The sequence below is a fragment of the Paroedura picta genome, chromosome 6 (assembly GCF_049243985.1).
Source record: "Paroedura picta isolate Pp20150507F chromosome 6, Ppicta_v3.0, whole genome shotgun sequence".
Classification (NCBI taxonomy): domain Eukaryota; kingdom Metazoa; phylum Chordata; class Lepidosauria; order Squamata; family Gekkonidae; genus Paroedura; species Paroedura picta.
The window spans coordinates 85,290,184-86,341,470 of NC_135374.1; the positions used below are offsets into that span (position 1 = coordinate 85,290,184).

General features: G+C 42.5%; 3 protein-coding genes and 1 pseudogene across 10 annotated transcripts; 2 read left to right on the top strand and 2 right to left on the bottom strand.

The window, feature by feature from the left end:
* Window positions 1-110,136: 110,136 nt before the first annotated feature.
* GABRG3 (gamma-aminobutyric acid type A receptor subunit gamma3) lies at window positions 110,137-512,168 on the bottom strand. 7 transcript variants are annotated; one of them, XM_077343425.1, is made up of 10 exons: window positions 511,352-512,164; window positions 502,211-502,359; window positions 475,887-475,954; window positions 296,552-296,775; window positions 295,442-295,524; window positions 180,054-180,191; window positions 131,739-131,891; window positions 125,842-126,038; window positions 122,538-122,567; window positions 110,137-120,523 (listed from the first exon to the last, which is right to left on the bottom strand). In XM_077343425.1, exons 1-10 carry the CDS (start codon window positions 511,405-511,407, stop codon window positions 120,245-120,247), a joined length of 1,377 nt encoding a protein of 458 aa, XP_077199540.1. In that variant the 5' UTR covers window positions 511,408-512,164; the 3' UTR covers window positions 110,137-120,244. The 7 variants fall into 7 exon arrangements, with proteins under 7 accessions (XP_077199540.1, XP_077199542.1, XP_077199541.1 ...); XM_077343429.1 differs by having other exon boundaries at window positions 120,414-120,523; window positions 125,779-126,038; window positions 511,352-512,167; XM_077343427.1 differs by lacking the exon at window positions 180,054-180,191 and having other exon boundaries at window positions 511,352-512,168.
* LOC143840829 (uncharacterized) lies at window positions 511,406-526,845 on the top strand (annotated as a pseudogene).
* Window positions 526,846-540,097: 13,252 nt separating this feature from the next.
* Window positions 540,098-622,190, bottom strand: GABRA5 (gamma-aminobutyric acid type A receptor subunit alpha5). 2 transcript variants are annotated; one of them, XM_077343435.1, is made up of 10 exons: window positions 621,939-622,190; window positions 619,843-619,991; window positions 602,545-602,657; window positions 599,010-599,077; window positions 597,902-598,122; window positions 579,573-579,655; window positions 554,052-554,195; window positions 547,464-547,616; window positions 546,281-546,492; window positions 540,098-543,754 (listed from the first exon to the last, which is right to left on the bottom strand). In XM_077343435.1, exons 2-10 carry the CDS (start codon window positions 619,926-619,928, stop codon window positions 543,455-543,457), a joined length of 1,380 nt encoding a protein of 459 aa, XP_077199550.1. In that variant the 5' UTR covers window positions 619,929-619,991; window positions 621,939-622,190; the 3' UTR covers window positions 540,098-543,454. The 2 variants fall into 2 exon arrangements, with proteins under 2 accessions (XP_077199550.1, XP_077199548.1); XM_077343433.1 differs by lacking the exon at window positions 621,939-622,190 and adding an exon at window positions 621,453-621,778.
* A 48,709-nt stretch (window positions 622,191-670,899) lies between these two features.
* On the top strand, window positions 670,900-791,934 carry GABRB3 (gamma-aminobutyric acid type A receptor subunit beta3). Its single transcript, XM_077343432.1, has 9 exons — window positions 670,900-671,164; window positions 671,460-671,551; window positions 671,743-671,810; window positions 761,281-761,501; window positions 764,867-764,949; window positions 767,553-767,690; window positions 768,572-768,724; window positions 770,175-770,419; window positions 785,574-791,934. Exons 1-9 carry the CDS (start codon window positions 671,085-671,087, stop codon window positions 785,922-785,924), a joined length of 1,431 nt encoding a protein of 476 aa, XP_077199547.1. The 5' UTR covers window positions 670,900-671,084; the 3' UTR covers window positions 785,925-791,934.
* Window positions 791,935-1,051,287: the final 259,353 nt, after the last annotated feature.

The window sequence follows — 1,051,287 nt, forward strand, 5'->3', positions numbered from 1 at the left end:
GAGTATTGGCCAGTCCTCCCAATTTGGTGTCATCTGCAAACTTGATGAGTAGTCCCTCCACCCCCTCATCTAGATCATTAATAAATATGTTAAAAAGTACCGGGCCAAAGCTCTCGGGACTTACGATTGCGGGAGAAGAATTTAAACTTAAAAGCTATGCTGATGGTGTTGTTTGTGTATTAACTAATCCAAGCACCACTTTAGAATTGTTGTTTGAAGAGATAAACACTTTTGGGAAACACTCTGGATATAAGATAAATCTCTCTAAAACCAAGGTTATGCTATTTGGCATGTCAGACTTGAATATAGAGATAACCAAAAGGGCACTAAGGTGTGAGATCAACCCTAAAAAGGTCAAATATCTAGGAGTCCAAATTGGAAATTGCTCTGATACCTTACTTGCTAACAACTACGGGGAGCTCTGGTCACAAATCCAACAGGACATTAAGAAGTGGAACAGCTTGAACCTTTCGTGGTCAGCAAGAATGGCCACAGTAAAAATGTCAATATTACCAAAACTTAACTTCCTCTTTCAAACTCTGCCAATAGATATTAATGACTCTGTGGTAAATAAATGGCAGTCTGAAATAAATAAGTTCATTTGGAACTATAAGAGGCCAAGAATTGCCTTTAGAATTCTACAAGATGACAAGAAGAGAGGGGGACAGGGCGTCCCAAATCTAAAATTATACCTACATGCGGCAACACTGACAGCAGTGGCAGACTGGATAATTGATCCAATGACAAGAGATTTGGTGTTGGAAAAGGTAGATAGTAAGCAAAGCTTCCATGAAATGCTCTGGCCCTCTTCGAAAACAAAAGGAAAGGAAAAACTTAAGGTCAACTTTTGGACAAGATCCCTTCTAAAGATCTGGAATAAATACAAAACAAGACTTTGCTCCTCATCATATTTACTGAAATCGCCAATAGAGGCGTATTTTTCCAGACAGCAGCAAAGAAGAATAACATGCCCAATGTACAAGGACTTGTTAACGAGAACAGGTGAGCTCAAGAGTCTGCAAGAATTAAACAAAGAAGGATATGAGCTACGATGGATGGAGTATAACCAACTGAAAGCCAGACTAAAAACAGACTTTGAGATTCGAGTGGACAAAAACTCACCTCTTAGTGATTTTGAAAACATGTTATTGCTCAAAAAACCACACCTACAGGGCCAGATCTATAAATTTCTTTTGAAATACGAGACTGAGTCAGAACAAGTAAAGAATTGTATGATTAAATGGATGCAAAACCTGGGCTCCATAATTGGTATGGAGGAATGGGAATGAGTTTGGATCAAAATTCCTAAACAAACCAACAGCCAAATTTTAAGGGAAAACTGGTATAAGATGTTTTATAGATGGTATATTACTCCAAAGGTCATTGCAAAAATCTCAGATAGGTTTGATAATAAATGTTGGAAATGTCATAAAGCAGTAGGTTCTTTTTATCACATGTGGTGGAATTGTGAGAAAGCAAAAAAAGTATTGGGTTAAAACACATATGGTGTTACAGGAAATATTTAAAATGCGATACCCAATGAAGCCTGAATCTATGCTACTAAGCTTCCACCCAAGTGCTTTACCTACTTCTTCTAGAATCCTCTTCTTCCATGCAACTACGGCGGCACGGTTGGTGTGGGCGAAGCACTGGAAGGCGACTGAGATTCCAACTATTTCTACATGGCTTGATAAATTAGCGGACTTAGCAAAAATGGCAAGACTCACCAACATGGTTAAGAAGAGATCTCCGGAAGAATATGATGAACAGTGGAGTGATTATTTGGACTTTCTTAAGAAAGACAGCAGTAACTGTTAGATTAGGACCAATATGTAATGGGAACTGACTATATATCTCTTGAGATAATATCAGACTACATCAAGTATGATATACGTGTATTGACGACACTTATCAGCTGGTCACTTCTTTGTTTTTTGTTTTTCTGTAAATGCTTTTTATAAGAACAAATAACAATAAAAACTGGAAAAAAAAAAGCAAGATTAAAAATGATTCAATCCCCCCCCCCCAAAAAAAGGACCGGGCCGAGCACCGAACCCTGAGGTACCCCGCTACTCACCTCTCTCCAGTCTGATGAAACACCATTGACAACAACTCTTTGAGTGCGGTTCTCTAACCAATTCCCTATCCACCTAACGATCTGAAAATCCAGATTGCAGTCCTTCAACTTATCCATCAGAACATCATGGGGAACCTTGTCAAAAGCTTTACTAAAATCCAAGTAAATGACATCAACCAAATTTCCCCGATCCAGCAAACCTGTTACTTGGTCAAAAAAGGAAACTAGGTTGGTCTGGCAGGACCTGTTGGAGACAAATCCATGCTGACTTCCTTGGATCACCAAATTGTCCTCCAGATGTTTGCAGATCGCTCCCTTTAATATCTGCTCCATTATCTTCCCCACAACAGAGGTCAGACTCACTGGTCTGTAGTTTCCCGGGTCATCCTTCCACCCTTTTTTGAAGATCGGAATAACGTTTGCTCTTTTCCAGTCCTCCGGGACATCTCCAGTCCTTAAAGAGGTTCCGAAGATGATGGACAAGGGCTGTGCAAGTTCTCTGGAAAGTTCTTTGAGTACTCTCGGGTGCATTTCATCTGGACCAGGGGATTTGAACTCATCCAGTGCAGCTAAATGCCTCTCGACAACCTCTCTATCCATGTTAACCTGCCACCCAGACACTATCCTTTGGCTACAGCCATCTCTAGATGTGCCTAAACACTTTGACCTGTGGGAAAAAACAGATGTAAAATAGGCACTAAGCCTTTCTGCTTTCTCTGCATCTTTCATTAGAGTTTGTCCATCCGCACCCAACAGCGGGCCTATTGCCTCCTTTACTTTACGTTTGCTCCTCACGTAACTGAAAAATCTTTTCTTGTTACAATGGGCTTCCCTGGCCAATCTTAGCTCACTCTCAGCTTTGGCCTTTCTGATGATTGATCTACAGTGCCTAGTAACCTGTAGGTACTCTTCTTTAGAGCTCTGTCCTTCCCTCCATTTCCTGAACATTTTCCTTTTCTTTCTTAGTTCCTCTTGAAGTTCTCTGTTCATCCAAATAGGCTTCTTAGAGCTCCTGCAGTGTTTTCGTATTTCTGGAATAGTCATTGAATAGTCATTGAATAGCATCCTAAAAACTAGTAAAAAAATGCAAGTCAGGACAAAAGCAACTCAAAGTGACCCTGCCTAGTTCACACAAATTAGCCAAAGGTCTTTGTACAAACCAGAATAATGTGGTTTGTGTCAGTTTGTGGTTCATGAATGGAGAGGTTTGTTTGTGAACTGAACCAGTTTGTGCCCCTTGCACTTCCATTGAAAGGAATTGCAGTCCTTTTAAATGGGGTTTGCAGACACCCCAGGGAGTAGAAGGGAGCAGCCTGCTGTTCATGGAAAGAGCAGGAAGCAGGAGTTTAAAGGGACTTTGAGTCCCTTTAAGTCTCTGTTTTCTGTTTCATGCACAAGCTGCTAAAATAGGTGAGCTGTAGCAACCTGCTCCCTGCCACTCAGTTGCTTCCACTTTTTTTGTGCAGTCCTTTTAAATTTTGCAATTTGTGTAAATGCATGCAAGCAATTTTTAAACATACAAATGTTAATGTGATTATAATACAATTGGATTTGTTCTTTGAAAAGTGCAATACTTACTACCACTGATTAGCCAGTGCTTCTATACATACCTCAATCTCCCATGAATGGACTTTCTCATTTAATTCAGTGCAGAAGGCAATTTCACATTATCACACAGATCCTGTATTCATAGGAAATCACTGGATAACTAAAAATGCCATATGTTCTTCTATTATATCTCTAAAATGACAGGAAGATCCAGGCCCTATTCAATGCTAAATTTCTCTTTACTATTTCTAGAGTTTCTGAGAATTGTGAAAGACAAGAGAGCTGTTCTTTGCAATAACTTCATTGTATAATTCTCATCATTAAAAGGGTACTTCTTTGTGCAGCATTCAGGGAAAATTACATTAGCCTGAAAATAACAAGCTAAAGGATTGGCTTGAAAGGTATTCTAGACGGAAGAAACAGATGAATAGATTGCCTGATCTTTGTTCGGGACAGGCTACAGAAATAATACATGCTTATCTCTTTGTGTGTGTGTAGAGAGGGGAAGAGAGAGAATAGCCTAGAATAGTGCTGAAGGTACTACAGAAAAAGAAAGCAGAAAGTGAAGGTGACTGTCCTTTAGAAATGGAACCCAAGAGATTGTCTCTGAACGGCTTTCATCTCAAAACACTTTCTTCAAGAAGCCACAGATGCTCAAACAAAAACACAAGACAGATTAGTTCAGTGACTGCCAGTCCCCATCCAAATGTACACCATCTTCAGGTGCTTGTTGGACAAGAGAAGCTTTACACTTCTGCTTACCTCCTAATCCTCTTTGGATAACATCAGAATTACCCAAATGCTGCCAGTGCCTGTAGCATCTAAACTTGCGAGCATCTGGCAAGGGAAAATTGCAATTAACGCTTCATAATTGCTGCTACAGAGATGGGAAACATACTAGAAATTGCTGTATCATAAATTTCCATGCTGTAGTTAGTTTGCTAATCAACCCTTATGTGTTTTAAGTACTAAAAATGTCTGTAAACCCTCCACTTCAATGGAAGGGAACACTTATCAGGTTAAATATCTATTATAAGGCTTTATTCAAGTGCCAAAATTAATATCCCAGTAACTAAAGTAATACAATTGAGAAATAAATGTTCTGCTATGTAGATTTAACACTGCCATCTTTCTTTTCATTACAGTGTATAACAAGCAGTCCTCAACTTATTAATGTGGAACATTTTTTTCCATCTGTTGATGGCAACAGACAGACATCCGTTGAGAATAGTCTCTGAAGCTTTGTACTCATACATTTTCCTAGCTAATCCTTTTGATGCTTCATTTGTCTGGATTTTCCTAAGTTTAAATTGAATACTTTAATCCGTAATTACCGTAAGAGAAGAAACAGGCTGTCATGGAGGAAAACTCCACAAACTTGGAATGTTGACTGTTTCAGTACTGAAGTACAAGATGTGCATTTGGGCATGAACAATCAAGCGATATGAAGGTTTTGATAGTGAAAGGTCAAGTAAAATGGGCAAACTCTTGATTTGGAATGTGAGGTCTTCTAATGGAAACATGGTCTTTTCTGTACATTCTACTGACTCCTGCTTTTCTTGGGAGTTTTACCACAACCATTGGAATTGGTTTGGGCACTGTAGTTCCACATACCTACCCACCCTGTACATTTTAACTGTTGTGGAGTCAGTTTGTTTTTGTTTGCAGGTGCATTAAATACTGAAGATTTCCAAAAAAACAGATGCTGTAGTAGTGTCATCAGTAGTGTCATCAGTGGTATCACAGCAGCCCCCTACCCTTTAAAAAAGGCACTAAAATATTTGAATTCCCAGCTTTCATTTTAAAAACAGTTTTTTAAACCTCTTCCCTTATGGAGATACGCCATTTTCCTCATGTGAAAATGAAAGCTGGGAATTCAGAAAACCTCCTGAGCCTATTGTTACAACACTTCAGCAATATAACAATTTCTTATGTTACCAGAAATGCACACACACATGTCCCAAGACACGTGTGTATTTAGCAGTGGGAATTGCTTGCGAAAAGTTTGGTAACGTAGTGTTAAGAATTGTTTGCCAATGTTTATGAGGTGATTACACCCTTTAGATTACACCCTTTAGAACTCAAGGCAGACACCAGATAATTATAGTAAAATAATAACCATCTTTTTTGGAAATAAAGTCATAAAAAGGTAAAAATATATCTGGCACACTAGCAGTCAAGTGGATAGGAAATATCAGGGTGAAAAGGATTGCAATAAGGATATTTACCAGTCCTGGATGGAGTCACTGAAGCAGTGGGTGCGAACTTAAATGGACTGGTAGAGGATAGGAAGGCCTGGAGGATCATTGTCCATGGGGACGCGATGGGTCGGACACGACTTCGCACCTAACAACAACAACCATTCCTGGAGATGATAGAAGCAGAGAGGATGACACAGCCAGCATGTAGGGTGATCTGAATGGATCTGAATCAGATGCACAGTTTGGCTTGGCAGAGCCACTGCTTATATATGTTTTGGGGAGAGGAGGTTGCACTGTGGACATGACTGAGACCATGTGAACACATGATAGGATTTTCCATGGGCAAGTGTCAGACGCACAGGAAACTCACAACAAAACTTATTCCAAAAGAAAATAGTTTTATTGATTAGCACTATACGCATTGGACTGAAAGTCAAATCTGACTCGAAGCCAGATTTGCCTCAGCTTATCAATACATTTCTCCCGCCCAAAACTTGACAGTTCCCAAGGAGGGGGGTTAGTGAAGAAAGACATATGTGAAACAAAAACAGGATTCCAAACTCCCATCCTTGAGAGAGGTGACAACAACCCTGTGAGCCCATAACAAGATAAGGTTAACATAACATCACTATTCTATTTTATTGCTTACAAACTACAAGGCCGGGGCTAGCAGGCGCCAGGCTCAATTAAGCAGTATAACTGACATGGAGGAACTCAGGCTAATTTATGACAGAGATTCTACAATCCTGACATCCCTCCGCATTAAAACTAACTTCACTCCCCCACCTAGCCGGCATCTACCGGACGAGGACAATCAGGGAATGCTCGGTGAAAAGCCCGGAGAAGGCGGGGCGCTTTCACATTCCCAGCCTCAACCCACTCTTTGTCCCCAGAGGGGAAATCTTTCCAATCGACCAGATATTGAAGGCGACCCTTATGCAAACGAGAGTCTAATATTTGGTTGACTTCATAGTGGGTGTCTTTGTCGATGTAAATCGGCACAGGCGTAGCTGGAGGAGGGTGCCACTCGTCCGGGGCCGGAGCTCTTCGCAGCAGGCTGGAATGAAAAACCGAATGTACATTCCTATAAGTCTTTGGTAAAGCTAGCTCAACAGTCACATTATTAATCAGTTTTACCACTTTAAATGGTCCCACATATTTTGGGCCAAGTTTTTTGGATTTCTGTTGGCACCTCAGGTTCTTAGTAGACAAATAGGCCAGGTCTCCCACTTTCCATTCAGGTGCAGGTACTCTCTTTTTATCAGCTTGAGCTTTATAGGCTTGTTTTGCCTCCTTGAGGCTAGCAACAATTTCTGGCCAACCTGTACTGATGGTTGCTGCCCATTTATTTATGTCCGGAGCCTCAGTGGAGCTGAGCTCCCAGGTGGGGGCTGCCACCAAATCAGTTCCATACACCACTTTGAAGGGTGATACCCCGGTTGAGGCGTGGACTCCATTGTTGTAGGCAAATTCAGCGAGTGGCAATAAGGAGACCCAGTTATCCTGCTGGTGATTAATAAAACAACGCAAATACTGTTCCAGGATTTGGTTTACCCTTTCGGTTTGGCCATTTGATTCAGGGTGATAGCCCGAAGTAAGGGCTTGCTCCACTCCTAATAGTCTTAAGAGTTCCCTCCAAAACTTGGAAACGAACTGGGGGCCCCGATCCGTCAAAACACGTGTCGGGATCCCGTGCAGACGTACCACGTGTTTAATAAAGAGAGAAGCCAATTTAGGTGCTGAAGGTACACCCGTGCAGGGAATAAAGTGAGCCTGTTTAGAAAAAGCATCCACTACTACCCATATTACGGTGTTCCCGTGGCTGGGAGGGAGGTCTGTGATAAAGTCCATAGTAACATCTGACCATGGGCGAGAGGGGGTGGGTTGTGGCTGTAATAGTCCCTTTTTCTTACCCCCAGCCGGTTTGGAGGCAATACAAATGGGGCACCCCTGTACATATTTTTCCACATCTTTGCGCAGAGATGGCCACCAATACTGTCTCCTGACTAGGTGCAGAGTTTTTACGAAACCAAAATGTCCAGCAGTTTTTGCATCGTGGCAAAGTTTCAAAACTTTTCCCCTGACCGAACCAGGAACAAAGAGTCTTTCCCCCTTAAAAAAGAGCCCCCCCTTCTCCGTCAGATCAGGGCGGAGGGAGCAAAATTCCGGATCTTGTGACATCTCCTTCTGGACCCAGCCCCCTGGGATGGGCGTAACAGTCTTTGTGTGGCTACGCGTCACGGCGGCCATCCCCAGTTGGGCGGGGGTGAAAACGGTGTCTACCAATGGGTCTCGTTTGCTGTTATACTGGGGCAGGCGTGACAATGCGTCTGCCAAAAAGTTCATTTTGCCCGGCAGGTGCTTTAGGGAGAAGTTGAAACGGGCAAAAAACTCCGCCCATCTCATCTGCTTGGCGGAAAGCGAGCGGGGCTGCTTGAGTGCTTGAAGGTTTTTATGATCTGTCCAGACTACAAACGGGATCGCGGAACCCTCCAGCCAATGTCTCCAGGTGGAAAGGGCCAGTTTTACAGCAGCCGCTTCTTTTTCCCAAATTGCCCAGTTTCGTTCTGCCCCCGAAAATTTCTTTGAAAGATAGGCCAGCGGGTGTAATTTCCCGTCCTCCCCCTCTTGGAGGATCACGGCCCCCATTGCTATGTCCGAGGAGTCTACTTGTACAGTAAATTGCTTAAAAGGGTCAGCATGGGCCAATACGGGTTCGGATGTAAACAGCGATTTTAGTTTGTCAAAAGCGTCTTGACAGGGGGGGGTCCAAAGCAGGGGCGCTCCCGGGCGGCTCGCCGTTTTACCCCCTTGTTTGGTCTTTAGCAAGTCAGTGAGGGGCAAAGCCACCTTGGCAAAGTTGGGGATAAAGGTCCTGTAAAAATTAGCGAACCCCAGGAAGCTTTGCAGCTGCTTCCTGGTGCGGGGAGGTTCCCAAGCCAGCAAGTCACGCACCTTGCCAGGGTCCATCTCAATCCCAGCCTGGGAGACTCGGAAACCCAAAAACTCCACCGCATCGCGGTGGAACTCACATTTAGACAGTTTAGCCAACAATTGGTGCTTCCGCAAGCGGCTGAGCACTTCGCGGACCAGGTTAGCATGACTCTCAACATCCTCTGAATACACAAGAATATCATCAATGTACACCAACACCCCCTGGTACAATAGATCATGCATAATTTCATTTATCATATTCATGAACACGCCCGGAGCGCCGGCGAGGCCGAACGGCATTACGGTGTACTCAAACTGCCCTAGGGGAGTATTAAAAGCCGTTAAATATTCGTGCCCCTTCTTGATCCGGACTCGGTAATAGGCTTCCCTCAAATCCAGTTTAGTGAAGATCCGCGCCTTCCCCAGGTGGCCCAATAAGTCTTTTATCAGGGGGAGCGGGTAGGCGTTGCTGGTGGAAACCGCGTTCAACCCACGGTAGTCAGTACACAAGCGCAGCGAACCGTCCTTCTTTTTTACGAAAAGGACCGGGGCCGCCAAGGAAGATGTGGCCGGTCTAATGAAACCCCTCGCCAGGTTTTTGTCCAAAAATTCCCTAAGCTCCGCCATCTCCCGCGGGCTCATGGAATAAAGTTTGGCTTTGGGGAGAGGTTCCCCTTTCTTTAATTCGATGGCACAGTCAGTTTTACGATGGGGGGGAAGTTGGTTGCAATCCACCTCCGCGAACACATCAGCAAAGTCCCGATACTCGGGAGGGAGCGCCGCCCCCCCTGATCCCAAGGCGGCCACAATCCCCGCACTTGGAGGATCCCGCGGTCGAGCGTGCTGCTCGCAGGCGGGAGAGGTAAATTCCACAGTTCCTTTTTTCCATTTCACTAGGGGGTCATGTTCTCTCAGCCAATCCAACCCTAACACGCAAGGGAAAGCCGAGTGAGGGGCTACCAAAGGTTGGATTTGCTCCCAATGTTTTTTTATGTCCAAGTCCATGGGGCGCGTCTTTGCCGTGGCTTCCCCTCCGGGAGCACATTTCCCGTCTAATTGGGTGATTGGCAAGGGTTCCTTCAGTGGCACCTTTCCCACCCCCAAAGTCTCGGCCAGCGCCGGGCTCACTAGGGATTGGGTACACCCCGAGTCCACGATACACCGGACCCCCACTGTTTTCCCGGACTTGGGGTTGGAGAGATTGGCAGGGAGGAGTAGCAAGGGGGAATCACTCACCACGCGTTTGCCCCTGTTGGCGGCCTGCTGGCGGGGCGCCTTTACAGCAGACCGTCCTCGTTTCCCGACTGCTCCTCAGTTTGATCCTCGTCCTCCAGCTCGCTTCCCTCCTCCGAGTCGTCCACTGCCGGCACGGCAGCTACAGGCACCAGAAGAGACTTGGCGCTTTTCTTCTGAGTGGATTTCTTGGCCGGCTGGGCTTTCGGCGGCGGGCTGCTCACGGCCCTAGGGGTCGACGCCGCTTTCTTCGGGCAGTGTGCGAGGAAGTGCCCCGCTTGGCCGCAGCCCAAGCACAGCCCCTTTTCCATGCGCCGGGTGCGCTCAGACGGCTCCAACTTGCTTCGGGGCTTGGCTTTCGCCGGGGTGGAAGTTTTCGCCACGGTTTTGCCTGCCAAAACCTGAACCATCGAGGCGCGCTCCAATCGATTTTCCATCTCTCCAGCCAGTTGGACCCATCCCTCGACGGTGAGCGGGTCTTCCAGGAGGAGGCATTTATCTGCCAGGGTAGGATTGAGGCCCCCCACAAACGCCAGCACGCGTTGGGGTTCTGTCCAGTCCGGTACAGAAGAAGCCAGCTCTTTAAACTCCCTGGCGTACTCGACCACTGACAACTTCCCTTGCCGGTGGGCCCTGAGTTTTTTCTCCGCAGTCTCCCGTTCGAATGGCTCCACGTACATCTGGCGCAGGGCCCGCATAAAGTGGTTGTAGTCGCGGATGGCCTGGGGGTGGTAGCGGTACAAGTCCACGAACCATTTGGCAGCTTTGCCTTCTAGGGCTTGACCCACGAAACGCACCCTCTCAGCGTCGTCCTGGAAAGTGAACCCCATGTCCATCATGTAGGCCTGGAGGTGCACCAGAAATGTGGGAAAATCGGAGGGGTCCCCAGCAAATTTAGCCTTGAATTTATAGGTGTTCCGCAACTCCACTCCACGGAGGTGGGCGGGTAGGCGCCCTGGGCCCCAATCCGCCGGTGCCGGGGCCTGGGCCAGAGGTCTTGCGCCACGGCCGATGCCTCGTCCTAGCCCCGCTGCCACTCTAGCTCGTTCCGCTACCCGCGCCGCCTCTGCTGCCCGCGCGGCCGCCACCGCTGCTTCGCGCGCCGCTGCTGCTGCCGCCGCCTCGGCTCCCGCAACGTCCGCCGCCGCCGCCGCTGCCGCTGCTGCTGCTCCCTCGCCGCCATCCGCGCCGTCCCCTCCGGCTCCATCGCCACCCGCGCCGCCGTCGTCCTCTCGCTCCTCGTCCTCGTCTTCTCCTTCCCTCTGCGCTCTCGCTCGAGCCGCCGCCTCCGCCTCGATCTCTAGCTGCGCTCTGGCCCTGGCCACCGCTTCAGCATCCACCGCTGCTTGCGTGTCCGCCATGCCGTGTTCCCGCAGTGCAAGCCCACCGCTCGCTCTTCGCAGACTGGTATCGTGCGCACCACCACCGAGCACTTCCTTTAGCAGGCGTTGTGTTCGGCGTTTCTCCTCCGGATCCAGCCGACCCGAAAGATTCTGCAGCCAGTTAGTCACCCTGTCCAGCTTGTACTGCAAGTCCTGTGTCTCACCCACAGGCTCCAGCGCGTAGCTAGGCAGTCCCAGGTGCTCCGGCCACCGTTCATCCCCAGTAGGGCGGTCGTATTTTGACAATCGCCTGCGCTGGGTGACGTGTCGTTCCAAAAATTCCTCGGGCCCCGGGGTTGTCCCCGAGAGTGCCCGCATCATGCCCGAGCTGTGCGGCCCAGCACCAGCGCCGTCGCCCTGGGAGAGGTCCCAATCCAGGCCCTCTCCCTGCTCGGAAAAAGTATGTCCCTCGCCCTGCATTTTGCAGGTGAAAGGAGTTGTGAGATTTGACTTGATGTCAGACGCACAGGAAACTCACAACAAAACTTATTCCAAAAGAAAATAGTTTTATTGATTAGCACTATACGCATTGGACTGAAAGTCAAATCTGACTCGAAGCCAGATTTGCCTCAGCTTATCAATACATTTCTCCCGCCCAAAACTTGACAGTTCCCAAGGAGGGGGGTTAGTGAAGAAAGACATATGTGAAACAAAAACAGGATTCCAAACTCCCATCCTTGAGAGAGGTGACAACAACCCTGTGAGCCCATAACAAGATAAGGTTAACATAACATCACTATTCTATTTTATTGCTTACAAACTACAAGGCCGGGGCTAGCAGGCGCCAGGCTCAATTAAGCAGTATAACTGACATGGAGGAACTCAGGCTAATTTATGACAGAGATTCTACAATCCTGACAGCAAGATGTTGGGAAATGATCAGGAGATGGGTGTTAATGGGTAAACCATCATATCTTGATGGGTCTAGCAGTTAGTTTTGGGGAATAATTTCCCCTCACAGATAGGGGTTACCTAAGAGCCTTTAGGTAACCAGAACTCTGTTTGGTCAGCCATATAATGTGGAGGGGGGAGTGAGAGGAGAAGGAGACGTGTTTCAGATTGAATCTGTCATGTTGACTCTGTGGCTAACAAGCTTTGTAAGGGGGTGGGGAAGAAGATGGAGTCTGGCCCAGCAAGGTCTTGGCAGACTTTAATAGTGTCTGGCTTTGGTATAAGCCTGGACTATTGGGGAGCGTCACTGGTTATCAGGGACAGAATGCAAGTCTATGTGGCAGGGTTCTGCCATATATAACACTTAGTTATATTAAAATAAAATAAAAAGAAATCACTCAACTTCAGAATGGGGGTAGGAGAGGCAGTGGTTTGACTACAACAGTTCCATCATTGGACAGTTGGCTGGAGATGGATATGGTGAATGCCACAAGGAAATGGCAGAAACATTGTGCACAAGGAAAATCTGATTCAAAATTGGCTTCCAGAAAAAAAATTTTTGTATAAAAAAGGTCTCCAAAGAACCAGAAAAAAATGGCGGGGGGGAGTTAACCAAAGTGAAAAGGCACAAAAATGTGCAGAGAACTCTACATATGTGCAATTGATGGTTCATGATGGGTACTATCTCCATTATTAGAAGCAGAGAAACTTTTTTGTTTCAAAAATCAGACAATAGATTTTCGGTAATTGTATGAATATGCTGCTGTTCTTCTGGAAACAACTCCTGTTGACAAGAAGGGACTCATTAAGATTGTCCACATCAGAGATTTGTAGAAGTTTTCTTTCTTTCAGAGAATCAGTAACATGGGCAGAAGGTTTTGATGACACATCCTCAACAGCAGCAGATGTCTATAATCTTGGTAAATATATTGAAGCTTGATTTATTTTCTTATTTGACGTGAGAGGGTCTATACTTTTTTTCCTTTGTGAAAGTACCGTATATAGTTTTTGGTCATCTTTCCCCTTATTAGTAAGTCCCTGACAGGACTCCTGATTTTAGCCTTTTAAAGGAAGTTCAGACATTACATATCAGTTCAAGTTAGTAACTGTGTTGATCTGAAGCAGAACAAAGTTGCAGTCCAGTGGGCATGGGCATCTTTAAGACCAGCAAAACTTTATTCAAAGCATAAGCTTTTGTGTGCAAGCACGCTTTTTAAATTTAAGGTATTTTATTCAAGATATACGCTTTCATGTGCAAGGACACTGGTTATGGTGTTTCTCCTTCTATTTACCCCCCCCCTTTTCCTTTTACATCCTCTCTATGTTGTCTTATTTACATTGTAAGAGAATGTGCAAGATCTATAGTGTGCACAATCCAAAAGCATATAAGGAATATCCTATGTGGGCATTGGCGGAGGTGTAAAATTAGCATAGCTAGACTAGGAACTTCCTGGTGTTTTTTCAAATAATCTCCTCTAGTGTCCTGATTGGCTTGTTTGGAGACTTCCTGTTCCTTTGACCATACTTCCTCTCAGCTTGCCTCAGGAACAGACTGAACAGAACAGATAGACAGGAGTCTCTCTCTCGTTTTTCTATACAATGTTGTTTCACTTCTCTTATTATGATGTAAACCGCCCTGAGCTTTTTGGAAGCATGGTGTAAAAATATCCCTCTTGTTTTAGTCACTAAACTGAAAGATAGCAAATCTTTCTGGTAATAATTATTAGCACACTGCTAAGATTCAAATTGAATGTTAAGAAAGTGCAGTGTACTCGGAGCGCCGAGGAGGAAGGAGAGCGAGCGTAGGCAGGCTGCCCATATAAGGCACCTGCCACGCCTCTAACAGCTCGCCGTGCCTCGCTCTGCGTCTTTGCCATGCGCCGACAAGGCCAAAAGCCGCGAAGAAGCTCCTGAGTCTTCCACGATGCTTCCCTCCAGGCTGCAGCAAAAAGCACCCTCGCTGATGGCTCAGGTACATTTTTATTCATACAACATTAATACCTTGGCAAGATAAGCTAGAAGTTTTACCATAGGTGAGAAGTTGCCTTGGCATATCAGAGATTGGGGCATGGGTTGTGTTTGGATGCAGAGCCCAGGAAGTACAGCTTCAAAGGTACAGATTTTATTACAGAAGGTCCAGTTGGAACTCTCATCTCCACAGTTTATTCCAGTTGCAGTTTTTTTTTTGTTTTTTTTAACTTTCTCCAGTGGCTTCACCAACAGAGTATATTTCAGTAGCCTGATCAGGATGTTACTATGTGGTTAAGTCAAATTTTTGCAGAAACCACAGTTGCCAGTGAACCAGCTTCCGTAGTTTAAAGCTCCTCTAGTGATTTTCATCACTGGTCTATTAAACACAACGAGGCACTGAGCAGCATCCCCAAACCACATACCGGTACAGTCCTGTCAGATTTGGAATGAACACCCTCTTCAACATTTGAAAGTGCTCTCAATCTGCAAATTAAGGGCAGTGATTCTTGCCATCTACTGATGATGAAGAAGAAAAACTTGTGTTCTTTGTAAAAGAAAGGATAGAGAAACAGCTCTCTTCCACTCTATATCCAATGATTCACCTTTTTTTAAATTAATAGGTGTATTTTGATAACTTTGCAGGAAGGTATTGCAGTGGCAACATAAAGTACTGTGGTGTTTTGAAAGACTGTGTATACTGTGAATTGTGTGATTTCTGAACAGGACTCTGCTGTTTACAGAAAGCTGTATTTCAAGAGCTGGCTAGATTTTGTTTGCCAGAAAGGATTATGTGGTATATGGGTTTTATTTAGGACTCAGGTTGGGTAATAATTTTATGCCTGAATCATACATAAACATAACAATGCTTTTCACCACTACAACATCTGTCTATAACAAATGTCCAGACAGAAATTCACTAGGTGCAATTTCACTTATCACTAACTAGAACTCCTTTTCTCATTTTGACCATAAAAAAACTGTTTCCATTTACTTTCTGATTTGTGCAAATTGTGAGTCTTTATTACTGTGAAATGTTCTGTTCCCCTATATTAAATTTTCCATTAAAAACCATTCTAAAATCAACTTTAGTTTTGGTAATTTGATGACATATAAATGAAATATATAACACTTTAGTGCTGAAAAAATGTCATTGAAATAAATAAATCAGGAACATCAGCAACAAATGTGGAGGAAAATGAAAAGATCCCATGCAACATATGATACCAGAAAGAAAAGAAAAATGATATTCACCAATCTGTAGCTTAAAATGTCCATTCCTTCTAGTGCCAGTGTCTTAATTTTTCATCAGATGATTTTTTAAATCATAGAATTTCTTTGTACTGAACAAGCATGCATTATTTGGTAAAAGCGAATTAAATCATACATGCATGTTTAAAGTTCTGTCAAATTATAGTGGACTTATGGCAAACCCATAGGGTTTCAAGGTAAGAGACATTCAGAAGTGGTTTGCCATTTATTGCCTCTGTGTATTGACCCTCTTTCATACCTGCTCTGTAAGTCTTGATGCTCTGCTATCACAGTGAGAATTTTGGGCAGGCAGGAGATGATAGTTCAGATTATCTGGTGTCACTTGCAGCACTATCTGAATCAGGGACTTGGAAATGTTTAACTGTGTTTAGACTAGAACCACAAAAGACTGGGCAAGCACAGGGCAGGCAGCTCTGGCAGGTAACTGTTTAGGCAGCTGCAGGAGAGCTTAAAATCTGAATTCCAAGGTCGAGCAGTTTTTGACAAATTATACCCTTTCATCCATGACAGTACATATTAAGCTATCAAATTATTTCTTGTTGCCTGATATAGATCAGGTCAGTGGTTTCAGAGCCTTGTGTGAGAAATGGACAGACAGTACTTGCTGTTTGTGAATATGGTGACGAATTCATTGAACAATACATAACTCCTATTCAGAGGAAACTACTGTCTTCATTTTTCCAGTTTTTTATAACAATCGCATGAATTCCTTTTCAGAGCTCATTTATGTAAGAGCCTAGAAGGTTTAGATGCAATTGCTAACATGTTATCAGAACCAAATGAGATGATTCTGCTCTTTGTTTTTGAAGCACAATGGTTTCCCTGTAGGAAATAAACATGATAGGAGTTTAAAGCAACATTAGATTTGAAAGGCATCAATATTTATTACAGAATTTATTATATTTTGATGGCATTTGGCACCATATGATTTTTCACTTCAGGGACTTAAATATCTTGGGCTGGTCCTACAAATGGTACCATCTCTTTTGTGCAGAGTTGTAGTTTCTGTGTACCCAGTAACTTCAAAAGGTAAGTCATATAATTTCTGCCCAAGGAATTTGCCCCTGCCCAACCTCTCATTGTTTGCAAGTTTCAGTGCTGCTTCCTCATGACATTGGAAGCAACCTGTAGCTCTCCAGTGGCTGGCATGGGTTCCCATGATGAGGAAATGCAGGAGAATCTTCAGTGTGTACAGTAATATTGGGGGTGGGCAATGACCCTATCTAAAACATGTTCATGTTTTGGTTTTCTGGCAGAAAGGCATGAACTGTCAAGGGGGGACCGTGTGATGAAGCAGACCTCTTCCTATTAGCATGGTGTTCATGTTCTGTATTTTTAATCTTTATCATTGGGTTTCAGTTACCATGGCCAGTCTATCAGAAATCTACCTGAACATAAATCGAGACCATTATACAAAGAATCCAAAAAATAAATCTTGAAAAATGTTTTATTGTTGTGGTGTGATCTCATAGTAATGGGGGGACTCAGTTGGGGAGGAAGTTTGAGTACCCAAAACCACCACTATGAGGGGATTGGTGATTTGTGTTGATTGAAAACTCGAGTAGTGGGGGCTCTGTGTTGTTCAACATATTTATAAATGATTTCGATGAAGGGATAGAGGGGGCACTTATTAAATTTGCAGATGACACTAAACTAGGAGGAATAGCAAACCCAGCAGAAGACAGAACCAGGATACAGGATGACCTTGAGAGGCTGGAAAATTGGGCTAAAATGAATAAAATGAATTTCAATAGTGATAAATGTAAAGTTCTGCATTTCGGTATAAAAAAATCAAATGCATTATTATTGGATGAGGAAGACTTGTCTTGGCAGTACGATGTACAATTAGGATCTAGGGAACTTAGTAGACCATACACTGAACATGAGTCAGCAGTGTAACTTGATGGTTAAAAAAGGGAAATAGGATTTGGGCCTGTATCAAAAGAAGCATAGTGTCCAGATTGCACAGTGTGATGGTACCACTTTACTCAGCCCTTAGGACATTGTATTCAGTTTTGGCTACCACAGTTGAAGATGGATGTAGACAAACTGGTGCGCTTCCAGAGGAGGGCAACAAAAATGGTAAGGGGTTTGGAGAGCAAGACGTATGAAGAAAGGTTGAGAGAGTTTGGTTTGTTTAGCCTGAAGAGAAGATGATTAAGAGGTGATATGATAACCATCTTCAAGTACTTGAAGTGCTGTCACATAGAGGATGGAGCAGAGTTGCCTTCTGTTGTCCCAGAGAGTAGGATCAGAACCAATGGGATGAAATTAATTCAAAAGAATTTTCAGCTAAACATCCAGAAGAAGTTCCTGTCAGTTAGAGCAGTTCCTCAGTGGAACAGGCTTCCTCAGGAGGTGGTAGGTTCTCCTTCTTTGGAAGTTTTTAAGCAGAGGCTTAAAAGCCTTCTGATAGAAATGCTGATTCTGTGAATTTAGGCAGATTTTAAGTTGGTGGGCAGAAGCAATTGTGTCAGTACTTGGTTCTTGTGGACCTTTCTTGCACGCCCTGGGAAATGCCAATTGCCACTTTGGAGTCAGGAGGTAAATTTCCTCCAGGCCAGACTGGCCAGGGATTCTGTTTTTTTTTTTGGGGGGGGGGAGTTTTATCAGGGCATGGAATAAGGTCACTGTGGATGGGCAGGTAGTTGTGAATTTCTTGCATTCTTCAGGGTTTGGATTAGATGACCCTGGAGGTCCATTCCAACTCTATGATTCTATGATTCTATGAGAGCCAGCTTGGTATAGTGGTTAAGAGTGGCAGCTTCTAATCTGCTTAGTCAGGTTTGATTCCCTACTCCTCCGCATGCATCCAGCTGGGTGACCTTGGGCTCATCACAGCCCCAGTAGTGCTATTTTGACTGAGCAGTCCTGTCAGACTTCTCTCTGCCTCACCCACCTCACATGATGTCTGTTGTGAGGAGAGGAAGGGAAGGCATTTGTAAGCTGCTTTGAAACTCCTTCAGTGAAAAGTGGGATATAAAAAACAACTTTTATTTTTGGTTTTGTTGCCCTTAAATTGTGGTATCATAGATTGTGACCTACTAACTGCCATGAGGCATGAGGAAAGGTATATATTTTAATCAGTACATGAACTTCACTTATATAAACACAATGATCTTAAGGAACAGATAAACACGAATTTCCACATGGTGTTTTTCATTACAAGGCTAATAGTAGCTCCATAAATAGCTACTCTCACAAGGAATTCTGGGCTCAGGAATAGTATCCAACAATGATATAAGGAGAGAGGAGGAAAGAAAACTAATTAGGAAAATGGTCTTGATAACAGCTTCTTGTCTCATTAGCTTTGCCTAAAGCAAGGAAAGAAAGAAGAGTAAGAGCTGTCCAGTTTAGTTTAGTACAGAAACCTTGTTGAAATACATGTAGAAATACATGTACAAGTCTCCAGTTCTCCCCAGACTTATAACTTATGGAAAGTGAAACTTATACAAAGTTGGGGCAAAACTACTCACTCAAAATGTGACAGTTTTCATTGCAATTTTTTTTGGCAGCAGTATGATTGAAAGCAAGTGAAAGACCAAAGCATTTGCACCCATAATACTTCTGGGGTTTTAATCCTGAAGCATCTGAAAAAATTCTTTTTATATTTGTGATCTCCCAAGGGCCGTACTCTGCTAGGGGGCAAAGGCATTTTTAACCCATACTACAGGATTATTTTGACCTGATACTTGATCATTTCTGAAGATGGCAAGGGGAATAAAAAAGGTATTACTGGATTGATAGATCTATTTGTCTCATGCCATTTTGGAAGCCTCAATTCATCATTTTGACACATTTCTTGATGTTATTACTTTACAGATGTGACAGATCTGTTCTGGAATGCATGTGGATTTTTCTAATGTCTTTAGAGGCAAGCACTAGACACCGCTGAGCCATGTTCCAGTGACTGCCTCAATAATACAGGACACTGCATGACATCTCCACATCCCTGTCTTAAGGATAAGCATGACAGGTAAGCATATGAAAAATATAGTTCAGTGGTCATGAAGGAACCCCCTCTTGTCTAAAAAAAAAAATGTTTTTGCTAATAAAGGCTCCTGACTGACTGTCTAAAAATGAGTTGTACCCGGTTATATCTTTGCCTATGATCATCACGGTACGGCACATGGCATTGTTTGCTGGTTAGACTTCAAAAACATTCACATGACTGGTCACTTGGGGGCGGGGGAACAGATGGCACATGCTTGGACTATCTGAATAAGAGCAAATGAAAGATAATTTTCTTGGGTTTTTAAAAATTAAACCTACCTAATCTTGAGGCAGAAATAATATGGGTGGCTACGGCTGAAAGCACATTTTAATTTTAGCCATTCATGTATGATGTGCTATAAAATTGCTCACTTGAGAAGAATCTTTTTCCTTTTAGATAAAGGTGGGAATCATTAATTTTGTCTCCAGTGAGAACAATGATTTCTTCTTTATTTGGCACTTTTTTCTAGCTGACTTGCTCAAAAGTACTGAGGGAGTGCTCGATTTGGGCTGAATTGTGTTAAAGAAAAATCTGTTTTGTAGAGTAATCAATTACCGGCTTAGTTAAGGACTCCATTATGGGCATTTTAATTGGTAGGGAAAAGTTTAAAGTGCACATTTGTTTATTTTTGACAGTAATTTGGTTCTGATGTGTTACTGAAGTCATACAAAAAAAGAAAATATTAAAGTTTGTCTTTGCTGCCAATAGTGAGTGGCCGTTTTTACTAAACTATAAAGTTACCTCATATATCTTTCAGTAGCTCAAAAATACATTCATACGGAATGTTTAAAATTAATAGAAAATTGATTAACCCAATAAATATCTTTAGTTAATTGACTCTTTTGTCCTTAGCTACTTTTGAATCTGCAAAGGAAACAATATGATTTATACTGGAGATCCCCAAATCCAAATAGAAGACATGTTCTAAATTCAGACACTACAAGGCAGAATAGTGTTCAAGGAGATATAATTTGTCTAGAATATAGGCAGTTAAATTGGATATATTCCTGAGGAGTTAAAAATATAAATAGGTGTCTATATACAGTCATTCAAATATGGAAATTAATCTTTATATTATACATGGGATTGTAGAAAGATCACTGTTGATATGGTTGTCATTCACTCTAGTAGTTCCTTCACTGGAAAAAATGAAGTTTTTTTTTTAAAGGAACTGTTTGGGGTTGCTTTGAAAGTGAACCATGAAACCTTGGTATAAAGTTGCAGAGTTTAGTTTTGGATGCAGCAGTATATTCCTAATTATAATATCCTGATACATTTCATTGCTGTTTTAATGATTTTAAAGATGCTGCATTGCTTTAAAAAACAGACTTCCATGTTCATAAATAAATACTGAGGACAGAAAACAGTGGGGAGCTGGAGCATTGGTGATGGTCTGTAATTGTTATGGCAACATGTTATGGGGGCAGGAATGGCCATCCATCTCTCCTGAAAACTATTTTCTAATATGGTTTGCACACATGTTCTTCCCTCTTGAGCCTGAGGAATACCCTGGAAGTGTTTGTACCTTCAGCAGCTGAATGGTATCAATTTCCATCGGTTGGAGAAGTGTTCAGGGCAATTGGTGAAGGCATTGAGATTTTTCTTTAGCACATCTCTTGAGGCATAAAAGAGAGGCAAGAAGGCCAACTAGGATCAGTGCTCTTCACTGCCAAAATAAGCACAAGGTAAAGGAAGGAAGAATTGATCTTGGATGAAGTGTAAATCCCCCCACCCCCCCAATATATACACCTTTCCCTTGGAAAAGCCAAGACTCTATGATTGTTCTGGTTTGTCCATACAGTTGTATGTTTGATTGTTTTAAAATATTTTAAATAATTGTAAAAATTATTATAATTTATTTATTCTACTATTTTATCTTATGTCGGATGCTACTCCGATCTAGCAATGTCAGGAGGGGTGAGATATAAATCCAAGAACTGAATTAATTAATTAATTAATTAATAGGTATGCCTACTTTTAGGCCTATTCATGTCCACAAATGCTGTGGTGGAAAATAGAGGTAAGCAAGATTAAATTCCATTAGGAAGACAATTGTGAATACTTTCCCTTTTTCCCACCAGTAACTTTATTATTGATTTCTCCTTATTTTCTAATAATGATAATTATTTTATAGCAGATCAAACAATAGGAAATATATAAAGAAGTTTCTTACTCAGTGGAATGCCTGTCACAAAATCTCTTTGTATGTGTCAGAAAGGTTCTGGAATAAAGCAACAAATTATAGGTAGGAACCACTTACTTTTGGCAGTGTAAATCACCAAACAAAGCTGCCGACAAATGATGTTTGTGACAGTGGAGATGAAGGAGGTTTTCATAGCTGTTGTTTGGTTGATAGAGTAGACATGGATAAGCAGTCAGGCACCACTCGGATCAAACTAGTGACAAGGTGGCACCAATTTACTTTCTGTGACAATGGAATGATCACTCAGTGAAGAACAATTCAGGCAACTCTAGCCTGATTCTAATGTTGTACCCTGGCAATCAAATGATTCCAGACAGCCAGTCCCATAATACAGTCTGCTATAAAGTTTGAAGATCCATTGTATTATCTTATCTTTTAACCTAAGCAGTATTCCTGTGGGAATTCACTAAGTAAGCACATGGGGAGTGTAACCAATGTTGCATCCAGGTGGCTGATACAAGTATGACTCCTTCAAGGCTTGGTTCCCTGACAGTGGATTTGATTGTCTGCTACTACTGAAAGAAACTATTCTAGGTGTGTCAGGTTATGAAGTGTCTGGAGCCAAAGACAATTGGTCCCCAATCACCAGGCCGCAGCCCGGTGCCGGGCCGCGAAGGCCTCAGCACCGGGCTGCGGCTCCCTCTCCCCGTTCCCCCCCCCTGCAGTGAGAAACTTCCCAGGCTACAAACAAATTGGCCGCCAAAGCGGCCGATAAGCTTGCGGCCCAGCAAGCTTCTTTCAGTGGGAGGGGGCGGGAAAGGGAAGTGCGGCCACCGGCACAAATGCACATGCGTGGCAGGTCTGTGCATGCACGTTTGCGCCATGCGCGGCAATTTAGCCATGTGCAGCAATTTCACACATGCACGAAAGTGCCACGCATGTGACATGCGCAGCAATTTAGCAACGTGCAGCAATTTCACACATGCGTGAAGGTGCCACGCATGCCTGTTTGCGGCCCCCACCAGGAGCGCAAACGTGCATGTGCGGCAGTTTAGTGCATGCACACATGCACAAAATTGCCATGCATTTTCATTTGCAGCTGCACATGGCGCAAACACACATGCACGGACCTGCCGTGCATGCGCGGTGCCTGGATCACCCTCCCCACACACCGGTCTGCAACCTGAAAAAGGTTGCGGACCACAGTGCTAGAGGACTTAGAGAATCATAATTTCATCCCAGTATTATGACTCTACAAAAAAATGTTAGTATTGCTGATCTCTGCGTCCTGATAATCATTGTAAAACTAGGGCTGGAGGAATAACATGACATTCATTTCCCAATAATATAAGGAAGTGTCTTCCAAGTTGTAAGAAAACTGAGTCATGGGTAGGAATAAAGAGTTCTCTCTTTCTTCTTGAAGTAAGTTATAGAAACAACCACAGGGATTAAAGTGCAGTACTAATAGAAGGCAAGTACATGTTCTTAATTAAAATTGTCTCAGGGGGCTGTGGTCTTTCTGTTAATGTGTTTGGAAAGTTACTAGTGCTTTATTTTTCTGCTTCTTTGGGCATTCTAGAATAAAGGTTCTGGAAGCTGTTACCACATTTAGGGATCGAAGTTTACCTAATCAATTCTTTATTTAAAAAAAACCTCATTCAAACAATGCAATGGCAGGGAAGAAAAACACACACACTGAGAAACCTACATAGTAATAAAGGGATATTTGTATACATGTGTCTCTGAAGAGACACACTTCAGTCTAAAGAGCTTGCAACTGAGGTGTTGCTAAGCAACACCACCTTACAGCTATAATGTGAAAATAAACCAGACCTTGAGGATACAGCGCTGCTAAAATTGAGGTAGGAAGTGTTGCATACCGTATGGAGCACTGAGCCACTGACCTAGGCTGCCGTTGACTACTTACTATCAGACCTTGACTGTTCTGGTGATACCATAATTCAGTTGTTCCTGTTTCCCATTTTTTGTTACCTATCCTTGTCAAATCATTCTCCCATTTTCCTTTGGCCTGGGGATTTCAGTGGGATTTTTGATAGGATTTTTGAAGAAGTCTCTTAAAAAAACAACTGTGCAACAACACATTTTACTGTTCACATTTATATGGTGTACTTCTCAGATTTCCTCAAGTAATTTGGGATTAGGCATGCTGGCCTCAAGGTCCGGCCTTGGGATCCCCTGGAATTACAATTAATCCCCAGACTATAGAGATCTATCCTGGAGAAAGTAGATGCTTTGGATGGTTGTCATTTTACACATGGAGGTCCCTTTCCTCCACAGGCTCCAATCCCAAATCTCCAGGAGTTTCCCAACCTGGATTTGTTACCAAAAACAGACTTTTCTCCTGAATATTGGTTGGGGAAATTAGCAAATCCTAGGAGACTTCTCAGTAAGAATGGTAATGAGCAAGATCTCCACCTATTAGAAAACTCAGACATAAAACAAAATGATTTTTATTGGAAAAAATAAAGGTGTGATAGTGGGCTTAATAGTTGTAGTCAAAACAAGATTATGTAATGTGAAGATGTCCAAAGGTGGGACAGCAAGATGACCTGCATGTGTGCTGGGTGCATGGTTTGGACCCAAGAATGACAAACACATGGCTATGGTCAAGAGTGCCTACTTAAACAGTCAATGGAAGCTAATGCTGGACCAGTTAGCCCCTTAAAACAAAGGATTTATTGGCTCTTTTGGGATGGGGAGGGAAAGAAATGTGGACCAGCTAACAGTCCTAGCATGGCTATGACTAGGATCCTTGACTTGAGTTACTGGTGGATCTCTGCGGTGATGTAGATCACTGAGGGGTTTTCTCAGGTAGTTGCAACATTTGCATTTTTCTTTTTTATATATAACTAGTAATCAAGCCCGCTGTATGAGTAATACAGCGGGCTCTAGGCACTTACCCAGTCGTGGGGCCTCCCCCGGGCGGCGGTCATTTTTCGGCGGCTCCTTCACGTGGTGGCCTGACGCGTCAGGCTGCCGGGCAGGGAGGAACTTCCCAGGCCACAAGCAAATTGGCCTCCAAAGCGGCCGATTAGTTTGCGGCCCAGCAAGCTTCTTTCAGTGGGAGGGGGGAAAAAGGGAAGCGCGGCACAAATGCACATGCGGCAGCCGCGCGGAGCTCCGAGGGAGCCCCCGGCAGTCGCACATTATCATTATCATTTGGTTCATCATTCCTGTTCTTGCCATTTCGGATCTCCTTAAAAATATCTTTCAACAAATTTTCTGTGAAGGCATTCAGATCTTCTCTTTGTTTTGCTAATAGACGGACCATCTGAGTCAAAATAGCCATATTAAAAATCAGACTTAGAAGCCAACACCAGCCAGTTTTGTGCAGTATTTCAAACAGCCAGGAGAGGTCCTCCCGCAGAAGTTCTGATTGCTTAGAAAGTCACACAGTGGGAGAGATATCGTGAGAGCCGTTATCAAGGGAAATCTCCGTATAATGTAAACAGTCCAAATTAGCTCATTTATCTTTAAAAATTGTTCATATGTTTCATCTTTCCCCCAGAGTTTGAAAAAAGACAAGAAAAACAAGCAGGAAAGTCTTTGTGAGAAGGATGAACTCACTGCTGCAGCTTGGTAGACGAGACAAGGGGAGGTGTACAAAAACAATTTAGTGTAATTAAAACGTTACTCACTGTTGATAGCAGGCATTTGAAGTTAGAGAACTCTGAAGTCTCTTCAAAGCAGTTCAGAAAATGAGAGAGGAATGAGAAAGGAAAGGTGATCCTTGTTAAAGAAGGCTCTGATGGCAGACTGCTTCTTGGCCTTAGTGGTCATGTGTAGCTTTGACGATCTGGAGAATCCCACTCCGCAGATCAGTAACAGGCCTTTTTAGAGCTCGGGAGCTTTCCAAATCTCTTATAAGGAGAATTTAGCAAGGTTTGTGCACCTTGCTTGCTTCTGCTGGACATAGATTCGTTCAGCCCCCTATATGCACCAAGAGCTCCCCCTTAGGAGAACTGCTCAAGCAGCCATCTTTCCCATCTAAACATTTGCATTTTTCTTGAATGGAAGACAGGGTGTGACTTAGCCATTGTGAAAAAATGGGCTTGAGGATCTGGTAATTATAGGTGGGAAAAGGCTGAGGTAGATAAATTAATCAGGGCAAGAATGACCACAGCTGTTTGGGAAGTGCTGAAGGAACTTCAGACATTAGCAAACTATCAGGGCCTAAGAATAGCTTTGTTAATACATTCTAGGATGAGTTAAATGTCTTGCATTCAGTAATGTCAATCTGCTAGCCCCAGGATCCTCCAGACAGGATGTGACATCCAGTCAGGGCACATATGTTTTGCTTGCCATTAGTACTCAAGCGTGGTTGGGCCAGCTTCCTTTCCAAATAATGCTTTGCTAAATGTGGTATAGTCAATAATATTCAGAAGGCGGATTGAGAGCTAACTCCTCCTTTGCACAGTGAGAAATCTGGACACTAACAGATCTAGCAACTCTACCTCCTCATCCCTTACTGGTGGCTAGGGAATAGCTGACAATCCTGCTTGGGATATCCTACTTGGGATATCCCTGAGGTAAGTAGGCTGTTAGAGGACAGATAGTTCACAGTAACCAACTGAGGTTTTCCCTCACCCTCATCTCTGAACTCTGAAGTTAAATAACTGACCACGAGGTACGGATCTTGATTCAAAGGCATATATAGAAAGGAGAGAAGAACATTTATTAATATTTTGAAAACCTCTAGAAATTGGCCTATATGTAAAAAGGTAAAGGTAAAGGTATCCCCTGTGCAAGCACCAGGTCATGTCTGACCCTTGGGGTGATGCCCTCTAGCGTTTTCATGGTAGACTCAATACGAGGTGGTTTGCCAGTGCCTTCCCCAGTCATTACCGTTTACCCCCCAGCAAGCTGGGTACTCATTTTGCCGACCTCGGAAGGATGGAAGGCTGAGTCAACCTTGAGCCGGCTGCTGGGATTGAACTCCCAGCCTCATGGTCAGAGCTTTCAGACAGCTGCCTTACCACTTACCACAAGAGGCTCTCGGCCTAAATGTATCAGTAGTTAATTATATGTAGTTAATTATATGTCTCCACTTTAAAAACCTATCTATTTCATTTTACCTATCTTCACTTAAGAATCTTTCCAACAACAGTCTGAATATATGGAATAAAAATTCACAGATCTACAATCTTAAGTAATGCAGGTAAATATTTTGTAAAGCATTTGGGTACAACACTACTCCTCCCCTCCATTATTTGTAGAATGCTGCTAGTTATAAAATAATGTTATACGTTTTTTATGGAAATATTGAAATTATTTTCTTCTCTTATTTTTACTCTGGTTCTGTGCTTAATTTTTATGTATAGTTGAGGGTGATATTTATTCAGTTTTGCCATTAGTAGTTAATTTTTTTTTTTTTTTTTATTATTATTGATTTTTTATTCAATCTTTGATTATTGACAATAGTTGTTCATGTTATAATTACATTTCTCATTTTCTCCCTCCCTCACTCCACCCCCACCCTCCACCCTACCTGCCGTTTCCTTATAACTCTTTCAACCATGTACACAGCTTCTTGATCCCGCTCAAGGCTTTATTCTTACTCTCCCTGTTCCCAGTCGACCTCAACCAATGGAAATACTTTGTCCAATTACTATTTATCCTTTCCTTTTTCTCTTCCCATAAGGCCTCCCCTCTTAAACAGATCACAATTTCAGAGCTAACATCCTCATAGAGATACTGAAACCAGCTTTCCCATGTCCACTTTGATTTATCTTTCCATCCCCTAGCAACAGCGGCTTGTATTGCAAGTACCATGGCTTTATATAATTTGAGATCCTTTTTTTCCTTTAAATCATATCCCAAAATACCTGCAAACAACATATTTGCTTCTTTCACTATTGTAATTCCTAGAATATTTTCCATTTCCTGAATTATATTTCTCCAATATCCAGAAACTTCGGTACACTCCCACCACATATGTATATAATATCCCTTATCCTTTCCACAGTGCCAACATTTTGGGGTCAGCCCTTTTATCATATACGCCAACTGGGCCGGCGTTCTATACCATTTCCAAATTAACTTTCTAGTCATTTCCTTATATTTGTCTAATTTTATCTGTTTGTTTCCCTTTATAATTTTATGTACTACTTGATCAGGCAATTGGATGTCCCTCTGCCATTTTATTTGAATCACACGTCCTATATAATCCTCATCGCTTACCATTAGCTTATATAACACCCCCACTACTCCTTTTTTTGCAGTTTCCATTCTTTGCATAATCCCCTTCATCCGACTATCCTTAGATAATATCCCTAAGCGTGAGAGTTTACTCATAGCCTCGTATAGTCCGTGGACCCTCAACCAATTCCTTTTCCCCAACAATTCCATACATTTTTCTTTTGATATCATTACTCCCGATTGGTCTAATAAATCCTTTACTCTATTCAACCCTTTCTTTTTTAAATTTTCCCACCATATAGGGTCATCTAGTTCTTGTAGTAATTCTACTGGTATCCATTTCACGAAGTCTGCTGACCATACTCCTTCCCATCTTTTCCAGGCTCTGAGGGCAATCGCCCTCGGCCCTGTTGTTTCTTTAGTTTCTAATGTTAAATTCTTTGTAAACACCCCCCATTTTCCTTTCCCCTTATTTACTTCGTTTTCTATCCTTACCCATTTTCTTTCTCTGTTTATCTCCGCATCCAATAAATGTTTAATTTGAAATGCCTCAAAGTATCTCTCTAAATTTATTAGGCCCCATCCCAACTCCTCTTGTGGAATATAAATTAATTTTTGTTTAAACCTAGCTATTTTGCTTCCAAAAGTCCAGTCCCTCAACTGTCTATTCCATTCCTTAGCTTGTATTCTTGGTATTTCTGAAGGGAGTACCTGGTATAAATAGCTAAGCTTTGGAATTAAAAACATTTTAATTGCTCTAATTTTAGTTAATATATTCATTGTTTTAGACTTCCAAGCCTTCATGTTTCTGCGTATCTTCTTCCATATTTCCTGGTAGTTATTTTTTCCTATTTTGTTTATTCTTTTAAAAATTTTTATGCCTAAGTATTTTAACATTTTACATCCCTTTGGTATATCTGTTTCTTTCTCCACTAATATCTGATCCCCCTTAGGTATGTTAAAATATATAATTTCGGATTTCCCCATATTGACTCCTAACCCTGAATATTGTTCAAAGTCCTTTAATATTATCTTAATTTCCTTGGCTGCTGTTAGTGGATCTTTAAGTACCAGAAGAATATCGTCTGCAAAAAGATTAAGTTTGACCTCTTCCTGACCCACCTTATATCCTTCTATTCTAGGGGAGTTCCTTATTCTATCTGCCAAGATTTCTATAGCCATTACAAATAATAGGGGTGACAATGGGCAACCCTGCTTTACCCCCCTTGAGATTGGGAATTCTTTTGATCTGCCTCCATTTATCCATAGTGTTGCGATTCCTTGTTTATAAAGCTCTTTTACAGCTTCCAAGAAGCTCCCTTCTATTCCACTATCCCTTAGTGTTTCCCAGAGAAAATTATGTTCGACGGTATCAAAGGCTTTGAATATATCTAGTTTCAATAGTGCCAATTTCTTTTCTTTATGTTGCTGTTTATGTGCTAGTACATTTAAAATATTCCTTATTGGGTGAAAAATTTGTCTGTTTTTAATAAATCCATACTGGTCCTCCCCTATTATTTTTGGTAATATTTTTTCTAATCTGTTAGCTAAGACCTTGGCGAATATTTTGTAATCTTGATTCATCAAACTAATAGGCCTATATGAGCCAACATCTTTGGGATCCTTAGACTGCTTTAGTATCACCACCATCTCTACCTGTTTCCATGTATTGGGGATGTTTCCGCCTGTCATTATATCGTTAAACAAATATGCCATTTCTGATATTAATATTCCACTCATTTCTTTATAATATTCGGCCGTATATCCATCTGTCCCCGGGGATTTTCCTATTTTTAATTGTCTAATTACCCCTTCTATTTCGGATGCACTTATATCCTTATTAAGGGATTCCTGATCTTCTTTAGTTATTTTTGTGTACCACTTCTCCTTGAGTTGCCCTTTTCCTGAGGACTCATATAAACTTTGGTAATATTTGACAAACACTTCTCTTATTAGGTGCGAATCCACCAGCTCCTTCTGGCCCTGTCTTATGCTTTTTATTCTCTGTTTGTCTTTTTTCCTCTTTAAATATTTGGCTAATTTCTTTTGTGAGTTTATATTTGTTCTATGCCATTCGCTTTTAATTAGGGTTTCCCTTTTCCACACTAATACTGAATCTTGGGAGTCTAGATCATTTTTTAAGATCTGGATTTGTCTTTGCCGTTGTGTGTCAAATTTATTTTGCTGGTGTGCTTGCAGAATTTTTATCTGCCCCAATTTACTTTCAATTTCTTCATCTCTCTGACATTTTAATAACTTTTCCGTCCAGATTAGGTGTCCCCTCATAACGGCCTTCGCTGCGTCCCACACAATATGGGGCTCCGCCGATCCTATATTTTCTTTAAAATAATATTTTAGCTGTTTCACTATATTTTCCCTGTTTTCTTTTTTACTTAGAACTATGTTTTTGTATCTCCACCTCCCTTCCGATTTTTCCTTTTGTATCGTCAAGTCCACAATAATTGGAGCATGATCCGAGATCAATATTGGCTGTACTCCTGCGTCATTAATCTTCAGTTCCTGTGAATCTGAGATCAAGACATAATCAATGCAAGTATATTTTTTATGTCTCGCGGAAAAAAAGGTTGGTCCCGATTTTTTGCCCATTGCTTCAAACACTTCGATTAGGCCCCATTTCCTGACCTTCAATGCCGAGAGATCCATATTAAAGTCCCCTGCCATGACTATTTCTCCTTCGCTATAAGCCTGTATTCTTTGCAGGATTCCCCGCATGAAACTCTTTGATCCCACATTTGGTGCATACACATTAACCAAAGTAAATATTTTTTTATCTATCTTGCACTTCAAGAAAATATATCTGCCTTCCTTATCCACTTTACGCTCCAGTACCTCCAGATTCATATCCCTTTTTGCCAAGATGGCTACCCCCCTTGCCTTTGCCGTTCCCCTTGCCTCTGCCACTACTTCCCAAAGTGGAGAGGACAGAATTGGTTTAGTATCTTTTCTGGCCTTATGAGTCTCTTGAAGGTATATTAATCCTACCTTTAGTTTCCTAGCCAGAGCTATGAGTCTATATCTTTTCACGTTTGAGGTCAGACCGTTCACATTCAGAGACAAAAGTTTGACCATGACCCGAACTGTGCCTTTTATAGTTGAACAAAGTAACAGCAGTAATCCCCACCCTGTGCAAAGAGTTCGTACACACAGAAAGAACCTTCCTGTTCCCTTTCCACTCTTCTAGGTTCCACTGGTCCTTTCCCTCTCCCCCATCCCTACTTATCTATTTTTATTTATTTTTACTATTGAAACCCAACACTTTCTCCCCCAAAATTAGTATTACAGCTTTGGACTAGTTTGCACTCGACGTTTTTTACCCCTCCCTCCTGAAATGGGAGAGCTGCTGCTCTCTTCTTCTATCATTCCCTCCTCTTCTTCCTCTTCTTCTTCGTCAGGGGGCTGAACCCCCAAATCAGCTAACATTTTTGACGCTTCCTTCTCGTTTCTTGCAATGTATCTTTGTCCGTCTCTGAACACTATCAGAGTAGCCGGATATCCCCAGGAAAAGAGAATGCCTTTTTCCAAAAGTTTTTGAGTCCATGGCTGTAGCCTCTTCCTTTCCTGGAGTGTCTCTGGAGAGAAATCTTGACGTACAATCACTTTCCGGTCTTTATACTGAGGCTCCTTTTTCTTTTTAAGTTCCTTGAAAATTGATGCTGCTTGCTTCTCCCGTGCAAACCTCACTATAATTTCCCTTGGAGTCCCAGAAGCTCTCCTTTCTCTCACCCGATAGGCTCTTTCTATATCGTTCTCCTGCAGTTCCAAACCTTGGTTTTGCAGCCATTTTAACAGCTCTTTCTCCACCTCTTGCCGTGGGATATCTTCTGAGAAGCCCGTAAATCTCAAGTTTGATCTTCTTGTTCTATCACTCAGTCGCCCCATCTGGGCAGTAAGTTGATTTATCCTTCGGTCATTGTTATCTGCTTTCCTCTTTGCTTCCGCCGCCACCTTTTTTGCCTCTGCCATCTCTGCACCGACAGAATTCACTTCAGCCTGCAGGTTACTAAGGTCCCCTCTTATATTCTGTTCCATTTTAAACAGCATTTCTCCCACTTCCTTTAGGTTTTTCGGTGGATTAAATTGTGCAGGTGTGGCCATTTCCACGCTTGTTACCAGCAGCCTTGAGAGCAAGAGAAGCTAATTAACAGGCTTTTTAGTCTTCACTTACAGATTCTGAAGTTTTCCTTGGCAGCCGTCCAGATGAGGCTTCCGAAGATAACAAATTTATTTCCCAAAAAGCTGTTTTGTTAATTTGTTGGGTTATTATCTCTTCTGTTGTCGGAGCGGGGAAAAAGGCGACCTCTTCCTTCTACCGCATGCGCAGAACCCCATTTATTAGTAGTTAATTTGACATATGCTGAGTGTGAGATATAAATGTTTAAAGGAAATCTGTACATCCACTGAAAGAAAGAGCAGAAATCCAGAAAGGAATTTAAATACCTATATTAATTTTATTTCCAAAGCTTTGCATTTAGGATCTTGTCTCTTACAGTTTAGAACTTCAATGAGGCATTATATCTGAAGAACTAATTAATTTTTTTCATCGCTTGTCCAAAATGCCTTCCCTTAATTAACAAAATCTTGCTCATGTTTGTACTGACCTCCACAGTTCTACCTTTAGACTGCAACTTGCTCAATGTTGGCCTGCCCTTGTCCTTGACCCGGAAACTCTAGCTTGTGTAGAATGCAGCTGCTAAGGTCCTCGCTAGTTCATCTTGGAGGGTGTCAGCCAGTGCCAAGGCAGTTGCATTGTTTACCAGTTCTGGCTCAGATCAAGTTTAAGGTTTTGATTTTGACCATTAAGGCCATCCACGTCTTGGGCCGCAGCCTGTCTGAGGGATTGTTTATGCCTCCTTCAGGGCACTTTGCTCTGTGGACACTAATCTGTTGGCGGTCCCTGGCCCTAGACAGATACACCTGGCCTCGACCTGGGCCTTTTCGGTCCTGGCCCCAACCTGGTGGAATGAGGGCCCTGAGGGCCCTGATGGAGCTGACAAAGTTCCGCAGGGCCTGTAAAACGGAGTTCTTCTGCCAGGTCTTTGGTTGAACCTGGGTTAGCAAGATCAATGGGCCCCCATCAAGCCCCGCTATAATATCTAGTGTACCTTTGTTAGTTGATTGCAGAAGGTAGGATGGATCTTGCTATCTCAGTATATTTTAGATGTGTGTTGATTTTAGGATGGGGCTTTATGAGGATTTCATATGTAACACGCCTTGAGTCCAAGGAGGAAAGTGGGCTAGAAATTTAATAAATAAACAAACTAACAAACAAATAATATGCAACATGCATTCTGTGCCCTCTCAGAACTGTCACATATTAGACATGGAAAAGGCCAGTTTAAGCACAGAGGTACCCCAAATCCTAAATTACAGGCCCTGAACACCACATATTATGAGCTACGATCTGAAAATATCTCACTTCATTGTGTGCTCCTTTTGTCTTTTAAATGGATAAGCCCTCTGTTTGGTAGCCCATATGGGAAACAAATGCTTGACATTTGCAAATGTCAATTTAATAAAAAAACTCAGGAGGCCCTTGTATTGAATTCTGTTTGGTGAAGCATTCAAAGAATGGAAAACAACTGTCTCTTTCCAGTGAATGAAGTTGTAACTTATGGATGTGGGTACATTATGTTATTGATTGTTTTCAAATGAATTGTCTCTGTGCAGACCAAGACATTCTGTTTCTTTTCTCCACACTTCTTCATGGTGATTAATCTCCCAACAGAATATCGTACATATTCCATTTGTCTTTTTCTTGCTGTGTTTTGTTCGTGTTCTGCTGGCTATTTGATTTCATTTTTGGTAATCTTCAGCACTAAATGAGTATAATTACTTAGATTTGCGGGACTTGGTAGATTTTTCTTTTGGGTTTTTTTTTTGGGTGCTGAATATTACCATAACAAATACAGCTTTGCTGGCACTATTATAGCTCATTATCCAGATTTACAGAAGGAAATCAGATGGAACAAACTACATTTTTCAAAGCTACATGATGCAGTGGCATTGCTGAAGCTGAATAGGGCTGGTGCTGGAAGCGGCATGGATGGAAAGGTTGCTGGGAAACTTGAAGAGAGAGCACCATTCAAGTCAAACATAAAAATAACAATGGAAGGTTGCAGATCAATGTCCGCCTTCTACTGCCATTAATAAAAGACCAGGGAAATTCCAATGTTCAAAATTAGATTAACTAATATTTTCTATCTGATAATACATTGCTGTTGGGGATGAGGCTGCTGATGACATAATTGCTGGGTTGACTACTCCTTTATTTGAAGCTCCATCTAGAAACCTGGCAGGTCAAGGGACTGTAGTTTGAACTAGTTCTTTTCAGCTGGCTTTTCATTTTATGCAGGAGAACCATGGCCTGAATGCTGATCCTTTTATTTGACATAAAATAAGCCTACCCGGGGGGGGGGGGGAGGAGGCTGTATTACATGGGTTCCTATATATTTTTTTTCTGTACTGTGGATAACAGAAATTCCATAGAATTTCCATAGAACTGGGAAAACACCACGAGGAACATGTTGGACTCCATCCCCTCGGGGATCAATTGTCCCCCATGATGGCCAGGAATGATTTGATTTCTACACATAAGGCATTCAAAAACTCAACCTACCTTGCTTGTAATGTCCATTTCTTTTAAAACTTGCAGTGAATGTAATTATAATGATTATTTTGAAGTCATGGTGGCACTTTGTGTAGCAGATGGTCACTGACGCATGTCCAAAATTTGTTGCTATGGCAAATCAGAATTATAGCAGTGCTCAGAATTTGGTTAATCACTATGAGGTGTACACTATGGTTGGAATGGGGGGGGGGACACCCAAACATGATCCACTTTAATTCTTCCCTTTAAAAAAAAATCTTGATTTAGATGACACATATTTACTAAATGTACCTTAAACCTGATAATTTTTAGTATCTGCCAGACTTTGCTTTAAAACTTGTTTTGCTGACTCATCTCTTTTGAACAATAAGATGAAGAGTTGGTTCTAAAAACCAGCTATTCACTATCCAGAGGAATCTCAAAGTGGCTTTCAATCACCTTCCCTTCCTCTCCCTACAACAGATACCCTATGAGGTAGGTGGGGCTGAATGCGTTCTGACAGGACTGCTCTATGAGAACAGCTCTATCAGGACTGTCTCCAACTGCAAATTTGCCTTTGAAACACTGCAGGGTGGTTGAATGGCTGCTCTCAGGAATTTCAATTTTTCCTACTCCTGAGGTATGAAACAAGAAGATTGTACCCCAGTTTTGTTCCCAAATAAAAGCTGAGCCAATGTTTTAGCCTGCAATTGTTTAAAATAAGATGGAATATATATTGACCACTCTTAGGCCATAATAATTTAATTATATTATGGTCAGATTTTTGTCCAGCATTGGCTACATAGTTACAATGAGCTTTCCTTGAGCTTTCCATGCAATATAACCCCCAAATACTTAAAGCTGCTCTCCTGCTTTATTTTAGAGCCATTTGTGCTCCTTGCTTGGGTTTTAGATCTCCTACCAGATGTCATTTTTGCTAAATGATACTTCCTACAATATTGAGCAAACACTGTTAGTGCTTTCTAAAGCCCTTGATAGCATTACAGCATCATCTGCATACAATAATATAGAGATCCTATGATCCATTAGCTTAGGACAGTGGACATCTAAGTCACTTAAACATCTGATCATGTTATTGATAGAGAAAATGAAAAGCTATGGAGTCAAAGGCTGCTTTCAAATTATGAAGGCAGCATAAAGTGAAACTGAGCCTTTAGATGAACATTTTTCAATTAGATTCTGAAAGATGGTCTATAGTGGCTCTCAGTCCCCTAAAGCCAGCTTGCTCTTTTTCAATTTGATCTTCTGGCTCAAACCAACTCTTAAATATATCCAGTAAATGTCTGGCATAAAGTTTGCTAATAATGCTGAGGAGGCTAACTGGTCTACAATTAGTGGGATCATCCCTTCTCCCAGGCTCAAGACCTTAGAGGTACAACCAGAAGTATCAATGTAAGTAAAAACTGATGCCAAAAGTAGAGCCTGTTTTTCAGGAGCTCTGAAGGAATGCAGTCTGCACCAGGAGCTTTTCATCTTCTGGGTTAGCCAATAAGTGATTTAACTTCTCATGTGGATAATGAGGGCCATTTAAGTAAGTCTTCTATTTTTTGTAGGCAAGGGTCATAAGAAGCGTTTTTGTACATCTTCTGGAAATATGTTTCCCAGGTGTCTGACAAGATGAGGAAGTCAAATAGGGATGAGTCCTTAAATGCATGGCTTAAAGTCATCCTCCACAAAAAAGACCTCAGGATTCTTTTCTTTAGCTGCATATATAAGTTGCTTCTATGTAGCTCTTATGTCACCTTTCTTTTTGTGAGCAACCAGTTGCCTGTAGGATTTCTTTTGAGCAAGAAGATATAGGTGACTGTCATTTCCAGATTTATCTATATGGAATGAAGTGATTAAAGCTTTTTTTTTGTTTCAGTACAGTCCTTATCAAACTACAGCTTTGAAAATCTTAGTGCTCTCTGAGCACATGATCCAGCATTACATGCTAAAAAAAGTTACCATCTCAGAACTAGGTTTTCATAAAGAATTAAGGAATATCAACCAGGTTGATTACCATAAGGGATGTCTGGATGGAGCCAGTCCTTCTAGTCCCTTCCAGGAATTCCAGGAAGGAATTGTTTTTGGACCAGAATAATTAGATTTGTGGATTTCAAATGTACCATTGCACATCTGAGGCATTTAAAGTTTGTGGTTAGGAACATCTAGTGAAGTTAAAAGGCATTGCATTCATGAAAGACAAATGGAAGAATTTCTGCAATTGAGGAGTTTGCTACCAGTGAATAGATCCTGGAAGATGGATCCTTGGCTACCACCCTTGGAAATTAATGGGAATCTCTACAACTCAAAGCAGTAAACCTTGGAATATCATGCTTAGGAGGAAAAATTAAGAGATTTTGTTGACTATTCAGGGCAATAGGCTGGCCACTGTGTGAAACAGGATGTTGGAACAGATAGACTACTGACTGATGCAGCTGGGCTCTTCTTGTGTTCATATGAATTTAGTTAAATGCTCTGGGTGTGATGTTTATTGAAGACATGGCAGCAGAAATTGGATTCATCAAAATTCAAAGGAACAATAGGATTTTTGTGTAAACTGGATGAAGGGAACTAGAAAACCTGTACTAAAGTATCCCATTCTAACTGTATCACATTTGCCTTATAATAGACCTCATTTAGATGACAAATCTTTGAGGTTTCCTCCTTCCTGGACCTGAGGTGATTCTAAAATGAAGTAATAGTGCACTGAATCAATAATTCAGGAATGTTCATGGAAAGACTACTGAAAAAATTGCCATAAGCAAAGGAATATACAGGAAGCCCAAAAGAGAATTCCAAACAGAAACAGGGAGTATTAAAGAGAAATTATATAGTACCAACAACAGAAATGTATTAACAGTTCAGAATGAAAGAGTGACTCCAAGTTTCAAGAGCATGAGGTCACTTACATGTGAAAAAGAAGGAAGTAATACATAGGAAAGAAGACAGGGAAGACAAATAAGATCACTGACATGTGATATAGTTGGGAATCCTTGCTGGTAAAAAGGGTTTAGGTGATTTGGCAAAGAGAAAATACAAAACGAAGAAAAAGCACTTCATAACATGCACCAAGTGTTTATTAGCTCTCAAGAAAGAGGTCTGAAAGAAGACAAAGCATATTCTTAGGGCAGAGTTGCCAAGAGGCAAAATGGAGAAAAATGTCAATACAAGCTTAATACATGAAAATAGGCACTTGAAGCTTTTCTTGGTATGGTGGTAAGCAACATCCCATCAAGCTTCTATTAGATGTACATAATATAAGTAGGTTCTTAAGTTTAGCAGGATTAATTCAAGATGAACAATATAATTAAATGGACACAACATAAGTAGGTTCTTGAGCTCAGGATTAATTCAATATGAACAATATAATTAAATGGACATAATATAAGTAGGTTCTTGAGCTCAATGATAATTAAAGACAAACAAAGGTAGGAGCTTCTAGGGATGGCTGTTCTAAAATATGGGTGTAGTTTCTGGGTGATATAATGGACATGCTAGTGACATGGAAAATCCAAGTTCTACTCAACTAGGTAGCTTGTTGGGTGTCTTGGGCCAATGACTTTCAGTCTACTGCATTCCAGAATTCTAACAGAAATTGAAAGAGGATGGGAGAAAGAACAGCATATACAACTGTGAGCTCCTTCATGGAAGGATACCAATAGTATCAGGAAGATAAGTTTCAGAAGGTAGTGCTGGGGGGCTGCTACTTGGACCCCTGGCTGTGGGATCCCACAAGACTCCATCTTATCCCCCATACTTTCCAGTGTTTACATAAAACTATTGTGTGATGTCATTCAGAGATTTGGGTTGGTCTACCATCAAATTCAATTCTATCTCATGCCCCTAATGAATCCCAGAAAGGTTACAGAAACCCTGGTATTTGGTAGAAGTTCTGGAGTGGATGCTGGACAAAATGGAAGTGCTATTGGTGAGCAGGATGCCTGATTCAGGATTTGAAGTGTCACCTGTTCTGGATGGGATTGCACTCCCCTTTAAAGACCATGCCTGGAGCTTGTGGATTTCTCCTGGCCCTGTGCGTATTTCTGGATAAGCTGCTGGCAGCTGAGAATTTGAGGCTTTTACCAGCTTTGTCTGGTTAGCTGGAGCCTTTTCTGAGCAGAAAAGGTCTGTATACCATGGTGTAGCCCCGATAACATCTAGATTACATTACTGCAGTGTGCTCTACATGGGGCTGCCCTTGAAAATGCTGCAATCAAAATGTTGACTAGAGTGGTCCATCTACACTGGATCCCCATTTTCCCCCAAGGCCAACTCAAGGCATTGGTGTTGACCTTTAAACCCCGAGTGACTTGGAAACAAAAAACCTGAAGACTTACTTATTCCCATATGAACTTACTCTAGTCAGCTTGTAAGGCCTTGTTCAAGTGCCACTACCATTTGAGATTTGGTCGTGATTAACCCAAGAGAAAGCATTCTTGTATGTGGCACCAAAACTATGGAACTTACATCCCCAAGGGATATTTACAGATTTCCCTCAGTATATGAAGTCTTTTGTTTGTTTTCTCTGGTGTTCCCTCCTTCCTACCCTGTGTTTTCATTATAGTATTATGTGGTTTTAGGACTTTTATTTATTTATTTCAAGATTTACACTCCACCTTTCCTTGGTGGATTGATGTTAATTTTTAAATATGTTTTTATAACCTCTTGTTTAACTATTAGTCACCTTGGTGCTTGGGCAGAAAGGCATCATATGAAATTTTAAAATAAATAACGAATAAACTAAATTCCCAGTGCCATTTGAGATTGTGTGCAACCCTCCTCTGTCTGAATCACAAATTAATAACAGAAACCCATGAACAAAAAGTTCACATTTTATCAACCGCTCAAAATTGTTCTAAATTATATTGAAAATATTTTGTGCTTGTCGACATCTGCTCAGCAGCCTTCTCCACATCCATTCAACATACCAAGGCATAGTTTCATCAATGTTTAGGATCCTGGCTAGTCAGGGGAAAAACTCTAGTTAACCTGCATGCCTGCATTCATGTCATGGGCAAATGGAGATAGTTAACAGCTGTGATTCTTCAGGTGTGCAAACTGGCTGTGAGCCAAGTTTATACAAGATTTTACTTAGCTTTTGTTAAAAAACCTGCAAGTTTACATGAGACTTTTACAATAAATTGGACCCATATTCCCTGAACCTCACTCACTTTTTTCACAGCCACATAGCAGCTGCAAGAAACATCCATTTAAAACTATGTGGGCCTGATTAAGCTCTCAAGGGTGAGGAGAGTAATTTCTCCCTATTTGCAGCTGCACATACATAGATCCTGTATATGAAGCTCCAAAGAAGGGATCCAACTAGTTTGGTCCCAATGTAGAGGAATGAAGCCAGAGATTGAGAGAGAGAGAGAGAGAGAGAGAGAGAGAGAGAGAGAGAGAGATTGACATAGTAACCAGATCCCTGAATGCATTGAGTTCCTTTCTTATGTAAAAAATCCTAGTTCCTTTTATCCTCTGAGATGACTGTTATATGATTAATTTTAACATCTCAGTCACCGCAGACCTAAATATATAGTCCTTAAATTTTGCAGAAGGGTAAAAATGCATAAATTAAGATTAGACTTTGAATTGGCAAAAGAAAATAAGGGAGTAGGAAGAGCAATTAAAAATCCATGTCCAATATGCATCACTTCAGAAGCAACACAAATGCTAATTTTAAAAAAGCCATGTTACTGGCATCTGACCACTTTGGATAATTCCTTTAATGTAGCGGATAGAAAGATTTGCAAGCTGCTGTTCGAAAGCTTGATCATTTGCCTGCTCTCCTTAAATAATGTGTACACTTTTATTATTTTTTTGATGATGTTGATGGAATATTTATCATGAATTATCATAAAAGTTCAGCTTAGTTTGCCAAAAGTCTTTTAGAAGCTGGGCATGTTGGCTATGAATTAGAGCTAATCTGTCATATTTACTCTTGTATTTTTAGAACAGTGTTTACTTCCAATTTAATGAAAATATGTTAGGGAGCACTTCTTATAGCTTCCAAGCCATTTCTAAAAAGTCTGACAGTGAAATCCTAAACATAGTTACTTCAGTATAAATCCACTGAAATCACTGGAATGAGACTGGAGTAACTTTTCTAAGGATTACACTGTACTATTTTATAGGAATTGCGCATTTTCCTTTTTGATGACTTATCACTGGCTGCTGCACAGGGGATGGGAACATAAATATCATTCAGAGGTATATCCTTGATCTTCTCATTAATTCATTATTGATTATTTATTCATTACATGTGTATACCGCAGCATGCTGGCTCTTGGCAGTTTACATCTTCTAGTTTATTCATTTAATTTTTTTTGGGGGGGGGGTCTTTGCTTGGCTACTCGCTTTCCCTGGGAGCACATGACCAAAGGGGTAACTGCTAGCTGGTACTGTTATCTGGGAAAGTGTGAGCCACTGTTAGGGACTGGGATTGAGAATATGATATCTAGCACTTTCAATGCATCATCAACTCCCCTCCCCCCCGCGCCATGGTGCTGGCTGCTTCTGACACGAATGGCCGCTTTGGATGCCAAAGCACCCAACCGTAGCACGAACTCATTGCTGGTCCTTTGGATCATAAAGAAGAGTGATTTCTAATTTTTTAAAACTTGAGCCAGCCCCTGGACAGCTTTGGGAGGCAGATGACATCATGTGGAGGGGGCTCTAAAACCTGCCAGCAACCAGAGGCTGTACAAAGACGGATTCCTCATGTGGAAACAGTCTACGTTTCGACAGCTGATACAACAGGTGGAAATTGAAGGCTTCCTAATGCTGGGAGCGATCGAGGGCAAAAGAAGAAGGGGACGACAGAGAATGAGGTGGCTGGATGGAGTCACTGAAGCAGTAGGTGCAAACTTAAATGGACTCCGGGGAATGGTAGAGGACAGGAAGGCCTGGAGGATCATTGTCCATGGGGTCGCGATGGGTCGGACACGACTTCGCACATAACAACAACAACAATACCATCTTTCAAGACACTTTAATATAAGTACCCAAGAAGGATGTTATTTACATAGGTAAAGGTAAAGGTATCCCCTGTGCAAGCACCGGGTCATATTTGACCCTTGGGGTGGCGCCCTCTAGCATTTTTTACATAATGGATGACTTTAATGCAAAAGTTGGCACACAAGCAGAGAGAGACATTGCTGGCAACTTTGGACTTGGAGGAAGGAATGGTGCAGGTGATTGTCTGGCACAGTTCTGTTATGAAAATTGGTTCCGACAGCATAAATGTCACCTATACACTTGGACATCATCAAATGGACTATATCTTATGCAGCCAACAATGGTCCAGTTGAATCCTTGCTCTCAAGGATGCTGATTGTGGTTCAGATGCTGATTGTGGTTCAGATCATGAACTGTTACTTGCTAAAATCTAAACAAAACTCCACATTATCAAGAGAACATCAGGGTTAAGGAATTCGATGTAAATACAATTCTGCTCACATATGCAGTGGGGGTGAAAAATCAATTTCAACTATTGGATGCAACAGAAAAGATTCCTCATGAACCGTGGCAGGAAATCTAATCAACTGTTGTTGAACAGTAGTTTAACACATACCGCACAAGAAGCCAGAAAAAAAAATCCAAATGTCTCTCAGATGAAACTATAAGAATAACTGAATATAGAAAAGCAGCAAAAGCTGCAGGCAAAATGGAGGAGGCAAGAAAATTAAATGTGGATATCCAAAGGGCAGCAAGAATGGACAGTGAAGCTTACTGGAATCAGAAATGCTAGCAATTAGAAGAAGATTACAAAAAGGGACACATGAGAAATGCTTTTGCCCAAGTTTCCAAATGTCATTTGCTGCTTGCAAAAGCATTATTATCAAAGATAAAATAGGGAAGGAACAGACTGACAGAGCAAGAACAGATGGCGGGAATACACAGAAGAACTGTATGCATGCAGTGCAGAAGTTTGCTCTCTTCAAAATGAAAAATAAATAGAAACAGCACTTGAACCGGCCATTCTTGAGGAGGAAGTTGAATGGCATTGGCATCATACCAGTGGAACTGCTGAGACGTGTACCAATCAAAACCGTTACAGCTTCGTACCACAAAATCTGTTAGTTCATGGTAGTTCATCCCACTACCAAAAAAGAGTGACTCAAAAAACTGTTCCAATTTCTATACTCCTGTTCATAGGCAACACGAATTCTCTGCCCATCTGCCACTGCCAAAGTTGTAATCTAGAGAGGAATAAGATCCATATTGGCACAAGTGCTTTGCTTACGTTTTCATTCATATTCCTAGAAGCATCAATTGTGCCAAAGATGTCAGCCCTGGTTGGTGCTTTTACAAGAGCTGTGTGAGTAATGCTGTGATGACTAATACAAAAGAAGGTTTTGATATACACAGTGCTGAAAATAACCCCTTAGAATGAGGCTAATGGTGTTTGATAAAAGGCCCTTGATGAGATAACCTCACTTTTCACTGTGTACTGCTGGTGTCAAATATATATTCAAAAAGTAACATTGTACATGTGGAATTTAATAGCAATTATTATTTTGCTAATCATTAAGCTATGGAAACTGTCACATTCAATATAAATCAAATGTGCATTTGGCCTTGCTCTTATTAAGAGATGCTTCTATAATTCTGCACTCTAATTCTGTATTAATAGTCTGGTTTAAAAGCCACTCCAGAATGTAATAAGAAAAAGGAAATGAAGCTATACCTATGCAGGTTCTGATAAATAATATATTTAAAATACCATTTAAAATACCACCTACATGTGTAGTAGGACAGTGTAGTGGTTAGAGCAGGCTTTCTCAACCAGGGTTTTGTGAAATCCTGGTGTTTCTTGATGGCCCTGGAAGGGTTTCCTGAATGGATGGAAGTTAATTTTTAAAAATTTGTTAAACATTTATCAGGTTATATGACCATATATGGTCATGTTGACCCCCCCCTCAAGTGGCCAATGATTGCCTTGGAGGGGATGGGAAGGGGAGGGACCCTGAATGGGTATGTACTCAGCTATGCTTCCCAACAATATTCTGCATGATTGTGCTACTTCTGTGGTTTCTCAAAGTCTGAAGTTGGTTTCAGAGGTTTTTCAATGGTAAAAAAGTTGAGAAAGGCCGAGCTAGAGTATCACATTAAGAAAGTTCATTATGCTATTTGGCCAAGAATCTAACTGGGTAACTTTGGGTCATTCACCCTCTCTCAGCCTAACCTATCTCACAGGGTTATGATCAGGATAAAATGGAAAAGGAAGATCCCTGCATGCCTTCCTGGAGAAAGGATGCTCAAACCTTTGTTAGTTTGGGTCAAATCCTGTTCATAAACAGTGAAATGATGTTTTGGTGATTAGTTCCACTGTTTGTTGATCTCTTTGGCTGTTTGACAGAGTGCTTCACTATATTCCTTCTGTTGTTCCTTCTATGGACATTCAGAAACCTTGAGCTTGGAGCAAAGACTGGAATCCTGGACTCTTGTTAGGGGTTCGCTGGCTTTTGGTATATGGACCCATCATGGGCTCCCATTAAGGGTCAATCATGTGTCTTGGCGGGAGTCTTAAATATGTATACAAGTTCGCCCATTTTGCTTGTCTGTGTCCACAGTTTTTTTGGTTCTCATAAAGTGTTGGTTGCCTGGAGCTGAAGTGTCCATGTCTTCACTGAACCCACAGATTTAATACCATCCTAACCATGCAATACAGTGCTTTTTTTTTTGTTTTGCACATGCACATTCTCACAGAGCCCCGTTGAGTTCTTCTACCCCTATCTTTGTTGCATAATGGCTGCACTAAGGCAATTGTTTAAATAGACAATTCTCTCCTATTTGGAAATAAAATACTATAGGAGAGCATTCACACTAGCTAGATGCTCTGCGTTACCTTCTGCCATGCTGGTGGGTTGCTTCAAGAAAACCCCATTAGCTGAAAGACTCTGCCCCTGTAATTCTGGGGAGATAGAGTCAATCGAACACGTCCTCTTAATCAGTCAAATGAATGTTGGGTTTTGATTAAACCCTACCCTTTAGTGTTTGTCACTGAGGACAGTAATGGCTGCAAATTGATTGGAATGTTCAAAGTCTTTGCATATGCATACAGTTGCAAAAATCCTAAACAAATGTGTTGTGCAGGCTGGGAGATTAGCTCTTTCCAGATTAGCATCTTTGAAAACAGTCAATATGATTGTTGAACATGTTTGTGGCAAAATCTGCAACATCCTTAACTTGGATGAAAGACAGAATAAAAATGTGCTGCAAAGAAATAAAGAATATTCTTATACTGGAGGGTGGGCTGTTTTGGAGCCTGACAAAGAAATATCATAATATAGTGATTAGAGTGCCATACTAGGTTCTCAGAGACTCAAATTCAAATCCCTGGTCTGCCAGGGAATCTTGGTGGGTGAGTACGAGCAGGTCAGACTATCCCTGCTAGGGATATCAGCCTCTAGGTGGGACCTGGCGATCCCTTGGAATTGCATCTTATCTCCGGTCTACAGAGATCAGTTCCCCTGGAGAAAACTGATGCTTTGGCAGGTGCACTCTATGGCAGTATGCTCTGCTGATCTCCCTGTCCTTCCCAGGCTCCATCCTTAAATCTTCATGTGTTTCCCAACCTGGATCTGGCAACCTTAACACCCCTTCATCCCCAGTTAGTGACTGGGGGGACGGAGCTGGCTTTTGGCAGGGTTAATATGCAGAGCACTCAAGCACTGGCTGCTTAAGGATTACTAAATAGCTTTGGGTCCACATAAGTGAAAAAAGTGGCGTATAAGTATCCATATAAATGATATAAGGAGATGATTGAGAGGGGATCTGATAACCATCTTCAAGTTTTTAAAAGGCTGCCATGTAGAGGATGGAGCAGAGTTCTCTCTTGCACCGGAGGGATGGACCAGAAGTTTGGGGTTCACTATCCTGTTCTATAATGAGCCTAATCCAACTGGCTTCTGGTTTTGTTGGGATGCTTCACCACAGACATCTGTAAAACAATGTCAGACATTATACTAGTAGTGAGCCTGTAGAACTGAATATAATTCATCTTCACAAGTGCAAAGTTCATCTGTCAGCATTGGTGATATGTAGCCTGGGGGTTTCACTGCAATAGGAATCACTGACCTCTGAGAACATGAACTTGTCATCTGCAATTGGTGCCAAGGGCGATGAGGCAAATGGGACAATTAAGAACATAGTGGGATTTACTGCAGTTCCAAGAGGAAAGACTGCAAATCAAAAGCAGTTAACTGAGCAAGTTCACCCAGGGTAATGGTAAGACTATTGTGCCAGTCTTAGTTAGTTGGAGGTTACTATGTAGAGTGGTAGGAGCTTATTTCTAGAAACAAAGAACCTAATGTAGCCTAATAATAATACTCCACCCTCAAACACCAGTTTCATGCAATGCTGAGAGACATTTTGTCCTCGAAGCTAAAATGTGAAATAATATTCAATCAACACTCGTCTTAACAACACACTCGTCTTAACTTCCTTTCCTCTACCATTCCCCGGAGTCCATTTAAGTTTGCACCTACTGCTTCAGTTACTCCATCCAGCCACCTCATTCTCTGTCGTCCCCTTCTTCTTTTGCCCTCGATCGCTCCCAGCATTAGGCTCTTCTCCAGGGAGTCCTTCCTTCTCATGAGGTGGCCAAAGTATTTCAGTTTCATCTTCAGGATCTGGCCTTCTAAGGAGCAGTCAGGGCTGATCTCCTCTAGGACCGACCGGTTTGTTCGCCTTGCAGTTCAAGGGATTTGCAAGAGTCTTCTCCAGCACCAGAGTTCAAAAGCCTCAGTTCTTTGACGTTCGGCCTTCCTTATGGTCCAACTTTCGCAGCCATACATTGCAACTGGGAGGACCATAGCCTTGACTAAACGCACTTTTGTTGGCAGGGTGATGTCTCTGCTTTTTAGGATGCTGTCTAGATTTGCCATAGCTTTCCTCCCCAGGAGCAAGCGTCTTTTAATTTCTTTCCTGCCATCCCCATCTGCAGTGATCTTGGAGCCCAGGAAAATAAAATCTGTCACTACCTCCATATCTTCCCCATCTATTTGCCAGGATCAACAAGTTTTAGGTTACATTAAAAAGAAATAATATGATAATAATTGAGCTTTAAAGGTTAAAATAACTAGAAGAGGGGAGGGAAAAGACAACAGAAGGGACAGACATATTAAAACAATGTAAAATACAGTTCATCTGTCTCTCCTTTATTATACCTAACAAGATACTTTAAGATACCTTATTATAGCTTAAAAATTGTTCAGCATTTCTGTGTAAACTGATCTATACAATATTCAATATCTTCTCATTTTTGTCATGTTGACACAAGAAGTCTATAAAAGGTTTCCATTGTACTTCAAAAGAAGACATTGAGTCTTCTCTAATCAATGCTGTGAGTTTTCCATTTCTGCAAGTCCTCTTCATTTTAATAACCAATCTTCAGTTGCAGGTATCTTCTCATTTTTCCAACATTTTTGCAGCTGTTATCATATATATAATAATAATACCCCTAATTGGCAGGCAAGGGGGCACCTTTGGTAAAGAAGATGAGACTCCACTTTTCATTGGCATTTAAAATGGCCACAGCTTTATTCAACACCCAAAACAGAGGGTTGGAGGCAACAAGGGAATGAAGCTGACCTACGCAGTCCGCTGACTGCGGTCCCCAGTGCCAAACCATAAGGAGCCCATCAAATTTCCCCGCTGAGAATACGGGTCTCCCCATGTGCATTGGCCTATTCCAGGGAGATGATCTGTGGTGGAGGGCCAAAGGGCGCAAACCTCTTTGGTTACCTCCCAGATTATCCGGTCATGAACGAGCTACCCAAGCCTACCCTGCAGGGTCTTCTTGCGGCTCGTTACCACCACCTCATTAATGAGGCCCCATTCCCCGCGGGGAGGCCGATCGCACATCGGCTCCCCTCCACCAGGTTCACTCTCTTGTGCCAATATATGCTGCGACAAAACATAACAAACATTTAAAACAAAACATATAATAAAAGGGAGGGAGGGAGGGCGGGTCGCTTGCCCCGGCGGCTGGCAAAGAGGCGGGAAGGAGACGGGCGTCGTACTAAACGGACGCTCCTGCCCCACCCCTTGCTGCGCGCGCCGCCAACGCAGCGCGCCTCCTGAGGCTCGCGCCATGGCCGCCGGAGCCATCGCTCCTTTCCCGGCCCCCCACCCGCCAAAGAGCCGCACGGGTGAGTCCGTGCTGCCCATTCTTTTTCCAAATTTCTGACCATTAATCCAAGCAAAAATATCTACAGCTTCATTTGACTTTCAAGATCTTTCATGAATAATATGATGATTTCTGCCAATTCCTCGCTTCTCCTACAATATCTCTATGATAGTGTTTTTGAATGCCTGCCGATCTGCAGGAACAGTCAGAGGGGCTCAGTTTGCTGCTGTGCAAAAGGAGATGTTGGCAGAAATCACTGCCCTGTTTAAGTGATTAAGTTTTCTGAACAGTCTAATTGGATACAGTTGTTGTTGTTATGTGCGAAGTCGTGTCCGACCCATCGCGACCCCATGGACAATGATCCTCCAGGCCTTCCTGTCCTCTACCATTCCCCGGAGTCCATTTAAGTTTGCACCTACTGCTTCAGTGACTCCATCCATCCACCTCATTCTCTGTCGTCCCCTTCTTCTTTTGCCCTCGATCTCTCCCAGCATTAGGCTCTTCTCCAGGGAGTCCTTCCTTCTCATGAGGTGGCCAAAATATTTGAGTTTCATCTTCAGGATCTGGCCTTCTAAAGAGCAGTCAGGGCTGATCTCCTCTAGGACTGACTGGTTTGTTCGCCTTGCAGTCCAAGGGACTCGCAAGAGTCTTCTCCAGCACCAGAGTTCAAAAGCCTCAATTCTTTGACGCTCGGCCTTCCTTATGGTCCAACTTTCGCAGCCATACATTGCAACTGGGAAGACCATAGCCTTGACTAAACGCACTTTTGTTGGCAGGGTGATGTCTCTGCTTTTTAGGATGCTGTCTAGATTTGCCATAGCTTTCCTCCCCAGGAGCAAGCGTCTTTTAATTTCTTTGCTGCAGTCCCCATCTGCAGTGATCTTGGAGCCCAGGAAAATAAAATCTGTCACTATCTCCATTTCTTCCCCTTCTATTTGCCAGGAATTGAGAGGGCCGGATGCCATGATCTTTGTTTTCTTGATGTTGAGTTTCAAGCCAACTTTGGCACTCTCCTCCTTCACCCGCATCAACAGGCTCTTTAGTTCCTCTTCACTTTCTGCCATTAGAGTGGTATCATCTGCATATCTGAGGTTGTTGATATTTCTCCCTGCAATCTTGATCCCAATTTGTGACTCCTCTAATCCCGCATTTCTCATGATGTGCTCTGCATACAAGTTAAATAGGCAAGGCGACAGTATACAGCCTTGCCGAACTCCTTTCTCAATTTTGAACCAGTCAGTGATTCCATGTTCAGTTCTCACTGTTGCTTCTTGACCTGCATATAAATTTCTCAAGAGACAAATAAGATGCTCTGGTATTCCCATCTCTTTAAGAACTTGCCACAATTTGTTGTGCTCCACACAATCAAAGGCTTTAGCATAGTCAATGAAGCAGAAGTAGACGTTCTTCTGGTACTCCCTAGCTTTCTCCATGATCCAGCGTATGTTGGCAATTTGATCTCTAGTTCCTCTGCCTCTTCGAAATCCTGCCTGTACTTCTGGAAGTTCTCGGTCCACATATTGCTGGATCCTAGCTTGTAGGATTTTGAGCATAACTTTGCTAGCATGAGAAATTAGTGCGATGGTGCGGTAGTTTGAACATTCTTTGGCATTGCCCTTCTTTGGGATTGGAATGTAAACTGACCTTTTCCAATCCTGTGGCCATCGTTGAGTTTTCCAAATTTGCTGGCATATTGAGTGTAGCACTTTTACTGCATCGTCCTTTAAGATTTTGAATAGTTCAACTGGAATGCTGTCACTACCACTATCTTTATTGTTGCTCAGACTTCCTAAGGCCCATTTGACTTCACATTCCAGGATGTCTGGCTCCAGGTCAGTAACTACCCCATTGTGGTCATCAGGGATGTTAAGCTCGCTCTTGTACAGTTCTTCTGTATAATTTTGCCACCTTTGTTTGATCTCTTCTGCTTCTGTGAGGTCCCTACCATTTTGGTCCCTTATCATACCCATCTTTGCATGAAACGTTCTCTTCATATCTCCAATTTTCTTGAAAAGATCTCTGGTCCTCCCCATTCTATTGTTTTCTTCTATTTGTTTGCACTGTTCATTTAAGAAGGCATTCTTATCTCTTCTAGCTTTTCTCTGGAATTCTGCATTCAATTGGGTGTATCTTTCTCTTTCTCCCTTGCCTTTCACTTCCCTTCTCTCCTTAGCTATTTGTAAAGCTTCCTCAGACAGCCATTTTGATTTCTTGCATTTCTTTTTCTTTGGGATGGTTTTAGTTGCTACCTCTTGTACAATGTTGCGAACCTCCGTCCATAGTTCTTCAGGCACTCTGTCTATCAGATCTAATTCCTTAAATCTATTTGTCACCTCCACTGTGTATTCGTCAGGGATATGATTTAGTTCGTACCTGAGTGGCCTAGTGCTTTTCCCTACTTTCTTCAATTTAAGCCTAAATTTTGCAACAAGAAGCTCATGATCTGAACCACAATCAGCTCCTGGTCTTGTTTTTATTGACTGGATAGAACTTTTCCATCTTTGGCTGCAGAGCACATAGTCAATCTGATTTCTGTGTTGACCGTCTGGTGATGTCCATGTGTAGAGTCGTCTCTTGGGTTGCTGGAAAAGAGTGTTTGCTATGACCATTGTATTCTCTTGACAAAATTCTACCAGCCTGTGCCCTGCTTCATTTTGTACTCCAAGGCCAAACTTACCTGTTATCCCGGTTATCTTTTGGCTTCCTACTTTAGCATTCCAATCCCCCATGATGATAAGCACATCATTTTTGGGCGTTGCTTCTAGAAGGTGTTGTAGGGCTTCATAGAACTGATCAACTTCATCCTCTTCAGCAGCAGTGGTTGGGGCGTAGACCTGGATCACTGTGATGTTGAATGGTTTGCCTTGGATTCGAACTGAGATCATTCTGTCATTTTGGAGATTGTATCCCAAGACTGCTTTTCCTACTCTCTTATTGATTATGAATGCTACTCCATTTCTTCTGCGAGATTCTTGTCCACAGTAGTATACCTGATGGTCATCTGAATTAAATTCACCCATTCCTGTCCATTTTAGTTCACTGATTCCTAAAATGTCGATGTTCAGTCTTCTCATTTCTTGTTTAACCACGTCCAGCTTGCCTTGATTCATGGATCTGACATTCCAGGTTCCTATGGAATAAAAATCTTTACAGCATCGGACTATCTTTTCGCCACCAGTTACTTCCACAACTGAGCGTCCTTTCGGCTTTGGCCCAGCCGCTTCATTCATTCTGGCGCTACTCGTACTAGCCGTCTGCTCATCCCCAGTAGCATATTGGACACCTTCCGACCTGAGGGGCTCATCTTCCAGCATCATATCGTTATGCCTATTGGAACTGTCCATAGAGTTTTCATGGCAAAGATACTGGAGTGGTTTGCCATTGCCTTCTCCAGTGGATCACCTTTTGTCAGAGCTCTCAGCTATGACCTGTCCGTCTTGGGTGGCCCTGCACGGCATAGCTCATAGCTTCACTGAACTACGCAAGCCCCCTTGCCACAACAAGGCAGCGATCCTTGAAGGGGGATTGGATACAGACCTATGTTCTAAAACATTTACGTAGTCACAGAATTTGGTCCTTTTTGCTTTCGGCTATCAAAAGTTCTGTTCTGTCAGATGAGCATTTACTTTATCATAAACTCTCATGTGTAGAACTGATCCTTTATGACGGGGGTAGTAAACCTGTGGCCCTCCAGATGTTCATGGACTACAATTCCCATGAGCACCTGCCAGCATTTGCTCATGGGAATTGTAGTCCATGAACATCTGGAGGACCACCCTGCTTTACAAAACACATTTACATGAGCTGAGCTGAACTGTGTGGCTGATATAGTTTTGATTTTTCAAAATAATGCCTACAGTGGTCCTCACTTACCATGAGGAAAGTGTCATATGGATCTAAAAGATGCAACTGTGAAAATGGATCTTTAGAAACAGTAAAGGGAATTAACTGTCAAGAGTGACTTGTAAACATTAGTTTCAGTGGATGAAAGAGAGAGAAATCTTTCCTTAATGTGGCATAATTTCATTTTCCAAGACTACTGGGCTATTTGAGTCACCAATATGCAGAGGCATGACAACTGAATATAATTAAGCATGTTAGCTTCTTATTACTTGGTATTGATTGCTGTAATATACAAGCATTAAAATCTTCTGGGAGGCATGCATTTGGTTTCTCCCCTGGAATCAGAGACATTTGAATTAGGAAAAGTATTAATTCACTGTACGAAACGCTTTCAGAAGAAGCATATGGTTTTAAATTTTTCTTTGCTTGTGTACAGTACATTTCCCCTGAAGGAAATATTAATATAAACATGCTGAAAACATGTAGAGGAAAAAAATTATTTGGTCATGCTTACTGAAATCTCATTCTCAAAACTCTTCATACTATTTTATATGGTTTTAAAACTATTTAGATGGATTGTTGATAGCTTTACCTGTATTTAATATCTGATATTTAATGGTCTCTGACAGCAATAAACTGAACTGTTAAACCCTTAGGAATAACTTAGTAACAAAGAGAGGGGCTGACCATCCTCAGTCACCATCCCCCAAATGAGCCTCGTTATAGTGGCCTGTGTCCTGTCCCTGGACTTCTTGCCTGGCGTGATCACAGTCCCCATAGAGAAAACCACCGTCATCATCACCTGCCTGGCAGTCCTACCCGTACATACTGTTGTGACCAGACTTTCCCATTGGGAGGAACCACCCACCATTTGGGCAGTCCCCCAAAATGGCCCAGCCATTGACACTCAACAACTCAACCGTGTGAGCTTCCTTGGGAGGAGGTGACAGCTCTGTGAGGAGAGGGGGTCAGTCTTTTGCTCCCAGAAGGGAGTGGTCTCTGCTGCACAGGGAGAACAGTAGGGAGGATATGTTGCAAATGCCCGTGGAGAGTGGAGGAGGAAAGAGGACTGGCAGGGGCGGTGAGGACTGGTGTGTGGGGGGTGAGATTTTAAGGAGTTTTACTGTTTTATTGGATATTGTTGTTGTAGGCCACCTCAAGCTGGCAGGGCCAGGAGCAATAGCCTAGAAATGGAATAATAAATATAAATATAAGTAAAATAAATAAATAAATAAAAATAAAAATAGTCTGAAGAACATTGTTTGTTTATTTATTTAGTGATGAGGTGATATAGGGGAGATTATTTTTGAAGCAGAGGTTTGGTGGAGAAAGTTTAATTTGAAAATTAGGATGCTGAAATCACATTCTGAAATCACTCCAGTCTTGTTGGATAAGTTCTGCTGTATCGTCATTAACTAGTGACAGGGACAAATACTTGAAACTTAAAACATTACATCTGGACATCACCAATGATAAGATAGAAACTATGAGCAGTTGTTTGTGAACTGAGTCAGTTAATATCAGAGTTCCCTTTGAGTGTGTGATGGCTCCCTGTTTATGATTATGAACACTAATTAAGAAGAAGAGGAATTCTGTTCTTTTTCGTTTCTGCTATTTATTTTTGGTGGTTGGTATAGTTTTTAATATTACTTTATGATGACTGACATAACAACCTGTGTTTTTGCTGAATCCTAGCATTAGATAGTATGCAGTGGCATGTGCCTGATGCCCATGATGAAGGATACAAAAAGAAACTTTGATATATGAGAACTTATCCGTTGTCATTGGGTACATTTGTTGAAACTAAAAACAGAAGTCCCAACCAATGTGTTTGAATTTCAAGTTAAACATTTCCTATTCAAAATGCAAATTGTCTAGTTTTTAAAAAGTGAATGACAAACAAAATTGAGGAAACTCTCCCCCCCCCTCCACGTACACACACAATCTAAATATTTGGGCTATGTTACAGTGCTTTGGGAAGCCCATATGTCATGGAGCAATTTGCCATTGTACCCTTTAATTTTGAAACCTCTATCATAATTGCACAGTGCAATAGGTTTTCACAAAAAGAGTAGGCTGCTCTAGCCTCACATTTTTAATTATCACTTTTCAAAACAGTGTCTTAAAGGTTCGTTATATATTTGCAAGAGAATTACTTTTCCACCAAACTGATTGTAGCTGTAAAGTAGACAGAGGAAGATGAGATTAAAAAGTACTCTTCCAACTGAGCTGCAACTTTTAAATCTCTAATTTAAAATAAAAGACCTAGTGCATGGAAAATTAATCATAGTATATCAGTCTGACAGCTCAAGTGATTAGCATGCAGAGACCTTTCAAATCTCAAACCAGCAGCACATAAATTTGATCAGCTTTAGGTAGCTGACACCTGTTACATGAAGTCATATTGAATCAGGAACCCAAGTTCCCCAGTAATAGTGCTGTGCTAATTTGCTGCCTGAGTAACAATGGTTGAGGGGAATAAAACTCATTCTCCATTTATTTATTTATTATTTTATACCCTCCCTTTTACTGTAGTTCAAGGTGGCCTACTGTAGTAGATGGGGACTGTAAAACATGTGAAATCCATCTCTAGACAGAACATCTTGGAATCTCAAGTCAAGCTACAATCAGATACCAAAAGCATTGATTGCATCATATGATGTTCTGGAGGTGTCTGAAAGCTACTGTGTAATAGATGATGAGTCAATACAATAAGAACACAATAGTGTGGATCCTTTTATAGTGACAGGGTACAATCTAGTGTTTAATGTCAAATGATGTTAATGGGAGAGATTTTAGATACTTTTATAATCAATGGACCTAAATATACCATAATATTTTACTTTCATTAGTGGATATCAGAAAACGTAAGATGCAAACTAGAATGTAGTAAAGGATGTTGTGAGGCATTTAGTTGTACTACTTCATGCCATTTTGGGCTGTATCAACAGGGGCATCACATCCAAATCACAAGATGTCATAGTCCCATTGTATACAGCACTGATCAGACCACACCTGGAGTACTGTGTGCAGTTCTGGAGGCCTCACTTCAAGAAGGATGTAGATAAAATTGAAAGGGTACAGAGGTGAGTGACGAGGATGATCTGGGGCCAAGGGACCAAGCCCTATGAAGATAGGTTGAGGGACTTGGGAATGTTCAGCCTGGAGAAAAGGAGGTTGAGAGGGGACATGATAGCCCTCTTTAAGTATTTGAAAGGTTGTCACTTGGAGGAGGGCAGGATGCTGTTTCCATTGGCTGCAGAGGAGAGGACACCCAGTAATGGGTTTAAACTTCAAGTACAACAATATAGGCTAGATATCAGGAAAAAGATTTTCACAGTCAGAGTAGTTCAGCAGTGGAATAGGCTGCCTAAGGAGGTGGTGAGCTCCCCCTCACTGGCAGTCTTCAAGCAAAGGTTGGATACACACTTTTCTTGGATGCTTTAGGATGCTTTGGGCTGATCCTGCATTGAGCAGGGGGTTGGACTAGATGGCCTGTATGGCCCCTTCCAACTCTATGATTCTATGATTCTTGTTTTTGTACCACAAGAAGCATATAGTGTGGTTCATAGCAATCGAGAACCGAGATTATAAATCTAGCTATAGCAAGCTGCTTTGCACCAGTCATTAGACAGTCTAGTCCAGCATTGTTTCCTCTGACCAGCACTCAAAGACTAAAACTGAGTTGTGTTTCTGGAACCTCTAGGGTAGACTATGGTGCTGCAGTTTACATGGGGTTGCCATTCAGATATCTCAGAAAATGCAACTAATAAATGTTGCTGCTGATGCATAAAAAGTAGTGAAGTAGTAGCTTGCAATAATTATCTAAATTATTTAAATTTCATATGGAAATAAGTATTTTATAAGACCAAATGGAATATGTTTATGTTGAATAAACAAAGAGATCCCCACAAACTTTTCTGCTGACAAAAGTTATTTATGTCAGTAGATCAGAACACTTGATCTTGCCCCACTTTCTGCTGCAGTTGTTTGATCTTCCCATAATGCCACTGGGGGGGAGACAGGGGACTTTCAGGAATAACAAGGGGGTCATTCTGATGGTCTAAAACAGGAAGAGGAAACTGGCAGAAATTACAATTGTTGTTCTGTTAGCAGGAAATTTAGTCCAGAACCAAACCTATGTATACACATACATTTTGCTATGAAATTTACCTGCAAAGGTAAATTTAGGCAAGTCACAACCTGATGACAGACTTGACTAATATGAAACTGACATCATATTTTCCACCTAATTTATACATGTCAACCATAGTTTCTCCAGCTGTGTCAGCTGCATCAAATAGTGAGCAATCACACTGCTGGAATGGAAACACATTAGTTCAAATGCAGCAGCTGCTGTATATTCCAACTAGTACCTGTACTGATAGGGTTTTTTTTTTAAGTTTGACCTTTTGGATTAATGTCCACAATACTGGAAGGGAATAAAGAAACATACATAGAGACTTAATTACTCTATGTGATTTAATTGTGAAATTAAAAGGGCCGATTGCTATTTCTGAAATAAAGCTCATCCTCCTACAATCTCCTTGGCAACTATGGAGGACAGAATTCAGCAGATTCTTTAGAAGAACATTGCAAAGCGTGCTTTAATCCCCACCCCTTTTATCATTTATTAGTGATTCTTTAGTCAATACTGCAAAAAGCAAGTTAGAGATTCTTAAAGTAAAATTGCTGAACTACTAATATCCGCTAAAGAAGTAAATTGCCATTGGGAAAAATAAGAATGAGGAGGCCTATTTAATGTAACTTTTGGGCTTTCTTGATGTTGTTTTATCATTTTTACTATGGTTTTATTAATGTTTTCAGGTTTTAAAGTCAGGATGTAAGATTGGCTATCAATATTTTACTATTGTTATGATTGTTTTATTATGCCCTTTTAATTTCAGTTCAATTAATTCCTTTCATTTCATTGATATTGTTTTATTCTTTTATAAGTTGCTCATGTAGAGTTGCTCATTAATTTTCCTAAATATTTTATTGAAATGTCATCGCTAATGATCTTCCTTCTTTAATTCCCAGAGCTCAGTTTTTAGAAAACGATCATGTTTATTGTAGTGTCATCTTTACTGCATAGTTTTTCTTGAGTGAACAAAAGCAGGTTTATTTTTAATCTTAGAAACAAGTAGAAAGGAATCCTAATGATTACTGTGATTGTTTCATCTATCCTATAAAAAGAAATAGAGATAGGAACAGGATGCTTAGCAAATAAACGAGCTCAGAAAGATACCTGGAAGTTGGCACGTACAGTTTCTTGAATTGCCAAAACCAATTTCCAGCTTTCATCTCTTCAGTGTCATAATACCATGAAAATAAAAACAATGAAACTATGAGGTACAGCAGGCACAAAAAAACATTCATTCTCACAAATATTACTCTGCTGCATTGAACTTTGGGTGTTGTCACAGCTAATGCTAAGTCTGGTGTTTGCCAAAAGAGGAAATGCCAGTAAATGTACACAGAACCCACATAGGTGATGGCGGTAGACCAAATGTCATGTACAAGTCAGGGCCTCACCCTTTCATTCTTCCTTGGAGCTTCTTGGAGGCACAGATGTAATTACCAAGGTATTAAAGAATAAATAAAGCAGACTTAGCAAAGAGGTATGGGGTCAGGTACTTTATTTGAAGTAGCAGGAAGAACTGGAATTCAAGGTCCACAGGCAAGGCAAGGCAAAGCCAGGCAGGATATCAGAAGATAAGGAACTTTCTCTGGAATACAAACACAAGGTTAGCATCAGAGGTACAGGTAATACTCAATTTATCAAAAGACTTGGAGGACAGAGCTGGTTGAGCAAAAGGTTGCTCTCACAAATTGGTTCTCCTCTACATCTCCCTTTCATCAGACTAATTAGTGAACACATGGCTGAAACCCTGGTGTTCTGACTCACCGAGTCCTTGATCCTGCATCAGCTCTGTATCAGATGCTAAGGCCTACTGGTATCATGCTAACAACCTGGCACTCTTTCTCCTGTCTTGAGCTACAAATCTCTGTTTTAGTCTTTGATGCTGTGCTGCCTCAGGAGACCCCAGTGTGTGACAAATTGATCCTGTCTTGGAAAAAATAAAATAGGTCTAAAAAAGATTATTGGGAAAAGTATGAGATGATGACTTAAGAGATGGAAAAGTCTAAGGAATGAGTGGAACCTCAATTGCTTTAGTCTATGAAAGCTTATGCCATAATAAATCTTAGTCTGTAAAGGGCCACCAGATTTATTGTTACTACAACAAACTAGGATTGCTCCTTTTAAAAAAGTATTATAATTTGGACAAATTGACAGGTTTCTCTTGCAGGTATACTGCTATGACAGGCAGGTTTGCATGAACTTGCATCTTCTGAAAGAGAGATGATAGCCGGTGTGGAGATTCAAGGCTTAGTCTTAAAATTGCCAGAGTCATTCCTCCAAGCTCAGGGATTGAGGGTGGCACTAGGGGAAAGAACATCCCAGCAGCAATCCCTAACATGTGGAGGCCCACAGGGAGCTACCATCTCCCTACTGTTATTTAACATCTACATGCACCCCCTTGCCCAACTGATCCATGATTTCAGGCTGGGGTGTCACCAGTACGTTGATGACACCCAGGTATTTCGCTTGATAGGCAGCCACCCACCCACCAAACCCCCCAGACTCACTGGCCAAATATCTGGAGGCCATGCAGGACTGGCTCAAAGGAAGTCAACTGGAAATATATCCAGCAAAGATGGAGGTTCTCAGGCTGGGCTGGCATGCTGAGGGAGATATGATCCAACTCCCAGAGCTAGATGGTATCTGTTTAATACCTACAACCACCATCAGAGGTCTGCACATGATTCCGGAGATCTCCATATCTATGGAGGGTTGCCCATAAGGCTTTCTACAACTGGCAAGGGTTGTCCATAAGGCTTTCTACAACTGGCCCCATACCTGTTGGCAGCAGACCTAGCCACTATGACCCACACACCAGTCACTTCCAGACTAGACTTCTATAACTTGCTGCACTCGAGCAAGCTCCAGCTGGTCCAGAATACAACTGCATGAGTTCTCACTGAGAGAGAGAGTCCATATCACATGGAGAGTCCATATCACATCAGCACTCTCCCAGCTGCAATGGCTCCAGACCAGAGACTGGATCAGGTTGAATGTTCTGGTAGTAACCTTTGAAGTTTTTAACAGTCTGAGATCCCTGTATTTATGGGACTACCTCTTCCCTGAGGCAGTGATCAGCACCTGCTCAAGATTCCTGGCCCCAAAGAAATAAAACTGGCCTTGACCAGTTTTCAGTCCTGACTCCAACATGATGGAATGCTTTCCCTGAGTTCAGGGCCCTCTGGGACTTTCAACAGTTCTTGAGGACCTGCAAGACAGAGCTGTTCTTCCTGTGGTTGAGGCCAGGAAATTAACACCAGTATAATGCTGGCCTCCCTGCTTGCAAAACAATACATTATCTCTGAAACACCATCTGCCCCAAAATGGAGTTTCCCTTGATAAGGTTGATTAAGGGTGGTTTAATAATTTAATTTAAAATATATAATAAATGTTTATTAATGTATCTTTATGACTTGTACATGTCTCATTTTTACCTACCCTGAGCCAATTTGGAAGGTTAGGCTATAAAAATAAGGTTATTATTAAATAATTATTAGTATAATAACCCCATGCAATTGGGATGCTGACATGGCTGACTCCCTGTTTGGGATACCTTAGAATGGCATGTAGATCAACCACCTCAGATCTTTTTTGACCACTACATAATAGCTCTGTCAACACAGGTAAACTTTTGTAACACACTATATGCAGGGCTACCCCTGAAGCTGCTCCAGAGACTCCAAATGGTCCAGCATGCAGTAGCTTACCAGGACCTCATGGAGGGCACATATTCCACCAGCGTTCTCTCAGCTGCAATTGCTCCAGATTAGAGACTGAATCAGTTTCAAGGTTTTGATCCTAACATTCAAAGCCCTAAGTGTTCTGGGATCCGTGCTTCAGCAATATCCACCAAAGAGCATTAGGATTGCAGGATCAGAACTTGCTCAGGATCCCCAGTCCCAAAGAAGTAAAGCTGGCCTTGGCCAGGGCAAGAGTTTTTCAACCTGGTCAAAGGCTCTGCCTAGTGAGATCATGGCCTTTGGGATATTAAACAATTTCAGAGGGTCTGCAAGACAACAGTGTTCTGCCAGGCCTATGGTTGAGACCAGGAAACAGATAGTATCAGAATGTTGGCCTTTCTACCTGGAAGCCATCTAAAAATACCCACACGAGTACTGACCAACCCCATTCCCTAGGTTTTTTTTAAACTATGAAGGGATGACTTATAATCATAATTATCTAATTTTAATTGTAATTGTTTATAATTTATTAATTAAATGCGAGTTTTGTTTGATTTTGTTGTTATCTACCTTGAGCCTGTAGATAAGGGTGGGCTACAAAAATAAAGTTATTATAATAATATTATTATTATTTCAGGCACATTAAGAACACAGGAAGAGCCCTGCTGGATCAGACCAGTGATCCATCAAATCCAGCAACTTGTTTTCATGCAGCAGCCATCCAGTCACTCTATTTGGGACATCGTCCTGTCCCAAATAATGCCACATAACCTTACATTGTTGCATGGGATCATTAATAGGTGGGGAGAGTAAAAATGAAATCCTTACTAATGATGTAACAATGAGGAAGGATAATAAAGCGACTACATCAGTCTGATCCAGGTCTTGTCTCACTCAGTAAAGGAGGTTATTTGACCAGCTGTGCAAAAATGTTTTTATTCTGAAACCAAGAATTTCTTTCACAATTTATGAGATCTGAGGCCCATTCCACACAAGGACCAATGTTGCCAATTGCTTTCACAAAGCAATAACGGTATTTTAAATAGTGGAATCTCGGTGTTCCGCATACCTTCATTTGTAGTGGAATCCAGTAGCATTTCATTAATTCCCCACAGGTTTCCGGTCTCGCAGGAATCGCTAGAAAGGAAGCGATTTTTTCTGTGCTTGTTCCTGCCCCTGGCCATCAATCAAACAAACAGCCAATGGGCGGTTGTTATCATGCTCCCGAAAAGCCCCTTTCACTTTAAGCACAGTTAAAAAAACACACACATACACATTTCAACGAATATACCTTGATTCTTCCTTACGTAGAGACCCATCTAGCCGGCATGTGACCTGGCGAGTCATCATTACCACACTCCCCCAAGTTCCCCTGAAATTAAAGGGAACTGGCAAACGGGGCTGTGTTGTGCTTGGGGACTTAGGGGAGCTTTAAAGCACTTCTGTGGAGGGACTGTAGCCGGAGAAGCCTCGCTGGGTGAATGAAGCCTCACTGGTTCGTTGCTCTCCCCGCTCGCTCTGAGGAGAAAAAAATGGCGATCGCTTTGCAGGAAGTTCGGAGGAGAGAGCCAGGGGGAGGGACTTCGTTGCAACCACTACATTGAGAATACACAGGTCTTTCCCGCAAGTGTTGCAGGTTGTTGGCAGGAGTGTAGCGATTTTCTGAGGGTGAATCCACTTTTCCCGATTCCCTGGAAATTGCTACAACGAAGCGATTTTCGTGCTAGTGTTGCAGGAGTGCTGCAGATTGCTCATGACGTCATGCGGAATGTAGTTTTAGTGGTGAAAACAAAATGCAAGACTAGTGCTATATTAAAGTGGTGCGGAATGGACCTGAATGTTGGTATTATGACATATTGATTTTTTTTCTCCTCACGAAGGCTCCTAGATTATGCCAATCTGTCAGTCAGCATGCCTGAAATTTTTCTTCATTGACCAGCTACTCAGGTATGATCCCCCCCCCCCCGAGCATGACAATAATAAAACCTACAGAGGAAAATGCTTCATTTGGCATCAAATTAATTTGGCTTACTAGAACAACAGTTTCCTGTTATCATTAATTTATTAGTGATATTTTCCCTGTAAAGTCTCAGCTGTGCTGAGCAATGGGGCTTCATAATTTACCCTGGAATATATTTATTTTATGGTCATTTATAATGATATCTCACTTGGAAATATAGGTTAATTTACACAATGCTGCTGTTTGTCATGAGGACTGCTAAAACATTTTGAACCTGATGGAGTGAGAAGGAAGTAAGTCTGATGTCATAAGAAAAAAGGAAGATACTTCGACTGTCCCCAGTATGTAGCCATTTCCTTTTCTTTTTCTCTGCTCATCTCCTGCCACTGCAACGATCAACTTGTATTTTTCTCTCTCATGATATGAGTGAACCTACTTTTCTTATTAGAGATGGCTCTAATTTTATAGCCTTGTAAATTTATCCTGGGATATTAAATCACTTCACTTGTACTTCATAAATTTACTATTTATTACTATGAAACCCTCTGCTGCTATGTTATCTTCACACCCTCTGCACATTTCTGTTACTTTAGATCTCTTTAGGCGCACAAAGGCGACTAATCCTGAGGTGGCCTATCTAACATTGCACAGATCTCCTATGCCTGTTGAAAGTCCGACAACAACAATTATTTGCAGTATTATTTTGATGATCCCAGTTAGTCCCTCATTGAGCAGGTTGCAGTGCCTTGTCCCTTGCACATTTTGATTTCCAAAATTACACATTAGGATAAAAGTCTGGCAAAAGCTTCATGTCAGCAAGGTAGACTGACCTCCCGGTGAGTGTAATCACTGTGTTTGTAGGCAGACATCAAGAGTGGCATCCCAGCAAATGACACTATAGATATAGCTCTGAGTCACCTTATCTTTAAGCTCTATTGAATTAAGATAGAACTGACACTATGATAAGGGCAGGTACAAAATTTTGTCACATAAAGATTTTGTTTAGTTTTGATGGGTACTGAGACTCCAATTAAAGTCACTCATTTAAAGATGAACTAGATAAGAATCTGTAATGAAACCTCCACTTTTTGTAATGCTAATGAACCCGATGACGTTGGTGTGTGTGTGTTATTTTGCAGGACGGTGAGATTGCATTCCACGCAATTCCACCTTCCTGCAAAATAAAAATAAATGCCCTGGCCTGCCCGGCAGTGTGGCAAAGTGCTAGAAAGCCGGCCGGGGCAGTTTCTGTAGGACACTGTAGGACAGGAGACACTGTAGGACAGGGAGGAGCTGGTCCTGGAAGGCTCTTCCCTGTCCGCACAGAAGCCCTGTTGATCCCTGCAGTGGGCTAAGGGACCTTGGAAAATTCTATGTTCCCTTAGCCTAGGGCTTCTGTGGCCTGATCTGCACCAGGCCAGGGAGGGCAGCAATCTGGTGGCAATGTACTATGGAAGCAAGAACATGTCCCACTTCCATATGTCTGCCCTCTCTGCCTTTTCTTCCCGCATGGAATCAGCCGCACTCAAGTAGCTTCTGTAGGTACAAATAATGTGGGCCTCTAAATTGGACTGTAGTCTTCAGATGAGAGAACCTGATGTTTGTGGGTGATGTGAGGATGACGGTTCCAATGTCATTTGCTTAGCAACAGTGAAAAAGATGCAAAAGGAGAATTACTAACGGAGTGGATCTGGATTAGTGTGAACAGAGTTTTGCCCTGGTAATGAGGATTTATATCTCCTTCTTCCTACTATTGCGCCTTCACTTTGAAAAATACTCCTCCCAGGGTTTGGATGACTCTCTAGGCCTGCAATGGGACATAGCAAGCTTGGAGGTTGGGGAGAATGTTCTTTTGTGCAAACAGATGCCATTTGGATCCCAACTCTGCTCCCCCCCCCCCCATGTCACATGGGAGTACAATTTTTTCTTTCACTGCCATGCTAATTTTTGTTTCTGCTTTCCCCCCAGAGCTCTGCCTGGATTAGAAAGGTAGACTGGTTTAATTCTAGGGAGCATTCCTGAACTGATTTACTCTGCTAGATTGTGTTTGCATTTACAGCAACACTAATTCTGGCACAATACCTCTTTGACATTAATTACTTTGTGAGGAAGACAAATGATTTTTGTAAACTGCTCAGCACTATGCATACATTAATGGTGGCTGCCCAGTGGTATGTGGATCACAAGGCACTGGAAATTCAACTAATTACTGTAATAGAGTGGAATGCCAATTCCTGCTATGTATGAGATAACTCTGCAAGGTGAATAAAGAAGTTTACTGAAGTTGTTTTTGGAAATCCACCATTCCCTGTGGAGCAAGTTTTCTCATTGTAAATATTGCTCTGTTCAACCACTTATTTCACAAAGCTATAAGAAATGTTGTCAGACACCCCACATTTCTATGTACATTGGCATTTGTCTTGTGCTACTGGGTTGTACAAAGAACAATTTCTTCATTGTTAGGACTGTAAATATCGATATATTAAATGCAAATGCCACTGCATTAAACCCATTGCCAGGATTTAGTACTTGTTAGCTTTAAAGATCTATGTTGAGCTATGTTGGTTTGAAGCACCTTCAAAAACGGGGTTTTGATAGCTCAAAAGCAGAAATACAGAGAACAAACATGGCAATGCACATATATATTCAGATACTATTCATCTTCAGTAGTCTGCAGTAGAAAAGCCAGGGCAGAGAGAAGGAACAAGCTGATCTCATGTCCCTGATCATTTCCCTGCCATGGTTTTTCTGCCAATGACCACTCATCAGTTTGGACAAATGCATCAAACAAAACTATTCTGCTAATGCTAACTGCAGGAAACACCTTGTTAAGAAATGGCAAAAATCCAAATTCCTGCCATGCCAACAGCAAATCTAGTGAAACCGATATGAAACTTCAGCCTCTAGAAATGAACAGTAAGGGGACATTTAAAGTGTAAGAAAAGCATGACTAAGGTGGAAGGGAGAGAAGTGTGGTATGCAACAGTCTACTATCTGGATCCAGCAAGTTTTTATTTTGTCATACTGACCTTGCTATCCCTATCTTTGATGGTGGGGAAACTCATCTGGCTCAGTCTGGCTTCTGTAATCTCCCTATTTTATATGATATATAATAAGTGTTTTTATCAAACTTATGACAGACAACACACAGTGTTTGATTCACCACAAAATTTTCTCTTATGCAAGAGCTCTTGTGCTATTGGAAATGCAAGACAAAGACCACAGAAGATGGTTGAACTAAGGGAAACTTGTTATATCCTCACTCATGTTTCCACTTGCACAAGATTTTGTTCACTTAATTTCTAGGTACTATGATACAGAGGGAGGGAAGTGCTTGGTGTTCACAAAATCTTGTGCGAGTAGTACTGCTCTAAGTCTGTTTATGTTTCTACTTTTGCATCAATACATCAACGTCACTATCTCCAAGGAACAAAATATAAAGAAAAGTGAATAACCTTAGAACAGCAGGATATCTCCAGAGGAACTTTGTTCCCAGGAACTATCATATTACAAGGACATTAATACATCTCTAGGATGACTATAAGAAACCATGGTAAGTGGTATGACATATAGGAATGTACAGGCTCATGAATAATTTTTATATGAAATAGGTGAATTGACCAATGTTATCCTGAGTTTCTGGTGACCACTGGTGCACTGTGTGCAGTGTATTTATACATTACTAGATCTTGTCTTCCATACAGCTATGGTATTTTTAAAATTTCTTTCCTGTTTTTTGTGGGCTTGGATATAATTTTTTGTGTTATGATCACAGATTATTTTGTTTGTGACTGAATATATTTGCAGTAGGGGGACTGTGACTGGGGATAGACATAAACCAGCTTACGAACTAAAATTTGCAATGAATTTTTGTCAGTTTACTGTTTGCATGGCAAGTCAACCCAATTTTCCACAAACTTTCAAGATGTTCATCGAGATTTGTGCTGGTTTGTGAGTAGAGACATTTTCCAGGCAATGTCTCCACTCAATCTAAATGTCTAAGGAATGTCAAAGCAACAATTTGGAGGGCGGTTAGAGGAGCACCTGGGGGAAGTTCCCTGAAAATGCGATGTCTCTAGTTTGCACAGGATCCATTCTATACACTCCTGAACGACTATCATTTTGATAGCACAGGTTCATGAGCATATAGAATAGATCGACCTGACAAACCGAAACAGTTTGTGAGGCAACTAAAAGTTTGTGATGGTTTTTGAACAGGGCTTGCCATGAACTATGAAATAAACCACTTTTTTCCAAGTTTGTATCCATCTCTAGCTGTGACATAATTGCCTAAATACTAAAATATGAATACACAAATTGTTCACATTTCAATCCTGCTAACAGGACTATGTGTGGTTAAAACTCAGGAAGTCTATGTATCTATCTAGCATTTCACCCTTTTTGCAAGGAATTCAAGAGGCTTAGGTTTATATGTTGACCTCACAACAATCTTTTGAGTTAGGTCATGCTGAGATATCGGAACTATATCTAATATGATTTCTGGCTATATGGTGTTTTGACCCTGGCTCTCCCAGATCAACACCCCTAGAACATATTGGCTCTTGGGAATGTTTGCAGGATTAGAATATTGATTGTTGTAGGCCTTTGCCCAGATTATCCAGTCATTTGTTGTATAAATGATGTGAAGGCAATGTAGTTCACTTTCATACATCTATCTCAATATCGCACAAACAGATTTGCAGGTAGAAATATAATTTTCTCAAATTAACTGCTGCCTAAAACCATTGATTTTAAAGATACCTTCTACATGTGTTCTGGAGGCAAGCAAGGAGGAAATGTGCTCAAAGGAGCCAGAAGTCTCCAGATAAGCCAATCAGGACATGGGAGGAGATAATTTGAAAACATCAAGAGGCTCCTATTCTAACTATGCTAAATACACATCTCCTCTGATGTCCCCTGTAGGATTTTCTTCATATGCTTTTGAGTCATGCACACTATGGATCTTACCTATTCCAACACTCATGCCCATTTTTTTGTTCTGACAAATTAACTCTTTGCAACAAGAAGTGAGAAAGACAGGCCTTCATCCCTGTTCGTTCCTTTCAAATTCAATTAGTGCAGCGAAACAGAACATGAAATAAATCCCTTTCATGCTGTGAAAAGATTACACTAGGAACCCTGCGGATGGCATCCAGGCTCTTCTCTCTTTTGTGGGGGAGGCACAGGCAGTGTTGTTAAGAGCATGAACAAGTACAATGCAGGCTCATGAAAAGCCATTGCATAAAGTTTCAAAAACAATTTAAAGATCTTTTTAAAAAGCAGCGACTATCTTTAACAGCAGCTGGAAGGAAGCAGACGTTCTCAGAATGACTGAATTATTCATGCACCCAAATTAATACGTTTCTCTACTTCTCTTCCATGCACCACAGTCTCTACTGCAGCAAGCATTATAGCTGTGTCCTACTTGAAAGCCAAGGCTGCCCCACTCACTCTCCCCAAGGCTCTCTGCAGTATTAGAAGAGAAGTACTCTCTCTCTCTCTCTCTCTCTCTCTCTCTCTCTCTCTCTCTCTCTCTCTCTCTCTGCTGATGCTTGGGGGTTTGCACCAAGAGCAAAATGCCAATATAATTTGTTTTGCCTCAGCGTGGACCTGTAGAGACTGCACCACACTTGCACAAAACCATAAACCATCTAATCCCCATGTATGCATCCTATGAAGAGCCTCTTGTGGCGCAGAGTGGTAAGCAGCAGAAATGCTGTCTGAAGCGATGTCCATGAGGTTGGAAGTTTGATCCCAGCAGCCGGCTCAAAGTTGACTCAGCCTTCCAGAACAAGCAATGCAACAAAATTATGTGAACATGTTCATAAGTGTTAAAACTGCAGCCCTTTTGTCCTATGAGGTCCTCTAAGTGTTAGGGCCTCCTTATTGTAGGGTAAGTTTGACGTCTGTCATCAAAAAACAAACAACGCCTCTGTGCCTTTATAACTGTTTAATATGTGAGAAATAACAGATGCTTTTGCCAGCACAGATTGGGTGACCGGATGCACCATAATACCTACATGACTGTGAAAGGCACAAGAATGTCATCCTTTGTATCTGATTTGCATCTGGGTTCAATGTTGGGAAATCTTTGCCTGTTGATGTCAGCCTGCTGTACAATTGTTAATTTGGGGACCCTAGTTGGGTGGATAGATGGTATATCACAAGGTTGCCAATGATGGGTCACTGGCAGGGGCTCATGGGTCTTGTAGTCCATGGACATCTGGAGGGCCGCAGTTTGACTACCCCTGGGATGGAGCCTGGAGAGGGCAGTGTTTAGGGAGAGGAGAAGCCTAATCAGGGTCTAATGTTATACCGTCCACCTTCCAAAGAACCCATTTTCCCATAGGGGGAACAGATCTTGGTCATCAGGTGATCAGCTGTACTAGCAAGAGAACTCCAGGTGCCATGTCGAAGTTGGCAACTCTAGTGTATAAATGTTTTAGTAACAGTAGCAGCAGCAGCAATAGTAGTAATCTCATCATCATAATAGTTAGCAATCTGCCCTTGGGCCACCATGCTCCCTCAATGGTTATGGCTGTTCTGATGCTTCATCTCAGTTCTTTCAAATTGCCAGTTAAGTGGTCCCATGCCTTTGGATTCTTTCTCCCTGTCTGCTCAGAGAGTTGTAGCCATTCCAGCACTGTCTCCGATGTGCTCCAACTGTGTCTGCTAACAAACTGTGCATGAGCCACAGCTGTGCATATTAATGCATCCTTTATTTAGTACCGCTACATAGGTTTCTCTGTAGGCATTTTAAAAACCATGGGAATACACAATGAATGCCTAGGCATATATTACATTAAATAAAAAGTTACCTTTTTATCTCCTGCAGCTGATTTAATTCTATAATTTAGACCTAGGAGAGCAAAACATTGACCTGCAGCATGAATTATTTTGCAGTGCTGACAAATAGTGCCAGACAGAAAGACAAAGGGATCATTCTGACAGACACAAATAAGATCAATGAAATTTTTAAAAACCCAGTATGGCCTCAATTATTTTACATCTATTTATTCTGTACTACTAGAAATTTTTGATAATTCCAAGAATAGAAATTGATTAGGTGTTGTCACGGAAAATCCCTTAGTAATAAACACGTATGATTGGGTTTCCTGTAGGATGCATCCACAAAGCCCTCAGACAGGACTGTCTCCTCTCATATTGTCCCGCCCACCAGTTAAGACCTGTCTCACAAGCCCTGCTCTTGGTGCTCCCACCTTCACAGGTGGGTGGAAATCAGAGGCAGGGCTTTTTCAGTTGTGGCACCTAGCTTGCAGAGTGCCCTTCCCTTTGAGGCTCAGCTGGTGCCCATGTTTCTTTCTTTCTTCTAGCCGGAGTTCATTTTTTAGAATATTTTTTTAACCTGGAAACTTGTTTTGTCTCTTGTTTGTTTTTATTATTTGCATTTTTATGCTGGGCTGGAGGTTTTTTGATGCTGGATTTTAACTAATGCCTTTTAAAGTTTAGCGTGTATTATTTTATTTTGTAAGCCACCTTGCACAGGTTCCTGTAGAGGTGGGGTAAAATATTCTAATTAAATAAGTTAAAAAAACATACCAGTGTGCCAAGCCAAACCTATAAAACTTAATTGTACAGCATTTATTAGAAATAGCCTTTCATTTTGCTTCTCAAAACTGAGAAGTGTCTTCATATGCATTTCTTTGACCTTCTCTGTATTGCATACGCTTTTGACAAATGAAGCCCAGAACAGGCATATCAAAATGATCTCCCAAAGTTTTATGTATACTGTGGTTTGATCTAAAAGCCTCTTGCTTGGTAAATTTAATGTCTTTATTCATTTTATTATATGAAATTCCAACTTATTACATGAATCATGAGAGAACATTTGGTATCAGTCCTAACACAAACCAGGGCTAGATTTAGTGGTTTGTATACTGCTGCTCTGGCACAGTCTTCCTCCAGCTGAAAGAGCCTTCCTCTAAAAGAAGGGGCTCATTTCTGTTGGAGGAAGACCTCCTTTGCATGCTTTGGTGAGTAGAATGATAGGATACAGGCTACCATTCACAAAGTAATTGTCAATTCTCTTGAAGCATGCAAAGACACTGGCATGAAATATATTCTTTTATGTGCATTTTTGCTACCCCCCTCTTGAGATTTCCTCCCAGAAGCCTCAATGATTAATATCAATCAGATATTTTTACTGTTGCCTATCTCCTTCTCAGGATAGCCCAATCAGACCAAAGAAGCCAGGCAAAAATTCTGCAGACATCTACAAGGCGGGGGAAGGAGGACTGGAGAGTTTCGCAAAGAAAGAGCTGTGTTCAGCATTACACAACATCTTAATTTATTGATAACCCATCAAGATGAAGACTAAAAATATAAAGACACAGTAAGTTCTTTTTTAAAAGCACATATTTTGGGGGAGAGAATGCCAGGTACTCATGGATGGGTTTTTGTTTTGTCTTTGCTAGAGGGAAGAGATTATGTATTCAACCCTTATACATAACCCACCCTGCCCAAGTATGGTATAGCTCAGTTGGGTTAGCTCTTGGAAGTTAATACTTGGAAAGGAGGCCACCAAGGAAGACTTTGAAGGCAAACCTCCTTTGCTTCTCACATGCCTTGAAAGTCCCTTGCGGGGGTCACCACAAGTCGGCTGCAGCTTGACGGTACTTCCTTTTAACTCCGCATGCACTCAATCAGGCTACCTTAGAGCACAGGCTTGTGTGGCTGGACAAGGAGTTTTCTGTACATTCTCAGAAGTATTTTTCTTTCCATAATGTAGCACTTGTTCCTTGTATTGAAAACAGACTCTTGACCAGTGAAGTCAAATTGTCAAAAGGGGGAGAGAGAATGGGCAGGAAGAGCTTGGATATGGCAATAAAAGGAGAGATGGGGAAAAGTTGGTAGAATGGAACCTCTATTTGTGAAGCATGGGAGAAATGAGGAACAAAGGAACATATTGTTAGTATTCCCTTTCTGGCATCTAGGTGAACTGGCAGCAAGTGAAATGTTGACTGAATGTCACATTTTGTTTTAGTTTCAGGTTTCACCTCTTTACTGGGAAAGGATATGGTGGCAGACAAGCCAACTGGAAGTCAGATGAAGTCATTGTCCAAGGAAAGAATGCTGAAGGGACAGACGGAATTCAAGGCCACACAGTCTGGTAAGTCAAGAATTCATTTAGGAAATCCAGGAGTGTCTGCAGAAAGAGATCACAGATTCACTACAAAGTTGCATCCACAAAAGAGACCTTCTAACCTCCTAGTTAATACTCTTCCTGTGATGACTCACAGACTTTTGCAGTCAGCAACCATCTTGCTAATTTGGTGTGGTGCCTTTTAGACTGAAGGTCTCTTCAGACACATAGCCTGGTTGGTTAATTGGCTGGGGTGAGCCAGGTGGCCTAACTGGCACCTAGAGATTGGGCAGAGGAATGAAGAGCTTCTGCAACAACTTTGGAGTCTAAGCCTTGGTTTGCCGGCAGCTCAGTTTCCCTCTGCTGCAAAGCTCTCTGCCTGTTAAACATCTGACTGAATTAAGCTCTCATCCTGCTGAGGCTCAAGTGAGGCTGGGAGCTCTTGATAAGACTCTTCCTCTGGGGAGTCCTCACTAACATGACCTGGGCTCACAACACTTTTTGCCATAAGTGTGCCTGTGCCACAGGACCTCACAATCTATATGGCTTAGTTGAAAGATTCAGACATCTCTGAGCTAGGTTCTAGGTAAAAATTCATTCACAGAAGACCCCTTAGGGTCTTTTACCTTAGGGTAAAAAAGCTGAATTAATCTATACTCAATTGGGGCTTTTTCAGGTACCAGGGAAAAATTCTGAGGTTAGAGAAAGGCAGAGAGCTGAAGGGGTCTGCTACCTGCCCAGCTGTGCATTCTTTTGCAACCTTTTGAGAAATAACTATGGTGAGGTCTCTGGCAGACTTAAGATTATGACAGTACAGTACAGTCTGTGGGAATCCCATAAAAGGGATTCAGAACCCCTCCCTGAAACTATTTTGCAGCAGATCCGTTGGTGTACCAGGTGAATAGGCCTCTATCAAAAGGTAAATCTGCTTAGCAAAGTGGGCTGATATAATGAACCCAATATGAGCCAGGCCTAGTTTTGGAGAGTACCTGGACCTGGAGTGTATTGAAGAACATATAGTTTCATTTTTTTCTTGAAGATTATGCTGCTTGGCTTCCGTGCTTTAGCTGAAGAACCAAATGTTTTCATACAGATCTTTGCACAGAATCAATGTTAAATATTTGCACTGAAATTTATGTGCAAAATTTCCAAAGGCACCAAATTATTAATAAATAGATCACAGGACTGCCAAGAAAATGTTGAGCCCTAGCCAAATTTGAATTGAAAAATAAAATGGGAAATAAAGCCAGAACTTCAGAGGAAAAGGAAAGAGCTTTCCACACAGCTGCTGAATGACTATAGCAAATGTTTCATACCAAATGACATATATATGAAAGAGTATTAAATAAATGAAATAACTGATTTCTTGCTGCCTTTTAAAGATGCCCAAGATCTGCTAGAGGAGGCAGTCTTTTCCTATGTTTATTTAATTTAAAACAAGACATGGAACCTGAATCAGGCCTGACCCAGGTTCAAAAATTATGCTGCCCCTATTAAATCTGCAATTTTACGGACACTTACTTGGGATCAAGAGTCATGGAACTCCCTGAATAAAAATGCATAAGAACAGGATGTAAAACATGATTTTAAAAATGAGTATAATTACATCATTTGAACAACTGCAACATTGACTGTAGATTTGTTCATGTTCCTTAGGGACCTTTTTTTTTATGTGGGTTAAAAAATATTTTGTGGTCTGTGTAAATTTCTATCAAGCCATCACATATTTGGGGGTGAGTGGTAACATGGCCAAAGATACTAATGAAGTCAAGCTAGTTCAGCATCACACACTATAATCTGGACAATCCAGGTGCAGATCCCCATTCAGCCATATATATTTTCATGAACAGGTTAGGGGCACTTATGTTCTCAGCCTAGCTTGCCTCATAGAGTTATGCTCTCAGCCTAGCTTGTTTCACAGGAGAACAATATTAGGGAGAGAAGGGGGAAACAGTGCTGCAAGCCACTTTGGATCTCTGGAGGGGGAGTGAAAAATAAAGATCTAAATTAGTTGAATATATAAGCTGAATACATATTTCTGTTGCTATGCATTCCTCATTGATTCAAATTGTCTAAGACCCCCTATGAACTCTTATTATAATATCTAAGAACAAGCCCCCCATAACATCTTTAAAATTTGCTGATAATCTTCTGTTTGTCAGAGATCATCTTCAACTAGTGATACCCCATTGTGATAGCAGCAGATCCTAGAACATGCTTAAAGAAACTCACGAATATTGATGAAAGATTTGGGATGAGCTCCCAGAGGAGATCTAGGCCCTGTCAGAGCTGTGAAAGTTCCAAAGGGCCTGCAAAATGATCCTCTTACACCAAGCATAGGGTTGAGACCAATATAAGCATATAAGAATATCGAAACTGGTCTCCCAGTTCTCCTTTTCACCTCCCAGCCACTGGATGTCAACTGCACTGTAAATAGTATCCAACTTAATAGGAAATTTAAGTTGATATTAACTATATATGTCTGTTTTTATATGTTGGAAACTACCTCGAGACTGTGACAAGAAAGGGATGGGCTATACATCCTTGCTTCCTCTATATATTTGTGCAACAGCCTGGAGGGTGGAACTTGTCTGGCTGTCCTGGTTGGAATAGGGCCAAACAGGGTGCAGCCAGCAATGCTGACTGCACCCTGATTGGCCCTGCCCCTACAGCTCCTGCCCTCCATCCCTGGATGCTAGCCACGTTCCTCACAGCCATGCCACAGACAGAGAAAGACACACAGAGCCCTGCCAGACCAAACACAAGCCCTCATTCCCTCCTATCACTCCTGTTGCGAGGGAGGCTGAGAGAGACACAGAGAGAGCTGCCCCAGGCTGCTGACCAGCCCTGCTTCCCTCCTACGAATGAGCCCTAATTACCTGCTATGGCTCCTGCTGCAACGAAGAGAGAGACACAGAGAGAGCCACCCCTGCTGTGACAGAGGGAGAGAGAGACAGACAGAGAGTGCTGCTCCAAACTGCACACCAGCCCTGCTTTCCCCTAAGAACAAGCCCTAATTACCTGATATGACTCCTGCTGCGAGGCACATTGAGAGACAGGCAGCAAGAGGGAGAGAGTGACACACACACACACACACAGATCTGCACCTCCCAGTGTCCCTTGGGTCCTAGCACCCATTGTATTCCTGGTTGCAATGGGCTTTCTTGCTAGTCAAATAATAAATGAATAAAAAAATAAAACGATAAAATATTGGTGTGGCAATAAAGAGAGTTTGCAAAGTATTTGAAATATTAACCAAGGAACTCAATCAGCAGCACTAACTACTAATTGCCTGGTTATTATACCCATAAACAGCATAATTAGTGGCAGTTGTGTTTCTTGCCATGCACAGTCATAATATTTATAAGGAATAAATGGAAATTAAATGTAGGTAGAATGTTATTAGTGAAAGGGGTCTGATGAGCTGTAGGAGGAAGGAATCATAATTATTATGACAACAGCAGTAACAAAGAGGACTTTACAACTATGTTTCCACCACAGGGACAAGTTATTATGGTAGAAATCTATTGGCAGGCAAAGCAAGCTATCAACCAGCTTGCCTTCAGAATGGTAGTGGTGTTCATTCTATTTCATACAGTGTGAATGATGCAGTGGGTAGAATGGACATAGAATATTCTTCAGTCTTTTGCATAGCTCAGCTATTTTTCTCAAAGTAAAACCTGCTTTGAGTGCTGACAGTGCTATCCTAAACCAAGTTATACTATTCTTAGCTGAATGGCTCCAATAGAGGGTGCCATTTTGCTTGGGGTTGCAATGCAAGTAGCCTAAAATGGATCCTGGGTCCCTCTGACAGAATTCATACATAGAACTCTTTGTCACACAATGTGGTGATTGCCTCTAGCCCATGTTTCTAAAATATGAAGTTGATTGGTTCCTGGGGTCCAGGTCTACCAATGGCCTTGATATGGGTTCTGAGTTAATATAGTAGGACCAAACATTGCAGTAATACTAGCTTTGTGCCTGACTAGCAAACCTCCAGAGGCAGCTGCCTTTTCATTGTTAAAACAAAATGTATTCTTGATCTAACCTCGTGTTTTAAACCATTATTGAACCAGTCTTTTCAATTTGCTTCTCTAGGACTAGTATTCCACATGACTTAATTGCTGGCTGACTTGGGAAAACATATTCAACTTGCCATGTTAATCTCAGTGCTTCAGATGAGCTCGCTATCCCATGTATCATTATGCATCACATTAGCCATATGGCTACTGGTGAATGACACAGAATCTGTATATGCATGGAGTCTCTACTTTATGTACTCATTGGTACTTGGGAAAGGAGGTGGGGAATTCTGCATCAAACTGTTTATCCCCATGACAATTATACTTTATAACTGACTAGTAGAAAGCCTGCTGCAGGCTGAAAGGCAGTGGGCACTGGTGGGACAGCAGTTGGGGGAGGCAGCGATGGCGAGGGGTGGAGGGGGCGGCTGCCCCCTTCCCCTCCCCCTCCCAAGGCGGGGGGAGCACAAGTTGGCCTTGGGGCTGGTGGGCCCTGGGACAGCTGGCACCGCCTGGTCGATTACCTTTAGGGAGGTGCCTCCTGCAATGCAACATCCCCTGCGCTGCAGCCCCCCCCCCAGCATTGCAAACAGCATAGTTCTTGTTACGCATTCCTACCTCTGTGCAGCCTTCCTGTTCTCTTTGGTCTGGAGACCCACATCCCATCCACTACTTTCTTTCCCTCCCACCCCACTGCTCCACCAGTCTCTGACAGTCCACGCCAGTCCAGTCACCCCGGACGCCTTCTCTCCCTCCCCAGCACATGTGACATATTACATTTCTTAGACAAAAAACTTTGGAATTATGTGATAAGCATGATCTGATTTAACAACAAACTAAGTGGAGTTATATTCTGTGGGTCATTAATTTGTGCTATAGCTAGTATGATTTTATATCTGATTATATCGACTAATACTACATTAAATGAAGAAAACAGATAGGGCCTATTAAAGCTAAAGTTTGAATAAATAGCCCAGAGCTTTGACCTCATGCGCAGTATTGTGTTAAAATTTAGAGTTAAAATGAACTCTAAATAACATGACTATGATCACATAATGCTTTTTTAATGGAAGGAAGTTCTCAGTTTACAGTTCAAAGTAGCATGGCAACAAGTTGCCTAGCTGTTGCTGTCAGACCTCATCCTGATGACTCCTTCCTCAAAGGCCAAAGCAGGTGTGGAAAGGTCCCTTCTTACTGTTGCTATTATTTAGTAATGGTATGATGACCTTGCCCTCCTCCCTCCCTCTGATGCAGGATTTTTCTCTGCCTCTTCCCATTTTCTACTTCCCTAAAGATCTACAGCTGTCCCACCCTGCCATGTTATTGTATTTTTATCCTGGCTCAGCCCAAGAACTTGACAGATGAGACAAGATCACCCATTTAACTTAAACTTCTGAAATGGCACACAAGAGGCTTTATGACATTAAAAAAATAAACTAAATATTTTATTCAGTATAGGGGTGGAAAGGCCAGGAGTAACAGATTTGGGGTCACTCAATAATATTTTCACATTCTGGTCATATGTTTCTAGCAATTGAGAGTTTTAATCTTTTCACACAATCTTAGAATTTTTGAGACAAGAGGTTTTTGTTTTAGTGTTTCCTAAACACCCCAGTATACTTTCTTGCGCGAGCTTATATGGACTCCGGGGAATGGTAGAGGACAGAACGGTCTGGAGGATCATTGTCCATGGGGTCACAATGGGTTGGACATGACTTTGCAACTAACAACAACAACACACTTTCTTGAGTTGAACTAATGCTTCAGGCAGGAATACACTACTTAATATCCATAATCCTTCTCTGACACAGCAGGAATCACTCTGTTCTCCCTTTCAACTGGGCAGGAAATCTCTTCTATCTACGAAAAGATCTATCCCTTTTTTTGGTCTAAAGGGGGGTCTTCATCAATCCTCTCACTCCTCCTTGCCAACCTTCCCAGTCCCCAGTTAGTGCTAGTCTTTTCACTGAGTTCTCGACAGCAATCAATTCCCAAGTATTTCTGTTCAACTGATGCTAACCAATTAAATCCCTTTGAGCAGTCTGTCATACAAGGCACTCTGGCTTGATGAGGTATTAACCCTTTACAGTCTGTCACACATTTATACAACACTTATGAGCTTTTACAGCACAGTCCGTCACAAATGGCCACTGAGGAAATCTATTTATTAAAACTACATATGGGTGTGTGTGCTGATTTTTAGATCTTTCTGCAAACCTGGGGCATGTCTAAATGGATTGCCCCAATACATGGGGCCATGTTGAGAATCTGTAAACCGCCCGTGGCGCCGCGGGCGCCACGGACTAAATAAGACAGTAAGAGGTTCTGGGGCGGGATGTGTCCGGGATGAGGAAGGGTCCAGATTGGACCCTTCCTCATGACAGACAATCAGAGGGACCAATCGGCAGGCACAAAGCGCCTGCCGATTGGTCCCTCTGATTCCTGCCGCCAGCAACTGCGAGCCGCGCGCAGCGTGGCTCGCAGTTGCTCCTTTGCCGCTGGCCTGAAGCCGCATCAGGCCTCCACTAGAAAAAGAGAGCCTCGGGTGGGGGGTGGGCCGGGCAGCCTTCTCCCGGCCAGCGGAGTGGCTTCGCAGCGTCGTAGACACTGCGAAGCCGCTTCGCCGGCTAGGGGAAGGCTCCAGAGAGCCTCAGGTGGGGGGGTGGGCTGGCCAGCCTTCTCCCGGCCGGCGAGGGATGGCTCCAGAGAGCCTCGGGTGGGGGGTGGCCTGGGCAGACACAAATCCTTCCCTCTGAGGAGACACCGACAGAAAATAGAAAAAAAAACCCACAGCCGACAAGCGCCCTTATCCCCGCAGAAAACCATACCTCCCAGGAGCCAGCGACAGACAAAAAAAAAAAAACGCCAAGCCCCCAAGGAGCACCCGTCAGGAGCCGCCGCCCCTCGCCTCCCCCGTCTGCTAGCGCCCATTGTCTTCTTTATACAATGGGCTTTTTTTACTAGTTAGATATAATGATGATTGGCGTCTTCAGCATTTGAAAAACAATCATAATTGGAAATCCCCTGACAACGTCTAGGTTCTTTAATGATACTTTAAAGCTGTAAAGCTGATGTATTCTATTAAATTAACAATCCCAAAATCTGTAGGCTCTTTTTGGAAGCAAACTTCATAGAAGAATATTGCCTCTTGTTTTGCCAGAATCTGTGGGGAACCTTCCACATTAACATGTGATATAACTTCAGAGGATGTGATTTTTCATACTCAAAACCAGGGCCAGAGGGACCATTAATCAATACAGGGAAGTGTTTAATCTGACCTCAGATATGAAAATGTAAAGTCTATTTCGGATTTACCAAGCCTACTGATGGCTCATGACTTATATTTAGGTTAAGGTATGTTGACTAGTTTGTCATTCCTGATAAGGTGTCTGATATGTATTTTTTAAAATGAATCTGCTCTTTTATTTTCTGTTTAACCAGTGCTGCTTGAATCTGATAAAACAGAAAGAATAGATTTTGTCACAGTAAATGTACATACGGATCTGCCTAATGATATTAGACAGCAGGTGATTTTTTTGCCAGCTGATCCTGCACCAATGTCTGAACATGGCAATTAAATTTGCCAGATAACAGAAACTAGCTTGCTAGCTAGAATGCTGGCAACTTCCTGGAAACCTGCCACAGAGGTAAGGTTGGGGGACTGTTATGGAACACTGGCAAAGTTTCTTTTTTATCAGTTGGGTCCAGTTTTTAATTGGAACAGGTTAGTGGAGCTTAGCCCACCAAGAAGGGCAAATTGTCTCTGGGAGTTAGAGTGGGACCAGTGGAACGGCGTAAAATGGTTTGCTAGGCTCAGAATTTGGAGAGAAACTGAGCTGTATTGAGGACCTGGCAGATTCAGTTTCAGTCCTCAATGAGAGCAGAGACTGCACCGTACAGACCAAAGGGAAAGACTGCTCCCTGGTCCCCCCACATTGGGTGAAAGAACTAGTGGAACAGCGAACACCTGGGAGAGAACTGCAGGCACACTATAGGAGGACGGTCATTTGAGCTGTTTCCCCTTGTTGAGAACTGCCAGCCCCCCCTTTTCCCTCCTACCTGGCATCCCAAGCAGTGGTTTAACATCAACACCAAGACAGGCTACTAGCGCCCTACCTGTCCCCAGATCACTTGGCCACAGTGATCCGTGCAATGGTCACTTCTGTAACTCGTTCTGTGTGGGCCTTCCCCTGTCGCTGACATGGAAATTGCAGTTGGCGCAAAATCACAAGATCTTCATGGAGGGCCCATGTCCAGCCTATGCTGAGGCAGCTTCATTGGTTACCAATAGGCTTCCTGATCAGGCTCAAAGTTTTGGTTCTTACCTTTAAGGCCATTTGCAGCCTGGGTCCCACTTATCTGAGAGACCACTTGTCTCATCCTGCCCCTCGCAGGGCTTTGTGCTCTGCAGGTATGAACCTGCTGGTTGTCCCTGGCCTCTGGGAGGTTTGCCTGGCCTTGACCAGGGCCAGGGCTTTTTCAGTCCTGGCCCCGACCTGGTTGTAGTGAAATAGTAGCTTAAAATCTTGTTCCTGAAACTTTGGTTCAGGCTTCAGCCCTGCAAAATCTTTAGTGGGCCTCCTGAGAAAGTCTTTGCTTTCATAGTGTAGGAGTGTAGTGTCAAATAGTTGCACCTGTGTCCTTGAGAAGCTTCACTCTATTCGCACTTACTGATAAGACAATTGGCGCCAGTTGTCTCCAATTAACTTGTTAGGAGAAATGGGCCTTGGGTGAGATGGGTCGACATTACATCACTTTGATTTAGGATTGGCTCCTCTAACTTGACATTTGTAACCACATTGGTCAAGTAGTAAATTGTTACTTTGGAGATGATTGGTTTTGGTGCCAAGACCCCCACGTGGGGATCAGCCATAAAGGTTGTGTATTGTAACATCCAAAAAGTAAGAAAGTTAGTTGGCAGCAGTTCTGATTTGGAAGGAAACTTTGTCTGTGCCTTTGTGAACCTGCAACTTTGAAATTCTGTCTTATCATCATGCCATTCTTGTGAGTATCATGTGTTAGCTAGATATACTTTATAACGTTTTTGTTTTCTCACTGCCCGTGTATAATTATATGTGGGCACCTTAATAAATATCAACTTATTTTTTAGAACTGTGTCATTTGATTCTGAGACAAGCTAAGACGCAACCTAGCCCGCCTAACTTGTGCCATACTACCAACTAAGCCTTTTGACTGTGGGACTTGTCCCTGGATAGGGTCAAGTTCCCAGGTAATTCCCTGACAGGCTCCAAGACTGCCTCTGGGTCTTGGATGCCTAGGGATCCATTCAGAGGTGGTGGCAGACTACCAGCCAAGGAGGATAGACTATCTGCCTTCTTGGGTTTTGTAACTGTTTTGTCTTCTCGTGTGCTACCCTGTTCTCTAAAGTCTGTGGACTTGGCTTTGGGGAACTGGGGTGTGACCACACTGGTGGAATGAGCTCCCGGAACAGCTGAAGGCCCTGTTGGAGCTGCCAGTGTTCCACAGGGCCTGCAAGATGGAGCTCTTCTGCCAGACATTTGGTTGAGGCCAGGCTTGAGAGATCTGGTCTCTCCCTATATAGGACCCTGTATAGGTCCAGTGAAGCACATGTCTGTCATCTGTGCATATCCATCTCTCAAGAGGATGATGGTGGTTTTTCTGTGGATTTCTGGGGCCTGTTGTCATTGTCCAGGGGTGGGAGGGTGGAAAGGAAATAGTTTAGGTCTTCCGCCTTTACTGTTGATGGCTATTGTTTGTGTTTTATGTGATTTTATGTATTTTATTGTAATGGCCCTTGTGGACCTCACTGTGAATTGCCATGAACTGACTGTTCGGAGTAGCAGTCAATAAATACAAGCATAAATAAATAAAACTGATTGATAGAAGGTCATGGTTGCTTTGAATTCATTTGAGCTTAGCTCAGTTTATTGAAGTAACATTAATAAAGTGGGACGGAGAGATCTTGCTAATCACTATTTTATTGATCTTTTGTACTTCTGCAATTTTGTTATACAGTATATTAGAAGCTAATTATTTTCTTCTGTTGCAGTGAAAATACTAATGAAACATGACCAATTGGGAAGTGACTTGGATTTATATATTGGGTGACAGCTACAAAACAAAGGATCATTCCGTTTATCCAATCTATGGCACAATGTTTCTGTTTAAATTCTGCAGAGAGTTCCTTTATTTTATCTTGACTCATAAATGGTTCACTTTAATAGAAGATTCTTTATTGTTTTATTTATTGAATGATTCAAAAAGCAGAACAAAATTAATGTAGTATCTTTTATTAGGGCAAACCAAATTGACCTAATCAAAGATATCAAATGAATGTTCTTGGATTTTGTATGGACCAATAAGGATCACCTACCCCCATATGAACCTACCCAGCCACTCTAGTCATTTTCAGAGGCCATGTTTCAGGTGCCCCCACAAACTGAGCCTAGACAGGTTGCAACCCTAGGAACAGCCTTCTCAGTTGTGGTGCTGAAATTTTGGAACTCTCTCTTCTTGTAGATATCTGTTTCTGTGATGGATGGTAAACATACCTGCATTTTCTGGTGTGTAAGTGGTAGTTTGTGTAGTGGAACAATGGCTAACGTGCTTAATTTTGCTGTTTTAAAAAACATTGGTTCAGGCCTATAACTTCAAGCAGGCCTCAAACTGATCTTTCTGTGAAACTATGTGCTTCCAATTAGCTGTAGATTAGAGTGTCCTTAAAACCTTTTGCACCTGCATCCTTGAAGCTCAGTAGCTGGGCCTAGTTAGGACATTTGAAGATAAGATGTTCTCTACTCCAGCTATTGCCAATTAGTGTTTTGAGAAATTGGCCATGTTGTTAGGATGGGTCACCATGAAATCATCTTTTTTGGCCATGCCCCTGATTGGTCATTATTTTCATTGCTAACCTGGTGCCCAGCATATTATTGCCTTAATATTAATTGGCATATGAATTTGATTGGTTTTACTTAATAAGGCCCATGTGGGACTTTTCGATAAAGAATCCCATTTTGTTTCATGCATTGTCTAACCCTTTCATCTTGACCTCTTGCTTTACTGAAACTCTGTTCTTTTGGATTCTGCAGATTCTGACCATTTGAAACTCAGCTTATATTTTGTGGATTTGGAGCTCAATAAATATTAAATATCTTTCTTGTTTTCATTAACTGCTAGTATGAAAATTGTTTTTGTGCACCTTTAATAAAAATCAAAATATGTTTAATATGGGTCTGTTTCTTGAATGGGCCATAACAGGAACACCCCGCCCCCAGTGTCTTCTTTGTTACTCTAGTCTTGTGTTTTGCTGAGTTATCTCTGCTCTGGATAGGGCTGAGACACCATGTTTAACTTCCTGACAGACCCCAAACCTGCCTCTGTGTTTTGGGTGGCTATGGAACAGTTCAGAGATAGTGGCAGGCTACCTTATAGAAAGGGCAGATTTTTAACTGAGACCCCTCAGTTGAGAATGATCGTCCCTCTGAGAGCTGTTTGAGATTTGGCCCTCCCCTGGGGTGATGTTCCAACAATTCCCCTTTAATTCTGTTTTGTTTGTAAGCAGAACAGCCAATCAGGATCCTGGAAGGTCTGGAGGAGCCAGTGGGAGTGGAAACGGGAAGGAAAGAGGAGTTTAAAAAAAATTGTTAGGACTTGTAACTCGGGAATGATAGATTGGAAAGGTACTATCTCAGCAAACATTCAGAAGACTCAGGATCTGCCTTTTGAGTGAGAACAGGCAAAAATAGTAAAAGGGTTGAAATTAGGATTTGGCTTCCAGAAGAATGAGCTAGCAGACTGTGTCATGTTTCTGGGAAAATATAACTGCTAACTTCAGTGCTCTCTGCGCCCTCATATTATCAGCTGTAACTTAGGAAGACTGTGTTACAACTGTAAATAGTTTCTATCCTCTTTTCTGAACCACCTTCTTCCCTGTCCCTGGGTGTAAATAAAAAAATGCTGTTCTTTCCCTGTTTTCCTCACTGGTGCTGAATTTATTACATTCAGGCTCACATCTGTCAGGGAAAGGGTTGGGATACAGAGCACACAAGTCAACCTTTAAATCATTCTACCACTGGTTCAACATCAATTGAGATGACCTTCCCAGTCTTCCTTTACTGTTATCTTCTGCCAGCAGGTGAAGACTTTGACGTTTTGTTGCTTTCACTCACTATTCTTAGTAGCCCTTCAATCTGCTGGTGTACTTTTGTGTGTTCTACTAATATGCTGGTTATGTGAATCAGGGATGCCCAGTGTGCTGCTCTGGGGTTCACTAGATGCCATTAGAAAGTGGACAGGACCAGGCAGGGCTTTTGCCCAGAAAAGCCTCTTATTGGTCACTGGTTGTGTGTATTTTTGCTTTTATGAGCTCTCTGCCTCAAAGAATGGATCAAAACTTTTTTGTACATGTGTCTTCCACGTGACAGATTAGACTGCTATCACTGCTTTCACATGGAATTGGGCCTGGTCCGGGATGGTCTCTGGCCTGACCCGATTTAGGAACTTAGTTGCCCTGCAGCAGGGAGCATGCCTTCGGTATTTAGGAAGGAAAGAGGGTGCAACTCAGAATGTGATTCACAAACTTGAACTCTGGGGAGGACTCAAAGAACAATTCTGTCTATGCAAAAAGGAATCCCTCCCCCTGAAACAGTCCTCTTTGCTAATCTTCCTTAGAATTTTCAGGGAAGTTTGAAAAGGAAGAAAAATTAAAAATAATTTCATAGCATTCATACAGGGATTGCTGCTGTTGCTTGGAAGGCAACACACAAAGGACATATCCTGCTGGCTTACCTCCATGTACCATCCCCTGGGTAGACAACTTGACCTATACTCCCTGCAAACTCCGAGAAGCCAGTGAGAATTGTCTTCACTTCCCAAAATTCTGGGGATCTTAGAGCAAACGCTACGCTTGCCTTTTGTAGTTTCAGTTCTGGAGGGAAAAAGATTAACAAGAGCAGAATAGCATGGTTTCCTGTCAGTAATTTGGTCCAAACAGCAAAACAAACAAGCCCCATGTGAAAAACAACACAACAAAACCAAAAATGTTCTTATTGCTTACAAATGTCATTGTCAGGAATATTTACAATCACTGAATTATTCTGCTGTTGTATCGTACTTACTTGGGGAATAAGTCTTGCCAAAAATTATTTCTGAGTAAACATGGACAGCCTCAGACTGTAAGATGTGGAAAAGGAGATCTCTATATCTGGATCTTGTTTGTGTGCTATTTGTGTTTTGGTTTTGTCTTGTTTCCTCCTATCTCCCTGCCATTTCCTCTGCTCCCCCCTTACTCTGCCATTCCCCCCACTGCTTACTGCAAACTGGCATCATTGCCTGCTCATTGACAGCTTTAAGGCAGTGTGGCACAGCTCTGTTTATAAGGTGCTGCCAAAATGACTGCTCTATATAAATCAGCACAATGGTGTTCTTTGGGGGCTCTGTACCTATTACACAGAAGGACGGTTGGGTCTGGCGGCCCTCACTCGGTGTCCCATATAGTTCCTGCATGTGCGGTACCTGATTCAGAGCACATCTGTGTTGTCTGGGGGTCAGCTTTGGAAAATGGCACTGGTGGGAAGAATGAAGCCCCATCTTCACATTTACCTCAGTCAAGGTTTGAATTGAGCACCATGTGCCTGGAAATTGAGAAGCCTGTGTAATCTATAATGTGTAAGGAGGCTATATAATTGGGCCGTATCTTGCCACTAATTTATCACCCAGAACAGTTTTCAATAGCTGTCTAGCTGGCACTCCCAAGAATGATAGTCATGGAAGCCTAAGCAGCCAACTTTCCAGTCCCAATTAGTAGGCAGTTCACATGAGCACGATAAGATTGAAAAGCATCCAGGGGTTGATTTGTAGATATGAATAGTCCACCATAGCCCAGATAAAACTCTCATTTCACCTCAGTCATTTTACCACACAACTCTTTTCAGTGGTGCCATTTCATTCCTCAAGCAGCAAATCTCCAACTTCTGAGAGATCAAATCTTGAGAAACTGAGTGATATAAATGTACCTGAGAGCTGATCTTAAAGAGGCAGAAGAATCAGGCAGCATGGGGTTAAGGAGGAGGGAAAAGGTTTCTGAACTGGTAGCTCTTCCATTGTAGATTATCATACCTGAGAAGGCACCAGTCCTTGGGATGAATGCTGCCTTAGCAGCATTTGTTAGGGAGTGATAATAGATGCCTGAGGGTGAGCTTGGGTGGAGGACAGACTTCAGTGAACTATAATGTCATAAAATCTATAATCAAAAGCATACATTTGGTCCAAGAGAACTAACTTCTGTAGTCTGGAGATGTTATTCTGTTAGATTTTCAGGCCCTGGAAACTGGCAGTCCTATTAGTAACCCTACACAAAAGTTGTAATCTGCCTTTGAGTTCTCAGTATCAGGTTAGGAGACAACAGTGAGTTCTAGTTTAAATTTTGTGCATTTGTGCATTTTTCCCTTGCAAAAGCACCTAAAGAACCTGCAGGTTTTGATTGCCATTAATATATTGTGGGAGGTGGGGTGAGAAGGGTGAAGGTTTAAAGATAACCCAATATGATATTGACAACAGCAGCTGAAATATTTTTATTAGCTTCAAGCGACATACTGTCAAAGCTGCAACAATTCATATTACTCTGATCCAGGAGATATTTGCCTGTCAGAGCCTACTGCCAGAACAAAACAAAAAAATGCCAAAAGGTAAAAGCCAAAAACAAACCTTTAAATCACGGACATAATGTTTTTCCTTCCCCCTCTGAGCACTTCATAAAAATGTTGTTTTTAATCCAAAGGAGTCCTAAGTTCTTTATATTGGTTTCTGTTTCAGCTCCATAATAACTAAATCACGTAAGATGTTTTTGTAATATAGCCCCAATGACATGAATGTATTTAGGGCCTCATTTTGATGGAGTAGCTGCTTAAGTTTGCTGGCTTTCATTTAATCAAAAGAACAAATAATGTCTTCCGAGTATTAAAGTCATATCACCTGGGGTCATTCTAGAATTTCAGCCACCTCCCACCCCCAATTGCACTCTAGCAATAATTTTCCCCATATTATTTATTTTTTGTATTTATATACCTCCCTTCCTTGCAGCTCAGGGCAATTTACATGAAACATGGATAATGAGGTGATAAGTACAGAATAATTCGATAACTGGGTTCAGTAACTGGGGATAACAATGCCAATAACAGTCCCAAAAACAATTCCAATAACTAGCAGTACAATACCAACTTGTCAACTATGTTCCTGTAAGTTGGTGGGTTCAGGAATCAGTTCATGAATTGGGGGTTCTGGGTGGCCCAGCAGGTGTTGTTGGTTGAGTCAACCTCAACCAAATGCCTGGCGGGAGAGCTCCATTTTGCAGGCCCTGAAGAATTATAGTAGCTCCGGCAGGGCCCTGATATTTTCAGAGAGCTCATTCCACCAAGTGGGGACCAGGACAGAGAAAGCTCTGGCCCTGGTTGAGGTCAGATGTACTTCTTTGGAGTCAGGGATCACCAGCCAGTTGGAAGTGCTGGAGCCTAGAGCTCTTGGGGGGGGGGGTATAGACAACAATGTGGTCACTCGTGTACACTGGGCCCAGACCGTGTATGGTATGGCCTTAAAGGTGATTACGAAGACTGTCTGATCCAGAATTCAACTGGTAGTGAGTATACTTGTTGGAGAACGCACTGGATGTGGGACCTCCATGGTATTCCTGTGAGGACCTTGGCCACTGCATTCTAATGAAGGTTAAGGGTAGGACTGAATAGAGCGAGTTTCATAAATCCAGTGTGGATCACTGTGGCTTGGTGTTCTGGGTCCAAGTAGCTTGGCTTAGCAGAGGTTGACCTTGTTGCCAATTCCTTATTTGAGTCATTCTATGGGTTGGATCATCTGCTGCTACTGCTGAAAGAGAGAGGAGGGTCATCTTTGGCCATACAAAAAGACTTTGCCTGGGATTCATGAGACTTGCATAGACAATAGTTATGAGGGATGCGAGCTGTGGTAAGGAGAAGAAGGAGAGAAGAAGAGTTGGTTCTTATATGCCACTTTTCTCTACCCAAAGGAGGCTCAAAGCAGCTTACAGTCGCTTCCCCTTCCCACAACAGACACCCTGTGAGGTGGGTGAGGCTGAGAGAGTCCTGATATCACTGTCCAGTCTGAAGCTGTCCCTCTTAACCACTACATCACGCTGTAAGTGTCAAAGGTGGTAAAACCTTTCAGGCCTTTGGTTTTACAATGAGGAATGAGGGATTTATTCAGTTTATCCAAATCTCAAACTGCTAGATCTCACTATGGAGTTTGCCTCCTCTTTTACGTCCTAACCATTTCCTTTCACAAGTAGGCTTTTAGTCTCCATTGTCACTAGAAGCATTGCAGTCTTTTGGCCTGCAGTCAGAGTTCAAACTCTCTTTTCCTCTTTCATATCCAAATTAAATCCGGGGAAACTGTAAAAAACCCTCAGTTGGGATATTATCAGGGCCATGCAGGCTCTGACTGCCTCTTTTCTGAACTTTGGTGTGAGTCAAGGTTGGATTTTCCTGTGGTTCCAAAGACCAAACAGCTCCAATTTCAGAAAAGATATCAGCAATTACTGGTCACTACCAATCAAAGCATGCAGCTGAATAGCAAAGGACTGAAGTATCTGTGCACAGAAAAAAAAAGTTCTAAACGCTTTCCCTAGGTCTAACTCCATGATGTTAAAAAGATAGGCAGAAATATCTTAATCTGATTTGTTCTTTGTGCTCTGTTTACTTCATTTTGACCTTCTTTCTCCATCTGGTTGGTCACCACTCTTCAAATCATGTGCTTTTTTGTGTCTCCTTTAGAATCCTCACAAAGTCTCTTCTCTGTCTAAAACTTCCTTTTATGATGGCTGCCATTTTGAATATGTTATCTACCAGTCTTATTCTAGCTCACTTCAAGGTGCTGGCATTGACCTTTACAATCCTAAAAGACTCTGTTCAAAGAACTAAAAGGACTACCTTTATCTATAAGCATCTCCCCATGAAATCATTCAGTAAGTTCCTGCTGCAGGAACATGCATTGTTAGAGGTGAAAACTGTTCAATATTAATTTTTAGAATTTCTGTTCTTTAGAAGTGTGTGACTCTCCCTTTCAGGAAGCCTCTGAGTTGGGTAGTATGTTGAGGCTGAATGATAGCTGCCATGGAGACCACTGTGATGTTTTATTATGCATTTACTTTGATGCTTCTTTTACTTTGTATTGCGTACTGCCATCTTTTCATGGTACTGCTTTCATACATATTTTATTAGCTCTGCTGCTGTTATATTTTATTTATATTTTATCTTGATATTGTGGCTTGATTACAGTACTATAGTGTTTAGTAATTTTTAGATGTTGTTTTGGTGGATTAAAATTTGTTTTTATTGTTGTTGTTTTTTAACCGAAATAACTTTCTCTGTGACCCACCTTACTCTGAGTATTTATTATGAAGAATGATTTAATAAATAGACAGTCATGGATAAGAACAGACAATTATAGGTAAGTGCTTGAAGGATCTTCAAGGCCTAAAGCATTGTTCCCATATAGCAATACACAATAGGAAGAAAACCCCAGAATAATCTAGATTAAAAATTTACTATCATCATAAAGAACAGAAGAGTTTGGTTTTTATATCCCACTTTTCACTACCTGAAGGATTCTCAAAGCGGCTTACAATCATTTTCCCTTAGTCTCTCCATGTCAGATACCCTGTGAGGTAGGTGGGGCTGAATGAACTCTGACATAACTGCTCTGTTATAATAGCTCTAACAGGACTGTGACTGACCCAAGGTCATCCAGCTGGTTGCATGTGGAGAAGTGGGGAATCAAACCTGACTCTCCAGATTAAAAGCTGCTGTTCTTAACCACTACACCAAGCTAGCTCAATAGTCCTGAATACCCAATGCCAAAGATATGTTTTCTACTTACTAAAAAATTGAACTTGGTAGACATTTCTTGAGATGTTCTTGAGATGCTCCATAGTTTCTCTGGTAAGATCCATTTTCAGGAGATGAATTGATATTATGTAGTTTCCATAAAAGAGAACGAGCAGGAAACATACAGCACAAGAGAAGCCTGCTGAGTTGCTGAATGATTTTGAGAGCAAGATTTGCAAAACATGCAGTGTCAGATTTAGCGGATGTATACCCTTCTCTCTCTAGCCTGCTGGAAACATCTTCCATCAGAAATATGGATTTTGATGTGACCCTTAAGCTTTAATCATCTTTGTTATACTGCAAATTGCGGTTGCAAAATGTTTTGTAAAAATTCAAGATATTTGTAAGTATGAAGAATAGTATTGTGTTAGAACTGTGTATCACAGAACTTAGTTATAAAGCCCCTTAAGACCGAAGCAATGAACGCTATATTTGTTTATTTCCAAATAAAGAATTTTTTGAAAAGGGCAGCCAAACAAATCCTAAGCAGTCTACTTGAAAGTAAGTTCCACATGGCTGATTGAGATTTACTCCCAGGAAAGTCTTTTGCTCCCAGAATTTCTATATACCAAACATCCAGCTGTTTCCTATTTTTGGTTTCTCCCTTCCTTTGGTCTTTAAAGATTTGTGTGAAGACTATAGTGCATATTGAGGTGCCTCTCCCACGTTTCAATCTAATTAATTCTGAGACACATTGAAGAATTCCTGGATTTGTAAGACATTTCAGATGTTTTAGACCACTGTAATTGATTATACCAGAATATGAGCAGATTGATTATTATACGTGTTCATTTCTTTTGCATTAGTTTAAAGCAGCCTTTCCAAAAGTTTGACTGCTTCCAAAACCTTTCCTTTTTCCCCCATTTAGGTCTTAACATGCCAAAAGAAACACATGGGCTAAGTGGTTTAAGTGGATGTGATTTCTTCACAAAAGATAAAGGACAAGCAGAAACACACTCCAACCCATGAGAGAAATGTCTCCAGTAAAGAGTCTTGCTCTGTACCGCCGTATAAATAGAAAGGTCAGTGAAGTCAAAGCTATAATCAAACATCAAGGTGTGAATCAGCACCATGATGGTAAAAGATGTTTTAGGAAGTCCCGTGGGTTCCTCCATTAAGAGTTCATAGTGTAGTGACACTATCCTGAAACAGGACTTGTAGAAGTGAAAGGTGAAGAAAACAGGAAGGAAATCAAAGTGGTATTTGCTGAGGCATGACGAGGGAATGCACTGTCCCCATTGGGCCTTCTTTGTTACAAAGAGTTTCTCTAGAAGAACTAAAGAGAGAAACTAGGAGGAGAAAGCCAGCATCAAGAATGTGGTGTGAGGAAAGGGTAGCTTAGTATTGATCAAAACATTTAGTGGTGGTGAAACGAGATATTCCACATGGAACTGCTGTCGAAAGTGAGTTTTGTCTTGAGGTCTCCCTTTCCTTCTGGGAACATTTTGGCATACTTGCAATGCCATCTGAAGAAACTGAAGAAAACAGGCTGCGGGAAGTGGATTGAGTATGGAACAATTACTGTGCTATAAGTGATGGCAGGAATGTTGGAAATTGGGAAAGTTCAAAATAAATTAGTGTGGAAATCCTTGAGTCTCTACAAGCTAAACCCAGCTTCTTACTTATTTGGCTTGGTTGACTTCATAATGTCTCAGCATCATCTTTCTAATCTACCAGTTTTCTCTTTGACTATTTTACCATCCTATCCCAGAGTTATCAAGTTGCAAGGGTGGAAACTGAAAGTGGAGATTGCAAAAACTAAGATCTGTCCATGAGTTCCAAATAAGGTTGCCGAACAGCAGTTGGCCACTGGCTGGAGGTGTGTGCATGTGCGTGTTATGCATGGCAGGCCCCTGCTCTATAGACTGTCCCCACCAACCAGTAGCACCGCTTAATTGTCTAGGCTTCTGCCAAAGCCAGACACAGTTAAAGTCTGCCAAGACCCAATTGGCCCAGACTATCTTCCATCATAGCATGTTCCAAGCCACAGATTCAACATGAGAGCTGCAGCCTGAGTCACGTCTTACCTTCCTCTTTCTCCCCCCATCATTGTATAGCTGATTGAGTGGCTGGCAGAGCCATGTTTGCCTAGAGGCTTCTAGGCAATTTCCTTTGTCTCTCTCACCTCTGACTCACACTAAGCCAATCTGCCAGGGGAAATCACTTAGACTCATTGACATGATGGTTTCCTTTTGTGTAGTCCCATTAATGCCCATCTCTGGACCTGTCTAGGCCATTTCCCAACTTCCTACCCATCACAGCCCCATTATGAGAACAGCACAGCCCCCTCTCCCCCCAAACCTATAAAAACTCTGGCTTTGCCAAGCCAAAGTGTGCTTCTGATCCAGGACCCATTTGGAACATCCTCCGTGCTGCTGGTTGGTCATATCACTGTTTGCCTCTCTGCTCTCCAGGACATTCCCCCCCTGTTACTTTCCTAGCCACTTGACTGTTAGTGTGCCAGATATGTTTGTCTATGACTTTTATTATTTTCTTTCCAATTAAGATTGTTGTTATTTTACTATAACTACCTGTTGTCTGTCTTGCATTCTAAAGAGTGTATTCACCTCGTAAACATTGGGAAGCAATCAATTAATTACATTACTAAACCTCTTGCAAAGCAATTTCACACTGCTCATAGACACGTGCACCGGACACATGTATGCGTTTCTGGTAACAGGGGTCAGGCATATGGGGACTCCATCAGGTGATAACATATTATTTCTAGAGAAAACCCAGTCTTGCCATACAGTTTACAACTATTCTTAGAGGGGTGACCTTTCCCTAGAAGTGATGGAACACTATTCCCTGACACTGATTTTTTAACTTTTTTCCTCTTGCCAGCCACTGCAGTGCCAGGACAGGGACTATCCTAGTGGGCAAATGGCAACCTAGTTCCAAATTATCTAATGAAGACATCTAGACATGCCCAGATTCCCCTGTGCTGATGAGAATTCAGAGACCTGTGGTTTTCTTTGTTCTGAGAAGGAGGAATAAAAAAAAAATTCTGCACAGATATCCTGAACATGTATTGTAGGGATGCCAGTCCTCAAGTGGCACCTGGAAATCCCCTGGGATTACAGGTCATCTCCAGTCAAAAGAGATCAGTTCCCCTGGAGAAAGTGGCTGCTTTGGAGGATGGACCCCATGACATTATACTCCACTGAGGTACTTCCTTGACCCAAATTCCACTAACTCCTAGCTCCACTCCAAAAGCCTTCAGGTATTTCCCAACCCAGTTACTGGCAACCCTAGTATCTGATCAATGAAATCAGTAATTAAGAGAAAGACTTGAATTTTGCAAGGCCACTCAGCTGCTATTTAGCATAGTTTTAACTTTGGAAGAGGGATAAAAACATTTCAGGATATGTGGGGGACTTTCAGAAAAAGTCAGGGGGTTTTTTTGAAAAAAAGATTCCTTGACTTATTAACTACACTGTTGTCCTGCCCTTCCTCCGAGGAGCTCAGGTTGGCCTAGATTGGTCTCTCTTGCCCTTAACTCTCACAGCAACTGTGTGAGGGATCTTAGGCTGAAATACTGCGAGCTTCATGGCCCAAAAGGGATTTGAATGTGAGTATCCCAAATCCTACGCCAACACTTTAATCACTACACCAACCTGGCTGTAAATGAACTCTGCAAGATGCAGCCCTTTCCCAACTGAGATAGGCTGCCAGTAATTTGGATGTCTCTGTGCTGTATGTGATGAACCTCACTTGCTGCTGCAGGAGGGGGTGGTGCATCACACAAGCTTAGCTCAAAACAGGGACCTATAATGTTTAGTGGGAGACTTTACTGAAGGGAATACCTTTCTCTTACAGAAAGGATTAAGCAAAATGAGAGAAATTATTTGTGAAAGAGAAAAATCAAAGGCCTGTTCTCCCACACTTATGCAATGAATATTCTCAAGCCTAATGTATAAATCTTGGAGCTACTATCAGATTTCGTTGAGGTCTCCCTGTTGCCAGTTTGAAGTCTAGTGGAAATTTAAACCTTCTATAAACCAGACAGAATCTTGGAGGAGTCAAAATTTGCACACCAGCCAAGGGAATAATTTAAGAAACTAGGGGACCAAAGTAGTTACCTTATGATATTGTAGTATTGTTGTTGCATTTTTATATCCTTTAACTTAGAAATTTTCCTCCTCTTGGACTTAAGTAGACTTCCCACTGCCTTTTCCTGATGGGCAGCTAGAGATAAATGAGGGGGAAGTGAAGCCACTGGTTTCATTGGGGCATTGATGACATCATTTATGGGGCACCAAGAAGTGGTGTTATTGCTATGCAAAGGACACTCTAGTATTCATTCAAAACACTACTGTTAAACCATAGGACATTTGGCTGAATGTTAGAGAATCCCGGGTGCTGCAATTACAATACTTCAGGTTGCCCTGGAAGTAATGTCATTGCAGAATCACTCATCTTCAGAAGTTCCTGCAAAAGTGGGTGAATCTCCTGCAGATTAAAAAAAGAGCTAGTTTTTATACCCTGCTTTTCTCTACTTGAAGGAATCTCAAATCAGCTTACAATAACTTTCCTTTTCTCTGCCTAAAGCAGACATACAGACCTATTCTTCACCGGTGCTACCATGCTGGACTGCTGCCAGGTGCTTCTGATTAGGCAGTTTTCCCACAGCTTCCTGTATCCTCATAGGGGACCATTTTCACCAGTGCACACTGACTGCCTAAGAATTTTACCTCCAAATGAGGCAGCTGGGGTGGAAGGGTTCTGCTGCCATGTTCCTAAACAAAAAAAAGTGCCCCAGGTGGCTTGGTGGTGCCAGGACACGCTAGTCAGCCCAGGGCAGGGGGAGTAGCTGGACCTGGATGGCCTAACTCTTCCCTGCCAGACAGTCCAGGACAGAGTCTGCACTTACTTTGTTTATCCCATTGTCAATCCTGTTGAATTAAGATCAATTTGAACTCAGGTCTTCCTCTTCACCCCCTCCCCATTGAAACAGGAAAGTGTTCTGCACGTGGTTAGGGTAGTTCAGAAGGGGGGGGGGCAAGCCTCTTTCTTTCTTTTCTTGAAGGAGGGGGAGAGGATCGAAGAAGGCAGAAGATGGAGAAAAAATTCAAGACTGACAGAATTTGAGAGAAATTAGGGGCTTCTCCTTTAAGGCAAACTTGTCACATGAGCAGCATTGGCCAATTAGGGGTTCTCTACCACAGAGCAAAGCCCAGATTCAAAACAGCCTGCTTTCTTAAAATATTGAGCATTAAAAGCACTCTAAGATATCACACAATAAATGTAGGGTCACTCTGGATCAATCCTTGCTGCAGAATGAAAATTTAAATTGCCCCAAAACAAAATGGAAATCGCATTCTGTTAGACGGCAGGGACTGAATTGACCTGGGCTTGGAATAAAAGCTATGTGTACTTTACACCCTGGTCTGACATAGGCCCTCATAGTGCCTGTGGCATGGAAGGGAACATGGGAAGAATCCGCGTTCCCTTGTTGTGAGGCAACTAAGGGCCTGAATCGGGCAAGCCCTGGGTTGGGTCCAGGCTGTTGCTCACATCATCTAGAAGAGGAGATCAGCCCTGCAACCAGACAAATGCCAGCCTGGGCCTAATTCCCTATGTGGAAAAGGTACCAGTGAGATAGTGGTGCTGATGGAGCTCTGAGAGAACCAATTGGCCTAAGGACACCCAGCAGGCTGCATGTGGAGGAATGAGGAATCAAATCTGATTCTTCAGATTAGAGGTTGCCACTTTTAACCACTACACTAGCGATCCCCAACCTGTGGGACGTGGACCACCAGTGGTCCTTCGACTAATTGGAGGTGGGCACCAAAGGACGCCTTCCCCCCCCCCCGGCCCTTTACTTCATACCCCCCTCGGCCCTTTACAACACACTTCGGGTGTCATTGTCTCCCATCACTCCCAGATGGGACTATCTCGTTGCAGAGAAACAAGCTCAGGGTTCCCATTGATTTGTCATTGTCATGAGTTAAAATTTCCATGAAAATAAAATGTTCCTTATGTTCATTGTTGTGGCGTGTTGTGGCCCTTATTTTGAAGGGATGTTTAAACATTATCATAGTGATCAGAGAGCATTAGGGCAGTGGTTGAGAGTAGAGGAGTAAACTACCCCCCCACTGGGCCTCAGTAAAAGGTGTTGAGTGGTCTCCAGTGATAAAAAGGTTGGGGACCACTGCACTACACCATGCTGGCATAGTGCTTGCAACCCTACCTTCACCCGCTTTTCCTTTATGAATTGTTCACTGTCACAAATAGTGCAGATCTGTTATATAGAAATGAAATATTAAAATAGATGAATGCTAAGATCACATATTATGCCTATTGAATTTAATTTTCCAAGGCTGTATAATCCAAACATAAGCATTTCCCCTTGCTTACCGATGGCAGAGTGATATTCTTAGCTCCTGACATTTCTTTAGAGATAAAATGATTGAAACACCAGTCCAGGTCATCCACTATAAATGCCTATTTGTGGGAAATGAACAGCACAAAACAGCTGGTGAAATTCATCTATAGAGAGTCCTGAAGTACAAATATGATTATGGTCTGCAGACCAAGGCAGTAAAGCTAGGTCATGAAACAACCTCAATCTGCAGTAAACATCCGACATTGGAAGTGTTCTGTAAACGGTTTATTATCATTGTGACAGTGCTTGCTAATTAGCAGTGAACTGGGATCCTGTACAAAGAAACCACATTGAAGATCTAGAAATCTAGGATCTAATGTGTTTCAAGCAAATAGGGAAAGGAACTACAGGGACTGAAAAAAGAGAACCAGCAATGGTTTTCTTAAAACGAATTTCTAAGATGATTTCCCGAAGAAATCTTTACCAACTTGGCTGTCTACATTTATTCACTGGGTAATAAAGGATTTACAGCTGAGTAAATTACCACAGAAATGCTCACAATCGTCAAACATTTACATTGTTCTGTGCTATTTGATGTTCCTTTCTTTCCCTGATTACTTTTAGGTGCCTATTTCCTCCTTTGTCATCTGCCTTATTGCACTGGTCTTTAACCCTACTGGCTGTAGTGACCCATAGGGTTTTATTTGAACATTCGTTATATTACTGCCAACAAAGGTTATCGATAAAAATCGTGAGGGTTGCCGAAGTAACCATAGTAACCATCATGAGAGCTGCCATTGTAAAAAGGCTTAAAAAGCAATGTTAGCTCGTGAGGCTCTGGACAGCTCTGGGGGCAAAGGAGAAGTAAAATGGCACTGAGAACATAGCATTGAAACAGAGTAAATTATGTGCAGTGCGCAGAAGATTGCTAGCAATAGGAGATGGTTTCCAACACTTAGTAAAATGGCTATGAAATGTGGTAAATGAGTTCTGAGGGAGTTCTAGAATGTGTATAGCTGCTTGTCTTAATCTTGTTCTGGAAACCACATGTGATCTTGTTTAGACCTGATATAGTTTAATAGGCGTTCTGCAGAAGAACTTCTTGGTGGGTTGTACCTCATAGAAACCCTTCTATTCATTATACCGTGTGATTGCCCCACAGGTTTAGGGAACCACTTTCTGTTTAACACTGTTTCAGGTCTCAGTGGAAACTGGAATATTTGTTCTCTCCCCTCCCTGCCAAGTCATGCTGCCAAAATGAAAGTAATTCCAGCAAATCCAAGAATATTCAAATACTCAGTGAGCACTACCCCGAGGGTTCAATAGAAACTATGGCAAAAAAGATCAGAGTGCATTGATGATGATATTGAAATAAAGCTGTACCTGCATACCGTACCTTTGTTCTTCATTTTTTTTAAAGTCAGTTCAAGAAGATTCTTCCACTTAACATAGAGGGGTTATATTCTTGCTGACAGCTTTAGAAAGATACAGGTAAAAAAAAAACCCAATAGCCTATTTATCCACCTGCTTTAGAGTTGCTAACTCCAGGTTTGGAAATACTTGTAGATTTGGGGGGGGGGGCTGAGCCTGAGAGAGTGGGTTTTTGGGAGGGGAGGAGCCTCCATAGAATTTAATGCCATGCAGTCCTTTCATCTAGGAGAAGTGGAATGTTTTAATAAGTAAGCAATTTATGTAGTCTAGAGATCAGCTCTAATCCCAGGAAATCTCCAGCTCTCAAGTGGAGACTGACAACCCTAAATTGCTTTTAATATTTGCAGACAGTCTTTTGCAATTAATATGCATAGTTTTATGGCAATGAGAAGAGCACCTGAGTCCTGGGCGAGGGGGCAGTTTGCCGCTGCGGGGGAAGACGCGGCGAAGAAAACGCTGCCGGGAAGCTGGGGGACTACGTTTCCCAGCTGCCCCAGCAGCGCGACGGCGACGGAGGCGAGGGGAGGGGCCAGGAGCGGCGCGGCAAAAGGAGCCGCGGGAAAAGCCCTGGCCTCTTTTCCCCTCAGCGCCTGAAGGGACAGGACGGTTTTAAGGAGCGGAGGCCTTTGTGACGCAGCAGGATTGCCGCGGAGCAGGCCTCGGGGAAAAGAGCGGACTCGGGCTTGTTAGGGAGGATTGTAAAGGGAAAAGAAAAGAAAAGAAGAAGAAGTGAAACGAGGCAGGAAGGGAGTAAAAAAGGAGCCCGGTTGGGAACAATGCCGCACAAACGCCAAATGGCGGGGGGGGGGCGAAAAAACGGCAGAAAAGGCCCGGGGAAGCCAGCGGCCCCTCGTCAAGGGGAGAGGCGGCGGGAAGGAGCTCAGTGGGGCCCGGGGAAAGGGAGTTAGCCCCAATGGAAGGCATGGCGTCCTTAGGTCCATATGGCACAAGGTCGGCCAGGAGAAGGGCGGCGGCCTCTGCAGCTAGGCCGAGCCAGACAGGGGAGGCTGAGCCGCAATTGCAGGCCCCTTATGTGGGGGGGCAAGATGTGGGCGCAGAGAATGGCAGGAGCGACCAGGCTGAGGTTGGGCAGGTTTCTCACATCCCTATGGCTGGGCAGTTGGATGCCAGTTCGGGGCAAGGTGGGAGCAATAGCGGGACAGAGTCTTGGAGGCCTATGATTCCTGCCATGGAACTGCCATCAGGGCAGGTTAATATAGGCGCTTATGGTCAAAGGAGCCAGTATGAGGGGCCATATAGGGGGGGCCATGGGAATTGGAATGAGCCTTCGGGGCAGGGGCCTCACCCAAATTGGCAGGCAAATAGGGAACAATGGTCTCAGAGCCAGTTTCAGCCCACTGGGAGTCAATGGGCGGAACAGAGGTATTGGGGCGGTTTTGGAGCAAATGGGAACTGGCAAGGGCCTACAATCAATCCAAGCTGGCAAGGGGGTGCAAATTGGCAGCGAGGCTTTGATTTTAATCAGGGTCAGGCTGCTCAAGTTTGTGCACAATCAGCGCCTAGAGTGGCATGGCAGCAGACCATGGGGCACGGTGCGGGGCAGATGGTTGGGGGCGTACCACCACTGCCACAACAGGCAGCTAGTCCAGCTTATTGGCAGCCGGCTGGAGTGCCTGTGCAAGGAGCTGGGGGTGCTGACATACGATGGCCGATGGCCGGTCAAGGATGGGGGACTAGTACCCCTGCACCTGCGGCTTTGGGGGGTACATTGGACGTAGGGCAAAGAACTTTTGTACGGGGAGACCAGCGGTCAGTTAACTTACCCCCTCTTATAGACAGCCGAGGTACGGTGGAATCTAGTTTATTGGGGGAAGATTCGGGTGCGCAGCAGGCCGGTACAAGGGGGTCTCAAGTCCAGGGTGAAGTTGGGGACTTACAGAGACCTGTGGTATCGGTGGGGGAAGGAGGAATAACAGCTGCGATGGCTTCTCAGGAAGGGACTGGGAATGAGCAAATAGAGACAAATAGGAAAAAGAGAACAAGGAGAGGAGGATCAAAGCGTAAGCAGGCGAGAAAGGAAACCACCACATCTGGTGAGTCTTCTTCATCAGAAGAAGAGATAGTGGATGCGAAGAGGGATAGCAACTATTGGTTGCATGGTGCCTTGGTACCACGCATACCCTCTTGGTGGGCGTCTCGGAGGGAGTCTACGGTGGAATTCTATAAGCAAAAAGGGGAGGGGTCGTCACGGACTCCACCCATTGGAATTGTGTCGGGGGAGCATCCCCCAGGGTCTCACCTGACGGAAAAAGTCAGGGAGCGGGTGTTGGATGGATGCTTTGTGGACGTGTTCCGCCTAGTACGTCCTGATGAGGAAACTCCATATACAGGTTCTAAGAGGGATAAGAAAGGAAAAGAGAGTGACAAAGGGGATCGCTCTTTCGCGAATTGGATGAGAGGTTATGGGGTCTATATGGGCCTCATAACTGGGGCATACCCGGAGAGGGGGTGGCATTTAGTGGGTCACCTAAATAATGTTTTGGAAGCAAGGGCACTGGCCGGGGATACAGCGGCCATGGCCTATGATAAACTGATGAGAGAACGGGCATCAAATAACAGTGATATCAGATGGGATATCAAGGACCACGATGCGTGGATAGTGAAAGTAGGCCCTTTCGTACGGAGATTTGATCAAGAACGAAGGAGGCCAGGGTGGAGGAGAGATGTCCGGGGGGCCTGCTGGGAATATAATAGGGGAAATTGCCAACGGCGTAGATGCCGTTATGAGCACTGCTGTGAGGCGTGTGGGGGCAGCCATTCAAAGCAGGACTGTGATCGTCCTGGGGGCAGTCAGACGCCCTTTCGTGGGGGCCGGCCCTCTTCCAAGAAGGGAGGTGGGTCGGGAAACGCAACTGGACAAAAAGCCAACTGAACCCCCTCATGAGTTGCGATGCTTGGCATACTCCCCAATTCGTCTACCGGTATTATTAGCATTGTTAAGTCGGTATCCTAAGAAAAGGGACGCGAAGTATTTGGCAGAGGGGTTTACAAAGGGTTTTAGAATCCCTTATACCGGAGTTCGAGTGGCAACCATGAGCACTAACCTGAAATCGGCAGCCCAGCTACCAGAGATCTTAGCGGCAAAAATCGGTAAGGAGTGTGCAGCTGGACGGATGGCAGGTCCTTATGCGGAACCTCCGATTACCAATTTGAGAGTATCCCCTTTGGGAGTAGTGCCTAAGAAGACCCCTGGTCAATATAGGATGATTCACCATTTATCATACCCTAAGGGGTCGTCGGTGAATGATGCTATAGCGCCAGAATTGTGCACGGTAAGATATGCCTCATTAGATCACGCAGTAGCCATCATCCGGGCATGTGGACGGGGGTCTCTTATGGCAAAATGCGATGTACAATCTGCATTTCGTCTGTTGCCGGTTCATCCGGAGGATTTTTGCCTTCTGGGTTGTTACTTTCAAGGGAGCTGGTATGTTGATAAGGCTCTGCCCATGGGATGTTCAATTTCATGTGCAGCCTTTGAGACATTCAGCACATTCCTGGAATGGGCAATTAAGGATAGGACAAAATGCCCTCATATCACTCACTACTTGGATGATTTTCTTTTGGTTGGTCCTCCAGATTCCACGGATTGTGCGGACCGATTAAGGGAATTTCAGAACATGGCGGGTGAGTTGGGGGTCCCTTTGGCGGAGGAAAAAACGGAAGGGCCTCTGCCACAGTTAATTTATTTGGGGATTTTATTGGACTCAGTGGCTGGTTTGTCTAAGCTACCTGAGGACAAACTAACGGCTTTAAGGGAGCTTATTGAGAGGATGTTGGGTAAGAAAAAATGTTCATTGAAAGAAATGCAGGTGCTATTGGGGCATCTCAATTTTGCCTGTAAAGTGGTATCCCCAGGCAGGGCCTTTTGCGCGAGACTGGCACGGTCTATGGCAGGCATAAGAGCCGCTCACCATCATATACGACTGACTAGTGGTTTGAAGGAGGATTTGAAAGTATGGCAGGATTTCCTGGTAAGTTTCAATGGAGTGACAATGTGGCAAAAGCCTATTACTCCGGAAAATGCGCTTCAGGTACATTCAGATGCCGCAGGAAGTCTGGGGTTTGGAGTCATCTATGGGGATCGATGGTGTTCCAAACACTGGCCGGAAACATGGGCTCATTCGGGCATTTTGAGGGACCTCACCTTTCTTGAGCTGTTTCCAGTGGTGGTGGCTGTTGTGATGTGGAAGGATTTGTTTAAGAACGCTAAGGTACTTTTCTGGTGTGATAATTTGGCAGTGGTCCGCATCATAAACCAACAGTCTAGCCGTTCGGAAAGGGTGATGAGATTGGTGAGGTACCTGGTGCGCAATTGCTTGGTGTATAACATCACCTTTTGCGCAAAACACATTCCTGGGGTTAATAATGATGTGGCGGATGCCCTGTCTCGATTCCAGGACCATCGGTTCCGGTCTCTTGCTCCGAATGCGAATTTGGCGCCGGATCCCTTCCCAGAGGAGATGTGGAACCTTGGCAGCGAGCCATCCAGCAAGCCGTGATGGGTTCATTAGCACCGGCCACTATACGCGCGTACACGAGCGCGGTCGCGGGATACCTGCAATTTTCAAGATCTTGGGGTTGTAATTCCCCTTTTCCAATAACGGAGGAAACGGTTTTAAAATATTTGGCGTCTTTGCATGCACGAGGTGCGGCGCCGCGGACTTTATCAGTGCATCTGGCTGGATTATCATTCTTTGCAAAAACTAAAAGTTGGTGGGATCCGGCGTCATCGTTTTTGGCACGCAAGGCGGTGATGGGATGGAGGAGAGCAGCTCCTCCAAAGCAGGATTTGAGGAGGCCAATATCAATGCGGGTGCTACAGGGCCTGTTGCAGGAGCTCCCAGCGATTTGTTGTTCTGAATTTGAGAGTACGCTCTTTGCTGCTGCTTTTACAGTTACCTTTTTCGGAGCGTTCAGGTGTAGTGAAGTGGTGGCAGCATCAAAAACAGGCTCTGGAGCACGGGCATTGGATAGGCGGGATGTGTGTATTATCAACCAAGAGCTTCACATTCGTTTGCGGCGTAGTAAGACGGATCAATTGGGAAGGGGAAAGCAGATAATACTTACAAGAAATGAAGGGAGCAGAACGTGTCCAGTACATTGCATGGAGGAATACCTCAAGATACGTCCGGGTAGGGACGGCCCACTGCTAATTCATGGGGATGGGCAATATTTGTCTAGATTTCAATTTATGGCTGTCCTCCGAACCGCCCTTAAAAAGTTGGGCCTGCCTGCAGGGCAATACGGAACCCATTCCTTCCGTATTGGGGCGGCCACTCAAGAGGCAGAAAAAGGGGCTGTTCCGGAACGTATAAAAGCAGTGGGTCGTTGGAGGTCTGAGGCGTATCGGCAGTATATTAGGCCGGACCTTCTTCTTTAATTCTTTTGATTTTGCAGAACTGGCGTTGGCTGTCCCAAAGATATGGATTGTGGGACACAGCATCGTTTTCTGGGCTGCCCAGTATGCTGCAGAATCCGGATGGGGAGATTGCCTTGGAATGTCAGGACGTGTCCAGCTGCTTTGGAGAGGAAGGCGAGGAATGAGATGGCCGTTCTTGTTGGAAATGCTATCCGGCCTTCTGTATCGTATTGGTCATCCTGACTTGGTGGTCATCCAACTGGGAGAAAACGATTTGCCAGAAATGTCAGGCCAACAGCTGTCCAGAGTGATGTTGAGGGATTTGTCGATTTTAGCAAGTTGGATCCCGGCGACCGCAATACTTTGGTCGGCATTGCTGGAGCGACGAGAATGGCGAGGAGCACTGGCTCCAGCTCGAGTGGATCTTGCTCGGCGACGTGTTGAGAAAACAGTTGAAAAGTTTTTATTTGCTAGGGGAGGGGTTGTGGTTCGGCACCCCGATATTAGTTACCGCCAATGGGCCCTGTATAGGGAGGATGGCGTGCATTTGTCCAATTGGGGGATGGACATTTGGTTATTTGATTTGAGGCATGCAATATTGGAATGGCTGCAGGGTGGAGAGGTGGCGGGAGCTCGGGGTTTCCCCTGAGCTCTGTGGCGGAAGGTACGCTGGAAGCGGAAATTTTAGGTAAGAGCCAAGCTTGCGCGCTGGCTTACCTGTGAGACGGGGGCTCTCATAAGGGGCCGTGTGGATGCGGAGCCAGTTTTGAAGGCTCGCATTTCCGGGTGGTAGGCAAACCCATCAGAGGCAGAAAACGCCCGGCGGGTTTTTGCAGGTTGGTGCCACCCCCCGCATGTCGCAGAAAATCCGGGTGTAGGCTTGCGGCCAAATCACCCGTTGAGGGTCCTGCTGACAATTGGGGCTGCCTTGTGGTCGGCTGACCACAAGAGGGCGATATCCGCTTCCAGGTTTTGGCCACCTTCTCTTGTTAATAAACGGCTGTGGCCATTTTTATGCCAAAGAAAGTAAAGTAGTAGCGTCTTTATTGAGGTGCGTCTATCAACCCTGCAAGGCAAGAGCACCTGAGTCCTGGGCGAGGGGGCAGTTTGCCGCTGCGGGGGAAGACGCGGCGAAGAAAACGCTGCCGGGAAGCTGGGGGACTACGTTTCCCAGCTGCCCCAGCAGCGCGACGGCGACGGAGGCGAGGGGAGGGGCCAGGAGCGGCGCGGCAAAAGGAGCCGCGGGAAAAGCCCTGGCCTCTTTTCCCCTCAGCGCCTGAAGGGACACCCACCCCCCCCCCACCCTGATTTGGTTAAAAAAAAAAAAAAAAGTGCGAGATTGTTGGAGGTTAATACTGTTTTAAAACTGTCACAGCTGGCGGAAGGTACGCTGGAAGCGGAAATTTTAGGTAAGAGCCAAGCTTGCGCGCTGGCTTACCTGTGAGACGGGGGCTCTCATAAGGGGCCGTGTGGATGCGGAGCCAGTTTTGAAGGCTCGCATTTCCGGGTGGTAGGCAAACCCATCAGAGGCAGAAAACGCCCGGCGGGTTTTTGCAGGTTGGTGCCACCCCCCGCATGTCGCAGAAAATCCGGGTGTAGGCTTGCGGCCAAATCACCCGTTGAGGGTCCTGCTGACAATTGGGGCTGCCTTGTGGTCGGCTGACCACAAGAGGGCGATATCCGCTTCCAGGTTTTGGCCACCTTCTCTTGTTAATAAACGGCTGTGGCCATTTTTATGCCAAAGAAAGTAAAGTAGTAGCGTCTTTATTGAGGTGCGTCTATCAACCCTGCAAGGCAAAACCAAAGCACCTCCATAGGAACTGCTCTGCTTGTGGGATTAGGAAACAGACCCCAACACAATGCAAACAAATATGATTTTGGTTTTGCATCATTCAAACATTGCATCTATATGCTTGTTTGTTGGTTGATTTGGAAGTATATATTAGCAAGGAATGGTTAACTGGGCTACTTAGTATGGACGCATGTGCTTACCTCTCCCGCTCAAATCAAGGATACTTAAAGAGCCAGTTTGGTGTAGTTAGGAGTGCGGACTTCTAATCTGGCATGCCAGGTTCGATTCTGCACTCCCCCCCCCCCCGTGCAACCAGCTGGGTGACCTTGGGCTCACCATGGCACTGATAAAACTGTTCTGACCGGGCAGTGATATCAGGGCTCTCTCAGCCTCACCTACCCCACAGGGTGTCTGTTGTGGGGAGAGGAATGGGAAGGCATCAAAATCACAAGATGTCATAGTCCCATAGTACACGGCACTGGTCAGGCCACACCTGGAGTACTGTGTGCAGTTCTGGAGGCCTCACTTCAAGAAGGACGTAGATAAAATTGAAAGGGTACAGAGGAGAGTGACGAAGATGATCTGGGGCCAAGGGACCAAGCCCTATGAAGATAGGTTGAGGGACTTGGGAATGTTCAGCCTGGAGAAAAGGTGGTTGAGAGGGGACATGATAGCCCTCTTTAAGTATTTGAAAGGTTGTCACTTGGAGGAGGGCAGGATGCTGTTTCTGTTGGCTGCAGAGGAGAGGACACGCAGTAATGGGTTTAAACTTCAAGTACAACGATATAGGCTAGATATCAGGAAAAAAATGTTCACAGTCAGAGTAGTTCAGCAGAGGAATAGGCTGCCTAAGGAGGTGGTGAGCTCCCCCTCACTGGCAGTCTTCAAGCAAAGGTTGGATATACACTTTTCTTGGATGCTTTAGGATGCTTAAGGCTGATCCTGCGTTGAGCAGGGGGTTGGACTAGATGGCCTCAATGGCCCCTTCCAACTCTATGATTCTATTCTATGAAGGCGACTGTAAGCCGCTTTGAGCCTCCTTCGGGTAGGGAAAAGCGGCATATAAGAGCCAACTCTTCTTCTCCTTCTTCTAAACGTGTTTTAACAGGGACTGGCTCTTGTGGTTTAAGCACCCTCCCGTATGGCAAGCAAGCAAGGCTAAGCTTGGACCATGAGCCTTGCTTGTTTCCATCTTCCATTGTGCATCACTTTTGCCTGGTGCTAGGTGCTGTTTGGGTCACGGCTGGTCTTGCCCATATGAAAGCCCCTAGCTAGCCCTAAAGGAATGTGTCCTGTGGAAGAAAACTGCTTCCTCCAAGGAAGAGGGCTCAGCGCCAGTGGGAACAGGGCTTAGGATGCAAGCTCAAGACTACTAGAAAACAAAGGCCAGTTTCTAATTTCCCCCTGAACTGAAAGGAACTAGAAAAAGGAACAGTTACTGTGTGTTACTGTTAAAATAACGAGAGGAGCTAACAGATTTACTGTGTGCATGCTTTCATGAGACAGAGCACATCTCATGCGTCTGACAAAGCAGTTTTGGTTCATGGAAGTTTATGCTGCAATAAATTCATTAGTCTAAGATGCCACAAGCATCTTTATTATATTGGCTGCAGCTGGCTAACTTGTCTATCAACCTCTCACCCCTGATAATGCACAGGGAGAATAATTCAGGGCTGCTAATAAATAGCACTGTATTTTGACAGAATTGAACAGGTGAAAAATTGCTACTAAAAGAGCCAGTGTAGAATACTGGCTAAGAGTGGTGACTTCTAATCTGGAGACTGGGTTTGATTTCCCACTCCTCCACCTGCAGCTGGCTGGGTTACCTTGGTCTCGTCACAGTTCTCTCAGAGCCCTCTCAGCTTCACCTACCTCACAAGATGTCTGTTGTGGGGAGAGGAAGATAAGTCAATTGTAAGCCATTTTGAGACTCCTTCAGCTAGTAAAAAATGGGGGACAAAAACCAACTCAACTCTTCTATTATACAAAAGTCTGGTTTTTAACATGCCTTAACATTTACCTAGGAAAGGAGACACAAGATACCACCTTAAGGACTCATACATTTACTCACTTACTGTGGCTTAAATTTTCATGCATCTCAGAAAGTGACTCACAAAAGTTTTATGTGATAATAAATGCTTTAAACTTGAAGCTGTCCAAGTCCCTTTGTTATTTTGAATACAGAAACTAAATTAACCATATTCTGTAACGAGGGATGTTCAAATAAGAGAGCTTATTTTTTCCACAACATTAAGCTGAGTACATGACTCTAAGAACAAACTTTAGTGTGAGCAGATTGCTTGCACCAGATTGTAACAGGGATAGCTGTATTAGTCTATTGCAGCAAAATCAAACAAAAGTCCAATGGCACCTTACGGACAAACAGCAGACAAGCTTTCCTGAGTCAGCCATTTTAGAAGAAGAGCTTTTTTTTTAGAAGAAGAACTGTTCTTTACTACCGGAAGGAGTCTCAAAGTGGTCTACAATCTCCTTCCCTTCCTCTCTCTGTCACGGACACACTGTGAGGCAGGTGGGTCTGAGAGACTTCTGAGAGAACTGTGACTGGCCAGAGGTCATCCATTTGGTTGCATGTGAAAGAGCTGCCCTTAACCCAGACCCTACACTGGCCTCCTAAGGTGTCCCTGGACTTATGTTTCACTAGAAATATAGCCCATTGCAGTCCGAAATGCAATGGGCGCTAGCAGCCCCCAGGAGTGAGAGTGGGTATGGGGGGGGGGACTACCTGCAGTCCTTGCTGGAGTCCTGGTCTTTCTGTGGAGTCAGGCCGCCAGGCAGGGAGCCCCCGGCAGCCGCGCTCCGCGCGATTGCTGGGGGTTCCCTCGGGCGGTGGCCTGATGCGGTGAGAGGTGCTTTGCACCTCTCGCCGCGTCAGGCCGGGAGCAACTGCGAGCCGTGCTGTGCGCGGCTCGCAGTTGCTGAGGCTGGGAATCAGAGGGACCAATCGGCAGGCGCTTTGCGCCTGCCGATTGGTCCCTCCGATTGTCTGTCATGAGGAAGGGTCCAATCTGGACCCTTCCTCATCCCGGACACATCCCGCCCCAGAACACCTTACTGTTTTATTTAGTCCGTGGCGCCCACGGCGCCATGGGCAGTGTACAGATTTTGTTCGCACCAGAACAGCTGGTTCTGTTATATTTTCAGCTGAGGTAGGATGTGTCTCTGTAAAAGGTGCTCATGTATGCTATGTTTTTCTAATTGGCTCTTTACCTGAATATTTGAGTGCTATAAGCAAGGCTTGTTAGTGAACTGACCCTCCGGTGTATGATTGATAGATTTGTCCTTCCGGTGTATGGGACTTAAGCTGGCTCCCAACATCCACATGCACCACAGCTGTCACAACCTCACTCTTCCTTCTTTCCTGGGCTGGGTCTCCTTGATACAGATGCCAGGGGATGGGCCCCCCACTGCATCAAAGCGCTGTAAGATGGTTGGAGGCTCCTCTGCCTTCCTACAGATCATCTGTTACATGCTGAACTGCTGCTGCCTGTTGAAGTGGAGGAATTGGCAATCAACTGAGAGGTGTGTCGGGGGGACTCTGACCACCCTACAGTATTGCTGCCATGATGATGCAAGAGAGGCTACTGGGCCTGCAGAGACAGGGATGTGAAGGAATGGCACACAAAATCACTCCCCCCCCCCTTTTTTTAAACCCTCCATCCACTTGCCCCCTGGAGCTCTCCAACTCTGTTTTGATGCTGCACGGCCATTGTCCTAATCAACCATAGGTCGTAGGATGGCCTGCATTTATACAGCCACATGACACTGTCTGCTGCTACACGATAATGCAAGTTTATTGTGGCACCAAGTATATGTCAGCCTTCTATACCAACATACATCAGTCTTTTACAAGATGTTACTTTTTCTGGCACTCAGTCCAGACCATTGGGGACCAAAACTTTCAAAATATTCAGGTAGGAAGTGACAGTACATTAATTCTATAGTTTCAAACGTCAATGGGCTTATTAGTTTCTGCCATACAATGATAGCCTTTTAGGTTATTTGAAAAGATATAAGTGACACAAAGGAAATTGCATTCAGGTATTTTATGCAAGTTCTCAGCGCTTATTTCCCCAAATCACAGTTTCACTATCAACCCGTACAAGTTGCTGACAGAATTTTAATTTCAACATTCCAGGTTGGCTAACATGTTCGGTTTGGGGTGTTAATTATATGACATCACACACACACAAAAGATGAGGCTCGGGATGGATGATGAAAGATGCGTCTTTCAGTACCTTCTTATTTTGATATATAAAAAAGATTTTATTATAATAATGTACTTTCAGTTCTCATCTGCATTTTATTGGTAGGGAGTAAGTTACATGGACACCTGAACTGAATATAAAAAAGAATATACTTTTGCAAATTATATAAGAAAAGAAAGGCTTGACTAAAATTCTTTTGAAGAGCTGGGTTTCTAGTTCTCATGGCATCCCCACACATAATTTCATACATATGTAAAATCACAACACAGACACTTTTGTTGCTATCCCTCTAAGATAACTAGAGGTGGCTTTATCAAGAGGTGAGGTAAGCAAGCAACCCCATGTAGCAGATTGGAGAGTAACTCAGAATATTTCAAAGTAGTTTACCTTCCATGTTGTATCATCAGTTCCCTGTGGATCTTTATGACATGGTCATTTCTGTAGATGGTTGTGCCCTCTCTTCTTCCCAATGGATTATGTTCTCTTCCCTCATCTCTTGTCCATCAATGTCTGGTCTTATTTCTCCTTTTAGATTTCTCTAAAGTTTTGAACTTTTTTTCAGTTAGCACGCTCTTTTTTCTTTCCCTTTTCCAAGTTAAGAAAATCTGTACAACTTTAAGTGGAGGGGAACAATCTTCCCAAACTACAAAACGTACAGATTAGGAAATTTACATGAGTCTACCTGTCCCAAGAAGGTACCATAAGGGTGAAGCAGTGATCTGAGGGTACTTTAAATCCCCTCCTAATCATATGTGGGAAACAGTTAGATAAACAAAATGAGCAAAGGTTGAGAAAATCATGAGGAGAGGAGGAAGGTAAGACTCGTAACATGCTATCATTCTAATATGGATTGGGCACCCATGGCTGTTGTTTAAGGGGAAAACTGCAATTCACAGAATTTTCGGTACCATTCCTGGTTTAGTATTTTGTTTTCTTTTTGTGTTGGATGAAGGCATAGCATGTGGGTAATAGATGGAGGTGATGGGAGTAGCTGATGCTTAAAATCCAAGGGTGAGCTATTTCAATCATGAAATTTTTTATTTGGCACACTAATCAATAACCACTCTACACAGTTCCAAGCTCTGGTAATATGCATTTTTATTTGTATTCAGAAATACAAATGTTAGAATCAATCAAAATACAAATATAAATATTGGTCTAGACGCACAGCCTTACCTCTTAACACAAAAGTGCATGTATGTGTCTTCTAGGGGAAGCCTCCTTTCAACAATGAATATATAACAAATAAAAGATGGCTGGCTTCATCGGGCTGCTTGGGTCTGTCTGTGGACATTGCTAAAATGGCTACCTAGACTAGAATGATCTACTGGCACTAGTGCTACCTGTATTAATCAAGGCACATTGGGCACAGAAATTGACTTTCATTTTACTAGAACACCACAAGCTGCACTGCTATTAAAGGGGGCGGGGGTGGGGTAGGGACGAAGCTTTTTAAAAAAATGAGCATTAAGTAATTTTATTGACTAAGAAAGTTTTGTGTGGTAGTTCACTGATATTCCAAATTAAAATGAAGGCAAGGAAAATGAAATAGAGCACTTATACGTGTTGGAGATACCTTTGCTTTTGACTAGTTTACTCTAGTATCATAGCTTTAATGAACAACAACACAAGTAAAGCAACTGAGGGGCTAGATCCTGCAAATCCTCCACTGAAGAGTATTATCAAGCCTGCTCTCTGTGCCATTTAACCTTTGTGTGTATGTGGGTTCAATACATTTCATCTGTTTGCATCTCAGGAAAACAAAATCATGTATTGGTTTTCTGAACAAATTTCATATCTATGTCAAATGTTCAGGCTGGTGTACTGCAATTTAAAAAATGTGTATGTAGCATTTCAAGAGTTTAAGAGTTTTATGTCCTCTGTAATCAGGTTTTGGTAGTGGTAACACTGGAACTTTGCCCAGTGTTGCATTTTAAGTAAACAGGATTTCCTTTCTACTATGATGTCAGAGAATTTACTTTGACCCACAATATTGCAATAGCACATTTGGGGTCAAAGATGAAGAGATAATTCCTACAGCTATTGAACCTGGAAAGGCGCCATCATATCACTAAATGAGCACAGTAACAATCTGCCAAGCACTTCAATACTTGCCCATTTTATTCAACAGCAGTGTAATTGAGAAACTTTCTAAACTTGGCAGAACTTCCCATGTCATGTCTTATGGAGCTTTATATCTGTCATGTATTAACACGTTTTGTAATTATCAACACCACTTATATAGAAACTAGGGGCAAAACCCGTTGCATTTAGGAATACAATGGGTGCTAGTTGGGATGGTGGTGGCTCTCCCTCCCCCCAGGGCCTGGAAAGGCTGCAGGCAACTCACATGGACAGCTCTCACGCAGCAGGGATCTGCAGCTTCCGAGCCTTAGAGAGAAGTGGAAGGAGGAGGAGGTGGTCAGGGTGTGGTATGGAAGGTGATTGGCTGGCCACTGAACAGACTGGCAAGCTGGTTGGTGGAAGATGCATTCAGGGGCGGGACAGTTAAGCACTGAGTGGCACTTAAGCCATGAGACCAGCTCCTTCTCCAAGCCCTTACCAGAAATATTAAGTAGAACAGATGAGATAATACTTATCCTGTTCTATAGGTACATCTCTTGATTTTTATAAGATGGGATTGACTGGTTGCACTTCATTCGGAGGAAGGTGAAGAATAAGGAATAATATTGGCAAAAAACAAAACAAAAAACTAGAGGAACAGAACTGGGGTGTGAAACTTAAAGGAAGCCTCTCCCAATGTTGATGATAAGCTTCCATTTTTGGAACTGGGCAGGGCCCCCTAGAACTTTGACCCACAATGCCAGCTGTTTTTATATATCTCATAGGGATACCAAGACTTTCCCTAAGTCATGAACCTTTCCTTTCAGAATGGAAAGAAATCACTGACTGGAGGACATGGCTTTCCAGGCACAGGACAGCCCCATTTCTCTACTTTTGCTCCCAGTTCTTGCAAAAATGCAAGCCATTTTATATTGAGCAGATAAATGTTTGATCATCTTCATTCCTCTTACATTCACCCGACTTGTCTCTTATTTTATCCATCATCTCTCTCTGGTCCTGTTTATTCTTTCTTCCACTCCCATTGCCTATGTTTGTGCTTGTTTCTAAATGTCTCAGCAAGCAAGATGCTAGGAGATCCACCTCTGGATCTTCTCTGTGGTTTTAAGATCAAATGGAGGCTTCATGAGGTTCTATTTGGAATGAAGACTGTACCATAGGGAAGAAAGAATTTAACATTTGTATTCCCTTATAGTATTAAAACTGACCTTTCCCCTAGTTGGTTGGGAAGAAGCCCTCCTGTGATTTCTTCCATTTGTCTTTCTGTTGCCCTCCACCTTCTGATTTCAGTCCTTCATCTCCTAATGCTGAGTGTAGCCTTTATGAAGCAGATTTTAAAAGACTGTACAATGGGGACCACTAGAGAAAGTAAAAATATGAAAACTTTAAATCTATCGAGGAGGAGGATTTTAAAACCTCCCAAAGTTTGGGGGGGGGGTGAGATCTTGCAAGAGTACATTATGAGATACCAGCTGCCATCTCAAGGTTTACTTAGCCACTACCAAGATGCATTGTCGAGACCAGAGAGAAGAAGGGATTGACAGCAGCTGTTCTCAAGAGGCAGAGCAGTCAACTGTCAGTGATTCTTGGGACCACTGGCAGTGACTTCTGCTGCTGAAAGGGAAAGAAAAAGCTGGCTGGGGGGAAAGCAGGTGGTAAGTGCCAGCAATGTTTGGGCTGGGAGGGTGGCTGGCCAGTCTTGCAAGGGGAAGAAGGTGGCTGTGGGGGAAGGGAAGAATTCATGGTGGTGAGAAGTCTGAGAAAAGTGGTTGTGCAGGAGGAAGGAAGGGTCTACGTGGAGGGAGGTAGCAGCAGGAGAGCACTGAAGGAAAGAGGTAGGAAGGGGGAGAAGAAAGGTTCAGCAAAGAAGAAATACAAGATGGTGGGGTGTGTGTGGAAAGGCAGTGGCAACAGCAGAAGGGAATAAGAAGCAGAAGCAAGCATGAACCTTTGTTGGAATTTCCCACAGTTCTCTGTTCTTCCTTTCTAATATTCCATTGATGCAGTATATTCCATATTACAATTCCTCTCTTTAGCAATGTCTAATGGGAAAAAAGGATACCTAATGCAACACTGGTATTTTCAGAGTTATCCCTTTTCTTGTCCTGCTTTATCATTTTTCACTTGTAAAGGATGGGGGGAAATTGGATGTAATGGCATGCCGTGTGCTTTGATCCCAGAAAGACTCTGGGAAGAGCTGTAGGGCTGTACTCGGCAATATATTCTTCAGAACATCCTATTTGATCCTGATGGTTTTTATTATAATACCATAAATGCATCCCAAGTAGCCAGTTTTCCAATGAACTGAGGACCAAAGTACACATAGCCCTGGAATGATGTGACTAGCCCTGACATACAGCCACATTCAGACCACTGGGGAACAGAGAACTGATTCATGTCTCCTTGCTACTATGGGTTGCTTTACATTCTGGTCAGGAAAAAAAAAAGATACATACCCATATTCTTTCTGTCTTTTCCCCTAGTGGGACTAAAAGCAGTCTGTGAACCATTTAAATCAGATGAATGATACCTTATATGTCCTTTGGTTGCTGCTTTTTAAGGCCAAATAATAAATCAAAAGTTTCAGTCATGGAATTCTAGAGTTACATGCATTTTGGCACAGAATGGCCACAAATCAAATTAAGTCTGAGATCCCTACAATGATTAGTGAAGGATCTCCCTACAATGATTCTTGGATTTACCTATATCTTCCTTTTGGCATAAGAAGAAAACATAAATATTATATGATTATATGATTAGATCGGGGATACGTGAACACCCATCAATTCAAGTCTCATCATGTTTATGAATTGTGAACATGGAGGTAAGTTTTCTGTGATCATTTCCAAGGTTCAACAATTCTGTTTGTGGCTGTTTGGCGGGTTGCTTCACTGGCCCTGTTCACATGCTACAGTGAACACATATTCAATCTGCAAATACACTTGTTTGTAGGAAAAAGCCAATGAGTGTTCAGTTTACAACTAAAACTGGAGATCAGTACTTTAATAAATGTTGGGTTTCAATCTCACATTCAGTTGTCTGTTGAATGTAATATGAGAATTATTGAACAAGAACAAACAAGTGTACACGTACATGGCTTGTATGTGCATTCACCGTAACTTATGAACGAAGGAATTGTATTCCGTCCTAATCATACACTACAGTGCCACTAGTATTTTGCACATGCATGTTCACATGCAGCTTGTTTGATATCTACTACCCCCTGCCCTTTCTGTATAGCTGCTCCACTCACCAGGCCATTGGTCAGCCAACTGAATCAGTCACAAATCATATCAATCAGTGATAAATAAATGCTATGCTTTAATAACGTCCTACTCTTTGGTGTACATCAAAATAGGCCCCCGTGACTGTAATGGCTGCTAATTTCCTACTTTTGCAAAATCCTGATGCAAATCTTAAAGCAGGCTTCACGAGTTTTCAACAAGAACCAAACAGGCTAGATGATCAGCTGATATCTGATATATACCTTTGGACACAGTAAATTCAACTGTTGAACATGCTTATGGAGAAATTTGCAGCATCCCTAGTTTAGATATACAGAGCTCAAAGCGAACTCCAGATTAAGCACCAAAGATTGAGCACCACAAGGAATGCTTGTAGTAATTATGCTGTTGACCACCTGTATGTTTCAGGCTTGAAGAGACAGAACACTAGAATCAGCACTAGCTTAAGATCTCTCTTCTGCTTATTAATGCATAACAGTCTAACTGACAAGACCATCTAGCATACTAGTAGTTTCTTGTTCTGATAAAACAAAGTATATCCTAACCTACCAGACAATGAAACATTTCTAAAAGATTTCTTTGTTTGATATTACACAGCAGTGTACCAAAATGTTCTGTTCCTGATCCACATAGAGGAGAAATCCTACCAATGAATAATAAACAGTGCAATCATGTGCAGGGCTACACCCTAAGGCTATTGAAGTCAGGGGGGTTATGATAGTCCTGGAAAAAAATATGAGTCGGAAAACCCCTGGTTTAAGTCTCACATCAGAGATGACTTTACTTGGTGCCTTTATGCAAACAATAATACTGGCCTACATTGCACAGTGTTAATGCTACTAACTCTTTCTCTCCTACTCAGTTTGTAGAGGTTGTCGAAAAGCATTATGATAACCAGAAATGAGCATTGAAACAAGCTTTAGAAAATCACCACCGTCTTACTTGCAAGATGAATTTAATGTATTCTTAAGTGATCCTGAGAGAAACATAACAATTCATGTGATGGATTCAAGCAAGAGCCATCAGGTCCAGTATGCTGTCTCAACAGATTCTGTTTCCAGTGTTACTATGGTACACATCTCTGGAAACTCCCCTGCACATCATGATAGAAATGGTCATCATCTATTCCCATCTCCCAGTTCTTGCTATTAAGAAGGATTCCTTTAGTTGTCATTGTTAGGCCAGTCTAACTAATGACCAACCACCCCTAGTAGCTTTGGGCAGATTATCAAAGTTTATTAAAGATGATGTAGTTCCACATTAACCATTTCTGTCTTGCTGTTTTGGTTTTAGTGAACCATGCTGAAATTTTTGGGAATGAAAAAAAAGAAGTGACGTCTGTGCTCCTTTGAAATAGGACTGAAAAGGTCAGATGTCCACCTTCTTTCTTTGCAAAGACTTTTCTACAAGTCTGTTTAGCTGAGACTTTAGCAATGATAAGGTTAATGATGAGGGCTGGAGGCACTGTGATTGTTTGTGGATATGCATCTCGTTTGTAGGAGAAGACAGGCTAACTAAGTCTGAAAAGAAAAAGGAAGAAGGCAGTTGGGTTGATTCTAATTATAGTGCTCTACAATGTGCTCTGTAAGAATATCTGAGTTTACAAAAGGAAAAGCTGTAAAGCTGGGTGAGTCAGATACTTGGAGTAAGTTGAACAGGCAGCATACATTGTAGAAAGTTTCTTACTCCAAGTGATACTGGTCCTATAAGATAGGGGTAGTCAACCTGTGGTCCTCCAGATGTCCATGTACTATAAGTCCCATGAGCCCATGCCAGCATTTGATGGCAGGGGCTCATGGGAATTGTAGTCCATGGACATCTGGAGGACCACAGATTGACTATCCCTGCTATAAGATACCTGTTCTACAGTAATAAGAGTAAGAATCAATACAGAAACTGCAAGCATGATGTGGATACATTATCATCCAAAAGATAAAGGAAAATGCTTCTTTGGATATAAAAAGGTATTTTAAGCAGCCCCCCCCCCCCAATTTCCAGCTCTGTTCATAACTGGGAATAGTAGCTACTGAAAATCTGAATAGGCTAAGATTTCCGAATTAGCCATTTAAGACTAGAAAAATTTAAAGATTTTTGATATAATTAGATTAAGATATTTCAAGGTCTACACATTTAAAGAATATAGTTTGATTGAAATTATTTTTGTGCAAAAACAATGAAAAGGATCTAGTATAGTTCTATTTTTTAATAGGCCTTCTTAATGAAATAAATGTGTGCTTTTTCCACAGCAGCTACAGGGCACCCAGAAAAATGGTATAACTGCTACTGATACAGGTTAGTGAATTAGACCTGCACATCCTCATACTTTGCCATGTAGCATATAGAGACACGAAAGCATGGCTGGATGGTTTTGGAGAATGTTCTGAAACTCTAGCATTACCAGGTATGGCCTAATTGGATCAGTTGTGACATGGAAGTTGTTTCCCATGAGGTTAGGCACTATGGTCACTATAGGCCCTGGTTTCTCCTGTTTATGTTGGTAATGAGCTTTAAGCTGGAGGTCATCATCTTCCTTTCTTGTGGTGAGATGTGTCATGAAAGTAAGAAATATTGCATTATCAAGTGCCCATATGCTTCATTACGTATTTCTTTTACATTATTGAGCCCTGTGCAAATATGAAGCGGACAGGTGTATTAGTGAGGATGCAGGTTTCTTAGTCAAATAAACACAGAGGAATTCTGAAAATAAAAGCAAAGCCATACCTCTGGTTTATTCAGATGTACTGAAGGCTAACAGCATTTTAACTCCGAGTATAATTCTCTGGGACACAAGACACTTAACTGTTATCCTACTGAAGACTTACAGAAGAAGTGCTTCTCTAGAATATGGTTTGTAAATTACTGCCAGAGTGTCAGATCCACAGAATACTGTAACCTGTAATAAACTCACATTAGTTTAAATGTGAGCAGTAATGGATTTTTATTTGCCTTAGAAACAGGAAAGAGGCCTGATGTTAGGAACCAAGGTTAAGATAAACAAGACCTGTGAGTTCTGTAATAAGGAGAGTGCTTCCATAAAGTTCAAAGTGCTTAACAATTGATCCCTTTTGCACTACTGGAAAAAAAGACTATTAGTTGGCAACTGATGTCAGACTCCGTAACAGAGAGAGCTTCGACATTCACCTCCATGGCAGACAGAGCAAAGAAGAAAATGTGGGAGGGCTCCTTGCCTGTTTTAGAGATATGTAGCTGAGCAGTTCAGAATTCCTATGAAGTTTTGCCTTTACGACTCAGTACAACAATTGGTAGTATAGTGGAGATTCTGAAAGTTCATCATTCATAGCCTTGTTAAATTAAGAATGAAACTACACCTGTCTATCCTTAGTAGAAGGAAAAAATGAATTTCCTACTAGTCTTCATTTGTACTGGTGGTTCTAGGTAGGGGGCAGGCAGATCTACCAAAATTCCACAATATATTTAGAAAGCTGATGCATCACATAATAAAACAACAGCTTTGGTCGACCTTGGGTGCAAGGAAGGGTCTAGCAAACCTCTGGGATTGTTAAATGCTATACTTACATTCAAAATGTTCTGCTCTTGATAAGATTGCAGGCTTTTTAACCTTCCCCTTGCTGGATCTGAAGGCTTGGACTCTCAGTGGTGCCTGTGCTTGACTTGTTGTGTACTCAAAGATCTCTGAGAATGGGAGAATGCACTAAATGCCTGGAGAAAGGTTAGGATCTGATGGAAAGCAATAACAGGTGAGTTCCTTCCACAAATGTTTCCCTACCAGATGCCAGGGATTCTATTTAAGACAGAACTGTATACCATATACAAACAAATCAAGGACTTATGCCTTCAAGGCTACCTTTAAGGTACAAGAGGAAGGCATCCTAAGAAAAAAGGACTAAAGAAAAAAGAATTAGAGATTATTTTCTTGGTCTCCAACACTGATAAATATCAAAATGGTTACAGGGAAACAGCTTCCTATGTTAATCTAATTGGCAGGAACCAATACAGGCATAGTAAGATCTAAAGTCTCAAAAATCTACCATGATACACCCTAACCTTTATCTCCTTTTGTAAGCTTCTTTGTGCAAAGAAGGTCTCCTTATGGCACTATGGTGAGAAAATAGGACCTGAGACACAAATCCCTAAGCCATACACTTCATAGACACTCCAACCAACTTAAGTGTTGTGCTTGTTTCATAAGATTGTACAAATAGATAATAATGCAATTTAAAATATTAGTTGTTTACACTTTGGTGGAACTATGGGATGGCACTCACAGAAATCCAACTAATTTGTTTAGATGTATTACTGCTACAAGTTAATAATTTAATCTAGTCTTATAGTTGACCCCCTCAAGTCTTATATTAGTTAAATTTTCATAAATAGGAGTTTTGAGCCAGTTGCCACAATAGAGACACAAAACAAAGAGACTAGTAACAAATTCTACATATTCTCAAAACAGAAAGAAACAATGTTAGACAAAAATAATAACATGTTTCCCACAGCTCTAAACAGCAAACTACTAATAGATTCCCATTTTCCATCTATGCTGACAGAAATGAAATTACTAACTCACTGAAAACATAATGGCACTTCTAGTTTCAAAACATTTTTGATACAGTAAGTATGATCAGGACATATTTTTAGGTCTCATAGATATCAGTATAAACCTATGGTTAACTGACATCAACAAGATCTAACTAAAGTTTGGCTGAGTGGTGCTCCCTCTTTGGAAGCTAATTTAAATTTGAAAAATCACAATACCACCTACATATCTATACTGAGTAAATTCACAATGTTTGATGATTCAAGGGATCCAAGTAGAGATAGGGAAGAAATCTGCAAGCCATGATTTCATAAGAAAGAAACTGAAATAAAAATAATTCAAATCCTGGACATATTGGCCTGTGCTTCCTTATATCCATACAGTTTCCAAAGCATCATTTCACATAATTTCACAAGACAGGAGAAATGGGTTGTGTGAATGTGTATCAAATTATACTACAGAGTAAAATCTTTGCCACTCAGGCATTCCAAGACTTCTTTTAGATAGGTTTTTTTGTGTTCTCTCCTCTAATACTACATGGTGTTTGGCAAAAGAGGATCTGCAGTTGAAATAATTTATTACATCCTTAATAACAGATGGATTTTTTACAGAATTAATCTTCCAAATAAGGCACAGAGTTGTCACCAGGTCACAATAAATAGCTAAGAGTACTATTATCACATAAAAAGAGACTGTATATTTTATTTAACCAGGAATAAAACGTATTGTTGATTTACAGTGCCATCCTAAATTACTCTTCTAATCTCACTGACTTAAATGGATTTAGGTATAATTTAGGACTGCATTGTAAATAAGCAATGTACTTTATTCTACTTTATTAAAATCCAATGCACTGGGAAGAATATTTGCAGGATCTGTTACCTTGTTCAGTTTGCAAACTTACTTGCAGTATTAGCTTACTTTCCTATTATTACCATTTGTAACAATAGCTTAGGTGATTTCTACCTTTTTTATTATTTCTGTAGACATTCTGTATTTCACAAAATTATAAGAATCCATACTTATACATGACAAAAGGCCAAAGTCTACAATGGAATTTGTTTTTGAATAATAATAATAATAATAATAATAATAATAATAATAATAATAATAATAATAATAATAATAATAATAATTTGGCCTGAGACTAATACTTCAGTATATTTCAAGGCAGGGTTTAATGAAGTGCACTACTATGATCTTGATCCAGCCAGTGAATTAAATTTCTTTGCATTATAATATAACCAAAAATAAAAATACAACAAACCATTCTTTGGGACCTTATGCTGGAATCCTCTATATGTTCTCTGTTTCTATTTCACAATTTCACATCCTATTTGTGAAAAGTTTTTAAAAATAAAAATTCTCTTTAGGACTAGAGAGTAATTTTACTTAAAAAAAACCCAGTATTATAGAGATCCACTACTTGTGGATCAGTTTTTATTTTGAAAAAGGAAATTAATTTCCCTCTAATTTCTATACTATTTGTATCATTATGCTCTTGGGACTCTCTCTGCTTTTGTTTCCTTTCAAATTAAAAGATACATAACAATATGAAAATGTACGGTATTCAAACATTTGAGAAAAAAAATCCATTTGGGAATAATCAATACTCCAGACTGACAGAAAAAGGCATATGATGGTATCGATAGTACACTTTTGAAAATGCCATTCTATCCAAAGTCTGTGAAACATCCGAACAAAGGAACAGTGAAACCTTATTTTTAAAAATGCAGACATTGTTGATACATTTATATCTGCAAATCTTTCTGGAAAAGTATATGGGTTTGCCAAAAATGAAGCGTTTACAACACAAAAAAATGACATTTTTCAGCAATCTTATATCTGCAACATGTTTTCCAAATACAAAACACATTTCTAATTTAAATCTATTTGTTTCAAAATAATACTTCCCAATACCTAAGTACTTCCCAAACTCTGTTGTTTAAAACTGAACCTCTATTGCAGCTTCTTTAAAAAACAAAACAAAACAACCAGACATGTATTCACACACATACGGCTGCAACTGATTTGCAGTTATGAAAAAGCTCTATTTCCTCCAGAAAGTACTTCTCAGTCAGGGATTCCAATTTGTATGGAATCTCCTACTTTTCAACTTCCACATTCATTTAAATGAAGGAATCTAATCTATAAACTGAAAAAGAATGCATATAGAGATGATTGATCTCTCCAGTGGAATGAATGAGGATCCCTTTGTGTCCAAAACATTGGAGTTCATCTTTTAGCTCAGGCAGGACTCTGAATATGATTTGGATCTGGATGGATCAAATAGAACAGAAAGTGCTGGATCTACAGTTTTTTCACTCTAAAGTGTATGGGAGTAATTAAATTGCAATTTGCAATTAATCATATCCTTCTAGTGCTATTCTATAATGACTTCTATGTCCTATCAACTACAATCTGCTATGCTATCATAAACAAGCTAAGCCTTGTCAAGTTTCAAGTTCCTAGAAATCAATTCATTTCCTGCAGTATTTGACAATTAGAAGTAGAATCATTTAAATGAATTTTAGGTAACATCTGTGTTTATTCTTGAGAGAAGCAAGTGCTGAAATTTGCAAATTCGCCTCCAAGTTGACTCTTATAAGTCAATTCTGTGGCTTTTCAGAGGGTGGTGAAAAGCTCTAGGAGAAGTTGATAGTCTCCTGGATACCTGCACCAATAAGGGTTGGTTCGAGCCCCCCTCAAATAGAAAAAACTGTATGAATGGGAAACCTATATGGTACTTGCCCATAGCTTCTTTGCCTGAGTGCTACATAACAATCTGAAACCCAGAGAAAACAGTAAATGCTCCATCATGTACAAACTATGGTGGTTAACACAACAGAGACTGGTTTATTTAGCAAAAATCGTATACTTGAAATCAATACTTTTTTTCAGGCAAAGGAATAAGTAACACCTTCTCCTTCTTGGATGAGAAAAGGCAAGGTGACCTTTAGACTTGAGATGAAACTGGCTGTGTCCTGTACTTCTTCATGTCTGCCATCCTCCTAAGAAGTGTGAAAACACAGTTTCCTTCACTGCTCCTAGAGATAGAGGTATCCAACCCAGTACACTAAGTTGAACAGCAGGAAAGATGTCGGGAAAAAGACCCTTGAATAAGAGTCTAGTTCTAAGATGTCTATGTGTATCCGTCCTTTCCTCCATGAGCCTGATTTACATTCTTCATAACAGCAGAAAAAGCTTTGACAGTCCTTCCCATCCAGACATTCATAGATACAATTGTCTTCAAATTCTTGCCAGTACATGGCATTATTCAGTGCGATGACTGTAGGAGGAGGTCTCATCTCAAGTACAGAATAATTCTGTGGAGAAAAGGAGAACAGAAAGGACTATACCTTGGCTACTATGGCATCACCTGAATTTTAGAATGCAAGCCATAAATGTGAACTAGACATGCTTGGTGCAGCTTTCCTGGAAGCGTACCACTTGGGACACTTATTACTGTGGGGCAGGGCTGTTTGAGTGCCTCCTCATTAAAATAAATCGCCCATAGGAAAGCAGTCTTAGTTGGTTCCTGTGTTGTTTCTACATTGTCTTTTTATTTGTATTACTAGTATCAAAGTCCATTTTAAAAATGGGCTTTGAAAGGGGCGGCAAGCAGAAGGGTGTGAGAGGGTAGGCGCAGCTCCCTTTGGCCCGCAAAGCAGGCTAAAGGGAGTGGAAAGCCCCCCCAGTGGTGGCAACAGGGCTTTGCGGTCCGCAGGGAGGCTGCAAACTCATCCCCCCCAGATCCCTCCCAGCAGGAGTGTACCTGTGGGCCGCAAAGCCCTGTTGCTGCCTCTCTCCTCGTGGGCAACAATGGAGGCTGCAGCTACAAGGCTTTTAGCAGGCAAGGAGGGAGGGTGGGAGCTGAAAGGGGGACAGCCAATCAGGGTGGACCTGGACAGGCAGGGCCCCTCGCAGACACAGTCTTCTCCCAGGAGGCTGTTTCCCAAATATAAAAGGGAGCAAAATAGTGTTAAGGATTATATTACGGGCTTCAAGCCAAAACAATGATACGATTTTCTGAATTGTTACTATTTTATGGTTAGCCAATCTTTTAAAATGGGAACAATGAACAACGAAGCTGCTTTAAACTGAGTCAAGGGACAGTCTTCCCTACTTTGTCTGGCTGTAGTTCTCTTGAGGCTCAGGATAGGTGTTTCATTATCACTTATTACCCGAACCTTTTAAAAGGAGGTGCTAGGGACTCAGGCTGGGGTCTTCTGCTTGGCTAGCAGATGTTTTGTCACTGAGCCACAACCCCTCTTCTAAATGTTAAAACCTCTGCTCTAGAGTCCTGTCAGCTCAGGGAATAATCTTTCTGTTTGTATTGTTTTTATATCTTATATTGTTACTAACTGTACATATTAGACTTTCTTAAAACAGTATTAACCAATACATGGCAAAAAAGAAAATGGTTACAAACGGTAAGGTCAAAAGGAACCTGGAAATGCAAACAGCCAGACCCTGTATGCTTCTGAAGGTTTCCAATGTCACTTTCCAACTACAGCTCATTGGACTGCACTGAATAATGGTCATGTGAATCACCCAGCCTTCAGGAAGCAGCATGGGGGGAGGTATGGAATGGACGTGGAATGGGGTGGAAAACACTTGGTGTGCCTACAGAACCAGAGACATCACCTTCCATGTCCTATTTAAATAAGGATCACAGCACAGCAGCAGTGTCCGTGGAGGACCACATTCATGATGTAATAGTTGGTGCCTTTTGAAATATTGGACCATCCGCCAAAAAAGAAGAGCCAAGATCACACAAATGATCCTGGGAGTCCCTGCATGAATAGTCAATTCATACTGAAGTTTTCTGTGCAGTTGGATGTGAGTATTTGAGAACAGATATATGTTTCTATTTTAAATAACCACACAGGACATAATCTAGCAGAAGTTGAATTGGAAATTGTTAAATATGTGCTTATCCCTCTCCAATAGACAAGGCGCTTAACTGGGTTATATTCAGTTTTAATTAATAAGCCCTGCATAGTTAAAAGTTGAACATCATGTTAATATTAGATACTAACTCAATAGGCACATTTATTATGAGCCATCAACGTAATCCTTCTTTGTACCTTTAACTCTCCAGACAGAACAAAGCATTCTAGTTTTGGGGAAAATACGGTCTCTGCTCCTTCATTTTATCCCCACAACAACAATCCTGTGAGGTAGGTTAGGCTGAGAGACAGAGTGACTGGATCAGTGTCACCCAGTGGGCCTCTTTGGCTAAGTGGGGGTTCAGACCTGGGTCTCCCAGGGCCTAGTCTGACTCTCTGATCCCTTCCCCAGAGTTGGCTCTGGTGTGACAATGTAATCCAAACTTACCATCATATGACCAAAACTAACATCCGGTAGCTCAAGAAAAGGAAAGGAGAGAAAACAAGAAGGTAAATTTGATACGAAAGCAGTCATTTTGTGTTGTATATACAAAGCAGAGTAAATAAAAATATGAAAGATGTATACATTTCCTTTTTAATAGACTTGTTCAGTTCATTTGTATCAGTAAGATTCAACAAAAGATGGCCCCTTGAATTTCATTGGATGCATTAAAATGTGCTAAGCTTAACTTAAATGGGATTTTAAAATATTATGTTTTCTGTTTGGGAAGCGTTTCCCATTACTTACTCCCCATCTTATATTGGCATGTGAGAAGATAAAGCACAGCCCATAATCCTGGGGTGTACTGCTGAGTCTTTAACTTGTCTGTGCCTTAATTACATGCACTAACACCTATTAGCCCAGGGGTAGTCAAACTGCGGCCCTCCAGATGTCTATGGACTACAGTTCCCAGAAGTCCCTGCCAGCAAATGCTGGCAGGGGCTTCTGGGAATTGTAGTCCATGGACATCTGGAGGGCCGCAGTTTGACTACCCCTGCCCCATCCCATATAACTTAAAAAAAAGTTTAGACATGTCGATAGAAAAGTGACTCGAAGCAGCCATTTTGTGCTATAAAATTGTACGTGGGGCAACAACTGTCCAAAGAGGGAAAAAGCCCTCTGCATTCTCATTTGTTGAAAACAATTATAACATTAAACAGTGGTTACAATTACATTAAGATCCTGATAGCTCCCCATAAGAGTGTCAACTGTTGGTACAATGCACTATATTCATAGCATTCGGGATTAAAGCAGGCAGTCTCATTGCAAAGCAAAACAAATGCTTCCCATCTAGCCAGAATACTACATGAATATCCACCGGAGGGTGGGAAACAGTGTCTGCAAATAAGTGTTTTGGACATGCTGTAGCAATTAGCATATTTTTTACTTTTTGTTCTGAAATTGGCTTATATTAAATTATATATATTAAATTGGTTGAAATGGCTGCAACCTTGGTAAGGGAACTATAGTTTATCTTTGCTATCCTCCCCAAGGGTGACAGTATCTCTTCCACCAGTGAGCCCTGACCTTGATTGGCTGGGCAAGGCTAATTCTGTCCGATTGTGGAAGATAAGCAGGGCTGACCTTGGCTAGTATTCAAATGGGGGACCTCCACGGAACGCTAGGGGTCATGATGCAGAGGAAGGAAATGGCAAACCACCTCCGAACATCCTTGGTCTTGGATCTCCTGGCTACACTCTATATGCCATACAAAAATCAGTTCCAACATTGAGGGGTTTGGATTTAGCCCTGCCTCATTCTCCATGGAGGAGAACAGAGCACAGTCTATTACAAAGGTGCTGCAACCTTTTGTGAGAGGAAACTTAGCCAGCAACCTTCACTGCAGATCCCAGTTTATTTTCTTATATACGGAGAATGCAGAGGGAGATGTGGTTGTAAAATATAATCTCTTTACTGAAGGAAACATATTTGCTCCTCTCTCCTCACAGCACATTCTCTCACACTCAGGGTCAAATACATTTTCCCATTCAAAAGGCATGCAGTCCAAGGTTACTAAATTCAGGCTGTTATCTCAGCATTGTATTCACTGATGCTTCTCAGTTTGATAATCTTGTTTTCCCCTTATATGCACTCAGTTTTAACATTAGGGAACAGGCCTCTGAACTCCTGTGGTATAGTTTATAATATAGTTTATAAGGTTAAAAGTTTTGAACAGAGCAGCACTTCCATGGATTCTTGCTGCCCATGTCTTTTCCTGAATGAACATCTATCTATTTTTGATTCCCTGCCACCAAACAGCACTCCAGCCTTATTCAAGCATTCTGAGTAAAAGTACAGAACATCTGTGGTGTGTGTATGTGTGTATGGGGATTGCAATTTTGCTAGGAATCATTTCTGAATTTCCGACAAGAAGTCTGCGTAAGTTTTAGTCTGAGGCTAAATCCTAGCACTTGGTTTTATAAGTATCTGGATTCCTTCTCCAACCTCCCAAAGTATACATATCTGGCCTCTGAGACTTGGTGTGTGCAATTAAAGAACCATGATTAGGGAACTGGATCAGATTTTGTTTTTATCACAGTTAAAACACAGATGCTGGAGGGGAAAAATAGTAAAAAAGAGACAGGGGATAAAACAACCCTACACTCTCTAGTCCTGGGACTTTGCTCTATCAGAATTTATGAACTAAAAAGGAAATCCTCAAATTGAATCCATGGGAGTTTGGAGGGATCCAATCACTGAAGTTTATGTAAACCACCATGAGCTGGCTGGGCTGAGAGTGGCAGTATAGAAATTTAATAATAAATAAATAGACAAACTAAACTTTGGGCATCTTCACATCCTTAGATCACATCAACTTTGCTTCCATCCTCCATGCACTGAGTTTACCACTTTTAAAGTCAGAGAATCCCTGCTCAGTTGACTTGCAGGAGGGCATTTTGGGCTCAAGGAAGACACACATTTCTGTTGGCTTAAACAAGGCCACAGATTTATTAACTCCAGCCAGAGTGTTGGCACATCTTGGGAGAGGGGGCCTGGCTTGTGGTCTGCCAACCACAAGAACCCAGACTGCAGCAGTGCCCTGGGGAGCCCACACTGGTTCCTTACTGGGAATGCAGGTCCCCTTGCCACTGGGATCCACCCAAGGGAAGTGTCCCACTTGGGGTACCAAAGAGGGCACAGACCTCCCTGGCCACCTGGCATGGTGATTCCTATGCCTCCCCTGTTTGGTTGGTGCCTGCTTGCATCCTGTCACCCCAAACCACCAGCTGTGACAAACTCACTACCCAAGGCCCATAACTCAAGCCAACATAAACATAGCATTCAAACCAACATAACAGGGTGGGAGGGCGGGAAACTCTTTTTGTAGTGGCTCCAGGGTGAAAGGAGGAAAGTTCCTCCCTCTCTCCTCCCAAGGGCAATGCATCATTGCACTGTGCCCACCTTGTGCACAAGTAGACACAATGTCCAATGTGTCTTCCTCTCCCTGCCTCTCGGCTGGGTCAACCAGCAGCAAATTGTGAGTTTGGGCCACATTTATTGCTGCTTTCGAACAGTGTTGTTTTCCTGCAACTTTTATTGTTGCTTAAGCTATTTTGTTCTAGGTTTCAGCATCTTATTTTAATGTAGTGAGCTGGTTTGGACATTTTTTAAAGAAGGGGAAGCCAATAAAGGTTTTTAATAAATAAAGAGATTCTGACCCTGTTTACAATATTTGAATAAGCCTTACTTTTACCAGCACTGTGTGTTAATGGAAAAGACTTTCCTCCTGTGTTAAATCTCCTCCTCTTACCGACTTTTTCTTCTTTGTACAGTGCAGTTTCTTGCAGCTGGAATAGTAGTTGAGGGTTGCATACTCCATCAGAGCAGCAAAGACAAATAAGAAGCACACGGTCACAAACAAATCCATGGCGGTGACATAGGAAACTCGTGGTAAAGAATTTCTTGCAATGGTGCTGAGAGTTGTCATGGTTAATACAGTGGTGATACCTGTAAGGAGAAATATGTATGTTATTAGCTTTAGGAGGGTGGCCATGTTGGTCTGAAGCAGGAGGACAAAGTTTGAGTCCAGTGGCACCTTTAAGACAAACGAAGTTTTATTCAAGGTATGAGCTTTCGTGCCTTCAGATGCAATGAAACAGAATATCCTCAACAAAAACAGCAGTGAAAACGTAACCATATCTGCACTATATATAACAACCTGGGAGAGAGGGCTGGTATGAGGAAAACAGCAAGCAGGAGAATTTCCCCCTTTGACTGTGCCATACTGCCAGAATGAATTGGGTCCTCATGGAGCTGCTATGGAGCTACACATAGGTAGAGAGGGGGTGTGTGGGGTTAATTGCCAGGAAGAGTTAGCTAAATTTAAGATAAGTAATTGCTGCTGTGGGATGATAGGTGTATCTCCCCCAGGCCAGGCTAGATTCTGGAGATTTTTGTTGGAGAGAATCACTTGGGCATGAAATTGGAGCCACTATGGGTGGGCAGACAGTTGTGAGTTCTTGTATTGTGCAGCAGTTGGACTAGATAACCCTGGCGATACCTTCCAACTCTATGATTCTATGATGAATGCAGTTGTCAGGACCTGCGAATGGCCGTAAACCAGCATACAAAGAGATAATGAACAGATGCAAGAACAAAGTTTAAGTTCAGTGGCAACCCCAAGACCAATAAAAGTTCAAGTCTGAGTACAGGCTGGAACTGAGAGGCTTCATTCATTCATTCATTCATTCATTCATTCATTCATTCATTCATTCATTCATTCATTCGGATTTTTATACCACCTATTCTTTATGGCTCTGGGGGTTTAGTGCGTGCTACTGGATTCAAATTTTATGTCTGTTACTGAAGACAAAAATGATGGATCCATCATACTATTCTATTTTTTCTGCCTAGTAGCCCATTTTGTGATTTTGCGTCCCCTATCAGGATCCCACTTTTTCAAATGGCAAATAGTACCATAACCCAATTCAATCTGGCATAGCCAAAGGGGGAAATTCTCCTTCTTGCTGTTTTCCTAATATCGGTCCTCTCTTTTAGGTTGTTATATACAGGTGCAGATATGGTTCCATTGTTTTTGTTGTATCAGGGCAATGTTTTGTGCTATATGCAGAAGCAAAAATGAATGAACTGGGAGGGGTTGGTCCCAGTGAAGAGACAAATATAGAATAGTACAGACGTACTGGGAAACCAATATGGCAATAAAAAATATCCAAATTGGACTTATATAGAGTTCTCTCTCTTAAGTTTCAGTTATTCTTTTAATTCTTATTTCACACAATCCTGACGCGTTTCGCCTACAGCTTTTTCAAGGGGCGTTTTTTATATTTAAGGAGCGACTTCAAGCTAAGTTTAGCTATTGTATGACCTTATACTCTGTCAAGAGATTTCTTAATAAGTTGAAGTTGGTCCTTAAATATAAAAACCGTCCCTTGAAAAAGATGTAGGCGAAACGCATCAGGACTTGTGTGAAATAAGAATTAAAAGGATAACTGAAACTGAAGATAGACGACTCTATATAAGTCCAATTTGGATATTTTTTTTATTGCCATATTGGTTTATCAATGCGTCTGTACTATCCTATATTTGTGCTATATGCAGGCAAAGGAAGGGCAGCTATCTTTGGAACACACATAATCCTTGGGCAAAAAAACTGGAGAAATAGAACTAGGTGTGGAGGAGAGCTTTTTTGATGGAAAAGATTGGTATACTAGATACTGTCTACATGTTTTATGTTGTTCTGCTCTAGCATAAACCAAAGATCTAAAAACCTTTGAAGGACATAGAAGTCCTGTTCCCAGCCTTGAATGGAGCAATTGTTGTGACTGGATAGAGAGAGGGGGAGGGAGGAGGACATTCTGGGCAATAATGCTCAGCATTGGCCCAGCCAGGGGTCTCACACTGCTTTCTGTGGCCTTCCCCATTTGAACTATTATTCGTTTGTCAGCTGTATGTTGAGGACCACTTGGCCTGATGGTCAGGTTCCAACTTGGTTCATATTGCATATGAATTATAGCTCATTTCCAGATGAAATACATCATTTCTCCTGGAGAAAATGGCTGCTTTGGAGCGTGGTAGCTGAGCTCCCTCTCTGCCCAAAATCCCACCTACTCCCAGCTGTACCCGCAAAGTCTCCAGGTATTTCCCAACCCAGAACTAGCACCCTATTGCATATTCTTCTCCCCTCCAGGCTCTTCCTCACTCTGGACCCAATTATACGGTGATAAACTGTTCTGAGACTTCTATGAATAAATTATTTCACCTTACTCTCTACTAGGTATCCTCTTTTGGATTGTGTTTGTTATTTAACTATAAATAGTACAGCCAAAGTCTGCTGAAGGGGATAAAGCCCTCATTTCATGCAACCAAGAGCACTAACATTTTACTAATTAATTTCAGTAAGCGAAATACTCCCCTGGAGTATTTCTATTGCTGTGAATGGAGTTTTACCAAGGGGGTGTTGGTCCATTGAGTATCTCTGTTCATTCTAACTAATTAACATTAATGATACAGAATATTCTCAGCAGGTAGCCTTTGGCTGCATTGCAAGGAACTATTAATTGCAATATTTTTGGCATTATTCAGTGTTCTTTTTCAAATTTAAATAAATGTCCCAGCATTAACCAAAAAAAATCACTGGCTCTACATTAAAAGGTTTAGCTCAACTAACTACTATGGACAGTGCATTAGTTGAACATTGTATCTGACATGTTTAATTTTGGATATTTCTGACCAGAAAATCTATATTTTCTGGCCTTGCAGAAATGTTATTTGTCCATCAAGGGCAAAGAGGGAAGAGGCTTAAAACTTTTGCAGATTCTCATGAACTTCTTGCCAGCCTCTTAGTTCCTTCCCCCCTCTACCATGGAAGGGAAGGCAATGGACAAAATAAGCTTGATATTTCCATTGTACTATTCAATTTCCCCTACTGTAAATGGAGTGGGAGAGTGGTGTCAAACACAAGGAGGAGTCCCTCTCTCACTAACACCATTGCTGAGAAAAATTAACCTACTAAACATAGCACAGGTACATGATGCTAATATTCTGGAATAAAGGATGCCAAGGAGAGTTTTCAAAGAATGAGCCGTATTCTAATGAATACCTGTTGTATAAGGATGTAACTTTGAAAAATGTAGCATTTCAACCAGTCTGTGGGATTTTAGTGGCCATCAGGCACTGATTTCTCTCATGCACATTGAAACTTTCTAAGGGTCTGATTTGTATCAACCACTTTCACAATTGAATGTTTTTAACCTTCTAATTTCCTGTTGGCCTGTGGGCCATTTGATGATTTAAAAGATAATACCATAGTGTGATTAAAGTCCTAACCTATGCCTTTATAAAATCAGATTGGTAGTAATGCAGGTGTGCAGTGGTAAGCAAGCTACATTTGGAAAGACAGAGCTGGAGGATTTTGCTGGCTGCTTACAGCTACTTGACATTTACACCTACTTTGTTCTTCGATAACAGTCAAGCATTGTGAAACTATAATTCAAGAGCATGCTCTGTCATTTTATCACTCTTTTGATGGAGAAAAGCCTATTCACAGCTCTGCCTAAACTTTCCTTGACTCTACCACCAGGCCTAATTTAAAAGGGTAAAATTTGTTAGGAGTGCATAGTGTTTCTCACTCACAACAACTCTCCCCTGTTTTAAAATACCAGAATATGAATAGCATAATACTATAGATTTAAAACTTTTTATTCAGCATTGTTAGCCTGCTCAGATCGGATCCTTGAGAAGATTCATAACTCTTTTTCTTCTTATATCTTTACAACCTGTATAGATAAATTACATTCTTTCCTGTATTTCCTGAGCATATGTATTGAGTCAAAACCTTTGGCCAAAATAGGTATCCTTGACACTCCAGTTCTTCTGCCTAGAATAAGTCCCAAGTCATACTATTATGTATTCCCCATTTTTTCTAGCAGCAAAATATTCCAAGGACAATGCTATTAGGTTTACCCTGAATCCTATGTTGCTCTTGTAAATGCCTCCCTCACCTTAGTCAGGGGGTGTTAGAGGTTCCCTTCATAGCAGGCCTGAAGGGAAGAAGGGGGTGCAGGATCCTGAGCAAGAGGAGCAATTGGCCCAGGGGGAGGGGAGATTCCACCAATAGGAGTCTTTGGAACCTTCAGCATGTTGTCTGAAGTATGAATCACTTTTTATGTATATAGATACAATCCATGAACCGTTTGAGTTACAAAATTAGAGGCATAAGGCTGTCAAAGTGGCCTTATGAAAAATAATGTTTTTCTTTTCTTTTGGGAAAGGACACAGATCACCCATCTGGAGAAAGGTTATCCATCATTCTGATGCTGAGACATATGACTGTGCTATATTTTAGGCCACTTATTAAGTTTTAGGGCTGACTCAGCAAACTACCAAGCAACGTTGAACCACAGTGTGTTTGGAAAGTTACAACTATGCTTATGTTTTCTTTCTTTTATGGAAGTATGAGTTTTGTGGGTGCCTTTTCCTCTCTAAGTTTTCCAATAAAAAGGTAAAAAGGTAAAGGTATCCCCTGTGCAAGCACCGAGTCATGTCTGACCCTTGGGGTGACGCCCTCTAGCGTTTTCATGGCAGACTCAATACGGGGTGGTTTGCCAGTGCCTTCCCCAGTCATGACCGTTTACCCCCCCAGCAGCAAGCTGGGTACTCATTTTACCGACCTCGGAAGGATGGAAGGCTGAGTCAACCTTGAGCCGGCTGCTGGGATCGAACTCCCAACCTCATGAGCAAAGCTTTCAGGTGGCTGCCTTACCACTCTGCGCCACAAGAGGCTCATTTTCCAATAGTTTTCCAATAGATTAGCCAAAATTAATGTTATGAAATGTATAGTGGGCCAGCTGCAATGAAACTTGTAATCTTACAGTACAATTCAAAACACAGTCACAGTTTTCTAAGTCCATTGACTGAAGGACCTAAAAATGTGTTGCTCTACTTAATTCTACTCCTGTGTTCTATTAGCTACTTTAACTTGGCAAAATAAGCTGCCTCCATTCCATGCCAGGACTATTGTAAATTGCACAGTGGTTCCATCATACTCAGCAACGTCCTTTTCTCTTTTCTTCACTTCCATCCTAGAATCATCCTTGCTTACAACTTCATGATTTTTGGTAGGTCCTATTGGAGATACTGTTTTCTATAAATGTATGGCTGTTTAAGAGGGGAAGTTCTCAGAAGATACAAAGGGCTGGAGTACCGGTACACAAAGCTAGCATAAGTGGATTTGTCCTGCTTCCAGTTTTCCCAGCCAGCCTAGCAAAGATCAAATAGTCAAGGGACCCATGACGACCTAGTGACTGGAAGTGAAACAGGAATCATAAATGAGAATACAGCTGGCACCAGAATAAAGTGTGAAGTGTGAAGCTGCTGAATTTTGGGACAACTAATTTAACACAAAAGTTCAAATGTCTTTTGAGTTCTCCACATTCATAGTCAGATTTAATAATATTTGGTAGAGACTGAGCTCAGTGCTTGATTTGGTTGAACATGAATGGGCTTTAAATGGCATCCAAAGGACCTGTACAAATGGAATTAAAGTGTAATAGGGAAAAGGGAAAATTACGAAATGTCTGCCTAGGTACAAATTTTCAGATGGTCATAGAACACCTGTTCATTTGAAATTAGAAGACATGTCTACAGACAGAATTCACAGAATTACACTCAGTTTTCCTGAGCACTTACCTAGGGCTGTTCTTGCTGGTGTGGCATCTTTTTTAATCCAAAAGGATACCCAGGATAGGACAACTGTTAATATACAGGGAATGTATGTTTGAATAGTAAAGTATCCCATTCTTCTACTTAGATCGAAGTATATAGTCATGACTACATAATCACCTGCAACAATAAAAATTCATATTGTTTAATAACAAGCTTATGCCTGCTTGTTCCCAAGACAGTAAGCATGTGATTTAATAAAAGTGGGAGTATTTGCAGTCATTTTCAATGTTAACAACAGTATCACATAAATATAGAATGCCTTTACAACAGGCCTCAAATGTGCTGGAGGGCTACTCCCCCCTCCTGACCTAGCTGAGGCATGGAGACCACACTCATAATTGTACATTATTAAAAAATCTATCTCGGTCATTTAGACCAAAATTTTAGAAGCACTACTATACAATAGCAGTTTGTAAAGGGAAGGTAATACATTAAAAGGTTAAAAATGCATCAACAATAAAACTTAAAACTTCTCCACCATAAAAGCCAAAATTTAGAAGCATTAACTGCCGTTGACTATTTTACACGGATAAAATGAGCCATAAAAGCAATAAAACTAATAAAGCTGTTAAAATATAAAACAAAAGACAAGATTAAGTGGCGTGCAATACATCTACTAACCAAAAAACATAAGAAGTTCCGTGGACCTGTTATGGCTATAAATGAGTGACCCATTCTTTCCTAATTCTTAAAGCTAGCCACGCAAATTTTGCTACTTTGCTAGTTAAAAAATTATCTGTATCTGATAGCAATATTTGCAGGCGATGCTTTCTCAAAGTGGAACTTTCTTCCAACCACCTCAATTAGAATCTAAATTTGGTAAAGTGAAATTTTTTTGAGCAACTCTTGTCAGATTCTTCAAAATCACGTTGAACATGAATCCATGGCAAATTTCAGCTAGCCCTTAGAGAGTGTTAAGAAACAAGAATACAGTAACAATGACAAAATAGATTGGGAAGTAGGGAGGGATGCATTCTCTGCCCCGATTTCAAATGTGGAAAAAAACCCTCCTCACTTCTGTTCTGTCTGGCTAGTTCTTTTGCTAGATAAGGAGAGAAAAAATACCTGTATGGACACAAATAAAACTATCTTTTATGGTCACAAATACAGATGAATGTGAGAAAATGAGAAAAGGAAAAGCCGTGTAAATTAAAATGAAATTTTATTGACAACAAATAGCAAATTTGAGTTTACAAGATGAACCTGAAGCGGTAATTGCATATGAGGATATTTTTCCTGATTCTCTCATTTCCTTTTACAAGCACATTCTCCATCTGTTCAATCTTTCTCTAATATAACTGCTTGTTTCATTATCTTTATACAACAGATTTCAATTCTACTGCTTGAAGCTTTCTGAGCTTGTAGCTGCTTAGATCAAATTCACACCCCATAGAAAAGGTATCTCATCTTTTAATGGCATTAGCAGAAGGATATAGAAGCACACTTTTTTTTTAAGCCTCTGATTGACCGATCTGGGCCAGATCTTGCACGGCAGTGGGGCTAATCCCCACTTATGCCGACATCGGCACTGGCATGGCCTCCTCCTGGCCCTGGCCTGCTTTAGCGCCTCTGATGGCCTGCCACAAGAGAGCGCTGATTTACCAGCATTCCCCTTTTTGCAGTGGCCACTATCAATGGCCAGATAGGGTCAGGCCTGTGCATAAAAAAAGAGCCAAGCTTGGAAGGCATGGCTCTTCCCCATGCTATGGTGGCCGGGAGGGGACTGAAAATGCCCCTACTTGGTTCCGTAGTGCCTGATAGTGTCGTGAAACTGAATTTTTTTTTTTTGGGGGGGGGTTATTTTTCAGGAAGGTGGTATTGCATGATTCCTAAAACAAACCAAAACAAAATATGCTGTCCCCCTTGCATGGCAGAATCTTTCCACCACTGCTACATTTGGGGGGGATACATTTTGGTGGTGGAGCTTCCCCATTGCCACAAGATGTCCTCCATGAGGATGCAGCAAGCAGCGGACCAACTCTGCCATTGAAATGCATCTCCTGTGGAGCCACAAGAAATGGCAAGGCGTGCTGCTCTGCCACAATGCATCGGCAACAGCCGGGTGCTGCTGCTGCCATGCATAAATGGTCATTGAACAACACTGGATTAGAAGGATGACTAGGTATTGATCTGAAATTCCATGGGATGAAATCTTAGAAACACCATATACTTGAACTCACAGATTGTTAGACGTAAGTAACTACTCCCATATAAGCATTACTGATTTCATTGATTTCTATGGGCTTAAACTAGACTTAATTCTGCATAGGATGGCACTCTCAGATTTGTGGCTATTACTTACCAGTGTTCCATAAAAAGGGGGGGGGGAGAAGGAAGTTACGTAGCATTTGAAGGAAAGGAAAGTTTTTTTAGTATATGAAAAATACTTTGACTAAATTGAGCTGCTTGTTCTGATGGACTTATTTCAATGGGAACATACTGGGTTAATGAAGCATTTCAGTTTGATTAGGTTGTTAATTTAGCTGCAGACCAGTAAACAAAGATCTGGCACTAAGCTATGGATAGAGACTCATAGCATTGCAGATACCAAGAGAATGTGATTTGCTAAGCACTTCCATCTTTCTCTGGAAAATGAGGGATTTAATTCTATTACATAGACACAAGTTTAGCTGACTTGTTTTAATTAATTTACCAATTCAATTTACATTAATATACTACTACTACTACTACTACTACTACTACTACTACTACTACTACTACTACTACTATTATTATTATTATTGGATTTCTAACCCGCCACTCCCCTGAGGCTCGCGGCGGGTGACAACATGTAAAAACCCCATAAAACCCCTAATTTACAATTCAAACCTTCCTTAGAAGCTAAAATGATTAAATTTATTGTGCTTTGGTTACATTATGAGAAGACAAAAGTCACTGGAAAAGATTATAACCCTAGGAAAAGTTGAAGGCAGCAGGAAAAGAGAAGGAACAATTTGTTATACTAAGCAAGTATAAGAAAGTTTAAAATGCAAATACTTATTATACTAAAGTGTACATATTAAAGATAAAAACATAAATCAGGATTATACACTGTATATTCAAGGGGGTTGCAGGCTATTGTGGACGAGCCATAGGTTTGTGAGTGGCCTGCATAGTGCAGGGGTTGGACTAGATGACCCAGGAGGTTCCTTCCAACTCTATGATTCTATGATTGTATTTCGCAATAATACATGGAACTGAGACCAACTGTGTTTTGACCCAAAGGGTTTTCCTCTGTGCTCAAGTTATTATTAAATGCACTAATAAAATAAAATTTAGGGCTTGCTGGGTATATAAAATACACTTTTGAACGAGAGCCAGACTAATGCAGAGAGTGGTGATCCTTGGAAATATATTTTAAAGTATGGGTTCCATACCTGACAATTTTATATAATTCATAGAATAGATTTGTTGGACCAGCACCATATTGACTTTTTAAACTACTTTATATTGAATTTATATAATTTTTGATGATTCTAAATAGTATATAATTTTGTTTTATATTTTAGGGAATAGCCACTGAAGAAAAGGTGCTTACCTTGAAAACGGGTAGTCTTAATCCAGAACCCGTTTTTGCTCCGTTATATTAATTTTGGAAAATACAAGATGTGCAGTTATACTTTTTGAATTTATACTTTTGAACTTACACATCTGGAATATGGCCCATTATGCACGGCCATCAAAACGGCGATTTCGGGTCACATTGAAAACGCGGAAGGGGAAGAAGCGAAGCAAACCGCTTATGCACGGGACGGGACGCAATGGCGGCAAAACCCAGAGTAACCGATTATGCATGCGGCGACCCTGGCACCGCTTCTTATTGCGCCCTGGTCACCCGGAAGCTGCGCTTTCTTCCGCGTTTCGCTAACGCGGCTTTTTCAGTGGCATGCACCGAATCTGTGATGCATTATCGGTGATTTTAGTCGCTCCCTGAATGTGCGCTATCCCCCCTGTGCATAATGGGCCACACTGAGAATGGAGAATCACCAGGAAATAAATTTATTTTTCAACTCCATCCCATTTTTGTTATTCTCTTCTTTGTTGGTCTTCGTGGAAAGGGGCTTGCCATTCATTTTTGCTTCATTGGAAATGAAATCAGGGCACATGCCATTTTGAGCTCAACTGTGATGTGTGTTTTGCCCCCACTCTAAGCCATCTTGCCCTCGAGGTGGGTATTCATAGCAACCCTTTTGGGATTCCTGACCCTGTGCTAATTGCAGCAGTAAAAAAGGAGGAGGGTTGGGGGTTCTGCTTCAGTCTGTGCTTCCACCAAACAATCATGAATGTCCCTCACTGTTGTATATGACTCTTGGAATGACTCCCTTTTTTATCTACCTGGATGAAGCAATGTGTACTTGTTGCTGCAGGCAGTTTGCTACAAAAACAAACAGCCCATTTCCAGGTAGAAGGGAGAGGGAGGCGGGCTCGAAGGCGGGCATTGGAAATGGAAATTGCGCTACTTTGCCGACTTTGGTTACGCACATTTCCTTGTCATGTGGCATGATTATTATTATTATTATTATTATTATTATTAGATTTATTTCCCGCCTCTCCCGATAGGCTCGAGGCGGGTCACAACAACTAATCCCATTAAAATTCCCATTAAAATATCAATCTACTAACTAACATGGCAGCTAAAAATCCCATCCCTCCCCCAATTATTAAGAGGTGAAGAGGAAAGGATAGGGGAGTAGCGTACACTCCAACTCCTAGGGGGGGGGAGCGATGTCCCTGATTTGCTGACCCCAGCCTCAACCATAGACCTGGTGGAGGGATGATGGTTACTCTCCTCCCACTCGCATTACATAGTTGGGGAAATCCAGTTTTGTGGTTTCCCCAACTATTGCTTTAAAATGAGGATGTAGCTGCCGGTTTGCTGCTGGGATGCTGGATGCTGGTGACTTCATGCAAAATGCCAAAAATATGGTGTATGCATAAGGTGAGTATTTCACTTTTTTAATCGGGTGCGGAATGGCCCCCAATCTCCAATCACTGAATCAGCCTACATAAAAACTTCCTAGAAGTCCATGATCTATTCCAGCTGTTAACCCCAACCTCATTATTCCCAGAACTCTTTAAAATGGTATCTCAAGCTGCTCCAAATTCTGAAGCTGCTTCTCCAACTTTGTAGGTAGCTTGCTTCCCAGACCTTTGCCCTTTTGCTGAATCACTGGATCCCTCACCTTTGATCATTATCTTCTTAACTGGTTTAAAATGTTTTTCCCCCCTTCTCTTCCACCATAGATCACAGCCCCACAGGTTGGATAACACAGCATATGTTTTCTTTTTTAGCTATTAATTTCCCTTAGATTCTCCTTTCATACCAATCAGGCAGCAACCAATGTATTGCTAGGATGACATTACTGTATAGCAACCTTTTTCATGTTTCTGTTTTCCCTTGTATTTTATATTTCTATCCTTGTATCTTGTTAGAGAAATAAAATGTGCTTTGTTTTCAGACTCTGTCTTTCTGTCTTCTTTTCCATTCCTAATTGGAATCTTGTGCCAAACTGGGACCTAGGTATACATCAGATTGTTTGTCCCCCAATCACCCCAGTGACATGGCTTGCTCCTACTTGGGTAGAGGATGATTTGCATATTATGGATCCAAAACATGGTAGGAAGGAAATGAAAGAGAAATGAAAATAGTCCCAGCATATTGCTTTAGGATGCTTTGGGCTGATCCTGCGTTGCTTTAGGATGCTTTGGGCTGATCCTGCATTGAGCAGAGTGTTGGACTAGATGGCCTGTATGGCCCCTTCCAATTCTATGATTCTATAATTCTATGATTCTATTCAAGCCTTTACACAAAGTACAATTTTACACAAGAGGCGAGTGTGGTTTCCCCAGTACCAAAGTAGTCCACTGAACATGGTTCTTAATGATCCAAGTTGCTGGCTTTCTGGTTGAATTTTTTCATCATATTTATTGTAATTTTATGCTGTGTTATGATCAATTTTTAGAACAAATAAAACCACACTAAAAGTCTATTTAATGGCAGAAAATGGGTGAAGCTATTTATAACAACTTCAAAGAGAACAGAATTGCCCTCAAAACTACAGGCCAATAAATAAATATTTCTGTATTTAAATATGTATGTCCTATTTTTAGAACAATTCCCTCCAGGTTATAATATTAGGGAAGGGGAAAATGACATTTAGAAATGTTATTTCACTTGGAGCTGTGTGATGATTATATGATATGAGTCAGTCCCAAGTCATTTACATTTGAAGCTATTTGTTCTTCCTCAGGCAGTAATCTTTCATTTCTCTTTGGAGAGTACTAGCATTTCCAATAGACTCAAGTAAAATGTCAATGTTTTCTTGAATGGCACATCTTAAGATTTGAAAAACTGCTGCTTGCTTTTCATTGTACCTTTTTAAGTGAAAGCAGAATCAAACTTAAACTGGACTCTATGAAATACCTTTAAAGGTTTCAGTTTCCTTCTTATATTTAGACTTAATGCACGGGCCTCTTATGCACGGGCCAGGAGGCCTGCGCTGGCGGCAGGAGTGCTTTGGTTAAAATCACCAATAACGCTCGCTGCTGCCACCAGTGCAGGAGCCTCCTGGCCCAGGGCTACGAAAGGCCCGCGGTAAGCGACCGTGGGATCTTTCACAGCTTCCTGGGTGAGCCGGGGCTGCGATGGGCTGGCGCTGTACATAATCACCAGCGCCAGGCTTGTTGGCCCGCCCAGCCCTGACCCTACCATGGAGCCACGGAGCTGTCAGGGGCAACCCCCTGGCCCCACCAGTGTGTGTGGAGGGGGCCTGGCCCCTCCCCACCTCCCCCACCCCCGCTGCTTCACTTACCTCCACCAGCCAGGCTCCAGCCCTCCTGGCCCTGGCGTAAAGTGCGCATATGCGCGCTACACCAGGGCAACCCAGCATGCCCCACTCCCATGCGTACATGAGAAACGGCGGGGCATTGTACCCCGCCGCAACAGCATGGCGCCAGCATGGGGAAGCTGACGCCGTGCATAAAGGGCCAATTAAATATTTTTACATAAATAGAGAAACTTAAGATTCTCCTAGAAAAGTTAAATGTTGTATGTTGTGGAGATAGATACACTTGCTTAGAGCTAGAAATTACTGTGAAGGCCTGTAGCAAGCCAGAAGCTTTGAGAGTATCAAACTGAATTACCTGCTGGATTGTAGTTTAAAATACAGAAAACCAAGTTTAGAGGCAGTAAACCAGTGCCATAAGGCAACAACAGGGGAAGGCCGTAATAAATTGTATTTCAGGCAATGTATTGAATTGACAACATGAAAATTTTAAAAAAACCCACCAACAAAGTAGCAACAAACCAATGACTATTCAATCAAAAAGTATATTCCTCCCGCCCCCCACCCCCAAAAATGTACCTCCCATCACTGTGGATCCAATGTCACATTTCTGCAAGGACGTCTGCCTGCAGATTATAACTGTGGCAACTCCCTTATCCTGTGACAGCCCCCAATGGCTCCTGTAGTCCTGCTCCTGGGGTCTCCCCAGTCCCAGAGCACACTTTATGGGGCATTTTGTTCTATAGGAAAAAGAAGCTGTGAAATGGGAAGAAGTCCTTGTACCCATGGAAATCTGTTATTAGATCCCAAAAAAGATTCCACTTGGCAGCTGAACTGAATAGAGGAGGTATCAGGTGAACAGAAACAGGCAGGAGGCCCCAGAAGAGAGTAAGGCAACAGAATGCTCCCATTTATCATAGGTTCAAAAAGACAGCACAGGGCAGATCCCAAACTGCTTAAGGCTGTAAAAGTGCGTAAAATGCATTACAGTCAGCTACTATGGATAACCAGGATGACCAGACCAACCTTATAGACGCATTGTAAAAAATGGTATGTACACCTTTTAATGTACATGTGGGCATAATGTATAATGGAACATGTTAAATAGCTTACTAAAGGAACAGTGAAATATGCAAAATATGCATCTAACTGTGGGAGGTTCTGAAATGTAAATTAGCTAAGAGGGTGTGCCTGTAATCCTTAACAAAAAGCTTGTCTTCAGAATCATGCTCTCTACTAATTTTTACATTTTTTCAGAGTTTTTAAACTGAACCTTAAAGAAATTTAAATATTTTTTCAGCAAACACATGCTGTACACAATTTATTTGCCAAAGAGGATCCATTAAATAGCAATGCATTAAATGAAATCTGCAGAAGTACAAAGTTTACTAGCTCCATCTTCCAGTAAAATTATTGCTTCTAAAGATCCTTAAGTTGCCAGGAAAGAATAATGAAATGCTATATTTAGCAAAAGGGCAGTAAGACACTTGTTTCATAATGAAGATTTCTTTCATTGGCCTGCTGTAGCACCATCATATCATATTCCCAGTTGGGGCTGTTAAAAGGAAACAAAATAACTTCTTCCAATCCTTTTTTTTCAAATAAAATTGTTCAAAATAATTACTGTTCAAAAAAATCAGCTAAATGTATTGGAATAATTTCTTAAGCAGAGTCTTGTTACCTAACATCCCCCCAAAAGATCAACACCTGTCTGCTATCATGGACAATTTTCCTTTTTGCAGTGTCAGGGAGACTGCACAAACAGGAGTCTTATTGAACTCTGGTGGGCATTCACAGGCAGAACTGTTCTGGTCAATGAGATTTTCACTAGTTATTCTAGATTATATTTTTGTATTTTATATTTTTATTCCATCACACAGTTTGATGTAACCCACCCTGAGTCTGTCTAGCAGGCTTTCTCAGCGAGGGTTCTGTGAAACCCTGGGGTTCCTTGAGAGCCTTGGAGGGGCTTCACAAATGGGTTGGAATGAACAAATTATACACACACACACACACACACACACACATGCATACACACACGTATATGTATATGTATATGTATATGTATATGTATATGTATATGTATATGTATATGTATATGTAACATTTATCAAGTAATATAACTATATTGTGTGGGTGTGCACACCCCATGCTTTCCAACCATATTCTGCACAATGGCACAACCTCTAGAAATCAGGAGGTTGGATCATGAACTGAAATGGTTCATATCGGTTCATGATCCTTGCTGGTTTTTGTGGGGAGCAAAAAACAGGAGTTAAAATAGCTAAATGGCTAAATAGCTAATAAACCAAACACCTGGGCCAGTCAGCACAGCTCAGCTGTTTATAGGGGCTTTCTTGGGCAGCATGTCCCAGCACCTGGCTGCCCACGATAGCCTCTTTATACAGCTAAGCTGCAAAAGCCTGAAACAGCTGAGCTGAGGGAGCAGTCTGCCCCTGTGACTCAAATGTTTCTAATATACAAAGGATGCTGCTCCTGTTTGCTTAGTGGTTTCGGTGACTTTCACGTGGAGAAGAAAGCAAGAGTTTAAACTCCTGTTTTTTTGCTCTCTACAAGCCTATGAACTGTCTTAAAAGTTCATGGAGGTTAATGGCTGGGCTGCTGTTTGTGAATTGCAGTTCACAAACCATGAATTGCCCCAAATTAGTCATGAACAAAGGTTCATGAGCTGGTTTGTACCCATCCCTATATTCTCGGTGCTTACCATCTATCCAGGCTCTTCTTGCCAGGAGCATATAGTACTATAATTTCTCCTCTACTACTGAGCTTGTATTTGTGCCTCCATCCAGCATATGTATATAATTTCTTATTGACATAAACATTATTGCATCTCCTCCTTATTCAGAAAATAATAATTTTCCCTCTTTTACAAAGGGATCTATTTGAAGCACAGCTCTTCTCTTCCTGAATTTACTTGGTCCCTATGAAGAGATGTATTGCAGAGTTGTTGTCCTGTCATAATCTGTACTACCTCCACCCAATACCTACAGTCAGTTTAATCATATCAGGGAGTTTCTAATGTCCTCCCTGTGTCTTGAGCACTCTTGCTTCCCATGTATCATGTATATCAGAAGGGGGAATTGACACATTGTGAGAAATTATGGATTGGGGTTGGTGGGTCATACGTTTGCCAGTTATTAAAACTGTCATCTCAGTGTGTATATATATTCACCACATTCTTGGAATACATTTGTCCTAGTAACCCACTGCAGTTTGTTTAGGCTTCCTCTGCCCTCAAATATGCAACTGTCTGCTCTCTGTTGAAATGGTTTTCTGAATTTGAGTACAGTTTGCCAATGGTATTATTCAATGAGTTTTATTGATTTCTCATAAGCAATTACTTTGTACCTCCACAGCAAAATGTTTAGTGTAATAAATGTCATGTTGATTGATTGCAAATGGCTATTCTTTATATAGATTTAAGGGGAGAAATAGTAGCAAAGCAGCAGACTACAATATATTTTTACTCTGTAAGGGGATACTAAGCATCTAACAAAGATTCTCTGTGTTAAACTGGTTTTCTAAAGCATTTTAATTTCTATTCTTATATTATTCACTAAATGAGTTAAAGCCAAAATTTGTTAAATTAAGATTTACACAATGGGGAGATTCTGTACTACTCCCTTTCAATACACACAGACACAAATACATCAATTGCATGTCTTGTATCAATTGGTACACAAAAGTCACAAGCAAAAAGAATCCATAGGGTTCTAGCTGATGGCTTGGTTACAGGGAAGTGAAGACTGTATGATTGTCAATCATTTCATTTATTTAATTGAAAATGGCAGTAGGGCACTTTGGCCGCCAATGCAGCCATTCGGCCCGAAGCAGCCAGCACTGTGGTGCAGGGGGGAGGGGCGACACCAATGCTCTGTACCTGTGTGTGTGACAACAGGCGCACTGGCACCGCCCCTTCCCCCACACCACGGCACTGGCTGCTTCAGGCGCGAATGGCCAGTGCGGCGGTCGAAGTGCCCAACCCTGTCCAGTTGATTGTAACATATGAAGCTACCTCATGCTGAATCAGACTTTTGGTTTATCTTGCCCAACCCGAGGTACTCTTGACTCTCCCTAGGCTCATGCCAAAGTCTTTCCCAGACTAACCTCCTTTTACTTGGAGGGGCTAGGTTAATCGTTCCACTTCTTGCTCCCCAATTAATATATGTCATTACGTTCCTCACTTTTTTGTAATTTAGTTTTGTTTTTATGTACCATTTAGAACACAGTTATTAACACCATGTCTATATCAATTTCCTATTTTATCTGCCTTTGTTGGTTCATTTGGGTCAACATAAGGTATAGAACAATGAAGGGTGAAGTGCCACCAAGAGAGCCGACTTGATGTAGTGGTTAGGAGCTGTGGCCTCTAATCTCAAGAGCTGCATTTGATTCCCTGCTCCCCCACATGCAGCCAGCTGGGTGACCTTGAGTTAGTCACTGTCCTGAGAGCTGTTTTCACAGAGCAGATCTGTCAGAGTTCTCTCAGCCCCACCTACCTCACAGGGTGTCTGTTGTGGGGAGAGGAAGAGAAGGCAATTGTAAGCCACTTTGACACTCCTTCAGGTAGTGAAAAGTGAGGTATAAAAACCAACTCATCTTTAAATTTTTAATCTGAAAGCAGGCTAGAGCTTTTTGGAGTTCAGACATATTTCTCTGCAACTAGATTTCAGCATCAACATTATTGAGTGAGGGCATCCTCAAAAAGCACATCATGTTCCTGAATGAATATGGCTTATTCCAGGTCAGCACCGAAAACCTGCAAGTAGCAGGAAGTGAATAAAAATTACAGGAGCTCAGTTTCTGAATTGCTTTGGCTTGCAGGTCTCTGAGACTGAAGAGACACGTGCAATATATGTAGGTTTGTTTTAACATAAATATTTAAGATTTTTTTAAAGGCAGGATTAACAATATTGGTGCATGTCAAATGAAAAGTGACAGTTTTCTTGAGCACTTCCTCAGGCTTTGTTTGTTTTGCAACCTAATGGGGCTTTGGTGCCTATTTTCAGATTACGTGTCAGCTTTTCCCTGTTCTTCCAAGCATGGACAGAATCAGCTGCATGAATTCCTTCCGAGCTGACAAACAGGGCATTATCTGTCTCCTGGGACTTCTGCTATAAACGCCCAGCCATTGTTGATCGAAAACAGTCAACAGTGACATCCTTTCACTAAGGGAAAAGCCATGCTTTGCTGGAGCAACTCCACTTCTGCCAAAGCAAGGCTTCTTCTTTGAGAGGAAGTATATCTCACCCTCGTCCCCACCTCCCTCACACACAGGATATTCCCTTTTGTCTTCTTTGTCTATGGCAGCTCCACCCAGTTGCTTTGAGAGAGAGAGAGAGAGAGAGAGAGAGAGAGAGACTGGCCCAGTCCCATGAACACAGGGAAAAGACAGAATCATCCTATATTCAGCTACTGAACTGGTACATTAGAGGCTTTTGAAAGTTCAAAGTCAGGGGTAGGAAATGAAACGATGATAAAATTGTGGTAACTTTGTAATTGCACTACAGATCATTTGTTGCCAACACATAACTTCCTGCTATTCAAAAAGGTCTTTAAAAACTTTAAGGAGAGAGATTTTCTCTTCAGTTTCTGCTTAATGAAGAAAAGAAAGATTCTGCTTAAATACTCAAGCACACGTTTCCAAGTTCCCAAAATTCTTCTCTATACACAGACCAGGGATCACTCCTCTTTTAAGAGCTCTTAAATCTCTATGCGCAACACAGAAAAGAGGAAAAGGTTTATAGGGAGTGTGTGTGTGTGTGTAGCATTTTCAGTCATTACAATCTGTGTGCTCCTACTTTGTATACTGACAATGAGAATTATACACAATCTATGCACATATCCACCAGTTTATGTGAACAGGGAAATATGTGTATTTTTCTGTTTTGGTATGTATTACTGGAAATCTGTTTTTTAAGGTATGTGTTCACACATTCTGATGCCAGAAAATGTGCATTGTCCTACTCATGCAGAATGGAGAACAGATTCACCAAAAGAACTGTGTGGCATGTTCTCCTGAAATACAAAGTAAGGGAATCATAGTGAATAAAAAGGGCCTGCATGCATTTGGGGAAAATGGCTTTGATTGTAAATATATATTTTTAATAGGGTACTGATGCGACTGACAAACTGGACAAGACCTAGTGGAAGGTTTCCACCAATAGAGATGGCAATATTTCTGATTTCCACTTTCCACTGAAGGCCACTCATTTACCCCTCATGCTGTTTCTTCTGTATTTCTCAGGACCACTATTTTAGGCAGCAGTAAGTGGGGAGATGAGCCTCTTGTGGCGCAGAGTGGTAAGCAGCAGAAATGCTGTCTGAAGCTGTCTGTCCATGAGGCTGAGAGTTCGATCCCAGCAGCCGGCTCAAGGTTGACTCAGCCTTCCATCCTTCCGTGGTCGGTAAAATGAGTACCCAGCTTGCTGGGGGGTAAACGGTAATGACTGGGGAAGGCACTGGCAAACCACCCTGTATTGAGTCTGCCAAGAAAACGCTGGAGGGCGTCACCCCAAGGGTCAGACATGACTCGGTGCTTGCACAGGGGATACCTTTACCTTTAAGTGGGGGGAGGTGTGAATGTCCCATGCCACAGATAGGAATCCCTTCTGTCAGCGGCAATTACCACTCAATCCAATCCAGTGAAATGAAAATGCCATGTGCCCTTTTCTCAGGGCTGATAACCCTGATCCAAGATGTGAAGAATGGCATGTTGTAAGTGACCCTGAGCCCTTGTGGAAGGGTATCATAAAACTCAAAATAAATAAATAGTTGTTAATAATTCTGATATTTAAAGGTGGAAAGGTCAGATCAGCATTCTCCACTTGCCTTCTCTCCCTGAACAGATGGTTATTAACTCTCTGACGGGATCTATAGCAAGTGGAGCTTTCAGCCAGGATATATATTAATTTATAGAGCAGCCAGTCCTGTACAGGAGATATGCAGCTAGGCATATTATGTGGGCTCTAGATGGATTGGGCAAAATACAGGGGGGGGATCACATTTTGGATGTGATCCCATCACATACAACATTTCCTTGACTCCTGCCAATTAAGTAGAACAAAGGCTGAATTAAATAATATTACACAACACATTAAAAATAGAGTGATGATCTTTGTGTGTGTGTTTGTGGGGGGACATTCCCACTTCCCTCATAATGACCTGGGACAACCAGAAATAACCGGGTGGTTCTTAAATTATATAAATGGAAAAACTAAAGCTATTATGGGGTTCAGGAAAGTCTTTGCAAAAAAAAAATTGGTTCTGAAGAAGGATTTGGAAGAAGTGATGGTATATTTAAACAGAGAGAATAAGATGTGAAAAGGAGCTCATTTTTGGTGAAGATTGCTACAGATAAGTATTTATCACCCTGAAAGGTGCCATTGGACTCAAACATTGTTCTGTTACTTCAGACCAACACGGCTACCCACCTGTATCTATCACTCTAATGTTGATGGGAAATTAATTGGGATCCAGTACAAAGAACTGAGGGATATTCTTGGTGACTGGAGAAACAGTTCATTTTTAAAAGGCAGTCACTGTTAATCTACTTGCAGCTCAATCAAACTTAAACAGTTTTATTCTCTACAATAGGGATTGACATATGACATGTGACAGAAAGATTAAGAGAAGATTAAATCTTTTCACTCTCTGATTCATAAATTGACTATAAATAAACTTGAGGAGCTACTACAATATATTGTCAGTTCTTTGAATCCAAGAATGATGTTGTCATGATGCCAAAGAAGAACTGATTGACAAATTAAAATTTGTCACTGGCTCTGGACTACACACACACACACACACACACACAGTATTCTAGAAAAAAGTATTCTAGAAGAACTCAAGAATGAAAATGCTGAATTTTTGCTTTTTTAACAACAGCAATGAGGAGAAGAAAGACCTGCCAGCTAACATCTAAAGGACTCCAGAGGAAAAATGTTGGCCAACTAGCAATCAATCATCTTGACAGTGTCATGAGGGAAGGGCTTTGGAGCTCCCCCACAATACTAACAAAATGACAATTTCCAGCTTGCTCCAAAAAGAAGACTCTTGTTGCTACCTGATTTGATAAGGAGCCCCTTCATAGCAGAGTCCAGGGCACCTTTAAGACCAACAAAGTTTTGTTCAAGGCATGAACTTTTGTGTACATGCACACTTTCGCATGCCTACCCACTTGAATCTACTTTCAGAGCATAGTGAGAGCAGGGCAGCCTGTGCTGAGCTTGAGAGGCATTGGCCAGGGCGCAGTGAATAAACAGAAGCCTCTCTTGAATGAGCAGAAGGGCCACTGAATGTCAAAGCAGGCACCATGCATTGATGTGCTTCCTTGAAAGCCTCAGGCCACTACAGTCTAGGGGGCTGCCATGGAGCCCCATGCCTGTAGATGTGGTAGCTCATGCTATTACAAAGGTTCTTGCCAGTGGACCAATAGCGCGAGCCTGGTAATTGTCCCACTCATGAAGAACCAGGGTGACCCAGGAGTTGTGAGGGAAGACAGCTCAGAGGAAGGTGACCAGATTTTAACATTGGTAAAGCAGGACACCATTGACAGGGGGGGGGGTTCTTGATTAAAAATTTGGTCTTTATGGAGCAACAAAATTTTCATAGAACACATAGAACGCAAAAATAGTATTGTAATATATATATATTTTTAATTTCAATGTAAGTACAATTTGCCAGGTGCCCACAGATGTCCCTCCATAAGTGGGACACTCTGGTCACCTTAGTCAGGTTCCAAAGGAAGTGGAGAGAGACAAAGAGGGAAAGAAATTGAAATACAAAGAACACCCAAGCTCCAGGACAAGGTCCTGGGGTAAGAGACTGGCCATGTGAAGATGACAATCACTTTGACAGAGCAGTCAGTCAGACCCTGTCCGTTAGAGTGCTATCACACAAGCCCCGGGATATGAGAGAGCGCGAGAGAGAGAGAGATGCATGATATGGGGCCAAACTGCTCCCCAGAGACCAGAGATTTCATTGAAGACCACATGAGTGCTGAATGTTATGTTCCAAGTCTACTACACACACATCTGGCCAAAACTTGTGAACTGGTTTGTGCTTAACGCTATTAGTGAGACAAGGTCTTTTGTAGAAGCCATGCTGATTCTTACTCTATAGCTTCTGTTCACCAATGTGACTATTAATTGTAACTTTAATAATGAATTCCACCAACTTACCCGGTATTGACATTAGACTGACTGGCCTGTAATTTCCCAGATTTCCTTTTTTAAAAGGTGGAAGTTATATTCACTACCTTCCAGTAATTGGGAATGGAGACAGATTTCAGTGATAGATTGCATCTTTTTGTTAGGACATCCACAAGTTCACATTCGAGTTCTTTCAGAACTCTTGGATGTAGCCATCTAGGCCTGATGATCTGTCAGTTTTTAATTTGTCAGTCAGTACTAGGACCTTCAATCCAGTTCCAGTCTTTTGACACCTCTCCTGAAATCGGCCATTCTGTAGTGGGCCGTTCCACAGTGAAGATAGAAGTTTAAAAAAAGTGCATTCAGCTTCTCTGCCATTTCCCTACCAACCTTTAGTAATCCTTTTACCCCTTGGTCATCCAAGGACTCCACTGCCTCCCTGGCTGATTTTCTACTTTTAAGGCATTTGAAGACATTTTTATTGTTAGTCTTTTTTTGCAATTTGTTCCTCCTTCTTGATGGAGTTTTTGGCAGTCCTGCTACATTACTAAAATAGAGTATTTTTTTTCTTTTCTCAATTTGGATATTATGTGCTATTCAGATCTACACTTGGCAAGGTGACCTATTTCTTCTTGCAGAAATAACCAACTGGTCTATTGGCAAATGGTACTTTGAAGGGCTAATGGGGTCGCAAGGCACATTTATCATTGTATTAATAGCAAGATCATTTGTTTCAGTCAAATTAATCACGATGAATAAACTTCAAAGAATACATAGATTGAATCAGGCTTTAGAGTTTCATGTACTTGTTATGCTATAACCAATAAAATGTTAACAAAAAGATGTTTTTCAGCACCAGGCTTTCAAGATGCCAAAAAATGGCAACGTATTTTAGTAAAAGAAAATCATTCTCTCTGTATTCAGTTTCCTTGCAATTAATGCACAGCAAGACAGTGGCAACAGCATGAGAGGCAGTTGCCAAAAATGGCCAGTGATTGAGGAAGGACTCAAAGATAGACATCGAGAGGGGCACGGAGAGGGCTCATAAGAGGGCATGCGTAGATCTGATTTAATATTGTGAAGCAAGTGCTTTGGATGCCATCTCCAGAACAGTATGTTATTGACTTTTGCTTCCTGTGTAAAGATTTCTAAGGCCACAAAAAGAATACAAAGGCATGGAGAGAGGGAGTGACATAAAGTGAGGCTGAGTGCCATGCTGGGTTATGCAAAAAGCAAACTGGTAAGGAAACAACAACAACCCTGGGCTAGCAATTTTTGCCTGATATTTCTCACAGGCTGTACAACCGGTCAACACTGAAGTGTTAATGGCACTTAAGGAGAAGCAATTTCCATTGATCTCCCTTTCCTGAGTCAGCTCATGATGCCCCCTGAAATATTGTTCCTGGTCAGCAGAACCACAGGAACAACAGTGAGTGGTGGCAGGGCAAATCAGCAAATCACTGTCTTAAGGAAACTGAAGTACTTGGAATGTGTGTTAACTGTATGGCCATGTACTGAAGAAACTGGTGGACAGAAATGCATAAATTTTGTTGCATTAAAAAGGGGGGACACAAGGTTTTGAGGAGATCATGAAGGTAATGTGCTATTTCATGCAAAGAGACACCTGAACAGTATCCATACTGAAACAGTTTGACTTCTTGGAGAGAGTTGATTAGAGTTTGAGAATATGGATCAAAATTTCTCTAGTCTACACAATAGAGAAATTGTGCTCCTGCTCTACGCAGGATCAGCCCTAAGCATCCTAAAGCATCCAAGAAAAGTGTGTATCCAACCTTTGCTTGAAGACTGCCAGTGAGGGGCAGCTCACCACCTCCTTAGGCAGCCTATTCCACTGCTGAACTACTCTGACTGTGAAAAATCTTTTCCTGATATCAAGCCTATATCATTGTACTTGTAGTTTAAACCCATTACTGCATGTCCTCTCCTCTGCAGCCAACGAAAACAGCATCCTGCCCTCCTCCACGTGACAACCTTTCAAATACTTAAAGAGGGCTATCATGTCCCCTCTCAACCTCCTTTTCTCCAGGCTGAACATTCCCAAGTCCCTCAACCTATCTTCATAGGGCTTGGTCCCTTGGCCCCAGATCATCTTCGTCGCTCTCCTCTGTACCCTTTCAATTTTATCTATGCCCTTCTTGAAGTGAGGCCTCCAGTACAATGTGTAATTAATATAAGACCATGAACTGTCCAATAGAGAGGAGAGCTGATTTTTCATATTCTTCTTTTCACTACTTGAAGGAGTCCCAAAGTAGCTTACAAACACCTTTCCCCTCATCTCCCCACAACAGATACCCTGTGAGGTAGGCGGGGCTAAGGGAACTCTAACAGAAGCGCTCTGTGAGAACAGCCCTGTGACTAGCCTAAGGTCACCCAGCTGGCTGCATGTGGAGTAGCGGGGAATCAAACCCAGTTCTCCAGATTAGAGGCCACTACTCTTAACCACTACACCATGCTGGCTAACTACTGAGGCTGGGGGAAAAATCAGCATGATGTAGTGGTTAGAAATACAGACTTCTAATCTGGCGAGCCAGGTTTGATTTCGTGTTCCCCCACATGCAACCAGCTGGGTGACCTTGGGCTTGCCATGATACTGATAAAGCTATTCTGACTTAGCAGTAATATCAGGGCTCTGTCAGCTTCACTCACCTCACAGGGTGTCTGTGGTGGAAGAGGAAAGGGAAGGCGACTATAAACCGCTTTGAGACTCCTTCGGGTAGAGAAAAGCAGCATATAAGAACCAACTCTTCTTCTATGTGTGATGCTCAACTATGTTAACCTATGGAATGGTAATGAATATGACATATTCAAGAGTCAAAGTAAAGACTCACAGTCCATTTTCAATGTCTACTGTAGCATTTAACTTTGCAACCTGGGCAATTTTTTTGTTTGCACAATTCTAAATCTAGCTAAAGATGAGTTGCCAGTTGGACTACATTCATGTACTAAATATCAGAGTTGTAAAATGTCAGAATAGAGCTCTGGGCTTCTTGTCAGTATGGATAGCATGAAACACAGCTACAAAGACAAATAAGGAGGAACAAAACATTCCAGTGCCAACCTTAGAGCACTTTCCTGGAAGTAAGCCCAAAAATGGGCTTCTGAGAAGATACGTTTAGGATTGCTCTCGTATAAAATTCTCCTTGACCATGGTTTTTTGAGTTTCAAATTACTTTTGGCTCTCCCTACCCCCAAAACTGGAATGGGATTCTCCCATTTTTAAAATTACATTTCATACAGCCATAGTATGATTGCAGTTTGCCAAACCTTTCTGTTCAGTTTGCCTTTAATACATTTGTATATCACATCCTGACGACATTATTATTCTGCATAAACTCATTAATAACAGGCAGGAGACAGTTTTACCTGTTCTGTCCCTATATACCTGATCAGTCTTTTCCAGGCTAATTTCAGCTTACCAAATTTATCCAGGATTTTATTTGGGAACCCCTCCAATTCCAGATATATTTGGGAATATGGCAAAAATGGGCTGCCCAGCAAAGCCCCAGCTGAGTCTGCAGGGATAATTTTCCCCCACTGGATTGGCTTCCTTGTGGGCTCTGTTGGGCAGTCCTGTTTAAACTGGGCTGCTCAGCAGAACCTGTGGGAGAGTTTTCCCTGCAGGATTGGCTCCGTGTCAGACTGTGCTGGACAGTCCAATATAAAACAGGCTGACCAAGAGAGCCACAGCCAACCCTGTGGGAAGAACTCTCCCCATAGGGGTGGCTGCATTGCAGGCTCTGTTGGACAGTCTGATTTAAAGAGACCATCTGAAAGAGCCCCAGCTGATCTGCCTTTCAGATGTCTGTAGTAGTCTGACCGCTGCTCTTTTTTCTCAGGTTTTTTTGGTTCAGGTCTACTAGAACCCCCTAAAATTCATGATTTCAAAAAAAAAAAAATCCTGGATCCAAACACCTTACTGGTATTGGGATCCAGTGTTGTTGGTTTTTTTTTTTTTGGAAATCCCTGTTTTTTGTTGATCCAATAGAATTCAGTTATTTTACCCCCTCTATAATTTCAGTGACTACATATGCATAGCAGAAAAAACAGTCTTGAGGTGACTGAATGTATTAATAACTGGATCAAGTTGCTTTGCATTGTTTTGTTTTAATGATGCATACATATGCTCCTCTGCATTAGTAGGGGTAGTAATTTCCCCCTCTAGTTCTTGGATTATGTGAATATTCACTCTTTTTCAAACCTGTTCACTAACATTTCCCCCATGTTCATCACTGCTGTTTCCTTCCCAGAATAATCCCATGAGCGATCTCACACAATCAAGGATCACACATTAAACTGGATAAGGTCACAACATTACACAGCCTTTCAGAAGAGCCAACATCATGATGTCATTTAGAACAATTGGAAATTAGGGCAATGCTAGTGAAGAAGCAGATGTTTGCACAAACAGGGTGACTAGTTCAGAATAAAAACTGTTTCAGAGAGTGGTCTGCAGTAGAATAGCTAGATACAAGTCCAGTAGCCCATTAAAGGCCAACATGATTGGGGGGAGGGGGATATAAGCTCCTTCCCAGTATACGCAGCTTATAAACTGGACAAGAGGCTATTGTTAGGACAGGATATGGAGAAACAGGATGGTTTCAGACAAGGATGCATTTTATCTCCCTATCTCTTCAATATGTATGCAAAACACATCTCAAAGAAAGCTGGATTAACTTTAGATGAAGGTGGAATGAAAATTGGTGGCATTTGAGATGTGCAGATGGCTCCACATTACAGGTAGAAAATAATTAATATTTGTAATGACTACTAATCACGATTGAAGCCGAAAATGTCAAATCAGGAATATAACTGAACATTGAGAAGACAAAATTAATGACTTTGAGGAATTATACAAGTTTTAAGGTTGATGATGAAATTAAAACACTAATTTCTAGTTACTAATTAAAATACTAATACTACTAAATAATAAGAAAGTATTATTTAGGATCAGCTGCCAAAGAAAGGGCCAGAAATGATCTAGGAATGTAAAGATGCATTGCTGATGACCGTGATCAAGATAACTCAAACTATAATTTCCCCTATTAGTATTTGTAGGTGTGGAAGTTGGACAATGAAGGTGAAAGGAAGAAAGTTGATTCATTTGAAATGTGGTGTTAGAGGAGAATATTACAGATACCGTGGGCTTAAAAAGACAGATAACTGGGTGCTAGATCAAATCAAGCCTGAAATCTCCCTAGAAGCTAAAATGACCAAATACAGGACATTGCATTTTGGTCACATTTAGAGAAGTCAAGACTTGCTTGAAAAGACTATAATGGTAGGAAAGCTGAAGGCAGCAGGAAAAGAGGAAGATCCAACATGAGATGGATTGATACAGTTAAGGAAGCCAGGGCCCCAAGAAAGCCAATTAATGAGATGATGTTTTGTTGGTTATTGATTCATAGGGTCACCATGTATATAACATACTCACACAATTCAAAATGTACCTTCAACATGTAGCTTAATATTATGTTAATGGTTCAGTATCCATTTGGAGAAGAGTGACAAGTAGAGTGCCCCAGGGATCTGTCCTGGGGCCTGTGTTGTTCAACATATTTATACATTATTTGGATGAGGGATTAGAGGGGGTACTTATTAAATTTGCAGATGATATTATTATTATTATTATTATTATTATTATTATTATTATTATTATTATTATTATTATTATTATTTCAATTTATTTGCTGCCACTCGCAAATGGCTCGTGGTGGGTTACAATGTCTTAAAACCCCATTAAAACTCCCATTAAAAGACTTAAAAGTACTAAACTGGGAGGGGTAGCAAATACAACAGAAGACAGAATCAGAATACCGGATGATCTTGATAGGTTCGAGAAGTGGGCTAAAAATGAATAAAATGAAATTCAATAGGGACAAATGTAAAGTTCTGAATTTAGGTAGGAAAAACCATATACACCAAATGGAGTATCATGTTCAGATCAGGGAGGTGATGGTACTGCTATACTCTGCTCTGGTTCGGCCTCACTTGGAGTAGTGTGTTCAGTTTTGGGCACCACAGTTGAAGAGGGATGTAGATACACTGGAGCATGTCCAGAGGACGGCAACAAAGATGGTGAGGTGTTTGGTCTACTAGACATATGTGTTTGGTCTACAAGACGTATGAAGAAAGGTTGGGGGTGCTTGGTCTGTTTAGCCTGGAGATGAGATGACTGAGAGGGGATTTGATAACCAAGTATTTAAAAGGCTGACATATAGAGGATGGAGCAGAGTTGTTCTCTCTTGCCCCGGAGGGATGGACTAGAACCAATGGGATTAAATTAAATATCAGGAAGGAGTTACCGACAGTTAGAGTGGTTTCGCAGTGAAACAGGCTTCCTCAGGAGGTGGTGGGTTCTCCATCTTTGGTAATTTTTAAATACAGGCTGGATAGCCATTTGACAGAGAGGGTGATTCTGTGAAGGCTTATGGGGGAGGCAGGTTACAGCGGATGAGCGATAGGGTTGTGAGTGTCCTGCATAGTGCAGGGGGTTGGACTAGATGACCCATGTCCCTTTCCAACTCTATGATTCTGTTCTATGAAGCAAATAAGAACTCTCCATTGGATAAAATGAAGATAGAAGCATTCTTAAAATGAATTCCAGAAGCCTAATTGTCATTCTGATGGAGCAGCACAATGAGGCAGCTTTTGAGATTGTTTTGATGTACCACCCTTTAATATGAGTCAGGGTCTAATAGGAAGCTCTAAATTTCATGAACCATTATTGTTTTCTACTAGAGTAACATTAAAATACTGAGTCAAACTACAGACCCAAATTGTGTTTTAATCTGTATTCCCCCCTTTAACTTTGTTGCCAGCTAAATACATTCACAGCTATTCGATAGTGCATTAAAAATGCTTCTTTTAATCCTCATTAAGAGTATAAGATTTAGAAGCATGGAATGACATATCCATTGTGTTGAACATAATGTATGTTAGCAGACGACAATGTCAGAGCTTTAGGAATAGTCCAAGCTATTAATTAATAGAACCAGAACCATTAGTGTATTGTTCTCATTTATATATTAATTTGTAAAATCTTAATTAAATGAGGTGTTTTTTAAAGAAAAAACTTATACAGCATTAAGCCTTGGATATAAGTTCTGTGTATCCTAGTTTCTATTATGGAGTGCATTTATTCTTCCCCTAAAACTTCCATTTGCACTAAGATCAATAAGAATCATTGCTTTAAAAACAAAGCAAAAACTGTAAATTGAATCAGCACGACCAATTCTGTGGCCTAAAAAAAAAAACACCTATAGGTAGTTTTGAACTCATAACCTGTTTTTAGCCTGGATATCTTACTAATTAAGCAATACAGACTAGGCTGGAGTCTAAAGCAAATACATATCATATAAGGGTTTCCCTGATTTTCTTTATTTTACTTTTACAATTCAGTAATGTGTTTTTTCTCATTAATATGCAGAATATAATTCCACAATTTGGGATAATTAGAATATAAGAATAGTCCTGCTGGACCATACTAGTAGTCCATCTAGTTCAGAATCCTGTTTCAAATAGTGAAACACCAACTAACAGGACACAGAGGCCCAAACATTTTCCAATATTGTCTCTTAGTACAGGAATCCATAGGTCTACTGCCTCTAGATGTGGGGGTTCATCATGGTGGATAGCCAATGATGATGATGATGATGAAGATGATGATGATGATGATGAGATTTATAGCCCGCCACTCCTTTGCGGCTCGTAGCGGGTAACAATATCACAAATCCCCATTAAAACCCCATAAAAACAATAATAACATTGCCAATCTTGCCGGCATGGCAAGAACGGCAGCTCAACTTCCCCCCTCCCTCCCACTACTAGCGGGTGGAGAGGAGGTCCTGATGATGTTTTGCTTCGGGTCCAGAACCCGAGTCCCCGGGGGAGGCATAGATCTATTATCAGCCCCGGCCTCAACCATAAACCTGATGGGAATGTTCTTATATTTAATTCCCCTTAACAGTAAACTGTGACATTATTTACACTATACCTACCATTTGAGTTCTCCCTGCTGCTATTTCAGTTCTGACTATAACACTTTCTTTACAACAGGTTCACACTCATACTTTTTCTTGAGTTTTTCCCATCAGGGTTCCGTTCATTCTCATTCACAGTAAGTCATTTTTTCCAGGTTTTTTTGGGAATGGGGTTGTGCATGCTTTGAGGTGCGGAAGCAATTCAGCAAGCTCAAAAGGGCTGTGTTAAAAACAAATCTCCTCTCCTCACACATCACCTGAGGCTTATCATAGGTGCACTGATTGGTGCTCTTTTCCTGTAGTAGAGCAGGATCTCTGATTAGCTTCCCCCTGGAGTTGAGTCACTGACTGTCCCATGCTGCAGCAAGGATAATGGCTGATCACACTTATTTTACTCTGTCAGCTGATACTGCTTGTTTTTGCAAGCAGCCTAAGATTGTGCGTTACTTATCAAAGAAGCACCAGCAGGAGGTTTTGCCTTTTGTGACAGAAACAGGCACACAGAGATTACTACAGAAATTCAAAAGGCAAAAACATTCACTGCAAAAAATGTTTTTGAAAATGTCATCCAGGGTCCAAAAAAATGCGCTCTTGAGTGAAGATGAAGAAACATCACAGAAGGCGATGATTGACTGCCGGTCTTGGGCCTGCCTAATGGGACAGAAGTTGTGCCAGTGCAGGTGCCCTCTGGTGTTGAAAAGATGAAATGCTAGCATGCACATTAAACATTTCAAAACCCACCAAACCCCTCCCCTTCGTGGTTTCAGTGGGTGGCTTACTTTGGAACACCAGTGTGAAAAAAATCCTTTGAATTTCCAACTGGGACTTTTTTGTGAGTACATTTCGATCCCCCCCCTCCAAAAAAAAAAAAAAAGGTATAGGACAAAATCAGTGTTTTTAGGGATGGGGAAAAACTTGGGAAGGAATGAAATGACATTGGGATGTTTTTGAAATTGTGTGAATATGAGGGGGAAAAACATATTTACACTGAGTAAAGTAAGCAACTGTTTAAGCCAGCATGAAAAAAACCCCATAGATTAGCACAGCTCTTCTCAACCTTTTTACCACTGAGAAACCCTTGAAATGTTCTTCAGGCTTAGAGAAACCCCAGATATGGCATGCTGAACCATATTCATGCAGAATATGGTTGGGAAACATAGCTGTGTACATGCCCACCTAGGGACCCTCCCTTTCCCACCTTCCAGGCCCATCACTTAGCTATTTTGGGGGGGTAGCCTGACCATATATGGACATATCACCTAATAAATGTTTAACAAATTTTAAAAATACATTAAAAATAATTAACTCCCACCCTCTTGTGGCGCAGAGTGGTAAGGCAGCCGCCTGAAAGCTTTGCTCATGAGGTTGGGAGTTCGATCCCAGCAGCCGGCTCAAGGTTGACTCAGCCTTCCATCCTTCCGAGGTCGGTAAAATGAGTACCCAGCTTGCTGCTGGGGGGTAAATGGTCATGACTGGGGAAGGCACTGGCAAACCACCCCGTATTGAGTCTGCCATGAAAACGCTAGAGGGCGTCACCCCAAGGGTCAGACATGACTCGGTGCTTGCACAGGGGATACCTTTACCTTTATTCAGGAAATTCTTCCAGGGTCATCAAGAAAAGCTGAGTTAGTAGAAAACTCTGCAACCACTGAAATAATGGTCATCATCATTCAGCCCCACCTTATTTTCACCTAAGCTGAATGCCAAGATGGGGGGACTGATTGCTCTAGAGATGGAGGGGGGCTCTGCTTTCATTTTTTAAAGAAAAGAATGAAAGAGGCAAAATATGAAGCACTTTGCCCTTCTGCATCCATGCTGAGCAAAACGCAAATGATCTGTTAGCAACTGCTGTTTCCTGGTAGGAAAACAGTCCCATCTTGTAATAACTCTGTGTGCTCTCTGTTAAAATTGATCTATCCCACTTCGAAACTTATTTATATGCACATGGTTGTCACTAAAGAAAAGTCTATTCAGGCTTAAGGAGTGTGTTCGTGTGTGTGTGAGAGAGAAATCTTACACGAGCTGCAAGGGAGTGGCGGGCTATAAATCTAATAATAATAATAATAATAATAATTTCAGTGGAGTTTAAAGAGCTACTCTAGGCAAGGTCAACCTTGGAATGTTTGACATTTTTCTTTAAACTACAGATCCCCGTGTCACACCAAAAACTTCTTTTAAAATGCCTGGATTTACAAATAGCTTGCTTTGTATGCTGCCAAAGGAAGGAGGGAACCACTGTTTGAAATGGGGATACTAAAAAAATCCTTCAATGTGTAAAACTATTTCCACAGTTCTTTGGATCCTGGCCTGCTCATTTAATTAGAGGCTCTTAGCTTTACAAGATTTGTCTGGTGGGTCAGGACTCACAAGAAGGCTGCACTCCAACCAATTATAAGTTTTAGAGCTAGAAGTATTGTTTGTTTCTTTATTTATGATTTTAAGCAGAGAGAGAAAATGGGAGATTGAGACAAAAATTGAAACAAGAACACATTGGCAAAATGGTGGTAAATAGTTATATAGGTATGCTAAAATGGGTCAGTCCTTTATGATAGATAGGTGCTCAGTTCTGGAATAATTGGAGACTACTACTTTATTCTATTTAATTTAGCTAGTCAATTCTGTTAAGGGTTTTTATATTATTACTAGGGGCCAAGCCCGTTGCGTTCAGGAATACAATGGGTGCTAGATTTGGGGGGTGGGGTGGAAGAACTCTGTGGATGACCACCCCCTCCCCCCAGGACCTGTAAAACTGCAGGTGGCTGTTAGGGAACTCACCAGCAGGAGCAACTCTTACGCAGCAAGGATCTGCAGCCTCTGAGCCTTGGAGGGAAGTAGAAGGAGTAGGGGGTTGTCAGGAGTGAGGAATGGAAGGTGATTGGCTGGCCGCTGGACAGACAGGCAAGCCAGTTGGAAGAAGAAGCGTGCAGAGGTGGGATAGTTGCCCTGAGTGGGTGTTAAGCACTGAGTGGCACTTAAGCCATGAGACACGCATCTCCTCCAAGGCCTTACCAGAAATATTAAGTGGAACAGATTAGCATATATCCACATAAGCATGTATATTACTGCAAAATACATCCGGCGGACAAAAAGTTTTTAAAGAGCAATAATAAATTGTGTTGTATGGCTTTGCTCAGCTAAGTTCACAGTATACTGTTGGCTAAAGACATATCTTGCTAACATAAGGGGCACTGATATCAGGCTGCACCATGTGCCGATGGAGTGTGCCTTGTGCTTATAGAACATGTTCCATTAGCTGAGCCGAGCTGCAGGATAAAGCTCAATCTTTTCCATAATACTATTCAGTTCCCCAGGCTCTGACAGCAACTTCCTAGAAGAAAGCCTTGAAATATCTCCTAGGAAATACAGATCTGTGGACCTAAAATTAATGCTGAGTTACCTTTTTGAACTCTTGCTTTAAATGTTTTTTGAATCCACTTTGAATGTTTTATCTTAAGCGTCAGGATTTTACATTGCATTGTTAATGTGACAGGAGGCATCAGCTTAAAGCAGATTTTGAAATTCTGAAATTCAGATATTGACGTGTTTCACATTGCCGATGTTCCTTCTTTATGAAGCATAAAGACATTTCTTGTCAGTGTTGCTGCCATGAATAATGATGCTCTGAATAATTCCGAGCAATTTTGTGTCTTTCAATATTTAAAACTATTTATCTTAGATGAACAAGTTTCACTCATTAATAATTCAGCACCAAAGCCCTTAATGAAGCTAATGGGTTGGATCCAATAGTGCCGTTGCATCAAATAAAGTCACTTTCACTTCCTCTGTTTCTGCAGATTTCCCACTGAAGCTGGAGGAGCACTTTGTATTACATTATAGTCTAGTCCTTGGAGTTCCCTGCCCTTTAGGATAAGATTTCTTGGTTCTACACAGAGTAGGCTGAAGAAGACGGCAGGAAACAGAGGCAGAGGTCTCTTTGCAATTCTTTGGATCTACCCCAGCTACCAGCAGGGTAAATTCTATAGCATTTCCACAGACTTAATCCTTGGTAACTTATCCCTGATCAGTTCTCTCAGTTAAAAATGGTTGTGGGAAATTGCTTAGAACCAGGGCTTTCTATTCATAATACAAGCAGTTTGAAGCCTTCCTCTTTTCTTGTAGACTAGGGGTGAAGCCCACTTTAAAAGTAGGCTGGGAACTGGTGGCAGGCACGCCCCTCCCCCAGCTCTTGCTGCAGGAGGCTGGGAGCCAGTAGCAGGCTCCCCATTAGTTGCCATGTGGGACACGAAGGCAGCAGCAGCCCCTCCCCAGCAGCTCCTGTGGCAGCCACCTGTGGTGTGGGCTGTTGGTAGTTCTTGTCCTGCAGGGAGGTGAGGAGGCCCGCTAGAATGATGGGGAGCTGCAATGGAGGCTGCTAGCACTGCTAGCCCGATGCAGGGGCAGAGAGGCCAACCAGAATCATGGGTGGCCGTGGTGGAGGCTGGTGGCACTCTTCACCCAGCGTGGAGGCAGGGAAGAGCGTATAATTGAACCTCAGTGGGGGAAGGTACTCCCAGGGAGGGCCAATCAGAGGCTCACTGGTTCTTCCCAGTGGTGTACCAGCTCCTCTGAGTGGCCCTGGAGGAGGAGGGAACTCCCAGGGAGAGCCAAACAGAGGGCTGACACATCATCAGTAGTACCTTGCACATTTCACATGTATGATGTGTCCCAAACATTATTTTGCCAACAATGCCCAAAAATTAATAGGCGTAATATCCTGATCTTGAAGCTGAACAATGTGGTGGTGGTGGGGGGGAGGGAATCACAGTGAAAAGAGAAAACAGAATATGGCATTCCAACCTATCCTGACTATTAACCATTTTGTAAGTACAGAATCTCACATCTGAAGTATGTGCATAATCAGCAGAATTTAACAGAATTCAGAATTCAGTTTTTCTTAATAGATTAAAATGTTTCCATAGATATATTTATTACACATTCTTATTTAAACACACTGAAAATGAGACAGATATCTTAAATTAAATTAAATTAAGATATAATAGTATGCATAATTAAAGTTTAAATAAGAACGCAGATTAAGATCAAAGATCAAAGGCAGAGAAGTTAAAATGTAGCACTGAAATGCTATAAGCAGCCAAATGACAACATTAACAGAATTAGTGGTTCTGACATTTATTATTTGATGTTTTTAAAAAAGGCAAACCTATCAATAGCACAGGTGATTACTACAGTAGCTATGATATGGGAGCTAGACTTATTGACATTAAATTATTTCCTACCTACCTTCCCATTTGCTACAAAAAAAAATCTGTTCATTCACTGGAATTCTAGCTGCTCTGTGCTTGAGTGTCTCGAGGAGTAAAAAGGTGCCCTGGATAAGCTGGACTGAGAGGCCTTCTTTTTAAAGAGGGAAGGACCACACAACAAGGAATGGCTGAATGTCTCCTAATCTGTGGAGACCCTTAAACCTCTTTAATGGATTCTACCAATGTGCTTTTTGCTGATACAATAAGCCTTCTTTACATAATTCACTTGATTCAAATACTTCCGGGAAGACAGCAACATTTCTGGATCAGGGCACAAGACGTACAGACATTGCTTTAGCAATGTATGTGCCTATGCAGAGGCTGCAAGAGGGTGAGACCTGCCTGAAACGTCTCACCAAGCAGAAGATCTATAGCGATCATGTGTGACTAGAGATGGGCATGAGCCAACCCACATGTCTCTGCAAATCTACAAAATGGAGTAGTTCGTGGGTCACGAACTGGGCTCACATGGCCACACTCCCAATGAACGCACACCACCATATACTGGTCTTACCCCTCTGTGTGTGTTCATGGGCTTTTTTGGGAGCAGAGTTTCTTACCTCAGCGCACCCGTGTGAGCATGTGACGCACATGAAAATCTCTCTTCTGGCATAGATGAGGCTTGAGAGGGTTGTCTTTTAGTTCCATGGCTATGCAATGATTATCCATTTAGCATGACTGGCATTCTTGTAAACCAAGATTAGTGTTCCCTTGGGTTTCAATGGAAATGCCTTAGCTAGCATATATACTCCCTGGGGTCACATGAAGGCTCATTGAGTTATTTTGCTCTCAGTGGGAGTGGGTGAAAGAGAGGGAGACATGCATAGCTACTTGGAGGGAGAGAATTTTGTGGGATAGGAGGAGAGTTTAGAGAGAAGGAGCACTTTCATCATTACTTGTGGGTCTTCAGGAGCTCATTTCTGGCTGGCATTCAACCCTCCCCCCAAGAGGCTGATTGCCTGACAAATGGAACCTCACTGAGTGCAGGCAGACATCTTTAAATAAAAAGTCTTTGAAGAGACACGTGTTGTTCTTTGTGGGAACTGGGGTGGGGGAGGATTTTCTGTAAACATTTTCTAGGTTCATTCTCCTAATTTTCTTTCTGGATGTTGTGTGAAGATCACAAATAAATCCTGATTTCTACTTTACTTTTCTTCAGAATGCTTTTGGAAGGGTATGGGTAAAAAAGCCAGATCTAGATTATTTCAAATGGATCCTCATGAATTCATAGGATTTTTTACATTGGAATGAAATAAAACCACCGTCAGTGTCAGGATGGAAGAGTGGACCTTTAGGATTCAATGGGAAGTTTGGCCACAAATGTCCATGAATGATGGTTTGTGACCTCTGTTACTGGGGATTAAACTTCTGGAGATGCTGAATAGAGGGGCAGTGGAAGTGGTGGGGTCATATTAGGGTTGATCCACGGCTGCCCCCTCCCACAGGAAGGAGAGACTGAAAACATACCCAGCCATGCCTCAGTACCCAGAGTCAGCCAGGCATCCCTGACTATGCTTGGCTACCAGGCTGCCAGTCGTGTCTTGGAGGAGAGGTGTCCTCTGCACGATGGATCCGGAGGCCATGCCTGTGGAATGGGTGTGACCAGGATGGTCCACAAACTTGGAGGGCCCAGGATGTGCTGTAGCTGTCACTGCACTCCCTAGGCCCTGGGTCTGGTGCTTGTAGGCAGTTATGCTCAGCAGGTGTTAGAAAGGTGGGGAGACGGTGGTGTGGGTGGGCAGGTAGATATATCGTTAGGTAGGCAAGTAGACAGTTGGTTAGGTATGTAGGTAGGTAGAAAGTTGGTTAGTTGTTAGGTAGATAGATGGGAAGTCAGAGTACCTTACCTAGGACCCAGATGGTGTGTTGGGAGGTACAGTCCATACAGGCCCCTCCAAGCTTGTGGACCCTCATGGTCATATTTGTGGGCACCACTTGGCTCCCATGAGTACTCCTGATGTCAATTTCAGTCATAATCAATTAAGTCCAAAGGAAACCATGGCCCTTTCTAAAACTATGACATGGGAAGGTAGCTGGGTGGATGACCACCACCCAGGACCACAAGTGAGAAGGGTGGACACTGGACAAGACGCAGAAACCATGTCCACAATGAGGTAATACAGTCAGGGGGCTCCACAGTGAATGTCACCCCAGGAAACAGCTAAACAGTTAACGAACTCAATCAAATCCAAAAGTTCGTGAACACAGGGGGACCTGTGTAAGTTCAGGGTTCGAGGTTTGTGACATCCCCCCAACCTGCGACCCTCCACAAATTCAATGAATTTCCATTATCAGGTTCACGCCCACCTCTATTTCTGACACACACATCAACAACAGCTTCACCAAGTGAGCCAGTCACTGTAAAAAGAAAACCACCTGAATTTAAGTAACAAAATTATATGACTTGAATACTCAGAATACTGATATGAAATCCAGTTCCACAATAGAAATATAAATTGCAGAAAATTCCACATCCCTATTCCATACCGTTTAAAGCAGTGGTCCCCAACCCGCGGGCCGCGGCCCGGTGTCAGGCCGCGAAGGCCTCGGCACCGGGGCCGCGGCTCCTTCTTCCCTCCCCCCCGAAGTGAGAAGCTCGCCAGGTCGCGAGCAAATCGGCCACCAAAGCGGCCGATTAGATCGTGGCCCGGCAAGCTTCTCACTTCAGGAGGGGAGGGAAGAGAAGCTTGCCGAGCCGCAAGCTAATCGGCCGCTTTAGTGGCCGATTTGCTTGCGGCCTGGAGAGGCCGGGAGGGAGAGCCGCTGCCGCCGGCATGGCGGCGGCGCAAACGCGCATGCGTGGACTGCTGCTCACGCACGTTTGCGCTAGGGCTGCCGCGCATGCGCAGGCCCCCGGGCCGCCCTCTCCCCCCACTACGCCGCAGCGGTCCGCAGCAAGCGAAAGCTTATGGACTGCTGGTTTAAAGTACTGCTACAGTAGCATTAATGTATGTCTCATATGAACTTGCAATTTTTAATGATTTTCTGAAGACACCTTGATTTGGGCTCCTTCTCAGGATGAAAAAATTTAACGAGCCTCAGAGTAAGATCTTCTCCATGATGGCATCATTCACAGACAGGAAATCAGTTTTTGCCCAAGAAAGGTGGCTTTTCTTCTACATGGTTTAGTTCTTTATTATCCTGTGCCTTACATGGTTTTAATGTCTATGCTGTTGCCTTTGTTTTCATTGATACATTTTAAACATGTTTAACTACTTATGAAATTAAAGTTCAATAATCAGTTAGAGAGTTTGTTTATAAAAGGGCTGTTGCTCATAATAATTTGTATGAGTAAAAAACTTTCTTCAAAATGACACCTATTTTGTTTGGATAAATGAGTATAACTTATTTAACCAATAACTATGAACATGTTTTTAAAAAAACAGGGGGGAAAGCTGGGAAAAAATGAGAATGTCTTGGAAAGACATGCTCAGTTCATATCTTTGGGCTATGAGGAGTGCTAACACCAAGTCAAGGAAAGGGTCTCCATATAGACCGATTATAAAGCGATTATACACGAGGTTTCATGCTGTGCTGTAGGTTGGAGTTTTAGTCATGGCAGGTTGCCCCACCTCTTCCTGCACCCACATGGGGGAGCAGTTGGCCCAGTGTGCCTCATCCGCCCCCGATTTATGCTCCTGCACAGGAGTTGGGGCAGTGAAGTTCCCAGTGCATAAACGGTCATACTGACACCTCAGTCAAATGTATATTTGTTGCACATTGGTTTCCCTGTATTAAATAATTGTGCCTAGTTGACTTCCTCATCAGTGTCATTTCAATCTACATTACACACCCCATGGTCTATGACTGTACAATAATTTGCTTGTTGGGTATCCAAATCTGAAACACTTTGGCAAATCCAGCAAGACTTAAGATCATACTACGGGCAATATAGACTTTTCCTTAATAACCCCGATGGTTATGGTTTCCAAGATTTAAGAAACTCTTTAGAACTAAAACTATAATCATAAGGAATACTATATCAATTCAAAAGTAAGCTATCAGAAGAGTCCAAATTAGGGTTGCCAGGCCTGTGTTTGACAATCCTGGCAACATTTGGGGGCAGGGCATGGGGAGGATGAATGTTACTTCATGTGGTGATGTCCCTTCTAGGTGGAAGTGATGTCACCACATTGCACAATGGTCTAGAAATTCCCCTAATTTCCACTTTAATAATAGAGATGGATGAAATCCTTAGTGTCTCATAAAGTTGGTACGTGGAATTGCTATTGTTATGTCTTCAACATCATCCCACTGACACCATTTTCTCCTGCTGTAAGAGCTTGTGGAAGCCGCAGATTTGCGAGGTTGCCCAGCCAGGTAAGCCTTAATCATGCAAAAGCACTGAAAATACAAACTTTACACATGTGAAGGCTTTCTGTATGGGTCTGAAGACCTGTTACTTCTGTAAATCTTTAAATTAGATTAATTAAATGCTGCCAAGAGGCAAATAGGAGTTGAATGTCAGCACTGCTACAATATTGTTTTCTATATGTAATGTTGTTAGTTTGCAATTTTGTTTGGATTTTATTGTGTTTCTCTGAATAGTGTTAAACTACCTTGGGGAACAATGAGGGTCAAAAAGGACACTATGAGTAAGCAAAATAGCTAAATAAATACATCTACTGGATAAGTCAACCTGAATAGCTGTTTAAACAAACTGCACTGAATTTACCTTGGGAACAATAAAAGTATGAGCAAGAGTTCAAATGATGTTTGAACTCAAATACACTTTATGTTTGGTGCACAGTTAATTTCCAGGTTATGTTTTATTTTTGCACATTGTGAATAATTCATTTCTTCAAAGTCACATTACCTCAAATATACATTCACAGGTACCACCTAGTGGTGTACAGAAAAATTATAGTTTAGTGTGACATCACCAGATTCCATCCATGACATCACCAGGCCTCAAACTGGACTGCCGCCGGTTCCTTGTGATGGGGCAATTAATCTCACCACTTCCTGGGTTGAGATGGGGGAAGATTTTCCCTGCTGGAGCCAGTCTGCCCTGGATTACTGTCTCCAAAAGAGGCAGCTGAGGCAGAGAGGTTCTTCCGCGCTTCATGGCAGTGTGTGTAGGGGTTATTTCCAGGAAGTTGGGCTTGCATTGTAATGCCCTTCATGAAAAACCTTCATGATTTAAAAAAAAAATGCTCAGGTTGGCTCTGCACCATCGCAAAGCACTATAGAGCCGACTGGGGCACTTTTTGTCCCTTCCAGGAAGTTATGGGAAGGGGATGAGGTAGGCCTGGAAGGCCCAACTCTTCTCCTTCCACATGGGCTTGGCCTGAGTTAGGTCCCGTTGGCACCCGTGGTGAAAAAGGGAAAAAAGAAATATCCACATTTCCTTGCTGTGGGGCAACTGCAGGCCTGATTCAGGGCAGGTCCAGGGCTGGGCCAGCATGTGGAAGGAGAGATTAGCCTTGCTGCCACAGCAGCACTGGCCCCCCTCCCCCCTCCGGAAAAGGTCTAACACAAGCTCTTTCCAATCCTTGCTATGGCCATCTTTTAGCTGGGACTTACCAGGAACTGAACCTATGCAAAACAGGATGTTCTGATATTCAGCTAAGGTTGCCAACTCTGGCTTCATAAATTTCTGAAGATTTGGAGGTGATGCCTGGGGGAACAGAGTATGGGAGGGGGAAAGGAGATCTTTGTGGATGTATTGCTGTCGAGTCCAACCACCAAAAATGCATTTCTTTCAGGGAACTGATCTCTGTCATCTGAAGAGCAATTGTTATCTAGTCCTACTTGGAAGCTGGCAACCCTAGTATGTTTTTAACAGTAAAACTAAAAAGAACATCTTTTAATCACCAGTCATCCTGTGGTTCAATTTATATACTTTAATCTCACCAACACTATTGAAGAAAATGAAAGGAAAACATATAGGTCTGTCACCAAAACGATTTTGGAAACTCATGAAAAGCATGCCATTTGAGGCACATGGTCAAGTACGGATGCCTTATTTCTGTGAAGAAAGGGTAACACGCAAGCTGTCATTTACAGTGCTCAAATGAAGACTAGACAGCAGGGAAAGTGTCATGCTAATATGTCTAAATTGTCAGATGAGAAGATAAATGTATCTGAGTGCCAATTTGGAGTCATCCACTGGACATGCTAAAAGACGTTAACTGCACAGATACTACCAAAGTACACTGTAGGAGATCTTTTCAGAGCAGGTGCTTGAGGGAGAAAAAACCCTAACAGAACCTCCAGAGTGTTTTGCTTGTTAAGAGCATCCATATGACAGGCACTGTCTAGTCTGCCATCAGAACTCTGTGGGAGCTATGGGACTTTGAAAATGTCAGTGGCATTTGATAAACTGCTAAGACCAATGAATATTCATGAATGCCTTTAGTATCGTTGTGTGGGTTTGTAATAGGTTTCCAGGAAATTTAGTTCAGGTGGACATGTAAACATTTTAGCAACACTCCTAATCGGATTTCCATTCCCTTTACCACATCCCTTCCTATACAATCTCGACTTATTAGAACTGGTGAAGTGAGATGACTGAGCTATGTCATTAATCACATTACAAACTACATGCTGTGGGGATCTGTGACATTCACTCAGCCAACCACATTCTTCATTGAAATGAAAAAGGGCAGTGAAAAGTGTATGGGGAAAGTGTCGCTATTAGTAGCACAAATTACAGCTTTCCTCCTTACTGCTCAGAATATGAGGCCCCTAAACCATAGTGCCACCTTGAGAAGAGACATATGGTTTATGCACAAAAATAAATTAATGTGAAAAATGGTTATATAAAAACGCCCTTTGGGAGCTTTACCGAGATTGAGAACCTGGGTGCCTCAAATGATATCATTGCAGTGCTTGCATTATTCAAACTATTCTATTACTTCTTCCTTCAGCTAACTAGACTTGCATTGATCTGGACATGCCTGTCATATATTACATATATAAATTCCAGCATTTTCATATAAAATCCTTCATAAAGCTGAAAAGAGTGGTCATTTCATATTCATGAAAAAAATATTCAGGGATTCATGAATGTCAATATCTTCCTTCAATTGCATTGCTCATGGATTGTAAGAATTTATTTTCTTAAGTTTTTAAAGGAGGGATGGGCACAAATCAGTTCATGGGCCAAAATGTGGCATGCACTTGGACAGTTTCTTAACCCCCAAGCCAATGTTTTCCTGAGCATTTACTGGACTGGTTCAGTTTGGCTGTTTGGGCCATATAAACCTAAATCAGAGCAGGCTGGATGCACCCATTAGGGCTCAGAAACACAACCCTGGGCAATTTTGCTCTGGTCCTACTGCCCAGGATTGTAATTCTGTGCTGCCTCCCAGTTGAGCTGGCATTTGCCACAATGGGGGCACTGTGGTCTACTAGCAGACTGACTCTGAGTTCTGCTGCTGGGCACTAGTATGATGGCACAGGGTTCTGGTGCTGGGCTCCAATACATTGCACAGATTTGGCTGTCCCAGCAGAAACGCATCCTCCCCCTCAGTTTCTACTTCATAAATCCTCTGAATGAATGTGATTCTGTTGGTCTGGTATTGCCAAAGTGACACTGGTTTTGCTGGGCAGTATTGCATTGGTCCGCCTAATGGGCTGGCCTTGCAAAAATGTTTCCCCCTTAAGTTTCACTGCAGAGATTCTCTGGGACATTCTTCTGGGCTTGTATTGCCTTGCCTCTTTTGCCCATCATAGGAAACAATGGAGAATCATGCACCTTCTTTGGATGTGCATAGAATTGGGCCTCTGGGTCCCATCTTTTGGAAACCCGAGGACAGGCTTCAGCAGCTATCCTGAAAATTTGGTGCCTCAACTTCAGAGCCCACCCCTACAAGAGCACTGGATACCTGGGTTAGATTTCCCATAGACTTTAAAGGCTCCATAGATTACAATGGAGCCAAATTGATTTAGGAATCCCACATCCCTATACCAAGAGTGAGGAGATTCAGAATATACCAAATCAATTTGGGCCAATTTGACCTGAACCAAAAACAAAAGAAAACATTTTTTTTCATACCCCTAGCTCCTATCACTTGTTAGCTTTAAATGGTGGTGAGCCATTTAACCCGTCTGTTTGACTCCCCATGCTTTCACGCAGAAGAAAGGAAAGCAGACAGGGGAAATGGCTTGCAGCTGATGGGTGCATTCGTTCTGCTGTTAGGCTGCAATGACTACAAACCTTTTTCCTGGTCAGTTTTGCTTCCCCCTGCCTGGAAGTGAGGGGAAGTAAAACTGATTGTTGAAATGGTTACCAGCCATTTAAGCCTAATGGTTGTTTGGTTGTTTGGTTGTTTGGTTGGCTGGCTGGCTGGCTGGCTGGCTGGCTCACTCACTCACTCACTCACTCACTCACTCACTCACTCACTCACTCTATAGACTGCCAGTTGGCCTGGCCAGCTTGTGGCGCTTTACATAAAAACATAACCTAAAAACATAGGTCCCCATCTACCCTACAGTACATCCAAAATGACAGAAGCATTCAACAATGCAAGTTCTCCCTATACCCACCCTCAACCCTTCCACTAGCATTCACCATTATCCTGTTTGCAGGTGATGGTTGGCTTAGGGGACCACAGCTATAAAAGCAGCCAAGGCTACAGAGGGAGAGACCCAATCTTACTTCCCCGGCCTCAGCCAAATTCCTGGTGGAAGATCTCTACCTTACAGATGCTGTGGAACCAGAAAGCTCTGTCAGGGCTCTCACCTCTTCCGGGAGCTCATTCCACCAGTTGGGACCAAAAAGGCCCTGGCTCTGGTCAAGACCAGGCAAACCTCCCAGGGGCCCAAGACCATCAGCAAATTCATACCCAGAGAGCAAAGAGCCTGCAGGGGGCATAAGGTCTCTAAGATAGGCAGGACCTAGGTCTCTTATAGCCTTAAGACCAGAACCTTGAACCTGATCCAGAAGCCAACTGGTAATCAATGTAGCTGTCTCAGCATAGGCTAGACTTGAGCCCTCCAAGATGAGGGAGAGTAATTAAACATGTCCTAATGGTGCTTCTGTGTCCTGTCTACACTTTGCCATCTTCAATGCCATTAGCCTCAAATTTGCTTTGATGTGATGGTCTTGGAAAGACTACAGCAATCCCAAGGTGGTATCTATATGGAAAGGGAAAGCCTATGTCTTCCCAGTCCCATCCATATCAGCATTATTTTCCTTGCTACAATTTCTTGTAATGGGTACTTCAACGTATTCCTTCCTTTTCAGATTGCAAATTGCACATTTCACATGACTTACTCATGAGTAAACATTCCCAGGGCCGATATTTTTCCTGGCTGTCCTGGTTCCCAGGGGGCTGGCAGGGGGACATTTCTGGGCCTCCCATAGCCCCTGCTCCAGATGGCACACAGAAGCTGCATCAGGAGGCAGCTCACTTCCTCCCCTCCCCATGTCCTCCAAGTTGAAAGAGGCCAGGGCAACTAACTGGCAGTATAGCAGCTCCTATACCACCCAGCAAACATCTGACACTGGCAGGAAGTTGGAGGCAGCGAGCAGTCTCCTTATTAGGTTTTCTTGGCCCATTACATACTCCATTAATAAAGACCCCGCTGATTTTTCTCACAAAATATAAACAGCAATTTCATCCTTATTCAAAAAAGAAATTTGATTGAAAGATCCGATTGTTCTCCTAAGGCATCTGTTCAGGCAAACTGTCATGAAGGTCAGGTCCGAATATAGTGATTCAAGACAGAATTTTTCTTTCCTTCTATTTCTGAAACTCCACTATAAAAATGACCAGAAGGGGTGGGGAACCTGCTTACTGATTTATATCTGTGGACCACCTGCTTGCATCCAGCTGTTAAAAATCAGAAATTGGGATAGTTTGCCCCATTTTTTTGCTGTGAATGCCTAAATTATGTTGTCTATTCATGGGCACTATGAAATGTGATGTTAGTCCACTGCCTGACTTGTTGAAGATAGCTTGGCACTGATCCCAAACCATAACCTAGTATCAGAATTTTTGAAATCAGAAATGTTGGCAGTCTTCCTTCCCTCAAATGAAGTTTCACAATTCTTGCCACGCATATGTCTAGGCTGGCAAAATATTTAATAGAAATGACATATTGCTTCAGAAGACTTGTGCAGTTTGACTTCAATCTCTACATGCACAGGTAGTAGGACTGAATTGTAACCATATGGCTTAGAGAGTGGCCTGGGATGCAGGGATGGGAACTGTGGAATATAATATGGTGTATTGTTTGTACTCTCTGTTGTAGGCTCCTACTATGTAATTGCTGATTTTCCTTATGGTGCTATGCTAATATTTATGCTGTGTTTACCACACTGCCTTTTGGATGTCTCACTTTGTTGATTATGCTGATTTATGCTTATGTAATCTGCCTTGAGTTCTATTGAGAAAGGTGGACTAAATAAACAAATGAGCATAAATGTAAGCCCAGTGTGAACCAAAATTCATCCCTGCTCTTTAGGGTTGCCAGGCAGTGCTTGACAACTGGCAGGAAGATTGTGGGGAGGGGCAGCACCCCAGGAGAAAAATTAAAAAGAAATATAAAGCCTTGTCTACTTACAGGAAGTTTTAACCAAAGGAGTTCCCTAAGCTACCCGGAATTGACAAGACTAGTTTTAGGAATCATTGGACACTCTATGGAAAGCACATCCTATAAGTAGATGAAGCCATGATTTCTTATTAATTTTTCTCCTTAGGAAGATGCCCCCCCCACACACACACCATTTGACCCCTGTTGCCACCCAATGATCAGGTGAGTATCAGCAGGCAAGGATCACAATTACCTGGAGGTCTCCAGTCATAAGTAGGTGACTTGTAAACCTACCCAACTCCTAGCCCATCTCAGTTTGGTTTGCAGGAAAAGAGTGAGTAAACATTCATCCCCTGCGATGATAGACATTTGATCACTTGCCATTGAGAGGCCAACCAAAGAACAAATCAGAAATATTTTTTCCTTTCCTTTTATTTAGTTCAAGTTTCTTTCGTTCCCTAATTTGAATTTGCCAACCAATGATAGAAAGCTGCTTTTACATTGGCTTCCTCTGCCAACAGTCATTTCAACTGAACCATATAATGAAAATATTTAAGTAATATGTGTTAATTGCATTTTGGTGAAGAAATGGTCTTTACCCATAAATGTGCGTTATTGATGGGAATAAATATACCATAGATCATTAGTATTATATCTGCAGATCAGGGTCTTGTTCCTTCTCTGCAGCATGTTCCAGCACATAAAACTGATCTGTTTAATTTAACTTTTTAAAAAATTCATCAGTATTAGAGGAGCAGACTGGTACTGATAATGCACAGCTGTAGGACGTCCCATAACATATTGATCCGTCTAGCTTACCTCAGAGTCATTTATAGCTCGTAGATGGCACTTAGCTCATACAAAACTGTAATATATCAAGGGCTGCAGATATGGATTATACCACATTAGTTGAGCTCCTTGAATGGGTTTGAAATGATAAGTTTTTCTGCCAGTTTTTCTCCATTCATTTATCCAACACACAGTAATGTGGAAAAATGTCAGGTGAATAGGACACATAAGGATACATTCTGGGAAGAAATCGTTTCTTGGTATTGCTGCCATCATGTAAATGGTTATCAAAATTGGTGAATGGGCAGGGGGAGGGTGTTGGAGGCAGTTGCCCTCCCCTGGACTCCTAAATGTACTGATTTAAAAAAAATGCATCCTGACACACACCTAGAACTTGTCAGCAACAGGTTCTGTGCTATCTCTAAGATCCTGATAGTGGGCAGACAATAGAGTGGGTGAAGGGACACAATGCTGGCTGGTGCCCCATTACCTCTGTTACACTGAGAAATTGCCTAGGGCAGGGGTAGTCCACCTGTGGTCCTCCAGATGTCCATGGACTACAATTCCCATGATCTGGACCACAGGACCACAGGTTGACTACTCCTGGCCTAGGGCTTGTAGTGGATTGTCTACCTCTGCTACCTTCCATCCTGTCTCTCTTTCTCTGTGGCTGAGCTTCTATTCTCTATGCTGAGAAATGTCCAAACAAAAGAGGGGAAAGGGTAGTGTTGTCATATGCCTGGAGACAGATTGTCCTGTCTACTTAAAAGAGGCTCAGTGGGATGTTCTTTACCAGATGATGTTGTTTACCTACATGCTATTAAATGCTTCAGCTAAGAATTTCCACAATTAAAGAGTTTCGGCATTTTCTTCAGGCTTGTAGGCAACTCTTGAAAAGGACATAAAATATGAAAGATGGATAAAGCTAAAGAAAGGTAAGGCTTTGTATTGAAAATTCAGACTCAGTGCTTGTAATGTAACAATGATCCAGGGCATATTTAAAGGAAGCCCCATGGAATCCAAAACAATATGGAAAGAACATGGAAAATGACTGGATAGCATTGAGGAATGAGGCTGACCAGCCTGCTGAGGTTTGTTCTTTTGGTCCAGGATATTTTTACTCCAAAAAGATTGGGGGGGAAAACCAATAAAGGAAAGATTCCAGAGGGACACGGAGAGAAAAGAAATGTAATGAAAGCAGTAATGGTACAGGAAAAAATGAAACACAGGAAGAAAAGAGAAAGGAAATGAGAAAAAGATAGAACATTTGGGTAGAGAACATGCAAAGGATAAACAGAAAAGAGGAAAAGGGTAGAAGGAAATATTAGCACTCAACACACATGATAACTTTTCTGATAAGACCATTAGGTGCTGCAACACTTTATTGCAGGCCACAATTTGTGTAATGCTAATACAAATGGATTGGGATATAAGTTTGTATAAGCAAGATCCAGCATGTTCAAGGTTCAAGTATGTCTTTCACAATAACAGGCTTTTCTTGCCTCCAGTCATGATAAAATGTACCAATTTTACATCCTGTCTTGGATTCTGACAAGGCTTTCTAAACTCTGACTGTAGGCCTACTTCCTTCTCCAAGCAGAAGCTGAGGGGAAGTTCCTCATGAGGAATAGCTGTTGTGGAAATTTAGTGATTAATTATGTGGTTGTTTTATTATATTGTGAGAGACAGAATTGAAAGTTATATCTCTCACAAGTCAGTGGGCAGGTGGAGCATTGTCCGTGCAGGGCTTCTGGGCTGATGTTGGGCAAGGGAGTAGGGCAGGCACAGGGCATGAGGGGGTTCGGGGGTGGATCTCTGTGTGGAGGGGGGACGGGCCCTCCATTATGCAAGGGGCATGGGATGGTGGCCTCAGTTGTGGGGCCAGTGGCGACCTGCGGCTGGTCATGGCATGTGGCAGTGGTGGACGAGGGAAGCGGTGCTCGGCAGCATGGTGTTCTGCAGCCACTGCAGTCCTGTTGCAGCGCTTTGTGAGGGGAGCAGTGGGCCGGTGGAGAAGCATCACTCTGTGCAGCCAGGCTCGTCCATGGGCTGGCTGTCGGGCAGGTGAGTGGTCAGCTAGGAAGGGTGTGAGTGTTAGGGGCCGGTGAGGGGAGTGGTGGGCCGGCAGAGAAGTGTCACCCTGGGTAGCCAGGGTCATCTGCGGGCTGGCTGTCAGAAGAAGGAGGGAGATCTTCCTTTCCTTCCTTTCTGCTCATTGTAGGGAGTCACCACCAGCAGAAAAGAAGAATGGAAGATCTTCCAGGAAAGGAGATTTCTGCTGGCCGCAGGGAGCCACCATCAGCAGAAAGGAAGGGAGGGAAGATCTCCTTGGAAGGGACTTCACCTTCTTCCATTTAAACCCTGCTTTCTGTTCCCCATGACTTTTCAGAGCCACTTAAACCAAACAACTCTCCAATATATTTTAAATTTATTGTATTGGGAGATTTTATAATGCAGCTTAAATTTTTAGTTTGTAAGCTTCTTTATTCCATGAGAAAAGGTGGGATACAAACATTTACATAACAAGTAGATTAAGGGATGTGGTAGATTGGCTGGGAAGCCAATTCTAAGACTTCAAGAAGTCAGGTGATCCTCAGTTACTATTTGCCCCTGCCCAAAATTATATCCATGGGCACCAAGTTTATTCCTGAACTTCTGACCGACTCAACAGTTTCATGATTGCATTTTTGGAGATGAGTCATGTGAGAAGGAATGAAGAATTTGAGCGCTATCATAAAATGCCATCATACTTAGACACTAAAGGCAAAAAGAATGTTCATTGGCAGGAGCATAGCAATTCAATACAAGCTCTCACAGGGCACTGTCATGTAGCCACTACTGACTGAAGCATCCATTATATGGGTTAGGCTTGGGAGTGAGCAACCCTTCCTCTTGCTGACCTCTATGTTGCTTTAAGAAATATTCTATGGCAGTAGATGGGAGAGAGGTCTCAAATCTCAAGAACTAAGTTCCCATAAGCTTTTCATAGGAGTTAATATTCTCCCCTACACCAAAACCCTGGAGTTCCATCCTGGTAGAATGCCTCAGCAGACTCCTATATTTATCATTAGTCATGACAATAGATTTCTTTGAAAAAAATGTGTTCCATTAAGTTTAAATTAAAACCAGTTGATAAGGGCATTAGAAAAACTATTCTTTAGCTGGAAGGCTTACAAAGCCTTTAAAACATCACCAAAAAAACAAAGGAAAACAACCAATTAACAAAATCAATCTGGTCTGAATGACCATAACAATAAATTTACTTACTTACTTACCAATTACCACAACCCCCCCGTTTCAATAAGACCATGGTTAAAAGATTTAAACAGTCATGGAAATGTCTAATTTTATCAGTTCTGGTCATTTGCTTTGGGCTGGTATGATAAACAATCAATGGTCTTGATGTTCACTTAAAAATACAAATATAGTCACTTAGAAGGATATTTTAGTATTACTTTGCAGCTACAAAAATGCATCAGCAATGAATGATAGAAATATAAAAACAAACTCATATTTCTGTTTTGGTGAAATTAAAGAGGTGAAGGATAAAAAAAAGTGAAATTCATAAAGCACTTTGCCATTGAACAGTTATCAAATGTTTGTTATGTATTGTTCCAACACCTGAATTGTTTGGTTGCTTGCTAAAGGCTGAGCAGCTTTAAAAAAAACAGAACTCTATTCTATCTGCATTTTCTACCACCTGTTCCCTTCTTTTCATTGTCTTTTCCGCCCCTACTCCACTCCTTCATTGTCTTTGTTCCTTTCTTTGGAACTAGAAATGGTTTACTGTTAGAGGTGGCCCCTTCTTCTTTATATCCTTCAGCTGGCAATTGGTGCAGCAGGTTGTCTTCTCAGCCAATATGCTGCTGTAGGTGCCGCTGGATTTGTTGGCTTGTTTATAATATGTTTCCACTCTTGATGATTGGCCATGTGGATAGTCAATTGCTGGTTTCTAAGGTCTTCCTCAATCTGTTTAAGCCATGTTTTCATTGTCAGTCATTGGACCTTCCATTCAGTTGGTCGTTCTTGCCAGAGGAGCTTATGAGGCAGTCTGCTGGTATTCATTCTGCAGACATGGCCAAACCATTGCAGCCTGTGCTTTTGGATTTGTTCTTTAATTTGTGCCTCATTGTCATATTTTGACAGAATTGTCTCATTTTGATTACAATTACATAGATACCCAGAATCTGCTGCAGGCATTGCATTTGGAAGGTCTCAAGTTTGTTTACGTCAGGTTTTAGTAAAGTACATGTAAAGTACATGTTTCTGATCCATATAGGAGGATTGCCCAGAAGAAATGAACTTTGGTCTAGAGAGAGATGTTTGTCTTCTTTCAGAGGCACCATTTGAGTGTGGCAAATGCTGATGTTGCTTGCCCAATCCTATTGTGGGTTACAGTGGTAGATGACAATTTGTTTACTTGCAACAATGAGCCTAAGTATTTAAATTCTTTTACTTACTTAATTTGGGCTTCACTGAAGTATACATTTATTGGTGACCCATCTGTGCTTATGACTTTGATTTTGTCCACATTTATTTTTAAGCCATAAGTTTGGGTGATGCAGGCGATGCCATAGAATTGTCATTGTCTTTACTGACTTCAAATCTGCTTTTGACTGTGTCCAGTGGCCTCCTTTATGAAAGGTACTAGAAACTGAAAATGTGCCCCAGAAAATAATCACACTCCTCCATACAGCATATGATGGTTCAACAAGCCAAGTACGAATTCAAAATGAATTATCAGAGGAGTTCACCATCAAGACTGGAGTGTGCCAAGAAGATGTGGCCTCTCCCCTAATTTTTAACATCATAGTTGATGCTATTATGAGAAAAGTATTCAAGAATAGGTGTGGAGTTCAATTTGGCCAAAACAACTTTGTGACAGATCTAATGTTTGCAGATGATAATGCCATATTTGCCAATATTTGCTCAGACCAACTGTTGTACTGTAATAGGATTGCAGCAAGCATAGGTGAACACATAAATACAAGTCTCAATGTGAATCCGATCTTTGATCTATCAAAGTCCACACTGTCTCTTCTTTCTAGCAGCACGGTCCCCAGGAAGAAGTCTTTCATATCACCTTTCATATCACCTGTAACCTTTTATCTGAAGATGCCAGGGATTTAACCTGGGACTTTTTGCAGGCAATGGTGATGCTCTTCCACTGAGCCACAGTCCCTTGCACCATGCATTAGGTTAATTGTTCAGAATGGTTTAAACAGATGCTAATTGTTCATGGGCATCCCTTTCAAGGTTCTGTTTATTATCCAAAAGAGTAGAGAGGTTATTGGAATTGAGACAACTCACAGAGTAGGCACAAGTGCTGCTAAAAGCAACAGCTGATGTCAAACATAAGAAAGAAGAATGGCATCCAAACATACATACTGGTTAGGGGGGAAAAGGCTCAGTATACGGTAATATAAAGAGCGGGTCAAGGGAGACATCAGCAATCTTTCTTATAGTATTCCATGGGGAGGAAAACCAAACTGAAAAAGCATAATGTCAGTCCATTCACCTCCAGAAGATAGAAAAGATTTTAATAAACATGTCCCTGTGAGTGGTGGGAGCATTCATCTTTCCTTATGCATGTGTCACAATTCAGAAATCCATGTGAACACCTAAAGTGCAAATAGGACTTACAAATGGCATAGTCAAGTGCATTACATGTAGGTATGAATGCTTAATGTTAAATACACATGCTGATATTTGGTGAAGGGGCAAATAGTAGCAGGTTGGAGTCATGGGCAGGGGTGTTGTTACTCTCTGCCCCAACCTCATGACTATCAGTCTAGTTTGTTATAGTGATAGTTAATTATTCTGTTGATATATATTTTCTGTTGTTTGTTCTGAATCTATTGCTAGTGAACTTCACTGTATTATAATGAAAGCAAAAAAATCTTTATCTAGTCTACTTGCACCATTCGCATTATAAAAAATTCTATGATATTCCCCTATTATATTCCTGTTTCTTTAATTTAAAAAAATATCATTAATGATTACAGTGGCCTGATCTATCGTCATCATAAAATTCTCAGGAAATATGACAAGAACAGAACATAACGTTCTATTTTTGGCAATACAACTTTATATCACCCTGATACACGCTGTTTTATTTTTCAGTCCCGTTTCTAATTAATTCACTTTTGCCACTGCCACACCACAAATTACCTGACCTTTCCATGCCATATTCTCATGATCTCACGTCCCCTCTCCCCAGTTAGCCACATTCACATCAGGCGGCATCAGTGTAGATATAAAATTCATGTTTTCTTTCACGTGCATTAATTTTCTGTTTACTGAGTTTATTTCCTCATCACTTATTTATGTAATCTGGCTGGTTGAGGATGGGAAATGTGTTTCTGAACTTGAAGTCCAGTCCTATACATATTTACTCAGGCTCCATCCACATGGTGGGGGGTCTCTGCTTCCCTACCAGGGCCACCACAAACGCTCAGGCATCACAACAGGCAACACAGGAGTCTTGTTGGTACATTCCTCCATCAGATGTCATTTCCCCCAATTTTTCCCCCTATTGTACCACAAAGGTGCAACAAAAAGGTCAATAGACTGTATAAAAATGAAAACCAGGAATCTAAAAACTAGCAGATCATTACCAGATACCATTAAAACCATATTGTACATTAGCACAGTGGACCCCAACCTTTTTCAGGCTAGGGACTGGGGGGACAGAGAAGGAGGCACAGGCGCACCTGTGCATTGTGCCCGTGCCTCCCCGCACAGCACAGCTAGGCTTGTGTGCCATGCCACGGGGCGAGGGAGGCACACCCGTGAGCATGCCGGTGCCGGCGCCTCCCTCCCCCCTGCTCCCCAAGGGCTCCACAGCCCAGTACCAGGCTGAAGGCCGGGGATTGAGGAACATGGCTTTAGAACAATAACAATTTAAAAAACCCTCTAAAAAGTGGGACCTCCAAAAATGTAGACCTCCCTTTTCAGTCTGTCTCTAATAGGCATTGGCACAAACATGAAATCATACCATTTTCAATTCAGCCCAAATCCTAATCACACAAATGATCCTTCACTTTTGGGGATTCCGTCAGATTGATTCCAAATCGATGCCTGCAAGCCTTGGGGTGGCAGTTAAAGCTTGATGCACCTGTCATTATCAGCTGTTTGGTGAGCTTTCTTTCCCCCCTCTCTTATCAGTCACCGCCTGAGAAAGCAGAGGGCATTTAATTAATTTAAAAGCACAGGCATTTAAATTGTGGCCCAATCACTGAATTATGATTTGGCTACCACTGATTTGGCCCATTTAAATTGCAAGGGTGGGTGTTTTGGCTTGGAGAGGTCAGAAAAGTACCCAGATAAGCATTGATTTGGGTACTTTTTATTTTATCCAAACTGAGTTGCCAGTTCCTAGTCTCTAAAACTATGTTCTTTCTCGAATGATCATACAAAATAGTTTCAGAAAGAATGTACAAAGATTCGGGATACCCTAAAAAGTGAATCACTGGAAGACAAAATTGTTTGAATGTTACCAGATCCTTATTGCTGTTTAGAAGATAAGGCAAAGAAACAATTCCAAGTCCCAAGGAGTTTCACTGAGGCATATTGTCTGAGATGTATGCTGCAGGATTGCATTCTTAGCCAGAATACCCCTTTCTCTTCATGTACAGTGGTAAATAATATAGATATTTGTGAAAACTCATGCTTTGATTTTTTGGTAATGATAATCTTGACCTCTATTTTTACTTTTCTAGAAATGGCAATACAGATTTCCTAACTCTTTAGAAGAAAGCATTCCTTTTTATTGTATACCTACCTGCTGAAGTTTCCACAATTTCAGAGGTATTTCTGAGACCCATGAAGTCAAACTGATAAAGTCTCCAAGATTTCTGATCTGCAGCCTCTACTGAGTTTTTTCTCCATCTGTACATCATTTCTTCTCTAGGGTAGCCATCTGTAGATTAAAAGTCATTATCAAACATACAGTCAACATTTTGTAGAATTTGAACAGTTATGTTATTTTAGAAATCACATTCTAATTCCCTCAGTGGAGGGAAAATTCAGAGAAACGAACAGAATGGCTTTTCATTATTGACTATGGTTTTAAAAACCTAGCTATTTAGCTACGGAAATCAATACGACATATAGAGATCAAAAGCTTTTGTTATGTTTGCATATAAAGAACACTTAGTGGGTAAGAACTTTTGAATCAAATGTCATGAGTTTACACTGAAGTTTGCTAATAGTCAAATATCATTCAAATTTGCTGCCTACTAGACACTAGCTGATATGACCGTTTTTGCTTCTTGTTGATGTTATACCTCATTTTCATTTTTTGTTTGCTTAAATTTCATCAACATTGCTGGCAATATTTTTTATTGTTTCTTTTACATGCTATTTTACACTATTTAGGTGGTATATGATATTTGTATGTATTTCAGGCAAAATACCATTTAAAATGTGTTAACTGTAATGGGAAAATTGACATGAGAAAAGCAATGGGTGCTAAAATACTTACAGGATTATTTCTCACTAGGGAGGAAATAAGTAAGATTTGGGAACAACGAGCAACAAAGTTTCTGAAATTTGTTCTTATTACGCCTGCCTACCTTAATTATTTATTTATATATCTTTCTGTGGCCTAAAGCAGTGGTCCCTAACCCCTGGTACAGAGACCAGGACCGGTCCGTGGATCAGTCGGTACCAGGCCGCGGTTCCTCCTTGTCCTCCTCCCCAGCTGCTGCCTCGGGGGCTGCCCTGCCACTCTGCCACTGGCTCACCTTTGGTGCTATCCAGCGGCCGCCATGGCTGGGGCTCCCCCTTGGCATGGAACTGTGCAGCTGCTGCTGGCAGTGCCCTCCAGTGGGCAGCAGGAAGTCAGGGATGCTGGCCGGAAAGCAAGTGGCTCTGGTAGCAATGATGTCCCTCAGCAAAAGACTACTTCCCCGGGCATCAGTAAAACTCAAGCATTGAGTGGTCACCGGTGATAAAAAGGTTGGGGACCCCTGGCCTAGAGGATAATTGGGATGTGCATATTGTTTTGGTTGTTCAATTCATTTTTTAAAAAGGAATTAAAACACACACACACACATAATACCTTTATTGGCATAAAGCAGATTAGCAAAATGAACAGAGATAGTCAGGATACATCAAGCAGTTTAAGTTTAAAAACTGAAGACAAAATTTCAGCCGTAATAAAGGTGACATTGGCATCCTTATTGCTCAACAAAAATTGGCAGATCAAGTCTTTTGAATGATTTCTTCATTTGGGTATAAGAAGTATAACGTGTCTTCGCTGGACAATAAACATGGGACAATCCAGTAAGATATGTTGCATGGTGTCAGGAGTGTTTAATTCACAGGGACATAGTCTATTTTCAAAAGGAATCTTGGCAAATCTCCCTTGTAATACTTTGGATGGAAAGGCGTTAAGCCACGCTAGCAAAAACGCTCTGTGATAAAGGGGATTTGCCAAGTTATAGAAATAAGCCAGCATTATCCCATGCTTCACTTGGAGGCCAAGAGCACAGGGAGAGCAAATTGCCGGGACAGTAGGATGGACTTTTCGGAATTCCTGATCGAGGAGCCTTTGTTTAATTTGGCACATAATGGAAGATTCATTCAGAGATAAGATGTAATTGTAGTCAATGCCAATTTGTTGGAGTGTAGTCAGGATGGTAAAGAACCATTTAAATTTGAAAGAGTCTCTCAATAAACAGGCCAACAGACTATCCGATCGAACCCTAAAATGCAGTTTTAGCCAATATTTGAAGGTAGAAATCCAGGCCTTAGTTTTGAGAAGATTATGGCCAATTTTGAGACATAAGGAGGAGTAAGGGACACAATTTGGAGTTCCCAAAATCTGCCGGAAAAAGGCATACTGTAACTTTTCCAAGTTTTTGTTAAAAGCTGAGATCCACAGAGGGATGCTGTATAAAATTTGGGGGAGAATTTTGGAGTCAAACACACGACAGACAGCTGGGACAAACCTTTGAGGAAGAAAAAACAGTTTAGATGGGTAGTAGAACATTTAGCCTGCAAAACAATCCTATTTCTATGTTTGGTCCAGTGCAAATTATGTTGGAAGGTGATTCCTAAGTATTTGAACCATTTGACCTGCTCAATTTGATGACCACCAATATGCCAGTTTAAGGGGGACAACTTCTGTGCAAAGACCATCACTTTAGCTTTTTCGAAGTTAATCAATAGGTCATTAAGTGGGCAATATTCATAGAAAGTGTCCAGATATCTTTTCAGACCAATTCTGGAATAGGAAAGCAAGACGGTATCATCAGCATATAGAAGAAGTGGAATTGGCAGTTTATCTAGTTTGGGAGGATGACCATTTATGAGTCTTAGGATTTTTGGAAGGTTGTGTAAAAAAAGGTTAAATAAATGAGGAGCAAGGACTCAGCCCTGTTTAACTCCTCTCAGGATGGGGATTTGGGTAGTTAGATGACCCTTTTAAGTAAATTTGACCTGACAGGTATTGTTGGAATGGAGGTTCATTAGGAGAAGTAATAGGTGTGAATCAATAATAAGGTCTTGCAATTTTCTCCATAGTAAGCACCTGGAGATAGAATCAAATGCACCTTTAAGGTCAACAAAAGCTGCATAGAGTTTCCTCCTACCTGTATGAAGATATTTGTCTGCAAGAGAATAGAGGTTTAAACAGTGGTCTAGAGTAGCGATCCCCAACCTTTGGGCCACGGACCACATGTGGTCCTTCGACTAATTGGAGGTGGGCCCCGAAGGACGCCTTCTCCCCCCCCGGCCCTTTACTTCATCCCCCCCAGCCCTTTACAACACACTTCATTGTTGTGGCGTGTCTGTATCTTATTTTGAGGGGATGTTTAAACATTACCATAGTGATCAGAGAGTGCTAGGGCAGTGGTTGAGAGTAGAGGTGTAAACTACCCCCCCCCCCACGGGGCCTCAGTAAAAGGCGTTGAGTGGTCCCCGGTGATAAAAAGGTTGGGGACCACTGGTCTAGAGTAGAACAATTTTTAGTAAAGCCTACACAGAATCAACTCAAAACACAGAAGCCTACAGGTGTTATCCTGTAGCAAAATGTTTCCTGTATGTAAGTCCATCAATTGGAAAGCATGCTAGTCAGTTTGTTTTGGTTTTAATTAGTATCTGAGTGAACATGTCTAAAAATGAACATTAACCATAGATCAGTCTTATTTCCAGAAATGCACAATGAAGAATTACATATATTAATGCCTATAAAAACTGAACTTGCTTTGGCAACAACAGGAATCCTTGGTGCCAAGGAAGGAGTTATTCCAGTCTTTCCCTTGCGCTATTTTTGTGAACCAAAATAACACTTTTTGCCCTAATCTGAACCCCAGTTTGACTGATGGCCTAAAATATAATATAATCTGGCCCTAATGATTGCATTGGTGTGGATCCTACTAGCTTTTCCATTGATACTGGAAGGCAGAGACGATTTTTCACCTGATTGTCCTTTTTGTAGCCACATGCCTTTTGTCCACATGGGTCCCCTGATCCTGCATTGGCTAGGATGGCAGTGGCAAAGGGAGTTCCTTCTAGGGTTCTCAACCTTCAAGTGGGCCAGAGGATCTTCCAGAACTGATCTCCAGACTACAGAGATCAGTACCCTCAGAGGGAGTAACTGCTAACCCAAATGTCAAATCAGAGAAATCAAGCCAAACAAATTGAACAAGGAATGCTGCTGCAAGCCCAACAAATGTTAAATCAGAGAATTCAAGCCCAAGCCAATGGTGCTAAGAACCACTTGCGCACCAGCAGAGCCAATTCCAAAACACAGAATCCAAGTCAAATCAACCAGGCAAGTTGGTAAAGTTAAAGAAAAAAAGGGGTTGATGAACCTTAAAATGCTGGCTCCTGATAGTCCGGTTACTCCTGAATATTTCAGGAATTTTTCAGGACCCATTTACTGATATCCCAGAAAATCCCAGAAACCCAACAGACATCCAGTTATATCTGTAAAATACTGCTCTCTCCCTCCCCCAATATATATTCAAAGCAGAAATATCTGAATGGAAATCCCTAGCACAGAACTATATAGTCTAACAGGTAAAGATCCCATACAGGGATCTTCTCTCACACTGTAACCTAGGATGGACATAACTTGGATTCTAAATGATCTGCACAGCTAGCTTTTCTGCTAGTGCAAGATGGAGGAGGAATTATGGCTGCCAATTCTGGGAAATCCCTGGAGAAATGGGGGATGGAGTTTGGAGAGGATGGGGGTTGGGTAGGACTGGAACCTTAATGTGTTATAGTAGCAAAGAAATCATGGGGGATTGGGAAATCCCCCCTTCCTGCACTTTCACCTCTCAGAACCACTATGAGATAGAGCCAGTGTGGTTTGTTGGTCAAGGATCTGAGATACCAAGTTCCTATCCTGAATCTACCATGGAAGTTTGTTGGATAACCTTGAGCCAGTTACCTACAGCACAGAGTTATTGTGAAGGGAAAAAAAGGAGATAGTAATGCTGTTAATTCTTTTGGCTCTGGTCCCTACCTGGTGGAATGAGCTCCAGGAAAAACTGAGGTCCCTGCTGGAGTTTCTTCAGTTCTGCAGGGCCTGTAAGACAGAGCTCCTCCACCAGGCATTCGGTTGAGGCCAGGTTAATGAATATCTGGCCCCTCCTCCAGTCCCTTCATGCTTCCACATCTGGGTTTACACCTTCTGGACACATATGGCAAAATTCTGGTGGCTTGGTAAGAGGGATAGGGGAGGAGATTTTTATTGTTGCTGATTTTACTGTTTTAATTCAATTTGTAAGTCGCCACAGGCTAGTGGTGCTAGGAGTGGTGGCATATAAGTCTAACAAACAAGTAAAATTGGAGACAAAGATGTATACATAAATTAAAGAATCTTTGCCACTTTTGATATTCCATTCCTCTATGAGAATCCTCAGTGTTCATCAGGTAATTTTTCTGTGGGTGGCCAAAGAGAGTTTTTAAATTGACAAATTAGTACTTTCCTGAAACTCTGGAGAAGCTCCCCTCCCCCAATAGAACTGCATAATACATTACCATGTTTGGCAGAAGGCCTTATTTGATTGCCTTATTACAGCAGAATAACCTCTGCATTATTTACCAGGTGACTTTAAGACATGCAGCCCACTCCATTCTTACTGCTGGAATCTGAACTGAATGCCTTTATAGCTGGACTACAGAAATATTTATAATTGCAGATTGCAGATGGTACAAGCTATGCCTCCTTGCTATAACAGCAATTACTACTATACTGTTCTTTTTAACATGATTATTCATTACGGTATTCATATGCACTTGCTTGACTTAATTAATCCATTTTCCTTTTACTTCACAGCACTGAATTTACCTACAAGACATTAATCTGTGATCTCTTAAAATTATTTAGAAGTGTCTTTGGAGTGCAATGTTAATTTATTTTCAATCAACGCTACAGAATCACAGTTATTATGGATTTCTTTCAAGTGAATTAAAACTATTTATAGTTCATGACCTACTGACTGGCATGAAGACAAAGAAGATAATCTACTCTACTGTTGGATGGATTTTATTAAAGGATTCAGAGCTAAGAGAAAAGATTTAATATCCACACATTCTCAAATTGTGAGATTTTAGAGCTGAAATTTGCTCCTCCCATTTCAATGTTAAATGACTCTTTCCCTATTTCCCTAACACTTTCAGTAGAACAAGGGAAGTTGAGGCACTTTGTTCTGGTTTATACTTTTCTGGCCCAAGTTGTAATTCATAGGACTTTGGAGAGTTGACGGTGTCGTTCAGGGTTCTTGCAGGTGGTGCCTGTGAGTGCCACACTGGTCACCAGTATTTTCTCTGGCACCCACTGAGCTTTATAGAGAGTGGGTGGGTCTAGTCCAGGGGTAGTCAAACTGCGGCCCTCCAGATGTCCATGGACTACAATTCCCATGAGCTGGCAGGGGCTCATGGGAATTGTAGCCCATGGACATCTGGAGGGCCGCAGTTTGACTCCTCCTGGTCTATTCTATGGCCTCCATTAAATGGAAGTGGGGGAGAATCAGAGTGGTGAATACCCAGGGGTTCCTTAGTCAGTGTAAAAAGTGTAGCAAAACTTTCCCTCTTTCACAGCTTAGTATGATGATTTCCGTCCTTGAGTTCCCCAGTGCCAGAACTTCTTCCTTATTTCAGAAGGTTCCCATGCCATATGCCACTGTGTAGTCTGTCCCTTATGGGGTTCTGGACACTGTCACACTTCCTTAGTGATCACCTCAATCTCCCTTACTGGACTTCACTTATATAATATCTGTCCTAAGGGTCCCATTACATCCCCTCCCCTCTTTAGGACATGACATAATCCGATGGAGTACTCAAGACTCTTTGGCTTCTGGTTCTTTAAATCTTGAACTGTTAAAAGAGGTGCCAGCTTCTATTTATTTTACTCAGTATACTTATTATTGAACCAAATTTTTTTTTACAGACACATAGAATGAGAAAAGTTAGGGGATAAAATTTAAGATAAGCATAAAATGTAGTAGTTAATTAATAAAATGACAGCTTGACATAGAAATGTTCAGACACTCTCAGAATCTGACAGGATTTCTCTGGACACACTGACACAGAACCTACTCTGACACTCACTGATGAAATTTCAAACTCATACTGGCATACTCCCTCCAACGCTCAGCCAGTCATACTCCACATGCAAAACACTCTTCCTCCCACACATACATTGTCTTCCTCCCTCTGCTACTAAAGACATCCCTTGTCCCAGGTATGAACACTTAAAGCACTCCTGAGGAATTACACAGCTTTTAAGAATGACAATGAAGAAATAGAAATTGTTCAATATTTTCTGTTCCTTGGCTCCAACATCAACCAAAAGGGAGACTGCAACCAAGTGGACTGCCTAAGGGATCCAACCTGGGCCCTGTGTTATTCAACATATTCATAAATTATTTGGATGAAGGAATAGAGGGGGTGCTTATTAAATTTGCAGATGATACTAAACGAGGGGTAGCAAACACAGCAAAAGACAAAATCAGGATATAGGGGGATCTTGACAGGCTGGAAAACTGAGCTAAAATGAATTTCAATAGTGATAAATGTAAAGTTCTGCATTTAGGTAGGAATAATCAAATACATCACAATAGGATGGGTGAGATCTGTCTTTGGGAGTAGTATGTGTGAAAAGGATCGAGGGGTCCTAGTAGACCGTACACTGAACATAAGCCAGCAGTGTGACTTGGTGGCTAAAAAGCCAAATGGGATTTTGGGCTGTATCAAAAGAAGTAAAGTGTCCAGGTTTCGCAAGGTGATTGTACCACTTTACTCTGCTTTGGTTAGACTTCACTTAGAATACTGTGTCCAGTTTTGGGCACCACAATTGAAGAAGGATGTAGATGAAAGCTGCCTGAAGAGAAGGAATTTGTGTACCAGCACTTTAACTGAAAGAAATTGTTTGGATGGAGAGAGAAGTCCTGATAAGGAATAAGACCAAATGAAGAAGAGGCTGAGACTTTCATGAGCAGGATATTGGTCTCTTTCAAGAGCAACTCTGGAAGAGCTAAGGGCCCTAATGGAACTGTCAGAGTTCTGCAAGCCCTGTAACATGGAGCTCTTCTGCCAGGGCTTTGGTTGAGGCCAGAGCTGGGAAGATCAAGGGCCCCTCCTCAGGCAGCACTAGAACACCAGTGAACTCCATATTTCAAGGGGGGCAGTTGCCTGAAAAGGCTGCTGGGGGGGGGGGGATTAGCCGCTCATTTTTTTGCTGGGTTTGTAGTTTTAATGGTGGTTTTGTGCACACTGTTGTACCCCGCCATGAGCCGCTGCCGAGAATGGTGGACTAAAAATCAAATAATAAATAATAAAAATTAGTTCTAAAACCTTCAGAGTATGGCCCCATCCAGAAAGAAATTACTGATTTCAGAGGTGGCAGCAGTTATTTCACAGCACCTGACTAGAGAACAAAAGTTCAGAGCAAATATAGCTGGAACTCGGTAAGTACTAACTTGGGGTGGAAGATAGATTGAAGGAAAATTGACTGTTTAAATTAAATTAGGGAACTGAATTAGAACTGGAATTGCCACCTCCCTTAATTACAGGATACCATAACTGAACTCCTAAGAACCATTAAAGCAATTGCCCAGTTAAGTATATGCATACTTCAAATATTCAGCTAAGTAAGTATATTATATATTTAAGAAATGTATCTTAAACACATTTTACAACAGCAGTCTCAATCTATCTTTATCCTATGCCTCCTTAATTCCATGATACTGTACTTCTCAGTAAAACATATTGTACCTCCAGTGGTGTGACAATGGAATATATAGAACAAGAAAGAAAGAAATCTAGTATATATAAAATGTGAAATAAATTAGTCATAGTAACAGTGACTTAGGGTGGCATGAGAAGAAGAAGAAGAAGAAGAAGAAGAAGAAGAAGAAGAAGAAGAAGAAGAAGAAGAAGAAGAGTTGGTTCTTATATGCCACTTTTCCCTACCCGAAGGAGGCTCAAAGCAGCTTACAGTCACCTTCCCATTCCTCTCCCCACAACAGACACCCTGTGGGGTGGGTGAGGCTGGAGAGCGCTGATATCACTGCCTGGTCAGAACAGTGCCATGGCGAGCCCAAGGTCACCCAGCTGGTTGCATGTGGGGGAGCGGAGAATCGAACCTGGCATGCCAGATTAGAAGTCCACACTCCTAACCACTACACCAAACTGGCTCTCATTGGAACTTATAACTTATTGGAAATGGTGGTAGAGGCATAACCCTGCCCCTAATCCTTCACGGTGCTTACACAAAACTAGAAAGATCATTACAAAGCACTGAACAAAGAATTGCCAGGCAAGATGATGCTAGACTAACAGAAGTTACATCATCTGGGTACCTAGAAATGTTATGATGAGGGAGCAGGGGTCTACAAGGTCCCCATCAACTCATGGCTTGAGACTCATTGGCTAGGTTCTGATGATCTTAGGGGGGTGAGCCAGTGGTATCATGGGGTAGGACCTGATTATGTCTCACTGAATATTAGTATCCCCAAGCAAATTCTCATCCAAGTTCTAGCCCTGTTTAGCTTCTGAGATCAGATAGGACTGAACTTGTTCAAAGTGGTATGGCATACATTCATTCATTTATTTATTTACAGTAATTGACCAGCAATGGTATGGCATTTATTGTTGTTGTTCTGCATAAAAACCTACCGTATTTGCCAGCGTATAAGACAACTTGGCGTATAAGACAACCCCCCAACATTTCCACTCAAAATATAGAGTTTGTTATATACTCAACGTATAAGACTACCCCCTCTTCCGCACACCTTCCACACACCAAATAAAATGCAAAAGAGCATCAGAAGGTGGGGGGGGGGGGGGGGAGGAGAGAGAGAGAAAGAGAGAGAGCCATAAAAAAGGAAAAGAAAGCAAGAAAGTATGCTCAGATTAGTGATTACCTCCCCTACCCCAAAAAACGTGAGAGGAGAGGGGTAACTCTCTCTCTCTCTCTTACAAGTTGAGGCTACTTTTGGCAGCGCCTCTGTGCACTGAACTGAAACAGCTTCCTCTGCTTATTTAACTGCAAACAAAGAGGGAGCGAGCAAGCGAATGGAGGGCAGAGCAAGGAGTAGCGTTCCCTGTGCGCCAAGCTTTCAGGCCCGAGCACCGGGCTGGCTGCGTTTGCTATCTTCCTGAATGGGGGCGGCTTCAAAACACCAGAAACAACGAAAGGGAAAGGGAGGGGGAGCAGAGGCTGGCACCTCCCCCCTCAGCATCCTCCACCTTCTCCACTCCTTCGCCACTCGCTCGTCCGCCGGGCACTTTGGGAGCTCTCTCTCTCTCTCCCCCTCCCGCTTCAGAGTCTTATGTGGGAGGGAGGGCCCATCGCTGCTGTGGTGAGGTCAGGCGTGCACGCAGGCACAAGATTAGTGGGCCCAGCGAGTTCCGAGTTGGCAGGAGTTCACAAGATAGCAGCAGAGTTGGTCAGCCCAGTCGGGGGGGGGGGGCACCGCCGCCACCGCTGCCTCAGCATCCCTTAATTTTGGTCACCCTACACTATGGGTACTGGACGAGTATCGGGAGGCCACTATGGGCAGCTATATCTATCCCAACTGAAGTGCACCTGGCATATAGGACAACCCCCCCACTTGGAGGCATGTTTTTCAGGGGAAAATACTCATCTTATACGCTGGCAAATATGGTATGTGCCAAATTGATTTCTATGAGAAAGAATATCAAAATGATAGAATTTCTATACAAGTACTATAAAGTTAACCGCATAGTATCTGTAAGGTTGCAGTACACTTGAAGAAATATATCCTCTCGCTTTAAATAGATACTTGATGTGTGGAAATGGGAAGATTAAGTTTTTTCATGTAATGGAAGTAAATAATTTCACTGGTAAATAATATCCCATTATAACTCTATTAAAAGAAAAGGTAACTGGCAACCTTCAAGATTTCTGAATGTGTCTAGTCACAAGTATGTAACTTTGAAAAGATGAGCTATTGAACATCTTAAAGGATTAAAATTATGTTTGGCTAAGATGTATTTAGATGCTCCTCAAACATTATTTATCTGTAGCAAGACAAGGTGGAGCTGAAGACTGCCTGGAGATTGTGCCCTTTAACTTCCTCACCATAATGCCAGATATATTTTGGCATTCCAGGAAAGGACAGGAGTTTGAAATGGATTATTCACTGGTGAAATAAAGGCATTTTCATGCAAATTCCTTTCTAAGAACCAAGGAGGGAACCTGAATAGTGCAAATCCGACTCCAGCTTTCTGCCTTGTGCTGTCACTTATCTCTGCAGATATTACAAAGGGAAGAAATAAACACAATATTTTCTCAGGGAGAAAAAGCTATGGAACTGAGAATACAGTAAATTTGGTCCATAAGGGGTTAAATGACCTCGCTCCAGCCATCGTTCAGCATCCCTTCTGGTATTTTCCCCAGGCAATCTGCACAAAAACTGTTGCATGTTTCCCTACAACAACAACAACAACAAATAGTACAAGCTTTTAAAATTGGAAAGTTAGATCTTCAGGAAGAGGCATGACTTATTTCTAAAGGGGCGTTTCCCCATATGCCTCTTATAGCTATGAAACAGTGGATCATGCACATATTTGCTGTGTCCATCTCACTGAGTTTTTCTTACTTCCTATTTCTGGAAAAAAATAAAACCATACAGCAAGATATCAGAATACCTGTCTGTTCTGATTTGTACTGTTTAGTGTACCCCTAAATGATGGTGTGGATTCAAATTGTGATGAATAAATATCCAAATGCACATGCCTAGAGTGAAGTTGCTGTGGCAAATTGAATACAGAGCCAGAATCAGTGTTTTGTTTCCTTTATCCCCAGTATACTTTTACTGATGTCTGCTTTCATGTTATTTGACAGTGACCATCTGTTGCAAGAAATAATGGAAAATCTTGTGATACTTTACACATTGTGTGATATATTTTCATCGGCCATGGCCCACATCATCAGATGCAGGGTGATTCCCTAAGTTGGCATGTATTTGTAGATGTGGATGTGTTATTGTAGCAGATGGATGAAAAGAGAGGAATCATTCCTCCAGAGCATTCTCAGGACAGTGTCAGCTTGAGCTGCCTTTGATTTCCTTGAACTTCTCTTTCCAGTCCCTCCCCTCCTGCCCTTGTTTGCCAGAAGCATCTGAAACCTGGTAGTTGCTTCATCTATACTATCCAATTGGGTTCACACAGAGGCAGCAAGCAGGCAGAGATGCTCTGACCCTCTCCTTTTTAATACTCTCAAGAATCTTCAGCTGCTGGACAGAGAAGCATAAATTATGCAAGCATATCAAGTGATAAACAGAATATAAACCCAAGTCATGACAAACCCTAAGCTCTGGGGGGAAAGAACATCTTTATGGTGGGGCAGGGGAGAAGCAAAATAGAAAAGGATAGCCTTTTCTGCATCAACAGCATACTGCAGATTTTCCAAGCAGCCATGCCTCAAAGCTTGACTTTGTGCACCATTCTTTTTTCTCTTGTTTATTTATTCTGCAGCTACAACCAGAAAACATAGTTTTCTTCATTTGTGTGGGAACACCACTTGTGACATGTGGGTGGGCGACATCCTATGTTTTTAAAAATGGACACAATTGCCCTATTGCAGTTGCACAGGAGTGTCAAGTAAGTGCCTTTCATTTAAATGCTCGTGGTTCAGTTACTTGAATGAAAGGGAAGATAAAGGAACTCTGGAAAAAGGAAAAAAATGAAATCATTCTGAAACTGACAAAACTTTTTTTTGAAACTGTCTGGAGCAGCTGTGAAACTCCCTTTTCCTTATTGCCAAGCTCTACTGGGTTCTCCATTCTGTTATTGGACACTGTGAAAAGTCACCCCCCCCCCACCATCCGAGAAGGCTTCTCAGAAAGCAGCCAGAAGAGCTTACTTGTTCTATCATTTAATTTTTTTTCAAAGTGATCCAAGTCTAGTGAGAGTCTCATTATATTATAGTTGCATAATTTCTAAAGAACCCCTCCCCCCTTCCAAAAAAAGAAGTGATGAAAAAAATAAGATCCTCTGGCAACTCCCTCCACCCTCAAGAGGAAAAGGGGCAACAGAAAGAGAGGGAAGGATGTGTTATCTTGGCCAGAGCTGGTGCGATGTGCAGGAAGGCACTCCAGAGAGGTAGTGAGTTGAAAAGGTCAACATTTGCCCTGGGAAGTGGTGGCACAGACTGGTGATGAGGAGCAAGCAGAGGCCCCTCTGGCAAAGGCAAGAATGGCTCGAGGTAGAGAAAAGAAAGTGACAGTAGCTGCTGGCTGGCTCAGCTTTGCTTTGTGTACACTTGGAACAAGTGCGGCAGCAACTCCTTAGCTAGGCATGCACAACATGAGCACTGCATTAATTCCCTGTACATCATTCTCTCTATCCAGCAAAAACCCAACGGCCCCCAGAACAGCAAGGATATCCTTTTCTCTCCCCCTACTTAGTTTTTGTGAATCACTGTTTCCAAAATGCCAATAATTCCTACTTTATTTCTAAAAACCCTATTTCACAGCTGTCTCTTTGTAAGCTACCTTCCAAATCATCTCTCCTTCACAGCAGGAAGAGAACAAGGAGAACAGGGGGAAATGACAAATCCAGAGAAAAAGAACCAGCTGCTTTCTAGCCAGTCACCTCCCTCTGCTAACCAATCTATAATGAAGGGGGTGAGGATAGCGGAAGGTGCAAAGTGGGAGAACTGACTTCAGTGGAGGGGCCTACTAGGGACAGAAAAAAGGTGTGTGTGTGGGGGGGGGGATCCACGGAAATCTGTATGCTTTTGAATTGCCTTTGATTTGAAAGTGGGAAGCAAAACATTTCTCGGTTGGGACTAGAACTAAGGATCTTCATTACAGAGGAAGAGCCTTTGGCCGAAGTGTACTATAAACTGAAAAATACATGTAACGTATAAAATACTTTTAATTACTAAGAAAAGGAAGTATAGACATGTTTACACATGCATCTTATGGTACAATGCTTATTCTTTATATATTATTTATACTGTATAAGACAAATAATTACGTTGAAAATCTGAAGATTGTATACTGAGGTGGGAGAATTAATTATTAATAAAGACTAATAATTATTTCATTCTATAACTTACTATACATGATGAGAGATTAATTTACACTGTTGTATGATTTGTATACAGAAGGACCATGAGCTTAGAAAATGGGGATTAATATCTGGATCCCATTCTAGCTTGACCATGATTCATCCTTATCCATTGTTGTTCCTCTATATATTTCTTAAACAGCCTAGGGGGTGGGACATGTCTGGCTGTCCAAGTTAGGGCTAATCAAGGTGCAGCCAGCTTTGCCCTGATTGGCCCTGCCCCTGCAACTCCCGCCCTCTGTCCTTGGACTCTAGCCTTTTTGCTCTCAGATGCCTCAGTGCATGGAGCCAGCAGCAGGTAAGGGGAAAGGGCCCTGGGCAAAGGGTCATGGTGGAGGGCTTCCTAACGAGGGCCTCTTGGCCTGTTAGGCTGGCCCTGCTGATGAGGGCCTGCTGACTGACTGCTAAGCAGCTCTGCTAATGAGCGGCCCAAAGCCATCTTAAGCTGCCTGGCCAGGGGCCAGAGGAGGGGACCCTTTTTGATATTTATTGTGACGTCATTTTTGACCAGTCTTCTCCACTTTTGGAAATGGGGAGTAGCCAGTGAGCTTGTTAGCCAATGTCTTCAGCTGCTGCTCATCAGCTATTGATATTGATTCCGTGTGCCGACTTCCTTTCAGTACGGCAGTTTAGACCATGGCTGGTGACCCAATGGTCTATTGGCCTGTAGGTGAAGAAGAATCGTTGTTTCTTATACCCTGCTTTTCACTACCTGAAGGAATCTCAAAGCGGCTTAAAATTGCCTTCCCCACAACTGATACCCTGTGAGGCTGAAAATGCTTCCGGCAAGACTGCTCAGTCCGAACAGCACTATCAGACCTATGATGAGCCCAAGGTTACCCAGCTGGCAGGGAATAACAGCCAGCTCAACAGATTAGAAGCCACCACTCTTAGCCACTATACCATACTGGTTCTCAGCATTTAGTTTCTTAGCCGGCCTGACTCTCTGAGCAGGTTTGATATTGCCGACCTCTGCATGGAGGCTCAGTAATCTCCCATCTGAATATTAGCCAAACCAAGACCTGCTTAGCTGCTGGGATATGACAAGACTCCCACATACAGCACAGAGCTGGACTAAATGAGTCTTGAGGTCCTTTCCAACTTTGTGATTCTAAGAATCTTCTGGCCTTGGCTATGGAGGTCTGGTCAACTTTTTGAAGGCTACCCATCATACTGCCAACAGTGCTGGTTGCGCCCCTCAGCCTGAGGAGTCCAAGCACAGTGCTGAATGGTGCTTCCTGGATGTGCTGCCTACCTTGCTGCCCCAGAGGCCTTGTTTGCCCTCACAGGCAATATGTTTTAGGCATACCTGCTAAAGACTGCTAAGGGCCAGACAGCCAGACTGCCTGGTACTCTGGGAGACCCAAATGGAATTGCCCACTAATTCCCAGCTGTAGAGGGCCCGCCATCCCACCTGGCTGAGGCAGCCTGCGAGCACTGCCTGATCTCCCTCAACATCCCCCACCCAAGAAGATGGAGGAGGCCCTCATGAGACCCCCCCACCCCTGTTGATACTTGCTGAGGTGCCCATACCAGGCACCCAATTACCAACCCACGGAGATCAGGGGGAAGTATGAAGGGCACCTGCCTCCTAACTCTATCCCTGATGAGGCCCCAGCATGCCTCAAGCACTCGTGTGGAATGCACAGGGAGGTGGGAGGGAGTGAGCCCAGGGGCACCACCATGCTGAATGCACTGGAGGGAAGGCTGGCTCGGAGACAGCCTGTCTCCCCTCCTCCACTGCCAGGCCCCTGCAAGCTCCAAGGCCTGGACATCACCCAAGCTGCTCATTGCACTGTGGGACTTCCCAGACCGTATTGGAATTCCTGCCGCCACGAACAGACAAGCTGTTCTAGTGGCGGGTCTGGTGCAGGAGGCTGGGCCCCTGGCACATGGTGCCTTTTAAGATGCCCTGGGCCCATGCCTCCTTGCCGCTGTTGTGAGCATGCTGCATCAATGCCGCGTCCGCCCTGCACATCACCAAGGCTCTTCCCACGGTACATCTTCCTGCCGCTTTGATCTACTGCAGCGTTAATGGCAGCTGCAGATAATTCTTTGCCACTTTTTGTCTTTCAACTATCCTGTTTTTCCTCCTCTTTGCATAATTTACCCAGATTATATTTTCACTCTCTTGCCTTGTAACTTTTACATCACTCTGACACTTCTATCAGCACTAGGTGCTTTATAGCTGTAGCACTTGGATATTTTGTAAAATTGTTTTCAAAGTCAGATAAAATCATTTCTCATCATATGCAGTGGCAAACCTACCCTTGTCACATGCAGGTTCATTTTCTTCCATTCAAAAGTTGTATAGTAATTGAGTTAATATCCCTTTTTGGTACATGCTTTATTTTTTTTTAGTTAAAAAAGTTGTGTATAGATGGCATTATTTGGCTGTGGAAAGCCTGGGCAAGCTAATGAAGCTCAGAGTCGTATTTTAAAATATAGTAATGTTACTGTATAATAACTGTGCAAACATTTAGAAAGGTCACAGTAGCCTTAAAATCTAATAGCACTGCAAGTGCTGGTAAATGCAAATGACAGCTTTTGTGCCCTTTCACAGTTTCCCTCCGAGATTAACCTGCTGCAAATAGCTGCAGACTTTCCAAGGAAAGATATATATTTATGTTTCCACTTTGCTTCCTTTTTGTTACTGTAAAAATTGAAGTTGTGAATTCAGCACACCCATCATTCCTTCAATATGTTTCAATCAATACATTTAAAGAATGTTTTCCATTCTTTGCAGTTGCACTGAAATACTTTTTATGGACCCTAGACCTTTAATAGTGAAACAGGTCTACCGCTGACAATAGTCATATGAAAGCATAACTCCTTGACAGTAGAATAGGCCTGCTCTAGATGTGCAGCAGAATGTCCTAGCAGAACCTTGAGAGGGTTGGAGCACTTCAAATCACAGGAGGAGAGTCCCTTGTAAGAACTCCATGGAAATAAAAAGTAGCACATCCGACAGAAAGGCCTTGGTTCTTCATGCTGCTATTTCCCCACTTAACTGAATTATTAATGTAGTAGAACACTGAGCAACACAATTTCTCACCTATATTCTGAAGTAGCATCGTCCGTTCTACCACTTCAATTGATTTTTTAAAATTGCCGAATATAGTTATATTCATGTACTTTTATAACAATATAAGTAGAGCAAGTTTCTTGAATTCTTAGCTTTCATTTTTTTAAAAGTAACTCTAGCCTCTTCACTTACAGAGATATGGCAGAAAAGGCTTATCTTTTAAATGGAAGGCACTACAGAATTACTTTAAAAAATAAAAGCTGGAAATGCACGGAGCCTTGTTACATTGTCATAACTGGGGATGGGCATGAACTAGACCACGATCCTAAATTTTCCATGGATTTGGCTGGTTCATGCTTCCCTCAAGCTGCTTGGAACTGGAAAGGGAGTGAGACAGATCACTGAAATGGCTTGCAACCATTTGATCCTTACAGCCGGTCACCTGTGTCTGCTGTAAGGCCCTTTTTGCTTCTTCCTTTTGTTTCTAAGTAGAGAGAGGCAAAACAGATGCACCCAAGCTCTGACTGATTTGCTTCAAGGCTTCTAGTTTGGTTGATATTCTAGTTTGGCTAGATATCAGGAATTTTTTTTCCACAAGGCTAGATATCAGGGAAAAAAATTTCACAGTCAGAGTAGTTCAGCAGTGGAATAGGCTGCCTAAGGAGGTGGTGAGCTCCCCCTCACTGGCAGTCTCCAAGCAAAGGTTGGATACACACTTTTCTTGGATGCTTTAGGCTGATCCTGCGTTGAGCAGGAGGTTGAACTAGATGGCCTGTATAGCCCTTTCCAACTCTGTTTCTGTGATTCTGTTGGATTGGGTTCGGTTTGTGAACATCCTGACCCCTGACTCCTGAAGCAAACTGGAATTTTCTGGTTTGTGCCCATGGCTAGTTACAATGGTATATTGATATTCTTGTGCAATTTTTAAATGAAAAAGCCCAGTTGGCCCATGGGAGGGGGTGGCCACTGTTGAGGGATCCGGGAAAAGAAACTGCATGGAACCTGCCATGTGGAAGCCCTGCAACTACACCATCAATGGAGTCACTACAAAAGCACCTCCCCGTGTGAAAAACCAACTACGGTTCTTAATCCCACAGACTTCCTCCTCCTTCACTAACCCAGCACCTGTTTTTAAATTGGCTGCTTTTCTTCTTAAAGTCACCCAAACAGCTTACCACAAGTAAAAATACAGTACAAAAAGATATAAGAACAAGTTGTATCTTAGGACTGGTCTGCAATCGAAGAAGAAGTTGGGCATCAAAAAGACACTGTTACATATCTACCTAAATGTAACAATGTAACAGTTACAATGTAACAATGTACCCTCAGAGTCCCCTCAAGTAGGCTATCCTGTGGAGGACAGGATCCACCACAGATAAAGCCTGTTAGCTAGTCATGACTGTATGGATAGTCCTAAAGCAGTGGTCCCCAACCTTTTTATCACCGGGGACCACTCAACACCAGGGACCACTCAAAGCCTTTTACTGAGGCCCGGTGTGTGTGTGTGTGGGGGGGGGGTAGTTTACTCCTCTACTCTCAACCACTGCTCTAACGCTCTCTGATCACTATGGTAATGTTTAAACATCCCTTCAAAATAAGATACGGACACGCCACAACAATGAACATAAGGAACATTTTATTTTCATGGAAATTTTAACTCATGACAATGACAAATCAATGGGAACCCTGAGGTTGTTTCTCTACAACGAGATAGTCCCATCTGGGAGTGATGTGAGACAATGACACACAAAGTATCTTGTAAAGGGCCGGGGGGGGGGGGGTGAAGTAAAGTGCTGGGGGGGAAGAAGGCATCCTTCGGGGCCCACCTCCAATTAGTCGAAGGACCACATGTGGTCTGCAGCCCACAGGTTGGGGATTGCTATCCTAAAGGACAGTCCTAGTTTTCCAGACTAGAAGGCAAAAAGCCAGTGATTATGCGAGGAGAAAAGACAACCAACCATAAAGGATTTCATTTTGGGGAGCAGAACCCAGTGAACATCAGTTGAAACAAAATTCTACTGCAATCAATGCTCCTGAGTTCCACTGATTTCAGTGGTATCACCATCAGTTTCAACAGAAGTTTATATTTTATTACATGTCAAGTTGGCAACATTCGTTTGGAGGACTTTGCACAGTCTACACTGCTAGGCTTCCCTCATGTTGCTAAACAGGCAAGGCTACTCCTATGGCATACTGCTTAAAACACTGATTAGAGCAGGGGTAGTCAAACTGCGGCCCTCCAGCATTCGCTGGCAGGGGCTCCTGGGAATTGTAGTCCATGGACATCTGGAGGGCTGCAGTTTGACTACCCCTGGATTAGAGTAATTCAAAAGATCTGGGTTACCTTAGGAAGCGAGAGGCCAAGCAGAACTTAAGATATGAGAAAGAACACCTTGGAGGCCACCAAGTTGCTGGCAATTATTAGCTAATGAATTATATTCATTAGTTTTAAACCTGTACCAGAACTGCCCTGTTTGAGTTTAGTTGTCCTTCAGATTTCACTGTCTTAAAGTGAAATATTCAGGCATGGAGGATGAATTCTAAAATTGGCAATTAGACAGGTATTCTAACAAAAGTTGTCACTGTCTTAAGAAAATTAGTTGGCTCATACTTTCTGGAAGCAGCTGATGTGCCAGGCAGAAAGAACATTTCCTTCAGCAGTTTGTTAAGGAACTCATGGAAAGGGGTTCTCAAACGCCTACATCTTCAACCTCCACCTTTTGTTAGAAAAGTTATCTGGCCTTATAACTATGCAAATAAAGGCAGATCTTGCAACTGCTGTGATTTAATTATGGTAGCTTAGCTACCAAGCTAGGTGCTACAGAAATACTATCCGTTCTGTGACAGATAAATTAGCTCCCCTCCCTTTCTTTCCTTTATAAATTGAACCCTTTTCCCACCAGGCTTAAATTTACAAGCAATTTATTTAAAAGCAAGAAGATGATGGAGAGTTGTTTACATTTCAACTGTCAAGTGGATCAAAGATAAGGGTACTGTGGGACAATGCAGTAGAGGCATGGCAACAGGGATTACTGGAGTACAGGTTAAATAAACAATATGGGATATTTGGTGTATTATACTTAGAGGATATACTTAGAGAAACAAAGCCTATTTATTAACTCTGTTTCTTTTCTCGCTGCTCCCAATCGCTGGGGATGTGTGACTTTTCACTTATTCACTAGCTAGCATGGGTTATGGAAGCATTTCTTAATCTTTTTACTGTTGAGAAACATTTTCAGGCTTCAAGAAATCAGACCATGCCTTCTTGCCACACCATACCCATAATGGTTTGCTACTTTTCTGACATCATAAGGCTTTTATATATAACTTGTATGGTATTTGTATGTATTATATATAGTTTTTGTACCTATTGCATGCATGCTGATGTAGTGAGGCAAATACAATGTGAAACTATGCACACTATACAAAAATTTGATGCAAAGAAACAGAAATGTACATGAAAAAAAACATCAGGGATTTCATTAGATATTATGGCTCTGAGTCATTTAAACCCTGCCTTCTGCTCTTCTTAATATGCTGCTGGAGAGCAGAAAGGAGGGGTTTAAACATTATGAATCCTTATGAAGAAGAAGAGTTGGTTCTTATATGCCGCTTTTCCCTACCCAAAGGAGGCTCAAAGCGGCTTACAGTCGCCTTCCCATTCCTCTCCCCACAACAGACACCCCGTGAGGTAGGTGAGGCTAAGAGAGCCCTGATATCACTGCTGGGTCAGAACAGTTTTATCAGTGCCGTGGCGAGCCCAAGGTCACCCAGCTGGTTGCATGCGGGGGAGCGCAGAATCGAACCCAGTTTGCCAGATTAGAAGTCCGCGCTCCTAACCACTACACTAAACTGGCTCTGTATTGAACTGTACTGTATTGATTTGCACAGTTTGTATGTGTTGGTGGTTCAGACACGAACCACGCACTGAACCACAGAAATTCAGTTTGTGCCTGTCTTTTCCTGCAATGCCACAAACTCTGAACCAAACCTCATTTTTCTGGGTTGTGCCCATCCCTAATCCTAATTCCTTGCACACAATTGCTTATTAAAGATATTCAACTGAGGTGCTCCAAGCTACCATTGAAAATCTATCTAGACAGGTTTAGAAGCTGAAATCGTTTGTCTCTCTCCACATTTCTGGAAAGCGAGAGCTCTTGTTTAATGTAGCTGTTCTGCTCCTCTTTGACTTTCTGTTCATTTCCACTACAAATTGCTAGCTAATTAATAGTAAATTGGCAACAGCAATCAGTGTATGAAAATTCTAACAGAAGGGAAAGCAAACATGGCCTTGGTGAAGTGGAAATGAAAAGCACTATTATTCAGTAAATGCTAAAAAAGACACAATACTTCAAATGCATAAAAAACATAGATTGTAACATATACATATAGAACAAACATAGGCTGCGATATTTGCCTACAGTCAGAAAACAGGACAAGGGGCTTTTCTGTATGTGTAACTAATTCCTGCTTTCTTAGCAGTCAATTGCTATGACTGGAATCACATAGAGTACAGGAGGTCTGCACATCTTCCCACCCACCACATTTTCCCAGTTGCTACTTGATTTATACGATACATGCTTTAAAAAGTTAGGATTTAGACTGCTGCCATCATTGGTGTCATCACAGCACTAACCCCCTTTCTTGGTTATGCATGTGCTAGGAAAAGGGCTTGGTGTGTGCACATGTGAGAATATTGTCCCAGAGTAAAAATGTGGGGAAATGCACTCTGCTCAAAGGTGCATCCCAATGTTTGGACACCTGGAGATGCAAACTGGTTTTTAAAAGTTTCCCTGTCAACACACAGCAGGCAAAAAGAGAAGAATCCTTTTCTCCCTCACTGTCAATTGCATTCTTGTGGCTTATCAGCTTAATCAGTCACATGCAAGGAAGCCAATGATAAGGCAAAATTGGAGGAGAGAGAGAGAATAAAAAATGTACCCATTCCTGCAAGCATGCAGGAAGAGCAATGATCACACCTTAGCCATCTTATAGTGATGCAGAGATATGTTGCTATCACTTGAGTGGAAGCCAATGCTTGGAAATATGCTGACAGAAATAGCAATTTCTCATTATCAGAGTGGAGGAAAGAGCATAGGGCAGGATCATCCTACAGTCACGGACCACTGAGTGGAAAGTAGGAGGGACCAACAAAAAGCAGAGGAGATTTTTTTACATATAAGGAAATGCAACTGAAATTCAGTTGCTAGAAAAAGATCACAGGTAAAAGTGGTCCTAAGAAAAACATGGGGGGAGGGAGTTAGGTGAAAACTAATGGCTCCAGACAATGAATATAAGATGGGGCAAACTGAAGCACTAAGGGGCTGTCACAGAGGCAATAATGAAATATGAAAGTGGTGGAAATGTACAGATTTTGGGTAAAGGTACATTTTGTTTTGGAAGAGATGTTTAATATTAAGTTTCCTATGAAAGTTGAACCTATGTTGCTAAATTTGTGTCCAGAACTACTCCCTTCACATGCTAGAATTTTCTTCCATTATGCCATGATGGAAGGCAAGACTAGTTCTGGCTAAGAACTGGAAATCACAGATTCCAAGAACTGGAAATCACAGATCCCAACTATTCACTTATGGTTGGATAAACCATACTTCTATAGTCAACAAAAGAACAAGAACTGATGGGGACTGAATTCTTATTCAAGGAGCAGTGGAGTTTCTACTTGGACTATCTTGCCAAATGAAGCTTGGAACAAGCAAACAAAAGGGACTATGGGAGGTTGAGGGATGGGGGTATACTGTAACCCAGTGGTCCCCAAGCTTTTAATCACGGTCAACGCTTGACAATTTTACTGAGGCCCGGGGGAGGCAGTCTTTTGCCGAGGGACGTCGCTGCCTGAGCCCCTGCTTTACTTGCTTTCCCGCTGACACCCATGACTTCCCACTGCCCGTTGGGGGGTGCTGCCAGCAGCAGCTGTGCAGTGCCACACCGAGGGGGAGCTCCAGCCATGGCGGCCACTGGAGAGCACCAAAGGTGAGCCAGCAGCAGAGTGGCAGGGCAGCCCCCAAGGCAGCAGCCGGGGAGGAGGATGAAGAGGAGCCACGGCCTGGTACCGACTGATATACGGCCCGGTAACCAAAATATCTTTCTTTTCTGTATATCTTTATAAATAAAAAATCCCGCACACCCCCTCCCCCCTAAAAATAAAAAAGTGGTAGAAGGAAAGAAAAAAAACTCCTGGCATATAGGAAAGGAAAGCTTCTCTTTTCATCAGCTATTCTTCCCCAGCTCAGAAATGCAAGTGGAAAGGGAATATACAGATTCATAAGAATATACAAATTCAAGAATGGATGTTCCATTTGGAGGAACACCTATAAAATGGAGTGAGGGAATGAGCAGCAATCAGAAAGAGGGTTCTTCCTTCTTTTGTGGACTTGTACACTCCCTTTCTCCAGTCACTGCACACTGAGCAAAAGGGGCAGTGGTAGTCTAGTTTGTTAACAGGTCATTAGATGGGGGAAGTGGTCCTTCTTTTGTTTTTCCTCAGAACTGGGTTGCTGGCCCTCCCCAGCCATTGGAAGGGGATGAGGGAATAGGATTCCATATCCAGATTGTGTAACTCCTGGAGATTTGGAAATGGAGCTTGGAGAGGATAGGAACCCCAATGGGGTACAATGCCATCAAGTCCACCCTCCTATGGATCCATTATCTCCACATGAACTGATCTATGCAGTCTGGAGATGAGCTGTAATTCCAGAGGATTCCCAGGTTCTACCTGGAGGCTGGCAACCCTCCATCTGAGTGCTACACTGATAATATTGTTGACCATAACTACAAGAGGCAGCTAAATTGCTCAAGATCTAAGTTTTGTAGTTCTGAAAGCCAGCATGGGATACTGGTTAAAATGTCACATTGGGGAAACCTAGATTTGAATCCTCACTCTGTCACAAGAGTGGATTTGGCCTTAGACTAATTTACCTCACAAGACTGTTGCTGTGAGCATAAAAATGTAGGAGGGAAGAATAATGTTTGTTAGCCACTTTAGATCCCCAGTGGGAAAAAGCAAGGAATAAATATATCAAATCCTAATAGTAAGGTAAGATTATTTCTGTCCCCACTTGACCTCCACTAATATGGTGATTTGCTATTGTGTCTCACAAGGAGAAATGAGAAAGAAGCCTTAGGACTAGGACAAGTATTGTTTTGGCAAACCACATTCACATGGATCAATCATCTTCCTTGTCTCATGAACTATCTCCTTACAGAATAATTCACACAATCTAATAATCTCAAAAGGATTTTTGAGCAGAGATCTTGGGGCAGAGATCTGCCCAGACACCAGTTTGGCTAACGGCCACATTTCACAACCACTGTATATTCCCACAACCATTATTTTAAAGCTCTGGCACATTGAAGCAAATTTTCTACACATAATTGTTTTCATTTTATATTCTGTCTTTTATAATGATCTTGATAAAGATTAAAGGTATGGATGATAATAGGCTTTAATAATCCTGTTGAGAATATCTAACAGCTTAATGGATCAAACAATTTATTCTTTTAAAAAGGCAGCTTTGGTATTTTTACGAGAAATCCACTCAGACAGTAGGAAATTCATTACCAAAAAGTCTGCAGCAACAAATCTGAGGGCACAATATTATATGCTCCAATACATTTTTCAAGATAAATGACTCCTTATAGAGAAAAATGTGACATTCACTGGTATAGAGGTCATCACCAATACTTTAATGCATGGGTGGACATGAAATGGAATCACAATGGCTCTTCCCATTCCTGACCTCCACATGTAAATTCAAAGAGAACATGTGCTGTCATGGCAGCCCCACCTTGGTCAGAGTGTATGATTCCCGTCTTGAAACCTGAAAACCTAGGACAAGACCTACGATTGATAATGCAACCAGGATTATCCAGGATTTGGACCAATTACAGCAACATATGGCTTTTCTGCATTTTCTTTCTTCTTGCTTGTGAGAACACTGGACAAGCCATGCGGGAGCAAGCTGGAGTCCATCCAACCCACCACTCTGTGTCACACACTGGCCAAAAACCAGGTGTCATCAGGAGGTCCATCAGCAGGCCTAGGGCCATTCCGCACAACTTAAATGTGTAGAAGTCTTACCTTTGGTAAACGCTGCTAATTCAAAGTTCCGTATGACATCGCACACAATCTGCAACACTCCTGCAACACTCCCGCAAAATGCGCTTCGTTGTAGCACTTTACAGGAAATCCAGAAAAGTGGATTCCCCCTGAGAAAACCACTACGCTTCTGCACACAAGCTGCAACACATCAGCGAAAGGCATGTGTGTTCTCAATGTAGCGGTAGAAAGAAAGTCCCTCCCCCGCTCTCGCCCCCGAACTTCCGGTGAAGCAATCACCATTTCCCCCCCCTTAGACAGGGAAAGCAATGAATGAGCGAGGCTTCTCAGAGGCTTCTCTGGCTAAAGTCCCTCCACAAAAGTTATTAAAAGTTAAACAAAGCTCCCTACTGCAAGTGTCCCAAGCACAATACAGCCCCTTGTTCGACACTGCCATAATTTCGGCCACAAAGCTCGCCCATGGGGGGGGGGGGATTTTTTTTTTTTAACTTGAGGAGCCTATAAACGATTAAGTGGCAGCTCCTACGCCTGTGGAAAAGGTCTTTCTGATACATTGAAGGAACGAATATGCATTGCTACAGGTGTTTTCGGGTTTTTAAAAAAGAGTTCTTAAAGGGAAAAACGAACACAACTGTTAATTGGCTGTTAAGGGGCAGGAGGAAGTGTGGAAAAATATTGCCTCATCTATTGCAATTTCGGTGAGAATGGAAACTTGTGCGTTATGAGAACAGTGCTAGTGGGAGAGCCTTTTTTCGCTAGAAACGGCTGTGTGCATTACCGCTATCTACCGCTTTTGCTCGTCTAGTGCGTTTAGTCAAGGCTATGGTATTCCCAGTTGCAATGTATGGCTGCGAAAGTTGGACCATAAGGAAGGCCGAGCATCAAAGAATTGAGGCTTTTGAACTCTGGTGCTGGAGAAGACTCTTGCGAGTCCCTTGGACTGCAAGGTGAACAAACCGGTCAGTCCTAGAGGAGATCAGCCCTGACTGCTCCTTAGAAGGCCATATCCTGAAGATGAAACTCAAATACTTTGGCCACCTCATGAGAAGGAAGGACTCCCTGGAGAAGAGCCTAATGCTGGGAGCGATCGAGGGCAAAAGAAGAAGGGGACGACAGAGAATGAGGTGGCTGGATGGAGTCACTGAAGCAGTAGGTGCAAACCTAAATGGACTCCGGGGAATGGTAGAGGACAGGAAGGCCTGGAGGATCATTGTCCATGGGGTCGCGATGGGTCGGACACGACTTTGCACATAACAACAACAACAACCACTTTTGCCTGCAGAGCTTTTCAATAGTGCACAGATTTAGCCACATTGCCCTTTGTGTGGAATGGCCCCCAGAATTCCAGAAGCCCTCCACTGTGGCCCTGCAAACACCCAGGGGCTTTCCGCACTCCTTCAAAATTGCACAATGGTTACTAATTGAAAACGCTACAGTTTTGCCGTTATGCACAACGTCGTTGACAATCTACAACACTCCTGAAACCGATCTGCAAAAAGTGCTTCGTTGTAGCGCTTTCAGGGAAATCCCAAAAAGTGGATTCACCCTCCGGAAAGCGCTACACTCCTGCAACCAATCTGCAACACTAGCGGGAAAGTTCTGTGCGTTACCATTGTTGTGGTTTCTACAAAGTTCCTCCCCCTGGCTCTCTCCTCTGATCTGCAGTACCTCTGTTTACAGTCACTAAGCACAAGCAACACAGAAGCCTGTTTGCTGGTTTATTTTCACTTTATTTTTCACACTGTTTTTGGCCGAAAATCGCGCCCGTGAGGGGGGGATTTTTTTTTTCACTCGGGGGGAGCGTGGCAACGATGAAACGGCAGCTCAAACACCACCTGCTAGCTGGATGGGTCTCTCCGTTGCAACGTATCAACGCAGATTCATTGCAACGGGTGTGTGTGTGTTTTTTTTAAACCTTTCTTAAAGGGAAAGGGGCTGTTTGGGAGCATGCTAACGGCCGCCCATTGGCTGCTTGACGGCCAGGGGCGGGACGAGCTTGGCAATAGCGCTTCCTGGCTAGCGATTTTTGCCGAGACCGGAAGCCTGTGGGAAACGATAGAAATGCAGCTGGATTCCACTACAAAGGCAGGTATGCATATCGACGAATTCCACTATTTTAAATGGCGATTTTTTGTTCAGCAAACAATTTGCTACATGGATCCCGGTGCGGAAAGCCCCCCAGAATCTAGAGGATCACTGCCCCAGCTATAGTGTCCCATTTATACATTGTGGTCAATAGCAACTGATGGACCTTTGATCCTTATGTTAATCTAATCCCCTTTTGAAGTTCTGTGCTTGTAACCACCACCACTTCCTGTCACAGTGAATTGTACCTGTTACTCTTTGGGTGAAGACTTATTGTCTTTGATCTGTTCTAGGCCTACTATTCATTAATTTCATTAACTGCCCAAGAGTTCTTATATTGTAAAAAAAGGAACAATTATGTATTTATCTTCTCCTTGCCATGCATAATTTTGTAATCCTCTATTATGTTACCTCTTAACTGCTGTTTCTCCAAGCTAAAAAGCCCTAACCATCCCTTTTAGTTACCCCTTTCTGCACCTTTTCCTGTGCTAGAATTACTTTTTTGAGGTACAGTGACTACCCTTGTACACGGTATTCTAAATCTGGTTGGACCACAGACTTATACAGATGCATTATGATACTAGCTGATTTGTTTTCAATCCCCTTCCTAGTCTCTTTTAATTATTTGTTTCACAACTGTGAATGTGTCTGCCATTAATGACATTTGACATTTTGACATTTTAATTTCTCCAATGTTTTTGTGAACTACAACTGAACTCAAAAAGACTGATTACCTGCTTTAGCAAAGAATTATCATATGGCTTAATTTGGATATTATGACACAGTTTATTAATTTGCCACAATTTGCTTTTGCCTATATCTCTACAGTTAATCTGAGGAAGAGTGCATGTACTTGAAAGCTCATGCCTTGAATAAATTTTGTTGGTCTTAAATGTTGGACTCCATTTTGTTGGACTCCATTTTTGTTGAACTCTGTAGTGAGACAATGCACAGCTGTAACCAGAAGACCAAAAACTAATAGGATATCCTTTGATTTATTCCCTAGTCATGTCTGCTCTGCACATATTTGTCATCCCTAACTGAAACACTTTGCTTGTTACTATAGTGCAATTGTTCCTACGGTGGTAGTCAGAACTGAGAATAGCTAAAGAATTCCAGTTGGATCAACTTCCAGGTCCTTCTGAACTGTATCTTCTGCATGGCTGCTAACCACACCAACAGATCTTACCAATCTTGCCTGGGGGAGAAAAGTTTTTATTGTTATGGGGAAATAGGTAGCAGCTACTGCTTTTGCACTTGTAAGGCATTAGCTAATAGATCTGCAGTCTCCCCCCGCCCCCTGCATTTGTCCCCATTTGTTATTTGTATTGTTCTTGTTTGATGCAAAGCATCATGGGCCTTCGGGGAGGGCGGTATATAAATAACTGAATGAATGAATGAATGAATGAATCATAGAATCATAGAGTTGGAAGGGGCCATACAGGCCATCTAGTCCAACCCCCTGCTCAACGCAGGATTAGCCCTAAGCATCCTAAAGCATCCAAGAAAAGTGTGTATCCAACCTTTGCTTGAAGACTTCCAGTGAGGGGGCGCTCACCACCTCCTTAGGCAGCCTATTCCACTGCTGAACTACTCTGACTGTGAAAAACTTTTTCCTGATATCTAGCCTATATCGTTGTACTTGAAGTTTAAACCCATTACTGTGTGTCCTTTCCTCTGCAGCCAGCAGAAACAGTATCCTGCCCTCCTCCAAGTGACAACCTTTCAAATACTTAAAGAGGGCTATCATGTCCCCTCTCAACCTCCTTTTCTCCAGGCTGAACATTCCCAAGTCCCTCAACCTATCTTCATAGGGCTTGGTCCCTTGGCCCCAGATCATCTTCGTCGCTCTCCTCTGTACCCTTTCAATTTTATCGATGTCCTTCTTGAAGTGAGGCCTCCAGAACTGCACACAGTACTCCAGGTGTGGTCTGACCAGTGCCGTATACAATGGGACTATGACATCTTGTGATTTTGATGTGATGCCTCTGTTGATACAGCCCAAAATGGCATTTGCCTTTTTTACCGCTGCATCACACTGCCTGCTCATGTTTAGTTTACAATCCACAAGTACCCCAAGGTCTCGTTCACACACAGTGCTACCTAGAAGCGTATCCCCCATCCAGTAGGCATGCTTTTCATTTTTCTGACCCAGATGCAGAACTTTACACTTATCTTTATTAAATTGCATCTTGTTCTCATTTGCCCATTTTTCCATTGTGTTCAGATCTCGTTGAACTCTGTCTGTCTGTCTGTCTGTCTGTCTGTCTGTCTGTCTGTCTGTCTGTCTGAATGAATGAATGAATGAATGAATGAATGCAGAGCCTGCCCCTGAGGGCTAGATGTTCCATCATGCTTCAGGACACAGGAGAAAAGAGATGAAGGAGAAAGGCAAAGATGGTAGAAATTGTATTGTGTTAAATCCTCATGAGTTTACCTTCATTGCCAGAAAGCAGTTAACAGCATGAACAGTTCATGATATAAACCACAGAAAGGAAGTACTTCAGCAGGCATGAACAGCTTTAGATGAATTTCTTGCTCCCAACTCTCCCTGAGGAACTTCAAGGTTCTTCATACCGCCAAGTTTTACTGCCAAGTATCCATGCTAGCCTTCTCCCCACCCCAGCTACAAGAAACAGGAATTGGTCCACCTTTTTGTTCTGATTCTGAGTGCCACCAGGGTTGCAATTGCCACTTTCCTCATAGCATGTTGTGTGGTAATTAACAAACTAGCAGCTTCATTATAGGAGGTCCATGTTGCTTGGAAAAGAAGACATTGCATTAAATATAATCTTTCCAAAGTTCATGAAATGTACATACAATACCTTCAGGCTAGACTCCCCAAGTTCAGTGAAAAGGGTAGTCCTCTTTTTTTTCCCCTTCAAAAGAAATCATTATGTTTAAGAATCTTAATTATGATTTGTTGGGGGGGCGGGTGGACGACATGTGGCTAGTCAGGATAATTAATATTGCAATGACTATGCTAATTTTAAGATGTAAACTCCAGTTGGAATGTAGAGATGCTGTCTGACAGTATGAATTGCTAGCTTCCAGGCAAATAATTGCATTTTCTTGTATGTAAACATGACTTTATGCAGATGCTTTCCTCAAGAAACATATTAATTGATTAACAGAGCAATACTATACATGTTTACCCAGAAGTATATCCCTTTGATTTCCATAGAAGAGTTGATTTTTATACTCTACTTTTCTCTCTCTTAAGGAGTCTCAAAGCAGCTTACAATCTCCTTCCCTTCCTCTTCCCACAACAGTCACGAGAGATAGGTGGGGTGGACAGAGTTCTGAAAGACTATGATTGCTCAAGGTCACACAGCAGGCTTCATGTGGAGGTGTTGGGAATCAAGTCTGGTTTTGCAGATTAGTGTCTGCAACTTTTAACTTCTACATTATGCTAGCTCTGTTTGGGATTATAGCTTTACTATGACACTATCTTTTCCCTATTTACACAGTCCCTCTATCTAATAGTTAACTGTAAGAATCCCCGTGTGGTCGGGAAAACCAAAACTCCAGGCTTCACAGTGATAAGCGAGTCATTATTTACATGCTTGGCTAATTTCCAAGGTATAAAGAAAAACAAGACCTTTTGAAACTAAACAAAAACAAAACAAAACAGAAGACAAAGGAAAACTGATGGGGACTGAAAATGCTCCAGAAAGGTCAGCATGTTTGGCAGTTAAAGGTGGGAAACTGTATAAACTGAGGGCATTTCTGCACATCACTAAAAATAGCATTACACCAGCTGAATGACTTAGCTGTAAATATTATCATGCCTCCCAGCCCCTCCTCATTTTGTTGCTGTCTCGGTCTTGTCTGCTGCCTTTTCACACTTTTCACCCTCCACAACTGCTGCTGGAAATGGCGGAAGAAAGTAATGCACTGTACACGTGACTCTCTTCCACCTGTCAATCAATCCAGGCAGCTAATCCACTTTCTCCATGTTTTAAAGGTCCCGCCATGCCTGCTAATTTTTTTAAAATCCATACTTCTCCGTTGAAACACCTATGCATTTAATCTTAGATGCATAGTGCTTTTTTAATGCCACCTCTTATGGAATCACAAGTCTTTATACTTTTAAAAATTAATATTGTTCTTGATTTTTTTTTGGGGGGGGGTTTAGAGAGGCATGCTTTGTGTTACAGCTTTGGGAAAAATATTTTATTCTGGCACTGCCTGCACACTTGTTGCTCCAGGAAGTTAGCCATTAAAAAAAAAGACATTCCCATTTCTGGGAACAAGGGAGAGGAAGGCGGGTACGAGGGCAGGACAAGGCAGGCACCTTTAGCACATTTGAGCCTCCATACCTTCCCTCTGCTTATTACCAACTGGCTGCCCTCCCTTAGTTAGTGCTAAATAGGTTGGAGAATCTACTTTATGTGATTCCCCAATTAGTGCTTTAAAATGGAGGATGTAGCAAGCAGTTTGCTGCCCGGACGCTGGATGTTGGTGACGTCATATGGAGGGGCTGGAATATAACAACTACATAAGGTAAGCATTTCATTATATTTAAAGGGTACAGAAATGCCCTCAATGCTTAGCAGAGATCCTCTAGGTGAAATTTCCAAATTGCTTCCTTTTCCTGTGCTTCCATATGAACTTCCAGCTTCTGCAAAATATTACCAGTATAAGAGGTGTGGATAGCCGTCACTGTATGGAGGCATATATTTAATTAGATGTCATTGTATGTATATGTACTTATGCTCGGCCACAGGGCTATTGATGTGTGTGTATTATATGGCTGCCTGCCCATCCATTGTCATTCTCTTTCTGTTTTGTGTTTTGACACATGCCTGTTGTGATGACAGAACTTTAGAATAAGGTTCCATGTGCTGAAGTGACAGAGAACCATTAAGTGAAGAGTTAATTCTTCACGGAGGCAAAGAGCTTGAGTGACAGGCTACTCCAAGCTCTCTAAGTGAGAGAAGTTATATTAGAGCTGTACTGCTGAGGTATTAGTTCAGATTCTGACAGAAGCCTGCATTGAAAGAAGATCCATCTGTGCCTTAGCTGAGAAATAACAAGAAAAGCTTCTTCAGATATGTGAGGAGCAAAAGTAAGGTAAATGAGGCAATAGGTTTGCTGTTGGGTGAAGATGGAGAGACTCTGAGAGAGGACAGAGGGAAAGCAAAAAGGCTAAGTACCTATCTGCCTCTGTGTTCTCCAAGAAGAATATGGATACATCTAAGGATGGTAGTAGGTAAGGTATAGCGCGGTGGTCCCCAACCACCGGGCCGCGGCCCGAAGGCCCTGGCACCGGGCCGCAGCTCAATCTCCCCGTCCCCCCAGCAAGAAACTTCCCTGACCGCAAGCAAATCGGCCTCAAAAGCGGCCGATTAGCTTGCGGCCCAGCAAGCTTCTTTTTGTGGGAGGGGGGAGAGGGAAGCCAGATCGCACATACGCATTGGAGCCATGCGCGGCCGCAGACGCGAATGTGCAGCACTCCCGCACATGCACGTTTGCGGCTGCGCATGGCGCATATGCACATGCACGAGCCGGCCGTGCATGCACGGCATGCACTGCCGGTCGATTGCCCTCCCAGCTGCCGCCAGTCCGCAGCCTCAAGAAGGTTTCGGACCACTGGTATAGTGTCTGAGTGGTAGGTTGACATGGACAGAGAGATTGTCAAGAGGCACCTAGCTGCAATGGATGAGTTCAGTTCCCTTGGGCTGGATGAGTGTGTACCTGAGAGTGCTCAAAAAACTTTTTGAAGAGATTGCAGGACCTCTTGGAAGACTGGAGAGATGCCAGATGGTTGGAGAATACTGAATGTTATCTCAATCTTTTTGTGCAAAACCCAAAGGAGCAAGGGAATTGCATTAATGGTGACAGCACCCTGAATCCAGACCAGGATCTTTTCTTGCCTTTAGGGATGGTTTGTGATTCATGAGAGTACTTTCTTTTGTGGGCCATAACTTGGATCTCATAAAACCAATCTTCATCAAACATAGATGGTGGTTTGTTGTTAACATGCTGGGCATGCCAAGAGTTATGAACCATGAACCAAAATGAATTGCATGTTCCTAGTTCCTGCTTACCTTCCTAAAGATGATTATTGAGAGCTGATGGAATAGTCAATGCTAGGTATGGTGAAGAGGAGAAAGAGACCTTTATATGTACCTGGAGGCAAGCAGCCTACTACTGCTTCAAAAGATCTCCAGATTGGGCACTGAAGAGTTTAGCCTAAGGTTTAAGACAGAAACAACATATATTTAAAACAGATATAGATGAAATAGATGTGGGAGACATAAACAATAGTGTTTGTTCTATACACATTTTCTAATTCTTTTTGTAGTTACAACCAGGCTTTGATGATACATTTGTTGATAAGTCCTATCAAAGAAGGAGCTAGGACCAGTTGGGGTAATGGATCTTTTCTATATGAACAGGTTTTTGAAAAGATACAACCCAGACCGAAACAGACCCATCGTCGTGCCTCTGCAATAGGCTAGCTCGCCCCACAGACCAAAACAGGTATTGTATATTTTTCTGTATGAATGTTGTTTCATGTGGAAAATTGCTGAGTGAATATTTATACCCAAGTGTCTCAGAGGCACAGATGGTGGTTCTGTAGAGCAACACCACAAATTCACATTCATAAACTAAACTATTTATAGCCTTACCCCAATAAAAATGTACAAAAAGATAAAAGTACACCTGAAAACTTTTCAAATTATTTTCCATTGCAAGATTGCAGCTGTAATGGACCTTTGCAACTTTACTTCGAATTAAAAATCTGGAAATGCCAAGGCATCTAATCCTCTAATAATAACGAGACCTTTCCCCATTGAAGTTAAGTTTTTTTCCTAGTCAAGAGGCAAAGCTCCTTGTTTATGCAGCGCACCCAAACTTTACTTTCTAAGCTTTGTTGCATGGATTAAAATACATTGTTACCGCAGTATGTGGGAAAGGTGTTCTGAATGACAGGGTTGAAGCAAGCAGGAAAGGCAAGCTCTTACCGTGGGGTCTGGCACTTAACATTACTTGTAGTTATATAGCAATTTTATAAATATTAGGGGTAGAATTTAAATAGAATAAGAAAGTTTTACGGTTAGCAACACAGTCCCACTTCAGAATTAATTTAGAAAGAACTTTCCCCTATGTGGGCAGATTACTTACAAATGTCACTTGCATGGCTTAACTAGAATTATATGCTTTTGAACAATGGTTGTAACAGGGCACTTAACTAGCCTGACCTGACCTGGCAATTGCTATATTGTTATATTGTATAGAACCTGTTTTGCTGAACTGAAAGACCTTCATTTTAGCCATTTCATAAAGAGGAAACAACAGCTACTTTTCTCATAGACATATTGTTCCAGTTAAAACTTTTAAATTGGAGCAGATAGAGCGTGAAAGAGGAAAAGACAGAGATAGAAAAGGGCATGTACCAGACCAATGAGGGAGAGCCCTGGGCTTGAGATAAGGAATGAGAGGACAGAAGTAAAAGGAGCAGAGAGGGTTTGGAGGTTTAACCAAATGAGGTGAGGAGAAAAGGGTTGAAGGCAGAAGTGTCACAATGTCAACAAATGAAAGGAGAAAAGGGGGGGGGGGGTTATTTTCTTGCGTATTGTCCTAGGGACATTGGTCATTCAGTTTGGTCTGTGTCAGGAGAGCTCCCATGGAGTGACAAGACCAGCCCACAATTAAGGTTTGTGACAGTCTCATAATGAGAAGGCATTTCTTGCACTTCATTCTTATTGTTATTCTCTGGATTAATTTGAGGTGGAGTCTCCCTGTACCTCTGGCTTCATAGAATACTTGGGATTCTGGGAAGCATAACAGTCCCCTCGGAAACATTAGAAGTGCCATCCTAAGCAAAGCTAACTCCTAATGCCATTGGCATGTTTAGAGTACAATGGCACCTTTAAGACTAACAACGTTTAATTCTGGGTATAAGCCTTCATGGAATAACAACTCCATAAATGTCATGATCATATATTTTTCATTCTGCCTTATGTCATACTCAAGATAGGGGAGTGAATCTATTCTATGAGTCTGAATAGAATCTATGAGTCTATAATAGAATATAATAGAATATATTATATGATTCTGTTCTAGGGGAGTGGGAGAACAGCAAGAGAAAGAGGGTTCTTTCACTGAGAAGATGCTTCACTCGAGGCCAAGTCCAAAATTTCTAAAGTTGGCTTTTTTCTTGCAAGGCTTTTAAATTGCATCTCTGATACAGCATTTAGAGACAAAACAAAAAGGAATCTAAATGTGTACTTCAAGGCCAGGAAACAGTTCTTGAAATATAGGGAAATATTATTGTATACTATAGTAAAAAAAATCCCTAGATCAAAAAGAAAGTAAACTATGGTTGAATTATTCAGAAATATATTTTGGAGAGGAATTTCAGGAATTATTACATTTTGTAGAACATGTACATCATACACCCAATGCTGGGATGTAAACATTGCTCACATTCATTGGTTTTACTCAAATTTTGATGGTACAAATAGGCTGTTGTCAAACAAGGAAAGACATTTTGACTGCCAAAAATGGTCAATTTTCTTTGACCTAAATTTTTTCTTTCACCTAACCTGTAGTAATACTGATCATTCTTTTGTTCTGATCTTTCTTTTCTTATGCCGAAGACTCACAACGACTGCCCCAATGTTTAAGCAATGGACTAGATCCAGATTAAATTTTCCACTGGCAGAAACATTCCTGCCTCCTCTTCTCCCACTGCAGCTCACTGATTTCTACCAGTACTGCTTCAGGGTGACCCTGGGAAAGACAGAGGGAAAGTGATATTGTTGGAAATTGCTAATTTAGTCTGGATCCAATACAACTAATTGTAAATAAAGGGATGGATAAGAAGTTTAAGCTACATTTCACAATTTGGAAACATTGGTTTTAAACAGAAGCACATTGCAAGCTTCTTTTGATTTTCTTACTTCCTGTCATTCCCTAAAGGATTGAATAATTAATTAGACAACAGTTGATATAATTTGCACACTAGAGGACAGTGCAATCAATTGGAAAGGCCATAAACACTAAAAACAAACACAGTGGGAAAGGCATAAAGAAATATAAACCTATTGTCTAAAATTCAGAGGACAGTTTAACACAATTTATGTAGTTACGTATGTAGAAACTATACATCTCCTCTCCATAGACCAGTTTTAAGTGGATTACAATTACAACAGTGTAACAACAGAATAACAAAGCATTAAAAACAAGCCAGATCCTTTTTTAAGGTAAAGAATTATCACTGCAATAAACAGAGTTTCTTCAATCGGCTTAGAAGAGTATAATTCTGCTAAAAATTGCACTGTCAGGGATGGACAAAGCAAGACTCCTTGAGTATTAATGAACCCCCAATGAAAAAAAAATGTGTGTATCCCTCCACTCACTAGCCAACACAACCAACTTTCTTCAGAGCCAGGAAATACCCCCACACTTTGGCCAGGTTTGGGACTGTAGAGATGATCTTCCAGCATTTTTTGTTTAATGGTTAAGAGCGGCGGCCTCTAATCTGGAGAGCTGGGTTTGATTTCCCACTCCTCCATATACAGCCAGCTGGGTGACCTTGGGCCAGTCACCGTTCCCTCGGAGCTCTCACAGGGTGTCTGTTGTGTGGAGAGGAAGGGTAGGTGAGGCACTTTGAGCAGGGTACAAAAGCCATCTCTCCTCCGCCTCCTCTAAATTCATTTTATTTTGAGGTTTAATAATAGTTATTGATTAGCAGAAGACATGTGAGGAGGGAGTATATTGCTCCCAATATGTCCATCCTGTCAATGACTCTGACAAATACCCACATGTCAGATTTTTCCAAATCCAAATGACCCTTCTGGACTGAGAAAATGAAATGGCCAGCTCACAGCTTGTCTGGAATCTCATACCCAGAAGATGAAAAAGGATTGGGTTGCAGCAGGCTCAGTTGGATCTTACTGGTGATCTCAAGAAGGAAGTGTTAGATCCATGGAGTGAGAAGTGGAAGAGAAGAGATAAAACTCATTGGCACTGAAACATAACCAGTTTCTAGGTATCAGGAGCTGTGGGTATGACCTTTAATCAACAATACAGGAGGGATATTGGGAGGATTGGTACTCTTCACGGATAATCCCAAAACTGACAGGCTGTTGGTAGAGAACCAAAGAAGAACTAGGAGACAATCCTTCTGAGACCTGGCTTAGTCAGTACTCAGAGAGTGACACATCACCAGGCAGACACTCAGGACAACCACTACTGCCTAATTGTCTCAAAGGGCCAATACAGAGTGGGGCTTATAGGTCTGCTGTACTTTTCTGCTACAACTTTCAACACAAATATTTGCTCTGGCTGCTTGGAAGGAATCAGAGCACCACCGTTCATTTCCACTAGAATTTGTAATTTATTATGAGCCATAAGGAATATTTCAGGTCATAGCAGTGACATTCTGGTATCCCCCCCTCTAACATTTTCTAAATATTCATGACATCTAGAGGCATCTTATGATGGTACCCTTTGTACAAAAATACACACATTACTTTTTTCAGTGTGCAACTCACAAATTCTAATGTTTATATGAAATTCTGCATCCATATGGTCTTTGTCATGCATTTTAGCTTGCTGTAATGATTAAGAGCAGTGGTCTGTAATTAAGAGAACCAGGTTTGATCCCCTACTCCTCCACATGCCTCCAGCTGGGTGACCTTGGGCTAGTCACAGCTTTGTTAGAGCTGTCCTTGCAGAACTTTTGTCAGAGCTTTCTCAGCCCCAGCTACCTCACAGGATGTCTGTTGTGTGAAAAGGAAGGGAGGATGATTGCAAGCTGCTTTGAGATTCCTTTGGGTAGTGAATAATATAAAAAAACATTATTCTTCTTCTAATAGGGAAATGGAACTCTGGATTGGGGCTATGGAGACTGGATAAAAAATGTGCAAAATGGGGAGGGCGGTATATAAATCTAAATAAATAAATAAATAAATAAATAATAAAATGCAACATATAAAGGGCCTCACAACTGTCTTTTCCCATGACAGAGCAAGATGGACCTCTTTTGCCAGGTCTTCAGTTGAGGCCAAGGCATGGGAGACCAGAGAGGGCCTCCCCAAGCCAAGTTAGCTTAGTCATCTATGTATCTGGATTGTTGGCACCCCCTTAGTTCTTCCCTGTGGCACAGGGGGGGGCTATTATATTTGGGGGTTGGGACTTTGCCACAGGGTTGTTATAATTTTTTATTGAGTAGTTTGAGTAGAATTTTAATTTTTAACCTTATATTTGTGGGGGTCATTTTATTTTATTTCTTTGATTTTATACCACCCTCCCATATGGCTCTGGATGGTTTACATGGAACATTATGAGGTACATTATACATCAAAGGTATAAACAGCACCTCTTACATAACACAACATGAATAGTTTCAACAAGGATATAAGTTAACAATTTCTGTAACTGCTTTGATTGAACAATACCTTTAGGAACAATATTAATGGAACTCCTAGGGAGGTCGGAATCATGAAGGGGGACTCACAAATGTTGATGGGTCAGGTTAACCTCAGTTGAATGCCTGGTGGAGGAGGTCCCTTTTGCAGGCCCTGCGGAATTGTGGGTTTTCAGGCAGGGCTCTGATCTCTTCAGAAAGAAGAAGAAGAAGAAGAAGAAGAAGAAGAAGAAGAAGAAGAAGAAGAAGAGTTGGTTCTTATATGCCGCTTTTCTCTACCTGAAGGAGGCTCAAAGCGGCTTACAGTCGCCTTCCCAATCTTCTCCCCACAACAGACACCCTGTGAGGTGGGTGAGGCTGAGAGAGCCCTGATATCACTGCTCGGTCAGAACAGTTTTATCAGTGCCATGGCGAGCCCAAGGTCACCCAGCTGGCTGCATGTGGGGGAGCGCAGAATCAAACCTGGATCGCCAGATTAGAAGTCCCCACTCCTATCCACTACACCAAACTGGCTCTCATTCCACCAGGTGTGGGCCAGTACAGAGAAGGCTCTGAACCTTGTTGAGATCCGCTGCACCTCTTTGGGGTCAGGGATCAGTAGCCAGTTGGCAATGACAGAACGTAGGGCTCTTTTGGGGGTATAGGCAGAGAGACTGTCTCCCAGGTACACTGGGCCCAGACCGTGTATGGTCTTATGTAACCTGTTGCAAGATGGCTTTGCTGATAGTGGTGGGCAATAAATCTGATGATGATGATGATATCTGCTTGTCATATTATTCCATAACCTATTCAAACTGTATCATCTGAATAAATATAAGGAAACAAAAATGTGGTCCCAAACAACAGGCACAAATGAAAATGAATTTTTCACAGTTAGTCATGGTCATACAAAATGCCATTCATATTTTTGTCTCAACTTTTGAGGAAATAAAGTTTCAATTTTGTATTTAGAATGTTAAGTGTCGAATTACATGTTTACTTTCAAGTATCTTTCAAAATTTAGCCTCCTATTCCTTAGGTGTTTCTGGCAGATCTTTGAAAACCGATGTGATCAGACAACATTAGGGTCTGCATCAGTATTTACTAGAGGTGTCCAACAAACAAACCATCAAATGATTTTTTTTTCAGGTCCTGGTATATTGAATCTGATTATTTCCTGATATTTTAAAATCCCAATGAGGTATTCAGATTCAGTAAATATTCAGGAATTCTCAGCTTTTTGGGCTTCATTGATCTGCAGGTAACTGGGCTAACTGGAACTCAGGGAGGCTGTTTTTATGAGCTAGAAGCAATAAATTTGCAGTATAGATGCTGGTGCATTTCCTCAAAAAACAAACAAACTCCAGTTTGAAAAAAATAGACCAGGGAATCCAGTTCTATGTGTTCCTAAAGAGGGTGCTCCCATCTTCCATTGTTTCCAATCAAGGGGGAAAAGGCATTTAAATTTTAAAAACATGATCCCTTTAAAATTTGAATGCTATTTGCAAACATGGAAATAGTGCACGTGAAATCTAAAGACATTTAAAGGCCTCATAGTCCCTTTAAATGCCTTCTCCAAGCTAAGAGTTCATTAGGATGGCATATAAAGGGAATGGGATCCATTTAAATTAACTTCAACTATGATTAGCCAGCAGTTTTTCAGGCTCAGCCATTTCAGTTAGCTGAAAAACAGCAAAATAAAAATAAAAATATCCAGCTGAATTAATATATTTTTAAAAAATCAGGTATGTTTCAGGGTTTTTCCTGGCTTGGATGAGCCAAGTGCACCCCCCACTATTTACGACTCACAAAAAGACAGTTTCCTTAATATAAAATCCATGTGGGTACTGTTTGCCTTAATGGAAAAAAGCTGTAATTTCATCCTTCTTTGAATTCTGTGATGCAATTTGCAATATTGCACAAATCTAGATGGCAGTCCTCAGGGAAGCAGTTACATTGACATGACAACAGGCACTCCTCAAACACCAAGAGAGAACAAAAGGTTTCACTAGCATTATCCTCTTACAGCTAGATTAATTCATTAATTTAAAAATAACTTTTACAACAGGGTTGTTGAAGCAACACATTTGATGCTTTGCTTGAAGTGACTGAACTATATTTTTTATTTTAATATAATAATACAAAGATTATGTTATTTGAGGAAAAGTCTTAGTTTGTGAACCATTAGAGTTAAAATCTATAATTGTTTACTGCTTTTGGTAGATGATTAATGAGTTTATCCAAGTGAATAAAGATCTATTAGAGCAGTGGTCTAGGCATTTAATAAACTTATTGAAATCACATGCTTAGACTGTCTTTAGAAAGAAATCACACCTTTAGACTATCTGGCAGTGCACATATTCCTATGCTGTACTTTCCCCCAGCTACATTAGATGCGATAAGGGAAGCTTTGTGTTCAGACTCAGCAATTAAATTTTTATAGCGTAATGGCATATTTTGCAGACAGATTAATGCATCTTTGTTTAGAAATTAATTACTGTATTTATTTATTTTTGTATTTGTATGCTGTCTTCCCCAAGGGGTCAAGGTGGCTCACAACAATTATGTCATATCATATAAACAATAAACAATTAAATTAAGTCCTAAAATGAAAATTAATTTAAGTTTAAAAATCAAGTGATTCCAGAAGGGCCACCTCCTCTCTAGTGAAAGAGGGGCACATAGAGCGCTCTTAATGATCAGTAGATGGATATTTCAGCTGATGTTTTCAGTGTTTTAGGCAGAGGTCATAATTTTTGACAGCATTTCTAGGTCTAAACCACAGGCCTGGTGGAATAGCTCCATTTTGCAGGTTCTGTGGAATTGACTGAGATCCCTAAAGGGCCCTGATCTCACTAAGAAGACGTTCCACCAGGCCCTGGCCTCCTTTGAGGGCAGTTTAACCACTTTTGGGACCAGTGATCCTGACATAATCTTTTTCATGAGTCAAATGTGAATTCCTCCTCCTCACCACTGGAAAAAAAACTGGCTGAATCCAGCCCAATCTAATATTCTATCATCATGCACTTTCACCTGCTATCTTGGTCTACATCTCTTGGAACTATGCAAAATTAAATAGCCAGACAGCTCATCTTTCTGCTTGATATATGGTAGATAGGTGTAGCAAGAATTTATGGAAATACACTGCAATATGCAATGCTGACTTTTTGACTGAGGTCCAACAACACTTAGAAAACTATTGAGTTGAAACATCCTCAGAAACAATACAAGAAGTTTCTCAAAACCTTTTAATCCAAGACAGTGTAAGACAAACAAACCAACAATTCCTAGGGCCCAGTCCTTTTGACTACTGCTATGTTAACCATAGGCCCACTTACAATCAACACCAACTGGTAGAATATAATAATAAACAAATGTCATGTGAAGCCAAGAAGCAAGATTCATCAGACCATACCATTCAAAACTACTTGGACTAGATTTTGTTTCTGCCTGGTATATCTCACATTGAAGCCAAAGTCACAAATGAGAGAAATGAGTGATATCCTTGTCGTATCTAGAGAGCAGTGGTGCTCATAAGAGCCATGAGTTTTTTGGTTCTGCTCTCCCGGCTCAAGAAGCTCATTAACCACATATGACAGATATCTAAACATATCTAAAGTCAGTTGCTCCATCAATATTACATAGCCATTCTTAACTTCACGAAACTTGTTTGCCATTGCAGATAGAAGGAGGGAATTATTTTACATTTTGTGAAGAAAGACAGCCAAGTGATGTGGAAATAACAAAAGTGGAGCCTCTTACAGATGGCTAAAATTTATGTACAGAAACTCTATGCAGGAGAACTGATTGCCACCTTTTGCATGATTGCACACAGATTTTAGTCATTTGTATAGGTCACTCTTTGCACAGATAGGTGTGGTTAATTCCATGTTCAAATATTTAGTATATTTACCTGTAATTTTCATATTCTTTAAAAGAAAGGAAACTAGGCACTGTTTATTTGCATATGTTTATTCATTTAAATGCATGCACAGTTTTAAAAAAATGCATATTATCTTGCTTGGAGACTGCGCAAGAGACATCCAACCAAGTAGCAACAGAATCAGGAAGCCAATTTAAAAATTGCTTTGAAGTTCCTTGGATTATTTATTCTGATGCTCACTTACTCCAACACTCAGGTATGTTCACAATATATTGTGCTGGTTGTCTGCAGTTGCTCCCCTACTCTAGTCACGTTGAGTTGGTTTCACAGCCAGTGACACTAGGAAGTTCCTGGAGCTGTAGTGTTCCAATACAGGTATATACTTGCAGAGCTCTGTTTGAAAGACTACAACTCCCAGAATATTCCAGTCTTTCATATACTTCTTGAAGAGAATTTCTAAAAAAAAAAGAGATGATACCTGTTGCAGGAAAAAAATGTGGGGGATTACAAAGTATTGTTTATTTATTTACATCATTTATACCTCACCATTAGCACCGTGGCTTTCCTTTCAAAATTGCATTCTATAATCTATACTAAATATGGGTTCTTAGGGTTGTTGATTTTTTTAAAAAACTGATTACCAGAGATACTATAGAAAACATATCTGGAACATATCTGTTCAACATAATATATTTCAGATAAGGCCATGTAAAAGGAGGATGTCTCATGTCTTAAGTGCCACTTAGTGCTTAACACCCACTAAGGGCAGCTGTCCCACCCCTGAGTGCCTCCTCCTCCAACCGGCTAGCCTGTCTGTCTCGTAGCCAGCCAACTGCCTTTTGTCCCCATCCCTGGCCACCCACTCCTCTTTCCACTTCCCTCCAAGGCTCAAAGGCTGCAGATCCCTGCCACGTGAGAGCTACCCCTGCTGGTGAGTTCCCTAACAGCTGCCTACAGCCTTTCTAGGTCCTGGGGGGAGGAAGAGGCCATCTGCAATTTAGCACCTATTATATTCCTGAATGCAAGTTAAATATATGAAGCATTATCAAGCATAAGATAAATGATATGTGATTGAAATTCTATGTGATTGAAATTTTATGTTTGGTTGATCTTAATGAAATTATTGCACAGCTGTTGTTTGTGAAATTTTGCTACAGACCAACATGGGTACAAGACCTGAGATGCAAGTTATATTTCAAATCTATGATTTCATGACAGTTATTTCTTTGGGAAGGTTTTTTGTGTGTGTATATATATGTATGTTTGTATGTAAATATACATCTGATTTTAGTTCATTTTTTTAGACATACAGGAAAATGTGATAGCTCTAACAAGGAGAATTTAAATGTATTTTTCATAAAATCTGGAAAATATTTCATATCAACCTAGAATAGTGCTGAAAACTAGGAGACACCATCAACAAATGGAATAAAATATTGGAAAAGTTAAGAAGAAATAGTTAATGTGATGTCATGATCCAATAGCCAGTGTTCGAACTAGATATACAAGACATAAATTCAGCCATGGATTCATCACATCATAAGGTGACAAGAAACTAGGTGGGTGAAAAATGAGACATGACAGCTTCTATGGGTGTAAAATGAATACAGAAAAAATACATATTTTGATGTGTAAAATAATGTGAAAAATATGTTTGCATACCATTGACTTTCATAACCATTATTCTAACTCTTCCCTACCCCTAACATACACTCTAACTGCTCCCCAACTCAAATAATCCTAAAGCTAACCATAACACAAGTTAGGTCAGTCATGAGTTAGACCATTTATGCACTGGAGGTTTCATGCCAGGCTGCAGGCTGGAGTTTTAGTCATGGCAGGTTGCCCCATCTCTTCCTGCACCCACATGGGGGAGCACTTGGCCTGGTGCACCTCATCTGCCCCCAATTTCTGCTCCTGCATGGGAGCTGGGGCACTGAAGTTCGCAGTGCATAAACGGTCTTACTGGCCCACAGGCTTGCCAGGGTTGGACTTCAGGGGACAGTTCTTCAATGATTGCGCTCCTTTCTCTAGAACGTGGCTGTGGAGGAAGAGTTATTATGTCCCTATCGTCTCCTTTGTGGGGTCCCACAGGCGGCAGTACACTATTTACATCTTTATGTGCCTCTGGCCCAGATGGTTTGGAGTTAAGGGCTGGGTTGTCACCAGTATGTGGATGACACCCAGCTCTAACTCCTCATGGATGGCCAACCAGAATCCCCCCTGGATACATTTGTCAGAAGTTTCAAAGCAGTCTCTTGATGGTTAGAGCAGAGTAACCTGAAACTCAACCCCTCCAAGACAGAGATCCTGTGGCTGGGCAGAAAGGCAAAATAAAGTGGGAAATGATTTTTACATGCCAAGGACTTTCCTAAATATTAACAGAATTGTTCACTAGCCCCAACACTCAGCCTAAATCTATATAATGTCCAACCCGAATGATACCTTTTCTAACACTAACATGAACCCTTAAGAATGTCTAATGAATGCAGTAAAAATACATAGTTTTACATGTACAAATTGTGAAAAAAATTGTACATCTCAACTGATTTCCCATAAAATCCCAAAACATGAATACAGAAAAAGATACATTATTTTACCTTTAAAATAACAGTATTTGTACATACAAAGGACTTTCCTAAACATTTCTGTAACTCTTCCCTGCCCTAACACTCTCTCAAAATTTATATACTCCCCAATCCCAACCATATCTATGCTAATCCTAACATCAAACCTTAAATATGTAAAATGAATACATAAAGAAATGCATGCTTTTTATGTACCAAGGACTTTCCTAGCTATTACTCTAACTCTTCCCTCACTCTAATACTCACTTGAAACAAAACCAGTCACCAGCCTGAACCATATCTATGCTAAACCCAATCCCAAAATTAACTCTTAAGTGTATAAAATAAATTGAGTAAGAATTGAGAATGAATTAAAAATAAAACACATTTTTAACTGTAAAATAATGTGAAAAAGTATTTGTTCATCTGGGACCCATTTTGCATGACAGCAGCCACACCACACTGCTGCTGGTTCTTTGCATTGGGGCAATTTGTCCCACCGCTTCCTTTGTCCCCATGGGGGACCATTTTCTCCAGCGCACCCTGTCTACCTTGGATTTCTGTCTCTAGACAAGGCAGCTGGGGTGGAAGGGTTCTGCTGTGTTGAGGTGTCAGGGGCCATTTTTTTTTTCTATTTCCGAATGGGGTAGCAATACTGCATTCTTTAACAGAAAAAAATGCCCCAGGTGGCTTGGCAATGCTGTGCAGTGCCATAGACCTGTTTAGGGCATTTTGTGTCCCTCTTGCGACACCATACTCAGCCATGGGTGGAGGGAGGAGTTGGGACTGGAAGGCCCGACTCTTCCCTGCCAGATAGGTCTGGACAAACACTGGCCACAATGGTACCCATGATAGGGAAGGGAACACTGGAAGAATCCATGTTTCCCTTGCCATAGGGTAAATGAGGGCCTGATTTGGGCCAGGCCTGGGTTAGGGCCGGGCTGGTGCTGACATCATCTGGAAGTGGGAATTAGCCCTGCTGCCAGATGGGCACTGGACCGGTCTTTTCCCCTCATGTGAAAAAGATCTCATAGCCTTTCCTAATCTTGACTCTAACTCTTCCCTAATCCTAACCCTCACTTTAAACGTATCCACTCCCCTGCCCAAACCAAACTCTAGCTAACCCTCCAAACAGGGCAATAGAGTGCAATAGTTCCCTGAATTCTGATCAAATACAAGCAAACCAAACTCTGGCCATGAATCTCAAGCACCATTGATGATAACCCATGTAGTAATGGGTCCAAAGAAAAACGATATTTCTCCTGACAGCCCTTCATTGAAGTGAATAGGGATGAACAGGAACAAGTTTTAGTGGAAGGTATAGGTACAGGCAACAATTACAAGCTCCAGCTCTTGAACTATGAATATGCTTTTCTTTTATCAATAAAAACCTGTTCCACATACCAATGAGAGGGATTTCAAATGAGAGCAAACAGCTATGAAACTAATTAATGGTGCGGAATGCTGACAACAGTTTATTTTCTCTTTCTCTGTGCCTATGTGATTCAGTCTGCAAGAGGGAATATTACTATGGAGGGACATTCAACATTTCATTCTCTGAAAACAACATATGGATCACTCATCTGGCTTGGTTCTTAGTACCAGCCGGTTCATGAACACATCAGGGTCATGACAGTTCTCAATATAAGCATTTTTCTGTATTACCCTCCTCGTGAAAGCCTGAAAAACGTCAATAATTCAACACTATATATACTTAAATATATTATTAAATATATATAAACTTATGCTTACATTACATGGCTATTTCTGGATCAATAGGCTTTTTTGGGGCAGAAACAATCTTTTTAAAGTACAAATTATGAATCTATGTTATTAGGAAATATTTTTCTGACTGAACAAAATGCATGAATTGTTCAATGGTGATCAATGAGCATCATAATCATTGTAAAAATAAACCACATATTCAAATGGAATTCTAAGCCTCAACATTGACACCAAATCAGCATTCAGAATAACCAACAAATGTGTGAATATTCTCCAAAGAATCTGAAGAACATGTAGAGCTTCTTCTTCCCTATCATCTGATTTCTTAGTTATTCTTGAAACGCCATCAAAAGTTTCAGATCACACTGGCAATTATTTCTCCTTTTAAATTTCAAAAAATAAAGTAAGGCAATAAAAAGCAAGAAAATGTATCATTAGAAAAGCATTAAATACAATGGAAACAATGAGAAATCAAGTCAACCCAACCTTAAAAAAGATAATCCATCCTCAGAAATCTCAACAGTTTGCTTCCTAAACTGAGCTCTTTTGTACTTTAATTTTTTCCCTTTAGGAAATTCCAAGTAGGCAAAATTACCTTTGAATAATCCCAAAATTGGGATTACTCAAAAGTTCACTCAAAATTTGTGTGGAGGATTTACTTGCCTACACAAAATTTCACTAACATCTTGCATGAGCACCAGGATAGATTCCCCAGACAACTCCTTGTCCCAGAATATGCTTTTTATTTGTTGGTTCAGTTGGCTCATTGCGGTTTACAATAGATTAGAATACAGTAACCCCTCAGTTCACATAAAACCACTAAATCCCTAACCTTACCCCTACCCTGACTGATCCAATGGATCTGTCTGGCCCGATGCATCAGGGGGGTGCTCAGAGGAGGGACCCAGTAGGTCTTTCTTGTCCCAGTCTCAACCTAATATGTGATGGAAGAGTTGTATCTTACAGGCCCTTTGAAATTATTATAGCTCCAGCATGGCCCTTAGCACTTTTGGGAGCTACATTCTAGACCAGGAGCTCATTCTAGACCAGGTGCACTTTCCATGGGCTGGGGATCACCACTTATTCAGATACACAGATGGTCCCTCAGATGCACTGGGCTCAGACAGCAAATGGGCTTAAAGGTCAAAACCAAAACTTTGAACTTGGTGTTTAGAAAAGAGGCTTGAAACTATTTACAAGTATAAAATACAGCATTTTCTGAGGCTCATTAAATTATAACATTTCAACTAGCAGTTACTTAGTGTAGAAGACAGTTATTGACCAGAAGTGAATCTTACCATTCCCCAACTCCCTCTAAGAACTTAGCCTCCTTTAGATATGAAGTGCAGCCAGAGAGGGATGTGAAGCCTGTACAGCCACTTACACTAACTACTGAGTTTTGGAACTGGGTCAAAGCCAAAACCTGAAACGGAGACTGTTTGAAGCGTCCAAGTTCATTGCTATAATAGAAATTATGCAAAGCACACTCACATGAATGAATTTCAGCAGTGAGTAGATCAGAGCCTTGGCAAGCACAAAGTGTGTCATCTCCCTTTACAGCAACACAGAAAGTACTTTAGGAAAAACAAGGAGACTGGTTTTAACAACACACGACAATGCTGGGAGGCACCTGGCGAAAATGAGAACTTTCATTCTGTATCAGTGCTTAGCCTGGTGGTTGCTTGATTTCTTTGTGCATATTTCCTTTCTCTAGGTCTCTCCAACATTAATAAGAAATATTAAACTTGCTATTTTACAGTGCGTATTGCTAACTAAAGAGGCATTGAAATGGCAAAGACAGTGCTTTTCCCCCAAAGGCATTTTTTGAGCATCCAGAAGCTTAATATTGCACTATGTCAGGATAGAGCTGCACCTGCAAGCCATGTTTAGCAGAATGTAATTTAAAGGATAGGAATTTTCTTACATGCTTTTACAGGGAGTGCCAAGAAACATATCCTGCCTCCTAATGGACGACACCCAAGAAGTTGTGGATACAGCTGATGCAGAATTCATGTAGGAAACAATTCCTGGATCATGTCAGTATGGTGTCACTGGGGAGAAATTATTTATTTTTTTAAATTATACCCCACCTACCCTGTCCCCAAGAGGGACTCAAGGTGGCTTACATATAAAGTGCCACCAAAGCATACGATAAAAAGCATTCATTGAAAAACAAATTAACCTGCCATACTATATCATAAAACCGACACCAGCTACAAACAAAGCATTACATGCTCAAATAAATTGACAAAGCCCTTTTTGAAAATAACTCTTCTAAAGGCCACTCAATCTAAAATTCTGATCTAATGTTCTCTAGTAAACTATCCTAGAAATCTGGGTCAATGACTGAGAATATCAAAGGGGGTTGTACAGTCCTAAAATGGAACAGAAGAAAGAGCAGTTGAGATAGGATTGCCAGGACTTTTCTGCCGGCCGAGGGTGGGGGGTAGGGAATAGAGTTTGGGAACTCCTGGAGATTTGAGGATGGAGGCTGAGGAGGACAAGGGCCATAGTTAAGAATAATGCCATACATTCTACCCTCCGAGGCATCCATTCTCTACAGGAGAACTAATCTCTGTAGTCTGAGGTTGAGCTGTAATTTCAGGGGATCCCCAGGTCTCACCTGGAGATGGCATCCCTATGTTGAGAGGAGGTCAACCAGCATGTGGATTCATACAATAAATGCAAAGGCCTGTCTACACTTTCATCACATGGACCGATTATGCACGGGGTGGAATGCCCGGGATAGCGGCGACAGGGCTATGGGGCTTATCCCTGATTATGCCCGACATTGCCACCATCCTGGGCACCACCGATACCTGGCCTGACTCAGGCCCTCGGATGTCCCGCAGTAGGGGAATGTGGAGTCTTCTGCGTTCCCTGAGTTGCCAGTGGGCAGGACGGCCCTGTGTGTAACCTACGGCAGGGACACCACATGCCCCTGCCAGCTTCGTGGAGCTGCAGAGCCATACAGGGCATTCCCCCACCCCCACCTTAGGGGGGGAGTGGCCCGCCACTCCTCTGCTATAACGGGGTGGGGCCCTCCCGCCTGCTGCTCCCCCCACCACTGCTGCAAAGTATACCCAGCGCTTCCAGCCCTGCATTGTGCCCGCATGGTCCTTATGGCAGGGAAGGCCACATATGCTGGAGGAGCCCCTCCCCTGTGCATACACAGGGAATGGCGGGGCATCCCACCCACTGCAATGGCATGGAGGCAGCCTGGCATGGTTGCTGCCATGTATAATCAGTCATGGAGACTGTCATGTAGAGGAATGGGAAGGCGCTTTGAGCCTTCTTCGGGTAGGGAAAAGTGGCATATAAGAACCAACTCTTCTTCTTTGTAGTAGTAGTAGTACTTTCTCCATGCTCACAGCACTAGTATCTGTGGTTCATGCACATCACATGGTAAGAGTTTGTACCATGGACCATGAATTCCTAGTGTTAGTTGCTGATGGGTGAATTTCTTTATGTTTGCATTGGAAGAGAGAAAACAATTACAAGAGAAATTTGATACATTTCAGAAAATAAAGCTTTCTCCCCAAGAGATCTTCAATTGCTTCTAATTCCTAGGGCTTTTCTCTGTATCTCAAATGTCCTTATCACAGTATAAATTCCTAATAATACTTGTTAGATTTATTTGCAAGTAGACTTTGAGTACAATTACAATAGCAATCTGAAATTTAGAACACAAGCAGAAATAAAAGGAGGAATGAATGGCTTTGGGAATGAATAGTAGAAAATAGGTGAAGTCTTTGTACTGAAAACACAAGTAGGCAATTCTTTGCGTAAATGATCAGAAGGCAGGTGAAACAGTGAACCAGCAAAGTTTGTATAAGACAACAAATGACTTAGAGGACAGAAAATCCCATGGTGACTGTAAAATGCTTTCCATAAAATCAAACATTTCCAGAGCTGAATCAGTTTCCTTCTGGAGCTGGGAACACTTATTTTTTAACAATTTGCAATCACTGGAGAAATATAATCAGCCAACCATTCTGAATTAGGTAGGCAAGCTTGCAAGGTAGGGCAAAATGCTACTTTTATTCCCCAACTCTGAAAAATTAATATCTATTGTTTTCTGACAAAATTTCCCCATAAATTGAACATATTGGTAGTTGCAATTTTGACCCACCAGTTAAAAGAAATGAAAAGAATCACAATATTTTATTATGGCCTTGAAACAATAAGGTCCTTCTGTACACCTCAGTTGAATCAAATCTTACACATTGTATTGCACATATTCTATAATGCTTCCATTTCTGTACCTGGCTGTGAAGTGAATTAATGCTGCTACAACAGATGCAAGCATCTTGGGGGCACCTTGAATTGGGGTATATCTTTCATCAGAGGAAGCAGATGTGTTCATTATTATATTCATGAAACTGCAGAAAAAGCAAAGTAACAGTCCGTCTTTCCAAGACAATTAATGAGTTTCTCTTGATAGAGGAAGAGTCAATAGGGAATAACTTTGACATCAATGAGAATGTTTTGTGTTTTATATTCTGATACGGCATCCATTCTGTGAATAACAAACTTATTAAGAAAGCACAAATTAAATTTCAGCTCACCTTAGTACCCTTTCATTTTCAACATAATACAATTTCGCAGTTACTGCAAAGCATTTCTAGGCTCCAAATTTGCACAAGTGTGCAGCTATGTACCCCATGATACTGCATTTTAATTCTTTGGAAGATAGCCTTTACATCCCTTCCTGTTCGTTTTGTCCACAGACAGTTGGACCAAAAAGAGTAAATGTCTAAATGTTACTGTATAAAAGTCAATCATTTCTAGATGTCTGGCCAATTTTTATTTCTGTACTATATTGATAGTCAGACGGTCTAGCCCATTTTTGTTAGATCTTGGAAGCTATACAGGATACTTGGATGGGAAGCCACCAAAGACGACTCTGCTGAGGAAGATAACAGCCAAACCTGCTTTTCATTTGCCTTGAGAGCCCATTGTTGGGTTTGCTAGACGTCAGCTGTAACTTGACAGCATTTTACACACACACGGATATTCAGTGGAATACTGTACCCATTGCTACCTTTAAAAGGTTAGTCCAAACATAAGACAATAAAAACGTTAATATTGGTGACAGCAACTAAGTGCCTAAAATGAAGATGAAGACTGCAAACATAGTAGCAAAGCATCTCATGCTTACTGGCTGCTTGGTATGGTGGTGCGGCCCAGTACAAGAAGGATCCTCTGGGTGGGAGCTGGAGACCTCCTTGAATTACAACTGACCTATAGAGATCAGTTCCCCTGGGGAAAAATGGCTGCTTTGAAGGGTGGGCACCACTGCATCATCATCATCATCATCATCATCATCACTATTATTACTAAATGTATAGCCCACCACTTCCAGACAATTATATACCAACTGATGTCCCTCCTCTCACCAAACACTGCACACTACAGACATAACACCGAACCAGAGTTGGCAATTCAAGTTAAACTAGAGTTCCCATAACCAGTTCTGAAATTTCCAGCATACTTCTTCCTAAGCCCTTGGTATCCTTCAAGTCACTCTTTTGATCTGCTCTGAGGCCTCCCATACATTAGGCTGGGCCTCCCCTAACTACTAGATCCCCAGCATCCTTTGGACCAGTGGTCCCCAACCTGCGGGCCGCGGCCCGGCGCCGGGCCGCCAAGGCCATGGCGCCGGGCCGCAGCTCCCTCTCCCCGCCCCCCCCCGCAGTAAAAAACTTCCCAGGCCGCAAGCTTGCGGCCCGGGAAGCTACTTACTGCGGGAGGGCGGGGAGACGGAATCAGGGCCGGGCTGCGCCCGTGCAGGCCGCGCCCGCGCGGCCCGCGGGTGCGGCCCGATCCGCGGGCGTGGCTCGCGGGCGTGGCTTCCGGGCGCGGCCCGATCCGTGGGCGCGGCTCGTGGGCGCGGCCGGGCGCGGCTCAATGCGCGGGCGCGGCCCGCGGGCGCGGCCAGAAGCGTGGGCGTGGCCCGCGTGGGCGCGGTCCCCGCGGGCGCGGCCCGATGCCCTGCCGGTCCCCAGCCTAATAAAGGTTGGGGACCACTGCTTTGGACCACTTTAGCCCTCCTCTCATAGATGGTTAACAAGCAGAATCCATTATGGAGTTAGGAAGGAATCTTTTCATTGTCCTCACCTCACCTCTTCTAGGGGGGGGACCCTCTGATTTCATTGAAAGAAAGTACTCTCATTCTTCCCTCTACTCCCAACAATCTAAGGAGATTATTGGGACATTTTGGGGGAACCTCTATTTAATTATTTTGACCTCTCTAAATAGTGTATGCCACTTGGCAGAGAATAGTGAACAGTATTTTCTTTACTGGTTGTTGTGGGTTTTCCTGGCCATGAGGTTTCACCAATAACTTTGGCTGACATCTCTAGAGGTAGGATATGGCAGGACAGGAATCTCTCTGTGCCAAAATCTCTCAGTGTGCAAAGAGATTCCCATTTTGCCATGCCCTACCTCTAAGCATGCCAACCACAGTTACTGGTGAAATGTCAAGGGCTAAAACTACCAGACCATAGCCACATAGCCTGGAAAACCCACAGCAAGCTGTTTATTCTAGCCGTGAGACTCTTCAACAATTCAGTATTTTCTTTAGTCCAAGCCAGGCTATTTAAGATGAGTTTCCAGATTAGTTTCCTTTTTTTATGACATGTTTGTAGTAAATTACTTTGAACTTAGAAATTTTTTAAAATAAGTGATTTGGCTGTGACATTTCTGGATTATAAAATATTATTATTATTTTACTGGAAAATATTAATTTGGATAGTTGCATGTTGTAGGCAAATGTGGGTGGAAGATAAGGGACCGCAGTCCCTTTCTGCTTTCTTTTCACTGATACCTTGAGGGAAAATGTTGACTTCAAGTTTGGCACTCCAGAATTCAGCGGCAAAACAGGATAATCTAAAAACAATCCAAATCCTTAGCAAATCAGCAAACTAGCTAGTTAGCATGATATAGAATCTGGCTGAAACTGTTTGGAAAAAACAAAACACAACCCAGCTGGTCATGTTTCTACAGTTTTATTATGCTGATTACTCCTCATATTCTCTGGGCTTTAAGAACCGTTTTGCTTAATGGAGTTCCTCATTACGTTGCCTCTGTGGTTCTTTTACTGGAACTGGGCTTGGGATCAGTGGAATGCCAAGCTTGGAAGCTGACTTCTTACTTTTGTTTGAGAGTCCCCGTCCCACCCAAAAATATGTTTGTTTTGGTCTTGGATCCAAATTTTCTTTTTCTTTTTCTAGGGCTGTCCTCTTTGTTCCTCTGCTAGACTATCCTTAGACAGAGTGCTGAAGGCATTCTCAACCAGGGTTTTATGAAACCCTGGGGTTTCTTCATGGCCCTGGAAGGGTTTCCTGATTAGGTGGGAGTTAATTACTTTTTATATTATTTTAAAATTTGTTAAAGATGTATTGGCTATGACCATATATGATCATATTGATCTGCTCCCCCCAGTGGCCAATGATGGGCCCGGAGGGGGTAAGAAGAGGAGGGTGAATGTGTACACAGCTATGCTTCCAAACCATGTTTTGAATTATTGCACCACTTCTCGGGTTTCTTGAAGCCTGAAGAATGTTTCATGAGATTTACCTGTAAATCTAAACAATTAGACCTAGAAAGGAGTTGTAATGGACCTGTCATTGAAATCTTAAGTACAGTTCTTCAGATGTTCTTCCTTGGGCACAACTCTAGGCAAGTATTCTTGATAGGACCTCTGAAAATTCTCAGAGGGATTTCATGTATTTCTGAAGCTCTGTGTTCATGATTCCTTGCTGTTCTATTGGAATTCATCAAAATGATTAATTTGGAATCTAGTTGCAATAGAAGAGTAGTAGGCATTACACCATATGTGACCAGGCAGATCCCTCAGGGCTAGAAACTAAGTATTGTTGTTCCCATCTATAAAAAAGGGGACAAAATGGATCCACGAAACTGTAGATCCATAAGCTTGTTAGGCATAGTAGCAAAGCTATACACAAATATTTATTGCTCAGACTTGAAGAATGGGTAATTGAGAATGGTATCACTCACCCACAGCAAGCGAGTTCAATTGGATCACGGTCAGACTCTACATCTGTTGGCTTACACTAGTATGAACGGTCCTACAAAGAAATTATGTGGCATTTGTTGATTTGGCCACTGCGTTTGATTCCATTGACAGGAGCCACCTCTAGCTAAAATTAGCCAAGAAAAATATTGATAAGCAGCTACTACTTTTAATATGTAGTTTGTACACACACACACATGTGCCCAAGTCAGGATATGCATATCAGGCTCACTAACTCAATAAATTCCAGCATGCATGGGGGTGAAACAGGGATGTGTGTTGGCACCTCTGTTATTTAATGCAGTGGTCCCCAACTCCCGGTCCAGGGACCGGGACTGGTCTGTGGATCAGTCGGTACCGGGCCATGGCTCCTTCTTGTCCTCCTCCCCAGCTGCTGCCTCAGGGGCTGCCCTACCACTTTGCTGCCAGCTCACCTTTGGTGCTCTCTGGTGGCCGCCATGGCTGGGGCTCCCCCTTGACATGGCCCTACGCAGCTGCTGCTGGCAGTACCCCCCAGCGGGCAGCGGGAAGAGACTACCTCGGCAAAAGACTACTCACATCCCGGGCCTCAGGTAAATTTTCAAGCGTTGACTGGTCCGCGGTGATAAAAAGGTTGGGGGACCACTGATTTAATGTATATATATCAACAACATAGTTGAAAGGTTCGCAGGCCCACAACATAAATCCTACTTTATGCTGACGATATGGCTCTAGTCTCCCTCACAAAAATAGGAACTAGTGGACTTTTATAGCAACGATATTGTGAGGAAAAAGCACTAACAATAAATTATGAAAAAACTAAAGTAGTGGTATTTAGTAAAAGGACCAAAATCCATGCTTGGAATATCCATAGGAACCCAATCACACAGTACAGATATTTCAAATATCTAGGCATCACCTAAAGTGCAATATCCATGTGGTAAATGTCAGGACATCAGCAAGAAGGTTAGTGGGGGCTATTCTTAGGGTTTGCTTTTTTTTTTTTTTTTACACTAAAGGAGGTTTCCTCATAGACCTGGTTATAAAGATCTTTAATGGTAAGGTTATTCCTCACCTCCTCTATGGAGCTTAAGTGTGGGGCTGGAAGGAAGATATTATAAAGAATATTGAAATTGTACAAAATCTATTTATTAGACGGATATTAACACTCCCTATGGGAACCCCATTGGCCTTGATGAGAGCAGAACTTGGTATTTCATCCTTGAGATCATGCATCCATCTTGGGAAAAGAAATAGCATAGCAAGTTCAAGTTCATCAAGTCATTTAACATGATGGCAGCAAAGGACTCCTTGCGACGCACCCACATTAACAACCTTGTATCATGTTATACCATTCCTGATGACCTGCTAGGCCCCCATGCTGACAATCCACAATTGAGAGACTGGATTTCTAATGGTGATGCACTTCATGATAGAACATTAATTTTACAATAACAATCTGCAACATGGCTTTAAATACTTTAAAAAGATCATTCAAATCATCCTACCTAGCTAGAATCTCAAATAACAATGTAAGAGCAGCCTTTACAGCACTGCATTTTGAAACAATGCCAACTACAGTTCAGTTAGGACGGTATAACCAGACACCAAAGGACCAACGATATTGTATTTGTGGTTAATTAGTTGTGGAAGAAGAGCCTCTTGTGGCGCAGAGTGGTAAGGCAGAGATATGCTGTCTGAAGCTTTCTGCCCATAAGGTTGGGAGTTCAATCCCAGCAGCCGGCTCAAGGTTGACTCAGGCTTCCATCCTTCCGAGGTCGGTAAAATGAGTACCCAGCTTGCTGGGGGGTAAACGGTAATGACTGGGGAAGGCACTGGCAAACCACCCCGTCATGAGTCTGCCATGAAAACGCTAGAGGGCGTCACCCCAAGGGTCAGACATGACTCGGTGCTTGCACAGGGGATACCTTTACCTTTACCTTTAGTTGTGGAAGATTTATCACATTATATTCTCAAATGTCCTCTGTACTCACACCCTAGAGCTAAGTTTATAGATAGGGCTATCTGTGGCCAATTAGCTTGTGACTCAGCAAGCTTCTTGCTTTGGGAGGGGGGGGGAGAGAAGCTTGCCGGGCCGCAAGCTGATCTGCCGCTTTGGCGGCCAATTTGCTTGTGGCCTGGAGGTGCGGGGAGGGGAAGCCGCGGCCGCCGGCATGCCGGCGGTGCAAACGCGCATGCGCGGACCGCTGCCATAGACTGTTCCTTCATTGCAAAATTTTTCAGTTCTGAATTACTACTGAATCCTGGTTTCTTTTGCAGGTTCATGGACAGTAAAAATATGAAATCAAAGCATTAAAAGGTTAGTTTCATTTTTAGTGAATTGAGCTCCAGTTCGGAAGCTTTAGTTTACAGGTGATACTACTGTTTGACTGAAAGATGATGTATTTTTAGTTGTTCTTCCTCCCTAAAAAAAAAAACCCTGTTTATTACAGTAAGATTATTTTTGTTGTTGAAAAAACAAATACTTTTGTTCTTCTCAGCTAGCCACAAACATTATCAGCAAATATGGAAAGAAGAGCACCTTAAGAAAATTCACAATCAGTTAATGTGACATTTTCTGTTTTTTACAATAAAGTGAAGCTTTCGTCTTGAAGTTTTCCGGTTCCTAAGATATGGTAAGCAAACCTCAAAGGGTCAGTGAAAAATGACGACAGTTTCCAGGATGCTCCAGCTTGTTTTATTCCATGAGTTCTCTCACATTTGCCAACCTGAATTGCAGCAACATTCACTAGCAAAGCACTTGCAGTTGGGTTTGGAGAGTTGCCATGGCAACATGAAGAAAGAAACACAAATTTCGGAAACATGAATAATATCTTTTTAAATTGATGGAGAAATATTTTACCTTGTTTGCCTTCTGGAGTACATATGTTTTGTGGCCTTCATTCTGGACACACTTTACAGTTCACAAATGGGTTAATAATAAATGGTCTTTTGTAACTCATGCTTCCATGTCTGATTGGCGACTTCATAGGTAGACAATGCTAATGTTTGATATTTCAGTAAGCTGTAAAGGCCATCCTTCAACTGGGAGCCTGTTCCCAAGTGTAAGCAATTAGAGAAAGTGATCTAGAAAGGTTAGGTGTTGTAGGCATTTCCCTAAGTGAAAGATTCTAGAAGAAATTAATAGGAGGAATTCAAGTTGTGTATGAGTAGAAATTGGGATAGGTACTCGTTCAGACACATGAGTACCATATTGTGAAGGGGTTTAAAGGTTAAGAAAAACCCTACACTTAAACCTGAAACTGAAAACAAGAAGTCAATGAGGAGCTTTCATTATAGGTAAAATCTCAGTAAAATGGTTTAAACTTGTTATTACAGAAGCTATTACAGTAGGTGACATGAGAGTTGTTTTTCAGGGAATCCTCACATAGAGCACATTATAAGTTAAAGTAGCAAGGATAGGTAAAGAGCAGATTGAAAATATATGGCAAAGGAGCATGTTTATGTTATTGTATGCACAGCTGTGTGAAGAAAATTCTGGTATGTAAGTATGTAGCAGTTCACATACTTTCTTTGATTTTCTCTGGCAATAAGGTACATGGCCGGGTAATGGGGGAAATCTCCACTCCTCCCTTGTCATGCACTTACTTTTGAGATTTAGACTCAGACGCATTAGGAACCTCAGCAAGGGTGGGTAGACAATTAAGACAATCCTCTCTAGATGGATGAGCCTCTTGTGGCGCAGAGTGGTAAGGCAGCCGTCGGAAAGCTTTGCCCATAAGGCTGGGAGTTCAATCCCAGCAGCCGGCTCAAGGTTGACTCAGCCTTCCATCCTTCCGAGGTCGGTAAAATGAGTACCCAGCTTGCTGGGGGGTAAACGGTCATGACTGGGGAAGGCACTGGCAAACCACCCCATATTGAGTCTGCCATGAAAACGCTGGAGGGCGTCACCCCAAGGGTCAGACATGACTTGGTGCTTGCACAGGGGATACCTTTACCTTTACCTCTAGATGGATACATAGAGTTTCCTGTTTTTTTGTTAGGAAGGCTGGTATTCCTGTTGCAATTCTGGTTAACCTGTGGAATACAGAGGTGACCCAGGCTTTGCACATGTTTGCCCATGAGTTCCCTACTGACTTTTTTGGAGCCTGGAATGCCCCATAGCTCTAAATGTCTACCCAACCACAACATTTGGGTAATGTTGTGGCTGAGCAGACATTGAGAGCACAAGTGGAGCAATACTCAAAGTGAATCCAACCAAACAGGTGAAAGCACGCTATTGTACTGATTTTGTGGCATAGATGGAGGGGAAAGAGCTCATTGTTTTCCCACCAATGTGTCACAGGTATGCTGTGATTTCTTTGCTATGCATTTTGGAGATAAAATTGTTTGCACTCATCACGATTTCATAAAATTTGCATCCAGTGGCACCTTTAAGAGCACCCAAGTTTTATTCAAGGTGTAAGCATTTGTGTTCATGCACATGTCTTCACTAGGTGCCAGGCCAAAACACTTCTTTTTACCCAAGCTTTTAATTAATTAGGGGTTTTATCCTTACCACCTTCTGTTTTATAGATTGGCTTCTGTTATTTAGGTCCAATGTCCTGTTTTTAATATTGCAACATTGTTTTAATTGTAAACTGTCTTGAACAACTGTGAAGAGATGGTATAAAAATGTCATAAATGAACAAATAAGGTTTTTACTGTGTACATATGCATATCAGGAAAATGTTATTAAAAATCTTTATGCGGTATTTATTTACAGCCTACTTCCTTTTTTAAAAGTAACTAACAAATATGCAATACAAATTAATATGTATATAGTGTCCATATAAAAGAGCCTCTTGTGGCTCCGAGTGGTAAGGCAGCAGACATGCAGTCTGAAAGCTCTGCCCATGAGGCTGGGAGTTCAGTCCCAGCAGCCGGCTCAAGGTTGACTCAGCCTTCCATCCTTCCGAGGTCGGTAAAATGAGTACCCAGCTTGCTGGGGGGTAAACGGTAATAACTGGGGAAGGCACTGGCAAACCACCCCGTACTGAGTCTGCCATGAAATCGCTAGAGGGCATCACCCCAAGGGTCAGACATGACTCGGTGCTTGCACAGGGGATACCTTTACCTTTACCTTTAGTGTCCGTATTGGCATCTATCACTGAGACCTAGCTAGAGGAGAGGGGAGGGATTAACTTCCAATTATATAACAGCATAGGTCTGGTGGGCAGAGAGGAGGTGGTGGTGTATTTTATGATAAAGTTTCTTATGAGAAGTTATCCTAGGACTAGGATAGGTAGCTTTTCACAGCGAAAGGAACAGAGAATGCATCTGCACCAGGGATCGTGGGCTGTGTTCAATTGCAGAAAGGCTTCTCCTTGTCCTCTAAAACTGGAAAACAGGTGTCACATAATCGGGAGACAATACTCAGATATCTATGTCAGGGTGGCCAGGTTGCAGCTCTCCAGATTGTCCATGAACTACATTCTGGCAGGGGCTCATAGGAATTATAATGCATGGGCATCTGGAGAGCCACAGTTTGTCCACCCCTGATCAGTGTCATCCTTATTCTGAAGGTGTGAAGGGGTCAACTTGTGCTGCCCTACTGAGCAGTAAATTGTCTTAAACAGCAGATCCTAGTATCAGTGGTACTGCCTAATATACATGTATACCATCACACTGGAGAGTCTGGAAATGCAGATGAGAAGATAATGAAGAGTCTTTTAGATAGAAGCCAATGTCCACCATGAATGCTCGAGCAGAGAAGATGGGGAGAAAAATAATACTGAGAACAAGGGTGGTTGGGAATGAGAGGCAGATGAATAGTTGTGGAGAAACTCCTGAAGCATAGTTATTAGGTTAAGAGGAACGAGGCCGTCTAATGCTGTGCATGCAGAAAATTAATTGAAGGCTGTGACTTACTGATTGATGTCCATCCGACTATTATAACAAAGCTGAAAGGCAATGTCCTTTGAAATTATTTTAATTCTGCAGCAGGTTTTGCTCCACAGAATAGTTATTGAAATCATTAAGAACAAGAATAATTGTTCAGAAAAGAACCTCGGGTTATTCTGTCTGCTTTCTAGAAACTAGCTTTGTTGTTATGAGCACAGCTGTTTGGTCTTAATGAAGGGCACAAGTAACTTTCCTATCAAGGTAGAAATCATTTCCTTGAAGAGACTTTACCTTTCCCCAGAAGTATGGAGCATATTTTTTGCTCACCTTCCTTCAACCAAGTATTTATTAGGCTGCTGTGCTAGTTATGTCTTCCATTATTTTCCTGAAGCCAAACAATATAGGTTATTGCTTCATAAAGAACTGAACAATAGAAAATCAGTCCATAATTAGACCAAGATTAGGTTGCCAAGGGATAATTTTGTGATGCAGAAAATCAGAAAACACCACAATAGATGGTGACACAATGAAAAGCAAAACATTAAGTTTTCTATCAAAATCAGCCAACCATTCATTGCCAGCCAGTCTAGTGTTGCTTGAAAACCACTCAGATATCAGGCCCAGGAGCTTGTAAAACCTCAGCTTGTGGGTTCTGGACAGAACATGGAATGAATCTTGCAATAACTTAAAGGGAATAAAACATTTTTTACTTTTCATTTTAATATCACATCATATTAATAAAACATGCATGCAGACAAAAATTGACTGAAGCAACTACAGATTTGAATTTCAGGCATTCCAGTAGGGATGCCTTGAGCCAGTACTCCAAGAAAAATTAGAGGTAACATGAAACCAGGTAACTGCATGACTGGTTTCCCTTTCCAGAGCTCCAAAAGGTCAAGATTTAGAATTTTTTAAAAAATCTCCAGATTTTGAAATGCACCTGCCTTAAAGACTGTGAACTGTCATGGGATTTGTAATGCTCATGAGATTTCCAATTAACTGAAAAATATCAGGAGTGGGAAGGCACCAGGCATTGATTGCATCCATAATGAGTTCCTGATCAACAGTGGTAAATTCAGAATGAATTGGCTTGCAAAGTTTTTCACTGACATCATGACAATAGGAAGATTCCCGGAGGGGGGGGGGGGGGTTGTTAAAGAAAACAAAGATAGTTGGTATTCTGAAACCTGGGAAATCAAAACATCTGGTGGAAATCTACAGATACATTTTCCTTCTGAGCTCCTGTGATAAACTCCTGAACAGAATCAGTAACAGAATTAATGAACATGTTCTTATAGAGCAAGCAGGATTTAGATCCCATCATAGATGTGAAGATCACATTCTCAACTTAACAACTTTCATTGAACCAGAATATCAGAAGTGCCTGAGATATCAGTAGTTTTATTTATTTAACTAGACTCAAAGCCCGTTCATAAGAATGGGCTTTGAAAGGCCCCCGTGGCGGCAAGCACACCCAGTGGCCCAAGGAGGGTATAGGTGTGCTCTGGGACCACAGGGAAGCCATTCCCAGCCCCCTCCCTCCCTGGACCCCCCCCCCCGCAGTGACCAAGCCTTTCCCCTGGGCCCAGAAGTACACCTGGGACCTCTGGGGCCGGGGGGGAAGGCCTCCTCCTTTACTCACGGTGTCCTGCCCTTCCCCGCTGCTTTTTGGCCTGTCCTGGTGAGGGCCCAATTTGAAGGCACGCAGTGTCTTCCAATTGGGCCCTCACCTGACTGGTTAAAACTCTTATCCATCCAGCTGAGGTGCCCCACCCACTCTCTGCCCACTTATCCCTTAACGAAATATGATAGTGGAAAGATTATTTTCACCTTTATAAGCAGCCCTTCCCTAGAGACTCAGGGTGGCAGTTTTCATTGATTTGGTACTTATGACAGTCTAGTGGGATGGTCCTACAGAACATTATTTTGACTCCTAAATAACATGCTGAGTGATAAGATTAACTTCCTATGTTAATGATATCTACGTTAATAGCATCTGTCCAGTGTCATGTAGAAGCCAACCTTCATCCAGTATATTTTGGATGAAGATAAACTCCTACATGACACTTATTGGACACTGAAAGTGCTTACCTTGAACAGGGCTTGCTTTTAAAACATTAGAGGCCTCAGTTTGTTTCATTGGGCTTTCTGGTCCACAGAATTGATAAAGGTTCATAGTGTCCAGAGTATATAATATCATTTTATGTATAGGAGCTAACACTGTCTACTTGTATTTTTTGTATGCTGTTTTTTTTCATACCTGACCATTGTTAAAGGCCAATAAGAACAAGTCTTGACAAATGTAGGGTTGACAGCTTGGGGTTGGAAAATACCTGGAGATTTTGAGGGTAGATCTGGGAGTGGGCAGGATTTGGGGCAGGGAGGGTTCTCAGTGGAGTATGAGGCTAAGGAGTCTAGCTTCCAAAGTAGCCATTTTCTCGGAACTGATCTGTCACGTGGGGATGAACTATAATTCCAGGGGATCTCCAGGTCCCATCTGGGTAATGGCACTCCTAATCAAATATCAGCTGCTGTTGGATAGAACCTTCATGGAAGGGTATAGAAGAGGCAGTGCAGAGAAGCAGAGGGTGAGAGAGGCAGTAGAGACCAGGCCGGTTGCTAGGCAGAGGGCCTTCTGGAAGAGTATTGCCAGCCAAGGACTTCTAAGAGCTGGGTGAGAGTGGATGAAGGCAAGATGGATTCACCTTTGAGAAGGAGAAAGAGTTCGGATAGCCTTTGAAGGGGGTAGAAGATCTGTGGCTGAATCTATCTTACAAGATTGGAAGAGTGCCTCAGCAGCATCAGAAGCAGCCTGAGGCAGTTCTATTCCAGCATCAATTCCTGCTGCCAGGTCTATCAGGACATTAGCCAGCAGTAAGCTTATGAAATACTGGCAGGGGTACCTTTTAATTTTAACAGGGAGAGTGACTGTTAGATCATCTTACTTGCAACACTGCTTTAGTGAGGGGATGAATGGAGTGCATGTTAGATTTGTAGTTTGAAAATAAGTCTGTACATTTTTTCCTTTTATTTTTCAGGGACCTGTGAATAAACTAGCAAACCTTTGGGGACTTATTAAGCCCTCACTGGCAGTACAGAGCCACACCGGTTTCTGGTATGTCCATGGCTGGAGAACAGCATTGAGCATCACTGCCATGGATATGGTACACTGGAATGTGCTAAAAGTAGTACTGAAAATGCTAAAAGTAGTATAGAATAAACACACAGCATTGGCCATGAATTCACATGCTCTGAATGACTTGGATGTATGTCAAAACACTCTGGCATGTACACCTGTCTTTGTATAGCCATATCTTGGAAATGTCAATTTAAATAGAAGGTGTCCTAATCCAACCTTCATTGTTTCCAATGGCAATGAGAAAAAAGACTAGAACAGAGAAATTTGGGTGTCCGGAGAATTGGACCCTCAGGTTCAATCTTTTTGAAGCTTGGGGATTCTTTTTAGGAGAGGCTCCTGCAGCTATGCTGCAAATTTTGTGCCTCTACCACCCATCCTAACTCCCAACCACCCATCCCATATACTAGACGAAAAGGCAAAATTTGCCATTGATTTTTAATGGTGTCATAGGTTTTAATGGTACCAAAGCAACTTGGCCAAATTCGGTTCATCTGAATTGCTATGCAGAACCACTGATTTGGGTGATTCAGATTTGACCGAATTGACTGAGGTTGAATGAAAAAAGTACCAAATTTTTATTTGGTGCACATCCCTATTCATAATCTTTCAAAAGAAATATAAAAAGGGTTGTAGGCATTTTTTATGGTTGCTAATTCTAACAGCATTTTTTTAGCTCCTAGGGTTCCCTCCCCCCAAAAAAGTCTAGAAAACACTCAAGAATTTTAGGCATTTGAAGTTTTATTTTGTTGAAGGGGGGGATTGATCATCTATAAAAATGGCACCATTTTATTAGCCACTTCTGGCCAAATTGTACTTATCTGTTTAATTCATATTCTGTGCATAAATCCAAATAAAGATGAATATTTCTTTTAAAAATCATACTTTCAGTACACATTTAAAGTAAATAACAAAGAGTTTAATACACAGAACTCTCTCTCTCTCTCTCTCTCTCTCTCTCTCTCTCTCTCTCTCTCTCTCTCTCTCTGTGTGTGTGTGTGTGTGTGTGCGTGCGTGCGTGCGTGCGTGCGTGCGTGTATACAAACAGTGCCTTAGACCTCACAAACCCAACAAGCCTTGACCAGTCACACCATTGTTCAGGCAGAAAATTGGGTACTCAAGTTTGATAAATGAAGGTTATCATAGATTCTCTTTTAAGGTGGAAAACAACATGTGATCATTAAAAAATCAAGATCCTCAGGGAGACTGAAAAGGCTACCAATATTATTTAGTGAAATTGCCCTAATGAAAATATTTGACAGTAATGGCAGAGTCAGGAACCACTATGCATAGAACATGAAATGAAAAAAAAAAACAACTCTTCAGTGTTAGCCTCTTACAGGGCTCCAATCAACATTTTATGATAATCTCAGTAAATTTATCAGTCTGCCATTACTCAGCCATAGATGGATACTGACAAAGCATATTATGAGAAGGAAGTAGAGAGCTCTTTTTGAGCAACCTATAAACCTTCCCCAGTATCGTTCTTTCTCTTAAAGCTGTAAACAGGTAACAGAAAACAATCATCAAACCAATTTCATACCCCCTTGCACATCTATTTACATGCTAGGTTGACTAACAACACTCACACATTATGCAACACTAGAGTGAACTATTCATGTTAACATGAAGTTGCCATGTTTAACAAGAGTGAAGGTAAAATGCATGCCAAATACAGGACTGAAAAGCCATCATATGAGCAGCTTGTGATTGCCTTACTATTAACTCAGAGGGAGGCATGACAAATAATGTCATCTTATTAAACAGTTTATGTATCCAGAAAGTTCAGGAGAGGATATGTGCGTGTGTGTTCACATGCATGAATGAATATCCTTGTGGGATCAGACCAATGGTCCACTAGTCCAGGATCATATTTCATACACTGATTAACCACATGATCCACAAAGTCTAAGGGCAAAGGGTCAAGGCCAAAAGGTGTTCTCCATATTCAAAACAACAAGCACTTAGGCCTTTTAACATGGAGTTTCCATTTAGCTATTATAGCTAATAGATCCACTGATGGATCTCTTCAGTAATACATCTGTGAGACATATATACAATGTATGAATAAACGCACCACAAAGAAATCTCAAATGCAAAAATTATTATACAATCCGGAATTTTGGGGCTAGAGACACAGAACGTTTTGTTGTCTTTTTATTGGCATCCTATGTAGGATTCCCTTTGTCCTTTAATTTAGGCTGGATATTAAAGCTTTCTAAATACTAGTTTATGTCACTGACAACCAGCGAAGTGTTTGCTTATTCTACATAATTGTAACCAACTTCACATTAAAAGAAAAGCCTTATTCAGCTGTTTGCTCCGCTGCAGAAGCTATTGCAAAACAGGCTGAGCTCCTGGGCCCTGTTGGGAGTTTCTTTGACCATTCACAGAGTGGGAGTTACTTTTGATCATTCATATTGTATATTGGTACTGGCGCAAAGTGGTAAGGCAGCTGTCTGAAAGCTTTGCCCATGAGGCTGGGAGTTCAATCCCAGCAGCCGGCTCAAGGTCGACTCAGCCTTCCATCCTTCCGAGGTCGGTAAAATGAGTACCCAGCTTGCTGGGGGGTAAACGGTCATGACTGGGGAAGGCACTGGCAAACCACCCCGTATTGAGTCTGCCATGAAAACGCTAGAGGGCGTCACCCCAAGGGTCAGACATGACTCGGTGCTTGCACAGGGGATACCTTTACCTTTACCTTTACTGTCCATAGAGTACCAATATACTCCATAGCAGTGGTCCCCAACGTTTCTGAGGCTGGGGACCAGCAGGGCAGTGGGTTGCGCCCGCGCCCGCGCCCGCGCATGCGCGGGTCATGCCCACGCATTGCACATGCGTGAATGCGTCATGCGTGGCCAAAATCGCACATGCGCAGCACTTTCGTGCATGCGCAAAAGTGCCACGCATGCGCGATTTCGGCCGCGCATGGTGCATTCGCGCATGCACGATCCGCGGATGCAGCCCTGATTCCCTCTCCCTGCCCTCCCGCAGTAAGAAGCTTCCCGGGCCGCAAGCTTGCGGCCTGGGAAGTTTTTTACTGCGGGGGGGCGGGGAGAGGGAGCCGCGGCCTGGCGCCATGGCTTTTGCGGCCTGGCACCAGGCCACGGCCCGCAGGTTGGGGACCAGTGCTCCATAGGACTGGAGGATCATTGTCCATAGGGTCGCGATGGGTCGGACATGACTTCGCAACTAACAACATAACTGAATATTGTTTTTGAGACTGTTATGTAAAGAATGTATATTGTTATTTAAAATGTTTTTATACTTTTTCCAATTGTATAATAATTTCTTGCATTTGATATTTCTTTGTAGTGTGTTTATTCATCTCTTACTGAATTTTCCACAAAATTCCCTGGTTTTCTTGTTGTTGTTATATATACAATATAAACATGAAGAGGATTATGTAATCAAACTCAAGAAGTAATAGAAATGCAGTTATTTATTCCAAAGGTACTGCTGCAAATGCTGGCAGGGGCTCATGGGAACTGTAGTCCATGAACATCTGGAAGACCACAGGTTGACTACTACTGAACTAGAGATTTGGGCATAATAGCTGTGAAAGAGAGAATTTAGTGAGGGGTTACACTCCTGACTCTGCTCCTGGCTCCAGACCCTTGGCTTTCGGTTCCTGCCCATGCTCCTGGCTCTAGACCTACAACTTGCCTCCTGACTAGGGTTGGGCGCTTTTGCACCTGAAGAGGCTGGGGAGGGGATGAATGAGCGTCAGCTGGTGGGTGCACACATGCAGGGGCAGAGCTCTGCTGATGCCTGTGCCTCCCCGCCCCCCCCCCCCACGGCGCAGCGCTGGCTGTGCCAGGAGAGACCGGCTGCTTCGGGCTCCGAAGCGCCCAACCCTACTCCTGACTATGTCCCCGGCTTCTGACCATGGTTTGTTTTGGACCATTTCTCTGGCTTTTGACCCCAGCTCAGCTTGACCTTGCTCCCCGCCATACCTATTGTGTGAATTGTCTCTCTGCCTCCTGACCACTCAGACTGGACTCTGGTTTCTGGCTTGCACACCCCTGCCTTTGCATATCAACCCGGCTGAGTAGGGGCGGCCCAGTAGGGCAGCACAAGTTGATCCCTTCACACCTTCAGAATAAGGATGACAGATAAGGGGTGGCCAAACCGTGGCTCTTCAGATGTCCATGGACTACAATTCCCATGAGCCCCTGCCAGAATGTAATTCATGGACAACCTTGATAGCTGCAGCTTGGCCACCCTGACATAGATATTTGAGTATTGTCTCCCCATTATGTGACAACTCTTTTCCAGTTTTAGAGGACAGAGAGAAGCCTTTCTGCATCTGAACACAGCCTGTGATCTCTGGCACTGATAGATTCTCTGTTCTTTTCACTGTGATCCTTAATGTCCTAGGATAACCTCTCATAAGAAACTTTATCTTGAGTCAGCAAAAGCCATCTTACACTAATAAATGATGAACAGAAGTGAGAGGCATCTCCAGCTGAAAAAGAAATACTAATGCAACACCCTTTGAAAAAGCAGCAGCAAACCAATGAGACAAGAACATTCCGGGGTAAAATAAATTAAACTATAATTCTTACATAGTACACAGTGACTGAAAGTGGGGGGAGGGGGGGAGGAGGCAATTTAAGAACTATCAGTCTGATAGAACAAGAAAATAGAATAAGAAAAATTTGCAGTTTCCAAAATTGCTGGGTTTTTTTATATTCAAATAATTGACCGACTGACTGTGATAATCTTTTTCCATATAAAGTCCCTTTTCCTAGTACCGTAGCCTATAATAATCTAAGAAGAAAATGTTCTTTGCTGTTCACATCACTGTCTTTACATTTATCCTCTTCATCAACATTTTTCAAACTAATTTCAGAGACCCCTTGGGACTTACACACACACATGCTCACTCATTGGTTCTGAGTACTGGCAACTTTTTTGGGTGTCTCTCATGAGTGTACTTAAGCTTACTTTTACATTATAGTTGATGTACTTCTCACTATATTGTTTTTAGGAATCTAAGGTCAGATGCCTCCCTGGGTCATGTATAATAAAAGCTTGAGGACATATGGAACATTTGCACTTCCTTCTCTCACTGTGGCCTGGTCTCTTAACTGGTATGTATGTATGTGTGTGTGTGTGTGCATGCACGCGCATGTGTCTATGTCTATGTCTATGTCTATGTCTATGTCTATGTCTATGTCTATGTCTATGTCTATATATCTTATTATTTCAGTTTATTACCCGTCACTCCCAAGTGGCTTGTGGTGGGTTACAATAGTCTGCATAAAATCCCAGTAAAACCCCCATTAAACCCTCCAGAAATAACAATATAACACAGATCCAACTAATCACAATAACAAAAAAGAAGAAAAAACTAACTCAAATCACTATCATTCCCCCAATAAAAAGAGGGGTGCAGATGGAATCCGCAAGCTGCCAATCACACCGCTCTATATATACATACACATACATATATAGAAACATACATAGGGAGTGAGACAGGGTTGTATACTGGCCCCACTGCTATTCATATTTTACATAAATAATATGGTTAACTTTTTTAGAGGGTCAGACCTTCATCCACCAAAACTAGCACAACGGCACATCCCCTTGTTACTCTATGCAGACGATGCCGTACTACTATCCAGAACTCCACTTGGGCTAAGGAGAGCCTTAGTTAAGCTTGCCGTATACTGTGAAGAAGAGAAACTGATAATTAATGATCAGAAAACTAAAATAATGGTTTTTGGCACTTTCCAAAAAACTAAAAAGTGGCATATAAACAACCACAGTATAGAACAGGTAAAACGTCTTAAATACCTAGGAATGGTTCTGCAGGCAAACAGCTCAAAATTTGCCCATCTTGCTGACATAGGAACCAGGTCCACACACAATATTCTTAAATTCCTATGAAATAAGGGTGGTCACTGTGTCCAGCTGCCCTTAAAGTCTTTCAGGCCAAGACTCTAGCCTAACTGCTTTACGGCACATTCCTAGGCCTTCCAGCCACCTGCTTTACCCCACTCGAATGGGTACAAACCAAATTCCTGAGAGCAGTTTTACAAGTTCCCAGGTGTGTGTCAAACTCCCTGGTCTGGTTGGAGACTGGAATGCTGAAAGTTGAGGCGAGGGTTGTAATTTCCTCTCTCCATCTCTGGCTAAAGCTGATTTTCTACCCCAATGGTCTACTACCCTTAATTAAAGAGGATAGTTTTCAATCTAGCTGGTTAGTGGCGGTTAGACATAAGATTGAATGTCTTGGCTTTTCCTCATGTGCTTTACTTTTGGCAGGTATGGACTCAGCTAAAAGAATGATAAAACAAAGAATTCAAGATACTGAGAGGCAAGCAGACCTTTCTAGTTCCCCCATCTTTAGGTCACTGCTCAGCAGCAGATATATTCTTTTTCCCGCCTCAGATCTTTTTACTCTGGAAAGTAATACTCACAGAAGAGCCTTTACCCTGGCTAGGTGCATGGCACTACCCTCAGCATTATTGGAAGGGAGGTATAAAAGGATCCCCTTTCCTGAGAAAACGTGCCCCTGTAATTCTGGTCAGGTAGAAGATCTTGAACACGTTTTTCTGTACTGTCCTTTCTTTGCCGAGGCCCGACCTGAGTTCATCCACCCCTTTGTAAAACAAAAGTCAGGACAAACTGTAATACATAATACAGACATTAACAATAAATTACTGTATGATGAATCCCCCCAAATCACTAAACCTGTTCCTAAATTTTGTTCAATAGTATGTAGAGTTTGTGGAGCTGTAGGGTCCGTCATGAAAAATGAAATATGAGGACCTTGTCTCAGGCTCAAAGCTATTTCTGCTCTAGTTTTAATAATCCACTATACATTTTATTACCAAGTTTTAAAGTTACTTTTAATTGTATGTATGTATGTATGTATGTATGTATGTATGTATGTATGTATGTATGTATGTATGTATTCGTATTCATATTCGTATTTTAACATCATGTTTTATCTGGGATGCGTTGTATAATTTCCTCTGTTTTATGTCTGGTGTAAACCGTAATAAAATTTCTACTACTACTATACACATACATACATACGTGCAGAACCATACTGCTAGAGCCCAAAGTGACTCTTAGACAAATGTAAATATATGTTTAGAAATCTCTAAGCAAATAACACGTGTGAGCCACACAAGCAACACTGAATTCAAGCAAACAATGTGTCAGCTGTCAACTACATTGCAAGATCTTGAACTCTGGGCCTGCCATATGCAAGCAGAGATTTTGAAACATTTCATCATGTCTAAATAAAGTCAATCAGATAGAAAAATTGCCCATTGGCTTTAAAAACATACAATGACATTGAAAGCTTCTAAATTACAATGCTATTACTGTTTTTCCAATCATTCTACATTGTCTTGATCATCTGTACTAGTCACTGCAATGCTTTCCATTTTACTGATTTTGCATTTAGCGCAGAGCTCTTTAGGCAAATCATATGTTTGCATTGACTGGGCAAATCATATGTTTGCATTTCTTTCTTATATAATCATAGACTGGTGCACACACTCACTACAATCCTATACATGCAGTGGGATATACAATTCCCATGTTTAAAAAATGTAATCTGTGGAAGAGATAGAGTGTGGACATATGCATGTATGCCGAATTCCTGAAATTGTCCCCAAGGTGAGATGCTTGGTGAGGGAAGTGCTGGAAGGAAATTTTCTTGCACACATACGAGAAGAACTACAAGACAATCTGGAATCCATTGCTTTATTATATATACATTTTAAAATGTCAACTCTTTAGATATTATCAGCAAAGCAATATGTTGATGGAATCAACCAGGGGCCACACTCACATCAGCCAGATATTGCGCCACGTTGCCTTCCCGAAGGACAGTGTCTTTCTCTATTGTTAAAGTTATTCCTTTGCTAACTCCTTGCTAGACAAAGGTGCTGGTTCTCTAGTCCAGGTAGGTAAGGCTGAGAGAGCCCTGATATTACTGCTCGGTCAGAACAGCTTTGTCAGTGTTGTGGCGAGCCCAAGGTCACCCAGCTGGCTGCATGTGGGGGAGCACAGAATCAAACCCAGCCCACCAGATTAGAAGTCCGCACTCCTAAGCACTACACCAAGACGACTATACAATGATAGTGTGGGGTTTCCTTCTAAACAGTACCTCCTATATGGTTTCCATAGGTGCTTCCACATGTATGTCTACATTCTGCCATGCAGTGAAAAATAATTTAATGACCAAATGCCAGCAGTACAGGTTAAGTAATGCACCTACAATTCCCTCAGAGCTTAAAACCATAACACAGCACTACAAAACTTATCAGTCCTTCTTGAAGGCACATGCTATTGTGTCCTGCTCTCCCAATAGCTTTGCCCATGTCATAAGCAGAGTCTATTGAACATGTTCTACTGCACTGTCCACTCTACAAAGACATTCTACATCATTATATTGCTTCAAATTTGTCAGCCATACTTGGAAGATTTGAACAACTTTGTCTCTCTCTTCCTTGCAGACTTCTCTCCACAAAGCTGCCAAATTTTGCCCCTTCGGGGCATGTGGAGTTGAATTACTGTCCCTTTGCCTGCCTGTTGGAGAGGTCTTTGCATTTCTTGTACCTCAGCCTTTTAATCTTGGTTTATTATTTAATGATTTCCACTTTGCTGTGTTTCATTATTTCCTGTTTTTTTAGAGCTGATCTTATATTGAAATAAAGTTTCATTGCCATCTTCATTCTGTGACAACCAGTTCTCAGGAAGTTTCCTCCTTGTGCTTTATTCCCATCTGGTGAAGCATAAAAATAGCACGGCACCTGCCAGCCACCAAGCCAATGGGAGTTAGGGAAGAATTGGAATTCCTCCCTGATATCAATTGAGTCCAAGCACAGAGCACAAAGCTACAGCAACAGCATATGAAGCTACATGAAAAAAAATGCCACTGCAAGTTTTTCTTTGCCTTCACCGACAGTAAATCCAATAGCAAAGGAAACAATACAATACAAGGTAGACTCTCTTTCTGGGAGGCTTGGAAATGTGTATACTACTTATTTTAGGAATATTCAAATTAAATCAGATTGAAGACTACTGTTATAATTTTTACTAATCCAAGAGAGCCATTTCACTAACATTTAACATTTTTGCATGTTAAAATGTAAACCCTTAAAAATAATGAAACTATCTATAAGCACATAATAAGAGCACTGCTAGATTAGACCAGTGGCCCATCTTGTCCTGACCATTTCGGCACAGAGGGGTAAAATGCGCATTGCCTCCTGCTTGCAAACGCAGGATGGTAAACCTTGCATTTGCAGCACTCCATACAGGAGATACCTCCTGTTTTTTCTCCTTGCCTTGTCATGGCTTTTTGACTCCTGACAAGGCTGCAAGGGAAAACAAAATGAACTTCTCTCCCTGCTCCTTGGCTTGTCAATCACAGCAAGCCACCAATCATGGCACAGCAGTTCTCTTGTGGACTGAACCTTGCCCCCCCCCCCAGCCCCCAAATTATTATTTTTCAAGGCACTTCCACGTTGCTATGCAGTAATGCCACAAAACAGATGCATTTTAATAAAAAATTAACACTTCTGCATTGCTATAGAGAAAAACCAGAATGATACAACATTCCTCCCCCCCCCCCTTTGGAATCTATTTATGTCTGGGTGGATTTGTGAGATGCTGGAAATGGTATCTGGACCTGAAGAGTGATTGTGTGTGAACACTGGGCTTAAAAACAAAGTGCACAGACACCTGGATGATCAAGAAAAGGCTGCTTGATCATGCCCCCCCTCTTTCCACATTCATTCCCCACCTCCAGAAAACACAAATGGGATTGTGTTTTGCCTCCCATTATTTGTGAGAGCCTGGACATGGTAACTGGAGCCCAAAGAGTAATTTTGTGTAAACGGTAGGCTTTAAAACAAGGAACATGCATGCCTGGATGATTGAGATAAGGCTGCTTGATCACACACACCCTCTTTCCCCATTCATTCCCCGCCTCCAGAAAACACAAGTGGGACTATGTTTTGCCAGCCTGATCCCAAAAAGACCAAGGACAGTTTAAAGAAGATTTTATTTTACCTCTGCCAATGTAGCTTTGCAGTCCTGCTGGCAGGCGGACCGCATCATGAAAAAAAAATATTCGGAGCAGGAAATGGGGAGGGGTGGGCCGGTCAACACTACAGAGACTATTATGCCTTTCCCCCACCATATGGGTTTGCCTCTGGTTGCCCACCGATGAGATGTGAGAGAAAAAGTGGCAAATCCACTTTTTGTGATTGTCCTAATTCTGAGGCAAATCTGGGCAAAACGCGAGCCCTGGACAGCCTTGGGATGCAGGCAACGTCATGTGGAGGGAACTATAAAACCCGCCAGCAACCGGAGGCTGTTCAGGAGTAGATTCTTCTGGTGGAAATGGTCTCTGTTTAACACAGTGGATGAACAGTTCTAGAATTTGAACAAAAAGGGGCCATCAGCCCCTCTGGTATCACCTCCTAGCATTGATATGGAGATTCCTTTTAGTCATCATGGCTAGTAGAAATAAGTTACCCTTTGTAAATGCCCTCTTTTGATCTCTGCATATCTCTGCTTATTTCTCCATACTGCCATAGTTCCTTGACTAGTTCCTTCTTTTCTCACTCTGCATTCCATAAAACATGTTAATCTGTTAATCTGTATGTACAATCACAGGTCAAGAGTCAGCGTAGTTAAGAGTGGCAGCTTCTAATTTGGTGACCCAGGTTTGATTCCCCACTCCTCCACATGCAGCCAGCTGGGTGACCCTGAGCTCGCCACAGCACTGATAAAGGTGTTCTAACCAAGCAGTAATATCAGGGCTCTCTCAGCCTCACATCCCTCACAGGGTGTCTGTTGTGGGGAGAGGAAGGCAAGGTGATTGGAAGCCACTTTGAAACTCCTTTGGGCAGTTAAAAGCAGGATATAAAAACCAACTCTTCTTTTTTAGTCACCTTTCTTCACTTTCTCTCACCCCTGCTATACAACCCCCTTCTTTTCTGGGCATCTGATAAGTCTCTTGCTTGCAGATCAGCCTGCACTCAAATATTTGGCCCTTATTTCTCCTGTTTTCATACCCAATGATCTTTCCGAACTTTTGAGTACACTCTTAGTCTTATAGATTGTCTGTCCTTTTGTCTTTACCTCCAAGAAATTGAAGGTGATGTACCCAATTCTCCCCTCTTTCATACAGTCTCCACAACAATCCTGTTCCCCCCAGGTGAGGTGCACATCTTTAGCCAGGTTGATGTAGTGGTTAGGAGCATGGACTTCTAATCTGGTGAGCTGGGTTTGATTCCACTCTCCCCCACATGCAGCCAGCTGGGTGACCTTGGGCTCGCCACAGCACTGATAAAGCTGTTCTGACTGAGCAGTGATATCAGGGCTCTCTCAGCCTCACCCACCTCACAGTGTGTCTGTTGTGGAGAGGGGAAAGGGAAGGTGATTATAAACCATTTTGAGACTCCTTTGGGTAGAGAAAAGTGGCATATAAGAACTCTTTTTCTTTATTCTACAAATTTCAGTTCTGGTAAAAAAGAAAGAAAGAAAGAAAGAAAGAAAGAAAGAAAGAAAGAAAGAAAGAAAGAAAGAAAGAAAGAAAGAAAGAAAGAAGAAGAAGAAGAAGAAGAAGAAGAAGAAGTGAAGGATACAGTCTCCTTATAGCCACCTGCCTCTCTTCACAACAATCATCTACAGCAATTCAACAAGTTAATAACATTATGGGCTCAAGAGATTTGCTTTAGATCTTAGCATCTATTCTATCATGTCTTTAGGTTCTTCTTTGCCATGGCTTTTCCCATTACATTGAATTACTTGTCTAGCAAGCATTGTTTACAAATCTGTCAGAGAAATGGAATTCAGTTTACTGAACATGCCCCTAAAGCAAGGACTTGTTTCACTGATCTGTCTCTTGAAGCCCATGTAATGCTACTGGCTGGTGTCCAAGACAGCCATATGTGTAGATGGGAGGAAAGCTCACAGGCAGCCAGAGGTGCTTTCAAAGTGTTCACTGCAGCTGACCACTTGGATGAGCAGGCAAGCCAGCCTTAAGTAGGAAGAGACTGGCCATTCTCCTGGGTGGTCATCTGCAGGGATGTTTCAGAACTCCCACAATGGCTGGCTCATCTCACACCTTATCTATAGTTCATTCACCATGATGCATGTTGGAGGTTGCTCTTTTTTTTTTTTTAACAGAACAATAGCCACAATCTCCGGTGAATCTGCTGCTACCTGTGATGTAGCAACTCAAGAAAACAGATCACTCCTGAGAGCAGCTTCCCAATGCAAGTCAGCTTCTGCAGTGTCATCGGGATAGTTGTAGCTTGTTAATTAATTCATATTGTTAATTTCAAACCCTCTTTAAAAATGCTAAATTATCAAGTTGTTGTCTAATGGTTCCACTTTTGATTGACAGTTGGTATTGTTGTAATGTATAATTTCCCGTGAAGTCGATGATGTAGAAACTTGACACTGCTTTCTAATGTGACTGTGGTATTTGTTTTTCAACATTTTAAATATGTCCTGCTTAATTCCAGGCATGCATGATCACTCTTCTGTTCAGACAACAGAAGGAATGTCTGTTTTTCAGATGTTCAAAAATGAATTAGAATGTTCTGTGCACATATGTTCACAAACTGATTTCTGCATCGCCATCCCTCACCTATCACTTCTATTATATTTCAAAAAATGACTGAAAACACAGAATTATAGAGTTGGAAGGGACCTCTGGGGTCATCTAGTCCAACCCTCTACACTATGTATGACACTCACAACCCTATCACTCATCCACTGTAACCTGCCACCCCCATGAACCTTCACAGAATCAGCCTCTCAAATGGCTATCCAGTGTTGTATGGGGGTGGGGCAGGAGAACCAGTGTCCCTTCAAATTAGCTGTTTTCTCCAGGAGAACTGATGCCTTCCTTCCATCCTCCCTTCTTCCACCCCCTTTCTCTCTTTCTTTCTATTTCATCCTGTCTTTCTCTCTTTCATCTTCCTGAAGGTTTCCAGGCCCCTACCTAGAAGTTGGCAACCCAGCTGGCTGCATATGAAAGAGGATTCAGGAATCAAACTCGGTTCTTGAGATTAAAGTCTGCTATTCTTTAACCACTTTACCACACTGGATCTCAAGATCGGGTAGGGAGTCGAGTCAGAACCCAGGAAGGTCACAGTGCAAATGTGTGTGCTAGCGCCCATTGTATTCCAGGGTCCAATGGGCTTTGCCTCTATAACAAAAATAAATTGCAGTCCTTCCTAAAGAGAGGTAACTGTGAAACTAGCATATACACCCTCAAGTAATAATCTCTTTTTCAAATTGCTTCCTACTATCTCATTAAAACCTTTTGCAGGCTTGCTGCATAAAACGTGTTCAATGTTGAACCTTACTGTGAATGAACTGCTCCGTACAATTTAGGCTTTTCACAGGATTACTTCAATATTTTGCTTACAGTTTGAATCAGACATCATGTTGAGCACCCTAACACTTCTGCAGACTTTCTTGTATATGTCGTTTCATAAACTACAAGTATGGGGCAGACTATTGCAACTTGCATCTTAACTCTTGCCCTTAAAATTTTTCATAGCCACCAGTAGAACCTTCAGTGGTCAAATCTCCCAGGGTTGTGATCAAGTGGACACTCTAGTGATTTGCTGTGTCTAGTGACACTCACCGTTTACTGCAGTAGTAAGGTACATAATTTAACTGTGCTACCCTAGGCTGATACACACTTTCCATTGAGGTGCCCAAGGACAGAAGACTGTGCTTAAAATGGCACTAAAACTGATTTTTTATTATTATTATTATTATTATTTAATTTTTAGACCGCCCTTCTCCCAATAGATCTCAGGGCGGTTTACAACATAAATAGTTAAAACACAATAAAATCCCCATAAAAACCCCAATTAAAAGTTACATATAACATATCACATAACATATAGCGGCAGAAGGACTTCAAAGAAAATATGCAAGTATGTTCTTGACCTGGACATTTTATCAGTTTTGTCACTAACAATCTGTCTTAGAAATGAATGTCTTTAAATTGTAATTTGTATGTGGTTAAAGAGTAAGATCCCTCCAAAAATTTCCACCAGTGGAAAGGTGTCCATTTTCATCAATTCCCCCCCCCCCAATTAACTTTCCCCATCTATGTCCAACTGCTTTTCGTTTTCTTTCTTTCTTTTTGCACATTCAAACATGCATGAACTATTTCAATGAAAACAATCTGATGAACATGCAATAGAGTACTACGTGGACAGACTGCAAACCAAACCAAAGGGTGATCAAGCATCTCTGAATAATAAACTACTGTCTGCCTTCAGCACCAAGAAATCAGAGTATTAAGATGTATCAGTAAATCAGGATATTGAATTTTATAATAGCATTCTGAAGCAGTGTGAAAGCTGTCAAACAGGGAATTTAAAGTACAGAAGCTGTAGAAGTGAGTTTGTGGGGGGAATCTTGTCACTTTCACCACCACCCTTCTGCACCAGAATCCGATCTAGATCAGTTAAAAGATATGAGAGCCTAGCTCTGTTCACTTCAGCATTTTCCTTCCTAAATATAATTGCAATATATAGAATGGCTGGCTTAATGGCACTCATAACTTCATAGAGCTCAATTTTACAATGTTTGCACCTAAGACCAGGCTGGAAGAAAAGTGTGTTTCTTAACAATAAATTGTAAGAGCACTGGTGAGGTGTAGTGGTTAGAGGATCTGAGTAGGATCTGGGAAACACAGGTTTGAATTCCTACTTTGTCTTGAAGCTTGATAGGTGATGCTGAGGCAGCTGCTCTTTCCAGAGGTGAGGGGCAATGCCAGAGTTGCCACTGGAGCTCCCATTGCTTCCCCCACACATATCCAGTGTTCAGTTTTCCGGAACTGAGAGAAGACCAACTGGGGCACTGTCAGGTCCAGTCCCCGTGGCATTTTTTAAATACGAAAATCCAGACCTTGAAATGGCTGCGGTCTGCCTGAGGGATGTCTACCTGTGCCCTCAGCCTAACCTATTTCATATGGTGGTTGTTGTGGAGATAACATGGAGAAAGGGAAGACAGTGTGGTAAGCTACTTTGGTTCCCATTGGAGAGGAAAGCAAGATGTAAATATCTACATAAATAAGAGCAAAGTGTTTCCTTGTGCCGCTGACTATGTTTCCACAATGGGATATAAGACAGAGTGCTCTCATACAGTTTTCAGTCAGGTCCACTGAGGTGCAAAGAGCAGCATTGTTGAAGGATGCCTCTGGAGGTTATTTTCCTTTGGAAACTCACCAAAGCCCAGGCTCTTTGGGAAGCTGTGAAAGGCATGTGAGCTCAAATCTAGTGGTGGTGCAGGAATGGGTTAAAGCAGCTGTCAAGAGGAAAGCCAGCATGATAAAGTGGAGCAGGGAGATCTAGGTTCAAATGTTGTCTCAGCCATAAAGCTCACTGAATGACTTAGGTATGTCACTTTGTCTCAATCTAATCTACCTCACAGGGTATCATGAGGACAAAATAAGTTGTTCTTGGAGGAAGAACACAAAAATGAAATAAATAGAAATGCAATAAACAGCAATGCAATAAATAAAACATCAACATTATGAGTCTGGAAATGATACAGTAAAGTATTAATAATGAAATGCATCATTTATATAGTGTTCAGAATGTTCTACGGATATTCTTTTAGAAATCCTTGCAACAACCTGAATATTATAACCTGGACTGTAGCTGTTGGGATGATGATAAAAATCTGTGGCTGTCTAAGTAGTTTTTGGCAAATGTGAAATTCAGATTGGGAATGTTCTTGTTTGAATCTCTTAGCCAATAGCCTACTTCTGAATAAATGGTACATAATGGCATGCACTGAGGCACTCGAATGGACCAGATATAACTCCAGCAGATGAAATGAAAGATTGTATTGTTGTGGCCCAGGTGTAATGCATGGTTCTAGTGGTGCTGGGAATACCATGCAATAGTGTTAAAAGAGTGAGACATATACTTCTGAGATACACTTTAGCCACAGCATTCAGTGATTACAATATTAACTGTAGAGTCAGCTTGGTTTAGTGGTTAAGAGCAACAGTCTCTAATCTGGAGAACCACATGCAGCCTTCTATGTGACTTTGGGCCAGACACAGTTCTCTTAAGGCTGTTCTTGCATTGCAGTTCTTTTGGGGATTTCTCAGCCCCACCTACCTCACAGGGTGTCTGTTGTGGGGAAAGATGTTTGTAATCCCCTTTAGGACTTCTTCAGGTACAGAAAAACAGGGTATAACTCCCCCCCCCCTACACACTCTCTCTTCTCCTCTTAATCAACTGTTATCCTCCAGTGTACTTGATTTATGAAGCCTACAACATGCACCACTATCATGGACAAGTCTTTCTATCATACTGCTATAGAAGAAGTAGAAACAAAATGACTCCTGATAAGGAAAAAAAAGTTATCTAAGATAGCTTCTTACATCAAGGAATAGCTGCTATTTGTCACATGGTGACAGAGGCATTTTTGCAAGTAGAAAATCACAAATACTGTCATATAAACTGATAAGACAACTCAACCTTGAGTGAGTTTCAAGTTGCAAGAGGGGTCTGTCTATCCATCATAGCCAGAAAATAACTTCCAGCATATATTGGCTTTTGGTGTCCCACATCACTACTTAAAACACAGTTTTCAAGTGAACAAAAGACTTAATACAAAAAAATGAGATAGAGAGGAAAAGATTGAAGAATGTGAATTGGAACTATGCTGTAATAGTCATATCTCCCCCAGTTAGACCCAGTCCTGTGCTTCGATGTTCTAACTCTTCCCTTTTCATTTGGCCTCAGCAGACTGCTCTCTCAACCTAATTCAAACTTTATTACCTTTGTGGAAGGCCCTCAGTTAATAAAACGGCAAGTGAAATTCAGTGATGATAAATATATAGCAAAAGCACTGCAAATTGCAAGTACATATTAATGGATCTAAATTACAGGCTACTACCAGGAAGAGACTTTGATATCAGTATACCAAGCAATTTTAAACATGAATAACAACACACAACAAACCTGTCTAATGCTTCAATATTGCATGGCTCTCGTGAGGGTCACTGCAGAACTTACATAGTAAAGTTGGCGGAGACAGAAGGAAGGTATATAAAAGACTCTGATTACTGGCCCGCATTGATACACCTTTCAACCCACACATTCTTATTTGGCCTGTTTGTTATTAGAATATGACACATAGCCCAATGAAATGTGGCACACCATGAAGAACATGGCAAACAGTTTCAGTTTTAAGTAGAGGTGTGCATTCAGTTTAGCTGAGCCAATTTTTAAAAATCCTGATAAGCAGAGCACAGATTCTCTAATCTGTTTTGGTTACTGAAATACGTGACCTAAAGACAAGCTGATTTTTCCAGCTATTATTCAGGCATAATCAGTTATGCTGAAACAGCTGTCCCTTTCACTCCCCCTCCCACTTCTAAGGGGGAGGGAGCAAAAGAGATCACTGAAATGGCTGCTGGCCATTTCGAACTAGCAGCTTGATGAGGTTGCTAGTAAGATGATAATTTTAAATGGCCAGCAGCCATTTAAACTCTCTCTTTCACTTCCTCCACTTCCAAATGGAGGGAAATAAAAGGGACCATTGGAATGGCTTGCAGGCATTCCTGCCTTATGACTGCAAGCCATTTTGCTTCTCTTTATTTGGAAGGGGGGAGGCCCAGAATCAGCTTGAGCCCCCAAGTTAATCCTGATGTGATCTCCCTCTGCATAGGATCAGCTGTTTGGTGGGACTGCTGTGCAGATGGGTTCAAAACATTATTGAGAGTCAAGAATAACTGGAAATACCACGATTTTCCTGGTCTAATATACCTGAGCCTTAAAAATATCATATTTTTATATACCTAATTTTAAGTGAATGTTTTAATTTGCTTGGTAGTGGTAAGGAGTAGGATACAAAAAAAAACCCTAAATCTGCATGAAAATAAAATACATCACACTGTTCACTTTTTATTTCCTAAAAAGAAGTTTAGACTCTTGCAGTATAATCCCAAGAACATTCTTCTGAGAGTGAGCCCCAATGAGAAGACTTAAATTGGATTCTGAATAGACCTCCTTAGGATTCTGCTTTTGATTTGCATTCTTCTTCACTGCAGCCTACTTGTAAATAAACTGTCAAATTAAAAAAAAAAAGAGGTGTGACAGGACACAGCTTTAAACATCCTAAGCTTCTGAAATATAATAGAAAAGCAAACTTCTGACCCCTTTTGGGTCACATGCCATTCTGGGAGTTATGAAATCTACTTCAATCCTGGAAACATTTTTTTGAGGATGTAAAGAAAAATGACCTCTTTACATCCAGCCAATCAAGTGTAACATTCGTTTGCAAAGAGTTATAATGAGGGTGGGAAAAAACATGCAGAGCTAGCATATATGCCTGACAGGGTTTCAAGCTCATTTCATCTTCATGCTGGTCTGTAAAATTGGCTTTTCATATTTATGCCCTGATATTTTGATGAATCTATGTAAACCTTAAATATGGCTATGAACTGACTAAGGGAGTAGCTTCCAGTGCAGGAAAAGAGTCTGTTGATAATTTGGCAATTAATCTACCAGAGGCTGTCCATATGGGTCCAACTGAAGGTGAGGACAAAAATATAACATCAATGATGTGCAAAATTGGTTGGTTGATTCCATACTTCCAGCCATTAATTCTATCCATCATTGCCTGCAGAGATGACAAAATGTCATTGTTCAAATGCTCTATCATCATCTGTGGCTGAACAAAATAGTCAGTTCAGTATTGACTTAAGGTAACATAAATATTAGATAGCTTTTGTAAAGAAAGGAAAAAGTCTTGGTGCTTGACCTTTACTTTTCAGGATTGTTTATTTAATCTCTGATCTTTCTTCTCTAAAAAATGGTTCCTCATCTTATTGGGTGGTTTCTTTAATATCTACTAGAAAGTTCATCGCTTCTTCTTGCAGGGTTATGATCAAGAGACTATCACCGGTTTTGAACACCTCCCTGTCCTGTCATCCAGATCAACAAAGAGGGCAGAGATAGGGGAGGACAATCTAGTAGCCATCATGGCATCTGAAGGGTTAAAAGTGAATGCAGCTTCCCCATTTTGATTTATCTTTAGAGAATGTGGAGTCACTTTTCCTGAGATTCCATCTTTTACTCTTCGACTGCTAGGTGGGCGTTTTGACAGATGCTAAATCCTGAAAACTGTGTAATCTCCAACATTTTTTTACAAGCTTGTGCTGGTTCCCAAGACCTGCCTATCAACTGTTACTACCTAGTGCTGGTAGATCTGCAATTAATCAGAATCTGACAAATAATCAGACTTTTACAGAAATGCCTCCTTTAATTATCAGCCATTTCTGTTGCCTATCATACTTACTTGCTGATTGGGCTATAATATAAGTAGCTTCTGTTATTACAAGAAGATGATAATGAATCTATCTCAAACATATTTAAATGGAACATTCTATATTTACCATCACCCTGTAAACCAAGAGGAGAAATGAATACAACATAATCCTTACTAGTGGTGGTGGAAAGTGCCATCAAGTTACAGCTGACCTATGGCGACTTGATAGGGTTTTAAAGCAAGATATGTTCAAAGGTAGTTTGCCATTGCCTTTCTCTGTGTTAGGACCCTGGTATTCTTTGAAGGTCTCTTATCCAAATACTAGTCAAGGTTGACCCTGCTTACCTTTCAAATTCTGATGTGATTGAACAAGCCTGGGCTATCCAGGTCAGATTTAATACTTCCTACTACTCAGTCCTTTATTCCATAGGAACCTGGAATCTGGAACGTCAGATCCATGAACATGGTTAAACAAGAGATGACAAGACTGAACATCGACATTTTAGGAATCAGTGAACTAAAATGGTCAGGAATGGGTGCATTTAATTCAGATGACCATCAGGTATACTACTGTGGACAAGAATCTCGCAGAAGAAATGGAGTAGCCTTCATGATCATTAAGAGAGAGGGAAAAGCAGTCTTGGGATACAATCCCCAAAATGAAAGAATGATCTCAGTTTGAATCCACGGCAAACCATTCAACATCACAGTAATCTAGGTCTATGCCCCAACCACTGCTGCTGAAGAGGATGAAGTTGACCAGTTCTATGAAGCCCTACAACACCTTCTAGAAGCAACACCAAAAAATGATGTGCTTATCATCATGGGGGATTGGAATGCTAAAGTAGGAAGCCAAAAGATAACTGGGATAACAGGCAAGTTTGGCCTTGGAGTACAAAATGAAGCAGGGCACAGGCTGGTAGCATTTTGTCAAGAGAATATAATGGTCATAGCAAACACTCTTTTCCAACAACCCAAGAGACGACTCTACACATGGACATCACCAGACGGTCAACACAGAAATCAGATTGACTATGTGCTCTGCAGCCAAAGATGGAGAAGTTCTATACAGTCAGTAAAAACAAGACCAGGAGCTGATTGTGGTTCAGATCATCAGCTTCTTGTTGCAAAATTTAGGCTTAAATTGAAAAAAGTAGGGAAAGGCACAAGGCCACTCAGGTATGAACTAAATCATATCCCCGACGAATATACAGTAGAGGTGACAAATAGATTTAAGGAATTAGATCTGATAGACAGAGTGCCTGAAGAACTATGGACGGAAACAACATTGCAACATTGCACCAGTAGAGATAAGACTCACTAATCTCTGCATCAGAACAAAATTTGAGTGCAGTGGTACCTTTAAAACCAAGAAGCACACGTCTACTGAAAGTAGCTAAAGAAGTGTGCATGCACATGAAAGCTTATACACTGAATAAAACTTTATTGGTCTTAAAGGTGTCACAGGACTCAAAATTTGTTTTGCTGCTTCAGATCAATATGGCTACCCACCTAAATCTCTGCATATATTTGCAACAACAAAACATATCCACAGCTTCTACTGGATAAAACTAAAGGCTGCAATTTTTCTACTGGCCTAGGATTTTTTTCGTTATGAGTAATGTTGCTCTGCAGCAATAAATAAATAAATAAAGCCAATCCTAGATGGTCTATTAAACAGGGAAAGGTAACAGCCACAACCAATAACTCAGAGCTGAAGCCAGAACAAATAAGCTTTGAGAACGTTTTGAAAAATGTTTCAGCGGGAAAGGTACCTGCCAGTGCCTGAAAAGGGTCCATTTTGCATGAGTGTCCATTTCCTATAAATGGATTAGTAACATGCACACCCACCCATGAAGTTATTTAGAAGCAATTCCCATTGATTTTAGCTGAATCTACTTCCAAGTCATTGTGCTCAGGGTCAAGAATTGTTATAAGGAGATTCCACTCATATATCTGGGCACAACTAAATAAATATTCTTTAAGACTGTAGGCCATCTGCAGATCAGATCAGATCAGAATACCTTTATTGGCATATAGGCCCTTTATTGTCATACAGGCATTTGCAGGAAAGAAAGAAACAAATACACATTTCCCTCTCATCACTAATTGCATATAAAACATGGCTAATTCAACTGTGATGAGGGAGAAGTTATTGGAGAAAAAGTTTTGTCAGACTCTTCAAAAGGCTCTGAATTGCAAATGCATATAGGATCCTCCCCCCAAGATGCTTTAACATTATGAAATGTCATATTCCTCTAAATCCCTTGGACATGATCAATTCTATTTGTGTGACTGCTTGAAAGAAACTCATTATAGCCATGTGGCATCCTCAAGATAGCCTGTAATATAGTCCATTGAGATTGTACAATGAAAGAATTGTAGCATATCCAAAATTCTCATGAAATTACACTGGAATCTGTTTCTAACAATGTAACGGAGTGCCATTAAAATACCAAAAGGAGTTACATAAATAGATTGTCAGACCATATGGTAAATATTCGAACAATTGGTGAAAAATTAATTCAGACTTCCCAGTCTGGAGCTAAAATAAAGACAAAAATGTGTGATGAACCTATATTTTAACTTTAGGTTTTTGTCCAACAAGCCAAATATATATAACCATCTGGACAGCCTCAGAATCTCGATAATTATATTATGCTTGTTCTCCCATCTGTCATTTGCTATGAGCCCAACACACCATAGCTAAGTCCCATGTCACAATAAATGCAATGGTTCCCTTTGGAACATTATAGTTCCTTTATATGGTTCCCATCCATTATTCTTCATGGAGAGCAGTGAAGCTATTAAATGTAAACTAAAAGGTGGCAACAGCTAAATGGCACTAGATAGTCATTAAAAGACTCTTTAATAAATAGCTAAACATATACAAGACCAGATGTTTCTAAATGTCATGAGCCATCAGTGACAGGCAGCTTAACTTACAGCAAGGATATCGCAAAGAATTTTCTCATATCAAGATATACAGCTGCAGAAGACAGAAATAATTTGACAGGAAAATAATTTTTTCCTTCTCCCAGAATTTGCAAAGGTATATGCACACAGTTTAACAATCTTTATTCTGAAAAGAGCATCATTTCTGCTGACATTCTGGGCCTGCTTTGGTATCCACTTAAGTATTAGTTTATGGCTTGCATGCTATTCATTGTCTCAAATGACAAGTAGTAATTCCAGTCCTCCTACCATAGACCACTCCCCTATGCTATTAGTGAGGGTCTGCTAACACAGTGAACAAAATGCAGGATGAGTTGCAGCAGGTGGCGGAAGTCGGAAAGTACAACCTTGCAAGTTCATCTCTGAAGTCAGATGACCTTAATGTTCTTTGGGGCCATAGTGGAAAAGATGGTCCCATAGATATGCTGGTCCCAGACCGTTTAGGGCTTTGTCCTAAACTTTGACTCTGATCTGTTCATCAATCTGGAGCCAATGAAGCTGGGAACATCAAGGCTTAGATCCAGTGTAGTGCAAGTAGAGTTAAGCTGCATAAATGCCAACATGCCTCCCCTCATGTGACAATCATCTTTGACCCCAGAAATTGTGTCCCCATGATTTACTGGACATCCTCCCCAGGTGGGCAACGGGAAATGTGGGTGGCTGGGATGGCAGATTGCTACCTGAAACTATTGCATGAGATTGCTGCATTATATACCCATCCTTAGTTCAGGAAATAAGATACATTTCACATTTCTAAGTAGAGATATTAACTAAGTTTAAACAAATTCTTACTCATTTCATTTTTACTTTGAAATCTAGTACAGCATCTTCTAAAGTAGCACATTCCTGTCAAAATTGTATTCATAATCCTCTCATTGTACAGATATAAATATTGCAGTCCCAAAGTACACATGCACACATACATTTCAGCCTCAAGGGGATTGCCTGGCTGCAAGTTGTTTATATTTTAATTGCATTGGTAGCTGTTCCTTTAATGATGCAGTGTGTTTTACTGCAAACAAATTTAAATGTGTTTATTGTCTGCTTTGAGCTTTGGAGAAAATGGATAAAATTATTCAAACAAGTAATATGTGTGTATTTGTGATATTTCAAAAGCTTCATTGAGAAAGTTCCGTTGAGAAGCCTTAAGACATGTACTTACTAAGGGTCAGAGGACATGCAGTACAATGAATTCCTCCTTAGAACTTTTCAATGTGATTGGATGCACCATTTAGCAACTTATGGCCTTATTTTAATGTCTCTAGTATGCATACTTCAAATCTAACATCCCCCTCTAAGGCAGGGGTAGTCAACCTGTGGTCCTCCAGATGTCCATGGACAACAATTCCCATGAGCCCCTGCCAGCATTTGCTGGCAGGGGCTCATGGGAATTGTAGTCTGTTGACATCTTGAGGACCACAGGTTGACTACCCCTGCTCTAAGGTAGTAGAGGGTTCTGTTTTACCACATCCCATTCCTTTGGTTCTCCCCTAACTTGTACTCATTAGCCTCACATCTTGGAGGGCAACAAGAAACATCACTGGGCTGTAGTTGGGGTTTCTTCTTACCTTAAAAATACAGATAATTGTGTTGGTTCCAGACTACATTGGCAATTTCCACTGATTCCCCCTTCCTGCTGTAAACCGTTTCCCCAGTCCACCATTTCCTAGAAACAGTGTTTAATGGAGGTCAGTGAATTGTAATGGGAGAAAAGACACAGGAAAGTTCCCTTCCATTGATGGTAAATATAGTCTGGATCTAGCCCATCATTTTGCTGCCCAACAGCTCAGTATATGAAGTCTGTAAGAGTGACAGAACATGGCTGAACTCCATAGATCAGACCTCAAAAGAAAACAACAGAGCAAAAGTTCACATAGTTTTAATGAATGAATCAATTAAATGAAAATATGATGGAGAATAATATTTCTCAGTTATATTTAATAGAGTTTCCTTCCTTCTCCTAGGAATCCAGGTGGCTTTTGTGTTTTAGTTCACTCCAAAATTAAATCCCAAAATCTCAGTCAAATTTAATCAAGCCTCTCAATCCAGCAGTTTGGATTCTTTTCAAGCGAGACTCCAGAAGATATGAGCATTATCCCCTTTTCAGAAACAGACGAACAACAACTGATAAAGTCTAATCTTCTGCCACCTGGGATTTTCTTCAGTCAACAAGTGAAGTCCATCCGTATCTCTCCTGCAAATCGTACAGACTACTAAGTACCTCAGGCAGATTCCATTTTCTAATTATTTTCCAAACAATGAAATGAAAGTTACTAAAAAGGCTGTTGTTTCCTGACTTGTTTAATCCTATATATAGTATGTTAAAGCATGTAATACCTATTTCTGTAAATGTCTCAAAATCAAAAACTGATACTATCTCCCAAATCAGAAATGTCTCCTAGAATCCTTAAGCTTTTCAACGTATGATGAAATCTTGAAATCACAAGAGTAGATAACTGGGAGGAGAGTTGTTCTTGCCAGCACAGTGGTGAAGACTGTTGGCTTGCAGGGAAAAGACACTGTTCTATTCAAAGCACACATCAAATGGAAGAACATGATGAAATGGAAAGTAGGGATGCATTTATTCTATCCTATTTCTCCCCCAACATGCAACCCACCCTTTATTTAGAAGCTGGGATTTTATGTATTCAGCACAACCAACCACTCGCCCTCTTCCTTCCAGCAAACCCTCAATATTCCGCCAATGCAGGTGTAAACAATGATTCTGAAAACCTGACTATGTCTTTGACTAGGGAAGAGCTAGCATCTGTAGTTCACTCAGTGAGGCCTAAGCACAACCTCCTTGGTGCCTGGCTCTGCTTTTGCTTTAGAGATGGAAAGGACAAAGACCTGTGACAGTCTCCACAAGCCATCTTAAGCCCGTTGGATTCCTCAGCTAGCCATCACTACTGAAGTAACTGGAGCTGCTATTGTTGCATGCCATATCTGCTCTGAAAGTATTTCTATTTGCTTCTTCGTATGCTCCTCGATGTCAGATTTGAAACATAAATTATGAAAAAAGGTGGTATCAAAAACCTCCAACAATGTAACAAGGGGCCTTGTGAGTCTAGCTGCAGTGCTGAATCTTCCAACTTGTCTTGAAACTCTTAGTACATTAAAATGCACATTTTTAAAGTCCTTTGTCCAGTCCTGGCCATCTGGCCATAGCAAAAGCCTAAGCCATGATCATCAAACCTTTAAAATGCTAAGAGATAAAATGGAAGAAATGAACTTTAAAACAACAGCTAACAAAGGCTGATACAGAGATGCAATTGGCCTTGAAGACAATACCAAAGAATCTTACCCTCACTGGTGAACGATATGTCAGACCCTGAGGAAGATTTCTACCTGAGGAACCAGAAGTACTAAAATGGATCCTTGCTGACTGCTTATACTAAGTGCTTATATTAATATCCTTACTATTTTTTCTCTTTATGCAGGACACAGGACAACAGAACTAAAATCATATAAACTGTTCATTGCAAATTCCATATACACATACACACAGAGACACAGCACAGAGGCACAGAATTCAGCACAGAGGCACAGAACTCGCACTGCCTCCTGCTTACAAATGCTCAGCCATGCATTTACAAGCTTCTTGATGGGAGACCCTTCCCCCATTTTCCCACCGCCTCATCACGGCTTTTTGCCTTCCAATGGGACAACAAGTTGAATTTCGCCCCTCTCCTCCTCGGCTTGTCAATCACAGCAAGCCACCAATTATTTCACAGCAGTTGTCTCAGAAACTCTGCCCCCCCCCCAAGTTTCAAAATTTTTTTTTTAAAGTGCACTTCCGTGTTGCTATGTGATCATGTGAACGTTAAAGCATTTCTAACAAAAAAATTAATGCTTCCACGTTGCTATGGAGAAATGCCACACTGATAGAGCATTCCCCCCCTTTTCTTGGGATTCATGTTGTTTTGGCCTTTATTTATGTTCTGGTCGATTTGTGAGAGGCTGGAAATGGTTACTGGATCCCGAAGAGTGATTCTGTGTGAACAGTAAGGCTTAAAAACAAAGAGCACAGATGGCTAGCTGATCAGGAAAGGGATGCTTTATCATAAGCCCCCCCCCTTTCCTTGTTCATTCCTCACAGCCAGAAAACACAAATGGGATTGTGTTTTGCCTGCCCAAATCAAAAAGGACCATGGACTCTTAAGGGAACATTTTATTTTATCTTAGGCAAAGTAGCTTTGCGGTCCCACAGCAACGCAGACCATGTCAGTTTTTTAAATTATTATTGAGCAGGAAATGGAGAGGGGAGGATGGGTGCAAGGGTGAGCAATACACTGCAGGAACCGTTGCATGTTTCTCCCTCCACACAGGTTGCGCCCCGTTGTGAAGCATGATACTAGGTGGCAAATCCAGTTTGGGTGATTTCCCTCATCTCGAGGCAAATCTGGCCAAAATTTGTGTCAGCTCCTGAACAGCCTTGGGTTGCTGACATCATCATGGGGAAGCAGCACTAAAATCTGCCAGCAACCAGAGGCTGTCCAGGAGCAGATTTGTTGTGTGGAATTGGTCACACTGTTGTCTCATTAAAAATTATATTAAAGCATGATGAATTTCTGCAGCTGTTGTGCTGCTGGTTGCCCAAGCAGAACTTTGCTAAATACTTTTTCATGTTTGCTCACAATGTAGTGACTATACTGGCTATACTTTGCTCTGCCAAAACAAACAAGCTAGTGATCCCTGGCATAAGAGATGACATTGAACTCGGTGCCATTGAGCTCAAATTTGGCCTCAATCAGGGTCGGAGCCTTCATGATCTTGGCCCCTATCCAGTGGAATGAGCTCCCAGAAGAACTGTGGGCCCTCCAAGAGCTCCAGTAGTTCTTTAGGATCTGCAAATGGAGCTCTTCTGCCAGGCATTTGGTTGGGGCCAAGGAGCAGAAGAACACCAAATGGGTGTCCCATCCTGGGACTGAGATTGGAACAGAGTTAATCTAACAGCACAGACTGGCAGCTATAGCATATAATTTTTAATTATTTAAAACATTATTATTTTTAAATGTCATTATTTGTGTCAATGATCATTGTTTTCTGAATTGCTGTAAAAAGACAGCTATGCCAAGAGGGTTGGTTAAAAACTGAACAAACAAACAAACAAATTGTGGGTCCAACCTAGTATTTCTGATAAAAGAAAATGACGGTGAAATCATGATCATTAAAGAAGCATTCATAGAATCATAGAATCATAGAGTTGGAAGGGATCTCCAGTATCATCTAGTCCAACCCCCTGCTCAGTGCAGGAATTCACAACTACCTGCCCTCTCTTAATAAATGTACATGCAAGAAAAAGATTCTTTCTTTACTCCTCAGGTACCTACATTGTACCAAATGGGAGAACACTGCAGAGATGTTTTACAAAAGTACACATTGGTTATTACGTGTCTGAGATGACTATCACCTGGCCTTAAGAAAAGATACAAAATTGTGGCCTAGTTCTGTCAAGAACCTGAAAGCACCTTTATTAGACATTCTCAATAAGGAATAGGTCTGCGATGGGACTAAAGGGCATTTTACAATGTTTCCTCACTCTCTGGCAATTTTCTGTTTCATACTTAAAAATTAATCTGCTCTTTGAACACTGTTGGACGACAAGATGTAGACAAGCCCTTTGCACACTGAAATTGTTAACGGAAAAGAAATTATAGTTTTCTGTACTGGAAAGATGTTTGACTTTTCATATTCTGTTTGAAGATCTATATGCAATCTGAGTATAATGATCTCCAGTCAGTTGAGATCAGGACGGAAGAAGGAAAGCAGAAAGAAGAAATAAGGGTCATGATGGACATGCTATTTAAGATGAAGAATACTCAGGGCAAAGTAGCTGAAGGATGCAGAATATATAATACAGTCAACTAATTGAGCACAGCTCAGGATGTCCTTTCTCTGAGCCACCTTGTAATGGTATGTTGTCTTGAAGCCGGTTTGCACATGCAAGCCATTACTGATCACCAAAGGTAATGCTTTCATAGCACCTCACAGTATTTCAAATATAATACCTCCAATGAAAAGTTCACACATTTAGCTGTGATGCTTCATTTCAGGTACATAGCTGAGCAATGTGGCTTGAAGGCACATGGGTTTCAATGACATGAGGTGGCTGATTTATGTAAAAACAATTATGGCTTTCCAATCATACTACATTAAAAAACCCGAAACCTCCTTTTGTAGGTGGAAGTATTTGAGGCTATGCAGAACAATATTCAAGCATTTCCTGTGATATTCTGAATAGTGATGGAAACAAACCTAAATATTTCAGTTTGGTTCAGGGAAGACCAAACCCCAAATTTAACAAAAATGCACCAAACTGAACCACCCAGTACAGATCCCCTTTTTCCCCAGACATGGCTGGGAGAAAGGAGGTGTGGGGGGTGACACCTGTGAAGGGTTAAATGGCTGGCAGTCATAAATTATCTATTTCACTTCCCCTCACTTCAAAGTAGGGGAGGGGTTTAATGGCTCACAACCTTTTAAACCTAACAGCTAACAAGCGGACTTACCTTGTGGTTAGGTTTAAATGCCTCTCAACCATTTCAGCCGAACAGCAGAGTGGGTGCAACCATCAGCCATAGGCTGAAATAGCTGGCAGCCATTTAAACCTAATATGTCAGCTGCAGATCTATATTGCTCAGCTAAATTAGAGAAAAGTCCAGTAAATGTTCAAAGAAGGCACCTTTCCCAAATATCAGATTGGTGCCAGATTTTGGATTGTGAACGAGTTTGTGCCCATCCCTAATTCTCAATGTTACTAGAGGCAAAGCCTGTTGTACCCAAGAATACAGCACAGATACCTGCACTGTGACCTTCCTGGGCTCTTCCCCCCCCCCCCCCATTCCCTGTTCGATCTTGAGATCCAATGTGGTTAAAGAGTAGCAGACTCTAATCTCAAGATTTGATTCCTGACTCCTCCTCCATATACAGCCAGCAGGGTTACCAACTTCCAGGTGTGGGCCAGGAAACCTTCAGGAAGATGAAGGAGAGAAAGACAGGATGAAAGAGAGAGAAAAAGAGGGGGGAAAGGAGAGTCATCAGACAGTGAGGACTGAGAGGCTGCTGACAGCCTATATTAAATTGAGGTTGGGAGGCCTGGGTTGTAGGACTACTCCTTTTGCTCATGCCCTTGGGCTGCCTGAATGAATCCCTGACTGAGGTAAATTCATGTGGATAGCCATGTTGGTCTGAAGTAGCACAACAAAACTGGAGTCCAATGGCACCTTTTAGACCAAGAAAGAATATAATCAAGGCATATACTTTCATGTGAGGAAGTGTGCATGCACCCAAAAGCTTACGCCTTGAATAAATCTTTGTTGATCTTAACGGTGCCACTGAACTCAAATTTTGTTGGACTGAGGCTCTGCACAGGCCTACCCTTGTCCTTGACCCTGAAACGCCAGCTGATACAAAATGCAGCTGTTAGGGTCCTCAAATAGTCACCATGGAGGACCCATATCCAACCTGTGCTGAGGCCGCTGCATTGGTTGCCAGTTTCAGCCCGGATGAGGTTTAAGGTTTTGGTATTTTTTGGCTCAACCTATCTGAGGGACCACTTGTCTCCTTATGCTCCCCTCAGAGCTCTTTGCTTGGTGGGTACTAATCTGTTGGTGGTTGCTAGCCCTAAGGAAGTGTGCCTGGCCTCTTCCCCCCCCCATGGACTAACATCATCCACAGGAGAGGGGGTGGGTTTAATTGACCATATATGACCATATATGGTCATATCACCTGATAATAGCCTTTATCTGTGGTGGAAATAATATTTCTTGGCTTAAGTGCCACTCAGCGCTTAGCACCCACTCAGGGAGGCTGTCCCACCCCTGAGTGCCTCTTCCTCCAACCAGCTTGCTTGTCTGTCCAGTGGCCAGCCAATTGTCTTCCATCCCCCAGCCCTGACCACCCCCTCCTCCTTCCACTTCCCTCTGAGGCTTGTAGGCTGCATGAGTGCTGCCCCTGCTGGTGAGTTCCATAACAGCTGCTGCAGCCTTACCAGGGCAGAGTCTGCACTTACTTTCTTTATTCCATTGTCAATCCTGTTGAATTCAGATCGCTTTGAACTTGGGTCTTCCTCTCCCCCCCTCCCCATTGAAACAGGAAAGTGTTCTGCACATGGTTAAGGTAGTTCAGAAAGTGTGTGGGGGGGGAGCCAAGCCTCTTTCTTTCTTTTCTTGAAGGGGTGGGGGGAGAAGATCGAAAAAGGCAGAGGAGGGAAGAAAAATCCAGGACCGACAGAAGTTGAGAGAAATTAGGGGCTTCTCCTTTAAGGCAAGCTTGTCACATGACCAGGTGTGGCCTATCAGTGGTTCTCTACTATGGAGCTTTCTTTCCCAATCCGGATTTAAAAGATATTGAGGGTTAAAAGCACTCTAAGATATCGCACAATAAAGGTAGGGTCACTCCGGATCAATCCTTCTTGCTGCAGAAGCCAAATTTAAATCGCCCCAAATCCAAATGGAAATTGCATTCTGTGTAGAGGGCGGGGACTGAATCAACCTGGGATTAGAATAAAAGCACCGTGCAGTTTACACCCATGTCCTGGGGGGGAGGGGGAGGCTTTCTGCAGAGTTCTTCCACCACCACCTCAATCTAGCACCCATTGTATTCCTGAATGCAACAGGCTTGGCCCCTAGTTTTTAAGCCATAAAACACCTACAGTGAAACTTGAGTCTTCTTCTAATGGAATTTTAAAAAGCAGAGGAAAATGAAAGTAGTAGTCAGGAGTTCCTGCAAAAGAAAAAGAGAGATGACCGTAGGTTTAAATTAACATTTTTTTTTCATCTGTGGAATGCTAACAGATTTGGATTGCTAATTGCTGGAGACTTGTTCTAGCTAATGGATATCATTGAGCAGTTTATGAAAAACTATTCCCCCTTTCTTTGCTTCTTTTTTGTAACTTAGAATGAAAATAATCTGCAGTAGAGCTTCTAAGAAAAGTTGCTGCAAATGCAAAAATCTTCAAATAGGGAGGACAATTTAGAATTAGCTAATTGCACTGTGGGTTGGGATTCCCTGATTAAGTCCTGTCATCTTTTTATCGGGTTCTTTTGGAGAAGAAAAATAACCCAATCATAATGCAGGGAAGGCGAAAGGCGTGAATTAAAAAGTATCTGATACCTTTCAACCTTATTCACAGCTGGCTCGATTGCATGACACAATAGCCCACAGGGTCCAAGTGTGAAAGTGCAGAAGTGTGAAAGAGAGTACAGCTTCAAATCCCTGCTCCTGTTCTTGTCACCTTCAGGCATCAACATGACTTTCAATCCAGAGCTAAGTATCAAGCACAGCCAAAGCCCGAAGCAAAATTCAGATATTTTTTTTTGCAGAGCCCTTTGGCATCATGCAAACCCTTGATCTGGAACACACAGCACTAGCGAGAGATAAGAAGACATAAGAACCAGGACAAACACAAGCTTTCAGATTCTGCATTTCCACCAGCCTACTGGAAGCATACCCCCCATAGTGCATTTGGGATGCCTTTTCTGTGTGTAGAAAAGCCCATCCCCAATCAATTACTACACACTGTACTGTCACCTTCATGTAATATATCCCAGCCATTCAGAAAAACATTTTGCAATCACATGGAAGAATTTGTGTAGGATAAAACTACAAAACATTGCAGCGCATGGTATGAGTACCATGGCTTGAAAAACCATGGCTCTATTTGTGAAAACTGCTGCATTGTTCATTTATTCTTTTATTCTTCACATCAGGGGTAGTCAAACTGCGGCCCTCCAGATGTCCATGGACTACAATTCCCAGGAGCCCTTGCCAGCATTCGCCAGCGAATGCTGGCAAGGGCTCCTGGGAATTGTAGTCCATGGACATCTGGAGGGCCGCAGTTTGACTACCCCTGCTTCACATCATGATAGGGATGCATGTGACTGAGGATGCCTTGTTCTGAAGAAATTATTCTGACTGTCCCAGTTATGTACTGTATTCCTTGACAGTTTGGAAATAATACAATTTCTCAGGCTTTTCTTCATTTTCTAAATTGATAAATTCATTGTTTGTGCAACTGAACTGAAGTTATTGTTGTTTCTTTAAAAGATAACCCTGTATATGTGAGGTTTTTAGATTACAACCCACTGAAATAAGGACAAGCAACTAAGGTTACTATTACTATTACTATTATTAATTTCATTTGTATGACCACTGCTCTCGGAGACCGGCCTGTGGTGGTTCACAATAATTCACTACAAATCAGATTCAAATGGGTAGCTGTGTTGGTCTGAAGTAGCACAATAAAACCAGAGTCCAGTAGCACCTTTAAGACCAACAAAGATTTATTCAAGGCGCGAGCTTGTACTTGAAAGCTCACGCCTTGAATAAATCTTCGTTGGTCTTAAAGGTGCTACTGGACTCTGATTTTATTTCACTACAAATCAATACATTAAAACCATTAAAATTCCCCATTAAAACCCCATAAACAATGACTCAGTTATAATGATGGCAATTAATAACTATTCCTACACAGGCCCACTGGATGAGCAGAAGAAATCAGACGGATAATTGGGCATGGGTGGAACAATCTGGGGAACCAGACCAGTCTAATACTGGCCTCCCCCCCCCCGGGCCACCCCCCGGCCTCTGACAAATGCCTGGCCAAAGAGCTCCTATTTGCAGGCCCTGCGAAACTCAGAGAGCTCTGACAGGGCCCGCAGCTCTTCACGGAGCTCATTCCACCCGGTAGGGGCCAGGACCAAAAAGGCCCTGGCCCTTGTCGAGGCCAGGCGTGCCTCTCGGGGTCCTGGGATCATCAGCAGATTCTTACCCACAGAGTGAAATGCCCTGCGGGGGGCATAAGGAAGTCCCTCAAGTATGCCTCAAGTATGATGGCCAATTAGAAGTAAGAATGGAATAACTGAAAGTAACATGATATCTTCAGGGACACCTTCCCAATAACCCAATGCTCTATGTGGAAGGCTGAGGTAGAAGTTCTTTTTCAACCACGCACAGCCTTCAAATATTCTTTAAATGTACGATTGAGAGTCCAGAGGGAATTTTTCCTTGAAGGCTCATGGTGGGTCTCAGGGGAAGCCCTGTTAAGATGTTGTTAACTGTTGTTATGGTTATAGCACTACCACAGCCACTCCTGCAAAAGCTAGAACAGCCTCATACTCAAGCTCATTCCGGAGTTATTTAAGAACTAAATTTAAATGTCTTACTGTCCACACTTGATAGTGTCAGGATATTTCCCATCATGACCATCTGGGGCTATTATTAAAATGTGGGTACAGCAACATTTGGCAAACCTACTTGCATGCTGTTTTATGAAGTAATTTGGCAGCTTCAGGTACCAATCCAATCCCACAGGTTGCTGTTATTCTCATTCTTCCACAAAGTACTGATGCTTTTCTCCTCCAGAGGGAAAGAAATTCAGTTTCCAAAAGCCTCACATCTGCTCTGTTCAAAATAAAATATTCCTAAAGGCTAAACTAATTCATGACATATGGCAGACACAAAGTGATCAGTATGCATAAGGACTCATCTGAGCATTCTTGCTCAGAGTATTTAATGTAAAATCAACTCTGATGATGAGAACCTCATCAGATTTATTTAGGTCCAAAATACATGTGTGCATTTGTATGTGTTTAAAAGGAGCTTTACAAAATTTGAAGATTTCTCTGAATGTTCATAAAAATGTACAGTTCTCTATCAGCTTGCATATGTAGGGCAGGATGTGCATGGAACTACTTTTTCGTGCATGAGACCAGAGTTGTCCATCTCCAGGTACAGCATGGAGATATTCCAAAATTACATCTGATCTCTAGAGATCAGTTCCCTTGGAGGAAAGAGCTGCTTAGGAGAATGGAATCTCTGGCATTATATCCCATAGAGGTTCTTCCCTTCCCAAACCCCAGCGTCCAAAGCTCCATTCCCAAATCTCCAGGAATTTCCCAACTTGGCATTGGGCACCCTAAACCCACAGGGTTCGCTCAGCTTCCTTGAGGAAAGCAGGGAAAGAAGGATAGTAAATAAATAACATGATTCTACTCAGTAAAATACAAGGATAGCTATGTTAAATATACAGTTGGATCCTTTACATAGAGTGATTGAATATGTTAAATATGGAGGACACCAAGGATCTTAATCGATTCTATGGTCCAGAAAGCCAGGTAAAATTCTTTGAGGCCTCTTATGTTTCTCAGGATACTTTGGAGAAAGGCTGGCTCCTATAGGACACTTACTGGTGCTCATTTGGACCAAGGCCTGCTTTAGCTGTTCTTATATTTTGTGTATGCTGATTTATTTATTCATTCCCGACCATTGATAAAGGCAGCAATGCCGAAATGCATCTGGTCGGTGGTGGCATTACCATGAATGTATATTTGTATTTTAATGAGGCTATATGTTAAGCCTTGGGTTTTCATTTTAATAAATATGAATATTTAATTTTACAACACCTTTTAGCCTACAGAGGCTTGAGCATACTTTCCCTATTTTGATCCTTCTTGGGGGGGGGGTCTTGGCCTGGGTCAGGATATTTTCTCCTTTTTGTTGTGGTCTTCCTATCTCCACATGACTACACCTCAATGGGGATGGAAATATGTATCATCTGCTCCCCTGAAAATCCTTTCCTTCCCTGCTGGTGGCAGTTTTGCACATTGTCTAGATCAGGGGTAGGCAACCTGTGGTCCTCCAGATGTCCATGGACTACAATTCCCATGAGCTCCTGCCAGCGTTTGCATCTAGAGGACCACAGGTTGACTACCCCTGGTCTAGATTTTTGTTAGGATTTCATTACAGCATTTGCAATTTGAAATTAAAAAGACACACCTATTTTAATCCAGTATTTTAACTAGTGGTTTTATCGTCCACATTGATATAAATGAAACAAGCAGCATGATCTATAATCTGTGAGATTTGCATTCTTTGAGTTTTACTAAACAGAGCCAAGAGAGCTTTTCTACTACCCCACCTGACTTTATTCCTTCCTGCAGCTGATTCCTAAGCGTGCCACAAAGTGCTTTGGAAATTTCCCTCCATTTTGCAACAGGCGAAAATGTAGTCCTGATTTCAGAAGCACATACAATGTTTCTTACTGGTATGGCGCAGATTTTCTCTTTTGTACCAATGCCTCCTTCCAGACATTAAAATGATTATGTTTTAAAATCCACTTGGTTTTACAGCCTGACAAGACAGACAATGAAAGCTTTCAACAACAAATGGAAGAGCTTGAAGGAAAAACCTTTTTACACTCAGGAAAAATTTAACTCATTTAAAGGGTGTTTAGAGAGTCTTTTTGCCCTTAGGGTATAAACTGGACCGAAGGAAACTCAAAATAACAGCATTTATTTCCACAGCATTATGTTTAGGGCTGGAGTGGTAAGGCACTTGGATTTATAACAACCTAAAAACCTCCACAAAAATGATAAGTCTAAAATTCACAGGGATAAGGATTGAAGGAGGTGGAAGTTGTCTACCAAGGATGGTGCTGCTTGCATCTCTGTCATTAGAAAGCCCAAACAAATTGGTGTATATGTTCTCCTTCAAAGGACCATCAGGTTTTTGACAAGGAACAGCAATGTTATAAGATGTAAAGGTATCCCCCTGTGCAAGCACCAGGTCATGTCTGACCCTTGGGGTGATGCCCTCTAGCGTTTCATGGCAGACTTAATATGGGGTGGTTTGCCAATGCCTTCCCCAGTCATTACCGTTTACCCCCCAGCGAGCTGGGTACTCATGTTACCCACCTCGGAAGGATGGAAGGCTGAGTCAACCTTGAGCTGGCTACTGGGATTGAACTCCCAACCTCATGGGCAAAGCTTTCAGACTGCATGTCTGCTGCCTTACCACTCTGCGCCACAAGAGGCTCTTCTTATGTATGGAGTACCAAATCCACATCACCTGACTGTTGAAAACCCTGTTCAACCCAATGTGTCTATTAGCCTGCACAAGCTATTTCACAGATATTTAGGAAAGTATGTGCTTTGTCTCCAGGTCCAGCCTGGCATTTCATTCAGTAGTCTATCTCCTGCATACCCAGAGCAGAGTACAGATATGCAAAGTAGTGTATCCTCATTGTCATTTATATATGTCAGAGAGACTAGATTGTACCCTCATACCTTGATAGCTAAAGAACAAATAAAGACACCTTTCCCAAAGTCAGATTTTCAGGATTCCTCAATATGTACTATGTGCCAGATTCTGCATTTATTTGGCAAGCCTATACTTTTGAAAAATACTGAAACATATCATATTAGCTAGAAAGTTAGAAGCACACAGAGTAAAAAGCTAGATAAATACTTCGGATAGTTCTTAGGAACAGTATGGAAGATTTATTTAGATAATTTCTAGCCTTTCTTTTTAAAACACTCAGGCTGGTTTACAAACTTAAAGTACAAACTGCAATGGCAAAACCACAAAAACAAAACATTTTATCTGCTTTTCTTTTGCACATAGTCATAGCTAACACATCACAAAATACAATCTAAAAGAATAATACGACAGAATCAGTCTTTTTGCTACTACATATATATCTTCCAGCCAGATATTTCAAGACAGAAAAATTTTCCTAGTCATGGATTGGCAAAATTCAGTCATACAATGCAGCCTTATAGAACTTTTTAGCTCTCTGAAGAACAGCCAGTGGCATTTTCTCCACAACGTGGAGGCCAGGAGGCCTTTCCATAAAACAAGAGCAGTTGCAGAGAATATAGCCTTACAAGATGGCAGACAGCAAAGCTGGAAAGATGTCTAGGAGTACTATGCAGGCTCTGAGAGACAGATATATATATTTTTTCATCCCACGAGACTGAAGATTTCTAGATAAACTGTTTCACAGAGCTAGCATGCTATAGTTACTAGAGTGTTGGACTAGGATCTGGGAATCTGATTCAAATCCTCACTCTACTATGGAAACTTGCTAGGGGACTTTGGGCCAGTCATATTTTTTCAGCCTAACCCATTTTCACTGGCAGAGTTCCATCTACTGGGGCCATTCCCCTCTGGCAGACGTAGCTATCCAAGAAAGTCAAGGACTGAATAAGAAAGGGATTAGTGTCATCCCTTCAATAGTTCTGTCTATAAGCTTTGGCTTCACATTGTTTTAATGTCTTGTTTTTATTTGATTGTAATTATTTTTCAAGGGTGTTTTTATCATGTAAATCTGTTAGCCACCTTTGTGGCCCTGATGAGGACAGAAAGGCGAGGCATGAGTTTTGTAAATGAATAAATCACTAGCATGCTCAGCACTAACACTACAGTGCACTCTATAGAAGCAAAGTTTGATGCATTGATGGGGTTTCTCTAGTTCTTTGCTATTCTTGCTGCCATTAGAGGCTGCCATGCTGATTATCTCACCAGCCATTATTTTATCCTGATAAGCTTGCTCTACTGTTCAGGAGGAATTTTTGAAAGCATGAAAGGATTTTGCTTCATTTGCATATCTAACTAAAGACCAGTTGCTCAAATGTGTTTGTATATTAGATAAAACCTACAACTCCATAACTGAATATTAGCAAAACCAGTACTGTATGATCTGCAAAACATCCCATTTCTATTGATGTGATAATGAACAGAGCTGGTCAAGAAACAGCTTGTAATTATCCTTATCTATAGTTCCTCTTAATATTTTGGGGGATGGAGTGTGTCCGGTCCCCAAACGGACCTACCTAGCTGCCTGCTCACCTCTCTAGCAGCTTGTCCGCAGACGAGCCTGGCTGCTGGAGTCAACGAGTCTCCAGCATCCTTCCACTCCACCTAGCTGGCGGCAGAGAGGAGGAGCCATTGGTGGTGGTGAGAACGAGGCGGTGGCAACATTGCCACTGAGGAGGCAGCAACAATGCTGCCAATAAGGCCCCCATGCTGGAGACTGCTGAGAGGCCACGGCCGAGCCGGTGAAGATGGGTTGGTGCTGGCGGCACAGAGCCCTGAAAGGAGGCTGTGCTGCCAGTGGAGGATAGGAGCTGGCAGCAGTGGGGGCCCCTATGAGGGGCCCCCATGCAGGGGGAGGTGGTGGGACCGGCACTGCCTGCCAGGTCATTGCCTGGCCACCCACAGCTGTCCCGGGGCCCGCCAGCACTATGCCTGAGATGCCCTCAACCCGCCGCCTTGGGAGGGGGGTGGGTAAGTGGCTGGGAGGCCTCTCCGTGCCTCCACAGCCCTGCCTACCCCCAACTTCCTCCCACTAGTGCTCACTGCATTTTTTGCATGCAGCAGGCTTTACGACTAGTGTTGTATAAACTGCTATGCACTGGCTAGGCTTTATCCTGCTCATCTTATGAAAACTGACCCCAATCATTAGATAAGGTCACCTAGCTTCAAATTCTATGAAAACCCAATGGAAATGACTGCTATGTTTTGTTTGTAAATCAATACAGTCTTTTAGTGCAAATCCCAAAGTTAAGCCTGAAGTTCTCGAACTGATAGAAATGAGCTAATAACTTTTAGTTCACTGTCTCTCACGAGGTTTGAGAAGTAAGCCTCAATTTGGAAAAACAAGAAAAATTCATTGGAGTATCCAAGTTAAAGAAAAGATTTTTAAAGAACATGTTGCATTGGTCTGTTGCGATCTATATAAATTTCTAATTGCTAAATGAGCATTGTGAGAAATATAATTTTCTGCAATTGACGTCAAAGTGGATCACCAAAGAAGGATGTCTAAATGGTTCTAACCTTAAATGGCCCTTAGGGCCAGGGGACGTGGATACTAGTATTAACCAGGCTACCGCTTCTGAGCACTAGCAAACAATAAGAAGGAATTTTATTCTTTGTCTACAACCACAAGATGGTACACGAATTAACAAAGAAGAGCTTTTTATCTATGGATATTTGTGTGTGCCTATAAAATCAGCCCAAGCAGGCTATGTAGATGTCAACTGTGGTGTGGAAGTCCTCCCCAAAACAAATTCCCTTGTACTGTTACATGCATCCTTTCTGTGGCTATAAGAGTGTCCACAATGTTTTCATCATATGAAAACAATGGACTTCATTAAGCATCTCAGTTCCATAAAGAAACCATGACAAGGACACTGCAACAGTGCCTAAAGGGGGAGGGGGAAGTCTTGTTCATTTAATGTCTTCTAAACAGAAAGTATTTTGGGATACTGAGGAAGCCCAGATCTTATTGACATTAATAGCAACAGATATGAATGACACTTTTCTAACGTTATGTGAGGTTCAGTGATGGTGCAGCTGATTTTGCTGGCTTTTGTGTTGTTTCTTGTCTTGTTTGTAATCCTTTAACACTTCTTACAGTTCTCTGAGGGAAATTCAGTTTTCATCTGCTTTATTTGTGTATCCCCCAGTACCTACTGCACAAATATCTTCTTTTCATCCATCTGCAGAATGTATCAAGAGCTGTTTTCCACACACAAAGTTTCTAAAGGTATCACATTGTTGAATTTTCTTTAAGTGGCAGACCCAGAAAAACCTAATTGCTTCACTTAGGCATCAATTTGAAAGGGTTATCATATACTAAGCAAAAGGTTCACTTGGAACTCATTACTTGGTACTCTTTCCTAAACATACCACTTGCATGATTGATGGTAATTTTATTTACTTACTTATTTTGCGAGCAATGGAGCAATAAATGTTCATTACCGCTTCACAAGATGTGGGACACATTGTAGAAGTATATTCACTACCTTTGACATGTATTCAGTGGTTTATCAAAAATTAGCATACTGGTCTGCCCTGGATTTCTGCATCCCCACAACACAACCAGGGTGGAAAGACCCTGCTGCACAGGGTGGTGGTGGGGGGTCATTTGCATGAAGGTAGGATTGCGTAGCAATGCAATCCCACTTTAGTGCAAAATTTTAAGTGCCACATTCTACCCCTGCGCTGCCACAAAGCACTGCAGAGACAACTGTGCCTAGATAGGCTCCGTTGGCCCCCACGGCAGGCAGAGGCAATGGAAGGCCTGAAGTCCACCAGGCCTGGGGCAGGGCTGGGATGGTGCTGACATCATAAAGAAGTGGGAATCAGCCCTGATACCGTGTAAGTGCCAGTCACAGAGTAGAAAATATTCATTTTTTGTAAGGAACAGTATTTTTTACAAGCCCAGGCAATGGAAGCACTGAGGTCACATGCATTGATGTGTTTTGTTTTACATCTTGGCTTTTTCCACCACGTAACTAAAAGCACTAATTACATCTGCAGCAAAGCTGCTACATCACATGTCTTCCAGGCACATTTCCAGACCCAACATAGTCTGCAAAATTTGGAATTGTATTTATGACATGGCACTGTTCCTGTGTAGCTCAGGCCTAGGTGGCATGTATTCCTAACTAGGCAGAGGCAAAATGGGAGAAGGAGGGATTTCTCAAACATTTTTGCTAGATATAAACATGGTCCATACTACAAAAGGGAGCAGTGCCAAATGCAGCCCTCTTGTTTTGTGGTCAATTTGAAAATGCTTCACCAAGAGTGAGGGAGGGAGCACATGCAGCTTGCCCCCTTTTAAATGTCAATTCTATTTGAAGGGTTGAAGATTGATCTCTAGTGTGATACAATGATTGAGCAAGCCCAACTCTTCTCTTGGTAGAGGGCTTACAAACTGACTAGAGAGGGATCCCACTGCACATCATGTTATGCACTTCTATATAGGCAGCTTAAAGGAGATGCAACATGACCTCATTAAACAAGGCTCTCCTTCTAACTTGACTATATTTGCTTTGTGACATCGACACACTCACTTTCATCGAGGCCCCTCCAGAGATCAAAAGAGGGAATTGGTGCTGAAATATTGGTCATCAAGACATTCTAACAGATTCTAAACATAGCTCTCTGTTCAGGTCCCGTTGAAAGCGCAATGTTCTCCTTGAACATGTTCACAATAAACAATCAGTGCAGTTTTAACCTTACCTGAGTTAACTTAGGCGATATCATTATTTAAGGTTTTCATCAGTTCTGAGGAAACAATACAACACAGCATGACCGTGAGAGAGCCTTGTTTCCAGGATACTGTGAACTTGCTAATGAATTCCACCTTTCCAGGAGCACTCAGATACAAACAAAACACTATGAGCTTACCAAGATGAATCATGGTAGGCATTATGTTTGGCAGGTGTGGTACTAATTGATACCTGTGACAAAGATTGACTCATCAACAACCAGTGCCATCCTTTTTTCTTCTTTTTTTGCGATAACATAATTTTGCTTGATTTTTTAACAAGACAATGGACTTCTGTCAATATATAAACATGCACCATTTTATCATCACCATTTTATTAAAGAGAATCTACTGGTGGGGACTATAAAAAGAGTTCCCCTTCCCCTCCCATCCTATCCTATTATCATTACCTGATAAGGAGAAGGGAATCTGTGAGCACAAGGGAGGGGCTTCTTCTCCCCCAACTCCTCCCTCAACACCTCCCAAGCTCTGCCCTTTATTGCTCTATCTGGAAAAGATCTTTATTTACAGAACTGCAGTTTCAAATTGTTAGAGCTCAAGGACAGGCATCACAGAACTAAGAAAATAAAACATATAGGACTAACTCAGTTGCCCAGACAATTGAGGTGCCTTGACATTCCTTTTCTCTGGAATGGATGCGAGCCCACTGGAACTTTGAAAAATAAAGGCTGGTAAAGACATATTTCACTCCATTTCCACCCTTCCTTGGATCTTGGCTTATGCACATCTCATAAGTGTCCAGTGCTGTTAACTCTTTCTGGACCATATGGGAGGTTTTTACTTTAACCTATCATGAAACTAGGAAAGGATCCCCATGTATACCCTTTCTTCAAATTAAGGTGCATGACCCCAAATCTTAATGGACTAACTCAAGATATCCAAGCAGACTCTTGTCTTTTCTCTTCCTGGCAGGTGGACACATGGTCATTGCTATTCTGCCTATTTGACTCATCCCAACCTGCAATCTGAGTTTTATTGCTTCGTTTCCCCAGAAAAGAATGTTTTCCTTGAGATCAGAGCCTCTTTCTCACAAGGGTATCCAGACAAATCCCACTTAGTTGTCCTAGTTCTCTCAGTTGCAGGCAGAAAACAGTCCCATCCACAAAATGCAGACTCATTCATTTCATTATGATACTTTGGTGACTTTCTTGTTGAGAATGTAAATGTAATAATTTTAAATATAAAATGATAGAGATTGAGCAATGTGTAAACCAGCTCATGTAGTCCCTGGAATGGGTGCATACATAGAATCATAGAATCATAGAGTTGGAAGGGGCCATACAGGCCATCTAGTCCAACCCCCTGCTCAATGCAGGATCAGCCCTAAGCATCCTAAAGCATCCAAGAAAAGTGTGTATCCAACCTTTGCTTGAAGATTGCCAGTGAGGGGGAGCTCACCACCTCCTTAGGCAGCCTATTCCACTGCTGAACTACTCTGACTGTGAACATTTTTTTCCTGATATCTAGCCTATATCGTTGTACTTGTAGTTTAAATCCCTTACATTGCACAGGAGCAACAAAGAAAGAACATATGTGACACATTCTTTGTTTCTTGCAGTTAAACCATCCGTAAAAATTCAAATTGATTAACAAATTCCTATTCTAGAACAAATTTCTATACAAATTCTAGAACAAATTCCTATACAAATTCCTACACATTCAAATTCATGTGAAGAATGGGCAGCGAAGAGGTATTAGCAGGAAAGAAAGCATTTCTCTTAATAGACTTCCAATGTGAAATACTAAAAACAACTTGTAAAGAACAGAGACACAGACACTACATGTGCAAAAGTTTGGCTATCTCCTTGTTATATCCTTATATTATCCCAGAAATGTCATTAAAGGACATCTGCACTTTCAACTCATCTGCACTTTCACTGTCTTCCCACTTCATTGTACTTTGTGATGCAGGCAGAATTTTAAAATTATGTGGTTCACAATATGAGCTTCCCAAGTTTATAGTGTCCATATATATTACAAACTGACCAACATCTCTCTGCAAAATTCTAAATCAGCTTGCATGATAAATGAGCAAAATTTTCTGTTAACCTAATTTTTAGTCTGAGCCATGGGCACTAGTTGCAATTTTGACAGAGCATAGAGGGTTTTTTTAAGGTTACAGTGAACAGTAGACAACTCCCAGCAATATTCCAGAGCCTCAGTATTTAAGCTGGTAGGCAGTCCTCTTACCAGAGTCTGAGAAGCTTTTTAACCTTCTAGCCAATAATTTATACAAAGATGTGATCATCTTGTTTTTGCTTTCTTGAGTGACCTTTACCTTTCTAGCTTATGAATAACTAGGAAAAATTCAAAAGAATTTGGGTTCACCATAAGTTATAAAATAGAAATAAAGGAAAAATAGGCAGAAAATCAGATAAAATGATACAAGTTTTTGTATGAATTAGAGGATATACTACTGAAGAACTTCTCACATCTTCATCAGACTTTTTTAGTGGTTTACACATTTTTATTCCTCCAAAACTCTACAGAAGGCTCTCTCAACTAGGATTTCGTGAAACCCTGGGGTTTCATGATGGCCCTAGAATAGTTTCCCAAATGGATGGGAATTCATTAATTTTTAGATTTTTTAAAAAATGTGTTAAACATTTATTGGATGATATGACCATATATGTTCATTTCAATTGCCCCCCTCCTCCCAAAATGGCCAATGATGAGCCTGGAGAGGGTGGGAATGGGAGGAGCCCCAGATGGACATGTACACAGCTATGTCCCAGGCCCCAAGGAAGTACATTCGGCCTCAACCAGGGCCAGGTCATTCTCTATCCTGGTCCCCACCTGTAGGAATGAGCTCCCAGGGGAGATCCGGGCCCTGTCTGAGCTATCCCAGTTCTAGCCTTGCTTCTCCAGTTGGAGGAGCTCTTCCACCAGACATTTGGTCGAGGCCAGTGACAACATCTATTGGTCTCCCTCTTCTTTCCAGAAAAGTGTACTCTATGGAATTGTGGACAAAATGTCACCTAAACATGTTATGTCATGCTATGACTGTTGGTGATGTTAAGACCGTTGATACAGTTGCTTGAACTTATTATGTTATATTATAATTGTTGATGTTAAGATTGTTGACACAGTTACCAAACTTATTCTGCACACTCATTTACTCATTTAACTTTTTCCGGAAACTGTCCTGAGCTGCAAGTGAGGGCGGTAAGCAAACAAACAAACAAACATTTTACAACTATATTCTGCATGATCTAACCACTTCTGGGGTTTCTTGAAGTCCGAAGAAAGTTTCAGGGGTCTCTCAACCATAAAAAGATTGAGAAAGGCTGCTTTACAGTGTTGTTGGGCTTGTCTGCTCATCCCATAGAGCTTTAAAACCCAAACTCAGTAAGTTTGTTGAGTGCTGCCATACCTACAATGAGTGTCTAGGGCACCAATAAGAATATATATTCAAAGTAAAGCAAATTATGTGCATGTTTAGGAACTAATCAGCAATACCCAACTCTGGATAATAGGGCTCATTGAGGTCAGTCAGTCAGTCAGTCAGTAAATTTTTATTGGCATAAATCACTGTTGGCAATTCATTTACAATCTGAGAAGTTCATATATCAGCAGTTGCAAAACGCAACGATGCCCTGAAAAAGAAAGAACGCCAATAGACAAAAGACTTAGGAAATAATAGGTCTATAGCAAGACTTTGGGGCCTCCTCATCCAAAATATGACTAAGGAAATACCAGATGAGTGAAATTTATCATATTAAAAACAGATAAAAAGGATTCTTTCCCTAGTGGGTAATTAATCTGCTGAACTTGATTAAAATATAATTGAAACTAACAGATGAATGCCAATATATTTTAGTATACATTAAAGTATTAAATCAAGGTTTTGGTACTAACTTTTAAGGCCATCTGCGGCCCTGCCTATCTGAGGGACCATTGTCTCCTTATGCCCCCCTGCAGGGTTCTTCACTCTGTGGATGCAAATCTGCTTGTAGTCCCTGGCCCCAGAGAAGTCTGCCTGGCCTTGACCCTGGCCAGGGCTTTTTTGGCCCTGGCCCCGACCTGGTGGAATGAGCTCCCGGAATGAGCTCCCTGTCTCAGTTCCACAGGGCCTACAAAACAGAGCTCTTCTGCTAGGTCTTTGGTTGAGGCTGGGTTCAGGAACAACTGGGGCCCCTCCTCCAGCCAACGCTATACCATTCTGCAAACCTACACCCTGTGATGATTGACTGTAGATGGGGGAGAAATTGTGATTATGCCACCCATTGTGTCTTGTGTTTTATGGTATTAAGGGATTTGTGATTGGTTTTATTGGGGGTTTTAATCTGTTTTTATGTAACCTGCCAGGAGTCCATGGAGAGTGGCAGGATATAAATATATATTTTTTTAAATTAACTTCAGCATAAATTAGGAGAAGATTCTCTGCAATTAGTCTTAAAAATTAAGCTCTCAATATTAAGAACATAGGTCAAATAGTAACAAATAGTATTTGTGAAAGAATGTTTGAAAAAAAATATTCTGATATTTTCGTTCTCTGCATATTTACTATGAAGTAAGCTTCCTGTATTCCATGTTATCAGGAGCTGTTTTCGAGAACAGCTTTTACTGTCTCAAAATACTTCATTATGGAAATAAATACCAAGTTTGCTGAAAACAGGGCTCATGTACAATCATGGCAGCCAATGTACAGCTGCTGAATAGAAGAAGCTATCATTATAATTTGCGTGTGTGTTAAATTGGCCTAGCTTTGACTCAATGCAAAATTCATATTAACATTGCCATAATTTCTTTTTTTTCTTAAGCATTTGCTGTTAAGCATACTGTTGGATTAAGTCTACTTTGGAAGAGCCAAGTTGAAAAAAAATAGAATTTTCATACATGAACAGTTTTCAATTAAAATATTCATATTCCGCCTTTCTGTCCAAGCTGATACGTAGTAAAATTGCCTTTGAATAACTTTAAATTAATCATCAGGAGTTAAGATTTGTATGTGTGTAATTTTCCCTTGCAATTGAACTTCCCTAATGACATCTGAAGATGTTTAATATTCAGGGGTACAAATTCCAAGTAAATTTGAATCCCAGCATAATTTAAAAGAAGCACTGCTTTAATCTCAAAGCTTTATTTTCAGGATTCTAAGATCTCAATTTTAAGCACTGTCAACATAGGATAGCCTGAAACACAGGGTAGCTGCAACCATTTTGATGGATATTTCCTATTTTGAATTTAGAAATATGTCCCTGAAATTCATTCCTATAGTTTTTAAAAAATACACACAACATAGGAAAGACTTCTGTCAAAGCACAGCCCTCAGCTGCTTTGGGTGACTTTTGTTTCTATCTTTGTACCAAGTTTTGCTGAGAACCAAGGGGAACTCAGGATTTCAAACTTTCACTTTTATCCCCCCCCCCCCCATTGGAGTGTTCTTTCTGTGGTAGGATCTGCCATTACAAACCTAGAGCCTACTGTAAGGCAGAAAGTGTGTGTGTGTGTATGTGTGTGTGTGGTATATGTGTTTCTTCCCTATTGTCTCGTCTTCTCTTTCTGTCTTTATCTGACAAGATGTCCTGGGCATCAGCACTGGCTTCCTCTAAAGATGCCTGTGGCAAAATGGGGGCAGTATTTCCGTAGGATCATGAATAAAATAAACATTTAATAACTAAACATAAAGTTTAGTTGCAGGAATGCAAGGAATGCAAAGATAACTGAGAACAAACAGTATATATAGATATCGTTAGGTAAAATTCTTAAAAGAAATACCCCAAATATCTTTCCAACTAACATTCCCTTTCTAGGAATGGTTCCAAGAGCACAGACTGACATGGTTTGTCCACACAATTTCAATCCAGCTAACAGGTTTATAGATTTCTCTGCAGCCTAGGATTTTCTTTATTAACGCAATCAGAATTTAGGGCTGTAGGCTCAACGTAGCCCTCCAAACCTACTCATGACCAACCACTTCCAAAGTCTGGATAATTAAGATTAAAATGCTAGCATATAATTGACGGGTTCTCCAAATGGTGCAAACTGAAACAGATATACAGTTTTCTTGGGTTAACTCATAGATCACCACATACCTCTCTCACCTTCCTGGGGTGTAATTTTAAGTCTATGGTATTAGAGTATACTATCCTTTCCTAAAAATTTCTACCAGGCACAAACCAATTGTGCTAGTATACTTAAAGACTTCTCAGAAACCAGAAATTTCACAAAATCTCTCAGGAGCTTTGAATAAATTACTGCAATGGTTCCACAACTCAACAGTGGCATAGATTCTAACCCCCCCCCCACACACACACACATATTGATTTCATGAAGGAAAGACATGTTCTACCCTCTGCCTTCTTCCCACTGTTGGTTTTGCTGCAAAGTCTGATTATATGGAGGAAGTGGCTGTGCACAGATCTTCTTCATGAGATAAGCAAATGTTCTGAAAAAGCATCACTGGTTATGGAGAGGGAGTGTACACATGGCCACTTCCTCTGAATGGTCACACTCGGCAGATGACCAGGCTATTATGTGAGGCAGGAGGTGGGTCTGGCATGTTCATGCCTGATCACCCTTCCTGGGCTGAGATTCAACAAATGGAGGAGTCATCTGTGCTGAACTAGTCATAAGAGAAGAAAACATTGTGTACTAATAGAACCAGAACAAAAACAGCTCACAGAATTATTTTAAACTCTTCTCTTCCAACGGCTGGTTTTTCTAGCTTTTGGGATACAAATATTCATATCACTGTTCCTGTGCAGACTTTCTTGAAAATGCCTTAAGAAACACTGCCTTGATGTCCAGTGGTTAAGTTATTTATTAAAAGCCAAACTGATCCATCGCAATTATATTTATTTAGAATATTTGTATCCCCTTATTTCTGCCCAATTCATGTATAAAATTAAGACACAATGACCACTAAGAAAAATGTAGCATGGTTACTGATACTAAAATGAAAGCATTTCTAGACAAAACCAAATGAGATACATCAGCTAGGTGGATGAACATAAAAAAAACCTTAGTTGCTGGCAGAAAGACAATAAAAAGGATTAGCCAGACTAATCTCTCATGGAAGAGAACTCTTCAAAGTGGGTGCTACCATCAAGAAAGTGCTTGTCTCAGAGAAACAGTGACTCTCCTACTCAGGAAATCAGGAAGTCAGAAATGGACTCAGACCAGAATCTTGCAACAACAACAATAAAGTCCTCCTTGACTCTGGAAACTTAAGTAACAATTCATAGCCCCTGCAAATCTCTCCCCCTGAATCCTGTTCCTGCAGAACTATTTTCTGCCTCCTTTCTGAATGGTGGTGGCCACTCCTTACTTCCCCTTTGTGGACCAAATCCGTTGCAACTTCTTGGCTTCTAGATTCACTGGGCTGCCATTGGGTAATGTAGGCATCGCCCTGTCAGCCACCTGGACTGTGTTGTAGAACTATAGCGGGGTGGGTGGAATGCTTGGCTCTGACACTACCATTTTTGAAAAATTCAAGAGAAAGATTCACTTAATTGTGGAAAAGTTTGTATGTTGCAACAGACTGGAAAAGTTTGCTTCAGAGATTAAACATTGGTTGATTTTCTTTCCTCTCTGAAATGTTGCTCAACTGTCTAGTGGAGCCCACATTCCAGCCACTGGTTGATGGATTTGGGAAGCTCTCATCAGGTGGATGATAGCTATTTGGAGAGCTCTGATATGCTTTATTTTATGCTTCCTTTATAATACACAGAGGTACCTTTCATTGCAATAGAATATTCTTTTATTAATAACATGCATCACTTTTGCGAGCAAATATTAAATTCCAGTGTTAACCCTGATTTTTTTGTTTGTTTTAATTTTAAAACTGTGGTTGAAGATCATTCTTATTAATTTAAATACTGATGTCAAAAATCACCAGCTTAACAGGATTTTGCTCACTAACATTTTGCTTACTAGCTGTGTGATCCCGAGAGGTCAATAAACAACAGTGTTCTCTGATAATTCAGCAGTCCTTTATACCAGCTGTCCCCAACCCCCGGGCCAGAGACCGGTACCCGTCCATGGATAAATCGGTACCAGGCTATGCTCCTGCTCCTCCTGCCTGGTTGTTGCCTCAGGGGCAGCCCTGCCACTCTGCCGCCAGCTCACCTTTGGTGCTCTCTGGTGGCTGACATGACTCGAGCTCTCCCTTGGGGCTGCACTGCACAGCTGCTGCAGGCAGTGCCCCCCAGTGGGCGGTGGGAAGTCAGGGGCGCCAGCGGGAAAGCAAGTGGAGCAGGGGCTCAGGTGGTAGCGATGTCCCTCAGCAAATACCCTCTCCCTGGGCCTCAGTAAAATTGTCAAGCGTTGACCTGTCCCCAGTGATAAAAAGGTTGGACCACTGCTTTATAGCATGATTGGACCACCTCCCTGTATAAATGCACTCACATATTTTTGTTTTCCATGCAATCCAAATATGTGACTTTTGTTACTGTTTCCTTGACTAGTAGATTCAAGCATTCATGGCAAGATCTAGAACATTTTCAGCCGTTGCCCACCAGGTCTTTTGAAATAGACCCTGGAGGAGGTTCACTAAGTTCTCGGATCCCTTCCTAAAGAAACTGAAAGGCCCTTGCTTTTTCAGAGGATGTGTTGGTCTTAAGGGTGTTCCTTTTATGAGTGATTTCTGATGTGGTTATTGGTATCAATCTTTTCATTGTAATAGGTACTGCTTCTTATTTTGCAGACATTTAAAAATGATCATCCTATCCTCTGGTAGTATCTTCATGTCTCAGGACATTCTTTTCCTCTTAAATTCCAAGGAGTGCTAAGATGGTAACCATTTCATAGGTATCTCTTTCCAGCATTTTAAATATTCTTATTATCCTTGCAACATTTTTGAACCCAGTAAAATCATCCATATTTCCTGAGGTCACAGTTCTGAATGCCCATCTAAAAACCATCTCTCTTATCTACACAAATCATGATTACCCCAAGAGGTTCTTCTAGATACATACCTTTATTGAAATGAACAAGAGCTGGATGAGAACTTCCAGTTAATTCTGCCCATTTTGGAACTATGGAAAACTTTTAGGAACATAAGAATTGTCCATGGGGATATCTCTGGAGAGGAAACTGAAAATATACACAGTAGACAACCCAGCCATGCTGGTCCCATGTACTGCATATTGGTCTTCACGTTAGTCCATATAAATCACAGCAGCCATATGGGCCAACAGAAATCTCCATGTGTCCTAAACCACCTGTACTGCAGAAGTCAGATACACTCCTTTGAGCTTGGCTTCTCCACAAGAGATATTGAACCAAACAGTGATCGTGAAGAAATTATTGTGAAGAAACCAACTGAAGCATTGCTAATCATGATGGATAATATTTGCAGTTGTATCCTAGAGCTGGAGTTACATGCAGTGGTGTATCCACAGTATGGCAGGTATGGCATGTGCCCTGGGCAACATTTGATGGGTGGCACTACTGACAAGTTTCTATTAAAGTCAAGCCATCCTGGGATAGTGACTCTCAGCATGTGTCAGGGACATATAAAAATAGGTGAGATGTGTGACTGTGATTACAATAGATCAGTGGTCCCCAACCTTTTTATCACCGGGGACCAGTCAATGCTTGAGAATTTTACTGAGGCCCGGACAGGGGGTAGTCTTTTGCTGAGGGACGTCACCGCCGCCTGAGTCCCTGCTCCACTTGCTTTCCCACTGTCCGCTGGAGGGCGCTGCCAGCAGCAGCTGCGCACTGCCACACCAAGGGGGAGCCCCAGCCATGGTGGCCGCCGGAGAGCACCAAAGGTGAGCCGGCGGCAGAGTGGCAGGACAGCCCCTGAGGCAGCAGCCAGGAAGGAGGACGAGGAGGAGTCTTGGACCGGTACCAAGTGATCCGCGGTCTGGCACCGGTCTCCGGACCAGGGGTTGGGGACCACTGCAATAGATCATTCTACTCCCATTGGAGAAGCAAGGCTAGCAGTCTGTGGGATCCAGTTCCCCCCTGAAGTCATTGCCCCAGCCTAGCCTGATGTCGTCAAATCTCAGAAGCTAAGCAGGGCTGGCATGGAAGCAGGCAATGGCAAACCAACTCCAAACACCTCTTGCCTGGAAAACCCTATAGGATTGCTATAAGTCAGCTATGACTTCATGGAAAAAAAAGAGGAGGGGGATATTAAAAAGTTATCTGTCCCAGGTGCTAAATAGACTAGGTATGCCACTGGCTACATGTCATTTAAAACGTAGCTCCCATTTCCCTACAGTATTCCTGTTGGCAGCAGGGTTACTGCAGGCTCCTCCAACAATGACAAGATATGCTGTTGCATATGCCCAAAAAAGACAGGTAATACTCTCCATTCATATGTGGCATGTTTATGAACAATATCATCCTTTGCCTACTGATGTCACATTTCTTTGACTTATAGCATGAAACTGCTGTGCTCTCTGTCACAAACCCTTAACACACCTGAAAATGAATGGGTCTTTATTCCTAGCACAGCCTAAAACTTCCTGCATTTAGCTGAAGATCTTTTTTGTGGTTGCTTCCTTGTATGTACATGACACCTTAAGCAAGCAGAACTTTGATTCGATTCCTGTGTCTGTAATGTGAGACTACAAATTATTGACAGTTCTTGTAGTATTTTATCATAATGCTGCAAGTGTGCACTTTCTCCCACAATGGCAATCAGGAAATACATTCAACAAACATAAACCTACCTTGAGCCAGTACCTCAGTAATGGATCTGAAACACTCATCAAAATTAGCAAATTCATGACTTCATGCAAAGCCCTGGAGATTGTTGTAGATACATATACTGTAGATGGTAAACATATTACTTACAGCTGGAGAACACCAGTGGGCATGAATGCTTATCCATTGGGAAATTATGTAATTGCAGCTGGCATTCAGCATTGATGGTAAGCCTATGGAGAAATCAGGTAGCTGATATTGTATCCATGTGATAAAAATACTTAACAATGAAAATGTTTGTACCTTGAAAGCATTTCAAAGGCTTGGTTGTTAAAAGTGCTCTTTAGAAGTTTGTTATGATATATAAATATGCATGCATGCATGCATGCATGCATGCATGTATATGTATCCTTGTGTATTACCCTCACAGTATGAAGGAGCAATAGTCTACCATTCCTTTCCACCAGACTTAAAAAAATATGTGACAGACTCAGCACTGAAACCTGCTGAAGGAGAAAAATCATGTAAGCAGCATCTCCAGATGAATGCTTCTATGGGCAGAAGGATTTTCACCTGCAGAGCTCCATTTTCTCTCTCTACCAGCAGCCTGAAATGTCCTCCCAAATCCTGGTTCTCAGGGTGCCCTCTCCCCTGTAAAAATGGGACAGTTCAAGTTGCCAGAGGAGAAGGGAGGAAAGAAAATCTATGCATGCAAAAGTATTTGCATGATGGAACCTTTAGTCTGGATCCAACTCCCTGTCACCATGGAGAGGATGGTTCATAAAGTTGCTAATCATCAGATTGGACATGAAGAGCTCCTGCTTTTACAACTGCTCTCCAGGCCTGTGGTCAAACTGTGGTCCTCCAGATGTTCATGGACTACAATTACCATGATCCCCTGCCAGTGTTTGCTGGCAGGGTCTCATGGGAATTGTAGTCCATGAACATCTGAGGACCACAGGTTGACTACCCCTGCTCCAGGCTACACAGATCTGTTCCCCTGGAGAAAATGCCCGATTTGGAGAGTGGATTCTATAGCTGCTGAGGTTCACCCCTTCCCCAGCTTCCACCCTCTCCAGACTCCACTCCTAAAATCTCCAAATGTTTCTCAGCCCAAAGATGGAACCCTAATAATTTCTCATCGCAAGCATAGCAAAGTAAATCTATAGGATCATTGTACTAATTCCAGAATTGGGCCAAGACCTCAGGGAGAGTGAACAAAAGTCTTTAAATGCAAAGGCACAAATGTTTACTTCCTACCTCAACGTGTACAAGATTTTCCCATCATTCCATATTCTTAGGAGCTGATTTGGTGTAGTAATCCAATGAGCTTCCGCAGTTTTAGAATTCCTGAAGATAGTATCCGGGATCCAAATTAACCCAACCATATTGCTGTTGAGGGTGAGACTTCTTTTCATGGTGCTGTTAAAACGAAGGCGGCTATCAGTCCATGTCTGAGCAAAAAAAATATCAATTTGATATTCCTGTAATCAAAGAACAATAAACAAATTGGTTACAACTTAGACAAACCTGATCCTATGTTTATGAACAGTTTCAAAATTCAATTGAAGTAATACTTTATATTTACCGCTTTTCCCTACATAAATTCATGTCAAGATCAAAACTGTTATTTGTGTCCTGCTTTTCTTCCATGGAGTTTCAAAGTAGAGATTCCAGATGACCTACCATTCAGGTATCATATAGAATCATAGAGTTGGAAGGGCCTCCAGGGTCATCTAGTTCAACCTCCTACAAAATGCAGGAAATTCACAAGTACCTGCCACTAGAGTGACCCCAATTCCATGCCCAAATGATGCCCTGCTCCCAAAGCCAGAATCCTTGGCCAGTCTGGGCTGGAAAATTCACCTTCTTATCCCAAAGTAGTGTTTGACATTTACCTGGGCAAGCAAGAGATATAAGAGCCAAGCACTGACACGATCCCTTCTTCCCACCCACTTACAAGCTGCCTAAATTCATAGAATCAGCATTTCTGTCAGATGGCTATCCAGCCCCTGCTTAAACAATTCCAAAGAAGGAGAAATCACCGCTTCCTGAGGAAACTGATAAACTTCTTCCAAATGTTTAGCAAAAAATTATTTTGAATTAATTTCAACCCATTGGTCCGACCTTCTAAGGTAGGGGTAGTCAAACTGCGGCCCTCCAGATGTCCATGGACTACAATTCCCAGGAGCCCCTGCAAGTGAATGCTGGCAGGGTCTTCTGGGAATTGTAGTCCATGAACATCTGGAGGGCCGCAGTTTGACTACCCCTGTTCTAAGGCAATGAAAACAATTCCGATCCATCCTCTTGTGACATCCTTTCAAGTACTTGAAGATGCTTATCATATCACCTCTTAGTTGTCTTCTCTCCAGTTGTCTTCTCTAAACAGAACTGCTAAGCTTCAACATCATTTGACCAGCTCTGGTCCTGACCTCATATTAACCTAACTTACAGAGTTGTTGTACTGAGGCAATGGCTTTAAAATACTTGAAATTAGCAATATAACATCAAAATATTATGAGCGCTAACAAATGCAGCCACACCATCATCGTTGGTTACCAAATTGCAGCAGAAGAGGAGTCCAGGCCACACAAGAGGGTGGAGAGCTTTGGGTAGTGGTGCACAGGGCATGCTGAGGCTTCTCAGGGGCACTGGGCACCCAGAATAGTCATGTGACCCTGGGAGGGGAGGGGCCAGTGATGTGCGCCCTTATTAGGATCATGCACACAACACCCAGCCTCTTTCCCCCTCCTGCATCAGTCTAGGAGGCTTCCCACCAACCCTCCTTAATTTAGCTATTTCTTTGTAATTAGCATAATGGATTGTTCCTGTAGTTCTTATAATGGTTTTGCTGTTTTTGCTTTGTCACAGCTGGCAGTTCCCGTAGTTGTTATACGTACTGGTTATGCTATTTTTTTGTTTTAATGTTAAGTGCTGGCTTGCACTCCAACAAGCAGGAAAAGGATTTCAGGAGACATGCCAGTAGACCTGCTAGCTGAATGCAGGGATATCTCCTTCACTACAGTCCCTGGAAATTCCGTCCCAATGGGGGATAGTGTGTGTAGCTTTGGAGTAGCTGAATGCTGGCAACCAGCAGGAAACTTTGGGGGTAAGGAATAATATTACACAATATTATGGTGTCACTCCTGCTTTTATTTAGAAATCATGACTCTACAAATTAGCTTATCTCTCTATATTTTTTTCCTTTTTAATTACTTTTTTCATAACTAGAGCAGCAAGCCACTACACATAATAAGGGAAATCCAAGGTTCATGATTTGAGTTACAATGTGATTTTACTACAGTCACCAAAATATAGGGTTTTTTAACCATAGAGATATGGAAATAACTAGAGTGCTATGACATCAGTTTTGGGTACAAACCGGAAGTGACATCATGATGCTGTACATCATTGCATGCATTGCTCTCTGCCCATCGTTCCCACTAGAGCAATGAAACACCGTAGAGCCTGGAGCCCACAGGTGGAGCTTGCCCTCTCAGAAGATGGCAACTTTATATTCTATGCTCCCATGGGAAGTGGGAAGTGGGAATATGGTACTCCATGAATAGAAGTCCTTGCAGCTATTAGTGGGAATTCAAGACTATGTGTTGTATTGAGCTATTACTGATAATATCAGATATTACAGATATTTGTACCCTACTTTTAGAAATCTAATGCTGAGGAATATTTATTTTTATAAATCAAATAAATAACATCTGAAAAATAAATGCCTCATGAAGACCGTTTATGCACTGGAGGTTTCATGCCAGGCTGGAGGTTTAGTTGTGGCAGGTTGCCCCACCTCTTCCTGTACCCGCATGGGGGAGCATTTGGCCAAGTGTACCTCATCCGCCCCTGATTTGTGCTCTTGCACAAATGCTAAGTTCTCAGTGCATAACCGGTCATATAGTGGACATAATAAAGACTATAAATCATTGGTTATTAAGGCTATGAATCATTGGTTAGGTTTAATGTCCCTTGTTTTGAATAATTGACACTCCTGAAATTAACTTGCATTTTGCCAGGGGAAACTAGGGTGAGGAGCACAGTCCCAGAAAATTTCATCCCAGTGGAAGACATTTAAGAAAATAAAAAATCTGGACCTATTAAAAATTTCTGCATGCTTTCATAACACAAATGTGGAAAATATGTCAGAAACATGTGAAATGTATTATTAGCACACAAGTTGTCTGGGTGGCTTTATTTTTAGAGAAAGAGTGCACTCAAGGCTTAATAAATTTAAAGGTTTTCCCTCCTGGTACATATATTCACCTCCCATAAAAGTGAATGTAAACATTAGTGGAGTCTAGTAATTATTTAAAACCAAATGTAAATATATTTATTTATATATTAACTTACTATACTGTGTAAATTTTAAGACATGGAAAATTGTTATGCTAATGCTGATTAAAATTTTAACGTATGAATTATTTAGAATTTGTGTTTATACAGAGATTTTGTTCCTTGTATGTATTTTAATGTGCATATATTTATTTTTAAAAATATGTATGCTTTAAATAATGCTCTATATTTAATTATTTAACAGCAAATAAAATTAAACATTTGGAACATGTATTCAGTTTAGGGAGAGTATGTTTGTGTGAATTAGCCTCCTGTATTATTACTTCTATTACTTTACCTCTTCATAAAATTCTAAAAAGATACAGAGAAAAACATCTTGTGCAAACTTGTATATGATAAACATATCTATACAACTGGGACTAGATAATACTGTGTCTAACCACATTTGGAACAGTTTTAATTACTTCTGTACTTCTGAAAAGGAAATAATTACAAAAACTGAGATTGGTTTAAAGAAGAACTTATTTGTAAAATGCTCTATTATATTTGAGGATATTGCTGAACATTTTTGTATTTGGGGCTGTTGTTACTAATTGTGTTTTGTATAATCTAGCTCTGTACCAGATAGCATTCTTATTTCATGATTATCACATGCCAAAATAAGAAAAGAATGTCACCTTACTGGAGCCCAGTTTGTGAATTACAACTGTTGAGCTGAGACAATCCAGTCAGTCAACAACATCCTGATATAATTTTGGGGCTTCATCACAGGGGACAGCCAGAAAATTTCATGAGAGTACACTTATTGTGGAGGATTTTAATATATTTTGAGATCTTTTAATGTTTAATAACCACAATTATGGCATATAACACATGCTGCATTATATTGGCCCATTATGCACGGCCGCCGAAACGGCGATTTCGGGTCACATGGAAAACGCGGAGGGGGAAGACGCGACGCACACCGGTTATGCACGGGGCGGGGCGCGACGGCGGCAAAACCCAGAGTAACCGATTATGCACGTGGCGATCCGGGCGCCGCTTCTGGTTGCGCCCCGGTCACCCGGAAGCTGCGCTTTCTTCTGCGTTTCGCTGACACGGCTTTTTCGGCGGCATGCACCGAAGCTGCGGCTGGTTGCAGCCGGCACCGTGCGTTATCGGTGATTTTAGTCGCCGCCATTCCACCCCGAATGTGTGCTAAAACCCCCGTGCATAATGGGTCATTGTGTCCTGTGACGTTGTCTGAGTCCATTTTCCTGAGGTATATCTGGTATTTGCTGCTGCAGGGATTCATCTTTTTTCCACACATAACACTGCCTCACACTGAATTAGATCACTGATTGATCAAGATCAGTATTGTCTACTCAGGCTTGTCATGGCTTTCCAGGATCTCCAGATAAGGGTCCTGCACAATACCTACCTTTTTACTGAGAGATGGAACCTGTGACCTTCTGCATGCCAAGCAGATGGTCTATAACTGAGCCACAGCCCCTGCTCCAATGATATCAGCAATCGCTAAGAGAATCACATATTTCAAACCCATGGAAAATGTATTAACATTGTCAGTGTTTACTGTAGGTTTTTTTGCAGTGGAAACTTCTCTTTCAGCTGAATTTCATGCTAGTATATGAAGAGTTTTATTCTCCAAAGACTTCCAAAAAGATTCCAACTTTATTTTTCTCTCCAGATGGTTGACATCTCCTACTTACCAAATAAGGATGACATCCTGTAATTATATTCTCAAAATTGCTACATCCTTTACTGAGCCCATAATGAACCACAACAGCTGGTTCATACCCATATTATACAAAGTAGGTCTTACATTTGTCAAGGCTGTGCATAACACCACATTACTACATTTTAAGATAGGACTGCAAGTCCACCCAGTACTTTGCTGTACAATTTACTTAAGCAAGCCAGATAAATTTTGGGATTATTTTACAGACTTCTAAAACTAGGTAGCCACCTACTTATACAAAGTGTAACCAATCGTCATTTCCTTTTGGTGCAATTGCTTCAAGAAATACTGTTATGTCGTCTAAAATATTTTGAAACTTTTCCATTTATTATCAGGATTTCTCTGTCACTCGGAAGTCTCTCTTTCTCTCTCCTTATATATATAGAATGTATGCACATATCAAACAATTATTCCTCTGATACTTGAACTATTTTGTGTTTTTTTGAATTTTTTAGGATGACCTTCATTGAGGTAACACATATTTGAAACTGATTCTTAAAATTGAGTGCATTAATATAGAATACAAACCCCTGTGGACACAACAAATATGGTTTGTGAGGGCAAAGATTATGCAAATTTCTCATGTTACTGGGGAAAAAAACAGCTGGTAAATCCTTGTGGTAACAGAGGCATTATAGAAATACCTTTCTATTTCACTAATTACCTGTCTGGCATTAGAGGTAATAGTAGTGTTCTCCTAAACTTATCCCAATTACAAAAGTTACCATTTGTTGCTATAGTAACTCTTCCCCCTCTCTTCTTTCACAGCAACAGTTCTCCTAGTTGCTATAGTAACATATTACAACAGGCTCCTCTTTATAACGCAACTACTATTTTGTCTCTTCATTGTAATTTGGCCCTTGGTGCTGATATTTTTCTGTAGAGGCATCATTGGAATCTCCTAGAATTACCTTGTGCAAACAGATCACTCAGCATGGAGGTGATGCTGCTGTCAACATTATGATCAGTTGTAACCTTGACAAACACAGTCACCTTGGACCCTCTATTTTTACCTGAACAGTAGTTTTTGCAAAATAACTGCTTGTCTCTAGTACATATTCTGTCTTCCTCTCAAACCTATTTGGAACAATGCCAAATAGGGAGAAATTGAAGAGGGAGCTTCACTAACCATGCCCCATTTGTAAAAGATGGATACACTCTGAATATGAATGAAGAGTATATGGTGATCAGGAATGGGTGGGATTATTTTGAATTGTGGGTTATTTCAGTGCATCAATAGTTGATTTTAATTTTCTGACCAGCAGACAAAACATGAAGAATGAGTCAGAGACAATGAGAAGTTGTGTGTGTAACAGGGCTGGAACAGAACTACCCCAATTACCTGTATTTTGGCTTCCAATATTCAGGTCCATTCTGCAAGAGTTAAAAGTAGCAGAAGTCTTACAAAAGGTAAACGCTACAAATTTGACATTCCGCATGACGTTGCACACAAGCTGCAACACTCCTGGAACACTAGCGCTAAAATCGCTTCGTTGTAGCGATTTCTGGGGAATCGTGAAAAGTGGATTCACCCTCAGAAAATCGCTGCACTCCTGCCAACAACCTGCAACACTTGCAAAAAAGACATGTGCATTCTCAATGTTGCAGTTGCAACAAAGTCCCTCCCCCTGGCTCTCTCCTCCGAACTTCCGGCGAAGCGATCACAATTTTTTTTTCTTCAGAGCGAGCAGGGAAAGCAATGAACCAGCAAGGATTCATTCACCCAGGAAGGCTTCTCCGGCTACAGTCCCTCCATAGAAGTGCTTTAAAGCTCCCCTAAGTCCGCAAGCACAACACAGACCCCTGTTTGCCAGTTCCCTTTCATTTTGGGCAAAAATCGCGCCCGTGGGGGGGATTTTTTTTTCACTTGGGGGAGCGTGGTAATGATGACTCGCCAGCTCACACGCCAGCTAGATGGGTCTCTATGTTAGGAAGAATCAAGACATATTCGTTGAAACGTCTGTGTGTGTGTTGTTGTTTTTTAAAACTGTGCTTAAAGGGAAAGGGGCTTTTCGGGAGCATGATAACAACTGCCCATTGGCTGTTCATTTGATTCACGGCCAGAAGCAGGAACAAGCACAGGAAAAAACACATCCTTTCTAGCAATTCCTGCGAGACCAGAAACCTGTGGGAAATGAATGAAACACTACTGGATTCCACTACAAATGAAGGTATGCGGAACGCCGAGATTCCACTATTTAAAATACCGTTATTGCTTTTGTGAAAGCAATTGGCAACATTGGTCCTTGTGCGTAATGGGCCTCAATTTCTAACTTCTATCAATCATTGCACTATCCCTTTCACTTTAGGAGGGATTTTTTATTCAACTTAACCATTGCACTTGGTTCCCTGACTATTCCAATTTATGTGTGTTTGGCTGTGTGGGGAAGGACTTTGCTCCTATTTACTGGGAAACAGGCACGGTAGACTGAGGAACAGAGGCACACAGGCATGAATCAGCCTCTAGGCTCTACAGGAAACAGAGACAATACTTCACTTGTATTCAGTGATAGGGATGAAGGGCTACAAAGACAGAAAAGAAAATATAAGTTGATGCCCAGGCATTCTCTCACCAAATTGTTTTGGGCTACTGCCTAATCGGTTCCATAAACTCATCCCCAGTGCCCCCTAGCCCTATAAGAGCATTACTCAGAATAGTGATGTGCCTGACCTGCTAAGGAAGATTATAAAAATAAAATTCAAAACTCAAAACAATTAATTGCACATTTATTCAAAATTCTAGTAATTGTTTAGTTAATTTTTTTAAATTGATGAACTTGATCCTGCAAGGTTTTCAAACAGCAAGACACATGGAGCAACTACTTCACTGTTCAGTAATGGGCTTGATGAAGTGATACCAGTTTCCCAATGTCAGGCTTAAAATCACTTAGCAGGAGTCTTAAATCACTGTTTAGCTATTAGGAGTCAATTTCTTTGCTTGGAAAGAAACTGAATAGCCACATTAAAGCCATGTTTGACTAGTTTTCGCCATCAAATCACTGTTGGCTTATAGGGTTTTCAGGGGTGGTTAGCCATTGCCTGGCTATGCATAGCAACCCTGATGTTTCCTACTGTTCTCCCAACCAAACACTAATCAGGGCGGATTCTGCTTAGCTTCTGAGATCTGACAGGATATGTTGGATACACAAAAGGGAGTGATTATGCATGGCAGTGGCTGCACTGGGTTGCTGCTGGTTTCTAGTGGTGGGGTAGTGTGCCCTGCCATTTCTGGGAATGCACAGGAGAAGGAATCCCCGGCACACATGGACTGCCCTGACATTGTGCGTGCACATGCACAATGCCAGGGCTGGGAGAGCCTGCCATGCTATCTGGCAGTGGAAGCAACAGGAGAGGAGCAGGGGGCAGGGGGGCCCACCGCACAATGGCAGGAGAGTGGTATGCTTCTATCCCCCCACTGTGGGGGAAGGGAAATGCCCCATTCAGCTCCACGCCTCTGCAGAGCTGACCCAGGCATTTGGTATCCCTGTAGGGACACCATAGGTTGGGAGAAGAGCTAGGCCCAAAGGCCCAAGTCTTTCTGAGTGCACAGGGCTTCTCCAGACTAGCCTCCGATGGCGACCACAGCACCACAGGGACTGCAGAAGAATCTGCATTCCTTACCGGGGGCCATCCAGAGTTGGGCTAGGGTTGGGAGGAGGCCAGGATGGTGTTAGTGTAATGCACCATTGGGGATTTGCCCTGCTACTGCCAGCCCAGACTTCCTGCTCTGTGCATAATTGGTCAAGGAGCTTCATAATCCCTGTTCATAGTGCAGGATAGCAATAAAAAAATTCCATTGGTAACCAGAACTCTTCGTATTATTTCTTAAATGTTGGCTTCAGCTCAGTGTCATTTTGTATCTCAAATAATACTTCCTGCTCTATCACAACTTCCTTAGTAACTGAAAATTGATTTATCAATCTGGAATTACAATGAAAAGAAGATCCCCAAGTTGCTTAGGTATATCTTCAAGCAGCATATCCAAATAGTCACACACACAAAAAAAAACTTGTACATCATCATCCCGTATTCCAGCTTTCTGTTCTAGCTCATACAGGCTTGGATATTGGAATAGCTTACAACAGCTTAGAGTGCATTTGAATTGAGTTAAGTTTGAAATAAATATAAAGATAACAGATTTGGCCTTAATAAGACTGACCTCATTTCCTTTCAAATGCAAATTCCTTTCATTGAACTATGCAAATAGTTCTGAAAAATAAGTAATGTCATGTCTAATCTCTTTGAGTTTATCACTGAGCAAAGTATTTGTGTCTTCAAAAAACTCCACAACATTGTCCAAAAAATTTAAAAAGCATCTCACAGGATCGCCTTTTAATAGCCAATAAACTCCAATTTGACAGACATTTTAGGCTAATACTAATAAAAATTCTGGTAATCAATTGACAAACTTCACTATGTACATACTAATATTTTGGGGAAATTTGGGTACATTTTTGGAAATTTTATATTTACCTTTGTTTTCTCAAACCATAAATAGACAGGCCATCCATATCTCAAATCATGTCCTTCTAAATCCAATGACAGTATGAGAGAGCCAGCTTGGTGTAGTGGTTAGGAGTGCAGACTTCTAATCTTGCGAGCCGGGCTTGATTCCGCGCTCCCCCACATGCAGCCAGCTGGGTGACCTTGAGCTCGCCTCAGCACTGATAAAGCCATTCTGGCCCAGTGCAGCTGCTGCCGTGCATAAAAGGTCCTACTGTAGCAAACTAATTAACTGGAACAGAATGAAAACAAGTGCCCAGTCTTGGTCACCACTAGGTCAATATCTATCAATGTAGTGGGACACCACTAGGTCAATATCTATCAACAAACAAGACAATCCATTGTCTTTCATTTTCTTGTAAGCAGCTTGATGCTTTGAACCTCTTTGCGTATTTAAACTCTGCCAACACTGCTCAAGTTTTGATTTGACCAATCTCTCCACTTTGCTTCATGCTGTTTCTTTTATTCTAAAAGAAGTATATGACTTAAATGTATACTGCCTCCTTCCACTTGTGGCAATACAGTACCAAGTCTGACCATGTCTACACAGGTTTAAATATCCCAAAAGCAACATAAGACCGCTTTAGAGGCACTTTAAAAAGATTGTACCCATGTACAAGGAGCAGTGTGTATAAGAAGGATGATAAATTACATCTGCCCAAATCCTACTCCTTTTTCTGTGCCACTCCAGGAGCCTCTTCTCTGTATCTGGTCACCTAAAATTTTACCAAATGTATATCATGTTTACACAAGAATAGTTCCTTGACTTAACTCTTCCTGAGGATTTATTTTCCTATGGTACTATAATGGAAATTGGGCCTGTAGGCTACTCCTGAGCCTAATTACTTGGGGAATATTTGTCTCCAATCATATTACAAGAAAAGTCTTCAGTCAATTGATATCTTAAATATGGAACTAAGCATGCAGTGACAATTTACCACTCAAACAGAACAAACAGCTCCAGAGACACTAGGAATAGGGACGAGAGGACGAAAAATATATTGGTGCAGTCTTTTACAAGATCAATGAACATTATCAAGGAAAACAACAACAAAATGAAAATCAGTGAATAAAGCATAGCACCTATTGGCACAAATGAATGCTATGCTGGAAACAAATTAAGATCTTGGATAAGCAGCTCTTCCTTTTCCAGGGACCTGAATATTTAAGGTATTTAATTACAGACCAGTAACACCTCTTGCCAATATTCTTTTGACAATATCCATGCGAGTGATTATAATGTGCCTAACAGCCAAGGAAGGAGTTTTCAGTAGAAATCTTTGGCCCCAAGAAAACACAAAGAGAAACGATCAAATCTGAAATTTGTATAAACATCAAATGAGTTCCTTGAAATTCTCTTAGTGGCAGGTTTATATTTTATTTGTTCCTTTGTTCAGCATTGGCTAAAGAAACTTTGCTTCTACAGTCTTTGTGTGACCATTACATTTGGCTGGGAACAAAGTAACTGTTTATTCAAAGCAAAATATTAACAGGGGAACACCATTAAATAAGATAGCTCTGAGTGAATACTGGCAGGTCAACTCTGAAGCAGCATGCATGTTTAAAAATTGGAAACAGTTTCTAGTTTCTTTTGGATAAGTTGTACCTTCTAGTTTCTTTGGGATAAGTTGTACCTGATAGACAGAAGTAGATAGAGGTCTTTCCCCAATTTTGTAATTAAAAGTTTGGAGACAGATCCATCAGGATACTTTATCATCTAAACCAGGGGTAGTCAACCTGTGGTCCTCCAGATGTTCATGGACTACAATTCCCATGAGCCCTTGCCAGCAAACATCTGGAGGACTACAAGTTGACTGCCCCTGATCTAAACCATAAATTATTCTTTAAAAAGCCATTTCAAAAGACAAAACATTATACAGACTTTCCAACAATATTTTAATCAGTCCTCTGAAGTAAAAATATCAGTATTAAGATTTGCTTGAGGAAGTTCCCAAGAATGTACCATGTACCATATGAACAGCTTCACATGAATATCAGTAATAACAATGAGAATGAATTCTCCTTAGAAAACAATGAACATAAGACTGAGTGGATTTGGTATAACCTTTCTCATCCCAAGATAGCTTAAGGGCTAAACTATATGTGACATGAAAGATTTGAGCTACTATTCAACCATTGCTTTCATCATTAAAAGCAGTAACAAGGATACTGATTCTTTCCCACCCCTCCCAGTGGGACAAATTCTGGATGATAGTGCTATTTGCAAAAAAGGTGTCTGGAAAGGATTTTCTTCCTCTACTACTTTGCTTCAACAATGGCCCAAATTAGCGTTCCTCATAAGAAAGCTTGATCAGGGATCTCCCTGATCACACTTATTGTGGCCTTTATCCTGCTAAATGACAAAAAGGTTTCCATAATACATCAAACACAGCTGGGTGGTGAAAGGTAGTAAAGTCACCATCTATAACCATGTGGCTCCTACAGCAAATGTGAGCTCAATACGTTTTTCAACTCCTGCTTTAAATGCAAGAGCACCTGAGAATAGCTGGCATAGTTTCGCATCACTTTTGCTAATAACTGGCTATACCATGCTTTCACCTAGCTAAATTACTTGTCTTTCCACACAGCCCTGTGTTTCTTTGTCATTTCTCATAGAAGATAATCACAAAGAGTAATTTATATTCATTCAGGTGAGGATTTTTTTGGCTCCTTTAACATTCTAAGTTGTACTCACTACAGCTTCACTGGTAATCCATTTCATGCAGTCTTCATTCGATACACAGCAAAGTCTGAAAGGATAGTCTGATTCACATTACATTTTCTTGTTTTCCAGTTCGCTACCAATTCTTACTGGAGCGTTCACCTTGCCTCTGCCCAATGAATACTTTATAGCTGTTTCAGATAACACTTTAAATTAGAGATTTCCTAAATTCCCAGAGCACAATCTTGAAAACCCATACTGTACAACATTTCACAGATTTTTAAAAAGCACAATACTTCACAGATAAAAAGGACAATTATAGAATTATAGAGCTGTAAGGGGCCTTACAGGCTATCTAATAAAACCGGCTGCTCAACGCAGGATCAGCCTAAAGCATCCAGGAAAAGTAACTGTTCAGCCACTGCTTGAAGACTACCAGTGAGAGGGAGCTCACCACCTCCTTTGGCAGCTGATTTCACTGGTGTTCTACTCTGACTGTGAAAAAAATATGCCTGATACCTAGCCAATATTGTTCTTCGTGTAGTTTAAACCTATTACTGTCCTATCCTCTGCTGCCATATCTATGGTTTAGATATGTATCTGTATTCATGAATGAAATTCAAATCAACATAGATATTGAGAAATATTAGAACATTAAAAAATAGCACACTGGCATTCCTTTATAGCCTTGACTTCTGTACTTATTTTTAAAAATGTTCTGCACACTTGTAACAGTGTTTATCTCAAGGATAACAAAGCACTAGGCACCCACTTTCAAAATACAATTTAATGTTTCTGTTCCATCATCCCCTTGATTGTTTCTCTACCTGGTATTTTATTGGACATATTTATAAGTAGTCTTTGTATGATAACAATTTCTAATCAGTTCACTTGCAAAATTTCCATTCCAGGAAAATTGTTTGATTTTATCACCTCTTGTTTAATTTGAATTGTGTTGGTTGTTCATGTTCTTTATCAAGTTGCTGCAGGTTTGGATTGTGAGTAGCAATATTTTTGTCTATCGTGGGTGTTCATGTCAGGGTTATCAGATTTACCAGCTAATTTGTACATAAGGCTGGCTCAGCCACTGCAAAAGAGTCCTTGGCAAGAAAGAAAAACTGCTATTATAGCACAATTTTAATAAACTCCTCTCTAGTACTGAGATTGTTAAAGCAATGAATGCTAGTGGAGATGGTGGAAATTATAACAAGTTGCTTTATGCATCTTGAGAATGTTTGTGAAATGCTGAACTGTTTGATAAATTACTTGAGAATTAACACACAAGATGTAATAATACTGCAGAGGACAGGCATAAGGGAGCAGAATTAATGGTGTGGGACCGGTCTTAAGTTTGTCATTTTCCTACTTGATTATGTATTCATGCACCCTTCACATGCCGTTTATGTAGCTATTTGTCTGGAATAAGAAGTAACAGAAGGGAGGAGATGGAGACACTATTTGTCAAAGCTTTTGACTTCTTTTCCTACTGAAGATTTCACCTAAATTACAACTGCAAAAGCCTACTTCAACTGAGTCTACTATTTTCTGTGTTTGAGGGAAAAGGTCCTTAGCACAGCTACTGAGATTTCAGAAGTATTTGGACCTCTTTGGAATACCAGCAAAATCATTTAGGCAAATGAAATGTGGTTCTTTCAGTTACATGGTGTTGAGGGATGAGAACCCTGAGTTATTAGCTGTTACAGCAAAGTTTTGTGCCTGTAAAATCAGTTGCCTCGTGGTAGGGTAACCTTTCTGTGAAATTTGTATATGGAGATTGTCCTATTTTATTCCGGTTTTATGGATAAGCGATTGTTTCCCCCCCCCTCTTGTTTTATTCTACTTGTTCCTATTTTCTGTTAAATTCAGTTACATGGTGAGTATTTAGTTGTATGGGTTCTAATGTAAATTTTAAAATTAATCTATGAAGAAGTCTGGAAAGAATTGTTCAGAATTCCAGCCACTGTTATTGAATCAAAATCACACAAAGCTGAAAGACACCGCAAAGGAGTCATCCAGTCCAGCCCCCACCTTCTCAGAGACTTAAAAAGCACATACTACTGCCAGGTACTAATCTAATCTCTTCCTAAAAACTTCCAACAAGTTTTGTCTTATCACCCCTTGTCCTCCTCTCCTCCAAGCTTACCATACCAAATCTCTCAACCTGTACTTTTAGGCATGTACTTCAACTTCTCAGCCATCCAAGTCACCCTTCTCTGAACACTTTCCAACTTGTCAACATCCTTCTTGAACTTCAGCACCTAGAAGTGGGCACAGCATTCCCATTGAGATCTAACCAAAGCAGAATAGAGTGGCATTGTAACTTCCCTTGCTCTAGAATAGATTATATGCTCATAGCAATGAAAATGTCATGGTAATTTTCAAACCACCAAGAAAGATTTTGAAATCAGGAAGGGTCTGCTAGTTCCATTAACACTTTGGCAACACTTTGCATAAGTCATAATAACAGTACGCACTTCGTCTTGATGAATTTGATTGGGGGAGCTTTTAATGCTGTAGGGTTGAAGAGTGAACCATTCAGGATCAAGGGTATCTCTGCACTCCTATAAATCCCCTTCCCCCTTCTTTATGTTTTTCTACCAAGATGTTGTTACTACCCCCCCCCTTCATTAACTGTGGGCTTAATCACATATACAAACACATGTAATGAATAATCAAGAAACAGAATTTCTAAACAAAAGTAGGATGAATTGCAGGCTACTATTTCTCCATTCCCAATTACTCTAAAGTTATTCTTGTTTGCAAAAGGTTACTTTTGCAAGTAGGGCATTAATTGGGATTCTGTGCAACTTGCATTTATATCTACGAGTTGGATCCTACGGTTAAATGAATAGAGATGCTTATGGATCCTCCCCCATCTCCTCTTCCCACATCTGGAAGTCTCAGGTCATCAGACACAAGAGGATGCATTGCACAGGATTAATCAGGTGAAATCATCCCTCCTCATATTTGCTTGGCCATGCCCAACAATGAATGGGGACAATCTTGTGAAGAAGAAGAAGAAGAAGAAGAAGAAGAAGAAGAAGAAGAAGAAGAAGAAAAATTGGTTCTTATATGCCGCTTTTCTCTACCTGAAGGAGTCTCAAAGTGGCTTACATTCACCTTCCCTTACCTCTCCCCACAACAGCCACCCTGTGAGGTGGGTGAGGCTGAGAGAGCCCTGATATCACTGCTCAGTCAGAACAGTTTTATCAGTGTCATGGTGAACCCAAGGTCATCCAGCTGGCTGCATGTGGGGGAGTTCAAACTCAAACCCAGCTTGCCAGATTAGAAGTCTGCACTCCTAACCACTACACCAAGGTGGCTCTCCTCCTTGTTCCTCCTCCTCCCTATGCCAAGTATTTTTGATGTCCTTGTATCCCACAGGCTCAGTCACTAACTTTTTTGAGAGAAGTGGTCACAGAAGGCTTCTGTGAGAAGGTGAAAGTACAAGACCATCTGTCACCACACTCTTGTCCTGCTCAAGCAACCATTGGAGCCAACTCTCAGTCCATATCCCCAAATTTGGAATGCAACAAGAAAGGAGCAAATATGTATTCCAGTTCTCTTCTATATCAGCTAAAAATAAATAAGTTATGTATTTTCTTCAGGTTTGATGAAGTGTTTTGATGAGCTTTATCTTTGTTTACATTATCTTCAACACATTAAATTAAATGAGCTGCTGGCTATGAAGCAAGGAGCACAATAAACCCACAAGATGCTAATACTGCAATGCTAAACATAGTTATACACTTCTATTCTCACTGAATTGAATAAGAAGTGTGTAACTCTGCTTCGAATTGCAGTGTACTGTCTTGGATCTCTGCACAGCACAGTTGATCTCTACATAGCTGCATTTGTCTTCTGGCATCTTCCCAACTCCCCTCCCCACTTCACAGTGAACTAAAGTAAGATGATGTCCTAGTACTTTGAATACACCCGTGTGATGTTATCATAAAATGCTGAGGCAAATCCTACGTGTTGCTAAAATGGAAAAATTAAAAAACGCTGTTCATCTAACAAGTTTTTTGTAATCAATAAACTGAATGGTAAATGTGACATCATGCAATGTCATTTTTTGTTTTAACAGGTTGATATTATAATGGGAAATCAAACAAATGGGTAAAATAAAATGCAAGCAAGGTTCATCATAAAGTGAACCTATTTAGAGGTGTAATGATAGTATATCACAAAACTATGTACTGCCCAGAATATAACTCCCTAGTGGTACATAAAATGATTGTATTGTGCCATGCTTCATCAGTATAGTATTAAGCTAGTGTGAAATTATATCAATCTTTTTATAGTCAAAATGACTTTCTAGCTGCATGGGCTTATCTTCCATTAACAAACAGAGCACCGGTATTCTCTAGATTCCTGAATTATATCAAAATAGATACCTAACATACTGAAGCACGTATTCCAGAGGGGAGGAGACAAGGAATTTCAGAAGAAGACATTCAGATATGCATTATTAAAATTGTTGTGTTATAGATACATGCTGGCACCCTCATTCACAGACCGGAACTTTCCATACATGATTAATGTGGGGACATGATTTGCAAGCAGGGATGGGCATGAACCAGAGGGAGAAAAACACTTGACTGGGCCACCCACAATTCTTCAAGGGCAGATTAGGAAGGCCAGAAAGATAGATGTGACAAGATTTCTGACACGTAACTCCTGCCAGAAAACAGTTGTTAGCACAGCGCAGAGGCAATGCTAGTTCAATAGTCTCCTCCCCCTCCATCCTTGGGATATATGAAAAAGGGAACATAAATGATAGACTTGACAAGATTTCTGACAAGTAACTCCTGTCAGAAAACAGTTGTTAGCATTGCGCAGAGGCACCAGGGGTCTTGGAACCTACTTTGCCTGATTTGTTCATGGGACTCTCAGTCATTTGCACTGTTGAGAGACACCAGCAGTTGCTAAACGTCCAGCTCCATACACACCATAGGCCCCTATATGCAGACAACAAACCCAATCTGCCAGGCCACAGGAGCATCATCAGGGATCTCAGAGCAGAATCTCCTTATCCTGATATGTTCCTGGAGCTCTTTGCAGAGACAAAAGAATTGTTAGTGCTGCGCAGAGACACCAGAAGTTGCTCACACTCTTTGGAGAGGAGGACTCTGACTGCAGTGATTTAGAGGGAGTGGGGAGCCTCCCACATCCCAATTCCCTATTGCTGCTCCCACCTTGAGCACATTTCTTCATGGCTCCTACCAGTCCAGCTCCAGAAAGCATCTTCTTCACCAGTCCTGGGGCCACAGTTTGGAAACATTTTTGCACCCTCCCCAGTGACCCTGTGTAGCAGAGTGAAGGATTGAGAAAGCAGTCATGTCATCAGTTGGCTGATTGCTGTGGATGGCCAACCCTTCTCCCAAGTAGGAAAAATAACCTGATACTGAGGCAGGTTAGGCTTTTCCTGCAACAGAGGAGCCCTTGGGTCTGTGTGTGGCATGGAGGTCTCTCCCTGACGCATCCAGAACTGGCTGGGATGTCTCCTCCTACAGCATAGTTTAAACCATGTTGCAGGAGAAGCTGAACCCAAGATCTGCATGCTGCAGGGAGGTCTCTCCCTGCTGTGGGCAGACCAAGCTGGGATTGCTTCACCTGCAGTACAATTTAAACAGTCCCATTCAACTCTTTTTTAGATCTACTGGTAATTCAAAAACCTATCTGGGATTTTCTCAGGATTTCCCCCCTCCCCAGTTTTCCTGAGAAAACATTTAGAAAAATACTGGTAAGGGCATTTTTGGCTCAGGTAGATCCAAATGTATATAACTAGTTCCTAGTAGAGTGGTTTGTATTTAGATTTTTCTTTCTACTGAACAATATCTTTTACCTTAAATTCAATGATGAGAATTTTCCCAGGTTAATAATGAATAAGAATACATTTGGTTACAATTAGTTATCAGTTATACATGTTTTACAGACTGTTTTATGTATTGTTCTCTGTTATGATGTAAACCACCCTGAGCCTCTGGGGAGGGCGGTATATGTATAATAAATAAATAAATAAATAAATAAATAAATAAATAAATAAATAAATAAATAAATAAATAAATAAATAAATAAATAAATAACTTAAAGTTAGGGTTAGGCATATTTTTCTAAGATGACTATCATTTTATGCCCATGTTGCATAAAATCTAAACGTTTAATAGTATCAAATTAAAATTCTGAAAACAACTTGTGTATTTTAAATAATCACAGTTGACTTATTTAATAGGCTGAATCCCACATGAAAAGCCAAATGCTAATGAAATAAATTAACCACTTCACTGACTATATCCAATGATTTAGGCTATGCATAATGATAAGGGTATACGTTTGCCTGAACTTACACCAGTAGCCAGTTACTATATAATCAAATTTTCAAATTATGCTTAGTAAAGCATAAAGCAAGTCAGTAAATATTGTATCAATGAATCACATTACATTCAGACTACCAATAATTAGCTTCATCCCATGTTGTCCCTGAGACTGGGGTGATCACGCAAAGAAGACGAGGCACTTATGTTAGCAGAGCCCATGGCCCAGTTCTTTGGATCCAGCCCTATATATGTACAACAGTTGATTGCTAATATTAATAAAATTAAAAGAATTCTTTCTGAAGTTGCAGCTGATTTATTGCAACCCCATTGGGTTTTCATGGCAAGAGTCATTCAGAGATTGTTTGCTATTGTCTGCATTGCAATCCTGAACTTCCTTAGTAGTCTCCCATCAATATATTAAACTGGGTCAACTCTGCTTCCCTACACCTGATGCTATTTTTGTCAATAAAGGTACTCTGACGACTCTACTTGATATTTAATTAAAAGGGACTTCGATCACAGTCTTAATAGTTGACCAAGTTTAGGGACTCCAGGGCTTTAACAAGTGGCTGTTCAAGATTTGAACCAGCAAGTAAATAAATCAGAACACTGACTCCATAATAAAGATCTATTAGATGCTATGAAGTGAGTAGTGTGAAGAGCCATTTGGCTGAAATTTTGTAAAAATAAAAATCTCAGCATGCTGGAACTTCTGGCAGTCAATCACTTTTAGGTTTGCTTTACTAACACTAAACTAGATTTATGGCATTTCTTAACTTTCCCCAGTGGCTAGAAGAGTTCATTATAGCTGCCTGATTTACATTTTTGTAAAGAAAATACATGAGGTCATTCATACAATGAAGTTAAAGATCAATGAATATCTATATGTATGTCAGACATACATATTATATTAGAATGAAATAGTGTAGCTTCACATGGTATTTAATAATTGTCCCTGAACATTTTATTTCACAAACTGATACAACGCATTGCCAGTTACAATATATGTATACAAAAGAAGAATGCATATATTGAAGGAAACAATTGTTATTTGTAATTATAAAGGCTATGTGATTTTGACAGCTGTCCTAATTAACAAATCACATATTTGTAGGACATTTTTCAGCCTAATGTCTTTTGTAGGAAGAAGCTTGTATATCCTCAATGATTACAAGAAAAATACATAGTGTGGCATACAGTTTGGTCCCTCATTTCTCAAAAGTACAATTTATTTTACACAGAGGTGGAAGTGATAGTTGTAGTTCACTTCTGCACTGCCCTGTCAAACTATTTATAGCTGCAACAAGGTAATTTGTGAGTACTCGGTTTCTACAGAAACTATTGATAACAGATTTCCCTTCAAGCAGCCAGCTCTGCTTTAATGCACTTGTTTTCATGATGTATAGCAGAGATGGATATATTTGGTAGCGAGCTTCTTAAAGATCTCTGTATAAGGACATGTTGTACAATTTAATTGATCAAATTTATTTAATACAGCACTACAGCCAGATAAAACAGATAGCAAAGAACACTGGGAATCTAATTTAATTGATCAATAAATACAATTTGAACATCATTACTTTATTTTTATGTATGTTCATGGTTCTTTCATCCTCCCCAAAACACAGACAATAATATGTTAAAAGATCTAATCCATTAATATACATACAGCATGATCTTTTGAACCCAATCTATGGAAGCAAATGTATCTATCTTTCTTTAATACCTGGATTATTTTATTTATTTTAGATTTTTATACCGCCCTTCCATACGGCTCTGGATTTCTGTAACTATGTCTATCCATTTGGGATGATATTTATATAGGGCTGCCCTTGAAGACAATCTGGATGTTTTAACTAATGCAGCCACCAGCCATGCCCTCCCACTGCCATATCTGGTCACTTTGTACACATTTCATCAATTCTGAAGGAACTGCTTTGGCTTCCTATTTGCTTCCAAGTTCAATTCAAGGCCTTGGTTCCTATCATTAAAAAACTTCATATCCGTGACCTAGAGTGGATTGAGACCAGCTAGACTGCTGACTACAGCCTGTCCAGGGTGGGAGGTACACTCTTCCCTGAAGGAGCAGGCTTATAGCTTAGTGGTGCTGCTGGATCTGGCCTACAGTTCGAGACTCAGTGATGTACAGTGCCTTTTATCCACTTTGGGTAAAATACCAGATACAATTAATCCCCTAAAAGCATGATGTGACAGTGGTGACCCATGTTCGGATTACATCCAGGTGATTACTGTAATACTGTACAAGGGACTGCCTCCCAGTAACTCTGGGTTGCAATAGCCAGTCGGCTGTTAGGGATTATATCACTTCACTTTTGGACCATCAGCGCTGGCTGCTCATGTGTTCAGGGGCACAATCCAAACTGCTGGCTCCTAACTCTAAAGCCCTAAATGACCTGGGTGCCTGAAGAACCACCTCTTCCCATACTGTTCTCACAAGTCTTGCTCTTTATGCTACTGCTTTTAAAAGTGAAATAGGTGGCAACCAGGGATGGAACTTTTCCAGCAGTGGCATCTCACTTATGGAATGACTTTCCCCTTGAGTCTCGCTTGATATCTACATTACTATCTTTTAGGTGCCAGGTTCAAAAGAAAAATAAATAAATCCAGGCTTTTAATTAAGGGGCTGCTCTTTTAGCAAACCCTTTATGGTGTGTTTTTAGCCTAAAAACTGTAAAATCCATTTTAAGATACTCAAGGTTTTATTATCTTTTGTTTTGACTGGGTTCCTAATCCTGGGTTGTATTTAACATTTTAATGTTTTCTGTTTTTTATTATATTTTAGGTTACTGGCCTCCTCAGACAGCTTCTCTGGATAGTTGGTACCAAACTTCTCTAAATAAATAGCAAAGAAAGGAATATGTATCTGAAGAATCACTTGAACTGCGTTTTATTACAGCAGTTTCTCTTCTCAGTCCCCTCTCTTTGTGTGTTATTAAGTGTTTTTTGACTGTTCCTGGCCTTTTTCAGTTGTGGACTTTCTATTATTGAACAAACTATCATAGTCACTCTAGAAATCACCAACACTAACAGCATTTCATAAAGCCTGTATGGGAAGAAGTAAGCTGGTTTCGATGTCTGATGATTCTTTTAGTAGCCTATTATCTAAAGTTGCTTTGTGTTGGGTAGCAGAGTATGTTTTGGGTGAATGTAGCAGAGTTAATCTAAAAATGATGAGACCAAACAAGGCAGTATTAAAGTATATGAAAAAGACTATTTTGATAGCTAATAGGGTAGGGGAAACTAGAAGATAAAACAAGAAAAATACATTGCTTCCTATGAGCTCAATCAGGAGCTCTACACCTAAGCGGTTTACATGGTGAAGATTCAAGATGGATCTCTCTCTGCCTAAAGCAGATGTCTTCTTAAACAAAGGGAGGAAGGAGAAACCTTCTCCTCTTGTTACAGTTGCAGACATGAGAACAGGCAAGTACACAATGAAGTCAACAATTTACATTTCGATAAACAAGTCATATTACCCGCATTGCCCATTCCCATTAGTAACAAGTGTAAACAAACAGTTTAACCCTTTAACTGACAGTCAGTGGTGGACTCTTGATAAAAGACAAAGTCTAACACTTTGTGTTCTCTTATTGATCTTTATGCTATTTAAATTGCGTTGTTTCACCCGTTAAATTGTGTTGTTTCACCAGTCATGTTTGTAACCTGTCTTAGGCTAAAGCAGAATGATAAATATTTTAAATATTGAAATATTTCTAGAATGTACATCCTAGTTTTAAAAAAGATCTTTCAAAGCCATTTACAAACATACATTTAAATGTGAAAGAAAAATAATATTAAAATGCAACAAGTAAACCAAACATCATAAGGTAAACAGCTAAGTTAAACAGGTGCTAAGTCTGATTAAGATGGCACTGTAGAACATTTATAATACCTTAAACAATTATCCCAAGGTAATTTGCTTAAAAATATTATTTGATTTTGTGCACATTATATTAACAGGCTCCCGCAAGTTCATGTTTCAGCAAAGTTTACGCTTCTTCTAAAAGTTTACCCTTCTTCTTTTATTCACCATATAAGTGAGATAAGAATTTTCATTAGGATGTAACAGTTAAAGTCAATTAGTCTGCAGAGACTTTAAAAAATAACTTTCTTCTTTTAGACTATATTGTGTTATTTAATACAGGAAACAATTGAAATGCGGAAGGGTTTTAAAAGAACTACATTTCCTAATATGCAGTGACATTTTTTATTGATTGCAGAAATAAACGACAGCATTAAGGGAACCAGATTAATTGATGAGCAATTATGCTTTGCATTAGTCAAGGTTGTGCAAGGTAGTTAAGAAACAGGAATAAATTTGGGGTTCATGAGTCATGTGAACATTTAAAATTCATTATCTGTCTCTCGTAGAAGAAAATATACATTATTAGCATAGAAACAAATGTCCGCTTTTAGAAGTTAAAAGAGCAGATGGTTCTTATACATGTCTCTGGAGGCTCATTCCATTAAACACCCAAGAAGCACCAAGCACTGTTGCTTTTCTCAAGTATTAAAATAACCCAGATGCTTGCATACATAGTAGAGGACAGGGAGTATTCAGAAGCAAAATAAAAGTTAAAATATTCACATTTTGTCATAGAACTAGTCAGGAAAATTCCATGGTTTAAAAACTAACACAGAACTTTCACCGACACGACCTAATGCAAAGTTATGGTCTGCTGTTACTTGTTAACCAAAATTTTGCTAAGTTCTGTTTGTGATCTCATTCTTTGAGGAAAATCTACACAGCAGAAAGCTTTGGTGATAAAGAGCACTAGTTCCCTTTCATTCAAGCAGCTCATTTGTTAGAATTTGCCTGACGTAGGGTTATCTTTCCCTTGTTAAAACCCTTTCCTAAGAATGTTTACTGCTTTTCATTCTAAGCTAGCCAGTGAAACCAATTAACTAGGTTCACATAATATCCCTCCCTGCTAAGTTTATGATTGTCATGAAGTGGCAGGCAAGCATTTAGAAGAGTTCAGCAAAAAGTCAGCTGCCCAGTCTTCTTTCCTGAATGTTGTAGGCCACAACTACCTGCAGACTTCCATCCTCTTGCCATTTAGATACTGAGGCTGAGCAGCTCACTGGGAAAGCTAGAAAAAGATGGTAATGGCCAAAGAGAATTAAGTACAACTGTCACCACCAGCTCATTGAAGAATGTACGTGTGGAAGCAATCAGAATCTGTTGCCCAGGGCACACAAAATGTGCATCTAAGCTAGCTGGACTGAAACAAATGAAAACAGGAAAGGTAGTACAAACAAATTAGCATTTCTAAACAAAGAGAACAAGGGACTATTATTCTTAAATGTTAAACAGATACAGGTTTGAAATGGAGATGGGTGATTGTTCAGGAAAATATAATAGCAGATACAGTTAAGAATGTGCTAGCCTGGCAGAATCATAGATCCATTTGACAGTCAGGACTAATATCTCCCTATAGGCTTCCTCAGGTTAAAGAAAAAAATAGGATGTAAAAGGAAAAGAGTGAATGGATGCTCATTTCTTCTGCACTTGATTTTACTTACATTGCTATAATGAGATACAATGGCCCGCTTCTTGCAATGCGACAGACTCTTCTTCTCATGTGAAATACAATTTTCAGTGCAATTACTTGCTTCCAGTTTGCAGCCTGCCCTCAAAAGGATGTTCCCACTTAAGGATAACCAACTTACACAGGTAATTGGCTGTGCACCTTATTTTAGATTCATTGCTGAGACCAAATTAAAGACAGTTGTCTTTTCTCCCCACAAATGGGTCACTGCTGATAGCTTCAGTACTTACAATTTGTTAAAAATGCACAGAAGAAAATCCGTTGCAATAAAATCCATATTGAAACAGTACCAGAAATAATCTGGATACAAAAGACAGACTTCATAGCTGAATGCCAGGCTGCATATAATTGAACAAGATAGCAGTATTTATCAACCAAAGGCTAACCGGGAAAAAGTTAAGAAATAACATGGAGGAGAAAAAGGAAGAGGAGGAGAAGCAGCAGCAGCAGGATTGGGTAAAGAACATTAGGAGAAGACAAACATGTGAAACCTGCATAATGGACTTGTTATATAGACTCATGGCTCAGACTGGACCTCTGCCCATGCACCTGCCTCCTAAGCCCCTGGTCATCCTCCTCAGTCTTCGAATGCCCAGGGTCCCAGCTCCCGCAGGTCTTCTGAGTCCCTTGCGATTTATCCAATGCAAGTTTAAACATCTTTAAAGTACCAAGAAAGAACTGGGTACTAAACTCCTATCAAAACTGCAAATCCATCCATTCGCATTGTACTCAGATCTGCTCTAAGCTGGAATTTTAAAACAATTCTTTATACCCCAAATAATATTTAATAAGCAGAAATGAGTTTCCCCCATCTGTTGCTTTGTTTTAATACTTGTACCATTTGCAAGGCTGGTTACAGTTATGGCGAAACAAAGAGAGTATAAATTTCAAGGATCCACTGTGCATGGAGCAATATAAATGAATAAAATATTAGAAATTAATGCTAAGGGCAGAGAAGAAGAAGAAATAAAGAGACATATTCCATTATAAAAATGGAAAAAGAGCTGCACAGAAAGAAACATGTTAGAAATGCCAGGGAGCCCATTTTGAATGGGAACATTTGTTCATAACCCTTGTCTCCACACAATATGGCTCCCTGCAGAACCTTATTAAGCACATCAGTATGAATCTTAAAATGACTTTGCAAGTGGAAGGGCAAATAAAAGCAGATGGAAGAGAATCCTCAATAAGCTGCTTCAATTAGCCAGAGAGATGTACTTATTCTGCTATCGCCTCTGAGATTCAAAAGAAAATGGTCCTGACTGATACAGCCCCTCTCCCACATGATGGAAGAACTGGCACACCATCTTCACATCCAATGTACAGCTGATGTAATAACTGAGATAGATGCTCCCTCGTGGTGCAAAAACATATGGATGCCCCACTGGACTCAACGTGATTGGTAGCTTTGAGCAAAGGTCTAGTATGCCAACATATGCCAATGATGTTGCGTAAGGAAACTGCATGAAAATACTCCACAATGGACACACAGAAATGAGGGTAGTTCAGTGTTGCCATCTATGTTTCTCAACTTGGGTAAAACATTCAAAGAATTCTGAGAGAAGCACAAAAGTTGGTCAACTGAAGTCATCTTAAGTATATAAAAATTGCCTTCCAGGGTCTCAGTGCTAGTGCTGCAATTTTGGGATTCCATCCCCACCCACTCCAAAGGCATATATGTGAGAACTGTTATTTTTCCTCCTTTTTCCAAGGAACATCACACAACCCCAAGCAGCAAGGCAAAGGTACTGAGTTCCTGCCAAAATACACAAAACCTAGTCTCTATTCTTTGCATCAAGGCTGTCCCTTCCAAATTAACATGGCATCAGAAATGTAGTATAAAAGTCCCTCCCTCCTTCAATGAAATCTGAATTAAAACAAATAAACAAACCCCAGCCAACTGTGGCATACAGTATGCATCTGGGATTTCCTTTCCTTTGTTTGCTTTTTTTCTTCTTTCATTTAGGGATGCAATTTGAATTTGTTTGTAAACCGTTTTGTTCACATCCCTGCCAGCAACCTTTTACACTTCCAGTCTATAAATATATCATGCACAACCATTATTGTTTGTGTCAACTTTGATAAACTTAACATATTTTCCTTAGCAGTCCCTCACCTTCATTTACTTTATTCATAGGCCATCTTTCTTGCTGAGACTCAAGGTGGGTTATGGAATAAAGACAATGTACTCCAATGAACAATGTTCTGATACAAAATTAAAACAACACTAGTGAACAACACTAAAAGCTTATGCAGCAATGTGAGGAGCGAACACAAGGTAAAAGAGGTGATAGGTCCACTGCTGGGTTATAATGGGGAAACTAACAAAGGACCAAGGGAAAGAAAAAAGACTGTTTCCTTTGGATGCTGCAAGTCGACTCTACCATTTCTGCATTTGGGCTTTCATCCCCTTATTTCCCAATATGAAATTCACAACATGCTTGCCACACCTCCCATCATGCTTTGCTCCCTTCCCCATTTCAAATGTGTTTTTTTGCAAAATGGTGCCTGCTTGCACCTTTGTTTTCATTGCACCCTTTAATCCACCATTCTGCACCCTTGATCGCTTCCCCCCTTCCCCCCAAAGTGTCATGAATATATATATATTTTTAAACCCTAAGTCGGGGGTCGTCAACCCCTGGTCTGCGACCCGGTACCTCAGTAACGGTCCACCGGTGGCCACGCCTGCATCTCCCCCCCTGCAGCGAGAAGCTCACCAGGCCGCAAGTGAAGCGGCCGCCAAACAGGATTTTTTGTTTCTGTGTACGTGAGCTTAAACTTTCCTACAGTGAACTGCATTTGCATTGCTGTTGCCCACTTACCCAATTCAGAGAAAGCCTCCTGGACCTCTTTATAATCACCAGTCTGAATAATTTGATATTATCCACAAACTTGGTCACTACACTACATTTTGTATAGTTTAGTTTAGCTACTCAGGAAATTCCCCCTCCCTAGCCCATCGCATTCCCATCCTTTATCAAGGAAAAATACATATACTAGAAAACTGGGGAAGTATGGGAAAGCTTCTTGCATTATTATCTAGCTCCACCCATCTCAGGCTTCCCCATATGTATCCCTCTCTACCTGGATGCATTATCACATGCACAAAAGGCATGGGCATACTGGCCATTTAACTCACAAGGATAATCCCTAGTGGGAGGTTTCCGGCAGCCAAGAGGCAACCACAGAGCCAAGACCCACTAGGTAAGCCAGCACTTCTGGAGTTACTTGGCTCAGATGCTTCAGTGGCAACAATGATCACTATCAGCTCACTGGTTGTCTTCTCTGGTATCATTGCTGATTGACCGTGGTGTAGGAGGGGGTAGTGGGTAAGCCAAGGCCTTTTAGTAGTCCCTGAGGGGTACTATATCACCTCAGGAGCTGTTCCTCGGGCCATTTTAATTTTTCAGTCTGCCTTTGAGAACAGCCGCTGTACACAATTCTTCCCCAGATCCAGTTGCTGCCGCTGGTCTCAGCACAGTCAGCTGTCCAACCATTTTAGAAAAGTCAGCAAATTAACAATAGCACTGATCCACTGCTAGGAAGTAGAGAAGGATGTTTAGTTCCCCATCCTCCCCCTCTACACCAATCAGCTGATTGATGCCATTTCTGAGGGCATAAACCTTAAAGTATACAGTAGATCCATGCACAGTTGTTATAATTAAAGTTTAGAAAAGTAATTACCATGTAGACGTTGCTATGCTTATAAATAGATATTCTATAGCTGTACAAAAATGGATGCTTATCATGATCTAGAAGATGTAACTACTAACAGTGTTACTGAGATTCATGATTTGTTTTGTTCATAACACAAAGTTGGCAATTCGTAACGCCTTTCTTCGGTACAAGACCAGCATTCAAGTTTTATGAGTCTTCATTCACCTTGGATCGTAATCTGAGCCAGAGACCTCCTCCCTCTCCCAGGGATTGGAACATGCTGTTTTCCAAGGGAACTTGATCTCTTTAATATGGACATCACAAGTGCTCTGGGGGAAAATACATGTTCTACAGTCCACGGCTATTGTATGCTGCTGTGGTGGCAAAATTCCAGGTGCCAAAGAGAGAAGAACAGGAGAAAAGCCTCTCATCAGCCACCGCTGGGACAGCAGAATCAGCCAGCATCACTAGCATCACTAGAGCCACAGCCTCTAATGTGACCAAGTAAATGGGTTTGGGGACAACCAGCAAATAACAGCAAATTTTGAATCATGGACAAAAAAGGACATATTTCAGACCATTTTCTCATTGTCACTTGAAATTGCAAGCCCTTTTCCAAAAGAAGCCTAAGGAACGTTCTGCTTGCTTCACAAATATTTGAAGTGGATTAGAATTCTCTGTTCATCTCCTAGATCCAGAGTGCTGACTAAATGGCATGTTTTCTGCATCATTTCCTCCTGAGAGGGGTACTAGACAAGGCTGCCTTTTTTCTCTTATTTTTGATCTATGACTGGAACCCCAGGCTTGCGCCATCAGACAAAATAATAATATTTGTGGGTTTGTACATAAAACTTTAGAACTTTAAATTATTCCTTATGCAGGTGATGTTTTACTGTTTGTTACTGACTCTCAAAAGAGCCTCTTGTGGTGCAGAGTGGTAAGGCAGCAATATGCTGTTTGAAGCTGTCTGCCCATGAGGCTGGGAGTTCGATCCCAGCAGCCGGCTCAAGGCTGACTTCCATTCTTTCCGAGGTCGGTAAAATGAGTACCCAGCTTGCTGGGGGGTAAACGGTAATGACTGGGGAAGGCACTGGCAAACCACCCCACATTGAGTCTGCCATGAAAACGCTAGAGGGCGTCACCCCAAGGGTCAGACATGACTCGGTGCTTGCACAGGGGATACCTTTACCTTTACCATTTACTGAATCTCAGTGTTCTGTTCCTACATTAATTAATACTAGATCTAAAGCCCATTTCACTTTGAAATGAAATGGGCCCTAGATGGCCTGAGAGCAGGCCCACCCCACACCCGAGGCTCTCTTGAGCCTTCTTCCGGCCGGCGGAGCGGCCTCGCCATGTCGTAGACGCGGCAAGGCCGCTCCGCCAGCCGGGAGATGGCGGCAAGGCCCACCCCCCACCTGAGGCTCTCTCGAGCCTTCTCCCGGCGCTCCGCTGGCCGGGAGAAGGCGGCGCGGCCCACCCCTCACCCGTGGCTGTCTGGGCGGGTGAAGCAGCCAACGTGGACACTTGGAGGGGCCAATCAGGAGCCGCTTCGCGTCTCCTGATTGGCCCCTCCGAGTTTTTATCCTGGACAGGGCCCGTCCTAACTCCTCCCACACTGCCCTTACTGCTTTATTCAGTCCGCGGCGCGGAGCACCGCGTGGCTGTTTAAAAATTATTACTGTCTTAGGATTCTATGAGACTTATAGTCTATTAACTGGGCAAAATCTGTGTTGGTGCCACTGGGAGACAATGTTACAGAGTGTATTTGTCTATGGCATTTTCAGTGGACAGATGGGCCATTTTAAACTTGCCTTCATGGAGGAAAGAAAATACACTCAAAATGAATATTATATCCAGGATTATTTATATGTTGTGTGCGATTCTTTTATATATACCTTTCAGACACATTCATAAATTGTCATAAATATATGTGGGGTTCCTAATCGTCTTGGATTTCTTCAAAGAGGATGCAACTTCCATTCAATGATGAAGTATTTGATTTCCCAGACCTTAGTTCATATTGTCAGGCATACCTGTTAATTTGTACTAATTGTTGAAATCTCTACATGCAGTTAGACAACCCATAGGCTCTTTTGGAGCCTTCTTCTCTGTGCCCCTCTCCAAGAGGAATGTATTATTGCAATGCAATCCATTTTCACATGCTAAATTAAAATATGGGTTAATCCAGACCTGTTGAGGGGTGGGAGGTAATCTATGGAAGGCTTGGACTGATAGGTAGATTTTACATTGGACCCATGATAGGCTGTGATGAGCTGAGGTGTGTTGAATGGCAGCATTTACAACAGCAACTCTTGTTGGTATCTAAATATGGCCCTGCGGCAATTAAGTGTCTCAGAGTCTCATTTGCTTCTAGAAACTCTAATTAAATTAATGCAGAAAATGAAAGCTACAATATTTGTTTATAAATATTTTATGTCGATTAATAAATATGATATGCAGAGCCTCAGGCATAAATGGAATAAAGAGCTAGATCGCCCTACTTTCCCAAAGCAATGCGATATGGCAAAGTCTAAACCTGTTCTCTTCGTGAATCTGGTTACCAGATTATTAATGGAGCTTTCATTTTGGACCAATACAGCTACCTCAAACCACTGCTTTAATCGTTATTTGGGAAAATAACTTAAGCAAAGACTTTGAAACTTTTAGGTATAATGTAAACAATTATATTTTGAATAGATATTCAAAGCAAATGGGTAAGAATGTAACTCTGCTATTTAAACAAACAAACAAACAAACAGTGGATACCACTCCCAACCAAGTTAAAAAACATATAAGATTCAACAGGAAACCTCAGTGCTGTCCATAGGATTTAGTTATACATGATTGTTTTGGGCTGGACCCAATCATACTATTGAAATGGGTTGATGAAAGGTTAGACAACAGACAAACGGTAACAAATGAAAAACTCACAAAGAAAAAACATGACAGGCTGACTTCTGACATCTAACCCTAGCTGCCTTTTTACACCATTTTCCCCTGGTGCCTTCTCTTGCTCCCATCTTTTTCCTTCCACATGTCTTTTCTCTATATTACCCTCAATACTGGTCCCCACTTCCCCCTTGTCTTCCCCCTGCCTCCTCTTTTCCTAATCTGCCCTCCTTACCAACTCCTGCCCCCCACCACTTTGCTTGCCCCTTGCCCCACCCCCGCAGGCTTCTCTGCCTATCCAGTTCTACAACACTATGCATGCCCATATATTCCCCTCATCACTATTTTGACTGCTCTTCAATCACTCTTGTCACTCTGTTCACCTGTCCACCCATTCACACTCAGCAGGCCTTGCCATTCATCAGCTGACCCACTCAGTCACCTTCTGCCTTCCACAGTGATTCTCCCTCCACTGCCTCCTCAAGGGAGGGGTGAGCAGTGGGACCTCCTTCCACTCCCCCTCACACTGCCACTCAGCCCTCCTATTTGCCTGACTACAGAGGAGTATTGTTTGTACATGGGAAGAAAAAGTGCTCCTTTGGGGAGGGTGATTAAACCTCCCTCTCTTTCCCCCAGCTTGCAGATTTTTCTGCAGACTTAGGGGGGGTCCCCCAAGTGTGTTGACATAACTCTCTTCTGTCTACATGCCTTTCATCTTCAGCTTTAAGTAGCTGCCGATTAGCAGCTACATTGATGTAACAAAGCAAAAGTGGATTCCTAAATTGTACAATAACAAGAGAACACGTGAGTCAGTGCAGCCCAATGCAGATTTCCTCTATATGTGCAGGCAAATAACTAATTCTTAAAAATGTGCATATTTTCCCATGTAATTTGTGTGCTACTATGTATAAATGACACTCATTGTTTATACAAATTGTGTACAAATGCTTCAAAAGAAGTAGATGAGTCACTAGCACTAGCAACAAAAATGGGTGGATCAAAACTATTTACAATGACAACTGGAGAGGAAAAGAAATGAAAATATTCATTCATTTCTGCTGATAAACTATTTGAATTCATACTTCATGATGTGATGCATACTTATTTCAATACTAAATACATTTAAAATGATAAACAATTAAACACATAAATCCTATGTTGGGATACAATTGGGTCTATGAGCTATTCAGCAAACATATTTTAGTTAATAAGAAATTCCATGTAGCATTACATATTGCCTCTCTTTCTCCTTTGAGTCCCATGGCACCTTTAAAACCAACAAAATTTAATTCTGAATAGAAGCTTTCATGTGCATGAACACTTGTTTCAGACCAACATGGCTGCCCACCTGACCCATACTTCAAATAAATCATTGATAACCAAAATTTTTTTTTCTTTTCATGGTGACCTTACTGAATAAGAAATTCTCTACATATCTCAACCATTCTTTCTAAGACTTAAAAGTCTAGCTCCTTAAATTAATGGGTTTCTTTCTCAATAGCAATTGATTTCAAAATCTCCCTCCTGATCTCTAGCTGGGGTGAATGCATATAGAAAGGTTTCATGCTTGCTCCATGTGTTAAAAACTTTTACCTGTGTTCCTGTAGGTAATCAGGTTTTTGCTCTTAACTGTCTAAGAAAACGAAGTTATCGACAAATTCTAACTAGCATTGAAAGATCACCTACCATACCCTGTTGTGATTTGTCACCTTGAAATAGGGTATGATTTGCAGTTTACTTTCACTGGTCCCCCCTCCCCAATTCAAAAATGAACCTATCCAAAAAACTACCTAGAAGAAGACAATATAATGGCTTGCTTCTTGGCTGAGACAGAAATAGTTATTAAACTTGATTTAGGAGGAGGAGGAGGAGTTGGTTTTTATAACCTGCTTTTCACTGCCCAAAGCAGCTTACAATCCCCTTCCTTTCCTCTCCCCTCTCCTCCCTTCCTCCCCCCCCTTCCCTTCCTCTCCCCCTTGAGGTACAGACTGAGAGAGTTCTGACAGGACTGCTCGGCGAGGAGCCCAAAGTCATCCAGGTGGCTGCATGTGGAGGAGTGGTGGCTCAAACCCGGTTGGCCAGATTAGAAGCCATTGTTCCTAACCACAACACCATTCTTTTATTTATTTAAATACTTATATCCCATCTTTTCCTGTGATTCAAAGTGATCTACAATCTGTGGACTCTTGGCTGGTTCTGGATGTCACATTTAACTAACATTAAACCACCACAGACACAAACCTGGCTTGTTGCTAGATCTGACTACAATTGCCTCGTTTCTCCTTGACATGCCCTTCCCCTGCCCTATTTTCTTGTGAGGAATACTGTGAAGGATAGAACAACAAAATTTGAGTCCAATGGCACCCTTAAGACCAACAAATATTTATTCAAGGCATGAGGTTTTGTGTGCATGCATACTTCTTCAGACAATGGAACAGGGATCATAAGAGTATAGATATAAGGAGAAAGTAAATTAGCAGCAAATTAGTATACAGCATCATAAGTCCAAATGTGGCATATGATTATTCTTTGCTAGAAAAGCAAATTAGTCCTTTGGGTTCAATTGTCCTTCACAAAAATATTGGGGTAATAAACATGTAAAGTTAGGGATTAATGGCAGACACTTTCCCAGTTGTGAAAAGTAATTAAAAGCGACTTGTTGTTAGCCCCATCCATGTCCATACAAGCATGTGAAGGATAGAAAATATTTCTACCTACCCACAGTGTGAATTCTGACACATGAAGCAAACTAGAAGACAACTGGATACAGCCTTAGAAGCTCATAGTGCAAGACAGAGAACTTGGGTGTTACGCACAGTCAAGTCACTTCTGATTTGCGGTGACCCAAAGAATGAATGACCTCCAGAACATCCTATCATTAACAAGCTTGCTTACGCATGAGTAAAATCTAAAGAATAACAGCAACAATAAAAATGCAGATTTATGTATCCCCAGTGCTATACCCAAGATAAAAGTACTGGGAAACGCCAGCTGAATAGTATACTTTACAGTCTGTTCAGTGGCTGGGCTAATTTGTAAGTTATAAATTCTAGGTAACAAAACTATGCAGCCACAAGTCAAAACGAGGAAACCAATTTGTGCTGCCAAGTTTTCTTAGCAAAAAATGCACATAATCCAACAGTGAAAATGATAGCCAGGAGCAAACAGTAAGTAATGTGTCCTTCAAAATTCCATTATACCTTAGAGCCGGTAGGGGAACTAAAATAAGTATAGAATTATATTATTTCCTAATTTTTTCACAGATCATTGTCTTTGGCTGGTTTGCAAGCAACACATTTCAAGCACGTACTTTAGACGTTGGTGACAAGAGTCTTCTTTGGACTGTACTCTGAGTGAACTATACAAACCATTATGAATTGTTTGATGGCTCTAATTCATTAAAGTGTTTGATGTAACAGTTTCAAAACATTAGCACTGGATGATTTGCATTTAACATTTACTGTACAACCAAATCACTATTATTATATTAAAGGCATGGTAATTTATCACAACATAATTAGCCGAAAAGTCATGCATATAAATTAGACCTATTTTCGGATGCCAAAAGAGCCCGAGTTCCTGCTGAGTTCTGTTAGGGAATGCAAATTCTTCTGCAAGCAGATCTCCCAAGGAATCTCGTGCTGACTCCCTATGCTTATCATGAAATAAGAAAATCCATTAAGTTTTCTCTTCAAACCATGCTTCACACCTGTGCTTGTGATGGAATGAGCATGATAGCATACATTTTAATGCACTCTACATAATCTAATATGTAGCATTACTGAAGGATGACTTTTAGTTCCGACAATCATATCCTATGAAATGCTTGGTTTGGAATGCATTTGAACTCATTGGTATTATTTTCCTTAACAGTATATGAATGACAATGAAAGTGCATGGAGATATGGTATATTTGATGCATATATCAGAAACATTTATATAACTTATTATTTGGTAGCATTTCATGTAACTCCACTTCCCATACTGGATCAGGCACCAGAATTTCCACAAATTCACTGCACTTTCCTTGTTAGTAGTTCCAGAGGACGAGGCTTAATCAAATATTATAAGACAATAGGTTGCCTATGCAACTGTGTGATTGGAATTATGCCTAGTACATCTGCCCTCAACTTCCACAAACCCCCATTAACATAGGGCCTATATTGTGTATACGCCAGAGTACCAGACTCCAAATATACAATCAATATATTAGAAAAATAGAGGATAAAGGTACTTCATAACAGCCCTGTTCTATATGGATGGAACCTTGACGGGGATTGGGCAAGTAAGACTCACCATGACCCCCTTTTACTCCCTCAACATCTGCAAAGGGATATTTCTTGAGAATCAGAGATATTTCCTTTTATCACAGATTCATCCACATATTTATCCAAAGTAATGAATAATTCACATAACTTTAAATAAGGAATACTAGATTAAAGAAATGATTAAAATATTTTATCGAAGCCTCATTAACATTGCCTCATTAGTCAGACACCAGACTTTTAAAATTAAGATTGCCATCCTATGTACTTCTACGTCCATTTACTTCAGTGTTTTTATAAAGGTATAACTGTGCTTCAGATGGCATTGTTCATATTCTTAAACTACGGGAATTTACAAAAAACATTTGTAATGGGTATCATCTTAGAAGAGGTATTCTGAACTCTCTTTGAATAAGGTACCCATTTAATTTTTATGCATGGCAGCAGCTGCACTGAGCTGCTACCAGTTCCTTGTGGCAGGGTACCATGCCATGCCACTGCCCGAGAACACATGGGGGAAGGAATCCCCCAGTGAAGGTGGACTGCACATGCACAATGCCAGGGCTACAAGAGCCCATTGTGCCACATGGTTGCAGCAGGCAGGAGCGGGGGGGGGGACACATGGGTCCCATAGCACAATGGCAGGAGAGTGGCATGCCACTGTCCTACCATCATAGGGGTGGGAAAATGTCCCATTCAGCTCTGCAGTGCTGCAAAGCTGACTGCGGCATTTGGTGTCCATGCAGGGACACTATGGGTTGGGGGAGGAACTGGGCCCAAAGGCCTAGCTTTTCCCTTATGCACAGAGGTGGCACAGCAGGGCCATGGATGGTGACCACAGCAACACAGGTTTCCCTTACCATGGGCCATCTGAGGCCCTGATTCAAGTGAGGGCTGGGAGGTGGCCAGGTGGTGATGATCTCATGCATTGGCACTGCTGCCCTGTCACCACCAGCCTGGCCTCCCCCCCCCTGCATAATCAGTCATTGTTGCACATATGTATGATATAAAAGCTTCAAAGCATGCATTTCCTTCACAACAACTGCTATATTCATAGGCAAAACTATACAGATTTGAGCAATACATTGATTAAATTGCATATCACTGGCAAAGAGTTGTTCTATTCAGAGATAGTTCTAATAATATTTGTACTAGTGATAAAATATGTTGTTTGTGCATGTACAAAGATACACATACATGATGAACTATTCCATTTATTCTTTTGTTGTAAGTGATGCCCCATTGTGCTAAATTACTCTCTTTACCTCTCTTTGAAATAGTCAATTAATATATAATTCACAATTGCCAAACAGACTTATCTAGTTTCCAAGATGCAGTAAAACTAGCAATTAATTTTGTCTGCTTTAGCACACATTTCCTATTCCTTTCAATTATGTTGTTTATCTTTTACATGTATAAGAAAACCTAGACAAGGCGCTTTCTCTTTTCTTTTATGACAGATTCCATCTTTAGTGAAGTATCCAGTGGGCTGCCAAAGCTTTGACAAGCTGATTCTATAAATAAACACAATAATTCAACCTTTAGCCAATTTAACTAGCAAAATGCTCATTCCTAACAGTGCCTCTTAAGCCCTATGATCAACCTTCAGTAGTCCATCCATTCTACTTCGAAGTGTCATATTCCATCTTTGCTTCTAGGACATGAAAAGAAAATACTCATGGGACCTATGAAGCCATCTGTCTCAACATCTGCATCTTGAAGTAGCAAATAAGCAAAAACTTGTTAAATTTAATTTAGAAAGTAAAGTAACTATTTCAGTGGTAGTAACCAAGACATGGTTCGCTTTTTTTAATAGCTTCAAAATATTACTGGATATTGCATGTTATACTCTTTGGCCCAGGTCACATGTCCCTGTAGTCACACCAGACAACAATACTTGCCAAAGAAAATGTCTCCACCTGGCCCATTTTATGTCACATCTGATACTTACAGTCTAGGCTTTATATATTCCCTTATCTACAATTACTTTTCGGAGACACTCACTACTGAACATGATCACTGCAATTCAGCCCCTTAGTTTGAATTCAGGTGGTCTAAACAGTACAGCCTGATATATTTGTAGGAGTGTCCCGATCATTTAATGATAGAGAATGGTCTGTTCATATCATGTTGGACAGAGATGCATAAATGTGCCATGCTTTGTTTCACTTCTTTATTCATTTCCCCCCATGTTTTTTCTTTGAGTTTGCTTAGAACGTGGCTTTCTTTTTAGTCAATTCATTTTGATTTTTAAAGCATTATATACAATATAAGAATCCTCCAATCTGCACTGAATGCACACAATGCACTGAAGACATATATTTCTTGATGCAAAGTACAAAGGAAAAACAAAGTTGGATAACATGTTTGTAATCATGTTGGCACTTTAGTGCCAACAATCAGGCAAGGGAGGCTATATTCAATATCAGGACAAACCAATGAGAAATTTAGATCATCCCTACTGTTGACTGCATGCTTAAAGCAGTCCACATCAGAAATAAGGGAACAGAATATTGTTCTTGGAACCCTATGGATCTTTGCAACTCAGCCAGCATGTAGAAGGTCTAAATTTAAAACTTAAAAAAATGTTCCCTTGAATTCATGTATCTATTGTTCTAAGCAACACATAAGATCACTATTATTCATGCTAGTTATAAATTGCTTTCCCACTTTTAACAAGTGTCAATGTTGTTAGATGTGAAGTCGTGTCCGACCCATCGCGACCCCATGGACAATGATCCTCCAGGACTTCCTGTCCTCTACCATTCCCCGGAGTCCATTTAAGTTTGCACCTACTGCTTCGGTGACTCCATCCAGCCACCTCATTCTCTGTCGTCCCCTTCTTCTTTTGCCCTCAATCACTCCCAGCATTAGGCTCTTCCCCAGGGAGTCCTTCCTTCTCATGAGGTGGCCAAAGTATTTGAGTTTCATCTTCAGGATCTGGCCTTCTAAGGAGCAGTCAGGGCTGATCTCCTCTAGGACTGACCAGTTTGTTCGCCTTGCAGTCCAAGGGACTCGCAAGAGTCTTCTCCAGCACCAGAGTTCAAAAGCCTCAATTCTTTGACGCTCGGCCTTCCTTATGGTCCAACTTTCGCAGCCATACATTGCAACTGGGAATACCATAGCCTTGACTACACGCACTTTTGTTGGCAGGCTGATGTCTCTGCTTTTTAGGATGCTGTCTAGATTTGCCATAGCTTTCCTCCCCAGGAGCAAGCGTCTTTTAATTTCTTTGCTGCAGTCCCCATCTGCAGTGATCTTGGAGCCCAGGAAAATAAAATCTGTCACTATCTCCATTTCTTCCCCATCTATTTGCCAGGAATTGAGAGGGCCGGCTGCCATGATCTTTGTTTTCTTGATGTTGAGTTTCAAGCCAACTTTTGCACTCTCCTCCTTCACCCAAATCAACAAGTGTCAATACTAATTCTCAAATACTTTGGCCACCTCATGAGAAGGAAGGACTCCCTGGAGAAGCGCCTAATGCTGGGAGCGATTAAGGGCAAAAGAAGAAGGGGACGACAGAGATTGAGGTGGCTGGATGGAGTCACTGAAGCAATTGGTGCAAACTTAAATGGACTCTGGGGAATGGCAGAGGACAGGAAGGCTTGGAGGATCATTGTCCATGGGGTCGCGATGGGTCGGACACGACTTCGCACCTAACAACAACAACACTAAATCTAAAACATATTATAATAAAGTATTTTCTTTGTTTGTTCTCCCCATTCTTGAAGCCAACTGTCATAGTCAGGAATGGCAAACTGTCATTCAGAAACCATTGGAGAGAAAACAAAGTAAAACAGATACAATAAGGAAGGATTTACAATAAGGAAGGATTTTTTTTACTCACCTGAACATGCAATAGGAAAAATGTGTTTTGATTAAAACAGTGGTTCTCAACTTTCCTAATGCTGTGACCCTTTAATACAGTTCCTCATGTTGTGGTGACCCCCAGCCATAAAATTATGCAAGTGTTCGTTCACAGAAATTAAACCGAAACTGACCAATGGTGTTCATGATTCTATATAAACTGTTTTTTCCCCCCGGGGTTTCTCAATTCAGTTGTGCCTCTTGTCCCGCTGAGCTGTGCCGCCACCTGGAGTGCCTGGCAGGAGACTGCGCTGTGCTGGAGACACGACTGGCGGCTGAGTGCGGGTGCCTACAGGAGGAGCGTCAACAGTGGCAGCGCCCTCCTCCGGCCAAGCTGTTCACCCTCCTGCAACCCCTGTGAAAGGGTTATTCAACCTCCAAAGGGGTCCTGACCCCCAGGTTGAGAACCACTGGATTAAAAGAGAGTGGAGAAAGCAAGGTAGAGACAGAAATGTTAGTAATTAACAGTTCAAAAAAGTTTTAAAATATTCTTCAGGTAGCATCAGTTGCTATTCTTCATTCATTGTGCTTCCCTTTAGCAGCTTTGTTAAAAAGGAGAACTTAACTGAGGAAGATTTATTGTTCATGGATATGTAGTAATAGGAAACACTGAGCAGTTAGCTTTTGCCTGTTGTGCTATATAATGGTACAGGGCCTAAGTACTCAATGAGGCAGACTTGCAACCTTATATGCATCTCGGTTTCTAAACTGAATTGTCTTTCACCGCCTTGAGAAAAGCAAGATAGTGGAACTGAAGGCTAATCTAAAGAGCAGCCAAGTTCATTGGTCAGGGCAGTGGCTGATGTATAGGGCAACCTTGTTTGGTTGTAACATAAGAAAATAAAACATCGACCATAAAAAGTGACTTGAAGTGCTCTAGACAAGCCAACTTCAGGGAGTGGTTGCTAAGCAAGCTTTCCTGAGTTGTCTCCCACCGTCTATTATTTATTACCTTAGCTCATTTATTGGTATAATTTAACATACAAGAGCCCTGACCAGAATAGCCCAGGCCAGCTTGATCTCATCAGACTTTGGTAGCTAAACAAGGTAGACTTCGGTCAGTATTTGGATGGGAGACCACCATGGAGTACAAAGATTGTGATGCAGAGGTAGGCAAAGGCAAACTACTTCTGAATACCTTTTCCTTGAAAACCCCACCATGAGTTGCCTTAAGTGAGTTGGGTCATGGGGGGGGGGGGTTACAGGAGTATTTTTGGTTTTGTTTTACATTAAGCTTCATTTAACAAACAAAGTATTTTTGTTACTTTATTAATTCTTAACAGTCCAGGGACAAGTGTCACATAAAAGCTGTGTCTCTTTATCTGCCAGAGTGTCATTATATGCAAGAAGTTAAGGGAAAAACCATTGTAACAAATGAATGCTATTCTTCACTGGTTGTTATCTTCAGTGTTCAGGTTGACCCAAGCCACCTTTTTACCACATACCTGTTTACTCATAAACTAATCAACTGCATCTCATGATAACACAGGTTCCCAGTGACTCTTTGGGATTCACCATACCCAGGACAAACTGAACTACTTGTTCTTGCAGGACTATAATTTGGCATTTTACTGCATAATATCCCTAACAACAAAATACTTGCAGAAACCTAATTAAATCTTTAATTAGCAGGATTATTTCATCTTCTGCCACTTTGGTATTCCCACCAGAAAAACTGAAGAAATTAACTTTTATGCTATTCTAAGAAAAGGGTATCACAAAACTGTTTATAAATGTCATTTCCTCTTCCCCAGAATTTGAATAACCTTTTGCTCAGACCTTATGTAGCCTGATCAATATGTAGCCTGATCAGAGTGTGTGTGTATGTGCACACACATACACAGTATATATTCACCTTGTCTTTTATATTATGTTTTATTCTATTTACTTTTAAAGTGTTATGCACTTTTAATGTGTTCCTATTAACAGCATCTTTTCTTTTTTATATATAGAGATTGCTGCTCTATTCATGCTATCAACATTTTATCCTTGATAACATGATGGCTCCTTTAATGAGATAACTAATCAGGCATTTATCAAAGCCTTTAATATCCATAGTCACATTAGTTCAACAGGTTTTAAAAAAAAAAGTTTGGGTCAAGATGCCTGGATAAGATTGCAGGGATTGGGGCTGAAAAGCATTCTTTAGGTTCCCAGTCCTCTGCCAATCCCCCTTTCCCCTACTATAAATAACAAACATCACACATTTTCTAATGAAACCCTGCAGTCTCAAAGGACTGCATCATATCATGCAAATGGTATGTGAAGACATGAGTCTGAAATGATTTCTCCATTCAGATTCCTCTTTCAGAATTTCAACATCATCCTGTACCACAAACACTGGGTGTGAATCGATGGCTCTTTTTAACATCATGTGTGACAAGTCGGTTCAGAACTCAGTGTCCTATGAAAATGTGTATGAATAACGCTTAACTGCAATCAATAAGTGAGGAAAAATGCATTAACAAGAGTATGTTGTCAAGTTGGAGAGCACTGCAGAATTCATGGAATGTTTGTGACATATAATTACTACTATTAACCTAGCTGGTTCCAACACATCCAATTATGTGTTACAACACAACACAGTTGGTTTCAGCTCCATTTACTTCTTGATGTTATGGGGAAAGAATAGTTTCTCCTTTGCTAAAGACAGCAAAAAATGCTGTGGAGATTGTAAGTGAACTCTATAGAAATAATGGGCTTGTTATACAAAGCAATAAAAATAACTTGACAACTGAAGAAATTAAAATCCATAAAATAGAATAATCACTAAAATGAAGTGGATTCTTTCTTCAGCAACAAATGTCCTATAATCCAACTAATAGGCTAATATCTATAAATCAGTGTTGGATTGAGGCCTTTAGGAAAAGCCAAAATCTGGAATGTTATATATATAACTTGAATGAATAAAGTTAAAAGAATTTTCAAAAATGAATCTATAAAGTTGTAATCCATAAGACAGCTGTAGGTATTTTGTAGAACACTTGTGAAATACAGAATCCAATCAAATGAATAAATTCTTATTAGTGAGTGCTATCCATTCTAGACTAGCATCCACATAATACTATGATACACTTGTCCACATTGTCCACGTAAGTAATCACTGCATGCCCCTGATGGGCTTTGCCAGGCCTCTTGCTGTACTGCCAACAGTAGCTCAGAGTGGCAACAGGAAGTTAAAGAGCAGCAACATCCTCAACATTGCTATATCACTTCTGGGTACAACCTGAAAGTGTCAAAGAGTAGTTTTAGGAATCACCAGAAACTCTGTGTTAAAACCAGGACTTGAATCTTTAAAAGTTAAAAATCTAGTTTGGCTCTGAGTCCTCTCCACAACTCTTTGACTGAATTTGCCTTTTAAATTCTGTGACCCTGAGGCCCATGTCACTAATAAGAGAATAGTAAGCAAATTTGTTATGCTGTGGAGCCAATAGTGTGTCTGCAGCAGTAGAAAAGAACAAGAGTCCAGTAGCACCTTAAAGACTAACAAAATTTGTGGCAGGGTATGAGCTTTCTTAGTTCCTTGCTCACTGCTTCAGACAGATTCTGAAGAAGTGAGCAGTGACTCACGAAAGCTGCCATAAATTTTGTTAGTCTTTAAGGTGCTGCTGGACTCTAACCCGGGATCATAAAATATCGCTGCAGTAATTTTTGTGGGAGACAAGTGGCAAACCTACCTGTCCCATCCAGGATCAAACTGGGTCCCTACATAAACTTTGGCAACTATATATACCCAGTTCTCAGATAACTACTTAGGTTTGTACTGTAAAAGTTTTAAATGATGTTTTATGTTACTTAAGCAGTAAAAAGTAACCTTGATACGGATATAATTCTATGTACATTCAATTTTTTTCTTTAAAAAAAATTCCATCACTGGGGGGGGGGGGGGTGTTGGTGGCTTAAGAATTTCCAGAAATGTTACATCTCTGATTTGATCACACATCATCTTCACACTGCCTTCTGTTTTTAGAGTAGCAAATGTGCTCTCAAGCCACTTCTACTGTGCTTCAAACACATGTCTTCAGCTTTCTTTCATGACTCTCTCCACTTGCACATGTATTACAGACTCAGTTATTTTAGTGGTCTTTGAGAACTCGGTATTTGTTGTTATTATTATTATTATTATTATTACTAAATTTATTACCTGGCACTCCCAAGAACTTTCGTGGTGGGTTACAGATGTCCAGTTGCAACCCCCATTAAAACCCTATTAAAATGGACAAAAATTACAAATACAGTAGACCAACAACCCAACAACATGGCAGAAAACCTCCCTCTACCCCAACCCCTACCCTAAGTTTATGTAGAGATCCAATTTGATCTTAGATGGGGAAAGTAGGTTTATCACTTGTGTCCCCCCCCCAAAAAAATGTTTCTCTTTAGTCCTAATAACACTATAATTATTTATCAGGTGATGGCATTTTCATTGGAGCTATTAACAGCTTTAGCTGCCTGTTGCTGAACATTCAACCAGACCTGGATAGCCCAGGCAAACCCAATCCCACCCACCAGATGTTGGAAGCTAAGCAGAGTTGGGCCAGGCTGGCACTTGGAAGGGCAACCTCCAAGGAATACCAAGTTCATGATTACTTCATGCTAAGTGGTATGTTTTTTTTTCAAGTTAAATTCTTTCTGTGAGATGAATGGTTCAGAATTATTCTCAAGTTTAAAGTTTTTTATTCAGAAGAATGTCATATGCAGAATCAGATCTACATACTGCAGGGAATCTTGATTCTAAAAGTATCTAATCCCATGGGGGTAGAGTCCTCCCAGACATGCCTTTTGAGCAGAAGAGGGCATGTTAGCATCTGGATCTTTCCCTGTGATTCCAATGAAGGAATTCAAAATTCTTGAAGATGGCTAAACCAGATACACATTTTGGTAATCTAGTTATTTTCTTTGAAAATCTTAAAAGAAATGAATCAATGATCTCTGAGATGCCTTCTATCCATACACCTGCTCCATAAAGTATTGTTTGATATATTTTACCCCAGAATGTTTATATAGTTGCAGTATAATATTTCCCTCCTTCCATGTGAAAAAACATGCCAGAACATTTAGATATGGGGTTATACTATTTGATATAGATGGGAATACCCAAATATCTAAAAAAAACAACCCAAAAACCTGTACTGTCAATACTGACATTCATCAATTTCCATTTTTTTTCTTCAGACAACAACCTCGTGTGAAGACTATAAATTTTGACTTGTGAGAAGGCAAAGCTTAACCAGCAGAGTGTAACTAGCCAAAAATAGCAAACAGAAGAAGGATAGTCCAGCATACTCTTGTGTAGTCCTACAGCCACATACCCAACTGCGCATACAGGAACATCAATACCAGCCATATATCCCAGGGCAGGGAAGAGAATCTGAATGCGCCATGCTGAAATCTCAGATTTTTCAAAGACAGGACATAGCAACTCTAGTAAGTATTAAAGGCAGTATGAAATTGTTATCACTTCTCCCCAGACTACAATTAATCTCAAAAACAGCTGGTGGTGTACATACAATCACAAGGCTCAGTTCTGAGTCCACTGCATGGTAAATGCAACTCACTTGGGCAGACTGCTAGATTCTTATGATAAGGAGAAAATGTAAAGGTCAAATGAAGAGTCAGTGAATAACGAATTATCATCACATTATTGCCCTACTTGTAGACAACAACATTCTGCCACTAGAAATCTATTTTAGTAACTGAGATAAACAACTTCCTTTTAAGAGAGGGCTGACAGACATTTTTAAATAATAGCAGACCAATGCATTAAAATTAATGACACATTCATATCCCACTGTTTTCTTTTCATTGTGGTAATATTGAAGATGAAGTAATCCAGTCATCTAGAATATGGAATCACATGGAATGTTGGTGCCAGTGAATTACACTCATCATTATCAGAGTGGAAGAATTTGGAAGTTGCCTAAATATGTGTTCTGTTGTGATCAGCATGGTCAGGCATCTTTGGCATCTAGAGCTCAACCGAATGTCTGCTGCCAACTACTGCTGAGAGCCATCATTTTCTTTCACTTTGCATGCATGGTCTGATGTGCACACTAGGCTACACAAGCCAGGAAGCAAGAGAATCAAAGTCTTCCAATGCCCACGGTGGCAGCCAGTGTCCTGGAGCAGCAGTGCTTGCAGCATGACCTCCAGACCACAGGAAGTGAATCAGCTTACTGATGACCCAAGCTGAGTAGGGGTGCTTAAAGAAGACTCTGAGTCCACAGCGGTGCATCTGGGCCTTAGCAAGAGAACCAAGTAGTGGCCCTGGATGCATAGGAGAAAAGTAGAGGAAACTTGGAATGACCTTTATTACCTTAATGGAAGAGGAAAGGACTGGAGGGCATGGTCCTTCTTATGAATGACCTGGCTCAATTGCCAAGAAGGAGAGGGTCAGAGAGGTTGACAAGGATGGAGGCAGGTGAGAAGTGACAAAATACCCACCTTTGTCATGTGCTTGAGTGGACATAGCTACAGATATTAATAAAATCACTGTTTGTGAAAAAATAAGTAAAACCAAAGTCTTCAGCACATGGCTCAGATCTTCGGTGCTAAACAGGACCTCATCCCTGAGCTCAGGCATGGTCCTCTGAGGTCTCTATGGGCCAGATAAATCCTCACATCCATTTACAATGTCTCTTTGCTCCTATTCACCACTTGCCTCATATTGGCTACGTTGGTGATGGCCATTGCTCCTTGACGTCTCAGTCCTACTATGTTCCGCCCTTCCTCTCTTGATCTGGTAGGAGCTTTTTCTCTCCACTCTCACCATCACTTCTTTCCTGTTTGGCTGTGGCTGCAGCAGCTCTCATTCTTATTACTACCACACTTGGACAGGGAGTAATTGCAGTAAGGATGAGCCACAGCTGCTGCCAAGGCCAAACTGAAAAGGAAAGGATAATAGCAACACTGACAAGGAAGACCCTCTGCTTTCGTATGAAAAAGGATGCCACAAGTTCATTTATGGTGGGAAAGAAGATTTCAGTGAATGGCCAGCTTGTGAAAGCAGAGTATGTAAATGAGGGATTTTACACTCTGGTCCTTCTTGCATTCTACACTGCTCTTCATTGCTTTCAGTATTCTTTTCTAGCCTTGCTCTCTTCATTAATGGAACTTCTGTATGAAACTGGGCTTCAAATAGTGAAGCACAGACAGCAAAGGTGGAGGAGCAACAGCAGATTTAGCTCCCCTGCTTGCTTGAAGAAAAATGACAGAATGTGGAAGAAGTTATGGTACATAACAGAGAGGCATGCAGGCTGCATTCAGATGTAAGGATAACTATGCACTGTCATTACAGGAACAAGTCTCAACAGTTTCATACTTTCCCATCCCTCCTCCCCTATTCAGCCAAGAATGGATTACTCCTGCATTTCCCTCAAGCTGGAATGATACATCTGGGAATTTAAAGTTTTCCTTCCAGAGCACAGGCACTCGTAGTGATAGTTACTTTAACAGGGATTCTATATCGTATTGTATATTAATACCTCCAAAAAAGTACAACACAATAGACAGTGAGTTACTGAAAACAAAAACAAGACAAAGGGTGGTCAATGCTTATAGGGATACCAGTCCCCATTTGGGAACGTGGGATTAGAGTTGTGTGATTCGGCAGCTGAAGCAGCCATTTATGCCAGTAGCAGCCAGTGCCACACTGGGGGAAGCATGGGCACCGGTGTGCTGGTCGACCCACCCACACCGCCCACCCAGAGAGCAGCGCTGGCTGCTACGGGCGGGAATGGCCACTTTGGCTGCCGAATCACATATCCCCTGGAATTACAGCTCATCTCCAAACTATAGAGATCAGTAGCCCCCTCAGAGAGAATAGATGCTTTGGACAGCATTATACTCCACTGAGGTTCCTCCCTGTCCCAAATCCCACCATTCCCAGCTCCACCCCCCAAGTCTCCAGGTATTTCCTAACCCAGAACAGGCAACCCTATGCTAGAATGTGCATCCTGTAATTGTCCAGCTGATTAACCCTTTTACATCTCTACCCACACATAAAGTGCAATCCTAAACAGAGTTATATTCAAAATCTATTCAAGTAAGTATGTGTAGAAGGGCATACATCTGTTTTGGATTGCACAGAGAGGTTCGTTATTTCATCCAAAATGGTCAGAAACAACAAAATTATCCTGCAAACCAGGATTCCAAACAAAGCAGTTGTTTGGTATCATGGATGGTATTCAAAGGAACAAATCATAGTTTGACATTTCATCCATTGTGACTGCCAAAGTCTACATAAAAAACCCTTGATTCCAACAAGAACATTTGGATTTAAGGCAGATTAAAATTTGAAGAAAAAACTAAACTACAACACTGTTCAGTCAATCAACAAGTGGATTATGAAATATAATAATGACAAACTATCAGTTATCATTATATCTGAATACAGACACTTAGATGTGATTTAATCCAGTTGTGCATCAATTATTTCATGACAGAGGAGGGGAAACAGGTTCAGCAGACCTGTAACCTGACACCAGAAGCCAGCAAGCTATTACACAGGTTGGGAGATTTAGGGATTGGACCTAGAGAGGACCTGGATATAATCCTTCAGTGAGATACAATGTCACAGAATCCACCCTCTGGGGGAACTGATCTCTGTAGTTTGGAGATGAGCTGTCATTCCAGTGGACCCCAGGTCACACCTAGAGGCTGACATTCCTTATTGGGGAATACCTGGAGTTTTTGGGGTGGACCCTGGGGAAGGGAAGGCTTGGGGGAAGAGAGGGACCTAAGCATGGTATAATGCTTGACAGCTCACCCACTAAGGAAGCCATTTTCTCCAGGGGAACATACCTTATTAATCTGAAGATAAAGTGCATTAGTGAGAGCTTCAGGTGCCACCTGGAAACTGGCAACCCCACTGGGCTAGTCCCATTATTCCAGGATGTTTAAATAAAAAGCAAAATGCCCTTTATTCTATTCACCAAAGTTCTAACTACGAGATTTGATTCTTGATATGTTTAAAAGGCACAAGCAAAAACAAAGAAAATTATAAATGAATATAAACAAGAACATTAAATTACTGCTGATCAACTTATACCAAACACTACATTAAACATACATGACCTGGATTTTAAAAAAATTCAGACCTTGAAGTGTTTTGAACATTTATGTTTTTCTAAAGACAAGAGTTAAAATGTTTTCAGAGAAAACACATTTGTCAGTCTCAGAGTTATTCTAGAGCTATTCATCAAAGTTCAAGTATTAGTTGGATCATTAAGCTGATTAAAGGCCTTCTACAAACCTTGACAATGACCAATTAATGCCTCTGTGCATATGGTCCTTTCTTTAACAGGTACAAATTATCTTTATTTTATCCAAACTTACTGTTTGCTCTTGTGAAGTTCATTGAGTAAACCTGCACCTTGAAAAGGGTAGGCTACAGCTGCCTCTTTTGAGTAACAGATAACACACTCTGAGTGGTGGGGGCAGTAAATGCGGTGGGAGAAGTAGCATTGCTGTCTCCCTTACATACATGTGGAGTAAGTGGAATGCCTCACTGAGTTAGGTAAAACATTATCATCATAAAGCCATAGCTGATTAACTATGTAGCATGAACTTTAAGTATAATAAAAAGGTAAAGGTAAAGGTATCCCCTGTGCAAGCACCGAGTCATGTCTGACCCTTGGGGTGACGCCCTCTAGCGTTTTCTTGGCAGACTCAATATGGGGTGGTTTGCCAGTAGGCCCCTGTAAACCCTGCATTTTTAGTTCTTTTGATCCAGTTCTTTCCCAAGACCATCCACCACTGTGACCACAGCTTCTCCCCAAATGACATTTTTGCCACTATTCCTTGGTCATCTCCCATCCAAATACTAGCCAGGACCAACCCTGCTTACTTTCTAGGTCAGGGCCCTCATGGACCTACAACATTCTTCTCCTCATGCTTTTCCCTTTGGGACACAACACATACATTCAGTGATGGGCTATGCTTAAACTAATTGTGAGTGAGATTCCTTCCGCTAGGCATTGTTTAATCATTCTCTATTGCATTCCCCACCATGTGTGATTTATTGCTTTTTAAAAGCAGCACCCCCAGAATTATTTTTAATATATCACATTGCTTTTGGAAATCTACTTTCTCTCCTTACAATTCTATGCAATCAGAATCAATCACATATGTTCTTTTCCTCTGTAGAATCAATCACATATGGTTTTTTTCCCCATGTCATTTTACCATCCAAGCTAAACTTCTTAACTCTATGCTCTGTGAAAGAAAACAGCATTCTGATGAATTCAATATCTGGATGGTTTTGACATCCCAGAATCCTGTTATAATGGAACCAGTTGCAAAGTTTTTACAACTTGTGAGGGTATTAGTAAACGGTTGATCCCCAGCCTGTGTGAAGTGCCGGGCCTCGACCAGGGCTAGGGCCATTTCTGTTGGAATGAGCTCCCAGAAGAGCTAAGGGCCTATCATAGCTATCACAGTTCCACAGGCCTGTAAGACAGAGCTCTTCTACCAGGCCAGGGCAAGGACTGAAAAGGTTCGCGGGCTGTCGGGGAAGAGATTGGTTATGGGTGACTTTTCTGCTTCTGGACTGTATGGCATTTTGTTTTAAATTGGGGCTTTAATATGTTATAGTATTACATCTTTGTATTTACTGTTAAATATTTACTGTTAAGCTGGCCTTGGCCGAGAGCGGTGGGTAACAAATCAAAACATACATACCTAAACAAGCAAGCAAACAAACAAAGGAACATAAATCCACAGATGTTGAGACAAGAACTGGACCCTGGGCTGTTGATAGGGTGAGTTTTTACAGACTGTGTTCACTTCTGTTCTCAGTCTGCAGTATTTACTGGATAAACTAGGCTTTGTGTTGGATAGATATGGTAGAAACAACTGACCGAGTATTCCAACTTCACAGAAATAATCAGTGCAATGAAGACGAATCACTGTGGAAGATATAAAGACTTTCCTCCTTTCCTGCACATACTTTGGAGTGACCAAATCCAAGCAAATGCACAGTTGTTATATTGTTCCTTGACATCACAATTTAAAATGCAGGTTTAATAGGCAGTATGTCATTTGTACAGCTGACACTATACCACTACTGCTTAATCAATAGGGAGATTAATCCAATTATAGTTCCAATTATTGGGGAACTGCAGGCAAAAACAATGGAACAAATAAGCATAGATTTGCTTTTATTATTGGCTGTTCCTTTCATTAGTACCTAAGTGAACCTGCATTGTAACAAGATAGAGCCACAATGTGATTAATTTAATGGTGAATATATTTGTGCATTAATAGAACAGAACAGAACGCCTCCTTTTCCTGCATGGCACACTGTGACATATAAGGGATTCTGGAGGTGCAGGGGTTTAACTGCCGTCATCCCTAGAATTTATATTTCGTAAACTATTCATCAGCCAAAGATTCAGTAACTTTATGAGAGGGAACAAACATATTATTCATGAGAATTAGAGTAGGAGAGTGGCTAAAAGACAAAGCTGTGAAGCCCCGACTTTAAGCCTTGTCTCTGCTATGCAGTTTCGAGATGGTTATATATATATACACATACACACACACACACACACACACACACACACACAAAGTATTAAAGACTAGTAATCAAGCCCGCTGCAGCTAAATGCAGCGGGCGCTAGACGACGGAGCCTCGGCAGCCGTGCGGAGCGCAGCTGCCGGGGCTCCGTGTGTCAGGGGGCTGACGCTGTGAGAGGCGCTTTGCGCCTCTCGCAGCATCAGCCCGCCGGGCAGGGAGCCCCTGGCAGCCGCGCTCTGCGCGGCTGCCAGGGGCTCCCTTGACGGCGGCCTGACGCGTCGGGGGCGCTTCGCATTAAATGAACAGTAGTTCTACAAAGAAACCAATGGAAAGCATTATAGACACTCAAAAACAATATTTTAAAAATGGAATAGCTGAAATTTCACTCTTTTATTTGGAGGGTTGGCAGCTCTGGTTTGAGAAATTCCTAAAGATATGGGGATGACTTTGGGGACCATGAAGTTTTTGAAGGTGAGGGGCCTTATCAGAGTATATCCATCCTCTAAAACTGGCATTCTCCAGGGAAATTAATTTCTGTCATCTAGAGATCAGAAGAAATTTATGGGTATATCCAGCTACCACCTAGTAGTTGGCCATCCTACTAATTAATCCTTTTCCAGAAAAGGAAATTTGGCATGGCATAAAAGACAGTTTGAGTCTTCAGACCACACAGAAAATCAAACTGAAATTGGAAGTTTTCTAACAAAACACCTTCAGGGCACAAATGGTATTCTAACCGAAGATTCCAAAGGGTACAGGAAGAGGATGAGGATTCAAAAAGGCAAGTTAGACAAAGAGAGTCATCCCATTCTTCACGATAACATATACAAAATTAGAGCAAAAAGGTGTGACATTTCACCCTTTTCATTTCTAAAAGGTCTGTAATGCATCCCACTGTTTTTTGTGGCACAATCATTTGCTTAATGCCCATTCCAGTGTGTTCTGAAGGCATTTTGCTGGGAAAAGGTCAATAAAAATGTGAGAGTTGTGTGTTTTTTTCATGGCCAATCCAGCCTGTTCCAGAAGTATTTTGGCTGGGAAAGAGTACATAAAAGCATGAGCTTTTTGCATTCTCATTTCTAATATTTTAACATTTTATTGTATATTTTAAAATATTATATGTCCCCACAAGCGGTGACCACAGGAGCGGCAGCATGGAAGTCTAAAGTATAATAAATAAAATAAAAAATAATATATTGTAATCGAGTGTCCACTCTATAACACTCCACTGGTTTTTGCAGGAAAATTGTTTTTTATGGCTGTTTCTGAGGCATTGTGGCCTGAAAAGGGTTAATAAAAGTGGCAGCGTTTTCTTTTCTAAAATGTCCTCGAGTGTCTGTAATGAATTAATTTGTTTTTGGTTCAGGGATGTTCCGGACTTATTTTGGCCTGGAAAAGATTAATAAAAGCGTCAGAGTAGCGCAAATATTGTTCCCAGGTTTTGTTTTTCCTTCCCTGGCACTATTGCTTGTCTCATGCCCGTTCCGGGGCATTCAGGAGGCAGGGAATGGCAACCAGATGCGCGAGAGCTCCACGGCTTTCGTATCCCCTTCAGAGCCACATGAACTACGATTCCCAAGTTGCATTGCGAAACCCCCACAGCAACTTCCGGTGGCGCGTCGCTTCCGGCTCAGATCGGAACCTGGAGTCCGGATTCGATCCGTGCGCGAAAGCAGGTAATGCCAATCCCCGCCTGGCAGCGCGGCACGGCCTCGTTTCCAGGAGGCGCCCTTGCTCGCCGCTCGGGACCCTCTGCCAGGGACTCTTCGTCCCGCACCTGGGGTGGGCTAGGGCGGCGCGGCGGAGCCCCTGGTCCGGCCGCGCCTCCGCCTGCTCCTCCTCCCCTCCGTCCGGCTCTCCTCCTCCACGCCGCCTGTTCTTTGTTACAGGCAGCCGCCGCCAGCTGCCGTGCGCGCTGTGGAGGGGTGAGGCGGGTCCGAAGCAAAACCCCGCGGAGCCGCTCCCGGATCCCCAGCCGGGGCCGAGCAGCCGGACGCCTCCCCAATGCGGCGCAGGGTGGCCGAGCGCATCTCCGCCACGCCGTCCCGTCCCACTAAGGCCGAGTCTCTGCCTCTCCGCCTGCACCCGCCACTGGGAGGGGCCGCCGTGTGCGGCCGGCGGAGGGGGGGGCAGGAAGGAGGGCACGCGAGAGAAAGCACGCGCACAATGGGGCGCCTTGGGGCTGCTGGGGAAGGGAGGGCTCGGCTGGGGTACGCGCAGCCCCGCTTAGTCCCGGGGCGGGCCGGCCGGGCCAGGTAGAGGACGGGGCTTGCCGGATTTTCGCAGCTCCTTTCTTGTCGCCGCGTTTGTGCCTCAGGCGCTTGCGCAAGAGAGGGAAGCGTGTAAAATTTTGGAAGTGGCCATGAGGCTCCTCTCTCGCTCGCGCCTCTTTTGGCATGAGCCCGCTGGGCAGGAAGCCCTCGGCAGCCGCGCTCCGCGCGGCTGCCAAGGGCTACCTTGAGGGCGGCCTGACGCGTCGGAGGCGCTTCGCGCCTCCCGACGCGTCAGGCCGCCCTCAAGGAAGCAACTGCGAGCCGCGCTCCGCGCGGCTCGCAGTTACTTCCTTCAGCAGCCTAGGACTCGGCCGGGCCAATCGGCAGGCGCTTCGCGCCTGCCAATTGGCCCGGCCGATGGTCTGTCAGGAGGAAGGGGCCAATCAGGCCCCTTCCTCATCACGGACAAAGCCCTCCGCCTGAGGGCTTAACGAATTATTTAGTCCGCGGCGCCCGCGCCGCGGGCGTGTTAAGGATGTTGAAGATGTTCAAGATACCACCTTGGCCTCACTTTGCATAAAAACAGCAAAATGTGATTAAGACTAGGATGGGAGAGGGAGCCCTTTTGGCCACAAGCTCATCTCCAACATATTAATTATCTTTTTTATTTAAGATGCACAATGAGGATAACAGAACAATGACATTCCATGGACTTTGGTTGCTTTATGGTGTAGCAAATGGGTGTTTTTTAAAAAAGTTATTGCTCATAATGGACAGCAACACTGTGACAAACCAAAGCCTATAATTAGTAGAATTATTTTTAGGGCTGCAGTTTGAAGAACTATAAAAGTCTGAGAGAAATTAAAATGCAAAAGAACGCAAAAAGAACACTAAATGCCTCCCGAGATCTCCATAGAGGTTTCTTCAGAGTGTGAATTAGTTACTTCTTCTCAGCTATTTAAAAGAAAAAAGACACAGTTGTTGGGAAGCTGCCAAGTCACAGTGAAGATCACGGTATTCTCAAATCACATTTGATGACAAGTGCCCTTGCATATATTCTGTGTCAACAGAGGTTATTCTATTTTAAAGAAAGACTTAACATGTCTTTCTGAAGTGAAACCAGAGTGCTGCATATAGCTGTTATCAACAAATGATTGGGAATATCGTATTAGAATCACAGTTCAAGGAAAAACCATGGCATAGCAGTTTGGTATTATTATTTAGCTTGAGCTACTAAATACTCTCATCCCTTCGCCTATGTATTTGTGGAGAACCTGCTGTTGAAGACCTTTATCATTATGTTTTGGATTGCCCACTATACTTGGAGCCAAGAACCAAATATATTGAGAGATGTTTGAGTGGCCAGAACTTCCCTATGAATTTGGACAAAATAGTCTTTTTATTATCAGATACCAACCCCCTAATTAGTTATAATGTTTCCCTATTTGCATTAGCCACAAGGAAAATTCGAGCCAAACTTATGCCACCAGAGAGCTAGAAACCTGAATTCTTATTGTCTTTTATTATCTATGGACTACCGCATGTATTGTTCTAATTCTTTTACTGTTTTTATATCAACTGATATATTGATTGCATTGTAATGGCCTATGGCTGGAAACAATAAAGTCTTATGTATGTATGTACTAAATACTCTCATGTATTAAACTTCCTCAAAGGAGAAAAAAGGGAATGAATACTATTTTGTTTCCAAATCTTTCCTTTAATGCTAATGCTCAGGCAGACAATACCAAGACCAGTTCATTCTGGACTGGAAGTTCTTAATGAGTTATGTTTGACAAGTTCTCAAGAATGCATCTTGCGAACAATGGTGACCATTTCAAGTAGAAATTAGACTGTACAACTAGGGTTTGCAGAATGGCATAGGATCTTCCAAGGTCTGTTTTAAATCATTGCAAATTTGTAATTTTTTTTCTATGAACAGCTGGATCCTCACCTTATTTAATTTTGTATCACACATACTTTTGAACCCCTCTCCAGAGCTATGGATGCTATTTTGGCAGTATCTGAAACACCAGGTCCACAATGAGAAATATGAAATCCAGGGTACCAGATATATTACTGTCTGGTATTCAGGGGCTTCCATTCCCAAAGCGCAGTTCCTACCGCTCATGCTATGAAAACACTACCCAGGGGCCTGGAGAAAGAGGGGGTACTAATTCTCTGGTAAGGACCGTGATGCTGGGGTTATAATCGAAAGTCCACTGAGGCTCTCACTGCCCCTCCCAAGGCCCTCAGGGCCCTTGCCTTATATGGAGTAGCTCTTGCCCCAGGTATTGTAGGCAGGGGCAGTCACTGGAAGCTGGCTGAGTCTTGAACAGAGCAGGTTCAAGCGGCTGCCTGAATTTTTTTGACTGAACAGGCAGAAGCGGCTGTCATGATGAGAAGATTGTCCAAACGTCAAGGCAGGAGCCTGCTGTTTTTCTTCTTTTCCTCCTCCCCTCTGTTGGTGGGAAGCATGGATGGCTGGGGCTCCTTTGGCATGGGGTCTAGTACAGCTAGATCTCTAAAAATGGGCATATCTATAACTAACCCTACTGTTAAATTGTATAGACCTACCAAATTTTATATATTGTGATGATGATATAGTGCAAAGCCTAGATGGGATAAGTACTGGCAGAGTTTGAATATGCAAAGAGGGGTGAAACACCAGGCTGCTTAAAAGAATAAAACCGTTTTACTGTGAAGGGAAATAACTTGGTACAGAAAAAGGAGAGAACGACAGAACTAACTGTTCTGTTCCACATTCAGGCTATCTGTTGTGGAGGCAAGCAGAGAGGAAGTGTGCTTAAGGAGCAGGAAGTAGCTTATTGAGCCAATCAGGACACTGGAGGAGACTATTTGAAAAACATCAGGAAGTTTCTGTTCTAATTATGATGAATACAAATCTCCTCCAATGTCCCCTTAAGGTTAACTTCATATACCTTTGAATCATGTACATTACAGAACTTGCATATTCCCACAATATAAAAATAAGAATAGCAAATATTTTCCATTTCCATTTCCTTATACATTTCTAGGATTTTTCCTGGAAGAAGAACCAAGAAGAAATAAAGAGTCTTTCACTGGGAATGCAAAGAGAAAAGAAGCCGTTCCTCACTGGAGGACTGCTGCAAATGCCTTCTGTGTCACACGTTCACCAGCCACAGCTTTCCGGATTTACCTATCCATTGTTGGCTTATCTCTGGTGTAGCTTCCCACTTCCTCCCACAAAAAGGGCGAGGCTGAGCCTGCTGATTAAAGTTTCAGCTAGTTTGACTCCACTGAATGGCAAGGAAAGCTGGGATCTAAGGACAGTTAATTAATTATCCAGGGTTATCATCCACCCACCACAAGCACAGGCTTGATAAGTTTACTGACAGGTCCAACTTGCTGCTTTAAATGGCATTCTTACTATCAGCACTTCCCATTATGCCTTCCTTATCTTTGATCTATTTATAAAAGCCTCTAGGTGAAAATGCTCTTCATCTCCTGTTAAAGTTTTATTTTAGTGCCATGCAGCTTTCAAGGATAACTCCCCAGCTTAACTTCTGTGTCCTTAATAGAGTTAATATATTAAAATAATAATGGATTTGTGTGAATTTTGTATAACACACCTCTTATTCACATTGCCTGTCTTTGTTACTCTCAGTTATAGTGAACACATGCAAGATTTCTGCCCTTCTAAAAACGTTTTAGTAGGGGCCACCTCTTGCAAATTGCTTCTTTATCTTTTGCCACACTCCCCCCACCTTCTGACCTATATATAAGGGCTGATGGACCTTCATTCTATTTGGATCTCACAAACTCATGAAAGTTTATATCCCTCAAAATTGTGTTGGTCCTTAAGGTGTTAATTTTGTTGCTCTTTGTGCTTGTTTCCTTTGTTGTTCAATATGTATCACAGTTGTCATGCGATCTCAATCATGTTATTAATCTTGAGAGTTAATTATTCAGGAGTACTATCTGATAATCATGACTATCCATGACAATACAGGCCACTTGGAAGATGAGGTGTGTAGCTTTTTGCAACAACAACAAAAGACTGCAGACCAGAAATTCCTAAAAATTTCACACAGTGGGCATATTCCAACATAGGTAGTTGCCAAGGTAAGGTAAAATTCATCAAGGCAACTTGGAAAATGTCCCAATTTCTGCCATTTACTGATTGTCACAATGCTCACTCACCCCAGGGTTGACACTGCCTTCAGACTCTTGGTCACCTGTCTCTGAGATGTTCTCAGGCTTCAGAATGGGAAGAGAAAGGCATTTTTTCCCTGGAGTCCCAAATCCCTGACCAGAAGGCTGCATTGCAATCACAATCCTCTCTCTGGCCCTTCTCCTTCCTGGCCTTTGCATGAGACTCCAAGCCCTCTTAAGCCACGTGCTTTTTCTTCACAATCCTTTTCCAGCCCTACTTCCATCTCCCAGGTATTTCTTGCCTTCTTTCTTCAGGGCTTGGGACAAGCCCACACTGACAGTCAGCTCCTCTTCAGTTGCCCCTGTGGAGTAAATAATTCTGCAGCTGGCTGCTGGTCTACTGGGCTGCATTGCCCATGAAATGGGTCACCTCCATTGTTCCATGGGCCTTGCTGGAGTTTTGGACACTGATAAATCTTAAAACCAGACAGGTCCATTTGGCCAACGTTTAAATTTACTATAGAACACCCCTTACACAGTTCCCCTGATTAAATGCCAAAATATTCAGGGGCATTTCCCACGGCTTAAAAATAGCACAATGGTTGCCGATTGAAAACGCTACTAATTTGCCATAACGCACGACGTCGTCAACAATCTGCAACAATCCTGAAACCGATCAGCAATAAGCGCTTCGTTGTGGCGCTTTCAGGGGAATCCAGAAAACTGGATTCACCCTCCGGATAGCGATACACTCCTGCAACCAATCTGCAACAGTAGCGCTAAAGACCTGTGCGTTACCATTGTAGCTGGTTCTTCAAAGTCCCTCCCCCTGGATCTCTCCTCCAAACTTCCGGCGAAGCGATCGCCATTTTTTTTTCTCGGAGCGAGCGGGGATAAACGCACCGGCGAGCCTCTTTCTGTTTAGAGGCTTCCCTGGCTTCAGTCCTTCACCTTTAGTCACTAAGCACAAACCACATAAAAGCCCGTTTGCTGAAATAAAGTCCCTTTATTTTTTACACATAAATTCAGCCGAAAATCGAGCCCGTGAGAAGGGGGGGGGGGGAATTTTTTTTTATCACTCGAGCCAGCGTGCCAACGATCATACAATCAAACGATAGATCACATTAGGCAGCTGGATGGGTCTCTCCAGTGCAAGGAATCTACGTAGATTCGTTGCTATGGGTCTGTTTTTTTTTTTAAAAAAGCTTTCTTAAAGGGAAAGGGGCTGTTTGGGAGCATGCTAACGGCTGCCCATTGGCTGCTTGACGGCCAGGGGCGGGACAAGCTTGGCAATAGCGCTTCCTTTCTAGCGATTTCTGCCGAGACCGGAAGCCTGTGGGAAACGCTAAAAAACGCAACTGATTCCACTACAAAGCCAGGTGTGCAAAACGACGAATTCCACTATTTTAAATGGCGATTTTTCATTCCGCAAACAATTTGCAACAAAGATCGCCGTGGGAAATGGCCCTCAGTCTTTGGAGTGGAGGGCAAAGGGTTCTCACATCTCTACAAATGGAATACTTCACAGCAGGAAAAAAGGAAGGGAATGGAAAAGTTGGGAATTAAATTTGTCCCTGGTGACCTCCTGGGGAACACAGCAAATTTTTCCCACTCCATCGTCTTGCCCCTGATGCATTCCAGGTCATCGCCAATCTGCTTTGACCCACAGAAATGCATGGAAGTCTGTGAAAACAAGCTTCCAGCTCTTTTGTTTATCCTTTGATTATAAGGGATGTGTTCTGTGTCAGTGGTCCCCAACCCGCGGGCCGCGGCCCGATGCCGGGCCGCGAAGGCCATGGCGCCGGGCCGCGGCTCCCTCTCACCGCCCTCCCCGCAGTAAAAAACTTCCCAGGCTGCAAGCTTGCGGCCCGGGAAGCTTCTTACTGCGGGAGGGGAGGAGAGGGAATCAAGGCCGCGCCCGCACATTGCGCATGCGCGCTGGGCCGCGCATGCGCACATGCGCCGTGCGTGGCTGAATGTGCACATGCACGGCCCGGCACGCATGCGCAATGTGCTGGTGTGGGCGCGCTTGCGTGGCGGGCGCAGGCGGGCAGTTGCCCTGCCGGTCCCCAGCCTCAAAAAGGTTGGGGACCACTGTTCTGTGTGATCCTGAGATATGTGCACAAATGGTGGGGGAGAGGGAGAGATGTTTTGTTCCTATATGCATCCGAAGCTTTTGCCTATCTGTAGCTTCAACAACAAAAAGGCTTGTGTAACCATTAGAAGTCTTCTGGAAAAGAAATCCAAGTTTCTACTCAGAACTTGACCTTTGCCTTTCCTGGGAGAAATGCCACAGCTTGGTGTAGTGGTTAGGAGTGCAGACTTCTAATCTGGTGTGCCGGGATCAATTCTGCACTCCCCCACATGCAGCCAGCACAGGGTGTCTATCGTTGTTGTTGTTGTCTTCATTGTTGACTCCTCCTCCTCCCTCTCCCTCTCCCTCTCCCTCTCCCTCTCCCCCTTCTTCTTCTTCTTCTTCTTCTTCTTCTTCTTCTTCTTCTTCTTCTTCTTCTTCTTCTTCTTCTTCTTCTTCACAGAACACAACACTACCCTACCGGAAGATCAGGAAGGTTTGGAAAGACATTGCCTGCCTATGAGCATCTTCAGTGTGAAATTCTGAAATTCTGCAGAACTTCACACCCTATTCCTCTTAAGAGGTGAGATCATCACCGTGGGGTTAAAGAGAAGTGTGGAAAACTGCCAGGAAAATTGAGGTTCTCTATCCAATAACTGTTGTCCATGTTTTGCTATATTTCCCCTGGGCAGATTGGGAGGCACAGGTCAATGCAGGCTACTACTGTGTTCCTTCATGTGAGTTGTATCATGCCAGGAGTGGCAGGCCAAAGACAGGTGCCACCAGTGGTTCTTCTTGCTGGCTACTCTGTGTCTTGGTTGACAGAGTGAAGCCAGGTGCCACTGTGTCTGTTATCTTCCCCCCTATCTTAACAGTATACACAGTTCTGCTTCATGGTCCAATGAGCAAAAGTCTCCAGCCTGCAGGCACTTTTTGAATTTTGATACCAGACAATGGGCACCACAACAAAGTGCTGTGATTGAAGTGTGACCAATAATAAAATGGATGCTATGGAGGTTAAGTCCAATCACAAAATGTTGGAAGGTTCCATACCAACTCTACTGCTATATGAGAGTGGCAGTTCTTTCCACAGCAGTCCCAAAGGTGGTGCCTTCTGTACTCTTTTGAAGCACTTTGTTATCCAATTAAGTAGTAGAAAATCCAGTTTGCCCTTTAATTTTGGAAAGAGGTCAATACTAACTAAAAAGAACATCAACACATGTCATGGTGTCCATGGATATCACACTGGAGATCACTAGACTACACCAAACATGATAGGACTTGATCCCTCATTCAGGAGTTTTCTCTGTTAGATGTATTCTGACACTAGAGTCACAGCTATTCCGCATTAGGAGACATACCTCATTTTAGCCTTGCTTTGGACTGCTTTTGGATGCTAAGAGTCAACAAGGCTTTCCACATTTGGGCTTTCTTCCCCTCATTTCCCAGGCTGAAATTCACACTATGCTGTCTGAGTGTGATGGAGGCAGCCTTCCAGGATGCTTTGCTCTCTTCCCCTTCCCAAAATGGTACCTGCTTGCCTTTTGTTTCATTGGGCCCCTTAATTCCACCATTCTGTGCCCTCAATCACCTTTCCTCCCAAATATACTGGAAGTGCTTTGTTTTAAAGTGGATTAACGTGTTACAACATTATTACAGTGCAATGCGGAAAACTGCCACTGCTTTCTTATTGCTAGAAACAGTGTTGTTACATAACCCACTTTTTTTAAAACAAAAAAAGGCTGATATTTCATGATGGAGAAGGAGGAAGGGGGGATGGAGGTTGTTGATGAGGAAAGGAGCAGCCATAGAAAATAACCTAAATGCATGCATTTCTCCATTGAGCAGCCCTGAATTAGATTTTGACTTGACCAATAAAATCACTATAACCAGGAGTTTCCAAAATGCATAGTAAGTCAGAGGCATTTGGAAAGGCAGATTTTAATGTGGAAACAGAAAGAAAACTTAGCCCTTTAAAAACGCAAATCAGAATTATATCACTAATGTAGAAGAAACTGTCTACCAAAGGTTACCTAGGCACTGGCCTTTACAATTTGCTACCTGCCTAGCAAAATGCAATACAACTGTCCTGCATTAAACCTTGCCAAGTCCTTATAAAACCTACGCTTTACAATATCGAGCAGCCAGAAAATAGAAGAAATAGGTTTATTGAGTTCCTGTCGGGTAGCCACATGTGGTTTATGGGCATTACATTGTAATATCTATCTCAGGGTGGAAGGATGCTATTTTCTTACTTCCCCAGTTATAAAAATATTGAAGAAAACAGTTTATACACCAGGTACAACTTTAAAAAATGGTGAACACAAAAAGGCCAGAGGGAATAATTAGATGGAAGACTTGAACTCATTTTTTTTAAAAAACAGAAGCACATGAAAACTTGCTCTACCACCTTCCTCAAACTATTTAATTTTATCTGAGATGCCATACATAAAAGTGTCATTGGCAGCCTGCAATCCATCTCTCCTCTGCAGTATTTGTAATTTTAAATCTTTAATTCACATACAGAACAAGATCGCCCGTTGGACCAGAAGCAGCTAGCAGGACATCTACTAAAGGTGTAGCATCTGATCAGTATTAAGACCAAAATCCGTATCCATGTGCCTTAGGGATGGACTGAAAGACCGTACAACTGGCAATTTTGGAAGAAAAGGATCAGAAAGAATGAGATGCTTTGAGATAACTGTAATCTTAGGATACATATACAAATAGCTTCCCCAGTGCAAACAAATTAAAGGCCAGACTTACCAGAGCTGCCAACTGATGGGCAGCAGTGCAGGCTGAAGGAGGGATGTGCAGCACACACATCGGGGGCAGCCTGATGCATATGTGTCAGGCTAGGAGGTGGAGCGAAGACCGGGCTTACATAGTGCCACATGTGCTGGCCCAGCCTACCCACCCTGGAGTATATTCCTATACAAGCTTTGTTTCTTGGTTATAATGTTATGTGGGTTCATTACTGACTGGTTATATACTTATTGGAGGGTTTGTTGCAGCTAGCGGGATGGCATAGGGGGAGCCTGTGTTTTTGGAGGGAGGTCCGGCCTGCATCCCGGACTCCCAAATTTGGGGCCTCCTAAGAGGAGGCTGGGTATGAGCAGGCCCAACCCTTGGGGATGGCATGGAGCTTATACAGCCAGGTGGATCAAGGTGGACCGATGACAGTGTACGTTATATGGGTACATTTCCCATAGAGGGATCCTGGTGGCAAAGGAACTCATGCTCCCAGCTGTGAGATGGGGGGGGGGGATATTTCCTTGGTGAGCCACTAGGATCAGTTAAAGGGGGAGCATGGTCAGCTGACCACTGCCACAGGACTCCCTTCTATGCTAATCCAACACTTCGGGCCATTTCGCACAGAGCTCAAAGTTGCTATTTGGTTGCTGTTAGCGAAATCGCTACTTCAACTAGCGAAATGTAACTAGCTGTGCCCGTAACGCACAGCTGCGGTTTTTGCGGAATTTAGCACTTTCACTTCTCGTCACTTTCGTAACCCACAGGCTTCCGGTTCTCCGTCTTTTCGCTACAAAGGAGGTCCCTTTTTAGCGCTTCTGGCCTCCCGTGCCCGTCAATCAAACTGCGGGCACACCTTTGACCTCGACCCTAAAGCCGGACTTGTCGGGGTCCCCTTTTTTTAAAAAAAACCCTGGGAAACCCGTAGCAACGCGTTATCGTCAAATCATTGGCGCCCTTGGAACGTGTTTTCTATTGTTTTCTATGAACCAGAGGTTGATGCATTGATATGTTTGAAAGGTTAATCCCCGCCCACAGTACACGCCCACAGGTTACCTGCTTATATGCACCTGGGCAGACACGCGGTCGGCCTCTCTTTGTTTGCGTAGCCTACTGCCCGCAGAACAGGTTAACGTTGAAATGGAGAGGATTATTGTTCAATTGTTGGCTCGGATGATTGCGTTGGTCCAGCGTATCCGCACCACTGTGCAGCATAGGAGGGCTGCTTCAGAGGAATACCGAGAACGTATTGCCAGAGCGATGACCAGCAGCACAAGACGTTCTCAACGGGCAACCATGGCGGCAAAGAGGCACTGGCAAGCTCTGGCAGAGGTCCGGTTCCCCCCCCGGTTCTGGGCGGACGAAAGATCCTCTGACTGGTGGGAAAATTTTGTGTGGGCTCGCTGGGATGATGACCACTGGATTGCCAACTTTAGAATGTCTAGGGGGACATTTTTTGAACTCGTGGAGGCTCTACGTGGACGCATGGAGAGGCAAGTCACTGGCATGCGGCGCCCCGTGCCAGTGGAAAAAAGGGTGGCGGTCGCATTGTGGTACTTGGCAACCCCTCAGTACTTCCGGACAGTAGCCCAGCAATTCGGACTCGGAGTCACTACGGTTGGCGATATCCTTAAGGAGTTCTGCCTCGCCATGGAGGCGGAATTGTTCAGCAAAGTCGTGTGCCTCGGAGACCGGCTTGGAGCGGTGAGTGTCATTCGATCCCCTTTGCCCTTTAAATTTTTTTTCTTGTTTGACAGGTCAGCAACGAAGACGCGATACACCCCACGCTGACATGCCATGGCTTATATTCTTTTCTTTCCCTTATTCCAGAGTATGGACGGGTTTGCCAGGCTTGGATTCCCGCATTGTTTTGCGGCCGTCGATGGAAGCCACATCCCTATCCGTGCCCCCGGGGGAAGCATAAAGGAGTACGGTAACAGGAAGGACTTTTGTTCTGTTCTCCTGCAAGGAACTGTGGACTTCTCCGGCCGGTTTATCGATGCCGAGGTGGGGTGGAGTGGCAGGAGGCATGATGCCCTTGTTTTCAGGGAATCCAACCTCAGGAAAGCCATGGACGAAGGGGTCTTTGTTCCAGGAAACCCCACCGCCACCATTGAGGGCGTGCGTGTGCCGGCGTTGGTGCTCGGTGACGGAGCCTACCCATTACGACGCTGGCTCATGACTCCCTACAAGCGGCCAAGGACAGACGTGCAGAGCCACTACAACCTCAGTCACTCCCGGGCAAGGAATGTAGTGGAGCGTGCCTTTGGACGTCTGAAGTCCCGGTTCCGTTGCCTGATGTCCCGACTCCATGTGCATATAGACAATGTGACTCCGCTGATCATCGCGTGTGTCATTTTGCACAACATATGCGAGGACAAGGGACATAACATCCCCTTCCCTGTGGATGAACCTGATCCTGTGGTCCTTGAGGACACTCAAGACATCCCTGAAGCAAGGAGAAAAAGGATCTATGCTGAGGGGTGCAAGGTTCGGGACGCCATAGCCACCCACATCTACAGAAACAGGAGGCGTGTTTAACTGTTTTTCCCACTCTGTTGTTGAATAAAGTTTTGTGTTCTTTGTTTAACCTTGTCTTGTGCGGTTTGTGTACTTTGCCAGCAAAAAAACGGGGATTCTCTGGTCCAAAAGCACTTTGACAGCCCTAAATGCTAACTCCCCACTGAAATTGACACACACAATACGGAAGCGCTGAACGGGGAAAGTTCGGGGAGGCGGGTAGCCAGGAAGTATTGGCGACCCCTGTCAAACCGGAGGATCAATCCACTTATGTTCCAAGGAATAATTTTATTGGTGGGCAGCTTTGATACATTTAAAATAGGGGTGGTCGATCGGAGCAACGTACGTTCGTTCCCTAACCGTCATTCCGAAGATGCCGAAGCCACGGAAGGGCTCCTTCTGGCAGCGCGCCGAGGCTGAGGCACTTCTGGAGCTGGTGCTCCAATCGAAAAGTGTTGGCCGCCTTATGGCCAGCACCCACTGCCACACCAAGGGTGCTTACCTGGTGTTGGCATCGAAGCTGAGGGAGAGGGGCTATGTCCGGACCTGGGAGCAGGTCCAGACAAAATTTAAGCGAGTGAAGCTGGACTTCCTCAACAGTCTGGAACAGTGGGGGGGGGGGTCCCGCAGCCAAGCGGGAGGACGGTCTTCCACGACCAGATGGTGAAAATATGGGAGAAGGCTGGGAAGCCCCCCCTGGAAATGAGGAGGCATATGGGTAAGTGCTGCCCTCGTTGTGTTTTGCCCTTAAACATGCATGGCATGACTAGCTGCCTCTTTCCCCTACTGTCCCCAATGAAATTCGAGAAAGTACTTAGATGCTGTCAACCCCCTCTGACTTAGCCCGCCAGTACTGTGTAGAACCACTTTGGTTATGCGCTTTGACTCTAACTGTGGTGTGTCTACCAGCTGTGTTTCATCTCTGGTTTGTGTGCTTTTAATTAGGATTTCTCTTTTTCTTTGCCCAGCCACACAATCACCATCCAAGATGGCAAAAGCACCTGAGCTTGAGGAGGGGGAGGAAGAGGGACCTTCCACCTCGGGACAGGCTGCAGGTGAGAGTTTTATGTCTGTGCGGGAGACCCATGTGTGTGTTCCCCCATGGAGCAATATGGGAGCCTGCTGTGATGCTTCTATTTGAAGTGCTATTAAATTCTTTGTTTGATTTCTATAGCAGAAACTATGGAGGCAAGGCTGCGTGCCATGGAGGCCAGGGTGACTGCCCTAGAGGCTGAAGTGGCAGACCTGAAAGGGGAGTTAGAGCAGCAAAGGCAGCAGAGGGAGGCGGAAGAACGTAGGTTATGTTCCCCACTGCCCAACTCTTCTCACACTGTGGCTAAGGCCACCAAAAAGTGTATGAATGTAAACTAAAAAAATTGGAAAATATGTCTGGCACTAATGTGTACTTTTTCTCCCTCCCCACACAGTTAAGAAGAAGGAGGACGAAGACCTCTTCCGCCGCAAAGTGCGGGGGACCATGGGACGGTTGTGCAGGAGAGTGAGGGAGCTGGAAGGGGCTGGGGAGGGGAGCGGTGGGACCTAAGTTTTGTTTTCTTTTTGTGTTTTGGGGTGGGGGGTGTTGGGGGGGTTCCCAGTTACTTTGCCCATTTTTCTATCCCTGTTAAATATTTGAATTTGTTAAAAAAAAGTTGGCTTTCTTGGAGGGTGGGGGTGGTGGTGGGGGGGTCCAAGTTACATTCCCTTGTTTTTTTCCCCTGTTGAACTGTTTCTGAAAATAAAATGTTGTTGTAAATTTCCTGAAAAAGACTCCAGTGTGACTCCTTACACTCGCACACCTTTCACCCCAAACTCCTAAAACACCTTTAACCTTTAAAACACCCTCCAACCTCCAACCCACACAACGGTGCCAGAATAGGCACAATCACTAGAGAGGGTACACAGAGACAGAGTCAAAAACATAAACTTTATTGAACAGACAACAGCAAACACAGATAAACAGACAAAATGGCCCAAACTAGGAGGGGGAGAACTTGTCCGCGGGTTTAACGACTCTCTTCCCGAGAACAGTCCTCCTTCTCGTTTGGGTCGCGGCATTCTGAGAGGGGGTGGGTGGGGTGGGTGCTGGAGGTGGTGGGGGGGGTGGGGTGGGTGCTGGAGGTGGTGGGGGGGGTGTGGGTTGGGGGGGGGACGTGCACTGTAATCTGAGGAGGGGGGGCCGCCTCCATAACCGCGACCACCCTCTCCATCAGCCTCCTTATCATTCGAACTTCCTCCACACTTTCGCGTAGTGAGTTGTTCGAGTCTCTAAGGATGGCACGGAATTTTTTGCCCTCCTGGGCCACGAGGGAGAGCATCGCCTGGTCTGCAGCAGCGGCACGCCTGGACTCCTCCTGGCAGTGCTCCAGGATCCTTTCTCCCACACTAGTCAGGACGGAGACGCGCCGCAGCCTGCCGCGTTCCCTGGCCAGCCTCTCCTCAGTCGGGAGAGCGCCCCTGGGTGGTGAGCCAGCTGGCTCGTCGTCTTCAGAAAGGACCTCTGTTGGCAAAAAAAGAGAAACAGAACTGTTAGTAACAACGAGACAGTCAAAACCCACCCTGGTGCACAAGGTGGCCTTTCTTGGTTACATATTGTTAAACCAAGACTCAGAACAATGCCAGGGGAGCACATGGTTATTGTTTGTTTGCCCATGGTGGCCTTTCTTGGTTACATGTTAAACCAAGACTCAGAACAATGCCAGGGGAGCACAAAAATGAAAAGGAAGCACACAGTTATTGCACACAGACATTGCCCTGCAGCCATGGCTCGAAAGGAACAGTTCATGCACGCTCACCATCTTGTATCTGTATCCTCCTGCGCAGGGCAGGAGGTCCAGCCACCCCACGCTCCTCCTCCTCCTGTGTCCCGGGTATAAAATCTGAAAAAAGGGAAAAAAGAACATGATTTAGGACCAAAGTGTGGCAAAGCTAGCTTCAAACCCTAAAGCAGCAACGTTGAGGGACTATCTTCTGTCTCTTGGCAGTGCTGCTGCCCTGCACAAACAGAAAAGCACAAAGCAGTTAAACCCCCCCCCCCTTATTGCAACTGATACTTACCAACATTTGTGGACGCCCCAGAATCACTGTCCTCTGCTACTGCTGCAGGGGACTCGAGGACCACCGTCCCAGGCATCTGTGTCTCTGTGGACAAGAGCAGAAAATAGTGAAAAAGGAGCAAGCATACAACCTGAACCACACAGCAAGCTCCCAAAGAAGTGGCTAGAGCACTGCAGAAGGCCTATGGCTGAGGCATGCAGCAAAACTGTTTGGGTTGTTGTTTAAACACAACCGTTTTAAAAAGCCACCCAAAGCAATCCACAAACATCCAAGCATAGCATGCGTTGCAACGAACACAAGGCATACAATAGTGAAAAAGGAGCAAGCACACAACCTGAACCACACATCAAGGTCCCAAAGTAGTGGCTAGAGCGCTGCAGAAGGCCTATGGCTGAGGCATGCTGCAAAACTGTTTGGGTTGTTGGTTAAACACAACCGTTTTAAAAAGCCACCCAAAGCAATCCACAAACATCCTATCATATTATGCGTAGCAACGAACACACGAGAAAACGATCCCCAAACGTCAGAACACACATTTGCTCAATATAAAAACAATAAAATATAAAATAAAAAGAAAATTACTTACCGGAGGCAAGGGGCGTTTGCTCAGGAACCTCCTCCGGCTCCCCAGGAGCGATGGCCATCAGGTCCACCGTGACCAATTCCGCTGGTCGTTGCTGGACGGGGGGTGGAGGCCGAAAGCTGGACGAGGTGCCCTCGCCGGGATCCTCCTCAGCGGGTGGTTCCTCGACCGGGGCTGCCGGCTTCCGAACCACCTTAAGGCTCCTCCCGACGCGCTTCGGCCTGCCGGCTCCTTCCCCGTCTCCGTACAGCGGGCGCTGCTCCTCGAAGTAGGGGCAGGTCACCTTTTCGTTGCCGGAACCCTTGTTATGGTTCACGGCTCTCATGTACTCCGCCCGCATCGTTTTGGTCTTCGACCGGCATTCAAGGCCGGTCCTGTTGTGGCCCAGGGCACGCATCTTTATGGCCACTTGCTCGAAGACCTCCCTATTCCTGTGAGAGGACTGGAAGGCGTCCTGGATTTTCTCCTCCGAGAAAATCGCGATCAGGTCCCTGATCTCCGCGTCCCTCCAAGTTGGGCCATGGCCGGTTGCAGGGACGGACGAGGCTTGAGAAGAGGATTCCATGGTGCTTTCGCTAGTAGCTGAGCAAAATGGTGGTGCGAGGTGCAGGGTGCAACGGATCATATACCTTCCCGCACACAAAGACAAAGGGACTAGCCGGCTCCTGATTGGTAGAGGGCAGTAGGGGACACGCGCATTGGCCACATTAGGTCACATGTCACGTTCAAAACTCCTCGCGCGGGAACAGGATCTGCTCCTAATGGCCAGATCAGCGCCTTTTGTTTGACTTCTCGCATGCGCTGATTCGTCCACACGCGGGAAGAGCACTTTGAACATGCAGCGGGAGCCATTTTAGTGAGATGTCCGCCATTACAAAAACGCATGCCGGTGTAAAACCGAGAGCAATTGCAGTGGTACGCGACAGTTCCCCAATAATATTCACCAACCAAAGCATAAATCAATGACATGTAACTGGCGAACGTTCGTTGGCACGCTCAGCGGACAGTTTTTTAAAATGAACGGCGGATGGCGACTCCGCTTGCCGGAGGTCTAGCCGCCGATGGAAGGGGTTGTCCGCACCCAAGCACAACCACGCACCCGGAACCACACAAAGACCCACTACACATAAACCGCCCCTCATGAAATCACCTCGAATCATATCTATTGAACCCCAGTAATCTAAACAGGAGACTGCGAGCGGCGAACGTTCGTTGGCACGCTCAGAGGAAAGTTTTTAAAAATGATCCCCGTACGTTGACTCCGCTAGTACTGGCCTAAGGTAGACGGGGTTATAAGCTTTGGGCAAATGTTTGGAACGTGACGGTGTGTGCCACTGTGCTTTTGGAAAACTATTGTGGTGTCCGGGCAGAATTTCAGAAAGTGATCGTGCTTGAAAGCCAGTCGCTGTCTCGTTGCCTCGTAGATCCCCGCTCGCTCGGAGAAAAAAGATGGCGGACAGTTCGCCGGAAGTTAGGAGGAAAGGCTCGGGAGGAGGGACTTTGAAGAAACCGCAACAATGGTAACGCACAAGTCTGTGGCGCTACTGTTGCAGATTGGTTGCAGGAGTGTATCGCTATCCGGAGGGTGAATCCACTTTTCTGGATTCCCCTAGAAGCGCTACAACGAAGCGCTTTTTGCGGGTCGGTTGCAGGACTGTTGCAGATTGTGTACGATGTCGTGGGTTATGGCAAATTTGTAGCGTTTCCAATTTGCAACCATCCTGCTACTTTGAAGCCGTGCGAAATGGCCCTTCCAGTTAGTTTAATAATAAAAAGCTATGGCCTGGTTACACCAACTTAATATCAAGTGTGAGCATCTTTATTAGGCCAGGGATGCCCACCTGCCTGTCAAATTAATGAAGGGAGGTTATTTTTCTGTCATCCTCCATACATTTACATTGTTCTGTTGAATCAGTCAGTAAAACCTCACCTTTACATAAAAGTGATTATTAGGTAGTGGCTTCCAGAACGGAAGCATAATGTTAGTACATATGTATGGAGATTTCAAATATCCTCAAGTTATACATTCTTACTTAAATGGTTTTTTCAGGGACAGGATATTGCTAGCAAGACCATCGTGCATTTCTCCCTCCAGACGGGCTTGTCCCTGGTTGTTCCCCGATGTGAAGCAGGATAAGGAGTGGCAAATCCTTTTTCTGTGATTTCCCTCATTGACCATTTACGCACTGGAGGTTTCATGCTGGGCTGCAGGCTGGAGTTTTATTCGTGGCAGGTTGCCCCACCTCTTCCTGCACCCATGCAGGGGAGCATTTGGCCTGGTATGCCTCATCCGGTCCCGATTTGTGCTCCTGCACGGGAGCTGGGACACTGAAGTTCTCAGTGCATAAACAGTCACTGCAAGGCAAATCTAGCCAAAACTCACAGTGGCCCAAGGACAGCCTCGGGTTGCTGAAGATGTTATGTGGAAGTAGCACTAAAACCCTCTAGCAACTAGAGGCTGTCAGGGTCAAATTCTTCATGTAGAAACAGTCACACTTAAAATAGTATTTCCCAAGAATTTATTAAAGTAATGCATTGTGCTTTATTCTGTATTAAAGAATGTGGAATAGTTTCAGCTTATATCATATGTGGTCTAATTAAGTCATTGAATAATCTAGTGATTATTCAATGACTTAATTAGACCACATGTAATATAATCTAGTGATCTAGTGATTATTCAATGTCACAAGGTGACATCCACGGATTTTGATGACTTTATAAGGAAATTAGACAATTTTAACATCTGTGCGTGACCATGAGTTATTGTGACAAAATAGAACTTCCATTTTCAAGAGCAATGTACCCTTGAATTGTCAATTTTTGGTAGCTGTCCCCAGAAGCATTTGGCTCAGAAAGTAAGAGGCTGAGCTCGAGATACTCCTGGTATGATCCACTAAGCCTTTAATTTTATTCTTGTGAAAGACACAAGGCCTGTAGTTATCCTATTCTTCTTGCAGAGAGGTTTAAAATATAATTCCGTGATTCCCACAGCTCTCTTTGCATCTTTTTGTATGTTACTGAATTATTAAAGTGTGTGGGAAGAAAGCTGGCTGCAGGGTTTTTTTTTTTTAATTCTGAGGGGAAGGCATTCTGCTCCCCCTCTCCCTTCCTTTTCTTTTCTTTTCTGTTTTGTTTTGTTCTGGGTTAGTAGAAATATTTTTCAAGTATTTTTGCAGTTCAGTACTGCTTGAGAGAGATTTATCTTTTTTTAATACAAAGAGTTTTATTCCCAGGTAACAATTATTATTCTGGTCACAGTAACAGAAATCCAAGTGATTTGTTTTGTTATGATATTTGTTTTCGATCAAGGTAGGTTGCCAGTTTTGGATTGGGAAATACCTGGAGATTTGGGGGATGAAGCCTTAAGGAAGAAGGATTTGGATGGGGAGGGACTTCAATGGGGTATAAGACCATGGAGCCCACCTTCCAAAGTGGCCATTTTTAATTGAAAAATATAAATAAAACTAATACAAACAAAATCTGGAAATACAAGCAACAAAGCTATTATACGCCCAAAATTAATTTCTCATTCTAGACAGAAAAGCAGTCCATTTTCTAAATTTATCAATTATATCAGCCATTTAAGAGCCTCTTGTGGCGCAGAGTGGTAAGGCAGCAGACAGGCTGTCTGAAGCTGGCTGCCCATGAGGTTGGGAGTTCGATCCCAACAGCCGGGTCAAGGTTGACTCAGCCTTCCATCCTTCCGAGGTCGGTAAAATGAGTACCCAGCTTGCTGGGGGTTAAACGGTAATGACTGGGAAAGGCACTGGCAAACCACCCCATACTGAGTCTGCCATGAAAATGCTGGAGGGCGTCACCCCAAGGGTCAGACATGACTCGGTGCTTGCACAGGGGATACCTTTACCTTTACCTTTTTATCAGCCATTTGGCCATGTAGTAGACAAGTTAGTTTACATAGAGAAATGCATTCTACTGATTTCTCTAACCAGTCTTCTTTCCACAGGATTGTTATTTATTTATTTATTCAATTTTTAACCAACCACTCCCGAGCTGGCTCATGGTGGGTTACAGATATCCAATAAAAACCCCAGTAAAAACCCCAGCAAATACAATAAAACCCAAACAACATGGCAGTTCTTTTTCCAATTCTGAGCAAAAAGTAACCAAGCAGATGTTATGGTATAAAGAACAAACAAAAGGGAATTCTACATTATTTAACAGGGGAAAAAACAGGAGTGATAATAATAGTTCTTTCCTTATAATTTAGAGATAACGGAAGACATCATATTCTGGAATTCTACTACAAGGCTGCCATTTTCTTCTGGAACTCAGTTGTAATCCCAGGAGATCTCCAGACCATACCTGGATGTTAGCAGCTCTAGATCAGGGCCATTGTGTGTGGGGGGAGATGGAGCTCACGGTGAATTTCAAACCTGGATTGTGGAAGAAAATGAGTTATTTTCCAGTTATGGAGGTGGGGAATGAGCTGGGAAGGAGGGGGTGCAGGTGATCAAGCAGCATTCTCCCGATCATATGGGTTCTGAGCACTTTGTTTTTAAGCCAACCTTTTACACAAAATTACTTTTTGAGCTCTAGGGACCATCTCCAGCTTTCCCACAACTCAGACAGGCAAAAACAGCCCTGTTTGTGTTTTCTGGAGATGGGAAATGAGATGGGAAAAAGAGGGGGGCAGCCTTCTCCCAATTATACAGCAGCCAATTATACAGGGGTCTGAGCACTTAATTTTTAAACCAAATATTTACACAAAATGATTTTTGGAGTCTAGGGACCATGTTCAGGACCTCAGAAATACACCCAGACAAAAATGAAGTCCAAAAGGACATGAATCCCAAAAGGGAATGCTGTACCATTCTGGCATTTCATCATAGCAATACGACAGTGTTCATTTTTATTAAAGATGCATTTGTGTTGTAGCATTACCGCATAGCAATGTGGAAGTGCCTTTAAAAACAATAATACTTTTGGAGCTGGGGCAAAAAATAAAGTTTCAGTCCACAAGAGAACTGCTGTGCTGTGATTGCTACCTTGCTGAGATCGAAGAAATTCTTTTTGCTTTCCCTTGCAGCCTTGTCAGGAGGCAAATACGGGCAGAAGGAAAATACGGGAGGGGTCTACTGGGAGAAGGGCTGCAAACACGAGGTTTACCATCCCATGTTTGCAAGCAGGAAACCACTCACATTTTACCCCTCCATGTGGAAACGGTCATCTCTATTTACTGAGCTCAATTCTATATGGAGCCCAAGAAAGAGTGTCTATTATTTTGTTTCATGTTTGTCTGATTGCAATGGGAAAGCTAAACATATGATCAGCTGTCTTGCACGTAAAGAGAGAAGGCTTAATTTTGGCTGTACTGTAATCAGGATGCATTGATCTCACTTATGAACAAAGTAAGGAAAATCTGAATTCTGTAAGGATGTGTCCTTTTTGTACACTAATGAATATAAAAATAATTCACTTGCATGTTGTTCTCCAGTCTTTGCAAATGCACTATTAATAACAGGTAAAATCCCCAGGCCTTTCAGAAAGAGATGCTGGTGACATGTATTAGTTTCAGTTATTGTTTGTAAAAGTCTCAGTGGACGTTGTTGGTGAAACAGAACTAATTTGGTCCACTAAAGTTTATGAAGATGATATATCATCCTGTCTCTGCAGCTCCTGCAATCAGCAAAGCAATGTATTGTTCCCCACCACCACCGCCCCCAGCACAATTAGGCCTGGAGTCAAATTAATTCAGCATTGAGATGTGTCATACAAAAATTGATTTCAGTGTCGTAAAAAGCCAAATTAAGTTTAAGATAAAAGTGTGTACTGCCTAAAGGACCAAATGGCTAATTTACTAGCCATCACTTTAAACTTTAATCCAGAAACTTAACACTCACTGTGCAGAGTTAATGATTTTTAATAAAATATTTATAAATGTGTTTTTTTAACCCATAACTTTTGTGCACTGAAAAACTCTTGATGGACCACTGACCACTCACATGGAGTATAAAATCTGTAAGTGAAGCACACACATTTACACCCTTACTTTTCACAGGAAAACAAACAGACCACCTCTATAATGCCATAGAAAAAACACTTTGGGAAACAGAACACAATTCAGGGTGGTCAAACTGCGGCCCTCCAGATGTCCATGGACTACAATTCCTATTCGCTGCCAGAATTTGCTGGCAGGGGCTCATGGGAATTGTAGTCCATGGGCATCTGGAGGGCTGCAGTTTGACCACCCCTGGAACACATCATTTTCCAATCTGCCAGAAATAAACACACAAACAAACAAATAAATAAGGATCATGTGGCATTTGACAGGTAGCTGATATTCAAAGATCTCTAAATAGCATCCATCAATCATGGCATAAGAGGATAGATTTAGAGGGTAGTTGTATTCATCTGCAGGAGAACAGCTAGAGCCAAGTCCGGCAGCATCTTAAAGATCCACAAGATTTTCAGGCTATAAGCTTTTGAAAGTCAAAGCTGCCTTCATCAGATGTATCTTATATCTGGCAGAGGGAGTTTTGACTCTTGAAAACTTATACCCCCCCCCCCAAATCTACTTGGTTTCCAAGATGCTGCAGTCTAAAATAAGATGAGGGGTTTCTGTGACTTCACATTAACAGCAGCACTAGTGGTCAGGATCTGAAGTTCTGGTGAAGTGCCCCTGAGGTCTGTGGCTGGCAGGACATTCAGCCTGCCTAACATAAAAGGGTGGCCATGTCCAGAAGGTGTAAGAAGGCTTACATTGGGGGGAGGATCAAAGAGGAGGGAATTACCACTGCAGAAGTAGATTATACGTGCGTTGCACAGACCTGTGTGCTGATGAAGAGTTGGTTTGTATACCCTGTTTTTCACTTAGTAACAGCAGGAACACACTGCCCATCCTTGGCATGAAGGAACCATAAAGAAAAAAAATGTATTTCCTTTGAGAGTTCGTATAGCAGAATAAATATGACTACAACAGATCAAAAAGGAACAAGGTCTCAGCTAGGACTTTCGAATAGGGGTAATCAACCTGTGGTCCTCCAGATGTGCATGGACTACAATTCCCATGAGCCCCTGCCAGCGTTTGGAGGACCACAGGTTGACTACCCCTGCTTTAGAGCACTTCATTGTAAAGTAATAATTCGGTGGACTTTTCAACTAGAAACATAGTCTTGCTTGATTCCTTGCTGTAGTCCCATCCCACATGGTTTATTGTTCACATGGGTCCTACAATATTTGGCATAGCTTTGGGAGGAGTGTCAAGGGGGATCCTTTTATCACAAGCACACCTGTTAAGAACCAGCTCCTTTCTCATACCGCACAATCCTGCCACTGAAAGTCCACAGCTAATCCACACGTTGTAGCCATTTTCTCTTTTGACAGCAGTGCTATACCAGGTAGTTGTCATGGAACAGCCAGGATATGGCTACAAGAATCCTCTGAGGAAGAGTCAGCCAGCAGGCCTGAACCAGTCCCACAGCCAATAGCAGAGATGCTGAAGCAGGAGGCAGTCTCTGAGGAGCCAGACATAGATCCACAGCCAGGTGACAGGATGATGGCCCCCAGTCCCACCAGCCCTGAGTTGGCAAGAGAGAGCCAGCAAACTCTAATGCAACCACCACGGCATTAGAGGTAGATACAGATTGCCTTTAAGGGCATAAAATAGACTACACATTAGCTGTGAGAATGAGTGCTTACAGAAGCAGATCTGAAGTGGCTGGCAGGTGTTTAGCCTGAGGTATAAATCAGCTATGTGGAAGCAATGGGTCTGGTAGTTCCTGACCATGCAGCATGGATTACTGGCTGACTCCCTGGACTCAGACCCTGTCCTGTGCTCTAGAACTCTTCTTTTGGATTTTCCCTTGGGTTTGAAGCTGTGCGTGTGTTTTAACTGATATCTGAACTTTAGAATGGGATTATGACTACCTCTGCCTGTCTGCTGTGTGTCTCAGTCATGACACTGGCACTGGTGAGAAGGAGAAGATGAAGAGCTGGTTTTTATACCATGCTTTTTATTACCCAAAGGACTCTTGAAGCAGCTGATAATCGCTTTCCCTTCCTCTTCCCACAACAGACACCCTGTGAGGTAGGTGGGGCTGAGAGAGCTCTGACAGAACTGTTCTGTGAGAACAGTTCTAACAGGACCATGATTGGCCCATTGCCACCCAGCTGGCTGCACATGGAGGAGCAGGGAATCAAACTGGACTCACCATGGCTTTCTCAAATTGGAATTGTTTTGTAAGGACTACACCTCTAGCCTATGAATTGGTGGAATGATAGTGTTGCAACTATAACTACAAGGCAGTCCTTTTCACATTCTTATGTGAGAAACTATCTAAAAACGGAAAGAAAGCTAGAAGGACCGTAGATCGGGAAATGAAACTGTTTTGAAATAAATAGTACAAGAAGGACACTAAGGGCGCTCCACACTAGCAGCGCCGCTCCATGCTGCCACCGGTGCATTACGGCAGAGCAGCATGCTCTGCTGGTTTCTGCGTCCCCACTGGGGACACATTTCAGCAGCAAACCCAGTCCACTACTAAATTGTGTCCCTGCAGGGGATGCAGCCATGGCAGAAAGGTTTCACCATGCAGGGGGGCGGCGGGTTGCTTTTTTTTCAGGAAAGTGGGATTGCATGAGAACATAATCTTACTTTCCTGAGGAAAAAAAAAACTCTTAGCCCCACGGCACCATGAAGCACCATAAAGCTGATTGGGGCATTTTTTGATCCCTCCCAGCATTCGCCAGGGTAGGCTCCATTGGCCCCTGCAATGAAAAAGGGAAAGTGGATTCTTCCGTGTTCGCTTTGTGTGGGGCAAATGAGAGTCCGATTTGCACCAAGCCCGAGAGGGGGTGGGCTACCAGTGATGTCATGTGGAACCAGGGATTAGACCTACTTCCATATGAGTACCATCCCGGTCTTTTCCACCCATGCGGAATCGGCCTTAGAGGACTCTGCTTCCTTCACTGACTGTCAGTTAAAGCCTCCCTAAGAGGTCATTCTTTGTATACTATTACCTTCAGAAGTAAGGTGGGTCGCTACCAGGTAAAATAACTTTTTTTCGGTGCTCGGGGGGGGGGGTAATCCCATTTGTAGAAGTCTCCTCCCTAAAAAACATACACTGATATTTACTAAGTAAATATCAGTTTATGGTCAATTTTAGGAAACAGATAAAAACATGTTTGGCTTTTTAAAAACATCCTAGGTTTTGCTTTGACTCCCATTTCTTTAGAAAAGTGTTTTGGCTTACAGTTATAAACATTTTATTTTGATTTTAACTGTTCCAAGGCAAAATCTCAATGAGTTCTAAATGACAAACTTTGAGTTAATCTATTCTTCCACCTATGAAGAGTATTAACTAAAAGCAACCCTGTGAACAGATTTTTCAAATTTCTGTTTTTAAGAGAGCAGCATAGTCTCAGGCAGAATGTTTTCTATGCTAACACATTTATGGCATTCTATTACCCAAAGTGACTGTCTGAACTTCACTCCATTACAATCCATGACATATTCAATTTCCTGCTGCTGCTTTCCACATCAATGGATTTTCTATTGTCTATAATAGTTTTAAAGCCTTTTCATAAAACATGTACTTCTTAACACTTGAAAAGGGATACAAATCTGTACTCATATGAAATCAGCTTTCAAGGATTTTCTTGCTTCAGAGAACTACCTGTTTATTCTTCATGTTTTGAACATCATGGAGAGAAAAATGAAGAGATCAAAAATGTAATACTTTGGCCTTCCTGGCTGGTTGGTTTTTAAATGTTATGGCACAAACAAATTGCACTTTACAAAAAATAAGGTCTCCTAACTTGCATTGGGTTTGAGTTTGTCTTCAAATTACTATTCTACACATGTATTTGCTCAGCTAAGACTTGCATGTGTAACAAAAATACTTGTATGTAGAATATTATATATGTACATTTTGCAACTTTCTGCAGAATATTATAAATATATGTACATTTTACAACTTTTTTTCCGCAGACCTGTTCTGAGAAGGTTCCATGGAATAGTACATTTCCTGAGAATGGTTAATGTTCTGTTGAACACTGGCTAAAAATGTGAACAAAGGCTCACAGATTTGCTGGTGGAACAAGCAGGAGCAATGCTGAATCTACAGCTTTGGGATGGAGTGAAAGGATATTCAGAAGGGACCCAAGACCAGCTCCCAAGCAGCAGGCACACTGCAGAATTAGACAAGAGGTGGGTTTAGCATGGCCTAGGATACCTTTGGGTCATGCTAAGGTCTTACCTATTGCATTATTTCTACTCATCCCTGCTGGTTGTATGTATGAATTGTATGTGTGAATTGTCCACTGGGCCCATTATGCACGGCCGCCGAAACGGCGATTTCGGGTCATGTGGAAAACGCAGAGGGGGAAGACGCGACGCATACCGGTTATGCACGGGGCGGGGCGCGACGGCGGCAAAACCCAGAGTAACCGATTATGCACGCGCCGATCCGGGCGCCGCTTCTGGTTGCGCCCCGCTCACCCGGAAGCTGCGCTTTCTTCCGCGTTTCACTGACGCGGCTTTTTCGGCGGCATGCACCGAAGCTGCGGCCGGTTGCAGCCGGCTCCGTGCGTTATCCGTTATTTTAGTCGCCGCCATTCCACCCCGAATGTGCGCTAAAACCCCCGTGCATAATGGGTCCTGCAGAAACAAGAACACAGATAGGACTTTCACCTCAACCACAGTGGACCTCAACAATTTTCATCCACCCGTTCTCACATGCACAAGAATTATGCAGATAAATCAAGTGATGGCCGTATATGTAGGAACCAAACTGAAAGATCAGTGAGGTACAAAAGTTAGATAAACAGAAGATATTATTTTTTTAAAAGCATTAAACTCATCTCCCTTTCTCCTACGACATAAATTAAGTAAAAATGAAAATGTATCATTCAAGAATTTCATCTCTGAGGCAGTAAAGTTATTAAATTAAGTTTATAATATAAAGCATTTTATTACTTGCACTGAAGTTCTCTCCACTCTCCCAGGTAAACTTACTCCAGGTGAGACCTGTAGTTCTCCTGAAATTACAACTGATCTCTAGTTCTCCCAGAGAAAATGGCTGCTTTGGAAGGTGGAGTTTGTTCCACCTTCCAGCTTGTGCACCCTCCTCAACGCCATCCCCAGGCTCCAGCAAAATCTCCAGTAACTTCTCAATAATTTTCTATCTCTACTCCAGTTACAAACAAACCACAGAACTTACTTAGAAGTAGATCCATGATGATGATGATGATGATTTTGCTTTATATGTCATGTTAACCAAGAAATTTACTAGTATCCAAAGTTCAAGAAAACAGTTGAAAGAACAAAAAACCCAAATCTACCACAAAATATATTCTATTCATTTTCCTATTCTGTAGCACTCAGCACAGAGAACATTCATCTTCAGCTGACATCCTCACTTGGGCCATGCCCTGACCTAATGTGATAAGAGCAGTGGAGCCATTGTGGTGTTGGCACTTTTTAAAGAAAAAGATGTGAAGGCTGACAGAAAAAAGAGAGAGAGACACAAGGAGTAAGGGAGAAACTGACAAACATGTTTGGTAAAAAATTAAGATGGGCCCCATGGTGCAAATTGGGAGTAAAACTATTGAAACAGGAAATGTAATAGCCTCGGGTTTATTTGCTCCTTGAAGTCAGCCTCCAAAATACTGATACAGAATGAAGTCTAGAAGCTCCATTTGAGAGATGCTTTCCATTTGATACCGAAGAGAGAGGAAAATCACCCTCTTCCAAGAAGCAATGTAGAGCTGAAAAGTATCATTTTTCAGATGACAGAATGCATGATATTTGTGGTAGTCCATTCCGGGATTATAAAACTCAAATGCCATATGGTGGGATTGGATGAGGGCCACTCAATCAATATCTCATCAAACTTTCTATCAGGAAAACTGATTGGATTCAAAATTGAGTTCTCATTACTTTTACATTTTGTGATACTAGAAAGGCAGACATTTCAGGAAGTCGGTCTACAGGACAGGAATGGTAATAGGAGTACTTCTTATATGAGCTGCAACATCCATTTGTTCCTGATGAACTGAGCAGTATGACATCCCCATTAGGATAAGCAGTACAACACTGCCCCAGGGAGTGGTGGGAGGACCAGAGGCCTGGGAATCATAAGGGAATCCTTAGGGGCCTAAATCCTTCTTTTAAAATATAAATAAAAGCTTAAACCCAGGCTACTAAATTTAATGCATTGGGTATTTTAAAATCAAAACACTTCCAGGAAAGGGATTCTAGAACCTCACAGAGCATAAGCTACAAGTCAATATGAAATTTCTAACTTTGCAACATCTGCCCTCTTCATATGGCACTGAAAAAAATGTAGTGTTTTTTCCCCATGGTATCAGTGAAAAAAAAGCAACTTTGGATGATGATAAATGCTTCAATTTTACTTACTTAATTCTCAAAAGCTAAACTAAAATTACCCTGACAACTAAACAAAAGGTTGCACATCAAGGCCTTTCTGGTCGGCCCACTAGTCTGCCCCAAGTAATTGTCTAGGGTGCCAGCGGGTGGGGGCAGGGGCACCCAAAGTAGGAAGCCCTGTATTCCCCAGCCACACTGGCACCACCCAGGATGCCAGACTGCTCAGTGGCTCAGGGGGTGCTCACTTCAACTTGAGGCATACCCTGGCTAGAGAATGGCTGAGGGCTTGCACACTCAGACAAAAAGCTTGGGGTGCCCCCAACCAGGTCTGCTGACCAATAAGTGGCTTGAGGCCTGCCAGGGCCATGGGTCAGGGTGCACCTTGGCTGGCTGGGGTAACATGCCCAGGCCAGCTGGCCTAGGGCACCAAAACCCAGATAGTTCTCAGGGTGCCAATTCATATATCGATGGGAGTTGTCAACAGAACAAAGAATTGTTCTGGTATCGCCTGGACCTGCATTTAATTAGGCAGGGTGCAAGCAGACTAGCAGTATTAAAGAGTACTTCAGAGAAAATTGAAATTGAAAAGCCTTGACTTTTGAGTAGAAGTTTTAGAACACGAATGAAACGTTTTGTGTACATGAATGAAAAGAAGAGCTGGGAAAGAAGGTGGCTAAACATGTCCTGAAACAGAATGCCAATAATGGGGGAGAGGGTAAATTTTAGACTTAGATGAGAAGAATGTTTATTGCTCATCCTATTTTCCCTTTGCCCAGCAGCTGTTAGACAATTTAATATTCAGCTTTATGCTTTCCATTTGGTAATCTATGACTATTTATACCATTAAATTTTAAAATTTCCTTGTCTGAATTTGGTGTTTTTGTGGTCTGTATGCATCCACATAAAAGTCTAACTTGACTTATGCTTGCCAAAATACAAATAAATGGTGGGGAATGTTTTGCCAAGATCTAAGTAAGAAGTGAGATTCTCAGGGTTTTCCCAATAGCCATTGTGATCAGAAAAGCCTAGGATTCTTAAATTGATGAAGTCCCTCAATATTTAGACAAGATTATTTCTAACTCATTATCTGTGGAAATGGGATAAGGCTGAACTTATTCACTTATTCCTGTGGAATCTATGAAGAGTTTGGGGGGTCTGGCTGGATGCTTCATTTACCTTGGACAAATTTACCTTGATATCCTTGGTGGAGAAACAGTCCCCCCATCTCCACCAGACCCATCAGCTGCCCCCTAAGTTTTCTGAGTCTGATCTCACCATAATAATTCATGTGATGATCATTTCCAAATTAGATTAGTGCAATTCGCACTGTGCAGGGCAAAACTTCAGGTTGTTCAAAATGCGGCTGCCAGGCTGTTGATAGATTCACTGAGACTCATGCATATCCCACCCATTTTGTAGCAACTGCACTGATTCCAGTTGGTTTCTGTGATATATTCAAGGTGCTGGTATTAATATTTAGAGCCTTAAACAGACTGGGATTGTCATGCCTAAAGGATCACTTCTCCCATTATGATACCCCCCAGGTGTCTTCGTTCTGCCTTATGTGAAGCATTGGTGATGTCAAGTCCTTGATTCACCTGTTTGAGTAGGACAAGGACAAGGGCCTTTTTCATCATGGGCCCCAAACTTGGTGGAATGCTTTCTCTGATGAGACTCACACCCTGAGAGAGAGAGAAAGAAGAGAGAGAAAGAGAGAGAGAAAGACTCACACCCTTGCAGGACCTGTCTTCATTTCTCAGGGCAGGTAAAACAGATTTATTCCACCACTAATGTAATTTTAGTGGAATCTACCATCAACACTGTTGATTTTTATGCCAAAAGCTAAGGTGGTTTTGATCTTAGGATTTCTTTTAAAAAGAGAAAGAAAGAAAATTACTGATCTTAAAACAAAATTGTTTAATTAAAAAAATTGCAATAGCACAACACCAAGAAGAAAGCCTACTTGGTATCATTGAAGGCATCCAAGGAAGCTGATGGGCATTATATTCAGGACAGACAAAAGAGAGTGATTAAAATGTGGAATTCACTGCCAGAGAATGTAGTGATGGAATAAGCAGCTTTAAAAGGGGATTAGAGAGATCGATGGAGGACAGATCAGATCCTCCAGTGGCTTCCAGTCATGATGACTGAGGGGAACCTTCACATTCAGGGGCACAAATCACCTGAATATCACGGAAAGATCCTGGCCACCATGCCATGTTCTTGGCCCTCCAGAACAACTAGTATGAGACAGGATGCTGGCCCAGATGGACCACTGGTTCATCAGTATCTGCTGGAAATGTATCTTTCCCCCTTATTCCATCGGTCTCATTTCTGGGATCCCCAGAATAAACAGATAACTAAGATAACCTTAGAGATGGTAGTCTTCAGAGAAGGTTTACTTAATTGAATATGCATGTACTCATAATTTTCCTTCGCATCAATTAATAAAATAGGAATTTTGAATTCTCATATCTTAATTTTATGAACAATGGATTTTCACCAAATAACACTCAAATTCAATTTTCCTACCATCAGTCATTACAGCCAAATCAGATAAAATTAATAGCAAATATTTAATTTTTATTATGTATATTATATATATTGTCAATTCAAGTACAACATATGCTTCTCAGTTTTGTGGCCTGAGGCATAATTTTCTTTATAGAGTTAGGACTGTACTATTAAAACAGCCACTATAACATCAATCAAGAGCCTCTTGTGGCGCAGGGTGGTAAGGCAGCAGAAATGCTGTCTGAAGCTGGCTGCCCATGAGGCTGGGAGTTCAATCCCAACAGCCGGCTCAAGGTTGACTCAGCCTTCCATCCTTCTGAGGTCGGTAAAATGAGTACCCAGCTTGCTGGGGGTTAAATGGTAATGACTGGGGAAGGCACTGGCAAACCACCCCGTATTGAATCTGCTAGAGGGCGTCATCCCAAGGGTCAGACATGACCTGGTGCTTGTACAGGGGATACCTTTACCTATAACATCAATATAACATTTATGAAACTAACTTTCCACACTTCTGGACTGCATTTATTTGAATTTTAATGGCATCCATTGTTCTGAATGAATCATATCTATGATGCTGATGAATAAGTGTCTGTCTTGATAAATTAACTGAAACAAAAGTCATAACAAATCCCAAATTGTTAGGAAAACCTGTAAAGAGTAGTACTTAATTAAGAGACGCCTGTATGTGCAGTTTTTTTTCAGTATCTGATCTATATCCACATATTCATCCTTGTGCCTCTACAAGTTAACGTTTTCATATATGATTTTGCCAGTGTGTTAACAGCAAGAAATACATACTCTAATATCACAGAACCACAAAATCATAGAGTTGGAAGGGGCCATACAAGCCATCTAGTCCAACCCCCTGCTCAATGCAGGTTCAGTCCAAAGCATCCTAAAGCATCCAAGAAAAGTGTGTATACAACCTTTGTTTGAAGACTGCCAGTGAGGGGGAGCTCACCACCTCCTTAGGCAGCCTATTCCACTGCTGAACTACTCTGACTGTGAAAAATCTTTTCCTGATATCTAGCCTATATCGTTGTACTTGAAGTTTAAACCCATTACTGCGTGTCCTCTCCTCTGCAGCCAACAGAAACAGCATCCTGCCCTCCTCCAAGTGACAACCTTTCAAATACTTAAAGAGGGCTATCATGTCCCCTGTCAACCTCCTTTTCTCCAGGCTGAATATTCCCAAGTCCCTCAACCTATCTTCATAGGGCTTGGTCCCTTGGCCCCAGATCATCCTCGTCGCTCTCCTCTGTACCCTTTCAATTTTATCTACGTCCTTCTTGAAGTAAGGCCTCCAGAACTACACACAGTACTCCAGGTGTGGTCTGACCAGTGCTGTATACAATGGGACTATGACATCTTGTGATTTTGATGTGATGCCTCTGTTGATACAGCCCAAAATGGCATTTGCCTTTTTTACCGCTGCACCACACTACCTGCTCATGTTTAGCTTACAATCCACAAGTACCCCAAGGTCTCGTTCACACACAGTGTTACCTAGAAGCGTATCCCCCATCCAGTAGGCATGCTTTTCATTTTTCTGACCCAGATGCAGAACTTTACACTTATCTTTATTAAATTGCATCATGTTCTCATTTGCCCATTACTCTTCCGGAGTATTTGCCAGTCCTCCCAATTTGGTGTCATCTGCAAACTTGATGAGTAGTCCCTCCACCCCCTCATTTAGATCTTTAATAAATATGTTAAAAAGTACCGGACCGAGCACCAAACCCCGAGGTACCCTGCTACTCATCTCCCTCCAGTCTGATGAAACACCATTGACAACAACTCTTTGAGTGCGGTTCTCTAACCAATTCCCTATCCACCTATCTGAAAATCCAGATTGCAGTCCTTCAATTTATCCATCAGAACATCATGGGGAACCTTATCAAAAGCTTTACTAAAATCCAAGTAAACGACATCAACCGAATTTCCACGATCCATCAAACCTGTTACTTGGTCAAAAAAGGAAACCAGGTTGGTCTGGCAGGACCTGTTGGAGACAAATCCATGCTGACTTCCTTGGATCACCAAATTGTCCTCCAGATGTTTGCAGATCGCTCCCTTTAATATCTGCTCCATTATCTTCCCCACAACAGAGGTCAGACTCACTGGTCTGTAGTTTCCCAGGTCATCCTTCCTCCCTTTTTTGAAGATCGGAATAACGTTTGCTCTCTTCCGGAAAATTCTTTGAGCACTCTCAGGTGCATTTCATCTGGCCCAGGGGATTTGAACTCATCCAGTGCAGCTAAATGCCTCTCGACAACCTCTCTGTCCATGTCAACCTGCCAACCAGACACTATCCCTTGGCTACTGCCATCTCTAGATATGCCTAAACCCTTTGACCTGTGGGGGAAAACAGATGTAAAATAGGCGCTGAGCCTTTCTGCTTTCTCTGCATCTTCCGTTAGAGTTTGTCCATCCGCACCCAACAGTGGGCCTATTGCCTCCTTTACTTTACGTTTGCTCCTCACATAACTGAAAAATCTTTTCTTGTTACAATGGGCTTCCCTGGCCAATCTTCGCTCACTCTCAGCTTTGGCCTTTCTGATGATTGATCTACAGTGCCTAGAAACTGTAGGTACTCTTCTTTAGAGTTCTGTCCTTCCCTCCATTTCCTGAACATTTCTCTTTTCTTTCTTAGTTCCTCTTGAAGTGTGAAATATCATATCTCAATGGCTTGATAAAATGTTAACACCAAATTGTGCTTTTGATTTCTAAATTCAGTTTTAAGTGTAAACAGACCACTCTGTAGCACACATGGAACTTCTGTATGTTCCTGCCTGTTCCTGTTGACATAATGGATTTGGTATATAGAGCTTCTACCTCCTGTTAGAATGAGTGTTGAAACCCTTGTTGCAGTACTTGGAATGTTTATCTGATAAGGTTTGGTTACTTGTGTGCTAACGTTGAAGACCTATGGGTCTGAGCACTGCCTGCTTGCTGAAGGAGTAGTGACTCTGAGGGATCCAGGATCTATGACACCCTCAATGACTACACTAAAGGGCTTGGCCCCCTCCAGGTATTTAACATAAATTTTTCTACTTTCACAGTGAATAAAAGTGAAGTCCAAGAGATCCTTTGTTGGTGTAGCTGACAGGGCTCTGCTGAGTGTTTAAGTGCTTACTAAGCCTCCCTTGGAAGAGGAGTGGGTTTTTAAAAAATAAAAAGTCAGCTACTAAAAGTGAAGGATATCTTTAAAAGATGCCTCTGATAAAATGAAAGGTCACATTATTGCTGCTAGCTCTCAGAGTTTAAACTCAACACTGTCAGCACTTTGACACAAATAAACTGTAGCAAAAGCAACTTCCAGGAGAAAACCATTATATGACCCTTTGATGGTTAGAATCAAACACCTATAGAGGGAATGCAACACTATTTTGCAAACTAAAACTTTAAAGTCCATTTGTAAATCAGCCAGTTGAGATACGAACTACCTATGTGCTAGGTCAGTCCGTGTTTATGCTACTCTTCTCTCCAGATGTCCCAATTATATTTGCCCTTCTCTTAAAAGGTCTTCTAAGCAACATCATCTGTATCTGATTTATCTGACTCATCTTCCTACCTCAAATTCACTTTTGTCACTCCTAAGCCTGTGCCAGCTTTGGAACACTTCCATTAGGATGACATATTAGAATTCTATAACAGATTTGCTTGTTTTTGAAGTCCTTAGAAAAGGATCAGAATAGACAGAAAGTGTTGGAAAAAATCTACCTAAAGTATTTTGACCACTGTATGTAACTGTGCAGTCCTCTCATTAAAGTTTACAACCTTGATAAATGTTAAGTGGACTGTTTAGAAAGTCCTTTGGATGAGACTGATGAAGCACTTCTAGTATGGAATTATCAGGAATGGCAGCATCATTTCACAAAGCTTCCTCTGAAAGCTAGCTAAGTCCATAGCTTGTCAGCTGTACTCTATTTTTACTTCTGTCATCCGAGCAACTGCGATGAACAGTTGAAGCAAGACGCAACATGTGCCTCTTGCACAAATTTTAAATTGCTTATCTAGTCAATTTATTACAGGACCTTCATTTGCCAGAAGAATCTGAACTTTGTTAGTCAACGGCAGGAATTCCTAACCAGGGCTCCCTAAGAGCTTATATCCTGCCTTAATAGACTTGGCCACAAGTTATTTGTGGCATTGGTATGAAAGCAGGGAACTGGCCACTTCCATTGACTCGGGAGTGGTATTCTCATGTGGTTACTGCACTTGAGAAAGGGGCAAAGCTTGGACTCCCACTCTTTCATCAAACTGCTTCCTTTCTCTCCCCAGCTGAGTCCTCCTCAGGCATGGCAGGAAGGTGTGGCCCAGTGGCATCACTTCCGGCCTGGTTCTGGAGCTCCCCAAACCCCAAAGAAATATTTCAGGAGCTCCTCCATAGTCAAAAGGCTGAAAAAAAGTTACTTGATGGGTAGCCTGATCTGGATAGCCCAGACTAGCCAACTCTCATCAGATCTCAAAAGCTAAGCAGAGTCAGCCCTGGTCACTATTTTGATAGGAAACTACCAAGGAATATCAGGGTTGCAGAGGCAGTAACAACAAAACCACCTCTGAATGTCTCTTGCCTTGAAAACCTCAGTTAGATTGAGGTGACAAGAGATAAGGTCCTATGATTGATGTACAGATTAAAAACTGACAAATCACCAGTCCCAGGTGGCTTTCAAGAATTCTGAAATAACTCAAATGGGAACTTGTGGGTCTCCTGACAAAAATATGCAATGTATCACTAAACTTTGCCTCCATTCCTGAAGACTGGAAGGTAGCTAATGCAATTCCCATCTTTAAAAAGATTACAGAGGAGATCTGGAAAATTATAGGCCAGTCAGTCTAAAGTAAAGTAAATTGGTGGAATCTGTTATTAGAGACAGAATTAGTAGGTACATTGATGAAAAAAAGCTATTGAGAAAGAATCAACATGGATTAAGTAAGGGATGATCTTGTCTCATTGACTTTTAGAGTTCTTTGAGACGGTGAGCAAACGTGATAGGATGACCCAGTAGTTCTTGTTTACCTAGCTATCAAGAAGGATTTTGATAAAAGTTCTTCCTCAAAGACTCCTAAGTAAACTCCACAGTCATGGGATAAGAGGAGAAATCTTCTTGTGGATTAAAAACTAGCTCATTAAAAGGAAACAGAGAGTAAATATAAATGGGTAGTTTTCGCAGTGGAAGGTGGTAAGCAGTGGGGTACCAGAGAGCTCAAGACTTGGTCTCATGCTTTGTAACTTATTCATTAATGACTTGGAGTTGGGAGTGAACTGGCTAAGTCAGCAGATGACAATAAGTTGTCTCAACTCTCAAGAGGATGGGCAAGGATAAGCAAATGGACATCAACATGACAAATGAGATTAAACATAGGCGAGGATAAAGTAATGCACTCTGGAATAAAAATCCTAACTATAGATATATGTTGGTGGGGTCTGAATTGGCAGTAATTGACCAGGAGAGAGATCTTGGAGTTGTGGTAATTCACTGAAAATGTTGACAGTGTACAATGGCAATAAAATGGCAAATCCTATGCTGGGGATTATTAGGAAGAGGACTGAAAACAAAACAACCACTATCATAATGTATAAATATATGGTGTAAAACTCTATTGCATGGTCCCATTTGGCATGTTGTATACAGTTCTGTTCATCACAACTCAAAAATAGAGCATTGGAAAAGGTGCAGAAAGGGGTAATTAAAATGATTGAGGGGATGGAATATTGTCCTTATGATGAAAGGTAAAGAGAAAAGATGGGGCAATATGGCAGAAGTTTACATAATTATGCATAGGATAAAGAAGGTAGAAATTGTACTTTCCCCCCCTTCTCACAATACAAGAATTCATGGGCACTCAATGAAATAAATGAGTAATAAGCTTAGAACAGATAAAAATACTTCTTCATCCAAAGACTAATTAACATGTGGAATTCACAACTACAAGAAGTGGTAGCAACTACAAGGACAGACAGCTTCAAGAGGAAATTGGATAAACATATGGAGCAGAGATCCATAAATGACTATTATATACTAGATGTAGAAGAAGAGTTGGTTCTTATATGCCACTTTTCCCTACCTGAAGGAGTCTCAAAGCAGCTGACAATCACCTTCCTTTTTCTCTCCCCACAACAGACACCCTGTGAGGTAGGTGAGGCCAAGAGAGCTGTGATATTACTGCTCAGTCAGAACAGTGTTATCAGCACTGTGTGAGCCCAAAGTCACCCAGCTGGCTGCATGTGGAGGAGGACCAGGGAATCAAGCCCAGCTCACTAGATTATAAATTATCATTCTTAACCACTACACCATGCTGGCTCTCATAGTGTAGATGGAACACTATATCTGGGGAAGTGATGCTCTGTATTTTTCTTGGTGCTTGGGGGCCACAGTGGGAATGTTTTTGGTACCTGGGGTTTTGTCATTGTGTGACAGCTTCCTTTTGTTAATCCTATGGGGTTGCCATAAATCAGTTGCAACTTGATGTCCCACTCCATCCCGCGTTGAAGTGGCTCCAGCGGTGGGTGGAGGAGTTTCCCTTCCCCTCGGCCCAGCAAGTGTGCCCGCCGCGTCTGAGACTCCGATGGCGGGGGGAGGGGTTTCTCTTCCCTTCGGCCCAGCCAGCACGCCCGCTGTGTCTCAGGTGGTGTGCCATTGCATGTCCATGGGCTGCTTGGCCTGGAACTCACTCCGGGCCATCTCAGCCGCTCAGGCCGCCAGCTTCCTTGCCTGGTGAGCTGGGATTGCAGCTCTTCCCGGACTTCGCCGGGGGATGGGAGGAGTTCACATGGCAGCAGGTTTACCCAGTCGGAGGGGGCAGGAGAAGGGGGCCCGCTGTGGCGGCAGTGGCTGTGCGGCAGTGGCCCATCCCACCTTTCAATCTGTGGATTCTGTTCACCTTAGTATTGCAGCTGTCTTGGAAAAGTGTTTTCCTTGATGCAGATAAGGAAACCACCTCCTCCTCTCTTCCTGTAGCTAGAAATCCGAACTCTTTTTCCTTGGAAGAGTTTAGTTTCTAAAAATTTATGCTTGTGATGTCCAAGATGTTTCTTTATCCAGATTTTCATTTTCCTTCCTTGTTTTACTCATTTTTGAGGCATTAATTATTTTCTGGCCAAGACGGCCTAGGCTACCTCACTCTAGTCAGATCTCAGAAATTACAGAGGGTTGGCCCTGGCTAATATTTGGATGGAAGACCTTCAAGGGGTACGAGGGTCATAATGCAGAGACAGGCATGGCAACCTACCCCTGAATACCTCTCTTGCCATGAAAACTCTATGGGGTTGCCATAAGTCAGGTGTGCCTTGACAGAAATATATTAATAAGTTGCATCCTTCTTGTTGCATCCTGCTTTGAATGGTGGAGTGTGATCAGCATTCCTTCCTTATGCTATTCAACCTGTTCTGCCATTTACTTCACTGATCACACTCTGGCAGAAAAACAGAGCACTTGATCGTTGAACCAAATCTAAAACAACCTAATCTTTTTAGTGTTTAAGATCCTTCAAATGTAAATAATTCTATTGTGTACACAGACCCCCCTAGGCTACTGTTCATTTGTAGCCCATTTCTTTGTAAGGTTTACCTCTGAATTCTAGCCTCACAGTCACCTTGGCTAAGAGCAAATGGTCACAATGGGGGTGCTGTAATTAAACAGCCTGGAAATGAGAAAGCCATCAGCTGCTGGGAAAGCGTCAGGTTGAATGTATAGGAACATTCCATGCCTTGGCGAAATGTACATATTTTCTTCTGTTAAGAATTATTTCCCTAGGTGCAGTACATTTCAGTGGAGAGATTAACGTGTTCTCCTCCAGTACCCTGGTTTGCATTTTAGCAATGTACTCAGTCAAGGAAGGAAGCCAAGAGAAACAACAAAAAATGCTTATGGGGTAGGATTTCTTTCTTAAACACTCCAATGTACCCTGCTGTGAAAAGAAAACAAGGAACAAAACATTGACATAATAAAAGTGAATAAAGTGGCTTGAGAGCTAGGCTTCTTTAACAGAGTGACAACATAGCTGCAAATTCAGAGCTGTGTTTTGGAGATAAAATCTCCATACCTATGAGATTTCTGGACACTTCCCTCTTTCTTTCTTCTGACTTTTCACTTCCACACATACCCTACAGAAACTTCAGAATGTCCTACAGGAGAGCGTGGCCATTAGAGGTACAATGACAATTCACTACCTCCTCCTTTTTCCAGAAGGTTTCTACTCCTGTGAGATTTCTGGCACTTTTATCAGACTTTTTTTGGACTTTAAGCACCTTTAAGTCCAATAAAGTTTCGTTCTAGGTATATGGTTTCAAGTGTATGCATACTTCACTGCATTTTGTTCTGATTTTTTAAGTTAATTCTAGTTCTATTTGTTTCAGTTTGGATTAAGCCATGAAAACTTCTGGCCATATTTTAGATGAAATATTAGCATCCCTGAGACTCCTATAAGACCTGCCCAGCAGTTCATTGTATGTATGTTCTATTCACATTTTTAATAGCTAATAATGTAACATCCTGATACATAGATCTCAGTCTCAGTAACATGAATTTATGCTAGTGGGTTCTTTACAGATGCTTAGACATTTTTCATAACTGGCAGAATAATTTAGAGTCAGTGAACCATATTAATCAAGTCTTATCAGGCTCCTAAGCATGATGCATAGATTGTATATGCTGCATCTAAATGACATACACCAGCTCACATATAAAATTAGCTGCAGTTAGATAGTTATGGAAAAATGTGCCCTATAAAATTTGAGGTTAGATCCAGCTGGTTTTTCCAGTGTGGAAAAATGGAGCAAAGGGTCCCCACTGACCAACAAAAAAGTCTATGCTAGGAATGATATAAGGCAGGGGTAGTCAAACTGCGGCCCTCCAGATGTCCATGGACTACAATTCCCAGGAGCCCCTGCCAGCGAATACTGGCAGGAGCTCCTGGGAATTGTAGTCCATGGACATCTGGAGGGCCGCAGTTTGACTACCCCTGATATAAGGCATATGTGAGGGGAGATGTTAAGTAAGGAGGGAAATTGACCAAAGCTGAGGTCATCTTCAAACTTCCTTTGTATTCCATTTTAGAGACTGGTTGAAAATGGATCTTTTGCCATTTCAGACAGACCCACTTTAGTAACTGGCTGCTAGCAGAATTTATTGACCTGTTCATGAAAACCTGCTTGTGTTGGGTTAGCAAAATGTGGTTGAGCTGCTTTTGAAGGAAACTGCTTTCTTCCTTTTCAACCCCTTTGTTGCACTTCTGCATACCTGTAGTGCACAGTTTAAAATGTCCATAGTGCTTCCTATAATGCCACTTTCCCCCGCCCATTTTCATGGCACAATATTCCACAGAGTTTTTTGAACATTCTAAGTTGAGCTCTATAGTGCGAAACCAATATAGTACTTCAGTGCTATAGTGGCACCACTGAGATGCCTTAACTCCATAGGAGCAAAAGAATCTCATTGACCCATTATGCACAGGCCAAAATGCCCACGCTGGTGGCGGCAGGGCATTGGGGAAAATCCCAGATTATGCAAGCCCCCGCCGCCAGTGCAGTTATGGCCCGGTGCAGGGCCACGGAAGGCCTGTGTTATGGAAACATGGGCACTTCCACAGCTTCCTGGATACTGCAAGGCCGGCGCTATGCATAATTGCCAGCGCCAGGCCTTTCGGCCCACCCGGCCCCAACCTACGGTGTCCCTGTAGAGACACCACACGGCCCAGGGCTCCACGGAGCCACAGAGCCAGCAGGGGCATCCCCTGCCCCCCAAAGCGTGTGGAGGGGGCCCAGCCATCCCCCACTCCTCCCAGCCCCTCCACACCTCCCCCCTGCCACTGCCACTTACCTTGCTGGCCCCCAGCAAGGTAAGTGTGTGTGCGTGCTACGCCGAGGCAGCCCTCGTGCTACGCCGAGGCAGCCCTGCACGCCCCGCCCCCATGCATTCACAGTGGGGCATCCTGCCCCGCCACAACAGCACGGTGGCAACGCAGAGTAGCTGTCATCGTGGATAAAGGGTCAATGAAGCTCAACCCCCCCTTAAGCGGGACAGCAAAAAAGGTATGGAGGGGTCGGGAGGCACCGTTATATGTAACATTACACCATTCAGCTGGCATAACACTATTTTTAATGATGTGAGGAAATGCATTAATACTCCACACATCCGTAGCCTAAAGCTGCAGTCCAGCTGGTGTCACTTCCTTCTGACTTGTGCAATACTCCTATACTTTGACTGACATTGACCATTCATGATTGTTATGTTTCTTTTTCATATTGTTGCAAATGTTTTAATGTACTTTTCCCCTACTGTTCCATGTATAATGGCCTGAGATATCACAGTGAGGCGAAGTGTATAAATTAAACTATTATTATTTGTTATTTGTTATTTGTTATTTGTTATTTGTTATTTGTTATTTGTTATTTGTTATTTGTTATTTGTTATTTGTTACTATTAATAATATAGCACTAATGCACTATATTGATAAAATGCTATAGTGTTCAACTCAGAACATTAAAAAACTCAGAGGAAGATCACATGCTGAAAAGCAGTATTGTTTGAAATAACCATAAATGCTTCAAAGACAGATCAGTAATGGAAGGAAATTCTCTGTATGAAACCCCTGTTCTTATATTGCTTTACTAAATCAGGCCAGCAACATCTGGTCTAGAATGGTAATATGAAAATCTTCTAGATTAAAAAGTTGGCTGAATCCAGCCTCTTGTTTTGCTTTTGCATCTCAATCAATGTGAACAGGTGCCATCTGTCCATTTATAGCTTTGCTTTTTATGATTTGGGAGTTTAATGCAGTTTCTTGCAATTCAAATTCTTTCATATATTATATTGGTGAAAATATTGGTGAAAATATTTGTGGGCTTAATTTACAGCAAAGAGAAGTAAACTCAAATTTGAGTAAACTCAAATTTTAAGCTTGCAAACTTACATCATCTTGATCTTGATGTCCATCATATTCCCCTCTTGTGAGCATAGGGCCAATGTTAACTGTAGCACTGATAATAATGATGCATTCATTCCTCATTTGTTCAATTTTTCATGACTGGTGGGTCTACTTTATTTCCATTTAGGAGATTGGAGAACAAGAGTGATTTGCCAATGGCTGCAGAATCAATCACTAAGAATCAGAATACAAGCGTATCTCATTCATGCAATAGAGGCTTCTCTTAATTTCAGACTTTTTTCTCTGGCAAAAGATTTATTTCTATTCCTATCTGAGCTCATACAGATTTATGTTTGGTTCTGAAAGATATATGTCCCCTCATAGTGATTTTCTGATCATTTATTTCTTTTAAATCTAATATGACCTTTATTGCCCATTAGTTTGTCTCCATTAGTCTTCTGTTAAGTAGATAAAGCTTAAAAGATTGGAAAGATAAGTAGATAAAAGCTTTAAATATGGGAAAGAAAAGCCACAAGCTAAACGATAAAAATGGCTTCTTAAAACACAATCAGTGTTTAAGTAACTAGTGGGATAATATGAGGTCAAACTGACAACTGTATGTACAGTTATACAATCCCATTGAAATCAACAGTGTTTCATTTAACTATAGGCATAGATTGTCCTCCCTGAATGTTCTGATGTCACCTGTTTGGTTCTTCATCTGTTTGGAAAAGAGCAAATGGGATATCTAAAATCAGTCCAGCCTCTCCAGGTAGTAACCAGCAACATTCACATGTGGGGAAACTACCCATAAATGTATTGGAGAATGGTATGGATAGACAAAACTACCCTTGACTTGTAGATGTATGCCCTGATCTGGAAGGTTGATACATACAGATAAGCCTGTTTGGGTATGTAGGCTATTCATACTACACTGGAATGAATTTTATAGATCATTCTGCTTCGTGCTTTATAAAGGTAAACTTGAAATGTGTTTAATTTCAGTTCCTTTTTGGGGTCCAAACTCCAAAACATTCTAAGCATAGTTACCTGAAAATAACTTTCATTGAAAGAGGCATATTTCAGAATATACATGGTTATGATCATATATGTAGCTAGAAATAAAGACAAGAATTCATGGTGAGAGTGATCCAGATAGATTTTTGATATACAAATTGCGTCCATAGGGAACCCCACACCCCATGTCTGCAACATAAATAAAGCCCAACTGGGGTGGTGGGAAGAGTTGGGACTCATCGCCTACCTGACTGGTAGTCCATCTAAAAAATGGCCAATCAGGATGTCCTGCCCCTGGCCACATCCCCCTCCAACTTCTTCCACATGTAAGAAGTGTGAGCCCATGGTAAGACAGGCATCTGTGAGGGAGGGGGAGGGCCTGGGACTATGGGCCCAGGGGGGAGGGAGGAAGCCCATGCCAGCACTCCCCCCAACCCAAGCAGCCTCAGCAGGGCTGCCTAGGTTGGGAGGTGGGAGCCCCCGCCAGCAAGCAGCCCCAGCCATGGCCTTGCCAGGTGTCTACATAAGGTAAGCATTTCACTACATTTGACGGGCAGGTGGGCATCACTGTGCCCCAGGAAAGTCACTTGACACAACTTTTGTATTGGCAAAACCGGCCACAGCTTTTATTAACCTGGAGTGTTGGTAAGGCATAGAGGTAAGCCTGCCTTGTCGTCAGCTGACCACAACCCCAATCTAAATATTTGACCCTAGAGGCACATCCGGGAATCCCTTTCCTTTTCCCAGCCGGGACCAAGGGTTCCTAGCCACTAGGGTCCCTGCCTGGGAAGTGACCCCACCCGAGGTACCCCAGGAGGCGCACACCTCCATTGGTCCAACCTCGGGCCACTCAGCTGCGTGAACCCCAAGCCTTTCCCCAAGGGTTAGGTGTTCACGCCCAGCCACCTCTTAGGAGGCCCCAATCTTGGAGTCGGGTACACTCCGTACTCCCCCAAAACTCAGGCTCTTCCTATGCCGTTCCGCCAGCTGTGACCACGTGACAATTTTAACATTCTCGTGCAGCACATTTAACTTCATTTAACATAACTTTAATCTATAACATGTATATATCATCACCAAGGGAAGGCGGGTGGGAAATACTTCCATTGCCAGCAGCTCTCCTAGGCAAAGTGAGGCCAGGCTAGCACATATGGGGCTATTTATAGCCCACCTCGTTGCCAATACGCCACGCACCATGCGGCCAGCTGTCCCTGACATGTGGCTAGCATGTCACATCTTCACGCCTCTTCCCTGGCGCCAGTTCCTCCGCCCATCAACGGGCGGCCTCGGTAAGTCAATGCTTTCTTTTAACGGGTACAGAATGGCCCTGTGTGTAGCGATATCTAAAATATTTATCTTTTCCTTATCTTGTTTATTTGTACCTTTGAAGGTGCAAATAGTGCAAAATGTACAACAGTATTGTAAGAAACCACAGGTGGAGAATTTCTTCTAGCAACTTAAGAGTAACTTCAAAGGAAGTACTATCTGTGCATCTGGCTATAAGAGTCTTGGTAATATTGATCAGATTAATGCACTGACTTCAGTTGGATGAGACAAATCCTTTTCCTTCTTTAGTGTTCCTTGGAAAAACGAATCTTCTTCCTTTGAAAAGTATCAATTCCTGGGGAACATATGTTAGCACATAAATAGAATAGTATCAACTTTCTCAGCTCTGCTATTTCAAATTGAAAAACATGATTTCAATTTTGTTTCGCCTTCTCTGACTCAAAACCATGAATCCTTATGCTATTTTCTCTTTCCTCATACACTTCTCCAATTAAACCTAGCAAATGTTCAACACTGTTTGTGGCCGCTGCATATACAAGTGGGCATGTAAGTGGTGATAAATGCCATAGAAGAAGTACGTTCAGAACACCAGCAAAACAAATGGGTGTTCACAATGGCAACTTATACAAAATATACACTGGACAAGCATCAAGAAAAGGCAAAAACATGCAGTCTTGCTACAAAAGCTAGCATTTTGAAATTGAAGATACTCCAACTAACAAACAGTAGAGGATATTCTGTGGAAGAAATACAATCCAGCTCCCCCCCCCCTTTTTTTTTTTTCTTTTTGCCTCTCTAGCCTCTTCCTTAGGTATGGCATTCTAGCTATGATGTTAGATGGTAAATCCTTTTTGCCACTCTGGTCTGAGCCATCTCCGTAACTAAGTGCTGAAGTGTTGCATGCTTGGAAGAGAGAGGACTAGTCTCCTGTAGTTTCTCTTTTTTTTGACCGTCCTTCACCAGCATTAATGCTTTCAGAACATGTGAGAAGTGCAGCCCTGATTATTAAAATATTGATGTGAACTCCAGGGTGGGCATCCTTGTAACATAATAACCTATGCAGTTATTGTATAGTGGAACTGCCAAGTAGCCTTTGGACGGAATATCCAATGTAAAAGGTAAAGGTAAAGGTATCCCCTGTGCAAGCACTGAGTCATGTCTGACTCTTGGGGTGATGCCCTCCAGCGTTTTCTTGGCAGACTCAATACGGGGTGGTTTGCCATTCCCTTCCCCAGTCATTACCGTTTTACCCCCCAGCAAGCTGGGTACTCATTTAAAGTAAATCCAATGTAAAGGATGTTCTAAAGAGTGGTGGCTTCTTCAGAGCCATCAGGGATGGAGCTGAGTACAATAGTACAGATATGTTGTTTCCCTTTTTCTTCTAGAGATCATATGTAAGCTTTTTAATCTGTTCATTTCATTTTATTTGAATGCCCACAACCTGATTTCTGTGCCCATGCCATTCCTGATGCATACTTTCTGTAGTGCAGTAAAGGGGCCATGTCCAAAGTCGGATAAATCACTCCTACATTAGTTGATACTACCAAAATGGGAGATGCAGCAAGAAGGTGGAGCCTTTATAATAAAAAGTACTAAAAATGCCAAATCTTCTAGGAAGAAACAGTCCACTGATATAGAGGATGGAGCAGAAATGTTTTCTGTTGCCCCAGAGGGTCGAACCAGAACCAATGGGTTGAAATTAATTCAAAAGAATTTTCGGCTAAACATTCAGAAGAAGTTCCTGACAGAGTGGTTCCTCAGTGAAATAGGCTTCCCTCTGGAGGTGGTGGGTTCTCCTTCTTTGGAAGAGTTTAAGGAAAGGCTAGATAGTCATGTGACAGAAATGCTGATATTATGAACTTAGTAGACAAGGAATTTTTTTTTCAAGCCGGTGATGGCAAAAACCTTATTCAAATAACAGAATGAGTTCCTAGGTATAAAAACCTCATTTTTGTTTTTACTTCATCTGTGAACTTATTTCTTAATTATTATTTTTTTCAAGGATACTAACAAAGTCTTCAACACACTACCTTATATTTTATACCTTATATTTTAAGACATATGACTTGGGTCTATTAATATCAAAGGTCCATGAAGGTAACTATCTGATAAATGACCCCATTTATACTTGATCAATTGCCTGTTTTCCTTTGAAGGCTGACAGCAAAGGCAAAACACAGTAGCCTTAATTTCAGTTGATGCACTTTAGAGTCAATATAAGTCCAATTGTAGCACTATTACCTAGCAAAACTTTTGGGTGTGAGTGTGTTTCCCCCCTCAGAATATTGATGCAATTTAGCAGTAGAATTCATTCAGTAGTTTAGGAGCCACAAATGGCTCTTCTCAGTACCATTCCCCTTGGCACCCATTCTAAATTAGAGAAGAGTAGACAGTTTCTTTAGAAATTGAGACAATTGTATCATCATTATAAAGCTAAGGTAAAATGGTGATTATATCAAGGAGTGGTTAGGATTTTTGTAGGTCAACATATGCAGATGAATGTGGTAAGATTGAGCCTATCACTGAGGCACTGCTAGACCTTTAAACAAATCCCTTGCAAGCAGGGAACTTCATACAGAAAGAGGTTCTACCTAGCATCATCTTCCGTAGACCTAGAAAATAATACTTGAAATACAATTTTAAAATAGTAAAACACTTATTAACAGTCAGGCTAAAAGAAGTTGAAAGCTTATCACTGAGAAACACCTGAAACAATCCTCATGCTTTGAGAAAACACAATCATACAGAATATGGTTGGGAATCATAACTGTGTACACATCCACCTGGGGCCCCTTCTCTTCCCACCTCCTCCAGGTCTATTAGCCATTTTGGAGGTTTAGCATATATATATGGACACATCACTGACAAATGTTTAACAAATTATATATATACTCGAAAAGAAATAGAGCCCATTGCAGAAGTGCAATCGGCACTAGAAGGGGGCTATAAGGGGCTGGGGCAGGCTCGTGCCCCCCCCCCGGTCCCTGGCAAGTGCCGGGCACCGGCACCTGCGCAAGAACGTGCACCAGAGAGGGGCAGTCGTTGGAGGGGAAAGGAAAGGCGATGTGGAGGGCAGGGACCAACGCGCGGCTACCCCGGCTACCTGTGGAGTCCTGCGTGTGGCGACCGGCAGCAGTGAAGACAGGGTGCGGTGTGGGCGACTAGCGGCTCGGTGAGGATGGCGGGGACATGGGGCCAGGAAGTGGGGCCATGATGGCAGTGGCACTGGAGGCGGGCGAATGGGGTGGCGGCAAAGAATATCGGGTCCATGCTGAGGGCGGGGTCACGGTCCCAGGGAGTGGCGGCATGGGGGGGGCAGCCAAGGCGGGTGAGCACCGTGGGGCCAAAGTAGGGCTGACCCATGGGAGACTGGTAGCACGGTGGCAATGGCGAGTCCGAGGTCAGAACAGAAGATGTGCTTTGTGTGCCGCCCGATTCAGCTGTGAGAGGCAGACTGACAAGTGGAGAAGCCAATCGAGAGGCGCTTTGCGCCTCCTGATTGGCCTCTCCAATTGTCAGTCCAGGGGCAAGGGCTGAATCCATGAGTTGTGATCACGGACTTGGCCCACCCCAACCCCTCTTACTGTTTTATTAAAAGGGAAACATAAAAACTCCCACCCATTCAGGAAGCCCTTCCAGGTTTATGACAAGAAACCTCAGGGTTTTACGAAAACCTTGTTAAAAAAGCCTCGCTTACACACTGATTTGTGTCTAGGGTTCCAGGTGGCATGACCAAGTTCAGTTCCCCTGGAGAACATTGTGGCTTTGGAGAGTGGAGTCTATGGTATTATACCCTGCTGAGATCCCTCCCCTCCACCAACCCTGTCCACCAACCCTGTCCTCCCAAAATCTCCAGTTATTTCCCAACCCAAAGCTAGAAACAATATTTGTGTCATACAAGACTTGCAAGTTTGTCCTTACTTACAGACACACAAGGACTGGCTAAATTTCAGTAACAGTGGGCCAAGACAACCCTACATGCTCAGAGGAACGCAAGTAATGAAAAGGGTTTTATTATTGTTATATATTATTGTTGGTATTTCTGTGGCCATATAGCTATTTTGGTTGATGGGAACTGTGACTGTGCCTTTCTGAAATCCCCAGAGTAACTACTATGGAGCTAAAGCATCATAGTTACTTTACCCAGCAGCTATGCAGATATAAAGGACTGAAATTTACAAAGAACTGTGTCTATTGATGTTTCAGTGTTTCTGCCGGTACAAAAAACAAGAGATGGGAACCCCATGTGGTTTGGATTTGTTTGTTACTTTCCATTAATGGGAAACAAACAAAAAACCCATCCAGCTGGAATTCTAAATGCATGACCAACGCATATATGAGAAGATTGATGGCCGTTATTTTCTAGAACATCTAATAAAAATGGGGTGCTTGCTGTCTCAGTTGACTGGACAAGCAAATTAAAACATAATATTTCTTGGCTTATACAAAGAACATTGCTGTACCAGATGCTTTGGCTCAAGTTGAGTTTGAATCTGAACAGCTTCCTTAATATTGTTATTAAACCTCCTATCATATTTCAGCAAAATTGCCATGGATGGCCCTTTTCTTTCTCTTTCCCCAAATGTTCAGACATAATTAAAGATGTCAAGCTATTCACATTATTAAAAAAATGTTCACTGATAAATTTTCTATTCATGAATTTTCCATGCATAAAAGATAGTTATAAATGTATCTGCAAAATGTTCAATGAAGTTATATGCAAATCTCTTTCCAAGCTGTTTCATGAATTATTTGCTAGGTCTTCGGTTATGATGCTCATTGTCCTGAACATATCCTCTAAAACAAATGGCACTGTTGATTAAAAGTAGAAATTACTCCACATTAAAAATATTTCACTCAGCTATACAAACACAGACAATGACCCAGGACCCTCAATTTGAGAAAGGAATAGATTGTGAGAATGCAGAGTTTATCTGGAAAATAGCAATATCCCAATATATTCAAATGCTGCATTTCACATATCCTACAAAACAGGGGAAATGGTCACATACTCCCAGATTCCTGAAACATGTATGTTTCATAGGATAATAAAGTTGGAAAGGACATCCAGGGTCATCTAGTCCAACCCCCTGCAGAATGAAGGAAATTCACAACTACCTGACCACCTACAGTGACCCCAATTCCATGCCCAGATGATGCCCCCCCCAAAAAAAACAGAATTCCTGACCCCAAAGTGGCAATCAGCATTTCCCTGAGCATGCAAGAAAGGGCCTCAAGAGCCAAGTACCAAAAAAATCTCTTCTGCCCACCCATGTACAATCCACTTCAATTCATAGAATCAGCATTTCTGTGAGGTGGCTATCTAGCCTCTGCTTAAAAACTTCTAAGGAAGAACAATCCACACCTCCCAAGGAAGCCTGTTCTAATGAGGAACCACTCTATCAGGAACTTCTTCATGATGTTTAGCCGGAAATTCTTTCAAATTAATTTCATCCCACTGGTTCCTACCTGCTGGGACAACAGAAAACAACGCTGCTCCATCCTCTGTGTGACAGCCCTTCAAGTACTTGAAGATGGCTATCGTATCACCTCTTAGTCATCTTATTCTCTACTGGCTAAAGAGAGCAAGTTCTCTCAATCTTTGCTCATACATCTTGATCTCCAAGCCCCTAACCATTTTCATTGCCTTCCTCTGAACACGCTCCAGTTTGTCTACATCCTTCTTCAGTTGCGGTGCTCAAAACAGAACACAGTATTCAAAGTGAGGTCTAACCAGAGTAGAGTAAAGTGGTACCATCACCTCACATGATCTGGACACTACTTCTTTTGATACAGCCCCAAATCCCATTTGCCTTTTTAGCCGAGTCACACTGCTGACTCATGTGGTCTACTAAGACCCCCCCAGATCATTTTCGCACATACTACTGCCAAGATAGGTCTCTCCCATCCTATAATGATACATTTGATTTTCCCTTCCTAAATGCAGAACGTTACATTTTTCACTACTGAAATTCATTTTAGCCCAGTTTGCCAGCCTGTCAAGATCATCCTGTATCCTGATTCTGTCTTCTACTGTGTTTGCTACCCCTCCCAGTTTAGTATCATATGCAAATTTAATAAGCATCCCCGTTATTCCTTCATCCAAATCATTTATGAATATATCAAATAACACAGGGCCAGGACAGATCCCTGAGGCATTCCACTTGTCAATTTTTTCCAAGAGGATGTTGAACCATTAACAAGCACCTTTGGGTGTGTCCTACCAGGAAGTGAATGAAATAGTTGCTTTATATCACAGAGTTCTGAGGGAGCAATATGTTCATATATTCCTGCTCTCCTTATTTAATAATAGGCCATTGGTCCCAGAGAATGTTACAATTGGCAAAGACAAATCTGCTGGTGATCCCTGACCCAAAGAAATCCAACTGGCCTTGACCTGAGCCAAGGCTTTCTCAGCCCTGGCTCCTGCCTGAAGGAAAGAGCTACCAGTGGAGATCTGTGCCCTGATGTAGCTGGGGCTATAAAACAGTGCTCTTCCACCAGACCTATGGTTGAGTTCTGGATAAAAATAAGAAAAACTATCAGCCTACCCTCCATCTTTACTTCCTTCCTCTCCTAACCCCTGAATAACAAGATCTGCAACAATACCATAGGTCTGGAAAACTGATAAATTGTCAGGGGACCTAAGGGAAGAGCATAGCAATAGCTAATTTCAAACTGCAATGTTTTAAATACTTTTATTATGTTATATTACATTGTACTGTATGCTGCTCCAAGCAGCTTGGACCAAGCTTGCATGCATGGAGGGGCAGCCTAAATGTCAAATAATAATAATAATGTAAATATTTGAAGTACATGGCCTATAGATATTTAAAATAAATTATTATTAGTGCAAAAGTTATCCTTATTTTATGCATGTGAATATTACATTTTGATCATTGTTCCTAAGATGCACAGATCTGTTGCATTCCGAAAGAACTGGCCTCCACTGCCAAGTTCCTGCCATGTTTTCATAACATGTCCTTATTATATGTTACATTTACATAGCACAATTCCTGCAGCTGATGAATAAAATGCTTACGATGAAGTCTAAAACAATTTGCAAATAATTAGTTAGGCCTCATGGCTCCTCTAATTATTACAGATGATTAGTCCAATTATTTTGAAGTCTAAAATGAGGAACAGAATGACTTAGCCAAGGTCAAATGGCTGATGTGTGAAAGCACGCAGTTGAAAACAGTACAGCCAGAGAATCAAACACTGGCCTCTGCTAGAAAGTAGACAAGGCATACAAATGCCAGCATGTATTGATACATACATTAGGGCTAGATGATAGCTGGACCTAGACAGCTTTTTCCTCAGCCCTATCCTATTCTTCCCCATACTACAACCCCCATCCCACGCTTCTTTTGCCTATCCAGGTCTCATGATCCCCAACATAGACTGGGGGGGGTCAAAAGAGACCCACTAACATCTCTTTTTTTCGCCAACAGAAATGCCAGTCACACCCAACCCCAAAACTAGAGAAAGCTGTGTTGAACCATGGAGAAATGTCAATAACATCAGTGCCAATACTAACACCTTTTCTAAAGACCACAATCACAATATAGATAGTGAGTACAAGCTTCGTGATTGCCACAATTCTTAGGGCATTTCTGCACATCAGAAAAAATAGCATTATGCCAGCTGCGTGGCATAGCACTAAACGTTATCACACATCCAAGCCCCTCCTCAACTTTTTGCTGTTTTGCTTTCATCTGCCACTTTTTCGTGCTTTTCACCTTCCACATCGGCTGCTGGAAATGGCGGAAGAGAGCAATGCACTTTACATGTGACTGTCTTCTATCTGTCAATCAAGCCAGGCAAGCCAATCATCTTTAAAAGCCCTGCGATATCTGCTAATTTTTTTTTTAATTCATAGTTCTCAGTTTAAATGCCTATTAATCTTGTTCCTGATTGGGAGGGGCGGACTTTAAAGAGGCATGCTTGGTGTTACAACTTTGGGGGGGGGGGAATTTATTTCTGGCATCACCTATTTGTTGCTCCAGGATGTTAGACCTTTTAAAAAAGAAATCCCCGGGGACAAGGGAGAGGGAGGCAGGTGATTCAGCGCGTTTGAGCCTCCATACCTTCCCTCTGCTGGTTGCCTGCTAGTTGCTCTCCCTTAGCTAGTGCTAAATAGGTTGGAGAATCCACTTTATGCAATTCCCCAACTAGTGCTTTACAATGGAGGATGCAGCCAGCTGGTTACTGCCCAGATGCTGGATATTGGCAATGTCATATGGAAAGGCTGGAATGTAATGACTACATAAGGTAAGCATGTAATGACTACATAAGGTAAGCATTTCACTAGATTTAAGGGTGCAAGAAATGCCCTCAATCAAAGCTGGATTTTTTAAAGAATCGGGAAGAGGAATTTTAGTCTGCAAATTGTACCATTCATAAAATGATTACCCAAAAGTGTTAAACACATTTAAAATGGTGTTCACTGTTAATCAGATTATATTGGACTGGCCCAAGACATATTTTGAGATGCATCAGAGGCAACTGGAATGAAGAAACCAAAACTGGAATACCTGCCATTGAAAATATGGGGTGAAGACAGCTCCAGTAGGATTACCATTTCAGATACATAGATGTGTCTTAAACCCATGCTTTGCTAATGAGGCACAGCTTATTCTTTACAACATCCTGCTACAACCATGAATTTCCAATTTGCACTTTTTATGAACCAAAAAAATAAGGGGATACTATGGAAGAAGCCAACCCATTAATCAACTAATGGTTCAGTGGTCTTGTATGACATAACCACGAGTTAGTGTAGCTGTCTATTCCATGTCAACTATTACTGTGTAAGTAGTCTCTTCGTTTGGGGTGGATAACAAAGTTAGAAAAAAAACATCAAAATTCTTGAGCTGCTATGATCTTCTGTGGTTTCCAACTGTAGATGTTAATTAAAGCATTAAAAAAGGAAAGCCTTAAAATGTAACATCTGCATCAGCTGTATGATAAAGCAAGGGCACTGGCTTCTTCTTATGCCAGCTGTGGGGTTGATGTTGCTGTGCTGGCATAAGAATGCCAGCTGGGCCTTTGAAAAACTCCAGAGGGTTATTCTATATGACATAATCAGATAGTCAGCTGAGAACTAGCCAAGAAACATTGCTTGCAGTTCCATTTTTATGATACATTGGGATAACTGCGACTAGAGTGAGAATAACATGACATCCTCCTCTCAATCTTTTTATCATGGTTCAGAAAAGGCTGCAAATTCAGCATTTAGATGAACTGGGATCCATTGATAGTTATTTTCCCCCTGTATTTTATTATTTACTGGTCTTTTTGATGCGTTCTTAATGCATTTGCTAGGAGGATAAATTAATTCATTTTTGAAAAACAATAATAAAAGATTTCAAATAAATAAGAAATAAAGCAGCAAGCAACTCTAATACCATATACCAGAGTTCCGTGAAACCATGGGGTTTCCCAAAAGCCTTGAAAGGGTTTCCTGAATGGGTGGGAATTAATTTTTCATTTTTTAAATTTGTTAAACATTTATTAGGTGATATGACCATATATGGTCATGTTGACCTGCCCTTCCAAAAAATGACCAATGATGGGCCTGGAGGTGGTGGAAAGGGGAGGGGCCCTAAGTGAGCGTATACACAGCTATACTTCTCAGCCACATTCCGCATGATCATGCCACTTCCGGGGTTTCTCAACAGTGAAAAAGCTGAGGAAGCCTGCCATAATAACAGCCTCAATGAATGTACCAGGAAAAGAGACTGATTGCATTACCTGAATGAAACTAAAGTGCAAGTGGTTTCTTGACAACCTCGAGACTGTAGGACAGGATGCTGACTAGGTGTGGCCATGAGTGGTTTAAGGATTTGCACTGGAGCCAGTTTAAGGATTCACAGGGCCTTAGCAGAGTACAATTGCAGCAGGAGCAGCCAGACTGGGAATGGCATCTTCCCGTCGCGGCCTCCACCCGCTGCTGCCACCAGCAGGCTGCCCCCAGTGGCTGGCTGGTGCGGCGGTGAGCAGCGTAATGGCGGCTTGGGTGAAAGGCGATGGGGCGGTGGGTTGGGAGGCGCTTCATGGCTCCCGACTGGTCAGGTCAGTGGCAAGGGGCTGATTGGCCCCTTGGGGCCAGAATGCCAAGCGGATTACCATTCCAGGGGGAAAGTGCCAACGGCTACCTTTCCTCATCCCGGACAGGGCACTACGCCAGGGCCCTTACAGCTCTATTTATACCACTCCCGCGGAGCGGTTTAAGATTATATTAGCAGCTCTTCATTCGAAACAAAATTAATCCAGGGGAAATAATCCATGGACAAGTGTGTCTCCTTTAAGCAATACTGGAAGCTGAATCAGTGCAGAACAGAGTTCTGGTAAATCCTTGTTTCCAAAGGGTTTCCTCAGCAGCAGAGCTAAAGAATAACTAATCAGATATAAACAATAAAAACAATGCCATTTGATCAGTTTGGATGCAACTGACATCCACTGGTACATTTTAGCCAGGCAATATGATTGCAGAGCAACATGAAGGCAATGTGTAGGTAATGAGGAGGGGTCGAACACTAATATGGAAGGGTGCAATATTGCCCTTCCTGCTTCTTCCATCGATGAGGCTGTGCTGCTAGAAAGACCTGTGTGGCTAACACTTCAAGCAGGTCGTGTGACTTTGGGAATCAGTTTTTTCTGAGGAAAGGATTGCTGGGAAGAGTGGAAAGCAGGGGAAATCTGAAATCCTTATCAAGGCGATGGCTAGATCCGACTCACTCAAGTCTTGGGAGGAACTATGAAGCAAAGAAATTTCTTGGGGCTTGCAAGAGCCTCTGCACGCAGTCAAAATAAATCCCCTTTCCTATATCGTATTTTGTGTAGCAGTTCTCCAATTAAATGATACAGTCCCTAGTGGCAAACACACTTGTGGACTACTGCTTTTTTCTGTTTAGCACTGAAAGAGAAAGAGGAAGCACAACCGTCCAGCTTTTAATGAACACAACATTGCTGAAAACATTAAATACACAATGGACAATACAGCTATTCCCCACTCACTGACTTCATTCTTTCCCAGAACTGAGAAAATACAAACTTCTGACAGTCTTTCAAGAATCCTTGAAAAAATATCGTAGTTTTATCAAGTCAAGTCTGGGTTTGACTGTTTCTTCATCTTTCCTTTTATTCTTGTCCTTTGCAGTGTGACACACTTTGTCCAGTGGTTCATAATGTCTCCTCATGTGTACATTGAGTTAACTGTTGGACAGTTAATCTTTTTTTTAAGATGAGAAAACGTACATATTTTCCTTTAAATGTAATATTTTTATGTGGTAAGGGTTCCTTTAAATTGCAAATTATATTCCGATTTTGTAGAGATCTGAAATGTCATTAGTCATTGTTTTCAAAGCATATGATCATGCTTAAGGCCTGAGATTAAAGTTGCCACGTTTGCAACACTAAATTATATTTACTCATCTTTTTAGTTTGTTGGAGCCAAATTGCCGCTAGTGCTTTGGAAGGCATGAGATACAGCACTCTTTATAATGTAATGAGCAATTTATGATGAACTAAGAAATGCAAATGAGCAATGGCCAACCTACTCCCAATCTGCCCAGAAACATGTGTCAACTCATATGCATACCAGTGAATTTGGCTGCTGTGCCTAAATTCTCTTCTCCTCCGCTATCTTCATATCTAGGGATAGAGACTAATAAATACTGGCAGCCACTGGAACTCTGCAGTCTATTAAGGTTGCCACTTGTCTGCTATAAACTGACAACCCAGACACCACACATTGTTTTGAGTATGCACACATTTTTTCAGTTCTTCTAGAAGAAGAGTTGGTATTATACCCTGTTTTTCACTACCTGAAGGAGTCTCAAAGCAGCTTAAAATGGCCTTCCCTTTGTCTCCCCACAACAGACACTCTATGAGGCATTTGAGTCTAAGAGTGCATCTGCTTGATCAGAATAGTACTATTAGGGCTGTGAGAAGGCCAAGGCACTGTGCTTTGGCTTTCACTTTGTTATCTTCCTAGAAGGATGGGTTTGACTGTTTCATCTACTTTCATATTATTCATTTGCAATATGTTTTATGCTTGATATTTGCAGTGTAACGTGCTTTTTCCAACTGATCATAATGTCTCCTGAAGTGTACATTGAGTCAACTGCTGCACAGTTAATGATTTAATCTTTTTTAAAATGAGAAAATATTAAATTGACTACATGTTTCCCTTTAAATGTAATATTTTTAAATTGAGGAATGTAGCCTGGAGCCTTTATTTATTTCCTAACTGCATGTAGTTGTTTATTTTAAAATTAATATATATGCATACAATTTCCCTTATCATAAAACCCCCAGAAGTATGGAATAAGGCTCAGAAGAAAAAGATAAGTGGAAAAATCTGCTGTTGACAAGGAATTGCTTAGAAGATACAAAATCTCAACTGAGTGCAAAGTGTTTTCCTTCAAAGCCAGCACTTCTAATCTGGGGGAAAGCTCTTGCTGATCTCTTAATTTACAACAATTGATGAAACACTGGCTATTTATCCTAAATCGAAACATAGGAATAGCAGTAGCATCCTACCCAGACTTACAGCCTTCTAAATTCATTGACTTTAGTTGACTTACAAGGGTACAGCTCTGGTTAGGTAAATAAAATAAAAGTCCTCTATGGTTGCCAACCCCAAGCGGGGTCTCCTGGAATTACAATGGATCTCTAAAATAGAGAGTTCAGTTCCCCAGGGAGAAAATAGCTGCTCTATAACATTATATCCCACTGAGGTTCCTACTCTCTTGAAACTCTGCTGTTTGGTGTAGCCAGTTTGGTGTAGTGGTTAGGAGTGCGGACTTCTAATCTGACATGCCAGGTTCGATTCTGCGCTCTCCCACATGCAACCAGCTGGGTGATCTTGGGCTCGCCACAGCACTGATAAAGCTGATCTGACTGAGCAGGAATATCAGGACTCTCTCAGCCTCATCCACCCCACAGGGTGTCTGTTGTGGGGAGAGGAAGGGGAAGGCGGCTGTAAGCCGCTTTGCGCCTCCTTCGGGTAGGGAAAAGCGGCATATAAGAACCAACTCTTCTTCTTCTTCTTCTTCTTCTTCTTCTTCTTCTTCTTCTTCTTCTTTCTTCTTCTTCTTCTTCTTCTGTTCTCGAGAAGTGGCTTGAGAAGGGTCAAGAACTGGTCTAAATTGAATAAAATGAAGTTCAATAGAGACAAATGTAAAGTTCTGCATTTAGGTAGGAAAACCAAACACACCAATATAAGATGGAGGAGACTTGTCTTGGCAGTAACATGTGTAAAAAGGATCTCAGAGACTTAGTAGACAACACACTGAACATGAGTCAACAGTGTGACTCGGTGGCTAAAAAGGCAAATGGGATTTTGGGCTGTATCAAACGGAGTATTGTGACCAGATCATGGGAGGTGATGGTTATAGAATCATAGAATCATAGAGTTGGAAGGGGCCATACAGGCCATCTAGTCCAACCCCCTGCTCAATGCAGGATCAGCCCTAAGCATCCTAAAGCATCCAAGAAAAGTGTGTATCCAACCTTTGCTTGAAGACTGCCAGTGAGGGGGAGCTCACCACCTCCTTAGGCAACCTTTTCCACTGCTGAACTACTCTGACTGTGAATTCCCCCCCCCTGATATCTAGCCTATATCGTTGTACTTGTAGTTTAAACCCATTATAGCATGTCATCTCCTCTGCAGCCAACAGAAACAGCATCCTGCCCTCCTCCAAGTGACAACCTTTCAAATACTTAAAGAGGGCTATCATGTCCCCTCTCAACCTCCTTTTCTCCAGGCTGAACATTCCCAAGTCCCTCAACCTATCTTCATAGGGCTTGGTCCCTTGGCCTCAGATCATCTTCGTCACTCTCCTCTGTACCCTTTCAATTTTATCTACGACCTTCGTGAAGTGAGGCCTCCAGAACTGCACACAGTACCCCAGGTGTGGTCTGACCAGTGCCGTATACATGGGACTATGACATCTTGTGATTTTGATGTGATGCTCCTGTTGATACAGCCCAAAATGGCATTTGCCTTTTTTACCGCTGCATCACACTGCCTGCTCATGTTTAGTTTACAATCCACAAGTACTCCAAGGTCTCATTCAAACACAGTGTTACCTAGAAGCGTATCCAGTAGGCATGCTTTTCATTTTTCTGACCCAGATGCAGAACTTTACACTTATCTTTATTAAATTGCATCATGTTCTCATTTGCCCATTTTTCTATTGTGTTCAGATCTTGTTGAACTCTGTCTCTATCTTCCGGAGTATTTGCCAGTCCTCCCAATTTGGTGTCATCTGCAAACTTGATGAGTAGTCCCTCCACTCCCTCATCTAGATCATTAATTGTTGTTGTTATGTGCAAAGTCATGTCCAACCCATCGTGACCCCATGGACAATGATCCTCCAGGCCTTCCTGTCCTCTACCATTCCCTGGAGTCCTTTCAAGTTTGCACCTACTGCTTCAGTGACTCCATCCATCCACCTCATTCTCTGTCATCCCCTTCTTCTTTTGCCCTCGATCGCTCCCAGCATTAGGCTCTTCTCCAGGGAGTCCTTCCTTCTCATGAGGTGGCCAAAGTATTTGAGTTTCATCTTCAGGATCTGGCCTTCTAAAGAGCAGTCAGGGCTGATCTCCTCTAGGACTGACCGGTTTGTTCGCCTTGCAGTCCAAAGGACTCGCAAGAGTCTTCTCCAGCACCAGAGTTCAAAAGCCTCAATTCTTTGACGCTCAGCCTTCCTTATGGTCCAACTTTCGCAGCCATACATTGCAACTGGGAATACCATAGCCTTGACTAAACACACTTTTGTTGGCAGGGTGATGTCTCTGCTTTTTAGGATGCTGTCTAGATTTGCCATAGCTTTCCTCCCCAGGAGCAAGTGTCTTTTAATTTCTTTGCTGCAGTCCCCATCTGCAGTGATCTTGGAGCTCAGGAAAATAAAATCTGTCACTATCTCCATTTCTTCCCCATCTATTTGCCAGGAATTGAGAGGGCCGGATGCCATGATCTTTGTTTTTTTGATGTTGAGTTTCAAGCCAACTTTTGCACTCTCCTCCTTCACCCGCATCAACAGGCTCTTTAGTTCCTCTTCACTTTCTGCCATTAGAGTGGTATCATCTGCATATCTGAGGTTGTTGATATTTCTCCCTGCAATCTTGATCCCAATTTGTGACTCCTCTAATCCCGCCTTTCTCATGATGTGCTCCGCATACAAGTTAAATAGGCAAGACGACAGAATACAGCCTTGCCGAACTCCTTTCTCAATTTTGAACCAATCCGTGATTCCATGTTCAGTTCTCACTCTTGCTTCTTGACCTGCATATAAATTTCTCAAGAGACAAATAAGATGCTCTGGTATTCCCATCTCTTTAAGAACTTGCCACAATTTGTTGTGCTCCACACAATCAAAGGCTTTAGCATAGTCAATGAAGCAGAAGTAGATGTTCTTCTGGAACTCCCTAGCTTTTTTCCATGATCCAGCATATGTTGGCAATTTGATCTCTAGTTCCTCTGCCTCTTCAAAATCCTGCCTGTACTTCTGGAAGTACACATATTGCTGGAGCCTAGCTTGTAGGATTTTGAGCATAACTTTGCTAGCATGAGAAATGAGTGCAATGGTGCGGTAGTTTGAACATTCTTTGGCATTGCCCTTCTTTGGGATTGGAATGTAAACTGACCTTTTCCAATCCTGTGGCCATTGTTGAGTTTTCCAAATTTGCTGGCATATTGAGTGTAGCACTTTTACTGCATCGTCCTTTAAGATTTTGAATAGTTCAACTGGAATGCTGTCACCACCACTAGCTTTATTGTTGCTCAGACTTCCTAAGGCCCATTTGACTTCACATTCCAGGATGTCTGGCTCCAGGTCAGTAACTACCCCATTGTGGTCATCAGGGATGTTAAGCTCGCTCTTGTATAGTTGTTCTGTATAATTTTGCCACCTTTGTTTAATCACTTCTGCTTCTGTGAGGTCTCTACCATTTTGGTCCCTTATCATACCCAACTTTGCATGAAACGTTCTCGTTCATGCTTTAGGGTAAGACATAATACATTCACGATTTCTCATGGCAAGATATAAAAACTTTGCAACTGGTTCAATTATATCAGGGTTCTGGGATGTCAAAAGAAACTGAGTCTTACGTTCATCCAAATGCAGTTCTCTTTTACACAACAGTGTGTTAAGAAATTTAGCTCAGATCGAAGAATAAAATGGACAATGGAAGAAAACGTGTGTAATTGATTCTATACAGCATTGTCCACAGGGGCACAACCTAGCTGAATACGGGATCTGTTGAAATCTCCCATATAGAACAGCAGAAGGTAGAGCATTTTTTCTAGCTAACATGAATGCTCTAGGCTGTTGTGGGATGATTAGATGGTAGAAGTACACAGCTAGGGGCTGAGAGCTTGGTGAGATCCCCAAGCTCAATGGCGAGCAAATGTTTCTAGTTTTACTGCTAAGTTCCTGCAGTTCTATGTCTAACAGTCTGTGTTTAATTGAATTAAATGCAGTTTTTTCAGATATCAGATACAAGGAGTCTAAAGATATCCCTATAGATTTAATTTTTCCCTCAATGTGTCTTAATCAAGTAGATGACTCATGTTCAGATAGCATGAGGGAAATTAGACTATTGGGGGCAGATCTAAAATGAATGCAAAGCCAGAACTTGATTGTTAACAACCATGCTCTGGTTTCCAATAGTCTTTGGCTGGTTTCTAGACATAGGACTGCGTAAGAGACACAGTTCGGGGTCCCAAGGATTTTACGAAGGAAGACAGTTTGGAGACTTTCGATTGCTTGGTTAAAAGCGTTGATCCAAACAGGGATGCCATAGAACAGTTGGGCACTTAGTTTCGCATTGAATACTTTGAGGGCTGCTGGCACGTACTGGTTACCACTGGTGTAGAAGAAACGTGTAATTGCCAGGGCACTAGTTTTTGGATATGTAATTGCATATTTCCTCTGTGTAGCCCAATTTGCATTATGGTGAAAAAATATTCCCAAGTATTTGAAGCTTTTAACTTGTTCAATGTTGTTACCTCTTACATTCCATTTAAAAGGCTTCCTAGTCTTTCCCAAAACCACAATTTTTGACTTCTCAAAGTTCAGAGCAAGTTTGTTTACTTCACAGAAGTCCAGGAATTGAACCAATTTGTGAATGGGACAGCACTACCGCATCATCTGCGTGTAAAAGCAGTGGAATGTGAAGAGAACCAATTTTGGGCTATGGCTAGAATTGGGGGATAGGGACAGAGCAAGGTCATTTATAAAAAGGTTAAATAGGAGATTCAAATGAAACCTCTAAACTTTAAGCATTAATGAAAAATTAATTTTGGAAGACTTCAATGTGCATGTAGACAGGACTTGGCCTGGATCTGTTGGCCATGGTGACACTGGGGTTCTCACAGTTTATTGCCAGTCTCACCCATCAGGCTAGCCACACCCTCAATCTGATCTTTGGTGCAGCTGTAGAGGTGGGTCTGGTGACAAAGAACGTCATTCCATGGTCAGACCACCATACCTTGAAGGTTTGACTAAGGATACCACCCCTTCCCCATTTGGGTGATGGGCACATTTTAGTCTGCCCACAGAGACTTATGGAATCTGAAAGATTCCTGAATGCTCTTTGGGACCCGATGCCCTCAGGTGTCTTGTTAGTGGCCATGATGAGGGATTGGCACTCCCACCTGTCACCTGCCATTGACGAGATGACTCCTCAATGCTCCTCAGTGCCCTCTCCGACCTCACCTCAAACAGGCTCCCGGAGCTTTGGGAAAGGAAGAAGGAAGTGAGACAGCTAGAGTGAGTGTGGAGGAAGACTTGCGATGAGGCAGCAAGGACATCTCATCGCACGCTTATGAAGGCACATGAGATGGCAGTGAAAGTGGCAAAGCGTGACTTCTTTGCTATGGACAATGCCCAGCACAATTGTTTAGGGTAATAAGATCTCTTACTGCCCTTGAGAAGGGGTGCCAAAATGTGAGTAAATTGGACTTGCGCGGTGAGGCTTTAGTGAGCTATTTTGCAGATAAGTTCTTGTCGCTCCACTGGGATCTTTGATGTCCCTCTTTCTATGGAGGCTCATATCACAAGAGTAGCCCAAATGGCGTTTTTCCATCTGCGCCAAATGTGGCTACTAGCATCCTACCTGTCGACAGAATGCTTGGCCACAGTGATCCATGCAACAGTCACTTCAACCGTAATTCTCTCTATGCGGGCCTACCCTTGGCTATGACCTGGAAATTGCAACTGGTACAAAATTCGGCTGCGAAGGTCCTCTCCATGACATCTTAGAAGGCTCACATCCAGCCAATGCTGCGGCAACTGCATTGGTTACCAAGTTTGCTTCTGGATCAAGTTCAAGGTTTTGGTTTTGACCTTTAAGGCTATATGCAGCCTGGGTCCTGCTTATCTGAGGGATCACTTATCTGCCTATGTCCCCCCGCAGGGCCCTTTGGTCTGTGGCTATGAATTTGCTGGTGGTCACAGTTCAATCAAAAGGTAAAAGCACCAGCTAGAGTGAGGAATTTAGATACATATATCTGTGTACCAGTTTAGGTAAAGCATTACTCATTTGGAGAAGAAAGTGTGGGTGTGAAGACAAATGAGAAGCCCATGTAATGATTGGTTCACACCATATTGCTGCTAGCTCAACAGTACAATGTTTTTCTGTTTTCTCATCAAGAATTTTTTAAGACCTGAGTATATTGTCAGCCAGAAAAGATTGTTCAGGTATGGCAACAAGCAGGGCTGGTTGCAATTTGCCATGAACTTTTTGTGATGTTGGGGAAAAAAGAAGTCGCTATGGGTAGCAATGATTTCCCCTCTCTCTTTCTCCTTCCTTATATCTCCCTTCAATATAGAAAGTCAATTTTCACTGTGTGTGCATTTCTCCTATTTCATTTCAAGGTTATCTCCAAGCACAACCATCTGTGTAATGAAAAACTGTTGTCTGAACAATACATTTCCATACAAACTATTTTAAGCCAAGGCCAAATTTTTGAAAGTTGTAATGTCTAATTCACTGAAAACACAAAAAGCTTCCCAATTCAAATCCTTCTGTTCATGTATGTTCTTGTGTGTGTGTTTTTAAACATGCCATCTTTCTATAATAAAAGCTCCTCTGTATTTTATTCAAGAGGCCCAGCTGCCTCCACAGCCTTGTGTTCACCTTAGAGTCAAACCTGAAAGCATGCAACTGCATGTAGATGTGGTAGCTCAAAGTCCTGAGGCTGAAACCCAAAAGTATGCAACAAGGGTCTTTTGTGCACTGGTGGTTTCCCAGTGAATTCCTGCCTGATTATTTTTTCAGTTCTCTGAGTGGGTGTCCCTTGGACTTTTTTTTCTGTTTCTTTTGGTTCTCCATAGCTTTCGCACCATTTAGGGATCAGGGTACATTCCATTTGCAGCTTCATATATATATATATATATATATATATATATATATAAAAAGAATGGTGTTGTTACAATTTCTACAATTTATTCCCTCTAAAGGCAACATTATTACAAAACAAAAAAGCTCCATTGCATTTTTTGTTTCTGCTCCTCTTTCCCTAATGGTTGGTGTGATTTCATTGGTCAGTTTAGTGCAGGGAGTGTTTTCTGAAATTATAGGTGAAGATTCTTCTATCTGTAGTTAACGGTAGGGCAGCCATTTCAGCAGATCATTGAATCCTCATGGCTCTCCCCCTTCATTGTTTTAGAAAATCATTTTATTTTTATTTTTTGTTTAAAACCAGGAAAAAGTTTAGCACTGTAAGTTTAATGCTAGTCGTGGTGGGCTGAGCAAAAGAAGTTGACAAGACAAGCTCTAAAATGGTGGTCCCGAACCTTTTTATCACCAGGGACCGGTCAACGCCTGACAATTATACTGAGGCCTGGGGGGGATAGTCTTTTGCCGAGGGACGTCACCGCCGCCGCCTGAGCCCTGGTCCACTTGCTTTCCTGCTGGTGCCCCTGACATCCCACTGCCCACTGGGGGGCGCTGCCAGCAGCAGTGCGTAGTGCCACACTGAGGGGGGGCCCCAGCCATGGCGGCCACTGGAGAGCAACAAAAGTGACTCACATCTGAAAGCATAAAACCCCCTAGCTAAGACTTATATACACACACGTACTGTATACCCACCAAGAGAAGTGCATTATTCTACTCTGCAACTGGGTCCAGAGCATCAGGGTAAATTCTACTCTGAAGATAAATGGAGACTTGGTGACTCAGAGTCCTGAGTCCACATACATCCAAACCCCAGAAACAGAAAACAGAAAATACAATAAGGATGAGTGGGAGGTATAAAATCTGGATCCCCAGATAAGGAATCCAGTAGCTAAGCCCCACTGCTCAGTGTGAGCAGAGAGGGCTGGTGAATCAGAGCCCTACGTCTACCTACACACAAACCTCAGCAGCAGAGGAAATCACGTGCAGAAAGAAATGAATCTGCTCTGCTTTTAACAAGCTCTGTGACACTCTTTTTTATTGTTACCAGCCAACAGAGAGGAGCTGAGCTGACTGGATATATAGCATTCTGATCCCATAGAGCAGAATGGAAACTACAAACAAGCCAAAATTCATCATGAACTTTAATTCTTTAAAATTTTTGAACTTTAGTTCATAAGCCCATCCTTAGCTGTGAGGCCTTGACATATACCCGGTCCATGCTTGGGAAAGAGATGGCTCCACCTTCCTGCTTAGTGACATTTTATATGTCATTATTTTTGCCCACTCTGCCACTCATTCTGCTTCCTTGCATGGCCAAAAGCGTCCCGGTGTCTGTTCTACAGGCAAGAATGATAATTGCCTGCAAATCAGAGAGGGACACTCTCTGACATGACCCTGAATAAGCTGTGAAGTTTCACTGTTTTTGTTACTATGGCTGTTACGATTAGGGCTCCAATATTTGCTGTTGCGTATTATTTTGCATAAATCACATAAAAATAATGGGAGTAGGCTCAATTATATTGTTGACAAGCTATTATGTGCTACGGCCTAGTTTGGGTGTTAGTGTTGTGGCCTATGGCTTCGACAATTAATTCAACATACTCATTTTGTTGTGCTTCTGTCTATGCACATTCCGTTGATTCATATGTACGAAGTATTATGAAAAAGGCTCCTGCTTTCTGCCAGTGAGTGTTTTTTCTCTCTCTTGTGACATTCTACTGAGCAATGGGGCCATATTAGACATTATTCCTTCCAAATGCAAGGTGGTGGTGCTTAATGTGACTGAAAGCAGAGCATTAAAATTTGACAAATGTGGTGGCAGAGAGCTGCATATCTGAAAAGATTTGCACTGAGACTGAAAAGGTTTGCAGCATATATTTTCTACAGGTGATGTGTTCAGTTAAGCCAGAGAACACGGTTTACTTAGCCTGTGACAAAGGGAGAGCTATTATTTTAAGACAGTTTTTGTTCTAATATTGCCAGCTTTTCTAACCAAACTGAAAGGCCCCAGAGAGCATTTAAATGGCATGACCTAACAGAACACAATTAAACTGACGCACTGATTATTTTGTATTACACACAATTCAGAATTCCCAAATTAAACAGTAATAATAGAAAATAGTTTTTATCTCCTTCAGCAGACCATCTTGTGGAGCTAAGAAATGAACAATGGACAGAAGACTACAGTGGTTAGAGGGTACATGAAGGGAAGTCACAAATGACTTTCATTTGTTTGCATTTGACTTGAATAGTTTGGATGGGTCCTTTTAAACTGAGGAGTGGAATAGTCATTTCCAAGCGTGTTTGACTAATGCACACAGATTGAGAGCAAAATACATGCCGGTTTTTATCCATATTGTTCAGGAGTTGGCAATGTTTTCCTACTTGACCCTGCTCTCTGATGAGTACTCATTATGTTGAAGATAGGATTGTAATATCCAGTTTGAGAGATCTTTAGAGCTTGAGAATCATAGAATCATAGAGTTGAAAGGGACCTCCTGGGTCATCTAGTCCAACCCCCTGCACTGTGCAGGACAGTCACAGCCCTATCACTCATCCATTGTAACCTGCCGCCTCCTTGAACATTCACAGAATCAGCCTTTTTGTCCAATGGCTATCCTGCCTCTGTTTAAAAATTTCCAAAGATGGACACTCAGCCACCTCCTGAGGAAACGTGTTCCACTGAGAAACTGCTCTAATTGCAGAGGCCAGTGTTTGACGTTTAGATAGAGCAGTGTAAAGTGGCACCAATGTCGTTTACTTGGATTTTAGTAAAGCTTTTGATAATGCACCCGAGAATGCTCAAATAACTTTCCAGAGAACTTGTACAGCCCTTGTCCATCATCTTCGGAACCTTTTTAAGGACTGGAGATGTCCCAGAAGACTGGAAGAGAGCAAACGTTATTCCGATGTTCAAAAAAGGGAGGAAGGATGACCCGGGAAACTACAGACCAGTGAGTCTGACCTCTGTTGTGGGGAAGATAATGGAGCAGATATTAAAGGGAGCGATCTGCAAACATCTGGAGGACAATTTGGTGATCCAAGGAAGTCAGCAGGGATTTGTCTCCAACAGATCTTGCCAGACCAACCTGGTTTCCTTTTTTGACCAAGTAACAGGTTTGCTGGATCGTGGAAATTCAGTTGATGTCATTTACTTGGATTTTAGTAAAGCTTTTGACAAGGTTCCCCATGATGTTCTGATGGATAAGTTGAAGAACTGCAATCTGGATTTTCAGATAGTCAGGTGGATAGGGCATTGGTTAGAGAACTGCACTCAAAGAGTTGTTGTCAATGGTGTTTCATCAGACTGGAGAGAGGTGAATAGCGGGGTACCTCAGGGCTCGGTGCTCGGCCCGGTACTTTTTAATGTATTTATTAATGATCTCCCCCTTCAAGGATCGCTGCCTTGTTGTGGCAAGGGGGCTTGCGTAGCTCAGTGAAGTTATGAGCTATGCCGTGCAGGGCCACCCAAGACGGACAGGTCATAGCTGAGAGCTCTGACAAAAGGTGATCCACTGGACAAGGAAATGGCAAACCACTCCAGTATCTTTGCCATGAAAACTCTATGGACAGTTCCAAAAGGCAAAACGATATGATGCCGGAAGATGAGCCCCTCAGGTCGGAAGGTGTCCAATATGCTACTGGGGATGAGCAGACGGCTAGTACGAGTAGCGCCAGAATGAATGAAGCGGCTGGCCAAAGCCGAAAGGACGTTCAGTTGTGGAAGTAACTGGTGGCGAAAAGACAGTCCGATGCTGTAAAGATTTTTATTCCATAGGAACCTGGAACGTCAGATCCATGAATCAAGGCAAGCTGGACGTGGTTAAACAAGAAATGAGAAGACTGAACATTGACATTTTAGGAATCAGTGAACTAAAATGGACAGGAATGGGTGAATTTAATTCAGATGACCATCAGGTATACTACTGTGGACAAGAATCTCGCAGAAGAAATGGAGTAGCCTTCATAATCAATAAGAGAGTAGGAAAAGCAGTCTTGGAATACAATCCCCAAAATGACAGAATGATCTCAGTTCGAATCCAAGGCAAACCATTCAACATCACAGTGATCCAGGTCTATGCCAATGTTGCTGAAGAGGATGAAATTGATCAGTTCTATGAAGCCCTACAACACCTTATAGAAGCAACGCCAAAAAATGATGTGCTTATCATCATGGGGGATTGGAATGCTAAAGTAGGAAGCCAAAAGATAACAGGCAAGTTTGGCCTTGGAGTACAAAATGAAGCAGGGCACAGGCTGGTAGAATTTTGTCAAGAGAATACAATGGTCATAGCAAACACTTTTTTCCAACAACCCAAGAGACGACTCTACACATGGACATCACCAGATGGTCAACACAGAAATCAGATTGACTATGTGCTCTGCAGCCAAAGATGGAAAAGTTCTATACAGGCAATAAAAACAAGACCAGGAGCTGATTGTGGTTCAGATCATGAGCTTCTTGTTGCAAAATTTAGGCTTAAATTGAAGAAAGTAGGGAAAAGCACTAGGCCACTCAGGTATGAACTAAATCATATCCCCGACGAATATACAGTAGAGGTGACAAATAGATTTAAAGAATTAGATCTGATAGACAGAGTGCCTGAAGAACTATGGACGGAGGTTCGCGACATTGTACAAGAGGTAGCAACTAAAACCATCCCAAAGAAAAAGAAATGCAAGAAATCAAAATGGCTGTCTGAGGAAGCTTTACAAATAGCTGAGGAGAGAAGGGAAATGAAAGGCAAGGGAGAAAGAGAAAGATACACCCAATTGAATGCAGAATTCCAGAGAAAAGCTAGAAGAGATAAGAATGCCTTCTTAAATGAACAGTGCAAACAAATAGAAGAAAACAATAGAAGGGGGAGGACCAGAGATCTTTTCAAGAAAATTGGAGATATGAAGAGAACGTTTCATGCAAATATGGGTATGATAAGGGACCAAAATGGTAGGGACCTCACAGAAGCAGAAGAGATTAAGCAAAGGTGACAAAATTATACAGAACAACTATACAAAAGCGAGCTTAACATCCCTGATGACCACAATGGGGTAGTTACTGACCTGGAGCCAGACATCCTGGAATGTGAAGTCAAATGGGCCTTAGGAAGTCTGAGCAACAATAAAGCTCGTGGTGGTGACAGCATTCCAGTTGAACTATTCAAAATCTTAAAGGACGATGCAGTGCTACACTCAATATGCCAGCAAATTTGGAAAACTCAACAATGGCCACAGGATTGGAAAAGGTCAGTTTACATTCCAATCCCAAAGAAGGGCAATGCCAAAGAATGTTCAAACTACCGCACCATTGCACTCATTTCTCATGCTAGCAAAGTTATGCTCAAAATCCTACAAGCTAGGCTCCAGCAATATGTGGACCGAGAACTTCCAGAAGTACAGGCAGGATTTCGAAGAGGCAGAGGAACTAGAGATCAAATTGCCAACATACGCTGGATCATGGAAAAAAGCTAGGGAGTTCCAGAAGAACATCTACTTCTGCTTCATTGACTATGCTAAAGCCTTTGATTGTGTGGAGCACAACAAATTGTGGCAAGTTCTTAAAGAGATGGGAATACCAGAGCATCTTATTTGTCTCTTGAGAAATTTATATGCAGGTCAAGAAGCAAGAGTGAGAACTGAACATGGAATCACGGATTGGTTCAAAATTGAGAAAGGAGTTCGGCAAGGCTGTATTCTGTCGCCTTGCCTATTTAACTTGTATCCGGAGCACATCATGAGAAAGGCGGGATTAGAGGAGTCACAAATTGGGATCAAGATTGCAGGGAGAAATATCAACAACCTCAGATATGCAGATGATACCACTCTAATGGCAGAAAGTGAAGAGGAACTAAAGAGCCTGTTGATGCGGGTGAAGGAGGAGAGTGCAAAAGTTGGCTTGAAACTCAACATCAAAAAAACAAAGATCATGGCATCCGGCCCTCTCAATTCCTGGCAAATAGATGGAGAAGAAATGGAGATAGTGACAGATTTTATTTTCCTGGGCTCCAAGATCACTGCAGATGGGGACTGCAGCAAAGAAATTAAAAGACGCTTGCTCCTGGGGAGGAAAGCTATGGCAAATCTAGACAGCATCCTAAAAAGCAGAGACATCACCCTGCCAACAAAAGTGTGTTTAGTCAAGGCTATGGTATTCCCAGTTGCAATGTATGGCTGCGAAAGTTGGACCATAAGGAAGGCCGAGCGTCAAAGAATTGAGGCTTTTGAACTCTGGTGCTGGAGAAGACTCTTGCGAGTCCTTTGGACTGCAAGGCGAACAAACCGGTCAGTCCTAGAGGAGATCAGCCCTGACTGCTCTTTAGAAGGCCAGATCCTGAAGATGAAACTCAAATACTTTGGCCACCTCATGAGAAGGAAGGACTCCCTGGAGAAGAGCCTAACGCTGGGAGCGATCGAGGGCAAAAGAAGAAGGGGACGACAGAGAATGAGGTGGCTGGATGGAGTCACTGAAGCAGTAGGAGCAAACTTAAATGGACTCCGGGGAATGGTAGAGGACAGGAAGGCCTGGAGGATCATTGTCCATGGGGTCGCGATGGGTTGGACACGACTTCGCACATAACAACAACAACAAAGCATGATCTTTGCCTTTGTTTTCACTAGCAGTGGATCCTTTTGCACTTTCCCTTCTTATATTGTACTTTTATATGGTATTAAAGGCTTGTTGTTGTTGTTGTTGTTGTTGTTTAATCTTAAATCTACAATCTCCACCATCAACTGGACCAAAGTTAGGCAGCACTGTCTGTACTACATGACCTCATGGCAGTGTTTGACACAGCTGACCATGAGTTTCTAGCTCATAGTTTTGCCAATATTGGGATATGGGGGACAGCCCTCCAATGGCAGATCTCTGTCCTCTGGGGTAGCGGACAGAAAGTAGCATTTGCAGGAGACAATCAAGCTGCTTCTTACTCATATGTGGAGTTCCACGGGAGCAGTCCTCTATAAATCTTATTTAACATCTTTATTAGCCCTTTTGCCCAGCTGGTGTGGTGGTTCAGGCTAGGGTGCCACTAATATGCTGATGACACCCAGCTCTTCCTTATGATGAATGGCCACCCTGATTCACCTCCAGAAGTTTTAGCCATATGCTTGGAAGCAGTGATGGGATGGCTCAAGCAGTCATCTGAAGCTCAACCCTTCAAATACAGGGGTCCTGTGGCCAGGCAGAAAGGGTCCAAGCAAGGAAGTGTGATTGCCCAACCTGGACAGGGTGCAACTATCAATGACTTCCTCCACCAGGAACTTGGGCATTATCCTGAATACCTCCTTCTCCATGGAGGCACAGATCATGAGAGTAGTGTGTCTGGCATTCTACCATCTGTACCAAGCCTAACTACTAGTGCCCTACTTGGCCCCAGAACACATAGCCACAGTGATCCATGTGGTGGTCACCTCTAGACTTGATTTTCTTGTTTTATGCAGGCCTACCTAATCTGGAAACTATAGCTGGTCCAGAATGGTCCAGGACTACAGTCCCTTTAAGGGTCCTTTAACTTTGATTATCCACTGGTCCTGAAAAATCCCAAATATTTTCAAGATTTTCCTTTGCCTAGGTAAGCTTGTTTGTTTCTTCTATTGTTATCATCCATCAGAGACTGTTTTGCTTGGCATTTTCTCATTGACTGACCTTCCTGATTGGATTTCTAGTAGTTTACTATCTTTGTTTTAAATGTTTGAATTGTTTTGTATGTATGTATGTATGTATGTATGTATGTATGTATGTATGTATGTATGTATGTATGTATGTATGTATGTATGTATGTATGTATTAAAGCTGATTTTAATGTTTTTATTATTTGTCATATATTTATTATTTATTTGTTTGTTTGTTTATTTATATTTATATACCACCCTTCCCAGAGGCTCAGGACGGTTTACAGGAAACAGGAAAAAGATACAGATAACATATGGTAACAACATGGGATAACAGCAATAACATTATAACAACCATAACCTTAACATGATAACAAAATTAGAGAATGATGGAACTGTAAAAGAGCCTCAGCTCAACTCTTACTGGGACCCAGTGGGTTAGGTAGATTGGTAGCAGTTGTAGTAGGGGTTTGGGGGCCACTTGGAAGCGATGGTTTGGGTCAACCTCAACCAAATGCCTGGTGGAGGAGCTCCCCTTTGCAGGCCCTGTGGAACTGTTTAGGTTCTGTCATATCACCATATCTTTGAGGCCGGATAACATTTAACATTACTTATGCAATTCCATTGCATAGCACTGTGTAACGGGTAATTTGTACAATTGACCACTTAAAGATCATTTAGCCCAAACGCATATGGTCAGGGTCACATATGGTCTTTATCTGAAGAGCTGCTTTTTACGACCTGAAGGAGTCTTAAAGAGACTTCCAATTGCCTACTCTTTCTTTCCCCACAATAGACATCCTGTGAAGTAGGCAAGGCAGAGGGAACTCTGAAATAATTGTGACCGGCCCAAAGTCACCCAAGCTGACTTTATATAGGCAAGTGGGGAATCAAACCCAATTTTCCAGATTAGAGACCGCTGCTCTTAACTAAGCCAATCATTGAGAATACAGAATAATTTTATTTGAGAATACTGAATTTTATTCTGTTTTGAGGAACTCATTTAGGCCTATATATATATTTTAATACATTTGTAATAAAGAGATTTTTTTTCATATCATTTCTGATTTTAATTTTGTATGCAGAGAATTTGAATAATTAGGTCCTTACATTTTTGATTTCTTTAATCTGAGTTCTTAATTTAGATCAATTAACATTACTTTTTCTGATCCATGCCTTTCCTTCTCTTTAACCCCTTCATGTCTGCCCCTCATTCCTGTGGTCAACCACATTTCCAGAGGACCAAACTTTATTTCCTACTCACCTTTAAGATGGAGGTTATAAAAGCAAAAGCAAGTGTGTGATACAATGGATAAGAAAACACTGAAAGGCAGGGTTACCTAGCTCCCCCTGATCAGCAGCTGGGGATAGGGGGAGGGTTGCCAGCTCCAGATTGGGAAATTCCTGGAGATTTGAGAATGGCGCCGGGGGACCCCTGTGTGTGCAATGCCATAGAGGCCACCCTCCAAAGCATCCATTTGCTCCAGAGGGGCTGATCTCTATTGTCTGAAAACAAGATAGAATTCCAGGGGATCCCAGGTCCCCCCTGGAGGCTAGCATCCCCCCTGAAGTGGCATTTTAGTACTATCTCACTTTATGCATATGAAATGGGCTATTGCATCATTTAATGGTTGCTGCTTATTTATTTTTCACTGCTTTTTACTGTTCCATCTGCTGGATTTGTTTGACTGATATGGAATTTTATCCTTACAACACCACTTTAAGAGCCATACCTCTATGGGAAGGTTAATCAACTTAAAAGAAAAAGTTTGACCCTGCAGTTGGGCACTCATGTACATTTTATTGCCTTCCCCAAAGATGACTGATATACCACGATGTGATAGTAACTCTGGGCCTGCTTCTGGAGCAAATTTGGATTCCTACTATGATTCTAACAGAGTCAGGCTTTACCCAAATTGGCATTCAATATATTATTGCTGCAGTTATTGCTTTGTGGTTTTGGCAGCTGGTCTCATTTACACTATAAGCTGTATCTTCTAAACTTCTCATTATCCTACAGACCAACTGTCTGATACAGATGTTAGCCTAATAATCTTACAAACTGTGAGGTGTTTAGTTTCTGACTGAGAGACTTTCCTGAACATGTGGTCGGCCAGGAGTAGCTCTCTAATGCCAGTCAACAATCTATATTCTCTCAAGCTGATGGGGGAGGTCCAAGCTGTTATTTTAGCAACAGGAGGTGAAAGGTTTAGAGAAAATCTGTTCTGGTGTACTATGCTGGAACAGACTTTTCACAGTTGAAACTATATTCTAGTGTAACAGCTTTTGGCACATTGCTGAGTCTACAGAGAGATTTTGAAATTGTTGGAAGTACTTGTGGCTATACTGACTTTAAACAGAATGTTTTGCATTGCAAATTATTAGACAACCAAGGAAAGCAATAGATGAAATTGTGTAATCATCACAAGGAATATGAAACCAAACAACAATATTTAAAAAGCAATTAGTTAACTTATTTACACATTTGCTCCCGATATATCTAATTCTCAGCATGGTCAAATCTTTGGCTACCTAAACCTAGACTTTGAAGCCATTCACAAACAAGAAATCTCTTTCTACAAATGTGCAAAGCAACCCAGGTTTGCTAAAGTGAACAAAGAAAGGCAGTAATTCCTATCGCCTTTTTAAAAAGAATGCCTTTGGTGGCAGCTGGTAAGCAACCATAATAATTCTTCCAAGTCTCAAGTTCTGATTTCTGCCAGTAAAAGCATGGCCCTTCCAAGGGCAGCTTTTACTTTTAGGGGAGGATTCATGGGGCCAAGATTGGTAGAAACACTGGGCAACATACTGCCATGTGCCTTGTTTGACTGGCCCAAGACTGGCTGTTTGCTTCTGCTCAGAAGTAACCATCCCATGAAATCCAGTATTGTGGAATGGTTAGAGTTTCAGACAAGGATCTGGGAGGCCCAAGTTCAAATCCCTACTAGGCCATGAAAGCTGACTTGGTGATCTTGGGCCACTTACCCATTCTCACCCTAAATTAGCCCACAGGGTTGTTGTGAGGGTAGAATGACGTAAGCTACTCTGAATCCCCATTGCGAAAAGGTGGGTTTAAAAGCAAGTAAACAAATAATAAACAAATTGCTAAGAATAGAGGTGGTAACTGGGTAAAGAAGGAAGCAGAGGAAGGTGAAGATAAGGACACTGCCAGGGAAGAAGAGGACATAGTACAGGAAATGGGGACACAAGCCAAAATTATATAATCCCTGAAGTCTTTGTGGGTTTCCCAATATGCATTGGGACAAGTCTCCACTATACACCCAATAAGTGCAACCACTATATCATGTAAATTGGGAAGAAGTACATGCATGGTAAATGCCTAACTCATGTATGCCTAACTCATACAATATGGCAATCACACATATTGGGTACATCATGGAGAGCATGTGTTTCCGATACGCAGGTTTCGTGTACTTAGCCTGAACATGGTATTCACCACACAGACCTTTACTCAATACATAAAAGACAAGTGTATATTGTATTCTGAAGCCCTGTTCACAGGTGAACACATGTACATTCTACATACTTGTAAGAAACAACAAGCCTCTATGCTTTCACTTTACACTTAACACCAGGGACAAGTATCTTGATAACTGTGGAGTTTAAATCACATTTTCAGCTGTACGTGCACTCAGTGTAATGCAAGAATTACTCAGTGCATATATAATGAAAACTGAAGCTTATGTTGTGCATTAAGTATACATACAATCAACCTAACATGAACAAGGCTTTACTGTACATGCATTCAATATAATGTATAAGTAGGAATTGTTAGTGCCCCATATGGCTTCTTTATTACATAAAGCAAGTGAAGTAAAGTCACTGTGCCTCTGTATCGGACTGAGAACAGTGCTCACTGAAAATTGCTTTTGCTTATGGCTCTCACCTGATAAACTACAGTATGCATGCTAAGTGCCATTGACCTTTAATTTTGCTAACCTTCACTGGCAGATTGCTGAGACATTTGTACCTACAGAACAATACAGAGCTGACAAGACTCAAAATTAGCCATAGAAAAGAGAAGCTGAGTATGTAAGAGAGGAAAATGGAGGTGATATCAACACTACATGTAGTGATGTGTGTATGAAAGTCAGTTTGAGATCCTGCCTCAACCCTTGTCCTACATTGATCCATGACACAAGAGAGATGAGGGTTTTGTCATCAAAGTTTCTCAAGTGCTTTTCCAGGACATATTTAGACACGTGTTTATACATGTGTTTTTGACAAAATATAGGTGACAGAGTAGGACAGAAAAGTATCTCCCAAACAAAATACTTGGACAAGAGAAAACAAATACATGTATATTAAGGTAAAGGTAAAGGTATCCCCTGTGCAAGCACCGAGTCATGTCTGACTCTTGGGGTGACGCCCTCTAGCGTTTTCATGGCAGACTCAATACGGGGTGGTTTGCCAGTGCCTTCCCCAGTCATTACCGTTTACCCCCAAGCAAGCTGGGTACTCATTTTACCGACCTCGGAAGGATGGAAGGCTGAGTCAACCTTGAGCCGGCTGCTGGGATCGAACTCCCAACCTCATGGGCAGACAGCTCCAGACAGCATATCGCTGCCTTACCACTCTGCGCCACAAGAGGCTCTTACATGTATATTAGGACAGCAATAATATCACCAAAGGCAAATAATAAATAGTGTGTCCAAGGTGTCTTTCTGAATAATCTGTGTTCTTTTGCCATGGGCTTACTGGAAATCCTCCTGAAATCACTTCCTTCTGAAGAAAGCAAGATCTGTGTTATGTATTAAATTGTGCTCTGTGTCTTTAAGAGCTCTTGGCTATTGGGGGAGACTGGGTTCCCACATACAGTAAATTTACCCAGGGAAGGTATAGCATATAACACATGGGGAGGGAGTTAAAGTGAAGAGGCTACAGTTCACAGTCAGCATCACAACAGGTATATTCCAGATATCTGATAGAGGAAATACTGAAAGTACTTTCTAGGGTTGTTCTCTAATTTGATTACATTCTAATTGTGGAGAGTCAAATCCCAGTTATTCACAGACGTCCTATACCAATTTGAGTTGGCTGGCCTCAAGGTGAAATGAGAAAAATGTGCATTCAGGTTCCCCAGGATGAATTCCTGGGCTTCTTGATTGTAAATGAGGACATCATGTCACACCTGAAAAACTGAAGGCAACCCACGAGGCACCAGCACCCTGGTCAAAGCAGGAGTTACAGGTGTTTTGGAGCCTCCTGAACTTCTATTGTTCTTTCCTGTCATACAAGGCCACAATTGCCGAACCCCTAACTTGGCTCATGGATAGAAAAAACCCTTGGCAATGGACCACACAATATGATTGGGTGTTCTGGGACATGAAGCAGCTCCTCTCCACCAGGAGCATGCTGATTCACTACAAGGAGTGGCTTTCCCTCATTTTAGTGTATGATGTGTCTCAATATGGCCTGGGTACTCAGCCATCTGCTGGAGGATGGCTGTGAGGCCTCTATCACATTTCATTCCCACATGTTATCAGCAACACAATGTAATTACACACTGTAATTATGCACAAACTGCTAAAGAAGCACTGGCAATCATGGCAAGGAGTAAAGAAATTCCATTCAACATTGTCATGGGCTATAAGACATTGTTGGGTCTCTTTGCCCCAGATTGTCAAACACAACAGATTTTATTGTTGCTGATGCTGAGCTGGGCAATTTTACTGAACACCTATGGCATTCTCCACCCACCGGGAAAGGGCCTGTTTCACACTAATGCATTGAACTGCCTACCTCTGCAGCAAATTGTGGGGGATCTGTCCCCAGGTTATGGAATCATGCTACTTGAGTCCTTGCCTGACCCATCTCTTTATGCCACAGACATTTTCACTAGGGTGGCTTAAAATGGATGCAAAAGGCTGGGTTCAAAAATGTGTGGCCAGCCACGACTAGCAACCCCCCTTGCTTTAGGCTCCAGTACGACCATGGGAAATGACAAGAACTCTCTGGTGAAGGCTGCACAGGCCATTCCAAGGACAGATGCTTCAGGTCATAATGGCCTCATTTTCCATGGTTAATGCAAGTCTCAAGCCTATCAGAAATCTACCCGAACATGAATCGAGACCATCATAAAAAGAATCCTGAAAAGGAATTTAAAAAAATGCTTGATGGTTGTGGTGTGTCCCTGTGACAATGCAGAAGTTTCATTTTTTTAATTGATTTTGTGATGGGGGGGGGCATTTGAGTCCCCAAACCCATTGTGAAGGGATTGATGGCTAACATTGATTGATAACCCGAGAAGCAGGGGGAAACCAGCAGGTTGTCTACACTTCCGGCTTCTTTGCTGCCTCATCAGGAAGCAAAAAGCCATGACAAGACAGTGGGTTAGGTAGGAGGAAGCATCCAAATGCGCAGTTTACCATCATGCATTTACAAGCAGGAGGTGGTGCACATTGTCCGCCTCCTTGCTGAGTTGCACTTTCGGTTCAGTTCTGTTCTTGCTTTTGTAGTTGCAATAAAGTTATTATGGTTAAGAACATTGGAGAGGCCTCCTTTCCTAATATTTAGTAGTCCAGATTACCTGCCTTATTTCAAGCACTTCTGTGTGTGTTCACACGTGCTCATTGTTAGGTGTGAAGTCGTGTCCGTCCCATCGTGACCCCATGGACAATGATCCTCCAGGCCTTCATGTCCTCTACCATTCCCCGGAGTCCATTTAAGTTTGCACCGACTGCTTCAGCGACTCCATCCAGCCATTAGCAGATAGCAATCTTTCTTAGTAACTATTTATACTTTGTAACATTATACTTTGTGTAACATGTATACTTGCCAATCATGATGGAAGTATTCAAGGGCTATTTTTATATTATAGCATGACAGTGAAAAGTAATTTGAAATTAATTTTAAGTAATGCACAGTGGTGATTTGTGACAACTATAACATGTAAGGTTTGCTTATATGAATTTTATGGAAAATGCCCAGGAGACATTTTAACTAATTTAATCTGGAAAATTTTCAAATCACCACTCACTAGTGGCTATAACATACGAAATGTGACAGTTCATAAAGAACAAGTGAATCAGAAGAGGGATCCAAAATAACTAAATAACAGAATATGAAAGTTAAAAAAAAAATTGGGGTAGTCAGGGCTGAGACATACCTTAATATGCATTACTGTCTCAGTCAATATAAACAAGTTGCAGTGCCAAGCCTTAGGTCACTTAAGGACACACAACTTTTCTCAGATACATTATATTGCTTTTCCCCCAGGGGGTGGCATCCTCCCAAGGGTGGGGGGTGATCACCTGGCATGGCTGGTAGCCAGGAGGGGATCCAATAGAGGCTGACGCCCGTGGATTTTCTCCTAGGCTATACCTTCCTGGGGTTTCAGGCCTGATGAGTAGGGGTAGCTTGACTGGCATGTCGCTCGGACCTGCTGGCCTGCTGTGGGTATCCCTCCCCCACCGTCCTAGGGTAAGACAGAGTGTGGTGGGATTGCTGGATCCACCCAGATTGGGGGATTGCTTCTGCTAATTTGCATGATAATAAATCTGTGGCCTTTTTGCCAAAAGTGTATGGTGTCTGTCTTCTCTGTATGCCCGGCTACTCTCCCCCTACCCTGCAAATGCTATTGGCAAGTCTCCTAAGTTAAACTCTATTTCCATCCATTGATTATTTCCATTTATGCTAAGATATATGCTATATTTGCTTGATCCCCATGAGAGACTCAGTAACCCCAATGAATTTCCCAGAAAAAATGGACACCACCGATCAAATTCTCTTAACAAGTTTTCTTCAATTAAAAACCAAACAGGATAACTACTTGAATCATTGATAATTTCTGACAATGATAAAAATACTGGAAACAGATCAAGACAGCATACATTTACTATACATGATTTTGATTTATTTTGTCATCAGAATAATGGGATTTTCGAAGATATCTCAGTTCATTAGTTTTAATTTTGTCTGTATGTCTTTACTATCTCAAAAGGAACAATCCCTTGATGTTTTGATATATATTTTCAACCAAACTTCATCTTCAAATGTGCCTTTTAGAATATACACTCAAGAAAAATATCTTGCATTCTAGATATTGATGCAGAGAATAGAACTTGACTTATTACTGTATTTGTATGTTTCATTAGGTATTAAGGTCCCTAGACAGTTCTTTGAATCAGCAAAATTACTTTGAAACGTTTCAACATGCATCATAAATTGCCATATCAGGCTGGGTTTAGGTATAATATTTCTCATGCTGCTACATAGACACAGTATGAACTCAATTCCTCTCAATGTTCTTTTTCAGGTGCCTTTGTTGTATTCCCTTTCAGCTTTCTTACAGGTCAACAGTATGCAGAGTCTAAGCCTACTGAAAGCTTTACTTGGTTTAAATAGGGTTTTCTATCAACAAAGCATATAGTGGAAATGGAAATGGAAATAATCTCATCTTCCAAGCTTTAGAAGCTAATGTCTGATTCCTAATGGCATGAATATCATTCAAAGTGTTATCAGATATGTAGAGATTGTTGTGTCAGTGTGAATTAACTCTTCATTTGGATCCCAATGTGCTTTTCTACATGTAGAAGGCGTCCTTCAGGAAAGGAAAATTAAAATGGATTTTTTTAAAGACAACAACAATGTTCTCCTTTGTAAAACTTTTGAATAAGCAGAAGCCTGAGAATAGCTATAGCATCACACTGCACCATCACTAGCCTAAGACACAATTGTGGAACCCTGAGGGTGACTATTTTCCTAGTGATGAGGTTCTTTCAATTCAATCAAAGCAAACTAAAATAATGAACAGTCCATGTAAATTTTTTTCATTTATTACCGAGAAAACTACCGAGTCATTTCATATCCATTATACAGATCTTTACTAAGCTAAAATGGGAAGCAAACTGAGGGATGCATTCTCAGGGGCTGTTCCAGAACTGGACAGTTCCCTTCACTTAAGATTCTCTGATATTTAAAAAGTTAATTTGAAGTAGCTTGTATTATGTATATTTTTCACTGCGTCAATCCATGATACCTAGTGAATATCCACATTGTTGGACATTCAAAGGTGTGGCTCAAATGAAGCAAATGAGGGAAATATATGTTTTCTAGTTCCCATTTCTAGAATTTTGGAAACCAAAATATATCCTCAAATGTTACATGGAGCTGAAATTTAGGGAGCATAACCTACTTTCAGTCTGCTCAAAGCCCATCCTTTGGAATTCTAAAGAAACTATAACAGCACCTTCCCCTTGCTGAACTAGTGAACTCCTGGTAACTCAAAACAGAATATTACTTCCATGGAGCTCTACATCCCATATTTGCTATAAGAACAATTTATTGTTATAATTTTATGCCTTTTCTACATCCCCCCCCCCAATAATTAAATATGTAACAGTCAAAACCAAACTCAAACTTACACCAAGGTATATCACTATCTTATACAACAATATTTGCCCTCGGCCATCAAATATCAAACTTTCACCCTGATGTTGCATGATAATACCGGATTGTAATTATGAATGTTATCATTGTAAAATAAGAGCTCTTGCAAATAGTATTTACACAATTATCCCTTTCAGACTTTTTGTGTGAAAAGTGGAAAAATAAACTGATGATTTGTGGATATGACGATTAAAGGAGGGAATCATTAGATAATGGAAAAATGAGGGCAAGTGATAAGTTCGTAATATTATGTTATAAACAGGAAGCATCTTTATTTTAAAAACAACCATTTTCCCTCTTATTTTACTCCTCTGTGTCTTTGTCGTTTTTCTCTTTTTCCCTTTTTTCTTCTTTGCATTAGTTTTGTTATTGTTTAACTTTTTCTCTTTAAAAAACTTCCAACAAAATTATCTTTAAATAACCAAATAGTATTTATGCAATTCAGGTTCTAGCAGATATTCTCTGTTGTTTTGGATGGGGGTACAGAAATACTTCCGATGACCTAAGAGACTGCTGGTTCAAATGCCATTCCAAACTTTGGGTGGAATTACACAGACAAGAGGCTAGCTCTCCTTCCCACCTTCCTCTCCTCCTTATGTTCAACTGTCATTTCTTCCTTCCCACTTAGTTTGCCTTTGCAGCCAAAGTAACATTTTCCAATAGTAACTTGTTTTCCAATCCTGAATCAGTGCAAACCAAAGTTTCCTTGTTTGGGTGTAATTGCAAATTATAATTATAATTTGCCCCCAAAGAGAGCAATTTCAGAGTGCAAAGGGGGGAGGAGGAACAGGAAATATATGAGTCATTTACATAATATCTACCAGCTGAGCCATTGTACTTGCAATATGGGGATTGGATCAAATAAGTTTTTGTTCAATTCCACCCAAATCTGACTCCCACCCTTCTCCCACCTTCCAATACTTTTGCCTACACAGTTCCCAGCATTTTCTTTTCAGGTGGTCAAAGGAGACCTTGAAAAAGTGGGAAGGTTGGTTAGATCCAACCCTGGGATTTGCTGAAGTGAGGATTGATGGCTTCAGGCGGCTCTCTCTTCCCGAAGTGGACAAGTTGCTGAGCTCAGTCAGGGCGACCACTTGCCCCCTTGATCCCTGCCCTTCCTGGCTCCTCAAGGGAAGTGGCCAGGGGATAGGAGGCCAGCTCAGAGACATAATCAACTCCTCCCTAAGTTCGGGGGAGTTTCCTGAGCGGCTAAAGGGGGCAGTGGTTCGCCCACTCCTAAAAAAATCAACGCTGGACCCGCAGGACCCTGCCAACTACCGCCCAGTATCACATCTGGCGTTCCTGGGCAAGGTGGTGGAGAGGGCTGCAGCTGACCAGCTCTCGGCATTCTTGGAGGAAACTTTGGCACTCGATCCATATCAGTCAGGCTTCCGTTCTGGCCACAGGGTGGAGATGGTGTTGGTTGCCCTTTTGGATGATCTCCGTCGCCAGCTGGACTGAGGTGGGTCGGCCGTGTTGGTCCTTTTGGACCTATCGGCAGCCTTTGACATCGTGGATCACGACCTTCTGATCCATTGCCTCACCGGCACGGGGATACGGAGCACAGCCTTGCATTGGATACGCTCCTTTCTCCAGAACCGGACCCAGAGGGTTGCGGTGGGGGACGAGTTCTCGCGTCTCTACGGACTCCCTTCTGGGGTACCGCAGGACGCAGTCCTCTCCCCCATGTTATTCAACATCTTTATGCGCCCTCTGGCCCAACTGGTATGGAGTTTTGGGCTGGGTTGCCACCAGTACGCTGATGTCACCCAGCTCTATCTCCTCATGGATGGCCGCCCGGACTCCCCCCCAGAACCATTCGCCAGATGTTTGGAAGCAGTGACTGAATGGTTCGAGCAGAGTCGCCTGAAACTCAACCCCTCCAAGACGGAGGTCCTGTGGATGGGAGGCAGAGGGCAGGACCAGGCAGCACACTTACCTACCCTGGCAGGAGCGCAACTTACCATCGCGCTCCAGGCCAGGAATCTGGGGGTGACCATCGATCCTTCCCTGACTCTGGAGGCTCAAGTCAAGAGAGTAGCGGGTCAGGCATTTTTCTATCTTTGCCAGGCCTGACTACTAGCGCCCTACCTGTCCCCTGACCACTTGGCTACAGTGATCCATGCGACAGTCACCTCCAGAATAGATTTCTGCAACTCGCTCTACACCAGCCTACCCTTGTCTCTGATCCAGAAACTCCAGCTAGTGCAAAATGCAGCTGCTTGGGTCCTCATTAGCACACCTTGAAGGGCCCATATGCAGCCTGTGCTAAGGCAGCTGCATTGGTTGCCAATTGCTGCCCAGATCAGGTTCAAGGTTCTGGTTTTGAGCTTTAAGGCTATACGCGGGTTGGGACCCACATACCTGAGAGACCGCCTACCGCCCTATATCCCCCGCAGGACTTTACGCTCAGTGGAGGAGAATCTCCCGATCATTCCTGGCCCTAGAGAAGCGCGCCTGGCCCTGGCCCTGGCCCCTACCTGGTGGAATGAGCTCCCCGGTGAGCTGCAGGCCCTGCAGGATTTACCAGCTTTCCGCAGGGCCTGCAAGACAGAGCTCTTCCGCCAGGTTTTTGGTTGAGGCTGGGGTCAGCGAATGAGTGCCAGCATTCCCTTCCCCCCAAACCTAGTAAGTTAGATCTCCTCCCCACCCTCCCTGCCGCTCTGATAGCAGGGGATAGGAATAATGAGAGCTTCAGCCATGTTGGGATTGTTTTTAAAGTCTTTTAATGGGTATTGTAATGGGGATAAAAATATTGTGACCCCCCACGAACCTACAGGGAGTGGCGGGAAATAAATCTAATTAATAATCATCATAATCATAATCATCATCATCATCATCATCATCATCTCCCATTATTTGTTTCAATGTTTTGTATACAAAATGGCAAGAAGGAAAAAACTTCCAGACTTATTTTTGCTACTGGCCAAGTTACTGGCCCAGTCAAGAAAGATTGCTCACTGAAAAGGCTTCAAAAATAGAGATGCATTTATTTATTTATTTATTTATTTATTTATTTATTTATTTATTTATTTATTTATTTATTTATTTATTTATTTATTTATTTATTTATTTATAATTGGGTTTATATACCGTAATAAAATATAAAATCAAAGTAAAATCACATACAATCCCATAAATATTACATTAAAAAGATGGCATTCTATTCTATAACTTTCTCCACTTTCCCCGCTTGTTCAAAGAGAGGTCGGACATTAATTCTGTAAGAGAGAGAGGAGAGAAAGACTGGCCGATAGCTTAGGGATCTTGGATGGAACCCGGGCTCTGCCCTGGCCTCAACCATATGCCTGGTGGAAGAGCTCTGTCTTACAGGCCCTGCGGAAAGATAGTAGTTCCAACAGGGTCCTTAGCTCCTCCGGGAGCTCATTCCACCAGGTTGGGGCCAGGACCAAAAAGGCCCTGGCCCTGGTCGAGGCCAGGCGAACATCCTGGGAGACATTTTCGACATTTATGTGGAAAAGTAAGACAATTTTGGACTATAATTTGAGTCTAGATGTATAGGAACTCAACTTTGTTATGACTGTAAAAGTTTCCATCATATTCAATCGGTATTTTCTGTTGTGGCCTATGGTCAGAACAATAAAACTAAGTCACTAATCTGTAGTCAAGATACTAAAGTGAAGAGTTGCTGAAATAAGCATAAATCACTGGCATCTTAACCTCGGTATCCTTTAACAATGGGCAAAATCAACAACTGCTTATACATATACATTATTTGCTGCACATACATTCCACCTTATGGAATGGTCTGTCTGATGAGGTCAGGAATGCTATTACCTCCCTGGTTTTCCTTGATCTTTGCAAAGCTGAATTATGAAATGGACTTTTTGCCACGTAATAAAACTGCCCTTGCTACACCTCATACCTGTTCCCCCTCCATATTACGCCGCCTCCATCCCCCAGAATGCAAACACCTGCTTGGGCTATCCCTGCCCCGATGGAGAAGTTTGGAAGAAGCTTGGCTCTCACCCGGCGCCATAGCTGCTCTGCACTTTCCTCATGGGCTCCATGTTGGCCATGCATGCATACTGAGGCTGCGCATTCCCCAGGTGCAGGGGATAGAATCCATCATGGAGGCAGCCATCACTGCTGCACTACTGCTGGGAAGAGGGCAGCTGGCGGAGTCATTATTAGCAGTGAGCGACATCAGCAGCCAGAAGCCCCCCCCCTGTCCCCCTCCCTGCCTTGTACTGAGGAGCCGCTCGAGAGGAAATGGCAGGAAATGGTGGGAAACGTCTTGCAGGACTTTTAAGGACCCAGGCAGGATGTGGGACAATGTCTTCAAAAGCATGAGTGTCCCGCGGAAGTTGGGATGGAAGGGCAGCTTTGCCTATGGTCACCTAGTTGGTTTCATGCAGAGGAGTGAAGAATCAAACATGGTTTTCCAAATTACAGGCTGCTACTCTTAACCACTACACCAAGCTGACTTGCATGACTCAGCTAGACCCAGATACTTGCTACTTGTTCAACAATAATTGCCCTATGAATGTCAATGTGGAATAGTAGTTAAAACTTCAGAGTAGGGCTTAGGACCTTCCACCAGGCATTGGGTGGGGCTGACTGAGCCATAACATCTACAGGTGCCACCCCAGATTGAGGGACTGAACCTACTGAGGGATTGTCAAGTTATTGTTGAAGTGCCGTTCTAATTGTTCCAGTTGATGTATTGTTGTTATAGTTATACTGTTATATTATATTGATTTTGATAGTGTTCTATGTGAATGTTCAAAAATGTTTTATGTAAACCACCCAGAGCCGTAGGGAAGGGCGGTATAAAAACATAAATAAATAAAATAAATAGGACACCCAAGTTCAGATCACTCTGCCATGAAAGCTCACTATGCAATGTTGGCCCATAACATATTGCAGTTTTGAAGTAAAAGATCCATTAATGGATATCCTGCTTTCATTCTAACAATACTAAGAACAATACAACTCAACATCTATTGTCAGTACACCAGACATTTTCCTACCCACACTTCACATAATTATATGTCAACAATGTGTGTGTGTGTGTGTGTGTGTGTGTGTGTGTGTGGATATACTGCGTGATGATGCCATCAGATCATTTGTTGTGTTAATACAAGATATTATCAGAAAGGGGAAAGAGGGAGAAAGTGAAAGACTTGGAGCAAATGAAGTTCCCCATCTCTTTTAATGTCATATTCTACCCTTAAAAGGTCACATTTTTCTCTCTCTAAGGTAAGAATACTGCAGACTGGGGGGAGCAGATTTCATGAGTACATATTGTCTCTAAAAAGAGCATTCCTAATAGGATTGAAGTCATATTTGGAAAAGTGGCAGCACAAAGCAATTAACCACCAAGGACTCTATTTTAATTTGCTTACACCTGTCATGACCTTTCTGAGATGGTGATACTACTAAATATGCATTGCTTACATGACAGCAGGAAGCCCAGTTGCTCAGAGAACAGTAATCATGAAAATCAGCAAACGCTAATAGCCTTCCATGGAATTATTTCTAACTGCTTTTAAAAGAGATTGCCAAGTAAGACTGAGAAGCAGAACTTAAAAGTTGCTAGAAAAAGAGCTCTAGAAAAACATATCTGCTGTATATCAACTCAGAATTCTAGATATAGCAACTTCTAAAGCAATGAGTCAATTGGTCATGAGGGACACCTGATGGAAAGGTAATCCCATCATATTTATTTTAGAAGACTGGAGATTTTGTGGTCAGGCGTGCCATTCAAATGGTTAAACTTGAACAAAGACAATTTATTTCTTACATTTATGTTCTGACTTTCATGGAACTCAAGATCCCATACATGCTTAACTTCAACAAGGCTGCTGAATAATAATCCCTCCAACTAGAATAGCAGTTTTTCCAAGCTCAGCAAAATGCCCTTGAGGAATTTGAAAGTCTCAATAGCAATTCTGCAGGAGCCTTCATTAAGACATTGGCACAGCAAGATGATGGAAGAACAAAGGTGCTTTCTGTAATCCTCTCCCATCCTGTAGGAGATCCTCAGACTTTTGCAATACAGGAGAATGTCAGTTAACCTCAGAGTTGGAAGAGATCAATAGGATCATCTGCCCAATACACAAAACTACAAATATAATATCCCTGCTAAGTAGATATCCAATCTGTTAATTTCTTCTATACCTTATACAGTCTAGAAATTGTGTAAGCAAGGAATCATTATCACTAAACATTATAAAGTTGAACTTCCGTGCAGCCAACTTTCTCCCAAACTGATTAGCCCTCTCTTGGGGTATGCTGCCAATAGGGAGAGGGCACTCTGCCAATGAGGGCCAATCAGTTCAAATTGCACTCGGCCAATGAGAGCTAATCAGTTCAAATTGCACTCTGCCAATGAGAGCCAATCAGTTCAAATTGCAAATGAGGAGCAATCAAGTGAAATTGCATGCAGACAGCCAAGAAAAATCCTCTATTTTGGGAATGTTTACTAATGAGTGAGGGCCAATCAGTTAATTTACACTCTGCCAATGAGTGCCAGGCAGGTCAAATTGCACTCTGCCAATGAGGACCAATTAGGTCAAATTGCATACAGAGAGCCAGGAAAAGCCTCTATCCTGTAAATATGTACTCATGAGTAGGCTTGTGCACCAGGGGCCTGATCTGGACTGATTCAGCTTCAGCACCCATTAAAATCAATGGCGCTATGGTGGGGATGCTAGCCTCCAACCTCTGGGGATTCTCCAAGAAATATTTCAGGGGTTTCTCAATGGTAAAAAAGTTGAGAAAAGTTGACATAGAGGCAGTAATTGTGAAATCCTCTAAGTTCTTTGCCAACCAATGTTTTCATGTTTGACATGGTAAATCTGTCTTTAAATGCATAATCCTTGCAAAAAAAACCCCAAACTCACAACCATTTTAAACAATGATGATGTCAAAGGGTCAGCATGCTGGCTCCAAACTTTTACATGCATAACCCACTGTGGTCTCACATTCACACAGGTTCCAGTTTCCTTCCTTCTCCACTGGAAACTACAAGCCCACTTGCTAGGGATTCCACATCATTTAGGAACAATTTCAGACTTGATGGGATCACCCTATCATCTCTAGGAGCTTGAAACCCCTTGACAGGACTAGGCTACATGTATCACTTCCCTAACTCAGGATCCTTCTTGGTCCTTTCATATTCTGCTTCACTCTCTCACTGCAGAGATACGGCAGAATATAAATTTAGTTATACAAAAATAAAAATAAACTCCTGACACTCTGAACTGAAGAATTCCATTTGAATTCCTGTCACTCAAGGTTAAAGCCGTTTATTGCCCATTGCAGCAACTTAAAATCATATCAGCCTTTTTTACCATTACGTCATGTTGCTCACTCATTTTAAGCTTATGGTCCATTAGAACCCCCCAAGTCCTTTTCGCAGCCAGGTTTCACACATTCAATATTTATATAACTGATCTTTACTATCCAGGTACACTTGAAGAGGACATTCTGGACTCCCTCATGCCCCATTTATCACCTCCCTCCAGAGAGCCTTGAAAATGATTAGGAGAACATTATCAACAAAAAAGGCATTGACACAGCATACCACGGAGCTCATTTGCAAATCTATCCATTGGTGCTGATGGTGAAGAAAGCTTCCTCCCCACAACAACTGCATAAACATAATCATGTTCCGCTAAATTGTTTATGGTGGTTCAGTCTGTTGATGCCTAGATTCAACTCACTGGATGAGCAGTTAAGCTGATTGATCATGATATTATGCCAATAAAAACTCTTATTTGCGCCATCTTGGATAACAGGCTTAAGGCAGATTTAATGCCAGAAGCATCTGAAGTATTCTCTATTAGTTTTGCTTCAGTACTTTCATATTGAACTTCCTACCTAAAGTGGACAGGGTTCACGGGGTACTGAGAGTTTTCACTGCCCTTCCTGACTGCTTAAATGTTTCAAGGACAGGGTTAAGGCCTTTCGGTAGAAGGAAGCTTTCCTAAATTCTTTAAGGAGGCTATTGGAAAATCTTTACTTATGAAGCTTTCTCAAACAAAGGATACATTAGCTACTGATAGACATATTTGATACAAGCCATTATTGTATCAAACAGTTCTTTAGTGTGTGGAAGCAGAGCTGCTGCTCCTGATGTACTCCTGAAGACTGGCTTAGAGCAGAAACTGCTTTGATTGCACTGGTACCCCATACTTGGGGTACCCCATCCTTACCAATTCTGTTTGCATCTCTAAACTTTGCCATTAGTGTACCATTCCAAAGAGATGGTCCTCCAACATTTTCAGATTTTTTTTGTCTACAAGACCTCATAGATTCCATCAGCAATGCAGGTGGTTCCATCTTGTTGGCTGTGTTACTAAATATTACGTTGGGTCATTCAACAAGATAACATGAAACTTTGTTGGTGAGTTAACAATATGATGATACCCAGTCCTATGTTTTGTTAACTTCCAGATTCTGCTATCTCTATCCTAAATCAGTGCAATGGTCAAAGAGATGGAAGAGAACAGACAGAAACACAATCTAGACAAGACAAAGGTGACATGGGATGGTAAGCTGATATGCTCAAGGAACTGGTCTTCCAAAACTGTCTTTGTCAGAGTCTGTAATAAACTTAGGGATGTTTTTGGACTCTCAATTAGCCTTCAAAAACAGATGCATCAAAGGCCCCTTGGCCAGTTACTGTTTGACCAGCCAAATGTGTTGCTAATACATGGGACCTCTGCAGCTGTATGCATTTGCAATCAACTTCCCCTTGACCAAGGCTCCTTGCACTAATGGGATGGAATGTCAATGTGAAAGTCTTTGTTGGTCTCTAATCTTGAAGCTCTGATACCCATGATCTCACTTGTACCTCTCTCTTACTCCATCTCAACATTTACTTCTCTCTGGACACTGCAACTCAGCATGACTTGAATTTCTCAAAGAGAAGTCTTCAATAACTTAACTAAGCCCCAAAGTCTGAACCAAACTTTTGAAAAGCCAAGAAACAACTAAATGAAGCAAGTTTCTTGACAAGGTGTAGGGTCTGGCAGAGGGCATTTCCCATTAGCATATAGTTGAGAACTGACCTACCTCCCAGACTTAAGCAATCTGGCCCCATTGATCCAGTTCACCATAATAGGGCTACTATCAGGCTCATGGCCATGGGGGGTTGACAACTGCAATGCCCCACCCCACCACACAGCCTTGAAAGAGGTCCCCTCATTATCTGTACTCTGGCCCAGGTGCAAAAAATTAGAAGAGGTGCACCCTAGGCCAGTGAAGGCAATAGTAGAAGCACAACAACAGAGAAGTGCTAGCTGGCTGCTCAGCCACAGAGGAACAGCTGAGCCAAGGTAATTGCATGAGCAAAGTCACATACACTTTTAAAGGCACCTCAAGACCAGCCTACCTAGGTGCTGCCTACCAATCTTTCCCAGTAGGAAGCACTCACTTGCTAAGCTTGGCCTCCAGCTAGTATTTGTTGCAGAGACAACTGATATTAAAGTGACAGCTAGAAAAGCAATTTAAAAGTTGATAACTCAATTTATTGTCTTTGTAAAAAGGCTGAAATATTTTTGTGTGATATACCACTTGACAATTATTTAGAAGTACAAGCACGACAGATTTGTATTGACGCATAATAGGCTGCTCTCCATTGTGCTACTACCTGGCCCCAACAGCCCCGGCCAGGAGCACTCTGGCAACCTTGTCGCCATTGTGCTCCTGCCCACCATGCAGAGAGCCCAGTGGAGGGCTGGTGAGTGCAGGGGGAAGGCTGGCTGGGCCGGAAAGCCCTCTGAGCTTTGCGGCCCACCAGAGAGTGCGGGGGGAGGGAGGGCTGGTTGCAATCCTCCTTGGGCCCTTTGCGGCTGCACCCCTCCCTTTGCGGCCCACTGGAGAATGTAGGGGGGGAGGTCTGGCTGCACGCCTCCCTTGGCCGGAGTACACCCTGGAGGGCTATCTGCCACCGCCTATCCCAGGCTCACCAGGTGCAAAAAGCCTGGCCTACCTGGGAGATGCCACGGCAGCCCTTCCCCATTTTCTATCTCTCTTCTTTCTCTCTTTCTTTTCTACATCTTTCTCTCTCTCTGTTTCTTCTTCTTTCTATTCCTCTCAGCCTTTCTTTATCTCCTTCTTTCTATCACTCTTTTTCTTTCTATTTCTTTTTCCCCTCTTTCTATAATCTGGAGATGAGATGTAATTCCAGGAGCTCTCCAGGCCCCACCTGGAGGTTGGCTACCCCTGGGTTGGAAATATTCCTGGAGGTTTGGAGGGCCTTAAAACGGTACAAAGCCTCAGAGTCCATCAAAGTTGCCACTTTTGCCTGCAGAGCTGATTATAATCTAGAAAGGAGCAGCGATAGTAGAGACAATGGTAGAGGCTTGCAGGCTGAGGTTGGGGTGTCGCCTGGCAGGGTGATATGTGGGCCAATAACTACACAAGCCTCTTTTTTGGCATAAAACAGACCACAGCTTTATTAACCAACACAAACTGAGGGTTGGGCTGGCACAAGGTGTAGAGTAATCATTCGCAGCTGTCCGGCTGCTAATATAGGTTCAAGGGTCACCCTGGATCCTCATTTTTCCCAGCAGGGAGGAAGGATTCCTTGCCCCTTGATACCTTCCTCTGGGAGGAGGACAGTAGATAGTTGTTGGGTGCCCACCTCATTCAACCATCCCTTCCTTCTGGCTCCGAGCCCCTGACCTACCCAGCTGGGTAAGGCCGTACTCAGTGTTAGCCGGTCTCTTACAGGGACCCCTGCCCCCAGGGTCCCAGCACGCAGACTGGTCCCTGGCAAACACTCCACCTTGTGCCCCTATACCACCGTAACGAAAGAACAACCATAAAACCAAGAACAGCTGTCTCTTGGCTCTCTGTGGTGAAAGGCTCACATACATGGTGCCTTAAATTGGCACCACCCAGAACCCGCCATTCATGTTGCCATCTATGCATGCCGCTGCAGCACACCCACACTCCTTGCTGGGCTAACGTGGCTGTGTCTTCCCTGGCCTGCCCACCCACGTGCCAACGGCGGCGTCTGGTAAGTATTGCAGGTGTGTCCTGCCAGGGCTATGGGCTCTGGCCAGCCCTTGCCAGCAACTGTTTGTATTTTTTTGGCACAGACAGACAGACCAGCATGAGTCCTACAAGTCTAGAAAGTGCAGGAAGATCTAAATAAAGAATATTTACAGCCTGAAACTGTAAATTGTGAACAAATAAATGGCTGGAGAGACATAGGAAATGTCAAGATTGGACTGGTAAATTAAAAAACAAGCATTTGCCAGGGAGGTCCTATGAAATCAAAAGCATAAGTAGAGTTAGCTTTATAGGAAAGTAGACAGTGAGACTCTGGGGGAACGAGGTAATCCATTTTTACAAGGCAACAACTACTGCTGTGCAGAAAGACCAGCTTCCAAGTGAGGCACCAAACCCACACCAAACAGAATGCAACAGGATTTACTACTAGTTTAAAATGATTTGGAATCCTTGGATGGCGCAGAATGCAGTTGCTTTTCTGTTCACCCACGTGATTGGGTTTGAGCACCTAAAGCCAATTTGGAAGCAGCTGCAATGGCTTCCAGTTTGTTTTCCAGTACAAGTTGCTGATTATTTCCATTAAAAATTTTTTTCCAATTTGTTTGCCTATCTGAGGCATCACCTGTACCTTTCCTGGTACCGATCTGTGCACAGGCTTCATACTCCAGCACAACCTCCTTTATCTATCCCCTCTCATCAAGTTGTGAGGTTTGCCTTGGTGAGGGACCAGGCATTCTCTGTGGCAGCGCTGCAATTACTGAGCAGCATTCCCAAGGACATACGAACAAATCCCAGCTCTCTAAGCAGAAAGAAAGGAGTGTTAGAGCTGATTCTTTCAGCTGGCTTTCTGGGGCCGCGGCTGGCACATGCTTCCTATCGCTGACTGCTAAGTGAGTGGTAACTCCTGCATACTTTGAGGCAGGTGCAATTTTGAAGAGTAAGATGGGAATGCGTCAATTAAACAGATAATTCTTTTTAATGCTCTCTCTTAAGTAGGTAAGGCAGGAGAGTTCTACCATTAGCTGATGGTCTTTCAGCAACACTAGAATCCCTTTGTCTGGGCAACAGCAAAACAGTTGGATGCTGTAAAGAGTAGAGTTTTAACTCAGCTGGACATATTTCTCATCTCTCCTTTCCTTTGGCTTTTCTATCTACTGCCAGCACCAGTATCACCTGTCCCCACCCTCAGTTATTCAGCAGAAAGGATGACAAAGCAATTTCCTCTCTGGGCCAGGAGTACTGAGTGAGCACTATAATGTGACACTTTGCTATCAGTAAATAGCCACTACCCTCTACGGTGGATGCCAACAATAGTAAAAATAAATGCATTTTTCTTTCTTTAAAGGAAATCTCCGTAGAATTTGATGTGGGTGGCCCTAGTGTCACTGACACTGAATCAGCTTTTAGAATCCCATGGTGCCAAGTCATCTGGTGTTCATCAAGCTACAGTTAGCATGAGGAATGCAAAAATTGAATTGCCTAATTAGGAGAAACACATGCCTGCACATTATCAGCTTGCTTGGGTGTAATGACAACAAAGGGGCTGTTGCTGGGAAAGCTCAAATGACTGTATAATTAATACACCTTGTATGAGAAATCAAAGACAAGTCTTAGAAAAACAAATGGGAGAAATGATTTTTAAAAAGGAGTGCCCAGTAATATTTTAAACTAACGACAGCTGCTGGAACCCATTGCCTTACAGAGAGGAATTGCGAGTTTTCAGCCATAGATTCACAAAGCAGATGGTGAAAATGAAACAGAGCCTCCAACTTTCCCAGTGTGAAACCTGAGATGCTCATCAAACTGGAGCTGGGGGACTGAACACAGGATCATCTGCATATACACCATGCACCATACCACGAAGCCCTGGCCCCTCCTCTATCGCTTCTTCCCATTTTGAAATGGGTAGAATCAAGTCTGCTGGCACCTTAGAGGCCAACAAGATTTTCAGGGTACGAGTTTTCAAGAGTCAAGACTCCGTTCATCAAATGGCATTGGCTAAAGAGAGCTTTGACTCTAAAAACTTTTTGCCTTGAGAATCTTGTTGGTCTCTAAGGTGCTGCTGGACCCAATTTGAGCTGTTCTACAACAGATCTACATAGAGGCCCTCTGACAACTTTTTGAAGCAATTATTCTCAGCTTTGTTGGTTGCCAAGGACACAACAGTTTCTGACAGTTAGAGCAGTTCCTCCGCACTCCTTCTTTGGGAGCTTTTAAGCAGAGGCTAGACAGCCACCTGACAGAAATGCTGATTCTGTGAACTTAGGCAGATTGTGAGAGGATGGGCAGAGAGAATGAGTTGTGTCAGTACTTGGCTCTTGTGGTCCTTTCTTGCATGTCCACTTGGGGGGTTTGAAGGCAAATTTCATCTAGCCCAGACTGGCCAGGGGGTTTGGTTTTCTTGGGGAGGCATCATCTGGGCATTGAATTGCAGTCACTGTGGTTGGGCTGGTCGTTGTGAGTTTCCTGCATTGTGCAGGGGGTTGAACTAGATGACCCTGGAGGTCCTTTCTAACTCTATGATTCTAAGAATTTTAAAATGGAATAGATGCCATATACAGAGTACTGTTTCCAGTATCACCTTGAAAGAATATGCCATTAAAGGTTTTTTGATTGATTAATTGATTATGATAGACGTCGAAAGCAGGTATGCTTGAAAATATTTTGATTGGAATAGATGCCGCCTGGCAAGGGACAGGTTTCAGTACATGAGTTCTGACATTTGTCTCTAACAAGGTAATCACCAAATATTAGAAGGGTAGCTGAGATAATCTGCCACAGCCAGAATATATGGGATTTCTTACAAAAAAACAATTAAAGAATACACGTATTCAAGTTGTAAACATTTAAAAGAAACCAACAAAACAGGATTTTATTAAATTGTGTTATATTTTTAAATTGTAGGATCCTTTGAGAATCCATGGATAAAGAATAGGCTAAATGTTTAATCATCTTCTTTCAACAAGATTCCATACTCCTTAATTATTGGGCCAAAACATCCATCATTTACCTAAAGCTACTATCGGTCAAAATTAATTGCTCAGCTATTAACTGTAGCTCTTTTATTGACAGATGAACCTTTGCCTTCTCCATTTGCATTTTGGGCACAGTATTAACCTATCAAAAATCAGAATCACCTCCCTCCACGAGTCCCATTCCAAAGTTCCAGCCTCCCAAAAATGTCACTGAAGTCCAATTCACAGGAATTGTAGTCTATGGACATCTGGATAGCCACAGTTGGCCACCCCTGGACTAGTCAAACTACGTTACACATGCCCCATAGCTAGAATGGTTCTGGAAACAAGTTTCCCCAAAACAGTAAACCAAAAACGTAATTGCTGTTACTATGCTCTGTGTGAATCCCAGTCATGTGTGGCATTGCATGGTATAAACATGAGCTAAGGTATGAGTTGTCAAGGCAGTAGACAAGCAGCCTCCCAGAGGAAATGGGGACAGAATCTGGTGTGCCCGCATCATGCTGGCATGGTGATTTTACCACAGAGTTTTTGTAAAATGCTAGCATATCCATCATGTCACATCCCTACCCCTTCCCACACCAAGAAAACAGAAACTCAAAGATCACAGAAGAAAGGGAAACTGAAAACAGTCCCAGGCACTGAGCTGCAGCCAAGGGCCAAGCAACACATGTTGCTGGAGTCCTGTAGCTGGACTTTCAGCTGTATTATTTGCACCCAAAAAGCAGTCACGAGGTGTTATATGTCAACGGTGTTAAGTAAAAGGATTACGTGTTCTGCTACATACTTTTCCCCAGTGGGAAATGGCTGTTGGATGATTTCAGTCCCAGCAGGGAATAAAAAGACAGATCCCCAGATGGTAATGTCTTTAGAAAGGCTTAAAGAAACCTGGTGTGTGCATAAAACTTCTCTTGCCCACTGCTACGGTTCCAATTCATATTGTCTCCCCTCCTCTACAGCTGCTTTTAGAGCCAAACATCACGTCCGGAGTCCCAAGCATAGAATTCCAATATCACTTCTACTTGGGCTGAAAGGATGTAGTGTAAGGATAAAATACTAGACCAGAAAAAGTCTTGTTAAACAGCAATAGACCAAGAGCAAGGTGTATGATAAGCTCTGGTTCCCACTTAAAAGATTTCAGATCAGCCTGCCCTTTAACTGTGACTTGAACACCTTTCTTTGTCAGTGCTTCCGTCTCTCTTCCTGAGCATCCCCCCACTTACAGCCTTGAAAATAGCTGGTTCTGACAAGGGTTACACTGAAGGATAAGTATTCCAGTTGTTCAAGAAGGAAGGAGGGGGGACTTGCAGCTTAGAGTGAAGACATGAGTGGGATTACTCTGCACTCCATGGAGCTGGCTGGATCAGGATGAAAATGTAACCTCCCTGCCAGTTTGAGGCCTCTTCAGGGGTGGTATCATCTCCAAGGAGGTGGACATGCTCAATGACCCACCAGCCATGAATCACTGCTAACACTGGCCCACTTTTCTTGCTAGTAGCACTGGCCTACTTTTGCATAGCATATATATTGGCATATCCTCCTGCCAATTGTTTCAGGCCTTATCTATTTTCTAATAGCTACAACAGGTGAACTTGACAGTTGCAATTAAATGTAAAGCCCTTTTGTGTAATAGCTATTGAATGCATTTGCTGGCAATGTACAAGTTTGGTCCATTTTTATACCTCATTTGCTGTCCTCTTGCATAGTTTATTGCCTTGCATAGTATAATAAAGTATATTACCATGAAGACAAGTGCCTTTCTGACACGGGGATGAATTTAAATTGCTTGTGCATTTATGCCTCTCAAAGAATATGATGGAGTCCTTGACTGCATGGGGGAGACCAGAATTATTTTGATTAGGACAGCTATCATCCTTGTGGTTGAACAGATATCATCATCATCACGTTATATAAAAGGGCAGATGCTTCTTGTATGAACCTGATTGTTTAGCTTATGGTAAAAGATTAGCCTACATAACAAGATGCCACCATGGACCCTCACTTGAAAGAGGGCCAGAATTAATTAACTGTCCTATTTGCTTTAGAATATATTTGCTGTAAACAAGGGGAAGGGGGAGGAAATCTTGCCCAACTTATTAGCTTATTAACATTTTATAAATAAATAGGCTAGAAAAAATATTTTCTTTATGAGTTCATTTATTTATTTAGGATATTACCATGCTGCCTCAAGGTGGTTTACAATCAAAAATAATGTCTTAATATTAACTGGACATAAGCAACATAAAACTATCATAAAACATAGGCAGACCATTAGAAAGCTGATAAGATGAAGCCCATCATTACAAATCTGGGTAAAAAGATATGTTTTTACCCTGATGCCTAAAAAAAATGAAAGGTGTGTGTTTCACAGGTGAGGTTTTATTTGCCACTCTTTTATTTGCCACTCATCCCTGAAGGAGGGGGAGACAGAGAATGGCTTGAGAAGCTGGTGGGCTGAATGGAATGGGAGCTGGTGGGCTGGTGGGCTGAATGGAATGGGAGCTGAATTGGTGGGCTGAATGGAATGGGAGCTGTTAAAAAGTGCTACATGCCATAGAGATCTGAGCCTCCAACAGGCAAGGATCTAGTACCACCCTCAAGCTGTGAACCTGTTCCTCCAAGGGAAGAGCAATCCCCAATAGAGCAGGATTTCATAGTCTCCAAGTAGTCAAGCAGTACATAGTATTGTCTAGACTGAACTTCCATTTATGGTTCTTCATCTACGTAATTAACTTTTCTAGGCACCTGTTCAGAACTTCCAATGACAAATAGAGCTGGATGTCATTGACATATTGGAGACACTTCAAATCCCTGAATGACATGTCCCAGTGGTTTCATATAGATGTTAAATAGCATGATGGACAATGGGACCTTGTGAGACTCTAAATGTCACAGGTCCAAGCAGCAGACCTCCAGCACCACCTTCTGGAATATGTTGGTCAGGTAGAAGTGGAACCACCAAAGCACAGTATCCAGAAGGATGCAATGGTTCATGTTAATGAAAGCCACTGAGAGGTTCAGGGAGATCTACAGGGATTCACTTCTCATCATTTTCCTGGAAAAGGTCATTAGTGGCAATCAAGGTCATTTCTATCTCAAAGCCAGGTCTGAACCAGACTGAAATGAGTCTAGATAACCTATATCTGGCAGCTACACTGGTTGCCAGTTTGTTTCCGGATCAGGTTCAAGGTTTTGGTATTAACCTTCAAGGCTATATGCGGCTTTGGTCCTGCATACTTGAAGGACTGCCTACCTCCTTTGCCCCCCACAGGGCATTTCGCTCTGCAGGTAAGAATCTGCTGATGATCCCAGGAGGCACACCTGTTTTCGACAAGGGCCAGGGCCTTTTCGGTCCTGGCCCCTACCTAGTGGAATGAGCTCCCTGAAGAGCTGCGGGCCCTGTTGGCGCTCTCTGAGTTCCACAGGGCCTGCAAAATGGAGCTCTTCTGCCAGGCATTTTTACGAGGCCGGGTGGTGGCCCGGGGGCTCAGATCAGGCCCCTCTCCCCAGGGGGAGAGGCCAGTATTAGACTGGACTGGTTCCCTAGATTGTTCCACCCATGCCCAATTATCCATCCGTTCCCTTCTGCTCATCCAGTGGGCCGGTGTGGGAATAGGATCTGGGTGTGATACTGGATACTTCCCTCTCAATGTAAGCTCAGGTCATGTGAGTAGTGCATTTGGCATTCTATCACCTTCACTAAGCCAAACTACTAGCACCCTTCTTGGTCCTGGAACACCAAGCCACAATAATCCATGCAACATTCACCTCTAGACTGGATTTCTGCAACTCACTCTATGCAGGCCTGCCCTTAACCTTTATCTGGAAACTACAGCTGGTCCAAAACACAGCAACCAGGGTCTTCACAGCAACAGCATGGAGGTCCCACTTCAAGCCCATCTACCAACAACTGCAGTGGCTACCAATTGAATTCCAGATCAGGCTAAAGATTCTGGTAATCACCTTCAAGGCCATACACAGTCAGAGCCCAGTGTACCTGAGGGACCGCCTTTCTGCCTACACCCCTCAAAGAGAATTGCACTATGCCACCTCCAACCAGCTAGTGATCCCTGGCCCCAAGGGAGTCTGCTTGACCTCAAACAGGGCCAGAGCCTTCTCTGTCCTGGTCCCCACCTGGTAGAACAAGCTCCTAGAGGAGATCAGGGACCTAGCAGAACTAAAATAGTTCTGCAGGGACTGCAAAAGGGAGCTCCGCAGCCAGACATTTGGTTGAGGTCGACTGGGACCAACTAGGCCCGTGAACCTCCCTCCCAGGAATCTATGCACCTGATTTGAACCATGGATCAGCTTGATTGTTGATTCTGTTGAACAGTTATTCTTTTTTGTTGTTGTTGTTATTGCCATTACCATTGCCATTGTTTCTATTCCATGTAAAAAAATGAGTTTGATGTATAGTTTCTTTACGTTTCATGTGAACCACCGTGAGACTCAGGGGAGGGCGGTATAAAAATATGATTAAATCAATACATAAACAGATGAATAGATACATAAAAAGGGCAAATACAATTGTTAGATCACTTATACAGTTTTAAGTGGTGAGACCCATTCCTTGGAAAACACAGTCAAAACTCTGAGACCATCATATCTGACTAGAATGAATTCTATTTTGTGAGTTTTCCAAATCCCCCTCAAGCTTTGCATAATATTAGAAATATCTATTGTACTTTCTTTTGAACAACTAGTCAGGAGACCCAGATACCGAAAGATGGAAAGATGCAAGGCAGCTTAGTCTCTTATGGCAAACCAAACACCGCAGTCGACTTTTCCTACAAAAGGGATGAGACAACTGGGGTCAAGGAGGGAGTTCAAATGCTCAGAGGCAGAATTGAATGGGCACTCCTAAGAGAGGAAGGCAGCAACAAAACCCCAACACATTCATATAAAGCACCTATCTGTCTCTCTTCTTCTCGCTGACCTTTTCTGCATGAACACTTTACTGCAGATTTTCCGAGCAGTCAAGTCTTAAAGCTTCATGATGGATTTTGTACCTGCCTCTATGCGCCATTCTTTTTTCTCCAGTGTATTTATTCTGGAGCTAAAACAACAACAAAATGCAGTTTTCTTAATTTGGGTGGGAACATCATTTGTGATGAGTGTGGGGGATGTTCAAACTTTTAAAAATGTATGCTGTTTCCTATTGCAGCTGTGCAGTAGTGTCAAGTAAGTTACTTCCATTTAAATGCTCCTTGAATGAAAAGGAACACAAAAAGAGTCAGGCAAATTAATCATCCTGAAACTGACAACACTTTTTTGAAATGGACTAGAGCAACTGCAAAGCTCCCTTTTTCTTATTGGCAGGCTCTACTGGTTTCTCTGTTATATTACGGGCCACTGTGAAAAAATGTAGAAGAGTCACCACCCTCTGCCATCACATCCCCCTCCCCCTCCCTTTCCCCTCCCCTCTTTCAGAGCTTGCAAAGAAGCTTCTTGGAGACCTGCCAGAGAAGCTTAATTTTCCATCACTTAATTTTGTTGTGGTTTTAAAAAGTGGTCCAAATCTTTCAAAAGTCGCATTATGCTAGACTTGGATTGCTTTGAACCCTAACAATTTAAATGATGCAAAAAGTAAGATTATCTGGCAGCTCCCTCACACCCTCAGGAGAGTAAAAAAAGAAGACAAGAGGAAGGGAAGGACAAGGCAGAAACTGCTCCCAGCCAAAAGGAGATTTCCTTTCTTCATGGCTGGAGCCAACACACTGGAAAGAAAGGTACTTAAGAGGGGTAAGCAAGTAAAACTCTCGCCTTCACCACAGCAAGTAGCTGACAGTGAGGAGCAAGACCCCTTTATCAGACAGCCTGAGGCACATAAAGGAAAACAGTGGCAGCTGCAGCTCTGCATCACAGTAGCAGCAACAGCTCCTCAGCCAGGTGCAGACAGCATGAGCTTTGCGCCAGTTCCCTGCACTGAAATGGTCCATTCTTTCTACCAACAGCCCCCACCCTGCTATTGTTAATCACTCTTCCCCCCCTCCTCCTACCACTAATCCCTACTTCAAATTTATTTCCAAAACATCTCACAGCTCTCTCTTTGCAAACTACCTCTAAAACTTCTTTCCTTCAAAGGAGAAAGAGAATAACAACAGAACTGGAGAGAAAGAACTAGATGTTTTCTAGCCAATCACCTCCCTCCACTATCCAATCCATGATGAAAGGGGGAAAACCACCACAAAATGACTCTCAGAAAACCTGTGGAAACAGCAACCAGAAAGTTAACTGAACACTGTAGGGAAGAAAATCAATGCAGAATGGAAAAGAAAACCAAATGGGCATGCATGGTGAAAGGGGAGAAATGCAGAATGAAAAAGAAAACCTGATGCATAGGCACAGTGAAAGTATGGGAAAATACCATGCATAAAAGGCCTCTGTCTCCCTCTTCCCCATTCTCTTGAGGCATAATAAACCAAGGTTTGAAAATGAAAGTTAAAATTGGCTGCATGCCTAGTGCTGCAGAAGAAAGGTATATTGCAGCAAATTATTTTGCTTTGAAAGGTATTAAACATTTAAAAATCAGCCAATTGATAATATTAAAAGAATGTCATCTGGAAGCCAGCCAAAAGAAGGAAAACAGTCACACTATTGACAATCCTTCCCCCAACGCAAATAGGATTCCTGCCACCAAAGGAATATCAATTATGAAATATGCCTAACTTTTCAATTCTAGACTCCCTAGTGTTTTATCTTATGAATCAACAGTAGGCTTTTCCTGGCCACTTGCTCTAAATCACCAGGGATGTAGGAGAAATTTTGAGAATCTCACTTATTCAGAGTAATTTCACCCTGTTTTTGCACTTTGCCAAGAATGGGCCAAGTTAGGCTTTTACCTGAGTAAGAATAAGAAGTTAAATTTGCACATAAAATATAATGAGTAATAAATACTATGCTTCCTATTTAAATCAAAAGATTTCTAAAATCGTGTCCTTTGTGAAGGCAAGTTAAGAGGTAGACAGAATAATCTTAAAATTAGAATGTTTCTGTTTCAGGCCATATTTTGATATATCCCTTTCCAAGACCTTTCCAAGACCTTATTATGCCTTTTCACTCAGTCTCTCCTGTTTCTGGGCAACTCCAAATTTTCTCCTCTCTGGGAAAAATCTCTTCAAAAATCTGTGACCCCTGTGACAACCCAGAAAAACAACTGGTAACATTACACGCTTTTTTCATTTATTTATCAAATTTCTATGCCACCATTCCCCTTTTCTTTTGAGCAATAACTCCATCAGCAAGGGGAAGATATAAGCTCAAGCATTTATTCCTTGAGGAAAGTTCCAAAACATCTTTTAGTGTGTGCAGAAAGTAGCGGGTGCACACTTCTCTCTGTTGCTTGTCTGAAGATGAACTGCTGAGAAGTTGTGCATCCATTTACCAAAGATCGCAAATTAATTAATCTGAATGCTGAAGATCTGACTGAAGGTTTTTGTTTAAAGACTTCCTCTTCAGATGAATATGGCCAGATAATTGCTTTATCTTATTTACTGATTCACTATGCATTATTTATAACATGTTTCCTGGCCTTGAATATAGGTTGCAAGTCAAATCCTAGAAACTGTTACAGTTGCTGCATAAATTATTAAGGTACACAGAAAAATGCAAACACATTAAAGGATTTTGGATTCGAGTCCATATGCTTGACAATCCACATGAGAAAACCTACTCCGTTAGATATCATTGCCCCAATATTCTTTAGCAGAACACAATTCTCTCCCGTCAGTTAGTATCTTCATGAAATATCTTATAATCAAAGGAAAATACTTTTCGCAGCTATCTTTCTCACAGTTACCTTTCTCTTTAGCACACTTGAGGCATCTTCCATAGCATTGAAAGTTGAGTAAGCGCTTAAGGGTGTTTTTGCTGTCTCTCAAGTTAATGGAGCTTCTCTCTCAGGAATTGATATTAACTTTTCTCTTCTTCCTGCCTTTAATCTTCCTGATGAAATTTGAGCCTGTGGACTGGCTTCTGTCCATTCAACTGGCAACAACCTAGTGAGGTGCCGATTTGATGCTGAAATGTTCAAACAACCAAATTCTGTTTGAAATCCTACACATCACATGTCATAGATTCAGAGGGTAGCCATGTTAGTCTGAAGTAGAAAAGTGAGTTGCAAAGTCAGGCCAACAAGATTTTGAGGTCTAAGCTTTTGAGAGTCAAAACTCTGATGAAGGAAGCTTTGAAACTCAAAAACTTGTAACTCAAAAACCTTGTTGGTCTCTAAGGTGTCACTGGACTCAAAGTTAGCTGGACATACAAGGGTCCCTCTGGCCTCCTATTTCTCACCAGCCTTGTCCAGTCAAAGGGACATTTGTCTGAAATGAGTAAAATCTAACTATTTCCTAGGAGTTCTGAAACACACGTAATCTTTTATATTTTGAGCTGTTCCATTCTGAACAAGTTTGCTGTTGCAGATAAAGAAATTACACATAGATACAGGGGCGCTTATGGGGCTTTGAATGGGGAAGCTGATCTAGAGTGTGGTGTTAATTTGCCATATTCCAATTGCTATACATAACAATGTGCACTAAAGGGAACATTTCCCCATAAGTGTGCTTTTATAAAGCAGTGTTCATTGCTCTGCCTGATAATGAATGATTGTGCTACCAGTAGAAAAGAAATAATTTCATTTCAGCACAGGCTGGGTTTTAATCCTTATCTAAATTGAGCTTCATGGCGGTTAATCTTTTCAGTTGTGGGTGACAGCAAGTATTAAGGAGACCACAGGCATTTCTGTAGGAGTACACAAATATGCCTGGAGCCAATTTCCACTCTCTAGTTCCTATTCCATTTTTAATAGGCACAATGAGAAAAACTTGTTAATGTCAGCTGACAAGAAAAAGAAAATAAAAAATAGCACATCTAACTACAAAAACAAAGAACATCTCAAATATCTAACCCCCAATAGATATACAATTCTACCTCCTCCTTTTATATCCTTTCTTTTGAACTGAACATAGAAATGTTTAATCCAGCTAACAATAATTTGTATACTGGACAGCTTCTAAAAGATTAATAACAGATTAATTAAAATATTTCTAGGGTAAGGTGACCAGATTTTAACATTGGTAAAGCGGGACACCATTGACTGGGGGGTGCTTGATTAAAAGTTTGGTCTATATGGAGCAACAATTTTTTTCATTTTTCAATGCAAAAGTAGTATTATAATATATATATATATTTAATTTTAACATAAGTACAATTTGTCAGGTGCCCCCAGATGTCCCTCCAAAAGTGGGACAATCTGGTCACCTTATTCTAGGGATAAAAAGCACCTAGGTGATATTTTTGCTCACTTTGACCAATTATGCACAGCAGCAGCTACTCTGGGCTGCGGCTGGTTCTTTACATTGGGGTAGCATGCCACTTCCCGAGCATGCATAGGGGAAGGAATCCCTCAGTGCATATGGACTGCCCTGATGCTGTGTGTGGCGCATGCACAACGCTAGGTCTGGAAGAGCTCATTGTGCTCCACGGCAGCAGCAGGGGGGAGTGGGAGCATGGGGGCCCCACCATACAATGGCAGGAGAGTGGTTCCATTCAGGTCTGCAGTGCTGTGAAGCTGACTGGGGTGTTTGATGTCTCTGTAGGGACACCATAGGTTGGAGGAGGAGCCAGGCCCAATGGTTATGCACGGGGCTGGCCCAGCAGGGCCATGGATGGTGACACAGGGAACATGGAAGTATCCGCTTTCGCTTACTGCAGGCCCTCTGGGGCCCTGAATCGGGCCAGGACTGGGAGGTGGCCACGATGGCGGTGACATTGTGCCTAATCAGGAATTGGCCCCACTGCCCTGTTGCCACCAGCCCGGTCTTTCTGCCCCATGCATAAATGATTTATTCAGCAGGCATTATGTTTGCTTGATGAAAGGTTTTTTTTTTTTACTTCTGTATGCTCAACATAGGTGTGTATGAGGACAGTGTACATAGATTAGGATTGTGTGTCCTGGTCCACCTCTACTTGCAGCTCAATGAGCTGACCCTCTTCCCATTTTTGATTCTCCTAACATGAACACAGTGACTATTCACATACAGTTGACACACTGTGATGTCAAAAAGGGTTTTATCTAATCCAAGGGTCCACGTTCAGCCATTTAAATGTCATAGTTTGAAAGGACAGCCTATGATTACCAAGCAAAAAAAGCAATAAGAAGATCTTTGTTACCCCAAGAATGAATTCAAAGTTCAAATTTAACCATGCTCATTTTATTTTCACACTATGGGCTTTAATAAAATGAACTATGGAAAACTGATACAACATAAATTCCAACAAGTCAATGAATCCAGATATCTAGGAACTGTATACCAATCAAACCTGTTATGGTCCAAGCCTATTAAATATCTTAAACAGAAAGTTGACTTAGATCAATTGGACCTATTTTTTTTCTATGTTCAAGGAGACCAGTATATTTAAAAGCTTACAAGACCCTAATAATACTGCACTTGTTATATGGTTCTCATATTTCATTTCCGGATCTAATAGAATGAGAAACATCAATATTTTCACAAAATATTAATTCTGCCACTATGTGTGCTGCAAACTTGGCCTCCCAAAATTTTCAGCATTGATCTGGAAGGCCATAACAAAATATAAATGTCAATTTGTTAATGTTAAAAATACCACAGACCTTACTGTGACATCAGCAAAATAATGCAGCTGGTCAAGATGGCATGATGTTGTGAACACTAAAATGAGGCATTTGCGGTTAAGTAATACAGAAAACATAACTCAAAAAGGACAATCACTACTTACACAGAAACTGTTTAAATATGATTGGAATGACCTTCAAAGAGACACTAGGCAGAAATGTTATCCAGTTCACCACAGAATTAAATACTCCATTGAATGTGATCTGCCTCTGTCCTTTAACATATTGACCGTTCCTCATCTGAGATGGACATACATTATTGCATGCTGCTGCGTATTACCGACAGCTCAAATACCTTCAAGTCAATCCTGCTGTGACTGTCAAATGGTGCAACTTTATTCATTATCCCTTGTTTGTTTATTACATTTATATTCCACTGTATCTTTTATTGTCCAAAATATGAAGCAGAAATAAATTGCTAAGAAAATGGATTTTAAAATATTCATCCTTTCCAGATAATGTAAGACTGTTTTTGAGCAGTTTATGTCAACATTTTATTCATTTGATTTTATACCACCTATCTCAACAACTGCTGTTTCAGGGTGGTAATGTAGCAGACTTCAGTATTACTTTTTTTTTTAATTCTTGAATTTATGGGTGTATGATTTATGGGCTATTAGACCTTAATAAAGCTTTAGGAACTCTAGGTTTTTCTCCTCACTTGCTGGGGATTCTTACTGCTCCAGTACCATAAGAATGTTGACAGGTGGTCCCTGCTATCAGAAGAAGTATCTGGGTCTCAGACCAATATATTTCTCTCCCTTTTTCTATTACAGGATTCCTTCTGTGTTGCTTTAGTATACATTCCTCCACTTAGAAAAGGAGTAAGGCTGTGACCTCTCTAGCCCTGGCTTCTCGTGGGCTACTTAGGCAGTAACTCTGAACTTCTCCATCATATGGTATGTCTAATTATAGATATGAACACATGGGGAGGATGAAACCCCCCCCCCTTTTTTTTCTTTTCTTTTTACTTTAGTGGTCGCCTGCCTGCTGGCATCAGTGCCATCAAAGTGGGAGCCTTGTTCTTTCAGATAGAGTAATGAGTTCCCTGGATCTCTGTTCCAAAATGCTGTGATATGATAGAACCATCAGGCTGCATGTCAGATTGGATATGATGATGGTGGTGGTGATAAATGTATTCATATAGCCCGCCCTTCTCAACAGACTCAGGACAAGTAACATCAATAAAACAACAGCAGTACAAATATATATATAAAATCAAACAATTAGGTTTTTAAAATCATTAAAAGATAGTTAAAACTGCCTACCTTCCTGTGAGGTGCTTGCATAAAATAGTCATTATCATAAGCCAGAAGGCTCTCACTTTGGCCCTCAGTGTGTTATTCACTAAGGATTCTTTCATGTGCTTTCCCTCTCCTCACAACAAGGAGTCAGGCATGGCCACTGAGGCAAGCTGACTGTGGGCCTTGCCAGTTCCCCCAGTAATCTCCCAGTGCCTGACATTAAGGATGGGTTGGTTTATCCCTTGGGTAGAAATCTGTCTCTGCCATCCTTCTGAGCCATAATTGGAGAGGCTGAATGGTCTTGCTCTTTGTCTCTGCCACAAAATGGTCGTATCACTAGAGTGAGCTTAACCACTGCCCTTTACCATGAAGGGAAGAGGTCTGAATTGAAAGAGGACTTAGAAGAGGGAGGATAGGGGAGGAAATTTGTAGAGTAAAAGAGATTTTAGTGTAGAAAAAGGCAAAGACTATTCATTAACTGCCCTCCCTGTTGAGGCAAAAAAGAAACTGAAGAGGGTGACTCCCACAGGCAAGAAACAGGAAGTCAAAAAGATTGTTCCTGCTTTCCTTGTTGGGCTGTGAGAATCACCCATCAAGAGGGAGAAGGTACAATGAAAAGACCTTGTAAGGCCCTCAATATTGAGACTGCAACTGCTTTGTCACCTGCAAAGGTGCTTGAGCTAGATGCTGGCACTGAACAAGGGTCTCCTGCTCCCTCTAGCTGTTGTAATTCAACAAAGTACCTGTTTGAACAATTTTGGGGCAAAGGTTAGACTATTTTCCCAACTTCACTGATGATTGATCTGATAAACTCTCTTGAAGTGGGGGAAACCATTGCTAATGACCACATGCTCTTACTTCTCTTAATAAGTTTGTCTAATGATTTTGGACAGCTGGACAGATACTTATCCTGGATGCTATAGCTGATCCTGGATGCTTTAGCTGATCCTGGACTGAACAGGAGGTTGGACTAGATGGCCTGTATGACCCCTTCCAACTCTATTCTATCTTTTAATCTTTTTTTTCCTCCCAAATATGTATCATATGGAGATATTACTTCTTTTATTAAACTTTCAAGCAAATTGGATCATGGAGTCCAAGTCTATGTGCGCCTGAACAAGGTGACTCCAGCCATCCACCCTGTCGTGCTCCTCGCCGCTGCTCTTGAAGAGGCCGGGGCAGGCTTCCGCTGAGCCCAGCCCGTCGCGGTTGAAACCTGGCTGCAGGCCCACCTCCCCCGGCCCGGCCTGCTGCTTGTGACGCTTGCGGAGGCCCAGCTGCCTCTCCAGCCGGCGGATCTCCCGCTCCTCCGCCTCGTTGGCTCCTGAACAAGGTGACTCCAGCCATCTTACTTGTTTTGTATGGGTGGAAATCTATACTCAAACTTTCCCCAAGGCATGTGTCCCTTTTACTTTATTCTTTACTGGATGAAGATGACTTAAATAAACGCTATGTGAGAGGCTTGCACTTCTTCAATAACAGCTGAGGATGGCCCAGGCTAGTATAACCTCCCTGGCCCCCGCCCCCCACGCTGCAGTGCTGGCTGCTTCAGCCTGGAACGGTTGTTTTGGATGCCAAAGCACCCAACCCTAGCTTTAATGGTTTCTCAACAATAAAAAGGTTGATAAACACTGCTGAATGGGGTCACCATAAGTTTGCTATGACTTGACAGTACTTTCTACCACCAAGTAACAGCATCTAGAAGGCAGCCATAGAAGAAGGAATCTATCTTTGCTCCTGTAATACAATAAACAAGAAAAAAAATTCCTCTACATTTTGCTCCAAGAAAGTGTCCATCATTTTCTATCCTCTATTATAAAATTATCATACCATGTCTTGGTTCTATTAACTCCACCATTAATTTTTTGGCATAAACCTGCTCTCTGCTTAGGTTAGGAGGGTAAATACTGACGCCTGTGTATGATGCCAGACTCCATGAATATCTTCCATTTTACAATTCTGTGAACTCCATAATACTCCATAATACTTCTCTCACTGCTATGCTCTCATTGTACTACACAAAGGGAAAACATAGAATGAATCAATTTCCCTGCTGATTTCAAGTCAATAGAGGGAGAAAGTGATGGGAAGGGGGAAAGAAAAAGAAAAACAGACCATTGTAGCCAAACAATGTAGCTTGATAACGCATCTCAACCTCTAATGAACTAATCTTTGCATAATGTATGAAGCCCAATTTAGAGCAGCTTTGCCCTAAAGTTGCCCAGATGTTTAGTGTGCCTCTGATCAAGTGACAATTCCATTCAGAGAAAGAGAGTTAGAAAAAACTGAAGAAATCCTTTCTATTGACAGGAGGTTATGCTTGGCGGTTTTAATTCTGCTATAGTTCAATAACCTAGTCCAAATCTTTCTGTTCTTACTCAATGCCCATGTTAATGAACTGGTGTAGCACACAGGAAGAGTAATTTATTGACTACATCCCACAGGAATAAAGGAAAGGAGAACAAATGATTGGCAAAGAAATGTTTTATTATACTTCAATTTCAATCTATAAAGCTACTGAGTAACACAAAATGGGGCATGCTGGTATGAATATAAATAGGCAAATTATCCAACTTGAATTTCAGATCTCTGATTTAATTTTTAAAAAGTTTATTCATTGCTTTGGTCACTTGAGATGGATGAAAACAGAGAAGGAAAACAAGTGCTTCCAAGAATGTCAGGGACACTTTTGGATCAATTCAAGTGCCCCTCTAGTCCAGCACGTTGTTTTAGTAATGGCCATCCAGTGCTTTATTTGGAAACCACAAGCAGACATGAAGGCACCAGAGCCCCACCATTGTTTGCCCACAACGACTGGTACTCAGATGTATGTTGTCTTCAAATATAATGGCTCTGGTCACTTATCATAAGTAATACCTGCATTTAGACTCATCTTTCATACATTTTTCTAATCCTGTTTACTGTTTAACCAATGTCTCTCCACATTTGGCAGGAACTACTCTTCCAGCTGTTTTGAGAATTATTTTCACTTTCTATAGTTTCCTTAACTTAATTTGTTAATCATACTGGAATCATTTTGGACTTGTTTCTATTTCTATGGTTATTAATATTTGGTATATATTTTACCTGCGGTGGAATTCCTCTATAAGAAAGGCTAACTTCTCAGCCAAATTTGTGATGTTTCTACATTGCTCCAAACTGGAGCCCAAAACATGAAAGGAGATTCCCAGATATTTAAACACCTTCGCTTGTTCTAACTTTTTCCCATAAATGTATGGCTATAGATCATCACCAAGCTTTAAGATTTGATGTAATTGACTCACCCTTTCAATACCCTTGAACTAAAAGTCTCGTTTTTTAGATTTGCTTTAAAAATAATAAATTGTGCCTATGCTAGGCATCTTTCCACTTAATATCAAATTCTCAATATGGCCCAATTTGTGGATATTTAAATCTAGAGACTGGAGCCATGAACAGACAATGCAGGTCTTTTTTAAAAACCCGAACAATGCCCAGATTTGCAGGAAAAAAATCTGATTTTTTTAAACCCTATTAAATTAGAGGTTAAGTCCTCAAATAAAAAAAGAACCTGAACCTTTAAGAAATGACCACTGTCAGCAGCTATCACTAAGCAAACACAACAGTACCACCATCCTTTAAGCCTGTTGGTAAAAGACAGGATGAAAGTCCTTTGTAGGACTGTTTTGGACTCTGATGAAGGACCAACCTCCAGATGACTTTTTACCACAGCCTGCATAAGTAAACAGGAATGGCTGCTTGCTACAGTTCAACAGCAGCCAATCCATGAAAGCCAGTGTGGTGCAATTGCTAGATTTCCTTGGGGCCAGGGACCACCAGGAGGTTGGAGGTGGTAGAGTGCAAGGCTCTTTGAGGAGTGTAGGTGGAGAGGTGATCCCTTAAGTATACTGGGCCCAGACCGCATATGGCCTTAAAAGTGATAACCAAAACCTTAAGCCTGATCCAGAATTCAACCAGGAGTAAGCGCAGCTGCTGAAGGATGGGCTGGATGTGGGACCTCCAAGGTGTTGCTGTGAGGACCATGGCAGCTGCATTATGGACCAATTGCAGTTTCTGGATCAAGGATAAGGTCAGGCCAGCATAGAGTGAGAGGTGACCATCGTGTGGATACAGGGGGGAAATGAAGTCACCCCTCCCAGGTCTTTGTGAGTTCCCCAGCACACAATTGGGCTCATTCTGACAGCTTTCAATGCATAACTGAACCATAGTTTTCAAAGGTAGAAGTTACCAGAGTGAGGAAAAGCTGGAGAGCCAAATAAAGGTAGGCTGGCTAGTGGGTGGGAAGGAGATAAGGAAGATAAGGAGATAAGGAGAGATACTATGAGGCCTTTCATGGAAGGGAAAGAGGAAACAACGAGTCAGGGGAAAATAAGTCACCGCCATCAAGTCATTTCTGTTTTTTAAGTTGTTACACCTTACACCTAATTCTGAAGCTGACCTTAGTGTGGAACAGAAAATCCAAAGAATGGGGCCAGGTATATAAAGGAGACATTCGTAAAGGGAGCCCCCAGATTTGCAGATAAATTTCATACACACAGCAAACAGAAAAAAAATTAAATCCCCCACCCTGAAAAGGAGATCATTTGTGCTTGTCATCATAGAGGAAAAAAGATGTCCAGATGTAGCACTGAAAGATCTTGTCCACTGCTGTTAGGAAGAGTAGTTGCCAGCAGTGTTGGAATGGGTTCAGTTAGGTAGAATAAGCTGGGTGAGAAGCAAGAGAGTGTGCATGTGGTGCTCATTGAGGGAAGAGGTGGGAGAAAGTAAAGGGAGGAAGTTGGGTGGACAAACAACAAAGCAGCACCTTCCTAAGCAAAGGTGAGACAAAATAAATAGGTGGTCCAGTAAGCCCACTAATTGTGACTAGGATTGCCAAATTAAAACCCAGAGCAGCTGATTCTCAACACCATAGGTGAGTATGAAGCTTCTATACTATTTGCATGAAATTCAGCCACCTTGGTCACTGAGATTACAGTCTCTTGATAGCTCCTGCAATTCAGAATTTCATAATTTTATTTGATACAGCATTTAGCCTGAGCACAATCCATATGCACAGACTATCAGAGAATTGCCTGTAGTAACCCCTTCAGTAACCCACTGTGCCTTAAGCCATAAGCAAATATATGCAAAGGCATGTTTCCTCCTTACAGTAAACTATCAAGTTTACCAAAATTCTTTTGAGGCCTACCAGTGTTCTTGCTAATAGCACTACATCATCACCAGTCTCTCAATGTGGTTTACTCATGGAGAGTGCCCATCAAAAAAACTTCTATCAATAGAGGATTCTTCTAATTTAGACCAAAGTCGAGATCTTGACTTTGAAATCCACAAAGGCTTCATATAAAGCAGTCCTGTTCTTTGAGCCATATTTTTCAATGAGATGCTGTAGAGTAAGACAGTACTCAAGGATCCCTTTTCTCTTTCTAAACCCTGTTTGTTCCTCTACAATTATCTTTTCTTGATCTAACCAAACAGCTAGTTTATATATTAGATGTCTTATGTATAGCTTGCTAATAATACTTAAGAGACTTATAAGTCTCTATTTGGCCAGGTCATCTCTCCTCCCTTTTATATATATACTAGCTTCAAAACCTGTTCCTAAGAATGGGCCTTGAAAGGGTCCCCCCTCCCCTGGCCAGGCAGCTTAAGGTGATTTTGGGCTGCAGCTCACAGCCGGATCAAGTGGATCAGGCGGGGGCTGGCCAGCTCGTTAGCAGGCCCAGGACAGAGCTCCTTAGCAGGCAGTCAGCAGGCTGAGAGGTCCTCATTAGCAGGCCCTGCTTAGCAGGCCAAGAGGCCCTCGTTAGAAGGCCCTCCACCAGGACCCCTTTGCACAGGGCTCTCTCCCCTTACCTGCTGCTGGCTCCTGGCACTGAGGTACATCTGAGAGCAAAGAAGCTAGAGGCCAGGGACAGAGGATGGGAGCTGCAGGGGCAGGTGATTGGCCCTATTCCAACTTGGACAGCCAGACACATTCCACCCCCCAGGCTGTTTCACAAATATATAGAGGAACCATGGATAAGGATATAGGATCTATCACTGCCAATATTCTATCTTTGGGGACTTTTCCTGAGGAGACAATATATGTAAATAGGGTGGCCAAGTAAGTAGCCCACCCACCCTGAAATTCTTTTGAGAAATTCTGGTGAAATCGTTTCCTTAATTTTTCAATATGTGCAGGAATCTCACTAGAACTACTGCAATTGCATAAACTCTGGGGTCAGTAAGGATATTTCTCAGAAATCAAGAACTAGTTCAAACAAGTGGTATCTCACATGAGTACCATCAACCCTATCCCCAGTAGCAGTCCCATGGCTTGCTTTAGGAAATCATGTGGGGTTCCACAAGTATAAGAAAAGAAGAGCTAGTAGTTTTGTACACCACTTTTTAATACACAAAGGGATATCAAAGTGGTTTACAAATGCTTTCCCCTCCTCTTCTCACAACAGGCACCTGTGAGGTAAGTGAGGCTGAGAAAGCTCTGAGAGGACTCACCCAAGGTCACTCAGCAGGCTACATGTGGATGAGTGAATATAAACAAATAACCAATGTTTCTAGGGATAATGTTTAAAAAGCTAAAGCTCAGTATAAGCTTAGGCTAGCAAGAAAATGCTAAACACAGCAAAAAAAGGTTCTTTAGGTATGTTCAAAGTAAGAAAAAGAATAAGGACATGGTAGGACCACTGTGGGGACAAGAAAGTGACATTGTAACAAGTGATGAATAGAGGGCTGAGCTGCTCAATTCCTACTTCTCCTCAGTCTTCTCTTGTGAGGGAAATTGTGCTCAGTATGGCAAATCATATCACATGATGAGGGATGGGAGTTGCAGTCTAGGATCACTGTATGGGTAGTCCATAAATACAGAGTTTCTTTAAATGAAACCAAATCCTCTGGGCCAGATGAATTGCATCCAAGAATACAAAAAGAACTTGCAGATATCATTTGTGAACCTCTGTCCATTATTTTTGACACTTCTTGGAGGACAGATGAAAGCCAGACAATTGGAAACATCATTATCACCTCCATATGAACTTCAGTGAGGTTTTTTTTATAAACTCTGAAGGTTAGGGTTGGCTTTTTTTGCAAGGGTCAAGTTAGTAACGTATTCATGCATATTATTCACAAATCATACTTCAGCTGCCAAGTACAGAGGAAAATTGTCGTTTTCACAACAAACAATATAGGAATGGTACCCACTGGGTCAGGAGATTCTTGTTTTCATTGGAACAAAAATTATCCATTTTCATATTTGTCATCTCTTTGAAAACTCAGTAGATAATGTTCCATCACCTTTCCTAAGATCAAAGGTGATTAGGCATTGTTGGATGCTAGAACACATTCAACATGATTTTCTGGAAGGCTGTATTGTAGTCCTGTTGAATGCAGGTTTAAATGGTTTTATGATTTATTCACGGTAGTCAATGGATTGTGTAAACCAGAGACGAGGTGACCCTGTAGATGAGCTTGTGAAGGTTGCAGTATTCCTAGGAGGTTGCTTGAAGATGACTACACAGAGATTTGACGGTGAGAAAAATGAAATTGGGAGGATTAGAGGTAAAAGGAAAGCAAGTTTGATGGGAGCTGATAAACTATAAAGGACAATTTGACAGGAATTTTACATCAATGTGATAACTTGAGTAATACTATGGAAGGGTTCTGAATGGAAAGTCACATGATCGGGTTAAAATTATTTTAGCAAACAGCACAACAGGCAAATAACTTTGTTCCTAAAAATGTTTGATATTTACAAAACACATTTATTCTATCAGACAGTAGAACATGTACTTTTAAAATGGAGCTAATCCTTGCTTCTTTTGATTCTCTCATTTCTGAAATAGTCACTGGGAAGTATGGCCAAACTTCTGGCAAAGCCTGTATACAATACAGCTATAGATATTCAGAACACTCTTGTACTTTAACAATTACACATTGGGGGGGGGGGGGGAGACATGAAATTCCAACAAGTGTTTCTGCAATTTTCTCAGTAACCCTTACAGGTACAGCAATACACTCAGGGCTGCCAAGAACCGGATTCCTGAATACCTGGGACCCCCATACGACCTTGATCCAAACCAAATATCATAAGAAATTACTTGGCTTGCTGGTACCATGAATCTATAGTAATAAAAGAATCTGCCTGCTTATCTCTTATTTATTTACCCCTTTCTTTCCAGTCAGAACCCAAAGTTGCTTACATCATTCTCCACCCCTCATTTTATCCTTAGAACAACCATGTGAGCTTAGTTAGGCTGAGAGTGTGTGACTGACCCAAGGTCACCCAGCAAGCTTCCACAGCAGAGTGGGGATTGACCCTGGGTTTTCCAGACCCTAGTCTGGCACTTTAAACACTACACCACACTGGCACGTATCAGAGAAAATCTGGGGGACCAAAAATTGGCCACCAATTTCAGGATGATTGTGGGAGTTCCAGGGCCAAAATTGAAACACAGGGAAAAACCATGACCCAGGTGAGACAAACCACCCCCAACCCCCATGCTACTTGCAAAGGAAACTAAGGGTCTTTGTTTGTGGCAGGCATACCTAATTAGTTTCAAACTTGGCAAGCTGGTTAATATTTTGAAATTTAGAAAATTACAATCAAAATTCACATGCTGGTATTTCTGAACACAATGTTTGATTTAGTGTGTGTCACTATCAACATGTTGTGAGATAGGACAATAATGCAAGAATCAGAGAAAAAGAACTGGGAAAGCTGTCATTCTTGAAGGGAAAAATAACTTGTCATAGACAAAGCGTTTCAAAGTCAAAATGGTTCGTCACTTCATCTACTAATATAAAATGAAATAGTACAAAATAATTAGCGTCTCTTTAGTCTTCATTTATTTTCAGTATTAATGTTTATTTATTTTATTTACTTATTTAATTCATTTGTATACCACCTCTGTCCACAGTCAGGCCCCAAAGCAGCATACATAGCGTTTCATATACTTTCTAGAACTTTTCTTCTATTCACTAACATTTCCATTTATTAACTTATAGCAGGATTTTTCGCTTTCTTGTCAACTTGCATACCTTATCATGAATAGGGGCCTAGATATACACAAGCTTGGTTGTAAGAGACATTTATACACAGTGGGGCCATGGCTTACTGGAAGATCATCTGCTCTGCTTGTAGATGTCCCCAATTCCAAGTCCTGCTATCTTCAGCTTGAAAAGGAAATTAAGTAACAATGTGAAAGACCTCTCTATCTGAAATCTAAAAGTACCTGCGTGAACAACCTTAACAAACCAATCGTGTGACTCAGTACAAGTTTAATGTGTTTATTTATGAAATTAGGAAGTTGAAATGTTTTGGAATAAACCAGAAGTCACTGGGAAACAAATGGCCAAGTGTGGTATGAAAATGCTCTAACTAAAAATTTAGATGAAATGAGGGCAGAATGCCCAACCAGGATTACTGGCAGTATAGTCTTCTGTATATAGTGTTACATTAAGAGCTCTGCATTCTAATTAATTCAAGATGTATGGACATGCAGCAGAATTATTCACGTTGTCAAGAGATAAAAGCACAAGTAACTGCTTCACGTTCTTTTACATTTAGGATATTTTAGCACTTCAATACTCTACTATTGAGAGAAAGTGCATTAAATATTTACAGCTCTTTCTCTACTCCAATGGTTCCCTCACAGCAAGTTTTGTGCTAATGGAAACTGGCCAACACCCTTCATGGATATATTTAGCAGTGATATTTTTATGAGTATCACTACAATATACATTTTGATTATAACATGTACAACTCAAGAAATAAAGTTAGAGTTTCACTCAATCAAAAACTAATTTTAAAAGCTTAAGTATTTTATAGGTGTGAACAGATAACTGACTAAGATTCAGAGAAACCACTGTATCTTTTTGACTACCTAGTCAATAACTCGATAAAAATTGTATTATATCAGAGCATTAGATCTATTGTAGGCATTCATAAAGATAATTTAGATAGTAACCACTAGTACATCGAAGATCAACTTTAGAGATAGCATTATTGTGTGTTAGACGTCATGGGAAACTCAACTAAAAGGAATGTGACTGGGGCCAGATGGTTCAGGCTTGTGGCCTGAAGGCCATAAGCATTTATTCAAGATCAGGTAGAAAACCTACAGAAGCAAGAATACCTATCAGAAACAATTGAAGAGGCCTAACTTGGCATATATAAGACTGTTTACACACTGGGAATTTCACTGCCCCAGATCTCATGCAGGAGTAATCTGGTAAAATCATTCAGAAGCAAACAGGATGTCCAAACAGGAGTCCAAAAAGTAGCAAGGTATCCAGGTGAGCTATGTTTAAGGTTGGTTTACAGAGAAGGAACTTATTCTGTATAAACAAAATGCGTTAAGCATTTGTAGAATGCCATGGCCTTTTGTAGCCATTTGTTCTAACACTTCCCTAGTTCTAGCAGTCCCTCTAAGATTAACCACTCCACAACCCAAACCATAACTAAGCTAACCAAAACCCTAAAATTAATTGAAATATGAATCCAACTATTGACATCTTTATAGATGCAAAATAATTTTAAAATTTTATTTATTTATTTATTTATTATATTTATATGCCGCCCTCCCCAGATGCTCAGGGCCGTTTACATTGAACTTATAAACAGTACATGAAACAGTCTTCGTTAATAATCATACAATAATTAATAACAGTGGTTGTAACAGTATAACAGTATAACTTAACAGTATAACAATATAATATAACAGTACAACAATGCAACAGTGCAATGGCACAACAGGTCCAGAGTGCTCTGGTGGAGTTCTGGGAGGAAGGGGGGGAGAGCGGGGGCCCTTCATTCACCTTTGGTTGTGTGTATATATAATATACATGCCATATTTTTCACATGAAAAATAATACTTATAGATCTTGTGGCCTGTTCTACCCATGACTCTAACTCTTCTCTAGCCCCAATGGTCCCTAAGACTATATACTCCCCAACCAGAACCATACCTAGGCTAACCCTAATCCTAACCCTCAAGTTAACACCACTCTGAAGCCTTATTTTTTTACATATGTTTTATAAATATTTGTAAACCTGAGTTTTGTAAATGGAATTCACAGAAAGAAATTCCTGAAAAAGAGAAGCCACACTAATATTGTTCTTGTTGGTCCTGGGGACAGCACATAAAATTGCATTCTAAAGATAGGAGAGTGCCCCTGAGCCTGACCCAAAATTCCTTATCTTTTCGTAAGCATCTCTGTGGAACACTACAAAATGTACAATGTGCAGTTCTGAGCATTCAAGAGGATGTTAACAAAATGTACATACATACACTCTAATTTTCTCATTCCCATCCCTACTACTTTCTTCTCCCTGACAATAAATATTGTGGACATATGTGCTGCTCAAGATAAAGGCACTGCAAGTATTGTAAGTTTAATTTCTGAACAAATTATTTCTGAAGACTGCAGCACCCCTGTGAAGAATGCAATCTGTGCTGTCGCCATAATGTCACATCTTCAGGTTGGTTAAATGACCAGCGAGGGTTAAGAACAACCATCCAAAGACTCAAACTGAATATGAACCAGAATAACAATTTTAAAAAGCTGACCAAACATACAGCAGATCAAAACCATTAATTGAAAGTATTGGTTGAACCCAGACAATAATAGAACCTTTCTTTAAAAAGTCAGCACAAGAGTTCAGCTAAAAACAAACACTGATGCAGTTAGATTCAAATGGGTAGCCATGTTGGTCTGAAGTAGCACAATAAAATTAGAGTCCAGTGGCACCTTTAAGACCCACAAAGATATATTCAGGGTGCAAGCTTTGATGAAGAGTGCTTCCACTCGAAAGCTCACGCCCTGAATAAATCTTTGTTGGTCTTAAAGGTGCTACTGGACTCTGATTTTACTGAAGCAGTTACTCACTGGTGTCATTGAAAGAGATCATGGATCCATACAAGCAATCTCTAGGAGCATTTTTAGACGTTCTGATTTTGTCCAGGTTTTTAATCTTACTGCCTTGAAGGGATGAAGCATGATGGAATCCATTGCTTTAAAGTTTCATTCCACAGTAGCTGAAACAGCCTGTGAAGGTAAACTCATGGGGGGGGGGGCAGGGAGGAAGAAAGGACAGTATTGCTAAAATTGAATAGTGAAATCATGCTCCTCTGGAGTGATACAAAAATGTTAAATAACTTTATTCCTAAAGTTTAATCAAAATGCAACAGGCTGAAAGTTGCACATTTTATCTTAGCACTGAAAAAAGTGTATCACTCGTCTTATGGTGTGAGTGTGATTTGAAAATATGCTCTCTTGCTGCTTCTTTCAGATGCCTCAAGTGACAGAAATATTTTCACTAGTACATAGCAGATAAGGAATTCCAAATGGCCCTGAAGCCACATCACATGACTGGCCCATGTCACATGTTCAGCTCACACCTTGCCATGCTTCATTCATGATCCAGCTTTGTAGTTTTGTTTGGCTGAAGCAGTGAAACAAGAAATGCCGTCTGCTGAGGCAAGAAGGTACTAGCAGCCTCTATGCAATTCTTTTGACTACCAGAAAGGGCAGGTCAGGTGGGGATGCAGCAGAGAACATGAAAACATGGCGGCAGTCACTGTGCTTGCCACTGAATTGCTCTCCTCGCAAGGAAAAACAGGCAGAACTAGCTGGTGCCTGGAAACAATTTTAGCCTTGCACGCTGATGTTTTTTTTAATAGCAAGAATATATTTTCAAGATCACTGGCTAACTTTTGTTTATTTGAGATCATAGCTTGCTGACAGTGTATAAGTCACACAGTTGCTACGTCTTAAACCCTAGACTTGGGCCCTGGATCCCTGTACAACTTGTTTCCCATAAACATGAACTGGTAGCCAGTGGAGACTTTCAAAAATAGATAAAACATATATGCTGTATCTTTCACACCGATTAGATTCCGTTGTGTTTGTGGACATTTAGAAACCTTGAGCTTGGAGTAAGGACTACAGTCCTGAACTCTCGTTAGGGATTTGCCGGGTTCTGATTTACAACCAATCAGCAAACAGACTTGTGGACTCATCATGGGCCAATTGTGTATATTGGTAGGAGTCAAAATAACGCATATAATTTCCCCAGTTCTGTGTTCAGTAAGTTTGGTTCCAGCAAAATCGTGGTTGTGGGAGATGAGTGTCCGTTCTTACTGAACCCACAGATTTAATAGACTCTAAACCAGTTAAACTTTGCAAAATCTCCAAAGGCAACCCTGCATAGATCATAAGACAATAATCCAATTTAGTTGTGATCAGAGTATGATTAAATGAGACCAGATCTCATTTTAACATTACACTAATTCAGGGAAGATTCTTTTACACCACTGAAAAGGTTCTGAACAAGTAGAAAGATGAGATTAGAGGCCCCCTGCGAGCAGAGGAACTTAGTTTCCATTATTGTTACAGAAATAAAAACGCTCTTCGCTAATGGAAAAGGCTGAATAAATTCCCATGACAAATGTAAATCACAGTTCTCTCAAGACAGAGCCCCAATGGCATTTTTGCCAAGGAATGGCATTCTGTTACATTTTATTTTATAAAGAACAAAGCTAAAAATAACATGAAATGAAAGTTCAAACTTCCTATATTAAATTACAAGTAATAGCTCTCAGCCTGACAGCTAACATTTCTTTTGACATAGATATAATTTATTGGGAAAGGTTTGGGAAAATCTGCATTTTATTAGGCTCCTGATTTTCAGTGGTCACTTATCACCTTGCATCATGCTGCCTTTTTAGTACTGCTGGAAAGTATTTATATATGGAACCAATTTCCATCTTGCATTCTCTGCCAGTTTTAATCCCAAGAACTTATTCACAAGCCCTCTGAGCACATGACTAATGGTAAAGAGGTCATATGAAGGCTATATCCTCAAGTAGATCATGAATGACCCCTACTACTACTTTCCCAAAAGCAAAATGAAATTCCAAACCAAATTATAGTAGTATTGAAAGCAACCAAGAAACTAACCTTAAACCTTTCTAAACAGTACTGGGCGGAATGGCCGTGTAAATCTGTGGACTTTTCTGCCACCTGGGCATGGGCTTGAAGTTACAGCCCTCACATCACCCACTCACCTTGAGCAAATGACCACTGAGGCTGATCACTTAGTGATCTTGTCAACTAATCCTTAGTGATGAAATGTAAGCAAAGGTACAGATTATGCTTATTAAACATAATAAAATATGGAGTATACTTGTTTTAATTAAATGTAAAATAAACTGATTTCCCTAACCTCTGAGCAGAGATCTTTAAAAGCTGGTATGTGGGGAGGGGAATAAAAACAACCAATACAATAAATATACTGGGATCGATCCCAGAATTTGTCAGTTAAAGATGTTAACATATAGACCGTTTATGCACTGGAGGTTTCAGGCTGTGTTGCAGGCTGGAGTCCTTGTCTCATAACACTGCATCATCAAAAACACTGGCGTTAAGAATAAACACACTCATTGAACTTAAAGGAGGTGAAAAACAAAACCATCCTGCCTCCCTTCCAACATATTTACTCTGCCATATGTAATTTAGGATGCCATCTAACAGTACAATCCTATTCAGAATTACTCCCGTCTACAAGGGATCATGTCAATGGACTCAGAATAGCATAGTTTCAGGAGGGTAGCCATATTGGTCTGCAGTAGCAAAGTTATTTGTATCTGATAAAGGAAACTGACTCTGAACAGCTTATACCCTCAAAATCTTGTTAGGCTTCAAAGGTTCTAATAAATTCATATTACAATAGCATAGCATTATAATTCTATAGACAACTACAGTTTTATTATTATATACCATATTTGCCGGCGTATAAGACGACCCCCCAACATTTCCACTCAAAATATAGAGTTTGTTACATTACATTACAGTACTATGGGCCACTATGGGCAGCTATGTCTTTCCCAACTGAAGTGCACCTGGCGTATGGGACGACCCCCCCACTTGGAGGCATGTTTTTCAGGGGGGAAAAGTAGTCTTATATGCCAGCAAATACTGTACTTAATAAAACCCAGTCAGGACAGCCATATCTTATAAGACAGTCGAGCACAGGGAGTCTCTTTGTACATTATGTACACAAAGCACACAAAGCACACAACAGAGCACGACTTTAGTGATGACCAAGAAAAGATAACCATGAAGATAACCAGCATCAATACATCCTTATCCATTGGTCCTCTCATATATTTGGCAAACTGGCCTGGGGGTGGAGCTGTCTGGGGTGTTTGAGTGCTAATACGGCCCCTCCGTCGCTGTCCGCTCCCTCCTGCCTGACCCAGTGATGGGGCCCTGCCTGTGGGACTCCACACTCTGAGCGGCTGGCCAATCTCTCTTATGTGGCGGCCAATGTGATGCTGGAAGCCCTAGAGAACTAGCCCATGCCTAGCCCACGCCTCCTTGCATGGTGCCCTCGGAGAGCTGCCCGCCAAAGGCAAGTTCGAGATAGACGCCTTGTGCAGCCTTCAGTACCCGAGCAGCAAGGGCGCCAGGGCCATCAAGCTGGCACCTGCCGAGAGCCACAAGCAACTTGGCCTTCACTCCAAGGGGGCTCAGGCGGCTGACATGAGCAGTGACGTGCAGGTGGGCTGCTCTGCACTCCACTCCCCCAGCACCCTGCCTCCCTCCCTGATGGAGAACACTGGAAAAGGTAACCCGCCACTGTCAGCCTCCCCTGCCTAAGGCCAGCTTGGGGAAAACAGTGGGTGCACGGCAGCCCCGAAGGCCCCGGGCGGCGCCTGGCCATGGAAGCGGGAGGTCAGGCTATGTAGCCAGGCTGGGAAACTCTTGTGGACCCTGGTGGGGTTCATCTCCCTCCCCAAGCCAGCCCTCATCCCCTCTTCAAGTCCCGCTCAAGGTTCGCAGGTGTCTAAAGGAACACCATCCATGGCCGGCCCATTTTGATCTTTGTGTCCTTGGCGAGAGACTCCACCTTTCTCCAGCACCTTAGCCGGGGTCGTTTTTCATCCCCAAGGAGTCTCTGGAGCACTTTGGGAAAAGGCATTGGGCCAGAGCACTTTCCGGATAGCAAGGAAACCAGGAGTTGCTAGGCTGGGCAGGATCACGGCTGCTATTTCCTCCCTAGATGCTCAGCCTTTTAATTGATTTCCACCCCAAAAAGAGCTATCGGTTTTTGTTTTGCTTTTGTTTTTAACAGTTTATCTCCTTTCCCCTGCCCCCCTTTTGTTACTATATCTCAAAAATAAACCTGAGCAAGAGTTTCTGAATCATAGGTTGTCATCAGTATATGCCATTCTGCTTTTTGTGGAAATGGAAAGAGCATGGGTGATGGATCTACATTTCCTGGGAAACCACTTGATTATTGTATTCAATTTATAGATTAAATAAACCAATATATAATGGAACTCTTGTCACTCTCTCACTTTGTAATGCAATTACCTGTACACAAAGATCTCACCTAAACTGAAATGTCACCATCACTAAGACAATATGTCTTTAAGCATCTTTTCTTGAATAAGACTACATTTTCTCATTAATTAATCACATAAATAATAAAAATCTGTGACAGGTCCACAAGGCATTTTTTTCCAGTCAGTGTACCTTCAGTTCCTCATACCTCAAGGCATCTCAAAGCAATTTATAATCATATTTCTTTCCTCTCTCCAGAACTGTCACTTTGTGAGGAAGGTGAGGCTGAGAGAATTTTGAGAGAACTGTGACTAGCCCAAGGTCACACAGCAGGCTTCTTGTGGAGAAATGGGGAATCAAACACGGTTCTCCAAATAAGAGCCTGTTACTCTAGAGTTATGAGCCTCTTGTGGAGCAGAGTGGTAAGGCAAGCAGACATGCAGTCTGAAAGCTCTGCCCATGAGGCTGGGAGTTCAATCCCAGCAGCCGGCTCAAGGTTGACTCAGCCTTCCATCCTTCCGAGGTCGGTAAAAAGAGTACCCAGCTTGCTGGGGGGTAAACGGTAATGACTGGGGAAAGCACTGGAAAACCACCCCGTATTGAGTCTGCCAAGAAAACGCTAGAGGGCATCACCCCAAGACATGACTCGGTGCTTGCACAGGGGATACCTTTACCTTTTACTCTAGAGTTAATGTACTATCCATATAAAACCAATCCTGGTGCATGCGTGCAGAATGAAAAACGGCAGATAAAAATATGAGCAGATCTAAGTAAGGAAAATCATTCTAATAGCAGGTTACCCATGTAGTATTCTGTCTTCTAACAACTAAACTGATAGCTGCATTTCTCTCGGACTCTACTACCAGAACATAATGTATCAGCTTCTTGTCTACTCTGAGGACTTTCTCCTTTGGTTTTTCTTTCTCGTACTAAAATGAAGTCCTGCCAGCTGTACAGCTAGAACGGTATCAAACTAGATTTTCCTTAGAAAAGTAGTATAATGTATAGCTGCACTGTCTTATCACAGATCTGTTACCATCTCAGATCATTCAAATCTGAGGGAAATAAGATTGTACTATGAGGTTTGGTAGTAACATGGATTTCTTAAGGTTTTCCTAAGGCACTTAAGACAGGAGGCAGCCATTCCACTCACTCACCATTCTTGCACAGGTTCATAAATCATTACACTGCCCTCTTTGCCAGTTTTCACACTGTCCTGACCCAGGACTCCAGGTAGTAGTACAGGACCCACTAAGCTTCCAGCATGTGATAAGTCATGTGATTTTGTAAGATGACATGACTGCGTTGACATCCTGCTGCTCCATCTATAATGTGTGCAAATCAAGGCAAGTAGCATACCATTCTTGCGCTCTATGAACGCATACAAGTACCAGGTCCTTTGAAAAGCCAGCAAACAAACTGAGTTTGTATAATGTACAATCAACAAGTAAATCATGCTAGCCAAAGTGGTATAGTTAAAGTCATCACCATTAATATTTAGGAAAATTTAGGTGAAAACCAAAAGTGAGGTAAAGGGACACTCTAGAATTTCAATTCTATGCTAAAAATCCCACTCATCCCCATTTTATGTGAATATACAGATGAATATAGAATCATAGAGTTGGAAGGGACCTTCTGGGTCATCTATGCACTATGCAGGACACTCACAACCATATCGCTGACATATATGAAGCTGCCTGATACTAAACTGTCCCGCAAGGTCACTATTGTCTACTCAGATTGGAAGCAGCTCTCCAGAGTCTCAGGGGAGGTCTTTCACTTGGTTCTTATAACTAGAGATGCATGTAAAGCAGATGCTCTTCTACTGAGTCATGCTTCCTCCTCACTGCCAAATCAGGCTCTGACAAGCCAAGCATTGTATGAATGGGAGGTCTTTCACTACAGAAGAAGACCGACAACTGGCTGTATGTGGAGGAGTGGAGAATCAAATGGCCACTGCTGTTAACCACTACACCAAGCTGTCTCTCTTCGTAAAGCATAGGAGAGGTGGTCCCACAGATATGAGGTTCTGTGGCCATGTGAAGCTTTGCGATAGCTAGTATGCTGAACTGAACCCAGTAACTAACGGCAGGCTAGTGAAATGACTGCAGAATGGGCATAATGAACTCTGCATTGCTTGAGATTTCAGTATTAGCTTTTGGTGTAAGTATTATTGGAGAAAGCCCTTGTCATACTGAATCTGGCATTTGTAAACTTTTCTCTTGTCTGGACATTTACAGTACACAGTGATACTTAGAGCCATCCAGTTCTAGAGGGCAAGTGCCACTGGGTAGCATGTAACTGAAGATGAAAACAAAATCCAGGCATTATCAGTGGGGAAAAATAGACATTTTGACAGAAAATCAAGAAGTGAGAATCTTAATGAACTAAAGATGAGAAAAATAGATTGTGCAGACAGTACTGGAGTAACTGACAGCAACACACAGAGTATCAGTACAATATTTGATTCATCTTCTTCAAGTAAAGCAATGCATGCCAAGCAATGGGACCATCTGTTTCAGTCTTACACTTGACAAAGAGCTAATTATCTTCTTTCCTTACTACAAATAAACAGGGGTGGCTTGTGCAGGCTGTGTATGACATGGATTATTCTAATTCAAATTGCTTGATGTTTATAGTAAGCATTTATCCTGCTTAAAAGGAATGCAGGATAGATTGGAGGGGTCACTACAGAGAGAGTTGTTACTTATTTATTGCATGGCATATGTATAATATAGCCAGGAGACCCTAAAACAGTCTGGCTGACAGGCAAGCAATGTTGGGAGTAGTTTTTGCCATTGCCTGCACCCACATCATTATCCTTTATTCCTCAGAGGTCACCCTTCCAAGTTTTAGCCAGGGCCAACCTTGCTTAGCTTCCAAGAACTGATGGGGTCACATGTGCCTGGGCTAGGCTGTGACTAATATACACACTTTGTGTACAGCCACTACCTGAGTAATGGGAGGTAGCTATAATGGGAATAGGATAGTAAATGCATGCAAATCAGTTGTCTGTCATGTTTAAGTGGTATAAACAATTATTCCCTTAGATTTATAGGTTCATTGTTGCAATGCTAGTAAGAGATGTAGGGGAGATGGGGTTCATATTGAATGCCAAGAATGTCAGCCACCAATGGGCTTACTAGCACACTTCCAGCAATTTTATGTAGATGCCTTAGAAACTCTATAAATACTGGGGGGGGGGGGGTTAACCATAATTTTCATCCAACAAGACACTCCCAAAGTAGTTCACAGTTCAAATGAAATCACTCAGTGTAATTACATCCATTTCACTGCTTCCCTTATTCTGTATTTAGCCCAAAGTGCTTGTCATCCTATGTAAATGTACACGCTACATACACATCTAAGCTTTCTACAAAGGAGTTCAGGATACCATAATCATTTTTATCCCTTTCCATCTTCAAAAAACCCTGCAAGGGGTTAAGGAAGAGTGATGAGTCCATTGAGCTTCATGGCCAGGACTGAAGATTCTCAAATCAGGTTTTCATAGTCTAAGATTTTAGCCACTATGTCACACCGGACATAAAATCCTAAAATAGCAAGTAATTAAAGCAGGACAAATTAGGTAAACTAACTGGATTGATGGAAACTGAAAAAGATTCTTACCTAGATCTAGTTCTTATGCTTCAGAACTGCATTTCTACCCTAATGATACTATTGTAGGGACTTGGTTGCGTCTTAGCTAAACTGGGACAATAATTTTGATTTGGGGGTGCTCACTTTACCAAGAACAGAATCCTTGCACTATTATATTTCCCTAAGCATTTCCCTGTGTGAACAGACACAGATCATTGAGATAATGAGCCATCAAGCAAGATATTACAGGTGTGCAGCCACAGACACAGGTGTGCCACAGCTTTCCAAATAAACCTCGAAGTAACCACAGAAAACACATATCTTTAATTGCATTTGAATCCTATTGAAATCTCAATGGGACAAGTTAGTCACAACCAAGAACTTATATTAATTTTAATTACGTTCAAGTGTGAATAGCTGATGCTAAAACATTATTTAGAATGCGGTAACTGTTGTTTCTACAGAAACCGACTGGCTTAAAAGCCTTTAAATGTGAATAAAATTAAGTCAATTAAAAAGCCTTCTGTAGATTAAACACATTAAAACTCATGCTGGCACTCGAAAATATCAACAATATAACTGAAGCTTAGATTCATTTATTCACCTATGAAGCAAAATGTTGGCAGAAGAACAAAATAGAGTGTCATGCTGAACTTGGTCCATCACAGAAGTAAGCTAGCAATACAATTGAAATCAGGTCTGCCTTATAATGAACCTTCTATGAACATGCCCATATAGTTAAAACTGTGTGTACAAGTTAACTGTGTGGAAAAATTCCACACATAACAATTTATTGTTTTATAAGACAACTTTGCCTCTGGCAATCTCATGGGTCTCAGAATGGGACTATTCCCCCCCCTCCCCAAGCAAGGAGCTTAAATATACTCATTTGTTCTATTTCTTTGTGAATTTCTTGCCACTCCTGTCTTCAGAAAGGCTTTCAAGGAAATTCACACAACAATGTAATACAATTCACAATTAAAACCACATTAAAATTAAACAACTAAAATAATTTACAATAAAAAAAAAACGCTGGTCTTCAAAAGACCAAGAAAGATCCTGCTCGAGAAGCCTACAGCAATGAAAATGCCTGATCCTAGGATCCAGCAGCCAAGCTTCAGTATTCTGAGAAACATATCAGCAACTGCACAAAGAAGGAAAGTTCACTTTCTGAAATGATTGCCATCCAATAATCATAGATGTATTTGAGACACCAGTAGCATTTTGCTACCCTTGTTGAAATTCAGTCTTCTGTGAGACTTAGACCAGCTTTTCAACTACAAAGGACATGATGAAATCATTTTTGAAAACTGAGTTTGCATTAGCAAATTCTTCTGCCCTTTGCATTGTTTCAGTGTTGCTTGCTACATAACAGCAAACATGTTTCCCCCAGCTACAGCAGGGTTCCTGTTCTGTACTTCCAAAGACAAACTGAATATTCATAACTTTCAAGACTTTTCGGACAGATATATGACAGGATGGTGCTGCACATGATTGTTTTTTCCCCTCTGGAAAAGGGACAAAGAATTGTCAAGAAAACAGAACTGTATCGACGGAGAGAATGACATCAGCAACCAGAGCGCTTCACCTCATTTCATTTTAGGGGGGAGAAATATAAGAGATCAGAGGAGGCGTTGATGCTAAGAATAGCAGTGCCAATAAAATCACTGAAGGTTAAACACTTACCATATTTATTGATGACACAGGGCCAATACTGTTTACATAAATGTCAACATCAATTACCGTTGGTTTCACTGTGAAAGAAACAAAGGAAGATTTTAACACTGCCCCCAAGACAGTGCAAAGCATCGTATTCAACATATTTGTGCTTGCTGTATTCTAATTTTTAGCAAATTTGGAAATATCTCACAGTCTTCTCAGTTTAGAAAAAGAGAGGGATGGGCATGACAGAAGTTTATAAATTTACCAATAGGGAACCCACAACCCACAGGTTTCCCCCTGTATTCCTTTCCCCACACTATTTCCTCTTCTCTCCTCCTGGTAGCCCTCATGTCTTTCCTGGCTTCTTTCACTCCTTTCCCTTTAGCAATCAAATTTTCTGTAATCTGCTTGCTAGTCCATTTTATTAACTATTTATTTACTTCATCCCCTGATGGGGATCCAAAGCAGCTTGCATCATACATCTCACCTCCATTTCATCCTCACCACAACCCTATGGGATAGTTTAGGCTGAGAAAGAATGATTGGTCCAAGGTAATCGGCAGCCTTCCAAGGCACACTGAGGATATGAATCTTAGTCTCCCTGATCCCAGTCCGATGCTCTAACCACTACACCATGAAGAGCAACAAGGATGATCTGGGGCCAAGGGACCAAGCCCTATGAAGATAGGTTGAGGGACTTGGGAATGTTCAGCCTGGAGAAAAGGAGGTTGAGAGGGGACATGATAGCCCTCTTTAAGTATTTGAAAGGTTGTCATTTGGAGGAGGACAGGATGCTGTTCCCATTGGCTGCAGAGGAAAGAACATGCAGTAATGGGTTTAAACTACAAGTACAACGATATAGGCTTGATATCAGGAAAAATATTTTCACAGTCAGAGTAGTTCAGCAGTGGAATAGGCTGCCTAAGGAGGTGGTGAGCTCCCCCTCACTGGCAGTCTTCAAGCAAAGGTTGGATACACACTTTTCTTGGATGCTTTAGGATGCTTTGGGCTGATCCTGCATTTATTTATTTATTTATTTATTTAGATTTATATACCGCCCTCCCCGAAGGCTCATTGAGCAGGGGGTTGGACTAGATGGCCTGTATGGCCCCTTCCAACTCTATGGTTCTATACTGGCTTTCAATTTTTCCTCCTTTCTACCCCCCCCCCCCCTTGGAGTTTCACTCTGGGGAAAATCTAGCCAAGTCACACAAGTGGTGTAGATGTGGCTGCTGAGTCCAGGCACCAAGTCATCCAGTAGCCATTGTCCCATCTGGGTGAGTCACACAAACTGAATGGTAGTAATTTTCTCAGTGGTTGCTGCTGGGCTTGCACCTGAAAGGACATCCCACTGGGGTAGGGAAGAGAGCAGGAGTAGACTGGGAGGACAAAATGCCCTCTACTGACAGAAACAAAGGTTTGAAAGGTGGCTATATTGTTGTGGCTGCCTAGCACCCCCTGCAATGGCAACTGAGGTCTCAGAGAACATTGATTTCTTTAAAATAACAGGCACTGCTTCTATTATGTTGTAGGTTTTCAATCCGCCATCATTTTTTAAAAGATTTCAGATTTTTCTATAAACCTGGGGCTTTTCTCAGGCTTGTAGGAAGATTTGTCTTATGGGTTCATTGCTACATTATCTGGATTTAAATATGTCATGCTGAGGTGGCAGATTGGCAAATGAGGTGGAAAAAGTATACAGAGGGACATTTTCCCCCCTCTCCTATTATCCTAGAACTCAGGGTCACCCTAATGAAGTTGACTGGCAAGAGGTTAACGGTAGATAAAACCATTTTTTTACTCAAGGAGTAATTAAACTGTGCAATTCATTGCTAGTAAATATAGTGATATACTGGCAAAGAGGGGCTTAAAAGAGAATTGAGGGCCACTATTACTTGGCTACAAGCCAAGATGACTAAAGGAATCCTATGGCCATTTCCGCACAAGGAAAATGTTCCTAGACAGCCTCCGTGCAGAAATGGCTTCTATGTCCATAGAAATAAACCTCTGACTACCAAGGCTAAGAGACAACCTCAGGGGTCAGCACTGACCTCTGTCCTGTTGGCTGGCCATCCAGGTAGCTGATGTCAGAAATAGGCTGCTGGACTAGATGAACCACAGGACTAATTCAGCAGAGCATGGATCACATTTATTCCCCAAATCCTTTTTTAAAGTAATTTTATTTAGAGCAGCAACCTTGGAGTTTAGTCTGTATCATTCCATGTAAAGTGTATAGAAGTGTAATGACCTATGATGAAAATGAACTAAAACCGCAGAAATGACCTTATTACGCTTCATCTCTATAGGTAATAACACAATGAACTGACAACAACAATTAAAAGAACTCAGCTCTGAAATACAAAACGTTAACCATGTATAAAATCATGTCACAATGATAAAGAGAACAATTCTTTGCTAAGTAGCTCCAGTCATAGCCCACTGAAGTGGACAGGCTCAGGCCTCTGCATGTGCTTCCCCCTCTTAGTGTTCCAGAAAATGCTATCCACTATATAATACCACGAATACTGCCAGAAAAACAAACCTCTGTTGCGTATGAATGCCAAGAATATCTTGATCCACTTGAATACTTTTATTTGGCCCAAGTAGCATTGCTACAGTAGTTGGCTGGTGAGCTATATTCAGCTTAATGGGCCACAACTTCCAATCAGCACAGGTCTGGTAAAGTAAATTTCAGGAGCTCAAGTCTGTCAGTGACTAATTTTATCATCATCCTCAGTTTGACTTCTATGCCACCCTCCCTTTACAAATAAAGCCTCCAAATTAACCTCTGACTAATACATACAAGCCAGGAGACAAACAACAACAATCTCAATCATGCCTCTGGGCTTTGCTTAACCATTTGTCATTTTCAATCTGCCTCTGTATTCCATTTTAGCAACTGGTTACAAATAGAGTTTTAGTAACCATAAACAATACCACTTTTTCCCCTTTTCATTGCACAATCTTCTGTGGGCTTTTAAAAAAAATGTTCCAAGTCAAACACTATAGCACTAAACCAATATAGCACCTCAGTGCTATAGCAGCACCACTGCGATGCCTTGACTCCATTGAGCACTTCACTTAGAATGTTAAAAACAACTTAGAGGAAGATTGTGTGGTAAAAAATGGCAAAGACAAAAAGCAGCACTGCTTGAAATGACCACAACACTTCAGAGACTTCATTCATGGAAAGAATGGGCATGAAATCCCCACCCCTGTTATCACTTCTCAAAGTAAAATTTAAAAATTGGTTTGGAATGCTAATGTGAAAAATCTTCATTGTCAGAGAGAGTATAGGATACTTTCAGTTTAATCTAGTCTGTTCTAGATTTCTTATCAGCATCTGTGGCAATCCTAGGATAATGATACGTATACTTTCATTATGAAAATTTGCTACAACCATTTGGAGCAGTTTCTCAAGGTCAAGAAGTCAAATTCAATCTGAATATAAATAATTAACATGGATGTGTTTGTGTGTTTCATTTTTAAAACCTGGAGATTTCTGGCTAGTTATACAAAAATAATGTGGTTTTTTTAAATCAAATATCCACAATTTTATGTCATTTACTTTAGAAAATGGTTCTACGGAGTTAAAGGACAGTTGCAGTGTGATAATATGTGGGTGTTCAATAGAAATCAGAAATTGAACCTAAATAATAGATTTGAATGAATTGGCCTTAGCAATAAAAAAGAGATCTGAACACTGAACAAATACAACTGATGAATGTAACCCTGATTGTGCTCAGTAGAAAACAAAATGGCAATCTGGCAGCATTTCCTCTTAAGAAGAGGAGTTTAAAAATGAAATAATTGAGGGAACCTACATATCTGTAATAGATGTAATTTATGGAAATGTTCCATGAACCAAAATAAAAGCATGCTGCAACACAAAAAGCAATTTTATAAGCACTCTGCAATTAATCATCCCCTGCACCCTCATTAGGGTCCCTGTGAACTTTATTTCTCACACTCCATGTGTCAATGAGAATTCAACTATCTTGGTCCAAGCACATGCTCTAACCTACCACACAGCACTCTAAGAACAAAATAGAAAACAGGGAAACAGTGTTGCAAGCTGATTTGAGTTTCCCCGCTGAGGAGAAAAACATAGTACAAATAAATTAAAAGAGGTATAATCTCCTTGCATCTCAACATCAAGCTAGATAAATGGTGTCCCTGGAATCTACAACACCATTTCCTCTCTGGAAATGCCTCAGTTAACAAGCACCACAGGGGCCTGGCCCTGCTTGGGTCTGTGGCATGGGAGAGGAAGGTTCCTGGACCCTCTGCATCATTTCTCAGAGCCCAAAATGCTCTGGGCCCCCAATGAGGATTGGGCCCCTGTGGTGTTTGTAATGTAAACTGATGAAATTCTCATGAGAGAAGCTAAAGTTAAACCTCATGGAGAATAACACAGCCTAGTTTAACAATCCCAAAGCATTTATATGCTGAACATACAACAAGCCATTTTGTTCTTGTGGTATAAATATATCATTAATAGTTTACATGTTAATCTAATTACCTGGGGAAAACCTGCCATTTCTTAAAATCCTGAGGCTTTCAACTTTTGCTGCAAATACATTTTAAGGATTCTATAAATGAGTCTGAAAACATGTTTAAAAGATATTATTCATAATTTGTAATACAGATGTCTCACATTGTGGAATGATTTAAGACAATTATATTTCTGTTTAATAAGTATAAAATGAAAGACAGACAAGTCAGAGACAGTGGATGACACCCAATAATCATGGTCATACAACTATCTGCTAATTTATATTGACTCAGTGTGGCCAGATTATTTAGCTAATTAAACATGCACTTTTCCTAAAACAATGTACAATGGCGTTCACTTCTTCCCATGGCAACCCTGTGAGATAGGTGACACCAATAGAGACCGACTACCGAAGGCTGCCCAATGAGCTTCCACAGCTGAATGGAGATTTGAAGCTGGGTCACCAACATACTAATCCCTACACCAAACTTTCCATCCACTGTCCTATTTCACAGCATATTTTCAATAAAGAAGAAGAGTTGGTTTTTATACCCTGCTTTTCACTTCCCAAAGGACTCTCAAAACAGCTTATAATCATCTTCCTCTCCCCACCCTGTGAGAACATGAGGCTGAGAGCTGTGGCAGAACTACTCTGTGAGAACAGTTCTAACAGGACCGTGACTAGTCTATAATTAGTCAACTGGCTGTGTGTGGAAGAATGAAGAATCAAACCTTACTCTTCAGACTAGAAGCTACAGCTCCTATACACTACACCGGGAGTAGTCAACCTGTGGTCCTCCAGATATTCACAGACTACAATTCCAATGAGCCTCAGCCAGCAAATGCTGGTAGGGGCTCATGGGAATTGTAGTCCATGAACATCTGGAGGACCACAGGTTGACTACCCCTGCACTGCACCAAACCAGCTCTCCTTTATATCCTGTAGGACTGCACTTGTTGTTCAATGCCAAACTAATGAACACTCAAAAATCTGCTTAGGGTACAAAAACACACAAAATACTCTTGAACTTGCCTTGTATAGACTCAGACCCTAAGTCCACCACAGTCAATATTAACTACACAGACTGGCAGCGGTTCTCTAGGGCAGGGACTTCCAGCCAGAAGTCTGTGGAACTCTGGAGGGGGTCTGTGATCTTACTGTTGGGACTTCTGGACTAGAGTTGGTCCTGCCTCCCTCCAGAATAATGAAGCTGCAGAATAACAGAGCATTTTAAAAGTATGCAGTTATTAGTTACCTTTGTGGCTGAGGCACAGATCCCGTCTCACGGTGCTTTGAGGTTGAGAAGAGACTAATATTTACTGCATACTTATTTACATAAGTACATCATATTCACCTACTTAATTCCCCTTGCTGAAGCAGAGCACAAAAGCTTAAAGAGTAGATAGAAAAACAGCACATTGGAAGCTTCTTGTAGCTAGGCTGCAGGCAGACTACCTGCCACGCATCAGCAAATGAGGAGAGTTGAGCCTTAATGGCTGCTGCTCCTTGCTTGAGCAAAAGTACACACGCTCTTCTTTTTCCTGAGGAAATGGGAAGCATGTGAGAGCCCACCTCAAATTAAGGAATTCCCAGAACACCTGCTAAAGACTTTTCACTGCTCATGGTGCAAGTCCCAGCAATTTCCACCTGGCACCACTACTGAGCACACAGGTGCAGCTTACTTGCTTAAACAGCTTAACAATTGCCCTTCAAAGCTGACTCCACCAAATTACTTGCTGATTGCAATTCCAACACCTTTCCCTTCTGTTTGCGTGGACTTGGCCACAAGCTAAGGAAGTAGCCAGTTCCATTTCTCCCCCTTCCAAGCATGAGTTCTCTCGTGGATTATGCACCTGCATACCTACTCCTGCCTTAAACAGCCTCCTTTCTCTCAATTCTCCTCAACCCTGTCTGTTAATGCAGGTGGTTATGTCACCTGGTAAAATGTTACTTCTGGAGGGCATAGTAGAAAGTGATGGCTGGCTGACATCACTTCTGGGATTCCTTGAAGTCTGAAAAATTATTTCAGGGGCTCCTCCATGGTCCAAAGTCTGCTCTAGGGTCTCAGGTAGAGGCCTTCCACATCACCTCCTACCTGGTCCTTTTAACTGGAGATAACTGGGATTGAACCTGAGACCTTCTACATGCCAAGCAACCACTGAGCCAGCACCCCTTCCCCCCCACACACACACACACATCAAGCCATTATTCACACTGACTCCACTATGAGACGCTATCCAACCACAACATAGACAAATTTGATGGTAGTTCTGGTTTATAACTTGTCACAGCAGGTTTTGTAAAGTTGTAAAGTACTAAGAAGAATTATTCCTGTTCTTTGCCTAAGGGTCTAGATGTATGTGCGTGCACACACATACATTATATACATATTATATTATTCAAACAGAAAATGGCCAGAAAAAGCTGCATAAGAAGAACTGTTAAATACTTATGAAGTTTTCCCCCTTGAGAGCAGCAGAAATAGTAGTGTTTTGTCTTGTTTCAACAATAGCGATTATATTTTAGCTTGCTATTAACATTAGCAAGACAATGCCCCCCTAGAGCTTATATATGCCACTGATCAAGCAAATAATTTGCCTTTAAAAACCCCTGCAGAATCCCATTGATCCAATTATACTGAGTCCACTTTTGGATACCTGGATGGCAGCAGCTACTTATGTGGAAAAGGAGCTGTGTGCTAGCTATTAGGGCCACATAGAAGGCACATAATAGATAGCACAGTAAGATGATGATTATTATGTTATCCGTTCAGTCGTGTCCGACCCTCGGCAATTCTATAGGAAAGTTTTCTCCATTTATCTCTGTCATAGACCGCTTCTTTCAGTTGGTTCACAGTCATCCCTGTATTGGCTTTGACCGTGTCGAGCCAGTGGATCCTTTGGCGACCACGTTTCCTTGTGCCGCTGACCAGGCCGAGCATTAATGATTTTTCTAGCGAGTCTGATCGCATGATGTGAGCTTCAGCCGTAATATCTTCCCTTCTAATGACCTAGTTGGTTTGCTCTTCTCTAAAACTATCTTGTTGGTAACTTTGGCTGTCCATGGTATTTGCAGCATTAGTCTCCGACATCATAATTCGAAAGCATCTATTCTCCTCCTGTCTTCCTTCTTCAGGGTCCAGCTTTCACATCCATAGGTTGTTATGGGGAAGACAATGGTGTTGACTAGCCAGCACTTTGTATTAAGGCTGATATCCTTACTCTTCCATATTCGGTTCATGCCTAACATTGTGTTCCGGCCCAGTATTATTTGCCGTTTGATTTCACAGCTGCATCCGCCACTTTGAGTGATCATAGAGCATAGTAAGGGGAAGCATTGAAATAAACAGGTTGTTAGCAAGAACAAAAGTAAATAGGGAAATGAAAATCCTCTTGTTAAAATATTGAATCCCAGCACCTGCTAATATGGCAAGCCAAGGGGGCCAATCTACTAACATATATTATGCATAACTAGGGGCAAGGCCCATTCTATCCAGGAATACTGCAGTGTTAGAGTGTGGGGGTGGTAAAAGTAAGTCAGGAGTTGTTGATTCTGGAAGGACATATGGATGCATGAGTGTGCGTGACTGCAGAAGGTGGTGGCACGGATAAGACTTTGTAGGTATTGGAACAATGGGCGCTTGGCAGTGGGAAGAGGAAGGGAAGTAGTTGTTCAGTCTGTAAGGGCATGGGGTTGTCATGTGTGTTGTGTGGGAGGTTGTGGTGGTATGGTGACAAATGAGAGCATGGGTGTGGAGATATGGGTGTCAAGAACCTGTGGTGTGGAATGTTCGTTGATTGTGGGAGAGGACTGACCTTTAGGAATTGTGGCATAGTGGTTAGAGATGAGCTTTCCAGAGCCATGTCTTCAGATATGTGAAGGGGAAATCAGACTGGAGACTCTTCTTAGGGGAAGATTACATGGCAACCAATTCCTCCCCGTTCTGTGTTCAACTTCATATTAATTCTTGTGTGAATTAGGCCAGACACAAAAATGTCCCCCAGGCCCTAATCTACATGGGGGTATAATAGTTACAGATGTGTGGTTGTTAGTTGTAACATAGTGGTCAAGTGGCTTACTGAGGCATGTTATTATGTGACTCAAATAAAGCAGTTATACCTTTGCTTTGCTGGTGTGGCTTCTGAATATTACATGGTTGGTTCCTATTGACACAGAATCTAGTGTGAAAAGGTTCACAGATTGATCTCACCATTATTTCCACACACAGCAAACCCCTGAAGTGGGGGGGTGGAGACAGATGTACAGCCAATTCAATGCATCTGTTCTAGTACAGCAACATAACTAAGGTTGCCAACTGGACATGGGGAGGGAATATCCTGGCCCTTTAATAGTGGTAAAATTGGCCTGCTGAATAGCCTTTTAATGGCAGGAATTTAAATATCACCCAGTAGTGAGCCTCAGATTAAACTGATGCTAGAGCGGTCACTAGAACGACCATGTTAAAAGTCAGCAACATAAAAGTACATGAAATGCATATATTCATGTCTTATCTGAATCTGCCAACCTGCAGGCTGATTCTGTTATGTACCAACCGTGATTGTTCATATCCTGTTGCCTGATCAGGAAGGAGACTGTTCTTACTAGCTCAGTAAAATATGACAGGCGGCTTGCAAATGGATACCCAGATGGATCAGATAAAAATAGTTCAAAAGTGCTGTCAACAACCATGGAATTAGATGTATATCATAGGTAGAAGAATGATTAAAGGTTGTCAAGGGATGTTATCAGGCTTCTCAACTCAGCTTGTTTGAAACTGTTCTCAAACACAGGGTGGTTCCGTTCCGTAAAAAGAATAGAAAAATTGTATCTGAATTTTAACACTGCCAGGCTGACATCTGGCAATACTAAATGACAAACATGAAGCGCTATCTTGCTGATTGACACATACCTTGCAATACCCAGACATCTTAGTGTTAATTGAGAAACTAATTAAAATGTGAATTAAGTTTACTCCTGGTTGTTTGGGCTGCTGGAATGCCCCCTGACAATTTCCACTCAGCAAAACACATCACAATAGAGTAAATGGCAGGAATAAATGCAGCCTCCATAGATGCCAGTACAAACTTTCAGAAGCCCCTCTGGATTTGGCAGTATAACACTTTCCAATTTACGTTATTTTACACGGCATTCAGTAGATTATATAAAGACGACTAGGGCTTTGATATAACTATTCTGCTTAATTGAAAGCTATGGGGGATGAAGGAAGGTGCCTGATGAATTCCTTTTCCCATTGGTTTTCAAATTAGAGGTTTCTAATTTCACCGGCAACAAGCTGGTGAATGTATTTGTGATCACCAAACCATATAAAACATTAGAGAAAATACTATCCAAGACTGCTGAATGCCTAGGCCAGAAAGGGATTCGCCTTCCAGATGACCCACATTCTGTGATTCAGCTGTGGTCTGCACGGGGGAATGGGGCAGTTCCAGACCCCTTCACTCACTGGTTTATGATGAGCAGATATTGAAAGAAAGAAGGCTACTGGTGAAGGAGGCCAGGCAGCAGCCACCAGTGTGGTCAAAATGACAAACAACATGACCCCAATGCTTTCTTTTTGCCATGCCATTTCATTTAGGACCAATGGGGTAACCAGCAGCATCTCTTGGAGATTTCATTAGAACAAAGCTGCATGCAGGTGTTGGGTCCATGTTGACATTCAGCAGGGTGAGACACCACTGCACTCTGTTGCAAGCAAAGGTCAGACCAGCATACCATGCTCTCCATCCATATACACTGCCCAAATGTACACTGAAGTCAGAGTCTTCTAAGTCTTGACCTCTATGTTTCTTTTCTTCTTTGTTTGCAGGAGAGAAGGGAATTGAGCATCCAAGGGGGCAACCAGATTTGCTAACTCTGGGGTGGGGAATTCCTGGAGATTTGTGAGGTGACCCATAGGGAGGGCAGGGTTTGTGAAGGCAAAGGACCTAAGCAGTGCCAGAGTCTGCCATCCAAAATAGCCAGTAGATTTATGTCACATGGAGATCAGTTATAATTCCAGGAGATCTCCAGGTCTTACGTGGAGGTTGGCAAAAGCAACAATCACTTTTAAAAATTCAACATGAATATTCTTCTGGCTTGTGCAAATAATTGAGAACATACATCCCAAAGCATCCTTCCCCCCCCCCCAAAAAAAAGAAATTCCCAGCCTACAAGCTCACTATGTACAGACATTGAATTTATATTCCTATACCTGTTTCAACCTTGACATTTAACTTTTCCAGTTTACTGCTCTTAGGTGCTTCTCATTGTTTTCCTGCTGGTTTGCTTTATTTATTTAAGCAATTTAGAACCCCACTTTTCTCCCTGATCCAACTTTAGTGGAAAATGTTAAAAGAAGAAAAGGATTCAAGACAAAAACAACTCTCTCTCAAGGCTGCATCTGGACCGGGATCTGAATATCATGGAGTGGCTCAGAAAGTGGCCACAAGCCAAGAGCCCCTTGGCTATGGGCACCTTCATACTTTAAAAACCTGCAGACAGTGTTGTTTGTTCTTTCATCTTTCAAATGAATGCAGGAGTCAGACAAACTTAAAATGGAGCATTTTGCCATTTAGCATGTGTCAAATTTCATTCTAGTATCAATATTAGTCATGTGCAACCCCCCCCCCCAGGTATAGTGGACCAGGAAAATATTGGTATTTTCCAATATCCCTGAATTTGGCTTTCCCAACCATTTTCTGATTCCCAATATTATACTGGGAAAGCTGAATTTTTCTGCTCTGAGGAATTTAAAAGAACCAAGATCCATTTAAATGCTTCGGCCTCAGAGTTGACTCCAAGCCACAGCTAAGGAACCACTCTAAGGGAGATGGTACTGCTGGTGGCCTTTTAGCTAACAAGGGAGGAAGCAGGGAAATGGCACTGCTGGTGGGTTATTAGATTCCAAGATACTAGAATCACAAATTCCATATAGGGTTAGAGTGGTTCCTCAGTGGAACAGGCTTCCTCAAGAGGTGGTGAGGTCTCCTTCTTTGGAAGGTTTTAAGCAGAGGCTAGATAGACACCTCTCAGAAATGCTAAATCCATGACCTTAGGCAGGTTGTGAGTGGGTGGGCGGGTAGTTGTGAATTTCCTAGATGACCAGATAGTCCCACTTTTGGAGGGACATCTGGAGGCACCTGGCAAATTGTACATATGTTGAAATATATATATATATATATATATATATATATATATATATATATATTACAATACTATTTTTGCATTCTATGAACATTTTTTTAATGATAATTTTATTGTTTATTATTATATAAAGCATTTACAGAGAAGTTGTAAAGAAAAAGCGACCAGTTGATATGGTTTGCCATCTCTTTTAACATAGATATTTAGTTCTCATCACATATTATTCCTAGTCTAAAAGTTTTTACCATTTTTCTTAGCCAAGTGATTGTTAATACATATGAGATCTGTTATAGGAATACATTCTGTTATTATCTTAAATGATATTAGGTCAGTCTCCTTCATAAGTTGGCCCTAACCCAAGAATTACTACTGTTGTCTTGTTAATGCCTATAAAATATGGTTTGTCATCCTCTTTTGGCATACATATTAACATACATATTCAATTCCCATCGCATATTATTCCTGATCTAGGAGTTATTACCATCTTTCTTAACAAAGTAGTTGTTGATACATAGGAAGGTATAATCTATTATAAGGATATATTCTATTATTGTCTTAAGTGATATAAAGTCAGTTCCCTTCATATATTAGACCTGTCCTAAAGGTTGCTACTGCTTTTTTTTTTTTCTCACAAGAAGCTAGGAGAGTACTCCATTGTTCAGCTCATCTTTCAGGTGGTCGCAGAAAATGAAATTGTATTTTTTTCCATAGTAGAGTGTTTCTGATTGTCCTTCTGTCAGGGCCAGAGAAATCTCTTGCTTGATTCTTGCTTGTAATCGCCTTTGAGGGGGCTCTGAATCCTTTGTCAATCTGGATCTCTTCCTCTGGTCGCACAGAAATATCTCCTGATAGCTTCCTAGTTGCTGTCGCTTTTGAATAGACTCTTTTTATTTTGCTGATCCAAGTCATTTCCTGCTCTGAATAGACTTCCAGGTTTTTGGTACTTTCCTTCCATGAATCTGTTTTCCCAAGTTCTTTAAAGATACTTTTGGTTTTTACATCTCTGGCACTCTCTCCCTCCAGTTGATTAACTTCCAGACATTGAAGTTTCACTTGATTTACTGTTAGCTGAGCTGCGTCATCAGCTGGTCTCTCCGGATCTTGGGCTCCATCCAAAAGCTCCCCCTTAGTCCCACGAATTTCCTTTTCCAGCTTATTGACTGCTTTCAGTATCTCTGAGTTTCCTTTGCATAACAAATGGAAAAGCTGTGCCTTTGTTAATTCTTCCATAGTTCTAGGCAGTCACAAACTATAAACAGAAAGTCTCGTGAGGTCTCGCGGGAGCACGAGCGATCCCAAATTATCAGTTTGTCGATCTCCGTATCAAGTCAAATTCTCCCACTGAACGTTCACCCATAAATCTTCAAAGCACTCTCTTTGTTTGGTTAATGGGTGTAATTAGCTGGGAGTCTCTCACTCGGGGAAAGAAGGAATTCGCTTGTAAATTGGTTGAGGGGGGGGAGGGAAGAGCTTGTGAGAGGAGAGAGAGAAAAGCCAGAAAGCTTTCAATTCTTACTGTTGTAGGTTCCAGCTTCTGTCAGCTTCTGCTCCTATCGAACTGGTAAATGATGGTCTGGGAAGAATGTGAGGTCGGCTGGTCGTTTCAAGCTTGTAAAGTTGTTTGCGACAAAGACGCCATCGTGACCTTGAGCTCAAGCCGCTATTAATCCAGGGAGGTCTTGCTTCTCCCTACGGATCTGTAGGACCCTCAGGTCACCGTTCCCGGTTCCTGGGGCGACCGGTGAGCAGATTTGCGTATCTGTTCAGGTCAGCCAGGTGCATAAGCCCCTGACCCTCGGCATGGCTTAAGAGCTGAACTGAAGTCCAGCTTTCTTTATGGCGCCATCTTGAGGTCTCCTCTATGAACATTTTTGTTGCTCCATATAGACCAGACTTTTAATCAAGACCCCCCCCCCACTGGTCAATGGTGTCCCGCTTTACCAATGTTAAAATCTGGTCACCTTATCCTGGACATTTCTTCCAACTCTATGATTCTACGGTTTCCAGGTCACCCACTATGGTAGGAGACCTCCTGTGGGGAATTCTAAGTAAAAGTAGCCATTAACTTAAAAAAATCTGCCTGAGTGATGTGACATCATTTCCAGTTTTCCCAGAAGTCATATCACAGTGCACAGGCCATTACATACACTGATATCCCTGTTCTGCTAGCTTCCACCAATTCAATATGACAAAATCACAATGGAAGATGGACATCAGTCGACACTTGAATTAGGCTCATGGAACAACCTCCCCCCCCAATTCCCAATTCACTGGCTCTTTTAATTAAGAAACTGGCACCTTGAACAAACACGGCCTTGCCATAATCACCAGCTGCCTGACTGCAGCCATGGGGAAGGAGGGGGCAAGGATGGGAAAGGATGGTGCCCGGCCTGCTGCGCAAGAACTCTTTGGTCAGCCTCTTTCCTCCTTGGTGGCCCAGCTGCTGTGCTTGCAGCTTCACCTAGTCTCCCTTGTGGGACATGTGGTAGACGAGGCCTGACTTCTGCCTGCCACTCCCTGTGCCAGGATTCTCCAGATGGGGCCTCAACTTATCCTGCTTCCCCAGCAAATAACAACATTGGGCCACAGCCTGGGACTTGGGACCTGTGCCTGCAGGTTAGGCATCCTGTAGGGCGAGAGGTGAGGGATTGAGTGGCACATCTCTGCGCCATGTGGGGTGTTTTTTTCTAGCATGCTCTCTGCAAGCTGAGTGAGCAGCTCAACTGCACAGGTTGGCAACTGGGTTAATTTCTCCTTGGAGGTCTGTTGACTGTTGAAGGGCAGCTCCTCCCATGCTGTGCCATCCTCCTACCTGTAATAAAGCTGTTTATTCCATAGACTGCATCTGAGTACTTCTATATGTCCTGCTGCTATGCAATGATAGGTACTGGAGGTATGATAATTTGCTAGTGACTTTTGCCTATAGGATTTTGAAATGCCTTGCTATTGAGACCATTTAAAATAATTCCATTCAAAGAATTAATTTACTTTTGTCTTGAAAGCTAGGACCCTCATATAATCAATGCAATATGTATACTCCCCCAATCGACTGACTTCTGGATTGGCAGGGAGCCACATGGAGCAAAGCATATTATTTTACAGCTCTGTGTCCATACTGAAAATTGTGTTAAACACCTCTTAGGTTCATCTATTAAATAACAAATTCTGTGCTGTAGGACAGAGAAATGTAATTCCTTTTGGCAGACATTTCTAGAAGGATTGCCTAACAGAATAATCTTTTCTCAGCGTTTCACCCATGCACTAGAGTTGTGTTCTCTTCTCTCAAATTTAATATTTCTCATTCTGTTACAATTCATTTTGTCTTGTTCAAAAGCAGTTGGGGATCCTTGATGAGGCACCCATCGCATATGGGTGGTTGCCTTCTTCATTGGGGAATGTCAAATGATAGGCAACACCCACCCACCCACAATGAATATTGTGGCATCACAATCATTCACAACTCTATTTGCCTGTGCAGCCAAGATAACAAAGGAGATGAATAATTGCTATAGGGCAACAATGCAATTGTGACAGAAGCCAATAGAAATGGTAAAAGGAAATCAAGGAAATTCAAGGTTTGTGTGTGTCAATGCAGATCCCGGCCTATAAAGGGTTAATTTCTGGCAGTCTGTGAACTTGAGTGACAGGCTGAATAGGGGTGGTTTGGGAGGCACAAAAGGAGGGGAGCAAAAACTCTCAAGGAAAGGAGGGTTGAGGGGACAGGCATATTCTGACGAGTTCAAGAGAACCATCAAGGGCAGGTTGAAAGTGAGTTTTAAGAAAGGACCAATGCCTAGAGGGCAATAATCTTCTGGGGAAAGAAGAATCCCTAGCTCAGGCTCTAAAAGAGCTAAGAATCTGAATTCAGGGAAGAGCAGAATAGCTCTGAGAGGAAATGTGGCAAGCTTTGATAGTCCAGCCTGTTTTTCAAACAGCAAAGTTGAGTCCATGAATACTGAGGCCTTAACCTGCTTTGCAACTATCAGCTGTTTGTGATTGCAGTGGGTACAGAATGCAGCTGCTAAGGGTCCTCACAGGAATATCTTGGAAGACCCATATCCAGCTTTTGCTGAGGCAGCTGCATTGGTTACGAGTTGCAGCCCAGATCAGGATCAAGACCTACTGTCCGAAGACAGCCTGTGTGACATCATCCAGAGGCCATGCATTTTTCTAGTCTCAGCCCCGTTCTGTGGTATGGGCTCTCTTAGTAGGGGACACCATCTATTGAAATGTTCAGGATGCTCTTCAAGACTATTTCATTTGTACACATAAAGCTGCCATATACCGAATCAAACAATTGACCCATCAAAATCAGTACTGTCATACTGGCAGCAGCTCACAAGGGCTTTGCATCACCTACTGCCTGATTCTGAACTGCAGACATCAGGGATTGAACCTGGGATGTTCAGCATACCAAGCAGATGCTGCACTAATGAGTCCCTCCCTTGCCATGGTTTTTAGTGGAATATAATTGCAGGGGGAGGGGAGTTCCTTGTGGAGGTTAGTTAGTTTCTTTTACATTGTAATATTTTTTTAGTCTTTCTAAACTGCCCCGAGGCATACATAAATCAGTAGTTAATATATAGTGAATAAACATTAACAATTGCAAAAATGAGGGATGTTTCAAAAGCCAGCATAGCAGTATAATATGTTAAGCAATGAATTAAAGATGAAAACACAAAGAAGAAATTGAAGAGGGAAAGGTCACGAAGAATAGCTACAGATGATTTTAACTAATTTTACACTTCCTCTTTATTTAATTGATAGGACTGTCAGGGTGACATCTCCCCATGATCCTAATTCCTGGGCAGGTTCAAACATGAACCAGTGTTCATTTGCTATGGTGCTATTTTTATTGGCACATATTTTCTTAACTTTTTTCATTGTTCTAGACTGTTTGACAATGGCAACTATAAGCTACCTTGAGTATCCTCTTGTGCATAAATAATAATGGTGTGCTGTCAAGTTGTAACCAGCGCATGGTGATCTCCGGGCCACGGGGCTTTCAAGGCAAGAGATGAGCAGAAGCAATTTGCCATTACCTTCTTCTGCCGGACTTCCTTTGTGGTCTCCCACCTAAATACTAACCATTTCTGAGCCTACATAGCTTCAAAGCTCTGACCAGATTGGGCTGTGTTGACCTATCAGGCATACAACCAGGATATAAATTAATGAGTGTCTTGATTTCAGAGGTACAGAAAAATGAAGCTTTTTACGTAGCATACACTCCTATTGCACTTGTTTAAATCTTTAAAAACCATGCATACAATTATGACTTTATTACCACTTTAAAGCAAATGTTGTACGAATCATAGTTTCACCAAGAATAAGAATAGTTAAAAATGATAGTTAAAAAAAGAATAAGAATAGTTATTCCATTTCTACTCTGGCTGTCCCACATAATTGTGTATACTTCAAAATTACAGTCTTGTTCCAAGAAACTGGAACAATTTCTTGGTTCCATAGAAAATTAATAAAAGACAACTTCTTTCTCCATATATTTTGGCCCCCTGGTACTTCCATTATACTGTTAGCTATGCAAATAGTACTATACTGACACCTAGGGATGTAATCCAAACACTAATATTTAGATTGTAAACTATGAGATTCTAGGCACTGCTAAAGGAAGTTGAGCAGTTCCAGTATGGGGATGATTCCTTGTCATTGTTGCTTCTTCACCATGAAAATCCTCATTTTGCTTTCACCTCCTCTTGACCGGAAGAAGTTACAATTATTCAGTCATCAGGAGGAGCAAACATTTGGAAACTTTCACCCCACCAATTCTCTGTATCCAGGTTTCTCTGCCTGAAGGGGAGGCTGTTTTAGCCATTGTAAAGGCATGAGGTGAAACAAGTTCTCCTGGTACCCAGTTTGCTGGGGGGTAAAACGGTAACGACTGGAGAAGGCACTGGCAAAGCCACCCTGTACTGCCATGAAAACGCTGGAGGGCGTCACCCCAAGGGTCAGACATGACTCGGTGCTTGCACAGGGGATACCTTTACCTTTTAAAGGCATGAGGTGAAACAAGATCTCCTGGTTTCCATTAATTAGAGCAGTGATTCCCAAAGTGGGCGCTACCGCCCCCTGGTGGGGGCTGCAGCGATCTAGGGGGGCGGTGATGGGCCACAGGTGCATTTGAGGGTGATGAATAACTATTAAAATTAAAACAAAAATAATTTCCAGGGGGCTGAGTAATATTTTTTCTGGAAAGGGGGCAGTAGGCCAGATACGTTTCTGAACCACTGAATTAGAGGAAGCTATGAGTGCCATGTATCTTAGATGTAAAGGTAAAGGTATCCCCTGTGCAAGCACCGGGTCATGTCTGACCCTTGGGGTGATGCCCTCTAGCATTTTCATGGCAGACTCAGGGGTGGTTTGCCAGTGCCTTCCCAAGTCATTACCGTTTACCCCCCAGCAAGCTGGGTACTCATTTTACCGACCTCGGAAGGATGGAAGGCTGAGTCAACCTTGAGCCGGCTGCTGGGATTGAACTCCCAACCTCATGGGCAGATAGCTTCAGACAGCATGTCGCTGCCTTACCACTCTGCACCACAAGAGGCTCATGTATCTTAGATGTAGTTGCAAATTATTCTGATATTCTTTTGTTATATTGTTTCTTATATCAAATCAAATAAAATTATATCCAAAAGAAAAAAAAAGATATCCTGGTTCCCTTGCCCATCAGGTCCAATCAGAATCAGTCCTTCAATGCATTTTTAATAGTAAAAATCTTCCCTAAAATGGCAGCCGAGGCCCAGGTCAAGCCATGGCTGCTGTGACATTTTCCTTGGCTCCCAGAGTCTTGACCATTATTTCCCACCCCAAGTAATGACTTTGAACAGCTCTGAACACTCCGTTCCATCTTCAGCAGATTAATTCAGGTCAGTTTCCTTAGGTTTCTTTCATTTTAGTTAATTTACACATATAGAGGCATTTAAGAAGAAATCTATTTCTTAACCCAGGCAATCAACCACACCAAAAAAGAACCAATTTGGAGACGCATCCCTTTCCTTTCTTGGATAATGTTCACAGGACATAAAGTCAGCACTGGAATCTTCTACGAAACTAGCCAACCACATGTATCTATAAAACAGACTCTGTTTGATTTGAAGTCAGACATTTTTCAAGTATGTTGATTTAAGTCAGATTAATTCATCGAGTTTTAAAATGGAGGATGCTTCCCTTTCAAGTAAGTGTAAGAGTCAGCCATGTGACCTTCGTGCCAGATCCGTGAGAGGCACTAGATTTGGCACCTGAGAATCATTCTCTGTTTTACCTTTGACAGTGGATTTCTCAGCTAATAAAAATGGAAAAATATTACTTTCCATTCCTTCCATTCTGCAGGGACTTTCAAGGATACGCATGTCACAAAGACTGCCATTTATTAGTTACTCAAGGACTTCAATATGGTCTAAAATTTTATGGTCTTTTTGTCTATTTGGAATATATGAAGTGTCAAATAATTTGACTCTTTCTTCTAAGCTAAGATTTATGAATGCATACTAAGAGATAATGGGAATTTTTTTTCCTCCAATGGATGATATTTCAGTGTTGGGAGCAAATGTGTGGCCAGAGCTAATCTTATAGAGACTCTCCCTATCATTAGGTTGTTTTTTGTAGAATCCGATTGTAATTGCACTGCCCATTCAGGGTCTGTGTAGGAGAGATGATTTATTTCCAGAGTTAGCAAGCAGAGGACTGGGTGTACAGAATACAATATCATTTCCAGAATTTGTTACAGATGTGGTTGCTGATTGTGAACCAAGTTATTGTTACAATTTGTTGAGGAATATCACTTAATCAGCTTTTGACATAGAATATTAATAAAGAGCCAATGTTAACTATTGTTTTACTTTAAAACACACCAAACAGTGCAACACTAAACACAGTTATACCTTTCTAACAACATTAATGTAACTCACTCACTCACTCACTCACTCACTCACTCACCCACTCACCCACTCATTCATTCATTCATTCATTCATTCATTCATTCATTCATTCATTCATTCATTCATTCGACTTATATAAAACCCCTCACTGTGAACTGTCAGGGTAGTGTACACAGAACAGGAACAAGAAAATACATTGAGGATTGTACTGAAAGTCATTTTAAATTGAATGACTGAAACTAACAGATTTAAGAATCCAGTTCCCAAAAGAGAAGCATTCAGTCATTTAGCTTCTATTACGCTGCTTCTCAATGGCAGTGCTGAAGCTTCACTGTCCAGGCAGAGAGCGATGCTCCTTTTGATATATTACTGTTATACTACAGCAGAATTACTATTACAGCATATTCATAACCTAGGTGTATCTAAACCAGTGTTTGTCTCTTGTGGCCCTTCCTTACATACCTAGGGAATTGCTGATTGCCACTGTGAGATGGTAGGTGAAATTCCTCCTGACCAGGCTGGATTCTGGAGATATTTGTTTGGGAGGGGGGATCACGTGGGCATGAATTTGGGGTCACTGTGAGTAGGAAGGTAGTTTTGAATTCCTGCATTTTGTAGGGGATTGGACTAGATGGCACTGGAAGTACCTTCCAGCTCTATGATTCTAAGATTCTAAACATTTGAATGCCCTGAATGAATGCAAATTAATCTTATTAACAAAGTATCCTTTTATCCAACAGTTAAACCTATATTTATTTGCTTATTTACTTCATGTGTATAACCCTGTAAGTTCAGTTAGGCTGAGAATGTACAACTGGCCTATGGTGATCTAGTCAACTTGTGGTCCTCCAGATGTCCATGGGCTACAATTTCCATGAGCCCCTGCCAGCGTTTGCTGGCAGGGGCTCATGGGAATCGTAGTCCATGGACATCTGGAGGACCATAGGTTGACTACCCCTGATCTAGCAGACTTCCATGACAGAGTAGGGATTTGAACTTGGGTCTCCCAGATCCTTGTGCAGCATTCTAGCCACTACACCACACTGATTCATTGAATAAAGTAAGGCACATTGTGCACCTATTCATTAAAAGGTTGCACTTCCAAATGCCTCAGTCAGAAATCTGTGAACCTAACAATATGGTTTTTCCCCTGTCAACTACTTCTGCTGCCCTAGAGCCTCCGGGGGGAGGCGGGGTATAAATATAAATATAATAAAAAAAAATAATAGACTCATTTAAGGGGCTTGGTTTGATCATGCAGCTAGTATCGGGCAGCTTTTTAGTTTTTTTCAAGCTCTCTTGTGATAGTCATGGATTCACAACTTGTGATTTCACTTATTTGTGGTCTGCAATCAGATCACATGCTGGAGTCTTCAGTCTGGTTTTACTCTTACTGCACCATCATAATAATCAATACATTATTATATTTTGATCACTGTCTTCTCATTTTCCTTAAGGGGATATGTGATAGCACATCTGAAGCAAGGATAAAGGCATTGTGCAGTGTTCTGGACAGGTGCAATACACCCTTACTAAAACATTCCTCATAATTTCATTCCTCATAATTCGTTTATAGAGATTCCAGGAACAAATCCCCTTGAATAGTTATGGTATTGTATTAGGTTGATTTTCTTGCCAAAGGCTGATAAAGCTTTATTACTGCTGATTTTGTCATGTGTAATATTATTGACTGTTCTCAGTATATCAGTTGTAATTTTTTTGTTGATGATAGAAGAAGAAGACACCCTGTGAAAGAGGTAAGGCTGAGAGAGCCCTGATATTACTACTTGGTCATAACAGCTTTATCAGTGCTGTGATATGCCCAAGGTTGCATGAGGAGTGGGGAATCAAACCCGGTTCACCAGATTAGTCCGCGTTCCTAACCACTACACCAAGCTGGCTCTCTTGCTATCGTAAGAAAGTTTTGTTTTTAGACCTATTTAGATATGTTTTAATAGGTATGCTATTTGATGTGATTTTCTTTTCTTTTTTGCTAATGCAAGCTATGCTTCATATTTATAACAGAAAGATGGGACATCCGTTTTCTGAATAAAGAAAGATTTGCTCTCTAGTTATCTCTTTCTCTATTCCTAATTAGAGGTGGTGTGAAGTTCAAAATAATATAAATTTTCTCCAGCCCCTGATTTTTATTTTTATTATGAGTTGTTTGCCCCTTGCCCTGAAATTCTTACTCTGGTTGAAATTAGAAATATAATACATTTGAAGTTTATTCACTTGCTCAGAAGTTGCTCACAAAGACAGTAGCTATCAGTAAATGCTCAGAAGTGGATTCCGTGAACCCCTTACCTGAGCACAATGAAAGTATTGTGACTCCTAAATAGGACTGTTTTTTTTGTAAACAAGAATGTAAATGCCTCTGATCACTGCCTCCTCATTTTCCTCAAGGGGACCGCATGGATAAAGGTATTGTGCAGTGTTCTAGACAGGTGCAATACACCATCTTACTAAAACATTCCTCATAATTTTCATCTGTAATAAAAGGTTAAAAGCTTGCACTTATGAAAAAATTACATGGTAATAGTACCATCACTCAAAGGAAATTTTTAGAAGCACTCTGCCTTTACTTTCAAGTGAATTCTGACCCAATTAATCTCATAGTAGATTATTAAAGGGAGAGATTATTAAAATGTTCAAATTTAAAATGTTCTCCCAGCTGGAAATAACAGACATGGCTTCCATTTTGGACAGTTCATTTGAAACTTTTCTTCTTCCATCCTTAGTTCCAATGAAAACTGTTTCTCTTTCCATCACCTGCAGATTCAGTTCACTGAAGCTATATCTATTTAATATAGATCTCCTTCACATACATCCCAAATACCCATATAGAAGGACAAAGTGTTTTCAAATATCACAGTGTAACTAGCTACCTTCTGTTCAGTGAGTTCACTTCCTTCAACACATGTAACGTTTGTATTTTGATAGTATATTCTGCTTTAAGCAATTTAAAAGAAAAGGAGTTTGCAAATGAATAAACCAAAACACCAGTCTCCAGTTATGGACATCTGCACATGAAAATACTAACTGGCTTGGGCAGGATGACCAATCTTAGGTATGCATTCAGAGTGAAGTCAATCTGCATTGACCTGCTTGGTATGGGATGTGCATTCTGGCATAAATAATCTTGAAATGTTCATTACCCCATCTCAAGATTTGCAGAGCTCACACAACAAGGGCATGTTTACCCATGACTCCGGTTGGATCAAGGCCAAGATAATTAAAAGTGCCTCTGATCATGGCTTCCTCATTCTCCTCAAGGGGATATGTGACAGCACGTCTAAAGAATGGATAAAGGCATTGTGCAGTGTTCTCGATGAGTGCAATGCACCATCTTACTCAAACATTCCTCATAGTCTGTAATAAAAGGGTTAAAGCTTGCACTTTTGAAACAATTACATAATAATAGTACCATTACTCAAACAAATGTTTTAGAAGTGCTCTGCCTTTACTCTGACTTCAATGGATTTTAAAAGGTACAGTTTTGCCTAGAACGGCACTGAATATATCTTTTGAAATTTTCACCTAATCATGGATCCAACCATCAACTATTCCAATTATTACAAATGAACAGTATGAGCATATAACACTAAATTGGCATCTTTAACCCTACTCCTTGACCACCCTAATTCATAGAGTCAGAATGAACAAAAATGCCATTGATTCTAATCTCCCAGTAAACAAGCAGATCATCAATGTACATACCACTGGGATCACCGGGGTCAGTCCAGATCAAAAGAAGAAAGCAGATGCATGACTGAAAGGCCCAGAAAAGAAACAGCTTCCCTGATTACTCAAATAAGCAATGCAAACAAAACACCACTTTGACTGTGTCACAGGACAGGACCTGTGGAGAAAATCTTGAGAGCTTAGTCTCAAGATTGCCCGTGAATACTCCCTTTCCGTGTCCCAAAAGACACAGAGTAAAGTTATATCATGGCATATTTAACCCTCCAAAATGTTTTATAAGACTGTTATTTTGCAAGCTATCATAATCACCAACACTGAAGTGCCTTAGAACCTTGGATCTTCACATTCCTAAAATATGTTGAGCTCAATAAACAGAATTACCATCTTGTAAGATGGGGCAGAAAAACAGAAGAAAGGCAGAGGAGGAGAGATTTAGGGAGGACAAAAAGACAAATCGGGTATTAATATATCCTTAATTAACCATGCTGGAAAAGTTAAACCGTTCATGCACTGGGAACTTCACTGCCCCAGCTCCAGTGCAGGAGCACAAAATGGGGGCAGATGAGGGACACTGGGACAAATGCTCCACCTTGTGGGTGCAGGAAGAGGTGAGGCAACCTGCCATGACTAAAACTCCAGCCTGCAGCCCGGCATGAAACCTCCAGTACGTAAACGGTCTTAAGGAGTGTGTTGGTAGAGACAAGTTACTAATGGAAGTAATGTGAATAAAACAATCCTCAGCTTTGCAAACTATTTCAAAACTAGAGCCAGCGTAGAAAACTAATGAAAAAAGACTTTCCTTAGTTGGTGGCCCTAATGTGGACAGGAAAGCCGAGTATACATTTTGTAAATATAGTAAAAATAAAAAAATCAATTTCATTCAGCACTTTCTCTTGAACACTGGCCAGCCAAATCTCTTGAAAAAGCTCGCAAGCAATTTCATTTTTAGAATTTGCTATTTTGTTTCATTTCTTCCTGTTTTCATTGCCACTTTAATTTTTTGCTACTTCCTGCTCCTTGAACCCATCCTGTTTAGGACTCAGGTTACACATTTGCAGTAGCAGCCACAGAGAGAGAGAGAGAGAGAGGCTACTTCTGCATCCCCCATCCACAGCTCACAGTTGGCCTCCAGCGACAGCTCCCACCTGCCCTATATGATCTGAGGGACATCCCTTGTCCAGTCCTGACACGGGAGCCCAAATGTGGGGGTGGGAGTTATTCTGAGGCCCAGTCCTGGACTTGGCACCAGAATCAAAAGGCCATCCCTGGTCCCCTTTACAGGCAAAGAAAGTTCCCATTCTCAAAGCCAGCAGAAGCAGATGGTTGGCACTCCCAGAAGGCAGGCAATGTGACAGAGGACATAAAAAGCCAAGTAAGAGTTTTGTCACCACACTCTCAGCACCGCTATGATCACATTGCCAACTACTGTAGGGCAGGCTACATGGACACCAGCCATTAGGACAGTGTTTGAGGGACAGAGGCACCGCCCAACCCATCTGCCAGCTCGATGACATTCCTTTTCCCTTGGGCATGTAGTGCTTAGTGGTGATGAGTAGAAAGAACACATCATTAGAAAGATAATGTCTGGCACAGTCATTGCTTTTGTCTTCCTTATCCAATCTCACTGCTGCCAGGCATCTGAAAGGTACAAAAATGATATTGGTTCCTTCCTGGGTGCCTCAGTCTGCTGTGCTGCTTCTCTGCCCTTTCTGGGTCCTGTTTCTAATGCATGATGTGAACAGAGTCATTAAAAGAGGGGGGGGGATCCTACACTACACCTAAATATTAAGTGCAAAACAACAGAGAAGAAAACACCCTGTTCACACCAGAGCTGATGCTCATACACAGTCAAGAAAGCTACTGATGATAATAACTGGCAGAAATAGAATGGAAAGAAACAGCTCTCATAAATGTGTTTTGTTGCAAGACCTGTTCAGCTGTAATGACTGGCAGTTCCATTATGTCCTCTGAACCAGACAACCAGGTGCCAAAATAAAGGGCAGAAATCAATAGTAATTAATGGTGCCAGATTTTCTATTAGTCATTACAATAATTACCATAACCAACGAGACTTCATTTCAGAGATCAATAAATGAAGAAATCAAGAAATACTGTATAACACAGATAGTTATGTCCTGTTGTAGGCTCCCAGCATTCTGCGATCAGAGATCTATAGAACCATAGAATCATAGAGTAGGAAGGGGCCAAACAGGCCATCTAGTCCAACCCGCTGTTCAATGCAGGATCAGCCCTAAGCATCCAAGAAAAGTGTGTATCCAACCTTCGCTTGAAGACTGCCAGTGACCACTAAGCATGGAAGTTCCATGCACAGAGATCAACCCTGACTGCTCTTTAGAAGGCCAGATCCTGAAGATGAATACTTTGGCCACCTCATGAGAAGGAAGGACTCCCTGGAGAAGAGCCTAATGCTGGGAGCGATCGAGGGCAAAAGAAGAAGGGGACGACAGAGAATGAGGTGGCTGGATGGAGTCACTGAAGCAGTAGGTGCAAACTTAAATGGACTCCGGGGAATGGTAGAGGACAGGAAGGCCTGGAGGATCATTGTCCATGGAGTCGCGATGGGTCGGACACGACTTCGTACATAACAAACAAAAAATGGCATTTTATTATTTTTATTGCATTGGATCTGCTCTAGATTTGGGCAGGTGTGAGGGGGCTGCCAATACCTCCTTCTTGCCACAGACCCAAATATGCACTGAAATATTGCTCCTGGGAGACAACCTCCCCCCCCCCCACCAAATAGTTCAGTGAGGGATTCAGAAATCCCCTGCCAAAGAGGAGTTTGGTAAAAATCCTCCCTTCTGTCCACAGAAATCTAGGGGTTGATTTCTGATCGGCACTGTTAGTATACAGCAGCAATTGTATCAGGTGTTCAGTGGACTCCTGTTTGATTTGTAATGTTTTCTTTATAGTGTACAGTATAGATTTCAGTCGGCCTTAAAGCAAAACCTAACATCAGCCATCAGTCTAAATCTGGGTTTTTAGAAGAAACATATTGGTTATTAGAAGACTCCTCAGCAGAACCTTCTGTAACAAGATATATAAAAACAATTTATTTCCAATGTAGAAAATGAAAAAGAAGAAAACTCACTTCCAATGTCTGGACGTAGCTTTTTATCATATTCACTCAGCAATTGATTTAACAACTGTGTCACATCGGTGTCGTGTGCTTTTGGAGACATCACCCATTTTTGGTTTGTTGTGACATCTTCGAAGTCATCCTCTTCAACCTTTCTTGAACTGCAATTTGGGGGGAAGGGGGGAAACCATATGCCAGTGTTACATCAATAAAATCAGAATACATCTTTCTCTTAAAATTGAATAGACACATCAGGAAACATCCAGGTTCTTTGCTCTTCTTGTTAAAATATATTTTCTCAATGACTATGCTTACTGCCACAGAAGAAAGTCTAAGTAGGGCACCCTAATGGAAAATAATTGCATAGTCTCACATCATTACTTCTCACTAGATCATGAATTTGGGGATAAATGCTGCTTTTCTTCTGTAACAACGTAATGTCTGATTTTATGCGCTTCCTAACTTGCAGTTGCCGCTCATGGGGGGGAAGAACACATAGCCAAGCTCCAAATGCGGCTTCCCCAACACATGCTGATTAATCTCTTGCTCAGCAGGAATATTAAAAATTCAGATATTTTAATACTTTCTGATCATCTTGGCCCATTAAAAAAATATTATATTCTCAGCACTTCAGAGTCTCTATATTAATGCAACGCAACAGTAAGATTTTCTTTTTTTTAATCTGCAACTAATGCAATTATACAGAAGCCTGGTAGCACCTTAAAGACTAATAACATTAGCTTCAATAAAATCAGAGTCCAGTAGCACCTTTAAGACCAACAAAGATTTATTCAAGGTGTGAGCTTTTGAGTGCAAGCACTCTTCTTCAGACTTGCACTCGAAAGCTCACGCCTTGAATAAATCTTTGCTGGTCTTAAAGGTGCTACTGGACTCTGGTTATATTGTGCTACTTCAGACCAACACGGCTACTCATTTGAATCTAACATTAGCTTCAGAACGAGTTTTTTGCATGTCAGAGTTCACTGCATCAGCATAAAGTTTCAGCATCAGATGCAGTGAACTCACGAAACCTTCTGCTGGAACAAAGATACCACTGGACCTCTGCTTGATTTTACTGCAACAGACTAACACAGATCCCTCACATAATCTGGATCCTTGCAAATAGAAAATGATGCCAGAACCCAGATTCTATCATTTCAAAATGGAGAGGGTTGCAGATCCCGTCATTTATAAATCGGTACTTTTTGCATAGTCCTCTTTTATAAATTAAGTTGGTTTCCTAAGACACAAAGATCCGGCATGCAGGCTTTGCTCACATTGGCTACAGCCTTCATGATGCAAGAACAGCTGTATTATTACTGATCTATGTTTCTAATGCAAACCGGGATCCGTACATTTGAAGACAAATAAATAACCACTTTCTCAAACTGGTTTTAATTTGTAATCTAGATAGGCCCTAGGAAGGGAGATGAAAAGCCTTGCTTTGCTTATATGGTCCCCCCCTCCGCCGTGTCTGTGAGGAAAGCGGCACAATTTTGATGGACGTGACTAGGATAATTCCCCTGTGCATGCAATGCCACAAAAAAGGAGCTAGTCCTTTGGGTATTTTTGCTTTTGCCCTGAGGGTTCAGGCCACACTTATTTCTTTATTTGTACTTTATACTGATCACTGATGCTCCATTTAGCTGTGGTAAAGCGCTACTTTTATGCCACCTTTTATAGACCAGGGCTTGGGGGAGCAGGGCAGAAAGGCAGAAGGCCAGGAAGCGCACCTACCCACCCTGGCTGGGGTGCAATTTAACATCTCGTCCTCAGCCAGGGATCTGGGGGTAATTCTGGATACCTCCCTTTCTATGGAGGCCGAGGTCACAAGGGTAGCCCACATGGCATTTTACCACCTTTGCCAGGCAAGGCTACTGGGCCCTATCTTCCCCTAGTCTAGCCAGTGATCCATGCAACGGCTGGATTTCTGTAACTTGCTCTACACAGGCCTATCCTTGACCTTGACCTAGAAACTCCAGCTGGTGCAGAATGCAGCTGCTACCCACCGGTACACCTCGGAGGGCCCATATCCATCCTGCTCTGGCCCAGATCAGGTTCAAGGTTTTGGTGCTAACCTTTAAGGCTGTTTGTGGCTTGGGCCCTGCCTATCTGAGGGATCACTTGTCTCCTTATGACCCCCGCAGGACACTTCATTCTGTGGCTGCTAATCTACAGGACGTCCCTGACCCTAAAGAAACATGTCTGGCCTCGGCCTGGGCCAGGGCATTTTCAGTTCTAGTCCCTACCTGGTAGAATGAGCTCCCTGGAGAGGCGAGGGCTCTGATGGAGCTATCAGAGTTCCACAGGGCCTGCAAAACAGAGCTCTTCCACCAGATATACATGGTTTTTCCCCTGTGTCTGTGAGGAAAGCGGCACAATTTGTTGGCCAGATCCAGGAACAATGGGGGATGCTCCTCAGGTTACATAATAACATCCAGCATATCCACCCTGGGGGGTGGATAGCTGCAGGGATGGGAGGAGAGATTGTATCACTAATCTTGTTTTATCCTCTTTTAACTGTGTTATGTTGTTTTGTTATGGGATGGGTTTTATCACGTTTTTTTTGGGGGGGGGTTATATTGTACCCTGCCGGAGTCTCGAATGAACGAACGAACGAACGAACGAACGAACGAACGAACGAACGAACGAACGAACGAACGAACGAACGAATGAACAAAGATAGTGCTGAGAGTCCTGGCCAGCCACAGTCTCCTAGCAGGAGTGGATCTTCCCTGGGTGGCCATAGGCAATGCTGGCCTGGGCTGGCTGAGAGAGGGTAGGAGGCAGAGTGTGTGCCTGGGAGTCATTCCCCCCCCCCTCCAATTCTTTATTTAAATGGCTGCTGGGAGAGGATCCTCCTCCTTTCTCATGTCACTGTATTTGGTAGTTGGTTTCCATTTCCATTTATTTATATTGTACCCATTGGCAATTGGGCATGTGAGAGTGTTCCCAAAGTTCATCCTTGTTTAGCAGCTGTGGGACATCTGAATCCTGCCCCCCTCATGACACTCACGGATTCTCTGTTTAAGACATCGTATATTTTTAAAAATGCTGACACCCATCTTTTGTCAAGTTCCATTAGCTGAATTGTGTTCTTTCTGAGACAATTTGCTAAAGAGCATCAGACAAACTCAGTCCGCTGAATTCAGGGCAGTATAGAATTAGGCTTGTCCTAGTTAGATCAGAATCCTGAGCAAAATTTATCCCCCTGCAGGAACTACAGGGGGTTGTTTCACCAAATAAGGGCCCTGCACTTTCCAAACCACAACACTGGGACATGATAGTTTTAAGGGGACAGCAATATTTCTTATACAGAGCAGGTATGTGCCAAAGGGGCGGGGGGGGGGGATTCAGTGCTGCGTTTCAAGCCCTGAGTGGGGGGAATTCACTCCTAAGAAGAGTTACAGACTTCTAACTCAGTCACTTCAGTGGAATTAGAAGGGAGAGAAACTCTGTTTAGGATCACTCTGTTAACAGAAGAGTTAAAATAGCCTTATTAGGATATCAATCCATGATACATTTTGACGTATAACTTCTCACAATTACAGTTGAGTGAGGTTCTCAGAGGTTGTACCCATCCCTGAAGCTATCCCGCCTCCCAGATTTTAAGCAGGTAGAAAACAAGATTTTTCTATCGGCTGATCACTGTGCTGCTGAAATTGATAACAGTGAATGTTTCCTTCCTTTCCAGGGTCAACTTACTGGAGGTGGGTCGTGGGGAGCAAGAAACAAGTTTTTTTTCCTGAAAAAAAATTGAATTGCATACTGGAAAGGGAAACTAAATTGTTTCCCCTCCTCTACTTTACCACACTGTACTCCGTTTCCTTCTGCTTTCCCCCCAGCCTTTCTAACTTCCGGCGATGGAAACCTTGCTTTACACATGACTGGATAGAACTGGACATATCGGGTCCGTCTAAGCTGCTTGTAAACACGGCAAGGGTATTTCATATCCCAAATCAGTGGTCCTTTCTCACACAGAGAAAGGACATTTTTATCACTAATCTCTACTCACATCTCTTAATAATGTTTTTTTTTACTATCCCAGGTGCAGAAGCCTTGTGCATCTCTCCAGTAGGCATTATGGATGAACTACGTATTACTGGGCAGGAATAAAACCTAGGCTGCTGCTGCTAATAGCTCCGTCTCCTGCCCTGAAAGGTAAGTGAGTTGGCTGCCTATTGCAGAAGGATCTTTAGCCATTTGTGCCTGTCCTCTCTGGCCTGTCAGTGACTTGGACATTGCAGAGAAGAGAAGCAAGCCATAGCAATTGTATCTATCCCTCCATCTCTCCTGCATACCAGCCAAGACGTACAACCTCAGCCTAGCAGGCACTGTTCCAGAAAACAAACCCCAATGTCCAACAGAAAAGTATTGGCAGAATGGAGAAACACTCCGGTTAGAAAGTGGGACAACCCAGGCTGGCTAATGGATTTAAGTGATTTCCCTCTCAGCCTCACAGCTGCTGATTCAGTCTCTCCCCTCCTTTCTCCCAATTCCTGTGAAAACAATACCAGATCAATGAAGCACTAGGGTAACTGCCAGCTCAGACCCCAGGGCTCATTACGTTTGTGTTCAAAGTCTTTACTATATTTACATTGCATGGTTGAGGCTAGACCTTGGTTAGTCAAGTTCCAACAGTACATCCTGAAGACAGAATGGCGAGAGGAAAGACTTGATGGTTGCTTAGGAACCAGCTGCTCAGCCATTCCCCTATCTTGTGTACTCTCAATAGGCCCTAGGAAAGAAAGGGATTTCTTAAAGAAATTAGAAATCAGAGTTGAAATCCTTCAGATGTCTCTAGGGCAAAATGGACTTCCATTCTTCTGACAGAACAAACATGTAAATGAACAGAGCCTCATGCAAGAGGAGGTGACTGAAAGCTTTTTCTGTATACTTTTGCATGGGTGGATTGAAATTCTAGATATAAAACAACGACATGCTACTGTTTTTGTGCATGGTGGAGGGAAATGCACATGAAAACAAATGAGGCACAGATCCAAAAATAATGCTTCCTAATAATGCTTAGAATGTGAAAGAGAACGGAACAGAGCTGTATTTGTTCTCCAGGTGTGGTGGTGGTGTTTTTTTGTAAATGACTACAAACTGCTACTAGATGATGTGTGGGTGGATGAGCTGAAAATGAGATAAATCTAAATGCATATAGCTTATTGACTATTTTCTTCTACAAAACCCTCAAATTAACATTGCTGTAAAGTGGAGAAGCTTCTTACTATACTGATTCCATTCCAACAGAAAAGCTGGTGCATTTAAGGGAGTCAATAGGAAAAGTTAAAGGCACAGTCAAGCAGCCACCTTGCACCCAAGTTGCACAGCGGAGGAATGGATGTAGAAGCATTTCCTCACAGGTAGCCCACTGGGTGGAGGGGAGGCTTCAGAAGCAGCCAGTTAGTTATTGAAGAAGCGTCTTCAACCATTTGTGCCTATCCTCTATGGTCTGCCAGTGACTTGGATATTGCAGAGAAAAGAAGCAAGTCATAGCCAGACAACCAAGGCACAGGGAGGGAGGGGGGGGGGTTGCACCTTTCCCATACTGGCCCACTGATTTGGCATCCTAAGAAGCTATGGACTTCCCTTGTGGGTTGAACAGACTATGTGTTGGAAAAAGCCTCTTGTGCCAATACAACGCTTCTTTCCTTGGACAAAAATGCCATGGATGGTGAAAATATTGTGCAGGATCCAGCTAGTTTTCAGCAGGAATTTGAGATTTGGAATTTTGTATTGCTAAGATGGAATCACTGCACCTGGGAGCAGTTGCCTCATTCAGCCAGTTTAGGGGAACTTAAGCCTTGACTTAATCCTAAATGTTAAGGAAATGACCAGATACCCATGCTTAAATCTTTTGAATGAGGCTTCAGAACAAAATTAGCTTAACGTAATGAACTTGAGATGTCCTTCTAGTGTCAACTGATAGCCTGAAAAGTAACAAGGTTACTGCTCCAGATGGCATATACCTGAGAGTTCAGACCTCAGATAAAAATTGTTGGAGGAACAGAAAAGAAGTGGAGGCAGTGGGGCCAAGATGGTGACTGGGGTAGAAGCAACGGCAAGGTGGAAAACGGAGGAGGAGGAGGAGGAGGTATAAGGAGGAATCAGGGACCAGCATGAGACTTCAGAAGATGTGTACAACAGACCTTGTGCTCCAAGCCTCCCCCCTTCAGCCAGGCGAAGAGGGGGGAGGGGGTTGGAAGAGAAAGTATGGCCAGCAGGCTTTAGAGTCCAAGACCCCCAGAAGTCACTGTGGTGGTGGCTTAGCAATGGTCAGTAAGGTCATTTGTTTCTTAAAGTTGCTTCTATTATTTGAGAGGTTTAACCCTTCTGTGTTTTGGACTTTAGATTTTTCTGCAAAGCTATGCTTTTCTCAGATTTGTAGAACTATCTGTCTTCTCACCAGAGTAATCTGATACCCCAGTGAGTTATAAATAATTCATTGGTGAGAAAGGATGTTACTCCCAAAGACAGTCCTTTGCATCTTCCAAAACTGGGGCCCACTTCAGAAAGAGATTCTGGATTAAGCCCTGCTTTGAAGGGGGGGACACTGCAGGAAAACAGAAAAAAGCACTGTACCAAAATTCATTTTTAAAACAAAAAAACTGAGAGAAATTAAAGAATGTTGACTGTAGAAAGACGTCAAAAGAAAGAATGGTATTGGAAAATGGGAAAATAAGATGTAACTGCAAGGTCTTCACGGGAGACCAGATTCTTGCTGTCTGCAACAACTGCATAAGAATTGTCAGGTTACTTTTAAAGCCAACAGTGGAGTCTAGACACCTGGAGTTTGTACCTATGCCCCACAGATGAGGGCTGGTTCACTTTTTTATGAGAATCAGCGCATGTCTGTGGGGCAAGGAAGCAAGAATGTTTGTGTAGCCTTCTCATGTGCACAACGTAGAATGTCATTCCTCTGTCAGCAGGAGCCTGAGCAGCAGGAGTGCAGGTATCCTGTTTACTAAACTGTGGGCCACCCAATCGTTCTCTAAGGATATACAAGAAGGGACAGTCTCATTAAGTGTGTTTCCCATGTCTTCACTTTGAGTGCAAAAAGACATTACCTTCCTATAACAGTTGCCGAAATAACGTTTTCAAACAACATGTAAATCCTAAGAAAGTAATCCCTATCAGCAGAGCCACTAAGAACAACACTGCTAAGTTTATGGGAAAATGCTGCTGATTATATCTGTGCTCAATACTGGTCTGTTCACACACTACACTTGCCCACATGAAGGAATGCAGCACACTGATTCAGATGGCTCATATGCAGAAACTGGAGAATGAACTAGCTTTCCCTGGATCTTTCCCCCCTGGATTCTACGGTACTTCCAATGGCAGAGTTTCTTGTAAAAGTGCAGGGATCATTCTAAAGGGATCTCTAGCTTTCTTGTCTGGGTTGGGTGGTGGCTTAATGTTTTTATTCCGTTAGAGAACTATGAAGCAACCCTGGCTTTTAAGTATGACATGGAGCCAGGCACTTCCTTTTGTGCGAGCAACTCTGCACAGTGCCCTCCTGCAGAGGCAGAACACCTGCCCAGGGGCACACAGAGTCCCAGGTTCAAGCACCTTTGCCCAAGTCTCTGAAGAGTGAAACAATACTGGGTATGAACAGTCCTCAGCACAAGGACACTTCAGATCCTCACTGAGGTACTCTGTTAATTCACATTATTTGGTGTATCTGTGGGAAGCCATTTGTTTCTAGCAGCAAGCCATGCTGATCATTCAGCGTCTGTCAAGTCACACCAGGCAGCCATGTTGTAAATCCCACCGGATCTCCAGGGGGGGGGCTCTTGTTCATACGCTTATCTGCTCACTGGGCAGAGCTGGGATTCAAAGCAGGGCTGTCTTCATTCCATCCCCACTGGAGACAACCGCTGAGGTGCACATGGTATACAAAGGTGTGTGTATTTTTATCAGGTGGCTTCGGAGTGCATCTGCTTGTCTTTACATTCAGGGTGGTGCAAGTCAGCCAGGAGATCATCCTGGAGGCTAAATAACTACCATTTTTATCAGTCTTCTAGAACACTACCTGTTGGGTAAGAGCGGCCTTTTCAACTACGTGACCAGCCCTTTTCTCTACGAAGGAACTGGTGTCAACAACATCCCCCCCCTCCCCGGCCTCAGCAATTGAACAATGCATGAGTGGTCATCATCAGAAACCTGGGGAACAGGTGGCCAGGTATAGAACAGGGTGGAAAGGTATAGGCAAAATAAAATAATGCCCTAGCCTGGATGTAAGTCAGGCCAAAGCAGCAGAAATCCCCCCCCCCTCCATGAGCAGCAGAGTCACCCCAATGAAATTTCCATGGAAAGAGAAGCAGACACCTGACTTTGCAAAGATGAAGGATCTAAGTTTGGAAGCGGCCCCTGGGCTCCTTGGCCCCAGCAGTAGTGGGGGGGGGGAGAGGGGGGGAGAGGGGGGGAGCAGTGGGGGAGGGGAGGTGGCCAGGCAAGTGAAGCCCAACCAGCCTGTCCAAGAGGGCCATCTCTCTCTGCCATGGGGCTGAGGTCTGCGGAACGGATTGTGGGACACGATTATTAAGGCATTATGGTAACGCGGTAATATGATTAGCGAAGGAAACCGCCGCGGCGGATAATCTCCGCCCGGCTCCGGAGGCGACAGCATCGCTTTGATCCGGCCAATGAAGCGGCGCCAGAGACCTCCTTCTGGCCCGCCCGCCCCCCGCAGCCAATGGGCCGGGCTCCGAAGGGGCGCCCAAGGGCTCCGGGCAAGGCTGCTCTGTCCCATCCGGGACCGGCAGTCGTTGCCTTGAGCAGACCCGGCGCCAGGCCCCGCAAGGCGACTTCGCCCCCGGCTCCTGCCCGAGCACTGCCTTTCGGACGAGGCGCGCGGCTGCCTGAAGCCCGGTCGACCCCCCGCGCTGCCTTCCCCACCCGGCCCGGGACGGGGGAAAACTTTTCGGCGCGGGGGGGGGGCAGAGGAGGGAGGGGTCCCGGCCAGAGCAGACCCCCCCCCCGCAGTCCCGGGAGCCTTTTTCTGCCCCGTCAGTCCTTTTCCCCTCCCCCCAGCAGGTGGGACGGAAGCCCCCGGGCGGGAGGTGGGCGAGGCCCGGCGGGGGGGGGGGGTCCTTGGGCGGCTGGCGAGCGAGCGGCAAGAGCCGCCGCCGCAGGTTGACTTACCCGGCTTGGCAGGCGGACAGGAGGAAGACGGCGGCCAGCAGGAGCCTCGCGGACATGATCCGAGCGGCGGAGAGAAGCCGCGAAGAAAGTGCAGCAGCCCTGCGGGCGCTTGTGCCGCCGCCCTCCGCGCCTCGCGGGCTCTTCCGCGCCGCCCAGGCAGACGCCCCCGTCCCGCTCCGCCAGGCGCGGCGAGCCCCCCGGCCAGCTCCCCCGAGCCAGGGCCCGGCCCCTCCCTGGCGCTCAGCGGACGGCCGCCCTCGGGGCGCTCGGCGGGGCGGCAGGCGGCGGCGGCGGCGGCTGGCCAGAGGACATCAGGCGCGGGGCGGCAGGCGGCCCTCCGTGCCCGGCGCGGGACTCGGACTCCGCACGGCGCGCCGGCAGGCGGGCGCCGGGTCTCCCAGGGAGGAGGGCTGCAGCACCATTGGCGGCGCGCCTCGGGCTCCCTCCGCCCGGGCCAACAGGTCGGCGCCCAGCCCGCCAGCCGCCGGGAGCCCGCCGCTCCGGAAGCGCCCTCGGGGCGGGGGGCAGCACAACTCCCCCACCCCACCCCACCGGCTTCCCTGCGCCGCCCCCGGGCAGCAGCGGCGACACTCAGCGCCGCCCGCGCCTAGCAGGGAGCCCAGCCCGGATGCCTCCTCGCCAGCCAGCCAGCCAGCCAGCCTCTGCGCGGACAGCCTCGCCTCGGAGGTCCTCGCGTGCGCGGGGAGGGCCCTGCCAACGGGAGGCAGTCAAGACCCCCCCCCCTCCCCAGGCCGTCCGTCCGCCCGCTTGGCAGGACTTGGCAGCGAGGGCTGGCGGAGGAGCCTGACTCAGAAGGAGCCGGAGAGGGGCGGGAGGCAACGCGAGCGTGCCGGGGCCAGCTCCCCCCCCCCCGTTTCCAAAACGGGCAGGGAGAGGGCGTGAATATGCAGGGCTGCAGGTGGGGCAGGCCAAGGGGGGGGAGAAGCCACCTGGGGACTCCACCGGCTTCCCCAGGAGGGTCTGAACGTCTCCTGCTCCCTCCGGAACAGGGAAGGGTTTCCTCCCATCCCCGATAGCCCCCCCCCCCACCTTTCTCAGCTTGCCTATGTAGGCAAAGCTGCTTTCTGGAGTTCCCCAATCTGGCCCTCAGCTCTTGATCAGCCAGGGGATGAAGGTTCCTCAAAACCTGACCAGCAGCTGTCAGCCAGAGCAGACAATACCAATCCCTTGACAAAAGCAGGAGAAAGAATACAAAGCATTAGTCAAGCCAAGGAAACTTGGGAGGAGGCCAAAGATCAAAAATGCATAACAACCATCCAGTTCTCAACACCGGTCTCTTTTTTGAGCCTGAGAATTGTCCAAAGAGCACTGGAGTAACACAGCAGCGAAGAAGTTGGCCAGGTTTCACAAGGCTTCCTTAGCTCCTGCCTGTCAGGAACATACAAGAGAAGCCTTTGGGTCTCCAATAATGAAGCCATAATTATCCTGCCTTGCAGGATGGTCTTGACCTCGGTGCTTTGAACACAATTGAAGTGTTCTATATAAATGCTGTCATGTATTCTGGGAAAAGGCAGTGGATGGAGCACATGCTTTAAATGCAGAGGAGGTCAGGATGCAACTGCTGAGAGAGGCCTCTTCACTGGCCCTTCCTGGCCCTTCAAGACCCTCGAGGGCTCCTGCTAGGCAGAGCACAGAACATTTGACTAGTTGAAGCCCAGCTTCATGGGTTTGTAAAATGAGACAATTGCATGACTGTGTGCCCTTAAATGCTCTGTGTTCCTCAAGGTGCTAAAAGGTGCATGCTCATTGATCAGTAAATTACCCATTTAGAAGGGAAAAAATTCTAGAGAATTTTAGCAAACAATAGCCTGGCTTCTGAGAATCGTGACTCAAGCACTCACTGCATGGCCCGTAATTTCACAAACACAGTAATTAAGGCAGAATACTTGAAGACGTGAAGCCTTCTCATTTGATCTGTGCCCCTCTGGGCTTGCTAAATCTGTCAGAGGAGGACTGGCCCAATGGATGGTACAAATTAGTTACACTTTGTTAACAGCCTTGATGCTTCTCTCTTTTTTGTATTTCAAAAAAGGCTGTGGAAAAGATATCATTGGAGGGGATTCTTTAATGGAACAAGCTGAACAATTAATAAAGGTTTGTTTCAGATCTACTGGGGGGGGGGTTGACAACATTATTGAACTTTGCAATAATTTCTTGAAATTATTGAGGTCTTTTTCAGTCTGAGTCCATGCCAGATTGTGGTACAGAAACCTCCTTGATTATCCCAATAGATGAGCTACAAGGTCACAAGGGAGGGTTGTGTCCTGTTGTTTTTATTGGTGCTGTCCATGGACTTTGATTCCACTGACCTTGGGACCCTATTGGACAATCTGGCTGAGACAAGCCATGGGGGCACTCATTTGTAGGGTCCCCAATTCTCTGTGGAAGGTGGAGCTGGGGTCTTCTTAGCTTCCTAATTTCCTGTGGAGTGCTGCAGTGTTCAGCTTAGTCAGTGCCCAGCAATGTCTACACAGGGGTGCCTGAATTGCAGCTCTCCAGATGCTCATGCACTACATGTGCTGTCAGGGGCTCACGGGAATTGTCATCAATGAATATCTGGGGAACTGCAGTTTGGCCACCCCTGTGAAGACATTGCTGGGCCCTAGGCTGAACACTGCAGCATTCCACAGGAAGCCACTGGGTGAAGTCATAGAGAAAAGTTATCATTAATATGCTGATGTTCTCCAGGAAAGTGTGTGAAGTACTAAATCATTTTTTGGAGGCAGTGGAAGACTGAATGAGGGAGAACAAATCCAGAGAAAATGCTATAGCGCTGTGGATTAGGGATAAAGCAGAGCTACAAGTAGGTGACAACGTACAGATGGTGTCACGTTGCATTTCTCTAGTTAACAGACTCAGCTGCTCTGCCACCTGTAGCCATTTCTGGACAGAGGGGCCCTAGCCTTGGTCCTGATGCCTTGGTATGCTAGAAGTGAAACTCCCCTTGAAGGTCGTCTAGAAACGTCTACTGACATGAAATGCAGAGACTTCAGTCTGGACTAGGGAAAACCACAGTGAACAGATGCAGTGGCTTCCAGTTTGTTTCTGGATCCAGTTCAAAGGTGCTGGTTCCATTAAGCCATAAAGGTCATAGGTCCAGAATACCATTTTTACCAAGAGAGGTGAAGGTCAAGAAAAAGTGGGAGACAGGATTTTTTTCAGTCATTGGGGAACACGCTGAACATAACTCTCGTCTTTTCGTCTTGTGGTATGAGTGAAAGATGCTAGTTTAGCATTGGGTGCAATTATCTGTAGCTTTCTTTTGCTTTACATTTAAGCTGTAAGATGGGTATTTTAATGGGGACAATACTGTTACCCACTATGAGCCTACGGGGAGTGGCGGGAAATAAATCTAACAACAACAATAATAATTTGCTTATAGAAAACAAAAATATAAATGCCAATAAATACAGTTCTATATGTTAAATAATAAATGCTTTTTTGCTGTTAAAATAGCAAAATATGCTTAGGCTTGATCTGAAGGTATTTTTCTCTCTCTTAAAAACACAACTCCATGGCTTCAAAATTGCTAGAAATTTTACTTATCTGCCCTAGTTTTCCTGAACTTTAAAAACAATAAGTAAGACCTTCCTGTAGGAGCTGGTATTAGGATTTGGTTGGCAGTGCTTCTCAGCTGCTACCCTCCAAGTTGTGAGTGACAATCTTAGCTGGTATTTTTGTATAAAATGAAGACTTTGATTCCAGAAAGGCTTTGAATACAGTTGTTTTCTACCTGAATTTTTAATAGCATTGGTGTTATGAAATTTTTAGCTTTATGTTTTGCACCCTCATCAGTTGCCTTGAGTGCTTTTTTGTAAAACTAAGAAGCAGCACATGAACAAACTAAAATGAAATAAATAAAATTCAGCAAAAAAATGATGCTACCACTTCTGTCACAGACCTTAGTACCCCTGCTTCTAGTGAGGTTATTCTTAGAGTAACTTTACTATATTTCTGTGTTCTGGCCAATATCTTGCATGCTAACTTGCTAGTCTGACTTGATTTAAATGAAGTGTGGACTTCTGCATTGGGCTAGATAAGCTGGTTGGCCTGTTATTGCCTTTTTCTGTATCAATGACTGCACATCAAGTGTCAAAGGCAGAATAAACTGAATGAATCACAGGTCTACCAGAGAGGGAAAGCATGGAGTAACTTTGCAAGTTGTTCTTTTGGATTGGGCCAACAAGCAGCTTCAACACAGAAGAATGGAAAGGGGATTTGGAAGGCACCCCAAGGAACAAACAAACAAACAAAAACACACTCAAGAAAAGAGAGCTCAGATGTCATATGTAATTTGGATTGTGTCACTTTTATCACTCATTCTAGCTCCAGTGACTAATTGCACTCAGCATGGAATATACAATTTTCCTGAGGTTTGCTCTCAGTGTCAGGTAAGGACATAAATTTGGCTGTAAAAAACAACAACACATTCTTCTACTTATAATTAATTTGAACTAGGCAAAAGAGATAATTGAAAACATTTGAATATGCCCATTTTTCTGAAACCTGCATGCCTATCTTAGAGTTTATAATTGTTGAAAGGTGGAGGGGAAGTCTGAAATAGGGTTGTCAGCCATGTAGCTGACTCGCCCACTCCATTTGTCACTGGCAAAGCACGTGACAACATAGCCGCACAACCCCTTTTCAAAGGATGTGTGGAACCCAGGGAGAGGGTCAGATCCAAATTCAAGGGGGAAAAATCCCCCCAAAATAAATGTCCATTGCAGAAGGGGTGCCAAAAAGGCCCATTATGCACGGCCGCTGAAACGGCGATTTTGGGCCACATGGAAAACGTGGAGGAGGAGGAAGCGAAGCAAATCGCTTATGCATGGGACAGGATGCAATGGCGGCAAAACCCAGAGTAACCGATTATGCACGTGTGACCCCGGCACCACTTCTGGCTGCGCCCCGGTCACCCAGAAACTGCGCTTTCTTCCGCATTTCGCTAACGCAGCTTTTTCAGTGGCATGCACCGAACCTGCGGACAGTTGCAGCCAGCTCCGTGCGTTATCAGTGATTTTAGTCGCCGCCATTCCACCCCGAATGCATGCTATCCACCCCACACATAATGGGCCAAAGTCAGGGCATCAGCTGGGGATTCAGTTCATCAGGAAACAGTGGCAACACTGAGGTGCAGAAAAGGTCTGATCTGTTTGTCTTTTACTGACTGAGCTACCCTAGTAATATATTTTGTTCTTTGCTGAAGAACTCTGGCTGTCTGACCCTGTCACAGTATGATAATGATACTGATGGTTTAGCCCAGGAATCTAAGAGATGAACTAGAAACGCCCTTGAACTTAACTTAAAAGACAGTTGAAGCATTTTGAAATTCAAAAATAACAAAATATTTTATTTAACACAGCGGGGAAAGATCGGGTGAATCAGGCTGAAAATTTCTGATGTAATTCAATATAGCTAACTCTGGAGTAAAATCAGTACATGCAGAGACTTTAATTCCTATGTTTCAGGCTAATGAGAGTTTCATAAACTTTTAACAGTCATATCAGTCTTTATATTGAGAGGTTTTTATTCCAGTGTTTTCCCTGAACGCTCCAGTAATCATTGAATATTCTCTCTTTTGGTTTCCAAAAGGTCGGTACACTGTTTACAGCACCCAATTCCATTCTCTTGAAACACCAGTATCATCTTGAGTTTTTAACTGACCTCTAGGGTCTCTAAAGTCAGTTTCTAACCCCAGACCAGGGAACTTTGCACTCTTAGAGCTAATCCCCAATTGGTCTGGTTAGGAAAATTCTTCTCTCACTAGAATATCTATCCTCTTTAGCCCAAATGGGAGTCTTCACCTACTTCCCAAATATCCCTGCCAACTTTCCCCCAGTTCTCTTGACTGTGTCAAACTATTCTCAGTCAGGGCTGAATTCCAAAACTGTCAGTACTTGACTCTTCTTGGCTACAGCTGAAATCAGACTGAATCTCCTCAGCAGCCAATTAAGAACACTTTCTCTGTTCATCTGTTGCTAATCAGTTTGGAGTAGCCTGTCATTCAAGGCTCTCTGTTTGAAGAATTAACCCTTCATAGTCCTTTAGCTGTTTGTGCAGCACTTTTGAGCTTTTAAAAAGTGCAGCCCATCACAGATATCTTCCCATATAAAACCACTCATTAACTCTAAATTTCAGATTTTTTAAAAATATAGATAATATTTTTATGAGCTCACCTCTTTGAATGGGCCACAAGGGCTATGAACTTCTTGATAAAAGGATCTTCCTACCGTATTTATACATCACACTGAACTAGATAATCTTTTGACATGTTTTGTAACAATTTTCTCCACAGATTTTGGAATTCTAAATTGCAACTGATGAATTAGGTGCACTTCATTGTTGTCATCTTGTTTCTGACTGTTGTCCAGATTGCTTTGCATGTGTAGTCTGTCACAGCTTTCCTGTTCCTAAAGTTCTCCCCCCTAGATTACACTGTACATTGATAAAGCACTGACAACGAGCAATCCTGATGTGATGCAATAGTGGTCTCAAGAGTCTTTTGGTGTACATTTCAGCAAACAACCACCCACACAGAATCTTTATATAGTCACATATATAGCCAAGAATGCTATTTTCTTATGTTGGTCAGGGGACAGAGAAGAAAAGCAAGTGACCCTTAAAGGAAAGCTATAAACTCCATACTCCAATTCCAGAATTGTAGATTCCCATTTAAACTAGAAATCAAAATGAGGACAATAAAACATGAAATTAAATTCAAGAACAGTGAATAAATGGAAATGTGAACATTCACTCATACCTAGTCTTAAGGCTCACATGTACCAATGATTTCAGTGGAAATACATTCATTAAAATTCATGTTACATTTTTTTCTTTTGATTTAGATAGTACCTTCAGTTTGCAAACCTATTTAACATCAACATCATCTTGGTTTATGATTGATTTTTACAGGTTTTAATAAGTTGTCCGCATTGGGGAGGTGATTTTGGGCTAAAATTACTGGCGAGATGATAAAATCAGAAGTGACACTTCGAGGGGGGCTTTTAAATGCATGTTTCTCCTTTTACCAAACTCCAGTTAAGTACAAATCCAATAGTACCTTAGAGGCCAACAAGGTGCTACTGAATCTAACTGTCCTACTACATTTCAACCCGGCTAGCCTCTGAAATTATCTCCAGTTAAGTATTTCTCCTTTCAGCACCCAAAGATTGGACAGCTCCAAAGAGCCAGTGCAACAATACACTGCAGGTAAGGACGGTTTCTTGAACGGATGGGTTGTTTTCACTATTCCCAATGGACTCTAAGATTTCCCACTTGCCTCACTCTCTCGTAAAAAAAAAAGTTGGCAGTCCTCTTCATGGAACAGGTTTCTTGCAGCTTTACTGCACTGTGCAGATTGCAAAACAACTTCAGTCCAACAACAAGAAACTAATGCCTGCCTGCTTCTTCCTTGGCTGCAGGATCCTCTTGCGGCTGAGCTGAAAAATACTTCTCAGAGAGTCAGTGTCGCTCTCTCCTTTCTTCTCACTGAGGCCATTCATCCCCACCCTCTGTCAGCTAACAGCAAGCCACAGGAAATGCTGTTCACAGAGGACTTGCCATTTATCTTAAGGCAACAGCTGCTCTTTGGACCATTGTGCTTTAATAGAAGTTCTTAAACGCCCATCAAGTAAGTTTAGAAAAGACAGTCTTAGTCTTAAAAAAAATGATGCTGCAGAATTCGTGAACCCTCACAAATGAATTCAGCCAGGCACCTAGAGAGCCAACACCTTCATGCACAAATGTTATTCACTTGACTGTTCAATACTGCTGTAATTAAGCATGGCAAGCTCTCTATTAAAGTATTCAAGTTGAAGTAATGACAGGCAGTACAAAAGCTTGCTCTGCTGCACGTGAGCTGCAATGTGTCATGACCCTGGGGTGCAGTCCCAAAAGCTCCTCAACATGAACACACAGGAGTTCCCAGCATTAGGATATCCTAATGTTATCTTTATTAAGGCAAGGCAGCATCTTCAGGAAATCAGTGTCCATAGATAGGCATTGTCAAAGATAAAGAATGAAAAGAAAGCATGGTTAGGTATACCCTCAGACCCGGCACCTGCTTGAACCCAAATTCATGTGGGACGTCCCTTTGGGCAGCAAAGTTCTCAGTGTGGAAATGGTTAAGGTGATAGAATGTGAAATCCTGCATACCACAGGGTTCTACTCTCACACCTATTCTCTTCAATATCTATATGAATGAGATAGGGTTGATTATCAGCAATATGCAGATGACACAAAACTTATTTTGTGTCCCAAACCTCCAGATGTATTGATTTTGGTCCTGAACCAGTATTTTAAGACTGCCATCAGGTGGCTAAAGCAAAACAACCTGAAGCTAAATGCAGACAAGACAGAAATAATCCTGGTCAGGAAGGCTGATGTTTCAGAAGGACTGGAGCTGCTTGTCCTGGACACATTGGACAAATACAACCCCATTGGGCCAGATAGTGTGCACCCAAGGGTCATTAAACAACTTTCTAGAGAGCCTGCAGAGCCTTTGTCCATCATCTTCAAGAGATTTTGGAAGATGCAAGACTGGAGGAAAGCAAATATTACCCCAGTCTTCAAAACGGGGAGGAAGAAGAACCCAGGAATCTACAGGCCAGTCAGTCTTACCTCTGTCCCAGGGAAGATACTTGAGCAGGGCTTAAAGGGTCTGTGAGTATCTGAAGGACAACTTGGTGATCCAAGGAAGTCAGCATGGATTTTTTCCCAACAGATCCACCAGACCAGTCTTATTTTCTTCTTTGACTGAGTGCTGGTATAATGTATCCCCACTTTCCCCTTTTTTCTTCTTGACTAAACAGTCACTTTTCTTCTTCCTTGTTTTACTGTCTATCCCAACAAACTGTTCTGATGTATATAGTTATATACTGACCCTGCTAAGGGAGCTGAGGAACTGAAAAAATTGTATATATCAAATTATGTCATAATGTAGCTGTTTTGTTCTGCAACAGATCTTTAAAATTGTGGAATAAATCTCTTTGGCAGTCACTGCTTAAATAAACAGGTTTGTTTGTCTCAAAAATACTTAGGGTGGTGAAGACATAAGCACAAGTAAAAAAAATTCCTTTTTAAACACTTGATAGGGATCCCCTTGATCTAGGAGCTATTTCCCTCAAGGAAGTACTACTTACTCCTTTCTCTTTAACAACAGATAGGGGTCAATTTAACTTTATGAGGAGCTATTTCCTTCTGTGAAGCACTACTTGTCCCACTCTTATTTCAGGATCCTCTCTTGGTCCTTGACTCTCCTCAATTGAACTTCACTGTTCTAACTGCCACTCTCAACTGCCATTCTTAACTCATACTCTCAACCGTAGAATGCCATTTGAATCCCCTGTTACTCAAGTCTCACACTGGGCTAACACATTAACCATTCATTGTCCATTACAGACAAGCTTATGGGATCATGGGAACTCTGTTGATGTCATTTATCTGGATTTTGCCAAAGCATTTGACAGGGTTCCCCATGATGTGCTGATGGCTGGGGTGTAAACTATGGGAGGAAAAGAGGGGCTCAAAGTCTCCTCCCCCCCCCCGCAAGATTTCTCAGAGAGGCAATGCCCTCCCGCAGACTGCCAGGTAATATCACAAAGCTGCTTAGACTATCAGGTTCTCAAGTTCAGTCAGTTAGTCCTGCTTGACACTGAAGCAATTTAACAAGTTCCTAGGGGGCACAGGGCTCATTTTGTTTGTTTGTGTAAAGAAGAGGGGGAGAGAATCATCAATGGGTAATACTGTCTATGAAGAAATAAGAGAGAGAGAGAGCATGGAAGGGGGAAGGGAAAGATCAATTAATCTAGCAATCATGAGGCAGCAGTTTGATGGGTAAACTGGAGGAAGGCAGGCTGGATTCTAGGATAGTTGAGTGGACAGGGAACTAGATAGAGAACCATACCCAAAGTGTAGCTGCCAATGGCATTTCATCTGATTAGAGGGAAATGTCCATTGGGGACACTCAGGACTCAGTTGTGGGCCTGGCACTTTTCAATGTTTTTGTCTGGATGAGGGAATGGAGGGATTACTCTAGAAATTTCCAGATGACACCAAATTGAGAGAAGTGGCAATTACCTCAGTAGTTAGATAGAAGTTAATGAGATCAGAACACACTGGAAAAGTGGACAAATGTGAATAAAATACAATTAAATGAGGGTAAGTGAAGAGGTCTACATTTGGGTAAGAAAAAGGAGAAGTGCATGGACACACGCCTGGGTTGCACTGTGTGTGAACAAAGTCTTGGTTATGGGTGGATTACAAGCTGAATATGAGCAGTCAGCATGATGCAGTGGCAAAAAAGGTTAATACATAACACTGAAACCACAAAACATCATAATTCCACTGCATTGGTCATGCCATACCAGGGGTATCTATGTGGTTCTGAGGCCTCATTTCAAAAAATGATGTGGGCAGAATAGAGTGGGTGCAAAAGAGAGAGACAAAGAGGAAATGAAGGTGCAGATGGTTCAGCATGCAAGAGCCTGGTTGTCAGAAGCTAGCTGATATGAACATCTTGCACATCATAAAACAGCTAGATTGATAGCCAGTTTGTTTCCAAGTTGGATTTAAGGTGTTGGTTATGACATTTAAAGCCTTAGAACCCACATGTCTAAAAGACCATTTTCATCCATAGGTCTCCATTACAGATGTGTGCACACAAAAATATAGTATATTTTTAATTTGGCCCGGATTGATTCAGATATACCCAAATCACCTGAATCACTGGCTTGGTAATATGATTCAGGATCCATGATTCAGGTTAATTTGAATCTATTCAGCTCCTTTGGAGCCTGACAAACAGTCAATGCTGCAAAGAATCTCTGCAGCCTCAGACCGGGTCTGACAGAGAGATGTTTAAAGACCCTGCCTAACAGCTGGTCCTTAGGATCAGTTGTTTGGGGGTTTTAAACATTTTCCCAGCAGACCACATATGAGGCTGCAGAGAGAGATTTGGGAAGACATTTAAAGACCCAGCTTCTGGATCAATTGTTTGGCAGGGTCTTTCTCCCCAACCGGACCTGTCTGAAAGCCAGCTGTCTGCAGTGTCAGTTGGAGGTTTTAAAATGTGTCTCTAGAAGTTAGTCAGGGAATCTAAATCAACCCAAATCAATTGCTGAGGCAATTCAGATTCAGGTATTTGCATCCTGAATAAAGGAGTGGGGGTGGGGAATCACAATTCAGTTTAACAATGCCTGAAAAGAATTCAGATATTTTAAGATGAACCACATATCCCTAGTCCTCATGTAACTACTATAAGGTGACCAGATTTTAACACTGGTAAAGCGGGACACCATAGACTGGGGGGGGGGGGTGTTCTTGATTAAAAATTTGGTCTATATGGAGCATTAAAAAATTTCATAGAATGCATAGAATGCAAAAATAGTATTGTAATATATATTTTTAATTTCAACACAAGTACAATTTGCCAGGTACCCCCAGATGTCCCTCCAAAAGTGGGATAATCTGGTCACCTTAAACTACTACAATCTTCAGGCTGCCATCTACTGGCTATTTCCCACTAATAGTAGTCCACACTACTAATAGTAGCCACTGCAGCACCCACATTTTAGGATGACCTCCCTATGGAGACAGAGGGAGAGCCATCATTAGATATTTTTTTGGGAACTACTGCAAGGTCATTTAATTTGCCAGGGCCTTTCAATGGGTATGAACTGTAGGAATCTTTTAGTCAAATAGTACTCAGATTGAGAGCAGACTGTGATTGAACAGATCTGCAAATTTCAGTTTGGGAAGGCCAACTGGTAAATTCATCCTGGTTGTAAAAGAGATATGATATCAAATCCTTGAAATGTATAATGATTGCTACTGTTTAACAGTACAATAAAATACTTCATAAAAATTAACTCAGTGTTTTTGTTGGAAGAAAGTTGCATTGTGTGCTCGAAGAATTCAAATCATCACGGCTTAATCAAAGATGTGTACTCAGTGTTTTTGGTTTCTTATTTTAAAAGATGTCAGTACTAATATATAAAGTTTCCACTTATTCCCATCAATTCTCCCCTCAGGATTTGGGAGAGTCCCTCCTCAAAAAGTGCTGCTACTCAGTTCCAGTAAATACTCCCACAAAAGAGCCATAGATGTACTACAGTGAACTTATGGAAACAATTCCTACTAAACATCAGGAGATAGCCTAGTTTTCTCAGGGCCAGTTCATCCATGTAGCACAGTGGTTCTCAATCTGGGGGTTTGGACCCCTTTGGGGTCAAATGGCCCTTTCACAGGGGTTCTGGCAGGGCAAGCAGCTTGGCTAGGGGGGGCACCATCTACACAACAGCCTTGTGGGATTGATCAAGATAGAGTGTTTGTCTGTCTGGAGCAGCATGGTGGAACAAGAGACAGAGAAACCTCGGGAAAAGACCAATTTATATACAATCATGAACAATGGATCTTCACACCATTCGTCAGTTTTGGTTTAATTTCTGTGAAAGAACACTTGCATGATTTTATGGTTGGGGTCACCACCACACGAGGAACTGTATTAAAGGGTCATGGCATTAGGAAGGTTGAGAACCACTGATGTAGCACATGCCATGGGGCCCACACTTGGAGGGGCCCCACACAATGCCTTTCCCCCCATGGATGAGGGCCATATCCTCTTTCCTTCCCCCTTTTCCCTCCTTAAGATCACTTAAGACACCCCTTTCCACTGTGGGGCACCCCTCTGCTCACAGTCTGGCCACTCCTCTCGCAATTGTACCCAGACAGGGCCCTGTGAATCCTTAAACTGGCTCTGGTGCTACGGGCCCCGCAGATCTTTAAACCACTCCTGTTTTTTCTAGAACAATTGATACATGAAATTTCATTTCACTTTAGTGCCAAGGCTAATAGCATTCTTGAAATCTGAAGAGCAAAATTAACATAGCATATAATGTGACAATTTTTACAGAATGCACAGGCCACTAGCTGCCCCCTTTTTGTACAGCCCAAACATGATGACACACATTGTGCTATGCTACAGACTCTTTCCTTTCTTCATTTCCCAAACTTAAGCCCTATGCTAGTGGGAAAGCAACAGAGCCAAGCAGTCTGAAGAACTGAATACAAAACAGAATACACTACCAGTCACTCTGAACAATCAGCCAGGAATGTTTGATGCAGCAGACCCTTTGCCGTGGACATATTTCTGTTTCCAGTTTCCCTTCTCACAAAGAAACATGTTGACATTCTTCAGCTCTTTTCAGATACTTGTGGTAAGATATTTTAATACTTCTGCAGTAAAATCATCTGACAGAAGTGTCACATCACCTGAATATAAAAGCATGAACACCAAATATCCCCCCTCCCATACACACAATAATTAGCCTCAGCCTTGGACAAGCATTGTGGAGCTACAAGACATCTAGATGCAGTCTGTAAACCAGGTGGAGTTATCCCACTGGGATAGCCAATACTGTCAAAACAACAGAGTCCCAGGCCCCTTAAAAGACAAGTGAATTGTGTCACAAGCTTTCACGAGCCAGAGCCCACTTTGACAGATGCACGAAGCATTATCCTCAGTAGGAAAACATTATATATTATACAAATACAAAAAAAAAAAAACACACACAGCAGAGCAGAAAAGAGGAGTTTGTGGGCGGAGGTCAGGAGATCAAGCAATCCAAGAGATGAGGGTGCATTATTATGCAGGGCACATAAAAAAACACAAACTAGTTTAGTTAACTTGTGGGTGTGCTTGGTAGTATTGACCATGTGATTTTGGACTATGATCTTGGGGAAAAGAAAAGCTATATATAGTCATGCATACAGGCTGGACTCCAAGAGAGCAAATGTTAACAAACTTAAAGTTACGCTAGGTAGAATCCTGTGGTCAGAAAAACTTAAGGAGATAAAAGTCCATGAAGGCTGGGAGTTTCTCAGAAGTGAAATACTGAAGGCACGATCACTGACAATGCCTTTGAGAAGGAAAACTGGGAGGAACCTAAAGAAACCAGGATGGCTTCAAAAACAGCTTTCAAAAGAACTGAATAATAAAAAAGACTTATTTAGGAAATGGAAGGAGGACCTTATAACCAAGAAGAAATATAAATGAATAACCAATGTTTTTTAGGGAGAGTAACAATAAACATTTAGTTGAATAGCACCTTTAAGACCAACAAAGATTTATTCAAGGCATGAGCTTGCACTCTTCCCCAGACTCTCACGCCTTGAATAAATCTTTGTTGGTCTTAAAGGTGCTATTCAACTCAATATTTGTTGTGCTACTTCAGACCAACACAGCTACCCACTTGAATTTATCTCTGTAGGGAGTGTTAGAAAAGCTAAAGCTCAGTATGAGCTTAGGTTAGCAAGAAATGCGAAAAACAACACAAAAGTGTTCTTCAGTTATATTCAAAGTAAGAAACAGAATAAGGACATGGTAGGACCATTGCAGGGACCAGAAACTGACATTGTAACAGGTGATGAAGAGAGCTGAATTGCTCAATTCCTACTTCTTCTAAAGTCTTCTCTTGCAAGGGGAATCGTACACAACATGGTAAAATAATTTTATGTGATGACGGATGGGAGTTGTGGCCTAGGATCACTGTAGGGGTAGTCCATAAACACCTAGTTTCTTTAAATGAAACCAAATCTTCTGGGCCAGGTGAATTCCATCCAAGGGTACTAAAAGAACTTGCAGATGTAATTTCTGAGCCTCTGTCCATTATTTTTGACAATTCTTGGAGAACAGGTGAAGTGCCAGAAGATTGGAGGCCGGCAAATATTGTCCTCCATCTTCAAGAAGGGGGGAAAAGGTGGATCTGAGTAACTACCAACCCATCAATTTGGGGAAAAGTTTTAGAACAAATAATCAAAAATTCAGTCCTTGAGCAGCTGTAATTACTCAGTGTCAGCATGGATTTTTCAAGAACAAGTCATGTCACCTTATCTCTTGTTTTGAGGAATTTACTACCTTACTAAATCATGGGAATGCTGTGGACATTGCTTACCTTGATTTCAGTATGACTTTTGATAAGGTTCTGCATGTTATTCTTATTGGCAAGTTGGTAAAATGTGTTACAGATCTTATTACAGTTAGGTGGATAAATAACTGGTTGACAGATCGCACACAAAGGGTGCTTATAAGTGGTTTGTCATCTTCTTGAAGTGGAGTGACGAGTGGAGTGCCTCAGGGATCTGTCCTGGGCCCTGTGTTGTTCACCATATTTATAAATTATTTGGATGAAGGAGTGTTGAGGGAGTGTTTATTAAATTTGCAGATGATACTAAACTGAGAGGGTGGGCAAACATACCAGAAGATAGAATCAGGATACAGGATGATCTTCACAGGCTGTAAAAGTGGGCTAAAATTAAATAAAATGCATCGCTATAGGATAGATGAGACCTGTCGTGGCAGAAGTAATTGTGAAAAGGATCTGGGGGTCTTGGTAGACCATACACTGAACATAAGTCAGCAGTGTGACTCAGTGGCTAAAAAGGCAAAAGGGATTTGTATAGCATCCAGATTGTGAGGTGATGTTACAACTTTACTCTGCTCTGGTTAGACTTCACTTAGAGCAGTGGTCCCCAATCTGCGGGCTGCGGCCCGCCGCCGGGCCGCAAAGGCCATGGCGCCGGGCCGCGGCTCCCTCTCCCCGCCCCCCCTCCGCAGTAAAAAACTTCCCAGGCCGCAAGCTTGCGGCCCGGGAAGCTTCTTACTGCGGGAGGGCGGGGAAAGGGAATCAGGGCTGGACTGCACCCATGCAGGCCGCGCCTGCGCGGCCCGATCCGCAGGCGCGGCTCGCAGGTGCGGCCCGAAGTGTGGCCGTGGCCCGCGTGGGCGTGGTCCCCGCGGGTGCGGCCTGATGCCCTGCCGGTCCCCAGCCTAATAAAGGTTGGGGACCACTGACTTAGAGTACTGTGTTTAGTTTTGGGTACCACAACTGAAGAAAGATGTAGAGAAACTGGAGTGTGTACAAAGGAGGGCTACAAAGATGGTGAGGGGTTTGGAGACTAAGTCATATGAGGAAAGGTTGAAGGAGCATGGTCTGTTTAGCCTGAAGAAAAGATGACTAAGAAGTGATGTGATAACTATCTTCAAATACTCAAAGGGCTGTCATACACAAGATGGAGCAGAGTTGTTTTCTGTTGCCCCAGCAGATCAGACCAGAACCAATGGGTTGAAATTAATTCAAAAGAATTTTTGGCTAAATACTGTGAAGAAGTTCCAGACAGTTAGAGCAGTTCCTCAGTGGAACAGGCTTCTTAGGGAGGTGGCGAGTTTTCCTAATTTGGAAGTTTTTAAGCAGAGGCTAGATAGTCATCTGACAGAAATGCTGATTTTATTAACTTAGGCAGATTGTGAGTGGATGAGCAAGAAGTGATGTGCAAGTGTTTGTCTCCTGTGGCCTTTCCTCGCATACCCAAGAAAGTGCTAATTGATGCTGTGGGATAATAGGTGAATTTCTTCCAGACCAGGCTAGATTTGGAAGATTTTTCATGAAGGGATCACTTGGGCATGAAATTGGGATCACCGTTTATGAGCAAGTAGTTGTGAAATTCTGGATTGTGCAAGGGGTTGGACTAGATGAACCTGGATTTACCTTCCAAGCCAATTATTCTATGATTTAATGATGCCACTGAGTTAATGATGCCATTGGACATTTTGTGGATCATAGTCCTCCAGTGACAAATTGGCAAGACACCTATGCTGGAGCTTCCCAACTTTGTATAGCCTTTCAATACTTACGGAATTTTGAGAAAGAGTAGGGGGTACAATCAGAAAAGGACTGTCATCAGAGGTGAAACCAGTTACAAATGGCTGCCATGGGCACAATAAACACAAACTTTGGAGGCAAGTATCCAACTAAATATCCTCCAATGACGGGCAGAGCTATTTTTTAAGAGAGCCAGCTTGGTGTAGTGGTTCGGAGCAGCAGCTTCTAATCTGACGAGTCAGCTTTGTTTCCCCACTCCCCCACATGGGTGGCCTTGGGCACTCCACAGCACTGATAAAGCTGTTCTGGCGGAGTAGTAATATCAGGGCTCTCTCAGCCTCACTCACCTCACAGGGTGTCTGTTGTGGGGAGAGGAAAGGGAAGGCGACTGTAAACAGTTTTGAGACTCATTCAGGTAGAGAAAAGCAGCATATAAGAACCAACTCTTCTTCTTCTTCTTCTTCTTCTTCTTCTTCTTCTTCTTCATGGGTGCTCTGTGAAAATTAAGAGGTGATGGCTACTAGCATCCTATGAACCAGCTCCTGCTCTAATGAAGTGAAACAAAGTCTGGATTAGCTTTTTTGCTTTGGATGTGTTTGGTGGTGGGGGGAGGAGAGAAGTAAATGGGTATCGGGAAAATAATCCATAGGAGCTAGCCTTTTAAAAACCCTTCTCATGCTGCTACATAGTGCAGAGTTGATTGTATTTTCCTAAATATCTATTCTAAAGGAATGACATCATCTGTAAAACTAGACATAAGCAAAAATAGTAGAAGAAAAACAGTTGATATTATCCAGTGATAATTTTCACTGGATTTAGATCAGGGCTGCAATCTGTTTGCACTATAGCAGACAAGAAGGAAACATATTCAGAACTGCAGGCAGACATCCATTAATCAAAGATGGAAACTATCCAAGGAATGCTGCTAAAGCAACCATTCATATACTATGTGTGAACGGTATCCCTTGCCATATTATTTCTAATCTGTGAGCAGTTATGACACATTTAATAAATTGCTCACACTATAATATATTCTGGCGGAGGCATAAAAGAAATAGGGGTTTGGATACAACCAGCCCTTTCTTTGATAAAATAAAAGGGAAGATCCCCTGTAGGGGATCAGGGGATCTGCTCTGATGAAATATATATGGGATAGGGGCTCTGGTAAGGAGACTAAGCAAACAACAAGAACAGCAACACCTGGACTTGAATCCAAAACAGAATGTTTTACAGACTGTATTTATTGACATGTCTAAGCTGGTCTGCTATCATGCCAAATTACTGCAGAAAAAAAGGGACAACATGTCAGCTGTGCCCAATACATATCACAGATGAACACAAATGCCTCACAAAAGCAGAAAGAACAAAAGAGTTGATTTTGATACTCCACTTTTCACTATCCCAAGGAGTTTCAAGGTGGCTTACAATTGCCTTCCCTTCCTTTCCCTATAACAGATACCTTGTGAGGTAGGTGAGGCTGAGAGAGCACTGACAAAATCACTTTGTGAGAATACCTTGTAAGTAGGTTGGTAATGTAGTTTGATCTTCACAAGATGCAAGCAATCCAGTGGTACAAACCAACTTAATTTATGGTATTAGGGCCCCGTATATAAGGCATTTTTTATGTCCACAAAGTAAAGCCACAATCAAAACAAATTCAAGGTTAATAAATTATGAGGTTAATACTAGACGAGAAGGCTGAGCAGAAATGGTTTCTCAAGTGGTACAAGCAGAGTTAAAAATTCAGACAGGGCTCCAATCCAAAAGAGACTCTCAGGGAAAGATGCTACATAAAGGCTGCAGGAACCTAGAGTTCAGAAGACAACAGGGCCTTCAGGACTAAGGCCCGACTAAGGGCAACACTTGACACAATGGGACAGATCTGTGGACCCTGCTGCGATTTTAAAGATTTAAAAGACATTGCAAGGACCCAGTCCTGATTGGGTCTACAGTGCAGTAGTCTGAGGCACTCTTGTTCCTCCTCTCAAGTGTTGTTTCAAGTGTCAGAATATCTGTGGAGGGTCATTTCGTCACTTGAAAAGGCCCATGAGGAGAGCAAGAATATCTCTGCGTACAGTGCAGCAGGCCCCAACCCCATTGAGGCACTTTTAACTCTCTTTAAAACTCCCAGCAAAGGTTGGATACACACTTTTCTTGGATGCTTTAGGATGCTTTGAGCTGATCCTGTGTTGAGCAGGGGGTTGGACTAGATGGCCTGTATGGCCCCTTCCAACTCTATGATTCTATGATTCTGGTGCTTGACTGCTCTTTGCATATTGAACCTCTGCCAACGTGCACAAACTAAAAGCCTTAAGGGACAGCCAATTCCATATTAGAAAGGGTCAATAAATAAATCCTCTTGCTGCTTACCAGTCTCAAAGTTCATCTCTCTGGGCTGGAGAACAGGCGGGAAATGAAAGGGCCTGAAGCAGCCCATCTGTTACTCCCAAGAGAGGACAGCTTCTCATGCAAAGGCACTGGGCAGCACATCAGAATCCATATGGACATGTAGCAGTCTTTCTGTGTAGGCCATATGCTTTTGCTTTCTAAAAGCATATTCCCAGTTCACATATCCTCAGTAAATAGCAGACAAGTCAGAGGTTCTCATGAGCTCAAATGGCGAGTCTTGAATATGACAGCTTATGTTTTTGAATTTGGTGATGACCTTGCTCCAGGACTCCTCCACACACTGTATCACATAAATGAAAGGACAACATCAGTCACACAGAAGTCAAGCGAAATTATTCACTACTTATGTGTCCACCCTGTCCTACAATTTGAATTCCAAGCTCTATTGACAGTTCAGAAAGGATACAGATGAGAACACTCAAAGAAGCCACCATTGAGAAGCAATTTATTTCTGAGTAGTTCCATGTCCTTCAGTGTTACTTCTCCAGCTTCAAATTCTCAGCAAAAAAACCCTGAGAATAACACAGGCAAAGTAATAAAGGCTTCAAGCCCAGGAACATTTATCCAAGCGAGTGCCACTATATCCAGAAGGATCAGTTTGTAAAGACGATCATGGACTGTAAGAAGCTCTGCGAGGATCTAAACTGCTGCAAAGGTTCAAACTGGCAAAGTATGTCCTCCAGACACACAGATCCAATTAAACTCAGCACATGTAGTATAACTTGGCATGTTTGGTTTTTTAATAGATGTTTCCAAGAACTTCCTGAATTCTCTCCAGCCTGATGGAGATCAGGGTCCTCTGGGACCTCCAACAGATCAGGAGGGCCTGCAAGACACAGCTGCTCCTCCAGACCTACAGTGGAGGCCAGGAAATTACCATTGAGGAAACTGCTGTTCCCTGCCTAAGAACCCCACTTATAAAACATCAATCCACCCATTCAACCAGCTCCCTCTCTGGAATCGTTTTTAGGAAGTAACTTTCGATCATTTAAGTTTCCAATGTGTATATTACTTATTTATGTATATTGCATTATTCTATATTTTAAATTGTTGTCACCCATCCTGAGCCTACGGGGAAGGGTAGGCTACAACAACAACAATTATTATTATTAAAATAATAATAATAATTATTATTATTGTTGTTGTTGTTGTTGTTGTTGTTGTTGTTGTTATTATTTCTGTGGGCACCACAAGATTTCTAGGTACTATGGTTACCAGGCACATAGGTTTTGTTGAAATGTATGTGAAAATGTGTGAAATATGTGAAAATGTAATGCTGTTCATTCTACTCACTGTCTTCTTTCTTACTATAGCTCTCCAGATTTACAGGCCTTCTCAGGAAAAGGAAAGGGATCGAGGCCTGATCAGGAGCATCCAAGTTTAGATGTCCTTGCAACAACATACCTTTGATTTTCAATCAAGAAAGTAATATCACAGATCTGAGGAAGTGAGTTCTGACTCACAAAAACATATGGTGAGATGAATTTTGGTAGCCTTTAAGCCATGACTGAGCTCCTTTGCAATTTTGCTACCACAGGCCAATACAGTTTGCCCTCTAGAATCAAGATCTAATAAAATTCCTAACTCTTCAGTTACTCAAGTTCAACTCCACTCCATCTAAAGTGGGCAGAACAATCCCTTCCTCAGCTTTCTCTCATCTTGGAAACGGCACAAACGGCCACCCAGAAGCATCACATCTTAATTACAAAGGCTCTGATGCTTGATATATTCATGCAAATAATGCTAATGACATTTAAATAAAGCATGTGAATTAGATAGACCCTGAAGCGCATATTTGTGCTGAGCTGAAGTCATTTCTCTTCAAGCATAGATTCACTTATGGCACTTGTTCTGTGAGGAAACCATGTCCCTTAGCGACATAATACATTCTAAAACAACCCAGTCACACAGAAATTCGTCAGCCAAGACATTTGCGTAGTTCATTCTTGTTCAAAGGGCTGAATAAATCAGCTCTACCACTCTCCTTGCCTGGAACCATAAAATGTAAGAGCCAACATAGTAGGGTTGCCCAATCCCTACTGGCAACTAGCAGGGGATTGGGAGACACATCAGGAGCAGGAAGGAGGCCAGAAGATATGGCTGTGTGCACCGTAAGTGATGTCATCACTCTGTGCTGTCAGAGCATCACTCTGGAATTTGGGGAAAACTTTTGTGGTTGAAATATCTTTTACCAGAGTTGCCCCCAAATATCAGAGAGTCACACAAATGTCACCAGTGTGATGATGTCACTTCCTGTGTTCCCCAGTATTGTTGGTGCCACATCACCGGCAACATTGCCTGGGCCTTCCTCTTTCTCTTGGTAGATTCCCCTGCCAGCTACTTAATTGCTGGCAGATGGTGGGTCTTGGAGGCAGTGGGCTCCTCCATCACTAGAGGGGTCTGGCAACTCTACAGTGGATAGGCTTGCCTGTGCTAGGCCTAGAAGTTGTTTTCTCTTCATACAATAAATGATTTTAAAAAATGTTTATCCTACCTTTCCCAGTCAGACTCCCAAGGTAGCTTACACAATTCAAGATATAATTTAAAAAGTGCCTTAAAAATAAATGAAATAGAAAATCAAATTTCAGGACTAGATATTCCAAAGTTTAAACAATGTAAGGCGAGTTATGGCCAGGTCAATGCACAGCAGGTGGAAGACAGTTTTCATCAATGTGCTATTGCGAAGGTCAGGAATTCTTAAGTAATTATATATATAGAATAAACAAGGCAATGATACAAAAGGGATGCCAGTGCAAGGAGACAACATTAGGAAGAACCCTACCTCATACTTTCTTCACTTGTATGCTGGTACTCTTGAGTTCTTTCAGTTGCCACCCTATCCAAAGCCTACCTCCACACTCACATAGTAAGTAACAAATAAATAAGATCATATTCTTTTGCCTAAAATAGTCTTGTCTATTGCTGTTTGGTAGTCCATTAGCCATCTTGTCACTGCTTAGCCTGGATTGGAAACTGGTGGCAAGTTAATTTGAGGCAGAGCTTTCCAAGTTAGCTACCAACTTTCTTCTGAATGTCAGAGGTATGGCCCAAGGGAATGACCAAGGGGCATTTCAGTTACCAAAGGCAATTATTTAGGCATTTGCTGATTCCCGCCCCCCCCTCCCCAAGCTCAGTATACTTTTGGCTAGCTCCAGCTATCAATCTGCTGAGACTCCATCTAGAGTTATACAGAGTGGGGACAGGCAGGATGAAAATACTTTTCTTTATCAATAATACATCAAGATAAAATGTTAAAATGTCATTTCCGTCAGTAACTTTTAAAGATATGCCTTGGGCCCTGGAGGGAGTGAAATTGGAGGTTGTCCCAAACCTACAAACCACAAGGGCACCCGGAGGGTGGTGTGGAAAGAGACTGTCATCTCGGCCATTTTGCCAGGAAGTGACCCCATCCTGCATTCTAAGAGGGTGAAGAGAAGTAGGAGCCTGTCGTTGTCTAGTGATGAGGCAACTGGTTTGTCTGGTGAGGATGGCCGGGGGGGGGGGAGTAGGTTTGCATTCTAATGTACATGGACAGTCCTGAAGACTGTAAGGGCATCACGAGGATGTTAGGAAGTGCTCTAAGTGGCCTGCCTGTATTCATTTGAAGACAAAGAAGTTCCTATTTCGATTCACCTCCTGCCACAAACAGAACACTATGTTCATAGTTCATAGCTGCTGAGGAACACCAGAGCAATAAGAGATTTGATCAGCAGCACTCTGTGGCTCAGAATCCTTAATAATAAGGAAAGCAGCTCTGAGAATAATACCATCTCATCTCCCTACCCACACTTAGAAGTAAGAGGCGGGGTTTACAGAGTGACGGGATAACTCCAACCATGATTAAACACCTTTCTTTTGGGGGGAAATTAACTGCTGATCCTGCTAGTGAGCTACAAAGAACACATGTATATTTTCTCCCTTTTTAATACAACACCACACTACACACACAGACACACCCCAAGTTTCTTTTCCCCAATCCTCCACTCTTCTCCTTATAGCCAATCTCTCTATTGCCTCCTCCTCTCCCCCCCCCCTGCAGCACCCTGGTTTATTTTACACCTCCGAATCTGCTTTCAGTCATAGGGCTGAGAAACGAAATGGGAAGCAAAGTCCTCTGGGGGGACATTCTTGCTGTGTTCTGACACTGTGTGTGCTTATAGTGCCTGCATCACATTTAATCGATTGGATGAGTGGCTGCTTCATATATGTGTTTGCTATGGAAGGGGTGTGTTGGGAATGCAAAATGTTGGGAATACCTCTGGGTGGGAGCTGGAAATCTCTTGAGATTACAGCTGACCTCCAGGCAACAGAGATCAGTTCACCTGGAGAAAATGGCCACCTTGGAAGGTGGACTCTGTGACATCGTACCCCACCAAGTCCCTCCCCTCCACAAACCCTGTCCTCCTCTGGCTCTGCTCCCCAGATCTCTAGCTTACTTCCCAAGCCAGAACTGGTAACCCTACCTGCAAGCATGTACACACCAAGTCCCTATACACACCTCCGCCTCTTGCTTCGGTTACGGCTGACACTATTTGACTTTTCCGGAATTGGCTTCTGTGTATTTGGTCTCACCAGATGCTGAGCAAGCCAACCAGCGAGCACAGCAGAGCTTCTCGCCACCAGGTTGCTTATTATTATTATTATTATTATTATTATTATTATTATTACTACTACTACTACTACTACTACTACTACTATTTACATAGATTAAAATAAAACCCCATAAAACCCCAATTAAAACCCCCAATAAAAATTACAATCAATAATCAGATCAAAAGAAAGAAGAAGATACGGTGGGACCCCCCCGCCCCATCTCAATACCCCAGCAATTTGCATCAGACTGGGAGGGAGGAGAGTGTGGATGTCATTTGTAATCATCTCAGAATTACCTGGAAGGGGTGCCATGTAGATCTCCCTGGTTTATTATTAAAACCTATTATTTAATTTTAAATAGTTTCTTTCTATGTTATACTGCACTGTGCTTTTATCTGACATTACCCGCCCTGAGTCTGTTGAGAAGGGAGAGCTACAAGAATAAATTTATATTGCAGTTATTGTTATCACTATTATTTCAGGCTGCCTATCTGGCTGCACATTGTCTGGGGATTCAGCCTCCAGAGACGGGTTGGGACATCAGTTTTTACAGCCTGCTTTCCAGCAAGCAAAGAGGCACTCCTTTTGTAGAAGTTAGGCACTATCCACTTTGCTCTATGGCCCTTTTCACAAAAACAAAGCACAAGTTTCCCTGTGGGTGGAAAGGAACACTCTCCATGCCTAGAGCCATAGGCTTCATTACGTCCTGCAGGAGGGGCCTGGGTCAGCTGCAGAGCATCCACCTTCCGGGCAGAAGGTACCAGGCTGAATCCCTGGCATCTCCATCACAGGTGACGAGAAAGGACACGAAACCCTGGAAAGCCACTGTGATTTATAGTAGCTAGATAAGCCCATGGTCTTTATTGTATTGTTTTCCTTCTTAGGCTTTTTAGGACTTTTTCTTTTTTTTTAAAGGAGACAATAGAAAAATATAAAAAATAGGCCCTTGGTCTGACTCAGTAATCCTGTGTACACGTTGATTCATCATATGGGGCAAGAGACTCGGCTGTGCAATCCCCAAGTCATCTGGACGGTGTAAATTGTGTGCCTGCTCTCCCTCTAGTACAGAGCAGCTTCATGTGTTCATGTGTTCTCTATCAACTCTGGAGTCCATTTTTATCTCGCGCTTTGTCCAAAGAACTCAGAGCAGCAGAAATGGTTCTTCCTTCCCAGTCTGAGCTGTGAGAGTGTGAGTGAACCAAAGTGTGTTTCATTGCAGTGTAGGGACTGGAGCCTAAATCTCCCAGTTTCTAATCTGGCATTATAACTATTACGTCATGCTGGTAATGGCATTCAACTGGCGAATTTGTTACATTAATAGAAAAAACAAGGCACTTTGATTTTATCCCCCCCTAAGTGTATATACATTAATTTATATGTAATGATTTCAGTAGACTTATTGGTATGCACTTATACGTCAGGCTGATGTTTAATGGCAAATTGTATTAATCATGGTGATAAAGGGATTTTTGAAAGCTGTCTCTTAACATTTTCAAAAAACAGTTTATGGATTAGCATTTGCAAATATTGCAACTGGTTTTCTACTCTCTCACCTGGTATGTGAAGGTCTAGAATATCCTGTTTGAAAAGTCTCACACATTGTTTTAAGTGGGCTGAGATTCCTGAGGATTTGTCTAATAGATTGTCTTATTGTAATAATAATAATAATAATAATAATAATAATAATAATAATAATAATAATAATGTAAAACTTAATCATATTTCTGATCATCATCCACTCCAGGAAATACCTCAGATAATTTAACAGGTAGTTAAATATTTTAAATGCCTGTGTAATGGTTCAGCTACCTAATACCTTACATCAGTTCATGTTTAATGTTCTATATTTTAAGTAAATTGCAGCAAAGGCTGCATTAAATCCTTGCATGGAGCGATTCAACATATACTTGTACACTGTTAACAAAGAGGAAGTCAGGTAAAATTATTCATATGTAAATATATCTGCTTTCTACTAGGGTCTAAGAACTAGACAGAAGGATAAACACTAATAAACTTGAGAGAAGTACAGATGTGAAAAAGACACCCAAGAGGGCCATGATTCAGAAACCGATTGCTCAGTTTGCTTTAGTATTAACTCTCTAGCTGATATCTGTTTAGGCTTGCAGCAAAAAACTTTGAGAAAAGGATGAAAAAAATGTAATTAAATACCTCTTCCCCAACATCAGCAAAGTGTTCTCCATTTTCATGGCCTTTTGAAACACAATTTCTCTCTTTGGAACTCATCTAACATTGTCTTTTACAATATCCTTCATTCTGATAGCATTTTGGCAGGAACAGACCTGGATAGATAATGTCCACACACAGAAGTAGCTGCATCATGTTCTTGGTGGTCCTCCTGTTTATTTCCATTTTTTCACCCTGTCCTAAGAAGTTCAGGAAAACTATTAAAAGGTTTTAAGAATTGTTGCTCAGTTACTTGGCAGCAGCATCTTCACTGGATCAGGATACATAGATTACATGTGCTGAAATCATGCGTACACTCACCCTGTGCATGATTGTGGGTCCATAAACATGCAGGCCAGGAAATATTCCTCCTTGTGAACATGAATGCTACTTTTTTGAACATTCTCAGTCACAGGAACACTATCTACGCATGTAGACTCCATTCTCAGTTCTATAGGGAAGGGAAATTTGGTTCTTATTGAAGAGGTCCATCACTCTTTCACATCTTCTCAACAGTTTCTACAATAAGAACTTGAATAAGGTTGAAGAAAACAAGGTCATCGGTCCCATATGATGAGATAAGGGCATTAATCACAGCATCAAAGATAGACGTCAGTGTGGTATAGTGGTGTCAGACTAGAACCTGGGAGACTTGGGACTAAATTGTGAAGCTGACTGGATGACCCAGTGATAGCAGTGTTCTCTCTGCTTAGTTGTGATGACAAAATGCTTGAGGTAAACCACGGATATCAAAATACCGTAAATACTCGCATGTAAGCCAACCTGTATATTAGCCGAGGCTCCTAATTTTACCACAAAAATCTGGGCAAATTTATTGACTCTTATATAAGCCGCGGGTGGGAAATGCAACAGTTACTGGTAAATGTACATTAATTGAGGCACCAGTAGGTTAAATGTATTTGAATACTTATGTCTATGAAAAAACAGTAAACTAGCTCTGTAAGTGCAAAAGAAGGCCCAGCAAACCAGAGCAGAACAACAGTACCCAAAGTTGGCAACCTACTACAGCAAGTACAACAGCTACCAAACTGGGAGAATGGATTACTCTAACTACAGCTACAGTGCCTCCCCCAGAACAAAACACTGAAATAAAGAACTATAAAACTCAACACTGAAATAAAGAACTGTAAAAATCAACTTTTAAAAGAAACACAACCCCAAGAAGAAAAGGCAAACAATGCAGCCTCTCAGAAACAAAGAAGAAATAAACATTAGGAGAAACAGTAGATCCCAAGGCACCCCCAAAACTCACCCCACCCCACCCACAGAAACCAAGGCAAGTGAAGGCAAAAGGGGAAAAAAGATCAGAGTCCCTCAAACTGTTGCTTTCTTACAAGCAGCCACAGTAAGCAAGCTTCAGCTTGCAGGCTTGCAGAAGCAATGTAATGATTGGCTGGCTGGGAGCGGGCTGTTATTTCAATTACCGTATATACCCACATATGAGCCTCTTGTGGCGCAGAGTGGTAAGGCAGCCGTCTGAAAGCTTTGCCCATGAGGCTGGGAGTTCAATCCCAGCAGCCGGCTCAAGGTTGACTCAGCCTTCCATCCTTCCGAGGTCGGTAAAATGAGTACCCGGCTTGCTGTGGGGTAAACGGTAATGACTGGGGAAGGCACTGGCAAACCACCCCGTATTGAGTCTGCCATGAAAATGCTAGAGGGCGTCACCCCAAGGGTCAGACATGACTTGGTGCTTGCACAGGGGATACCTTTACCTTTACCTTACCCACATATAAGCCGAGGAGCACATTTCCACTGTGAATACTGTGCTGAAAAACTCAGCTTATACACGAGTATATACGGTACCTCCTTGGTGGAACGATAGAATAGGTGGGACGTTTCTTCCATTTTCATTTCAATAAAAAATTTACATTTTCCCCACTTCTTTTATATGTGGTATGTATTATATCTTCATGTTCTGGAAGCATGAGAAGTGGATGACTCTGATAGCCAGCTTGGTGTGGTGGTTAAGAGTGATGGCTAGAGAGCTCTGTTTGATCCCCCACTCATCGAAACGCAGCCATCTCTTCCCAGAGTAGTTCTTTCAGGACACTCTCAGCCCCGCCTACCTCACAGGGTGCCTGTTGTAGGGAGAGGAAGGGAACGTGATTGTAAGTCACTTACAGACTCTTTTGGGTAGTAAAAAGGGGTATAAAAACCAACTCTTCTTCTGCTGCTCACTCGTGGCTTCAGGTATAGCTATGAACATCAACAAATAGGTTTCCAGTTGCACTTACAACCAGATTAAATAATTTAGTGGCTAGTGGAAGGCAATGCCCATTTTGTGATCTCCCATAGCAACCTTTTTGTGAGAGGTTCCAACATTGCTGTCATTTACCATAGTAGGGATGGTACTATTTACCATGGTAGGGATGCATCTTCCTTACTTCTTATGCATGCACTGTGGCTGCCAACTTCTAGGTGCTGGAGATCTCCTGGACTTAAAACTAAACTCAGGCAACAGGTATCAGTTCATCTGGAGAAAATGGCCACTCAAAGATGGAGTCTATGGCTGTATACCCCATTTAAGTCCATTGCCTCTGCAAACCCTGCCTTCCTCAGGCTCCATTCTCCCCCAAATGTTCAGGTATCCCCCAGATTTCTTACACTTGAAGTCCAGCAGAAACTGTTTTGTACAAAAGGCATACTTACTGGCATACTAAGTCCCCCACAGGATCAGGCTGCAAGTATACAGCAGCAGTCACCAGAGTGAGTTAATTCCATAAAAATATTGTTTTTTCCTTTTATGCACAATTTCTATTGACAAAAATCACAATTTTGAAGCTTCACAAAAATGGTTTTCCCCTCATAAAACAAGGAGCTTGAAAAAGACAACTTGCAACGGACTATCAAATGTATTATTTAATTTAAACATTAAGATAAAATTACAAAAGCTACTGAAGCTATGAGCATGAAATAATTCTGGGGAGAAGGGGAGGAAAATAACATTGGAGTCTGATCCTATGCATATTTACTCTGAAGTAAGACCCACTTAATTCACCGGAAGGGAGTTTACTCTCAAATATGCACAGGATCGACTTTCAAGTCGTTCACCTCTGAAACAAAACAAAACCTGTCAGCAACAATGGGAGTTTTGAAAAAGGAATGACAATAAACAAAACACTGATATAATCACTGGAAACAATTGGCTTTGATGAAGCAGAATTTCTCTCTGAGCTGTGTCTTTTTATTTACTTGGAACGAGAACTGGTAATTTAACAGGCAACTCTTCTTCTCGAGAAGAAATCTGTTCATGTTGCCTTTAATGAAAATGAATAGTCACTGTTGTTTTATCTGGCATATTTGGTTCTATTCTACTTCTAAAAGGTAGCTTCATGCAATACATATCTCAATTTTTGAAAAAAATGACTATTATCTGGAAAAAAATTAGCTTGGATTTTGAACAAAAAATTTCCCTGAAAGGCAAAAGTCCTGCCATTCCTAATGAGTACATTATGCAAGTGGCCTTATTATTCAAGTAATCAGTGAACCAGGTTCTCAGCAAGTGCATATTAAAATGGCTCCATGAATATTACAGTGGTTGAGAATCTGGGCCAATAGCATTGTTTGTGCAATTAGAGATCCTTCATCTGCCAGGAACTTTCTCCAACATCAGTCCCACCAAGATGGAATATTGCGCATCTTCTATTCGTTGAGATGGAATCTGTATACAGTGGTTTCCTCTTGAGTTGCATGTCGCGTGAATAAAGATGGAGTTTACAATATGCTATCAGGTGGCAAGGATGGAACCTTTTAGCTTAGCATTCAGGCCTTCCTAGAAGTCTAGGGTCCTCACAATAGTTCTACAATTCCTCAGGCAGGGACACCAACTTCTGGAAACTGAGGAAAGAGGGCATGACTTTTTAAATATTGTGTTACGATTACCTGAGTGTCCAGGTGACACATGTCATTTATATTTATCAATAGTCACATCCTGTAAGAAATGTGTAAAACTTTATCTTTTCTGACAAGTGGGAGTACAACTGGCCTTGTGTATCATTGGGTTGCTGGTTATAGTTACGGCTGCTGTTGTGATTCATGCTGATGTACTTGCATACCATTAAATGCTTATGGAATCTTATTGCTTTTTTTTAAAAAAATGGCTGGTCTTATACTGATGTTAAGAAATGGACATTAAATAAATAATAAAAATATTTAATATTTGAGAGTGGGAGGGGAAAGGAAAGTGATCTATAAATAATCAAATAAAATAAGTTATAATAAAATATATCTTCCTCCGACAGTGCTGTGAACAAAACCGATCAAATGAAATAAATTAGCTAACTAAATAGTGAGTTATGACAGTTTTTTCCCTATTAAGAAGGATAATTCAATCTTGTAGGCATTTTCTGTCAGGGAGGAGTGGGTCTGAGGAAAAAGTTATGGCCCTTCTGTGGAGAGGAGACCCTGCTGGAGCAAAGGGCATCCACCTTGTAACTAGGCCAGAGGGAAGAAAAACAATGGTAATTGTGATAACAACATAAAGCTCATACAGCCAAGTCTGGAAGCTATGAGAAGCTATCTGCTGTTGGTGGTGCCATTTTTCTTGCCTTTAGTGAAGTGAGGTATGTGTGTGTGTGTGGGGGGGGGGGGATGGGGAATTGTTTTTACCTTGCACTTTAGATGTACCAGTGCATTAAGGCCACCACTGCTTGCTGGTCCCAGTTACTGAAGACGCCTGAGCCTTCTGAGGCTGGGAGGCAGCCACCTTCTGGGTGTGTAGTGTGGCTTGAGCCTTCCTCATGTATAGTACAAGATGCAAGTGCAAAGAATATGATCTGTGCATGGAAACAGGCTACTAGACATGGGTCACTACAACCTGTACAAGTACAATAAGTGGTGAGGGGAAAAAAGAGTCGGTTCAAACATGCAGGATAACGCATGAGTCTCATCTCATGATGAGACTGGTGGGTGCCCCTTCGGTTTTCCACCCATTATATTTAGCAGTAGCAGATGTGTGAATGGTGGGCAGCAAACAGCAATTTTAAACACCAGATACTGCCAAATATTATAAACGAAGAATGGAAAACTTGCCAGAGATGCCAGCCTCCAAGTCTGCAATCTGTGGCCTGTCTCAGTAGTGAAGGGTCCTGAGGTGCTTGCCTCAAGCAATAGATTTGGGGGTCTGGCAATTTCCCACCTGCTAGCACCTCTGCTATCTTCCACCAGGACCTGGAGAAGATAATCATACTTATTTCCTTGCTGTCTTGAAAAGCAGCACAGCAGGCTGCACATACTGGTTCCCAACCTCACAAAACATTTATTTTTCTCGCAAGAGCTTGGCTGCATTTCTGGTTGCCTTTTGCCAGGGCATAACCAAAATGGTGACTGAACTCTTTTGATCGGAAGGTGTTTTGCAAGAGTTCAGAAAACCCTACAAGCATAGGGATCGGAAACCTTTTTGGTTCAAGTGCAAGAAACAAAATGCACTAGCTTTTTAAAGATGTTGGTGTGCTGGCAACCACAGTGGAGGAAACAAAGTGATGAGCGTTGTCCTTGGCCAGACATGCCACTGGCTCTAAATGATTCTTAACAAACTGCCTTCTCTGAAAAGTAAGGTGTTGCCAGATGATACGCAGCGAAGTGAGAATTGCACCCATGGTGGCTGATCTCTGATGACTGTTTTGCACAGCCAGCTTTTCAAGGGGTTGGTGCACATATGTGAATTGCCATGAAGATCGAACCCAAAAAAACTGAGCACTCACTTTTGAAAGGTGTTGCGCATCCATTTGCATGCACCCAACCAAGTCCTGGGCCTGCGCTGTTCTGGATCCTGGCCAGAATAGCCCAGCGTTGACGAACTCTGAAATAACTTACACAAACGTTTCTGCAACTGCAGAGTCCACAGAGTCCCCACATATTTGCATGACTGTACATTCAAAGTATAAAAAACTGCAGATATGCAATATGCCCAAACAGTTAAAAATATACCCTATTTCATTGTAAACTATCAATGCAAGATACTCAGCAGCGTAGAAGTTCCATGTCTTCCATTTTTCTACAAAGGTTTGTGTCTGCTGCTCTTGATTTAGTTGTCAGAAACATCTGAGGTTACATGTAGAAACAATCAAGGCAATAATATTTGTACATATCGTTACACATGCAAAAACTTCCTGAAGAATATTGCCCAAAGTTGAAAAAAGTCTTGGAATCTCAAATTCTCCTTGGTAGCATTTGTTTTTGCAAGTATGGCTAACACTTGATGAGGAAGTCCTTCCATTTATTTTGGAGAAGCAGCACCTTTAATGACAGGCTCCCTGTTCAGATACGTGGCCCAATAGACTAAGTTAAAAGTTCCAAACAAGACGGGGAACACTATCCGTGACATCTTGTCAATCTTACTGATGCTGTTATAGGTCTTTTTGTTTTCAGCCGGTTTCTCAACAGGTTTTACCAGAACAGAAGCTGAGTTGGAGATAACGGAAGGGGTGGAGTCCTTTGGTAGGTTTAATGTGGGGGTCATTCGTCCAGAGGCATAAGCATTCATGGCTTTGCTTGCCATTAATTCACGCTCTTTTTTCTGCAAAACAGTAGAAAAGCAAAAAGTCAACATTTGTTTGAGAAATGGAAAAGATGGGAGTTCACAAAGTATAACTGCAAAGCATGAGTCAGAATGATACATGTTTTATGATCATCTTATTCAATGATTTTTTTTGGGGGGGCAGTACAGCCATAGGAGCTTCAGTATGAATGGAAGACTGACATGGGTAGGGCGAGAAAGGCTATTTTAGTTTTTTTCCTTTTTCCTGTTTAGATTAATGTGTGTATGTGTGAAATTTCCCTAATGTAGGGAAAATCAGGCTGGGGTGGTGATTTGGGGCAACAAAAAAAATGATAGAAAGAAAAATAAGTAATAATGTTTCTCTCCTTATGACAGTCTCCCTCTTTAAATTGAAGCCCTTGAGCCTACATTTTGTTTTTAAAAATCTATATACAATTATGTAGTTCCACCCACAGATGACTTGCATGTTCACAGTGCTGTCATAATTAATGTGAGTGAGAAGTACAAAAAAGGGTAACATCTTCCATTCTTCTGGAGGCATGATAATTATAATATCTTTAAGGACATGCTGAGTTTATTCATTAAGTATCAATCACACAGATCTGAACACGTTTTTATAACTTGCCATTCTAAAACTTGGAAGGAAGCGATATCAGTATTCTAGCACATCTCACTGGCTGTGAAAACAACACAGCTTTTAAATAACTACTTGGTCAGTGATGGTTTGAGAAACAAGGGGACAGGCAAGGATTCTAATCCTTGGTCACAAATGTGGTAACAGTACCTCATATACCTTGAACTCACTCCCATGTCTCTCATTAGAGGTTAGCTTTCCCACTTTTCTCAAACCCTATCTTCCAACAAACCTTCGGTTTACAGTTCAGCAGCCCAATTACATGGCTATTTACTCAGACCCACCAGGCTCACTGGGTCTTACTCTCACAAGCATGCCCAGAGAATTGCAGGCTTAAGGACAAACAGAGTAAGAGGCTAAGAGACCCATAATTCAAGTAGTTTTTATGCCACATAGCAGTCCTCTGATTCAATTAGGTGCAGGAGTTTAAGCATTGCCCTCCATGCCAAGATCAAACTTGGAATTTCTATATACCATGTGACCTGTATTTTCCTTCTGGGAGCCAAACAGCAGCTTTGAGGTGGCCAAGTTGAGTCTGGGAAAATGTTTGGATGGGCTAAACCTTTGTCCCGGCACCACTACTCCTAAGCCAAATTGGGCTCACTGTTACAGTTGCCTGGAATTTCAATCACTCTCCAGGCTACAGATATCAGTTCCCCTGGAGAAAAGGGCAGCTTGGGAAGGTAGACTCTACGGCATCACACCCCTGATGAGCTTCCTTTGTCCTCCATACTCTGACTTCCTTAGGCTCTGCCTCCAAATCTGCAGGATTTCCCCAACTCAGAACTCTGCTTCCTGAAGATAATATTTAGCCATTTTTGTCAGTCAGGACTGTAGTGACCCCTTCAAACTCTACTGCCTATAACTAGTATTCAGCAAAAAATCACTTGAGAGTTGAGCTCTCAGTGTTTATCCCCCACTAACATCTTACTGCATTTGCCAATGTTTTGCCTCCTGCTTCCCCTTGTTCCTTCCATGTTATCATCCCCTCCCCATTGTTAAAATTTAGACAATTAGCTCCTGGAAAACAAGTACCCATCTTGCTCCTCTATTAAAAAAAAAACACACATTTAGTACATTCACAGTAGTATAAAAATAATCACCCATCATTCCCTGTTATATTAAACAGTTTCCTGGTTTGAACATCTCCATTTCCTAGTTTGAATATCTCTAGAACAGTGTGCAATATATATGATGTGAGGTAAATATATTTTTCTTTAAAAATGTCAGTGAACTGAAGAAGATTGCAGGACTGGGAGTCAGATTAGCTGTAAATTACTTTAGGTCTTGATCAAGCCAAATCTCACCTCCAGCGAAAATCCTAATAAAGAAAATGCAGCTTTTTGTGATGTTCCTTCTTTCAGGAAAGCTGCGAAATACTAATATCTCAATACTGGCAAAAAGAATCAGTGTCTTCTCTGTCCTAGTTAACCGCCCCCCCCCCCCACACACAGTTTCTATATGATTTTCACTGTTACAACTGATTTTCTTCTCAGGAACCTGGATTTTTCCTCCCTTTCCTCCCATCCCTAACCCCCACCCTCCTGGACCATTTGTGGTTACATCAAAAACAGTCCATTAAACCATAAGCCTTGATCTCAGGGCTTGTAAGTAACTTTGGGTATGTTCACTGTGTTAACAAAATCAATGAGATTAGTCACAGGAGGTCAAGGCATTTAATTCATTCTATCAAAGTATTAAAACAGTATGGAGCAGTCCAGAACCTGATGGATGAGCAGAATATAATAGCAGTGGTTTCCTGCCAAGATGGCTCCCACAGGAGAACCACTGAGAACTTGGGCTGAAATCCAGAAACAAAGGTTTTCCATGGGGTTTTCAACAGCATACCCCTCCCTCCCAAATCAGGTTAAGTACTCTTATCTTTTCAAATAGACGACCAAAACAACCACCTTCATTTTGGCAGCTTCCTGAGCTTTCTTGCCATCCCAGGCCCAGCTTCTCTTTGTGAAATAGTTGACTGTGGCAAATTCAATCAGTGCAGAAAACACAAAGGCATAGCACACAGCTATAAACCAGTCCATTGCCGTAGCATAGGCCACTTTTGGTAGAGAGTTGCGAGCGCTGATACTTAAAGTAGTCATTGTAAGGACTGTAGTGACTCCTTCAAAAAATAAAGGGGAGGGGGGAAACAAGCAATGAGAGTTTGAAAGATTTCTAAGGAAGCACTTGCTATGAAGCACTGAATGATTCTTTCAAAATCCTTAGATGCAATACATGGGGAGCTTCTCAACTGTGCTATCAAATTAGAATACATGTGCTATGAAAGCAAAGGAACGGAAGTTAGAATGGGGGAACATAGTATAGATTGTCAAAAATACTGCCCCCAAATAAGGAAACAACCAGTGAAGATTTTTGAAGGCTATGAAGCTATTGCCTTGATGGTCTAGGCTGGTCTGATCCCATCAGATCCCAGAAGCTTATCAGGGTGAGAATACTTGGGCAGGAGACCATCAAGGAAGTCCAGGCTTGCTACGCAGGGCCACACAACAGCAAACCACCACTGAAGGTCTCTTGCCTTGAAAACCCTAGAGTGTTGCCATAGGTCAGCTCCTACTTGGTGCCACTTCCCACTACCATGAGGGTATCATCATACCCATCGCATTATCTCCAGTGGAAAACAGTCTTTGAGATTGTATTTGTCAAATATGAGGTCAATGGTAATAATAATGACAATTTTTAATATTACACAAGAGCAATATTTGGGGCTGAATTAGAAGTTAGCTTTTACTCTGTATATACTCCATGTGCAGATAGGGGTCATTGATGGGGGTCAGTGTGTAAAGCGGGTACTCACTTAACTCTTCCCATCTCTGTTGATTCTCTTCTGTAGACCCCCCACTCCCCACCCAACAGGTTACCCTCTCCCGCCAGTCTTTCTGCCTGAGAGAGGGGGAAGTCAGTTAAAAATATACTGAATAGCATCTTCAGAGGATACTCAGTAGTCTTGGGAAAGGTTAAGCACTTCTTCCCATCCTTCCATCCCACTCTCCTCAATGTAAGTGTGATCGGGAACTGATGGCTCTGAGAACACTGGGTACTTTACAGGAAAAAGCCTGACAATGAAATACTTACCAAAGACTGTTCTTGCAGGGACGGATTCTCTGTTTAACCAAAATGATACTTGGGATAAGATCACGGTCATAATGCATGGAAGGTACGTCTGGATGACAAAATAGCCAATCTTTCTTTTCAGCTGAAAGTGGGCTGTCATTATTGTGTATTCACCTAAGGGGAGGAGGAAGAGAAAGACACTATGTGAATCAAAATCAGAAGGCCACCAGTTATAGAGCTCCTATCTGGGGAAGGTCAGCAGAAGGCATGCCACTGGTTGGTGAGTGCAAATTATTAAAACAAAGCTCACAGACACTTTTGTCTCCAACAATTCAAGGTCCATCTGCTTTGAAAAAAATGAAATACTCAACAAAGTATTGGTATTGGGCTCAGATAACCTTGAGCCTTATGTTCAAGCTTCATGCATCATTGTTACTACAAACAAAAAGGAAGGTCATCTGATACCTTGATTGATTGATTGATTGATTGATTGATTGATTGATTGTACTTGTTGACTGCCACTCTTGGCTTGTGGTTGTTTACAATAAAATGCTAAAAACCACATAAAAACAGAATATACAATCCCATACCACTGGTGATAAAAACTAATCTAATCCTCCCCTCCCTTCTTTGCACACCTGACCACAGCTACCCACAGCCCCCAAACACACCTTGGGGGGGGGGTAACTCATGCCCAGATGACCGGCAAATGGGCCTATATGGGGAGGGACCCAATCTTCTTAGCCTGGCCTCAACCAAATGCCTGGTGGAAGAGCTCCATCTTACAGGCCCTGTGGAACTGATAGTTCTATCATGGCCCTCAGCTCTTCTGGGAGCTCATTCCACCAGGCTGGGGCCAGGACCGAAAAGGCCCTGGCTCTGGCCGAGGCCAGGCATGCCTCCCAGGGGCCAGGGACCACCAACAGATTCAAACCTGCAGAGTAAAGAGCTCTGCGGGTGACATAAGGAGACAAGCGGTCCCTCAGATATGCGGGGCCCAGGCTGTGGATAGCCGTAAAGGTCAGAACCAGAACCTTAAACCTGATCCAGAAGCTAACCGGTAACCGGTGCAGCTGCCTCAGCACCAGCTGGATGTGGGACCTTCAAGATGACCTCATGAGGGACCACCCAAATTAGCAGAAAACAGCATGTGTATGGGCTTTCAAGTTCTACAAAACTCTTCATCAAGGTACATTTTTAAAAAGGGAAGGACTCAGTATTGTAGTCATGTGTAATTCATACACACACTTCTCCATAGCTGCTGTACGGTCTAGTTTATCTGAAAGCTTTTAAATGAAGAAAATAAAGATTTTTAAAAAATTCACAAGGATGGCAGGGGCACGAATGTCTGGGTGGAAAAGGGGAACACTGTCTTGCTCACCACTATCAAAATAATAGGCAACAACCAAATAAGCCCTGGAAACTCAACCCTCATTCCCCTCATGGTTGCATCACATGGCAAAAACCTCTTGCATTGTCAGAGACGGTGCTTTGCTTAGGAAGTATGGAATACACCAGCACCTCTGACTCCAGTGCAAGATCACATGCAAAATGACTGCAGGCTGCAAGTACATTTTAAGACGGAATTGTGGCGAGTTTGGGACACAGGCCACTAGGCTGCAGATTCATTTTGTTCTCCCCTTAGATAAAGGGGTCTCTTGTATGAAAGGGCAGGCTGCCAAAGCTGGACCAAATATATGTGAAAATGTGTTGTCTGCTTCTGAAAAGAGACCCCTGACTTCCATTCCCCAAATGGGGAGGAGGGAGGGAAGAGGAGGGAGGCGGCCCACCACCTTGCCAGGGCCAGGATTTGGGGCCCTCAATGACTATGCTCCTTTCTCTGGAACTGGACACAGAGGGTGGCAGTGGGGAAGGTGTTATCACAACCTTATCGAATCCCTTGTGGGGTCCAGTGGGGGCAGTACTTCCCCCTACATTATTTAACATCTTTATGCGCCCTCTGGCACAGCTGGTCCGAAGTTATGGGCTGAAGTGTCATCAATATGCAGATGACACCCAGCTCTTTCTCCTCATGGATGACCACCTGGACTCCCCCCTGGATACATTTGCCAGGTGTTTGGAAGCCATTGCTGGATGGTTCGAGCAGAATCGCCTGAAACTCAACTCCTCCAAGATGGAGGTCCTGTGGCTGGAAGAAAGGGGACAGACCAGGAGGCATGCCTGTCCACCATGGCCAGGGTGGAATTTAACATCTCATCAGAAATTTGGCTGTGATCCTGAATGCCTCCCTTTCTATGAAGGCCCAGGCCACAAGAGTAGCTCCTGGGAGATCTGAGGGCCCTGATGGAGCTATCAGAGTTCTACAAGGCCTACAAAACAAAGCATTTCCACCAGGTCTTTGGTTGAGGTCAGAGCCAGCATCAATGGTGGCATCTAGCATACCCCACCCTGGGGGGTGGATGGCTGCGGGGAGGGACTATACCACCACTTATTTGATCTTTTTAGCTTATGTTCTGTTGTTCTGTTATAGGATGGGGGTTTTATCATGTTTTATGAGAGGGGGGATTATACTGTACCCCACCATGAGTTCCTGGAGAGTGGCGAGCTAAAAACAAACAAACAGATAGGGAGTCCAGATTCCAGGCTGCAGCCTCTTGCTTGTGCAGGCCGTTTCCTCATTCAATCAGGAAGGCTGCAGCAGGTTGCCCTCAAATATGAAGCCCCACAGGAAAGCATTACGTTTATAGATACACCTCCACAGCAGGGATCCAAAATACTACATTTTTCCTTGCTCCATTTTATCTTTGCAACAACAGCCTTGTGAGGTAGGTTAGGCTAAGCATGAATGGCTGGCCCAGTGAGCTTCCATTGCAGAGTGGGGATTTAAACCTAGGTTTCCCAAGTTCTAGTTTAGGCTTTCTCAACCAGGTTTTAATGAAACCCTGGGGTTTCTTGACAGCCCTGGAAGGGTTTCTGAAATGGGTGGGGGTTAATTTTTAATATTTTTTAAAAAGTGTTGAACATTTATTAAGAGATAGGACCATATATGGTCAAGTCAACCTGCCCCCCTCCCAAAACGGCCAATGATGTGTCTGGAGGGGGAGGAAAGGGCAGGAGCCCCAGGTGGGCATGTACACAGCTATGCTTCCCAACCATATTCTGTACAACCACGTCACTTCTGGGGTTTCTTGAACCCTGGAGAATGTTTCAGGGGTTTCTTAACATTAAAAGAATTGAAAAAATCTAGTTCTCCAGATTAGATCTGCTGCTCTTCAACTACTAGACCATGCTGGCTCAGACCACTAGTCCATCTAGCCCAGCATCCTGTTTCACATAGTGGCCAGCCTGGATGGCCAATAACAACAGGGCATCAAGGCTGAGGCCTTCCCCTGATGTGGTTTCCTGATTCAGAGGCTTAGGGCCTCTGAATGTGGAGGTTTCCCCTCAGTCACCATGGCTAGTAGTGACGGGCAGACGTATCCTCTCCGAATCCATCTAATCCCCTTTGATAGGGTTAAACAACCACAAAACTACAGCGTGAGCAAAACCATGATATGAAAACCGTCCAGGGTCTACGCTTGTTATTTTAATATTCCACAACTGTAAAAGGAAAGGATGCCTTCAAAATCCATTCACGAGGAACCCTGATTACAGGCCTCTTGCAAGCGTGATGAAGTCCAGAAAATCCATAGCTGACTGATGCTTTCCCTGTGCAAAATCGGATTTTTGCATTTTGCTAATCCCTGGTTACAATCTGTGTCCTGCTCTTTGTGATCCACCCTGCAATCAGAATCCAGCCTGCCCAGATGTAACCTGGGATATTAGCAAGGGAAAAAGAAGGGGGGGGATCTTGACGTTGTAAATTCAGCCTTTTATTAGCTTAAATCTTAGGCAACGTCAGAAGAGGCATTTCCTGGACCCAAACTTGGGGACTCCTCCTGAATGTCTGGCGCTTCTTTGCAACCAGGCGAACCAGCAGCCTTCGTAGTCAACTACTGAGCCCCGGACAAGAGCCTGAGGCTGACACACTGGAGCACCCACTGCTGGCTTTGGATGGTTGTCACCTAGACACGATTCTGGGCGATGCCGCAGCACCCTGTCTGGATCTTTCTCTTGACAGTATTGCAAGCAAGGGGAGAGCTGCCGTTCATTGCCGAAAACAATGCCGCCATGATGGTAAACTGGTAAGGAACCCTATGGGCTTTTTCTTTACCTGGGCAGGGGTCTTTGCTGCTGGTGTAATTGGCTTTGGGGATTCTCAGACCCCCATCCCACCTCCAACCCCCACTGATCAATGGCCGTTTTTGACTTCTTGAGTTTGCTGGGGAAACAGAGTGACAGAGAAAAGAAATCTCGGTGTAATCTTTGCTCTGATTGTTTTGAGGCAAGACACTTTTAGGATTTGTACTGTGTGCTGTAAGACTGCCCCCACCCCGATTTGAGGGCATTTTAACGATGGTCCAAACTTAAAAAGGAATCAGCTGAGCTCTCAGTGGGGTTGTTGCTTTAGAAGAACTGTTTGTTCCTGTACCGATGCAGCAGAGAACACTTTAAGCGCTCATTTTCTTTAATCCTTTCAGTTCCTGGGCAGTGTGTGCATGTGTGTGTGTGTGTGTTTGTGTGAGCGCGCACCTGTGTCTATTAAAATCATTTAAATATCCCATCTATTGATATAATAAGAGGCAATTTACACCCTTTCTCCCTATGGTCACAAATGAGTCTGGGAGCCTGCTGTTTTTAGTCGAGAGCATCTGCCACAAACCAAAAATAAGCACAGGCTTTCCTCCGGCGGCTGTCTCCATATCAGCATTCCCATGCCGTCCACAGAGAAAGGCTCAGTGTGATGCTACCTTTTTCCCCCAAGCGAGATGCTCAGTTTCTAATTACTGCAGACCTCTGATTCGGCGTCTTTGCAGAATCAAGGAAAGTGTATTATGTAACCTGTTGAAGCATCGCTCTGCAGCATCACGTGACTCTTCAGCCTGAGCCAGTCCTGTTTCCTCCGTCCGCCCCAGCTTCTCCCCTGCACACCCCCGCCAATCACAGCACAAAGTTGACCTGACATCGAAGCCTTCACCAGGAGGGGGTTCGCGTGGGTGGCTGGGCTGGGATTAAAGCTTCTTTGGTCCCCTAATGCTGCCACATCTGGCACCTCCACTGCCAGTTCCGGAGGAAAGGGGAATCCTTAGAGTTAGCACCTCCTTTCCAGCGACGTGGTTCATCATTCCCACCCCCGTCACACACACACTGCAAAGCTGAGCAACAGCTGCCACCTTTCCTCCTCCTCCTCCTCCTCCTCCTCCTCCTGTCCCCTCTACGGTCCCAAATGCTTTCATCAAACAAATCATTTGAAAGCTCTCATCAAATGTGTTGCTCTGCTAGAGAAAGCAGATTCTACATATGTGAGAGCTGGCCTGACTTGTTCCCAATTCATCTTAAGGACCAGGGAAAGGAGCAGTTCTTTCCCCAGGACCCGTCTCCAGCACTGGGAGTAGGATTGTTATTTCCCACCCCTGCCACCCAGACAGGACTCCAGGTCCTGGAACACCTCTACAACAGGCTGAAATCCAGCAACTTTCCTGCTCTTCTGAGTAAGCCTCTTTCTCATGAACCTTAAAGGCCCCCTGAGAAGGGGTTGATGCCTTTGATTGTCACCTTCGATTTCAGGGGTAAACCATTGCTTAAATCAAACCACTGGACCCCTGTCACTGCTGCTGGGGTCCACAGTCCTTTGGGTGCCTGGCAGAAGATCGTGCCTCTGTTACGGGGCTAGCCCAGTCAGCGAATGTACTGGGCCAAACGGTATGTGAGCTCACAATCAGCTGGGGCTCATTTGCAGAACTCATTTGCTTGGGTGATAGAGCATCAAGCATTGTCTTGCACATGCAACCATGAGCCACCACAGGTCAGACACCATCACTGAGCAAGACTTCCAAGCAACCTTTTTACAGTGCATGATTTTCAGAGGAATTTGTTCAGCTGCAAGTGAATTGCTGAGGCTGGAGGGGGCTCCTTGCCTTCTTGCCGGGCTTCTGAGCTTCCTGCAAGCATTCTGATAAACCACTGTGAGAAACAGGATGCTGGAAGGGATTCCTCCTTTGGGCCTGATCTAACAGGTTTTGAAAGCCACCCCTTACTAGAAATACAAAAAAAAAAAAAAGAGGGATCTGAAAAGAGCAATGAACTGGACAATGGTTTGGACCTTGTGACTCAGTTCTGGTTCTCCACTTTTCCCTCTCGCCAGCAATCACTTCTGACTCCCAGAAATGACACTCTGGGACTTGCAGGATCTGTATGGATCTAATAACTATGCTGCAGAGGAGAGGGAGGAAGGGGACAAAACTGCCCTCTCTGTATCTTCCCCCAGCAGAACTTTACTGTCTGAAGAGGCAGGATGAAATGATTTTATTCCCTTCCTCACTGCAGCCCACCAACCCTTGGAGTAATCTCCATGTGGGTCTTGCAACCTCGGGAATCATTTCTCCCAGTGTAAGGAAGATGGGAGGACGGGGAAGTTTACGATCCTTTCATGAGCAAATCTCTGGAGCTGATCCAAAATATTTAAGACCCCTTAGTTTCTCAGAAATGACCCCCAAGTTTTTTTTCTCGTTGGCTACTATAAAGAGGGGAGGGGACTACGCTTCTCACCGGTACTGGTACTGATGTTTTCAGTTCCTGCGATGTGTCCTATCAAGTGATACTGGTTAAGCCTTGAACCATCTTCTGCAACCACCACAGATGTATCCGAGCTGTTAGTCCATACGTAGATCACCTCAGAATTGGGATAAGCATCTGGTAAAAAGAGAGAATATGAATCGTTAAGGCTGAAGTCCAGTTTTTCATTCGATATTTTCAGCAGGGCTTACTCTGCCGCACCAATCAATTCCAGGACTTTTTGTCTGTGTTTTACACTGTTGTCAGTGGGTTTCCACTGAAGCCACTTGGCATAGTACTGCACTATCAATGTCACAAACTGTGCTTGGAGTTTTAGCCTCCATTTGAGAGAAGCAATACCAATGAAGGAAAATGAGTCCCCTTTAGTAGCAGGTGAGCAAAAGCAGCTCTCACAGATTAGGAAATAAAGAGCAATAAGGGGCAGAAGGGGAGAGTGCTTGGCCCTCAGCACCACCCGTTTTGGAAAATCTTTGAAGCAGCAGGCAATAAACATCCATTTATAGCCCCTAATATAAATATGTGATTTCCTTGTGATTTCTAGGTTTTGGGATTCCTAATAATAGGCTCATATTTCATTTTTCCTTTGGCCCTAGGAGGCAGATGACTATAGTGCAGTGGTCCCCAACCTGCGGGCCGCGGCCCGGCGCCGGGCCGCAAAGGCCAAGGCGCCGGGCCGCGGCTCCCTCTCCCCGCCCCCCCCCCGCAGTAAAAAACCCCCGCAGTAAAAAACCCGGGAAGCTACTTACTGCGGGAGGGCGGGGAGAGGGAATCAGGGCCGGCTGCGCCCGTGCAGGCCGCGCCCGCGCGATCCGCGGGTGCGGCCCGATCCACGGGCGCGGCTCGCGGGCGCGGCCGGGCGCGGCCCGACCCGCGGGTGCGGCCTACGGGCGCGGCCGGGCGCGGCTCGCGGGCGCGGCCCGATCCGTGGGCGCGGCTCGCGGGCGCGGCCCGATCCGCGGGCGCGGCCCACGGGCGCGGCCGGGCGCGGCCCAAAGCGTGGGCGTGGCCGCGGGCCCTGCGGACGCGGCCCGATGCCCTGCCGGTCCCCAGCCTAATAAAGGTTGGGGACCACTGCTATAGTGTATCTCCCTCCGCAACCACTCCCCTTGTTGCTTTAAACAAAAAAGAATCAGCAGTTGTTGGATCTATTAAAAGTAAAGGTATCCCCTGTGCAAGCACCGAGTCATGTCTGACCCTTGGGGTGACGCCCTCTAGCGTTTTCATGGCAGACTCAATACGGGGTGGTTTGCCAGTGCCTTCCCCAGTCATGACCGTTTACCCCCCAGCAAGCTGGGTACTCATTTTACCGACCTCGGAAGGATGGAAGGCTGAGTCAACCTTGAGCCGGATTGAACTCCCAGCCTCATGGGCAGAGCTTTTAGACAACATTTCTGCTGCCTTACCACTCTGCGCCACAAGAGGCTCGTCCTATGATCTATTATCTCCCTTGAATTCCCAGGTTTCAGTTTTTAAAATTATTTAGCCTCTCTGAAAAAAAATACAGCTATAAACAGCCTTTATATCTCAACAGTAAAAAAGGTAGACCTACTCTTTAAAAAAATCATTCAGAGGCCCTGATAGACATCGTAATAGGCCTAAATTAAATACTGGAAGAATATAAAAGTATCAAGAAGAGAGATATTAACCAAAGAATTGCACATAACATCAAGCACTAGGAAAAGCAATTATATCCACTTGTAAAGGAGAGTACAGAATAACCTGTAAGATCACACGTGTGCTGCTATTATTATAAGAGTTCTTTCATTATGTGGCTTATTTAAGAGACCACGTAATAATAGAAACTTCACTATCTTTAGACCTGTAGAAAAAGGCTAATCAGGGAAAAATTCAACAGAATCTCTCAAAACCTTCTTCATTGTCACAACATTTTACTGAAATGCTCCAAATAAGTGAGGTTATAATCCATACTCTCTATACTAACTTAGCATTTTCTAAAGGAGTCATTTCCAACTTCCTGCTATCTTTTATTTTTAAATGGATACAAAAGACATAAAGAAGTGACAGTGTGTTACCAGTCAAAGTACAAGCAAATTTCCTGGTTTTGCACAGGACCGATCGTTCTCTCCCAATCAATCTTTCTCTTCCAGTTTAGTTAGCCTAATTCAGTTTAGTCTAATGTTCTGTGGGCTGAATGCTGATTCTTAGACATGAGTGCTGTACAGAAAGATGAATACTGAGATCAAACATACACTGTAGCCCCACTCCCTACCATGACCCATCCTTACGATGAAGCAAAACAAAGATATAATGACAATGTCCTTGTTTGTCTTAGTCACCGTATTAGATAGCCTGGGTCCCCACTCCAGATGCATGTGGCAGTTTGTAAATGGCTGCAATACCCACAGTAGGAAATACCCCTTGATTCAAAAGGGGTCTGTTTTGCTTCAGACCATGGAGCTCAAGCTATACTATGCTAATCTGGAAATCTCAATCTATGGTTAGACAGCCCTTGAAAGTGCACATCTTCCTCAGAAATAAGCACTCCATGATGGAAGTCAAAGCCAATGCTATTCATGATTAAAAGGAAGTGTTATCAGGATGCACATCTTTAGTGCTTATCTTAAGTATTTCTCTAGCCTACAGTTAAGGATGATCACATGTCCTTGGTTCTGTTCCTTTATTGTTCCAATAATTTGACCTGCAAATTCCATTGCTTCTTCATTCTGGTTTAATTAGGATAATCTCTAAACTTAATTCTGGAACTGGAGAGTCCACAGTTTACCACAGCTTTGAGGGGCTTTAATTCCCCCTCTATATTGCTGCTGTGCAGATATACATTGGCAAAACACTACAAAAAGTATTATGTACAATCACATCAAGAGTCCATGTTGAATCTTACTGATGCATGCAGGTGTCTCAAGCAGCATTACAATAATATGAATTGCATGTCCTCAAGTTGCAACTACTCATGGCGACCCAAGAGATTTTCATGGCAAAGGACGAGCAGAGATGGTTTGCCATGGCTTCCTTCTGTATAGTAACCCTGGACATCCTTGGTAGTCTCCCACCTAAGTGTTAACTGTAGCCAACCTACTGAGCTTCCCAGCTCTAAGGATATTGAGCTGGTCAGGGCTATTCAGGCTGCCACCTAATTGAAACATCAAGCAATCAGACCTCATACATAATTGTACATATAATTACATCAAGGCTGCTTTTTACAGTGTTGTGTCAATGGGAACATGAGAATCACTAATGCAGAATTTAGGGAAAGCGATGAATGATGCGTGAGCCGTAGCAAACCACACATTCCAGTTCATAAATATAAAACAGAACAATACAAGGTTGTTAATGCACCATTTTCACTTGGGAACCAAAACTATGTGATCTAGATGAGGGGAAAATTTGGAAACATACCTCACTGCAATCCACCTACACAAACTTCCTCTGGAATTATGCCTTAACAACACAGAAAGTGTTTCCCACAGAAAGGCTTCGTGCATAAATTTCATGCAGCTACAGCTCTTTGAATCATGCCCTGACCAAAGTAAGCTTGATTAAAGAGTACACTTTGTTAACATTCTGTACTTCAGTATTTGTGCCAGTGATTTCACCATTAAAGACTTAGAGACACCCCAGCATTCCTTGACGTGACGAAGGGGCGAATAAGCCTATTGCAGGGTCATGACGATGGGTCTGGGGGAGACACCCCAGCTATACTGGGTTTTGTTTTTATTTTTAAGGGGGAGGATGCACAGCTCTGGCACTCTTTCCATCAAGGACTTTGCTACCTCTATATATTAGTAAATAACCCCAAAAGTGAAGATAACCCCCTATGACGCCTTTACAGTTATCTTACCGTACTGTAAATAGAAAAATACTTGGCCCATAAAACAACTCCAACAGCTTGTTGATATTTGCAGTCAGGGTAAATTTCATCCTATTTCATTCCAACTTCAATATACACAAAAGCCCTGTTTGCACAGTACAGGGAATGCACATACATCCTGCCTATACCTGTTTGTGCTTCAGTGAATGCATATACAATGTCTGTAGTTTACCCTTAATATTTTTTTCTTTATATATGTATTGAATATATTTTTCTTTATATGTGTCATGCTCGTGTTATGTTATTGCATACAACCTCACATGCACCCTGGTCCATAGTTTCAGTTGTAAAGTGAACATACACTGACTTTTTCTTGCAAATATCTTTAGTTTGCACATGAGTTCACTGTCCCATGTGAACATGGCTACAGAAGAGGCTCTACAATGCTGTCCCCTATGGACATTGTCACCAGCACATAATAACCAATGTCTCCAAGTATAGTCGATTTCCATTTAACCAGAAAACAACCCTACAAACCATTAATTTTACATTTTTTCAATGAGTTCCCAAAGAGTATTAAATCCCTCACATTCAAATAATAAGATTAATGCTCAGCATTTATCCACCACATTTCAAGTGTTCAAAAGCACTTCACATACATTATCGCAATAATCCTTACAGTAAACCTCAAAAGCAGGGCAGCATTATTATGGAGATGGGGTACTTAGAATGAGAGACGGAGGCTTGCCTATGACCACCAAGTAAGCTTAGGGCTTAGGTGAGATTTGAACCAGAATCTACATGGTCCTACCAGCCCCCCTCCCAGTAACTCTGTGAAAACCACTTATCCGGAATGCAGTCTCAGGTGGCTGGGAGCTGTAGAATAATTCAACCACGGGAGTCGGACTAACCACATTGCATGCCTGTCCGCCCTATGTACTTGTCTGAATCACCCAGACACATCATTAACCCACAAGGGGATCTAACCACACAGTGGAGATTCTCATACAGTGGCTGCAGCCTTTCTGCACTGAGGTTAACACCATTTTTTCCCTTTCTTCCATATACATTTCACCACAGTACTATATTACCAATTCTGTACGTTCAGATTTTAAAAAACAGATCTTGTTCACTTCCAGAATTCTGAAAGCAACACCCTAACTTGCTCTAGTGCATTTGCAATGATTACTGATCTTTCTGTCCAAGTACTAAGCAGAGTTATGCTCTTCTAAGTCCATTAGAGGCAGAAGAGTAGGCTTTGGAGGACATAGCTCTGTTAAGGATTGCTCTACAAAGGTACATGAACAGGATTGCTCTTTGATGTGATGGTCCTAGTTCTCTGACTCCCCTTGCTTGCCCCACAGGTCAAAGTGGGGTAAAAAGGAAGACTAACACGTATTAGGGCATAGTAAGAGAAATGTCATGCCTGGATGGTCCAGGCAAGCCCAAGTCTGATCAGATCTTGATAGCTAAGCAGTTATTATTTGTTTAGTATTTAGTTAGTATTTGGTTAGTATTTGGACTGGTTAGTATTTGGACTGATAGACTATCAGGGAAAAATCCAGGGCTGCTACGCAAAGGAAAGCAATAACAAACCACCTCTGTTCATCTCTTGCCTTGAAAACCCTACAGGGTCACCATATTTCTGATGCGACTTGACAGCATTTTCTACCACCAAAGTGGCAAAACTTAGCCTACTATTTCCCCTCATAACTCTGAACACAGTGTGCAATCTACCATTCATTTGAATAAATTGAAAAGTTAGCTTAGATTAGAAAAGACAGACCTCAGATCTTGTCAATATGTAGATTGTACAGCAACTGCAAGTTCTCGAGCATAAAAAATACATCAATATAACGGATAAATCATTAGTTAATTTAAAAAATAAACTCTCTTAAAAACTGGTTCAATACATATAAAGACAGACAAATGCCAAGCTCAGTGACCTTTCAATTCAGTAGGATTTTAGAATTTAATTGCACTTCTATAATAAACTCTTTCCCAGTGGTATGGAAGCACAGGTTTTTTGGCATGCCCTGCTTAATATCTTAATCATTCATTATGAAAAATAATTTAGCATGAAAATCAGTATAATTGGCAGGCATAGGTGTCCAAAGTCTGCCAGTTAACACAGAATTAAATTATTTTCAGCTGAACTAATAGTGAATATAGAGGTTATGTATGGATTTGGTAAGTTCACAATATATAATTACTGAAATCTTAATGTCTGAGCAATTGCTCTTCACTGAATCCTGGCATTTTTATTGTCCACTTAAATTGAAATTAAAGCAAGACATTAAACACATTGTGAGAAAATATAGAAACAGGTAAACAACAAGAAAGAATATTCTTCATCTGTATATGTTGATCTTCCATTAATGTATTTTGTTCTTTTCCATTTATAAGCCATCAGTTTAGTAGTATCATTAAACACATCGATATGGCTCTGATATAGCCCCAAACCATGACATGGTGCTATGTAACCGGGCCCTTTCCTCATTCACCAAACCCTCTTCCATTCTCCATCATGTTTCCCCTCTCATCAAGTTAGAGCAGACTCATGGTGGCCTCAGGGGGTTTTCAAGCCAAGAGACCTTTCAACGCAAGAGACCTATGAGCGATAGGGTTGTGAGTGTCCTGCATAGTACAGGGGGTTGCACTAGATGACCCATGAGGTCCCTTCCAACTCTATTCTTCTATGATTCTATGACCTTGACAGGTAGTTTACCATTGCCTGCCTCTGCCTACAGGCCCTGTTATTCCTTGGTAGTCTCCCATCCAAATACTAACCAGGGACAACCCTGCTAAGCTTCCAAGACCTGACAAGATCAGGCTAGCCTGGCTATCCAGGTCAGGGTTCTCCATCGTCTTAATGATTTCTGTTTTGGTAGCAGAATGTGGCTTATACTTACACTAGGGGCCAGACCCATTGCATTCAGGAATACAACGGGCGCTAGATTGGGGGGGGGGGGGTGAAAGGACTCTGCAGATGGCCTCTCGCTCCCCCCAGGACCTGGAAAGGCTGCAGGCTGGAGGCCTCTGGGCAGGGAACTCACTGGAAGGGGCAGCTCTCATGCAGCAGGGATCTGCAGCTTCTGAGTCTCGGAGGGAAGTGGAAGGAAGAGGGGGTGGAATGTGATTGGCTGCCACTGGACAGACAGGCAAGCCGGTTGGAGGAGGTGGCACTCAGGGGTGGGACAGCTGCCCTGAGTGTGTGTTAAGCGCTGAGTGGCACTTAAGTCATGAGACATGCTCCTCCTCCAAGGCATTACCAGAAATTATTATGTGGAAAAGATTGCAAATAAGGATAACAAAACAGTCTACAGTTAATGGTTTGCAGTGTTGTTGTTTTTTGTTAGCTGATGGGGAACCATAGTTTCCTAGCTGGATCACTAACTTATCATTCAGGAAGGTGAGAAGAGAAGCATGACCACAGGAATTGTGTCTAAACCAAGGTTCAGTGTTCTGTCTGTGTCCATTATTTCTTCACCTGTTCTGTGTTTCGCCTATTGGCTGGTAATTAAAAGGATCTTATGGACTCATGAATGAAAAGTTGGTTTGGTATGTACCCTTTCTGACTTAGCTACGCATTTATTTATATCATATATAATGATGCCTCTTGCCTTTAATTATGGGCATGCCTTTGGTTAATAATCTGAATAATTACATTTTTGGTCCAAGCAAGGTTCAAAAACTGTAAAAAGTACTTAAAGAACAAAATCAACTGCCGCTTCACACATCACATCCCCTCTGTACGTCTCAGTGGCTGCTCTCAGTGAGTGAATAACTCAATTTTTCAGGCATTGCGAAGTCAAATAAAACCCTTCTCACTTGTCACCATGAAAGCTGAATCCTTTTGCAGCATCATGGTGAGTTTTATAATCTGATGGAGAGTCACCACTGTTCTGAAATGAATCCACTCCCTGTTACACTTAATGATTTTTTACAATGAAATCTAATGTCTTTTATCCATTTTTCCATCACAACTGGCCCTACCTAGCAAGCCTTTACTCACTCCACTACTGAACAATTGCTCCCCATCCACCTCCCTTAGAAGTTGTGGTCATTATTCTTACCCCTTTGTCAATTGGTATGATATATTTCCGCATTCTTCTAATACAGAGATGGTTTCTACTGAGAATTCTGCCCCCTAGTTTTTATCATAATCTCTTACTACTCAAGCAAGGGTGCTGCATTCTGCTTTCTCAGTAAGTGTGAAACTGGAAACCTTCACATTTCACATTATAGGTGTACTATTGCATTCAGGAATACAACGGGTGCTAGATTAGGTGGTGGTGGTGGAAGAACACTGTGGATGGCTTCTCCCTCCCCCCAAAGGCTGCAGGCAGCTGTTATGGAACTCACCAGCAGGGGCAGCTCTCACACGGCAGGGATATGCAGCCTCCGAGCTTCAGAGGAAAGTGGAAGGAGGAGGGGTGGTCAGGAGTGAGGGACTGAAAGCGATTGGCTGGCCGCTGGACAGACAGGCAAGCCGGTTGGAGGAGAAGGCACTCAGGGGTGAGACAGCTGCCCTGAGTGCATGTTAAGCACTGAGTGGCACTTAAGCCATGTGACACGCTCCATCTCCAAGGCCTTACCAGAAATATATTATGTGGAACAGATAATTTCATATAAACCTTAAAAAAGTATTTTCCCACTAGATTTTGTAAACTATTTCGTGCTTCCATGGGGGATTGCAGCATGCTCATTTTCCATATTACTCCTGTTTCACATCAGATACTTGCATGACACAGGACTTTCTCTAGAACGAATTCCTTACTGTAAAAATTAAGGCAAAACTGAGTCCAACTGATCATAGGCAAAGATAAATTGTTTAGTGCCAATTTTAAAATGCGCAGCTAAGACTAAAAACAGGAAGAACAGGAAAGGATTAGATATCGCCATGAGTGATTGCTTCTGCTTATTAAATGCTATGTCATACATGTTTCAATATCTGCAGAAAGATTCGTAGATTAACATTACGGTAACATGAAAATGAGCCAGTATGGTGTAATAGTTAAGACTGGCAGCCTAGTTCCTGGGAGACCTAGATTCAAACCCCCCTCTGCTGCGGGAAGCTCGCTGGGTGACATTGGGCTAGTCATACACTCTTAGTCTAACAGGGATGTTGTAAAGATAAAACGGAGGAGAGACAGACAATGTCTGCCACTTTGGGTTCCCCCTGGCAGGAAAGGTGGGGTATAAATAACTTAAATAAATAAATACCTAAATATTTATAAAGTTTAACTGATTAGAAAACCATCCAATAAGACATTTATTCAATGTCACTGATTAAGAGGTAGTGAGCATTACAGAACCACTTAGAAACATTGCTTGGAAGAGATAGGAAGTTTAAACATGCAGTTTGTATCACAAAGACTGCTTTCATGTTCAAAGATAGCCTTATTCAGACTTAGGGGTTGCCAACCTCCAGGTGGAGTCTGGAAATCGCACAGGATTACAACTGATCTCCAGTCAACAGAGATCTGTTTAGGTGGACAAAGTGGATTATATGGCATTATGCCCAATTTACGTCCTTCGCCCACCAAACTCCCTCTCTACTCAATCTCTACTCCCCAAATCTCCAAGTATTTCCTAACCTGGAGCTGCCAAAACTATTCATAGTTCACCATATGCCTTCTGCTTTTGTCACTGCTTTTGCAGTGGTCAATTTAAACTAGGCTTCACTGCAAAAAGAAAAAAATAACATTTCCACTTACACTAAGCTCACATAGAAGTAGAACTATCAACCCTTAGACTTACAGCTATAAAGCAGTAGAAATACTTATGTCATACTTACACATGCACATTTTGCTCTGAGTTGCACTGCATTACAGACAAGCTTCTAGTTTCATATTCAACAAACAATGGCAATTTGTGGTTTTATATCTAAACTACTTGAAAGGGTCCCTTCCCCTGGCCCCTGGCCTGGCAGCTTAAGGTGGCCTTGGGCTGCAGCTTGCAGCTAAATCAAGTGGGGCTGGCGGGGGCTGGGCAGCTCGTTAGCAGGGATGGGAAAGAGCTCCTTAGCAGGCAGTCAGCAGACCAGGAGGCCCTTGTCAGCAGGCCTAGCCTAGCAGGCCAAGAGGCCCTCGTTAGGAGGCCCTCCACCACAACTCTTTGCCCAGGGCCTCTCCCCTTACCTGCTGCTGGTTCCAGGCACTGAGGCATCTGAGAGCAAAGAGGCTAGAGTCCACGAACGGAGGGCGGGAGCTGCAGGGGCAGGGCCAATCAGGACAAAGCTGGCTGCACCCTCATTGGCCCTATTCCAACTTGGACATCCGGACACATCCCACCCCCTCGGATGTTTCATAAATATATAGAGGAACAACAATGGATAAAGATAAGCAATCATTTCTTCCTTGCTTTCTGTCCCAGTCTTTACCTGGCAAGTAGTAAAAGGCTCGGAATGAACCATTTTACAGTACCATTCATGTTCATGTAGGCATTTCAAGAACGCAAAATTCTCTTTCACTGAACTCATTACACACTTAACTGGATGAATGTGAAGCTGGCTAGGCAAAAGCTTTCCTACAGTTTGGGAAAACACCGCTCACAATTTCAGTTTCTTTGCTTTATCTGTTATGGCCCAGGACTGGCTTGCCAAAAACGTTACTGTCCTGGTTTTATTGGAGCTCAATAAAGAGCTCAGACCCTGTGCCCCTCCCTCTTTGCTTAGTGCTCACTGATGGTAATATTTATGGCAGAATATTTATTTTGGGATGCGACATTCGATCGAGAATGAATCTGAAAATTGATTTTGCACTGTGCTTCAATGGTGGTGGTGTAATTATCTCTCAAAGGGAAGCAGCCAGAACCAGTTATTTCAGCTGCTATTGTTTTTCTTTCATGTGCTCTCCCGCTATGCCTGTCGACTTATTGTCACTATAAATCTTGCTTTGAAAGGGACCACAGTGGCTGAGCATTGTAACAGGGCTATTTTGAGGCAACATCTTTGGAAACAGAAAATGTCTAGGGAGGTTCTGGATAGACTGGAGCCCTCGTAGGTGAGACAACAAGAATGGTGACTTGAAAAGCAAAACAAAAGAGGGCAGGCCGAATGGATGGAGCCAAGAATCCAAAATCCTTTAACTTGGTAGCAGTATTAGCTGCAGATGTTAGTCACGTAACGGGAGCAGAAAAGCCGGAGGAGGCTGCAAGTAATTTTTTTGAAAGGATATAAATTTAAGCACTGCTTTAAAAGGTGACTATCAAACACAGAGGCATTTTTTCTTTTAGGTTATCTACAGTATCACACATGTTTATAAACAAGACATTTATTTTGCATGTGTGCATGTGTGTATGTGTGTGTGTGTGTAGGTAACTTTCAAGGGAAAAAAGTTGTTATGGTGAGTTACAATTACAGTTATACATACCAAAAATGATGATTAATATATTTGAAGTTTTTCACCCTTGAAGATATATGCTAAGATAGGCTATTTATCCAGGCTCTGCTTGACATACGGGGCTATTTTGGTGGATGCACTAATGCCCTACAGTGGTCCCCAACCCCAGTCCAGAGACCGGTACCAGTCCGTGGATCAGTCGGTATCGGGCCGCGGCCCCTCCTTGTCCTCCTCCCCGGCTGCTACCTCGGGGGCTGCCCTGCCACTCTGCTGCTGGCAGCGCCCCCCAGGTGGCAGCGGGAAATTAGGGGTGTCAGCGGGAAAGCAAGTGGAGCAGGGGCTCAGGCGGCAGCAGCGATGTCTCTCGGCAAAAGACTACCCCCCCCCCGGCATCAGTAAAATTGTCAAGCATTGTCCGGTCCCTGGTGATAAAAAGGTTGGGGACCACTGATCTACAATACGCTACTAGTGGAGCTGGGTGCTACTGTTACCCTACCAAACAAGGCAAATTTTCAATATAATTTGAGTAGACAGATTCCTTAAAACTTTAGAAGGCTTGAGGTTAAATGATGGGGAGGACAGCTTAATAGGGGAGTTTCTCTACAACATCTTCAAATTTAGAGAAGATCCCATTAAGTGTGCAGGAGATGAGAAAAGTCTATTCAGGAAGAAGGTGTAGAGTTAATTGCTCTTCCTCACCTTCAAAAGGAGTTGTTAAGGCCACTTGGACAGATAAGCTTTACCAGAGGAGGTGGGGAAAAGAAATGGAAGCTCCCTCTCAATGTCTTCAGTGCTATAAGTGCTGCCAGTTGTGCCACTCTATCAGGTTTCTAGAGAACTAGTAAAGCTGTCTTGAGCTGGTCTAAAATTAAGGGGGTTCCTATTATTTAAAATGAAAAACAACAGAGTGATTGATGAAATGAGAACTTTTCTTGAATGTGTTTTTAGTGCATGAAATGAGAACTTCCCTTGAATGTGTTTTCAGTGCAGCAAATTTACAAAATTTTTCAATGGTGAAATACTCTGGGTCCATCCAAGGATGACATGTTCTCAGAGCCTAATAACGTCAATGCTGAAATGCATTCTGATCCTGATGTGGTGTGTAAGATATAAACTGAAAGGTACTTGGCAGAAACTACTGTTTGGAACTAGTGTTCCATTATTCCAGTGTATTCCTATACAATTCTTCTTCAGAGTTCAAACTAACTATTATACCTAGGGCAGTCATCAAATTTTCCCCTCCACCTGTTCCCACAGGCATCACGACTTCATCTCAAAAAAGTAATCTCGCTTTTTAAGACTATACCAGTTTGCCTCTCTAAATACTTCCCATTTTTCACAAATGGTGGCAAGTCCATGGAGGATGCTACAGGGTATAATTATCTATGGACAGCAACATAGTGGGTGGCTACTCTGGAGGGTGGACTCCATAGCATTAGACTCCACTGAGGTCACCCCCACCCCAAATCTTAGGGCCATTCCACATTCGTCCAAAATAGCACAATGGTTACTAATTGAAATCGCTACAGTTTTGCCGTTATGCACAACGTCGTTGACAATCTGCAACACTCCTGAAACCAATTCGCAAAAAGCGCTTCGTTGTAGCGCTTTCAGGGAAATCCCAAAAAGTGGATTCACCCTCCGGAAAGCGCTACACTCCTGCAACCAATCTGCAACACTAGCAGGAAAGTTCTGTGCGTTACCATTGTTGCGGTTTCTGCAAAGTCCCTCCCCCTGGCTCTCTCCTCTGATCTTCCGGTGAAGCGATCGCCATTTTTTTTCTCCGAGCGAGCGGAGATCAACGCACCGGCAAGCCTTCGTTTACCCAGTGAGGCTTCCCCGGCTGCAGCCCCTCTGTTTAAAGTCACCAAGCATAAGCATCGCAGAGGCCCGTTTTCTGGTTTATTTTAACTTTATTTTTCACACTGTTTTCGGCCGAAAATCGCGCCCATGAGGGGGGGGGGATTTTTTTTTCACTCGGGGGGGGGGGGAGCATGGCAACGATGAAATGGCAGCTCAAACATCACCTGCCAGCTGGATGGGTCTCTCCGTTGCAACGAATCAATGCATATTCGTTGCAACGGGTGTGTTTGTTTGTTTTTTAAACCTTCCTTAAAGGGAAAGGGGCTGTTTGGGAGCATGCTAACGGCCGCCCATTGGCTGCTTGACGGCCAGGGGCAGGACACAGCTCAGCAATAGCGCTTCCTTTCTAGCAATTTTTGCCGAGACCGGAACCCTGTGGGAAACGATAGAAACGCAACTGGATTCCACTACAAAGGCAGGTATGCATAACGACGAATTCCACTATTTAAAATGGCGATTTTTCGTTCCGCTAACAATTTGCAACATGGATCCCGGTGCGGAATGGCCCTCACCCACTCCCAGCCCCACCTCCAAAGTCTCCGGATACTCCCCAGTCCAGAGCTGGCAATCTTACTCTCACATTCATGGGTATAGCAATGATCATGGGTTCCATTCTGTAAATAAATTGGCCATTAAGGATTAAGGAAAGTCAGTGTGGTATAGTGGTTAAGAGCAGCAAACTCTAATCTGGAGAACCAGGCATGATTCCCTTCTCTCCCACATAAAACCAGCTGGGTAACTTTGGGCCAGCTGTAGTTCTCTCAGAACTGTTGCTGAGCCACCTACGTAGAATCATAGATTTGGAAGGGACCTCCTGGTTTATCCAACTCCTTGCACTATGCAGGACACTCACAACCCTATCACTCATCCACTGTAACCTGCCACCCCTTGAACCTCTCAGGGTGTTTGTTGTGGGGAGAGAAAGGGAAGGTAATCATAAGCCGCTTTGATATTCCTCAAGGCAGATAAAAGTGAGGCATAAAAATCCAACCTTTTTTTTTTCTTCTAAGGAAAATATATTCAGTTATCGCCTCTCATCGAAGAAGAGTAGGTTTTTATAACCTGCTTTTCACAGCCCAAAGGAGTCTCAAAACAGTTTACAATCACCTTTCCTTCCTCTCCCCACAACAGACACCCATGAGGGAGGTGAGGATGCAAGAAGATTGTTTAATCAGAACAGCAAAGTCACCTACCTGGCTCCATGTCTAAGAGCAGGGAATCAAACCTGGCTCTCCAGATTAGAAGCTGCAGCTCTTAATCACTAACCCATGCTGGCCCTGGAGAGAATATAAATCCATTACTCCCTGCCTATTAGCAAGAACAGATGGTTTCCGTTCTCTAAATAAGTAAATGTCACTTTAAAGTAAACTAAATAAGGAAAGGTTGAAGTAAAAAAAATCAGGTGTTGCCATTATATAAATTATGCATTTACTGTCTGTTGCCAGATACAAATGATAACATTAAGAATAACTGTGGGAAATACAAGAAGGGCACTGGTGAACCACAGCAATGGTTTCTGTGGATTAGCTGAAACACAGCACGACTTTTCGTGAACATTCTCATTCACTATGAAAACTGCCACTCTCTTTAAGCATTAAACATGAGTGAAGGTGTCCACCAGGGGCACCTTTGTTGTTGAGACCACTGGGGACATGCTCTGTGCCTTATGAATGTATCACGTCTGCCAGGATTGTTTCCTTCGAACTTCTACTGGCTTTATTTGAGATGTCCCCAATTTAATCTGATTTGACTTGAAACATGCAGAGATTACGAAACCTTGGGAGGGGAAAATAAATTCTGCCAGAGCAGAAGAAAACAATAGTGGTAAATCCCGGCAAACCTCAGTCAATAGAAGTACTGTTAAGGATATTTTAGGAAACATTTAGAGTCCCCCCCCCAAACAAACAAACAAAACAAAGCCTCCCTTCACTCTGACAGTGTTAGCAAATAAAACAATCAGCCCATGCCTTTGAACCTGAGAATGAGTTGTCCTTCTCCAGGCAAAATTAATCTTGTAATGGTGTTTGACTTCTGCTCCCACTCTTCCAAAATGCCTTTTACCTCAACAGGAAGTCCAAAAGTGTGGACGATGGAAAGCAGCTGAAGCTGTGCCAAGTCATGCTAACTCTTCTTGGGAACCTACTTAATTTGATTTAAAAGCTTTATCTTTGACCTGAAGCTGAAGGTCAGTAACTTTAGGACTATTGTTTTGAATAATAACAGAGGAACTGATAATGAGCTGAATGAAAGTGGAAGCTACATAGTAAAGGATAGGTCCCTGTTCAAAAAAAAATGCAGAACAACAAAATTTTAGTCCCTTGGCACTCTTAAAGGTGCTATTGGATTCAAATTTTGTTGTGCTACTTCAGATCAAGACAGCTATCCACTTGAAAGAATGCGTAAGTTTTTCTCCATTTACTGCAGTAGGGGAAAGAAATTATTTCAAGGGACTAAATATCCTACGAAAAGAATGGCTTGAGTTCTAAATGTAACAAAAAGTGATTCTTTTGATCTCAGTAGGCACTACACAGAATTTCTTATACATTACAATTGTTCCTCTGACTCAGAGTGCCCTAGATTTTTGTTTCACATCTCTTAACAATGCAATATACACATATTTCAATGTTGGGTAGTTACATCTTTTTCAAGGAACAAAACTATTACTTTTGAAAAGAGTGGCGTGGCATCAAGCAATATGATACCCTTTAAGCTGAAAACAATGCCCATACAGAAACTAATTTCCTGCTCTCTGCATCTAAACTTTGATTTGGTAACTTTTGATGTGATTAATGTATAAGGAGTGAGTTTGTGGACAGATGAAAGTGGAATTTGAAACAACACAGGTGTTGTTCTGTTTGTTGACAAGGATTTTCCCTTCCAAGCCTCAAAGGTTGGGGGAAAATTGTTAAGTACAAGGACCACTCTTGGAATGTAATACTGCACTGCCTCCCATGCATTTTGCTGGTGGGGGGGGGGATTTCTCCCTTTCTTTTTGAGTTGTCCATGAATGTCGTTTATTTTTTATTAAGAATATTTATCTCTCTCTTGTCCCCTGGAGGCTCAATGCAATACATAACAGATAGGCTAAAAGCATCAAAAATTACATTATAGTGGAGGAAATTAGATAAATAGGAGGATGGTAAATCCCTTGGAGTTACAGAATTGAGATGCAACAACTTAGGGATAAACTACTTTATTCTGGGAAACATTACTGGGGGAGGGATCGTCTTTTTACTGTGGTTAATAGGCAATCTTTTCCCTATCTTCGATGAAATTCAAGTTAGAAAATTACTGCATTGTTATGAAACACACATCTGGATTTTGCAAGGAAATTTTCTATGCAGGAGGCCAGACTGTTCAGTTAATGATTTCTCCTTCAAAATCTACCAGGGATTTTCAAGAGACACCAGAAGGAAGCTAATGTAACTGGGTGCTCCCTGGAGGAGACCTGAACACAGAGGTTCTGAACCAGCCTGTCCAGGTCTCTTACCCGGCCTGTGAGCAACTGGTGCAATGGAAGGAACTGGAGGCTGACTGGGGGAGGGGAGAGTGGAACCATTCCAATTGTGGCTTCAGCACTGTGGAACCACCTCATCTGCAGAAGTCAAGCAGATTCCCTTTGCCTCACTGGTCAATTGGGAGCTGCCACAGCTACATCCATGCTGGCTGAAGGTTCCAAGGTGAGGTTGCACCCCTCTCTGCTCAGCCTGCAGTTCTGTGGATCAGCATCTGCATACTGAGGGTGCAGGGGGTCCTCTGCCAGCAGTTAGCATGGTCATTACATATACATATACCACATGTGACAGTTGTACTTTGGCCCCTGGGGAGCGCTCTTTGGCAGTTTCTTCCACACTTTGGGGGCCTAGTCCAGACACCAAGCATGCAACTTAGTGGCTGGCCTCCCTCCCCATGGAAGGAGGGAGGCCTTCTGCCATACATGGTCACCACCTCAAGGGCAGTGCTGGCAATCTCCAGCTATACTAGTCACTGGATGGCCTGGGCCATCTGTCCTTTATGAATTTTTTTTTTATCTCCAGTAACCTGGCATTACATTTCATGGCACAGTGGCTCAGCCTGACGTGACATTTATGTCAGATCCAGTCCTCTTTACAAATGAGTTTGACACCTCCACTTTATTGGGCTTCATTATTTTGTGGCGGGCCACTGTGAAGTGGTATAGGCCTGTCTTTCAACAACCCTTTCACACTGAAGTTTTAGAACTGGGTGAGGCATTAGCTAGAGCTTATCATGTCCCATATTGTTGCCTTGCGTCAACAAGTTCAATTTCAAGCTTTTAAATCTCTTATTTATATTGTCTTCTGTGGCCTTGTTGTGCTACAGCAATGGCACAGATGTATCCCTTTGGATGCAGGGGATATTCCCAAGCATGAATGTTAAACAAATAGTATAGATTCTAACTACAGATAACTCTCAATGGTGATGCTGAATGGGAAAGTATATGTCATGATGAACAGTGGAATCAGCAAGATGGTTCCATTATTCTTTTCAGTGATAGGAAATTAAAGGCGTAACTTTTTTTAGTCTGATGTATTCATTCCCTACCCCCCACCACCACCACAAAAAAACACATTAGTATTAAGAGGGCTATCAGTACCAGCATTGCCTCTGTACAACGTATTCAATTATGAATAATAGCTACTGATGAATTTACCCTCCATGAATGTTTAATCCCTTTTATAAAAAGCCAAATAAAACTATTGGCCATTATCACGTAACATAGAAGTGAGTGCCAGAGTGCACTGCTGCCACTGCCCAAGGCTGACGACAAGGGCAGTGTGGAGGTGGCACGGGCAGTGGGCGCCCCGCTTAAGAAGTGCTCGGGGGAGGGAGAGGGAGGCCAGGAGTCCTTGGTGGTTGTGGAAGGGAATGGCTGAGCGGCAGGCAGGTGGACCAATGGGGTGGGGAAAGAGAGGAGAAGGGACAGGGGTCTGACAACTGAGAGGAGGAAAGGAAGGAGGTACTTAGTAAAAAAAAACCCACTACATTAATGGATGTTGAACCGGCATGGGGGTAGGAATCTGCCTCTCTCGCTGGACAGGAAATGAAGGGGGGAGGGTGGGAGCAAGGATGGGATAAAACTGCTGAGTCTATCACACCTTTCCCCCCCATATGTTCTTTGCCCTGGTTGCTCTTTGGTTGCTCACTGGTGGCCTGCACATTTTATGGTGGTAAATCCACTTTTCTGGATTTACCACATCACAAATTTAAAATGATGAAATGGCGAGCCAGCTGCTGGGCAGCATCTGGTATAGGCGACATCATGTGGAGGGGCCTGAATATGTCGGCAACATCTGGAGGCTGTCCAGCTACATTCTGCACATGCGGAAATTCCCTTGGTTTTCCTCAATGTGTATAATTTAATATGCTGAATCTTATTTGTCCTGCTGCCACCAACTCACTCAATCTGGAGAGGTTTTTGGAGTTCTTTACCATTTGCTTTTGTTCTCTCATTGACAATAACTGGGTGCTGTCTGCACACTTTGACACCCACATAGCTCACTCCAGTTTCCGGAAAACTTATGAAGAAATTAAATAGGCAAGCCCAAGAGCAATTTTTTGGAAACTGATCTGCTCATATCCTTCCATCGTACAAGCTGTTTGTTCACATCTGTTTGCTTCCTGTTGTTTAACCAGCTTCTGATCTCTTATCTCATGAATGCTAAATCTCCTCAAGAATAGTGTGGTGAAGGACTTCATAAAAATATTTTTAAAAGTCTATGTACCCTTTTCAATCAGGCTGGTCTATGGCTAGTAGAGGATGGAAGATGCTGGCCCGTTGGTCCCACTTGATTTATTGCCTATGTTGGATACAAGACATGATGCCATTCTGCTCTATAATCTTGAATGTAGGGCAGAGGGGGAATGGCAATATGTTACGTATACCCTTTTTGTGTGGCATGGACAAAGAACAGAAAGAGGAAGTATAGAGCTCTGAGAACTTAACACGTGGAGGGATCAGTACTTTCCTCTGTATTGTTTAATATACTTTGGGAGAGATCATCTTTACCTTTGCGGTCTGGTATCATCAGGATAGATATAGAAATATATATACTTTTGTCTATGCTATTTTGGTTTTTGGATGCTGTTGTAAGACCATGGTCAAATATCTAAGGAAAAGCAAACTGAAGCTAAATCGAGATAAGACAGATGAAAGAAATGTCAGAACTGCTAGTGCCCTGTCCTAGAGAGGGTTCCATGGAAGCTGGTAGATTCTGTAAAGAGCCTGAAAGTACTTTAGAGTAGATTCCTGTAATTAACTCATTGTGGAGCTCCCCTTGAAGATTATTTAGAAACTGCAGCTAGTCCAGAATAAAACAGCTCAGTGTTAGTGCAATATTTCAACAGCATTCCCCCACTCCAGTTCAAGATGCTGGTTCTGATCTTCAGATGACCCTTAAGTCACCCCCCCCCCTTTCCCGGTTTGTTTTCTATGAGTTTGTTGATTGCTAGGATGTTTTCAGTGGCAACTCCAGCTCTGTATAATGCCTCTTCCCTTGCACAGTTTAAGAAGGACTTTTACATAGCCTGATTTTAATGTGTTTATTTACCAAGTGACATTTCAGGGTTGCTTTAATCCACCCCTGCTTTTAAATGGTTGGTTTTGGTTTATGTTGGAAACTGCTTTGAGCACAGCAGAAAAGTGGTCTAGAACTATATTAAATAAGTAAGTAACTACCAAATCTTCACCATCCACATGTCTACATACACAACTTCGGGGGGGGGAATACCCTTTAAAAAGAGAAATTATTGATCTGCATCGCTAACCAAGGCATTCTAGTAAAAAATGTTTATTCCGAACACAGTCTCCGGGGAGGGTGAATATAAATATAATAAATAAATATTTCAAAGATCATAATGTACCGTGCCTTCCCCATTGCTTCTGGTTATCACTAGTTTGATCCAGCACATCTTGTTTCCATCTAATGCTATTTCTGCCCTCTACGTGGTATGGCCCTCCTGCTATCCCCCCCCCACCCTATGCCTGCCTGGGCGACTCCTCCCCACAATCTACTCCATTGTTCCAGATCAAAATTAACTTCCATAATATCCCCGCCCCTTTATTTTTTAACGTGGAGAAAAAGAAACAGACTTTCAATAGGAAAGCCACTTAAAAGAAAAAGGGAAAGGCAGAAGAATCAGGAAGGGCATACACTATTTGTAGCAGACTCGGCAGGAAAGCATTATAGATTTTACATCAGTTGCGGTACTCTTGCAGGGGCTAATTTAATACAAGTTTGTCATGCTGTGGCTGGGAGGAACATTTTGTGTTTTTTTTGGGGAAAGGCAGTCTGATTAACAAAGTGAAGGCTGACCTGTTGGCTGTCACTTCCCCTTGCATGCAGGGATCCCATTTATGCCCACGTTTCCAATGTTTAAACAACAGCAAAAGAAAAAAAAATGATAAAGCAAAAGGAAGTGCCTCTAATTTCCTTTTTGTAAAGCCCACAATAGCCAAGGTTGCCAAACAATGAGTACTCCTACATGCAAAGTGGCTCAGAGCCTAGACACATTTGGAGACATTCAAGATGGCCTGCAGAGACTGAAAAGGAAACAAATTACTGGGTTCAAGACTGAATACATCCGTGGGTTCGAGTTTGCAAGGCTGCCAAGTGCGTGAGTCATTTTCATGTCACCTTTGATTTTTCTTTACAAATGGGAAACCTCTTTATGAATTCCTGCCCGTGTGCCAATCTTGGCACTCTCGAAACACCAGTTGACGTCGCAACCTAAACAGCAGTGCTGGGAGCCTCTGTTTGCCTTCCACACGGCTTTCCTGTGGAATTAGCCAAGAATGTTTTAAGCAGTGGGCATTGTCATGTTGCTACATGGAGGACAGTAGGGAAGCCAGCCTCCAGGTGGGACCTCCCTGAATCTCAGCTCATCTCCAGACTACAGAGATCTGGGTATAAACTTATTCCAATCCCAGGTCAATTCAGTCCCTGCCTTCTACACAGAATGCGATTTCCATTTTGATTTGGGGTGATTTAAATTTTCCTTCTGTAGCAAGAAGGATTGATCCGGAGAGACCCTACCTTTATTGTGCGATATCTTAGAGTGATTTTAATACTCAATATTTCAAGATTCGGATTAAAGAAAGCAGGCTGTTTTGAACCTCCGTGGTAGAGACGCCCAGTTAGGCCAAAGGTGGCCATGTGACAAGCTTGCCTTAAAGGAGAAGCCCCAATTTCTCTCAACTTCTGTTGGTCTTGGATTTTTTTCTCACTCCTCTGCCTTCTTCGATCCTCTCCCCCCCCCTCCAAGAAAAGAAAGAGGTGTGTATTCCAAGGGAAGTACAAGCCCCCTCTTGACTAACAGCCCTACCCACAAAAATAAGTCACAGTTGATTTTAATTGAGATAAGAGGCAAAATGCAGATCTGCAGTTATCCATCTCATGACCAGAACAGCACAGATGAAAGTGGGGGGGGGGGGCTTGTCATGCTAACAACTGCTACTTTTTGGGCAAAATGTAGAAGTTGTTTCTACTTCACTTACTTTGCCTTGTTATGTCAATGAATTCTGCCAAGAAACAATACAGTGTGGAAATGGATAAGCAGTGTTTACAACTATATACAGTTCTCAGAGCACTGGCATGAAGCAGTCCTTTGTGATGTATATAAATACAATAAATAAATAATAACAAATAAATGCCAAAAAAAAAACAGCTCACACTGGAAGGTACAGACCTCCATCATGTCTTAACTGGGTTGCCAAGTTGGAACCTGAACATCCATGACTGAGGCTTTGTACTAAAGGCCAAACAACATGACAAGCTAGTGTGGTGGAGTGGGTAAACTGTTGGGCTTGGATGTGGGGTGCTCCAGTTGGCCATGAAACAACTTGGTTTGGTACAGGTAAAGACTTAACTGTCCTGACCTGGATATCCCAGCCTAAGCCTGATCTCATCAGATCTCAGAACCTAAGCCAGGGTCATCCTTGGCTAGTATTTGGATGGGAGACCTCCAAGGAATGCCAGGGTCATGGCATGGAGGGAGGCAATGGCAAACCCCCTCTGTATGTCTCTTGCCTTGAAAACTATGTAGGGTCACCATAGATCAGCTATGACTTGACAGCATTTCCCACCACCTCCACGAGCTTCTCACCTCATGGAAGTTATTGGAACAGGAATCAATCTAAAACGTGATGCCAGAAACCTTGACTCCTGGATTCTGGACTGCCAAGTCAAGCCGACCGCCATCTGCATGCTAGAGAGCCATGCCTGGCTGAACACTGTCCCATAGTGCTAAGATTAAACACAGCCTAAATGAGAAGGCAGGTATGTGGAACTCTTTCTGCATAGTGATATATCCTGTCCTCAAATATTTAATGAAAGTATATGAGAGAATTAATATATTTAATTGCAAATAATGCCTTGACATTTATATAAGTGAAAAAGAAAGCTGTATCTCACAAACCAAAAAGGCAAGAATCAGCATATATTTATATTAAATGAGACAAAAGACCAAAACTCTTTGTTTTTGCTCCTAGCCACAGAGAAGTTTTACTCCAGTAAACTGGCAGGAGGGTTTTTTCTTGGGGGGGGGGGGGGGGGCAGCACATTCACAATACTGTTTTGCTGTGATCATTCCCGATCCTGGTTTAACATAGTTATTCCAGAAAGACAACAGTTGAAGATTCATTGCGTGCTCTGTAGATGGGGAAGTGTGTGTGTTTTACAGGTCCTACCTACATTGCCACATCTTCCTTGCCTCTGCCCCCCATAGATGCCACTTCTCATGCGACCAGAAGAAACCTTTTTAAGAAATCTAGTGATTACTAATATTACTATAACACAATAAGGTTATTTGTTGCCACAATCTATTAGTTCCTCTGAATATGAAGCTTCCATTTTAAAAGGAAGTGAGTGGTGCAATAAGCAGTAATGAGAGCTTCGAGGAGAAATGTTGCTGTTTGTCTTATAACTTAATTCTCTTGTCCTCTGCAATTTTCTTGTCCAACCCTGTTTTTTCAAAACTGATGCTAACAAGACAGACCTGGTGCAAAAGGTTTTCAGAGTTACAAACCACAGGTAGTTGATCAGAATATATTACTGCTGTCTTATGATATTTCACTAAATAGACGAGCTTGAAAGAAGCAACATTTACTATCCACTAAACACCAAGTTTCTGGCCTTTCCATTGTAAGAAAGAAATATGGTTTCATAAACACCAAGTTTCTGGCCTTTCCATTGTAAGAAAGAAATATGGTTTCAGAAGTAGATAAACACTACCATGCACATTGTGCTGAAAGATTCATCTTAATTAGATTATCACATCTAAATTGGTCAGTGGAAAAAGGAAACCAGGCCAACAAAGAATGCGGTGCTTAAGATACGATCAAAGTGGACATTGGCCAGAACATTACACAGCTAAAAGAAGCGGTGAAAGATCAGAAATAGTGGCAGCAGTTCTGCTACAGGATCGCCAAGAATTGGACTTGACTGAATGGCTAACATCATCATCTAAATTGGTACCACCGGCAGGGGGAAAGGCTTGATGCAACACTGCCACTCACTTGGTTTTAAACTCCCTAATCACACAGATTGGGAGCTTTCAAAACCTTCTGAGATTTTTTTTTTGCTGCATTACTGAAATGAGAATGCAGCAGTAGTCTAGTCTGCAGATTCCTTAAGAGCTTTTTATTTATGTATTATTCTACAATCCCCATCCCTCAGGTTATTTTTAAAGTAAACTATGGCTAACAAGTCAATATTTTGCAGAAATAGCCAAAATTTCATGACTAGCAACAAGTCATCACTCCAATACACTGTGATAAACTGGACTTTTAAAAGCTTAGAATTCCTGTGTACACAGATAAAGGACTACAAAGTTGATTCTTCATAGAACCAGAGAGCCTTGAGTGACAGGCTATTCCAAGAGATTGTATTGGTCAGCAACAGCTGAGCCCAATGAGACTTCGGAACCAGATGGTAAGGAGACTTCAGTCTGATTTCAACCCTAGTTGAGAAGAGGTAAATACCTAGTTGAGAAGTTTCAGAATTCATCCCTGACTGAAAACAGTTTAACACAGACAGAACTTGAGAAAGTTGGCAAGGATGAGCGGGTAGTTAGGTGGAGACTTCCATTCTAGTGAGAGGAGAATGGAAGTTGTGGGAGTTCGCTCCGAGGAGTGGAGAGATTCCTATTCTGGTGTGGCCTTTGGAGACCTTGTCAGTTAAAAAGACTAGTACTGGTGTTTCAAGAGAAGGGCCTTGGGTACTGGAAAGAATGTACCAACCTTCTGGAAATGAAGAGGCAGAGAATACACAAAGAAAGTGTATTGGAGTATTTTCAAAACACTGGAACAAAAACTTCCTGGCCTAAGACACTCTCATTAACCTGAAATATAAAATCTAAAGTCTATGCATGTACTGATTTTACCTCAGTTACCACAGAAATTTTTCCCTTGATTTGCCCAGAAATCTTACCCAAGTTTTTTTCTGACTTTTTGAAGAATTAACCTCTCACAGTCTGTTTACTGTTTACACAGCAGTTCTAAGCTTTTAAAAATGGAGTTCATCACACACACAATAAGTTTGTTGTTTACACTTATTGTACAAGATTGTAACATTTCTGAGAAAAAGCAAGCACATTGTCTCTGGAGAAATAATTCAATACATGTTTATATATCTGCTGAAATGTTATTCGTACTGGATGGCAGAATATCGCATCATAGCACACCTGTAAATACAATCCTAGTGCAATTTTAAGATTGAACAGAGTTACCCTTTTCACAAAACTACTCACCCCCTAGTGACCCTCAATGTCTTGTTCTGTTTACAGCTCATGATGAAGAACTGTGCCACAGGCCAGTTCTAATTATTAATAAAATGTATCACCCCACAATATTTTCTCACATGGACTGTAATGGAGACACAGGCAATGGCTCCACAGATAAAGAGTTGTTTTTATACCCCATTTTTCACTACCCAGTTTACAATCTCAGAGCAGTTTACAATCTCTACCCACAAAAGATCCCCTGTGAGGTAGGTGGGGCTGAGAGAGTTTTTCCAGGGCTGCTCTCTGATAACAGCTCTATAAGGACTATGACTAGCCCAAGGTCACCCAGCCAGCTGCATGTGGAGGAGCAGGGAATCAAACTTGGCTCCCCAGAATAGAAGCTGCTGCCCTTAACCACTACATCAAGCCATTAACACACACACCATTTTCATAACCCCACAAAAGAGTCCAAATCACCACCTTCTAGAACAAATCCTGTGATTCGGTGCACACCTCATAAGCCGGATCCATTTGCTTGCTCATGCAATGCCACTCTGTTCCTGGTTCCCTGCTGGCATAATTGTTATTGGGAGTCTATGAAAGCAGTCAGGCTAATTTGATCAACAATACAGCAGAAAGTGGCTTGACCCCAAAAAGGTCTCTAACTCCTATGTAGTTTCTATGGTCCAGAGTCAACATATATTCAAGCTGCCCCCATTGACCACACAAGCCCAATCAAAATAGCAATGCAACACTTACAGCTTCCAAATTTTAAAGGACAAGAATGGGCATCCATAGGGAAGTCTTCGAGCTGCATGGGGCATTCTGCAGAAATGGTCAATCTGGCCAAAAGAGAAAGAAAGAGAAATCAAATCTTTGGTTTACAGAGAAAGAACACACAAATGCAGCACCTAAAAAAAAAAAAAGATAATTTAATGATGTCTGGGGTACCAACAGAAGATTAGGTTCCCAAATAATGAACTAACTTAAATTACAGTCATCAGTCTATTACACAGGCTGTGTGTTTGTGGGTGGGTGGGGGGTTATTTATGTTTATTTAGCTGGTACATATTTATGAGAGCCAGTTTGGTGTAGTGGTTAGGAGTGCGGACTTCTAATCTGGCGAGCTGGGTTTGATTTTGCAGTCCCCCACATGCTGGCTGACCTTGGGCTCACCATGGCACTGATAAAGCTGTTCTGACTGAGCAGTGATATCAGGGCTCTCTCAGCCTCACCCACCTCACAGGGTGTCTGTTGTAGGGAGAGGAAAGGGAAGCGGATTGTAAGCCGCTTTGAGCCTCCTTCAGGTAGAGAAAAGCGGCATATAAGAACCAACTCTTCTTCTACGTTTAGGTTCTTCTGTTTTTGTCTTTTGTGGGGTTAAAATTTTGGATGACTGCTGGCCTAACAGAAACACATGAACCAATCAGACTTTTGGTTTATCAAGCTCTTCTCTGACTGGCATTGGCTAACTGTGGTCTCGGGCAGAAGTCTTTCAACATTACTTGCTGCCTGATCCTTTCAACAGGAAAGGGTGGGGATTGAACCTGTAATCTTCTGTATACAAATCAAATGCTCTCCCACTAAACCAAAGCACCTTAGACAGAAGGCACAGTGAAGTACTGACATCATTGTCTCACATGGGCTATGTGTTCTGCACTGTTCCTTTATCCCTTCTATTCAGGCTGGTAGCCAGGAAAGGTTTATTGGGAGGGCAAATAAGTACAGTGGTGGTGAGCACTGTTCCCTCTAATCCCCCCCCCCAAAAAAAAAGAAGTGAAGCAATTCACAACCTGGGTAGAATATAAATGCTGTAATCTTAAACGGGGCAATGGGCAGTGCAAGATGCTGCATGATTACAGACTGCTGCTGCAAAACCCCAGCATTTCACAAAATTCTAGTTGAGAAAGCCTGATCCAGACAGTGATGTATGCATTAAAGTGAAGCCCTGGAAATCTGCTAGATAGTTATATCTCTAGGCGCAATTAATCAAAAGCTTTCTACTTTATTTTTCAGAAGCAAAATGGTGAATCATGGTATCAGAATTTACATATTCTGCTTCAGGTGATTCAGTTGGCAGGACTGCTAAAACAATGGGTTGATCCTGGTAAGCTCCTTTCTGCTGATACAATTGAAGCAAGAACTATCAGCAACAACTTCAAAGCCACAACTGTATTTGGGAATGTGGAGCTCAGTGAACAAGATATGACATAGAGCCAAGTCCCTACAAAGGGGTCATTCTACAATAACCCATTTTGTTTAAAACCAAATGTCCCCTTCCTTTACTTACACATGATGAGCAGAGTCTTGCAAATGCAAAAAGATCCCCCCATATAATTAATTTCACCTTCCAGGATTGCAGAGTGCCAAAAGGGAGTCCACCTCCCATCAACAATGGCCCCTTATGCATGCAGCGCTAAACACCATTTTAATTTAACCCACCCTTTAATTCACTCCTTTTTAAAACGTTTGCAGTTATCCATGCTTGACAGCACTCACAGAAACTATGTCATATATTATTCTGCATTTTGAGACACTGAATCTTCTTAGTACCTCCCTTGTCATTCAGTCTCCCTTGTCACTGGGAGAGAGACTAGAATGAGAGTCTATCGCCCTATGCCCCCTGCAGAGCCTTACGTTCTGCAGGAGAAAATCTGCTGGTTGTTCCCGGCCCCAGGGAAGCATGCCTGGCCTCGACCAGGGCCAGGGCCTTTTTGGTCCTGGCCCCTACCTGGTGGAATGAGCTCCCAGGAGAGCTGCGTGCCCTGCAAGATCTTCCATCATTCCGCAGGGCCTGCAAGACTGAGCTCTTCCGCCAGGTTTACGGTTGAGGCTGAGGCGAACATCTATGCCCCCCCCCCGGGGACCCGGGATTGAGATTGGGGATTAGTACCATCAGTATCCCCTCTCCACCTGCTTGTAGTAGGAGGGGGAGGTTGATTAGCCTATCTTGCCAGGGTAGCTTGCTAACCGATAATGTTATATTGTAATTGTTGTTGAGGGATTTTAATGGATTTTATTGGGGTTTTTAAAATGTCGTAACCCGCCACGAGCCGTAAGGGAGTGGCAGGCAATAAATCGAAAGATAATAATAATAATAATAATAATAATAATAATAATAATAATAATAATAATAATAATAATAATAATAATAATAATAATGACCTTGCTAGGGAACTAGCAACCACAATTAACACTTCAATTCAAGCCAGTATCTTTAAGACAGAGCCTTGGTCTGCGGAAATCAAACTATGAAGGACTGCTTTCTGGGGGAAATCACTTTAAAGTGAGTGATTATGGCCAGAGACCTATTATGGGCTATGAGAGACTGAATCAAGTTGCATGTTCACGTGATCGCTGACACTGAGGAAGCAGAAATCAGAAGCAGGTGCCTTGAGCCCCTCCACCATGGTCACTGATCAGAGGTAGAACTTTGTAGTTTCAGGAGTGTTTCACTGCCATAAATACCACAGGGTAATTTCTATTAATTTACATAGCAATAAGGCTTAGCTGCCAAGGCAAATGTCATGTTCATGTGATCGCTGGCAAAGGCAGAGCTCCCATTGGTAGACAAAAGACTGCGAGGAGAAAAGGGGAGGAGACCAAAACATGCTGACATTTCTGCATCACAAAAGGAGTGTTCTCAGCACTGTAATACAGGAAAAGTCAGTGAAAAACAAGTTTCAGAAGCCTCGATGATAACATGCTGAAGGCATGCTGGGCAGCATTTGTAATGCATAACCAAAAATGACATGATAAGTTTCGCATGGCAAAACTAGCCACAGATGCAGAATTGAGGAATAAGACATTTTTTTGGCAGTCTTTTTGTGACTTTTCCATAATGCAAAATACCCCAATGTGTCTGTTTCATAAAATGAGGCTTTGCTCACAGAAGAGTATTTTCTTGGATAGATGGTGCCTCTGATTCAGGGGAAGGGCGGCTTTATTGCTTCACACACATTAAATGGAAAGCTGGAAAGGGCTCTTCCCTACAGATACAGACAGCTAAAGGATAAGGCAATATTATGGCCAGCACCAATTCATCATTGCCATTTTATAGTGATTTTAGAATGCTGTGACACCCTGATGCACTGTGGGCTTGTGATGTAAAGCTCTCCCTGATAAGAATTTTAAGGGCAACAGCTAAGCAGGTGCCCACATAAACTGTAAAATGGTCATAAGTCCACTTGTGAAAGTCAGAATCCACCCACCCCCTATGTTTCCAGCCACCTTTGAATAGTTCCCCCTGCAAAGCAAAAGGAACCCCCCCCCCAATATCTTATGTGTTGATGATGAGGGGAATTCATGATTGGCATGAGCCAGCAAGGTAAGGTGTGAAAAGGACTGGATCACATGCTTCAGAGCATGTAGGAGCAACTGATTTGGGCAGGACATAAAACGCAAAGGGAAAGGTAGAGAGGAAAGCAGGAAGAGGAAGGGTGACACACAGCCTCATTGACAAAGCCTGGGGGGGGCAGAGAGAAAGAGTTATGAGGGCTCTCGCCTTCATTGGCAAAACCTGGGAGGGAAGTGGAAGGAGTAAAGGAGACTGTGTCACTCATTGACTGGGGAAGGAGGCTGAAGGAGGGAGCAAAATGCTCTCCCTCACTGCCAGAAGACTTGTGACAGATTTCATATCAATTTCTGGTGCTGATTGGAGGGGCATGGCAAAAGATTAATGGGGCGCAGACCTTGTTTGCACCACATTGGTTATGGGCTTGCTTCTTTTACTGGCACAACTTGGGAATAGGACACAAGGAAATATTCTGCTTCAGTAATGTGCAAACAGACATTAAGTAAATAATGGGCTGAACCAGGCACCGCTGTCATTCACGAAAGCTTTATAATAAAGTAAAATAGTATTTTGAAATATTATGAGCCTATTCTGACTAGATTAGGTACACTGAAATCTCATTGATCAGAATACAGTCCAAAGAAATTGCAATTGCTTAAGCGATGCAAGACAATAATATGCTATTAAGTAATACAATGGTCAGGACAGATCCTGATTAAATTTTTCAATGGCAGAATGGAACACCTCCCCAATCCTATTGCAACCCCACTAATATCCATGAAATGCTGCTTGAGTGGGCTATGGGGCCATGAAGAATTACATTAGAGCAAAAGGAAGAAGGAATCAGTGGAAGTTGCCAATGAAGTCTGGATAATTTCTGATGTCTCCTCATCGTTCTTTCTCCGGGTCCAGGCTCATCATCTACCTCTTGTCTATCCATGCAATTGATGCAATTTAATGCTATAAATAAGTCTGGTGATGTAACTAAACATTTGGACACTGTACAAGTATGTCAAAGAGAGGCTAATCCTAATAATGGCATTTGGCCAACAGTCTTCTAGGCATCAAAATTCAAAGGCAAATGCCTCCACATTCACAAGGCCTGGGGCTATGTTTTAACAAAGACATCCGCTAATGAAATGTAAATGGCAGTGAGCATTTAAGCAAAATTTATATATAGGGTTTTGTCAAGGAGAGATTCAAATTACTGAATAAAATATGAAGACAAATTCAGCTTCACTTTTTCAGGTTGGACTATGCTCCCCAGTCTTTGTGGTAGAAGGAAAGTCAGCTTAGTGTTACAAGCTAACTAGATTGATTTTTCTTTTGTTGCTACAGTCATTGTTTCATATTTTGTGAGAGTAGCATACTTCACTTTCCTCTAATCTTAATACATTTTTCTAACACTGCTCGTGGATGGTGTTAATTCCTTCTTATAATTAGAAGGAATTTCATCATTATGGGCACCAGTATTGTGTGGTCTTCTGTATGGAACTGAACTACAGTAACGGCTCTGCGTTTAGCCTTGCCCCCTTTCTACAGTTTGTGGTTCACCATTCCTTTCTATCCCATGCTGTGGATGAGTACCAGCCAAACTTAGCCAAGCCATAAATGCTCAGAATTCAGAATCTGAAATTCCTGTTAATTTCCTACCCATCGTTATGGTCTGTTCAAATTTCCGTACTCAGAAAAATATGTGATCATTATTACTTTGCTACTGCAAAGCTGTGATGAGGCTTAATTACTATCTGTATTTTTTGTGATGTGCTTTCAGAACCTCATATGGCAGGAGCTGCAGAAATACCAAGCATTGTTCTCTTTATTGTTAGCAGGTGTCTCCTTCAGTACAGGGAGTAATTTAAACACTGCCATTGCAGAGGACTGTCTGCTGAGCAAAATCTATCCTATCAACACAGAAGGCAAACATAAATTCTTTTATTTATACATGAACGCCTAAACTGGCTTAATTTATTATTTATTATTATATTTATATACCGCCCTCACCGAAGGTGCAGGGTGATTTAAAAACTCTCCTGCACAGAACATACAAATAGAATCCAACTGGGAACTTGTCCACTAAGGACTGCATGAAAAGGCGGTCCCATTTTCACTTTTTCCCATCCCCTTTAATCATGCAAACATAACTCATGTCTGCATGCCATTATAGTCTTGCTTTGCATAACATCCCTGCTGTCTCCAAAGGATCCCTGATAGAACAAGTTGGCGAAGACTAGAAACATGCAGTTCATTTAATAATGCAAACATTTTAAATATAATTATTTACTTACAACATGTATAGCCTGCTTTAACAGATACCTCTTTACACCCTAATCCTATGCTGAGGTAAATTTTCCCACCAAAATGACACTTCCTGACCCACACAGTCACTGTTGGATCTCTTTGGCTTTACTCATAGAGCCCCCTTTTCTTAGCAAACCCTTCAGCCAGTTTAGCACTAAGGCTTTTTTCCCCAAGGTAAAGATTTAATTTAAACAGGGGAAAGAGTTGTTGGAATGGAAGAATCACTTTTCTTTTTACAAATCAGTTATTTCACAGCTTCAAGGTCTTAATTACAAGCTTTTCAGCTGTCTGCAGGTTTTTCTGACTGATGTTAAGGTTTCTGTTTAACTGAGAGGTTTCTTTCATTGTGTTTATCCCAAAACACGTTAGTTTTATTTGGTTCTTTGTGCGTTCCACTGAACTACCTTCTGATTGCTAGAAAGTAGGCATTCTGAGCATGAACCACAATTTTCTCCCTTCCTGAGGTGACTAAAACTCTACCTCACACATACATACTTTGGGAATACTCCCCTGATTTCCCCTTACAACGAACCAGGGCTCCGCCTTTATTTCCTTAGAAGGTTTTACCTCATAGTTTGGCTTCATTTGGGAGAAAATATTGGTCTACCCAAATTCTCTCTGCCAAATGTCTGCCCTAGCTGACCAGGCACTGTGTGGATTAGCTCTGCCCATCAAAAACCCAGTACTCTCACTAGAGTTTCCCCTCAGAGGAGTTTTTCAGTTGAGCATTTGTCAGACTTCTCTCTGAACTGTCTCTGGCTCAAGCCAGACTGAGCTAAACTCCCTTCAGCCCACAGCCAATACAACTCCCAGTCAGCTAGCCAATCACAGGGCTCCGAGGCTATTTGTAACTCTGGCTTGTATCTGCCTAGTGAGGCGTCTTAACACCACACTACCTGTAGCTGTTGTTATAGCACTCAGAATCTCCTTTTCCAGGTGCTGTCCATCACACTTGCTTTTCCGCATTCACCAGGGTTGCTAAGGCAGTTAACAGATTAAAACATGCATGATTAATAAAATCCACTAAAACCAAACAAAAGCAGACAATTAAAACGATTAAAAAACAAAGCTAAGCTAAAATTGAACAAAAACTAAAGATAAAACAGACAAAAACAGCAGAAGAGAGCAACAGAAAGGAACAGACAAGTCTCCCTGCAGAGAGAATTCCAGAGTTTCAGTGCCAAGATCCAGAAGGTTAATACCCATCTAATCTCAGAAGATAAGGGCACACAAAGCAGGACCTTGGGAGATGACCACAAGGGTTGGGTAGGTTCAAAAGTAGTCCTTCAGGCTTGCTGGTCTCAAGCCATACAAGACTTCAGAGAAAAACACCATCACCCCGAACTGTAACCAGAAACATACTGGGAGCCAGGATAGATAGGCCAACACTGGAGTGATATGGATCCCATGACCTACTCCAGTTATGAACCTACTCCCTGGCTGCACCATTCTGCATCAACTGAATATTCTGAGCACTTTTCAAGGGCAGCCACACACAGAGTACATTCTGTGCATGTTAACTGACCTCAGGTCACTTCTGACTTGGCAACTCTGTGAATTAATGACCTCCAACACCTCCTATTGTTAACAGCCTTGCTCAGAGTGGATATAGATTAAACCAGAGCATTAACTACAAGAGCCAAATCTTTTCTGGCCCGAACCAGGCTTGAAACCAGACAAGATTCAAAGCAATCTGCTTTATTCAGTGGTGACTGAAGTTGCCTAGATATATCTGCCCAATCACATTAACAAGTCCACAGCTAGAGAGCCACCTTGGTGTAGTGGTTAGGGGCACAGACTTCTAATCTGGTGAGCCCAGTTTGATTCCACGCTCCCCCACAGGCAGCCAGCTGGGTGACCTTGGGCTTGCCACAGCCCTGATAAAGCTGTTCTGACTGAGCAGTGATATCAGCGCTCTCTCAGCCTCACCCACCCCACAGGGTGTCTGTTGTGGGGAGAGGAATGGGAAGGTGAATGTAAGCCGCTTTGAGCCTCCTTCGGGTAGGGAAAAGCGGCATATAAGAACCTCCTCCTCCTCCTCTCTACCCTATATAACAGTCTTACACATTTTCAGGTCTTTTCATGACTTTGGTGTCTGTCTTGTGCACAATTAACAGTAAGCCCAGCACTGGAAACACACATTCTACAGCAGGGGTAGTCAAACTGTGGCCCTCCAGATTTCCATGGACTACAATTCCCATGAGCCCCTGCCATGGACATCTGGAGGGCCGCAGTTTGACTACCACTGTTCTACAGGAACGATGATCCTGGAATGCACAGGTAACCCTCTGCCAATTTTCCAGGCCTTGGGAAACATCTGAATGTAAACAAGCAATATAGAAACAGGAAACAGATCCTTGTCATTTCATTCTTTCCGTGTTCAATGGTTTACACCCTTATCTGATACCCTGGAGAGCAGCTGCCATCCAGTGTCAACAATACTGGGCAAAATGAAGTAAAGAGACCTGACTTGGGAAGAGGCAATCTCATGTGTTCAAGTCTCATTCGCTTCAATTCTGCCATCTCCTCAACCCAAAGGCTTAGAGCTCTGTCCAACTGCACTTCAAAATGGAATGTCGGCATCTTTTCAAAATGCCCGTTAAATTCTTTTATTAGCATCTAAATATCCTTGGCATAAAGTCTGAGTCTTTGTCAGCACAAAACATTCCTGATTCCTCGGGACATTTTTTATTGAGAAGACACGGAGGAGTCCTGGAGTGCAGAGGCCTTTTATGAGGACTCTATGAAAGCACTGTGACTTGGCTATTGTTGATAGTAAATGACAACAAACTGTTTCCTGCACACCCACACACTGTACACTCCAGCAACCATTTCTATCCAACAAGAAAAACTAGCCTCCATAGCTCTTAACACTTGAAACTGAACTCCATCCTGTGCAAGGACATAGTGTTTTATCCATGGTTCAGAATATTCACCCTAAACCCTCGGAAAGGATAAAATCCATGAGGTGCATGTCGCCACTGTCCACTGATTTACGAAAAACTCATCATTTTGTACTGCTTAAGGTGTCCTCATAGGAAATGCCATCCCCCCATCCCCTGCACTGGTAAAGAGAAAGACTTCAGGCTTAGAGGTCAAAATGCAAAGGGAAAGTATCCTTCCAACCTGATGATGTACTACAAAAACAAACAGAAACACAGAGAACTGCAACATGTTGCAAACTCTTTGGAAATGTTCCATTGAACTTAATGGACTGTATGTGTGTGTGTGTGTTGTATGCTGAGGGGCAGCCTTTGCCGGTGCTCTTCCAAAAGTGACACAGGGGTGTCTGTGGGTGTGCACATTCCTTTTGAAGGGCTACGCATAAGGGTGAGAGTTTCCCTCTTCAACGTAATGGCTGGATGACAGGGAGGCTGGAGAAAAGCCCCTTTGACTTAGAATCCCGCTGAAGGGAAGACGCAGCCAAGCCATGAGTGTCTCTTCTCCCTGCTCTTCAAACATTTGTGGGCTACCGCACAGGGTTGCTGTGCAGATGAAATGGGATGGCGTTGCAGGGGTACTTCTGTCTTCTGTTTCATCTGTACAACAATCCTGTGTGGTAGACCTCAAATGTTTCTTCAGCAAACATCCCACTTTTTACCCAGAGTTCCCCTCACGACTTCTTGTGTGACTTCCAATAGGCTGACCACAGCCATCTCTTTTGTATTGGGGGCAGAACTTTGGCCCTCTCCAGCTTCTTAAGGTGGCACTCTGACAGCCATGTTGAATGAGGGCAGCCGGTCTATCATCTCTGATAAAAGCCTCTAACAATAACTGATTGAGGGGAAGAACATGTTTCTCTGTCTATCTGTCTGTCCGTGTTGCATTGAGGGGCAGCCATGCAATGCAGCCAGAGCAGTGCATGGGTGTAGGTGCGCATGCACATTCCTTTCAAAGGGTGTGCACAAGGGGGGAGATCTCTCCCCTTCAGCCTAACAGCTGGCTGACAGGAAGGCTGGAGTAAAGCCCCTTCTCACAATCCTGCTGTGGCCCGCCTCATGGCTGGAGAGAAGACATAGCTAAGCCATGTGGGTCTTTTCTTTTCCCCGCTCCAGACCCCCACCAGCCCTCACTGCTGCAGCCACATCCTCTTCCCTCACACAAACCCCTTTCGACACACCGTCTTCTCACAAACCTGCATCATGAGATTCTCTTTCAGAGCTTTGCAAACCTTTTCCTGCCCAAAGAGAACGATCTTACCACTACCACCTTTTCTGTCGGATGAAACAGCAAGATGACGCTGGGGAGGCAAGAGGGATCACCTTCATGGTCTGGAGACGAGGTGTAATTCCAGGTGTTCTGGAGGCTGGAGGCTGAAGTAGAACCGTCAGTTCCTTGAAACTAATGCCAAAAGAAAAGAATCCACAGGCAGAACAATAAAGAATTTTAGATCATCAAAGCCCTTGTATTTATTTCATACACAAACCCTTGCATTTATTTCATACAGTTCCTGGCTTGAAAGGCTAGGAAAACTTGGTTACTCCAGTGTATGAAATAAATACAAGGATTTGATGATCTAAAATTCTTCATTGTCCAGCTTGTGGATTCTTTTCTTTTCACACCTGGAGGCTGGCAGCCCCTGGGTTGGAAATATTCCTTGAGATTTGGAAGTGGGGCCTCAAAGGGAGCAGTGCCTCAGTGTCCACCCCCCATTTTCGCCTGGGGAGCTGATCTTCACCGTTTGGAATTGAGCAGCAATGGCGGTGGCGAAGGGTGGCCTTCGGACCACGGTGGGGGCAGAGTGGCAACATGGCTGTGTCCCCCCTGGACGATATGCTTTGAGCAGCCCCTCACACCAACTGCTACCTAGAGCCCATTGTATTTTGCACACAACGGGCTTTAATGCTGGTTGTTAATAACGTGATAAGAAATGGTTTGGTTCTTTTCATTGAACGCCTTGACATTTTGCTGCCACGGACAATGCACATTCATTGTTGTGATATGGAAACCATCTTTTGATGAACTAGACCAGGGGTAGTCAAACTGCGGACCTCCAGATGTCCATGGACTACAATTCCCATGAGCCCCTGCCAGCATTTGCTGGCAGGGGCTCATGGAAAATGTAGTCCATGGACATCTGGAGGGCCGCAGTTTGACTACCCCTGAACTAGACAGACAACTCTCTTTTAGGACATTTTACTGCTGCTTTCTGTCACCTAATAAGAAAGGAATGGTGTCTTCAAGAAGTAACACAAATGGTATATACTCTACTGGCTAGTGGGGATGACCTTCTGGTCTTCTCGAGAGATGTCTCATTTGTCTAAATAAACCAAAAGTCTTGTGGCACCCAACCAATGACCTTCACGTAGTGGAGTTCACTTCATCAGATGTATGGAATATATATCCTTGAAAATCATTTATACTGAGAGTTTCGAGTGCTAGATAGATGGGTGTCAGGAGCTGTTACCACGAGAGGCCATTATGAAACCATAACAAATCAAAGAGAAAATCACTCCATTCAGAGAGCTTAAGGGCTGCTCCTAACCACAGACAACAGGCAGAGGGATTTGTTGTTGTTGTTAGGTGTGAAGTTGTGTCCGACCCATCGTGACCCCATGGACAATGATCCTCCAGGTCTTCCTGTCCTCTACTATTCCCCGGAGTCCATTTAAGTTCACACCGACTGCTTCAGTGACTCCATCCAGCCACCTCATTCTCTGTCGTCCCCTTCTTCTTTTGCCCTCGATCGCTCCCAGCATTAGGCTCTTCTCCAGGGAGTCCTTCCTTCTCATGAGGTGGCCAAAGTATTTGAGTTTCATCTTCAGAGGGATATATACGTATAAAAGCTAATCGGAGAAGGTACAGTCAGAGACATGGTAAGCTGAACTAATTAACAAGAGGGAAAGCGCTTGATCGCAGAGATTTTGCCAGTACCACTTTCCAGAATTGTATCAGGTGCTATAACAAAAAGCTAATAGCAAGGCTAACACAAAAAAACCTGCTGATTAAATACATGAGCTTCAGTGGAGGCGGTTATTTCTGGCAGCAATGGCTCTGCCTATGGAAGTGCAGCTGTGCCAGCCACCCTTGCACCCTCCCAGGGATTACACAGCTGTGCAAGGAAAACATCTGGCATGCTAGTTTGCATGCTACCTTGCGCCTCTGCAGAAAATCAACCAGAGGGTTTGTTAGAAACCAGATTTAAAAGTAAGAGAAGTTAGACAGACATCTAATGCCTTCTCATACACATAAGATTGATCGGACCTATTTTGAAACGTGTTTAGTGTCAAAGCTGTTTGACTGTCCAAAAGTTTTGGGGGAAATAGCCTATTTGATAGTACTCATAACTAAATGAAAATTATACACTGTGCCCCTAACACATTCTACTTGGCCTTTGTGGAGAAGCCTAAGAACAGTATGATATGGAATCATTTGACTACAGCAAAAAATTAATTAAATCAGCAAAGAGCAGAAGTACTTTCTAGTTCAGAACAGGTAATTAACGTACGGATTATAGCCAGACAACCAAAGTAAGCAAACTGGTTCATTTAAGACATAATGATGAACAACAGGATGCCTTTTGAGAGGCAATGAATTCAATGAATTCAATGAATTCTAAGCATGTATTAAATCTAACACAAAATATGAATTTGAATAGATCTATCCTGTTTAAGATTAAGCAAGATTCCATGCCACAGTTTTGTAAATTCTGGTTTTATGTATTTTTTTAAACAATAAAAACTTGGAAGAATAAAATTAGAAGCTTTCAAAAAGATAGGATAATTTACTAACTTTTCATAGTTCCTTAATTGCACACAAATTCATTTTAAACCTATGAAACCTTACGGAGTCTGGCATTTTCAATTAGAATACTTTATGGGGGTTCAATAAAGTATAGCTGATTCCACATATTATATGCTTAAACATAAACTATACAACCAGAAGAGCTTTATAATAACATGTAAAGGTGGGTTTTGGTGTGTCTCTGTGTGTGTGCAGGGGGGGGGGGTTGCTTTGTTTTGGGTCTGTAACAAACACCTGTCAGTCCCAGCCGGTGTGACCAAAAATGAGGCTGTGCTGCCATCATGTGGATATTCTAAATATTGCACAAAGCTTCAAGAGACCTGCAGTTAGTTTCACCCTTTCTCTCCCTGACATCACGTTCAAAACAGTTAGGTAGATTTAACATTCTTAATTTGCCAAATAACATAGTGGGGCTGGTTACTGCTTTGTTATGTCATGGTTCAAAAAAACAAACAAAAAAAACACAACAGCATTACTATAATTTGAACAGCAAATAAACACCCATATAATTTGTACTCAGGGCACTTTTCAAAGTCACCCATTTATTTTGTTTCCTCAATCTGAAATTCAATAAATTAACAATAATGCATAAATGGAGTTCTGTTTAATCAACTGTTCGTTAATCATAAATAACAAATGACGTTTTTGCAAGACCTTTTCATGTCCCTTATTTTGCATCTGTTTAATTATTTATTCACTAGGCAAAGCAACTAAGGCTAGACAAACAAACACATTACATGGGTATCTTATCCTAAGCAACACTGCAAAACGACTCGGTGGACTGTGAAAACTCAAGAGCTGTCCCTGCTAGCACTTTTAGTGGTTTCATCCTCGCCAAAGTAACCATTTCCATATTTAGATGCAGACAATACTCCCCTCTAGGGACCAAATAGCCTCAATTCCATTTAATTTTCCACTTGTATTCCACACTTCCCTAGCAGCTTAGGGTGGATAACAAGATTCCGTACCATATAAAACAATATAGGGACAAATTTACACTCTAATTATAACATTTAAAATTTAAAAGCATCTAATTACAGCTCGCACCTCCTCACAGTGACTTGTATTAACAGACACCTAGGCTGAAATGGACCATAGGAAATTCCTTCATTCTTTCTGGGCCTCAGCCATAAGCCTGGTGGAACAGCTCCACCTTACGGCCCCGTGGATCCAGGCTTCCAATTTATATTATCCTGTCAGAAATCAAGGGAATAAATGAAATACCATTCCCTAGATCAGGCTTTCTCAACCAGCATTTAGTGAAACCCTGGGGGTTCTTGGTTACGCAAATGGGTGTGAATTAATTATATATATGTGTATATATCCCCTGTTAAACATTTATCAGGAGATATGATTACATATGGTTATGTTGACCCATTCCCCCCCCCCTCTCAAAATGGCCAGTGATGGGCTGGGTGGGCAGGGGACCTAGGTGAGCATGTACAAGCTGTGCTTCTCAACCATATTCTGCACAATTGCACCCGTTCTGGGGTTTCCCTAAGCCTGAAGAATGTTTCGGGAACTTCTTGATGGTAAAAAAGTTGAGAAAGGCTGCCCTAGATTATGATTTCAACTCTCTCTATGTGTGTGACATCATTTGTCCACTTCAATTAGACCTGCAGTGCAATCTTCAACATGTCTCTAACTACATTTCATTATGCTAAAAGGAGCTTCCAGGGGTATTTACGCACACCAAAAAGCAAACTTATTCTTCTTAATAATGGCTGCTGACTTCCAATAAGTAAAGCCGCATTCGCAATTGCAGCTTTCATGTCTTGCATCTTATGTAAGGCCAATGGGCTGGCTTACATGTGCTGTGACCCTTCAAGTAATGAAGTGCCTGCCCAGTGGCGGTTTGCACCTTATGAACAAGCCATTATGGAGGAAGCGTCCTAAGAAGTGCTTCCGTGTGCCCTCGAGCACCATGCTTTCCAACGGGACCAGCTCATGCACTCAGCTGTGAGTCACTGAGGGTTGCATAATCAAACAATGAGAAATCAGGGGATGGTAATGCAGCTGAGAAGTGGTCCTATGGCTATGTACCACGCACACTTATAATACATTTTTAAAACATTTCTTTTTCCATCTGTTCAGGAAAAAAAAAAAACAGCAACAGAAGCCTGATTTTTTTTTTTATTTATTAAAAAAATGGCACCTCTTTTCTCCCCTAATTCATAAGCACGTCATCCATGTATTTGCCCAAGGCTGACTTTGCCTTAGAGAGCTAAGTGCTGGCGACCACAATGCATAAATGCTGCCTTTCCATCTTACATGAGCTGTCATGCTGCTTCTCCATCAGCCACCTCTTGTCCAGAATGTATGGATTTCTGAATAAAGTTGAAAGAGAAAGAATTCTGACCCGAAGGAATTGGTTCCCTGGGGAACTGGGGAGGCTGCTGTCTCTAAAGGTATTGTAAATACAAATGCCATCAAGTCACGATAATGACTTGCGGTTATCCATTAGGGTTTTCAAGGCAAAGGACAGAGGTCGTTTGTCCTGCCTGCCTCTGCATACAAACCCTGGACATCCTTGGTGGTCTCCCACCAACCAGGCCTAACCCTGCATAGCGTCCAAGATCTGATGAGATCAGGCTCTTCCAGAGATATTTAGGAGGTGCTGAAAGGAGGCTCTATCTGCTAGGCTTTGTCACGTATTAAGTGTGTATTAAATTTGAATTTGCATGCTGCCTTGAGCTGTAGGAAGAGATGGGTGTAATATTTTAATTAATCATTAATTAATTAGGGGCTTTCCTCCAGATCTCCTCAAGAGTCAGTTACGGAGCACGCTGCCACCTGGAGGTGAACTTTGGACTGAGCCTAGGTCTGTGAACTGAATGGCAACAGAGCAACTCTCAGAGCCAGCTCAGCTGACTCCTGGATGACAGAAACGCTTCCCCTGCTCTTTGATGCAGGACCAGGTACCACACTCTCTCTCAATGACTTACTGCTGAGTGTGTGAGCTGAAATACTAGTGAATATTTCCTAAAGGAGGAAGGCTTTTTTTTTTTTAACCAGTGAAAAATGTCACAAGAACATCCAGGATGAAAGAAGAGATTGTCTTGGCACAGCTCTGCGGAGGCATCCTAATGATTATGCATCGCTCCCAACGTTCCCACTCCAGCGTCACTCAGTGAAGATGGGAGAGGAAACAGCCTGATAGCCTTCTTAGATTCTCATCTAACACAAGTTGATCTATGCACGCAGCTCCCACAAGTGACAACTTGTTTAGTTCAGTGTCTGCAACAGTTTTCCTAGCCTTTCAAGCCATTCAAGCCAGTCAGCCTGATAGGATTTGTATCCGTTTACTTCACTTGTAAGCCATCCTGAGCCTCTGGGGGAAGGACGGGGCATAAACATAAATAAAACATAACCTGCCTTTCTTTCAGTGGGGAACTAAAGCAGCTATTGTTGTTCTACTCTCCTGTGTGTTATTCTCACAAGAAACCTGTGAGGTAAGTTAGGCTGAGGGTGTGTGACAAGATCACCTCATGAAATTACACGGAGGCCATGGGACTGGCAAAGGCTGAGATGCTGGATAAACAAGTGTCCATGGTAGCACAGTCAGCATTTTTTCACCTGCACCAGGCCCTCCAGCTGGCTCCTGGTTTGTCTGGGCAAGACACTGGCATGTTGATCCATGCAACAGACACCCCCAGATGGAAAACAGCAAAGTCCAGATGGTTTCCCCAGGACCCAGTCCTCTTATGAGCCCCTACATCTTGGCTCTCTGCAACTTTCTCCCAAAATTCACTTGACAACAAAAGCAGGTACAAGAAGATTCTGTCTATGACAGGTTACAACTGCTGTCTCCCAGGCACCAGAGACCACAAGTAGTTTTCCAGTGTACCTCAGAATTTTGTATGGATGTTGCACTATAGATGTGGTTATCCCAGGTGAAAGGGGCAACCTTGGAACATGTAGTTTACAGGACCCATACAAAGCAGCTTTGAAGAGTTCTATTTCCCAGAGTGCCCTGCACTCAAGAGGAACTTGACTTAAACAGAGGCCTACCCATTGCTGATGCAGAAGGATTTCATAGGTGTGTTGGTCTGACAGATACTGATGTCCTGGATGGGTTCTTTCAGGGCCAAACTAGATGGAATGGATGGAATGGACCCACCATTTTGAAGAAGAAGAGTTGATTCTTATATGCCACTTTTCTCGGTCAAAACAGCTCTATCAGTGCTGTGGCGCGCCCAAGCTCACCCAGCTGGCTCCATGTGGGAGAGTGCAGAATCGAACCTAGCTCACCAGATTAGAAGTCAGCATTCCTAACCACTACACCAGGCTGGCTCTACACCAAGCTGAGTCAGTAAGTTCCTACCTTGGTGCTCTTTTAAACTTGCCATGGGACCCATTTGTGGTCGGGACCACCACAGTGCTGGAAAAGTAAGAAAAAGAATGGGAAAAGGTGGTGGAGCCAGCACACCAGTCCTAACCCAAATCAGGCCCCACAGTACAGTTTGAAGGTGTTCCTGGCTAGATATCTGAAGAAGTGTGTATGCACATGAAGGCTTACACCCAAAATAAAATGTTGTGGTAGCCTTTAGCTAGGAGTAGTTGTTTAGGGAATTTGTTATAATATTGTTTGGTTTGCTGCATGGTATTCAGGTTAAAAACCATATATATACCAGATTCTCTGTTAAGAGTCTGTTCTTCTAAACCAGGGGTAGTCAAACTGCAGCCCTCCAGATGTCCGTGGACTACAATTCCCAGGAGCCCCTGCCAGCATTCGCTGGCAGGGGCTCCTTGGAATTGTAGTCCACGGACATCTGGAGGGCCGTAGTTTGACTACCCCTGTTCTAAACTGATGCTGCCAGTTGAAAACAATTCGAAATGGATGTCCCTTGATAAAGCTATGCAGCAAAATGCACTGGGATGTATTTAGAATTCTGGATATTAAAGAATCAACCGAGTCTTGAAGATTCCCTGGAAACCTGTTTATTATCTTTAAATTTTTGATGTACCATATTGGAATCCTTGGGCCTTACTGCTTGCTTTGTAACCCCCTTCCATGGCAACTTATTCTTGTAGCCATTGCAATATCTACGCACAATTAATTCCAATACTAAATTACTCATTGAGTAAAGGACTGTTTTCATTGTCTGTCCTATACTTATTGCCCATCAACTTCCTTAAGTGCTATACTTCCAAGTTCTAATATTATGGGGAGTGTGTGTGTGTGTAGGGGGGAACTCTCTCAATCTACTTTGTCCACTCCGCATAATTGTATAAACCTTTAGCATGCCTCCCCTCCCTTGCCAACTTTTTCTAAACTGAAAACTCCAACTCTTCATATTTAAGATTATAATATTAAGGTCCATTAATGCTTTTCAATAATCCCTTGACTTTGCCTGCATGTGATCAGACTCTTAATAGGAGTCTTATCCCATCTTAATTATTACAGAACATGGACTTGCTTATATTCTGCCACCATCAGTGCAAGTGATTCTGCAGGACAACCGCTAGATCACAAGAGAGCTTAGAAGTGGTTCTAATTCACAAAGACTATGAACAGAGCCTCTTCTGGGGTGGGGGCCTACAGAAGTCCAAATCATCTGGTCTTCAAAGAAATCCTTCTTTAAAAAGCCAACATTGTTCCAAAGGTGCTCACAAATTGCTACTTGTGAAGCATTTTATGCTTTCTAATTTCTTCAACTGTTCTCAAAAAAACCTGTGCCAGAGGCTTCTTCCTTGACTTGGCTGTGAAGGAAGGAAGGGAGACCTATGCTGCAAGCCACAGACTCACCTCATTGTATACAGAAGGGTCCCATCATCCTCAAGGCGCAGGAGCTTGTTTGGAGTGGTCATGTTGTGGGCGATAGATTTTTTACCATTGTGGAAAAAGGTGTCTGGAGTCCATATCTTACTGGCCAGGAGATTGTTAAGAGGGAGACGCTGCATTGGCCCTTTAAAGCGGAGCCTTTCGTCTTTCCAGCTTTGTCGGAAGAAAACATCAATTGTATATTCCTGGCAGGAAACAGAGACAGTTGCATTGGTAATGTATTTCACCAGAAATTATGATTTCCCCCCAAAATCACAGTGTTGTTTTTTATACCCTGCTTTTTCTCTACCCGGAAGAGTCTCAATTGCCTTCCCCTCCACTCCCCACAACAGGCGCCCTGTAAGGTAGGAGGAGCTGAGAGAGCTTCTGACAGGACTGCCGAGTCAGAACTGCACTGTGATTAGGCCAAGGTCACCCAGCTGGCTTCATGTGGAGGATTGAGGAATCAAACTCAGCTCACCAGATTAGAAGCTGCTGCTCTTAACCACTATACCATGCAGGGCATGTATCCAAACATACAGTTAGGAAGATCAAATTACACTTAAACCTTCAGAAAAGGATGGTAACAACTTCTACCAATTCTTTTTTTTCTACTACAGACTCCCACATGGCCTGTACACTGTTCTTGAGGGTCACTAATCCACAGAGGCAATACTGGGGGGAGGGCACATTGGGCTGTGGCAGAAAACCTCTAAACCAGGCTTTCTCAACCAGAATTTTGTGAAACCCTGGGGTTTCTTGACGGCCCTGGAAAGGATTTCCTGAGTGGGAGGGAGTTAATAAATTTTTAAATATATTTTTAAAATTTGTTAAAAATTTATTGGGTGATAAATGGTCATGTCAACTCACCCGCCCCTCCTAAATTAGTCAGTGTTGGGCCTGGAGGAGGTGGGAAGGGGAGGGACCCAAGGTGGGCATGTATACAGCTATGCTTCCCAACCATATTATGAACGATTGCACCACTTCTGGGGTTTCTCATTGATAAAAAAGTTGAAAAAAGCTGCCCTAAACTATGAAAGTTGTGGAGGGTCTGATAAATGCCAGTGTTTAGAAACTGGAGTTCATAACTTACCATTTCAGTATCTGACACTGGTCCAAAACTGGTGACGTAGATATCAGTTTTCACCTCAGTGATTCTCTCTGCAACAAAGCCATGTAAGTAGTTAATCAGTGACCAGACTGGATCCTTCTAATTCTATATCAAGCAAAGAAGTTGGAAGAACCTGATTTATAAACAGATAGAAGACCACCAGGAGCCACCTGGAAGCCCCCTGAAGCTTTCTAAAGGAAGAGTCAGATCAAGTTTTTATAATAACGAAATAGATACATTACTAGGCATCGTTTCTGCCTGTGGCTGGAGACTGGAGATCAGTCCCTGTATTGCTGCTATCATCCAGGAAATGGGGTAAGCTTCCACATGTCAGTGCCTCATCATTTTGCAGGCTGGAAATGGGCTGTGCAGGTTTACAGTGCTGGAGGGCTCAGCCATGAAACCCACCGGATGAATTTGGTCAATCACAACCTCTTACCCAAGCCGACACCACAAGATTGTTGTGAGGCTCAAATGGGTAAGGAGGAAGGACGGGATAATAAACTGAGTACATAGTTGTCTCCTCTATGAAGTCCCTGCCTGGAAGAAAAAGAGAGAGCAAATAACACTAGTTGTCTTACACAAGTACACTATCAAACAGAACCTGAAATGATTGCATGAACTTCACTTCTTGTCATGCTGCAGATACCCTAGCCTCCTTCAGAAGAAGAAGAGTTGGTTCCTATATGGTGCTTTTCCTCTGCCCGAAGGAGTCTCAAAGCGGCTTACAGTCACCTTCCCTTTCCTCCCCCCACAACAGACACCCTGTGAGGTGGGTGAGGCTGAGAGAACCCTGATATCACTGCCTGGTCAGAACAGCTTTATCAGCGCCATAGTGAGCCCAAGGTCACCCAACTGGCTGCATGTGGGGGAGTGCAGCATCAAACCCAGCTCACCAGATTAGAAATCCGCACTCCTAACCACTACACCAAACTGCAACAAAGAATTACTGCAAGCACAAAAAGCATGCAAGGGCAGCACACCACATGCTTCAGTATCTGGAAGAAGGAGCATGTTTTGAGCCAAGAGAAGGAAGTTAAGACAAGAAAAATGGCCTGTGCCTTTTCCAAGATGGTAATGAAATCTTGGTTGGGGAGGGGAATAGCTTGGCTATTTTGGTGGAGCGATGAACAAATCTTAGACTGTAATTGTGCTTCCTATTAATCATCACAACTACAAGAAGAGCCCCCATGCCAGAGAGCGATAAGCTCCAGCCCAGCCCAGTTGGCAGACATGGGTAATGCTGTTTCCGTCAATGAACTTCCATGTCTGACAGTACAAGTTGTGTGTTGGCCTTTTGGCAACCCCTCCTTCACCATCTCAAAAACAATGTGTAACACCCACCATTTAATTTGTCACGCACAAGGCGCACAAATAGCAGAATTGTTCTGTCTACTAAAATTATCAGGACGTAAAGCACCCTTGTCCCCAAAGCTAACTGAAACAAACCATAGGACTTTAAAAAACTGGGAAAAATAAAAATAACATTAACATAACACTTCATAATGTATATTTTGTTTTCTTGGGAACTAGTTTTCACGTGTTTCTTGAGCCTTCGGGGAGGGCGGTATATAAACAAACAAACAAACAAACAAACAAACAAACAAACAAATGTTTCTTTATGGTGCCTTAGGCTCTGTCCCTTCCGTTAAGTACACAAGTTTTCAACACAACTATCTTATCATTCACATTTGTGTGACTTTATTCTTTTAGGTTTTACTGAAATAGTTTGCTAATACCAGTTTGTTAAGTTGATGATGAGTTTCTGCCTTGCAGTTTAATGGGGTTTGATACTACTGAGCCATTTTTCTTCAGTTTCATTAAAGAAAATAATATTCTCTTCCCTTCCAGAAATGTGGGAGCACGCTGACATTATTATTGAATGTAATGTAACATGCATGAAAACTTGATGCCTTATTGCCAATATCAGCTTATGTCATTTTGCTAGGAAGCCATCTGAACTATAGTAATAAGTGATATATATTTCATTAAAAATATCACAATGCCAAGTTGCTTACTAGATTGTAATACAATAACTGCATAAAATTTAATTTAACCTACATATGATTCTGGAAAATATTATTCCAAGGATAATGGCAGATTAACTTACTAAATCAAAAGAAGGTTGATACATGCTGTTCAATATTGTTTCCACCCGGACACCAGAAGTATGAATTCACTCTATAAAAACATTATCTAAGACAGTGCTTCTGGATTAAATCCAGTGCCATACTTAGACTAAAAGGAAGAGAAAAATGGGTACGGTTGTATACTTTTTTCTTTTTTGCCAATGTATGGTGACCTGGAAGGATTGTTAAGGCAAGAGATATTCAGAGGTTGTTTGCCATTGGCTACTTCCATGTATTCCTTGGTGGTCCCTCATCCAAATACTAGCCAGGACTGACTTTGGTTAGCTTCCAAGAACTGATAAAATTAGGCTAGCCTGGGTTATCCAAGTTAGAACATTTGTATACGTACATATATATATATTCCAAAATGCAATACAATATAATATCACACAGTATATTTCAATTAAAACATGAGCACCAGACCAATAAGGGAGGAGCTATGACTCAGAGAGCATCTGTTTTGCATGCAGAAGGTCCTAAATTCAGTCCCTGGAATCTCCAGTTTGAAAAGGATCACAAGATCAGAGTTGAAAGTCACCTTCAGGGTCATCTAGCCCAACCCCCTGCACAATGCAGGAACTCACAACTAGTGATAGTAGGTAATGGAAAATATGTCTAATGGGAGGCTCTGGAGAGCCCAGCACTCAAGAGGAACTTGAGAGTACACAGTCCTGACAAACAATAGTCTTACATGGGATACAGCAGCTCCATATATTCATGTATGATGGATGACTGTGGTTGACATTCCTACTTACTTCCACAACTCCCTTTCAGCTGGTACTTCCATACCTCCCTGTCTCCTAACTATAACAGTGTATACACACACACATTTGTCTAAGCATCGACATATTTTAAATAAAAGACAGGAAGCAGAAGTACTGTGGGCTCTTTGCAGCGCGATTCTATTTATTTGTTCGATTATTTTAAAAATTGCACCCAGTGTCCATGCAGATCGGGGTGGCATACAAGGTCTCCTTCAAGCTTGCTGTAGTGGTTAAGAGTGGCAACCTCTAATCCGGAGAACTGAGTTTGTTTCCCCATTCCTCCACATGCAACCAACTAGATGACCTTAGGCCAGTCACAGTTCATCCCCACTTATCTCACAGGGTGTCTGTTGTGGAGAGAGGAAGGGAAGGTGACCGTAAGGTACTTTGAACTCCTTCTGGTAGTAAAGCAGAGTACAAGAAAACCAGATCTTCTTCCCTCTTCCTTCTCTACGACAGATTAGGGTGAGGAGTAACTGTAGTGACACCCAGTGGACTTCATGGCAGAGTGGAGGTGTGAATCTCAGTTTCTCTGGTTGTAATCTAACCCTCTAACTACTACAGCTACACTCCTGGCTCTCTCTCCCATGACAATAAAATGGCAATGGGGTTGACTTCTAGTACCTCCCAAGCCTGGCCGAAGCCTGTTGTCGTATCCATCCAGAAGACCATCCAGAATCCTGGTGAATATGGTGATATTGTCATCTTTCCCTGAAGGTGTTGGCATTTGTGAGAAGCTGTTGAAGCGTAGAAGGGAAAGAGAAGATCAGTAAAGACAGACAGAAGAGATACAGAGGGTCAAAAATGTCTCACTCTCATAACCAAACAGGCTTGGTTTATAAAAAGCTTGTGAAGAAGGAATGCAGACAAAATTACAAAGGCACGCTAAGTGACACCAGGTTGCAACTGATTAATGGTGACCCCAGAAAGGCAACTGAGATTTGATTTGACCACTGAGAAAGGTGTTTCCCCATTGCTTTCCCACATAACTTCTTTCTTGGAAGTCTCCCATCCAAGTATCAACCCTGCTTAGCTTCTTATTAATGATGTAACTGGGCTATACTATACAAAAGATTGAGAAAGGCTGATTTAGATATTCTGTTGGTCTACTTGGCTTTCTCCATTGGTGTAGGTATAGTAGTTATAAGAATCTGAAACACAGACATAGAAAACATTAGGAGGTCTTTGTTTATTTTAGGAGATCCGGGGCTGAATGCATTCCTGATCCAAATATGTCTTTTCCTATCATCAGATATTATTTTGAAGGAAGGAATACGGTCTATCAATGTACAACTAACTGTATGCATGTTGTGGGTCTTCCAAGGTTACAATGTATATGGTAGAACATTCACAGATGCAGGTTCAGATATTTCATTCAATCTATATTAACAGAAGGCATTTCCATCAACAGATCAGGATTTCCTAATTTCCTTCCTTCCCCCTGAAGCTCTAAAATGCTGCTCTCCTTGGGGAGGCAGGATTCTCAGGAACAGCATGAGAACCAAACCTAAAATCTGCTGTACATATACTGCATCCTCCCCCACCCCCAATTAATAGATCCAAGCCTTTATTCCATCTTCCAAATCAATGCATAAGGAGTAGAGACAGTGCCTGCAATCCTTGTTCGACTTCCTTCATACATTAATAACATCTAGAAGTGTCTGTACTGTAGAACTTTGGTACTGTTCCAAAGTTCAGATTGTTTGGATCTTTATGATCACTTTAAAGTAATTTTAATTACACGAGTTCACATTATGCCCTCTGCTACCCAAAAACTTCAGCAAAATTTCAATTCTGCAGGAGTTATTGCTGGCAGGGATATATTTATATTTATATTTATATTTATATTTATATTTATATTTATATTTATATTTATATTTATATTTATATTTATATTTATATTTATATTTATATTTATATTTATATTTATATTTATATTTATATTTATATTTATATTTATATTTATATTTATATTTATATTTATATTTATATTTATATTTATATTTATATTTATATTTATATACCGCCCTCCCCCGAAGGCTCGGGACGGTTTACAGGGAACAGGAAACAGATACATATAACATGAGGAACACATGTGACAACAGCAATAGTACAACAACAATAACCCCAACATGATAACAGTAATAACATGAACTGCAAAGGAGCCTCAGCTCAACTCCCACCGGGACCCAGTGCGCCAGGCAGACTAGTGGCGGTTATAATAGGACTGGGGGGGGGGGCTGAGGGCCAATTGGAAGCGATGGTCCAGGTCAACCTCAACCAAATGCCTGGTGGAGGAGCTCCCTTTTGCAGGCCCTGCGGAACTGTTTAGGTTCCGTCAGGGCCCTGATCTCCTCTGGGATGACAGTGATTTCCAAGTATACTCCCCCCCGCCCCATTTTCTTTTCTTTTTTAATGTTTCAGACTTTTAGAAACATCTCCCTTATCTATTCATAGCCCTACTAGACTCATCTTTTGAGCCATACTCTGGGGTTATGTTCAGAATTAGATATAAAGACATTTAGAGTGCTAAACTTTTTTTTAAGAAAGATTTTTTGGAGAAAAGAATATGTCTGCAAATGCAGACTGGTGAGAAAAGAAACCAAGGTACTGTTGAGCAAATTTTCTTCTTTAAAAACAGTAAAAAGACCCTGAACTTTTTCCCACTGTGTAGAAGATTGATACTGGACTCATCTTCAAGAGAAAACTAAGACCAAAAAACATTCCTAATTCTTGCCTTGCCCAGCACTGTCCCCATTCCCTTTCTTTTGGCAAGAAATTAGCTTATGTAATGTGATATATTGCTCACACAATGATCTAAAATAAGGGATGCAAAATGCTATTTAGAAAGCGGCATCTACTATTGTTTGGTACTCGGCCTGCTAACACTTTCTGGGGGTATGCAAGCAAATTCACCTCTTATTACACAAACACTTAATGCCATGTAGAGGTTTGGTGCAATTTCAGTTCTAGTTAAAGCTACCCATAGAGGGTGGGCAGCTTTACAAGAGATCCTGCGAAACTTTCCAGTAATCTCCAGTGGCTAATTTAGTTCCATGTGCCAGCCTTGCTATTGAACATTTCCCAGTATACCCAATCAAAATCATTTATTGGCATATAAAACTATATCACAATTAAAATGAGCTCCCAGTCTTCAACTGGGGAGGGGGATCTGCTTAGAGCATAATCTGTCAAACTGGACTGGAGGGTAATAGAGACAGAGATATTTAAGAGGTTGCCTATCCATGTGAATGACTTGAGTTTTCTTTCACGTCCTATCTTGACATCAGATTTCATTTTGCTGGGCATTTCAGCTACTTTTTTTACAGTTTCAGTGAAGTTGAACTAATTGCACAACAGAATTATTTCAACATTTGCTTGGTTCAGCATGTTTCTCCAAGACTTCTCCTGTCTCAGTAAAAAGAAATCCCCATGTTTGAATTTGCCTGATTTAGAAACTGATTCCAAGCTCTGTAATGACTGAGCAAAAGTCTCTGCAGTGAATGCAGAACTAGTGGTTAACCCTGGGTGCAAAAGGGGGAAAGACCCCAACAGCATTGGCAGGCCCTTCTGAAAGTGTTCAGGGTCTCACAGGAATATAGGTCGTCTGATCCTTTGAAACGTCAGATATTTGCTATTTAAAGCCACTTCCAGTTGCGAAGTAAAAATAGTGTGTGTGTCTTAAAATTTGTGCTATTTCAAAAATCTATTATGAGCTGCTTGACCCATTATCTATTTTTAACTCAGAAAATGTTACTGGATACGGCCGTATGAAACTCATGGACAGGACACCATGTGTGATGATCCACTGCATGTGCACAGGAAGTCACAAGCAGCCATGCCTGTATTTATTCAAAACATTTTTGTGCCACCTTTCCGCACAGTCAAAATCCGCAAGGTTTATAACAGATTATAAAATTCAATTGAAAGCACAAAACCAAGCAACACTAGAAGGAAAGCTAGGAGCCATTATTGGGAGTATGGCAGACAAAATAAAATAGTCTTCATCCAGGTTTAAGGATTCAAAGGGTCTGTAGCACCAGGGCCAGTTTAAGGATTTGCAGGGCCCTAGCACAGTTGCGCTAGGAGCAGCCAGACTGGGGCGAAAAGGCCCCTCACAGTGGAAAGGGGTGTCACTTGGAGTGTCCTTGAAGAGGGAAAAGGGGGAGGAGAGAGGCTATAACCCTGATCCATGGAGAGTAAGGAACTACACAGGGCCCCGGAAGTGCAGGGCCCAGAGTGAGTGCCACATGTGTTATATGGATAAACTGGCTCTGTCTTCACCTGCTGGTGAACCACACTGATAGAGGGCGACAGACGAATCTCCCTGGAAAAGGAGTTTTGGTGCTCGGTCGCTGCCCATCTAGGTTCCAATGGTGGGGGCAACAGAAGGAGAGACTCCAAAGATGACTAGAGTATACGTGTAGGTTCATGCTCCTTTATCTTAATACACACCAATGTATTATTGTAGTCATTTAAAAGGAATAGACAGGGAATTCCAAAAACAGTAGTCTTTTTCAGATGTTATAATTGGATATACTAGAAGCCCACCAAATGCATGTAATGGGAACACATATTACTTGATACATGCTGTTATCATACTGTAGGAAGATGGGAAATACAGCTTTAGCACAAAAACTACTGGATTTTTCAGAGTACATGTGGTGTGGGAACTGATATACAATCCACATGCTGTGGATATACTGGGGATGATCTACACAAAAGGGCTTCTCTTGTAGAAACTGCTATTCCTATCTTGATTTTGGTATGGAACTAGGGAATCCAGAAAACTGAATTTACAAACCTAAATCGCACGAACCACTGGTGAGCAACCAGGGAAGAGGCCTTAAGGAAAGGGAGACGTACAGTGTCTCATCAGACTTGTCCCACCCTTACTCCCATCCTCCCCTCTCCATTTCCTACTCGGAGTAATTTCTTTTTTTAATGGTGCGGTCCGTGTTGCAGCACGACCACAAACCTACATAATCCAAGGTGGAATAAAATCTTCTTTAAAGTGTCCACAATCTTCTTGGGATCAGGCAAGCAAAACACAGCCCCGTTTTTGTTTTCTGAAGGTGGAAAATGAGCTGGGAAAGGGGTTTGTGTGATCCAGCAGCTTTCTCCTGATCGTTCAGCCATGCGTGTGCTTTGTTTTTAAGCCTACCATTAGTACAAAATGTATTTTTGGGCTTCAGTTACCTGTCCAGCCTGTTCACAATTTGGGCAGGCAAAAACAATCCCGTTTGCATCTGCTGGAGGTGGGAATGAGCTGGGAAAGAGGGGGGGGGAGCAGGTGATCTAGATGCCTTCTGCTGAACTTCTAGGGGTCAGAGCAGCTTCTTTTAAAGCCAACCATTAGCACAAACAGTCTCATTGGGATCCAGGGACAATGTGCAGCATCTCAGAAATCCACCCAGACAGAAATAAAGTCCAAAAAAATACAAATCCCCAAAAGGGGATGCTGTATTGTTCTGGTGTTTCTCCATAGCAATGCGGCAGTGTTGATTTTATTAACAAAGCATCTGTGTTACGGCATTACTGCATTATTGCATAGCAATGTGGAAGTGCCTTTTTTTAAAAAAAGAAATCACTTCAGGTCTGGGATGGGGGAAGAAAGTTTCAGACCACGAGGGATTGGTGGCTTGCTGTGTTTGATTGTTTTCCTTTGCAGCCTTGTCAGAAGGCAATAAGCCTCGAGGGGGCAGAGGGAAAACATGATAAGGGTCTCCCCGGGAGGAGGGCTGCAAATACAAGATTTACCATCCCGCCTTTGCCAGCAGGAAGTCACTCACGTTTTACCTCTCTGTGTGGAAATGGCCTGAGAGAGCCCTGTTATTACTGCTCAGTCAGAACGGCTTTATCAGTGCTGTGGTAAGCCCAAGTTCACCCAGCTGGCTGCATTTGAGGGAGCAGGGAATCAAACCCAGCTCACCAGATTAGAAGACCATGCTCCTAACCACTATGCCAAGCTGGAAGTTGGCAAAATTTGGAGCAAGGAGTAACCTCAGTGAAATATGATGCTATGGAGTCCCCTCTTCAAAGCAGTCATTTTTTCCAGAGAACTGATATCTGCCAACTGAAAATGAGCTATAATTCCAGAGGATCCCCAGGTCCCACCTGGGAACTGGCATCTACATATGGAACTTAAAGAAATATAAGGAAATTGCAGGATCATAGGCCAGGTAATCTCCATAGTGTCCATACTTTATCCTATTTCAAGCAAGTTACATTTTGCATCAGAGCATTCGTTATGGTAACACAAAATGTATGTATTTTCTCCTAGGTAATTTCTAAACCTACTCTCAACCCAAATCCCAACTACTAATGAACCAATTATTTGGACTTGATGGTACAGATTTTTGTCTCTAAAGCCTGGCCTTTCAACAACAACAACAACAACAACAATAATAATAATAATAATAATAATAATAATAATAATGATGATGATGATGATGATGATGATGATTATGATTATGATGGTGGTTGTGGTGGTGGTGGTGGTGGTGGCGGCAATCTATATCTCACACTTCTATGACATTCAGGATTGATAACAGCATTAAAATGACATGAAAATTTAAAAGATTAAAAAGATTTACAGTATAATTCATATAACTGATGCCCCTAAAAATAAATTGCCAGACACGGTTTTGGCACAGAGCCAATATTTCATTATATACTGTGATATATATACTGTTATCCTGTCTTTATCTGATTTTCTATTCCTTCCTTTTGCTGAAATACTAATAAAATTATTTCAGCAAAATAGAAAAACAGATAAAGACAGAGGATAACAGTTCACATTGTACAATTAGTATTAATCTGCTTTATTCTTCAATAGTTTTGCCTTTTAGCTGGGGGGCATAAGTAATATCTATTTATTAACATAGTCCATTTAGAAATGCCAGCATTCTTGAAATTCTTCGACTAGTTACCTAAACTAGTGAGTTTTGCCAATTTACACATTTCTCCCATCTTATCCAAACGTCCATTAAATTCTGTTTTTTCCAGCCTTCGGCTACTAATAGCCTTGCAGCCACTGTAGCATGAAAAAGAATTCTTTTGCCTGTACCTGGAGGGCTTCTGGTATTACACTCAACAACACTGGATCTTCCATCTCCTGTTTTCTGTTTTCTTCTCCTCTCCCCCTTCCCAGTGACGAGGTCAGCTTTTCTTGGTGGATCTTTTTTTTAGGCCTCAACCATAAGCCTGATGCAATAGCTCCATCTTTCGGCCCCTGCAAAACTGATCCAGGTCCCACAGGGTCCTGATCGCCTCCAGCTCATTCCACCAGGCTGGTCAAGGCAAACTTTACCTCCTTTGGAACGGAGATCCTGAGCAGATGTTGACTCAAAGATCTTAGTGTTTGAGGGGTTATAAGGGAAAAGGCGGTCCCATAGGTACACTGGTCCCAGAACGTTGAGGACTTTAAAGATTAACACCAGCACGCTGAACTTGATTCAGTCTCTCTCCAATCTGGAGCATATTACATCTGCATCCTCCAAGATTCTGAGAGAAAGATTTTGGCTACACAGAAACTTGCATAAGGCCACCCAAGAAGCCTTGGGGTTGAGCAACCTAGATCTGACCCGGAGTTTCCCACAGCCAAATCCAGCTGTCTGGTATATAGCCCAGTTCACCTTTAATTCTTCCCTGCCCTTCAATAAGAGTGAAAATGGAGAGATTCTTAATGGGCTTCATGTATATGAGTAAATAAAAATAATTTGGTCAGAAGAGGGGGGGGAATGTTGGAATAGACTATTTGATTATATTCTAGAATACGGTGAAGCTCTTTATTTGCAACAATCAAAACTCTAATAAATACTCCATGGGGAAACATCTTCCTTGATCGAATGGACTTCTTCTATATGATTAAAGATGATGGATGGCTTTTGACATCATTCAATGCAGGTTATGCTATAATTACTTCTTTTCACTGATAGTTCTGGGATGCATCTATCACTCGACCAGAGACAGGGATCTCGGACCACAGGAAATGCAAACTACTGCCTGGATAGAAAGTGTTTCCTACCAACAGAGAATCATTGCCGGAACTCTCTGCAAATTCAATTCCTCACTCCGACCCTGATTCTTTCACGGAGGAAGCCTGATTCATAGGGAAAGAATATCTCCTTAAAAAAGAAACTACAGCTAGAGAAGACAGTAGTTTATCATGAAGATTAAATCCATTTCAGTTGAGAAGTCGCTTCCCATGGCGTATGCATGCATTTCTTTCCTCCCACTGTTATTTCTGGTCAAACGGGTTTTGTTGATCTATGAAACAACACAAAAGCCTACTGCAACAATCCCTCTTTTCAAATGGTCTTAGAAACCTATACCCACAACCAATGAAAAGCTATAAATACCTTTACTCATGGGGGAGGGGGAGCTGGGAGAATAAATAAAAAAACTACTCGGAAGAAAGTCCCATTTTATTTGGTGGGGCTTACTCTCAAGAAAGTGTTGTTAGTCTTGTACCCTAAGATAATCCACATAAAATACACTGGATGCGTTGATTTAGATGGAAACTGGCTAATTTATTATATTAACATCCTGCCTCTCTTGTAAGGAATGAAAACAGAGCGTATTTGGGATTCCTGGGCAGCTTTCCCTCTAGGCACAGACCAGGCTCAAGCCTGGTTCACACCTGCAGGCAGAATAGGTGGGAGCAATGTGGCTGAATTCACGTGGGGGAAAATTCAAGCTCTGAACATTCCTTCACATTTAAAAAGAAAACCCTCCATTCAAAGAAAACACTAGCACAGGGGTTGGTTTTCAGAAGCATTTTAGAGATCGTTTATGCACTGGGAACTTCACTGCCCCACGATCAGGAGCACAGATCGGGGGTGGTTGAGGTGCACCAGGCCAAATGCTCCCCCGTGTGGATGCAGGAAGAGGTGGGGCAACCTGCCACGATTAAAACTCCAGCCTGCAGCCCGACATGAAACCTTCAGTGTGTAAACGGTCACACTTACCCTGAAAAGTGGAGTGGTGTGGTCCACTCTACCACCACATTTCTCTGCTACCTCATGATGTTACAGGGGTCACTCAGGCCTCAAACCTGCTGAGGTGACCATGTCATGTACCCTCCAACCATACCAAGAGCTACTGAGTCTTAATTAATTTTCTGAGTTGACACTCAAATGGAAACCTCACTGCAAGTATGCTTCGGACTGACAGGATGTTTAGAGATCCTCTAGCTTGTGAACAAGTACAAAAGATAAATTGTGACTTGCATGGAGAAACAAAAGTTGGCAGCATAGGGGACAGAAAAAGCTGCATCTGTTGGAAATCCCTCTTCTGTCTCTACCTGTTAAAGAGAAAATGTCCTCTATCATAAAAAATCATATATTGAATGCAGAAAATATTGGTGGTGGAAATTGCTGCCAAGCCACAGTGGACTTATGGGAACCCTGTGGAGTTTTCAGGGCAAGAGATGTCCAGAAGTAGTTTGGCATTGCCAGCTTCCATGTTGTGACCCTGATATTCCTCAGAGGTCTGATTGGCATGGAAATCAACATTTTCTCAAGTATGGCCTGTGGCTAAGTGGTAGAACCTCTGCTTGGTATGCAGGAGATCCTCAGCATCTCCAGCTAAAAGGCACAAGTGAAAGACCTCAGGTAATGTGAAAGACCTCAGCTTGAGATTCTGGACAGCCACCTCTAGTCTGAGTAGACAATACGGAACTTGATGGACCAAGAGACTGATTCAGTATAAAACAGCTTTTGTTTTGTGTGTGTGAAAATCTAAATGCAATAAGCAATCTCCACCAGCACACCAAATGGTGGCATGCCAGACCATGGTTCTCAACCCAGCTCCCCCTTGCTCCACCTCAGAATCAGGGGTGTAATTGAGCCTGGTGGTCTGAAACTCAATATGTATGAGTGGGGGATGTGAATCTATGTCAACAACCAGAGGTCTTTCTACAGTTGCCAACTGGCCTGGGGGGAAATAGCCTATTATCTGAGCAGAGGCTTAATGGGATGCCAGTTACCAGGTGATGGCACTGACCTCCATGCCAGGAAGAGCTCCAAGATGCCAATTCCCCTGTCAAGCCTTTATTAAAGGGACCAGGCATTTTTCTGTGGGCCAGTCAGCAACTCTTGCTCTCTTCAGAGCTGATTTCAGTGAACACCTCAGCGAATGGTGCTTGGGGCTCAGTGCCCTTCGACTATGAGGCAGACACAGGAGGTTATCAGGCCTTCAGGTGTCATCATCTTTCTGAAGAACAAAAGCCACTTCAGCAGATGCATCACCAACCCCCCCCCACAATAGCTGTCAGTGAAGTAGTTGCATTCCCTTGCATCCAATCTTGCCAACACTCCAACAGAAGTTATTGATGTAAGCTGATGTCACCAGTTACCTCCCATGTTCATCCACAGCAGGGGTAGTCAAACTGCGGCCCTCCAGATGTCCATGGACTACAATTCCCAGGAGACCTTGCCAGCATTCGCCAGCAAATGCTGGCAAGGGCTCCTGGGAATTGTAGTCCATAGACATCTGGAGGGCCGCAGTTTGACTACCCCTGATCCACAGTGTCTTAAATCCAAGTTGACACCCAGAGTAGTTTATGCAAATTAGTTATTTAAGGAAGCCTCCTCATCTGCTGCTTTATATTGAGTCAGACTATTGGCCCTTGGAGTCCAGTATAACCTTTGCTGATTGGCAATGGATCTTCAAGGTCTTCCTTTTAAGCCCAGCTGAATTTTCCTGCACTCTTCAAACTTGACAACTTCTTCATTTTGTACCAATGCTCCCCCACACACATGCACAAACAATCCTGTGAAAAGAGGTCTTGAGACTCAAATCTGAAATCTACATGATGACAAGTGAACTGAGGGCCAGCTTGGTGTGGTGGTTAAGAACGACGGCCTCTAATCTGGAGACTTCCTCGACCTGCAGCCAACTGGGTGACTTGGCCCAGTCACAGTTCTCTTAGAGCTGTTCTCACAGAGTAGTTCTGTCAGAGTGCTTTCAGCTCCACCTACCTCACAGGGTGTCCGCTGTGGGGAGGAAGGAAAGGCAATTGTAAGATGCTTTGAGATTCCCTCAGGTAGTGAACAAACAGCTCTTCTTCTATTTCTGTTCAGTTAATTCAGTCCCTGCTGCATCCTTTGGTCTGTCATGTATATCTGATTTTTACAACTTTCAAAAATTTTCATGTGCATCAGAAAAAACCCCCTAGAACTTGAAAAAAAAGCACAGAATACACCAAAAATTAACTAACCACAAACTTGTCTAGGAGGAAAGACTATGTGTGCTGTGACTGCAATTTATTCAGTATTCCAGGATTTCATATATTCACAAACAGAACTTTGTGGCATTCCTTTCTTTGCTAAGTTCACCAAGATTCCATGAATCACCAAGATTTCTGAACAGAGTTGAGCAGACACAGCAATTTTTTTTTCATTTTGTCTTAGCAGGGTTTTGGTTCACCTGATTTACCTTGCTAACATGGATGGTTCTTTTGTTTCTTTTGCACCATCTTTATGCCACCTGTATGGCATTTTAATTGCTATATAAACCCATTATGTGCCAAATCTGTGCAACAGATACAGAAATAATGTTGCAAAATGCATCCATTATAATGGAGGGAAATTGGTGCAAGGAAAGGGACACTGTAGTGAGATTAAAAAAAAAAAACATTGCAGGGGCTTTTTCACAAGGGAGACACAAAGTTGACCTGGGGATATTCCAAAAGAACCAGTCCATCTCCAAAATGCCTTCAGATCTCTACTTCTGAATGCAGAGAGCAAAGCAACAGCTCTGCTCTTATTTTCCACAAGGGTCACACTCACATCTGTTTGATGGGTGTAATACTTCCCAAGACCAGGCCTGCTGGATTAAGGCACCTGTTCAAAAATTGATACAATTGCTCATGGATGGCCAGTAGCTTCTTGTATTTGCAAATCCCAGGGGGGCTAAATGTGTTAGATTATTGCAACAACCAACTTCAAGAAGCAATACAGCAAATAAAGGTTGTGCCAAAATAAATAAGTTGGTTTCTCACTCGTTGCTTGTTAAATACAATGATCTCAGGACACACACAGAAAGTCCTTGTTTACACAAGCTCATTTTAATAGAGAAAGTGTATCTAAGTATGCATTCCAGTGCATAAAGAGATGTTTCCTGCCCTGAATGTAATGGCTGGTCTAAGCGCAGGGGATCTTATTGATCTACGTATGGGGTAACAGCCTCTGATTTCAACCCTTCTAGTAGCCCTAAAAAAGTTATGTGGGGAATTTCTCTTAAATCTCAAATGTATAGTTCTCATTCAAATTGCATTTGTTTATGAACTCTAATGTCTGAATTTCTTTAAAAAATAGTTTCAAATAGCTGTCTGATTTTCAATTCTACATGAATTGCCAAGGTTTGGGAGGGAAGGATTTTAACTTCTGAAGGAAAGGTGACTAAGACGGAATAAGGTGTTTGATGTAGCACGGATTTCAAGCATACAAGTACTCCACAAACATATTTCTCAGTTCTTCAGAACAAAGTACTCCCCAAAACATTTCCTCCTGCCAGGGAACTGAGTTACTTCTGTAATTTGCAGGGCAATCCACTACAACAGGAAAACTAATGTGGAAATGAAATTAATTGACGTGCAACATTTTTTAATTTATTTGAAAATCACCATTCAAAACTCAGAGTTCTGAAACGTTCCCAGATTTCAAATGTATGATGAACTGATTTCGGCTCTACTTGCTAGACCACTGGTCTATTTACTTATTGAATTGATATGTTGCTCCTTGGCCCGAAAGCTGATCTTGGTGGCTTGGAAAGAATTCAGCTGCACAGAAAGCTAGGAAATAAAGAGGTCTCTCTCTAGATTCTGTAAGGACTAAGGAAAACCACGTATTTATAGCAAAGAAGACTTTAATCTTTGTTTATGACTTTTGCAAAATGCAGTGCACAGCAAAAAGTAATTACGGAAGTGCCTAGAAGTGACAAACAGCAACTATAGGTGTCAAATGGCGACACTGAAAATGCGGTTTAATATGATTGGACCAAGCCTTATGGAGATTTATATGGCACTGCTCAGGAATCCCCCACATGCATCACAAGCTGGTTACTAAAACTGCAGCTCCAACGAGGACAGCATTTCCTTGCTATATTGTGCACACTCCCAGACACCCCTGCATTGCCGAGATAGTTAAATCTCCGAACAGGCTACAGCCAACATTGCAGTGAAGTAGGAACTTCTGCAGAGGGTTACAATGGTCCCTCCCCCCACCAGCAAATTTTACCAATTTTAAAACTGTTTTTGAAAAACCTTAAGGACAAATGGGGTATGCTCCGGAATGACTGCCTCGCTCTGCTGAACTGGTACAATACCCCTACACACACACACACACACACACACACACACACACACACACACACACACACAAGCTTTGTTAGGATTCAGTGAATAGTTACACCATGAAGACTAATTTCTCTGGTTCTAGCCATTGTGTTAAGGTATTTTATAGAATCAAAGAATTAGGATGGGTCCAGAACATCATCCACATGCCCTGTTGTTAACAGCCACACATTACCACCTCAGTTTAACAGCTGCAGTACTATAAAACACAAAAGATACAGGGTTTAATATCTCCAAAAATGCTGACTTGCAGCAAGCATCATAACCGTTGAAAGGATTCACATGGATAATTCAGCCTAACCTCGAAACAGAATAACGTATTGCTCAGTGCCATGGAGCTCCAACAGGGAGCTCTGCAGATCAGGAGCTACTTTCCTCATCCCTGCACCACCCAGGCACCTGGCCAGAGGAGCACTGGGCAAGTGGAGCTGAGACACTAGCACCACACACAGATGCCCTGAACTGGACAGCTTAAGCTAGCCTGAAGAGCCTCTTGTGGCGCTGGGTAGTAAGTCAGCTGACATGCTGTCTGAAGTTCAATCCCAGCAGCCGGCTCAAGGTTGACTCAGCCTTCCATCCTTCCGAGGTCGGTAAAATGAGTACCCAGCTTGCTGGGGGGTTAAATGGTAATGACTGGGGAAGGCACTGGCAAACCACCCTGTATTGAGTCTGCCAAGAAAACGCTAGAGGGTGTCACCCCAAGGGTCAGACATGACCCAGTACTTGCACAGGGGATACCTTTACCTTTTAAGCTAGCCTGATATCAGCTCTCAAAAGCTAAGCAGGTTTAGTATTTGGATGGGAGACCATCATAGAATACCAGGGTCATGACACAGAGACAGGCAATAGCAAATCACTTCTGAGCATCTTGTGCCTTTAAAACTCCACAGGGTCACCTAAGTCAACTGTGATGATGGTAAAAAAAAAGTTTCAAGCCAGTGGCTTCTTGCCTGTGCTTCAATGGTCAGTGTAAACAACTACTGTTCATGAATTTTCTGAGACCTAGTTTTAGATGTAGAAATTGTATATACAGTGTTCATTCATCTAGGCCAGCCTTTCTCAACTTTTTTACTGTTGAGAAAACCCTGAAACCTTCAAACTTTGAGAAACCCCAGAAGTGATGTGATCATTCAGAATATGGTTGGGAACCATATAGCTGTGTACACACCCACCTGGGGCCCTTCCCCACCCACCCTATTCTCTCCAGGTCCACAATTGGACATTGGGAGGCAGTCAACATGACCATGTATAGTCATGGCCTGATTCATGTTTAACAAATTTAAAATATGTTAAAAAATTAATTAACTCCCACCCATTTGGGAAACCCTTCCAGGGCCTGGTTGAGAAATCCTGATCAAGGCTAACCAACCCATAATACCAATTGGGTCAATGTTCTGCTCAATACAACAAATACAACAGAAACTCAACAACTGAATTGTAGCAAAAGAAGTAACCACTTTTTTTTGTACCCTGACTTGCCTAAAACAGAAACAGACATTTCATCCATTTGATATGGTTTACTAGATCCTGGTTTACCTAGCCTCCCCCCACAGCATCCTGGGAATTATAGTTCAGTGATATTAGAAAGGCATTTCTAAAAAAAAAAAAAAAAAAACCTCCTAGTTTTCTGTACAGAACTAATTCTCTGGGCAGAGATAACAACAAGTAAACCCATTTCATTTTACAGTCTATGTAGATGATAGTACTATAAATAGGACCTGGCCTACTACTTCTCCCCATTGCTCCTCTGAGTTCTCTGAACTGCATTGAACTTCCTTGTCTCCTGGGTGCACACAGCAACAGCCAAGTGCGGCTGCCAATTGGGGCCAATAGGGGTTGCCAGGCCCCCGGCTATGTCAGAAGACCTCCTGCTAGCACCCCCTCCCCTCCCGCCGCCCTAGTTGCCACTCTGTGAGCTGGCGAGAGAAAAATAAATTGTAAAATCACCACAGGAAGTGAAGTCACACTGCTCTGGGAATAACAGGGACCTCTGTGGCGATCTGTAATGCTTATTGCGCTCACCGGGCCTCCCTGCTCCTCCCAGCCAAATCACATCAAACTGGGACAAGAAATCACAGGGGAGTGTAACCCATTTGCTCCAGCAGCCTGGCCACTTGCCACCCCCACACTCTCTCTGTGAACTAATGTCAAGAGAGCTACCGTTTCAGCGTATGTGCCACTTGGGGCCTGGCTGTTTTATGAGAATTCTCAGTGATGATACCTTTTTTCTACTAAGGCATCCTTGGGGCTTTGTAATAATCATTTCCAGGCAACCAGTTTCTCTTCACATATATTCAGTCTGTCTTGTGATGTTATCAGCCGAAAAGGCTGAGACAAGGGGAATGTGTCAGCTACAAATATGTCTGATTTGAGACACTGGAGACACTGGAAGTCACTGGAAATGCAAATGCCCGAAGCTCAGCTGTTACCTGGAATACTCAATGGGTCTTTGTTACATCAGTTTCCTCATTTTTGCTAACCTGTCAGGAAATTAGAATGATTAGCTATGTTTCTTCTTAAAATTAAAAATCCATTAAATGAATGTTGCAGTTAAAATCCTGTTTTTCTTGTTGTAATTAAAGTTTTGGCTTTATTATTTACCTGGGTTTTATCCTGCCCACCCTGCAAGCAGCATGATACACAACAGCCGGATGAAGGAAGCTAAGCCAGGCAGGGGTTTTAATAGCAGACTGGGGAGAGGAGTCCAGGCCTCCCTGTACCTTGTCCAAAACTGACCACCGCACAAAACTGGCTTTTGATACAGTTACTATTTTAAAAGCAATAGGATCCCCTCCCCCAGTTAACTCTGCCAGGAGCAGAGTGGCTTGGATCTGAACTGTCCTTTCTACCTGCAATGGGCATTTCCGTTTATGGGAAAAAAGAAAGTGCAATTTTTCTCAGTTTCCCCTTCTTCCTGCAGCACCCCATTTGAGTCCTATGATGTTCTTCAGGGTCCTTTGATCCAAAAGGGGCCACAAATTTTGGGGGAACAGAAGACTGCAGCTGGAGGGGGAAGCAACAAGCCTTGGATCCCACTCCCCCCCATACTTTCCTTCATATTACATGTAAGGTATTCCAATGTGGGTTAGTGATTAATGGTTTAATATTAGAGGGAGATAAGCAAAACTCATCTATTTCCAAAACAGAATGATGGTGATGATGACAACAGTAATAAAAATAATAATAAATGTTCAGTCCTTTAAAGCTCATTTTAGTACTACTAAAGACATAAGAAACGTCACTAGTTATTATATTTTTAATGGAACGGCCTCTATTTTTTTGCTTCTTCTTCCCCGCCTACCAAGGATGCAATATGATGCTAACCTAGCTAGCCCTACAGATCATGGGTGGAAAGCCACCCCCTTCTCCTGTTTTTAAACATCCTGTCTTATTAGGAGTGCTGGAGAACTTGAAAATTGTCACTCTGGGTCATGTTATTTCAGTTGGTCTGCATAAAAGGCATAGTGTGGCTTTTGTTTTCTGGATGGCAAAAATTTAGGGCACCTTAAGCCCGTCATAACCACTTTCTCAGGACTCTGGACAGCAACACCATAATGTCTGCTATATTAGGCTTATTTTAAATGAGGACCAAATTGAGAGAGCGAGAGAGAGAGAGAGAGCAAGAGAGAGAGCACTTTCCTTACGGCCACCTACCAAGTTCATAGCACAGTCAAAAGTTAAACAGAAGGAAGTATTTCTGCTCTCAATGGTCACAACAATCTCTAGCTCCTTCAGGTAATAAAGGTCCTGAAACCTACCAGCCACCTCTCTGCCAGGTGCATGAGGCTGACCGTTGTGGATGCAACACTAATGTGCTAGATCACAAGCCTGGCTGTTCAAAGTGTGATTGTAGTGACAGATGCTGATTGACCCCAGACATATTATGTGCCTTGGAGGCATTCGTGGCTTGACGATTTCAAAAGGTGGGAGCTGCTTTGCTCCCAGAATAAAAAGTTGTCGTGCCAGCGCATTCTGCTCCCAGAGCATATGCAAAGGTGGGGACTTGTGCATTTCACCTTATGGTGAGGCGCGCAAGCACACACGGAAACTCTTGCATCTTGCTGATGCGCAAAGTCCTCTCCCGAATGCTGCAGCAATAGCAGGGGAAACAGATGGACAAGTCAAACATGCCCTGAGATTCCTTGTTCCGTCTTAACATTCCAAAACAACAAGAGTGCCAAAGGCCAGAATTCCGACTGGTTCCTTTCCTCGTCCCAGTATCTACTAGGATGCTTACTGGAAAAGAGAGTAAATACTAACGTTTATAGATCTTGTGCCTGTCTCTTATAGTTTGTAATAAAACTCATTTGTCTTCAGAGCATCTTCAGATTTCGGGCTCCGATTACTGCTATTTCACTTTGCTTGATCTCTCCCAGTAGCCTCTGCTCCATACGGATAACCTTAAGGAAGCATTGGGGCGCTCTCTCTTTGTTTCTTTTGGAACAGTTTCTGGTTTTGAATAGATTTACAGAAAAATCCTGAAGAAAACATGTAAAACCTCCCATAAACGAGGACGAGGTGGGGTTGCGGGGTGAAGAAGGAATCAGAGAGGAGTAACTTACCCAAAATGACTGGCTAAGCTCATGGAAATGCAGAGCAGGAAGCAGTTTTTGATCATGATATAATTAGAGCACATCCCATTGTCCATTCCCAGTGAAAAGAGTACTAGAAGCAGCTGGCTTTGCAGGGGTGTCCCGGTGCCACTTTTGTCCTGAAGATACAGTGCACAAGAAATGGAGACATGCCTGTCAGTGGCAAGATATCGTCATGGCCAGATGTGAAGTAAGGCACGGGGCACCAAGTGTTCAATCTGCCCAGGAAGGAGTCCAAGCATTTTGTCAACCTCTCATTTAGACAGGGGGAAAGCAGAATTTAAAGGAGGTGGGTTGCGGGAGCCTCTTTCTACACACAAAGGGCACAGGAGTAAATTCAGATCCTCTGAAGAGCTTGGATAATGGGAACTCTAGCATGGCAAGGACGATTTTGTTGCTTCAACTCATTGCTCATAACTGAATGGCTTCCCACAGGTAGACCGATGCAAAAGGTACCTGAGCCACAAATTAGTTGGGAAATCAAGGAAGTTGACTGCATCCTTAAAGCAGAGACATCCATAACACAAACCATCATGCAAAAATTACCCCAAATACAATCCTTATTTGGCCTTTAAAACACACGCTTGCTATTGTAAATCATTTCCCCTTTTATTTCCTAAACCGAGCCAGTCTTTGGTCTTATGTGGCTTTAAAAAAACAGGAATCTAGTTAACACCTCTGGAACTGCAAGGTGCTGATATAAGAAGAGTCACAAATAAAACAAAGGCCTGTTTCCTTCCCAGCACCGTAAGGGCTCTGGGCAAGGCATGGGAGGAATACCAGCTTGCAGGGTTGACGGACACTCCTTGGAAGGCTGCCTGGCTGAATCAAACCACGAATCGTGACTGTCTTGGAGGGAAATCAACCCCCCACCCTCCCATTTCTGGGTCCTGGTTTTTGTTTTTATGAATTTCACAAGGTAGCAAAAGAAGGATGCTTTCAAGGCAGATTTAACATGTGCAGTTTTTTTTTTTTCTTCTGCCAGGCAGCCCCCCTCCCCACACACAGACACCCAAGATACTCTGGCCACAGAACAAGAGCCGGTGCATTTTTCATTGCACAGTGCCGTGGCAGCTGTCAAATATCCACGGGGCAAGACAATACCTGCAAGAAGCTGCGCTTGGCTTTGTTCTTTGTACCTTATTATTTTTTTGGTGATCTACCTTAAAGTGAAGTCAATTCAGAGTAGTCCAAGGAGGGTTCTCTTGCCCCCCCCCCCCAATTTGTTTCCTGGCCTCCCAAGCCAGGCTAAGCCAGCGCCTCGGAGAAGCCCGGGGGGGGGGAGGCTCGGCGCCCCCTCTCTTGTGTCCCCCCTTCCCCTCCCCTCCCTTCCTCCCTCCCTTCCTCCCTCCCTCGGCCAGAGACAGAGGCCACTGCAGAGCCGCAGCATTGCTAGTCCCTCCGGCAGCCTTCCCTCATCTACCCCCCCCCATCGCCTGGGGCGTTAAATGCACCCCACCGGCCCGCCCCACCCCACCCCACCCCCGTCGGCTCCCCCCCCCTCCCGAGCCCGACCTGCCATTGAGCAGCCCTCCCCGGGCGCCCCCTCCCTTCCCCCCGTCCCGAGACCATTGCCATACCCGCAGCAGGATCGGCGCATGCAGCCCCGGCCGGCGCCTTTCGGGTGTCTCGCAGCGGCTGCCAATGCTGCTGCCAGCGCTGCTGCCGCTGCTGCACCGAGCGCTGCAATGAAGCCGAGCGAGCGCCTCGTTCGCTGCCGAGCCCCTGTGCCCCTGCCATGCACCCAACTCCGGCAAACTCGGGCGACAGACCGCAAGTGCAGCAGGCGCCTCGCCGCTCCCCGGCGCCCCGGCGGGCCCGCACCAGCGCCAGCCTCCGCACCAGGCGCCCCCGGCCGGCCCGCCCCCCTCGCGCCGCCCGCTCGGCCACCAAAGTTTGCCTGGCCTCTCTGGCGCGGCTCGAGGAGAGGGAGGGCGGAATCGCCGCGCGCGCCGCTCCCCTCGGCTCCCCGCGCGCCAGCCCCTCTCGCCCGCCAGCCCGCCAGCCCCGTGCGCAATTGCGCAAAGCCTCCTCCTGGCTGCTGCTCTCAACGCCGCGCCGCTTACCAACTCGCGACGCTCGGCCGCTGGAGCGCCTCGGGCACTGCCTCGCCTTTTGCCTGGCTCGTGGCCGCTTCAAGAAGCTCGCTCGCTCGATCCCAGCAACTGTTAAGAACACCTCTTCGCCCACGGCGCCACCAAAGGGAAACCTGTCGGGGCACGAATGGTTCCGATCCAAAGAGCCATCGTCTGTCCCAGGTTGCTGGCCACGGTTGGTGGTTTCGCCCCTCCCTCCCCCGTAGCCGTTCCCCGGGATCCCGCGCACGGCTTCTGCACGCCTTGGAGCGGCACGGTCGCCACGCAGATGTGCGCCAGCAGAGGCCGCTGCCCGCATGGCACAAGGCGCCGGGGTGAAGTGTCTGACTGAATGGCGCGGGGCCAAGGAAGGGGGGGAATCCCGAGACGGGGAGCGACTTCCAAAGAGGGAGGCGCCTCTTTCCAGGCCCTGGAGGGGCATCCCCCCAGTCTGGGTAAAGTCGACAGCTCTGGGGAGACATTTATATTGTGGATAGGTTTTGTTGGTCCATAGAAGGGGAAAATCCCAAGCCTTTTTGATTTAGATCAACCAAAATTGCACACAGCCCTGTTTAAGCTTTGACGATTCCCTGGACATTCAGTTCAAAGGGTGTGTGGGGACGACTGCAGACTCCTTCATTTTGCCCCAAGTATCTCCCCCCCGTCCACCCCCCGTCCACCCCCATCTGCACTGAGCAGTCAAACTGATAAAGATTTCTGGGAACATTCAAGATTGCTGTTATGTGACCTTTTGGAAGGTGCTAATAAAATGCACTGCATTACTGTTGCTAACAAACAGCTCTGTAGGTTCCCGTGTTCAAAATGCCTTGTGGTTCTTTAGGTGTCATCCAAAGAACATTGTGAGACTGGGGGACTTCATCAGTCACCCAGAGGGAAATACATGCAGCCCTTGGTCTTACCTCTTCCTAAGAATGAAATTCCATTGAATTCTGTCGAGTTTTCTTCCGAATAAAGATATCTAGGATTCTACTACAAATGGAATATGTGTGTTGAGTACATGTGTTGACTACATTTTTACATAATACAATTAATTTGTGGAACTCCCTGCCACTGCTGGTGGTGGTGGGGATGATGATGATGATCATCATCAGAAGAAGAATTGGTTTTTACACCCCATCTTTCACTGCCTGAAGGAGTCTCACAGCAGCTTACAATCGTCTTCTCTTCCCCTCCTCATAACATATACCCTGTGAGATAGGTACAGCTGAGAGAGCTCTGACAGGACTGCTTGGTCAGAACAGCACTATCAGGACTGTGACTAGCCCAAGTTCACCCAGCTAGCTGCATGTGGAGGAGTGAGGAATCTAACCTGGCTTGCCAGATTAGAAGTCATCGCTCCTAACCACTACAACATGCTGGTTTAGGTGGCCTTCGAAGGAGATTAGGCAAATCAATGGAGGAAAGATATGTCAAGAGTTATTAGCCATGATGGGACCTCTATATTCAGAGGTGGAATGCTCCCTGAATGCCAGTTGTGGGGAGGGCAATGATACAGGAGGGGGCTTTGTTCTCTGTTTGCATGTTGTGGCCCTTTCAGGGCATCTGTTGAACCACTGTGGGATACAGGATGCTGGGTTAGAGGGACCATTGACATGATCCAGCCATGAGAGGAACGGGAAGGCGATTGTAAGCCGCTATGAGCCTCCTCTGGGTAGGGAAAAGTGGCATGTAAGAACCAACTCTTCTTCTTCTCCTCCTTAAGTAACGCCAAGAGCAAGGCCAATCCCAGCTCCTTGGATGGGTACCTGTATAATGATATTTACAAAAATAATTATCACATGTATGTATTGTATGTTTAATTTACATGTGCACATAAAACATGTCATGTGTACACAGGAACAGTGCATTATGTGAAACCACTCTGGTAAGCTAACCACAAGATAACACAATTTTAAGAAGGCATAAATTAATAACAGCAAAAAAAGAGAATACATTCTGGATTCCTTGAACTCGGGGAGAGTGGTTGAGTGGCTCTTGAAGCAGTCTGGCCAGTCGGCGCCCCATCGAACTGTCTTCTTCAGGGCAATTCCATGTTCTTTAGTTCAGGTCCCTCTATCACCGAGCTTCCCGCAATGTTTGTGCAGTTTCTCTTCTGCAGGTTGTGCACAGCAGCAGAGTTTGTTAGTGTGCAGAGATAGTCCCCGCAGCACCTTCAGATGAGGCGTGAAAAGATAATAAGCATTTCATTGCACACAAAGAAGGGAGCCCAAGTCTTTGAGAAGACGTGTCAATCACACTGTTAGCATGTCAGAAAAGTAGACTGACTTGTGGTGCCCATGTGGCATAGAGGTTAGAATGGCAGGCTAGAATGGGGGGGGGCAGGATTGGTTTGTCTTCCGTTCTTTTTCCCCCCAAAATATATATTTTTATTTATTGACAGATGAAAAACAGAAGTACTGTGTACAGTTATATATACTATTTAGAAGAAAAATGAAATATTTATAGCGCTTACATTTAACAACACAAAAAAGTTACAGACCAGATACTGCATTAACCCCATAGTTATAGTTAACATATACAATCTGAAGGTTGCATTTTTTCCTTTTAACTTAGCTTCTACTGTTCAATACATTGTAATATTTGGCCAGTTTCTTCTGAACTCCAATGTTGATTTGTTGAGTGTCAAATATGCATGTTTTGCTGTTGGCCTGTATTCCATCAATTTATTTAACCAATCCATGATATCTGCTCCATTCTTGGCTGTGATAACCTTGGATAACCTTGAGGTCAGTCACTCTCTCTCAGACCATCTAACCTCACAAGGTTGTTGCAAGTATCAAATGGAAGAGCCAGTCATTATGTATCATATCCATGAAAGATGGCAGGACAGAATTGTATTATAAATAGACTAGCTTATATGCCCATTCCTAAGAATGGGCCTTGAAAGGGTCCCCTCCCCTGGCCCCTGGCTCCTGGCCAGGCAGTTTATGGTGGCTTTGGACTGCAGCTCGCAGCTAGATCAAGTGGTGTGGGTGAAGGCCGGCCTGGGACAGAGCTCCTTAGCAGGCAGTCAGCAGGCCGGGAGGCCCTCGTTAGCAGGGCTAGCCTAGCAGGCCAAGAGGCTCCACCACAACCCTGTGCTCAGGGCCCTCTCCCCTTACCTGCTGCTGGCTCCAGGCACTGAGGTGCGTCTGAGAGCAAAGAGGCTAGAGTCCAGGGACAGAGGGCAGGAGCTGCAGGGGCAGGACCAATCAGGGTGCAGCAAGCTTTGCTGATTGGCCCTATTCCAACTTGGACAGCTGGACATGTTCCACCCCCCCCCAGCCTGTTTCACAAATATATAGAGGAACCATGGATAAGGATATTGCAGGCCTGGGTGCTATCTTGCCAGGGCGGTAGGGAGGATGGGAGGTTATGTTTTTAATGTTTTAATGTATTTTGGATCCTTTTATGTTGTTCTGCTGTGACCCACCCAAGGAACCTGCAGGTGAAGATGCAAGATATAAAAATTTCCAATGTTTGCAGTAAAAAATACACATACTAGAAAATAAGTCTTATTGCAATTAGGCATTATTTATGAAATGATTTGCAGGATTAGGCACCAAGTCACATCTGCACTCTAAAAAAAGGACTCAGCATTCTGCACCGTGGTGTCTCTGGGTCTGGATTAAACTTTGCTGTTTCATGCATCTCATACATAGCTACACATACAGGGCAGTATAAAAAAAGACCTACATATTTCTAAGCCCATTGGCTTTAGTGGATTGAGGGGGCATCATTCTGCTTAGGATGGCCCTTATCCTGCTACTTCTGACCATGGACAAGGCAAAGATCTGTGCAGGCCTCTGAGTCCCACCACCTTATATATGAAGCCTTGAGGCTGGGCATGAGTTTCTAAGAGAAAAATGAGAAAGCTAAGATCCTGAGAATGCCAAGATCTGTTCTTCTTATTAAATTTCAGTGTTTCCAGTTGCAGGATTGCACTGTTTAACTGCCTGATCCTTTTAACTGGAGCTATCAGGGACTGAACCTGAGGGCTTCTGCATGCCAAGCAGATGCTCTGCTGCTGAGTCGCTGAGGTGTACTACTGCGGTTATGCGTCTTCCATTTCCTGCCAATACGCTGTTCCTTTTCTTATTCTGCAGACCTGCCCCATAGTTTCCATAGGCCCTGTGCCTGGGAACCTGCAACTGAAGCTGCTATGACTCAGAAAATTGCTTCCAGTTTCTTCTCATGGATCTGACCTCTTTTTCCATTTGAGGATACAGATCTCCTGAACAGATCATTTAGGCAGCATGGCTCTTTTCTTAAACAGCTTCTGGCATCGATGCATCCCCAATAAGCCTCAATAAACTAGTTCCCACATGGATCCACTGGCTGCAATATGAATATTTTTCCTTTTGAGAAGAACACTAACACTATATGTGAATACCAAGAACCTCCAGAAAGAAGCCACGTGGGCATGGAGACTTTCCGTACAATGAGATCAATCTATGTGAGTTCTGAATGGAAAAGAAGGGGGAGCAAAGATTTGCAGACTGATGGGAGGACACTTTCAACCAGGCCACCCCAGTTTTCATAGAAGAAGCTGTTTATGTGGGGAGGGGAAAATCTCACAAATAATGTCCTATGTCTTGTTGTTAGGTGCAAAGTCGTGTCCGACCCATCGTGACCTCATGGACAATGATCCTCCAGGCCTTCCTGTCCTCTACCATTCCCCGGAGTCCATTTAAGTTTGCACCTACGGCTTCGGTGACTCCATCCAGCCACCTCATTCTCTGTCGTCCCCTTCTTCTTTTGCCCTCAATCACTCCCAGCATTAGGCTCTTCTCCAGGGAGTCCTTCCTTCTCATGAGGGGGCCAAATGTCCTATACTAATAGCTATACAGCCCTCAGCCATCAAGTTACCAGTTAAAGTGCAAACCTCAACTCTTCTGGGATCACTGGCTACATTTTTACTGATCTTGACAGCATAAGAATCATAGGCAACACAAAGGAGGAAAAATTCGGATATACTTAACCATGTACAGTGCAAACAGTGCAGTGTAATTAGTGAAAACAGTCCCTGTATGCAATGCATGATACAGTGAAGTTCAACCATCAAGGTATAAACAGTCAGTGTATGATACAATGAATGATGATGACCAGTAAAATAGAACAATGAATTGTCTGCTTTAGAAGTATTTCTGTTACAGTCCCATTGCAGAATGGCTTTGTACCATTGTTGGAGACTGTTGTTTATATTAGCCAATCATAGAGGGGAAGAGGGAGTCATTTAAATCACATAGCTGTGATCCAATTTCTCGTATACAGTTCTGATCATCTTTCATGTGCAGCTCAGATAACAAAGGGGCCAACATTATTTCTGAGGATAAACTGACTCACAGTCTCGAGGAATGCAAAATTCTAAACATGGAAATGTCACTTCAGTGAAGAAAGTACAGCAGTAGCAGTCTACCGGTATTATGCAGTGGGAAGGCTCAACAAATGTTTTGAAGAATTGTGTTCTCTGTGTACAATGGAAATGACAACCATTTCATTAACAGACAGGGTTTCCATTCTTGATATGAAATACAGGGAAAAGCATGGGTTGATGTTACTTTGTAGATACCAAGCTTATGTCTGTCTGTCTGTCTGTCTGTCTATCTGTCTACCTACCTACCTACCTACCTACCTGGGCCAAGCCCGTTGCATTCAGGAATACAACAGGCGCTAGATTAGGGGAGTGGAGTGGAAGAACTCTGCAGACAGCCTTCCCCTCCCGCCAGGACCTAGAAAGGCTGCAGGCAGCTGTTATGGAACTCACCGGCAGGGGCAGGTTTCACACAGCAGGGATCTGCAGCCTCTAAGCCTCGGAGAGAAGTGGAAGGAGGCGGGGGGTCAGGAGTGGGGGACAGAAGGGGATTGGCTAGCCACTGGACAGACAGGCAAGCAGAGGCACTGAGTGGGTGTTAAGCGCTGAGTGACACTTAAGACATGAGACATGCTCCTCCTCCAAGGCCTTACCAGAAATATTAAGTGAAACAGTTATCCTTATCCATAGTTCATCTATATATTTGTGAAACAGACTGGGGGGTGGGATGGGTCCGGCTGTCCAAGTTGGAATAGGACCAATCAGCAAAGCTGGCTGCACTCTGATTGGCCCTGCCCCTGCAGCTCCCGTCCTCCATCCCTCGACTCTAGCCTCTTTGCTCTCAGATGTGCCTCACTGCCTGGAGCCAGCAGCAGGTAAGGGGAGAGGGCCCTGGCCAAGGGGTCATGGTGGAGGGCTTCCTAATGAGGGCATCTGGGCCTGCTAAGCAGGGTCAGCTAATAAGGGTCTCCCGCCCTGCTGGGCTGGGACTGCTAACAAGGGCCTCACGGCCTGCTGACTGCCTGCTAAGGAGCTCTCTCCCAGACCTGCTAATGAGCTGGCCAGCCCCCACTCGCCCCACTTCATCCAGCTGCAAGCTGTGGCCCAAAGCCACCTTAAGCTGCCTTTCAAGGCCCGTTCTTAGGAATGGGCTTTGAAGCTAGTTATACATATTAAAAGGCCATTTGTTCATGACAATAGAACAACAATAGGTTAATTAAAAGTGAAAAGGATGTGAGCAAAATAACATTTAGAGTGGAACTTTGATGTATTAAAGTTAATATAGGAAATGATCATGGGGCTTTAGGAGGTATACTATACTTAAGACTGTATGAAATGTTACCAACAGAAGACAGATTGTGGCTCAGTTCTGTGTCATTTACTCAATGTCCCCTCACACTGGGAAGGTGAAAGCTGGTGAGTTAATATGAACAATTCAAGTATACTTGGAAGTATATCCTATTGAGCTCACCAGGAGTTACACAAGGGCAAGAGTCAGTGAGTTAACCTTGTTCGTCTCGCGCAGAAATCAAACAAGCAAAAGCCCAGAAAGGAGTCTTATAACAGTTATTTGAACAAAGGATTAAACTGAGCTGGTATCTTTTAAAAAAACATTTCAATTTCTCTCTTTCCGACTTATATATATTCTGCTGAGAAACAAAGTTATACCTCTGAAGGTGGCGTCTAGCTCATGGGAGCTTATGTTTCAATAAATGTGATGATCTTCAAGGAGCCACAAGACTTTTGCTTTAAGAGACACAATTACCTTTCTAGTTTGTGTCCACTGTGATATACCCACCTGAAGTGATAAGATAGAATGATCCATGTGGTCAAAATCTTCATTATGCTCTGGACTAATCCATGACCCACTCTCTACAATATGTGGTATTGTAACTCCCATTTCATTGTCTGACAAACTGTGCTGTGCACACACGTTGAATAAAATTTAGACGGACTCAGACCATGGTCATGGATCCTTGCTAGCAATTTCCCTTCTTTAAGTACTAGGGTGAAGCTGTAACTAACCTGTGAAAAACTTAATCATAGTCAGATGAATGATCAGTCCTGCTGAAAGCATCACTGGAAAACCTAGGCTGGCCTGCTCTCCTCTTGGCTGCTAAGCAGGATCAGTCCTGGTTTGTATTGGGATGGGAGACCACCAATGGAGAGACAAGCAATGGCAAACCATCCATGAACAGCTCTTGCCTTGACAACCCTATGGGTTGCTATTTGTCAGCTGTGACTTGACAACACTTTCCACCACCACCAAGCATAGTTATTTGGACTGGCGAGAAGCTATGAATGCATATTAGTTATGGGTTTGCAAATTACTGCTATGGGACCAACAAGTCCAGTAAGATGGCACTGCATAGGGCTCCTCTTTAGGTGACAAACAAGGAGAAAACACAAGTCCCATATGAGCCTTGCTGGATCTTGCCCATCTTGCATGGCAGCTACCAGAAAGCCCATTTTAGGTGTATGAATTACAACAGAGCTTTCTATGTTATAAAAACCGCTGTCCAAAATGATCAGAAATTATAAGAGTGTAAGTCTTTAATGAGAATTCCTTCCTTATGTGGATTCACATCAGAGCATTTTGATTTCTAATGTAGGTTAATGAGGCACCAGGATGACAGCCTAATTTTTTTTCATCATTAAATACAAATTGTAAATAAGGGTGCTGGCCTAGAATTTCTGTTTTTTAATCTTAAGAGAGACTCATTGTCTAATTCCCTGCTCCAGTTTCAACATCACACTAGCCCACCATTCATTTCTGCATCTTTCCCTCAGTGTGTGTGAGAAAGATGAATATTCATCCCACAGACTCAAGGGAGAAAATGGTTAATAACAAAAGAGCCTGGAAATTGGAGAGAACTCTTAACGTCAAGGAGAATGCAGACTTTCAACTGCTCGAAGAAAATGGAAAAGTGCATTCCACTGCAAAAGGGAACATTTGATAAATATCAATTTAATTTTAGGAGATTGTGCTTGCCATGAGAAATATCAGCTTACAGGCACACATTGCTAAATCCCATCTGTTCTGTCAGCATTTTCCTCCTGTTATTTAGAGGGAAGCGTGATGCATAAATACCTGCAATTGGTTAATGGGCCGTTAGAGGGTACTATAGTTCCATCGAAGCCAAGGTTTAGCAGAACATATTGAGAGGAGTGCAGCAATTCTCCAATGCTATAAGAAATCTATAGGTGAAGTGAAGCCATTTGAACTGAGGGTGGAGCAGTTACACTGCCTGCAGTCATACTGATCTTTTCTGCCTGGGCTTCAGATCTGTACGTACCTGTGAATCTCTATATAATCGTGACAATAAACAAGCGAAAGAAAAAAAGCAATGAATCAATGACAAAAATGCTACATGCATTTAATTGGATATCATTCAGTTATTGCTACAAAACCAGATATAAAATAAATATTCTAGTTCTTATTTAGGCATTTATTGCTTGTTATTTATTCTGCCAGAATACCCGCATTCTCTCTCTCTCTCTCTCTCTCTCTCTCTCTCTCTCTCTCTCTCTCTCTCTCACACACACACACACACACACACACACACACACACACACACACACACACAGACACGGCATGGCTAAGATGAAAAACATTTCTACATCTAACACATGAGCTAAAGTGAGCGATTACCATGCATGAGCAGTTTACCCTATTGGTTCCAGGGAATATATTTTCTATTTCCATTACATTTTCAATACTTGCATTATAAAGTAGCTTCTGACAGCTAGTTTGTCAGAATATAACTATGTTGCAAACATTTTATTCATAATAGGCAACGGACTCATTTCCGGCAGAAATTCAGCTTTGAAGACCAACATCATTGGTTAGTTTTCAATTATATAATCCAGGGACCAAAGGGGGAAAGGGCTTCACTCCCTCTAGTCTGGCTTGGGAAATACCTGGAGGTGTGGCAGTGGAGCCTGGGGAAGGCAGGGTTTTAGAGACCTCAGTGGCAAAAAATGCTATCTAGTCTACCCTGCAAAGCAGTAATTTTCTCTGGGGGATGTGATCTCTATGATCTGGAGATCAGCAACAAAAATGGTGAGGGGCTTGTAGACCAAGTCGTATGAAGAAAGGTTGAGGAAGCTTGGTCTACTTAGCCTGAAGAGAAGATGACTCAGAGGTGATATGATAACCATCTTCAAATACTTGAAGGGCTGTCATATTGAAGATGGAGCAGGGTTGTTTTCTGTTGCTCCAGAGGGTTAGACCAGAAACAATGGGATGAAATTAATTACAGCCAAAGAAATTTCGGCTTAAAATCTGGAAGAAGTTCCTGATGCTAGAGTGGTTCCACAATGGAACAGGTTTCCCCGGGAGGTGGTGGTTTCTCCTTCTTTGGAAGTTTTTAAGCAGAAGCTACATAGTAATCTGAGAGAAATGTTGATTCTGTGAATTTAGGCAGATTGTAAGGAGTTTGGCCCTTGTGGCACTTTACTGAATGCTTAGGGAAATGCTGATCACCACTCTGGGGTCAGAAGATGAATTTCTTCCAGACAAGGCTAGCTAGAGATTTTTTTGGGGGGGGGGCGGGGCAACATCTGGACATGGAATTGATGTCACTATATGTGGGCATGTAGTTGTGAATTTCCAGCATTCTGCAAGGGGGTTTAACTAGATGATCCCAGAGTCCCTTCCAACTCTATGATAGCCAGTTTGGTGTAGTGGTTAGGAATGCGGACTTCTAATCTGGCATTCTGGTTTCGATTCTGCACTCCCCCACATGCAGTCAGCTAGGTGACCTTGGGCTCGCCATGGCGCTGATAAAACTGTTCTGACCAGGCAGTAATAAGAGAAAGAAGAGTATGGGCTGTACATAATCAAATGGGAACAGTAGTGAGGTGACAGGATGCAGTGTAGCTCTATGACCTAGAGAAACAATGGGTTTGGAAGTACTGTGATAGGTATAGTGGAAAGTGTGTTTCTATCTTTGCTTTTTTGTTTTTTTATATGAAATTTGTATTGCAAGAAACAGAAAAAGTTGTAATGCCCATCTCTGGGTGTATGTTAAATGGCACTAAGTCACTTCTGACTTATGGTGATATTATGAATTAATGACCTCCAAAACATCCAGTTGTTAACAGCCTTTCCATTTTTGCAAACCAAGAATGTGTTATTGGCTGACAGGTAGGTCATCTGTTTATGGATCCTGCCCTATGCTGTGCCAGTATTCCTTCAGTTGTAATTAATAAAGGGTGTGGCCATTTTCTGACCAAGGTCACTGTTCGTGTCACCCTCATTCCATCAGCCCCTTGGCCACAATGTCTTGTCATCTGCGTATTTCAGATTATTAGGGTTCCTTCTACCAGGTTTTATTCCACCTTTATCTAAATCAAATCCAGCTTCCCTCCTCTGTTCTGCATATATGTTGAAGGGATAGGGAGATAAAATGCATCCCTATCTGACATCTTGGCCAGCTGGAAACCATTCTGTTTCTCCATATTTTGTCCAAACAGTGTTTACTCTTATTCAAAGTGCAGATTGTGCAACACACCTGTCAGATGTTGTGGCACACTTGTTTCTTTGAAAACTGTCCATAATTTTCATGATCCACATAGTCAATGGTGCACAAATCACACTGCAGGTGCAGAAATCACACTGGAAAATGTTTACATTTCATGTTTTTTAAAAAAAACCCAATGAGGCATAACAGAAATAGATTAAAAATAAAGAAATCCTGGATTCAATTTGAACAAGGGCGAAGTGGAATTGTCAAAGAGATTTTAAGAGTCAAAACAATGGGGATACATTTGAAATCCTTTTTTGGGGTCACTCCAAGGTATCTGATGGAGTGAGCTCACAAAAGTTTATGCTGTAATACATTTTGTTAGTCTTTATATCGCTACTGGAGACCTGTTTTATTGCTCTGGGAGTCAGCCTTCTTCTGCCAACCTGTTCCTTGAAAACCAAGAAGTGTTGCTACCTTTGCTTTTGACAGAGGATCTGTGCTTTTAATAGCTGCATGCCAGAAAAAATTCACCCCATGCAGTATTTGCCATCTGTGCATTTGCAAGTTGGAAGAAGCTAGCCCAGTACAATTTTTGTCCGTTATGCAGCTGTTAGAGGAAAACAGGGGAAAACCTACCCAAGGCAGATGACTCATATTTATTTGCAAATCTTGCATTAAGACCTTGAACTAAAAGTATACGCACTCAAGAGATTGTGGCACTACATTCCTCCTCTGCCTGAGCACAACTGTTCCTTAGGAAACCCTGAACAGAATCCATCTGTTGGGAATGAAGAAATCTCATAGCCTGCTACAGCCAATGAATCTTTAAACAGTTGGGATAGCCTAATGAGACAGTAGCTTTTGCCTGGTGAAGCTGAAATCTTTCTTCTGTGATTGTTTTGTATATCTTGTTTTCTAGTGAAGACAAAAATAATAATGTGCTTTGTGTTTTGGTTAACATGTATATTGTGGAAGGTGGTTTCATCATTCTACTGACTAAATTTTCTTGGGTGGAAATTGGGTACTCTCCCAGAGTGAAAACTTGAAAGAAGATTAGGTCCTGTTTTGAAAGGCAGAATAACAGTGAAGTTTAGTTTCTTAGCTTTATAGGCTAGGAATGCAGATGAGTAACTGTGTTAGTCAGTCATACCAAAAAACAAAACAAAAATCCAGTGACACCATAAAGACTAACAGCATATATTTAGGGGCTTTCCGCACCCCTTCAAAATCGCACAGTGGTTGCCAATTGAAAACGCTACTGATTTGCCATTATGCACAACGTCGTTGACAATCTGCCACACACCTGAAACCGATCCGCAAAAAGCGCTTCGTTGTAGCGCTTTCAGGGAAATCCCCAAAAGTGGATTCACCCTCCGGAAAGCGATACACTCCTGCAACCAATCTGCAACACTAGCGGGAAAGTTCTGTGCATTACCATTGTTGTGGTTTCTACAAAGTCCCTCCCCCTGGCTCTCTCCTCTGATCTTCCGGTGAAGCGATCGCCATTTTGTTTTCTCCGAGCGAGCGGGGATCAACGCACCAGCGAGCCTCCATTTAGAGGCTTCCCCGGCTTCAGTCCCTCCCCAGAGCTGTTTAGTCACTAAGCACAAACAACAGAGAAGCCCATTTGCTGATGTATTTTCCCTTTATTTTTCACACTGTTTTCGGCCAAAAATTGCGCCTGTGAGGGGGGGGATTTTTTTTTTCACTCGGGAGGAGCGTGGCAATGATGAAACGGCAGCTCAAACACACCTGCAAGCTGGATGGGTCTCTCCGTTGCAACGAATCAACACAGATTCGTTGCAACGGTTGTGTTTTTTTTTAAACTTTCTTAAAGGGAAAGGGGCTGTTTGGGAGCATGCTAACGGCCGCCCATTGGCTGCTTGACAGCCAGAGGCGGGACGAGCTTGGCAATAGCGCTTCCTTTCTAGCGATTTTTGCCGAGACCGGAAACCTGTGGGAAACGATACAAAACGCAACTGGATTCCACTACAAAGGCAGGTATGCATAATGACGAATTCCACTATTTTAAATGGCGATTTTTCGTTCAGCAAACAATTTGCTAAAAGGATCCCGGTGCGGAAAGCCCCTTAGTATGAGGTATCTGAAGAAGTGAGCTGTCGCACAAAACTCATGTTGAATTAAATGTTGCTAGTTTTTAAGATCCCACTAGACTTTTATTTTATTACACTAGAGCAGCTTTTTCTCAACTTTTTTCTAGTTGAGAAATCCCTGAAAAATTCTTCAGGCTTTGAGAAACCCCCAAAGTGGTGCAATCATACAGAATATGGTTGGGAAGCATAGCTGTATACATGCCCACATGGGGCCCCTCCTCTCCCCCCCCCCAGCCTATCCTTGGTCAACGGGGGGGGGCAGGTCAACATAACCATATATGATCATATCACATGATAAATGTTTAACAAATTTAAAATATATATTAAAGATTAATTAACTTCCACTCATTCAGGAAACCCTTCCAGGGTCTTATCTGCACTTACATTTTTTCCTCTTTCTCAATCCTGCCTAAATCTGATCACTCTGAAGCTGGGTTTTCCAACAGATCTGCAGCCTTCCTTTTCCCAACCTGAAACCAGTCCCAAAGAGTCCACGCCTTCTGCACTGTATTATTTCCCAATTGCTGTTCCCTTTCTTCTTCCTGCTTGATTTGGGGGGGGGGGGAGCAGGCAAAAAATAAACTAGTGAGGGAATGGCAACCAGGAACCCCAGTGTCTTTGAATTGATGCCCCAATCAGTCACTGACAGACTACCGCAATATGTCAGTGATGGATACATAGGGAAGGGGAAGGAAGTTAATCCGGCCAAACACCAACATTGATGCTTTCAAAGCACTTTTCTCAGATGTAGTTTGTTTTATTCACTCCTGGATATCACGGAGTAAAGGTAGTGTCACCATGGATTTGATCATGGCCATTGCAGTGGAAAAATTTAAAGCGTCCAAAATCAACATGGAAATCAAATGAAGTGCAGAGCGGTGTGTGTGTGGGGGTGTATTCAAGCTGAGAGAGAATAAAAAGCCCAGTACAGACTCAACCCTAGACTGTCAAGAAATCCCAGGGTTTCACAAAACTCTAGTTGAGAAAGTCTGAACTAGAGGAATACAGCCTATCCTACTTTGCTTAGCCATAAGGTGTTGAGGAATAATACCTGGTCGTTTTTTTACTTGCTGTTGAAGCAATTTTTCAACAGCTGCTTAAGGTGGAAATATATGATCAAGCCTTCATCTGTGACCCCTTTCCCCCCCCCCCCCCTTATTTCATCTAGCTTAATATTGACTGGTTCTCAGGCAGCCTTGATTGTCAAGCACCTTTTTATTGGAAGTGTCAGCCATGTTTCCTACAAAATGGTTTCTGCTCATATACAAATGTATCCATTAGCTCATGATTCAGAAGCTCCCATTATCAAAGTGTTTTTTGATCCTAGAAAATCAGAGTTACTACTAAATTTACCTCAGGAAAAATTCATAGTAAATCTGGAGTCTCTTCCTAAATTAAATTCTGCATGGATTTTGAGGGAAGTAAAAAAAAAAAACTTGAAAGAAACGTAACACGGTTTTCAAGGGGTACCATTTCTTTGTGTTTGCTGTCCCCTTTCTAACTGTAAAGTTCAACTTTATGGCAGCTAAAATGTAACCAATTCTGAAGCATCAGAGCTTTGACAGCCCATTGATCTCAATTTATCTCATGTAGACTATACATTGATTATGAAATGCTCCGTATAGTGAATACTGGGCTGGTAGTGCAAACTGGTATTGCAAACAAATTACTTGCAGTAGAGACTTTATATTGGGGAAATAAAAGAACTATTCCAGTAGGGTGGATAGTCTATGAGTGCTTTCTGGAGCAGGGAAATATAATAAATGACTTTTGGAAAAATGCAGAGGCATTTATTTTAAATTCTCCAATACAGTGTGTTCCCTCTGCATTTATTGGCATGTGCTATGCAGAAATAAATGTACTCCACAGTTCCCAATTCCACTGAGGATCTACAAATCCTACTGCTATAATGAATATGGTTTCAGGGGGAAGGAGTTTTCAAACTAATCGATCTATAATTACATGCAATGAAATGGATTCCCCCACCTAACTTTGCTAGCTAAGTTGCAAAAGGCAGGACAACATTTTGGAGAAGTAGTCAACAGGACCAGAAGAAATAGACCTAAATGACAACAAAGGTAGATATATGTGCATATTTATACCTGATATATAAAGATATCCATACCTGGATAGCCCAGGCTAGCCTGATATTATCAGATTTCAGAAACAAAGGAGGATTCTATAAAAGAAGGAAATAAAGCTCAACTATTCAGCTTCATATGATTTGATTGGATAGTCTTGAATCCTGTGACAGCCTAAATCTGGGACAGCAGCTATATTCTCTGGGTGTTACTAGTAGAAGCCCAAGATCCCCCTTCTCACTTCATTCCCATCTCCAGCAAACATTGCTCTGGCCAATAACTAAAACAATAAAACTGAACATCTGTAGTAAATTTGGTTGTCAAAATGTTATTCCACTCTCTTCTTTTGTTCCAAGTGGGACCTTTAGAATGCCAAATGTTTAATACTGATACTGCCAAAGGCTTAAAAATACTTTTAAAAATGTATGCTGAAATGTGAGGCAAATCATGCATGTTTGCAAGCACAACCAAGGTGAAAGTATTCATAAACTGCAAGGATTTCTTCCGCTCTTTATAGAACTAATTCAAGCATAGTAGACCAATATAGCAGAAAGCAAAATAAACTGAAGGACAAACTACATGTTACACAAGAGATCCATGGCTGGACCTTCCAATGTACTTCAATGTTAGTGGTGGTGGGTAGATTTGAATCAGGCAGAAGCTATGCCCTGATGGCAATCGCATTTCTCTTAACAGCTATTCTTCCTATTGGAATAGAATAAAAACTCTCCCACCCCAACTTTAGAGCAAGAGACACTGTTAGATGTAGACTAAGTTTAAAACATGTGGAAATTCAAATGGTGGAAACTAATATTTCAAGTGATATCACCGAGAATTGGCCTGTTTGGATTGCTGTCAGTCATGATGATTTGGGTGCTCAAACCATGTATAAGAGAAGATTAATCCTCCTGATTTGGGGTTACCATTTGGGGTGAACGGAGCAACACGTATATTTTCCAGGTTTGGTATTTGTGAATAGGTTTCCAGGTTTGGTATGTGTACCAAACCTGGAAAATCTGTATGTTTCCATATTCACAGTATGTGTATTAGGAGGCTCACAAGGACTGATTATGCACTGCAGCAGGGCAGCATGCCCCTCCGCATCCTGTGTACTGATGAGGAAAGATTTCACCTGTTGGACATGGTCCCCCATGGCTTTTCATGTGCACGCACAAAGCTGGGGCACTAGAAAAACCACTGTATATCTGCACAAGTATATTGTAACATTATTATTAAGTCAGCAGGATAAAATAGTCCCTGAATATTATTATTATTATTATTATTATATTTATATTTATACCCCGCCTCCCCCCGAAGGCTCGAGGCGGCTTACATAAACCCGTCCCCTAAAACCATAAAATGACAATAAAAACCAATGATTTACAATAATTGTAACAGCGATGGCGTAGCCTACTCATTTGCTCTCCGCATCCTCATCTACGGTGGGGGGTGACGCTCTCTACCACCGGTTTGTGAGGGGGGGGCTGATCTTCTTTCCGCCCGGCCTCAGTTATAAGCCTGGCGGAAGAGCTCCGTCTTACAGGCCCTGCGGAATGCTGGTAATTCCCGCAGGGCCCTCAGCTCTTCCGGGAGCTCATTCCACCAGGTTGGGGCCAGGACCGAAAAGGCCCTGGCCCTAGTCGAGGCCAGGCGGGCTTCCTTGGGGCCGGGAACGACCAGTAGGTTAGCCCCCGCAGAGCGTAAAGCCCTGCGGGGGATATAGGGCAAAAGGCGGTCCCTCATATATGCTGGGCCTAGACCACGGATGGCCTTGAAGGTCAAAACCAAAACCTTGAACCTGATCCGGAAGGCAACCGGTAACCAATGCAGCTGCCTCAGAACTGGCTGGATGTGAGCCCTCCATGGTGTAGCTGTGAGGACTCTAGCAGCCGCATTTTGGACGAGTTGCAGTTTCCGGATCAAGCCCAGAGGCAGGCCGGTGTAGAGCGAGTTACAGAAATCTAGTCTAGAGGTGACCGTCGCATGGATCACTGTGGCCAGGTGTTCAGAGGACAGATAGGGCGCTAGTAGCCGAGCCTGGCGAAGATGGAAAAATGCCCGGCTAGCTACCTGTTTAACCTGTGCCTCGAGTGTTAGTGAGGCATCGATGGTCACCCCTAAATTCCTGGCCTGAGATGCGATATTAAGTTGCGTCCCGGCCAGAAAGGGTAAGCGCGCTTCCTGATCTGCCCCCCTACGGCCCAACCACAGAACCTCCGTCTTGGAGGGGTTGAGTTTCAGGCGACTCTGCTCGAGCCATCCAGCTACGGCTTCCAAACATCTGGCAAATGGATCTGGGGGGGAGTCCGGGTGGCCATCCATGAGGAGAAAGAGCTGGGTGTCATCAGCGTACTGGTGGCAACCCAGCCCATAGCTCCGTACCAGTTGAGCCAGAGGGTGCATAAAGATGTTAAATAATGTAGGAGAGAGCACCGAGCCCTGTGGGACCCCACAAGGGAGCCGGTAAGGGCCCGATACTTCCTCTCCCACGGCTACCCTCTGTGTCCGGTTTTGGAGGAAGGAGCGTATCCAGCGTAACGCTGTACCCCTTATCCCCGTACCGGCAAGGCGGCTCGCTAGCAGCTCGTGATCGACCACGTCTATTAATCTCTGATTTATTCTCACATTGAATAAACGTATCAGAGGCAAAAGTAATTTCAAAGAAAGTTGTCAAATTTTGGAAGGTTCTCTGGGCTTGCTTCTTTTGACTGGTTTCTGTTTTGACCAGGAGTGATACCGGCCTTGGTGAATGGCCCACGAAAGTCAACAACAGGAGAGACTGCAGTATCCCAACAGCTGTATTCAAACAGCGATTTCAGAATACTGACAGTCTTAACAGGAAACATAGCTGGCCACATTAGCTAGTTCTTCATTGGAACAGCAGTGTCATCCTCTCTTGACACAAGGAAGCCTTCTGCTGACACAAGAGTCTGCTCCTACATTGGCTCCTTGTACCAGCTGAAAGCAAGGCTGGCAGATTCATGGGCTATGACCTTTCTGTGCTGTCTCCCCTAACCAGGATTGTTTTATTTTGTTGGTGTGATACTAAGGAACACACTCATAATTCACTTTCTAATGCTTTCTAATGCTAATGCTAGTAAGTGTTCAGATTGCAGTTCAGGTCAATGAAGTTCAAATCAAAGGCTTCATGTGTGCAGTACATTTGGATTGCACCTTAAATGTAGGGATTATGCTTTCCCTGCTATGCACAGCAGCATGGCCATTTTCCATTGGGCTGCTGGGGATGGGCTAAGTCTGTTGTTGCAGGCAGTGGCAGGGAGCATTGGTTGGATTGTTTTCGCCTAAGCTCCAGTGCCTTGCAAAAGGTTTCCTCATTTATATACCTTTAGATATGCAAATGAGCAATAGCTCATCAATCCCCCTCCCTCCAGGCAGCCCTTCTGTCCTAACTACCTGTCATGCAAGAGTTTAGCAGATGACGGCATTCTGGGCAGGGATGAGCCAGTACAGTATAATGGTTAGAATGTTGGGCGATGACTCAGGCTTGCCTTCAGATGTCCCGTTAATATCAGCTTGATCTGCAGCAAATAACAAGTGATGTTATTTACCCACCATGCAGTGAAAGGTTTCCAGCAGCTTGTATCTTATTAAAGGGACAGGACATTTTTTCATCTAGCTGGTTAGCAATCATACCGGGGTTGGTCATTGTATCACTTTCTCTTATGGGGTGGGGGTGGGGGGTGGAGATCAGAAACCTGTATGGTGCAGTTAGATGATAACTTTCACCAGTTATACTTCGATATGTGCTCCCCAGCAGGAATTCCCAGGCAGCCTGCTGTAGTATATGTATGTGGGAAGTGGGGTCAAGTTGTGGCTGACTTACGAGACCCACCAGGGTTTCAAGGCAAGCGATTAAGCAAAGGTAGTTTCCCATCGCAGCCTTCTGAAAAATCTTTTTTTTAGTGGTTTCCCACACTGATTGGCTTCTGAGCTCTGACAAGACTGGGCAACGACACCCCAGCTGTAGTATATAAATAAAGCAATTAAAGTCTCCATCCCCTGAACCTTAAGTACCCACACCTACAGTGTCTGTATGCTGTAATTCTGCATGACTAACTCATCTGGCCTTCCTTCCTTCCAGTCACTACAATTGGGTGTGACTAATTCTGCTACAACTATGCTTTGGATACAATTCCTTCTTAGTGCAGGGACATGGCAATTGCCTATTTCCATTTACATAATCTCATGTCAGGTTTTTTTGCAACAAGAGAAAATGGTGTTTTCCATGGGAATTCAGCAATTAGGGAAATACCAATTTAAGGCACAAGAGCTCCACCTAAAGAAAAGTTTAACTTTTTATTATTTGGATTGGCACTTTTAGTAAGTGATTATCAACTCTTTTACATCACTGCTAACAGAGAAAATAGGTCATGGAGATGCTTGTCAGATGCTTGGAGATGCCATTTCAGTCTTCCAACTGGTTATCCTAGCAGGCTCTTCATTCATCAAAAATGACACTTTCAGAGGTCCATCTGGTACTTTGCCAGAAAGTTGGGCAGGGTGGATTATGTTTATATGAAATCTCATCTATATCAGATCCAATCTGTAGTAGACAGAATAGATTAGGATGCACTAATCCACTGAATGAATTGGACAGGACAGGACAGGGTGCAAAACAACAGAAAGATCAATGAGCACATAATCTCAGCTTCTTGCTAGATCTTTTATTTCCCACTATTCCCCATTATCAACTTGTTTCTAGCATGGGTGTGGTGGATAGTAAAATATTTGATATGTTTTTGTGACTATGTAGAAGCTGTGGCCCTTTCTGTATGCCCAGCTTACTTCTGATTATTATTGAATTCAAGCCAGTATTCCTTTAATTTGTATCCTGTTCCTTCACTCAGCAACTTTCTTTTTTCTCTAAGTTTTCTCCTCCAAATTGCTGAGTATTTACTCTGCATACCAATGAGAAAAACAGTGTGCCACATGGTTGGTCTCTGCTTATTGGTTTGTTTCAGGCAGGGCATGTTTTTTGAAATTGTCAGGACAGATTCTTCAAGCTGCTTTTACTTTTGGGTTACTATCTCGGTAGATGGCTGTCCTCTCTGCAATATTGCATGACTCCACTAGGACTGGCTGTTTGCTTCTGTTCAACAAGCAGCCATACTATGAAAACTAGGGTGATGTAGCAGTAGAGCTGCAGAGTGCAGCCTCGCTGAAGCTCTACTGCTACATCACCCTAGTTTTCATAGTATGGCTGCTGTAGCAACTCACCTGGTGATTTCAGGCCTGTCACATACTTTCAGCCCAACCCAACTTCCAGGGTTATGGTGAAGAGAAAAAGGAGGGGGAGGGGGAATAACGTAGGTTACTTTGGTCTTTACTAGGAAGGGAGGTATGGTATAAATGAAGTAAAAAGACTGCAAAAATAGCTAAAGATGGGGGAGCAAATAACAGGTAGGGTGGTGAATGGCTGAGAAGGAGCGAATGACACAGAGAAAGAGGAAACAATGGAGAGAGGGAAATACAGCAGAGTGTCAGGGGCCACAAAACAAGGCCTTGAGAGTTCACTGTCATGCAAGTGGGCCTGGCCCAGTGGCTAGTGCCACCCAAGCAGGCCATAGTTTTCCTTGTTGGAGGCTGTTGGGAGAGGAGAAATCTGAAGACAAGGGGAAAAATAACCACAGACTGGCGCAGGGGAGAAGGAAGCAGGAAAGGGGAGAGGCTTGCAGGAAAGGGAAGAGGTAGCGGTGCAAATGCCCAGGGATCCCCCAGTGTTAGAGTTAATCTTTAGCCAATAGAGATCAGTTGCCAAGGAGAAAATGGCTGCTTTGGAGGGTGGACTCCATGGCTTTACACACTGTTGAGCTCCCTCCCCACCCCAATTCGTGCCCACTTCTGGCCCCACTGCCAAAGTCTCCAGGTACTCTCTAACCCTAGAAAGAGGAAATCGTGGAGAAGAGGAAAAGGAGACGTCTCATTGATGGTTCCCCACTTGTCTCAAATAATAGTGTCCAATCTTCTTATTCTGGCTCCACCTGAAATGTTAATTTTCAATACTGCAACCTTAGCTGTTTTTTTTAAAAAATCCACCTTGAAAACATGTATCTTGAAAGAGGGGTGAAGAAAGTATTCCAGCATGAAAAGATTCTGTTTTCCTCTTGCATAAAAGCAGGAAGCCTTAAAGCCTGCTTTCCCCCTCTTTTTACAACACATCGCTCTAAAATTTCAATCTTGCCATAAATCCTCTGCTCATCCACAGTGTCACTTCTAAGCATGTGTATGTGTCATATTTTATCTATCTCAAATCAAGAAAAAAATTCTATCTGCTATTTTTGTTTGTGTTGCTAACACCATCATCATTTCCTGTCCTCATTTTGCACTCTGATGAGAACTCAGATTATACCCAGGGCAGCTGACCTAGATGCTCCCATCACACAGCCTCCCCATCAATGTGGGATGCAACATTATTTCCTTCCACATCTTGCCCCCCCCCGCCTCCCCACAGTCCACAGACGCCTTCTTATGGGAACAAATTGGCTTTAACATGAACGCTTGATTCAGAACTGGATTTCATTTTGCGGCTGCAATGAATAGTTGTGCTCATCTGAGAAAATGTCTTCAGAAATCTGAGCAGTTGAAAATAAAGGGGAAAGTGAGATATCCACAGTAAGGTATTGTTAATTTTGGATGAGCCCTCTAATTTTATTGCTCCTCCACCCTTCCGCTGAGAATTCTCACCATCAAGTCTGAACTCCTTTTAATATTATCAATGAGCTTCTATGCCACTGCAGAGATTTGAATGCGGTTCTGAGAGGTCCTTTTTAAACACCGTAACCCAGGCTTTATCAGCCAGGGTTTCCTGAAACCCTAGAGTATCTTGAGAGCCATGGAAGGGACTTCCAAATGGTTGGGAGTTAATTAATTTGTAATATATTTTTTAAAGTTTGTTAAATATTTATTGGGTGATATGACCATATAACAAGGGCCTCTTGTGGCGCAGAGTGGTAAGGCAGCAGACATGCAGTCTGAAAGCTCTACCCATGAGGCTGGGAGTTCAATCCCAGCAACTGGCTCAAGGTTGACTCAGCCTTCCATCCTTCCGAGGTCAATAAAATGAGTACCCAGCTTGCTGGGGGGTAAACGGTAATGACTGGGGAAGGCACTGGCAAACCACCCCGTATTGAGTCTGCCATGAAAATGCTAGAGGGTGTCACCCCAAGGGTCAGACATGACTCGGTGCTTGCACAGGAGATACCTTTACCTTTACATTTTTATGACCATATATGGTCATTTCAACATGCTCCCCCCCAAAATAGCCAATGATGGGTCTGGAGGGGTGAGAAGGAGGGGGACCCTGAGTGGGCATGTACACAGCTAAGCTTCCCAACCATATTCTGCATGATCACACTACTTCTAGGGCTTCTTGAATCCTGAAGGATGTTCCAGGGGTTTCTCAATGGCAAAAACATTGAGAAAGGCTGATCTAACCACTGTATTGCACCAACTCTTTGGTCATTGCTAGTGAATATTTCATGATTGCACTCATCACCCCTACCCCAAGGAAGAAAGCATTTTACTGTTTGGTTGGGAACAACCAATATTATTGTCCTCTTCTCTTGGACTAGGTTGCACAGTAAAATTTAATAAAATTACCTTTAACAAGCAAAACAATTGTGTGCACTAAAGTATAAACAAGTATTAATTCATTTATTTTCATTGAGTTTAATGGAACCTCTCATTTATACTCAAGCCCTGCATGCCACCCCCCCCCCCCATTTTTTTTTCTGGATAGATACTAGATCAAGTTACAAATGCAGATTATGATCTGTTGACATTTTAACAGGAAATAATCTGCCGTTTTTGCTCCTCTGTTTCAGTGTATGAGGTGCAACAAGGAGAAAGTTTGATTCAGCTGACTTAAAAGACCCAATGGCAATTTCCTTTCTGAAAAACAGGAAGCTCAGGTACAGTGTGCCCACTGTATCTTGTGAGTTTCAACTGTGAGTAGAATGTATGAATGAGAGCAGGAAGGAGAACCATCTGTTGGGTGCTCCCCCAAAGACATAGAGTGCTTTGCTATGCAATGGTCTGCAGACATGTGCCCTGCTAGGCCTATAACCAAAAACAGTCTGATGATGTAAGGTGGCTTAAGAGAGCATGGTGCAAAGTCCCCGACACATTCCAAACACTTAGATTCATTGCACTGATGGTGTCACAGCTTTGTCTGGTGATGTCACACTGAATAGCAGTATTAATGGCAGCCCTCCCACATACCACTGGATAATGTCACATATGGTATCTGTGAATGTTTATACTCACAATCAGGGCTAACTGGATTACAAAGATCTAGTCTTGATGGACAGATAGGGACATCATACTCCAACAACATAATGAAATTAATGGCTTTATTAAAAATGCAAAATATATAGATTAAAAACAACAACTTCACCATGAAATATTTATGTAGAACAAGATTTCATGCTGAATGGTACAGTTTCCTTTGAAAAATATGAGTGTAACTATGAGTACCTAAAGAAAATTTCATTGTAGACCTTCATTTGTATTATATCCCACTTCTTATTTGACTTTTTACTATATAAAAGCATTTTATTATTTATTATTTATTTATTTGATTATTTACATTTCTAGACCACCCCTATTGAACCTGTTGTCTTGAGACAGTTGAATACAATCATGTTTTTCCTGACTTCTTACAACTTTGATCGCTTACCTGTGATTCTATGTTTAACATTTTGTTCTCTTTTATTGTCTTTTATATGTATAATGCTTCATTCTTTTCATATGTTATATTTTTATCTCCCTTCGTCATCTGTTTCCTTCCATATGAGATTTGTCTTTTCCTTACTGACTTTGGTCCATGGTGTGGCTTTTTGATACATATTAATCTGTTCCTCCACCCTTCAGTCTCAGAAAGTGGTCTCTGGTTTACAATCTAATAGCTTTTTCTGTCACAGTCTACAGCTATTGTGAGTGGTTAGCTGCTGTTTTTCAAATTTATGGGCCTGTCACACTAACTGCCATCATTTTTTCCTGCGTGTACCCATCCCTTCAGTGTTTCCCATACTGTCAAGTTCATTTATCCTGCGTTGAATATTCAGAAAACTTGACATGTGCTCTCCTGATTTTCTTACTTTGTCATCTATTTTTCTTTCACTTGTTTATTTAATCAGCTATCAACAACATGTTTAGGAAATGCTAGCCATTAAGACATCAACTTGCATCAGGTGTGGTTCCTGGGGCTGACTGAGGGGAAAGTTCATTATGCTCATTTTCTGCTCAGGCTGTTCCATTCACCAGCCTGCCATGTGTTGAGATTTCACTGGCCTCACTCCCCCACCCCATCTCCAATATTCCATTTCTTGTGTCTTCACACTGCTCTGTTTTCTGATGTTTTGATCAGTCCTAAGGAAAAGATAATGCATGACTTTTTTTGTCATGGAATTTTACTGTGGCCCAACACATACATACATTTTCTTCTTCCCTCAGAGTGCTCAAAATGTGCATGGACATCTGAGGATTTCCTCAAAACTGAAGAGAGAAGGACTGTGTTTGAAAAACCTTTTCCCTGCAAGCCACACTGTACAGGGACCCACTTCTGCCCTCTCCTTCCAATCATTTTAATGTGAACCCAGAACCAAGGATGGGCATGGGTTCATTTTGGCTCATGGTCTGGTTTGTGGTCACGAACTGAACCACAAACCAACTGGGAAGTTGGTTCCCAAAACAGTTCAGAGTGGCTTGTTAACCCTCCTTTCTGTGCCCCACTACTTTTTGTAGGATCAAGAAAACAGATTTAAATAACACTGAACCATTTAAACAGCTGCTTTCTGCTCCTTGCAAAAATCAGGGGGAACAGAAAGCAGGGGATAAATGGCTCTGAGCCATTTAAACTGCTACTTTCATCTTCCTGATACTTTTCACAAAGATGAGATAATAAGGTTCTCCTCACCAAAAGTGGCAGGGAGCAACAAGCAGGGTATGTATGTTAATGGCCCTAAGATCTGAGCCATTTAACTCCCTGCTTTCTGTTCCCCCTGATTTTTGCAAGGAGCAAAAAGCAGCTGTTTAAATGGTTCAGTGTTATTTAAATCTGTTTTCTTGATCCTACAAAAAGTAGTGGGGCACAGAAAGACCTTGTTGTTATTCCCCAGTGAAAAACTATACTCAGTAGCCTGAGACCCACTTTTCCTAAATGACACATCCCAGAAGTCTGGTGTTTAGATTGCAATGACTGCCCAGTGACCATCTTCAGGAGACGATGTGTTTTTGCAGACGTGTTTAATTAGCATTGATCAAATGTGTTGCATATTTAAATGTGAAATGTTCCATTAATGAAATCTCATTGGTTCCCATAACAGTCTTACTTTACAGAGGGGAATCTGATGCAGAAAACAATTGACAATCCCCCTGAGGAATCCATCTTTAAGATCAAGGCTTCCAGATGCTAGGGTTGCCAACTTTCAGGTGGAGCTTGGAGTTTTCCTGGCCTTATAACTGAACTCTGGTCTACAGATCCTCTGGGGGAAATGGCAACTTTGTGTTTGTGTGTTGGGGGGGGGGGTAAGACTCTGTGGTAATATATCCCTACAGAACTTCCTTTCCTTCCTGACTGCTACTGTCCCCAGGCTCTTTGCTCAATCTCCAAGAATTGCCTAGAACAGGCAAATCTGATCGGGACACAACTGCTGTTTTGGAGTGGTAGGATCTGCAGCTCCAACAACTTCATTAAAATGCTATACTTCTAGGGCCGTCTGTGGTGCTGGACCCATATCCACAACTGCGCACATGGTGGAACTAAACAGCAGCTGCATCAGGGCAGTCATTTTTAGTTAATCTTACCGGAGTCTAAAAGGATTTTAAATTCAAATGTGAGACATTATTCAAGTCTTTTAGTGGCAAGCAGCAGCTGGACTACATTGGTCATGTTAGCTTCCTTTGTACATGTACTATTCCCCTTTGCTATAAAAGCTTTCAGGAAATCATGCTGTGATGGTGTCTGTAGAGGTATAATGGACCTGTGAGACCTGCCAGAAAAGAAAGCTGCTAATAAATTTGTATTAGGAAAACAGGTACTGCTATGCCAGATGGCCATGAAAAAGATCAGCACTTACATTTCTGGGGGCCCTTTTATGAGAGAGGTAAATTGCCCCTTCCCACTTTTTTTCACACACTAAAAAAAAAAAAGGTTAAGATCTCATTGAATAGAGATAAGGGGCATTCATATTTCCTGTGCTTGCCACCAGAGCTGGTTCTAAACCCAAAGGAGTATCATGTTGATTCCCTGCCCAGTGGCACTGCTGCCTGGCTTCTGCAGCAAACTGTGCACCAGTTGAGACAACATGCAGGTAGGTGGCGAGTGATTTTGCAGCATGTCTTGCACCTTGATGGGCAGCATGCAAGGAGGCAACACCCTCTGCGGCTGAGCCTGTGCCTGGAAAAGGGCCCTGGTGGCAAAATGTCTTGAGACATCCCTGCTTGCTACATCAGTGTGGGTGAAAGTAATGAAATGCAGTGGTGAAAATGGACAAGTTGGACAGGTACAGAACACTGACAAAACGTTATTGAATACAGGCAAGATATTTCATCCAGATTCATCATCAAATTCTGACAGTGATTCATCTTTATTTCTGCTGAAACAACATTGGGGCATGATAGTAATGCTCTGTGACATCACAATTCTGCACAGGCAGTTGAGTCCAGGGACTCTGTGTGCAGACAAGAGTTGTGGTGTGCACATTAGCCTCCTGCTCATGCAAGGCTTTCCTCATTCATTACAATGTAAGGAGAGAGTCACCATTAATGACCTTCAGATTTGTCAAATGCTGCCTTGTCCTGCAAGAAGGCTTTGGGGGCAGGGTTGCCAGATCCCCCCTGGCCACTGTCAGGGATGGCCCCCTAGGGTTACCAGATCTAGGTTGGGAAACTCCTGGAGGTTTTGGGGATGGAACTCAGGCACCTCAATGAGGTACAATGCCATAGTCAACCCTCTAAAACAGGGGTAGTCAGGGGTAGTCACCCTCCAGATGTCCATGGACTACAATTCCCATGAGCCCCTGCCAGTGTTTACTGGCAGGGGCTCATGGGAATTGTAGTCCATGGACATTTGGAGGGCCGCAACTTGACTACCCCTGCTCTAAAACATCCATTTCCTCCAGGGGAACCGATTTCTGTAGTATGGAGATAAGCTGAACTTCTAGGGGATCCCCGGGAACCACTTGGAGCCTGACAAGGTCAAGAACAAGATGCACAAGACTAAGGTGTGAATCCTTTCCCATAACAGCCCACCATCTGCCTCTCTAAGCTAATCTTCAGCTGTGACCAAGGAACCATGTCTCCAGCCCTACCAGGTATTAATCAAGGAGTCAGCCTTGCAAGGCAGGACACTTGCAAGCTGAGTTCCACAAACATTTTTTTTTGATACCTAAAGCCAAAATAGGCTAACATACTGGGTTTAGAATGAGGCCCCCAAATCCAAATAACACCAGAGGAGCATCATTAATAAGATATGTTAAGAGAAATGTGCAAAAGTATACAAATATAGAAGCAGTGCAAAACAGGGAATAAAATAATAACACTCGGACAGTCATTGTTCCTCTGATACAGATGTTGCCAGACTGAAGATACAAAGGCCAGATGGAATTTCCAAGTTCAAAAATCCTAGGACAGGTGTCCTGGCTACACAATGCCCAACATACCATCCAAAGGATGGCTTGAAGCATCAAATTAGAATGCATGGATTCACTTCATGCCAGACTGCCCACCCTGTCCGGATCCTATTTGGGCAATTAGGTGTTTTACGAAGACCTGAGACCACATGCCTTTGCAGCCAGCACAGATTCAGAATCGAACAATTCCCCCTTCTCCAGGGTTCTTAGTGCTTGTGAGATGGAATGAAACACCAATTTGGTCTGTGGTCTTGAAGCTCCCAGGCCAAGGTTCTCACTTGCACCTGTGCCTGACTGCCTCTCATTCCTTAGATCTCTGGAATCTATGAGTTAATGTGACATTAATGTCCCAGAGTGGAGCATTCAGTAGTTTGACTAGACCCAAAAGCCTGGACAAACTTTTGAAAGACCAAGAAACAGCTAAATAAGGCCCATTTCTTGACAAGATTAAAGCCAGCAGCTGTATGATTCAATCAGTAATAATATAGATAGCCACAAATGTTCTCCTATGGCAGCACTGGGATAGTATGTGGGTCACCTTAAGTGGTAAATGTTGTAGCCAGCTGACAGTTGTATATCCTTAAGCATGAGAGTCAGGATAGAGCACATGTTTAAACAAGCCCATTGCATTCAGAAATACAATGGATTGGGGGCAGGGGGTGGGGTTGAGAGGACTCTGCAGATGGCCTCTCCCTCCCCCAAGGACCTGAAAAGGCTTCAGGCTGGAGGCCTCTGGGCAGGGAACTCACTGGGGGGAGCAGCTCTCACCCAACAGGGATCTGTAGCTTCTGAGCCTCAGAGGGAAGTGGAAGGAGGAGGGGGTGGCCGGGGGGGGGGACGTTAGGTGATTGGCTGGCTGCTGGACAGACAGGCAAGCTGGTTGGAGGAGGAGGCACTCAAGGGCAGGACAGCCGACCTGAGTGGGTGTTAAGTGCTGAGTGGGACTTAAGCCATGAGACATGCCCCTCCTCCAAGGCCTTACCAGAAATATTATGTGGAACAGATTCCTTCTTTGCAAAGTTATAGCAACAACTGATCTCCAGTAATTCCCATTAGCCTGGAGAAAGAAAGGTTCTATCCCTTTAATATAGGCTTAATGGGATGCTATGTAGCCAGTGATATCTACCTCCATGTCATGACAATGCTCCAGCTGCCTATTTTCATGCACCAGGTCTCTATTAAAGAGACAGGACATTTTTCTCTAGGCCTTTCACAGCTCTCCTCTACAGATTATCCATTGGAATAGACAAGATCTGTAACATGCATGATTGGACAGAATGCAAAGACTGTCTACAGGGGGCATCAGAGGAGATGTGTATTTAGCATAGTTAGATTAGGAATTTCCTGATGTTTTTCAAATAATCTCCTCTGTGTCTTGACTCGTCAACTGGAGACTTTCTGCCTCTTTGAGCATAATTCCTCCCTGTTTGCCCCCACAATAGACAGAATGAACAGAACAGAATAGTTAGACTATTAGGTCTCTTTCTACACAAAGATGTTTATCTTCTAAATAAAACTATTTTATTCTTTAAGCAGCCCCTCTTTGCATATCTAAATTCTGCCAATGTTATCACATTATTAACTGGGACAGTCTGAACTACTGATCTTGATTAAAGAATGGAATTGTCACAAATACCACAGTAATGAAGCCTCATTGAAACAGCCACCCAAATAGCAGTGATGGAAATTTCTTATCCTACTTTTGCTAGTTAAAAGATAAGTGTTGCAGGCTAAATGTAAGTAGTTTCATACCTGTTTTGCCATTAACAATCAATGTTAATTTTGCTATTTTGGCAAGATCCACCAGTTTGTCTAACCAATCATCTATTGAAGGTAAATCTTGTGTCTTCCATTTTCTGGCCAGTACCAATCTTGCTGCTGTGGCTGCATAGAAAAAGAAAGTTCTGGTTTATGCTGGAAGGCACTGCGGTGATATACTTAATAACATACTTTCAGGCTTTAAAGGAAATTTTTAAACCAAGATTTTCTCTAAAACAACGTGGACCTTGGTCCAAAATGTATACATTGTCTCACATTTCCACCACGTGTGAAAAAAGAACCTACTTTGACTACACATTTCCAACATTTGTTATCACAACTTTTCACAATCTTTGCAATCACTTTAGGAGTCACATACCACCTATAAAACATTTTATACCAATTTTCTTTAAGAATTTGACTATTTGTAAGCTTAGGAATTCTAGACCAGACATATTCCCATTGTTCTAACATCACATTTGTCTCAATCTTTTGCATTTCATGGATTCAGCTGCTTTCATTTTGGATTTTTCATCTATTCCTCTAATAGATTAGTAAAATAAATCCCTGGCTTTTATAGAATGCTTAGTAAGGAACAAGCTTCATTGAGGTCATGGGATTTACTTCTGAGTAAACAAGTTCAGGATTGCACTATTGGTTTTCTAGAAGGTTCACTCCAGAGCTGCTTCCATTTTTACCTAGTTTAGTAGACTCCCTGGAGTAAGGCATGTTTTTAGTTCAGGTCATTGTCTCTGAGCTACTCCTGCTGGAACTCTAATATACAATCTATCTTTTCCTGCTAGAAGGTGTTTCAGGTCTAGGAGAAACAAGTCAAACTTACTTTTGGCTTTGCCAAAAAAAATGCATAAAAGGGACTTAAAAAAAATGCCATGGCTTAACATTTCCTCAGTTAAAACGGTACATGACCAAATTTGCAAAGTCTTGAGGGCCTTTAGGATATGTAACCAGCCCAACTTAGTTTTAGCTGTTGGCTTTCAACATAATAAATCATCTTCAATTCCCCCCAAAAAGCTTCATAGTAATGTGGATGTCAGGGCTAATCACTGTTACTCTTTTTGCAAATATGCATCTTTAAAGGGAATTTTAAGGACTTGAATTTTGGTACATACGATGTGAATCTCCAGAAGAGCTATCCACCTCTAAATGGAAATGGGTATCATCCTACATTCACATAGGTGGTACAAAAGCAGTTCACATCTTTATAAAAGAACTAATGATTTAAAAAAAAAACTGTACTGGAAGTGCAACATAATTGGTTTATGTTAGTGAACAAGTGGAAACCTTCAAGGACTTGCAGGAGGCATCTCATTTTCCCTCATGCACTATTTCCTCTTTTCCTTTCTTGAAAGTCCCCCAAACTTCCCCCCCCCCTTCCCTCTTCTCTCCTTGTAACGTGGCCAACCTCCAGAGGGGCCTGTAAGTCACAACACATCTCTCAACTACAGGAGTTGGTGCCTATGGCATTATACCCCTCTCAAACTCACCCACACCAGGCTCCACCCCCAGATCGCTAGACATTTCCTAACCTGGAGCTGGCAACCATATCTCCTTCACAGCCAACAGCCAACCTACCTTTATCTGCCCCTCTGTCTTAAACTGTCCCTGCGCCTCTGCCCTGGCAGCCTCTGCCTGGGAAAACAACGACCCAGTTTTGTGGTTCCAGCATACAGGACAAGCCCACCTGCATAGTAAGGAACCCTCAAGGACTTGTATGTGTGTGTGTTGGGGGGGGGGTGCTTCACTTTCTCATGTGCCCCCTCCCCACACTATTCCATCTTTCTTTCCTGTTGATAACTCCCGTACCCTCTCCCTTTCCCCTGCCTCATTCTCTCTCTTTCAGCCATTCACCACCCTATCTTGTATCTGCCTCCCACCCTCTGCTATATTTATTATCTATTTACCTCATTTATACCACATCTTCCTGCACAGTGGGGATTAAAGCAGCCTACATTATTCTCCTCTCTTCCTTTTTATCCACACAACAACCCTGTGAGGAAGGTTAGGCTGAAAGTATGTGACTGGCCCAATGAACATCTGCCGAAAGATGGGGATTTGAACCTGGGTGTTCCGGACCCTTCTCTGATGTCCGAAGAGCCCTACGGCACTGCCTTTCGCAGGGTGGCTGCTGTTGAATGCTAGAAAGCAGCCAGGCCTTGTTAAGTCATGCAGGTTGAGTGGTATTAAGTCATACAGAGGTTTCTTCCAGACCTAGGGCTGCCAGAACTACAACTCTCTCAATAGAAAAGAAAATGGCTGCTTTAGAGGGTAGACCCTATGGCATTATATTTGACTAGAACCTTTCCTCATCCCAAATCCTTCCCACCCCCACAAAATCTCAAGGAATTTCCCAAGGAGTCCTGCTCAAACACCAAAATAGCCCTGAAAATGGCCCTGTCCCCTCCCCGTGCCTTTTACTGAGAGAACTGAACTTACAGCTACAGGTAATTCCTTTTATCATTTTAGGGGTTTTAAAACTGCCCACGGCATTTTTTTAGATTTCAAATTTCTCTGTAAACCTGTAGCCCTTTAGGTTTATAGAAAGACTTGTCTTGCCTGTCCACAGTGCTCTAGATTTAAGTATTCAGAGATCTGGCCGACTTAGCTACTAGTATATAGATGGATAATGCACACAGGGATTGTTGGAGGTTGATAAAGGGAAATAGGAAAATGTAATTTGCAGTATTATTTAATAATTTATTTACAAGATTTATTAAGACAGCTTTCCAAAAAGATCAAGGCAATGTTCAACATTTCAAATTAAACAATCATTAAAAAGCAACCTTTACACAAATTACAAGATGAAAGGTTACGTACAGCAAAGCCAATAACTTTCAAAGACAGAACTTGAAAAGACCTCAGTATCTGTTGCAGCCAAATATGTACACAGTCAACCCTTGTTGTTGTTTTTTTAATGCTAGATTAATTATGGTGGATCTGTAGCAAGGACATTTTTTTGAAAATCAAGACTCACATCCAAAAAGATACTTGTAGAAACATTTGCCATGGGGAATTTGCCATGCCTCCCCAAGCTGAACTGTATATATATCAGGTTCCTACTAATAAAGTTTTTCTCTCCAAAACGACACATCCTATTTAGAGTAGAGCATTAAATTTTTTTAATATTTTTGGCAAAATATTTCTGCACATACTAATATGAAAGTACTGCTTCACTGAGTGAGCTTGTGTGACACTGTGTAAAGTCTTTAACAAGGCTAATGAGCGGTTGTGCCACTTGTTTCTTCCTCTTCCTCCCAAAACTGGACCAACACTTCCTCTCCACCCTGCCTCTAGACCCTTTTTAAATCCCTCTCTGGAAGAAGCTCTCCTCCTCACACACACACACACAATACAACCACGGGCCCAAAAATATCATAGTTGAGCAGGAGTGCCCTTTCAATAGGGACAGGACCTTCCTTTCCAGGCTGTCCAGATTGGCCCTGGTCAATAGCTGGCTTGACACCTGGGCCATGATAGTGTTCATGTATCAAGGCATGGCCACTCCCTTCTGGATATGCCTGCCCTCACTAGACTGCTGGTAGGGGCTTCAGCTGAAGTGGGCCAGTGATGCCTATGACAGTAGCTTTTGGAGGCTGCTCAGCTGTCCAGCCTTCTAGAACCCTGGCCTCTTCTGAGTGTCATCCAGGTGAATCCAGGATCAACTCTGTTGGACAGTGCTATCCGCTAGATTAGCGATCCCCAACCTGTGGGCTGCGGACCACTTGTGGTCCTTCGACTAATTGGAGGTGGGCCCCGAAGGACGCCTTCTCCCCCCCCCAGCCCTTTACAACACACTTCAGGTGTCATTGTCTCCCATCACTCCCAGATGGGACTATCTCGTTACAGAGAAACAAGCTCAAGGTTCCCATTGATTTGTCATTGTCATGAGTTAAAATTTCCATGAAAATAAAATGTTCCTTATGTTCATTGTTATGGCGTGTCTGTATCTTATTTTGAAGGGATGTTTAAACATTACCATAGCGCTCAGAGAGCGTTAGGGCAGTGGTTGAGAGTAGAGGAGTAAACTACCCCCCCACCGGGCCTCAGTAAAAGGCGTTGAGTGGTCCCCGGTGAGTGGTCCCCAGCATTGAGTGGTCCCTGGTGATAAAAAAAGGTTGGGGACCACTGCGTTAGATGCTCCAGTAGGGCAGGGTTTGTTGGCAGGGTTTAAACATTTAAAGGAGTAAAACACCAGCCACTTAAAAAATAAATAACTTTACTGAGAATAGAAAAAATGACGGAAAGGAGAAAGAGAGTCCTAGCAGTCTAACTGTTGTACTTCTTGATCTGAAGGCAAACATGGAAGAAGTGTGCCCAAAGGAGCAAGAAGTCTCCAGTGAACAATCAGGACACAGGAGGAGATTATTTGAAAAATACCAGGAAGTTCCTGATCTAAATATGCTAACTACACATCTCCTCCAATGTCCCCTATAAGATATTCATCATATCCTTTCGAAACATGCACACTATGGACCTTGCCTATTCGAAGAGATAACACTCTAAAAGAAAAATGTCCTGTCTCTTTAGTAGAGGCTACGTGGAAAGTTTTTTTTAAGCAGGTTGTTTACTTTGATTTCATGAAAAGCTTCAAGTGGCCTATTTCCATACTTTAAACTTCTGGCTGAAGGAACAGAACATTTTTTTCTCTCCAGGTTGTTGGCACATATGTTTAAATCTTCCCAACTTGGAACATGAGCACCTTTGCATTTTCTCTCTGTGAGTCTGAAGAGATAGAATCCAACAATGTAATTGTTCCAGCTGCAAGATGCTAGGAGCTGAAGAGACTGTAGATCCTTAAAGATCAGTGGGTGGGTCTTCTTTGGGACCAATGCTTGGATGCAGCTGTGCACAAGTGGAAGAACCAATGGGCTTGGTGCAGTTCCGTTTGTGGAAGATCTTATGTAATATCTAGCATTTTTTTAGAAATTTATATATAACCTCAGGATTAATCATCTTTTTCTCCCTGTATATTATTCTGCCCACAAATTGGTTGCACAGTCTCTTGCACGAGCAGTAAAGTAAGTGAGCATATAAGAAGTTTTATTTAGTGCAAGCAGCTACTGTGGTTTGCACCCTCCCCTCCCACACATCTCCACTTGTGCAAGTGTTCTAATGGAGCAAAAGCAGAAATTGTATGCTGTATCCAACCTTGCGTTTATTCAATGCTGGGTTTTTGTTTTTGTTTTTTTGGCATTTCTGTTGCCCTCAGAAATACACCGAGTGCAAGTTCACAAACTTTAACAAAGACTCAGAAGTCTTCAGTATTATTCCTTCCTAAAAGAATAAATAAAATAAATCCACCCCACAAGGGCAACAGGACTTCATATTACTTGGAGAAGAAGAAAGGGGATGTTCATACAAAGTGATTTCTCTGTTCTCATCATTTGTAAAATGAATTGGACAAAGATATCTCGCTGACTTAATACTTGAAAGATTTTCCTCCCAATATAAAATGGAAATTTTCCAATTTACAGGACTGCCTGAAATGCTCCTCATTCAGTTATTGATTCACATATCTTTTTTTAAGTCCTGTAAAATATAAATGGTGTTAGTCTTCTGAATTGCTTCATTCAACAAAGAGTGTTTCTTGCTGGTCCATACTGTGCCAGAAGCACTTAGCTTCACTCTATGGTTTCTCCTAGCTCCAACACTTGATGTTAAGTAGAGGGAATGAGCAGATAAATGAGGTTGTTATTGACACAGTACTGAGCTGTAAGATCTGAAAATCAAAATTTCCTGATAGTGAAATATGAGTTAGATATACAGAAACACATGCCATATCGCTCTGGTATCAGGCTCTTAAACTTTCCATAAGGACCAAATTTTTAACAGCTTAACTAGACCTAAGTATGAAGAAAGGGCATTAAGCTTTGGTCTTGGAGTTTGCTCCTTGCATATATGGCTGGGTACTGCAATGCTAAACAGCTGAGGGGTGCATCAGTATGGCAACGGTGCCACATTCAAACTTCAGCACTCCAGCACTAATGCAAATAATTTTGAAACATAAGAATATGGGAGACAACAAGAGAAGAACAGCTACTAGAAGATATAGAATGGATCCAAAGCCAGGAAACAAAGGATTCCAGTGGCACAGTGACAAGGCTCCTATGGCATGGAGTCTGTTTCCCTACTTGGCTCTGTACTGAAATACAAGTTACCTTTTATTACCTTGCCCATCAATATGGCAAGTTTGTCACTGCCACATTCTAAGTTCAGCACTTCAGCCTTAAACTGGAGACACCGGAAATATCCTGGGAACAGGCACACCCATTTTTTCCTTGAGCGTTTATTGTGCAATCATGTAGACTGCACAGTCTGCACGGATCAATGGCCTCTGTCTTGCTATTTGCATACGAAATGTGCATTTGATGCTGTTAACTCCTGTCACAATGTTGGTGGGAGTGTATTTGTAGCGGTGAGGCCAGGAGCACTGGCAACCAAAAGGCTTCATCACCAGCAGAGGCTGACTGGGGAAAAGGCCTGTGACAGGGAATAGCACTGAGAAGAGTCCCAATGGTTGCTAAGATCCAACAGCTGGAGAAGCACAGCAGGGTGCTCCTGCAGATATTTAGTTTCTTTTGAGTTCTGGAGCTCTGGCAGAGAACTGGATCTCTGATGGGTGGTATTCTCATGCATGGGATATATGCGTATATATGTGCGTGCATGCATGAGTGGAAGAGCAGAGTGTGCCAGCTGCCACGTCAAGCTACACACAAATACATCTGTCTGATTTTCTGACATCCTTCTGCGAGGGGCCAATAACCTTGAAGAAATAGTGTCAGTGTATACTCCTAAGCATTTACTCCAGTTAAAGCTCATTAATTTGATACCAAACTAACAGTGCAATTGCATGCAGACTTACCCCAGTTGGTTTGACATGGCAGTGTTCAGCCCTAGTATGCACTGTTTGCAAATTGGGTGCTTGCCAAGGAGTAATAGCTATGCATTCTAGTGAGGAAGCAAATGAAAGGGGAAAATCCCTCTTGACTTCGTATGGCTAGGCTATGACAGATAGAAAAAGGTAAGGCAGGGGAAACAGCTTTGTAGAGATTGCACAACTAATTGTAGGACAGTTTGGCAAGTAGTTGGTTGAGTCAGAAGGCTAGATTTAGGAGTGGAGTTGCTATTACTATTTTAAAGATAAAAGCTGTAAATGTAAAGCTGTAAATATACAAAGTTTATCTTAGAAGTCAAGCCTGACAGGCCTTTAGAAGCAATAAATGTTTTGATCCATCAGAGCCATAGAATTGGATCCAGCCTAGACTGGCTAATTCTCCTGATTCCCCTCCCTGATCCCCTCATGACATTCTTTAGCATTGTCTACCCTCAGGAGAAGCATTTCACAGAGACGGGTGGCTTGCATTGTGAGAGGGAAACAGGGAAGCACCATTTTCATACACTGAACAATCTGTTAAATTTTATGGATTATAACCAACAGTTCGAATCCAAAAGTGGGTGTCTATCAGCCAGGGGACCAGAAGACACACATAGAGCAGATTCCTGTCTTGTTGGATCACCCACTCATCAGTCAGCCCATCTGATTGTAGATCTACCACTAGTGGCTACCTGGATCATATGTATAGCTATCCTCCCTTCTCCTTCCCCTGCCCATTTGCCCACTGCACCAGCATCTCCACCTGCTTCACTCATATAGCAGTGGCTCCAGCCCTTCCTTCCCCATCTGTCCAACTACCTGGCATATGTGTCAGTGGTCCTCTCTCTCTCTCTCTCTCTCTCTCTCTCTCTCTCTCTCTCTCTCTCCCTCTCTCTCTCTCTGTCTCCCTGTTCATCTAGTTTAGGTGATGCCTTCTTCTCTGCCCATACCACAACTACCCTAAAGGAGATGCTCCCTTATGTTATCTGTGCAACTTCAGGCAACATTCCTGTCTTTGGGGAAATTTAACCTCTCCATTTTGATGGTTTTTTTTCCAGATTCTCCTGCAAACCCACGGCATTTCCTCAGGTCTGCAGGAGTATACCCACTGTATCTGAACCTGGCCCTCTGTGTTTTTCTATTCATATGGAGACCAGGTTCTGAACTGCATAAATGACTATTTTGCTAAATCCCGGAGACTTTTCTTGTGTACACATTTTGAAAAAATGTAACTATAGCAAATCTCTGTTGAAAACTATGCATAAGTATAAAACTGCATGTTAAAACTGAATATGGTAGATGGACTTTTAATGCATCGGGTTGAATCCTGAAAAACCAGATGGTTCAGCTGAAGATTTCAACTGTGCCAGATGCTTTGAATGCAGCTGTGCCTCTCTCTGAATGCTTGCTGTCCCTTGACAAGGATTCCCGGAGAGAGTTTAAAAAAATTCTCAGGAGGGCAACAGCTGAAAAAGAACAGTTGGCAAAGAAAATGGGATTAGGGAGGAAGCAGGAAAAAGAGAGATTCACTCATATTACGCCAGCAAACTAGAGCTATATTTACACATTATTTTCCAATGACACCCACAGAATGGTAAAAAGCCTCTAACTAGAATCAAGGAACTAGTGAGGAGTTCTAGATAATTTTGGATCACTTTACCGGGACCGGTCCATGGATCAGTCGATACCAGACCACGGCTCTTCCTCGTCCTCCTCCCTGACTGCTGCTTTGGAGGCTGCCCTGGCCCTCTGCCGCTGGCTCACCTTTGGTGCTCTCTGGCGGCTGCCATGGCTGAGGGTCCTCCTTGGCGTGGCACTGCACAGCAGCTGCTGGCAGCGCCCCCCAGCGGGTGGCAGGACATCAGGGGCACTGGCGGGAAAGCAAGTGGAGCAGGGGCTCAGGCGGCGGCAGTGACATCCCTCAGCAAAAGACTACCCCCCACCCTGGGCCTCAGTAAAATTGTCAAGTGTTGACCGGTCACTGGTAATAAAAAGGTTGGGGACCACTGCTCTATTGTATAGCAGGGATATTCTTACAGGAGATACATTTATATTAGATAATGAAGTATTGCTGTATATGAGAGATTTTTAGATTTTATTTAGGAAGAACAGAGATTAGTAGCCTGAATGAAATAACTAAAATTGGAAATGTTCTACACATACAGGCTGGAATAAGTCTACTTTTCACCATAAGTTTAAAATATTTGTCATCACTAGAACTTGTAGCAAAACAAAACAAGAACATGCTGAACTGTTCTAGGTCTGCCCATCTGCTTCTTAAAGATGGTGAACATTTCTAATATAATCCCATTCATCTCTGTAGAGGGAAATATCGAGTGCCTTTCTTTTGTGGAAATTGAAAACCTTTTGCAATCTGCAAAACTGCTCCCACATATGCCGTAGTGTTGTGATAATGTATCAGACTGAGTTTACTGAGGTATGTATGATGTTTTAAAAAAATGGAAGGGATGAAATGCAACATCTAGGGATGAAATGCAACATCTATTAATGCTGTAATATTATCATCAACTCATGTAACTGAGGCATCAGGATACATTTAAACATACTTTATGCTTACTTAACTCCACATCTGAATATATCATCTTAAAAGATGAGAGATCATCAGCACAGAATAGTGATGAGAATATAAGACTAGGATCTTGGAGACTCCGCTTCAGATCCCCAGTCTGCCATGGCTAATCCAAGCCTAACCTACCTCACTGGTTTGTTGTGAAGATGTGGAGGAGAGGAAAGCTACTTTGGATCCCTACCGGGGACAAAGGCAGAGTATGAATTAAGCAAATAAAAATGTACTGTGTGATTACCAAAACTGCAAACTGCTCAAACATTTGACAAAACCTGACACTTACACTCTCTGAATGGGAAGAGAGAGGTCTGTGGAGCTATATTTAAAACAGGAATTTGGTATCTGAAATATTTCCTATGACTATCAATTTTCAGTGATAATGCAATCACTGAATAGGTTTTAGTATCTTGTACATTTAATAGATAACCTTCATATTTTGCTTTAGAATATTTGCAACATTTCACTCCTCTGGATAGACTTCCAAATTAATCAGCTGCTATTTCTGGTAAAAAAAATGGAACTATTTGCCAGTAAAACCATAATCCTTTACCCAGAGATGATTCTAGTTAAATTCTAACAACATTCACATTGATGATTTTTCATATGTGCAAGTGTCAAGTTTCCCCATTTTGAACACAAATGAGATGATATTGATTTTAGTGGGCTAAGTGCTTTGAGTTCACATTGGATTGCGGCCATATTCTGCATACTTGAGAAAACTTTTCAGCAATATTGAGTCACTGGAAAATACAAAATAGTTTCAGCTTACTTGCCTCATTTGTTTCATGATAAAGAAGAATTAGCTGGAATAAATTTTGTGCTAGGCTTGATAAAATGATGATGTCAACATTTCTGAAAGCCAAAGCTATGCTAAAACATAGATAGCCTTAACAAATGAAATCAGAATAGTTTTATTGTGAAGAGAAACAGCACTGTATAGAAAGAGAGGAGAGACAGAGTACTAGTAATCCTAACTGTTCGATTCTGCATTCATTCTGTCCGTTCAGGAGGCAATCAGGGAGGAAGTACGTTCAAAGGAGCAGGAAGTCTCCAATTGAGCCAATCTGGACATAGAAGATTATTTGAAAAAATATCAGGAAATTTCTAATCTATACTAAATACAAATCTCCAATCTTCCCCATTGGCTATTCTTCATAACCTATTGAATCATGCACACTACAGATATTGCTTATTCCAAACATAAACAGGCCAGTCAATAATCATAGGCATGCCTTTGGCAAACCTCCCAGTAGCTGATTGGTAGTACATGGATTTTAGATAGATATCTATCATCAACATGGATAACATAGTAGTCTGTTGCAGGAAAAATGTATGCAATGAATTGTCGCAAATTCACAAAAAACTTATGCCATAATAAATTTATGAATCCTTAAGCCAGGAGTGTCAAATATATAACCCAGGGGCTGTAACCAGCCCATTTAGGGCTTTTACCTGGCCCACAAACAAAGGGAGGGAAGGTAGGAGGCTTTTCAAGGGGGACTAGATATACACAGTGAGGTGTGTGCAGTTGAAGCTGTCAGGAAATAGAAAGGAATTTGGTAGGGAATAGAGGCTGAGGTAGAATAGTGATCAGAGAATGGAAGTGGAGGCATAAAAAGAGGAGGTGTGGTGATTTTTCTCTCCCACAAGGATTGGCAAAGATATTACATGGGAGGGGGGGTGAGGCAGAGTCAAGCAGATGGCCCTACCACCACCACCACCCCAACCAGTTTTGAGTTTTTTCAGACGATGACTATGGGGGGGGGGTGGGCAAGAGCAGGTGTGCAGAGTGGTGTTTTGCCAACAAATGGCCAGGGCCAGTGGGAAATGGAAGTAGAGAAGGGGGAAATACAGCACATGGCTTGGGAAGCAACTGGGCTGCCTTGTGCATGACTCTATGAAGAGAAAGACCTCCTGGCTTTGGGAGCAAGTGGAGGAGTCAAGAGGGAATGGGGCACTGATATCACCCCTGCATGTCTCAATAACTGCAGAAGCAGAAGGCGCAATATATGAAAAAATAACTAATTTGTTTAGAAATATAAGATACCCTCCCTTTTATGGTATCCCTTGAAAAAAAACATAGCCTTGCATATGATTAAAGACACTCCGGGAAATGATAGAGGACAGGAAGGCCTGGAGGATCATTGTCCATAGGGTCATGATGGGTCAGACACAACTTCGCAACTAACAACAACAACAACAAAGACATTTATTGGGACTTTTGTGGGTTTCCAGTAAATCCAATGCTTTTGTTTACATTTTGAGTAAAAAGTAGTATTGTTAACTGTATTTGCCTCTGTCTTTTATAAAGTTTATATCTCTGGTACCTGGCATTACATTTTATGGTACACATGGCCTGGCCTGACAAAAGAACATTTATATCAGATCCAGCTCTTATGACAAAGGAGTTTGACACCTCTGCCTTAAGCAGTCTTCTGAATAAAATAGTTATATGTTTGTGTTATCCCCATAAGTAGCCAAAGCAGCATTCAAAATAATTGCATCCAAGTGATCAAGAAAATAACCCCCCCCCCCCAAAAAAAATGACTCTTGTGATACTCTAATGATCTCTAGATGTTCGTGGACTATAGTTACCATGAGCCATTGCTGAATATCTGATGAGCCACATATTGGCCAGCCCTGCTATAAACTAACAAATGCCTTTCTTAACGTATATAGTGTCTGAAGAAATTTAAATGCATTTAAAAAAAAAAACACTGATGTGGTATAATTACTGTTTCATCAGCAAATTTGGAATGCATCTACCAACCCCAGTAAGCCATAGGGCTTTGTAACTGGGCAGCCAGTTCTCAGATGAAGGTGTAATATCTTGGAGTTCAGGAATGGTGGCAGCTGGTCACAGTCATTCCACTTGGATATGCTGCATAGCTAGGTGATCATAGTCAGAAGACAGAAGGGCTTGGTAGGCCTAGCCCTTCCTCAGTAGACTGCACAACAATGCAGGCCTCCAACAGAAGATGTTAGAAAAACTGAGAATTCGATCAGCAGGCTAAATACTAGATGGCACAAATGAACACGACGCAGCCTGATCTTACAGAACTCTTACTCTTGAGGCTGAGACTTCCCAAATAACTGAGCACCTTTCCCCAACAGGGTTGGATGGTCGTGGTAAGATAAAACATTTGACTCTCCACAGCAGAAAGCCAGCGCGGTGACAGCAGACCCAGCATAAAGTCAGCCTTTAGCTCATCCATTCTCTTAGGAGCTTTAGAAAATCATGAGCAATTGAAATAGCTGCACTGACATTATTGACTCATCTGAGGACCAGAGCTAATATGGCCAAAGTACATCATGTACTTGCATATAATCCCATGTTGATGTGGGTCCCAACTTCATGAATGCTCAGTGCAGGTTAAACATCATACAGTTTACCCAGAGTAATGTCCTGTTATCATGCTTGTGATTTCAGTTTCACTAATGTTGAATCTGTATCTTGCATCATAATGTCAAACATAAAACATTAGCTATCTCAGTAACACAGCACCATGGATGGTAGCAACCATATGCTCTCGATTTGATTTACCACCACCAGCAACTGCCTGGCTGCCCACAGTTGTTCTCTGCTTAATAATATTGGCTCATAATAACTGCATGTCTGTTATTAACTAGAGCAATATGAAGAATTGTAAAAGGGTCATAGTACAACAGTTCTATGCTTCTATGGAATCAAAGCTTCATTGCAGCCCTGATTTTTCTTTGAGAAAAAAACCCCCAAATGTCCACCTAGTGAGTTTTGACTAGTTAGTTTAGAAATTCAAGGGTAATTCAGTTTTGAACAAGGGGAAATACTGAAATATAAAATCTTAGAGCCAATGTTTTTTTTTCCTCTTTGATCTTTGTGCAGAAATGACAGTGATGGCTTTTGTTAAAATACTTTGCTAAGTTACCTTTGAGGGTGCTACCTTTCTTTTGAATCAATCAAGCTGCTGTATTTGTGCTGCCACCTTTCTTTCTAAACTAGGTTTAATCCATCAGCTGCATTTGTGTTGATCTCGAACCAAATATCTTTATTTTTGTACAATTTATAATAGTTCTATACCACCTGCCCACCAACATTTCCAACATGGTTAACAGCAATAAAAAATCAATAAAATAACTTGGATAACATGGCCGTAAATCAGAATTTGCCCACAAGATTTATTAAAATTACATTTTAAAACAACAGCAGCAAAACTCTTACACCTAATCATTAAAAAAAGTAGTCACCAATAAAAATTCTAACATATCCAAGGAAAAGAAAGAAAGGGAACAGGGAATGAAGCCTCAATTAGTTAAAGGCCAGATGGAATGAAAGAAATCTGACCTAGTTCTGGAAAACCAACGCAATGGCATCGAATGCAGGAAGAATACACACTTTTTTGGATGCACACACTTTTCTTTGATGCTTTAGGATGCTTTGGGCTGATCCTGTGTTGAGCAGGGGGTTGGACTAGATGGCCTGTTATGGCCCCTTCCAACTCTATGATTCTATGATTGTATGAAGAAGGGGAAATGCTTTCCCAAGTCTAGGAACAGCTGCTAGCCCATAACTGCCCTGACTGTATAGTCCAGGCTAGCCTGCTCTCATCAGATCCTGAAAGCTAACCAAGGAAGTCTAGGATTGTTATACAGAGCCAGGCAATGGCAAATCACTTCTCATGCCTTGAAAACCTATGAGGTTGCCATAAGTCGCCAGCAAACTAGCTCTTAATTCCCCATCCTAGCTGAAAGGTTGAGAAAGACATGGATACCATGCTCCATGGTATCAAAAGCCACTGAAAGATTCCTTCATCAACTACTATATGTTCATTTGACATGTATCCTGTGAAATCCTTGTTAGCAGTTACAAATTACTTATAGATTGAATGCCCCCCTCAATTATTTTAGATTTCAATGATAGAAAGTTAAAAGAGATTGTACAACCTTACAACTGAGCTCTGTGAACCACTTTGCTGAAAATTCACCATTTACTGTAGCTCACTTCTTTCCAGTGCAAACGTAATAGTAATAGAATATGTCAGGGGGACCTTCCTTGTTCTTGGGTCAGGACCAACCAACCTTGTCAGACATAGCCTTGTACTTAGCAGCAGAAGTGAAAATTATTGATGCACTGCTACAGCAAACAAATACAACTGGAGCATTAGACTGTACTGGGGTATCTATTGAGACATTAATTCTCGAAGAAGACAGCCCATGAGACCACTTTATTGCTTTAATGTGTTTTATTTAATGTTTTTAATATGCTTATGCTCAGATATTTGTACACTGCTTTAGGCCTAGCTGTAGGAAAGCAGTCTTGGAAAAATGTTTTTAAAACAAATACATAAATACTGTAGAGAGTGCATACAGAAAATGTGCATTTTAAGTTCTCCAGGGAAGTCCTGTGTCAACTTTGTGTTCTGTACAGCTCACTGATGGCACTTTATAATGTTAAGTAACAGTATCAGTGGCAGGAAAGATACCTTAGCAGTACGCTCCTAAACAGGATAACATTCTTCTAGGCCTATTGTGTTCAATGGACAAAGAAAGGTGTAGCGTTGATTAGGAGAGTGTTGTCATAGCACAAAATATTAGTACACATTTCAATTCTTTATGCTACAAATATATATAGAACTCAAATGTGGAGATCCAAACTGGCCTATTGGATCATTTATTTCCTTGCAAGTTTTTCCAGTTAAAGTTACTAGATAAATCCATGAAAAAGTGACCTCTAGTCAGTGAATCTTGATTTCTTAGGGGCTTTGGGCAGGAGGCTGGTAGAAAAGCAGGCAAAAGAAAAGTGGCAGAGGAAGAAAGCAGGTTGGATATTACATGAAAGTTTGTAAGAAGAGTTTAGACTATTGGGTGTACTTCAGCGTTTATTCTGAAAGTTCATTCTGTAAGGCAATGGTCCCCAACCTTTTTATCACCGGGGACCGGTCAATGCTTGACAATTTTACTGAGGCCCGGGGGGGGGGGTAGTCTTTTGCTGAGGGACGTCGCCACTGCCTGAGCCTCTACGCTTGCTTTCCTGCCAGCGTGCCTGACTTCCTGCCACCTGCTAGGGGGCGCTGCCAGCAGCAGCTGTGCAGTGCCACACTGAGGGGGAGTCCCAGCCATGGTGTTTGCTGGAAAGCACAAAAGGTGAGCCAGCGGCAGAGTGGCAGGACAGCCCCCGAGGCAGCAGGTGGGGAGGAGGACGAGGAGGAGCCGCAGCCCGGTACCGACTGATCTACAGTCCCGGTCCTCGGACCAGGGGTTGGGGACCACTGCTGTAAGGTAAGCAACTGAAACTTCCAATGGAAACACTAAAGCTAAACTATAATTTCTTTCACTTGTTTCTAGGAATGCCGTTGAAGAGAACAAAAAGCTATATGCAATTTATGACACAAGGTAAGTCAAATAAAATTGCTTCCTTATCACAGTGACTATCATTAGACTTCATTATTATCTTCTATACATATAATTTCCAAGTATGCACCTTATCTTTTTATAGATTTCTATACCGCCCATTTCTTTGCAGCTCTGGGCGGTTTACACAGAACATTGTAACTTACATGGAACATTACATAACATCAAACAACTTTAAAAAACATCAAAAGATTGATTGATTTAATGGAAAGAATCCTTATTAGCAAATAACTATTTTGAATAGGAGGTTAGATGTGCAGGGCTAATTCTTCCACTTCCACTATCACAGGAGATTCACCAGCAGTTCTGTTTAAACAACTGTCATTTTATTCACATCTCTTTAGGCTAGGCAGCCCTTCACAGGCCCAGGAATATCCATCTGTGGAATCCTAGGAGCACTCATTGAAGATTTCCTGGGAAATGTACACTAATCTAAAATCTAAGAATCATAAATGGAATCATAGGTAGATCAGTGTCAAAAATGAAGGGCAAGACCATGGAATAAATCTTCATTTAAGATGAATACATGCAAAATGTATCTCAGTAAGATCTACAACTTTTGTCCATGTTGTTAGAATGGATTACATGGGTACACCATGCTGATGACACCTTGATGCACTACTATATATATAATGCACTCTACATTAATCATATCTGAGATAAACATTAAAGATGGTGCCACTCGCACAGTAAGCAGCCATGCAATTTACCCAAGCTATGTGGGCAAAAGATTCCCCATCCCCCAGAATACTGCAGAGCAACCAATAAACTGGGCAATCACACCACTCTGGGTAATGCAGCAACAGGGCCTCAGTCCCGCTTGAGCTGACCTCTACTGAAATGGAGACACATCTCTCTAATAGTTTGGACATGGTCCAAATTATTTCCCTTTATGAAGCTCAGTCTGTTTTAAAGTGCAGTAATGAGTTTAAAATGAGACATACCTTAAGGAATACATAATAAGGGCCAGGATTCTTCTCTGTTTCAATGTCTCTCTGACAATACTTCCATTTGTCCACTACATTAATATGGCACATAAAAAATATTTTTCTTTTTTTTTAAGCAAATTAAAGTTTGAACCTATGTGCAGTTAGGGCACATCAGATATTGTCACTACATTGAAAGGAACCCTAGAGTAGGTAAACAAAAGGTACTGTCCACTCATTTTTTTTATATTGGTCTGACCATGATGAGCATAGGGTCTTAAAATCAATAACAGAACTCCCTTCTTAATAAACTGTATATCTGGAAAGATACTCTTGCTATTATATTTGGGAAACCTCAGGGTCACAGTCCACTCAAAAGTAAGCTCTTTTACTCCCCTTTTGAAATCAAAGGGACTTAGGGTATTTTGCTAGCTCTTTTCTACCAAACTCCAGGGGATCTGGCTGGATCAAACCCAATAAAAGGAAAGTGTGAACAGGGAACATTGTAAGGGCTACTGCTGCCCTCAAAACACAATGGCAAAGTCTGCAAAAAAAAAAGTTTAGCAAGTTTCCCCTGTAGTCTGACCTTGAGAAAAGCTAGCTGCATAAACTTCGATTAGCTAGTGCAGGGGTAGTCAAACTGTGGCCCTCCAGATGTCCATGGACTACAATTCCCATGAGCCCCTGCCAGTTCGCTGCAGACACCCAGAGATCTTAAATTATTTGAAAATGAGATAATCTGAGACTATTTTAAGTTCTCAAAGCATCCTAAAGTTTCTGAAAAATCTAGGTAAGCAAACGTTCCACATCAGTAACAAAGTTTCCTCATGGAGCCCAGCACCCCTCCCCTGACATATCACAACAGAGTTAAATAGGAGAAATAACCTTAATTATAAAAATATAACAGACCTTCTACAAGTGTTGATTTATTCACACCTCACATTTTCTTCCAAAGTACCTAAATGGGGCATTACTCACATATATTGTGTCCAATGATGTATAGTTCCTAAAAAAGATTTTAAAAAAAACCTCTCTGCAGCATTATGAATCAATCTGTTTTTAGAGAAGGTGAAAAGCACAATACGTGAGAGGTGAAAAGCACAATAATATGAAAAGCACAATACGTGAGAGCCTAGCCAAAAAGACTGAGTCAAGCCAATCCCAGATGAGCTCCCCCTCCCCCCCACCTGCAGGAGAGGGCCACTTCATGCATCCAGGAGTGGTTTAAGGACTCAAGGTGCCCATAGCAGCAGAGCCAGTTTAAGAATTTAAGGGGCCCTAGAAGAGTACAATTGCAGTGGGAGCAGCCAGACTGGGGGTAGAGGGGCCTCCATAGTGGAAAGTGGTGTCACTCCCAGTGTCTTTAAAGAAGGGGGTAGAAGAGAGGCTTTGGCCCTGATGGGAGGCAGGGGGAGAGGCACCCAATAGGGGCCCTGGAAGCATGGGGCCCGTAGCATGTGCTGCAAGTGCTACATGGATAAACTGGCCCTGCATGCATCAACTGACTCTATTTTAGAGGGGCATTTGGATTTTCCACCAGAGGAGTGCAAATATCTTTGGGCTGTCCCTGGGCATAAGACTAGAAAGCTCCCATGCCGTCAGTTCAGGATTATGACAGGTTGTTGCTGGACTGACCTCGCGTAGAGGCCGTCACTGTGATTTTCATAACAGCCAGTGAGAAAAAGTTCTGCAGCCACCCAGAATTCCATGGCAACGGCCTGTGAAAAGATGCCCTGTGCAGAAGCCTATGAGCGCAATCATCCAAACCATGGATCCTTTGAAAGAAGTCCTATTGAGGTCCATGGGACTTGCTCCCTAGTAACTGCAGTCTTATCCAGTCTGGGACCTCCAAATGACACAGGCAGGGCTCTCATGACAGCGTGGTCCTCATCATGTGTGGAAAATGGAGGGCAGCATTCATAAGGCTTGTTTTGTAAAAAGTTGTAAAAGGTTGTTTTGTTAAAAAACAAGCAAACAAAAAACAAAGGAGACCCCCCCCCCCGCCCCCCAGTATCCTGGGGTTTTCTGGCTTCTGAGTCTCTGGGAAAGAAAAGAAGGAGCCTGGCTAGATGTTGGCCAAAAGTCAATGAAAGAAAACATCCTACTGGTAAGCAGCCACGACTTATGGCCCCTCCTTCTTTGCTTATACGTGGTGTGAGGGCCGCTTAGCCAGGGGAAAGGCGCGTGGCGGTGCTCCCCCTCCCGCCGGACCCGCCAGGCCCCCTGCAGCCCACCGCCCCTCCCCCCCCGGCCGGTCCCGCGCTTTCCTCTGCGCCCGGCGCCGGACCTTCACCTGTGGCTGCTGCTGCTGCCGCCGCCGCCTGCTTGCTTGCTTGTTTGCCCTGTGGCCGGCTTGGCGCGCGGGGCTCCACCCGGCTCGCGCCTGAGTGCGCACACGGCACTGGGGCCATCAGCGGAGGCAGCGGCGGCGGCGGCGGCGGCGCAGGAGGAGGAGGAGAGGGCTGGTTCCGAGCGAGCGAGCGAGAGAGGCGGCTGCAGCCGGGCCAAGGCGTCTGGGCAGAAAGACTCCGGGGTGTCCCCGTGGCATGGACGCCGCCCAGAGCCCCCAAGCATCTCCGCGCGGGAGGAGGAGGCGCCCGCTGGCAGCCCACGGCCGCAGCTCGCCGGTGCCCTGAGCGGCAAGCCGCGGCGCAGAGAGCGCTCCCTCCCCGGGCGCCCAGGCGGACTCCTCCTCGAGGGAGGGAGGGAGGGAGTGGGGGGGCTCTCCTCAGCCTCGCTCCTCCGGAGGAGCTCCACCACAGCCGGGGGTGGGGGGTGGGGGGAGAGGCGCCAGCGAGCCAGCCAGCCAGCCAGCCAGCGAAAGAGTCCGCGAAGGGGACGGTCTCCTCCGCCTCTGCCTCAGCGGCTCTCGGGCAGCCGGAACCGCACGCGGCGGCGGCGGCGGCGGCGGCTGCTGCGGCGGCGGCAGCGAGGGAGCCCGGAGCGAAGGGATGTGGGGCTTTGGGGGAGGCAGGATCTTCGGCATCTTCTCCGCTCCTGTCCTGGTGGCCGTGGTCTGTTGCGCCCAGAGGTAGGAGCGGCGCCTGGCGGGAGGGGAGGGGAGGGGACACGGGGGGGGGGGAGGGCTGCGGCTCGCCGAGGAACCAAACTGACCAGACCTCTCCGCCCCCCCCCCCCCCCCCACCGCTTCCCCCTTCTTCGCTCTCCCGCCTCACCTAACGCCTCTGCTCCTGGCTTCTCCCTTGATTTCTTTCCCCCCTCTCTTTCTCTCTCCCCCCCCCCCATCACGACTTCACTTTTCCTTTTCTCGACGATCTTTTCTCCCTCCCGCTCCTGGTCTTCCTCCAACTGCCTTCTGTCCACAGTGTGAATGATCCTGGCAATATGTCTTTCGTGAAAGAAACTGTGGATAAATTGTTGAAAGGCTACGACATTCGCCTGAGACCCGATTTTGGAGGTGAGAAATCCAGGCTTTTTTCCCCCCCTGGGGGTGGGGGTGGTGAAGAGATTCATTTGGACATTCTTTGAGAAGGCTCCTCGAGTTCTCCGTGCCTTTGAATCGCTGCATGGCTAAAAGATGTTTTGCTTAGAGAAACAACCAAGACATAGTGCGTGGCAAACTGATTCCTCTCCTGTGCTTCTCCTTAGGCCCCCCAGTGAATGTTGGGATGAACATAGACATTGCAAGTATTGACATGGTTTCTGAAGTCAACATGGTGAGTAGGGCTTCAGAAGGAAACTGCTTAGAGAGAGTGTTGGGCTTGGAGGTGAAGCTGGTTCAATAGTTCCCTGGCCTGACTTTAGCAATTCTTTTTAAAGCCAGGGCCTGGAATACGTTTTGTGGAAACATCAGTTTGAGGGGCTGCTCAAGAAGAGGTCCATTCAAACGTCTCTTAGTAGACACAAACTATTTTCTAACTATTTCACAAAAGTTCTTTTTTTTAATGCATGCCATTGAACTGCAGAGGGAACAGTTGCTAACCCTGAATACGTTTGCCAAGGGGGTCCCCTCATCCCGTTGGATATTGTGCTTTCCCAAAGATGGTGTGTTTTGTTGCTGGGCAAGACTTCTTGTTGATTTGAGGGCTTGTGATGCAGCAGGAGCCAACATGATGCCTGGCTCGAGTGTGCCATATGCAGTTAGTTCTTGGATGTGGGTGTTTTGTTGATGGCATCAGCGGAGACTGCATGTTGAAACTGCTGAAGGGAATGGAGCCAGTTTTTAGAGTGCTGTCTCAGGTGCTGAAAGGGAACTTCTGTTGCCCAGATGCATCTATTTGTTCTTGCTGCTTTTGAGGCTGGCAGATGTCATCCTAATCAGAGCTTTAAATCTGTGCTGCTTTCATTGAGTGTGAAAGAGGCATTGGGCTGTCTAAAGCATAACTGGGTTGTACTACAAAACCCATGCTGCTTGTCATCACTATGTAATGTGTGCCCTTTTCCCTGAAAATGTGTAGCTAATAACAATATTTGAAAATAACATTGCAAAGAAACAATTGCATTGTATTGCTGACAGAATGGGCTAATGAGTAGCATTCATTTGAAGTTAATTTACAGTAAATATGGTAAACATTTTGTGTATGATGATGTTTCTCTCTTGCCTCTAAAGCAAAGACCACACTTGATAAAAGATTCCTAACTACTGAGGAAATTTTCCTGTCCATAGTTAGCTCTTGCTCAGGGTTCTGTACCCTCTTTAGAATTCCCTAAACAGTTGCACCTAAGTAAAGTTTTAAAAGGCTGAGGAATTTAACATCCTTTAGATGGTCTACAACATTGGATCAAGTATTTTAAAATCTGTTAGGTAGTTCATTGGGTATACAGCATGTTATATATATATATATCAGGAGTTTGGTCCAGTAGATATCAGGCTTATTAATTTAAAAAGTTGTTAAATTATCTTTGTGCTTTTGAAATTCATCAGTGATGCATGGTGGTTTTATATAATTTTGTAGGCAGTAATGTTTAATTAACTGATTCCATGGATACATTACTTATTTTCTATAGTTGTGGTAATCTCTACCTTATGTTGTGCTTATATACATATTACCCTTACATTTGGGAATAAGAATTATTTTGGATGTGATGGAAGAACACAGAAAACAGGATATGCACGTTAATTGTACTTCCTGTAACACGCTTAAGTGGTCATATCTGAAATAGATCTCTGCCTATTGATTTTTATGGGACTTCCAGCTAAGCATATGTAGAATTGTAGCCTCATAACACATTATCTTTTTGAGTGCTTACTGTTATTTCAGAAAAATGCCGTCATTCCCCCAATGATTTCCATGTGGGATTGTTGGGAAAATATAGCTAGTGTTGATTTTTGAAAATATCTAGTTCCAAATGAAATTAATAGGGAAATGGAACACATGACTTTGTGTTTGTGAGATATGCTGCAAACTTAAACAGATGTTCCAGCAATATGTTTTCCAATGAATCCTCCCTCCCCACACCCGCTTCTTATTCCATAACCTGGTTAGAGGGGGGTGGGAAATAAAAATTGCCTGACTGACTTCTGATTTTGGATCCAAGATGGGGAACTTTTAAAATATTGTGGTGGAGGTAGTAGCATTAGGGGAATTGGTGACAGATTTGCAAAGTCAAATCAATAGATAGGGAAGCCCTTAGTGTCTCCATCTGTCCCCTTCACCACCACTGCAAAGCTCTGTCCCCCTCAGTGTTATAAGAATCCTGTATTTCCGTTGGAACATTTAATTCCACTATAATGAATTGGAACCTCAATATTCTCAACAGAATAGCTAAAATTTAACTCCCATACAAGCTGATAATTCTAAGGCACTATAAAATAATTTAAATAAAATTATATTCTAATGTACAGTACAAGCCTAATATATAGTACAAGATAATAATATGGCTAACCATTTTCTTATATGTGCAGCTACTTGTCCCTCTTGGGCCTGATCACTATAAGGCCCAGTTTGCCCAATAAAACCCATGTGGATCATAGCATACCAACTGAGTCTCTCATCAAACATTCCATCCCACTCTCTCTTCCCCAGTTGTCACAAACTCCCTAAACAGTCAACAGGACATTTTAGGAAAGGTTAAAAAAGAAGAGAAGCCATCTGATCACACCCTAATTCTTCATCCAGTATTTCAGAGTACATTACATTCGAAATTAAGATAACAAAACAGGATTTTAATGTATACCAAGTTGCATGCAATATAATAGTGGATTTCAAGGAGTGATTATTCCATGTCAAATTCTGCTGCGCTCCTCCCAGACATTGATAAAAGAAAATAAAATTATAATGCCGTCATCCCCTAAATTGAAACAGCTACTCATCAGCTCCAGTATCTTCATATCAACAATGTAAGAAGTGGCATAGTATCTCCTTTTGTGTTTAACAGTAGGCTGGAAGCTCAGAAAAAAAGGGCATGATGGAAACAATGAACTCCTGTTGTTGAACCCCAGGACCTGAAAATTAATTCTTTAATACTAAATTAATTGGGGTAGCATTGTTGCATAAGTAAATTGAAGTGACATTCATTGCTGAAATTGGACATTAAAATATTTTCTACCTTGTATCTAGAACATTTTTAGTAGGTGGAAATGGGAAAAGATGATCCAATTCATTTAACTTAAGATAATTTAAAATCATCCTGGAATTGATTGCTTTCTTCAGGTAGCCTAAATCCAACTCCCCATGATGGAAAAAAATATTTTTAAACGCTGGCAGGGGCTCATGGGAATTGTGGTCCATAAACATCTGGAGGGCCGCGCTTTGTCTACCCCTGGACTGAAGAAAGCCTGGGTGCTTACCAGTCCTTCTGATCCTCCAGCAGTTGCAGATTGTACTTCCACTTCCATTTGAATAATGGCTGCCAATATAAAAATTCCTGCCTTACATTGCGCCCTCCCACCACTATCTGAAAAACTGACTAGGCACTAGAAGTAGTGGCAGACACCCTGGAGCCCCCATGTTTAGAGAACCGTGGTTTATCACAATTTTATGATAGAAACAAGCTAATCTGTCATTTCTGCAGTTGTCATTATATATGACATTACATGTAAGGTGAAGTTTAATAGTCAATTATTTTATTTGATGAAATTAGGGGGAAAGGGACTACTGGGGTGTTGTGAAGGTTATATTGTTTTGTGTCATTTTAATTTCTATTCTGTATGATGACTGGAGCCACAAGTTAAGATGAGATGTAAATATTTTGATAAAGAAAAATAAAACCAATAAGATATTTGTAAGAGTGAACACCCAGAATGGGCCCTTATTACATAGTCTCATATCCAAGTTTCTATTGCTGGGTGAGAGAGGCCTGGATCTGAGAAGGGCAGAAACCTAAATTCACCGCTGTAGTATTGCCATGAAAACAAAGTTAGAGTCCTGTGTAGTCACTGATTCAATAGGATTCATCTTTGCTTGAATAAACACTAGGTGAAAACCTCTGCTGGAGAGCCACTGCCAGTCTGAGTAGACCAGGGTTTCTCAACGGGGGTTTCACTAAACCCTGGTTTTTTGTGGTGGCCCCCGAGGGGTTTCACAAGTTCAGGAGAGAAAAAATTATTTCTTAAAATATTTTAAATATATTTTTCAAAAGTACCGCTGCAATGACCATTATGTTTATGCTAACTCTCCCTCTTACCCAAAATGACCAGTGATTGGACTAGAGAGGGTGGGAAGGGGAAGGGGAGGGCTAGGCCATAAACATTATTGCTGGCCAAGGCTCCTTGGAGTGACTGGATTCCAGAGAGGTAAGAAGTTGTTGTTTTTTTAACTTACTCTTGGGGGGGGGGTGTTGGAATTGGGCCTTGGCCACTTTGGTGGCAGGCCTGTGGGGCTTCCCAATATGTTGGGGGCAAAGGGGGGAATCAAGCCTTTGCCATTGGGGGGGATATGGGGGGTAATCACTTATTTTGCTGCTTGGAATTGTGCAGCACTTTTATGTGTTGAGGGACAAGAGTCCCTGTTGAGACTGTATGTGCACGGGAGCATGAAAGGAAGGGTTGCTATATCCATGGTGAGAAACTCCTGGAAATTTGAGAATGGCTCTTGGGGATGTATAAGGACCTTAATGGGGTAAATTGCAAGGGTGTGTGCCCCCCAAAACAGCTTTGTTCTACAGGAAGCTGATCTCTGTTGGCTGAAGATGAGCTGTAATTCCAGCAGATTCCACAGTCCCACCTGGAGCCTGGCATTCCTAGCTCAGAGCTACCACACTTGGATCCAGTACAAGGATTCCTTTCTTTTCTGATTTCCCCTTGCCCTGGCAGGCATTTCTGACCCTGATATCAGGTCATTCTTGGATTGCCAACCTCCTGGTGGTGCCTAGAAATTTCCCAGAGTTACAAGTGATATCCAAATCACACAGATCATTTCCCCTGAGAAGAATTGTTGCTTTTCATGGTGGGCTTTATAACAGCTGAGCTTAATGCTTCCTTGTTTTGTTCAGGCAAGTTTGCTCTTTAGCATACTGCACACACAAAAATGAAACTAACTTGTTATTTCACAAGCATTTTATTTTGTTAGTGATGCCATGCACACTGTAAACAGATTACTTCTGAGGGCATACTAGGGAGGTGTGGCTTGATGACATCATATCTGCGATTTCTTGAAGTCTGAAGAATATTTCAGGGTATTTACTAGAAATGTCATTAAAATGTGTCCTATGTATAAACATAATGTAAAAATATCTAAACAAGAATCAGTATTTATTGCAATATGTAATTATGTAGCAGGGCCATATAGACTTCTGAAATAGTTGTTACATTACATGTTACATGCCACACACATTTTCATTTAGTAGATTAAGCTGTTTTAAAAATGAAAGTGTATTTCATTAATGTCTTCCTGCTTGTCGGACCAAATATTCATATCATGAAACTCTAAGGGGCTGTAGAAAATTTTCAAAAAAATGTATTTTGATTAAAAAATGCTTAGAGGCACAGAAACATATTTTTAAAAATCCAGTGTATTTGCTGAACCATTACTATTATTCATACTAGACATCATCATCATCATCATCATCATCACTCAGATCCATTTAAACCCAATCAAATATTTTAAAAGATCTAACCTCCACAATTTTATTTAAGTCTGGTTGAGCTAATACCGCTTTTTTTTGTGTTAAACATTGGTGTTTTTAAGATCTCAAATCTACCTTTAGAATAGAGAGGATTAGCAGTTCAAAGATATTCAAATACATCAAATTATTACAATGATTTCTTATCGTGCTTTGTAGGCAGGTGATAATTTGACTCATAACAGGATCTGTTGCTAGTACTGTGTCATATGTGATTGATCCCCAGTTCTCACCTTTAAAAAAAGTATTGTAAATATGCAAATGCAAACCTTTTAGTAAAATGTTTTATAGGCTTATGGCATTCTGGATGGCCAACAGGGTTTTATCTGTATTGTTCAGAGCCCCTCCATATGCCATAGTTGATGAATGTAGAGTATTTTCTCTGGGTCTGCCTTTAAGAAAATTTATGGAGCAACATACTAGTGCCTGCTCCACTGTTTTACCTTTACCCTATTTTTTCCTTAAAATGTTCCTCAGTTAGACAGAGATTACCTGGTGATTAGATGGAAGTTTGGTCCGTTAATTCTGGATTTACAACTTCCAACATTTCTCAAGTTTCCGTGTCCAACAGGAACTTGATAACTATATGCCATATAGCTGACAATTATGAGATCCAGGACTGCACCTCCCCCTCCAAAAACAGCAACATTATCTGTAGAATGCTCCTGCTATCCCCTTATTGAGCCATTCAGAGCCTTGTTCAGCTGTATTTCAGCTTCCTTAGACCTCCAACTTCCCCAGTACTATACAAATTCATCACTGTGCCTGTGCTTAAAAATCCTAAAGTGGCCAGTGAAGAACGGGATGCAACTTAAATCTTTGACACTGGGTTTATAAGCAGTTGGGAATCAGCTCAGTTAATACTTTCCATTGTTGAATTTGCTTTAGAATATCTGTCAAGTCTACTTAGAGTCTTTTGGTGCATTACACCAGTGGTCCCCAACCCCCGGTCCATGGATAATTCGGTACCAGGCCGTGGCTCCTCCTTGTCCTCCTCTCTGGCTATTGCCTTGGAGGCTGCCCTGCCACTCTGCCACCTGTTCACCTTTGGTGCTCTCCATGGCTGGGGCTCCCCCTTGGTGTGGCACTGCACAGCTGCTGCTGGCAGTGCCCCCCCAGTGGGCGGCAGGAACTCAGGGGTGCTGGCGGGAAAGCAAGCAGAGCAGGGGCTCAGGCAGTGGCGACATCCCTCGGCAAAAGACTAACCCCCCCCCCAAGTAGTAAAATTGTCAAGCGTAGACTGGTCCCCGGTGATAAAAAAGGTTGGCACCACTGCACAATTCAGTATATAAACAATATGTGGCCCAGATCTAGCCAGAGTGCTGCTCACATTTTGTGTTAATATTTTCTTAGCAAACTACACTGACATTAGTTGAGTCAGTGATATTGGCACTGGTAGCCCTTTTAGGGAGATGTGAGTGGATCATGCCTTTTCTCTCCCCAGCAAGGAAAGTTTCAGTAGACAAGAATCTTAATTTGGAAAAAAAGGCACTTAGGGGATTTCTATGGTTGCTGGTTTCGACAGAGGTCAAGCTGACTCGTTGCACAAACTGACACTGAAGGCACTGGAGAAATCTGAGCACATTTTTGCTCTAAATTCAGCAAGGATGACTAGGTTTAATGTGCTGCAGCAGTTACTCAGTAAAACAAGGTCAACTGATTGATTTAAAACCAATGTACCTGTATGATCAGGAGAGCGGACCCCTAGGGCCAGATTTTGCAGGCCATTTCAGGCTGCCAAAGAAGGGGCGATAGCAAAAGTTGTGCTTCATGAACAAAAGTCCTTGCATGCAGAGAAATGTGCCATTGTATCCACATCACCAGCATTATTGTTATTATATTCATCAGCAACAGAGGAAGCTTACAAAACAATTCCTTCAACTTAACCGACTTATGCAGCTAGGTGCAGTAAAGCACAGGGAAAAAGATCAGGACTCAGTTGAGGAAGGCATTTCATGAGGAATTTGCCTTCTGCCATTTTCATTGCTCAGGATTTTTGGGGAAATGGGGGTCCTATGGTAACAATAGTGTTTCCACATATTCCACATATTCCACATATATTCAGGGAAGTGCTGTACCCTGCAAGGTGTCCATCCTTAGCTTATGTTTTTTGCTGCCCTGCCCCAGCCAGTCACCAGTACCGACCCCATAGCAGATGCAGTGGCAATTACATCCCCTCAGATAGCAGCACTTTTAGGAAAAGCCCCCTTGCTTCTTCAGACATCTGCTGCATTGAGGCCATTATTTTCCAAATTCAGTCTTCTCTCCCTGGATTTTTTTTTAAGTGTCACTGTAATAGCCCACTTGCATTGCAGACACTTTTAAATAGATATGAAAGAGGTGAGTTTGGTGTAGAGAGAGCCAGTTTGGTGTAGTGGTTAGGAGCACGGACTTCTAATCTGGTGAGCTGGGTTCGATGCTGCACTCCCCCACATGCAGCCAGCACTGATTAAAACTGTTCTGACCGGGCAGTGGTATCAGGGCTCTCTCAGCCTCACCCACCTCACAGGGGGTCTGTTGTGGGGAGAGGAAAGGGAAGGCGACTGTAAGCCGCTTTGAGCCTCCTTCTGGTAGAGAAAAGCAGCATATAAGAACCAACTCTTCTTCTAAGTAGTGGGGGAAGTTTTGTAAGACATTTCCAGCGTAGCAAATATCCCTTTAATGCTATTATCTATTTGACATTTGGTTACTAGAAGGGGCAAAGCAGTGTGCTCATCCTACTTGCCTTCTATATTCATTCTTCTTGTACTCAGATATACTGTACTCAAATATATTGTACTCAAATATTCTTTTTGAACTTTACCAGTCGGGCTTCCATACTGACCATGGGGTAGAAACCGCACTGGTTCCCTTGATGGATGATCTCCGGTGCCCGCTAAATCAGGGCAGTTTGACTATCCTAATACTTTTAGATCCATCACCTCATTTGACGTGGTTGATTTATGAGCTATTAGCCCACCGCCTCACCGAGACAGGGGTTAGGGGGACAGCCTTACAGTGGCTGATCTCCTTCCTCCAGAACTGGACACAGAGGGAGACAGTGGGGGAACAGATGTCTTTCCCCTTTGCACTCCCCTGTGGGGTGCCGCCGGGGGCCATTCTCTCTTCCTTGCTTTTTAACATAAATACGTGCCCTCTGGCACAGCTGGTATGGAGCTTTGGGCTGGGTTGTCACCAGTATGCAGATGACATCCAGCTCTATCTCCTGATGGATGGCCAGCCAGACTCACCCCCTGCCCCCCGGAAACATTTGTCAGATGTTTGGAAGCGGTGTCTGGATGGCTTAGGCAGAGTTGCCTGAAACTCAACCCCTCCAAGACTGGGTAGAATGGGACAGGTCCAGGAAGCACGTCTCCCCTGCCTGCATGGGGTTGCGGCTTACAGCTTACACCCACCCCCAGGAATTTGGGGGTGATCTTTGATGCCTCCTTATCTATGGAGGCACAGGTCACAAAGTTAGGCCAAGTGGCATTTTCCATCTGTGCCATACCAGGCTACTAGAGCCCTACCTGTCCTCAGAACACTTGGCTACAGTGATCCATGCAATGGTCACTAGTCTTCTATAACGCATTCTACATAGGCCTGGTACTCTGACCCGGAAATTGCAGTTGGTGCAAAATGCGGCTGCTAGGGTCCTCTTGAAGTCATCTTGGAGGGCCCATACCCAGCTGCATTGGTTACTAATTAGCTTCTGGTTCAGGTTCAAGGTTTTGTTCTTGCCTTTAAGGCATTCCATGACCTAGGTCCTGCATGAGGGACACCTTATCTCCTTATGCTACCCACAGGGCTCTTGACTATGCGAGTTTGAATCTGCTAGTTGTCCCTGGTCCCTGAGAGATATGCCTGGTCTTGAATGAGCTCCTGGAAGAGCTGAGAGCCCTGATGGAGTTGACACAGTTTCATAGTGCCTGTAAGACAGAGCTCTTCCACCAGGCATTTGGTTGAGGCTGGGCTAAGGAAGCCCACATGCTGGACATCTGGGCAAGGTCTACAACTCCCGAGGATGGTGGTGTATTGCTGTTACCAGGCATGGAGAGGGTGGGAGGAAGGTTATAGAATTGGCTTGTGCCACTATCATTGTTGTAGTTTTATTTGTTTTAAGGATTTTATTGTAAACTGCCGTGAGTGGCGGTTAATACAAACTAATATAAATAAAATAAATAAATATACTTTCAAACGTGAAGAAAAGGCCTAAAAAGTGCTTTTGATATTAGTTTTAAAACATGACAAGTTTTAGACCAGTGGTCCCCAACCTTTTTATCACTGGAGACCGGTCAACGCTTGATTGAAGCCTGGGGGGTGGTAGTCTTTTGCCAAGGGACATTGCCGCCTGAGCCCCTACTCCACTTGCTTTCCCACCAGCACCCCTGACTTCCCGCCATCTGCTGGGGGCACTGCCAGCAGCAGCTGCACAATGCCATGCCGAGGGGGAGCCCCAGCCATGGTGGCTGCTGGAGAGCACCAAAGGTGAGCCAGTGGCAGAGTGGCAGGGCAGCCCCTGAGGCAGCAGCCGGGGAGGAGAATGAGGGGGAGCCGTAGCCCGGTACCGACTGATCCATGGACTGGTCCCAGTCTCCAGACCGGGGGTTGGGGAACACTGTTTTAGACTGTTTTTTTTCTCTTGCCAGTTTTTAAATAGTTCATAAATTGTTACTGCTTTTATGGGTGTTAATATTCTTATTGTGCTTTAATTTGCAATCTTATTTAAACAGGTTTTATGGGGATAAGTATAGGAATAATCTAAATATAATACATAAGTAAAGAAAAAAGGAAAATTGGGTACTAGAGAGGTAGCAACGAGTGAACCTAAGTAAACTATAGATTCACAATTCAGAATGATCAATTTTGTCATAGACATGGGAAAATGGGACTGTCTACAGATTATAAACATTTTTCTTTATAATACAAAATCCATGGTAATCTTAATCCAGAGATTCAGCAAGGGGAAATGTTCAGACCTCCAATACAGTCTGGAGTTTGGCTAAGGAAAACATGAACACACCTCTGTACCATTATGAGGGCCAAAATAAATATTATGGGCCAGTGCCATTTTAGAGACAAATTCATTTAAACATACCATGAAGACTCAATCCTGATAAGATTTACAACACAGTGAGAACAGGGGATATTGCTCCTCCATGCCCTTCCAAGCACTTCAACAGACCATGGCTATTTCAGCCCCTAAAAAGCCAGAGGGACAAGATCGGTTCCTGTTGTAATTTAGGTCTGTCTCACAGCATTTTTGAAGGGCTGAATTTGTCTCTAGCATGACCATAAGTCTTGTTTGGCTCTGAGATAATATGATTTGATAGGACATCAATGCACTTGTTACATTTTTTTAAGGGAACAAATCAGCAAGGCAAAGTTAATTAATTTGTCTGAAAAATGTTTTACCATTGAGTCTTATGAGCTGATTTGCTCAAATTAAAATTCTGCTTTAAATCTGAATACATGTATTGAACTATCTGTCTTTCCATTCTTCTGTGGGTCATGTTACATTTGGAATGTTGGAGACTGATAGCTCATTGTTAGGGATGTGAACTGAAAAGAAAATCAGTATTCTGTTTTCAGGACTGGTTTTCCTACCAGACTTCTAGATTATTAAAATCCCCAATTCCATTTCAGGATTTGGATTATTTCCCTTGAATTCAATTTATTTTTGGGGTGGGGTTCTGTTATTCCCTGTATGAGATTCTTTCTGGCTGTAGAGTGTCTGTTTTTCAAGCCAGAAACCCCTAATGGCAGAGAACTTAGACCTGCATGCCTGGCCACTGTTGTGTTAAGCATGCTGAATGGTACTGAAGAAGCCGAAATTGAATTCATGTGCTATGGAGTTGCAGCTGTCAAATTCTTACCGCCTGCCTGAGTGAGTAAGAAAAGTGCCAGAAGAGTACCCGACTGAGCTGCACAGTCCATGCTCTCCCTTTGTTTCATAGTTCTGCAGCATCTCTTGCTCCCTCCCTGAACTGCTCCTGAGAAGTTTTCTGTTCATTAAAGCAGTGGTCCCCAACTTTTTTATCACCGGGGACCGGTCAACGCTTGATAATTTTACTGAGGCCCGGGAGGGAGTAGTCTTTTGCCGAGGGACATTGCCGCCTGAGCCCCTACTCCACTTGCTTTCCTGCTGGCACCCCTGACTTCCCACCGCTCACTGGGGGGCACTGCCAGCAGCAGCTGCGGAGTGCCACGCCAAGGGGAAGCCCCAGCCATGGCGGCCGCTGGAGTGCACCAAAAGTGAGCCAGCACAGAGTGGCAGAGCAGCCCCCGAAGCAGCAGCCGGGGAAGAGGATGAAGAGGAGCTGCGGCCCAGTACCAACTGATCCACAGACCGGTCCCGGTCCCTGGACCGGGGGTTGGGAACCACTGCATTAAAGAACCCCAATGTTTCAAGCAAATTGAACCAAGGAATCCATTTCTTTAGGTCCCTGAACAAGGTGCAGCCAACATACTTACTTGTATCTGTTATTTTTGGGGGAAGGGGGGAATCCCATGCTTTCTCTAGGACAGGCTTTCTCAACTAAGGTTTCATGAAAACCTGTAGTTTCTTGAAAGCTCTGGAATGGTTTCCTGAAAGGGTGGGACTTAAAAATTTAAAAAATATTTTTAAAATTTGTTAAACATTTATTGGGTGATATGACCATATGTGATCATGTTGACCCATCCACTGCTCCCAAAATGGCCAGTATTGGTCTGGAGGGGGTGGGAAGGGAAGGGAAGGGAAGGGAAGGGGCCCCAGGTGGACGTGTGCACAGTTTTGTTTCCCAACCATACTCTGTGTGATCACACCACTTCTCAAAGCCTGAAGAATGTTTCCAGGGATTCTCAATGATAAAAAAGAGTTGAGAAAGGCTCTACTAGAATGTCACATCATATTACTACTACTACTACTACTACTACTACTACTACTACTACTAATTGGATTTATATCCTGCCACTCATGGCAGGTTACAGAGCAATCCAAACAGAAACCCCCCATAAAATAACCATTAAAATCACCCCATAAAATAATAATTGTAAAATATTTACAATTACAACAGCCCATAGATGGCAGAAAACAAACCCTCCTTAACAAGTAGGCTCTTACAAGGACAGCATGGGGGAAACCAAACTGTGCCAAGATGCCAAGCGCAAAGTACCAAGGGGGGACCCATACTCTCTGCTCTAGCACTGGCCTCAAACATAAACCTGGCAGAAGAGCTCTGTTTTACAGCCTCTAGAGACAGCTAGAGACAGCCAAAGCTCTCCAGGAAGAAGGAGAGCTGGTGTTTTGAACTCAGCTTTTTACTGTGCAAAGTCTCAAAGCAGCTTACAATCTCCTTCCCTTCCTCTCCATGCAACAGACCCCTTGTGTGGTAGGTGAGGCTGACAGGGCTCTGAGAGAACTGTGATTGGCCCAAGGTCACCAGGCTGGTTTCATGTGAAGGAGGGGAGACTCAGAGTTCTCCTGATTACACCACTCTTAATCACTAGACTGAGCTTGCTCTCAAGACTAGTTGCTCAGTCCTCCAGGGGAACAGATGTACAGAGAACAGTGGAACATGGAGGATGTGTGAGAAGAAAGCTGCTAATTTGCATGCATGGGGAAAGTGAATAGAACAATTAGGCAACTGCAGATAACTGCACAAAATTGTGGATAGTGGAGATAGAGGAACCAAGGGTGGAGAAAATGTGATAAGCACTTAGAAGTAGGCATGTACACAGAAAAAAAATGTGGTACTTAAAAAATTTGGTCTCATCTGAAACACACAAATCACTAATAACTGGTTTGGATTCAGCCAAATCTGAAAAGTATCCTTTTTTCTGTGCACATATCTACCCCCAGCTTTCCCAGGCAGCAGAAAGCTAGCTATCTGTCTTCGCTGTCGGAGATGGCTGGGCGAGGGGGGGGGGGGGGGAAAGCATTTAAAGGGCATGCCAAGCAGCTGATCCTGACAGATCAGTTTTTTGGAATGCTGTCTTCACTCCCAGTCTTCTCAAGCAGCAGTGAGCCAGCTTTCCACCCCCACTGCCTAAGAAGGCTGAGGGGGGAAGGCATTTAAAGGGTGTGCCAAGCAGCTGACCCTGACAGATCAGTTGTTTGGCATGTTCTTATGGACACTGAGCTCAGTATGTGATCTACTTTATATATTTATATATTATGGTTTGAATGAGTTAAATTCATAATATTTCCATGTATGCTTATATAATTACTTTTGCATTATCAGTAAATGAATTCAGTTTGAGCCAATGATCAGTAACCGCAGAGTGGTATTAATAAAAAGCTAAGGGCAAAGGGGGTTGGCAGAATCCGGGATGGGAAACAGAGCCCATTGGCCCTTGGCCCCGGACTGACAAGCGGAGGGGCCAATTGGGACCTCCCGATTGGTCCCTCCGATTGTCAGTCCAGGGCCAAGGAGCCAATCAGGAGGTGTGCATAGCGTGCCTGCTGGTTGGCCACTCGGCCCCGGAGGCGGGATGCAGCAGTGCCTCCCAACCCAACCACACCCCTCCGGGTGCTTCCCATGCTTCCCATGGTTCCGGGAAGGGATTGAGCTGTTTGTGGGGGGGGGGGGGAGCCAGCCCTTCCCGGAAGCCTGGCAAATGGAGACACTGCCTTGAAGACAGCGCTTGCCAGGCTCTGCGCTTGCCAGGCTCCCGGGAAGGCATTGAGATGTGGGGGAGGAGCCAGCCCTTCCTGGGGGCTTAGCAAACACTGATGCTGCTTGGCCCTGGAGTCCAGAGGTGCACAGTGCCTCCCCCCCCCTGCTGAATGCACGGGTAAACCTGGTGGGGAGGGCTCTGGCCTGGGGAGACTTTCTGAAGCCAGGGACTAAGCTGCAGGGGGGGGGAGAGCCAGTCCTTCTCGGAGACCTGGCAAATGCAGGTCCCACCTCCAAGAGCCAGCATCTGTGCTTGCCAGCCTCCCGGGAATGGCTCTAGCTGCGGGGGGGAATCGCAAAGCCCATCTTTAAACAGCCCGTGGCGCCACGGGCGCCACGGACTGTATAATTCGTTAAGCCCCCTAGAGGTGGGCTTTGTCCGTGATGAGGAAGGGTCCGGGTTGGACCCTTCCTCACAACAGACAATCGGAGGGACCAATCGGCAGGCGCGAAGCGCCTGCCGATTGGTCCCTCCGATTCCCAGGCTGAGCAACTGCGAGCCGCGCGCAGCGCGGCTCGCAGTTGCTCCCGGTCTGACGCTGCGGGAGGCGCGAAGCGCCTCGCGCAGCGTCAGACCGCCGCCCGAGGGAACCCCCAGCAGTCGCGCGAAGCGCGGCTGCTGGGGATTCCCTCCTTGCCGGTCTGACACTGCGGGAGGCGCGAAGCGCCTCGCGCAGCGTCAGACCACCGCCCGAGGGAACCCCCAGCAGTCGCGCGAAGCGCGGCTGCTGGGGATTCCCTCTTTGCCGGTCTGACACTGCGGGAGGCGCGAAGCACCTTGCGCAGCGTCAGACCGCTGCCCGAGGGAACCCCCAGCAGTCGCGCGAAGCGCGGCTGCTGGGGATTCCCTCCTTGCCGGTCTGACACTGCGGGAGGCGCGAAGCGCCTCGCGCAGCGTCAGACCACCGCCCGAGGGAACCCCCAGCAGTCGCGCGAAGCGCGGCTGCTGGGGATTCCCTCTTTGCCGGTCTGACACTGCGGGAGGCGCGAAGCACCTCGCGCAGCGTCAGACCGCTGCCCGAGGGAACCCCCAGCAGTCGCGCGAAGCGCGGCTGCTGGGGATTCCCTCCTTGCCGGTCTGACGCTGCGGGAGGCGTGAAGCGCCTCGCGCAGCGTCAGACCGCCGCACAAGGCAACCCCCCTTTCAAAACCCCTTTTTATAAAGGGGCTTTGAAACTAGTTTATTATAAATGGGCTTTGAACCTAGTAAGAAATATAATACCATACTGTGCTAGATTTATATACCACCCCTTTCAGAGTTACCAACTCAGGGCAGTTCACAACAGGTTAAAATTACAGTCATAGTAAAAAGAGTTAAAACAAACAAAGTTATACCCTGTCTACCTTGGCTGGGATCTTTGTTTCTGCTTCCCCATCTTCTGCTCAGAGGGTGGTTTACTTTAAGATGGTTTGCTTTTGGATGGTTTGCTTTGGAAAGCCCCAAGTTGTGATGTTATTTTCCATCAATCACTGGTCCCGAACCAAAACCTGGTGGAAGAGGTCCATTTTGCAGGACTTTGGAAAATCTGGAAGTTCCTAAACTGCCCACAGCTCTTCTGGGAGCTCATTCCACCAGGTAGGGCCCAGGACCAAGAAGGCCTTGGCCCTGGTTGAAGGCTGACCTACTTCTCTAGGGCCCGAGATCACCACTGTTCATATTGGCTGGTGATTTGTTATAGAAATAACAGTAATTTTTATATTGGCCCTGATTGTTAGACATAGAATTGTGCTAAGGTGGGGCTATAGATCACCTGTAGCAAGTCACATATAATGTCTGTTTTTCCCCACATCTCTGAAACATTCCTGCCCTTGTTGTGTCACCTCTGTCACCAGTTCTGTCACCTCTTTAGCAATCATATTTTAAGGGTGTTTACATATAATTTGAGATGTGCTTTATGTTCAGAACCTGGACAAGGAGATTTAAATTGAAAATACATTTTGCACTTTGGTAGTAGCTCTTTTTATATTTATTTTTGAGAAATGTTACTTGATTCATAACACATCTAAGCCTTACAAGTTATGTTGATTTGAATGTGTACATCAATAGTTGAATAACTCCTGTAAATTTTGCCATTGCCACTGTTTGTATTAAAGCTATAGGTATCCCCTGTGCAAGCACTGAGTCATGTCTGATCCTTGGGGTGACTCCCTCTAGCGTTTTCTTGGCAAACTTAATACAGGGTGGTTTACCATTCCCTTCCCCAGTCATTACCGTTTACCCCCCAGCAAACTGGGTACTTTTTTTTACTGTCCTCGGAAGGATGGAACGCTGAGTCAACCTTGAGCTGGCTGCTGGGATCAAACTCCCCGCCTCATGGTCAGAGCTTCAGACAGCATGTCGGATGCCTTACCACCCTGTGCCACAAGAGGCTCTTTATTATTAGGCTGTTTATATTACAGTTATGCTAATTTGAAGCAGCTGCTTTGGTATGTGTATATATGTGTATGTGCAATACTGATGCTCTTTAAGAGTACTGCTGTTGAAGCGTGTATAGCTTGTATAGCATGCTTGGTCAGTTTCTCAGCCTAGCTTTTGATTTTATTATTTGAAGGTCTCTGAAGAGGTGACACATATTCACTTTAAAATACTAAGTTTTGACAACTCTTATATTTAATATTGCATTAAGGGCTACTTAGGGAGGGGGGAATCTATCATCCTTGGAAACTGATGATGTAGCAAGCCACCAAAAAGATACAATTTCTAATTTTGGTTGCAGTATTTGCATTAGATAGTTAAATATTTTATGAGTGTACATCCAGTGTACAAGGAATATAATGTTACATATTTCTTGAAAATGAGGATTGTGCTCAGAGAATGACACATTATTCATTTGCAGCTCTGTGATCTGCACTATTCCAGAAAGTGATCAGATGTTGCAAGGGTGAAGGAACACTAACAAACCATGCTATCTCTGTAACACTGCCATGAAAACTGGCTGTCAGTCGGGCTGTCTCTTGCCAGCACAGTGCAGAAAAGCAGATGAGTGGTGAATATGCCCAGAAGTGAAGACTATACAGATTATTGCAAATTGTTGGCTGCTTATTGCCTTGATCCTGAAATGTGTTGAAGACTCTGGGACACTCTAGGGCAGGAGTAGTCAAATTGCAGCCTTCCAGATGTCCATGGACTGCAATTCCCATGAGCCCTTGCCAGTGAATGGACAAATGGAGGGCTGCAGTTTGACTACCCCTGCTCTAGGGCCAAGCAAGAGTTACCCAGATCTCTTACATTTTCCATGTTCAGATTATTCCCACGTAAAATTTGAGAACTGGCAAACACCAGAACACATCCACCTCATAAGCACTTGAGGATGCCTTGGTTTCTGAAATAAGCCTGAATTATTCATGTGTAAAAAGGTAGCATCACAGAATACTGAATCAAGGGCAGACCAGAGATACGGCGTGGTTTAGTGGTTAGCATGTCAGACTCAAGGAGTCAGCTATGAATCCCTTCTGTGCTATGGAAGCATTCTTGGTCAGATCAGCGTCTCTTAGCCTAGCGTACCTCAGAGGGTTGTTGTAAGGAAAAAATGGAGGAAAGGAGAAGGATATAAGCTACGCTGGGTTCCCTCTGGGGAGAAAAGCAGGAAACAAATTACTGTATGTGAATAAATAAATATGAGTTTACATTGGTTCATTATGCAGTTGTTAAGAAGATTTAAATTTATTAGGAAGTCAGAGTCATTAGACATATGAAATAAAATATGTCCAAAAGTGCTCAAAAAGTAAGCTTTCATTGTCCTAAAACAATATGAAAAGATAAGGCACATGTTTGGATCATTACTGGATTCTAATAGTTGAAGATCTAAAGCTGAATTCTAAGCCCTGAGAAGCAAGGGATCTCCATGATCCCTGAGCATATGTTAGCCAGAATGCAAACAAAAGAGGAAATTACTACATGGCAGGAAACTACAGCAATCCAAACACGATTCCCCCAGGTATCAGACTCTCATTTTGTAACCTTTCACAGTTGCCAAGTAGTGTCTTTAAGATTTGGGATGGTCGCTATCATGAAAAAGGGCAAGCTGCAAAGATTGTTTTTCAAAAGCCAATCCGTATGAAGATTCTATGAGACTGTTTCTGCACTGGAGGCTTTGCACCGGGTGGCAGGCTGGAGTTTGAGCCAGGGAAGCACTGAACGGATGACATCTCTGAGAGAGAAACAGTTCTTCACTTTGTGTTCCCACCCCTAGATTGATTTTAGGCCGTATATCTTCTCCTCCATTTGTTTTCAAATGGGAAAAAGGACTACACCTCTTCATTTTACAGCAAAACTATCCCTCACTCTATTATGGATGGGTGCTGCTGGATCAGCAGTGATTGCAAATGGTTTTCTGGTTTCAAGACAAAGCACTACATCATTTTAAAAGGTAGAGATAAAGAACACATAACTTGTTAATGGATAAGAGCATTATTTATGCAAGCTCTCAATTTCTGTTTTTGAAGCATAAGCTCCTTTATCTAATTTTAAAAGCAATTTACAATGCCACATAAGCAGGCATGCTAGAGAAGGGGAAAGGTTTTGAAAGAGCCATCTTATATCAAGCCCACTGCCTAGTATCTGGAGAAATCCATTGCATAATCAAAAACTGGTCACTGGGTTAACCATGTCGGTCCACGCTGAAGCGGTTCCATTGCAAAGATCAGTGGATTAAATCTCAGATGCATTTTCTAATTACTGAACATCTTTTTTTAGTTTTTGTAAAAAAGTTGTTTTTGCCTTACGACCTGCATGACTGCAAATTATGAAGACAGAAACTCAAGAGTAGCAAGCCTAAACTGATGACATAAAGTGAACATTTGGTCACAATTTTCTTGATAGATAGGGCAGAATAATTTGAAATACTTTTCCCCTAGGACTCATTCCAGCAAAGCAATCTATCCTCACTATATCTAGGGAGCACTGTTGCAGGCAGCACAAAGTTAAGTCTCGACTCCCAGCTTTTCAGCTTCTTTCTGTGTATTTGACTCTGGCAACAGTGCTGGATGGAAAGGCAGAGTGTCTGGCTGGTATTAATTTACCAAACGTAGATAGGCTTGGCCCTGAGCTAGATACACAGAATAGCCTCCTCTTTTCTGATTTCAGAAGCTAAGCAGGGTTGACCCTGGTTAGTACTTGGATGGGAGACCACTGAGGAATACCAGAGTCACTATACAGAGGAAAGCAATGGCAAACTGGCTGGACCTTTAGGCAGGCTCTCCCAACCAAGCTTCTTGGTTTGATTACTGCAAGGCACGATTTGCAAAAGCAATCCATTCTTCTCCACACCGTTGACCTATTCTACACATAACACTAACTTTTATATTATTTTCTCTATTGATCTTTTTTAGCTTCTCATCCATGTATTCTGTCATCCTTTTCATGCTTCTCTTTCAACTCTTCCCTTTTTCTTGTCTGTCCATTTTTCTCTTACCGTCTTTTCTTTCTTTCAATCTCTCTGACTGCAGGTTTCTTTTTCTTCTCCTTCCACTCAACTTTCTTCTTCAGTATACTTTATTATTTATTAAAATAATTAAAATAATAATAATAATAATAATTATTATTATTATTCATTTTAGTTCTAAATAGGATCAGAAGTTCTTGTGTAGTTTGACTGCAGCACAGGAAGGGTTAAACAAGAAAACAAATAGTTCTATATCTCCTGATGTATTTTCTGATAACACTGGTTATTCAGCCAGAGTCCCCTTTCATCAAACCCTAGAAGGGTTAAATTAACATTTAAAATTAAATTAGCATTTGAAATGAAAGGCAGCCTAGGAAGGAGAGGAGCTCTTGTCTTGGGCAGTTCCCTTTCAGCAATAGCTATTGCTAATTCACCAGATTACTCACCCACCTTTAATTGTTAGCTCCCAATCAATGTGACTGGCTCTAGTGTGGGGTGAACTTTGGCCCAAGCTGAGAGGGAGCCCCAGCCATGGCGGCTGCTGGAGATCACCAAAGGTGAGTCGGTGGCAGAGTGGCAGGGCAGCCCCTGAGGCAGCAGCCAGGGAGGAAGACAAGGAGGAGCCACGACCCAGTATCGACTGGTCCACGGACTGGTACAGGTTCCTGGACCGGGGGTTGGGGGCCATTGTTCTAGACAACTCCTTGTTAATGGTTGCTGCCAAAAATATAACAGTGCAGGTCATGAGCAAAAAGTCAGTCTCTCTTGGGCTCATCACTATTTAAAAAAAAACACAGTATGCTTTTTCAGATTCTTTAGATACTGAGTGTTCTCCTACCCTAGGAGTAAGATGCTGGAATGTCCACGAAACTGTTAATGAACAGGGGGCATGAGCACTCAAATACTACCTCTTTCTTCAACAGATCCACTGTTTCTCTGAGAGAAAAAAATACAATATGATGGGAGGCATGCCACAATAAGAAAAACAATGTAAGTGTAAAATCAACTATAACATCATAGGTATGCTAGGCATCATGAGTTCCCACTGTTCAGCAGCCCAGGACCAGAAATAGTTGTGGCTGCAGGTTGATCCTTCCACTGACCTCTTTAGTCTGGAGATTAGGTTTTATTCCAGAAGAACTCCAGGCCCATCTGTCAGATGGTATCCCATTTCTTCACTATTGTTGCTGGAAAATGCCTCTCTGCAGCAGCAAAAAAGAAACTGCTGTAGGCAATTATGGGGAAAACTTTAAGCTTTTGCTTCTCATCTCTCTTCCCAAAACACCACAAATGTGGCAGTTGTTTTGTCTTTTCCTAACAATATAACTTTATCTATGATTTCTGAGTAGTATCTTCCAAGTACATTTCATCATAATGAAATCCTCACTCCACTGTGGAAGCTTACTGGGTGATCTTGGGCCAGTCATGTGCTGGAGGTGGAGCCTAAGAAGGGCTTGGGTTTGGGTAGGGTGGGGTATAATGCCATAGAGACCCTAAGTCATTTTCTTAGGATAATTGATCGCTGTAGATTGGAGATCAGCTGTAATTCTGGAAGATCTTCAGGCCCCACCTGGAGGTTACCAACCCACTTCCAAAGTCCAGTCTATATTCTCACCTAATTCTTGAGAGTTTTCTTGTTTTCTTCAGTGTTTATTTATAATTTGATGTATACAGTGCCCCTCCCCAGAAGCGAGCTCAGGGTGGTTTACAACAATAAAATATAACAATACCATTAAAACAGTTTAAAACACAGATGAATCTCCAAAAAACTTGGCATAGATGCATAGGTGGATTTTGCAATTTAAACATTCCATGAGATCTTAAGCATTCTGATATTGTCAGGTTGGACTACCACCATATCTTATGCCAATGTGCACAAACACAACAGAAACCTCTCATCTAGTGTTCTGACACTGTGCAAATAAGAAGGTGTATGGCAGTGATACTCTGTGGTTCAGGAGCACGATGTATCTCTTTGACATTCCACTTGTAGCTCTTCTGAGCACTGTTACACAATGTGACACTATTTCAGAAATGTGGGCAAGGCCCATGCCGGGTACAACCTGTGACTGGCAGGTTATCCCTACCTTGAAACAGCTGGCATTAGAGAAATGGATAAGCTGTGATCCTCTCTGAAGTAAATGGAAGTAAATGAGGTTGTTTTTGTTGACAGTATTTGCAATCATGGTTCTCTGTGAGCTGCAGAGTGAGTGCCCCAAGTGCATGTGCATGCGCAATTAACATGTTGTAGGCATAAATGAGTCCATGCATACTGCACCATACATTCAGTATATGTACTGAATGCAGTTACTTCAGTCTAAGCCCATTAATTTTAATAGACTTTGGCTGGAGTTAACACTGCATTGGATAGCATGGTAGGTTTGTCAGTGTATTTGTTTAATCATGATATGCAAAAGGGTACTGTCTCCTGTCTCCTCTGCCAAATTAAAAAAAAACAAAACAGAAAAGGCAAATATTATTGGATCATGCAGTCTTGTGTGTGGTTCAGCTTGTGTACTAATCTGCCAACTATTTTGATTTTTCCTTGAAAGTACATTTATGTGCATAGCATCTGTCCAGAAAAATGGTTACGTTTTTTTTCTCCCTTCTGTTCCCCCCCTTCAGTGTGCCGATGAGCCAGTGTGTACAAGGGGCAGAACACAGAGAAGTCATTTTCCATCTCTCGAATCTTATAGTATTAAAAGTTTCCCATATAAGTCTGCAGTGCATTTTGTTTGCGGTTCTTCATAAATTCTAGACATCTTTAATAAACACAATAAATTCTAGACATCTTTAATAAACACAAGTTGGCTTACCGCCTTGAGTCTGAGGGGGGAAAATAGAGGATCCAAAATAGAATATGATGATAAAGTGCATAGCCAATGACAGTCAGCTTATGATGACTAAAATTAAAACTGAGAAACATTATGGTATCTGTACCGAGAATTTACAAGATGGATGTTATCAATTAGTATACTGGTGAATGCCAAACTGAAAAATTGTTTATCTTTCACCAGTGACGGATCATTGCAGGAGCAAACAGTAATTGGATGCGATGTTGATGAGGGCAATCGAAGTACAGAAGTGCCAGTCTGACTATTCATTTTTATCATGCATGTGCTTCCATCAGGATTATGTCTTCCCAGTGCTCTTTCTTATTTGCTAGGTTCTCTGGTTAAAAAAAGAATGACATTATAAATGCTGTTTGTGGTATGGATGGATTTCTGTCTTGGCTTTAATCTTCAGTAGGCCCCTTTGCCATAACAACCTATGGATGTGAAAGCTGGACCCTGAAGAAGGAAGACAGGAGGAGAATAGATGCTTTCGGATTATGGTGTAGGAGACGAATGCTGCGAATACCATGGACAGCCAAAGTTACCAACAAGATAATTTTAGAGAGGAGCAAACCAACTATGTCATTAGAAGGGAAGGTATTACAGCTGAAGCTCACTTACTTTGGACACATCATGCAATCAAACTTGCTAGAAAAATCATTAATGCTCAGCGTGGTCAGTGGCAAAAGGAAATTTGGTCGCCAAAGGATCTGCTGGTTCGACACAATCAAAGCCGATACAGGGATGACCATGAACCAACTAAAATAAGCAGTCAGAGACAGGGGCACATGGCGAAGACTTTCCTATAAAATCGCCGAGGGTTGGACACGACTGAACGGATGACATCATCATCATCATGCCCCTTTGACTATAAGAAGCTCAGTCTTGAGAAGGTCTACTCAGAATCCTGCCCAGGTCTATTCAGTGGGTCTTACTCCCAGGAAAGTGTTCTTAGGTTTGCATTGTAATCTCTTTGACTCAAAGCACTCATCTTTAGCTGGGCCACTTCATCCCCAGGTTTTCTGTAAGTGAATCTGGAATTCCCATAAGTAAATATGAATACCAAGGACGTTGGTATGAAAAGCTCCAGATGGTAAGGTCCATGCAAATGATGCTTTTGGAGAAAATATTGAGAACACAGCATTCTTCATGACTGTAAGCACATCTATCTGAATAAGTGAAAATCATTAGTCATATTACATTTATCCGGCCGCTCTGACTTTGTTACCAAGCTATGTATTGCATTGTTTTGCCTGGCTTCTCAGTTTGGCTGCAATCCTAGAACCTCCTACACTAGAACTGACTCCTTTGAAACCTCCAGATATTGGGGGGGGGGGGGGGGAGAGAAACAGAAAATATCATTCCAGAAAGCCTTCTCAGCAGATTTGCAACTTTTATGCATTTGCATCTTGCTGCCCAGCTACAGGCTAGTTTGGAACATTTAAGATTTAAATAAAATTATCTTATCCTTTTGCTTGAGTGGTTGGGACTTAGCTCTGTACATACTTTCAGTTCCTATGCAGATGAATGTATATGATAGGATCAGTATTACACTCATTAGTCAAAGACATGTCTTTCCTGCATAGGATGTGTTTTCTTTAGAAACCTAAAGATTAAATATTGTATAATTTTGTGCATGTGATTACTACCTGATAAAAGTCTATGCATGATGTATGCTTGTAAAAAGTCCCCATAGAGATGAAAAATCAGACCTGTGGCCATGGAGGTCAGAAGTGTAGCAAGTATAATCTTGTCTCTACCTCCATGTTTTGCTGGACACAGAGTAAATATTTGGGCAGTGTTTGAAGTCCTATCCTAAAGAGAATTAACGCCCCTCTAAATCTATTGAAGTCAATGGACAGAAGGGTGTTACCCTGTTAAATGAAAAATAGGCTATTGAAGACTGTTTAGGGATCATGGGAAAGAGGCACCATGCAAAATTGTATGCCTTTTTATTTAGCACATTCTTATTGTCTAAGATTAGATTTAAAAATTCAATATCATGTTAATAAAGTCCCTATGAATAAAATCCTAATTATTCTAATTGAAGGGTTTTTTACACTTATTAAAATAAAACATTAAAATGTTGGAGGGCTAGAAACACATTTAAACAGCTTAATCAACACATTAATGTAAGTTTTTAGTTAACTAGTCTCAGTAAATTTATTATTTTAAACAGAGATTAAGACAGCTGTTTTGACCACTGGCATTTAATGATGATTGCAAATGAAAATGTGCATATTCATCATTCAAATAAATTTTAATGCTCAAAGTCATTCCCTGCCAGTCTGTCTTAACTGTTGTATGTGCTGAAGCATGAAGACAGAATATTTTCTGATACTAATTAGTAACTTTTTACTTGCAACTTTAATAAAGTACTTTTTTGGCAAATTTAAAACCAGTATAACAATTGAACTGTAATCAATTGTAACTGATGGGTAGATCTCCCAGAGTTCCTCTGTTCCTTCTGCAGTACTTTGCAATCCTGAAAATGTTTTTGGAACATAACCAAAACATTGTTACACTTTCTAAGCCCAATGATTTCACTGTTTAGGATTGCATTGATATTAGCATATTTGTGAGATAGTATAATGTACTGGCTAGAAAGCTGGGTTTTGAGCTGGGTTTTGAGAAGTGGGACCTAGCCTCAAATTCCTACTGAGCCATGAAGCTCACTAGGTAACTAGAAGCAACAACATAGGTATTATGTTTAACAAATTTTATATATATATAAATATAAATATAAATATAAATATAAATATAAATATAAATATAAATATAAATATAAATATAAATATAAATATAAATATAAATATAAATATAAATATAAATATAAATATAAATATAAATTAATATATATATATATATATATATATATATATATATGTATGTATGTATGTATGTATGTGTGTATATATGTATATGTATATGTATATGTATATGTATATGTATATGTATATGTATATGTATATGTATATGTATATGTGTATATATATATATGTGTGTATATATATGTATATGTATATGTATATGTATATGTGTATATATATATATGTGTGTATATATATATATATATATATATATATATATATATATATATATATATATATATATATATATATATATATATATATATATATATATATATATATATATATATATATATATATATATATATATATATATATATATATATATATATATATATATATATATATATATATATATATATATATATATATATATATATATATATATATATATTAACTCCTACCCATTCAGGAAACCCTTCCAAGGCCATCTAAAACCCCCAGAATTTCACAAAACCCTGATTGAGAAAGTTTGCTCTAGTATGATAGAAGCAGTTTTTACCATTCAGTTTTTATCCAAATTTTAGAGCACAGCCTGGATATTGCTGGCGTGATGACAACATTTCTGATGTAATGCTGTCCACACGCTAGTAAAGACTCCTTGGAAGAATAATTGAGCACTGAGAGCTAGGCCCTGGCAAAGTCCCAACAGGATGAGATAGAGGGTCAAGCTGGTCAAGACTCTAGGCTTGAAGTGTCTCCAAGATCCAAGCACCTTGGCCCTATAACCCACCCCTGCCTCCCGGCCTGGAGTCAGTTGAGGAAACTCAGGCAGAAGAACAACACAGGCAGCATCTAAGATATGAGCTTCAGATTAAAGGCATAGCGCTCAATTGTTGGCTTGGTGCCACTTGCTTGTGATTAATGAGTCTTCTCAGGATCAGAGTTAGCATCTGCATGAAGAACTATTTATGGGCTGCCATAAACAGGAACACAACTTTGTACAATGATTGCTGCCTTGCTGATACCTATCTTGCTTGACTCCTGAAACCTCAACCTTTGACAGGACCTGTCAGACCTTGACTCTTAGACTGCCTTCGCTTGTCTGCTTTTGGACTTCCAGCTTTCACTGGGTTCTCTTCAGCTTTGTTTTCCTCTCCACCAATTCTTCTTTATTCTACCAGCTACTCCTGCTGAAACCTGACACCACTGGACAGCAGCTTGAACTAGCACAGATGCTGACAAAATTCCATTGTTGTATCACTTAAAACAATTAAGCCACTTAGGATAATAAACACTTTGCTTCCCAGAAAATTGTTAAATCCTTAAAAACTTTCAACTGTCTCATTAAAGTTTTCCACAAATACATAGGGCTTTTCTGCACATCAGTGAAAATAGCAGCATGTATCCTACATACAAATATGTGATAGTATATCATGCCTCACTGGCTCTCCTCACCTCCAAGCTGTCTCACCTTTTCCAGCCACCTTTTTACACATTTTACCCTCCTCAGTAGTGGTTAGAAAAGGCAGAAGAGGGAGCAATGTGCCATAGACATGCCTTGCAGCAGCCTGTTGCTCACTGTAGTCAACCAGTCCCCTCCTGGCATATCTGGTTGGTGTTTAGAGGTCCTGCTATGGCCGTAAATGTTTTTGTTTTTAAAAAGTACTACTAATTAGTTGCAATATGTATGCATGGAAGCATAGATGCATAGTGTTTGTTAAACAGTTTTTAAATGCCTACACATGCCTATGTGTTATTTTATTTGTTTATTTATTTATTTATTTATTAAATGTTTAGCCTTCGTGGGAGTGGCGGGTTACAAAATACATAAAACCCCCAATAAACGTACCCCTAAAACACTATAAAACACAACATAACCAACATGGAAATCAAGATGTACAGCAGCAGGAGATGGACAGAGGGGTGCCGATCTTATTCCGCCGACAGCGTTGCTCCACACATCACCATTTTTTAAAAGCCTTGACTTCACATGCCTGGGAGCATGGGAGAGGGAGGTGGGTGCAAGGATGGGACAAAGCTGTGCAAACTATAGCGCGTTTCATCGTCCAAACGTCCTTTCGGCTGGTAGCAGGCTGGTTGTTGGCCGGAGGAAGGCACATTTTAGGGTGGTGAATCCACTTTCTGCTTTCCTGAAGAGACATGTTTAAATGGAGGAAATCACGAGCCAGCCTCTGGAGGTAGGCGATATCATATGGAGGGGGAAAAAAAATGCTGCCTGCTTTCAGAGGCTGTATGGCTAGATTTCTCACATGTGTAAAAGCCCTTAGAAGTTAACTTCGCTGGCACACATACAAATTTATACATTCCTGTAGAATTCCTTCCTGGGTTTGAAATGATGTGTGTCATTTGCAAAGAACTACAGTATCAGAGTCCTTCATTTAGATTTGTTTCTTGTTCCACACCTAGGTGATTTTTAGTATGCATGCAGGAAAAGAGGGGGAAGATATTCCAATAAACATTACTGCGATGAAATATGGCCTTGTAAAATACGCAGTCACAAGGATTTATCAGATGATGTGATTTTAAACTACTTTTAATCTGCAGTGCAGTTCTATGTTTTAACAAAAGAGGAGTAGTGGCTATTTGGAGCAATTTGGTAGGTAAGTAAAGGTAGCAGGATTGTTTTTCAGTGATTCATCGCTTTCTTGATAATATGTCTTATAGTGAAACATCAGTTGGACCTAGCCAGCTTTTTCTTTCAGTTTCATATCACTTCCCTTCTTTATGTAGTCCTTGTCCTAGTTTAGCCTTTTTTAGTAATCAAAGGTGAATCTCCCCTCCCCCCCTCCCAGTTGTGCAGCAGGAAAGGTGGTGGGAACCATCCCATACAATTTGATACGTCTAGAAGATAGGCAAATTGAAATGAAAACAATGAATAGAAGAGGACAATATTCAAAACAAGAATTCAGAGGCATGAACATAATCATGGTTAATGGTGCAATCCTAAACAACGTAACAACCTTCTAAATTAAGTGAACTCAATGGACTTAGAAGGATGTAATTGTTTACGACTGTGCTGTGAATTACAAATAAATTATTATATTTTAAACAGCATTTGCTCTTTTTAGATTTTGTAATCAAGATAGCAAAATTATCAGGGCAGGATCAGTGATTGAAGCCAGAGAATTTGTCTCTCTCAAAGGAATATCAAGTACTTTACCTCAATTAAGTGTTAATAACAGTAATCACTTGCTGTGTAGACTGAGATCTATAGGTGTCCCTGAACAATAATCATATATGAGCTTAAATATTAATGGAGACATGCTCTTTTCCTTAAATATCATTCCCTCCCTACCCAACTCACTTCCATACATATTCCATCAAATGAAGGAGAATGGAAACATGCTCTTCAGGACCCATCACATGAGAGGCTGAGAATCCCCCCCCCGCATTTTTGGTCCATATTAATTTGCAGTGTTCTTTATTAGTTTCATTTTTTCATTTCATTCAGTACTTGTTTCTGCTGGTTTCAACGAGAAACACATTTCTCGTCAAAACCAGCATACTTCCTTCTGCATACAATTAGGCTGAAATTCTTGGAAATCATATCCCTCATGCAAATTTCACACAAATAGGGGGGAAAATGTCCCATATGCAGTTACAGCACCTGTCTGCAGAACAGGCATAAGGAAGTGTGAAAATAACATGTCATTTTCTTTCTAGGTACTCTTAAGTGGGTGTGCAGTTTGTACATGCATAAGAACCATACCCAGATTTTGGCAACTGTACATAGGAAGGGGGGAGGGCCATCATACTCATTCCTACTTAGCCTTTATGCACATTGTATTCTCCTGTGTACGTCATATGAGGAGTGTTCTAAGTGACTTGACAAAATGGGGACATGTTCTTTTTCTCTCACCCTGAAGGACTGCCAGGAGGATTTTTTTTTAGAGAATGAAAACATTTACAGAAAGCTTCTCCACTTCAATTATAATTCTAATTAATTAATGTTGACCAATAAGGTCTTATTAGAAAAAGTGTATCAATTTTAACCAGTTTTCTTTCCATGCAGTTAGAAATGTGTGCTAGCTCTCTGAATGTCTCAGCTTCTTGAAAATTCTCTCCTGTAAACTGGGATCACTCTTTCCTTGATACACATTTTGAAAGAAACTCTCAAGGACCGATTATGCATGGTGTGGGTAGTCTGGGGTGGTGGCAGTTGGGCTAATCCCCAGTTATGCATGATTCTGCAGCCATCCCAGCTCTGGATGAGGTTTCCCCCCCACTCCCACTTTGGTGGGAGAGCAGCATGCCACTCCCCTGCCATTGTGCATTGGGGGACCCCTTCCCTCCATTAACCCTTCACTGCCGCCGCTGTGTAGCGCACCGAGCTCTTTCAGCCCTGGTGTTGTGTACGCTCACATGCTATGCTGGGGCAGTCTGCATACACCAGGGGATTCCCCCCCCTGTGCATATGTGGGAAGCAGCGGGGCATGCCACCCCACTGTAAGGACCCAGCAACAGCCCAGTGTGGCTGCTGCCATACATAATCGGTCAAGGTGAATCAGCAAAAGTGACTGGTGTGATTATCCTCCTGTGTTTGCTCACTTGGGTGTAGGGACAGACATCTGTATCCTTTTTTCTCTTCTCTTTTCCACAATTGTATTGGGTGCTCTATTGTTGCTGGTGCTTCTGTAATGTTTTTCTGTCACTACGTGCTGCTCTCGTGCAGCTGCAGTGCTGTTTTACATCAGCATATAAGAACCATACTATAGAAGCACATAAGGCATCACCCCATGTAAAAGGAAGAGAACTTGAGCAATGAATGCTACACCCATCACTGCCCTGACAGAGATAGATGGAGGAGGTGGAGTTTGCTGACAGCTTATGGAGGGGATTTAGTGGGCACTGCAGTGCCAGGGCATGCAGGTGTGTGACATGGGTACTGCTCAGGTGAGGGCTTCTTTAAAGCATCGGCTCCCTGCCTTTCTGACCTGTTCTATGGGAATAGCGTCTGCCTAATACAAATGGAATAACAGTACATTCCTAAGAAGAGTTACTTTCTTCCCTCTGTTTACTGAAAATATTACAGGACTTTCCAACATGGAAGCTTAGAGGTTGAGCAGTAGAAGAATATACTAAATATTAAAATACAAATATTTATTCCACTCGTGCACATTTAAAAATTTTAAAACATCAATATTCATGTCACACTTTTGCACAAATCCAGAGCATGTTGACACATGGATAGATGACCTGATACAAAAACCAAATGTTTTTCAACCCCTCTTGCTGTGTTCTTCATTGGCCTAATATTTAAATACTCATATAATGTAGTAATGGGCGCTATAAGGTGGTGAAAAATATAAAGAAAGAGGCTTTCACATTTATAAAAAGTGCCCAAATCTCCCTCTTGGAACCTCCTATTAAAAGATTTATTCTCCAGAATTCCACCGTTATTATATCTTTCTCCCAGACTGAGTGCATTCTCCTGTGTCTCATAGTGACTTTCCAACATGACATCTTGCCTTTTATTAAGACCTTGTTTGTTTGATGGGCAATTTTGTTTTCATTTGTAGGGTGGAATAATTGTTCTTATGTGGATCCAATTAGCAATTTGAGAAAACAAAGCTGCCGTCATATTTCTAATATTACACAAATAAGGTGATGGTAGTAGATTAAGTTCTACAGTGCACTTGTTGGAAATGTTTGTACATTTGTGTTGACATATATTTAAAATTTAATAGTTTAAATGAGAGTTCTTATTTCAGAACATGTTGCATTAGTAAATCAAGCAATAGAGAAGTTGCCTGTTTCCCCTCATGAATGTTCACTTATACATTGATCAAAATATGATCTTACCTTTTTAATTAAAAAAAAAACTTCATGAATACCTAGCCTTTCCCCCCAATGGGGACAAAAAGCAACCTACATGTGTGATTAGCCCAAGATCAGCCAGCAAACTTCCATGGCCACACTGAAGTCCAAAAGTGCACATCACTGTTTTTAAAGAGTTGCTTGGATTAGATTGGGTTCCTTGGGTCCAACTCATATTCCCAGCAGCAACAAAGATACTGGATATGCTTGATAAAAATGTTAACCAGTACACATTCACTTACTGATAAGGGTTAGGAGATACAGGTTGGAACCCCCCCCCCAACTCTGCCATGAAAGATTGCTGACGAACCCCGGGCCATTCACATGTCCTCAGCTTACTTTAGTGTATTATGCATGACAGGAAACCTTGCAAAAAGTCTGTCCAAAAAGACATTGTTGTTTTTATTGCACATGGCACCTTTTTCGCTGTGCAAAACCCACCATAGTATTTTTTGATTCTGCATGGCATCCCCCTCATAGTGTCAACTGCGTTTTCCAGCACAGTATCTAAAACTAGCTTTGCAACAACTCTTTTTTTATGATGGTGCTGAGAATGGCCCTTTTTTCATGCATAACCATTAGTGTGTTTTTGGTCTTTTCCCCTGAGCCTCTGGGACAGCCTCTTTTCTGCTCGCAGTCCCTCATCCACCAATGGGAGCTCGAGGCACCTGCTGCTGATTCTCTGCTTCCTCTGTGTCAGCGATCATGTGAACATGCAATTTGCTTCTGGGTCTTCCTGGCCACTGAGCCAACTGTATTGCCATGTAAATGAGGATTACTTCTGATATGCATGGCATTTCCTGCTATAGCCTTGTGCAAACTTTCCTGAGACTACAAAACTGTAGCTTCTCTGTAGAACTGTAGCACACAAGTAATTATGTGCAGTGGCAGTCTAGCTTTTATCAGTGACCATGGCAAGGAGGGCTATGGGTAACACAAGTTGGGGCACGGAAGCCCAGCCCAAACTCTTTGAAAACAGTTTGTCCCTGGAGTTCATCTTACCCCTTTGTGCCATAATAATACACATAAATAAGAGTCAGAATTGGTTGATGCATGTGTATCTTTGTTAATGGAATTAAAATTTCAAAAGTAGGTGTATATATTATATATCAGTATAATATCCTGAAACTAAAAAAAAAAGGATAATCCCATTTGTTTTGTACATATTAACACTGAAACTAATTTTCTGCTATATCTTCATTCCACATATTTGAAAGCCAAGGAAGATCTGAACCACAATACATAAAGAAACAGCTGTCTGCTAAAATGAAATGTATCACATGTTATTTCTTTATGCTCTGCAACTTGTTAAGAATAGAGCTGTCACTAGAGAGAGAGAGAGAGAGAGAGAGAGAGAGATTCAAGGGACCTATGCTGATTTTATGCTCTGTTAATTTACAAGAATTTTATATTTACAAAGAGACCTCTAGCAGCCTCCATAGCTAGGAATTCTAATACCACTGTATTTTTAGTCACATAGAATTTATGAATCCTATAGGCACCATTTTTTAAAAGACAAGAAGCCACATGATATCTATTGTCTTGAAAATTAAAATGCATGGTTAGGAAATGAGATTATCCTATTGAGATAAGATATCTGCTAGTTGTTGTTGTTTTAATCTCCAAATGTTAGAGAAGGAGAAAGCACAGCGCTAGGGGTGAGCTGTTTTAGGCTTATTAGTTCTGTTGGTACAAATGAGGAATGCTAAAGGCCAAACTACATATTGTTAAAGGTAGTTTGATACAGGCCACAATTCTTTTCCCATGTTGCATTCAGTTCTATGCTCTACATCAGGGGTAGTCAACCTATGGTCCTCCAGATGTCCATGGACTACAATTCCCATGAGCCCCTGCCAGCATTTGCTGGTGGGGGCTCATGGGAATTGTAATCTATGAACATCTGGAGGACCACAGGTTGACTACCTCTGCTCTACATGGGGCTGTGCTTGAAGGAACATCATCTAGTGCAAAATGTAAAGGCTGTGTCCTTGCTGGAGTAAGATGCTTGGTGGATGTAACTCTGATTTTGTCATCCCTGTATTGGTTGCCAGTTTAGTTCTGAGTTCATTTCAAGATGTTGGTTATCATCTCTAAAGCTCATCATTGCCTAGGATCTTTTTCAGGTAATATGAACAACTTCCCCAAGTATGCTGTTGCCCTTAAACTGCTGTTTTGCCCCAATTTTAATCATCTGTAAGGTAATGACCCCAAGAGATAAATGTTTTACTCAAAGAAATGAGTTAACAGATCCTTAGTATAGTGAGTTAAAAGATTGGGGAAGTTCATAGAAAGTCTTTTGTTTTGAGCTCTTGGCTGCCCAGAAGCACTGCAGGTATAGGGGACTCATTGGCCCATTACGCACGGGCCGGAATGCCCATGCTGGTGGCGGCAGGGCAGCGGGGAAATCCCCAATTATCCATGCCCCCACCGCCAGCACGGGCATGGCCAGAGCCATGAAAGGCCCACGTTATGCAAACATGGGAACTCCCGCAGATTCCGGGATATCGTGGGTGCCTGCAGGGGCTAGGGTGGGCCAGCACTGTGCATAATAGACAGCGTGGGCCTTTTGGCCCACCCAGCCCCAACCTACGGTGTCCCTGTAGGGACACCGCATGCCCCTGCGGGCTTCACGGAGCAGGCACGGTCGTCCCCCTGCCCCCGCCATAGCATGTGGTGGGGGCATGGCTCTTCCACTCCCCCAGCCCCTCCCCACCTATCCCCCCCGGCCACTATCACTTACCCTGCCTGGCAGTGTCCTGGGCTTCCTGGCCCCAGTGCAAAGTGCATGTGTGCGCTACACCAGGGCAGCCCCGTACGCCCCACCCCCATATGTACACAGGGAATGATAGGGCATCCTGCCCCACTGCAACAACACAGCAGCAGCACGGAGTAGCTGCTGCCATCCTTAATGGGCCATTGAGACATTGATGGAAGTTAAATTAACATGTATCAATATCAGAGCCCTCAGTGGCACATTGCAACAATTTTGTAAGGTAATATCTTCCATATTTTCTCCATGTTAAAAGTAGCTCTTGTGGTCATTTTTAAGGTTACTGCTGGTTCTGCTTCCATTGATAGTTTCCATCTGGCTTCATTTTTGGATAGAGGTAGAATCTTGGGAAGGTGTGTAGTTGTATTCTTGTAGCTTGCCCTTCCTGACTATTAAATGCTACCTGGCAAGTTGATGGAACAGATAATAAACACTTCCTTATGGAAAAGGTTTTTTTATTCTAGTTGAAGACTTTCACTCTTCCTTTACTAAAAAAAAAAATCCCATGCCACTGGGCAAGGTGTTCAAGAAAGTGGTGATGGTACAACTTCTGCATTCTCTGAAGCAATCAATTATCTAGACTGCATTCAGTCCAGCTTCTGTCTTAGTTATGGAACAGAAACTGCTCAGGTTGATGACATCTCAGTGGGTTTCAATAACATTCATCATTGTACAACTGGCCATTATGGATTATTTTGTCAGTTACTTGGGTAATCAGGGGAAGTTTCAGGATAAGTGTGTATGACCTTCTTCTTCAAAAGAAATTGACATTTTCTCGGGTTTCTCTGAACGTTCTGCCATTTTGAGCCTCAGGAACCAAAATGTTAACATTGCTATTATAGTACTAAGTGCAAGGCTGAAATGGTTTCATTCTGAATACCACTGAGCATGAGAGCAAAGGCATTCTATGAATTAGAGTTGCCACCAAAGTCTGCCTAAAAGTAATGGGAGGCCAACATGCATTTTTCTCCCCAAAAGGAAGACAACCAGAGTTGGTGGTAGAATATCTGCTTTTATGACAAACATTACATTATTAAGGTGGCAGAAGAGATAGGATAATTTATTTCTACGTATGATAATAGCCCATTTCTACTACCACTCCATAGGGAAAGTATGGAAAAAATTATTAACATAAATTGCTTGCTAAGACTATTGCCTAGTGGGTGTTTCAGGTTAATTATTGTCCCTAACTCCGGGCATTGCCTAAAGGGTGATGCTGGTTTCAGAACTTTTCATTTTAGACAGAAGTAGAAATTAAACAGTGAGGGAAACAAGCATTATGGTAAACAGAGCAGCAGAATGCTAACAGAACAAGTCATATGATTATTCTTTCTAAAAACAAAAACACAGCATAGTCCCCTTACTTTAATCAGAGATTAAAATGCCAGAAACCTCCAGGGTTGTTTGTGGTAATCTCTGTGGCACAACTAAGCAAAACGGATATGTAGCTTCAACAAGCTTTGTATGTAATTACTGTTTTACTATGCAAGAGATTTTTGCTTATTTTGTGCTGCCTCAGCAGTTCCCTGAATAAAACTTCTATCTATTTAATATATAAATTGGTGTTTTAGTGAATAAACAATATGCTAGATACTGTTTAATTAAATGTGTTGGCCTCTAAATCATCTTTCATATAGCTTCTCTGATTGACTGCTTAGCTCTTTTTGCATGAATTAACCATGGGGGCCTTCTTTTTATTTTGCTGTATTGTTATGCATGTTGGCGTTTTATTCTAACTGGCAGAAGCTATTAAAGAAGTGAAAAACAGGCCCATGCAGTAAATGAGTTGGTTGAATAAAGATTTCAGCCATTCTGCTGGTGCCGTAACTTTCTTGGAATGTACAACCTGAAGAGATGCAATACCAATAACGCGACTGACATATCTTAGTTCATTTTCAGAATCTATTAATCATGGTAGTTTTCCCTGCTTTCTCAAGTTAATCAACAACATCTTATACTTTTTTTCTGGCAAATTTGTCCCAATCTATATTTTTTTAAAATTTGCAAGCTAACATTTTGCTGATACATAAATATACCATGAATTTCAAGGCACTTGTAATCATTTGCATGTAGCAAGCTTTAAGAAGCACAGAATTTCAAAACAAATATTTAACTCCAAGAAAGAAAGGAGAAAGAAGACCTGCATAGATTGTCATCTCTAATATAGCAGTGGAAATAGAAAAGTAAAGAATGGTTATCAATTCCTGTTAGTTGGATTGTGTAAGCATTAGGCTACTTGTTCTTGATGCGATCCTATTCTACCTAAATGATTATCCAGTTAAAAGTACTTCTGTATCCTGCTTTACTTTCCATTTCTTGCTTGAAATTCCATTTTATTACCAAGCTTGTATTTTTGCTGCTTTCTGTTTATGTAGTATTTTTAATATTGTTTTATTTTATTGTAATTGTATATAATCATATACTGCCTTGAGCAATTTTATTTAGGAAAAATGGCATTTGTATTTATATATTTATACGCCTTGAGTATTTTTGAGGAAGACAGCCTTTATTGGGGCCTTCAAGTTTTAAGGCAAAGTATGTTTAGAAGTGGTTTGCAATTGCCTTCTTCTCTGTTATAACCATGTATTCCCTTGTGGTATTCCACCCAAATACTGACCCAGGCTAACCCTGTTTAGCTTCCAAGATCTCACATGATCAGGCTAGCCTTGGCTATTCAAATCAAGGCAAAGTAGACTCTCTGTTGATCCAGCCCTAACGTGTTTATAGTGGAAAATCTTGTTCTATGCTGATACAGGAAACAATCCTAATATGTGAGTTGCTGGAACCAATATGGTTCTTTAGGCCATAAAACCTGGACATGAATGCAAGGAATTCTGTACCCTCATCTGCTGAACCAGCTGGCAAGATATCATTGTTTCCTGAGAATTCCCTGTGGGCAGAGGAGAAACTGCTGGTTCTCCATCATCTCACAAAGCCTGGTAAAGGTTGATACTGTTTATCAGTTTGGATGGTGATTTTGTTTTATATTAGAGAAGTGAGGCTTTTTAATCACTTTATGCACACAGGAGGAGGCAGAGCAGATAGAACTGGCAGCTGGCTCATTTTTAAGGAGAAAAAAAGCCTAGGGAAAGAGCAATCTGTTTAAATTGCATTTTGTTCCCACACCATCTAAGGATTTTGTACATAGTGTACATATTTAAACACTGAGGACATATGTGGGCTGCTTTTGGGATAACCAAGCTGGTTTGGAAGGGTAGCAAGGTAGTGATTAAGAATTACTGTACATGAAGCCATAGAAAGAATGAACTATTAGATCATGGATTCCCAACCAGGGTTCCATGGACCCCTGTGGGTCCCTGGGAGCTCCAGTGTGGGGGTCCACAGCCTTTCTCCCCCTACCTTAATGGACTTGGCCATGGACTAGGGAACGGGTTGCCTCTGCCAAGGAGCCTCAGTGGGTTAGGCTGTGGGAGTAAAATTCAAAGTGGGGAAAGTTGGTTGTGTTGTGGTAGAGGGGGTGCTGGACTGTCTCCTTAGCTCCTGTCATTATTTCAAGCCAATATGAGGCAGAGCCACCATATTAGTATTAAAGGTGAGGGGGAGCGAAAGTAGGGTGAAGGGGTGGATAGTGATGTCATTTCCAGTGACATGTCACTTCCTGGAGCCATGACAGGGAGGTGTGGTCAGCTAACATCACTTCTGGGGGTCCGCGAAGTTTTAAAAATATTTCAGGGGTTCCTCCACCGTCAAAAGGTTGGAAAAGGCTGTATTAAACTAACCACGAGATCCTAAGGATTATTATTTATTGTACGGCATATGTGTAATATAGTCAGGAGTTCCTAAGACTGTCTTACTGCCATGCAGGAGATGTTTGGAAGTGGTTTGCCATTGTACACAATCTGCCACACTCCTAAAACAGTCCCGCTAAAAGCACTTCGTTGTAGCGCTTCCAGGGAAATCCCAAAAAGTGGATTCACCCTCTGGAAAGTGCTACACTCTTGCAAACAATCTGCAACAGTTTTGAAAAGTTCTGGCGGTTACCATTGTTGCGGTTTCAGCAAAATCCCTCCCCCTGGCTCTCTCCTCTGAACTTCCGGCGAAGCGATCGCAATTTTTTTTTCTCGGATCGAGCGGAAAGCAACAAACCGGCGAGCCTTCATTCACCCAGCGAGGCTTCTCCGGCTGCAGTCCCTCCACAGAGCTGCTTCAAACCTCTCTCAAGTCACCAAGCACAACACAGCCCCGTTTGCAAGCTCCCTTTATTTTTGGCCGAAAATCGCGCCCGTGCATGCAGGGGGGGATTTTATTTTCACTTGGGGGAGCGTGGCAACGATGAAACGGCAGCTCACAGGCCAGCTGCCAGCTAGATGGGTCTCTATGTTAGGAGGAAGCAAGGATTCAAGGAATCAAGGCATATTCGTTGCAACGTGTGTTTTTCTTTTTTAAAAAAACCTGTTCTTAAAGGCAAAGGGGCTTTTCCGGAGCATGGTAACAACCGCCCATTGGCTGCTTGTTAGATTGACGGCCAGGGGCGGGACAAAGCACGGAAATAATCGCTTCCTTTCTAGCGATTTTTGCCGAGACCGGAAACCTGTGGGAAACTATTGAAACACAACTGGATTCCACTACAAAGGCAGGTATGCGTTACGCCAAATTCCACTATTTAAAATTCCGTTTTTTCTTTCTGAAAGCAATTTGCCACATTGAACCTTGTGCGGAATGGGCCTTAGTATTCCTTGCAGGTTACCCTTCCAGGTGCTAGCCAGGGTTGACCCTGCTTAGCTTCTGATATCTGATGGGATTTTCCTGAATATGATTCTCAGTAGACTTGCTTAGGGAATCTCCCAAAGATATTATGGCTGCGAGAGTTCTTGCTTTGTAGAGATTCCTTGCGGCAAGGTTGATGACTGGTGAACCTCCTGTGAAGAGTGGCTGAACTCTGGGAGAACCCTTGAATACAAAGGAGAAGTGAGATTGATCTCAAAATTAGATGCTGCCTTTCAAAATGAATCAGGACAGGCTCAAGCGATAAGCTGTTTGAATTAGCTATTCATCAGAGAAGTTTTTCCAAGCACAGAATCCCCAGATCAAACTTACCAAATCATATGAGGGATATGATTAATTTCTGTGTTATTTCAGCATTAAACGGGTGTAACTATCAGATGAGTAACACTGGCCTAGAAGTGGGACTGCAGACTAGCCTCAGGAGAACTAGGCTGCATGCTACAGACTTCATTGAAGGTACTCTGGCAACATGATGCTGTAACAGATTCAAGAACATGGCCTGGAGGCTGTAGAAGGAAATTTTCAGATAAGAGAGAAGCCTAAGCAAAAATAGAAATATATCCAACCAAAAAAAGAAGACAATCCTGCAAAAGACTTTTTCGGAGGTTAGAGTGTGGATCTGCATAAAGGCTGAATGATGCAGTGGCTGAAGAAAAGCATTTATGGTCACTACGAATTTCATTTTCTCTAACCAAGCCTGTCTTTCCATTTGTAATTTCTATGTAATTTCTTAAATGAGAGTTCATGAGACTTCTTAAAATGATAAAATGCATCCTTGTGCTTCTGTTAAAGTTGCTGTTGGCATTTGATTCCCTTGCTGGAATTCACTTTTCATGCTGTTATAGCTATATTAAGAGAAAGAGTAGCATAGCCTTAGTTAGGAAGGCACTGCTGTAGGAAGCAACTCCCAAATCCATTGTGGTTCTATTCCCATCTGAGAGTCAGTCATATCTTTGGCTCTCTTGCACATTTAAGAACAAGCACATCTGTGTACATGATTGGTGTAATCACAGAGGTGGGAACTCCAGGACACTTCAAAGCAGCATCAGTGAACAGGGTTTTCTGGTTTTGGAGTGTTTTAGCATTCCATGCTCATAACTGCTGATTTGTAAAGACACATGAATTCTCTTTTATACCTTTATACTCTGCATTCAGTAGCACACATGTGAGTTGTTATTTCATCTACTTTGTGGAATTAATGAACAGTCCTGAAGCCTCTTTGCTCTATCCTTTTGTAATCAGTGTTGTGCACTTAACATAGTGTAATGCCCATGTTTCCTCAGGAGGTGGTGGGTTCTCCTTCTTTGGAAGTTTTTAAGCAGAGGGTAGATAGTCATCTGACAGAAATGCTGAATTTATGAATTTAGGCAGATTGTGAGTGGGTGGGCAGGAAGTGATGTGCAAGTGTTTGTCTCTTGTGGCTCTTCCTTACATACCCAAGGAATTGCTGATTGCTGATTGCCATTGTAGAATAATAGGTGAATTTCCTCCAGGTAAGGGTGTAAACAGCACGGAGTTTTTATTCCAACCCCAGGTCGATTCAGTCCCTGCCCTCTACACAGAATGCGATTTCCGTTTGAATTTTGGGCAATTTAAATTTTTCTTCTGCAGCAAGAAGGATTGATCCGGAGTGACCCTACCTTTATTGTGTGATATCTTAGAGTACTTTTAATCCTCAATATCCGGATTGGGAAAGAAAGCTCTGTGGTAGAGAACCTCTGATAGGCTACACCTGGTCATGTGACATGCTTGCCTTAAAGGAGAAGCCCCTAATTTCTCTCAACTTCTGTCGGTCCTGGATTTTTCCTCCCTTCTCTGCCTTTTTCGATCTTCTTCCCCACCCCTCCAAGAAAAGAAAGAGGCTCCCTGCCTGGCTCCTCTCCCCCCCCCTCCTTCAAGAAAAGAAAGAAAGAGGCTTGGCTCCCCCCCCTTCTTAACTACCCTAATCTATTCAGAAGACTTTCCTGTTTCAATGGGGGGGGGGGAGAGGAAGACCCGAATTCAAAGCGATCTGAATTCAACAGGATTGACAATGGAATAAAGAAAGTAAATGCAGACTCTGCCCAGGTTGGATTCTGGAGATTTTTGGTCGGGAGATCACTGGGGCATGAAATTGGGGTCACTGGGGGAGGGCAGGTAGTTGTGAGTTCCTGCATTGTGCAGGGGGTTGGACTAGATGACCCTGGAGGCCCTTCCAACACTATGATTCTATTCTACATGTGCTTCCATCCCCAGTGTGCTCACAAATACATGTGCGAAGCATCCTTCCCAGCAACATATCATTAAAAGACTTCTTTTCACATTTGTGTGACAGGGAATCTATTGCATATAAAAAAAATCTCCTTTATAATGATACTAGTAATCAAGCCCGCTGCAGGGGAATGCAGCAGGCGCTAGGTCCTGACCTCAGTCGGCGGCGGCGGGCTGGTCGGCGACGGCGGTGGGCTGGTCGGCGGCGGGCTGGTCGGCGGCGGCGAGCTTGTTTCGTTGGCGGCGGGCTGACGCAGTGAGAGGCGCTTTGCGCCTCTCACCGTGTCAGCCCACCAGGCAGGGAACCCCCGCGTCACCCCACCAGGCAGGGAACCCCCGGCAGCCGCGCTTCGCGCGACTGCCAGGGGCTCCCTCGGGCGGCAACCTGACGCGGCGAGAGGCGCTTTGCGCCTCTCACCGTGTCAGCCCACCAGGCAGGGAACCCCCACGTCACCCCACCAGGCAGGGAACCCCCGGCAGCCGCGCTTCGCGCGACTGCCAGGGGCTCCCTCGGGCGGCGGCCTGACGCGGCGAGAGGCGCTTTGCGCCTCTCTCCGTGTCAGCCCACCAGGCAGGGAACCCCCGCTTCACCCCACCAGGCAGGGAACCCCCGGCAGCCGCGCTTCGCGCGACTGCCGGGGGCTCCCTCGGGCGGCGGCCTGACGCGGCGAGAGGCGCTTCGTGCCTCTCACCGTGTCAGCCCGCCAGGCAGGGAACCCCCGGCAGCCGCGCTTCGCGCGACTGCCAGGGGCTCCCTGGGTCAGCGGCCTGACGCGGTGAGAGGCACTTTGCGCCTCTCGCTGCATCAGGCCGGGAGGAACTGCGAGCCGCGCTGTGCGCGGCTCGCAATTCCTGGAGCTGGGAATCAGAGGGACCAATCGGCAGGCGCTTCGCGCCTGCCGATTGGTCCCTCCGATTGTCTGTCGTGAGGAAGGGTCCAATCCGGACCCTTCCTCATCACGGACTAATCCCACCTCTACCCCCCTTACCGAATTATATAGTCCGTGGCGCCCATGGCGCCACGGGCGGTTTAAAGATAGAGGAGGGGACCTAGGAGGACCAGGTCTCCTGCTTCAGTGGGGAATCTTGTGGCCTCCATTTGCTTTGCCTGCCACCTTTCGACAGAGGTTGGAGGAAAAATGGCTGGGAAAATCAGTGTTGTGCCAACCATACAACATCACCCAAATCCTAGAGTCAAATCTTAGAATGTTTCATCAATGAGGTGATGTCATTGCCAGGTATGCATCAGAAATTATGAGGCATAACATAATTTCCCTGTCCCTATCTGCCTCTCCCTATCCACTAAGGGATCTGCAGTCTTTTTTTTTTTTATATAAGATTTTTATTTTTATTTTCCAGGATTAAAGATAATGAAATACATGCAATCTACATTGTTAGTACAGAAAAAAGAAAGGTTATGCTCTTCATTTAATACATTTAGTTCCCCATTTCAATCCCCTTTTGTATTATTTTCTTAAATAGTTCAGGTAAGGGCCCCATTGTTCTTGAAAGGCCTCTTCTGTTCTTCCGTTGACTATTAGTGTCAGTTTAGCCATCTTGGCAGGGATCTGCAGTCTTGGTGCATTTGTGGGCACTGTTAGGACGTTGAGAGAATTTGGGGGACCACCATCACAAAACAGCTGACATGGGTTTCAGGACCCAATAACAAGATGTTGGCAGACTGCAAAATGGAGAAAGCCTTTTCTCAAACAATCCTAACCCAGCCTACGGCGCCATGGGCGCCGCGGACTAAATAAAGCCATAAGGGCTTAGGGGGAGGAGTTAGGGCAGGCTCTGTCCGGGATGAGGAAGGGTGCCGATTCGCCCCTTCCTCTGGACAGACTATCGGCCGGGCCAATCAGCAGGCACAAAGCGCCTGCCGATTGGCCTCTCCGATTCCCGCCCTGCCGACAAGGGAGCAACTGTGAGCCGATTGGCCTCTCCGATTCCCGCCCTGCCGACAAGGGAGCAACAGGGGCCGATTGGCCTCTCCGATTCCCGCCCTGCCGACAAGGGAGCAACTGTGAGCCGATTGGCCTCTCCGATTCCCGCCCTGCCGACAAGGGAGCAACTTTCTCCCTTGCTGGCGGCCTGACGCGTCGGAGGCGTGAAGCGCCTCTCGCCGCGTCAGGCCGCCAGCCAGGGAGCCCCCAGCAGCTGCCCTGTGCGTGGCTGCTGGGGGCTCCCTTGCTTAGTGCCCACTGTATTGTGACTACAGCGGGCTTGATTACTAGTAATATAATAAATAGTACATATAAAGGGCACATCTAAAGCTGCCTGTGAACTAATTGTTTGATGAATCATGCTAATTAATCAATTAAAAATGCAGTGCTACTCACAATAGCTTCCAGTCAGCTTTTGGTGAAAAGATGACTATGCAATCAAATCAGCTGTAAGAGATGCATATTTTTTTTAACTACCCCAGTTTAGCTACTTCCTAGTAAGTGTATCCTGTTCATAGAATCATAGAATCATAGAATCATAGAGTTGGAAGGGGCCATACAGGCCATCTAGTCCAACCCCCTGCTCAACGCAGGATCAGCCCTAAGCATCCTAAAGCATCCAAGAAAAGTGTGTATCCAACCTTTGCTTGAAGACTGCCAGTGAGGGGGAGTTCACCACCTCCTTAGGCAGCCTATTACACTGCTGAACTACTCTGACTGTGAAAATTTTTGTCCTGATATCTAGCCTATATCGTTGTACTTGTAGTTTAAACCCATTACTGTGTGTCCTCTCCTCTGCAGCCAACAGAAACAGCATCCTGCTCTCCCCCAAGTGACAACCTTTCAAATTCTTAAAGAGGGCCATCATGTCCCCTCTCAACCTCCTTTTCTCCAGGCTGAACATTCCCAAGTCCCTCAACCTATCTTCATAGGGCTTGGTCCCTTGACCCCAGATCATCTTTGTCACTCTCCTCTATACCCTTTCAATTTTATCTATGTCCTACTTGAAGTGAGGCCTCCAGAACTGCACACAGAACTCCAGGTGTGGTCTGACCAGTGCCGTATACAATGGGACTATGACATCTTGTGATTTTGATGTGATGCCCCTGTTGATACAGCCCAAAATGGAATTTGCCTTTTTTTACCACTGCATCACACTACCTGTTCATGTCTAGTTTACAATCCACAAGTACCCCAAGGTCTCGTTCACACACAGTGTTACCTGTTGTGAGTCATGTTGTCAGCTGTCTTGTTAAGCATTAGAGATTAGGTACATTAATGGACATTTGGCTGTTTCAGGTATTTGGAATATAAATTGCATCCAACTTTAGGACAGTGAAACTGGTTCACCTAGTCTAGGCTTTCTCAAACAGGGTTTTGTGAAACCATGGGCTTTCTTGATTTCCCCGGAAGGGTTTCCTGAATGTGTGGGAATTAATTTTTACAGATATCTTTTAAATAATTTGTTAAACATTTATCAGGTGATATGACCATATATGCTCATGTTGGCCTACCATCCCCTCCCAAAATGGCCAGTGATGGGCCTGGAGAGGATAGGAAGGGGAGGGGCCCTGGGTAGGCGTGTTCACATTTATGCTTCTCAACCATATACAGTATGATTGCACCACTTCTGAAGTTTCTCAAAGTCTGAAGAATGTTTCAGGGGTTTCTCAATGGTAAAAATGTTGAGAAGGACTGACCTATTCTCTAAAGATAGAGTCAGATGGGTGGGTAGCCATGTCGGCCTGAAGCAACGGTAATTTAGAATCTAATGCTTTGGTCTTTGGACAGGAGAACAAGCAGCAGGGATTGTCACTTGTGGAGATGCTTCCATGCTTGGGTGGAGATGGATGAGACTAGGAAAAGGTCTCTTTTAATCACTTATTTCCACAGTTGGGAAAGCATCTGCCATTAATCACTAACCTTAACATTTTTATATCCCCTATGTTTTTGTGAATGACAACTGAACCCGAAAGACAGATTTTATTATAGCAAGAAACTATCTGATCATCATCATCATGCTGCATATTTGTTGTGATGCTGTTTACTAATTTACTCTCTCTGTACTCTTATGATTATTGTTACATCGTCTGAGGAAGTGTGCATGCACCCGAAATCTCACACCTTGAATAAAACTTTGTTGGTCTTAAAGGTGCCTTTGGACTCATATTTTGTTCTCATTCACAAAGGGAAACATGCATTTACAGTGTTCTGTTCAATAAAGCAAATGGGCTTCTTTGAATCTTCACCTATGTTAAAAGAAAACATTAAACACTTGCATTTTCTGTTATGTTTATAAAATGTGAAGTTAGAAATACCTCTTGAATATTGTCAGTAGCACCTTTAAGACCAACGAAGTTTCACATCATTCTTCAGTGGAAAATGCAGCAAATCCCAGGGAGCGTTTCTGATTGGGAAGATGTGGCATGCTGTCATGGCCTCTTAGATATAAAGAAAGAGCTGGTCCACTTCCATTTTGGTGTGTGTGTGTGTGTGTATATATATGTATATATATATATGTCTATATATATATATATATATATGTCTATATGTCTATATATATATATATATATATATATGTCTATATATATATGTCTATATATATATATATATATATGTCTATATGTCTATATATATATATATATATATATATATATGTCTATATATATATATATATATATATATATATATATATATATATGTTTTCTTTTAATAAATAAATGCCTTTCACAAAGAGACTGTATCTCTGCAGCTGTATGTATAACCTCAGTTGGTGATAACATCAAGAGTCTAAATCTAAGGCTTTCTGTGAATGTGAGACCCAGATCAAATGACCCCCCTGCCCCCTCCCCTCAAGCCTTGCATGCTGCAGACCATACCCTCCCTGAACAACTGGGAATTAAGTTTCCAGCAAAAACAAAACAAAACAAAAAAAAAACCTCCCAGTACATGTCTGATTGAAAGTCCCCATGTTGGACATAAGGAGTTTATAATGTGTGAATATGATCTGATTCTTCTGTCACACTATGACAGTTGGCTTTTTGAGTTTCATAAACATTTTCACCATGATACAATACTCGGATATGGCCCCAAACTAAACACTCAATCAAATAGTGAAATGTACAGTATAGTCTACAAGGTATTAAATGCTTAATAAAATAGCCTAAAACGACTTTAATTACATGAATTCTGCTGTGATAATTGCATGGGGAATAAACTCAAACATTTCAGTGATCTCTTTAGGCTATGAGAACAGCAGTTTCCTGAATTCTATTAAAATATTACATAGTGACTTTAGCTTTTGGGAAATAATGTTGTAATCTCATCAGTTTTAAAATGTCGGCTCATGAAACCAGTTATTTGTATTAATGGTCAATAGCAACTTAAAGGTTTCAAAGAATAAGATTATTTCTTTTTTATAAAGAAATAAATGGTTACAGCTGACCTTCATGAATGTGTAGTTTACTAGAAATGATATTTCCCCCCCTGAAAATAGAAAAAAATATCAGACTTTCTGTGTTTCCTATAACTTGGCTACTCATATTGTACTTAGAAGTTCTTGAGTATAGTGGGAGACTAGAACAATGTGTTTTCCCTAAAACCTAAAAATAGTTCATTATTCAGCCAGATTATCTAGCAACATTTTCAAAATCCATTTTTTCTACTATTGCTCATATATAAATTTCTTTGAGATACTACTTTCTTGACAGTACAAGATGATACAATAAAATGGTATGAGACATCAAAAAAAACGCTGCCCTAAGACTAGAATTACAAAACTGGAAACAATGCAGAAAAAATCAGGGTATGTCATAAACAGTGCAAAAGGTACATAGTCGGGAAACGAGGCAGTAAGAGGAAGAAGAAGAGTTGGTTCTTATATGCCGCATTTCTCTACCCGAAGGAGGCTCAAACTGGCTTACAGTCGCCTTCCCTTTCCTCTCCCCACAACAGACACCCTGTTAGAAGTTAGAAATACCTCTTGTGGGGTGGGTGAGGCTGAGAGAGCCCTGATATCACTGCTCGGTCAGAACAATTTTATCAGTGCCGTGGCGAGCCCAAGGTCACCCAGCTGGCTGCACGTGGAGGAGTCCAGAACCGAACCTGGCATGCCAGATTAGAAGTCCGCACTCCTAACCACTACACCAAACTGGCTCTCAAGGTAATACAATGTACAATGGAACAGACTAAAAGCTGTTACCTTTCTAAAAGTTCCCACCATTCCCTTACAATGCAGCCTTATTTTCTTCATAGAAGTGGCAGTATGCCCCAACCTTTTTCCGTTTAGAGGATTGTCCTCCTGAAAATTCTGTTCTACACAGAAGGGAGAAATTATAACATTTGTAGATTAATAAAACAGTTTAAAATTAATCATGTTGACTTTGAAGATACACACACAAATATACACGCATATTTCCTTCTCATGCAAGAGAATAGGAAGCTATGAAATTTGTCCATGACTAACCATTCCCCCCCCACACACACACACAATGCACAATTCATCTATACTGTTGCCAGAACGCAGGTGGGGCTAGGAAATCTCCCAGTGCTACCACTCAACCTCCAAGATCAGTTCACCTGGAGAAAATGGTTGCTTTGGAGAAGAAGAAGAGTAGGTTTTTCTACTCCACTTTTCACTTACTGAAGAAGTCTCAAAGCAGCTCACAATCATCATCACTTCCTTTCCCAACAACAGACACCCTGTAAAATAGGTGGGGCTGAGAGAGCTCAGACAGAACAGCTCTGTGAGAACTGCTCTGACAGGACTGTGACTAGCCCAAGGTCACCCAGCTGGCTGCAGGTGGAGGAGTGGGGAATCAAACCCAGTTCACTAGATTAGATGCTGCTGCTCTTAACCACTACACCAGGATAGATATTGTAAGCTACTGAGGTTTCTCCCTCCTCCCTCAAAGTCTTTCTTTCTCAGGTCATAACTCAGATCTCCAGGAATTTACCAGTCTGGAGCTGGTAACCCTATATTCAAGACATGTTTATCTACAACAGGGGTAGTCAAACTGCGGGCCTCCAGATGTCCATGGACTACAATTCCCATGACCCCCTGCAGCGGACTAGTAGGGGCTCATGGGAATTGTAGTCCACGGACATCTGGAGACCTGCAGTTTGACTACCCCTGATCTACACGGTTCAGTGCTGACAATCTTTTTGCAGTGAGCACTCTACTCATATTATTTCTTATTACTAAAAATAATAGTACGTGAACAAATTGTCGTGGTTAAAAAAAGCAGCCCCCCCTCCCCATAGCAGCTTCAATCTCAGGAATTATTGCTGGCCACAGGCATAATGAGCAGGTTTCAAGTACATTCACATACAAACATTTCTGGATGCAGTGAAAGCTGCTCGTGTCTAAAGGAAAATGCCTTGAATTATTAAACTGGCATCTGTATTACAATGAACATTACAAGAGCTGTCTTGCAAAGATTGCTGTACCTATATAGCTTTTTATTTTAAAGCATAATTTGTAGACATTTTATTTATCGGTTTTGTTTGTTCGTTCGTTTGTTGTATATTACAACACCGACAAAGCTAATAAGAAACTCAATAGCCATAACCCTAGAATGTTAGCCAAGATGCATTGTTTCTAACATATAGCAAATGACAGACATATTGGTCTCTAAATATATCTGATTAAAGATATCAAACTGGAAGACAGCTCTGTTTGCAACTGCTTTCAGCCAAAGAATGTTCAGTGCCACTACATTTTTGGTTCACCTATTGAGAGGCAGCATGACAATATTGCTGTATGTAACTATTAGACTTAATTACAATGACTTGGCTCAGCCTTTTATAATGGGAGAGAGCTTGTGGCTAAATATAGAGTCATTCCCTTTCTAATGTAAATGCAATATCTGTGCAAATTTAACTGGCTGTGTTTTGTATAGCTAGTTATTTACTAATATGCAAATAGTTTGATTTCATATAGCAGAGTGCCTGATCTATCAGAAGAACTCATGTTTTTTTGTTTTGCATCTTTCCATAATGTTTTAATTATTTTACTTTAATCAGGTCATTTTAGCAATGCAAGTGGTGCCAATCCCAAAGAATGAAGCCTGGCAGGCTTAGATAAAAATAAAAAACTGTAGCCACTAATTTCCATCATTTGCTCATATGGCCATGCAGTGTGCTCTCCTGATAGGCTGAAAGCAACATGATCAAATTATGGTGAAAGCAACCAGATTAGCCTGATGTCAGTTATATTTCTTTTAAACTGTTCTACAGAAATGTCAGAATATCTGACATTTAAAGGGCAAGTGTACAAAATGGTAGAGTGATAAGGTAAGTAGCATTTACCATGTAGCTCTCAGAGTTAGGATGCAGGAAACGGAACGTAGACAAACTGCAGTTAAAAGTAACATTATAAAGTTAAAAACTCATAAAAGCACATTAAAAACACATGAGCACCTTTCCACTGTAGAAATAAAGCATTTCAGCTTTTGAGCCCAGCTCCAGCTCAGAATGCCAGCCTCCAGGTGGAACCTGGAGACCCTCCCAGAATTATAGCTAATTTCCAGACTACAGAGATCAGTTCCCTTGGAGAAACGGATGCGTGGAAGGGTGAACTCTATGACATCGTACACCATGGAGGTCCCTGTCCTCCCCCAAACCTTCAGCAGTTTTCCAACCTGAAACTGGCAATCCTAAATCTCCTGTCCCTTGCCAGTGACCAAGGAGGATGTGGCAACTATCTCTCCTGCCTGTATTTCCTTGGTTGCCAAGGTGTACTGTGCCATTCTGTAAGAGACATACTGGCCCAAATCAAGGGAAAGGAAAAAATAGTTCTCCACTGCAGAAGAAGAGTTTATACTCTTTATGCCTGTTAGGATCTTGACATGAAATTTATTTTTGAGCTCTTTCTACAAAGTGCAGAGCAGATAATAATGTGGAAGATCTTCTGGGACTAAGCACCACAAATACACAAGCAGCTGATAGTGTTTGGGTGTAGTGACCATCTAGAATAGCAGAAGGCATGACTTGAAACCACATGCATGTTAAGGCCATTCTCCAATCTGGGAAAGTAATGTTGGGCAGACAGGAAGTTCTTCCATGGTCCTTCTGGAACAATTTGAACCAGGGAGATAATCTGGGACAAGAAATTGTATTTCTGCCCAGGATAGCAGTGTCCTTAAAGATGCAGACTCATCTACTGTAGGCTCATCTACTTAAACCAAGAATCGTACCTTAAGGAATACTGAAGAAATATATTCTTACAACTCAGATTTTCCTTAAAAGCAGGCTGGTGGATTTCTTTGCTTTTCCCAGAATCAGAATAGGGCTTGATGCAAGTGAGAAACCACCTTGTGCTAAACCAGCTGCAGTATGACAAGGCCAAACTAATATTCTTTTTAAAAAGCGGATTTTGAATAGGTTCTAGGGATCTGATCAAACATTTATTCCAACCCCAGATTCTGCATCATACAGGAATAACTGAATTGCTTTACTCCAGCAGCTGGGTTCCTTAGAGTTATACATTTTCAAGATGGCATCTAACGATCTTATCGCCAGATAGGTTACTGCCAGGTGATAATAAAACATGTTTGAGTATCCTGTCATGGGGTCATCCAGCTCCAGCATAGCAAAGTGATGCAGAAGAGGTAGTAAGCAGACTGATCCAGAGCCACAGGAGCAGGGCTGGGGCTGCTGGTAGGTGCCTAGTATGATAATTAAAAGCAGCCAACAAGGGAGTGGCTGTGTGGAAGTAAAGCCTCTGTTAGTTACTGACCTTGTACCCTGTACCCTGTACTGAATCCCTCATCTCTGACCTATGCTCTAGGCCAGTGGTCCGCAACCTTCCGGTTGCCGCAGACCACTGCTCCAAAGTGGCGGGAGAGGGACTGCCGTGGCTCCCTCTCCTGGCCCATCCGGGCCACCAGCAAATCGGTCGCCAAAGCGGCCGATTAGCTTGCGGCTCGGCAAGCTTCTCTTCCCCCCCCTCCCGAAACAAGAAGCTTGCTGGGCCGCGAGCTAATCGGCCACTTCGGCCGATTTGCTCGTGGCCTGGCGAGCTTCTCGCTTCGGGGGGGGGCGAGAAGAGGGAGCTGCGGCCTGGTGCCAAGGCCTTCACGGCCCGGCACCGTGCCACGGCCCGCGGGTTGGGGACCACTGCTCTAGACTCCTGGTCTTGGATTTCCCCTTAAACCTGAAGTTGTGAGTTTGGTCTAATTGGTATCCAGACTTTGGACTTGTAGTTGGACAACCTCTGTTGGCTAGAAATCACCTGTGGTCTGCTTATTGTATGTCTGGACACATCGACTGATGGAGCTCATGTGGCAATTGTAGTCATGAACATGGGGCTCATGTTCAATGAGCAGGTTGTTCAAGCCTGTTCACCAGTTTGCTTTCCATTTCTGTGCCTACACAGTCAGTGGGGTCTGTCTGTGAAATCAGTTGCCTTCACTGGACTGTCAGCTGCAGCTATGGCCATTTGTTTAAATGAAAAATTTCAACAACATAGAAATAAATGCCATCATGGGAAAAATTGCCTTAGTACAGCAATGTAACTGGCTTTGTAGATCTCAGACAGCCTCCTGAGAGTCATAATTTATTTCCCCTTTGGATCATAAAAATGTTTTAATTTATTTTACTGTAAATCAAACACACAGAGGCAAGTAAGCACTAAAAGGACTTCAACGGCTCTCATTAGTGGCAAAGACCGCCACACAGTCACTGCTGCATGGGAGGCTTCTGGGGAGATTCCATAAGCAGGTGTTTGCATCATGAACCAGGGTTACTGTGATTGGCTGCCTTCATGTGTTTTGCTAGGTTGAAAAAGTTGTTCAGTATGATGCTTGAAGCAGGTGATGAACAATAAGGAAGGGCAAGATGTGTTGATCCAAAGCTCAGCTCATAACTAATCACAGCTGTTGAGCAAAGTATGCTTACTGTCTTGTGTATGTGTTCATTGAAAACTTCTGGGCTTACCTAGTGGTAACTTATAGCTTTAAATATGTATTTTTGAATAATTCATATTATTTATATGATAAAAGATGCAGGTAGCCAGTTGCAAACTGAACTCTTCATAGTCTGGGTCATAAATACCAGTCAGAAAATTCCAGGACTAGTATTATCTCCACCATCCTTCAAAAACAACATCATGATTTCCCTCCCCTTCTTATGCAGACAACTGTACCATTTATTGTTATGTCAACTCCCTGGCTTATTCTTATGTTGATTCCCTAGCTGCCTTATCATCAACCCTTGCTTTTCGATAAGCCTATTTGAACAAAAAGATACTCAGCAGCTCTGAGCACTCCTGGATAACACTGGATCCCCTGCTGATTCATGTAATTCCAGCTTCTGACTAAGATAATGTATTTGTGGCCATGGTTGGGTAACCTTCATCTGGAACTCATCAGAGATGTGTCATATCATGCTGGTTTATTGTATTTCTCAAAGGCTTGAAATAGGGTTGACTGTTAGGAACTGGTGGCATAATTGTGAGTATTCATGGGGACTGCTAAAGATATTTGACAAGAAATCTTAAAGGATGATAAGATCTTAAGAGCTCTCCTGTAAGCTTTCTCACGCTCCACATTTTTCTGTAAATCAACAAATGCAATCAACAGGCAGGAGTCGATAGGAGGGAGGAAATGGCCTTGGAAGGGGCCTGTGCCCAGCCACCAACTGAGGGCACGGGAAGGGTGGCCTGTCTCCTCAGTGGACCAGTTGTTGTTGCCTCCCTGCTCACCATGGAAAGTGGGTTTCATTGTTCTGTATGCACAGCTACTCCATGAGCAACAGCAAAGTTAGGGGAATTACTCCCATCCTGGCATGACTTTCATATGGGACAGGGGGCCTACTTCTCTCTGAGCCCATTAAAAAAAAAGCCATTCCCTGCAGCTGCTGCATGGCTGCAGGGAACACAAACTGAGTCTGGCGAAACCAGCAACTAAGTTTAGCTCAGCCTTATATTTGAAGAAGATTGGGGGAGTAGTTTTTTTCTGTTGTATTTCTTTTACTATATATTTTAAAATTAATTTTGTAAGGGATAGCTATAATCCCCAGTCAAATGATGACACATATTAGAATTGCATTTATTTTTGAACTGTGCACATATCTGTAAAAAAAAATCCTACAACATATTGTGCTGTAAACTTCCTGTTTCCTTTAGGGTTGTGAGTCCTTAGTTGTACCTGGGGGATCCTCTGGTTTGGTGCTCCCCCCCCCCCACTTCAGAAGTTTATGGAGCCAGGGGAAATCTCCCCAGCCCCCGCTCAACAGGCAAGGAATGTGAAAAAAACTCAATGTTTTTATGTCACCCAGAAGTGACACTGGGACATTGGTAATATGCAAGTGAGGGTGACACTCTGGTTTGGGGGCAAAACTCTATAATAAAAAGCTAATTCTATCATAGTTTTGCCCAAAAAAACAGAGCAACACCTCCAATATCATGGACATCATCACTTCTGGGTGACATAGAAACATCATTTTTTTCAGGCTTTTCCCCTCCCCTCTCCTGGTAAGTCCTCCCACATCCCATACCAGTTGGTCCACCAGACCTAGTAATCTAAGTTTCCTTACAAAATGTGCAATTGTAATTCACAATCCTTATGAAGTAGTTTCAAAATAGAGCATGTGAACCAACTGGTGAACCAACATGTAAACCAATTTGTGCACCTCTGTCACACTTGTATCCTGTCCTTCCTTTGATGAACTCAGAACATATTTATTCCTACAGCAACCCTGTTAGGTAGATTAGGCTGAGAAAAAGTGGCAGTTTAGCAGTTTCACAGTCACCCAACAAGATTTATAAAGTTTTGAATCCAAGTCTCCCCCAACTTTATTGAAAGACTAACTCTACCACACTAGCTTTCCATACAAGCATTCAACCTTTAACTACTATGAGGATAGGAATTCATATTTTACATCCATGCTAAACATTAACTTTCAGGATTCCAAAGAAGCAGCAATTTTGATTCATGCATTTTGCCAACATTGACACCCACACACAGTGTAGCCACGAGGCAGATCTTTTTATTTGTATGTATAAAATAAATATTTTGTTATTATCACCTTTTTGAAATGCAAAGAAATAATTGCTATTAGCAAGCTTTCTGAGGAATCAAAATTATATCAAGGACATTGATAAGATCATGAGAAGAGCCCTGCTGGATCAGACCAAGGACCATCTAGTCCAGCAGCCTGTCTCACATAGTTGCCACTGGACTTCAACTCAGTTCTCACATCTGCTAACTCATATAAAGGTAAAGGTAAAGGTATCCCCTGTGCAAGCACCGAGTCATGTCTGACCCTTGGGGTGACGCCCTCTAGCGTTTTCATGGCAGACTCAATACGGGGTGGTTTGCCAGTGCCTTCCCCAGTCATGACCGTTTACCCCCCAGCAAGCTGGGTACTCATTTTACCGACCTCGGAAGGATGGAAGGCTGAGTCAACCTTGAGCCGGCTTCTGGGATTGAACTCCCAGCCTTATGGGCAAAGCTTTCAGACGGCTGCCTTACCACTCTGCGCCACAAGAGGCTCTTGCTAACTCATATATTTCTGTGCTAATTTACTGCTATTCAAAGATTTTACCAACCATCTAAATCCAATCTCAATTATAATCACCCAGTTACTTATGTATCTTGACTCTAACTAGTTCTTCCAAGAAACTAACCCCACCCACCGAGCTATATGTGATGGCTGAAGAAGTTTTTTTCACTAAAGCTGAAGAAGTATGCATACACATGAAAGTTTATACCTTGACCAATTCCGCATGAGGAATCTGCCCCTCTGGTTGCTGACGGATTTTAGTACTGCTTCCACATGACATTGTTAGCAACCTGAGGCTGTCCAGGGGCTGTCTCGGGTTTTGACCAGATTTGGCTCGAGATGATAGAAATCGCAAAAACTAGATTTGCTACTTCTTATCATGCTTCATATCAGGGAGCAACCAGGGAAAAGCCTGTGTGGAGGGAGAAACACGCAACAGTCCATGCAGCGTTTAGCCCACCCTTGCACCCATTCTGCCCTCTCCATTTCCTGCTCGAGAATTTTTTTTAAATGGCACAATTCGCATTGCTGTGGGACCGCAAAGCTACTTTGCTTAATTTAAAATAAAATGTTCCCTTAAATGTTAATGGTCTTTTTGGGATTGGGCAGGCAAAACACAAACCCATTTGTGTTTTCTGGCTGTGGGGAATGAACGAGGAAAGGGGGGGTGCATGATGAAGCAGCCCTCTCCCAATCAGCTAGGAGTCCATGCTCTTTGTTTTTAAGTCTTACTATTTACACACAATCACTCTTCGGGGTCTAGTTACCAAGCCCAGCATCTCACAGATCTACCAGAACATAAATAGAGACCAAAACAACATGAATCCTAAAGGGGGCAGATGTGTTATCGTTGTGGCATTACCGCATGGCAATGCGGAAGTGCACTTAAAAAAATTAATTTCAGGGCTCGGTGTGTGTATGGAAGTTTGAATACCTGAGACAACCACTGTGCTGTGATTGGTGGCTTGCTGCAGTTGACAAGCCAAGGAGTGGGGGGAGAAGTTTGACTTTTTTCCCCTTGCCACCTTATTGGGAAGCAAAAAGCCACAATGAGGCAGCAGGAAAATGCAGGAGGGATCTCCTGTCATGAAGCTTGCAGATGCACGGCTTATAACTGTGTGTTTGCAAGCAGGAAGCAGCGCGAGTTTTGCACCTCCGTATGGAATTGGTCCTTGAATAAAACTTGGTTGGTCTTAAAGGTGCCACAGGAGTCAAACTTTGTTCTGTTGCTTCAAACCAACACGACTACCCACCTGAATCTACCCTCAAATGGACAACCAGTTTCTCTGAACAGCCAACAACTGGGCAGAGAGGCCAAGGCCTTCCCCTGGCATTGCCTCCTGGCTCTGAGATTAAGAGGATTAGTGCATCTTAATGTGGAGTTCCCCTCAGTCACCATGACTATAGCCATTGACTTATCCACTGTGAATATATCTAATCCTCTTTTGAAATTGTTTCATCCCGTAACCATCACTACATCCTCTGGCAGTGAATTCTACACATTAATCACTGTCTAAAACAATAGTTTGCACCAACAAAAGGGCAAAGACTTTACTTCGACATCCTTCCTGCCTGGCGTGCATACCAACAGTTTCTCTCTGTCTCTGCCTCTTTGCACTAAGAAAAAAGGGAAAGAAAAATTTTGATGTCAAAAAAACCACAATTACATGACGCAATGAAGTCAGTAATCCCACATTGATTGATTTGTGCTGTTGCAAACAGAGGCTTCATTACCACCCCTAAAACAGAGGTTGCTGGTTTTAGTTTTTAGCTGAGATTCCAGGGCACCCTTCTCTTCATTGAGCTGCTAATAAGAAAAGAAGGTATAAGGATTCCAATATTAGGATTGTTATTTGCCCACATTCTTGATAACTCTGTTTCTACATATGGAAATGCAAGGTTTATATTGTCAACACTATGTGCATGTATAGAGAAAAAGTAGCATCCGTTTTTGACAACTACTTATTCAGATACAGCGTATCTAAGTTTCCAAAGCCTTAAGGCTCTACAGTATGTCAAACATAGTTGAATTCTCAGGCTTAATGACCCTAAAATGTGTATTCTATTTTTGAGAACATTACGTAAGTACACATTTTATGTAGAGTAGATAGGTTTAACTCTTTCATGCAATGTTTTGATGAAACAAGAGCCCACTTTGTGCATATGTGTATCTTGCGTGATGCTTCAGTCACATCTCTGAGCAATAAATTAGAAACAGGAAAGTACAGCTCTGTATGCCAGGAGCACAGACACCGCTTTACATTTATGATTCTCATCTCTTCTTCTGCCCACTTAGCCAGCTGAAATGGGTCATGGCCTTGACTAGGGGGAAGAAAACAAGCTACAAATAAATGAGAGCTAGTAAGCTCTATCAGCTATTATGTACAAGGCACAGGCTGTGCTACTATTTTGATATTATTCATTACTACAAATCCTGCTGTCAACATTTATCTGTAGTAAACAATGCATGTGATCCTTTGAATTGCTCCATTTTTCACTTGGTTCAGGCAGAGTCTTGCCTTCCCCACATTTCCATTACCATTGCAAATATAGAGTGCAGAAATATCTGCAAGAGCTCCTGGTTTGTTTACAAACAAAATTCAAAGCACTGGTAAAAACTTTTATGGCCCCAAATTACTTTGGACCGGCACCCTTGAAGAACCACTTCCTTTTGTACACTCTGTTCTTCCTGTTGAGATTTTCCTCTCACGTGTTGACCCCCCTGACCCCACTAGAAGATGTCAGCTGGGAGGTAACTGGAGACAGGGCTTTCTTTCTGTGGTGGTGCTTCAACTTTGTAATGTCCTCCCTTTGCAGTTCACTTGGCAACTATTCTAATATTATTTAGGAGTGAGGCCCAAACAATTGTTTTGACTCAGGCTTTTAATGGCAGTTTTGTGCTATTACTTTTATGTCATGGCTTTATGGCCTGCATATTGCTGCTTTAATCACTATTGCTGTTTTATGACTGCTGCTTAGACTGCCAATGCTCTTCACAGAGATTTTATTAACATTTTTTTGACTTTTTAATTGATAGTTTTAATGATTTTTGTGTTTAATGGTTCTTTTGTTTTTCCTTGGATGCCCACCCCAAGCAAATATCTGAAGATGTAGCCTATAAATCTTTGGTAAATGAAATAAATGCTTAGTTCTAAAAAATAATCATCTGTAAAGCCTGAATACAAGGAATTTACATTACATTCTTCCTTGACCGGTATAGCATAGTGGCTACAGTGTTGCACTAGTGTCTGGGAGAGTGAGGTTCAAATTCCCACTCTGTTGTGGAAACCTGCTGGGTTATTCTGGGTTAATCACTCACCTAATGTATTGCACAGGTTTGATATGATAACATGGGGGACAGTTGAATAGGTTGCTAACCTCCAGGTGGGAAAAATAGCAATAAAAAATCTTCCCTGTGTTCCAGATTCCAGGAACATCCCAACGTACAGGTGGCAACCTAGAGGAAAATGATTCAAGCTACTTTGGGTTGATGAGAAAGGTTGGGTGCAAATGAAGTAAATCAATAAGTGCACATATAATTTATAGATTTTCTAATGTAATGCAACTACTATAATGGGATATCAATCCCTGGGTTTGTCGAGCCGTACTTCTGAATAAAGTAAAACATATAAGTAAGCACTTTTTGCTATATAAAAATATAGAAAAATAATAAATCCACTCACTCCCATACACTCAGAACTAGCCCTTTGTGTTTGGGCAGGACTTTTTTTTAGCATTTTAGTATTCTGGGCAAAGAAAATCTAGTTTGGAAGTGGATTCTATTACATTTTTAGATGATGTTGACGAAGACATTCAGTAACGGAAGCTTCACATAAAACCACATGAAGGGCTAATTGTGAAGTTGGTTCTACTTTTGATTTTGTTTCTACATTGCAAAAATGCAATTATAGAAAACTATCCCTCTGTGTGACAATATCTTAACTTTTAGTTCACAAAGGACTAGATTTGATTGCAATATCTTCTAATATACAAAAATAGATACACCTTCACAATTATCCCTCTGTGTGCTAAAATAGTTAAAACAAATAAGCCTTTTAGTTCAGACAGGACTAGTTTGGGAAGTACTTCTATTTTTGTTGTTCTGTAGTGCAGAATACTGTAATTGTGCTCATCTGCAACACGACAACAAATGAAAGACAACCACCTTCAAAATTACAGTATTTGCTGGCGTATAAGACTACTTTCCCCCCCTTAAAAACATGCCTCCAAGTGGGGGGGTCATCCTATACGCCGGGTGCACCTCAGTTGGGATAGACATAGCTGCCCATAGTGGCCTCCCAATGCCCACCAATGCCCATAGTGGCCTCCCGATGCCCACCCACCTCATTCTACATACCATCCAGTATGGTGCAGTATCCAGTGCGGCCGCGGCGGGTCATCAGCGTGGCTGCGGCAAGCATCAGCAGTGAGACAGGGGTGCCAGCCTTTTCGGCGTGACCGGCCCGTTCTGCTCAGGGGAAAGCAGCAGCGCTCTGGCCCGCCCCTTGTCTGCGCAGAGCTCACACATGCGCACTAGTGCCGGTCATAGGGAGATGCAGGGCCGGGCCGGAGGCGCTGCTGTTGCGCTGCGGCCGTACAATGGGGACAATGACAGGTACTGTAATGTAATGTAACAAATTCTATATTTTGAGTGGAAATGTTGGGGGGTCGTCTTATACGCCCAGTCGTCTTATACGCCGGCAAATACAGTAGTCCCTCACTGAAATATTGGAAAACCTAGCCTTTTGGCACACCAAACACTAATTTTGAAAGAAATTTCTTTTTTTTTATGTTGCAGAAAAGCATTATTATGATCTTTAGCTGCATGGAAACAAAACAAAAATAGAAACACATTCAAAAACAGCCCTTTGTGTGCCAAAAATAATAATTAAAAGTTGGCATATCAGCAGTTAGGTTTGAAGTAGCTCCTTTGTTTTTATGTTGTACAGGAATATTTTTCGGTTGATTGTAGGCAGATAGTTAACAGTAATAAATGAAATATGCCTTTTCTTTCATTTTGAAACTATATTTCTACATCTGAAAAAATAAAATTTTCCTTTCACAAAATCCAGTGTCACCTTCACAGACGTTTACGTTCCTCCTCAATGCTAACAGGAAATAGGGCTGTCAATTCTGGGTTGGGAAATTAGAGATTTGGGGTGGAGCTGGGGAGGGGACTTATATATTTTTCACCCTCCAAAACAGCCATTTTCTCCAGGAAACATGACCTCTGTAATCTAGAGATCAGTTGTAGTTCTGAAAGATCTCCAGGCATAATCTAGTAGTTGGTAACCTTACTTGGAGAGGAATCCAAATCATAACAGAATTATGAACTAACAGACAGGCAACCTGCAATGATTTTCAGGGGACACCTAACTTCATATTGTAATGGATGAACCACTTATTGTAGTAATCTATGGACTTCTGGAGGTTGTATTTGTTTTTTTCCTCTCAGTATTTATTTATTATATTACTATACTGCCACTCCCATTAAAGGCAATCACCTGGCATTCTGGGCTTAGAACAGAATGTGCTAAAGAGACTCTGGGCCATTCCGCACTCAGAAAATGTAGTGAAAGCGTTACCTCTTGCAGATGCTGCTTTTTTATGTTTTATGTGACGTTGTCAGCATCCAGCATTCCAGCAGCAAACCAGCAGCTACATTCTTCATTTGAAAGTGCTAGCTGGGGAATCCACAAAAGTGGATTCCCCCAACTATATTACACTAGAGGGACCAGCAACCACTAGCGAAATGGCTGTGTGTAACCAAAGTGGCCAGAAGTAGCATGATCTCCATCTCCAGTGCCCACCCTTGTGCCCACCTCCCTTTCCCTTCTCCCTGGAAGGGGGCTTTTTATTTTTTAGCAAGCTGCCTGGAGCAATGAATACATGTTGCTTCATAGAGGCAGAACGGGGAAAAAAATCCCACCCACCAGATGGCACACAAAGCATGCCTCTCAACCCCCCCCCAAAAAAAAAATGGGAAAAAATTACTTGTTCATCTTCAAGTGTCAAACTTCCAAAACGGGCTGGCATTAAACTATGCACTATGCATCTATGATTATATGCATAGACATAGCAATGGAGAAGTTTTACTTTTTTTTAAAAAAAAGTATCACTTTCCCTTTAAAGCTGGGAGAAAGCTGATTGGCTGGCTGCCATGATTGACAGGCAGGAGGAGACTCACTAGTATTGTGAGTCCCTCTCCGCAGCCATTTTATTCGGCCAATCAGCTTTCCCCTCAAACGTCATATGTAACTTTTCTCTTTCTACCCCACCCCCTTCTCTAGCAACTCCCGCTTTCCCCATGCTTATATTTTGTATTATTTATTATTGCCTTTGTATACCGCCCTCCCCTAAGGCTCAGGGTGATTCACATAGAATGTAATAGAACAATACATCAAACTCACTTATTATAATTAATGAAAGGTAACAGTCATAATAACAATAAACAGAGAAAACATTCAACATATTGAACTATCTAACAAGCCCATGGTTGGTCAGATCTGTCACATGGGTTCAAGAGAGGGAGGTTCAGAGCCCAGTAGATATTGTTTAGTATTGGTTGGCCTCAACCAAATGCCTGGTGGAGGACTTCCCTTTTGCAGGAACTGTTTTAATTCTGTTAGTGCCCTGATCTCATCTGGGAGCTCATTCCACCAGTTGGGAGCCAGGACAAAGAAGGCTCTGGCCCTAGTTGAGGTCAAATGGACTTCCTTGGGGCCAGGGATCACTAGCCATTTGGAAGTGGTGGATTGCAGAGGGGTTAGGCAGAGTGGTGGTCCTTCAAGTACACTGGGCCCAGACCATGTATGGCCTTGAAGATAATTACCAAGTCCTTAAGCCTGATCCAGAATTCAACTGGTAGCCAGCGCAGTTGTTAGAGAATGGGCTGGATGTGGGTGTTCCATGGTTTTGCTGTGAGGATCCTGGCCAATGTATTCTGGACCAGTTGCAGTTTCTGGATCAAAGTTAACGGTAGGCCTGTAGAACAACTTGCAGAAGTCTAACCTGGAGGTAATAGTCATATGGATCACTATGGCTAGGTGTTCCAAGGCCAAGAAGGTTGCTATAAATTTGGCTTGGTGAAGATGGTAGAAGGCCAGCCATGCTACTCTTGTGACTTGGGCTTCCATGGAGAGGGAAACATCCAGGATCACACCCAGTGAGATCACTGATAGCTGCACACTGTCCAGGTTGGGCAGACATGCTTCCTCACTTTGACCCTTCCTGCCTAGCCACAGAATCTGTCTTTGAAGGATTGAGCTTCAGATGACTCTGCTTGAGCCACCTCATCATTGCTTCTAGGCAGATGGCTAATGTTTCTGTAGGAGAATAAGGGAAGTCGTCCATCAAGAGGGAGAGCTGGATGTTGTCTACATACATATATGCAGGCCGAACTTCCATACCGGTTGGCCAAGAGGGCACATGAATATATTTAATAGGACTGGAGAGAGGACCACTCCTTTTGGGACTCTGCATATAAGTTGGTGGTGGCTTGAAGATCTCTGTCCTAGTGCTACCCTCTGTCCACAATCCCATAGAAAGGAGATCAGCCATTGAAGGAGCAGCAGCAGTGGCATAACATAGTTAATGTTACAGAGATGGAGGGAAGGGTGGAACGACACAAAATTGTCAATTCTGGCTGAAGACTTGTGTTCTGTTTTACATATTCTGTCTTTCTACATATTCTACCTTTCTTCAGAAATAAATTTTCAGACAGGAAATCATACCTTATGTATGGCTGCCAGACTCCAGGTGCCAACTGAAGATCTTCTGGTATTACAACTGATCACCACATGACAGAGATCAGTTCCCTGGGGAAAATGGCTGCTTTGGAGAATGGACTCCATGGCATTATACCCTGCTGAGCTCCCACCCCCTCCACAAACTCCCCCCCTCCCCACAAGTTTCCAGGAATTTCCTGGATTTGACAATCCGATTTATTAGAAAACAAAGCAAGCTAAGTAACGGGTTCTGCTTTCTTCATTTTAGAAGATTTCTTAGTGTAATCATTTTCTGCTGTCTTGAATTCCTACCCTGCCTGGGCTTGATTTACTAAGGAGGCTTATTGATGTTGTCCCTGGGAATCTGGCTTTCAAGGCCTCTTTCTACCTTGTTTCCCTTTATCATCCCTACTGATAGTGATAATTATGCTGTGCCAATCCATGAAATTGTAGGCGAATCAGCTGGGTAATTTCAAAAGACCTAAACATTAAATTTACTACATACAAATCTATAAAAAGTGGCTGGTTTTTCATATATCACCACCAAATTATGAGAGTAATTAAGACTCAAAGATTAGTAAAGTGATATTTATGAAGATTCCAGAAAATAGTGTCCTTTTTCAGTACCTAAGGTAACATTTATATCATCTTTGAGCACCAGCTGTGGATACAAAGTTACCCTGAGGAGTTTTGAATTAGTTTTTGCACACCGTGATACTGGGTTGCATGCTATCAAAAGACTAGAGTATTATTTTTTCCTGGCATGCCGCAGTTATGTGAGAAGAGATATGGTGGTGTGCTGTGTGAAGCAGAATGTTTAAAGTACAGTAGTATGTCTCTGTAAAGTATAAACGAATATTTAGTGGAAATAATAAATTCGGCTTTTGCCCCCAGCAATCTTGAGTTCATTTTGCAAATTAATTAACATTTACTGCACATCAACCTGCACTTTTCTGAAAGCAATTACTTCCAATATCACAGGATATAATTGGCCTGACTGCACTTTGCTATAGGTCAAGGTCTCCCAAAGAAAATCTGATACCAGTTACCTCAAAGACAGGCAGAGCATCTCTATGGAACACGGGCTCAAAAGGAAATGCAGCAGGGAAACAGAGGTAGAAAACTTGAAGGGATCTAGGGTTCCTTCCTCTCACCACAACAGTCACCTTGTGATGATAGTAGAAGTATTCTGAGGAGACCTCCCCGGAGAAGGCAGAGCTTCCCCACTGCCAGGCCCCATTGTCCCATTTCTGATGTGCTGGCTGGCAGGAGGGACTTACCCAGAAAAAGAGTGAGGTCCAGCCAATGGTGCAACAATGTGTCTATATCACTTCCAATGTGACACTGGAGTGAAAGAAGAAGCTGTTTTTTCGTGCCTTGGGTTTTACACCTGAAGGAGTCTCAGTGCAGCTTACAATTGCTTACCCTTCCTCTCTCTTTTAATATGCATCCTGTAAGGTAGGTGAGGCTTAGAGAGCTGTGAGAGAACCCGTGGTTCTCCTTATTAGAGGCTGCCATTCTTAATCACTACAACATGCTAGCTCTACATCAAGGTGGTGATACTTTGGTATTTGGGCAAAAACTCTGTGGTAGAAGCCAAATTTACCACAGAGCTTTTGCCAAAATACCAGAACATTTCCTCAATGTTGCTACATGATGACATCACTTCATGTTGGAAGTAGACATGTCATTGCAACATCAGCTGGGTCTCCCTTCCTCAACAGCTAACTGTCAGCCCTAGATCTGAGAGAATTGTGAATGGCCCAAGGTCACCCAACAGGCTTCATGTAGAGGACTAGGTTCTCCATATTAGAGTTTGTCTCCCTTGACCACTGCATATGCATACATTATTTTTCTTTTTCCATCTTTCCAAACTGATTACTGCATGTTTTTTTTTTTTTAGTATCTCTTAAGGATAATCTGATATTTGAACCATTTATGTGCTATATTTGGGAGTTCCCACATGGGTTAATTGCCACCATGTTTGTTACTAGGAGATTGTTTTTTTCTTGCTTCACCACAGCATTGTTGTACATTTGTTCACCTCCCCAGGGCTTCTCCAGCTTTTCTCCAATCTTTCAGAAACCTGCTTTCTGTAGAGTTTTCGAAGAAATTATAGCAAAGCCTGGATGGCTACCATGTGGGTGAGAAAGTTCAGTTTTTTGTGGTCCCACATGACAGACATTTAGTTTAAAAAAAACCCAGTAATTTAATACCTTTAGATCAATATAAGAATTTATATGCCAGCTCCTCTGAATTCCCAGGTTTCATTTGTAAAGTTTTAAATTTGGCATGCTGCAATAATGTAGTGGCTGCTGCAGCAGTTATGGGGAAGTGATGTGAAAGCTGCCTGTGTAGAAAACACCTCCAGTGGACATAACATGAAAATGTGCCTGAGGTTACAGTCTGTAAAACAACTGGGATTCAGAAGGTGTGTAATGAATAATTCATCATTAACATTTTAACATCCTTTATCTTGCTTAAAACAATCTATTTAGAATGGCTAGAATACTTAACCATAACTGCAAGATTTTGACTGATTAATATAAGCTTGGAATATTAAGGTGCATTTATCATTCGATGTGCTAGAATGCTACTTTTTGTAAGATTTGCTCCTTGTAGTTTAAAAGTTAAGACAAAACTATTCAGAGCTTCTTTTAAATATTTGGGCAATGTTGAAGAATGCCAGGTATTTTCAGTGTGTGTTCTCTGCTGCCTTAGGAATGTATTGTTGTTTCAAGTATGTATTGCCAATAAAATCTTGTAAGTGAAGGCTTGGAATATAAAAATTAAGAAATTCTTTCCTCATTCATTTATACTGTGTCATCTGTTCTTCACAGTTCTGCCATATAACTAAATCTAGTTGGCTATGAAGCATTGTTATAGCATCCCATCCACTCTGTGATGCTTGACAGGCTGCAGTTACCCCCAAGCAGGGAGGACTGAACTCAGCCACAAGTGACAAGATTGTGCCGAAATGAAGCCCCTTAGACCCGTGGTCCCCAACCCCCATTGCATGGCCCAGTGCTAGGCTGCGAGAGCTTTGGCACCGGGGCGCAGCTCCATCTCCCCACCCCCCTCGCAGCGAGAAGCTCGCCAGGCCACGAGCAAATCGACCGCTGAAACAGCCGATTTGCTCGTGGCCTGGCAAACTTCTTGCTGCGGGACGGGGGAGAGGGAAGCGTGGCTGCCGGCACGCCGGCGGTACAAACGCACATGTGCAGACCTGCCACGCATGCGCAGGGCCCCAGGATGCCCTCTCCTCCCACCCCTTAGCAGCGGTCCGCAACCTGAAAAAGGCTTTGGACCGTTGCCTTAGACAACAACCCCAAATCTCTAGCTTCTATCCAAAATCAAAACCTGGACCTCTTGACTCACCTGCCATTCTTTCTTGCTGTGACAACACCATATCTTCAGAGTCATAACATCACACTTGTGCATTTGTTGGTCACTTATTTGAGCATTTTGTCCATAGTAGTGACAGTAACCAACAAAAACAGTAAAATACCACAAATATAACATAATTTATGTTATATCCATAGAATAAACCCTGGGGTGAAGAGAAGGGCAGAACAAGGGGGAACAGCTCTGCCCTTGATGGACACAAAGACTACCCAGGCAGCTTCCAGATTAGACTACTACAATGCTTTAGATCTGTGGTCCCCAACCCCTGGTCCAGAGACCAGTATCAGTCCGTGGATCTGGCAGTAGATCTGCGTGGATCTGCGGCTCCTCCTCGTCCTCCTCCCGGCTGCTGCCTTGGGGGCTGCCCTGCCACTCTGCCACCGGCTCACCTTTGGTGCTCTCCAGAGGCCACCATGGCTGTTGCTGGCAGCACCACCAGTGGGTGACGTGAAGTCAGAGGCACTGGCGGGAAAGCAAGCGGAGCAGGGGCTCATCCCTCGGCAAAAGACTATCCCCCCAGGCCTCAGTAAAATTGTTAAGCGTTGACCGGTCCCCGGTGATTAAAAAAAGTTGGGGACCACTGCTTTAGATGGAGCTACCTTCTCAAAGTGAGCAGGAACAACAGCTGGTGCCAGAAAGTAGCAGCTGTGATATTAAAAGAGTCTTGCCATTTGTACTGTTGTAAGTGCATGTACTGTTGCTTTAGGAATCTGTCATCATTTCAATATGAATGTACCCTAAAGTCTGATAAATTAAGGCAAGGAAGATCAAAATTTAATACAGTCTCTAAAAGGGCTCTATAATGAACACATTCATTCCATTTATTGATAGCCATGTGTCAGGTGATAAGTATATTTCAAAATAATCTTTCTTGAATTCCCAGGGAAATGCTGATCACTACTTTGGAGTTGGGAGACAAATTTCCTCAGGCCTGACTGGCCATGGATTCTGGCTTTGTTTTTTTGTGTTTTTTTTTGGGGGGGGGGATAAGCTGGACATGAAATTGGGGTTTCTGTGGATGGGCAGGTAGTTGTGAATTTCCTGCATTCTGCAGTGGGTTGGTACTAGATGAGCCTGGGGGTCCCTTCTAACACTATGATGCAATGATTTACAATGTTATAGAGTGAAAGATAAGAACATGATGGGCAAAATAAGTCTGTAAAGAACAGTGTATACAAAGCTGATTTTAAATATGGAAATTTTAAAAAATGAATAACCACCTGATAAATCTAGTGCCATCAGCTACTACACGTACATCTTCCTTGGTATAGCCAAGTTGTGTCACTGCCTTGCACAGGAATGAATTTTGTCATTTGACATTTTAGTCTCTGCTTTTCCCCCCCTGTGGCCTGAGATGATTGTTCCTGGTGCTTAAAGAAATTGTTGTTGTCACCTGGTACCTACAGCAAATGCTATCAGCATTGGAAATGTTCTAATTTTTTGCATAAATGACCTCCAAAGCATTTCATGTTAGCATTCAAAAAGAAACCCTCATTAATCTTGACAGTTCGTCAGTTTCATGTGTATGTCACTGCTTGAGGACCTGTTTGCACAATCATCCTCAGATAGAAACTCCTGAGTTCACTCCAGTTTTGTTTTCAATGTCTCAGGACTGAAGGAACATGGAAGTCTCCAACTGCTTGATGAAAGATATCTTATTTCCATCTCACAAGGTGTGACTATGTTAAAAATTAAGTTATTATTTCTGTTAGGCAGAACTCAGAATTTTAGAGGGAGGTGAATTGAACTTAGTGACTCTGTATGGAAATTTGATTTTGTTAATTGTGGTAGATCCATGTGGTAGATTACACTGACCTGTAACTGGCCATGTCCTTTCCATCAAGTCTACGTTTTCCCAGAAAAAAATCTACTTTCATTTAGCTTGAGGAACTTCCTTTGATGATATTCAGCATAGGAACCTTCAACTATATTCCTGCATGATTTAAGGTCTGTTAATAAATTCTAGCAGATGTATTTATGTCCTGCATGTACATCTGTTTGTAAGAAGGAACCAAAGCATGTTCACTTTACAGATGCAACTAGGAGCTGGTACCCAGATAAATGTGGTATTTAAATCACATGTTCAATTTGTACATGCTTTGAAAGAAACATGAGAATTACTCAATTACCATATAAAGAAAAATCAAGTGCACACTGAACACAGATTATGTATGCGTTCACTATAAATTGTGAACAGGACTTTAGACTGGTCTCTAGTTTCTCCAGGATTCTGTTGACATTGTTCAGAGAAGGTAGCCCAAATCTATCCATAGAAAAAGGAACAGATGGTACTCTAGAGCAGGGGTAGTCAACCTGTGGTCCTCCAGATGTTCATGGACTACAATTCCCATGAGCCCCTGCCAGCACTTGCTGGCAGGGGTTCATGGGAATTGTAGTCCACGAACATCTGGAGGACCACAGGTTGACTACCCCTGCTCTAGAGAGTTCCATTAATACCATGGTAGCAAGCCTTATTTAGGAGCACATGATTTATAGTCAGCAATCTGGATTCTGAAACACGATTGCAAGGATTTCTAAATAGTAACTTGTTTTGAAAACTGAATTTAGTTTAGAACTATAAATCATATTGTTTGCTCAAGCCTATCACCCCCCCCCCCAATTAACACACAGATATACTTTGAGCTAACATACTTTGAGCTGCAAAAGGACTGATATGCCCTTTAGTTAGTAAACATATCCTGTTTGGCACCTCAGTTGCATATTCCACACTGAATCTTTCAGTACTATTGAAGGGGGATGTCTTGCCATGGCTTTGAGTTCTGGACCTTGCACTGGGATGAGGAATTACCAGTCTAAGATTCTTATGGACTGGCAATCTAGTAAAAAATTAAAATTTTGTATGGGTCACATTGATCTTTACATAGCTCTGTCTTCTTCATGGCCTCCCTATATTTTCCTCCACATCTCTCCTATATGCAGATGCAGGTATGCGCACCCACGAAAACACCCTCTATTTGAAACTTCAATTTCTGACTTTCATAGCAACTACAAGTCTACTTGAAAAAATTACACGATCCGTTATAGCGACATTACTGTCCTCAAATAATATATCACTTATGCAGTCTTTATTCCAGGACATATTGCAGAATCTAGTCCAGAATCCATAGCCTTAAAAATAAATTATCACATTGGCAACCAGTTAATTAAAGCACATTTAATTAGCAGGCTTACTCCTAAGAATTTTTTAATATTTTTAATTAACTTCTTCTCATTTAATTCTTATTCTATTTTTAATTAGACTTTTCCCATAAATGGGACTTTAGTTTGTTGCACACTAAAAAAGTAAAGATGATGTCACACCATAATATTGTCTGCCAGTCATGTCACTCTATTCTTCCAGTTTGATGGTATCTTGTTTTTTAATTTTTACTGTACTGAACCCTACAAATCAAAACAAATACAGCAAAATTGATTCCTGATGGCTAAATAGAATGGCCACTGGCACTGAATACTAATTGCTGGAGAACCCGTGTAGGGAATGCCTTGATCCTGGGCTTTCTGGGTGTTGTTGAGAATTGTGGGAAATAGGAAGTTAGACTGCACAGGTTCTTCTTATATCATTCTAAATTCTATACAATCTGAACATTATATTTTAAAAGGACAGGTCCCTAACTTACCGGGGGAGGGGGCATTTGCACACCATCAGGGAATGACTTGCCAGACCAGGTGCCATCTTACCCAGATTTCCCCAAGCTTGAATGGCTTGCCCAACCCCCTCTTTCATCCTCTGTCCTTGAGTGACCACAGGTAACCTGGGCTGTCTTTGGATCTGGGCTGAGCAGGCCTGCCTGGTTTAATTTGGGCCATCGAAGGAGCTGGGGCCATAGGCACTGTCTTATCCAGAATTCTTGTGGCTGTGTGGCTTGTCTGACTCCCTCCTGTATCCTCTCTCCATGTCTATCCTCGTCTGTCCCTGTGGACAGGCCCTACCTGGTTTAATTTAGGCCTTCTCCGGAGTTCAGGATTCACTTTCCCTATGCAACTTTCCCACCTGACTCTCCATTGCTTTGATCACATATATTTTCTAGTTTTTTCTTGTACGTTTTATTACTTCTTTTATTACTACTGTCAGAAGTGTTTGGTTTTTTTTAGTCACTATTGTCACAACTTTTTGGTTGACTTTGGCATGGGATTGGTTTGGATCCTTTTGGGATGAGGCCTGCATTGCCATCATCCTGAGTGGGCCTTGGGGGATGAGAAGGTCAGTAGATGCCAGCCTTTAGGTGGCCCCAGGTGGCAGGAGGATCACATAGTAGTCTGTTCCCAGGTGTTCCCATATTGCTGTCATCCCAGGTCTTCCCTTTTAGCAGGCATGCCAAGCTAGATCTTTGGAGGTGTAACCAATAAAAGTTATGACCTATCACCCCAGAAAGTGTTGCCTCAGTTGTTTGCCTGTGACTTGGCCACCTATTCACCACTGGGGCCACAAATAACAGCTGGTTTCGGAAGAAATCAACATTCCCAGCCTAAGCAAACAAACTTCAGTGAACTTAAAACTGTGCAGCTATGTTAAGCTATCAAATGACAACCTAAATACATTACTTTGAAGATCTTTACAATGTAAGTGCACTTTTCTTAAAAGGCTCTGTAGACACAGTTCAATAAAAGTCTCATCATTTTCCTGGGGGATTAAGTGCATTCTTAAATATATCCAAAAATTAAACTATTTACAATTTTCACTGGATAGTGTCTTGTGTATGAATTTTTAAAGGAAGGATGTGTAGGAACCGCAGGTGCATAGGACAATTTTCTAGATTAGTGGAGTGGGCTTGAATAACCTTTGATTATAAAAGCCCTCTCATGATTATTTTCTTAGATGATTTACTATGCCATTAGGACTTCATTGTTATAGGATTTCTATTCATTTTTCTTCCAGGTAGGACATATCCTGCAGGGTATTTCTCCAGCACTCAAACAATATATGATCTTTCCATCTCTGCCTGCATATTATACCTATTGGTATAGTGAATAGACTGGAATGCAACAGCATAAATTTATTTATTTAAAACTTTTTAAATAAGTTTATAAATATTGTTTAATTTAATTTAGGCAAGGAAAAGACAGTTAAAATTTTAAAATAGTTCAGATAAAACCCATAAATGAATATTGGTGCTGGGGAACTGCTTGTTCAAGCACTGATGGGCCCAAACTTGTAACTCCAAAATGTGGCAAAGAACCTCCTCCCATGGAAATGCTTAGGAAAACAACAAAGAGAGAAGTAGAAGTACCTCTTCTCTCTACACCACTGTACCAAGCCAAATCAAGGTCCCTATTGCTGCAAGGAAAGCAAATCACTTCTGGAGAAGCAAATCACTTCTGGAGAACCCAGATCTAAGTCCTTAAAAACTGTAATGTGTAGTTTGGGGGTACTGACAGCCAGTCAGATTGTTTTCTGTCTCCAAGCCAATATGCTTCAGTTTTGTGAATTTCCCTGTGTGCTATATTTTGGCCCAAGTATCATCTGGAAAATCCCGATTATTATTTGAGATCTGTATTTACCTAGTGCTCTATCCATAAGATTTTCTTTGGCAATTGCTTTTAAATTAATAATGCTTAAACTGATACTGACTACAAATTAATGTCTGACAATTCTAACATGTTGAATAAAAGTAGGGATACTATTATTATTAAACAATATGAGTAATTAAAATTCTTGGCAGTACAATATTTGCTAATTCCTAATTCATCAGCATCTCAAGCACAATATGTCCAATACTGAACCTCATCTTTTCTCCCAAGCTACTCTCTCCTCACACACTCTTCTTATCCATGAAGAGTCATCAATCATCCTGTAAAACAAGCTTGATAGTAGATATTTGTTTTTCCAATATTCAGTCTGTCACCAAATCAGATCACTGCTCTCCTTAAACCATAACAAAATATGCACTTTCCTCTCTACCCCTTGGTGAAATCCACTTTCATTTCTTAGGATGACTATTGAAACTTTTTGGACTCTTGTTGAACCTTACTTCCCTCATCTCTATCCAGTACAATACTATCAAAAAATCACATTGTCCTGTTCCATAGGAATTCTCCAAGCAATGTAAATTCAGAGTCCTGTTTAGAAACTCAGTAGTTTATTGAGGAGACTACAATGGCTACATAGGATGCTGTGTTGCTAAAGATAGAGACGTACAAAAGTTTGGAACAGATATCGAGCCAGCCCCCTACCCATCCCTTTGCCATTTGTTCTCATACTGTGTGTATCTCATCATCAAAGATATGCATGGTTTACAGCTTGGCACCTAGAGGCAGGAAAGGGCAGTCACAGCTTTCAAAACATGGTAGAACACCAGATGGTCTGACAGCCTGAGAAACAGGAAGGGAAACTTGAGGGAGGAAGCCCTCCAGCTGCTCCAAGAGGATCCTGGGACTCTAGTCAAGGAAGCCATGTCATGAGCCAGAGGCAAACATGACATATGCCATTTCTCTGATCACATTATACACTTCCAGGATCCAACATAAGGTTCTTAACATTATCTTCAAAGCTATCCATGTATTTGCCTTCCTAGTCTATCTAGTCTCATATTACCTTTGAACCTGCTGTTCAGATACTATTTCCTTGCCTGCTTCCAGAACACCTATGTGTTTTTATCTCTCTCATTTCCTTCAGATCTTGAAAATGCTCCTTTTCAATGGCAAAACCCTTTAGTCCCCATCTCCTACTACAAGTATGCATAATGGGAAAGTATGCATAGTCTTTCACACCTTCCTTTCCCCCATTTCAAATCTCCTTCATATTGAACATTGGGTTGTGAGTTCCGTAGAACAAGCGCCTGTCCTGCTGTCCTCTTTAAAATGTCATACAGTATGACAGGGAAGCCTCAGACAGGAGGGAGGTTGCTACCTATTAGGGTGGCCACCACAATGAGCGCTCTCTTAAAAAAAAACTGCTGTCCTGATTTCACACTTAATCAGTGGCAGCTTATCAAAGGCTTCATAGGGGAATTTGGCCATGCCAACTGGTGAGTATGGTCTTCTCTTCCCATGAGAGGAGGAAAGCTGAAATAGGGCATGCTTGAGTTTTACTAGTTCCTTCAAAAGGGATGAGAAAGGGAGCCAGGAAAGCATTACAGATTTCCTGTTCCAGGTTTTACAACAAAGGAGCCAGCGGAGAGGAGGAGAAGGGTGAAGATGAGCCGGAATATTCTCCTGTTTGAGGACAGCCATGGTTGGGGATATGGCGTCATTGCGCAGCACTGGGCAAATACTTTGACAATATTTACAAACTGTGTTTCCTCCTTAACAAGACTGGGAAAAGCAATATATTCTGTAGTCTAGCACCAAGTATGTCAGTAATGAAGAAAAATTCATTGGATTAGGAATGTAATTTAATTATTGGATTAGAAGCAGAATAATATGCTGTACCATTATATTACTAAGCATGATTATGCTATATTTAAAACAGACAGCTAGTTTAATTAAACAACTTGGACAAACTAACAACTCTATAATTTTGATGTCATTTAGATAAATAGGTGGCAGATTAGCTATTATTTTCTGTGTTAGGTCTTACCCAAGGGATGAAGAAGCCAAGAGGAAGCCTAGATGGTTATAACTTAACAGCCACTTGAATCAGATTCTTGGAAGTTTCTTGGAAGCACTCAGTTATGGAACATTGATGGCCCCCTCCTAGCCCATGTGACTAGATATTGATAGGAAGGTTGGGTTAGGTTTCACCATCTGCGGTTTTCTTGTTTATTGATGGATGTCCTGTTTTATCTGGGGCTTTTATCTGGGTTTTATGATGGACTGTTGTAACCCACCACGAGCCAGCTTCGGGAGTGGCGGAGAAGAAATCACATGATTATGATTATGATGATGATGATGATGATGATGATGATGATGATGATGAAGATGAATGAGTCCAATGTAAGCAGCTTGTACTGAAGAACCAGATAACATAATGCTGATTTAGACAAGTCTACAGATGCCATAGAAATCTGAAATATAGTTGTCAGTTTCTGTGCCTCCTTATATGAATCCAGATGACATGGTTTGACAATGCAAGCCTGCTTATAAAAGATACCATAGTGAGTCTAGATATTTATATTTCTGTGTGAATAGCATTTTAAAAAATGATATGTGTATGTGTATAAAAAAATGATTATTCATCTCCAGCATTTTAAATATCTCAGAATTCATATTCCAATAGAAAATGCTGAAAAGGTGTTTGTCCTCAAAATAATCCAATAGTTTATTATATGGATGATTATAGTTTGAAAATCTAGTTATGTGAAATTAAAATTACTGGAATGAGGCCTTCATATAATATGAAAGATGGATTGGTTCATACTACTCATGATAATTTTCATCATTTTAAAATTGTATTTTAAGCAATATTTGTAGTTAAAAAAATGACACCAATATATTGAGCTGTTTGCTGACCATCTCCATCAGTTTACAGTTGCATCCAAGTGTGCTCATGTGCATAATTGTGCCCTACATGTATAATAGTAACAACTAATATTGAATCAAAATACAATTCATATTAAATCAAAAGCCTTGATGTAGCATGTATTTAAGCCATCAAGGATTAGAACTGGTTTTGATGGATGAAGAAATTGAAATTCTTGGATATGATATGTTCTTCACATTGCATATTGAAGGAAAATTCAAGTAAATTCTCTAGGAAAATGTACATGATGCATCTCTATATTTAAAATAATAGCATTTGTTATGGTTATTTTCCAGCTTCCAAATTTAATGAAAGCTAGTTTAATCAACCACATACTGTTTGTTTATTTCTTACTCATTTTACCTTCATTTCATGCAAACCTAATTTATCATATGAGTGCTCACATTGTGGATACACAGGCACTGAAAGATAATAATTAGGAGCATCTGTTAAAATTTTCCCCAAACAGATGTTAAGTGAATTACATTGTGAAAATACAATTGGCTTAAACTAGAATATGTATGTATTCTGAACACTTAAGGAATGAAATACAAAATGTGCCCTACTAGGCAACATTCCCTGCCTGAACTGGTGTTCAGAATTCCCAGGCTTTTGGTGCTGGGGATATTAACATGCATGCAGAGGCATTCATGGTGGCCATTGTGTCAATTGGGATTCTCCAGATAGTTTTGTGTCCTAAAACGACCTCTTTCACTGAATAGACTCTTGGAGAACAATGTAAGATGGCATTTAAATACAGGCTAGGACCCATTGAAGAGTTTACTCTGTGGCAGATATCTCTGCACAGTCCAACTAATTTTGTAAGTAGCAAGGGATCCATTTTATGTAGGCCCCAGAATGATTATACTGAATCCTTGTCAGCCTGCTGTATTTATTTGTGGATAAAAATGTTTGCATCTCTTCCAGCCTGGATACCTCTTTAGTAGCAGCATGATTACCAGATGTTATCCTTTTCTGATGCAATTATTGTTTGGGCAAATTCCAGTGATTGCAGACTTACAGTGTTGTCAGGGTACCAGGAGGGATGCAGCCTACAACCCAATCCCATCTTTGTCCCTTTATCATTTTTTTGCTCGGTATTCTTCTTCACTACTGTTTCATGGCAAATGTTCAGTATGGCTTACATAAATAGCACAGAACATTGCAACACCTCTAAAACCTATCCATGATGGGGAAAAAACCTTGCAAGACCTTTAAAAAAAACCTTTAAAACTCTGTAAAACAATCAAATCTCTTAAAAGGCCTTCTGGAATAAGCTGTCTTGAACAGATTCAGAAAAGTGCAGTGTATAAATCTTTAAAGAAATAAAGCCTCGAAAGACTGCTGAACATCTTCTGAGGAAAGGACTTCCATAGCCTGTAGCAGCCAAGAAAGCCTTGCATAAGTGGTATCTTTTAAAGGGTGGATTCTAACTAGAAAGGTCCATCTGTATGGTCTCATGATTTGAGCTGGTTGGTGTCAATGGAGACAGTTCCATGTGTTCCATGTGTTCATTGCAGTAGACCCTTGAGCATGAGTTCCATGTGTTCATTGCAGTAGACCCTTGACCACTAGTAGTTTCTTAACCACTTTCCTCCAACAGGGGCAAGATTTTACCTTGATTTTTAGACCACTACCTGAGTTATCTGTTTTCTTCTTTCCTGAAGAACTCTGGCTGTCTCACATTGCTACAGTATAATATTTTGGTTGTTTGCTCCACCCAGGGACCTGACAGAAAGACTGGGAACCCCCTTTAACTTACATGACTTAAATGGTACTTGAGTCTTTTGGAAGTTCAAAATAACAAAATACTGAATTCAACTTAGAGGGGGAAAGGTTAGATGAAATCAGGAATAAAATGTTGGCAGTAACTTGAATAAATAACACTGTGGTAAAAACAGTAGGTGTACAGACTATAGTTCATATGTTTCAGGCAAGTGAGAGTTTCTTAAGCTATTCACAGTAACTTAAAATCTTTATGATGAGAGGCCTTTATTCTGGTGTCTCTTTGCATATTCAATGACTCTTTTGGTTACCAGAAGGCTAGTACACACTATACCGTCCCAAACCCCTTCTCTAAACACACCAGTATTCCTCTTGACCTTTAACTTGACTCTTAAGATTTCACAAGGCAGTCTCTCATCACACCAGACAAGGGATTTTTCTGCTCTTCAGAGCTACCTCTCTGTTTTGACTGGGTAGGGAAATCTTCACTTTCTAGAAGATCTTTCTAGAAGATCTATCTATTGGAGTCTTTGCCTTACTACCCACTCTTCCTTGTCAACCTCCCCAGTTCTCAAACTGTTCTCAGTCAGGACTTAATTCAGATTCTGTCAATACTTGACTGTTCTCAGGGCTGAAATCCAACTGAATCTCCTCAGCATTCACTTTCAAGTCTTTCTCTGATCAGCTGATGCTAACCAATCAGATTCCTTGAAGCAGCCTGTCAATTGGCTCTCTCTTTCTGTTTCTAAAAGGTCCATCAAACTGCTCCTAATCACTTCTGCCAGTTCTACATCCAGAAGCATTATAGAGTCCAGGTGTACCCTTAAAATGTGTCTCTGATCTTTCACTAGGAAAGCAACACCCATCCAGTACACAGTGTTCAGTGTTCTTAGGTGAGGAAGGGAAGGACCCAGCATCCCAATTGAGAGGTAAGTAAGCCATCTGCCAAGCACCAAGGGGGCCTACCTTCTCTAGCCCCAATGGTGCAGGAGAGCTGCCTAAGCAGGTAGGGCTCAGGCAGTCTTAGCACTGCTGGCTGGCTGTTAGAATCTTGCTGGGGCTGGACCCTGCTGGTGCCAGCAGTAATGGAGGGCTGACCTGACAGACAAGACCCACATATATTGGTGCTGACCCAAATAAACCCAAGGGTGTAAGGCATTTAGCCCTGACATATCGCAAGTAGGCATTGCTTGTCTTCAGGTTTAGAGGTGATCATTCTGATCAATGATTTATGCTGAGAAAAAGAAAAAGAAAAATGGAATTCTATTGAAGATCATCCACTTTAGCCTACTTCCACTTTCTGTCCATTATGGGAAATAGAGGCATCTTGCTTTCATGGTTCTTGTGAAAATATTTTAAACTTGGTTGCAGAAGACTTTTATTCTGTTTTCATCGCACTTGAGCCACACATACTAGAAAATGTTGGTAGAAAATGTTCTGAGATCAGGAATAAGATTATAAACACTCCAGAGGCCTCATGAATGGCACTTGGCTCCTCCTTTTCATTTAGATTAGGTGTGGCTGTAAGATTCTGTGATGCAATACAAAAAACAATTAATGTTTTTTCACCGAAATTGTGAGTGTGCTTTTTCAGAGATACTTTAATTGTGGGAAAGTATGCCCAGAGGCATCGGGGGGAAATTATCTGTGTCCAGAATGAAGAAACCCGTGAAAGCAAACAGGGCATTTTTTATGCAGTCTCTAAATTGCTGGACTTCATAAGGGCACAATAATGACATTTACAAATTCTGCAATTTCAGTAGACACAGAGGAAATAAATTAGTTTTAAAATGTTTTGAAAAGAGGGGATTGACCATTCTGCATTTACTCTTGGATTTCTATTTCTCAGCATTTGTGAAACTGGATAGAAGCTCATCCCCCAAGAGTAGAGAAGAATTTAATCTTAAATGGTATGGCAAATGGGAATCTATTCATCCATACTTGAAATGCAGTTATCATAAGAATGAGCATCATAAGAATAGCAGCTGAAAATTTCACTTTGTTTATCCTTATATAATTGAGAAATTGGGTGAGTTAATGATTCTAAACCACTTTCCTAAACTTCCCTTTAGTGTGATCCAGCAGACGAACATTTGCTTCTTCATAGTCTTTATTCCACGGGCCTTGAGTAGATCAGACGGGCTAATTATGTTCTGGCCACCCTAGATGTTATGGCAAAATTCCATGACTTGAATTCCAGATATAGTGTTTAATCCTAAAAAGCAGACTGAAATGGATATGAGCCATGGCACTTTTTTTATGAGAAGTACTCCCCCCAGCGCTGCTTGAAGGAAAAAGCCATAATGCAGGGGCTGGGGGAAGGAGAGTGATAAGGAGAATGGACATGCAGGGCACATGAGTGAAATCATCTCAACACAGCAAGCCCAGTCAATATAATTTTTATTACAACAGGTTCCCCTTCCTGGCCAAAATATATTAAAATTTTAAATTCCTTTACTTTTGAGAAGGATCGAAAACTATAGCTAGAGTCTAATTTGGAAACAGGAAGCTCGTGTCAAGGAATTGGCTTTCTTTCTCAAAAGGCGATATGAGGCCTCTTGCTCTGCTTCAGTCACAAAGTAAAGTCAGGTCTTTGAATGTTTTGTTAGCTTCTTTCCAGCCATTAATCCACCCAATTCCTTTGAGAATAAATCCACCCAATTCCTTTGAGAATGTTCGCCTTGAAAGGGAATAAATTTTTGTGCTAAATACAGAATCTTACGGCTTAGTACTTTGCCTAGGGTTATTTGTCTTTCAGACTTGTAATTTTCTGGAGGTATTTAATTTCACAAAGTTTTTTCAATGAATAAAAATATGGGTTGCGTCTTTCCTCTGAAGTCTCTACCTACTGGCTGCCTGAATCCTAAAACAGTCTGCCTCCACATCTCAGTTCCTGCGGATGCTTCTTCATGCACAGTGTTTAAGTGTAATCTTTATACAGAGTTCGGAAGTTTCATACTGTGTGTAGCAGTACTAGTGTGTAGCAGTACTAATACAGAAAGAGTGGCTGCCAGTCTACTTCTGAGTAAGCCCAATGTATTGCTTACTCCCAGGAATTTTGTTTTTTTAGGATTTCGGTCTGAGTGGCCTGAATGATAGCAGTCTATTATATTTCTCATTAGGTATCTGGTTCTTGGTGAATTCAAAACAGTTCAGTAGCCCCCTTTAGATCCTGACTTGGAAGTTTGCAGACAGGCATGTGATGTTGTTTATGCCAGATAATTTAAATGATCCAGAATTTAATGTAGGTTGGTAATGTTCCAGCTTTCTGTAGAATTGGGTGGTATTTCCAATAGCTAGGTCTATGGGGGAAGAGGGAGACCATTCCTGAGTGTACCATTTCAATCTCTATGAATCCTGGTAGTCCCTGAATTCGTGCAGATAATGAATATAGCAATCAAAGGCTAGCACAAAAATAACTGAATATTGTTATACGTGGCAGTAAATAACTGTGATATACTACTGACTAACTCAGGATGTTGTGTAGCATTCCAGACACAGTGACAATTTACTCAGTTATCAGTGATAGATGGCTAAAATATTATTGGATAAAATTTTATGCTGCAGATCTTTGATCTGCAGGAGGATTTATATGGCCCTATGTACAATATGGACTTTTCAAAATCCAGGATTAATTTTCATGCTAAGCGTATTTGGATTGGATTTAGACTGAATTTCCTATTGACATGATGCACATCTGTCAGCAGAATGGAATGTTCCTGCCAAAATGCTGCTCCTGGAGGACAGGAAACTATTTTGGGGAGCTCAGTGGGTTAAAGTAGGGAGGAGGAGAATGAGAAGTTTTGTTCCACTGATGGAAGTATGTTCCATTAACAATAGCTGAATGCTGGATGCAACACTGTATCTTCAGAGGCACAGCTCCTGAGCTTCAACTGAATGCCCTTATTTTCTGAAACTAAGTACCATACATTGATAGAGCTGGACATTATTCTGGAGTAGGCACATGCAAACACACACAAAATTCATACTGCTTCAGATTTGGCCTGAAACCATTCGGCCAAATCCTAAATGCATGAATACATTTTTGGGATTCAGCTGAATCTGAAAAGTTTTTTTTTGGGGGGGGGGAGTTGCACATGCATGTTCACCCACCTTGTCAAGCAAAGCTGCCTACAAAGGTGGGGGAGCATTTAAAGGGAGCAGGCAACCACCTAACAGCTAATAAGGGAGTGGGTGGCATGGCTGTCGTTTTCAGCTGTTAGGTGCACATTCCTCCCTTGCCTTTTCATGCCTGCCTGAAAAAGCCGGGGGGGGGGGGGGCAGATTGTGGCCATAATAGCTGAATCACAATTTAGCTGCCCTGATTTAGATTGTTTGAATGCACGGAATGGGTGGTTCAGGTACTTTTTTCAGCATTGATTCAGGTAGTTTTTGGCTTGAGTTGAACCACCCATGCTTACTCTTGAATTTTCACACCAGTCTGCAGCTTTGCTTCTGAATTATGTATGCATCCCATCATACTTCTATATTATATATATAGCACTCGATAATTTTTATTAGTCATCATGTTCCTGTCCAGTGCAGAAAAATTCTATAGCTCCTATTGGGTGCTGATTTGGGAATTTATAGACAGGCATGTTATGGAGTTTATGCTAGATTGTTTCATTATGTTTATCCATGGATAGAGAACCTTCTTTTCAAATGCTACAGACTCCCTTAATAAATCATGAAGACAGCTGGAAACAATTTGAGATAATTTAATTTTTTTACAAATGGTAAGCATCTGTACTACATTCTACATGTTCAGTTTATGCATCAATATTTGTCTCAATATCAGGCTTTCAGAATGTGTATTTTAACTTCATACATGACTGTATTGATGGATTGTCTTTCCCATAATATGGGAAACAACTGACTATGGCATAATGAAAACCATTTCATGACATTGCCTTTCTTCCTGTACACAGAATACTAGTCCCTTGTATTGTTGTGGTCAATTTCTCTTCACATGTCAAAATGAAGATATCTTGCCTCTTGTTGCTATGCCAACCAACCATCTCTTGCATGCAGTATCTCTAATAGTAGTTGATATGGCAACCTTTCTCAATACAATTACAAAGACCAAAACTGTGACATATGCCTAAAAAGGCAGTTTTGGTTATACCAGGGACTGAAAATTAATACATCCTTAAGCTGAGTCAAAATTATTGTTACAACCTTTAGACCAAAGACAAAACAAAGATACATACTTATTTAGCACTGACCCATTACTAATTATAAGTAGTACTAACAGCTATTGATTTTCAATGCTTCAACTGCATTCTTTCCCAGAACATGTCTCTATAAACAGCAGAAGGCTTAGGCAGTTATGTCTTGTAACACACATGTCCTGATAGCTACTGGACATGCTGACATTCCAGAAGGGGAAAGGGACAATTGATGCAAACTGCTTAAAAATAAATAAATGTCTTTAGTTCTACACAATATAGTTTGGTACAAAATATAACCTTTTGTATGTGTGAGATATATGTAATGCAAATGTTAAAAAAAATTAAAACGCTATTCTCTATGGCGCATATTAGAGCTTCCCTCAGTGTGAGTGGTACAATGAAAGGAAAACATAATCTAGGCCACCATTACTCCAGCTGGTGTCCATGGACCATTGGTGAGTCTATGCTATAGGAAGTCTGCAATTTCTTTGTATGGACAGAGGATGATACCGTCTCATGCCTTTACAGGTATCATTAAATGGAGCCCTATCAGTTTTCTGAGGGAGGGGAAGCAATTCCACATCAGGGGAAGGGGACTGAATCAGCTTCTTCCTCTTTCAAAGAGTGGAAGCTTGTATAACTATCACCACCTGCAGTTACTTAGCTTCCAGATCACCTCAGAGCACTAGACGGAAAGAACACTCATCGGTTGTCAGGAACCTTTGGTTCAGCCATAGGAAAAAATAATTGGCTGAGTGGAACCAAGGATATATAGTCCTAACATAGTCATTATAGTCACTTCAGATATAAAGTGGTTTTCTAGCTAGTTTCCAATGCAAAGGCTTTCACCAGAGAGAGAGAGAGCTTTGTATCCATGGACAATAAGCCAGTGTAGACTTCCAATGGAATACTGGAAGTTCAGTTTTTGTGATACAAGTATTTTTCTATTTCTGTAAGAAGCTGTGAACATTTTACCAGGGCCCTTCCCAAGGTGTTCAACACTAGAACCTTAAATTGTGTCCAGAAACAAATTAGTAACCAGTGAAGATGGGCCAAGATTGCACTCATACAATTCCTACAACCTACTCCAGTCAACATATATTTATTTTATTTTATTTTTAAATCTGTATACCACTACTCTCCATTTGAACTCGCAGTGGTTCACAATAAAAACAGTAAAACCCCTAAAGCCATGTAAAAATCTTAACATTAACCATAAACACAGCAAGATGGAAATACAAGAGTTCTCATTCCCCACTCCCTGTCCAACTAGCGGTCAAGAGCTCTTTTTTTCATTGGGAGCGAAGGTCTCGATCTCACCATATAGGATGCAGCATTCTGCATTAATTGGAACTTCTAAACACTTATCAAAAGCAGTTCCACACAGAATGTATTGTAGTAATCTAAACAAGATTTCATTAGATCTGGGGGTAAAATATCTTTTTAACCATAACATTATCTGATTCAGTATGTCTAAGAATTCTCAGGGCCTAAATAGATTAAGGAATCCTATTAGGTAAACTACCCACATTCCCTCTATTGGCAGAGTTTAAATATGTGAAGATAGCAAAGCACAAAACTGCTTAAAAGAATAAAATAGAAACAAAGTTGGTAAAGACGAGAGAGAGAGAGAGAGAGAGAGAGAGACCTAACTTTCTGTCTAACTATTGCTATGTGTTAATTTGGTCTCTTCTGGAGCCTAGCTGGGAAATACATTCAAAAGAGCAGGAACGCTCCGAAGAGCCAATCAAGACACCAGAGGAGATTATTTGAAGAACACCAGGAAGTTCCTAAGCTAACTATGTTCAATACAGTAGAATTGGAGGGGTCAGGATAAATAAAGCTATTTTTGAAATGTTTAGATTTAAATTTGATATCTGAGAAGATATGGAGCTTAAACTTTACTTTGCTACATACCTCTTTGAAACAATCAACAGAGGAATATCTTGCTCACACATGGGAAATACTGTCTGTTACAGTTCTAGTTTTTTCCTCCCTGTTCAAATTTGAAAGAGAATGTCTATTAACCTCTTTACTCTTGTTATTTGAAACTCAGCTTAAAAAGTAGCATTCCTAATACCTTCGATGATTCTTGCTGGAGATGTTCCAAAAGAAGAGTAGGTTCTTTTCACATGTGGTGTGGTTTCCCAGAATTATAGGGGGGGGGGGGGAAATTACACTGGATATTGAAATAATAACAGGCCAGATGTTAATAATTCAGTCTCTGAACGTGAGTCCTGTAGGCAACTGCAAATGTTTTAACCTGACCTGGAACCATTTGACAGCTGCCAGAATATTATTCACCAAGTAACTGATGCCAGTCTTCATTTCCTTCCGTCTCAGAATGATTGATTCAATCTTGGGAGGCCCCCCTCATTGACTCCCTTTCATTAAGATGCATTATAATTTAGATACTGATTTATTTAATATATATGCTAGATTGGTTGATTACAATCTGTAACCTGATGTTCTGTATTTTTTCCCTTTCTGTATTTTAGTAATTTAGCAAACCTGCAGTATCAGTGGAGCTTATATATTATTTCTTTTTTTTTTTTTCAAACTGGCTTTTTTTTTCAAACTATAGAGGTTCTCTATGACCAAATCCATCATGGCTGCATTTTTTATTCCTGGGAGAAAGCCTATTTTTAATATATCCTGGATTCCAAATGAAGAATTTGTGAATGGCTGTTTCAACTGATGTAGATTTTCACTTAGGAATACTGAGGAGGCTCATCAGCAGTCATAGGCACTAAGGGGAAAAAATGCCTCAACTATGTCTTTGAGCAGAGCAGTCATTTTGAGTGTTGTACATGGTATAGGGTTGCCAATTCCAGATTCAGAAACACCTGAATATTTGAGGGTGGAGCCTGGGAGAGTAAGGTTTAGGGAGGGAAGGTACCTTGTAGTCCACCTTCCACAGAAGGCAATATCTCCAGGAGAAGAGGAATAAATGTTTTAAATAAACAATCTGTAAATAAGTTATGTAGTCTGAAATAAGTTGTAATTCTGACAGCCCGATGCTAGGGAAAAGCTAGTATGTGCCTCTGCTTTCTACTGCTTGATATAGGCTTTATCTGTAGAAATCAATTTTATCATTGCCAATTTTACCATTCTGAGGTAGGAGCAAACATTGTGAGTTTTTTTTTAAGGTTTCCATATACAGTACTGCAACTTGAAACAGAACATAAGCATGAAGAGAGGGGACAGAGTTTCATAACATTTTCCCATCATGTTAGTTTCCCACTGTAACTTACCCAATTTTTTTCCCTATAGAATTTTTCTTATTTGATATTCTCCCCTGTTGCTGGCGATAATGGTTTCTATAGTGAAAAATATTAAACTGGTACATCATAGAATTTTATAGAATACCTTAAGACATTCACAGTCAAATGTGAAATGAAATATTTCATACTATCTGAGATTTATAACTATAGTAAACAGTTGTATGGAAACGTTTTCAAAAATCAATCATATATATCATATCAAATCTATCTATCTATCATTTCCAAATAGAATCCATGAACAGTTATATATATATATGTGTGTGTGTGTGTGTGTGTGTGTGTGTGTGTGTGTGTGTGTGTGTGTGTGTAAAAAAACCCTGGCACAATAAAATAAATAAGAGATCATCTTAAGCCACATCCCTTCTCTTTAATACCTTCATATGGCATCCATACTTTAATTGGCGTATGGAACATAATATATCTCATCAAATCAATGCCCCAAGTTATAATGTGCCATTCCCATAAGATACATTTATCCGAGGAGAATTAGAGTTATCTGAAGAATTCCAGTGTTTATTATCATAAACCATTATCAAATATTCTGCTTTCTAGGAATTGAATTGTTTCAGATTTCTAATGTCCTGCCTACATTTTGAATGTATAGCACTTGCTCATATACGGGATATGAACTACCATTATAACCATATTTTATATCAAGTTTATCATTATCTAGAACAGATAGTCTAGAAATTTCTCAAATGTTAGATGACAGTAATATACCCAAAGATCTATTCTTTCTTAAACATCAACTTTCACCTCCATATTATCTGGATTCAGTATTATCTCATTCCCTTTCATATATTTGACATTCAAATACATTTGCCTCTGAAATGGAGGAATGATTGCTACTTACACACACACCATGCAAGCACGCACATCCTACTTTTCTGCATGATGGGGTCCAAAGTGGTTTAGAACATTATTCTATTTTTCCCTCATAACAACCTAGGAAGCTTCCATGACTAAGTGGGGGAACCTGGTCCTCCTGAATCTCAGGGAAATGCCACAGCCTTTAAAAATAGTGAGATACTTACCTTCCGTTGTTGTTATATTCCAGCCCCTCCTCATGATGCAGCATCTGAGCAGTAAACAGCTGGTTATAACCTCCATTTTAAATGGAGTTGGTGAATCCCAAAAAGTGAATTCACCAACATATGTAGCACTATCTAAGGAAGAGCAGGCCACTAGCGAAAAAATGTATGGAGGCGAAGAAGCGCTATTCTCACCTCCTTTGTCCCGCCCTCACATCCACCGCCCTCTCCCTTCTCCTGGGGATGGTAGTTTTATTTTTTAGTGAACTGCCTGGAATAATGAATAGGTGTTCAATTGTGCATGCAAAGGCAAAAAACAAAAAAGGTATCCCCCAAAGTTGTAGCACAAACCATGCCTCTCTAAGCTTCCCCCCCCCCAAAAAAAGTCTGGAATTAGATTTATTTTTAAAAGAAGCAAGTTTTGTGATTCCATAAGCAGTGGTAATAAAGAAGCACTATGCATCTATGATTAGGCATTTCAACTGAGAACTATTTATTTATTTATTTATTTTTAATTAGCGGGCATCGCGGGCCCTTTAAAGCACGGAGAAAGGGGATTGGCTGCCTGGCTTGACTGACAGGTAGAAGAGAGTTGCATTTAAATCGCATTGCTCTCTTCCACCATTTCCAGCAGCACTTGTGGAGGGGGAGAAGCGCAAAATGGCAACAGAGAAGAACAAGGCAGCACAAAAGGTGAGGAGGGGCCAGGAGGCACCATTATATGTTGTGTTATGCCACTCAGCTTTGTTGTTGTTATGTGCGAAGTCGTGTCCGACCCATCGCGACCCCATGGACAATGATCCACCAGGCCTTCCTGTCCTCTACCATTCCCCGGAGTCCATTTAAGTTTGCACCTACTGCTTCAGTGACTCCATCCAGCCACCTCATTCTCTGTCGTCCCTTCTTCTTTTGCCCTCAATCACTCCCAGCATTAGGCTCTTCTCCAGGGAGTCCTTCCTTCTCATGAGGTGGCCAAAGTATTTGAGTTTCATCTTCAGGATCTGGCCTTCTAAAGAGCAGTCAGGGTTGATCTCCTCTAGGACTGACCGGTTTGTTCGCCTTGCAGTCCAAGGGACTTGCAAGAGTCTTCTCCAGCACCAGAGTTCAAAAGCCTCAATTCTTTGACGCTCGGCCTTCCTTATGGTCCAACTTTCGCAGCCATACATTGCAACTGGGAATACCATAGCCTTGACTAAACGCACTTTTGTTGGCAGGGTGATGTCTCTGCTTTTTAGGATGCTGTCTAGATTAGCCATAGCTTTCCTCCCCAGGAGCAAGCGTCTTTTAATTTCTTTGCTGCAGTCCCCATCTGCAGTGATCTTGGAGCCCAGGAAAATAAAATCTGTCACTATCTCAATTTCTTCCCCATCTATTTGCCAGGAATTGAGAGGGCCGGATGCCATGATCTTTGTTTTCTTGATGTTGAGTTTCAAGCCAACGTTTGCACTCTCCTCCTTCACCCGCATCAACAGGCTCTTTAGTTCCTCTTCACTTTCTGCCATTAGAGTGGTATCATCTGCATATCTGAGGTTGTTGATATTTCTCCCTGCAATCTTGATCCCAATTTGTGACTCCTCTAATCCTGCATTTCTCATGATGTGCTCTGCATACAAGTTAAATCTCTGGTATAATGCTATTTTTAATAGTTAGAGTATGTCACTCTAACTACTAACATCATTGGCTGCTTTGGTGAACACCTTTGCATTAGAGAGATTAATTTTTCTGGCCAAAGGCAGCTATTCATGGTAGCTTTTAAGTAACCCCAGTGGGCAATAATTGGGCTTACAAGTGGGGACCTTTGATTCCTCCAAAGCCATGTCTATCAATTAGGGATCTAAAAATGATCTGTGCAGTCTTGGAAAATGGTTATTTCTGACACTTCAGTTAAAAAATCTATAACTGAAGAAGTATCCCAATCAGATTTGATAGAGAGATTTTATTAGGAAATATATAAGGCCCACCTGTTCCTTCAAAGGTTCAGAATTTGTGTCCAATAATTCAGCTGGATTGGAGCTAACTGCTGCTGCAGAGAGAAATGCTGCTACCTCAAGTTGCTTCATGCCATATATGGATCTTCTGCCAGAGCATCCTAGGGATAAAAGATTTAATGGGAAATGACATGTGAGTGTGACTCTGTCTGTACTCCGGCACAGCTAACATTCCAAGTTGCTAGCAGAGATGTAATAGAATAGTAATTCAATGGGAAAAGCAGTTTTTCATATGTATGTGAATATGGGTCTCCTATGTTGATCTTTTTAGGCTTATTTTAATAAGCTTGAAAATAATTATATTACCCTTTCAATCTTATTTTCTGTTTTTATGGGGTGTGGAGTTAGTTCTAATATGTTTCTCCTTCTGATATGTGGCTTGATGGGTGGTGGCTAGGCTGTGGGATTTTAAACAATTTTAATTATTGTTATTCATCTTCTCTTGTAACCCCCTAGGTTACACTTGTAGAGAAATGGATACAAATCTGTACACTTGTAGAGAGATGGATACAAATCCTGCAGAGCTGTAAAAATAAAACAGTAAGGGCTGGGTGGAAGGAGAAAGGGGCGGGGGCGAGTCCGTGATAAAAACTCAGAGGAGCCAATCGGGAGCCATGAAGTGGCTCCCGATTGGCCTGTCTGAGCATCTCTACGGGGCCAAGTGGCCAATTAGAAGCCATACATCCTGGACTCCGCGGTGAGTGGGCCGGGGAAAAAGGCTTCGCCGCCGGGAGCCTTTCCCACCAGTGTGCCCAGGACCTTGGGCAGGAAAGGGGGTGGCAGGAAGGCTTCGACGCACCCAGAAGAGCAGGCCCAACATGTCGGAGATGCCGGGACCTCGGGGGGGAGGCATTGGGGTGGCAAGAAGAGCAGGTCCGACACATCAGAGATGCGCTGGGCCTGCTCCTTTCACCACGCCAAGCTGGGGGTGGGGGGGGTGGAAAGGCTTCGCTGTGGCGGAAAGAACAGGCCCGGTGCGTCGATGCGCCTGCCCTGCTCCTGTCGCCATGCCAAAGCCACCAAATTGGGGGGAGAGGGTCCGGCGGAGATGCCATGGTGGGGTGGCCCGCAAGGAGCCCTGCAAGCCCCCTTGCCCCACCGGCGCCCATGCTAGCGCCCATTATATTTAAAAATACATTTTGAGAAAGAATAAGTCCTCTGAAACATTAAGCTATTCTATAAGCACTATACTATGAAGTAGAGTACACTGACAATAAACATGAATGCTCAGTAAAGAGTAAGTCTGAGAAATAATCCATTTGCTCTATTTTATAGCAAGTTGGTTAAAATGTCTTATCTCTCACTCAAAAGGAAATGGAAACCTGTGTTAATAACTAATTTATTGGATTTGTGCTGTTAGAAACTTCATTAATTTTATTCCTAATTGAAGATTGCTTTATAATTTGGGATGAATATTTGTCCAACTTTGCCAAAGACAGATTACAATGGAAAATCCATGCTTTCCGTAACAGTATATATTAAACTTTTAACTAGACTATGTGATTGTAAATCACACACTTCTTGTTGCTTGATTCATGTGAGCAAAACTTTTTCTAAGAGTTTATATATTTTTCCCGTACATGTTTTTTTTTTAAATGTATATAGAATGACACTTAAAACTTGCAAAGATAAATGAAGGCAAAGTTTGCATAAGACATTATAGCAGTATTCAGTGATTGGTAGAGCCATTTATAACATTCTGCTGTAAAGTAGTACAGATCTGAAGACCAACTTTCTAATCTACAGCAAGGAAACCAGGGCTGTTGCTAGGCAGGAAACTTTATTTTCTTCTTCTTTCTGCAGCAGAATTTTCCCCCAATTGGAAACTTAATGGAATCCCAGGGAGAGCAGCACACAAGAGAGCTATGATCTGCCTGCCTAGCTATTTATTCTCTTTCCTAGGACATGTAATGTTTAGACTGCCTTTAGTTTAATCAAATCAAATTACTAATATTGTACTATATTGTGTTTTCTGATGCTATGGGTTTTAAAATTTTGGTGGTGGTTGTTTTTCAACTTACCTATTAGAGGCTGATAAAAAAAACTTTGCAATTTTATTACTACTAAACCCAAGCTTTAATTAAGCTATCGCTAGTAGATAATGTATTTGATCCTATCCTCTATTTCAGGAAATTGCATAGAACGCCAGGGGGTATATTGTGCTTCTGACGATGCACTAAAAGAAACTGTTGATGAGCAATGGAAGTAGAATATAACTGTTATTCCTCTAAACAGTAGTGACAACTAGCCCATACCAATGAACATTTAGATTTTTTTTCCTCTGGGGGAAGCCACATCTCCTTTGCATTTTTAGAAAAATGGACAGATGACCATATCATTCCAAAAGTGATCTCATGAAAGCAAATGCTATGTCCAAGAACATTATTTTAGCTAATCTTCACAAAATACTGTGAATTTGAAAGTAAGTACCTAAGAGGAAAATGAAGTCATTTTTACATGTTTTGCACTATCCTGTATCATTATTTTATTTGCACTGTCTATCCATTTGCTAACAGAACCCAAACGTATATTGAATTTATCAAAAGTCAAGCCCTTTTTTTAAAAGCTAGGTTTACAAACTTTGTTATATAAAGATGAAAAGGTTCCACCAAATAGCAAGACATGACTTAAATGACTCTTTTCTCTACCAGGACTACACATTAACTATGTATTTTCAACAATACTGGAGGGATAAAAGACTAGCCTATGCTGGAATTCCTCTTAATCTTACACTTGATAACCGAGTAGCAGATCAACTATGGGTGCCTGATACTTACTTTCTAAATGACAAGAAATCATTTGTGCATGGTGTCACTGTGAAGAATCGAATGATTCGCCTTCATCCGGATGGCACGGTGTTGTATGGCCTCAGGTATGTAGCTGTGCAAGCGTGATTTCTCTGACATTGTTTTGTTCTTTGTATTGTTGATCTTTGCTTTCTTAGGTACTCTCTACAACATATTATATAACTCTGGAAGATGCCTGCAGAGAATAAATGACATTGTTAAGTTTTCTTGCCTTACCACAATTTGTCAAACAGTGTCCTCACTGAGGCTTTACTTGTTTATAAGAAAAGCTGCAGAGTCAAGAAGGCATCAGCACCCTAAATCATTCTATGATTAAAGTATCACATAGCAGCAACCTGTGTTGGAAATTCTTGAAATGGATAACCAGGTTAGCCTGATCTTGTCAGATCTTGAAAGCTAATGAGCATCAGCCCTGATCAGTATTTCTATAGGAGAACACCAAGGAATAGTCACAATGCAGAGGCAGGCAATGGCAAACCGGTTCTGAATGTGTCTTGCCTTGAAACCCCTGTGCGTTTGCCATAAGTCAGCTGTGTATTAATGGTAAAAAAAGGGAGTCTTGCTAGGAACAATTCTGTATGATGGGCATATTGGATGGACTGGTCAAGTTGTATGATGAAACTCCACACCAATGCAAGGAGGGAGACTCTTCATTGGTCTGGCCCAGCCTTTCTCAACTCCCCCCCCCCCATGAAAACCCCCTGAAACATTCTTCAAGCTTCGAGAACCTCAAGAAGTAGTATGATTGTGTAGAATATGGTTGAGAAGCATAGCTGTGTATATGCCCATGGGGGCCCTTCCCCTTCCCATCCCTCCCATTGGCCATTTGGGAGGGGGGCATGTAGACATGACCACATATGGTCATCTCACCCAATAATTGTTTAACAAATTTTAAAAATATATTAAAAATAATAAACTCCCGCCCATTTTGGAAATCCTTCCAGTGAGGAAATTGTGCAAGGAAAAACAAAGCCTTTCTCTTCTACGCCAGTCTTCCCTTTTAAAATTCAGCCTTTGACATTGCATTGTGTAAAGAAAATCATTAGGAAAAATAACCATAAGACTACACATAATAGTTCTTCCCCAAGGTCATCTATGAGTGAAGAAAAAGCCCTCTGTGCCTACAAAGCTGACATTTTAGAAGGGGAAATGCATAAATTCTCTACTGCTAGAGAAATGTATACCTGTTTGGTTCCTTAACCTACGGCTCTGTTGCATTTGTTTAACTAATTTTGTGCTGAGATGAAAACTGCTGGAGATCCTTTCCTTGTGCTCTGACATGTTTCCTCACTCTAATTAAAAATGTGGCACTTGGTGTGTAAATATTTAAGCTGGAGGTTTTAAAGACTTGCTGACTACATGTGTTTGTGAATACAACCCTAGAGGAAAACATGCAGAAGTTGCATTCTAGAGGGGGAAAATATTGGTTTTCCAGATGTGTAATAAAAAAAGCTAATACTCAGCGTGAGAACAAGTGAACAACTTGTTTAAAATGGAAATATATTGCAAGGCTGGAATAAGGCATATAACAAAGAATTCACAATGTGCAAGCATAACTTGAGGTTTTAGTACCCAGTTATTCAGCATTTGGCGATCCATAAGAGAATGTGTGAACTGCTTCCTTTAAAACAGATTCTGGATCAGAATCACAAATCTTTGATGGGGATGATACTTTTAATCTAATAGTGAATGTCATGAAAAAAAATAATTTGTTTCCCTAATAAACATGTATTATCAAATTTGGTATTACTAGGACTATGGAATTTCAAAAATTAACTTAAGAGCTCAGCAGTTTAATACAGCATAGTTTGGGAGGGCATGTTGTTGTGTCACAGCTGCTACATTTATATAGCTGGAAAACAGCATAGCTACTATAGAGGTCCTCTTGAGAACCTTGCCTGAGGAATTGGCTGGGCACTGGCAGATGTTTATTAGAAAAAATAGTCTTTCCTGAAGGCACCAATCAGCAGCAAAGATACCCCAAAGCTATTCCAAGTCTTGAGTATATCATTTATTCTCTTTGCTTGCTGCTCTGTGGACCCTCCAAAGATATTTTGTACCCTTCCCTCTATCTAACCAACTCATTTTCCATGTTGTTGTACTAGTAGTAAATAACATTCAATAAAACTGCTTGAACTTGATTGGAAACGCTTGCTAACTGGATGGCAGAATCATGGTGAAGAAAAAGTGATTGAGTAAAACGTCTATCCCTGCAGTCAGTCTGTTGGGCAGGAAGCCCACAACCATGCACCATTTCCATCATCATAGCTAGGACCATTTTATCATTTGAATTGATTATTATAACTTTATTTTACCGTTATTTTGCTGCACTGCTTTTATGGTGGATTCAGTTGTTCAATTATTTTTTTTTTTAGTTAAGGGGGAAATGTTTCCTAGAATGAACTAACAATATTCTTAATAGAATTCAGTTGATCCATATTTCTTTTCCTCATTCTGTGCATATACAGGCAATGAGGAAAAGGAGTTCTGTGGATGCCTCTTATGTCTCCATCATGTTCTCCCTTTTTCTTGCTGTGCTGGTTACTCTAAGTTCTAAGGATCATCACATGCACAGAACACGAAAGGACAGCTGGTCTTTGTTACAGAAGGCATTTCTGAATAGGGATGGGCACAAACTCGAAAAATGTTCTTCGTGTCAGTTCATGATTCTTTGCCGAACCATGAACCAAGCTAAACCAGGAGGTTTGTTTGTGATCTGAACTGTTTCGTCGTTTGTGGCCCCTTTCAACGGGGTTTGCAGAAAGCCAAATAAAACAGCTGAGGAGGTGGGGGCAGTGTGCTCCCTTTAAAGGGTTAAAGAGACTACAAAAGAGCTTATTTTGAAGTTTTCATGGGGAACAAAGAGCAGGGAGAGTCTCTTTAAAACTATGTTTTCTGGTCTATCTGTGAACTGCCATGAGTCAGCATGATCTGCTTTAAAAGTTCGTAGTAGTCTGTGACTCAAAATTTTATTTTGCAAAACACAAGCTGGGCAAAAATATTGATGCATTTTGCTTTGTGGTTTGGTGTGTGCCCATCCTATTTATGAAGCACTGTCCCTAGTGTTGCCATATGCATTACCTCTGAGCCCACATCATTACTCCAAAGGGAGAGAAATAGGACTGTGCTGAATCTAATCAGGAGCACTCAATGAGTAACACTGCACTTGTTGTAAGAAGGATAGTCTATCAATTGTAATAACTTTATGCTTTGTAAGCTGCCATGAACCATTGGGATATAGCAGAGTATATATCAGTCAATAAAATGCATTCCCATGAATTTGTCTGAGAAGAATTTGCTTGTACCATTATGCCCACTGCAGAAATGGGTACATAGATTAATTATCATTCCATTTATAAAAGCATTTTTCTAATGTAGGATGATATTGGCATTGTTCTTCTAATGTTCACTTTGCTGTGTTTGATTTCAGGATCACTACCACTGCAGCTTGCATGATGGACTTGAGGAGATACCCATTAGATGAACAGAACTGTACGCTGGAAATAGAAAGTTGTACGTACATATCCAGATGCTTGATGGACGCTTTTTAATCATATATTTGTTATAAATAGAACAATATCAGTACAAAAGTTATTTTTAATACTATATATATATTATACATCAGCCAGACAAAGCACTTTCAGTTCCTGTTTATTTAAATGGGAAATTTAGTTAAGGTTATGCATATTTTCTTAAAATTGAAATCAGTGTGATTAAATAGTGAGTGACATATCATATTCATTCTATTTTTCCCTCTATTTTCCTTTCATATGTTTAGGGGTACTTCTTGATTTTTCCATATGGAAAGATAAATAAGTTTCTCTCGTGGATGGCAGCTTTGTGAAAGAAATATTAAACAGAAAGACATGAACAAAATGAAACATCACTCTGATTAGGCAAGAGCAATGATAAATGCTTATCTATAACACAAGAGAACTACTGTTCATATTTTAATCAGATTCACTTTGAAGAAATCAAGCACTGAGATTCAATTTACTTTCAGCATGCTTTATTATGGATGAGTGATCTTGTTATGGGCCCCCCTGGGCTGTCAGATAGACCTCCTTATGATTAGAAATTCAGTTCCACATAGCAAGCACAATCTCTCTCTTCAATCTAGTTGTTTTCTGTAATTGGAGTGTTCACATCATTTAAAATTGTGTTTCAAGAGCCACTGCACTCTCTACTACAATGTGGTGGACAGGATTTCTATGTTCACAAAATATCAATATACTCTAATGAATTATTTTGTGTAAATAATACTTGGCATGCTTCCATTCCTACTGAACTTAACTGAAAATTTTCCATGGTTTTCTGAAGAGAACTAAGTAAACTATCTGAAATATCAAATATCTCATATTATACTGCTAAAATCCTGAAAAAAAAAGTTGAACCAGCAGTTTTGGCAAGTCACTAGTAGTGTTTTATGTACCTCTATGGATATTTTATTTAGGGCATCAGATAGGCTTTTCCCAGGGCATCCAATCTTTTCATTACAGGTATGCTAGAATGATTCAACCTGCATTTTCTCCAATTATAGCAATATTACTGAAATTTCAGGACCAGCATAGCTGATGGCATCTCTCTCACTTTCATTGCTAAATATTCAGTGGGAAAAGGACTTGTCATTTTAAGGACCATTGTGCTGCAAAGTTGAGTCAGAAATGTTAAGAAACTGTAGAGTAGGCTTTTTTTTTTGCTTTTACCAATCTGAACAGAATTTCTTACTTTGCAAAAGGAATCTGCTTCAGTTTGTATGTAGGCTGTTGAATGCTCCAGTACAATGTTTTAACCATAAAACTTTTGTTTCAAATAAACCTTAAATATCTTCTGAAATCACACATTAGTCATTTCTTTTGTCCTTGCCCAAGAGGTATTAACTTCCACAGCAGCAGACTTGCCAACCCTTTTTTAAACAGTGGCTTCTCCCATAGACTATATGGTCTCAGCCAATCAGGGATCACCTAAAATGATTATATTAAGATGCTGTGAGAAACTATGTAGACAATTGGATATTTATTACATATTTTTATTTACAAAATTTGTATCCTGACTTTTGTCCTTACAAGGGCCGTGAAGATGGCTAACAATTTAAAATTTACATTATAAAACCATTAAAATCAACCCATCCCTCAAAACACATTATTAAAACAATGCTAAAGAGTTGTAAAACAAATGCATACAAGTAAAGAAAAGCAGAAATGGCTGCACCTGCTGGTGGAAGACAGCAAGAGAATGTGGCAGGTGAATCTTCCTGGGGAGAGAGTTCTGGAGCTTTGATACCATGACTGAGGAGGCTGTCTGCTGGGTTGCCACCAATCTCATCTTAAAAGATGGGGGAGGCATTCAAAGGAGAGCATCTGAAGATGACACTAAGATTGTATCTAGTTGTAAGGGACCCACCCACAGAGGCTTAATACAGGAAAATATCAAACAAAAAATAGAGATATGGAAGAACCACTCTTATTAGTTATCATTTACTCATGAACAACATTATTTTCTTCATTTTGTTTACAGTTACAGGGGCAAAACCCACACCTATCCCTTATATGATTCACACCAATGTTTGAGAAATTAGGCTTCATTAATGCTTTTCTCAAGTAAATTATAGCCAATAATTGTCATTGTTCCCTAACTATACGTGTACTTTTATTCCAAGGAACTGTTTTAAGTAGATCGGGGGGCGGGAGGATAATCTAATTGATCCATGGCTTCTTTTATAGTTTCTGAGGGCAAAAGTATCTGACCAATGGATCACATTATTTATCAGCAAAAATAGGCTGGGGAATGCTCATGGCATTCCTGCTACAGTATCGATGGAAAAAGCCTGGATTTCCTGCTCTATGGGGAGGGGGGGGGTCAGTGAAGATTAACATAAAATCATGGCTGAGACCAATAAGTAAATATTTTGCACCTTGGGGGGGGGGGGTTATGCTGTTTTTTTATTTTGTTTTATTTGATGGCTTTGTTTTTCCAACAGACTCTAATTAACTCTAATTGACTGTAATGGTTTTTAAATGTACTTTCTTGTGATCTTGTTGTAAGCTTTTTTGAACATTCTTAAAAATATCAAACAAGTATATATTCTAAATAAAATGTTTATACTTTACTGATAGATGGCTACACAACAGATGACATAGAATTCTACTGGCGAGGTGGAGATAAAGCAGTGACCGGGGTGGAGAAGATTGAGCTTCCTCAGTTTTCAATTGTGGAATACAAACTTGTGTCCAGGAATGTTGTCTTTGCCACAGGCAAGTGCTTTTTACATTTTAATGTTCAGCTACCTTATGCATGTACTACCTTATGAGTACCCAGCTTGCTGGGGGGTAAACGGTCATGACTGGGGAAGGCACTGGCAAACCACCCCGTATTGAGTCTGCCATGAAAACGCTAGAGGGCGTCACCCCAAGGGTCAGACATGACTCGGTGCTTGCACAGGGGATACCTTTACCTTTACCTTTACCTTATGCATGATCATGATAACAAAGAGGGGGGAGTAAAAGGTAAAGGACATTGTGATATTAAACTTTTTTACATTGAATGGATCCCACCTAACATTTACATATACACAAGGGATGAAATATTTTCAGTGAGCCCTTCCTCCTTGCAAGAGACCTCCAACTACCACAAAGCTATTCTTGGCATGGCCCCTTCCCTCAAGAGCAGCACTGGGGGGACATTTTGGGCTGCAGCTGGTGTGGGGATGAGAATAGGGAAGTCATGCCTCTGTGGATGGAAATCCATTCATGGAAATTTTAAGCAATATCCAAACCATTATGTATCTGATAATAAATGAAATGGTAACAGTCGTATTCTAATCCTTAAAAAACAAAAAGCTCAAGCTGTGATAACAGTTGTTTGAAAATTGTAAAATTAATATTATTTGTAGTAATCAGCCTCAAAACCTCAACCTTGACTGATACAGTTTTTTTTTGTTTGTTTGTTTTATATAATATGTGTTTCAGTGTAAATGCACTGTAATATTTCATTCAGTGTTCTAAAGATGTCAGAACAACCTCAAATGTGTTTGTTTCCATATGAAGGAAAATCATTCTGCCTTGTTTGCATCTTCAATATTTTCATAATAGAAGACAAACTGTGACTACCTGTTAATTCCCTTTGTTTCTGATAGGTGCCTATCCGAGATTGTCGCTAAGCTTTAAGCTGAAGAGGAATATTGGATATTTTATTCTTCAGACCTACATGCCCTCCATACTGATTACCATTTTATCTTGGGTGTCGTTCTGGATCAATTATGATGCATCTGCAGCAAGAGTTGCCCTTGGTATGGAATAAGGATGAGTGGGATATTTACATGTAACACCAAAATAGGTCCTTATATCTTGTAATACAGAGGTCCCCAGTATGGCACCCTTGATTGCCCTGATGGTCTCTAGCAATTTTGCTGGTGCTGCCAAATGTTTCTAGAATTTGGTGGAGCAGGGTTCTGACTGACCAGCAGGGTTTCTGACTGACCATTAAACTGGTTGTGAAATTTTTTAAAAACTTTATTTGGCAGCAGCTGTCAACACAGCAGAAGGATCTTCACTTAGTGACTAAAGGTAAGCTGTGTATAGTTAATAAAAATATTTTGAACAATATGTTCCTTTTTAAAGGCTTAGACAAAGCTTCAGCCTGAACATTTTTAGAGTTACTGTTAAGAGTTATGTATGACCTCACTCCCTGACTCCTTTGGCAGCCATTTTGTGGTTATACCCAACACCCTGTGTAAGAATTCCATGCTTTATTAGACCTGTGACAATGTGTTCATTAGATTCCAATTTATATTCCTGGAATAAACAATTCACAAACTTCACTGTGTGCAGATATTGCAGGTACAAAATGGAGTGTGGTTTGTGAGCAGGGAAGGAAAGTGTAACCTTTGCAGAAAAATAGCAAAGGATCAAAATGAAGTTTGCTGTCTTCCTTTGCATTGCTTGAGATGATGATGGCACACAGTTGCTAACTTCCATCTGATTCAAGCATTTCTGGCTAAGGGGAAGCTGCTTGTTGTTAGATGAACCAATACATTTTATTTATTTATTTATTTTAAAATTTATATACCGCCACTCCTCGACAGGTCTCGCAGCGGTTCACATGATAAAACATTACAATACAATAAAACCCCATAATTTACCTAATTAAACAATAAAACAACAGTGAACACATCTTCTATATTCAATTCTAACCCACCTTGTTCAGTCAGAGGCCACAGCTTCTTCCAATGAGAGTGGGAGCTGGTCTGATAGACCTTGGGGATCCAAGTTGGAATGCCAAGACTTGGCCCTGGCCTCAACCATATGCCTGGCAGAAGAGCTTCGTCTTGCAGGCCTTGTGGAAAGCTGGTAATTCTGGCAGGGCCCTCAGCTCTTTCCACCAGATTGGGGCCAGGATCAAAAAGGCCCTGGCCTGGGTAGAGGCCAGACGAATGTCCTGAGTGCCCAGGACAACCAGTAAATTCATATAGTAAATTATATACAATTCTACTGGAAACTCTCTCTAATACTATTCACATAGAACCTATTCCTTTCTTATTCCAAATCACCTTGGTCGTAACAGGAAAGCATTACAAAAATGGCAGATAAAACATTAGTATGCATTTTACTGAGTCTTGCTAAATATTTTTGCCCGTACGCCAGTTTCATTGACTCCTGAAATAACTTTTAGAACACTCTGTGATGGCAAATAATGATATCTGAAACACGCTTTCTTTTCTCACCCTCTTTCCCCACTAGGTATTACCACTGTGCTTACCATGACAACTATCAACACTCATCTAAGAGAGACTTTGCCTAAGATTCCTTATGTCAAAGCCATTGACATGTATCTTATGGGCTGCTTTGTATTTGTCTTCTTGGCCTTACTTGAATATGCCTTTGTCAACTACATCTTCTTTGGAAAAGGCCCACAAAGACAGAAGAAGCTTGCTGAAAAGACAGCCAAAGCGAACAATGATCGTTCTAAGTTTGAAAGCAATCGGGTAGGATTCTTCACTTTATCATTGTCTGTATTGTCTATGGCTGTGTAATTCAATGCACTGCTCAGGACAAATTAGACAGTACTGGATCTCCAAGTCTGCCATGGAGATGCAGCATCATTTTGGAGTCTTTATTTTTTAATGTAAAGGACCCATTCCTGCTGGGGATCATGATACAGGGAGATGATAAGTCCTCATAGCATTTTTTTATAGTAAAAAAGATATAGGATCAAAAAAGGCATCATTCCCCCAAGGCAGACTGGGAGACAGTACTGTTTCATGTGATCCTCATTTTCTTAGGATTGCTGCATTGTAAAGAAAACTACAGCCACATCATTTTCACATATGTTTCAAATATTTCATACGTTGTGAATACATTCTTAGTAATATAAAATAACCCAGGGACACATATGATTGTAAATACCAAAACTCCCAGTATGACAACTTCTACAAAACCTTATACTGGAAAGCTACAAAGTATTTGTTATCTGAAAAGCTCTTTATCTTCGGTTTAAAATTATTGACATCACAGGTAGAATACATTTTCAGTCCTGGGAAGAGAAGGCAGGAACTGGTTTCATATCATCTCTTTTCTGGCATGCCACAGCACACTGGTGAGGGGGTATAATCCCATCTATGTACCAATGCCACTGCTGGCAGCCCATTTGCTGGTCCAGAATATGATGGAATGTCCCAGTACCATCATGTTGACTGGGGTCCTCAGTATCCCTCAACCTGAAAAATAAAATCAAGCTGCTTATGTCATAAAAGCTTTTTCTATCTCCCAGTTCTTCAAATAGATAGGTGAAGCATCCCCAAGCTGGCTGCCATAGAGGCCACACATATGAGGAAACAATGAGTGCCATATTCAGCTGCCAGTAAGCATGCTGATGCCAAAACATCTCTGGTCACCATCCAAAACTGGAATCGAGTAAGCAGGGCACCTCGGACATGTTGGGAAAGATAAGCCCAGGCCCTTATCACCAGACAGTGCTCATGCTGAGACCAGCTGGATGTCAGCCTTGCCATGCTGATCATTCTTGGATTTACATACCCACAATATGACCTCACCCACAGCCAGCTTCAAAACCTCAGTTTTGCAGAGCTGTCCAGGAAACACCCAAACCCAATGCTGCCAGCAACTCACTGATCCCAAGTGCTGCATAAAATGCTGTTAAAGTAGCAAAAAAGCTGTTTCATATATATCCGTAACTATCTCTATATCCCACCAACACATCTCTGAAGGGATGCCATGCATTTTTGGTGCCTGGCTGTTCCTGCAGCCAACCTTCTAGCATTTGTCTGAGTCTCAAATCTCCAGAATTGTCCATAAAACCTACTTCTGTAGCTGAAAAACTAATGCTGATAGATAGCTTTTAATCATTCTGAATATCAAATCCTTATCTTACAACTGAATCATTAACCTTTGAATGTAATCCACAGGCAAAGGCCAAATCTGCTTTAAATCTTCCTAGATGTAAAAAAGTTGGAATTCATAACATTGCCTTCCATAGGCCTTTCTTCGGTCTGTCGCCAATGAGGTAATTATTGGCCAGCCCATTTTGGCTTCTAAAATGCCAAAGCTTGGCTGGCATCAGTGTCAGGCTCCAGTCTATGTCTGGTGCCAGTTCTTGAAAATGTTGCTCCTGGAAATGAGACAGCACATCAACAACACTGTTATCAAGGCTGGATACATGATTTTCCTTGAACAAAATATTATGCTCTAAACATTTCCCAGTGAATAACCTAACCCAGTGGTCCCCAACCTTTTTATCACCAGGGACCACTCAACGCCGGGGGCCACTCACCGGGGACCACTCAACGCCTTTTACTGAGGCCCGGTGGGGGGGGTAGTTTACTCCTCTACTCTCAACCACTGCCCTAACACTCTCTGATCGCTATGGTAATGTTTAAACATCCGTTCAAAATAAGATAGACACGCCACAACATGGAAATTTTAACTCATGACAATGACAAATCAATGGGAACCCTGAGTTTGTTTCTCTGCAACGAGATAGTCCCATCTGGGAGTGATGGGAGACAATGACACCCGAAGTGTGTTGTAAAGGGCTGGGGGGGGGTGAAGTAAAGGGCCGGGGGGGGGGAGAAGGCGTTCTTCGGGGCCCATATCCAGTTAGTCGAAGTGGCCCACAGGTTGGGTCTGTGGCCCACAGGTTGGGGATCGCTAACCTAACCAACTACATGGCCATGGAGGACTGACTGTTCTCAGGATGACTGTCCACTTTCAAAACCCATCTGCCTGGTAATCACACCTGGACAAAACTAGAATATCCCTGAATTATTTCCCCTAAGTACATACAGCCACAACAAAGGGAAACAACTCCAAAAATGTTAGGTCCCTCAAGACCCTCTTGTTCCCATCATTGTTGCCACCACTGAGCACACAAGAGGCCCCTAAAATAAATCCCAAAACTTAAATTCCCTGCACTTTTATTTGTTTAACATGGTTTCCAGGGCAATATGTCAGTCAGTCTGAACTTATGTGGTAAAATTGCTGTCAAATTGCATCTGATTTATAGAAACCCCATACATATTTCAAGGGTAGAGACAACCAGAGGTGGTTTGCTATTGCTTGCCTCTGCATAGTCACCCTGGACTTCCTTGGTGGTTTCCCATTAGGGTTGCCAACTTCAGGTTAAAAAATATCTGGATATTTTGGGGTTTGGGGTGGGAGGTATTTCAATGGAATATAATGCCATAGATCCCACCTTCCAAAGGTGCCATTCCCCCCCCCCAGATAAACTGATCTTTATCGCCTGGAAATCAGTTGTAATAGTGGGATATTGCCAGCAATCTCTTGGAAATTAGCAGTTGTTTGGATCTTTGGCCTTGCTGCTTGGCTCTTCATCCCTTGTAGCTAATAAAATCATGCCACAAAGTGATAATTTGCCCTTTGAGACACCCTCCAAGGTGTTCCTATAAGAATTGTGGTTGCTGTGTTCTGTACCAGTTGTAGCTTCCAGATCAGGGATGAGGGTAGAGCGAGTTGCAGACTCCAGCCTAGAGATGCATATATGTATTTTATATATACATACCCTCTTGCCGAGAACATTAGGAGGTTTGGATTTGGGTGCCATCAATATGCTGAAGACAATCATCTCTTCCTCCTGTGGCTGCTCTCAGCACTATTTCTGGGTCTGGATGCTGTGGTCCAGTGGTTAAGAGGGAGCTAGCTGAAGTTGAATCCATCCAAGACAGAGGTCATTTGGCTGGGTAAGAATGAAATGTTTACTGGAGGGTAATTCCTAAGACTTAATAGTGTCCAGTTGATGGTGGTAGCCTCTTGGGGTGTGGTTGTGCTATCATTGGAATAAAAAAAATAATAAAACAGAAGAAAAGATCACAAATAGGAGACTTTGACAAAAGCATAATTGCTAAGCCCATAGTCAATGAAAACGGCAAAGCCAGGAAAGTCTACGGTTTAAATTCACTCATGGCAAGGAGAGGAGGAGTGCAAATATATCCATTTAAAAGCCTGGGAGAATAAAAAAGATGCTACCAAGTACTGGAAAATCAACAACCTTGAGATAGGCAAGCAGGACAAAGCATTCCAAAACTGGAAAAGCACAGCTGAAAAGATCCTGCTTTAAGGTTTGTCTTGCCACACCTCCAAAAGAAAGGAGAGGCTGAGCAGGGTCAAAGATGATCTAAGCCAAGCAGAAATACATGGTGGGGAAGGCTTCTTTAGATGTCTGTGTTTGAAGCCACTCATAGAATTTTGGTTATGAAAATGAAATACAAAACTTTCCAGTACAGTTGTCATTTGACCCCAGTAATGTTTTAGCTTCCTTTGTTATACTGGTTTATTTATGCTGAGGAGAAAAAAAGAATCCATATTTAGCTTAATAATAATAGTCATTGGAAAGCTAAAGTTAATTTCTGTTAATCAAATGTTGACTTCTTAAGGCTTAAAGCAAAGAATGGGAAATAAAGTTTCCAGTGGAATCTGTTTTTAAATCATTAACAAATGCAAAATTAATGAAAGTGATCACACTGGGATATTGAGGAGACAAGACTAGGGGTATGGATTCAGTATATCCAAGCAACACTCCTACAATAGCTGAAAATACCTTATTGGTATTTTCCAGCTGTTCTTTCAACTAGATATACATTGGGGCTGAATTCCAGTTATCTGAAATGGCCACCCCTGAAAACCCCTGAAAATATTCAAGATTTTTTGGGATAGCTGTATAGTCTAATTTAAAAGGCATTTAAAAAGACGGTAGTGTTTTTCAATGCCTCCTGTGTGAACTCACCGCATCCTGCTGATTTGGCAGGCTTTGTTGGGCTGTCCAGTAAAAACCAGGCTGTCCAGTAAAAACCAGGCTCAAGCTGAGAATTCTCCTGTAGGACTGGTTCCTTGGAGGCTCTGTTGGGCATTCCATAGAATCATAGAATCATAGAGTTGGAAGGGACCTCCTGGGTCATCTAGTCCAACCTCCTGCACTGTGCAGGACACTCACAACTCTATCGCTCATCCACTGTAATCTGCTACCCCCTTGAACCTTCACAGAATCAGCCACTCCTTCAAATGGCTATCTAGCCTCTGTTTCAAAATTTCTAAAGATGGAGAACCCACCACCTCCTGAGGAATCCTGTTTCACTGAGAAACCACTCTGTCAGGTACTTCTTTCGGATGTTTAGGCAGTTAAAATCAGAGTGCCAAGAAGAGCTCCAGCTGAGAATTCTCCCTGTAGGACTGGCTCCTCGGTGGGCTCTGTTGGGCAGTCTTGTTAAATCCTGGCTGCCTGGAAGAGCTCCAGCTGAGAATTCTTCCTGTAGGACTGGCTCCTCGGTGTGCTCTGTTGGGCATTCCGGTTAAATCCAGGCTGCCAAGAAGAGCTCCAGCTGAGAATTCTCCCTGTAGGACTGGCTCCTCGGTGGGCTCTGTTAGGCAGTCCGGTTAAATCCAGGCTGCCAGGAAGAGCTCCAGCTGAGAATTCTCCCTGTAGGACTGGCTCCTCGGTGGGCTCTGTTGGGCATTCTGGTTAAAACCAGGCTGCCAAGAAGAGCTCCAGCTGAGAATTCTCCCTGTAGGACTGGCTCCTCGGTGGGCTCTGTTGGGCAGTCCGGTTAAATCCAGGCTGCCAAGAAGAGCTCCATCTGAGAGTTCAAATAACTACTGATGTCCGTGTTCACCTCTGAATCCATGAATTGAATGGGGCCCTTTCCTCAAGCATGCATTTGACTACCAAGAATAAGTCTTGTGTGTTTCAGTTACTTGATACATTTCCAGTGTTTAACTCACAATGGTGTTTATTCTCCATGGGAGCAATGATGGCAAAAGCAGCTGAAAGTATACAAGGCTACTGTTACTCTAGATTTGGGGTATTGCTCATTTGAAATATGTGTGAGGTACACAAGTCCTATGTTGTTTATGGCTGAAACAAAAATTAGTGTTGTGCTGTGTTACCATACTGAGAATTTTAATAACTGAAGCAATATTTGGTTATATGCTGTTTATAAATAAATCATTAGGCATTTATGTATGTTTTATATGTAACTGGATAGATTGATCATATAAGGACTGGCAGTTTTCATAATGAGAAAAATTGGGGGGATGCTTATTTGCAAGGGTTATATAAGTTGCCTTGATGAATATAAAGTGAGATAAAATGGATTTTCCTCATCAGTTTTAACTATTATACTTCAACTGTAAATGATTCCCCTACCTAACACATGTTTAAAATCCAATTAGTAGTATCCCAAAAATTTAAACAAGAAATCATTAGGCTACTGATCATCTTTCAATATAAGACTATCCAGATTCCATTCCCTGTTCCCTTGAACTATAATGCAGCAGCTAATGACCATATGAGAAAATCTAGTCAGAACGGCCAAGGCAGAACTTTAAATTTTCAGCCCCCAACTTGTGGAAAGACATTATTATCGTGGAATAGATCATAGATCATATAGATCATAGAAATTATACAATCCCTATGCCCCCCCCACAAGTTTAGTTCATCAAAATGTGTGTTGCTAATATGAAAGAAGTGGACTAAATACAAAATGTCCTGCAAATATTGTGGGCTGATCCTGTGAATGGCATTCTGCCATTCAAAGCTGCCTAACTTGTTTTGAGAGCACAGCAGACATGTATCACCTTCACTGCTGTGCTGCCTAAAAGATCAACACGATACACAAATTATATATCAAAAACAATTTATATCTGGACATTTATTGGAATAAATTGACTACTTGAAAAATAGTGTACTGAAGACTTTTGGTGTTGAAAATGTCTCAGAAGCAATACTGGCGCATGCTGGGGAACTTCACTGCCCCAGCTCCCGTGCAGGAGCACTAATTGGGGGTGGATGAGGCACATCGGGACAAATTATCCCCCATGTGGGTACAGGAAGAGGTGGGGCAACCTGCCACGACTAAAACTTCAGACTGCATCCAGGCATAAAATCTCCAGTGCGTAAACGGTCCATGTGTCTGTCAGCTGTTATGAACTGGACTGTTCTTTTTTTCTCTGGCCTGTGGCCAAATTCACAGTATTGTTAGACCCTCGCTCCCAGTGAGAGAGAGCTTTTGACCCATGTGCTGAATGGGGGGGGGGAGATTGTTTTTTTCTGATCGCCATTTGCTGAATGTTTTAAGGGGTATTTTAAGGGTTTTATTGTGTTTTTATTGCCTTATTTGAACCGCCATGAGACAATTGAGAGCGGCGGTATACAAATCTAAGAATAAATAAATAAAATAAAAATAAATACAGTGTTGTAGGTATTAGCATATTTCTGATTAATAAAGTGAAGGATATCTTTTAAATGTTAGTTTAATAATCTTTCTTCCTGGAGCAATTGCTGCATGGAAACATTCTTATTGAGGAACAAATATGCATGTAGATGAGTGTAATGCTTTGTTACATGCATTAAAATCTTAGTCTAATTGGCAGTGAAGAGCTCTAGATTACACACATTGCCTTATGAAATGATAATTCGTGAATGTGCATGATTCAGTGCTTTCATAGATGCTGAGGCTGCACTTCATTAATACTCATTTTATTCACTTATTTTATTTCTGATATTATTATTTAGAAATAATTAAAATGCATGTATAAGCTTGACTTTTCTGTGTCTCTCAAAATAATCCTATGGACCAAACCTCATTGTAAATTAAATTTCATTTCATTTCTTAAAAGCAATTGAAAATGTATTGCATCTCACTTAAAAGTGTATTGTCCCACACAGAAATTAAAATGTTATATACCCACTGTTGATTATGCACATGGTAGAAGGGATATTATCAATTTCAGGAGTAGGCTGATACTATCAGATACACACACAGATATGTCTCTGTATCATAGTCTTCAACTAAATGCTTTTCATTCCCTTTTCCATTTTTAGTGGAAACAATAATTATCTGTTGAAAAAATGTAGTGTCTGTGGTTCTGTCAGAAATATGTCAGTTGTTTATTTTTGCCATACTGTCAAAAAAGCAAATAGTCAAATGATCACAGTACAGAATATATTTAATGTAGAAAAATAAGATCCAGCTTCTGAAGAAATATAGAAAAAAGGAGCCAGCTTAATGTAGTGCTTAAGAGTGACGGCATCCAATCTGATGTGCCAGGTTTGATTCCCTGCTCCTCCACATGCAGCCATCTGGGTGACTTTTGGGTTAGTCACAGACCTATTAGAGCTGTTCACACAGAGCAGTCCTGTCAGAGCTCTCTCAGCCCCACCTGCCTCACAGGGTGTCTGCTGTGGGGAGAGGAAGGAAAGGCGATTGTAAGCTGCTTTGTCACTCCTTCAGGTAGTGAAAAGTAGGGTATAAAACCAACTCCTCTTTTTCTAAAAATACAGTGGCTTTTTATTTGCTATCCATCATTCCTAAAATTATTGTCCTTGATTACCAGACAATATGAATAATAAGGAAGCAAAATTATATTAAACAAAAGGAACAAAGTGTGACATCTGCATCCTCAAATATTTCCCAGAAGTGATTGGACAGGAATCTACTAGGGATGTTAAGAGAGGCTTCACTTTTAGAGTTGTTTGGACAGTTCAGCCATGTCTCAGCATAAATTGTAGTCTAGACAAGTTAAGTAAAACAGTTGTTCGATTATCTTACTGTGCTGTTTTGTGAAACCTGTCTTAAATAGGGTTGCCAGATTATAGAGATCAGTTCTTCTAGAAGAAATGGCAGCTTCGGAAGGTGGACTCTGTGGTATTATAACCCCACAAACTTCTTCAGGCACTATCCCTGAATCTCCAGAAAATATCCCAAGCTTGAATAGGGAGCCCTAATAAAGATTTTGCACACAAACTAGTTTGCTGCCATATTTTGACATAGTCTATTACTTAAGATTAAAATGTAGGAAAACAGGGGAGGGTGAGTCAATGACAGATGTTGGTTGCTATATGCCACTTTTCTCTGCCAGAAGGAGTCTCAAAGCAGCTTACAATTGCCTTCCCTTTCCTCTCCCCACAACAGACACCTTCTGAGGTAGGTGAGGTTGAGGTAGCCAAAAGTCATCTGAAATTGGCATCAGTTAACATTTAGCTCTGAATTGCATTAGCTTTTTAGGTGGCCGTGGATACAGAGTTCTGAACATGTCGGCACAGGACTTTACAAAATATCAGGAAACTGATTAGAAATCCCACCTGCCACAAGCCAAAAATGATCCCGTTGATCACCTAATTTGTAAGCATAGTCCTGAAAATTCCTGAAACTAGCAAGGCACATATTTTTGAAGAAGTATATTACATGAGTACCATGTCAGAAACTTGTTGCTTCAAGCCTCTCAGAAATACTGCATTAGCATGAAAAACAGAAGTCCAACTGGGGCAACACTTTTCTAATGGAAAATAGAGGGCCATTCCGCACGACTTCAATGTAGCAGAAGGCTTGCAAATTGTAAACACTACTAATTTGCAGTTCTGCAAGACATTGCACACAATCTGCCACACTCCTGAAACAGTCCCGCAAAAAGCGATTTGTTGTAGCACTTAAAGGGAAATGGGGAAAAGTGGATTCACCCTCCGAAAAGTGCTAAACTCTTGCAAACAATCTGCAACGCTAGCGAAAAAGACATGTGCGTTCCCATTGTTGGAGTTCCAGCAAAGTCCCTCCCCCTGGCTCTCTCCTCTGAACTTCCGGTGAAGCAATCGCCATTTTTCTTTTTCTCGGAGCGAGCAGAAAGCAACGAACTGGCGAGCCTTCATTCACCCAGTGAGGCTTCTCCGGCTACAGTCCCTCCACAGAAGTGCTTTAAAGCTCCCCTAAGTCCCCAAGCACAACACAGCCCTGTTTGCAAGTTCCCTTTATTTTTGGCCAAAAATCGCGCCCATGCACGGGGGCGGGATTTTTCTTTTCACTCGGAGGGGCGTGGCAACAATGAATCGCCAACTCACACACCAGCTGCCAGCTAGCTGGGTCTCTCAGTTGCAACAAATTAACGCAGATTCGTTGCAATGTGTTTTTTTTAACTTTTCTTAAAGGGAAAGGGGCTTTCCCAGAGCATGGTAACAACCGCCCATTGGCTGTTTGTTTGACTGACGGCCAGGGGCGGAACAAAGCACAGGAAAAATCGCTTCCTGTCTAGCGATTTTTGCAAGACCGGAAACCTGTGGGAAATGAATAAAACACTACTGGATTCCACTAAAAAAGCAGGTATGCGTAACGCCGAGATTGCACTTTTAAAAATAGTGTTTCCGCTTTGTGGGACCAATTGGCAACATTGATCCTTGTGCGGAAACACCCAGAATGTTGCATCTCCAGTGGGTCCTGTTCCTTGTACATTAAGTCCTTCAGTTTTGTCTATATTTTGGACTTGGCATTCACTTCATGCAGGAGCCTCCTACATCTAATTAACAAGACCTGACTTATCTTTGGAAAATAATTGTTTTAGAGTAGAGGTTTTCATGACAAAGTAGATACAGATTCACAGTCACTCCCATTTGCTATAACTCAGAGCTTCCATTTAAGTTTAGTGCAGTGGAAGCAATTCTGGATGACCAAAAGATGTTTTGTGCATTAAAAAGTGAAATATTAAATATAATACTCAACAAATTATTAATTGCATTCTTGACATTTTTTGGAGAGCAATGTCAAAATCCTTAGCAAAAGGTTTGCTTTTAAAAGTATCTCTTAAAATTAATAGCATATTAGGTAGAGATTTAAATGGCCCTGAAATTACTTGGGGACATGAATTACATACCAATAAAGCAGGCCATCTAGCAAGTTCTAATTATGAAACGTGTGTAGAGACTGACTTTAAAGCTGTGCTGCACACAGGAAAAGCTGCCCTTTTCAGTATCTGCTTAACTAATATTTTAAGAATAGTTGCATTATGACTGATTATGCATGGCAGTGACTGTGCCAGGCTGCCTACTCCACCGCTTCTTGTTTCCCCACAGGGGACAGAATCCCCCCTTCCTGCAAAATAACAAGAAAAAAACTATTCAATCCCACAGTGCCACAAAGCGATGCAGAGCCAAGTGGAACATAGAATCATAGAATCAAAGAGTTGGAAGGGACCATACAGGCCATCTAGTCCAACCCCCTGCTCAACGCAGGATCAGCCCTAAGCATCCTAAAGCATCCAAGAAAAGTGTGCATCCAACCTTGCTTGAAGACTGCCAGTGAGGGGGAGCTCACCACCTCCTTAGGCAGCCTATTCCACTGCTGAACTACTCTGACTGTGAAAAATTTTTTCCTGATATCTAGCCTATATCTATAACTTGAAGTTTAAACCCATTACTGCGTGTCCTCTCCTCTGCAGCCAACAGAAACAGCTTCCTGCCCTCCTCCAAGTGACAACCTTTCAAATACTTAAAGAGGGCCATCATGTCCCCTCTCAACCTCCTTTTCTCCAGACTGAACATTCCCAAGTCCCTCAACCTATCTTCATAGGGCTTGGTCCCTTGGCCCCAGATCATCTTCATTGCTCTCCTCTGTACCCGTTCAATTTTATCTACGTCCTTCTTGAAGTGAGGCCTCCAGAACTGCACACAGTACTCCAGGTGTGGTCTGACCAGTGCTGTATACAATGGGACTATGACATCTTGTGATTTTGATGTGATGCCCCTGTTGATACAGCCCAAAATGGCATTCACCTTTTTTACCACTGCATCACACTGCCTGCTCATGTTTAGTTTACAATCCACAAGTACCCCAAGGTCTCGTTCACACACAGTGCTACCTAGAAGTGTATCCCCCATCCAGTAGGCATGCTTTTCATTTTTCTGGCCCAGATGCAGAACTTTACACTTATCTTTATTAAATTGCATCTTGTTCTCATTTGCCCATTTTTCCATTGTGTTCAGATCTTGTTGAACTCTGTCTCTATCTTCCGGAGTATTTGCCAGTCCTCCCAATTTGGTGTCATCTGCAAACTTTATGAGTAGTCCCTCCACCCCCTCATCTAGATCATTAATAAATATGTTAAAAAGTACCAGGCCGAGCACCGAGCCCTGAGGTACCCCGCTACTCACCTCTCTCCAGTCTGATGAAACACCATTGACAACAACTCTTTGAGTGCGGTTCTCTAACCAATTCCCTATCCACTTAACTATCTGAAAATCCAGATTGCAGTCCTTCAACTTATTCATCAGAACATCATGGGGAACCGTGTCAAAAGCTTTCATCCAAGTAAATGACATCAACTGAATTTCCCCGATCCAGCAAACCTGTTACTTGGTCAAAAAAGGAAACCAGGTTGGTCTGACAGGACCTGTTGGAGACAAATCCATGCTTACTTCTTTGGATCACCAAATTGTCCTCCAGATGTTTGCAGATCGCTCCCTTTAATATCTGCTCCATTATCTTCCCCACAACAGAGTTCAGACTCACTGGTCTGTAGTTTCCCGGGTCATCCTTCCTCCCTTTTTTGAAGATCGGAATAACGTTTGCTCTCTTCCAGTCCTCTGGGACATCTCCAGTCCTTAAAGAGGTCTCGAAGATGATAGACAAGGGCTGTGCAAGTTCTCTGGAAATTTCTTTGAGCACTCTCGGGTGCATTTCATCTGGACCAGGGGATTTGAACTCATCCAGTGCAGCTAAATGCCTCTCGACAACCTCTCTATCCATGTTAACCTGCCACCGAGACACTATCCTTTGGCTACAGCCATCTCTAGATGTGCCTAAACACTTTGACCTGTGGGGAAAAAACAGATGTAAAATAGGCACTAAGCCTTTCTGCTTTCTCTGCATCTTCCGTTATAGTTTGTCCATCCTCACCCAACAGTGGGCCTATTGCCTCCTTTACTTTACGTTTGCTCCTCACATAACTGAAAAATCTTTTCTTGTTACAATGGGCTTCCCTGGCCAATCTTAGCTCACTCTCAGCTTTGGCCTTTCTGATGATTGATCTACAGTGCCTAATAACCTGTAGGTACTCTTCTTTAGCGCTCTGTCCTTCCCTCCATTTCCTGAACATCTCCCTTTTCTTTCTTAGTTCCTCTTGAAGTTCTCTGTTCATCCAAACAGGCTTCTTAGAGCTCCTGCAGCGTTTTCGTCTTTCTGGGATAATCATTAATTGCGCATGCAATAGCTCTTGTTCGAGTAGCGCCCACCCTTCACATGCTCCCTTCCTTTCGGGCATTCTCATCCATGGTATGACATTCATCATGTCTCTGAGTTTATTAAAGTTTGCCCTACGAAAATCCAATATCCGTGTCTGGCTACAAGCTTCCTTGGCTCCCCATCTCAAAAGGAATTCTATGAGGACATGGTCACTTCCCCCTAGGGTCCCCACCTCCTTTGCAGAGTTTGTTTGATGACAAGGTCCTGCCGCTTGGATATTTTCTCAAGCTGCTCACAAAGTGCAGCATCCACATCTTCTCGTTGGTCAGGCGGTCGGTAGCAGACACCAACCGCCACACTGTTTGTTTTCCCCTCGCTTATTTTCACCCAGATGCTTTCCACTGTAGATATGCTCTCCTTCACTAGAATTTCCTGACTGGTAAGCCCTTTCCTCACATACAGTGCCACTCCTCCACCTCTTCGATCTATTCTGTTTTTTCTGAACAGTTCATATCCATCCACCATTACATTCCAATCATGAGAATCATTCCACCAAGTTTCTGTGATGTTTCCACCAAGTTTCTGTGACATTTTCTGTCCCCTTCTGGCCACCATAACACAGGAAGGAGCCACGCCTGGAAAGCCCGGCTCTTCCTGTGTACACAGGCCTGGCCCGGCCTGGCTGCCAATGGTAGCTGCTGCAAAAATAGGAATGCTGAAAAACCAGCATTCCCTTGCTGTGGGCCATTGGATACCCTAAAGCAGGCCAAGGCTGGGAGGCAGCCAGGCTGGTGCCGACATCAGGCATAAGTGGGGATTAGCCCCTCTGCCATGCAAGCGCTGGCCCTGCCTTTCCTCCCTGTGCATAATTGGTCTACTCTGGTTCCCCCCCTCTCAATGGACATTGTCCCAATGCATTAAAATTAACAGTAGTTTTGTTACTGTGAAGTAAAGTGGGCAACTATTCTACATTTGTGCATTTAGCTAACATTCCCTTAGCATACTTGCTCTCTAGAACAACACAACATCTATTACTACTAAACAGAAAACTCCAGCAAAGGTGAGATTTTTTTTTTAAAGTAATGATCAACATTATAGCAAGAAATATGCAATTTCCCCGTCCTTATATGGGAGTTAGCACTCCCATGATTACACAATCCTTGTTTTCAACTATATTGTGCATACATTTATGTTAGGTCGCCCAGGTATTGTATAATGAAATACACAGAGCAAGAGCAAATTGCATGTAGTTAAAAGGAAATGTGGATGGGAGGCAAGTCTTGTCTCTCTCCCCCTCTGTGATGGGTTTTACCCCTTACTGCAAGAATTTTTGAATGAACTTGAGTCTCAAGGAAGATAGACTGTAAATTAAGCAAGTAAGTAAATATAATGCATACCACAAAAATGGAGTGCATAATGCATACCACAAAATGGAAGGCATTCCCCATTAGGGAATCTGCAGTGTACAAAGACATCTCTAGTCCAATTTTTGTGAAACAAAAAAAATTATGTAAATACATTTTATTCAAATACACCTCAGTAAGCAAGGCATGTTCAGTCTTCAGCTTCAGAAAGTATTTTTTTTTAAAACCCTGGTGGTGTCTGGCTGGTGTGGGCCCAGGACACTTGAAGAAAAGGCAAAACGTTCTGAGGAAAGACAGGCAACTGGGAAATATGGATCTTTCTTTACCTCACTAGTCCAGACCTGGTGGGTTGAATAGTCCTTGACAGAGTACTCTGTGGCTGACACATTTCAGCTGAAAGGGGTATGTTGTATGTGCTGTTGACACTGGAGGTCTTCCACTATTACAGTTGATCCGCAGATGACCCAGATCATGCCCCCTGAGAAAATGGCTGCTTTGAAGGGTGGACTCTGTGGTATTATACCCTGCTGAGGTCCCTCCCCAGGTGCCAACCCCCCCCCTCAAATTTCCAGGTATTTTCCAATCCAGAGCTGGCAACCCCACATGTGTGCAGTTTTATTTTCATCGCTTCATCATCTAAAGCATGTTTAAGGAAAAGTAAGTGGAAGAAGTGATGATGCTTTCATGTAATCAAAATCAAAAGACTTGTGTGTCTTCAGAGGAATCAGAGTTGTCTTGCTTTCGTTTTTGTCTTCTAAGATTAGTACCTACAGGTACTACAGGTATTACAGTTCCTTGCAGACTGCATTCAACTGAATATGAGAACCTCTGGAGTTGTGGAGAAGACTGCTGATGTTGGCAAGGCAACAGAATATCCTTCGAGGGGTTCAGGGAATCAAGTCTTAAAAAGTTTAAGAAACTGTAGTGCTAATTATGAACTTCATTAATACTGCACTTCAGAGTGTTTAACGTTCACTATCTCAAAACAATATATTGAGTGGGCCCAGCATTAGATTAGATTCAGTTTTCCTTGTGTAAGACTGGGATGCATCATTGTCCATATCTACAGGAATACAGGTAACAAGCTGATTAGTTGAAGTGGGATAGATGTTCATTGTGCTTACGGTAGAATTCAACTTACACTGTTGAACTTTAAGTATCCTGAAGTTGGTTTTCATGAGGAATAATTGTATGCTAAACCTGTAGATAAATCCCACTTTCTGATTATGAACCAGCAAAAGTATTTTGATTTTTTAGACATATATATGAATTTCTCTCATTGAGGATTTGTTTCTAATTAGGTGGATAGGCATGGGAACATTTTGCTAACATCTCTTGAAATTCACAATGAAGTTGCAAGCAATGAGGTCACCACAAGTGTCACTGATCCTCAGAATTCGACAATATCCTTTGACAACTCAGGTATCCAGTACAGAAAACAGAGCTTACATAGAGAAAGTCTGGGAAGGCGCACATTCGACAGAACTGGCACCCATGCTAAGAAGGGTCATTTACGAAGGAGATCGTCACAGCTAAAGATAAAAATACCTGACCTAACAGATGTGAATGCAATAGACCGATGGTCAAGGATGGTGTTTCCTTTCACATTTTCTCTTTTCAACTTAATCTACTGGCTATATTATGTCAACTAAACTGACTTTACTTTTTAAAAAGAGACTTCAAAACGTGAAATACTATTCTGCCTGTTATTTTATAAGTGTACATATGAACTTTTACACTATAATATATATATAAAAACTCTGTTTAAGTGTGTACATATATTGTGAAAGAATATGTATGATACCCATTGTGCATACACATATACACTATATGTATATAAATAAATAAAAAATATATATATACACACATAGACACACATTTTCCCCCCAAACTGCAGCTCTATAGGAAGCTAATGGATAATTTAAAGTAGAATGCACATTTAATAAAAATGGAGTGACTGGTGTCCTGGAAACATTAGGCCTCGAGAAAATCAAGTGCTGTGTAAAAACATTTTATTTTCAGATCTCTGTGATTCTCTATTAAGTTGAAATTTTGTGATCATTGACAATAACTGTCATTTACACTACTTTTTAACTGGTAAAGTTTCACTGGTGTTTTTTATAAAATTATATTTAATGTCATCAACTTTAAAATCATTGCACCTCATTAATTTTATTTGCTAATGTTTTTGGTTTGTTTAATATATCATAATATGGAAAGTTTTCTATCATAAATGAACTTTCAGGGATAACTTGTTTTCTCTTATGCAGTCAGGTAAATATTGATCATTTAGTGCTCTCTGGATTTTGAGAACATCCACCATAAAAACTTTTTCACCAATGAAAAGAACATCTTTTTTGTGAGCATTTCATGACAATGTAATATTTTCATTTGGGCTTTTCCCACTTGATGCACTGTTTGGGTGGGTAATACCCCACAGACTAATGCTGCAGTAATACTGTTTGAAATTCAACTTCCATGGAAGTTTTAAGCATCTTTTCTTATACAGAGTTATCAAATTCACTTTTACATGTGACTCTCATAAACTGGGAGAGTAAATATTGGAAAATCTTGGCATATTCATTTCCTTTTGTACTGGTGTGATTGCTGCTTTTCTTCCCCATCTTCTGCGGAATAGGGCTGGGATCCTACTAATTAGGGTAAATGCTAGAAAGGAGTGGGCAGTCAGGCCAAGATCAGTTCTGGGGAAGAGGATATAAATCTGACTGAACTTCTCTTTACCAAGGAGCTCTATAGATTACCAAGATGTTGATCAAGAGAGGATGTGATGGTTTGATGTTTGTCACATTCCAATGATATCCTAGATGACACTTTGAGTTAGTTGTCTGAACAGAGGGCAGTCTAGCTGTATTCTTTTCAAGAAAAAACATGCATTCACATTACCAAACATTAATGTATGATATATTTGCATAATATGCATATATATAGATGAGTATTTTATCCAAATTTTCTTTCTCGTGCTTGCTACTGTGACCGCATGCTATATCATGCTTTTGTTTCTATGATGTTGCAGCTTTTTCTTCTCTAGAATTAAGCCAATAGAGCATTTCTTATGTATAAACTAAATAAGAACACTTTCATATCTATTTTGTACATATGTTATATACATTAAAATCGCTAATATAACAGATATGCCACACTCACAAACCATGAATAATAGAGGATAATGTCTTGTTTCAGCATTAAATGCACTCAGTCATTTTCCTTATGCAAAATGTTGCCACTTTTGTTTTCCTTCTGATTTACATCTTCATCATTTCTAAACCTTCAGACTAGCAGATTTTGGTAGTTAGAATGCACATATTTCCAGCCCGTAACAGTTTATAGTGTTTAACTGCTTTATACCACTCTAAAAATGTTTAAAATATTGTTTGTATCCACAAATAGAAGTTAAAAGACAAAGAAGCTAAAAGTTAGAACTTGAAGAACTGATCTGGAACTGATACCATGAACCCAGGGATTCTTTAATAACCTTATCCATTCATTTCATGCCAGTGATGCCAATGGGAGTAAAGGTAGTTAGGATACACCTGATGTTTTTTTTTTTTGTATCATTAATAACACAGAGAAGGAAAAGCAAGTTCAAGTGTACACTTTGCACACCACTGTCATGTAAAATTAGTATAAAATACATAATGACAAGCAGAAGTGCCATGAGGATTTTCAAAGAAGGGAAATTCATTCTCCTCATGGGTCCCATTTGCATACTTTCATTTGCCCCCATCCCATTTCAATATCCCAAAATTATACTGGTCAGATTATTAAATTGGATTAGGATTGAAAGGTCCTCATATCTTCTCTCCTTCCCCTCCCCTTTTCTCCCTCCCCTTCCCTTCTCTTCTTCTAGAGTCTCCATGTCTTCTTGCTCCTCCCATTTTCTACTCATGGCCTCCTTATTGCCTGATAGGGCCGTGTAATAGGAGAGTACTGGCAGGGCAACATAATGTTGGGTTCATTGGGGCTGGTACAGAGAACTTCCTTTTAAAGAGGCATTTAAACCCCCTATCCCACCACCACGTTTTCAGATTTCTTTGGGTTTGTGAAAGATCTCTCCTGCCCCTTGATGTTATGCAGGTTTTTGCATCTGCATATTGGTGCCAAGTTGAGAAGCAGATATATGATAAAAAGCACTAAGTGAAATCCTACACTTATTTATCACCCCACTGGGCAAAGTTTAAAGCCTTCTTCCAGCCTAAGGAGCATTTCTCCAGCTTAAGTTGCTGCTTAGTTAGGGGAAGGCTCCTTGGAGAATAGTTTATTTATATTTATTTATAGTTGGGTTTATATACCGCCGTTCGCCAAAAGGTCTCACGGCAGTACACAATAAAATATAAAATCAAAGTAAAATCCCATAAAATCCCATAAATACCCCATTATTACAATAAAAAGATGGCATTCTATTCTACAACTTTCCCCGCTTGTTCAGAGAGAAGTTGGACATTAATTCTGTAAGAGGGAGAGGAAAGAAAGACTGGCCAATGGATTAGGGATCTTGGATGGAACCCGGCCTCTGCCCTGGCCTCAACCATATGCCTGGCGGAAGAGCTCTGTCTTACAGGCCCTGCGGAAAGATAGTAGTTCCGACGGGGCCTTTAGCTCCTCCAGTAGCTCATTCCACCAGGCTGGAGCCAGGACCGAAAAGGCCCTGGCCCTGGTCGAGGCCAGGCGAACGTCCCGGGGGCCTGGGACAGTCAGTAGATTCATACCCACAGAGCGGAGAGCCCTGGGCGGGGGCATAAGCAACCAAATGGTCCCGCAGGTAAGTAGGACCCAAGCCGCGTATGGCCTTAAAGGTTAATACCAACACCTTAAACTTGACCCGGAAACAGACTGGTAACCAATGAAGATGACAGAGTACCGGCTGAATATGGGCCCTCCAAGGTGTCCTAGTGAGGACCCTAGCTGCCGCATTCTGTACCAGCTGTAACTTCTGGATCAGAGTCAAGGGTAGGCCTGCGTAGAGCGAGTTACAGTAGTCTAGTCTGGAAGTGACTGTTGCATGGATCACAGTAGCTAGGTGTTCCGAGGACAGGTAGGGTGCTAGTAGCCGGGCCTGGCGAAAATGAATAAAAAGCCGTCTGGGCTACTTTCGTGACTTGAGCCTCCATAGACAGGGAGGCATAAAAAATTACTCCCAAGTTCCTGACCACTAGTGTAGATGTTAATTGTACACCATTTAGGCATGGGAGGCGCACTTCCTGATTCTGCCCTCTTCTGCCCAGCTACAGGACCTCCGTCTTGGAGGGGTTGAGTTTCAAGCAACTCTGCCTGAGCCATCCAGCCACTGCTTCCAAACAACTGGCGAATGTATTGGGGGGGGGGAGTCCAGCCATCCATCCATTAGGAAATAGATCTGGGTGTCATCCGCATATTGGTGGCACCCTAGCCCATAACCCCGAACCAATTGGGCTAGAGGGCGCATGTTGATGTTGAACAATATGGGGGAGAATACCACCCACTGCAGAACCCCACAGGGGAGCTCGCAGGGATCCAATAGTTCACCTCCCACTGCAACCTTCTGCATCCAGTTCCGGAGAAAGGAGGCCAGCCATTGCAGCACATTTCCCTAATTCCGGTCCCGGCGAGGCGGTGAACCAATAGCTCATGGTCGACCACATCAAATGCGGCCGACAGATCTAATAACATAAGAATGGTGGACCCACCTCAATCCAGCTGGTGTTGGATATCATCCGTCAGAGCGACCAGCACGGTCTCCACCCCATGGCCAGGATGGAAACCAGACTGGTATGGGTCGAGGGCCAAAGTTTCCTCCAAGAAAACTAGGACCTGGTCTGCTGCGGCCTGCTCTGCTACCTTCCCTAGAAACGCAAGATGCGAGACAGGGTGCCCCGCCTGTCCAGCGATGTTTTTTTCAGCAGAGGGCGAACCACGGCTTCCTTAAGCCCCCCGGGGAACTCTCCATATGTCAAAGAGAGGTTGATAATCTCCCTCAAGGAGCCTCCTATCCGTTGGTCACCCTGTTTAAGCAACCAAGACGGACAGGGATCCAAGGGGCACGTAGTAGCCCTCCCTGATCCTAGTAACTTGTCCACTTTGGTTAAAGAGAGCCACCTAAAGCCATCAAACACTAACCCCCTTGGCGGCCACGGAGCTTCCAGTTCACTAACTGTATCAATAGTGGCAGGTAGGTCGCGGCGGAGTGACAGAACCTTATCCGCAAAATAGCTTGAAAATGCCATACAGCTTAGATCCAATTCCCTTAATTTTAGGCGCCCTTCTTCGGGGGCGGTAAGTGACCTAATCACTCTAAACAGTTGTGCCGAGTTGTGCCGGGCGAGAGCTTGCGGACGCGATTTCCGTGGCATAGAAGTCTCGTTTCACTGCCTTCACCGCATTCTCATACGCCTTCATAAGCATGCGATGAGTTGTCCTTGTCACTTCGTCACGAGTCTTCCTCCACACTCGCTCAAGCCGTCTCACTTCCTTCTTCCTCTCCTGGAGCTCCGGGGAAAACCACGGAGCCTGTTTGAGGCGAAGGCGGAGAGGGCGCCTAGGAGCAATCTTGTTGATAGCGGCCATCAGGCGGGACTGCCAGTCCTCCACCAAGGCTGACAACGAGTTGCCGGAAGGCATCAGGTCTTGCAGGGCATTCAGGAATCTCTGGGATTCCATAAGTATCCGCGGGCGGACCAAAATATGTCCGGCACCCAAACGGGGAGAGGGTGGCATCTTAAGTCGAACCTTCAGGGCATGGTGGTGTGACCATGGAACGATGTTATTCACCACCAGATCTACTGCTACTCTTGCGCCAAAGATCAAATTGAGGGTGTGACCGGCCTGATGAGTGGGACCAGCAACAAATTGCGAGAACCCTAGTGTCTCCATGGCAGACACCAGGTCCAGGCCATGTCCTGAAGAATGGTTAGGTCCACTCCACTGTGGCTTAGAGGAAACTGGTTGGTAAGTTTGCGTTTCATTTTCATTCAGGTTGAAAATCACCTTTTCCATCAACTTGCATCATGAATCAACCTTGAAAAAACAGGTATTTAAAATAACTCACCTACTGATTTTTTAAAAAAAGGTTTCGTCCAATGGATGAGTTTTGATGAGAAATCTAAACTCTGTGAGAATTGTGCCACCTCACTTTCTTAATATCTGCTTCTAAAAACAATCCAGGTATACCAACAATATGTTGCACATTGCCAGTGTCCATGACTTGTTAAGAAACCAAGGAAATGCCAAAATGGTTTTCTGTTTAATTTTTGATTTGTGCCTTACAAAAACTGCCACTGAACAATGTTCCTTTTCTATGAAGCATTAGAATTCTTCTTTGAGCACCTAGTATGTATTTCTCCCTTTAGTAAGTGGATGTTTGTACATGGCATGAAAGGGAAGGAACTGTGATTTTTTTCCCCCTGTACTGTCTGTCATCAAAGATAAAATTTTGTAGGGTATTTTAACCAATTTCTCATAAAGAGATCAAAGAACCTTGCAAGCATTCTCAGAGGAACACGAGCAGTCTTTATCTCAGCCTGCAACACTGATCGAGATGGTGTGATCCATAAAGTTGCACTAATCATCTGTATCATCCTAGCCAATCCTAATTATGCTGTGCAGAAATATATCCCATACTTAAGTTCATGTCTGTTTGCCTACTATTAAACCTTAGTCACATTGAAACTGGTAGGATCAAGCAAGTTTATATACAAATACAACCACTGGGTGGATGAATAGTTACAACTGGAAAATGCTTGTTGAAGACACACAACATCATCAGTTATAAAGCATCGTGTACATCTGTGAAACGGTAACGACTGGGGAAGGCACTGGCAAACCACCCCGTATTGAGTCTGCCATGAAAACGCTAGAGGGCGTCACCCCAAGGGTCAGACATGACTCGGTGCTTGCACAGGGGATACCTTTACCTTTACATCTGTGAAATCTCATACAGGAAAACATTTAAATAATGCAGAAATAATAATAAAGGTTTTTGATAAGACAGGGGAAATGTCTTGGAGGGGAATTACCCAACTCTACCTACATGCCGCCAACATAAGTAAATGATGAGCATGTGTGTTTTGGGGGATAGACTTCAGTGGGATGATAAAGCTCTGTACCATTGCTACAGATATAAAGTTAAGAGCTGATATAGTTGGGAAAATCAAGCTGACCAATATTGGACAGAATCCATCCCCTAGCAAGGGGTCACCTTCAAGTGTGTGAAGGGATGAGGAAAGGGTTTGACTGAACTGGCTTTCTTTCCTCCTATCCCTAGCCATCCCATGGCTACTTCAGACATTACTTGTAACCGGCAGGCTGTGCCTACTTCTCATATAGCTTATCTCAGGGGTAGTCAAACTGTGGCCCTCCAGATGTCCATGGACTACAATTCCCAGGAGCCCCTGCCAGCGAATGCTGGCAGGGGCTCCTGGGAATTGTAGTCCATGGACATCTGGAGGGCCGCAGTTTGACTACCCCTGGCTCATCTGATACCTTGGTTTTTGGTTTTGCCCTTAATGATAATCAACTGTTTAATAAGAGTAGCCTTTGAAGAGAGACTATTAATTAAATCCAAGTCCAATCCATAAAAGTAATAAACAATTAGAATCAGAAACATTCTTTTCAGCATGAGAGGCAAAGACAAGCAATCTATGTTGTCTGCCTCCCAAATTCATCAACTATTTGTCTGTTTTTGTATTTTTAGCCCACCCTTCCCTAGAGGCTCAGTGCATTCAGTTCAGTGCATTCCTTAGATTTGTTCACTTGATACCAAGCATGAATGTTTAGATGATGACCTAGCCATAGTTGTATTAATTGATTTACTAACCTATTGTTTTATAGATAGGGACTGTGACAGTAGATTTCTGTCTTATAAAACACTGTCTATGCAATTTTTATTCATGAGAACAGCATTCATACAGCACGATGAAGCTACTACAATTATGGGATTCCCCATGGAAAATGGAGAAGTTAAAGGTTGAAGGGGGAATATCCCCATAACATTGTGCTCACTCCATGAATGACTTGTGGGCATGCCTAGGCTTGAAACAAGCTGGGAAGAAGAAAAAACAAGAAACAAGCTGATTTTCTTCAGTATGAGGAATCTTTGAAGTGACCTTTTTTGCAACTGAAAGGAGGGGGGAGACCCTAAGTTCTATTTTCAAAATGCATGAGACAGCTCATTTTCAGCCCCTTGGAGCCCTTTAAAGGAATTTGCCCCTCCCCTTTCCCTGCCAAGCCACACTGTTGACTTTCAGTGCAGATCAACAGGGAAAGGGACTGGGTAGGGGAAGGGGTTTGAGTCTGTAGAGGAGCCTGGCATAATCACTACCATGTCTGTGCTTTTGCCCAGGTACACTAGGGAAAGAGGTGGGGGGAGGGGGAGGTGGTGGCGGCAGCAGCTAGCAGTGTGGGGACACAAAAGTGTTGCTGCCATTCTTTCATCGTCTGATACATTCCAGTGCTGCTTGTTTTCACTGCTGTGGAGGTGAAAGCACATTTTCCTGTCCATGACTGTTTAGGCACTGGAGGTTTCATGCCAGGCTGCAGACCGGAGTTTTAGTTGTGGCAGGTTGCCCCACCTCTTCCTGCACCCAAATGGGGGAGCATTTGGCCTGGTGTACCTCATCCGCCCCCGATTTGTGCTCCTGCATGAGAGATGGGGCAGTGAAGTTCCCAGTGCATAAACGGTTCATGTGTGGAAACAGCCCAAGCTGTGATTCAGTTGCACTCAGCTGCAAACATTGTTTGTTGCTCTGCTCATGCCCTCCTCTCACTCCTGCACCTCCTTGTGCATAAAGCTTGACTGAGAACTTGCCAGTTTGAACAAGGTCGAATGTACTATGACAACCACACATAACAACTTCAGCAAACTGGTTTCCCCCTTTGAAGATCTGAAACCTCACTAAATCGCCCACTCTGAAATCTTAGGCAGTGGAGAGTAAGCCCCTTCTAATTTGCTGAGACATCTCTGTTCAGACACCATGAAAAACTGGAGCTTTATTGTACAGGGAGATTTTCAATCAAGCTCCATAAGTGGAAGAATGGGAGAATACCGAGCCTGAAAACAAGCTTAACTGCAGTTTAATTACTGCTGGTCAAGATTGTCCGAATGCAACCTTTGACCAAAAGAAGGGTACTCTATCACATGTTGCCTGTAAGACTTCTGTAAGTACCTAAACGTAATTCAATAAGCTTAGAAGGATATGACTGTTTAAGATGTATGTCTACTCAGAAGTAAGTCCCAGAAGTAAGATGTATGCACCAAGGCTCGCTTGTAAAGTTTATTTATATGCGTGTGGGTATGTTCACAGACACATACCCCTCCAGCTACCAGTCGTCCACGAAAATTCAGTTTAAGAATATACCTTCCGAAATTCTTCTAACTTAGCTCCAATTCATTTGACACTCCAGAGAGCTATTCTTCCCATCCCTAAAATTTAATAGAGTATTTCATTGTAGCATTTTTCCAATATACCAAAGTATAATAAGGTTTTAAATTTATGGGCCTTGTCTCTTTTTCCATTGTTGAGCTATAAGAATTTATCACACTATAGATTAATTTTCACTGGCAATCTATAATGTCTTTTAAATATCTTAGACCAAATGATCTTAATGCTCTTTACAGTGTAGGAAAATCTTAATCACTTCTTCCCTCACCCAAACATTTATTTTAGGGACCACAAAATATTTTTAAAATACGGCGCCACATTTCACATAACTGTTTTATAGTTAACGTATTTTGTTAGAGTAGACTCCTAAATGGAGCTATTTTAAATGTTTTTGATTTCAGTACAAGAGATAATGTTCTATACTGACCAATTTTATGCATACAAAAGTGATTTCTATTGTGTTCAAAAGGGCTTATTTCCAGGAAACGAATAAGGTTTAAAAGTGCTTAACCTATGTTGCATTATGTTCTTAGTTTCCAGGTTGTGATATACTACTATAATATCATTTTACAGAGAGCCTCTGACAATCCAAAGTGCCATAAGTAGGAGGCCACATGCAGCTCTGTTATTTCATGATCCAAGCAACAATTTGCAGTTTAGTTTAACTATTTTTCACGGAGCAGCTGTGCAAGTGTTCATTGTTGGATGAATCTTGTGACCCACCAGGAGACACTGTGTTCTTGTTCTCACCCCATGGTTATGAGACATGTTGAGTGAACTGTGGTGAGGAGAAGGCAAACTCACCCTTCCTTGAGTCCTTTATCATAGTATTCTATTCTAGGTAAGGCAAGCATCACCCTCTGACAGTGTTCTCTACAAAGAAATTCTTCCTTAAAACACGATGCATTATGACTAGCACAAAGTTGTTTCACTGACCTTTTATAGGGCCTAACGATATGTCACCTTTTCCCCCAGATCCACAATTAGATGTGTGTTGTGAAAAATAGACTCCTATGTTTGTAATGCATCTTAACTGTAATTCCAAAATGAATGAGAATTTTGAGATATAGGTGCTCTAGTCACAAGCTAGGAAGATTCATTGTTTGAGCTTGTTAAACTTACACTTGATATTTAAAAGTAATGTTAATTAATTTTTATTCATCACTCATATTTATATGCCACCACTCTTAGCACAGCGAGTTTGTGACAGCTCACAACAGAGATTAATTTACAAGTTTAAAACATACAACATAAAACTGACAACCCCAATAACCACTCAGTTTTCTAACCCCCCCCCAGCTACCCACCAGGAACCCTCATAGGTGATATCATTGGAGAGTAACAAAGGAGGGACCTAAGATCATGCAATGGACATAGTGAGCTAAAACATGGTCCTACTTCTTCAGAGAGTCTTAAAGGAGGAAGATGAGATACAGGATAAAGTGGAAGTCAGTCTTTGCCATTTTTAATCAGCAGATTTTGAAGCAGGATGGTCTCTTATGCTCAATCAGGAAATTTAAAAAATAAACTTACTGTAGAGCTCAAATAGATGGAAAATTATTTGTTTAGACTCAACAGTCTGATTGTACCTGAGAGCCATGATGATATACAAGGGAGCCTGGAAGTCCTTTGCAAAAGAGCCTTTCTTGCTCCTTTCTGGCTAATATGAAAACAAAGCCCTCTTAGTTTTTAGGAACAGGAGATGGATGGTGCATCACAAGGAAAGAGGGTAGAATTGGTTTCCTCCTCTTTTGAATGGAGGGACTCCACAGAGCCACACATTATGAAAGGTTTCTTGGTTAAGTGGATGCCAATAAGGAATGAGGAGACAGATGGACAGTCCATTAAAACATCAAAATCAAAATGGGGTCTAAAGTTTGATACTCATTGAATTAAACTGCACCTAAGTTTGGTAATGAACTTCACAGAACAACATCTGCTTTATATAAAATGTCATGGTATATATTTCTATTATAGGTTCATGTAGGTTCATGGTGTTAAACTGGCAGAGTGCTAAAGAACTCTAGGGGAAGATAAAATATATGGGAGAAAATATATTCTATCAGCCACACAGCATAACTGCATGAAAGATTTAAGTACTTTATTTCCAAACCAGAAGATAGTTCCACACACACTAAAAGCTACTATGTAGGCAGGAGACTCTTACACTAGCAACATTCTAGCATTTGTGTGCGGCCCCATTTGGGGCAAATCCAAATACTTCATGTTGTAAGTAGGATTGTGAATAAAAAAATAATGACTTTCCCAAGGCTGGTAGTGTGTTTTTGGTTGAGTTGGACCTCTTGGTCCCACACTCTCATGCTTAGCTGTCATCTTGCCACTTTTTCTCTGGTCCCCCTTTTCTGTGCATATGTGGCAAGAAACCAATATAAGGAACATGTGACAGTAAAGAAGAGCTGAGGGGTTTGCGTACTCCATTTTTTACTGCCCAAAGGAATCTCAAAGTGACTTACCTACACTTCCTCTCTCCACCACAGACACCCTGTGAGATAGGTGTGCCTGAGAGAACTGTGACTGGCCCAAGGTCACCCAGCTGGATGCATGTGGAGAAGTAGGGAATCAAACCGGGTTCTCTGGCTTTTAACCATTGCAGCTAGCTGGCTCTCAAGGAGTCCAACGAGCCACCACCTCCACAAAGCCCAGTACCTGTACAACCTCATAGCAGCAACTCCTGATGGTCACTTCAAGTTCCTATAAATGATGCCACATATTTATAATTGCTAGAAAGGACTCTGGGAAAATGTGGCTTCTTTATCATGTCTAAGCTGTACTTATTCAGTTCTTCCCTCTTGCTTTAAAGAACAGGAGGAGCCAAGTTACTGTGTACTTTTAACTGTCTTATTTTCCTGTCTCTTTCCATTTTCTCTCTCCCATGCAAGCTCCCCATAATGGCCACAATGCTATTAGAGTATGTGGCTCTGAAAGCACAAAAGCTATGGATCTGGCATTTTCAGGAGTGGAGTGGAACATTACCAAACAATATGGGCACAAATTGGAGCCATTCACCATAAAGCCACATCCACATGCCTGAAATAAAGTGGTAGGAAAACACAGTGAATTTCCATTCATTTCCCCCCTGAAATTTCTTGTTGACCGGGGGGGGGGGAGAGCACTGTTTTATTTTTGTGTATTATTAAATGCATTTCTTCTTTTAAAAGAGCGTTTGTAAACACAAGTCAAACTTCACATAACCTCTTTTGCATTTTACTTGTGTCTGTTTTGAACTTTTCCATGTAAAGCCTAATGTTAATATTAGGTAGAAGAAAAAAGGTATGCCTCTTAACATACTAATGCAGTTGTTTTGTTAGGTAGTTTTAAAAAAAAATCTTCTTGCCTAAAGGGGAGCAGCCAAATCCATCAAGAGAATTCAAGGAAAACAACAGACTGAATAAGACTGTTCCCTTTGGGGCCTCAAACGCAATGCAGTAAATAAATGTCATTTACTTTCAAATGGCTCCCCCCCCCCCTAGCCTTTATAAAAAGTACAACTTGGTATCACATCAGCATCATGATCATCAGTATTACATGATATCAGGTCCGTACAGCCCAACTAAGTACTGAATGTTCTAAATGAGCCGCAAGTGGTGGGGAGGAGCTGGGAGGGAGCTAGGCAGAAGCTTAGGGGTCTTTCTGCCACCCTCAAAGAAGACCTGGAGCTCTGGGAGGGAGCTGGGCAGGATCCAGGGAATCTCAGACAGGAAAGTCCTGGAGTGCTCCCCTCCCAAACTTCCCAGCCAACACTTTGCATTGGAAGGTGGGGGTCGCTAGATAAAGGGAGAGCGCCTACCTATTACGCCAGACCAGGAGAGCCGGGCTGTCATGATCTCACTCTCTTTAATTGGTGGCAAGCCCTGACAGTCCCCTGGGCTCCTCAAAGCCCAGCCAAGGTATGAGCTGCAAGTGGTGGGGAGTGCCTGGGAGGGAGCTGGGCAGTCATTTGTGGCGTTGTTTGCTGTTAGCCAGGAAAGAGAAAGGGAAGACAGGGAGCACTGCCCCTCCCATTGATATTTGCACATTGACTTTTAGCAGGGTCCTGAGATACAGCTGCTTAAGTCACATGCTCAACACTCAGACCTTGCATTGCTGCTGAGGGTGAGGCACTTGCTTCCTGTCTTCTGATTGGCTCACATGGCATTGCTTCCTCAGCTACTGGCCTTTCAGAGGTGGCACGGCCAGCTTGTCCCAGCATAGAGTCTTCTCTTCAAAGGCTTCGCTTGCCTCACTGCCCCTTGGGATCACTAACTCTGGCCTGGGTACCTGCATCCCCCCCCCCTTTTCAGAGGCTTCCCTGCAAATTGATTCCTTCCTCCCCCCTTGGGCTGTATCAACAGAGGCATCACATCAAAATCACAAGATGTCAGAGTCCTGTTGTATACCACATTGGTGAGACCATACTTGGAGTGCTGTGTGCAGTTCTGGAGACCTCATTTCAAAAAGGATGTGGAAAATATTGAGAGGGTGCAGAGGAGAGTGATGAGGATGATCTGGGGCCTGGAGGCCAAGCTCTGTGAGGAAAGGTTGAGGGACTTGGAAATGTTCAGCCTGGAGGAGAGGAGGTTGAGGGGGGACATGATTGTTCTCTTGAAGTATTTGAAAGGTTGACACTTGGAGGAGGGCAGCGATCAGTTTCTGTTGGCAACAGAGGATAGGGCCCTTAGTCATTACTTTAACCTAAGTGTAGAACAGTACCAGTTAGATATGGGGGGGGGGGGAGAGATTGTTCACATTCAGAGTAGTTCAGCAGTGGAAACAGCTACCTAAGGAGGTGGTGAGCACTTCATCTCTGGCAGTCTTTAAGTAATGACTGGACAGATGTTTATCAGGGCTGCTTTGAGCTGATCCTACATTAAGCATTGGGTTGGACTGAATGGCCTGTATGGCCTTTTCCAACTCCATGATTCTCAACCCTGACATGCTGCTGGGAGGCCATGGGAAAGCAGAACACAGAGCCAGCAGGGGCAAGCTTTTATTATGACATGGCGATGAGAGTGCCTGCCTGAAGTTGAAGAGGGTCTGGAGCAGAGTGGGACCAGCACAGCTCCTCTTCTCCAAATGAGCAGGAGGCAGAGGCAGATGGCAGTGGGGGCTATCCATGGGCATTTGAGCCAGAGAATCTGTCTGGCTGAGTGCATGCTCTGCCAGCTGCCCCACACCCTCACATCACCAAACCCCACCCAACTGCCTGCTCTCGGTGCCAAATAGCCTAGATATGCCACTGGAAAAGCATCACTCTTTTTCAGCTATTGGAAAAGCTGGATTTCTGAGGGTGGGGCATTTTGTTAACCAGAATTCAAGTTCATTATGTTTTACAGCACAAAAATGTTCCACAAGTGGTGAGTGAGTCTTGCCAGTTCTAATACAGGTTTTATGCTCCAAGATCTTCATTCTGACTGCTCTTTCAGTCATTCCCAAATCGGTTTGTATGGACATTGTACCCTGTAAATACTCTAGTGCTGAAATTCACAATGTTTTAAATATAATATCTCATAAAACACAGAGAATTCACAGAAGAATTAATCTTTAGACAATTCTGACAAACACTGCAGTATCCACGAGGGACCCTTCAAAATTTATCTTCCTACACTTGAATATGGTTCTGAAGAATTTGTTGTAAATCTACTGTGTTCCAAACTATCTCCCAGTTATTGAAAAGGAGGGGCATGAAATAATATCTTGGGATGTCAGGGAAAGAGGTGTCAGGGTTTCCAAATTGTCTAACTCAAGTAAACTGTCATTTGTAACAAAATCCTTCTGTCTCCTGAAGTGACACCTACTTGTCAAGGCCATCATGTCCTTCTCCCCAACAAAGGTCTCATTGGGCCTCAAATGGGAGAGATGAGATTGTTACCTGATCCCTTCCCTTACGGAGATATTATATCTCTCACACACACTTGAGTAGAGGGACTTCATTCTCCTAGACTGGCTGCAGATCTCTCTTAAATAGGCCCCTGTTTCAATCCCCACCCAGAGCTGGCTCCTCCACTCCATTCTTTTGCCCAACCAGAAAGCCTCCCAGCCTCCAAATGGGACCTGGGGATCCCCTGGAACAACAGCTCATCTCAAAGAACACAGATAAGTTCCCATGGAGAAACTGGAAGGTGGACTCTATGGCATTGTACAACACTGAGGTCCCTGTCCTTCCCAGGATTCATCCCCAAATCTCCAAAAGTTTCCCAGCTCGGATCTGGCAACCCTACCCACCATTTCCCACTGATGTCTAGGGGGAACCCGGCAACTCTACTCCTGGAACCTTCTGTCAGCTGCAGCAACCAGTCACTTCCTGGGTTGCTCTTCCTCCTGTGCTCCACCTGGTGGCCAACGGGGGTTATTTAATGAGGAGTCTGTAGCCTCACCCTGCCCATTTTGGATGTGTCCTGACCAGGCTGGTTACCTACTGGTAACAGATGGTTTGCTTCTTCTGAGGTGAGTTGTACTTGCAGGTACAGGGAAGGTCCTGTAACTGAACACCTCCAAGTAGATTTTAACAAAAATGACCTATCCATATCCCCAGCTTTATACAAAGCCTGCTTGAAAATCCTGGATGAACGTTACTGCATTTTAAGCTGAACAATCAACATTATTTCTGCAATCAACTTTATTTCTGCATAATCTCCACTCCTGAGAACAGGTAAACTCTGTTTCAAAAATTTAAGATGACTATCAAAGGCCAAGGATTCTCAAAAAAAAAAAAATCCATACTAATATTGGGATTTGGGAATATTGGGAAATACCAGTATTTTTCAGGTCCAGCACACCTGAATCCAAAAAATTCTTTTTTTTAACACCATGAGCCCATTGCAATGTACACGTAAAAGCTGGAGTCAGTCTCCCAGCTATGAAAACTCATGTGCATCACTCACAATTACATGCATGGATTTTGGGCTCTCTTATTTCTACTCTAGTCAAGGGATGATACTTGATGTGACACCTCCTCCACTGGTCCTGCTAGTGGACCTCCTGGTGGCACCTGGGCTTGACCACTGCATGACACAGAGAGCTGGACTGGATGGGCCACTGACCTGATCCAACATGGATTCTCTTATATATTTATCCAACATCAGGCATGTTGTGTTCCCAACACCAGGTAGAAATTTATTTATTCACCCAAGCATTTTGAATCTGTATTTGTAATTGCTTGATTTAATGCATATTTCCATCTTAAACATATACAGCATTTTATACTTCGTATACTCTGTAGATAATTTTAAAATAATAAAACATAATTCTTTTTTTGGGGGGGGGGGAACTGAACTACTTAGGCTGCCGATCACACAGAAAAGTAGCTCTTTATCTGCACATCAGCTGTCCAACAGGTAATTTATAAATGTTACTCTTCAAAATGCATGTGCTGCTGCTCAATATGTCACTTTTCTTAGCCAAGTCACTAATGCTGAATTTGTCTTGAACACGCTGAACCCTGATGAGAGTTTTGACATTCACAAAGATGTAATGACTAATGACTGTGTTCGTTGCTTGATTTGGAAAGCCAGATGTCTAAATATCACGGAAGGCTGAGTAGAACAAATCACGAAACTTCATTTATTGCGCTGCACAAAGTATTTTCATTTCTTTGGACACTGTGTCTTCATCAGTGTCAATTTCTGCTCATGAACAAGAGATCCAAGTGTGCCCTAACTTTCCTGGACACCTTTTTCCTTTTGGTCCAGGTAGGCTCACAGATATAATGTGGATGTGATGAATGCCAGGAAGTAAATATGAGGTTGCTTTCCTGTGATGAATTATCAGTACACATTTGTATATGCAGATCTGCCAGTCAACATGTAACAGAGAGTACCTGAGAGTAAGTACCATGGAATACAGGGACCTTACTTCTGAGCAGACCCATACAGGATTGTGCTGCATTATACCTACCTGTCTAAAATGTATTCAGTACCACACAGAGACCATCCAGTAGGGGCTGTTGTTCAGTAGTAGAGCATTTGCTTGCCATGCAGAAGGTCCCTGGTTCAAACCCCACCATCTTTAGCTCAGAGGACCAGGATGTGAAATCTCAGCCTAAGACCCTAGAAAGCCACTGCCAGACCAAGGAGGCAGCACAGACTTTGATGGTTCACGGGCCTAATTCAGTACAAGACAGTGTCCATGTGCCAAGAATATCCTTTTGGCCATTATAAGCTACATGTTTTAAATGTGCATGATTAAATTGCTTACCTAAATATCAATGAAAATAGAACATCTTTATTAAGCACACACAAAGTTTAGTGCACTTCTAAGAACATTTTCCAGGGAGTAAGCCTCACTGAATAAAGTGAAACTGATTTCTGAGTAGGTCTGCTTGAAATCGCTCCGTAAATTACCCTCCATTTGTGGGGGAAATGATAACTGGAATGAAGACCTCCAAGATCCATTACTTGGAGGTAAGTCTCCATGGAGCCATATGCTGATTAGTGTTGCAATCCTTCAGACAAAACCAAGTCTGTTTTCTAATAAAAGGAATGCTGAGTGGAAGTACAATGCACCAAATCCCCACGTCACCTAGGAGATCTCCCACTGCATACAAGTGAATACTTAACTAAGCAATCATTGGGGTTTATTTTACAATGAAACAGCCCCATAGCTCTTACTGTTTGCATAAGGAAAATTAAGCAACTCCCATAAGGCTATATAAAATATGCACAAAATGATATTAATAACATGGGCTTAGATGAATACCAAACAGTAATACCTAGAAAAAATACCTACCGTTTCATAACATGACTGAGGGCCATTTCGCACGGCTTCAAAGTAGCAGAATGGTTGCTATTTGGAAACGCTACTAATTTGCCATAACCCACGACGTCGTAGACAATCTGCAACAATCCTGAAACCAATCAGCAAAAAGCGCTTCGTTGTGGCGCTTTCAGGGGAATCCAGAAAAGTGGATTCACCCTCCGGATAGCGATACACTCCTGCAACCAATCTGCAACAGTAGCGCTAAAGACCTGTGCGTTACCATTGTTGCTGGTTCTTCAAAGTCCCTCCCCCTGGCTCTCTCCTCCAAACTTCCGGCGAAGCGATCGCCATTTTTTTTTCTCCGAGCGAGCGGGGATAAACGCACCGGCGAGCCTCTTTCTGTTTAGAGGCTTCCCTGGCTTCAGTCCTTCACCTTTAGTCACTAAGCACAAACCACTGAAAAGCCCGTTTGCTGAAATAAAGTCCCTTTATTTTTTACAAATAAATTCAGCCGAAAATGGGGCCCGTGAGAGGGGGGGGGGATTTTTTTTTTTATCACTCGAGGCAGCGTGCAAACGATCATACAATCAAACGACAGCTCACATTAGGCAGCTGGATGGGTCTCTCCGTAGCAACAAATCTACCTAGATTCGTTGCTATGGGTCGTTTTTTTTTTTTTAAACCTTCCTTAAAGGGAAAGGGGCTGTTTGGGAGCATGCTAACGGCTGCCCATTGGCTGCTTGACGGCCAGGGGCGGGACGAGCTTGGCAATAGCGCTTCCTTTCTAGCGATTTCTGCCGAGACCGGAAGCCTGTGGGAAACGCTAAAAAACGCAACTGATTCCACTACAAAGGCAGGTATGCATAACGACGAATTCCACTATTTTAAATGGCGATTTTTCATTCCGCAAACAATTTGCAACAAAGATCCCTGTGCGAAAAGGCCCTGACTATTTGCTTACTTATAATTTAAATTATTGGCTGTTATAGTATGAAGGATGACAGTTCTCTGTGGGGGCAGAGCCTGTGCTCCAACTTGGCAATGTGAAAATTCACGTGTACCAAATCCTGCCAAATGCAGTGCACTATACTGTTGAATAAGTGGGAAGTAACCAAGCAAACAAAGTGGCAATGCCTGATTGTGAACTTCTCCATGACAAATCTGCTCCCAGCTTGCAGCTGGCAGACTTAAGTATCAGCCAAACGGGTGGCTGTTCAGCCATCCCTACATGCATATGCTCTTTCAGATTTCTGCAGCCCTTAATCCTACGGTATTGCATACTGGATGGCCCATCCTGTTGATTTTGTTGATTTACACTATGTGGCCCATCTTGAGTCATGGTGAAAAAGGTGGACTATAAATTAAAAAAAATAAGAATTGCAGTTGCCACAAGGGCAGTTTGGTGTTACAGATCCCAAAGTGGTGCCATTTGAAAGCTCTTCGCCTATCCATTCCAGTGAAACAGCAGGAAACTGAACTGCTTTCATTTCCATAAACTCTTTATTCTAAGACCTGATAACCTCCCTTGAATATGCATCTGCATTCAGAACTGGAAGTTTTCTTACAAGCTGAAATTTCTCTTACCAATAAATGTATGAAAGGAGCCCCAGAGACCCATTATGCATGGCAGCAGTCATGCCGGGCTGCTACCGGACATTGCACCCAGCATACGTGGACTGTCCTGGCATAGCGTGTGTGCGCCAGACACCAGGGCTGGAAAGCCTGGTACGCTGCCTGGAGGTGGCAGCAGTGGCGGGGGAGTGGGGAGCATGCCCCCCCTGCACAATGGCAGGGAGCAGCATGGAGAGAAGGGATTGGATGCTGGGCAGCCAGGGTTTGGGGAATGAGATGGATTTCAACAGAGTATTCTATTCATTTTCAAACACAGCCATTTTTTCCCCAGAACAACTGATCTCTGTAGTCTGGAGGTAAATGGTAATTCTTGGAAATCCCCAGGACCCACCAGGAGGTTGGCACTTGGCAATCCTAGTATGAGCTTCATTAGAATCCAAATACAAGTTGGGAGAGATGAAGAAAGCCTGTTAACACTATCCTCAAAAAGTAGATCGACAATTTCTGGCTCTCTCTTTCTGAAACAGTATATTCTAAAGTGAAACTGTTGGTCCACTCTAAGGCTCACATGCTGTTATAAATGTATACGCTGTAATCTTTAACACCAAAACTATTTCCCCCCTCCAGGGAAATCAATAAACTTCTTGTTACCTCTGATCTCCTTCTTGGTTCTCAGAAGCCGACAAGGTTATTCTATCTCAATTACCAAAGCAGGGGAGAGGTGAAGTGTACCTCCACAGCATGCAGGAGGGAGATAGAAGCGCTCTTCTAAACATTAGTATAATTTACCTCATAAGTAGCTAACCTACAGAGAATTTGTAAACACTTTTAGGCCAGTTCCTAAATAATTCTCTGGCTACTTGATTATTTGAAGTTTAACCTTGTGACAGTTAGTATCCAGGGGGAATTAGTTCTCAGGTTTCCCAAAAACCCTTCCTACCACAAAAAAGCCAAGCAAACCACAAACTGGGTTTTATTAAGTGTGATGATACGGCATATTCTAACAAAACAAAAATCCTCACACCTGCTCCCACTAAAACTTCCTCCTGTCACAGGCAACCCAATGAGTTTATGGTTGTAATCACAAGTCTGCTTCAGCAGAGAGGGCGGTTCATATATTCACATCAATAAATAAAATGTGCAAGTTCTGACTAATGATCGTTTTTGAAAGTTCTGTGTTTCTGCATTCATCTACGCCAGCATCCGACTCAGCATCTCTTGCCCACAGGAGGTTCCTTGTAAAGCACTGTTGAGATCTCACAAGTGGGTGCTCTCAGGACTTCCTTAAAATGAGCATTCATGCTACAATACCTGCCACTTTTGCAAGCATTGGATACAAGTTTCATGAATTATGAAAGAAGTCACATTTTAGGCTGTTTGTGTTTGTATGTAAATATACTACTCAACTAGCACAAGAGTTTGTGGTAATCTGCCTTGTGACTGCCCAAAGCATTTTGCTTTTCACCAGCTCAGCTAAACAGAAGAAAATTGCTCATAAAATGTTATGTTTATAGTTACCAGAGGGAGGTGAGACGAGAAAAGCAGTAATGCACTCCATTGTTTTTACGACAACGCTTGCTTTTATGCTACGTGCCCTCTGGGCAAAATTGATAAAACAAGCATCTTAACGTCATCGGTTTGAGAGGATACAAGTCCTTCAAGCACTTTTGATGGGAACACATTGTCTCTGGATTGCTCTTTGAGCAAGGTTTCAGAAAGGAGCAAACGGCAACGAGATGGCTTTAGATCTTCCATCCCAGGCCTAGCCTAAATCAAGCTCCGTCTTCGTCTTGCAGAGGTTGCTCACTGCCTCTGAAGCTGCACTACATGGTGGGTATACTTCACTTCTCTTTACCCAACTCTAAGGGGAGTGAGGATGCTTGTAGCAGCAGCAGCACTTTGTGAGGAAGAGTATCACAGTGCATGATGCCCCTCCACGACACGTGAATGGCATACTCCAAAGCAGAGCTATATCTTTCTAAGTTCATTGAAGTGAATGGTAAGTCAATCTAGCTTAGTACCTAAGAGTATCCAGGCCTTTGACGGGATAAGGTCATGTGCCACCTATAATTCTCATACTTACCACAACCAGTTATATAATGTTTAAGCAACTGCACAGCTACTGCTTCTCCTGGCTGGCATAGGCTCTATGATTCTATGAGATGCTGGCACATAGCTCTTCTTCCTTGTGTACCTTTCTTCTGGTGCTTCTGTAAATCAAAGTGTTTAGGTATGTGACAAAAACTAAGGGAAAGAACATGGTGGCAGTACTGTTATTCAGTCAGTTTATTCAGTCTGTTTTTGCAGTCAGATAGGCGAAATTTGTCTTGAGAATATTTGCTTGGAATGCTCATGTAGTGTAATCCTAAGAAGAATTACACATTGACTTCAATGGACTTAGAAGGGTATAACTGTTTAGGATAGCACTGATAATGAACAACCTATGATAAGTACAGGAGTCTTCAGGGACTGTTAATTGCTTGGGGGTGTCATTGTAATGAAGACAAGTTTCATTCATTAAGCTGCTCTGATGATGTTTTATGCTTGAGATAGGCACACCATTGGTACAGGATAACCATGAAAATAACCAGAGAAATGGGAAGACATAGGCTGTGCTTAGACATCACAATAAGCCATTATTTGTTTTAGCCTCTGTTTGTTAAAAGCCACAATTTGTGTTTATAATAAGGGAAATATTCTCAGTAGTCTGTAAACTACTTAAGCTACTTGCTGTTGGAATATGGGGATACTCCAACATATCTGGAGATAAGGTAGTACTGTTCCTCACCAATAGAAATCCAGCACTATCTCAATTGCACCAGTATAAGAACCAGAAATTACCAGCAATGGGAAATATTTGGTGAAGGAGAAAGGCTCAGTCAACTTCCACAATTATCTATTTAAAACATGCATTGGCTGCCTTCCCATCGTACGAAGCACAAGGCAATTGACAATATAAATCAAATAATAATCAGAGTTTAAAATACAGTTCGAGACTGCCACCAAATTAATCTAATGCAGGCCTGGGGGGTTGTTTCATAATTGTGGAGCTGGCACTGAAAAGGCCCTCTCTTGTGTCTCCACCAAGTCAGCTTCTTTGGTTGAAGGAATGATCATGAAGGCCTCTCCCTGTGATCTTAATTCCCAGGCAGGAGCATAAGGGAGAAGATGGACCTTTAGATTGGGGGCATAGGGCAAATATCCATAGTGTGAAAAGCCCCTCTACCTTGGAAATGCATTGTGCCTGCGTAACTCCCTCCAGGCAATGAGAGGAAACAGGGAGGACAACCATAATTCTGGATTCCCATCCTTATGACGGTTGACCAAGCACTCATGTCCTTTTGTTTTGTGGAATCAGAACTCTGCAGAGCATCCTGAACAAAAATTGTGAAGAACTGAACAATCCATCTGCACAAAATCAGTTATGATACAAAATGCTACTCTCCAGGGCACTATTCCCTTTTCCCCAGGACCTGAACCCTCACCTGCAATAGCCAATGGGATTTTCTTGTGGATTTTGAAATGGTTGTAACAGTCTTCCTTATTTGTGTGTACTTATCAGACGGGGAAATGACAGGCTGCTTCCATATGCATGAGGCATCATTGGCACTGTGGGTGGTATTGTTATGGAATTTAGCACTTAGATTCATAGAGCTCTGTTGACTTTGGGATTTCTTTCCTGTACTTAGACAACAGAGGATACCAACTAACTATGCCAGAGTTGTGCTGGCATCCAGGGAGTAGGATAGTATTGCCTCCTTCCTTTGCATCTGCAAGAGTGATCCAGCATGGCCTCTGGATCTGAGAAACTCAGCTTCAGGCCCCACTAAACCATTTGTTGTGTAAACCTAACTAAATTATCAAGGCTTGTATTCCCTTCCTCACATGTAAAGCAGCAGTACTAGTGCATTAGTTGTAGAGCCACCATCATTGCTAACACCCAACATATTTTTTTACTGTTATGAGAGATTGAGTCTGCATTAGTTAGTAGTCTACCTAAGCAAACATGGGTACTTGTAAGGAATCATAATAATTATGTGCCATCAAGTTTCAAATGACTTATGGTTGACACTTCATGGATTTGCTTCCCTGCCTTGCATCTCTGGTTTTTTTGGTGATTCCACATCCAAGTACTGATATCAGCATCCTCTGACCTGGTTGCCATGACCCAGAGCTTCTGGCAAGGCCTAGTTATCTTACCCACTGATTTGCTAACACTCCACCACCCGTGCTCCTATTGTCAGTGGGGTACAGCAGTTAAGAGTAGCAGAACTGGAGAACAAGAGGACTTGATATTCCACTCTTCCTCTACACAAAGCTTGGACCAGTCACAGTTCTCTCACAGCTCTCTCAGCCCCCCTACCTCACAAGCTGCCTGTTCTGGGGAGAGGAAGGGAAAGCAATTGTAAGCTGCTTTGAGACTTCCTAAGGTAGAGGAAAGTCCTCCTCTTCCTCTTCTTCTGCTAATGCTAGGGAGGAAGGGGCTCCAACCAGTGCATGTGGTTGTGAGCACAGGTAGTGGGAGGGGTCACAAGTGACCAGAGGAAGGACAGACAAGCAAGTGGCAGGCAGGCATGTTGGTGGGAAAGATGTCGGGTGTGAGAAGAGGGCCTGAGCTGAGCAGAGGAGGGGAGAGGAAAGAGGGCCTTGGGAACTCTATCTGGAGCCCCCAAAGCATTGAACTGGCCCTGAAAACACTGACCACAGCCAACCTTGCTTAGCTTACGAGCTCTGTCAAGCTCTCTCTAGTCTGGGTTATTCAGTCTGATGGTTTTTTTTTTTTTAAAAATCACAGATGAGGAACAAACACTTTGAACTCACTTTTCTATGATTCTGTTCGTTTCCTTTAGTTGACTATCAGCTGCTGCCAGCATTTCTGCCTCCTGCAACTTATGCAATCTTCATCAGGCTAAAGAATTTCCATGTGTGTGTGTGAGGTGGGGGAGAGGCTGCTTCTTTAACGGAAGCAAAATACTTGAATCACACTTACTGTACCATTCAAGAAGCTTTAAACTCAGTTATAGGTAACTGGGCTAAGTGCTTTCTTTTCCTTGGAGACTCTTCTGACAGAAGCCAGTCTGGGCTAAAGCAGACAATCAGAAAAGTCTTGTATTGCCCATTTTAGTGTGCAGAACTCTCCAAATGAGACATGGAGCAGAAGGTTTCTATGGCTTTTAAAAAAGTTAAATGTGGTTAAGTATCTTCCCCCATCCCTTAGAGGTTTCTTGGCATTCATTACCTACTGCTGAGTTCTCATTCTTCGGGAGGGTTTTTAAAGCCTGGGAATGGAGCACCATTGATTGTGAGAAGAGTTAATTGAAAATCCCGATACCACCACACATTTCCAGCAGCACTGATCGTGTCAGGAATGCTGTTCCTTTGCCCGCTTGCTTGTTTAGAAAATGTCTATGCTCTTTCTCCAGAGAACCTGCTTGAGGTGGCTTGCCAAATAAGGCATAATGCAAACATGAAAGACCATGCAAATTGGTAATGCCAGTTAAAAACTCTGCACTAAAAACCCAGCCAGAGCACAAAACGGCATGAAAGGAGTTACATAAAACAGTTCTTAGGCTAGAAGCAGATGATTAAACAATGTGAGAAGATCCAAATCTTAATACAAGACTGAGTAACAGGCATTTTAGACTGTTACTGTTTAGAATGTTTTAGACTGGCACCTAAAAGAGGGTAGAGAGTCCCAGGGGAGCCTTAAGGGGAAGGACATTCCACAGGTGAGTTGACACTGCTGAAAAAAGAACCTGTTTCGTCGATTCCGCATGGGCAGAAAAGGCCGAGAGGGCAGTCATATCAAAGCAGGGCTAAGCCTCACTTCTATTTGAGACATTGCTGCCAGGCAGTCGCCCTCCTGAGCCTGGTGCAGATCAGGCCCCAGAAGCCCCAGGCTAAGGGAATATGGATTCTTCCAAGTTCCTTTAGCCCACTGCAGGGGCCAACAGGGATACTATTTCGGACACTCTAACCCAGGGGTGGCCAAACTGTAGCACTCCAGATGTCCAAGGACTACAATTCTCATGTAGTCCAATGTGACATGTTGCCAATGCGACATGTTGATAGGGGCTCATGGGAATTGCAGGCCATGGACATCTGCTCTAACCATTAAGCCACACTCAGTCATACCACACTTGCACAACGCATAGTGCTAGCAAAAGAATGCTTGTCTAAAAATATCCTTATGTGATACCTTTAAGTAACAATTTAATCATACAGTTAACAGAATGCATTTTCATAATGGGATATGGATACCCAATGGGAAAAAATGGGAATAAATTAAAAAGTGTTCACAATGGTGAAAGAATTGAACCAGGTCTAGTGTTACTGCTTCTGTTAATGGAATATTGTTTACTTGGAGATGAATTCCACTGACATTTCGTTGGATATATTCCAGTGTCTACTTGGCTGCACAAGAAAGGAGATAAGGCACAATCCATTTGGAAATTCTCCCGCAGGAGCTCCATTGAAATTAATGCAAAGGCTACCATTCATTTATGCAAGAGCAATTTCTGGCAATTGTTGTGCCCATATGTTTATCCAGCCTCCAAACAGGAACAAGGCCGAAGAGATCTCTGCTTTCAGGAAGGCAAGACGGCCTGCCAGCAAGAGTCTGACAAACAATACAGAATGAAGTCAGGGGTTAATTGAGAGATTTTTAGCTGCTCAACTCCTGAAGTGTGCAAACTGTCATTGTGTGGCATCTCCTGTTAGGAGACATATTGAATCCTGGCTAAAGGGGACATTTAAGAAGAAAATGTCCACTAAGAAGAAAAAACTACATGGGCCTGCCCTGGAAGTCAACTCAGGGCCAAGCTACATGCTATGGTGGACATGGGTACAGCCTCCCATGGCTGTTTCAGCACATGGTCAGCAACAGGCCTTTGCCAAAATTTTAAATGGCTACGATTTCCTTCAAAATAGGGTTGGTAACCATGGGTTGTACCCATGTCTGTCTCAGGCCTATTATGCATGGAGTGGAAGGTCCGCATTTGGGGTGGAATGGCAGCGGCTAAAGTCACCAATTATGCACGCTGCAGGCGGCAACTAGGCGCAGAGTCAACGTATACGGCCGAAAAAGCTGCGTTAGCAAACTGTGGAAGAAAGTGGAGCTTCGCGGGCTACCAGGGCGCAACCAGACGTGGCTCCAGATCGGCTATGTGCATAATTGGCTGCTCTTGTATTCCATCCCGTGCGGAAGCGGTTTGCTTCGCTTCTTCCTCCTCCACGTTCTCCATGCCGCCGTTTCAGCGGCCGTGCATAATAGGCCACAATGAATAGTTTGGCCCTCAGAAATTTCAGCTGGTACACAATGCCACAACTTGATTGTTACTGGGAGCTACACAAAGGATGCCTGTTATACCCTTTCTGCAATCACACCATTGGCAGTTACTGGGTTCAATTCAAGGTGGTGGTTATCATCTACAAAACACTTCATCGTCTTGGACCTGAAGATGGTTTTGTTTAGAACCATGTTTCATTAAGTTTATTAGCGGCCCTTAATTGTGATTTAAAATTTTGATGGTTATGTTCTTAAGTATTTTATTTTATGTATGATGCAAGCTGTCTTGAATTTCATAAGGAAGAAAGCCTGCTAATAAATGTTTTAAATAAATACATTATACCTATCTGCAGAGCCACATCTCCTGCTATGGTCCATGACAACTTTGCATATCTAAAGGTACCATCATGCAAATGGTAAGATTGATAGTTGTCCAAATTCATGGATTCTCTGTTGCGGCAATCATCTTATAGAATGGCCTTCTGGAGGAGATTCGGAAGACCTCCCATACATCTTTCATTCTATAAATTCTGTAAAACAGGATTGTTCAGGAGGACATTTTTATAATGGAAATAGCATGTAGTATGAGAAAATGGTTCAGGAGGATATATTTCTTTCATCAAAGAAACAGGATTGTAGTCTATTCCAATGTTTATTGTATGGTTTTCTCTTTTGCACTTTTTACTAATTCTATAATCCTACTCCTGCTGCATTTTTATTGGATGTCTTGTGCTGTCTGGTCAAATTGTTTTATGTCATTGGACTCTAGGCAAGAAAGGCAGACTATAAAGTGGGTTGGCCATAATGTGGAGCATTATTCCTGCATTTCTCATGAATATTATATTGATATTATGGTGTATCAATACTCTAATAAATAAATGGCTGACTCAATCCTATTATTATCTCTTTTTACACATCTCAAGGCATTTTTTTTTGTTTGTTTTTTTGTTGCAGCTCCACTTCCTAATTGCATCAGGTTTTCCCCTGGCTAACTCACAATATTGCTTGCAAATGACTGTTCTTCAGCAGTTTTTTAATTCCCTCCCCCACCTTTCTTCATGCCACCTTTGTGCTGAAATTTCCAAAAGGAATGCAACTGAAGCAGGTTTGGGGGAGTCTGTGATGTGTACTGCACTTTTAAAGGTACCCATTTCATTGCCCCACTTCATGGCCATCTACTCCTTTTTCTGAGGTGCAGTCATTTTTACTAGCATGGTCACTTTAAAAAGAAAGCAACAGTGTTTTGGCCACTGTGTCACTATAGGAAGACCCCCTCAATTCAGGGAGGCTACTGACAATTGAGCCTATGCAAGCTTTATAGGTTTTGTGGACTGGGAAGTTAACACGTTCAGAGAACATACAGGTAAACATGTTGACCTTGATGCATATTCTTTATTATAGCCATCTTTTTAGTGAATCAGATTAATATTTAATTATTTTAATGCATTTTGGCCAAAAAATATGTTTCGTCCTTCTTCGGTGAGTACCTGCAGCATCCTCCTTTCTCATAGCCCTTCTTCTAGTGACACCTCACACAAAAGCCAATAGCCCCCATGACATTTGGCCATGCATAAGGAACTCACTGGAAGTGCCTAAGTCCTCTGCACCAGCTACAGGAAGACTCAAAAGTACAGTGCACGTGCTGTCCACGGCAAGCCAAAAAGGATGGTATTACTTGTCTGTTTTGAAAGCCTTTATACTGCGCACTGCTCAAACAGTATTGAGGCAAACGACAACAGTCAGTGAGAATTCAAAGAGAAGCTTTTCATATTTAAAAGGTTGTTATGATTGTAAAACCAACAGCCAGACACTAAAAGGACTTAGCCGGTGGTTCTTCAGCTGTATGCAGTCAGTCATTGTTATGACAGTTTGAACTGCTGGAGGCCAAGCATAGGTTTTCCTTGCAGGAGGGGAAATCATACATCTTCGCAATATGAAGGGAAGTTGGGCAATCAGGCGAGGTGACAACAGAAATGGCAGAGACTGCTGTGATCGAACTGTTAAGTAGCTAATCTGTATCTTGAGGAAACACTTCAGGTAGAACGAATCAGAATTCACTGCAGAGGCTAAGTTGAACCAATCAGACTTAGCGTAACAGACAAAGTGTTAACCAGCTGCATATTGGTGTATAACACTCCTGCCTTCAGATGAAAATATTTTCTATTCAGTCTTCTTTCTTGCTGCAAGCATGTTGCAGCAAGTTATATCCCAGAAAGCACAAATGACCGTGCAAATGTGCCACTCACAAGCATTAAGTAGCTGGGGAAGGGATGGTGGGTCAGTGGTAGAGCATCTGCCTGGCATGCAGAAGGTCTCAGGTATCAAAGAGCTCCTGGCTGAACTTCATGGGTTCTCAGGGTAAGCATGTGCAAATAACAAGATAGCTGTGGATAGTTTATTAATAGAAATTTACATGAGCAAGATCACTACCTGAAACTTAAAAATCTGAAGCAGGAGGTACATCCTTAGTTGCTTGCATAAGCAGACCTCAATTCCATAGATATGGCCCAATATCTGAGAGCCAGTTTGGTGTAGTGGTTAGGAGTGCGGACTTCTAATCTGGCGTGCTGGGTTCAATTCTGCACTCCCCCACATGCAACCAGCTGGGTGCAGCCAGCTTGGGCTCGACACAGCAGTGATAAAGCTGTTCTGACTGTGCGATGATATCAGGGCTCTCTCAGCCTCACCCACCTCACAGGGTGTCTGTTGTGGGGAGAGGAAAGGGAAGGCGACTGTAAGCTCCTTTGAGCCTCCTTCGGGTAGAGAAAAGCGGCATATAAGAACCAACTCTTCTTCTTCTTCAATGAAAATCCCAGCTAGCATACCCTCTCTCAATCACCAGGCCAGATATATGTTTTGGCCTGTCAGAATCTGGCCAATTAGGAAGCATCATTGCTAAAGCCTTTTAGAAGGTGACCTCAGCTTACTGCCTCCCCTCCCAACACACCCTATTCTGCACACATAGGATAATGCACTTTCATTGTGCTTTGGCATCTGGATTTTCCTGTGCAGAACAGGAAAATCTACTTCTAAAGTGCATTGAAAGTGCATTATCTATTGTGTGCAGAATAGGTTCCTCACATAACTAATTATCCAGGCAGAGTGGCATCTTTGAGGTAGACAAGAGAGCCAACCAGTCTCTCATTGCAAACGCCTGCAAGATGGACCCATTCAACATACTACGCATTAATCCTTGGGAGGAAGAATTGGGGTTGCTTGGCTTGACACCAGGCTCAATCCCTGGCATCTCCAGTTCAAATGATAAAGTAGTCAGTGACAGGGGAGACCTCTGCCTGAGACCCTGGAGAGCTATTACCAGGCTGAGTAGGATATACTGACTTTGATGGGCCAAGGGTCTGATTCATTATAAGGAAGCTTTATGTGTTTATGTGAAGTGTAGAAGGAACAAGCACTGAAGGGAAGCTACATGTTGATGTTAGGGGCAAGACTATGATGACAACAGCTTCCCTATAGAAGTGTGCAAGCACATGGAAGTTCATACATTGAATAAAACTTTCTTGGTCTTAAAGGTACCACTGGATTCAAACTTTGTTCAGCAACTTACTTGGTATTCAATTAGTGATTTGGGTGTTCCTCTGAGCTGGGTTCAGAGCACTGCAAAGACAGGGAAAGACTGAAAAGCGAGGCATGGGCTGACCTCCAAGGGCATGTTTAAGTGTGGTGTTTTGCTTTCATGAATATCAGAATGGCAGGGAAATATTCTAATTAACCTCTCTCTAAGCTTGCATGCGTGATGTACATTTTTCTGTGAAACGATGGGCTTCGTCCCGAGGCGGAACCTCACTGTCCTGTCTCCCCACCCTGTTCTGTTGCATCTCTCCCAGCTGCACTGCGCTCAGAAAAATCCACCTTGACAGGCAACCAGCATCTCTAAAAATAATCTCCTCCACCTAGTAGGCATGCCAAGCCAGCGCTCTTTGGAATGTGTACGTATCGATTCCATCATTCATACTCTAGAAGTAATTGCTCCCCCTGAGCATGTTTATAGATCCATACAAGCTCCTGGTTTCTTGCAGGATGTCACAACAGTTCAAAATCTTTGGGAGAGCAGTGCATTTTCTAGAATAAAGAAGCCCAAGCTACGACATGATTCTCTTTGAGAAAATTGAGTAATATCCTCAAATACAATGACGCTGGTCGTTCTTTGAAATGCGGACAGCTTATATTGGCTTACCAGTAAGAGAATTACTTACTGGAGACTTGTCAGATTGTCTGGAGTAATTGGCCCTGATCCAAAAGGACTGCCACACAGCTGTGGATAATGTTCATTCGATTGTGCATGAGAATCTCTCCATTCACAAAAGGTATTGGTACATGTATTAACATATCTTCTCCAGCTAATGCTGCTTCTGAAAAGTGTTCATACCTTGCCATCTGTTCAGTGATATATATGATCAGGTCTCTGTCCAGCACCCTTTCCCCCAAGTACTGACTATAGCTGATCCTACTTAGCTCCCAAACTCTCTGATGAGCCTAGGCAAAACTAACCTTGGGTTGCTGTATGCCTGTGTAAAGAGTAGCATAATGTATCTCATAGGTGGCTGGGCTTCAGAGAAGTATGAAGCACTTTGAGGCCAGTTCTGTGGAATTAGTGCTCTAATAACTCCCCCCCCCCCGAAACCAGCATTCTACTGTAAACAGTTGCTCTCACCCTTGCAAAAACTGAACCATGCTACTGTCCCACTAATCAACTCAAAAATAATTGTAAGACTTATGCTGATTCCCCATATTTATGATTTCCTATATTTTTCAAAAATGAAATATCAAGATCAGCTGTAAATTTCATACCCACTCCTGCAGTTTGAGACTATTTTTCTTGGTTTAATCAATGGGTTGTCTTGGAGGAGACTGAAATATCTCCATTTTACCCACTACAAAATATATCAATTCCATAAGGCAAAATTGGATTAAAGCTGTGACCAGTGAACCCTAACACCACTCGGCTTACAAACATGGCAGCCTCTTACACATCAAACCAGTGGCATCATCAGTAATGTGTAGCACAGTCTGTGATGGGCTAGGGTAGCCTTCCTCAATTTTTTTATCATTGAAAAACCCCTGAAACATTATTCAGGCTTCGAGAAACCCCAGAAGTGGTATGATCATGCAGAATATGGTTGGGAAGCATAGCTGTGTACATGCCCATTCAGGGCCCTTCTCCTTCCACCCCCATAATTGGTCATTTGGTGGTGGGGGGTTGACATGACAATATATGGTCATATCACCTAGTAAATGTTAATTAACACCTACCCAGTCTGGAAACCCTTCCACGGCCATCAAGATATTCCAGGGTTTCACGAAAGCTTGGTTGAGATAGCCTGGCTTCAGACATCATAGCTCAGCTGTATCTCAAGGCTGATGATAGGTTGCAGTCCTAATCAGACTTCAGTGAGAGTAAGTCCCTTTGACTCAACTAGGACTTACTTGCAGGTAGAAGTGTGTAGGATGCTTGCATTATCAACTGCAACCTACAGAAGGACTTGAGGTTGGAATTCCACTTGGGACAGAATTCAGTTCTGTCCATGGAGTTTTCTAAAAACCCGTGGGGACCTAATTGGATTAAGGCCTTCATTGTCATATTTTTCTTGCCAACTCAATACCAAAGCTTAACCAGTTCAAACAAAGCTACAGGGACCATTTAAATAACAAATGGCTATATACACACATGCACTTATTAAATTAAACACAAATAATCAAAATGGTTCTCCTTTATTGATTATAAACCTGATAAAAGGTGAAGGAAAGATTACCTTTTTAATTTTCCAAATAAATAAACAAAACAAAATTAAAGCCTGCTGAATTAGACATGAAAATCAGACAGTCCAAGGTAGTATTGCTAATCAAAGTAATTTGGAGTAACATCCTCCCTAAAGTAATCCAAGCTGTCATACAACTTCATCGCTCATAAAAAGACTACTGTTCTCTTTACACCAGTTCCACAGCAGTAAATTAAGTTGGAATCTCTAATGAAATTAAATAGGTCCTAAGTTTCCTAACAAGTCATAGAGACAGCAGGAGACCCGGTGGTAAATAAAGCATTGTATTTATGACTTCATAAAGCAAGAACACAGTCACTTAGTTTTATTACTTCAATAGAAGCTTGATTTGTGTCATGTAGATGCTTTCTGCATTGGTGGCCCTGTGCCAGGCTGCCACTGGGTGTATGCCCCGCCTCTTCCTGGGTCCAGATGGGGAAGATTTGGATTAGTGCCTTCACATAAGGCAGCCGGGGCGGACAGGTTCTGCCATGTGGGGGTGCAGCTAGGGCTGTTTTCTCTGTTTAGGAACACAGTAGCAATACCATGTTCTAAAAAAAAAAATGCCTCAGGTAGCTTGGCATCACTGCACAGAGCCGCAGAGCCACCTACATCATTTTGTGTCCCTTCTGGGACACCGTAGTCAGCCTAGAGCAGGGAGGAGCCGGGCCTGGATGGCCTGACTCTTTCCTGCCAGATGGGCTTGGCCCAACATAGGCTCCAATGGTGCCCGTGGCAGGAAGAATCCATGTTCCCTTGCCATGGGGCAACTGAGGGCCTGAGTCAGGCCAGCCCTGGGCTGGTCCCAGGCTGGTGCTGACATCATCTGGAAGCAAGGATGAGCCCTTCAACCAGACATGCGCTGGCCCAGCCCTAATCTCCCATGTGGACATTGCTGCAGTTAACAACCCATAGGGTACTTTAAGACTTTGTTGAACAGGTAGTTGGTTATCCTCCCAGTCCATGGTGATTCAAGGCAGTTTGAGGCTATCTAGAATTCAAACTGCCCACATAATAGCTAAAAAAGAGAGTGGAATCATTATATGGATTTTTTAATGAGTTTAAGTAAAGATTGTCCTATGGAAGTATTATCACCATGTAGAGCCTTTTCCTACATTATGCACACTGGAAGCCCAGCAACTGTGCATGGATGCTCCTAATATGCACAGTTGCCATGTTGCCTGAAAAGGACGTGTGGATTTTCAGGTTCAGTTCATGTGAACCAAAACCCTGAAAAATCTGGGTTTCATGTAACATATACACAGGCTGTACATATATGTAATTCTGCACAATGCTTTCTCCGGCAACATGGCAATCACGCGTATTGGGATATTTAGTAATATGACAGTCATAGAAGTTCGATACTGAATGCAGTAAATTAATCTCCCAAGAAGAGCACTGCCCAAAAGGTAAATTTAACACTTATTCAAGTAGATCCGGTTCACATTCAGGCTGCAGTCGAAAGGAGAGAGCACTTTCCCTATCACAAACACCAGCTTGGCTGGCTTCATAGGTGTGGGACCATGAGGACATTGTATCTATAGGAGGGACCTGCAGAGACATGTGTCTCCATGGAAGGCCATGTGAAGTTAAAGAGGACCAAATGAGAAAGATGAGGTGTCAGATGGCAGGTTCCAGATTAAGACAAAGAGAGGCATCCTTTTCAAGGAGGTAACACCTAGAGCAGGGTTTCTTGACAGCCCTGGAAGGGCTTCCCAAATGAGTGGGAGTTAATTAATTTTGTATATATTTCTAAAATGTGTTAAACATTTATCATGTGGTATCACCATATATGGTCATGTCAGTCCCCCTCCCAAAATGGCCAATGATGGGCCTGGAGGGAATGGGAAGGGGAGGGCTCTGGGTGGGTATATACACAGCTATGCTTCCCAACCATATTCTGTACAATTGCACAACTTCTGGGGTTTCTCGAAACCTGAAGAATGTTTCAGGACTTTTGCAATGGTAACAAAATTGAGACAGACTGATCTATAAGGATGTAGCACCCCCACAGTGTCCAGGGTGGATCATGAATAGTGCTTGCTTCTGAAACTTGAATGCAGGCTCCATCTGGATGCTTGTAAACTAGGCATAATTTGATGTTTACAAGTACAGCTTTCCAAAACTGAATTTCCCTTTGTCGCAATACCTGTTTGCTGTCCAGTTTAGCACCTTACATGATCACCTCAGTTATTTGCCCTTAGTACAAAATGAACAGCATTTTGAGTCACATTTTGGGTGAAATGGTGACATTTAGTAATGCAGCTTTCTGTGTATTATTGCAAATAGAGACTCATCATTTACTGGCTTAGTTGGATTACGAATGCTTTCTGCAACTTCATGGCAGTTCATGTATCATTTAAAGTCATCTGTGTTGCTGCTTCTGCGGTTTTTTCTGCCTGTGTATTTGGTAGCATTCATTGTGCCAGTATAGTTTCCAGCAGGCAAAGTAAGTATGCATAAATATTAACAAATATGAATATGCTTGGCTGTGGGAGTTAGGAAGGGAGGCAAAGCTGGCAAGAGACAGAGAGAGAACACAAACCATGCAGCTCTTGTCTCCACTTTAGCTGGAAAGCATCTCTCTGGTAATTTAGTAATTTTTGTGTTGGATTGGGCAGACAGATGGGGGGAAAGAACATCAATTGCAAAACATGGGGAAACAGTATGAGAAGAATCGACAAACAGCAACCACACTCACATAGTACATTTTGCAGCAAAATGTGCAGCAAAATGACACAAAACAGTGTAAAAGCATTTGAACTATTCATCAGTCTGGTTGTTACAGAGATAAAAAGGGGTGTGGGTGCCAGATTTCTTAAAACCTTGTCAGTATCCTTTTAAGAATGCTAAACAGGAGTGCATTCCAGGAGAAAGATGTTTAAAAAATGGAGTCTTTCCTTTGTAAATACAAAATCCAACACTTGTCCAAATGTCTCTCTAAAAACCACCTGAAGGACACAAATCACTTAGAGCAGTGGTTCTCAATCTGAAAAAAACCAATTTATATAGAATCATGAACAATGGATCTTCACACCATTGGTCAGTTTCGGTTTAATTTCTGTGAAAGAACACTTGCATCATTTTATGGTTGAGGATCACCACAACATGAGGAACTGTATTAAAGGTTCATGGCATTAGAAAGGTTGAGAACCAGTGACTTGGAGACTGGCAGCTGAAATAAAACTTGCAAGTCTTCTAGTTGATAAATCCCTCTCTTTATCACTTGAATTTAGGCATTCTTAAAATAGAAAGCTCTACAACAGAGAGGAGCTATTGTCTCTGTGGCCTTCTTGTAAACTCTGAAGGTGGCTGGTGTTTCACTCCAACAAAGGCTGGGCTAGATGGTCCTTGGTCAATTACAGAAAGTACATTCTTATGATCAAAAAATTCAAGCGGTGTGTGTAAGGAGAATAGGCACAATGGCAAGATCAAGATCATGACAGCAGTTGAAGGGTGCCCCTGACTCTTTGTACTCCTTGCAGTCTGCATAAATCTACAAACCTGAAGCTCAATGTAATATTTAATTAATTCTTTTAGAGATTTCTCACTGTCCATACTGCATTATCTCTACTCAATCAATTTCTATCAATGGCTGTCTTACATGGGGGGGGGAGGATCTCAATATTGCCTCAATAATTTGCTCATTTCAAATGGCATTTACTGTGCAAAAGACCAAGATGCATGTGGCATTTATCACAGTCAGCTGTAATGAAAAGAAAACAAATGGGTCACTGCTACAAGCTCTGTCTATCTAGCTAGCAAATATTTTAGTGCTTCACAAAATGTATTGCTGTCACTAACGCTTCTATAATATCTCCGTTTAGGAAGAAAAATTGAGGAGCTGAATGAATAGTGGCTGATCATTGGATTTGACAGATTTCACAAATTTGCATTTAAGGAACCCTATAACAGTGACAGAAAACATCCATTGACATGATCCGGAGAACTACAGGAGAAGCAGAATACTGTCTCTGTGCTGCAAAGTGGCTGTAGAATGCCCAGTTCATTCCTTCACAATTCCATGTATAGAACTGGACATAAAACTGCATGAACTTGGTCAGATTTCGAGGTGGAGTCTTCCTCCTTTGTACTTTGTGTAGCAAACATGCAAATATTTGTTTTGGGGGGGGGGTAAAGGGGGGGAATCCTGTCCAATCTGCTTGGGGCATAATGGAATATGTTGTGTGTGTGTGTGTGTGTGTGGTGGGGGGTTGCCATGGGTAAGCTCAGAAGTCATTCAAAAAGTCAAGATGAACAGCCACCAGCTCCCTGATGGCCTCCTGCAGTGCTTGCAACTGACAGTGGTGCAAGAGGAGGCAACTGGGGATGATTACTCGACTCCACATTAATCAAGTTCTGAACAGCCTCATAGCCATACCTAAATATAGTAAATGCTTTGAATCCAAACAGAATTATTCTGGACATTAAGGAGGAGTGGTTAGAAACCTTTTGATCTGTTGCACCAAGCACAAGGCAGACATGGAAAATCCCTGAGTGAGAACATGCACAATCAGTCTTCTGACTTAACAGGATCATCCAAATGTGTGTTTCTCTAACTGGCTTTGCTAAGTTTCTACCAATAATTGCATGATCTCACTGTTTTGTCTCTCTCACATGCACACTGGTTCTTTTGTTTTGCTCATGAAACTGACATGCAGGGAGAAGCAGCTTCTACCTCTCCCTTTATGTTGTTTTTATATCCTCAAACTGCCCCCTAGATTTGCTGTTGGCTTTGCTGTGGAAATCACATTACTTGTCCACAGTAAAACTGATCTCTTCCTCCTCTGGGAATCTGATAATGGGAAAGACTCACAGAGTAAACATCTAGCCCTTCCCACATCACCCTCTGATTTGGGATAGATGAGGAATGACATATATCAACATAGATTCAGGTGGGAATCTTAGTTTAGGATTAATTCAAGGCGGAAACATAGTGAAGGAAATAAACATACAAAATCAGAGATTGGTGAGCGGATGTAACCTTCTTATTTGTGGGATGATGAGAGTAATTAACTGAGACCCTGCCACTACACACCTTCCTCTCTCAACCATGGAGGCAACAGTAGAGCATCCTATTATTTGAGCTGGGGTGATCGGCTACACAGTGTGGTGTGATTAGTTAAATTTGTCCCTGGAATTAAACCCAAACAAGTGGTGACCCTCCAAACCAGGGGTAGTCAAAGGGGCTCCTGGGAATTGTAGTCCATGGACATCTGGAGGGCCGCAGTTTGACTACCCCTGCTCCAAACTAAGCAAATTATTCCAGTTTGGTCTTTGTATTCGTTAAATGCCTTTATTATGCTAAATGCTAATTTGCTGCTCACCCTCTGCCTATATGCATGGACTGGTAATTTCCATTTCATTGTGGATGGACAGAAAAGCTTATACCTTGAATGAGTATTGGTCTTAAAGGTGCCACTGATCTTTGTTATAGCCATTAATAGATTAGTCTTTAAAGGTTTTGGCCAATATCACTGAATGGGACAGGGATCAACCATATGTCAAACACATCCACATTTTCGCAGGTGTCTTTCCAAACCTGTACTCCTTCATCATCATACCTTTGACCACTGCACATGTCCCCTAATGCCAGAGGGGCCAATGCATATCTCAAATCAAGGAGATTTCAGTTCAGTTCCCTTTCAGTTCTATGCTGGCCCTGAGAACTACTTATGTCCCTGCACCCATACCCGTAACAGTTTGCTTTCCAACAAATTACTGGGTTCATGTCTACAACAGGAGACCTGTTTCCTGCTTGGAACCTTATTGCACAGAAGTAATGTATGGCAAGGCAGTGTTATGCAAAATTGCAATGGAAACACTAGCTGTCAAGCATGGCATTGAATGTCTCTAACAGGATGAGACATGTCAGGCTAAATGTTCCACATATGTAAAAAAGCAATGATGAGAAACTTGGAAATTGTGCATCTATTCAAAGGCTGATTTATTGGGCCACAACTTTTTAATGTGTGTTTTATTTCCCCTTCTATGCCCTGGAGCCAGCACCTCAGCACCTATTAACTGGTACTGTGCCATTAAAATCAATACAGTTTAAATCTGTTAAAGGGAACTGTTAGGGACAGAGCCAAGTCCATCTGCTAATCCCTTTTTTGCCCTGGAGAGAAAGCCAGAAATGACCAATTGAGGCACTCAGAATACAGAGGGAAGAAGAGGAGCAGCGGGGGAGTTGTTTATGGGAGGTTAGAATCACAGTTTAGACATTCCATAAGCAGGAATCTTGCCTAGTCTCCAATGACTTGAGTTGAAGGGGAACTGATGAGTGTTTGCTATGGCATACACTGATACATGCATCTCCTGTGTAGTCCTCCTGGGTGATTGCAAAGTGATTGGGGGTAGGCTGAGGTCTCCATTTTAAAAAGGATCTAGTGGTCACCTGAAAGGCCAAGAACCCCAAAGGGAACCTGACTGTTGCTATGTAACACTCCAGTTTCTATATTTCAGTCTTTTTAAAAATAATGTATACATTTCAAGGATGCCATGGGAACAGATTATTGCACTTGTGCAACTCTGGGAGAGTACACACCAATGGATTGCCCCTTCTGTTCTTCTGATGTGGCTTCTAAAATAGTGGGCTAATCCACACCCAAAAAATATAGTGAAAAGATTACTTTTTGCAGAAGCAATTTTTTTGGCATTTCTCATGACGTCGCCAGCATCCAGCATCCCAGCAGCAAACTGGTAGCTGCATCCTCCATATTAAAGTGCTAGTTGGGGAATCGCATAACTCTGTAGCATGAGTGAGAGGAGAGCAACCAGCAAGCCACACGCTAAGGAAATGTGGGGAGCCGAAGTAGTGCTCTCTCCACCTCTAGTGCCCACCCTTGCACCTGCCTCCCTCTCCCTTCTCCTGGGGATGGGTTTTTTTTTTTTAATTATAAAGCAAACTGCCTAGAGCAACAAATAGGAGTTAAATCGTCCAGGCAAGGCAAAAAAAAAAATGCCCCCACCAGTTAACACACAAAGCATGCACCCCCCCCCCCAAAAAAAAATCAGGCTTGGGATTAATTTTTTAAAGGTTCAAGGCTCATGACTGCAAAAAATGCACTATGCATCTATGATTTGATGCATAGGTGTCTCTACAGAGAAGTTTTACTTTAAAAAATTAGCTGGCATTGTGGGCCCCTTAAAACATGGGGAAAGGTGATTGGCTGCCTGGCTTAATTGACAGTTGGAGGAAAGTCGTGTGTAAACTGCATTGCTCTCTTCCGCCATTTCAATCACATGTGCAAAGTGCTAAGAAGCACGAGAAGGCCACAAAGGAAAGTGAGAGAGCCAGAAAGTGATGAATGGCCAGAGGCGCGTCATTTTTTAGCATCACACCATTTGGTTGGCATTATGCTATTTTTTTAACGTGCAGAATTGCCCAGTGAGTCCAAAAGAAGATGAGCTGGAGGGTTTTTTTACACCCTGCTTTTCACTACCAGGAAGAGTCTCAAAGCAGTTTACAATCACCTTCCCTTTCTCTCCCCACAACAGACACCCTGTGAGGTAAGTGTCTGAGAGCATTAAGAGCACTGCTCTGTAAGAACAACCTCTAATAGAACTGTGATGAGCCCAAGGTCACCCAGCTGGCTGCATGTGGAGAAGGAGTGGGGAATCAAACCTTCTCCAGATCTCTAATTTCTTCAGATTAGAGGCTGCTGCTCTTGGTGGAAATCACTGTGGTGCAGAGAATTACTACGCAGTTTTCTGGTTTTGTGTCAGCTAATCCTGCCGATTTTGGATAAAGAAGCCAATTGCATCATTTTATGTATTACATCTTTTAACCTCACTGTTTACAATAAAGTAGTACTGAGGTGGGGTAGCACCCTGAGTCTCCTGGGCCTCTTTAAAGGTCTTTTATTTGGGGACCTGCTAGGCTGCAGTCATGTGTGAGGTAAATGTAAATAACTTTCCCCTAAATATTTGACTAGAAAGACAAGATGCAAATGGAGATGAATTACTAAGGTTTATTTAACAGAAAAAAGTATTTAAGCCCTGCCCTGCCTCTTGCCGGGCCTTTGAACAGAAAGGTATGGCTTAAAAATGTTTCCAGTTTAGTTTAATGTTTGCTTTTTCTTCATTTTCAGAATAATAGCTTTTGCTGTGACTTTTAGTGAATTATTTGGTATTATATTTGTATGTTGTTTAATACAGGTCATTAGTTCATACTTGGCAAGCTTGCTTGCTTGATTAATTTAGATATGTGCCTCACTGTGTATCTGATGGGAAGGCATTGACAAGTGTACTTAATTAGCTAGCTAATTAATATACCATTAGGCAAATAAATAATAATGAGGCTCATCTTTAAACCTATTTATGGCAAACATTTGCCCTTTGAACCATACCAGTTCTTTTCCTTCCTATCTATAATCCATTCTTGGGGGGTGTTTTGCTTGGGGTCTCAGCTTACATTCGTTTCAATCTTCCCATCATGAAAAAGAAGAAAGAAGCAGATAAAATAAATATGAGTGCATTTGAAAATAACTTTAAAATGATGCAAGGCTACTAAAATTAGGTTATTTTCCTTAGTGGAACCAGGCATGCCTGAGGAGGGACCATAGATCATCCGTGGCCTGGCCTCAACCAAATGCCTGATGGAAGAGCTCCATCTTGCAGGCCCTGTTACAATTATTTGCTATGAATTGTTTTAATTTTTAATTTAATTTTTGGAGACCTAGATTAGGTGGCTTTTCAGACCAGTTGATGACAAAACACAGATTTACTGGCTAGACCAATAAAATAGGTGGCTGGTTTGCCACCTAACTGTAGCCTCAGTTATTTTATCTTTTGAAAGTGACTGATGCGCTTTGGCTCAGAAGTACTAGCAATAACTCATGCCCACGGGGACTTCCTAGATCTGTTAGCAGGAAAATGTACTGAATGCACAGTAGGGAATTTCTGTGTGTGTGTGTGTGTGTGAAGTGGTTCTCCTTCCTGAAAGGAATTTTATCTCTCATTTTTATTCCATCCTCTTCTGAGTTTAGGTGGGCCCTCCTCTCCTAAAAAGTAGGTTTGGCAGGAACAGAGCGAATCACCCAAAGTCACTCACAACTGAGAGCCTAACCAGAGGCAACATTTCCCACATGTACAGTTATATCATTGGCTAGGGTTGCCATCCTATAGGTAGGGTCTGAAAATCTCCCAGAATTACAGATGATCTCCCGGCTACAGAGATAAGTTCCTCCAGATAAAATGACTGTTTCTGAAGGTGTAGTCTATGGCACAAAAGATCACTGAAGTCCCTCCCCTGCCCAAACCTTATCCTCACCCCAAATTTCCAGCGTTTCCTATCCTAGAGTTGGCAACCCTACTGTGGGTAATGGGCATTTTCTCTGTGTTACACTTCCAAAAAAGTAGCTCATACTATATTGAGACTAAGCATGGTGTAATGGTTAAGAGCAGCAGACTCTAATCTGGAGAACCAGGTTTGATTTCTTACTCCTCCACATGTAGCCTGCTAGGTGACCTTGGATCACCAAGGTCACAGTTCTCTCAGAACTCTCTCAGCTCTACCTACCTTACAATGTTCCTGTTGTAGGGAGAGGAAGAAAAGGAGATTGCAATCTGCCTTGAGACTCTTTGACCATTTATGCACTGGGAACTTCACTGCCCCAGCTCCCATGCAGGAGCACAAATTGGGAGTGGATGAGGCGCACCGGACCAAATGCTCCCCGTTGTGGGTGCAGGAAGAGGTGGGGCAACCTGCCATGGCTAAAACTCCAGCCTGCAGCCTGGCACGAAACCTCCAGTGCATAAACAGACTTTGGGATAGCGAAAGGCAGGGTATAAAAATCAACTCTTTCCCTTCTATTTGTCTCTTTTTGTTCCCTATTTCTGGCCCTGGATCACCAGGGACAAAGCACCAGAAGATAGTCATTTGCCTTTTCCAATTCTTCCAGATCTAAAACCTGAGGACATGCAGTAATGGGTTTAAACTTCAAGTACAACAATATAGGCTAGATATCAGGAAAAAGGTTTTTCACAGTCAGAGTAGTTCAGCAGTGGAATAGGCTGCCTAAGGAGGTGGTGAGCTCCCCCTCACTGGCAGTCTTCAAGCAAAGGTTGGATACACACTTTTCTTGGATGCTTTAGGATGCTTAGGGCTAATCCTGCGTTGAGCAGGGGGTTGGACTAGATGGCCTGTATGGCCCCTTCCAACTCTATGTTTCTATGATTCTATGATTCTATGATCTAGCACCACTGATCTGTTTCTGCCTTCTCAAACAGCAACATCCACGATACTTCAAACTAGTGGCATTGTTTGGGTTGCCAGCACCCATGTGAGACCTGGCGACCTTCCACTTTTACCAGTGATCTTCAGATAACAAATATCAGCTTCCTTGGGGAAAAGGGCCATGCCCCTCTCTTCTCTGACCCCCAGCCCCTCTATGCTCCACCCCCCCCCCCCACACACACACATATCTCCAGGTATTTCCCAGCCCAGAGCTGGCAATCCTACAGAAGAGTTTCAGTCACTGGTGTTTATGCATTCCCTGCATGCATTATCAGTCAGGTCCGTCTTTCCTCAAGTAGTCCATCAGATTCCTAAAGCATTGCCAAACTAAAATTTCTACTGACAATGCTTAGCAGCTTTTTAACATTTTTCATTCTCAGTGGGCCCTGTACATGTTAATTAATGCTTGCAGTATTCCAGTCAGCAAGTGCAAAATATTACACCTTGACAAACAATGAAAAATAACGACATAAAAGTTTAGGATGTGGTTTTCCCAGGCAATCAAGCTCTCAGAAATCTTCTGCCAAATAGTTAGATTGGGATAAGTTAAGTTCCTTCAGTTTATAGGTTCTCAATAATCAAAAGAAAAATGACCCTGATGAAGACCAAATGGCCCAACATTTACATTCATAAACCTGAGCGAATATCAATTACATCATCAAATATCACACCAAACGTTCTTTGGGCTCTCTTTCTGTCATTTACTGTACAAATTGGCCCATTATGGAGCTGCAGACTACAAGATAGTATCATGGCCCTTCATTAAGGTGCCATGGCTGAAATGTAGACCCTGTCACTGGACACAAAAGGATGGGGACACGGCCACCATAAATCACAATTTAACTCGTAATAGCTGTTCGCTGGTTCCTTAGCTGTGTCATTTATTTCATTTCTGAAGACATTTAGTGCCATTTATGCTAAAAAGTTTGTACACTCACATGTACTAGGAAGGTGCTGCTGAAAGAGGTGGGGGGAATCACAGGAAATCCCTCACACTATCATGTGCATTGTTAATCTTGGTTCTGCCTTTTCTCAGAGATTCCTACAATGGGTACTTAAAAAAAATAAAATCTTTGATTCTACCTTTTGAAAAATGCCTGGGAAAATGCCTCCAGTACATGCCAGGAAAATGAGAAACTGTTACCATCACTACTGCATAACATAATCAGTATGGTATAATAGCTGGAGTCTGGGTTCTAAGCCCTGCCCTACTGTGAAGCCTACAACGTGATCCTTGCCAAGTCTCTCTCCTAACCTACTTGGCTTAGACTGGCATAGAAGAAGAAGAAGAATTTTTGAACCTTTCTTTTCTCTACCTTAAGGAGCCTCATAGCACCTTACAAGCACCTTCCCTTCCCCACACCAGACACATTGTGAAGTAAGTGGAGCTGAGAGAGTTCTGAGAGGACTGTGACTGGCTCAAGGTCACCCTGCAGGCTTCATGTGGAAGGGTGGAGAACCACACCTGGTTCTTTAGCTAAGAGTCCACATTGCTCTTAACCACCACACCATGTTTGCTCTCCTAAGTAAGACTCCTTAGGGGAGCACTGTTAATCAGTTTCTATTTATTATGAAATTATATTCAACCTTATATTACTATATTACTAGAAAATGAGTACATGTGGAGGGATTGAGAAATTAACATGCAAACTTCTACATAACACCCCTCAGCCTGAAACATCCCATAAACCAACACTTAAAACACAAGCCCACAGAACCTCAACAACAACAAATACAAAGAATTGTGTGAACTTGGTTGGAAACCAAACTATTTTATTAAAGCGTGGAACTTGCGGTGCCTTGTTAAGTAAGGCAGGACACTGTTCAGTAATAGAATGGCTGCTTGGTGAGCAGAAGATCTCAACCTCCGTTCACAGCACCTCCAGTTAAAGCATGTCAAGGCTAGAAAAGACCCCAGCCTTAGGCTGTGCAATTCTCTTCTAGTCTAAGGAGGCTCCTGGACAGACCAACAGTCTCATTTTGGTATAAAGCAGGTCCATATATTCTGCAGTGCCAAAGTAGGTTTTTAACCTATTTATCAACAAAATTAGTAGTCTAGCCCCAACTCTACAATCACCTGGCCCTTGAGATTGCATGCAGGTTTGAATGAAAGGAAACAGATTAAGTATTCATTTCCCCTCCCTTATTTAAACCCTTGGGTGGCATTTAATGATTCATATCTCCCTCACCAGTCAGAGAGAGTTTATTCCACCCCCCCCCCCCAAGACACACAGAGAGGTTTCCAAAGGAAAGTAATAACAGATTCCTCTTGACAATTCCAGTCAGGTTTCTCACATCCATTTGACGTAGTTTTTCCCCCCCTCGGACTTTGTAGTTAAGCAATCAGCATAGCTGAGATCAATAGCCATGTGCATTTGCTGCCAGTCTGGCAAAACAGAATGCATCCCTGAGGGACTGAGAGAAGTATTTTAAAGTAAATTATGTTGCTACCAGACCATTAACTGACAGAATGCATGCCGTTAATTGATGACAAGGAGCCTCTTAGTTACTGGAAGCATCCCTTACAAGCTTAGTTTGGGGATATGTGCAAAAGAAACTTCATAACTGCCGAACTAAATGACACCAGCAATTTTAGAAACACCCACAGCAAGATACAGAAGAGTCTGTTATTGTGATCTACCAACATTATTCTTATTGGTTTTGATGCTGGCAATAAGTCTTTTTCCTGTCAGAGGGGGAGGCTTGTGATTACTTTGCTATGGTTTAGTTGCATGCATAAAAATGGGTGGTGACATTTAGCTAGATTAATGACTTAGATGTGCAGGCCTAAACACACATATACCCCTTCACAGGATATAAAAGAGTTCCTTGGGCTGTCGTTTCTACACAGGGACAAAAAGTGTTAAGCCTTACTGCACTGTTATTGGCCCTGCCTGGAGCCCTGTTTTTCTCAGACATTTTTAACAGAAAAAAAATAGTTTACATCTTGTCAATTTAGTGTTGAAACACTTGATTTTCAAGCCTACATTCGGAATCTTCTTTATTTCATTTATTTATAGCTTACCTTTCTTACTGAGACTTATGGTAGATTACAGAGGAGAGAAAGAGAAAGAGAGAGAGACAGTGAGAAAGAGTGAGACAGAGGTAATCATACAGTATATGGTGGTGGAATGTACCATCAAGTCACAGCTGACTTACGGTGGCCCTGTGGGGTTTCCAGAGCAAGAGGCATTCAGAGATGGTTGCCATTGCCTGATTCTGCATTATGGTCCTGATATTCCTTGGAAGTCTTTCATCCAAATACTAGCCAGGGGTAATTTATCTTAACTTCCAAGATCTGACAGGAACCTTCTCCCTGCTTGCATATGAAGCGGTCTTCTGGACCATTCTGTCTCACTACAGATCAATTCCATGACAAATCTGTCCTCCTGAATATTTCTGCTTTGTGCATGATAACAATGAGAGCATTTCTTACCTCCTCAGGCAGGCCTTTCTATAGGTTGAGAGCCACCACCAAGAATGCACATGAGCTGGGCATTGCTGACCTTATAAATTTACCTGGAGGAGCCTTGAAAATATTAAATTCAGACAACTCAAGCTGCTAAGGTGGAGCATTGTAGGAGAGGCACTCCTGTAGGTATGTAGATTCTAGGCCATTAGAGGGTCTTGGGTAGGAGGTAATCAGACCCCTGATTTGAGACCAAGAGCTCATGGGTAACTAATGGAGCAACTACAGGCTGGGTGTGGCATGTGCATCTGGTTTCTGCTAGTAATCAGGCTGTCGCATATTGTGCCAACTGGGGTTTCCAAACTGACTTCAAAGGAGCGTATGTAGAGCGTATTATAGTAGTCTAGCCTCAGGTTAATCACAGCATGTATCTACATTGCCACATAGGTCAAGTCAAGGCAGAGGGGTCATCGGGCAAGGTGAAACTGATAGAATGCTATTTTTTTGTTTGCATTGGCTTGCTTCTCCAGTAGTTATGCTTAGTCCAGTATAAGCCTTGGGCTCCTAAGTGAATCAAGGGGTATCAGCTGGACCCCAACAAATGTTGGGAGCTTAGGTCTTTCAAGACCTCAGTCTTTATAATCAGCATTGCCTCTGTCTTATCGGGATTGTTGCAACTTATTCACCTATAGCCACTTAGCCCAAGCGGTAAGTTCAAGATGTCAATAGAATCACCAGTTGATTTGGACAGAGAAAAATATAGCTGGACGTTATCAGCAAGCTGATGACTTTGCACCTATTCCAAAAGTGCAAATGATTTCTCTAAGGGCTTTACATAGAGATTGAATAACGGGACATAAGACTGAGCATTATGAAATCATGCATAGCAAATCCCACACATACTAGTAGTTGGTCTCCATCTGTAAGGAAAGATTTAAGCCAGTCTGAGGTACATCCCTTCATTCAAACATCTTTTAAGCACCAATAAAATGGCATGATCTATTGTCAATAGGTCAGCAAGTACAATAGAGAGGCCTTTGACTGCATTTAAATAGAGATAACTAGAGTCACCAACATAATCTCCATTCCATATTCTGGTGTGGCCAGACTGGAAGGTTATCTAGGGCAGATGAATTATCCAGGAAGTCCAGAGCTTGTTCTGCTGCTGCTCTCTTGATTATCTTACCCAGGGAGGGTAGGTTGTAGACCAGGGGATAATTGGGTTCATCATTCTTATCTAGTGACTTTTTTCCAGAAGGGATGAATGACTATCTGTTTTAATGACCTGGATCAGAGATTGATTTATAATAAGTTTCAGGGTTCCTTTGATATGGTCCTTACATACTTACAATGACCAAGAAGAGCATTGATCCAGTTACAAATTGTGCTCCTCATGAATCTTAAGATCTTGTCAACATCCATCCCAGGTAATGGATCAAAATGATTAATAAATAGACCAGATGATGTACTAGATGTTTTTTCAAGTGTCACCACTGTATTGCATCTGGCATCCAAATCATAATGTATTTGAAAGGTTTTAGCAGCAAATAGCTTTTCAGAGGCATCACAACTGATCATTAGTTCCTGATAATTTCACCTTGCAGAGTGCCAGTACTGTATTAGCCTATGTCTTGAACAGGTCCATGCAAGCCAAATCTCTAACTTCTTGACCAGATTTTCTTCCAAAGATTCCAAAAGATTAAGGTATCGCCTCATCTAGTGCCCTTCATAATCTGAGAGAGACCCATAATGGTTAGAGAAGCTATGAAACCCTGTGCTGGCCCAGACATGGTCCCAACATGTTGGTCATCCAAGACAATCAGTCTGAGAAAACAAGTCAGCAGCAAATATTTATTAAATGTAAAATAAAAATACTTATTATTAAGTCTACCCTAAGAAGATTAAAAGCAACATTTAAACATAAGACACAGTCTGCAATATTGTGGGGCTTTTTGCACGCCTTCAAAATCGCACAATGGTTGCCAATTGGAAACGCTATTGATTTGCCATAACGCATGACGTCGTAGACAATCTGCCACACACCTGAAACCAATCTGCAAAAAGCGCTTCCTTGTAGCGCTTTCAGGGGAATCCCAAAAAGTGGATTCACCCTCCGGAAAACGCTACACTCTTGCAACCAATCTGCAACACTAGCGAAAAAGACCTGTGCGTTAACATTGTTGCGGTTTCTTCAAAGTCCCTCCTCCTGAGCCTGTCCTCCAAACTTCCGGCGAAGCGATCGCCATTTTTTTTTCTCCGAGCGAGCGGGGATAAACGCACCAGCGAGCCTCTTTCTGTTTAGAGGCTTCCCTGGCTTCAGTCCTTCACCTTTAGTCACTAAGCACAAACCACAGAAAAGCCCGTTTGCTGATGTATTTTCCCATTAATTTTTACACATTCATTCAGCCGAAAATCGGGCCCGTGAGAGGGGGGGGGATTTTTTTTTTCACTCGAGGCAGCGTGGCAACGATCATACGATCAAACGACAGCTCAAACACATTAGGCAGCTGGATGGGTCTCTCCGTTGCAACAAATCTACACAGATTCGTTACAATGGGTCTGTTTTTTTTTTTTTAAACCTTTCTTAAAGGGAAAGGGGCTGTTTGGGAGCATGCTAACGGCTGCCCATTGGCTGCTTGACAGCCAGGGGCGGGACGAGCTCGGCAACAGCACTTCCTTTCTAGCGATTTCTGCCGAGACCGGAAGCTGTGGGAAACGCTACAAAACGCAACTGGATTCCACTACAAAGGCAGGTATGCATAACGACGAATTCCACTATTTTAAATGGCGATTTTTCATTCAGTGACCAATTTGCAACAAAGATCCCGGTGCGTAAAGCCCCTGTATGTGCAGTCTCCATGGCTGCACATGCCATGACCATAAACCACATGTGCTTCAATCCAGAGGGTCTTCATCAGTGGTCAAATAAGTTATATTGCATGCATTACCATGACACCTGGTTGGTGTTTGCGTGAGGATGTTTCAATGACTGGTTCCATGCTACACAAAGTGAGCAGCAAATAATAAAAAAAAGTGAGCAGCAAATAGCCCCACTAACATTCAGAGTAAAGGAAGTTTGGGGTTGCTTAATATTTCAGTCATCTTGCATGCCCAAGAGAGACTAAGGCATGCTTGTCTGCAAGACCTTTGGAGTCTAACAGTGCCATCTTACCCAGAATTACACCCCCTACATCAGTTGAAGTCAACTGGCTTCAAAGAATATGATTCTCCTTCGGATTTTACTGTAAATCTTTCACCTGAGCACATAAGGCATATCATTCCTATACTGGCCAGGTCCCTCTCCTGCATATATCTAGGCTACAGTTTAGACAGACTATCCTTAAGAAGCAGTTAGGACCTCCACTTGTACCATTTCATTGTGGAGCACAGTTTATTTGATTCAGTAATTTCCTTGGACAGCCACAGAAAAGACAACCAGCTTTTAAAAAATACACAGAGAATAGACTAGAGGAAGTTTCATGTCATTCCTATAACTATTAAATTTATACTAGGGATTGGATAAAACCTAGCTAATAGGATAATCCATACCTTTCACTATCACAAACTGACAGTGCAATCTTATGCACAGTTACCCCAGTCCAAGTGCATTGAAATCAATCAATGGAATAAATCTGCATAGGATTGCACTATACATTGTGTCTACCATTCAACTAAGGTCTAGTTAAGAAATACACGTCTGCATATCTTTCACCAGCTCCCTAATACTGCAAAATTCTCAGCATTTCAAATGTGCAAAAACAATTTAATAGGCTGAAAGATCTTATCTATCATTATCTGCTTCCTTCATATAGACTTAAATCATGTAGGTACCCAAGTAAATTATTGGCCTGTTTAATCAAAGATTAGAAGGGAAATTAATTCTATCTACCTCCCCTTGAAGATATCTCCCGGTCAACAATTTATGAAACTAAAGCTTTTAACTAGATGGTGAAGGAACTCTGCCAGAAACAGTGCATGACCGCCCCAGTGGGATCTCTAAATACCATTAATACTTTTTTCAATAAAAGTAATCTCTTTTCATTAATGTGAAACATTTCACTAGGGGGGACACCCTTGTAAGCCTGATGCTAGAAGTGCTGTAAAAGACTGCTATAAAGCTCTAACAGGAAAGTATAACAGATGTAGAAGTTTCCATTTCAGATATTTATGTTTAGTTAATGTCCACCATTTCATGGATGCCTGAAGGAGCCACACTTTGATTTTATTGACAATATATCACACTGACTATGCAAAATTGTGGTCTGTTTCATGTAGTTTGCTTATTGAATCTATGCAGGACAATTATAAAATAACAGAACTAAAGCAGCCAACAGAGAAAGTCAAAAGAATGAAGTTGTGTAGTGTCTGCCGTCTTTCAAGACACCCACACAACAATCATCTTGAGGAGACAAATAATTCTCTTTAGAAGCCTTCTGAAATTGCAAGAGAAATGCATAACATGGGAGAGGCTACAGAAAAGGGCTGCAAGCAAACAGCAGCAGAGCATGTTGTCACGGAGATGGGAATACCCAAAGCTGTTGCTGCTCTGTGCAAAGCTGCTGCATGGGCTCATACCGGGACAAAAAATCTTCAGATAAGTGGGCTTTGGGACATGAAGCATTTTAAAGGTAAGCACCAGGACCTTGAATTAGTGCAAGTCACTAGGGTGCAAGTCAACTTAGGGTGACCCTATGAATTAGTGGCTTCCAAACTGAAGGCCGTGGTTTCTCTTATTTAGTAAAATTTGTCCCTAGGAGAATTCAAGCAAACTTCCTATCCACAGCCTGAAATAGTCTAAACCATTACAGGTTTGCCATTGCAGTGGAAATTCAGCCCCTGTTTGTGCTCCCCATTGCATGTCCCAGCCCTGCAAAGAAGAGATGTACCAAGCAAAAGTACCAAGCAAAGAAAGCGGTGAGAAGAATATCAGTAGAAAGGATTCTCTGCTTGCTTCCTCTGCAGAGGAACTGCAGAGTCAAAATGTCATGACTATAATTAGCAGAAGAGATGTCTAGCAAGCCAGTTTCTGCATGACAAAAATATATAGGAACCCTATCCTAATTTGCTTCTTATGAAAGCATTTGTCCATCCTACCATGCATATATCTCTGTTCAACAATTCTATTACAGTGTCTTACTTTATCACTTTGTCCATATATGCCTGGAAAACTGATTAATTTCTCATGGATTGTGGCACCAATTATCATGGTCAACTCAAGCGTATTTGGTGGCCTAGGCAAATGACTCCCCTTGCACTGATGTCACAGGAAAGCTGTTGTTGCCAATTCCCTCCTCACCCCTGAACAGTTGGGATGCTGCTGCTGCTGTCCTCCTCCTTCCATTCCCTTCAGTAAAGCACTATATCCATGCCCTTCCCCTTGCACTGCTGGGAAGCCCCCCCCCCCAACTCCATCAAGCCACCATCCCTGGGGCCAGGGCTATGGCTTGCTGTGATGCCATGTCTCTCAACAAAGGTAGGTTGGGAGGTAAACATAAGCCTGGAAAAGCCTCCTCTCCTGCCCCTGCCCCAAGGGAGGGGGAGCAGGAGGAGCCAGCATCCTGGTTCACTGATGCTGGGATGCTTTCCCCAGGGTTCTTCTTACCACAGCTAATTGTAACACTGCAAGTAGGTGGGGCATCAACATGGCTGGTTTGGACCCCTAGTTGTGCCTAATGGATAGGCCAGCCTCGCCAACGATGGTTGCATGTGAAAGTAAACGAACACAGGTGGAAATTTCACGCTACTCAGCATCAACAATGTTTTCATTTCAGGGAGTCACGTGTCTCTGGGGAACAACCCCTCCCCTCCAAGGTGTTGAGTAATCCAGTCCAACAACTGATATACATGCACATGTGAACTAGTCAATCTGTTTTAGCTGGAGAAATATCTAACTCTTTAGTGTCCTAATCTCTTTGTTCCCTCAACATCCTCCCTGACCTGATATCACCGAGTAGCAGAACTGCAATGCTAATTTTATAAGAGAGTTTAATTGAAGATTTTCAATAGCACTAGGAGAACCTGAGCAGCTCTCGAGGTGAACATTTAATTGCTGTGGCAAATTGAGTTTCAAGAGTGACACAACATCAACATCTGTTTAGAATCAAAATGAGCCTCTCCAAAGTGAACCAACATCTCATTTCCCTCATGTTTTTCACCAAGGAGCCACTGGGAATGTAATTCCCCTGTTCCTAAAATTACACTCATAGGTATGCAAGGGCAGACCATCTGCCAGTATTAATGATATTGTCTAACAGCTCAACTCCAAGTGGTTTTGTAAATGTCAGCTAATGCCTTTGGCCATGGTATCTTGATGCCTTTGGATACTACTAGAGTGTATGGAATTCCACATCTTGATACTGCAACATATCATGTTCCGGTATTCTACACAGGGAATGTGAAGTGATAGGAATCACTTAGGACATTTAACTTAGTTATTTTTAATTATTCTCTGTAAAGTTAACATACTATTTTCAACAGTAAACCTATTACACTTCCAGAAATTGTGCTTTGAGTTTAGCTTGATTCTCCCAATTGAAATTAAGCATACATAAATGTAAATGCATATATACTGAAGGAGAGGACAAAAGCTTAAAAAGTAGTTACAAAAGCAATACATTGCAAGCAATACATTGCAAGCAATCAGGACTACATCCCACACATCAGCAAATGGAGAGAGTTGTGCCTAATGGTGGCTGCTTCTTGCTTCAGCTTCTCTTCCTGAAGAAATAGGAACTGGGTGGGAGCCCACCTTAAACAGAGGATGTGCTTGAAGGTTTTCCACTGCAGTGACCACTTGATGCCACTAGTGAGCACATAAGTTTAGCAGCTTATTAGTTTAACAACAGGACTTTAGGTCTGACTTCAACAAATTACTTGCTGATTGCAATTCTAACAGGCTTCTTTGGAAAGTTCTTATGTCAATCCAATAATCATAATCTGAATTTGATAATGGAATGTGTTTGCCTTGTGTTTGTTTCGCATCCTCATAGTGTTTTCAAGGTAAGAGGCATTCAGAGTTTGACACTGTCTGCTTCTGCATAGCAACTCTAAAATATCTTGGTGATCTGCCATCTAAGTACTAAGCAGGGCTGACCCAGCTTAACTTCTGAGATCTGATGTGATTAGACAAGCCTGGCCTTATCCAAGTCATGAATAGATTAAATATAATGATATAATATATTATTATAATATTAATATTATTAAACAACAACATAGAATGAAGATTGGATTTACTAGGTCTGAGTTATGACCCCTCCCAAAGAAGGTGCTGCCAGGAAGGTGCTTTCTGGGGAAATGACAACAGTTATAAGGCTGTCATATTGACAGGCATAGATTAAGAGGTTCAAGAGGGTATATGATGGATCCTGCATAAGCTAGAGAAACCAAACTTACAGGAAATCTCTGGTTGACTCTCCTCTACTTGCCCTCCAAGTCTGATGAGGATGTGTGTGGTGGCATCCAAATCAGCCATTCCAGAACGACGCAGCCAGCGCCACACTGCAGGGCAGGGGAGGGAAGGCGCGGGGGCCGGTGCGTAACTCAGCACAAATATGCAGGCGCGGCACTGGCTGCCTTGGCCTGGAATGGCCGATTCGGATGCCACTGTGCACAACTCTAAATTGGTTATCCTATCACCTCTTAGTTGTCTTTTCTCCAGGCTAAACAGACCAAGCTCCTTCAAACTTTCCTCATACGACTTAGTCTCCAAATCCTTCACCCTCTTTTTAGTCTATGCCTTTGTTCAGTTGTGGTGCCCAAAACTGAACACAGTACTCCAAGTGGGGTCTTACCAGAATGGAGTAAAGCAATAATCTCACCTTGAGTGATCTGGACACTATATATCATTTAATACAACCCTAAATCCTGTTTGTCTTTTAGCCACCGAGTCACACTGCTGACTCATGTTCAGTGTCTGGTCTACTAAGACCCCCAAATCCTTTTCACATGTACTACTGCCAAGACAAGTTTCGCCCATGAACTTATGAACTTAGGCAGATTGTGGACCAGAAGGGATGTGCCAGTGTTTGCCTCTTATGGCCCTTCCTTGCATAGCCAGGGAATTGCTAATCGCCAATGTGGGTGGGTGAATTTCCTCCAGGCCAGGCGGAATTCTGGAGATTTTTGGTGGAGGGATCACTTGGGCATGAAATTGGGGTCACTGTGGGTGGGTAGGTAGTTGCAAGTTCCTGCATTGTGCAGGGGGTTGGACTAGATGGCTATGGAGGACCCTTACAACTCTATGATTCTGTGATGGGTGAATGAGATTCTGTTCATTATATTGCCCTAGAGTCATTTTAAGTTATCATGGCACTGTGCGGTCTATGCTAGTGCAACTCTAAAGTGGTTTTAGAGAATCAGGTTCCTAATTTAACACAAAATCTCAACTTTCTTTTATTTCTCTTTGCCTAGGAGAAACAACGAACAAGAACACCACAGCATCTTCTTCCCATCAAAGCCAGTTATTCTGATTTTTTTGTACCAGTGACAAACAGCTGATTTTTGACATCAGCTCCACTTCCTGTCACTCAGTTGACAAATTCTTTTAATAAGATATCTTTTCTGCAGCTCGCTGCTCTGTTGTGGGTTTCATAGCAGCTGTGAAGATTATGAAAGGGCTGAGCCCTCTCTTCTGTTTGCCAGTGCTTACATCTGATCCATCAGCAATTCAGAGCTAAATCCTGCCTTGTGAGGCTGCTTTGCCAGCTCTGTGAAAACACAGTGTTTCATTTAGTCTCCAGCCAAGCTTCAGACAGGGAACCTATTTAATAGCTCTAGTTTTGACACCAAAGCAGCATTACAGGTGTGCATGTTGTAGAGTTATAGACAAAGATTTTTTCCCACCCAACCTGACTTAATAAGTAGGCAGCCTAAAGCAAGATATAAGTTAATCTCTTTTTTGACACCAAAGTATCATTACAAGTGTGCATGTTGTAGAGTCGTAGACAAAGGTTTTTCTTCCCACCGAACCTGACTTAATAAGCGGGAAGCCTAAAGCAAGATATAAATTTAATCTCTTTTGCTCACTGCCGAATTTGCAAGCAGATGGTTTATCTAGATAAATAAAGGTATTTGATGAATTGATTGATACCCTAAACCAGGGGTAGTCAACTTGTGGTCCTCCAGATGTTCATAAACTTCAATTTCCATTAGCCCCTGCCAGCAAATGCTGGCAGGGGCTCATTGGAATTGTAGTCCATGAACATCTGGAGGACCACAGGTTGACTACCCCTGCCCTAAACCATTAATATGAGAGAGAGAGAGAGAGAGAGAGAGAGAGAGAGAGAGAGAGAGAGAGAGAGAGAGAGATTGAATGGGATAATTTATAGGTAAATTAGATTTGCTGGGGGAGGGGAATCAATTGATTTCATAGCTTGAAATCAAATAATTAGATTTGGAAAAGCCCAATGTGTACCCTGCTATATAAACACAGAAGGTCCCATCATTACTAATCTAGAGCTATTATTGGGAATGTCTTTCCAGCAGTACAATATCTCAGCAGTGGTAAATCCTTGGACATGGGACAAATGACATTTGATGCAAAAGTTTCCATAAGCTTATTGTTGCCAAGGTATTTGTATGTCTAAAGGTACTATCAAAAGTTCCCCTTCCCTTCTTGTTTCATAGAAACCCTTGGACATTTGTGCAAATAATTTCTTCCTGCACCCTGGTCTGTCTTCCTGGACACTGTTCTCACTACAGATTCAAGAGGATTTTTTCCTCAGACAGCTTATTATCTTTGGAGGGATTTCTTCAGCTTGGCACATTTCATCTACATTTGCTAGTGTAAGACCTTTAATTTTTAACAAGATACTTCTCATTTTGCACTCCTGTACCCCTAGGATAATTTGATCCCTTATTAATGAGTCCTCAAGCTGTCCAAAATTGCATGCTTGACTCTGTTTCAAAGACCAAAACTCCACAAGGTCCCAGCCTCATTTCATTTCAGTTTATGACAAACCTTGCTCTCCTTTTCATTTGTATATTTATACCTTTCTTTTCCCTTTAATGTGAACCCAAAATGGCCTACAACCTCTCTTTCCCTGCCTACATTTTCTCTTCACAAGAACTTTGTGGGCGTAGATTATGCTGAGAGAGAAAGCAAGTGGCTGGTCCAAGTGGACCTAGCAAGATTCATGGCTGAGTGTGGATTTCAGCCTGGGTCTCCTTCCTATACCTTAGCCTGAAATCAAAAAGTTGACTACTAGAAGAATAAATAAATATTTGATTTGACTTTATATACCTCTGGAATTCCATTTTGAATGATTTGTGATATACAAGGAATCGACAGCTCTATTGGGCCTTAGTCTGAAATTCCAACTGTAAAATATGTGGCCTCGCAAGGAGGAATGCCAGGAGACTAGGCCAACAAACAGCTCTGTATTGATCTCAGCGGCAAGTGCATGTTGAAGGAAGCAACAACAAGACTGAAAACCTCCAAGAACAACCCCAACTTATGTACATCTGAACAACAACAGAATCTCCCGATAGGCTCAGGGGTGCTTGATTAATTTAAATGGATTGGCTCCCACAGTTGGGAGCCTTGCAGCGCATTGGCTGCTTTTGAGGCTGTAGAATCCTACCTCGGACCTCAAGCTCAGTCCAATTCACATACAAAACACCAACTCTGCCACTTGGTATACAAGGTCACTTAAACCTGTTAAGAAGAAGAAGAAGAAGAAGAAGAAGAAGAAGAAGAAGAAGAAGAAGAAGAAGAAGAAGAAGAAGAAGAAGAAGAAGAAGAAGAAGAAGAGTTGGTTGTATGCCGCTTTTCCCTACCTGAAGGAGGCTCAAAGCGGCTTACAGTTGTATTCCCATTCCTCTCCTCACAACAGACACCCTGTGGGGTGGGTGAGGCTCCTGATTCGCTCCTCAGAGTTTTTATCCCAGACAAGGCACTTGGACAATGCCCCACCTCCCGGACCCCTGCCTACGCAGACCCAGGCCCCGGGAAGACTTCGCCCTGCGAGGGCTTCCCCGGCCAGTGGTCACTAGTGCCCATTTTATTCCCGGATAAAATGGGCTTTAGTTCTAGTCATGAATAATGCAAGAAGCTGCTGTAAACTTAACAACAAACACTGTCTTCTGGGCTGAATCAGCACGGAGCTGGGTTTTTTCTGCTTTCAGTCCTGCTGAATTCAGATTGATTTGAACATGTCTTTGTGCTCCTCCCCCCCCCCAGCTTGAAACAGAAACCCATCAGCATGAGGCTGAGAGTGGGTGAGCGAGCAGGAGGACGAGTGGGGGGGGGGAGATGGATGAGCGGAGATGAGGACGCCTGATTTCATCCTCCAGAATTAGGACAACTGCCTCCCATGCTGATCTGTCAGCCTCTCCTACCTCACAGGGGCTGAATCTGCAAGCAGGCAGGCAGGCGAGTGAGTAAGTGGGGGGGCATTCTCGGGGGGGAGCCAAGATGAGTAGAGACAAGACAGCAACAGCCTCTCACAGAATTAGGCAAATCTCTGCTGCAAAAAGTATGGATTCTGGAGCACAGTCACCTTAAACCTTTAAAAAAAATTAATCTTGTAACCAGGAACCAGGAATTCTTTGAACTGGCACTCAGCCAATCAGGAACAGACTGCCTTGTTACAGCATTGGAGCCACGAGGCAGCAACAAGTTATTTCGGGGAAAGCAGACAGCTGAATGCTTACTCATGCCAATTTTTCAAATATCGAGGGTTATATCCACTCCAGGATATCGCGGGAGAAAGGTAGGGTCACTCCAGATCAATCATGCTTGTTGCAGATGAAAAAAATTAAATCACTCAAAATCAAAATGGAAATTGCATTAAGTATAGTCAGCAGGAATTTAATTGACCTGGGATTGTTATAAAAGCTCCGTGCAGATTTAGCCCTAGTTATTGGAACAATGGACTTTTCCAGTTTGGGTTTTTACATTGGTTTTGGTCCCAGAGTGTTTGGTTTATCCCCTTATTTCTATATGCACGTTTATGCCATTAGTCTTCATTTCTTATTTTGTTCCTTCCCCCATTCTTTTGAGACCACTTTTAATACAATCTTTTTATAGAATCCAATTCTTTCTTTTTCTTATATGTAATGTTTCTGTTAGATTTATTTGTCCCTCCCACCCACCTCCAGCCCACTTTTTGATCGTTGTCAAAAAACTCCTTCTCCCACCCCCATCCAGATGGCATGTAGTAGTTTGTGTTTGATTTTTTTAAAATGCAATTTTCCTGTTGATATATGCACACACACACACACACACACACACACACACACAAACACACATAAAAAACAGTTAGGCTTAGCACAGTTTCTGAAGGCAAGCAAACAGGGCATTCAGAGAACCTGCTAAAACCATCATTACAATGGTGTACCTCTAGAAAGATATTGTTGAGATGAGGTTTAAAAAAATAGGAATCACTTCTGTCACCAGCAAAAAGAAATGAAGTTTGGAAAGGCCATAATACATCACATATGGTTCATAAACAGATGGGTGGCAGGGCTGCTCCCCTTTTAGGCTTCCCTGTGCAAAGACAGGATGGCAGGGGGGAGAGTCACACTGACCCTCCCCAATCACCAGCTATCACGCCCCTGCTCCAAGATTGCTACTCTTCACCATCCTCCCCAGCAGCCTTCCATGTGTCAGTGGAGTCCCTTGCTCTTTCTCTTTATTCCAAGTGTGTGTTAATTTTTAGTCCATTTCAAAATTCAGCAACAATATTCATATATACATGCATAAAAATAAGGGAGGAAAGGGGGGACTGTAATGCCGACAGTGATGATGGAATTCTCCCTTGAAAATTCGGATTATTTAAAGGATCTGCGGAAGAAAACTGACATCACGATATGCAGGGGAAGGCAGAGATGCAGAAGAACCATGCCCAAACCTATTCCTTCCAATCATTGTGGATTGACTGCCAAGAAAATCAAGAGTAAGTCAAGCATGTGGAAAAGCCCTTTATTCTAGGGTTGCCAGCTCTGGGTTGGGAAATACCTAGAGACTTTGGGTGTGGAGCCAGAAGTGAGTGGAATTTGGGGCAAGAAAGGACCTCAGTGGAGTATAATGCTGTGGAGACCACACTCTAGGGCAGGCTTTCTCAACCCAGATTTTGCGAAACCCTGGGGTTTCTTGCCAGTCCAGGAAGGGTTTCCTGAATGGGTGGGAGATCTATGGATGACACCCAGCTCTATCTCCTGATGGATGGCCACCAGGACTCCCCCTTCCTTATACATTCACCAGAAAGCTGTAGCTGGATGGTTACAGCAGAGTTGCCAGGACCCCTCCAAGATGAAGGTCCTGTGGCTGGGTAGGAAGAAACTAGATCAGGCAGCATGACCAGGGTGCAACTTACCATCTCACCCACAGCCAGGAATTTGGCTGTGATTTTGGATGCCTCCCTTTCAATGGAAGCCCAGGTTACCAGAGTAGCCCACCTGGCATTTTCCCACTTGTGTCAGGCGTGATTACTAATGCCCTATCTATCCACAGATCACTTGGCCACAGCGATTCATGCAACAATCACCTCCAGGATTGATTTCTGCAATTTGTCCTTGACCCAGAAATTGCACCTGGTGTAGAATGCAGTTGCTAGGGTCCTCACAGGAACGTCCTGGAAGGCCCATATCCAGGCAGTGCTGAGGCAGCTTCATTGATTACCGGTTGCAAGTCTCTTGACAATACAGGAAGCAGTCCTTGTTGAGTCTGTGCATGGAAGACTGTGGGGCCTGGAGAGATAGTAGAACCCATAGAGTTGTCAGAGCATGGCCGTGGCTCAGTAGTAATATTTTGGCATCGCCTAGTGAAAGAGTCAGATATCAGGGATGAGAAAGGCTGGAGATCCTGCCACAGGAGCAGACCCACAGTCTGGCTCAGTACAAGGCAGCTTGACGTGTTCAGTCAGAGTGTAAACTGACTTGAGCAGTTGATCAATTTGTCATTCTCACAGTGAACACAGTATTGTGTGAGTGTGTGTGTGAGAGAGAGCGAGAGAGCAAGTGCATTCTGAATTGTCTGAGAGTGTGGTTCTAACACAGCTCTAAATTCGTCAGTCTATCTTTGTAAAGTAATATATTTCTCTTAAGGGTCAGTTGGAAGCTACAGTAAGGGCTGAGAGTGGGAAACATTAATTGTGGAATTGGTAGGTACAGAACTTAAGGAACCATATGCAGTTGGAGTATCTCCACTCTTCTTCCCCAGTTCGTCAATCCCATGTATAAGTATGGAAAGCTGCGTCTCTTGCAATGAACAATCTGCTCTGCTGCAAAATAGACTTTAAAGGCTCTTGTGGCGCAGAGTGGTAGGGCAGCAGACATGCAGTCTGAAAGCTCTGCCCATGAGGCTGGGAGTTAAATCCCAGCAGCCGGCTCAAGGTTGACTCAGCCCTCCATCCTTCCAAGGTCAATAAAATGAGTACCCAGCTTGCTGGGGGGTAAACGGTAATGACTGGGGAAGGCACTGGCAAACCACCCCGTATTAAGTCAGACATGACCCAGTGCTTGCACAGGGGATACCTTTACCTTTACCTCAAGATTATTTCAGACCTAGTTTTCAGGAGTCAGAGCTCAGTATATACATCAGGTCAATATTTTTATAGCCACAATAGAAAAGTGGTTGAGAGGAATCCAATGGAAAAGTGGTTGAGAGGAATGCAACAGAGCTAAGAAAGTGGGTTCTAACTCATGAAAGCTTATCCTGGAAGAAATTAGGTTAATCTTTAAAATGCCACTGGACTACTCTCGTAGTTTTCTGCTTCAGACTAACATGGCTTCCTGTCTGCAATTCTCCTGTGTCAGTAGACCACATGGCATTTCATTAGGCACCCTGCAGAAGCGAAGGACAAAGATGCAGTTAGAGAGGAGGGTCATGGTTCATCGGTAAAACATCTACCCAGTGTGCAGAAGGTCACATGTTCAATTCCCAGCATCTCCAGTTAAATAATCGGGCTTTAGGTAACGTGAAAGACCTCTGCATAAGACCTGGCCAGTCACTGTCTGTTTGAGAGGACAATCCTGACTTTGATGGAATTCCCAGGTCCTGCTTGGAGGCCGGCATCCCTATGCCACCTCTTAAATGGAACACATTGTATTTGGGTTTGTAGTCTTTGATTCTTAACATGGGCATTCTTCTTCTATTCATATTATTATTTAATTCACAGGCCGCTCCTCACAAACAGGCTTAGAGTGGCTTACAGTTAAGGTGACCAGATTTCAACACTGGTAAAGCGGGACACCATTGACCAGGGAGGTTCTTGATTAAAATTTTGGTCTATATGAAGCAACAAAAAGTTTCATAGAATGCATAGTATTGTAATATATATATTTAATTTCAACATAAGTACACTTTGCCAGGTGCCCCCAGATGTCCCTCCAAAAGTGGGACAATCTGGTCACCTTATTACAGTGTGTCAGTAGATAAAACAGCAGGGTGTAGTCAGATGGTGTTGAGTTTTGGGGAGGCAGAGAGAGGTCCACAGTTGTTATCTGTATTTATCCGGGCCTCAGCCATAGGCCTGGCAGAACAGCATTGTCTTACAGACCCTGTGGAAATTCATGAGTTCTGTCAGGGCTCAGATGTCAATTAGGTAACTTTGTTGTCTGATGTTATTTGATTACTTGAATTTGCTAATTCTTCAGCCTGGCTAATTGCTTTGTTTTCCTGAATGTTTCTGATTTTACTCTAAACAAGTTGTTCCTATTCTCTCCAAAGCAGCAAAGGAACATCACCGCTTCACCAGCACAACCCCTAATAGCCATTTTCTTCTGCGTCTGCGTCTCATTGTCGAGACTGGGGGTCTTCCCTTGGATCAGGGTTGCCAGGTACTGCCTGGCAACTAGCGGGGAGGGGACAGGGGGTAGGATTTTCCAGCAATAAAACTAGACCTGCGGAAATGAGAGCTGTGGTTCCAGGGGATACCCAGGTCCCTGCGGGTGGCAGGCAGCCCTAGGACTGCAGCATGACTTGCAAATTTTAGTGAAATTACTTTGCTGCATTTTACACCTTATCCATAGGAAAGGGTCTTGTGGGCAAGATTTAATGACAGAACAAAAAGTGTTGTTCATAAAATGCTTACACAAAACTCTTCTGTGTATATAAATTTGTCAACCCTGAACTGACAGCTATATGAACCAGAGTTTATTGAAATTCATTTAGCTGAAGCAGACCACTAAATCATTTCATTTATCTCCTACCAGACACCGTCTAATCCTGGAGGTGTCTAATTGTTGAGGTTATTTCTTTTCCTTTCCGCTTTTGACATCCTAATCTCCACTAATGAGCTTGGTTAACTGCAAAGCCTGACTGATGAAAAGCAACTTCTTCCAGGGCAACTGAGCAACATGGTGGTTGGGATGACATCCCCAAAGATGATCTGAAGGCACAGCTGGTGTGGAGGCACATTGGAGGCCTTTGCGCACCCCCATTGTGATTCTCAACTGAGCTCCATTATACTAGGAAATACTTGATGCCCGTGAAAAGATTTGTACAGAACAATTAGGGATTGTACTAACATCAGTCTTTCTCTCTGAGATGTCTGGCTTCTACTACTTGAAGTATGAGAAAGAGAAAATTTGAGTTTTAATTTCAGATGTACTCTTAAAAGTGTTCTGCATTTTCTGGGGTTCATGCAAGACAGTTTCTTTTCCCTGTAGAGCACAAAAAGAAGACCTGATTTTTTTGTACCTCAGGTTTTACTACCTGAAGGAGTCACAAAGTGGCTTACAATCACCTACCCTTCTTTAGAGGAACACCACTCTTGATCATTACACTAAGGTGGCTCTTTTTAAAAAATCTCCCCCTTCCCCTTTTCCTTCTGGCTCAGACCAGGTTACAGTTCACAATGGAAACTTTACAATTCAAAGTCAACAAAATAAAAGTACAGATAACTACCTTCCTCCATGTAAAAGATGCTTGCAGTTTCCAGTCCATTAAAAAGCATGGCAAAGAAAGCTTAGGGGTTGCAGCATTTTGTACTTTATTATAGAGATTGACTACCCGTAATCTGTTCCACTCAATATTTCTGGTAAGGCCTTGGAGGATGAGCATGTCTCATGGCTTAAGTGCTTAACACCCACTGTCCCGCCCCTGAGTGCCTCCTCCTCCAATAAGCTTGCCTGTCTGTCCAGTGGCCAGCCAATCGCCTTCCGTTCCCACCCCTGACCACTCCCTCCTTCCATTTCCCTCAGAGGGTTGGAGGCTGCAGATCCATGCTGCGTGAGAGCTGCCTTTGCCGGTGAGTTCTATAACAGCTGCCTGCAGATTTTCCAGGTCCTAGGGGGAGGGGAAGGCAGAGTTCTTCCACTCAACCCCCCTAATCTAGCGCCTGTTATATTCATTAATGCAATGGGCTTGGCCCCTAGTGTACTAATAATGTTGCATAGGATAGTGGAATCTTCAATTACATTTAGCTTTATCCGCACCCCAATATATGTGTGAGTGTACAGACAATCAAGAGCCTCTTGTGGCGCAGAGTGGTAAGGCAGCCGTCTGAAAGCTTTGCCCATAAGGCTGGGAGTTCGATCCCAGCAGCCGGCTCAAGGTTGACTCAGCCTTCCATCCTTCCGAGGTCGGTAAAATGAGTACCCAGCTTGCTGGGGGGTAAACGGTCATGACTGGGGAAGGCACTGGCAAACCACCCCGTATTGAGTCTGCCATGAAAACGCTAGAGGGCGTCACCCCAAGGGTCAGACATGACTCGGTGCTTGCACAGGGGATACCTTTACCTTTACCTTACAGACAATCACCTATATTCACTATCAGTGCAGTCCCAAGCAGAGTTACTTCACTCTATGTCTGTCAAACCAGCAGGCTTAAAGAGGTATAACTCTTTATATGTATATGACTTCTATTAGGATTTCTCTGCCTACCTGTTTGTAGCAACTATTGCACATGTAAATTGGAAACTGGAGGCAACAATTAGCATTTAAAGCTCAACTACATTTTATGTTTTACAGACAGCTAAGTCTGTTTTTTTATGTTTTTGGTCTGCTAAACAGCTCATGGCAGTAACTATACAAATACCTAGTAGTGTGTGGAAGTACTATCATCCGTACTGTTACCCAATATGGTATCATCAAGTCCTGTCTCATGACATCACTGGACCCATCCATGAATCACCAGATGAGTCACAGGGTTTGGGAGGAGATAGTCCTGGTAGGGTTACCGGTGAGTGGCTGAAGATTTCCTGAGATTACAATTCATCTCCAAGGGAAAAAATGGCTACTTTGGAAGGTGGACCCTGAAGAATTCACCCCCAAAGTCCAGAAATTTCCCATCCCTAAGCTGGCAACCTTAGGACCTGGCATCACCCCGCTCAGTGTACTCATAACTTCTTGCCATACAGTGTCTGGCTGGGGCCCCATTCAACAGTCATCATAGTTTGTCATTCAGGCCATCAATAAGAAGAACAGCTGCCTGTCATTTTCAGCTGCATGGTAGCAGTTTCCTTCTGAGAGCCTCTAGAGTGGACCACATCAGTCTTATAAGAATTTAGGCATCACCGTTTCCCATTTTCTACCAGTTTTTGCTATGAAGATGGCACCCCTCATCCGGGGGGACTGCTTTCCTCTTTGTCGTGCAAATGGATTTCTGCAAGAGACATTAACAATGCAAGAAGCAAATTTGCAATGAGTCCATGTTAGATCTGAAGGATGTGGACACATTTAAAGGTGCCACGAAAACTTAACAATCCTCCTTGCAGCATGCAGGAGAGTCCTGACTGTTTTAGAAGTTACAATTGAAAAGAGAGGGGACAAAGAGGTAAATTTATGGCAGGGAAGCAAAAGGGGGATGGGAGAAACGTTCCTGTGCCAAAATAAAATTTGATTTGCAGCTGATAAAAGGCAGCCTTTTTAAAGAAAAAAGAAAGGCATCATGCTGAGGAAGCATTTCAAAACAGCTCTTTCATTTAAAGTGATCATGCTGATGTAACGACTATCGATGCTGCATTCTGCTTACTGCAGAGGGACCAAAATGGAACAGTTGACTTAACAATGTGGGATGCTATTCCTTAAGGTCTGGACGGTTCAGAAGGCATTGCAGAGTCAGTGCAGAGGCTGATTTCTGTGCCTAGGTGGGGAGGACTGTCATTTGACTGTTACACAACCCCATCAATGTTGATTGATAACTGTTACAATTGCCATGACGGAGGAAGAGGAAACCCAACTTCAGGGAGGTGGACAGTGGTATCTTGTCACCACAAAGTACAAACTGGACCCTTCTGCCATTATTTTGGTGACTTAGACACAGCGGTACTTTCCCAAGGTTTCCCTCTTGCTGTTCCAGTTGCTGCTGAAGTACAGCAGCAGTGGAGATTCCACATGTTGATGTTCCTTCCACAGTTTCCCCATATTTCAGCATAAGGCAAATGGTGTTCACTAGTACCAAAGTGAGTGGAACTTATTGGAGTGCAGGGAATCTTCCTCATGGAAGGCAAACAGACTTTGGATGCATGCCTGCAGGAAACACTGGATCAAAGGAGGTTAAGAAACCATGAAGAAGCCAATAAGGGCCTGCAGAAAGACCACAAACAGATGCTGCTGCTGTGAGGAAACCTTGAGGAAACCGAAAACACTTAGGACCCCAAACCACAACACAAAGCCGGCATATAAATCACCTTCCTAAATAGCACAACATAGATTCATGGAAAACAACCTAGTTTGGTGGAAAATACCATCAACTTCCAGCTGATTTATGGTGATCCTGTAGGGTTCTCAATGCAAGAGACATTTGCCATTGCCTGACTCCCCATACCTACTCTGGTTTTCCTTGGTGGTCTCCCATCTAAATACCAACCAGGGCCATCCCTCCATAGCTTTTGAGATGCAATGATATGGCCAGCTTGGGTTACCCAGTCAAAGCCACCTAAAGTTTCCTGGCATAAAATTGTTTTAATTCTAATGTATTTAATATTTATATTAATATTAAAATATTAAATACATTAATATAATAGAATACCCATTCACTGCAAGGAATCATAACTGTATGGCAGAATATATTTTGATGTTAACTACAATTGCTCACTGAAGCATGCATACACGTATGGCAGGAGTACTGGTCACGTTGCTTTGAACTAAATTTACTTCTTTACACAGAGGGTGATTAAAATGTGGAATTCACTGCCAGAGGATATAGGGATGACCACAGACATAAATAACTTTAAAGGGGGAGTAGAGAGATTCATGGAGGACAGACCTAACAGTAGCCACTGGCCATGATGTCCGAGGAGAACCTTCACATTCAGAGTCATTAAACCTCTGAATCCCAGAGCCAGGAGGCAACATCAAAGGAAGGCCTCTGGCTTCTTGCTGGTGTTGGAATGTATTGGTATATGACTCAACAATGTATGAAGAATATCTGACAAGGGACATTGAAGGATTTCGCATAGTTAGAATAGGATCTTGTAGATATTTTCAAAATAGTCTCCTATGTCCTGATTGCCTCACTGGGGACTTCCTGCTCCTCTGAGCACCCTCCCTTCCCGCTTGCCTCCTGAACAGACAGAACAACATAACAGAAACTCAGCCAACAGGGTTCTGAGCCCTGCATGTACATTCAGGCCGAGAAACAATAGATTAAATAGTTTTTGATAGCAAGGAGATGAAGAAACAGAAAATGGCAATTTCTTGCAGCATTCAGCATAACTACCTACTGGATAGGCTTACAGAAGGAGACTGCTTGACTTGAAAGAAAGAATGGAGAGTCACCTGCTTGAGACAGAACTGTGGCATGTCATTAAGGATTCTCCAACCAGGAGATGAGGACTAAACAGAGCAAAAGGCCTGGATCACAAACAGTGTCCTCCCATGTCCTGACTGGCTCATTGGGACTTCCTGCTCCTTCGAGCATACTTCCTCTCTGCTCGCTTCCCAAACAGACAGAACAGTTTGACAGTTAGGAATCTCCCTCTTTCTAAACAATGTTTTTTTTTTCCCTTCCAAATGTTTCTCTTCTAACTATTCTTTAGAGCATTCTGGTGCTGCAAACCCCTTTGCCTATTTAAACTCTGCTAACAATTGGCACTCCAGAGGAAATGGTGGCCACTGTGTGAGATAATGTGCTGGACTAGATGGATCACTGGTCTGATCCATGTTTGTCCTGGTTTCCAAAGGATGATCTGAAGAATAATCCAAGCATGCAATGTCAATTTTGTCAGGGTCCAAAATAGGACACAGAAAATGTATATGTGACCACAGTGTGCCATAGTCAATGGTCATTTGATATCTGAACAGCTGTAACTTCCATAGAGCCAATAAATGGTTTCATGGTAGTGAATGTTCTCAGTATGAACTTTTGATTGCACTCCAGGTGGAACAGATGTGGACGCACTTCTCCTTCTATGCAACAAACATACTGACATGGCACACAGAGATCTCTGGATGTATTCTCAAGGGTATTTTTCTCCATAGACCATGTACTTTAGCTCGTACAATCTCTTCAAGCTACAGCAATCTTTGGATATGCAAACCCTCTAAAAACAGATTTGGTGTTATTATTGATAACCATTTACCATCCACACTTGCAATTATTCTGGATTGTATAGAAATGCACTAATTCTGTTGCTGCCTATAGGACTGCCAGCTTTAAACAGTCAATTGGTAGATGAATCAATTACAGCTTTAGTTGATTAAAAGGCAAGAGCACACCAGCAATTGATTTAAAGAAAGGATTTAAAGAAAGCATGCAGGTACTCGTCAGTATTCATGAAGGAGGACTTTCAAAACACCATTACTGCGTTTCTGGAAAAGATTAGATGTTTCACAGTATGCAGAAGTATATTCTGGTCTTCAAATGTATCTAGGTTATTTACCTTCTGCAGTACTTCAGTGGTTTTCAAAACAGAACAGAATGGGATTTCTATGATATGGTAATGATCTTCACAATGAGATCCATGACAAAAAGATCTGAGAAGGTATAACTAAACCTGCCTGCCAGGGCTCTTTGAAGATCCCCATAGAAAATAGGCAGAAGCATGAAAGAAATTGTTCTTTGGGCAATTTAATTCCTTTTTATATTCCATTCACTGAAGCGCAACACATAACTCAAATCACATGGACAAGATTTTTAAATTTTAAAAGGAGGCATCACTGGAGAAGGAAACTGAGCCCTCCACCTGTTGTTGTTCCCTTGCAGCCTTTCTTCCCAAGGACTTTTCTCTCAACCAGAAACATAAATAGGATAAGAGCCCTTGCTAAAAGAAAAATGGCTCACTGAGAGGGCCACTAAACATGAACAAACACACACACACACAGAAACTGGAGTTGCCAGCCTCTGGGTGGGGGCTGAAAATCTCCCACTATTACAACTGATCAACAGGTGAGAGAGATCAGTTCTCCTGAAGAAAATGGCCACTTTGGAAGGTGGACTCTCTGGCATTATATTCAGTATTGAAGTCCCTCTCCCCTCCAAACCTTGCCCTACTCAGGCTCTGCCCCCAAATTTCCAGCAATTTCCCAGCCCAGAGCTGGCAACCCTAAGAGAGAGATGGCATGGGAGATCTTAGTGCTCTCCCTCTCTCTCTCTGTACAGCTCCTTGGTTTTTAGATCAGGCTTCTTCCCCATCCTTTTTGCACAGTGAGGGTAGTTCCAAGTTGAAACAGATTGCACCAAAGCCTAGTTCTCAGTGCAGCTGTGAACTCCAGGTTGGAGAACTGCTGGAGATTTGGGTTGGGGGGTAGATCCTGAGGAGGGTGGGGATTAGGGTATAACATTAGCAGAGTGTAAAACTCTAGATTCTACTCTCCAAAGCTAGCCTTCTCTCCAAGGGAACTGATCTCTGTTGTAATCCTTGGAGACATCTCGGCCCTGCGTGGAAGATGGCAGCCCTTGTTTCCAATAAAGGAGCAAGAGTGGTAAACTTGTGCTTTGTTTTTTCTTTTTCTGACTGTGAGTCCCAGGACTGAATGTCCCTTCATGGAAAGAATACAAGAATAAGAATCCTGAACCCTCATAAATAACATGCCAAAGACAGGACTAGGCCCTATGAAAGTATAATTTTGAATGGAGATGCATGTAGTGAAGGGGGACAAGCTCAGGTACTCCTCAGTAGGATCAAAACCTGGAGTTGTCGGGCCCACCAGTGCCACCAGCAGGGTATGGGGAGGCACTTTCCAGGAGCGGGAAGAAATGATGCAAATGATGGGGTTGGGGGGGATTGAAGGGGGATTCCCCTGCTTTTTCAAACCTTAAAGTGGTTTGGAGGTGCCAAAGTGGGGGACCCTGGCCCCAGCAGGGGTCTGGCATCCCTAGTTTCCAGCCAGCCTCATATAGGTTATTAATACATGCCACTGTCTGTGACTTAAAAACTCCTCCTGGCATCGAGAGCAGTGTGTGGTGGTCATTTGAAGTCAAGCACGTGAGCATATCTGACTGTTTGGCAAAAGACATTTTCATGAACAGCCCAGAGTCAATAAACAGGATAACAGTGCTGCACTTTGTGTCAAAAGGAAGAAACCAACATCTAATTTTGTTGAAGGAAACCATGAGGGGAAAATGATAGCTGATTTATTTATTTTTTCTCAATATAACTTTTCCTTTCCTCCTTAGTCTTGTCCTGTTTCTCTGAGTCCCTGAGTATGTGTAAATTCACTATAAATTTGTCACGTGTCTATTTAGGGTTTTGCATTGTGATTACCACATTCCTGGCTGAGACATGAAGCATGCCTCATCACTCATTTCCAGGGGAAACAACTTAGTTGTGAAAATGGCTCTTTTCAGTACTCAACCCAAGTAGGTCTCAATTGTTGAGGTTATTTTTACATAGGAAATCCATGGCATGGTGTTGATTTCCAAGCATTTCCACACAGCAACAGAAAAGATCTCTCTGCTCACTACCTACTGCCGCTGCAACGTCTCCCATAAAGCATTGTGTATTTTTATCCACAATGCAGAGCTTGCAGGGGAGAGCATGATTTACATAATGCAAACTGGCAGTGCAATATTTGTGCGCATAAGGTGGTGCTGTCAGTAATGTATAGAACAATCCACGAGAGCAGCGCAGCAAACTAGCATGGCTGCACACAATTTTTTGTTTTCGTTTTCAGTTTACTTTCCTCTTAAGAAACGATTCAGTTTGGTTATTGAACCTATTAGTGTTGGTTCCATTGACTTCACTGGGAAACACATTTATGGCTGTAATGCTCCACTCCTTGGCAATTAAGATGAAATTGTCAGGGATTGTACCTTTCACCAAAGGATCTTTCCTACCAGGTTTTACATCAAACATGACCATCTCATAGGAGAGTGTTTGGCAAGGCAACCAGATGGACTCAGATAATATGTACATTGCAAATTATGGGACTATGTTTAGCAGGAACACAGGGGCGATTTCTATGCCAAGCATGCAGAGAATAGGATTGGACACAGCTTGAAGAGTCACCATCCAAGTCTGCACTGTTCTTTTCCACTGGTTTTTGGACCTAAGATCAGAAGAACATGTTTTACATAGTTCTGACACTGTAAAAATGATAAAGAACATTTTTCCCTCCTTCAAACAATTGCCTGGACTTTCTGTAGTCACTTTGAGGTTTAGCGACTGCAGCATGTGCATATTACCTGAAGGAAGATGTTGCCTGGTGTACAGGAATGATAAGAAGAGCACTTACCTCTATTGCCACTACACGAGTCTACTGGACTGCCTGAAGACACAGGGATGCAAGCAAAGTGGTTATTTCAGAAGACAAATACCCATCAGTTCCATTCAGCTGAATGCAGCCTTCAAGCTGAAAAGACGAGAACAATCTTCAAATAATAAGAAAGACAACATCAACGTCAGCAATAACAATTCCATCCAAACTTGACAAGCCCTGGGAAATAAAGCAAATGCTAAACATGTTTAAAGTTCTTCTAGAATAAATGAGTCTTCCAGTTCCTGGCAGGGTCAATCAATCAATCTTTATTTGATGGTCATTTAGAGCCTTGCAGGGTCTGTAAAGGTCAAGAGCAATGCTCTTCCAATGGACATTCCTTTGTCCAGCCCAGTGCCAACACAGCTTGTTCCCTGGGGAAATGTGTACAATTTCCAACTCTGGGCTCTCACTTGTGACACGACCTGTATATCAGGATGAGCAAGCAAAACATTTGCTTCTGTGCTTAGCAGTTGCGGCACCAGAAAACAAGCAAAAAACAAGCAAAGAGAATCCACCATGACATGCATAGAATACGCTCAAGTCAGTAAGACAGCAATACAAGTGCTGTAAATATTTGGAAAGGCAGACCGATGAATGTACTCTGCTTTGATAGCTAGAACTGCAACTCTGATAGGATAGCATGCCTGTCAGTTACCAATCTTCTGGCTCATTCATTCCTTTGACTCCCATGAACTTGAAGCCAAGTGCCAGAATAAGAGAGATCCAGAGAGCTAATAAATAATATTGATTTTTGCTAATTTCATAATCTAGTTACGGTAATGATATTACAGGGTTACTAATAGGCAAGTTAGTTGGACTGACAAGGCTAATATCATTTTAAGAGAGTATAGGTTGAGCTTCTATGCTAACTTTAGCTGATTTCAGCTACTGTGTAAAAGCAGAGCTGTTTTTTTTTTGTATCTCTCTTTTCTCTGCCCAAAGGAGTTTCAAAGCAGCTTCCATTCACCTACTTTCCATTCACCTTCCATTCACCTTCCCTCTCCCCACTCCAGACACCCTGTGAGGTAGATGGGACTGGAAGAGCTCTGAAAGAACTGGCTGCATGTGGAGGAGCAGGGCATCAAATGCAGTTCTCTAGATCGGAGGTCGTCAACACCCAGTCCGTGGTCGGGTCATTCCTCTGTAAAAGGTTACTGTGCAAAGTAGGATGTGGTAAATTGGGTAGCAGTGCAAGATGTCTAGCAAGATACCTGGGAACCTGTTACTGTTGAAATAGGGGAATAAGGGAACTATTTTTGCTAAGTTTACAAAAAACATACATATTTTACATACAGGCAAGATATAGTTATACTTGACAAAATGTGCTTCTAAAGATATGAAGGAAATATGTATGCCATAATCAAAAGACATCTGCACAGGTCTAAAAGTTGTTTGTCACAGTATATAAAAGGTTATTGCTAGTGCCTTACTTACGGAATCCTCAGGTCTGTACCACTAAGATCCCCTTTATTGCAATAAAGCTTTGCTCACCTCTGGGATTTCTATGTTGTGTCCTTCACTGGTCATTCGTATACCAGGCAAACAAACCCATTTGGGTAACATTACCATATTCGGAATAGCAAAAAAGAGGACATATTTCTTGAGTGACCACTTCAGCTAAATGATCACTATGACAAATCGCATTTTAAATACCCCTCCTATTAGCAGCAGATAATGGCTGCTAATTAAGCATATTCCTAACCTTCCTACCCAAAAAGAGGACACTTACATCAGTTTTTTTTTTAAAGTGCTCCAAAGAAGACAGACACACACACAAACACACACAAAGGAATAACCTTAGTAAGCCTTGATATTAACAAAGAGTTTTCTGGTTAAAATGTACATCTGAAGATAACATCTGAAAGGACTTTTCTAAATGGAGTTCATTGTAGTCCAAGTAATCTCTAGAATAGATGAGTATCCAGAGGTGTAGCACTGCCACTTTATTAACATTGAGTGATACACATAACACCAAGTATAATTTCTTCATTGTACATGGTGTTGAAGCTAGTCATTTATCTTGCATTCCTGAGAGAAAAGAGAATATGTTCAGTGCGATTTTATACAGAATAGTGGGTGTTGTTTTGGTTTTTGTTTATACATATAGTGAAAAATGAAATGTAGATCTCCAGTGTAAGTACCCAATTTGAAATTATTCCTGAGACTGCATACTGAGTGAAGAACACTCAGAGCGTGGCAATTCAAGAGCCATCTCTCACTGTTTTCCAGGAGGCATCAGATGAGTTCTCTAAAGTACATTTCCTTTCTTCAATGTCAAAGAGGCAAAAAAAAAAAAAGGAAACAAAGAGTTCTCTTTTAGACGTCTCTTTCCATTACTCTGTTTTCTATGACTCATTGCCATCCTTTTCACTATTCATTTTGGCAGGGCTTTGAATGGTCTCCTTTAGGTTTCCAGCTTCAGGGGGTGTCACTTGGGCCCACCCATTCTCCATTGCACCCAGCTGGCATACCTTGGTTCTAAAGAAGAGCAAATGAAACTCTTGCTCTTCCTCCTTCAGCTCATGAACAAACCCATACTTGCCTTTCACCCCATTTTCATCTAATTCTTCCTGAAGGGACTGTTCCACACTGAATGTATGTCTGTGTGTTTGTACTTCCTAAGCAACAAAATGTACTTGAATGCCCTTTTCATTGTGAAGAAGCAGGATGGATGGATACGTACAGCTTTCAATTATGCTATCAAAAGTGTATTATACATATAGTAGTGCTAAAGAAGAAGAGTTGGTTCTTATATGCCGCTTTTCTCTACCTGAAGGAGTCTCAAAGCGGCTTACAGTCGCCTTCCCATTCCTCTCCCCACAACAGACACCCTGTGAGGTGGGTGAGGCTGAGAGAGCCCTGATATTACTGCCTGGTCATAACAGCCTTATCAATCAATCAATCAATCAATCAATCAATCAATCAATCAATCAATCAATCAATCAATTTATGGTCATAGACCAACCAGTAGAAAACATAAAATTACAGATATAAAATTAATGATGAATGCATAAAAACAAGAAATAAGAACAATTGCATTTGGATCCAGTATAAAAGCATTAGGGTATAGGGCTGGTCCAGTTCTGCCTTATTTTTATAGCTACCCAAGCAAATTTGGCAATCATTTTTGTTAGGTCTTTATTTGTGTCTGACAGTATTAGCTTAAGATGCTCTTTCCTCAGACCTCTGGGGCATTCTGCAAGCAATGAGGCCAGTGAATCTGTATGGAGGTGATGATAGAGTGCGCACTCAAATAGGACATGTTCAGCTGTCTATATTTGGCCTTCGTCACAGACACACTTGCATACTTCTATCGGTAGCCCCTTGAACTTTCCTTCCAGAAAAGCAGAAGGAAGGTACAGCTTTATCAGTGCTGTGGTGAGACCTAGGTCACCCAGCTGGTTGCATGTGGTGGAGTGCAGTATCGAATTTGGCCTGCCAGATTAGAAGTCTACACTCCTAACCACTACACCAAACTGGCTCCAAAGCTTGTTAATACGCCTTTAGCATTGGAGGAAGCTTAATTCTCATCAAAGAAATGTTGTTGACTTAAAAGCTTGTATCCTCCCCTGGTTCTTGGGCAGTTAATTTCATTTAAAACAGTTTAAAACATAGAAATAATGACAATTATAATTCCAGTACAACCCCTAAGCACAACCAGCATGACAAGGCTAAAAACAACTGCAGACTAGCAGCTGTAAAGACAATAAATAGTAACATAGAGAGGAGGAGGAGAAAACATTCACCTAAAAGCCTGGGGAAAAGGAAAACGTCTTCACCTGGCACTGCAAGCTATCAAGGCTAGCACCAGGCAAGCAGCCAAGAAAAGTGCATTCTGCCAGTGGGCTGAACAACAGAAAAGGCTGCGCTTTAGAACAGTCACACCTTTGAGTTTCTCTGCTTCGTTTCCATCTCTCCCCCACACCCTCTGTTACAATATGCACTTGTTCATGAATAAAACACTACTGAAAAGTAATATTGTTTTGGTCATACACAAGATTGCTCCAAGAAATTATTTCTCCAAGTTTTTCTTTCTTTCTAAAGCACCTCTGCACTCCTCTGAATCAGTGAAACACGGAATCGTCAAAAAACAAACAACAAAAACCCAACCCTTGATATAACTGAACGTACAAACAATCCAGATTTTGTTGCAGGGTTTTATTTATTTACTAGGGGCTTGCCCTTGCTCATTCCACTCACCGATCCCATCGCTCATTGCACTGAAATCTTATTTTATAGGGGCTGTGCCCCTGAGCCCTGGCCAGGCTAATTCCAAAAGTGGTGTTGGGACTATTTTTCTCCTCTGGCAATGAATAACTATTCTGGACAATGAATAGGTCATTCTTTAAAAGAATTCAGTGAGAACACCTGAATGTAGAACCCTAACAGAATAGAAACCAACAGGTTGCACTTGCAGACATTCACTCAAGCAATGTTTTTGGACACTAATCCAAAGGTCTGAGTATTTTATGCAGACTTACAACTCATCAGTTCCTCAGGAAATAACAGGAAGTGTTTGATAAAGCAGGACATATTTGCTAATACAACTATGACTCCTCCCATAGTTCTCATTTCTTTGCAAATTCCTCACCCAGCCTTGTGAGATTCAGTCAACTGATCCAATATTGACTCTGCCTGGTGGCTACTCTTGTTTTGTAGCCATCCTCCCATCTGTGCTGCCTGCAGCTTTCTGGATTCTAGTTGAGTAGCTTCATTGCATAGAGATGTGTGTGAGAGAATCTAGGCCAGCATGTTCCAGTTCCCTTCATACCTGGCACTACAACTTTACCTCTCATCCTGAATAAGTTAGCCAATTTAAAAATCTTAGCTTTATTTTCTGATTATGAGTAATGCCTGCCAGTTAGACATGTCCATCCTTATATTGTTAGAGAGTTAAAAAGGTAAAAGGTAAAGGTATCCCCTGTGCAAGCACCGAGTCATGTCTGACCCTTGGGGTGACGCCCTCCAGCATTTTCATGGCAGACTCAGTACGGGCTGGTTTGTCAGTGCCTTCCCCAGTCATTACCGTTTACCCCCCCCCCCAGCAAGCTAGGTACTCATTTTACCGACCTCAGAAGGATGGAAGGCTGAGTCAACCTTGAGCCAGCTGCTGGGATCAAACTCTCAACCTCATGGGCAGAGCTTTCAGACAGCCTTTCAGTCGCTTACCACTCTGCGCCACAAGAGGCTTCTATGCTGCCTCTCCAGAGAGCCTCTTTGAGGTGTCATAGAGATAAGCAACATTTATCACTGCACATATATGTACCCAAAAATTAGTAAAACAGCACAGTGAAAGAATCTTGATGCAGGTTTTATTGTATTTATTTATTTAAAATATTATATCCTGCCTTTCCTTGTGGTTCAGAGTGGCTTAAAATAACAGCTAACATTTTCATTTTAAACAAAAAAGATAAAATAGGAAATCTTGAATCTCTCCCCTCCTTCCCACCTGCCAGTTCAAACCCTGTCAAAAGCCATGGCAACAAACAGGTCTTGTAGTGCCTCCTGAAGGAGGTGGACCCCTCACATCTTCAGGAGGCCCATTCCATAGAGCCATGATGGAAATGGCCAGATAGGCCACCCTAAGTGGTGGGATAGCCAATAGATTGCCTGATGACCATAGCTGATGAACAGAGACTTAAGGAAGGATATGGTCCTTCAAATATATGGGTTCCAGGTCATGAAAGGCTTTAAAGGTAACAACTCATACTATTGAACTCAAAATAGACAGTTGGTCAATGTAGCTGTTTCAAAATGGTCTGGCTGCTGCATTGTGGACCAGTTGTAGTTTCTGAGTTTTCTTGAAATGCAACCCTACATAGAGTGTGTAGAAATAACCTAAATTAGGTTATTGATCAGCATGGCCTAAATAATGAGAGGCTTGTCAAAGCAGGCCAACCAGCTTTTTCAAACAACAAAGCAATAATAAGCACCCAAGCTCTTAAAGATACCTTGTCTTGTAATTCAATCTGAGAACTTGAAAATAAATGTCATACTTGGAACAGACTTGTCAGTCCCTCTTAAAATTGGATGACAGCTACTCAGTGGAGGAGTGTCACATCACACCACCTGGAGAAATGGGGACTAGAACTCCAAGCTTGAAGAATATCACTTGAGAGAAAGTTCAGTCTATGAAGGCTTCACTTGTGGAACTAAGGAAACAATAGTCTACCAAGCGGACTCCATTCATCTCTAGATTTCCTATGATCACACCTCATTACTCATGATCAATGAACAATGAATCCACATTGACTACTGGACCAGATGATGTAACGTTCCATCTCATAGCCCAGCTTGGAGGGAGAAAGCTGAACAATGAGTCTTGCTATGATCATGTCTCCCAAAAGAATAACAAAAAGGGCTAGGCAATCAGGTATACTATGAGAATCTTTAATTGAAGTTTATTTTTACGAATCCATCATAGATCTACTCCTTCTCTAGTGAACTGCCTGGATGGTTCTCCTACTACCTACTGAATTCTCCTGACTTACAGGAGACATCAGCCTCTTGGCATCTTTGGACAACACCCAGGCTGATCTGTGCTTACTCAGTTAGTTCTAGAAAAAGGCTGTCATGACTGACTGAACAGGACTGTGTGGAGTGGTAAAAGAACTATCTTTGAAATAGCAGTATTCTCCATCAGAACAAGGATCTGCATTTGTATTTACATGTGCAAGCAGTTGCATTTGGGTAAGTCCTGAATACTTCCAAATGCAGATGTCTATCCAATAGCTAGTTAAGTTTGCTACCAGAACCCCATATAGCTGTTCTACTATCTTGTGCATTATAATGACCATATTCAAATTGGTTGAAATGTTCCATGTAACACTAACAATGGTGAAATCTGCTATAGGGCAAGTAATATAACATTTTCGTGCAGTTACTTTTTCTTGTGAAAGCATCTACAACAAGTTGTGGATGAGATTTTCTATAACTTGCATGTCTGTCTGAAGGAAATGTTCTCTTGCAGACATAATTATCAGATCTTTTTCCACTGGGAATCATGCACAGAAGAAACACTGTCCGTGTGAAAATGGGAAATGAATGGTAGTGATGCATCAGGAATGAACATGACCATGGAGCATAACAACACAAACATAAGAAAATAGGATTTTTGCCTGGGGGGGGGGAATTCTCCATTGATTGATTTTAACAAATTCCAACCAACAATGTTATTCAGGAGGAAGCCAATTAGCACCTAGAACCTTGGCAGGAGAAAAGATTATTTTCCTCCAAGCATCTATACATGGCAATGCTACAAAGTAGTTGGGGAGGGATTAGTGTCAATTTACTTACAGTGCAACTCACTCCTATTTGTTATAGGTGGTAGAGAAAAATCCTGCTTACTACTGCCAGGGAAGAGCATAGTCATAAGGAGACTCAGTTTTTTAGAATTTGCCATAGCATTCATAAAGCCATTACCCATTCAAAAAATGGAAGCTAAATGTTTATCACCATTATACAAATAAGCTTTCTCCCCCCCCCCTTCACGTCAGTGTAGTTGAGGAAGGGGAGGGTTATAGAATCACTCAGTACAGTCAGCCTTTCGTTCTGGAAGGGGAGGTTAGTTTTCTCTTCATAGGATTGCTGTAAAGAGGCCTTATAATTCTTGTCCTGTGGATCAGCACTGGAGAATCTCACAGAAGAAACGATTGAGCCAAGGAACATTACAATAAAGCGGCATTTACCAGAAGAAAGATTACAAGGCTGTTTGAATTTAGCTGTTACCTTAGCACCAGAAAGCTCAGCGGTCATTTGTGGCCAAATCATAGGGATGGATGGCATCCGTAATTTACATATAATAGGTGGTATAGACTTAAAGCTGGTTTAACTAGCCTACTGTTTGCTATAAGGCTGGATAAAAGAGTAAACGTCTATGTAATGGTGAAAGGCTTGCTCCATACTTCTTTGAGGGAAAGCCTGCTAAGAAACTGGACATTTCACATGATAGAGGCAGATTAACACCAACATATTGTATTAAGAAGAGCCTCTTGTGGCGCAGAGTGGTAAGGCAGCCGTCTGAAAGCTTTGCCCATAAGGCTGGGAGTTCAATCCCAGCAGCCGGCTCAAGGTTGACTCAGCCTTCCATCCTTCCGAGGTCGGTAAAATGAGTACCCAGCTTGCTGGGGGGTAAACGGTCATGACTGGGGAAGGCACTGGCAAACCACCCCGTATTGAGTCTGCCATGAAAACGCTAGAGGGCGTCACCCCAAGGGTCAGACATGACTCGGTGCTTGCACAGGGGATACCTTTACCTTTACCTTTATTGTATTAAGCCTGAAAGAAATGTCCAGAATACCTACTATAAAATAAGACTTAAAAAAAAAATTCACAAATCTGGTGGGTTCCTGAATTTTTCTTCTCTCTTAATGCCCCCAATTTAAGTATTTACAGATAGAATTGTATTGAGTACTGGTAATGAAACTGGTACTGGTAATGAAACTGGTAATGTAAATGAACTACTTTTGTTAATATTATTTTTATATGATTTTAAAAATGTCTAAAAGATTTAATTACTGGTTGTGAGGGAAGAGAGCTGTGGGAGCCAAGCATTGGCCCTGCACTTCTGACATTCCAATTGGATACATGCGGTTGGGACACTGCAGGAACTCAGCAGGTAGTGCTCCCATAGGCCGGAACTGGATAAAGAGTCAAGGCTATCATGGAACAGGGCAGCAACCAATGAGAAACAGGAACTTCCAGGGGAGAGGCTGGGGGAGACTTACCTGTTGACAGCACATACCGTGACAGAAGCAGAGATGAAGACAGGCATGAGGGGAAGCCCATGGAGAAACCCAGGGGAAGAGATACTTGTTTGAGAACTGTGCCAGTCAACACTGCTCTTGTTACAAGGCCAGAACCAACAGAAGCTGACTCCAAACCTAAGGAAAGACAGAGATGTAATGAGACTGAATGAAAATAAAAGCTTAGCAGAGATGATGATAAGAGTAGGTAGGAAGGGGCAAGCACCACTGAGGTAGCCCCCTGAGGCTCTGCTAAATACAGATGTGCCCCTGGTATTATCTGTTTTTAAGACTTAAGGAAGAAATATTATTCAGGATCTTTAGGCACACTTAAGGGTTTATGTGCAAGACTGGGTCCTGACAAAAAATGAATAAAAGTTTAGTTAGGAGAACTGACCTGGTCTCCATCTGCGTCCAACATCTTTCATGCCCTATCAGGGCTGGTACTGGCTGGTGACAACTGCCTTTATGCATTTCACAGCTGATTCATTTTCCTTTGAAAATCCATCCCTTCTTGCAATCTTGTTTCAAATGAGTCTTCTGTTACCTGTAGACCCCATCCCCAGCACATACTGGAACATTTTCAATTTGAACAAAAATGCTTTAAAGTAGTAGGGAGATGCTACTCCGCAAGAGGCAAAAAAGACCATTTCCAGAGATGATTCCTAATATCCAGCTTCCACATTTCCTTTCTCTGGCTTAATCAGACTAGCAAAAAACCCAAATGGAGAACTTGGCCATCTATTGTCAAAGGAGAAGCTGCAACTTCAAACAATCTGAAATACCTGTTCAAACAATGAGTCTGTTCTGAGTGCTAGCCACATCTTATTAAAGCAACTGTACATACAGGGGAGAAATTCCATTTATAGTCAGAGTTTTATTTAATTTTGCTGTAGCAGTTTCTAATACTAAAGAAGCAAGGTGCAGTTGAACCCCAAAAGTGTCTTACCTTTCAGTACCATTGAAATTTTCTAGCAAGATCATCAAACAAATTTCATATTGTCCTTTCCCCCACCATGTCTAGATTTCCCAATGTCATGCCTCATGGAATTATCTTCTTGATGGAAACAACAGAATGAGATAATATGAAAATGCAGTGCGTCTGTCTGTCAGTCTGTCTGTCTGTCTATCTGGTGACCTTTGACTTCAGGGGAGACAGGTTAAGATTTGAAAAGATCAGCACAACTTGAACCAGAGAGAATATTCTCAGGTCAAGTCTATGATAAACACTTTGCCTTTGGGATTCTTAAAGAACTTCCTCTTTTGGACCTGAACCTTAATCAGTTATTTACATGTTTCATTAGTAATATTTATTACATTTCTATACTACCCTCCTGGAACCAGGTCATATGGATTAATTCATTTGTCAGCTCATAAGTATTGTCAGGGAGCACATCTCACGTCTTCAAACAGCTACATTGACTGCGTTTGTTTTAGTGGTTAGGAGTGCGGACTTCTAATCTGGCGAGCCGGGTTTCATTCCGTGCTCCCCCACATGCAGCCATCTGGGTGACCTTGGGCTCATCACAGCCCTGATAAAGCTGTTCTGACCGAGCAGTGATATCAGGACTCCCACCTCACAGGGTGTCGGTTGCGGGGAGAGGAAAGGGAAGGCGACCGTAAGCCATTTTGAGCCTTCTTCGGGTAGAAAAAAGTGGCATATAAGAACCAACTCTTCTTCTTCTTTCAAGTTTAGTTCACTATGTTGGCTTTGATTTTTTAAAGCCTTCTGCTGCTTGGAACCATACAAATAAAAGATTAGGTCCTTGGGTTACCATCCACTAGCTGTTCCCCTGCTTAGGGCAGCCTGCCTGATATCTCTTAGAAGTGTTATTTTTTCTGCTGTTGCTCCCACCCTATGGCACATGATATCTGAAGAGGTGAGGAGGGGGTCATCTATAGATATTTATTTCTTTATTTAAAACATTTATTAGCTGCCTTCCTACCTTATAGGCTTAACAATGTAATGTAATAATAAATAATGATAAAATACATAACATCACTAATTATTAAGTTAGATAATTTTAAACTGCAGCTATGCAGAAAAACGATATGCCTCTGTAAATAAATCTGACTCCAGCTGCTTCCTTAAAGATCAGAGTAGCTGCATCTAGGTGCACCTTCTTGGTGTGGTTGTTTCATAATTTTAGGGATGCTACTCAAAATACCGGATTTTGTGTACTCAGACAAGCTTCTTCAGCTGGTGGCACAGTCCAGAGGATCTTTCCCTGTCATCTTAGCTCTTCAACAGGAAAATATGGGAGAAGATAGACTTAGGACACACAGCCAAGCCATTTTATTTGCCAGGGTTTAAATGGGATATAAACTAAAAATATTATTCACACCTTTCCCAAAAGGTGGCAGCTGCACTGGGCCGATGGTAGTTCATTGCAATGGGGCAAATAGCCCCGCTGCTTTCTGGGTCCTCATGGGGGAAGATTTCCCCTGCCGGACCCAGTCCACCCCAGACCTCTGCCTCCACACAGCAGCAGTTGGGGCAGGAAGCTTCCACCGTGCTTTGCAGTGGGGGGTTGTGGTACTGAACCAAAGCGTACTGAACCAAAGCGGAGCCAAAGCGGAGCCATTTTGACCGCTGAGTGACCAAAGGAGGATGTGCAGAGTACGGAAAAACACTGCCACATTGACAGGAACAGAGCTATGGGTCTTAAAGTCCAGAAGACTGAAAAACAACTCCATATAGGAAAAGAGAATGTCATGTAGGCTGAATGTATGCGATAGGCTTAATGTATGTTAATGTATAACCTTGTAGTATAGATAAGCATACGCACAGAGTACAGGGGGATTAAGACTGTAACAATAAAGGAGGAAGGAGAGGGGGAGTCTGAAGCGCGCTCAATTCCCAGACAGGGAATCTCTTCTCGGACTCCCCTCAGCTCCTACCTAGATGAAAAGGCACACCGACTTTGAATCTTTTTCCAGGGGCTATCAGCTGTCGGCTGGTACTGACAGGGGGTGGGGTGGGTTTTAAATTTTCTTCATGAAAATAAAAATAATGCCACAAAGCACCATGGAGCCTAGTGGGCCATTTTCTTTCCCTTCCAGGATCCCCCCTCTAGGACGTCCCTCCATATGAGCCTGCACCTGGATAGGCCCCTTCGGCCACTGCAGCAGATTGGGGAATATGGAAATACTGCGGGGCAATGGAGGGATTAAAGCATGCCAGGCCTGGCTGGCACTGATGTTGTATGGAAGTGGGGATTTTCCCTGCTGCCATAAGAGTGCTGGCCTGAAAGGGTTTCAGAGAGGCTTATTTGAGCTTTTGTTTTATTTTAATTTGTGATTTGTAGGCTATTTTGAGTTATGAGGAAAAGCAGGATATAAGTATTTTAATTAATTAAGATACATTTTATTTTTATCATACCTATCAATAAGCACTTTATACCAATAAACCCATCTCTCTTTTTCACCAGTTAATGACAGAATAGATGGAGGACGATTACTGTATCATACATGTAAGAAATTCAGTGGTATCCTGAAATCTAAATCTCCTTTTACATTGTATATATAAAGTAGGGGTGGGAGGCAACGTTGGGAGAAGTAAAAAGTATGTTATCTTATTTCACGCAAAGCTGAATGAAAAATTAAGTATACCTTTAAAAATCAAATCTCAGTATCAAATTTTGGTGTCAGGATTAATAGTTTAGAGAGCTTGAGAATTATGAAGGGTGCACTGTCCTCCCTTCTTTCTAAGAACAAATCTTATTTGAGTATTCATCGCATGTGAACAAACTGCCTCATTCCTACTGCAATTAGCTTTTCTCATTTTTTGAAATTCGAGAGAGAAGAAAAACCAATTCAACCATAGTCAGATCATTAGGTTGTTGTCAAGCCCCTACAAATTCCATTTTGTGGGCAAGTCTCTGCTTCTTGGCTTGCACCCAGCCACCTTTTTTGTGAAGCTCAAAGTTCTGCCAAGCCCTCACTCGTAAGCCTCCCTGAGGGCAGCATAAAGTGGCTAAGTTGAGCAGAAGAATAGGCAGAAGTCTACTGTAGTTACATTTTAACCAGGAAGGGTACCCTAGCTAGTTTATCCAATGTGAACAAGCCCAGAAAAGGTGACATCACTTGCACAAGGGATAACTGAGAGAGACTTTGACCCAATCGGGTATTACCAGAACTTGTACTATCATTGTATTCTGTTAATTAAGATTCTTTCAGACATAATATTCTGTTACCTCTTTTAGTCCTTCCTAACAAAATGAAAGTTGGACCATAAGGAAGGCCGAGCATCAAAGAATTGAGGCTTTTGAACTCTGGTGCTGGAGAAGACTCTTGCGAGTCCCTTGGACTGCAAGGCGAACAAACCGGTCAGTCCTAGAGGAGATCAGCCCTGCCTGCTCCTTAGAAGGCCAGATCCTGAAGATGAAACTCAAATACTTTGGCCACCTCATGAGAAGGAAGGACTCCCTGGAGAAGAGCCTAATGCTGGGAGCGATCGATGGCAAAAGAAGAAGGGGACGACAGAGAATGAGGTGGCTGGATGGAGTCACCGAAGCAGTAGGTGCAAACTTAAATGGACTCCAGGGAATGGTAGAGGACAGGAAGGCCTGGAGGATCATTGTCCATGGGGTCGCGATGGGTCGGACATGACTTCGCACCTAACAAAACAAAATGATTCCCCCTCCCCTCAGTGATATCAACCTGTATCTCAATGGTTTTTAAAATTACTGACCTTGTTATACCCATCTTCCTTCTTCCTCCTGTATATGTTCGGCCAGACACTCCTTTGGTTGTACCTTCCCTTGGTTGTATATCAAGGCTGCTTGCTGTGTCCATTCCATGTTACATGCTTCTTCCCAGGGATCACATTTGGATCACAGCCTGAATTCCTGCTTGGTCCCTGACCAAGTCATTTCTCCTAGAACTTCAAACCCTCCTGAGTTTTTTGCAGATCCAAAGTTTACTTGGATTGTTGGCTGCCTGGATGCTTCCCAGTCGTTTCCCAATGCAATAATATCTTTCTTTGCTCTGCGGTGCTTTACTTTTTCAATCTTTCCATGACTTAAATGTGTTTCCTACTTAATAAAATATCTCTGATTGTGCTGCGGAAACACAGCCTCCATTTTCCTCTGCATCAGAGCTTTGTTCCTTTGTTTTAAAGATCCCTTCAAGGTATATGTGTCATTCTGTTTGCATCAGGTGTAAAAACCCAACCTTACACCTCCTTCAGGGCAGGAGAGAAAGAAAAGAGAAGAAGGAATTAGTGCAACATCAACTCAGGCCTGCAATAACACACACTGATTGGTAACATTACAGTTTACCATGGAGGGGTTCATAAGTTCTCTGGCATTGTGCTTACATATATATCTGGAAACAACAATAGCCTTCCATAGAAGAGGGCAGAGGCTCTTTGGCTGTGCTGAACTGTATGATAAGATGATTGTGTCTCTCACCAAAGGAGAAAAAAGAATGCAATGTACCTATATCTCTTATTATATAAGATGTTCCATGGCTGAGAAGAACTGCAAGTACAGGAATAAGCATTGTTCATCTGTTACAGTAGATGTTATTTCTGCTATGTTTGGTGAACTCAATGTCATTTCCTAGAGCCAGGAGTGACTAATTGTCAGGCATCAATAGCAAAAAAAAAAAAAAAAGCACAGTACTACAGAATGTTCTTAAGTATAGCAAAATTATAATTTCTGAAAAAAGTCACTTCTGAATTAAAGCAACCTGTGAATTAATATCCTCCAAATGTTCTTTGATTAAAGCCATTCTCAGGTCTTGCAAACTAAGGGCTGTGGCTTCCTTGGTGGAATCAATCATGTCAAGTCTTCCTCTTTTCTTGTTGCCTTCAACTTTTCCTAGTATTATTGCTTTTTTCTTCAGTGACCCTTTTCTTCTCATGATGCGACCAAAGTACAATAGGAGAGAGAGAGAGAGAGATCTAAAGGCTTATAATTAATGATCATTTAAATATATATTGGGTGGCCCATGCAGCACATAGGGAATGGACCATGCCTCAATAGTAGAGCATATGCTTGGCATGTAAAAGTCCCAGGTTCAATCCCTGATATCTCCAGCTAAAAGGATCTGGCAGAAGATGATGAGAAAGGTCTCTAAGACCCTGGAGAGATGCTACCCTGTCTGAGACCCTGGAGAGATGCTACCTGTCTGAGTAGACTACTGAGCTTCCTGAACCAATTGTGTGATTCACTAAGTTAACTTCATGTGCCCCGAGTCAGGCTTACATTTTTAGTATGTTATAATACAGAAATTATCAGGGAATTTGGACTATCAAAGGAATCTGGTGTCAGTTTTATCTGCTCAGGCACAAAGGATCAAAATTCACTGATTTAGGTCATCCTAATTTTTGTCTCAACAAGCACCAGGCAGAGATTGGTCAGTAAGGGGCCACCCTTTGGAAGATAATATAATATTTCTTATTGGATTTGGTGTAGTGGTTAGGAATGTGGACTTCAAGGGAGAGTCTGCACTTATTTTGTTTATTCCCTTGTCAATCCTGTTGAATCCAGATCGCTTTGAACTTGGGTCTTCCTCTCCCCCCCCCCCCAAATTGAAACAGGAAAGTGTTCTGCATGTGGTTAGGGTTGTTCAGAAGGGGGGAGGAGCCAAGCCTCTTTCTTTCTTTTCTTGAAGGGGGGGGGAGAGGAGCCAAGCAGGGAGCTTATTTCTTTTCTTGGAGGGGGGGGGAGAGGATTGAAAAAGGCAGAGAAGGGAGAAAAAATCCAGGACCGACAGTAGTTGAGATAAATTAGGGGCTTCTCCTTTAAGGAAAGCTGGTCACATGAGCAGGTGTGGCCTATCAGAGGTTCTCTACCACGGAGCTTGCTTTCCCAATCCGGATTTGAAAAATATTGAGGTTTAAAGGCAATCTAAGATATTGCACAATAAAGGTAGGGTCACTTTGGATCAATCCTTCTTGCTGCAGAAGGAAAATTTAAATTGCCCAAAATCCAAACAGAAATCGCATTCTGTGTAGACGGCAGGGACTGAATCGACCTGGGATTGGAATAAAAGCTCTGTGCAGTTTACACCCTAATCTGGCATGCCGGGTTCGATTCTGCACTCCCCCACATGCAGCCAGCTGGGTGAGCTTGGGCTCGCCACGGCACTGATAAAGCTGTTCTGACCGAGCAGTAATATCAGGGCTGTCTCAGCCTCACCCACCTCACAGGGTGTCTGTTGTGGGGAGAGGAAAGGGAAGCCGCTTTGAGACTCCTTTGGGTAGAGAAAAGCAGCATATAAGAACCAACTCCTCGTCCTCGTCCTCTTGTGTTAAAAGGAAAGCAATCCTTTTAAGCTTGCAGTGCCACAATAGCACTGGGTGCTGCTGGGTATTCAGTATGTGTTACAGGGGTTTTCATGTTTGACATTAGTCCTATTTTACTTGCATTGCTACAATAGAACTGGGCTTTGCTGGACATTCTATACTAGTTGTGTTGGCCTTGCAAACCTCTTCCTTTGTTTGAATTGTGATTCTGTACTTCTCATCAGTCTTATTGAGCTGGTATTGCTACAGTGCCACTTGATTCTGTTGGGCTCTAGTACAGTGGTCTCCAACCCTCGGTCCGGAGACCAATATCAGTCCACGGATCAGTTTTTACCAGGCTGCGACTCCTCCTTGTCTTCCTCCCTATCTGCTGCTTCGGGGGCAGTCCTGCCGCTCTGCCGCTGGCTCACCTTTGGTATTCTCCAGTAGCCACCATGGCTGGGGCTCCCCTCGGCATGGTATTGCACAGCTACTGCTGGCAGCGCCCCCCAGCGGAAGTCAGGAAGTCAGGGGCACAAGCAGGAAAGCAAGAGAAGTAGGGGCTCAGGCAGCCGCAGCAGCATCCCTCGGCGGGCCTAAGTAAAATTGCCAAGAGTTGACTGGTCCCCAGTGATAAAAAGGTTGGGGACCACTGCTCTAGTACATTGCACTATTGTGCTGGCCTTGCAGCCCACTCCCTTGATTGGAGTATGATTCTATGCTAGACATCAGTCCTGTTGAACTGGCATTGCCACTGGATTCTTTTGGGCATTCTTTGATTGTACTGGAATGTCTGGGCTGGCAAAAATCTCTCACACACATACATACACACCACCTTCAGCTTCTGCTGCAGAGATTCTTTGATGACCTTAGTCCTGTTGGACTGCCACAAAAGCACTGATTCTGCTCAAATTGCAAAAATGCTTCCTACCTTCAGTTTCTATTGCAGAGATTATCAGGGAATTTGACTCTGTTCTGGCAGGTTTCTATTGCCTTTGATTTTTTGCTGTTTCCCCCTCTGAAGTAGAAAGAATCAAGGATGGGGGCACCTTCTTTGGGGTGACATAAATTGAACCCTGTAAATTGAGTCCTCACCAAACTTAGAAGGCATGTAAAGGAGACTTAGTCAGAGTTCCTCTATGAGTTTGGCTCCCCTAACATGCCATGGGCTTGTTCTACCACATAATTAACCACCAGTTCATTTAGCACCTAAAAGTTTGTGACTGTGATTGACTAATCAGCCACAAACCACACCACATTTTCCTGATGAAAGCTCCCACCCCTCCCACTACAAGATAGCTTCTGATGGCTCATGTTGGACTACTTTATTCTGCAATAGTCTATTCTCACCCATGATTTATAGGGGGATTTTTAAAAAGTAAAATTGCTCTGTAAATGCATTAACAACCATTCAAAATCTACTACTCCAGTAAAGGCAGCGTGTGTGGAATGGAAGGTATGTACTTTAACTGTATGGCAACTTTATTTTCGTGCACATATGTTTAAAAGCAAGTGAATTAGAGACATGAAAGAGATCTAACTTCTAGAAGAGGGATATGAATCCTGAAGAATTACAATGCTAAAAATTTAACAAGCTAATGATATTGGTCAACATAAGAACAATGATTTGGCAAATACCAGAAAATGGACTGAACTTAATGCTTGGTGAGAGCCAGCTTGGTGTAGTGGTTAGGAGCAAGGATTTCTAATCTGGTGAGTCGGGTTTGATTCTCCTCTCCTCCTCCACATGCAGCCAGCTGGGTGACCTTGGACTCACCATAGCACTGATAAAGCTGTTCTGACTGAACAGTAATATCAGGGCTCTCTTAGCCTCACCTACCTCACAGGGTGTCCGTTGTGGGGAGAGAAAGGGAAGGCAATTGTAAACTGCTTTGAGACTCTTTCAGGTAGAGAAAAGTGGCATATAAGAACCAAATAGGAAAACTGGAGATCTGGGAGCTTTCTTCCATGTAAACTTGGGTATGCCAAACTACATCTTGCATGTAGCCAGACTAGGATCTGAGAAACCTATGTTCAAATTCCCACACTGCCTTGGAAGCTTGATGGTGATGTTGAGCCAGTCACATACTTACCTCAAAAGATTGTTGTGAACATAAATTAGAGGGAAAGAGAATTAGGGTTAAAGGAGTGGTATATATAAAGTAAATAAAATAAAAATAGACAGCACAATCAGGATGGATGCTAAGCAAAACAAAAGGGAAGGGGAAAGATGATGAGAATAATGAATAAGCCTTTCTGTCTGCAGCTGTCCTCAAATGCTATGCAGATTTAATTAGGTTAAACCATGCTAAGTGCAAAAAACCCCTAGACATCAAGATGCTTAGCTATGAGATGAAATGGCAACTCTCCCTTTAAACATGTAAAGCCAACAGTAATTTGGATGTCTCTGCATTGCTAATCAGGTTAGAATATGTGAATCTTTGGGAAGGCAGAATGAAAAGCAAAGGATTTTTTAAAAGCAAAACACGAGATTAATTTTAGGTGGTGCTTTGAATTGTGGACCAGTATTGCCTTGTGGCTTTGTTAGTAACTAGGAGGTCATCTTACTCGAGTTGTAGGATCCTTCTGTTTAGAAGACATGGAGAGTTGGCCTTTATACCCTGCTTTTCTGTACCTTAACAAATCTCAAATTGGCTTTCAAGTGGGTCTGAGAGTTCTGAGAAAACTGGTCCGAGGTCACCTAGCAGGCTCCATACAGTAGAATAGGGATTCTGGAGCATTCAACCCAGTTCTCCGGATTAGAATCTGCCACTCTTAACCGCACTGGTTTAATGGGTGAATTTGGAGCTCTCAGCGTTCCTCAGGGCGTGAAAAACGGAGCTCTGTCGCCAGGTCATGGGATGAGGCTAGGCTGCATGGACGATCTGGCCACCCTTACAACAGCAGGAGCGAAGTCTGTCTGGCACCCTCTATCCTCTCCCCCTCTGTAGTAGGGTTACTGAGGGAAATGTAGATGTGAGTTGAGTTTTTACCGCATCTTGTTTTACTAGGTGGGGAATGGTGTATGATGTGTGTTTATATGTTTTATTGTATGGTTTTAGTGGGTTTTTATATTTTGTAACTCGCCTCGGGCCTCCGGGGAGAGGCGAGTGATAAATAAATAAACAAACAAAACAGACAAGAATTGTAGATGGCCGTGTTGGTTCATGAATACCTTCTAACAATATGTTGGTGCTATAATATGAATATACTAGTAAAAAAAGCCCATTGTATTCTTTATACAATGGGCTCTAGCAAGCAGCGGCGAGAGCAAGGGACGAAAGGCTACCTGAAAGAGGGCTGCGGCTCCTCGGTGGCTCCTCGGCTGCGGGTTGAGCTCCTCTGCGCACACCTCCGCGGCTCCTGCCGGCTGCTCTTCGCCGGCTCCTGAAGTGGCTCTTCGGCGGCCCGTGGCGCTGGCGGGGGAGTTGCTGCTGCTGCTGCGGCTTGGCAGCGCGGCAAAGCATGGGCCCAGCGGCGATCGCGGCCCAGGCTCCGCCGTTCGCTGGGCGGGCGCCGCCTGGGATCGCGGCGCCGCTTCCTCCGTTGATGGCGGCTCTTCCGGCGGAAACAGTCATGGCGCCATCGTCCATCGCGCCGCCGCCGCCGCCCGCATCTGATGTAGGACCTCGCGTCAGGCCGCCGGGCAGGGAGCCCCCGGCAGCCGCGCTCCGCGCGACTGCCGGGGACTCCCTGCCCGGCGGCCTGATGCGAGGTCCCACATCAGATGCGGGCGGCGGTGACGACGACGCGATCGACAATGACGCCATGACTGTTTCCGCCGGAAGAGCCGCCATCAACGGAGGAAGCAGGGAGCTCCCGGAAGGTCCCACATCGACGACGGCAGCGGCAGTGGCGACATCAACGGAGGAAGCAGGGAGCCCCCAGCAGCCGCGCTCCGCGCGACTTCCGGGAGTTCCCTCGGGCGGCGGCCTGATGCGGCGAGAGGCGCTTCGCGCCTTTCGCCGCATCAGGCCGGGAGCAACTGATTCCCAGTTGCTGGGAATCAGAGGGACCAATCGGCAGGCGCTTTGCACCTGCCGATTGGTTCCTCCGATTGTCTGTCATGAGGAAGGGTCCAATCCGGACCCTTCCTCATCCCGGACACATCCCGCCCCAGGAGGGCTTACAGTTTTATTTAGTCCGTGGCGCCCGCGGCGCCACGGGCGGTGTACAGATTTGTGTTCACTGTAGCATGTTACAGTGAACATCCTATCTGAACATGTGTACTTTAGTTTGTAAGAAAAATCCAATGGGCGTTCACTTTACATATGAAACCAGGGATCAGAACCTGGATACATCGCATATTATATCACAGATTGAGCTCTCCATGAGTTGAATGTGACATGAAAATTACTCAGGTCACATATGAAGAAAAAAGATAAATATGTTCTTTACAGATTTTACATGCATTCACGGAAACTTGTGTAAATAAAGCTACTCTTGTTGCTAAATACATGTTTAAAACTGCTCTGGCCTAACTACACACTGTTTTCCTTCTTAGGTCCATACGAACACATGTGCCCCTAGTGGTCTATGCTCTGAACTTAGCAGCCAGACACAAAGGCCTGATTCAGACTGGAACCACAGGACAGAAAGAGAAAAGGCTTTAGCCTAAGATTGCCAACCTCCAGGAAGGGCCTGGAAGTCTCCTTCAGAAGTGCTGTGCTTCTGCCATGATTGTTAGCATTTGTAAGAATGTAGGAGCCATGGCCAGTTTTATTGGTTGAGCTGGGTTTTTTTTTTCCTTTTTCTCCTCAATGGGCCTTTAAGAGTCTTCATTGTTAAGTTGGGTTTGCTGCAAATATCCAGTGTATGTTGAATGAATTTCCTCAGTGAATTATGCAAGCCAGGTATGTGTGTGTGTATGGCGTAGCCTTAAAAAAAACTCTCAAATGGAAAAACTGCTTCTTTGTTCCAGGATAATAACAGATGAATAAATAACAACCATGAGATAGGAAGAAAGAGGAGAGAAAGAATTTTGGATGTTTCCTCGATTACAATCTCTTCAGGAGATGGAACAAGTTCTTCTGGAGGACTTGGTGTAAATTTTTGGTGTTATCCATTTGGCATTCAGTCATCAATCCCTATATTTAAGTTAGTCAGACAAAGGCCTCATTCATCACTGTGATAAATGTAGTTTCCTTTCCAGTGTCTTCCATCCCCATATACCTATTCAGTAAGGATTTTAATAGCTTCCACTTAAGGAAGACAGCAAATTAATCTCTCCTGGGTAGCTAAATCCTGTAGTCTCTTATCTGGGACTTGCTCGTTAGCCCAAATGTTGCAACCCATCATGATCACAAGGTAGCTTCCCTGATGAACTTTGAAACATTATTATTCAGGTACACATTTGGCTCTAATTATTCGATTCTCATCGCCACTAAATTAATATTACTTCAGCAAAGTTGCTTTCGCTTTTTGGTCTGTAAGGCAAAGCACCCTAATTTCCCCTCACTGTTTAAAATGAATAGCATAATGCCTAATCTGGCTCACAGATGCTCCTAATTCCAATGTCCCTGCAGCTACCATCCTTATCGCTTTCAAGGCTGACTCAAAGGTTGTTATTGTTGTTGTTAGGTGCAAAGTCGTGTCCGACCCATCGCGACCCCGTGGACAATGATCCTCCAGGCCTTTCTGTCCTCTACCATTCCCCGGAGTCCATTTAAGTTTGCACCGACTGCTTCAGTGACTCCATCCAGCCACCTCATTCTCTGTCGTCCCCTTCTTCTTTTGCCCTCGATCGCTCCCAGCATTAGGTAGTAATTGGTTAATCATAGGAACCTGTGCTCAGTTGTATAACCAAATGGGAGGGGGGAATTAGGAGCAGTTGCCAACATCCTCTAGAAATTTCCATCAAGAAAGAGCACTGATTGGACTCAAGAGACCTCCTGATGCCAGAGGGTAAAATGCTATAATATGGGCATAGGCCAGAGGAAGTCATGCTAATGCTGTACTAACACTATGCCAGCATGCTTTCATAGGTTATGCTTCATCATGATGAACTGCAATGCTTTTATGCTACTGCTTGGATTTTATGCTACAAAAAAAATTGCTATCTAATACTCAGTTAGCTTCTTTGTTTTCTTGTTACTGAACAGTTGAGATTGTACTGCTTAGTAAATTCTTTTAACCATTTAATAAACCTATATATAATAATTTACTATGCAGTACAATTGCTAACACTATACATTATAAAGTTGAAGTTGTGTGCAGCCAACTCACTCCCTACCTGAAGGGCTCTCCCTGAGGATCTGCTGCCAATAGAGAGAGAGAGTACTCTGCCAATGAGGGTTAATCAGTTTAAATTGCACTCTGCCAGAGGGTTGATCAAGTCAAATTGGCACTCCCTGCCTGATTGGCTCTCCCTGGGGTGTGCTGCCAATAGGCAGACAGTACTATTTCAATGAGGGCCAATTGTGGGGCTTATCTGCCCTCTTCTTTCTCTTCCTGGGTGGAAGAGGTGCTGGCTTATCTGAAAGCTCCTGCTGCTGGTAAGTTGCTCCATCTTCAGCTTTTTCTCCTCCTCCATTTCCCCCAGGCAAGGGAGGGAAGCCAGCTGCTTCCTTTGCCTCCTATGTTGGCCTCAGATTTCAGCTCTCTGCTGGTAAAAAGCACAGATGAACTGCCAGGAAGACAGAGAGAATCAGTATTTCAATAACAGAATGCCAAGGGACAGACAGAATGCAATGAATGTCTTAACTTCAGTGAGTTTGTGCAAGAAGTTTTCTTATAATGCTTATTTAGGGTATAGGGAGAAAGATATAAACTGTATATTCTGTAACACAGGAAAACAACCCCTGGATATTGAATGCAATTGGTGAAAGATTTCCCCTCAAGTCTACCAAGCTTGTTATTAGTCTGTTTTACCTGTACATAATTTCTCTTTAATGTTTTGTGTTCATTTATAGTTTGCACTACAGAATAATAACAGTTAATAATAGCAGAACAGCATGAGGGTCCATGGCAGAGACACAAGCCTGGGTTCCCCCTGGGTTATTGTTCCTGGTCTATTACAACCAACCCTGCACAATTTCCTAGACCTATGAATACTCAAGACTGGATGCATACAAGAAAAACATGCATTTTGCATGTGTATGTGTATGTGTATGTATCATCAGTATCAGTAAACCATATAAAACTCAAACTGATGAGCACCCACTACCTGATTGGCTGTCATCCACGAATGGCCCATCCAGGTAGTTCAGACTGAATCAGGAGTCAGCCCTCAGCTAGGAAGGGCTTAACAAGGGTTCAACTCTTGACCCCAAATTCCTGCGAGTTTCAGAAGTTTTCTGGGTGGAAGAGGAGCCAGCCCCAGAGCATTCCCTGCTGCCGGTAAGTTGCCATGGCCTCCTGGCATGGGGGGGGGGGGGAGGGAGCTGGGGCAGTCTCTGAGACTTCTGGAGGTGGGGGACTGCAGAAGGCCTGTAAATGGCTTCCTGCCAGCCCTCTGGGTTACAGGATGCTGAGGAAATGCCTCTGCCCTGGGAAGTGATGGCCCTCATCCAGGAGGGCCTGGTCTGGTAGTTTAGTCCCAATCAGTAAGTAGCTTTCAGCCAGGAAGGACTTAACAAGGGGTCAGTTATCCACCTCCAGCTTCCTGCCGGTTTCAAAAGTTAACGTGGCTTCTTTCAACTCAGAGAACATGGGGGGGGGGGCAAGCTGGGGCAGCCTCTACATGACTACATTCCCAGGGAGAGCCAATCAGGTAGGGGGTGAGTTTGCATGCAATTTGAACTGATTGGTGCTGATTGGCCCTCATTGGGAGAGTTCAATTTGAACTAATTGTCCCTCATTGGCATTCCTATTTGTGGTACATCCCCAGGTAGGAAGTGAGTTTGCCTCAGGCAACTTCAATTTTATAATGTTTAGTGATAATAATGATTGTAAGCATCCCCAAGATAACTTGGTCAATAAGGGTGGCCTATAAATGTAAATATAAATAAAATTTAAATGACTAAATTTGGCTCATTTTGAATGGTGAACAAATAGTATGATTGTATGAGGTACATAACTTGACCAATACAAAAAGGGTCCAATACATAAAATGACCAACACAAAAAGGGTCAAGTTTGATGTGTTCTTTGCCAAAATCGTAGCATTATTACAAATTCACAAATAGAACATAAGATGATACACAAACCTTTTTCACATCATTCAGTGATGCTAAGTTTCAAAGCTTCTGTGCTCTGATTCAGCTGAACAGTATTTTCCTGGATATACTAACACTTCTGATAGAAATAGTAGTACAGACTGCAAGCAAGGTTTAATTTGGGCATCTCACTTTACAGTTGTTATTAACACTCTCTGAAAATTGATGACAGAACATTTACTAGCATTTTCACTGTTCTGATTTACTGCTTAGTACTCCCATCCAGATGGCTGGGCAGAAGGAATGTTCATCTTTACTGTGATAATATCTGTGATCAAGTTTCTTAACGATTTCAAGGAATAGTGACGCATAGTTTCTTCTTGTTGCACACTTTGACCATGCTTGCTTTGATAAGCTGTTTTGAAGTAATTCAGATGTTCAACAATTGACTGAAGTTTTATTGACTTAAATAGTCTTTGAATCAAGCCATAAGGGACTGGAGTCTGAGGCCAATATCTATTCTACACCAAAGAGAAGCATTCATCCAAATTGGGTTGATGACACGGCAGATTTTAGTCTAATGATCCAAAGACTTGGCACTTAGGAATAAAGTGATTTAAGCTTGATTGGTGATCCCTGAGATTCCAAAGCAATTACTGTGTGCTCTTTTTTCTTCCTTGGAGTTCCAATTGATAGCATTCAAATACTGTTTCTTCAGACTGACAGCCTTATCCAATGGGATTGATTGTCGGTATTCCATATTGTCTTCTTCATCAAAACCAATTTCAAACATAAAATAAAGGCAGAATGCTATTTGTTTTGCCAAGACCAGGTACTATATGAGAAATGAATTATGAACTAAGAAGTCTCTAGTTCAAATTTCATGATTGCCATAAACTCATGAGCTCAATTTATTCAGTCATATATATATATATATATAAGGCCAAAATCTCCACTGAGATTAAAGTACTTCCTGAAAGAATTTCTTGTCTTTTAATAATTACTTAAAATAGTTACAGACAAAAAAATCAGTCCCTTAAACTAAAAGTCTTAAAGTTTTATCTGCATTGTAGTCTGTATAAATAAATGTGACTTGACAGTCCCTTAAATGAATTTTTGGTAATTGCTTTAAGGATTAAATAAGACTGATTTAGAATCATGGAGCTGTAAGTGGCCATACAGATTATCGAGTCCAACCCCCTGCTCAATGCAGGATCAGCTGAAAGCATATATGAAAAATATCTGTCCAGCCACTGCTTGAAGACTGCCAGTGATTTTGTCCTTAGTGACATCTACTCATAGATTGATTGCCTAAGTAGCTACTGTAAAATGAAGAATGGGCTCTGTATGAACATGGAAATGAAAGGCGAGTTCTTCTGCCTATACTGGATAAATAAGGAATGAAAAGTTTTATATCAGACATACATATTGTAGATGAAAAGATATTTTGGTACATTTGATTAAGTTTTTATCTCTCAACAATAGTTTAGTTTTATCTCTCAACAATAAAAAGGTTGTATATTTCCCAAACAAATATGGTTCATATCTTCCAGAATTTCATCCAGCCTTGTTTTTTATTAATTTCTTTGATAAGAAAAAATAGGAGGGGACAGCCTTTGAATCGGCATGTGAACCTCTGAAAAGAAGTGTGATGTTCAGTGTAAAACTCTATGAAATGAAGGAAATGGAGAGACACAGATATTCCAACTTTTTATTCATTAAAATATTGATATCCTGCCTTTCCCTTCTGTAAAGGATCCACATAGTGGCAGAGAGTCGCAGAGATGAGATATGCATAATTTCATCTACTGTTATTCAGACAAGTATGGAACACATAGACCTATTATGCACGTTCCGTTGCAGCAGGCCAAAAACCCCAACATTCCCCACATGTGCACGGGTGAGGGGCTCCGACGCAACGACCCCACACATGCAACATGGTGGCGGCAGCAGGAGCGAGGGGGGAGCTGGGCCATGGGTCCCCAATGCATGATGGCGAGGAGCAGCATGCTGCTCTCCCACCATGGTGGGGGGATGCCCCTTTGAGCTCAGCAGAGCTGCACAGCTGCCAGGGGTGAGAGGCATCATCCCTGCAGGGCGCCGTAGGTCGGAGGAGGAGCCGGGCTGAAACTCCCAGCTCCTTCAATTATGCACTGAGCTAGCCTGAACTAGCCCTCACCTGCGCCCACTGCAGTCCTAAGAACATTTGAAGAATCCACATTTACCTAACATGCGCCTTCCGAGGAGCCAGGCCAGGGCTCTGGGTCAGGCCAGGGCTCAGCGGTGCCCGGGATAGAGTAGGAAATGAGAGTGGTATTATTGTGGTGGTCTGCTATAGTGGTAAAAATGTAACACAACATGGGGAATGGGAATGGTGGCCTAGGATCACTGTTGGAGTAGTCCACAAACTGTTGGAGTAGTCCACAAACACCTAGTTTCTTTAAATGAAACAAAGTCTTCTCGGCCAGATGTCAGAGTGGTTTCTCAGTGGAACAGGCTTTCTCAGGAGGTGGTGGGTTCTCAATCTTTGGAAATTTTTAAACAGAGGCTGGATAGTCATCTGATAGAGAGGCTGATTCTGTGAAGGCTCAAGGAGGTGAGAGGTTATAGTAGATGAGCGATAGGGATGTGAGTGTCCTGTATAGTGCAGGGGGTTGGACTAGATGACCCATGAGGTCCATTCCAACTCTATTATATGATTCTCTGACGTCAAGTATAATTGGGGATTTTCCCCGAAGCCCTTTCGCCACCATCTCAAGCATTTCAGCCTGTGCATTATAGGTCATAATGGAGCTTTTAAAGACCTCAACATGAGGCTGGGAGTTCAATCCCAGCAGCCGGCTCAAGGTTGACTCAGCCTTCCATCCTTCCGAGGTCGGTAAAATGAGTACCCAGCTTGCTGGGGGGTAAACGGTCATGACTGGGGAAGGCACTGGCAAACCACCCCGTATTGAGTCTGCCAAGAAAACGCTAGAGGGCGTCACCCCAAGGGTCAGACATGACTCGGTGCTTGCACAGGGGATACCTTTACCTTTACATAAACGTATCAGGTTGTCCCACCTGGTGCTCTGCTCTAGTCCCAGCCCTTGCACAATGCAGTAGTGGGAGCAAACCTGGAGAAGTGATGTCATGATATTACACAATATCCTTCCCCAAGTTTCTGCCAAGTGAACCCACCATGAAGAAGCTCTTGGGTGGCAAGCATAGGTCTATATGGGCAAAGATGGTTCTTTAGATAACTGGATCCTAAATGAAAATACTTGTATTTTTTTTAAAGCATCCCTGTTCAATACGTGACTATTTCTGGCCACCTGCCCATACCCAGGCCTGCTCTCCATTCATTTTAGTTCCATCATCATCATCAATCCTGCTCCTCACCCAATGTGAAAACTTTAATTTTCCTAACCAACTACGAGGGGTGGCTGTGAAAGAAAGAAAGAGTTCTTCTAGGACCTTACTTCATCCAAACTACTCTTCTCAATGTTCCCCAGCACAAATTCCTGCTAGATTCATTGGTAGTAATTTTCGCAGCCTTCTGAACTGAATTGAAATGTAAAAACAACTGCAGTTTTTATGATCCTCCGAAATCCAGTAAATTCTGAGTGTGTGCCAGCCATAGCTACCAGCCTATGTAATGATGAATACCACCAAATGCGCAGGTGCAGTGCACATTTTGAATTGCCACCAAATCCTCAATATGGCATGCTTAACTTGAGAGAAAGTGGTCATTGTGATTGGAAGACTTGGCTCTCGTCACTCTGGTAGCTGCCAGACTTTGTGTCAGCGGAAGTTTCTAAGCACTCATCAAAGGCAGCTTCGTGTAGAGCGCATTACCGAAGGCTAATCTGGACAGAACCACAGCGTTAGGGATACTGGCCAGATTTGCTTTCTCCAGGAAAGAGCACAGCTGATGCATCAGCCTGAAATGGGCAAGAACACTCTCAGCAATAGCTGCCACCCAACTATCCAGGAACAATGCTGGATCCAAAATCATTTCCTAGCCGCATACCAGATTCTGAAGTGCAGCCCCATCCAAAACAGGCTGTACGTCTATTCCTGGATCAACAAAGCCATTGGCCAAACGTGCTTCCATTTCCTCTGATTTATGCTTCAGTTCTGTAGCCCCTATCTTGTCCATGATTGATTCCAGGGCATAGAAAAGAGGAGGAGTCCAGGAACACCAAAGACTAACAACAGAAATTGTGGTAGGGTAGGAGCTTTCATGACTCACTTCCAGCAGTCATTGTAGGTTAAATGCTGGATACCCAGTGGCCTAATCTGAGAAAAAAGAAACATGGTACTGCTAGCAAGAGGCATTGTTACCTTAATTGCCTGCATGTGTACAGCCGTGACATCTGAAGCAGAGCCCTTGAAGATTAAGCGCGCGCACACACACACACACCTGTATTCTGGGGTCAAATTGTATTACGCTACCACTACCTGATGCATCCAGGGGTCCCAAATCTGTGCACCTCCCAGAAATAAAAAAAGAAAAGGCAGAATCACAGGAGGCACATAAAATATTGTACCTCCCCCCCAAAAAAAAATCCCCACAGAAAATCGTAACACCTAAGCAGCAAAGGAACAAAATAAGGGGAGGGCCAATAAAAACACAGGAGCCTGTCCCAAAGAGCACAGAAGTCCTGCAGAGTCCAGAAGGAAGGCAAGGACTTCCAGACAGTGACCAACAAAATGGGGAAGGGAGAAAAATGGGGGAGAGACGAAGACCAGCTCTAAGTCTCAACGGGTCTTTCTGTGTTGAGGCACAGGTGGGCCATCAAAAAAACGGGGTTTGGGGGTATATTTAAAAAGGAAAAAAATGCTATAAGAAGAAAAGCCAGTGTGTTTCAAGGCCAGGACTGAATAGGAGCCCAAAGGCTTGATTTTTATTGGTCCATTTGTATTTAACTACTAGGCATAGAAATTAGCCATAGCAAAGAGGCACACCTGGCAAAGGGGACTTGAGTGACCGGAATGAACTGGTCACTTGGAGATCCAGAGTGGTAGACAAAAGACTGAGAGTGTGCTGATGGTTGTGCGTGTGGGAGCAATAAGAGGCTTAAAATAAGGGTGATTGCTGATTAGATCTCTCCATGCATTTAGGGTATGTTAGCAGAATCAGTCATTGAGACATCCCTGGACTCCTAAGTGGAGAAGTGACTGATTGGATTACTTTCCAGTAGACCCATTTAGGCTGCTTCCCTTTTGTCATGCTGGAAGTGCCTTTAAGCTGTGTGGAATTTTTGCTGGAAACCCTCCTGGATTTACTGCACGTCATCTCATGAACCTCAGGGGAGCCCAGAGTAAGAAACAGACACAGATCTGCATTAAGGGGTCTCTATAATGATATATTTCTTGTGCCTCTACGGCAATAAGAAGCTTAAACTAGGAACCATCGCTATCTTTTCCTCCCTCTCTAAGCTCTCCAGCATTGTACACTGCAATTCTACTTCAATGAGCTTAGAAGGATATCATTCTGTTTAGGAAAATTGAGCCACAAGCTGACTTCTGCTCAAGAATACTCTAATAGCTGAGAAAAGAATACTCTAAACTGTGGTAGTAGCATTGTTGTTCACAAAGAGTTCACAGTTACTCTTAACCCAAAGAGCCACATGGCGATTGTACACAACTCCCTAACTATCTTATAGATACTTGTAATCTCTAGCAAGTAAATGTTAAATATATATAGTTAGATTCCTTTCCCCCCCTGTTTTGGAGAAGGAAAGAATGAGATTAGTTATTCAGGCTCCTTTTATTGTCGGCAGGCCTTCTATCCAAAGTGCAGTCCCCCTTGTACTGCTGGCAACTGTTAATGAAAGGATCTTAAAATAAGGTGTAACTCCAGCACTTTCATCACATCCCTTGATGTGTCATACTAAGCAGACACTGCATAATAGATTTAGCAGTTCGCATCATGACACACCAAGGGCTATGAATATGCAGTAACATTTTTTTTAGTGTAGCTGCAAAATTGTAGGTTTTTTTAACTTCATAGAAGAGTAATTTGCGGTTTTTCAAGAGGATGTCTTCTCAAAGCTGGTCTCTAGTCCTGTCTACTACCATTAATCATAAGCCATCCAGACCAGGATTTATACTCAGTAGCATGTAGGCTGGGTTCTTAGTGCCAGTTTTAAAGGAGGCTTGTTCAGTGGACCTATAGCTAGGGGTGCTAACCTCCGTGTGGGGCCTAGAGTTCTGAAATTACAGTCTCCAGACGACATAGCAGATAGCATCCCATCTCTGCTGTTCACATCATTCCCCAAAGGTCATCCTCCCCAGGCTTTGCCCCCAAATCTCACAGAATTTCTCAACCATACACATGGACTTGGCGATTCTGTCTCCCTTAGTACAAAACCAGTTTATAGCACAGTGTGCGGGGCTTACCAGAAAGAACAAGAGCTGAAGCCAAGAGAATTGGCATACAGAAACCCAAACCTGCTTGCAGGAAGCCATAGACCAGGCTTTCTTAACCAGGGTTTCATGAAACCCTGGGGTTTTCCCAAATGGGTGGGAGTTCTTTGATATGGTGAACACTTGTTGCGTCTTAATTTCTTGTCGGTCAAGTGATGGAAGGGTCAATGGCAATAATTGTTGGGCTGTGCTTAGAGCATGAGTTGGCCTTAATGCAGCCCTAGATGCAAAAGATTTTATTTGCAAAGTACTGAACAAAATGGTCACAGCAGGCCAGGTCTTAACAGGCCTACGACTACCTGGAACAAGTCCACCAGGTGCAAAAGTAGCAAAAGAGGGTTGTTTCTGTGCCACCAACACTGCAACGCCAACACTCTAGCATCAGAACGCTTTCCTTGTATTTAAGGCAAGTTTCACAGGTCAGCATTCTAAAGCAAGTGTTATGAGCCTGTCTTCGGAATGAATACTTTTGATGACATCACTATTAATTCTGGTGTGTGGTCTCTCCCTCAGATGTGATTCAAGCATTTTTGTCCTGTTCAGCTGGTGCTTGTGTAACCTACTCAAGGATTACACCTGGATTGGCATCTTTTATAGTAGTCCCCACATTTTTGTTGCTGATTAACTGGGGTTAGAATGTTTTGCTATATAAACCGCCACAAGCCAGCATTGCTGGAAGTGGTGGCATATAAATAAATAAATAAATAGAAGCAGACATGCTGAAGTCTTTTCGTGGTATGAATATGAAGTGGAGAGGGATGATTCACTTGCTGAATTTCTAGTTTTCAGGAAAGATGTAACTAACAGCACAGAAGCCAGGTTGGTAAAAAAAAGAAGAAGAAAGAAACCAACAGGATGTTGGCCTAGTAAATTAAATGTGGGGAGTTAAGCACATACATTTTATAGAACGTAGGTATATTGTTGAGGAACCACAGAAAAAGATTGTACACTTTTTTACTGAAAGCAGAAAAGAGTCCCAACTGGGGGAGCTTTGTAAGATCTATGTGAAAGAAATCGGGCTTGTATATGCCACATTCTCTCTATTCCTACTTTTGAACTTGAATGCCAGCAAAGGAGAAGACATGTTATTATGGGGAACAGATGGGAAACACAGAATGTGGTTCAGTAAAGAGAACCCTCCTGACCATTCATCAGATCCCAGATACAAGCAAAGTAGCTTATTTAACATAGTTCTTCAACATTTCCGGAACTCATAATTTATAATTAACACAGTACATGCTTCTTTTAAATGTTTGATAAATCCAGATGTTCAAAACATGTACAGCCAAATTAGAGTTGTATAAATTCTGGGAGCAGGACATCAAACCAATTCCGAATGTGAGTTTCCTTACAAAACAATAATACCCTGAGCTCTTGTGCATTTCTCTTAGCGTACACTGATACACAAATTGTTTAGGCAGCTGTTGAATGAATCCCCAGGTACTCCTATAGCTATGATTATGAAATAACGCACAGTGTACTTATGCTCCATAAGAATCCTCATCACAGGAATCAAAAAAAAAAAACTTCTGGGATCCTGTTATTGGAATTCAGCATTTAAAGGAATTTAAAACTTTTAAAGCTTACTAGGAATGTATTTCTATGGGTGACAGTAGGGATTTCATTCTGATGGACATACTTAGGCTGTAAGAATGCATCTCCAAGCCTTGTCCAAAGCTCTGTGCAGACCAAACTAAGAATAATTTGCCAAATTAGGATTACAATTGGATCTCTGATCAAAATTGGTTCAACCTGAATATGCCATTTTCCATTTTGCTTCTCTCTCATGGAAATCAAACCCACAAGTCCTTGTTTGGAATACTGTTAACATGATGTAGCAGACACATGAGTAGGCTGGGATCACTAGCAACAAAAATGAACAGAACAAAAAAGTTCACAGGGGAAACATATATATTATAAAGTTTAAAGGGTATATTTATGGATTCCTTACCTTGAAGGCCAGTATCAAGTGCTGTTTCATTTATCAGTCATGTTGGGAAGGCTGCCTTGGTCCCAAGTGAATCTTTTTAAAAATTATGGCTGGACATTGAGAAAGTAATTTTAAAAAGCCATAATTCAGTTATTTCTGATGCAATACTACAAAAAAAAAGAACATAATCCAATGCATTGTCCCCCAACCCCCAGGCCATGGCCCGGCACCAGGCACCAGGCCGCGGGGGGGGGGGCAGAGGTGCCAGCACGCCAGTAGGCGTGCCTCCTCCCCCCCCCCCCACAGCATGGGGCTTGCTGTGCCGGGAGTGATTGGCTGCTTCGGCGGCCGAATCGTTCAAGCCGGGGGGAGGTGCGGGCGCAAACGCGCAGGTGCAGCAGCTCTGCGCCTGCACGTTTGCACCCACCAGTGAGTGCCGTGCTGCAGGTGGGAGGCGCAAGTGCCACTCTGCCACTCTCCTTCTCCCCTCCCCGGTCCCTGAGCCTCCCTCTCACCCCCCCCCCCGGTCCCCGGCCTGAAAAAGGTTGGGAACCACTGATCCATTGAACCTGACTCCACACTGGCCACCCAACTCTACCTACCAATCACCAATGGTGATTAGGTTTTATTTGGGAAAGAAGATTAAGGTGCTATGGTGATTAATCACTTTGTTTTTAATTAGTTCTGCATAATAACTATGACACCACATACAATGTTTGTCTGTGTCTAATTGTTGGCCAGCAGCTTGCCTAACTGTGCTTTAATCTTGCTAATAATAGAAACAAATGACAATATTTATTAGAAGTGAATTTGTGATTTGGAGGAGAAAGAGGTCAATTTTATGCAAATTGATTTTTCTCTCTTTCGCAGTAAGTGACAAATTCAGTTTTGCATGGAAAATCTGACACAATTAAACCATGAAGCTACTGGAAGCAGTGAGTGTGTGGGTCACAAGTATTTTGGGATTTTTGCATTTGCTAGGTCCGTATATGAATAGCCTGATTTATCAAACCCCCAAACACACAGACTGAATTCATTTATCTGTAAATTGTCCTATTATTTTAGAGTTATTTAAGGTCACTTACAATGTATGATCAAAATAAGAAAAAGAACAAAAAAGAACTACAGAAAGTGAGTCATAAAGACAGAGGCTTGGTTTCCTCTGTACTCAGAAAACACAGAAGCGGGATTCTCCGGCCATGATCCAGGTAGTCCAGATGATGATGTCCAGGGTCTCCCAGGAGCCTGGCAGGAAATTCATGCAGTCTCAGGGCAGCAACAAGCAAGCCAAAACTTCAGCCAGCCACAAGTCTCTTCTCCACCAGACTCAACAAAGCAATGGAGTCAGACCCTTGCTTTTATGTCCTCCGACCATATGCAGAAGGGTATTTTTTTTAAAGAACAACCTTCTGTTATTGGCCAAGAGCAGTCTTCCCCCAAAACAACTCCTCTATTGGCTGAAACTTCTCCTTCTGCCTCCCTCCCCACTGTTAATTCGGCTGAAGCCTGCAACAAAACTTTGTATGCTTCCAGATCTCATCAGGATTGTCCTCCCATGGCATTTGTTTTAAAAAAGGAATTTCATCCCTAAAATGGCAGTAGCAGCAGCCCCATGACAGACTTGGTTGCCATCGAATCTAGTTGAAACATAAGAATGATAGGAAAGATTACTGAAATAAAAGTGTCTTAATCCCCCTAAAGAACAAAAGGGGGGATAGGTGTCTTGAGGTAGGCCGTGGTATGTTGCTATAAGACAGAGATTTAAAAAATCTTCTTGCTACAAAGCCAATATAACACACCAAGAATGATCACAAATATAAAATACAGTTATGAGAAATGTAGCTCATATACACACCATCAATAAAATGGGAGCATATATTGTAGATGAAAATGTGAATATGCAGAATAATTCATAGGCTCTTAGATAGAATGCTTGTCTGTGCTGGCAGAGTTTAAATATGCACGGAGGGCATATGCACCAAGCTGCTTAAAAGAATAAAATAGTTTTATTTAGAAGAGAAACAACTTTGTATAGAAAAAAAGGGGGGGGGAGACCTAACTGTTCTGTTGTCTCCATTTAGTCTGTTCTGGAGGCAAGCAGGAAGGAAGTATATTCAAAGGAGCAAGAAGTCTCCAATTGAGCCAATTGGTACCTTCTGTGAAACAACAGGTAGTTCATATTCTAACAGGTTAGAATACACTTCTCCTTTGGTCCCCCTGCAGGATATTCCTCATCTTCTCTTGAATCATGCATACCACAGAGCTAATGTATTACAACACTCCTCAAAATCTAGTGTGCATGGTCCTTTTGGTTCATCTTCTATAAAGCGCGCTCATATTATGATTGTTTATTGTTTATTGTTTATTGTGTTATGATTGTTTATTGTTATACTGTGTTGTGTTTGGTTGCAATTGTTGGTTATTGGTGTACATGTTCTACAGACTGTTTTATGTATGGTTCTCTGTTATAATGTAAACCGCCCTGAGACTCCGGGGAGGGCGGTATAAAAGTATGATAAATAAATAAATAAATAAATAATATTCTTCTCAGAAATCCCATCTGTATCCTGCTGCTCCCTTCCCTGGAGACAGGTCGGTGAATGTCCATATTTGATCCTCAATCAGAGCTCCAGTTTTCTCTTCTATGGTCTTCTTCTACTTTCCTGCTTGGCTATAGAGCATATTTTCTTTGCCTTCCTATATGGAAGGTTCTGCCACAGCCTCTAATTTAGTTAGATAGGAGAATCTTCTTGGTGGTATTCCTTTATTTGCTCCAGTTGATCTTCTGGTTCTTGGGGTTCTTCTAGTGCTTCATTTGTAAAGTTCATACAGCTATGTTATACTGCTACTATAGTATAACCACTACACTACCCTGGCCCAAGTTAAAGAGAAAGAAAGTGGTAAGGGATGGTGGCAAATCTCAGCAACATGTAGATGTCCGCTTTGGGATATAGTCTGCCTTTCAGAGAGGTTCTCCCAGGTCACACCTCTGGGTCATGCTGAAGAATAATCTGCTTTGTCTGCTGACAGTGATTTCAGTGTCAGGATCATGTCAAAGGCACATGGTTCTCCTGGGTGTAGTCTGCACGGGGCTTCTTACCCACCCCTGTAGTCTAATGAATCCCTGCAGTCTACACTGAATTTAATTTCCACTTTGATTTTGGGCACTTTACATTTTCTGTCTGCAGCATGCATGATTGATTCGTGGTGATCCTATCTTTCCCACGTGATATCCTGGAGTGGATATAAGCCTCAATATTTGAAAGAAAACCATGTGTAGACGACTCCTTTTTGCGAATTAACTTACTGCTCTAAGCCTGGGATCAAAGGCTAGGGAATTAGTTCAAGGACTTCCTGGTTCCCCCTTGCATTTATTCCTCCTCCTCTTCAGTCTCCAATTCCCCCCCCACACACACACACACCATTTAAGAAAAGAAAGAAAGAGCTTCCTGCTGCACTTGCCTTGCGTGCCCATTCTGAGCTTCCCCAATCACATGCAGAACACTTTCTGTTTGATTGGGGGGAGGGGGGATAGAGGAAGACTGAAGTTCAAATCAATCTGAATTCAGCAGGATCCACACCGGAAAAAAACAAAGTAAGTGCAGAATCACCACTGGACTTCTTAGTGGCTTTCATTGCCATTAACCATAGTATCTTCCAGGATTGTCTGGCAGAAACAGGTCAGACAAGTATAGTGTTGGATGAGGTTTGGCCCTTCCTGGAGGGTGGGAGTGGAGGACTTCTGCCATACCTCTTGGCTATTTGCCTACTGGGTTCTACTAAATTATATCTCATATCCTCCCCCCACCATGAGGCCACTGAGATCATTTGGACATTCACCGTCACCTGTCACCAGTATGCTGATGATGCTCAGTTCTATTTCTCCTTTCTATCAAGATCCAAGGAAGCAACAGATGTGTTTACCTATTTTCTGGAGGCTGTGAAGGACCAGAGGAGGATGATCAAAATCAAGATGTTCTGGATTATGAGCCATGCTGATTTGGGACTGTTTTATAATCCATCTGAGAGAATAAAACCACAGTTTGAGTATCCTTCTGGACTATGGCCTTGGATACCTGGGTGGTGGAGGTGTAGTTTGGTGTAGTGGTTAGGAGTGCGGAATTCTAATCTGGCGTGCCGGGTTCGATTCTGCACTCCCCCACATGCAGCCAACTGGGTGACCTTGGGCTCGACACAGCACTGACAAAACTGTTCTGACCGAGCAGTGATATCAGGGCTCTCTCAGCCTCACCCACCCCACAGGGTGTCTGTTGTGGGGGGAGGAATGGGAAGGCGACTGTAAGGCGCTTTGAGCTTCCTTCGGGTAGAGAAAAGCGGCATATAAGAACCAACTCTTCTTCTTCTGATTAGAAAGGCATTTTCCCAGATTTGTCAGGTTCACCAACTTCCTGCATTTTTTAAAATTAAGACAGCATTTAAGTATGCTAAATAAATAACATTATTACATTTCAGAAAGGCACTGTAAAAACAACAAGCAGTGCCATTGTTTATGGTTCTTTTTATTATGTCAGTATGATGAAAAAATATGTCAAGGATTGTAATTTCTTGAAAAGCAACAAGCCCATTGATTATTTCTAGCATTAGTAACTATGGGTCTAGAACTACTGAGTTAATCAGAAATATTGATATTCCTAACATTCATATCATATGTAGAGTTGCCAACAGGCCTAGAGAAAAAAAAGTCCTGTCCTTTAATAGCAGTTTAATGGGATGTTATCAATTTCCATGCCATGAAAATTTTTCACCGCTGCCTCTACTAAAGGATAGGGCATTTCCCCCCCATGCCTTTTGGCCATCATAATTCCATGTGATATGAAATGCAAACTTCATGCTTCCTTGTCTTCCCAAATGGCACCCTCTACCCATTTTGAACAAAGTAACAGTTCCCTCTTCATTGGAATCTTCAGAAATAAAAAGTGCTTGTCAGAGATGCATGTTTTTTAAAAACAGAATGTCTCTGTATAGGAATGGAACAAGACATAGATTCAATAGGATTACAGTGATGTTGATAGCATTTGTACATACAAGTCTGCTCCCAATATAACAAATTTTGTAAAGCGCAGCAGTTTCGAAAAACTGGAGCACTGATACAATAACATTCTGAAGGAACTCGTTAGCAGGTTTCTGCTGCATTAACTCTGAATTATAATTGATCTGTGGCAAGCAGAGTGTGAGAGAGAGCTCTGATGCATAGGATTCTGTACGGTGTGCACCGCCGCATCAGTCAGGGAATAATAAAGTGTTGATTGCTCCTAAAATATAAATAAACCTTGGGATTTACTACTCAAAAGTGGTACATTCTCGTAATTACATCATTGATGAAATTTACTTCAGATTGGTGTCGGGGTGAACAAAATAAGCCACTAAGCTTCACGCGCCATGCTGAGCACACCAATAAAAAGGATGAGCTGCACAAAACAAGGTAATTGGGACAGAAGTCATACACTCTGATTTTGGACACGTTTACTTGGGAAGAAGTCCCATAGGCCCCAGTAGAGCTCACACTCCTGTTACTATGCTAAAGATTAGGAATGATGAAGCATCAATGCTGCCGCTCCCCTCAGAACATGGCAGCCATTGCTGGGCTGGGGGTGTGGCAGCAAAAAGAGCACAATGGGGCCCAGGTGCTGATTGTGCAGTCTGCATGCTCCAGTGTGCGCAGACTGTGCACTGCGAGAGGCATGGCTGGCATGGGGGTGGGGAATGTAAAGAGCAGGTGGAGCAACTGCGTAGTCTCTTCCTGCTGCCAGCCACCACCCTCCCACCCTGTTTGTAGGCTCTTCAACAAGATTTAAGTCATGTTCCTTTTGTTGTCACAGCTTGGTGGTTTTGGGTGTGAGTGGATCCTATCAGGCACAACCTGGGTCAGGTTGGGCTGGTTTTGGAGAGCTTCCCGAAGAAGTGGCACATGTGATAGGCTGGGGAGTCACCAACCTCACATGGTAGGGTAGCTGGAAGAGCTCCAATAAAGGGCTTTCTCAGGTACCTTCCTTGGGTCCAGCAGGCATGATGGTTAGAGGAAGCTTGTTTGGAAGGTCACTCATCCTTGCGGGCAAGCCTGCTGAGGATTCTCCTACCCGTGAGTCTGTGGTCTGCTGGCTGCAGCAGGAAAGGAGTGGTTTGCGGGATCCGCCCACTCTGTGTTTGGAAGTGTGCCTACACTCATTGTTATGCCAATAAAGCTGTGGCTCTGTTCATGCCATAACAAATTGTTATCTGTGTTTGAATGTTCTTGGAGCACCGAACTTGCCCCATGCCTAGCAATGTCTCAATGTCTAAACTCAGCCTATAAGGCATAGGTTGTGGCCTGCAAAGAACATTTAATATGCACTCACCTACTTTCTTCTCACAGAAATATAAGAATGATCCAGAAACATATTATAATCAACAATGTCAGGTTTGGTTTGAATATCCCTGTTTTGATTTTGTTTTTCTCTTTGACAAAACAAACCCATGAATCTTTTTCACATTCATTCAGCTGTCTTCAAGGCATATTTTTCCCCATTGAAATTAATGCCTTTTTCTGCATCAGTTTTGCATATAAATGGCATATAATGCATAAAATTGGTGCCAGAAGGTGGGAAATTTCTCCCCAGGGAGAACTGTCTGTCCCCTTCTACTACCATCTTTGGCTGGGGGGTGGGGCATTCTCTGAATGAATTCTCCTTCCTCCCCAATGTTTTAATTATTGTTGTGTACTTATTTAAAGCTTTGGTTCAAACTTCTTTTAATATGATGTATTTGTGTTTTTGTTTTAATGGCTTTTAAGATAATATTGTAATTTGGTTGGCTGCCTGAGTGGCCCTTGTTAGGGCCAAAAAGCAGGACACAAATTAATTGATCAATTAAATGGCATCAGAATGCAGCAAAACTGGCCTATAAATAATGTAGAATAGCATGCAAAGACATACAACAGTGTAAAAGGAGTGGAAGTATCATCCACAAGAACACCAGTAATGAGGAAAACAGAAACTGATCCAAATTAATTTCCATCCCTTTTGGGTATTATTAAAGGAAGGCTGAGTTCCCTAGTTAGTACAGTAGGTTGACAACAATGTTTTGAAAAGTTATGGAAAATTGTGTGTACAGCATGGAAAGTCACATTGACCTTTTAAAATTTAAAACATTTATATTCTACACTTTCAAATAAAGGCTTGTGAGGTGTCTTGTACAATTTAAAGAGTAAAAAAAAAACATTTTTAAAGCAGGAAAGGCAATCCTATAACTGTCAAGTCAAGTTTCTATCTGGCAGCCATTTTGTTATCTGCATTTGGTCCAGTCTCTTTGTGTTTGGCTAATACTGGCCTGTAAGATATATGGTTACCTTCATGGGTTGCATCAAATGGTTCCTTTCTACTACATGCTCTTCTCTCCTTTCTGAAAGAAAGGAGTAGTCTTTCTTTCATCATAAAGATTTCTTTCTCGGGTAAAGTAACCCAAGATCTTTCGAGTGCAAGCACTCTTCGTCAGACTATGAATTGACCATCATGACAGTGAGATCACACCTTGAATAAATCTTTGTTGGTCTTAAAGGTGCCACTGGACTCTGATTTTGTTTTTTTGTGCTGCTTCAGACCAACATGGCTACCCACTTGAATCTAAATGGTATAGTTAAGAATGAACAAAGTGGTAGCTTTAAGACCAACAAAATTATGCCCAAATTGTAAGTTTTTGTGTGCAAGCACACTTCAGGTACAGTGAAACAGAATTTCCTCAACAATTACATGTAGGAAGAGAGTGGGGCGTTAGTTGCTGGAAAGGGTTACTTAGAGTCAAGATGTATGAGCAGCTGGCTGATTAGACAGTAAGATCTGTGAATGGTAGAAAATTAGCGTAGATATACAAGAATTAACAAACAAATGTGAGAACCAAATTTGAGTCCAGTGGCACCTTCAAAATAACAAAGTTCAATTCTGGGTATAAGCAGCATTGAGAGTCTTGGCATTTGACTTTCAGGAGGCGACTGACCCAGCGAAGACACGACTCCATGTTTGGCGAATAAATTGGCCGCAGCTGTTTATTAACACCCAACCCCCAACGGAGGGTTGGCCTTCTGCTGGTGAGGGAGCCTGACCCCCGTCAGCCGTCCGGCTGCCACGAACAGACCCGGGGCTAAGGCTCCACGCCTCACTCCCAGCCAGGAGGATGGGACGCCTTTCACCCCGGATTCTCCTGGGAAGTGGCCGCAAGGGGCCCAAAGGGCGTCCGCCTCCATTGGCCCCCCTTGCTGCTTGGCCCCCAGGCCCCTGGCCTCCCAGCCGGGTAGGCCGCGCCCAGGTACTGGCCGGTCTCTTTACGGAGACCCCCACCTCAGGGAGCCCCGCATGCAAACGGGCCTCCCTGCCAACAGGCTCCCCACCAAGCATGACCGCGCTACGACGAAATTAACAACAACAAAAACTGGGAGGGTGGGAGGGTGACTGTTCCTGCGGCGTCCGGCTCGAAGAGGGCCTGAAAGCGAGCGCCCGGACTTATATCCGGGCGCCCCCGCCCCTCTCCGGCCGCGTGACGGCGCAGCCTAATAACGCCTTTGGAGGCGCGTCATCGCTGGCCGCCTCCGCGGCGTCAATGGCGGCCCCGCCGAGCCGCGGCCGCTTTATATCGAAGCAAACACTCATAAATATATTGAGTAAGATTTCTTAAGACATGACATGTAGGTAAAAAGGTAAAGGTATCCCCTGTGCAAGCACCGGGTCATGTCTGACCCTTGGGGTGACGCTCTCTAGCGTTTTCTTGGCAGAGTCAATACGGGGTGGTTTACCATTCCCTTCCCCAGTCATTACTGTTTACCCCCCAGCAAGCTGGGTACTCATTTTACCGACCTCGGAAGGATGGAAGGCTGAGTCAACCTTGAGCCAGCTGCTGGCATTGAACTCCCAGCCTCATGTAGGTAGGGGGAATTATTTGCCAGGAAGGGCTGATTGGAGTTAAGATGCATAAGTAACTGAGCAATAAACCTATCCAAGATTGGAATAACACATTTGGTAAGACATATGAGTAGCAACAACTTGGCCTACAGATAATAAAGGAATTAACAATAGCTGTGAAAATTGTGTTTGAATACAGTGGCACCATTAAGACCAGCAAATTTAATTTCTGGATATGAGAACGGAGTGATTTAGCATGTGTAATGAGATAAGAAGCTGATATCTCTGTTAAATTCTGGAGATTCCATTGTCCTGAGTGTTGTAATAACTTGCAATTCAATAATCTCCCATTCCAGTTGGTTTCTGAAATTCTTGGCAATAAAACACCTCCTTTGAGGTCCCCTGTCAAGTGCCCAGAGAGGTTGACACATTCTCTTACAGGTTTCTCAGTCTTATGATTCTTGATGTCAGATTTATGTTCATTTTTGGCATAGGATTTGACCTGTTTGTTCTATCTAAAGAATTTGTTAATACTTGGGAAAGAGACCATATACCTCCTGTTGGTGTCCCAGAAAAATCTGTGTTGTTATGTGTTAAGATGATTGCTGTAGCTGTTGCAGCTATGGCCTCTAGGCCCAAGTAGCATATATATATGTAAATAAAACAGTATGGTTCCTTGACAAGCAGCTGGGATCCATTCTTTGTGTAACCTGGAGGAATCTTCCTAAGTTCCAGGGATAATACTTCCTTCACTTATCAGCAAGGAACCATTGATACAACCTAATATATTTGTTAACTCTGTTGGGGTTGATCTAATTGCATCATTACACAGAATGTCATATTTATCCTTTGGCCTATAAATCTCTTAATGCAATTGCAGTATGATGTATGTCAAATGACTGATAAAAACAAATGTTGCGCTCTTTGTTTAATTGTCAAAGGTGAACCAGGAGGCACTTTTCATATCCCTATATCTAATAGTCAAGGGCTTGTCTCCATGCAGACAGGCAAATCCAAATGACAGGGCTAGTCATGGCTATGATTTAGGTTTCTTTGGGAGAGAATGATAAGTTCTGGAAGCACTGAGCCAGAAGAAAAAGAGAACCCTTTACAATGTTTCTTAATAGGAAAAAAAATGTGAGCAGCCTAATCTTAGAATTATTTTGTAATTTCCGAGTGTGGAAATGTCTCTGGATGAATCCCACGAACCTTTGAGACAGGCCATGGGTATAAGCTAAGACCATTTCTGCATGAGGAGTCTGCCCACGGACAGCCTTTGTATGTTGGTAGCTTTTAGAGCCCCCTCCATATGAGGTCGCCTGCATCCCAAGGCTGTCAAGGAGCTGGGTCGAGTTTGGGCCATTTTTAACTCCCAATGAGGGAAATTTACAAAACTGGATTGACCACCCTCAATCATGCATCCCATCAGTGAGCAACCAGGGGCAAGCTTGTATAGAGGGAGAAAGTTACGATAGTCCCTGCAGCATTGTCCCACCCTCGCACCCACTCTCCCCTCTCCATTTCCTGCTCTGAGTAATTATTTTAAATGGCACAGTCGGCATTGCAGCATGACTGCAAACCTACATTGTTAAAGGTAAAATAAAATCTTCTTTAAAGTGTCCACAGTCTTTTGGGGATCAGGCAGGCAAAACACGGACCCTTTTCTGTTTTCTGGAGATGGGGAATGAGCTGGTAAAGAGGCGGTGTGTGTGACTGAGAAGCCTTCTCCTGATCATACAGGGGTCTGAGCGCTTTGTTCTTAAGCCAACCATTTACACAAAATGATGTTTTGGGCTCCAGGGACCACGTTCAGCATCTAAGAAATCCATCCAGACAGAAATAAAGTCCAAGAGAACACGAATCCCAAGAGGGGTGGTGGTGCTGTATCATTCTGGCATATCTCCATAGCAACATGGCAGTGTTGATTTTTATTAAAATGCATCTGTATTACTGCATAGCAAAGCAGAAGTGCCTTAAAAAAAATTGGCGGCTCAGCGGGGAAGAAAGTTTCAATGGGGCAGAGGGAAAATGCAGGAGAGGTCTCCCATGAGGCGGGCTGCAAACTCAAGGTTTACCATCCTGCAGTTGCAAGCTGGAATGCACTCGTGTTTTACCCCTCCATTTGGAAATGGTCTAAAAATCCTTTAGGCCTGGAGTCTATCTCGCTTATCTCCTTAGCACTGCTGAAGTTTGCTTACTCCGTATTACTTGGTAAGTTAAACAATGGACCTGGGACGTGTTTCCATGAAATGCACTGCATAAAGGGGTTTGTAGTCTGTTGCTCTAGATTTTTGAACTGTTACCTTATATCTTGAATTCAGAAAAGCTAGAGCAGTGATACTCACTCCATTACTGGGAGACCCATGTGGCTCTTTGGCATGTTCCTCTTCTGAGCCTCATTCCCCCATGTCACGTGTACCTTATGTTTCAGGAAAGTGGGCAAGGCCATGGCCCAGTGGGGACTGTGGTTGGCAGTCGGTCCCCACCTTGAAAAAGCTGCTGCTGGGGGAATGTAAAAGCTGCCAGACTCCCTGAGAGGCAGACCTCCTGCTAGGGATGGAAGTAGGTGTGCCGCTTTTGAGTGATGGGTAACTATGGACGGGCTGAACACCCACAGAGTGAACACCACTGAGCTACAGTGATATGGGAAAAGTGATTTTAAAAAATATTAAATCCCATGACTCATCCTGCTGGGTCTAAAGCTAGGTGTTGTTCTCAAACACACAGCTGCACTGGAGTGACAGAGCTATAGTTCAGCAAGGCATTGGCCAATGCTGTAAAGGAGAGCTAGTGCTGCTTCTACAACTCAGCTGGCTTGGCTGGGTTCCAGCATCAACACAGTGGAAACACTTGTGATAAATAGCCATTCGCTAGTGCCAATGGCTAACAAAGTGGAAACATCTACTATACATAGAATGTGTTCTATTTCTCCCTTGTTCTGTCACTGGACAGGCTAACTCCATGCTTTATTTTCTTGTTTCACTGCTTTATTGATGCTGCATTCTCTTTCTCTCTTTGTGCTATTAAACAAATGCAAGTTAAATATTTATGTGGCTGATGGCTAAAACGGATGTAGAGCATTTTTGCAAGAGGACCTGCTAATGCTAACTCATGCCCATGATGCATTTATGGGAAAACTGTAATAGCCTTGCTACTGATGCATGAATATTTATTAAGAAATTGCGAGCCAATAGTTTCAGCTCAATTTCAGCCTGAGTTTCTAAAAGCCTGCAGGTTTTCTGCCATGCTGCCTGAATTTCTGGTCTACTGATTACCTTTTTAAAGTTGAAATTAAGGGAGAGGGAGTATTGTTAACATATCAGACAAAAGTCCGTAGGATTCAGGTGTTCATGTTCATTTAGTCCAATGTGCATTATTTGATGTTAATGCATAATGTTGTTCTTTGGCATCAGAGTGCATTGCAATTTTGTCATTCTTCTGGCCCCTTCATAGATGTTCATATGGCAGGTAGATGTTCACATGGAACATTTATTTACTTACTTTGATTAATAGCCTGAGTCAGAGTAAAATGTTATGCATTAGGATTGCTGCCAATGTTTCAAAGCGTCAAAATGGGAGGCAAAATGGGAAGATCTTCCACAATGGTGATAGGTGAACACTCCTTTGCTTCAATTGTAATTTGAACACAAATTGCCAGAATACTCTTGATTTTTTTTTTGGGGGGGGGATGTTCAAAATTGTTTGGACTTTTTTTTTTTGCATGTGTGGTCTCACATTGATTTCTTTCAGCTACTCTCCCACATAATCCCCCAAATGCCATAGACAAAAAATTGCATTCCTTAGTTTTGGGGATCTAGCTAGGAGGAGGGGGGAAGCAGCAAAACTTGCCCATTTTGCCTGTCTGACTCCCAAACCTGAGCATGTTTTTATTCACTGAGTTTTCTCAGTTGAACCTCATGTAATTTGTGGATTTTCAGATTGATGCCTGAGAAACTGTAGTTTAATCGAGGAAGTCCCGAACGTGCCCCAGCATGATGAATGCTGCTGACTATGCTGGCACAAAAGCAGCACTTGAAATTTGCTGATTTGAAATGATGCATGATTTGCACATCCTGGGGCCTGCATAACTCAAGCAGTCTGTCTAGTATGTTCAAATGAAGCTGCAATACTGGCTGCCAGATTAGCCTTCATTCTGAATGCCACCAATTGTGAACTGAGCTGCTGATTGTTGAATGCTAAATTATAAACTGCTTTATTCGATACAAGTTCTCATTGTTAAGGATGTTATATATTTAAGTCAAGATGTTTATTGTATTGCATTGCATTGTTTTAGGCAAGTTTTCAATGTAAACTGCCCTGAGCTGAAAGGGAGGACGGTAAGGGTTTGGAGGAGGAGCTGGTCTCATGGTTTAAGTGCCACTCAGCGCTTAACACCCACTCAGGGCAGCTGTCCCACCCCTGAGTGCCTCCTCCTCCAACTGGTTTGCCTGTCTGTCCAGCGGCCAGCCAATTGCCTTCCGTCCCCCACACTTGACCACTCCATTCTTTTTCTACTTCCCTCTGAGGCTTGGAGGCTGCATATCCCTGCCCCGTGAGAGCTGCCCCTGCCAGTGAATTCCCTAACAGCTGCCTGCAGCCCTTCCAGGGCCTGGGGGGAGGGGAAGGCCATCCGCAGAGTTCTTCCACTCCCCCCCCCCCCAATTTAACGCCCATTGTATTCCTGAATGCAACAGGCTTGGCCCCTAGTAATAAATAAATAACCTGCTGTTCTCCCCACCATAGATTTGGGTCTGTGTGTGTGTGTGTGTGGGGGGATAAACCATTGCCATTAGGTCAACAGCTTGATGGTCATTATGAGGAAAACACCAAAGTAACATGATGCCCTTCTAGAAATTAATGGAAACTCTAATATAAAACTATAGAGAGGCTGGCAATTCCTAGAGAGGCAAGATGTCACATCAGGGTTTCTCCTGGAAGTAATGTCATGTCATTGCTGCCAGCTGTCCCCCATGTTCCCTCCCCCACAATGTACCTTTGGTTTCCTGGCAGGGCCTAGGAACCCTAGCTTGCTGTCTCATTTGCTGTTTCTGAGAATCAGACTTCAATTTTTCTTATAATTGACACTGCGACTCACCTCTTTTGTGAAAACAAATAAGCTGAAGAAGTCAATGTATATTGCAAAGTGCCAGAAAACATATAATAAATGTTAATTTAATATCAAATTATCTAGCTATTAATGAAGATAGTTTCTAAGAGTATCTCTGTTGGTCTGCACTGAAGATTTGTGGGAGGAGAACAAGCTTTCCAGAATTTGTTTATTTATTTATTGTATTTATATACCGCCCTCCCCTGAGGCTAAGGGCAGTTTACATAAAACGTCGAAAACGGTACATGGAACTTAGTTTTTCATAACAACAACAATAATATCAATGTTAAAACTGTAACAAAGGTAACATACTATAACAATGCAAACAGCTCCAGAGCAGAACACATGAATTGATTTTTGGGAGGGAGGGGGCCTGTAGATGTTGCTGGTCGCTCAGTCTCAACCAAATGCCTGGTGGAAGAGCTCCCTTTTGCAAGCTCTGTGGAACTGTTTTAGCTCTGTTAGGGCCCTGGGAGCTCATTCCATGAGGTTAAATCTTATCCACCCAAAATCTCACTGATCACTAAGGTGCTACTGAAATCTAGTGCTTCTAGTTGTCAGTGTGTGTGATCTAAGCTTCTATTTCTTATTCTGTGAATTTGGATGTATCATGTGTTGTGGCAGGCTCTCCAAATTTGCAACAGTAAATTATTTGCAGTAGTCTATTGAGGCAGGGCTTCCAGCCTGGTTAGTCTCTGCTCAGAGATCTCTCAACTCATGCTGTCAGGTTTTATGCATTTGGCTGTGGAAATCCTCCTCCTGTCTCCTGGGTATTGATCAAGATGTTGGCTGCCACTCTAGCAAATCAACAGAGAATATAATCTATTAATTAGAGAGTTCCAGGCATCAGCTGCTTGAGCCTCGCATGAAGTTTCCAGTAAAAGTGCTGAGCTGATATTAGAGGTGCTGGAACCAAGGAAAACAGCAAAAAAAAAATAGGAGTAAGGGTAGGAAATTTGGTTTGGATCAGCCAAAATGTACCCAAATCAATGCCGATTTTTGGACCTATCCAAATCACCCATTTTTGCACTCTAAATGGGCCAAATCAGCTGCAGTCGAATTGCGATTTGGCCATGATTCAGCCAGTTTAAATGCCTTCCCCTACCTTCTTACTTAAGGAGGGCAGAGAGAGCTTGCCAAGCAGCTGATGATGGAAGGATAATATGCAAACCACAAAGAACCTCAAATTCATAAAGTTATACAAATAGAAAAAAGTATACATAGAATGTTAATAAAAATATACAAACCCAACAAAACAATTATCAAATACGATCTGTTCCCTCTTAATAAAACAGTACGAAGTGTTGGGGTGGGTTGTGTCCGTGATCAAAACTCCCGGATTGGCCCCTTGGCCCTGGACTAACAAGCAGAGGGGCCAAACGGAAGGTGCAAAGCGCCTTCCAATTGGGCCCTCACCAGAACAGAACAGAGTTCCAGGGAAATCTGGAGACATGACTGCCAGTCTGCTCCTGACCACCACAGGGAGAGAAGGTCAGCAGGGCTGCCAAGAGGAATGAGGCTGCGCCAGCCCTTTTCGCCCCAAGGCTGTCCTAACTGTCATGTCCAACTTTAAATTGCCTCAGAACCCTGACAGAGCTGGCAGGAGGCTGGTGAATGCGCTCCCTTCCCCCACTTCAGGCCTGCTGCGAAGGAGCCTCTGACAGCCCCTGACTGAGGGGAGGGAGGCATTTTCCTTCCAAGAGCAACGCAGGGGAGCCTGAGGGCATTCCTTTTGAGGGTGGGGAACTTTTCCCTATCTGCCAAACAGTTGGCTGACAGGGAGGCCACAGAAAAGCCCCTTCTCACTTAAAATACTGCTCTGGCCGGGGGTTAGACACAGCCAAGCCATGTGTCTTCCTTCTTTGCAACTCTCTGCAGATTTGAGGTTACTGCACAGCGTTATTCTGCAGACGAAACTAGTTCTTTTGTCTCCTGTTTCATCTGCACAACAACCCTGTGCAGTAGGCCTCAAGTCTTTCAATTCAACAACAACCTGTGTGGGAGGCCTTTAATGTTTCTTTTCTACCACAAACCTGTCCAAAGTAGCCCTTTCTGCCTGGGGAGCTGATCTTTATACTCTGCAGGTGAGCTGTAATTCCAGGAGCTCTCCAGGCCCCACCTGGAGGTTGGCTACCCCTGGGTTGGATATATTCCTGGAGGTTTGGAGGTGGGACTTCAAAATCATACAATGCCTCAGAGTCCAGCCTTCAAAGAAGCCATTTTTGCCTGTAGTTGGGAGGGAGTGGTACAGGTGTGTCCCTCCTGGGCTATGGGCTATGGCCAGCCCTTACCAGCAACTGTTTGTATTTTGAGGCACAGACAGGCAGACCAGCATCAGTCCTGTGAGTCTGGAAAGTGAGGAAGATCTAAATAAATATTTACAGCCTGAAACTGTAAATAGTGAACAAGTAAATGACTCAAGACACATGGGAACTGACTTGACTTTTTCCAACCTTGGCCTGGCAAATAAAAAACCAGTATAAAAAACCTTACTAAGGTCAAGACTGCTGTGCACAGCTTCCCTGTGAAGCTCTCTACCCCATCTCCCTCATCAGGAGTCTGCTATGGGGAGAGGAAGGGAAGACGATTGGAAAATGCTTTGAGACACCTGAGGCCTGCTGGGTCACTGTGGCCCATTCCCAGTTCTCTCAGACCTCTCACAGCCCCACATAACTCACAGATTGACTATTGTGGGAAGACGAACGGAAAAGGTGTTTGTAAACCGCTTTAAGACTCCTTTGGGTAGTAAACAACAGGGTACAAAAATCCATTCTTCTTCTAAGGAGCAACCATGAAAGAAGCATGTGGGCACATAACATTTTATCAACAGTGAAAAAAATGGAAAAGAAGGAACAGGGTGGACACTTGTGTACTGTGACTACCCCATGTGTATTAGGGCAGAGGGGCATTTCAATGTCTGTGGCCTAATTCACACAAGAAGGGAAATGACGCAGAACTGGGGGGAATTGGTTGCCATGTAATCTTCCCTTAAGAAGAATCTCCAATCTGATTTTTTCCTTCACATATCTGAAGACATGGCTCTGGAAAGCTCATCTGTAACTACTATGCCACAATTCCCAAAGGTCAATCCTCTCCCATACTCAACGAACATTCCACACCACAGGTTCTTGACACCCATATCTCCACAACCATGCCCTCATTTGCTACCATGCCACCACAACCTCCCACACAACACACACATTCAACCCCATGCCCTTACAGACTGGACAACTCCTCCCCTTCCTCTTCCCACTGCCAAGCTCTAGCGCCCGTTGTATTCTTGGATACAACAGGCTTTGCCCCTAGTATACTCTATAAATTATCCAAGGATCATATAATGTATTGAAAAAGACACAAGAGTACAATGTTACATAAAGTCTCCTCATAATCAATCACAGTGTATATACATAACTCCCAACTCCCAACAGGACCAGGAGCTCAGTCTGCATCACATCCACTTCTGCAAGGGAATATATAAAGGAGCAAACAACTGAATTAGGCCTTTTGTTTAAACATAAAGTTGATTGTACTTATGGAGAAGAACAAACAAAGGCTTCACTGCCTGTCTGTGCCACAAACAGGCACTTAGACCAGGGTAGTCAACCTGTGGTCCTCCAGATGTCCATGGACTACAATTCCCATCAGCAAATGTGGCAGGGGCTCATGGGAATTGTAGTCCATGGACATCTGGAGGACCACAGGTTGATTACCCCTGACGTAGACTAACCAACCTTATACAAAGGGAATCCTTCACAGGCTATCAAAGTGACAAAGTGATCTTAGAGTACCCCTTAAATGCCTCCCCATAACTTTCTCAGGCAATGCATGGGGGGAGAGAGCTCACCAAGTAGCTGATGTGTCACCTGAATCTGAAACAGTAAAGGATGGTTTGGGATAATTCAGATTCAGCTGAATAAATTCTATCCAAATCCGAAATGGTCCGAATTTCCCCTCTCCCCCATGCACATGCCCATTCAGGAGTGATGGGAATAAACCACTCTTCTGTTTCATGAGGCTGACATGTAACCCCAATAAGCAGATTTCATTGAAGGAAATTTCTTTATTGAAAGTATAGTGAACTGATCATCATGGGATTCTTGCTAAGACTAAAGATCCTACCTCTACAGTCCCCTTATCTGCCCTTCACCCAATGGATTTGACGTGAAGGCATTTTCCTGATTAAATGGCCGGGACAGATGCAGGCACCAGCAAAGTCTCAAAGACAGTGGGAAAGATTGTTATTCCCACAGCTTCAAACACAGAGCCCCCTCTATAAAATCCCAGGCTGGCTAGCTACATTCACACCTATGCTAATCAGTCAACAATGGATCAAATGCTCATACAAGATCAAAGGTCACAGTGTATACAGATAGGGCAGGAAACAAGCCATGACAAGGCAGGTCAAGCAATACAGACAATACATGGCAAAAGCATAACTTACGGTTTTGAGAGTCAGTATCTAGGGAATGGGGGTTAATCATTATTTCCATGGTAAGGAAAATATAATTCATGGTTTCATTATAGCAAATACACTGTTTTATGCAAGCATCACAATGTTCAGGAATGCCATTCAGTGGTCCAATCAATAAAGTTCAATGCTGGATCTGGAATACAGGGTTATGGATTTAGTCGTGTCTAGTTTCAATGTTTCCAACTTCTCCAGATGATGAGAAGTTCCAGGGCAGCTCTATAAAACTAGGCTTCTATTCAACTTACGGACTTTGCAATACATGATTGATTAACAAATTCTAGAGCAAAGAGGTACCCCTGCAGAACTGCTAAAGAGGTCAGCAGAACTGCTAATCCACATTCACTCTCCAGAGGATGAGAGAGAGTACCCCGCATCCCTCATTGCTTCACTTCCAGGATTCAGGGATGAACCCTAAGAACCAAGAATGGGGGCTCTGCATAGGGAATGATTTTCCTGCCTCCTCCTGATTTCTGCTGTGCCTCCTGTATCACCCCCCAAACTGCCAGAAGATATGCCATCTATCCAGATTCCAAAACAGTCATGTATCCTTACTTAGTCCCCTCCTGTGATTCTTCATATGCATGAAGCTCTCCTGATTGTGAAGATACCCAGAGGGAGGGAGGGTCAATGCTGTGCATGTGGGGCTGCCCCTCCACTGAAAAGAATGGACTGAAGTCAATGGGGATGCTTCAGCACCCATAGGTGCTCTGGGTGCATTTACAATAAGCATGAGCTTTGGATATTGGATATAAAACTAGGCAACCATACATGTAAGTTCCTTTAGATAACAAATAGTAAAAAACCAAAACAAACCCCACCCTAAACTGCCCATCATAACCATCTATTGTTTCAGATCTGGTGTTTTGTGTGTGCATGTACGTATGCACACATCAGAACATGCCCTGCCCGAGGGATCAAGATAACAAAGTGTTTTCACACCTTACGATGGAAACACGAATGGCTTATGTGCTTGGCTTTGCCAATGAAGGAAATACAGTCAGTCGAAAGCAACAAAACAATCTCAGGGCTGAGAAAACAGCATGATTCATAGCTTGTGCTGATGGGAACTGATCATTCCTGAAAAGCTGAAGGGATATTAATGTTAAATTAGCACTAGATGTTCCTCTGTTTAAACGGAGGGCACTCAAAATTATGGAGCCAGATTGCTGCTGCCCCGGTGTCTGGAGGTCAATCTTTACATTCACGGATGAGCTAATGCATTTGTGGAGAGGATCATAAAGGGAGGAGTTCACCTTGCATTCGCCTTGGCTCATAACAATAAATCTCCCCATGTTTCCAGAAATAGATGGCCTTTTTCTTGTCATTGATCTGCATGCCATAATTTTAAGCATTTGCATGCCCTAATGCAGAACATTCCCATTGCCTGAAAGAATTTTCTCCAGGGAATGATAACCGGCAAGGACAGCCCTTTGAAAAGGAAGAGAATCACATGCAGCACCTTGAAATCCACCTGGGATTTGGATATTGCCCAATGCTGAAACACTCTTCAGTCCCTTGATAAATAGCTCCTGGAGGCATTGTAGATGCTGGTGGAAGGGGCGGGGGGAAGCACTGCAGGGATGAAATCCTAGCCAAGACAGCTGAAGTTCAACCCCACAAGCATACCATTTACAAGGGGCCTATTAAAAAGTGCTTTATCACAAAGCCTTGTAAATCCAAAGAAATGCAAAGGGGAAGGATATCCTGGAGAGACAAGAAAAGTTCTAAGGGGAAAAAATGAGGGGAGAGAATTCTATTTGGCAAGCATTGTGCAGTTTAAATGTGGAAGGGGAAAATGATTCTAGTTGCTAAGCTCTGTGTAGTGCAAATGAGGAGGGAAAATAGTCTTTTCTGTGCTTTGGTAACCACTGTTAAAGAAGACTGTGGTGTGGGAAACAAATTCCCTAGTATAAATCTGGGAGTGGGAAAGAAATGTATGGCGTATTTTCCTAAGGAAGTTCCTTATTTGGAATTACGTGCATATATGAATGTATGGTCCACATAGGATGCAATCTTACATTACTCTCTTGTCCTGTACATGTCATGTTTAATACTTACACCTTGCTTTAGATTTCTGCAACTATTATCCTATTGTATCATTTTAATCCTATCGATTGCCCTGGTTTACATCACGTCATCCACCTTGTATCTCGCTGAGAAAAGCTAACTCTAAATAAACACATACCTAAATAAATTTAGCACCGCAATCCTATATATCTATGGCAACCCCATCAGTCAGTACGCCCCCAAACTAACTGGTGAAACTTATATACAAATAATGAGTCTGGCTCTTGATAGCCCATAGACCCTCCCCCTGCTTCCTCTCCTGCTGCATGCCCTGATAGCAAGGAATAAGGCAGAGAGTCAGCTTGGTGTAGTGGTTAGGAGTGTGGACTTCTAATCTGGTGAGTTGGGTTTGATTCTGCACTCCCCCACATGCAGCCAGCTGGGTGACCTTGGGCTCGCCACGGCACTGATAAAGCTGTTTTGACCGAGCAGTGATATCAGGGCTCTCTCAGCCTCACCCACCTCACAGGGTCTCTGTTGTGGGAAGAGGAAAGGGAAGGTGAATGTAAGCTGCTTTGAGACTCCTTCAGGTAGAGAAAAGCAGCATATAAGAACCGCCGCTGCCTCCTCCTCCTCCTCCTCCTCTTCTTCTTCTTCTTCTTCTTCTTCTTCTTCTTCTTCTTCTTCTTCTTCTTCTTCTTCTTCTTCTTCTTCTTCTTCTTCTTCTTCTTCTTCTTCTTCTTCTTCTTCTTCTTCTTCTTCTTCTTCTTCTTCTTCTTCTTCTTCTTCTTCTTCTTCTTCTTCCTCCTCCTCCTCCTCCTCCTCCTCCTGTATAAAACTGGTGAGCTTTGTGAAGGCAAGAGGGCAAGAGCTTGTGTGGGGATGGTGGCTGGGAGGGGGGAGAGACAGACATAAGGCTGGTTCTTAACCACCCATAGACTGTCCCTCTGCTTCCTCTCCTGTTGTATGTCCCATAGCAAGAAGAAAGGCAGAGAGCCAGTTGGGGGGGGGGGGGGTTCTGCCTAAAACTGGTGAACTTGTAAAGGAAAAGGAGCCAGGGCTTGTGTAGGGAGGGGGGGAGAGAGAGGAGACTGGCTCTTAATAGCCCGTAACCCCTTCCCCTGTTCCCTCTCCTGTTGCATCCCACAAGAGCAAGAAAGAAAGTAGGGAGTCCTACCTGGAGGCTGGCATCCCAGACCCTGCATGGGGCACAATGCCAAAGAGTCCACCCTCCAAAGCAGCCATTTTCTCCAGGGGAACTGATCTCTGTCATCTGGAGATAAGCAGTAATTCCAAGGGATCCCCAGGTCCCACGTGGAGGCTGGCATCCCTAGCCAAGAGCTACTACACCTGGATCTAGTGCAAGGAATATACACAGCCTGCATAAGGATTCCTTTCTCCCCAGGTTTCCCTTTGTCCTGGCAGTCATTTCTGACCCTGAGAAAATGTATACTCAGGTCCTAAGATTGCCAACCTCCTGGTTGGGAATATTGGGAAATGCTGATATTTCTTGAGTCCAGTATACCCAAACCCCCCAAACCAGTGTATTTTTGCACATGCCTATTTGCTAGTTCAGTAGCTGCAATTACAATCCCAGTCACCATTAGAGCTCTCCAAAGTGCAGTCAGAAAGGGAGGAAAGGAACAATTTCCTCCCCCTAGAACTGTCTCTAACCTGCCTTCCCGATGTTCGGGTTTCGCCTTGAAACGCTTTCCAGTCGCCTTGTTGCTGCGTGTTAACCAAGCAAAATGTGGCAAGTTAAAACCATCTGTTATTCATGGCACATAGCAGCACCACAGCCGCACAGAGAAGTGGACAATACTTCAAACAAGTGTCATTTGGAATTAGATTATTAATTAGTATAATTAACCATCTCTTGCTGCTTGCTTCAAGAAACTCTTTGCTCAAGACTATGTTAAATATTCATGAATGTAATTATACTAATTGTGGCCTCACTGTGGCATAACTCCCATTACTTTGACATCAAGGAGATCAGCATGTATGGGTATTCCCCCCCCCCCCCGTTTTTGGTTGAGTTGTATAAACAGATGCCTTCCAAACAAAGCATTGGTTATATTTGGGATGGGGTAGGGGGCACATTAATTTCATTTAGTTCCCTGCAAGGCATTGTAGGATGCTGCGACTTGGAGGCCGACCGTTTCATTCTTTAGGGCTTTAGTGTATGCACTTCCATCTTTCCAATGGCTTTCTGAACTCACCCAACTGCCTGTGTCTTTCTTGTGCACCGTAGCCCATCCTTCCTCCAGGAAGCTCAGAGCAGCACACCCAGTGTTTCCTCCAGCCTCTGATCCTCACAACAGTCCTGTGAAACAGATGAGGCTAAGCGGTGTGGTACAGTCATCAGAGCGGTTGGCGTTGTTTAAGAATGCAAAGAGGAGAGAAGCAGCGAGCTGCTTAAAAGGATAAAATCCTTGTATTTAGAAGATAAATAACTTCGTATAGAAAAAGAGGAGAGAGACCATCCTAGTAATTCTGATGAAGATTCTGTTGTCTTCATTTGGTCGGTTTGTTCTGGAGGCAAGCAGGGAGGAGGGGAAATCTCCCATTGAGCCCATCGGGACATAGCAGGATGCTATTTGAAAAACAGCAGGAAGTTCCTTTGTTGTTGTTAGGTGCGAAGTCGTGTCTGACCCATCGCAACCCCATGGACAAGGATCCTCCAGGCCTTCCTGTCCTCTACCATTCCCCGGAGTCCATTTAAGTTTGCACCTACTGCTTCAGTGACTCCATCCTGCCACCTCATTCTCTGTCATCCCCTTCTTCTTTTGCTCTCGATCGCTCCCAGCATTAGGCTCTTCTCCAGGGAGTCCTTCCTTCTCATGAGGTGGCCAAAGTATTTGAGTTTCATCTTCAGGATCTGGCCTTCTAAGGAGCAGTCAGGGCTGATCTCCTCTAGGACTGACTGGTTTGTTTGCCTTGCAGCCCAAGGGACTCGCAAGAGTCTTCTCCAGCACCAGAGTTCAAAAGCCTCAATTCTTTGACGCTCGGCCTTCCTTATGGTCCAACTTTCACAGCCATACATTGCAACTGGGAATACCATAGCCTTGACTAAACGCACTTGGCAGGGAAGTTCCTATTCTATGCTAAATATACATCTCCTCCTCCTCTTCATATCCCTTTGAATCATGCACAAATTCCAGCACCACTTTCTCAAGGTCTAGTTTGCACAGTCTTTTAGGTTCATTTTCAGTAAAGTCTGCGGACATTCCTCTTAGAAAACTCATCTGTATCCTGCTGCTTTCTTCTCTGGAGGCAGGTGTGTGAACATTTGGTCCTCAATCAGAGATTCAGTTTTCTTTTCTTCAGTCTTCTTCCACTTTTCTGCTTGGCTATTCGGCATCTTCTCTATGTCTAGGTTGCCTGTAATATCTTGACCTGGCTTTAGTTAGATAGGAGAGTCTTCCTGGTGGTGCTCCCTTATTTGCGCTAGTTGATCTTCTGGCCTCAGTTTTTACATCTGCTTCTGGTTTTTGGAGTTCTGTTGGTGCTTCATCTGTAAAGTCCATATCACTCTGTTGCACTGCTTATGGCTGCTCTACACTGTTTTCTTCCATTGCTATGGATTCTTTGAGGCTTACCTGTTCTGTATTTGTAGTTTTTTGCCTTCTCATCAATGTAGACCAGCCTTTCGCAACTTTTATATCATTAAGAAACTCCTGAAACATTCCTCAGGCTTCAAGAAACCACAGAAGTGTTGCGATTGTATAGGATTTGGTTGGGTAGCATAGCTGTCTACACACACACACAGAGCCCCTCCTCTTCCCACCCCCTCAAGGCCTATCATTGGCCATTTTGGGAGGGGGCCAAGTTGACATGACCATATCCAGGTCAAGATATTACAGACACCCAGGCTTCCTCTTCCAGGCAGTGCGGCAAATAATCCCCCTGGTCTTTCCCCGTTGATCATCGTAAATGGGGGTGCTCTCTTTCCTGGACAAAAATAATAAATAAAAAGCTGAGACAGAAGTATCAAGAGTGGTAAGCACTCTGTGTGAGTGAGTGGGGTGGGGTGGCGTGGGGTGTGTCACAGTGTTTTATATTAACCTTATTTGTATATAACCCACAATAAGGTGGCTGGTTCACAGTCTGGGAAGGCATTCCACAAGATGTTAACCTATCCTTAGTCTAAAACAAAAAGTCTATTCAGCTGCACTAATAACTATCCCACCTTCCCTCAATCCCCCCCCCCCCCCGAAACCATGCCCTCCCTCCAATCCCACCTTCTACCAAACTTAATCTAGCAGCTAACTAACTCAACTCGACTGGGCATTGGGCTGGGATCTCCTCAGCCCTCCACCCAGCCAACTAACTAAGGCTAACCTTTCCTATCTACACCATCCTAGCCTATGGAACCCCCAACACTTCTGCCACTCCAGGCAAGGCCGCATGCAATCAGCCCACCACCAGATGGCAGCAGGATCCTTCTTCTGGAGGAGATTCCACTGGCCACCACCAGATGTCACCGGAGTTCTCCTTCTCCCCTGCTGTTCTTCACAAGGCCAGTTCCTGCTCTGAGGCTCCCGATGGAAGCTGCTTCTCAGTCTCCTCCAATGAGACTTTCCTGAGCAAGGAGCTCCAGCAACGGTTGATCCCAGCACAGGGAGGACCACTTCAGTATCAACTGGCCCTTCGGATTGTCATGTCCACCTCCTCTGATCCTGCACATACATTCTATGCGCTGGAGCTCAGGGTTCCCCGGTCCCACATCAGTGGCTGCCATGGGCAAAGGATGCCGATCCACAGGACACCGATCCATGGAATGCTCCCAGGGCCTGGCTAGTGCATGCCAGTTTGCATATACAAGCTACACATCTCGGAGGGAACCAGATTGTTCTGGCACAAGAATGAGTGTCTGAAGGCTGCTTGGGAATAGCAGTATGTCCATTTAACATGCTTATTTGGTGGATACACCAGGGCCAAGGGTGAGGGCTGAGGCATCCGTACCACAGCATTCCTAGGGAGATGAGGCTGTATTTCAAGAGCCTGTTCATGAGAGTACAATTGGAAAGAAAGCCTCTTGGAAGTCCCAGGGCTGCTTTTGCAGCAATTGTGTGGGGTGTTATTAGGTAGGGGTCTGTTTCTGTTTCTTTAGCACTCCCTTTACAGCACGGTGGGTTTAATTGGAGTGGGCAATGGATAGTACTTCCACTCCACTAGAAAAGAATGATTATCGCCATCAGAAGGAGCCCGCAAGAAGAGCTGCACATTTCATTTTATCAGCGAAACATCCTCTTGCTTCCCAAAGCTATCTTCTGGGTTTTCTTAAATAGGGATCTCTTTAGAAGCATGTTTTAATGCTATGTTTTTGTTTTCCCCATACATCAGAACCAGGGGCTATTTTTTTTTATTTTGAAACTGCATTTGTTTTGCAAGAAACACTTAAAGCAAAGATGTGTTTACTGCCTGGCAAAGGTTAATTGGGGGATTTCATGCAATCTAATTGATCATGTAATTGTACTAATCAAAGGCACTCCATGGTTTTCAAAGGAGCACTGAAAATGGAGAATTGCCAGTAAACATATGCTGATGGGGTAACTCCATGTTGGCATGTGTTTGGACAATTGATGGATTGGGGATTATGTGCAGAACATTAAATAGCCCGTAGGAAATGGTAGCAGTGACTTGCAGAACTGAAAGCTAATGTATTTTCTCTAATTATCCATTTCCTTGAATCAGTACTGGTCAGTCTAGGCCTGTGAACCCACCATATTGGCTGCTAGGGAGCTGCCGCTTGTACCGGGACAGGAAAAACAGGACCCTGTGTCTGCTCAGCAACAATTTAATTATATATAAACAAGGTTGATAGAAGACACTGTGACAACCCCACCCCACCCTACTCACTCACACAGAGTGCTTACCACTCTCTATACTTCTCTCTCAGGGTTTTTATTTATTATTTTTGTGCAGGAAGGAGAGCACCCCCATTTATGATGATCAACATGGGGAAGACTAGGGGGATTATTTGCCACACTGCCTGGAAGAGGAAACCTAGGTTGCCTGTAATATCTTGACCTGGATTCCTAAAAAACAGTAGTACACAAGAATGAGACTCTGCCACATTATAGGATAGGTCAATTTGGACCATTCCCCGATGAGCAGGAAAGGATTAAAACATTTAGCTGTGAAAACACTGCAAGCCAGGAGTAGAGAATCAACAGGGAAAGGAACTTACATTTACTATGATCATCTCTGTTGTACAGGTCCCTGTTGATTTTGACAAGTTTTTATTAGAGAAATACCCAGGTACACCCATGACCTGTAAGTTAGTACCTTGGGGTTTTGTGTGTGTGTATTTCCTAGTTTCTATAACACATGGTAGCATTAGTCTGACATGAGTCTTAGTTAATAGATGGACTTTCAAGTTAAATAATTTTTCTCCCCTTTTAATGATCTCAGACTAGGAATAACCTAGCTACTTGTCCATGCTGAAACAAAACCTAGTCCAGCTAGGGGAGTAAGGGCAGGGAGAAGGCAGAATCACATTCTCCATATACTCTTGACTGGAACTCCAGCCACGAGGTCAGTCAAAGCCCCAAAATCAGGCAGGGGAAAGGTCTAGGACATTTGGAATCAGGACAATATCCTGTAGCAAAGACTTTTACCAGGTAGTAGTCTGAAGATCACCAAGCGAAAATAGTTTCTGAATGAGTTAGCCCCTTGGTCGAAGGGTTGTAGAGATAGGTGATAGAAACCTGTTCATCCCTAGCAGAGTTATGTGTTAAGTTGAGTGACAGGAACAGATGGTTTATCCACAGCTAGGGTTGCCAACCCTTCAGGTGGTGCCTGGGATCTCTCAGCATTTCAACTGATCCCAGGCAATAGAGATCAGTTCCCAATGCCTTCTGTGGGATATGCTTCATATCTCTTTGAATCATGCACAGCACAGATCTTATCTATTCCAATACCCCTCTCTCAAGTGGGCATAGTCCTTTTATTTGTCTTCTTCTGTAACGTCTGTTGGAATTCTTCTTAGAAAGCCCAGTATCCTGCTGCTCTCGCCTCTGGAGACAGGTCTGTGAATGTCCACGTTTGATCCTCAGTCATGGCTTCAGTTTTCTCTTTTGCCATCTTCTTCCACTTTTAGGCTTGGCTATTAGAGCCTCTTGTGGTGCAGAGTGGTAAGGCAGCCATCTGAAAGCTTTGCCCATGAGGCTGGGAGTTGAATCCCAGCAGCCAGCTCAAGGTTGACTCAGCCTTCCATCCTTCCGAGGTCGGTAAAATGAGTACCCAGCTTGCTGGGGGGTAAATGGTAATGACTGGGGAAGGCACTGGCAAACCACCCCGTATTGAGTCTGCCATGAAAACGCTAGAGGGCGTCACCCCAAGGGTCATACATGACCCGGTGCTTGTACAGGGGATACCATTGGACATATTCTCTATGCCTTCCCATATGGAAGGTTCTACCACAGTCTCTGATTCAGTTAGATAGGGGAATTTTCTTTCTATGATTGAGAAATCATCAATAATGTTTACAATATATTTGTTCCCACTAGGGGTTTCTAAGAGCCTCTTGTGGCCCAGGGTGGTAAGGCAGCAGAAATGCTGTCTGAAGCTGTCTGCCCATGAGGCTGAGAGTTCAATCCCAGCAGCCGGCTCAAGGTTGACTCAGCCTTCCATCCTTCCGAGGTCGGTAAAATGAGTACCCAGCTTGTTAGGGGGTAAATGGTTGTTATTATTATTATTATTATTATTATTATTATTATTATTATTATTTATTTATTTATTTATTTATTTATTTATTTATTTATTTGATTTGTATGACCGCCGCTCTCGGAAACCGGCTCGCGGCGGTTCACAATGTTTTAAAACAAATACAATATATTAACCATTAAAATTCTCCATTAAAACCCCATTAAAATAATGACTGAGTCACAATGATGGCGATTAAAAAACTATTCCCATACAGGCCCACTGGATGAGCAGAAGGGAACGGATGGATAATTGGGCATAGGGTGGAACAAGATGGGGAACCAGGTCAGTCTAGTACTGGCCTCCCCCCTCCGGGGAGAGGGGTCCGATCTTAGCCCCGGGCCATCACCCGGCCTTAGACAAACGCCTGGCGGAAGAGCTCCGTTTTGCAGGCTCTGCGGAACTCAGAGAGCTCCGACAGGGCCCGCAGCTCTTCAGGGAGCTCGTTCCACCAGGTAGGGGCCAGGACCGAAAAGGCCCTGGCCCTTGTCGAGGCCAGGCGTGCCTCCCGGGGTCCTGGGATCATCAGCAGATTCTTACCCGCAGAGCGAAGTACCCTGCGGGGGGCATAAGGAGATAGGCGGTCCCTCAAGTATGCAGGATGCAGTAATGACTGGGGAAGGCACTGGCAAACCACCCTGTAATGAGTCTGCCATGAAAACGCTAGAAGGCGTCACCCCAAGGCTCAGACATGACCCGGTGCTTGCACAGGGGATACCTTTACCTTTATCTTAGGGGTTTCTGTCTTTATTGGGACACATACATCACTTTGAATTTGCTATTCCCGATGTGGAAGGGAAAGCAGATTCCATTTAACTGGGGGTGGGGTTTTGCATGGATGCCATGTCTGGGAAAGAGGGTGAAACCTGGGGTGATTCTGCACGCAGCTTTTATTCTAATCCCAGGTTGATTCAGTCCCTGCCATCTCCACCGAATGCAATTTCCATTTTGATTTTTTATGATTTATATTTTCCCTCTGCAACAAACATGATTGATCCGGAGTGACCCTACCTTTTCCCTGCAATATCCTAGAGTGGTTATTACCCTCAATATTTGAAAAATCAGTGTGAGAAAGCATGCAGAGCTCTGCCTGTTCCGAACTCGCTGCTGAGCTACGTGGTAAAGAAACCCTGATTGGCCAAGCTTCAGTTCCTCATTCTCAGGCTGCAAGCTTGCCTTAAAGGGGAAGTCCTAACTTCTCTCAGCAGAGGCTCCAGAAACCCTAACTTCTCTCAGTAGAGATTTGCCTCTTGGTTGTTTTCTCCCTCCTCTGCTGTCTCCAATCTTCTCTTTCCCCCACTTCAAGAAAAGAAACAGGCTCCTGCTGTGCTTGGCTCCCCCCTCCCCTTCTGAGCTTTCCTAACCATGTGCAGAACACTTTTCTGTTTCAATGAGGGGGGGGGGGAGAGGAAGACCCAAGTTCAAATCGATCTGGATTAAGCAGGATCCACAACAGAATAGACAAAGTAAGTGCAGATTCAGCCCTGGATGCCTACTCCTGCCTCCAACTGCCTGCCCCCACTCTAGTCCTCCTCTGCTGTGGCAGGAATGCATGGCCAGGCACCACTTCTGGCCAGATTCCAGGGCTCCTTGAAGCCTGAAAAATACTTCAGAGGATCCTCCAAAAGGCGGCCTCACACACCTGTGTAAAAGATCCCTGGTCTGTGGCCACAGCAAGGAATGACACCCATTTATATCAGTGCAATGCAAGTCAGATCTCTGCAGTCAGGTAGGTGGGAGAATTTCACATTAGCCCCTCATTCTGCAGCAAAAGAAAGTAACTTCAGTGGAGTCCTACCAATACATCCTTTTCATGGAAGCTTTTGTGAAGTAGTTTTCACTTCATCACACGGTACATTCCCCTCTCCCGTTATTTACCTTTCCCTTATTCCCTTATATCACTAGACTGCTGTTTCCACTGACACAGAGGGCAGCAAAACATGTCCCGGGAAGCAGCTTCTGAGCTGTGTTCTTAATATAATAAGCAAACAAGAAACCATAGCAAGGGGAGGGAGTCAGCAGCTTTCTGGCATTTGCAGTTATATCTAAACGATGCTGTTATGTTCTGTTGTGAAAAGCTGCTTCCATTTTTAAAACTCAGAAAAACATTTTTTTTCCCCCAATTGATTCTTCCCTTTTAAAAAATTAAGTTGATTTTCTTTGTGGCACACCAAGGCTGACACCATCCTTGAGCTGATCCCGCCCCCTTTGCTGTTGAGCTGAATCAACTTGCATCCTGTGGCAGGCTTGACAAAGGCAGGTCCTAGTTTGTTGGAGAAAGCCTGCTTAAAATTATACCGCCTTTCAATCCATTTAAAGGCGGGGAGAAGCTGCCAGTTGTATCCTGGCTTCATAGGACATAGTTGCAGTGGGCATTTATTGTCCATCGTTCTTCTCAAAATAGCATTGCAGGGAGACAGAAAGTGGGGACATGGGGACAGCCATAGATGACTTGTTTTTTTAGGGGAAAACAAGGAATGATTTCATACCTCTCTTGGAAGAGTTTGGAGTGATTCCTAGAAAGGACTGTCATCACTTCCAGGTATTTTTGGAAGGGATGTCAAACAATTTGTCACTTCCTTTTAATTCTCCTGCTGCTTGGCACAGCAGAGGGAAACAGGAGCTGGCTGTAGGTGATCGCCCACCCCTGTCAGAGGTGGCAGCCCTGTCCCCAAAATGCTATGAAGCGTTTATTTAGCAATGCACACTTCCAGCAGTCTCCTTACTACAAAGATAAGTTCCAGGGAAAGCAGTGGGGCTTAGTACCAAATAAACGCACATGAGTGCATAATCATGTATTTATATTATTTCTTTGAGGGAGGGTGGCATCTGAGGAGGGGAGGGAGCTCAGCTGTACAGTTCACCCTGCAAAGCTCACATTTTCTCCAGGAGGACTAATGTCTGTAGCCAGGAGATTAGTTGAAATTCCAGGAATGAGGAACCCAAGTTGGAGAAGGTAAGGCCTGCCACTTCATTCAGAGTCCACCATCTGAACCACAACATATCGAATTGGCAAGGAGCCACTTAATCTATTTCAGCTCAGGTATTTCTCTAACAAGATTAGGGTTTTGACGACAGATCTTTTAAAAAATGATCAGGTTATTAGCAAAAGCTTTGCATGTTTACAAAACGCAGCTATTTACATATATACACTTGTTGGCACTCATTTTCAAACTAATATCCATAATCCTCTAAAAGTATACAAGCATTTTCTGTCCCCGTCAGCATAAGAACTTCAATCCCGACATCCTGTCCAGGGAGCTTTCAACTCCTGTTATCAGATGATGGGTTACAAACGCTGTGTAAATAAAATTTGGGTGTCTGCATTATTGAAGCATTTTTGGTGTTAGAATCTAATTTTGGTCCATTAACATGACAAGCAGGGAGAGAAGGCAGCATGGGATATCCTGATCTTATCAGGTCTCAGAAGCCAAGCAGGATGGCTCTTGAAATGGAGACCACCAAAGAAGACTCTGCAGAAGAAAGGAAAGCAAACCATCTCTGCTTATCCCTTCCTTGAAAGACCCTTACTGGGACCACCCTAAGTTGGTTGTGAGTGACTTGATGACACTCATGCGGTTGGCACAAGAACAAGAAATGGAAGGAAAGGAGGAGGAAAGGAAGGAAAGGAAACATTACTTGCTACTCACTTTGTAGAGGCAATTCTACCTTAGGATAAGCCACTATGAACAGGGCATCTCCATTCCTTGCACTTTACCACCCTGCAAGGTATACCCAGAGGAGATTTTGTTGCTATTGTCAGCCCCCTGCTGGTCAGTCTGAGACTGTCAACAAAGCTACGTAGTTCATCTTAAACTAGTAATCCCCAAGAGGTTGGCTTTGGGTTGAGGCCCAGCCTATGTTCACTACATTAATTCCTCAAAATGCTTACCAGTTGTTCCCTATGATCTTTTAGCCTTACCACACTGAACCTTCTTCTGTGACCCATTCATTCATTCATTCATTCATTCATTCATTCAGAAATGTGCATCCAAAGCCATTTGTGCCATTCCAGTATACCAACCCAAGCTGCAGCATATAGTATTTTTAAAAGACTGCAAAGTTCATATATATCTATTGATCTGACTATTCCTTTTCTGTTGAGCACCATGTATGTGTGTAACCATGACTAGCAAGCCTCCATTGTGTTGGTCTCTGTTTCAATCTTTCACCTGTCTGTTACCAGCTTGTACCTGCCACTCTTGTGGGGCCCAACAAATGTAGTTTCTGTCAACAGGAGAGGGTCGATGACAGGAGAACCAGCAGGAGCAGGGAAACCCAGCCTAGCTGCATTATAATATGAGGACACAGTGGCAAGCTCCAAGAGAGATTTATGGACAGCAAGAAAAGCTCAGAGAGGTATTAAATGGCACAATGAAGCATGGAATGAAATTGATCCCAACAGGCACAAAAAGCTTTCATACCATTGTTCAAAATATTTCAGCTCCATCAAGGTGCTCTTGGCACAAGGCCTCTCTCTCCTTGGCATGTTCCTACCCAACAGAGATCCCAGTGATATCAACCTTTAACTTAGTTTTCTCTCACACTTGATGTGGCTTCTGTCTCCTTTTGGTGCTCTAGTTCACGGTGATGTAACTAAGACCACCTTGAATGTGCCTCCTTTCTCAAGAAGTTTCCATAGCCTGAAGCCACCCTCTCCCCTGCCCCCACCCACCCAATCAGAAGGCTTGACTCTGAGCTTGCCAACTTTCCTATTCTCTTTCCATGCCTGGAAAATCAAATGGTTGGTTTTCTGTTGCTTCCTTGATCATAATCCTGAAGGTGCTGTCATCACCTCTCAATATGTGCTCTATAATCCAATTTGTGGGTGGTTCTTCTCTGCTGCCTACCCTGAATGTTGGCTTCCTTGCTGTTGTCAGCCTGGCCTTGCATAGCAGATTCACTTCCCCCAGCACTTTTGCCATGATCTCTGCTGGCATATTGGCTTGGATCACCACACCCTCTGACCCTTGCCAGCATTCCCAGCTTCCCAGTTTATAAAGATCTGAAGTCAGCATGGATCATTTCATGCCCTGACATGCGAGGGCTAGTACAGTTAACTTCCACATGGCGGATCTTACCAGGACAGGTATTCAGCCCTCTGTTTTTGATGCTGCTGCTTCTCTCTACTCCTCACCTCTCATCTATGTTGGATAATGTGTAGGGGGGCTGGATTATCTGCCTTTATTTGGGGCAGGCTAAAATGTATTGCTATGCACATACTTGAATAGATGTTGGGCGTATTTTATGCCACTCAAATTGATTTATGTAAATAAAATTTGCACACATAAATAATATAACTTGTATTTTATTCAAGAGCCAGAAGAGAGTGAACATGTTAGAGCCCAAGTCTACAGATATTTCTGGGACAGGAGTGATGGACAGTGATGGAGAGGCTTCTCTCCTAGACTAGGATTTGTCCATTTACACAGAAAATACACCTGGCGGTATATACATGCAGCTCATACACAGGAGCAGTGAGAGGGGTGCCAGTCCAATGGCCCGATGACCAGACATAATCTCTAAATTGCCTGTCTTGTATAAGATAGCCATTATGTGGTTGCTTACTATCTAGCTTGGGGCACAGCCGATTGCACATGTAGCATCGGTTCCCATGAAATGCTGATGGTCACAGAGCTTTCCTACACCTGCTTTCCCTGGCACTACCATCAAATGCAATGCAAGTTGATTCCTTGGACTGCGAGCCTTGTGTGGCTGTCAGAAGCTGCAGCCTGGAGGTCCTCCCAGAGCCTGCCATTAGAGGACCAGAAGGGAATTTTGGCCCCTTTCCCCCTCTTCCACTTAGCAACAAAGCCTACATGGCTGTTGGTATACGCGGGTCCTATGATCCCAGGAATTCACTTCCCCAGAAATGAATGGTTTGGTTGACACAAAGAAAGCCTTTCTGAATTTCACTGCTGCTCCAGGTTGGATTTCCATGGGTACAGGATGGTCAAAGTATTGTCTAGTCCACTTCAAAAGGAAGTTTGTGTGCTTCGAAGGGTGTAACTCTGCTTAGAATTGCATTGCCTTAAATTACATATTTTATTTGCCCTAAAAATAACACAAAAGCAATATTTTAAAAAAGGTTTTGGAGCAGAAGAGTCCTTTGCTTTTCCAGTCTGCCTCAATTCCTTCTCCTTTAACACCCTTAACATTTTTGTTTCACTCTGTCACAAGTTACAGCTGTGAACAGTAGTTACTGTAATTCACTGACATGTTCATGATCTACTCATGGAGAACAGCACCTCCCTAGACAAGGAGCTCTATCTGATGAGAAGTTCTCCTGCACAAGCCCTGTGGCCACTGTTTAATGTTGTGCAAGAACGCCATCACATACTACGGGTCTTGCACACAATCCATTCAAGAAGGAAGATCTGAATTGGAAGTCCCCACTAGCCGACTATCAGGATCCCCCCTGCAACTGGATTTTAGCTAGCTCTATGGGATTTTAATTGTCACCGCCCTAGGGTTTTTTTGATGAGTGTTTTAATTGAGACAAATGTTGTATATTTTAGTGGGGTTTTTAGCGTGGCCCGACACAAGCCAGCTTGCTGAGATCGGTGTGCTATAAATTGAAATAAGAATAAGAATAAGAATAAGAATAAGAATAAGAATAAGAATAAGAATAAGAATAAGAATAAGAATAAGAATAAGAATAAGAATAAGAATAAGAATAAGAATAAGAATAAGAATAAATTTGAGAGCAGCTTGTGCAGGAGAATTTCCCTGCATCTCATCAACAGCACATTCCATGTACAGCTCAAGAGCTGATCTTATTTTGCTAATTATTTTTAGGAAGTTATCGCTAACTTCGCCAACACTTTGAGGCACTGTAGTCACTGGAGGGATAGAGAAGCATGTGAAAGTCTAAAGGCGGGGCCAAAAGGATTCCACATCAAAGCACTGAAGAAGGCCATCCTTTGATTGGCATTTGATTTTGAACAAATTGCCATTCAATTCAATGGGATTTGTGCACAAGGGGTTTTCACGTTCTGCAAATGAGTCATGGAACGTACTTTGAGCCACCAAGTATTCAGGCGGCATTTGCGGTGGCGGTAGTGCAGCTCTGCAACTTGAAACGATCTGGCAGAGAAGATAGCAGTGGTCGCCGGTGACACCATCCACACCTTCTGCCGCATAATTAGGGGGCATCGTGCTGGCAAACACTCCCTGTAATCTTGGAAACAATAAGAGATTGTCGACATCAGGGCGACTGTACCCAGTGATTGGGCATTTTAATTGCTATGATTTAAATATTGTACAAGAAGCAGGTCACCAAGCAGCCTTTTATAATCCCTGGGAGGAAAAAGGAAAAGGGATTCAAGCGAAACTGGAATAAAAAATGTTTAACTGCTGAGCAGTAACACCCGTTTCAAAATAAGGATGTGCCAAGTTGAGCTTGCTGTTATACCTCTTCTCTCCCAGGCCACCCAGCCGTCGATAAGTTGACTACAACAGTGTCTGTTTCTGCTTTGATGGAAATGTTGATGGGGGGGGGACCAAAATGAAATGAAACGAATCAGTAGACAATTTGATACGCAACTCACTCCCATCTTGATTTGGAAATGCTCCATCATTTAGCAGCATTAATGGAGAAGGACACTCAGGGGGATTTTTTTCATTTAAAATTTTAAATTGGTTCACATTTTTGGGGTATGGGCATCTGCAGTTTTCTCCCAGAATGGATTTACACAAGTTCTTGCACTGGTGATTGGAAACTGTAGTACGTAGATGGATGGCAGTACATTACCTGGACAGCTTTGTGTTTTGTGACACCTGCGCATGTCCTGCCCATAAGTCAGAGATGAGATTCTGGAAGAGTCAAGAGTCAGAGCATTATTCTGTAAATCACACAGTTTTCATTTCGTTGTCAAATAAAGTTCCCCTGGCAATAGCCATGTGCCAGCTTGGCAGCTGTCTTGTTGAAAGCCTCCCCAGGGAACTACTATTGTCTCCCCAGGGCCTTTTCAGGTCTGGAAAACAGTGTATAGGGGGATGTTAAGTGTGCATCATGGCCCCAATACCCAATCCAGATCAGGAATGTACAAGTCTGGGGAACATGGAACATCCAGACATCTGTCATATAGCTCCAGGGACATATCTAGGAAAAGTGTACTGTGTAGTTAAGCCCTTGAGGGTCTAGCTTGGGGAAATACTAGCACCCTACTTGGCTCCGGAATCCATGGGACCATTACCTCTAGACTGGACTTCTGCAACTCGCTTTATGCAGGCCTGCCCTTAACCTTTATCTGGAAACTACAGCTGGTCCAGAATGCAGCGGCCAGAGTCCTCACAGAAACACCATGGAGTTCCCACATTTGGCCCATCCTCCAGCAGCGGCACTGGCTCCCAGTTGAATTCCAGATCAGGCTTTCGTTTTTTGTAATCACCTTTAAGGCCATTTGCAGTCGGTGCCCAGTGTACCTGAGGGACTGCCTTTCTGCCTACACCCCTCAAAGAGACTTCCACTATGCAACCTCCAACTGCCTGGTGATCCCTGGCCCCAAGGAAGCCCATTTGACTTCAACCAGGGCCAGAATTTTCTCCATCCTGGCCCCAACCTGGTGGAATGAGCTTCCAGAGGATATCAGGGCCCTGATGGAACTTGAACAATTCTGCAGGGCCTGCAAAAGGGAGCTCTTCCACCAGGAGGTCAACTAATCACCTTCCATTGGCCCCTGAGCCTTCCTCTCATGAAAACCATTGCCGATTCGTCCAGCTCACGGGGCCTTCAGTATGTTATAGTTGAATTGATGTTCTCACCATTGTTCTACTGTTCCATTATGTTGTTCCATTGTTACCACTGTACTGTTACTGTTTATAACTATTGAGTTGCCTGTATTGTTTCCCTGTTTTATGTAAACCATTCTGAGCCTCAGGATAAAGCAATATAAAGATATAATAAATAATTTTAAATAAATAAACATACGCCCCTAATCCTCTCAGTTTATATCAACTGTTTTGGGCAATCAAGTTCTCTCCAAAATACATTTTGCCATTTGGACATTGTATGTTGGTAAGTTCATATTCCCAGGCCAAATTGTGGAATCATTATCACATGACACAGTAGTAGGGTCTAAGGACATAAAAGAATTTTACAGGCTTGCTGTTGGCTCAATTGTGCCCAGACCAAAAGGGGGGTGGGGGGATTGCACCTTAGGCCAAATTACAGGTAGATTTTGACAGGAAAAGGCCCCTGTATTTATGTACATTTACATGAACAGCGGTTTTCTTTGCAAGGATGTGCAGACCAAGACATGGGAGTAACAGCTCTGGAAGACTGCACTAATCAGAGTCCAGGGACACTGCCACTAGAGATTTGTTAGGATTTGTTTATTCTGGAACTGCTTGACAAACATGCTTCCTGTGGGTGTGGGTGTGCTGTCTTCCCCTCTCAGTCATCCTTGGATTTTCTATGCATTCCATCTGAACTTTGTCTCATCCTTATTTCAGTAAAGCTTATTTCCCTCTGAGCCTTGAATGACTTTGATCACTTGGTTAAATCACAGCCTGATAACCCAAGACTGGGAGGTGTGTCCTTGGGTGACATGGAAACAGGGAAACAGAAATGTGATTGCCTATGATCTGCTGAGGAAAGGGTACTGAGGATGCTGTTGGTGGAAGTTGTCCTCTGCTATGTGTTTGTGTCTCTGTGTGAGTGCATATCTCGGCACTGCCTCCTGCTTTTGGCAGCCAAGAGCAGGGGGAAATTGGGAAGAGGATGTAGGGAATTGATGCTGCTCCTCTCCCGGTCTCCATCTGTACACTGGGCAATCATGACAAGGACCCATTTACACCAAGATACAGTACAATTAACTGGAAAAGCACTAAATTCTATGTCCAGGTAGGCCACCCACCCCTTGGCACCACCCCACTGACCTAGCTGGTGATCCCAGTCATGAGTGGGTCATTCCAACTCTCACACAGGAGCACTTGTTGAGAATCATGGCAGCAGACCAATTAATCTCTTTGGACCACTGGAGAAATACTTATTCCAGCACCAGGTGAATGTTCTCATTTCCCCTGACAATGCCTGCATGGCAAAACACACAGGGCAGGTTTTCTCCACCCTGGAAGTGTTTTGCTGATTGGGTAGGAGTTAATTCATTTTTAATGTGTGTTTTTTTAAATTTAAATGGATAATATGATAATATATGGTCATGTTGCCCCACAAAAATGGCCAATGATGGGCCAGGAGGGGAGTGGGAAGGGGAGGGGACCAGGCCATACAAATCCTTGCTGGCTTAAGTTTGTTGTATGTGGTAGTAACTGGAGTCCAGGGAGGTAAATATTCTCATTTTAACTTAACTGCAAAGGGACAATGGACTGCCATAGGCCTGCCCTGGCCCTGTTTCTGCAGGCTCCCACTGCAGGCTCACTTTGATGAAGAAAAGCAAACTAGTAGCCAGCTCAGAATGAAGGCATGGTTCTATTCACAACCTGAACATACTTATGTGCTATCATTTTCCTGTGCTGTGGGAGTGGTCTGGTGATGTCACATCCACAGCAAGTGTCTGGGTAATGTGTGACCTCTGAGGCATAGCAGGACTATGTGGCTTGCTGACATCACTTCCGGGATTTCTCAAAGCCTTCAGGCCCCACAAAAATGTTTCTGGGGTTTCTCAACAGTAAAAAGGTTGAAAATGCTGGCATAGGGACTTTGTAAAATAAATCTATTGTTTATCACCTGGCATTGTTTCCTTTTTGTTTAATGTCTTTGAGTGGGCCATGATTTTCCTAAGTGATCAGATTTGCCAAGTGATCAGAAAAATACAGGCTAGTCTACTCCTGGGTTCTTAAGACCAGTGTGACTTGTGAAAAGGAGGCCAAATTTTTACCACATAGAGATTAGCAAATATGTTTTATAATGTTTGGAGAACCACCTGTTATTAGACCTGGGATTTTCCAAACAAAATGTTGTTTTTTTTGCCCTGCTGTGGTCCATATAATGAGTACTGCTTGATGCTAGTATCAAATATTGGATACTGGTACATATTGGCAGATATTCAACTTCAAATGCTGTGTAGGATGGTTGGGGTGGGGTAGTGGGGTGATCTGATTTCTGCTTTAGTGGCAGCAAACTAGTTTGAATGTTTATGCACCATCAGTAATGAACAGAGAAGGCATCATTCTTGGGCACTGTAAGCCAATGAGTTGGATGCAGTTAGCATCTTTTCCCAAATGAATCTGCTCAGATAATCAATTCAAATTAAGACACAGAGTTTCTCTGGTAAGCGATGAGGTTATTAACCTTAATGATATTGGTGCTTTCTCTTTGCCACGAGTCGTGTCTAAGGTACACACTGCAAGCATAACTCCCCGCTGAGAAAAGTATTAATGTTTCTAATTAAACACAGCAACCTTCAAATGGCTCCATGAAGAGCTGGAGGAAGGGCTAGTTTTTACTTTTATGATAGGAAGAAACAGCTTGTATGGGAAGCTCTCTGGAGGACCCATTGGTGTTTTTGCTTACTGCATGTGTCACTTGACAGGACCATTCTGTGCTACTAAAAATGACCTCTGAAATATTTTAGGGCCTTCCTGGAAGAGCAGCATATTGTCCACTAGAAGGACCATTGTGTGCCATGAGTTGCAGTCTTCAAGCACCTTCCTGTAGAACAACCTTTTCAACCTTTGGACCATGGAGGAACCCCTGAAATATTTTTCAGGCTTCAAGGAGCCCTGGAACAAGGACAGAAGTGTGGCTGCCCATCAAGGCAAGATATAGGTGGAAGGCCGGAGAGCTCCTGGGCTTCAGGGAATCCTGGATGGGAATCCCTGCTATAGAAAGTATATATTTCAGAACAGTTGACAAGTATTATTGCTGGGAACATGCACTTCTTTCCTAAGGTGGCAAGATCTTTACAATGGTTCTTACATGTGAGTCAGCAGTACTAAATGGATAATGCCCATCAGTCACTAAGAACAAGCAACAGAATATGTGTACTTACACTGTATCATGACAATAATGCTTGCAGTTTAGCCTGGGAGAAAAGGGCTCGCACAGCAGCAGAAGTGGATTCATCTCAAGACAGACTTTGGAGTTGTCCCTTTTGAGCGTCACATTTGGTAGGCACTCTTGAAATTTTGTCTCATTGGATCTGTGACTGAGCTGTACCACTTCAAATTGCCGGTGGACTTCATATCATTGAATGCTCTTCAGTTATTTTTTTAAAAATCCACACAGAAAACTAGAATTCAGGTAGAAGCAGAAGAACAAAATTTGAGTTTATTGACACCTTTAAGACCAACAAAGCTTTATTCAAGGTATAAGTGTGCATGACCACTTCATCAGATATGGTGAAAAAGAGTAAACCATTACATAAAAGAAGAAGAAGAAGAAGAAGAAGAAGAAGAAGAAGAAGAAGAAGAAGAAGAAGAAGAAGAAGAAGAAGAAGAAGAAGAAGAAGAAGAAGAAGAAGAGTTGGTTCTTATATGCCGCTTTTCCCTACCCAAAGGAGGCTCAAAGCGGCTTACAGTCGCCTTCCCATTCCTTCCCATATAGGCAGAGAGAGGGCAGGTAGATTAATTGCCAGTAAGGACTGGCTAGAGTAAAGATGCATAAGAGATAACAGCTGATTGTGTGATTATATCTGAGATTAAGACAGTCATCAAGATCTGTGAATTGCTCTAAAAAGTATACAAATACAAGGGTTAACAAACAGACGTGAGAAGAAGTTTGAGTCCAGTGTCAGCCCAAAGGTCAACAAAGTTCACCTCGTAGAAGGCAGAAGGTTGGCATGCCAGGTAGTTGAATAATTTCTGGATATATTAGTTTTCTGTTGCAGGGATTCTTCTTTATTTTGGCCTGGAGAGGCATTGAGTCACATAGAATCATAGAGTTGGAAGGTAACCCTTGGTCATCTAATCCAGCCCCCCACACTATGCAGGACACTCACATCCCTATCGTTCATCCACTGTAACCTGCCACCCCCTTGAGCCTTCACAGAATCAGCCTCTCTGTGATACTGGTGGATTTTTATAAAATGTATGCATGCTCCCAGGATTGTTTTCCATACTCCTAATCCAAAGGTGACATGAGAAGATGTCTTTCCCAGAGCCAGAAAAATAAGACCCCAAAACAGCCTAACCTACTGCACCTGATTGACGCGGACTATGTCTGTGTGATTCTGATTTGTTCTTATCTCTTTATCTACTCCACAATATCCTCCAGCAACCAATATTCTCAGCAACCAATCATCACATTTTCCATCTAGTACTATGAAGTGTTGTGGAAAGTAAGTGATTGCAGCCAACTCTATGAGATCCCACCCACTAGAAGGGGAGGAGAACAAATGTATTATTTTCCCTGAAGTAAAAAATCCTTTCCCTCAGTCCTAGGAAATCAAGCGGGTTCTATTTTCACATTAGCCAGAGAGCACCAGAAGGACTTGCTCCCTTACAAAGGTTCTTTCGCTCTTGACTTTTCCACATTGTAATTTTGGCCGTTGCAGTGCTCCTTGCCATGGGCTGATACTTTGATTGCAATGCTCGCCTTTAGTTTATAGGAAACAAAAGAAAAAAGTATACTGCTGTGTTGGTTCCCAGGTGGCTTGTCAGATACCAAGAAGACTTGCCTCAAGCACTCTGCTGAAACAAACTCAGCTAAGGTAGGCTGTTACGACATGTCCAAGGCAAAGAATACAGCAGCCATTAAAATGATGACTTAGTTACCTCACACTGCTCCTGGAACATTTTAATACACCATGAAACTGACCATGATTGATACACTATGGGGATAACTGGCTGGTGATTTTATTTCACCTGTTATATAGAAAGGAAGAAGGCAGAGAGATGGTTAAAGAAGACTGCACTGCAAAATGAAGCTCCTAACCTACCATCAATTCACCTTTTTTTTACCTTGCATTTGTTGGGTTCAGTGTAATGAAATCTTCACCTGTACTGGATAGACACTCAGGCCTGCCACCAAGGGAAAAGATAAAGAGGTGACGGAGGATAAAGAAGTGATGGAGAAAGCTATACAACTGTTTATATTGCTAATTTTGTGCCACCGCTATTAAGACAAACAGCTCCATTAAGGCTTAAATGAGTATTTTCATTTCATATACATTTTAGACTGTCCGGTGGTGTTTTTAATCCAATTTTAAATCTTTTTAATAACCATTAAAATGTTTTAAGTTGTTTCTAAACTCTCTCTATATGTTATATATTTTACATTGTTGAATCAAAATGTCTTACATTTTTTAACTACGATACTAATTATTATACTGGTCTAACGGTTGTAAATAGGTATCTTGGTCTATAATTAAATCTGCCCTGGGAATTCCAGTAACAATGATTATTTCCCCCTCCTAGTAATGAGGCATCCTCATTCTCCTGTAGTCGCAAGTGGAGGAACAGATCTTCCTTTAATTAAAAAAAATCCTAAATGCATTCAAATGCTAAGGATTTGCTCACGTTTGAACTCATCAAGAATGGAGGAAGGGGCATGTCCAAACAACCTGTACAAAAGGGCTATCCAAATGAAACATCTTGACTAAACTTACATTGTCCAAGCTTTCTCAACCAGGATTTCATGAAACTCTGAGATTTTTTGATGACCCTGGAACGGTTTTTTGAATGGATGGGACAAATATTTATATATATTTTTTAAAATTGTTAAATATTCATCAGGTAATACGACTCCCCCCACCCCAAGGCCTGGAGTGAGTGGAATGGGGAGGGTTCCCAAGTGGGCATGTACATATGTTTCCCAACTATGTTCTGCATAATAGCACCACTTCTAGGGTTTCTTAAATTTTCATGGGGTTCTCAACAGTAAAAAAAGTTGAGCAAGGCCATTCTAAGACTTTGAAGCCAGGAGATGGGGCTTATGAAGGTTCAAAATCACAAATGCCTGGCTTATATAATCTTCCATAAATCCAAGCCAAAAAGCTCCAAATCTATTCCCATTTGCTAGTACTAATTGTCTCTTTCTGTTTATCTGTAATAAATGTGTCTATGAAATACATTTGGTTTAAGTTTGTTCACATCAGACAAATTTTCTGGAACCTCTTCAAATGTGAAAACAACTAATGGACACTGTCTTGGTTTTATATGTGTTGCTATTCCTGCTTGTGTGATGAATGAACTTGGCCCTGCACTCAAAAGAATATTTACAAGCTTAGCATGTACGCAAGCCAAGGTAATATTTCATATTCCTCCTTAGATCTACATCTTCCATTAACCAAATATACCCTGAGGTTTTCATTTGGACACTAGGCTTCAGTTGTACACTTTCTAAAAACCACATCCTACCCATTAAAACATAAGAGTCCCCCCAGGATAAAATCAAGCATAGCATTTGGTTTCCAAAAGCAGGCAGCCAAATGCTTCCAAGGAACCTCACTAGCAAGGTATGAAGGCAGTAGCCCTCTCTGGGGCCTCTCTCCAGCACCAGCAACACGTATTCAAGGGTATGGTTTCTCTCAGCCCCCAGGTTCCATCTTGGCAAATGTGTATTGACAGACTACCCCCTCACCCTGAATTTATCCAACCCCCTTAAAGCTAATACAGGGGCCATTTTAATGTTGTATATTTTGCTGCCATCGCTGATGAGTCAAGTTCCTTGTGAAACTGTTTGCTTCATCAGCCATCAGCGATGCAGTGAGAAAAGTTAGAAGAAAAGTCACGAATGCACACAATTTCCCTATGTGTACTTGAATAGATATTATGGATGGCAGCCCAGATTTTCAATCATGAATCCACTTGGCTTGAATTCAAAGCACTCTTCCCTAGGATCTCAGTGGGAGATACTCTTGAATAAATATGAATAGGACTGGCCTGGAACTCTAGAATTGCAGGCCACATCAGACTTGTGTATCCTGACCCAATGTATATGAATTCAGAGCCTTCCCCTTGCTCAATCTCACATAAGGGCGCATAGAAAGGCATTCGTAATGTAAAATCCATCCTACTCCATCCATGATGATAATTACTTCGTAGGACTCAAATGCAAAAGCATTATTCAGTAAATAAAACCGGCAAGGCTCTCATCTGTGTTCTTAATTGGCTGATGAAATCTGAAGCAGAAGTGCTTCTAGCTGTGAGAAATCGCATTTGTAATTCAATTGTGTCCTTTCTACTAAGTGGTAGCATTTTGGTGTGATGTGCAAAAGCTGATTATCGGGGCTTGCAAAGAAAGATAAACTGTGGCAATAAATACTTCTAAAAAAGACTTGGCGCAGGAGAGCATCTGAAGACAGATACTAATACCCCATTCCTAAATACAGTACTTGAAAGTGAGTTACTCTGAAATCATACTTTGAAAGCAAGTAACGTGTTTAGGCCTGAGGTGCCAAAATATGTATTATCAACTCTGTTGAAAGGATATAGAAACACAACACCAAACAGAGGCGAGATTTCTGGGAAAAGGAGTTCGGAATTCCTCAAAGGTTCTAACGGGAGGGGGCAGTGGTAAATCAAGGAATAACTAAAGGGATCACAAAATGGAGGAGCCAAGTTCATGCAGGACCTCTAGGACTGACCTGAGCAATGCAGGTCTGGAATGTGATCAGGTTGTTCAGCAATCAACTGAGGACCTCAAGAAAAGGAGGTTTGAGTTCTTCAAAAGAAGGGCTTTGAGCCATTAAGGCCACAATGAAAAGACCTGGTAGCCCAATGGATTGGGAAGCTACCTGCCCCAATGGGGACACAAGTGAGACAAGACCAGTCTCATACAGAGTGGCCCCACTAGAGGTTCCCATGGCTTCAGTACCGCGTGAAGCGCCCCCCACAAGTCAGTGGTCCTAGTTGTAGGAAGTAAGTAAGAAGGCACGAAGCAGGCCCGCCACATCCAAGACTGCTTGGAGGCCCCCGGGGAACCCGGGATGTCACTGAGGAGGGGGGCGGGTATGGTGGGGGGGTTACCCATTGCCTTTCGGCCTGGGCACTCTGTCATCATGGCATCAGAGCTCCAGAGCCAAGATGGAGCCTCCTGCTGCACGGAGGGGGCTACCCACTCCCTTTTGGCCCGGGCCAAAAGGGAGCCTCCTATGGTGGCCCAACCGCGGAGGGGAGCCTACCCACTCTGTTAAGGGGGGGCCTTCAAAGCCTGTTCTTAAGAACGGGCTTTGAATCTAGTCATTTAATAAAATGATTAACATACTCCTACCTCTGAGTCCCTTTTCGGTAAGGGTAGGTAAAGGATCCACTGTAGAATAGCTGTCCTAGGCCCTCTGGTGTGCTCAGTTCTTATTTTCTAGGGAAAACAGATCCTTGATAGTAGAGTGGTGCTCAGATCTCACTAGCACTGATCTAGAAGGCCATCTAGAAGGCCCCCTTTTGTGGAACTCACTGAACTAAGAAGTTGTATACATGAACTTTCCATCTGATAAAGGACCCTATCTCCCACTTTCCCCTTTGGCTGTTGAGTTCTGGCACTGAAAGTGAAACTGTTTGGCAAGATCTCACTTTATTGTGAGAATATCATGTGGAGATGCCATATGCCATGCTGCATAACATTTGGAAAATTTAGTTGTTGGATCAAAAACTTACATGATTGACTGTTTCAGAAGAAGAAGAAGAAGAAGAAGAAGAAGAAGAAGAAGAAGAAGAAGAGTTGGTTCTTACATGCCACTTTTCTCTAGCAGAAGAAGTCTCAAAGTGGCTTACAATCACCTTCCCTTTCCTCTCCCCACAACAGAAACCCTGTGAAGTACATGAGGCTGAGAGAATTGATTTCACAATCATATTTACTTACACCCCACTGTTCTAAAACTCAAGACCGATTACAACATAGAACACAATACAGTGTAAGAATAAGGCAATTATAGTAGAACTACAGATTTAGTATGCAAGTACATGAGACTGAGAGAGCCCTGATATTATGGCAAAGTTTTGAAATCAAATGGTTCAGTCAGAGTCTTCTTTTATGTTTCCGACTTCCCTCCTTCTGACAGACTGCTGTATCATGCTCACTAGATGCCAAATGCAAGTTCTGCCTATGACCAACAATGAGACAACCAAAAATTGCCCATGCAGATTATCCACATTTGCTGACCTAAGTGTCATAGGCACGAATTAACAGAAGTTTGGTTTCAAAAGGGCAGTGTAAAACCCCTTTCTGATTTCAATGCAGTGCAAAGCACTAAAAATAGAGATTTCTTGGTGTCAGAATTGCGACTCTTATTTTCTGTTGGTTAGTGGTGATGGAAGGCAGATCTTCTCAAAAACAGTGAGAGAGCAGTGTGTTGATGCCAAGTGTCCCAGTGTTGCTAATCTTGTTTTGTAATAAGGGACCATCTCTGTCCTCCCATTCACTGCACAACGACTAGAATGTCAAAGCAGCAGCCCTGCTAGAGCAAAGTTCTGATTAAAGAGCATCAATCCGTTGGGTGAATTTTTTAATGCAAATCCCATCATCAGCCACAAAGCTGCATGAGGAAACCCTTCACCTTTGAAACACATCAATCTCAACAGCCTTGTCTTGGCTTTGGATCATTTTTGAAATCGCTGGTTGCTATAACAACAGAGATGCAGATTTCCATCCACAGTCGGCCCAATTCTGCCCTCGGTGATGGCAACAAAAACCCGGAGTAACTTCAGTGGAGTGTATGGCATTACTGCGATAAATATAGACAAGAAGAAGTAAGATTAGCTCTTTGTTTTGTTATGCAATCTCTTCTCCACTCTGCCCGCCCCCCACTTGTCTTGGCAAAGGACAATGTGTTTTCCCTTCTGCTTCTGACTAAGCTAATAATGTGGTGGAATAATCAGACTTAATGATGGTTTGAACCACAAAGGAATTATGTATTTTACATAAAACATTCATTTAAACTTTGAAGGCCAGTTAATGTACAAATGTGCAGACGGTCCAAGAAGAAAACAAGGCCTTGTTTGAGGGGCTTCCCTTGGCCGCAGGCACTCCCAGGGCCAAGAACACCCCCTCAGGACCCTGAAGCTCCATCCACTTAACACTTCAAAGGCCACTCAATGTGCCATGGCCTTTACTTTTAAAATAAAACTTTTATTCGTGGCTTTACAAAATACCAAGAAAAGAAGAGTAAAAGAAAGAGGTGAAGAGGTTTCCAATTTTATCTTCTGACAATTATAAATCAAGTTGTCATCTGTTACATTATGATACTACATAAAGGAATTCAAAACCACTCTTTTTTCTGTACTTTCCTATTCCCCCCCCCCTTAATTGTCAATGGCATAAACTATCATTATTTTTTATTATTATTTGTTTGTTGAACATGTATGTCGCTGCTTCTGGCCAGCCATCTCGCGGTGGCTCACCACAGTCATTCCAACAATAAAAGACAAATAAACAATACCATTAAGAATCATCCCCACCCACTCTAACCCTACCTCTTCTCTGCCATATGTCCAGGGCAGATGTCTTTTATTGTTGGAATTATTATTGTGAGCCACTGCGGGTTGGCTGTCCAGGAGCAGCGGCATACAGATTCAACAGATAAATGAAAAAAAATTCTCATGTTGTTTTCATAATTTTGTTAGGAATTTTTAAATTCATCCCTGGATCCCATATATCCTCATGCAATGCAGCAGAGTACCTCATGCTCCAGGGGAAATCAAGAATTGTGCTCTCTATATGTGCATCTCAATATGCTTGTTCTTCCGAAGTAGACATGTCACATGCATAGTGCTCAATATGCACATGGTTTACAATTCACACATCATGAAAGAGTTGGAAGAGATCCAGTTCTTGGTCAATAATGGGATCATCTCCTTTCACTGACCCTCAGAAATCAGCCTATGTGATCTAGACCAGGGGTCCCCAACCCCCGGTCTAGACACCGGGACTGGTACGTGCATCAGTTGGTACCGGGCTGCAGCTCCACCTCGTCCCCTTCCCCAGCTGCTGCCTCGGGAGCTGCCCTGCCACTCTGCCACTGGCTCACCTTTGGTGCTCTCTGGTGGCCGCCGTGGCTGCGGCTCCCCCTCGGCGTGGCACTGTGCAGCTGCTGTTGGCAGCGCCACCCAGCGGGCGGCAGGAAGTTAGGAGCGCCAGCGGGAAAGCAAGTGGAGCAGGGGCTTAGGCAGCAGCGATGTCCCTCGGCAAAAGACTACCCCCCCCCGGGCCTCAGTAAAATTGTCAAGCATGGACCAGTCCCTGGTGATAAAAAGGCACAAACGTGGGCATAATGTTCCCGCAGCCCTTAAGCTGTTCAAGGCAAAACCTCTAGCACAGATTATGTATGGGGCCCCATTGTGTATAAATGCCAATATTTCCAGCCTAGAAAAGACCCAGGCTAAATTTTTAAGATCCCTGCTCCATGTACCAACCAGCATTTCCAACGCTTCAATCTGGGTGGAAACAGGAATGTATTCTGTCCAGACCAGAATATGGATATGTACATCCATGTACTGGTTAAAATTGCTTTTTTCCACAAAGGGTTTGCTTTACCTAATGATGTCTGAATCATTGGTTGTACCGTGGATATCCACTCTTGAGAAAAAACTTTGCTCATATGGTCTATCCAAACAGTTAATACTGTCTCTGGGTTTCAACTGAGCAAAGGAAACTATAAAACAAAGAATCCTAGATATCCATCGCTAACAGGATTTCAATCAAGTAAAAAATCCACTTTTTCCAATGCCTCCACTTAATAATTTGAGGCCATTACCTTATTTATCTAATCTTGTTTTCCAAGAACATAGGAGATCATTTACTCTCTTACGATATAACATGCTCCCATCCGCTTTTAGGGAAGGCTTATTCAAAAAAATACCCATCTATGATCGTTTATGCATCAGCCAGGATGGGAGCATTGAGACATCTGAACATGTATTACTCCAATGTAGGCTATACGATCAATTCAGGGGAGAACTTATATCTTCCCTACAGAATAAGCCAAACTCAGAGGCAATCACAGACATGTTGTCAGACAAAAGCACAGAAATAACTTCGGTTGTGGCCAGATTTGCTTGGAGAGCAATCAAAACAAGGAAGAGCTGGTTGGATTCGGAGCAACTTAGGTAGTCTCAATTGCTTGAGATAATGCTTGTGAGTTTTAAAACCAGAATGATTCTTATAGCTGGAATGTTTTTATCTTTTTAAAAAATAATATTTAAGTTTTATCTTGTTAATGCAAGATGTTTTTATGTACCTTGTAATTTGACTACTGGTCTAGTACCGTAATAATAAAGACTTGACTTGACTCCCGTCTGGAACGAACGAAGCCTATGTAATCTAGACCAGGGGTCCCCAACCCTCAGTCGGGGGACCGGGACTCGTCCGCGGATCAGTTGGTACCGGGCTGCAGCTCCTCCTCGTCCTCCTCCCCGGCTGCTGCCTCAGGGGCTACCCTGCCACTCTGCCACTGGCTCACCTTTGGTGCTCTCTGGAGGCTGCCATGGCTGGGGCTCCCCCTCAGCGTGGCACTGTGCAGCTGTTGCTGGCAGCGCCTGCCAGCGGGCAGCAGGAACTTAGGAGTGCCAGTGGGAAAGCAAGCGGAGCAGGGGCTCAGGTGGCAGCGACGGCCCTCGGCAAAAGACTACCCCCCCCCCCGGGCCTCAGTAAAATTGTCAAGTGTGGACCAGTCCCCGGTGATAAAAAGGTTGGAGAACACTGATCTAGACCACAATGTATCCTGTGTTTTTAATTTATAGACTTGGGCCTTTTATGGCACTGAGGAACAGAAATTAATATGCAGGACAATATTTCAACTACTTGAAATTACGATAGCCCCAAAGAATATTTTTCCCCTTGTAGAGGATTCCACAATAAAGCAGTAGTGGAACTGAGATAAAGCAGGGTCAATATCAAGATTTAGACATCAATATCACAGACTAAGCATGTCTTTCATTTATAGGTTACACACAAAATAAATAAAAAGTCAGATCCTGGGCATGATAATAATGATGGCTGACATTATGTTGTGATACTACACCAAGAGATTGCCTACTTCTACAGTTCAATCATGACTCCAATCGTTTTGACTTGAACACTTCTTCTATCAGCCATAACTATCCTCAGATTCAAAGGTTGCTGAAATGAATAGTTAGGCAATAGAAGAAGAGGAAAAGTTCTGAACCTTTGTGAAATCTGCAGTTCGGCATCCACGTTAAGTAGGACTGTAGTCACTAGTAGAGGCGCCTTGAGGGGAGCAAAAAGATATGGCTCATACTCATTCATCGACTTCAGACCAAAGAGTTTGGATCTGAACGAGATCTGAACACAATGGAAAAATGGGCAAATGAGAACAAGATGCAATTTAATAAAGATAAGTGTAAAGTTCTGCATCTGGGTCAGAAAAATGAAAAGCATACCTACTGGATGGGGGATACGCTTCTAGGTAACACTATGTGTGAACGAGACCTTGAGGTACTTGTGGATTGTAAACTAAACATGAGCAGGCAGTGTGATGCAGTGGTAAAAAAGGCAAATGCCATTTTGGGCTGTATCAACAGGGGCATCTCATCAAAATCACAAGATGTCATAGTCCCATTGTATACGGCACTGGTCAGACCACACCTGGAGTACTGTGTGCATTTCTGGAGGCCTCACTTCAAGAAGGATGTAGATAAAATTGAAAGGGTACAGAGGAGAGTGACGAAGATGATCTGGGGCCAAGGGACCAAGCACTATGAAGATAGGTTGAGGGAATGTTCAGCCTGGAGAAAAGGAGGATGAGAGGGGACATGATAGCCCTCTTTAAGTATTTGAAAGGTTGTCACTTGGAGGAGGGCAGGATGCTGTTTCCGTTGGCTGCAGAGGAGAGGACACGAAGTAATGGGTTTAAACCAAAAGTACAATGATATAGGCTAGATATCAGGAAGATATTTTTAACGGCAGACAGGTTCAGCAGTGGAATAGGTTGCCTAAGGTGGTGGTGAACTCCCCCTCACTGGCAGTCTTCAAGCAAAGGTTGGATACACACTTTTCATGGATGCTTTAGGATGCTTAGGGCTGATCCTGTGTTGAGCAGGGGGTTGGACTAGATGGCCTGTATGGCCCCTTCCAACTCTATGATTTCTGAGGAAGCCAGTTTGAGAAATATTCTGCCTTCCACTGCCCACTCCTTTGCATATGTGTTCAGTCTGCAATAGAATAGTGCAGGGGTAGTCAACCTGTGGTCCTCCAGATGTTCATGGACTACAATTCCCATCAGCCCCTGCTAGCAAACGCAGTATCCCTACTCCCTGGACATAGGGTCAGAATGACCACCCCCTTTTCCAAAGTCTGTCATGAAAATACACAATGCCCATTATGGCTACCTGGCTATGACTAGAGAGCAATTGTCTTTTTATTAGAGCTGTGGTATATTTTGACAGCTTTTAAGATGCTTTTGTTTTTTCAGACAAAGGTAACCTGAAACTAAGCTGAATAAAACCTTGAAACTGCCAACCCCAGACATGGATCAGTTGGAATGCTTTGAAAACAAAGCCGAGGCTCAGATCTGAAGAAACTTCTTCTGAACCTAAATTTCCTATGGTGAGAAATTTTTTTTCTTGGAACAGAGATTTCTTTCCCCCGGGGGCTTTTTTTCTTTGCTAGCAAGAATAAATCTGTTTCTGGTTTCCAAGGGAACTCAGACCCCAAATGGGTGATTTGCACTCCCAGAAACCCTACTGAAATCAATAATGTCTCTTATTATATAACTCAGCAGACTATTACGCCCCTAAGGAGCTACCTTAATTTATAAACCAAAACATAATTTTCAACTCTCCTACTCTTCACAGCCATCTATATGGATCTAGGTTACCACCTCTGTCATTCACCTTTTCTTTAAGCAATGATTGACTTCTATGTTTGTGAAATCCAAACCTTTGGTAATTTTCTGTTAGTTACTATAAAGTTTACATACTCTGCCTACGCAGAGTATGATTTTTCTCCCAGTGTAACATCTTGACTCGGTGAACTGTACAGTGATTAATACTGAACTGGAAGACTGACCTTAGATGAATATAACTTTTGCCATTGTCTAAAGGGAGAACAGCAGGATAAATATTCAATTTCTGGATTAGGTAACATTCCTCTAATGAGTTGAATAACCATTTTTATTTCCCTTGAAATATAGAACTAGTTTCTTTGTCTGGTTGGTTTGAATCAATAGAATTGTTGAAGTGCCGTTCTAATTGTTCCAGTTGATTTGTTGTTGTTATAGTTATACTGTTATATTGATTTTGATAGTGGTCTATGTGAATGTTCAAAAATGTTTTATGTAAACCGCCCAGAGCCGTAGGGAAGGGCGGTATAAAAATATAAATAAACAAACAAATAAATAAAGTTAGAGTCTAGTGACACCTTTAAGATCAACAAAGTTTAGTTCTGGGTATATTTCTGACGAAGTGTGGTACCCTCTAGAAGCCCTCCCACTATTGCCCCCCAAGTACCAAGAATACAGAGCATCACTGCCAGACATAATGTTCCATCTATACCCTGTGGCACAGGTGGATCTTGGCTTAACAGATGGAGCTTGGCTTAACATAGTATGTTTATCAAATCCCCTCTTGAAGCTGTCTCTGCTTGTAGGCATCACTACTCCCTGCATTAGTACTTCCTTTGATCTGCTCAAAGCCTACTGCTCCTTAAGATCGAGTGCCCATGAATTCTTGTAGCGTGAAGAGGGAGAAAAGTACTTTTTCTCTACCATCTCTATCCCACGCATAATTTTGTAAGCCTCTATCATGTCACCCCCTCGTTTATTGTTTCTCCAAGCTAAAGAGCCCTAACTCCTTTAGCCTTTCTTCATATGGAAGGGGTTCCACCCCTAAATCATTTTAGTCGTCCTTTTCTGCACTTTTTCCAGTGCCCGAAGACCTTTTTTGAGGTACAATAACCAGAACTATACACAATATTTCCAATGAGCTCAAACTTTAGATTTATACAGGGCATTATGATACCCAACTTAGTTTATATAAGAGATACCATATTAAATTTAAAACCCAAGTCTTAAAATATCAATTTTTCCATTCGATTATTATAGAGTTTTATAAAGACCCTTGAAGAAGCTTTTTGGCAAAACACACAGGGAATTTGGGGGGTCTTAAGCTAAGCAAAATAACCTATTTTGGACCATTGGCCTTGGCCTTATTCTTCTTAATATCCTGTGTCTGGTGTGGCTCTTTATTTTCTTGTTCATACCATCCTTTAGTAATCCTTCCACCCCTTGGTCATCCAATATTTTTTTTCCCTTCAGGCCCACATCTTTGTGACCTAGAGGTGTGCTCTGTGGTGTGAGGTTAACATTTGTGGAAGCCACTCTCTTGGTTCTCTGTTGTGGGTCTGCGAAGGCTCGGTGCCAGTTCATTGCATTAACACTCAGGATGATCCCAAACAGATGTGACCAAGTGGTTCTCACCAAACAGGAAAACAAAGATGAGTGCCAAAGAGGGATTCAGCTATTTTTCCAAGTCAGAATCATAATTTGAGCAGCAAAACAAGAGAGGGGAAAGTGCATTTCATCCTCCCATAGCCTTGATTTTGAAGGTCCAGATAACATTTCTGACTTGCAAAGGGATTGGAATCCTTTGCTTACTGTCTTTCATGCTAATCTGAATGTTTTGCATTAGATCTATTGATGATGGCATATGCAACACCCCATAGCCCTTTATAGCTGTGACCCAGATAGCCCAGGCTAGCCAGATCCCATCAAATCGTGGAAACTAAGCAAGATTTCCCCTGGCCAGTATTGGGTTGGGAGACCTCTAAAGAATATCAGGGTCATAACCCAGAGGAAGGCAATTGCAAACTACCTCCGAATGTCTTGAAAACCCCACGGGGTCACCATAAGTCATCTGTGACTTGACAGCTCTTCCCACCACCATCCTAGCCCTATCCACTCATCCAGATGCCGGCATGCATATATGGGGCACACGTTGCTCCAGTTTACTGAGAAGGAATGAGGCAGGAGAAAGCAGATGCCTTTGGGCTGAAGATTTATTGCAGGTGTTAAGTGGAACAGTGCCAGACCCATTGCAAGCAGAGGGAATAACAGGCTCTGATTTTCAATTTCTCTTTGAATTTTTCTGCCATGGTTCCTCCATGAGCAAGACTGACGCATGCTTGCTTTACTGCGGGGAAGTTTATCAAGTGCTCAAAAGAATCTATCAAAGCAGGAATTATATTGCAAAGCAGCAAACCCCTCACCCCACCCCCAGCAGCCGTCTTTTCCTTTGTGGTACATTCTTCTTTGACAAACACAGCTCTCAGGCTGCAACTTGGCACCAAACTAAGTGTGCTTTGGCTAGTGGATTCCAATGCTTGACACTCTTCTGGATTGTGCTTAGTCTGACTTACAATACTTGCTCCTGGTGTTTTGCTGGGCATCCATCAGCCATTTAGCTTAACAGTGCTCACCATTCTAATTTATCCAAATGACATAGTGAAAACCATTTTACAGCAATGCAGGCATAGTGATTCTTTTGTCTCTTCTTCTGTCCCTTCATCCCCATCCTGTTCTTCATGACTGTAAGATTGCTGCTTCCATGGCATGTATTTAATTTTATTTATTTAGATTTACCCCCCCACTCCCCAAACCAGTCCAGCTTGTAGTGGTTTACAGTAAAATAATTAAAAAGTACAGTATAATCTGATAAAAATACAATATAACAAAAGCAACAATCAACAACAATATACCTTGATAACAGGAAAACAATTTAAACCCCCCATCACTGATCAATCCCCATTAGCTACCATCATCCTCCGGGGAGAAGCAATGCCCAGTTGTCAAAGACAGTGCATCTACAAACCTCCACAGGGGCCTATATAGGGAAGGAACCGATCTTTCTGGCCTGGCCTCAACCGAATGCCTGGCAGAAGAGCTCCATCTTGCAGGCCCGGTAGAATATTGACAGCTTTGACAGGGCTCTCAGCTCTTCCGAGAGCTCATTAGACCAGGTCAGAGCCAGGACGGAAAAGGGCCGCGAAGACCTCAGTAACGGGCCGCCATGCCTGCCTCCCCCTCCCCCCGCAGAGAGAAGCTCACCAGGCTGTGAGAGTAGTGGCCGCTTTGGCGCAGCCAGCTTTTTGCAGTGAAAGGGGGGCGGAAGAGGCAGGCGCAGCCGTGGAGCTCCCACGCATGCGCGTTAGCGCCCTCTGGTGGTGAAAATGTGCATGTGCGGCAGCTCCGTGCATGCACATTTTCAGCACCAGGGGGCGCTAACGCGCATGCGCGGCACCCGGGCCGCTGGCTCTTTGCCACCCCTAGAGGCGATCCTCAACCTTAAAAAGGTTGGGGACCGCTAAGCTAGCAGACATGATTTCAGTGGCAAAAATTCCCATTTCACCACTTTCACTGCCATCTGATAGGCCTTCATAAGTGTGGTAGGATGTTCTTGCCACCTCATCATGAGTTTTCCACCACACTCGCTCTAGCTGTCTCACTTCCCTCATCCTCTCATGAAGCTCCTGGAAAAACTAAGGAACCTGCTTGAGGTGAGGGTGGAAAGGGCACCAAGGAGCGGTCTCGTCAATAGCAGCCATTAGGCAGGACTGCCAGTCCTCCACCAAGCCCACCAACAAGTCACCAGAGGGCATGGGGTTCTGTAGAGCAGGGGTAGTCATGGGCTCATGGGAATTGTAGTCCATGAACATCTGGAGGGCCACAGGTTGACTACCCCTGCCGTAGAGCATTCAGGAATCTCTCGGCTTTCATAAGTCTCCATGGGTTGACTAAAATACACCCGTCACCCAGCGGGGGATGGGGTAGAACCTTCAGACAGGCCTTCAAGATGTGGTGGTCTGACCCACCTCTATCCCAGCACCAAAGATCAAATCAAGGGTATGGCCAGCCTGGTGTGGGGGGCCAGCAACAAATTGCATGCTGCTTAGAAGCACCCCAGAAAATTGTGCTTTGTACCCTACCACTGTGCTCATCCATTTTTAAGCCTTTCTCTGCCCTAAGGTGCCTTCTTCCAAGGGAAGAGGCTCTGAGCCATGCAGGCACACTTCTGATAGATTTGGGTGGGTGGCCATGTTGGCTTGAAGCAACAGCACAAGGTTTTCAAGGGACACCTTGAAGACCAACCAAGTTTAATTCTGGGTATCAGCTTTTGTGCACATGTTGTGACTGCAATGTCTGGAACTGGGCTTCTACACTCCCCTATTGGAAGGACTGATTTCAAAGTGAATGTAATTTTCTGGTGAGGATTCAGGGCCAAACTGAAGGCCCGCACACGTTTACAGAAAGGCTGCATTGGGAAAAAATGTACATTTGTTGGCTGCATTGTATGTGTGTGTGTGTGGGGGGGGGGAGGAATCAATATTTCTTTTATTGGTATCAGCAATAATTCTATTACTATGGGACCCTTTTATATTACTCTTCAAGGAAATACTTAACATGCACCTAAAATACATCGAGAGAAATATCAATCAGATAATTAATGATGTTGCCGCTCTCATAAATAGCATGCATGGAAAGCAAATTTAGCTTGTACGTAATGATCACCCCTACTCTTATCCTGCTGCTTTTTTTTTTTTTGCCATTAAAAAAGGTGTGCCTGCTATGTACTGCTTTTGCATCTACACAGTTACATGGCCATCTTAAACAGCTAGCATTGGCTGCTCTTGGCACTTGCTCAAAAGTTTTCCAACTGGTTCCCAAATTCATCTCGGCTCCGGCTCTCATTACATTAGATTAGATCCAGTACCCCACCCTGAACCAGGAGGGATTATTAGAGATTATGGTCACCATTGCATAGTTGGTTAGTATGTAATTGTTATTTTAATGGGGATTTTATTTGGGTTTTATGGTTTTAGAATTGTAGGTGTAAACCGCCGCGAGGCTATTGTGAGCGGCAGTATAGAAATCTAAGAAAGAAAGAAAGAAAGAAAGAAAGAAAGAAAGAAAGAAAGAAAGAAAGAAAGAAAGAAAGAAAGAAAGAAAACTGTGACATAATCTGCTGTGCTGTGGAGCATCCTATGTGTAGAGCATTGCATAGCAATGCAATGCCTTCACAGGCACATGGACCACAGTTCCCAAGTAGTGGTGCAAAAATGCAGAGGGCCCAAAGTGTTAGCTACCCAATTTCAATGGACTCAGGTAGGATCAGACCTGCTTAAGCTTTTGTAGTCAGTGGAATGTGCACACAAGCCTAGACAGCTGTGTTGCTAGCTGCAAACCATGCATTCATAACCGATCCAGCAATGACTCTCCAGCTGCCTGCTCTTTGCTTGGCATTGGACCTGATGCAGATCAAGAATTGGCATCCCCTTTTGAATCCACTTGTCTCATGCAATGAAGCGCAACTTTGAGGGAAACAAATATATTTTGACAAAGGCTTGAGAATATGGTGTCATCTCATGCCAGCACAGAAAGACCATCTGTGTGGGATCAAGTAAGACTTACTTCCAGAAACTAGTCCTCTTGTCCATATGAAAGCTGCCAAGACCATGTTTCCAATCAGCATTTACATTAAATAAATAACGGTAATACTTGGATTAGAATAAACACTGTTTCTCTGGCATGTCTCTTGGCCAGGCTGTGCTTCCCTGTGAAGGGCACACTGCCCTTCCTCTTGTGGGAAAATGCACAGTCTTGAAATCCAGTTTTATATGGAAGGTAAGGAGGGAGAAGTGTGGCGATGTGACTCGGGGAAGGCTCAGTGGTAGAGTGTCTGCTTGATATGTAGAAGATCCCTGGTTCAATCCCTGCCACCTCCCGTTTGAAAAAGATCAGGCCAAAACTGATGTGAAAAGCTTCTATCTCAGATTTGTGGAAAAAGTCTGCCAGTCTGAGCTGATGATACTTACCTTGATGACTGAATGGCCTGATAAAATGGCTTCATGTGTTTGGGCATTCATGTAATTCTTAATGATATTCACCTAGCTTCTCCTCTTCCTATAGTAGTCAATACAGGAGACTGTGTTTGTAAAGACTTTCAGTTTCTGTTGACCATAGCAGTCTAGGAGATCTGATGTTTGCAAGAGAAAGTATTGTAACTAGGTGACAGAAAAATCACTGTCATTTTGTTCTTAATCCTGAAAACATGGCTGGTCTCTTTCCCTTGTACACACATGTGTACGCACATACTCTTTCCCCCTCTGTGCTTTGTACACGGACCATTTCCAGATGTTGATTGCTTCAGCCAGCATTCTGGGAAGTGTTGCTGGGCTTTGCTCCCTGCAGCAATGCTGCAGCTTCACTTGCAGAGTTCTCCTGCTTTGTGCTGTCTTACTGGGAGAAGGAGCCTCTTGTGGCACAGAGTGGTAAGCAGCAGAAATGCTGTTTGAAGCAATGTCCATGAGGTTGGGAGTTCGATCCCAGCAACCGGTTCAAGATTGATTCAGCCTTCCATCCTTCCGAGGTCGGTAAATGAGTACCCAGCTTGCTGGGGGTACGATAATGACTGGGGAAGGCAATGGCAAGGCCACCCTGTATTGAGTCTGCCATGAAAACGCTGGAGGGCGTCACCCCAGACAAGACACGGTGTTTGCACAGGAAATACCTTTACCTTACTGGGAGAATGTGGGAGATCTCCAGTTTGTGAGCCTCAGGACAATAGCTAGCTTTCTGCGGTAGACCTGCCCTAGCAGATTTGCAGGATGTGGAAAGCAGAGAGTTCATGGCTGGCAGTCCAGTTGTTGAACATCCCGGCTGATTCTTTGCTGCTTTAAGTCACTGCTGATCTTCTTGAAGCTGCAGGAACTAAATGGGGAATTTCCAAACTAGAAATCCACCAGAAGCCATGCTACGGTACGTTACATGGAAATTGTCATGTCGCAAATCAAAAGTGCTTTTAAAAGTTCTTACAAAGGCTAAAACATCTACTGCAGATGGGGTGATACATTCAATGGCTTCACCTTGGCTACAGCTCTGGAGGACAAGAGTTAAGGGACTGTGGAGATGCTGAAGTGTCCGTAGAGCATCTTTGTGGTCTCTCTGTGAAAAAACACAGGAACAGGACACAAAGAAGATGGCCTCATGAAAACAGCGCTGTCACGATGTCAAGTGTAGGCCGTTACGTTTGAGGAAGCAGACAGACAATACATACAGTGCAGAAACAGTACCTGCCCCTGCCTTAGATATTGCCACCGAAATATATTTTCCTAGAGTACAGTGGGGTAGCAGTCGTAGCCTGAATAGCCCAGACTAGCCCCAAGCTTACCAGAACTTGAAAGCTCAGCAGGGGAGGCTGTAGTCAGTACATAGATGGGAGACCACGAAGGAAGTCCAGGGTTGCTCTGCAGAGACAGGCAAGGACAAACCACCCCTACCCATCCCTTGTCTGGAAAACCTCCTGATGGGTCTCCATAAGTCGACTTTGACTTGACGGCACTTAATTATTATAGCAAGAATCTCACCTTTATTGGATCTTCCAGCTCTACAAACTTAATGCTTATTCCATTAGGTTTCCATTAGAGATGTATTTCTCCTTCTTATGCATTGTCTTGGTGCTTTTCTGCACACTGCATATTCTTCTTTTCTTTTTTTAAGCCTGAAAGTAAATAATTAAGGTGGTCTCAGAGGGAAGCATCTAAATCTTGTTTTTATGCCTCATGAAACTTGCATTGCTGTTGTATTGTCAGAGTGGCTACAGTTTCCTGACGAAAGAATACCATTTTGAATATTAACTATACTGTACAGAGACGGTATCTGCTTTTCACAATTGCAGCACACCTGAGTGCCTCCTCGGGAAGGAGTAGCTCTTCAATAATGCATTAAACACAAGACACTCAGACTCTGAAATTCACAGGAGCACCCAACACATCCTTGGCATTTGGACGGTGTGTGTTTCTTTTTTGGGATGAAGTGATCCAGTGCTAGTCGATATGTGATGGGACAAGAATTTAACAACTGACTTGTTTCCCCCTCGCTGCATGTGACAGTTAGGAAAAAGCTTCCCTTGGTGGTCTCTCCAAAGTCCAGCAAGGGAGAAAAGAGGGCCCTCTCCTCTCACCCTTTGGCCAACACCTCTGTGTAAGTACAGAGAGGCAGAGGATCCAAATAATTAGCTGCAGAAACGGTAAAAATTAACCTGACCCCCCACCCCAGGATAGCTATGGGACAATTCAATTTGATGGAGTGCTTTGAAGGTTGTCATTTCTTGCCCTGGTTGTCTTATCTTTGACTTGGTGCTGCATACCCAAGTTGTTAGGCTGCTCAAGCTAGCTGAGGTTCTTGTTATAGATCTGCCTGGGTGAATGGGAAGCTGCGTCTTCTGATTTATATCCTGTATAAGTGAAAGGGAAAGGTGTTCTCACCAGTCTTTATTCCTGCTGATGTCTGATAAATAAGACGTGAGTGGGTATATGTGTGTGACTGAGCACAGATTAAGCCAGTAGGGTTGCCAACCAGAAGGTGGGGTCTGGAGATCACCTGGAATTACAACGGATCTCCAGACTGCAGAGATTGGTTCCCTGGAGAAAACGGCAGCTTCAGAGGGCATATTCTATGGCACCATACCCTACTGAGGTCCCTCTCCATCCCAAACCACACCTTTCCCAGGCTTCACCCCCAAATCATGCACAGTAGAAAAAGAACAAATTGTAATGAAGAAAAAAACCAAGTGTCTGAATGGGAAAATAGTTCAACTGAGAAGAAACGTTGTGACCTCACCCTGATTTCCTTCCATGTTTCATTCAAACTATAGATAAAAGTGGATTCCTTGTTAGTGTAATCCTGTGGGCCGGTTGTCTTAGGGAAAGACATGCACATACAAACTAACAACTGAGCCTGTATGTGGGTGTGGGATGTGTGGATAACAAATGGTGGCATCATGTGAATGTTTCAGTGTCTGACTGCGGGATGATGATTTAAGGAGTCTGTCTTTCTTTGTCTTGTGGTGTCTCTGAGTGAGAGAGAGAACCTGGAGTGTGAAATGGTTGTAGCTCTCTGTATATTTCAAAAGTGGTAACCCAGGTGGTGAAGTGTGACTGTGACTGATTCCACACGGGAGGGAAAGGCCAGGCTGGCCCTTGAATTGCAGTGGGGCGAATTCTGGCTTCCACGTGATGTCAATACTGGCCCAATCCCATCCCCTCCCTGGCCTGCTTTAGGCTCTCCATTGCCCCATGGGAAATATCCATGTTCCCTTTTTCACTGCAGGCACCAACGGGGCATATCCCAGGGCAGGCCTGCATGGAAGGGGAAGAGTCAGGCCTTCCAGGCCCAGCTCCTCCCGCTCCTATGGTGTCCCAGAAGAGACCAAAAAATGCACTAGTTGTCTCTATGGTTCTTTGCGGTGGCATGGAGTTGACTGGGGCATTTTTTATTTTCAAGAGGATGGGATTGTGCTGTTACGCAATCCCACCTTGATGAATTTTTCTTAAACCCCACTGTTCCCCCCCTGCCCCATGGCAGAACCTTTCCACCCTGCCTGCCTTACATGGAGGCAGGAATCAGGGGTGGATGGGGTTTGCCACCAAAAACTGCCCCCCCCCCATGGAGACACAGGAAGCAACAGGGCAAGCAGTCCCATCACAATCTTCTGGCAGCAGCCAGGTGCAGCCACCACCATGCAGAATCAGTCTGCCTGAGTCTGTGAGACAGAAAGTGTGGCAGGTAAAAGGAGTAGAAAAAGGTATCATCATAGGGTTTTTTTTGGGGGGGGAAGAATCCAGGTTTTTATGATATGTGTGTATGTGTTAAATCGCCTTCATTCAAAAAGAAAGAGGCAAATTGTGTATCTGGACTCTATTGAGGAACTCCTAAATGTCTTGGGCTTCGTTTCCTTTTGCTGTCAGTTTTTATTACACAGAAACAAAACAAGCAGGTTCCCATGGCTAAGCTGGCAAGCAGTCCCATCCAATGCAGGCTTCTTTGGTCTGTTGTATTCAACAGGAATTCTTCCCAGGTGAAGTGTCTTGAGGTTTGTAGCACCCTATTTTAAAGTCAAAGGCATTCTTCTGTTTCTTAAGCAGATTTCTCTCTGACTAATCAGGGGCCTGGGCAGAGAAGGCAGCTGATTACAAGTCACCAGAGTTGCATTTCTTGCTTAGGAGCAGCTGGTGGCAATGAGCTGTTATTAATTTGGTTATGTTCCTCATCACCCAGAAGAGGCTCATGGGCAGGGAGCTTCAGAAAATGAGGTATACAGGAGAGAGCCCAAGTTCTTATACTTGCTTCAGATGGCATTTTATCAGCCAGGGCTTCTTCTTTCCCTCCCTCTTCCTCTTAGTCACAAACCCACATAGAGGTAATATCAGTCCATCCTCAGGCAAACTCCTGCAGAACTTCAAGCAAGAGAGCAAAGAGTTCAGCACAAGCAGAACCCTTGAAAATAATTTTGAGACATCTCAGAGACCAAGGTTTGCATCCATCAATCACAAAAAACACATTCCAGTAGGGTTTCATGCTCATCCAGATGCCCATTTGGTTGTATTCCATGGTGACCAACTGTGCACTCCTTGCCTAGTTGTTCTAAGGGGGCAACATCCTTCTCCCACCTAGTATTTCTGTCATGGTGAATTTGCAATTGCCCATGTCAAGCATTGAGGGCTATTTCACAAATGTGGACTCCTGGGCCCCCCGACCAATAGTTGCAAGCATGTTGTCCTTCTCATTCACACCAGATTTTTAGGCATAACCTTGCAAAATTTAATACCTGAAGCGGCCTTCCACCTGTAACGTACTGTCATTGTCAGGACAGGTACAGTCCATGGTTTACAAGGTGTCATGGGCTCTCATTTAATAGGATCCAAATTTCTCCATGCCTGTTCCATTTTAATGAATAGTGTTTTTGGAGAGTGGGGGAATTAGTTGCTTAGAGGCTGAGCGCCACTCACCTGCAGAATGAATCACAGAAACTGTGATTAAGCCCAGTTTTAGGAGGCTGGTTTGTAGAGAGGAAACAAACTCCATTTTGCCAAGGACCCCAAGAGACTTCTGGAAGCACATTCAACTACACTGCGTGTACCAGCCAGGAAACCTGTGAAGTCAGCAAACAAGCTGTGTTCATGCTGTCATGAGCAAGCAGAGGTTTGTCTTGAAGGCTGAATGCAGTCAGTATGTTATGCCACAATCCTTTAATAGTAACATCTTCAATCTATTAGTGTCAGTCTTGTTTATTTCCTTCCCGTTGAGATTGCAAGAGAATCGCAAGAGCTCTATGTGGCAGAATAGTTTCTGATGACTTTTCCTAGCACTTAGCTGGGCCATGATCACAAGCATCAAAGGCAATGATCCCTTCAAGCCACATATTCACTGACACCGAGCAACTGTTACTTGCCCAGTGTTGTCCAGTGTAGCCCTTGAGGACTGTCCACAAAAACACTCCTGGGATGAACGTGCTGTAGATTTGTTATGGGTGAGCTGACGGATGAGTTTGGCCACCCATTTCCCTGGAGTATGTGGCTCAGTTCTCTCAATGAGGACCATTTGGATTGCAATATCCCTGCTTCCTGCTATGGTCTGAATTCTTGAGGACAATCAGTCACTGGAGGGAGACTGGTGGATGGCCTTCTGGACCTGCCTTTTGGAGGGGGTAGCCTTTTACTTCCTTTCTAGTATATAATTCTATTTCTAGTTCTAGCAAACAGAGAAATGGCTCCCTGACCTATATCCTGTTCCTTATTTGATCCAATGTGAAGCACAGAAATCCCACTAGAAACATAAACTGTGACACTGGGAGCTTTTTGAAGGCTTCTTGAGAAGGCAGTACAGGATACAAATGTCCTGTCTGATGCATTCCTGAAATTCTGGGGAAGGGAGGGGGGAGGGCTTAGTGTTGGGAAATTTGGCTAATATAGTGGAGTTTTTCTCAGTCATAGAAGCGTGACACAGAGTACAGTAAATAAATCTTCCAAGAAGTATATTGCGAAAAAGGAAAACTTACATTTATTCATGTAAATCCAATTCACATTCAGGTGGCAGTTGAAAAGAGAGAGAGAGAAGTCTAACATAAAGAGTACTTTCCCAGGAGCGGTTGAAGAATTTGTGGGGCCCATGGCACCAGAGCCAGTTTACGGATCTGTGGGGCCTGAGAAGAGTACAGTTGTGGTGGGAGCAGGCAGACTGAGAGCAGAGCCCTCCCCCACCCACAGTGGAAAGGGGTATCACTCCAAGGGACCTTAAAGGGGGGAAAGGAGGGAGGAGAGTGGCTTCCTATGAGGGGAAAGGCATCATGGGGAGCCCCTGGAAGTGCGGGTCCCGTAGCACATGCTATGTGTGCTACATGGATAAACTGGCCCTTCACTTTCTTCAACACAAATGGCCCACTTGCCCAGTATCGTGTGTATGGGAGTACGAGGGCAATGTATCTCCAGGAGAGACTTGCAAAACATGTGTCCCCATGGAAAACCACGTGGAGACAGGGTGAGAAGAAAAAGAGAGAGAAGAGGAGCCAGAAGGCAGGTTAAGACAAAGAGGTTAAGACATCCTATTCAAGGAGGTAACACCTAGACATCCTTAGAATAAGGCAGCAACTAGGGTTGTGTGCAGTGGTGTCCGAATGGGCCTGGAATGGCCAATTCAGACGCTGCCACACACAACCCTAATAGCAACCCCCAACGTTCAGGCATGTTGAGTCATTCACTCCAATAGTTGGGTTTACACAAGTTGCTCAGGGCCTAACAGCACAATATGTTGATCATTTCATGTCCATCCTAAGAAGCCTTCATCTGATGAATCTTCTTATCAAAAGCTCCTTCAAAAGAGCACGTATTGGCCCCATTCTGAAATGTGTTTGTACTGCTATCCATCCTGATCTTGCTAAAGAGTCTTAAATTTGGTCCATTGTTTTCTCTTATGCATGCCCACTTTTTTCAAACACACAAAGTTGTCTTATACAATCATCCCTGATTGGCCATGGCTCACCAGTATCTCAGGCAGAGGTCTTTCATATCGCCTCCTCCTGGACCCTTTAAAATGGAGATTCCAGGGACTGAACCTAAGGCCTTCTACATTCAAAGGAGATGCTCCACTGCTGATCCGCAGCTTCTCCTTCTACTTTAACTCAATGTCCAACCTTGGCTCCGAATCCAAGCAGCAGCACCAAACATTGCATGCCTCTTGTTTTAAAACCAGGATTAATCTTTAAGAAAGCAATGTGTTATTAATAATGGCATGATCTGTGCACAAGCATAAAAGGTACTGCCAGTATTTTGACAGTCCTGTCATGTTTCAATGGCGTGAAGCCATAGGAATAAAATAATAATGGTGCCCATGTTATCTAATTTTGAAAACAACAATCTTCCCTCTACAGCTCAGAAAGAGAGTCACACTGTGCACACCCAGAACCTATAATCATCTCCCCCTCTCTCCCCAAACCACCAGCTAATTCATATAGGACAAGCTTCCAAAGTCAGTCCCTAAGGAAATGGTGACTTAGACCTCTCCTTGCAGTCTGGGGTCTTTTGGACACGGCATCTGCCATGGTCATGGGCTGCTGATTCTATGGGCCGCACCTAGAGGAAGCAATCCTTTATTGCTGGCAAATTATATCTTTATGATCTAGTTTGTAACCTAGGCAGAATTATTGCTGGGTACTATAATTATTACCAATAATAAAAGCTGCTAACTGAAATACTTCTCATTCCATACTTGTTCAGATCCCCCCCCCCCATTTTATAATCAGACTAGGAACAAAACTCATTGCATTCAGGAATACCACAGGTGCTAGATTGAGGGGTTGGGGGGAAGAACTCTGCGGATGGCCTCTCCCTCCCCCCAGGACCTGGAAAGGCTTGCACGCTGGAGGCCCACAGGCAGGGAACTCACTGGCAGGGGCAGCTGTCACAAAGCAGGGATATGCAGCCTCTGAGCCTCAGAGGGACGTGGAGGGAGGAGGGGGTGTCAGGAGTGGGGGACAAAAGGCAATTGGCTGACTGTTGGACAGGCATGCAAGCCAGTTGGAGGAGGAGACACTCAGGGGCAGGACAGCCGCCCTGAGTGGGTGTTGTGCTGCATGGCACTTAAGCAATGAGACACACTCCTTCTCCTAGGCCTTACCGGAAATATTAAGTGGAACAGATAAGCTTGGCTGAAACAAAACCACATTTGAGGTGCCTGAATGCAATTCACAAATTATGATCCACATAAGTGTCATTAGATGTTTATTTAATGGGGAGAAAAGTCTGTATTTTCCACAATGGTCTTGTGCCTGTGTGTCCACCCTGATGAACCCCCATGAGGATGGTCACTTAGAGTGGGGATCCAAATGGCTAACCCCACTTGAATTTTGTCACATGGTGTAGGGGAACAATACTCTTTCCTTCTTCCTTGACCCAGCCCATCTATTGAGGGGCACAGGGGTAAGAAGAAAGAGTGATGATTGAGATACCCATTAGACTAAAATGAGATGTCCATAAGACTAAAATGTTCCTTCAATTGATCAAATAGTCTTTCTCAAAGCTGATGGCTCCACTAGATGTGACAGCATTCTTTTGTGTCTGCCACAGAGACACAACACCATTTTATGGCTGGTATTCTCTTATTTCAAAAATGCCATGGGGCCCAGTCCTGAAGGCCAGTCTGATGACACTACAACTAAACAGAGATCAAAGCAGATTTGGTGAGACAGGACACCTGGGAGCAGCAGTGGTGCAGGGAAGCGCTTGCTGGGCAATGAGGAAGCAGCCAGTAACAGAGGAGGAAGAGGAATCCCCACTGGCCAGAAAGTACCATCTCTAACCTCCACTGCTGCTGGGGTTCCTGTCCTCCCATGTCATTTTCAAGCCTCCTCAGTCAGGGAAAGACCACCCATGTCTCTTCCCAGCTGAGCTGCTATCAGGTTGGCCTTTCTGATTGACACACCAGACTGTTCTTGCAAGAACAGTTTTAAAATGTTCATGCACTTCTATGGCAGAATGCCTAGTTGAACCCACATTTAGAGCCAAATGTAGGGTCAAATATAGTCAGTAGCAAATACTACAAACATATTAGATGCTCTAGGAGGCCTTCCAGAATATTTAGTAAGGCTTGAATACAGGCTGCCGAGGACTATAGGAGGGCAGAAGATGCAGTGGTAATTTCTATTCCCAAGGCAGGTGAAAGTCACATTCCTTTACATGTATCAGATAGGGCTGTAATCAAGTCTCTCTCTCTCTCTCTCACTCACACACACACACACACACACACACTCCTGGAAAAGGAGTTTAAAATGATATTCCAAACCAATAATCAAACATTGTCAGTGAACCCATATGGGATATATATGGGAAAAGTTGGTTGTCTGATTTTGTCTAACCACTTGACATCAGGCTCTGCTGAAATGAAACTCTTAGCAAGAATATAAATATTGACCAGGAAGGCATAGGTCTTTACTTAGAAAAAGCCCCCAAGACTAAAGGGGGCCATTGCCGCTGTGGGGGAGGAACGCTGACAGGGACCTGTCTGGTTGGAGAGATCTCTGGCATCCTCTGAGCAGTGTGTGTGTTGGCAACAGGGGGCATGGCTGAACCAGGCGTCTGTTAAACGGATGGCCTGACATTGCTCGGCCTCTTTCCCCCTCTCAGGGCCCTGAAGACACAAAACCCACCCTCCCTACAAAAGGCTTGAATGCCACTGACCCCCCACCGCCCAACAGACAACATTTCCGGGGGGCAGGAGATCCCAACAGAGGCTGGAGCCCAGAGGGGTCACTCCATGCCTCCCCCCCTTTTCAGCCTGCCATTATGTCTGGGTTTTGGGGCTGGATAGCCAATGCAACCCGTTGAGGGGCAGGCTGCAGTGGGCTGCCTTGTGGCAGGGTGATTCTATTCCCATGCTTGCCACACTCATTGTTGAATAAAGGCTGTGGCCAAATATTTTATGCCAAATTATGGTTGTCAGTGTCCTCACTAGGCAGTCAATATCCCCCTACAAGGCAATACAACATATCAACAACATTAAGAGACAGAAGTAAAAACTGGTGCTGTCATGATGTAGTGGATAGAATACTGGGCAGCCCATGCAGGCCCTCTTGCAGGACATTTAATAAGTGACTTTGGACAATACCCATTTGGACAACATGAAATAATGGTTCATTTTCTAACGTTTTAGTCATGGTCTTTATTATTTAATCTATTGCAGCTGCCTGGATTCTTTTCTGTTCTTTGTTAGTTTTCATTGGGTTCAACAGGAAATATTTCTGTAACGTTTCTGGTTTCTACCCAAGCAAGATGACATTAAATTGCCAAGGATTAGACCCAGTACCCAAGGGATTTCCCCTGCCAAATTTTAGAGAGATTGTGGAAAGCATCTCTGTTTGAGACGCAATAGAGAGAGAAATCTTAAGCAGTTTTACTTAGAATCCTACTCAAGACTATTAAATGGGGCCTAATATTCTTAGGATTGCACTTTAAATTTCTGTATGAAACAGTAGTCACAGATGGGCCTAACTACAGTACAGTACATTCTTCCCGGTGTTAAGTGGGGTTCACTCCCTGACCATAGTCTTAATCTACAGTGGCCACTTTGTGCCATCCTATGTGTGTTGATTCAGAACCTGTGTTGAGTGGGGTTTGTTCCATGTTAAGCTTGTTGATATAGAAGGGCAGGATTCTGTTTGTGTCTCACAGCAGGTAGCCACAAAAGGGGGTTTGAGATAGCAGGGCTCCTTTGTCTCTTTATGAAGTACTGGATTTGAAAGCACAGAAGGAACCTTGGGATTGCTGTCTGTCTGCTGAGCTGCACTGGCCTTGCATAATACCGGGTCCCGTTCTTGCCATAAGTGATTTCCCGGCCTTTGGTGGATTCAAGTGAGATGCTTGTTATCATTTAACATTTTACTGGTTTAATTTTGTATAATAGGAAAGCTGGAAGTAAGTTAATTAAAAGTGCTATAATGTCTGAAAAGAGTCAGCAGGTTTCTATGGTTTGCTGATCAAAGAGAAAGTGGTTCTCTTTAATGATGTTTTGGGGGATTTGGGTTTCTCTCTCTCCCTGTAAGACAGCCCAGCTAGATAATAACACACTCCACTGTCCTTATGATGAAAGTAGATGAATGGATGATTTTGAAAGGAAATTATTAATGAAATTCACTGGGGGAAACCCTTAAACATTCACTTTAAAGAACTTTAATCTTCTTACTTTAAGACATTTGTTTCCATTGACTGAAACACCGAAATGGCCTATTGTCAGAAAGGATAATGAAGGTAGTGGCAGGGGCCAGAGCATAGTGGTGGAAGAGGTTAGTGATTTGTAGGTACAGGGCCCCAGGTTCAACTTCTTGCATTCCCAGATAACAGAGCTGAGAGAGATGCTTCTCTTCTTGAATATCCCTGCCGATAAAAATGGGCATATTGCTGTACTGAGCTATGCAGACCAAAGCAATACAGGACAGCTTCATGTAACTAAGGAAAAATGGTAAACTTCTGAAAAACAATTGCTGCGGGGCTTGGCCTCCATGCTTTGTTTCAATGGCCATCTAGCTGACCATGCATGAAACAGGATGATGGACTAGATGGACCATTGACTCTTTAAGTTGGTCTTTAAGGTGTTTAAGGAGTTGGTCTTCAAGGTGGGACTTGACTCCACTCTTCTACTGCCAACCAACTACAATGCTGTATAGAATCAATTACACACATTTTCTTCCATTGTCCATTTTATTCTTCGATCCGAGCCAAATTCCCTAACTCACTGCTGTGTAAAAGAGAACTGTATTTGGATGAACAAAAGACTCAGTTTCTTTTGACATCCCAGAACCCTGATATAATTGAACCAGTAGCAAAGTTTTTACATCTTGCCATGAGAAATTGTGAATGTATTATGTCTGAAGCATGATCTTTGCCTTTGTTCTCACTAGCAGTGGATCCTTTTGCACTTTGCCTTCTTATATTGTACATTTATATGCTATTAAAGGCTTGTTGTTGTTGTTGTGTTGCCAACCAACAGCTCACCTAAAATTGATCTAACCTAGTATGTCTCTCTTACATTCTTAAGGGCAATAATCAGCTTACATGACCTGGTCGTTTAATGATGGAATATTAACCAAACACTTCCATGCCAAAACTTTTGTGGAATTTTCAAATGGCATCATTTAACACATGGCACCAAAATATATCTATTTAAGTGATTTGCTAACTCAAGCTTTCTGCATTCAAGGTATCACACAAGAGGAAAACAACCAATATGGGATCCAATAAAAACTGATGAGGAAGAACAACTCAAAACGGTAATTATAATATCAACATTCCAAATATAATACAAGGTCATAACATACAAAATATGACACTAGGGTTGGACCAAGGGCCAGGATCTGGAAGAAGATGTTTAGGGATGGGCAAGAGTATGGTAGAGTTCTGGCAAGAGGTCTGTATCTGCAAGACCATCCAAGGCAGAGGCAAGTGTGAGGCCAAAACTCAGGCTCAGCACAGTTAGCACAATCTTCATAACAGCCAAATACTTGTTCAGACTAAAAGGACCATCGAGGAAGCACTAGCATTATAGCTCTAGGCTAGATCTTATTAAGACCTCAGTCAGCTATTCCCTGCATTTTCTCATTGAATACCTCCAGGCAAGGTCTTTTCCCTACATAGGCATCTTCTAGAGGGCAGAATGGTGCAAAGAAGATAAGACCTGCCATTGCCTTTGAAAACATGCAGCTTTGATGGTGCATAGAGCAAAGCTTTGATGGTGCATAGGGCAAAGCTCTGGAGCTACTAGCCTGAGATTCTGGGTGTCAGTATCCACAGCCTATGGCAGTTGCAGGAGCAAAACTGTTGCCAAAAATGCACATGTGTCCAAGATGTGCATATATTTATATAGTGAGGAATGGCTTGTGAGAGTTTGGTAACTTAGCGAATAGATAATTTGTCAACGTGTATGGGGTAATTGAACCCTTTAGAACTCAAGGCAGACAATAGATAATTATAGTAAAATGACAAGCAGTCTTTATTTGTAATAAAAATAAAAATAAATAGACAAATATATATCAGGCACACTAACAGTCAATCAGATAGGAATTCAGTGGGGAAAGGATTGCAGTTGGTATATTTACCGGTACTGGAGAACAGCGATACAGAGAGGTGGTATGACCAGCCAGCAGCATGACAGGTGACCTGAATGGATCCTGGCAGTATTGGCAGTATTTTTACATCTTTTTGAGAGGAGGGGTCATGCTTGGCCCATGGTGGGGGCGTGATCAGGGCATGGTAGAGGCATGATGGAATTTTCCAAGAGTGAGAAGTTGGGAAATGGCCTGGCTGGGTATGGAAATGGGTGCTGGTGGGCTTAAAGAAAGGAAACCCGCATGTCTTAATAGGTCTAGCTTTTGGGGTAGGGGAGCAATTTGTCCTGGCAGATCTGCTTAGCTTGAGTCAGAGGTAAGAGACAAAAGAACTTGCCTAGAAGCCTCTAGGCAAACTTGACTCTGCTGACTACTTGATCAGCAATACAATGAAGTAGGGGAGTGGGAGGAAGGCAGGACTTGTTTCAGGTTGCAGCTGTCATGCCAAATCTGTTGGTTAGAGCAAGCTGGAGAGAAGATCGAGTCTGGCCCAGCTGTGCCTTGGCAGACTATGTACATAGTGTCTGGCTTTGGCATAATCTAGAGGGTTGAGGGGTGCCAGTGGTTGCTGGGGACAGTATGCCAGTCTATTGAGTGGGGTCCAGCCACGCATAAGAGCCTAGGAGGGGTGAGTGTCCATGCTGTATATATGTATATATACACATGCACATGTGCATCATGCATACACAGCAGGAAAAATTGATCCTTGAGATATCCTACAGAATAAACAACAGAAGAATGTTTTAGTATCTCTAAAGATCATTCTTTAAGACCCACAAAAGAACTGGTCCATCCAATGTCTAAATTCTGAGATGTCCATGGGATGATTCAGATTTTCAAAAGAATGCCATAGTCAATCATGTCAGAAAAATCCAATTAGGTTAGCACAGAGGTGTTCCCTCTGTCCATTTCCAAATGTTTATGGGCAAGGGATTATTTTGCAAGGATCTAGAAATCAGTTCTGCCTCAGTTTTACTGAGTGTTTTTTGGATAACAAGGCATTACAACTTTAAGAACTCACAACTGGTCAGTTTTAGGATTTCTGAATTGATTATTTAGATTTTGTCTTTGCTTGATATAAAAGCTGAATATTTTTGGCACAGACTATATGCAGTGGGAACACATCATATTTTACCTCCTAGGTTGTTGAGTAACCTACAGCACAATCCTATGTAGAACTACTCAAGTTGAAGCTGACAAAAATGTGTATTTAGACTACCATAACTCCATAAAGGAAGGTAAATCTGCAACACCGCATTGCCCTTATATAGAGCTATGGTACAACGTCATTTGGAACAGTGCAGTCCTTGTTCGCATATCTCAAAAAATATCGCAGAACTGGAAGAAAGCACAACCAAAATAACCAAAATTATTAGGGGATTGGAACACCTATCCTATGAGGAATGGCTGGCAAATCTGAAGCTTTACCGTCTAGAAAAAAATACATCTAAGAGGAAATACAACAAAGTATCGGATAGAGAAAATGGACAGCCTTTTCTCCTGTCCCCATATTACTATAATTTAGTCACCCAGTGCAGTTGTTGGACAAACAAAAGGAAATAATTCTTTATTCCACAAGTAATTAAACAGTAGGACTCATGGCCAGTGGGTGATGGGCACAAGCATAGAGGGCTTTAAAAAGAGGTTCAACAGATTCATGTAAGAGAGGTTCATCAATGACTAGTAGTCATGGTGATGTAAGGGAACCTCCACATATGATGGCAGCAAACCTCTGGCCACCAGTGCTAGGAGGCAGCACCAGAAAAACATTTTCGGCTTTATGTTCTGTTTGTTTGGCTGTTGTGGGCAACTGGTGGGCTGCTGTATGAAACACTATACTGAAGTAGGTGGATCCTTGGTGTGATCCATCAAGCTCTAACTGTTCTTAAGCTTTTTGAAAAAGGGGAAATGGGTCTTACAAGTGTAGATTTCAGCTCATATTGGAGTGAGAAAGTTCTGCAGTCATCTCTGTTCACCTGCATAGCAAGAGCTCCCTAGTTTTCTTCTCTCTTTCTGGGTGTTGCCATCACTGCCAAGACAATTATCAGACCTGTTATGTCTGAGGGAATAAGCTCAGACACCCTCTTTGCACTGGTAGCTTAAAGGCTCTGCATAGCAGCCATGGCCCCTTAATTTGGTTCTTGTTACTAATGGGACCAACATGCCTGATCAATGGTGCAAGAGAGTAGGGTTACCGCTGCCTCCTCTCCTCTCTTCTTCCAGTATTCATGTATTTTACAGGGACTTAATATAGGCTGGCAGAGATCAGGTTTTTTGCATTAAAATAGGAAGAAAGTTAATAAAAACATAAAAGGTGTATACAGAATATGTAAACACAACAGACTACAGTTTAAAAGAGATGTGAATAAAACACAGGGAATCTGTGGTGAGCCAGCTTGGTGTAGTGGTTAGGAGTGTGAACTTCTAATTTGGCCAGCCAGGTTTGATTCTGCACTCCTCCACATGCAGCCAGCTGGGTGGCCTTGGGTTCGCCACAGCACTGATAAAGCTGTTCTGACCGAGCAGTAATATCAGGGCTCTCTCAGCTTCACATACTTCCCAGGGTGTCTGTTGTGGGGAGAGGAAAGGGAAGGTGAAAGCCATTTTGAGATTCCTTTGGATAGAGAAAAGTGGTATATAAGAACCAACTCTTCATCTTCCTCTTCCGGCGTACACCAGAGGCCCTCTTGTGTGTGTGTGTTCTCTGAGATTTTTCTTATACCCCCCACTATGTATCAGCCTGGTTTTCTTCAAGTGTATGTGTCTTCTGGATATCCTGCATACACCCAGAGTACTGGTTGCTTTTGCTGTTTGTTTGTTTTTTCTTTCTTGGACTTCCTACTTGTTGTTCTTGGATGTCTACATGTTCTTGGACTCCTGCATGTCTTTTCCACAAATTATATTCCCCTAATGTACCATCTCACCTCTATTTTTCTCTTCTGTGTATGTTTAGTTTTAAACTATGTGAAAATGTGTGAGCTTTTGTTTTCCAATAAAATAATTTACATTTTATTTTAAACTGCCGTCTGTGTGAGTTTCTAAGGGAAGGGCCCTGGTACACACATGGAAACTCTCCTCTCACTGCATCTCCTAGAATCTGTTAATCCTGCCCTCCCTCTAAATTCAGGAGACATTCTATTTGGGATAACAAGACCATGTGCCTGTAATGTGGACTGTGGGTTAGTCACCCAACCCAGGTGATTATATTCCTTAAGTATCACTGAAGCAATTTGAGAAGCAGCTGAGATGAAGCAGTTCCTTCCATCACATCCAGGTGAGGTATGAATCAGCTCTTGCAAGAAAAGGTTTGGTTGAATCTGGCTGCAGAAGCATTTTGCCACAGCTAGAATTCAGCCCAGGTCTTCTCAATATGTCGGTTTGGATGTGTGTGTCAGTCTTCATTGAAGCAAACTGAGGCCGATTTAAATGAAGAACCTCATGTGCTACTAAAATGGGGAGAAACAGCTAAAGGGCAGAGGGCCATTTCTAAGATGTCAATGGATTTATTTTCAGTGTATCAAAGTGTCATTGTAGCTGCGTAATGGGACAATAGCCCAGTCAAGAATCAGAAATAATTATATCAGTCCCAAGTCCCCCAAGCAAGGCATAAATAACTCTCCCATAAACTGTAACAATGTTTTCCAGTTATATGGAGCACTGCCCCACAGCAATTATGCAGCAAGTGTCTGCTATAAATTTTGCATGGAAAAAGTGACTTAAGGCTTTGTTCAAACATCTTTCACCCTTTGGAACATATTTTACTTCTGCAGTTACACAAGAAAGCAAAGGTAACGGACTGAATGCTAACCATTAATCATTTTTAAATAAATTTTTGTGCTGATCTCAGTACTGAGTGCTAGTTTCAGATTCGTATTCCTTGCAGACCCCCAAAAGTGAAGCACTAATGTTATGAAATACTTTACCCGTATTCATGACAGCCTTTTCAGTCAAAGTATTTTCTCATAGCTTAGGATTCTCACCCACCCACTGCTGGTTCAGTTCACATCCTGTCCACCAGCTGAGAGCGGTGAGCATGTTGCTTTACCTTCCTACCCATTCAGGATAACACTACAGGCTTTTTGTGCATGTGCATTCTCACACAGTCCCGTCCCCCCAGTAATTTTGATGTGTGACTTCTCTGCTCAGCAGGCAGTTACTTAAGTAGACAATTAGATCAATCAAAAATCATATCCATCAGTCACAAATAAATGCCCTGTTTAAATAAAACCCAACCCTTTGGTGTCCTAGGTAGTCTCTAGTGATACTAATGGCTGCCCATCAGTTTGAACTGGTAGCATCTTGGCACATGTGCAGTGTTGCAAGCACCTGATGCAAACCTGTTTGACTGTTCAGCATGAACTGACTGAGTGATGGGCTCACATGTGGCCAACACCTTTGAACATGATGTTCATTTCTTAAATGTATAGATTCAAGTGGGTCGCCATGTTGGTCTGAAGCAGCAGAACAAGTTGAGAGTCCCCAGCTTTCTGCACCTTCTAACATACTAACGGGGAAACATAAGAAGCACCAGAAGAAGATCAGGCAGTGAGATTTAGTAGCACACTAGCAACAGGAGGGTTTGTGTTATGAAGACTGGGATTTAAAATGCCATTTAAACAGATGTTGTGTGCTGCAGAGTTCACCTGGAGTGGTCTCTCCCCAGCCTTCTCCTGACAGACTGAATCCAAGTGGTCTTCTAAATGCAGTTCTTGTATATAAGACATCAGGGAAACAGCATTAAAAGCCCAATATTCATTAACAAGGAAAGAAGAAATAAGGAGCTTCAGTAATGAGGTTTAAAATTATTTCCAGATAACATGCAGTTTTTACTGGGCACATTAAGTTGTAACATTTCAGATGTTAACTCTTGGGTGCACAGAATAGTTAACAGCCAAGCTTTTATTCTTATGGTGGTGAAGATTGCCCTTCCCTCTCTCTCTCTCAGAGTTCCCACAGTGTAAATGTGAGTTTCTCGCAGAGACCACAAATCTCCCTAGTTTCCATCAGAAATTGAATTTTCAGAGAGTTCCAATCTCTTTCTGAGGAAGAGTGCACGTAGCTCACGCTTTGAATAAATCTTTGTTGGTCTTAAAGGTGCTATTGGACTCAATTTTTGTTGTGCTACTTCAGACCAACATGGCTACCTACTTGAATCTCTTTCTCAGGCATTTACTATAATAGCCTGCTTTCACACAAAAGAGACATGTTGGGAGATGCAGATTTCATCTCCACACATGCATTGGTTTAGCCTGCTTATTAAAATGGCAGTCTCTGACACAATATTTTTATTCATTTGTTTGTTTATTGTATTCCCAATAACAACCTATGGATGTGAAAGCTGGACCCTGAAGAAGGAAGACAGGAGGAGAATAGATGCTTTCAAATTATGGTGTAGGAGACGAATGCTGCGAATACCGTGGACAGCCAAAGTTACCAACAAGATAGTTTTAGAGAGGAGGAAACCAACTATGTCATTAAAAGGGAAGATATTATGGCTAAATCTCACTTACTTTGAATATGTAATGTGATCAAACTCGCTAAAAAAATCATTAATGCTTGGCATGGTCAGCGGCAAAAGGAAATATGATTGCCAAAGGATCCGCTGGCTCGACATGATCAAAGCCAATACAGGGATGACCATGAACCAATTAAAGAAGCATTCAGAGACAAGGGAGCATGGTGAAGACTTTCCTATAGAATTGCCGAGGGTCGGACACGACTGAATGGATAACATCATCATCATCATCATCATCATCATCATCATCATCATCATTATTGTATTTGTAGACTGACACTCCCGGGCCATGCTGGCTCATGGCAGTTTACAATAAAATAATAAAATCACATAAAACAGAAGAAAAAAATATACAAGCCCATACCCTGGTGATAGAACTAATTAATTCTCTCCTTCCTTCTTTGCACACCTGACTGCAACCATCTACAGTCCCCAACCACTGTCTTGGGGGGTAAATAGGGACTATATAGGGAGGGACCCAATCTTCTTAGCCTGGCCTCAACCTTAGCCTGGCAGAAGAGCTCCATCTTACAGACCCTGTGGTACTGAGATAGTTCTGTCAGGGCCCTTAGCTCTTCCGGGAACTCATTCCACCAGGTTGGGGCCAGGACAGAAAAGGCTCTGGCCCTGGTCAAGACCAGGCATGACTCCTGGGAGGCCAGGAACCACCAACAGATTCAAACCCACAGAGCGAAATTAAGGTTAGACCTGATTTGAGTGGAGCTGGAAATGTAATAACTCCCTTTTCCCACCTGGTTTCCTCAGCCATCCATTGGCACTGGTAAATTGTTTGTGGCTCTGTATGCATACCAAACAGATATGCAGGAGTTTGGTGATTGACAGAAAAGGGGTTAGGACTCCAACCCATCTATCACTCATGGATATTGCTGTGGTGCAGAGGCCTTGCTTTTCTTTCTTGTGCTAGTCTATTGCCTGTCTGTTGGTTCATTAGTCATAAGACAACACCTGTAGAAAAAAAATATGGGTTGGAGTCCTTCTAATTTTGGGCATGGAACAATGACTTCCCCACCCCACCATTCCCCCTCCCCCCAAAATGCTAGTGTCCCCAGGAACAACATGAGAAGGAAACTGAAGGACTAGCACAACAGGGGGGTAATCTGAAAACTGCTTCCCTGCTTATAAGAAGTATAGATATTTCTCATGGGATCCAACCCAAGATTTGTTTTGTTATGCATAGTAGAGTATCAAAGTTCTATGACTTAGGACTTGATTTGTGATCTACATAGCAAAAATGATTAGTTTGTGTTGAGATATAGACAGTTAAATAGGAGGATTCTTCACCAAATACTTAGTGATGAGCGTCATTCTCTGAGGTAAAGTTATTGAGATAGATATCTGAATTTGCTTATGGATTCGAAACTGTTGGATTTTACTATGTCTGTCTCCTCATGAAGCAGTGTAATATACTATTGCATGTATTTATTACAGTGCAGTTCTATTCATATTTACTCAAGAGTAAGTCTCACTGCAACATATCCACAGATCTTGCTGCAGCCCTGAGTCCCTTGACATGTTCTTCCTGGGGGGAACTGAACCCTTGACAATAACATGCAACATCTAGATCAGGGGTAGTCAAACTGCGGCCCTCCAGATGTCCATGACCTACAATTCCCATAAGCCCCTGCCAGCATTTGCTGGCAGGGGCTCATGGGAATTGTAGTCCATGGACATCTGGAGGGTCACAGTTTGACTACCCCTGATCTAAATAGAGTCATTTCATTTTGAGGGGGAAAGACATCCCTTTAAAGAACTACCCTCCCCAACCTTATTGAGTGCTAATGACAGTGGTGGTCTTGGTTGAAGTGAAGCATAGTAGTGGTTGTCTTGAATGAAGAACTCAAACATCATTTCAGGGGTTGAGTGTTCTTCCTTCCTTGTTCCTCCAAAACGAACAGCATGGGGACATGGGGGGGGGTCTGCAGTGGGAGGGGTAAGTGGAAGAAATAATTTCCCCCTCCTTGATCCAAAACAAAATTACATTACTTCAGAAGAACAGTATGGTTCCACACATCATTGTGTTTCACAGAGCATCAGGGGAGGAGATTTCCTCCCTCCTTCCAAAGAAAACTCTAATACCGTGTGCAAAATTGACTGTAATGCATGCATACAACGCTTTTGCACTTGTTTAATGAAGGCTTGACCTGCCTACCACAATGGCATGACATCCAAACGTAACGTCAGGGCTGCCATGTAATTTACACTTCTGAGTTTAGAAAAAGCAGCTGTGATGCAAAGGTTAATCCACTAGCACATCAACATTAACCTCTTTCCATTAACCTTTTCAGGCTTTGAAATCTGAGGCTCTGAATTAAGCACACGCACACAAAATTAGCACTGAGAAATGTCTAACTATTGTCCAGTTCATGAACGCAACACCGATAAATATATCCCAGCTTTCCCGTGGCTCCTGTTATCTCCACTGAAGGCAAGCGATATACGCTGGTGCAGCAATTAGCTACTCTGTGCGAGACAAGCCTGTTCGAAAGAGAGGCATTTGCCTTTCATTTTCGGGAGATGGTAGAAGATGTGGCCTCTGGGGCAAGGAGAGGCTCATCTCTGTGACCTCTTTGTCTTCGCCCACGACTCTCTGCTCATTGCCACACACCTTTGCTGTGCAGATTTCAGTTTGATTAATTAACAAAAGCTAAATAAAGCCTCCCTTTCCCCAACAGTAACGGATTCTCTGCCTTCATGTAAGTCAATGTCCCTTAATGACTAAGTGAGGAAGAGCTGGAGCCGGCCATGTTTAATCCAGCCCCCACACACTGGATTTTCTCCAGGAGGAAAGCTGCTCTTTCTGTCACACAATAGCAGCTCTTCTCATTTTGCCCTCTGTGACCCTCTAACGGGCAGTCTTTGTGCAAGGTTCCTGCACAAACTGCCCTAGTGCCAAGAGAAGAGACATAAAATCAAAACTGTGTGAACTTTAGGGAAAGAAGATCTCCTCTGTTCTGTTGGCAGAGTTTACATATGCAAAGAAGGGCAAAGCACCAATCTGCTTAAAAGAATAAATAGTTTTATTTAGAGGAGAAACTTTGAATAGAAAGAAGAGACTTACGTAACTGTCTAATAGTTCTGTTTATATATATTTATAACTGAATTTTAATACCGCCCATCTCTGCACTGCCAGTTTGGGGTGGTTCACAACATTTATAAGTGTAATATATCATAGTTGCATTAAACAATAAAAATACAGTTAAAAATTAAAAATTGCTTGTTACCCACATCTCTTTCTCCCATTTAGGAGGTGGGTTATTTTTAGAGAGGACCAGTCCTAATAATGTCATTTTCAGTCGTTCACTGGCCCCAACCAAAAACCTGGTGGAAGAGCTCCATCTTGTAGGCCCTTCAGAACAGAGGAAGTTCCCACAGGGTCCACAGTTCTTGCAGGAGTTCATTCTACCAAGTAGGGGCCAGGACCAAGAAGGCCCTGGCCCTGGTTGGGGCCAGACAAACCTGGTATCACCAGCCAGATCATATTAGCAGAGCAGAGTGCTCTTTGGGGGATATAGTCAGTTAGGCTGTCACTCAGATATGCTGGGGTCATACCACAATTAACCTTAAAGGTCATTAGCAAGACCTTGAACTTGATCCAGAGTTCAACTGGGAGCCAGGACAGTTCCCTGCATTCATTCTGTTTGACCTGGTGGCAAGCAGGGAAGAAGTATGCTCGAAGCAGCAGGAAATCTACAGTTGAGATAATTAAAGCACAAGATGAGATAATCTGAAAAATATCAGGAAGTTCCAATTCTAACTATGCCAATACACATCTCCTCTGATGACCCCTGCAGGATATTCTTCATATGCTTTTGAATCATGCATGCTACAGATCTTGCCTATTCCAACACTTTCTGTTCTCATTTTTGTTCTGGATTTCCCCGCAACACTGTGTTCTCTTCCTCCTGAATTATAGTTGAACTAACAAAATTTCATTTTGGAACAAGAGCAGGCACAGATTTGCTGTAACCATATTCTAACCGTAACTTGATTTGACTCATCCTTGTGTGTCCATTTGACTGTGCAGTTCATAAAGTGGATCCGCACTGTAGGAGGCATGGATTCTAGCCCTGTCACCCCCTCCTCTTGCTTTGTTCCTGATAAGCTCATCACTCGCCCAAAGATGCCTTGTTCCCAGTTCTACCCATACAGGGGTTCAATCCCGCTTTTTAGCACAACTGCTTCTTTCCAGTGAACTACTGTATATAATCGCATATAAGCCCACCTGCATATAAGCCGAGGCACCTAATTTTACCACAAAATCTGGGCAAACTTATTGACTCGCATATAAGCTGAGGGTGGGAAATGCTCCATCATCACAGGCTCTCCCATCCAGCCTCACCCCTCAAATACAGAAAAGCCAAGAGGATGAATAGCTGCTGGTTTTTGTATCCTACTTTTCACTAACTAAAGCAGTCTCAAAGTGGCTAACAATTGCCTTCCCTTCCTCTCTTGATGCCAGACACCCTGAGAGAGCTCAGACAGAACTGCTCTGTGAGAACAGTGCCCCCCCCCAGGTCAGCAAACCAGAGCAGAACAACAGTGCCCAGAGTTGGCAACCTACTACAAGTACAACAGCTACCAAACTGGGAGAATGGACAACTCTTACTACAACTATGCTTCCAGCTTTTTGGATGTGTATCTTTCATTGGCATTTCTTCTCTCTACTGAGAATATATGGACCCCATGGTGGGTTCCCGAAGTTTAACCATTGCTTTTTTCATCATAAGGCTGCAAACAAATATATTAAGTTGGTATCATTTATGCTTTATTTGCTGCAACTTCTTCAACATTCCAGATGATTTAATTTTAATATTAAAGAGGCCTTTACTTGTTTCTTTATGAAGCCAAATCCATCTTTACTCAAAGATGACATTCTATACTGGATTAAAATAAAATGATAATGCAAGGGGATTTAATTAAAAACAAGAAATCATCTTTGGCTGTTTGTCATGGTTAAGTCTGCAAACCAATGCTCTTGTAGTCCTAGTGTAGACTGGTGAAATATGAAAACAATAACTTTGTTGGCAGAGTTTAAATATGCAAGAATAAAGAGCACCAAACTGCTTATAATACTGATAGCTTTATTTGGAAGATAAAAAGCTTTGTTTAGAAAGAACTAACTGTTCTGTTGTCTCATTCTGTCTGTTGTATTCTGGAGACAAGCAAGGTGGAAGTGTGGTCAAAGGAGCAGGAAGTTTCCAAATGAGCCAGTCAGGATGCTGGAGGAGAATAGTTGAAAAACATCAGAAGGTTCCTATTCTAACTATGCTAAATACACATCTCCTCCAATACTCCCTGTAGGATATTCCTCATATGCTTTTGAATCATGCAAACCACAGTTCTTGTATATTCCAATAACCCTTCTAGGTTCATCTTTTTCTATAAACTCTTCTGGAATTCTTTTTGGAAACCCTATGTGTATCCTACTACTCACTTGCCTGGAGGCAGGTCTGCAAATGTCCATGTTGGTCCTTAATCAGAGGTTCAATATTCTCTTCTGCAGCCTTCTTCCACCTTTCTGCTTGACCACTGGGTATCTTCTCTACCCATGTGGAAGATTCTACTGCAGATTAGGTTAGACAGGAGAATCTTCTTGGTGGAATTGTTCTAGTTGATCTTCTGACCTCAGCTTCTGCCTCTCCTTCTGGTTTTTGAGGTTCTACTGGTGTTTAATCTGCAAGGTTCATAGTGTGCAGTTGTACTGCTTCTGGCTGCTGTGCTGTGTTTCCTTCCATCAGTGTGGATTCTTTAATGTTCATGTTTTCTGAGATTATAGGTCTCTGTTTTTCATCAATGTAGACTCAGTGATTAGTCTCAGTTCTTGGATTAAGGATCCTAAAACATATCCTACAAATATACTTTGCTCATTTCTCATGTTTATTTTATTTAATTTCTTCTTGGGAATCGTAGGTATAAGCTTTTACTGAATATAGGTGTTGTTCTTTTAACTTCAATGTACTGCATGCAGTTTCTTTTAGCATTGCATTTGGTTATCTGTATGCTCTTGGTCAGACTCTGGCTCTCAAGTTAGGCAATAGCACTAGTATTACCATGTCCAAGACTTCTATGCTGCAGACAGGAACACTTCTTATGATTGCAATGTTTAGTCAGGTTTGCACTCTGTATATGTGTGTCTAAAGCACGCAAATCCACCTGCACTGTCCTAGTTGTGACCAATTCCCCTCTTTGCTTGGTGAAACATCTCCTCCAATGCCCTTGTAGGATATTCCTCATATGCTCTTGAATCATGAGCACTACAGATAATGCATATGCCAACAAACTTCTCCAAAAATAAGAGTGGGATGTAAAAACTGTAGCCCTGTATTGCCCTGACACAAACTTTACCTTGTATTATGATAAATACTTTGGAACAGGGGTTATACTTAATGGGTTTGCACAGCATCAGATATATGATGCTATTCATGGAAATGAAATATAGGAAAACTTTGCGGCTTATGCTAGATAATGACTTTCCTACAGGGCTACAAATGATGAAATTCCAAATTCTTTGTAAAAAAAATAATGTGTGTTCATGGAGCTGAGATTCAGATCAGGGCTGCCCTGGAAGGTAAATGAGGACTGAGCCTTTCAACCTCCCTCAACCATTTTTCTTTTATTGGTGGCTTTAAAATGGAAAGATGCAATATTTTTTAAAAGATCTCTTCCCCATTAAATTGCATATGTATGTACGTGCCATTAAGTCACAACTATTTTGTGGCAATCTCAACAAGGGGCTTTCAAGGCAACTGGGAAAGAGAGGTGGTCAGCTGTCCCTTTCTCTGCAGTGTCCTATTGGGGGTCTTCCCATCCAAGTACTGCCCCTGCTTAGCTTCAGAGATTGATGAGGTCAGGCTATCCCATACAATTCCACATCTTTAAGTTAGTCTGGCAAATCCCATCTCAATTAGCAAAACCAAGTAGGGACGTTAGGGTTAAATCCCATCCTTCTTGCTATGACCTAAACTGTGGCAGTGCAATTTATCCTTTCCAGACTGGTGGTGATGGGTGAGCTTTGCCACATCTGCTCTGGGCCTTAGAGCAAGTTAGAGATCGTAACTCCCCATGCTACTGCCTCATCCCTTGTGCACTAAACCAGACATTCGGACGCTGATAATGTGATTCCTCGTCAAAAATCGGGTTCCTTCTCTCTTTTTTGAACTTCTGTCTGTCTCCTGATGTGTACACTTCATGGCCTATGTTGGCCCTACACTGACTCTTGGCTGCAGCATAGACAAGAATGAACCAGAAAGAAACCACAAGTCATGGTGTCCTTGGCTTCCAGACGTATGTAGTTGCAGCATAATAAATATTCATGCAGCATTTCACAAGTGGTGCTATACATAGAGGCTTTTTTTTCTCCCACACACCGAGTGATTATGTGTGAAGTGGCTTGGAGAGTGTTGTAGAATAGTGCTGATCTGTAGGGTAGCAACTGATTAAAGACTAAATTATGATCCAGAAAGTCTCTCGTTCAAATTGCACCTCTGTTATGAATTTGATAGTTGGCCTTAGGCAAGCCGCTGTCTCTGCTACAGTTCCCCCTCCTCAATACAGGGGCCATAATATTTAATAGGTTTGTTGCAAGACAACGTGAAGTGCTTCCATTGCATACATGTTAAGTATGAAGGGTATCCGTTTAGAACTGTTGATACACCCAGAGTCAAAATGTTATAGCCACATTCTAGCAATGTTTAATTGATAAATAATCTGGGTATATATTTGTAGGGCTATGAAAAATGTCCATTCATTTTGAGTTGGGGAAGTAGAAGAGCTGGTTTTTGATAACCTGCTTGTTACTCCTCAAAAGAGTCTCAAAGTGGCTTACAATCGCCTTCCTTTCCTCTCCCCACCTATGAGGAGGTGAGGTTGGCAGACCTCTGAGAGAGCGGTGACTGGCCCAAGGTCACTCAGCTGGCTGCACGTAGAGAAATGGGGACTCAAGCCTGGCTCTCCAGATTAGTGGCTGCCGGTTTTAACCACCACACCTAGAAAATGTATGTGCTCATGCAGGTGAGATTCAGATCAGGGCTGCAGGATCAATGCCTTTCAAGCACCCCCCTCTAATTTGGTTTTGTTAATCAAAGCCTGACTCCCTGTGCTGTTATTTGGTGGCTTTAAAAGGGAAGAGATGCACTCTGTTAAAAATGAACCCATTAAAATGCAAATAAATGTATGTGCCATTAAGTCACAACTGTGTCACAACCCCAACAAAATGGTGGAAAAGATTAGGTAAATTGGGTCAGGTGCCCATTGTGACAAAAGGCAAGTTAGGAATGAAGACAACAAATAAGAAATACATCTGAAGATCGGAGTCAGAGAAAAGGTTGAGAGGAGGGTTGGTGGCAAGAAGAGAAAGAAGCAGGGAGATGTGAGGATATGCGGGCTGCCAGGCGGAGGGAGAAAGGAGATAGTGTGGAGAAGGTGATGCAGGGGAAAATGAGGAGCCCTCTGAAGTCCTCACCACAACACTGGGCCCCTGCAGCACTGTGCAACTGGACCCAGCCTGTGCAAAACACTTGAGCCAGGCACAGCAGAAGCAGCCAACACTGTGCAACTGGGCTTGGCATGGTGGCAGCGCCCAACTATGCAACTGTGCTGGGGCAACTGGCCCCAGCCTGGCCAGCATCGCTACCGCTGACCCCATGTTAGTGGGCCTTGCAGCAACAACAGGCATCATGCAGCTGGGCCTAGCCTGGCCACCCCTGTGCAACTGAGCCCAGTGCCCAGAGCCAACACTGTGCAGTGCAACCAGGCCAGATGACAAAAATCAGCACTGTGCAACTGGGCCCAGACTGGCTGACACAACACACCTGGTAGGGTGGCTGGTGATCAGGAAGGAAAGGAGGAAGCAGGGAGAGAAGAGGTTACAGGGGCTTTCAGGGAAGGGAAAGAGGCAAGAGCATATCCAGGGTATGGCGGCCAGGGTTCATGCTCTGGGTGCCATACTTGATGGGGGTGCCCTGTCAAACTGGGGCAGTGGGAGCTGCATGCCCCAGTCAGTCTGTGCTCCTGACTCCCAGCTGGCAGGCAGAAGATAGCTTGGCAACATACATGCTGGCCCCAGACAGTCCAGCCTTGGATACCACAGACTTAGGTTGAATGCAACAGCCACTCATGAACTCTTGTTGCCTTCCCTCTGGAATGGGCACTAGTGTGGGCTGACCAGCCCAGCAGCTCCACAGGTGGTCAGGTACCATTCCACCTGTTGGGGCTACTCCTCTCAGGAGGCCCAGGCAGCCCCCCTCTGCCTGATCACTTGGAGCAGGTTGAGGGCTAGATCCCCAGGAAGCACTCCTCAAGAGGAGCTTTCTTCTCAGACCCTTGGCTACCCTGAGAGCAGAGCAGACTAGGCATGCAGTTGGATTCTTTTGTGGGGAAACTTCCATGCAGCCCCCCACTGTGGGTATCGTGCTTAATGTGAACTCAATGGCAGCCTTATAAGCGTGCCCCTCTACATGTTTACTTGGGAGTAAGTCTTCCTGGACTGAATGGGTCCCCATCCCTGCCCCATGTCACCAAGCCCCACCCACCTGCCCTGGGCACCAGATAGGCTAGGTATGCCCCTGGAAAGAGGAAAGAAGAAAGTGGGATTCTTTGCAAGTCTTGGTGGATCTCCCATATGTGCTGGAATATACATCGCATGTGATGTGCATTCTGCTAGTAATACATTGTATAAATTGGCCTCCGAAATTCTTCACTCCAGTTCTAAATTTCACTATCCAGAGAACTCAATTCTTTAATTAGAATTATGCAAATAAGATAAACTTGCTCCACAAAAGCATTTTATTCACAGACTTTATTTGGTGGCAAACTTTAATAAAAATACATATGCAAATACCCATATGCAGCTGACAATTTCAAAGAGGGTTATCTTTTTCTCAAAATATTTATTCTTTCAGAATCCATTCCTGCACAATTATGAATAAGTCACAAAACCCTGCTATAAATAACAATTGGGAAGTGATGAAATAAATGGCATCTATCTTGAGATTTACTAGCTTTATTTTGGTTTACTCGTTTCATGTAATAATTTGTTATGGATCATTAGCGTGAATTAGCAAGGTTCTACTCTATTAAGCATTTATTGTTCTCAGTTTTGCAAAGAGGAAAAACACAATCAGGAAAAGGATAGGAGGTAAGTGATGGGGCTCTGTAGTTGTGCTTCTTGAAGGTTAGCCTGGCAACACAAACAACTTCCGATGTTTACTGGTAATGTCCTTCCCCTCCCCACATATATACCATGAATAAAAATACAATATGGGCACTCCAGGGAGTCCTCAGAACACCCGGCCCCCATTTGCATGATCTTTCTCTTCTTTTTTCATTATTATTATTATTATTTATTGGATTTGTATTTCACCCCTCACCAGGGTCTCGGCGCAGCTAACAACATAATTGAAATACAACATAGAAATACATTAAAGGGCAATATAAATAACTTGAAATAGTAAAATACATCCAATTAAAGACCGGACAACCAAACCTAACTCCCAGTGGCCACAGATGGAAGTTCAACCAGTTGGTTTACGGGTCAATTTCTAGGGCTGTCATGGAAGGCAGCGGAGTGTGTAAGGGAAGGCCCATTAGTGTATATTATGCAATGCATTTAGGAGTTGAGGAAGGGGCTTATGAATCAGCAAGTCATGTGCATGGTCCTCTATGTTTCAGACACCTTACATTTATTCAGGAGCCATCGCTGAATTTTACTTCATGGCATGCATTTTGAGAAAAAGAGATAAATGTATTTTTTTTAACTTTGTGTCTACTTTAACAACCACATTTTTAAATATTGGATTTTATACGTGTTTATATTCGGAGATGTGTTTTTCTGAAATTGTTAGCTGCCCTGAGACCTCCTTGGAGAGGGGTGGCCTAAAAACTAAACCAAATAAAAATAAAATGCTGCCTTTCCCTCAATAGAGGGATTCAAAATCACTTACATTGTTTTCCTTTCTTACACAACAACCAATTGAGGTAGGTTAGGCTGAGAGAGTATGACCAGACCAAAGTTACCCAGCAGGCTTCCACAACAGGATGGGGACTCACACCTGGGTCTCCCCAATTCTAGTCCAACACTTTCACCATTGGGACCACCATGGATCTCAGAAATGCAGGATAAATGACTACTGCCATACACCATCTCCTAGAATTTATTTATGCTATTCACATCTGTGCAGCACACTCCAAGATGTCAGCCCATCCTACAAACAAAACATCATCATCCAAAAATATAATGACAGTCAGCCCTGGACTCCCAGGCCCACTCCAAGAAGGTGCTTAAGGACACGAAAGCTGCACAAGCCACTGAAAATCCCATGGGCATAGCCCGGTCAACAAACCACATGCTATCAACTGTGAAACCCAAGAGGCAAAAATCCTTGGGGTGAACAGTGAGTAACCAAAAAGCCGCCCTGATGTTGCACTTGGCCAACATAGCTCCCCGGCCACATGCCCTCACTAAAGCCGTGGCCTGGTCGAATGAGGAATGTTTAACCGTACACAATTTCAGGGCGATGAAGCCATTTACAGAAGAGCCCTTGGGGTAGGACAAGTGATAAATTAAACGATACTCCCCTGGGGCCTTCTTACGAATTCCCCCAGGAGGGACACCCGCAAATTCAGAAGTGGCAGCTGGGGATAAGGCCCAAGACCCTACAGGAAGATAGTTCCTGTTATAATTTCAACTGCACCAACACGGGCAGTGCCCCTGCAGACTTCAAGTTGGCACATGTGGTAGACACCTGGGGGTCTGTAAAAGGTATATGAAACCCCTGGGCAAAACCCAATCTAATGTAAATGGCAGTGTGATTGTCAGGATACAAAGAGAGTAAAGGGAGCAGTGCACTGAATCAGATAGGGGATGGAGAGAGTGAACACAGGGGAGAATCACTGGGAAGTGGAAAGTTTCCCTTCTATAGCCCCTCCAGAAGAGCCAGGGCCACCCCTTCGCTTAACAGTGGGCCAGCCCCTCTGAAAGGGCTGCTGGTTGCACTCTGCCCTAGGGTGCAAGCCCCCACAAACCCATGAGTATACTTATATGTCTTCCAGCTGCTACCCCCTTGACTGAATTCCCAGCAACCCCCCCCCCCCCGGGAGATCCCTCTGAACCGAAGAGCTCCATCAAGGCCACTGCTGCCCTTCTGGTGGGACCCAAATGCCAACAGCCAGACATCTGGATTCCACCAGTCCCACATGGTAAGGGGATTACTAGACACCCACTTGCAAACACACTCATCATATCCAAGAGCAGCAGCCTCCTCCCCGAGAGTCCTTGCATCCATAACACTAGCCAATTGCCTGGCCAATCGCCACCCCCTCTCAGGAAAAACTGAGGTGACCAAACACGGTTATTCAGCCGAACCCCACAGCCATGCCGGCACGGACCTCTTCCCATCATAAGCTGCTGCCTCCTTCTGCCCCAGCCATAAATAAACAAAAGAGGCCAGAGATGGAACCCACCCTCCAGTGGATCACGTGTCCCAGCTGGAATCCCTTTCCTGAATGATGGCTGCCACCCTGGCTCATTTAGCTGCCGGCAAAGAAACAGCCCACCTCCAAGCCCCAGCATCACTGTAGACATTCCCCAGTGCAGTGCCCCCATCCACAACTCCCTGCCCAGAGGAGGGAGAGGCTGCCAGGCCTCCAGCCACGTTGGAAGCCCTCTGCTTTATGGCAGCTCCTGCCACTCCCAGGAGGACAGCCACGCCTGGCCTTGACCCGAAGAACCCGACAGTGCCACTCAGCCTCAAGCTGACCAGCTGCTGCCCACTATGGGCCAGCTGCAGCAGACGCTTCTGCCGCCACACTCCGACCACCACCCAGGGTGGCCTGAGACCTCAGCCCACTTTCTGCCTGCTGTGCGGAGCCTGCACCACCTGAGATGCCTGAGTGCCAGCCAGGAAAGCTGCCTTCTTCTCCCCACCCCATTTTGTCACTGGCGCCATCACTGCAATTCAAACAAAAGCAGAAAGCTCTGCCTGACCCCCTTGCAGTGTTCTACACCCCACTCTTCCTGCTGCTACCACTGTCTTAATTTATTTTTGTTTTTATTTTTTTATTATGTAACATAAACTATGTTCCAACTATGTTCCAAAACAAGGCAGGGAACAGCAGTGCGCCAAAACAAATTGTGCAGGGTGGGTGGGTGGGGGGGGGGGAAGGAAACCTGACCAAGAGATACTTAGCTGTGGAAATCCAGATGTGTGAGAAGCAGCAGGCAGTCAGAGCAGCAAGCAGCACAGGAGACCACATGGCTACGCTGGCCTCCTTTTGTCACCGCCATTCTGCGCTGCCCCCCACGACTCTCACAGGTCCCCACGAGAGGAACAGATGTACACATTCACGCACAGGAGCTCATCAGATCCTTTGTTTGCCAGGCTCCTCCGTGCATCGCAATGGCCACCATGTGCTGAGGGCAGTGGGAGCACTTGCATAATTCCCATGTTAGAGTCAACACCTGTATAGCTGACTGTGTGACTGAAACCTTGGCATTATTCAGAAACTGATCCCCAGTTTCATTTGCAAAGCAGATGATGCATGTGGGCTTTCTGTACACCTGTACACGCAGGTCGTTCAAGTGTTTGTTTTCCCACGTGGAGAAATGTGCATCTTCATTCTTTCTGACCCCAGAGTAATTAATGTTCAGCAAAAGCCCCTATTAACAATGGCCTTTTTTGGAAAAGGTGCTGCAGAGCTTTCTGCTGCTGTCAACATGCCCCGTTATTTTCACTAGTGGAGTGCTCTTTGCTTACAGCATGTTGCAGGTGGGGGATGATTATAGGCTGTATCTGTGAAGGGAGACAAAGAAAGTTGTAAGCTCAAAAAGATGTTGCTCTCATGAGTATAGGGCAAGCTTCCATAGCACACAGAAATGATTGAGTCCCTGCCCAGAAAGCTCACAGTGGACATGACGCGGATGAAGCAGAAACGGACTGCTTTCATACAGAGTTTTTCCTCCACCTTGGCTTCTAAACTGGAGCACTGTTTAGAGAAGCATCCACACAACACTGCCCTCTATCTTTCACTTTCCAAGTTTTTTCTCTTCTTGGCATGCTCGCTTTCAAACCTGGTTTACTACTGGCCATCTATAGTTGAACACTCCAAGGCACGTGGGGAGGGACAGCGAGTGTGAATATAGCCACAGACCCTACCTGCACGAGATTGCCAGATCATGAAGAAGAAGAGGAAGAAGAAGAGCTGGTTCTTATATGCCGCTTTTCTCTACCCGAAGGAGGCTCAAAGCGACTTACAGTCCCCTTCCCTTTCCTCTCCCCACAACAGGCACCCTGTGATGTGGGTGAGGCTGAGGGAGCCCTGATATCACTGCTCGGTCAGAACAATTTTATCAGTGCCGTGGCGAGCCCAAGGTCACCCAGCTGGCTGCATGTGGGGGAGTGCAGAATCGAACCCAGCATGCCAGATTAGAAGTCCACACTCCTAACCACTACACCAAACTGGCTACCCACTGAAAACACATGGAAGAAGCATCCATGCATATGCTGCCTCCCTTTGATGGGACACATGCTTTCCAAATGTTATTGACCATGAGTAGGAGAATATATACTTCCTTTGAACGTAGTCACCATGCTTACAAGGTGACAATAGCATGAAGGCAGAGTGAGGAAATGCTTGCATGTACTCGCTCTATCTGTACATTCAGTCAACTTGTAAAGGGGTCATGTGGTGAAAAGTGGCATCAAGTCACAGCTGACTTATGGCAACCCTTTAGGGTTTTCAAGGCAAGAGAGGTGGTTTGCCAATGCCTCCCTTTGCATTATGCCCCTGGTATTCCTTGCAGGTCTACCATGCAACTACTGAAAACAAAATGCAATTCAATCAAGTTATCAGACTGTTGTGAACAGGAAGATAAGAACTTTTGAAGGTTCTACCTACACCACTGTTGCATTCAAGGCTATACCTGGTGTTTGTGAACACAGTCTTTGGAATTCATGCAAGCAATGGTAATAAATCAACTGTCGTGTTCAGGCCAGTGCTTGATGTTTCTACTCTGCCTGGGAGTTTCTGGGAGACCCAGAGGCAATTACAAGGTTTTAAAATAATAAACAAAGCAGAATTAGCAAACCAGTCCACAACATGTCTGAAAACCAGTCATTTTGTCCAAGGACACATATCTCCAGTGGGAAACTGGGGTTCATATTCTCACCTTAAGGGAGACAGCAAGTCATTAAATGTTTTACAAATGGCAGGATAAAAGTTCCCCTTGAGGAGAAAAACACTAGCAGAATATTTCATATCAGCAGTCAACTTGTATTCATAGGGTGACAGCTGATTATATCCCAGTAATACATAAAGGTCAAAATTGGGAAGTTGAGTGAAAGCTGTTGAATAAATTAAGATAGTTTTGGCTCTGTTCCAAGCAACTTTCACTTTTTTGAAAGGGAAAGAAATCTAAATATAGTTATTGCAAAGGAACATCAGCATTATAAAATAACCTGAGAAAAGAGGACTGGTCTTAATTTATATCAGGGATGGCAAAGCGGCTTCTTCTCTGCCAAATTCGGTCTCTAAAAAAAGCATGAGTGACAAAACATATCACTGTCCCCAGAATACAACTTGCAGAATAAAGAAGCTGCTTATTCTGACTTGGATTTCCATAACTTTGCCAATTACCCAGGCTACCAGTTTGCATCCTGCCCAGATTGTCCCAGAAGAACCCTCCACCCATGATCATCCAATTCAGTAACAACTCCTACAAAGACATAATCAACTACATTGTTTAAAAGCATACCCTCAACAGACTCTTCTAGTAGGATTCATACCAGTGGACTAACAATGTAGTTCCAAGAGCAGTTTCCTTGAAGTAAGCCATAACTGAGTAGACTTCAGTAGGAGTCTGAGTAGATCAGCTAGCATGTACTGCTCATACACCACGTTCACTTTCTCAGGCCCAAGACTAGTTAGTGGAACAGCCTCCATCTCATTGTAATGCCTGGGGCCTTGCTGTAATTTTTTCCTCTGGACTAGGGTTGCCAGGCATGGCCTGCAAAAAACAGGAGATTGGGTGGTGGGGACATGAAGGAGTGGCCATCAGTGATGATGTGATGTCAACTCTGAGAAAACCCAGGAGTGATGTCATGCCTTTCTAAGAATAGCTGAAAACTCTATGGTTCATTCTAGGACCAGCAACTTCCCACTGCTCAACAGCAGCCTCCTCACAAGCTACAGTGTGGTGTAGTGGTTAGAGTGTTGAACTAGTGTCTGGAAAGCCTAGGTAGAAATCTGTGGGATCTCACTGAGTGACCATGGACCAGTTACATGTTCTGAGCCTAACTTACCTCACAAGGTTGTTGTGAGGATACAATGGAGGGTGGAAATTGATGTGAGCTGTTCTGGCTCCCCACTGGGGATCTAAATTAGGGGTACCATAAGTGGGCAATACACCCCCCCCCAGGGGCAGTGAAGAATTTGGAGGTGGTGAGGAATTCTGTGGCAGTAGGGGGGCAGCTGTCTGACTCTTCCTGCTGTAGCTGTGTTTTCCTAGTGAGAGACCAGTAGGTTGGCCGGTGAGTGAGAGGGCAGCAGGAAAAGGTGAGACACTATGACTGCTTTCCAGGAAGTGAAAGAGAAAACAGTGAATGGGGGGAAATGAGATCTTCTCTCTGCAAGTCCTCATGGGTCCCCCACTTGTCTAATTATAATTTGCCTACCGAGACCCACTTTTCATTTAGGTAGGACTCAATCATTGTTCCAACAACCACAGTGAATTTGTGCAAAAGAAAGTTGTGATGATATTGGCAAGCCCCATTCTTGATCCCTTCGATGTGTGTTCACTAAACTGTGTGCACTGTCCCTGTGGAGGCAGCCAGCCAGCAAAAATAGGGGAGTGGAGCAATAATGTCCCCGTGTCACTTCCAGTTGTACCAAGTAAAAATCTATAGAGATTTGATGGATCCCTATACAACTAGAAGGGATGTCGCAGCATCTAGTGGCATCACTTTCTACCCCCACCCATGTTCCCTCCCGCTGGAGTGAAGGGCAGAGGAGGGGAATAGGGGAAGACGAATTCCGACCCATTTAAAAACACTGCATGTAGGCTTTGCAGCACAACTGCAAAAACTTTTAAAAGTGGCCACAATTCTGCTCCCAGGTGTATTCACTAGATGCACTTCAGTCATCTGAATAGGGCCATAATGTGATATTTCCCAATAGCCTCCCTCTCAATGCAACCATTGAAAAAGATTAGACCTCTCCTGATGTGTCACAAAGGCCTGCTTGATGCATATTTTAGTACTCTTCCTGACAGGCAGGGAGACAATTGCCTCCAGACATTCTCAGAATCCCTAATAAACAATATATAGGTGTCATGAATGCTACAGTATCATTAAAATGCATTAGCTGTTATTCTTTTCCCTGCATCCATAACACTGTTAGGTCTTAGATATCTGCACAGCGAGCTCAAAATAGTTTGCCATTGAAAGTAAAGATTTTAAAATCTTTATCCTCCCCCCTTCCTGTTTATTTCTACCACAATGGCAATCCTAGACAGCATTAGCAATCTGTATTTTAAAAAATCTTCTGGGGGAGTAGGTCCTAATAACTTCCCCTCCCCTACATTTTTAATTGTCTTTATTGTTAGGCAGGCTGCACAAAAACGTCTCGCCATTTTTCTGGACTTTCCTGCGAGTCTGGTTTATTGATTACAATGTCCCTCCACTGTGTTCGAGAATGCTGGGTAGTGGGGAAAGAAAATAGAAAAGACCTGGTCTTTTCAACACTCCTGGTTTTCCCAGTCTCTTGTCTGACAGGTAAAAGTCAAAATGTAAGTGGCAGCGATCGAAGCACTGAATTGTACCCCGGAAGCTGATTGTGGTCCCATTGTTCAGTGCCCCAGACTTTATCTTACAAGAAGAAGGTTCAAGGTGTCTATTGTACATTAAGAATGGAGCCATATTGGGAAGAAGATTACAACCATATCTGTCCTGAACTGAAAGTGCAAGTCACTGCCTTTATATAACTTTCCCTGGTAATTTTCCCGTGTGCTTGGGAACCAGCTCTCCCCTTCCAGCAGCCATGTGCTCTTAAAGGCACAGGGCGCCTTCTAACTCATAACAGTGTCTCCTTCCCCGGCCTTCTCATTTCCAGCCTTAATATTCTATCGCATTTTTGTAAGTACCGGGGCTGCTAAACAGTGTGTTGTTCTTGTCGACGGAGCACTCCAAGTGATAAATTGCCATGGTAATAGAATTATTTATTGAAAGAATAGGAAAGCATTTTGCAGAAGTGGAAAAGTCAGTGATGACACACATGATTAGTTAGTCTGTTTCTGAAAACGGCAAATTGTGCTCTGCGGGACACATCCTGTTCCCCCATCGGATGAGCGGCGCTCATTAAATGCAAGTCACAACTGGAAGATTTATGGGGAGAGGAACTTCAAGACAGAAGCAACCAGGGCACTGCTGTTGTTGCTTCCTCTGTGGCATCAGGTAGCCAGCAGCGGAGATGGATTATCTTCGGGGGTGAAGAGGGGCTCTACGGTTTCTTTCCCAGGCAGGGCTGTCTTAGCACATGTGCATGCTGGGCAGGTGCCTGGGGGGCCCACAAGCAAAGGGGCCGCATGCTAATCTATGTATATATTGATCTTTTGTGATATGTGAATGGACACGCTGTTTATATAAGATGCAAACATTGTTGGAGGTACTGATAAACATATATGTAATTTGTATCAATAATTTACATTTGTATTCCTGTGAGTAGTTGAGTAGGTAGGGCCCCCGTGCACTACTTTGCCTGGGGGCCTCTAATGCTGTTAAGACGGCCTTGTTCCCACCTGGTTTCTTCTACTAATTTTCGGTTACATAAATTACAGAATGTCTGCTTAGCAGATGATTAATTCCCAAGGTGGATAAATGGATTTTGGTCTGTTTGCAAGTGGGGGGGGGGGGGAGCAAAGGCTTCCCCCCAGAAAAAACAGAAAAACAAAACACCTCCACTCCTATTTTTTGCCGTTTTCCATCTACTTTGCAGGTTCCCATGACTTTTCAGACTGCAGCCAGTGGGAACAATCTAGTAAAAGCCAGAGCTGGCAAAATTCCACAGAAAACACCCAGACTCTTTCTTGTTCAATGTAGAGAACAACAAAAGAGGGAACAAAATAACCCAACCTATATATGCAAGCTAGGAACCTTAGAGGTTGAGTAGCAGAAGATTATGCTAAATATTAACATACAAATATTGAGTATCATTTATGTGCATATTTAACATGTTAAAAGCATCAACATCCGTCTCACACTATTGCACAAAGCCAGAGCATATTGACACTTGGGTAAATGACCTGATACAAAAAACCAAACGCATTTCAACCCCCCTTGGGGTCTTCCTCAGTGGTCCTCACTCATGTAATTTAGTAATGGGGACTATAAGGTAGTAAAAAAGTATAAAGGAAGAGGCTCCCACTCTTATAAAAGGTGCCCAAATATATCTGTCTTGGAGTTCCCCATTAAAAGGTTTATTCTCCAAAATTTCACCCTTATTATAGCCCTCTCAGCCTGAGTGCATTCTCAGGTGTCTCGTAGAATGTATTGAGAAAAATGTTGAAGCAGCACGAAGACTTCAATTCTTTCTCTTCTGCAGCTTGCCCCTCAGCCACGACCACTGCCAGGCTCCTCTGGGGTTCCATTTGCCCATGTTCATGGGAAGGCATTCATTAGAAACTTTTGGAGGCAGCCTGGCTCAGGAGGGAGCTGTTTGACCAGGGAAACAGGAAAAGAGATCAGGAGCTTAATCGTCCCAGGAAGGTGTTCTTTGACTTGTACTGTAACTAGCCCTCCTCGTAATGCTTCCTCCTGAACCCACTCTTCTCTGTAAAAAGACTTCCTTTTGTTGCAGGTGTCTGCATGGAATTCTTTACTTTGACCACGAGACATTGTTGTGTATGTATTGTTTCTACTGTCTGTTGGCTTATTTGAAACATTTCTATCCCCTTCCCTCAAGCAGAGAACTGATTTTTTGGTGTGGCTAGCCCCATATTAAAATCAATAGAGATTATAGTGTTTTAAAAGTTTGAAAATAAGAACACCAACCATTAAAATATTTTGAAGGAAGGAAGGAAGGAAGGAAGGAAGGAAGGAAGGAAGGAAGGAAGGAAGGAAGGAAGGAAGGAAGGAAGGAAGGAAGGAAGGAAGGAAGGAAGGAAGGAAGGAAGGAAGGAAGAAAGAAAGAAAGAAAGAAAGAAAGAAAGAAAGAAAGAAAGAAAGAAAGAAAGAAAGAAAGAAAGAAAGAAAGAAAGAAAGAAAGAAAGAAAGAAAGAAAGAAAGAAAGAAAGAACTAACACAATGGCTCACCAACCTTCAGGTGAGGCCTGGTGTTCTCCCAGAAATACAGCTGATCTCCAGACAACAGAGATCACTTCCCCTGAAGAAAATGGCAGTTGCAAAGGGTGAAATCTATGGCATCATGCCTCTATAGAGCTCCCTTGCCAAACGCTACCACCACCAGATTGAGCCTCCAAAACTCCAGGATTTTCCCAATTCAGAGATGGCAACCCTACATGCTACACATTGACCGTTTATGCACTGGGAACTTCACTGCTCCAGCTCCCGTGCAAGGAACACAAATCGGGGGCAGATGAGGTGCACTGGGCCAAATGCTCCCCTGTGTGGGTGCAGGAAGAGGTAGGGCAATCTGCCACAACTAAAACTCCAGCCTGCACCCCAGCATGAAACCTGGAGGTCATTGAGAATTGGGGAGAGAACAGAACATTCCTCACTCCATAACTTGAAAATATCATCCTAGGTTAGTCTCCAAAAGGAATGCATTCAAAAGGTGCCATTACTGAGAAGGCCCTGCTATTCAATGCTATTCCCTTCGCCTCTGAAAAATACATGAAATTAGGTGAAGAACAAGGGCACTGGATGATAAACATCTATTTTTGTTTCCTTTTGTTAAGTCTCCCTGGTATCTACTTGCAGTTAGGAGACAGAATATATTTAAAGATATGACATACTGTGAAACTATTTCCAGGGAGGTCAGTGGGAACCCCCTTCAAGGATCGCTGCCTTGTTGTGGCAAGGGGGCTTGCGTAGTTCAGTGAAGCTATGAGCTATACCGTGCAGGGCCACCCAAGACGGACAGGTCATAGCTGAGAGCTCTGACAAAAGGTGATCCACTGGAGAAGGAAATGGCAAACCACTCCAGTATCTTTGCCATGAAAACTCTATGGACAGTTCCAATAGGCATAACGATATGACGCTGGAAGATGAGCCCCTCAGGTCGGAAGGTGTCCAATATTCCATAGGAACCTGGAACGTCAGATCCATGAATCAAGGCAAGCTGGACGTGGTTCAAACTTAAATGGACTCCAGGGAATGGTAGAGGGCAGGAAGGCCTGGAGGATCATTGTCCATGGGGTCGCGATGGGTCGGACACGACTTCGCACATAACAACAGTGGGAATGCTCTAAGACATTTGTGGACTGATGCTTCAATGAGAGTAGGCGTTTTCCAGATGGCATGACCTATTTTTTTAAGTTTGGTTTATAGTGAAAATTATACTGGATCATTTAGCTGAGTTTTGTTTAAAAATATATAACTCACTACAAATCCAGGAGGAGACTCCCCAAGGTGTATGATTTCACATTGGGGATAGCAACCAGCAGTTTTCTGCACTTAAAGCAGAAATAAATACGCTTCCCAACAAAGTCAGGCTATTAATTGGGAGAAGCAGTCTTTACTCACAAGGTTATCCCTGCTGCTAGGTCCTTTGCTGCAGATTAACTCTCACATCTGCTTCAGTCAAAAAACAAATGGCTAATAAGGATGCCAGCAAATTGCTGCTGGAGTCAAGATATAGTTCAAAATAGGTTTTTTGTGTCTTTTACAAGCATTTTGCCTGTAGTGAGAACACAAGGGAACAAACTGGCACAGCAGAATTTCTGCTGCTTTTGGGTGGGCATCTCCCAAACATCTGGAATTCTCATATCTAAGAACAGCCACATGTTTTCCTGGTGAGTGTCCAGCTGTCCTTGCATGCTGTTCTGAGTGTCCCACCTCCTACTGCATGGCAGAATCTGAGGACTGGGATGGGCAAGGAATTCCAACACCCAGTGCTGGAAGAGAAAAGTAGTGAAATCTTCCTAACCATCTTCATCAACTATGCACAGGGAAATATGAGAAGGTGGCAGCAGTTCTCTCTGAAATCGCTTCTTGACATTGGATGATAGGACAATAAGGGTGCATCTACTCTCCCATAGCCTGAATGAATCCTTGGAGTGCTGAGTGGGTTGGGTGCTTCCTGGGAACCAGGGTCAAAACTGTGCATTTTCTGCAGTTAGGGATGCTCATCTCTAGACTACAGAGATGACTTCCCCTGGAGAAAATGGATACTTCAAAGGGAGGACTCTATGGCATTTTGTGCCCATTGAGTTCTCTGTCCTCCCCAGCTTCCATTCCCAAATCTCCTGGAGTTTCCCAACCTGGAGCTGTCTTCTCTACTACCCCTTCACCTGCCACTGGCCACAGGGGGGGGGGGGGGGCTGGCAACCAAGTCTGTAGTCATGTTGAAACATTGCATATGCAAATGTGTCCTATTCCATGACAAATGTATCAGACTCTAGGTATGCAGCCAGCCTAAGGGCAGGAACCTAAAGAATGGAGAAAGAGACACAAGAAAAATATGGTTTAGAAATTCTCTAGAGTCTTGTGCTCTGGAACAGGAGCAGATATTGGAGAGGCTTCTAAATAGAGCACCATTCAGGATTTCTCCTCTCAATAACATCCTTGGGAGTAGGGTGACCAACCTCCAGATGGAGCCTGGAGATCTCCCACTATTGCAATTGGTCTCCAGATGACACAGATCAGTTCCCCTGGAGACTGTGGCTGCTTTGGTAGGTGGGTTGAATGAAATTGCTAAGGTACCTCAGCCCCCCAAATCCTGCCTTTCCAAGCTCTACCTGCAAAATCTCCACACATTTCCCACCCCGGAGCTGGCAACTGCCTCTGGAATGCTTCAAGGAAAAATGACAGTAAGACAATAAAGTACATTTCCTTTTTGTCAAGAGAAAGTTAAGGATCAATTATCAGTGTTTTCTGATACTTTAAAGAAGTAGCTGGACTCATGGCATAGAAAATTACTGCTAACATCAACATGATTACTATTTCAATCAAATGTTCAAAATATCGTCAGAGGCATCACGTCGCCTGAAAGTTATAACCCATCAAGAAGTCCTAAACAACCTATTGATGGGTCCTGTCTCTTGTTTGGGGCCTCAGGAACCTAAAGGAAGTTGTGTCCAGGTTTGCTACTCTCTCCACCCAGTACACAAGATGGCTGTGCTGAGAGGGGCCAGTTGATAAACCCAAAACATCAAATCCAGATATTCAGGGGGATTTCATCTCTTTCACTGTAGACTTTTAAAAGAAGACTAGGCTAGTTTTGATGAACAGCCTGAACAGGATCCCCGTGAGCCTTCAAAATTCTTACTTTACTTAAATCCTCATTCATCTCTCTTTTTATTTCCTTCTGTAGCTTTATTTCCTTTTCTAATCTTAGTAACAATAACTTATTGAACCAGCAGCGCACTGGAGAGGAGACAGGAGGGGAGTCGTGTATATTTGTTTATAACATTTGACAATTTGCCTCGTTATATGCTGTTTTGAATGAAGCAGCACCAACAGTCACTAAGAAAGAAGATCATGGTTGTACTTCTTCTTGTGAACATTTCTATGATAGGATTTTGGAAAATGAAACACAGTGGAGTGTTTAAGAAGGAAGCCCATATAGAATTAGGTACAAAGTCTTCTTCCAGGTATCACTTCTTCTCCTTCTTTGGTGCAGTACAATGAAACTGGGCCAAATCAACAATGCCCATACCCATGCTTTTTCTGTTGTGGCTCCCATCTCATGGCCTGGCCTGCCTGAGGAAGTCAGGAAAGCTCCCATACTCCCAGCTTTCCACCAACAATGCAAAACTAAATTATTTAAGTGGGATTTTCTGGCTGATCATAGAGTTGCACTGTACAAAATGGTTCACAAACCTTTTGTCATAAATGGATAAATGATTAGAGATTGTTGTTATACCCTTATGAATGGGTGAATTTAAGCTATTGCTCTTTGTGTTCTGCTTCAGTCATATAGGAAATATACAAAGGATGACTTATTGCTTTTTCAAATGCCATATTAGTTTACAGTGGTTTGCTTTGAAGGCAGAGTTTGCATTTTGATTTGAGAAGCCCTTTCTTTGGATACGCCACTCCAAGAAAGGTGACTCAAACTTTGTAGTGAATATGTTCAAAAGTTGAACATGCAGTTTTCCGTAGGAGTTAGCCTCTGGGATGCTGTCAAGAAAAACATAATGGATTATACTTTGATTGACTTCCAAGTTTAACTAAATTTGAACATAGAGAGTCTGTGGTGAACTGTGTACCTTTGCCAATTACTCGCATACCTTTGCCTTCTGTGAATGTCAAATTTGTACTCCCATGAATGCTCAAAAGTCAACCTAAAATTACATTCCTAGATAGACAAAAGGATGGAGATTAGGTTTTACTATCTGGTTTTCAGTCTGTCAGGATACTACCAGTTCATCTGTTGATGGAGACAGTCAAGAAACCAAAGAACTTCTCTGAAGCTGCAAAGATCAACAAAGTGTAAGGAAAACCCCTCCTAACAACTAATGATGTTCCAGCAATAAGAGAGGTCCAATCTACTGTGCAGGAAGAACTCTAACATGTGTTTGCAAGTTTTGGGAGGGGGATTTTAGAGACTGGGGGAGCTAGTAGAACTGACAGGGAGATGGGGACAAGAATCATAGAATCATAAAGTTGGAAGGGATCTCCAGAGTCACCTAGTCCAACCTCCTGCAGAATGCAGAAAATTCACAACTACCTGCCAACCCACAGATTTCAACAGAATGCAGGAACTGCTAGAGGAAAGAGGCCTGAAACAAAACCCTGGCAACATTAAGATACTTACCTCTTAATATATATTTAGGTCAGAGGAGAAATAACATGTTTATTATTTTCATTGGCTTAGTAATTAGTAGTAGTAGTAGTAGTAGTAGTAGTAGTTGGACAGTTATACTCCTTTTGCTTATCAATTACTAGAAATGCAAGTAAAGATGGTTTTTTTCCCTTTTCTGAAATTGATGTTCTAAACATCTGTCTGCCCCCACATCCGAAACAAATTTGGCTCATGCTAGCTGAGGTACAAACAGAAGGGAAGGAAATGCTTCCCTAGATCTGAACTACTCTTATAAGAGAGATTTCAAGTCTTCCCTATACCCATGGAGTTTTGGAGCAGGAGTAAAAGTTCTTAGGTTGAAGAGGAGTCTCTTAAAAGACAGACAATGGGACTCTAGTTAGTTACATTCTTTATCTGCCAGTGAATATGTGCTATGTCTTCCATATTCCTTCTGGGGCTCATTATGGCCTATTGCACACACACATAGCTTACGGCAGAGAATCCAAGCAGTCAAGCCTTTGAGCTTGATTTTGGATTCTGTCTCTGCTGTATGCACTATTCATTTTTCTCCGGTGTATTTATTCTGCAGCTACAGCCAAAACCTACAATTCTTCCCAATTAGAGTGGGAATTTTACTTGTGATGTGTGGGGATGTCATCCAAAGTTTTTTGGTTTTTTAAATGCAAGTACCCTATCACAGCTTTGCAGTAGTCTTAAGTAAGTGCCTTCCACTTAAGTCCTTGTGGTTCAGTTCCTTGAATGAAAGGGAACACAAAAACTTTATTTTTAAAACCCTCAAATTTATTTATTTTATTTATTAATTACACTTATAATCTGCCTTCCTCCTTGGTGGGTCTCAAGGGGGATTACATAAAAGCCCATAAAATCCCCAATCCTAAAAATCATGCACCTCCAGATGGCAGAAAAAAAGGAGGAAAGCCTTCCACCCCCTCCACAGCCATCCACAAAGGGTTCAATTAATGATATAGCAGCTGCGAAGCTCCCTTTTCTTATTGCCAGGATCTAGTTCTCTGTTGTGTTATCAGCCATGGCGAAAACTGGGAAAGGGTGACCACTCTCCACTGTCCCCGTCTTTCATTGCCGCACAAGTGCCAGATCTACAAGCATTCGTGAACAGGAGGCTGTAGAAAAAGAAGGGAAAAGAAGGGAGATGGGTGGAGGGACAGGGGAGAGAAACCCTCCAGCATAACATCCCAGTTGATTTCCAGAAAGGAGCTCAGATGCATTTTTCTTACTTGCTGAATCCAAATTCTGTGAATCCAGGTTTCAGTGAGAACAAAAAGAGTGGCCAGAGCAATTGGGAGGTTGCTGAGTATTTGAGGATACTTGGATGGTTGGGTAAAAGCTTTCTTTCCATTTCTCCCACAGTCACCAGCTAAGCATTGGTGATTGCCACAGTTCTCGCTGTTGGGCTTGATCAGCATCACATGAGCTGACGCCAGTCTTTCCTTCCCCCTCTATTTCAGAGCTTGGAAAGAGGCTCCTTAGAGAGAGCTACCAGACAAGTAGGGTTTTTCCTTGTCATTTTCCCAATGATCCAACACTAGCAATAGTCCAATGACATTAGACTCATGATGCTTATAAAACTTTAAAAATGAGGGGAGAAGTAATCAATGGAGCTAGCACACTGAGTGACCATCAGAAGGTGCAGAGTGGACAGAACTACCTCAATGTAGATAGGCAAATAGCTTTCAAGGGGCTGCAAAGGGGCAGAGGACATATTCTGAGGGAATATGTAAGACTTTGAATTGCCTTTGGCTCAGATGCAACACAAGAGGGAAATTGGCATAAAACAACTCTCAAAAATCCGGGGAAACAGCAACCTGAAAGCAAACTGAGTGCTGAAAAGAGGAAATCAATGCAGAATAAAAAAGAAAACCCAAAACACCCATGCATAGTAGGTCTATGTCCAGGCATGACATGAAATGACCTCTGATTGTATTTGGTCATTTATTTGGAGCCTCTTGTGGCGCAGAGTGGTAAGCAGCAGAAATGCTGTCTGAAGTGATGTCCATAAGGTTGGGAGTTCAATCCTAGCAGCCGGCTCAAGCTTGATTCAGAAGAAGAAGAAGAAGAGTTGGTTCTTATATGCCGCTTTTCCCTACCCGAAGGAGGCTCAAAGCGGCTTACAGTCGCCTTCCCATTCCTCCCCCCACAACAGACACCCTGTGGGGTGGGTGAGGCTGAGAGAGCACTGATATCACTGCCCGGTCAGAACAGTTTTATCAGTGCCGTGGCGAGCCCAAGGTCACCCAGCTGGTTGCATGTGGGGGAGCGCAGAATCGAACCTGGCATGCCAGATTACAAGTCCGCACTCCTAACCACTACACCAAACTGTCTCTCTTCAACCTTCGATCCTTCCGAGGTTGGTAAAATGAGCACCCAGCTTGCTGGGGGGTAAACGGTAATGACTGGGGAAGGCACTGGCAAGGCAATCCTGTATTGAGTCTGCCATGAAAATGCTGGAGGGCATCACCCCAAGGGTCAGACATGACTCGGTGCTTGCACAGAGGATACCTTTAACTTTACCTTTATCTTTAGCTTTACCTTTAGTATGTGGTCAATCCTTCGCACCTCAGACTGGCTCCTGCTGCCCTGTCTCTCCTCCTCTACATTGTCTTAACTGCATACCTTGCCTATGAACAAAAATAATTTCCTTCTCTTTCTGGAGTGTTCTTTAAACCTTAAATATTGTCAGAATTTCACATTGCCTTCCATTTATACCAGGGCAATAAAGCACTTAACTAGAAATATGTTAAAAATCTGCAATCCGTTTGCTAATTGACATAAAGAGCGCCTGAAGAAAGAATTTTGCTAGATGAAGCTTTGAAATCTTAGTTTCAAAGGGGGAAAAAAACAGACCATAACAGTAAAATACAGTCAGGATTTTCATTCGGCTGGATCCCAATAAGGCAGCAGGGATATTAATAGTAAAGTCTCAGCAGAAAAAAAATGTTCACAGCTCAGTGCTGGTGATTTAGGGTTTGTCAAGGACTTTGGAGACATTTTAATCTAGCAGGAACAGAAGGTTGAAAAATAAAAAAGTTTATGATTTGGTAGGAAATTCTTCAGTGCTAAGACACAGGGCCTGACTTGACTGTTAACACACCAGGAGGCAGAATCATTGCTGTTGGCATGCAGGTGACATTACGTGACAAAGGCAGCCAGGGCAGAAGCACCCTCCCTCCCGGAACCTATCTCCTGTGGAAAACAAAGGAAAGTGAGTGACTTTGCTCACTCATCACGCACACACACATTTGGATCTTTTCCCATGGCCACAGATGGTCTGCCTTTCTTGAGTAAAAAAGTAGATTGCCAAGAATACTTACATATATCGTAATGTCTTATGCATATCCTATCCTGCTCCATAGGCAATCTATATTCATCATGGTCTGAGGAAGGAAAAATGAAAGCCATATGACTGTGGTTCAAAGCACAAATAAAAGACTGCTTAACTGCTAGGTAAATACAGAAAAGAAGCCACGTTTGAATGAGCAGGTCTTCTGCGAGGTGAACAAGTTGGCTTGTGATAGTTAGAAGGGGTCACAGACGGAGTGGGGGACACTGCAGTTTGATACAGGATCAAAAAAAGCTTTTCGGATTCCGGGACCAGCGTGACAGTCACTCACGACTGGATGGCTTTGTGTCCTACTTGCTTGTATTAGTCTGCAGTACAAAAATACATTTTATATACAGTTCATTAAATGCTCGCGCTTTAATGACTCCCCTGAACGTCATGTTTTTGTGAGTTTGTCAGAAAAGATAAGGGACAAGGAAAAGAAGTTACAGCTTCCCCAGATGGCAAGAACATTCCAATGTGTGGCATTATCCTCCCGTGTTATTAAAAGTATGCCAGTCTTTGTCCCCCATTTTGGATGCACAAGCCTTGTCTGAGAAGTTCTTCTCAATTGCTGTTTTCTTTCTGCTTATTTTCAGCAGTCACCTCCATCCCAGTTCCCCAAACCAATTGAAAGGTTCACAGCAACCAAAAGACATTGGAGTCAGTTCTGGTTAACAGGGAGTAAAAATGCTCTGGATTAGTTTGGGGAACAGGAAGAAATTCAAGTTGCCTCTAGGCCTGTCAGGTCTCCAGCTATGGCTACCTTCCAGTAGCACCCCCAGTAGGACACAGACTAGGGCTGCTAGGTTTCCTTCCCTGTACTAAAATTCATTTTCAGCCAGCATTTGCATACCAAAATAAGTTGCCTTACTTGTAATCGTATAATTAGCACATCATTTAATTAATTAACTAATTACTTTCATTGATTCCTAATAGAAATCTTTAAAAACCCAATGACCTGCAACAATGAAAAGCTGGTTCAGATTGTGTAATCTAACTCTAGCGTAGTAAAATCCCCCTGCTTTACTTCCATACATAAGAGATGGGCCTTCTAAACAGGAGCTAGCCATGGACTCTGTCCTAGCTAACCACATTTAGCTTGTTTTATGTTAATACCTAACATCATCCTTTAATGTTTCCACCTAGAATGGTTCTCATCACACCTAATTATGTGCCTCTTAAAGGGAAGATACTTAGAGATGATCACTTCTCTGGGGCAAAGCTCATTTGGCACTCTTGATCTAATCCCTGTTATCTCCAGTTGCCAGGACTGAAAGTCAATATGTTCAGCTGTTTGGGGCATGTTTAGCTGTTCAGCTGTTCAGGGTGATTAGTGCTTCATCCTAAACCCCTTGGGAGTGAATTTGTTTTGATATCTAAGGGACCCTGTAATTCTAGGGTTGCTAACATCAGGTTGGGAATTCCTGGAGACCGGGGAGGGCATAGTTTGAGAATAATGCCCAAAGCAGTCATTTTCTCTGGGGAAACTGATCTCTGTAGTCTGAAGATCAGCTGTAATTCTGGGAGATCTCCTGGATGATGTCAATGCTATATGATTGATATCATTCCCCTGATATTAGAGAGCTGAACTAACTGAGTTTTATTTGGTTTGGACTCTCTTATTGCGCAAGAAGTTGCAATTATAATACATCTGGAGAAGAAACTGTATAATTCCCAGTGCCTGGTGGGTACATTGCACAGAAAGACATACACTCACGTGGGCTCCATAAATAGCTGAGATTTTCATGCATCATGATTGCCTCACAGAATCTCTCAGGAAGAAATCATTTGGATGAAAATGTTCTTTTCTAAACTCTGTACCTGACAGAAGATGCAGTGCTCTCTGTGTGTGTGTTCAGCTTCCTTCCTTCCTTCTTTTCTTCTAACCCAGCCAAATAAAATCAGATTGTTTTTATTTATTTTTCAATTTATATACTGACTGGCCTTGCGGCAGTTCACACAATAAAACATTAAAATACAATAAAACCCAATAAAACTTCCCAATTAAATAACAAAGGCAGCGGTGGTCGCATCGTCCTTACCCAAACCTATCCCACCTGGTTCAGCCAGAGGCCACATCCTCTTCCAATAAGAGGAGGAGCTTGTCTGATAGATCTTGGGGGATCCTTAGTTGGAATACCGGGACTCTGCCCTGGCCTCAACCATACACCTGGCAGAAGAGCTCTGCGGAAAGATAACAACTCCAGCAGGGCCCTCAGCTCTTCCAGGAGCTCATTCCACCAGGTTGGGGCCAGGACCGAAAAGGCCCTGGCCCTGGTCGAGGCCAGGCGAACGTCCAGGGGGCTCAGGACAACCAGTAAATTCATACCCACAGAGCGAAGAGCTAGTGAAGCTTTTGCTATGAAACACTGGGGAAATCCTCTGTTTAATTTCTGTATTGCCACTTATCTATTAGCTGGAAAATTTCATCCTACCCCTTTTTGCCTTCCCTTGCTCTGGCAAGCAGTGAGGAGGAAATGCAAGGGCTGAAATGGTATTCCATGTCCCATTGCCACATTAAGAACAACTGGAAACTTAGTAATGTTTGATCCTCCCACTGTCTGCCCTGCTGGTGCTCTTCCAGGTGCCTCAGAATAAGAGGTTGCAGCACCTTCACCCTCTTCTCTTCCTTGGGTAGCCATCTTCCTTCCAGCAGGAAGCCTCCTCCACACCTGTCCACCCTGGCCTATTCCAGGAGCTCCCCTTATGAAGGGTAGCTGTTACACCCCAACTTTTCCCTAGGACTGATCCTGGCCCTGTACTTCAGGCTCTGGTTCTTGTGCTTGCCAGTCTGGAGGTATGAGTGGAGCATTAGTCCACACCTTACTGGTGCTGCTTGCTTCTCAATCCCTGCACCCAACTGTTGATTTCTCCCTTCCCTCCTATGGATGAGACCTTGTCCCCACCCCAGCCCACAACTGACCCTGACCTCTAGCCTAGCTTGCTGCTGCTGCTGCTGCTGGGTCCATCGGCAAGTCTGTCATCCCCACAGGAAACAGTCCTGCCTGGGGAGGGTGTCACTAAGCCATCATCAGCCTTGTCAACCCAAGCTGATTTCTGCCCTCAGCAGCTACTGGCCTCTCCCAACTAGGCTCTCCTGGCAGCTGAACAGGTGGTACTCCTGCCTGCCAGTCTGTTAAACTGGGCTGATCCCACCATGTCAGGCAGGGGTCTAGGCAGGTCTTTTGGACAGATTATAATCCTTTATTGAGTTTTTATTTTGATATGATGATTTACCATCCAAGCTGTTCTTTCAGTGTGGTTTGCCATTCCATCCTGATTGCACATTGTGACTACAGTTCATGAGTCTAATTTAAACAATGCTTCAACCTGCACACAGCAGCTATGTATTTGTAGCCTGTGTATCAAAGATCCCATAGGTCTTGTGGTTATGGATTTGGCCTTCTAACTAAGCACACAAAGGCCCCTTGGATATGATGCAGCACAATTTAAATGAGACCATGAACCTGTGAAAAGCGAAGGGAAAAGCTTGGGTCTCAACAGCATCACATTCATATCAGGCTTCAGTTTTTCTGGATAGGTACCAGGATATTTCTTCCTCTGTCTAGCTCTTGATAGTAAAATTTGATAGTACAATTATCCTACCCAGAGTTTGAGACAGTCCAGCTATTGAAATAGTCACTCTCAAAGGATTCCAAATACTACCTAATTCAGTAATTCCCTAACTGCATGCCAGCTCATACGAAGGTCTTTATCTCCTGATAGAGGTTTCCTGAGCTTCTGAACAGATGAGGCTTCCTCATACCAGTGTACCACACATTTTAGATTGTTCCCTTGTGGCAGCAGTTCTGCACCTGGGAAGGGATTTTCTTAGCACCCATGATCTGTTCCACTGGAGATGATAGGGCTTAAAATTTGGATTTCACGTGTTTGCTCTGCTACAGCTCCACAGCTGTGTCTCATTCACTGCTGTTATCACTGGAGGGGGGGGTTCTTCTATAAAGACAGATTCCAGATGGTCAGATGTGTTACAATGCAATCCTGAGCAGAGTTAGTAGGGTTACCACCTCTGTGTTTAGAAACTCCTCATTTGGGGGAGGAGCCTGAGGAAGGGTGTGACCTCAACGGGACATAATGCCACAGAATTCACCTTCCAAAGCAGCCATTTCTTCCAGAAGAATTGATCTCTGTAGTCTGGAGATTCCAGGAAATCTCTTGGCCCTGCCTGAAAGTTGACCAGTTTAAGATTTTCAGCCAATGGCCTCTGTTAAAGTCAATTGCTCTTTAAGGTATCGCAAGACAATTTACTATTTTCACTGGGTACTTTTTCTCTGTGCTTTCATCAGGATCATCCTGTTAGCAGAATTGCTTGCCCTCTGAACAGCAATCTACGCTGGGTAAATGCTTTCTCAGAAGGGGAACAGTGCTTTTCCTGACAGAAGAGTGAAGTTTGCCTCAAATTTCAATTCAGGAAAAAAGTGAGCCTCAGCTAACAGAAGTTTAGGAAACAGTGCCCTAATTTATATCGTTTCCCCCTTATTCCTTTCTTTACCTGACAAGCAATTACTGACCCAGGCAAAGGGCCAGCCCACAGAGTCTCTGCAGCAGAGCTGCCTGCTTTAAATCCTAGCCATAAAAAATAGCAGGTGAAGAGCACTGCAGCAACGAACCAGAACAAAGCTCGGACTGAAAAACACCAGGAGTGCGGGTTACCTGACTTGCACTGTTCCAGAAGCACCTTCCCCTTAGATAAAAGGTGATAATTAGAAGAACTCCATAGCTCAAAGAATTCAAGAATAAAGTATCAATTTTCTGTAAGTATTTCTTTAAAAACACAAGGAAGAAACGGGAACTGAGATGACTAGAGCAAGTTTGGAGGAAGTCTCGTGACAAAGCCTCTAGAATATCTTATAGAATGGAGGTGAGAGCCTATGAGATGGCGGTGAAGTAAGTGAAACACAACTTTTACTCAACTTGCCTCACATCTGCACACTCACACCCAGCTCAGTTATTCAGCATAGTTCAATCCCTCACCACCCTCGATGAAGGGTGCCAAAACAACAGCCAATTGGTCATTAGCTGTGAGGCATTTGCAAGCCATTTTGCAGATAAAATCTCAACTCTCCTCCACAACCTCCCTCCAACCTCAGACACAGAAAATGAACGAGGCCCCTTGGCTGTCCTTGGAGAGAACACTGAGTTACTTCAGTTGACTCTCACTACCTGAAGTGGACAGGATGCTGCAAGCAATGAAGCCAACCACTTGCCCACTAGATCTGTGTACATCACGGCTCCTAAAAACAATGGGCATAAGAATAGGGGGCCCCCTTTCTGGAAATAATCAACCTCTCCCTCTCAATAGGAGAATTCCCAGAAGGATTGAAAGAGGCAGTGCTCAAAAAACCATCTCTGGATCCACAGGAGCTCGACAACTACCGCCCCGCCTCACACTTTGCATTTCTGGGGAAGTTGGTTGAAAGGGCTGTTGCGGACCAGATATCAACATTCATGGAGGAAACTTCAAACCTTGACACATTTCAATCCAGTTTCCAACCTGGCCATGGGGTAGAAATAGTGCTAATTGCCCTGATGGATGACCTCCACTGCCAGCTAGACCAAGGTGGGTCCGTGCTGTTTGTATTATTAGATCTGCCAGTAGCATTTGACACAGTCAATCATGAGATCTTAGCTCAAATGCATGGCTGGTCTCCTTCCTCTGGAGTTGCGGACAGAGGGGAGTCAGTCAGTCAGTCAGTCGGTGTATGAACCTGTTTACTCCATGAAAGAAAACACCAAGTTGGAGATCTGAAATCTGATGCAATGATCTAAGAATACAATTTGTGTGTATGTGTGGTTCCTTAATTATGGCTCTGGTGAAAATAGCCAATTTCTTCTTCTTCTTCTTCTTCTTCTTCTTCTTCTTCTTCTTCTTCTTCTTCTTCTTCTTCTTCTTCTTCTTCTTCTTCTTCTTCTTCTTCTTCTTCTTCTTCTTCTTGGAGTTAACTGGCATTGCTCAGGCTGATGGTGAAGTATTTGCACCTGCAAGCTATATTTTGTCCTAGAAAGTTAAAATGTTGCTTAATTGGTGCAAACTGTTTACAGGAGAATTATTGAGTTTGCTTCCTACTGAAATGTTCCCAAGGCAGGGTAACTAAATCCTGATATAAATCATAGTTAACTGATGTGTTCCCCCCCCCCGCCCTCTAAATAGTAAACATCTAAATAGCTAAATTTTCTTTCTATTCTGTTGTACAAAATTATGATATATACCAAGGGGAAAAGGTTAGCTGTGTCAGCAACTGTGTTTTTATTCTCCCAAATGTAAGCATGGTACTCAAAATCACTGCAGCAAAGCTCCAGGCTCATTTTCTTAAGATTTTCTTTCTTTCTGTAAACAGTTTTTTAAGGATCTGTACTCTTCAGTAGTACATTTCATTGAAAAATCACAATCTTCTGCTTTTTGCCTCATAGGAGTAACACGGATAATTGTTCTTTATGCAAAAGTTAAAGATGTTCTTGCCATAAAGGGGATGGGGTATCAGCATTCCTAGTTTACTATCATCATGACACCTGTAAAACCTGTGAATGTATACTTTTTCAAGTGTTTGGATCAAATTCTACTCTTTGTTATCTATAACCATATGTGCCAATCAAATAATTTTTAGGCTGTTTCCCATTGGTAAAATAAAGGTAAAGGTATCCCCTGTGCAAGCACCAGATGTCTGACCCTTGGGGTGACGCCCTCTAGCGTTTTCATGGCAGACTCAATATGGGGTGGTTTGCCAGTACCTTCCCCAGTCATTACCGTTTACCCCCCAGCAAGCTGGGTACTCATTTTACCGACCTCGGAAGGATGGAAGGCTGAGTTGACCTTGAGCCGGCTGCTGGGATTGAAACTCCCAACCTCATGGACAGAGCTTTCAGGCTGCATGTCTGCTGCCTTACCACTCTGCGCCAAAAGAGGCTCTGGTAAAGTATACTTGATAAATGGGCAGTTTTTCATGTGTTTGTATACTTTTTGAACTGACTGAAAACCATGCAGCAAAACTGATACGCAAATGTCATTTCCATTTTCCTGTGTTGTACGATGCATATGTGATTTCAAACACCTCATGATTTCCGGAACAGGGAGTAGCATTCCAGAATTGTTCTTTGACTAGAAGATTCTTTATGTTATAAACAGATTCAGATTATATCTCAAAGCCCATTTCCTTCAAAAGAATTCAATTTATTTCTATTGAGTTACTCTTCTGATATAGGTAAACTGGCGGCTGAGCCAACAGAAGGTTACCTTGACATTTTTTATTGACTCAGTTTCTCATGAGATGTGTATGTATCTTCCAGCTTCAAAGAACACTATATGAGTGGCAACAAAGCAGATGTGGTATTATTTCCTTATAACCATATTAGATATTGATGGGTCATTACAGAAAACATCAAAAATCCCTCATTATATCTCAGGGGACAAGTACTTCTTCCTGTTCCAACACTCTCAGACCTGATCTACAAAATCATTTTCTTCTACATTTTCAACCCGGTAGGGACAAATTGTTCACTCAGATTTCAGGTCAACGCAATCATTGATGAGACTAAGCCATTCTGGATTTGCAGAATGTGGGTTGACCCAGAATTAGGGCATGAGCTCATAACTATTCATAAGGCAGCTTCAGCAGTTCAAGAGATTGCTTCAATGTGTACAGAGTCCGCCCAATTTGATCAGGAGAGGCAATAGGGACTAGAGGGAAATGGCTATGCCACTTGAACCTTTTGTGCAGACTATGCTGTTAAATCCTTGGAAGAATTAATTTTAGGAAAGGAGGAGAACATGTATTTTGTCTTATGGAAAAAATATTCTTTTTCTATTGTGCCCAGTTATAAAATATATATATGGGCAAATTGTGCATATCACAATGGGAGGAGGAGAATAGATTTTTATCCTCTGCTTTTCTTTACTCAAAGGAGTCTCAGAGTGGCTTACAATTGCCTTCCCTTCCTCTCCCCACAACAGATACCCTGTGATGCAGGTGAGTCTGAGAGAGCTCTGAAAGGGCTGTGACTGACCAAGGGTCACCCAGCTGGTGGCATGTGGAAGAGTAGGGAATCCAACCTGGTTCTCCAGATTAGAGACAGCTGCTCTTAACCACTACACCAAGCTGGCTCTTCCTAGCCTAAGTATTTCAATAGTGACGAACATCCAATACCCACACTAAAATATAGAGTTAACTCAAGTCTGTGTCTATTCTACACTGTGGGGTTTCTCCCTAGCATTCAGCTTGCTTTCCAATACCATGAGGAATGGGCTTCACTGTTTTATATCATTCCCCCTTGTCCATTTCCTTGCCTTCCAGGAGCAGGATGATGGGTTTATTTTGTGGGATTATTATGTCACATAAATCTGACTGTTCTTGGCACAGAATTGGCATATGGAGCGAAATCTTGGTGAGTGCCTTCTTCCAATGCTGCAACTTTATAACAGGCTAGTGTTAGCTGGTGAAAGTCTATTTTCTTTGCAGGAGGGGGCACAAAAATGACTCTGGTAGTTAAACTTGTCAGCAGTACTTAGAATGAAATGACAATACTATTTCAAATCCATTCCAGGAGATCTGGGATGCATCCCCTTTCCCTCACATGGAAACATTTGTTGATATTACATTGGTGTTCTGTTCGGAAGCCTGCCAGTGGCATATTTCCAGAGTGAAAGTTGTGTGATCACCATTTCATGTGACTAGGACAATGCACGAATCTTCGATGTGGGTAGAACAGAGGATCAGAACCCTGTTCAATAGATTCAGCGATCATGCTTCCAAAAACACACAACAGGGGGGCACCTATTATGTCATCCGGAAACCAGCCTCTGTGAAGTTCCACAAATACCTTTTTGCCACTCGGGATCTATTATTCAACAGCTGCATTTGATATCCGAACAGTGCGCTGTTCTCAGGGAAGAGCCCCTCACCTGAACTTCTCTTTTTCATTCATGTGCAAAAGCAGCCAGCAGAAAGAACTCGTTTTAAAGGAGGTCACATGGAGAAAGGCAACTTGGACTTGCGAACCACACCATTCCACAGAGCGTGTTTCAAAAGGGTATAGGGATTTTGCCACCATGCTGTATAAACTGATGGGGAAAACATGTTCCTTCCAACACTTTGTTATAATGGATCTAACCTTGGAGACTGGAGAGAGGTTTATGCCGTAAATAACTTTCAAAAATGGGATTGGACTATGCACTTTTAATTTTTCTTCTGTGGAAGACTTCAGGATAATGATTCAGGGAAGTCAGGGAAGTCTACTACAGAAGATGAAAGTGAGAAAAGCTGATGAGTCTTGGGCCCATAGATTTCTACCTTTGCTCTTCCATAGACCTAGCTAAATGCACAGTGTTTGACTTTACAGGATTAGGAGGAGATGGCTTGCAGTTCATATGAAGTCTAGTTTTCATCATATCCATGCACTGCAGAAATATCTGTGACATTTTGTATTAACTGCCTTAAGCGCATCATATGAAGGGGTGGAATGGGTTAACAATACATGCAATATGCTTTGTACTATTAGGGTGTTCTGCTCAAGCACATAGAAATGAGCTGTTGAAGGTATCATGTGTACACTTTGGTACATGTAGCATGTTCTGTTCATTTCAACTGGGATTTTTTTCCCAAAGTAGGAACAAGGTTGATTGCATCCCATGGACTTTCATTCTGATCTCTCAGTTGGTAATTCTGGGTAGGTTCACTCATCCAATGTGGTGAAGTGGCTAGAGAAGCCTTTCTCAATCTTTTGACTGTGGAGGTACCACTGAAATATTTTTCAGGCTTTGAGGTACCAGGAAGTGATGTCAGCTGGTGATACCTCCCTGCCACACCCTCAGGAAGTGAGGGGCACCTCAGTCATCGACAGTTTTAATGGCTGGACCCCTCCTGGTCCATCATTGGCCACTTCAGGAGGGGGCAGATCAACCTGCCCAAATAAGGGTAGAACGTTTTTAAATTTAAACCCCTTTTTCTTTCCTCTGCTCAGAGCCAAAAATGGCAGGCACAGGGTGGGAGGGCTCTCCTCAGTCTCCATTTTGAGTCTCATGCCACAGTAGCATTAAGGGGCCTTCACAGTATCATGGTATTGTCGCAGGGAAACCCTAGGTAAGAGTGTGGGATTTAGGATCTTGAAGGCTCCGCTATGAAAGATGACCTTGGACCAATCACTCTCTCCCAGCTGAGCTTACCTAACAGGTGTATTGTTGAGAAGATAAAATGGAGAACAATGTTTTAACCCATTTTGAGCCTTGCTCAGGAGAAAATCAGGAAATAAATATTTTTTTTAATCATATTTGGGACACCCTGGGCTACTGGCAGCCCTGGACTATATTGCAGCTGTTGATCCTGATTCTCAGCAAGCTTACTGAGCCCTGGGACATCTGTAGTTGTTTACTTCGAAGACCATAAGCATTGTATTACAGCCCTTCTCTGTTGTCTGTACATCCCATGTTTTTAAATAGTAACATTTAGCTTTAATATTGGGAATAGATTATTTTGCTCTTTGACAGAACATGGCTGAAGTGCTAGGACAGGCATGAAAGGAGAGCTGATTGTCTGTTGACAAAATGCCTTTTAAGCAAAAGGCATGGAGTGAAGCACAATTAACTGTGTTCATTTGTGAGCACAGAAGCTCTTCCTCTTTTTGCAAAACTTGGGCAATATTAACCCTGCAAACCTGGCCAGCTTCCAGCTCAGACAATTGCGCTCTTTCTACTGTGGCAAACAATCCCTGGATAATGTGTTCTTTATCCCTCCATCTCCCAAGTCTGATGAATAGCACTGCTAGTACTATTACATGGTTGTCAAATTCCAACCCAGAGGTCCTTGAATTTCCGTTATAAATGAAGTGTGTATAGTTTGTAATTTTGTAGAGTACTCTGGAGCCTGTGAGTGGCACTGTGCAGACTGATACATAAATGTATTTGATGCTCCACACTTGACTTAGTGGAAGGATGAGGAAATGTAAAGGTGAGGAAGGGAGTTGCCAAACAGAAGGATTCTGCAGGGTTTGCAATCCTTCTGCCTGTGGAATGGTTGGGCAGGCAGATCATTACTTGGGGTTATTCCTCTAATGACATTCAGACACAGCTGAGTAAGAACCTGTGACAAGGCAGTACATGGTGGCAATGATCTGGATTTCTTATACAGAACAAAATGGGAATCATTTTAAAGATTAGCCCAATCCTTGAAAAGTTGTGGCCAGAGAACCTAGTATGGAGAATCCAGTAGCAAAACTTGGACTATACCCAAAGTAAAGACTATACCCATTCAGGTTACCCAGGAAACAAGAGTAGATGAAGGCCTGGATGTTTTAATACTACCTGGTAAGCTGCCAACATGTTCCTTAGAGTGGTAGCATCCTGTTTCATAAAGTGGCTGACCAAACGCCTTCTAAAGACTGCCAAGCAGGTCACAGGGCCAAGCCCTTCTCCTGTTGTCCCACCTCGCCCCCAGTATGCAGAATGTTATGGACTCTCAGTAGAAAGGTTCAATCTAGTCATCATGCAAATCTCTCCACTATGAGCTTTTGTTTAATCCCTTTTAAACCCAATAAAACTAGTGGTTGTCCCCACACCCTTCATCAATAAATTGCACTACTCTTGGAGTGAGATTCTGTTTCTTTTACAGAAATCAGAAATTTGGCCTTTATGAAGCAGATCTAGGCTCAGAATAGGGACCTATGAGCATGAGGCTTGGCAACAACAATGATGTGTGTGATATTCATGTTTTAGTACAGCTCAGGGTATAAGAATCTGGAGAAGCTGCAGTCCAGTTATGGCTCTGGGTAAGCTGGTTAGGTCATGAAGGGCTCTGCTAGGATTTGTGTTCTTCTGAAGAAAGTTGTACTTTGCTTACTCAAGAAAGCACTCGGATATTCCTATAGGAATGTGGCCTCTTATAGCATGGCTCCTACCACTCCACTGGGCACTGCCTGAAGTATTTCTCTAGCCCAGGGGTAGTCAAACTGCGGCAAGGGTTCCTGGGAATTGTAGTCCATGGACATCTGGAGGGCCGCAGTTTGACTACCCCTGCTCTAGCCCAACAATGCAATCCTGGGCTGCCTTACACCCTACTAAGCACACTGAAGCAAGGACAGCACTGTCAGTGTTTCTTCCACAGCAATGTCAGTGCCTCTTCCACAGGAGCTCCATTTATATTAGAGGAAAGTGCCTTAAAGTGGAGAAGGGCTTTTCCATGCAAAGTGATAAGTTGCATGCCATTGTGTTATGGGCCCTGATTCTAGTTTTCTTATTTGGAAACAAGGCTACCAAATGTCTCAGACAAACTGTGCTGTGCTGTTTGTTTGTTTTTTCCCCAGTCCCTTGGCAACCCTCCCTATAATTGATCTATGGACCCAGCACAATAACATTCTTGAAGGGGGGAGGGGAGAAGCTTTTATGTAACTCAAGCAATTTGCACTCCAGCTATGCTGGCCAGCATCCGCTGATCTGAAGCTGAGCAGGTCAACTAGAAGCCAACAGAAGTATCCAAGCTGTGCTCTTAAGAAGAAGAAGAGTTGGTTCTTATATGCCGCTTTTCCCTACCCGAAGGAGTTTCAAAGCAGCTTACAGTCGCCTTCCCATTCCTCTCCCCACAACAGACACCCTGTGGGGTGGGTGAGGCTGAGAGAGCCCTGATATCACTGCCCGGTCAGAGCAGTTAGAATTTCATGCTGGAGTTCTGGGGAACTCGACAAAGATGGATTCTTTTGGGAGGGCAAAATGTAGAACTTTCCAACAGGAAACCTAATTTGCCAACTGCATAAATTGGTAGGGTTACCTTTTCATTTGCACTTCTAGTGCAACTCTTCTAATTTTGCAAACTTTACTTGCTGCTGAAACTGCTGATGTTCAGTGCTGAGTTAGTACACAATATGACTGGTAACACATTGCTGGAAGAGAGTAAAATGGCATCACCTTTTAAAGATGGATCATCGGCTACTTATCCAGTCATTATTTAATAGGTGACATGTTTACAATGGACCCATTTCATGATTCTGGCCAAGATTCTGGAGGACCTTGATTTCAGATCTTCTAGTTTACTACTAGAGAGGACATTCTGGAACAAAACAGCAGGAGTTTCTTAGCTTGTATGAACTGGGAAGCAAGAAACCTATTTATTTTTTCTGTCAACTGTTCTATACTTATTATTTCTGAGAAACTCAAAGAATTGAGATGTAGCTACAGAGCCCTATAAAACCTCAACCTGTCAGATAACCTAGAATCATAGAATCATAGAATCATAGAGTTGGAAAGGGCCATACAGGCCATCTAGTCCAACCCCTGCTCAACGCAGGATCAGCCCAAAGCATCCTAAAGCATCCAAGAAAAGTGTGTATCCAACCTTTGCTTGAAGACTGCCAGTGAGGGGGAGTTCACCACCTCCTTAGGCAGCCTATTCCACTGCTGAACTACTCTGACTGTGAAAATTTTTTTCCTGATATCTAGCCTATATCGTTGTAGTTTAAACCCATTACTGCGCGTCCTTTCCTCTGTAGCCAACAGAAACAGCATCCTGCCCTCCTCCAAATGACAACCTTTCAAATACTTAAAGAGGGCTATCATGTCCCCTCTCAACCTCCTTATCTCCAGGCTGAACATTCCCAAAACCCTCAACCAATCTTCATAGGGCTTGGTCCCTTGACCCCAGATCATCTTCATCGCTCTCCTCTGTACCCTTTCAATTTTATCTACATCTTTCTTGAAGTGAGGCCTCCAGAACTGCACACAGTACTCCAGTGCCGTATACAATGGGACTATGACATCTTGTGATTTTAATGTGATGCCCCTGTTGGTACAGCCCAAAATAGCATTTGCCTTTTTTACCACTGCATCACACTGCCTGCTCATGTTTAGTTTACAATCCACAAGTACCCCAAGGTCTCGTTCACACACAGTGTTACCTAGAAGCATATCCCCCATCCAGTAGGCATGCTTTTCATTTTTCTGACCCAGATGCAGAACTTTACACTTATCTTTATTAAATTGCATCTTGTTCTCATTTGCCCATTTTTCCATTGTGTTCAGATCTCGTTGAACTCTGTCTCTATCTTCCGGAGTATTTGCCAGTCCTCCCAATTTGGTGTCATCTGCAAACTTGATGAGTAGTCCCTCCACCCCCTCATCTAGATCATTAATAATATGTTAAAAAGTACCGGACCGAGCACCGAGCCCTGAGGTACCCCGCTACTCACCTCCCTCCAGTCTGATGAAACACCATTGACAACAACTCTTTGAGTGTGGTTCTCTAACCAATTCCCTATCCACCTGACTATCTGAAAATACAGATTGCAGTCCTTCAATTTATCTCAGGGCTCCAAATACTATTTGTCCCATGCACAGCCACTTCTCAGAAGGTTCTGCCATGAACCCGCCATATTCAACTGGTCAGAGCCATATACCCAGCTAGAATCTGCCTTGAACCAATGGGTACTATTCTTAATGTACAGCAGTCTGATGTAAAAAACATGAACTAATTCTTACTTCTTGCCAAGCACTAAAAACTGCTTTTGTGCTCTGATTTTTTAAAATGCTGCCAGTATTTAACCCCATATGATTGTTCAGACATGCATCTGAAACATCATCAGGTAAAGTAAGGATATGTAAGGATTATTTTTATGGGGAAAGCAGCTGCTTGGTGTAGTGGTTAGCAGTGTGGAAAGAGCCAGCTTGGTATAGTGGTTAGGAGTGGACTTCTAATCTGGCGAGCTGGGTTTGATTCCACCCTCGCCCACATGCAGCCAGCTGGGTGATCTTGGGCTTGTCACAGCACTGATAAAGCTGTTCTGACCGAGCAGTGATATCAGGGCTCTCTCAGCCTCACCCACCTCACAGGGTGTCTGTTATGGGGAGAGGAAAGGGAAGGCAACTGTAAGCTGCTTTCCACCCAATTGACTTTCTCCTCATTTTCTTGGAAGTTGGTCCACAAACACTGAAACCAGTCTGTGCATGGTTCTTCTGCACATTTCCCTCCACCACCACCACCACATCTTTATGATTGCAGAGTCTGTTCATTTTCTTCTACACAAGTCTTCAATAATATAGATTTTTACGGGCAGCTACTGTCCTCATTGGTGGGGTCATCGCATTACCTTTTTTCTTTAAAAAAGCACTAAAATATGGATATATCACTAGAGCATTTACTAATAGGCTTAGAGGGCACTCTGAATTTCCATGCTTTCATTTTTTTAAAAAAAGCAAGTCTCTTATCACCTTTCATCATGAAGATATAAGGAAAAAGGCATATCCCTATGAGGGAAGACTCTTAAATAATGAAAGGTGGGAATTCAGAGACACTGTTAAGCCTATCGTTACAATGCTCCAGTGATACATCACTGTTTTACTACCTTTAAAGAAGAGGAAGAAAATGAAACCACTCATTTCACTCAGAGGGACTGGTTTGACTCTAGAAGTCCAGTCATCAAAATGTGGGCTGCAGTTTGGTGGAAGTGGGTGGGACAACCAGAAAAAAATGAGGGGTGGGGGAGACACAACAAAATGAAAAAGTCACAAAAATGCATAGGAGATTGGGGGATAAACCAAAGCAGTATGAGGTCAGAACTGACAGGAAAAGCCCATGTGGAGAAGTCCTTCTATTAGTGAAGCATACTGTCTAGTATGGTTCTGACTCCAACCATGGTCAGCTGAATCCATTCAGCTATCTCTTTGCAACACATAGGCCATGCTTGACATGCATAAGACAAATGTAGGTTGCTTCTGCATGACAAGGATTCTCTGCGTTGTGAAAATACAAGGACATCCACACTGGCTATGGAGCTTCCTCAAAGGCATTTTCTGTATACTTTCCTGGCATCAGCCCCTTACAATCCCAATTTTCTATTCTGTAGCACTAGATTACTTTTTTTTAAAGGTCATTGCTATGGCATTATTAAATATATATATATTGATTATTTGATTTGTTGACTGCTACACCTGGACCAAGCCAACTCGTGGTGGTTTACAATAAAACTCCAATAAAATATCAAAAGCCATGGTTTACTGATAACATCTTCATATGGGGAACCACAGCTTTGTTCCACCTGGCCAACACTGCACTGAGCAAGGCCAGCATGTTTGATTTCCTATTTTAAAGCATAGGAGATTGGGGGATAAACTGAAGCAGTATGGGGCCAGAACCTATAGGAAAAACTCATGTGAAGAAGCCCTTCTATTAGTGAAGCATACTGTGTAGTACGATCCTGACTCCAACCATGGTCTTGTGAAAACCTGTCATCTTCCAGACCTGTATGAAGACAAGAAAGCTTTTTGTGAGTTCTAATTGATACTGGTTGAACATATATGAAATAGAAAACCATACCCGGGATGTCTGTTGGGTTCTTTGTTTAGCCTTTGTAACAGCCCAAATTTGCATCATGACTCCATGAAACATTTCCACCAGGCAGGAAAGAAATAACTTGCATTGAGAGAATCTGGGGAAAGCTTTTCCTGCAGTGAGTGGACCTACCTGGGAGTCAATGGACTTTTGAGTTTTTGATGGCTGTTATTGTGACTCCATATGTCTATTAATATATGTTATATAAGAGAGTCTCCACTTATCAGTTCATCACAGTATCTTGCCTTTTTTGATGTGGAAACATCTTATGGCACATGAACAGCAATGCTGTACAATGGAAGTTGCTATGGAAGTGGGGGTGAGAGTGACAGGGAATTCTCATGAACTCTTACAAGGTTTGGGTTGCCAGGTGAGCACTGTGCTCCCTACAGGCTTCCAGCCTTCTCTTGCTCCTGCTCCCTCCCAGGAAGCCACTCTTACCTGACATCTAAGATGTTTCCACATACATCTTATGCATGGATTTGATTCTCACAATTTCTTTTTTATTGTATATTCCTACCACTTGGAGGATGTCAACCCCAATACAGCCTACAAAGAAGAAGGTGTATCACCTTTTGGGAATTATATAAATTTGATTTTAAATAATCCAAACATGATCTAGACAAGAACACCACACAAGGTGTTTACTGAGTAAACAGAAACAGAATAAATTAAGCAAGCTAGACAATACTATACAAAGGGAAAATATCACCTAGAAGAGACAAGCTCAAAATCTAAAACAGACTGAGGTGAGACTAGAGTTCCCAAAAGGCCCAAGGAAAGATGTTCATTCTAATCAAGGGCTGGTGGAATGTCATTTACCAGATCATGTCATTTGCCTCCCATGAAAAACTTCATTTACCCAGTTCTACACATTAGGCCTCTCTTAAAAGGACAGGACAATTTCCTGCAGACTTGTTGACAACTCTAGCTGAGAGCATTATTTAAAAAAAAATCCCTTTCCATGTTCATTCATGCATGCAGAATTATATGATAAATATTGAATATTTTTCTCTTAGTGGGAAATATGTAGGGATGTTGAGGAGTGTAGAATGGGAGGGGGGGGACTCGGTGCGCTAACTATTCCTAACACAAAGAGTGTTCTGCTAGAATTTTTATAAGATCCCCATTTCTCTGACGCATAGACAGAGATGAATGTGAGGATCAGTGTAAATGCAGCATAGATTATGGGGTCAGGGGGTAATTGCTGTGTAGATCAAGGGGTCAGATGTGAATGAAATATATTCCTCAGAACTAAAAATCTATCTGGGGATGTTCAAACAGGCATGCACATGTGGCCCATTGATTAGAGTTTTGAAGGAGAGTGTGGTTTAAGTACCAGCAAACCAATGAATTGTCTAGGCTATTGAGCAAATTAGTTACTTGTGTAAAATGGCAATAGCAGTATTTGGACTGGACAGGATTAGACCAGTTTATAAAGGACAGATAAACTGTTGGCTATTAGCTATGACTGCTGATTAGAACTTTGTGGTTTTGATGCAGACTACCTCCAAATGTCGTATGCTGGGGATAAATCCATCTTTAGGTCTCACTTGTGAGTTTCTATAGACATCTCTCTAGGGATAGAATGCTGCTCTAGATGGGCCATGATCTAATCCACCAGATCTTCTCTCACAAGATTTACTTTACCATCGGTCTATTGGGAAAAACCTGAAAGGTGGACAGATATCCCCTGCTTCACAAAGCTGTTCCTCCTTCCCTTATTGGGTTCGCAAAAGTCTGTCAGCAAGCAGTATATGCTCCAAAATCTTGGCACTTGAGCAATGTGAGGATTTATGGAAACCCAGCCTGTGATGAGGAGTTGTCACAGAATATTAATAAGCAAAGGGCACAAAACTGCTGATCTCCTTCTGTGTTTCTCTCTTCATTTGTAATAGTTGTGTCTTCAATACATTATACAATGGACCTTTTCAAATATGCTGGCCTTGCTCAATGCAACGTTGGCCAGGCGGAACAAATGATAGATTATGTGCATAACCTCTAAGGCATTCTTTCGAAATAGTACATAACCTATTACTGGAAGAGGCGCTGAGTATAAAGTTGCAGCAAATTCATGAAACAATGATAAAAAATGTAGAGCAATAAAGTGACAAAGAGCATCGGGAGAGAATGGGGAGATGAATTATGAGGCCAGTATTGCCATTTATCAATGGCATTATCGGTAGAATGGTAGCTGGCTGAGACCCGAACTATATGAGAAGAAGCCACTGTGCTGAACATTCTGCAAATACATGGAGAGGGAAGAGCCCCAAATCTTGGGATGCCAGTCCCCACGTAGGACCTGAGGATCCCCTGGAATTATAGCTCATGTCCAGACTAAAGAGATCAATTCCCCTGGAGAAAATGGCTGCTTTGGAGAGTTGACCCCATAGCACTATACTCCATTGAGATCCCTCCCTGGGACCCCACTCCAGTCACTCTTTTTCACCTTAATCTACTTTCCAGGATTGTTGTGAGAATGAGGAATCCAAGGAGTCTAGCCTGGGTTTCCTAAAGAAGAGAAATAAGGGAGAGGAAGTCTAGTGTCTACACAGAGAGTGTTGGAAGATGCAAGATCTGTAGTGTGCATAGTTGAGCAGAATATAAAGGGCGTCCTGCAGGGGGCATTGGAGGAGATGTATATTTAGAATATATAGGCTAGGAACTTTATGATGAGCTTTAAATTATCTCCTTCAATATCCTGATTGGCTCAAAAGGTGACTTCCTGCTTTTTGAGCACACTTCCTCCTTGTTACTTCCAGGACATCAGTTGATCAGAAGAATGACTGCAGGTGGCTAGATAGTTAGGCATCTTTCTCTCTTTTTCATACATAGCTGTTTCCCTTCTGAATAAAAACTATTTTCTTCTTTAAGCACCCTGGTGCTGCACTGCCAACAGTGAGATCCTACTATATATCTTTTATGTGTACCATCAATAATGTAATTTGTTTTCATATGCTATCTCATTCTGGGTGGGGAGCAAAACTAACCGTTGTTTGGGGTTCCATGGAGGTGCTCAGTAGCATATTTCCACTTGGCAATAATACCACTGGCCTACCTTGAAGGGCTGTAAAACTGAGATAACATTTAGCGGTCTTTGAATACTGCAACCACTGTACAAATGCTAAATATGTATCAGAGCACTGTTCTAGCTTCTCAAAGTCATAATATCCCTGTGAGAGTAATAAAATTGTGACTCAGCCAGTAATAGCTTAGCAGGGTTGATGAACCTGGGCTTTCTCACGCAGCGAGTCTAAAGTTCTGGACTTTTATATCATGCTAGCTGCAGTATCTCTCAGAACTTACTAATTGGTACATCACAGAAATTGAAAAACCCAAGTTATCGCAGTGGAAAATATGACCATTTAAGTAAGAAGTTGTCACTGAATATTAGAATTGTGCAGTTGATTTAAAATAATGGACAAAGTAAAATGTGTAAGCCCTATTAGTTTCTGTACTTGGGGTAATAGAAATTAATTTGAAAACCAATGAGCAAATTGATTCATTTCCCTTTATTTCTCTGCATCCTGGCAGTCTGATGTACAGGGCTGAAACAAAGTCTGGGAGAAAGCAAAACTGATACGGAGCCCATCAAACATTTTTTGCGACAGAAGAAAATTGTACTGATCATGTGTGTGAGAGAAGCTAAAGCTGTGTGTGTGTGTGTGTGTGTGTGTGTGTGTGTCAGAGAGAGAGAGAGAGAGAGAGAGAGAGAGAGAGAGAGAATACAACTAGTGAATTTTGTCCATTTTATTCCTTGATCCGAGCTACATTTTTTAACTCACTGCTGTGTAAAAGAGAACTGCATTTGGATGAACGTAAGATTCAGTTTCTTTTGACATCCCAGAACCCTGAGATAATTGAACCAGTTGCAAAGTTTTTATATCTTGCCATGAGAAATCGTGAATGTATTATGTCTTACTCTAAAGCATGATCTCTGCCTTTGTTTTCTCTGTATAGCAGTGGATCCTTTTGCACTTTCCCTATATTGAACTTTTATTTGCTATTAAAGGCTTGTTGTTGTTGTTAACTAGTGAGTTTCTAGAGAATTGCTAAATTCAAGTCCAATAATACCTTAGAAAACAAGATTTTCAGGGTCTAAGTTTTAACTCTTGAAAGTTCATGCCCTGAAAACCTCATTGGCCCTTAAGGTACTCCTGGACTCCAAACTAGCTGTTTAAATTAAAACAGGCCAAAGTAGCCACGAGTTAATATTAAAAATTACATCTTGAATATTTCCCAACCTAGAGCTGGCAACCCTATCCAGTCATCTTTGTTATTGGAATTGTTTGCTTTGTATCTTGGTAAAACCTTTTTTAAAAAAAGCCTTTTTATGTATGCCTGTAGATATCGTGCTGGTTTTGCTTGCTAGCAGGTTGTAATTTTTCAAAAGAACTTTGCCAAAGTCCTGTAACCAGAGGTCACAGTGGGTCAGAAGAAATGAGTGTGTTTACTATAGATAATGGAGTCTCTGTCATGTCGCCTTTGACGGTTTTAAAAATGTTTATCTGCCTCCAGCTCATGTTCAACACCCAAAAAAGATTGTGCCATGCACCAGATTTATATGTGCAACATCACAACCCCTTTCTTTTGCCACTAGATGGTCTTTGTGATTACTGAATAGCTGAAGTCAAAGCCTGTCAGGTTGTGTGGCTTTTTTGACTGATCTACAACCAACCTGTGGATCTTCACTGAAGAAAAGCCTGATCTTCATTTTTAAATTCCACCCAGGCCTGATCAGGGCCACCATGTGAAAGCACTAGGATATTGCTGAGATGCACCTTTGAACTATCCATCATGTGAGTGGCAGGTCTAAAACTATAGCAACTCCTTGGTTACAACCTGTATCTTACAGAACAATCAAGGGTGACATTTAAGACAAAAAGGCTTATGGTTTGGTGTTTTTCCTTCATTTCCAGCATGAAGCTCCGGCTGCTCCAACCTTGGAAGCAGAGTGAAGCAACACTTCTGCGAGAGAAAAAATAGTTCAGAGAAGACTAGTCTAATCACCTTTGAAGTAGCCTCAGGGGTCCATCCAGCTCATTGTGCTGAAGTGCTTCGGAAAGTATCAGAGGCACCTGTTGAAAGTATGTTAATGAATGCACCATTTTTTGACCTTTGCAAATGTGCCTAAGTTCGTTATACTCTTAAAATTAATACTTGACATTTTGCGTGAAGGGTAGACTGGCCATTAAGGCAACCAGGAAATATCCAAGGGGAACAATAGCCTGAAGGCACTCCCTACCAAGGCCACACTGGCCCCAGGGGCAGGCAGCCACAGGTGCTTCCACAAAACAGAGATCCAAGCTCCACACATTCAAGTGCCCTGCTAGGTCCCATAAAGCAGGCTTTTGGAACCAGGGGGTTGTGAAACCCTGGGGCTTCCTGATGGCCCTGAAAGGGTTTCCCAAAGTTCATTATTATTGTGTGTTTTAAATGTTAAACATTTATTGGGTGATATGATCATATATGGTCATGTTGACCCAAACTCCCTTACAAAATGGCCAATGACGAGCCTGGAGGGGGTGGGAAGGGGAGAGGCCCTGGGTGGACATGTACACAGCTGTGCTTCCCAACCATATTCTGCATGATCACACCACTTCTGGGGGTTCTCGAAGCTTGACTTTTTAAGGCAGGGGTAAACTTGTATTCCACATAGGGTGGGGCTTCTGATTATGCTCTGAGATATCTTCCCAAATTCTCCTACTGGGGAACAAGAGGCCTCCAAGAACAGCTTAGAGAAGGGGATCAGATGGGTAAAAATCTCAGCCTTCCTTGAACCTGTGGAAATTCTAGGCAGGAGGATCCAAGCCATTAGACTGAGGGCATGCAGGGTGGGAGAAGCAGGCATAATTCTATTGCCCCCAATAAATCCATTCAGTCTATAAAACAGTTATGTCTGTACAGAACTAGAATATCATATCCCTGATCCTGGCTATTGCTAATCTCCCACTAATTTTTTAAAATCCTCTTCAACATCTCAAAAGGCTCTAAGATATGGGCCAATGCCTTTCACAGTGCAAGCAGTAGCTCTTACTTGTAATTGTATAGGAAACAAGAGCCGTGTGTAGAGCTTCACATACTGAGGAGTTGTGATCAAAAACAGAAAACATCCAGAGCAACGCTCATTAACAATGACCTCCCTTAGGCCGATAATGCATGTTGGCAGCTGTGCCAGTCCACCGCCATCGTGGGGGTGGAGACATGCCCTGATTGGCTCCACAGCACCACAAAACCAAACAGGGCATTTTGTGTCCCCGCAGGTACACAGGCCTGCCGTCCCCAGCCTGGCCTTTCTGCCCCACGCATAATCAGTCTTAGAGAGGCATTGTCTGTGAGCGGTGTCAAGGGCCTACCATCACCTGACTTTCTCAACACCATGCTCTTAGCAGGTCTAGATGCTTTTGACCCAGAAATGGGCCATGATAATCTCCTCTGTATAAAACTAACCTTTCTGCATTGGGGCAGAGAGGTCTTTCACATCACCAACAGCCTCATCCTTTTCACTGGAGATGTTGGGCCTGTTCCTGGGACCTTCTGCATGCCAAGCAGAGGCTCTACCACTGAGCCACAGCTCCTTCCCTGAAAATTGGTTGCTGAAAATTACTATGATGGAAGCATATCAGGAAGAAGCATAGATAAGGGTGGGGTAGCAATTTTGGTCTGAAAGAGTAGAATAAAGTTGGCATCCAGTGGCACCAACAAAGTTTTATTCTGGGTATAAGCTTCTGTGCATAGGTACACTTTTTCAGATGCTAAAAGGAGTATGACTTTCTCATCATGCATCTTTAGAAATGACACTAAACTGGGAAGGGTAGCAAACACACCAAAAGACAGAATCAGAATACATTATGATCTTGATAGGCTAGAAAACTGGATGAAAATGAATAAGATGAAGTTCAGTAGAGATGAATGTACAGTTCTTCATTTACCGTAGGTAGGAAAAATCAAATGCATCACTATAGGATGGGTGAGGCTTGTCTTGGTAGTAGTACATGTGAAAAAGAACTGGGGGTCTTAGTAGATCATACACTGAACATGGGTCAGCATGATTGTAGGGAAGATTTGAACTAGGTTCGTAGATTGATCCCAGAGCCTTTGTCCCACAGGAGTCCCAGACTTCTTCAGTGTTTTATAAACTGACTAGCTCCAAAGCCCGTTCCTAATAATGGGCCTTGAAAGGGCCCCCTCCCCTGGGCCCCAGCCAGGCAGCTTAAGGTGGCTTTGGGCCGCAGTTCGCAGGTCGGATCAAGTGGGGCGGGCGGGGGCTGGCCAGCTTGTTAGCAGGCCTGGGACAGAGCTCCTTAGCAGGCAGTCAGCAGGCTGGGAGGCCCTTGTTAACAGGTCCTGCTTAACAGGCCAAGAGGCCCTTGTTAGCAAGCCTTCCACTACAACCCTTTGTCCACGGCCCTCTCCCCTTACCTGCTGCTGGCTCCAGGCACTGAGGCACCTCTGAGAGCAAAGAGGCTAGAGTCCAGGGATGGAGGGTGGGAGCTGCAGGGGCAGGGCCAATCAGGGCAAAGCTGGCTGCACCCTGATTGCAGGTCCCACCCCCCAGGCTGTTTCACAAATATATAGAGGAACCATGCATAAGGATGTTTGATTTCGAGCATTTCCTCAAAAGATTTGGAGCACTCCCCACACTTTCTCCAAAACAGTGTTGCTTCTGAGAAGATAGCCAAGCTGAAAAATTACTGCATTTGATAAAATTTTTCAATTTCACATCTGGGTAGATTCCTATTTTTTGTACAGGAACAAGCAGCTTGATGGTAATGACTGCACAAATGCAAATAATTTTGTCTTCCGTGTAATGGTAGCCTAGTGTCTCTGGCTGTAACCCCCAGCATGGTGTAGGAGAGGCAGCCTAGTATAGTGGCTAGGGTTGTTCTCATAGAGCAGTTCTGTTGGTTCTCTCCCAGCCCCACGTACCCTGCGGGATGTCCTTGTTGTGGGGAAAGGAAGGGGAAAGTATTTGTAAGCCACATTGAGACTTTTTCAACTAGTGAAGAGCGGGATGTTAAAAATAGGATCTTTTTATATATCAAAGTAAACAAACACAAGCCCTCATAATTCCATGTGTCCTGACAGCATGCAGCTAGATTTCAAGGACCTGGAATGTTTGTGATTCATGCAGCTTGAATCTCTGCCCAGGTACACACCGATCCTATAAAGTGACCAGTTAAAGGCTACACCAGTTATGGAGGAGTTTCAGCAGCAAAATGTTGCAACCAACTGGCACATATGAGTAGGCAAAGAAAAAGAAATATTTTATTTCATTGTATGGGAGACCATTCCAGTTATCACACCTTAGCTTTCCTCGAGGAGTAGATGCATCCAAATGCCATGTCCGGTCTAGTGGCATACGCTATTTGGATAGCAGACTGCTTTAGATCTTTATGCCAGGTTCTCTAACCTCTTGCCGCTTAAATAGTAGCATTGTCATCCAATTTAGCAGACAGTTGTCCCCTGTCATCAGAGCTGGTTGCAAGCTTGGGGGAGGGCTGGGCAAAGAATTCCCAGAGGCCCCCTACCCTGCCTTGCTCACTATCAGGCTCCCCAATTTTGCCCTCCTTCCCTCCCACATACCTGTGCATCCTTCTCTCTCTGCTCATGAGTCCTCCTTGCACCACTCATGCTCACAGTAGCCTGCAGTCCTATCCTCAGTGGCCTTTGGCAGTGTATATTGCTGGAGAACAGGCAATGTGGCACTAGCAGTTAAGTGGGCAAGGTCAGCAGCAGTGGGCCCTGATAGAACACAGTATATGGGGACACCAACCATGTAAGTTACCTTAATTTAGGGATAGACTTTTCCCACTTGCCCTGTTTGGCCCTAAAATACCAGATGAGGTGCTCCTATGAATATAAACCTTCTATGTGGTGGTTTTATATTAATAATTTCATCTATACAGAATATTGTAAATGAGATAATGTAAAGTTGCATTTCTCATAGTCTTCTCAGATGAAGTTGTAAATAGGAAAAATAAAACATTTGCTAGTCCTGTTCACAGGAGCCTTTCCTGATTCTGATTTGTTTTAGTGCCAAATCAGAAAGGTATGTAAAGTTCATAATACAATTCAACCTACGTGAACTTCAGAATTAGGGATTCAATTATTCAGTGGCTATAACAAAACCTGTTTTTTTTTCCAAGCAGGTAGAGAAATTAAATATCAAAGACCAGATTTTTGACAAATGTTAGATGATGGAAGGTCAATTATTGATTAGTCTTCAGATGAAATATATAGCTTGGGGTACTGGACCCCCAAAAAGATACATTTTAAGAAACTAGACACAAGCTTCAACCTTGCTTTCCTAAATTATTCTCCTTTCTTAGATCTTATTACATTTAAAGTCTGGAACATCCTCTTATTTAAAACAAACGTGTGGGTTTTTTGTCTTGTAATCTGTTCTTTTTACAGTCAATACTAGTGGAAGCTCAACAGATCACACAGTAACAGCATGTTGTCATTTAATAAAGAAGAGAACATTCCATACTACTGTCTTTTTTCTACTAAACTATGAGTAGTTGAGTCCTGTGTAACTTTAGACTTCCTGCTTTATATATCACCAGGTTCATCGAGAGCTCAGCTCCAGGGTCCATGTACTCGTGCAATGCAGTTGTTGCTGGACAGTTTTATTCCAGTCTGTTGCTGCAAAGGCATGCAGTGCAATCCTGAAGAGAACTACCCCCCTCTAAACCCACTCACTCCAATGGATAATAATCATGACTGGGTTTCACCTCCACACATTCTGCTGAAACCCGTTGATTTCACTTTTGGAAGGGTATAGCTAGATTTATGATTACAGTGATACTCTCTGAAAACCTACAGTGAATTTATTTCAAAGTTTAGTCTATCTTTACCTCCTCCTCTGACAAGTTTATGGAGCTGAAGTAAAAGTATGTTCTTAGGAGACCTGTGGAAAAGCTTTTAAAATAGCCATTACTTTGCATTATGTGATTGACCAATGATGTGTCAGCATCTACTTGTTTGGAACAATACAAAATATAGTATCTTTCCTGCTGAGGGATTTGCTCCCATTTGAGATAAATGTATTTGCAGAAGCATTAAATGTAAAGGTCTTTTGCCTGCTATTTATAACATATTGTGACAATCTGAATCCAAGTTTAAAAGTTTAATGGCATCTCCTTAGAACAGCCTTTCTGAACCTTTTGACTCTGGAAGCACACGTGCCTTTTTTCAAGATTGAGGCATACCAGAAATGCTTTCAGCTGGCCACACCTCCCTGCCTTGGAAGTGACATATCACCTGGAATTGATGTCACTCAGATGGAAGCATTGCTTCATTAACAAGTTTTCTACCATAGATGAGGCACAATGGAATAGGATACCTAGGATCACCCATCCATGTAAAACCCATTGATGTGGCTTTCACTGCAAAGACAGGCCTTGTTGGAGTTACAGAAGGACCCTACTCCCCATCAACCAAGGCCCAGAGCTTGTCAGGGTGGGCACTAGGCTGCGATGGGTGCTAGGCTGCAGTAAGCCTTGCTCCCTATCACCCAAAGCCTGAGGCTCACAGAAGACTCCTCTGCCACCCCTTGAGTTAAAACAGAAAAAATCCCAAATACACCTCCAACGCAAAGGAAGAACTCACCTTGTTTGACTCTAGCCACCACCCATGCCACAAGTCAAGAAAGTGGTAGGACCCTTGGGCAGCAAAGATTTAAATGGCCAGGGCCCCTCCCCATCCCACCCCTTCCAGCTTCATTGGCCACTTTGGGAGGGGGCAGGTCAACCTGCCCATATAAGGGATTTTTCTGGCATACTGGTTGAGAATCCCTGCCTTAGAAGAATGGGTTTAGATGTCATTTAGGCATCTCTCCCTGCACTAAGGCAGCAGACCCTACTTGAAACAAAACTTGGCTGCTTTACACATTTGGAGCAGGGTGGGCCAGCTGAAGCTGATCCCTAGTTGGGTAGATAAATTCAGTTTCCTTACAACATAATGGGATTGACCAGTAATGTACTGGCAGTTGTCAGGAACCATGCCATTGAGACCCTGCAAACTCACGCCATAGACATCATCACTGGACTTCAGTAGGAAGCTTTAAGTGAGACATCTTTATTTGGAGAAGTCAGCAAAGTGAAGTCCACATGTTGCATATGCTCACAGACAGCAAGTTTTGACAGAGACACTGTAGTAGGGGGGAGAAGGACATATATACCTGGGCCATGGGAAAGGTCCAAGGCAAGAAACTAACTTAGGTCGGAATTGGGCATTCACACAGGAAAGTAGGATCACAGCATCCTTTGATATGGAGTGGTGTTAAAGCAATTTCCCCATCTGTTGTTTTGGGCTTCAGAGAAGGCTGGGTGCTGTGGAAACCATGGGGAGCCTTTGAAATGCAAACTGAGAGCAAGGGGAGGGGTGGCACTCCAAGCCTCCTGGGGATGTCAGAATTGGGTGGGAGTCCCAGGAAGTCCTGCGGAGAAGAATATGGAAACCAGGGCAGGAGCCAGGGGTTCAGGACAGCAGTCGCATTAACAAATCAGTGTCCATACCATTGCTCCATTCTAGTTATTCTGTAATCCTTGCTTAAACCTTGTTTGGTTATCATCCTTCCTTATAATACATGCCTTTAATCAAAATTATTTTAACTAAAGAAAAAAAATTACTTCAGTTTATCAACAAGCTTTCAACTGCTTATAATTATAAAGTAGAAGATATTCAGACATAGGAAGAGAGCACTGACAAAACGGAGGTATTCATTTTAAAAAGACCCAAAATTCCCAGGAGTTTCCCAACCAGGAGCTGTCAGCCTTGCCCCCTAGCCAGGGCATCCCTAATTCAAACAGTTCCCACGCCCTTAACTATGTACCTTTTAAAATGGTAGCCAGTGTCCACCACAAAAAAGCACTGCCATGGTATGAGAAATCAGTTTAATCACACAAAAATAGATACATCCAAATTTATTCACACACATCCAAACAAGTCACGGAAGAAGCAGCTCCCTACCTGGCTGTGGAAGACATGAGCTGAACTGGGAGTTGCTTGTTAGGGTTGCTGACAGTGAGTTGGGGAATTCCTGGAGATTTGTGGGTGAAGCCTGAGAAGGGCAGAGGTTGGGGATTGAGGGGGGAAGTGCTCAACAGATATATGATGTAATGGAATCCACCAAAGCTGCTGTTTTCTCCAGTGAAAATGTCCCCTGTCCCCTGGAGTTAAATTATAATTCCAGGAGAACTCCAGCCCCTCCCCAGGCCAGCAACCCTTTTGACCATGCCTCCGCTGAATAAAATTACTGTGAGCATATAGCATAATGATATTTTTAAAGTGAACAAAAATTAATGAACAAATTGACCCAAACTTGGATACAGTTCCTGTAACACATCTCTAAAATATAGCACTAAATGCAATATAAAGCAATAAAATGATTCTAAGTAAGACTCCTAATACAGGTCCTCAACTTGGAAGTTTTCCACATGAGTCTACATAAATGCCCTTCTGAATTCCAGACATGTACCTCAAATCTGATCATATTAACAGTAAAAGACTTCTCTCTTTTGGTAAACATTCTTGGAAGTGTAAGAATTCTAAGAAACTTTTATACCTTTCTAGGACCTGTATTAATTAGCACTACTGGGCCAGAATTAACCCTGCCAAACACTGGAAGACTACAGCACGATTTTTAGTGGAAACTTGGCAGATTAAGTTAGCAAGTTCATTTCAGCTAGCTGGCTAGCAGAAATTAATTACAATCAGAACAAAGTTTGAGTTCAGTGGCACCTTTAAGACCAGTAAAGTTTTATTCACTTCTTTGGATACAGTAAAACAGAATTTCTTCACCAGTAAATTAACATACATAATGAAGATGTATGACAGATTCCAGGACCATGTTACCAAAAATGACTTGTCTCCTGGATACATCATAGGGGAATTAGTGATTCTAGAAGATGCTCAGCAAGAGATGTAACCAGCAAAATTTTCAACTTTTGTATATGGGGGGAAGATCCTAGACCGAGGCAAACTTAGAAATTAACCCTAAAAAAAAAAAGATTTTATTGGGGGGGGGGAGTTCCTAACAATCTTTTATGCTATTTAAATTAAGCAAGCATACAAGAAGAAAGAAAAGAGCTGAGATGATTTTATAGAGGAAGAATATTTGAGGTCATGAAAGAATCAATAGATACCTTCTGTTATGTGGAGTAGTCTAACAAAGATGAGAGAAACAGCAAGAAGAGCCAGCGTACAATTCGGGGTGCATGTTGTGAATCCAGTCACACTGCACGCATGACTGGGTCTGGTGTGGTGTTTAAATACCCAATAATGTATCCTAAAGCCAGGTTCGGGCAGTTAGCCCCTATGTGTTTGAAATAATTGCCACTATTAAAGATAAAGAAATGGAGACTAGGTGACAAAGAAACTATGATTGAATTTCAGACAGCTGCAACATTTGCATTCTTACCTAAATAGGTGCTTGGTTGTGGCAGAGCAACTTTGCTAAAATAGGACTATTTGATGCACATGCATGGGAAAATAACTAGGGTAGATAATCAGGAAATAAATTAGGAAAATAATTATCCCATGTGCTGAGATAGCACTGAGAGTTATCTGAGAGGATTAGCAAACTGCCAGAGTCTAAAGATTCCTTTGTTTGAGGCATTCCAGGGTGAGAAAAAGATCACTGTACAATTAATTAGGTTATTCTGTGATAGTCAAGATCCTTCTGGATAGAAATGGCCTCTTACTGGTATAAGCTTGTCCTATTTCTAGCTCATCAACAAGTATTCCCTTAGCTCTGTGTCCCAGCCGCACTTTGGTTAAGGCACAAGAAATATTAGTAGAAATGAGGGTTCACAGGCAAACTCTCCCTTAGGCAAGGGGAGGGGCCCTGGGGTCCTACCAGACCCAACAGAAATAAAACAGAAAAAACAAGCTGAGTTTATAAGGTTACAATTTGTTTGGGTTAAATATTGGGGGGACAACATAGTGAAAGATGCACATGAAACCGTAAACCTTGATAAAACTTTGTTGGTCTTAAAAGTGTCACTGGACTCAAATTTTGTTCTGCTGCTTCAAAGCAGTATGGCTGCCCACGTGAATCAGTTCTTACTCAGAGATTCACCCCAACAATTTCTTTGGGTTATGTTGGGAAACGATAGATTATGGAAAAATGGGCATCCCAGTTATAACGTTGAATATGTGTCCTGTTCATTAAATAAATGTGATTAAATAAATGTCTTTTTTATACTTCTTTCAGGGGCCCTTGTCCTCAAGAAGTTTTCTGACTTGGGGGAAAGCCCTTGTTCCCATTGCAAATGTTCAAACACTGCTTACTGTCAGTGGCAGAAAAGAATGTGTTGAAACAGAACAGTTTGAGTTTGAGGTGGTGGCGTACTGTGGAATTTCTTATGTAACTCCATGTTATGTATCCTGTTCCTTCTTGGGGAGAGAAGGTCCAGTGGAAAAGTACTACCTCCTCTGATGCAGATTGCTCAAGAAATTCTAAAGCAGGCTTTGGGCAAACATTGCACGATCTTTACTTCAGAAGCCTTCCCTTGACACAAAAGCCAAATATAGAGCTCGCTGTAGTTTTCATGTTTGATGAAGATTTTCACCTAGGTCAGCTTTTTGTAATGGTTAACTGCTCCATGACCCTTCTAATCAAAAGATGTTGAGGGGAAATCCATGGAAACATGTTTGCAGCATTCCTTTTGTCTGTGCAGATACATATAGAAATTGTGTTATTTTAGTATTTATTGATCTGAAATTACCCTGTTACACAAGTGACATGGATTCATATGGCACAAATACAAAATTCAAATACAATAGGGAGCCTGACTTTTTCCACCTTGTGAACAATTTTACAAACATCACAGCCTCCACCTTCATAATCTTTTATCTAAACTCAAAAGCTATGCTGTTTCGACTTTCCTTAAAGAGAATTTCTTCCATGTCAGTAGCCCTTTATTGTACCTTTTACAGCCCTAAAATATAGCTTTCAAGCTGAGGCAGCCCAAATTGAACGCAGTTTTACAAATTTGGCTGCACCATAGATATATACAAGGTTGTTCTGATATTTATAGTTTTATTTTTAATCCCTTCTAAAATGGTCCTTAGCTACAACTGCCATTAAAAAACCCTTTAAACAGCTTTTACAATCAGATTACTGAACTAATATTTCTATTAAAGTATCTATCACAATCCCAAAATCTCTTTCCTGGTCAGTCACCTGGCAGCGCAGACTCCATCTGTGCATATGTGAAGTTAGGACTTCTTGCTTCACTTTGCATCATTGGACAGTTTATTTATCTACACAATTTATATCCTGCCATTCTACCCTCATTGGGGCTACCAAGGTGACTAAAAGATTAAAAACCTACAGAATTAAAACATCATTTTTATTCTTGCTAAAAACTGATAAAAGCAATCAAACCTAAAGCTGACATGCACATAGAAAATCATTAAAGCAGCAATTAAAACACAGGGCTAAAAGGAGGGATAGTTGTGGGAATGTCCAAGAAAACAAGCAATTCTTGGACTAATGGCAGAAGATGGCATCAGAAATGGACAGATGACTCTTCCTGGGGAGATAATTCCGTATTTTTGGTGCCATGACTGAGAAGGCTCTCTCCCAGTTTGCCATTCATCTACAGTATTTGCTAGCGCATAAGACTACTTTCCCCCCCTTAAAAACATGACTCCAAGTGGGGGAGTCGTCTTATACGCCGGGTGCACTTCAGTTGGGATAGACATAGCTGCCCATAGTGGCCCATAGTACTGTAATGTAATGTAACAAACTATATTTTGAGTGGAAATGTTGGGGGGTCGTCTTATATGCCCAGTCATCTTATACGCCGGCAAATGCGGTAATTTCAGAAGTTGGGGGCACTTTTGTTTTTAGGTGCGAAGTCGTGTCTGACCCATCGCGACCCCATGGACAATGATCCTCCAGGACTTCCTGTCTTCTACCATTCCCCGGAGTCCATTTAAGTTTGCACCTACTGCTTCAGTGACTCCATCCAGCCACCTCATGAGAGCCAGTTTGGTGTGGTGGTTAGGAGCGCGGACTTCTAATCTGGCATGCCAGGTTCGATTCTGCGCTCCCCCACATGCAACCAGCTGGGTGACCTTGGGCTCACTACGGCACTGATAAAACCGTTCTGACCGGGCAGTGATATCAGTGCTCTCTCAGTCTCACTCACCTCACAGGTGTCTGTTGTGGGGAGAGGAATGGGAAGGCAACTGTAAGCCGCTTTGAGCCTCCTTCGGGTAGGGAAAAGTGACATATAAGAACCAGCTCTTCTTCTTCTTCTTCTTCCTCTTCTTCTTCTTCTTCTTCTTCATTCTCTGTCGTCCCCTTCTTCTTTTGCCCTCGATCGCTCCCAGCATTAGGCTCTTCTCCAGGGAGTCCTTTCTTCTCATGAGGTGGCCAAAGTATTCATCTTCAGGATCTGGCCTTCTAAGGAGCAGTCAGGGCTGATTTCCTCTCACAGCCATACATTGCAACTGGGAAAACCATAGCCTTGACTAAACGCACTTTTGTTGGCAGGGTGATGTCTGCAGTGATCTTGGAGCCCAGGAAAATAAAATCTGTCACTATCTCCATTTCTTCCCCATCTCTCAATCCCCCAGGAATTGAGAGGGCTGGATGCCATGATCTTTGTTTTATTGATGTTGAGTTTCAAGCCAACTTTTGCACTCTCCTCCTTCACTCGCATCAACAGGCTCTTTAGTTCCTCTTCACTTTCTGCCATTAGAGTGATATCATCTGCATATCTGAGGTTGTTGATATTTCTCCCTGCAATCTTGATCCCAATTTGTGATTCCTCTAATCCCGCCTTTCTCATGATATGCTCCGCATACAAGTTAAATAGGCAAGGCGACAGTATATAGCCTTGCCAAACTCCTTTCTCAATTTTGAACCAATCAGTGATTCCATGTTCAGTTCTCACTGTTGCTTCTTGACCTGCATATAAGTTTCTCAAGAGACAAATAAGATGCTCTGGTATTCCCATCACTTTAAGAACTTGCCACAATTTGTTGTGCTCCACACAATCAAAGGCTTTAGCATAGTCAATGAAGCAGATGTTCTTCTGAAACTCCCTAGCTTTATCCATGATCCAGCGTATGTTGGCAATTTGATCTCTAGTTCCTCTGCCTCTTCAAAATCCTGCCTGTACTTCTGGAAGTTCTCGGTCCACATATTGCTGGAGCCTAGCTTGTAAAATTTTGAGCATAACTTTGCTAGCATGAGAAATGAGTGCAATGGTGCCGTAGTTTGAACATTCTTTGGCATTGCCCTTCTTCGGGATTGGAATGTAAACTGACCTTTTCCAATCCTGTGGCCATTGTTGAGTTTTCCAAATTTGCTGGCATATTGAGTGTAGCACTTTTACTGCATCGTCTTTTAAGATTTTGAATAGTTCACCTGGAATTCTGTCACCACCACTAGCTTTATTGTTGCTCAGACTTCCTAAGGCCCATTTGACTTCACATTCCAGGATGTCTGGCTCCAGGTCAGTAACTACCCCATTGTGGTTATCAGGGATGTTAAGCTCACTCTTTCAGAATTTCAGACGTTTGGGGCACTAAGAAGTCTAAGAAGTTGCCCCTAATGATCTGGTAAGGTTAATAAAGGAGTAGGGAATCTATCAGGTGTGTTGGTTCCAAATCATGTGGAGCTTTAAAAGTCATTATTAGCACCCTGTCTGCAGGGGGGGGAATAAGTATAGATGGGGCAAGACTGATGTGATACAGTCTCTACTGCCCTCTCCAGTCAATATCCTGGCTGCAGCATTCTACACTATTTGAATTTTCATAATTCTTTTCAATGGCAGCTTCTTTTATTTCAATGTACCTCATTTACCACATTGATAACCTTCAGGCAGCCAAGCTGAGGCTAGATGTAGGTATGAAAAACTTACAGGTGAGGAGGGGCTGTATGGTGACACTGCAATATTGCAGTAACATGGTAACATCAATACTGGCATGATATAAAAGTGATGTCATCATGCAGGTGCAGTATCCTAGCATTGCTGGCAAGGGCTCATGGTAATTGTAGTCCATGGACATTTGGAGGACCACAGGCTGACTACCCCTGCATGGCTTAACCATACAGTTCTGGATGAAAGCTAGACCGTCACTCCTATGTGATGATATCACTTCCATGTCATGCAGGAACAGATGACCACATCACCAGCAGATTCTTATCCCCATTTATCTGCTGCTAGCCCACAGAGATGCTGCCAGTAAGAGGACTCCTGTTAAGCCAGGAGACCTGATATCCCTATTGTCTGTACAATTAATATGAAGACAAGAGTCCTGGAGCTTTTCGTAATCCACTTTGGTTTTTACCATACAGATTAATTTAGTGTCCTGCATGACCACTTTGCTACCCACAATTCCAAATCATTTATAAACAAATTACATTGCACCAGGCCTAATACATATTCCTTATACAGATCTCACTGTTTATTTTCTTCCAGTGTGAGATTTGTCCATTTACTTCTACCCTCACTTTTAATATTTAATCAGTTAATTATTTAATCAGTTAATTTATTTAATTATTTAATCAGCTAAACTTTTAATTACTTAATCAGGCAAAGCCTGTTGTACCCAGGAATACAACAGGCACTGTTGTACACAGGAATAAAACAGGATGCGCCTGGCTACATGGCCAAAGCTCCTGCCCACCCTTGGACTCTTGAGGCTCCGCCTCCAAACCTCAAGGAACATTCCTGACCCAGGGGTCACCAACCTCCAGCTGCGGCCTGGAAACCTTCTGGAATTGGACTGTACAGATCAGCTCCCCAGGGGAAAATGGCTGTTTTGGAGGGGTATCTCTAGAACAACAACTCATCTCCAGGCTCCTGGAGATGAAAGGGCTGCTTTGGGGGGGGGGGGACTCTGTGGCAGAGAGGTTGCAGGATGGGAGAGGTTGGGAGAGGTTGGGTATTTGCAGGTCATTTCCAGGCTACAGAGATCAGTCCCTCTGGACAAAAGCCCTGGCTTTGGATCCCATGGAGGTGCAGGGAGGCCAGGCTCCAGGTGGGAAACAAAGAGAAATCTTGGGTGGCAGTAATTGCTAATAACAATAAACATAAGAAGAAGCCTGCTGGACCAGACCAATGATCCATCTATTCATCATCCGGTCTCACACAGTGGTCAACCAGTTCCAGTGGTCAACAACATATAGAGATTGATGTTGCCTCCTGACTCAGGGATTCAGAGGATTAGTGCCTCTGAATGTGGAGGTTCCTCTCAGTTGCAATGGCTAGTAGCCATTGCTAGACATCCTCCATGTATCCAAGCCCTTTTTAAAGCTGTGGCCATCACTACATCCTCAGGCAGAGAATTCTACATTTTAATCAGTCTCTGTGCAAAGCAGCATTTCCTTTTGTCCAACCTGAACGTACTACCCGTCCGCTTCATTGTATGCCTTCAAGTTCTAGTATTTTGGGAGAAGGAGAAAAAGTTATTTGTCAACTCTCTGTACCCCATGCATAATTTTATAAGCCTCCTTTTTCTAAAATGAAAATTCCCAGACTCTTCTGCCTTGTAGGGAAGGTGCTCCAAACCTCGAATCATCTTTGTTGCCTTCTACTGTACTTCTTCCAGTTCTGCAATGTCCTTTTTGAGATACAGTGACCAGAACTGTACACAGTATTGCAGGTGAGACCACACCATAGGTCTATACTGGGGCATTACAATATCAGCCCTTTTATTCTCAATCTCTAACATACAGTTGCCTTTTTCACTGCTGCCGCACACACCAGGTTGACACTTTCATTAAGCTATCATTAACACCTTTGAATGCAGTAAATTCAGTTCTTGGCAAAAATCTCAGCATCCCCTAACCCTTACCACATTTATGCAGTATATATCCTAGTGCTGTAAAACAGCTAGAATAAATCAAGTCAAAGCCATGATTTTCATCACATAGTCCATGATCAGAGCTGGATTTATACACAAGCTATGTAGATTGCAATGTAGGGTAACACCAAATAAAATTACTTAAAATCACTAAATTTCCATTGGGGGGGGAGGCTGGGGAAGAACAGTATGGGGCCTCTTTAACATGCAATAGTTTAAGCATGTCAGCATGTCTTAATCCAGCCCTGGCCTAGGTACACTGTACAGATCATACAAAGCACACACCTAAACAGGATTCCTAGGCTATCTGCTATCAGAAGAGATCCCCCTCCCCCCCCCCCGAGCTTTTTCCCATTAAGCAAAACCCTGCACTGATCCTACCCCCAGAAACATTTTATATGCTGAAAATATACTCCACCCAACGTCCTCCAATTGTTTTCAGTACTAAAATGCGGATGTGTTTCTAAAACATTCCAAAAGAAGAGAGAGAAATCTCCATCTAGTAAAAGACAATATGCACTCAGGCCCTGTAACAAACTGGGGCCATAAAATATAAACTTTTGAAAACATTTATAAGCATATTAATTCAGCCTAGAAACAAAAGAGGGGTTTTTACTCCCCCTTGTGTTCTAGGAATTTATTAATTTTTCAAAAACATTTATATTTCTGATACTTGAAGGCAATCTACATTTATTAATGAGAAAAATGCACATTTGTTCCTGGAGTGTTTTAAAACAATCAATAGTTTCCCTCCCTGTCGTGTTGCTTCTAAATTTATGCGCTGCAGTCACACCTCAAAATCTACCTTTTAAAAATCTCTCAGTTTTTGTGTAGGCTGTTTCAGCTATCTTTCTGGGTAAATGAAAGTGTGCTAACTTGATTTGATCTAGTGTTATTCTTGACAGCCATTTTATCTACTGTGTCCGTGCTACAACAGAGCGTATCTGATATGGCAGATTTTTCTGGAGGGATGAGTGACAACTTGGTGAAAAGTTTTATCACTGAATGCCTTTTGAGACAAGTGGACAGCAGCATTTATTTTCCTATTTGCAGGGAAATTGTAATCCTTAGACAAGGATACAGCCGCCAATAGCGCTCGATTCTTTCATGTTTTATGCTTCCTGTAAATAAGTGAGCCTATAAGCATATAGCAACATCTGCACAGTTCCAACAGGGCCTCATCTACATGACAGCCAAAAAATGACACCATTTTGCCCAGTTGCTTTGATGTTGCTTCTGCTTTACTGAACATTTGCTCCTTGGATCCTTGCCCATCCTGGCTGCTTAAGTTAGGCGACCAGCGGATAAGAGGCCCCTTGAGGGAGATTGTGAACCTCTCCCTTATCTTGGGAGAGTTCCCAGAGGGGCTTAAGGATAAGCCATTGCCGGATATGGGAATCCCACCATTTACAGACCAGCTTCCCACCTTTCTGGGGAAGGTAGCAGAGCAGGCCGCAGCAGACCAGCTCCTAGCATTCTTGGAGGAAACTTTGGCCCTGGACCCATACCAGCTGGGCTTCCATCCTGGCCCCGGGGTGAAGACCTCGCTGGTCGCCTTGACAGATGATATCTGACACCAACTGGACCGGAATGGGTCAGAAAAAATGCAACTATGGTCTGCAGTGACCTAGAAGATTATGTTCAAGAGAGAACATAAATTTAACAGAGGTTCTATCACAAGTCTTCCCCTCAATCAGATAACAGATTGATGAGGAAGAGGGGGCAGTGGCAGGAGGAATGGCGAAAGCAAACTTCAAATTTGGAGAGTTTTAGGCAGAGTGAGCTCAAGGCAACTGAAATGCAGGAACTCCTATTTCAGAATTCTTGTCAAGTCTTCTTTTATCTTTAATTACATGTAACAAGAGATGGTCTCCATTTCCCCACATCTGCAGCTACACCTACTTTTTCTCCCTTGTTTTTCTTTATATCTCCACTGCAGTTTAGTAATCTTCTTGGATGACACATGTAGGGCAATGAGGTAGCTAAGACGTGACAAAGAAATGAGGGGGCAGAATGGACCAGAGAGCTTCAGTTGAAGAATCACATTTTAGAAAGATGTCCTGCAAATCGAAAGCCGAAGAGGGACATTCATTTCTCCTCATTAGGCTAGTTTTTTCCCTTTTATTCGTATAGCTTTTCTTTTTAGTGAGAAGGATAATTCAAAGTGGAAAACACCACCTGCCATCTGAAATGGTACAGTCCATTCTTCCATCTCATTATCACTTTATTCTCCTGCAAGTGTGATCCAGGCTTGATAGATTGAGAGATGTGACCCCTCCCCCCTCGCACATAGCTCCTTGAGTTCAGCAAATCCTTTTACAAGTGTAACTTTTTAAAATTAGATCTGCAACCTTTTTCTAGACATTCTTATTCAGATGTAAGTTTCCCAGAGTTCACTTGGTCTTCCTTCCCATAGGACAACTGACTGCAGTTTTAGTCATGTTGTAACCCTGGATGATGTTATTGCTCCATAGTATTTTGGATGCTAGTTCCTTTAACCTAATTCTCATGTGTAACTGGGTGTTGAGTTGATTAGTAGCAACCAGGTAGACAATGGAGAGGCCTGGATTATGGAAGAAATAAGACATTTTGGTAGCACTAATTCCTGGGTCTGGCCAATGCAATGCGGGAGATGTATGTCTCTTCCAATCCTTATTTAAACATGCAAAGCTTGTAACTAAAATGCACCTTAATATATTCAGATCATTTTCTTTTAAAACTTATTACTTGTGTTTTGTAAACTGTCTGCTATATTACAGGCAGAACAATTTAAAGCATTAGTAATAATGTATTGCTCCCTCCAAAAAATGTTTGCCTTGGAAAGATGACAGCATCGTAATTAAATTAGCTTTAAAACATTGGAACAATAAAAATGAGCTACAGTTAAACAGAGTGATGCAGAGTTAATAAGCAGAGATTCTAAAAATGAGGGAATACTTATTGGCTTTTAAAAGTCTGTGCTTCCAAATAAGGTGTATGTTATCAGAATGGCTTGTGTGCCATTGGCAGAGGCTGGATCTCACAAAGCTTTCATCCATCACTCTCTCACACAAACACACATATGCACTCACCGGTGGGCAGCTAGAATACTGTTCTGGGAAGCAAGCATGTAACTCATATATGTTGCTAGAGCAGCATGGGATCCAGTCCCATGGATGTAGTGCCCAGACCATGCCCGGAATATATGACTCAGCCCATATCCTACTGCAACTAAACAAAACTATCAGAACCAAGACGTTAGCTTAAATCCTGCCGCCAACTAGGCATCAAACATACGTTGCCTTGTCCTAGCACCACTTTTAGATTCCACCATCACTGTACCTTCCACCCCTTCAAATCTTTATTGTTCTTGGAAATTTTCCACGGGCTTGACACGGGAGGATATATTTTAAGTTGGTATTACTATTATAGTCTTTTAATAGCAGCATTTGAGATTTGCTTTCTAAAGTTGTTGTTACTCACCATGATCTTTGGGAGGGGGAATACATATGGAGGTGATGCTATACAGAAGGGCAAGAAGATTAGTGTGATCACTGGAGGAGGGTCTGATGCAGAGGAACCAGGCAAACAGTTACATTAATACACATGTTTAAAAATTATGGGGAAACAAACAAACCCCAGAGCCTCTTGTGGCGCAGAGTGGTAAGGCAGCCGTCTGAAAGCTTTGCCCATGAGGATGGGAGTTCAATCCCAGCAGCCGGCTCAAGGTTGACTCAGCTTTCCATCCTTCCGAGGTCGGTAAAATGAGTACCCAGCTTGCTGGGGGGTAAACGGTCATGACTGGGGAAGGCACTGGCAAACCACCCCGTATTGAGTCTGCCATGAAAACGCTAGAGGGCGTCACCCCAAGGGTCAGACATGACTCGGTGCTTGCACAGGGGATACCTTTACCTTTACCTTTAAACAAACCCCGTTTGTACTTTGATTCAAACTGAGTCCAGGCTATAGCATAATTTCATTCAGCCCCACCCCTACAAGTGTTTATTTACACGTCCACATTATTTACATTGTTGCACAATAGCTAATATTCCAATAAGCCCTTTGATCTCTTTGACAAGGCTTTTTGAACACCTTTAAGTAGTCCCAAGCAGCAGGACATTTTGACCGTGATTAGTATGTGTGTCATTTGGTCCCGTCACAGGATTGCCAACTCTGGGTTGGGAAATACATGGATACTTTGGGGGTGGATGGGATTTGGGGCAGGCCAGGACCTCTGGAATATAGTGCTTTGGAGTCTACCCTACAAAGCAGCCGTTTTCTTCACATGAGCTGATCTCTGTTGCCTGCAGATGTGCTATAATTCCAAGATATTTATTAGTTTAGATCACCCCAATTCCCATGTGGAGAGAGGATGTGGGGTATAAAAGAAACATGCAAGGTCATTCAGCAAGTTTCCATGAAAGCACTGAGATTTAATCTGGGACTCCCAGAACCTAGTCCAAGACTTTAACAACTAGACTAATGGGTCTCCTTTCATAGCACTAATGAATCCTTCAGAACAAGAATCTGAAGGAAACATGTATGAAGTTAAGCTCAAATATAGGAGGGGCATAGTTCTGGGAGTATGTGGGTCTTCTGGATCTTTTTTTAAATAGCACTTATCTCAATCCCTGAAGGTTCAGACCCCTTCCCTCCCTCTCCCCGGTCATGCAGAACTGCTGTCGTCTTAAGTGGGTCTCCATTTCCTGTCTGGAGTATTGGAGAACCTCTGTTTGTTCATTATGGTGGGACTGCAGATTAGTTTCCATTTAACTTCTACCATTGATAACGAAGGATCAAAGATGTCGCAGCCACAGTGGGCTGCCAAAGGAATGTACATCTATACTGTTAGAAGGAATGTAAAAATTAGATCCGCTCTGTTCAGATTAAATTGGTCTGAGGCATTAGGCTTTTCCCCTCTGTCTACTTAACTTTTATGTAAGAGTGATCATTATGGAGGAGAAGGATATGTACAATTAATTAAAAGGAAACTTCAATCAGACCAAATCTAAAATTGCTGCTGGAACCTGAGATATCTATAATTGCTGCTGGAACCTGAGATATCTATAATGTAGTACGGCCTAAATTACCACTGTTTTGCTGGTGTTGCCTTAGATACTCATTGACTTACACTAATACTCAGGGGATGAAAAAGACATTGGTTCTCCCTATACAGTAGATATAGCAACTGACCCCTATTAATTAAGGGATGAAAAAGATCTGGTGCTCCTCCTCATGCTCAATTTACTCCCGATTTTCTCAGCAGTTGTTCCACAAGCACTGAAATTGGTTTGTCCACTTCTTTCACATGTTTGCCCTTCTTCTGCATTTTCATATTCATATAGTCAGTTTATTTTCCTCTAACTTAAATAATGAGGATGTTTTAAGTAGGGTGCTGTCATCACTGGCAGTCTTTAAGCAGCAGCTGGACAGATACTTATCCTGGATGCTTTAGGCTGATCCTTCATTGAGCGAGAGGTTGGACTAGGTGACCTGTATGGCCCCTTCCAACTCTATGATTCTATGATCATTAGTAGTGTCATTGGTGCTCTAGTAATATGTCAGTATATTATGACATACGATAGTGTTAACTGGTTCTCTGAATTGCCGGCTTTCGTTTATAAAGTAAGTCTCCATTTCCCACCCTCACGGAGATACACTTAGGACTGAAGACTTATGTTTTGTTTTGTTTTAAATAAAAGCTGGGAATTCAGAGAATCTGCTAAGCCTGTTGTTACAATGCTCCAGTAATATATCAATATTTCAGTGTCTTTCTTGCGGGGGAAAGAACCCACTTATCTTTAGCATATTGGCATGAGAAGAAGTGGTTTGACCACAGCAGTCTAATCATCAAAAGGTGGGTTGGAGGTAGGTGGGAATGGAAAGGACAAAGACAACCAACAGAGGCATTGCATAGGAGGAAAAAGTCTACTCAAAATCGACTTTCAGAAAAACATGGGGATACCAGTGGTTTCAAAATAACAAGGAAAAAGGGGAGGGTGAAGGAAAAACTAAAGACCCAAAATGTGTGATTACTTTGACTACTTTGATTACTTTGACACTTTGAATTCTTCCCTATGAAAAATATACTCCCTCCAAGTAAAAAAGTATACTGTCTGAGGGCTGAATTCCAGCTTTCTCATAATATGATAGTTTCTAGGTAATTTTTTTAATGGGATGGAATTCAGAAATGGAACCCTCATCTGAAAATGTGAAGCACTATGTAACATGTTCAACTGTTGTATTTATCATATTCAAAGGGGGCAATCAGATGTGAGGCAATCACTTTGGCAATTTGGATCATACCGAGCAGCTTCATATGCCTGCTGAACTAGTTTCCTGAACCTGCATATGTACAAAGATGCTGCTGATTCAAACGCATTAGACCAACCCCAAAGGATAGGATTTTAATAAATCACACAGTTCATTGATGACCGATTATATTTGTATTTATCTTACTGCTGTTTTGACTCAAAGGTCTTGAACAAATTGAGATCCAACCCTCTTACAAACGGTCACAGCAATGAAATATTTAGAGACTGCTAAGGTAGTTTTCCATTCCTCATCCATGAGTGGGAAAATGAACTTTTTTTGATATGGTAAATATATATAACCTGTCAAGAGAGAGGACAAATACTTTTCTCTCATACCAGATTTCACACTCCTTTGAAATATGCTCTAAAGACTCAAGGTGAACAGATCCATGTTTACAGACTCCATCCCTGCAAATGAGTCATTAAGTACATTTAAATAATTTCAAATAGTTATAAAAGTTTAACTAACCACAGTGATGTAAATACTTATATAAATAAGGAAACTCAATAAGAAATTATTCTGTAAAACAAAGCCATAAAGTTGCTTTTAGTACAGTCCAAATACTAACACTAGTATTAGAAACTGTTATTTACAGAAATGTGACAGAACTGCTAGTTCCACATGAGATCAGCTGTTATTAGTTACAGCCAGTTTACAACATACATGTAAATAGCAGTTTCTAACAAATACACCCAACCCAGCACAGACTATTGGAACTGGCATAGTTGCACTTGCATGATATTGGCAATCCCATCATATATTTCCATTTTCAAAAATTTGCAAAGAATTATCGAGATCTATAGGGGATCAATTACCATGTCATGGCAGTGGCTTATGAATGATGTCTAGGGCAGTGGTCCCCAACCTTTTTATCACTGGGGACCGGTCAACGCTTGACAATTTTACTGAGGCCCGGGCGGGGGTAGTCTTTTGCTGAGGGACGTTGCCGCCTGAGCCCCTACTCCACTTGCTTTCCCGCCGGCGCCCCTGACTTCCTGCCGCCTGTTGGGGGGGCGCGCTGCCAGCAGCAGCTGTGCAGTGCCAGGCCAAGGGGGAACCCCAGCCATGGCAGCTGCCAGAGAGCACCAAAGGTGAGCCGGTGGCAAAGCAGCCCCCAAGGCAGCAGCGGAGGAGGAGGAGGAGGAGGAGGAGCCGGGGTTGGGGACCACTGGTCTAGGCTATTGTCTCTTAAATTGAGGGCTTCTAAGGAAATTTGACTCTTTATGTTTTCAGCGTCTCTTCTGATAATCTGTTATTATTGGCTCATGCAATGCATAGACAAGTGATGAAAACAGCAAATTTGTGCATATTTGCGCAACTCATTCTGATCACAGAATATAGATTGCTCTTGAAACAGAATCGGGTAGATTTCACACAATCTGCTTAGTGCTCTGGGCATATGCCGTACAACCTCTCTGAAAATAATACCCAAACTTTTATCTTCTGACCTTGTATAATTTACATGAACTGAAACTTGTAGATGTGGCACTGTAGCGCAATAAACATGGGTCTATATCTGTTACTGAAATTATTGTATCAATGATATAAAATAGCTACATTGCAAGTATAAAGCTTTTAATGCACTCCAGGTTAGCCTGTCACAGACTTTGCTTCTCCAAACATCATTATAGGAATAATTCCTTAATCTTTCAAGAAGGTGCCACAGTCTTGTAAAGGATGTTACTGGAAGAAGGTGCAAGCCTTTCTTGCGATCTCCTGCTGAATAACAGTTGTATGGTTTTATAAAATATATATGTGCTGGGCATGTTTGCCAGTTTTTCAGTTTAGGAAGATAATGAAGAGTAACTCTGCAAACCTTGAAAGGTTGTGAACTCTGACAGCCAGTAGTAGCTCATCAATGATCGGCTATTTTTAAACTGCGTCCTTTAATCTTGGGTGAATTTAGTAAGAAACCATATCTTCCAGAGCCATTTATGTTCAGACGTATGGAGGCTGAACACTGAATTGCTGAATTAAAACAGTAAAATTCCCATAACCATCATGAGGCTTCTCATTACCTTTCAGATCAGGTGCATAATTTCTGCAAACAAAAATAATCCCTGACCTTCCATTTAGGAACGTTTATGGAGTGCACAAATGCCTCCAAATTAGGGCCTTGCAGCTCATAAATATATTCAAAGAATGATTAAGAAATAATAATCTAAATCATGAGATTCATTAAATTAATCATCTCTGCCAAATTCCAGTTTGCAGGAGAAGAGAGAACACATTTATTTGTGGAATTCATTCTCCTCATATGACACTCCATTTCAGGTATTAGGAAGGAAGGAAGGAAGAAAGGAAGAAAGGAAGAAAGGAAGGAAGAAAGAAAGAAAGAAAGAAAGAAAGAAAGAAAGAAAGAAAGAAAGAAAGAAAGAAAGAAAGAAAGAAAGAAAGAAAGAAAGAAAGACGTTGTGTTAGTCTCCCAGTCTTTCTGCCACCCTCTTCCTTAGGTCCTAATATGAATGGAGATTTGTTATGTGACTTTGTAGCAACAGAATAGGGTTTCAAATTTTAAATGTAGCTTTACTGCTTTTATTTCTGTTTGATTTGAAAAGGTAATTTACAGTGATACATTTCTAACCACTACTGCAAGAGGCTCCAGGGAGCAGCTATAAATTAACATGGCTAAGTGGACACTTTCTCTCATGCAAAAACAAACAGTGCTGTGGTACATAATGAATTTATGGCAGATATGCTAATTGAGCCGTCAATGAGTCCTCCAAAGATTACTGGACTGGAGGAGGTTTGTTATGCTGAGGGTAGTCCCAAAGCTTTAAAAAAATGAAAGGAAATTAGATGTCTACAAACAACTCGGTTACCTTTTTAAAACTGTAAAACACTGTTGACTTGTATAGTTATTTGTTCAGCTATGTGCCTGTGGGCAAATGATGCTCGTGAGCACTTGATTCTGACCACAGGAGAATGAGAAAGTTATGCAGGTTTCCTCTGTCAACAGCCCAGGAAGGCTTCTGTTTATCCACCCCTTAGTTTATTCTCTAGGGCAGAGTCTGCACTTACTTTGTTTATTCCATTGTCAATCCTGTTGAATTCAGATCGCTTTGAACTCGGGTCTTCCTCTCCCCCCCCCTCTTCCTCTCCGCCCCTCCTCTCCATTGAAACAGGAAAGTCTTCTGCACGTGGTTAGGGAGGCTCAAAAGGAGAGGGGGAGCCAAGCCTCTTTCTTTCTTTTCTTGAAGGGGGGGAAGGGAAGCTAGGCAGGGAGCCTCTTTCTTTTCTTGGAGGGGAGGGGGAGAAGATCGAAAAAGACAGAGGAGGGAGGAAAAATCCAGGACCAACAGAAGTTGAGAGAAATTAGGGGCTTCTCCTTTAAGGCAAGCATGTCACATGACCAGGTGTAGCCTATCAGAGGTTCTCTACCATGGAGCTTTCTTCCCCAGTCTGGATATTGAGGATTAACAGCACTCTGAGATATCGCCCAATAAAGGAAGGGTCACTCCGGATCAAACCTTCTTGCTGCAGAAGGAAAATTTAAATCGCCCAAAATCCAAACGGAAATCGCATTCTGTGTAGAGGGCAGGGACTGAATCGATCTGGGGTTGGAATAAAAGTTCCATGCAGTTTACACCTAGGATGCTTTGGGATGCTTTGGGCTGATCCTGCGTTGAGCAGAGGGTTGGACTAGATAGCCTGTATGGCCCCTTCCAACTCTATGATTCTATAATTCTCCCAGACTTCCAGTTTTCTCTTAGAGTTCCTGCCCGAGGTTACCTTAAATGTGACTGAGGTGGCACAATAAAATCAGAGTCCAGTAGCACCTTTAAGACCAACAAAGATTTATTCAGGGCGTAAGCTTTTGAGTGCAAGCACTCTTCGTCTAAATCATCTAAATCATGGGATTCATTAAATTAATCATCTCTGCCAAATTCCAGTTTGCAGGAGAAGAGAAAAAAATGATTTTTGCTATATATTCCCTGTCATGTAAGAAGATCATAGTCTGACAAAGAGTGCTTGCACTCTAAAGCTCACACCTTGAATAAATCTTTGTTGGTCTTAAAGGTGCTACTTCAGACCAACATGGCTCCCCACTTGAATCTGACTTTAGGTGGGACATTGGCTGCCCATGTCCTTCTCCTGTCTAGGGTTATCTATATAGCACTGAATGGCTTTCAGTGTTGGTGGTGAGTCATCCCCATTCCTTCTACCCTACACCAGCCAGCAAATTGGTAGTTTGTAAACTCTGATGCTGTACAGAGTGCAGACGTTATTATAATTCCTTTGGGGCTGCAAATTTTGACACTAACCCTAGGATGTAAGGCATTTTACCACGTTGCCTAACATGGCATGTCCAGTTCAATCTTGCAATCTCTTTTCATTTTATCTTCATGGAGATAAGATGTTTTATCAGTCCTATCTGTTATCTGTATCTTTGTATCTATTTCTAATGACAAATTAACTGGATTTGATCTGTGCTTTTTACCCACAAAACACACAATGGAATGTTGCATGGCACACAAAAAAATGAGTCTTTCAGACACCTAACTTGGTATATTTGTTAGAAAAGAAGCAAATTATGCTGTCTCTGAGCCTTCAGAGGGGGCTTTGTTTAGTTTAGGGTGTACAAGCCGGGTCCCTGAACTTCCTGTTTACTCTCTGATCTTTTATTAATATCTCCTTTGAATTAAACTAATAGCTCTCAGGGAATTCTGGGCTCTTCCTCCTCTCTGAGAAGACTCTCCATCTTTGAGAGTGATATGCAAACATGGGATTTGCATCTCTCTTCGTCTTAGACAGTTTAGCTCACTATCTATACCTATCCCATCTGTGATGGATTTCCTATAATAAAGCAGTTGTACAAGACTGAAGATGATGCTTAATTGGGTATGTGATTTTCTTTCTTGCAATCACATAGAGCATGTTTTGCTTCTGTAATGCTTAGCCTTGAGCACTCTACATGCAAGGAATTTGCCCATGTACATGTTCCATCAATATTATCATGGAGTCCCAGCAAGTGAAGTTTTAAAGGATCCCAAAACTACTCAGAGGAATTCCCCAGATATCTTTCAAAGAAGCTGCTACAATTTACCAGACTGTATCAAGAAAGCACTATACATCTGCAAGTTACCTTCAAGAACCCCAACATAATTTGGTGTGCAGATTCTAAAGACATTTACCAGGACATATGTCTCATGGATTTATGTAGCACAGCATAGCACAGTGATCTCCAGTGCATTGTACAAAGGTGCCATGGAATCTGTTGATGTGCTTTCTTGCTCCCCTTGTTTCTTCTCCAAGGCCAATCTGAGCTGGTATATTAGGGGCTTCACAAGTAACCAGTTGCATCTATCAGTGGAACAAGGTTGGATTGAAATAAACGAGTATTCTGTGGAATCCCACCAGTGTTTTTAATTGGACCTACCCATAACAACAGTCCTATTGAAAATTGGTTCCACCTCCTATGACAGCCATTTTATTGTGATGCCCACTTCCCATTGTCAAGATTCCCCAAAGGCCCACAAGCTTGGCTAGGCTGAGAACTCTTGACACTGAAGATTTGTTGCACTGCCAGATTTGGATTCAGCAGAACCTGAAAACAGGGTTCCTAACCTCCAGGGAGCACTTGGAGATCTCCTGCTATTACAATTGATCTCCAGATGACCAAAATCAATTCCCCTGGAGAAAATGGCTGCTTTGGAGGTTGGACTCTTTGGCAGGTTTTCTCAACTGAGGTCTCCTGAAACCCTGGAGTTTTACAATGGTCCTGGAAGGGTTTTGCTGAATGAATGGTAGTTAATTTTAGTATATCTCTCTTTTTAAATATATATATCAGGTGATATGAATGTATATGAGTCATATCAACCCATCCACCCTCTCACAGAATGGCCAGTGATGGGCCAGGAGGGGGTGAGAAGGGGAGGGGCCCTGGCTATAAACATCCTTGCTGGCAGTGGCTCATCACACATGGTAGCGACTAGAATCCAGAGACTTAAGTACTCTCATTTTAACTTAACTGTAGCAGGGCAGGGATGCAACAGAGCAGCATAGACCTGCTGCAGCCCTGTTTCTGGAGTTGGGTGTGTGTTAAAACCATGATTTATTGATGTTTTTGCTATGTATTCTGTTTACCATCATTAATATATCTCTGTCAACCCGATGCCCATTTTATTGTGGTGTCTTTGATCCCGCAGTTAGTCTCATCCTGCCTTAGATCTTACGCGTGAAAGCCCGCTTCCTGCATCCTCTAGCTATTGCCTTGGAAACTATCTCAGACCTTGAAGGCTGAGGCAATCCATTTAGTCAACAAGGGCTATTCAAGTGACTCAGATTCCATTCTGTCTTGACTGACTTAGAATGTAGATCAGTTCCTTTCCTACATTTACTTGGGAGTCAATCACACTGAATACAGTAGAGCTACTCTAGAGTAAACATGCACCAGATTGGGTTATATATGAGTGTTACATTTCTTAAAAGAAGAGGGAAACTGCTGAGGACTAGATTGTTTATAATGTATCCTTGTAACTTTTACAAGCAATGACAAAGCTTCAGAAAGAACTACCTGTGAAATCAGTGTCATATAGTTATTACAGTTTCAGACTAGGATCTGGAAGACTCTAGGGACTATTATGCAGATACGGGTTTTTACCAAAGTCAGCATGCTGACCTTTTTAAAATTGCCATTTTTTAAAAACAGTCGCATTTATGTATGTACTGTGATACTACATTGGTTTTTTTCTGCATACGATTATGCATTTGCAAGATGAAAAATCCTTAATTTGGGGAACACTTGCTCTATTGTATGAGCCTCTTGTGGCGCAGAGTGGTAAGGCAGCGATATGCTGTCTGGAGCTGTCTGCCCATGAGGTTGGGAGTTCAATCCCAGCAGCCGGCTCAAGGTTGACTCACCCTTCCATCCTTCCGAGGTCGGTAAAATGAGTACCCAGCTTGCTGGGGGGTAAACGGTAATGACTGGGGAAGGCACTGGCAAACCACCCCGTATTGAGTCTGCCATGAAAACGCTAGAGGGCGTCACCCCAAGGGTCAGACATGACTCGGTGCTTGCACAGGGGATACCTTTACCTTTACCTTTACTGCTCTATTGTGCTAGATGCTCATTGGCAGGCCATGGTCAGCTGCAGTGTCATCTCACCACTCTGGCACATGCTGCTGGCAGGGCCTCATGGAAATTGTAGTTCATGGACATGGAGACCTCAACAAGAATTTTTGGGGGGGGGGCACACAGCCTTTTAAAAACACTACAACCTTTCCCATTCAGAGGTATGCTGTTCCTCATGGAGAGTGGAATGAAATGCTTCTGAGGGAATGAATTAATTTCTGTTGGCGTAATGCTGTCATAGCAGAGTTGGGTCTATGCCGAACAAGGGGCACCTCAAGCTTCCATTGGTGGATGAGGGACTAGAGGCTATCCCTTTACCCATTGGTGTATGGTGACACAGAGAAGACGAAAAACACACTAACATTTATGCATGCAAAAACAGGCATCCTCAGACCCATCCTAAAAGAAAAGTAATTTTAAAGCTAGTTTTAAATACTGCACGAAAAAGACACTGTCACTGCTATGAGGGGGGAGTATCGTGCAAAGATGTATTTTGGGGCAGACTTTTTGCAATGTTTCCTGCTATGTATAATACTCCCAGGTTTGAATCAGAACAGTCATATATTCTCAGCCTAAATTACCTCAAAGGGTTGTTGTAAGGTTAAAATGGAGGAGGGGAGAACAATATAATATGTTTTGCATTCCCATTGTGGAAGGAAGATAGGGTATAAATGAAGCAGATAAATAAATATCCATAATGTGTATGCCTAAAAAAATTGAGATGTTGGAAAGGGATGGAAAACATAGTTTCCAATTACTTTTAGCAGTGGGCCTAGCTCAAGTAGCACAAAGCTATAATGGCATGCAGGAAAATATGTCTTGCTTCCTGAAATTTGTATACCTACTATAGTGCTTGCATTTCTCCTGTGCTGGTCTAATCCAATCAAAGTCAAGACATTTGGGCCTCAGTTTCACAGAACGGTACAATTGTTTGAGGCCTGACACATTTTGTAGGACTATGGCTGTATACCCTCATGTTTGCTTCACCTGAATCAATGTAAAGACAGTAAATTCATTTCACAAGAGGCCATGATTATTAGCTCCAAACCTGGCAACAGAACTTAAACGCATTTTATTTTTAACCCGGTATTAACTACGTCACTGATCATTGTTAGCGGATAATAAATCATAAATGCAGAAGTGGGGCATATAGTGTGTGGTGGCATACAATTCTGGATATAAATTTTGCCACAGGTATTATGAAAGTTTATTATCTGATATCTGAGAAGATGACAGATGTGATCTTGGATATTGCATTAGAACAATGCCAATCAATAATGCTGATGAAGGATGAAGAAGAAGAAGAAGAAGAAGAAGAAGAGTTGGTTCTTATATGCCACTTTTCCCTACCCGAAGGAGGCTCAAAGTGGTTTACAGTCGCCTTCCCTTTCCTCTCCCCACAACAGACACCCTGTGGGGTGCGTGAGGCTGAGAGAGCCCTGATATCACTGCTCGGTCAGAACAGTTTTATCAGTGCCGTGGCGAGCCCAAGGTCACCCAGCTTGCATGTGGGGGAGTGCAGAATCGAACCTGGCATGCCAGATTAGAACTCCATGCTCCTAACCACTATGCCAAACTCGATAAAAAGCCTTCCCTTTCCTCTCCCTGTGAGGTGAGTGAGGTGGTTCCTCAGTGGAACAGGTTTCCTCGAGAGGTGGTGAGTTCTCCTTCTTTGGAAGTTTTTAAGCAGAGGCTAGATAGTCATCTGACAGAAATGCCAATTTTTATTAACATAGGCTGATTGTGAGTGGGTGGGCAGGAAGGGATGTGCCAATGTTTGTCTCTTGTGGTCCTTCCTTGCATACCCAAGGAATTGTTAATTACTGCTGTGGGATGGTAGGCTAGATTCTGGAATTTTGGGGGGGGATTATTTGGGCATGAAATCGGAGTCAGTGTGGGTTGGCTGATAGTTGTGAGTTCCTGCATTGTGCAGGGGGATGGACTAGATGATCTTGGAGGTACCTTCCAACTCTATGATTCTATGATTCTAGGATAGCTAATCTTAATTGCATTCCGAGAGCTGTCTGGGAATATTTTAAGTAATCAGATTAAGGGATCATACAAATCTTCATCTTGGTCCATTATGCTGTTCTAGCTCCAGGGCTGACTCATAATAGCCCAGGACACTTGGTTGATGTTCTGTCAGTGGGTTTGGGAAGGCACAAAATACCCCCTTGGAGCCTGAAGATATTCTTTCACTGGAGGAGAGGGAGCAGAGAGTCAAAAAAGCACTGAAAGGAATCATAATGACAACATATGGGGGGGAGGAACCCTAAATTAGAAGAGTTGGTTCTTATATGCCACTTTTCTCTAACAGAAAGTGTCTCAAAGCGGCTTACAGTTGCCTTCCCTTTCCTCTCCTCAGAACAGACACCCTGTGAGGTAGGTGAGGCTGAGAGAGCCCTGATATTACTACTCAGTCAGAACAGCTTTATCAATTCTGTGGTGAACCCAATCAGCCAGCTGGCTGCATGTGGGGAAGCATGGAATCAAACCTAGCTCACCAGATTAGAAGTTGGCACTCCTAACCACTATGCCAAGTTAGCTGTACATCTCTAGTTTAAACTGGGCAAAAGAGACAGGTGGAAGGGAGAGTGCTGAGTCTCTAGACCAGTCATTCTCAACTATGGCTGCTAGTAACCCCAGGGTTACTGTAAAGCCCCAGGGGGGTTGGTCCAGTTGAGGAATTTAATTTTTTTAAAAAATATACAGTTTTTAAATAATGAACTAATCCAGGGAGGAGTCAGGAGGACAGAGTGGCTTTCTGCTCATCTGTCTGATCTGCAGTGGCCTTCTTGAATTCACACACAATGGAAAAGGAATGGGAGGGATGAGCTGAATCTGTTGCACTTCCTCCATTGGGTTCTCCCATGTACCTTTCTCCGAATTTATTCTCAAAGTCCAGCCAGCAGAAAACAGCTGGAGGAAGGCTGTTTCAAGCAAAGGGATTCAGATATTCAAGTAGAAGAGAACTGTGTCCAATGCCACAGAGTCTACCTTCCAAAGCAGCCATTTTCTCCAGGGAAACTAATTTCTGTAGTTAGGAGATAAACTGTACTTTTGAGGGGATCCTGGAGGAGAATAGCTGCATTGCATGGTGGGCTTTTGGACAGATGAAATGAATGCTTCCTTGTTTTGCTCAGGCAAGGTATTGTACACACAAAAATGAAAGTAACTTTTTATTTAACAAGCATTTTATTAGTGATGCCAGTGTAAACATGTGACTTCCGGGATTGTGGCATGGAGGTGTAGGCAGCTGGCATCACTTCCAAGATTATTTGAAGCTTGAAGAATATTTCAGGGGTTACTCCATGGTCAAAAGGTTGGGAAAGGCTGTTCTAAACTGTTTTATTCGGATGTGGGGGTGCATCCCTGAATTATAATGGAATCTCTGGGGTTCTAACACAAGAGTTAATAGGTTTGTTGCCTGCTGAAGGACTACCTCTTTGTTTCCTCTATCTGTGTGCTTGTAAATAAAGCAAATATTCCAGAAGTACCATGCTTCTCTAGTTCTGACTATCATCCAAAGGAAACTTAATCCTGTAGTGTTGTCCTCAGAGCTTCCTTTTGTTTAGCAGAAAGGGGAATGTATAATATTGGTTCCAGCAGTGGAATATTTTCTCCTTGGAAAGAAATCATAAATTGGTGAATGAGCTAAGATGGAGCAAACAATGGCACTCCTCACAAAGAATAACACACTGCATTAATAAACCAAGTACAGATTGGAGGGATTAACAGCAGCACTCCTTGTAGAAATTGAACCATCCCAGCTGCAAGCCTAGCCAAGAATGGAAGGTTTTTGGTAGTAGTTTAAAGTTGGCTTGAGTGAGGAACATAAAGTAACAATGAAAGTGTATCTCGAGGCTCCACAGGAGAAGTTGAGAACATTATTTGATCATCGTACAGGGAGTCCAAGTTAATTCAAAATCCCAGTTGGACTAAGATCAAACAAAGTAGACAAGGAGTAGAAAAGAGCTGAAAGTTTGAAAGAACGACTGCATATCTAAATAGGTTTGTGGTCTGACTGACCAAGATGTCTGCAGAGTAAGGCAGAAGGCCTTGGCTAAGGCCTTTCAGGAAGGCATTCTGTTGGTATTTTCTTAGGGTTTAAATAAAATAGACATGAATCTAGAGATTTTTCAAATAAGCAGGCATTGCTTGGGGAACTGGAGTCCTCCTGTGTAGCCTCCAGATAAAGAGAAATGCAGGTAATCAAGGAAAATATGAGTTGTTATTTTTAGTGTTATTTTAGAAGGGTGAAGGTGTCTTAGCTGCTAGAATGTTTCTTTGGTAAAAGAAAATGCCAGTTTGAAGGTGGAATGAGATGGGTATTTGCAGTCTAAGAGAAGAATATGCTTGCAGTAAACTTTCTTTCCAGAATGCAGCTCTGTTGGCACAAAGTGAAATTCTTTGAATCCACGCTATACCCATGTTTGTGAAACTCTCCCTTATCTTAGGAAAAAAGCTAAGGAAACTGGCAATATGAAACACTGGAAATCTAGGAATTCTCCCAATGTATTTGAGACCCTAGAAATTGTGAGGATGGGCAGCTCAGGACAGGTACTGGGGAGAGAAGCTTTCCTTCTTCCTCTTCTGTTTCCTGATCAAAACAGGAGGTAAAAAAAGGCAATCCTTCCCCTTTTCCCAGTGCCAAGGTCCTGGTCTAAATTCACCTCCCACTTGTGTTTTAGTGTCAAAAAATAATGTTGTTGTAGGAAGGAGAATATCTTTCCAAAACTCACTTTATTAGCTATTTATTTCTCTTGTTCTCTTACTTCTCTTTTAAAAGTTACACCCTTTGATAACTTCAGCATTGGCATTTATGTTACAGACAGTAGGGTGGTGCCCTGGCAGAGAGGATAGGGGTGGGAATACATTACCTGCCTCTGAGCATGTGCAGAGTAAAATTCTGAAATTTTGTATAACATCTCTTCTTCCTTCTTTTCAAATTTCTGTTTCATCAAAACAGAAGTTATTGGAAACAGACACCCAATTGTTAAAAGGAAGAAAATTAATGGATTGTTGGATTTCAGGGAGAATTAAGAAAAATTGCATGTCATTTGGCCCACAGTAATGAAGGACTGGCTATTAAGTCACCACACTACTGCATGGATGGCCAGTGCGCGGGGGGCAGATCCAAAGCCCATTCTTGTTCTGTCCTCCCCTTCTCACCATGTACAGGTCCAAATATCATCCAAGCCATCCCATTGTCTCTTTGTGTTGATAATGGCAACATTCTCAATGGATATTGACAAAGGAAATAACCTTTTTGTTTGGTAAAGAAACATTGACTGATTATATCTGTCTGTCTGTCTGTCTGTCTGTCTGTCTGTCTGTCTGTCTGTCTGTCTGTCTGTCTGTCTGTCTGTCTATCTATCTATCTATCTATCTATCTATCTATCTATCTATCTATCTATCTATCTATCTATCTATCTATCTATCTATCTATCTATCTGTCGCCCTCCCCGGAGGCTCAGGGCAGTTTACATGGAACATATGAACAATACATAAAACAATCTTTAACATATGAATAACCATACAATAATATTAATAACTGGTAGTTGTAACAATAGAACAGTGTAAACAACACTACAGTGCAACAGTGCAAACAGGTCCAGGGCACTCTGGTGGAGTTCTGAGAGGGAGGGGAACAGGGGCCCTTCATTCGCTGTTGGTTGTGCCTGGTCTCAACTAAATGCCTGGCGGAAGAGTTCCCTTTTGCAGGCCCTGCGGAACTATTTAAGCTAGGAACTGATAGGAAATGTTGGGATAGCTAACCACAAAGGACCCTAGATTGGATTGGATGCCATGGATCTGTTTCCTTACATCAGCACTGTCCTCTGGAGGTGAAGAGCCCATCAGCAGAAAATTCCTTGGATAGGAGGAAAGCACCACCATTACATAAAATGCCTTGATTTTTTTCCTTGGACTAGTTTAATTGCCACGCCCTTAAGCAGGCTGTTTGAGTCTCCTAGAAACCTTCTTCAGAGTTTCCAAACGTGTAGTTAGAGCCTGTACTTGTACACGTAGTACTGCTTTGCATTTTAAAATGGTGTTGGCAGATCTTCACTTTTGTACTTAGTATGCTGACTTCTTTTATCTGTTGCTTTGAACAAAGCAATCATTATGAATAGACAGCAAGAATCAAATGTAGCAAATTCTAAATCGCTCTCTGGTGGAAAGTTGTTTCTTATACACTGTATGTATATCAAAGGTGTGAAAGCTTCTGTCTCTGTCAATTCTGACAGGAAATGGCTGTTTTCTATCTCTGGCCCACTCAACTAGCTTGGGTAGTATCACTTTGTCTTATGGGTATTTTATCCTTTGAACTCTTTTTAGATGCTGTGTTATTGCCTTTGTTGTGTTGCTGCATACCATATAACCATAAAAAATGCTCAAGATGGATTTCAGATTTCTCATATAACCAAGGCGTCTTTATAAATGGTCTTGCAGTGTTCATAAATTCTGGCATCATCCAAAAACTGACTTTGCTGTCCTCCTGTCCTTCAAGTATTCTAACAGCTCACAGTATTAGCTGTCTCTAGACCTCATGTAAGCTTTTCAGTGCTATAAGTATAGCACCTAGAGTGATCTAATCCAACCATGTACTAATTCCCAGCTTCAATTATGAAAATGAAATCTAGCCCTTTTTGTTCTGAAGGAGCAACTTGGACTTTCCACCTTACAATTCTGTATCACAGCAGCCTTTCCCAATCTTTTGACCACAGGGTAACCCCTGAAACATTCTTCAGAAATCAAATAAATAATAATAAAGTAATATTGGCTAGGCAAATCTGGAAGTGGCATCTAAACACATATTCTAGTTTAGGACAGAGGGAGATTTGTCTAGAAGTCTCCATGGAGAGCCATTATATGAGAAGAACTTCTTTGAGGCCCAGCTCTGGAGACCATCTTAGCTGGTGAAATAAAGCTGTTGTGAGTGTCACAGACATTCCCTGCTGCATTCCTCAAAGATCGATGTGATGGTCACCTCCAGAATAGATTTCTGTAACTTGCTCTATGTGGGCCTACCCTTGTCCCTCACCCAGAGATTCCAATTGGTACAGAATGCAGCTGCTAGGGTTCTCACTGGAACATCATGGAGGACCCATATCCAGCCTGTGCTGAGGCAGCAGCACTGGCTGACAGTTGTTGTCCAGATCCGGTTCAAGGTTTTGGTTTTAACCTTTAAGGCCTTACACGGATTGGGCCCCACATACCTGATGGACTGCCTATCGCCTTATGCCCCCCACAGGGCTTAACGCTCTGCAGTTGAGAATTTATTGGGGGCCTTTTCGCACAGGGATCTTTGTTGCAAATTGTTTGCGGAATGAAAAATCGCCATTTAAAATAGTGGAATTCGTCGTTATGCATACCTGCCTTTGTAGTGGAATCAGTTGCATTTTTTAGCGTTTCCCACAGGCTTCCGGTCTCGGCAGAAATCGCTAGAAAGGAAGCGCTATTGCCAAGCTCGTCCCGCCCCTGGCCGTCAAGCAGCCAATGGGCAGCCGTTAGCATGCTCCCAAACAGCCCCTTTCCCTTTAAGAAAGGTTTTTTTTAAAAAAAAACGACCCATAGCAACGAATCTAGGTAGATTCGTTGCTACGGAGAGACCCATCCAGCTGCCTAATGTGAGCTGTCGTTTGATTGTATGATCGTTTGCACGCTGCCTCGAGTGATTAAAAAAAAATCCCCCCCCCTTTCACGGGCCCGATTTTCGGCTGAATTTATTTGTAAAAAATAAAGGGACTTTATTTCAGCAAACGGGCTTTTCAGTGGTTTGTGCTTAGTGACTAAAGGTGAAGGACTGAAGCCAGGGAAGCCTCTAAACAGAAAGAGGCTCGCCGGTGCGTTTATCCCCGCTCGCTCGGAGAAAAAAAAATGGCGATCGCTTCGCCGGAAGTTTGGAGGAGAGAGCCAGGGGGAGGGACTTTGAAGAACCAGCAACAATGGTAACGCACAGGTCTTTAGCGCTACTGTTGCAGATTGGTTGCAGGAGTGTATCGCTATCCGGAGGGTGAATCCACTTTTCTGGATTCCCCTGAAAGCGCCACAACGAAGCGCTTTTTGCTGATTGGTTTCAGGATTGTTGCAGATTGTCTACGACGTCGTGGGTTATGGCAAATTAGTAGCGTTTCCAAATAGCAACCATTCTGCTACTTTGAAGCCGTGCGAAATGGCCCTGGTTGTTCCCAGCCCCACAGAAGCACGCCTGGCCTCAATCAAGGCCAGGGCCTTTTCAGTCCTAGCTCCGACCTGGTGGAACGAGCTCCCGGGTGAGCTGTGGGCCCTGTGGGCCCTTTCAGCCTTCTACAGGGCCTGCAAAATGGAGCCGCCATATCTATGGTTGAGGCTGGGATA

What these genes read in the sequence shown, in the direction of transcription:
- GABRG3 (XM_077343425.1), bottom strand. Translation starts at nt 511,407, where the DNA reads ATGTCCGCGAGGCTCCTGCTGGCCGCCGTCTTCCTCCTGTCCGCCTGC. An exon ending in CTGTCCGCCTGCCAAGCCGG is followed by an intron (nt 502,360 to 511,351) that starts GTAAGTCAACCT and finishes CCCAAATTGCAG; the next exon opens with TTCAAGAAAGGTTGAAGAGG. An exon ending in AATTGTGGAAACTTCAGCAG is followed by an intron (nt 131,892 to 180,053) that starts GTAGGTATACAA and finishes TTATTGTTGCAG; the next exon opens with GTGATTATGTAGTCATGACT.
- GABRB3 (XM_077343432.1), top strand. Translation starts at nt 671,085, where the DNA reads ATGTGGGGCTTTGGGGGAGGCAGGATCTTCGGCATCTTCTCCGCTCCT. An exon ending in GTGGTCTGTTGCGCCCAGAG is followed by an intron (nt 671,165 to 671,459) that starts GTAGGAGCGGCG and finishes TTCTGTCCACAG; the next exon opens with TGTGAATGATCCTGGCAATA. An exon ending in TGGTTTCTGAAGTCAACATG is followed by an intron (nt 671,811 to 761,280) that starts GTGAGTAGGGCT and finishes TTTCTCTACCAG; the next exon opens with GACTACACATTAACTATGTA.
- GABRA5 (XM_077343435.1), bottom strand. Translation starts at nt 619,928, where the DNA reads ATGGACAATGGGATGTGCTCTAATTATATCATGATCAAAAACTGCTTC. An exon ending in GCTTCGGCCAGGCTTGGGAG is followed by an intron (nt 599,078 to 602,544) that starts GTACTAGAAGTC and finishes GCTTTGTTGCAG; the next exon opens with AGAGAATCACTGAGGTGAAA. An exon ending in CCCTGCAAGAACAGTCTTTG is followed by an intron (nt 546,493 to 547,463) that starts GTAAGTATTTCA and finishes TATTTTTTGAAG; the next exon opens with GAGTCACTACAGTCCTTACA.